This window comes from Uranotaenia lowii, chromosome 2 (assembly GCF_029784155.1).
Source record: "Uranotaenia lowii strain MFRU-FL chromosome 2, ASM2978415v1, whole genome shotgun sequence".
NCBI classification, from domain to species: Eukaryota; Metazoa; Arthropoda; class Insecta; order Diptera; family Culicidae; genus Uranotaenia; species Uranotaenia lowii.
In genome coordinates, this window is record NC_073692.1 from 175919475 (window position 1) to 177007925 (window position 1088451).

Here is a 1088451-nt window from a genome sequence, read left to right on the forward strand (position 1 = left end):
GTGCCGGGATAAGGACGGGGGTATCCTGACGGACAATCGTGAGGTGATCAAAAGGTGGAAGCAGCACTTCGATGAACACCTGAACGGCGCACATGCAGGAGATCAAGACGGTGGGGGAAGGTACATCGCCGGCGTAGCCAACGACGAAGAGGAGCCACTCCCAACGATGAGTGAAGTTAAGGAAGCCATTCGCCAGCTGAATAGAAACAAGTCGGCTGGGAAGGATGGCATCGCAGCTGAACTCATAAAAATGGGCCCGGACAGGTTGGCCGATTGCCTACATCGGTTGATAATCCGGATCTGGGACATAGAACAGCTACCGGAGGAGTGGAAGGAGGGGGTAATATGCCCCATCTACAAGAAGGGCGACAAATTGGACTGTGAGAACTACCGAGCGATCACTGTCCTCAATGCCGCCTACAAAGTGTTGTCCCGAATCCTACTCCGCCGCCTAACGCCACAAGCAAACAGATTCGTGGGAAGTCATCAGGCCGGCTTCATGGAGGGACGGTCTTCGACGGACCAGATATTCACATTGCGGCAAATCCTCCAAAAATGCCGTGAACACCAAGTCCCTACGCATCATCTATTCATCGACTTCAAAGCCGCATACGACACGATCGACCGTAACGAGCTATGGAAAATCATGGACGAGAACGGCTTTTCCGGGAAGCTGATCAAGGCGACGATGGATGGAACGCAGTGCTGTGTGCGGATTTCGGGTGAATTGTCGAGTTCATTCGAATCGCGAAGGGGGCTTCGACAAGGTGATGGTCTATCCTGCATGATGTTCAACGTGGCGCTAGAAGGTGTTATTCGACGAGCGGTGGGCGAAATGCGGGGCACGATTTTCAACAGATCCAGTCAACTTATCTGCTTTGCCGATGACATTGATATAGTCGGCAGATCATCTGCGGCGGTGGAGGAGATCTACCGCAAACTGAAACGCGAAGCAGGAAGGATTGGGTTGATGATTAATACGTCCAAGACGAAGTACATGCTGGCGTGCGGATCCGAGACCGACCGAACCCGCTTGTCCAGTAATAACAAGGTCACAATCGACGGCGACGAGCTGGAGATAGTCGAAGACTTTATCTATCTCGGCTCACTGGTGACCGCAGACAATGACACCAGCCGTGAGATCCGGAGGCGAATTATCAGCGGAAGTCGTGCCTACTATGGACTCCACAAGCAACTGCGGTCGAGAAGACTTAGCCCTTGCACGAAGTGTAACCTGTATATGACGCTCATTAGACCGGTTGTTCTCTACGGGCACGAGACATGGATATTGCTCGAGGAGGACCTGCGTACACTCGGAGTATTCGAGCGACGAGTGTTAAGAACCATCTTTGGCGGCGTACAGGAGAACGGAGTGTGGAGGCGAAGGATGAACCACGAGCTCGCGCGCCTCTACGGCGAACCCAGTATCCAGAAGGTGGTGAAGGCTGGCCGGATACGCTGGGCGGGACATGTTGCGAGAATGCCGGACGACTGTCCTGCAAAACAGGTGTTCGCTACGAATCCGGTAGGAACAAGACGAGCGGAGGCGCAACGAGCGAGGTGGTTAGACCAAGTGGAGCGTGATCTGGCGAACGTGGGGTGCCCGAGAAATTGGAGAACGGTTGCTATGAACCGAGTGAATTTTAGGAATTATGTTCGTCAAGTTATGTCGTGAGACGGAATACTATGTAAATAAATAATGTACCGAATATTCGGTCGACCAAATACCGCCAAAAAACCGTTAAGCCGAATATTCGGCTCACCGAGTAGTTGAGTCAAGTATTCGGCTGAATAGGCCAAATACTTATTTTCCAAATTTTATACACTATCAGACTAGTCAAATTTTTCAACTGATGTTGAATGATTTATAAAATATCCAAAAGAAAGGTTGAAAAAGCTACAGAATCATGAAATACTTATGGTTTCAGTTAATGATTTAAGGTGTATCCGTGTATATTTCACTGTAGATAGCTTCATACTTTATTATCGTTTATTCACATTTTTTGTTTCATTTATCCTGGCTGGTCCTTAAATCCAATAAAGAATTCGAGAATAGTCAAATCTTACGGGAATCAGATATTATTTGAAACTTTCCGGATTTTACCCGGTTTCATTCAGATTATTTGCTAAATTAAATAAAAGTTCAAATTACTCTTTGAAAATTTTAAGATTTTGCGTTCAAAAATGATTTATAAGAGTAAATTTAAACATAAACTTCAATATTTCTTCAACCCTCATATACGATTTTAACATTGCTGCCATAATTCGTTTAACATATTAAAGTTTAAGTAATTTACTTTCTTTTTCCTCTAATATGTTTGAGAGTAATGCCTAGATTCTGTTGAGATATGCTCCTTTTTTACAAATTTCTCAAAAAATCGTCCAGCCCTGGCCGCGTGGATTCATTTGGCAACTATTTTGAAAACATTCAGCTAAAATTCGGCATTCATCTAATACAATATAAAATAAGCAATTTTAAATAGCTTGGCACCTGTTTTGAAATGTTCTGTCCCAGATTTCACACGAACCCAATCTCTTTGGTCATAAACGTCCTAGATGCGACAATTCATGTGATATCCTTCTTGGTGACATTTTGAAAATCAAAGAAACCTCTGCTTAAAGCAGATCTGATGTATGTACATCTGGTTGAAAATAATCGATTCAAAAACATAAGGAGTATTAAGATGGAAGAAGTAGAAGAAAATTAAAACTATCGCTTTTTAATTTGTATTAAAAACCCGACCGAATATTCGTTTGGCCGAATAATTGAAAAGGTCTATATTTGGTATTCGGCCGAATACCACTATTAGGTATATCTCGGATATAAATAAATATAATATAAAAATCATCGATTGATAAGACTACCTACTAACTATTTTATTTTAATTGTTGTACTCTCAAATTGGATCAAGGAAATCAAAATTTTATTTTGATTTCTGAGTTATAAGTTACAGAAGCTTTTTTTTCGTCTATTTTCTCAATTCTTAAACAAGCAATGTGAGGGAAATGTAGAGAAATATACACCTTAATCTCTGCTTTTAAAAATCGTAATTCAAAAACAAGTTAAACTGCAAGAAACAGAAATACTTTTTTTTATCGAATTTGCTTAACGTTATAAGGTTTTATTTTCTAGAGCGTTGTTTGCTTTAAACAATGATATTTAAGCAAAATATGAATCCTTGATTCAGAGGATGATCAATATCAACAAAAATTGACTTTTTGCTAGGTTTTTTTCGATGCCTTTTCGGTCACCAAGCCTCAGTGTACATATTGAATAATGAATTAAATAGCCTATGCGTTTCAATTTTGTATAATTAATTCATCCAGAAAATTCAAATAAGCTTTAGATCATGGGTGGCCAAACCACGACCCGCGGGCCACATGTGGCCCTCGACCAACTTTTTGTGGCCCGCGAAGCTTTTTTTGGAAAAGCCGTGGTTTAAGAATTTAACGTTTTTCTTGGATAAATATATTCGAATCTAAACTAACTAAATTGAAAACAGAGACCTGAAAATATTTTTGAAGTGATATAAGCCAAAGGGGTAAAAGTGTATGAAAACTAATTTCGAGAAAACATGCTTTTAAATTGTTGTTTTTAGCCATTTTCCATACATTTTTCCAATATTTGTTAATTTCTTTCGAACGTAAAAGTATGAGGATATATGTTATTATAAAAATCTAAAAATTTTTAAATGAATTATCAAGAATCGTTGGCATTATGAATTTTGCACTTATACCCCTTTGGCTCTGAGGGTCTTATATACCTAATTTTACCAAAAAGTATACCGTCACTGAATAAAAAAAGCAATTAAAATTACTATTTTCAAATTATCAAAATTGTACGGTATTTGACACATTATCTGTGAATTTCATTACACATTTTCCAATGTTTTCCGATTGGGATTTGTTGACTACATATCATTGGTATAAAAAGCATTCAAGCGGACTCTAGTTTTCATATTGAGGATTTTGGATAGCCTCAGAAAGGTAGTAAGATCGTACCAAAATCATTTAAAAATCGTAAAAAATTCACCGAATCATATCAACATTATTACTAAAGTAACTTTTGTAAATATTGTAAAATATCGAAAGCTTGCTGTGAAAATTTTTCCAATTTGTTATTATTTGCTAAGCTTTATGAAAATTTAACCAACTCCAATAATATTTAAATTGGCATCTTGCTTTGTAATGATGTACAAATACATCAATAATGAAAAACTAATCAGAACTTAAATTTGGGTAGTAGAATTCAACTAGATCCGGTTTGGTACTAACAAATCTCCCAGAAGAACGATTTTTTACCAAATTTTTTACCTACAAAAAGTTCTATGATTATCAAAGAATCAAATTCGTATTCGTCCTGTTTTAAGAAAGCTTTCCCAATCCAATACACTTGTCAAAGCGAGATACTGGAAAATTTTAAAAGAGTTGGATTGAGTTGAGATTGAGGTCCGTACTTTGAAAAATCAATATTTATATCAATATTTATAAATAAATATATATTTATTATGATATAACTAAAGTTAGTTGAAAAAGTATTTTTTTAAATGTCAAAAGCATGGGAACGTTACTTTATTTCAAGAATTCCATTTCACGGTATTTAAAATTTGCCTATCAAATTTTTCTAAGAAGAACGGTGAACTTGAAATCTTGATTTTTTTAAATATTTGAAGACCATAAAATTGACTTAATGTCACGCCATTTGACATTTTTGGGATGAATAAACCAAGGAAGTTTTAATGGCCTTGAAAAAATTTACCTGAACATAAGTTTGGAGGGATAATTTATTTTGTATTGCGTAATATTTCCACTATTTTTCAAATGGAGCAAAATTTTCTAAAAATATGCAAGTAACAAAAATGACTTATTAAGATATCTATACTAAGGTTGCCAGATTTTTTTCAGTGCGCATTCAGACCGGACAAATCCGGACTATTTTATCTAAAAACCTGGCATAGTCCGGGCATCTGATTTCAAAATTGTCTACCAAAAATCCGGGCAAATTTGGTCAATATACAGTAACTACTCAAGAAAAATACCTTTCGTAGTTTGTTTAGTAAAACTTGCTCAAAAAATTTCGTTTTGAAGGCATAAATAAAAAAAATTTCAATTCAATTTGTTTTTTTTTGTTCAATTCGGTAAAAAAGGAGAGAAAATTCGGGCATTTTTCACAAAAAAATCGGGCAACCGACAGAACCGGACTTTGCCAAAATTTTTTATTAAATATCCAGGAAAACCCGGCTAAAATTGGGTAATCTGGCAAGCTTTATCTAAACTTGATGTGTTTAAAGCAAAAGTTTTTATAGTGTTTAAAAAACTGTTCTTATTTGTTTTATTTCGAATATTCCAGAACAATTTTTTTGGCCCTCGCGTCAGTCTCATTTCTGAAATTTGGGCCGCCTGTTGAAAATGTTGGCCACCCATGCTTTAGATGGTGTTTGCCTTGAATTATTGATTTATCTTATCCTAAGCTTTATTTTTTTCTAACATGAGAAGAAGCTAAGTAATTCATGAAAAAATTAACCATTTAAAAAAAACCTGAATCCATTGAAAAGTGTATAAAATGGCAGTATTTGCTTGCTAGGGTTTTCAATAATTTCATGAAATATTTTTGCCTAAGTTATTTAGATAAGAAAACCCATGGCCTTTTTAAACCAGTTTTTGTAATTTTTTTAATTTCATCCTACAGTAAAATAGTTTCAAAATAAGCAGTCAAAACGCATAAATTAAAAATTACATTTTGAAAAATATTTTTCTCTTGCATAACATCAAATATCTTTCCTAGGGTACATGTTAGATGTGTGGTTTGTTTACTTGAAATGTACAGTACATCCACTGACCATACTGACTGGACACTCGACTTCGTTTGTTGGATAATTTTTCCAACAGTACGCAATATCGATTCCAGAGTGCGCGTCGATCGATTTGAAGAAATGTTATCCCAGTTAGAAATTGCCAACCAGCTTTCGAAAAAATTAGGCAATTTCGAAGATAAAATCGGGCTAAACAGGTCAATTTTTCCTGCAGGGCGTTTGAATCGGCAAAATGGTAGGTTCGCCACCTACCGTCGGTATTGTGAACCTGCTAAATTTGACGAAAAAAATTTGCCAGAAAATGATCGAATTTTTGTTCTAAGTGCCCTGTCAGTATGATCAGTGGTACATCTCTGGTGGTTTTTGAATAAACAGTTTTGTTCTCCAATACAAATTTCCATACAAAATTAAAACTTGTTGTGCTAATCCAGGACTCAATGAATCGCTTCCTAAATTTGTTTTGCGTTTTTTTGCAGTCAAAACAACCAAAACAAAGTCATGGGAGGAGCACAAATTTATAAATTTAAAATTTCCATACAAAGCTTGCAGCGGTCTAATAAATAAATATATTGAAAATCACTTTAGTATTTTTTACACATGTAGGTTTGCTTGTTTATCAGTAATAAATGGTTGATTCAAGTCAAAACTGACGAAATTCAAAATTAGCAAGAGCCATTTCACTAAAGCTAGAGCTGATAGGCAAAATCGAAATCGAGAACGCCAAAATTTTAGGATTTTCGTTTCTAAAACCCTTCTGTAGCCTTCTGAGTTCTAGAAATCATATGCTGAATTTTGTTTATGATCTTCATTAACAATTGCCTCTTTTTTGGGTGTAGTTTGATCACCGCAAATAAGTCTACTGTATGAATTGTAGAAACTATGGTGAAAGGTCCGATTCAGACCAGAGCCAATTGTTTTGAATCCAGTTGTGATTTTTGACACAGGGAGTTTGCATTAAATCAGGTAGTGCTCATTAAATTACGATTTGCGTTATTCAACTATGTGAATCGAGCTAATCTCAAACCGCTTTCTTCCGGATCCAAAAAGTGTGGCAAGACAAGAAGAGTGGAAAAGTTCTTTTCCCATTAATTCTTCGAGTGTCGAGTTTTATATCCATTCGATGCCGGATGAGCGGGAGCGAGCGTGAGTGTTTTAAGTTTCGTGCACATTCCCGTAGCCGTTTCTGGTTCTCGTTCGACTCGAGTTTGACCGGATTTGTTTATGTTTGCAACGGAAAGCATCGTTCAACAGTGTTTTTATGCTGCATAAATATTGCTACTTTCTCTCACTCTGGATTGTATCACTGCGGTCGGGAGAGGTTGATGCATGGTACAGATGTTACGGAAGGAGGAAAAATAAACTATAGGAAACGTAAGCGTAAGAGCCAGGAAAGTTTTGCTTTAAACTTGATCGTAACCTAAAATAAATATTATGGCGAAGTGAAATTGGTTTTTGTTGGTTTTAAGTGCGCTCTTTTTTTCTACCTCAAGGAGTTATAGGTAATCCTAAAGTAAATGCACTTGAAAAAAGCACTTATGTTGTAACTATGTAAAAAATGAGTGTAGAAGTTATAAGGGCTGTTGCGTGGCAACGTATGCTCCCGAAGCTGATTGGCAATATTGTTAGTTATTTTAGTGAAACGCTTTGAAGATCTTGATTTACTCAGTGTAACTAAGAGACGCTTCTCGGCCTGTGATCACGATGGCGTCCTTAAAGCGCAGTTGGTAACTAAGGGATGGTCGCACGTCTTTTTGCAAACTTCAGTAGGAGGGCGGAGGAAATTTTTTTTATTAACCCCTGCCATCATATTTTGTACAGCCACCTTGTCCATCTTCTTCGCAGCAGAAAGCCAGTTTGCTTTGAACTGCTGCTCGTCCTTAGCAGTTTTTTTTGGTCTTCTTTAGGTTCCGCTTGACAATAGCCCAGTATTTCTCAATTGGGCGGAGCTCTGGCGTGTTAGGAGGGTTCTTGTCCTTGGGTACCACCTGCACGTTGTTGGCGGCGTACCACTCCATGGCTTTTCACCGTAATGGCAAGATGCCAAATCCGGCCAAAACAGTACGGAACAACCGTGTTTCTTCAGGAAAGGCAGCAGACGTTCATTCAAACACTCTTTCACGTTAATTTCTTGGTTGACAGTTCCGGAAGCTATGAAAATGCTGCTTTTGAAGCCACAGGTACAGATGGCTTGCCAAACCAGATATTTCTTCGCGAACTTTGATAGTTTCATGTGCTTGAAAACATCTGCTACCTTTCCCCTTCCTTTTGCCGTATAAAACTCCTATTCCGGAAGCTGCTTGTAGTCGGCTTTGACGTAGGTTTCGTCGTCCATTACCACGCAGTCAAACTTCGTCGGCATCGTCGTGTACAGCCTCCGGGATCGCGCTTTGGCCGTCGTATTCTGTTTATCATCGCAATTTGGAGTCACGGGTCCGTTCAAATATTACGTAACGCAAATTTCGAGCATTTTCAACCCTCCCTCCCCCTTACGTAACACAATCGTCTCAAAATTTCTTAGCAAAATCCACAAAGCGTAACAAACTGCTATACCCCCTCCCCCCCCCTGAAAGCGTTACGTAATATTTGAATGGTCCCCTACCTTCTTGTAAGTCGTTAGTCCGGCTCGTTTTTTGGCTCCATGCACGGTTGGAGACGATACACCCAGCTTATTTGCGGCATCTCGGAGAGAAAAGTTAGGGTTTCGCTTGAAACTACCGGCAACTCTTTTTGTCGTCTCAGCGGCTTCCGGTTTTTTGATTTCCTCCCGATCCAGACTTCCAGGCTGTCGACAAACGTTCCCCAAACACTTTAATTACATTTGTAACGGTTGATTTGGCAACTTTTAGCGATTTTGCCAGCTTTGCATGCGAGTAGCTCGGATTTACGCGATGCGCGAGCAAAATTTTGATACGCTGCTCTTCTTCCTTGGACGGCATTTTGACAACTGAAGATTTATTTTATTTTTTTTATTTACATAGTATTCCGTCTTACGACATAACTTGACGAACATAATTCCTAAAATTCACTCGGTTCATAGCAGCCGTTCTCCAATTTCTCGGGCATCCCACGTTCGCCAGATCACGCTCCACTTGGTCTAACCACCTCGCTCGTTGCGCCTGAAGAGTAAATTCCAAAATCAAAATAAGAGCAACATTCTACACACACATACCAAAGATAGTAGAGTTAATTATTTTTGCACATACCTTCATAATGAGGGGTGTTCACGCTTTTTAAATGCAAAATTGAAATAAATACGTCAAGTTGATATTGACCAAATTTTGACCGTATCACCCTTTATGTTTGGCTTTTCTCTCATTTCACATCTGAATACTCTCTCGATCAGTGAGCAGACTTTTATGGCAAAACTATGGCAAATTTTGCTATCATGCCTTGCCGAAAAATGTGTATAATGCCAAAATTTGGGTCCCATTTTTCATACACGGATACTAGATTCATGCCCCTTTTTGGCGTCGCACACCTCCATAATTCGTCGTTGTGCTGTCAAAATTATTGCGGAAAACTGGCTAACCGAGGTGGGGATTTTTTTTTATTATCTGACAATTTGCGCCGGGGGTCTTCAGATTTTCCCCAAAATTGAAAATTGGGTTCATTTTTGCGACTTAAAACCACATGAATTTTTTCAGATTTCTAACATTTTTATTTTTTGAGTTAGCTTCGGTTAGATTTTTTTGTAAATAAAAAATAACCATTTTTCAAAGCTACATAACTCTGTTGTTTCTCAACGGAAATTATAAAATAGCACATCAAAATGCATTGAAATTTTATCAGCTTTCCAAATAGAATAGTTGAAAAAAATTAAATAATGACCTTCAACATGAAAAGTTGTAAATAAACTTTAAATGGCGTCTAAAAGTACCGTCTGCACCACCGAATATTTTGCAAAAAATACCATTGTATAGCGCAACTTTCATCGGAAGACACCAAAGTGGGCCATTAACACCTTGAAGAGTTATGAAAGAAATAATGACAATAAATCTCTTTTTTGCATCGAAAACAAACAATGGTGGAACAACTGCACTCACATATGGAGATAGCAAGCACTTCTAACAACATGGAAACAAAAGAACTTACCAAAGCAGGTAAAATACACTACTTTTTCGTGCTTTATAGAGTGTTTGCAGCAAAACTGACTTTAAATTTAAACCAAAATTCTGAGTATCGTATTGTTTATTTGATATAACTAATAATGGGAATGTTGCTTTTACAACCTGGTCATATACTATATAGCTTATTAATTTTTCGATCAAAGATCATTGTGAAGCATGATCAATGCCAATAGTAGAAGGTTCAGTCCCTGTGTTTGGGATCACAAAAATGTGATTAAAAAAATGAAATATAGACGTGCTTTACACAGTTTTTATATCGGAAGCTAAGCACTGGACACCAAAATCCTTTCCCATTGATCAAAAAAGTATGAGAAAGTGGCACAAATGTTGTAGAAATAATCAAAGAGCTCAGTATGGCCAGCCCAGGCTGTAAAATGATGAAAATATGATACTTTTACCGTATTCGTTTTCTACATTCACCCAGTTTTGAGGTTTACCATACTAGAACGAACATAATTCGTCGTCAGTGTTTTGCTACCTCGATCGCTCACACACGAATCTTCAGTGTTCCACCGTCCATTTTAAATCAAATCTGGGGAATTACGGATGCAAAACTAAGCGCATAAACTTTTAAAAATGACAGTAAAATGTGCATAACTTGTTGTGACCTGTTGCAAAACAGTCATAACAGTTCCATATTCAAAAATAAGCAAGCGAGACAATCAGCTTTTTCTGTTTTGGAATATATTTTTAAATTGTGACATCCACTTTCAGCAGAAACGAAAATCGTTTCTAGGTTGTCATAATAAATCGTTAGACCTGAAATTTTTGAAATTGGGTTATTGATAAGGTCTAGAGCACCATTTTTATTCATTATGGGACTGTTAATCGACCATATTTGAAACCTTTTTCGAATCTACTAGCATAACAGTCCCATACAAAATATATTTTTCTCACCAAACTACTTTCTAACACTTAAATTTAATCATTTTTGAACTTCTAAATGCAATTGTCAGAAAAAGAAACATACTTTTGCAAAAAAATATCATGAGTTCCACATTGTAAGTTGAATCTTTTTAAGATTTTTGATTGCATCCAATAGTTTTTCGCTCAGGAAGTCATTCCTAAGAAAGTCAGACCTGCCTTCGAAAACTAGTGTGCATCATTCGACATCAAGTGAGTTAAAAAAATGTTTAAATGATTCAAAGCAATAAACCAAAGACTATTTCGCCGAAAGAAACATTGAAAAGTAACCAAATCCGTGGTATTTCACATATGGGACTGTTATTCAGGTATATTTCATATAGGACAGCCACGAATTGATTTTTTTTCGAAATTTCTAGAACAAAACGTCTTTTTTTTAGTCTTTTATGTTGAAGCCTTATGTTGACCTAAAATGACAAAATTTCATATGGGACTGTTATGCGAGTAGGGGCAGTTTGAAAAGAACGAAAAAATAGTGTTTTTTACAAGCTTTGATAAGTTCTTTTGTTTCCATGTTGTTAGAAGTGCTTGCTATCTCCATATGTGAGTGCAGTTGTTCCACCATTGTTTGTTTTCGATGCAAAAAAAGAGATTTATTGTCATTATTTCTTTCATAACTCTTCAAGGTGTTAATGGCCCACTTTGGTGTCTTCCGATGAAAGTTGCGCTATACAATGGTATTTTTTGCAAAATATTCGGTGGTGCAGACGGTACTTTTAGACGCCATTTAAAGTTTATTTACAACTTTTCATGTTGAAGGTCATTATTTAATTTTTTTCAACTATTCTATTTGGAAAGCTGATAAAATTTCAATGCATTTTGATGTGCTATTTTATAATTTCCGTTGAGAAACAACAGAGCTATGTAGCTTTGAAAAATGGTTATTTTTTATTCACAAAAAAATCTAACCGAAGCTAACTCAAAAAATAAAAATGTTAGAAATCTGAAAAAATATATGTGTTTTTAAGTCGCAAAAATGAACCAAATTTTCAATTCTGGGGAAAATCTGAAGACCCCCGGCGCAAACCCGTCAGATAATAAAAAAAAATCCCCAGGTATCACTAAGCATGAAAAAACCCAAAATTTGACATGAATTGACATGTTGGCATTGTACCACTGAAATTTAGGCACAATGATACAGAATTTAGCTTAAATGGTATTTGGAATTATTTTTTCCTTCATGTTGATTCGTGTGATAGTTTGGCCATTTTTACTCCAAATTTGGAATATTTTATCATTAATGCCGAACACAAAATGAGATGGTAATATATGATAATGAAACCTCAATGATGCCTGTTTTTGCTATGACTGCATCCTCCACACAAAAGCATAGGAAATCATTGGAAATGCCAAAAACAGGTCCAAGATTATTTTTATATTAAACTCGTATCATGGAAAAAAGTGAATATGAATTTTCTATATAAAAGTGGAAAAGCATTCAGCAAAAAATGTTTTTGAACACTTTTTCTTTCTAGTTTTCAAACACAACCTCCCAAAGATACAAACCGGATGAGCAAAGCACCAAAGAACGGAAGGAGTATATTTCTATTTGTCCGGAAATATTTATGTCCAAATCAGTGGATTGACTTCGAATAGGACACATTCATATGTTATCATTTCTGATTCTCAGAAATAGGAGAAAAAACAGATTCCATCAAAACCATTCGTTTTCCAGAGTTTTGAACTGGATCCGGTGGACGTTGATGATGATGATGATGATGATGATGGCATCGGAAGTGAAATGTTGTCTGATCGGGTTGGTGGCTTTATTGGATATCGTAGCAAAATGGACAAATACCCACCCACCCATACAGAGGACCTTTGCAATGCGTATTCTAGTGTGGCATTACTTCTGACAGCAGTGCTCACCGACCAAATAATTTGTTCCGGTTCGGTCGAACATAACCTTCATACTACATTCACAGACCTAGGATGACCTATCTTGTATAGTTTATCCTTGCCGTATCCAATTGCCGGTTTCCTGAGCGTATCCCCCAGTTTCGAACATAAATTATAGAAGGATGCTTCCAGTCTGTTCGTTTCCATCAGTGATAGAATCAGTTCCTGGTTTCTGGAAAATGGAAAAATGAAACAAATTTCGATATGGTGACAAACGAGCCCTTTTTTTGCGGAAGTGAGGTAAGCGTGAATCTTAAATCATTTTATTGTAGTGCTACGAAGTTCCAGGAATTGAAACATAATTGTTTGTTTGAGAATTTCTAAAAATAAAAAACTTTGACAAAATTATGGTAGAATTATCCAGAAAATAAAATACAGACGTAATTTCAATAATAACGGAAAAGTGTAACTAAATTAAAAATATCCGCACAGGCAGCGTGTGTGTTTTTCAATACCATTCAGTTGATTGTAGGTGCAATAATTAGGCCAACAACAAATTAAATCTACATTGATCGTAGATTTTATACATTGACTCCTTCAAAATTGGCATTTTAGTAATAGGAGAATCTCTAGGAAGTTTATTTCTATATGATGGGTTAAATCGCAGCAAAGCGCTGGATATGGTCTAGTGAATAGGATGGGGGCGTCTGAGTGAGTGACTGCTCTTTGTAGCAGTAGCAACTCTTAATATAGGGCTAACGTGAAAACGGTTTAATGTGGTTGAAATACGCCTAATTAAATAGGTAAAGTACCTAAATTAAACATCGAGTGACTTCGTTTAACGCGGTAAAGTGAAATTTTATGTGAAATGTCTATAGTTCTGGTGTAAATTCTTTTTCTACATTGGCTACTATCAAACCGCCATTACGGTAAGAAAAGTTAATCGACATGCGCTGAGTGGTGACGCCGATTTCTCAGAGGTCTCTCTTAATTGAGCTATCATCTGGTTTGCTTGTGTACATATAGAGCTGCTTCGTATGGTGAAATGAGAAAATAAGAGATCTATTCACGGATGAGCAATCGCTCATTCTCCCCTCTCTGTGGGTCTAATTTAGTGAGAAGGAGATCAACTACTGTTGTTCATGAAAATGCTTGGTAGATTATGTGGTGGTTATATACAGATAAAAAAAAGCTACAATAGTGAAATATCATGGCCCGCAGTGGCCAACGAAAATGCTGCTGATCATGTTTGTTGGATAACTCCGTATCTGTATGAACTATCAGCATACTGATGTTCGTGCGCTGGAAGAGTTGGGAGATTGCTGTGATCGTCAATCATCTTCTCCATACTGCTTCGAGTATTGGAAAAATTTTAACCTGATCCGACTGATATATTCAAAATTTGCTAACCGGATCGTTCGGGAATAAAGTCATATACTTGGACAAATATTTCAAATTACCATAAGTGAGATATAAGAAACAGGCCTTGAGTATTGCTTTCTATTGTTAAGAGAACTCCTGATACGTGAGTTCCTTGTGCGAGTTGGCTAGTTCGGGTGTTCGTTTTCGTGAGAAGAAAGAATTATTAGTTATTAATAATTAGCAACAGCTCACTCTCCCCATCTTGGGTTTCAAACAGTGAGAAGTTACTGTTATTGGCAAAGTGTGTATGATCAAAGTGTTTTGGTCAACAGCAGCAGCTAATTCTCCCCTTTTATAGGGCTCAAAAAGTGAGAAGTGTCTTTTTCTTTTTTCTAATCTTATATTGTTGTTGTCAGTGTTATGATCTAATTGGATATTTGTGCGCCAAGAGCACTGGAAATAGATTGATAATACGTTTGGTGTGTGAATGATCTTACATTCTCTCTCTCTTGCAATACCTATGTGTAAAACTACCTCCAACTCGTGTTGGTGTAACGCGATGAACAGCTTTGAGCATCTTTATATCACACGACACTCTCCATCTTCGAACTTCGGACAGTGTTTTGTGCATATGAAAACAAAAATATGCTTCCCTTGCGGGCAATCTTTGATAGAGCAGTTATTCTATGGCTTCAAAAATTTATTTCCAGGTAATATTTTCTCGAAATCTTACAACTTGGCTCTTTTTATTTTTCAGTCTTCATTATGTTAATTGTCTCTTTATATTGAATTTCTTTGCATCTTGAAAAGCTTTTGTACTTCAATCAATAGCATAATACTTCATACGTTTAGTGGTGGTATTTTCCATTATTTCAGTACCAATACTGTAGCTAAGACTTTCACCTTTTGTTTTTATTTACGGACCACAGCACTATTGTTTATGGTTCTTTTTCGAATATTTAACCGCTCGCATTTTCGCGGTTGTTATCAGTTCATCGTTAGCTCTGTTAACAACATTTAGTGTCCGCGTTCGCATTTTGAAGTGATCTAAGTATATCAACCACAAAAATGTCTAGCTTCGACCTGCCTGCCATGGATGGGATTGACGAAGGAGACCTGCTGGCCAGCCCAATCCAGAGTTCCGGTAGGGTGAAACGTCCAGCCATTACACCGGTGGAAAACGACGAAAAAAGAACAAAGAAGGACGACGATGATGCAAACCGGCTTATGGTAAAGCTCATCAATGCTGATGTTCATGAAGCATTCTACGGCAGCCTAACTTCCGAAATTGTACGCATGCAGCAAAAAATCCCTCAAGGTAACATATAACCAATATTTCTGGGATGCGGCTACATTTCGGGTGTTGCTTGGTTCCATGCCGTCAACTTGGAGAGTTTGGAATGGCTTAAGGAGGCACTAGGCGCGATCCAGAGCAAAGGTAATCTACCGGAGTTCGAGATCTTGCCTTACGAACCAGTGCCACCACTGAGGCGTGTGTCAGCCGTTTTCCCAGCAATTCCGCCGCTGGATCGAAATGGGGCTAAAACACTGCTTAACACAATCCAGAAGCAGAATCAAATGCTGAGCGTGCGTTTCTGGAGGATCATAAAAATCAAGCGGATTCCCGGTGGAAAATTTTCGGTGCTGATGGGGATTGACGAAAATTCAGTCTCTATTTTGGATGAAAATAAGCGAAGAGTTTTCTACGCGCTTTCGAGAGTTCATTTCAACATTTTCGATAAGAAATAATACCAATTGTGGAACAATCAGGCTTTTCTTTTTTTTTTTTAAATGTGAAATTAGTGAAATTAAATCTAAATGGAATAAATAAAAAATTGAACTTATCTACTTCTGATTTGTACATTTCTTTCTAAATGCAGTCTGAAATCATCACATTGATTCATTTGAACATTTACTTCTTATGGAATTAATTTAATATTTATAATTATTATTATTATTAATTTTAACATTATAATGATTTTTATAATTTTGAGAACCAGTCACTCACAAGGAGGGTACGACAATAGTGTTTACTGCCATCAACGCAACAATACAAGCTGTCTCCTCCGATAGTGTTCCCAATATTCAAGGTACTTGCGCCGAGGAAGCTCGTAATAACGAGGGTAGGGGGGACGCAAAAGATTCTCTATCGTTAGCAAGAAATAATAATATTGATTTGATACAAATGATAAATAATTTTTGATTATATATGATAAAATCTAACAACAACAACAACAACATCAACAACAGCAATTCCCATGTGGTAAACAATTTCTGTTTAAACAGTTGCTCTTATGTTCTCCTTTCATGGAAAATGCGCTCAATATCGCTGCATCCGATTTCTTTTCAATTCACACATTGATGATCAATTTAGTTCGATTGAAATTTATAAATAGAAAAAAAGTTGTTGCTGTTTGTTTTGTGTTCTACGTTGGTTTGTTCATTCTTAATCACAGCCATAGCTTCGATTAAAGTTGCACAGATTAACCTTCAACATAAACGAACAGCAGCAATAAATTTATGTCGGCTCGTCCAGAATGGGAAAGCATCTATTGCATTGGTCCAAGAACCTTATTTCAGAAAGGGAAATTTTTATATCGGGAACATGGTCGCACCTAACTTTACTGTTTTCAGCAAAGTAGGAATGACAAACGCTCGAGAAATGCCTCGTGCTTGCATTCTTGTTAATAATGCTATCAATGCGATCTTATTGGCGAAACCAACTACTAGGGATATCTGTGTTATAGAAGTTTCTTTGTTGAGCAACAGCACTATGAGGAAATACATTTACTGTTCAGCTTACTCGCCTTATGAGCAACCATCTCCAACGGAAAGTTTGAAGAAAGTTGTTACATACTGCGAATTTCACAAAATTCGGATTATTATAGCTTGTGATGCAAATGCTCACCATGTTATTTGGGGTAGCTCAAATACCAATCTAAGAGGTGCCAACCTCATGGAGTATTTGAGTAGCACTGATTTAGAAATACTGAACTTAGGAAACAGTCCGACTTTTGTTCGTACCGATAGATATGAAGTCATTGATATCACTCTTTGTTCAAGATCTGTTTCACTGGAATTATGTAATTGGCATCTGCCAGAAGAAGAATCGTTATCTGATCACAGATTCATCTACTTTGAACATTTAGGGGCGTTCCTGAATACTGTCTCGTTTAGAAACCCAAGAGCTACAAATTAGGATCAATACTTGGATAATTTAGCTACCCGATTTCATGGATACTTTCCTCAAATAAACACTCCTGCTGATCTAGACGATGTCGTGGATAACATAATAGAAAAGATAGTGAGCTCCTTTGAAGAGGCATGCCCACTTCGCACTTTAAGAATTCATAAAAAAACCACACCATGGTGGAATTCAAACCTTGCAAAACTGAGGAAGTGCTGCAGACGTGCGTGGAATAGACGACGTACGGAAGGGTTTGAAGCTTTTAAGTCTGCTCGAAGAGCCTACAGGAAAGCCACGAGAGCGGTTGAGCGTTCAAGCTGGCAGACCTATTGTACAAACATTTCAGGCTTAAATGAGGCGTGTAGACTCAACAAAGCCTTGGCTAAATCAAATCATTATCAGGTATCTAATCTAAAAACCTTAAATGGAGATTACACTTCAAGTGATGAAGACACATTAGCATGTCTGTACAATATTCATTTTCCGGGTTGTGTTCAGTCAACCTTTGCTGTTGAACAAGAATTTTTCTCAAGTAGTTCGGAAAACTGGTTTTTCGCTCGCAAAGTTAAAACTGATGAATCTCTAAAATGGGCAATCGATGGGTTTGCTCAGTATAAATCTCCCGGTAGAGATGGGGTTCTTCCTATTTTTCTTCAAAAGAGTTATGATCATCTCAAATTCGTAGTTAAAAAAGTAATGGTAAGCAGTCTTGCAACCGGGTATATCCCTAAACTGTGGAGAAAAATAAATGTAAAATTCATTCCCAAAGGTGGAAGAGATTCTTCCGACGAGGCAAAAAGTTTTCGCCCTATAAGTCTAAGCTCATTCTTTTTAAAAACTCTGGAACGTTTAATCGATCATTATATACGAGAGGAATGTCTAACACGTTATCCTCTCCATGAGACGCAGCATGCGTATCAAACTGGCAAATCCTTGATTACTCTTTTGCACAATATCGTGTACCAAATTGAAAAAGCTTTTACCCACAAACAATCTTGTTTAGGAGCCTTCCTAGACATAGAAGGAGCATTCGATAATGTATCATTCGTCTCAATTGTAAATGCAGCGCAGCACCACGGAATTCCCGATGTCATCATTAATTGGATACACTCTATGCTTAGTAACAGACATTTTCACTCGCAGTTAAGACTGGCTGAAATTGAAAAAGTAAGTACTCGTGGCTGTCCTCAGGGAGGTGTTCTTTCACCCCTTCTTTGGAATTTAGTTGCGGATAGTTTGCTGAAAAATCTCAACGATCAAGGAATACCTACTTATGGATTTGCTGACGATTATCTACTTTTGATCAATGGAATGTGCACCAGAACACTTTCTGACATAATGCAACAAGCCCTACGATCAGTGGAAAGTTGGTGCTCGCGAGTAAACCTTTCTGTCAGTCCATTGAAAACCAACTTAACTCTATTTACAAAAAAACGCAATATTCGTGGAGTTCGACCCCTGTTTTTCTATGGCTCGCAAATTTTCCTATCGGACCAAGTAAAATATTTGGGCGTTATTCTAGACTCCAAGTTACTTTGGTCTGCTCATATTGAATTTAGAATTAAAAAGGCCTGCATGGCTTTTGGACAGTGTCGACGAGCAATCGGTAATAACTGGGGACTCAAACCCAAACATATCCACTGGATATATTCCACTATAGTTCGACCAACTTTGGCCTACGGATGCTTAGTATGGTGGCAAAAAGGTGAAGTTGCTATAGTTCGGACAAAACTAAATCATATTCAAAGAATGTGTCTTTTGGGGATGTCCGGATCGCTCACAACAACACCTATAGCCGCTCTTGAAGCTCTTTTCTCTATAAAACCATTACATGTGTTCCTTAAACAGGAAGCCCTTTCATGTGCCTTTCGATTACAGGCGGTCGGTTTTTGGCAGCCTGACTATGCTGTGCGACTTCCGACCCATACAAATGTGTGGCATGAATTTCTCCGAATAAATTTGTTCCACACAGCACCCAATGATTTAACACTTGCGAATATCTTTCCCTATAAAAACTTCAACACAAAATTTCCTCTAATCCAAGAATGGACATCAGGTTTTGTGGAGGAACAAATGTCCTCGCATATAGTTTTCTATACAGACGGTTCACTAGCGAACGGCCGCGCTGGTGCAGGAATCTTCAGTCACGAGTTGAACATAGAACATTCTCAACCTCTAGGTAGATATTGCACTGTTTTCCAGGCCGAATTGTATGCTATCATGGTGTGCAAATTGCGCTGCAAAAGAAAATCATGTTTAGGACAATTTATATCTGCTCAGACAGCCAAGCGGCTTTAAAAGCTTTAAACGCCTCTAGCACCAGATCTAAACTGGTAATCGCATGCCGAAAAGCAGTCGTAGAACTTGCTGAAAGCAACAGCTTAAACCTTTTATGGGTACCTGGTCACACGGGAATTTTTGGAAACGAGTGCGCCGACGAACTCGCCAGAGCTGGATCGGAAAAGGAATTTTGTGGTCCAGAACCGGCGGTCCCAATTCGCCATGCTGGGTCAGAAACCAAATAAATGCTTGGTCTTCTGTCCAACATGAACGATATTGGGAGGAGTTGGACACTTGTCGCCAAACCAAATTATTCTTTAAAAAACCCTCTCAGATGGTATCAAAATATTTGTTAACTCTGTGTAAATATCATTGTAGTATCCTGATCAGAGCACTCTCTGGCCATTGTAAGCTCAATTATCACATGCATAAAATTCAGCGTGCTGAATCTCCTGTATGTGGAAGTTGTGAATCAGACGTAGAAGATTCTTTCCACCTGATATGTAACTGCCTATCATTTGCTCAACTACGTTTTCGTATTTTGGGACAACACGTTATAAGTGAATCCAATTTCAAGAAACTAAACCTCAAACACTTACTATCTTTCCTTACTCTTTGTGGAAAAGAGCTCTAGAGCTTTAAAAAGTTTTTAAACTCCCTCAATGGACATAGGTTTTCTCAGGTAAATGATGAAATCTATAAAATAAAAGGCCAGGCACAATTTTCCCGATTGTTTGGATAACGTGCCGCTAATTGAGCCAACCCCTTTCTGATACCTGAATAGGAGAATCTCTAGGAAGTTTATTTCTATATGATGGGTTAAATCGCAGCAAAGCGCTAGATGTGGTCTAGTGAATAGGATGGCGCGAGTCTCGTTTTGGTTTGTCAGGCGTACTGGGTTCCATTCCCGGTATTGGCAAGAAAACTTTTGGGTTCGAATCCCTTGAGTGGCTGACAGCTAAGATATGTTTCCTCCTATAACTGACTATATAATACAATACAATACAATACAATACAATACAATACAATACAATACAATACAATACAATACAATACAATACAATACAATACAATACAATACAATACAATACAATACAATACAATACAATACAATACAATACAATACAATACAATACAATACAATACAATACAATACAATACAATACAATACAATACAATACAATACAATACAATACAATACAATACAATACAATACAATACAATACAATACAATACAATACAATACAATACAATACAATACAATACAATACAATACAATACAATACAATACAATACAATACAATACAATACAATACAATACAATACAATACAATACAATACAATACAATACAATACAATACAATACAATACAATACAATACAATACAATACAATACAATACAATACAATACAATACAATACAATACAATACAATACAATACAATACAATACAATACAATACAATACAATACAATACAATACAATACAATACAATACAATACAATACAATACAATACAATACAATACAATACAATACAATACAATACAATACAATACAATACAATACAATACAATACAATACAATACAATACAATACAATACAATACAATACAATACAATACAATACAATACAATACAATACAATACAATACAATACAATACAATACAATACAATACAATACAATACAATACAATACAATACAATACAATACAATACAATACAATACAATACAATACAATACAATACAATACAATACAATACAATACAATACAATACAATACAATACAATACAATACAATACCTTTCCCTTACAAAGCTAGATGTCATGCTTAAATAAGATGGAATCTAAACTTCGGTTCCATTTCAGTCAAAACAATCTTTTGCAGCCCAGCAATTTTGAAACTCCCAATTGCAGGCATGTCAAACTCATTGAGGTGTGAGGGCCGTATTCAATGTTTCAAAATTGCAAAAATTCATTTTGGTTCAAATTTTCTTTTTTAATGAAATTAATTTGCGGCTTTATCGGTGAGGGTTAAAGAGTTGAAATGAAAGACGGAGAGAAGATCAGAAGAAATTCTAAGGTGGTGAAAATTTCTTTTTTAAATTTGCCATAATTCGAATTTTAAAGAATGGGAAAAAGTAATTAAAAAAAAATTAATGTTTTTTCCGCAGAAGTCAAAACTTGCGGTCTGCGGGAAATTTGATAATTTTCAAATCAATTCATTCATTCAATTCATCACCGAAATTTTCTAGTATAATTTGTTTTAAATTCAAGCATAAGTTTACTTTTTTTTGACGAAGCAATTGGATTCAGAATGGATCGATCGTCTGTGAACCAAACCGAAGTTTGCTGTGGAATCCTTCAACAGTTGAACAGCTTAACGACCTTGACCTGGTTGACGATATTGTTTTGTTCGCCCAAAGACAACAAGACATGCAGAGCAAACTCGACGAAATCATCAAAAGCTCTAAGGCAACAGGTCTCAAAGTCAATGTCGGAAAGACCAAATCGATGGAGATCAGCACAGGAAATCGCTCCAGTCGCATGGTAGCTGGACAACAATTTGAGAAAGTGGAGTGCTTCCACTATCTTGGTAGGCAGATAACGCCTGATGGAAGGACCAAGAATACCATCGAAACCCGGATCAGAAAACCCCGATTTGCGTGAGCGAGTCCCCGCAACAACTGGCGGTCACGTCAGACAAAGGGCGAACACGAAATTATTGCGACACTGAAAATGTCATGAAAATTTGCTTATAATGTTTGGAATCAAACCCAAATTTTTGGGTAGTTTAAGAATGATGGCATGATGCTAAATCTGGCCAAAATAGTGGATCTTTGTCGTGCTGCAGCAAGAACGGCACTCCTCAGTCCGCAAGAGAAGATGGCCTGCCAAACGAGATATTTGAAGGCGAACTTCGATATATTTTTCTTCTTGAATTTGTTGTCCACATCAAACTTGCTCTTGGCGGTGCAAAACTCCAACTCCGAAATATTCTTAGAATTGGCTTTTATATAAGTTTCGTCGTCCATCACACAGCAGCCATATTTTGTCAGCATCTTCTCCCAGAGTTTCCGTGCCCGAATTTTAGTCGTCGAATGTTGCCGCTCATTGCGGTTTGGGAAGTCTGTTTTTTTTCTGATTAACCCAGAATGTATGTTTAATCATTCCTCCTTTTTTTTCGGGGATTGTTTTTGGCTTGCAATCTTGTTTTAAGCAAAATCGATGTATTGATTTACGTTTCCAACGTTTCGATCCTTTTTGGATCTTCTTCAGGGACCCAAAATTATGTTAATTTAGATAGTTTTGCTGATCATAATTTATGCTTTCTTACCCAAAAGATGCCGTTTTCTTGTGAGTGTCGACAAGGCTGATCGTGTAAAGCTCGAGTGGATGGGTGGGGTTAGAGAAACAAGAGAGATCAATAGAGGGAAAGATCACATGCGGGATATACATGGTGTTTCGATAGAAGGTCCAGCAGTTGATCGGCAGAGCTCGATTGCTCGTGTTCGCCGGTTCCATCACGTTCACCGTGGTGGAATTGGCTAACGCGCCGTTGTACCGAAGCGGAGATTGCAGGTTCAAGTCCTGTCGGTGAGCCGTTGTATCTTTTTCGAAATTTTCATGATATTTACGGCTTATGTTCTTTCGTTCTTTGATAGTTCATGTTTCTCTAATTTCTTTCATCACATATGAAAATGTGATCATTTTCAGGTACAAAGATGTACCAAGCGATTTCATAACATCAGTATTGATTTCAACAGAGCAACACCTCCCTGTGTAAAGCTGTCTTTTGATCTGTTTTCCGAATAATTTAATTTAATTCGTGTTTTTGGATATAAGGTGTAGAGTATCGACTTACTGCGTACAGATGTTTGCGAATAAAAATTCGTTTGTCTAGTGTTCTTGGGATTAATTTTCTACAGCATCGAACTTTTAGCACGGTCTTCACTTTTCACTTATTTTGATTTGATAAATAATCAGTTGTTATGTATGTGTGTTGATGGTGTAGTTTTTTATGAGGGCTATTTCAGTGCTAACTCTTTGAACATATTTTAGAACAATTTATCACAAAATAACTATTAAAAACAACTTTTGAGACAAAATGGAAAATCCTCGAAAAATTTGCGGAGTTTGAAAATTTTACGTCAGTTGAAGCCGCCGACTACTTTGATCTCCAATTAAATGTGGCAGCTTTCCAATACCTTCAGTTTTTTTCTGTTTCCTCTGTCGATAACCCTGGCTCCTTCGATGTCGAAAAGGTGGTGCATGGTGATCTCGTGATCCAGATATGCAATTTGTTGACACAGCTTTGCAATTGGGTAGTTTGCTTTGGTGTATCCAAGATCCCATAAACGTTTTAATTCGTTTGTTGGGCATCGATGTTGGGACATTCGCTGCTTAGGTTTCTCGCTAGTAAGTCCTATGTAGCAAGCCTTACATTTTCCCCCACGTTTTCATCGCTTGTTTCCGGTTTCTCTTTTGCCACATTAAAACAACTTAAAACACAGTAAACATTAATAAAGACACTGAAAACATCCACTCTTCATACGCAAATTCTCCAATTACTCAGAAAATAATTCACAACAACTGATTTTTGATCAAAACAATATAAGTGAAATGTGAAGACTGTGCTAAAAGTTCAATGCTGCAGAAAATTAATTTCAAAAATACTAGGACGAAAAAACTCCCCTAAAAACAAATATTTCCAGTCGAATTTTTCCACCGCAATAACTTCATCATATCTTGTCATGTTAATGAAGGAAGTAAGCAGTTTGGTAAAGTTTTACAGCTCGAATATCAAATTCGATAGTACTAGAGGAGCATCTCTTAAAAACTTCTTAAAAACCTTTGGAATGCTAGAAAACATCTAAAATGCAGAGATCTATTTAAATAGTTTGTATAAGCATTGTTATTCACATTTTCACAGTCAATCTTGATTTTTGTAAAAAAAACTATATTTTTCACAACTCTTTATTTGACATAAGAATACTTTGCAGATAGGAAAAACGTATTTTAAGTTCTGAATATGTATTAAAACTCCAAAATATAAGGGGCCCAAAATACCCGAAAAAATGTGACCCACGATTCCCCACAAGTTATGTTTTCCAAATTGGTTGCGTTTGTGTGACTTATTGATGTTTCATTAAAAATTCGTATGAAACGTACATAAGTCAACAACATATAGAAAAACATGCTTACGCAAAGCGACGACGATGACAGTTGGATTAAGATTTTTATCTCAACACACAGCTGAGATATTAAGATTTGCCCAAGTTACCCCACTCTCCTCTACTATTTTTATTCCGCACTTTTTTCCATATTTTTGGTCCTCGAAGCCAATTTCTTTATCAAAAAAAGTAAACTTATGCTTGATTTATCCGTTGAACAATGGAAAACAAGTTGTAGAAGAAAATTTTGGTGATTTCTACAAACAAAACAGTGGTACTATTCTTGTATCGCTCACTGTATGAAATGTTCACTTAAAAATAGCTTAAAATATCCTTTTTTGGTCGAAAATGTTGCCCTACCTTTGATTAGATTTCAGTGATGACGTCATAGCTTGATTTTTTACAATTTTTTTTGTCATAAACCATTAGGAAGGGTATAACTTTAAATCAAACTAAAGCTCTCAACCACTGTGAGTACCAACTTATGTTGAAATTGGTGTTTCAGTAGCCGTGAAATAAGATGAACCATTCGTAAGTAAGTAGTTATTCTCCACCGAACAACATCGTTATCCGGTGAGTTTGTTAGACGTTACAATTTACTCAATCCTTGACTAGCTCCACAACCGGCGCACCCGGGATCCATTTTCCGGAAGCAAACCACACATCTATTCATGTATGTAGGTATATTCTGTTCATTCATATGTTCACACGAGTATCTTCCTCATGATGGCGCTATCAAAGTGCTGACATATGAACTATGTAAGCTTCATGGAGCAAAAGTTAGGAAATATTTCCACCACAAAAAATGAAAAGTAAAACGAACGAAAATAAATCGCATGATGAGTCGGAACTTTACTGCACTGCAAACTGTTGAGTTAGAAAATACTTAGCCCCATATTCTAGCTCATCCGCTTTCCAGATGCTTGTGAACGCAAATGCGGTGTAACTGCTAGAAATAGCTCAAAGTTGTTGGCGTTTACATCCTTTCGAAACTTTTTCATGAATAACAAACAAGACAGCAATTTTCGCAAAACAAAACATCAATTGTGAAATAAGTGTTTCATAGAAGAAGTAAGAATCCCACTTTTTGATAAACAAAATTAAAATTGTACCACTATTTAAACCAAGTATTTTATTAAATTTTCCTAAACCACAAGCCACAAATTTCATATGCAAGTAACAAACAGAACCTGGCCTTATGAAAGCATATTTGAATGCACGGCACAGACTCACATTTCGGATTCTGCAGCGTTCATCATGGTCCATCGGGAATCGCGCTTTTCGTAAAGAGAAGAATTTTCCTCAGTAGCTTCATAGGAAGGGAAACCAAAATTTCCTAGACTCTATGCATGGTCCTTTTCCCTAACCAGTCATGACGGTTGGCAATGTTTCTTACTTGCATGCTTTCAAATTTGTTACCTGTGAGCTGTTGACGAACGCAACATTTTCTTTCTGTACCTTAGCGTAGCATCCTTGGAGAACCGGATTTTCGAGGCCACAAACACCATATCGGCGATCCAACGAAACGATTCCGAAAAAGGGATGCTGCCGATTTGAATGAAGGGACCGTAATGAATATTCCCTTATCAATCGTACCAATCTTGTGTTCTTTCGTCGGAAAACGGATGTGGCTGAGCAGGATTGCAGCTGGTAGCTTTTACGGTATATTTATGTATGAATGTTGGTAGTTGGCATGTATTCAAATCATGGGATCTCATTGAAATACTTTCAAATACAAATTTTTGAATTATTTAAATTCAGAAAAAAATCTAAATTTAATTAGTTTTTTTGGAACAGCAAACAGCAGTTTACAAAATCCACTGCTCATTAAAAAAAAATATCAAACCAATTAAAAGAATACAAGAAAATCTCATAACAAGCCTTAAAAATCTTTATAAAAGCTTTTGGTTTTTTTTTTAATAATCCCAACTCATATTGAAGAGAAGCATTAATGACCAATTGCCTAAACCGGTTGATTGGCCGGATTTCATATGTTTTTGCTTAATTTAAGAAATGATGACGCAAAGAAAAGAAAAGCCTTATTTCACATTGTTGAAATAAAAATTCTAAGTAATCTTCACAAATTTCAACTTTATCAATTGTAGCAAAGTATACCGGGGGTATTGATTTTGGTTACTCGCGTATCGCTGGTAACAGAGAAAGATTTGGTTCCCAATTCATAAACGCTTGAATGCCACCCAACTTTTGAAAAAAACAAGCTTTTTCTATGACAAAATCGTGCAAAACAGGTACATTTTTCCTACAGGGCATTTTTTGTCAAATTTTTCAGGTTCACCACTTGTCGCCGGCATTACGAACCTACAAAATCTGACAAAAAAAAAAAAAAGACAGAAAATGTTTGAATTTTTGTTCTAATGCGAACATATTGGGTCAACTATTCGAGCCCACAAATAAAAAAAAATCGCATAAAAAAATTTAAATTCTGCTTCGTACTTGTGATTTTCAGGTGAATTGTGTTCAAAAACTAACTTTGATTAAAAATTTTAAATCTGGAAATTGAATTGAAAAGCAATCTTAAGTTCAAAATCTCTTGAATTCCTCAACCTTTTATGTTGATTTTAAAATTTATCTACAAGCTAAATCTCAATCTTTATTATTTTTTATTTATTAATGTTTTGTTTTTTTTCTCATTTTTTTATATTATTTTTTAATTTTTGTTTCAGGACAAAATATTATTTTATTCATTCATTAATTCAGTAGTACAATTTTACAATTACCCTTATCAGTTTTTTCGAAACAACAATGCTCTCTTTCCAACATTAAAAAGTGGTATTTCACTTTTTTCTTACTGTGTAACATGTTATACATACTGAAGCGCCGATGTGGTCTAGCGGATAGGCTGGCGCGAGTCTGGTTTTGGTATGCCAGGCGTACTGGGTTCGATTCCCGGTATCGGCAAGAAAAGTTTTGGGTTCGAATCTCATAAGTTGCCGACAGGTAAGATGTATTTCCTCTTATAACTGACTATATATTAAGAATGTTCAATCAGTTGCCAGCTGGCCAGGTATATGCACGGATGCTGGAATACCTGTAAGTAAACTAGCCCATCTGATTGACTCGTTCTTCCTAAATAAACCTACATTAACACGAAAACATTCACTCCATTACAGTTCATACGAAGCCATGGGGTCCGGGTATGTTGTACGCGTTGCATTGGAGATTTGTCGAGCTTAATAATCTAAGAATGCATGTGAGCACATACTTATGCAGAAACTGCGGTGATTCCGTGCACCCATGGTAGATAACCAACATACATACATGTTATACATACTGTTCATTCTGTACAACACAAAATTTCACTAACGTAAATTGCTTATATTCTAGTTCAAATACGATGATGACTTTGTCAGAAAGTAGGCTAGGAGAGCGGGGTGACGTTCAGTGAGTTTGTTTGTAAACATCGGAAAATTTGTTCGAGCTGAGGACTTTGTTAGGAAACAAACTCCACGAACTCCCTAGTAGCCAAATTATATCGTTACACCTCCTCTATATACACACCTTGCACGTGAGGATTTTTGTTATACGCAAAATAATTTTCACTTTAAAAGTAAGTGACATCTGCAGTAAATTCTCGCCACACATAATTTCATTTAAATTTTAAGTGACCGGTCAAGTGAATTACACTATGACGTTTGAGTGAAATTTATCTGAGTTTTTAAGTAAATTTCAAGTTAATTATCTCTTGCGTTTTTAAATAAAGTAACATTTATAGAACACCACTTCGATTTCAAATACTTACATTACGCTTTTGCCATAAATTTATTGATTGGAAAATTCCATCGTAATCCCAAGGCGATCTGGTTACTGCGGATAGGATAGTGTGACTTCTAAATCTTCCCTGCTGCAAACCAGAAAATCTGTTAAGTCCAACCCACAAGCTGAAATATGATAACACCTTCAAATAACTTTTTCTTACATCACGTTTAACACAAACTACCGCCAAAATCGCCTAGTAAAGAATTGGGAAAATCCAAATCCAGCATAAGCTTTAAACGCTGCTCTTTAGAATTTGACATTTTGAACTCTGAAAATAAACACAATTACAACCCAACCTTCACTTGAAATGTGAATGGGGAAGTGAATATTTTTTCTCACTTCAAATTCAAGTGACGACTGAAGTGAATGTGGATGAATTCACTTGAAATTTAAGTGACTGCCAAGTGAAATGTATGTCGCACTTGAATGGAAGAAAATCACTGGATCTTTGTTTTTAAGTGAAAAATCAAGTGTTTTTTAAGAGTGAATTTGGGTTCAGTGTAGCTTTCAAATTCAAGTTACTAACTGCTTCGAATTCAACTTTCAGTTTTACCCCTTCCGACAACAACTGATGAGCACATCAAATATTTATCATTGAAATTTGTGATGATCGCCATATAAGAATCAAGCAGTAAACAGCTACCTAGCACTTTTGATTTTGGTGCACAAATGTATTTTCAAAATGAAAATCTATCCCAACACGCAGAAAAATCAGTTAAATTACGTGTCTACTAGATCATAAATATGGTTGTTTGGCTTCTACCAGTAACTTCAATCAGGCCAACCAGAAAATTGTCCGTTGCCACAAAATGGATTATGGCTACAGGGAGTATTTAAGATAGTGCCGAGAGTCATATTGGATTTTTTTTGTGACGTCATGTTCTAGAACGCAAATGAATTCCGATTTCATTTTGATTGTGTTTTACGGCATCTAATTGATTATGTTATGAAATATATTTGTCCTTCAAAGATTGCATTATGAACTTTTTCTTATAATATTATTTGATGCAGTGTCATCTTCAAGCTAAAACGTGTAAAAATGAAAAACAAAATCAGCTGTAAAAAATTTTGGCTGGTAATTTTTGAGTGTTCAACTGATTGGCATGATTTTTATCCAACCGGTTAATCAGACACAATTCTTATGAAGAACAATTTACAGCAATAAATGATTGCTAACTCAGTTTACTAAAATACCAGTAAAAGATTGTGGTTTCGTTAGTAATAATTGTTTTTTGATTACTTTTTGCAATAAGGAACTAAAGCTGAACTGACTTGCACATGTTCATGGAATATTTTGAACTTATTCTAAAGTTTGCAAATTTGAGTTGGGAAAATCCAGCATTTTCTCAAACTTCAAAAATCTATTCTAAAGAAAATTACTCGAAAATCCAACTTTCAAGTACCAATCTTGAAGAACAAGAATCATTCTTGAATAACATGCTTACAAAGTGGTAAATTTCCAGCAGATTCTTCGAGTTATCAAAAAATAGGGTAAGTTTTCTTGTAAATCAAAAGATTTTTCGTGATTGTGACGTCGTAGTATGTACCAATACTAGAGCGGGGTTGCCTCAGCACTACCTTCTTTAAATATAACTTGATTATGGCTAATATAGCAATGGATGGAAACCAATAGGATGACTGTTTTGACCATAACTGCTGTTTTTCCCGAGTGCAGAGAATTGTAAATTTAGAGTATAAATAAGAATAAAATAAAGCCGGTGAAAACTTAATTATTTTTTGTATTTGAAAGTAAGCAATATTTCCATTTTTGAAATCAAACGGATATGATCAATTTGTTATTGGTACAGGTGTTTCACCCGAGACATCCAAAATTATCTAGGACCCATTAGGCTGCAGTCAGTACGAATGATTTCGTAGTCAGAAAAAAATAGAGGCTAACTAGGAAAATTTGGCTATGGCCCTGGAAAAGAATAAAAAGAATTCGTAAAAATCTAGACAACTATGTTAATTTTTGAAAAATATTAAAAATTACGTTGTTTGAATTCAGGTTTCCTTTTATTGTTTTTTTCTGCACCTTCCGGATTTGTCTTCCGGAAATCAAAATTTGCCCGCTTAAGCACTTTGTCCAGGTGAAGTACATATCTGAAAACATTTAAAACTGTTTGCATAGAGAAAAACTTTAAAAATAAATTAATTTACATTTCCTATTTTTCAATATATTCCGCAAAAGCACAACCAATACCTCCTTCTACTGGTTTCGTTTTTTTCTGATTCAAATTCATATCTGTCTTGTTCATCTATAAAGCTTAGTTCTTTTAGAAATGGGACACTTTCATTTGCTAATAGCTCGTTAACTAGTTATTGGATATTGAAAATTTTGACAGCATTTTGTTGGCTGTAAAAAGTACTATTCGACCTATTTTTTTCAAAATTTAAAATTTACGCGTTTTTGAGATATGTACGATGCGAGAGAAAAAGAAAAAAATAATTTTGCACAGTTTCCTTGAAAATATGTCATTATCAAATTGATAGCTGACAAAACCGTTGATTATTCAAAGAATTACTGAGTTTTTGTGGTGGATAAGTATGCAAACACTGTCAATAATGTCCACAAAGCTCAAATCAAGCATTGGAGAGAAGCACATGATCGGCAACAACGGTTAAGTATCATCAAGGAAGTCAAGTCTCATACCAGCACTTTTAATTTTCAATAAACGAAAAACTAAGGGTAGATCGCTGAAATGTCCAAAACAATTTTCTCCGATAAGCTGAAAGTGTCGCCTAGTGATGACTCATTGAAATCCAACCTCAAACAACCATTTTTTGATAGTTCCAAAGCTCATAAGCTGTAAAACCGGTACCGAAAAAAAAACGTTCAAAAATGTGGTCAAAAATAATCAAATTTTTTCATTTCGAAACAACTGTATCCACTTAAATGCTTCCAGTTTCCAGTTTCCAGAGAAGTATTGGACCAAAAAGTATCAGAAATTGAAGAAGGAGGGTGAAGCCACCTAAAATATAGATTTTACGAAGCATAAGTTGGAGAAACTGATCAATACCTTGACTGAAAAAAGTGTGCGCCGGCCAATGGGAGATACCAAGAATAAAGTAGAAATTTCTTTAATAAAAAACGGTAAATATTTTTTTTCAAATTTTTTCATGAAAGATCATAACATTACCTTCTTTTTCTTCATAGAAAGTATTTCGTTCAAACGAATGGTTTTTTAGATACAGGCATTCGTAACTGTCCCATTTCTAAAAGAACTAAGCTTTAGAAATATATGTTGGGTGAACAAAATTCGAGGTCTAGAAAAGCATCAGTGATATTTGAAAATCAAATTGTATAATGAAGACTACGATCATTCTCAACCAGTAGCTCGACCAGTGCGGACGTATTGTTCTCGCCGCAGTTTCGAAGTCTTTTGTTTCGACAAATCGGAGTGTGCTATCGTGTTAAAGTTTTTCCACGCGGAGTGATATATTAGTTCTGCTGTTTGTTCGGTTGTCAATTGCCGAAATTACAAGGACAATTCACACAAATGTGCGATCGCTGTGCATCGAATAGCAAATCATCTCCAAGTCCTTCATTATTATCTTCCGGCACCTTGTGAGTTCGAAGTGTGGTTGCCGTTGTATGACGAGACATCGTAGTTTGAGCTTGGTTACCGTTGGGCCGTAATTCGGTAAATCCGGTTTTAGCTGCCGTGATCGGGTTGCAGTTCTCGGGGCATTCCAGCGTCGACCGAGATTAACGAACGTGACGACGCCATCTTTTTTCATCGAAGGACCACGTGGTTGAAAAAATTAATCAATTGTGAAAAGTGTTCTACAAAATCTAAATTGATTTCGCTCTCCTTTTGACGTCGCCATCTTTCTTCAGAGGAAAACCACGTGTTTGGACAGCGGGCGGTGGAAACAAAAATTAAAAGAAAAATTGTGAGTTCTTTTTTCATTCTTCCTTCACTTTACTACTTCTATTTTTTCCCTACATTTGTTATTGAACTTATTTTGCATCGCTCATATTTTCAACACGGAAGACATCCGTGTCTCCGTAAGAAAATATGAGCGATGGCGGGGGGTTAAACCTGTCTTCGGTGGACGAAGAGGAAGGTATGTTCGAGAATGAAGAGCATCTGGAGGATTCAGATGATGCTGGTCCCTCAAATGTTAATCATTCTCGGACGACTGTTAATTTCTCATCACCCACAGCTGACAGTGTAGCACCCCGGCTCCGAACCTACACAGATGGTTCGTCTTTTTCTGGGCCATGGGTGGTTTTCATCCGGCCCAAAGCTAACGGTAAACAGCTCAACGTAGTGCAGATCACGAAAGATCTGGCTAGATGGTCCTCCGTAACCAGCGTGACTAAGGTGCGACCCAACAAGTTGCGCGTTGTCGTGGACAATCGAAAATCCGCTAATGAAATTGTTGCCAGCAAATTCATTACCTTGGAGTACCACGTCTACATTCCGTCTCGAAACGTAGAGATAGAGGGCGTGATCTCTGAAATGAGTCTGGAGGCTGGGTACGTTAAATCCCACGGCGTTGGTAAGTTTAAGAGCCTTGATTCGACTTCGGTCGAAATCTTGGATTGCCGACAACTCAACACTACCACCGTCGTAGAAGGAGTTAAAAAGTACTCGCCTTCAGCCTCATTTCGAGTGACCTTTGCGGGTACCGCCCTCCCTCACTACGTCTTGATTGACGGAGTTTTGAGGCTTCCTGTGCGGCTCTTCGTGCCTCGCCCGATGGAATGCAAAAATTGCATTAAATTGGGGCATACAGCTTCGCATTGTTGTAGCAAGAAGCGTTGCCCCAAATGCGGGGAGGTTCATGGGGATGGAGCGTGCTCAGCAATAGAACAGAAATGTGTCTATTGCGGGGGCTCACCTCATGACATCTCTTTGTGCGAGGCGTTTAAGAGCCGCTGGGATAGTCAAAGGCGCTCTTTGAAGGAACGATCAAAACGTTCCTATGCCGCCATACTAAAGGGCGCGGCGCCGCCGATCCAACCTCAGTCCTCAAACATCTTCTCAGTGCTGCCAGTTGACAACGAGGATACAACAGATGAGGAGAATCCATTTATTTTCGTAGCGAACTCACGAAAGCGTGCTAAAACGAATATCAAGACCCCCAGGATTCCGAATAAAATCCCGACGGTCAGCCCTACAACCAACATCACCAAGAAAGCGATTGCTACAGAAAAGAAGAAACAAATTCCTCCTGGATTCAGCGCGACCTTTTCACCACAGAATAAATCAACAGCAGCGGGGACCTCAAACGCCCCCATTACTGATGCAGTTTGCCCAGAATCAACTCCTCAAGCGGGACTTTTTAAGTTTTCTGACATCCTCGATGGATTTTTTTCGTTTTTCAACGTATCTGAATCTATAAAAAGCATTATTAGTGTAATGCTTCCTATTGTAAAGACACTTTTGAAGCAATTGATGCAAACTTGGCCCCTTCTTTCAGTGTTTATCTCTCTCGATGGCTAATTTACGCCCAGAGGTCGGAGATATCACTGTTATACAGTGGAATTGTCGTAGTTTAATCCCTAAATTGGATCCGTTCAAATTCCTTCTTTATGAAACTAGTTGCGATATTTTTGCCCTTTCTGAAACATGGCTTTCTTCTCAATCAAACATCTCATTCCACGATTTTAATATTATCCGTTTGGATCGCAACGATTCTTATGGAGGGGTGCTTTTGGGGATCAATAAGCGCCACTCCTTCTATAGAATCCACCTCCCTTTATCAGGAGGAATTGAAGCTGTTGCATGTCATACAACTGTAAGAGGTAAGGACTTATGCGTTGTCAGTTTGTACTGGCCTCATAGAGTTGCAGTGGATCGAAATCACCTAGAGGATCTGTGCTCAGTACTTCCTGAGCCAAGGTTGATCCTGGGTGACTTCAATTCACATGGAACTGTCTGGGGAGAACAATTTGACGATAGTCGTTCTACTCTTATTTATGACATTTGTGATAGTTTCAATTTAACAATTTTGAACACGGGTGAAAAAACACGGGTACCTAAACCTCCTGCAAGACAAAGTGCAATTGACCTCTCACTCTGCTCAAACTCACTATCATTGGATTGCCAGTGGAAGGTAATCTCTGATCCCAATGGTAGTGATCACTTACCAATCAAAATAACAATCACCAATGGGGCCAGCACTTCAAATTCAACATATATGGCATATGACCTTACAAGACACATCGATTGGAAAAAGTATTCGGACAAAATAACAGATGCCATTGATACTATGAATGTTCTACCTCCTTTGGAGGAGTACCACTTTCTTTCACGCTTGATCCTTGAAAGTGCACTTTGTGCTCAAACAAAACCCATCCCAGATTCATCTGTTCTTCGAAGGACCCCAAATCCATGGTGGGACCAGCAGTGTTCCAAGCTCTATAAGGACAAATCAAAAGCATTCAAAGATTTTCGAAAACATGGAACCCTCGTCCTTTTTGAATCATATGTTTCCCTTGAAAATCAGTTCAAAAAATTGATCAAAGGGAAGAAAAAGGCATATTGGAGAAATTTCGTGGGTGGTTTATCACGGGAAACATCCTTGAGTACTTTATGGAAAGTTGCACGAAGCATGCGTAATCGATCATCTACAAATGAAAGTGAAGAATATACACATAGATGGATATTCAACTTCGCACGGAAAGTCTGTCCAGATTCTACACCTGTGCAAAAAATAATCCGGAACGTGCCTCCTGATAGGTGTGGTCTGGATTCCAGCTTTTCGATGGTCGAATTTTCACTTGCCCTCCTCTCTTGTAACAATTCAGCTCCGGGAATTGATAAAATCAAATTTAACTTGTTGAAGAACCTTCCGGATGCCGCAAAATTTCGCTTGTTAAATTTGTTTAATCAATTTTTGGAGAACAACATTGTTCCTCAAGAGTGGAGACAAGTGAGAGTTATCGCTATCCAAAAGCCCGGAAAACCAGCGTCCGATGCGAATTCGTACCGTCCAATAGCGATGTTGTCTTGTATACGCAAATTGATGGAGAAAATGATTTTGTTTCGTTTAGACAAATGGGTAGAAACAAATGGTCTCCTTTCAGATACTCAATTTGGGTTTCGAAGGGGCAAAGGAACAAACGATTGTCTTGCTTTGCTGTCTTCAGAGATACAAATGGCGTACGCAAAACGTGAGCAAATGGCTTCAGTGTTTCTAGACATAAAGGGAGCTTTTGATGCAGTCTCAATAGAGGTGTTGTCAGACAAGTTGCACTCCCGGGGTCTGCCTCCTTTATTGAACAACATCTTATACAGCTTGCTTTGTGAGAAACATCTGAACTTTGCTCACGGAGATATTGCAGTTAGAAGAACCTCTTACATGGGCCTCCCCCAGGGTTCATGTTTGAGTCCACTTTTGTACAACTTTTACGTAAGTGACATCGACAGTTGTCTCTCTGAAGGCTGCACTTTAAGACAACTTGCAGATGATGGCGTAGTATCTGTAACAAGTGATACTGAGTCACATCTGCACAGACCTTTACAAGATACTTTAAACAGATTGTCTTCCTGGGCTTTGGGGCTTGGGATCGAGTTCTCTCCAGAGAAAACTGAGTTGGTGGTTTTTTCTAAAAAGCATAGACCAGCTCAACCACAGCTCCAACTTCTTGGCAGAACGATCACTCAATCGAGGTGTTTTAAGTATCTTGGGGTTTGGTTTGATTCCAAATGTACCTGGAGAGCACACATTGAGTATCTGAAAGGAAAATGCCAACAAAGAATCAATTTTCTCCGATCAATCACTGGCACCTGGTGGGGAGCCCATCCGGAAGATCTTTTAAAATTGTATCGAACAACTATTCTTTCAGTGATGGAATATGGTAGCTTTTGTTTCCAGTCGGCTGCCAAAACTCACCTCATCAAACTCGAGCGTATCCAATACCGTTGTCTTCGCATCGCTTTGGGCTGTATGTCCACAACGCACAACATGAGTCTTGAAGTTTTGGCAGGAATACTTCCTTTGAAAGATCGATACAATCTACTATCACTTCGGTTCCTCATCAGGTGTGAGGTCATGAACCCATTGGTGATCGTTAATTTTGAAAGGTTACTAGAGCAAAATCTTCATACCAGATTTATGTCTATATACCATGTCCTCATGTCAATGCAGGCAAACCCTTCTTCGTACTCTTCAACTCGTGTTTTCATCCCAGACTACGATAATTCTTCTGTCCAGTTTGATTTGTCTATGCAGCAGGAAATTCGTGGAATCCCGGATTCGCATCGCCCACTTCAGATTCCAAGAATTTTCGAAGCTAAATATAGACACGTCGATGCTGACAAAATGTACTTTACCGATGGGTCTCTAATTGAGGAATCAACGGGATTTGGAGTTTTCAACGAAACAACTAGCGCCTCTTATAACCTCCAGTCACCATGCTCTGTATATATAGCAGAGTTAGCTGCTATTCACTGGGCCTTGGACAGCATCGCCTCACGGCCTATTGGGCACTACTACATTGTAACGGATAGCCTAAGCTCAGTTGACGCAATACGCTCAATACGACCGGGAAAGCACTCGCCGTTCTTCCTAGAGAAGATACGGGATATTTTGAGTGCTTTAACAAGACGTCGCTTTTCCATCACCTTTGTTTGGGTTCCCTCTCATTGCTCGATAGTGGGCAATGAGAAGGCAGACTCTCTGGCAAAGGTGGGGGCGACGGAAGGCGACACGTATCCACGTGAAATCGTCTTCAACGAATTCTACTTCTTAGTACGAGGGAACTCTCTTGTCAACTGGCAGCGCAAATGGGACGAGGATGAGGATGGTCGGTGGCTCCACTCGATTATCCCAAAGGTAAGCCTTAAACCATGGTTCAATAGATTGAACTTGAGTCGGGATTTTATTCGTATATTTTCCCGTCTCATGTCCAATCATTGTTCCTTAAACGCGGTACTCTATCGTTTTGACATTGCTGGTAGCAATTTGTGTAGTTGTGGCCAAGGTTACCATGACATCGAGCATATTGTTTGGTCGTGTGAGGTCCATCTTGTCGCCAGAACGAATTTAATAGACTCCCTTAGGGCCCGAGGAAAACCACCTAATGTTCCAGTTAGAGATGTACTAGCTGTGCTAGATTTGGACTACATGTTCGAAATCTACCTTTTTCTAAAAGCTATCGATCTTCGTCTATAATTTCTTTTTTATTTTCATATTTCCCTTTCTATCTTCCTTTCTCCTCTCACAAAGTGTTAAGTTAAGAAAACAATTGTAAACAACAAAATCGGTTTTGGCTCCTTAAAGCCTAAAGGTATGAGCCGTTTCAAATAAAGAATTGTTAAAAAAAAAAAAAAATGAAGACTACGATGAAAAGCAAAATTATTGGTTCAAACAAAAATCTGTGACATAGAAGAGCCAACCATACGAATTTTGATAACAGCCTGTAGAGTTTTCTATCCGTGAATTTTCTTGAATCCACGGATTTGACACCATTTAGGTAGTAAATCGTTAGAACATCTAGGTATTTTCATTATATTTACTTTCAACTGTATGGAAGCAATTTAGATGTCTTTGTTTATTGACCTTAAGCTTGTTAGTAGTTAGGAATCGAAGCAACCTAGTTTTAGAATAGAATAATTGAATGAAGAAATAAAATTTAGTCATTAGTTAACAGCCAAACAGTTCAGTCGAACTTTACTTGCCCTCCGAATCCCCAATAAGTTGTGGGCCCAGATCACAGTAGACGTTATTTGAAAAAAAAAATTTTTTTTTCGCTGTCAAGTCTGGAAGTTTCGGAAATCGCCATGGAAGGAATCCAGCGGTTCTTTCTTGTTGGCCGCCAACGGAGCTTTATTTTCGACCGGTTTTCTCTGAATACTCGAATTCTACAATATCTTTCTGGTTTTGGCTGCCCATCGACTGCATAAGGCTCTTTTCTTCCAGGCGCTCCTCCTCAACGAAGTTGGCATCGCGGCTGAGGATAACCGTTCGTGTTGCTTGATCCAGGAAACGTTAAGCTTTATGGTCCAACGAGTAACCCACAAAAGTTAGCTTCATCGATGCTGGGCTTAGTTTTTTCCTTTTCTGCTTGGCGGTATGAACGTGTGCCGCACTCCCAAAGACTTTCAGGTGCGTCACATCCGGCTTCCTTCCATACCATAACCATACGATAACAGGACGTTCTGCAAATAAACGGCAGTGCTCACCGCCTCGATTCTAGGAAGATCCGTCAGTCAACCACGCGTCAAGGAATGGACCGAGCCCAAGAGAGTTTTGAAGTACCTGCGACGCTGACTGAGCTGGCGACACTCGGGACCGGAAATCAACTTCGGGGTTCCTAATTTTTCTCGGCGGTGGAGTCGTGAGTTGGGCCCAAGGACTAATAAAATCGTGTACACGAGTGGCGATTCCCGCTCGTCTACGATTTTTACCCGTAAAAGTTCGCCAAAGCGCGAGCAGGCTGTGAAAAAAATTCCTTAGGTTCGTGAACCATAGGAAAAACGAGCGAAGCAGTCCAACCAACAGACGATTCTTTTGGATTTTGAATCCTATCTCACTCGTGGAAATGGTGACATACATGAAAATTTTCCCCGCGATTTTGGCTCACGAACCATTTAGCGAAAAGGTTCATGAACTTTTTTTGGGAAGGGAACGCGTGGTTATTCGATTTTCTTCCGTAGGCAGGCTGTGCGTCTCTTTAGGTACGCGTACGGGTAATAAATTGTGCTTCAAGCAGCAGCAGAAAGTTCTTCATTCTCAGCGCTTCTTTCAATTATTGTATGGAATTTTTATGTTTTTTATGTTTATTTAAAATGCTGTGTTTTTTTAAGATAACTAACAAATTTAAAGATTAACATAATTCTAAATATTATATCAAATTCATTCTGTCATGTCAACTCCTGGGTGGTCAATTGAATTAATCAAAGCTTCTTGACAAAATCATGGATTAGAATGGACACAAGAAGACCCTAAGAATGATCTTTAACAACCGTTTAAGGAATAAATAATCAAATCTAAGAGTCTCACAATTTCATTCAAATCACTACATTTCTGTAGAAGAGTTTGAGTGTAAAATTCCATAACTGTTTCTTAAATTTGGAAAAGACAACCACGATTCCATATGTAAAGTTTCAATAAGAAAACATATGTTTACGTATCAATGATTATTTTGGATTGAGGGGAATTTCATCAAATATTGATAAATTAATTCAATTTTAAAAGAAGAGTTTTTAAGCATTTTTTCTTTAAAAAATAAACTTTCTTGCGGGGTTTTGGCTTGAGGGATATACATATATACGTAAACTTGCTTTTTCACCACCTTATCGGATTCACATGCCCCTAAAAGGATGAAGAAATAATGAAACTCTTAGTTCCGACGGCTTTTGCAGGGAATTGAATTCTTTTCAACTTATAAGAAGACGAAACAATTTTTCACGAAGAGAAAAAACCCAAATTATAAAGTGCGTACTTTATTTTGTCCAAGCGAAAACGGACTTTGACCACAATTACGGAAAATCTGCTCATACATCATTCTCAATCAAGAACAGATATGAATAGAAGTAATGATACGTCGGAAATCAAATTACAAATTTATATGCAAATTTTTCAATTATAGTGATCTCTAACATTAATCTTGAACTTGATCTTGATAGTACTCATGGATTTGAAATCTACGTTTATTGCCTGGATTTCCTGGATTGAGCTTGTTGAATATTTTCCTGCTTTTTTTTTATTCGTCATTTTTATCTGCTCATAAAATTGAAAATGATATTAAAGAAATAGCGTTTCTTTCTTAATAAATGTTGTCCAATTTCCCTGTTTTATCCGGGTTTGCCTGGACATTCAATACAAAATTTTGAAACAGTCCGGCCCGGCCCGGTTGCCTGGATTTCATTGGAAAATGCCCGGATTTTGCCCGGTTTTATTCACTTTATTTGAAAAATCAAAATTACAAACTCCTCCAAACGGATTTTTTTTGAGAAAAATAATCATGAAAGGTGTTTTGGATCCTAATGTACGGGTCAAAACCTGTCGATAAGTTCCTCTGGGGAAAAAAAGGTTTTTTTTGTCCGGATAATGCTCGGATTTATGGACATTTTTAAAATAACTTACCCGGATTTTGCAAGATTTTTATTTAAAATTGTCCGGTTTGTCCGGCTTGGATACGCGTCAAGCGAAAAAACTAGATATCATGTATTTTGTCAATGAGTTAAAATTAAAATTCTTAATTATCTTAATAGTTTTCTCTCACTTTCATCAACTTCATCGCACGGTTAATGCCTCCTTTTTTCTATCGTGACATACAATTTGAAATTCCAATTTGAACTTATTTAAGTTCCTCTATTTGAACTTCGGAAGAAACTTGAAAATAACAAGGTGATACAATTGATATGCCGAAGTAATACATTTCTAAATTGGACTTGAAACTTTTTTTGATATGCATATTTTCCTATTTTTTTCTTTGTGATGGTCCAACTGTCCAATTTGGATCCTTCCTCCACCCCATACACCTTTTTAGGAGTGGGAGGAACTTTTTATCCTTTGGATAATTATATCAATATTTTTTCTATCTGTTACTGGGCCAGATCGCATCCTACCGAAACTCTATATACAAATTTGTCAAATTTGACGCTGTTTTACATCAAAAAGGACAATCTTCAACTCACAAATTATTTTTTTTTTTGTTTCGATTATAGTCGTTTTACCATCTTTATGGCATTCGCGACTTTATCAACGTTACAGTTGGCGGATCGTTATTGAAAAACTATCCGGTACAACTGTGTTCGATATTTACTCTTGGGCTCGAACTCGAACACAAATTATATACATCGTTTAAATTTACAATATTGTAAATTATTTTCAAGTAATTGTTATGAAAACTCTAAAAAATCGAATTATTTCATCTGTCCACGCGTTGAATTTGGCGCAATCAACAACCATGTGGAGACAAAATAACGAAACCGAAAACACGACCATCAAGTGTGCAATGCGTTTTCCAATTTGGTTCACGAACCAGAATCGCGAGGTTCGCGAGGTTTTCTGCCACGGCTCGCTCATGATTTTCTGGCGATCGGATTCCCCTTGAAAAAAATCCCCTACAATCACGTGTTTGCTGAGTAGCGAACCTACTGTGGTCAGAACTTTTGTGAACTACGCGCGGTTTTGTTTCTTGGCTGCTCCGATGTGAATATGATTTTTTTAGTCCTTGGTTATGCCTCCAGGAAACAATCGTGTGTGGCGCTGTCTTCCACAGAATCAGAATTCATCGCTCTGGCCGAAGCGTGCCAGGAAATTCAGTGGATCATGAAGCTCTTGATGGATTTCCAGACGAAAGTGGATCTGCCGATCCACATACGGGAGGATAACCAAAGCTGTATCCGACAAGTGGAGAACGAAAAGGTGGACCAACGATCAAAGCATGTGGATACAAAATACTGTTTCATCAAGGACCTGCGGAGCAGGAATATCATAAGTTTGCAGTATTGCCTAACGGAAGACATGCTGGCAGATATGATGACGAAGCCGTTGCCTAGCGTGAAATTGGGAAAACTACGTGAAGCGACAGGAATAGTAGCTATCGATGTCGAGGAGGAGTGTTAGTAGTTACGAATCGAAGCAACCTAGTTTTAGAATAGAATAATTGAATGAAGAAATAAAATTTAGTCTTAAGTTAACAGCCAAACAGTTTAGTCGAACTTTACTTGCCCTCCGAATCACCAATAAAGCTCCAGTCAGACAATGCAATGGGATCAAACAATTTTAACTGACTCATTACGAGTAGAATAATCCGGATGGTATAGTCAGTATAGTCCAGTACTTATTCTTGTATTTTTTTCCCATCATGTTAATGGATAGGTTACAGGTGAAAAAAAAACCTTTCTTCTTAAATCTTTTCTGCAGTCACATCAGAAAAGTGTCGCCTGAATGAAGCGAATAGTTTCGAATTGCAAAAATGCTGCCATTTTATTGTCAGCCCCTCTGACTCCAATATTGCTGACTGGAATATTAGAGTGTGTATGGGTTATCCGTTTTCATTTTTAAGAATTTAAATATTTAAATTATACGTTCTTAAAATATTATCAATTTTTTTCACGTTATTCTTCTCTATTTATATCTTCAGCTGAAATGATAAAAATGATGTAAAATGATATATAACATATTCATATTTTGATTGAAGGTGATTACAATAAATCCAATGAATTTCAGCAGGTTGAATTTCCCTTGAAAATCTCGGAATCATCCTAACGAGAGTTATATGTGGGGTTTGGTAAGATTTATGATCCACATGCTGATGATGATGGTGCTTCACCGAGCATCTGGAATGCGGACCAATTAGTATGCGTTCGAGGTTTGCTTGCGCTCGATAGCGATGGCGAGTTGGTAAGTTGTCTAAGAGCCGAAAATTCATTTTCCAGTCCCAAGAATCGATCTATTAGAACCTAGTTGGTAGTTTTGTGGCCATCAGAGATAATTAAGATTAGGACTCCTCTCACATTCCGATGGATGTTCAATTAAGTGATGAACATAACTTTTGGGAATTTGCATCGCAGATTTCCTAGTTCTTTTGTGTGCTTCCGGAATTCGGTTTCCGGTTCGCAGCTCACAAGCTGTCATGTCACGTCTCGAACACGTGGTTTTTACTGTAGGAAAATTGTTGATTAATTACATTTTGAAATTATCAGTATTGCAATCAGGGTAACATAGTACGAGGACCTCAAGTAAGTAGGACCTACTAGTAGATATCTGTTTTACCTGAAAATATAATTTTTCTTGTGCTAATCGCAAACTGGCTCTATCCGGCAAAAAAAAATAACAATAACAACTTAATCAACTACTCTTCGTTGAAATCTCCTAGAATGACGAAAGAAAAATACCACCAAGCAAACGGAAACAGCTCTGGTATGAAAAATTATATCAATCCGAACATTCCCTGTTGACACACATCGGTATAATTTTAGTACGTTGCCATTCCGAAGTGGTTAAACAAACCATAGAGCACGTACGAGTATCGATCTTTGAGCGGGACGACGACTGATGCCGAATGAAATTTGAAGGATGGTAAAACACAGAGAAATTAAAGAAAAAAGTTTACAATTGAACTATCATCCTTTAAATATTTGACTTACAATATAGTGAAAATTTTTGACGGTCGCCATGGATAATACAGGAAAAATTTTCTCAATGATGATTTTAAGGGAAAGTTGATTCAATTTCACATTTCGGCTAAATACAATATATAATTTCTCGTTCTTTTTCTGTGGTAAAAATGATCAAATCAATTTTTGACGGTCGCCATGAAAAAAAAGTCATCACACTGAACGTTGGAGTTGCCCCATACGCGACATTCATTGGTATGGTTGGAATCAAAGCTGTCTCCTGGTTGTCAACTTCGGTTTTCATTTCCAACTTCACATTTCTCCAGGAAGGAGAATGAGTTTGTCTGCTTAAAAATTCCAACGTTTCAATTGGAGTAGCTGATCAGTGAAGAAAAAAAATGCCATTCGACAGTTGGTCCCAAACGTTGCCACGCTAACGCGTCACGGGATGCTGTCTATGCTGTCAGCTGTCATTAGATTCTGGCGTGTGCTGATGGGCGAATGAATGAACGAATGAATGGTAGTTACACACGTAGCGTCTTGTCACTCTGTCGGTAGAAATCAGAAAAAAAGTACTTTTTATGTTTGCTCCCCTCCACGGTGACAAATAGAGACGTGCTATTCGCCATCGTCGGCGCGTCGCTGAGATTGAGACAGAAATGGGTTATCGATATGAAAATGGGAATCCAATCCCGTTCTGGAATAATGGAAATACTTCTTACTTAATTTTGGTTATTTTAGCAAGATTTCCCAAAACGTTGAAGGTTTGAATGGATGTAAAGCACTTTGAATAGTACAATTTAAATGATCCTGCTATTTATAATCAACTTATCGTTTTTGTTCCACCTTAATATTTAGAGATTACAATGAACGCCAATGATTCAATTATGAAGTTATGTTAACGATACTAAGCATAATCCCACAAACGATTTCAACCATTCCACTTGAGTTTGGTTGCTACACATTTCATAACACCGAATACGCAGAAGTTTTCCTTACCAAACCAACCGGAATGGCTCAATCCATTTTTATGCTCTGCCACAACTGAAGATTAACAAACATTCATTCCATTCCACCTCATCATTTCTCATTGGAACCAGAATCCAATCAATAAACGCTGCCAACCCGAAATATTCAAACAATTCCAAACCAGCAAAGATTAATATCGTACCGGTTTTCTCTGCCACGAGGATTAAATTGATTCTCCCCTCGCCTCTTCGGCGGATATCTTTGGCGCGAGGCCGTCATCGTTCGGGAAGGCTGGACCAGGATCAGGCAGGACATTAACCGCACAACTCATTGCCCAATTATGCGGAGCAATTTAAATTCCTCGCCTTCGCACTTCCATCCTGGCAACGCTTTGCTTCTTCGAGGAGGCTTTTGGCAGCAGATCTCCGCTGGCTGGCTGCATCCGTAAACCAGGACAACGACACGCCTGGTCTAGTAGGTATGTTGGCCTCCTGCTTCTGGATCCACGCATCGGTAAATACGCGAGCCGCGAGGATAAATTCAATTTGGAAAACAAGAGCCAAAGCTACAGCTAGCTAGCTTGCCAGCGTTGATCCAGGGGCCGCGGCAGTTTAAGGCTTGAAATCCGGAGGAACACTAAAGCGGATAAATCGCGGTAAGTAATCGGAACCCCTGCCTACATCGGGGGGCAGTGACGTAGTTCGGTTGAAATGATTCTCGGTATGCTGCGTACCTACTTGTTCAAGTTAAAAATTTAGACATTTTCGATGTCTAAATGAAATGAAACCCAGGAACATTTGAGAATTTTTTGTTTCGATTAAAGTCGTTTGACTATTTTTATGGCATTCGCAACTTTATATCTACGTTTCAATTGGCGGACAGTTATTGAAAAACTTACCCGGTACAACTGTGTTCGGTGTTTACTCTTGGGCTCAAACTCGTGGACATCGGCTCAGGAGGCCACGAGTTCGAGCCCAAACATTTGAGATATCGCAGGATCAACAGAGTTACTCAAGCAAATACACCACATGAAATAATCGTATCAAATTTACCGTAATAGCACAACGCTTAAAAAGTGCTGGAAATATGTATTTCCACAATGACAAATGAAGGATCACAAGTGATTTTAGTAAAAAAAATAATGCGAGAATCGAACCCAAGCTTTCCGTCACCCATCAGAATAACTCGCCAATTAAATTGATTCACGCTATAGCTAAACATTAAGATTTTTTTTTCTCAAGCGGGTCGAGATCTGTTCGAGTGTCAATTGAAGCCCCGTTAATCATTCCTCTTCAATGATAGATAGATTAGATCAGACTTTCAGAAGATTCCCAGAAGACTTCCAGAAGACTTCCAGAAGACTTCCAGAAGACTTCCAGAAGACTTCCAGAAGACTTCCAGAAGACTTCCAGAAGACTTCCAGAAGGCTTCCAGAAGGCTTCCAGAAGGCTTCCAGAAGGCTTCCAGAAGGCTTCCAGGAAACTTCCAAAAACTTCAAGAAGACTTTCAGAAGCATTTGAGAAGACTTCCAGAAGGCTTCCAGAAAATTTCCAGAGGACTTCCAAAGGACTTCCAGAGAACCTCCAGGAGACTTTCAAAAACTTCAAGAAGACTTCAGAAGACTTCTAGAAGAATTCTAGAAGACTTTACAAGACTTCCAAAAGACTTCCAGAAGACTTTGGGAATTTTAGAAAGCTTCTAGAATGTTTCTAGAAGACTTATAGAAGACTTTTGGAAGACTTCCAAAAGACTTTCAGAAGCCTTTGAGAAGACTTCCAGAAGACTTCCAGAAGACTTCCAGAATGCTTCCAGAAGACTTCTAGAAGATTTCAAAATAACTTCAAGAAGAATCTAGAAGACTTTCAAAAGCATTTGAGAAGACTTCCAGAAGGCTTCTAAAAGACTTCCAGAGGACTTCCAGGAGACTTCCAAAAACTTGAAGAATACTTCAGAAGACTTCTAGGAGAGTTCTAGAAGACTTTTGTTTATTGTTTATTGTTTATGAAAATTAAATCATCTGACATAGTTGTCTTAATGATTATCTTAATACTAAGTTTACAGAAATCGTACATTTAGTTAATATTGATTGTTTCTCATTTGATCACAAAGGTTACATTCAATCAGACGTTTAAAGGTTGCAGTTGAGACATTAAAATCAAACAGAGCGTAGTAGCGTAAGAAACTTATTTTTGCGGAACGTAAGGGGTCGTTGTGTCCATAGCGCGTACTTCTTGTTTCCAGTGAAAGCCAGTCACGAAGTCGGAGAGCTCTTTCTGGTGCATATATATTGCAACGAGATAATATCCAGGAACAGTCGATTTCATTGCGAAGAATCTTTGCCACGAACAGTGATTGACCGAATGGTATGACGATTTGACAGCGTCTGAAGCCCAAGCAGAGCACAACGTTGTGCAAACGGCGGCAGGTTTAGAGGGTTCTCCCAAGGCAGCTCACGAAGAGCGGACGAATTTACGTTGAATCGCTTCAAAACGCGCTACCCATACAGCTTCATAAGGCCACTACACCAGGTTTGCAGATTCTAAAATTGAACGCACCAGACAGCAATACAGAGCTCGTAAGCAGATAGGATCTGTAAATTCTTTACTCAAACGTATGATAAATCCCAGCATTCGGTTGGCCTTTTCAAGTGTGACACAGTAATGACGCTTAAAAGTCAGGTGACTATCCAAAACAATGCCCAGGTCCTTTATTTGATTTACACGTTCTAAAACTTCGCCTTGTATGTTATAGTCGTACATGAAAGGATTTTTCTTCCGTCCGAATGTTATGATACAGCACTTAGAAATGCTCAAAACTAGTAGGTTTCCAGCGCACCAATTTACTACGGTATCGATAAATTGCTGTAATATATGACAATCGGATAAACTGTTTATGACCAGAAAAATTTTCAAATCGTCTGCGTACAGGAGTACTCCGCATCCAACAAGCAGCAAATTTATGTCGTTGCAGAATAGTGTGAACAATAGCGGGCCCAAGTTACTACCTTGTGGTACCCCTGAAGTTGGGATGAAATCTACAGATTCTGATGATCCAATTTTAACGGCTAGACGACGATTAGTAAGGTAGCTTCTGATCCATGCACATAGTCTTTCGGAGAATCCCAAACGTTGCAACTTTTGAAGCAGAGTTACGTGATTAACTGAATCGAATGCAGCAGTAATGTCCGTGTAGATAGCGTCAACTTGCTTGCCACCATCCATGTTGGATATACAAAATGATGTGAACACAGCTAAGTTTGATGTTACCGAGCGTTTCGGAAAAAATCCGTGCTGATTGTCTGAGATCCAATTACGACAAGCTGAAAACATGACATCGTTGACAATTCTCTCTAAGACCTTCGAGCAGGCAGCTAGCGATGTGACACCTCGGTAATTGCGCACCTCTTGCTTATCACCTTTTTTGAAGATTGGGCCCATAAAAGATTTTTTCCACATGGCAGGAAATTGCTGCAATCCAATGGACTGATTGAAAATATAGGTTAGAGGCTTCAACAGTCGAGGGAGGCACTTTTTTAACACGCAAGCAGGTATTCCATCCTGTCCAGCTGAAGTAGAGTACTTAAGATTCCTAATAGACTCTGAAACCATTTCCTCGCTTATAACAAACACGTCAAGGTTTAGCACATCCATGGGCAATCGTCTGATTGCTGCGTTAATTTGATCTGCGGTTGGCGATTGTTTTGAGAATACACTGGAGAAGTGCTCCGCAAACAGATTACATTTTTCAGCAGGTGATACGGCAGTTCTATCATCTAAATGCAGCTGCGCAGGCAAACCAGATTCCTTCCGTTTGGTATTAACGAATTTCCAAAACTTCTTTGGATTGCGGCGAAGCTCACTCTGAGTACGATCCACATAGCGACGGTAGCATAGTCGATTGTAGACCCGGTATTGCCTGGTAGCGTTGTTGAGTTGCAGTTTAGTTAAAGGACACCTGGAGTTAGTAAATTTTCGCAGCAATTTTGAACGAAGCTGTTTTAGCCGTTTCAGACGAGCATTAGTCCAAGGAGGTCGAAGAGGAGGACGAGCCATAGGCACAGATTTATCAAAAACGTCATCCATAATTGCGCTGAATGTGTTTACAATTACATCTACACTGGTGCATCTTTGGAGAATCGTCCAGTCAATTTCAGCTAAAACTTGATTCATCACATCAAAATCAGCACGATGGAAGTCGCGAGCAGATGTGTCGAAAGCTTCCACAAAAGCAACCGGTCTTGGGAATGAAATCTCAAACTCAAGCGGAGGATGGTAAACATCTATTGGTACAACGGTGTCACTGGCTTCGAAAATGGTGCTGATCAAGATTGAGTCGTCCGTAAATACCAAATCCAGCGTTCTATATTGAAGGTTTCTTATGCCATTTCGTTGATGCATTCCATTCAAAACAGTCCCATCCAAAAATGAGGCGCTAGCCATACTCAGTACTGTGGCAGAATCAACAACCAGATTGTTGCTATGAGTACGAACCCACATTAATTGCGGTTGGTTAAAATCACCAAGAAAAATGATACCACTTGAAGGATGTTGCAACCTAGCTTCCGATAACGCCTCAACATGCATACCTATCACTGAGCTATCCTGACTTTTTTCCGGTGGAATGTATGCTAATCCTATCAAAAGTGAACTTTGTGCATAGGACACTTTTACCCACAAGTTTTCGATGCTATCATTATTATCATTCGTTACGATGGATGAGTTTAACTTACATGATACAGCTATTAGTACTCTCCCACCCCGACTGCGACTGCTATTAGATCTGTTTCTATCGCAACGAAACACGGTGTAGTCCGAGCAAAATAGTTGACTAGATGGTACCGATTCATCAGTACCATCTAGTCAACTATTTTGCTCGGCCATGTTTCGGTGAAAGCATAGATGTCGTAGCAGAACTCTGATGTGGAGACGAAGCACTCGATGATTTTTGATTTCAGGCCACGAACGTTCTGATAATACATGCGTAAACCGTCAGCAGGGTTTGCGGCATCGAAAATGTGTTGACCGGTGAGGCGGATTCTGGAAGGCGAGGGGCAATCACTCAATGCATCGGAAATTAAAACTGGGTACTTGCCTGACTGCACAGGCTGGAGAGCCCCGTTGCCTCCTTCGCACACAGGGCCGGAACGACTGTTGACACTGGCTGGAATCTGCGCGACTGTGACGAAGGGCTCGGGGGCCTCCATTGTGCTAAGATTGATGCGTTCCGGAAATCCAATTGACAAATGATCAGGTACCTCGGTTGAACGAACATCATATGCATTGAGATAATGGTGATGAAGAGATCTGCAAGTTGAAGGGCAGTCACTGGACGAATCGGGTGATGAATAACAATATTTGCCTGGCTGCACAGGCTGGAGAGCCCCGTTGCCTTCTTCGCACACAGGGCCGGAACGACTGTTGACGCTGGCTGGAATCTGCGCGACTGTGACGAAGGGCTCGGGGGCCTCCATTGTGCTTATTTCGGTGCGTTCCGGGATTCCATCCAGTAGAAGTTGAAATGCTGTTGGTCTTTCAGTCGTGCACTCGTCGAAATCATCACTAATTAATCGATCGTAAAATTTTCTTCTCAGCCAACAATCGGAAGAAATAAATCTGTAATGCGAAGGGCAGTCACTGGACGAATCAAAAGTTGAGCTAGAATACTTGCCTGGCTGCACAGGCTGGAGAGCCCCGTTGCCTCCTTCGCACACAGGGCCGGAACGACTGTTGACGCTGGCTGGAATCTGCGCGACTGTGACGAAGGGCTCGGGGGCCTCCATTGTGCTAAGCTCGTTGCGTCCCGGAGATCCAAGCCGCATGTCTTCCTCGTTAGAAACGACGAAACATACAAGACTTCCAAAAGACTTCCAGAAGACTTTTAGTCTAGAAGACTTATAGAAGACTTTTGGAAGACTTCCAAAAGACTTTCAGAAGCCTTTGAGAAGACTTCCAGATGACTTCCAGAAGGCTTCCAGAAGACTTCCAAATAACTTCAAGAAGACTTCTAGAAGACTTTCAGAAGCATTTGAGAAGACTCCCAGAAGACTTCCAGAAGACTTCCAGAAGGCCTCCAGGAGACTTCAAAAAACTTCAAGAAGTCTTCCGAAGACTTCAAGAAAATTTCCAGAAGACATCTAACGACATAAAGGTCACCTTAAGGAAGACGTATATTTAACCATATAAAACAGCTAAAATATGTGATTTACCTCACTGTTTCGTATTCAGACACTAAAAAGTCTACTTCCTATCTGACTGAAACTTCAAGGAGTAGATCAAAACGTTTAAATATGCATTTTAATTTATTTCTCGAAAGCTGAAAATTGCTCACAGTAGTGGCATAATGAGAACTTCCCCCTGGGGCAGTATACGCACCATCAATCGGGGCACGATGAGCATTTCTGCCATAAAATCTAGCCGCAAATTAAACTCGATGGAGTCAACTCAATAAAAGAGCTACTGCTTGACTTGATTCATCTGAAAATTTCACGTACAGTAAAACGGGGTAAGATTGATCACTTTTTCCAATATTTTTCGGTTCTCGTTAACTGCGCGGATTTTAGCGGCTAGACTACGCCATCACGAGTTTCTGGGCCTGCCTTTTCTTCGATGCCCATCTGGATTCCAGTCAAACTCCTCTCTGAAAATCTTGTTTTCATCTCTTCGCGTGTGCAGGCAGCGAATCACAAAAACTTGCAGTTTTCGCGTCGTCATCGCATATGTGCACCAAGTTTCACACCCGTACAACAATACGGATTTGACGTTTGAGTTGAAGATTCGGATTTTAGTTTGTAGAGAGATCTGGCGTGAACGCCAGATGTTTCGGAGACTCGCAAACGCGAATCGGGCTTTTCTGATCCGGGTTTCGATGTCCTTCTTGGTACCACCATCAGGCGGATCAAGATACTTTCTCAACCTGTTGCCCAGCTACTATACGATATTAGAACGATTTCCTGTGTTGATTTCCATCGACTTGGTCTTTCCGACATTTATTTTGAGACCTGCTGCCTTGGAGCTTTCGATGAGGTCGTCAAGTTTGCTCTGCATATCTTGTTGTCTTTGGACGAGCAAAACAATATCGTCAGCCAGGTCAAGGTCGTTTAGCTGCTCCATTATTGAAGGATTCCAAGGCAATCCTCGGTTTGGTCAATCGACCCAGTCAAGATCTCATCCATTACGATGAGATAAAGCAGCGGTGATAAAAAATTGCCTCGTTTCTCTATGACTCCTCGTCGTCTAAGTGCAGCTCAGATGTTTTTGTGGTTCAGCCGGTTGAATGCTTTTCTGAAATCAACGAACACCAGCAGAAGAGAGTCCTGGAATTTGTTGATTTGTTCCAGTATGATTCGTAGCGTTGTGATGTGGTCCACATATGACCGTCCGGATTTTTAATCCAGCTTGTTGCCGTCGGAGGGTAGCGTCGATTTTCTCCTGGATCCTGTTCAGGATCACTTTGCAGAGTACTTTGAGGGTTGTACAGATCAACGTTATGCCTCGCCAGTTACCGCACTCTGTTAGGTCTCCTTTCTTCGGCACCTTTACGAGGATACCCTGCATCCAGTCGGCCGGGAATGTTGCAGTATCCCAGATGTTCGAAGTGCTCAGTCCATCGTTTGGGCTGATCTGTTCGATCAAGCAATAACTGCCATGCTCGTCCTTTTAGCGGCATTCTAGCTTTAAGTAGTCCTTGCATCACTAAGGACATAAAGTAATCGAATATCTCCATTGCGGCGGCTCTTTCTCCCTCATCGGCTAGGGAGTTTGTCCAGGCTCTTTTTTCTCATCTACTAGCTCGTTTAACTGCCTTTTCCAGCTCTCCATATCTACGATCATAGACCATCCTCTAAGTTTCATCCATTCACTTCTTCATTCACTTTACTGAGAGTACTATGGCTCGCCGTGATAAAGGCATTCTTGATTCCACACCACTGTTCATCGACTGTTCCTTCTGTCTATAATTCAGATGCTCGGGATTATAGCCGCTCAACGTATGTTTTTTCACCTTTGGATTCTCTAACCGGCGGACTTCGTATCGACACCCGACTTTCTCCTCGCGCCGTTGGACACGCGCAACTCTTAGTCGTATCTCGAAAATGAAATTGTTGAAACTGTTGAAGTAACGTAGCAGTTCAATTGCCGGACTCTGTAGACCATGGCGCCCCAAGGTCCTGATTGTCGGAGACAATCTTTGCGTTCACCTAAGTGGGTTTGAATGTCACTCTTTGGAAGAACTGCTATTTTTCCTGCAAACCGGCTGCGTCAGTTGGTCATAGCACTGCACCATTGAAAGGTTTCTATTAGAATCCGTATCCTAAATCTGGCTACGATTATCCTTTCATTTATCGGTTCCCATCTTAGGGGGGCCGTATGGGCCTGCGGGCTTTACAAGAAACCAACTCCTCGTTCCCGAGTAGCGTGTTCTCCTCGTATGAAAGAGTAGAGTAGCACTTGCCCAGACTGTGTATTGTTTTCTCCAGTGCAGAGCGAGGCTAACGGACTTCGCTCAGTCCCAGAATTTCAAGCTGGAGGCGACTAGCTTCTCTAGCAAGATGAGCCAGCAGACATTGTTGGGCAAGGGTTAAATCGTTCCAGAGTTCCAATTCGTGTCCATGTTTTTACGTTAAAAGCCGTCGTCGATCCGAGTCGGTCATTCCTTTCGGATTCCGTAACAATTCAGTAGCAGTGGGTTATTAGCCTACACAGCAAAAATTATTTTCTGTAAAATAACGAAGTATCCTGTAACAAAAAGGAGCAGGACATTTACCGTAATTTTACAGGTCGAAAACATGATTACGTGACATTTAATTTTTAGTGTACAAATTTTTACAGGACATTTGCTGTAATAATAAATGAATCTTCGTTAACTTTCAAGGAAAATAATTTAAAATAACAGGTTTTGTTAATTACAGGTGATTTATTTTAAAGGTTGCAGTTTTCAGTGACACGTAATAGTCAATTTTTTTTTCTGTGTAGTTTAAAAAATTAGGGAAATTCAATGGCTTATCAGATTATCAGGCTGAGTTTCAAAAAATCAGGTAAATCCTGATAAATCAGGCACATTGGCATCTCTGGTCACAAGCAAAATGAGGCCTCTTGAAGAGCAGCGCAGACCTCTGAGGGAGCAAAGAGCGACTGGCGCACTCAGTGTTTTCGGCGGTGAAGGAGCGAATGAGAGTTACTTTCGACTGCCATAAGAGTTTGGGAGTTCCTCCTCTATGAGAAATAGCGCTCTGCCAGGGCCGTAGGAAGAACCGGCTCATGGGGGGGGTTTTGGTGACTGATTTTTACCTATGATTTTTTGCCCAACAATGCACGAATACAAAAAAAAAACGAATTATGTTTGTTACAATATGATTTGATTATCAATTTTTAAGTACTTACTTTAAGTACATTAAAAGTTTTCGTAATTAAATCGTAACTTTAGAAAATTTGTCCTAAAACTAAAAGGAGAGCTAAATTCGTTTTCATCGATGGTTAAAATTTTTGAATTTGAGAGTCTGGTAGATCAAACTGAGTTGATTTGAGCATAAAATAAGCATTTTTAGGAGAGTCTTCCATTTAAAAATAAAAACCTTATACTTTACTCAAATCAAACAAGCACTCATCTTACAAACATCTTCCTTACTAATTTGCAAATTTTGAGCCTTTGATATAAAGAAAATTTCAAAAAAAGTGATAAAAATCATCATATTTTGGGATCAAATTTCTTGATGCAAACTTGAAGCAAACTAATAATTTTAATACGTAATATCTCGTTTTTTTCGCTTGCCGCTAGTATGCTCCATTGAAAAGCATAATTCAAATGTTATGAATCTTATAACGAAACCTCATTCTACAAAATTTAACAAAACACTTCCCGTTATTCAAATATTAATATTTAATAGCAGAATTTTGTCTATTGGTTTCTGAAACATAAAATGCCGAATTTTTGTATCATTGATGTGTTAATATTGTTAAATAATCAACTGAGAAAATATAGAATTTTGTGCAGATTTTTTAGGTGAAGATGGTTTCTTAACAGCAAATATTTTTCATCAAGAATGACTTCCATAATGAAAATCCTGTGGATGATTTTGTTTAAATAAAATTTGGGTTTTTTCGGATAAAACAAAAAACTTATATTCTACCTTTTATATGTGATTTTCAGCTGAATTGTGTTTACAAACTAATTTTGTTTAAAATATTGGAATCTGGTAATTGAATTTACAAGCAATCTTAATACATACAGGACCAAAAAAATCTATGACCAGAAACACAGAAATTCGGCATTCTATATCTCAGAAACCTCTGGACTAAATTATAAAAATTTAGCATTTTTAAATTACGGCAAATTTTGTGTTCAATTTTGACGAATTAAGTTTAACACTTAAATTCAGAAAAAAACAAGATATATCCGCAATGTGTTAAGTTCGTGATCTCTTGAATTCCTAAACAATTTATGATGATTGTAATATCCATTAACAAGCTTTATCTTTTTCTGAATGTTGAATCTGCATTCTGAACCTGAATTTAAAAATTGCACTTTGAATCTAATTTTCATACGATTTCTGAAATGTACAAAAATACGATTTCAGAATCAAATTCCAAATTAGAGTTTTGTGAGCCAAGTTTTAGATCCCTCATTCATGAATCTATTAATTAAATTCTGTAATTCAGGTTTAGTCTAAATACACTTTTAAAATTATGTATTGTTAATCTGTAATGTGAATCAGAATTCAAATATGAATTAACAAAGATCTGAATCTGACTTTCCAATTTTGGATAGCCATTTTTAAAATTTGTGTAAGAATTAAGTATAAGAACTCGATCTCCATGAACTCGAAAAAAATGATTCAAATTTGATATGAAATGCAAAACCAAATCTGAACCAGAATTTTAAAGAAGCTTTTCAATTCTAATTTCTTATGATTGTTTGAACTGAAAATCAAGAATCCAGAACTGGGTGTAGAATCCGAAATACGAAAATAGGAATACAATTCTGGTTATAGGAGCTATGGAATGAAAACCTCCAAAATAGTACTAAACTTAGAAAAACAAGTGAGAAAATTTTGAAAAAGTGTAGCAGAGTTTTGGACTTGGGATGGGTTTTTGAGGTTTTGGCATTAGTTTTTAGTCTAGATTGTTACTACCGATTGACCTTACTCGATTATCATAATATGGTTCTGAATTTAAAATTTTGAGTGTAGAGTACAAAATCTCGCTTGCCGTTTTGGATCCTCATGGAGGGGGGGTTTAACCCCCAAAACCCCCCCCGTTCCTACGGCCATGCGCTCTGCCTCTTTTGAGTCGCGCCTCAGGAGCCGTCCGAAGCCTGTAGATACCTAACTAAATGCCACCAGGGATACTCGATGTGACAAGAGCACTACCAGCGCAGTTAAGTTTTCGTTTGCTACCGGATGTGGCTGCTGCTGAATTCCCTTCTCAAAGCAGATAACAATAACTGGTAAATTATTTGTTTGTCAATTTTTTTTAAGCTATTTGATTTGATTTTATTTTCTCGAAGTTTTTGTGTAGAACGCAGTCCCTGTCAGTGCTGCAAATAATCAGTGTCAGCTTTCAATATTCAATTGAATATATTGCAGTGTACGCTCAGCTCATTTCCATCTGAATTCATCCAATAATGAGCAGAAAGGACAATTCCGAAAGCACTCTGTATACTCATTCACGAATCGGCAACAGCGCGGTGGTCAGTATACATTCAGGCTCATGAGATTATCCAATCTTTATTTTCAGTATCAAGCAAACATTGTTGGAAGTGAATAAAGCTCAATTCGATTATCATTAAGTTTAGTTGAATGGTGACAAAGTGTGTTCGATGCGCTAGACTTGCAGAAATTGAATAACTGCTGAGATTGCTATTTTTTTTAAGGAATTTGATAAAACAATACGTCTTTTCTATATAGTGCGTAGAGGTGGAAAGGTTGACAAATAAGTGGGTTGGCGAGAAGAACGCTGGCTTGGGGGCGTGTGGGGTGAATGTGGGGAACAAAACTATAACAAAATTAAGACAAAAATATAATTTAAAATATGACACATATATGATAAATATTTGGAAATAAAATGACGAAACATGACAAATGTGGTAAAAAAAAAAATCCAAAAATCTGACAAATATGACTTAAATTTTACAGTACAATGAAAAAATATCAACACAACTGTGTCGAAAATATGAGGTACAACTGATAGGACAATCCATCTTCTTAGGGCTAGGGCTCAACAGAATATCACCAACAGCTCTCTACATGGTACCACCATTTCCGGCTTTGGACGATTAGATGCAGTTCCGAAGCACGATGCCGTGTGAATGAAGTCCTGAAGGGAAATGGAAGTTGCCAAAGTACCAACGAGTCCCAAGCGAAACTGAGGAATAAGTTCTCCGAAACTGATCAGTCTCTGTTGACACTTTTGGAATGGTTTGACGAACCCGATAATCAGAGTGTGATGCGCAGTGCGATCCGATGTATGTCCGTCCAATTTTGGATGCAATTTTGACTTTTGTCATTCATAGCTAATAGAAGGCTGAAAAACATACAACAAATAAAGAAAAATGTACAGATCGTTCTTAAACCGGAAGGTTTTTTTCGGATTTCTTTTATTATATCTCTGAAAACTTATCAGTTTTCGCAATTTTCATGTAAATCTCATAATTTTGAATTTTTTTTACCAGCTTTTCCTTAATTTCGTGTTTCGGTTGTAAAATAACCATATTCCAGCTTCTCGTAAAATTTTCATATGGTTGAAATCACCAAATTTGAACTTCTCCCCCATAAGTTATTTTATTGGTGTATTTGAGAAGCCATAAAAAAACAACGCGGGAAAATGTTAAGTATAGTTTTATAACCAAAAATCGTTAAATAAAAATGAGCACTTACTTGAAGCTCACTTTCGGAATCATAGGAAACTCACATGGCTTTGAACCGAACCATTCTGATAGTCGGCGTGGTTCTGAAGTGCCTCATTGATCACCCAACTTCGAAACTCCCTACCGTGTAGATCGCTGTTATTGGGGGGCGAATAGTTGCAATATACTTCGAAGTTATCGACGTTTTTCGGTGAGTTTTAAAAATAATCAAAACAAAACAAATAGTTGCAATATGCATTCCACCGTACGCTATTCGAAGCTTCCCTCCAAAACCTAGTTTCTCTACTGTCTCGAATTCTTTCCTTAAAGGCATCCTACAGGAGCAACATCAAATCAGGCACCCAGGCCTGAGACCTTTGATAGAACTCCAACATGCGCTTTTTTGCTTATACCAATAGATCCGAATCTGAATGGAAGTTTCCACGTTTCAACGTACTGTATGATCCCAAATTAATTGGATTCAATTCCCTTGAATTAGTGTTGTTCAAACCATATCGTATAAAAAAGTTATCCTTTTCACTAGAAGTGAAAGTTTTTAATAAACATTTATTCCCGTTGATTTTGCCGTAATTTTTATTAAATTCCTCGTTTAAAGTCGACCAGCTCCGCCGAACATAATATTAATTCTTCCTTGAACATGACCTTTTGAATTGTTAATCAGTTGTTTGCCGAGCAATAAGTCTTAAAGAGAACGCGAAGCCAAAATTCTCACCCACGCCACTGAGCCGAAAATCCTCGCCGGTTAGCGTGCTATTTTCCCATTCATGTTTCCCCACAACGACGATTTCCGCTTTCGTTTGGTTGTTTTTCACTCGGTCAGAAATTGTTGTAATTCGGTCAGATTATCCTCTCTCACTGTTCTTTCCACTTTTGTGCTCCTGTTTCCACCTTTAGACTTTTTGAACCATGTCCGCCACCGTGGGAAGGAAATCAGCATCGCGTTCGTTGGCCGGAAAGTGAAAGTAAAGTCGATCCGCCTATTTGCTCCAGCTGATGTATACGCGCAGCAGACAAAAAGGCGATTTTCAGTTCTTTCTACTTTGTGAAGGAAAACGCAAACGAAAGGCAATAAACATTCATTTTTATGACTTTGGCGGAGTAGCTGAAGCCAGGCCGTAGCGTGAAGAGAAGAAAAAAAGCGCCCAGAATGGCGGTGGCAACGATCCATGTTCTGATAGAAATCTAACGACCCCGGTCGACTCGACCAGCAGCTCTCAATGATGATGATGATGATAAACATATCCTTTTTTCTGTTTCCCTCCAGAGCCCCTCTTTCCTTCTTTCGCGATTTAGACTGCCTGGCTGGTCCAGAAGTTCTCGTTAAATGGAGATTAGCGGAGTGATTGCTGTGGCTGAGATTTCCTAGAAGGATCTGCTCCTCCGAAAGCGAGAGACGATTAACTATTAGCGATGGCTTAAGGAGATTTGTTTCTTGGCAAGACTTCGGTCGTCCTACTTGCTGGGCTGGGAGTGTTGTTGCAGAAATAGATGTAGAGCAGGCGCGTGTCCCAATTGTATGCACGAGGAATGACAATATTTTCATGAAAAACAACTCCTCTTCATCGGATTGCAAGAATCGATCTACGCCCTAGCAACAATCTCGGTTTTATATGATACTGTCTGTGTGCTATGCAAACTCTTATACAGAAGCGGAAGTAATGCCGTAATTTTGAAGTAATGAAGTTGCCAATTTTTATTGACGGTCTGATGGCTCCTATCACTTAAGGAAAGAAAAAGGAATTTCATACAGAATCATTATCAGTTTTGAATTGATTCTTAAAAAAATCAGATCACGGTTATTTTATAATCAGTCAATTTGGATTTCAATGCACGCATCCTTTATAAAAAAAAATAGAGGTGGGGGTGGGAGGTGTGCTCAATACAAGATCACAAAACCCATTTTTTGTGTATTGACTTACCATCATGCGGGATGACTATTGTTTGTTTATTTAAGTCTTTGACTGCTGTCATACAGACCGAGTGTTGAAATTAACTTATGTTTAAATTAAAGTTACGTTAAAGCTAGGGAACGTCACGGATTGCACATTTAAACATTCATTTTGATACATTGAAGTCAAACAAGTTGAACACCTGACAACATCGATTAAGCGGGTGGTTTTGTCCAAAAACTGTTCTGCTTCTAGGTAGCCAGAAGGTGGTTTGGTTGTGTAAACGACGTGCTGGGCGGGCAAACTCAAGCTTTGGAGTAATTGTGGACAGTCAACAGTGTTCGTCAGGATATCGTTTACAAACATTCGCTGCAAATATGTTCTTCTTTGACTTAGAGACGATATAGACAGAAGTGCGCACCTGTGGGTAAGGCGGTAGCCTTACGGGGTCTCGCCAGGGCAGTCGACGCAGTGCATAACGAATAATTTTTTTTCTGAATTCGTTCGATCCGTTCGATATGAACAGAGTGGTAAGGTGCCCAAACTGGTGCCGCATATTCCAAGACACTTCGTACTAATGAGCAGAACACTGTCTTGAGAGCGTATGAGTCCTCAAAGCTCAAAGTATTTCGTCGCAGGAATCCAAGCATAGCAAAGGCCTTAGCTGTTGTTGTCACGATGTGCTGATTAAACGAGAGCTTCTGATCAAAGGTTACTCCTAGATCCTTAATGGTGACAACTCTTTCAAGCGGAGTGCCACCAAAAGCGTATTCGAAGACCACGGAGGTTCTGGTTCTAAAAAAGCTGATACACTTGCATTTATTGGCGTTTATTTCCATCCCATGTTTTCCACACCATGCGAGTAGGCTATTGATGTCTTCTTGAAGGGCAGCACAGTCCACTCTGAAGTCAATGATTTTCAAATCATCTGCGAACAGTAGTTTTGGCGATTGAAAGAAAGTTGTTAGATCGTTAATGAAAATCACAAAGATAAGCGGTCCTAAGTGACTTCCCTGTGGTACACCAGACGGCATATCGAAACTAGTAGAATGAATTCCACAAATATTTATAAAGTCATGACGACGTAACAGGTATGAATGCAACCATTTGGTTGCCCATTCTGGGAAACCGTAGCGCTGAAGTTTCTCCATCACGACCATATGCGGCACTTTATCGAAGTCTTTGGCAAAGTCGACATATATTGAGTCCACTTGCAATTTTTTATCAGTTTCAGCATACAATTCACCGGCAAAGCACAACAAGTTGGTCAACGTCGAAGTTTTCCGGATAAACCCGTGCTGGACTTCAACAAGTAACGGTGTAGCTGCTGAATAGAGACTTTCGTACATCAAAACTTCAAGCACTTTTGAAAAACAGCAGAGGATTGAAATTGGCCGGTAATTCTCCACACGATGAGCATTTCCAGACTTATGAATTGGAGAAATTGAAGCGATTTTCCAAAGGCTAGGAAAAACTCCTTCTGAGATGGATCTGTTAAAAATTAGACAAAGCGGTGTTGCAAGCGAAACAGCTATTCTCGAAACCAACGACGATGGAATTCCATCTGGACCTGGACCTTTCGATGGATCGAGCGTACTGAGAACGTTTAGCACCTCCTGATCGGTAAATAGAGGTTGCGGTAGCCTGACGTCGTAGTTCGGCAGATTTCGAAAATATGTATCAGCCCAGTCAGGAGTTGAGGTGCTGTATACGCTGCTGAAAAATTCAGCAAACACTTCAGCGGATTCTCTGATACTGCTCGAGGTGCACCCATGAAGCGATACAGAAGATGCAACCGACTATGAGTCTAAGGTATAGATCGGCTCATTGGATATAAAGTTGCAGCGCTGCTTATTGCTTAAGTATTATATTTATTTTTGAATAAAATATTTTAAAAATCGCGCTAAACCAATATTTCAGTCTAATGGCTTGACAAACGGATTTTTATAGATGACGAAGAAAATTTAAAAATTACTTTCGCTGTAGGAACAAACGTAAAGGACCGAATAGTTGAATAGGATTTTTTGAAGCCTCACTTCATATATTTTTTTTCTTTTCACTGTTTTTGAACCATCAGCATAGAGATCAAGATTCCTTTTATCATTAATCTTAAATGCAAAGAATTCCTGTTGTTTTCGAACAACAAAAACATACATCAAGTTATTGATTCCCAAAACGCGTATATATTTTTGAATCAATCGAATACAAAAAAGCTAAACGGTAGCTTACAAGAAACTCAGAGTTTATTTACAAAAAAATAGTGCTTAGATAGCTTCTTATTTTTAACTAATCTACCTTCAGGTTACCTTCATCAATTTTTATTTTTTTTATCTCTATGAAAAATGTTCAGTTAAAATTTCCAAAATCGTATTTTGTTTAACGGATGATGCTACTAGCCGTATAATGTAACAATAAAAAAAATCAATCATGAATGGTATGTGAAAAAAAATCACCACGCACAGGAATCGAACTCGAGTCTACTGATTACCTCTACGACACCTTACCAATAGGCCAAATCGTCAGATAAAACAAGTCAAGCTTCAGCTCTATTATTCAGTTGACTTCATTGAGTTGAATTAGCAGCTAGATTATACAGCAGAAAATGCTCATCTTGCCCTGATTGATAGTGCTCTGCTCGCCCCAGGTCAACAAATTTAAGTAAAAACGCGTTTTAAAATAACCGGAAAGGTAATCAGTAGACTCGAGTTCGATTCCTGTTCGAGGTGGTTTTTTTTAAATACTATCATGATTGATTTTTTTTTCTTGTTGCATTATACGGCTAGTAGCATCATCTTCCAAACAAAACACTAGAAACATAAAGTATGAGCGTGTTTGAATTGTTTGAATTCTACAAACAGACCTAGATTATTTTGTTATTATTTTGTTTGATGGATCTACGCCTCACCGTTTAGTGCAAAATGCATCGATCATGAAATGTAGATGAAAAAAAAATCACCTCGACTAGAAATCGAACTTGAGTCTACTGATTACATTTCCGACACCTTACCAATAGGCCAAATCGTAAGATGAAAAAAGTCAAGCTGTAGCTCTTTTATTCAGTTGACTTCATCGAGTTGAATTCGCTGCTAGATTCCACGGCAGAAAACGCTCATCGTGCCTCGCTTAATGGTGTTTATACTGCCCCAGTGGAGGTTCTCATTATGCCCCTACAGTGACTGGTTTTCAGCTTTCGGCAAAAATTTTTTTAAATGCAGTTTTAGACTTTTTTATCTACTTTTTCAAGTTTCAACCAATTAGGCAATAGACTATTTTAGTGTCTGAACACGAAACAATGATGTAATTCACATATTATAGCTGTTCTCTATGGTTAAATAAGCGTTTTCCTTAAGGTGGCCATTATGCCCTTATCTCCCCTAATCTAAGCTTTAGCAAGCATTGTTGAATCATCTACAATGAATTGAATTTCATTCTAAGTTCAATTGGACGCACAATACTGAAAAATCATATGTGTCATAAAATTAGGTTTTTGAATTCTACAGATGCCTAAAATTCTTAAGACACATTCGCTGGAAGTGTTTTGAAAATTTTCTAAATTTCTAATGACATATCTAGTTAATTAGTTGTCAGGAACATGATTTTGAAGAATTAAACTTTTGGCTCCATTAATTTCTGTTTAATTTAACTTCATACTTTTGGATTTTGGTAAGGATTATCCAAATTTGGGGAAATGTCATGGAAAAGCTAGCTAGTTAAAAAAAATTATTTCACTTAACTTAGCTATTTTAAAAGATTTTCTAAGTCGAAGATAGCCGATATTTGCCAACGAATTAAAATTGATACAAAATCTTCCCACGTTGGAAGAATTGACGATCCAAAAGATAATCCATGTACTTAATGGTTATCAGAAACAGATTAAAAAAGTATCCAATGTTTAGCAAAAACTCTATATGATTTTAAAGCTCATTCAAACTCTGAAATTCAGAAAATATGAAGCTTTTGGCTCTTTTGACTCTAAAGGTTGCCGACCACTGATCTAGGGTAAGACTATGGGTCTAAATGAAAAATGTTTATTTTCGATATATCTATTAATTTTGAAAATATCGATGTAAAATTTTTACAAATGAAAACTACCAAGTAACTTCACTTTTACATTTAAAATTACTTTATAGGTTTATAAGTTTTGTGCAATGATATAGTATGCAATTTTGTTGTTTACAAGCTTTAATGCATGGATTCATGGATTTCATGGATTATCCGCAGCCTGTGGTGTAGAGGGTAGCCTTCAAGTCTTCTAAGCCAGAGAGCATGAGATCGAATCCCGGTCACTGCAAACATAGTACACTTTCTTTGGGTTGGTGTTTATAGCATTTGTAAGATGCTAGCCATCATATCCTCGTAAGATGTACGCTTAGAGTTAAGAAAAAGGAATCTCTTCGAGGAAACATCGAGTTTCATTGAGATCCTGTATGTGTTTGTGTTCGTTTTTTTTTTTTTAATTTATTCCAATTAATTTGTTTTTCGCATTATTTTTTCTCATCTCCCCCCTCGCGATTTTTCAAATCCGAGTGACATAAGAAGATTTGAAATTCGTTCCGGCCTAACTGATGAATCTAAACATGGACTAAGTTAATTTGATTCTTCATCAACCTTTAAACTTTTGATGCATAGGCGGTATGATAATCTGTGGATAAAATTTTTTAGAAGCCATTGAAGTTGAAAACTGTTGCATGTTGCCCCAGTTGGCGGTATTTATGATATTATCGTGTCTTGTTTTCTCCTTTATCAAAAATCTGATTTTGTCATCTTTTCTTCATTTTCTATCAAAAATGTTTTTTTCTTTGTATTTCCTCGTTTAATCTTTTTCTCATTTTTTTATGTTTCGAAATTTTTCGATATTCTGGAATCTGTTGGCCAAAGAGTGAAAATTTATTTTATATGCCTAAATATGTTATTTTATGAAATGGATCGTATAATCATCATTTCATTTGTTTCATTTAAATATAAAAAAAAATCATGCGTTTAAAGTCCTTCTAATGAATGATTAGAAAAGTTAAAAATTTCAAAGCTCTTTCGGAAACAAACTTCCCCTCCGTTAAAAGGAAAAACCGCAGCCAACGCAAAAATTAAACCAATCAGGCAGCGGCAGGAGGCAAAATAAAGGAAAAACCATCAACCGATATCAATACCCCGCAGATGCCGAAATATGTTTCGTTTTTTTTTTCTCCTTCTTTTGATACGCTGCTGTGCCGTTTCCAAACATTGTTTTGACTTCCTGTTTGGTGGAAAACTCGAAGCAAATTGATTTCGAGGGAAACAAATTTTCTGCCCGGAATGGCTTTAACTTTTCCGCGAGGATTTCCCGGCAAAATTTCCGCAAAACCGACCGACGGATGGTGGTGGGCTGAGCGTGAGAAATCGAAAGTGATTCTGCGGGGGCGGGCGAAATTTTGCGTTCAGCTTTCGTGGGATCTTTTTTTTTTCTTGCTCTCTCCGATATCTTTCAAAAACATTATACATATACTTTGGCAGCCGGGCCAAATTGCCAAACGAATGGCCCTGTTGGCTTGAATTTACCGGTGGCACCCACTAACAATCTGCCGCAGCGCAAAGTTTGGGCATTTGAATGCATGGTTTATGTAATTTGAAAGTTTTCCGTCGACTTTATGACGCTGTTTGCCAATCCGAACGTCCGGAGATTGGATGGAAAAGATTTCTTATAATTTGAATCAGATCTCGCAGAAATGGGGGGAGGGACTGCAGAGAAAAAAAACTTAGTTTACCAACCGTGTCAAAAGCAGATTCTTAAAGAGTTTTTTTTTATGAATTCTATTTCAATTTAGCCAGCTATTTTTTTAAACCATATTTTTCTAGATCAAGTCTGATCAACATAAAAAAATACGAACCCACTTCAAAATTTGTCTGATGTTTCGAACGTAAACAACGTCACCGGAGATCCCGATGAAACATGAACAAGTGCAATCGTGGAAAGAAAAATACTGTGGCTCACGGTCAACTGCACAAGGATTTAAGTTATTTTCTGGGGGTTGAGTTGTTTACCTTTTCGCTCGGCTGCAATTTCACCCCGAACCGAGAACCGAGGACGACGTCAAAGAAAAACATTCTTACCTATGCGGCATTCCAAATTCTGGCAATGAACCGCGAAGTGTAGTTATCTTTCCCAGTTTTGGTCATTGAAGTTGAAAGCACGTGAAATTTGAGCAATTTTTTTTAAGTTCACGTGACTTTGGAAAGCTGAGCAGTGAAGGTTTTGTGTTTTTTTCGATATTTTACTGCCCACATAATTTTTTCTTCGGCCGTATATCAGAAAATGTAAACGGAAGACAATAGTCAAACAACTGGAATTGAAACCCAAATAAAAAAAATAAAAAAGAAATGAAATTAAAATCCTGTAAAGGACAGCGAACCCCATATTTCAAGACCGATGAATTATAATTTTTACACTTATTGATATTTCTTGGTGAGTAAAACAGCAAATTAATTTTCACGTGACGTTTCGGGTTACTTTGCTTCACCCATCATCAGACGTCTAAAAAATATTTATTACAATAAAAAGTTTTCGAAATTACTAAATTGAAAAATTACAATACTTTTTTTTAACATTCACTTACAAAAATAGAAAGCAGCACGATTTTCCTCCTAATCAGCTGCTGGCTTCCAAAAATAAAAAAAATAAAACAAGAAGTTTTCTTAAAAATGAAAGACCCTATACCAAAAGATGAACAACGGAATGTGGTTTATTCAATAAAATGTAAAGACTGTCAAGATCTTGAATACATAGGGCAAACTGGAAGAATGCTTGGAAAACGTCTTTAAAAACACAAAAAGTTAATTTAAAGGAACGAACCAAAGTTCGGCTTAGCGCAACATGCAATAGAAGCGCAACACTGTTTCGACTTTTTGAAACCGCGCGTTCTCCAGAGAAACCTAAAGTCTCGGGAAACTAGAGAAGCCGCAGAGAATCTACACATACAGATTAGGGGAAAGAAGAGAACAGCCAATCAACAAACGGAGATCGGGAAATTAGCAACCTACAATGGTCTTATATCTAAACTGAGAGAAGAAACAGTGAAAAATCGACCACCAGCTGATTAGGAGGAAAATCGTGCTGCTTTCTATTTTTGTAAGTGTTAACAAAAAAAGTATTGTAATTTTTCAATTAAGTAATTTCGAAAACTTTTTATTGTAATAAATATTTTTTAGACGTCTGATGATGGGTGAAGCAAAGTAACCCGAAACGTCACGTGAAAATTAATTTGCTGTTTTACTCACCGAGAAATATCAATAAGTGTAAAAATTATAACAACAACCAGTGATTAAATTATTTTCACCGATGAGTTATGTTTAGAAAGAATATCTAAGATTTCATGGAGGAAATTAGAAAACGAAAATTGAATTTAAAACATAAAATAGTTCAATCTGAAAATATGAAATCTTAGAGTGAATTATAAAATGATATATGATTTCATACTTTGGAAGTAAAATAGAATTCAAATTAAGTCCTATATAAAAATTTCGATTAGGGCTTAAATACCACAAGCATCGATTTTTTTCCTACTTTCTAAATTAACTATTATTATTAAAAACTAATAGGTATTTAAAAATTTTTTCAACCTGAGCTTATATCATTTGTTCAATTAAAGGTTAAAACTTTAATCTTATCACCTGATAAATGAAACAGAAAACTGTTCGATTCTGTTCATTACCTCTAGGTGATCAAAAAATCGAAAACAATCATTTTTGACAAACTAGCAACCCTATTCCGATAAAAAAATCTTCAAATGTTAGAAAACCTTGGATAAATATTAGAAATTATTAATCCAACTAATTCAAGGATAAATACGAACTTCATTTGGCTTTTAACTTTAAAGCTGAGAAATGTGTATGAATAGTAATTGGGACACATTATTAAGACAAAATTTCTTATAATATTATTCAGTGCCTATTTATAAGTGACCTATTTGCTTGTTCGTTTACCAAACAGAAATTTCAAAATAAAAAATTGATTGACTATCGTAAAGAACACTCTTGCTTATACGAATTTTCGTCTGGTTCGGATGCATACTAACGAAATTATTTCTAAAACATATAGGTAGATAAAAGTTTATATGATCCCTTTACCTGCCGTGTGAGACAAAATTTGAAATCAGATTCTTTCGTCAGATTCAAAGTTTCAATCCAGGAATCGTTTTGTCAAACACCCGTGAATGCATTTTAAACTAGATCTTTTGCATAATAAAACATTTAATGCAAAAACATCAAACAGTAAATATGAACGGCACTTTTCTCTGTCGTCTAATAGAAATTTTGAAATTGGGAATCGATTCCTCGTCCTTTAAAACTCCTGTTTTTTTTTTTAAATTTTTGCCTTGATGTGATGCCTAAAAACGTAATTATCTCAAAAGTATTGGAAAATTATCATACACGATACCTTTTGCCGGTCACTTGTAAAAATTTGACACTTCAAATCAATTACCTGTGCTGTAAAAATACCATGTGCAAATTTTCATTACAATCCGGTGCATAATCAAGACACTATCACAAAAACTGTGAACATATAATAAGAATGACCCTTCTCGCCGAGCTTTGATCCAAAATTTAAATCCTGAAAGCAAAAGAGCTGCTCTAAAACCGCCTATCTAGAAATTTTCATCTAAATTCTATTTAAAATAACGTCAACTTCGCAAAAAATACATTAAAAAGTTTATATGAGCGACCTATTTTGTCGATTCCTGATTCCTCCCATTTTCATTTCTAAATTCGTTTCAGTTGTGTATTTGGGCAGAAGTAACAATTTTTAGAAGAAAACATTTTTTTTTACTTTTTTGTAACAGAGAAAAGTTTATTGTTTGAACATGCTCTAGTGTTCCTTGAATGAAAATTCTTTCGGAAAATGAATTCCCTCACTTTTGGTTAATAAAAATCAGTTCATTTCATTGATACCTTTCACTTATGAACACGTCAGTCTATCTTATCTAGTTTAAAGAAAAGGCTCTTGATCAGTTCATGTGACGGATCGGATTTTTTTCATTTTCTTTTTCAGTTAAGTACATTTTTACATGTTCAACAATATGTTTCCGATCTATCTTTGTAGAAAACAACTTATTCATATTTCTGTTATCAATATGATTCAAAATAACCTTGTAGGCAAAATGGGTTAAAAAATTGTATGTAAAATCTTTTCTTTCGGTATTCTTTTTAATTGCTCGCAAAGTGTAATACCATTATTTCATTAGCATCAGAACTAAATTTATATATTTTAGACAACAAATGCTATATGGACAACAAATATGGAAGTATTTTTGCAAATCTTCTAATTGGTTTTGATTCGATTGATAAAATACCAATCCGTGTCACATCTAGGCGTCATTTATTTCCACGTGCTGTGTACAATTATGCAAGAAAAAACATATCTAAGTTGCATATCGCCCCCACGTGCATAAGAAATATAGGTACTAGGTTGAGAAACAGGCGCCCAATTGTTAATTTTTTCCAGCAATCAATGAACACTATGCCACTTGCATTGCGACGACGTTTGCTTGACCATAGGGCATTTGCACAGTGCATTAGTATTAGTAAGCCGTTGGGCATACAGAAGTGACAGATTAATGCAAAATGAATACGATTCGATGAAAGAAGGGGAAAGGTTTCCTAAATGGGCCTATCGGGTTAAATGACCCTACGGCTGTTTGATAAAATGGCTGACTAGACAGCTTATCTGACCAATGCATTTTGAGGGTGATACGCTTAGAACATAAGGCAAGAAAGAATTTTATGAATTTACAAACTCAAAAAAAAATTAAAAATTCATACAAGGTTTTGATACATTTTAATGTAATATTTCGACTTTTAAAAATTGTTCGTCAAGAAGCTTAAAACAAAAACTAGGATGGTTTTTGTTTCTTACTCAAATGAACTTAAGAAATTAAACATATTTCAGCTTTTGTGGATGTTTAATAATGATTGTTTTTGTATGCCCCCATCATGTTTGTAAAATGCCTCCATCCTAAAATAACAGGTTAAATAGAATAAATAAATGATTTTTATCATTGAACCTTCAAATCTAAGCTCTGAATAACATCTTAAGAGAGAATTGAAGATCTAAAAACAGATTTGATAAAGTTTTTTTCATGGATGAACTGCCTCCATAGTATGGCAACCCTAAGTTTTATTTTATTCCATAAAAATATAATATACATACATTTTTATAAAACTTCAGCTTTGTCGTACGGAAATGATTACTTTCTAGCAGTTTCAATGAAATTATACGGAAATATTGCCCAAAAAACATAAATTTTGTTCAAAACATAAATAGGCGCATTTAACCCGCACGGTTTGAGATTCAGTATTTTAGACAACACTTACAATAAAATCGTTTTCTTGGAAACAGAAGAAAGTTTTAACATAAAAATTACTCCATTGTATAGAAAACAGATGCCTGCACACGTGTATATAGTTTTGTACACATATTCGATGTGATATTTGATTAAATCAGTGTTCTGCTTAATAGGCGCATATAGCCCGCTCCTCCCCAAAGTTAGTTTTCGGATTTATTTGTGAAAACTATCGAAAGTTTTTCAATAAGCATCACATTTTAAGAAGCCAGTGCATTTGTTTATTTGTTCGCAAATTTGTTTTCTGTTTTCGAGTGAGGTCAGTGCCGGATTAAGCCATCGGGGGGCCCGGGGCAATTTTTCTCGGGGGGCCCCTAGAATTTAAGTTTTTTTTTTCAAATGCTACCCAAAAAATACAAAAGCTTTTAAACCTGTTAAAAATCTAGAGATGAGTTCAGCATACTATCTTCAATTAGCCATGTTGTCTGCGTAGAATAAAGTTTCTAGTATCTTTAAATAAAAATTGTTAATCAATCACGTGGAAAAAATGCGGAAGAGTTTAGAAATTTCTGAGAAATTAAAACTCTAATTTAAGCTGCAAAATGCTAAATTTTTTTTTTAACCCTTATCACCAACTAAAATTCTCTAATTTAAAAAAAAAAAATGACCGGATAGATATTTTTAATGATTTTCATATAATCATTGATCGTTTGGTTTGTGCAAATTCGAGAAAAATTTACCTAGTGACAATTAGGAAGTATCTTGAAGATTTGAAACATAGAAAACAAAATTAAAAAAAAAAAATAAACAAAATAACTAAACCCATATTCCATAGAGATACAGAAGAGTTTAAGAATTCAAAACTTTAAATCACGTTATATTCAGAACCAAAATTCAGTGTCCCAAATCTAAATCATAATTTTAAATCAAGTTTTAAGAAACAAATTATGAATTAAATTAAAAAAAAGAGTTACAAAGTTACAATCAAAGCAAAAGCAGAAATTGAACCAAATGTGAATTTCAATTTTATGTCTTTTAAACACAAAAAAAATCTATTCTAAGAGGTTTTTGAATATGATTCTTATCAGACAAAACTTTTTTTATCAAATTGTTATTCTAAATGTGACGAAAGTTTAATTCGATGTTCTCAAAGCCAAAGGGGTATTTATGCAAAAATGAACGGTTGAACAAAAAATTGAGAATAAAGATTAAATGTTCAAAACACAGAATCAGTTATCATTGGAAAAAAAAAAACAGATACGGAATCCAAATGAGTTTAGTGCTCTAAACTAAGGTCGCCAGATTGCCCGGTTTTATCCGGGTTTGCCCGGATATTTAACACAAAATTTGACAAAAGTCCGGTCCGGGCCGGTTGTCCGGATTTCATTGAAAAATTATTTGCCATTATTTCACATTATTTGCCAAAACAAACAGAGAAAATCATATTGTGTTGTGTGGTTCCTAAACGGAATTTTTTGAGCAAATTTTATAAAATTAATAATGAAAAGTTTTTTTTTAAGCTTTAAATACGATTGAGAAATTGCTGACGAAAAAAAAATCAAGTATTTCCTGGTATTTAATCAATTTTGCCCAGATATTGTCCGGATTTTTGGTCGACATTTTGGTATCAAATGCCCGGATTTTGCCAGGTTTTTTAACTAAAATAGCCTGGATTTGTTCGACCCGGGTACGTGCTGAAAAAATTCTGGCAGCCTTACTCTAAACAAAGATCCTAAATTTTCAAAATTCAGAAAAATGATAAATCTTAACTTCAGTAACTGAAAAAACAACAAAAGATTTGAAAATCCCAATGAATTGTATCTGGAAAAAGATCATATTCATATTAAGAAAATCACTCGATTGTTTTTATGATAATTTGAGAATGATCATTTGGAAAATGATCTGCTGAATTCAGGATATTCACTTCAGTAGATGATAAAATTTTGGTTAAATTAGTTGAAAATTTTCTAGTACAAATTTCAAGTCTAAGCCAGAAATTGGTATGGAAATTCAATAAAGAAACCCTGTACTGTCGGTTGCTCCAATTTAAGCGACTACAGTTTTTTTTTTTAAAGATTTTACTTTCAAAAATAGGAGAGAAAAGGGTTACGAGTTTATAAACCAATGAAAATTTCTATAATAATGATTGAAAAGTGAAAAGTTATTTTAATACGCGGTATTAACCCGGATACTGCCCGGGTAAAATTCTGAAATGTTTATCATAAAGCGAAATTAGCTGCTATTTAAGTGCAGAAAACCATATCTTTGAAATTTAACGTAACAACAAACATAATTTTTGTTCAAGACGTTTAAATATTATGAAAATGAGAAGATGTTTTTTTTTTATTTTACCTGTTCTGTACAAAATATCGTAACTGATATGTTTCGATAAAAAATGAAAATTTGAGGTGTTTTGCTCATATTCCTTCACTGCAAACTCTAGGGGGGGGCCTTAACTTTTTAAGACAAAAACTGATCTAGATTTTTTTTTTCACGTGGGCCCTTTAGTTTTTATATTTCAAGTTTTCATTCCGATTTTCTAGTTTTGATTTCTTTTTATGGATTTGTAGTAGTATGATTAAAGTAATGTTAAAACTTTTTTTTTCTTCGGGGGGCCCCCCTGAGCCGGGGGCCCGGGACAATTGTCCCTTTTGCCCCCCCCTTTAATCCGGCCTTGAGTGAGGTGCTTTGAAAAAATTAAGTTTCTGTGTAGGATACGACTATTTCCTGAGGATGCAGAGGAAATATAGCTAAAGATCTTTATGAATTCCGCAACGAAAACACTTAGCTTCATCTTCCGGGTTTGAAATTCTAAAGATATACCCGAAAACTTTAACAGAAGATCTGGGGGAACCGTTGAATGTACCTTTCAAACATAATAGTCATGTTTTTCCATTTTATTCTGCTAGTTTCTGCACTGCTACTCAATCAAATATTCACCGAATTCATTCAACTTGTTAGCCAACGATTCGAAATATGCTTATTGGCACTTTTTAAGAGAAAAGGCGCATTCATTTAAGTTTAAAACAACATTTTTGCTAAATTTTGCCTTTTCCGCTTATAAAAACCATTGATGTGTGTCCAACAGACCTCTTATATGTGTGTGTAGCAAAAGCCCTATAGAGACGAAAAACAAACCCCTCAAAGAAAAGAAAATCTCTAAAAATGGATGCCATGACTATTCAATTTCAGATTTTGGCAAAAATAATGTATATGTTCTATTCGATCGGTAAAATGTCAATCTGGATCACATCTAGGCGTCATTCATAACCATGTGCTGTACAAATGAGCTAGGAATCAAGTAGAAACAAAATCACATCGAGGCTTCATATCACCACCTCTTCATTGAAAATATGCTTGGTTGAGAAATACGCGCCAAAATACTCTCACTGATCAGTATGCTATGCCATGGTAACTATCCTCTCGCGACGCCTCGACCATGGAGACGAAAAACAAACCGCCCAAAGGAAAAAAAAAATCTCGAGAAAATGGATGTCATGACTTTAATTTGTTTCGAAAAACTACAAATTTTGTATGGGAGCCCTCCCTCCCTTAAGTCGGATGCGGTTCAAACTATTATAGAAACCATCTCCGGCCCCAAAAACCTTCAGATGCAAATTTTGACGATGATCGGTTCAGTAGTTTTCGAGTCTATAGGGAACAGACAGACAGACAAACATTCATTTTTATATATATATAGATTAGTCGTACAAACTTTTTAGAATAATTTAAAAACTTAAAAAAAAATAAATTTAGATTAGTGATAATTTTTTTCGCGGAAAATAAATTTCAACCTGAAGCAACCCTTATTAATCTGTATTTATTAATTTTGGGTTTTGGTTGCATTAAGATTTTTGAAATACGTCATAACAATCATATGGGTATTGGGTTCTATTTTTTTTAAGTTGGTCTTTTCGAAAATGTCTAGTTATGTAAGTCCAGATCTAGGAACAAAGTTATCAAGTTATTCTATGTCTTATTTCGTCTTTTGTTTTACAATTTAGCTTTTGATATTATTTTGAAAATTTTAGCCCTCCTAGTGTTTTTATTTTATTTTTACACTTTACTATTTACACTTATGTCAAACTCATGTCTGTGAACGTAAATTCCAATTCCTTAACTGAAATTTATACTGTTGTTCTGTTCAATGGTTTCCTTGTTAAGGAATTTATTCAACAAACATGGTAAATCAGAATTTTTTGGAGAGATAAACAGTTGATAACTATTCTTCATTTCTGTCACAATTTAAAATCTTATACCTATGGGTAAATTTAATATACTAATCTTTAAGAGAAAAAAACTCTGAGACCGATGTATAATAATAATAAATAATTATCATATATAAAAAACACTAGTTTACAAAATTCAGAAAAAATCGAGAACTTGATTAACTGACCAACATTTTTAATGTAAAATCGGGCGCTGAATCCGAAAATGAAATTCAAGAAATCTCAGTAGAACCGTTTTTGAGTTATGCTCTAAATATGAAATTTCGGAAAAATTAAAAAAGTTCTTGTACTTAGATTAAAGTATCTCGGACGGCACAACAGTAATTTGAAATCCCTCTTTTGCATATTCAAACTGCATAAATTTTCTATCGATCATTTCAACACTATTTGAGTTTGACCAACAGTATTGTTAATATTAGTGACTTTATGAGAGTAAAATTATAAAAAACGCATTTTTTTAGAGAAAATTTTGTTTTAACGAAAGTTTTAGACTTAATGGTAGCATTTAAAAAATCTGATTTTCTTTTGCCTTAAATGTCAATTTAAAACAAATATTTCAAGTGGTTGTTTATCAAAATCGGTTGAAAATTGAAGAAGTTATGGCTACTTTACCATAACTGAAATTTTTGGAGTTTTTAATAATTTAACGAACCGCAGTACATTTATCATAGTATAGGAAGAATGAAACATGATAAATCTCACTCGCTCCAAGTCAAAATTATTTATTAGCTTACCAGAAGGTCACATGCCAAGTTTCAGGAAGATCTGACCCTAGGGAGGGGTTGCTTGAGTCTCAAACGTGAATAAAATTTTAAGGTTTTCTGCCGGGGAGGGACACAAAATACTGGTTTTTCATCAATAACTTTTTTCATCACTAGCCGATTGTTTTTTAAGGTTAATTTTTTTAAAGCCTAAGTTGAGACAAATATTTCACCCGAAGACTGCAACACGATTGGACTTGAAGTAAAAAAGTTATTGCAGTTCAAAGGCCGCAAATTTTGTTCAACACGCAATGAGTAGTTTTTACGCATTGCGTTTTATACATAGAATTTTCGACCAAAACACAATCTTTGAACCGCAATAACTTTTTTGTTTCAAATCCAATCGAGTTACAGTCTTCGGGTGAAATATTTGTCTCAACTTAGGATTTAAGAAAACCAACCATAAAAAACCATCAGCTAGTGATGAAAGAAGTTATTTTTATGAAAAACCAGTTTTTTTCGTTCCTCCAAGGCAAAATACCTCAAAATTTTATTCACGTTTGAGACTCAAGCAACCCCTCCCTATGGTCAGATCTTCCTGAAACTTGGCATGTGACCTTCTGGTAAGCTGATAAATAATTTTGACTTGAAGCGAGTGAGATTTATCATGTTTCATTCTTCCTATACTATGATAAGTGTACTGCGGTTCGTTAAATTATGAAAAACTACAAAAATACTATTATGGTAAAGTAGCCATAACTTCTTCAATTTTCAACCGATTTTGATTAATAACCGTTTGAAATCTTTGTTTTAAATTGACATTCAAGGGCAAAAAATCAGATTTTTTAAATGCTACCATTGAGTCTAAAACTTTCGCTGAAACAAAATTTTCTCTAAAAAAGTGCGTTTTTTATAATTTTTTTTCTCATAAAGTCACTAATATCAACAATACTGTTGGTCAAACTCAAAATTAGTGTTCAGATGATCGATAGAAAATTTATTCACTTTCAATATGCAAAAGAGGTATTTCAAATTACTGTTGTGCCGTCCGAGATATTTTAATCTAAGTACAAGAACTTTTTTAATTTTTCCGAAATTTCATATTTGGAGCATAACTCAAAAACGGTTCTACTGAGATTTTTTTGAGTTTCATTTTCTGAATCAGCGCCCGATTTCATATTAGAAATGACCTTCAGTTTACTGAGTTCAAAAATGCTGTAAACCAGTGTTCCGAATATCACTCAATTTCAATGAATGTTTCTGATTGCACTTCGCAACTGAACGTACAACGGTCGGGTTTCGTTATTGATTGCTATTGGACCTACCCGATCATCGATCGTTCAATTCATCGCTAAAATACAGATCACCTCGTACGATGCTTGCTGTCAAAACAGTGCAGCACCATCATCAAATTGGAATCTCACCAATGCGCAATGCATATGGCGAATCTTGTTGGTCTTCGATCAGGAGTGAATGGATCAGGCAGTGAGTGAGTGATACATGAAGCCGATCATTAGCGTATTTTGTTTGATTTGATATATAGCAAATTAATAAATTTATTTGTTGTTATAACGTTTTTTAACATCAGTATGATCAAAATCAAATTGAAGTTGTGTTTGTGAGGGAAAGATGTTCACTTTCGCCATGTTTTTCAAATTTTACAAGTTCTCTTATTAAACTGTCGTCCGTCACGTTAAAACTTCTGAGAATTTATGGTGTCCCGCACAACTGTTTGATTTTTCTCGTCCTGCAAAAAATAATTTTGAATTTCATATAATTCAGGCAGATACTGAGTGAGCTACATTCAGAATGGATCAGTTTGTATCTCACTCATCTCCGATATGCGATGTTTGCTAAACCGATGATTCTGAATGATGCGACTCGGTTTGCATAGCTGATAGGAGCGCTGATCGAGATTGCATACCAGCCAGACGAAGCAGTTGCGAGAGGCGCTATCCCATTATACAATCTGAATGTTTCCAACAGGAAACGCATCCTGGGTGTTTGTTTTGATTGATTTTCGGAAGACTGCTGTAAACTAGTGAAATCTAATACTTCTACTGAATTTTACTTTAAAACTCGCACTTGAAAGTTTTAATTCTAATTTGAAGCATCAATTTGGTATTGAAATTCTTTATCTAAATTTAACGATTGATTTTATAAATACTATTCCCCATTTTAATCAAATTTTTATTTGAAATCTAGGTTGAAAACTTAAAAATCTTGATAAAGTTTGATAGAATAAATTGGTCTGCTACATACTGAAATCTACCTAGCCATCGATCGAACGATAACGCACAATAGAAGACTTAACAGAGCAACCACATGCTAAAAAAAAATTTTTGTTCGTTCGACACATGTGCATTCACATGGCGGTCGAACCATCCATAATTAACTGTATCGAAAAACGTAGTGCCTTCTCTATTGGGTACTACTTCTTCAATACAGTTAATTGGTGTGGGACAAAGAATTTAGTATGTGGTCAAGCTTCTATTTCAAATGCTCTTCGCTCTTTTCACCACCTTAGAATTTTCTTCTGATATTCTATCCGTCTTTCATTTCAACTCTTTAACCCTCACCGATAAAGCCGCAAATTAATTTCATAAATTTAAATTCACAAAAAAAAACAAGAACATTCAAATGTCCTCACAAACGATGAACCATCTGTATAATAGAGAGAATATTTGACATCTGGCATCATTGCGATAACCTTATTGATCATTTTGGTCAAGTTGAGCTTTTTATTCCTAAACCTAAGCTTCCGAGTTGATTGATCTTATCTACAGCCTAATAAGTATTGTATTATTATATTAAGTATTGTTAATAAGTAGTTTTAACTATATTTATTCATAATTTGTTTTTTTTTTGTTTCGATTATAGTCGTTTGAACATCTTTTATGTCATTCGCGACTGTACCGGATAAGTTTTTCAATGTTGATATAAGTCGCGAATGACATAAAAGATGTTAAAACGACTATAATCGAAACAAAAAAAAAACAAATTATGAACTCTTGGGCTCGAACTCACGGACATCAGCTCAGGAAGCAACTGACTTGCTAACTGAGCTATATCACAAGCCCCATAATTTTTATGATTAACATGATTTATGAGAGAAAAATTGGAAAAAAGCTGCAAGGTGGTCCAAAATATGTAAACGGTCCAAAATAAGTCCGTTACCCTACAGCGGAATTTTTCATTCAACTCTTCGTTTGAAAATGAAGAAATGTAAATTGAGATGAATAATAAAAAACATTTATTATATTTTTCCCAGCAATTAATCATGGTGAATTTTTCACCTATTCTGACATTTATTTAGAATTCCTTTTTTTCTAAATCTGTGTATTGGGAATAATTATTTCAAATTTTAAAACAAGACTGCATAAAAATTATTTTGAATTACCGAAAGTATCATTGATTTGAAGCTTTCATTGTTATTTGTTTTGTGAAGTTTTGATTTATTTTATTAGAAAAATTTATAATTTTTTGTGTTTATGTGATAACTATGAGTGAGAAAATGATGTTGGAAATCCATTTACTTAATTATTGTGAATTTTTGGAATTGTTGTAGTTTTATGCTAAAATTGACCCCCTCCCCCCATTATCGGGCTGGACTTTAAAAAGAAATTAGTTTTACCTTTACGTTTATAAGTAACAGTCAACTTTTCCCGAAAAACTCAAACATCTTCTCCTCTTTTTTTTATTTCCTAAACCAAATAAAGATACTGTTCGTTCGTTTTTGATAGCAATGTTGGTTTTGAACCAAACTCGAGGTCTAGTCAAGCATCAAGTGACATTAGAGAACTAGTTATCAGAATGTTAAAGTAGACTATATAGGAAAAATAGACAAATCAACTAGTTGTTGGATTATTTTAGCGAGAAGAATCTTAGATATCCTCTTCAGCCGAATCAACTTCACAAAAACGCAAATATGTTCATAGATATCGATGTTGAATAAGCAAAATTATGCCAAACATTTCATTTTTTATATCAACTTGTAAGGGTTTTTTTTTCTATGTGTAGTTATAAAACCAACTGAAGGCACCTTGGTACTTCAAAAATCAATGAGGATGAAAAACATAAATATACACAATGTTTACATCATGCTTAGCGCCCCAAATCCTTTACCTTCAATCGAGATCAAACATCAAAACAGCTGATCATTTCTCCTCCATCGGAAGCTATTCACTGCGCATGTTTCCAGCTGCTGGAAAAATGTGCTACTTGTGAATCAGTAGAGTTCATTTCCCCCAATCCATTTCCCAACCGTAGCAATCGAGGGGAAAATTCATTCAAAAGCATACCTCTCTTTTCTCTTTCTGGAAAATGAATATTCACTCTCTTTATAATCTCTTTCTCTCCGATGAGACCGGCACTTTTCATTTTTAATTCCACCCGCAAGCAGCTCGCACATGTTATGTTGCTCTTATCAGGTAGAATTCGCAAAGGGATTTATGATTTCTCACGGGGAAATTCGATGGTGGTGAAGTGGGTAGTCAAACTTGTTGTTGTTCGAAAGCATCACAATGATGTCCTCTCATTGTTGATAATGTTGGGGTTTTGGTTGAGGCCAAGTACACTGTTGTCGGTTATGTTATGAGAGAGAAAACTCGAGAAGTGGGTGGAAACAATTTTGAGCGAGAGAATGTTGATTTTCCCACTGCTTTTTTGGTTCTTCTGTATTGGCGAGAGGAAAAACCGTCATCGGAAAAAGGGCCATCAACAGTCATTGAAGATTTTCCGATTTCGTAGAAAGTCGGCGGCAGCAGCAGGAAGTTGTTCACTGGCACCTTCAGCTAGAACTTGGCAGTCAGTCGTTGAACGCGTTTCGGGTCGAGTGGACGGTAGTTCTTGGCACACGCACGATACCTTGGAACACCTGTAAACGGGCAATCGAGACTACTGAACATTCCTGTTGAGTTGTGGGTGGGAGTTTAGTTTGGAGGGAAGTCGAAGAATGTGAAAAAGAGTTGCGGTAACCATGTCCGGTTTAGTTGGGCGAAATCGGGTGAAGGCAGTTTGCCAACCGGTGTTGAATCTTGCTGGTGAATTTTAGCGCGGGGTTTAATGTTGATCAATTGAGCTGCGGTGGATAGGGATAAATTACCAAGCAAGGAAGATGCAAATGTGGATTAACATATATTAGAGGCAGCAACAACGGCAGCACACGTGGGAAAGTTTTGTGTAAAACGGAAGCAAGTGTTGTTGTGTCGGGGGATCACGTATAGATTAATTGCAGTTGAATAAACTACAACACTACAGTTGGGAATACACCGTTCAATTTTTGTGAGAAGCCCTTTACTCTGGATTTGTGCTCTAGAAAAGTGAAATTAGAAAACAAGATTAAAGAATTTCAAAAAAATTATCAAGTGACGAAAATTGTTTCTCTTTGCAACATCCGCGTGAAAGGTAGATTATGAAAAAAGGAGTTGTTCAAGTGCAATGTTATGAATTGAAAAAGTAAAGATTTTAAAAAGTCAAAAAGTTAGAAAGATAAAAAGTTGAATGGTTCAGAGTTAAATATAAATAAATTTAATGTTGAGTAAGTGTTCAAAGTGTCAAAGATCAAACTGATAAGGATACATGGATTTAATTGACTCGTTAAATTTTACCAAAATTCTGTGGATACATTAAAGGTGAATATTGCTCATTCTTACTTTACTACATTACTTACTTTTAAATGGTTCTGATTCTTACAATTAATTAATTACTAAATTACTGCGTTGAGTTTAGTAAAAAAAAAGTGATCGTTTTAATCTTTTAAAGTACTCATCACTTGATTATTTTCTTGATGTTCAAATGATATTCATTCCTTCAAACCAGTACCCTTATAATCCATATATTTATCTGTTTTTTTTTGTATGGGAACACGCCCAAACATTTTGTGTTTCTAAAATCGAACGGTTTTTTTTCTCATTCTTTTCACTTATTACCACAAAAAAATAGTATAGAGTAGGGAATCATGGGCCACCTTTTTTCCTTGACTCATAACTTCTTTATTACAGATTTATTAGATTAAATGAAAAAGATAAATAGCATGGTTTTTAACATTTCTAAAGTATCATTAGGCAATTTTTTTTTTTTTGAAATTGTTTTCGCGAGTTCTAATTGTTTAACCCTAATCCGCATTAGATTTCGTTACCCTAATCAGCACTAGGAGTGTCAATTTGACACTCCAAGCTAAAATCGTCATAACACTTTTTATATATAACCGATTACAATGAAACTTATATCACTAGAAACCTTGTAATGTCAGTACAATATGTTTCGAACATTATGTACAGCTAAAGTTACAAGTTTTCTCGTTATTCAGCATAAAAGAAAAAAAATCTGAAAAAACATGCCTCAGGAAAAGTGTTGTAGTTCATATATTACACGTCCAAAAAAAATATTTGCTTTATGCATATGAAAGCTGAAGTAAATGCCTATATCATGAAGACAAGAAATATTTTTTTACATTTTTTTTAATGAAATGGTCACAAAAAGTTCAAAAAAGTGGTCTAAAATACCTACTTTTCATTCGATTGCTAGTAAATACTGTTTGAGCGATGGTAGAGTTTTGTAAAAAATACGACTACAAAATCTATTAAAATTCCAACATTTTGCTGTCTTTAGATTTTATATGCAACAAAAATTGAATTTACTGGAATTTTTCAAAGTTCACTACTTTGCGCGATTTTTTTTACAAATTGAAATTTCATCTGTTTTTGTGGTCCACTGTCAGGTTGTTCCTGGATTATCAGTGCTTTTACTTCGTTTGGACCAATCAAGAGTATATTCATTGGAAAGCACATTTAATCTACATTCTAGTGAGGTGCTACAATTCACGCTGTGAGATTTCACAAAAATATGAAAATTATAAACGTAAAATCATTCCTGAATTTCTAGAACTACAAGCAGCGGTCCAGCAAAACGTGTTTGTTTGCTCTCCGAGTAGGTACGGTGGGTGGTGATTTGGGCAGAGAGCCAAGCAGATCAAATGAAAAGTAGGTTTTTTAGACCACTTTTTTGAACTTTTTGTGACCATTTCATTAAAGAAAATTTAAAAAAATATTTCTTGTCTTCATGATATAGGCATTTACTTCAGCATTCGTATGCATAAAGCAAATCTTTTTTTGGACGTGTAATATATGAACTACAACACTTTTCCTGAGGCATGTTTTTTCAGATTTTTTTTCTTTCATGCTGATTAACGAGAAATCTGAAGCTTTAGTTATATATAATGTTCTAAACCATGGGTGGCCAAACCAGGGCCCGCGGGCCACATGTGGCCCGCGACCAACTTTTTGTGGCCCGCGAAGATCTTTTTGGAAGAGTCATATTCTAAGAATTGATCGGTTTTCTTGGTCTGCGTATATTATTTTGAAAAATATATCTAAATCTACTTTAACTACATTCAAAACAAAGATTTGAAAATATCTATGAATTGATATATGCCAAAGGGGTAGAAGTAAAAAAATTAATTTCGAGAAAACACGCTTTTACATTGTTGTGTTTGGTAATTGTAATGTAAAAGTATACGAATATAATTTTAAAAATCTAACAAAATCAACATTTAGAAACGTTGGCATTATTAACTTAAAACAGATCATTTTTGTACTTATACACATTTAGTTCATCAGGCTTCATATAATTTTACAAAAAAAGGTTACAGTCATTGTATAAAAAAAAACAATCACAATTACAACTTTAAAATTATCAATGTCGTATGGTATTTAACACATTCTCTGTAAATTCCATCACACATTTTTCAATGTTTCTCGACAACGTATCATTGGTATGAAGAGCATTCAAGCGGACTTGAGGAGTTTGGATAACTTCTGAAAGATAGTAAGATCGTATCAAAATCGTTTAAAAATCGTAAAAATTCACCGAAGCATATCAACATCATAACGAAAATTATACTTTTACAACAATTTCAATCATTCGTAACATGAATTTTATTTCATCAACTTCGTATTTCAGCTAAATTTAATGACTTTTGTAAATTATATAAAATTTTGAAAGTTTGCCCTGTAATTTTTTTTCAATTTGTTATTGTTGGCTAACCTTAACCGAAAAAAGGTATATTATGAAAATTGAACCAAACACAAATATATTTCAATAAACATTTTGCTCTGTATTTATGAACATCAATAATGATAAATAAGATAGAATTTACAGTTGGGTAGTGAAATTCAACTTGAACCGGTTTGATACTGACAAATCTCTCAGAATAATGACTTTTTTTTTCAGCAAAATTTTGACTTGAGAAAGGTGCAATGATTTCCAAATTTATTAGTTAAATCGAGAAATTGAAAAATTTTGAAAGAGTTGGATTGGGTTGAGGTCCGTACTTTGAAAAATCAATATTATTTATGATATAACTAGAGTTCTTTGAAAAAATAATTTTTTAAGTGTCAAACGCTTGTAAAAGCTATTTTTTTCAAATATACCATTCTGCGGTTATTTTTATTTTTTTTTGAGACCATAAAATTGGTTTATGTCCATTGTAGTCACGCCATTTGACATTTTTGGGATGAATAAACGGATGAGATTCTAAATGCCTTGAAAAGATTGATGTACATACATAAGATGGGAGGAATAATTCATTTAGTATTTATTGCGTAATTTTTATACTGTTTTCCTAATAGAGCAAAATTTGTAAAAATGTGCAAGTAACAAAAACGACTTATTAAGATGAATTCATACTAAGGTTACCAAAATTTTTCGAGCACGTATTTAGGCCGGAAAAATCCGGACTATTTTCATCGCAAAACCTGGCAAAATCCAGGCGTGTGATTCAAAAACTTTTGACTAAAGCTCCAGTCAATAACAATAGCAAATCAACAGCAAACAAAACTGGAATAAATGACCATCATAAGTTATCAGCAGATTTTAAATCGTATTTTAGGCTTCCACGAAAGCTTTAATGATTATATTTTTATAAAACTTATTCAAACATTCTCGTTTTGAATGCACTAAGAAAAAACATTTGCGATACAATTAAGTTATATTTTTTGTTAGATTTGGCAAAAAAAAGTGAATAAATCCGAGCATTTTTCAATGAAATCCGGGCAACCGAGTCGGACCGGACTTTTCCCAAATTTTATATTAAATCTCCGGGCAAACCTGTACTCGATGTGACCTAGGCAAATGTTTTTATAGCGTTTTCAAAAATCTGTTAATTTTTTTTAATGTTCCAGATCGATTGTTTTTTTTCTGGCCCGCCCGCCAATCTCATTCCTGAAGTTTGGCCCGCCTGTTGAAAATGTTGGCCACCCATGTTCTAAACATATTTTACTGACATTACAAGGTTTCTAGTGATATAAGTTTTATTTGAAGTTCATAATAATTCAAACGACTTAAATAGCTTTTACTTTTGGAGTGTCAAAATGACACAGATGCAATTTTAAAGAACTTTTGAATTCATTTAGGGTCCCCGAAGAAATTTTTTTTATGCTTCTGAAAAAAGTTACAAGCATTCAAACTTGCAGTAGTGTCAAAATGACACTCTAATGCGGATGAGGGTTAATAGTTCGGCAAATCTACAATGCATACAATCACATACCCGACACCATGGCTTCGTATGAGCTGTTATGTAATGCGTGTTTTTCGTGTATGTGTTTGTTCTATTTGAAGAACGAGACAGCCAGTTTCGCAACTGTTTAAAATTCAAAACATTTTCAGTGTTATGATTTTACGACAGATTTTCCGCAACCACGGAATATTTACTTTACCTTTCTTAGCAATTTGGCCATTACCACTTGAAATGTTAGAATTTTTACATAAATGGGAAGCACACATAAACTTGCTACGCACAGAAGAACTTAAAGTTACACAGTTCTATTGAAAATTATATTTTAACAATTTTTCTTTCTTTATTAATTTTTTTTCGGAGATTTTCATCCGATTTTATGATTCATCCCGTAATTTTTTCTTAAATTTCTGTCTAAAGTTTTATAGATGAATCGGTAACTTCAATCTTTCTTTCATGTTTGCAAATTTCTATAGTTATTATTTCAACAAGATCATTCTAAGAATATCTTCAAAATTCCAATCCTTTATTACCATTTTTTCAGTTCCATAAAAAAATCTTGTATGTGATTTTCGCTATATAGGGGCAAACTTTCAAGATTTGCTAATAACATAGCTGGCTTGAATTGTCAAATTCAATTTTCCAAATTTTCCAACAAGGTGAAATAATTGAAGTTTCAGAAGATAGCAATTTTCTCGATTCTTAACTGCCCAAATGTTCATTTTTGCTTAAATATCAAATTTAGAAATATATTTACAACTTAAAAAAAACATCTTTAAAATGTCAGATTTACAAATGTTTATTGTTCTACATTTAAAATCAAACATGATAAACAAACTTGCAGTTGCCCAAAATTCCGATGAATTTACCTATATTCCATGTATTTAAATTAATATGAATATAACTTTCAAAGGTTGCTTATTCCAAAATTATCATCTCTTTTTTTCTTAGATTCTTAAATTCCAAAATGTTCAGGAGGATGTTACCAAATGTTTTAAATATTATTTGAATTTCTGATTGTTTTAAATAAACTGTTGCAATGTTTTTGGATAATATTCCCTGCGTAACGTATAGACACGGTCCCAACCGGGCTCAATTTAAAGCATTTTCGAATGTTACTTCAACCCCCTTTTCCTTCACCATTTATCTTAATTTCCTCAACACAGCACTTAGATAGATGTTCATGAAATATGTAGGGGAACATGCCCTATTATGCGCCACCTAAGCGAATCGCTGATTTTCTACGTATTCCACGTACAAATTGTGGTAAAAATGGGTGTAATCGTTGAAGAAATGTGTTTTCTACAAATTCCTATGATTTTTCATTACTCAAACTGCTTTAGTTTCTTCAAAAACATGATTTTTAAAAACCATATTCAAAGCCACAGAACAAAACTGTGTTGCAAATACGCGCCGCCGTGTATTCAATACGCGCCTAGCAGCCGAACACACCCGAGAGCAGCCGAAGACCGAAAACACACCAATCCTTACAGACACTTTGACTGAAAAGAAAATCAAAATGGACTAATAGAAATTTAACAAAAAATGAAAAATAGATTTTTTGGGCTGAATTAACGCTTAAAATATGGCTTTAGACTTTTTGTTCATTTTCAATGAAAATTGGCCTTTGTGAAAAATTAATGCAATTTTAAGCCTACTACGATTGGCGCGTTATAAAAAGCGCATGGGCCGTGATAGAACATACCCATGAAAAGCATACCTTAGCGAGTTCAGTATAATTTTTTAGCATAAAATCGTAATTTAGATTCTCCTCTATCGATGTGTCAGAAAATATTGTCTTATTCGTTTTTCTCTGCTTGGTGACACCTTATTAAAAGTGTTTTAAAATTTAGATCGAAATGAAGAAAAACCTAAATTGTGAAATTATCTCGATACAGAGGCATTTTAAGGAAAAATTCATACTTGCCATGACCAATCACAGCATTTAAAAAAATTGGTAATATTTTGCAGGCTTAAAATGTTTCAGATTCTTCAAAACAAGAGTGGCGCGTATTGGCCACATGGGGCGTTATATGAACTTTTCCCCTACTGCTTTCGACAATCAATCACGCACTTTGTATTTTCGAATTCGAAGAAATATCTAAATTTTTTCAAAGAACTTTCTCCTTTCAAAAACTTGCGGAACCAGCACTAACAAATCTTTTGGAGCTGCAAATTCAGCACAGCACGGCAAAACTAACTGCTATGATTCCAGGCTTTACATTCACTTGACTACCGAAATCGAAAAATAACACCACTTTCTCAACCTTTCTCTCATATCCGCCCGGAAAAAAATGCTTATTAAATGAACAAACTATAAATAAATGCGTAGTATAGTTACGAGTTTTAAGGCTTACCTTCTAATGTTTGCTAGAATTCAACATATAGAATCTTAAGCGACCTTTTCAAAGAATATTTGATTAGGCTTGACCAGACGAAAGGCATTTGAATCTCATTTCCATAACCGAAAAAGCAACTATGATTGACGGGAATTTATTTTTGGAATTAAAAATGATGAGTTCTGGTCCTTGAAATTCATTAATTTGGTTTCTTGTAGCCTGTAGGAATGATTTGTCCATTCAAAAAAAGTTACCCAAAAATTGCGGTTGGCGTTAAATTCGGTTTGGTCAAATTCCGACCACTCGTCCTTCGGTATAAAATAAAAACTCAGAGAATATTTCAAATTAAGTATAAGGGAGAAAGAAATGAAAATTTTAATATCATTGTGAATCTATGGATAAAATAAAAGAAGAATCACTTAATTTCTGATCTAAATCCACACAGTTAAATCAGAACCTTTTTTCAACTCAACGAGGCGTGAAGCCTCGATAATTAATCAACTTCTTTGAAAAGCATAGGGCTTTAGAAAGTTTATAACAAACATACAACCACGGGTTTTGAAATAAAAAGCATACAATGTTACAGATGACTTAAAAAATTCTTCTTTGTGACCTGAATATACTTATTTGCAGCTGTTTTGAATCATTTATATGAATCAGACCATTTAATGAAAATGAATTCTACTATTATCGAATTTGTTACTTGCGGTTCTTGGATGACAAGGAAACATTGATTTACGATGTTGTAAACTCTTCGTTATTCGTACAAAGTTGATGAACACGTTTTAAAATCCTACGAAAATTATAAATTGCTATAGTAAAACTATGGTTTATTTGTTTTGGTTTCGTTTAGTAACTGTCGTTTAGTAAGTATGAATTTCGGCCTTTTGCCTCCGTTAGCCACCTTTAACATCAATTATGCTAGGTTTAATTTGAATTCTGCTATTTTTCAATAAATTTCTCACCTATACTTAAGTTGGCCACGCTTGGATGCGGTCGCACTTTTTCCGCGGTCCCGTTCGTTGTAACATTCGCTTGGGCAACTTATAGTGGGTGTGAAAATTCAACCTGACCAAATCGAAGAATTAAAAAATCAGTAAACAGACAAAATTTTTTTACAACATGGTTTAAGTGTTAAATTCAAAAAATTTCAGTTTCTCTGTAGCATTGAAAGCACTAATATAAAGCTTGCTTCAGATAGATTTGAAACAAAAACAGATGCCTGTGTTAAAGTTATTTATTATTGAATTCAAGTTTTTTTTATACAAATGTAGCGTTTTCTTCATACTTTTAAGAAAACGGATAAAATTATTCGTCACGGTTTCGATGGAATTTTTGAATTTTTCCTGCAACATGGCTCATTACACGGCGCACACCTTCTTCGTCTATCGTTTTAGCTTTCTTATTTCACCAGATCTTAATCTGATTGATGTCTTTGACAACCTTTCCCTTAGCCTTGAGTCTCCTCTTCATGATTGCCCAGTATTTCTCGGGGCGTAACTGGGGGCAGTTGGATGGGTTAAAGTTTTTTTTCGGAACAAACTGGACCCCTTTCTCTGCATACCATTCTTGAACGACTTTGCTGTGATGACAGCTTGCCAAATCTAGCCAAAACATTACGGAATGGTCGTGGGATCGAACGAACGGCAAAATTCGTTTCTGGAAACGGTCTTTTTGGTATAGTTTCGACGACATTATCTTATTTGTGAAGAAAACTTTCGTTTTTTACCACAACTGCAAATGCCCTGGCAAATCATAAATTTATGTACAAATTTGTCGGCAAAAATAAATTTAAATTTGGCTTGAACATCCCCCCGAGCCGTTGCCAAGTAAAATTTTTGACCTGGATTTGCCAGCAGTCTTCACGGTACAACTTGGGTGCGAAGTGCACGCGAGTTTTTGTACTTACTTGCACACAACTTTTGAGGCGCAAGTTCAACACGCACCCATTTAAACTCACCGCACTCAAAGTGTAGGGTGCAAGTTCGAGCTCGTGCTCGAACTCGGGTGCGAACCCATGTGCGCGCATCCATGTTCAGAATCCAGGAAACGGAATCAAATGCAGAAAGTGTAAGCGCTTGACTGAGGTAACGCTTGAGGTAACTTTTTCGTTTCAGCTCCAATCGTGATGCTGTCTTCGGGTAAAATGTTTGTCTTGATTTAGGCTTTGAGAAAATTATTTTTAAAAAATCAATCGGCTAGTGGATAAAAAAGTTGTTGATGAAAAATCTGATTTTTGTGCATCTTCCGAGCAAAATATTTCATAATCCCATTCACGCTTGAGGCTCAATCGCTATTCCTTCAGATGGTCAGATTTTGCTTAATTTGGCTTGTGAACTTCTGGTAAGGCAATGTTTAATTTTAGCTTGGAACTGGTTAGATTAACCAGGTTTTATTCTTCCTATGCTAATATTACTTACGTAAAGTAACCATAACCGAAAAAAACTGTGTGTTTTTGAAAAAAATAGTTCTATATTTCTTTGATTTGGCTCCAAAATTCTGTGACAAGATTCTGTGATGTTTTAATACGATTTTCACTGAAAAACATTTCGCATATGCTTATTTTTACAATATTACAATTACACTGTATCAATATACAGTGTTAACTTTATAACATTTTCGTGAATTTGATTCAGGAATCCAAAGTAAGTATTGGTATACAAATTTATCAGTTTTGAAAAGTATACAAAATTTCAAAAATCTGTGAATATTTTGTTCTATGACATAGAATCTGTAACGAAAATATGCTCAAAATTCTGTAAAATTATAGATTACTCAGTGATTTCGGGAACCTTGACCATAACTTCTATAACTTTCAACTGATTTTTGATTAATAAGATTTAAAATCTTGGTTTTATATCAACATTCAAGTTCCGTATAAAACAAACAATATTAGAATGTTACCATCGCAATAACTTTTCTGTTTTAAGTCCAATCGGATTACAGTCTTCGAGTGAAATATTTTTTAAATTTCAGGCTTTAAAAAAATTATTCATAAAAAGCAACCGGCCAGTGAAGAAATAAGTTATTAATAAAAAACCAGTATTTTATGTTCCTCCCGAGCAAAATACCTCAAAATCCTATTCACGTTTGAGACACAAGCAGCCCTCCCCATGGTCAGATCAATCTGAAATTTGGCATGTGACCTTATGGTACACTAATACTTAACTTTGACTTGGAGCGAGTGAGATTTACCATGTTTTATTCTTCCTATACTATGATAAGTACACCGTGGTTCGACAAATTATTCAAAAATGTAATAATTCCTGTTATGGTAAAGTAACCATAACTTTTTCAATTTTCAAGCGATTTTGATAAACAGCCACTTGAAATCTTTGTTATGAACTGATTTTTAAGTACAAAAGAAAATCGGATTTTTGACATATTACCTTCGAGTCTGACACTAAAGCTGAAACAAAATTTTCTCTATAAAAATGCGTTTTTTATAATCTTTTCTATCATAAAGTCACTAATATCAACAATACTGTTAATCATACTCAAAAATAAAGTTCACTTAATCGATAGAAAATTTATTCACCTTTAATATGCAAATAAGAGATTTCGAATTTACGTCATGCTTTAAGAGATTTTTGAATTTCAGTACAAGTACTTTTAAAATTTTTTCAAAATTTCGTATTTCGACCATAACTTAAAAACTGTTTTACTGAGATTTTTTTTAAATTATACTCGAAAAATCTAGTAACGCCTGTTTTGAACTTTTGAGAATGATGAACATAATCTTTGTATGAAGTAATTGTGTAAAAAAACAATTAAATAAATAGATGATGTGAAATACAATTGTAAAACAATTTATTGTCCTGGTATTAACAGGACTTTTGTAATTCATATAACGAATTAATTGTAGGACAAATAAAAGAAATAATATGTAATTCTCAATTTGATAGGTGTAGAATAAAATGAGGTTTTAATTTTTTTCAACATCTTACCAGTGGAAACTTTTCACTATGAAATCTATTCAACGAATCTTCCAAATTATTATGAGCTTTATTTTTTCCCATTTTTGCCAGTTTCATAGTTAAAATATTTTTTGTCACCCTTCAACATTGTTCGGGTATAAGAACAAGTATGTTAATTCAAAACGATAATCAAATTAACAACAAAAAATTAAAATTTAATTAAAAAAAATCGACTCATAGAGAAATGAAATACAGCTAAGCAAAGCCAAAATTAGATGTCGTTTTTAAAGTAAGACTTTTTTCTATTGGAAGATCCGAAATAGCGGTCAAAACTTTCATTGGATTCCAACATATCTAAACATCGTCGGATGGATGTTTTCTTGACAATTCCAAACATCAATAAACCATTCAAATACAGCAAAGCTGTCAGAAGGTATAAGTATTTTGAAATTATAATTATTTTATATTTTTACAATTTTCTGACTGAACCAGTTTCTTAAAAGCTGGTAATACATATCGACTTAATTCTGAAATGTTGAGTAGCTTGAATAAATGATCTACACAATGAATATAATATCATAAAAATCGGATAACATCAACGGCCTGGAGAACGCCATCAAACTGTGCAACTAAAATTTCCTCGAAATGGATGTTTTTCGAACATCTTTAGAAGGTTTTGCCATTTAACCATGTGCTCATTTTTGCCATTTGTGATATTTTTGCCATTTTCTTCTTAATTGTCACTAAAGCCATTTTTTATATTTTTGTTATTGTTGACATTTTGAATACTTGACCGTTTTTCCATTTGTGTTAATTGGATCTTTGTTTTATAATTTTTAATCATTCCAATCAGGGCCGTAGGAAGAACCGGCCCATGGGGGGGGGTTTTGATGACATTTTTTTTCCTATGACATTTTGGCTTGAGCGATGCATACACAAGTGAAAAAATGTATATGTACTAAGTACAATCAATTCAATTTTAAGTTCTTTTGTATTAAAAGTTATTTATTTTTTAAAATAAGTCCATGAGTTATCAATTTTTTTTTTCATAAAGCTTTGAAAATATGGGGACTTTTGACATAGTTCAGGAGGCAACTGGTCCTTGCAACTGAGTCCGTGAGTTCTAGCTCAAGAGTAAACATCGAACACAGTTGTTCCAGATAAGTTTTTCAATGACTTTTGCACCAACTGCAACGTTGATAAAGGTCGTGAGTGGCACAATTATGTAGAAACTATAATCGAAACAAAAAAAGGATTTTGAACACTTCAATAAAAAAAACACATGTTTTACTCACTTACAAGCTAACTCAATAGAACCACAAACATACATAACTTTTTCAAGCATGGGTGAAAATGTATCAAATATTCAGATATAATAGTAAAAAATTAGGTTAACAATTCAAATAAGGTTTATTCTCTACTCTTGTAAACTCAATTAAAATTAAAGATTCTGGTTACACAGTAAATTTTTGCCTCGATTTCCAGCAAAAAAAAAGTTGCTGGAAACGTCCAGCAATCCATTTTTTTCTGGAAACCAGCAAACATTCTTCGTATTGCTGATTTTTCCAGCACTTGAACTGCATAGCTGAAAAATCAGCAATCGATCTGTCATTCGCTGCTGTTGAAGACGGTCGTTTTTACCATGACGGTTCAGGCGAGAAGAATTCTATTTAACGAATCATTCTATAAATACAATATTATCCTTTATTTTCCTTCATATTCTAGCAATGCATGAATCAAACCAAAGGTAATGAATGAAGGTCGAGTTTTGGTGCACATCAGCCATTCCATCGCTGAATCGTTATAAAATAAAATTTCAATAAATTGCTTTGTAAAAATGAACTAACTTCATTTTTATTAATCATAGCTTGAGGATTAATTATGTTATATATGGGAGTCGAAAATGAAAATCAAATTAGAATCTATCAATGATCTCCAGCAATTGAGATTGCTGATTTTCCAGCAATTGATTATGCTGATCGTTTCCAGGAATTTAAATTTCTTGTGTTATGTTTCAAAATTTGCTGTATAGAACTTGCACTTTGAAGAATCTTCAATATATGTAAATAATGTTCAATAAAATTTCCAGTTGAAGTTTTTCCTGAGGATTAAAAACAAGTTCAAAAATAATCATTTATTATTTTACATTTCATAATTCAAACTCCTGTAATAAAAGTTTGTAAAACTTAAATCAAGATGTTTCAAAAAACAAATTCAGATCTTATTTTTTATATGTGATTTTCACCAGGTATGTGTTTCTTAACTGACTTTACTTGAATTTAAAATTTTAATTTTGAATCGAGAATAGAAATTATGAAATCGCGATCTCCTTCAATTTGAATCTTTAAGGGAATTTTAAAATTGATCTTTTATTATTGATTATAAAACTTAATTTTGAGCTTAATCTGAATACACACCTTGGATTTTAGTTCCAAGTCTGAGCTTTGCATTTTGAACCCAAATTCAAAACCTGAATCTTCAATCCAATGAATTTGAAACCAAAAAGCGAAATTTGTAGCAGAACTTTTAACCAGACATCTTTTATTTGATTTTGAATTTATTGTTTTCATTCTGATTTCTTTCAATTATAGAACTTATAAATTTAAATAAAATTTTGAATGATGAAACTGTTTCACATTTTTTTTATTCTGGACACATGAAACTTTCTCCTGTTTCAACTCTGCATATAAATTTAGGATATAAATTTCAGATCCAAATCTTAAAAATGGTATCGATTTAAAATATTTTCTTTCCATATTCCGAAATCATGAGTTTAGAAAATGAGAAATTCATCACATTTTGGATTACCAAGGTTCGAAGCAGGATTCTATACCAACGATGATCTAAACTGAAAATCAAGAACAATAAACTGGATACTTAATAAATAATAATTTCCGCAAGAATCCGGGCTGGGTAAACCCGGAAGTTTTATCCCAAAACCTTGCGAAATTGGGGCATATTGTTTCAAAATTTTCCCAAAAATCCGGCCAATATGCTGGCAAATTTTGGAATTATTTAAATCAAATCAAGAAGAAAAATGGAAAACATGGAAAACTGTTTTTAATTTTTTCGAGACACATCAGCCGATTCAGAATCATCAGAAGAGTCAGACTCTCAAAAATCGTTTATATTTATTTTGAAAAAATTTGTTTAAAAAAATATTTGGATAATTCTAATTCTAAAGACTAAAAAAAAATTTCTTTTGATTTTGCAAATAAAGTGAGAAAATTTGGTCAAAATCCGGACAATCAGGTAAGCTTAGTCTAACTTTATTGGGATTCAATATTTGGAACTCAATTACTATCAACAAGTGAGAAATTTTTCAGAAAACTGTTATAGAATTGTGTTCCTGAAATGAGATTTTGAAGTTTTGGAGCTATCAAAATTTGATTAGAAATTTCTATTTTTATGTTTGATAAAAAAATTTCCCTTGGAAGTTTTCGACCTTCATGGGGGGGGGTTTAACCCCCAAAACCCCTACCGTTCCTACGGCCATGATTCCAATTATGCAAAATTTTACATGTTTTCTACTCGCCATTCGATTATTTATCTATTTTATGTTTGCATTTTTTAATGCCTCATAAATATAAACATTGTTTCATGAGGTTTGCGAAGCGAGAGTTGGAACGGCAATTTCCAAATGTTTTATTAAAACATCAACCGGTGATTTTATGAAATATTTGGGAATATTTGGAAACTATCTAGTTTCAAACAAACAAATTTTCGGCCGAATTTTTTATTCGGTTTTTTGGCCAACAGACAAAAAAAATTTCATCAACAATTTTCAAAAACCAACAATATATATGTATCGGTTTTACTACCCCATACATATCTCCAAAAATACTCAAAAAACAGAAGTGAAATTAAATAACATACGCACAAACGATAGAAAAACTAACTGAAGAAAATAATTCATACCGCATTCAACTCCCAGGCAGACTACACATGCAGACACATTCAATCTCAGTTCAGCCAGCCACTATGAGTACAAAACTAGGTACGAACCCGAAGCGAACCAGGGTACGAACATCGGGGCGCGCACTCGGGTACAATAAATGTGCTCGAGTTCAGGTTCGAGCTAAACCCAAGTACAAGCTTGTGTGCAAGTTCAGAGAAAACTTGCGCCTGGATTTCCGCACTCAAGTCCGCACTCGGTACATGTTTTCGTGAAGACTGTTTGCCAGAAGTCAGCCTTGACATAGGTTTCATCGTGCATCAGCAGACACCCGTCGAACTTGGTCAGCACGGATTTTGGCTGAATAATGTAGTTTTATGGTCCGAGTTTGCTGTTTTCTAGCCCGATACGACTTGATTCCTTCCCGGAGTCGAATTCTCTTCACGGTACTATGAGCAACATCGAATATTCTGGCCAAATCACGGTCCTACAGATCGAAATTCCTCTCAACCGTCTTCAAAATCTTACCACGCAGTTTCCGGTCGACAGTTCCACTCCCATGATTGGCTTGAGGCCTCCAAATCGTCGTCAATGTTTCCCTATACCGCTTAATAACGCGCCATACGGTATTTCTGGGCAATTCTAGCTGTTTAGCTAGCCTAGATGCAGACCACAATGGATTTTTCCTTATGACTATCTACCATTTTTTCGGTTTCCATGTTGATTGTTTACAAAGTATAGTTGTGAAGCTAACAGAGTTCCCGAAACGTGGGCGCCAAGAACATCCAAATCCGTCCATCCGGAGCGTCACAAGATTAGCAAAATTTGTTCTAAATATAAATAAAGCAAGCTTTATCACTCCATATTTAACAAAAATTTCTATAGCAAAAAGTTAGTGGACTGATTAGCGATAGGCGGTTTTGGTAAATTTGTGCCGTACGTACAACTTTAGAGCTGCTGTCAAAGATAACTTCGTGAACGACTTAACGAATGATATGAAATTTTATCAACTATGAAGCTCCGGTAGTTTAATTATCCCCAAAACACAAATATAATCAATCGACTGTGCACAAAAAAACATGCCCAACATAAACACACATCATCACCCTGGCTGGTAGAATCGAGTAATGAAAAACCGGAGTTTGAATTTATCATGACATCAACAAAATCCATTCAAACGTCTTAATCCCTCTGAGGTATCGGAACCATTATATCTTCTTGGGTTGGCCTGAAAGCGCGCAGTTAGTTGATGGACTGCCCAAACTTGACCTGACACAGTCGCGATGACGATCATTAATACCAAAACTACCAAAGGAAAAACCGAAACATGAAATGTGCTACCGAAAGTGTGACTGAGCCCTGCTTCCTTTTGCTTCTGCCACACACCGGAGCCGAATTAGTCAAATTGAGGATGGTGATAGCTCCCATACATATCTATGTAGATCTAGAATGGGGGAAGGAGGGGATTAAGTTTTTGGATCTAGGATTTACTCTAGGTCGGTTGGTTTTGACGGTGCTGCTGTTTGTCACCGCAACAGAATAAATAGGATAAAATTAGGAACCAAAAGCCGGCGAGAATTAGTGGCAGTGTGTTGAATTTGGCCAGAAGCACCGAAAGGGGGAGGGGAATTTTCCGGATATGGTAAACGAAACGATGATGCTTCTGTCCTACATTAGTGCGAAGCCAGGTCGGTTTTTCGCCATCGAATGCCGGTGGGAGGCAAAGTCAACCGAAAAGTTTGCTCTTCCCTTACTAGCTAGCGTATCTATTTGCTCGAATCTCCAATGAACGAAGGAAGAAAACTAACTTCTCGAAGACACTCCGGCTGCTGGCGGCTACGATTAATGTGAGATATCGTCTGCTCTTAAGTGCAGCAATGAAGTGAAAATATAATTTGATTTATGATGTTTGAATCTGGTTGCTTGCTACTCTCGGTTGGTCGAATCATCGGTTGGCCGGACTTGCGTTTTTGGTTTTTCACTGTACGCAAAGCCATTTCGAAACAGTTGTTTATTAATATTGCGAATTAACGTCTGCCATATCTTCCTGTGTCTTTCCTCTTCCCGGTAGGTTGGAGGATTAATTTTTGTGGATAAAACGGTTGCTTGATCTTTGCGGATTCAGGGAACCGAGAAAGATGGAGGAAATTTTACCGTTTTCAATAAATTTGTAGGGTTTCATCAGTTTTATTTATAGCCTACGTAAGCATGATAAAACGGTTCTTTCCTTTCCGAGTGACACAGTCCTGGCTTTCCAGGTTTATTAATGACATTCAAAAAAAGCCATGTTAACCAGTAGTGATAGTTAAAAACGACGTTTTACCAGCATTTAAAAACAACGCATAAATGTGAGAAAGCTTATCTTATGGAGGTCAAAAAGAGAAACAAACACTTTTGAATTTGATGGTTTTGGAAAGCGCTTGGGAATACCCGATTCTGGATGACGTTAATTTTTTTTTCGAAAATACTGTTTTAAATTTAACCCTCTATGTAGTCGAACTTATATGTTTTCTTTTAAATCAAAATTTGATGTTAACAATTTTAATTATATTTTACCAACTAAATTGAACTTTCAAGAATTAATACTCTTCATATCAGTTCATTAGAGTGTCCTATTCCGGTAGTTCTCGAATCCCGGGAATCGCTGAAAAATCCTGGGAATTCTTGATCCCAATAATTAGAGGTAAATTACTAAATATTCACACGACCTAAGTTGGACCTAAGTCAATATTTTTGGTTAAAGTATTTAAACACTTTGTATTTTAATTCAAACTCACTTTTATTTCATAATATCTACACTGAATAACACTGAATTAAAACGATTTTTTTTTAATTTTTTTTTTAACTTTTTAAATAGTGTAAAAAACAGTAAAAGTTTTTTTGATCTTCATTTTGGGTTATATAAAAACTAATTTAAATTTTGAGGCATACCATATAGATAAAGGTTTCGTATGAGCTAGAGCAGTGGTCGGCAACCTTTTGAGTCGGAAGAGCCAAAAGCTTTAAATTTTCCAAATTTCAGAGTTTGATAGGGCCACATTATAGGTTAATTGTATTTGATTTTAATAAAAAATAAATAAAAATATAGTAATGATTAAATAACATCAGTTTTAAGAAAACAACTTTGAACTCATTCGAGTTCTAACTTTTGGATTTTTTCTATTAAATGTGTTTCTGATTACCATTTACTAAATAGATTTTCTTCAGGATCGTCAATTCTTCGAACATGGTTTGATTGTATATAAATTTTAATAAGTTGAGCAATATCGAGTCATGGAAGCTTTAAACAATATAAAGCTTAAATGAATACTTTGCATGATGAAAAAAGATGAAGATTTGAATACTTTTACAAAAGAAGATTAATTATAATTCCTTCGGCATAGAACAGCTTTTATTAAAACAAAGCAAAGGGAAATGAATTTTCTTAGCATTATCAAGTTTATTAAGACATTCCCCAACTTAGCTTACCTTTTCCAAAATTCAGACGTATGAGGTAAAATTCAACTAAAATTTATGTCGTCAAAAATTTTAATCTTCATAAATTATGGTGTTGATACAACTGGTAGAATTTTCAAAATTTATGACATCAAGCGAACGTGTCTTAAGAATTTTATGCATCTGGAAAATTCATAAATCTCATTTTATGTCACATGTGATTCTTCAGTATTTTGCGTTCAGTTGAAGGAAAAATTAAATTCAATACATTGCATATTATTCATCAATGCTTGCTGCTGCTACTGGACCAGTTTAAATCTAGTAATGTGATTTTGTAGCTTTCATACAAAATTCATGACAAATAAAAAAGAAACGGCATATTTTAACTGGCAAAATTAGTTCAAAAATACTTTTCAAGTATCTTAACAAAAATCAATAAAAAATAAATCAACGGTGATAATCACTTTTTTGCAAATGATAAAAAAATTTATGTCTGTTTCAGAAACTTTGTTAAAATAAAAAAGGTTTTTATTTCTTTTAATACTTACAATTCAATTATACATAAATAACCTTTGGGATGAAAAGATCAATTCAGTCATTGGGAACAATTATTTAGCCTGTGTTTAATATTTCAAAAAGATTTTCAGAATTGAAATTTCAATTAATTCTCAATGCTGATTCTAGATTGAAAAGCTATCTAACTTTGTTTTGTTTTGTATTTGAATTTCATGTTTCTATTTATTCACTGTTTTTTACCAATTATATATTGAGTAGGCTTTCTAAAATTTTTCTGAACGTATCTAGGGCGGAAAAATCCGGGCATTGGGATTCTAAATTTTAAACTCAAAACCGGGTAATATCCGGGCAAATCTAGCCAAAATCCAGGTATTTTCCATAAAAAGGCAAAAAAAAGCTAATAAATAAACAAACGAAAAACGATTTTTACCAAAACACATCAGCAGCGTTCAAATCTTATCTCACAATTTCAAAAAAATGCATGCGAATTTATTTTGCTAAAACAAGTTGAAAGATTGAAATTTCGAAAAACTTTCGAATAATTTAGAAAAAAAATCGGGCCTTTCTTATAAATATCCGAGCAATCGGACCAGATAAGGCATCTTCCAATGTTCTCTTTGAAAATCAGGACAAGGCCCGGGTAAACCGGGCAATCTGGAATGCTAATGAGGTATCAATATTAGGATACATCACAGTTATCGTTTTCAATTCAAATGAATATAAATAAATATGATGATAATAAAGTGGCTCCTCCAATATTTTCATGTTTTTACCCATCAATTTGTGAAATTTCGACTGATTAATTTCCATAGATGACAAAAAAAAAGTGATTGCGAGTGCTTAATTCATAACATTTGATGAGGGTTACGTTGTTTTATTACAAAACAGAGGCTGTCTAAGAACTTCTTCTCTGTGAATGATAAACTTTGATTTTCCTTTGTCTTTGTTCGATTGATTCATAAATATCTACACGTTTTGGATATTTATTATAAGTTTTTTTGTTTTAAAACATAAGTCATTATTTGCATTTATGATGCATTAAATTTTGATCTCAAGGCTGATGCTTAAAAAATGCTATTTTGTCACTTGGTCCTTTCCGCTTGATCCTACAGCGGATGAAAGTTTAAAATTCGCTCCTGGACCTAGGAAAATCCGTGTGCCAGGTCACAAGACTCAATTATCGCTTTGGCATGATTTTATAAATATTTTAATCAAAAATGTATATAATATTAGCGCAGTGAACTAAAGAGCCGCAGTTTTACATCTAAACACAGCAAGAAAAAATCGTGTATATTTAGATCGAAAACGATGCACGAATACGGAACATCGATTTTGATATAAAATTCTACCACGGTGTATTTTTCTCAACAATGTAATTTTTGAGGCGTGTAAATTTAGATCGAAAACAATGCACGAAAACGGATGACATAAACCGTCGTGTAAAAATACACAATGATGTAAATTTCAAAACATACTACCGTTAATATTACACATCTTTTTTAAATAATCAGATTTTGGGTGTTGTTTATGAATAAATACGCCACATGTGTCATTTTATTTAACATAAAGTCTGCTTCATTTAATATTGGAACAAATTCTTTTGCTCATTGTGGCGCTCCTAGTGGACGGATTTGGAAACTTTTTTCACCCACGTGTCGGGAAATTCATTACCTTTCACCATGTATTTATGTCATAACACCAAACGATAGCATTTTGTAAACAACCGCCATGGAAGCCGAACGGAGAGATCAAATTGTGCACAGTTTTCTTACGAGTACGAGTACGAGAATTTCTTCGAAACAGCAATGAATAATTTTTTTTAATTTTTTTTTATGAAAGAGTAAAGAAAATGCTACATTTGTATGAAAAACAAATTATGAATTCGTTAATAAATGACTGAACTACACGCAATTGTTTGTGTTCCAATATTAAATGAAGCAGACTTTACATCCGTCGAACTTGGTCAGCACTTGGTCGTACAGCTTTCGAGCACGGATTCTGGCCACATTGATCTTCTTCAGCGTCCGATTTGGTTGTTTGCTGGCTCGGAATGACCTTATTCCTTCCCGGAGACGAATTCGTCGCACCGTACTGTGAGCGGCCTGGAACTTATTGGCCAAATCGCGGTCTGAAGGATTGGGATTCCTCTTGACGGCCTTGATGACTTTCCCACGCAGTTTCCGGTCGACAGTTCCACTCCGGCGCTTCGAATGCGGCTTCCGAGCCGTCGTCAATGTTTCCTTGTACTGCTTGATAACACGCCATACGGTATTTCTGGGCATTTTAAGCTGTTTAGCTAGCTTCGATGCCGACAACAATGGATTTTCAAGAAAACTGTGCACAATTTGATCTCTCCGTTCGGCTTCCATGGCGGTTGTTTACAAAATGCTATCGTTTGGTGTTATGACATAAATACATGGTGAAAGGTAATGAATTTCCCGACACGTGGGTGAAAAAAGTTTCCAAATCCGTTCACTAGGAGCGCCACAATGAGCAAAAGAATTTGTTCCAATATTAAATGAAGCAGACTTTATATTGCCGATACACTGCAAACTCAAAAAACACCCACCATCACTGGCAGCTGGAATTGTGGTTGTGTCCGATGATCCCCAGCAGGGCGATGTTTTGCCGATCAGCGTCAGGCAGCATTCTTGAATGCTTCCGGAACAGCATAGTAATCGGAATCCCCTAAACATTAGAAACATTCAACATTGATTCGACTTTTGAACCAACTGCAATTCCTGCAATCGAAAGAGAATTTGAAGTTCCATTTTTTTCATTTCGTCTATAACTATAACCTACCATTTTTTAATGCAATTCTGAAGAATTTGGTTCGGTTTTAATACAAAATTAACTGCGGTAGCGAATTTTTTTTTCTTTTCGCACAATAAACCACCATCTCGGATAAAAACAGAACAATTTATACCGTGAAAAAAAGGAAAACAATGGATCTGTCGTGTTTTACATTGTTTTCGATGTAATTTTATATTGAGATATATTTTTTAGATCAGGGCGTGTAAACATACATCATGCAAAATTAAGTTTATACCAACGATTCAAAAATAGATCAAAAAGAGTGTAAAATTACATTAGTTTTGAATCACACTGGTCAAAAAGTAGATCACTCGTATTTTAGATTGCGTATACTTTTAGAAATTTTTTGCTGTGAAGAGCCGCAGGTTGCCGACCTATGAGTTAGAGTGTTAAAATCTTCTTTTATCAATTTTTTTCGGGATCCCGGGAATACCCGGGAAAAACATCTTCAGATTTCTCGATTCCAGGAAACATTTAAATGGTCGGGGAATGGACAATCTACAATTCATATTAATAAAAAAAATTTATTCAAAGTAACTGCTAAAAAACATTAATTAACATCGAAAACATCAATGGATGTCGAAATGAACAGAAAGCTCGTTGCGTCTGAACTCACTTGAAAACTTGCTTTTCGTCTTTACAAAAATAATGCTGCAAATTTGCCACTTTAATGCACGGGATCTACGGCAACTATTTGTGAGCATTGAATTTTTGATATTGATTTAAAAATTATTTACTCAAAAAAGAAATGTATGCCATCGTCCCTCCATGTTAGATAAAAAAACCTGTATAATTTTGTTTTACTTGTTATACAGCTTTGCTTAAATGCTTTAATGGATTGACAAACCTCACATTTTGATGATATTTTTAAATACACAGATTATAACATGCAAAATCTGCTATAAAGTAAAATCAACACCATTTTTTTAATTTAAAACAGTCGAGAAATAGAAAAAAAAAATATAGAAAATGTCATAAAAGCATCAGTGCATATTTTTTCAGAATTATAGAAGTTGACCCCTGGGGTTTGTTAGGCAACTTCCCCATTCTATGGCCCACGCGTTGAAGTCCCCTTCGATGACAACGGGGCTTCTACCCGTTAGACCTTCAACGATTTTGTCCATTATGACGCCAAAACTCTCCAAGGACCACCTTGGGAGGGGGGGAGGGCGTAGCAGCTACAGACAAAGATCCCGTTGACTTTGGCTATCACGAAGCTATCCTCTCTAGCCGACACCACACCTTGTATTATTTATTTTATTTATTTTATTAAATCAACAGATCATATATTGATCCAATTGATATTTAAAAATGAAGAGACTAACTACAATAAATACAAATCTACACTGAACTTAGAACACTAAGAGTTCTTCTTCGGAATACAACCTTCGAAACGTCAAAATCAAAATGCTCTGAGAAGCGGTTAAAAGTCTTGATGACGCCAATTATTGCAGAGTTGGCCCCGTAATTGTTTAGTCTAACAGAAACGAAGAGCTGAAGATCCCGATTCCTCAAACCACGAGGTCGGACGCTAAGTGGAAGAACTTCCAAAAGTGTGGGAGAGTCGATTCTTGATGAAAGCAGATCAGCGACGAAAGAAGCACGAGTGGCGGTCCTGCGGTCTTGCAGCGTGTCGATCTCGATCAGGCGGCAGCGGCTTTCGTAGCTGGGAAGTCGAAAAGGGTCTTGCCAGTTTAAGTGTCGAAGGGCATACCTCAGACAACGTCGTTGGATGGTTTCGATGCGATCAGAACCGTTCTGATAATATGGGCACCAAACCGCAGAAGCATATTCGAGGATCGATCGAACCAGACTGCAGTAAAGACTCTTCAGGCAGTAGATCTCTTCAAAGTCCTTCGTCATGCGGAAAAGAAGACCCAGGCTTCTGGAGGCTTTGTCGACGATATAGTTGGTGTGATTCTTAAAATCCAGCCGCGGGTCGAGGATCACACCAAGATCTTTCACGTGTTGAGCTCGAGAGATTGCATCGTTTTCGAGGAAGTAAACGGCAGAGAACGGGCGTCGTTAGCGGGAAAATGATATTACTACACATTTATTACGGTTTAAAGGTCACACCATCACACCAGGAGGCAAAGAGGTGAAACTGGTTCTGCAGGAAGTTCACATCTTCGGAGCCATTGATAGACAGTAGATAGTACAGTTTCAAGTCGTTGGCATACGCCAATTTTGGTCCATCGAGGAGTTGCAGCACGTCATTTAAGTAGATTAGGAATACTAACGGCCCTAAATGACTTCCCTGAGGCACGTGTATGGGTTTATCTTCCTGTAACCCATATTGCGGCCAGTTTGGCTTTATCGGTTACCCAATTATTGCCTTCCGAGATCCTGCGATACGGGTCCGCCACTAACGCCACGTCCAGCTTTTCCTCGTATGCCATCTGTCGCAACAGCTGGTGTGTTGAGTGACAGTGGTTGATGTTAAGCTTGACTGCTTCTATCCCCGCGAAGGCGTAGCCATCACCTTCTGGAAGGCGGGGCACCTAGGGTTGTCATACCTGTGTCCTCCAAAGCAATGGAGACATTTGGGATCTTTGGTGCAGCTAGCCGTCTGATGACCGGCTTCACCGCACCGCCAGCACAGACCATTTCTTTCGTTGCCTAGCAGGCGAATTATTTGTGTCCGTAATCAATACAGCGGAAACACCTTTCCAGTTGCTGGGGAATGGCTATCTGGCAGATAGTCCAATCCACATTTAGTCGCCTCACTACAGTACTGCGCTTGCTGCCGCTACCGGGAGTTTCGCAAACGCTACCTGTATTCCGGATTTGGGAGGACCTTTCCGAATCCTGATCGAAATTTGGTCCATTTCGATCTTACACAGGTCCTTCAACGCGTTCTTTTCTTCTAACTTTGTTGTTATCTCGTCGAGATTCTTGATACTGACAGTAACCGTGGTGCTCAGGGCACGGATTTCCGCAGTCTCACCGACTATTTCTTGTATGAGCGCGCTATACTCCGCGCATTTGACGGTTGAGCTACCTTGAAGCTCAAGAGTCATCTCGCCGGGCGTGTCCAGCGGATTTTCCTCACGTCCCTTCCTAGGCCCACCAGCCTATTGCTCGTCCTAATCTGGCGAAGGACATTGGCGTAGGTACCTTTAGGTGCCTTTACCATCAACGCCTCTCCCTTGTCCCTGACCCGGTTGGGTTTGGCTGAGGACTTTTTCCTTTTGCGCTCAACTGTCTGCCATCCAGTTGGAGCTTCAGGAACTTGGTCTCCCTCCTTTACTTCGTTATCATCCGAATCTTGCCTCGGTTTACCATGACGAACATTGCCATCACGTTGGCAAGTTTCTCACGGACCTCCTAGTGGAGTTAGACTTCTTTCGTATACATTCCACAAGGTCCAGCATGCCCGCCATTGCCACCGCTAGTTCAGCAGGAGCCTCAGGGTCCTGAAGCTTCGGGGAGCTTAGGAGTTCATCGACTGCCTGCGACTTCGACGAAGAGGTCTTCGCTCTCTTTGCCATCTACCGGCGTCCTAACCGGCGAGCGCCTTAGTCCGCTCCGGGTAGTTCTCTCGGCCGTACATATCCAGTAATGCAGACACGTCTCCAATCTGCACCACGGGGCGGTGGACCTACTTTGCAGAGCAAGTACATTCGTACTGTGGATCGAATTTGCTTCTCTTTTATTCGTTGGAGAGCACGTGGGCACTGCCCATGAAATTTAGGGATCGGTTTCATGTCCCAAGTTTCCAATCGCTGGTCCCTTTTTGTCCCGTGGGTCTTTGCCAATTTCTATCCAAAATTTGTTGTTTCTTGTTCGTTGCTTGTATTTTTTGTAGTCACGGGCTCGCAATGCCTGAAGCTATCGGCACTATCTTGCAGAAGGACCTTCGTGATGTTGCTGTTTGCGGTCCCGTACACCACCAGAACGTTGTTGCCCTTCTCACGCCGCCCTAACATGTAGAACAGACGCGTCTGCATGCGACCAAAGCACCCACCAGGGTTGGATATCCGATCTCCGCTAAGGTTGCTCGCACCCCAGCCAGCATCACGGGGAGGTTGAGAATCGGAGTTGTATGATAAGAGATGATATGACCACTACCCGAAGGTTGGGTGTATGGGGTATCGAGTTGCACATTATCTACCATTCGCCAGCCTAAGTCACAACAGCGTCTGATTATCATGCGAGTACTGTATATATAAAATTTTATCTCAAACACTATGGAACATAATGAAACATAATCAGAACTCCTAGTTGGTGCTACTACCGAAGCCTGGGAAACCCCCAGGGCATCTATCATCAAACAGACCCATTTTTCTGCTGGACACCCTTGGTAAGCTACTGGTGAGGATAATATTAAACAGACTTATTATCGACACAGAAGGCGAAAGTGGACTGTCGGACAGACAGTTCGGTCTCGGAAAGGGAGATCTACGGTGGACGCCATCCGAATGGTGACAGAGTACGTGAAGCGCGCATTTAAAAAGAAGCGGACACTGCGCCATTGTGACGATCGACGTTAAGAATGCCTTCAACAATGCCAGCTAGGAAGCGATTACCAATTGCTTCATAGGATGCGTGTTCCCAATACCCTATGTAGGATAATAGGAAGCTTCTTCGAAAATCGAGTCCTGACGTACGAAACCGAAACTGGGTTACGATCTACTGCCCTAACAGCGGGTGTTCCACAGGGTTCCATACTCGGACCTGTGGTTTGGAATGCCATGTATAATGAGGTGTTGACGCTGAAACTATCAGCAGGCGTGCAGATAGTCGGATTTGCTGACGATATCGTGCTCATGATCTCCGGCGAAACAATCGAGGTGGTAGAAGACCTTGAAACGGTGTCCGTAGAAAGGGTTGGCATCTGGATGGAGGGAGTTTAGCTGCAGGTAGCTCACCATAAAACTGAAGTTCTGCTCGTGACCAATAAAAGAGTTGTGCCGCACATGGAGATTACTGTTGGAGGGCACACGACATCTTCGAAACAGCAGCTGAAATACCTGGGAGTAATGGTCGACAATCGCTTAAGTTTTGGTGCGCATGTCAAATACTGTTGTGAAAGTGCATCGATAGTCATAGATTCATTGGCCTGTATTATGACGAACTGCCATGGTCCAAAGAGTAGCGAGAGATGTAGAGCGCAACAGATCCAAATTACGGAGCACACATCGGCTGATAGCCATGCGAGTTTCCTGTGCGTACTGGTCCATATTATCAGCAGATGCAGCTTTTGTCATCGCGGACATGATTCCCATCGACATAACTCTGTCGGAGGATATGGAGTGTTACAGAGCAAGAGCTGTTATATGAGTGCGTTAAATTCAACGAGCAACGTCAATGCTCAAGTGGCAGGAGCAATGGGACACATAGGCTAATCCCGCGACTTTTAGACTAGGTAAATCGGAGTATGGAGAGGTCAACTTCTACCTGAAGCAGTTCCTTTCGGGTCATGGGTGCTTTAAGCAATACCTTCATCGGTTTAAGCTTATCAGCTCGCTTAATTGCCCGGAATGCGTAGATACGGATGAATCGGCAGAACACGCTATCTTTGTCTGTCCCAGGTTCATTTCGAGGCGTCAACGTCTATAGTACGGCGTGCTATAGTCGAAGAAATCTCGCAAATCATGCGCGATCTGATTAGAGTCAGGAAAGAATGGAAGGAAAGAATCATGGCAGGTCTTGGGCCTCGTATGACACTTCAATAAAAAAGCAACGCGATCTTAGGACGCGATATAACCCTAATCTGGACTCATACGTACTCAGCTACGATCTTTCCTGCAGCAAAAGGAAGCGGAGATACCATTCGAGGTGGTCTGGACGGGATTCTAGCTTGCTAGTTTTTCAATCGGCCAGGCCTTGATGGTTAGAAATCCTGCAGGATTGGATGCTGTGAGAGAAAGAGGATAAAGAAGAAAGATGATAAGGAGAAAGACCAAAATTGAGATAGAGGAAAAGGGTGAGATGTATAAGTGCATGAGCACAGGCTACCCCTTGATGTAGTATCATTGGGTTAAACCAAGGGGCACATTTGGCACACGAAGCCCAAGGTGGTTTTAATGGGACGAACTCACTCACGGTAGCAAACACCCTGTTATGGTTTTAAGTCAAATTTCCATCTTGTAAAAAAAATCAGAACTCGTAATTGCTTTGAAATCACCAGCCCATGAACCGCAAGATAGTATTGGATGCCCCTAGATACTTCAAAAAACATGTCTTGATGTAAACAAAGTAAAAAAATGTTATTTTTAATGATAGACTAGATACTGTATTATTATCACAAGAGCTGAAAATTGTTTTTTTTTTAAATAAAATAGAATGAGTGAATGTTTATCAAAAAATGTTGTTTCCAATGAGTAAACATAGCCAGACAGACCCAGTTGTTAATCTGCTTAATACCTTAAGCCTAGACAGCTTAGAAGTGTCGCGTATTACGGCTTCATTGCTCCGCTTCGCATATAGGTATTCATAAGCACAGTCAGTAACTCTATCTTAGTATCAACAGTTGAGAAAAATAAAAAACAAATGATAAAAATAGAAGTGAAAATCAAAAAGTATTCCATTGCAAAAGAGCTCAATTCAGTTTGGTACCTTCAGCACATTGTCAAGCTGTTGTCATCATTCATAAAATGGGATATCCAAACCACAATTGTTAGTATACCTCAAACAAACATCTGTTGAGCTTACAGCAATTGTTGAACCAACGAGAATCAAAGTCAACATAAGTCAATTAGTGGAATGCACTTGCATCGGCAAGTGAACCAAACAATGCAATGTTCTTCCCTCGATTCGCGCGCTAGCTGGTTCATTGACAAGTGTCGAAAAAGTTCGCTGCAAACAAAATCCCGGCATCTTGGTTCATATTTTGGGAGACGCCAGCGGGGGTGTCAAATTGCATCAGCTGAAGAAAGCAGTCGAGTGCCTAGTTATACTCGTACAGCAGTTGATGCAGTCAAGTCAGTGGCCAGCTCTTTGGCACGAGCTTGCGGTCGATGGGAAAACACCACCAAACAATGAGCCAGAGAGACAGGAAGAGAGTAAAGGAAAAAAAACGAAAACAGGAATGCATCCGACACATTGCTGCAGGAAGCAAATAAAAGAAACCAAATAAGGAAGCGAGTCTAAGGGTGGTCTGGTGCGGAGGAAAGAAAATCACCTCCAGGCTTGATGTTTGTTTGCTTCCGTAACGTGGTGGAGGGTAGTTTTTTTTCTCATTAGACTTCTGGAGTAGCGTTGCTGCTGAACAAAGGGTAACCGAGAAACGAGTGCTAAGCAGCTGGTAGAATGTACTGTGTAGCTGTTGAACCTATAGTATAACTATCCTTATAACTAATAACAGTTCATGGTGCCATACTTGAAAAGAAATAGCCTCGCTCGACACAAGCTCTTTGGCCCCAGAATCTACCCAGTATAAAAATAGTGTCAAGTGCAACATCCCGGACGGAGCTTCTGGTCGGAGTCATAATAACAAAAGGAATTGCATTCACTTAACAGTTCCGTTTTATTTGGAGCTTTCATTAGTGGACCTATCATGTTGGAGTCTTTGGGGGATTTGTGAAGAAAATGTGAAAGTGTTTTCAGCTATTGAAGTTTGGCTTTGACTAGAAAATTTCTGAAGGGTTTAAACTGATATTAGTGTAAGTCATGGATGTAGGTACCTAGTTGCAAATTTTTTTGTGAATAGCTTTTGAATGCATGGATGGAAATTGATGAAATTTTCGATGAAACTACCTCCTGATGTCATGTTTACATGTGCTAATTTTTGTGATAGGTAGCGTGCAATGGAAAAGTGTTTTGAATTGAATTTTTGGGCGCCACGTGCGCCATGCACGCTAAGAGAAATCCTTTTTTTTTAATCTAGGCTTTTTTATGACATTCTCTGTTTCCTGGAGCTCAACCTTTAAAACCACGCAAAGTTTCAAATTTGATCAAAGTTATGGAATAAACAATATAACACTTACTGATTAGCAGCATCCCCAGATCGTTAGCCACCGCAAGTACTACACTTTTTTCAAATTTTTTCGCCTTTTTTATCTCCGGAACATCCAGACAAAATTTATTATTTAGAAGTCTCTTGTTGAAAATCTGCCAGGTGAAAGAAAAGTTAGTGTGTGGGTTTCAGTAAGTGAGTCAGTGAAAAAATAACGTTAGATAATATTTTTGAAACTCAACTGAACAGCCGTTATTTTGAGCCTAATAAAAGTTATGGCCCATCAAAGTTGAAATATAATTTTTGAAAGTGATGATTTATCTCAATACCATTTTGCAAATTTCTTCAACACATTGTTGATTAGGTGCAGGAAATTGTTTGTGTAGGATTGAGGTTCAAAAATTGTAGGAATTTCCAAACCTAAATGAACAACTGCGACTTACAAAAACTAACATTCAAATATCGTAGTACAAAATACAATGTGCTAATTTCTTTTTATCTTAAGAATGTTTTTTGTGAATCTATATATATAAAAATGAATTTCTGTCTGTCTGTCTGTCTGTCTGTTCCCTATAGACTCGGAAACTACTGAACCGATTTGCGTGAAACTTGGCAGGTGGGGGTATTGGAGGCCGGGGAAGGTTCCTATTATGGTTTGAGACCCCTCCCTCTCTCATGAAGGGGGGGGGGAGGGGCCTCCCAAACAAAAGACAATTTTTTCCATAACTCGAGAACCAATCAAGCAAATGGTAACAAATTTGGCATGGGTGGGCACTGGGGTACGAGGAATGTTTTTAAGAATATTTGATACCCCTCCCTCCTTCCAGTGGGGAGATAGAAAGGGGAGAGGGTGCCTACCTTACAATTTTTTACATAACTGGAGAGCTAATCAAGCTAATGGAACAAAATTTGGCATGGGAGGGTAGTGGAATATGAAAAATGATTCTATGGTTATTTCAAACCCCTCCCTCCTTCCATTGGAGATACAGGAAGAAGGGGGGGGCTTGAACCACTTTTTTATTGCATAGCTTGAAAACTATTCCAGAAAATGAAACCAAATTTGGCTAGGAAGGGTATATGGGTACGATAAATAGTTTTATGAATATTTGGTACCCCTCCCTCCTTCCAGTGAGGATATAGAATGTGAAGAGGGTGCTCCTTTACAATTTTCAGCATAACTGAATAAATAATCAAGCAAATGGCACCCAATTTGGCGTGGGAAGGTATTTGATTACGATAAATGTTTCTATGAGTTTTTGAGAACCATTCATGCTTCAAGTCGGAAAATCTTAAGGGAGGAGGGTCCTCTCATATAATTTTCACATCCTTTGGGAACTTACTAAGCACATAGAACGAAATTTGGCTTGAGAGGGTATTTGAGCACAGGGAAGGTTTCTGTGAATATTTGGTACTACTGCCTCCATACAGTGGGTTGATATGAAGGAGAGGGGGAGGGGAGGGGGGGGTGCTTCTTTACAATTTTTCGCATTACTCCAGAGCTAATCAAGCCAATTGAAACAACTTTGGCATGGGAAAGCATTTGGATACGTAAAATGGTTATAAGCTTATTTAAAACTTCTTTCTCCTTCCATTGAGAATGAAGTTAGGGAAGACGGAAGCTCATTTATGTATGATTGTTTTGCATAAACCAAAAACTTATCTAACGAATGGAACCAAGTATGACATGGGAACAATCATTCAATTTAGCAACTGGGGAAGAATTTGGCATAGGAGTGTATTTGAATACACGGAATGTTCAATCTTGATCCCCTTCTTCCAGGTAAATAGGTAGGATAGGTAGGAAGGGCGGCTCCGGTACAAATTTTATAGCATTACTCGACAACTAATAAATCAAACTAAACCAAATTTGGCATGAGAGGGTATTCGAGCACAAGATATGTTTTTTTCCGGTAGTTTAGCATCACTACCACTAATCAGTCGAACGATATAGAGGGAAAAGAGGGCATTGATACAGTTTGTTTAATATTTCGATAACTTAACGAGAAAACAATCTTTCTTCGATGGTTTGAGAACCTCTTCTCTTGCCAGAGAGGAGATATACAGTGGGGAGAGGGTCACCCATTTTTTGAATAACTCGAGAACTTATCGAGAATGGAGCCATTTATGGCGTGAGATCGTATTTGTATACAAGAAGTGTTTTTCTGAATTTATGAGACCCACCTTCCTTCAATTAGGGATATAGGAATAGGGGGGTTTTTTTTTTAAATATATCTTTATTAGTACCAATTCATCATTACATTTATATTACATTAATACATTAAATTAGGTGTTCAGTTCAATAATGAACTTTCAGAGCCCTATAGTTTAATAATCACTAAAATTTATTTTTTCGACTTAAATTTGCTGAGCACAATCAAGCATTTTTATAAAGGAAAACATCCTGTAGTGAGAAAAAAAAATATTTTAAACTAAAAACTAAAGCTATCCTAAAATTAAACTAATTTAGGAATAGGGGTAATTTGTATGATAATTCGAGAACGAATAGGTAAAATAAATGTCCCATGATATTATTTTGTTACTAAAAATGTGTATATGATAGTTTAAGAAAGTTTAATTATTAAGTTTAATTATTAATTTATTTAATTATAATTAATTATTAATTATATTTATATAAAAAATATTTTGGCATAAGTTATAAACTTATCAAGCAAAGAAATCCAGAGTCATGAAAAGGATTAAACACGGATTTAAAAAAAAATTAAGATTTCAAAATAAAAAAAAGTTAAAAATTCATTTTGAAATAACATTTTAATGATTTTGAAATTGAACTTAAAATTTTGTGCAAATAAATAACAAGTTAAATAACTAGGTACCACAAGTTTCAAAATTTTTTGGAAAGTGTAGCAAAGCACACCGGGTCAGCTAGTATATAATAAAAAAATACACGCTTTTCTTAAATATATCCTCACTCTTTATCACAACCATATTAGGTAAGAACAAATTTAAAACTCGTCTTTTGTCACTTGGAATTGAAACATTACGAGGCATAGTAGGGTGGAACCTGCTTTGTGTTGGACTCGTAACTTCTTTAAATCTACACAAAGAATTTGGTTTCTACGGGTGAAATGTTCTAGGTAATAAAAGCTATAATATTCTCTAAAGCTGATGATATTCTAGCTTAATATTTTTTGAAAAGTAAAATACTGAACATATACGTCGGTAAAATTATGATAAGTTCACCTTATCTTGAATACGATAACTCCTAAACGAAAAAAAAACTATTGAAAAATTCCATTAAGTTTTGTGTAAATAAACACGTTTTTTGTTAAACATAATGTCTTAATTTATCCAAAAAAATAACGGATTTAATTTTTTTTAGAGTAAATGTTGAAAATTTCTTCCAAACTCAACGCAAAAAGAATTGAAAAAATTTATCGATTTTTAAACAGTATTAATTCTAATTCTAATCGGCCTCGGAGAGTCCCTAGAAATCCTTTTTTAAATACGCCAACTAATCGAAAGTTAAAACTCTTATAAGAGCTGTTAATTTCAAAATTCGTAATTTATTTAAAAACTATCAGCACCCAGATTTTCTAGTGAAAAAAAATCAATGATAGATATAAATATATTTTAATTTCTTTGTTGATAGCTTGGTATGTCCTTCATCGAAAGCAGGATAAATATGTTCCTCATAACAATTGGGAAGTTACATTAGGATTTCAGACTTAGAAACCTAATTTTGAAAAAAAAAACCCCAAAAGATAAATCTCAAATTCTATGGAGATACGGCTATAAGAGTTCAAAAGTCAAATTCACAACCACAGTTTAGTATCTCTAGTTAAAATTATATCTTCTTATCCATATTTCAGATTCAAATTATAAATACCATTCATAAACAAACTTGATAAGCAAAGTTACAATTACTATTAAATTATTGATTCAAAGTATAAATTTTCTACTAGATTGCTGAATTTTTCATTCAAAACAATTTTTTTTACAATAAATAACTAAATTTTAATTTCGAAATATAATTGTTTTTTTTTTTTATTTCATAATCATTTACACAAAAAAAAACATTTCCATGTAATGTGTTGAAATGTGATGCGGATAACAATTTTGAATTTCACCTCAAATGTTGGATTCAGAAAAAAAAATTCAAATAGTTATTCTTAAAAATTAAACATAAATTTGACAACAAATAATCAGTAATCATTAAAAAAAAGAAAACAAATTAGTTCATAAGTTTCAACAAAGATCTCGGGTTCCAAAAATTTAGAAAACCATGATACTTTAAAAACAACACGAGACTTGAAAATGTCAATAAATTAAATCTCTATTTGTATTGAATGCAATTTGAGAATTTTTAATTGAAAAAATATAATTCAGGATATTTATCTCAGTAAGAAAAGTTTTAAAATAAAAGTACATTAAAAAGACACGAATACCCCAGAAGTGGTAAAATGTCTAAATAATCATAATAATAATTAAAGGACATTGAAATAAGGTTGCCAGGTTGCCCGGTTTTATCCGGGTTTGTCCTGATATTTAATATACAATTTGGAAGGCCCGGTTGCCCGAATTTTATCGGAAAAGCCCGGATTTTGCTCGGGTTTATTCTCATTTTCATTCACAAATCACACTTTAAAAAAACAATATGTGTAATAATTTTTTTTATTTATGCGTCCAAAACGAAATTCCCAGACCAAGTTTCATAAACATAAAAATGAAAGATTTTTGAAAGCCTAAAATGCGATTTAAAATTCGTTGATAAATTTTGGTGAAAAAATTGATTTTTTTTAACTTTTTTTTTCTTGATTATTGATGAGTTATTTCTTAGTTTTGATCAAATTTGCCAAGATTTTTTTTATTTGGTTGGATTTTAACTTCTTCAAGTCATTCATCCTTTACCGGATTTTGCCAGGATTTTGGTCGACCATTTTGAAATCAAATGCCCGAATTTTGCCAGAAAAAATTCTGGAAACCTTATATTAAAAACAATAATAGAAATCTTGAGTTGGAGAACTTTCAACTTGAATTTCTAATTTAAGATAGCCTAAAGGATCAATGATAATGATAATGATGATCAATAAGCTAACAATAATCAACAACAATCTGCATTATTCATACTCAAACTTATGAACGAACATTCTAGATTGCCTGGTTTTATAAATTTAATTCTTTAGTGCATGGTTTTTTTTATTAAATGAGAATAGCAATTATCGAGTCAGTGTAATAATAACATTTAAATTCGAATATCACAACTGAACAGGTTTGAAGCAGTTGCTTTGAGTCTTATGAGAGTTAGGGCCTAACAAAGATGAAAAAGAATTTTGGAAATTGATGATTTTTCTCTATATGATTTTACTCATTTCTTCCAAACATCGTTCATTAGCAGCAAAAAGATGTTTGTGATTGATTTAGATTAGAACATTTGTTGGAATTTCCTTATTTGAAGAAATAAGTACCGTAAACTAGGGGAACATTGATCTCTTTTTTAATTCATTTCGGAATATTTTGAAAGGGATTGGTTTTTGTCATATTAATGTTTTTAAAATACTTACTGAGGTAAGGAGTATAAAGCATGATCATTAATAGCAGAATATTGAAACGACTCAAGTGGATATTACTAGATGTTTGTTACAAAACCAGATTTCATGTAACTTTGATCACTATGGTTTTAACGTATCTCAACATTTTCAAGAATATTGTTTTGATGCCAATAAGCACGGAAGGATTAAAACATCTGTAACCGTATTTTTTTTTGTTTGAACTCAATTGAATTATTCAACGTTTTCTTTTAAAAACAAATGGATTCTAAAGATGGCCATATTACTGCATACATTAATGAGCAAGAATTATGAACATTTCTCAATATGTATTTTTTGGCCTCAAAAACAAGTAAGTTTTTCCATCATGTAACTCTCGAGGTACTACAACTGCTCCTATTTTTTTTTTATTAAACTTAACCATTTGAAAGGATTTTTAGACATTTGCAAAAATTTCATGTTGATCAAAGTTACCCCGGTGATCAAAGTTCCCCCAGTTAACGGTACCTGTAATTTTCCAATAAAACAACTTCATAAAAAATAATTATTACAATTTTTCTGCATACTTTCCTCGCTATCTCACACAAACATAAAAAATACCGTGACAAAAATATCATATCATCACAGGCTAATTTCTTTTTACCTCAAAAAAACTTTTTTAAATCATAGCTCTAAAATTTTCACGCGTTTCCGAGATGTTTGGATTTTTATTAGTGCATAAAAAGGGCGAATTCACATTGATATTCAATGTTTCTCATCAAGTTATTCATATTTCTTTTAATTTCAATAGTTCTCGGCATTTGCTCTTTTATTGTCCCGATAAAATTCACGAATATTTTTTGTAAAGTTTTTAAATCAATTTAGATAAATATGAACTATAAATTCCTCACAAATAACGATAAAGTTTAAATTTAAAGCAATATACCTTGCAATTGTGCTAGGCATTCAAACATAATTAGAAAGGGAGATGTTTTCCTTTGTTGTAGCTATTCTGTGCTGCAAGTTTTCATTCAAAAACTGATAATTTGGTAGGTACCATAAAACGGAGTAACATTGATAGTTGGGGTCACTTTGATCAAGATGAAATTTTTCAAGATAATCCTCAATAACTAAGTCTAAAGTTAAAATATCTCAAACCTTTTTTCTACGGTTAAAAACCCATAAGTTGAGTTCCTAATTGTGAAAAACTTGATTTGTTTTTGAAAACTTCAAATGGAAGTAAAAATGAAAATTCGAAATCTAAATAAATATCTATTTATTCGAAGCCTCACAAACATCACCCTGCCTGATGAAATTAATACGTTTAGAAGCAAATAGGTTGATTTATATGAGAGTTCAACTTTTTTCCTAAGTATCTAAATTTATAGTTTCGGTGTAGTTTTTGTTTTATTTTGAGGTAAATTTTTGAATTTTTGATTGAAATTTCATTTAATTTTGTAGTTAAAATTGTATTAGTAATGTTTAAAAATAAAGACCCTTTATTTATGCAGCATCTTTGTCAATCTTTTGAATTTAATTGCTTTACGGCATTAACACCTTAAAGACCGCGATATTGTTTTTGTTACCGTGAAGAAATCTTAACCAAAAAACACCGAAATTCAGCATTCAATATCTCAGAATTCTCTGGACAAAAAGATACAAATTTAGTATCTTTGAGCCACCAAAAGTGTTGTGTTCAATGTTGTAGAGTTTCAGGATTAATTTTAAATCATTTTATTTTTTTTCAGGGATTTTCATTTAATCATTTAAGTTATGACTCTAAGAGTAGATCATTCGCAGAAATTAAAGAATGAAAATTCTCATACTTGGTTCGCAATTATTTTTTTAACAAATTGCGTTTTCGATTATAAGAAGTATCAATCTAGTTCTCTACGAGTTTTGCTCTAACTATTGTTTATTTATTTATTTTATTTATTTCTTTTGGTTAAAATATCCAAAAAGATCACATTTGCCTGAGCAATTGATAAACTAGCATTTGTAAATATTATGAAGGTGTTTTGTATCCTTCGTGCTCAAGAAAACTCGTTAAAAACGTCAAAATAGAGACTGATCAATGTTAACCTAAAGCATCAAATTCTAAACAGAGACGAAATCAATTTTTGATTCAAATTTAAAGCAGTTTAATAATTGTCTGCAGCCATGTTTAACGTTCATAGGAGTCCAGTACTGGTTTAAAAAATATGGAACATGCCACATTTCCCTTCACAGAAACAATAATCGAAAAATATTAAGAAAAGTGATCAATTTTACCTGGGATAACGGTAATGTTATTTTTTGAATTCCTGACAAAGCTAACAAAAAGTAACTCCAGTCACCGTAAAAACCTTAATATTTTATTTACTGTCGAAGAAATATTTCATAATGAAAACATTCTTCATTCGCTAGGAAATCTTAAAATAAATCCTTTATTCAATATATATATGAGAACGTGAATTATTATTTCTTGTGGGTAGCCATTCAAAAATTTTCGGGCATACACGGGTTTTCCAAGCAAACTGCGGTCTGGCTGGTTGCCATAATTTTGTAAAATCAAGTCCGTATTTTGCTGAATTTATACAAAGGAAAAAAAAACAGAAAACTCAAGTTGGGCTGAATTTTTTGAGCTAGCTTTATCTAAATTAGGTTTAACTTGAAAGTTTGGAAATCGATTTTTACGTTGCTGACGTGTTTCGATAAAAATAATGAAATTTGTAGTACCTATTCCTCACTTCTTTGTTTTTTTTCGAATAATCACCAAATTCTGCTAAGATTTTAACGGATTTTTTTTTAAATTCCAGATTTAATGCTCAAATTTTATCAAGTTTTGGAAAAAATGGCCCTTATTTGCTCAGTTTTCATAAATGCCGCTAAAAGTTCTGCAATACTCACTCTAGGGGGCTTTCTTATCATATTTTCGAGTGAAACTATTCGAGATGTTATTTTAAGAGGGCCCCCTTAGCCGGTATATTTTCCGTATTAATTCCGATTATTTAGTTTCAATTTTTTATTAGATTTCTATTACTGGGTATGATTAAAGTAATGGGGTATGAATAAAGTAATTTCATCTGTTTGAAACCTTTTAATCAAAATAAAAAAAAACTATTTTTCTGCAACATTTCAGCTTTTCAACTACATTTCTTCTGTTTTTTTAGCTTAAAAACAGAAGAAATGTTGCTCTTTTCTGACTTTTGTAAATCTGTTTTTCCAATACTTTTCGCAAATAATTTTGTTTGAACTGTATTGAAATTTTCCATAAATCTTAAAAATACACAGATGGCTCCGCTTACTGAGCATTTTAAAAAGTTTTCGCAAAAACAGTTGAAGCTAAAAAATTTAATATAACATAAATTTACTTTTTTGAATTTTTTAAGTAAAAAAGTAAAAGTATTATTTAACTCACAAAGATCGCACACTTTACAGAAGGCTTGCATTCCAAGAACGAGTTCTAATTTAAATTTCATGATAAACACAAAAAACACGCCTCACAAAAAGATGAATATCTTCTTTATTAGCACATTTTAGCAAGAACTTTTCATTTCTTTAAAAAGGTAAAAGTTGGTTCTTCATTTTAACATGTAACTCGACGTGGAATTTTGCTAAAAAACTATACTTAGAGACGTTTGAAATTCGTGAAAATCTATGCATTATTCGCTATCACGTAGAGTCTCGTCCCATTTGTGGAATCTATAGAAAGTTAGAAAACCATTTAAAAAGTTTTTTCAAGGGAACATCAATATATTGTTCAAGGATTGGATTTTTACTTTCTTCACTTAATTCAAAACTACAAATTTTGCCATAAAATTAGAATAAATATATTTTTTATTAAAAAAATTTCAAGTACTGTTTTTATTTTTGAAGGAATTTTAACACATCTAAGCTGCAAAATGAAAAATTTAAAGTTTTAAGGAACAGTTATTAGAGAAAGATTGATAAATTTAGTTGGTATATTTTTTTGGTATATTTTGTTCGTAAATGATTAAAAAAAAGTAGTAGTTAGATTTATTTTTTTCTTTTTAAAGGTCGAAAAACAAAAATATTTTAAATTTTTTTTTTCATTAGCGGCATACAATGCATTGATTATACCATGCAGTATTGCATCACCGAATAAATATCGCATGGATGAATTAAACAAGAATATTAAAGTAACAGAGCTTGGGCTTTTCCCAAAAATAAAAAAAAAGTCATTTGACCTTGAAATGCAAGAGTTAATGCTTGGGTTTTATCTCTAACAGTTTTTTTACCATTTTTTCGAATTGTTCAAGAAAACACTTTAGAAGAGAGGGGCTACAGTTAATTTTCAGATTTCATTAGTTTCATTAGTTCAATTTTTTAGATATGACTGAAAAAGTGTCTGAAAAAACTAATGAATTCTGAAAATCAACAGTAGCAGCTCTATTCTAAAGTGTTTTCTGGCACAATTCAATTTTGAAATAATTAAAAAAAATGGTAAAAAAACTGTTTGAGATAAGCTTCTAATGATTAGCTTTTCGAGATACTTCCTAGGAAGATAAACCAGATAGTGAATACCTGGTATTTAGATAATTTATAAGTTAGCACTTCTTAAATTTTCACAGAACCTCTCCGAAAAATTTACGATGGCTTTATTTGATATCGACACCGATTCCATCTACAATCAAAACTTCCGAGTTCCCTTTCGAACTCAATTTTCCCATCACAACCTCAGGCTGCTGCTACTGTAAATAGTCTGGTCGTCTAAATAATTTGTGTTTTTCCCTTTTTTCCTTTGCTCGTTTACATATATGTGTGTCAGAAATCACACTCTTCCAAACAGATAAAACTTTGACATTTTTATTAAACTTTGAACTTTAAAATACATATCAGCTTTGTTCAAGTATTGTGAGACCATTCAACTGAATCGAACTTGGAGATCGATCTTTTTCAGAATATCGAACAATCCTAATTGTGACCAATTATTTTAAAACAGTTGAAATAACTGCTGGAAGATGATGTGCTTTTGATGTTTATGTATCTCAAAATAAGTTTGTAACATAGCATGAATACATAATTCAACTGTTTACATTAATAAAATGTTTGCCAAGAACAAACAAGTTCGATACATTTCCTTCCAAAAAGGCAGTGTGGGTATGTAACATGAGCACCCCAAAGCAAACAAGTTATTTAAATTTTGCTCCGCCTCCGCGTTGAGAAAATTTGTCATCCTCTCGTTATAATCAAAAATAAAATCCTCCCCCGCATAATTCGAATTCTTCGATCCCGAGAAAAGTAAACAAAAACACGGGAAAGTGAAAACACAGTACAAAGTACACGACACTGAGCAGAGCCTAATGATAATAATAATAATGATGACGATGGCATTCAAAGAAGAGGAGGACGAGGATGATGATGATGATGATGTGTACAGACCGGACACTAAATGCCTGGAAATTTCTTTCCCTTGCCTGTAGTGTCGAGTGGAAGCGACATTTATGCTTTCACATTCGTTCTATTTCTTCCCTCCTCGCCACTTGTCATATTATATCGTTTTCCATGATCATCATGACGTGCGGGTAATGATTCAAGTGGTTATGATGGCGTCACGAGAATGAAAGTCGAGGTTGGCGATTGGGTTTGACTGGGGTTGAGGAAAAGGGCTCATTACACGACACTTGGAAGCACTCTATTTTGCCTTTCGCGCGCTCCAGAACGAGCAAGGAAAAACGGAAAACACAAATTAGACTACCAGACTATTTACAGTAGCAGCAGCCAGAAGTTGTGATGGGAAAATTGAGTTCGAGAAGAAATTCGGAAGTGTTGATAGTTGATAGAATGGGTGTCGATATCAAATAACGCCATCGTCAATTTTTCGGAGAGGTTTTGTGAAATTTAAGAAGTGCTAGCTAATAAATTATCTACCAGGTATTCCGGTACATATATCTGGTTTATGATTACAGGAAATTTCTCGAAAAGCTGCTAATTAGAAGGGTTAGAATTAAAGTCATGATCTGATATTCAACACCAATCCTTTCCTAAAGAGTGATACGTTCAAACTTTGGGCAAGAGAAAACGCGTGTAAATCGGTGAAATCGTTTATTTAAAAAACAAATTAAATCTCTTTTTCAAGTTTAATTAATATAAAATTCAGGAAAAATATTCAGTTAGGCTTCCGCATTTCAAATCCGAATTGCCGGGCCTACGCTTAACCCCTGCCATCAGATTTTGTACGGCCCCCTTGTTCACCTTCTTCGCCGCAGAAAGCCAGTTTGCCTTGAACTGCTGCTCGTGCTTAGCAGGTTTTTCGGTTTTCTTTAGGTTCCGCTTGACAATAGCCCAGTATTTCTCAATTGGGCGGAGCTCTGGCGTGTTGGGAGGGTTCTTGTCCTTGGGAACCACCTGCACGTTGTTGGCGGCGTACCACTCCATGGCCTTTTTACCGTAATGGCAAGATGCCAAATCCGGCCAAAACAGTACGGAACAACCGTGTTTCTTCAGGAAAAGCAGCAGACGTTTATTCAAACACTCTTTCACGTAAGTTTCTTGGTTGACAGTCCTGGAAGCTACGAAAATGCTGCTTTTCAAGCCACAGGTACAGATGGCTTGCCAAACCAAATATTTCTTCGTGAACTTGGACAGTTTCATGTGCTTGAAAATATCTGCTACCTTTCCCCTTCCTTTTGCCGTATAAAACTCCTGTCCCGGAACCTGCTTGCAGTCGGCTTTGACCTAGGTTTCGTCGTCCATTACCACGCAGTCAAACTTAGTCAGCATCGTCGTGTACAGCCTCCGCTGTCGTATTTTGTTTATCGTCGCGATTTGGAGTCACTACGTTCTTGTAAGCCGATTGTCCGGCTCGGTTTATGGCTCGATGCACGGTTGTAGACGATACACCCAGCTTAGTTGCGACATTTCGAAGAGAGAGGTTAGGGTTTCGCTTGAAACTACCGGCAACTCTCTTTGTCGTCTCTGCGGCTTCCTGTGTTCGATTTCCCCCAGGTCCAAACTTCCTGACAGTCGACAAACGATCCCTAACACACACACATACACACACACACACACACACACACACACACGCACACACACACACACACACACACACACACACACACACACACACACACACACACACACACACACACACACACACACACACACACACACACACACACACACACACACACACACACACCACACACACACACACACACACACACACACACACACACACACACACACACACACACACACACACACACACACACACACACACACACACACACACACACACACACACACACACACACACACACACACACACACACACACACACACACACACACACACACACACACACACACACACACACACACACACACACACACACACACACACACACACACACACACACACACACACACACACACACACACACACAAACACACAAACACACACACACACACACCCACACACACACACACACACACACACACACACACACACACACACACACACACACACACACACACACACACACACACACACACACACACACACACACACACACACACACACACACACACACACACACACACACACACACACCTTCAAAATGAGGGGTGTTCAGGTTTTTTAAAATGCAAAATTGAAAGAAATACGTCAAGTTGATATTGACCAAATTTTGACCGTATTAGATACCCTTTACAACAAGGTTCTTACGAAGAACGACGGATGCATCCTCATGGATGACGAAACGTACGTGAAGATGGATTTAGGCCGGCTTCCTGGACAACAATTTTACAAAGCCACTGGTTGGGGTGATGTCCCCAACAAGATCAAATTCTTTTTTGCCGATAAGTTGACAAGAAAGTGTTTGATCTGGCAAGGTATTTGCAGCTGCGGACGAAAAACCCCGGTTTTTTTTTTTTTGAAAAACAAGACCATGGACTCCGAAATGTACAAGGAAGAGTGCATAAAAAACGTATTTTTTTCGTACATAGATCTCACAAAGGACCAGTAAAGTTTTCGCCAGATTTGTCAAGCTGCCACTAAATAGCTAAGAGGTACTACAGTGGTATCGGGCCAACGGATGGATTTTGCCGAAAAGGACATCAACCCACTCAACTGCCCTCAATTCCACCCTATCGAAAATTTTTGGGCAATTGTCAAGCAGAAGATGAAGAAGAATGGTAGGACGACTCGGAATGCAACAGAGATGAATTCGTCATTATGCATCGGATTGAGATGAAAATCTGCACATGGGTGTTTTGAAGAAGGAGCAATTGATTTTTGAGGGTTCGACCAAAGAGGTCGTCCATATGAATTTTTCACATCTTTGCGATTTTGAGGCTAATACACATTGGATTGAAGTGATAATTTGCACATGGGAGTTTTAAAGGTTGACTAATTGTTTTCAGGTGTCAAATTTTGGATCGAGGATCGGCAAAAGGGGTCGTCCATATTAATAGTTCACTATTTTTGCTATATTGCCGTGATAGCGCATCAGATTGAGATCGAATTTTGTACACGGGAGTTTTGAAAGACGGGCAATTTATTTCAGGTACTCAATTTTGGATCAGGGATCAGAAAAAGAGGTCATCCATATGAAATATTAACTGTTTTCGCGATATTGTCATGATTATACATCGGATTGTGATGAAAACAACTACATGAGAGTTTCACAGCACGGGCAATAGATTTCAGAAGTCTAATTTTGGGGCAGGGTCAGCAAAAAGGGTCGTTCCCATTAATTAATCAATGTTTCTGCAATAATTACCTTACTATGCATCGAATTGAAACGGAAATTCATACACGGGAGCTTCCAAATTCTGAATCAAAGGACAGGAAAAAGGGACGTCCATATAATCTGCTTGAAATTTTAGCAGTAGTTTCGTTACTATGCATTATGAGATCGAACTCTGATTTTATATTAACTGCTTGCGTGATTATGCATCCGGACAAGCTAAAAATTCGTGCACGGTTGTTTAAAAGACAATCAAAAGGTTCCTTTAAAAAAAGTTTAATATTTTATGCAATATGGTATTGAAAATGCCTCCCAATTATCATTTACACACACTTATCACATACAGACCCCGTTTGTTTTTGGCAACATTCGATTTTGGCAACATTTGATTTTGGCATCATCCGATTTTGGCACATGTGCCAAAATCGAACGGTTTTTATAAGCGACATTCCCTTTCAGTTTTCTCTATTAGAGGGCCAATATAATTGAAACAAGCACCATAAATACGTTTTTATGTTCTGTTTCGTCAGACCATTTTCTGACTTTCGGTCTACGAAATAAAAACAACTTAACTGGAGGAAAACTAAAATCAAAGAGATCATTTATTGCATTTTCATTTATAATTAGGGGAGAATGAGGATACTTGATCCCTGGGGATACTTGATTCCTAAGCTATATCTCGAAACTGGAATGTCTTACAAAGATCAAATGTTCTAGAAAAATGTGCCAAAATGAGCAAACTAACAATGCTTGTAGTTTAAATATTTTTAACAAAATAATTGTTTGAGTAATTGAACTTTGTTTGAAAAATTTCACAAAATGTAACCTGAAGATCTTTTTTCATCACTTTAAAATGTTCCTTACATGGGAAAATTTTGAAAAAAATATTTGTTCCAATGTATCAATCGTTCGAGCGTAAAATGAACTTCAAAATGCCATATTTTCAAAGCAATGGAAAACTCTCAACTTTTTTCAGAAAAAGTTTTCTAAAATGTTGATTATGGGTACAAATGATCCCCTAGAGTTGGGTACAATTGATCCCCCTTCCAAACGGCATAGTCTTCTTCTGAATTGATCGTTATGATTGCTGATTACGAAATTACTAATATTTATCCAAAAACTAATATTTATCAAACAATTGTCTGAAGAAAAGAGCAAAAATAATTATTTTTTTCTTAATTATAAAAATAGCGCCTTTAAGTATGCAATGTTATTAGCGTTGAGACAAAGTTATAGAAATTTCTTCTTATGTCTGCTATAAATTGTGAAATGAGAACAAACATGACCAAAATAGTCAATTAACATTCTATCTTGGGGTTTTGTTTGATTTTTATACAAGAATTTGGGCTTTCTGAATAAAAGATCAAGTCTCCTTCAAAAGGGGATCAAGTCTCCCCTAACTTCAGAAAAATCGCAATTTTTTTACTCCCACGAAAATGCTTCTAGTTCATCAACGGGTTCAAGTATCGTTCTAATTTTTGGAGCATAGAAACTTGAAGTTACAAGCTGTCAGAAAATGTCAAAGACGGCGAGTTGGTAAATTTTTCTAAAAAGATATGGTGAAAATAAGAAAAGGGGATCAAGTATCCCCACTCTCCCCTACAGTTTTTCCCGCGAAAAACTGTGACTATTTTATAGCTAACTTGATATATTGGCAACACTTCATAGATCACTTTTGGACAAACGCTTCGCCAGATTGTAAACAATCTTGTGTGGAATCCGCTGATTAGAGTGACCAATATTGTTGAGACTCAACATACTGGCTACCTAAAACGAATGTTTTATAGTTGGCGGCCCTAGCTTTGTTTGGTTTTATATTTTGCTCCTCTGTTTAATCGGTGCGGTACACTTTTTACCACAAATCTCCAGATTTTCGCGGGAAATATGAAAATGTTTTCCAAATTGTTTAGCAGGTTAGCGAGTACTACGGTGTTCACCATCTGGATAGTTAAAATGGAATGGAAGGTAGGTTCGACGGACTTTCTGGACACTGGACTGAATTGCTCTCGGGTCTTCGGGACAACGGATCAGCGGGACAACAGTTCTGCGGGACAACGGTTCGGCGGGACAGCGGATGTTCGGGTCAACATATCAGCGGGTCAACAAATCTGTGGTTCTGCGGGACTCTACTTGAACATGGGCTCATGAACACAGGCATGCTTCGAGTGAGTTAAGATCCAAAAACCACCAGTGATCAGCAAATGGCGCAATTACTCTCATAGCACCTTCGATGTACTGCTGAGAGCTAGTACTGGCCAGGCGACCAGTACGGCAGGAGCCCAGATGGCTGGTTTTGGAACCAGTACCTCCCATCTGGGTCATTCGCTGATCGGGAACGGGACAATTTAACTGGGATTACAGGGTGGCTTGGATCGTTGCTCACTGGAACTGGTTACATGATGACAATACTCCGGAAGCGTTGGGTCTAGGGTCAGTTAGATGGGTTCAGGATTGCTCAATGGGTCTAGGGTAGGATAACGCGTCGATAAGAAAGTTGTGCTCCTCGCGCTGGGGTCAGATTTATTTCCGGTACAAATTAGTAGCTTGTTGTATCACGGGCACGGGTTCAAACAGGTAAGAGGGCAGCTTAACGCAATGTCAAAAGTATCAATCTTCCGGCGAAAGCTGCCCAATCCTGGTCACGGCAGTTCTGAAAGGGTGATCAAATACAACAAGAAAAACAAAAGTTTTATTAAAAAATTAAAAAGTACTCAAAAATTACAAAAAGATGAAGAATTAAAAAAATTAAAAAACAAATACAAACAAAAGAGTAAAAATGACAAAAAACAACTAAAAATGATGAAAAATGGCAAAAACAGCTAATATGACATAAACAACCAAGATTATAAACAAAACAAGAGCAGTGCAAAATGCATCAAAACATGAGAAAAAATGATAAAAAAATGACTAAAAAATAACCGGAAATTGATTAAAAATAAAATTAACGATAATAAAAATAGTTATTTTGTAATAATTAAAGAAAAAAAAATTAGAAAAAAAACCGTCCGATTTTGGCAACACAAAATGTTCGGGCATGTTGCCAAAATCTGTATTTGAAATTAAAAACGAAACGGAGTTCGTACGGGATCAGCTAGTCTGGTCTAAAACGTTACTCAAAGCAAACAATTTCATTATCAGCTGAATTATCGCTACCAAAATCCTATTTTTATTGTTTGATCAATTCATGTTTACATCTATCTATTGCTATACAACTATTTCCATACAACTATTTCCAAGTGCTTTAAAATGATATGGAGTTTTCGAAAAAAAAACTGTGTGTCTTGTAAAAATCTTTGAGAAACAAAGTTTGTATTATTCTGTAGTGGTGCTAAAATTATTAATATTTTTTTTTTTTAAATTGCCACCTTCACCAAAGAAACTTCTATATTAAACCTCATCCGCATTAGATTTCATTACCCTAATCAGCACTAGGAGTGTCAATTTGACACCACCAGCTCAAATCGTTATAACTTTTGGCGTGTTGAACCGATTTCAACAAAACTTACATCAAAAGAAACCTTGTAATGTCAGTAAAATATGTTTAGAACATTATATACAGCTAAAGTTACAAGTTTTCTCGTTATTCAGCATGACAGAAAAAAAATCCGGAAAAACATGTCTCACGAAAACTGCTGTAGTTCATATGTTACACGTCAAAAAAAAATATTGCCTTATGCATATGAAAGCTGAAGTTAACGCCTACATCATGAAGACAAGAAATATTTTTTTAATTTTTTTTTAATGAAATGGTCACAAAAAGTTAAAAAAGTGGTCCAAAAAACTTACTTTTCATTCGATTGCTAGTAAATACTGTTTGAGCGATGGTAGAGTTTTAGAATAAAATATGACAACAAACTTTATTAAAATTCTAACATTTTGCTGTATTTAGATTTTTGATGCAACAAAAATTCTAGAACTACAAGCAGCGCGTCCAGCAAAACGTGTTTGTTTGCTCTCCGAGTAGGTACGGTGGGTGGTGATTTGGGAAGAGAGCCAAGCCGACAGACGAAATAACGATGCGTGTCGTGCATTTCTTGGTTGTAAATATTCTATTGCTAGTAGTTTGCATTTGCTAGTTACGACACGCATCATTATTCCTTCTGTCGGCTTCGCTCTCTGCCCGAATCACCACCCACCGTACCTACTCGGAGAGCAAACAAACACGTTTTGCTGGACGCTTTGCTTGTAGTTCTAGAAATTCAGGAATGATTTTACTTTTATGATTTTCATATTTTTGGGAAATCTCACAGCGTGATTTGTTGCATCTCACTAAAATGAAGATTAAATTTGCTTTCCAATGAATATACTTTTGATTGGTCCAAACAAAGTGAAAGCACTGAAAATCCGGGTACAACCTGACGGTGGACCACAAAAACAGATGAAATTTCAATTTGTAAAAAAATTGCGCAAAGTAGTGAACTTTGAAAAATTCCAGTAATTTCAATTTTTGTTGCATCAAAAATCTAAAGACAGCAAAATGTTAGAATTTTAATAAAGTTTGTTGTCATATTTTTTCTTAAGCTCTACCGTCGCTCAAACAGTATTGACTAGCAATCGAATGAAAAGTAGGTTTTTCAGACCACTTTTTTGAACTTTTTGCGACCATTTCATTAAATAAAAAATTAAAAAAAAAATATTTCTTGTCTTCATGATGTAGGCATATGAAAGCTGAATCATATGCATAAGGCAAATATTTTTTTGGACGTGTAATATATGAACTACAGCAGTTTTCGTAAGGCATGTTTTTAAAATTTTTTTCTTTCATGCTGAATACCGAGAAAACTAGTAACTTTAGCTATATATAATGTTCTAAACATATTTTACTGACATTACAAGGTTTCTGTTGGTATAAGATTTATATGAAGTTTATAATAATTCAAACGATTTAAATAGATTTTACTTTTGGAGTGTCAAAATGACACTCTAAGTCGGAAAAGGGAGTTTTTTTTGTCCAGGCTTCCAGGGTTCGTCCATAAATAAAGTAAAGATGCAATATTGAAAAACTTTTGAATTCATTTAGGGTCCCCGAAGAAATTTTTGTATTTTGAAGCTTCTGAAAAAAGTTACAAGCCTTCAAATTACAATAGTGTCAAAATGACACTCTAATGCGGATGAGGGTTAAATTATAACTTTAGACTGAGTCGATTTGGGGTCATTTTTGAATTTCTCAAACCCTGGGGTCTAAAAAGCTTCGTCTTGGTCCCAAACTCATCCATGATTTTTTGTAGAATTTTCAAGTAACGTTTACATGAGTAAATTTTAACTTTTAGGTTTGTATGGGAAAATTGAATATTTTGTACTGAAAAATCAACATCATTTTCATTTCTTCTGTGGAACCAAGCCAGCTTATGGTTTTTGTGCCAATTTATAAAATTCCTAAAGGAAATTTTCCGCTGAACAACTTTGTCGAAGACCGTAACCTCGTATCTTATTAAACTAAAAAGTTATTCGGTGTAGAATGGGGATATGTCTTTTTGCATTGATAAACAATAAACTCAATTTACATCCCTGCAGGGTGCCTAGCGAGGTATTGCATGACTACTTTTCAAGCAATACTTCGCGAGGCTCCAGCAGTGATGTCAATCAGTGTTCCGAATATCACTCATTTTCAACGAATGTTCCTGATTGCACTTCGCAACTGAACGTACAGCGATCGGGTTTTGTTATTGATTGCTACTGGACTTATCCGATCATCCATCGTTCTATTCATCGCTAAAATACAGATCACCTCGCACGATGTTTGCTGTCAAAACAGTGCAGCACTATCATCAAATTGGAATCTCACCATTGAGCGATGCATACGGCGAATCATGTTGTGCTAGGATCAGGAGTGAATGGTTCAGGCAGTGAGCGCGTGATACATGTAACCGATCATTAGCAAATGTCGTTTGATTTTAAACATAGCCAATTAATAAATTTATTTGATTTTACAGCTTTTTTTACTACAGTAAGAATAAAATCAAACTGCAGTTGTGTTTGTGATGGAAAGATGGTCACTTCCGCCGTCTTTTCAATTTCTAATCAGCCAGGCGTGAGTGACATTCAGAATGGATCAGTTGGTATCTCACTCATCTCCGATATGCGATGTTTGCTAAACCGATGATTCTGAATGATGCGACTCGGTTTGCATAGCTGATAGGAGCGCTGATCGAGATTGCATACCAGCCAGGAGAAGCAGTTGCGAGAGGCGCTATCCCATTATACAATCAGAATGTATCCAACAGGAAACGCATCCTGAGTGTTCATTTTGATTGATTTTCGGAACATTGATGTCAATTGAATTTATTGCTTTTCAATGCCAAAAGACATACCCCTGTTAAACAGTTAATAACTTTTTTGCCTGATATTTAAGATACGAAGTTACGATCTTCGACAAAGTTGTTCAGCGAAAAATTTCCTTTAGGAATTTTATAAATTGGCACAAAAACCATAAGCTGGCTTGGTTCCACAGAAGAAATGAAAATGATGTTGATTTTTCAGTACAAAATATTCAATTTTCCCATACAAACCTAAAAGTTAAAATTTACTCATGTAAACGTTACTTGAAAATTCTACAATAAATCATGGATGAGTTTGGACCAAGACGAAGCTTTTTAGACCCCAGGGTTTGAGAAATTCAAAAATGACCCCAAACCGACTCAGTCTATTATAACATATTATTTGAAAAATGGTATAAATTGAGAGTAAACTTAAACTTTAGAATGTAGTGTTAATTGACAATAGCACAGATGAGTGGATAGAATCGGAACCATAAAAAAATTTATTTGTTGCATCCTCCAAACAAAATTTACCATTCACTGGCAACAGCATAGCGTGAAAAACAAGTTTCAGAATTATTGTAGCTCTGTCTGTTGCGATACATTCCACCACATAAACCCTTGCTCGTACGTATAATCCCTAAATCTGATTTGTCTATTTTTTTATCCTTCATTCCAGATAATCATAATTGACTCGTACTCGTACAACACAAATCAAGCCAAACCCAACTTGTCAACCAGAAATTTCCCATCTGTTTGCATCATCAACTGTTGCGCGGCATCGAAACTACAGAGAGAAACTGGAGAGTGTTGTTGCCGAATGTGTTTGTGTGCCAAGCGTGCCCAGAAGCGAAACGAGAAAGTGTAAAAAAAAAGAGCAGAAGAAAACTTCATTAATTCAGAACTGGGGAAAATTCAGTGTAGCAATCAACGGGAAAAGGGAAACGAGAAGCAGAAAAAAACTGGTGAACTAACGAAAAAAAAAAAAAAAAAACAGCGCAGACCAGCAGAAGGAAAACCACACAAGTCAAGCGAAAATCACAACTGCATGAATAACCAAAGTGCTTCGCTAAAAAAGACGTCGACGAAGATGATGATGATGACGAGGAAGAGCAGAGGCAAGGGCATGGCGAAGATGCTGTTGCTGGTCCTGCTGCCATAAGCAAGCAAGCAAGCAAGCAAGCAAGAGCAAGTGTGTCAGAAAAGATGAAACTAAATGAACCGAGCGGAAGTTCGAAGAAGTTTGGTCTTGGCCCTCGCTCGGCTTGAAAGAGGAAGCCGGAAGAAAAGTAGGGAAAAGTGCGCATTGAGGGTGCAGAAAAATAACAATCATCACTTGTGGTCGGAATTTGCTTTCCTGCTGCTTCCTTCTCCACCAAAGTTTCGATTCTGTTCCATTCTGGGGAAGCTGTCGGTTCCATTTCATGGGCAGAGCACAGTACATACAGTGAGTGTACCCAGACCCACCCAGCTTTGTGAAATGTTATGATCTACAAGTGATTATGGAGATGACGATTTTGCGAAATCGAATCTGTATCTACTGCCTTCTAGTGGAGGGTACTTGGTAAACGTTGATTTTGTGTCAGCGACAAGTGGATCGAATCAAAACAGTGAATGAAGGTGTCGGATCAGATCACAGTAGAGCGTTTTGGTGTTTTCCGGGAGGTTTTTCTCTTCACACATTTGCTGCCATAAGGTAAATAAAAAGAATAACCGCAATATTAAAGTTTTTTGAAACAGCTTAAAAAATATTTTTTCAATACACTCTAACTCAATCAACACTAACAGAAGTTATAGAAAAAAGGTTGAAAGTCATTGTAACTCTTACTGTTTTGTTGTAGTTGTTTGCAGTTGGAAATTCTTGGAAATTTTTATATATGAAAAAAACCTTGTAACGCTTAAATATCTTCAGAAAATTAAAATGTTCAAGACTCCCCAGCAATTATTTTCAATTTGGGTCTAATGAAATTAAAAGTCCCTGTTTTCAAATAGTCCATAAGTTAAAAAAAATGTTTTCTTCCTGACTATGATATTACTAGATCCCAAAATTGAAAGTTTGGTTTATTTTTACAACTTAAAAACATTGGTATTTTTTTCTAATTTCAAAAATTTTAATTTTTCGTGTTAAATTTGGTTAGATTTTTTGTAAATAAAATAAAATCATATTTCGAAGCTACATAACTTTATTATTATTCAACGGAAAACATAAAATAGCAAATCAAAACGCATAGAAATTTTATCAGTTTTTCAAAAAAAAAAATGTTTAAAAATTTAAGTAATATCCTTTAACATGAGAAATTGTGAATAAGCCTCTAATGTGTTTTAAAATACCGTCTGTATCACCGAATACTTATTTATTTATTTTATTGCATAACTGCTTAGTATAAATTAAGATCATTCTCTGATTTGTATTCTGGTCAACAAACAATTCTAGAACATTACCAAATCTCTAAAATCTACAAAAAATTTGCTGTTTTCTTACATTAGGTTTCTATAATCTCGTTTAAAAGTTGAAAGAGAATTACAGTTTCGTAGGTTATTTGGAAGCTGATTCCAAATACCTGAACCCTTGACAAAAAAGGTACGTCCATATGACTCGGTACGATGACGCGGAATTATGAAAAATCTTATTCGAGAGCTGCGAGATCTAATGATTTTCTCGTTTTGATAAGCTGGTTTAACCGTGCGATCGATTTTTTGCAAAAATACAAGCTCTATATTTATAAAAATCTTTAAAAGAACACCGACCCACAGTGGTCCAAAACCTAGAAAAGCTGGCAGAAAGTCGATTTTTGAAGCGCTCATAATTATCTATTCAAATATTTCATCATGTTCCGGCATTTTCAAGCTAAATGAAACCATGAAAATGATAGTCTTAAGTTTACCCGTTTAGGGGTTCTCAAAGAAATGCTAAGGAAAGATTGAATATTTTTTTTAATATTCGCAAAGATTTGCTTTCATTGAAAAACGGATAGATATTCAAATCGCGAATATATATTGCTTTGCAACTATTTTTATATTTTTGTTAGGCATATTTTTCACTTTATCTAATAAAAATTTGTGATTTGGAATAAAATTGAAATTTTTTATATGGAATTTAGTTGCAAAAAACCATAAATATTTTGAATTTTATAACTTCAACTAGAGATTTAAAAAAAACTCCACATAACTCCACTCTAATTTTACGTTGGATAGATTTCCACATTTCTGGGCTACAAAATATGGTAAATTGGGCTGCCTTTTTTGCCAGTTTTGGAGAACGACGTCAAAGAGTTGAACCACTTTTTTCATCAAATTTGACTTCTAAGCCAATAACCTTCCGGATAACGAACTAAATTGATATATAAATGGAATTCTAGGTTGGTTTTTTTCAAAAAACATACAAACCTTAATTTCAAAATTTAGATCAGTAGTGGCGAAATTGTTGAACAATTCTCATCTATCATAAAATGTCTATATTGACTCGTTAATTATTGAAAAATAAAAAAAAGTGATCGGTACTAGAGCGTTGTCAGGTCAATCTGTATTGATTTAATTTCATATGTATTGTTATTTTGAAATAATTTTAGATTCAATTAACCTTTCTAGGATGTGATAGATTTTGCAGCAATCTGTTGGAAAATTTCAATACAAGAATTTACTTACTGAGATATTGAAATCAATTAAATTTTTCGAATTCTTACAATGAAAAAGAAATTTAAAAGAAAATATGAAAATAATATATTATTTTTTGTGAAATTATGATTATTGAACAACTTTGAAAGGTTTCAAGGCAAAAATTGTTGAAAAAAGACTTTTTGCCAGCTTTTTTGAGAATTGGACCACTGTGCGGTGCAACAGTCAGGTAAAAGTAAATGCAGAAGTGTTGGTAAGATTTGCAGAACGGTAGGTAGAAACTGTATATACACACACGTCTTCGCTTTCGGGTTTCGTTTATGTGAGAACGAGAGAGAAAAAAACGATGATGAATTCCGCACGAGCGAAAAAGAGAAAAATGTAGCTTATCGAAGTCGGAAAGGCTCCATCATCCAGTCAGTTTAGAAACGAATTTTGACACAGAAGGTTGTGCAGCTAAACACGGAAAACGTCCAGTCACGACAGGGACATCATATTGGCGTAACAAGAATATTTATTGGTTTCTTTAGTTATTTTTAATTTTCTAAAAACATGCGATTTTCACCTTCCTTAGAAAATGGGGTAACTTGCAACATACTGTGTTTTTAATGAAAAATCTTATGAACACTATGAAAATTTACAGTTTTTAATATATTTGGTATGCCTTTACACATAAAAAAAAAACCCAAATGCAATAAAATATATGTATAAATGTATGTGCTGAGTTCAAAAAACTATTTTTTTTAAATGAAATTCCCGATTTTCCCGGTATTTTACTCATTTATCCCGACGTTTTCCCGCTCTTGCTTCACAATCATGAAATGCTGGAATTCTGGATAGTAAAAATTCAGAAAAAAAAAATTCGTCATGACGAAACAAAGGATTTTAAAGATTTTATAGGTTTATATACGGGAATAAATAATCTATGAACAAATTTCCCGGTTTTGATTTGAAATTCCAGGTTTTGCCCAGTTTTCCCGGTCTCATTTAAATTCATATTAAACGGGATTGTGACAACGTGAGAACATAGTTACACAATTAACAGACGACGTATTACAGGACACGACACTTAACGTTCTTACAAAACGGAAAAAGGATTCAAAATTACCTTTTTTACCGACCGATTCTCCAGGACGATGTCCATTTTCAATTCCCGGTTTTTTCCCGGTCTGCTGGCCACCCTGCATCTATTATATCCAAATTTTAGTAGTGTTTTATTCAGAAACTAGCTGACCCGGTAAACTTCGTTTTACCTTCTTATGTATAAATCGTAATAAATGTTTGATTTCATCTACACGCTCTTAAATTCATCGTGCTCGCGAATCGATTCTTACGGAAATTGTAGCAAATAAAGTTGAATTTGTATTGGGACCTCCCTTTCATAAAAAATGAGATTCTTGAAACTATTATACAAACCGTCTCTGACCCCAAAAACCCTCGGATACCAAATTTCACTTCATTCCGACCGACCATTCATACGTGATGTTGTTACAAAGAAAACGCCTCCATTTTTATATGGTCGGGATTCGACCAGACCGAACTGAACGTCATCAGCATTTTTTCGAGACACTTAAACTTCAATTGCAAATATTTTCATCTAGAAACAAAATCTTTTATGTTAATGAGCTATAATCAATAGTTTATAATTAAAGGAATTCATTTTAATCATTTGTATTCGGTTTGTGATCTAGGATATGAATAACTCGAGATTTAGTTTCAGTTGTTTTTAAATTTTCTAATGACGCTCAGTTCGGTCTGGTCGAAGGCAGGCCATATATAAGATGTTATAAGTATTTCTAAAAAATCAACTTTAAAAAATAATGAGATATCAAATAGTTTCTAGTTCTTTTATTCACTGCTTAAAACTAATATAAATGAGCAAATCTAATATATTTCAGGCAAATATTATGCTTTACAACTTTGAGTAGTTTAAAATAAGACCTAATGAAAAATAAAAAAGCGTCAAGGATACCGTTCGATTTTGAAAACATTTAATTCTAGCAACCCAAAATTTACGAGCGTGTTGCCAAAACCGAACGGGATCTGTAACCTGATTTTTAGCTCAATCAGATAAGATTTAGACTACAAAAAAAATTCAAAAATATAGGTCTTACGTCCAAAGCTGGTATGCAACTGGTTGAGAGGCATACACGCTATCTTTAAACCATGCCTGATCCATTGGGATGAAAACTTCAAAATTTAAATAAAATTTGTCGAAGTAGGCTAACTAAGCATAACAAAACACTATTTGTATCAAAGGAGATACAACCATTTCTCATCGAAACTACCAAAACGAAAAATTTTATATCAAAGCTATACCTGGATTGAATAATAATATCTTATTGAGATGGGTTTGAATAACAATTTTGATATGCTCTTCTGATCGGGTAGTCATAAACAGAATTTGAAAGCCGATTTACCCAACAATGGGTTTCTGATCAGAACAGTATATCATGATGTTTACTCAAACCCATCTCAACGAGATATTTTTATTTTATTCAGATATTTCTTTGATATCAAAATCTTCTATTTTGTCGTTACAAAAATAAAACTATTATATATACTTTGATATAATCGGTTTCATCTCTCGGCTCAATTTGCCTGCTTGGAAAGCTTTTATTGAAATTTTGAAGCTCTCCAATGCACCAAGCATGGTTCTGTGGTAGCGTTCGCGCTTTTTAACCTGCAGGTCGAGTTTCGAATCCTCCAGGCTGTACTCAATCTTTTCAAGTATTGAGCAAGCTCGAAACAATGCATAAAAGTTTTGAGTACAATTCAGGGGAAGTTCAAAACTGCATACAGGTCGAAAGTACTAAATAAGCATTGCTTGGAAAAATGTACGCATGCATCTTTTTTTTTTAATTATCGGAAGTCGATATGCTATCTGATTGAGTTATAATGTTATTATAATGCTATTTAAGGGTGAAATAGTTTAGTAATGCTTGCTTGGACTTTTTCGATATAATTTGAAATCTTTGAACATTCTACGAGTACTAAATTTAATCTCATTTTTATAGGAAAAGTTGATTATCAAAATATCGTATCTTGATATAATTTTTTCAATCTCTTCTGACCGGATTGAGATCTCTTTCCCTCACACAGAGAAATATGTTTGAATAACTCGAAAACTAATCAAGTAGGTAAATGATACCAAATTTGCAATGCGAGATTATATGGGTAGAATAAATATGTCTAGGATGGTTGAGATGACTTTCTCTTGATTTCTCCATTGGAACCCCTCCCTTTTCCTGGAAGGGAGGAGGGGGTCTCTCATATAAAAGTAATAAATCTTCACAACTCGAAAACTAACTTAGCAAATGGAACCAAATAGTAGTTCTGAAATCATACAGTAAGCGAAATAAGAATAGAACCACTATGTGTTTTGCTTGTTAAAATATGAATGATTGAAAATCACCAAAACTTTGTTCTATAAATTGCTCTGAATTGTTTAACGGATAAATCGAGCATAAGTTTACTTTTTTTGGACGTTGCAATTGGCGTTGAGGACCAAAACTATGGAAAAAGGGTGCGAAATAAGAATAGAACCACTTGTGTTTTTTTCAATAAAAACAAGATTATTTCTAAAAATGTACTGTGTAAAAGTGAATAATAATGCTCCTACGAATTATTTGAACAGTTTACTGTATTTAAAGGAGTTTTCTAGATTTTCAAAGATTTTCAAAGGTTTTAAAAGGGGGTTTCAAGAGATGCTCCTCTAGCGTTTAGGAATTTGATACTTGAGCTATAATACTTTATCAAACTGCTTTATTTCTTCATCATCATTCATAAGTATGATGCAAATTGACGAAACATAGATTGGATGCTGAATTTGAAGAAAAAAAACAGGCTTCAAATTCAAAAATACTAATGTTTCAAGTCATAGATGGCAGCACTATCTTGCAATTAAACCGAATTGATGCCCATTTTCAAATATCTGGGATTAATTCAGGTGTGTTGGATGATTTTGGTCAAAAAATAAGTACTTGGTACCGTGTGACCGCCTTGGAAATTCTAAGATCATAATTTCAAAAAATAAGAATTTCATCATGAACCCATGAAAGTGAATTGCTTGGACCGATAATCAGAATAATTTTGTACTTTCCGATGGAGCTTGATGAACCAGATAAATAGCAGTATTATTGGTTAAATTTGAAATTGAATCGGAAGTTGAGATGTGTAGGAATTTTGGCGGTGTTATATTCTTGTGCTGGTGTTTTTTTGCAAATCCGGAAAAGATTTCTGCAGCGTGAACTCCAACAAAACTGTGTTGGCAAACTACATCGAAATGATGAATATGGGCCTAAATAAACCTGAAAAATCAATATTGAGACTTAATTTGGTATTAATGGCAAGATAGTGCTGCCATCTATGACTTGAAACTGGAAAAAGTTATGTCTATTGAAAAAAAATCTAATTTTATGAATACCAACCTGTTTTTTCTGATTTAAAATAAACCGAAAATGTTTGATTCATCATTTCACGTCATTTTAATGAAGCAAGTTAGTAGTTTGGTAAAGAATTACAGCTCAAATATCAAATTCCTTAGTTCTAGAAAAGCATCCCTTAAAACACCATTTTAAACCCTTTGAAAATCTTTGTTATTCTAGAAAACTCCTTAAAATGCAGTGAACTATTCAAATAATTCGTAGAAGCATTATTATTCACTTTTACACAGTAAATTTTTAGAAATAATCTTGTTTTTGTTGAAAAAACACAAGTGGTTCTTTTCTTATTTCGCACCCTTTTTCCATAGTTTTGGTCCTCAACGCCAATTGCAACGTCCAAAAAAAGTAAACTTATGCTTGATTTATCCATTCAACACACAATTTATAGAAGAAAATTTTGGTGATTTTCAAACATTCATATTTTAACAAGCAAAACACATAGCTCACTGTATTGATACTGAAGAAGATTTCATTTGAAAAAGTGGCTTGAAATATTAGGGGCAAACAACGTTAAAATGAGATATATGTTATTTTGTTAGTACCTTAAAAATTTCATTTTCAGTTTTTAGCACTTGAATCATAATATCTCGAAAAAAAGCTACAAAGACTGAAAAACAGTTGACATTTATAACAAACGTCGCAAAAGGCAATCTTCAACATATTTGGCTTCTAAAAGTTCAGTCGCAGTCCTACTACGCAGAACGATCCAATCAAAACTTGTAAATGAAAACAGCTGGTTGGTTGTGTTGGTGTTTTTTTCTCTCCCCAGTAGTGCTTTCTTGAACTGCTGCGCATTGAATTGAAATTTTTTCTCAAAAGGATGCCCTGAAGCGACATAAATTGATCTCAAATGGGCCCGGTTGGTTGGAAACTCTTCCCAGCAGAACGGGATAGTTTGTTTTTGGTCCACTTTTCCGCTTTCTTGGGTCCTTGGGATGCAGGCATTTTTCGTTCGTCGAAGCCAAGTGCTGCTGCCATTTGTGGCCTAAGGTATTATCGCTTCCAAAACGTAAAATTTATTCCCCAAACCAATCGGAAAGTGCTTGCCGTGCTTCTCGCTGATATAAAGTCGTGTTTATTATTCTTTTGTACGGTTTCGGCAGAAGCCGGATCGGGCTGAATCGGAAAATGCTGAAAGACCGGAAAGACCGGTTTGTTTTTCATTATCTTCCTCTTGACTTGTGATTTACAGAGCGCACCGATACCAACTGTGGTCGTTTCATGATTCGAAGAAGCCTCAACTGGTCTCAAATTTGTTGTGGGTATAAATACATGTTTGTAATAAATTATATTTGTTTGATAAGTTATTCTTTTTTAGATAAGGTCTTCGGAAACTTAGTTGGTTTGCTTCATTTTACACATTTTTCTTGAAAATTTGGTATTCGTAAGACCGTATTCCGGTTCCGAGAAACAGTTGAGGAATCAAGTTACTCCAGGGATGAGGTCTCATCACTCTCCCATAATGTTGGTTAAAATGACTGTTCGAAATTCAACTCTGTCTAAAATTAATTTATTTTTTTTTTTCTAAATGCTGATTTTTGAATTCTAAATATTTAAAGATTGCCGATTCTGATGCATTCAAAACAACTGGCTTGAACTTCGTGATTTACAAGCTTCCAAGAACAGCTATTTTGTGGGTTTGTTTTTCTAATAAATCTACTTCAAATGCTGTTTTCTCTTGCTTCGATGAGTCGATGCCCGATGCTATCCGTTCCATAACTGAGCAAACTATGTTTTAGCATTCCATTTAGCTGGGACCTCCAGGGAGCTCCTCGTCCGTTTCCGAGGCAGTCTTTTTCAGCCTTCGTCGGTTCACATTTCAGCCGCACAGTTATAGTTGGTCCCCGGTGGAAGTCATTGAATGTTCGGATATATTTATTGGAGAGCTCCGATTCATAAAAACCAGCAGTTGGTCACCAAGGCCGCTTGTCATGTTCTCGGTCTGCCGGCTTGTCCGTAGATCGGGCGAGCTTCTGGCTGATGCTATTGAAAATATTTCGGCTTATTCAACCTCTACCCCCAAACCGCTACCGATTCCATTCCTGGAAAGCCTCCAAAAATAGTTCTATTCCGGTGTGGCTCGGCTGGCTGGTGAAAAATATGTTCGATTTTTTTCCTCCTCTTCCATCCATTGCGGCAAAAAGCGCCTGGCTCGGGCAAGGTGTTATCCTGTGGTGTGATTTGTTGGCGGCAGGACTATTTTGCGGTCTTTCGGATGATTGAATTTTTGTCAGCATGAATGGCTTACTGGAGTTGGTATTTGAGCAGGATGTGGCCTTGGCGCTCTTTGCATTCATAGCCGGGGTTTTTTTTTCTTCGTTCATATCTTTCTCTCTTTCCGAAATAGATGTTTGTTCGAAATTGGTACTTGTTAGGAAAAACGTAATGAAAATACGGCAAGATAGAAATATTGGTTATTTTTGTGGCAGGTTTAGCACCTGGAAAAAATCGCCTTTCTTGAAATTACTTATCGATTGATTTCTACAAGAAGAAATAACTCCAAATAATTATGGAGGAAATGTTTTGGCATTTTTTAACTAAACAAACTCAAGATTATTCTAAATGTTGATTCAAGCAAATTTAAATAATCTCAATAGAACAATTTATTAATTATGATCAAAATACGAATTTAAAAAAAATCAAAAAAAGTATTTTAAGTTTATTTTTTTATTTTTATAGTATTTCGTCTCACGACATAACTTGACGAACATAATTCCTATAATTCACTCGGTCCATGGCAACCGTTCTCCAATTTCTCGGACATCCCACGTTCGCCAGATCACGCTCCATTTGATTTAACCACCTCGCTCGTTGCGCCCTGCTCGTCTCGTTCCTACCGGGTTGGCAGCGAACACCTGTTTTACAGGACAGTCGTCGGGCATTCTTGCAACTCTGGCCTTCACTATCTCTGGATACTGGGTTCGCCGTAGAGTCACGTGAGTTCGTGTTTCATCCTTCGCCTCCACACTCCATTCTCCTGCATGCCAACTATGGTTCTTAACACTCGTCGCTCGAATACTCTGAGTGTACGCAGGTCCTCCTCGAGCAATATCCATGTCTCGTGCCTGTAAAGAACAACTGGTCTAATGAGCGTCATGTACAGGTTACACTTTGTGCGAGACTTAGCCCTCGACCATAGTTGCTTGTGGAGTCCATAGTAGGCACGACTTCCGCTGATCATTTGCCGACGGATCTACGGCTGGTGTCATTTTCTGCGGTCACCAGTAAGTAAAGATAGACAAAGTCTTCGACTAACTCCGGTTCATCGCCGTCGATCGTGACCTTGTTATTACTGGACAAGCGGGTTCGGTCGGTCTCGGATCGTACGTGGACGTATTAATCATCAACCCAATTCTTCCTGCTTCACGTTTCAGTTTGTGGTAGATCTCCTTCACCGCCGCAGATCATCTGCCGACTATATCAATATCTTCGGCAAAGCAGATAAGTTGACTGGATTTGTTGAAATCGTGCCCCACATTTCGCCCAACGCTCGTCTATTTAATAATTCGATTCGAATGAACTCGATAATTCACCTGAAATCCGGACATAGCACTGCGTTACATCCATTGTCGCCTTGATCATTTCGGTCAGCTTACTGGAAAACTCGTTCTTGTCCATGATTTTCCATAGCTCATCATGATCAGTAGTGTGTCGCATGCGGTTTTGAATTCGATGAATAGATGGTGCATAGGGTATTCACGGCATTTTTGTAGGATTTGCCGTAACGTGAAGATCTGGTCCGTCGTAGACTGTTCCTCCATGAAGCTGGCCTGATGACTTCCCCCACGAATCTGTTTGCTTGAGGCGTTTGGCGGCGGAGTAGGATTCGGGACAGCACTTTGTAGGCGGCATTGATGACAGTGATCGCTCGGTAATTTTTACAGTCCAATTTGTCGCCCTTCTTGTATATGGGGCATATTCCCCCTTTTCCCATTTCTCCAGTAGCTGTTCTATGTCCCAAATCCGGACCATCAACCGGTGTCGTCGACCAACTTGTGCGGGCCCATTTTGATGAGTTCAGCTGCGATGCCATCCTTCCCAGCCAACTTGTTAAAATAGCAATAAGTTGGCTGGAATGGATGGCTACAATGGCTTTCTTAACTTCACTCAACGTAAGGATTGGTTCCACCTCGGCGATATATGGAAAACTGTTTTTTTTTAATTTAAATTGTCGAACATAAAATCTGGACAAATATTAGGGTTTACCAACAACCTGGCTTGTTGTCAGGGCTCCTTTCTCGGCCTCGGATTTCCTTAGAATGGTCAGTCAGACGCTCTTGACTTGCGTCGACCCAGGCCTACTTCCAAAAGGAAGATGGTATATGAGAACCGCGATTTTCACGGTTGGTCCTTGGTCGTATTTTGACGGACAGCTTTTCAACCCTCTTGGGATGAACTTGGCACTTATTTGGCTACGGTGCCTTTAGCAAATTGCACTTGCATGGTTAGTAGGTGGATAAAATAAACCACGCACAACAGTCGAACGACACTTAGCAGACTGGCGTTCCCATGGGATAAGAGCCCGGCCCATTGGTGCGTCGCACAGTGGGGCAGGCCAAAACCCCTTTTTGTAAATTTCAAAAATTCATCATAAATTTATGCTTTTCAGAAACTGGACATTAAACCGATCACAAATCTGTTAAACAAAACTTAAAATTATTTGTTTCATACAATTATCTACGTAGGTGAAGTTGGGGTTTGATGCTGTTGCATTTTACCGCAAAAACAAGAAAATATTTTCAATACTCCACTAAAATTTTATTTCTTGAAGAAATTAAAAAAATTAACATAAATGTGTTCAGAAAAATATGAAATTTGTTTATTTGAGGTTGAAAAATTGGATAAGGTATCGTAATTTTGTTTTCGAGCATAAACGTATAACGTTAAAAAATTACGAATTTTCATCATATTGGGACATCTGGAAAACATGTTACCCCACGTTACCCCACTCTCATTTCTACTCGAACATTTAAATGAAAGTCTCAACATTTCAATGGAAGTCTCAACAAAACAAAAACAAGTTGCCACTTTTTGCCTATTCAAAAGTTGTTCACGTTTTGGTGAAACATGTTTTTGGACAATTTCCGTACTTGTGGAATTGCTTTTGATAATGGTTTTTTAGAAAAACTTGAACTCAATCGAATTTAAAAATTTTAAATTTAATTTTTTTCAAAATTTATTTTTCTCTTAGTTTGATTATACTATTTCGGTTTTTAAAAGTTATATTTATCTACAGACAAGCAGATAAGGTTCTTTGGAATATGAACTTTCTATAACTTTCTTAATTCTTTTTCGGCCAGATATTTAGTACCTATCTGTTAACTAACTTAATTTTTTATTCTACATTTTTTTCTACAAAATGTAGAGATCTTAACCCTTTAATGCATAGTGTTGTTTTAAAACAACACTAATCTAAATCCAATTATTTCGAAAACGCGTGGATATTTTTGAGTGATGTTTTCACAAAAAATATTCTAGAGGTTAAAAGAAATTAGCCCATGGTATTTTTTGTTACGATATTTTAATGTGTGTGTGAGATATTGATAAAAGTATGCGGAAAAATTGCAAAAATCAAATTTATTTATTTTTTCGAAAAAAGCAGTTTTTGGAAAATCGCTGTTATTTCTTCAGATTTGCAAATTCTAACAAATTTTTTAATCTCAATCAATCACAAACACCTTCCTGCACCAAAATAACAAGGTTTTGAAGAAATTAGCAAAACTGTATTGAAATTAACTAAGAATTTCAAAAAATATTTTTCAACTTTGATGGGCCATAACTTTTATAAAACTCAAAATAACGACTTCAAACCTGTTGAGTTTTGTTTTTCGAATTAAAATGTTACTATTCCACTGAATCAATAACTGCAATACTCGTTTTAAAAAAGTCATGCATTAAAGGGTTAAAGTTTCACTCAAAAATAAAATAGAAATTATTTACACACTTAATGTTTGGATATTTAAAAAAAACAATGCAACCATGTTTTTTGCTGTCATATTGAGTAACATCTTACTTGATCCATTAGCTACTTATATAAGGTACCAATATGAGCTTATGACTTCACTATCTGAACTTATTTGTCCCACTGATCATACTGACATGATACTTAGAACAAAATTCCGTTCATATTTTTCATATTTAATTTTTATGGAACATTTGTTTCATAGATGGAATGAGTTTTAAGCCATCATAATAAACGATTTGTCGTACCCCGAAATCCTTAGAGGTCAAATTCGGTTCAATTTGGTTCAATTTGCTTTATTTGTTCCTTGTCAGGTTTCTACCAGTAGTAAGATCTTTTGTGGTTGCTTAGTTAGTTTTTTGAGATGTCGAAATTTGGTATCATTTCTGTGAAATCTCCTTCTTCCAGAAAAGAGATTGGTTTCAAAGTAGCGTTAAAATAACATGCATTTCTTTCTTGACAAAATCGGTTCCATTTGCATTATTTGTTCAAGAATTTTTCAGGTAACATTTGTATGAGGACCCCCCATTCTTGTGAGGGGAGGGATCTTAAAGCATCATTTAACATATTAACGGTCCTGAAAACCCTTACATGATCATTTTCACGCCGATCGACTGAGAAGCCTTCAAGTTGATAAGAAAAATCTGCTAACAAAGTTATCTAGATCAAATTTCACAACATCTAGATGAAAAAAAAACATAAAATTAAAGATTTTGATCAGCTGAACAACTTTTCAGAAGACTTCAAACCAGTAGGATTTCATTTAAAAAAGTTATGAGGTTTTGACCATCGATTGGTCAGGTCTTCCCCACTGTGCGTCGGTCTTATATCACCTCCTCCGGAACGATCAATCGGTGATGTCGACACTCCTGATTGGGCCGCGTCCTCGTCTTAGTGTTTCCGTATGTGGCACGGATTCCATATGGCGTGGTTGGTGTCTCGGCTAGATTAGGTTACAGCAGTTGGTTCACCTTAATCCGCTACACTGCAAAGAGCTACTATCTTTCTATTTGTGAAACAAGGTCAACTTATTGCCCATTTTAAATAAAGTATTTAATTTATTTTTATATAAGGAAAACTTTTAAGCGTAAATATTTACAATTACAAACATTTTATATTTATCAGGACAAAACTGCCACCGAAATTCATAAAATGCAGATTTAAACCGAGAAGGAGGTTACATGTTTCAGAAAGGACCTGCTAAGTATTCTGATAAAAAAATTGGTATACAATTAAAGCGAGTATTGTATTCGCTCTTGTGTTTAATACCAGTTCTGTTGGAACAATTCCTATTTCTAAACAAAGCATGTACAATATTCTTTGTGATAAATTTTGATTATGTGATAGAAAAAACTTAGAATACATGTAGTACAATGTTTTCCATACAAACATTCGTCCAAAAAATAATGAAATGTCTAAATGCGCATATAAAGGAAAATACTCATTTCTGTTTTATATAAGTTAGTGCAATTTTCCTGTTCAAATCTCTCATAGTTTTTGTGAAAATAATTTTATTATTAAAGTAGTCAAAATAGCCGATTTCCGAAATCGGGCGGGCTAAATGCGCATATTTATGTTTTTAGTTATGTTTCAGTTACAAATGCAATATTTTCATATGATTTGATTGAAACTGGTGTTTGGTAAGAGCGTAGATTTAATGTTTCAATGATTAGAAGTTAAAAAAATTATCTTTAATTTAATATATATATCTTGGCTAGTGAAGTAGACAATGTGCAACTCGAGACCCCATACACCCAACCTTCGGGTAGTGGTCATATCACCTCTTGTCTGTGTGTGGTGCACGAATGAATGTATGGGTTAACCATACACTCTCTCTGAGACGGCTAGACCATCTACCTCAGTAATGACGCAACCGTCAACTGAGTGAGGCGCGCCCGCCGTCTAGTAGCTGAGAATATCCTGGTGGGTGATCTCTGTTGGATAACCAGCCTGCACATTTGGCGACCGTCAGGACCTAATTTTCCTTAAGTGATATTTTGTGTAGAGGAAAATTGAATGAGGTATGCTATGTTGCGTAAAAGAATCAGTTTACATTAGCAACAAACGAACCTATAAATGAGATCACCCACCAGGCAAAAAAAAAAACAAGTGGAATTTGAGAGAGGACCGACCAGTGTTGCTAGGAGAGCATGTGAGTATTCAATAATTCGAAACAAAAAAAGTTTCGATGACTGGGTGAAAAAGACGAGTTGAGAGGACAGCCTATAACTGCGAGTTGGGAGGACCGCAAAGGAAAACAGCGTGTTGAGAGGACAGCTGTATGAAAAGGCGTGTTGAGAGGACCGCCTAAGCTTGCGAGTTGGGAGGACCGCAAAGAAATACAGCATGTTGAGAGGACAACTGAATAAAAAAAAGGCGAGTTGAGAGGACAGCCTAAGCTTGCGAGTTGGGAGGACCGCAAAGAAAAACAGCGTGTTGAGAGGACAGCTGTTTTAAAAAAAGGCGAGTTGAGAGGACAGCCTAAGCTTGCGAGTTGGGAGGACCGCAAAGAAAATAGCGTGTTGAGAGGACAGCTGAATAAGATAAAAGGCGAGTTGAGAGAACAGCCTTAGCTTTCGAGTTGGGAGGACCGCAACGAAAAACAGCGTTTTGAGAGAAAAGCTGTATAAAAAAAGCTTATGAATTGCGAGTTAGGAACACAACGACCACAACGGGAAATAAACGGAAAAAATGACATTCTGTGGATCACAGTTAATGCGAATGTTTTGTGAAATCTGTGAAATGATGAGAAGATGATTCAAGAAATTGAGATAATTGAAAAAAAGGAAAAACTGCAGATAATGATTATTTTAAAAAAACTCAAAAAATTAGAAACTTAACAACTGAAACAAGTAAAAAATGCAGAATGGGAAAAAGAAGATGGTTTTCAGAAAATTATCTGTTTACAAGAAATTGTGATGAAGATGTTCAAAATGAGATGATTACAAGATAAGAAGTTAGTTGGTTAAAAGATGAAATCCAGATTTTATGTGAGGAAGATGAGAACTCAATAAGTTAGGTAAAAGAAAAAGTTTGACGAGGAGAAGATGATAAGATAACTAGATTAAAAAAACAAGAAAAGAAGAAGATGAGCGGATGAGAAGTTGTGGAAAAGATAAGAAGGAGAAGAAGCTGAAAAGATATGTATATTAGAGACGAGTAAATGGAATGAGCTTACTGCAAATAATATCAATTTAATTCATGAGAAAGATTTTCGCTCACAGCACGGCAATTAAATCATGATATCAACTATATACAATTTGTGTAAAGCCAAATTTTAAAAGACAAAACGCGAAAGTCATGATTTGAAGTATGAATGAATGAAATCATAAAAAAAAACAAGTGAAAGATTTATTAAATGTTCAGAATAGAGAACTGAATCAGAATAAGAACGAATTAGAATAGACATCTGTACCAGAGGTCCCAAATTAGAGGGTACAAATAATTTTCAAGGTACTAGGTAGCCAGAAAAATAATGTATGGTTTTGTTGTTGACATGATAATAAATTAGGTACGAGAAGAAAAATTTGTCTGGCAAGCCTGTCAAACATCTCTTAACAGTTGCGGAAGAGCCATGCGGTTCCACCGCTGGAGGTGTGTGTGAGTTTTCTTCCATTAGAAATGTGAGAGAGCTATTGAGGCAAAACTCGTGTTGCAATCATGGTTGCCACAAGTACAGATTTGGTCTGATTCGACCTGAGGAAAAAAATTTGAATAATTGTTTAAGCTTACAAGGAAATCAAACCACTTGTTGCTTGGAAAAGTGTAGAGTCATGTCAATCATTTTGTTGAATGGTATTGTCGCTGAATCTCCAAACCGGAACTTTCGTCAATATCAGCGACGGCAAAATTCCTGACGACACTTAATGTTGACCAGACATCTATCAAATATCTTGATGAAATCTTCATCGTCACTGTCAATTTCAACGGCACTGACAATATTACTACACACAAAGTTTTCGGATTACAATGTCTCCTTAATAAAGGATATATGAAGGCATGGATTATATTTTGTTTAGGAATATAATGTTGAAAAATTCGAACATTTCTTCGATTTGCTATTCATATAGAATGCGGTGAATAGATAAAAATAATGACTGACTTTAAAGAGGCAACGTTGGTTGCATGTATAATCATTGCAGAAAAAGGTCAAACGAGCCGTAAGTTAAAAACTAAAAAAATCATTAAATTTTCGCTGCAATTTTGTAGAAAAAAAGGTAGCAAGACGTACTAAACTCGAAAAGAACCCACCCCGATTCCTCAGAACTTTCAGATCTGTGAATCATGAAAACAACGTTTTTGGCACCCGAATTCCGAATTGGTACATTTCTCGTAGAAAAAGGAAGCGTATCTCTGGTCGTTCGTTGTAGGAAGTCGTGAGCGTCATTCGTTCTGGGAACGAAGATCAGAGAAAGAGAGAGGAAAGGAAAGTGTTCGCAACGAGCTCTCTTAGTGTAAAATCCGCATTAACGTCAAGCAGGAAATCTCCAACTGGCCACGACAGGAAACCTGACGGAATGATTGCTGCTGACTGTCATGGCTACCGTTTGAAACTGATGCCGTTGAAATGGTTGGAATGCCGCATAACGAGGTGTGTGTGTGTACAAGAACAAAGCTGAGAAAGGAACCGAAGGAAACTAGTGTGAGTGTGAACAGTTCGAGAGAGGAATGTAACCTGTCGTGGCAAGGGGTGATCAACTGTTAGCAACTATTTATAAATATCGATATAATTTATCCAATCCTCACACTTAGCTAGAGACGAATGCGCGAACCAGCGTCGCGAGAATATGCCAAGGGAACTTCTCAACCGAGAGAGAGAAAGCGAGCGGTGCAGACGCGCTCCCCCGTAAATAACAGCAGTAACGTCTAGAATTTCAAGGCGCGTACGGAAACCACCAAACCACGTAGTCGATGGAAATAGAAATACATTCAGGCGTTTAAAAGAAGGTGTATACACACGGGCGTATTAAATCCCGTGCTAATTAAGGGGCGTGAGCAAATAAAGAAATGAATCAGTTGTAATCCACACGTTATGTTTACTTGTTCGGATAGTGCACAAGTGAACGAAAGTAATTCAGAAAGAATAAAGGAAATCATTAGCAGAAAGAAAAGGGGCATTTTTCCGTTCTCGCCTGAATCCGGTAGTTAGTGGTTATGCAAAATCGGTTCTATTCAGAATTAACACCAAAAAGAGTTATCTTAAGTTCTCTTCCGAATCCACCACATCTACTATATAGCGTATCAACTACAGATTTGGTAAAACTTTCGTTGCAGTCATCATTACGAGAGCATAGGCAATTCTCAGTAAAATTGCATAACATGCAGCGCAAAAAAAGTTTTTAATGACAGAATGAATCATCATTTTAGACGTGCTCGCCCTCTTTTTGGGCAGAGCATGATAATTCAAACGTGTTAATATGGTTACGAATAGTTTTTTTTTAACAAAACTTGTTGAAACAGTTTTTCTTCTGAGAGGAAGGGAGATGTGTGGTGCACGAATGAATGTATGGGTTAACCATACACTCTCTCTGAGACGGCTAGACCATCTACCTCAGTAATGACGCAACCGTCAACTGAGTGAGGCGCGCCCGCCGTCTAGTAGCTGAGAATATCCTGGTGGGTGATCTCTGTTGGATAACCAGCCTGCACAGTCTGCAACTCCGATTCTCTACCTCCCCGTGGTGCTAGCTGGGGTGCGAGCAACCTTAGCGGAGATCGGGTACCCAGCCCCGGTGGATGCTTTGGTCGCATGCAGAATGAGTTAGGGGGCTCCGTACGCGTCTGTTCTCCTTGTTAGGGGCGGCGTGCGGAGTGCAACAACGTCCTGGTGGTGTTCGGGAACAGCAACATCACGACGGTCCTCCTGCGAGATAGTGGGGTTAGCTGCGGGCCTTGCGAGCCTGTGACTACTAAAAAACATAAGCAACGAATAACGAACAACAAATTTCGGATGGAAATCGGCAAAGACCCACGCGACGAAAAGGGACTAGCGATTGGAAACTTGGAACATGGAACTGCCGATCTCTAAATTTTGTGGGCAGTACCCACGTGCTCTCCAACGAATTGAAGAGCCGCAAATTCGACATCGTAGAGCTGCAGGAGGTATGCTGGAAGGGCTCCACGGTACGAACGTATCCAGATGGTCGTGCCATCTACCAGAGCTGCGGCAACACACACGAGCTTGGAACAGCTTTTATAGTGATGGGAAAGATGCAAAAGCGCGTGATCGGGTGGTGGCCGATCAACTCACGAATGTGCCGGTTGAGAATCAAGGGCCGGTTCTTCAACATCAGTATCATCAACGTGCACAGCCCTCACCTCGGAAGTACCGGTGACGACAAAGACGAATTCTACGCGCAGCTGGAGCGTGAATACGACCGTTGCCCAAAACATGATATCAAGATCGTCATCGGGGATTTCAATGCTCAGGTCGGCCAGGAGGAGGAATTCAAACCGACAATTGGAAGGTTCAGTGCACACCAGCTGACCAACGAAAACGGCCTCAGACTAATAGATTTCGCCGCCTCCAAACGAATGGCCGTACGTAGTACCTTTTTTCAGCACCGCCTCCCACACAAGTACACCTGGAGATCACCGTACCAAACGCAATCACAGATCGACCACGTTTTGATCGACAGCCGGCACTTCTCGGACATCATCGACGTCAGATCTTGTCGGGGCGCCAACATCGAGTCGGACCATTATCTGGTGATGGTGAAGATGCGCCCAAAACTCTCCGTAGTGAACAACACGCGAAACCGGCGCCCGCCTCGGTTAAATATCGCGCGACTGAAGCAACCTGAGGTCGCGGCAGACTACGCGCAATCGGTCGAAGCAGCGCTGCCGGCAGAGGGCGAGCTTGACGAAGCCCCTCTCGAGGACTGTTGGGATACCATCAAAACAGCCATCAACAGTGCTGCGGAGAACGTCATCGGTTATGTGGAGCGATCTCGACGGAACGACTGGTTCGACGAGGAGTGTAGGAGGGTGATGGACGAAGAGAATGCCGCGCGGGCGGCAGTAGTGCAGAGAGGCACCCGTCGAAATGTGGAAAATCACCGACAGCGGAAGAGGCAGCGAGTCCGACTTTTCCAGGAGAAAAAGCGCCGCCTGGAGGAGGAGGAGCTCGAGGAGCTGGAGCTCGAGGAGCTGGAGCAGCTGCATCGTTCCCAAGAAACACGAAAGTTCTATCAGAAAATCAACGCATCCCGCAAAGGCTTCGTGCCGCAAGCCGAAATGTGTCGGGATAAGGACGGGGGTATCCTGACGGACAATCGTGAGGTGATCAAAAGGTGGAAGCAGCACTTCGATGAACACCTGAACGGCGCACATGCAGGAGATCAAGACGGTGGGGGAAGGTACATCGCCGGCGTAGCCAACGACAAAGAGGAGCCACTCCCAACGATGAGTGAAGTTAAGGAAGACATTCGCCAGCTGAATAGAAACAAGTCGGCTGGGAAGGATGGCATCGCAGCTGAACTTATCAAAATGGGCCCGGACAGGTTGGCCGATTGCCTACACCGGTTGATAATCCGGATCTGGGACATAGAACAGCTACCGGAGGAGTGGAAGGAGGGGGTAATATGCCCCATCTACAAGAAGGGCGACAAATTGGACTGTGAGAACTACCGAGCGATCACTGTCCTCAATGCCGCCTACAAAGTGTTGTCCCGAATCTTACTTCGCCGCCTAACGCCACAAGCAAACAGATTCGTGGGAAGTCATCAGGCCGGCTTCATGGAGGGACGGTCTACGACGGACCAAATCTTCACATTACGGCAAATCCTTCAAAAATGCCGTGAACACCAAGTCCCTACGCATCATCTATTCATCGACTTCAAAGCCGCATACAACACGATCGACCGTAACGAGCTATGGAAAATCATGGACGAAAACGGCTTTTCCGGGAAGCTGATCAGACTGATCAAGGCGACGATGGATGGAACGCAGTGCTGTGTGCGAATTTCGGGTGAATTGTCGAGTTCATTCGAATCGCGCAGGGGGCTTCGACAAGGTGATGGTCTATCCTGCATGATGTTCAACGTGGCGCTAGAAGGTGTTATTCGACGAGCGGTGGGCGAAATGCGGGGCACGATTTTCAACAGATCCAGTCAACTTATCTGCTTTGCCGATGACATTGATATAGTCGGCAGATCATCTGCGGCGGTGGAGGAGATCTACCGCAAACTGAAACGCGAAGCAGGAAGGATTGGGTTGATGATTAATACGTCCAAGACAAAGTACATGCTGGCCTGCGGATCCGAGACCGACCGAACCCGCTTGTCCAGTAATAACAAGGTCACGATCGACGGCGACGAGCTGGAGATAGTCGAAGACTTTGTCTATCTCGGCTCAATGGTGACCGCAGACAATGACACCAGCCGTGAGATCCGGAGGCGAATTATCAGCGGAAGTCGTGCCTACTATGGACTCCACAAGCAACTGCGGTCGAGAAGACTTAGCCCTCGCACGAAGTGTAACCTGTATATGATGCTCATTAGACCGGTTGTTCTCTACGGGCACGAGACATGGATATTGCTCGAGGAGGACCTGCGTACACTCGGAGTATTCGAGCGACGAGTGTTAAGAACCATCTTTGGCGGCGTACAGGAGAACGGAGTGTGGAGGCGAAGGATGAACCACGAGCTTGCGCGACTCTACGGCGAACCCAGTATCCAGAAGGTGGTGAAGGCTGGCCGGATACGCTGGGCTGGACATGTTGCGAGAATGCCGGACGACTGTCCTGCAAAACAGGTGTTCGCTACGAATCCGGTAGGAACAAGACGAGCGGGGGCGCAACGAGCGAGGTGGTTAGACCAAGTGGAGCGTGATCTGGCGAACGTGGGGTGCCCGAGAAATTGGAGAACGGTTGCTATGAACCGAGTGAATTTTAGGAATTATGTTCGTCAAGTTATGTCGTAAGACGGAATACTATGTAAATAAAAATAATATATATCTTATAAATTTAAAACTTCATTAAAAACTTCAATTTGTTGAGTTTCTGGTTTTCAGATTAATTGGAAACAAAAAACATTAACATGTTTGTTTACAGATTCTGTACGCACGAGTATTAACGTTTTGATAGTGATACGCCATACGCTTTGAACATAAGGCAAGAAATAATTTTATGAGTTTACCAACTCAAAAAAATATATAAAAATTCATACAACTACAATTTGATCTTAGCCTTTAGGCCGAGAAGCGTTAAAAATTCATACAAGATTCTGGTACTTTTTGGTGTAATATTTTGACTTACAGATTTATACGTAAAGAAGCTCAAAACAAAAACTTGAGTGTTTTTTTTTTGCTTATTCAAATGAACATAATAAGTTAAACAAATTTCAGCTTTTATGAAGGTTCAATAATGATAAGAAAGTGAAATAAGAGTGTTTTTGTATGCTCCCCATCATGTTAGTCAAATGCCTCTATCCGAAAATAACTGGTTAGATAGAATGAATATATGATTTTTATGATTAAAACTTCGAATCCAAGCTCTTATTAACTTCTTAAGAGAGTTTTGAAGATCTGAAAAAAGATTTCATAAAGTTTTTCTTACGGATGAAATATCTTCAGAATATGACAACCCCAACTTTTGGTTTATTCAATAAAATTATAAAAGATATAGATTTTAAAAAAAAATAGCTTTGTTGTATGAAAGTTACCCGTTTTTTTAGCATTTTCGAGTCAATTATACGGAAATATGGCCAGAAAAACAGAAATTTTGTCCAAAACATAAAAAGGCGCATTTAATCCACACGGTTTTAGGTTCGGCATTATTTTAAACAGTTATAATAAAATCGTTTCTCGAAAACTGGAGGTGTTTTCATCATAAAATTTCTCCAATTTATAGAGAACAGATGCCTGCTCATGTGTATGAAGTTTTTGTACACATATTCGATGTTATATTTGATTATATCAGTATTCTGATTAATAGGCGGGTAAAGTCTGTTTCTCCCCTACATATCGGAAGAATGCAAGAGAACGCAAGATTCTGCTTTTTAAGTCTTCAAATCGTTGCCAGCGACAATATTTTTAAGTTCTCTCAATGGTAAATATTATTCAGTCTCCAATTAATTTTCAGCCATCTGATTGCACTGCTGGTTAAAGATTGAATAAGTCGTTGATTTTCTCACTCAAAGCCCACGCGGCAGCAAAATGAGAAAATATTTTTAAATTTTCAAACATGGCAGACTTCTTCTTCTTTTGAGAAAGTTTTATAAAAATAATCGAAAAAGGTTTTCTGGAAGCTCAAAATACGGTTCAAAATCTATCGATGAGTTCTGATGAATAAAATTTTTATTTCATTTTTTTTTCTTGATTTTTGTTGAGGAACTTCTGAGTATTGCCCGGATTTATGGTCGTCAATTTGAAATCGAATGCCCGGATTTTGCCAGGTTTTTAAATAAAAATTTCAACGTTTGTACGGCCCGGATACGTGCTGAAAAAATTCTGGCAACCTTGTTATAAACGATTTAAGTAATCATTTCTGATAATGCCGGGTATTATTGAAAATATTGAACCGAAGCCAGTCCGTAAGACAATTTTCATTAAATTTGCAAACATAATAGTTAAACAAAATAAATACCTGATGTTGCTTCATAAAGGTAGCTGAAACGGTTTAAATGAAATCTTTTAACTTATTTCGTTGTTTAAAAGTAATTCATTTAATTACGTAGCATTAAAAAAGAATTGAAATCTTGAAAAAAATGTATTATGAATAAAGATTGTTCAAACACGTTTTCATTGTTTGAAATACTACATTAAACGTAGAAGAAACAACTTTATCATATTTGCCAGACTATTTCTAAACTATTCAAAAACAATTATGTCGAAATGAAGGTTGTCAGAATTACTATCAACTCACGTCAGAGTTTGGAATTTTACTATAAGCAGTGCTTCAGAATCTCAAAATTTTATTGAACCCCACCTTTTATTGTGAAATACGTCTCAATTTACATCTATCATCTTACTTATGTTCATTAAAGAAAGAGTGTATATTTCCCTACCATTTTAATATTCCCGGGATCCAGGGAAAGATTGAAAATAATGATTTTAACACTCTGTTGCTTACAAAATTTTATCTAAATATACCTATGGCTTCTTGCTGCAAAAATGTTAAATAATTAAAGAGGTTTTTCACTAGCGATTGATGTGGGTTTGCCAGATATCAGAGTATTTATCAAATCTCGTAAATTTTTTGCAACCTTCCTTTTGTATCGAAAAGTTCAACTTTGTTGTCGATTATTTTACAGCTGTTAACAGTTTGCGAAACGGAGATTGTAAATAATGAGTGTTGCAAAATTGAACATTCGAATTCTTTTCGTAGCGTTTCTTAATTGGAATTGTTTGGTTTTACAGATTCTTTGACGTGTTTGATTTGTACACAAAGTTTTATAACGAAAAAAATCATTTTTGTCAAACATAATGTATGGATTAATTTTAAGAAAAAAAAATAGTATAAGTATACACCAAGGTAGAATAATTATTTTCCTTAATGAATCTGATCAATGTTGCCAATTTAGGTCGTGTAAATTTTTAATAATTTGGATCTATTTATTGAGTTTGGAAATTCTCGGATTGTTTTGCGTTTCTAGGGAATTGTGAAATCCTTGGATTGGTCACTCTTACTGAAGAGTTGATCATATCTCATGCAGATTGTTCGATATAAATAACCTATTTTATAATTTTAGTTCAAGTTCTAATCCAGTCTCGGTACTATTATTAGTTCTAACTCTTGTACCTGCTAGTTATAGTTATAGTTTTTGTTCAAGTTTTCTTTCGAGATCTAGTACTAGTTTTAATTATATTTCTTCACCCAATGAAGAGGTTGCAAAATTTAAATGTCAACTGAAGCTAATTTTATGCCAAAAATGCGCTTAAACTTCAATTGCGCCAAAGATGTCATGATTGACTTTCTGACTACTGGCATAAAAATTTGAGCTCTCGAGCAAAATATTCAATAGAAACAAAAAAATTGTGTAATGTTTCCATTACTTCATGGTTCTCATTCTTGTTCTATAAGATTGGAAAGTAAATTAAAAACAATGGAGGCATTACAATTCTTTTTCAAGCTGATGCTACTCAACGTTAATTCGATCAATCGAAAACCAATCGTTGACACAAATTAAATGATTCTTCTACATAGAATGCTGGAGTCCCACATGCAGTGGCACAAAAAATAATCAAATCTTTCTGAATAGTTCCCAATCGATGAACTCGAAAATTATAGGGAAATAATTTTATGGATTCAATCATTCGGAAAAAAAGTCAGCCGATATTTATAGACGTCAGACATTGATTTCTTCCCGGCTAGCAATGACACCATCATCAGCATGGATGGGGATCTAGCTTTCACTCTTGATCCAGCTCATTCTCTTCCATTGGTCCATACAACCCCTAATCAATATGAAGACTGGCTGTGTACGCCAAGCAAAAAGTGAACTCCGACGATATTCTCATGACAACGGAATCAAAAATCAATCCCTGTTACGGGTCGCCAACTTTCCGGGACTGAATGTCACATTTCGAGAATGGAACAAGAAATTCCTATCGCATGATTTGATGATGAATACAATGAGCCGTATAAAACGAGAACAGGGTTTTATTTCCGATACCAGTGGGTAACAAAAAAAAAGAAAATTGGAGACGACGATGATATCAGGAAGGTCGATTTGTTCTTCTTATGAAATGCCTTTTTTTTGTAAACTGGGAGACCCTTCATTAAGATTGTCGCACAAAATAATGACAAATCCCCCGCTAAGAAGGGTTAGAAAATCCTTAGAATTGGATTTTGAATATCTCAACCTACAAATTTCATCTTGAATCTCGATCAAAGTTTAAAGTAATCAAGTGGCTTTTTTTTAATCAACTGAACAAAAAATGTGGGGTTTACTTTCCTTTCTAACTATTTTCAAATTCCTTTGATCGTCAACTTATGTTGCTTATGTTGCTAAAAACAAAAATATATATTCAAGCCTCCCAGTTCCTTCATGAATATCAACTAGTTCATTGAGTTATTATTTTCCACCAAGAAACTGTTAGTTTAGTCAGCTAAATTATCCCAATTTCCCAAAAGGAGCCAGTCAGAATGAGTCAAACAAACACAAAAAAAACCCAAATCAGTATTCAACCCAGGTTTGTTCTGTCAATCTCCGAAAATGAAACCGGGCAGTCTTTCACGCGATTTATGTTTGCCCACATGTATGTTTGTATGTACACATAAATATATGGGACTCTGTCTCGCTGGAATGATAAGATTCGAATGGCGGGAAGGTTCCGTGCCATGCCATCATGCCAATGCCGATAGATGAACGACCGGAGGGCTTGGGTTATATCGACAGGTTTATTCCGACGACGACGCCGCCTTGAACTTTCGATGTGTGAAAAAGGACCGGGAATGGCGATTGCTTCTGATACAACTAGGAATATCTACAGTTTTTTGCTAGGGAAAAAACGTACGGCTGGGTCGATTTGTAAATTGTTTGTATGACGTCAACCTTTTTTTCAACATTATTTCACTGACATGCAATGACTCACAGATTTTTCATACCCTAATAATAACATTAAAAAATACTTTGACCACATAAATTGCTGCTGGAAAAAAAACTATAAAACAATTTGGTACAGAGTTCACCAAGGAAGGGATAACGATTTTGAACGATTTTGAACGATTTTTAAGAATTTTTAACGATTTTAACGATTTTCAACGAGAATTAATAACTATTAACAAAAGAAATTGATAAGAATCAGAATTTTAAATGATTGATTATTCCGTTTATTGATGCATCAAAGCATTCTGTTAGGGTATGAACAATCATGTATGAATTAATTTAAATCTCATAATTTATGTATTCTGAAGAGTTTTCCCAAATTCTCACATTAAAGTTCAAAGTTTGAACATTAGACGAATGACTTGTGAAATTTTGTGAGCTTTTTTTTATCAAAAGTTGCAAAATTACAGAAGGTTTATTTCAAATTCTGGTATTTTAAGTTGAAATTCATGTTAGTGTTTCATGATAAACATGAAGAAAATGTAACCGAAACATCATTCTATTTTTCATGTCATTTTCATGCTGGTCGAAAACATTTTATGCAATAGCTAAACCTAAATCATTTTTTAACTGAATTCTGAGAATCATTTTTAAGCAAAAACATTCAAACAATATATACGTAGAAATGTTCATGAAATCATGATACATTGATACAAACATTTAAAATTATTAACTTTGTTGAGACTGGTTGTGTTTATATAAAAACTAAAAGTTTTTATGATAAATTTAACCAAAATCTTGTTGATGTCTAAAATTCAAAAATAACATAACTTTTCCGACTTTCTAAAGGTCCACTATGAACAAAGTACAAGCTCTTTCTACAAATGTGCTCTATGAAAAAATATTGCATTCCGAATATATGATGAGGAATAAAATAAACTGATATAAATATAAATGAATCAAAACAGAAAAAATGAACTCAAAATTTTGAAAATAAAAATATAAATCCATGGGTAATGAGTTTTTGCGAAAATAAAAATTTTGAATGGGGAATATTTCACAAGTAAAAATCTGAAATCACAATCTGAAACCCCCACAAGAATGAAAAATTGATCAAAATTGTACAACCTGAGAATTCCATAAATATAAATTTTAAAAGTAATTGAAACTCAAAAATGAACCCTCTAGTGCCCAACCCCGCCTTCAGACGGGGTTTATTGAAAAAATCATAAATCCACATCGAATAGTTAGTTTGATTATTTATTTTTGCTAAACTATTAAAAATAGGTTAATCTATTCTTCGTAACTGAACACTGTTGACTAGCAGTTGTCAAAAGTATCAGCTAAGAGATGCCTGAGATAACTGTAAATGGACCTATTTTTCGACAAAATGATCAATTTGGTAGCCTCCGAAATCCTTGGTCAATGTGTTTTTCGATCTAAAAAAAATAATTGGCAGTTAGTTCAAAGAGTTACCACCATTCAAAATTGATTTTTTGAGAAAAAAAATTCTAAGTAAGAAAGGAGTGATGAAACACAAACCCCGTATAAAGGCGGGTTTTGGAAAATACGACAACTATTCGAAAAATAAACAGAATATTTACTTTTTAAATATGTTGAAATATCTCCGTTTTTTTGTGGACCGAATATAACAAAAACTACATTAATATCTAGTCATGAATCAGTGTTAATATGTTTCAAAATGTAGGAAAAATTGGTTGGAGTGTGTAAAAACTACAACTATAAAAGTACTGAAATAATAATTCCCTAGCCCCTGTGCTAATGGAATTTTTTGGAAAAATAGTAAAAAAAAATCTGTAAAGCTAAGATTCTGTGAATTTTTCAGAAAACACAATAACACGAATGAAAAAATACTTTAGTAGATGATAGTTTTAAAATAGAAGCGTCTCAGAATCAATAGTTAAATTAAGGTTGCCAGAATTTATTCAGAACGTTTCTGGGCCGAACAATTCAGTCAATTTTTATATAAAAATCTGGCAAAATCCGGGTATTCGATTTCAAATTGACGACCATAAATTCCGGCAATTTTTTTTTCAAACAAAGTGAATTAATCCGGGCAAAATCCGAGCTTTTTTCAATTAAAAATTCGGGCAACCGAGCCATGCCGGACTGTTCTTAAGTGTAGTATTAAATATCCGGGAAAACCCTGTTAAAACCGGTCAATTTGGCAACCTAAAGTTAAATCTTTGGTTACATCAGTGAAAAATATTTTGATTCAAATTTCAACCCTTGAACTGAAATTTGAATGGGAACTCAATAATAAACCTCAAAATTGGCAATTGGTTCAATCAATGAACTGCAGTACCCAGTTTTTTTGTATATTTTTTCATAATTGATTTTCGGAAGTGTTGAGTTTATAAACCTTTGCCAATTTTAACTAAGTTTATGAAGCAACATTTATTTTGCATGATTCATATTCAAACGTATGCTTATAAAGTGAGCAGTACACATTGTCCGGTTTAATTATTTTTTATTACCAGCAAAGCACTAGAAAACATATGATTTCAATTGTTTTTTATGTATATTTTTCACTTTCTTCATATTGTTTTAAAATTTCATATAACATTGTGTTTACCTGGAAAACTTGAATAAAATTCTTGAATCTCAATAATTCAGTCTTCTTAATAATTTAAGCAAACATGAATTTAAACATGAATCAAAATTTTGATTCAAAATACAACGAGGACCAATTCAAACCTGAATTCGATGAGTTGTTGACCCAGATGACAGCATCCAAAATTATATGAGCAATTTGCAACGAAAATAGAGCAAAAGGTTTTTGAATTGAAATTTGAAATGTGAGTTGATCAATGCAACCAAACCCTGAACTTGGTATCAGAATTATAAATTAGAGAAAAACTGGGATTCAAAAAAAATTTTTTTTAATTTAGAATTGGATAGAAAATGGTTCCCATTTCATAATTGGAAACAAAATAAACCATCAAACAAAAAAAAAACAACTCGTTTTTGGTGTGATAAGGCTTGAAACGATAATTATTATTCTTAAAAAATAACGTTAATTAAAATTTTTTATTCAACAATAAAATTTTGATTTACTAGTTTTATAGATTACTTATTGATTCACCAGGCTTTGCTCATGCTCTTTTAAATATTAAAATTCATATCAAAAGTTCCTCTATGTCCGGATTTATTGCAAACTGTACGATTTTTTTTTAATATTTGTAATACATTGTATTTTCCTACAAAAATTCGAAATCGAAAAATAACTGCTTTTGTATATATTTATTTGCAAATTCCGGAGCATTTTTGGTAGTGATCACGTGCACATTTAAGATGAAATTGTATAACACTGTGGAACATTTTTAAGATCATTCGGTGGAACCAAATGGAATGGTGGAAATAAAAAATCTCAAAAAACTGCTTTGTATTGCCAGAGAATTTATTGGTTTATATAACCTTTGCAAAAAATTTTCATGCAATTATTAACAGCTCTAGCAAGCAAAGTCTGTCATTTCTCAATACTTTCCAAAAGCTTCAGATTTTTTATTTTGAAATGCTTATAACTTTTTTCATGAAACTCTTAGCTGCTTGTCATGATAGCAATATATAAAGCTTTAGAATAGTCAAAACCGAAAATCAAAGACCGACTGCATTTCAAGCTTATTTGAATTTCCTGGATGCTTTAATGTACAAAAATTTCTTCTTTTATACAAATTTTCATACAAAATTGAAACGCGTTGCACTAACTCAGGAATCAACCAAATCATCTCAAATCTTACACTGACGCTTGGTGACCCAAAAGGCATCGAAAAAAAACATGGGAGCAAAAAGTCATTTTTTGCAGCGGTTTAATGCCCCAACCTCCCGAATATTCTGTGGCCCATGATTTCCCACAAACTAGGATTTTCAAATTGGTAGCGTTTTAGTGACATATTGATAATTTGTTGAAAATTCATTTTCCATGTGAAAGAGCATGACAAAATAAGACCATTAGCATTTGAGCATATTTTCTAACTTTAGATTTTGGTGGCTCTTATTTTCAAACTTTCTCGAAATCTAGCTCCCACCCCTCAAAAAGTACCGACAAATTTAGAGCTCATTCGGATAACTCTAAAGCGATCCTCAAAGACCTTCAAATTTGTACGGAAATGTGAAAATTTTGTATACAAAAAATGAAAATTAAAAAAAAATCATATTTAAATCTGGCAACCCTGAACAACAACACAAACTTTGTGACGGAAAGATTTTAACATGAGAAAAATTTCGTAGAATATTTCAAATCATCATGTGATCAATCATGTGAAAAAAGTAACAGGGATTTCAAGTCAGTTTTTAGAGATTTTACTTTTTCATATATTTTCATACAAAATAAGATAAATCATAATGCCGAGAACTGTTTCAGAACTTTTCTCAATTGTTTGGCTTCTTCGATACATTATTTTTATAATATTCGTCAACCTTTTTAAATTAAAAACAACAGTTCTACAGTTCTGGAATGAAAGGCCAAATTGTGATCTGAAAGCTACAAATTAGTAAAGATAATCGAAAAATCAATATTAAAAAAGGAAGGTTCACCAGGACTTTTTAAGCTAACAAGATTGCAAAATATATTTTTATGTATTTCCATTTGGATCTGATTTAAAAAAAACCCCAAAAAAATTTGGAAAAATCGACAACGGATACATAATCGACTAAATGTTATTGTGAAAGATAGTTAAAAACAACAGAAAAACAGGTTTTAAATAAATTCAGTAAAAAGTTGACATAACTCTTACAAAAAATATACAGGGAAATCAGTGCGCAAATGAAAAAAGTGCAAAACCAATCAGCTGAACTTTTAAACATTTAAATTACCTATCGTTTAAAAATCAGGCATTCGGAAAAGGTTCCGACTATGGTTCGATAAATCTTTAAAATGCAGCAGTAAGCCTTTATTAGTCAGTTTATTGACTGTATTTTTTCTAATTTTTCAAGAACTAATTTACAATTCTTACTTGAAACGCTATAATTCTTTGGAACACTTTAAACCATGGGTGGCCAATCTGTGGCCATCGGGCCACATTTGGCCCATGAACGTCAATTTGTGGCCCGCGGAGCTTTGAAAAGCTTCAATGTTATGAAAAAAGAATTAGACTTATTAAACAGACTTGATTGACTTAATTATTCATTTAAAAAAATCCTCGAATTTATTAAAAAATTTCGCTCTTTAGAATTGGAGTCAATTAACTATTCGAGCTTTGGAGGCAGTTAAAATTCGCTTATAATTGGACTTGAAAATCCGTGTGAACTATTAAACGAATAAATTTATTCAAAAGCTTTAAATAAAAGCGAAACATAATCAAAATTCCGAAATGCTGCTGATTCTCAGACTTGATATAGGAATTTGAGAACCGATGTCTAGGTAATGAAAAGCCTTGTGTGCTGTTCTATGCACTAAGAATACAATTTTTCGATAACGTTAGCTTATTGCCAGGATAATTACAAATGGAACTCTGTGAAATATGCTGCGATACCCGGATAAAAAAAAATATCACCAGGTAGGTCTGGATGAGCTTCATAGAACCAATTTGGATAAAGTGAAGTATCATGGTTTGTTGATGAAGGATTGCAATCCGGGAAAACCGAGAATTTTGGAAAAATTTCGGAATGTCATTCTTTAACCAGGAAACTGAAAAATACTGGAAACTTCAGTACAGAACTTGGAAAATAGTAATTTTTTAAAAATTTTTGTCAACTATGAATATAAAAAATTGATACTAACAAAGCTCTTCCAAAAGACAGGAAATATTTTTCATCAGATTTTTCGAAAGTTTACAGAAGTTTAATCGCAGACTTGTGAATGAATTGACTTCAACGAAATTCGGATTGCAATTATCTCAGGCTACATTTTTCTTAAAATACTACACGAAAACATTTTCACATCTTTGGGGCCGTCCATTAATGATGTCACGCACAATTTGGAAAAAATAGACCCCCTCTCCCCCCCTTGTCATATATTGTCACAATTTCCGTCACCTCCCTTTTAGTATTACGTCACGTTTTCATGAACCCCCTCCCCCTCCCTAAGGGATTAAATTTGCTACTCTTTAGAAATTTGATTAAAAATGTACTTTTTAAATTATCAGTTTTAATCAAAGAATTGAAAAAAAAGGTAACCAACTTTTAACAAGCTTTCAATCATTGCTTAAAACACATTTCAATCACAAGTCCAAAGATTATGTTGATGACTTTCCATATCAATGACCGGGAAAGTCGAGGCAGTAGCTGCAGCATCAGCGACGATGTCTGAGAAACCATTCAAATTTATTTCCACTTCTTCAATCAATTCGCAATCCAAATATTCTTCACAGGTTAGAATAGCCAAGCATTCCTGTTCACGTTTTACCACAATTTTAGTGTGGCGGACTTTCCTGAGTGTTGCAGTGAAAGTGCTCTTTTGAACTTTCTTACGCTCAACCACGGTTTAAGTAATATAATTTTATTGAAGTTAGGATGAAATTATTTGTAATTGTTTTGCCTTTTTGTAACAATATGTGATGTCACGTTTAAGCTGACCCCCTCTCCCCCCATGTCACAAATTGTCACAAAAATCGAAACCCCCTCTTCCCCCCCTAATGCGTGACATCATTTATGGACGTCCCCTTTGGAGTAAAAAATCTAATTAAAAGATTTCTATCTAGAAAAGTTTTCAAGCTTATGATTTCTCACATTGAATAGGAGTTTTTTGAAATAGTTATTTTGTAAATATATATTCATTCTTTGCTCTTAAATGGCTTCATTTCATCTTTCTATAGTGATCTACATGTCAGTACGTACAAAGGCAAATATTCAATAAAAATTTTGCAGAATAAAACTTTGAGGGGGAATTTTTCGTATTGTTGACATGATTTTAAATTGAGCTATTGCTTATCCCATTATCACATTCACTTTATGTAGTTTTAATATAACGATAAGCTGACCAGGACCAGGAAAAAGTCTCTTTCTTCACGTGATACATTTTCGATTATTTTTATGCTCTCTTTGTGAGAACATTTCAAGATTCGAATATTATAGATGGATAGAAAGAGATTGGAAGAAAACTCTAGGTGTTGAAAATGAGCAAGAAGCATTTTCATCACATACTTAACTTTTGTTTATCATGGACCAACTATTTATATGTTAGAGTCGGACAGGGTTGAGTCTAACAACTGCAAGTTTTGCAGTGCGAACCATGCAAGACCAACTTTTGTGTTGTGATCCAGAAAAATGCCAAAATTGTAATTCTGTACGCATGAAATTTGAATTTAATTTTTACCCTGGCCACAGATTATGCCAAAATTCGGGAGAGTCTTTTACCAGCAACAATCTTTCTTTGGTTCAATAAAAATTAAATTTTGCACAGTTTGTTATCTTGATAAAAAGATGAATATTACGGGGGTGGGAGCAGCTAAGGGTCGGTTTACCAGATACTTTTAGAAAAAAGCGGGACATTTCACCTTAAAAAAGCGGGACATCGCCGAAAAAAGCGGGACATTTTAGAAACTCTGAAAACATTATTTTCAAGATTATTCCTATACATATGTATATGTTTATTCAGCTGAAATAGTTCTTAGAAAGTTATAAAATATGAATAACTGAAATTGGTTTAAGAAATTGAATTCTTAAGAAAACGTTCATCTTTGTATACAGCAAAAACTGAAGTCGAAAACGTTATAGTTCAGAGGGATTTAAAATCCGAAATTTGAAGAAAGTTTTCATAATTTGTAACAGTCGTTTTTGATCATCTACCAAGTTTATTTTATTTAACTCGTCCATTCATTCATTGTTTGATTGGAAATAGTTTTTTTTATCGCTCGGTAGTCCTGTTCTATTTTATCCGGAATTTGGTTTTTTAAGCTTTACAAGGGATTCTGCTAGGATTTCGGAGCAACATCTGGAGCCATCATCATTTGGAAGCATCTTAAACAATATTTTCTTCAATAGAAAAATATAAATATATATTAACAATCATGAACAATTTTTAGAAAGCCTAAAATACGATTTAAAACCTACTGATGTGTTTTAAAAATATAATTTTAAATGTATCATTTTTTATTTTTCATTAAATAATTCCGTGGTTTTTATCAAACTTTCTTGGATATTGCCCGGATTTTTGGTTGAAAATTTTAAAATCTGATTTTGTCTGGCTTTTGGATAAAATTACCCGGATTCGTCCGGTCTGGTAAATTTTCTAGCAACCTTAAATGCCAAGAACTAAACGAGTTATTTACTCTTGTCTTATATAAACTGCTGATTTTGAGAAAACAAAACACAAAAAGAATATCACGTTAGAACGTTTTGATGTGTCGAACCAATAAATTTAAAATGAAGCTCTGGTTTTTCCAGTATAAGTCAGTGAAACTTCTTAAAAGTGTTACCAATTGAATGTTTACGGCTGTATCGGAGAATATCATGATCTTTAAGTAGGGTTATTTCTAATTTTCAAAGTCATAAATGGATAAAAAAAAATTATTAGAAAAAAAATGACAGAATTTGAATATGATCGAGGAGAGATTTTATAGGAAGCTTTTCATCAAGCACGAATCAACTATTTTGAAGTGGTAATTCGAAGAAGGTTTAATCTACAACAAAAATTTTCTCAGAAAAAATCGGGACATTTTGAGAAAAAAGCGGGACATGTCCCGCTTTTACGGGACGGATGGCAAAGCTAGCTAAGGGCCACCCTACTATGCACATCATTTCTGCGGCATTCATCTCTTAATAACACAGTGATCCAAGAAACAAAGGCTATTTATATGATTTTGAACTTTTATATTTTATAATAATGCATCGATCTTGTCCTTGCATTCTAGTTTGAAACTACAATAAAAAATGACAACTTGAGAAAACTATCCACCAAAATTTTCAATTTTGACACCATGAAAATATACTTTCATTCCAGCCTAACTTAACCGTGCTGCTTTATTAGTATTCCAAGCCAAAATTCGTCACAACGACGTTTAGGTTAGGTTTGCAACTTTCGCTGGTGCCTTCGTCTAGATCTAGCTTGTGCCGCCTTCATCTCACATATTTCATTGAATATATTTGCCCTCAGACTATGACGATGCCGCTTGATTGGCAATTTCACTAACATCGACCGGCTGCTGCTGCTGCTTCTACTTCTAGTTTCAATATTGTGAGCGAAGGCGGAAAGTATGTACCTAACCTAACTTTTCCTGCACAGATTTCAGTCATATTGTTGCTCGGCATGAAAATTAATTTTCTCCCATCTCTTGAATACCGAAGGTTGAAGCAAACTCCTAGCAAACACATCATGTTTTTTCGATAAAAATGCAGCACCGATTTTGGTTGGGGCCCCCAGGATGAAAGCATCCCAAAGCAGCTTATCGGTTAATTAATTCAGTTCATTATTCTCACTCCACGGAGCCACAATTTTTGCCCCGATCCCTTTTGGCGAAAGATTTCTTCCACATTCCTGGGCGCCAATTCTACGAAACACCTGAGGCACGCACGGCCAAGAGAGAAGAGCACTAATGCCATTAACGGTTGGAGACATTCCGTTGAAAGAAGCAATTAAACACTCTAACGCTACTAAAGCTTTGCAGCAACCAACTTTTCTGCGAACAATTTGAATAAGATTTTCTTTATCTGTGAGACAGAGAGCAAGATTTGTCTTTGCCGGAAAAAGCCATTCCGTTTGAAAGTTGTAAAGACTTGGGGCAACTATTTCACTTGGAAGTTTTAATCGTTTTGATCGTTCGAAACCTTTTTTTAATAGGCGAGATTTTTTGAAGTTTAGCCACACAAAGCAGTGGAACGTGGTATCGCCTATGTTTAAATGATGAAATACAACACTCACGCGGGAAATCATATTTTTATGGGAACTAGACTTTTTTGCAGAATGATAAACCACATTTCATGTTAGCTTTAAATTCTAGAGAATATAACCCACCCATAAATGGTAAATTTAATCAAGCATTTTATAGAAAGATGAGTGGTGGAATTCGATAGTAATGATTTATTCATCAGCTAAACGGTGATCCACAATGCAATGATTTATTCATCAACCGAAGGTAGCTCGGGTGACCTAGAGCTGAATCGACAATAACATTTGCTATTGAATTCTCTTCAAGCCGTGTTGATTTTGTGGCTGAAAATACCATAAAAATTGTTAAATACCCATTACGTGTCTCAGGTCGTTTATCACTAGAACATTCGTACCAGTAAAAATGCCTGGCTTGACTTTTTGTATGTTGCAAATTTTTCCAAACAATTTTATAAATAATCACAAAAATATGAATATTAGCTTAGCTTAGCTTGATTGACTACTCACATCCACCATTAACCATGAAACCCGAAATGTTTTACAAACAATTTTAATGAAATAAATTATCCTTGATTAACTTCGACTCCTTGTAGCCAAAAGTTTATTTTATTATACTGAATTGTATTGAACACAATCGCATTTCGAATTCCATGATCGCAAGCGTGGCTCAGTAGAACTAGTTCCACATCGCCAATGGTTGCTACTCCGTGATTGACCGAGGCCATCAATTTTGCTCAGAGGTCAAAAGAATGGTGCCTGGGATTGACAACACATTCACACTGTCCAAAACTGATGCTCTCACTTTAAACATCAATAACGGCGCCGGCCACGTCCTAGTAGTCAATAGATAGATAGGAAAAATAGAGAAAGGGATGAAAGACATAAATTTGCGCTTTAGGACCGAGGTTACCTCTGCATCCTAGCAAATAATTTTGTTTGGAAGTGTGGGTAAAAGGATTTGATCTGGAGACACTTTTGACGAGTGCATTGATTCTATTATTCCTGCCGCTACATAAAAAATATGTGTTAGTTTGAAAATCTAAGATCGTTTGATTCATTGTACGTTTCTCTTAAAATCTCTTGGTTCTATTTTGCACATTGAATGACCAGATTTTTTTGAAAAATGTGGTTAAAACTTCTAAACTTACTTTTGCGTTTTCACATGATGTTTAAGTGCGGTTATTATTTCTACCATACAGTACCTTTAGAACATCGACGCAATACTTCGAATACAGTTGAATGGTTGATTAATTAATGAATCAGCTTTGAAGTTCATTCTATCAAAAACTTTTTTTTATTTTTAGAGATAAGAAAATACTTTTTAAATGTCCATTGTGTTTTTCAAATTTTTTAAGAGCAAAAAGTTCGAAATATTTAATTTTGTTCAATATTGTTCCATTGAATTGACTTGTTCTGAATAGCAACTAAACTTTGTTTCAGTTTTACCTTTTTTTAAGTCTGACTAAGAATACGAAAACAACAAAGGATTTCTGCTAAGATTAAAAATCAAAATATTTTGATGATATTGAATATTTCAATATTTGTTTTTTGTATCTTTCCATGTATTTTGTAATCGGTATTTTTGATTTTTTATTATGTAGTGAAATATAACCGTTTCATAAATTCTTTAACAATTTTCTCCTTTTTACATGTTTTTTCTACTATTTTCAATAGATCCCTTGAAAAAAAAAACGCTTTAATTTTTTAACTTAATTATGAAGAATTTAATGTATTTCCTTCTTTGAATAGCATATCATGTATCAGGATCCTCGAATAAATAAGATTAACTGTAACTAGATTTATTTGGGCTACTGTCAGTTCGATGAGTTTAAACCAATTTCTTTAATTTTGAACGATGCGTAAACGTTACGCTTTACTACTATAAACTTCCAATCAGCTTTTTGTAGTTTTAGAAATGAATGACCTACTCAATATCTACGTTCTACAAACGGTTTCATTTAATTTTTTTTTCTTTATTATAGAGACTTTCAGCCTCGGGCTGGTTCGTCTCTTTCATTTAAATAAAACTTGACCGGATTTGGTTCAATTAGACTATCTCAGAACAAAAAATTGAAATGATAGTTATTAAATAGTTGTTCACTCTAAGAAAGTTTCAAGTGTTTGCCTCATGATATGATTTTCATAAATTTCAACAAGAACCCATAACGTTATACAAAACAATTGATAGTGACAAAAGAAGAATAGAAATAAAACATCAGAATTCAAATTATAACAAAACTAATCAATCGATTCGAGTTTCTGAGAATTTTATAAAATTAAATGATTAACTCAGCTATAGAACTTTCAGAGCAAATATCCAAAGTTTTATCGTCCAAATTAACAAACGTTGCTCGCATTTTTCGAGCTTGCACCCTTTGTCTGTGCTTCGATGGCTTTATGTGAATTCTTATTTTTGGTATTAAACAACTTCCTTCACGTAATATCTTAAGACTATCGTAAAATTATAAAAAAGATTTGTGTAAACACCTCAATTTTTAAAGAAGGCTGTAATTGGCTTCACCTGATTATGTTTTGTTTGCTTTGATTATCGAGGTTGAAATGAAGTCTGAGTATGAGCATTTGTACCTATTTCTTTTTGCACTTACTGAATCACCCAATAAGTTTTGTAAAAAAAAAACACATATTCGAATCGAATTTAACTTGGTTCCTGATAATCTGAGCGAACTGAAATTTGTCAAAGGAAACCGAAAAAAAAGAATCTTAACGAACTAGCTCACAACTCTGGTACAGGTGCTTTGAGGTGCATATTTCCTTAACTAACAAAAATAGCCACAAAGCAAAATACTTTTCACATCCTTGGAATACTGCATCTTGATTCTAAACAATTCCAAAACACTCACTAGATAATTTCCACCAGCTTCCATCATTGAGGTTAGAAAAAGAGCTTTTTTTTTATTAACAGCAACAAAATTCACGAGTTCAGCAAACCGAGCAAACAGCGAGTTATTAAATATTTTTTTTACAGTTCTGCTTTACATCACTTTTTATCGATATCCATTCCAATTAGTCAATTATTAGAATGAAACCAGAGACATTTTTGTCCAAAGACAGAGATATGAAATGTTTTCTCAAATAAATAATCTTTTATATAACTTCTTTTTCTAATATGATGATGAATGTAATTGAAATTTATAACATCTAAAATTCACTCGAGATAAATTCATGGAAACAATTTTACAATTCCCGAACGAAATGTATTATGCCTATCTTTGCCGGTACACTATCTTTCTTTTTGTCCTTTTTGTTTTCGAAAGGAAAATCCCCCGCAGCAAAACAAAACAAATTCGCTCAATATACACTAAAAAAATATCGCAATACTTTCCACATTGAATTATAAGAAAATCTTTTAGAAATAAAAAAAAAATATCAAAAACAAAATTCAAAAATATAGAAAATTAAAATAAATTTTATTGATATGAAAAGATTGTCATTAAAATTTTATAACTTTTAACCTTTCAACCTTTTATTTTTTATTTTTCTTAAAAGTTGGAATTTATTACGCTATGTATATATTCATAGTATCAAAGAGTAAGGCACTGTCAAATTTCATTAAAACAGAAGAAAAAAAAACACCTCATGAAAAACAAAATAATTTCAAAATAATCAATGATTAGAAACTTCCCCTCGTTTATCATATCGGCTTTCATGTGGTGTACCATCAGATTGTAATGACTCAAACATTGTTATGAACTCAAATTAAAGCATCTTCGGTATCACTGATAACTGAACAGAGATGAATAGATAACAAAATCAAGAGAAGAAAAACACCATTACTCGCAGGCCGAATTAAACAAAAAAAAAATAAAAATAACTTTTGATGTCCATGCAGCATAATATTCCCTTTCTACACTGAAATAAAGGCTTCAGTAAATTAAGCCATTGATCGCGATTTCTTTCATGTTCCCTTTTGAAATTTTTTGCTTCACGGGACCCTACATCCGATTTTCATAATAAAAAAGGGAAACATCCCTGATCAATGAAATTTAAAACACAATTTTCGCAACAAATATGATCACTGCCCCAACAAAAACACGTTCCTCGTCACAAAGACCTTCATCCGAATATTTTCACTTATATTTCACTACGAATTGCGGCATTAAACAACGAAATTTTATAAAAAAAAAACTTCTAAACCGAAAGCACGCTACCGCACTAGGCAGTGTTGCCAAACCCCTTCCATAATCACAAAAATATGAATATTAGAAATTAACAAAAACGCTGTCTGTGAATATTTTGTTACTTAATCTCTTTGAACGAGCAAAATAAAATGTGTCATGAACAATTATACAGTGACTAGTCGAAATCATTGACAAGAATTTCAGACTTATAATTCAAACTTTAAAAAAAATCTTGCGCACTTATCATTTCATTTACTATGAATATTCTAAACTAAGGTTGATTGATTTTTTTCCTGTGCGAATCCGGTCCGGACAAATCCGGTTTATATTACATATCTAAAACTGGGCACAATCCGGGTATTTCATTTCAAAATAGTAATCCTAAAAACCAGGTAATATCCGGGCAAATTTAGTCTAAACCCAGAAATTACTTAACAAAAATCAAGAACACTCATCAAAAGATTTTAAATCCTAAACTTGCCCAAAAAATTTTGTGTTGGACGCATTAATAAAACATTTTTACAACACAATTTGTTTTCTTTTGTTTGATTGAGCAAACAAAGTTAATAAATCTGGGCCACCGTTGTATTAAATATTATAAAATATCCCGTATAAAACCGGGCAATCTAGAAAGCTCATTTTAAACCATGGGTGGCCGAACCATGGCCCGCGGGCCACATGTGGCCCGCGACCAATTTTTTGTGGTCCGCTAAGCTCTCTTTGGAAAAGCCAAAAAGCCAAGTTCTAAGAATTGAACGTTTTTCTTGGTCTCCGTATATCATTTGGAGAAATATATCTGAATCTACACTAACTAAATTCATAAAAAAGATCTGGAAATCTCTTTGAAGTGAAATAAGCCAAAGGGGTAAAAGTGTATTTCGTGTAACTTATTTCGAGAAAACACGTTTTTAAATTAATCGTTGTGTTTGGCCATTTTCCTTAAATTTTTCGAACATTTGCAATTTTCTTTGTAACGTTAAATTATGCAAATATAATTATAAGAATCTGAAAAATTCACTTAAAATAATCTGAAACATGGAAAATCGTTACTCAATCTCATCATTTTTTCACTTTTACCACATATCCCTTTGGCTCTGAGAGTCTCATATAATTTTACAAAAATGGTAACCGTAACTAAATTAATAAATGACAAATACAATTTTTAAAGTATCAAAATTGTACGGTATTTGATACATTATCTGAAAAATTCCTTTACACATTTTTCAATGTTTTCCGAATGGGTTTTGGTGACTACATATCATATCATTTGGTATGAAGAGCATTCAAGCGGACTCTAGTTTTAATATTGGGGAGTTTGGATAGTCTAAGGAAGATAGTAGAATTGTATTAACCCTTTAATGCATAGTGTTGTTTTAAAACAACACTAATCAAAATCCAAATATCTCGAAAACGCGTGGAAATTTTTCAGTAATGTTTTTACAAAAAATATTCTAAAGATTAAAAGAAAATAGCTCATGATTTTTTTATTACGATATTTCAATGTATGTGTGAGATATCAATCAAAGTATGCGGAAAAAATGCGAAAATCAAATTTCTTTATTTTTTTGAAAAAAGTCGTTTTTGGAAAATCGCTGTTATTTCTTCAGATTTGCAAATTCTAACAAATTTTTTAATCTCAATCAATCACAAACACTTTTCTGCACCCAATTAACAAGGTTTTGCAGAAATTAGCGAAACCGTATTGAAATGAACTAAGAATTTCAACATTTATTTTTCAACTTTTACGAGCCATAACTTTTATAATACTCAAAATAACAACTTCAAACCTGTTGAGTTTAGTTATTCGAATTAAAATGTTATTATTTCACTGAATCAATTACTGTAATTCTCATTTAAAAAAAGTCATGCATTAAAGGGTTAAAATCGTAAAAATATCACCAAATCATATGAACATCGTCAGTAAAATCATACTTCATTGACAACTTCGACCATTCGAAATTTGAATTCTTTTTTAACAAGTTCGTTCATCCATCCAAATTCAAAAACTTTAGCAGTTTGCTTGGTTATTTTTTCCAATTGATTATTCTCTGCGAAGCCTTAACAGAAAAGGGTATATTTATGAAAATACTACCTACGCTTAGAATGAAGTAAAAGGAGTTCGAGGAAACATCAAGTTACATGGAGATCCTATGCGTGTTTGTGTTCGTTTCAACAAAAGAAGTTATTTTTTTCAAAAATGGTATTATAAGGGCATTTTACTTATAAAGTTTTTATGTGTAAGGAGGAATATTTTTTCCTAACTTTGGTTCTAAGTCAGAGTTCCAGGGATCGAATCCCGTCACCCTATAATCTAAAACACATTTGTTTTATTTGCTTACTTAAGCAATCAAACAATTAAAAGAAAAAAAATCGTGTTTAAATTCGAAGTGTAATCATCTTTCCAAGAGTACCTTCAAGGGCAGCCAGCGGGAAGTGGCGAAGACGCACAGTGGGGCAGACCTGACCAATCGATGGTCAAAACCTCATAACTTTTTTAAATGAAATCCTAGGGGTTTGAAATCTTCTGAAAAGTTGTTCATCTGATCAAAATCTTTAATTTGATGTAACTTTTTTTAATCTAGATGCTGTGAAATTTGATCTAGATAACTTAGTTTAGCAGATTTTCCCTATCAACTTGAAGGCTACTCAGTCGATCGGGGTGAAAATGATCATGTAAGGGTTTTAGGACCGTTAATAAGTTAAATGATGAGGGCCCCTCACAAGAATAGGGGGTCCCCGTACAAATGTTACCTGAATATCTACAAAACTCTTGAATAAATAAATAATGCAAATGGACCCAAATTTGTCAAGAAAGAATTGCATGTTATTTTAACGCTAGTTTGAGACCAATCACTTTTCTGGAAGAAGGAGATTTCATAGAAATAGTACCAAATTTCTACATTTCAAAAAATTAATCAAGCAACCACAAAAGATCTAACAACTGGTAGGGACCTGACAAGGAACAAATCAAGCAAATTGAACCAAATTGAACCGAATTTGACCTCTGAGGATTTCAGGGTACGACAAATCGTTTATTATGATGGCTTAAAGCTCATTCCATCTATTAAACGAATGCTTCCATACAAATTAAATATGAAAAATATGAACGGAATTTTGTTCTAGGTGTCATGTCAGTGTGATCAGTGGTAACAGAACAAATAAGTTTAGATAATAAAGCCATAAACTCATATTGGTACCTTATATAAGTAGCTAATGGTTCAAGTAGGCTGTTACTCAATATGACAGCAAAAAACATGGGTTTTTTTTAAATATCCAAACATTTAGTGTGTAAATAATTTCAATTTTTTTTAGTAAAACTTTAAGATCTCTACATTTTATAGAAAAAAATGTTGAATAAAAAATTGTGTTAGTTAACAGATAGGTACTAAACATTTGAGAAGATTATTTGAGAAGGTTATAGAAAGTTCATATTCCAAAGAATCTTATCTGCTTGTATGTAGATAAATATAACTTTTAAAAACCGAAATAGTATTATCAAACTAAGAGGAAAATAAATTTTGATAAAAAATTAAATTAAAAATTTCAAATTTGATTGAGTTCCAGTTTTCCTAGCAAAAACCATTATCAAAAGCAATTCCACAAGTACGAAAATTGTCCAAAAACGTGTTTCACCAAAACGTGGATAACTTTTGAATAGGCAAAAATTGGCAACCAGTTTTTGTTTTCTTGGATAGCTGAGACTTCCATTTAAATGTTCGAGCAGAAATGACAGTGGGGTAACGTGGGGTAACATGTTTTCCAGATGTCCCAATATGATGAAAATTCGTTATTTTTAAACGTTATACGTTTATGCTCGTAAACAAAATTACGATTTTTTTTTCAATTCTTCAACCTCAAATAAATAAATTTCATATTATTCTGAACACATCCATGTTAATTTTTTTTATTTCTCCAAGAAATAAAACTTTAGTGGAGAATTGAAAATATTGTTTTTGTTTTTGCGATAAAATGCAACAGCATCAAACCCCAACTTCACCTACGTAGATAATTGTATTAAACAACGAATTTTAAGATTTGTTTGACAGATTTGTGATCGGTGTAATGTCCAGTTTCTGAAAAGCATAAATTTTTGATGAATTTTTGAAATTTACAAAAAGGGGTTTTGGCCAAGCTTTCATAGGGGCTGCCCCACTGTGAGACGCATGATAATTACTTAACAACATTAAGAAACGGCATATAAAGCTTAGTTCTTTTAGAAATGGGACACTTTCTTTTACTAAAAGCTCGTTTACTAGTAATCGGACATTCAAAATTTTGACAGCATTTTGCTGCCTGAACATTTTGTTATTTTCATGCTAGCGTTTGAGAAAATTCGGTACAAATTCCCTTTACAGACGTTTAAGTTTAAGTAGATATGGGACTTTTGATTGCTTGAGAATAGAAAGAAACCAAGATCGGGGTCTGGGGTCCCTGGGGTCTTTAAAGCTTCGTTTTCGTTCAACACTAATAAATAATTTTTGGCAGAATTTTTAAATAACGTTTACATGATTTACAAATTTGAATTTTTATGTTTGTTTGGGAAAATTCAATATTTTGTTCTGCAGAATCAACAATACGAGGGGGAAAATACGAGCTGCACGTTTTAACTGTTATTGCAAATATCTATATGAATGAGTTATTCCCAAGTAACACACAAAATTCAGATTGGTTTTATAATTTTTGAACGCTAGTTTATAAAGGACGTATAATATCCTTTATTGGTTTAAAAAGCATTTAATGATAACCTTTTTACAACTAGTCTCTAGGACATCTACACGCGCATTATATATCCAACTTATATAACAACATTAAACTTTTGAGATTTGATTTTTATTAGGCACTTTGAGTGCCCTATAAAACATTTTTATATTTTAAATGATGAACGATTTGAAAATGTTTAAGTATACCTTCCAATGAACCTGTTCATATTTATAAAAGCCATTTCAAACCAATTTCTAGTATTCGTGTTCTTATACGGTCATTAAAAGTGGCTTAGGTTTTAAACATGCAAATAAATAACTTTTCGTGGCGTCTATAAACCGTTTATGAGGAACTAATACTTCTATACGCATTTCGCATCATCTGAGAACAATAAAGGGCGAAATTCATCCCTCCAATCACCAGGAACGGCATGCAGCATAATTTATTACCTGATAAGAGTGCGTAATGTTGTGGAAGAAAATCGGGTGTAAGTGAAGTATTTTGTTTGTTCTCAGCCGCAGATTTGTTTTATTATTCAAAAGATTATCCTTAAATGAAGAGTTAATCACCGTTAGTTTTATTTTGTGAAATTGTTTTATCGGCTATATCGGTGAAATTTATATTCTTCGAGAAAGAATATTTAAGAATTGAAAGATTATAGACGGTAGCAGATTAGAATAAGATGAAAGATGTTGAAAATGAGCGAAAGGGTAATTTTTAATTTGAAAACTTTTCATTACATTTCATCGATTTGTTCCTAATCTCCTATCCGTCTATAATCTTTCAATTCTTAAATATTCTTTCTCGAAGAATATAAATTTCACCGATATAGCCGATAAAACAATTTCACAAAATTATCCTTAAATTTTAAAGTGTGCTATATGAAAAAACATATGGTGCATTATGTAATATTTTTCAACTCAATAAAAAAATGAATGAATGATTTAAAAAATGTCTTTTAATTATCCGCCAAAAATATTCAAATCAAAAAGGTTCTATAAATGCTTAAAAAAACTCATTAAGCCTGAAGCAGTTTTGAAGGAAAGACTTCAAGAATGTTATATAACTTTGTCAGTTTATAGAATATCATTCAAGCTTCCTTTTCAAAATCCACAAACGTTTATAAATCAAAAAAGTTATTTAAAAGAAAAATAGTTTTATTAGCAGTTTTCAGAAAACAAAATCGTTTTTTAAGAGTTCAATAACGACTTTTATTAATTTCATATATTAGCGCCATTTGTTAGACAAATAATGTTGAATTTATAAATGATATCTTTCTATTTTTGAGAGTAGCTCTTATCTCTCAACCCACACATTATAAACTTGGATATCCTTATTGCTGAGATATTTTTTTTAAATTTATTTACAAACCAAAAGATGATTCAATAGTTGAAAGCAAAATTTAACCCGATCTATTTAATTGGATTTTTATTGTTTAAAAGAACGATTTACAGCAGGCCCATAATTTTTTCCACATTTTCTCATACCTATTTGCGGTAAATTTGAAAGCGCAAGTAAATAAACAGTATGTATAGAGCATTCCGGCTTAGAAAACAGCATTGAATTACCTATAAACAATTAAGATATCCTTTTTGCTTCGTTTTTTTTTCATTTTTGATTTGAATAAGATTTAATTGTTTTGTAAATTATTATTGAATACCCCTTTCCGGAGCAGAATTATTTGAAGATGAAAATAATATAATAAATAGGTTTTATAAGCGAAATTCAAACAGGACTCTAAAAGTTGATTTGGATTGGCAAGGTTTTATTATTTGCTCTGCAGAACCTACTGCAGAAGGGCCTTTTTGTGCTACTAAGCGTTGTATTGCAGTTTTATAGATCCTTACATAACCGGACGCGGTTTTATAGTTTAATTTTATAGTTGCTATGGAGTCCCTTATAAAACCTAAATTGTTACTTGGGTTTATATCCAAATTTTTTGGCCATCACTTTTGACGGAATTTCTTCACGGAATAAGCTTTAAAAATCAATCATTGATACAAAATTCGGTCTCTTACCAATTAAGAAATAACACCATTAATCACCCGATCCAATCACGCCTGCATCCTATTCATGACCCTTCTTCAACAGCACTTTAATGCCCCAATGGAACAGGGAGCCAGATTTCAAATCACAGAAGTTGTGTGTGTTCCAAAAAAAAAGACATTCCTATCAGGAAAAATAAAAACGCTGAACCATTTCACACGTGACACATACCCCGTCATCGGCCCCCATTTCTGTTTTTGGCTGCCAGACGACGATGACAGACGCGGACGTGATGACAGCCTGACATATGTAGGACTTTCTTTTCGAACCCAAAAGCAACAAAAACGTTCGAAGAAATCCAGACGGCACGGCAAGCAGCGACCCTTTTCCGAATTTCTCGCCACGCCACGCTGCCATGGCGTTGACCGTTTTATGGGAAAATGACAAATTTGGCTTCCACTTTTCCCCCTCCGTTCTTCCATCTACTGAATGTCATTTTTAATGTCGGACCGAAGGGTTTTGGCGCTGGGCGTAGCAATTCAGTCCTGCTGATATGACAATCTGCAGATGGATTAGTGTGGTTGCACCTTTACAATTCAACCGCAATGCTACTCGCTGCTCCGAATTACTAGTCCCTAGGATGAGCATAAATAATTATCCCTTCATTAAATAAGCAGCTTTGATGGATTGTGGCTAATGCGTCTGCCAATTATCTTTCAATCTGGTTTCGGTTGATTAGCAGAAGTTTGTATTTACTGACTACCTGGTGATGATGAACAAATGCCAAACTGCTGGTTGCATTCGAGGTGAAATTCAAAATTTTGAGTTTTTGTCATCAATTCAGTTAGGTAGGATTACAATTGATGGAGATTTCCTTCTCTAGATTTTGAACAGTTGTTCAGGAAGTTATATGAAACTGGATCATATTTGTTCAAAAAGAAAAATGAATGACTGTTCCTGATGGGCTCTGAAAATACTCGACAGATCAACATAAAATTTCCTATACGGAATGTTATGGAGCCCAAAGCAAGGAGGATCCCCATACAAAATAAGCATGCCTAAGAATGTCTAAACAATTTCTAGAAAAATTGACACAATTGATATAGTATTAGAAATCATCATCATACATGGCAAACCTTCACTGGTTTTCAAGAAATTTCCATGACAATTGATACAAATTCGAAATATGACTGGTTGAGTTGATATATTTCAAAGGTTGTCAAATTTAGTAAAATGATATGATTTATTGCATTGAAAGACTCTTTCGCTTTTTTGTCTAAAGGACGCAAATTTATTTGCATGAAAATGAATTTTTGTCTGTTTCATAGACCATTGAAGGTACTGTTATGATCTGAGACCCATCCCTCTCAATGAAAGTGAGGAGGATATCTCCCAAAAAAAATAAACATGTTTGCATAATTAGAGAGCTGATCAAGCAACAGAAGGATATTTGGGAACGAGAAATGTTTTATAATATTTGAGACCCCTCTTTCCTTTCAGCGGGAAGAATAGAGGGCGGATCTCATAAATTTTTGTGAATAACTTGGGAACGAATCGATCAAATGGAACATAATTTTTTCATCGGAGGGTATATGTATGTACATATATAATAAATGTTTCTCTTATAACTTGAGACCCTTTTTCCTTACAGCGAGAAGAAAGGAAGGGGGAATTGGGTCCCCCATAAAATATTTTTGGAATAATTTGAGAACTAATAAAGTCATTGATACCAACTTTGGCATGGGACGGTACTCGAAATCTTTTCGGGAACATTTATCCAGATGGGATCGTATTTGTATACAATAAATTCCTCTATGATAATTTGAAACCCCTCCCTTCATCCATAACGGAAATAGAAAGGGGGAAGAGGGTCATTCTTACTATTTTATATCAACATGTGACCTAAAAAGGAAGATTCAACCAAATGTGACATGGAAGCGTATTTGTTTCACAAAAATACATTAAGAAAGAGGAACGATTCCATATTAATGTAAAATATATAACCAGAGTCTTTATTTTGGACTAGAAACAATGATCGTTAAATCATTGAAAAAAAAATCAGTCCACTGCTTTTTCATCTAGCTAACTTGAAGGTATTTAAAATAACAAACTTTGCCGTCGAATCATTTTTTAATAAAGTTTCCAGAACGTTTTCAGCACGTATTCAGACGGACAAATTCAGGCTATATTAGTAAAATACACCAAGGTTTTTTTTACATGGTTTTTTTACGCGTTTTTTTTACACCGCTTTTTTTACACGGTTTTCGGGAATTAACACGGTTTTTGCCTTTCTAACAGAAAGGTTTGGTTATCGGTCGATTGGGGAGATCATTAATTATGGGTCTTAGGCATACCTTTATAGGTACCTATCGACTCAGCTCGACGAGTTCTGTTGATGTCCGTGGATTTGTATGTGCCATTTTAAAAATGTCAAGAACGTTTTTGCGAAACTGGGCCGCTTAATTAAAATGATTTTAGTCTCAAAAGAATGCATTTTTTTTCCTACACAACCCTTTCAAAAACGGGAAAAAAACAAAATAGTTGAAACCGTTTTCTTTACGAAATACATATCATACTTATTATGGCATAAAAAAAAGTTGCTAGTGGCGCCTCGAAGCAGCAGCACCAGCAATCATTTATAAATTAGAGATAATCAAAATAAAAAATTAAAATTTACTGACTCGAGAATTGAACCGAAACCCTTCAGATCCAAAGTTGCAAGCGCTATCCAATAAACCATCGGCACGCTTGATAAAGAGCGGCTGAAACTCAAATAGATAAAAGGCATTACTAAGACGCACCGTGGTCTGGGCAGTTTCTCAGTCTGCTGGGGCAAATACGGCAACAGTGTTTATATTTTACACTTCTTGCTTTTCAATGCAGCAAATGGCGGATGGGCGTTTCCTTCAGAGTCCGCCATGCCTATTAGACACTATAATTTCATATATGAAATTATAGTGTCTATAGCCATGCCGGGTGTCAACAAAATGCAGAGCCGTACAGAAAACTGCGTTGGGGGGGAATTTATATGAAGATCTTATGACCCTCGTTTTTTTTACCCGCGTTGAAGAATGAATTTATGTTTTTTTTTCATTTCTACATACTCATACATAATTTAGATTCAATTTCAGATGCAGAATTCAGATTCAGTTTTCAAATTCAGGATACAGGTTTAGGAATCAGAATTCAGGATTCAGAATTCAAAATTCAGATTCAGAACTCATATTCAGATTCAGAATTTAGATTCAGAATTCATATTCAGAATTCAGATTAAGAATTCAGATTCAGAATTCAGATTCAGAATTCAGATTCAGAATTCAGATTCAGAATTCAGATTCAGAATTCAGATTCAGAATTCAGATTCAGAATTCAGATTCAGAATTCAGATTCAGAATTCAGATTCAGAATTCAGATTCAGAATTCAGATTCAGAATTCAGATTCAGAATTCAGATTCAGAATTCAGATTCAGAATTCAGATTCAGAATTCAGATTCAGAATTCAGATTCAGAATTCAGATTCAGAATTCAGATTCAGAATTCAGATTCAGAATTCAGATTCAGAATTCAGATTCAGAATTCAGATTCAGAATTCAGATTCAGAATTCAGATTCAGAATTCAGATTCAGAATTCAGATTCAGAATTCAGATTCAGAATTCAGATTCAGAATTCAGATTCAGAATTCAGATTCAGAATTCAGATTCAGAATTCAGATTCAGAATTCAGATTCAGAATTCAGATTCAGAATTCAGATTCAGAATTCAGATTCAGAATTCAGATTCAGAATTCAGATTCAGAATTCAGATTCAGAATTCAGATTCAGAATTTATGTAAATTTATTTTCGGCATATCGGTGAAAAATTTAGATTCATGGAGAAAGAATATCAGAATTAAAAATTGATGAAGCTGGTTGTTGCGAGGTAAAGTATGGTGTACGTTAATAAATTTTCCTTGCAAAAATGTTCTTTCGCTCTTTTCATCATCCGTAAAATTTCTCCTCACTTTATCAATTTTCAATTCTGGAATTGTTTCTCCAAGAATACCAATTTTCACAGTTTTTGATAAATTTGCGATGACTTAAAGATCATTACGCATGAAAACACGATTTTGTTTTGTGAAAACCTTTTTTCACATTTTTTCTGAAATTAAGTTTGCTGCATACTTTTAGGGGTAAAACCATACTACTAAAAGTTGTAAAATCCGAAATCATAAAAAAAATTTTGGATGAAAGAAATTTCAATGTTGAAAACCGCGTGATGCAAAACAATCAAAATGAGATTCAGATTCAGAATTCAGATTCAGAATTCAGATTCAGAATTCAGGTTCAGAATTCAGGTTCAGAATTCGGATTCAGAATTCAGATACAGAATTCAGATTCAGAATTCAGATTCAGAATTCAGATTCAGAATTCAGATTCAGAATTCAGATTCAGAATTCAGAATTCAGATTCAGAATTCAGATTCAGAATTCAGATTCAGAATTCAGATTCAGAATTCAGAATTCAGATTCAGAATTCAGATTCAGAATTCAGATTCAGAATTCAGATTCAGAATTCAGATTCAGAATTCAGATTCAGAATTCAGATTCAGAATTCAGATTCAGAATTCAGATTCAGAATTCAGATTCAGAATTCAGATTCAGAATTCAGATTCAGAATTTAGATTCAGAATTCAGATTCAGAATTCAGATTCAGAATTCAGATTCAGAATTTAGATTCAGAATTCAGATTCAGAATTCAGATTCAGAATTCAGATTCAGAATTCAGATTCAGAATTCAGATTCAGAATTCAGATTCAGAATTCAGATTCAGAATTCAGATTCAGAATTCAGATTCAGAATTCAGATTCAGAATTCAGATTCAGAATTCAGATTCAGAATTCAGATTCAGAATTCAGATTCAGAATTCAGATTCAGAATTCAGATTCAGAATTCAGATTCAGAATTCAGATTCAGAATTCAGATTCAGAATTCAGATTCAGAATTCAGATTCAGAATTCAGATTCAGAATTCAGATTCAGAATTCAGATTCAGAATTCAGATTCAGAATTCAGATTCAGAATTCAGATTCAGAATTCAGATTCAGAATTCAGATTCAGAATTCAGATTCAGAATTCAGATTCAGAATTCAGATTCAGAATTCAGATTCAGAATTCAGATTCAGAATTCAGATTCAGAATTCAGATTCAGAATTCAGATTCAGAATTCAGATTCAGAATTCAGATTCAGAATTCAGATTCAGAATTCAGATTCAGAATTCAGATTCAGAATTCAGATTCAGAATTCAGATTCAGAATTCAGATTCAGAATTCAGATTCAGAATTCAGATTCAGAATTCAGATTCAGAATTCAGATTCAGAATTCAGATTCAGAATTCAGATTCAGAATTCAGATTCAGAATTCAGATTCAGAATTCAGATTCAGAATTCAGATTCAGAATTCAGATTCAGAATTCAGATTCAGAATTCAGATTCAGAATTCAGATTCAGAATTCAGATTCAGAATTCAGATTCAGAATTCAGATTCAGAATTCAGATTCAGAATTCAGATTCAGAATTCAGATTCAGAATTCAGATTCAGAATTCAGATTCAGAATTCAGATTCAGAATTCAGATTCAGAATTCAGATTCAGAATTCAGATTCAGAATTCAGATTCAGAATTCAGATTCAGAATTCAGATTCAGAATTCAGATTCAGAATTCAGATTCAGAATTCAGATTCAGAATTCAGATTCAGAATTCAGAATTCAGAATTCAGAATTCAGATTCAGAATTCAGATTCAGAATTCAGATTCAGAATTCAGATTCAGAATTCAGATTCAGAATTCAGATTCAGAATTCAGATTCAGAATTCAGATTCAGAATTCAGATTCAGAATTCAGATTCAGAATTCAGATTCAGAATTCAGATTCAGAATTCAGATTCAGAATTCAGATTCAGAATTCAGATTCAGAATTCAGATTCAGAATTCAGATTCAGAATTCAGATTCAGAATTCAGATTCAGAATTCAGATTCAGAATTCAGATTCAGAATTCAGATTCAGAATTCAGATTCAGAATTCAGATTCAGAATTCAGATTCAGAATTCAGATTCAGAATTCAGATTCAGAATTCAGATTCAGAATTCAGATTCAGAATTCAGATTCAGAATTCAGATTCAGAATTCAGATTCAGAATTCAGATTCAGAATTCAGATTCAGAATTCAGATTCAGAATTCAGATTCAGAATTCAGATTCAGAATTCAGATTCAGAATTCAGATTCAGAATTCAGATTCAGAATTCAGATTCAGAATTCAGATTCAGAATTCAGATTCAGAATTCAGATTCAGAATTCAGATTCAGAATTCAGATTCAGAATTCAGATTCAGAATTCAGATTCAGAATTCAGATTCAGAATTCAGATTCAGAATTCAGATTCAGAATTCAGATTCAGAATTCAGATTCAGAATTCAGATTCAGAATTCAGATTCAGAATTTAGATTCAGAATTCAGATTCAGAATTCAGATTCAGAATTCAGATTCAGAATTTAGATTCAGAATTCAGATTCAGAATTCAGATTCAGAATTCAGATTCAGAATTCAGATTCAGAATTCAGATTCAGAATTCAGATTCAGAATTCAGATTCAGAATTCAGATTCAGAATTCAGATTCAGAATTCAGATTCAGAATTCAGATTCAGAATTCAGATTCAGAATTCAGATTCAGAATTCAGATTCAGAATTCAGATTCAGAATTCAGATTCAGAATTCAGATTCAGAATTCAGATTCAGAATTCAGATTCAGAATTCAGATTCAGAATTCAGATTCAGAATTCAGATTCAGAATTCAGATTCAGAATTCAGATTCAGAATTCAGATTCAGAATTCAGATTCAGAATTCAGATTCAGAATTCAGATTCAGAATTCAGATTCAGAATTCAGATTCAGAATTCAGATTCAGAATTCAGATTCAGAATTCAGATTCAGAATTCAGATTCAGAATTCAGATTCAGAATTCAGATTCAGAATTCAGATTCAGAATTCAGATTCAGAATTCAGATTCAGAATTCAGATTCAGAATTCAGATTCAGAATTCAGATTCAGAATTCAGATTCAGAATTCAGATTCAGAATTTATGTAAATTTATTTTCGGCATATCGGTGAAAAATTTAGATTCATGGAGAAAGAATATCAGAATTAAAAATTGATGAAGCTGGTTGTTGCGAGGTAAAGTATGGTGTACGTTAATAAATTTTCCTTGCAAAAATGTTCTTTCGCTCTTTTCATCATCCGTAAAATTTCTCCTCACTTTATCAATTTTCAATTCTGGAATTGTTTCTCCAAGAATACCAATTTTCACAGTTTTTGATAAATTTGCGATGACTTAAAGATCATTACGCATGAAAACACGATTTTGTTTTGTGAAAACCTTTTTTCACATTTTTTCTGAAATTAAGTTTGCTGCATACTTTTAGGGGTAAAACCATACTACTAAAAGTTGTAAAATCCGAAATCATAAAAAAAATTTTGGATGAAAGAAATTTCAATGTTGAAAACCGCGTGATGCAAAACAATCAAAATGAGATTCAGATTCAGAATTCAGATTCAGAATTCAGATTCAGAATTCAGGTTCAGAATTCAGGTTCAGAATTCGGATTCAGAATTCAGATACAGAATTCAGATTCAGAATTCAGATTCAGAATTCAGATTCAGAATTCAGATTCAGAATTCAGATTCAGAATTCAGAATTCAGATTCAGAATTCAGATTCAGAATTCAGATTCAGAATTCAGATTCAGAATTCAGAATTCAGATTCAGAATTCAGATTCAGAATTCAGATTCAGAATTCAGATTCAGAATTCAGATTCAGAATTCAGATTCAGAATTCAGATTCAGAATTCAGATTCAGAATTCAGATTCAGAATTCAGATTCAGAATTCAGATTCAGAATTCAGATTCAGAATTCAGATTCAGAATTTAGATTCAGAATTCAGATTCAGAATTCAGATTCAGAATTCAGATTCAGAATTTAGATTCAGAATTCAGATTCAGAATTCAGATTCAGAATTCAGATTCAGAATTCAGATTCAGAATTCAGATTCAGAATTCAGATTCAGAATTCAGATTCAGAATTCAGATTCAGAATTCAGATTCAGAATTCAGATTCAGAATTCAGATTCAGAATTCAGATTCAGAATTCAGATTCAGAATTCAGATTCAGAATTCAGATTCAGAATTCAGATTCAGAATTCAGATTCAGAATTCAGATTCAGAATTCAGATTCAGAATTCAGATTCAGAATTCAGATTCAGAATTCAGATTCAGAATTCAGATTCAGAATTCAGATTCAGAATTCAGATTCAGAATTCAGATTCAGAATTCAGATTCAGAATTCAGATTCAGAATTCAGATTCAGAATTCAGATTCAGAATTCAGATTCAGAATTCAGATTCAGAATTCAGATTCAGAATTCAGATTCAGAATTCAGATTCAGAATTCAGATTCAGAATTCAGATTCAGAATTCAGATTCAGAATTCAGATTCAGAATTCAGATTCAGAATTCAGATTCAGAATTCAGATTCAGAATTCAGATTCAGAATTCAGATTCAGAATTCAGATTCAGAATTCAGATTCAGAATTCAGATTCAGAATTCAGATTCAGAATTCAGATTCAGAATTCAGATTCAGAATTCAGATTCAGAATTCAGATTCAGAATTCAGATTCAGAATTCAGATTCAGAATTCAGATTCAGAATTCAGATTCAGAATTCAGATTCAGAATTCAGATTCAGAATTCAGATTCAGAATTCAGATTCAGAATTCAGATTCAGAATTCAGATTCAGAATTCAGATTCAGAATTCAGATTCAGAATTCAGATTCAGAATTCAGATTCAGAATTCAGATTCAGAATTCAGATTCAGAATTCAGATTCAGAATTCAGATTCAGAATTCAGATTCAGAATTCAGATTCAGAATTCAGATTCAGAATTCAGATTCAGAATTCAGATTCAGAATTCAGATTCAGAATTCAGATTCAGAATTCAGATTCAGAATTCAGATTCAGAATTCAGATTCAGAATTCAGATTCAGAATTCAGATTCAGAATTCAGATTCAGAATTCAGAATTCAGAATTCAGAATTCAGATTCAGAATTCAGATTCAGAATTCAGATTCAGAATTCAGATTCAGAATTCAGATTCAGAATTCAGATTCAGAATTCAGATTCAGAATTCAGATTCAGAATTCAGATTCAGAATTCAGATTCAGAATTCAGATTCAGAATTCAGATTCAGAATTCAGATTCAGAATTCAGATTCAGAATTCAGATTCAGAATTCAGATTCAGAATTCAGATTCAGAATTCAGATTCAGAATTCAGATTCAGAATTCAGATTCAGAATTCAGATTCAGAATTCAGAATCAGAATTCAGATTCAGAATTCAGATTCAGAATTCAGATTCAGAATTCAGATTCAGAATTCAGATTCAGAATTCAGATTCAGAATTCAGATTCAGAATTCAGATTTAGAATTCAGATTCAGAATTCAGATTCAGAATTCAGATTCAGAATTCAGATTCAGAATTCAGATTCAGAATTCAGATTCAGAATTCAGATTCAGAATTCAGATTCAGAATTCAGATTCAGAATTCAGATTCAGAATTCAGATTCAGAATTCAGATTCAGAATTTAGATTCAGAATACAGATTTAGAATTCAAATTCAGAGTTCAAATTCAGAATTCAGATTGAGAATTCAGATTTAGAATTCTGATTAAGAATTCGGATTAAAGATCAACCTGGAATTTGAATATATTCAAATATTAGACTAAGTGTTGTAACTCAAAATTCAAATTTTAGAATCAGAATAAGATTTCAGATTTAGTTTCCAGAATGAGATTAATCATTTAATAGTCATATTACTTTCCCCTCCTTTTGTGGGAATTTTTCCTCTATGCATGGTTGAGCTCTAAAAAAGGTATCATGCTAGGGCACGCGTCACGGCTATCCATCAATATTGTAGTTGGTTTTACTTATTCAGTAAAAAAAAGCATAAAAAAAAACAGTAAGATTCGAACCGTGACCAGCAACGTGAAAGTTCTGGTTGCTACCACGGCACCATTTCAGCGTGTTATAAATCTTGGAAATTCTACTGTTTAAATACCATTCTTTCCATACATAAAATGAGCTCCTTACATACCAGTTCGCTTTTCCCCAAAAAAACGTACCAGGCATCATTTTTTTATATTGAGATTGGAATTTTTCGTGTTTGAATATCTGAAATCATTCTTATATGATTCAGAGGGAAGGAATCTATCATGTATATTCTATATTATTTTATATATTTCCAAATATAATTTAAACTCTGTTAGAAAGGCTCCAATCCACTGTTAAGTGTATTAAATCGGGTTTTTTACACGGTTTTCGCGAATTAACACGGTTTTTGTGAGAAAATAGTCCTTTTCAAAGGAAAATACTTAGAATCTTTTTGAAGACGGGAAAATCTTATCTTTTAAGCGAGCCACAGACTACACAACATTTGTACAAATGCGATGAAATTCGATGAAATTTTGCCGCTGTAAACACGATTTGCATAGTGTATGGCACTGTTTGAATGAGCGCCCAAACGGTTGGAGTAAAATCGGTCGGGATCGAAATATTTTGTACAAAACATCCTCGCAGCCGGGGTGGAGATGGTTTTTTTTGTTGCTGTTGCTGTTTTCGCCAGCAATCGTTTGTGTTCGCGTGAAATATGTTTGTGTAGTGTGTGGGCGAGCATAGATCAAACAATCGTCGTGGAATCGTCGCATTTGTACAGGCCAATTTGTGTAGTCTATGCCCGCTTTAGACTAAGAACATGATACATAAGACCTGTGACCTGGGACCTCAGACCTGAGTCCTGAGACCTGAGACCTGAGACTTGAGACCTGAGACCTGAGACCTGAGACTTGAGACCTGAAACATGAGACATGAGACCTGAGACATGAAACATTAGAAATTACACATGAGACCCGAGACCTGGAACCTGAGACAAGGGATATTGGACTAGAGACCTCAGCATGAGACATGAGGTCTGAGGCATGAGACAAGAACCATGAAACATGAGACTATTTAGACCTGAGACATGGGACATGAGACATGAGGCATGAGACATAAGACATAAGACATGAGACAAGAGCCATGAAACATGAGACCTGAGACCTGAGACATGAGACTTTGGACCTCAGACCGGAGACAAGCTACTAGTATTAGTACCGCGAGAAATTAGTTCAGCTCCGATTTCAACATGCGACCCCTCTAGTGAAAGGGTTTGACTTGAAGGTGACGAAAAATAGTGTCGCGAGTTCGCTAGTACAAGCACCGGTAGAAATTAGATTAGCTCCGATTTCAACTTTCAATCGGTCAAGTGAAAGGGCTTAATTTTTAGGTGATGAAAAATAGTTTCGCGAGTTCGCTAGTACAAGCTGCTAGTTTTAGTACCGGTAGAAAAAAGTTTCACTTCCGATTTCAACTTGCGACCAATCAAGTTAAAGTGTTTCAAGCAAACAGAACTCAAGGTTAGTTGTGAGATACGTCTCGCTGGTCGAGTGGTTAGCGTGTTAAGACGGTAATCGCTGGTCCTGTGAAGGCATGGGTTTGATTCCTATGTCGGTACTGGAGTTAAATGTTGATCTTAAGTTTCCTAAATCGGCTTAGACGATGTATGTCTTTTAAACAGAGATACCGTCTGGTGCATCTGGTGCATCATGCAACAGTTTTCAACTTCAATGGCCTTTAAAAACATTATTTCCGCAGATAATCATACCGTTTGTACATAAAAAGTTTTAAAGTTGATTGCACATAAAATTGAGGTTGTCAGAAAAATTATTGGTTCCACCAGTTGTGATGTATTTGTAATGTCGTAACAAATGAAGCACCAATTGCAGTAGTTTTTGGCTTTGTTCGAATTAAATTTTATATTTTTTAAATCATAAATGTTTGTATAGAAAAAGCATGAGGGTTCTACAAACATTTAGGGGTGAAAAATACTGCGACAAATTCTACTAGCTGAAATCATAAAAATTCATGATTGGATGGATAACAATTTTGAAGTTATATTTCCATTAACTGCAAATTTCAAAAAATGCGATGTTTGATAAAAATTTTCGAAAATTTGTAGCATCTTGTTCAAGTTTTCAAACAATCTAAAAACGCACGAGCTCACAGCTCTCTAGAATGATGATTTTACTCAATTATCAGCTGGGTGCTGCAGTTTATACTTGCGCGTTTTGATTTATGTTGCCAGTTATTAACAAAACATGATACAAAATATAAAAAATACACTTTAAATACCATTCAATTTCCCGGATTCTCAAGATTACCCCCTGTAACCAATATCACCAACAAGTCAATCCCTTTCACTTGACGGGTCGAAAGTTGAAATCGGAAGTTAATTAATTTCTCACGGTACTAGCACTAGTAGCTTATACTAGCGAACTCGCGACACTATTTTTCGTCACCTACAAGTCAAACCCTTTCACTTGAGGACCTCTTTAGTTGAAATCGGAGCTTAACTAATGTCTCGCAGTACTAATCCTAGTATCTTGTACTAGCGAACACGCGACACTATTTTTCGTCACCTACAAATCAAACTGTTTCATTTGACCGGTCGAAAGTTGAAATCGAAGCTAAACTAATTTCTACCGGTACTAACCCTATTAGCTTGTACTAGCGAAGTCGCGACACTATTTTTCGTCACCTACAAGTCAAACCCTTTCACTAGAGGGGTCGCAAGTTGAAATCGGAGCTAAACTGATTTCTTGCGGTACTTACACTAGTAGCTTGTACTAGCGAAGTCACGACACTATTTTTCGTCATCTACAAGTCAAACCCTCTCACTAGAGGGGTCGCAAGTTGAAATCGGAGCTAATCTAATTTTTCGCGGTAATAACACTAGTAGCTTGTCTCAGGTCTAAAGTCTCATGTCTCAGGTCTAATCTTTCAAGGCTCTTGTCTCATACCTCAGGTTTCATGTCTTATGTCTCTTGTCTCAGGTCTCAGGTCTCAGGTCTCAGGTCTCAGGTCTCAGGTCTCAGGTCTCAGGTCTCAGGTCTCAGGTCTCAGGTCTCAGGTCTCAGGTCTCAGGTCTCAGGTCTCATGTCTCATGTCTCATGTCTCATGTCTCAGGTCTCAGGTCTCAGGTGTCATGTCTTAAGTCTCAAGTCTCATGTCCCATATCTCAGGTCTCGTGTTTTATGTCTTAGGTTTCTAGTCTCAGGTCTCAGGTCTAATGCCTCATGTCTTTGGTCTCGTTCTTCAGGTCTCAGGTCTCATGTCTCAGATCTCAGGTCCCTAGACTAAGGTCTCAGGTGTCATGTCTAAAGTCTCAGGTCTCATGTCTCTAGTCTACATTCTCAAGTCCAGGTCTCAAGTCTCAAGTCTCAGGTCTCAGGTCTCAGGTCTCAGGTCTTAAGTGTCAGAACTTCAGAGCTGCAGAATTCGAATGGTCTTTTTTTAAACGGTTTTCGGGAATTAACACGGTTTTTTACGCGGTACGTATATCAGTGTAAAAAAACCTTACTGTACCTGGATAAATCCGGAAACTGTCGGCCTGAAATCCGGGCAATATCCGGGCAAATTTGTTCAAAACACAGGAACTAACTACACAACACAAATCAAGAATAAAACTAAAAAAAACACGTCTGATCTCTTCGATCACAGCCAGTAAACAAGTCAAAAAAATTTCGATCATTGAGAACAAATTTAAAGTTAATATATTTTATAAGAAATAATCACAGAGAAGGATCTTCCTTCAAAATCCTTCAATTATGGACCAAATGAACCTTTTCTATAGAGATGTACCGAATATTCGACCGGCCAAATATTTGGCGCCGAATTCATAGATTTTTATAAAACTTCAGCTCTGTCGTATGAAAGTTAATTAGTTTCTAGCATTTTCAATGAAATTATACGGAAACATTGCCAGAAAAACTAAAATTTTGCCAAAACATTAATAGGCGCATTTAACCCGCATGGTTCGAGGTTCGACATTTTAGACAACAGTTATATTAAAATAGTTTTCTCGAAAACTGAAGGAGATTTCAACATATAGTTTTTAACACATATTCGATGTTATATTTGATTCGATCAGTATTCTGCTTAATTGTCGCATATAGCCTGCTTTTTCCCAAATTTACAGCAGCGGGTGAAACGAAGTTCGTACGGGATCAGCCCTATATTGTCTACTATAAAAATAATTGGTAAAGATCAATTTTTCTGTCCTAGTGAAAGTTACTTTATTTAAATCTTCCAATCAATATTTTCAAATTTCAAAAACTTTTTCAAAGAATAAGGTGGGTACTGCACTGCCGCTCATAGCAAGTCCGTCCCATTTGCGTTTTTGTTGAAATGAGAAAAACGGCATTGAAAAATCGTAAAAAGTCCTTCCATAATTCGGCACTTGTATGCGTTTTTAATCAAAGTAATCAACAGAATCTGTCTCTGCTATGGCTAATGAAAGATTTCCGCTTTATAAGGTTTTTTTTGTTGTTTTGATTCTGTTGAAAACCATTTGCTGGGCTCTTATGGCTGTGGGACCGACTTGCGATGATTTATGCCATATGGGACCGACTTGCGATCATTCGTTCAATGGGACAAATTTACTTGAGGTTTTTTTCAATGTTCATCAGAACAAAGTACTGACAACAAAGTTCTCTCTTGATACTACAGATAAAATTAAAGTGTTTCCAGCGCTAAACTGAAAAATGATGAAAACGCAAATGGGACGGACTTGCTATGAGCGGCAGTGCACATGTCCTTAACATCTCTAACTTTAATCAAGAGGTAATTTGGTATTCAAATGTTTATTTTTCCAGTTATTTAAAAATGTTCCATATTTATTCCAAACGACGTTTAATTGGAACATGAACTGTCCAGTTTGTTGATTCAAAGTGTTCCGAATCTCATTACCAGTAATGGGTTCATCAAAAATCAATGTTCGCCACACTAAACGATGACCGATTACTGCTCGGTGCTAATAATCCATTGCGATAAGCCTCGTAAATGGCGTTTCGTGACGATAAAAATTTGTTGCTACCTGCCTCAATCCGGGAAACCGACACGATGCTTCCAGGATCGAATGAAGCCAGGGGATAGTGGGAAAAACTCACTACTACCTATAACAATATGGAAAGAAACCATAATGGCAAAACCAAGCGATAAACCGCGATACAGCTAACAATTTGCTTAGCCATCGAAAATGCCCTCGGCAAAATTCGTGCTTAACTCAGCACACATACTCGACTCTGACTAAAGCTGGTCAGGACAAATCGGCCACCACACCTACATACATACATACATGGTGGTGTACCTTTGCTCTACATCTTCATTCCGTGAACCCCATTCATCTCCCCCTCACCATTCATGCTCCGTCATCAATCGCGAAAGTAAATAAATCAATTGGACATTTGTGGACAATATTCCTGCAACCACAACATGGTGATTGTAAGGGTACCTACATGAAGTTGAGCTGAGTCGACCAAAAAAAAAACCATACGTCACTCAACGTGCTCCAGCGCTGGACCGGAAATGGAAAGGGTGGCTTATGTTGGCGAACCTAGCAATGTCAAATAGTCGAGAAAAAAATGTATGACCAGGTGAACAGTTTTTTATGGCATCACACTTGACGTTTTGTTTTAAGCTTGACAAACGTGGTCGAGGCACTTTACAAGGCATTAAATTTTACAGTTGAGTTCATAAATTTTGGATAACATTCTTGAATTGAGCTGTTCCGGAAATGTTAAACTTCTATATACTGATGTAGCTACAGATATTTTATCTTATAGCACCAACATAATTTCATGCAAGGACAGACCTACAGGCCAGACAGGTTATGGTACCTCAACAATTTCACTTAAAACACCGTAATATTCGTTTAAAAAGTATGGTAAGTTGATATTTTGGAAAATATTTGATAAATTTGTAAATTTCGTGAAAGGTGGACTTTAAAAATATTTTTACTACATTTGATTCCATAAATCACACTGTTTTGGATTTATGAGGTGAAGTGCCAAATAAAATATTGTATTGTGTCTCTCGTGAATTTCGAATGAAAGATCCTGAAACTTACATCCTATCGATCCACTTCTTCCTACCTTTCCTTCCTTTCCTCCTTGGAGGGAGTAGGGGTGCCAAGTATTCATAGAAAAATGTATTGTATTTAAAAAAAAACGAAAACCTCCTCCTAGCATCAAAGCACTGAAAGGTGGATAGAAACATTTATTGAATCCAAATATCATCTCATGCCAAATTTAGATGGATTTGCTTGATTAGTTTTCGAGTTATGGTAAACATCGTATGGAACCTCCTACTCTCTTCCTACTAGGAGAAGGAAAGTGAACCAAATCACAATGGAAACATTCCCCGTAAGTTTGATTTCATTTGCTCGATCTGTCCACGAATTGAAAAAAAGTTGTATGGAAGTTCCCTTCCTCCCTTTTTATCGTCCAACTGGAAAGATGGAGGGGTACTTAACCAGCATAGAAACATTCGTCGGACATAAATACACTCCCATGCCAAATTTGGTTCCATTTGCATGATCAGTTCAAGAGTTATTCAAACATGTCGCTTCTGTTTGGGAGACCCCCTGTCCCCTTCCAGTGAGTGGGAGGGTCTATCATACCATTATAGGAACTTTTTCGGCCTCTGAAGACTAAGACCGGACATACAGACAGATGCCCGGTTTTTCAATGAAAGTTTTGAGATTAAGTCCGGTTCGGCCCCGTTGTCGAATATTGTAGAAAATTTGCTCGGTTAATTCACATCAAATATTTGAAAAATATCTTATTTTTTTGATTAGTTTCATCCCAGCAAACATGAAATCGTAATAGAAATGATAATCCAAGTCGATTAGTAACACATTTTCAATAACCATCGTACACACGTTGGTATTGAGTGATTTTTTATCATTCATTTACGACAAGCTTTGCCCAAAAACAGTTGAATCGGATAGCAGTTTAGTCAATTCTTAAATATTTCTCCAAAAAGTTGAGAATATGCTAATTCGACATTTACGATTTAAGAGAACTGATTTACGATAAATGGATGGGGCACTCTATCCGGTCTCTTCTTTGGACCGGTTTGTAAAAAGAAAATTTCACCTATAGAGCTATAGCGTGGATCATACCAACTGATGAGATGGCATCGTGGTAGGATATCGGACAGCGAACTCGGAGGAATGGAGTTCAAATCTCGGTCGGGTTATTTTTTTTTCGTTTATTTTGCTTTTTGTGGGAAAATCGAATCGTTGAAATCTTGTCATTGTAGATATATTGCCTCCATTTTTGTAGCTATATGCTATTTTGGTAAATTTAATACAATCTTTTCATCTGGTATATTTGTTTGAATAATTCGGTTGTTCCTGCGTTATACCTTCAAAAATGTTTGCTGGGATCCAATGGTCAGAAAATCAATCAAAATAAACACTCAGGATACGTTTCTTATTTGAACCATTCTGACTGTATAATAGGAAAGCGCCTCTCGCAACTGCTCCGCCCGACTGGTATGCAATCTCGATCAGCGCTCCACTCAGCTATGCAAACCGAGTCGCATCATTCAGAATCATCGATTTTGCAAACATCGCATATCAGAGATGAGCGAGATACAAACTGATCCATTCTGAATGTCATTCACTCAGTATCCGCCAGGTTTATTTGAAATCGAAAACACGGCGAAAGTGAACATCTTTCCCTCACAAAGACAACTACAATTTGATTTTATTCTTACTGGTGTAAAATAACGCTGTAAATTCAAATAATTTTATTAATTGGCTATGTTTAAAAACAAACAACATTTGCTAATGATCGGTTGAATGTATCACTCACTCACTGCCTGAACCATTCACTCCTGATCCTAGACGAACATGATTCGCCATATGCATCGCTCTTTGGTGAGATTCCAATTGGATGATAGTGCTGCACTGTTTTGACAGCAAGCATCGTGCGAGGTGATCTATATATTAGCGATGAATAGAACGAACGATGATCGGATAGGTCCAGTAGCAATCAATAACAAAACCCGATCGCTATTCGTTCAGTTGCGAAGTGCAATCAGGAACATTCATTGAAAATGAGTGATATTCGGACCACTGCTGGGATCTAAATATTTAATTGAAAAAAATCCGAACTCCGTAAACATGACTTAAACGTTTCTGAGGTCCTTAAAAAAATCAGATTTTTCCTGCTATTGCCCGATTTCAGGGATGGAAAATTTAAAATCTTTCAATTTGTATGGCCATGTTTTTTTCCGGGATTAAAAAAAATTGCCTTGAAAAAATTCTCGAATACTTCTGGAAACAATGTATTTGCATTATTTTCTTCGCCTTCAACTTAACATTGTTCTACAATAATATTGATAGTTCGGCTTGTGAAGTTTTTCCTATAGATTGTATCTATGGGGGAAGAGAATTAAACTTCCGTCCAAAAAGATTGAAATCGCCTCTTACCCCGAAACCAACCTCATATACAAATCACTTTAAATTTAGATAACTTTTATCGATTTTGATAAAATTTGTCCAGCTACATACTTGAATTTAGTATTTTTTTCTGATAACACCAAATTTGTAGATGAAATCGTAAAATTTGACTAAGTTGCAGCTTATTTTGTGAGTCAATCTTAACTTTCACTACCTCTTACTGAAATAGCTGTATCTCTCGTTCTGTTGCTCGCAATGTTCAAAACTCAATGAATGAAGAGTTTATAAGTTCAACTAGCTTGTGTGAAAGTTTCAACAAAAAATACAAACTGTGAGAGGAATGGCAGCTCGCCCAACTTCGAAGTTTGCGCTCTGTTTTGTGCGGTTTAATTTTTTTTAAGGCAATCAACGTACAATGCGGAAAAAATTGTATAAACCTCAAATAAATTCAATATTTTCCCTTCTACTTGTAACAAATCTATGAACATTGTTTTTTCTTTTGTAAAAATGTCCCGAAAATTGATTAGATAAAGTGCCTTTTTAACCCCTGATTCCCCAATACTTTGAAAACAATTTAGAAAAACTCTTATTAGTACTAGAAAACTTTGAACAAAAATAGACAAATCTTGTGTGTTTTTTAACGAGGAATCTAATGAAGGCTATTTGAGCTACAACACGTTCCGGGAAATGGAGTACTGGCTGGTTTTCCCCTCAATTCCCCTATATTTGACAGATAAATTTAAAAAAAGAAAGTTCGGACTTAACAATTTTGAACCGAATGAGTGTGATTTTTTCGAGAAATCAAATGAACGCTGTTTGAACCACCGCATGCATCGAAAAATGGAGTTACATATTACTGTTTCCCCCCAAAACCCCTAAATTTTTCAAACTGTTCAGCAGAAAAAGCATGTTCGGACTTGAAATTTTCAACCTAATGAAATTTTTCTCATGTGGTTTTTCCTATGGAATCGAATCAAGGCTTTTTACGCCACCGCATGTATCGCAGAATGGAGTTATGGCTGTTTTACCCTCTTTTCCTTAACCTTATTCAATCAATTGAGAAAACAACATGTTCTGACTTGAAAATTTCATATCAAACGAAACCTATCTTGTGCGATTTTTTTAAGGAATCGAATGAAGGCTGTTTGAGCCTCCACACGCTTTGGAAAATGGAGCTATGACTGTTTTAACCTTAATTCCCCTAAGTTTTTTACATATCACCAAAAAGCTTCGGACTTGAAAATTTTAAATCAAATGGAATTTTTGTTTTTTGATTTTTTCCTGAGGAATTGAATGAAGGCTATGACACCGCACGCTTGATAAAATGGAGCATTGGCAGTTTTTACCCCCTATTTCCCTATATTTTTCCATTAATTCAGAGTAACAAGTTCTGACTTGAAAATTTTGAACCAAATGAGACTTATCTTGTGTGTTTTTTCCGAGAAATTAAACAAAGGCTATTTTAGTCTCCGTACACCTCGTAGAACAATTTTGGAACAAATGAATACTATCTGGTGCGATTTTTTTGCGAGGAATTGAATGAGGGCTGTTTGAACCACCACACGCTTCGTAAAAATTGAGTGATAGCTTAAATATTTGAAAAATGTAGGGGAATTTAGGGTTAAAACGGTCATAATATAACTCATTTTTCCGATGCATGCGGTGGCTCATATAGCCTTCATTCGATTCTTCAGGAATAAAAACAAAATAAGTCTCATTTGGTTCAAAATTTTCAATTCCGAACAAGCTTTTTTCAAAATAATTGAAAACTGTTGGGGAATGGAAAGAAAAACACTTTTTGCCTCCCTGAAACAAATTTGCTGCATATATAGTTTAGGAGTATGCATTCAATTCTTCGCAATAACCTTAAGTCTTTTACCGAATTTGAGATCAAAGGTTCCACTCCGATGCATGATTTAAACTTCGTGAGCCTTTTAGAGATTCTTAATCATTTGAGCCAATAAAAAATCCAACAAAAAAAAAACAACAGTTCGTGAGCTTTCAAATCGACAATGAAAGATTCCGAAGGTGATTGTGCAAAATTATTTTCAACATGTCCTTTTGCATCGTAAATATCTCAAAAACTCATAAATTTAAAAATCTGAAGAATTACTGGCAAGATAGTCCTTTTCATAACAAACACAACGCTGCCAAAATTGCGCATATCCAAACTCCAGTAATGCATCTATTACCGAAATGAAATGCTCGGATTCTAAATGATCAAAGTTTTGATAATTTAGAACGACTTTTTCACAGAGCGAAATCTTTTCACGTCTGCAAAAGTCAACGCCTACTCGAACTTGTATAAAATTATTCATGCGTTCAAAAACCTGTCTTTGTATAAAAACTTGTAAGCTGGCATGATAAACTTAAATTTGTTTTGATTTTTTATCGAACTCTGATTCCTGATTTTTGAATCAATATTCTTGATATCAGACTTGTTAGACCTCATAAATAGTTTTCCTATTTTATTAAGTGTTTTTGATAAGTTTCCTTTGATTTCTTTGCATTTATGATCAAAAATGTGTCCAATATTTTGAATTTGTGAAATTTAATCTTTTTTTTTTTTAATTTTTTTAAATGTTTGCCATGCACACCTCTCCTGTTTGAATCATTCTGAATGAATCATGTTGTCATGTCACCTTTCATTTTCACCGATCGAATTACCCCAAATAACGAAACCTTTCCATTTGGCATTTGGGAGACTGAGATTTGCCGCATCACAATTTGTGATTCACAAATCGGGCGAAAAAATTCACCAGAGGACACCGTGAATTTATCGAATCAACCGAAAGGTTTTTCTGTTTGGTCCAAAGATTCCCCGTGGGCGATAATTCTTTATCACGAAATTAAGTCATTTATTGCGCTACCTTTGCATCACGAGTTTTCCGAATTGCTAACAAATGTGAGGAAGAAAAGGTGAGAGAAAAGCAACTGGAACAACAACATTTCCAAGTTATACGGATTGGACCATTGCATGTCAAATCGAGTTGTTTACTTTCGCGCGGCTTCGGCTTCGAGGATGGCGTTTGAGGTTGGATTAAGCGAACGACGACTACGAGCAAAACGGTGCCTACAAGCGCTAAAACACGTGTTTTGCTAATTAGAAATTATGTCGGTTTTGCTGCCAACTGGCTGCCAAATATAGATTGATGAATGAATTTGTCGTCGAGGGTCGCAGAGTTACTTTTTCACGTGTTTTTATTTGTTATTTTTGTGGGAAAACTAAACAAATTCATACCTCAAAAAAGAAGTAAAGATTTTGTTATGTTTTCCTTGTCAAATATGTCAACAACGTAGAAGAAGTTTCAAGTGTTTTACAAATAAAAAGCTTGTAGGCAACTTCTCACATAACCTAACTGGTGCCAACAGATTGATCAGAGAAGTGTTCATCAAACCAGTCATAAGTGCGGAACGATGTTTGTGCGAGTTGTCAACATGTCAATTTGATTATGATTTGATTTGCATTCCGAGCCCTGGATTGGATATGACAGTTAACGGGAAATTAGCACCGTTGCTGGAGCATCGATGCCTCGGAGAAAATCAATATTGATTCATGTCTAATCTGTTCAATTAGGAAAGAGGGTGGCATTGAAATGATTATTACCTTCAACGAGGTGATTTAACTAATCATTTAACAGTTACCTCGCAGATCTTGAATTTGAGACAGCCGCTATGTTGAGTTCTTGCCAAAACATTACGGAACAATAAATGCCAAAGTTTTGTTGAAATCAATATGATTATTTGTACATGTCTTACTTTAACACAAAACATAGTGACACTTTGTATATACCTATTTATTATATCGGGAACTCGGGTTTCAAAATTCAAATTTTGCCAAAAATAATAACAATACCAAAAATGTAATAAACAAGGAAATTGGTTTATTGGTTATTTTATGAAATTATTTTGCTGGCTAATCGATGAAATTCAATATTCTCTGAGAATGAATATTTAAGAATTGAAAGATTATAGACGGATAGAAGATTAGGATAAGATGAAGGATGTTGAAAATGAGCGGAAGGGGAATTTCAATTTGAAAAACTTTTCATCACATTTCATCTTTTTGTTCCTAACGGACCTACCTTGCAGTACCCTTCAGCTCATTTCTTCGACTTATCCGTCTATGATCTTTCAATTCATAAATATTCTTTCTAAAAGAATATAACATTCCACCGATACAGCCAATAAATTAATTGCAAAAAAAATCAAAAATTTCAAAACAAATCAGAATTAACGTTTTAACTATTGCTGTTTCCGGTAAGTCATTGATAAATTATTCAAATTATTCAATTCCTCACTCTGGACTAGAAATTAGTTTGAAAAAAAATTTTTAGCAGTCTAGTTTTCAAATTAGAAATAAATAGTTCCGAAACACCAGAAATTTCGAATAAGCCTTTGGACATAAGAATTAATGCACAGAAATCGAATAAAAAAAATATAACACCAGATTTTGAAAAAAAAAAACGATGCAAAAGGACATGGTAATAATAATTTTGCACACCCTCTTCGGCAATCCTTCATTGTCGATTCGAAAACTCACGAACTGGAATTTTTTTTCTGGATGTTTTATGGCTCAAATGGTTAAGAAGGCTTACGAAGTTCAAACCAGCATCGGAGTGGAACCTTTGATCTCAATTTTGGTTTAAAATTTTATTGCGAATAATTGAATGCATACTCCTAAATTAAACCATTATTTATAACAGGTAGAAATATGATAATGATGGTTATTTATTATTCATCTTAATTTATAATTCTTTTCTTCATTTTTAATTGAAGGTTTGATTAAAAATTGCGCTGCAGTATTTTGAATTTGAAAAAAAATTTAGTCTCAATTTGAAATGTAAATTTTTTTTAGGAAGAAAAAAATCCATGTTGAACTTAGGAGAACCGATTCAATAGTTGTGAATTGAATTTTATTTGGCAAAAAGTAAAAAATATTTAATTTAGTTCCAAGAGTCCTGGGATTCAAAGTAATTTCTTTATTAAAATTCGTCCTATTATTAATGTTTAAGGCTGAAAAATTTCTTAAGTTCAAAATTATAACTTTATATGCTAGTTTATATTATAACGTGTTCAATTATACTGGCAAAGTAGAGATTGGAAAATGATCAACAGAAAAAAACTGATAAAATAAATATAAAAGTAATGAATTCCAAGTTTTGTTGAAAGTACAAAGAAAATACAAATTAAGTTAACATTGTGCATAAAAATTCAATATTTAAGTCATTAAGAATCATTTTTCAAAAAAAAAATGATCGATTTAAAAACATAATTTAATAAAACGAATATGATTGAAACGTTTTTAAACTGTTTAAAAACTTTAAACCAAAGTTTTTAAAGCTTAAAATTTAAAGCTTTGAACGCTTTGTTGTTTTCAATTGAATAGTTGTGTCCTGATAAGGACTATGATTTTGTTATTGAAAATTTATTTTCAAAGGCTTGTTTTCAGAACAGAAAAATTCAAAATCAAAAAGTAAAGACAAACTTTAAAAAAATATTTATTAAAATTTAAATTGATTGACTTTAAAATTCGGTACATTTACTTAAAAATGAAAACAAAATATAAAAATGAAAAAAAAACTTTTTTAACGTTTCCTAAGGATTTGTTTTAATGAACTCGTAAACTATTTTAAAAACTTTTCAATAGAATTTAGTTGATAATTCAAAGGAACAGAATTGTGGTGCCTATGGTTTATTGATTAATTTGGTAGATTTAATGATTAATTAAGAAGTCCTGAACTCGAATCTTTTGTCAAATATGGTCTTACACCTTCAGTTTTGGTGATATGTATCAGTTTTAAGGGGGGGGGGGGGGGGTAGGGTCTAACACTTTCAAAAAATCGATTTTTTTATTTTTTTATTTTCTTATTGAAAAACATTTCAAGAATGTTGTGTCAAATTTTCAAGTCAATTAAAGCAAAACTGTAGAAATTATAGACCTTTATCTTCTCCTATCTAATACTGCAAGAAAGCAAGAGCAGAAACTTCAAACGCGTTTTTCTCGAAAGCACATTTTTAAAGTCCGTGGACATCGTCATTTGAAAACTACTTATCCGATTCTTTTGAAATTTGGAACATATTTTCTACATATAAAATACCAGACCCCAACGTTTTTCTTTTTTGTTTTTTTTTTTACTTTGGTGAGGTTTTACAGGTGAAAAATGGCTGATTTTTTCGTGAAAAATCGTAGTTTTTACTTCAAACAGCCACAAAAATTTCATAAAAATTTTTTTAAGTTAAATTAAAACGTTGGGGTCCAGAAAAACATCTATTGAAAATATTTTGCTCTGATTTTTTGACTTCAGATGATTCTTTGCTGAGATACAGTGTCCACCGCAAATCCTGTTTTCTAAAAGGCATCCTCGAAAGTGCTCCGCCACCGGCTCATTTTTCAATATTTTATCTACGAAAAAATTACTAAATGTTCTTTTAAAAATGCTTTGTATAATCCAAAAAATTTGAATACATTTGTTTGAACGATAGCTCTAGAAAAAAATCGTGAAAATTGTGTTTTTTTATACCCGTTCGACCATCCCCCCGCCCCTCCCCACCCCCCTTACTTTTAAGTGAAAACAATAATTGATAGCAGATGAAGTATCAATTCTTTATTTAAGAGAAAATCTGATTCTTAATTTGTTATTTATATATCTGTTTTATTCAATTATGGAATAATATTTTAAATTTGATGATGGATGCATGATCTAAAAAAGTTGTTTTTTTTTTTTAAGATATTTGGAAGTTATCAAGTATTTCTGACATTACTGAATAAAGTTTTAAAAAATTGAATTCATTGAACTCAATTTGTTCAAACCTGTAAAACAATTAGATTTTTGCTTTTAAAATATCCAAAATTCAATTTTGTTTAAAACCTCTTTGAAAAATCTAGAAAAGAAACAAATAAAAAACCTTTATAACTTTTTTTTGCTGAACTCAAAACAACTTGAAGTTTTGGAGAAAGTTAAAAATTTATTTACAACATTTTTTTTAATACTAAAATTTTTTTTAAAATTTTGTCCTAAAAGTGCAGACAATTCTTCAAAAAATTTTATAATATTTCCAAAAATTCTTTAAAAAACAAAATCAAAATTAGCTTTTATATTCTTTGCACCTTGAAGGATGCAACTTTTGAGGCGTTGCGTAAATTAACATTTAGAAGAACAAGGAACACAAAATAAAATTTAGACTGAATTGGGTTTCTTGAAGAATATTTCTTATCAGCTCGATTTTTTTCAAATCAAAATATTTGGTAATAAAGAAAAGGATACCGGGTTTTAAATTTAGTTTTACTAATTCTGATGACCATCGCGAGTCATGATAGATGGCTTTCAACTTGTTGATTCACAAAATTAGTATTCGATTAATTCATTTTTGAGTTTAAATAGTTGGATTCAATTTCTGAACTTATTAAGTTACATTTCGTTATTTTTTTGATTGCCGCGATGAATTTCATGTTATCTTATCGACGTTTTTCGGCGAGTTTTAGAAAATAAAAAAGTTTTTACCAGCTGTTTAGACGTTTCAAGCTACTATGGTTTTAGCTCCTTTTCAGTGGACACTTAATTTAATTAAATCCTACAATTAATTAAGAAATATTATAATAAATCTTACAATTTTCTGGCCTTCGTCTATACTATTTTTCCTGGCTCAGTTTGTTTTGTTTTGCACAATTGTAGTGTCGTGAAATTAAATGTTCAAGCCTAGGGTGATTGAAGACTTATTTCCGCCAGAGCCGAGCAAAATTTCTGACTTTCTTGTTAACACTTATTAAACACCTTTTAAGATTCAGTAATTTCCCGTTACTACATTTAAAATTTTAATTTGAAGAAATCTCCTGGTGTTAAAGGCCCTAACCTTGCGTTAACATGCCCAAAATTAAGTGCAAAGTCGAATTTAGTTGCTAGAAGAGTCTATGAAAATGCTGATTGATAAAAAGTTTGAAAAATAGCTACCTTTGAATAGTCGTTAAAAATTCTGTAATTCGTGTGTAATAGGTCTCAAAAAGCCAAAATTTAAAAAATTACGTCAACTGTCCAATTCAATTTTCAAAAATTTTCTTTTTTGACTGGAACAACTTCTGCGGATGATTCATTAAAAATTACGGTTTTTAAACATCTTTCACATTTTTGAACTAAAAAAATAATGAAAAATATTTCCATATGTGCAACACATGGCTTCTAACTTAAGCTTTCCCAGGCACTCAGTGATTTTTTTTTCGAGCTTTAATAACTGACTTATAGCCTTTTTCCCGAAGCATGTTTTTTTTTAAATTTAATCTTCGACTTTAAATAACTTTAAAATAAATGATTGTAGCTGAAAATTTTCATGAAAGCATATTTGAGTTACAAAGTCGCGAATGCCATAAAGATGGTAAAACGACTATAATCGAAACAAAAAAAATTAAAAAAAATATTTGAGTTACGTTACAAAGTTTCCAAAACTATTTATTTAGTAAAAATTTACGGAAAATGAATAAATACACAGATGAAATAAAAATGATGTTGAATTTTCTGAACAAAATATTTAAATTTCCCAAACAAACCATAAAACTCAGATTTACTCATGTAAACGTTACTTCAAAGTTCTGTATAAAATTATGAATAAGTTTTGAACGAAAACGAAGCTGTTAAGACTTCATGGTTTGAGAAAATAAAAATTGATCATAATCGACTCTGTAAAATACCACATAAGTTTTTCGAAATCTACTTACTTTAAAAAAGTTATTGTAATGAAAAAATACGTTCATTTTCAAAATAAAAATAATCATAGCCCCTAGTACATTTATTGATAATAAGTCAGAACTATGTTCACATCCCTGTTTTTTAAATTTACTTTTCATCTCAACTAGGCCGGGCCCACTGTGCAGTTTTAAACGCAGAGAAAACTGGTACACAGGGAGGAAGAAACGTGGACAACAGTACCCTACGTTCCCGTCATACTGCCCAACTGCCCGTTCTTAAGTTGGGAGCTCATACACTGACAAATCAGGATATTTGTAAAAAAAAATTAGAGAGGAAAATGTGCAAAATTCATAAATATGGAGGAGGGCAGCTATTTTTATGTAGTACTAGCTGACCCGGTGTGCTTTGCTACACCTTTCAGAATCAAATGATATTTTCAGAAATCATTCAAATTTTTATTGTTTTTGGTATTATTTTAAATCAAATTATGACGAAATTAATAAGCAACCACTATAAAATGAGAGCTTCAGCTGGAGTTTCAAATTGCAACACAAACCATAACTTATATTCTGAATCTTGATCTATAAATTTGTTTTAAAGATCTGATAATTTTCATCTGTTTCCTTAAGTTTCGCCCTAAAAAAGAAGGGTCCCAAATTAATCGTTCGTAAATAATCTAACTTATAAAGTATGGCTGTTTTTGCTTGATATGTTCTGGATTTATGCTAAAAAACTGATTAGAGAGCCCCCCCTGTCCTTCCCTTCACCCCCTGCTGAATGGAGATTGTAATCTTTAATAAATATTTTTTTCGTTCCCAAAAATCCTCTTATATCAAATATAGTTCCATTGGTTGATAAGTATTTAAGCTTTACAACAAAAATTGTATGGAGCCCCTTTCTTTCTTTCCCTCTCTACACTGTAAAGCATAAGAGTCTATAACAATCGTAGAAACATATCTCGTAACCAAGTACCTTTCCATGCCATATTTGTTTCCATTTGTTGGCTTCGTAAGCATAAATTTAGAACATATGCTAACAAAATTGTATTGGGCTCACCTCCCTCCTCCCATGTACCTTCTCACTGAAAGGAGGATGATGTGTCAAATAATCATAGAGTCATACCAAAATGTTTTTCCATGTTAAGTATTGTCCATTTCTCGGATTTTGTAAAATAAAAGTTGAATGTAAGCTTCCCTCTTCCCTTCCTATATTCCATGCCATGCCAAATTTGGCTTTATTTAAGTAGTAAATTTTTGAGTTATGTATAAACTTGAAAGGGAGTACCATCCCCCTTTCCGTTTTCTTCTTTCAATAGAGGGGTGGTAACTTAATATTCATAAAAGTATTTTTCGTACTCAAATACTTTTTGGTGATTATGATGAAATTTGGTTTCATTTGCTCGATTAATTCTCGAGTTATGCAAAAAAAAATGGAAACCCCCCCTTCTTCCTTAATATCTTACCGCTTAAAAGGTACGGCTTCAATTTATAATAGAAACATTTTCCGTATCCAAATACACTCACATGTCAAATATGGTTCAATTTGCTTGATCAGCTCTCCAGTTATACTGAAAATTGTAAGGAAGACCTCGCCTCCCCCTTTTCATCCACCTCTTCGAAAGAGTGAGGGATACCAAATGTTCATAGAAGCATTTCTCGTACCCAACTATCGTTCCATGCCAAATTTGGTTCCATTTGCTGTTGTAGTTCTTGAGTTATGCAGTAAAAATTATATGAAACCCCCCTCCCTCTTTCCTTCCTCCCCGCTGTAAGAAGGAAGGAGTCTCAAACAATCATTAGAACATGTTACGTTCCCAAATACCCGCCCATGCCAAGTTTGGTTCCATTTGCTTAATTACTTTCTTAGTTATGTTGAAAACTATAAAAGAGGCCCCTCCCCCCTTTATATCTCCCCACGGGAAAGAGGGAGGGGTCTCAAATAATCATAGAAAAATTTTTCGTATCCAAATACCCTCCCATGCCAAATTTGGTTCCATTTGCTTTATTAGTTTTTGAACTATATAAAAAAATATGAAAGAGGCCCCTCCCCCTTTCAACTGGGAAGAGGGAGGGGTCTCAAATAATCATTGAAATGTTTTTCGTATCAAAATACCTATCCATGCCAAATTTGGTTCCAATATCTTGATTAGTTTTCGAGTTATATGAAAAATTCTATGGTAGCCCCCCTCCCTCCTTCCTATCACCCCACTGAGAGGAGGGAGGGGTACCTTATATTCATATAAATATTCCCCGTCCCCAAATACTACCCCATGCCAAATTTGATAACATTTGCTTGATTGGTTCTCGAGTTATGCAAAAAATTGACTATTGTTTGGGAGGCCCCTCCCTCCCTTCCTGTTAGAGGGAGGGGTCTCAAACCATAATAGGAACCTTCCCTGGCCTCCAAAACCCTCACCTGCCAAGTTTCAGGTAAATCGGTTCAGTAGTTTTCGAGTCTATAGGGAACAGACAGACAGACAGACAGACAGACAGACAGACAGACAGACAGACAGACAGACAGAAATCCATTTTTATATATATAGATTGGAACCGAATGAAAGGTTGGTGGTTTTTTAAAGTGCTTTTATTTCAAGCAATTTTTTGTTTTTTTTTTAACTCTTCTTCAGATTCTGCAAAAAAAAAAAAAATACTTCAAGACTCACAGACAGCAAGCAAATGGCTGAATCCGCAATCTAGAAATAAAATACATATATAATAAACTAGCTGACCCGGCAAACTTTGTTGAGCCTGTATTTTTGAGAATTTTTTTTATATTATAGCACTGTTCGTTAGTCAGTCTTCCTTTTGAGTGGATAAAAGCAAGTGGATACTTCGTACAATCATTTAAGAAAATATTAGATTGCCTTGATTCTGATGCAACAAAAAACAAATTTCGTAAATATGTTTCTTACCGGCTAGTTGCAGCACCCCATAGGGACAATCATATCCAAATATCCATTTTACTGGTGCCACGTGAAAAGTACACTGGCAATGAAAATGAGCGTAAAAACTTCCTATGGATAGATAGATAGATGGATGAAGCCTTGATTGCTTTTGACGCCTTCCTACTCTGGGTGATTCGAATGAAAAAAAAATGGAAATTTGGTGCCATGACTTTTATTTGATACGAATAAAAACTAAAAATAATTTTCAAATTCCACAAAAACATTTTCAAAATTATCTATCCGTTGGGGTTTTCTTCGCGTGAAGACGAACACAACAAAAAAAACGCTAATCGAATGATCCAGTGAAGAGTTTTTCGTGTTCGTACATTTCTGTCTCTCTCCCTGTTTTATATATATATATATATATATATATATATATATATATAGACGATTGAATTGATACGTGGATGTTTATTGATTTAAATAATGACGGTAACTAACGTTCGAATCGTTACGACGAATCAGTCGTATAAACTCTTATACGTAGTTCGTTTATACATGACTGACACCAAATTGATTGAGAAAAACAATTAATGTGATTTCACACACTTTTTTCTTATCCAGAATGATTTGTATAATTTGTAAATTTCGAAAACGCATGGTGTGTAAAAATCATAAACCGCAGCTTACTTTTGCTGATAATTTGTTAAAACAAAATAGTAAAATAAAATTGTTAAGGCTCGGTAGGCTGTGCTCGAAAAAAATGCGAGTGTTTGTTTTTGTGTTAAAAATTATCATTTTTCCCAAATCAAATAAGATCTTGAAAATTGGTTCAAGAACGAGTGCTGGAAATTTTTCCCAAGAAGTCCATTTGCATCGCGTAGCACTATCCAAAGATTTACAAGGAATTTTGCCATAGGAATCCTCAATCTCATTTGAGAAATGGGTGAGAATTTTTTTTTTTAATTCATTACGGGTGCTTTTTTGAAACTTTTGAGCAGTTTTTTAAAAATATTTTTATTAAAACATTAAACCAGGTTCGGAACGTTACTTTTTGGTTGAAAGCAAGAGCTGGATTTAATTTAAATCTTTGCATTTTTCAAAATCTCATTTGAAAGGATCTGTTTTAACATTTTTAAAGCAATTACATTGAATCCATGATTGTCACAAAATCTCATTTGAAAGGATTTTCTCAAAATCTCATTTGAAAGGATTTGTTTTAACATTTTTAAAGCAATTACATTGAATCCATGATTGTGCCATAAGGCGTTGATTCAGATTATGCTGTTTTCTCAGTTGATTTTTATTCGAATCCAAGAAGTGCAAAAACTCAGGTTAAAAAATTATTTTAAATTTTGCAACCAAAAGTCACATATTTATTGGAATGAAGTCCTAGAAAGTTACATATTGGCTGACAAAGAGAATCAACTACTCAATTCCCTTGAGTGAACTTTATTTACTCATTGATGAGCTTGAAAGTGGCAAAAGTTCTTTATTTGTACGTTATAAGAGACTAAAGTCTCATAAAGGGCACATAAGTGCTCAAAGCGGGATTTACTACGTCAAAAACAGTGCATTGAGGTGCTTTCCCAATTACATCACCACTTCAAGTTTTAGTTTCTGTTAGAACAACATCTAGACGTGGTCTCGTGTTAGCGTGTTCGATTTTCAGCACGAAGATCGGGATTCGATCTCCAAAATTAGTCGTAGATGATCGCACTACTCAAAAGTGCATGAAATTCGAATTTTTTTTACCTTTATTAAAATGAAGTTAATGAAAAAAAATCTATGAACATCGAATTATTCATTATTCAAAAAATTGTATGAATAGTTGGATTCAACAATTTAAAATGGAAGTGAGTAGTCAATCAAGCTAAGCTTATTTATTTAAAAAATGTAAAATGTTTAAAATGATTTATCAGTATATGCTGAGTAAAAGTGAGCTCCTGGATGCCGATTCTGAATTATTCCCCGAGCAGACTTTTATGGCAAAATTATAGCAAATTTTGCTATCACGCCCTGAGAGCCCAACTTGCTCTCATTTTGCTTGACATAAGGTGGTACACAGCAAAAATGAGAGCAGAAATTTTCATACTTGGTTAGCAAAGTGATGCCATATTTTGCTATTTCTGAGAGCCTAATGACACCTCGGTTTCCGAACGTTTTGAGGCCACAATGATGCCAATATAGGGCATCAAACAATTTTGCATGAGATCAAAATAAGGTATCAATAAGCTTTCAAAATATACGAAAAAACAAGGTGTCATTTGGGAGCCAGAAATGCAAAATTTGGCGTGACTAAGCCACTGCTCTCATTTTTGCTGTGTACCACCTTATGTGCAGCCAAATGAGAGCAAATTTGGTTTTAAGGCGTGATAGCAATATTTGCTATAATTTTGTGGCATTTATGGCAAACCAAATGTTTTAACTAACCCAGAGCTCGTCTTATCGTTTTTTTTTTCAAGGATTTTCATCCTTATGGATGGAAATCCCAATATTCATCTTATTATCTTCTTTTATTATGATGATGGAGGAACTTTAACATTTTTCAACCAAAGTAAGTGCAACTACCTTTAACTATTTTCTTTTTGTTTCGGGATTTCGGTTTCGATTTTTGCAAGCTGCGCTATTGTGTTCGTACTACCCTCTAAACGTGATTATACCATATACTTATCATGAGCATGCGAACATCATTAATATTACTGCATACCTGCAGGCGTTTTCTAAACTTAACATGTAGGAACTGAAGACCTAATTTGAAACTATCATTTCAGCCTAAGGTTAGCTAAATAATATTCAATATTCTGTTTGTTTCAATTTTAAACAAATGATACCCTTTTCAACTTTATATCAAATTAATTTTAAAGATTAGCTAAGAAAATTAAAATGATTTTCGTCCAAAGAAAAATTATTACAAAACAATTACAAGGTTCGCAGTCCGAACCAACACTTTTTTAAGGTTTTTGAATTGTTGAACTATTTTAATATAATGAAATGTAAAAAAAAAACTTAATATTGGTAATCAAAATTGAAGCAAGAACCAAAACCTTTTAGTAGGATAAGGAAAATAGTTGATTGAAATTCATTGAAATGTCAATCAAAACATTTATAACCGTTCAATAAGCGATCGTTTTCAAAACATTTCATTTTAATAATTTTGTGTGTGAAAATATTGCTAGGTTAGGCTTTTCAAGAATTCATAATCACATGACAAATTGAACACGTTGAAATAAGTCGAAGCTAGATTACAATTTTACAAAAGTATAGGTTACTAAAAAATGCGCCTGCAGGCATGCAGTAAAATAGCTGATATTTGTATAAGTACATTTGACTCATATCAAGAGTGCAGTGTGAACACAACAATGCATCTATGACAGCAGTCGAAAATTATATTAAAATCCCGATTCAATATGTATTAAAATATGTATAATTTCTACCTAGTGCCAGTTTGTCTTCCTAGTTTATCATTATCAGACACCTCACATAAAGGTCTTCAAAAAATCATTTGATTTCGATTGACAAATAATACAACTACCACCCTTCCAAATATTTACCTGATTAACATCCAATACCGCCTTGGACACCGTCAACCGGGAGAAGATGTGCTGATCGAACATGGGAAACTTTTGAACTGTTTCTTCAGCTGAATGCCTCACTTTGATTGCCAATCGATTTATCCGGGCTTGCAGTGATTTGGCCTACTCGGCCAGATTACCGACATTCCTCGTGAGCTCCTTTAAAAGGTCCTTCGCATGTTTCGAAAACGACGAAAACTCCCGCACAATGTTTGTTTGGGTGGTGTTGGTGACCGTTTCAAGCTCGTCCGGAAGCTCTTCTGGCTGGAGCAATCGCTTTGGCAAAGGCATGTTTTTGAGATTTGGATTGCTAGCTGGGCTTGGCTTAGCTTGAAAACAACATCAACAAAAACAACTGGTTTGCAAAGTCCGGTAGTAACAGTAGTGGCGTTGCGACTTTATCAACCGGTATAGGTGGCTTTCTATTTTCCTGCCTCTTTCGGGTGGCTGACTGTTAGCTGCTCCTTCTGGTGGAGTCTAATCACGTTAACAACAGCGGACAAGACCCAGTGCATATTTTTCACCACCACCGCCAGGCTGATTTCCTGAAAGTCCACCAAAACTTCCACTATCCTCCAACTTAGACAAATCGGTTGGTATGCCTCCGTTAGTCGTTCCAATACGCAGCTCCTTCACAATTTGGATATTCATCTTTCGAACAAACGAGACCTGCGACTCTTTGCTGCACCCTAAAAAGCACAATCGTCGTAGTGGTCAATAAGATATAAAATAACAAAAAAAGAAAATTGTTTTGGATATGCTTTAAGCTCCTTCCTAAGATTTGACTTATAATAAAATACTAAAAATGAACAGGAACATTACCTTTTAACAATATTATTTCGGTGTCGTCATGTCGCCGTTGAATCCATCTTATCCAGCCACCGAACTTCTTCGTCCACATATTAGAACCACTATATTTCAATTCGAGAGCCAGCCCAAATTTCTTCGTGGATTCAAAACAAAACATCGTCCAATGAGGTACATTTTTTAAGGTGACGCAAGTGGACACACACTATATAATTTTCGATAGATTAAACATAAAAGAAAAGTTTGCGTCGCGAAGCGTCATTGTCAAGGAGCTTCATTTATGCGCAATATGCGTTGCAAACATTGTGTGATCGGTAATGGTGACTATTTTTACGAAGAAAAAACCTAACTACTGCTTTCGCAACTTTTCTTTTTCATCACCTTCCTTTCCACCACATTGACTATAGTCAGCTGACTATGCTTACACGGTACATACATTATAGTTTAAATTGCTACAAGGAAAATCAAGATTTTCCTTCTGTATGGGATTAAAATTGAAATCATAGTCTTTTTTTGCGGATGAGTAAATACTGATTTAAAATAACACATTACGGACCGTGAAGAAATCTATGAGGCAAACATCAAAATTTTGCATTCTATATCTCAGAAAACACTGCAGAGCAGATTCTACTAATTTAGTGATATAAAGTTTTCTTAATTATTATGTTAAATTTAGCTGAATAAAGTCTCATTATCAAGTTCGTGACACTAGCGACTAGCGAATAAACGAGACATCTTGTATTTGGTCCGCAGAGTCTTTATTAACATCGCGGAAGCCTTGCGGATGAAAATTTCGAAAAAGTGTTAAATTAATATAATAAAAAATACATTGCACTGCAGACATAGTGACATTTATATTGTTCAACTGCATTGAAAGTGTTTTTTATTTTTCTCTATATTCAAAGGACAGGTGCACCTTCCGTCACTTTTTTTTGATGATTTTTTTTTAACAATATGGAGAAGTTTAAGTAAATATAAAAATACATTTATTGTATTGATTTATTTAGATAACAGTAACGGTAAAACGTTTGATCCAAAAATCGATTTAAAATAATGAAACATGAAAAAATACAAAAATTATATTCTTGAGCAAAGATGCGATATACTTCCAAAAACCTCAAATTGATGTGTAATAACTTCGTTCAGTTTCAACAAACATGAAAACGAAAATATAATTTAGAATTAGTATCGTAATTTACTCGTGGGATTACAGAAACAAATATGATAAAAATCTATTTTACTATAATCTGAGAAATTTTTGGCTAACCTAGGTCATCTATGGACAGCTCATCGACGCCTAGTTTTGCAATCAGTTTTCGTTTTTATTCGGGAGTTAATGAATACATTCTTTTCAGGTTATGCTATAATTTTGATTTCTAATATTTGTCAGAGTAAAGAATGCCCAAATGATGCCTTATTTTACTATGGTTTGGTTGCACAGCAAATGTTGTGATGAGTTTGGTTTGCATTTTATAAGATAACTAGCTTACCCGGTGTGCTTTGCTACACCTTTCGAAAATAAATTAAATTTAATAAAATGTCTGAAATCAAGCTTTATTTCTTAAGCAGCATTTCAAACCAAATGTCAAGCTTATTAAGAAGCAAACGCTTTTAAAAATTACCGCAACTTTAAATTTCGAATTTCAGTACAAAAATGATTTTATAATATTTTCTTAAATTTGATCTCTAGATTTGTTTTTCAAGACCTGAACATTTTAATCTATTTTTATAAGCTTTAATGATGTCAAAATGCATGTTTAAATGATATGGACTTCAAGTCCTTTCCCCCTTCCCTCTAGCAATGCAAAAGGTGCTCACGAACTACTGTAACTGAATTTTTAGTATTTAAATGACGTAGTATTTCGCTTTATTTATCTGATAAGTTTTCGAATTATTCCAAATATAATATGAATGAAAACTTGCCTCCTTATTCTTTGCGATTCCACCCAGAAATAAGGGATGGTCTCAAATTCTTCGTATCCAATTACCCTCTCTTCCTTTTGCTTTATAAATTTTCGATTTATGCCAATAAACTTGTATTAGTGCCCTTATTGGTTTGATACGTTTTCAAGCTATACATTGTAATTTACATTGAACTCCCTTTGTCCCTCCCTTCTTTACACTGCAATGCAGAAAGGTTTATAACCATCATGGAAACATATCTCGTGCCAAAATTCCTTCCCATGCTAAAATCAGTCACTTTGTAGCTATGACACGTTATAAATTGAAGTGATGCTAAACAGCACTTGTCATGGTATGAAATCTGGCGACTTTTTATACTTCAAATTACTATATTTTGATTTGTTTTAGCAGAAAGTCCAAATTGAATTCATATTGATAAACCACAACTCAAAGGATCAAGGAAAAGAATGGTTTTAAAGGAGAAAAAAATATGTTTAAATTTTGTTTTCGATTGAATTACGGTTATTTTCTTTTTTTTTTAGCTGAGCTTTTTAAGAATTTTAAAGATCTAAACTTGCTGACCTTATTTGTTCATTAACAATCAAATGAAAAGCAGATTATCAAAAATTTGATGGATCGAAAAAAGTCTGTTCATGCTTCGAAGGTGGTATGAATATTTTCTAAAATTTTTCATGTGAACATCACACAAAACCATAAAATGATAATTTGTACACCGAGAAGGCTAACAGTTACCAAAGTGTCTTTTGTTTGATTTTTTTTTTATTTCAATCTTTATTTCAATTCAGATACAACACGGATATAAACAATGTAAACGGATTTTAACATAGTTGAGCTTTTAAGAAAAATAAGTAAATCTTTAAAACAAAAAAATTTTCGTTTGTTGAATAACTAAATCATTTCTCATCAAACTTTTGTTGAAAGTAAAATATGCAAAAATGTTGACTAAAAGATACTTCTAAGTTGACATTTGTCCCAATTATTGAAGCAATTAAAAACACTATGCATTTTCTGAACTTATTCATAGATGCGAAATGTAGTTTAAAGGCTTTGAAACGAATTTGATACGTGTTCCTGTTCGTTGTATCAAATTTCATTGATATATCTGCAATTTTTTTTGGAGTTAAGGTAAATTTTTGATACTCCACTTTTACTTAATGCTGTTTTAAATAAAAGGCTCCACTTACAAAGACACTTTTAATAATTTTGAATATAAACTTCAGATTCAACTCGCTGGATACTCCTTTCATACCTTTCTCATATAATGCTGAATAATTTTGGAGAGGAAATTCCTTAAAGATAGATGTTCATGTTTTTTTGGTAAATGGTTTAAAAGAAAAGTTGAGTTTATTTCGTCAGATTGTTGGTATGGGCCCGAAATTTAATAGATGAAGAAATAATTTATACCTCCATTTTTTTTTAAATGTTGAAAGTTTGGTCTTGCTCTAGTGTACTTTCTCAACTGAAAATTCTTCCGGAAAATGCACATCCTCACTTTTGAAATATAATCTATTGTAAAAGACAAACTCTTGTTCATGTGTTTGTTCTTTTTCATCGGATTTTGTTGTGGTTCTGATTAATTAATACATGTTATTATTTTGTCTGCTATCGACAGGAATCTAGGCGTATCGAATTATATACATAATTGCTTGAAAATCTTCTCACTTTCTTTTTTTCAAACGTCCGCAAAGATACCTTTATCAGTATTAAATTTTTATTTTTAAGACAAAGCATGCTGCTTTAATTAACACGGAATCAACATCGTTTTAAGTTTTAAAATCGTTTGAATGGTTTTGATTCGATCGGCAAAATATCAATCTGGGGGACATCTAGGCCGCATTCATTAATTTGTTCTGTACAATTTTGCTGGGATACATAGAGAAAATATCAAATCTAGGCTTCATAGAGCCACCACGTGAATTGAAAGTATGCCTGGTTGAGAAATACGCGCCCAAATGTTCCCATTAATCAGTATGCTGTGCCATGGTAACTATTCTCTAGCGACGTTAGCTCGCGACGCCTCGACCTTGGAGACGAAAAACAAACCGCCCGGCGCCCAAAGGAAAAAAATCTCTCGAAAAAATTGAAGGCCATGACTTTAATTTGATTCAATTTATTACAAATTTAATGATTACGGACAATTGATGTGACTTTTTGTTGTTTTTATGCGATATAAACCGATTCGCATTCCCACAGAATATTCTAAAAATAATTTCATTTGAATCGTTTTGGTAATTTCGGAGGAGTAGTACTACAAACACCGTTACAAGAGAATTTTATATAATAGATATGGACACCTCCATGACGCCTAGTTTTGCTATCAAGTTGTATGCTATACCAAATTTTGCACACTTTTTGCCGTTGATACCTAAATATGGTCTCAACTTGCTGTAAAATTAAAATTAATGAGACCTCAATCATGCCTAATTTTGCTCTCGTGCAAAATTCAATAGCAAACGATGCTATCAGTTTGCTGTTGACACCTCACCCTGCTCTCAATTTGCTATCAATTTGGGCATCAAAGTCTGCTCGGGTCTTCCTTAGAGCAAGTTCCCTGGTATTGGGAAAAAATGGTAGAATTTTTGACATTTTGAAAATTTTACCATGCAAGAATGTTTTCAAGATCTCTGGGTGTTGTATTTTTTACAGCACTGCTTCTATTTCAGCCGTATGTAAAATGTGAAAATTTAAAGGCGACAGATCTTGAAAATGTTTATGCATGGCAAAATTTTCAAAATGTGCAAAAAGGGATTAAATTTCTACCACTTTTTCCCAACACCAGTGAACTTGCTCTTATGAGGCTGAAATTGAGGTTATTTTACACAGCAATCCAGAATCCAATGGAAACTTTTTTTTTAAATCGGAAAAAACAATGCTTATGCTAAATTTCCTTTTAAATATAGAACCTAAATATTTTAAACTTCTGTTCTCCATATTTCTGGTCATCGATTTAGGATATCCCAGCAAACATTTTTGTTGCTATAATATTATTTTGTTTTGATATGCGGTCGATATACTTTATAGAAAGATCTTATGAAAAATCAGCATTTACCTACCAAAGTGGAGGCAATATATGTAAAAAGATGCCAAAAAGTAAAAAATAACAGAAATTGCGCAGCAAGCAGTATCATTACTTGTTCATTATGATATCCAGCTTCCAACCCTATCAAAGCCATCAACTCCCAACAGTCAAGGTCGATGAAAGGTGTTTCGCAATCAACATAAGTCAAACATTCGGGAAGATTCTCACATTTCTCGTAGTTTGATTGATGTCTAAGCATCTAATGTTTCAAGGGGCTAGGCAAGCAGACAGGCATGAAGCGTAACCCGTTCGAGATCGAAATCAGCACACGAAAATCGTCAAGCGGTTTTCGGGCAAATCCGTTTGATGTCTCCTCCTGTAGCTAACAACTCTCAACTGGTGAGGAACATTTGTTGTTTCATGTCGGATGAAATCTCATCTGAGCTGCCGAGAAGCGCGCGTTGTTCCCAAACTTTGAATGGATGGCCTCGCCGACACGATGAGCTGGGGCATTAATTGACGATTCTCTCCGGATATTGACGCGGTGCGCGGTTTGAAATGATTATTGGATTTACCGTTGATATAGATGATATTGGAATCTCCGGTACACCCGGGATTAGATCATGTCGTTTGAATGAATGAAGGATACAAACCGGGGCAAGATTGCAGCAATTTGGCGAAGGTAAGCAAATGATGATTATGCAATTATACGGCCCGTTTGTCATAAATTACTTAAGTGCCGATGGGAATGCGGTACTCAATGATGAAATGTTTCATAACGTCGTAAATTGAGTTTTGGAAAGATATTCGCTGTAGCTTTTCCTTAAGATCTAATTGCAAAATAAAATATTGAAATAATGTTTATTCGTACAAATGTTCATTGTCTAGAAGACTATTTTAAGCCAAACCGTATAAAAATTCCTAAACGCCCTGCTGTATTTAATTATTTTTAAGTTTCTTCATAAATATTAAGCAGAGTCTTTTTTGATTTTAATTTTTCCGCACAAAAGCATTGTTTTAAATAATTAAGTATCAGAGATGCTTCAGGTAAACGACTTATTTAACTACCTTTGATTACGTTTAAGATAGAAACGAAGGTGTTTAATTAAAAATAAGATTTATTCGTCGATAGTGAAGAAACATGAGAAATTCAGCAGTACGTTTGCGGCTATTCATTTCATTTTTTTTTAATTTGGACTTTTTTTTTATTATTATTTAAACAAGAACAACCCACCCACCCCCTTCCATGTTTCTACACCAAGTGACAAAAGAAGGATTCAAGATTTTCCCCGGTCTTAGTGTTGTTTTAAAATAGTTATTGATACACTGTTTTGTTTTGAAAACTGATTCGAAAAGAACTACTTTTCGATTTTTTTTTCGGTAGGAAAGGCAGACCTTTTTAACACCAAAGTTGCGAACGAAAAACAAACATTTATTCAGCACTCAACGAAATTCTCCGACGAGGCTTACCGAGGTTTTTTTAAATCTCATCTGAAAATCATTATGAAAATCATTAGTTAAAGCAAATTTAACAATGTTTTGAAAAGTCCTCTGCATATCTCAGTCGATACTATGCTTAGGAATTTTACATTTGCTTCATGTACTGGAATGAAGACTGTGCATACGCAATACGCGTACATCACTGTTAAAAATCTGCGAAGTTGCAATCCAATGTGTAAGACATGTTGCTACTTTAAAATTGAGTTAAAATATTCGAGAAAAAGCGAAAAAATATTCATTTTTATTAAAACAACCTGGCAACTCTGATGAGGCCAAATTCGAATCAAGTTTCGAGGTTATGGCTGAGACCAACCAGCCATCAATACCATCGACCTTGTATACCCTTTAACCTAACAATTTTGACATACATTTCGTAGTCAAATGTAAAGAAAGTTTTGCAACAACAAAAAAAATTTCAATTGTTTCAGTATTCATGCAGTAGAGTAAATAAATTGTAGATGGTTAAAACAATAGTAATATAAAATTAAATTCTCTATTCGAAAAAAAAAAATTCATTGAATCAGTGTACTTAGATAAACGAAATAAAAAAAAACGAAGAAAAGAGTAATTTTACAGATCAACTGCTTCTGGCTGCAAAAAAAAATTGACAAAATTGAGAAATATTTAACATTATCGATAGAAGTTGGTTGCTGGCCCTCAGTTTATTAATCAAATCACGAAAGTGTTTGCGGATATCTGCCCATTTATTTCCAACAGTATCATTCCTTGGCCGATCGTTTTGCAATTGTTCAAAGTTTTCGCAACGAAAGTTCAAAATCATGAGTGTTGCAAAATAGAGTATAGCTATGCTTTTCGTAGTATTTCTGTATTGGAATTTATTGGTTTTACAGATCTGTTGGCGATTTTTCACTATTTTCACCATAGGTTTTTGGACGAATAAAACCATTTGTTTTTAAATTCAGAATTTAAGCCAATAAAAAAAATACAAACCTTAGCAATATAAGAAGTTATAATTTTTTTTTTCGCTGAATCTAATTCATTTTTCCAATGAGGTTCAAACTTTTTAAGATGTTGTTCTATTTATTGGGTTCGAGAATCTAGGTGATTTATCGTTTGTTTCCCGAGATTCAGGAATTCCCTAAATTTTCTTATGGATTTTCAATGGAAATTATCAAGGATTACAGTAAGTAATAGAACACAGTAAGTAATAGAACACAGCTGGAAAATTGTGTTTTTTTTAAATGAAGGTTTCAACGCCAGTGGTTGATTAGGGTTCGCTTTATTCATGTTTGTTCGTCAAGTACTTAAATAACTGCGCATTACATTAGCGAAAGCTATTTGTCATTTTACACTTCTCATATTCCCTAACCGGGAAAGAACTCATTTGTACTCAGAATTTCTGTGATGATGTGATGTGATGACGTGTGACCACAGCCAATTCACGCAAGAAGATTGTTAACCACAAACCTTCAATGACCGCATGGCAAAGGACTCCTATTTATCTCAGCTTCGGTCGACGACAGATTGATCGTCTGCTGACGTTTCGTTTATCACGAAATTTGATTCCCGAATATCACTAAAGTGTAGTCTGATAAAGATCTTCGATCATCAGAGTCGTTGGCAAAATCTGCATAAGCAAAACTGATGAATGGTTGCGATTTTGCGTTTCAGCGGTATATTTACCAACGCGCCGTGGTTGGGAATAGGACCGCCTACCTGGGTTGGTTCCTTCGAAAGCGTCTCGTCCTATCCCAACGTTTGCCGTTGTCCGTTTGGCTTAGAATTCCCCAACCAAGACCGCATGCAAAAGGAACAATGGCGGAGTTCCAAGTCGCTGCCACCGCATGTTATCGGACTTATTCACTGATTTGATTTTTCTTGTATTCCGGGAGGATTTTTCGATTCCTCGTATTAAAAAAGGCATACAATTTCATGCAACTATTAACTTTTAATTATCGATCAACTTTTACAATTATGAAAACTTATATAAAAAAAAGTAGCCAGATCGGCGTTCGCGCACAAACCAATCGGCTCTAGACTCGGGTGGCAACTGGAGATCACGAGCAGGTTGGCTGGGTAACAATAGGTCGTCGTCGGGTGGCTCGTTAGCACTAGCTATCGCTTTTCCTCCCCCCTCAGTCCATCTCACAAAATAATCAACTCCTCACTCATAAATTCCAGGGTTGTACATTCGCACGGTAAGTATCGCCGTATCGATCGTACCTCGCAAGTATCGCAAAATACGCTTCAAGCCATGGCAGTGCCTGTCCGACGGACTGACCTGGTACTTGCTAAATGCACTTACCACAACACAGATGTCTGTTCGGTGATAACCTCAACATGGTTCAGCTTCGTCCAGCGAACGTTCGTGTCAAGTGGTGTGCCTACGGGTTTGCAATCGGCCTTACCAAATCTCTACATAACCATCTCGACGTATTCTGATTGCGAAATCTCGATGATACTCTTGATGAAGTCTCTTGGTGGTCATTCCCATAAAATCTTGACCTCTAGAAGATCCTTTATCTGGAATAGCCTTCCAAGCTCGGTTTTGATCCAGATAACCTCTGAAACGTCTATTCCTGAAATCAGGTTGCCGTACACCTACAGGATGAGAATGAATTCTCACTTGAGGGCCCGGCTCTTCAACGTATAGAAACCAAGCTTTCTTATCTCGTCATCAAACCGCTAGTTCCCATTCAGAAATTCAATTTTGACGTTCAAATGATGAACGACCATTTCGAATTTGTTCGTCAACGCCAAAATGGTTCAGACACACTGCATCTTAGCATACAGAGCGTAGGTTTCCCGGTAGTCCAATCCTGATTCTTGGGAACGTCCTTTCGCGACCAATCGATTCTTGTAGCGACTATCGTCCTTCACAGCGAACACCCACTTGGACAGATTGGGTTTCTTTAGATGTGTTTACTGTTATTGTTACTTTGGCTGACGACTCAAGTGTGCTCTCGGATGTATACACATCGGCGATCCGCTCGCATGTGGTTTGAGGCTCCGGCACATTGGCTTACCGCTGTTTTCTCACGTTCATTGTCGCATCGCATTTCTGACCGAAATGTTCTGTTACCGTAGCCTCATACTGATTGAAGCACTCGAACACCTTTTGTGCCTCATGAGGTAAACGACAATAAAGTGTGAAATTGTCGATGAAAGTGATGAAGTATCGAAATTAATCGAATTTAGGGACCTCCATGTATTCACACAGTTCCGAATAAACAAAATCAGGCAGTCTATCTGACTGAGGGAGCTCAACGTTGTGGAATTTGTAGACAGCTTGCTTTCCTGTCAGAATGCTCTTGGTTTTACATCTTTGCTGGAATATGGCTAATACCCTCAATATCATCGTAGACCGTCTGCTCTTGTATTGTTCCGAAACCAAGATATTCAAATCGCATATGTAACTGTTTGCACATCGGTTTGCTTCCAAGTAAGGCTTTCCACATAATTTTAGGGCTCCACAACAAATCCACGCGGTACAAGTTGTTCATGAGTTTTCCTAGAACTAAAACCTCCCCTTAAAATTCCAACTGCACTTGTTTCCCGAAAAAAGTAACCTTTTTGGATGACCGAAAATAGATTCTCTTTTAGTACATACATTGAACAGTTCAATTTGAAAAACATACTTCCTAACTACACTGCTCAGATTATTTGTTCCAGTTCACTCGCTAGTCCTTGTTGTGGTGATGATGTATGGCTCTACCAGAGTTCTGACATTAACCAACGGGAGGCTATGATCTCGAGCCGTGTGTTGCGTGGCACCAGAATCCACAACGAATCGAACCTTGCCTTGCTTCTGGTGGCTGATGGCCATGCGTGAGGTAAGGATTCAATGTACCGAATTAAATCATTTTCACAGAGCCATGCTTTACTATATTCAGAGCTAAAAATCTAAGCAGTCAGTTTTTCTTTCACCAATCAAATCATGCATGACAACAACGCTTCTGTATTTGAAACATTCCTGCAAAACATAGAAAAGGATTTTTTTTGAATAAATACGAACGAATTTACTAAATCGCTTAATTAAGCATCGAAATGGGCTCAGCTACATAGATTCCACATAATTTTCAGGGTGTCAAAAATCTAGGTATGTATATTTTCATGTAGCGTTCATATGATGAGTTTTTTGAGTGAATGGTTGAGATAGTTTATAAACAAGTCGAGTGAACAGTACGGCTAGAATCAAAAATAAAGTCATTAAAATTATCGTTAAATCATTAAAAATCATTGAAATCATCGAAGCATCTGATTCTTTATAATCTTACAAAGGCTTACCTGTTAAATTCATTCGAAAGCAATTGCCAGCTATCTAAAAATATTCAGTTTATGACATTATAAATCACATTCGATATCCTTGGGCACAAATGGGATAAGTACCGGAAAACCATTCAAGTTTCAATGAAATATGCACGTCAGGTTCTTCTGGTTTTGATTTTTATCATTCATAAAATAAAATAATTTTTCAGCATCGCATAAAGGCAGAAACACAATACAGCGTCGGTCGTCGCGTCACGTCAGCGGTCAACGCTGTCGATAAGTACTAAAACGCGTCGGGTGCGTCGCGTCCGCGTTTTAGTACTTATCGACAGCGTTGACCGCTGACATGACGCGACGACCGACGCTGTATTGTGTTTCTGCCTTAACTCACTGCTAAATACACCTCAAAAAAGATTGTAATTGATTCCGAAGATCCGAAGAACCGCATACACACCGCATTCCCGTCCGTAGAATGCCCTGATGGGAATAAAAACTCAAATGGAACCTATTACGGTAATGGAAATCACTTTCTATCGGATCGTATGAAATCCGGCTTCCGGTACTGCGCGCGCTTTTTACCTGATATGTGCTCACTCTTAAACGTACAGCAGCAGGATTCCGATTCTTTCGGGAGCAGCAAAATGGGAAAAGAAAAGTGGCACTTTCCGATCTCAAACTGATTGATAAATGCTGGCAATTTATCAGAGAGCTTTGAGCTAACCGACACGAGGCGAGGCATTGGCATTGGATTGTGGGAGTAAGTCGGACGGAGAGGAATTTTATTGGCGCCTCATGTGGATACTCCGTGTAAACGGTACATGTGTGAAAATTTGCACCCACATACACACCTGAGATCACTCGAAGCTGAACTCTGGGTCCGTTTGAGTTCTCTAAAGGACGAGTGGGGGTGGATGGTAGTTAGTGCGTAGGTTTGTATAACAGGGCCCACATCAACATGGACATTGTTTGGATTAATGAGAAGCTGTAATCATTTTTTTTTCTAAGTTTTTTTTATGTTGCAACATGAGATGTACACAAAAAGCAGCTATGTGAATGTAATTCAATTCATAGTTCCCGTGACCGAATTTTGAGTTTGGAACAGACTTTTTTTCACATTGTTATTTTTTGTTCAAGGTGTTGGATTAATTTCAATAAATTCATAAAAAGCTACACTACCTCCAATTTATTAAAAAAATTCAACTAAAAAAGCGAAGTTTTCTTACTTCGAAAGGATGTTTATTTAAATTGATTGCATTTCTTTAATATCGGTTATTGAAGATTGACCATTTTAAGGAGTAAACCCAGCAAACATGAAATCATATCAGAAATGATAACTTAAGTCGTTTACAATGGCGTTGCGAAACGCAATTCAAACTGCATAGTGAAAACATCGTATAAAATGTCGTCTGAAGTCAGTTTACATCGGAAATGATAGAAAGTCCGCCATATTTATAGATTTTGAAATGATTTTGCTCCCGCACGGGCTTCAAGTGAGAAAAGCATCGTCTTGTACTCTCTGCAACCAGCAGTTCACCCAGATGGCTAAAAATCAGATGGAAATTGAGTAATATTGACCAATGAGAGAACTGAAAAATATTGTCGCTGGCAACGATTTGAAGACTATGAGAGCTTCTTGTGCTCTCTTGCATTCTTCCGATAGGTACGAATAAGGTATCGGATTACGCCCAATTGGTGTAATCTTCATAGTTTTAGAAAGAAATGAAATTGATGTATGTATATTGCATTCACTTTGGTAGGTAAATGCTGTTTTTTCAACATTCATACGATCATTCTATAATGTTTATGGAACGTATATCAAAACAGCATAAAAGTAAAGCTACAAAAATGTTTGCTGGGAAAATGATGTTGGAGAGAAGTATAATTGATATTGATTTGTGACTGGACGAACATTGTACATTTGAAGATGAACCGAGGAGTGGATCTGGTCCTGTAAGTCCTGCTATCGACGAATAGGTCAGGGAAGCCTACAAACAGAAACGTTCGGGTCCGTTCGGGATGTGGCGAGAAAAGTCAGGACCTCGACGTCTAACGTGATGCGTGCTTAAGAGCGACTTCGGCTCAAGACATACTGTAAGCAGAAAAAACCTAAAGGAACCCAAATCAAGCCGCTTCTGTCAAACCAAGAGCCCGGAAACTTTATGATTCAATATTTTGCAAAAGTTCTGGGTGCATTATCATGGACGATGAAACGTATGTTAAATTTGACAATAAATTTCTTCCTGGGCCACAATACTTCACTGTACGCAAGGACAAGGATATCACCGAACAATTTGGCAAGAAGGTAATGTTGTGGCTGGCAATTTGCGAGTGCGGAAATATATCTAGCCCGTACATCACATCGAAAACAATGAACACCTAGAACTATATCAACGAATGCCTCCAGAAACGTTTATTGCCGATGATCAATCAGCAAGATCCCTGCATATTTTGGCCCGATTTGGCATCATGTCATTACGCCAAAGGCACACTAGGGTAGTACAAAGGCCAGAATGTCTATTTAGTGCAAAAAACATGAATCCACCAAATTGCCCCGAGGCACGGGTAATCGAGACTTTTTGGATTTTGACCAGAGCTTATTTTTGATACCCACGTCAAAAACCCGACGTGGTCCGGTTCAAAAATTGCGGAATCGATAAAAATGGTTAAATCGAATCGTGTGCAGCGCTCTCAAACGTTTCCGTAAGATGCATACTATCGATCGGCAGGTTTATACCAAGCGTCAAAGTGGAAGGATCGGAAACTGTATTTGAAGGTGTTGAGAACGATCAAGGCAAACCCAGGGTAGTCGGACTATGACATTGCCAAAAAATTCAATGCCGACCGGTGCACTGTCAGAAGGATTCATCTGCGCGAAGGAATACGATCTTATCGGGCCAGTAAGCAACCAAACCGGACATTGAAGCAGAATGTAGTAGCCAAAGGACGTGCCCGAAAGTTATACAACAAGGTTCTGACGAAGTACGATGAATGCAACCTCATGGATGACGAAACGTACGTGAAGATGGATTTTGGGCAGCTTCCTGGACAAAAAATTTAATAAAGTCGCTTGTCAGGGTGGTAATCCCGCCAAGTTTTTATTCATTTTTGCAAGTAAGTATGCAAGAAAGTGTTTGATCTACAAGGAGGAGTGCCTCATAAAACGTATTCTTCCTTACATTAGTTGGATGGATTTTGTCGAAAAGGACATCAGCCCACCCAACTGCCCTCAATTCCGTTCTATTGAAAAATTTTGGACAAATGTCAAGCAAATGTTGAAAAAGAATGTCTCCGAGGCAGAACTGCATTCGTTAGACAGGATCACATCAAATCCCAAAATTTCACTGTTCCTTCTGGAGTACCTCAAGGGAGTCGTTTGGGTCCTCGACTGATCAATTTGTTTATGAACGACCTTTGTAATTTAATTGATTCTGAATTATTGTTCTACTCAGACGATCCTAAAAGTGTACTGTTCAATATTACAATATCCACTGTCACTGCAGCAGGATCTGGCTAAGCTTATGTTCTGGTGCCAAGTGAATGCGATGGAAATTAAATAAAAAAAATGTTAGCTTAAAATGTTAACTTGAAGCATGGTTGAGATCACGCATCTTTACACAGCTGATAACACGATGCTGATTTTTTTTTTAAATCCATTCCAATCTCAATTGTGAGCTAATTTTTTATTTTTGTTTTCTTTCAGGTAAATTCACAACTAAAAATGGTACCCATTCGTCGCAAAAATATTGATCAGAGTGAGTTAGTAACTATTGTTTTACATATCCAGTGACCAAATGTTATTCAATTTAAAGCATTTGTTAATGGTTAGAAGTTATAAATCCATCGGAACGATACTAATACAGTGAAAACTTGTAAAAACGAAAATAAATAATAGGATGACAAATATGGAAATAACAATATCAAAAAAAACGTAGGAATAAAGATGTTAAAAGGAAATAGTTTAGAAAAAAACCATTGCAAAAAAACCATAGTGAATGAAGGCATAGATTGCAGACGAGCTAAACATACAAACAAGACATTTATTTTCCTAAAATCATAAAACACTGCATGGAAAGTGTTCGACATACCATTCCCTTCCTCAATCACATTACGGAATGACCGAAGAAATGCGTACTTATAAATAAAGGATGAACACCACACTATGCCGAAATCCTTGCTTGTTTACGCAAGCAAACTTAGCCTTTGCTCTCCGGATAATAGAACTACGGTAGGTTCTTACCTACATACGATATTCCGAAACGACAGGGCTGCAAATTTCATGCTGTACATATCTGCCCTGCAGTGTAAAAATGTTCCTTTGACCAAAAATATGCTCACGAAAGATGAAAGCGGATGGAAGACGAGAAAAAAGAAAGAAATGGTAGATACCTACAACTTACAGATAAATAGTCAGGAAAATGCTCCACAATTTCGTACAAAATCCTAAACCATTTGGAGCCGGTTTATATGCTCTTCTTGCTTTGGGCCGGTCACAACCTGTTTCTCGACATTCCATTATGATTATGACACCTACACAGGCGCAGCGGCCACTAACCCTCGCATACAAACGCAAACACACAAACAACCACCTCTGTAGCCGGAACGTTTATGCCCTAAACGCCAACAATATCCCCACAAAGCGTGCCGTAAGAAGCACCTTAATGTTACCGGTCTTCCCATCCGAGCGACACGGTTGGTCCAAGAAGTCGAAGGTGTAAAACACCTTTTTTTCAGGGCCCGGGACGCAACCATCGCGAAGTGGAAAAACCTTCACTGGAGATCCTACCCCTCACTTTCCTAGCCTACCTCCACCTTAATTTCAGTTGCCCTTCCGCCTAACATGCCTGTTCTACTCGTCGTTTCCCTCCGATTCTCCTTGGCTGCTCTTTTATGGGGCTTCATTACATTTCCCGAACACCTGTTGTTGGTGTTTTTGCAAATGGGGTGTGTCGATTTTTCGAATTCAGCTACCGATCCTATGTACAGTGCAAAGATAAGGCGTTATTCTCTGTTCTATAAATACAGAAAAAAAAACAGTAAAAACCGATGCAAACATTAGTTCATATTTTTTTAACTTCTCTATTAGACTGGCCCAAATTTGTATGGGATGATTTTGACAACATTTTTTCAACGCAGCACTCCCTAGGTTGCTGCATTATGGTGAAAAAATGACTATCTGAAAGTTTCAGGTCATTTGGCAGAAGCACGAGCTGGCGCAAAGGACTTGAAATTTGTATGGAGATTTTTGGCAAAATGTATGAAAAATCGACATACTTTCACTCTTTGTGTTCTAAAATATGTTTTCAGTATGCTAGGATGCTCAGAATTTCAGGAATTGTAGTTCAAACAATGTCAAACAAGTTTGTAGAAGATTGTGACGTGATACGAGTTGACTGTGATGAGTTAATTGCAATTGAATGTGTGATTATTTTTCGCATTTCATCGATATATCGTGAACGGTGTATAGGTGGATTATTAGTACTAACTTGATCGCATTGTCACACAATGAGAATAACAGATAGAAAGTTTGTGTCCTCGGCAAAGTTGTCTAAATGCCCCACAATAATATTTGTCAGAGCTTTTTTTCGCAACTTTGCCGAGGACACAAACTTTCTATTATTCTCATCGTGTGACGATGCGATCAAGTAAGTGAGATTATTAGACCAACTATAATTAGTGCCAACTTGGCACTATCAATTTCACGCATTTCAACTATTAGGATATGTTGACAGTTTTTCACGAACACTACCTTACTGAAAGGCCTCAGCCCTAACCTCTAAACAAGAATGAAACGATTAATTTTAACAAAAGGACGTACCCAAAACGCGATTGTCCTTAGACAAAATTGCCGTTTTCGCCCTTTCGAGAAACCGGTTAAATTTTCAATGTTTTGATTTAAAATGCTACCTAGTGCAGCCAGGTCAAATAATTTGTCAAAATTCGCTTTGATTTTTTTTAAAATCTCATCTGAAAATCATAAGTAAAAACACATTAAACAATGTTTTGAACAGTCTTCTTCGTATCTTAGTTAAAGTAATAAATTTAACTTAAAATGTATACATGATCAGTAGTGACTTTGTTTTTCATGTCCGTATTCAATTTGTTTACGTTTAGCTACTGTTTTAAAAACAACCGGCAGCAATTAATTTGATATATGCCCATACTTCTTGTAATTTGTAGCCGTAATATGAAACATTTTCAGCTTCTCTATCACTCACTACTGCTTAAACGCTCAAAATTTCCAACGATAACATGATTAGAAATTTTACATTTCCTTTATCTACTTAATTGAAGTTTTTTCATAAGCAAGGCGCGACATGACTCTTGCAAATTGAGTTAAATATTCGAGGAACAAAAAGCGAGCATATTCATTTTTTTTCATAATAACCTGGCCAACCAACCATCAATTGCATCAACCGTATCTACCCTTCTAAGGTAAGAGCGAAACTCGCAAAACTTTGTTATTGGCCGGTGCAACACTTACCGAGTGAAGAAAACGGATACGGTATAAGTAACCGCCATCATCGCTGTTTCAAAGAAATTGTGTTTAAACATTTAATAAAAGACGTCTTTAACGAAAGTCTTTCAAATAAAGTTTCCCGATTGCCTTAAAATTTCCAAAATTGTTCCTAAGGTCAAAACAGATTCCAACGACTACCGTCTGTAACCGTTCGTAAAGCTTAGTTCTTTTAGAAATGGGCACTTTCATTTGCTAATAGCTCGTTAACTAGTTATCGGAGGTCCAAATTTTTGACAACATTTTGTTGCCTGTAAAAAGTACTATTCGACCTATTTTTTTCAAATTTTAAAATTTACGCGTTTTTGAGATATGTACGATGCAAGAGAAAAAGAAAAAAATAATTTTGCACAGTTTCCTTGAAAATGCGTCAATATCAAATTGATAGCTGACAAAACCGTTGATTATTCAAAGAATTACTGAGTTTTTGTGGTGGATAAGTATGCAAACACTGTCAATAATGTCCACAAAGTTCAAATCAAGCATTGGAGAGAAGCACATGATCGGCAACAACGGTTAAGGATCTTCAAGGAAGTCAAGTCTTATAGCAGCTTTTTTAATTTTCAATAAACGAAAAATTAAGGGTAGATCGCTGAAATGTCCAAAACAATTTTCTCCGATAAGCTGAAAGTGTTGCCTAGTGATGACTAATTGAAATCCAACCTCAAACAACCATTTTTTGATAGTTCCAAAGCTCTTAAGCTATGAAACCGGTACCGAAAAAAAAAACGTTCAAAAATGTGGTCAAAACTAATCAAATTTGTTCATTTCGAAACAACTGTATCCACTAAAATGCTTCCAATTTCCAGTTTCAAGAGAAGTGTTGGACCAGAAAGTATCACAAATTGAAGAAGGAGGGTGAAGCCACCTAAAATATAGATTTTACGAAGTATAAGTTGGAGAAACTGATCAATACCATGACTGAAAAAAGTGTGCGCCGGCCAATGGGTGATACCAAGAATTAAGTAGAAATTTCTTTAACAAAAAACGGTAAATATTTTTTTTCAAATTTTTTCATGAAAGATCATAACATTACCTTCTTTTTCTTCATAGAAAGTATTTCGTTCAAACAAATAGTTTTTTAGATACAGGCATTCGTAACTGTCCCATTTCTAAAAGAACTAAGCTTTATTTAAGAAGTCCAGAGTTTGTGCTTGTTTCTCCCTAGGCTTAGGTTTTTAAAATTAAGGAATATTCAAATTTATACAGAGTGCAGACAAACCCCTCAACACAGACAGTAACAGTAGACATGGTGGGAGAAAGTGTAGGCTCGCAAAAAATCGCATACTAGAACTCAATCTATTACAAGCGGACTTCCATAGAGTAGAGATCAAGGCGTTTGTCTCTCGAACCAGAGTGTTCAATATAACGGTTACTGAAAGGATCAGGTGAGAGATGAAAGCCACATAGAGGAGGATTAAAAGGTTATTCTATTTACACAAAACGATTTCTTCAGGACCCGAGAGTTTTGGCTAGTATATGCCTTGAAAATCGCTTCGGTCAAAGCTTCAGGGGGTTTCCATTATACGGACATCTGAGGTCTTTGAACTCTAATTCACCTCCGCTCAACCAAGATCCATCGAACAAGGAGCTGCCAAGTGACGATCTACCAGATTACACTCCGCTGGGTCTCAATCCAGAAGAACACGGTTGGACAATTTATGACTCTACGTCCCTACGTTCCGTCATTACGCGCCAATATCAAGCATCAAGTTGGTTCTTCAGACCTCGTTTTCCTGAGTTCAGCCAACAAAAGAAGACCTTATGTGCCCACCCTCCACTGAATCCCCAGAGGAACGATCAGGGATTCAAGGGCTTAGGCTTGATCCCTTCTGTATCCGGCAGTAACATGTCCAATCTCAATTCTGCCAGTCCTGAGTAAATTCTTTTAATTGTTGATCTAACGAATTAGACCAAACCCACCGGGCGTTCCTATTTCAGTCGATATTTTAGATGTTTTGATTGGTTGCGTTTTTATCAACTTACTGATTTTCGCACCCATTGTTGCCATCCAAGTTGGTATTTGTGTTTGTTTATTTTCTGATAGCAACGACCGGCTGCGTTGCTAGCGGATTGCTACATATACGCATCCTGTAACAACCTACTGCTCAAATGCTATTTCTCGGATCAAGTAAGCGACTGTTGTTGCGATGAGAAGTTGATAAATATGTTGCTGAATGAACTCGAATCGAGGTTTAGCAACCATTAGTGGGCTTGGTCATACAGATCATTTCCAACTAAATAATATTATCTACGAACACCAATATGGATTCCGTTCAAGCTCAAGCACCACTACAACAACCTGCGATTTATTTGTTGAAATTTATCACGCACTAGAGAAAAGGGCAATATGGCCTTCTTTTTCTAGACCTCAAAAAGGCGTTTGACACTATTAACCAAACTATCCTTCTGAGGAAATAAGCCTTTATGGAATTCTTTGGACAAGCGCACGATCTCATCAGAAGGTTTCTGTCTAACAGAAATACGTTCGTAATGCTTCTTGATGTATTTAAACTAATTGTATGGAAGCGAAAACAAATATCAGCTGGTGATGGATTTTCACAGCTTGATTTTTACAGTTGGCACTATCAATTTCACGCGTTCCAACTATTAGGATATATTGACAGATTTTTACGAAACCTACCTTACTGAAAGACCTCAGCCCTAACCTCTAAACAAGAATGAAACGATTAATTTTAACAAAAGGACGTAGGGGAACATGCCCTATTATGCGCCACCTAAGCGAATCGCTGATTTTCTATGTATTCCACGTACAAATTGTGTTAAAAGTGGGTGCAATCGTTGAAGAAAATTGTTTTCTACAAATATCTATGATTTTTTATAACTCAAATTGCTTGAGTTGCTTAAAAACCTTGATTTTTAAAAACCTTATTCAAAGCCACAGAACAAAACTCTGTTGCAAATACGCGCCGCCGTGTATTCAATACGCGCCTGGCAGCCGAACACACCCGAAAGCAGCCGAAGACCGAAAACACACCAATACTCACAGACACTTCGAATGAAAACAAAATCGAAATGGACTAATCAAAATTTAAAAAAAAAAATAAAAGTAGATTTTTTGGGCTGAATTAACGCTCAAAATAAGGTTTTAGACTTTTTGTTCATTTTCAATGAAAATTGGCCTTTTTGAAAAATGATTGCTATTTTCAGCCTACTACGATTGGCGCGTTGTAACGAGCGCATGGGCCGTGATAAAACATACCCATAAAAAGCATACCATAGCGAGTTCGGTATATTTTTTTAGCATTAAATCGAAGTTTAGATTCTCCTCTATCGATGTGTCACAAAATATTGTCTTATTCGTTTTTCTCTGCTTGGTGACACCTTATTGAAAGTGTTTTTAAATTTAGATCGAAATGAAGAAAAACCTAAATTGTGAAATTATCACGACACAGGAGCATTTTAAGGAAAAATTCATACTTGCCATGTCCAATCACAGCATTTAGAACAAATTGGTAATATTTTGCAGGCTAAAAATGCTTCAGATTCTTCAAAACAAGGGTGGCGCGTATTAGCCACATGGGGCGTTATATGAACTTTTCCCCTACCCAAAACGCGATTGTCCTTAGACAAAATTGCCATTTTCGCCCTTGCGAGAAACCGGTAGAAATTTCAAGTACGTCTCGGTGGTCGAGTGGGTAGCGTGGTAGGACGGTAATCGCTAGACCACTGATGGCATGGGTTCGATTCCCATCTCGGTACTGGGTGTTAAATGTTAATCTTAAGTTGTCCACGTCATTTATTCAGTCTGTAAAGCCTAAGTCGGCTAAGACGGTGTATGTCTTTTAAAAAAAAATGCTGAACGGGTTAAAAAGTCATCTCCATTCCCTTAAAGTAGGAGTAACTCAAGGAAGTAACTTGGGCCTCTTGTTGTTCCTCATCTATGTGAATGACTTGCAGCTCTACGGAAAACCACGGTTATTTGCTGATGTTACCTGCTTCTCGTATACCGAAACAAATCTCAGCGATATGATTCAGCACGAAGCATCTAGATATGAAGCTCCTCCAGGAATACTTCAGTGAAAAAATGTTGTCTTTGTACCCCAAAAGCAATCCAGACGTCCAAATCAAAACAAACAATCGGCAGCAGCAGCCTTTAAAATCTGTGCTTCCCAAGCCAATACCTTCTTTTTCTACTGGAAGACCATACCAATACAAACAATCGGCAGAAGCTGCCTTAAAAATCTGCGCTTCCTAAGCTTATCCGTCTTTTTCCACCGGAAGGAGAAATCTGAACAAATAATCAGCAGTAATCGTCTTTTTCCACCGAAAGGAAAAATCATAATCAGCAGCAGCAGCAGTCTTAAAAATCTAAGATTTCTAAGCAAATTTCGTCTTTTCCCACCGGATGGAGAAATCAAAGCAACAGTCCTAAAAATCTGCGCTTTCCTAGCCAATTCCGTCTCTTTTTCTACCGGTAGGCCACATCAAACAAACAATCTGTAGAAAAGTCTTAATCAATCTGCAGCAACATTCTTAAGAATCTGCGCATCCTTAGACAATGCAGTCTTTTTTTATTGTTAGACCAAATCAAAACAAACGATCATAGCATTAGCCTTAAAAATCTGCGCTTCTTGAGCCAAACCGTCTTTTGCACCGGAAGGCCAAATCTCAACAAATAAACAGCAGAGACTGCCTTAAGGGGGGGGTAGGGTCTAACACTTAAAAAAAAGGGATTTTTTTATTTTTCTATTTTCTTATTGTAAAACATTTCAAGAATGTTGTGTCAAATTTTCAAGTCGATTGAAGCAAAACTGTATAAGTTATAGGCCTTTATCTCCTCCTATCTAATACTGCAAGAAAGCAAGAACAGAAATTTCAAACGCGTTTTTCTCGAAAGCACATTTTTAAAGTCCGTGGACATCGTCATTTGAAAACTACTTATCCGATTCTTTTCAAATTTGGATCATACTTTGTACATATAAAATACCAGACCCCAACGTTTTTCTTTTTTGATTTTTTTACTTTGGGGAGATTTTACAGGTGAAAAATGGCGGATTTTTTAGTGAAAAATCGTAGTTTTTACTTCAAACAGCCACAAAAATTTCATAAAAATATTTTTAAGTTAAATAAAAACGTTGGGGTCCAGAAAAACATCTAATAAAAATATTTTGCTCTGATTTTTTGACTTCAGATGATTCAGTGCTGAGATACAGTGTCCACCGCAAATCCTGTTTTCTAAAAGGCATCCTCGAAAGTGCTCCGTCACCGGCTCATTTTTCAATATTTTTCTACGAAAAAATTACTAAATGTTCTTTTAACAATGCTTTGTATAATGCAAAAAATTTGAATACATTTGTTTGAACGATAGCTCTAGAAAAAAATCGTGAAAATGTAGTTTTTTTTATACCCGTTAGACCCTACCCCCCCCTTAAAAATCTTTGCTTCCTAAGCCATTCCGTTATTTCTACCGGAAGGCCAAATCAAAACAATCAGCAGAACAGTTTTAAAAATCTGCGGGTCTAAAGCCAATCCTGTCTTTTCCGCCGGATCACCACACCAAAAAAAAAATCAGTAAGTAGAAGCTGGCTTAAAAATGCACGCTTCCTAAGCCAATCTGTCCTTTTTCACCGGAAGGCCGAATCACAAGTAACAATCGACCATCCTCCAGGTTTCATTCAACATCTCTTAACTTCTTCCTCACACTCTCCCGAGAGTACCATGGCTTGTCGTGACAAAAGTATTATTGATTCCACACAATTGTTTTTCAACTGTTTCGCCAGTCAGTAGATCCAAGGCTCGGGACTCAAGCTGTTCTTTAGTATTAAAACTTTTAATTTAAAAAAGAAATGGTTTCTAACATGTAGCAAGGTACATTGAATAATGAGGAAGAAAACTGTAAAAAATAAGCAATGAGACTTTTTCAAGCTCTTAACGCATTGAGGACTACAGAGAAATCCCATGAGAAAAATTTGGAAATTCGACGTATTTTTACTCATTGACAACTGGAACTGGACCGAATACATAAATAATATGTATTATAATTTAAAATTCTTGAATTACTAAAACTGCCAAAAGTTTGAGTTAGGGATGAGGTTTCCTACGACAATCACTTTAGGAAATTTTTAATGTATGTTGGTAATGTTGTATGTTGGTAATCCACCATGGGTGCACGGATTCACCGCAGTTTCTGCCAAAGTATGTTTTCACATGCATTATTTTGATAATTAAGTTCGACGATTCTCCAATGCAACGCGTACACCATACCCGGACCCCATGGATTCGTATGAACTGTTATGGTGTGAATGTGTTGTGTTGATGTAGGTATATTTTGGAAGAACGAATCAATCAGGTGGGCTAGTTTACTTACAGGTATTCCGGCATCCGTGTATATACCTGGCCAGCTGGCAACTGATTGAACATTCTTATTATATAGTCAGTTATAGGAGGAATCACATCTTACCTGTTGGCCACTTGTGGGATTTGAATCCAAAAGTTTTTTTTGCCGATACCGGGAAACGAACCCAGTACGCCTGGCATACCAGTAACAGACTCGCGCCAGCCTATCCGCTAAACCACATCGGTGCTACGCAATCACTTTAGGAAATTTCTTATTGATAAAAAATCGTCAATATCAAATGCTCAAAGACTTTCTTGAAGGATGTCAGAAAAAGTTGTAATCTTATCTATTTTTTTTTTAAATTGTAGAATTTATAAAGTTTTTTATAGCGTGTTTTTCTTAAACTTAACTATAAGATCTGAACTCTTGATTGAATAAAGAATAATAAATTGATTTCTCATTTATGTTCAGTTTCCATGTAGGTTTATAAGTTTATCAGTTATCACATAATACTGATCAATGTTTAAATTTTACACACACCATATCACTAAAACTAGATTTTATAGGGCATAGTGCGTTAGTGTTAGTAAGCTGTTTAGCAAACAAAAGTGACAACCTTATTTAAAATGAATATGGCTTGTCGGAACAAAACTATTTTTTTTTTTTCAAAAAATTTATTAAAACTATTGACAAATTTCTATAGTAGAGCACATTTTAAAGGAGCCAGTATATTTGTTTACTTGTTTGCAAGTTTGTTCTCCTATTTCGAGAGAGGTTCGCTGAAAAAAGGAATATATTTGTGAGACATTTGATCAATTTCAGTAGAAACAGAAAGAATTTTACAAAAAAAAATCTTAGATTTTTTTTCCATATAAGCTCGAGTTTCCCGGAAAATTCAACATTATAGAATTTTTTTTCCTTTTGTATTTGATGTGTGCCCAATAGACCTCTTGATTATGTGTGTAGTAATAGCTCTAAAGATAAGATCTGACGCCATAATCTTTCACAATCAGTAGGTACGATTTTTACTTTGTGCTATATTTATTTCTTAATTCATTTGTAAGTTCTGATATAGAAATATTTTTTCCAGCTATCTGAAGTATGAATGATATTAAGAGCAATGCAAAATTGCGAGAGCAATATAAAGTAGGAAATTAGAAACTGGCTGTATGTTTACTGAGCATCTGGTTCAATTTTCATAAAGGGTGTCCACGATGAAATTGTTACACACAAAATTGATCCGATTGCCATCAAATTTACAGGGATTAAACTTCATTTTACCATTTTACTTGTATTTTATTTAAAATCTATACGCAAATGCCCGCACCATGGCCTCAACCCCGGCCATAAAATTCTGCACCACCTGTGAATCATCCGTTTTTTGCATGTAAATCCATACTTTCTTCAGTTCCTTTCTTCACTACCTTAGGTCGTTTAAGAAGGTGCTGCTTCATAATCGCCCAATACTTCTCGATCGGACGGAGCTCCGGAGTGTTGGGAGGTTTGAACATTTTCGGCACGAAATTGACCTTATTGTCCGCATATCACTTCAGAACGTCCTTGGAGTAGTGGCATGAGGCCAAATGTGTCCAGAAGATCGTTCGGACGTTGTGGGCCTTCAGGAGAGAAAACAGACGCTTCTGGTGGCTTTTTCATGTACACCTTGCCGTTCATCGTGTCCTGGCTCACGAAAGGTGCACTCCGATTCCCGCACGTGCAGATGGCTTGCCAAACCAGGAACTTCTTCCCAAATTTGGACATCTTCTGAGTGCAGACATGCTCCAGAACGCTGAACATATCCTTGGCCGTTAAAAACAGGTTGCCGGGGATCTGTTTGAAGTTGGCCTTCACATACGTTTTGTCGTCCATGATGCAGCATTCAACTTTCGTCAGCATGTTAAAGTACAGCTTCCTGGCACGGGTTTGACCGACTTGTCCTGCTTCTCGTCGCGATTAGGGACGTTTTGTACCTTGAACGTTCGAAGCCCAGCCTTAGTTTTGGCCTTCTGGACAAAACTTCGGCTAAGGTGCAGCTTCTTAGCCACATCCCGAACGGTGGCATTCTGGTTTCGGTTGAAGGCCCCAACCACGCGGTTGTGATTTTTGGTGTTTTACGGAATACCTTTTCCTTCACTTCTGGGCTTCCGATTGGTGGTCAATCGCTCTCGAGCCACATAATCACTCGCCACTAAGTGGAATTCGCGATTCTCAACGTTTTAGCGATTGAACGATGCGAGAGATCCTTGTTCTTGTGATGAATGCGCAAGATTTTATCACGCACGGTCTGTTCTTTCGACTCCAATTCCGCGAATTTTGATCACAGGACTTTAAAGCTTTCAGTATGTAAACAATGCACTATGAACTAAATCCACCCAAATTTTCAATAAATTCTACCCAACGGTTAAAAAGTAAGAGCAATTTCAGTGTTGCAATTTCATCGTGGACACCCTTTAGTGTTAGTTGGTGTCTTCAGTCACCCTTTTTTAGATGATGATTTTTCTTTTTGGCGGAAACATTTTGAGCAAACGAATCCGTCACTTTACTATTCGAACAGCTTTAATTAGAGAAAAAAGATGATGATTCTGAATTTTTTTCCGCCTTGACACCACCTTACATCCTGTGACACCGTTTTGAGCGAAAACCTTCTTTCCATCCACCCACAACAGCGGAAGCAGGGGCTGCAACAACAAACGGCAAACTCTTCAAGACCAAGACATTGCAAGTGATGGTAATACATTTAAGCCGCCTCTCGGAGATTTTGTGACCTCCGGAGCACTTTGTCCTGTTAACCGGAGCCGGGCCGAGGCAGGGACTTAAGCCGAGTTACGACCCGTGATGACACCTTTGTAGTTGCTTGTCTATATTTTTGGTGCCTAGGTATAAGAGTACCATTTTCCTTCAAATAGGGCCGCGTGAAGTTGGAAGCATTCTAGTGTTATGGGATGATTTTATGTCTCTATTTGTGGGACAGGAAGACATCAGATTTTTTAAGAGATCAAATCATGCTGAAAGGATTCAAGTTGGATTTAAAATTCTATTTTAGAAAATTTGGAAAAAGTATCTAAATTAAACTCAAACAGTTTGGAAAATTTAAAATCTGGTTATTAACATTAACAGATTGCTCAATTTTCTCCGAACTGGGTAAACTTTCCGCAACCTGATCACACATCACCTTAATTTCCGTTTAATCAACCTCAAACAATCGGATGTTTGATGGAACAGTTCTGGGAAATTTCAAAACAAACATCGTTCACATTATTCGGACATCGGCTTCAATCACTTCATCCTAGTTCCTGGAACAATTCAGTATAAAGTGGAAGAGCAATGTTAAACATGGAGCTGTTGTTGTGGAAAGTTCATAAACATTTAAAAGCTACTGTTGGTCGATTTAAGCCGATAAATGGATTAATGGAACATGATAAAGTTAAAAATTTTGCCTGAATTAGCTGAATGGAACTTTGCAACCATAATACATAAACAAATATTTTTATATAGATGTACAAACTTCAAAATAACTTTTGGAGACAAAACCAAGAAGATTCGAAATCAAAATGAGCTCGATCAGATTTAAATCGTGTTCATGTTGATTTTGTATGTATGTATGTATGGGTCCCCCATCGGTAGCAAGGTCCAGCCTATGTCTGTGTGGCTTGGCCTTCGAATTAAATTCTAGGGCTTCCACGGCCGATGGTTTGTCGAGGGAAAGCATCCAACCCTCAGAAACCTACAATGGTTGGCACTCCACTCCGCTTGCAATAATCGCTTTGGGTTATCCCCAGATGCTTTCTCTCTAGTAAATATATAATTACAATAAAATAAATATATAATATAACAATATAAATGAAATCTAATAAATTTTGAATGTAGTCGATTATAATCAATATAAAATGAATTCAATATGCAATATAATCAAAATAAAAAATATAAAATATGAATAATATGTGAAGAAATAAAAGGTGTAGATCAGATCAATTTAATTATAATTGTGTAATGAACTTCATTTATTGTTAAAATTGAAGTATAAAACTGAAAGGCATGATTAATAAATATCCTTTAAAACATTAGGCTTTGGAAATAAGGAAATTGAAAATTGTTACCTGATAATATTTCTACTTGAAAAAAACTTGCGGTTAATGGAACTCTGTAAATTTAATTGCAAAAATGTCATTCTACGAATTCGTATTGAAAAATTCTACAAGTTTTAATGATCAAACCTAGTTCACTTGAGTTTAAAGCAATTTATACTTATTTACTGAACAAAAACATTTCTCAACCATATGTTTTGTATAGAACACAAATTGTTGTCATTTGAATTCTTTGAATGAAACTTACCATAATAAAAACAAAAAATCAGTTGCAGTGCGATTTCATTGCCAAACGCGAGCCCTTACATGATAGTTACACTTATAATGTACGCTTTTTCACTAAAACTATTGTGAATGAAAAAAGTAGTTTTCCGTTCAATTTGTTTAATTTAGAATGAATAAATCTATTTTCTGGTTCATTGCGTTGTTAACAAGCTTAAGGCGCACGGATGAATATGTTAGAGAAAATATGTTCAACTTTTTTTGTGCTTTGTATTCATTTTGAAAAATTACTTGAAAGGCAGAATTATCAATTTTTCAGCTGTATTTTCTAATTAACCAAATTAATATTCCCTTTAAAAGCCAGTAGTATGTGCAAATTTTATGTGAGAAAACGAAAAAAAAATACTTCTTTAAAAACTTTACTTGTTTAAAAACTTATTTTATGACATGTTACTTCAAGAGATCAATTATTGAAATGCTGGAGGAACTTCTTTAGTAATGTTCAAAACGTGTTGGAAATCATTCAGATGGAATTCACACTTAGCCACCATTCCGACAACTGAAACCCCCGCCTCTCTCCACGTGAGGACTGAGTGCAAATTATTGCCTCACAACTACCTACAATTTAATGCCATATTCGTTTTCATCCTGGTGGTGCACCGGTAGTGCACCAAGTGCTGTCAAAGCGTTTTTTTTTATATGAAGTTGACAGCAGTTGGTGCACAACCATCTTTCCACCAGATGAAAACGAATATGGCATAAGTTAATGAAAAAATATGGAAGGATCTCACCAAATTGGTTCATCATTCGCTGGCTCGGGTCCGTTCCGTCTCGTACTGGCAAAAAAAAAATCATTGATACGCATATACCGAACATTAGTGCGAGAGCGTGAATGTCGGTATCTCTCCCTCTCTTGAAGCTCTTCCTCTGATTTCGATGTGTTCACTTTGGTTACACCAACACAGGCACACACGAAGGCCACCTGGCCTGCTTAGCGACAAAAAAAACATCGCACAGTAATTTTTCACCACTTTTTTTATTTTTGAGGCCGACGCCATATTTTTTAATAGGGAGCAGAAAAATTAATCACTAATCATTTTTATTTCGGATATATCCAAAATTGATTCATTTCTACTATGTACAAACTGTAGCCACTTTACCGATTATCGCACGAGAACCAAGCGATATATCGAAAGAAAAAGAGAACACACATAACACGAAAACAACACCCGCGCACGGAGCTCACATGAATTCGAACCGTATCGTTCGGCTGTCCACTGGCGAATGAATCGTGTTCATGTTGATTTTGTATGGATATTCTCTTCAAAAAATTTTCCCAAATTTCTTCCAGTCTTCGAAGAATTTCTTAAACTCCTCTTTAAGGTTTATAGTCTGCCCGTCCTGAGATGTTTGATTTAAATTTTAATGAACTGCAAATCGAGAAGCTTCCATAGGATTCCTCAAATGAAAGGATACAAATTCGGGTCTTTAGATTCCAAGCCTGCCAGCATCCTAAACCAGGCTCAAAATTTGTTCGATTCGTTCCCCAGGAAAAGGGTACGGCAAACCCTGTTCGTTTCCTCGAAATAAATCGGAAATCGATACTGCCCCTTAAGCGTGCTCAAATTTTGCGGCAGATTTGGTTGGCTCCTGTTTTTCCGAGGAACCAGAACCAGAAATTCGGCTTCAGCATCTCCTCATTCGGTCGGTTGTTGATTGAAGGTAAATAAACGGCAAACGGCAAACCGATCACATTACATATTAATGTGACATTCATTCCAACCGGTTGTTGTTTACCTTGAGATGTGATAGTCGGTATAGAGTAAGCATTCCAGGATGTACGATTCCTTTAAGTTGGTCCCTTACGACAAAACGAAGAAGACGTCGGCATATCGTCGATGTGGTTGTTTATGTTACGTGCAAATTGGCAATTCGATTCGATAAAAATGGAAAAAGGAACCATCCGAGGGCTTCAAAAATTCGCCGAATGTGTCGTTTGCACACAGTTTGCTGTTGATATAAAAATGAATTCTCGGAGCTTTTAAAAGCTTTGCTCGCAAATAGTCCCAGAAGCTGGGAACAGCAACAGGTCATGATGCAATTCAAATACCATTTTTAAATTTTTATGGTCTAAAGGTCGAAAAGTTTTCGCAACCTTCCCATTGGTTATTCACCATGCATGGGAAGGTTGCCAGATTTTTTTTTCAGTACGTATCCCAGCCGGAATAAACCGGGATGTTTTATCCAGAAACCTGGTAAAATCCGGGCATTTGATTTCAGAAACCGGCCAATATCCGGTCAATAAACCTAGGAATTACTCATCAAAAATCAAGACAAAAAACTTGAAAACAATTTGTTTTGCATCGAAATTTATCAGCAGATTTTAATTTGTACTTTAGGCTTTTAAAAAATCTTTCAAGATTATTTTTGTTAAACTTGCTCAAAAAAATTCACTTTGGACGCAAAAAAAAAATTTACAACAAAATTTGTTTTTTTTTAGTTTGATTAGAGAATGAAAATAAGAATAAACCTGGGCAAAATCCGGGCCTTTTCAACGAAATCTTTCAACCGGGCCGGACCGGACCTTTCCCAAATTTTATATTAAATATCCGGTCAAAGCCGGATAAAACCGGGCAATCTGGCAATCTTAACCATGGGTGAACGAATTAATTGCAGTTCTTGAGTAAGTATGTGTTTTAGACCGCGGCAAAAATGACTTTTTGCTCCCAAGTGTTTTTTCGATGCCTTTTGGGTCACCAAGCATAAGTGTAAAATTTTAGATGATTTGGTTGATTCCGCGTTGCACCAACGCGTTTCAATTTTGTTTGAAACTTAGTATGGAAGAAGAAATGTTTGCACATTCAATCATTCAAAAAATTCAAATATGCTTGAAATGAAGTTGATCTTTGATTTTTGGTTTTGATTATTCTTATGCTTATTTTTTTTTGTCAACATGATAAGCAGCTAAGCATTTCTTGAAAAAAGTTATAACCATTTAAAAAAAATAAATCTGAACCCTTTTAAAAGTATTTAAAAAAAATGGAAGACTTTGCTTGCTAGAGCTTTTAATAATTTCATGAAATGTTTTAGTACTAAAATATAAAAATCAATAAAGTTCCTGGCTATGCACAGCAGTTTTTTGAGATTTTTTGTTCTCATCCTATGGTTACACAGCTTGCAAATAAGCAGTAAAAAATGCTAAAATTTAAAGAAGTAATTTTGAAAAAAAAATGTACAGCATCGAATATCATTTCTTGGGTACAATTTAGGTTTGGGCTTTGTTCACATGGATTGTACTGTAAGAATCAAGGAATATTCTTCATCACTTCACTTTCAATACATTTCTGGCGATTTTTGAATGAAAATTTTTGATTTGGGAGGTGTAAAAATTGAGGAATATAAAACTCCCAAGCATAGCTTGCAGCTGTCTAATGTTCTTGTTGAACCGTTAAAAAATAACCGCAATCGCTCAAATTTCTATAAACACTTAGAACTTTTCCTAGTAGGTGTGCTTTCAAATTTTCGAAATTTTCCACTCCATTAGAGTGTTTATTCCTTAAAAAAAAATTATTTATCATTAAAGGCTCAAAATTTAAAAATCCATCAAACTCAACCAGCTCCAACAACTCCCTGATTCGAATTACACCGAATAACATTTATTGAGTTATTTAGAGTGTTAACTTTTAATTGGCTGACCATTTAACTTCTGAACAACTGAGCTAGGTAATGAAATGTAGAGACGAATTTATTTTATTTGTCACTAGTTTCCCTCATATGCCTAGATTTACATAAGCAAAGGGTATTAAATTTTGTATTTGCATTTAATGGGATGACAAATTTGAAAAAGTCAAGAGAGTGAATATGGTTAGAAAACTGAAATACTGAAATAAATATATATTTTTTTCAGTTGGCGTGATACATTTATCGCCTTCACCATGCAATTTTTTTATTCGTTTAGATAGAAGAAAACAAAAAAAAACCTTAAATATATATCCTCGGATTTTTTCAGAAATTTCAGAGTTTTTTTCAGAATTTTCAAAAATTTCTTCCATGTTTAGTGGATTAACAGATCTTGGTCGTTCCAAGAAGTGAAAAAGGACTTTTGGCCTTTAAGTGTTAAAAAGTGTAGATTTTGTATTTCAAAATATTTTCAAAATCAAAGGATAATCATCATATCAGAATCAGTACAAAATATTCTTAAAAAAATTACTTAGAGAATATAAATAAGAGAGAGAATATAATTTCAAATTCTGTATTTTTAATCTTTTTATACAGTTGGTTTATTGAGAATTTTTTAACTTCACTAAGTCATATCAGATGTCTAAAGCTAAACATCTTCCAAAATAACAAGCAGTCCAATTTTCACTTGCGCCTACAAGGAAATTATTATTAGATTGCCAAATGGGAATTGAGGTTCGAAATCACAGTAAAGATTCTCTTGCACGAATTTGTTCCGCCCACAGTTTTTCATATATATGAAACCACAAATTAATAACCTCTATTATGAATTTTAAAAAAAATTAAAATATCAATTAAAATCCGATTTTATTTAATTCTCTTTGAAATCTATAACATCAAACATTCATATTATGAATGACCGCGAAAAATACGCAAGCACTGTCAAACAGGAATCGAATATAAAATATTCATAGTAAGTTTGAAGTTTTAAAAAAAACTTCTAAATTCAAGTTAATGCGCAAAATTACGAGTGATTCCAGCAGCAAATGAGTCAAAAAAAGAAATTGTTTGTTAAAACTTTTATGTTTTCTGTTAATTTTTCAGAGCCGAAAAGGAATTCTAAGAATAAAAAAAAATGCTGTTTCAATTCAAAGGAATTGGTGTTTTGCGCTAGAGACTTAAATTTCTCTCAAGAACTCAAAACCTACATTCACAATTATAAGAAAAGGAAACAAAATTCACTTTCACCGAGGTGCAAAAAATTTAAAACTGATTTTGACTTATTTAGGGGTACTGAATGGAAATTCGTTTTTTTCGGCTCTTGTTTCTGTTATAACATTTAAAAATCCAAGGTAGAATTTCATTGAAAAACACTTTTCCTTGAATTATTCTGAAGGTTGTGATTAATTTATGGGCGAAAAAATTATAGAAGAAGTAGTAGTATGTTCTACCGTTTTGAAAATTACGGGAAATTTGATAAAAATTAAACCAAAATTATTCTTGGATATTTTAAACGCACAAGTGAAAATGCTTTTTAGCCTTCATTTAAGTAGTGAAATATATACAAAGTTTCAAACACTTAACTAAATGAATAAGGTTGTCTACACAAAATCCGTATCGTTTTTTTTTCCAGGGATTTGCAACTTTGTGGCATTCTTCTCTATAATTTGTATAGTTGAATGGAAAAATTCACAATATTTTTTTTGTTGTTCATTCAGGTTAGTCACTTCATCAGTTATCATTGATCGATTGAACTCTAAACCACGGGTGGCCAAGATTTTAAAAAGGCGGGCCACATTTTAGATATAAGATAGGCCCATTTGAGATATACGATAAATTGTTGTGTGGCTCGAAAATACTTTCTTTAATATGCAAAGCACACGTATGAATAACTGATATTGATTGGTGATATGAACAACATTTTTTCCCCAAAGTTTTTAAAAAAAATATGTATGTTCGAAAGACTGTCATGTTATGTCAAATTTAAAAATTATAATTTTAAAGTTTAAATGCATATTGTCAATTTCAAGCAATGATACTCAGATTTTAAATCATAACTTTGTCTTTATCATGCAAAAGTTAGTAACAAAACAATTAGATTTTTCAAAATGAAGAGTTAATTACCGCAAATTTATTTTATGAAATTATTTTATCGGCTATATCTATGAAATGTTATATTCTTTGAGAAAGAATATTTGAGAAATTAAAGAATATAGACGGAAAGAAGATTAGAATAAGATGGATGATGTTGAAAATGAGCGGAAGGGTTATTTTAATTTGAAAAACAGAACAAAGAGATGAAATGTGATGAACAGTTCTTCAAATTAAAATTACCTTTACGCTCATTTTCAAAACCATACATCTTATTCTAATCTTCTATGCGTTTATAATCTTTCAATTCTTAAATATTCTTTCTCAAAGAATTCAAATCATAAATTAAAAAGGTATATTTAAACATCTATTTTGTGAAACAATTTTTGCAAAGGTAGCATACTTACAAGGAATAAAAATCATTTTCAGATATATTTGAGCATTCATTTCATCGATGTGGGGAAAATTTTATTTTCTGAAGGGTTTTTGTAAGATGTCCCTAAGTTTTCCATAACATTGCAAAATTTGTTCTTTTTGGAACTTGAAATCACATGATTTTTTGCAAATTTTTTAAATTCATACTTTGTGAGGGACATGTTTGGGGTAAATTTACATAATTTTCTCATTCTTTTACGGAAAAATGGCACATCATCGCATTATACTTAATCAGCTTTTCAAATTTCGAAAATATTATTGATGCATTCTTAAATGATTTTTTTAAATAATCCTTGGAAAAGTGTTACCACCAAATGCGATCAATGTGCATCACCAAATAATCTATTAAAATACATCAAATCTGTCGAGAAATCTTTTTAAACTGTACGAAATGCAAAAATAAACTGATTATAAAATTTGGAGAAAAACTAAAGACGCCAAGCGCAAATTGTCACAAAATGTTTTTTATTTTCCGTGATATTTATAGTAAATACTAGCTGATCCCGTACGAACTTCGTTTCGTTTGTAATTTTGAAGCTGATGATTTTGTTTTTGGTTGGTAATTCGGACGCGTTTTTACGAAAAAATTGCTTACAACACTATACAGAATTTGCAAGCGACCTATTTGCTAGTCTACCAAATGGAAATTTAAAATAATGATTGACCATCCAAAAGAACACCCGTGTACAATTTTTTGTTTTTTCGGATGCATTACGACGAAATTATGTCTAAAATATAATAAAGGCAATATAAACGACCCCTTTTCTGTCGTCTGGTTAAAATTTGAACTCAAAAATCAATTATCCGTTTTGTAAAACACCTGTGAATGAATTTTTATCTGGATCTCATGCGTAATAAAACAATTATTGCAAAAACATTAAGCAGTAAATAAAGACGACCCCTTTTTCTGTCGTCTAATACAAAAGTTTGTTATCAGGAATCGATTCCTCGTCCTGCAAAACTCCCATATTTGTGTTTTTGCTTCGATAGAATGCCAAATAACGTAGACATTACCAAAAACAAAACCCAAAATATTATTCTGAGAGTCACGTGAAGTGATGTTTTACATCAGTGGTTTTCAAAGTGGTCCCTACCGCCCCCTTGGGGGCGTTGAGAGCTTCGAGGGGGGCGGTGAGAGCAACTTTGAAATTTGGGGGGCGTTGAAAGGGCTCAGGGGGGCGGAGGGTTCATTAAAAAATTCACATTTTCTCAAACTACAGAATAATTGAGAATTTAAATGACAACGAGTACGTCTAACGCCCAACAATAAAACGACAGTGAAGAACTCTCTAAACCAACCAAACTCTAAAACTAGATTAATTACAAAAATATCTATGAGTTAACAGAGTTATGTGATTTTGCCTCCGCAGGTCTCAACAGACACATATCTTTATTATGAGATTTCGTCTACGATTTGTGTACATTGATCTGGTTTTGTAAGTTATTTTGGGTTATACTCAAAAACGTCAATTTTTGATGGCAATTCTTGAAAGTTAAGATTTGTTTATCTTTAATTCAATTGAAAAAAAAAATTAAATTCTGCAATTTTTCATGATTAAACATCAAAAGTTATTCGATTTTATACTAAAATGTGCAATTAATAGACCTGTAAATACTGCTAAACTTGAAACAGTTATCAAATTTAGACTACAATTTTCTAAAATTTGTCTAGAATAGTTTGAAATTTTATTTTTCTTCAATTTTATTTCAGACTTATCATTCATTAGAATCTTTGCTCATAAAAAATACTTTATCAAGAAATCAAACTATGCATTAAACTTTTGATGCTATTTTACCGATTCAACAGTGATTGTTTTGTGAACAATAATGGCAAATTTAATTGGAATTTTTTTTTTACCAAAATTCAAATAGGCGTTTTATTAAACTTTTTTAATCCGAATTTGAGAATACGTCCTGAGAATTTTATATTTTTCTTTAAATATTTTTCTCGAGGATTGATGCAATTTATTTTGATGGAATTTTAAGTTTTGTTATGCTCTACAGCATGGGTGGCCAAGATTTTCAACAGGTGGGCCAAATTTCGGGAATAAAATTGGCTCGCGGGCCTAAAAACAAGTAAAAGTTTTATGACAGATGACATATGTATGACAGATAGATTTTTGAAATATGGCTCAGATTTTTACTATATTTTTTTTAATATAAATATAAAAAACCATACAACAAACTGGTTGAAAAACTCGTACCATTCATAAGAATTTTGCATTTTAATTGATTTTATCTGAACGTGCTTAAAATGAGTCATATTGATTTTTTTAAGAAATTAGGACCCCTCACAAAATTTAAAACTTATTAATTTAAACGTAACCAAAACGGTTCAAATTTCAGTTGAAAATTTTCATAATAACACACTTCTATTTGATAAATGTGTCTGGAAAATCTTTATTAAACAGGATGGAACATCTTTTGCCATATAAAAATTCGTTAAAAAAAACAAATATTAATAAACTTTGAAAAAATATTCAATAATTCAAATATGTTGCCATTTTCTGGAATTTGCCAATATAAAATCGGTTCTAGTTGAAATCTAGATAGGTTTTACACAACTGTCAATTCTTTACAGTTTTTCATTATTGATGAACACTAATACAGAACACGCTGTCAATACTAAACTATTCGAAGTTTGATGCGTTAAATTATGCAAATATCAAACTCTACTTTGTTTCAAATTTGTTAAATTATGCAAAACTTCGAAACTTCGAAGTTCAATATTCCATTGAAGTTTTGCATAATTTAACAAATATGAAACAAAGCAGAATTTGATATTTCTGAATAATTTGCAAAATTTCAAAAAATTTGATAGATAAACAAAATAATGTTTCAGTTATTTGTTTTTTTTCTTATTTAATGTTTCTCACTCCGTTTTAAAAGTTTGATGATTTTCTCAATGCAATGTATCATCTCGTGGAGTCAAAATTGGATTGTTTTTTGAATTTGTTTGATCGAATAACAGAAAGCTATTCAATTTGTGTTATGTTTGATATTGATAATGAATGGGAGTCCATTTATTTTGTATGGAAGCTTCTAACCCTTCCGAATAGTTTAAGTTGCTGTAAAAATATAATTTTGATTCTGACGTAAATGTGATTCCGTGATTTTTTTTGACTATTTTAATCGTTAGTTTAATATCTTACCGTCTCCCTGATGCCTTCCAAACTAACACTAGAGTGTACTTGAGAGCTCTCAATACTGCCACAAAAAAGTGGAAATAACTTTTTATTCCAATGGTATGAAGTATAAAGGAACTAATCGAAATGCATTGCAAAATATGAGATGGGTAGTTCAGTTGATGTGTAAAATGGTACAATTATTGGAATTTAAAAAAAATGTAATTGTTGTAGTTTCTATATTCAATGGAAACCTTTTTGTAAAATGATACCAAATTAGATTAAATAAGGAGATTTCTCAGACATTTTTTTGTTCGTTGTATTTGGTGTAGTTTGGGCACATTTTTTCTAAAGAAAAATATCCGATTCTCAGAACACGGTTATTCTGGAAAGAGCTTCGCGGGCCAAAAAAGACAGTCTTGGTTCGGCCACCCATGCTCTACAGTTTATAGATTATGTGTTGGCTTTTCAGTATTCTGAAATCAATTATAACACTTTTTATGAGTGCTTCATAAAACCTTTTCAAAGTATACTACAATAAAATGTCCAAAATATATGGTTTTTCAACGACCCAATGTAATTTTTTTTAAATATTTTCGAAATAATTGACTCAGGGGGGCGTTGAACTCAAAAATTAAGCAAAAGGGGGCGGTGAAGAAAAATAGTTTGAAAACCACTGTTTTACATCGTTGTGCCGACTCCAGAAACCACTCTAGGCTAAAAGTTTCAGCTCAAATGTCCTGTGATCGATTTTTGGAGCTCATTTATACTAACGTTTCTTCTCTGAAACATTTCCTGGAGTTAGAATAAAGAAGTGAAATTTTGTGAGTCACATTACTCGACTCGCAGAATAACTCTCAATAAAGTAAAAATAGTAAACAGATAATGTAGACGACCATTTTTGCCGACCCCTGCCTCGAGATTTGAAACCTGAAACAATTCCTCAAAACTTCTATGTGGAAATTTTCATCTCTATCCAACGCATAATAACGTAACAAAAACATTGAACAGTTTATATGGACGACCCCTTTTGCAGACCTCTGAATTAAAATTCGACTCTTGAAATTAATTACTCGTTCCTTTGAAACTATCACGTACCAAGTTTCCATCTTAATCCAATGTATTTAGGCATTTATATGCAAAAACAGTGTTAATATGGACGACCCTTTTGGCCGATCCTTGACCCTGAATTTTAAACCTGGAATCGATTGATCTTTCCTCAAAATACACTTGTTTGAGCTTGAGCTTGCTATCAACTACGGTCCACCTACGGCCCCTCCTGGCCAATGGCATAATGGTTGCACTCCGTGATTGGTTCGAGATAATCAACATTGCACAATGAACCAAATGAAAGGTGCTGGGAGCAAGCAACGCAATCTCACTGTACAATTTTGAGAATCTCCTACTTTTAAATGAACCAATAACGATGCCGGCCAAGTCCATGTAGTCGATAGGAGGATAGGAAGTGCAGCACATGTGGAGATATGTTAAGCGGAGGCCGGCTGTACGCCATCCCTCCACAAATCTCCACGCCGAATGTTTGGGGAAAAGGTAATATGGTATGGAAAATCACCTTGGTAGGCGATAAAACCACTTGAAACCTAAACTCCTAATATCCTAACCCGCCTCAGTTATTGAAACTCCTGATTAAGCCTAGAGGCCATAAGAAATAAAAAATGAAAAATAGGTTGTAAGATTGTAAAGTTTCTGATGATTGATTATTTTAATAATTAATTTAATTGTCCCTAGCTAAACTCGGCCTCATATAATTGGATGTCAGAATTTTGTGATTTGATTAAATTGATCTCTGAGGAACTAATTAAAAATTATGAATGCGCTGTACAGTTCATAAAATTCTATCAACAAACTATTAATCTATGCAAAACTTTAAAAACTACAATTGAATTGTTTTAAAAATTCTATAAAAATTTGTAAAAAATGGTCATTAATTCGAATTTGTTGGTACAAACGAGGTTGACACTGTTTATTTAAAAAAAATCAATGATCGTGATGAAAATTATCCGAGAAGTAAGGAAATTCCGATTTGGTTTGATTATGTATCGACTTTGAAAATTCTGCAATAGCATTAAACTTGTATTAATGATCCTGGTGGACATCATGTTTATGTTTGTGAATGAAATGTTTACCTAACGCGAAATCCTAAAAAAACATCTTTTATTCATACTTTGCATATCTGAGACTTCTTAAGTTTAATCTAATATTTTTTTACGACTTGGTTGTAGAGTCAGTTTTTCACTGTGTATTTTGAAAATTTTATAACAAATTTTGTGCAAAGAAAATTCAAGAAAAATAACAAATTATCTCAGTCAGGAAAATAAATGTAATGAACCTTTGACACATAGAGAATATATTTTGAAAATTATTCATGTGGTATTATTTTAAAAGATTAAGATTCCATTTTGCTAGTTTGGATGGAAAGAAAAGTGTTGGCAAAGGGATATAAAATAATTGGAATTTCCTCACCGAGTTTAAATAGGCCGCGTCTGTCTCTCTGCGATCGAGTTCGTTCAGTCTTGTTTTTGGATGCTATTTCAGCGGTCTTCATATTCCCATTCGAAGGAATTCGATATTTCAAAAGAATCCACCATTCACATAAAACAGATTTGAATAAAAAAAGAATTCTTCCACGAAATTGACAAAAATGTTGACGAAGATTGAAACACTCTTCCCTCTTCCTTTTTCCCTTCCCATCAAATATCCAAACACGGCACTTTTAACTTTCGACGATTTTTAAAATTCAGTTCTTTTGTAACTGGATCATTCATATAGTTCTAAAATACATTTTAAATCCACGTGGAAGGAAAAATTATGCGCAATCACCGCACCAATTCACTCGCCAAAACCAAGAAAAAGGAAAGAAGAACTTATCGAATTTTCATGAATTCTCGCCAACATTCAGCCGAATGAATATACTAAAATACACTTTTTCACAACAGTTCTACGACACCATTCGATGCCACTCCATCGAGAAACACTCAAGCACACGATCGAACTATTTATTTTTCAAAAACAAACATTGGCAAAATTGTTATAAACGGGAATTTTCACGGACCGCAGAGAAAACGCATGTGCTGCAAATCGGGCAAATGTCGTCCCACTTGTGCAAATTTTCATCAAAATCGAAACTAAAATAACGCCAACATTGCAAAAACATTGAAGAGTTGATATGAACGACCCCATTTACCAACCCCCTCTACAAAATTTGATAACTTGATTCGATTGTCCGTTCCTTAAAATCCCCGTCTGCAAATTTTCATCTCAATCCAATGCATAATAACGCCAATATCGTAGGAACATTAAAAAATTGATATGGACGACCCCTTTGGCCGATCCCTGACCCTGAATTGAATACCTTTAATCGGTTGTTCATCCCTCAAAACACTCATGTGCAAATTTTCAAATCAATACAATTCATAATAACGTCAATATAGTAAAAACACTAAACAGATCATATGGACGACCCCTTTTGCCGACCCCTGAAACAAAATTCGATACCTGGAATCAATTCCTCATATCTCAAAACCCACATGTGCAAGTTTTTGTTAAAATTCGACGAAAAATAACGTCAATATTGCGAAAACAATATTTGTCTTGTATGAACGACCCCCTTTTGAAGGGTTCATCCGAAAATCTGAACACATTTTTCATCATTCCTGGTCCTAATGAGTGTCCATGCTAAATTTCAGCTCTCTAGCTCTTAAGATTGCTGAGCTTTTAGAGGACAAACAAACAAACAAACAAACCCACAGAAATTGCTTTTTGTATTTATAGATTTCGTTGATTTCAATTGACGTTAACAGATGTAGTTAATTCTTTGCTCTACATTACCTTAACCATCAAACTTTAACAAAAAAGTGAAAAGTTCGTGTTTTGTATTGTGATATTAATAAACTTTTAGGTCGGGATTCGAGATAATATTATAAGTTTATAACCATACGCTTTTTATAAAATCAAGTTTCAGACGAATACAGCAAAAACTCTTTGTTTTCTCACCCCTCAACATTATATCATCATTTTTTTTTCCACCGATAATAAATCGTTCTGTCGTTGAACATATTGCGTAAATGTCCCGTAGCACATTTCATACCCATATTACGATTTTCAAGAAGGACGAGATTAAATCGGAAGGGTGGCTTACGAGACGTGAAACGTACAACTATCCTTCACATTCCGAGCTATCTCCGGATAAGATATTGGGCGCAAAGATATTAGAACCACTTGTCTCTCTCAGCCGGACCTTCATAATCTCTACCAACAATTTGGATTTGGGCAATAATTCCGAACTTAGGCTAGCAGTTTATTTTGCCATTTTTCGGCTTGTTTTTCTTTACGATACTAGACAAATTCAAAGTTCCTGGGGAATATGAATTTTTCATTATTATTTTTCGGAAAAATCTCATTTTTTTTTCCTGGGGAAATTGAGTGACACTCGCTGTGCTGACAGGTACAGAACGATTCGTGACAACTCGTCTGCCAACAGTTTCCGATGAATTATTCATCAGCACAAAAAACCTTAAACGAAAGCTACAAATTGGCTCAACCCAATACGGGATCACAATAAAAGTTATGATGGCGGAAGAAAAGTGCTCAGAAGCATATTGCTTCAATTGCTTCCGAGGATATTTGTACGGTTTTTGTTTCCCCCCACTTCAGATCGCTCTGGAACGATCTGGAACATGAAGCAGCCACAAAAAACGATAGAAAAAAAACAGAGTAAAAACCCTCGTCTTGAAGAGGGGCGACTTGTTCAAATCCCACGCCAAATCTCCTACAAGACAAACCTTTTTAACCGAGGCTTAGGCAGCCGTTTAGCTTTGGGCCCGAGCTCAGATTGACATTGACAGTGAAAATTGTCATATAAGGCTTCGGGGTAGAGAATGGCGGCAATAAAACAATCTTTACACCGAAAAGGATAAATGATTCAACGGAAGGCGAGACACGATTTACTCGCTGTGATGGTATTGTCTGGACAACTTTTATTTGGGTTTAGCTTCAATGGATTTTTATTCTTGATCTGAAAAAGCTCCAAGCGATTTCAAAATCAATTGGGAGAAATTTACAAAAATTATCTGGATAATCGTACAGGAACGACCCATTAAATGAAATCACTTGAAGTAACTTATCGGGAAGAAAGAATATTCAATTGTTTGATCAGGTATTTCGCAATTTCAAATTAGAAAAAATTAATTTGAAATTTCATGTTTCTTTGAACAGATTTTCATAACACTAAGGCATATAACTTTCAAGGGTATGATGATTAGCATCTTGACATGCAAGAACAACCCATAGAGGGTACCGTGATCTAGATTCGATTTCATTACGGTGTCTCTTTTTTTAACCTTTGAAAAAAAAAACAAGTATCTCTGATAGTTTGTCACATAAAAGAGGAAACTCTCCCCTATACAACGCACTATTTAGGAAAAATTATGATCGAATGGTCTAGAAATTTTTTTTTTGTAGATTTACGAACAATATACACGAGCAAAATTTTCAAGTTTTCTTTTAAAGTTTTTCCTAAGAATTTCAAATTTCATATTATTGAACCCAAATGCTTTAAAAAAATTTAAAATGATAGAAAATTTAAATAAACACAATTTTTTATCAAAAAAAATTAAAATTCGAATAAAATATGGAAAATTGAAAATCAAAATGAACTTGTAAAAAAACTTACAACACTGGAGCAAATTAAGAAATCACTCTAAAAAAAAGTGTATTCTCTATGATAATTTCTATCGAAGACAGAATGTAGTTTTGTGTTGAGTGAAAAAAGTTACAATTCATTCATTATACAATATGTTGTTACTCTCTTGAAAACCCATACATTTGTTTAAACTCGATTTTTATAGGTTCCAGAAATGTGACGAGGCTCTACGTGGTAATAAATGATTTATTTAGAATTCAAAAATTCAATACCGAATTTCAACGATTGTGGAAGGATATTCAGGAACATCAATCTAGACTCAATACTTATGCTAAAGCCTCAAAAACCCATCATGTATTCAGAGTTCTGCTACAGTTTTCGAAATTTTCTAATTTGTTCATAGAAATTCAATTCTGAATATTAAAATTCGAATGATATTCAACACATTTCAGAGGTTTTGGTTCCATATTCCCATGCCCTAGTCCCTAAATTTAATTTTGATTTTTATATTCTTGATTCTTGGTTCAGAAAAGCTGCTTTTTTTGCAATTTGATTCATGATTTACGAAAATTATATGAATTTTAAATATTTTGTTAATTTTCGTTCAGTGGGTTAATTTTTGGATTTCTATCTTAAGTTTTCAAATGTTATTCTTAAAAAATATTCTAATATAACAAAATTGCAAAACGGCGATACATGATTTAGAACTCTGAATCAGATTGATCATCCGAAATTCATATTTGAATTCAGAATAAAAATTCAGATGAAAAAGAAAATACATTATTTAAATTATAAACTCAGATTAAAACGCACAACAACAGAATTTGAATTAAAGATTCATGAATAAGGGCCCTGAAACATTTCTTTTCAAGTTCGGATCTGAAATTAAGATTTGGAAATTTTTGTAAATTTTAGAAATCGTATTGAAGTTCGAAAACAAATTGAAAATTTTTAAATTTAATTCAGGTGCAGAATTTAGATTCAGAATGCAGGTTCAAAATTCAGAATATGTTTTGGTTGTGAAAGAATTTTCCAATTAAGATAAAAATATCAAATTGATTATTTCGTTGAGGAATTCAAGAGATCACAAATTTATGAATTTGTTTGTTAATTGAATTTCAAAATTTAAAACATTGTTAAAAATATAACGTAAAATTTGATTTTTATTTCAGTTCGGAAGTTTTGGGTTATGCAAAAAATCTAATTTTAATTTGAATAAATGTCTTCCACATGATAAACATTATGGAATTGACTTTTCATGGAAAATATTTGCCGATAAAGAAATATGTTGCTATCTTCATCTTAAACATTGCACAAATCTCTACTTTTTTCGGTGTATTATTAAAAAATGTTTAGTTTGTAAGAACAGGATATTATAATGTCCTACTTTTATTATTGAAAATTTCATGTATTTTCATCGTTACGGTTGCCAAATTGTGTGGCCAAATTTTTTAATCTATGCGTCTAATGCGTTTTTAATGTTATTTTTGTTGTGTAATTCCAGGGTTTTGATCAAATCTGCCAGAAATTTCCCGGATTTTTGTTGGTACATTTTTTAACCAATGTCCGGATTTTGCCAAGATTTTGATAAAATAACCCGGATTTGTCCGGCCCGGATACGTGCTGAACAAAATTTGGCAATTTTGGATATGGTTGAGATCATTGAGTTTTCTTAAGGGTTTGCATGATTGAGTATACATATTTTATTTGATGAAATAGCTTATCGCCGCGATAAGTTGTATGTTTTTATTATCGACTTTTTTCGGCGAATAAATAACTACACAATTACTTGCCAGTTGGTCCGGACGTGCTTGCATGGACATTTTTTCTTAAATTTTTTAACACTGTCCTTTGTTGTCATGTATTTTCCGATGTCCCTTCGTCAACACCCAAAAAGTTTCGATTGAATGAATCTCTGGAAAGTTTGTTGTGTTTATGTCTTTCGTTAAACATGTGACCTTGTGGCCTGCATACCACTTTTATGCATCCTTAGAGAACACTTCCCGGCAATGCTATACAAACCGTATGCAGATCCCTGCAACGTTACACGATTTGTCTATGTATCGTGTGACCAACATCTTTTAAATATGTGCGCGTGAATCTCGTTTTTAAACTTTTTTTTCCTCAGATTTAAGCTTTTTTTGCCTAGAGAGCATAGGAGACGAAAGCTTAAATCTGAGGAAAAAAGCTTAAATCTGTCAAAACGAGGGGGAAAAAAGGGGAAATCTGAGAGATGTGCTCCACACGGTTTGAATAACATTACCGGGAAGTGACCGTATGGAGCACATCTATCAGATTTCCCCTTTTTTGACAGATTTAAGCTTTTTTCTTCAGATTTGAGCTTTCATCTCCTATTCTCTCAAGGCAAAAAAAGCTTAAATCTGAGGAAAAAAAGCTTAAAAACGAGATTCACGAGCACATATTTAAAAGATGTTGGTCACACGATACATAGACAAATCGTGTAACGTTGCAGGGATCTGTTAGAGAAGTGGCACGAAGAGAGATTGATTGAGAGTAGCAACCTTTTTTGTAAACATTCTTGCATGTAAATTTTGCCATTCATTGTATCAGTAGTTATTGATGGACGAGATTTTTTTACAGCACTCACAGCTTGCCACACCTAAAATTTCTTTCAAAATTTTTCTGTGTAAATGGCTTCCACTGAAGCAAAAACATCCTTTTCCTTCGGTGAGGTATAAAATTGTGGTTCAGACAGAGTTTTATAGTCGACCCTAATATAGGTTTCATCATCCATGATAGCACAACCCGATTTCTTGGTCAGAAGTTTGTCATAGAGTTTCCGAGCCCTCGGTTTCACGGATTCAACCTGTTTGGTACTCCTTTAAGGCTGCTTCTGCTTCCGATGAGTCTGAAGTTCAATTCTCTTTCGCATAACGTTAGTCGATTCTAAGTCACAGCCCGTGCTGATACCGAAGGATGCCGTTCGTAGCAATCCTTGATTTTCTTGTCCATTGTAGGGTCAGCAGGGCCAGATTTCTTACCGCGTCTCTGAAAATCTGCGAAAGTACACTGTTCTCCATACTTTCCAATCGCAACATCTCAACTGCCTTGACACTGACACCTTCTTTCTTAGCTAGTTTTCTGATTGAAAGACCACTCACAGTGTCCCATAGGTCGATTCACGCGCTGCCTGACCTCACTGTTTTTGACACTTCGCGATCCCTGTTTTGATTCCTTATTTTCCAATTCTACACGCTGAGGAAGCAAAGCATACAATTGGGTCCTCATTTAATACTTATTCACATGTTTTTAGCAATAGTTCTCAGCTCAATTTTGGGAAAAAAAATTTAAATAGGAATTTATTTGATAAGAAATTAGATGTTTTACCCAGACAATCATTTGGTGGGTATTTCTAGTTTGCAACACAAATATACGTGTAAACATATCGTATATAATGCAGCAAAACCAGTATATACGAATCATTTTGGAGGCCATATAGGTACATTATCACACATATTTCTGATTTGGATTGTATTGAAATACGATTTGCACGATTTGTCATGCGAATCATTTACGACTACCCTGATTCTTTTTGGAATATACTATGACAATTTACATCATCATATAGATTATTGATGTTTTTTTATTTTTTTGTAGCGGCCCACCACACTCCCCCACACCAAAAAGCTCGTATGAGCCCCCTGGTAATGGACGCTACTGTTCTCAGCACATCTGGCAGCAAACGAAAAGAGAAAAATACAATACAATACAAATACAATACAAAAATACAATACGCGAGCAAAGTTTACTCATGCTGAGAACTCAAAATTTTAATTAATTGCGAGGAAATGTGACGAATACTATTGAAACTAATTTACAATATGAACCTCAATGGAAAAAAGATTTCCTTTGAAGAGATTCATGTTTGAGACAAACAAAATTTAAACAAAATAGATTATACTAGAAGTTACAAGATATTTTACATTTTAAAATTAAGGTTACACCATAATTAAAAATATCATAAAAGCTTGCTTTGTTCGATTTATTTAACGACTAATTTTTTTCCTTAAATATTTGAAGCAGTTTGTTTTTGAATATGGATCTACTATTTATTTCTTTAAGATCATTGGGTAAGATGTTATATTTGGTTGATCCGATGAAAGAAATTCGTTTCTGCCCTAAAGTTGTGAACGACCGACAGGGTTGTAGATAATTAAAAAAACGGGTTTTATGTGTTCTTATAGCTGTTGTAAAATTAATGTTCTGGATGGTGTTTGATGAGTGTATGTTGTCAAAGACGTACATTATGGTTTGGAAATCGCAAAGATCAGCTATTGATAAAATGTTATCAGAATTGGATGAATAAATAAGTTTTGTTGAGTATAGCATAGGGAGGTTGTAAATATTCTTTAAACATCTGTTTTGAAATGATTGAAGCTTTTGTAGATGTGATTGAGACGCTCGATCCCAGACTGAGATAAGATAATGTAAGACTGAGTGGATGAAAGCATAATAGAATTTCAATAAGACATGTTTAGGCACAAAATTTCGTAACCTCCAAAGAACACCACAAAGCGGGGATATTCGTTTTTCAAGATTTCGTATGTGACAATTCCACGAGAGAGTATTATCCAGATAAATACCTAAGTATTTGAAGGTTTTTACTTCTTCTATAACAAACTGGTTCATATTTGGATCTCTATGTGGTGGTAAAACTTTCCTGGACAAGCGAAATATCATATATTTGGTTTTTGTGTAGTTTAAGGATAGTAAGTTGCTGTTGAAATATACAGATAGTAATTGTAAGTCATGTTCCAGGTTATCAATTATAGTATTCGGAGATTTCCCTGTATAGAATAGTGCTGTGTCATCAGCGAATAGCCTTGCTGTACCAATAAGTGGGAGTTTACATAAATCATTTATATACAAAAGAAAGAGCAGAGGCCCTATATTGCTGCCTTGTGGAACGCCTACGCTAATGTTTCTCATATCACTCTGTTCCTTGCATTACTACATATTGCTTCCTATCCGAAAGATAACTCCGAATTAAATCCCCTGATACCATCTTTGTTTAGTTTTTCCAGAAGAATGCCGTGATTGAGCGTATCAAATGCTTTCTTTAGGTCCAGGAATAAAGCACCAACTATATATTTGGAATCGATGTCCTTAATTATGGAATCCACGAGTTCAGAGATTGCGATAAGAGTGTTTGATCCTGCTCTGAATCCATATTGCATACTGTACAGAACATGGTTGCAATTAAGAAAATTTGTTATTCTATTTACCAGTAGTTTTTCAAAGACTTTACTAAAAACGCTGAGACTTGAAATTGGTCTATAGTTATTAACATCTTCTGGATCACCCGATTTGAGTATAGGAGTCACTCTTGCAATTTTAAGGCAATCTGGGTACGTTCCAGATTCAATTATTAAATTGAAAAACTTTTTCAAAATGTGAGAAAATATAGTACTATTATTTTTTAACACACTTACGGGAAAACTGTCGGGCCCACAGCTTTTTTTGTTTTTAAGGGTAATAATGACAGAATTGACTTCGGTTTCATCAGTAGGTTGCAGAAAAATTGAGTTTTGGATTTCATTAGTATTGGACAGAACATCATATTCAGTTTCAATGGGTGTTTCCTTTGCAAGATCTGATCCAATCGATGAGAAATATTTGTTAAACTTATCACCAACACGTTTTTGACCTGTAATGAGTTCTTCGCCATCTGTAAGAGTGATCGGTGAAGATGTTTTAGATTTCCCTAAAAGTTGATTTATATTTTTCCAGAGTTTAGAGTGGGTAGTATCATTCAGTAATCGTTCATAATACAGCCTTTTACACGTTTTTCTTTTTATTACAAAGTTTTTTGTTTATGTTGTAATCTTGTAGGTCTTGCTCAATACGCGATTGGGAATATCTTTATATATGACATTTTCCGCAACAATATGGAAAGTTTGACGACTTATTTGGTCGTCTCCTGCGACTTGAGTGCAGGGCTCTCATTTTCCGTCAGTTGAATAAAAATAAGATTATTTCAAAGAAATTGCTGTCAAATTCAAGTTTATATCGTACAATTTATTATTTGTCAGATTGCTGAATTTTTTCAACGTTCATGAAGTTATTGTAGTACCTGGACTTGATCTCTTGACGATACGATCTGCAGCTCATGATGGTTCCTCGACGCTATCTGGAATATTTTAATTCAAGGGGATTTGCTTCAAAGGCATCAAACCAAAAGCAAATGGTATATTCCAATAACTAAAATCTTGTAAATAGTAGAACACGTCATCGATGATCCAAAAATTGACCAACATTTTGAAACCTCCTTAAATCCGATTAGAATCATCGGTGTCTCATTATCGCAAACGATTTTATTAAACATATTTGTATTTTTTTACGATTGCCAGCAAATTCGTTTTACGAAAATCAGACATGCGAATTATGCATGGGTATACGATTGCATGCATGAGAATCAATGCAGTTAAAAATATCTTAATTTCGAATTATTGTATGCATAGCACGACAAAATCTGCCAATCACGGCTGATCATCGTATATCGGTCGTTTCACGGATTTTTAGCGAATTGTCGTACACAAAGGTCGAGTTCATATGTACATAAACACAAGTCTCTCTTCTTGTCATAATAAAATTATGCAATGCATTTAAATACGATAAAGAATATGGACCGCACATTGTAGGTGCAGATATACGAGAATGAATTTAAATAACATTCTATGCGATATAATCTGTAAAATAAAATACGCCTTCTGGTTGCCTGGGTAGTATCAAATAATGAAAAAATCAATCATTTTATTTGTTAATCCAGCTGAAAACAGACATATTGGAATTAAATGGATTTAAACTTTGAAAAAGTTAAAGTTAAGGTAAAAGTCTTTCCAACGGTATTTTTATTTCTCGAATATCGTAAAATTTAGAATAGTTCAGCTTTTTCTTTCAGTATGGTTACCGGCAAATTTTCCTTTATTAGATTCTTATGTCCCTGAATAGTTTTGTCATACAAGTATTTGCATTTGATTACTGTTTCCGGTCAAAATAACACAAGAAACTTCTGGACAATCGATTCATCACATGCGAATTCTTCAGAAGCTTCCATAAATTGGACATTCGATGGGATTTTTTGTTTCAAGAAGCACTGCCTCAGAATATTCAATGCAAAGTCGGTTGGTCCAGAACATATAAGTCTAATAAAGGGTTTTTAAAAACATGTTGAAATATTTTGATAAACAAACCTCCTTTTCGAAATTTTAAATTATTTTCTAGTTTCTATTCATTCTTGGAGAGATAACCGTTTAGAACCCCAAAAATTGAGTTAAATTTAGTTCACAAAATGGGAATTTGGTTTTTTGCTATCCTCAAACTGAGTTTTGAGTAAAATTTCTTGACCGTGCAGCTACACAAAGAATTTCGGTGCACCCCATTTTTCGTTTATAAAATTTTGTGAACAGAATGTGCGAACTGTCATCACAAAAGGGAGCTTTGTCATCCTGAATAGACGCATTTGTGCTCAAACCGCTTTCTTATCTATAAATCTTGGCAAATCAGTTAAAGAAAATATCGAAAGCCCTAGCAAGCAATGCTAGCCATTTGGTAATACATTTTACTGAACTTTTATTTTGGAATGTTAATAGCTTAAAAAATACTTAATTTCGAGCATATTTGAATTTCCTGGATGATTTTAAATGCAAAAATGCCTTCTTTCATACAATTTTTCATACAACATTTAACTACAACATTCAACAACTTGTTCAGGAATCAACCAAACCTTCTCAAATCTAACACCAGGTGACCCAAAAACCATCGAAAAAACATATGGAAGTAAAAGTCAAGTTTTACAGGTTTATAATTGACATCCTCTAAAACTTGATCATTTTAAATCTGGATACCCAAAACAGTCAGCTCTGAAAACCACTGAAAACAAATATATGAATTTCAATAGCCGCCAAATTTCAATGTTCAAATTCAATCAACACTAAGATTGATGATCTACACTAAATATGAATCGAATTTTATCACTGATATACATATGATTAATAGTTTCATTAGGGAGTTTAAGAGAATGTTATCACTTCCCATTTTTATCTGAAAAGACTGAGTAAAAACTGACATGTTTTCTAACGAACAAAAATTGAGTCATCAGATCTAATGAAGATTAACAAATTTACTATTTTTTTTTAAATGGGCTTGTGATATAGCTCAGTTGGCAAGTCTGTTGTCTCCTGAGCCGATGTCCGCGAGTTCGAGCCCAAGAGTAAACATCGAACACAGTTGTACCGGATAAGTTTTTCAATAACGATCCGCCAACTGTAACGTTGATAAAGTCGCGAATGCCATAAAGATGGTAAAACGACTATAATCGAAACAAAAAAAAAAAAAAAAAACTATTTTTTTTTCTTGTGTTCTCACCAACAACCTTGTCAAGGTTTTCCCACGTTCCATTCTCCATTCAGTTCTAATTTTATTTTCCGATTGAGCCTGCCCTAGATGGGGCTGGGAAGATCGATGTTCAATGCTTTGCAAAGTTAACACCCGAAAGAAGGAAAATTCTCAAGAAAAGACATACACGGGCCTCGCAGCTCCATTTTGGCGTTTCGTGTGAACTTGTTTTCAAAAAGATGCTTACGAACAGCCAAGGTTACACGCTTCCAGACACGAGTGATAGATTCTTGTATAAAAACAAATTTCTAGGGAATGAAGATGAAAGCGGAACAACAAGGAGAAAGCTCAGAAAGCGTCGTGTGCGCAAAGCCTTTTATCCTCATCTGTATGGAGAATGTTGTGTGTGTGCTTACGTAAATATGTGAATACTTTTTCTTCGCATGCTCAGAATTGTTTTTCGATGTAATTGAGGATTTCGGCGGAATTATGTGCACTTGAAAGGTGTTGTTTTTTTCTTTCTTTCTTTTGATTCTAACGGTATGCCATGTGAGTAAAGAAAAAGCTGAATAGATGATGTGTTATTTGATAACAACTCTAAGAATTATTTGTATTTCGTTTGAATACGCCGGTGCCCTGAATGAAAACATTAACGGCAGTAGAAACATCAAAAGATTGCTTTCTACCACATGATAAATAAAAAATATTTCCAATGAATCTCGCTTTTCATTAGAAATGCAAAGGTGCAAATCTTGTTTCTATTCATAAATTTCACTAAGTGACTACAAATTAAATGGATTATTTTTCTAATAAAACAATCATCAATCCATCCTCTCAACCTTCTCAATTGCAAAGTAACCAGTAAATGACAACAATGATGTTCCTCCAGTGTTTGAAGCTCGAATACTTTTCGGAATTAGGGCAGTTCTTGCTCCAGCTTTGCAGTTGCAAAATGTTTGGCACAAATTCTTTTTCACTTGTCGTAGGATGTATCGTTTATTTTCTGTCCTTGACGTGACGTCGTCGTCGTTCGATACGACCGGCTCATCCGGCACACATACACCGGAAACCACACGCTAGCACACCATCCCCAAAATAAAGGCACAAAGATGCCAGAATTAGATCATTAGGCTTTCATCTCGAAAATATTACCCCTGTGTTGTCTCGGTGATTCCTAACGGTGTGGAACCCTTGACACACGATAGAAGGTTGGAGGAAAATTTTAAGCTCCATTTCCTCAAATCGTCTGTTTTTACCATAGAGTGCAAGTTTCTTGGTACTTTAAACTTTTAATTTTTAGTAAAACTTAATCTATTGTTTACTCATATAACCGAGAAAAGAGAAAATAACAGTTTAAACATTTTACGGACAATTGCGGATAAAAACTTGATTATTAATGAACAGAAACAATCGTTAAAATATGTCATTACACTAAAAGTGGTTCCTGAACCGACTCTCTGGAGCCATAATGAAGTCTGTTTGGTAATTTTGAAGAATTAGGTGCTTCGGTGGTTTCGGAAAAATTCCAATGAGAATGTTATTTTCGAGCAAAATGGTGCCAATACCTCAAAACGGACCCAAACCTGGCTGGAGAAAAATACGAAGTTTTGGACGAAGGATCTTTAGCCTCCGAGCTGTCCGGATATGAAACCTCTCAACTATTCGATATGAGCGTATTTTCAAGCATCTTCTCTAACTTTTTTGCCTAATTAGATACAAATACGAATCCTTAAATTATTTTTTTTTAAAGAAAATTCTCCGCGGAACAACTTTGTTGAAGACCGAAACCTTTAACAAAGTTGTTCTGCGAAATTTTTTTTTAGAGAATTTATAAATTGGCACAAAATCCATAAGCAGTATTCTAGAGGAGAAACAAAAATGATGTGGATTTTGCAGTGCAAAATATTCAATTTTCTCATACAAACCTAAAAGTTACAATTTAAGGTGTGTATTCGAAAAAAAAAAATGCAACACTTTGTTTTGTGATTAACTTTTGAATGCGTGGATGGAAATTGATAAAATTATCAGCAAATCTACCTGGTAATGTTATGTTCACATGTGCAAATTTTTGTGATGTTCTTTCAAGTGATTTTTGAGATAGCGTTCAATGAAGAAGTTTTTCGACTTTAATTTTGAGCACCACGTGCGTCATCTTTAATACATTCTATGAACAACCTTTTTTTCAAATCAAAGCTTTACTTCATCACATTCTCTGTTTCCAGAAGCTTGGCCTTCAAATAGTTCAAATTTATTAAATTGGTCGAAGTTATAACGAATGTTCTCCTTCGGCACAAAAACAACATTTATTTGATCTCACATCACTCCATCACGGATTATGCGTATTGCACGATTCAAGATCCAACTAATACATAGTATAAACTTTTTGGGACCTATTAAAGTGCTTGTAGAAAATAACAGTCGCACTTAGTTTTTTCGTTTATTTTCTTTCGTTTCTTTTTATTAGAGTTAGTTTTCTTAGTTTATTTATCCATTCTTTGGGTGAATCGTTGTGAAACACTGGGTGATTTTTAGTTTCTTCAGATAGTAAGACCCCTCAAGTACTAGGCATGTAATTTGTCAAATATTTCTCCTTGTTTATCTACAGAAAATACAGGCGAGACATGTCAACGAAAAGTTTGTGGCTGAAAATCTGCCAGGTGACCACTAAAGAGTTCGGTTTTTTGTCCATTACGAAATTTTTCAAAATATCTCCCCACTAGCAGTACAAATATTTTGCGCACTATTTGACCACCGTATTTTGTTTACTTTACCGGTTTTTCCAGCTGTTTTCAGGTCTTCTACTGGGACTTTCCTGGATTTATCTCAATCCTGCCCAATAAATTTTGTCTATAAACTTCTGTATTGGGCAATATCTCAAAAATCACTCGATAGATTGTTACCAAATTATGAACAAGTACACATTACATTGGTAGCTTCACTGAAAATTTCATCAATTTCCATTCATGCATTCAAAAGTTATTCACAAAACAAAGTGTTGATTTTTTTTTTCGAATACACTTCTTACTCATGTAAACTTCACTTGAAAATTCGGCAAAAATTCATGGATGAGTTTTGAACCAAAACATTTTTTGTGATGGTCCCACAGGCCCATTTGGGTCCTTCCTCCATCCCATACACATCTTTAATGTGGAAGGGACAGTTTATCCTTAGGATAAACTGTACCTCCCACATAATTTTTACTTTATTTTATCAGTTTCTGTAAGTACGTCCATCACCGTACAATTTCTATCTGATGCTTCATCAGATCTTCATCACTATTGTATTATCCTTTTTAGAATTAGTCCTTTTCTCAAATTATCTGTTTCACGCAATTTATTGGCAGGTTCTTAAAAGTGTTTGAATTTGGACTGTCTTTGATGCTTTGCGGTAGGTTGTTATACATTTTCAGTCCGTTATAGAACACAGAACGTTTGGTCATCTCTTTTTTCGTGTTTGGTAATCTGAAATCATGTGCTCTTCTTGTATTGTATCCGTGTATATCAATTCCGTACTGCAGACCGTCTGATAGATAAGCTGGAAGCAATCCTTTGATCATATTGTAGATAAAAATCAAACTGTTATACGCAATCCTCTGCTTAAGAGCACCTGCAACGGTTCAGGCGTAAATATTGGTTTTAAGTATACCAGTTTTAGCAAAATTTGAAATTTTAGAATCGGCTAAAACACCCACTCCCCACCGGTGTAGGAGCAAATTTAAAACGGGAACACTTTCATTGCAGACACTCAATAATTGGGAAGAAAAAACCCATTTTATTGGAAAAATTGCATAAGTTTTGAGTTTCACGGTTGATTGTCTTAAAATTAATTCTACACTCAGAAAAATCCTATTATGTAGACCATAAGATTCTCTTATGAAGTGGCGCCATAAGAAAAAATAATGAAATTCATAAGATTGTCTTATGATGGAATGAACTCAAAGGATGAACACCGGTTTCAATGAGGGGGTTATTGCTTTTCATAAGATATTCTTATGGGAAAAGAAATGTCGCATAAAATTAAAATAATTCAAGATAATTTTTTCATTTTATTTTATTCCCTGCTTAATTCGTATGAAAAAACATCATGGTGACAATCACCTGCCTTTCAACACCCGATTCCATAAAAAAGTGTTATTGCACCTCGGACCTTTGACTTCGCGCTTTTTTGCCGGTAACCAAGCTGAAAAGTAAATAAAACACAAAATGTTCTTATTGAGTTTTCAAATATTTTCAACTAGATATAAATTTCAACTCAAACTTACCATTTAGAAGAGTAAAATCATGCACATGCACATCAGTAAAAGTAGTAACTTTACAATTAGTGAATGCTTCCGAAGAAGCTGAAATACATGAATAATTGAATGAATGTGTTCATTATTTTTTCACAATGCCAATTCTTCTATTTTTCATAAGAACTTCGTATGAGAATAAGAAGAATTTCATAAGACTCTTATGAAAAACAATTTTACACTCTAAATAGCAGTTCATAAGAAGCATCTTATGAATATTGTAATAAGAATTTGCCTGAGTGTACGAATATTCTTTTTGACAGAACAATGATTTTAACTGTTCTACCAGGATTTCATTAATTTAAAAGCAAAAATGACTACACAACGAGGAAAAAAAGGTCAATTGAAACAATTCTTCAATTAGTTCAATCAAATTGCTTTGAATCAATGGAATAAGGTTTTGTTAAAATGAAATGAAAAAGCAATTTTTTTTTCAAGTTATTGCTGACATTGATAAAAGAAACGAGAAATGTTTATCCCAAAGTCAAAAGAAATTTTCGTTTGATTTGTCGACATTTTTGTTTGACAAAAACTTGTTTCACTTTGTAAATTTATGTATGGATACAGAAAAATATGCTGCCATTGGCGAAAACTCCGAGCAATCTATACGAAACTAAAAATCTCTCAATATCTCAAATAAAACAAAAATTATAGAACAAACAATAAACATAAACAATTAAATATTTTATTTACCTCATCGAAAAAGTATTAAAATTTTATTTTCGTTTATTTTTTTCAAATTTTAGAACGCTGACTGAATTCACTAATTCGTCGAGCCCAAATGAAAAGCTTTTTATTTGTTGTTCGTTGTTCGTTGCTTATGTTTTTTTAGTAGTCACAGGCTCGCAAGGCCCGCAGCTAACCCCACTATCTCGCAGGAGGACCGTCGTGATGTTGCTGTTTTGGGTCCCGAACACCACCAGGACGTTGTTGCACTCCGCACGCCGCCTTTTTATTTAATTATATTAAATCGAGAATAATGTTACGTCTATTATTTACACTTGATATGGCTTTTATTAACATTTATTCTCAATTTATGTTACGTATAGGGTGGTTGAAGCGAAAAAAAACATTCAAATAATATCTCAAAAAGAAACTATTATCACACCCAATGTTACCCAAACATGTGTGAAAGAAATCATTGTTGGCTAAAATTTTCTCACCGTGAACTAAATCGGTCTGTCGTATATTTTGAAATCCTGTTCCAAATTTGCATGAATTTGGAACAAAGGCGTATAACTGTTGGGAATTTTGAAATCGATAACTGTGCTAAAACAGCAATATACGCCACCGGTGCCAGCCGAAATGTTTTAGCGTGGTCGAAAACCGTGTTTTGCATCTACCGTTGGGACAGCCCTAACTGACAACCATTGCAGCATATCAAGAATTAATGCAATAGGAGTATATCTGTTGCATCGTATAACTACTCGCATTATTTTGTTTTGTATTCTTTGCAGTCACTTTGTTTGTGTTTCTGATGCATGAAGTAATATCGTAGCACAATAATCAAAGTGTGGCATAATAACAGATTTCACGTAAGTTATTTTTGACCAAAAAGTCATATATCTATTTATTCGGCACAGTACACCATATTTAATGGCAATTTTCTTTATGATGTAGTCGATGTGAGCTATGAAATTTAGGGTTTCGTCAACTTGTATTCCTAGGCATTTAACCTGACGTACTTTTTCGACGACACAACTATCAATAAACAATTCTGGACAAACTCCAATCTGTCGATTTCCAATAATCATCCAGCTGGTTTTATTTAAATTAAGGCACAGTTTTCTATGCTTCAAAAACTCTGCAATGTTTTTCAAATCTGAATTTGCCTCTGACATCACGAGATCTAAGTCTTTACCACTCCAGTAGGAGACGGAATCATCTGCGAAAAATTTAAGGTTGCCATGGTGTAAGCAATTTCTCATGTCATTGATGTAGAGTATAAATAACAAGGGACCCAATACACTTCCTTGGGGAACCCCTAGACTGTTTTCTCTGTATTGAGAGTAAGATGAACCATATTTTGTTCGTTGCGTTCTGCTATTCAAGTTATTCTTAAACCAGTTTAAAACCGTACCATTTATACCATATTTCATCAGCACTTTTAGGAGTTCTAATCGATCAATTGTCTCAAATGCTCTTTTGAAGTCTAGAAACACAGCCACTGTGTATTTACCGTCTTCAATATTAATTTTCCAATTACGAAGTAGTAGGATTACAGCAGATTCAGTAGAATGCTGCTTCCTAAATCCAGACTGCTCAGCAATCAAAATGTCTTCACGCTCAATAAAGCGTAAGAATTGCTTTTTGACTGCTAATTCTAGGACCTTTTCTTGGATTTCCAACATGTTTATAGGTCGATATGATGAAGCCTCTCGTGCATTCTTCTGTTTTTCAATAGGAATCACTGTTGAACATTTCCAGGTATCAGGTAATATCCCTGTTCGAAGACTTGTGTTTATGACATCTCTCAATGGAATTGCTAGTACAGGTAATGAATCTTTAAAAACTTTTAGAGAAACATTGTCGATACCCGCCGTGGGTTTCATATTGCTCACTATTTCATCAAACTCTTGACTACTTATCGTTTCGAATGTGTGAAAGTTTTCACCATTGTGACTAATTTGATTCAAGCAGCTATTACAGCTTGCCGGAATACTGTCATGAATTTCCATAACGCTATCGATAAAGAAGTCATTGGACTTCTGGGCAATATCAGGTTCATCTGTGATTTCAGCTCCGTCAAACAAGATCGAATCAGCTTTGGCACTATTTGAACTTATTAATCGTTTTAACGTTTTCCAGATAAGTTTTCCATTGGATTGGATTCTCTCTAATTCCTCTTGAAAAGCTTGATTTTTTGCTTCTTTAATTTTACGAGAATATTCATTTCTCACTATCGTGTATTTTCTCAACTGCTTTCACATTTCGTTTTTAAAAAGAGTTTATACAGTTTGTCTCTTTGCCTTTTCATTTCACTAAGACTTCGGGAGTACCATTTAGTACCCGTACCAGTGCCATTTAGCATCAGTTTTTTACGAACACTTCTCGGCTCCACAAGCGCATTAACACTGTTTTTTTAATAATAGATCTAAACGTCTTACCGACTCATTAAAGTCTGCGCATCTCAAGGTTGGCATACCTGACTCAAGCAGTTGACGCAATGCATTAGCATTATACCGACTCCAGTTGTTCACAATGTGGTAGCCCTCACGTACGTCTTCACTATTCCCAAGTCCAACATAAATACTAATTGTCTCATGGTCTGAAACGCGAAAATCTTCGAGAATATTCGCTTCTGCATGGTTAACATTTGTAAAAACTAAATCTAATCTGGAACTGCTGGCAACTGTTATCCTTGTGTCTTCAGTTACGATTTGACGAAAGCAATTTGCCTCCATGACTCGTTTCAAAGCTCTGCACTCTGCCTCCTTATTGAAATTTATATTAAAATCTTCACAGAAGATGTTGTCAATTTCATCAACGACAATATCACTCAGCCTATGATTTTCCAGGATGTCTAAAACACGGGCAATGCTTACACTCGGGGAATGATAAATTCCTCCAACGACGATCTGTCTTTTACCATCGCTTAGTTTCCCTGTAAAAGATCCAGTTCATTTCAGCATACGCATTTAACAGAATGTCAATTTTGAAAATATTCTGTATATACATCGTAACACAAAGCAGTGAATCATGGTGTAACCAATTATATCCAATGTGTTTGAGTTCAAATTTTCTGTTAAATGCGTTTCAACTAGGACAATAATTTTTGGCTTTAGTTCTTGAACAACTACACAAATTTCATCAAAATTGCTAATCAGTCCGCATACATTAAGATACAAAATATCAGAATGTCACTGCTATTTACCGTAGTCGATAAATTGTCTAGCTTTTGAGACTTTTCGTTTATATAATTCACAATCATAACTCCATGCAGGATGGTAAATATCGACTTGTTTTTCTAAATTTGAATTACGAGAGTCGTTGAAGTTTACACAGTTTACACACTTTTCACATTGAGTAGTGCACTCATTCACATCGTGGCCTGCGCCGCACTTAGCACAACACATAGACTCCTTGCAATTATCTGCTTCATGGCCAAATTTCCAACATTTATAACATCTCAATACGCTAATGGTCTCATAAATTTTGCATCGTTCCCATACAATAATTACTTTTCCACGTTTTATTAATGTAGTAAACGTTTTTGGATCTACTTCAATGGTAGTAATCATCAGATTATACTCCCATTTTTTATTTTTCTCAACTTTCACTACTGAAATAACTGAGTTGATCAAGTTATTTTGCTTTTTCAATAACTCTACAAAATTCTGTTCACTAAAATCATCTGATTCTTCAAAGCCAACAATTTTAAGCTTGGGTTTAGCTGGTTGTTTGATTTCTACTGTATACTTTTAGCCGAAAACTTTCAACGAATGAGTCATAAAACTTAGTGCATTTTCTTTTGAAGAACATCTTATCAATACTTCACCTGTATATTCAATGTACCGCACAGAAATCACACCCAAAGACACCGGATCTAATTTGGGTTTTAAATCTTTACGCGTAATATTTATTTCCTGTTCATTAGTTGGTTTTAATCGAACTGTTTCTTCTAGCTTTGCTAAAGAGTTATTTTTACTATTTATCTGACCTTTGTCGAGTTTCACCGGCGTATTAACATTTTCCGTTCGTGTACTTACGTCTATCGCTTTTTGTGAAACAGCTGTCTTGACTACTTTAGAGTAAGACATTGTTCTTTTAGACGAGACAAATCCTTTTAGACTCAAGGGTTTGAAAAATTCGAAAATGACCCCAAATTACTCAGTCTATTGCTCCATATTCAGATCTCACCTGGAAAGTGTAGTGGAAAACGAAAGTGGACACATCGATTTATTGTTTCTTAATATATTTATCTTCCCTCCTGAATGAATCAATCGTTTACAAATTTACAAAAAAAACTTTGATAACAAGTGAAAAAAACAATCATTTTCAAAAATAGCGAGAGCGGACTGCATCCTTCTCCTTAAATTTGATCTCACTGGACAGAATGAGTAGAATTTTTAAATAAATTAAAATTTAAACTAGTTTAGCCCATTTTCTATATAAATTTCTTTCGGTATCCTTTCAAATCTTACAAACTTTAATCTGCGAATCTATTTATTTCCATGTAAGAAAATGATATAAAAATTTTTTTTTCGTATTTTGTAAACAGGGTAGTTAATGAATATCAACCTATTAGCACATGAAAAAGTTTCTCGCTATAAATGTCATTTTATGTATGGAAATAATTCACTTGTTGTTGAATAGAAAAATAACTTCAAGAAACTTTTGAATCATCTATTTTTCCTGAACAAAATTATAACGAACCTAATTCTGCAATCAAACGATCAAAATACATATATTTTAGCTAAATTATCGATATTTTTCATATGAATTAATGTCTGATTTCAAAAGTTTGAAATATTTAGATTTTTATGTTTTATTTTTCATAATAGTTTTTCGGAAATATCGTGTTGTTTTTATTAATTCTGAAATTCATCACTCATTGTGAATAATGTTCAAAGAATTTTATTTTCAAATCACATTCTAATGTTTAAGTTGAATATTGAAATCTTATTCTAAACTCTGGACTTAAAGGAACTCTACATTGATTGATTTGCTTTAAAATTTATTTTTTTTTACTGAAACAAATGAAATGAAAGTTGAACTCTTCGATTCGAATAGTAGCAAATAAACATAAAAAAATGTTTGAATAAAGCGAAAAACTGTTTTTATTCCTAGAAAAAATATTATTTCCAATTTTTTTTTTAAAGACAAACACCGTCTTAGCCGATTTAGGCTTTACAGACTGAATAAATGACGTGGACAACTAAATTAACATTTAACACCCAGTACCGAGATGGGAATCGAACCCATGCCATCAGTAAGCTAGTAATTAACGTCTTACCACGCTAACCACTCGACCACCGAGACGTACCAATTAAAACAATTTTTAAGAAAAATTAAAAAATCATGAAATATAAATTCAATTTCTGACAGCACTATGCAACAAATTCACATTTTCCCGAATTCGAGGTGCAAATAATTAAAGAGCTGATTTTGACTGATTTAGAGTGTTCAATCCAAATTTGCATTTCATTATATCAGCTTTCGTTTCTTTTATTCGAGGATAACATTTCAATATGGGCAAAAATTCATTCAATAAATTTGAGAACTTTTTTGAAAAAATCAATTAGACCGGAAAAAATTTCAAATCATTCTTTTGTCACTCAGAGTTGGAACATCGCGAGGGGGTGGCGGTATATTAAAAAAATAATGCAAAAAACAAATAAATTGGAATAAATTGCATTTCACAGAACCTATAAATCAAGTAATTTTTTGTCGAAAAAATCAATACAATCAAAACTACAGAAAGTCAAATAACTCTCATCTTCCACAATTTGTTTTTTGGTCTTGTAATCTTAGGAATATTTGAGTTTTTTTTTCAAAATTTACATAAAATACTTTAAACTTTATTTAATCCCCCCTTCGGGATTTTTGGAAAATTCAAAGGGGGGGGGGGGGGGGTTGAAAAAAGAAGAAAATGATATTTGATCCAGCCTTATCAACTTTTTCGACGTTTGAGGGTTATTTTAACTTCTGCGTAAGTTTTCTTTTTATATTTTCTCTAGGTTAAACAAAAGTTCAGGAACTTGACAAAATTTCTTTTAAAAAAAATTTAAACCAGAATGATGCTTAGATGTTTTTAAAGCAAAACTTTTTGCAATTTTCAACAAAATTTTTGAGTAAGTTGCATCTTAAATGTCAAATACTTTAAAACACCTTTTTTGTGTCAGAATTATATGTTTTATATTCAATTAGGTTTTTTTAAATTGAAGATTTTTTTTTTTGCTAAAGCTTACTGATGCTTGAAAATTGGGACAAAACCTGGATTTTTCAGAAAATAAAGTGTACAAAGGTTTAATTTCAGGTTTTAGTTTTTTGTAGGTTCAAATGTTTATCAGATACTAATGACTGATTTCAGTGAAAATAGGTTAATTTAAAAATTTCCTAAGCACCAAAACTGGAGGTTTTAGACCAAATCTGACAAAATATTCGAATTCATCACCCCAAAATCTTTTAAAAACATATATCTTAATAATATTCACTAAAAATGGTGTTCTCTTGTGTAGTTTATTATATTTTTAAACGTAGAGTCATAAATTATGATTCATCATCAATTGCACGATTTAAAGTGAGTAGTATAAAAACAATTTAAGAGCTTATTAATTTTTTGTTTACATTTATGTTCTCTAAGTCTGCTTTTTCAGTTAATCAATAAACAATAATATTCCCGTCAATCGTAGGCTAGTGATCGAATTTTTGATCGAAAACTGGTCATTAGCTTCAATACGGACCGATTTGTGATGATTTTGGCCACTTTTCTAGTCTTTTACGCAGTTTTTGATAAGATCTGAAGGCTTCACATGTTTTCTCAAATACAATGTGGTATGTGCTTAAAAATTTCAATCGGGGTCGCTTTAAAACAATTTGGACGACTCATCTCCTTCGGCACGATCTGGATTTTTTTGGATTTGTTCCAAGCCTTGGTGTTTTTGGAGGCCAAAACACTCTAGTAGTCTATAGTTTAATTGTCTTAAAATAGTTTTCTACGTTTGAAAGCCAATGAATTGAGTTTCAAATGGGTATAATAGGCTTTTTTTTTTAAATTGTATTTCCAAAATCAAAAATTTCTATTTTTTCGAAGGCGAAAATTCAAACTTGTTTCCTTTGTTTATGTAAAGTTTTAGTTTTAGTGGCTCTAAAGGCATTATGTGATAAATTTTTAATATTTAGAAAATGACATTTTCCAAGAGCAAGCTCGTGTAGGAGAAATGGCTAGGAACCCTATTAAATGGTTGCCTTTAAAGAAAAAAAAAATGGGAATAGTGGAAGGGCCCTGCGAATCATATGAAGGTAAATAATATCATTTAAATTTTGTGGCTAAACATATTCAGCAAAGTTTATAGCTTTTGCCCCTAAATGTATGCAGTATCATTGTTCATTTTTCGATTGCAAATGTTTTGAAAAGAAAACGTAGAAAAAGCAGTTTGGGCAACCTTTTTCAAAATACGTAATAATGAATGAAAAAAAGTGATCAAAGTTACCTTAAATGGGAAAATTGTTGAGATCTAAACATCGAGTAATCTATAAATTATTTTTTTCTCCTTTCAGGAACAAAAAGTTCCTTGATTCATTACGTGAAAGCAAACATAATGTCAATTTACTTTAAGTTGTTTGAAAAAAAAAAACAAAAAATGTTAACCTAAAGCATTAGAAAAAATCATCAAACTTCATCATGACATGTGCTGTTTGGGAACATTCCAAATTGTGATGTGTCATGTCTGCAAGTTTGGTTTACAAAAAAGCATTCTTTCAACATGATTCCAGTGAATAAAGGAAGACAATTAATTTAAACAGATTAAAATTTTTACCAAGTTTTAGAAAAAAAATTCCTTAGGCCCACTAATCGTGGGGTTCATCGGACATCTAGAAAAGGTGGAAAAATGTCTAGAATCCCCTAGGATCGATGAAAATAGTATAAATCAGAAATAGCTATCCATTTGATCCCAGATTAATTTTGCTTTCTACTTACGCTGAAATCTATTAAAAAAATCATGAATTTTTTTGCCTTTTTTTGCCCCGGAATTAATGCACCGTTAGTTATATTTATTCAAATATATCTAAATGTAGATGAAAAACAGAAGATTGGAAAAAATATCGGCAAAATGCAAAATGATGGAAGTTATTATAAAAGTAGTTTTTATTGTTGAACAGTTTCTAACCACACGAGTTTCTCAAAAAACAAGCAATTGTCCCAATTCTCCCCACATAGGGGTAACAAAAATTGATGTTTAAAAACTTTAATTAAGTTTTGTTAAGGTCAACAGAACACCACATCTTAAATAAATCGGGTACTAATAGAGCAGAATTTGACAAAAATGTTACGGAAATAGTTCATGAATTGTCCTTATTCACCCCATTTTAGGTATTTGAACTATGGTTTAATTAAGTCTGCAAAAACCAAGTGTTTTCAAAAGAATAAAATTTGAATTTTTAGAGACAATCCTAAGACTGTTTGCTCAAATTGTCTGATAATAAGAAAAAAACAGCATATGTAAATAAAATCATGTAGAATTTTCACAGAGATAAAATTAAAAGTTCAATTTTATCTGTCAGTCGAGGTTTTTCTTCAGCGAAATAATAGAATTATTTGACAAGGAATAATGCATAATAAAGATTGATCGGCTCAGCTGATTTTAAAGCTGATAGCGCTCAATTTTTATTGAGTTCATATTAATTGAGCTTATTATATCAATCTACAACTGGTCAATATGTAATGCATGAATTTTTAATTATCGTTGCATTGCGATGGCTTTGAGATTCCACTAAATCGTTGAAATAAAAATATTTGAACGATCAATTTTCTAGTTCCGTTTAGCAAAGGGATAGTCTTCGAAGAGTGGGAAGCCTTCGATTCATCCATACATTACGCCCGGATGATACCACACAATCTAAACAAGAAATATGAAGGTTACCCGAAGCTAGCATTCTCCGGTTATGAAAATTCTACCTTACCCTGCATATTTCGGTTGATTCAACCTCTTTGGCTTTCTTTTTTGGGATATTTTTTCTGGTACCAACCACAAAGATGCCACCAGTAATAGGCTCCAGCAAAAATGAAAGAGGTTTGGCATATTCGCTTGGCAATAGGACCAAAATGTAGCCGAGCAACAGCCATTCATCGAAATGCGGTTGAGCTGCAGGTTTGTGTCAGTTTTTCGGAAATAAAAGACATATTGGAGCCCCCAAACCCCTTCTTTGGCCCGGAATCGATGAAAAGACTTGTTTCCTTACCAGAAGCACGTTCGCAACCAGGTTTATTCACGAACGATAATATTTTTGGAAACAACCTCAAAAATGTCTTTCATGAGTGGGTTTTTTTTTTCGACGATAGACTGGTTCCTGGTATCTTTCCACTTTTCTTTAATCATGCTTGCAGAATGTATCAAAGCTTTCGCGGGGACCTTCTTCAGCTTTCAAGTCAATATGCTTATTAATACACTTGGAATTTGTAAAAGAACTTCATGTCATTCAATGGTACTGAGTCACTCTTCTTTTTTTTGATTGATATACCACAGATTCTGCGTGACTCTGTTTATTTTTTTAAATTTTGTTTGTTTGCTCATATGATGAACTTTTGTTTTTGTTACCTTTTGTTTCAGCTACTTTTTTCGCTTCACACTGTTTTTGCATTTGAAATTTTTATAATTTGTAATTGCTTAATTTTTCGAGCTCGTCGTTTTCCCTCACTTTATGCACAAATATTTGATCGAATAATTAAAAATTATCGAAACGTAACGATTGATTTTCATCGCCAAAAGCGACGATGAAGTAATTGTCACGTATCGCAAAACAAATGGCAGCTGAGAATTGTTTAAGAGCTGATGGAGAGTGATGAAATCAAACAAAAAACAGAGAAAAAAATCATCAGATGGTCCTCTCGATGCCGCCACGTTTAAATGGCTCCAGAGAGTGAGCTAACAACGCCGAAGCGCAGAATTCATTAGCAAGTTGTTGATCAGGATTGAAAGTTCCCTGGAAGAAGCGAGAGACGAAGCAAAAGCAAAAAAAAAACAAACGCTCCCTTTTGAATAATTCATCTACGGGTACACACGTTTGTGTGCTGAAGTGGAGAAAACCGATGAACATGCACGTGTGCATTTTGCAGCCACGTGTGTTCGGTAAAATGATTTTTTAACCCTGAATCTCGCGACAAAACTGCCAATCAAGGCTTCACACATCAAATCGATCACTGTTGATTAAATTCGTTTAAAAATTCGAAAAATTTGATGATCATGAAATACACTTGACACTACACTTGAAATTGACTTTACAATGTCTCGGCAAAAACTCAAACAATATTTTAATCGAAGAAATCTAAACTCTTAAGGAGAAATTGTAAAGCAGACACTGCTTAAACCTAGTCTTAAGGAAATTCACATGTATCAAACTATGTAGTCTACGTTACGGTTGACGAAATAAATAAACTAAACTAAACTAAAAATTTCAACAAATAACTTTAGAGTGGGTACAATAATGTCAAAAAATTTTATACAATCTTTCCCCGAATCACCCCATACAAACACACTGTTCCTGTGAATCCGGGCAGCAGAAAAAAAAAAAACAAACAGAAATCCTGGCCCGAGGATACCATTTAAATACCACGGGTGATTTGCAAGCAACGAAAATTCAATTTAATATCGAATGAGTAATTCCAAATTGGCTGAAACGATTTTTTTTCCTTTCTTGGAGATTTTCTCACATAAAAATAACATGTTTTGTACCGCCAACGAATGCTTTGATAAAATCAAAAACATCTAAAAAATAAAATCCACTTTTTCGGCAATGTTTTGTTTTTTTTTTTCATGAAATGTCCTATTTTTTTAAAGTATCAAATCCGCGCTTAATTTCAAAATATGTTTTGAAATGTTAGACCAATCAGCAATGTCAGCTTTCGTCATCCTCTGCTGCCATTACTTTTGCAAACGCTGCTGTCTTCTTCCCGGTGACAGGCACAGCGAGCACTTGAGCCTGTATTCGATTCATTCATATTTTAGTGCTAATGATGTAACTGATAGTGTAACAATTGTCTACCGTCGAGGCCGAATTCGTTCTAGGCAAAAGATTCTTGAGGAAGGAGTAGGGTCTAACATTTTCAAAAAATATATTTCTTTTATTTTCTTATTGTAAAACATTTCAAGAATAATGTGTCCAATTTTCAAGTTTTCAAGTTTTTCTCGAAAACACATTTTTAAAGTCCGTGGACATCGTCATTTGAAAACTACTTCATCGATTCTTTTCAAATTTGGAACATATTTTCTACATATAAAATACCAAACCCCTACGATTTTCTTTTTTTTTACTTTGGGGAGATTTTACAGATAAAAAATGGAGGATTTTTTCGTGAAAATCGTACTTTTTACTTCAAACAGCCACAACAATTTCATAAAAAAAATTTTTAAGTTAAATAAAATCGTTGGGGTCCAGAAAAACACCTATTAAAAATATTTTGCTCTGATTTTTTGACTTCAGATGATTCTGTGCTGAGATACAGTGTCCACCGCAAATCCTGTCTTCTAAAAGGCATCCTCGAAAGTGCTCCGTCACCGGCTCATTTTTCAATGCTTTTCTACGAAAAAAATACTTAATGTTCTTTTAACAATGCTTTGTATAACGCAAAAAATTTGAATACATTTGTTTGCACGATAGCTCTAAAAAAAATCGTTTAAATGGTGTTTTTTTTATCCGTTAGACCCTACTCCCCCCTTAACCTCCCGTATAGCTATCGTTTGATAATATTGTTTTCAGATTATAATCCAGATGCTTCCAATCCGATTCATGTGGATTTTAGTGCACAATCGAATGGATCTGTATTCCTTGGGACATGTAGCTGTCGAAGAGACCACAGTTGGTCTATCGATGCTGAAAAATTGTTACAAAATTTAATTTCTTTTCTATGCAAGAGAAAAAAATGTTGTGATTTTGAGGATTTTATTTAATGAACACTATATTGAAGTCCAACAGATATTACTGAGTCTTTCATTCACAGACAGTTCTTTGCATAAATTGTAAATTCAACACGTTGAGATGAATACACTGTACAGCTGTTTAAAAAAAAAAAAAAACAAACAACTTGGCTAGCAAAGATTGCGATTTACATATATTTTGATATTAAAATTTACTCATTTTTTCAACTTGTTCATTAAAACTTCTAAAGTGCTTTAAAATTGACCCGTACCTCATGATTAGAGTGTCCAATCTTGGGAATCCCGATCGAGAATTCCAGGGCATCAAAAAAATTAGGAATTTTCGAGTCCCGGGGAACAATCTTAAATCCCGGGAATTCCCGAAGCTAATCCTGCTACAGATGATGTAGATGAATAGACACATATTTATGACATATTCCACACGTTTGAACTACTCAGAAATGTTTACTAACCGTTTTCAAATCAAAACATCCCAACATCATCGATATTTGCGATAACTTAAATCATCCAAAACCATCAGAAAAACCAAAATCGTTGTTTCCAACCAAAGCTTACTGGGGAAAATGATACAGAAATTTGATCAAAATTGTTTACGCCAAAACCAAGCGTTTAAGTCCTATTTTGTCTACATAACATTACTTTGAAATGAGCTTTCGATCACCTTGTAGTGAGATAGAAAAATCTTTTTTTTTTGTAATTTTCATTTTAGAGATATTATGCCTTCAGCAAGTTTTAATATTGTAAAAGTTGTAGCAATTTTGTTGAAGATGTCAATAACGTAGAAGTTCACCATAAAAAGTAAGAAGGGTTGAAAAATAAAAAGTATTTGTTTTTAAAATTTCCAGCTTCTTAAAAAAAACTATTTATACAGAGCTTATACATGTATGGTAGATATGTTTGAAAGAGTTTTAAGTCACTTAAAATGAAACAGTTTTGAAGAACATAAATTATAATAACATTTAGATTGAAATAAGATAAAGGGTAAGTGAGCCTTAACTTGGCATGCCAAAATACATTTTGGTAATTTACATGTCAAACATACGCCTTAAAAAAAATCAAACATTAAAGAAAATCACTCATGTCAACATTCGGCATAGCATTTTTCCCGGTTGAATCCAAATAACTGCATAATATTTTTTTTTTCGCATGACAAACGGCAAAGTAAAGAAACTAAAAAAAAACAACTGTACCTATCTTCCTAGTTCGGGTGAGTTCAATTAATATTTTGGATGCATTATAATCAAGTTGATTGAACGTTTATAAAAATCTATAGTTTCTTGTAGCTTTATGATTGATTTAACTAATGATTTTCAATGATTTTCAGGATAAAATTTGAGATATTTTTTAAATGATCATTTCTGTTCATAACAATAGGATTTCAACTGATCAATTTATAAAAATAAATTCAACATTTGAGTAAGACAAACTTTGAGTACAAGTTTTACTAAGGTTTTTATATTTGAAAATCTTTCTTTAGCCGTTCAGATGTCCTTTTCTGGAAGGCTTGAACAATGCCATGAGCGTGCGAAACGGTTGCTTATTGCCAGTATTAAAATTTGCCATAAAAACCTTTAAAAATCAATAGCTTAAATCAATCAAAAAGCTACAACGAAAACGATTGAACGTTGAAGATTTTTATAAACGTTTAATCAACATGATTATAATGCAAACTAAAAATGAACCGAGTTCACCCGAACTAGAATGATTTAGCTGTATGAAAACAGCTATTTTTTCCTAGTTTTTATTTCAATATATCTCGTTTCAGTCTAAATGTTATTATTAAATATGTCCTACAAAACTGTTCAATTTTAAATGGCTCAACCAATCAAAACTTTTATGTACCTACCCAAATGCAAAACGAAGCTTTAGAAAAATCAAAATAAAGTGACAATTTTGAAAGCAAGTTTGAATTCAAATAGTTTGGTTTTCGCAATAGTGTGCTTGAACTTTTAGATTTTTTTTGGTAATTGTTGGGATTGAGCGTCACTTTATCCATTTCTACTCTACTTCACTTCTTCGAACTTTCCTTCGCAAAGTCACTTTCCAAAATGACTCTCCGATACCAGCCCGTATGCGGTTTAACCGTTGGGTCATCATTTTTTTACTCTTCTCACTCAGATGTTGCTCTTTCTCTCTCAAGAGATTGAATGGCATTTGACAGATATTCGATGTCCTTGATTTATCGTTTTGTTGCTTCTACACTGAAATTAATAATTCTGCGTGTTTCGATTCGAACTTTGAAATTCAAACAACTATTTTATTTCATTTCTGAAAAGAATACCTTTGTTTTGAGCCAATCAATTCATTTTGTTATTGTGTTCCTTACAGTATTGATTAAACTAACTCATTGGTTTTCAAAATTTTTCCACTTACCACCCCCTTTTGCTGGATTTTCAAGCTCAACGCCCTCCCTCCTATAAAAAAAAATCAAAAAATAAAAACAAAATGCTGAATAGAGTCAATAAAAATCTTTGTTTTTTTTATTCTGTTGTTAGACAAAACTGAAAATTCAATCAAAATATTTTCAATATTGCATTAAACTAGAGTTACTTAAATCTTAGATTTAAAAAAAATGAATTCTTCTGTTTAATTAACATTCAAATAGCAGAACATTTATTTAAAACATGGCTGGATTCATTTGCCAAAATCAACAAATTCTGACATCTCAATTTCTGAATTTTGTGGAATATTTTTGTCCTCAAATGAAATCCATTATTGTCGAAATTGAACAAAAATCATCAGAATACTGATAAGGTGCGTTACTCGATCAGTAAAATTAAAAAAATTATAAATCCATACATCAGTTTTTGAGGAAGGAGTTGTTGAAAAAAATATAGGAGGCATCGAAAACTAAATTGATTCCTTAAGACTGTCTACTAGAGTGCCCCAAATGACCCAGCATTTGAAAAAGTTATGCGCTGCAGGCTAAAATTGATCCTAGGCCTAGTGCAAGATCTCATGCCAAATTTGGGCCAGATCGGATAACGGGAAGGGGTCGCTCAACGAGCCTGAAGTTTGTATGGGACTTTGGGACATTTTGTTCGGGAAAAACATGAAAAACTAGTTTTTCATCAATAACTTTAATTTCATTCGGCCAATTTCTTTTGAAATGAGTCGGGACGTTCGAACATTTCGACGCAGCATTAACAGTGATGAACTCCACCCTTAAAAAAGTTAGCCTATTTTTGAAGCCTAATAACTTTTTTATTTTAACTTGAATCGATTTGCAGTCTTCGGATAAAATATTTGTCATAATTTTAGCTTTATGAAAATTCGTTTTTAAAATCAATCAGCCGAAGGAAACCAAAGTTATTGATGAAAAACTGGTCTTTCATGTTTCTCCCGAACAAAATGTCTCAAAATCCTATACAAACTTCAAGCTCGTTGAGCGACCCTTTCTCGTAATCCGATCTGGCCAAAATTTGGCATGAGATCTTACACTAAGCCTAGGATCTATTTTAGCCTGCAGCGTATAACTTTTTCAAAAGTCGGATCACTTGGGGCACTCTATTGTCCACACTGAAATCGGATTGAATTTTCAAATTGCAAAACTGAATCGTTAAATGCACGGATTAGTGTTTTTTTTACATTTGGCTGAAAAAGTACTTCACTAGTTTCCGATATGCATTATTTAAAAAGTATTCAATTAATAAAATCTTTAATCAATATATTCAGAGGACACTTGATGTTAATAAAAAAAATCAGCTTGTGTCTAGACACTGTCTTAAAAAATCAATAAATTTACAAAAAATCCACAAAAGGAGCACACTACAGGAACTTTCTCTAAAATATGCATACATATTCCAGGATCCACCTATCTTAAATTTTGGCTATCAAAATTATTTAATTGGTTTATTTACCATAAATTTAACAAACCTATTACTACAATTTTGGATAGATAAAAAGTATTTTAGAAAATATTAGTCGCTCAGAAAAAATTTTAATTCTAAATTATAATACATGAAAATTTCCATGAATTGCCATCCTAAATTAATGATTTGGTAAGACTCAAAATAAACTAATAAAACCAGATCAATATTCAGATCGTAGAAATAAATATATGAAATTTAAAAGCAAGTAGTTCGGTGAAATTATAAATAGAATCGTTTATTTTTTAATTCAATTTAACTCACGTTCATTGCCCCCTAAAAGCTATAAACGCTCCTGAGGAGGTGGTAAGGACCTTATTGAAAACCGCTGAACTAGATTCAACTAAACGTAACAAACCAGCAGTTTAAAAAGACACTCGGTTGTTAATTTCCTATTTGAACAAAAATGAGAAATAAAAAAACCAGGAAAATGATAACAATCATTTGTTTTTGAACACTTAAGATCTTACATACAGAATTCAAATAATGATTAAAAATTTTCACGGTTCATTTCAAGTCTTTTGAAGTGAAATCCTTAATATGATTTATTTCTTCAAAGGAAGACTTAAACTCGAATAGGAAAAACAAGTTTATATTTCAATTTATCCCCCTTTTCATTCTCCTAGATTACATTTGCACCATCCGGAATGAAAAACCTGTGGAATCAGGCCCATGCGAAGGACCCGTGCATAGGGAGGGGGAGGGGGAGGGGTGGTTCGAAAGTCAAATTTAACTGGAGATAACAACACTACCAAAAACACACAATAAAAACGAAATTCTTCTTAAACCGTTTTCTTACTTTGACCATCACACAAACTCAAAAAAACTTTACTGTTCCGATTCAAAATAAATCAGAATCAAAGCTATTTCCAGTATATTATCAGTTAATTATTCGAAATGAAGTGAAACAAATAAATTTTTAATGTATCCAGAATTTAAATCTATGAACAAAAGAATCAGTGCAAATAAGTAGAATACATAAAATATATCACAAGATTTAAATAGAAATTTAATCCGAACTGTAAATTAAATTTCAGATCACGTCAGAAATTAATCAAGATGAAGAAAAATGATTACATTTCTACTCTTCATTTTCAATTGAAGGGTTGATCGATAAATTCCACTATTTTATCTTAAATTTGGAATAACATTCAATCGTGATTTCAAATATGAATTTTCTTTAAAGAAAAAATATCCGTTTTGAACTTAAGAGAATCCCTTAAAAATATGATTGAATTGAAATGGATGAAAATGAAAATATTCAATTGTATTTCAAGAGTGCCAGTGATGAAAGTTGAAGATAAAGTTCTTTTTAAATTCATAATTAGAGGCTACGAATCGTTGATTTGTTTTATAAAATCATAATATAATCCAAAAAATTAATTTAAACAATAAAAATAAGTAAAACGTTTATAAATTTACAAGCGCGATTAAAGTTTAAAATTTGTAGCTCTGAATATTTAGTTGCCATCAATTGAAATATTTGGATCCTACAAAAGACAAATGGTAGAAACCAAATTTTTCTAATTTAAAATCTTGATTTGTAGGCTTCCAAGAAGATTATGTTTGCAGAACACAAAAATTCAGAGTTGAAAACCCAAGGCAAGCTTATTAAAAATATAAAAACAAAAATTCATTTGCTAGACTTTAAAATTCCGTAAACTTATTTAAAAAAATTTAAAAATTGTAATTCGATTTGTCGGTTTTATCGGAAAAAAATTATGTTGTTTAAGTTAGAACATTTCAAGATTATGAAAATGAAAATTCATTTCATGAGTAACAAATTGTTGACATGTGATGGAAATGCTTCTTATCAACTTCTACTCGCGCATTTCCATTGTCTTTGTCATCTTGAAATTTTCTTTAATATTTTTTTAAAGAGTATAACTTTCGACGATAATGTCGAAAACTAAATTCGAAAACATAACTAACTAAGATTAAACTCTTCATTAATTAAAATATAACATAAATAAGAAAAAGTTAAGTTTTTGGTGTTTTAGGATGAAAAGTATTGTTGAATTAACTAAAAAAGTTTGAAAATAGATTAAGTTTTTGGTGTTTTTGGAAGAAAAGTATTGTTGAATTAACTGGAGAAAGTTTGAAAAAAGATTTTATTGCATATAACAATTTTGTTGAAGTCCAAAAAACGATTTGATTTTTGCATTTTTAAATATCTTAATTTTAATTTAGTAAATACTTTTTAAAAAAATCGATAAAAATCAATTGTTTCACAGAACAGAGAAAACTAAACAAATAGAAAAACTTTGAAAACTTTCTACGTAGATGTCAAAAATTAATTGAGGTCTTAGATAAAGTTGATAAAAACCTGCAAAGTTTTCCTAAATAATCTTGAATACTATCAAAATTCAGGGCATCAAAACTATTCAAAATTAGCTCTTAAAATCTTTGCACCTCAGAAAAATGTAAATTTTGAGGCATTGTGTAGTGTATGAAAAACCTTTTGAATGTGAAGTTAAAAAACAAGAAAAACACAAAATAAAATTGAGTCTAAAATTGGTTTCTTAAAGAATATATTGGGTCTGCATAAATTTTGTAAAGATATTAACAACTTTTTTTTATTATAAGAGTCGTTAGTAATAAAATAATGGATGAACTTGTTGAGATACACTTCTTATTAAAACCATTTTTAAGGAAGATATAGGGTTTTGTGTGTATATTATTCTATATTTTTATTATTCAACAAAACATCCATTACGATCATCAACCTCAAGGTAGTTTTCATGAAACCTTATCCAAAGTTTCACCGAAAAATCTTAGATAACATTTTTATCCAATGCAAAATGGTGAAAAGTGTATCAACCGCAAATAAATTCAACATCATCCCTCCTAGTCGAACCATATCTATGAAAATGTACTTTTCTGTAGTAAAAATTACCGGAGAATCGATTGGATATAGTTTTAGATGTCGCACGAGCTTGCGAATGGAGTCTATTTGAGCTTCAGCAAAACAATAAGTAATGGCTCAACTCTTTGGAAAATGTTGGAAAATTGAGGGTATAAACAGCCATAATTCTATTTTGGCTATGAGTGCGGTGGCTCAAACAGCCTTCACTCAATTCCTAGGAAAACTCACACAAGAAAAGTCTTATTCGGTTTGAAATCTTCAAGTTTAAACATCATTTTTTATAGAATTGGTTGGAAAATGAAGGGGAATTGAAGGTTTGAATAGTCATAACTCCAGTATAAGATAAGGCGGTGGCTCAAATAGTCTTCATTCGATTTCTAAGAAAAAATCACCCAAGAAAGGTCTTCATTTCATTCAAAATTTTCAAGTCCGAACTTACTTTTTTTTTTATAAATAATTGAAAAATTTAGGGCAATCGAGCATAAAATCAGCAACAACTCCATTTTCCGAAACGTGTGATGGCTCAAACAGCCTTCATTCGATTCCTCGGAAAACATCACACAAGATAGGCCTGTTTTTATATGTTGTTAAGTAAATATTGGGGAGTTAGGAGTGTAAAATGGACTATATATGTATTTGTTCGTAAGTAACAGAAAAATTAAGTGTCTGGAAAAAAGACATTGAATTATTATTGAAATATTCTTTCTGTACCATTAAATTTTGGTATTCTGGGTGTGTTGCAACGCACAGAGGGACTGAGCTTGTAGGTTTTATATTTAGTATAACTACTTAACGAATTCGGGGCAGAGCGCCAATCAAAATTTTTAATTACTATAACTTCTCTAAAAATCTAAACGTTTCTTAACTTTTTCAACAATTTATTATTAATATTTTTAAACTGTGACCCAAAGATGGGTCTTGACTCAAACATTCAGTCAGCGAAACTTTTTTTGTAGAGAAATGAATCCAAATTTGAGTCCAACTACCGTAAGATGAAAAGATGAAAATAGAAATAGACCAAGAAAAATGATTATGATCACATGGGAGAACTATTCCCTTCATTCCGATAGACATCGACACTCAACCAGTATAATATTCATACGCCAGGTTGGTCTCCTGTAGTAGAATGTTAATACATGGGAGCCGGAGAGGCGCAAGATGTGGGTTCAAGTCTCACCGGGAGACAAGGCAAATTTTTTTCGCATGTTTTTCAACATCAATTTTCCCATATCTAGTCCCTGAAATTTCATCTAAGTTGGATTCATTTCTCTACATTTATTATTAATTTCAATTTTTTTTGGGAGGATTTTACTTATTCATTGTATTTACTATTCTTTTTTGTTGTTCCTTCAACGTATTTAAATTTATAAGCTGGTTTCTGAAATATTGCTTGAATTTCAACTTTTCTTTTTCATTTAAGGAATGGAATTGGAGGATTTATCAAATACTGTTTCAAACAAAAGGTAAGTTGTGAAAATGTTTATAACCTGTTATGTTAATATAAACATCTCAAAATGACAGTTTTTTAGATTATGAACTACAAAGAAATGTTAATTTTATACAGTCTGGCACAAAACTTATCATCTCTCATCTTTCATTAAAAAGACTAAACTTTCCCATGTACAACTTTCCCATTCTTACGAGCGGAAACAAAGTTTCGGAACAAGTCCTGACTGTTCTAGTTTCAAAAGCAGCAGCAACCTTGCCAGTATCTCAGCCTTGGAGTTCATTTGGCTCACTTATGGCTGTTAACTTAATTTTCATTGTTCAACTTCTAAGCGCTTTCTGTAGCTAGCAGCTAGCCAGTTCCGGATAACTTTTTGGCAGAATTAACTGAAACTTTTCTCGCCATTCCGATGCAAATTTCGTCTCTGGAAAGTGGTGTTGGGTTGAAGGTTGAATGTGCAACAAAAAGATGATGTGCGTTTCTTGACTCATTTTAAACTTGGTTAAATTTTGTTTCCAAACATCAACTTGTCTTAAAACGTTCTCTGATCAAATTTTCGTTACATATGAACTAAAGAGTCATAATTTAGTTATGATGTGTTTGTGCTTGAATAGAATTACTTCTAAATCGCTACATTAAGAATTACCCAAAAGCAAAAATTGCAAAAATATTAATACCATCGAGATAAACAATAAAAAATCTTAAAAGCAAGAATCTCGCATCATCAGAAGAACAAGACTAACTTTTCTAAACCATGATCAGTCCGCTCAAAATCAGGGAGAAGATGAAAATTTACCGCACCGCAGCTCAAACCAAAAGCGTAAGCATGAACTAAGAAAAAAAAATAATACCTTACCCTGAAAACCACTGCCATTGGCATCTGACACACGCAACTTTCAAACGATCTGAAATTTATAAATGTTCATCATAAAACCGGCTCTCGACATTCCCGGGCGAAGAAGCAAGGCACAATTCTTGCCGTAAAGTTTAGCGAGGAAAAAAAATCTCTGAAAGCAATCTTCCATTTTGGAGGCTTGTGTGGGAAAAATTTACCACACACATTTTTCTTAGACAATTTCGCTTGGTTAAGATGGCAGAAGCAAAAAAGGAGGGCCCAACTGAGTATGAAAAAAATCACCGACACAATGGTAAAGTTTCATCATAATCATGGTGTGAAGTGCAAAACATCCACGAAAAACGAAATAGGGGAAATTGATATGGATAATTTGTGCTAGGCACAGATATCAAGTCCTGTTGGAAAGTTATGTTTCGATTTAATTTTGACAATTTTTTCTTCACGGTTAAATACGACTGTGACAAACGAAACTTTTACTGATTATTTATTCTCTAAATTAAAAGAAGGAGATATGGCTCAATCAACGTGCTAAACTAAAAGATCTATGTACTCCAGGGCCGGATCAAGTCTTGGTCTCAATCTTTACATTGGACTGCTAGTAGATGGTAAAATGCATATGCGGAACACTATCAGTAATCATAAAAAAACAATCAGTTAAGGAACCAAAGGAAAAGGTGTGAAGGTAAAATTTATTTGTATTCTAAAGCTCAAACTATTTAATAATTATTATTATATTTTCCCCTAAATGTAGCCAGCATCATGGTTATTTTTCGATTGTGTATATTTTTAAAATAAAAACTTAAAAATCAAGGTTTAATTGTTGAACTAGCGCATGTAAATATTATGAAGATGTTTAGTATCCTATATTATCAAGAAAACTCTTTATAACTGTCATAATGGAGACTGATCAATGTCACCTCAAAGTATCAAATTCTGAACAGAGACGAAAACGATTTTTAAATCAAATTTAAAGCAGTCTAATAAATTACTGCAACCATGTTTTACGTCTATATGAGTCCAGTACTGGTTTTAAAAACATAAAACATGCCACATTCCCCTTAATAGAAAACATAATTGAAATTTACTGAAAAAGTTATCAATTTTACCCCGAATTACGGTACCTAAAAATTCTTTTGAGTTCAGTATCGCTCTTAAAATAAGAGAAAACATTTGAAAATGAAAAAAAAAAATCAAATTAAGTGGTTAATCTTATTCGAAAAATTTAGAACGGATAGAAAAAAATATAAATATTACAAAATTACTCAATCGAACTCACATTTTAAATCTAGGACTACAAATGGAATTAAAACGACAGTAGGGTGGGTGTACCTAATTTTGCTATATTTTATCTGTAGTTTCTAAAAACAATTTGGAACTATAAGTTCCAAATTAAGAACATCGAAACACTTTAAAAAACAGATTAGTTTTCGAAAATTAAAGCATAAAATGATTTTATCAAACTATCACCGTGTGCATAAAAGAACTTGGAACTAGGTTACCAAAAAATTTAATGACTGAAAATTGTAGATTTGGCTTAATCTTATCAAATCTAAATGTTCTTAATTATGGACATAAAAGGAAAAAGTGTATTTGCGTACCCAATATTACATATTTTTTTCTTATTCTGTATATGGTTATGTTTCTTCTAAGTTTAATGGGAAAATTCTTAAAACTCACCTTTTCATCATAACTTTAATAATTTTGGTATATAATCAAAGAAACAGGCCTGACATTTGGTCAAAACGGGTTCCAGCTGATAGAACAGAATTTTTTTTTCTGCAGTTTTGATGTTTCATATCTCTTTGTGGTTTCGAAGGTAATTTCAGAAGCTGCGAAAAGTTTTGTTTAGTGAGTTAGTTACATGTTTTATGATAGAATATTTTTTTATACTGAATTGGATAAAAGTATTGGATAAACATATGATCTTTTAGTGGTTTTTTATCGCGTGGAGGTTTCTGAGATTGGTCTTTGATTTGAGGACGTATTGAGGTGCTTTGAACTTAAATCGCTCATGTGAAATATGTGACCATTTTTTACTGCTTGCAACAGACTCCAAGAAGTTTTTCTTTGGTTCTTTAATAATTATTGAAAGATCGATAATGTCAATATGCTCTGCTTCGAGCAATTTTTCACCTGAAATCCGTGTCGTTTAATCTGATAGAGGAGTAGCAGACTATATGAGACTTTCAAGCATAATTCAGATGTTATCTAATGTATTAACAAATATGTGTACAAAAATACACACATTTATTTTTAATACATAGGGGTGATTTTTATGTTGAAATCTCTGTACTTATTCGGGTTTCTTATATAGCGTTCTATAAACCCTTTAAATTTTTTTTTGATATTGCTTAAAGTTAAAGAATCGGTTGGAGCATTTGGTTTTAATCTTCCATTTCTAAAACAGTGTTTTTTTTATTAAGAAACATTCTAAGAATCCCGTTCAATTTGGACATACTTTGAAACCAACCGGTATTACTAAAAATCTTGAGACTTAGAAAACTAAATTTTATGTATGATTAAATTTCAGATAATTCGTCAAAAATCAATTGTTTTGTTGTTGTGATAAGTCGAAAATAACATAACAAGCAATCAAAATCAAACGGTATGTTAACATTAGGCACACATACCAAATAAGGAACAACCGCCCTAACTCATTCATATATCAACAAAGCTCAAACATTACTTTAAAACATATTTTAAAACAAGCAGAAATGTCTTTTGAAGAATGTTGGTGATTAGTCTGAACTTCACTCGGAATTATTCACATTGCACAATGGGGAAAAAAAATTATAAACACTGTTTATTAAACAGCAAAGAAATTCAATACCTTCACTCCTACACAAGAAAAATCTATGAAAAAGTACTTATCTTCAGTGACAATTTCCAGAGAAGCGATTGGACATAGACGCCGCACTAGCTTACGAACGGAGTTATAGTGCCTTTTTAACCCCTAATTCCCCTATGTTTTGTAAACAATCGTGAAAAATGACCTTTTTTTGTGTAATTTTTTCTGAGAAATCGAATGGAGGCTGTTTGAGCTACCGCATGTTTCGGAAAATCGAGTTATGGCTGTTTTACCCTCAATTCCCCTGTATTTTTTCAATTATTTAAGAAAAAAGCATGTTCGGACTTTATAATTTTCAACGAAAAGAGACGAATCTTATGTGATTATTTTCAAGAAATCGAATGGAAGCTATTTGAGCGACTGCACGCTCCAGATAATGGAGTTATGGCTAATTTACCCTCAATCCCCTTACATTTTCAAACAGTTAAAAAAACGCGTGTTCGGACTTGAAAATTTTGAAATAAATAGGGTTTATTTTGTGTGACTTTTCCGAGGAATTCAATGCAGGCTGTTTGAACCACTGTACGCTTCGAAAAATAGAGTTATGGCTGTTATTATCCTCAATTCCTATACCTTTTTCAATTATTTAAAAAAAAAGCATTTTCGGACTTGAAAGTTTTGAACCAAATAGGGCTTATCTTGTGTATTTTCTTCCGAGGAATCCAATGAAACCTATTTGAGTCAACACACGCTTTAGAAACACGAGTTACGGCTGTTTTACCCTCACTTCCCTTACATTTTTCAAATAATCAGAAAAAGCATGTTCGGACTTGAAAATTTTGAACCAACTAATATTTAAGATAATTCACTATCTTATGAAATTTTTCCGAGAAATCCAATGAAGGCTGTTTGAACTACCGCACGCTTCAGAAAATGGAGTTCTGGCTGTTTTTACCCTCAATTCTCAAACATGTTTCTATTAATTCAGAAAAAAACATGTTTGGACTTCAAAATTTTTAATCAAATGGGACGTACCTTGTGTGATTTTTTCCAAGAAACCCAATGAAGCTTATTTGAGCCACCCCCGTACGGATGGCAAACTGAAGTTAAGGCTGTTTTACCCTCAATTTTTTGAATTAATTAAAAAATGTTGGGAAATTGAGGATAAACAGCCATAAATCGTTTTCAATGCGTGCGGTGGCAGAAATAGGCTTCGTTGGATTCCTCGGAAAAATTTTTACAAGATACGTACCATTTGATTGAAAAATTTTTAGTCCGAACAAGCTTTTTTCAGAAATAATTGGAAAATGAAGGGGAATTCAAGGTGAAAACAGCTATAAATCCATTGTCCGAAGCGTGCGCTGACTAAAATAGCCTCCATTAGATTCTTCGGAAAAATTGCTTAAGGTTAGTCTCATGTGGTTAGTAATTTTTAAGTACAAACATGCTTTTTCTGAACTATTTGAAAAATGTAAGGGAATCGAGGGTAAAATAGCCATAACTCTTGTTTCCAAAGCGTGCGGTAGCGTAAGTAGGGTTCGTGAAATTTCTCGAAAAAAATGCACAAAATACCACTCATTTGGTTCAAAATTTTCAAGTCCGAACATGCTTTTTCAAAAATATTTGAAAAATGTTGGGAAATTGAGGGTAAAAAACAGCCATAACTCCTGTTTCCAATGCATGCGGTAGCTCATACAGGCTTCGTTGAGTTTCTTGGAAAAAATCACACAAGATAGGTCTATTTTAGCAAAGTTTTAAAGTCTGATGTTACTTCTTCTGAACTATTTAAAAAATGTTGGGAAATTGAGGGTCAAACACTGTTAAATCCTGCGTTGGCTCAAACAGGCTTCCTTAGATTTCTCGGAAAAATTACACAAGATAAGCCATATTTGGTTCAAAATAATTGGTTGAAAATTTGGAAGTCCGAACATGCTTTTTCTTAAATAATTGAAAAATATAGGGGAAATGAGGGTAAAAACAGCCATAAATCCATTTTTTGAAGCGTGCGATGACTCAAATAGCCTCCATTCTATTTCTCAGAAAAAAATACACAAAAAAGGTCTATTTTGTTAAAAGCTTTGAAGTCTTAATAAGTTGTTTTCGGGATTGTTTACAAAATTTAGGGGAAAGAGTGGTTAAAAAGGCACTATAACTCCGTTCGTAAGCTCGCGCGTCGTCTGAAACTATGTCCAATCGCTTCTCTGGAAATTTTCACTAAAGGAAAGTACTTTTTCATGGATTTGTTTTGAATAAGAGGGAAGATATTGAATTTATTCGCGGTTTATACACTTGTTTCTCCATTGTGCATTTGTTCACAAAAAAATCAAAATCCTATTTTCGAGTAAAAATTAATAACTAAAACACATTTACACTTATTGTGCATTTCTCACTTGTGTCGTTAAATTTTCAAATGATTTCTGGATTATACTCGGATTTGCCAACACTATTGCACGGAATTTCATTTTAAAAGAAAACTTTTCCCCTCTTTACTAGGTGAGGGAAGTAATTGAATAAAATACAACACTGTTTTGTGAACGACTTTTGAACGAATGGATTGAAATTTTAAACAATTTTGTGGGTCATAAACAATCTTCACCATCCTCGTGCTTTGAATGAACAATGTTTAGAAACAAAATGCAATACTGCATTAAAAATCTACATATCATGAAGCTGAAAATAACGTTGGTAGTTTTACTGCATAAGCAACTGCATTACATACATAAAAAAAATAAACTAAGCATTCTAGTGTTTATTTAAAAGTCTAAGATATGCTGAATCTATAGATGAAAACGAAAGTAAAATATATCGTCATCTTAGAAGATTCTGCAGAAGTTTGAAACATGATGGAAATTCGTTCCCGAAACAAATGTAAATCATACCTAATTTTGCTATCACACCTCCAAAGTTAAATGTGGTATCATTTTGCCCAAATAAGGTAGTACAATGCCAAAATTTGGGTCTCGTTTTGTATATACGGATAGCTCGATTATCCTGTGTGTAGATTTCACTGGAACTTTGATGATGCCTTGTTTAGCCAAGGTTTCAAAACGAGTTTTGAGGGGATAATGATGATATATAATTTACTGCCAAAATTTGGCATGATAATATTTTAAAATCAACACTTCAAATTTTGGTAACGATTCAATTCGTTGTATGTATTTAGTTCCAATGAATTTCAAACATTTTTAAAACCTAATTTTTCGTTGGAGTAAAATAAACACCAATTCTAGCTACTATTTTGATGTAACTTTTCCAATCTATAAAAGTTAATAAAGCTGTTCGTAATTGTGCTGTCACACGCACACTAGACTGGCCCAAATTTGTATGGGATGATTTTTACAACGTTTTTTTTTGCAATGCGGTACCCCCTAGGTTGGTGCATTTAGGTGAAAAAATGACTTTCTGAAAGTTTCAGGTCATTTGGAAGAAGCACGAGCTGGCGCAAAGGACTTGAAATTTGTATAGAGATTTTCGGCAAATGCGAAAAAAAATCATCACAGCCAACTCGTATCGCGTCACAATCATCTTCAAACTTGTTTTTCATTGTTTGAACTACAATTCCTGAAATTCTGAGCTTTCTAGCATACTGGAAACATATTTTAGAACACAAAAAGTGAAAGTATGTCGATTTTTCATACATTTTGCCGAAAATCTCTATACAAATTTCAATTCCTTTGCGCCAGCTCGTGCTTCTTCCAAATGACCTGAAACTTTCAGAAAGCCATTTTTTTTTACCTAAATGCACCAGCCTAGGGGGTGCCGCATTGAATTTAAGGATTTTTATTTTTATGGGCCAGTCTAACGCACACCCAGCAACAGAGTTTTTTTTTCTGATGATGGCCGAATACAAATAGGCCGAAAACGTTCAAAAACATATTTTTCCTTAGTAAATTTATAGATTTTATGTTATTTTTGTTGTATTTTGAGGTAAATTTTTGATATTTAAAAAATAGGGACATTTTTCAAGAATAAGCCAATCTAGAACAAAACGCTAGAAACCCTATCAAATGGTAAAGTTTGAAAGAAAATATTAAAGAAGAATAATGCAAGAGCCTAGGAAATCGATTGAAGACCAAATTTCATTTTTTTTTTATAATAAAAATGTCTAAGTTATGTTAAAAAAAATTACCCCCTTTATTTATGCAGCATCATTGTCCATCTTTCGTTTTCGATTGTTATTTGGTCTTAGGACCGTGATGTGAATTTCTTTTTGGACTGCGAAGAAATCTTAACCAAGAAACACCGAAATTCAGCGTTGTATTTTTCAGAATTCATTGGACCAAAAGTCACGAATTTAATATCTTTGAGGCACCAAAGTGTTGTGTATAATTTTGTAAAGCTTCATGAAAATTTTTATAACGTATGAGTTTGTTCCGAACTATCTTAGCAATTGATAAACTATCATTTGATAATATTATGGAGGTACTTTGTATCCTTTATGATAAAAGAAAATTGTTACAACCGTCATAATAGAGACTGATCAATGTTACTCCAAAGCATTAAATTGTAAGTAAAGATGAAATCGATTTTCAAATCGAGTTTAAAGTAGTTTAATAAATTTCTGCAATCATGATTTACGTTCATAAGAGTCCAGTACTGATTTTAAAAATATGAAACATGCCACATTCCCCAAACAGGTACTTACTTTGGGACAGGAAAATTAACAGTCTTCCAATAAAAAATCATACAGTGGTTTGAAATTAGCAAACACGATGAATTTAAAAAATCCAGGAATGGTTTAGATCATTACAAGGCGTAATACTCATCATAGTAAAATTTGTAGTATAAGTATCACAGATATTTTTTAATGAATATTTTTGTATTTTTCATATTATTTTCCACAATTTGAATTGAAATGGTTTCTGTCACAGATTCGAAATCAAATAACAGCAGCAGCTGCATATTTAACTGGCTGATTTATGTGCGTTGCGCCTTTCAGCCTTTCCTTTAGATAAAAATGTTGAAAATGTTCTTTCGCCAAAGTTTTCCTTTCCGCTTGCCGGCTCATTCCAAGTGAATCATTAAATAAAGAGAGCGTTGCGAAATTTCCAGATTCACCAGAAGAACGCATTACTTGCAGCTCTTTCAAAAGCAGGAAAGGAGTTTCGGATAGAAGTTGAGACTGTGGAAAAAATAAATATACACGAAAAAATATGTGAGGCATTCAGGGCAAAACATTTTGCAGCACATTACACGTTCATCTACTGGAGAAATCCACTGCCTGAAAGCTTGCCGAATTTTTTTCCTGAAACTTTTTTCGACCCTGAACCATGGCGAAAAAAAACTCTTGTTTTACGCTCGATATCCGAAAACACCACCGAAAGGGTGTTTCTTGTGGGGATTTTCCCGTCTTATTTCCAGTACGTTTTCCAAATAAACGGAAGATGGCACTTTCCCATCCTCAAGAGGGAAATCCTTTCACCATTTCGGTAGATACCTTCCTACCTTTTATTTTAACTCTTCTCTCTTTTCGGGTTTTTGATCATACTTCCAAGAAAGATCTGAGCCAGGGTTCGAGAAGATATTTGCGGTTAAGATAACGGTTTATTTAATTTACTGCCGGTTCTGTGTGTTTGATTTTCTGTTTTCTGGAAACACCGAGTCGCTAATCTGTGACAATTTTTCGGATTGTTTGCATTTATATATCCTCCGGAGGTCTGAAAATATAAGATGAAAGCTGTATAAGTTCAGAACGAAGGATATGTTTTTCGAAAATAAAACATTAATCTCAGTGCTTCCAAAATCAATTGAACATTGTACCGCAATTACATATTAAAACATTACCGAGTTCATATGGTGGGTACAATTGCGCCAATAAATAAATGCGATTTATCGCCATCACCGTTATCGGTCTTATAAATCTGAAATGAAATTAATGGGACCTGTTAACGCAACGGCCAGCCAGCCAGCCAGTGAGTGGTTTAATAATTACCGCAATCAAACATAGTCGCATTCGATGAATACTACTATTGATGGAGTTGGTTTTAATGAGCAAAGCTCGCACTAAAAATTTGGTATTTCAATGCTAACAATTGCTTCTTTTCCCAAGTGGAAAGGTAATAGAAAAAAAAGTAGAAATCTTTCAGTTTTTCCCATTTGCCATTTCCGAATACAAGGTTTTGTTTTTGGTTGCATCGTGTAGAACTTCACTGTTTTAAATATTAGGCTTAATTTTTTTTCTCAAAACCATATTTGTATGATCTATTCCATTCGCCTGTCCACTTCAAAGTCTTTTTTTTTAAATTCAAGTGAATTTTCAGCTTTGTTTCGCATTTTTTTTGTAATTTGAACGACTGATATTGTTTGGTTCTTTAATTTCTAATTGGCATTTCAGTCTTTAGAAAACAAATTACAGAGTTATACAATTTGCTCAACGTTTCGGCCTTTGATCTTGGGTTTCTTCAAGGGATAACTCAAATATTTTATTTTTTGATAAATTGTGTTTTTTAGTGTATACTTTGTGAAGAGAATTTATGTCGGATTTAAAAAAAAGTTTAATTCGACTTTTAATAAAAAAACGAGATAAAAAATATTCAAAATTTTATTTTTTAATAAAAAAAACTGATGAGAATTTTTCGACCGTACGTTGTTTATTTTAAGTAATAGCCAAGCAGTCTTTATAATCCAAACATAGAAATTTATTATTTGTCAAATAATAAATTTCTATGTTTGGATTATAAAGACACTATTACTAAAAATAGAAAAAAAAAACATTTTTATGAGTGCTTGCAATTTTTTCACTACACTACACTTAAAAAAAATTACGTTCTATACCCAGGAACAACTGCCATTTGCTTTAAGGATGATCAAGGCATTTGGAGCAGGTTTTTATAATTTTGGATGTATGCAGGGAGGGAAAAGGGATGTTTTCAAATATGTGACGCAACGAAATATCTACAGCAACTAAAATTCGGATTCCGAAGCCACGTGCAATGCTTTTTGCAGAATTTGAATTTGTTGAGAAAAAAAGGAGTAACAACGGGGAAAATAAAATAATGTGAACTACTCTCTGGAGCCACCTTCGAACTAACTTCGATTTTTTTTTAAACTAAAATTATCATTTGTATGTATGTATGTATGTTTGTATTTATGTTATATTTAAAACAACAGATTTTGAATGTCAAGCTTGCTCAATTCATTAGCTTTGCTTCAGTAAAATTTACTCATTCATAGGAACTTGCATTTGCAGTTTCAATTGCAATTATGCCTTGTTCATGTTGTAGAACAAAAGAGGGGAAAATACGAAATGATCTTGATAAACGAAACTACTGACGTAAAAATGTTTTTTTTGTTAGATTTGTCATAAAGTGTCTATATGTGGACTTTTGTACTTTGTATAAAAAACAGGATAAAGATATTATTTAAAAATAAACACATGAACAAAAAAAACTTCATTAATTTAGTTCCTTTTTAAATCTAAAGGTCTAAAATCACTAGTATTTTATGAAAATATTGTTATTCACTTAATAAATGCATCGGCTCGTTAAATTTAAAAAAAATATTGCTGTGCACTTAGATTTTTTTTTTAAATTATTTGTTATAATAAGATTTGCTCATTAGACTGAGTTATTTTTGAACTTCTGAAACCATAAGTTCTGAAAAGCTTCTTTTTGTTTCAAGACTCTTCCTTGATTTTTTTTTTGCAAATTTTCAAGGTGACGGGTACATGAGTAAATTTTTTACTTGTAGGTTTGTATAGTAAAATATAATGTTTTGTTTTGGAAAATAAACATCATTTTTGTTTCTTCTGTGGAACTCGGAGTGTGTTCATGGTTTTTGTACCAATTTAAAAAAATCTCTTAAGATTTTTTTCCGCTGAACAACTTTGTTCAAGACCGTAACTTTGCATCTTATGAGGTGAAAAAGTTAATAGCTGTTTAAAAAAGGGTATGTCAATTCAACAGACTTCACTGCTGGTGCCTAGCGAGATATTACATGACATTTCAACTTTGCGAGCAAATTTTCTCTAGGCACCAACAGTGAGTTGAGTTTATTGTTTTTCAATGCCAACAGACATAACCCTAGTCAATTGCTAATAAATATTTGGCCTTTTAAGATCCAAAGATACGGCTTGGGATGAAATATAGCAAACTATCAAAGATCTTAAATTAGACAAAAAGGAATGGTTAATTTTTACGTTTACCTTCGAATTTTTTTAGATGAACAGTTTGAATGACAAAATCCAAGGTAAAGTGAATTAGGAATAGTATTTTTTTTGAACCAATAAGTATTGCATGCCATTTACAAAACATTACGTCTAATTCAGAGCATTGACAAAATAGAAAACTTTTTTTTCACTTACATAGCAATATGGAACAAACAATTATCTCAAAAATAAAGTAAAATAAAGCTAAACTTTTTCTTCAAAGCTATCTAAAGATAAATCATATGTCATATAATGTTTTAGTTGTTATAATCTTCAACTACCATTTTGTTGAAATTTTGATATATGAATGGTTAGAAAATTATTTCTAAATTGAAAACATTTGGTTTCATTTATCAGCAAACAGTTACTTGTATATTCATGTGATAAATAATTTTTATTTTTTCCAATAAAATGGAATATCTTAACCCTCTAAATCGAACCCTTATTTTGATGTCGCTGAAAAATTCACAGAAGCTTAGTTTTATGACTACACACAAGTGAAATCTTCAAAAAACATCATAGATGAGAATTTTTTTTGACAATTATTTCTAAAATTGCATAAGCACTGTGGCTTAAGAACTTATTTTAATACTATTTCGGTTGTAGTTTTCAAACATACTTCAACCAGTTTTTGTCTTAATTTTGATAATTTTTGCGAAAAATATGTTCATTTGTGACTCTTTTTATGACTATTTCAATATACACCGCCTAAAAGTGGGGCTGGGCACTAGAGGGTTAATTGTAGTAAAAAATAAGTTTGTGAAAATTCATAACATAATTTGTGACCTACAAATAATTTAAACAGCTGAATATGCAACCAAGCAATTAAGAACGAAAAATTGGATGTGAATGACGACTACTCACGGCACGACAGCTCAGCCCAGGACAGCTAGATTATCTAGGTATACTACTCCGTTGCTTGCATATGTATTAGTAGGCCAACCGAAAAATAGTTATAGAAATTCCACAGAAATGTATGGATTTTTTTTAAGATGTTTGTTTTCTTACAAAACTACTGATTTTAAAATTCAGCAAAAAATATAAAATTATTCACCAAAGTATTTAAAATGAATAAAACACTTATGCAGATGGAAAACATATTCTTAAAGTGGATTTTTTATTGAACCAAAAACATCGCTTTTAGATAAATTCCTTATAACTGATTTTTTTTAAATTTTGTTGGACCTTAAATAAAGTATCATTCATTAAAAGTTGTTACAAGTCATTTTTTAGCTTATTTTTACAACTACATATTAAAAAATGCTTTTTGAAATTCGAATATTTTTTACTTATTTGGCCAATAAAACCCTTTAATTTTCCATAAATTGTAATTTTGTTCCAAATCACATACATATCGTTCGAAATTTCATAACTATGTTTGATTCTGCGTTTACACGGCTCTGTCGATTGAGGTTAAGCGAAATGTTTTAACTATTGATCTACCTATCTTGAGCTCAGCCCTCGTGTGTGTAAGTGTGGTAAGGAAAAATGAAAGATTATCGATTCGGAAAGGCCAATCGGCCGAGAGAGTATCGCACTCGTAATTATCGGCGACACATCTCCCCCCTACTTAAAAATGCAAAAAACAGAAACAAAATGTTTTGGAGGCAAAATTTCAAACTATGAATGTGTAAACACACACATATTTGATTTCGTTTCCTTGAACTTTCATCATTTTCACCATTTTCGTGAGCACAACTTCCATTTCGTTTTGTGCTTATCTATATGAACCGCCATAAACTAATAACTTCTTAACTAAAGTGACTTTGAAATGACTACGTGTCACAATTTTCAATAGTCTTCAATAGTCTTCTCTACACTCTCTATCACACATTAGAAATGTGTCAGATTTATCCACATTTTGTTATTTTGTCATTCGCTGTTTCAATCAAATAGTTTTTCCTTCAAACAGAATAGTCACTTCTCTTTTAATAATTTTAAGATTTTTATTGACCTGAACTAATTTTAAGTCATAAGTCTAATCCAATCAACTTAGTGGTTTGCTCAAACTCACTTTTTGTTCTGAACATCCTTCTCCAGATAAATGATCTCATTGTCTCAACGCTGTTCATTTTTAAAATGAACCTTCAGAACACCCTCGAAGTGGTCCTCCCTATCCAATGATTATTCAAATGTAGACCTCCGTCTTACCCTTGTCCGTTGGACCTCCCGTTTTAACGATTGTTCAGATGTAGACCTTCTCTTTTTTCTGTTGGACCTCCCGTACCAACAATTGTTTAGATGTAGACCTTCCTTCTCACCCTTTTCTGTTGGATCCCCGAGCAGACTTTTATGGCAAAATTATAGCAAATTTTGCTATCACGCCCTGAGGGCCAAATTTGCTCTCATTTTGCTTGACATAAGGTGGTACACAGCAAAAATGAGAGCACAAATTTTCATACTTGGTTAGCATAGTGATACCAAATTTTGCTAAAACTGAGACCCTAACTACACCTCGATTTCTGAGAGCTTGGAGAGCACAATGATGCTAATATAAGGCATCACATAATTTACAATGATAGCAAAATTTAGCATCATTAAGCTTTCAAAACGATCTTAAAACGAGGCATCATTTGGATCTGCAAAAAAAGCAAAATTCGGCATCGCTTTGTTAGCCACGTAAGAAAATTATTAATTTGACTTTCAAGGCGTGATAGCTAAGTTTACAATAGTTTTACCGTATCCTCTGAGTAGCAACAAACAATACTCATACACAATACATCCCAAAGAGCCGTAAACTGGGTAAACTTTGATCACTGGGGTAACTTCGATCAACATACAATTTTCGAAGATTATCGTTGTAAACATAGTCTTAACTTAAAATATCTGAAAACTGTTGTCTACTTTTGAAAGCCTGTAAATTGAGTTTCAAATAGGCAAAATTTGGTTCGTATTTGGAGATTTTTGATGTTACTAAGATTATACTTGAAAATCTTCTAAAATATTCTAAAATGCATGGAGAAAGAGATCAATGTTCCCCCAGTTTATGGTAACTTTTTTCTATCCTGGTGTATGATGAAATTTTTAAAGTGAAAACATTATGGGGGAAATAGATTCAGTTTTGATAATGTTTGTTTCATGTTCAAACATATTCGTCCAATTTTTATGATTTATTTGAATTTTTCAACTAAGATCTTAAATTCCCAATTTTAAACACAGTACTATTCGTAGAAAATCCCAGTACGCTTTTACATGTCAGCTTTTGGTAGATAAGTATGGAAACATTCAGGCGTTTAAAAAGCACTGTCGTGAGCTAAAATTATTCATACCTAATATTATCATTGTTACCTTATTTATGAAACCATCAGGCGTTTATAAAGGAAATCGCCTACAGTTATGCAACGGTTACAACTCTAACTTACAGAAAAATCAAAGCTCAGTCCACAAATTTGTTGCTTGAATGAGTTTATTTTGATTGGAAGACTATGAGTCCTGTTTGTAAACAACATTGCTGTGACTTGTTGCAGTACTAACAAAATGTACTACTGTTACCCAGTGAGGACTAGTAGTCAACATTAGGCAACTTGATTCGCGATTTTGATTCGTCAGGAGACATGAGGTATGCATCTCATCTTTTTGACCTAGATGTGCAGATAAACACGTTGCAGCAACCAAAATCGCAGTACAAGTTGCCTAATGTTGGCTATTAGTCCTCACTGGGTAACAGTAGTATATTTTTTTAGTACTGCAAGAAGTCACAGCAATGTTGTTTACAAACAGGTCTCATAGTCTTCCGATTAAAATAAACTCATTCAAGCAACAAAAATAGCTTAACCTTAGAATAGACCTAAAAATAATTATGAACAAGCGAGCCAAATTACTTAGAATTAGAGGAAGCTTATTAAGTTTGTTCCCTTCATCGAACAAAGATATTCAATAAACAGCTTAATTTTAGGGGCATTACATAAGAGGTACGATATTCCCTAGTCGCAAGTTTGTAGCTTATTTGTTCAATTTCGAGGTTGTTTTGCAATGTATTTAGTAGTTCATGGCTGATCCAAAAAGAAAAACTAAATGGGAACGAACATGAAAGTTATTGCTGGAGTAGTAGTGAATCGAACCTTAAGCGGGCCATAGACTACACAAATGGCCTGTTCAAATTCGATGATTCCACGACGATTGTTTGATCTATGCTCGCCCACACACTATACAAACATTTTTCACACAAACACAAACGATTGCTGGCGAAAATAGCAACAGCAACAAAAAAAACCATCTCCACCCCGGCTGGGAGGATGGTTTGTACAAAATATTTCGATCCCGACCGATTTTACTCCAACCGTTTGGGCGCTCATTCAAGCAGTGCCATACACTATACAAATCGTGTTTACAGCGACAAAATTTCATCGAATTTCATCGCATTTGTACAAATGTTGTGTAGTCTGTGGCCCGCTTGAGACTTATCAATTAGAGGAATATTGATATGTACAGCGCACTGGATAGGTGGGTTCTTCTTAACATTTTTTTTGTTTCTAGAGGTATTGTACAAGATCTTCGGTGCTTTAAAGGTTTATCTGGAGCGAAACATCAAAAATCCACTTGGTAGGAAAATTTTCGACAGAAAATTACGGTAACAATTCGAAAATATTCTATACTTAGGCTATGGGATTGAGATCTTAAACACACTTACCTTAGCACTTCAAAAATCATAATCTAATACCGTCATTGTTCATTCCGAGTGGTGCAGAGAAGTTCAATACGGTATAAGTCAATCCCGGATTCTCACCATGGACGCGACGATGGGTGTCGCACCTATCGGTTCCTTCAAACAATCCAACAATCTATGTTGGCTTTAATTCCCGACAGCCCCGTAGAACCTCGAAAATTCTGCACCATTTTACGAGGCAAACACACGATAACTGGATCTGGATGTTGGGAACATGGATGGATTGTGGAACGTACGTGGGTTGTGCGCAGATTTATAGTATCCAATATCATAACCAGGTAAGATGCACTGATTCCTGCAAAGCGTCCTCCATCTGGAATAAAATAATTACATATTTCACTCTTTTATGACCAATACCTGGAATGGAAACTTACCGATTGGCTGACTTTTGGCAACAACAGATTTGTATCAGGACCATCGTCGATTTACGATGAGACTCCAACAGGGACGGGCACTTTAGTAGCATTTCTCTTAAAAGAACAATTTTTGATGATTTGATTTGTTTTGTTTTGATTCTGCACTACGTTCAATACACTGTGATAAATAACACTGTTAAAACTGTATGAAACAAAATTGAAAATTATTGCACTTACAGCAATGTTTACACAATTATGTGTACAAATTTTACATATTAAATATTTAAAAAAAAAACTGTCAAAAAATGTTTATATATTTATGGTGTCGATTATAAGAGCTGAAAATTTACTAATGATTGAAGAATACCGTATGAAATAGTAAACAGTTATAGTATGATAGAAAACAAAATCGAATATTTTGTTCAATGTTGGTTTAGCTTTATCACCAAATAGGAATACAGATTATGTAATTTTGAGTTCAAGGCTTGAATTCTGTGTTAAATCCTTTGAAAAAGGGGGGGGGGGAAATAATTCGCTCAACTTTGTTAAAAAATTAATAAAATTTACTTTTCAAGATAAAATGAGATGTATTCATTGCACTTTTTCAGAATTTTAATAACCATAAATATAATTAAATACTCAGTATTCTAAAATATTATGAAAAATGGTTTACTTTGTATGGGAAAGGTAGTAACCTTATTTAAATGTAATATTACATTAAGAATAAAAAAAAAGGATATAATTTTCGATCTTTTGTAAATTTTTATGTAATCGAATTAAATTTCAAAAGTTAAATGTTTTTGGAAGATTTTCTGTTCAAAAGAAACAGGGGAAAATATTCAATGCAAGTAATCGACAAATGCTTGCATCTTATCTGCCCCTAAAACACAAAGCGTTTTCATTACAAAAACCAAACGACACCGAAAATAGTATCCAAAAATTGCTACTTTTCGACACTTTTTTTTGCTAAAAAATGCACAGTCTACGACCTACTTGAACTGAATTTTTGAGTCATTGGCATGTTCGTCCACATGTTGATATTTGTTGAGATATGCTTATGTTAATTCATGAATGTTAAGGGAATTTTCCGATACCGCATAGTATTCTGTATGCAACTCGTTGCAAAACACGATTTTATCAGCACTCGATGTAAACTTACGACTACTGCTGAAAACATTCACTTTTTACAATGTGTTACATTAATAACTGTTTTGACTTTGATGAACCAATTCAAACACCGGTAACTCAGATCTTAATTCACAAATTTTGGTAACAGCCGAATACGGTTTTTTATCTTGAGCTTCAAATGTTTGTTTTTAACAATTTAAACTCCTGTATAAAAATCATCGTTTTGAAACATTTGAAGCTCAAGATAAAAAAACCGTATTCGGCTCTTACCAAAATTTGATAATTAGGATCTGAGTTATCGGTGTTTGGATTGATTCATAAACATGACAAAAATTGTATGTATTTAAAAAAAACATGGACAGCTCATCGATGCCTACTTTTGCTATCAATTCTTGTTTTTAATCAAGAGTATAATAAGTTTATTAATTAATACACAAGGTTATGATTTATTTTTGATTGCAAATTTTTATTTTGTCAAAATAAGGGATGCTTCAATGATACTTAACTTTGCAATTGGTTTAGTTTTTCAGCAAATGATACTAGAAATTTGACCTCGGGGTTACATTTTATAAGAAAAAATGGACACCTCCATGATGCCTAGTTTTGCTATCAAGTTAAATTCTATACCAAATTTTGCTTACTATTTGCTGTTGATACCTAAATGTGGTCTTACCTTGCTGTAAAATCAAAATATATGAGACCTCACTAATGCCTAATTTTGCTCTCGTACAAAATTTAATATCAAAAGATGCTATCAGTTTGCTGTTGACACCTTATAATGCTCTCAATTTGCTATCAATTTGGGCATCAAAGTCTGCTCGGGTCTCCCGTTCCAAAGATTATAGAGATGTAGATCTTCTGTCTCACCTTTTTCTGTTGGAAAAAATTAACTGATTTTCAGCTGTCTTTCATTCAAACCGGCTTTAGAACTTTGGTTGAAAAAACACTACCGAGCACTGAGAACCTCACTTCAAGGTGTCTTTGATTCAATTTCCAGAAACTATCAATTAAGATAAACCGAACGCAGCATATTATTCATTTTTTTTTGGCTCAAAAAGAACTGCTGCACAGTTTCTTTCAAATTTGCATCAAAAACAACTACACTTACCACTTACCAGAAAGTCAAAATCCATAACCACACATATTACTTCACTTTTGAAATCACTTAACGCAATTAAATAAATGAAAAAAACATTTCAAGCTCCCGTTCACCAAAATTGAAAACTCTACTTGCAGGATACGTCATTGTGCAAGTTTGCCTCGTGACCGTTGGCTGAACGGGAGACACGCGACCTATCTTACCTAATATCGTTGGCTTACTGACGACCACTCACGGCACGAAAGCTCAGCCGTCGTGCGTGTGAGTGTGGTAAGGAAGAATGAGAGATTAACGATTCGGAAAGGCCTATCGGCCGAGAGCAGAGATGCCACTGTGCCTGATTTTTCGAGGCTCAACCCAAACAATCTGATAAGCCATTAAATTTCCCTGATTTTTTAAAATATGCCTAATTTTGCCAGATTTTTGGGAATGTGATGAAAAACGGGTAGTAAGGAAATGGATTAGGCACAATTGCTGAAGTTAAAAAGTGAAAATGTGACTGAATCTAAGCAATCGAAAGATTCCCATTAATTTTTATTTAAATAAGCGAAACTTTCGATTGCTTTGACTCAGTAGAATTATTCATCCCAGTAGGCTCACAACACATATTAGAGTCAAAATGTGGAGCAATGACCAAAAAAAAAGGTCATCACTTTGAGCGAATTTCCGTTACTTTAATGTAGCCTGATTTTTATTTCTCCAGTTTCCTGATTTTTGAAAAAAAAAATGTTGGCAACCCTGGCCGAAAGAGTATTGCACTCGAAATTATCGGCTACACCGATACGCAGTTTGATTTGCTCGATTAGAAAGCGATTTATGGAAAAAATTGAGGCCATTTTTGAATTTCTTAAATCCTGGGTTTCTTAAGGCTGTTTTATGGATCAAAACTCATCCATGATTTATTGCAGAGTTTTGAACTGACGTTCATATGAATTAATTTTATCTTTTACAGGTATGTTTGTATGGACAAATTGAATATTTTGTTCTGAAAAATCAACATCATTTTTGTTTCTTCTGTGGAAACCGAGCCTGCTTATGCTTTTCACTAATCACTAATCGTACTTCCATAGCCAGAACTTATGTCTGAGTCCCAAAGAATAATAAAAGTGTTTAATTATTCTTCTTGTCTTTGTTCATGTCTTTAATTATTTTAACATAAAAATACTAAAATGATCAAAAACACAAAGTGGTTGGGCCTACCATGGAGCAAAGAACGCAGAGACATCTGGAACACAGGAACAGGAAGAAACGTGGACCACCAGTACCATACGTTTCAAATGGGGGGTTATCGTTGGAAGCATGCTAAGAAAAATGCTCCTTGATGAAGTCACCATGCGCGAGGTAAAGAAATTCTGCCAATCACTAGGACCATTCTAGAAGGGCTGGAAATGATTTATTTTGTACACAGAAATCCTAAACCACAGAATAAAAGAATTTTTAAGAATTTGATGTTTTAATGAAAGGATTCCTAAGTATAAAGTTTTATTTTCACTGTTGAGGATTTCAGTGTTCAATCATTTCTGGTCATCGACAAAGGATAAAGCGCCTTTACTCACTCTTGAAAATAAAAAAGAGAAATGGAAAATATCAGTAGACCATGAAACCTTTCTAAGTCTGTTTAGAACTCGAAAGATTTTTTTTCATAAAAATTACTTCCCCCTCACATTCATTCGGCAAGAAAAATGCACAAAAAATTAGAAAAAATTCCGGAAATGTACTCACCAAACCTTATAAATATCGGAAATATAAACATTTTAATGCACTCGTCTTATACATAAAGTAGGTATCAATAGAACGGGCTCACCAATTATGTCGACAGGGTCAGGTGTGAAAATATTGGAACGTGGGTTACGCACTCTGCAATCAATTTTTCTGTCACTGATTTTAGGGACCCTTACCAGTTCTTTCTATACCTCGTGCACTTAGAAATGTTATCAGTTTTCCAGTAGAAAAAGGAACTATGCAGGAAACCATGTTCACATTTTTTGATATTTTTACGCAATTAAGATAAAAACCAATCCATGAGATGTCCTTAGAATAATTACTCGGTTTTTTTTTTTTTTTTTTTTGTAGCGGCCCACCACACTCCCCCACACCAAGAGGCTCAATTGAGCCCCCTGGTAATGGACGCTACTGTTCTCAGCACGTCTGGCAGCAAAACAAAGAAATTTCAACGCGAACAAAATTTTAATCATGCTGAGAACACAAAAGTTTATTATTTACTGCGAGGAAATGTATGCTATAATCGGTTATCATTCCAATACGAAACACTTTTTAACAGCCCAATAATCTGCCAGAACATCACTTGTTTCAAAGCATGTGTGCACATTTTCTCCCATTAAAAACCACTGATTGAACCCAAACTGAAAAAAATTCTGGAAATTCCATTCAATAATTTATTCCCAATATATTCACTGTTTTTCTTCATTTTGATGACTGCATCCACCCGTTTATTTCACATAACGCACAATTAAAATTTTCTTATTTTTGAAGATCCCGAATGTACTGCAAACTATGTTCCACTAATCTGCTTGATAGAATGCGATATATCTTTCACCTAATTATCCGTATATTAAACTAGCCAAGAGAGAAAACAAATTCCCTTTCCAAAGCATCAACAATATTTTCAGAATGTTTGATCGCTCATCACTTCCCCCAACCAGGCAATTCAGGCAATAGCATTCTGAAGTACACCATGAACCACTTCGGCAACTTCCTTCAGTCACTTTAAAAATATTTTCCACTATGCTGCTCTTTTACCCCTAGTTAATTTTAATTTTATTGAAAATTTTGCTGGAAGAAAATAAAAACGCGTGCGTTGCCAAAAAGTCATGGCTTACTTTTCCGAAACCAAGCCTGCTTATGCTTTTTGTACCAATTTATAAATTCTTTCTAAAGGAAATTTTTTACTAAATTACTTTGTCGAAGAACGCAACATCGTATTTTATTTATTAAAAAAAGTTTTTAGCTTTTGAATGTTTTAGGGAATGATTAAAGGGATGTTTTTGGAATTAAAAATCAATCAATTCAATTGACATCACTGCTTGTGCATATTGAAGAGTTCTTTGGAAAGTAGTCATGCAATACCTCGCTAGGAACAAGCAGTGTTGGTTACATAGGGGAGAGTGAGGATACTTGATTCCTGGGGATACTTGATTCCTTTGCAATAAATGTTTTACAAATTAAGTAAATAAGTAATTATCTGTGAGAAAGAACTTTAAAAACCTGTAGGTATTTATCTCAAAATTAGAAAATTGCGTCTGTCTCTTGGGTAGTAGACCAACTTTTAAAACTTTGTCTGATACTTACAAACTGTGAAATGAGAACTGAATGGCCAAACATAATCAAAGGACCTTTTATATTACAATTTTGGCTAGATTTTTGAATAAGGTCAGGGCACCGTAAATTAAGGATCAAGTCTCCTTTAACTTAAAAACTACCACTTTTTGTGTGTCTCACAAAAATGTTTCTAGTTCGGGTTCTAAGGATTCATCAAACTTTTGGAACATATGGACTATAAATTACACGCTGTCAGAAAATGCAAAATTCGGCGAGTAACTACATTTTTCCAGAAAATATATGATGAAAATAAGAACGAGGGATCAAGTATCCCTATTCTCCCCTACATATTTTTAAGAATTACCACTATATCCTAGTGTGGTTCTCAGTTTATCTATACACTGACTGATTAAAACATGTAGTTCGGCATTATTAAAACACATTGAAAGTCTATACCTAGAATAGTCATGTAGGAATAGAAATGAATATCTAAAAATGATTGAAAAATAGTAGTAAATCGAAACGTAAAAAAAAACAAAGTTCATAGTAATTGATTACACTGAACTAAATCAAAAAAAATCCCAAAGAAATACCAACTTAAAGATTAAACATGAAATAATCCAAAATATTAAATCATGAAAAGTTTCCCACTTCTCCATGGTTCTTAATCAAATACTGTTTTGAATTTGACTTCCTGAAAAAAAACGCAATTCATTTGGCTTAAGGGTAATTGCTGTTACTCAATTCAAACGAATAATGGCTTATCTTCATCTGGCTCAAAGTCAAACCTTCCAGTCAGTGAGTGTTCGGCTAAAGTTGATGCAAGATGTTAACCCGGCATGCAGTAGAAATTAACCATTGTCACTGGGTTAGCTGACAGTTTTCCAATTATAGTTCCATCGTACGATAGGATGCGATACGATACGATGCTGGTCGCATGGATGGGCTATCGTGAAATTGCGTAACAATCCGGCCGAAACGGTCGATGTTTCCCGGTTTGAATGCCAGCATATGGTTCGGTCGGTTGACAAACGGTAGAATTTGTGAGAGCCCTTTTTCCATATGAATAATTTGTTACAGCTTAAATCGTAACGTGTCAGGTTCGTGATTGACAACAGGTTCGAACGTCATTGAGCTTTATAATCTGTCTATGAACAAAATCCGTAATTCTCTTCCATGGAATTTTTTTTCGTTTCATCCTCGACTAACTAACAACAGGAATCGGTGGGCGGCGCGGATGTTGGATGTGGCTTTGAAGCCGATTGATTTACATTGACAACAGTTGGAGCGCTCGAAAAATATCCCCGAAACATTGTGTTACTCAAAGCCAAACCAGCTAGCCAGATGATATTTGGTGGGCACTTTTCGCGCGAAAAACCATGCCTTCTTGTGACGATGACGACGTGCCATAAAATTCTAACGATCCCTGACTGGACGCGATGCACGAATTATGGACATGGAACGTGACAGTGTTGTGATGCCGTTAGGGTACGATGTCGATGATGTTTGACCCCTTGAAAAAAGGCTAGTAGGTACCAACTTTTCAGGACAACTACAACGTTTTCGTTCATGTTCACGTGCAATTTTAGGTAGACCTACGGACGAACACGCTGATGACCTTGTGGTACAAATTCGTGTGACAATGTCCGACTGATTAAATTTGTCTTCATGGAGCGCCGGATAAACAGCATCCGCGCAAATTGTGCTGATCAGCGAATTGACACCTACACAGTCAGTAGGTGAATTTATGCTACATATCTATTTCCGTGTATGAAAAAGTGAAACAACTACCTGTGTACTTTTTTAATAGTAAGAGAGCGAACATGAAATTATTGCGACACCGAAAATGTCATGCCAATTTTTTTTAAATGTTTCGAATCAAACCAAAATTTAACGGTAGTTTTATACATATATTTACTCCAAAATCAAAAGAAAAGTGAATCAATGGAGCCTTGAGTGTAAAATTGAAAGCATTTTTGCTTTCGCCCTCCATTAAAGTTTTGACAGTGTCATCTGGTAACAGTTTCTCATTTTTTCCATTTTCTTAACATATCCTTCTCGTCTTTGACTGCTATAGCGCTGATGTGGTCTAGTGGATAGGCTGGCGCGAGTCTGGTATTGATATGCCAGGCGTACTGGGTTCGATTCCCGGTATCGGCAAGAGAACTTTTGGGTTCAAATCCCTTAAGTTCCCGACAGGTAAGATGTGTTAAATTGTATAAATAACTAAATGCATTAAATATTTCAGAGGGAATGCATCGGGGGTTAATCTGAAGAGACATTGCCAACCATTGTAGGTCTCTGAAGGTTGGATGACTTCCCTCGACGAACCATCGGCCGGGGAAGCCCTAGAAACAATTCGAAGGCCAAGCCACACAGACATAGGCTGAACCTTGCTACCGATGGGGGAACCACACATACATACATACATACATGTCCTTCTCGTCTTTGACTGCCTTCTTGCTCTTCCGAAGTACCCGCTTCATTATTGCCCAGTAATGCTCCACCGGGCGCAGCTTCGGACAGTTTGGCAGGTTAATGTCCTTTGGAACAAAAGAGACAAAATTGGTGTTATACCACTCCAGGACACTTTTAGAATAGTGGCATGATGCCAAATCTGGCCAAAATAGCGGAGCTTCGTCTTGCTGCTGCAAGAACACCAAACGAGATATTTGGAGGCGACATTTTTATCTTCTTAAATATGTCGTCCACATCGAACTTGCTCTTGCCGGTGAAAAACTCCAACACTGGAATTTGCTTAAAATCGACTTTTATATACGTTTCGTCGTCCATCATACATTAGCCATATTGTCAGCATCTTCTCGTAGATCTTCCGTGCTCGAGTTTTAGCCGTCGATTGTTATCGCTCATCGCGGTTTAGGAAGTTCTGTACCTTGTTTGTATGTAGTCCAGCTCTCTTCTTTGCATTCTGGACGTAGCTCTGCGACATGTCGATCTTTTTAGCCAAATCACGGCTTGAGTTTTTCCTATCTGTAACGTTTTCTTATGCCAAATGAAGAGTTATGAAAAATATTTTGTCCATCCTTTGTAAGGAATTTTATCAAAACATTCGCGAGCAAGGTTTTTGAATCTATTCGAACATACACAACTCTCTTTTTTATTCCATCATCTGAAATTGCTTTTAAATAACGAAATGAGTTTCGAATTATTTGGTCAATTTGGATTTAGTGGCCTACGATTCCCCATCATTTTTCAAAATCCAAAAAATATTGTTTTTCTTAAAACAGTCAGAACTTGAGGAAAATTACTTATTAAAATTAAAAAAAATGCCTAATGATACCTTAAAAATGTAGGAAACCATACCATATTTTATTTAAATTTAATCTTTAATAATAAAGAAGTTATGAAACAAAGCAAAAAAGTGGCCCATGATTCCCCACTCTTCCATATAAAAATATTGAAACATAGGATTTACCCAACAATCCATTTTCCCAAATACTGCGAGTAGTTTTATCTTCTACAAAAGTTTTGTTTTGGTTTTGCAAAACAAGATATCATTAAATAAAACAACACAAAACACGAAACATGATAGAAAAAGTTAAAACATGACCGATTACAGTAACACAAGATAAATCAAGTCAAAACTATGTGACAAATTGAGGAAACAGATAAAACAAGATAATTAAAAGTTAAAACACGACAAAACAACTTAAAACCAGATTGAACAAGAGAAACCTAAGATACACAGCAAAAAATAATGTAACGATGGACGATGTATTTTCTGGGGATTACGTATTTCTGTTGCAATAATAAATCTAAATGATGTACACAACGTGAATAGGTCGTGAAGTGTAATATCAAAACCTTCTATGTGATATCGCATCAAGTAGTCAATGTTTTCCTTTGTTGACGTTGGAACTTGATTTCATTTCAAAAATAAAGAAACGGATTATGGACCTCAGCTGTATTTGTTTGGCTTGTAAGTACTTCCAAAATTAATTAAAAATATAAGCAAACCTTCTGCTTCAAAACAAATTTCATTATTTTTCCTTTTTTAGGAAATTTGGCCCATATGTATCAGCGGTACGAAACAAATAATTTGTCTCCAAACAGCCGGGTACATCAAGACAATGTAAAATTAGGTACCATTTGCGACTCGTAATATAGCAATACTTTTTTTGCTATGTAACATTAAGAAGCACAAAATAAATTTGGATTTATAAGATAAAACAAAAAAAACACTATGCATCAAGATAAAACATAACAAAAACATTGTAAATCAGTTTTAAATTAGCCTAAACTTTAAAAAAAATTATAAAAACAGATAAAAAGACACATCAGGATCAAATAAATTTAACAAGATAACTCAAAATGATACACAATGAAACCAGAAATAGAACATAACAAAAAAAAAATCATGACAGAAGGTGATTTTTTTATTTTCTGACCTTTTACGTTGATCTTCCCTAAAATGTAATATTTGGTTCACTTTTAAGACTTGAAAACACATGTACTTTTTCAGTTTTCTAAAATTTTCATTTTTCAATTTGGATCCGGTTAGATTTTTTGTAAAATAAATAAAACCATATTTCAATGCTTTAAAACTCTGTTATTTTCCAACGGAAATCATAAAAAAGCACTTAAGAAAACATCGAAATTTTAACAGCTTTTCAAATTAAAAATTTAAAAACAATTCAGGTATTGACCTTTAGCATGAAAATTTTTAAATAGGCCTCTTATATGATGTCTTGAAGTACCGTCTGCATCTCCGAATATTCTGCAAAAAATCACATTGTATAGCCAAATATATGATGCAACTTTTATCACCAAAGTAAACCATCATCTTCTTTAAGAATTATGAAAGAAATATTGACAATAAATCTCAAATCTAATATTTGCATCAAACTTTGGGATGAAAAATCAAATGAAAACGTTTGAAAAATTTACAGATTTTGATGTATTTGTGATGTCATAACGCAAAGAGCACCAATTGCAGTAATTTTTAGTTTTGTTCGAATTTAATTTCACATCTTTGCTGCACAAAATGTTTTTCAAAGTAAAAGCATGAGAGTGTCGCATAGGGGTAAAAATACTAAAGGTAAATCATAAAAAATAATGTTTGCATGGATGAAAATTTGAAATTAAATAAAGTGTGTTGCAAAACAATAATATTTCAGCATATGGTAACGAGATTTAAAAGGTGAATCTTTGATTTGCATTTTGATGCATTTAAACCAGTGGCTTTCAAACTTTTTCCACTCACCGCCCTCTTTTGCTATATTTTGATGCACAACGCCCCCTTTCCAAAAAACAAAAATCTAAAAAAACAAAATGCTTAACGGAATTGCCAAAAACCATAAGCTTTTTGCAAAACAAAACTAAAAACAAATATAAAAATGAATGTTTGTCTGTCTGTCTGTTCTCTATAGACTCGGAAACTGCTGAACCAATCATCGTGAAACTTGGCATCTAAGAGTTTTGAGAGAGGGCCGGAGATGGTTTCTATAATATTTACAAACCGCTCGACTTAAGGGAGAGGGGGGGGGGGCTTCCATACAACTTTTGTTTTTATTCCCACTAATCAAAAGTCATGGCACCCATTTTGTTAAGCAATTTTCGTTTCCTTTGACGGAGTTATTTTCACCATCACCATGGGCCGGGCATTAGAAGCAAACATCCAGAGTTCACGTGTACTTGATAGCAAAGCAAAGCTTGCTAAGCATTAAAAATTTGAAAGTGGAAATTTTGGCGGATATTTTTTTTTCTTCTTCTGTTTAAAGCACGTGGTACCGGTACGAGATATTTGGATGCAATAATGAGCCTACATGTTGGATTGAAAATTACTATAAACCTGTTTGGAACATATTGACTAAAAATGTAGTGGCTTTCAAAGTGCTCTTTACCGCTGCTGGGGGGCTTTGAGGGTCTACAAAAACGAACAGTGAACTTAACAGTGAACAATGAATTGACTTTTTCTATTGAATACCTATTTGGACTGAGTGCTTAAAAAACTGATGAACCGATTTCCATAAATTCCAGCTTTTAAAAGCCAACCATTTTCATGTTTTTGGAAATCCTCAAAGAAAAAGAAAAATTTATTAGATTCCGAGTTATAAGGCAAAGGTTGCGATTTCAGAGCTTCAATAGCTTTCGAGGAATTTAAACGAGGGGTTAGAAAATTGATAAGAATATTAAATCTGACAATTCAATTTCATTGGCCAATTTCTAACTTTTGAGTTTTCATTGATGACCAATGTAGTCGATTCAACCACCCAATTTTGAGAAAATTTATTGTAAAACTTTTTAGTACTGCAAATGATATCAAAAAACTATTAGTGAGTGAGCTTTCAACATTTAGGGTAAACTAATAATAAAACAGTATAAATTAAATAGCGAAAAATTCACTCATACAATTGAAAACAGGCCAAGTAAGTTTTTATCATGGTTCAACAAAGTTCGAAAGTCTTTTTAGAAATTTCTGAATAAATAAAATTAAACAAACCAATGTACAAGAAGATTATCCATCTTGAAAAGTGGGATAATCTCCAACAGATATTTTCATTAGATAGGGGATAGGCAAGATAAAATAACAGTTTCATCTTTTGAAGAAAAAAAATTTAGGACAAAATCTATTCAAGCTTCCTAAAAAATGATGGATGTTAAAAATGTTTTTCATGAAAGGATGAACAACATCGAAATACATCGCAAGGTTTAAGGTTACGAGTCAAATTTCTACTATGTTTAAGGCCCATATGTCCTTTCACTGCACTGAGGGGATAAGATGTGGAAAAAGGGTCTCTCTTACAGGTTTATGCATTACTCGAGAACTAATAGAACAAAAAACAACAAAATTTTACAGGGAAGTATATTCAAGTACGAGAAATGTTATTTTTATGTTTTGAGATCCCTAACTCTCTCCAACGGGAAGAGGGGAAAGAGGAAGGAGGTTTTCATAAAATATTTTTGGATCACTCTAGAACTTATTAATCAATCTCAATAGCAAGGGTATTTAAGTAGAATTTTTATTCTATGATTGTTTAAAGCTTCTAGCTCCATGCTCTGATTTGATAGGGAGGGGGAAACTCTCATACATTTTTTTTAATAACTCGATTGCTTATCTAGCAAATGGTAAGATATTGGGAAGAGTATTTAAATTCGAGATGATGAATTCTTGATGATTTGATTCTTCTCACGGGATGCAAAGAGAAGAAAAGTGCCGTACGTTGGTTTTGACAAATTCCAGAGCTCATCAAATAAATTTAACCAAATTTTACAGGGAAAAGTATAAGAAAACGAGATAAAAGATAAGAGTTGGGAAAGTAGTTCCGCACAATTTTTGTTTTACTTGAGAACTTATCGAACAAATGGAACCAAATTTGAAATAAAAAGAATTCGAGTACAAAAAATGTTTCTATTTTTTTAAAGAAAAATTCCATACAGTACAGATCCCGGAATGGGGGAGCTTTTATCGCATAGTTTTTAAAACTTTTCAAGCAATAGAAACCATATTTTACATGAGAGGTTTTTTTTTTAAAGATTCATGACCATCCTTTTTAAGAGGAGAAACGGGAAAAAGGAATGTATGTAAAGCGTGAAAACTTATCAAGCAAATAGAGCCAAATTTGAAATGTAATTTGATTACGAAAAATGTAATTATGGCAGTTCGTGGACCCTCCTCACATTTCTGAGGAGAAAAGCAAATAAAATCGAGTACTTAATATTCTTTTTCTAAACAATCATTGAAAAACATCTGATGTGAAAGCTCTCATTGTAAAGATTTCGAAAATTTATTTCTATTGAAACTATATTCATACAATTTATTGATTTTAAAAGGTGCAGCAAAGCACACCGGGTCAGCTAGTCTATATATATAACAATTAATTTCTGTCTGTCTGTCTGTCTGTCTGTCTGTCTGTCTGTCTGTCTGTCTGTCTGTCTGTCTGTCTGTCTGTCTGTCTGTCTGTCTGTCTGTCTGTCTGTCTGTCTGTCTGTCTGTCTGTCTGTCTGTCTGTCTGTCTGTCTGTCTGTCTGTCTGTCTGTCTGTCTGTCTGTCTGTCTGTCTGTCTGTCTGTCTGTCTGTCTGTCTGTCTGTCTGTCTGTCTGTCTGTCTGTCTGTCTGTCTGTCTGTCTGTCTGTCTGTCTGTCTGTCTGTCTGTCTGTCTGTCTGTCTGTCTGTCTGTCTGTCTGTCTGTCTGTCTGTCTGTCTGTCTGTCTGTCTGTCTGTCTGTCTGTCTGTCTGTCTGTCTGTCTGTCTGTCTGTCTGTCTGTCTGTCTGTCTGTCTGTCTGTCTGTCTGTCTGTCTGTCTGTCTGTCTGTCTGTCTGTCTGTCTGTCTGTCTGTCTGTCTGTCTGTCTGTCTGTCTGTCTGTCTGTCTGTCTGTCTGTCTGTCTGTCTGTCTGTCTGTCTGTCTGTCTGTCTGTCTGTCTGTCTGTCTGTCTGTCTGTCTGTCTGTCTGTCTGTCTGTCTGTCTGTCTGTCTGTCTGTCTGTCTGTCTGTCTGTCTGTCTGTCTGTCTGTCTGTCTGTCTGTCTGTCTGTCTGTCTGTCTGTCTGTCTGTCTGTCTGTCTGTCTGTCTGTCTGTCTGTCTGTCTGTCTGTCTGTCTGTCTGTCTGTCTGTCTGTCTGTCTGTCTGTCTGTCTGTCTGTCTGTCTGTCTGTCTGTCTGTCTGTCTGTCTGTCTGTCTGTCTGTCTGTCTGTCTGTCTGTCTGTCTGTCTGTCTGTCTGTCTGTCTGTCTGTCTGTCTGTCTGTCTGTCTGTCTGTCTGTCTGTCTGTCTGTCTGTCTGTCTGTCTGTCTGTCTGTCTGTCTGTCTGTCTGTCTGTCTGTCTGTCTGTCTGTCTGTCTGTCTGTCTGTCTGTCTGTCTGTCTGTCTGTCTGTCTGTCTGTCTGTCTGTCTGTCTGTCTGTCTGTCTGTCTGTCTGTCTGTCTGTCTGTCTGTCTGTCTGTCTGTCTGTCTGTCTGTCTGTCTGTCTGTCTGTCTGTCTGTCTGTCTGTCTGTCTGTCTGTCTGTCTGTCTGTCTGTCTGTCTGTCTGTCTGTCTGTCTGTCTGTCTGTCTGTCTGTCTGTCTGTCTGTCTGTCTGTCTGTCTGTCTGTCTGTCTGTCTGTCTGTCTGTCTGTCTGTCTGTCTGTCTGTCTGTCTGTCTGTCTGTCTGTCTGTCTGTCTGTCTGTCTGTCTGTCTGTCTGTCTGTCTGTCTGTCTGTCTGTCTGTCTGTCTGTCTGTCTGTCTGTCTGTCTGTCTGTCTGTCTGTCTGTCTGTCTGTCTGTCTGTCTGTCTGTCTGTCTGTCTGTCTGTCTGTCTGTCTGTCTGTCTGTCTGTCTGTCTGTCTGTCTGTCTGTCTGTCTGTCTGTCTGTCTGTCTGTCTGTCTGTCTGTCTGTCTGTCTGTCTGTCTGTCTGTCTGTCTGTCTGTCTGTCTGTCTGTCTGTCTGTCTGTCTGTCTGTCTGTCTGTCTGTCTGTCTGTCTGTCTGTCTGTCTGTCTGTCTGTCTGTCTGTCTGTCTGTCTGTCTGTCTGTCTGTCTGTCTGTCTGTCTGTCTGTCTGTCTGTCTGTCTGTCTGTCTGTCTGTCTGTCTGTCTGTCTGTCTGTCTGTCTGTCTGTCTGTCTGTCTGTCTGTCTGTCTGTCTGTCTGTCTGTCTGTCTGTCTGTCTGTCTGTCTGTCTGTCTATAGACTCAGAAACTACTGAACCGATTTACGTGAAACTTAGCAGGTGGGGATATTGGAGGCCGGGGAAGGTTCCTATTATGGTTTGAGACCCCTCCCCCTAACAGGAAGGGGGGGAGGGGCCTCCCAAACAATAGACTATTTTTTGCATAACTCGAGAACCAATCAAGCAAATGGTATCTAATTTGGCGTGGGGTGGTATTTTGGGACGGGGAATGTTTCTATAAATATAAGGTACCCCTCCCTCCTCTCAGTGGGGTGATAGGAAGGGAGGAGGTGGGCTACCTTACAATCAAGATATTGGAACCAAATTAGGCATGGTAAGGTATTTTGATACGAAAAATATGTTAATGATTATATGAGACCCCTCCCTCTTTCCAGTAGAAAAGGGGAGGGGGCCTCTTTCATATTTTTATACATAACTCAAAAACTAATAAATCAAATGGAACCAAATTTGGCATGAGAGGGCATTTGGATACGAAAAATATTTCTATGATTATCTGGGACCCCTCCCTCTTTCCAGTAGGGAGATATAAAGGGGAGACTCTTTAATAATTTTTACATAATTCAATAACTAATTAAGCAAATGGAACCAAATTTGGCATGGACGGGTATTAGGGAACATTCTTATGATTGTTTGAGACCCCTTCCTTTTTTCCAGCGGGGAGAAAAGAAAGAGGGAGGGAAGTTTCATACAGTTATTACTGCATATCTCAAGAACTACAACAGAAAATGGAACCAAATTTTTGGCATGGAACGATATTTGGGTACGAGAAATGCTTCTATGAATATTTGGCATCCCTCACTCCTTCAAAGAGGTGGATGAAAAGGGGGAGTAGAGGTCTCCCTTACAATTTTTAGTATAACTGGAGAGTTGATCGATCAAACGGAACCATATTTGGCATGTGAGGGTACTTGGATACGAGAAATGTTTCTATTATAAATTTAGGCCCCATCTTTTTAAGCGGAAAGATATAAAGGGGGAAAGGGGGGCTTCCATACATTTTTTTTGCATAACTCGAGAATTAATCGAGCAAATGCATCCAAATTAGGCATCAAAAAGCATTCGAGTACGAAAAATAATTTTTCTATGTGAAACAGTTCCTTTCTTGCAGTAGGATGATAGAATTGGGAATATGGGAAGGGAAGAAGAGGCTTACATTCAACTTTATTTTTTACAAAATCCGAGAAATGGACAAATTTTAAACGTGGAAAATCATTTTGGTATGATTCTATGATTATCTGACACACCATCGTTAGTACATAGGAGGAGGGAGGTGAGTCCAATACAATTTTTTAGCATAAGTTCTCAATTTATGCTAACGAAGCCAAGAAATGGAAACAAATATGGCATGGAAAGGTACTTGGCTACGAGATATGTTTCTACGTTTGTTATAGACCCTTACGCTTTACAGCATAGAGAGGGGAAGAAAGAAGGAGGCTCCATATACATTTTGTTGTAAAGCTTAAAAACTTATCAACCAATGGAACAATATTTGATATAGGAGGATTTTTGGGAATGAAATGATGATGATTATTAAAGATCACGACCTCCATTCAGCAGGGGGTGAAGGAAAGGACAGAGGAGGCGGCTCTCTTACCAGTTTTTTAGCTTAAAACCAGAACATATCAAGCAAAAACAACCGTACTTTATAAGTTAGATTGTATGCGTACGATTAATTTGAGACCCTCCAGACAGATTAAATTTATCTTTGTGTTACAATTCGAAACTCCAGCTGCAGCTCTTTTTTTTTTAGCGATAGCTTATGAATTATGTTATAATTTGATTTAAAATAATGCCAAGAAATCAATAAAAATCTGAATAATTTTTGAAAGTATCATTTGATTTTGAAAGGTGTAGCAAAGCACACCGGGTCAGCTAGTATGAAATAAAATCAAACAAAAAGCAGCAATCTCACCAAAAAATCAGCATCAATTCCTAGTTTTTCCATATCAAAGATAATTTCACCATACCGCAATAGGCATCAAGTCCAACAGCAGACAAATCAATCCGCTCTTTTTTTTCGGTACAATTTTCAATTTATCAAACACTTTTTATCCCTAAATTTGGAGCTTGAAGCCCTCGACTCGCAGCTTCATTTCCACCTCAAACTATTCCATTGGACTCAAAATAAAGTTCAGCATTCGTTACTTAGGCTCACATTTCCGATTTGGAATTAATCACACAACACTCTTTTCAGCCAACTGCCAACTTCAGCGAACTCTAAGCTCCCACTTTCTTTTTTATTCTTTTGACATTCCGCCAAAACCGTTGCCATGTTCGGCTCTATCGCATTTTTTATAATCCATAATATTTTTTTTGACGTACACATACACATACAGGATCTCAATGCAACTTGATGTTTCCTCGAAACAAATCCTTTTTTCTTAACTCTAAGCGTACATCTTTCGACGAAATTATGGCTAGCATCTTACAAATACTAAAACCACAAACCCACAGAAAGTGTTCTATGTATGCCATGACCAGGATTTGATCTCACGCCCGTTGGCTTAAAAGACTTGAAGGCTATCTTCAAGGCCACAGGTTGCGGCGATAGGACTGGAATTCAAATCTCGGTCGAGGAAATCTTTTTTTCGTTTTATACAAATTACTTAAAATCTTTTATTTTGATTTTTGTGGGGAAATCGAATCGTTGCAATCTTGTCATTGTAGGTATATCGCCTCAACTTTTGTAGCTATATGCCAATTGTGTTAGTTTACTGTAGTAAACTTGTGTTATTATTAACAGTGTTTTATTTTCTGTCATTAATTTAGATGTTTCTATAAAATAATATAACCTGTTGAAGATCCTGTTTTTAATGGCTTCGTTTTATGCAATGTTGTCGCGTAATTTCGATGTTTAAACTCAAACTAATCATTACAAATTTATGTTACCAGCGAAACGGAGTTCGTTTGGAATCAGCTTGTTTCAGTTTAATGTTACCGTACAATTTAATGATATAATGATTTCATTTTAATTGAATATTTTAATCCTACGCTCCTAAAACCAGTTTTAAGCTGTCGGGAAACCGGAAACAACTTTCTCGTATGTTCATTAGACTGAGTCGATTTGGGGTCATTTTTGAATTTCTCAAACCCTGGGGTCTTAAAAGCTTCGTTTTGGTCCAAAACTCATCCATGATTTTTTGCAGAATTTTTAAGTAACGTTTACATGAGTAAATTTGAACTTTTAGGTTTGTATGGGAAAATTGAATATTTTGTACTGAAAAATCAACATCATTTTTGTTTCTTCCGTTGAATCGAGCATGCTAATGGTTTTTGTGCCAATTTATAAATTTCTTACATGAAATTTTCCGCTGAACATCTTTGTCGAATATCATAACTTCGTTTTTTTTAGACAAAAAAGTTATTAGCTCATTAACAGGTGTATGTCCTTTGGCATTGATAAACAAGAAATACAATTGACATCACTGCTGGGTGCCTAGCGAAGTATTGCAAGACCACTTTTCATGCCATACTTTGTGGGGCACAAGCAGTGGTGTCAATTGAATTCATGGTTTATGAACTCAAAAAGACATACACCTCTTAAACAGCTAATAACTTTTTTGTCTAAAAAGATACGAAGTTATGATATTCAACAAAGTTGTTCAGCGGAAAATTTCCTGTAAGAAATTTATAAATTGGCACAAAAACCATTACCAGGCTCGGTTCCACAGAAGAAACAAAAATGATGTTAATTTTTCAGTACAAAATATTCAATTTTCCCATACAAACCTAAAAGTTCAAATTTACTCATGTAAACGTTACTTAAAAATTCTGCAAAAAATCATGGATGAGTTTTGGACCAAAACGAAGCATTTGAGACCCCAGGGTTTGAGAAATTCAAAAATGACCCCAAATCGACTCAGTCTAATGTTCATACACCTCCATAACAGCTTGTTGCTATTTCTATAAAAAAAAAAAGTTTCTAAATTTACAACAAATTGCCAGCCCATTCCCTTCTGTTTAAGCTTTCAAAACATATTCCAACGTATCTGGTCCAAAAGGCGGGGGATGTTCGTTGCATCCATCATGGTCGGTACACTCACGCATTTCTGCAATATTTTCCATAGGGAGCGAAAACTTTTGCCTTATGATGGTATAGTTAGTTTGCTGCTCTCCAAAGTTTATTATCAACACCCGGTACGATTGATTACGAAGATAAGTTCCCTTTTGAGCTGAGGCAAACAAGTTTCAGTCAGGACCTTTACTCAGTCAGCCAGCCAGCTAACAAACACACGCATCATTCAACCAACTTCATTCATTCAAACCCACCCGCACAACCCCAAACATCCCTGACGATTGTATGCAAACAGGGGCCGGATTGGAAGAAAAGTTGTTGTTCTTCGGGTGAGAAAAATGGTTATGATGTACTTTTACGATCTAGGATCTGATAATATGTGTTGTGTATACTTTGCTAAACATTCCACAACATTCACTTCAGCCAGCCAAGTGTGAAACGCTCAATACGTGTTTCATGAAGATGGAACTAAGAGATTTTCAAACTCCATGTTATGAACACACAGATTTACGAAGCTTGGCACCCTTCCCATGAGCAGAAAAAAAAACAAGCGACGAAGAAAATCATCCCCTGCATAAAAGATGGGAAAATAACTTTGGGTACCAAGTATCATTTAATGTTGCGTCTATCGCCAGGATATTGAAAAATAATAGGAAAAGTTGAAAACACTCCCAGTGCCAGACTTGTTGGTTGTTTACACAAGTGTGTTTCTGCTTGTGGATGGGGAGGAATTTTTCGATTTCGTGTTAACGAGCAGTTTATTAGAGCTTTATGGGAAAATGATACAGTTTAAAAATATCACTTGAGGCTCCGGTGTGAGGGATTTCATGCAGCCGAACGCATGCTCTCGATTCGATGATGATAATAAACAGTAATTTAGGCATTGAAAATATTTGCATCATTATCCAGGGTAAATTTCCGGGAAGAATCCGTACCATTACTCATGTAAAAAGAATTTAAATTATTTTTAACTTTATGATGATGGTTCTATATTTATCATCTTGCACCATCATTCGTTGAAATTTATTATGAACACATATGTATGTAAGTACCTACATATGTACCTCTATTATTATAAGAGTTTTCCAATTGAGACCTTGTTTTCACTCATAAAACGTTTCAAAACCATGCGGATCATGATTATGCACACAATATTGACTCACAAAGTTATCTTATTGCGTGAAATCTACTTTAACATCTCGATCCTATGAAAAGTAACATAATTATTGGAGCAAGGAAGAATGGGTTTAATTCCTATAAATAAGAAAAAAAACATAAATATTGCAAAAATCATTAAAAAGTTAATATGAACGGCAACTTTTTATGTCGTCTGATTCAAAGTTTGAATCCAGAAATCAATTGTCGGTTTTGTAAAACACTTTTTCCTCTAGATCCTATACATAGTAATGCAACTGTTGCAAAAACATTAAACAGTGGATATGGACGACCCCATTTTCTGTCTTCTAATAGAAAGATAGAAATCAGGAATCGATATCTTGTTCTGTAATACTCTCGCGTTTGAATTTTTGCCTCGATGTCATGCCTTATAACGTATGTATTGCAAAACACCTGAAATCAATTAGCAGTGCTGTTAAACTCCCATGTGCAAATTGTCATTACAGTCCGAGGTATAATCAAGACAATATCGCAAAACCAGTGAATAGATCAAATGGACGACCCCTTTTGCCGACCTCTGACTTAAAATTTGACACCTGAAAGCAATAAAGCGTCCCTTAAAACTCCTATGTCGAAATTTTTCATCACAATCTAATGTATAGTAACATCAATAACAGGCAAGAACATTAAACAGTTGATATGGACGACCCCTTCCGCCGACCCCTGAACCTAAATTTTACTCCTAAAATCCATAACCTGTCCGTGAAATGAAATGTAATGGGAATCAAATATGAGTCAGGTAACAAGCTTTATAAACAGCATTCGTTTTTTGATTAATCTACAAACTTAAAAAAAAATTCGACGTTATTCGATTGTTATTCGACGAGCGGTGGGCGAAATACGGGGCACGATTTTCAACAGATCCAGTCAACTTATCTGCTTTGCCGATGACATTGATATAGTCGGCAGATCATCTGCGGCGGTAGAAGACATCTACCGCAAACTGAAACGCGAAGCAGGAAGGATTGGGTTGATGATTAATACGTCCAAGACGAAGTACATGCTGGCCTGCGGATCCGAGACCGACCGAACCCGCTTGTCCAGTAATAACAAGGTCACGATCGACGGCGACGAGCTGGAGATAGTCGAAGACTTTGTCTATCTCGGCTCACTGGTGACCGCAGACAATGACACCAGCCGTGAGATCCGGAGGCGAATTATCAGCGGAAGTCTTGCCTTCTATGGACTCCACAAGCAACTGCGATCGAGAATACTAAGCTCTTGGACGAAGTGTAAGCTGTACACGACGCTCATTAGATCTGTTATTATCTACGGACACGAGACATGGATATTCCTCGTGAAGGACCTGCGTACACTCGGAGTATTCGAGCGAAGAGTGTTAAGAACCATCTTTGGCAGCGTACAGAAGAACGGAGTGTGGAGAAGAAGGATGAACCACGAGCTCGTGCGACTCTACGGCGAACCCAGTATTCAGAAGGTGGTGAAAGCTTGTCGGATACGCTGGGCAGGAAATGTTGTGAAAATGCCAGACGACTGTCCTTCAAAACAGATCTTCGTTGTCAATCCGGTTAGAACAAGCACAAGTTGCGTAGTGAAGGGGGTTGTGTAAGCGCGTGGGTAATCAATTGGTAGTGAGGCGTGAGCTTTGTTTACCTTTTTGGGTAAGCAGCTCGAAGTAAGTCTTTGAGAATTCCAGAAGCCCAGGAAACGGATTCAGGTACACTACGTAGCCACTCGAAGACAGTAAAACTATCGAATTTATTCGAAACAGCAGCGCAAGGCGAGCTACACAGTCGATGCATGAGTATTTAGACTGTCTGGATTTCAAATACATTGCGTAAGTTGATCTTTCATATAAGCCAGAATAAAATTTTCCTAAAATAATGTCTCAATATACCCACATTTTGTTACAATTAATGTACATAAGCCTTATGCAGGAGAGTTTGATTGAGTAGCGTAACGTCTTTCGAAAAATATTCCCCCTTCATTGATATCGATGCTTGATCCGTGATAGTAGCTTGTTTATAAATTTTAGGAATTATGTGCATCAGATTATATCGTTTAACGAAAAACTATGAAAATAATTAAAAAAATAATTCAGTCCTGGTTCTAAAATTCCACTTGAGAATTAAATAAACGCTTTGATGCATTTTGCCCTAATAAATGTAACAATTGTATCTATATTAATACATTCTTTTTCATACTACTGGACAAGTTTGAAGAAGATGTTTACAGTCGTAAGCAGAGATGCCATTCTCTACCGAGAAAAACGGAGAACGGAGAAAAAAACACCCCCGTGCGATAGTTGCAAATCACCCGGGTGAGATTTTTCGATCCTCTCCACACATTATTCGCACCCCGGTTTCGAAAGCCACACACACCTAAGTTCAATAGCTCCGGCGTGCGACGATTTGTCACTGTAGAGCACCCCGGTGAAAACACAGAACCGACTAGTTGAAGCCACCAAAAAGCAAAGACAAAAACAAACACGACGGTGTGCATAATAATAGCATCAACAAACGATGAATGTTTCGGGCGAGTGGTTCAGCTTTGTATGTGTTGGTAAACGCAACAAGCCAAGCCAGCTGCCGTCGCTGTCGCTCTCCTTGGTGAAAACATTTTTTCACTGTAGTGTGTGTTAGCTCTGTCGTGTTGATTTACAGATTCTCTACAGAGGTTCGGCTAAAAATCTCTGCGGTGCGTTTCAGAGAATCTCTACCGAGAGTCGAAAACCGAGCACATCGGTGATTCTCGTTAGAGAAATTGCAAGCCTGGTCGTAAGGAAGTTGTCACTTTTTAAGGTTTTATGATTTTTTAATTTTCTTTTAAAATAATTTTTAACGGTTGAAAATGAAATATTCATTTCAAAAAATTTATATAAAAAACCTAAAATTTTTCACTTTTCCATACATTAATTGTTGCAAATTTGTTACTTTATGGTTTCAAAATAATTTTGTTAATTTTTATCAAAAATTTGTTGAAATTTATCAAAGCTCAAACCTTTTTTAAAATTTTCAAATCTTTGTAAAAAACATCGGCTTTTCGTAGTTGAATTTAATTTTTGCAATTTTTAAGCCATTTTTCTCACATCCTTATAATAAATCACTTGTACCGAAATTCTTGGCAAATTTTTAAATACTTTCATCCAAATTTTTAAAAAAATTTATCTCAAATATTTCCACACGTTTTCGTATTTTTTTTTTTGATTCGGTGAGTGATGCCTAAAACAACACTACCCAAGCAACCAAAAGTCCCATAAAACAGATACGAAAAAGCTTACTCAGCCCCATCATTCATCTGAAGTACGTTCTTTGCAGCTCACAATTTAAGTTCTTATTGATACTTTCAAGTTTCAAAACAAGTCTTAATGACCTGCTATTCAGCTTCCAGTGGCCTTTCAATTCAGCTTCTAAAAAAGTTGTAAAAATATCAAAAGAGTCTCTCTCTTTCTCCTATTTCACCCTAGGCATCAGTTCATATAACCTTTTCTTGATTATTTACTATATTCTGAACATGGTGCCGCCATGACGCCGAAGAGGGAGAAAGAGCCGCCGCCAATGGAGATATCCAACTACTTTATGACATCTCCACTTTGGCCAAACTTCACCCCTACCTAGTATTATCTCGACTGGAATACGGAGACTGCATTAATTCATCAACTTCCCCAAATTTGTTGAAATCATTAGATTCAGTTCATCATCAAGGTTTAAGACTAGCAAGCGGAGCTTTTAAATCATCACCAGTGGTTAGCATTCTGGTTGAAATGAATCATCTTCCACTCCAAATAAGAAGAGATAAGCATCAATTAGATCAAATGAAAAGAATTTTGAATAACATCACGCATCCATTGTATGATACTATGAAAAACCTATCAGAATCTTCCAACAGGAGAGATAATTATTTTCCATGTAGAATAATCTAGATGTTCTAGAATCCTTAATAAATTTAATCTTGCATCTCCAATTATTAGTATTACCCAAAACAAAAACGATCCTCCATGGGTTTTTCCAAAACTAAACATTAATTTAACAATGAGTACATTTTTCAAAAAGTCAACTTGTAAAATTGCCCTTAGAAATTTATTTAAAGACGTTATTACTAATTATAAAGATCATGAATTGTATTACTCTGATGGTTCTCAATGTGGTCATAGAACTGCATGTGCTATTTATAATGAAACTAAGAATCAAACCATCGTTTTCCGTTTAGCAGATTATAGTTCTATTTATAGTGCTGAGCTGACTGGCATTTTGAAAGCTACAGAAGAAGTGTTAAAAAATAATTCAGTGCACAATCTTTGTTTGACTGATTCTTCAAGCTCCCTTATGGCTCTCCAAAATCCCTTTTCTAACCATTCCATATTACGAAAAATTCATCAAAATGTGTTCAAAATAACTAAATCCTCAAAAAAGTTAAAATTTTGCTTTGTACCAAGCCGTGTGGAAATCATTGGGAATGAAAAAGCAGATTCAGCAGCCAAAAATGCAACAAATGAATCTTCGTTACAAAATTCAATGACATGCACCGATTTCAAAAATTAAGTTAAGTTGATTATTAAAAAATATTGGAATGACAAATGGATATCTACTACAGAAAACAAATACAGGGAAATAAGAGATTAGACTAAAAGATGGAAATGTGTTGAAATGCTTAAAAGGAAAGAATCAGTAGTTTTAACTCGTTTGAGATTGGGCCATACCAATTTAACTCATTCTTACTTAATGTCTCTTGATAGTCCCCCTATTTGCGATCATTGTAACGTTAATTTGTCAGTTAAACACATATTCAATAGTTGTGAAAAATTTGCATCACTGAGAAGAGCTACAGATATTTCAGGGATCAACGATTTCAAAGATAATTTTGAAAATATCGATAAAGTTTTTGAATTTTTGAAGAAGTCAGATCTTTATGATTCTGTGGTAGCCGAGATTATAATAATGACTGGACAACTCTAGACGCGTACACGACCGACACAGTGAACCGCACTCAAGTGTAGTAAGAACAAGACTGAGGTGGTGGGTGGATATGTGTGTTATGCAGGTTGTCATCAGATAAACCGTATGTGTATATGTATGTGAAAACGAGGGGTATCACATCTCCCTTTTTTTTATTAGAAAAACTCAACTATTACCTGAACTGACTGGCTCATGAGAAGGAACCTTTGTTATCAAGGACTGTACCGAACTGATGGTTTCGGGATGCGAGATGACTGCCGTACAGACGGGAGTTCACGTTGATTTGGAGAATTGCTTTGATCCAGATTGTCAGTAACTTTTAAAAGATGAGAAGAATTACGCTCAAAACGTTTGTCAGAATCCTGTCCGACTATAGTGACATTGGATCCTTTCTTGTCTACTACCGAATATTTCTCCTTGTGGAAATTGGTAGAGAGTTTATCTTGTGGGACGAGATTCTTGACCAGAACTGTATCTCCAGATTGTATCTCACTAGGTTTTGCTTTACGCTTTTTATCCTCTCGCTCTTTTCCTTCGAATTTGTTCGTGACATCTCTATCATGGAAACTAGACGTTGGAGGTACTGTCTCCAGATCATCAAACTGAGGGATTTTGAACCTCAATTTGCGATTTTGAAGTAATTCGCTGGGAGCTACCTCAGTTACGCAATGAGGTGTATTATTATACATTATAAGGTAATCGTCCAACTCTTTTTTCCAATCCCCATGGAGTGCCTTCGAAATTTTAAGCCGTTTTAACAGTGATCTGTTCTGGCGCTCGACCTCGCCATTGGCTTGAGGCCAATACGGTGTGGTATGATTCAGTGTAATCCCAAGTATGCGACAAAATTCTCCAAACTCTTTGGAGACAAATTGTTTCGCGTTGTCCAAAGTGATTGTTCTCGGGTTCCCCCAGTTTCGAAATATGTTGCGCAAGGTTTTGATTGTCGCTTCTGCGGTGATTCTGTTCATAACAGAAATTTCCATATAACGAGTAAAGTAATCGATGATAACTAATATATGCTCTCCTGTTGGCATTGGTCCTAGGAAATCGATTGCCAAATCAGTCCAAGGTTTGTCTGGAAACATACGCCTTTTCATTGGCTCTGGAGGCTGCGTTGCCTGGACCAGACGACAACCTTCGCAAGATTCACACATGTTGACTGCTTGTTGGTCCATTTTTGGCCACCAACATTTGTCTCGGAGGCAGCTTTTCATTTTCGATTGTCCTGGGTGTCCTTCGTGGGCAATTTGGCACATCCTATTCCTCAAAGCCTCTGGGATGACAATTTTAGATCCTCGCATAACTAATCCATTGTTGAAACTAAGTTCATTTTGAAAAGGGGCATACGGTTTGGTTATAGGGTTATTCCAATTTGAGGACATTATGGCATCTCGAATTGTAGAAAGTTCGCTACCGGATTTGGTTTCGTTTGCAATTTCCGAGATGTCAATGGCCGCAGCTTCCTGTACCGACCTTATCACTACTTCTGTTTCAAAATCAAAATCTTCTCCAGGAACATCGTTGAGTGTAGACAACGCTTTCGCTGTCACATGACGGATGTAAGCCTCTGATTCTTCAGACCACATGTCATCACGCACATGAGCAGAAAGACGTGAGAGAGGGTCAGCTATGTTGGTTGATCCTCGACGATACACTACGATAAATCTGAATGCTTGTAGCCGCAGAAGCCATCGCTCAATTCTCATGGTAGGTTTTGATGTCGGACTAAAAATGGTCTCCAGCGGTCGATGATCGGTTTCTAGTTCGAACGTTATGCCAATCAAGTATATTCTATAACGCTCAACGGCCCATACAATTGCTAGGGCTTCTTTTTCGATTGAAGCGTATCGTTTTTCAGTTTCCGTTAGGCTTTTAGATGCATAACTGATAACCCTAGGCCTGTCACCCGAAAATTGAATTAATACAGCACCGAGGCCTACGCCAGAGGCATCAGTCACCAGTAAGGTTCTGTCTTTCGGATCGAAATACCCGAGGTAATCAAGAGAACCAATCCTTGCCTTTATTTGCTCGAAAGCCTGATGGTGTTTGCTTTTCCAATCGAAGTTGATGGTGTTTTTAATAAGCTGTCTCAATGGATAATTAACTGTTGCGAGGTTTGGTATGAACCGGGAAACGAACGTTACCAGGCCTAAGAAACTTCGAAGTTCTTCCTTTGTTTTTGGTGCTCGACATTTTAAAATGGATTCAACTTTATCAGAAGATGGAAGTACACCTTGTTTGAAGAATAGACAAAATAATGAAAATTAATTATTGTTTCGGAAGCGAAAATACCTCGTAAGTCACTACCCACCTTTTCCCGAAAGTTTATGCCCAAGGAAGACAACTTCTTGTTGTTTGTACTTGCATTTGTGGTGATTTAATTGGACCCCCAGCTCTTCAAACTTTCGGATTAGCAGCTTTAGGGCATCATCATGTTCTCTTTCGGTTTCACCAAACACTAAAAAGTCGTCTATAAAGTTGACCATATTTTTACAAGATGAGAGTAAACTTTCCATAAGGTTCTGGAACAACTCCGGAGCACAATTTACTCCAAAAAATAGCCTTTTGAATCGATACAGGCCCCAATTGGTTATAAAGGTCGTAATATCTCTGCTGTTCTCTGTTAACATCACATGATAGTATGATTCTTTCAAATCAAGTAATGAAAAATACTGTGCCTTTCGAATCCTTGGTAATATCTCTTCAAACACAGGAAGAGGATGATTCAGGCGTTGTATCGCTTGGTTTGAGCGCCTCATATCTACGCAGAGTCGAATTTCCCCATTATCCTTCAGAATGGGTACCAACGGAGAGACCCAAGATGTTGGTTTTTCCACACGTTCTATGATGTCGCGCTCCAAAAGATCATCAAGTTTTTCTTTGACCTTTTCCAGGAGCGGTACCGGGCATCGACGAAGGGGTTGTATCACCGGCGCCACACTTCTATCGATAGGCAAAGTAAGCTCGATACCTCCTATGCAAGGAAACGCTTGTTTCGGCACCTCAACACTGTTGATTCTATCCGGAAGTCCCACTCGGAGTACACCCAGTTGTTGGGCGGTTATCTTCCCCAACAACGGCTGTTGTCCTTTCTCGATAACATAAAACGTTGAATTAATTTGTTGAGTTCCAATAATCCGAATACTGGCATCAAAAACTGTGATTAGCCGCAAGGGAACTTTCCCATAGGCTCGAAAGTTCTTCTTGTTATCAAACCGTATGTTCGAAACTGTTACATTCTGTAGTTTCATAACTTCCCAAGTTGTATCGTCAATTAAGTTATATTTTGACCCAGAATCGATGAGCATTTCTATTGCTACTCCACCAACAATGCATTTAATGAGGTCATCGTCGGTCTCTTCCACGTTATATACTGGTAATTCTTCCTCCGATTCACTGGTTTGTTCCGGGTTGATATTCTTGGAAAACTTGTTGCATGGTTCGTCGTATTCATCGGTTTCGACCTTCATCACATTTGATGATCTTTTAAAAACTGATTGAGTTCCATGATTCGTGGGGTATGATCGTTTCCAAGGTCGGTTATCGTTGGTGTTTCTCTAAAATACAATTTACAATACAATGGTACACTACCAGTAAAATGTTTTATTATACTTACGGGTTTGAAAACTTTTGAGCGACAAACTTGACGGAAATGGTCGAGTCCGCCACAGCGTTTACAAATTCGACCAAGTGCCGGGCAATTCCCTTCAAATTTGTGCGATTCATTCCCGCATCTACTACAGTTTTTAAATGGAGGCTTCTGTTGTGAAGTTCGTCCGTAAACTTTGTTGACATCCGGCGAGGCAAAACTGTAGCTAGGTCCGGGTTGATTCATGTGAGCAGCCTGGTATTTCACAGCTTGATACGTGTTAACTATTTTACAACATGTGTCCAAATTTAGATTTTGTCTTTCCAATAGTTTCTCACGGAGATCACTAGAAGCTGTTTGAATAATTTTGTCCATGACTGCAATCTGACGGCTCTCAAGAATGCTGTTACCGAAGTAGCACTTTTCCGAAATCTGTTGGATCCTTGTGAGAAATTTTTCGATTGGTTCATCGTCACTTTTTTTCGTTGTCCAAAATAAATTCCGCTCAAAACTGTCATGATGCTTTGGTGCAAAATGATTGTTGAGTTTGTCTTTTGCCACCTGATACGCATCAACTCCTTCCAAGTCGACGTCGGCTCCCGGAATGCTATCAAACACACTTTGCAACTCCAGTCCGCCCATTGCGAGCAACTGAATTTTCTTGGTTATCGGTTCGGAAATACCAGAAGCCACCATGATTCTTTCGAAGCCACGAATCCAACTTGTCCAGGCATTTCGAACTTCCGAAGTTGGTAAATGCCTAAACCTCAGCTGCGGGAAATTATAGGCCGCCGGATTGAATGGTGCCACTGGCTGAACAAGCACAACATGATTTTGGCCATAGTCTTGACCCGGATTCTCCTGTGGACTTTGATTATCGTTCTCCATCGCTTAAAAGTAAACAAAAACAAAGTTTGTTAGTTGCTACACGCCAAACTAGGAAACTCTTATATTGATACATTCTATACCAATTTAAGTCAAATATTAGGTTTAAAATGATTTAATTTAATTTTTCAGTGTTTGTTTTAGCTTAATCGTGCAATTTGATTTTCAATCATCATCAACTTTTTTTTCTCATTTCAACTTCTCTCATTTTCGCTTTTTTCTCAGGGTTCGTTAAGCATGCAGTCAATATACAATCAATTAAATAACCGACTTTGGTATGATTCCAATGAATTTAATCGTTGGCTTTTGCTTTATCAATTATGAATTTAATCATCAATCATCATCGTCAATCCAATGAATTTAATCGTTGGCTTTTTCTTCATCAGTTATGAATTTAATCATCAATCATCATCGTCAATCCAATGAATTTAATCGTTGGCTTTTTTTGTAAAAGATATATTCGATGAATTCAATCATCGACTTTTCAAATTCGCATAGTTCCAATGAATTAAATCGTTGGCTTTTCTTTTTTTTTTTTTTTTTTTTTTAATGGTTTCTATCATCGTCGTCCATATTATTTTCATTTTCATGCATACACACTGTCAACGAATTCACATCGACGAAACACTTTTTTTCGGCCATCTTTCTTTTCTTCGCGCATTTCATTTTCTGGACTTACCTGATAGAGGAAACAAAATTTCACGCGTAGTTCTTAATTGAAATCAACTTTTGTTCAAATTTCCACCTTAAACAAACTAGTTAGCACATACTCGTCGCCATTATGTGGTAGCCGAGATTATAATAATGACTGGACAACTCTAGACGCGTACACGACCGACACAGTGAACCGCACTCAAGTGTAGTAAGAACAAGACTGAGGTGGTGGGTGGATATGTGTGTTATGCAGGTTGTCATCAGATAAACCGTATGTGTATATGTATGTGAAAACGAGGGGTATCACAGATTCCATTTGAGTTTCTTTGTAACAAAAACATATATTGGATACAAAATTAAGTACTATACAGGACACATTTTCTTATATTTATTTTCATTGATTTATTGTAAACACTCGTTAGTTAATATGTTTATTGTAAGCTAGTTGTTAAATTTAAAGTAATTATTTTATATTGTATGCAAGATTCTAAAGTCAACGGCCTAAATAGCCTCATATTGTGCTGATGGCCGACCAAATAAAAAAAAAATTATTACATCTCTCGCCGCCTCAGTGGTGCAAGGACCAATGCAAGAATGCCGCTAAAAGACCGAGCAGGTCAGTTATTTACCGATCGAACAGATCAGCTCAAACGATAGACTGAGCACTTCGAACAACTCTTTCGAGTCACGAATAGCGATGGCCAACAAAACCCGCAGCTCGAAGCGCCAACAGTAAGTCGCATAAATGGCGTCAACTCAGAAGCGCCCTCGCTGGCTGAAATAGAAGCGGCAATCAAAAACATGAAATCCAACAAAGCACCTGGGATCGATTGCATCCCTGCTGAAATGCTGAAAGCCGACCCTGCCCTATCAGCACAAATGTTGCACCGTCTTTTCGTTGACATCTGGGATACTGCAACATTCCCGGCCGACTGGATGCAGGGTATCCTCGTAAAGGTCCCGAAGAAAGGAGACCTGACAGAGTGCGGTAACTGGCGAGGCATAACGTTGATCTGTACAACCCTCAAAATACTCTGCAAAGTGATCCTGAACAGGATCCAGGAGAAAATCGACGCTACACTCCGACGGCAACAAGCTGGATTCCGATCCGGACGATCATGTGTGGACCACATCACAATGCTACGAATCATACTGGAACAAATCAACGAATTCCAGGACTCTCTTCTGCTGGTGTTCGTTGATTTCGAAAAAACGTTCGACCGACTTAACCATGAAAACATCTGGGCGGCTCTAAGGCGAAGAGAAGTACCAGAGAAACTAGTCCATCTCATTGAAGCACAATACGAGGCATTTTCGAGCAAGGTCTACTTTTTCTAATCGTAATGGACTGGAGCAAGTTTATTCCGAAAATGGACATTAAACGACATATTTTATCCACGATCTGGCTAGCTTGGGAAACACTGTGGTTCAATGAGAGACAGCTTTTTTGCAGGAAAGTAAAAGGTTCAGTAAGTGTGTATGAGGATCGGACACATCGTAGAGAACAGCAAATTTTGTCACGTTTAAGAACTGGTCACACGAAACTTACACACCTCCACTACCTTGACTCGAGTTGCCGTACCCGTCCAACATGTGAAATTTGTGAAACGAGCCTGACTGTTGAACATATTCTCGTGTGCTGTCCGCAGTTTCAGATCTACCGAGAAAACCTGGATTTATCGACGTCTATCCGAGAAATTTTAAGCAACGACAGAGAAGCTGAAGATAAAATTTTGAACTTTCTGAAGATGAGTCAGCTGTATGATGCAATCTAATGAAAAATCTACCAGAGACGAATTAACTGAAAAAGTTAAAAGTCTCTCTAATTAAATAAAAAAAAAAAAATAATAATCGTAATGGATGAGATTCTGACTGATTCGATCGACTGTGCACCGAACTGACGGTTTCCGTGGAATCCTTCAACAATGGAGCAACTGAACGACCTTGACCTGGCTGACGATATTGTTTTGCTCGTCCAAACACATCCAGATATGCAGAGCAAACTCGACGACCTCACCGAAAGTTCCAAGGCAGCAGGTCTCAAAGTCAATGTCGGAAAGACCAAGTCGATGGAGATCAACACAGGAAATCCCTCCAGTTTCATGGTAGCTGGGCAACAAGTTGAGAAAGTGGAGTGCTTCCAGTATCTTGGTAGCCAAATAGCACCTGATGGTGGTACCAGAAACCCGGATCAGAAAGACCCGATTTGCGTTTGCGAGTCTTCGAAACATCTGTCACGCCAGATCTCTCTACGAACGAAAATCCGAATCTTCAACTTAAACGTCAAATCCGTATTGCTGTACGGGTGCTACACATATGCGGTAACGACGCGAAAACTGCAAGTATTTGTAAACCGCTGCCTGCGGAATATCATCCGCGCTTGGTGGCCTGGCAACTGGATCTCGAATGAGGAACTGCATCGCCGGTGTCATCAAAGGGCGCTAGAAATCGAGATTCGGGAACGTAAGTGGAGATGGATTGGGCACACGCTGCGAAGAGATGAAAACGAGATTTGCAGAGAGGCGCTAGATTGGAATCCAGAAGGTCATCAAGGAAGAGGCAGACCCAGAAACTCGTGGCGGCGAAGCCTAGCCGCTGAAATCCGAACTATCGACGAGAATCTTGACTGGGACCAAGTGAAGACGCTGGCTCCGGATCGTCAACAGTGGAGGTCTTTTACCACGGCCCTATGCACCGGAGGATCGGCGCGGGATCATTAAGTAAGTTAAGTTGGGCCGTTGACTTCGATGTCCGTGTTTCATAAAAAGTTATACGTATATCAAGATATAAGATATAATCATTTCATTTTAGGACAATCCGAAAAAAATCTTTATCATTGAAAATGATCTCAACCCCATTCAAGTCTGTCAATCAGAATAAGATATAATTCAGATTGGAGAAACTTAAAATCGAAAATTTTAAGTACTTAATTATAACTGAATCATACATATATAAATATTTTGGTGAGATACGTTTGAGTTATTATTTTGATATGCTCTCCTGATCGGGTAAGCAATACTTATGCAACTTATTGACAAAACTCTTAAGATAGTGTTTTATTCAAGTTTAAGCAAAACTTTCAGGGCTCTTTTAAAACACACAATAAATGAAGCATTTCCTGTGTTACAATACAAAAGTTTTAAAAATTCGATGCAATGGAAAGGTCTTCATAAAACAATAATAAAACTCAAAAAAGTCAGTAGGCTCAATCTATGTTACTTGGGAAGTGACCTCATAAATTCGATTGAATCCAAGTTTTCCCCCAAGCTGTTTTGAAAAATCGGAACATTCTATAAATTCCAAATTAAATCTTCGTCCTTTCATCAAACCAATCAGAAGGACCTTCACCAAATACCGCTTTCATCGTTTTTTTTTATCATAATTGTATTACCATCATCATTGTTATCATCAGGGAAAGGCAGCAGGATAAAAAAAGAAACAGCTTCCTGATTGAGGAAAAAATATTTGGGGCTGTAAGAAAATCCTTTCGAATTAGCTACAGAAGCAGGATACATGCCTCCAGAACAACATCAATGGTGCAAAGGCGTGAACCCATCCGGGTACTTACTCTGAACTCTTTTCTCCACAGTTTTTGGCCTTTCCCATGAAGTCTATGCCTATGGAATTAGAACCGAAAAGAAATAATCAAGAAAAACACCGACGCGTACTGGCGGAAGTAATGGTTTGAAACTTTTCAATCAAAAACTTTACACGAGATGAAACCGAAACAAGACCATGGAAGCGTTTTTTTCTTGGTTTCAAATGTTTCCATTTTTTGTTGTTGCTACTAATTTTAATTTTGAGAACAAGAAGGCAGAAGCAAATTAAATCTGGTAGGAGTTAACCATATAAGCGATTCGAAGCTGCCTCAACCAAATGAGTTCATGTACCTACTCAAATCCCACCAGACTGAAAAGTAATTACAAGAAGCGTGCGAAAATTTGACTTCGGTATTACATCTGAGGTAATGAAATTATGAAAGTTTTCTGCGTCTTAAGAAATTGGAACGGAAAATTAAAAACATGTGAAATTATTCCAATTTCGGTATAAATTGCTGGGAAATTGAATTGTTTTTTTTTTATTAAGGATCGTATAAGTTTCTCTGTGTGACTTTTGAATACGCTGATAAGTCCAAACAGCTAGTCATTGAAAGAAAAATGCATATTTAAAACGTTATAAGCATCAAAAGTTCAGCAAAAAAAATACAAATTTTAATAAGTATACCCTTCAGTCAAGAAGTTCCGATGATGGATGGGTTTATCAAATAAAAGTATTTTTTTGACCATCTGGACCAACGCGCAATCCGCTGATGGAATTAGCAATCATCATTTCCATACATAAACTTTTGAAGTCCCGTCTAACCAACTTTATTGGAAGACGCGATCGCACTCTGGTTGATGGATTAAGGTCCGGAAGCTGCCGGAAAAAAGTATCACTTTGATGGACTTTGAGATGCCACGTCCGTCAGAAGCTGATGATTGAACGGATGAGTCCCGGGTCGGAAAACTTTTCGGCTAATTTGTTTCCTTCAGACTTCAACCAGAGAGTCAGTGTGGCTTTGCTTAAACTTTCGCTGCTTCGTTTGAAAAATAAAAAACCTTGGTATGGGAAGTAACTTTTTCCTTTCGGGGTTAGCTTCGAACTCGATCTGAATTAAACATCAGATCGAACAAAAAGGGAAAATTGCAAATAAAATCTGTGCCCAGCAGCTTGATCTAAAAAAAAGTGCTTTGAAGAAAATTTCGATGATGACCGACCAGGTTCTGTGGGAGTATCTTATTGAATGAGGAAATTTCTTCCAAGCACTTTCTCCTTTTCTTCTCTTCTGCCTCAAAGATTTTAACCTTCTTGCTTTCTGCCATACTTTGGGGCTGCTAACAAGCTCATTATTGTTGCTGAAAACATAAAAGTTCGATGATGTTGAATGTTCTTGGAAGCATATCAAAGTTTGTTTGTTGTTTGTGTACAGCTTGAACGTGTTTTTTTCCTTGTGGGGTGCCCGTCTTCGTCGTGAGGAGCATACCAGGAACTTATGTTTGTGATGTTTGCAATCTATTCTTGACGTAACGTCGAGTTTGATTGGTCTGGAAGTAACTTTTTTGTAGCTTCCCATCTCTAAGATTGTGCCAAGCTAAGCTTAATAGGATAAATTTCGTTTTGATGAGTTGTACGTGGGTTACATGGATTTTCTAACCTCGATTTTTTTTGTTCAATTTCAGGTAAAGCGTGACTGAAAACTAAGTAAGTTAAAAATGAAAACTGAAGTTCAGATTTTTCGTTTCAATCCACTTTTTTGGGACCCCTATTTTTGAATAAAAAGTTTTTCATTTTTATTTATTTTATGCTTAAAAATAATCTTCAAATGATCTTTATATAAGGTTAGTTTATTCAATATCAGCATTCTGTTAGTAAACATTAAAAATTTTCATTGGTAAAAATCGTATTAATACTAAATTGAACGATGAAGACAAATCTTTTGGATACATAAGAAAGCAATCTGTTGTTGGTTGTAAACACCCTTCGAAAAAAAAGCAGAAAATCTTGAAACCTCACTTTGTGGTTTCACCAGTCACATACTTCTTGAGAAAAAAAAAACATTCACCCTTTCCCCACTATTATCGTGAGACTCTGACTCATTCTGAGAGTTTTCTTATGTTTTTTTTCATCCGGTGACAGCCCAAGAAAAATGTGTTTTCCAGCAGAGCTTTCCGGGGTTAGTGGTAGTTATAACGTTTTGCTCTAGCTATCCAGATTCCGAGAAACCATTTTCAAATGAAAGCATTGGAAGCAAATGATGCGAAAATGGTCACCAATGCAGCTTTCCGTTTTTCTTGGAATGGATTCAGTTTGAAATTTTTTCGGGAAAAATCACTAAAGCTTTACTAATCCTAAAATTTTCAAAGTAAGTTTTCAAAGTACATAAAATGGCTAAGTGCAGTTCGTTAAGAAAATCAACAGAAAATAAAATATAAGAAGTGATTTTTTTTTAAATAATCTCATGAAGAGCAAATGTAAAATAAAACACTATCAAAAAATTTTGTTTTCAGATATTTATAAAATTAAGTAGACGAACAAGTTATTTCAATGCAATTCTTTGCAATGAAAAAAATATTTTAAAATTGCACCCACAAAAGCTTCGCTATTTTTAAAATAAAAAGAAAAGATCATAGCTCAGTAAATTGCCGATTGATTTTTTCAAAAAAAATATGGCTCATCTCAGAGGACTTTTAATATTATGTGTTTTCTTGGAAAAAAAAATTTACATACATTACAATTAAAATAATGGTAATAACTAGAGATGGCCTAACAGAATATTCGACGCCGAATACCGCAAAAAAAACATTAAGCCGAATATTCGGCTCTGCGAATGGTTAAACTAAGCATTTGGCTGTATAGGATTTTTCTTTGTAAAAAATCATACAATAACAGATTTGTCAAATTTATAAAATGATGTTGGATAATTTATAAAACATCCAAAAGAAATGTTGGAAAAGCTTCCCAATAACCAAAAAATGTTTCAGTGAAACATCTTAAGTATATCAGTGTATCAACCATGAGGTTGCCAGATTTCTCGGTTCTATCCGGACTTGCCCGGATATTTAATACTAAATTTGGTAAATTTTCATTGACTTCATTGAAAAAGCCCGGATATTGCCTGGTTTTGCCCGGATTTATTCACTTTTTTTTCAAGTCCAACAAAAAAAAATTGTTTAACATTTTTTTTTCTGCGTTCAAAACTAACTTTTTTTTATTTTTTTTTTTTTAAATAATCATGATAGGTTTTTTGGAAACCGTAAATACGATTTAAAATCTTCTTTTAAATTTTGAAGAAAACTTTTTTTTTGTTAAATAATTCCTGGGTTTTAACCAAATTTGCGCAGATTTTTGGTTGTCAATTTTGAAATTAAATGACCGGATTTTGCCAGGTTTTTAGATATAATATACCGGATTTGTTCGGTCCGGTTGTGTGTGCTGAAAAAATTCTGACAACCTTATTCTACCACCGTAGATCGTACTGATGAATGCTCAAAAGTATAACTTTATACTTATTATCGTTTATTCTGGTTTTATTATTGGATAAACTTGGGCTTGCCGATAAATTCAATAAAAAAAACCGAGATAAGCCAAAACTAGCCAGGATGACCAGATACTGATCAAAACTTCCTTGATTTTGTCCAGATTAATTCACTTAATTTGTCAAATTTATTTGAAAAAAACTCAATACTTTCTTTGAAAAAATTTATTACTTGTGTCTGAAAATGATTTTCAAAAGTAATTTGAAGAATGAACATCAATTTGCCTCAAATGACCCTACTTTTGAAAAAGTTATGCGATGCAGGCTAAAATTGATTCTAGGCCAAGTGGGTCCCATGCCAAATTTAAGCAAGATCGGAGCACAGGAAAGGGTCGCGCAACGAGCATAAAAATTTTATGTGATTTTGAGACATTTTGTTTGCGAGGAACATAAAAACCCAGTGTTTGATCATTTGCTTTGGTCTCCTTCGGTCGATTACTTTTGAGTGCGGATTTTTTAAAAGCTTGAATTATGACAAATATTTTATTTAAAAACTACATTTAGATCATAGTTTAGATAAAAAAAAGTTATTAGGCTTCAAAATGGGCAACCTTTTTTTCCTTACGAACCTGTTTGCAAAATATCCGTTTAGTTCTATTTCAAAAAAATTTTATCTGTAGTTTGCGTGCGTTCCCCTGGCCGCAAATATTGATCGATTACGATGATTTTTAATTGATTGGATATATAGTTTATTCTTGTTTGTCAGGATTACCAGCAGCTGATTTCGAAAGGAAAAAGTCCTGAAGAAGAGATTTTTTTTTTAAATGCTAATTACTTCTGGTAGGTTTCTTGTATTGCGTTTATTTTATAATATTTAAAATTGTCAAGAATAAATCTAACCATTTCAAAGTGATCCAGAAATGAAAAAATGCGGGAAACCATCAATAGCGTCTTCCTCTTAAGTTTGATGCATTTGATGTCTTGGACAAACTTTTACAAATTCTAGAGACAGTCATTTTGACTGGAAATTTTTTAGGGTTGTTCATAAGATTACCTTGAGTGCGACAGGCTTAAAACTTCACAGATACCATTTTTTACTCAAAAAACTACTCCATGTCGAATTTCACTTCAATCGGTCAAGTAGTTTCTGAGTTCTTAAAGAACAACTGTACAAATACTCTCGATTTTTCATGGAGATTCTGACGATTTGTAGTACATTTCATTCATTCATTCATTCAAAATTTGGTAATCCGTTTTCAAAAAAAAATGTGCATTATAATTATCTTAAATGTTGCTGAATAAATAATTTTGATAAAATATCACCATGAAAGATATCAAGAAAAAACAGATTTTTGTAGAACCACCCTAACTATATTAAAACAAGTTGTCATAAAACTTTCAGTTCGAGAGATAGATGTTTGGTGTCTTCAACAAAGTTTAATGAATTTCAATGTCCTACAATATTGTAGGATATTGAAGCCTCTATCTTATCACAGTTTATCTTTAAATCTTGAATTTCTAAAATATATATAGTTTGTTAGAGTTCTTTAGCTAAAAATGAAAAATGAGGATTTTTGCAAAACAAAACCCTTTCAAAAAGTCGCCACGTCTTGCTGGAATGTAGCTTATGCTAAAACTATGATAAGTGCAAGCAATAGTAAGCATAAAAAGTAAACATAGATTTCTTAGCTTAGCTTAGCTTGATTCACTACTCACTTCCACTTTAAATCATGAAAAATATTCTAAATAAATAGTTCCCTATAAGCTTCGTCAACCTTTAATTGAATTTTAATCGATATCAAAACAAACGCATTTCAAATTCCAGGATCGCAGGCGTGGCACAATAGCACGAATTCCACATTGCCAATCGTCCGAGGCCATCAATTTTGTCCAGAGGTCAAAAGAATGGTGTTTGTAATTGATAACACATTCACAATGAACTAAACTGATGTTCTCTCTTTGAAAATCAATAACGGCGCCGGAAACGTCCTAGTAGTCAATGAATTGAAGAAAAATAGAGAAAAATGATAAAAAGAATAATGCATTCTACCAAAAAACAATTTTGTGTGGATTGAGTAAATAGGTTACGATCAGGAAAAACTTTAGGCAAGTGTTAAGAAATCTGGGTTCAAATCCTATTCTCCTAAGCCCCTGTAGTTTCGTATTTAAACTCTTCAATTCAGTTGACATTTTTTAATAACTACCTAGGTACATAATAAAAATTTTATCAGATATCATAAGGGTTACCATTATAAGTTGTCGCATACTTAACTTCCTACCAAAATCAAATAAAATTTTAACTAAAACCCGGAACAATATTTTATGAATTATGATGAATCATGTCAGAAGATTTGAGTTTCGAAAGAACAATGGTTTGATTTTATTTTTTTAGATACTTAAACTAACTTTTCATTTTAATTTCAGTGGCTGCTATTTTTTCCCTGGAGACATCAACATTTCTAAAAACAATCAAAATTGTACTACATAACCGTTTTTAAGATGAAATTTCCTCACTTGGATAATGATTCTCAATAATGTCAAAAAATATTGAAACGTTGACTGGATTGAACTATCAAAACGCGAAACAAATCATATTAAATGCTGCAGTTTAGTTACATTTTGTCAAACTAACAACACATCACTTGGAGTTACTGATCACTATTACATCAAAATGCATTATCTATATAGGGGAGAATGAGGATACTTGATCCCTGGGGATACTTGATTCCTTAGCTATATCTCGAAACTGGAATGTCTTACAAAGATCAAATGTTCTAGAAAAATGTGCCAAAATGAGCAAAATAGCAATGCTTGTAGTTTAAAAAATTTTTACAAAATAATTGTTTGAGTAATTGAACTTTGTTTGAAAAATTTCACAAAATGTAACTTGAAGATCTTTTTTCATCACTTTAAAATGTTCCTTAGAAGGGAAAATTATGAAAAAAATATTTGTTCCAATGTATCAATCGTTCGAGCGTAAAATGAACTTCATAATGCCATATTTTCAAAGCAATGGAAAACTCTCAACTTTTTTTCAGAAAAAGTTTTCTAAAATGTTGATTATGGGTACAATTGATCCCCTAGAGTTGGGTACAATTGATCCCCCTTCCAAATGGCATATTCTTCTTCTGAATTGATCGTTATGATTGCTGTTTACGAAATTACTAATATTTATCCAAAAACTAATATTTATCAAACAATTGTCTGAAGAAAAGAGCAAAAATAATTAATTTTCTCTAAATTATAAAAAATAGCGCCTTTAAGTATGCAATGTTATTAGCGTTGAGACAAAGTTATAGAATTTTCTTCTTATGTCTGCTATAAGTTGTGAAATGAGAACAAACATGACCAAAATAGTCAATTAACATTCTATCTTGGGGTTTTGTTTGATTTTTATACAAGGATTAGGGCTTCCTGAATAAAAGATCAAGTCTCCTTCAATAGGGGATCAAGTCTCCCCTAACTTCAGAAAAATTGCATTTTTTTACTCCCACGAAAATGCTTCTAGTTCATCAACGGGTTCAAGTATCGTTCTAATTTTTGGAGCATAGAAACTTGAAGTTACAAGCTGTCAGAAAATGTCAAAGACGACGAGTTGCTAAATTTTTCCAAAAAGATATGGTGAAAATAAGAAAAGGGGATCAAGTATCCCCACTCTCCCCTATATAAAAACCAATTTCTGTATGTTTGTTTGTTTGTTTGTTTGTTTGTTTGTTTGTTTGTCCTCTATAGACTCAGCCGTCTTAAGAGCTAGAGGTCTGAAATTTGGCATGGATGCTCATTAGGACCAGAAAGGATGAAAAATGTTTTTAGATTTTCGGATGACCCCTTCTGAAGGGGGTCGTCCATAGAAGACAAATATTGTTTTCGCGATATTGACGTTATTTTTTGTCGGATCGTGTTGAAAATTTGCACATGAGTGTTTTTAAAGACGAGAAATCGATTTCAGATGTCAAATTATGTGTAAGTGATCGTCCAAAGGGGTCGTCCATATTAACTGTTCGCTGTTTTTGCGATATTGACGTTATTATACATCGTATTCAGATGAAAATTGGTACACGATAGTTTTGAGTGACGTGCAAACGATTTGGGGTATCAAATTCAGTGTAAGGGGCCCGCGAAAGGGGTCGTCCATATTAACTTTTCAGTATTTTTGCGATATTATCGTTATAATACATCGGATTGGGATTAAAATTTGCACATAGGAGTTATTAAGGACAAACAATTGATTTCACTTATCCAAATTAAAAACAGGGGTCGGCCAAAGGGGTCGTCCATATTAACTCTTCACTGTTAATGAGATAATGTCGTTATTATAAATCGGATTCAGATGGAAATTGGTACACGATAGTTTTGAGGGACGCTCAATCGATTTCAGGTATTTAATTTAGTGTAAGGGGCCAGCAAAGGGGGTCGTCCATATTAACTTTTCAATATTTTTGCGATATTGTCGTTATAATACATTGGATTGGGATGAAAATTTGCACACAATAGTTTTCAGGGACGGGCAACCGATTTCAGATCTTAAATGTTTTGCCAGGGGTCGACGAAAGGGGTCGCCCATATTTATTAATTTTTCACGGTTTTTGGCAATATTGACGTTATTATGCAATGGATTGCTTTGAAAATTTGCACACGGGAGTTTTGAGGGACGGACAATCGATTTCAGATATCAAAGATTGTATAAGAGGCCACTGAAAGGGGTTTAACTTTTGGCAATTATTGCGTTGTTATGCAACGATCGAGTTGAAATTTATACACGAGGGGTTTTTTGGACGGTCAGATGATTCCTGATTTCAAATTTAATAGCAGACGACAAAAAAGGTAATCGTCCAATATTTTTGCAATTATTACTTAACATTGAATTCGGAGGTGCATCTGGAAAATGCTTAGCAATCGACTTTCATACAAACTGTTCATGCCATATTCCAAGTTGAAAGCGAAACGGAGTTCGTATGGGATCAGCTAGTAATTATTATAAGATAGTAAAATGTTTCAGATATAAATTTTATACGAAATAAATAAAGTAATCATGGAAAAAAACATCTAATTTGAACAGAAACCCTTGATAGTAAATAAAATGAAATTATATTACTTTAAAATTAATTGTTTATAAGTGCCATTATTAGAAGTGGTGTTTCCAAAGCAAAATAAGAATAAAAGAAAAAAGATTGGCTTTCATTATTTGTAGAAATCTAGGTCCGTTTATCGAATTCTTTATGCATTCATTCCCAGAGAAGTTATTTCAGTAGATGGAACGGTACATTCACATATTCTCAAACACATCGAAACACTTCTACACGAAACCGCAGGAAACTAAATAAAATATACGGGGCTCGTTTTTAAGCAATCGATTTACGAAAAGATAGAATCAAACGCCTTTTGACAATATTTCACAAGAGAAATCAATGAAGAGCTTGAGTCAATTGATAATAATAACGCGTTACGAGGGTGGTTAACTTTAGAAATTTTAAATATTTAGCTCTTCAATATGAAACGGCAAATCAAAAACAAGCAAACTTGCCGCTGTTGCTGCAAGGTGAATTATAATTTCTCTTTTTAGATGATTTTCAACCGTTTTCTAATCATTTCACGATTACTATTTTCTCTGTATTTTTTTTTTGCATGACACGCTCATCTATTTTGAAAAAATTAAATCATGTTTAATCAATCGAAAATCGCATCAATATACCTAATCAAAACGAGCGCACGAAAAATAAGAGAAGTCAACGTAAGATGACGCCGACGACGATTCATCTATAATAAATTGTCAAGTAAAATTAATGTATTTATGAGAAATTGTTTTTTTAATCATAAAATTTATCCAATTATTCGTTCATCAATTTCTTCAATTTTACTAATTTTGTATTTTTTCAATTCAAAGGCAAGAAACAATTCACATCGTCAACTTGACATTGATTTACATCGTCAAATTTTATAAGGAGTGTGTTTGAAAAAAATGCTACTCTTTTTTTGTGAATAACTTTCTAATGCAAGGATGGAAACGGATGAAATTTTAAGTGATACTGCCTACCAATAAAATGTTTACATATGCAAATTTTTGAGACATTCTGTTAAGTGTTTTTGAAATAGCGTCTAATGAAGAAATTTTTCGACTTTAAGTTTAGCAGGAAAAGTGCGCCATCTATAATGCATAAGACGCGAATAACCAAAAGTTGATTAAAACGTCTCTAATAAAATTAAAAAAAATCGATAATGCATACACTGAACTATCCTTTTTTTTTCAAAATTGATGTTACTTTTTATTATTGTTTCTGTTTCCTGAAGCTTGACTTTCAAAACTACTCAAAATTTTTAATTTGACCGAAATTATGGCAAATTTAGTAGATTGTACTTCTTCGGAAGAAAAACAACATATTTGACTTGTGATCGCTCCATCTCTGATTTCGAGTAATTGCACCTCTCCAAATCTAACCAAAACAGAGTTCCATCTTTGTAGGACCTATTCTTTGTTTATTTAGTCATTAGTCATGTGTCAATAGTTATGTAATATAGACTGATTAGTAGCCTTCACAGATCGTCAGCCACCTAGACATCAAATTTTACAAATATTTTCCTTGTTTTTCCTCGGAACATTCAGGCTTAACTTGTGAACGAAAAGTTTTGGCAGAAAATCCACCCGCTAAAGAGTTCTTTTTGTTGTCCATTACGTAATTTTTCAAAATATCTCCTCACTAGCGGTTTCAATATTTTGCGCACGATTTGACCACCGTATTTTGTTTGTTTTAATGGCGAGTAGCTATTTTACCTTGTATAAATGAAGTCAGTCAGTGAGATGAGGTAGTAAAAAATATTTTTTTGTCACTTCTCTAATCGACATTTTTGGTTTGCGCTTTATAAATTTTTTTAACATCTTCATCTTCGCTTCCGAAAAAGTGAAATTAGGAATGAATTAGCTCACCATTAGATCCTCTAGGACTCCATGAACGATTCACTATATAAATTTTGATCGAATAGTTGATTTCCAGCTGTTTTTGGGTCTTGCACAAGGACTTTCCGGAATTATTCGCGATTCTACCCTAAAAACTTTGTCAATGACCCTCTGTATTGGATGATATCTCAAAAACTACTTGACAGAACGTCACACCATTTTGCGAAGGTATACACTAGTAGCTAGCTTCAGTGAATATTTCATCAATTTACATTCATGCATAAAGAAGTTATTCACAAAAAAAAATTGTTCCTTTTTTCGAATGTACTCCTTATACAAAATGAATTGAAAAACAATTTTTAAAAATAGTAGTGAACAAAAGCTTCTATAAGCTTAGACTTTTCGAAAAGATCTATATATAGATCTAGATCTATAAATTCGTTATGCCCTCAACTGCAGAAAACGCCTTGAAATATGCTTATTTACAAATGCAATACTCGTATAACATTCATGATAGACTTGCTTGAAACTTTCTTAAACTTTAGGGCCATGTTAATTTCAAATTTAGAAACTAAGAACTGAAGAATGTGAATGCAATCAAAGCTTTTCTCGCATACTAGCGTGCTCACAAATTTAAATTCCTATAGTGAAATATTTTACACCTTGCCGCTCACAATTAAGCTGTCAAAATGAAATTTCAGCTAATTCTCTTTGCTCCTTTTGTATTTAAAAGTATTTAATAGTTGCCACATTAGAAATACAAAATACTTAACAAACTCCACTTAAGCGAGACTCGGATCATAAGCGCCCAGAAAAATCCAGTCATAGAATCGTCTTCATTAAATCGATTGGGAGGAAAAGTAGTCTGCGAGGATTTTTTGCGATGAAACTCCATTTCCACATCACAGGAAACATTAAAATACTGCACATGAATAAGAAATAAACTTCGATTTCTGACTAAAAACTCATATAAAGCATCAGATGATCTTTTTTTTTATGAGCATGCCTGAATTTTCAATGTTGTATTTTAGGAAGTGTGCTGTCCAGCCTTGTAAGCTGGAAACATAAAATACAACCCGGTTTTTTTTAAGATTTATTCACATCAATTGTAAAACCAAATGAAAAACTGGAGTAAAGTTAAATTTGTGTTTTTGTTTATTAGTGACACTTACAATACTTTTTCAAATTTTGCGCTGAAAAGCAATCTTGGGTGCTAACAAAATGATGGATCCATCTTCTAAGTTTGTTGTTGAGATCCAAACATGTAATTTGAAGAAAAAAACTTAAAAACTCATTTTCTTCATAAATTATCAAAGCTTTCGGCTGCCTTTGTCAAAGTTTATCACTAAAGTACTTAATTTGAAATTGAAATATTTTCAGCTAATCCCAATGTAAAGCCAACTAGAAAAAAAATTCTTAGTTATAGAGTCATCTCCGAAATTTCTAATATCCAGGCAAAATCTGAACCCCGTTATAATCTGAATTGAAATATCGGAATAATCCAAAATAAAATCTTCATTTTTACGCCGCAGCCCGTGGCGTAGAGGGTAGCCTTCAAGTCTTCTAAGCCAGTGGGTATGAGATCGAATCCCGGTCACGGCATACATAGTACACTTTCTGTGGGTTGGTGGTTTTAGCATTTGTAAGATGCTAGCCATCATATCCTCGAAAGATGTACGCTTAGAGTTAAGAAAAAGGAATCGCTTCGAGGAAACATCATGTTTCATTGAGATCCTGTATGTGTTTGTGTTCGTTTTTTAAGGATGTCTTTCGTTCACCAATATACAGCAACTTATTATGCTTAAAAAAGTCATAAGTTAGGGTTTTGATAATTTTTAACCACCCCCTAACTGTTTTGGTCGAAGTTTTTCTCTGGAGCCACTTTTATAAATCAAACATTGGGATTTTTCATGTTTTAACTACTTATTAAACTTTTGTTTCATAAAGTAACAAATTCGCAACATTTTTTTAGTCGAAAAGAGTGCGGAGTTTATGTTTTGAAAAAATCTTGATATCCACATCTTTTCAAATTGTTTCAAATGATTAATAAGAAAAAATTTAAAAAAAACATGAAATGATTAGTTAAGAAAAAAAATAAGAAACACTAATTGAAATTTTATTATCAGGGTTTGGATTAAAATTTACAATTAATTTGGTTTGGAAATTTGTTTTTATAAACAATCAATTTTGAAGGTGGTTTACATGTTGAGAATATAAAATCAGTTTGAATGATTTGATATTCAAGAATCGTCTTTAACGTGAATGTTTTAAGTTGTATAGAAGAAAACTTTGGATGAGATCAGTTGTGATTATCTACACTAATAACATGGTCAATAAATGTTTTTAACAGAATCAAAAGTTTGTATGATAACCGGTGAATCAAGTATAGTACAAGCAACGTTTTTTTTTTCAAAACTAAAATCTAAACTCAATACTTTCAAAAACTATGTACTTAACCCACCGATGAAATACATTATATTTCTTTAGAGTCTTTTAATCAAGTAACTACCATAATTCTTCCAGCGTGGTTGAAAAAAATCTCAAACTAAATGCAAAAAACCTTAAAATCAACAAACGAAAGCACTCATTTAAAGAACTCTTTCAAAACCGCAATCCGAGAGTAACAACTTACAAAGAGACCTTGTGTTTTCAATAGGTTAGTTAGCCAGTGAAGATGCTGTTGCTCCATCAGCACAACGAAAAAGCAACAGAAAAAAATCACGAGGCCACCCGGTCAAACTTATGCCAATAATAACATTAAAAGTGCGGAAAGACGAGAGCTTAACATGAAACATGAAGTAGAAAGGACTGAGGAAAAAAAACTGACTCCAAACGGAACCACAACGAAGAAAATATTGACAAAAACTTCCGATTCAAAGGATTTCCACCATCCATAATATCGAGAGAGATAGAAGAAAAAAAAAACATCCCAACTCAGATGGTCAAAAGCAAAAAAAAAATGGGAAAATAAAAGCTGAATGTGGTTGTTTTCTTTTCACGCAGCAGCAGAAAAATAATTGCGGCTGACGGTTTCGTGGAAAGTCCTTTTATATAAATATTGAAAAAGTCGAACCGTGACTTTGCCAATGTTCGGGGTGAGTTTTAATGGTTTGCTTCTTCAAAGTGACAATGGCTCGAGTGACCAAAAGGAAGTTTTTGAAGTTTATTTTCCATTAATAGTGGCAAAGTCAATTTTTCGAGATATTAATGAAAACTAAATTTTTAAATTTTCAATGGTTTCATGGAATTTTAGGAAAAAAATCTTAAAAGCTCTTAGATAATTGAGAACCACATGATAACTAAAGCATAAACATTTTCCTCGGGGCGAAGTGTAAGACGGGTCGTTTAAAAAAAGTCTCTAGCACTTTACGGATAAAAAAAAATAAATTTCCAGAAGCAGAAGTGGAGGGGGTACGAGATTTGGACAGAAAAAAAACCCATGAATCGGGACCCAACAAAACATCCCTCGGAATCGAAATGAAACTCTTGGAATGAAAATCAATTTAAAATAAATATGAAACATATTTCGTTTGTCAGCCACCCACCAAGGGTAATCGCTGCAATTTGGTTTATTGGAGTACATTTTTTGCTAGAAAACTCAAAAAGTGATCCACAACGTGACGAAAATCTGTTAATATTGCTTTTAGCGAATAACTCTCTGGAGCCACGATTTGATTTCATTTGTTTTCAAATTTAATCAAATCATGATATTCGTTTAGCTTTTCGACTTCTGACATTCTAACTTTCTGACTTTCTGACTTTTCGACTTTCTGACTTTCTGACTTTCTAACTTTCTTCCATTCTGACTTTCTGACTTTCTGACTATCTGACTATCTGACTTTCTGACTTTCTGACTTTCTGACTTTCTGACTTTCTGATTTTCTGACATTCTGACTTTCTGAATTTCTGACTTTCTGACTTTCTGACTTTCTGACTTTCTGACTTTCTGGCTTTCTGACTTTCTGACTTTCTGACTTTCTGGCTTTCTGACTTTCTGACTTTCTAACTTTCTGACTTTCTGACTTTCTGACTTTCTGACTTTCTGACTTTCGGACTTTCTTACTTTCTGACTTTCTGACTTTCTGATGATCAGACTTTCTGACTTTCTGACTTTCTGACTTTCTGACTATCTGACTTTCTGACTTTCTGACTTTCTGACTTTCTGACTTTCTGACTTTCTGACTTTCTGACTTTCTGACTTTCTGACTTTCTGACTTTCTGACTTTCTGACTTTCTGACTTTCTGACTTTCTGATGATCAGACTTTCTGACTTTCTGACTTTCTGGCTTTCTGACTTTCTGACTTTCTGACTTTCTGGCTTTCTGACTTTCTGACTTTCTGACTTTCTGACTTTCTGACTTTCTGACTTTCTGACTTTCTGGCTTTCTGACTTTCTGACTTTCTTACTTTCTTACTTTCTCACTTCCTGACTTTCTGACTTTCTGACTTTCTGACTTTCTTACTTTCTGAATTTCTGACTTACTGACTTTCTGACTTTCTGATGATCAGACTTTCTGACTTTCTGACTTTCTGGCTTTCTGACTTTCTGACTTTCTGACTTTCTGACTTTCTGACTATCTGACTTTCTGACTTTCTGACTTTCTGACTTTCTGACTTTCTGACTTTCTGACTTTCTGACTTTCTGACTTTCTAACTTTCTGACTTTCTGACTTTCTGACTTTCTGACTTTCTGACTTTCTGACTTTCTGACTTTCTGACTTTCTGACTTTCTGATGATCAGACTTTCTGACTTTCTGACTTTCTGGCTTTCTGGCTTTCTGACTTTCTGACTTTCTGACTTTCTGACTTTCTGACTATCTGACTTTCTGACTTTCTGACTTTCTGATTTTCTGACTTTCTGACTTTCTGGCTTTCTGACTTTCTGACTTTCTGACTTTCTGACTTTCTGACTTTCTGACTTTCTGACTATCTGACTTTCTGACTTTCTGACTATCTGACTTTCTGACTTTCTGACTTTCTGACTTTCTGACTTTCTGACTTTCTAACTTTCTGACTTTCTGACTTTCTGACTTTCTGACTTTCTAACTTTCTGACTTTCTGACTTTCTGACTTTCTGACTTTCTGACTTTCTGACTTTCTGATGATCAGACTTTCCGACTTTCTGACTTTCTGGCTTTCTGACTTTCTGACTTTCTGACTTTCTGACTTTCTGACTTTCTGACTTTCTGACTTTCTGACTTTCTGACTTTCTGACTTTCTGACTTTCTGACTTTCTGACTTTCTGACTTTCTGACTTTCTGACTTTCTGACTTTCTGACTTTCTGACTTTCTGACTTTCTGACTTTCTGATGATCAGACTTTCTGACTTTCTGACTTTCTGGCTTTCTGACTTTCTGACTTTCAGGCTTTCTGACTTTCTGACTTTCTGACTTTCTAACTTTCGGACTTTCTGACTTTCGGACTTTCTGGCTTTCTGACTTTCTGACTTTCTTACTTTCTGACTTCCTGACTTTCTGACTTTCTGACTTTCTGACTTTCTGACTTTCTGAATTTCTGACTTACTGACTTTCTGACTTTCTGACTTTCTGACATTCTGACCTTATAACTTTCTGACTTTCTGACTTTCTGACTTTCTAACTTTTTGATTTTCTGACTTTCTGACTTTCTGACTTTCTGACTTTCTGACTTTCTGACTTTCTGACTTTCTGACTTTCTGACTTTCTGACTTTCTGTCTTTCTGACTTTCTGACTTTCTGACTTTCTGACTTTCTGACTTTCTGACTTTCTGACTTTCTGACTTTCTGACTTTCTGACTTTCTGACTTTCTGACTTTCTGACTTTCTGACTTTCTGACTTTCTGACTTTCTGACTTTCTGACTTTCTGACTTTTTGACTTTCTGACTTTCTGACTTTTTGACTTTCTGACTTTCTGACATTCTGACTTTCTCACTTTCTGACTTTACGACTTTTTGACTTTATGACTTCCTGACTTCCTGACTTTGTGACTTTCTGACTTTCTGATTTTCTGATTTTCTGACTTTATGACTTTCTGAATTACTGACTTTCTGACTTTCTGACTTTCTGACTATCTGACTTTGTGACCTTCTGACCTTCTGACTTTCTGACTTTCTGACTCTCTGACTTTCTGACTTTCTGACTTTCTGACTTTCTGACTTTCTGACTTTCTGACTTTCTGACTTTCTGACTTTCTGACTTTCTGACTTTCTGACTTTCTGACTCTCTGACTTTCTGACTTTCTGACTTTCTGACTTTCTGACTTTCTGACTTTCTGACTTTCTGACTTTCTGACTTTCTGACTTTCTGACTTTCTGACTTTCTGACTTTCTGACTTTCTGACTTTCTGACTTTCTGACTTTCTGACTTTCTGACTTTCTGACTTTCTGACTTTCTGACTTTCTGACTTTCTGACTATCTGACTTTCTGACTTTCTGACTTTCTGACTTTCTGACTTTCTGACTTTCTGACTTTCTGACTTTCTGACTTTCTGACTTTCTGACTTTCTGACTTTCTGACTTTCTGACTTTCTGACTTTCTGACATTCTGACTTTCTGACTTTCTGACTTTCTGACTTTCTGACTTTCTGACTTTCTGACTTTCTGACTTTCTGACTTTCTGACTTTCTGACTTTCTGACTTTCTGACTTTCTGACTTTCTGACTTTCTGACTATCTGACTTACTGACTTTCTGACTTTCTGACTTTCTGACTTTCTGACTTTCTGACTTTCTGACTTTCTGACTTTCTGACTTTTGACTTTCTGACTTTCTGACTTTCTGACTTTCTGACTTTCTGACTTTCTGACTTTCTGACTTTCTGACTTTCTGACTTTCTGACTTTCTGACTTTCTGACTTTCTGACTTTCTGACCTTCTGACCTTCTGACCTTCTGACTTTCTGACTTTCTAACTTTCTGACTCTTTGACTTTCTGACTTTCTGACTTTCTCACTTTATGACTTTACGACTTTCTGACTTTCTGACTTTATGACTTTATGACTTTATGACTTAATGACTCTCTGACTTTCTGGCTTTCTGACTTTCTGACTTTCTGACCTTCTGACTTTCTGACTTTCTGATTTTCTGATTTTTTGACTCATTGACTTTCTGACCTCTGTTTTTCTGACTTTCTGACTTTCTGACTTTCAGATTTTCTGTCTTTTTGACTTTTAGTTTTTCTTACTTTCTGACTTTCTGACTTTCCGTTTTTCTGACTTTCTGACTTTCTGACTTTCAGTATTTCTGACTTTTTAATTTTATGAATTACTGTCTTTCTGTTTTTCTGACTTTCTGACTTTCTGGCTTTCTGACTTTCTGACTTTCTGACTTTCTGACTTTCTAACTTTCCGACTTTCTGACTTTCTGACTTTCTGACTTTCTGACTTTCTGACTTTGTGACCTTCTGACTTTCTGACTTTCTGACTTTCTGACTTTCTGACTTTCTGACTTTCTGACTTTCTGACTTTCTGACTTTCTGACTTTCTGACTTTCTGACTTTCTGACTTTCTGACTTTCTGACTTTCTGACTTTCTGACTTTCTGACTTTCTGACTTTCTGACTTTCTGACTTTCTCACTTTCTGACTTTACGACTTTTTGACTTTATGACTTCCTGACTTCCTGACTTTGTGACTTTCTGACTTTCTGATTTTCTTATTTTCTGACTTTATGACTTTCTGAATTACTGACTTTCTGACTTTCTGACTTTCTGACTATCTGACTTTGTGACCTTCTGACCTTCTGACTTTCTGACTTTCTGACTCTCTGACTTTCTGACTTTCTGACTTTCTGACTTTCTGACTTTCTGACATTCTGACTTTCTGACTTTCTGACTTTCTGACTTTCTGACTTTCTGACTTTCTGACTTTCTGACTTTCTGACTTTCTGACTTTCTGACTTTCTGACTTTCTGACTTTCTGACTTTCTGACTTTCTGACTTTCTGACTTTCTGACTTTCTGACTTTCTGACTTTCTGACTTTCTGACTTTCTGACTTTCTGACTTTCTGACTTTCTGACTTTCTGACTATCTGACTTACTGACTTTCTGACTTTCTGACTTTCTGACTTTCTGACTTTCTGACTTTCTGACTTTCTGACTTTCTGACTTTCTGACTTTCTGACTTTCTGACTTTCTGACTTTCTGACTTTCTGACTTTCTGACTTTCTGACTTTCTGACTTTCTGACTTTCTGACCTTCTGACCTTCTGACCTTCTGACTTTCTGACTTTCTGACTTTCTGACTCTTTGACTTTCTGACTTTCTGACTTTCTGACTTTCTCACTTTATGACTTTACGACTTTCTGACTTTCTGACTTTATGACTTTCTGACTTTATGACTTAATGACTCTCTGACTTTCTGACTTTCTGACTTTCTGACTTTCTGACCTTCTGACTTTCTGACTTTCTGATTTTCTGATTTTTTGACTCATTGACTTTCTGACCTCTGTTTTTCTGACTTTCTGACTTTCTGACTTTCAGACTTTCTGTTTTTTTGACTTTTAGTTTTTCTTACTTTCTGACTTTCTGACTTTCCGTTTTTCTGACTTTCTGACTTTCTGACTTTCAGTATTTCTGACTTTTTAATTTTATGAATTTCTGTCTTTCTGTTTTTCTGACTTTCTGACTTTCTGGCTTTCTGACTTTCTGAATTTCTGACTTTCTTACTTTCTAACTTTCCGACTTTCTGACTTTCTGACTTTCTGACTTTCTGACTTTCTGACTTTCTGACTTTCTGACTTTCTGACTTTCTGACTTTCTGACTTTCTGACTTTCTGACTTTCTGACTTTCTGACTTTCTGAATTTCTGACTTTCTGACTTTCCGACTTTCTGACTTTCCGACTTTCTGACTTCTTGACTTTCTGACTTCCTGACTTTCTGACTTTGTGACTTTCTGACTTTCTGACTTTCTGACTCTCTGACTTTCTGACTTTCTGACTTTCTGAATTACTGACTTTCTGACTTTCTGACTTACTGACTTTTTGACTTTTTGACTTTTTGACTTTCTGACTTTCTGACTTTCTGACTTCTTGACTTTCTGACTTTCTGACTTTCTGACTTTCTGACTTTCCGACTTTCTGACTTTCTGACTTTCTGACTTTCTGACCTTCTGACTTTCTGACTTTCTGACTTTCTGACTTGCTGAATTTCTGACTTTCTGTCTTTCTGACTTTCCGACTTGCTGAATTTCTGACTTTCTGACTTTCTGACTTCCAGACTTTCTGGTTTTCTAACTTTCAGATATTTTTTCTTACTTACTTTTGGCTTTCTGACTTTCTGACGTTCTTATTTCTTCACTTTTTAATTTTTTGATTGTCTGATTTTCAAATGCCCTACACTCTTTTTTTGATTTTCTTTCTCTTAGCCCTTCGTTTTATAAAGAAACGAATTTTCAACAATTAATGTATGGAAAAAGTGAAAAATCGTATTTTTTTTAATTTTTTTTCTTTATGTACTCATCATTTCCAACTTTTAAACTTTAAACTTTAAAATGATTTTTGAGGGAAAATAAAAAATCATGAAATGAAGGGTTAGTCTTTTCTATTTTTTGACTTCCTTTCCAACCTTTGGACTTTCTGATTTTCTGACTTTCTGACGTTCTGATTTTTTCACTTTTTTATTTTCTGATTGTCTGATTTTTAAATGCCTTACACTCGATTTTTTTTCTTTTTCTAAAACTTTTGTATTTTTTTCTTTTTGACTTTGGTTTCCAACTTTTGGACTGTGAAGCTTGTTATAATTTCGTTCGAAAGGTTGAATAGCGATTATCTCAAATCACACAATCCTGCACAAAAATAAATCTTAATCAAATGTTGGCAGCTTATCTTGACTGGATAAATCCCTCGTTGCAGGGTGCTTTCGATCAGAGGACGTCAAATTAAATGCTGCTTTGCTTAGATTGATTTAAATGTTCCCGTTGCAATGCTTTACCAGAATCAGAAGTAGCTAGCTAGAAGTCGGTCGCTGAGAATGAGAATGAAATGTCGCAACGCAATTCTTCACCCGGATTCGCATCATCGCTCCAGTGACACCAGCAGCAATGGAATTTTGTGCTCCCTCATCAATTTTGTTGAGGATTTTTTTTTCTTTCGATGAGACGCTTCACAGAGATGCAGGGGAATTTAATGCATTCAGTAAGATTGAACGATTTTTGAATTTTGTTGAGCATATGGTTTTGAACGATGCATTCCGAATAAACCGATTTTTCGAACGACCGAAGTATTGACATAAGACTTCGATAAGAGTTAGTTTGATTGAATTGGAAAACAAATAAAAATATTGACAACTAGTTCAAAATATAGAGAAGCTTTGAAATTGAAATTCAAGGTTATCCAACTCTGTTTTGACAATATTAGAAGAAAAATTTTGAAGAACAAGAAAACTTGTTTATGTTCCAATTGACAATTTCCAGCCGAGCTAATAAAAATAACAAAATCACTCATCCCAACTCCATTTTACAGGTTGCCATCCATATGTATTTTTCTATCAACGCTATAACTCATTTTCCAAAGTGGCTCAGGGATTAGCCTCTAACTGATTACCTGACCTTTTTCTTTCATGCTTGTGGCAAGAAATGGGGGGAAAACCAACCCCATTTCTGTTGTCTTGTGTAAGATTGAACTTGAAAAAAGGAACCAACACGAAACAGCATCCACATGACTCTACACATACACATACAGAAGCGAGGAAAAATAATTCCAACAAAAATAATCGCAAAAACTAAGAAAAGCTTCAAGTGCTAAATTAATTTCCATACAGACGGCACGTGGGGTTCGTTTGGTGCGGTGCATTTTTTTTCGTCTGTACCCTAAATCTTTCAAGGAAGTTAGGTACTGTGAAGTGAAATCTCCGGGTTCCAAATGGAGATACAAAGGTTCATGTGTGATGCGCTATATCAAGAATTTTCTCAAACTTGCACGGTCTATTCTTTTGTCATTTTCAATTACTCCTTTAAAACATTTATGGAAAACTTATGAGGGAATCAAAGCCCTTCTCCCATTTCGTTCACTTTGATTTCCGATCGCTTTCTTCTAACCTGCGATCTACCGAATTTTTAACAAAAAATTCCAAAGAAGCTTATGAATTATAAAAAAAATATCAAATGATTTTAGGAAGATAAGTTGAAGATAAGTTTCCAAAGTAAAATATTCACCGTAGAATCGGGAAATAACTTGATCTTTGCGTTCAAAACTAAGTGTTAAAAAGCAAGTTAGGAATTTTGCTCTCCTCCGCCGGAATTTAATCTTAAATCAATCTAGTCTTGTGACATTTAATTTTACGACACTTTATGACGTTTACGAATTGAAACTAATTTCTAATTGTAGATAAGACAATTTAACAAACCTTTTGTATTTCAACTCCGATTTTGACATACAAAAATCCTAACGCGTTTTCAGAATGGGTTTTTTTTTAAAGAAGTGTAATTAAACAAGAACAGAGTATAGAACGAACCCTTTTCACTTGAAATTTAATGCATCGAACACTATTTTTATACCTCGTAAATTTAGACTCCATGGAAAAGGCGTTCACCTCTCATGATGGTCCACAGAATCCAAAAATCCAAAATCTAATATCCTCTCTACTTTATTACTTAAAAATTATGGTTATAAAAACCGATAATGCCATTACAAATGTTATGCTGGTATGAAATATTCTTCAGGAAACCAATTTCAGCCAGATTTTTTTTTTGTGCTTCCTAATGCTCAACATCACATTTTAAAAAGGTTTTGATAAATTACACAACGCAACAAAATTTACATTTTTTAGAGGAGCAACGAATTTAAAACGTAATTTTAATTTATTTGAGCGCCCTGAACATGGCCGTAGGAACGGGGGGGGAGGTTTTGGGGTTTAAACACCCCTCTCCCCATGATAATAAAAAACATCAAGCGAGGGTATCTACTCTACGCTCAAAATTTAAAATTTAGAACAAACCAAATTTATAATTAATAAATTGATAATAGAGTAAGGTTAATGAACATTAACAATCTAGACTAAGAACAAATGTTAAAACCTAAAAACCCCATCCCAAGTTCAAAATTCTGCTACTTTTTTTCAAAAATTTTTCACTTGTTGAAATTCAGGTCTGAATATTAAATTTCGAATAAGTCAAACCCATTTCGGAGGTTCTGATTCCATAAATCCCATAACCGAATGTACATTCCTATCTTCGTATCTAGTTCCCCTATATCCAGTTCAGGACTTTTGATGCAGTTCGAATAATCATAAGAAATTAGAGATGAAAAGCTGCTTTCAAATCCTGGTTCGAATTTGGTTTTCAATTTCATATCAAATTTGAATCATGCATTTTTAATATTTTGGTAAAAGTTTTCCAAACATGCAAAAAAGAAAAATTTTGATTATTATTTAAATTAGAAATTCTTGAACTTGACACAAAATTCAAAAAATTAAAGCTTCAAAGTGGCAATCTTAAATTGAAAAGAATGATCCAGATCTTTGTAAATTCGTATTTTAATTCTGATTCACAATACGGATTAAAAATAAATAATTAAAATAGTGAACTTAGATTAAACCTTAAACCTTAGATTAAAATTTTAATGATAATAGATTCATGAATGACGGATTTATAACTTTGATCATAATATTCTCATCTGGAATAAGATTCGAGAATCACTTGCAAACAGTGTGCTACACTACGAAATGTAACTCGAAATGACTGAATTTAAGTCTTAAACTTCACTGGACAAAAATTAACACAACGTTTGCCGTTACCTAAAAATGCTCAATTTGTAAAGTTTAGTCCAAGAGTTTCTGAGATACAGAATGCCGAATTTCGGTGGTTCTCGTCATAGATTTTTTTTGCGGTCCTTAATATGTTTAGATTTCTTGACAGATCAATTTCTAGATTTCAGTATTTTATGCAAAATTAATTTGCTAACACAATTTAGCTAAAAATCACTTATATGTAAAAGGTAGATTTTGAGTTTTTTTTTTATCCTCAAAAACCAAAGTTTCATTTTGAAAAAATCATCCACAGATTCCATTGAAAAATATTTACTGTTAAAAACAATCTTCACCATTCAATTTCTTTATTTTCCCAGTGTATTATTTAACATTATTAAAACATTAAGGGCACCAAAATTTGTCATTTAATATTTCAGAAACCAAATAACAAAAATCTGTGTCGTGTCACATTTTGTAGAATGAGGTTTCGTTAACATTTGAACTATGCTAGCATACTAGTGGCAAGCGAAAAAACGAGATATCGCGTGATTGGTCCACAATGTGTTATTATTGCAGTTTTTCAAAGTAAAAGTTTATACTAAAATCATCAATCTGGTTCAACTTTGCATCAACAAAATTTGATCCGAAAATCTGATGATTTTTATCTCTTACTTTTTATGAAAATTTGATTAATTTCCATCAAAGGTAAAAATCTTTGAATTTGAAAAATAGTTTGGAGGAATGGACATTTTAAGAAATGGAAGACTCTTCTAAAAAAAAACCTTATTTTTATGCCCAATTCAACTAAGTTTGATCTACCAGTTTGATTTTAACCATCAATGAAAGTGAATTTTGCTCACCTTTTAGGTTTAGGACCAATTTTCTAATGTTTCGATTGAATACGAATACTTTTAATGAAAAGAACTTAAAAATGAATAATCATAAATATAGTTACAATTATAATTTGTTTAAATTTTGTATTTTTGTATTCGTGCTTTGTTGGGCAAAAAATCATAGATAAAATTAGTCACCAAAACCCCCATAATGAGTCAGTTTTCCCTACGGCCCTGGCCCTGAATATATAAATATGCAGTTTTTCTATCTGCTTTTGTTATTGAAATACCTTTAGATAATAAGAACAGTTCTTAAGATAAAACTGCAATTTTTGACAAAACTTTCAAACAAAAATACAACATAAAGTTTTAAATCAATTACAAACTTTTCTCAAGACTTCAAGTAATTTTGAGTTCTGCGAAAAGTATTTAAGAAGTTCTCCATCTATTCACTTTTCCTCACTTAACGAATTTTTAAAGAAGTTTTTAACCGAATTTAGTTTAATATATTTTGAAATATTTAGATATTTAATTCTAATCGTTTTGCAGATTTCAACAAATTTGTAAAATGAAATCAAGTTTTTTTTTTTCAACTTTCTACAGTAATGTCAATAATTCTTATACCTAAAGATATTTTTCCAAACTTTTAAAAACTGTTGAATTTAAACTTTTTAGATCATACGTCATCATCATCAAAATATAATTCCTTAATTGAATGGAGTATTGTAAACAAAATCACAATCAGATTTTTTCTTAAATGTAGGTTTGATAGTTAATCAGTTATCAATGATTGATTTGATTTAAACTTCATATCACTAAAACTAAATGTGATAGTAAAAATATGACAAAGATTCGAATTCAGGATGCTAAAATCTACCAAATCAATAATTTAAACATAAGCACTAAAATGCTGCTCTTTTGAGTTATCAGTTAAATTATATGGATTATATTTTTTATCGTGGTAAATCGTGGTTTTTTATAGAAATCTTTCTTAAATGGTGAAAAATGTATCTTATCAATTTTAATATTTTGTTTTAACTGTCAAAGGAATTTACCAATTTTAGTACAGTTTTTTTTTCAATTTTTAAATCAATTTACAAAACTTTAATGTCAACATATTTAAATTTGATGATAAGTTTTAATCGCCGATAAATTTATTAATTTAATATGTTCATTGACACGTGCGGCGAGATGAAACGCTAGGTGGAAGAATTTGTAAAGGCATGAAGAATAGGCGGATAGGCAAGCATCAGATGAGCTTCGTAGGATAAAGTTTGGATAGGTGTTGAAACTGTAAGTCTAGGGCATTTTTTTATTGGAAAGCATGAAAGTGTGGTGGTTAAGACATATTTTTTGAAAAGTTTGTTTATGTTTTTCAAATCCGAATTTTTGGTTTTCTACAAAACAAAAATATAAACCTTTATTTTTTTCCATAATTGAAATTTCACAATTCAAATCACGATTTTTTTTATTTCAAAACACTTAAGCGGAAATTTTCAATCAACCCTTCAATTGAAAATGAAGAAAAGAAGTGCAAATTAAGATGAATATTAAATAACAAGTATTATCATTTTCCCAACAATTATTCATTGTTAATTTTCACCTGATCTGGCGTTGATTTTAGAATTCAATTGTTTTAGACATCTGTGTGTTTGGAATATTTATTTTAAGTTTTATTATTTTTATGATTTTGGAGCATATTTCTAATTCGGAATAAGAAACATCATTTTGAAAAATTTATCAATGACTTACCGAAAACATCATTGATTTGAATGTGATTTGTTTTGGAAGATTTGATTTATTTTATCACTAATATTTATTATTTTTTTAGTTTGTGTGATAATTATGAGTAATAAAAATAATGATAGAAATCCATTTCCTCATTTATTGTCTATTTTTGGTATTATTACTATTTTTGACTAAATTTGAATTTCGAAACCCATTAACGGGTCCTTTGCACAGGGGCCTGGTTAAAGGCTAGTTATACTATGTACTCTAAATATTCTCGAAAGAATTTCAATAAGTTTCTACAGATCCACTTGTGGTTAAAAAAAAAACAAAACAGCAATTGCATTCAGAAGATTTACAGAACTCATTAACACATTCATGGCTGGTAAACGGTGGATAATGTGCAACACGAGACCCCAGAGTGGTCATATCACCTCTTATTCACAACTCCTATCTCTACCTCCCCGCGGTGCCGGCTGGGGTGCGAGTAACCTAAGCGGAGATCAAGTACCCAACCCCGGTGGATGCTTTGGTCGCATGCAGACTGAGAAGGTGGCCGCACGCGTCTGTTCCCCAGGTCAGGGGCGGCGTGCAACAACAACCGAGCGTCTGTTCTCCAGGTCAGGGGCGGCTCAAACAGCGTCTGTCTTGCAGCAAGCGGCTGAATTTATGAAATGCGGCTCCCGCCAGCTAAGTCCAAGATGGCAGCCCCATCGCGGGATAGGGACTTTAGGCTAACAACCTACTGCTCCTGAAATCTTTTATTGTTACAGAAACTGAGAAAAGAAATAATCGAATTGGAACTTTGGCAACGACTTTTAGCATGAAAACACGGACTAGAATTGGAACATGGAATGTTTTGACCCTTGCCCAGCCAGGAAAGCTGGCTCAACTTGCTAGAGAAGCTAGCCGCCTCAAGCTAGAGATATTGGGACTGAGCGAAGTCCGTTGGCCTAACACTGGAGAACACAAGACACAGTCCGGGCAAGTACTGCTTTACTCTGGCATACGAGGAGAACATGCTACTCGGGAACGAGGAGTTGGTTTCCTGTTAAGCCCGCAGGCCCATGCGGCCCTCATAAGATGGGAACCGATAAACGAAAGAATAATCGTAGCCAGATTCAGAACACGGGTTAGAAACCTTACAATGGTCCAGTGTTATGCGCCAACTGACGTTGCCGATTTGCAGGAGAAAGAGCAGTTTTACAGTCAATTGAACAGCGTGGTTGAGAGAATTCCGAAGGGTGACATTCAAATCCACTTAGGCGACTTCAACGCAAAGATTGGCTCCGATAATCAGGACTTTGAGCGCATCATGGGGCGCCATGGCCTAGGACAGATGAGCGAAAACGGAGAGCTGTTTGTAGAATTTTGTGGCAACAACAACATGGTGATCGGTGGATCGCTCTTCCCCCATCGACCAGCACATAAGGTCACTTGGGTATCCCGAGATGGCCGAACAGAAAATCAAATTGACCACATCTGCATCAGCCGAAAATGGAGAAGGAGCCTTCTTGATGTCCGCAACAAACGAAGCGCAGACATTGCATCTGACCATCATCTCGTCCTTGGCGAGATACGACTGAGAGTTGCGCGTGTCCAACGGCGCGAGGAGAAATTCGGGTGTCGATACGACATCCGCCGGTTGGAGAATCCAGAGGTGAAAAGGGCATACGTTGAACAGCTAGAATCCCGAGCCTCGGAGCTGCCGATAGACGGAACAGTCGAAGAACAGTGGTGTGGAATCAAGAATGCCTTTATCACGACGAGCCATGGTACTCTCGGTAAAGTTTGTGGAAGACGAAGTGAATGGATGTCGGATGAAACCTGGAGGATGATCGATGATCGGAGAAAGGCGAAAGTCGGAATTGAGCAGGCATGTACCGGGTCAGCCAAAGCAGCCGCCCGCTTACGATATGCGGAGCTGGAAAAGGCAGTTAAACGAGCTTGTAGACGAGACAAGAGAGCCTGGACAAACTCCCTAGCCGAAGAGGGAGAAAGAGCCGCCGCCATTGGAGATATCCGATTATTATATGATATTTCTCGCCGCCTTAGTGGTGCAAGGACTAATGCAAGAATGCCGCTGAAAAACCGAGCAGGTCAGCTGCTGACAGATCGAACAGATCAGCTCAAGCGTTGGACTGAGCATTTTGATCAACTTTTTCGAGTTACAAATAGCAATGGCCAACAGAACCCGCAGCTCGAGGCGCCCACAGTAAGTCGCATTAATGGCGTCAACTCGGAAGCGCCCTCGCTGGCTGAAATAGAAGCGGCAATCAAGGACATGAAATCCAACAAAGCGCCTGGAATCGATTGCATTCCTGCTGAAATGCTCAAAGCCGACCCTGCCTTGTCAGCACAAATGTTGCACCGTCTTTTCGCTGACGTTTGGGATACTGCAACATACCCGGCCGATTGGATGCAGGGTATCCTCGTAAAGGTCCCAAAGAAAGGAGACCTAACAGAGTGCGGTAACTGGCGTGGCATAACTTTGATCTGTACAACCCTCAAAGTACTCTGCAAAGTGATCCTGAACAGGATCCAGGAGAAAATCGACGCTACACTCCGACGGCAACAAGCTGGATTCCGATCCGGACGATCATGTGTGGACCACATCACAACGCTACGAATAATACTGGAACAAATCAACGAATTCCAGAACTCTCTTCTGCTGGTGTTCGTTGATTTCGAAAAAGCATTTGACCGACTGAACCACGAAAACATCTGGGCTGCTCTTAGACGACGAGGGGTCCCAGAGAAACTAGTCCATCTCATCGAAGCACAGTACGAGGCATTTTCGTGCAAGGTCTTGCACGACGGTGTCTTGTCCGAACCAATCCCGGTAACTGCTGGAGTGAGACAAGGATGTATTTTGTCACCGCTGCTTTTTCTCATCGTAATGGATGAGATCTTGACTGGATCGATTGACTGTAGACCAAACCGAGGATTGCCGTGGAATCCTTCAACCATGGAGCAACTGCACGACCTTGACCTGGTAGACGATATTGTTTTGCTCGCCCAAACACAACAAGACATGCAGAGCAAACTCGACGACCTCACCGAAAGCTCCAAGGCAGCAGGTCTCAAAATCAATGTCGGAAAGACCAAGTCAATGGAAATCAATACAGAAAATCGGTCCAATTTCGTGGTAGCTGGACAACAGGTTGAGACAGTGGAGTGCTTCCAGTATCTTGGTAGCCAGATTACGCCTGATGGTGGGACCAAGAAGGACATCGAGACCCGGATCAGAAAAGCTCGATTTGCGTTTGCGAGTCTCCGAAACATCTGGCGGTCACGCCAGATCTCTCTACGAACGAAAATCCGAATCTTCAACTCAAACGTCAAATCCGTATTGCTGTACGGGTGTGAAACTTTGTGCACATATGCGGTGACGACGCGAAAACTGCAAGTTTTTGTGAATCGCTGCCTGCGAAACATCATCCGCGCTTGGTGGCCTGGCAACTGGATCTCAAACGTTGAACTTCATCGCCGGTGTCATCAAAAGGCGCTAGAAATCGAGATTCGGCAACGTAAGTGGAGAAGGATGGGGCACACGCTGCGAAGAGATGAAAACGAGATTTGCAGAGAGGCGCTTGACTGGAATCCAGATGGGCATCGAAGAAGAGGCAGGCCCAAAAGCTCGTGGCGGCGAAGTCTAGTCGCTGAAATCCGCACAGTGGACGAGAACCTCGGCTGGCAGCAAGTGAAGACGCTGGCTCCGGGTCGCCAGCGCTGGACCCTTAGGTAGGTAGGTAGGTAAAAACTAGAAAAATAAATTCAATTTTTAAGTGAATTTTTTATTGACGGTTTTTGACTCGATGGAAACATTGAAAAAATCTGATTTTCTATTAATTTTAAATATCAATTCAAAATCATTTCAGGTAGTTATTTATCAAAATCGGAAAAATTTAAAAAATTATGGTTATTCTAATGTTTGAATTTTTGAATAATTGACCATAGTGAATTAATCTTAGTATAGGAGACATTAATCATGACAAATCTCACTCGCTACACGCTAAAATTTATTATTAGCTAACCAGAAGATCACATGTTGAAATTAAGCAAGATCATGGAATCATTCTATAATTGTTAGTTCTAAGTCAATAATTTTTTTTTTTCGTCTTTATTATAGAGATTTTCAACTTTTGTTGGTGAATAATATTTCAAACGCAGATTCTTATTACATTTCATTATTCAGAACAAAGCATTTATATCTATGACGTGCATCGAATGCATCAGATATCTGACAAAAATCAGAATTATTCTATCTTCTTGGTGTAGAAGCTTTAAATTGATTCCAACAGTCCAACTGAAAATTAATAACACATTACTGAAAAACAATCCATTTTGCCAATATTTGCGATAGAAAAAATGATAATAGCAGAACCTTCCATGGATATCGTTTTAAAAATGGAAAGATTCTGTGAATCATAATTTTTTTTCCGAATTAGTTGAGAGATGATTGGGTGATTAAAATCTTAAGTCATGAATCGACTGAAATAAAGGATTTTTGTCTGGAACAACAACTAATGAAACAACATATATGATTACTCCATTATATGAGAGGTCCAAAAGGTTTCCATATACTTTGAATAACATTCAATTGACTCTCTAGTCTGGATGAGGATTGAAGAAGCTTTGAACAAAAAAAGATGGATGCAAAATATATAAATCGACTCTTTTGAGATAAGTCTTTGCTTTTGAACTGACCTTAGTTCAGCTCAAATACAACAGCTTCAATTAAAGTTTTCAAATGCTCTGTCTTGACAACATCCGTAATTGCAAACTTGCAACTGGGACTCTCGTGTGCTCATCGCAGTAAAATTTGCTTTTTGACTTAAACGGATTTTTCAAAAGATTGAGTGAAGCAATTTTAACTAGTTCAGTTGAAGGATATTTTGGCTCCGATCTTGAGCGTGTATGAGCTCCACAAAGCCGGAAAGGCTCACTGGAAGTGGCTAATGGATGCTGGCTGGTGCCCCATGATGTATGCCTCCCCCGAGAGAAAGAACAAACGAGAAGCACATACATACAGGGGAACAAATACACACATTTGATATCGCGACTGGATTGTCTAGCTAGGAGAAGATCATCGTCAGCAGCCGGAGAACCGGGCCCGGGAACATCCTTTTCTGTCTTCCGTTGTTTTTGTTATTTTTGGTGACGGAAACTCCTCTTTCGTTGCCGGAAGAGAGATCCGACGAGAGTGGGCCAAGGTTCTTTATTTTTTGCCTTCCGGTTGGTAGTAAAACTTTCGGAAGGGAAATGCCATATTATCTTTCTTTAGAAAGCACTCCCGTACAAATATCATAAAACTATTTGAAGTGGCTAATTAAAAATTGAAACCCCTTTTTGGTTTATTCGTCATTTGGCACTTAACGGGAGTTATGAATACCAAAAGATACCTTTAAAATCGTACTTAAGAACAGCATTTCGTTGTCAGTAAAAGAGATAGATATGAGCGAATATCCCATAATCAATAGTTTAAACACGACTTCCATCTGTACCGTTGAGCCGTCAACACGTACGCCGGAGCATCGTATCGTTACTGTGTACCTGCAGGAACATTTTACATTATTTATTTTTTCCTTACCTGTATTTCAATCAGCACTTTTCAGTGCTAAAATTATTTTCATTTTCTTTTATTCATATTTTCTCTTTTCTTTCCAGCATGGGGAAGTCTTCGGCCGGCTCAAGGGCCGGAAGAAAACGGATTGCTGAACCTAATCCAGGGCCATCTGCCAAAAAAGTTGAAATTTCCAATTCATTCGATGTCCTTCATAACATCGGTGATGAGGAAATATTCATATTTAATTCTGATAAGAGTACTAAGAAACCTTCATCTTCTTCTTATACTCTTAAAAATGAAAAGATTCCACCAATAACGGTCACGATTCCTGACTTCAATGCCTTTCGAAAAGAAATCGTCACTTCCGTCAAGGATGTGAAGATTTCTTTTCAGATCGGTCGAAGGGGAACTGCTCGTATATTGGCGGAATCTTTTAATGATTTTCAAAAAATTTTAAATTATTTGAATAATAAAAAACACCAATTTTTTACGTACGACACTAGAGGTGATCGTCCTTTTAAAGTTGTACTTCGTGGTATCACCGGCGATCAGACACCGGATGAGATCACAAATGAATTAAATTCTTTGTTAGGTTTTTCTCCAATTCAAGTAATTCAAATGAGGAAAAGAACCAACACGAATAATACCAGTAGTGTTGGTTTTGCTCCTGAACTTTATTTGATCCATTTTAAAAAGAATCAGGTTAATAATTTGAAAATTTTGGAAAAGGCTCGTCTTATGTTTCATTGTCGAGTAAAATTTGAACCTTTTCGTAAATCCCATACCAATTTTTATACAAAATATTACGCAATGTCGTCGTTGTCAAGCTTTTTGTCATGGCACTAAAAATTGTAGAATGAATGCCAGATGCATGTTTTGCGGCTCATTCGATCATGAAAAATCTAAATGCCTTTTTGGTGGTGATAAGCCAAAAACAGAATTTTTTAAGTGTGCGAATTGCGCAGGTAATCATTGCTCGAATTCTCTAGATTGTCCCGTTAGGGCAAAAATTGTTGCTTCTAGGAAAAACCCCAAAGTTTCCAGAAAAGTTTCTTCTCCTCCTTCCTCTTTTTCGTCTACACACGTCAGACCGGCAAACAACCTGCCTGTTCGCAGTCAGCCTCGGCCTACATTGGAATCATGGCTGGGTAATACCCGAAGTGATTTTAATGTTACCTGGGCTGATTCTGCGCCACAGACTCGTTGTTTATCGTTCTCAGAGGTGGTTGAAAATGGGTTGCCCTCTTCAGGTTTAACTAATAAAAATGGGAAAAAACCAAGTCTCAACGTTCATGCGAAGGCTTGCGAAAATCCCCGAAATTCAAATACTTTTTCTTCTCCTTCCTCTTCTGATTCTAACAATTTTGTTGATTTGGGTGAGATTACTGAGGAAAAATTAAAATTTTTGCATCAAAATTTAATGGAAATGATGCAACTTATGTTGAAAGCAAATTCAATGTTTGAAGCTTTCCAAACTTCTTTTAATTATGCTAACAAAATTATTATGACTTTACGATTCCCTCATGGATCCAAATAGATGTTTAAATATTATGAATTGGAACGCTAGATCTTTGCTGGCTAACCAAGACGAGTTCTTTTTATTTTTGAAAACTCAAAACATACATATTGCTGCCATCACTGAAACTTTTTTAAAGCCAGACAATAACTTGAAAAGCAATGCTTTCTTTAAAATTTTACGAAATGATCGACTTGATCGACAAGGTGGGGGTGTAGCTATTGTCATCAATAGTCGTCTCAAATTTAGACTTCTTCCTTCTTTCAATACAAAAGTCTTAGAAACAATTGGAATTGAATTAGAAACTTCTATGGGGAAAATTATAATTGTTGCCGCATATTTGCCTTTTCAATGTAGCGGTGAACTGAAAAATTTTTTGAAGGGAGATTTACAAAAACTCACCAGAAATAAATCTAAATTTTTTATTATTGGTGACTTTAATGCAAAACACCGATCTTGGAATAATATTTCATCAAATTCAAATGGGAATATTTTGTTTAATGACTGCTCTGCAGGTTATTATACTGTTGAATATCCTAATGGGCATACTTGTTTTTCTTCAATTAGAAATCCCTCCACAATTGATTTGGTTCTAACGGATTTAGGCGAGCATTGTAGTCAATTAGTTACTCATGCGGACCTCGATTCAAACCACCTTCCAGTAACATTTTCTTTATCCCAAAGTCCCATTGAAAACCCTTTAAAATCAACTTTTAATTTCCAAAAGGCTAACTGGAGCGATATATGAATTTTATTGAACGTAATTTAGATGTAAACGTTCCATTGAATTCAATAGAAGATATTGATTTGGCTGTAGAAAATTTGACAACTTCAATAGTCAATGCTAGAGCCGCTTCAATACCTAAAGTTAAACATAAAATTAATCAACCTTTAATTGATGATGATCTTCAGTTTTTGATACGACTGAAAAACATTCGTCGACGCCAATTTCAACGAACTAGGGATCCTTATTTGAAATTAATTTATTGCGACCTTCAAAAAGAGATCAAACGTCGTTTAAATTTCATTCGTAATGAAAATTTTGCTAAAGCAGTAGAGGACATAAAACCCTACTCAAAGCCATTTTGGAAATTAACTAAAATTCTAAAAAAGCCCCAGAAGCCAATTCCTACTTTGAAAGATGGGGATAAACTTCTTTTAACTAATTCAGAAAAAGCTCAAAAATTAGCCCAACAATTTGAGTCTGCTCATGATTTTAATTTAAACGTTGTAAGTCCAATTGATGCTCAAATTTCCCTAGAATTTGATGATATTCTTTCTAAGCAAATTGTGTTTGAAAGTTCTTGTGAGACAAATATTGATGAACTTAAATTGATTTTCAAAAAATTTAAAAATATGAAAGCCCCGGGGGAAGATGGGATTTTCTATATTCTTATTAAAAAGTTGCCTGAAAGCACTTTAATTTTTTTAGTTAAAATCTTCAATAAATGTTTTCACTTGGCTTATTTTCCCAATAAATGGAAAAATGCCAAAGTAACTCCAATTTTGAAACCTGGAAAAAGTGCTTTAGAGCCTTCAAGTTATCGACCAATTAGTTTGCTTCCTTCTTTAAGTAAACTATTTGAGAGAGTTATTTTGAATAGAATGATGATTCACATTAATCAGAATTCTATTTTCCCTGATGAACAATTTGGTTTTCGTCATGGACATTCTACTACACATCAACTTTTGAGTGTAACTAATATGATTAACGCTAGCAAATCTGAGGGTTATTCAACTGGTGTTGCTCTTCTTGATATTGAAAAAGCTTTTGACAGTGTTTGGCACAAAGGTTTAGTAGCTAAATTAGCTCGATTTGATTTTCCTGTATATCTCACCAAAATTATTCAAAATTATTTGACTAGCCGAACTTTGCAAGTAAGCTATCAAAATTCATGCTCTGAAAGGATACCCATTAGAGCTGGTGTCCCTCAGGGTAGTATACTTGGGCCTATTTTATACAATATTTTTACTTCTGATCTTCCTGATGTCCCAGAAGGAAAAGGTAGAAGATTATTTGCTGACGATACTTTGCTTTCAGCCAAAGGTCGAAATTTACGGGTGGTACGCAGTAGATTGCAACAAAATTTAAATTCCTTTTTGAATTACTTGAAAATGTGGAAAATTTCTCCTAACGCTTCCAAAACTCAACTTATTTTATTTCCCCATAAGACAAGAGCAAATTTTTTAAAACCTAATGAAAATCATTCCATAACTTTTAATGGGGTTTCTTTAGAATGGTCTGATCACGTGAAGTACTTGGGACTCACACTTGATCGGAATCTTACTTTTAAGAATCACATTGAAGATATTCAATCTAAATGTAATAAATACACTAAATCTCTTTATTCTCTCATCAACAGGAAATCCCGACTTTGCCTGAAAAATAAGATGCTTATTTACAAGCAAGTCTTCCGACCAGCGATAATGTATGCAGTTCCGATTTGGTCTAGCTGCTGCGCGACGAGGAAGAAAGCCATCCAGAGGATTCAGAACAAGGTTCTGAAAATGATTTTGCGGCTTCCACCTTGGCACAGCACCGAAGATCTTCATCGGATTGCAGGCATTGAATCTATCGAAGAGATGACCAACAAAATCATCTCCAACTTCAGAGGCAAATCGATGCAGTCTTCCATCGCAGAGATTCGCTCTCTTCACAATTAGTTTAATTTTAGGATAGCTTTAGTTTTTAGTTTGTAGTTTTTAGTTTAAAATATTTTTTTTTTCACTACAGGATGTTCTCCTTTATAAAAATGCTTGATTGTGCTCAGCAAATTTAAGTCGAATAAATAAATTTTAGTGATTATTAAACTATAGGGCTCTGAAAGTTCATTATTGAACTGAACACCTAATTTAATGTATTACACGGTGTCTCCAGGAGAAAACTTTATTTTTCGAAAATTAGCATCGCTTATTTTTGCACCATTCGAAAGCAGGGACTTTCCCCTTATTTTTTTGAAGATTTTTTAACCTTTTGAACGGGTTTTTCAATGACAAAATCATACTAATCACTGTGGAAATGCTCGTCTTACCTTCAGCGTAAATCCAACATGATATGTTAATAACATGATTTAATAGGAAATTACCCTGGCTACACTTTTGTAGAAGACATTAAAGTGATACAAATTGGAAGAAAAGAGTTGGAATGTCACAAACAAAGTGATTATTATTTCATTTGAAAAATCTATTAAAACTTCTCACCACTGATTGTACTATGACCAGAAAAATTATTCTACGAGCTTAGTTATTGATTGTAGAGTGTATAAATGTTCAAAACGGTTTATTGACAATAGAAAATCAATCTTTTACATGAAATTAATCAAGATTATCTGAAGTTATAAACATTTGAAGGGTTTTATTCTGGAAAAAATGTCACCCGAAAATTTAGTAATTTATATTTTGAGCTAAGATAGCGGATAAGGAAACAAACTAGATTTACTTCTTACATTTAAGCCCATATATTAAATAATTCACCTGGATTTCAAAATCAAACATCTTTGTTGAAAATCTTTCATCCTGTTTGATGATATCTGAAAGTTTTCATACTTTTCACATTTTTGATTGATAGTAAAACCTTAGACACGGGTATCACATGGAAAATTAAGTGTCATATATAAAATTTAAAATTCAATCGATTGGTTATGTTTGTTTGCATAAATTGGTGTTATTGGAGGCACTCGTGTATGTAAAAATGTGGTCGAATTTAAGTTTTCAAGCAAAAATTCTAGATTGTTCACTTTTCTCGAAATTACACGAACTGAACCAAATGTCTTTTATTGATTTTTTTTTTATTTAAAGGAAAAAGAAAATTACAAAATCTCATCATCAACTCTGTTTTCAACAATTTTAAAAGGTTGATTTGTTGTAATACTTTAATCTGAAAATATTGTCTCAATTCACTTTGAGTTGTCAGATCTGAAGTCATCAATTTTTTTGCGAACTTTTTATTTCGTTTTCTGAAAATTTTGCATTTGTTCAAATTGATGATTTTTTTCAAACTTCCTAAATAAAATTAAAAACAAAACATGATACTATGGAACACTGCAAACATTCGTCTGTGGATTTCTGCATTTTTGGCTTTCCTCTAAAATGTTATTTTTTTACTTCTATGAAAACAAAACATAACATCGTGTCATGAACAGTATTTAAAGCAGTCAGTGGTTTGAAACGCTTAAAAATCAAATCAAAAATTTATTCAAATTTTCAATACTTTGGAAAAAAATATCTCATACTTTATTTATCCCTTACTTCGGGATTTTTTGAAAAATAAGACAAAAAAAATTAATTTGGTATTTGTTCCGGAATAATAGAACCCCAAAAATGCTCAAGAGTTCAGATAATCCTGATTAATTTCATGTAAAAGATTGATTTTCTATTGTCAATAAACCGTTTTGAACATTTATACACTCTACAATCAATAACTAAGCGCGTAGAATAATTTTTCTGGTCATGTACAATCAGTGATGAGAAGTTTTATTAGATTTTTCAAATGAAATAATAATCACTCTGTTTGTGACATTCCAACTCTTATCTTCCAATTTGTATCACTTTGATGTCTTCTACAAAATTGTAGCCAGGGAAATTTCCTATTAAATCACGTTATTAACATATGATGTCGGATTTACGCTGAAGGTAAGACGAGCATTTCCACAGTGATTAGTATGATTTTGTCTTTGAAAAAACCGTTCAAAAGGTTAAAAAATCTTCAAAAAAATAAAATGTTCTAGACCCCCCGGTGGATTATTTCAAATTTGGGCTCAAATGAAAGGAGAAAGTCCCAGCTTTCGAATGGTGCAAAATTAAGCGATGCTAATTTTCGATAAATAAAATCGTTCCATCAGAGACACCGTGATTAATGTAATATAAATGTAATGATGAATTGGTACTAATAAAGATACATTTAAAAAAAAAAATAGTTTAAACACGCCAAAACGGAAAAAGAAGATACAGGTTTTCTTTGTATTTTTCGTACCCAATATAAAATTTGATCAATAGAGTGCTGCAAGTTTTATGTAAGCCACGAGGTTTTGCACTACAATTTATAAAAATAAACCATAAACCTAATTTATAATATACAAAATGATGATGATGACACAAATGCGCATATCTTGAGCTGGTTTTTCAAAGTTTTTTATTTTCATATAAAATTTAATAAATCGAGCAATAAATGCACAAATTTGAACAACGATGGCGTAAAAACTTTACGCAGTATCACGGATCGGTTCAATGATATCACCTCAAAACAGTTTACTGGTTTCATCATCCTATACCAACACTATTGATGTAAAATATTTTCCGGACAACCATCAATATTTTTTAAATAAACATTTTTAAAATTCCGTTACCTGTCCGGGGTAAGATGCAACAACATGCAAAACAAAGGGACACCTTGTAAATCTCATTTCCGTATGCCGGATTTTGATTTTGTTGCATCACGCGTTAGAAGTTTCATTCATCCAAAAATTTATTTTTAAGATTTTAGCTAGTAGAATTTTTTTGTAGTATAATTTTAACCCTTAAACGTGTGTAGCATCCTTATGTTCCGAAAAAAAAAACAAAAATTAGTTTTAAGAGATCTGAAAATTACTGCAATTGTTGTTTTTTGCGTTGCCTTTATAGCATCACAAATTTATCAAAAACTTCAAATTTTCATACGTGTTCATTAGATTTTTAATTTAAAAAAATTATGTTGTCAGTTACCCATTTTTTCCAAATATAGCGGAATCGTATGTTTTTAAAAAATTAAAAATAACTGAAGAATCCAATAATATTTCTGACTACGTCAATTTGCAACAACAACCTTAAAACTTTAAAATTCAATTCACAATTTTTTTTGATAGCTCTTTCACCACCCGAAAAAAAAACTCTGAGGATTAGAACATTTAAATCCAGATATAAACAAAATTTCATTTAATTGTCAATCACTGGGTATGAACATCATCGAAAGCAGAATAAATATTTCCTTCATGGATATTGAATAGTAATTACAATAAATTCAATTCGTTTTTTTCGTTTTTGAAAATAATAATTAGAGAATGGTCATTTGGAGAATTGTTCGGGCTCGGCCGATGGGGGGGTTCGGATTTCGGGGTATTTCTTCCCGTCTCTCGTCGACGGCATCCACCAGCAGCAGGAATGTAAGGTGAGTCGCTTTCACTTAGCACCAACAGCTGATCACCCGCTCGGGGGGAGATTTTCGTTTGCACTCTTTGGGGTTGATTGTGCGAAGTACCACTGTGCAATTAGATTGCCACCACTTACAGATCGCGTTTTCGGATGCACTCTAGCAAAGGTAATTAAGTCGCTTGGATGGACCTTTAACTTATATGATTTATTGGGAAAGTAGAGAAATCCGTGCGTTCAATTCAACGTTATATTCTATTCTAACTTATATCTAAAATGGCTTACTACACTATTATGTGAGAACTCTCTCGGCGTTATGTTTGGTGTTGCGAGAGAGTTAATGTTATTCTAGGGTACATGTACAGATATTGATGTTTTCGAACAAATTGATTACAGTGTCAAGTGAACATAGAGGACACATATTACAAACAGAAACAATTCAGATTTCCTGATCGGTGTAGTATCGATCATTCCGGCCACCTTGAAACAGCTGTTTCAACCATCTTTGCGTCCGATAGGCTGCTGCATTCTTCTCGATTTGGTCAGAAAGGCACCTCGCACTGGGCACGTCGCACATCGAAGAACCTGCTTTGTCTCAGCGTTGGAACTGGTGCAGAAGCTGTGAACGATAATGGGACCCGGTAGATCGAACGGAGTATGATAAAGTTATAGGAACGCTAATCACCTGGTAGCGCTCCTTCAGCGCGTTGAGCAACGTTCGGCGTGCTCTACCGATCTTGGACGATTCTGCGTTGTGGTGGCTTGGTATATTTTGACGAATACTCGATGAAAATGTTGGATAGTTGTAGGAGAGGATCTGCAATCGACAAAGAACCGGTAGATCGAACAAGAAAATGTGACAACTTGGAACGCTAATCACCTATTAGCGCTCGACATGCGCAGTGAGTCACATTCGGCGTGCTCTGCCGGTCTTTGTAGAAGGATCTCGATGATGGCGGGTACAAAAGGACGTCTAAGGAACTGTAAGCAACAAAGACCCGGTAGATCGAACGATATGGATGGAATGATAGGAACGCTAATCACCTGTTAGCGCTCCAATAGCGCGTTGAGCACGTTCGGCGTGCTCTACCGGTCTTTGTAGCTTTCTAGTTGTCGGGGTTGTCGCGTTGACCTGTTGACTGCTGGCGGTGAGTTAGATGACAATCTCGCTTGGCTGGCTTAATGACTCCATCTCGACCTGGATGAAGCCGCGAGGCGACGGAATAAGGCCAGCTTTCCAAGGATGAGGATTGCCATGCATGGTCGTAATACCAACCAGGGTTTTCGGGAAAGTTGGAGGAATGTAGATTCCTGGACAGTTCACTAGCTGTGATGTGCACTTCCGGAACGCGACTCCTACTGAGCCCATCAGTATCCTCCTCTGGCAGAACAGGTGCGCATAACTCCAGACAGGTAACAGACGGCTGCTTGACCAAAGGGGCAACGTAGCAGCAGGATCCACAGGCAGCGTCTTCTCGTTCATCGTTGACCTTAGCGGCGCTTGAAGGAGTGTTAGACAGTCGACTTTGTTGAGCGACGGGACCGACGAGCAGCGTATCGTTGAGCGCGTACCCTGAATTGGGCTCACAGGATGCGTCGAATACCACGCGTTCATTGGTGGTTTTGCTGGCTTCCTTGAGCACCGGGTGATGTGGCCGATAGCAGTGTGGATTGTTGTCAACAGGATCGATGTCGTGCTTTTTTCCGGGTTGAACGTGACTTCCAGGGATTTTGTGGTGTGCATTTCTGGTGGAGTTTCGTTGTGTGGCCTTCGTGTTCGAATCTCCAAGGGTGGTTTTGGGATTATTGGACCGGGAATGGCGGGCGATGCATCCTTTTTTGTGGATTTGAGTGGTGGAGGGTTCAACGTCCATCCTTTGGCTCCCATCGGTGGTGTCCATTGGCCGGAACTCCCCAGGGATCGTTTCTCGGGTTTGATCAACGGTGGAGAGGAAGCACGCTCGCGGTGCGGTGGTGGAGCTGGAATCCACTTTGCCAGAAACTGTCCAGCCAAAGAGGGTGTCCACCAAAAACGGGAGACCGTTACCAAGGGAGTGGCGTACGCCTGTGTGAAACTCATGGTAACATTCTCCACCGATGATCATGTCGATTGTTGCTGGAACGTTGAACTGAGGATCCGCCAATGGAACCTTCGGCATTCTCCAGGCAGTTGAAGCGATCGGGGATGTGGGGAGATATGATGTTGGTTTCTTCATGACGAGGAAATCGAGTGTGGTGGAGAAGTCGCTGTTCCTGGATATGATCTTGGCAGCTAACTTGTGCTTGATACGCTTGACTGACTCTCCAATTCCGGCAACTGCGATGTCCACGGGGCTTTGACGGGTGGCGAGCTCGTTCGCCAGCTTCTTGGTGATGAAATTTGACATCGCTGCAGAATCAAGTAGAGCTCGTGCTTGGATCTTTCTGCCGTATCGGTCGACTACTAACAGCGAGACTGTCTCCAAGAGAACGGTTGAATCAGAATGCACGGAAAGATTTACTGTTGGGGGGCTAAGCAATCTACTGGGGCCTGGATTCGCTTGTACGGGATGTGGTTCCTCAGTAGAGAGTTGCTCTAGATGTGATATTTGGTGGTCGTGCAACATTGTGTGGTGTTTTGCTTGACAAATCCTGCACAGAAACTTAGATTTGCAGGATGTTGCCCGGTGGTTTGCGCGAAAGCAATTCCAGCAAAGACTGTGCTGTGTCACAAACTCTCGCCGTTGGGAGCTTGACAGGTTCGAAAATGCTGGACATTGGTGAAGCGGATATGTTCTCAAACAACAGTGGCATGGCGAAGTACTGGATTGAGTTTCGGACGTAGCTGTGTTCACGACAGATCGGATGGGAACTGGTTTCTTCGTGATTTGTCCGGCCACCTTGGAAACGGTGGGCACTGAGGAACGATGCTGGAGATCGCTGTCCACGGATTTCAACATCCGGACCTGGTGGATGAGAAACTCGATGAGCTCGTCGTATTTCACCTCGTCCTTCTGTCGAGTATCTTGCTCCCATGCACGAATCGTCGCCGAATCCAACTTGTTTGACAGGATGAAGATGAGCGGAGTGTCCCAATGCTCGATCGGTTCGCCTAACTTCCCCAGAGCCTTAACGTGTCGCTGGAAATCATCAACCAGTGTGTTGAGGTCTTGGGCTGACTCATACTGGATCGGTGGAAGGTTGTACAGGCCTCGAAACAGCTCCTTTCTGAGGAATCGCTTGTTATCGTAACGCTTCTTAAGCGCGTCCCACGTCGACGAATAATTATCGGCTTGGATATCCACCGACTCGAACGGTTTCTTGGCTTCTCCTTCAAGCGACTGTAACAGGTACTGCAGCTTGTTGACAATCGGTATGTCCTCGTTGCAGTGAATAATCGAAATGAAATTGTCGCGGAATGATATCCATCGCGATTCATCCCCGCTAAACTTCGGTAGATCGATTTTCGGCAACCGATGATGGAAACTGGAAGACATGCTATGAGAAGTCGATGCGTGCATGATCGTCGAACTCAGAAGATGCTCCCTGTTTTCCAGTTTAGACAGCAAAAAACCTTTCGCTCTGCAAAATCGATCCTCGAAATCCGCCCGGAACTCCAGATGTGTCTCGAACCGTTCTTCGCTGTCACCCATCTCGATGTCGTTCTGCACGTTCAAGAAGAGTTCGTTGCATTTGTTGAGCGCCTCTAAACGTACCGCAACCTGACAACAATCCCGTTCATAGGTGAAATCCGCTACGAACTTCTCCACCACATCTCGTTCGGCACACGCTCGTCGTCTCGTTAGAAGGTCCGCTGCTAACTTTTTCTCCGCCTTGCTAGTCATCACTCAACACCACTCAAATCACACTTATTGACACCAAAAAACTATCGGAAACACCACCAACGATTGACTTTCGGATGATTTTTTTATGAATAAATATTGATAATTTATTTTTATTTCGTTCGAGTTGCTATCCTTTTGGACGTTACTGTAGTCAGCAACTTATATTAACGCCACCCAGCAATGTTAAATTCGCCACAAAATAAAATCCGAAAGCGATTTGAATTTTTTCCAAAACTCCTATTTTTGAAATATTGATATACTTTCGAACGATACTGTAGTCTAGCAACTTGTATCAATGCGTCTCAGCAATGCTTCAGTGTCTCAGTGACCACTCAAAATGAATTTTAATTTCGATCAAAACTTCCAATTTTCTAAGTTTTGCTATAATTTTGAACGACACTGTAGAGTGCACCACCCTAGATGCACTTGCAATTCGCCGCAGAGCTGACCTTTAGCCACAAAATGCAATTTTATAAAAAAAAGTTTTTGATTTTCCCTTGTTGCAAAACTTTTGCGCTGTACTGTGTTGCAAACTACTTGTACTGCAGTGTAATTCTACGTTTGTTTTGATCCGACAACAAATCATCAATCAAGTGATGAACAATCCGTGTCGGTTAGTTTGAGCGCAAAATTTGCGGAATATTCCGTTGGCCAAGTGAAAATAGGCCACAACAGTGTTCCTAAGTGAGAAAATCACAAAGCTGGCCTACCTTGGTGTTGATTTCGTACAAACCACAACTGCTATGGCGCTCGGAAGATGGCGATTTTCCTGTTCCTCTGCCGGTCCTGATGTGTTTCTGTCCTCGAATCCGGTTCGAAGGACCAAATGTTCGGGCTCGGCCGATGGGGGGGTTCGGATTTCGGGGTATTTCTTCCCGTCTCTCGTCGACGGCATCCACCAGCAGCAGGAATGTAAGGTGAGTCGCTTTCACTTAGCACCAACAGCTGATCACCCGCTCGGGGGGAGATTTTCGTTTGCACTCTTTGGGGTTGATTGTGCGAAGTACCACTGTGCAATTAGATTGCCACCACTTACAGATCGCGTTTTCGGATGCACTCTAGCAAAGGTAATTAAGTCGCTTGGATGGACCTTTAACTTATATGATTTATTGGGAAAGTAGAGAAATCCGTGCGTTCAATTCAACGTTATATTCTATTCTAACTTATATCTAAAATGGCTTACTACACTATTATGTGAGAACTCTCTCGGCGTTATGTTTGGTGTTGCGAGAGAGTTAATGTTATTCTAGGGTACATGTACAGATATTGATGTTTTCGAACAAATTGATTACAGTGTCAAGTGAACATAGAGGACACATATTACAAACAGAAACAATTCAGATTTCCTGATCGGTGTAGTATCGATCAAGAATGATATGTTGAATTCAGAGTATTTATTTTAGGGGGGGAGGGGGGTGTAGTTTTTGAAAAAACAAAGGACATAAGAATCAAAAGTAAGAAATTGAGGCTTAATTAGTTGAAAAAGTTCCAATAAGAATTTTGAATCTTAGATTCAAATTGGAAAGAAGTTCTATAGCAGAACTCAGTTTCGCCGATAGATTTTTATTAGTCAACTACAGTCACCATTTCTTATAATTTAAAAGGGTGTAGACAAGAGTGCCTCAAATGACCCGACTTTGGAAGAAGTTATGCGCTGTAGGCTTAAATTGATCCTAGGCCTAGTACAAGATCTCATGTCAAATTTGGGCCAGATCGGAACACGGGAAGAGGTCGCTCAACGAGCCTGAAATTTGTATGGGATTTTGAGACATTTTGTTCGAGATGAACATGGAAAACCAGCTTTTCAAAAAAAAAACTTTGGTTCCCTTCGGTCGATTTCTTTTGAATACGGTTTTCTATAAGCCTAAATTATGATAAATATTTCATCCGAGACTGCATTTCGATTCGTGCTAAAAAAGTTAATATGCTTCAAAAATGGGCTACCTTTTTTAAGAGTGATACTCATCATTGTTAATGCTGCGACAAAATATTCGACGCAGTGCCTCGTTAATGTAGTCCTCGGATGAAATATGTTTCATAATTTAGGCTTTTAGAAAAACCGTATTAAAAGGAAATCGATTGAAGGGGACCAAAGTTATTTAAAAAACAGGTTTTTTTATGTTCCTCCCGAAAAAAATGTCTCAAAATCCCTTACAAACTTCAGGCTTGTTGAGCAAACCCTTTCCGTGATTCTATCGGGCCCAAATTTGACATGAGATCTTGTTCTCAGCCTAGGATCAATTTTAGCCTGCATTGTATAACATTAACCCCCCCATGAGGGTCCAAAAAAAGCAAGCGAGGTATTCTACTCTACACTCAAAATTTTAAATTTAGAATCAAATTATTTTAATAGAGTAAGATTGTTCAAGAGTAACAATCTAGACAAAAAACTAATGCCAAAAACCCATCTCAAGTTCAAAATTTTGCTTTAGTTTTTCTAAATTTTCTCACTTGTTCTTAGAAATTCAGGCCTGGATATAAAATTTTAAATTAAATTAATCCCGTTTTGGGGGTTCTGGTTTCATATTGCCATAACCAACTATGTATTTCTATTTTCGTAATTCGGATTCTGTACCCAGTTTAGGATTCTTGATTTTCAGTTCGAATAATCATAAGAAACTAGAAATGAAAAGCTGCTTTGAAATCCTGTTCAAATAGGGTTTTGCATTTCAAATAAAATTTGAATCATGTTTTTCGAAAATCATATGCATTTTCAATATTTTGATAATAGTTTTCGAATATTAAAAATGGAAAAATATTCGAGTTAGAAGTTCTTAAACTTAATTCTCACACAAAATTCAAACCTTTAAAGCTTCTAAATGGCGATCCAAAATGGAAATTCAGATGCATCATTTGAAATTCATATTTTAATTCAGATTCACAATACAGATTAAAACTCAATTATTTAAATAATGAATTTACCAAAACTACAGAATTTAGATACATCATTCATAAAATTCTGATCTGGTCGGCTTTTTGGTACATTTCAAAAATCGTTTGAAATTTCGGAAACAGATTCACAGTTCAATTTTTGAATTCAGGTTCAGAATTCAGATTCAGAATGCAGATTCAGAAGCAACATAAACATTTTTGAGGAATCCAAGAGATCATGAACTTAAAAACTTGTCAATTAAATTTCCAGATTTAAAATTTTTAATCAAAATTTGTTTGTACCCACAAATCAACTAAAAATCACAAATATACAGTAGAATTTGAATTATTTTCTATATTTTGTTTTCTGTTAAAAACCCAAATTTTATGTATGTATGTATGTATGTATGTACGAGAACCCACCAGTGGCTGATAGGTCTTTCGACCCGAGGCGGTACGGGAAGTCTCGATCACACATTCAAATTTTGTTCATGCTTAACTCACAAACAATTTTTACAGTACTACCAAGGGGTCCATTACCACTGGTTTGGGATAGGTTTGACTCATCAAACTCTCTTCCAACTGTTCGAAACAAATTTAGAATTATCAAAAGATACCCTAATATCCTTCGCATAATTCCAAACTTGCCGAGATACTCCGGCTGGCTTGAACCCACAATCCATTGTATTTCAGTCTTTCGTTCGTTTGATGACCTATCCAACCCCCCACTAATCCCCATAAATAGAGTTAAGCAATTTTGAATTTTATATCAATAAATAATTAAACATTCATTCATACTCATCATCTTACCGTGGAACTATTCCAACCAAATATTTTTTTGGAAAAATTAAAAAATGAAATAAACGGATACTTAGCTGAATTTTTCTGGATCTTGATGCACGCTCCAATTTTCTAGTTTTTCCCAATCAAGGCAAGCATCGTAATCCATCCTAATTAACGGTTCCGTTCAAATTTTTTTACCAATGAAACTATCTATCACGTAAATACTTTTGGTATTACCGATTAAAAAATCGACAGCTGAATTTAAATTTACATTAAATTGTTGAAATTTTGGTAATTTAAAATTTTCAGCTCCAAAAACCACGTCTGTCACATTCAACCAACGCCTACTCTCCTCAAAAAAAAATCGTTTGGTAAAAACCCAAATTTTATTTTAAAAAAATCATCCAATTTTTTTTTCCATTTGAAAAATGCTGTCAAAGAAAAACCTTCTACTAACATGTTCTTCACCTAAAAAATATGCACAAAATTCTATATTTTCTCGGTGTATTGTTAAACATTTTTTATATTGTACTTTTTTTAAAAGCCAAATTTCAAATTAAAATCATAAATTTGGTTCAAGTTTGCATGATGCAAATTTGAACCGAAATTTTTTTATCTTTAACATTTCATTTAAATTTGATTTATTTTAATCAAAGGTTTAAATTTTTGAATTTGGGTTAAGAAGATTAAGCTTGTTTGATTTAATCACAAGATAATTTTTTTTTAAATGGCTCTCCTTATAAAATGTATTTTTTGCTCAAATCAACTAAGTTCGATCTACCAGACCCATAAATATTCAAGGATTTCAACCATCGATGGAAGCGAATTCCTTATTTTGTGACTGAAGGTTTCATTTTAAAAATTTAGCTAACCTTTGAGGTTTAGAACCACTGTTCTTAAGGGGGGGTAGGGTCTAACGGGTATAAAAAAACACCATTTTCACGATTTTTTTCTAGAGCTATCGTTCAAACAAATGTATTAAAATTTTTTGGATTATACAAAGCATTGTTAAAAGAACATTTAGTAATTTTTTCGTAGAAAAATATTGAAAAATGAGCCGGGACGGAGCACTTTCGACGATGCCTTTTAGAAAACAGGATTTGCGGTGGACACAGTATCTCAGCACAGAATCATCTGAAGTCAACAAATCAGAGCAAAATATTTTTAATAGATGTTTTTCTAGACCCCAACGTTTAAATTTAACTTAAAAAAAATTTTATGAAATTTTTGTGGCTGTTTGAAGTAAAAACTACGATTTTTCACGAAAAAATCCGCCATTTTTCACCTGTAAAGTCTTCCCCAAGTAAAAAAAAAAACAAAAAAGAAAAACGTTGGGGTCTGGTATTTTATATGTAGAAAATATGTTCCAAATTTGAAAAGAATCGGATAAGTAGTTTTCAAATGGCGATGTCCACGGACTTTAAAAATGTGCTTTCGAGAAAAACGCGTTTGAAGTTTCTGCTCTTGCTTTCTTGCAGTATTAGATAGGAGAAGATAAAGGCCTATAATTTCTACAGTTTTGCTTCAATTGACTTGAAAATTTGACACAACATTCTTGAAATGTTTTACAATAAGAAAATAAAAAAATAAAAAAATCGATTTTGTGAAAGTGTTAGACACTACGCCCCCCCCCCCTTAAGCTACGATTTCATACGAAAACTTTTAATGAAAATGAACTTAAAAATGAATAATCATATAGTTACAGACATTATTTGATTTATTTTTTTTGTCGTGCATTGTCACGCATGAGTCAGTTCTTCCTACGGCCCTGCCTGGCTTTATTAATTTTATTCCTAACAAAATCCAAGAAAATTAACAATTAAAAAGGATTTTAAATGTTTTCCTACAATTTCTTCACTTTCAAATATATTGCAAAATATGTTTCAAAACCTGATAATTTTTATATTTTTTTGAGTTTTGACAAATCTAAGAAAAAGTAAATCGGGAGATAGAATCGTTACATTTTTTTAATGACGAGAAAATACTCCCTTATCAGAACACAATGCTTGATTTGCTGGAAACTCCTGAAATATTTTCTTAATTCAATAAATAAAAGAAGAAATGTATAAATTATTGTAGGGTGTGCCTTCCAGCTTTCCGATTTTATTTGGACAAAATTATGCTCAATTTTTCTGTGCTAGTTTTATCAAATTTGTTTTTTTTTTATTTTTAAACGAGGTTTAAACCTTTTTATTATAAAAATCCACATATTTTACATGTTTAATTGGCAAACGTACGCTTAGTATGATAGAATCTAACATTTTGTACTTTGGGGAAATTCTTTAGAATACCGATTCTCAAATATAAAATAGACTTTCGTAATGTTTAAAAAGAAAAGCTTAAAGAATTATTCTTGCATTTTTATGAAATTGCAAACTAAAAGAGGAACAGTATCACAAAAAAACATCATATCACATTTCACATCACAAACAATTCCATTGATAATATTTATAACTTGTTTAAATTTATTTCATTCTTTTTAAAACATCCTTTAGAAGTCATAGGAAAGGGGTATATTTGTAAGTTTTACACTTGAATTTTATCATTTCACGTAGGAAAATATTTTTTGTTCCTTAGAATATACAAAATTAATAATTATAAATTGCCATCTACTCATTTTTCAGAATACAAACTTCAAAAAATAATAAAAAAAACTGGTTAAACTTTTCGAAAGGTCATAAGATTTGATAACACTGTTATGAGACTTCTGGAAAAAATCTTGTTACAGAAATCTAACATGAATTTCGATTCAGCTTTCTTGTTCTAATTTTGATTTCTGAAAACAAAATTGAATTCCGATCGACTTTGATATCATATAAAATTCAACTGACCCAAAATTCAAGACTTAGATAACGGAACCAACTTTGGAACCAGACATAAAATAGTTACAACAAACAGAATAAAGGAACTGAATCAAACTATCGAACTAAGAATCAAAGTTGGATGCAGATAATTGTTGTAAGTTATTATTCAAAGCTAATTGAATAAAATGCACATGCACACTAAAAAAAAAACCCATAAATAATCATATTCTATATGTGATTCTCAAAACTGATTCAGCACTCAACATCTGGTAAACAGTAATTTTTATATTCAATACTTCATAGTTTCGCCAAGAATTTCGGAATTTTGGAAACAAAGTCAACAATAATTGTCAATACTTTATCAAAATTTTTAGTGGAGAATGTTATCTGATTTTCAAATCTAAAGTTGCTTCCAAACTGGCGATAGTGGAGTGCTTTAGACAGGATGTTAATTTGTTCTATATTAGTTATTTTTCTTTTTGAATCTTGGTAAAAAAGACCTGAAGAAAAACTTATGTTCTGTCAGTTTGTTCTAGTACATTCTGGGGATTTCCAAAATTTTTACGCATACAGCTGAAGAGCCGCAGCTTCACACGTAAAGAGCCGCAGGTTGCCGACCATAAGATTATTTCACACATAATCAATTTTCATGAGCAAAACATGTTTTTAATTTTAACTTCCTAAGTGTCTTGCAGTTCGCATTTTTGCCGTTTCCATTGTTTGCAACATTGAAACTTTCTAATACAATCTTTAAAATGGGAAAAATGTTCTGATTTTCATTGGATAGGTAGTTTACCATGTTTTGCATTCACTGCTATAGATATCTCATTTTTTCAATTTGGCATTCTGCTCGGTCTGGTCGAATCCCGATCAAATAATACACAAAACTCCCACATTACACCGATTCAAATCTCACTTACCAACTTTAAAGTTCACTCCAACAATACTCACACAATCCGCATAACACAACATCCATAGTTCAAAATGTTAAAGACCGACCATAGGAAATCCTATGAAAAATAATTTTGTCTATCCGGATCAAATTGTAAGATTCTCAATTAAAAAATACGACTGCAAATGTAATAACAACAATATCCCCCACAGAGCTACCAATACTGGACACCTAGCCGTTGGAGAAAAAACAAAGGTTATTGTCAATAACTGTCTGCTGTGAGTTTACACATTTTAGAATGATGCTCAAACTTAATTATATTAAAATGAAATTCCAGTTCCCTCGAGAAAGACCACGAAAATGGTCAAATCGTCGAGTATTTCAAATAAAAGTTGTTCGAATAAAATCTCGTATCGTATAAAGTCAAAAATTATAATTTAAAAACATCTTCCCGATCGAAAACATAAATTTGTGCTTATTTTAATAACCAACGCATTTTTGTGTTCAGAGACCCTTGAAGGTTTTAAAATTTGCAACAATTTTCTTTGGGCTCCGAATTTGCCTTTTTAGGCTATACATAGTGATAAAATGTTCTACTTAGAGCTCACCTGATTTTTTTTGGCTTAATTAAATTTCAAAAATTTCATTTTTCTATGCAAATTATCATACAAAAAATCTTAAACTAGCTGTGCCTATTTAAGAATGAAAAATAACATTATTTTCAAGAAAACATATGCCATGTGTCATATTTTCCAGCGGTGACCACTAATGATCACTTCTTATAGCCAAACCCCAATTTGTAACATAAAATATGTTGTAAACTAGTGTAATTCTTACCTTAAACTTTTCATCTGATTATTTAAAATTTTATGGTGAAAATTCAAACAAAAAAAACACTGATGTAAAGGTGTGACCTGAGTAAAAAAAGTTACAATTTAACATCAAATAGATCCTTTTTAATACTATGGCTGGGCTATGAAATTTTTGCTGACAGAAATCTCCGTAAAACTAAGAGTCACCCCGATCTACTCAAATCAATCATGTCGATAAAATACGAAAAGTTAAGCCATTGTGAACTCATCCCAAACGAATTTTATCAATTTTCCTTCAACATTCAATAAATAAATAATCAGCAGCGGCGTCCAAGACCTTGGCCTTTCCCAAGGCACCAGCAAAATTCGCTTGCCCTAATCCAACAGATTATGGTAATTGGTTTTCTGAATTCACTTTCAACATTTAAAAGCGCGGTTATGCGCGTCTTTCATCCCATTTTTTAACCTTTCTGCCTTTTTTTTGTTGATGCACTCCCATACGCACAAAACAATTTCCTCGGATCAGAGCTCCTTTCCTTCAAAGGGCGGCGCAACAGTTTGGCTACCTTTGCTTATGAATTTTGTTCTCTTGTTCTCCTGGAGCATTTCCTCAAGATCCAACGCTTTTCTCCCATCTTCCTTCCGTCGTCATCGCCACCGTTTGTTTCGCATCCCGTGGGAATCCAAAAATTCATTTGCAAATTTGAGCGGATCAAGCACACATTAAAGTATGCAGATTGCGACCTTTTTGCTCTACCTTTTCGTGGAAGCTCATGGTAGGGTTGAGTGTTGATTTCTGGAGTAAGATTTTTACTTTCATAATGGTTTAAACTAATATAATTACAGAGGACGAAAATTAAGAAATATCTATCATATGCTCTTTTACGGATTCATACCATTTCGACAACTTTATTGTTTCTTTAGAGTCATAATTCAAAAATAAAGGAACGAATGTGAGCCTAACCACCCTAAGAGGAGTAAACGACGGTGGCCGACCGCTGTTTCAAGGGTAAAGACTTTCGACAAAATTTAACCCAACCAAGACCGAACGCATTTCGTCGCCCTCCCACTTCTCAATCGATGCACAATGGGGAAAATGTTCAGTTAACGTTTTTTCTTAGAAATAATTCAACTTCTTCAATCATTTACTTTTTTCTTCCACAGTAGATTTTATTGACCCTTTAGTATTTTTTTCTTGTCTCGTCAATATATTGCTCATCCGGGTACACACGAAAACCAAATTTCCCAAGCTCCTTTATCCAGTTATTCATTAAAATATAGGAAAAATCTGGTGAAAGGAGGCTTTCAGAGGAACCTGATCTAGAAACGGTTCAGCACATTCGAATCCTCGCATTTTTTTACGTATAGGTAGTTTAGTTCTTTTAGAAATGGAACAATTATGAATTGGTGTATTAAAGAAACCATTCATTTGAAAAAAAACTTGCTGAGAAGGAAATTATGAAAATTCATGAAAAAATAAAAAAAAATCTCACCAAAACAAACCAAGATCATCATAAAAACCAAATTAATTTAAAATCGGTTAGTTGAGGAGACCGTGGAATGCATAGTTAAAAAAAACGAGAATACTCTCTTCAGTCTTTTGGAGTCAGCGAAAACAAGAGTTTTAGTCTTGAAAACTCTGGCTTTCTCACCACAGAAGCAGATTCTTGTCAATCATGATACTTTTTACCAAAATATCGCAAAAACATATTTTAAACGACATTCTTGACAGTATTTTATAACCATATTTCACCAAAATAGTCATATCATTTTTTGTGAAATATACAGTTTTGTTACGCCACAGCATGAAGTGTAGAGGATAGCATTCAAGTCTTCTAAGCCAACGGTCATGAGATCGAATCCCGGTTATGGCATACATAGTACACTTTCTGTGGGTTGTTGGTTTTAGAATTTTTTAGATGCTAACCATTAAATACTCGAAAGATAAACGCTTAGAGAAAAGTAAAAGAAATCTTAGAAAACTATGAAAAAAAAATCATCGAGGAATTATCAAGTTTCATTGAGATACAATATGTGTTCGTTTTTTACATTCTGAAATGATTAATGAAGGATTTCAAAGAAAATTCTGCACAATTTCTTTAGCTTTTACTTTCGTGTATCGACAATACTTCGGAAACGCGTAAATTTTGTTTGAAAATTCCCACTGTGCGATATGGTTTCAAGGCTGGCACCACAAGTCGACGAGAGACAGACGACACAGAGAGAGTGAACCTTTTAAATTATTTACGATGTCGATCCGAACTACAAAATGGAATTTTGCAACGGTGGCAGCAAAATGATATCGAAACAGAGGTCTGTCTATACGGCGTTTTGGTCCTTCTCGTCGGAGCAAATTGCTGGCTGGTTTTAACCCTTTCCCGGTTGAGATGGGCCGACTAGGGACCATCAGAATCAAAGCTTTCAGGTGCACGATTCCCCCTGGTGAGGAATGTCACATTGCAAAGGATACAGTTTTTTGGTGTCGAACGAAAGAAAACGAAGAGATCCTAAACAAGGATTTTTGAATCCAAATTAATTATAAAATTAAGCAAACAGAAAATAAAAGATTAACTGATGATGCGTAGATTATTTTTAAATACGGACAAATTCAAATGCGTGAAACTTAAAAAACGATTGGTTGAATATTCTTTCTATCTATATGTATAAACATGAATGTTTGTCCGTCTGTTTGTTTCCTATACATTCGAAAACTATTGAACCGATCAATTTGGATTTTGGTATGTAAGAGTTTATGGAATCGGAGATGGTTTCTAATAAAAATTTCAAATTTCTCTGAATAATAAAAGAGGGGCCTTCATACCAAATTACCAAAAATTTTACAAAATTTTAACAAACATCGAAGGATTTTTGTTAAAAATTGATAACCATAAGCGTTTTAACAAAATAAGATAATTTATTGAATTGACAAATAAGTTATAAATAAATAAGATGATATATTTATTGATAGAATCTTCCCATTTTATTGTCTGAAGATATCTATATATATAAAAATGGATTTCTGTCTGTCTGTCTGTCTGTTCCCTATGGACTCGAAAACTACTGAACCGATTTGCGTGAAACTTGGCAGGTGGGAGTATTTGAGGCAGGGGAAGGTTCCTATTATGGTTTGAGACCCCTCCCTCTTTCATGAAGGGGGGAGGGGCCTCCTTAACAATAGTCAAATGCTTTCATAACTCGAAGACCATTCAAGCAAATGGTATCAATTTTGGCATGTGATGGTATTTGAGTACGAGGAATGTTTCTTCGAATATTAGGTACCCCTCCCTCCTTTCCGTGTAGAGATAGAAAGTGGAGAGGGGCCTACCTTACAATTTTTTTCATAACTCGAGAACTTATCAAGATATTGGAACCAAATTTGGCATGGAAGGGCATTGGAACACAAGAAATGTTTCTATGGATGTTTTCGACCCCTCCCTTTTTCAGTGGGAATAAAGGCAGGGAGGGGGAGAGGGACTTCTTTACATTTTTTATAGCATAACTTGAGAACTGTTCGAGCAAATCGAGGAAGAATCATCTTAATGGGTTAAATTCCTATAAAAAAAGGAAAAGTTGGAGCAAATAGAACCAAATTTGGCTTGGAGAAGTATTTGGGTACGAGAAAGGTTTTTATGAATATTTGATACCCTTCTCTTCTTTTTGTGGAGAGATAGAAAGAGATGAGGAGGCTCCTTTACATTTTCCAGCATTATTGAAAAACTTTTAAAGCATATGGATCTAAATTTGGCATGGGAAGGTTTTTGAATACGAGAAATGTCTCTATGATAATTTGAGAATCCCTCTGTTCTTCCTGTGGGGAAATTTTAAATTGGAACTGTGCTTACATACAGTTTTTTACATAACTCGAGTATTTATCCAGTGAATGGAATCAAATTTCGCTTGGTAGGGTATTTGATTAGTTACGATGAATGTTTCTATGAATATTGTATACTACTGCCTCCTTCCAGTGGGTGATTTGAAGGAGAGAAGGGGCTCCGTTGCAATTTTTCGCATAACTCGAGAACTAATCGTGCAAATGGAAACAAATTCAATATGGTAGGGCATTTGGAATCGATAAATAGTAATATGCGTATTCGAGACTCCTTTCTCCTTCAATTGTGGAAAAGTTAGAGAAGAGGGGAGCTCACATAACTCATAACATAACTCACATAATTGTTTTGCATAAATCAAGAACTTATCAAACAAATGGAAGCAAATATGACATGAGAAATCATTTGGGTACGAGAAATGGTTCTATGATTATTTGAAACACCATCTTTTTCCAGTGTGTACATAAGAAATGGTGAGGGGTTCCAATACATTTTGGTATAGAAGAAATCAAGCAAAAAAAAAATCAAATTTGACCTGGGAAGGTATTTGACTACAAAATATGTTTCTCTGGAATTCTACAGACCCCTCTGCCTTGCAGTGTGGAGAGGTGAGGGACGAAAAGATTCCATTGAAATGTTGATGTATCGCTTAAAACTTATCAACCAAAATAACCAAATTTGATATGGATTATGAAAAAATTGGATCCCTACCTTCTTCCAGCTTTTGCGGATGAGAAGGGGAAAGGGAAGCTTCAAACAAATAAAAAACAAATAAAATCTTAAAATTTAATTTATTTTTGAAAGGTGTTGCAACGCACACCGGGTCAGCTAGTCTATATATATAAAAATGATTGTCTGTCTGTCTGTTCCCTATAGATTCGGAAACTACTAACCGATCATCGTCAAAATTGGCATCTGAGGGTTTTTGGGGCCGGAGATGGTTTCTGTAATAGTCAAAACCCCATCCGACTTAAGGGAAGGGGGCTCCCATACAAAATTTGTAGTTTTTCGAAACAATTTAAAGTCATGACATCCATTTTCTCGAGATTTTTTTCCTTTGGGCGGTTTGTTTTTCGTCTCCATGGTCGATGCGTCGTGAACATACGTCGCGAGGGATAGTAACCATGGCATAGCATACTGACCAGTGGTAATATTTTGGCGCGTATTTCCCAACCATGCATATTTTCAATGCAAGGGTGAAGCCTTGGTGTGATTTTTTCTTCTACTTGATTCCTAGCTTATTTGTACAGCACATGGTTTTGAATGACGCCTAGATGTGATCCAGAATGACATTTTGCCGATTGAATAAAAATATACATTATTTTCGCCAAAATCTATTTTTAGAGATTTTATTTTCTTTGAGGGGCTTGTTTTTCGTCCTTATGGTCAAGCAAACGCCGCACACGGGAGTATTTTACCCCAAATCCTGGCCAAAACCTCGAAATTAAAATTTGAAAAAAAAATTTTTTTTTAGGTTTTTCGGTTGTTAGATAGTTGTTGTATATTAGAAATGTCGATTTTAAACCATCGGTATACTGAGTTCGTAATGGTATAACTCGAAACCTTGATGTATCAAAATTATAAATTTTGTCTTCAAAAATTTGATGTAAACACGTACAATTACAGACTGCGTAACACGCATAATAATGTGACTATTAACCAAATTTCTTCTACAAATCTTCAGTTCTAATATAACCAACTAATTGTGGTTGAAATTGCGTTCATTTCTCGATAAACACATGTAGTAGAGAAGCTTAACAAAATAGTGCAATGTTTTTGAACAAACTTATATTGTTTTTTACAAATTAGTGTTAAAGTTAATCTTCCGGGCTCCGCCGGGAAAAATTTCACATATCACACGAATGCTTCTAACTTCCTTAAACATGTCCAAAAGAAAAATCGTGCGCATACTTGCGAACTCGAGCTATTTTCAATATTGGAATCTAAAAATTTGAGCGATTTTTGTCCCTGAATTTGTATCAGATAGCGAGCATGCCATGCATTTACTTTGTGTTATACAAACGTTTTTTAAAGCGTTTGATTTGTTTGCTTTAAAAATAGTATTTTTCATCATTTCTGATAGTTGATCGGCTGGTTTGCTTCGAATTTACTTGAAAACAAACATTTTATAAGGGTGCAGCGAGTGACCCAAAAAGACCAACATTAAGAAATTAGAATTTTTGATTAAAAATAAGTCGTGAATACTGGAAAACTACGAAAAAGAGATTATTTATCATTTTAAAGAGAAAAACAGGTTTTGGCCAACTTTTTCCATAGAGTACTCCTATGTGCGCCGTTGCAAGTGAATAGTAACCAAAGCATACTGTTCATTGATCGCTGGAAAAATTTAACAATTAGGCGCCTGTTTCTCAATCAAGTGCCTATATTTCTTATGCACGTGGGGGCGATATGCAACCTAGATGTGCTTTTTCTTGCTTAATTGTACATAGCCCGTGGAAATAAATGACGCCTAGATGTGACACGGATTGATATTTTATCAATCGAATCAAAACCAATTGAAAGATTTGCAAAAATACTTCCATATTTGTTGTCCATATAGCATTTGTTGTCTAAAAAATAAAAAATTAGTTCTGATGCTAATGAAATAATGGTATGACACTTTGCGGACAGTCGAAAAAAAAATACTTAAAGTAAGGAATTTACATACAATTTTTTAACCCATTTTGCCTACAAGGCTATTTTTGAATCATATTGATAACAGAAATATGAATAAGATGTTTTCTACAGAGGTAGATCGAAAACATTTTGTTGAACATGTAAAAATGTACTTAACTGAAAAAAAAGATAAAAAAAATCCGATCCGCTACATAAACTGATCAAGAGCCTTTTCTTGAAATTAGATAAGATTGGACTGACGTGTTCATAAGTGAAAGGTATCAGTGAAATAATCTGATTTTATTGACCAAAAGTGAGGGAATTCATTTTTCGAAAGTATTTTCATTCAAGGAACACCAGGAACACTAAAAACAAAACAAACAAAAATAAAAAACATATGTTTTCTTCTAAAAATTGTTACTTTGATACTTTTAAATAATTCTGAAAAAAAAACATCGTACTTTTTGCTTACATACCAATTCAAGTACGTACTTAACATGAAAAGTGTTTTGTGTTACATGACCGCATAAAAGAGACTTTTGATCAGCTTCTTTTTTGAAAAGTGAGACTTTAGAACTGATATACAACTGGAAGCAAAATTTTTATGAGAAAAACTACTTTTAAAGTGTTCAAAACAATATTCCCTCCTGTCAACTTACACGGTTGGGCAAGGGAAAACGTCGAACTTTTAAGAAATTCATCTTCAAAATGATTCAATATGTTAGAAAGACCAGAAGGGGTATTCCGAATGATGAAACTGAAGCGGATATTTAAAATTCTTTAATGTCTTTGTAAATGAAGGTCATTTGCTTTGAACAGCATTCGTTAAAAGTGGAATAACAAACATAAATTTATACTGCTGAAATACTTCAGATATATCAATTAAACTTGATAAAACAAACAAACAGATATACGTATTAAATCCATTTTGAAACTATTACTATGACGCATCTGAAAATAAGCTTTGCATTTACACTTGCCCCAATATACGGGAGAAATATTAACTTAGAAATTTGTTTTTGCCAACATTTTTGAATATTTGACTTTCAAAGAGAAAATAAAAAACGCGGAGAAATTATTTGGTGATGCAACTGATATTTTTTGCTTTAATAAATTTATTTAAAAAAATAAATTGGCACTGTATAAAATCGATAATTTTCATACCATGATAAGTGTTGTTTGGGAAAACTTCAAGCTATAATGTCTCATGTCCACGAGTTTGGCATATGGCGAAACATTTTTATCGTTATTTTGGGACAAAAAGGATAGATATTCGCTGCTTCGAAGGGCGTGGATGGTGAAAAAAGCTGTTTGAAAATGTTTATTAAAAATCCTTTTCATCGTTTTTTTTTTCAAATTTCGATAGCTTATTTTTTTAAACTCCAAAGAATACATCATCTAAAGCTTATCAGGGGCTGGAAGTGCTCATAATACAGAATTTTAGGAATATACTCAAAAAACTGTCCTGATCCACGCTATTGATCGGTTTTCAAAATTCTATTTCCATAAAGTACAATGTGCAGTAAATTCCAATATGCGAATTTTTTTTCTTTTCAAACGGTGGGGGACAAAATTGGAAAAGATGGGGGAGCTCCCAAGTAAGTTTAAGATAAAGAGCTTTTTAAAGAAGGGACCACATTTTAAAAGAAGGTTTTTTTGGGTACGGATATTTGGCATAACTCAAAAATAGATGTGACAAATGTTTTTATGGAAGTTCGTAACTTCTCACTTTGGGAAAAAAAGGTGGAAAATTCTTAAATATTGACATTATTTGAGTCATTATGAAGCTTTAAAAACAGAGTATAAATTTCAGATTTTGAAAAACAAGTTTAGAGATCAAGCTTCAGTAAATAATATATACCATCTTTGAATTGCAATTCGGAACTCCAACTCTCATTTCAAAGTTGTTGGTTCTAACCATGATGAGGTTTGATTAAAAAAAATGCTTATAAAATCTAAATTTGCATAAATTTTTGCTAATTACATTTATTTTTTCAAGGCGAATTTATTAGTTCAAACTTCCAAATCTAAGAATGTTTTTCATTTGAATTGCCTTTTATTTTTATTTTTATTTTATCATGAAATGAAAAATAAACATTAAAAATTAAATAACAGTATTTGATTCAGAAATTACTATTCATAACCCTCAAATTGCGGAATCTGAATTAGATATTTGATTTGTCAGAATTTGAATTGGTGTTTCGGAACATCGTTTTGTCAGAAGCAACTCATCTCTTTTTATTCCATTTTTTTTCTGGGATTTAAATTTAGATTAATATTTCAAATTTTGATCAAGTTCAGAATAGCGAATTGATTTTTTCTTGGTGAATTTGTTTATTTGAACGGATTAGTCTCAAATGCGGAAAAGCCATAATTGATTTTATTTTGCACTGTTTACTTTTCATTGCTCAAATTAATATTAGTAAAGGATCTAGAAAAGGATCTAGAACAGGATTACAAAATAAAATCGACCAGAGCCGTAGGAAGAACTGCCTGAATGGGGCGAGGGGGGGGGGGGGTGGTTAATTTTTTTAAAAATGAATGAGGGATCACGAAGTTTTTTTTGAAATAGAAACTTGTTTGCAGTTCAAATCAGATTTATCTTTGACTCTTGTAAACTCGTACATTCTGATTTTGGTTTACATTTTTGTTAAGTATATATCTACAGTTTAAATAATGTTAAACAACAAACCAATAAAATATATTTACTAAACCCGAAGATGCATTTCTAGTTATTTTCTCAACAATAAATTATTATTAATAATTTATTTCATTATTGAATGGCTGTGAAAAATTGAAACTTAGATTTTTCAAGGTACGCAATTTATAAAATAAGTTGAGATCTTGTATTATAACAGTGGTTATAGCTGTTTTGTGTTTTGTTTTTATTTTTTTTTTAATTTTGAATTTTAATTCCGAATCTGAATTATGCATTTTGAACCTGAAAACAAATTTTGAATTCCAATCCTGACTGAAAATTCCGAATGATGAAACTCTAATATTTCATTTCTCAATCACCATTATGAAAATTTTTAAAGTTTCAATTCAGCATAAGAATGAAGAGTAAAAATTTCAAATCCAAATTTTAAAAATAGTTTGTAATTTTAATATTATGGAATGATGAGTTTCGAACATGTGAAATAAATCTTTTTTTAGTTTTGAATGCCAATCCAAGATTCGGATCAGGATTTTGTCCCAATGATGAAAATCAAGAATTATAAACTGGATTCAGATTCCACAATCTGGTCACAGGCAACAAATTTAGATTTATGAAAAAAATGAATGAAGATTTATAAAAAAAGGAAAATCTGGGCTAATTTATAAAGTGTTATGGAGGAAAAATTCTAATTTTTTATCACGCAATTTAAATTTTTCTATAAATTTGCAAATAAGTAAAAAAATCAGGCAAAATCTGGACAATCAGGCAACTTAAGTGAGTCTAGTTTTATTGAAAATTCGATATTAGAAACTGAGGTCTGTACCCATACTTCAAGCACCAACTTATTATGTGAATAACTTTGGATAGCGTTTATCGAGTACAGTGTTTAACTTTCTATCTACAAGTGAGAAATATTTTTTGAAAATCTATAATAGAATTGTGGACCTGGGATAAGATTTCGAGGTTTGGTCTTAGTTCTAAGTCGAGATTGTTACTCTTGATTCGTTCGTCGAAATTTTATTATGAATTTAATCCTTCAAGTTTAGAGAAGAACATTTTGCTTGATAATTTTTGGGGGTTTTAACCCCCAAAACACCCCCCGTTCCTACGGCCATGAAATCGCCAGCTTTTAAACATAGATTTTTTGGAAATGTCTTAAAGATTAGAAAATGTAGAAATGAAAAAAACGAATAGAAAATTCAAATTTTCAACTTTAGAAACAAGAATTTGGAGATTGAAATATCAACAATAACAGCCAGCATTGAACAATCGGATAGCTCAGTGCCAATGCATTGAAAAGCATTTGCGTCTATCTAAAGGAATTATAAACTTTAAAACAGTGTTGGTGCGTGAAGAGGGACCTCGGCAAAAAAAAGACCGAAAATATTCTAAGTTCGGAATCTCAAAGCCAGTGCCTTCGTAAATTCACCAATTTATTCATTTGGAGGCGGAATAATGAACGAGAATATTTTTTTTTCTAGTTGGGATTTTACAAAACATACAAAAGCACACTGATCACAGTGTCTAGGATCCTTACCAGCGTTAGAAAATAATCGAAAACTGAAGACAGTTTCATATGAAATTGATCCAAAAAGATTTTGGCATTCAACTTTCGCTAGAATCCAAGAGTTTTTTTTTAAATTGAGCAGGGATGTTTCAATTTATTTGGATTCACTTGCTCCTGTATGAAGGAACCATCCGGGACATTTCTTTGAATATGATCAAACACTCCTTATGGTATTTCTTATTCTTTAAAAATGATTTGTTATCATGCAGAGCCGCTTTACATATTTAAAATTTATTAAGAGCGTCTATGAGAATACATTTGACGGTTCTTGATCAACTCAAAACTTCATTCTAATTTCCATGGGAATGTTACACCTTAGATATTACACCTTCATAGCATATTTTTGTAAATTTTCTACAGTGCTAGAAGTGACCTTTACAGTTTTTTGTAGATTTTTTTATATTGCTTATTTTAATTTTGTTCTCGAAACTGATAGGTACATTTTTGCCAACATGTTTGGAAAAAATCTTTTTCATCAAATATTTTTGAAGGAATTGTTATACATTTGAGATTTTTTTTTAAATACAGTACGATGTTTTAAGAGAAAGTAAGAGATTTTGAAATTACTCGTAAAATTATTCCCAAACAATCAAACAGGGGAAACATAAATCCAGAAATATTAATTGAAATATCAAAGTGATTAGAAATTATGATATTTTGAACTTATAAATTCTTAGCATAATATTGCAGCTGGAATTTTCGTAGCATGAGGTTGCCAGAGTTTTCTACAGCACCTATCCGGGCCAAGCGAATCCGGCCAATTTTATATAAAAACCTGGCAAAATCCGGGCATTTGAATTCATCGAAAATCCGGGCAATATCCGGGAAAATTTTCTGAAAACCAAAAATTACTCAACCAAAATCAAGAAAAAATTTTTAAAAAAATATACAGACAGATTTTAAATTGTATTTTAGGCTTCCGTAAAACCTCGAATGCTTATTTTTATGAAACTTGATCATTTGAAGACATATATAAAAAAAAATTACTACAAAATTTGTATTTTTTTTTTGTTAAGTTTTCCAAATAATGTGAATAAATCCGGGCACAATCCGGGCACAATCCGGGCACAATCCGGGCATTTTTCAATGAAATCTGGGCAACCGGACCGGGGCGGACTGTTCCTAAATTGTGTATCCGGGCAACCCCAAATAAAACCGGGCAATCTGGCAACCTTAGCTTAGCATCAATTATTTCACTACTTAAATTTGAAAACTGAACCTCTATGATTAAGAATCAATAAATCACAAATTTATAACAACGATAGAGAAAGTTCAACTGTTGTTGTTAAATCTTCGAAGATCCTAAGATGATTGAAAATGCAAATTTACGAACCTCGAACATAAATCTAATTCCCGGGTCATCAATCTTAATTTGAACATATTCAAAGGGTCGATTTTCCTGAAAAGGTCAAACTTTTTGCAACAAACTCAGTCCTAGAATAACACAAATTCATAATCAACAGCCCCTTCTGGGATGATGTTGGTTGGTTGGCACCCAGCTTGGAATTTGAATTCGTTATCGGTTGCCGCGCTCCTAACTCTTCTCCTCGAAAAGACTTCTTCATTCTTCTATCTCTCCAACCGAATTATTGTTCCGCGCCATTCCGAAAAAGGTGTCGAACCCTGACTAAGCTCCCAAACTCCCAACAACTGCGGCCGCAGTTCTCTGTCGAATTTGCAATTGTTTGTTTGTTTGTTTGTTTAGTAGTGCCAAAGGACAACGACGACGTCGAGGACCTCCACGACCAAAAGCGACGCCGACGCTCTGAGGTGGGGTGAGAGCGGTTTATTTGCGGGGAAAACAGTTTGAATTTGAATTCAGCAAATTTGAATAAAATCAATACTCGATTGGGTTCAGTGATAAAAATGGTCGGTTTATGATTCTTGAATGAAGTACATTCTTGGCGGAACCATTTCAGCAGACTGGATAAGAGGAAAAAACTTCATCGTTGGGAGATCCTTATCGCAGTAAAAGCTTGGCATCAAATTTGAAATTAATTGGATTATCGGAAGCCTGTTGGAATGGATGTGGAACAAAATCTGGACTTTTTAAAGTATTACCTTCTAAAATACTTCAATGTTAGTTGGTTTTGTCCCCGACATTTGGATTAGCTTTTAAAGCAGCTGATGTCAAGGAACAATGTGAGCATAGCTCTTGGATATTTCTTTATACTTTCAGAAGCACATACAAGGAACAGATCTTTGAATGCATGAAGAGAGGAAAAAAAACGAAAAGAACGAGTTGATTCCCAGAGAAAATGCATTTGGCTAAGCAAATAACTGGAAAAGGGAATAACAGCTTCGAAAGGAAGAATAAATAGCATTCCCTTCATAGTGGCCGATTTCTCCGGGTGCCACTCTAATTTTACTGCTGCTGAGACAAGATGACAGTCATTGCGAGTCTAAAAAGTGTAACAGCGTTGACTGTTATTTGGAAAGCTCTGGCAAGCGCATTCACCGGATGGGAAAATTATTTGTCAGTATGTTAGAGTGTGTTTGTGTTAACTTGAAAAGGGACAGCATTCGAGCTGAGACCGATCTTTTGAAGCGTTTTCGAGCTTTGATTCAATCAACATTTTGATTTGAATTTCAAGCAATAAATCAAACCCGTCCCGATTGGAATTTCATTCAAGCTAGTCCTGTAGAAAAAAAAAAATAAAAAATACCGTACAGATTTCTTAAAACAAGCCACTTGAGGCTTGTTCACTCTATTTCTCGTACCATATTGGCCATCAATCATTGAAATTATTTAATAGATATTTTTTCTCACAAACATAATTATATCGAAAATTTGAAATTTTTTTTTCAAACGAATACACGCACAAACAGTAGGGGAGAATGGGGATACTTGATCCCCTTTTCTTATTGTCATCACATTTTTTTGGAAATATTTAACAACTTATCGTCTTTTGCATTTTCGGACAACGAGTAACTTCACGTTTATATGCTTCAAAAGTTAAAACAATACATGACCCCGTAGATCAACAAGGAGTAGTTTCGTGAGACGAAAAAATTGTGATATTTTTTATGTTAAAGGATACTTCATCATTTACACAAGGAGACTTGATCCTAAATTCAGGGTGCCCTGGCCCTAGGCTAAAATTAAGCAGAATTCAAATATAAAAGGGGCGTTGACAATTTTTTGTCATATAAGTTCTCATTTCACAGTTTGTAAGTATCAGACAAGTGAATTCAAAAAGTTTGTCTAATACCATGGAGAAATTTTTAGATAAACAGCATTTTGAGTCCTATTTAACAGATAAATATAAGCTAATGAACAAATATTAGTAATTTCGTGACAACCATTGATCACGATCCATTCAGAAGAGAAATACATCGTTTTGGACTTTAGGGATCAATTAAACCGGCTTTAAAAATGTAGTATTGTAAAGTTCAATTTATATTATTACGATTGACGTATTTGAATAAATATTTTAATTCTAATTTTTTCATCTACGAAACATTTTAAATTAATGAAAAAGATCTTCAAGTTACATTTTGTTAAATTTTTCAAAGAAAGTTTTTTTTTAATTTGCATAGATAACAGCATTGTTTTTTTTGTTCTATTTTGGCACATTTTTCAAGAACATTTTATTTTGTAAGACATTCTTGATTCTAGATATAGCGAAGGAATCGAATATACTCATTCTCTCCTACCGTTCATAATTGTATAGAAATTGGTAGCTACGACAGTGCGCACTTCAACTTTGAACTTCCGTAGCTTTTTACACTGATGAGTTTTTTTGTTCAAATTTTCTGCGAATGTATAGGGGAAAGGTTTCCACAATGGGCCTATCGGGTTAAATGACCCGACGGCTGTTTGATGAAATGGCTGACTAGACAGCTTATCTGACCAATGCATTTTGAGGGTGATACGCTTAGAACATAAGGCAAGAAACAATTTTATGAATTTTCAAACTAAAAAAATTTAAAAAATCAAACAAGGTTTTGATACATTTTGATGTAATATTTCGACGATTAAAAATTATACGTAAGGAAGCTTAAAACAAATACTAGAATGGTTTTTGTTTCTTACTCAAATGAACTTACGAAATTAAACATATTTCAGCTCTTGTGGAGGTTTAATAATGATTATAAAGTGGAATAATATAGTGTTTTTGTATGCCCCCATCATGTTTGTAAAATGCCTCCATCGTAAAATAACAGCTTAAATAAAATAAATAAATGTTTTTCATCATTGAACCTTCAAATCAAAGCTCTGAATAACATCTTAAGAGAGAATTGAAGATCTAAAAACAGATTTGATAAAGTTTTTCTCATGGATGAACTACCTCCATAGTATGGCGACCCTAACTTTTGTTTTATTCTATAAAATTATAATATACATAGATTTTTATAAAACTTCAGCTTTGTCGTACGAAAATTATTACTTTCTAGCAGTTTCAATGAAGTTATACGGAAATATTGCCCAAACAACAGAAATTTTGCTCAAAACATAAATAGGCGCATTTAGCCCGCACGGTTTGAGATTCGGCATTTTAGACAACATTTATAATAAAATAATTTTCTTGGAAACAGAAGAAAATTTTATCATAAAAATTTCTAAATGTATAGAAAACAGATGCCTGCACACGTGTATATAGTTTTTGTACACATATTCGATGTGATATTTGATTAAATCAGTGTTCTGCTTAATAGGCACATATAGCCCGCTCCTCCCCTATCAACAATCAAGCTATTATTTCAGAAAATTTGAGTTTTCTGAAAATTATTTTGCCTGAGACACAGCAAATCTACATAAATAGAATTTTTGGATTTGTAATATCTAAAAAACTACGCAACGCCATTTATTGAAATTTTGCATAGTGATTGTTAATTTTATAAGGTACAATATTTCAGGAATTAACCCAAAAATACGATTTCTATACAATTTTGGACGAATGTTTTCATAAAAAAAGTATGTTTTATGTTCACCAACCATTATATCTATTCCAGTCAAAAACTGCAATGGGGTTTTCATTTGCAAATGTGTGTACAATATAAGCTGCACACTGCTCCCCTTCTACTCTTGAATTTCACTGAACAAAACAGATGAATTTAATGATTTTAATGAAAAATATGAAGTAAAAGAATAATTATTAAAACTTTTAACAAATTTTCTCGATATGTGTACTCATTTCAATATCCTTCTACACAACCGATACATCCTTTGAGACAACAACCAGTAGATCTATAATATTCACTGCGAAAAAATTGTGATGAATAGAAAATTGTCCTTTTTGTATATCTGGTATTTAAGAATTGTCTATTTATAAGCTCTTTAGAGAATTTCTCGTTATAAATGTCATTCGTCACACGTTGTTGAGGGATGAAAATTAAGAATAAAACTTTTCAAGTTGTCTACATTTTTTTCCTGAATTTCAAAATATCAGCGCTAGGCTCAAAACAAAATGAAAATGGTTCTCATTTTGCAAATTTACGATTGAAAGAGTACATTTTTGAGATAAATGTTAGTGAATTATTTTTTTTCATATGTGATGAAAGAAATTAGAGAAACATGAACTATCAAAGAACGAAAGAACATAAGCCGTAAATATCATGAAAATTTCGAAAAAGATACAACGGCTCACCGACAGGACTTGAACCTGCAATCTCCGCTTCGGTACAACGGCGCGTTAGCCAATTCCACCACGGTGAACGTGATGGAACCGGCGAACACGAGCAATCGAGCTCTGCCGATCAACTGCTGGACCTTCTATCGAAACACCATGTATATCCATGTAGTGAATTATTGCTATGAATTTCAAACTGATGAACGGTGATCAAATTCTTCATAATAGTGTTTTATTAAATCGTGAATTGGAAATTTCATGTTATTATTTTCAACTTTGAAACACAATTCTCTTTCAAAATTTTGGTTTAATTTTTTCAAATTCTCTATATAAAAAATCAACACTAAATATAAAATGAAGGATTAATCACAGTAATTTATACTTGTAGATTTAATTTATCGGCCTAGCGGTGAAAAGTGATGTCCTTTTTAGTAGGGACATCTAAAAATTATGAAGTGTTTTTTATATAGGTGGATAGAAGGTTAGATGAAATGAAAGATGTTGAAAATGAGCGGGTAGAATTTATTTAGAAGCATATCATCACATATCAAATTTTTGTTCCTCACGGGCCTACTACTATGAAGCGGTAGATTCAGATAGAATTGCATCTACCACCACACATTAGTATGCCAAGCGTGGTCCGCCTCACAAGGGAAAACTTGCAGTGCGGACGAACGAAAAGATGATATGTGATCGCTCTGTTCGATCGTACTGTTTCGCATCCAAACCCCGGATGTAACAAAAGCGCGATAATAACAAACTGAGAAGACTAAACATCGATAGATGCGTTTCTGAGTTAAAGGGAGTATATCTGAGCGATCACATATGAGGCTCTCAGAGCCAAAGGGGTATAAGTGACAAAATGGGCGATTTTGAGTTAATGATGCCAAACGATTTTCCATATTTCAAACTATATTTGATGATTTTTTCTGATTTTTTGAATTTTATTTTCATACTTTTACATTCGATAGAAAAATACAAATTCTCGAACAATATATGGAAAACGGCCAAACACGTCAATTTAAAAGCTTGTTTTCTCGAAATATGCTTTCATGCACTTATACCCCTTTGGCTCCAAGGGCCTCATATCATCTTTTCGTTCGTCCGCACTGCAAGTTTTCCCTTGTGGGTGTGGGGCGGACCACGCTTGGCCTACTAATGTGTGGTGGTAGATGCAACTCTATCTGTATCTACCGCTTCGTAGTAGTAGGCCCGTGAGGAACAAAAATTTGATATGTGATGATATGCTTCTAAATAAATTCTACCCGCTCATTTTCAACATCTTTCATTTCATCTAACCTTCTATCCACCTATATAAAAATAAAACACTTCATAATTTTTAGATGTCCCTACTAAAAAGGACATCACTTTTCACCGCTAGGCCGATAAATTAAATCTACTAAATATAAATTTAGTTGAAAATTAGATTAGTAAAATCAGGTTCTGAAGCATGAAGCTTCTAGAACTTTATTGATTTGCTGTTGGAATTCAAATTATTAAACAACTTTTTTTTATTGTTCTGAAAGGTTACAAAGATAGTTACAAATTTGCAACAAATTAATTATAAGAAAAAAACAATAGAACGCCGTTTCTTTTCTTTATATAGTTTTATAGTTTTGTTATATAATTCCAAATTTTTTAAATGATTTTGAATAATAATAAAAAACATGAAATGATGGATTTATTCTGATAGTTATTACTATTCTTTAGTGAAGAGTATTAATCATTTGCAATTGAAACAACCAAGCTTTTAAATGCAAAATATCAAACCATAATCTGGTTTTAACGAAAATTTTCAATATTATTGTGTGGATAAACTGAAAGGAATTTCGTCGATATAATTGGTGTAGATCTTGAAATCCAATAGGGTTAGTCAAAAATCTCCTCAAAATCTTCCGATATTTAGCTTGATGGATAACCTTGTTGTCGGAAAAATAGTCGACTGATAACGGGATAATTATTTTAAACAAGAGAAAAATGGGCAAACTGATTTTGGAATTGTTTTGCGTCCTAAGCTAAATTTTTGTCAGATTTAGTCTACGCTTTTAGTTTTTGCGTTTAGTTATTTTAAAACTAATAAGTTTGAATCAATAATAACTTATGAGGTAACTAAACTATATCCTTCATTACAGACACAGACTCCCGTATTTTACTAAATGAAAAAAACATAAGTATTTCTATAATTTTGCCTCCCAGAAATTACGGTTAATTACTCATATTCTCCAGGGAAACTGATCATAAAGTTAAACCCTTTTTTTCTAAATCTTGTTCAATTTGTTGTTCGACCGGGAATAATTTTGAGGTTATGTATTGGCTTTTCGGTCTTATCAGGTCAATTATAACACTTTTTATAATATTTTCAGGGGAAAAAATCTGAATTGCACATCAAAATCAAACTTACTCAAAAAGATTATGAATAGTCTAAATTCGGTAAACTTATTTGGAAATTTCAAAAAAATCTAAACTATAAAAATCGGTTTTTTTTTAAATTTAAACTAACTATGAAGATGCCATTTTGGGAATTATGTTCATCAAGTTATGTCGTGAGGCGGAATATTATGTAAATAAATAAATGAAGATGCCATAGGCTTGTTTTTTTTTATTTCGTAGGAATTTTTCTCAATTCAATGTATTTCCATTTAAATAAAAACTTATTTAGGGAATTTTATGGAAAATTCAAGGTAACAACATTTTTCGTGATAACACTAGTTTACAAAATTTTAAAAAAAATCGTGAACTTGATAAACTGACCAACATTTTTAGTGTAAAATCAGGCGCTGAATCCGAAAATGAAATTCAAAAAAATCTCAGTAGAACCATTTTTGAGTTATGCTCCAAATATGAAATTTCGGAAAAATGAAAATAGTTCTTGTACTTAGATTAAAATGTCTCGGACGGCACAACAGTAATTAGAAATCCCTCTTTTGCATATTGAAGGTGAATAAATTTTCTATCGATCATCTGAACACTGTTTTTGCGTTTGACCAACGGTATTGTTGATATTAGTGACTTTATGAGAGAAAAAATTATAAAAACGAATTTTTTTAGAGAAAATGTTGTTTCAACTCCAGTTTTAGACTCAATGCTAGCGTTCAAAAAATCTGATTTCCTTTTGCCCTTAAATGTCAATTGAAAACAAATATATCAAGTGGTTGTTTATCAAAATCGGTTGAAAATTGAAGAAGTGTTACGGATAAATTAGCAGCGGCTAGACCAGCCAAGGCAAGGTACTCTAAGAGTACGGAACCTCAGAGCCGGCTGGCTACTGGGTAACCAAGGACTTTACGGATAAAATACAGAAATCGGAAATTCATGTTACTTTGCGTTTTTTTTATTAACGTTTTCTTGTGGCGTGTTGTCTGTGTGTATAAAACAATGTTCTGTGTCTTGTGTGGCGTGTAATTTTTTAACTAACCGTGATTGTGCTGCTGGTGGACTTGCGTCGCGACGTCGTGGTTCCAGAATTCCAGTTCCGGAAGCAGGAGGGGCGTCGATTTAAGGGCGTATCGACGGGGTGCCGAAACCGTCGGCGCCAGCGGGCGTTGCTGGACTCGGTCGTTGCAGGCGTCTTCCTTCGTTGACTATTAATCGGCCTGCCCACGAGAGTGCCCCGTATCCGGACAGGCCGAGAAGGGAAGTCCTCCTTAATAATTAGGGATCCGCAGAACCCGAGGACGAAGATGCTGGTCCTTTACGTATTGGGCGCGAGACCACAAAGGGTCTGCGGGCCGAACCGTGAAGAGGTCAAACCGGTATTCGGGTGAATTCCGTGGACGTTCACAAACACTATACAGAAACTTGACTACACTCACGGACGCCTGGTACAGAAGAGAGCGAATTTTCCTGAAGCAAGCTTCCTTTTCGCCTTCCATGTTCTCTTTTTCTTTCCTCCTTTTCCTCCTCTGTGAATTGACAGCAGCCAGCAGTAAAATGTAGCCTACTGTGGTGCTATCTTGTTGTGAGACTCGACAAGGAACATGAATTTTCTAGAGCTAAATATACAATACTACAAAAATGAAAACAAAAATCAAACGATTTGTAACCAACCGGTTACAGAAGTTATGGCTACTTTACCATAACTGTAATTTTTGCAGTTTTTAATAATTTAACGAACCGCAGTACACTTATAATAGTATAGGAAGAATAGCAGATGGTAAATCTCACTCGCTCCAAGTCAAAATTATTTATAAACTTGCCAGAAGGTCACATGCCAAGTTTTAGGAAGATCTGACCATAGGGAGGGGTTGCTTGAGTCTCAAACGTGAATAAAATTTTAAGGTTTTCAGCTCGGGAGGAACAAAAAATACTGGTTTTTCATCAATAACTTTTTTCATCACTAGCCGATTGTTTTTTATGGATAACTTTTCTAAAGCCTAAGTTGAGACAAATATTTCACCCGAAGACTGCAACACGATTGGACTTGAAGTAAAAAAGTTATTGTAGTTCAAATGCCGCTAATTTTGTCCAACACGCAATGAGTACTTTTTACGCATTGCGTTTTATACGAGAATTTTCGACCAAAATACAATCTTTGAACCGCAATAACTTTTCTGTTTCAAATCCAATCGAGTTACAGTCTTCGGGTGAAATATTTGTCTCAACTTAGGCTTTAAAAAAATCAACCATAAAAAACAATCAGCTAGTGGTGAAAGAAGTTATTGATGAAAAACCAGTATTTTTCGTTTCTTCCGGGCAAAATACCTCAAAATTTTATTCACGTTTGAGACTCAAGCAACCCCTCCCTATGGTCAGATCTTCCTGAAACTTGGCATTCGACCTTCTGGTAAGTGTTATCTTTTTAAGTTGATATTTTTCGGTGATTCTGGTAAGCTAATAAATAATGTTGATTTGGAGCGAGTGAGATTTATTATGTTTCATTCTTCCTATACTATATGATAAGTGTACTGCGGTTCCTTAAATTATGAAGACCACAAAAAATACTATTATGGTAAAATAGCCATAACTTCTTCAATATTCAACCGATTTTGATAAACAACCACTTGAAATTTTTGTTTTAAGTTGACATTCAAGCGCAAAAGGAAATCCGATTTTTTTAAATGCTACCATCGAGTCTAAAGATTTCGTTGAAACAAAATTTTAAAAAATTCGTTTTTTATAATTTTTTTTTCTCATAAAGTCACTAATATCAACAATACTGTTGGTCAAACGCAAAAACAGTGTTCAGATAATCGATAGAAAATTTATTTACCTTCAATATGCAAAAGAGGGATTTCTAATTACTGTTATACCGTCCGAGATATTTGAATCTAAGTACAAGAACTTTTTTAATTTTTTCGAAATTTCATATTTGGAGCATAACTCAAAAACGGTTCTACTGAGATTTTTTTAAATTTCATTTTCGAATTCAGCGCCCGATTTCACATTGGAAATGACCTTCAGTTCACTGAGTTCAAAAATGCTGTAAACTAGTGTAATTGATAACTGAAACCTTTAAACATGAGAAAAACTAATTCTTAATTTGTTCATTATACTTCATTCGATCAAGGATTAATATTTTGCCTTGCAGAGATGGAATGATTTAAAAATGTTAAAATCTACTTTTTTTCAAGTTGTAAATATATCACTACAGTTACTTTTGATATTATTCAAAAAAGTTTCAAAACAGGTCAAAAATATATCTAAAATTAATTTGATTTATTTTTTTTTTGAATTCGTGAAAACTTCCGTATTTACAGATGGGGAAAAACTAAAAAAATAGAAAAGTTTCAAACCTTTTTCCCACAAAAGGTGAAGCTACTTGCGGCCTTAGGGAAAGTTGAAAATTCAATTATTTTGAAATATTGTTTGCTTTGTTGAACTATTTTGTCAAAAATAAGCTGAAATTTGTTTCTTGATTATATCTATTTTTAAAAGTTTATTAAACAACGGGCTGGTAATATAGCTCAGTTGGCAAGTCAGTTGCTTCCTGAGCCGATGTCCGTGAGTTCGAGCCTAAAAGAACATCTTAACAGTTGCACCGGATAAACTCGTTGACCTTGTGTTATTTATCAAAACCCTTTTGATGTGGAGTTAAGAAATTTCGAAAAACAAGAACCATAAGATTAAATTTAATTTGAAATTGGTTTATTATAGTAAATTTCATATCTGCGTTAAATTTGTAATGACATAAACGATTTTTTCATAATCAAAGTAATAAAGTAATGGGTACAAGGTTTAAGATTATTTTTATTTGTTTACTCTGTTGACAATCGTGAGCATTGAAAAACCTGTGAAAAGGCTATCAATTTGTTGATGCGTGAAATTGGTATTCAAAGATTAAATTGTTGTTTTCGAATTCTTAACTGTTTTATATGGGATCATTTATTGATTTTTGGAAAGGTAGATTATTTCAATTGCAACTGAGTAAGATCCTTCATTTAAGAATACTTTCTACTACCTACACAAGAGAACAGCATTTTTGGTGCATATGTTTTAATAACTATTTCGAAAGATTTTGGCGTCATGAAGTCGAATATTTTGTCAGATGTTGTCTATCAGCTCAATTTTTGGTGCTATGGCTCATATAATATGAAAAATAGCAATTTTTACATTATTCCAGCTGAATGAACTTATAAACTTGCATAAAACCCATTTGATGGATCCAGATTTTCTTATTTCAGAGATACAACGCTTGATTTCAACCGACAGGCTTCCATAGAATAGTTTATGTTTATTTTGACAACACTTTTTCAAATATTTTCATAATTGGTCACAAAAAAAAAATAGAAGCTCGATTTGATTTTTTTCTTTATTGAAACCAATAAGATAAGATAAAAATCCGGGGAAACTCCAAAAAAAAAATCAGAAAATTTATGCAACCAAAAAACAATATATCCTGGTAAGTCCAGATACAAGCGGGCAATCTGAAGAGCTTTCTTAAGAAAAAAAATCATTTAAATTTTTTTTTAGAAAAAGGGATGAAATTCAAATGATATAACTGTTTTCAAAATTACAAAAAAGCGTTTAAGAATTTGTCGTTATAAAAGATTTAAATCTATTTACAACTATTTAGGAGACTGCAGAATGTTTTGTTTTCAAATTTATAGAGATTCATTTTGGTTTAAAATTTGGTCTGTTTGACCTTTGTTTCCGTGGAACTGTTAAAACATCAATAAGAACTTTTCCTCAGAAGCCAAAATTACTCGCAGTAATCGATTTTCAAAAAAATGCACAAATTTTTCAACACTCAAATCACTCAAAGGTTGCTCTGAAATGCTTTGCCCCAATGTGATTTTTGAGGTCTTGACACTACCTGAAATTGATCTTTCTTTTTATATTTTTTTTATTTTTTCTCGAAAATCGTTTTATTTAATTGAGAATTTTGTGCCCTTTCAATGAAAAAAAAAAAATTTTACATTTTATTCATGCCCTCGTTGTTTCTAATCGAATGACTAAAGTTTTATTCCATTCGTTTCAGATTATATGAAATTTTTAAAATTAAGATATTTCATTATTTTATTTCAGAATTAAATTTAGATTTAGAATAAACTTCTTGGACCCCAATTCACAATGAGAAAAGAATTTCAGAATTAATAAAAACTGTACAATATTTTGGAAAACACAAGAAAATTACAGAGTTTTTAAATTAGTTTTCAGTTCATAGCAATCCGATAATTAAAAACTGATTTCAAAATTGCGTTTTTCGAACGTATAAGTAGAAGGCAGAAAAATGGTAATCATTAAAGTTTACTTGTGATAACCTATGGTATGAAGAATCTCAGGAAAAATAGATCATTCAAAAGTTTCCTTAAATTTTCCGTAATTCAATAACAAGTGTATTGTTTTCATTTATGGAATTACATTGATAACTAGAGATTCCTTAATCCAGAAGACAATTTTTATTACTTCCTGGTGAACAAAATACGAAAATCACCTTTACCATCATTTTCCCGCATGGAAATTTAAAGATTCGCAGATTGAAGTTGAATCGAAGAATATAAAAATAAATTTAAATGGAAAATGGGTTTAAACTTTTTCTTTCTCTATTCAAAATATCTCAAATTTAGTCTTAAAAGATAAAATTGGAGGAAAAAGGGCAGTGTAAAGGACCCTTTCTCCCATCACTCTTTCAAAATGAACGTTTTTTTCACTACTCAGCTTCTTTTTGTTGGTCAATTTTTGAAAATTAGTAAAAATCATTGTACCAACAAATAAATTCGATTTGCACTGGATTTGTGTACTTTAATGCAAGGTTTTCGCAGTTAAACTGTGTATATGCACAAGAAAAGTAATTTCTTTCCGTTTCTAGTGATGTATGGTAATTACATTGGCTTTGTGTAGCGTGACAAAAATATGAAAAAAAAAATTTGCCTAAATATAGTCCTGAAGTTAAAATTGTAAACAAAAATTGTATTAGGCGTTATCATTATTAACAGTACAAAAACCGTCATTCGACCGCCTCTGGTACCTTTAATGTTAAATAACATGTGAATTGTGAATGAAGCGTTGATTGAAATTAAGCCTTAAAAAGTTACTGTTCTAGCCATTGAAATCTGTTAGCGTATGTTTGGTTAGTTGATTAAAAACGCAATAACAAGTCATAATTGAAAGTCATTATGGTTGCACCCACGCTGATTGGTTACAAATGAAGCTTTTCAACTAGGCAGGCACTTGAACATAATAAAAACAGCATCATCCTCGCGCAGCAACAGTCTCCCTTTGCATTGCATTTATTCATTCATTCTTTTATGTAAAGCGCCATAATATTAACAATTGTTTACCTCTTTTTGTTCCCACGTTTTCTTTCAGTTTCATCCCGGCAGGGCTCGAACAATAGGCAGATGTGAACGAGAAGGAGGGAGAAGCCTTTCAGGATGAGAAACGGCACTGGCAACCGCATCATTAAAATCGTTTGCATAAAGTGTCCTCCTGCGATCTCCAAGTGCCATCATCTCGGGCGCCTCCACATCCACAAGAAGGATAACACTCCGTCATCGGCAGGACTTCTTCCCCTTCCCCAGGGCAGGAAACGGCAGCCCTGGAATGCAGGAATCCTGATGAGGATGCTAATAAAAGCAGTGGCTGATCCAACAGGTGCGACCAAGCGAAACTGTGTCATCCTGCATTGCTGCAACCCGCACAGCGCCAACGGCAAAAACAACAAACCAACGGCAACGACGACGGTTACGTAAAAGCACACATCCTACGCATAAAAACACCGTGCGTTAGCTCTGTTTGGATACCTTAAGCGAGGTATGTTGTTTATTGATGCATTCTTTTTTCTCTTTAATTTTTTAATGTTTGCCTTTATTACCACTGAAAACTGAATTGATATAAACAAAGCGTGTCAAAAATTGTAAAATTTATTTGCTTTCAAAAAACTCATTCGAATCTTCCAGTGTTAAGTTTTCCATAGAATTCCACGCACTAAAGTCAAAAGCTTTAAATCTAAAAAAATAATGCATAGTATTGAGAACCGTTTTTGCGAAATAGCAATTCTTATATCATCGACTATGACTATGACTATATATGAACATGGCCGTAGGAACGAGGGGTTTTTGGGGGTTTCAGGGGGTTTTTCGAATGATATTAAACGCATTTCGGAGGTCCTGATTCCATAGCTTAAATTGTATTTATATCCTCGTATTTCGAGTATCCAGTCCAGGATTCTTTATTTTCAGTTCGAATACTCATAAGAAATTGGAAATGATAAGCTGCTTTGAAATCCTGGTTCGAATTTGGTTTTGCATTTAATATCAAATATAATGCATGATTTTGAAAAATCATTACATTTTCGATATTTCAATATGTTGAAGATAATTTCCCGAACATGAATAAGTAGTGTATTCGAAAAAAATGCAACACTTTGTTTTGTGAATAACTTTTGAGTGTTTGGGTGGAAATTGATGAAATCTCCAACGGAACTATATGGTAATGAAATGTTTATATGGGCAAATTTTGTGATGTTCTGTCATGTGATTTTTGATAAAGCTTCCAATGAAGAAGTTTTTCAACTTAAATATTTGGGAACAGGTACGCCATCTATAATGCATACTATTAACCACCCTTTTTCAAATCAAGATGATTTCTGATAACGTTTTCTGTTTTCTGAAGCTTGACCTTCCAAAAACTCAGAATTTTGAATTTGGTCAAAGTTATAACAAATTTAGATAATTTTCTTGCTTCGGCAGAAAAAAAAAACTTATTCGACTTTTTATTACTCCACCACAGCTTTTACGTAATGGAACGATGTTAGTTCCAACCTAAACTAAGTATTTACTTTGTGGGAGCTATTGAAGTGCTTTGCAGAGATAATGGTCGCATTTGGTGGCAGTCTTTTTTGTATTTTTAGCCATTCATCGTGTCAATCGTTATGAAACACTGAGTGATTTGAAGTTTTCACAGATCGTTAGCGTCCTTGAATACTAGACAATATATTTCTAAAAACATTTTCCTTGTTTATCGCGAGGCTTGAAAACAAAAAGTTTTAGGTTGAAACCTGCCAGATGACCGCTAGAGAGTTCGTTTTGCTTTCCATTACAAAATTTTTCAAAATGTCTCTCCACTAGCAGTCCGAATATTTTGTGCAACCGTATTTTGTTTATTTCGTCGGTGGGCAGCTTTTTTATCTTTTAGAAATGAATTGAGACCTGTTCATTAGTCAGCTAGACGAACCAGTCAGAAAAGTTTATCTATCACTTCCTCTATTGATGTTTTCGGATTGAGCTTGAAAATACATCTCACATTGCTTAACCTCATGGAATAAATCATCTTCACTTTTAATCACATTTATGCTCACCAGGCCCGTCCGAAGGATTTCATTTCAACCAAATGTTAAAATATTTGGTAGGTGACCCCCCATATAAAATTTTTTTTTTGGATAAATTAAAAAAAAATGTTTAGCGTTCAACAATTATAGGGGTACTAATTCTTTAATTTAAACTTTCAACAATATTAATTGAACTGGTTAACTCAACATTCTCATCAAAATCCATGAAAAAATTTCTAAACTTTTTCTAACAAGTAACAGAAAATACGCAATTGAAATGAAGAATATTGCTTTTAAAAATATCTACTTATCTTTAAATTTTAAAATCGGCTGAGAAATCTAGTCAGCAGTCTTGGAGAGTTTCTGAAATCATAAAAAATATCTGTAATTATCTGAATCTATATAAGATTCCATTGGAATCGATTCTCTTTTTTGATTTTTTGACTGTGAAAACATTGTTGAAATTTTTAATAAACAAGATAAAAGATTAAAAAGTCATTTAATACTTTTTTTTTGTAGAGAAATGCATCCAACTGTGTTAGATGAAATTTCAGGGACTAGATAAGAGAAAATCAATGTTGAAAAACATACGCCAGATTGGTCTCCTGTAGTAGAATGTTAATACATGGGCCCCGGAGAGGCGCAAGATGTGGGTTCAAGTCCTACCGGGAGACAAGGCGAATTTTTTTCGCATGTTTTTCAACATCTATTTTCTCTTATCTAGTCCCTGAAATTTCATCTAACACAGTTGGATTCATTTCTCTACAAAAAAAAAAAGTTTCGCTGACTGAATGTTTGAGTCAAGACCCATCTCTGGGTCGCAGTTTAAAAATAAGTCATTTAATACTTCAAACCACTTTAACTTTTTTGTGATACGTTTGTCATAATTTAAGCTTTAGGAAAATTAATAAAATCAAATAGCTATTGAGTCCACATTGCGCATTTGAATTCAGCTTTAAGGTTGCTACTTCGAATAATTTTTCGAACTTTTCATAAACAAAAGCTAGAACAAAAATTATGTTGATTGAAAATTTAGATTTTTAGGCTTCCAAGAAGATTATGTTTTAAAAACACAAAAATTTCTAGTTGAAAAATAAAGACAAACGTTTTACAAATTGTTCAAATTTCCTTTAAAGTTTGACAATAATGTTTGATTAATTTATTTTGAAAAAAATACAGCATAATTTGGTAATTTTTTTTTAAAAAATATAATAAAATGTTAACTCAATTGAACGGCCTTATCGGTTAAAGTCATGTTATTTTAGTTAGTACATTTCAAGATTATGAATATGATAAAATGTTCCATTAGGAACAAATTGAAGTCATGTGATGAAAATGATTCTTATCAAATTCTACTCGCTAATTTCTCATATTTATTCATTTAATTTCTTTCAATCTGCCTATTTCTAAAGAATTAAATTGATGATTCAAATAAACGAACTTCTCGAGATCTGCAAGACGATATGATTTTTGCTTTAAAAATATCTCGAATGCAATTTAGTTAAAACATCTTTAAAAATTCGTTAAATATCTATTATGTATTTTACAAAATTGGGAAAAGCGAACAAATAGAAAATAGGTTTTTAATAGGTTTTCTTTTGCAGAATTCATAATAACTAACGGTCTTTGGTAGAAAAAAAACATTTATTATAACTTTGTTTGAAATGTTTCAAAATTTTATCAGAAAAGTGCAAAATTTTCTTATACAATTTATTCATATTTTCAAAAGTTGCAAGACACCTTAATTAATCAAAATTACATAGCTCTTAAAATCGTTGCACTTGATTAAAATGTGAATTTGATGGCATTGTGTATTAATTATAATAAACCTACAAGTGTTTTATAGTTATAAAAATTATTAGTAATACCGTAATGGATGAACTTGTTTAGATAAATTTCTTAATAAAAACCACTTTCAAAGACAAGATAGGGTTTTATTTTAAATTGTAAATCGAAATATAAAGTTAAAAACTAGATTCTATTTGTAAATATTGTGTACTGTTGCAGAATGAAATGTCTTAGGCCTAGAATGATGCAGGATTAAAAACCGCCGGATGTGAGAAAATTTTACAACATCTTTGTTAACACCTATTTATAAACACCTTTTGGGATGAAGTTATTTCCCGTTACTCTGGTCATTTCTTCAACTGAAAAAATTTACTTTGAAAAAAAAAATCTCCATGGGGGAGTTGGGTTAAACTCCCAACATCCCCCCTGTTAAAACGGCCTTGTAGCTCACTGTTGAATCCTCTAGGACTTCTTAAACGATTTTCTCCATCTTTAATATCTTCTTACTTTCAATCCTTCACTAAAATTTCATAACCTTAAGATGTACCAACTAAAAAGGACATCACTTTCCACCGATAAGGCCCATAAATCAAGTATTTTAATTATAGTTTGACGAATGAGGGCCCTGAAACATGGCTTTTAAAGTTCTGATCTAGAATAAAGATTCGGATATCGCATTTTTGTACATTTCAGATTTGCAAAGTGGAAGAGATTTTTTAGCACAAAAGTTAATCTTAATATGTCATTACTTGACTGTGTTGTGTCATTTAAAAAAAAATCTAGAATTATTTCGAAGACAGGCGAAGTCAAACAATACAGAAAATCTTTTAAATATGTCCAAGACACGAATGCCACAAGGATGGTAAAGTGTCATCAATAAAACCTTTAAAAAAATAAAGTATATCCGAACTACAGTTTACTTCGAGACGCCTTCGAGAGAAGACGTGTTTCTTTCTTTTGAGGTACTTTGTTCTATACAGTATAAAGGAATTTTGCATTGTGACCAGTTTACCTAGGTAATACTTGGGTATTTAAAAGTGAACATGAGTGATACAAGTCAAACAAGTCGCAATTTTCGATCAAATTCGTTACGGATATTCTTTGGATCGGATAGACCTAGGCCAACAGATTTAGAAGTCTTTAAGTTCTTCAAGAAGGTAGGTTTTGAAGCAGATTTGCTCAAGGCCATGTATAAGGAAAGCAGAGAATGCTGCGTCTACGCCATGTTTGGATCGAAAGAAGCGATGGAGTCCGCATTTTTGAAGGTCACCGAGAGTGCGTTGTTTGATTACGACAATGGACTTTCAATTACAGTAACTGTATCTGTGGCAAGTAATACCGTCAAGTACATAAGACTATTCGGGCTTCCCCCAGACGTCCAAGATGCGGAAATTGAACAAGTGTTGTCGAACTATGGTAAGATCTACAGAATGATTAGGGAAAAATACCCAGCAGAAACTGGATTTCCAATTTGGAATGGTGTACGTGTTGTGCAAATGGAGTTGACCAAAGAGCTGTCAGCTAACATCCACGTATTGCATTTCAACGTACGTGTATATCATGACGGGCTACAGAACAAATGTTTCTCGTGTGGCAATGCGGGGCATTTAAGGAACAGTTGCCCTAATCGTACATCTGTGTATAGCCGGCTACAACAGTTGCACCCAGCAACTAGTGTTGATGGAGCAAAGGCTTGTGAAAATCAAGGGTCGACTGGCAGAGCACTATACAGTCAGGTTCTTGATTCTAACTCAACGAAAGGAGCGAAGCTTGACATGGTAATGCTAAATCTGAAACCGAGTTCGGAGAGAGGCGTTATAGCTAACGAGTGCGAGGTAGCTTCGGTGGATCCACCAGAAACTAAAGCTATTGAAGACAACCAAGTCGAAGGGAAACGAGACGCTTGCGAATGGGAAGTGGTTCGAAGTGGCCGTGGAATTAAACGAACTGATATGAGGAAAACTGGATCATCAAACTCGTCAGAGGGAGATGGAGATTCTGAAGTTTTTAAGGTTCCTGAAATACCCAACCGTGATACCGGAAAAAGAGAGCTCCAATGCCGATCAAAATCGAAACAGAGAAGAATCAGCGAAAGCGATGCCACTTCGTACATCGTTCCAGAAGTAGCCGATCTATTTCTTATGGCAAAAACACGATCGAGAGCTAAGTATCAAAAGGAGAATGGAAAATAAGAATGTGTCAGGAGTGAGTAGTGAGTTAATTTAATAGTAGTGAGATGAGTAGAGCAGTTTCTAAATGTTAAACTATATTGAAGGACCATATAAGATGAAATAGAATAGATCGAGAAAATATTTGATGAGTTATAATTGGTTAGAAAAAAAGACTGATGAAAAGACAGCAATTAGAGAAAAATTTCATGGAAACTATGTGTACGTGGACAATTGAAGTTTTATTTCCATATTTTTGTAAACTTTTCAGACTTTTAATAAAAAAAAAAAAAAAAAAAAAACTTAAATGTGCATCAAATTTAACGGAAATCTCTTGAATCTGTCATCTGTCATGAATCGAGAAGACTTAGCCCTCGCACGAAGTATAACCTATATATGACGCTCATTAGACCGGTTGTTCTCTACGGGCACGAGACATGGATATTGCTCGAGGAGGACCTGCGTACACTCGGAGTATTCGAGCGACGAGTGTTAAGAACCATCTTTGGCGGCGTACAGGAGAACGGAGTGTGGAGGCGAAGGATGAATCACGAGCTCGCGCGACTCTACGGCGAACCCAGTATCCAGAAGGTGGTTAAGGCTGGCCGGATACGCTGGGCGGGACATGTTGCGAGAATGCCGGACGACTGTCCTGCAAAACAGGTGTTCGCTACGAATCCGGTAGGAACAAGACGAGCGGGGCGCAACGAGCGAGGTGGTTAGACCAAGTAGAGCGCGATCTGGCGAACGTGGGGTGCCCGAGAAATTGGAGAATGGTTGCCATGGACCGAGTGAATTTTAGGAATTATGAGTTGATGATGAGTTATTTCAGTTGAACTAAAACTTGTTAAACTTAACTGAAATAGCCTATTGTAGTCTAAAATATATTAAAATTTGAAAGGAATGTGTTGGTTAGAAATATACACGAAAAACTCATGAAAATTAATTTATTAATGCATTTCAATATAACAAACAGTTTTTGGGTTTCCAATTAAGTCATTAATGGGTATGAATACTACATAGGTACCGTAATCCGGCGTAAGATTGATCACTTTTTTCAAATTTTTTGATTATTTTTTTTTTGTTAAGGGGAATGTGGCATGACTGGCATGTTTCATATTTCTAAAACCAGTACTGAACTCCTATGAACGTAAGAAATGGATGCAGAAATTTGTTAGACTACTTTAACTAGATTTAAAAATCGATTTCGTCTATGTTTTGAATCAGATGCTTTGGGATAACATTGGTCAGCCTCTATTTTCGACGGTTTTTACAAGTTTTCTTGATCATAAAGGATATAAAACACCTTTGATTTTTTCTTCAAAATTAATCATTTGATAGGGTTCGTATCCATTTGTCCAATACGGGCTTACTCTTGGTAAATGTCCTTATATATGCAAAAAAAAAAGTGGAAAGAAGAGAGAAAAACACCATTTAAATATAATCTGAATCAAAGGTCAAATGGTTTCGACTATTTTATTGCATAGTTCATGACATTTTAAAGACCATTTTTGAAAAACCTGGACAATATGAGAGTTTTTCAAAACGTTCAATGGAAATCAGAACGAATTCCGAAAAATCTGGACTCCTTGCATCCCTGATCAAAGCTCCGAGACCATTCACAATCTTATACTTCCATTTCTGTAACCAGATAGATTCTTGTCTCCCAATTCTCGTTATGCGGTATATACCGGTTAAAATATATCTGGTAGAAGGTTCATAAAATTTTAACATTTCGGGGAGCTTTTTGTTAAATAATGGAATAGATCGATCTTCAGAGATCGATCTTAAATCAATTATTTTTAGGATAAATCGATCATTCATCTGAATTTATCTTGGAGATCAATCTTTCTCTGAAGATAAAACTATAGGCCCCGTTAAATTTTGGCAACATTCGTGCTAAATCGTTGATTTTGCAACATTCCAAAAAACGTTTTTTTTCTGTCACATTTTTTATTTCAATTTAAAATTAATTAAATAAATGTTAAAACTTAAAACTAGCATTAAATTTATCAGTTTGGCTCAATTATATGAGTTTAAGGAAGTTTAAAAATGGAGCAAATCTTATAAAGTTAATGATAATATTATTTTTTACATTAATTTTGAGTAGTTTTAAATATTAATAAAAAAAATTTACAACTATCAAAAAAATCGTTCAATTTTGGCAGCATTCGATTTTGGCATCACAAAATTTAAGAGCACGTTGCAAAAAACAAACGGGATCTGTATCCTTATTCTTAGTTTTATGAAGGTCGGATGGAAAATGTCAAAAATCTTGCTAAGTCCATATTTGGATGGGAATCATATTTGGTTAAAAATTCCCTGTTAAAGTGTTCTCATATCAGTGGTATCATATTTTTTATGGATTTTTTATGAAAGATCTTGCCTGGGCTGCATTTCAATCAGAAAAAAACATGCTTTCTATTCCAAAAAAACACCATTTTCCAGCTTCTTAAGCGGAATTTAGACTCATTTTCGGGATAAATTAAGGCGCCTTGGGTGATACTCAAGAAATTGGTACAGCGTGAATAGCTTTGAAATTTTAAGATCACTAAGATCATCGAGCTCATTAAAATTTGAATTTCTTGGACCGGTATTCAAAATAAGTTTGATCTTTTTGATGAAGCTCGATGGACCAGATGGCTAGCACTTTTATAAGTATGATTTGCAAAAGACTCTAATGTTTAGATGAGCAGAGACTTCTACGGTGGTATATTCTTGTGTGGGTGAGTTTTTGTAAATCCCGAAAAGCGTGAACTCCAAAAATTTAAGATGATACTGCTATATCTACAACTTGAAACTGGAAACAAAATATTTCAGTGGTAAACATCATTTTTTAATGGAAAGCCAATTTATTTCTGATTCATATTCAGTTAAGAATCTATGGTTTGCCATTTCACGTCATTTTTAAGATAAAAACAAGCTGTTTGAAGATGTAAAATAGCTCACATTTCAAATTCTTGAGTACTACAGAAAGATCTCTTAAAAACCCTTCAAAACCAGTTGGAATATTAGAAATCGCCAAAAAATGAAGTCATCTTTTTAAAATAGTTCGAAGAACTATTGTAATGGTCAAATAAGCCCAGGATGTAATAAATCCCACAAAAAATACACAAGCCATACAAGCAATAATCTTGATTTTGTAGAAATACATGAGTGTCATTTTTATCACACCTTTTTCACATTTTTGCTCCTCAACACCAATTAGTTCATTGAAAAAAATTAAGCATGTTTTATCCGACGAACAACTTCGACGATTGCCAATCATTCATATTTACAAGCAAATTATCAAGTGGTGCTTTTATTGTACTCCCAAAAAAAGGATAAGATCATATTTTGATTTGAGGCGTTACAGTAAGCTTGCCAGATTGCCTGGTTTTATCCGGGTTTGCCCGGATATTTAAAAGCAAATTTGGGAAAGGTCCGGTCCGGCCCGGCTGCCTGAATTTCATTGAAAAAAGCCATGCTTGGAAAAATTGTTCACTTTGTTTGCCAAATCTAACGAAAAATACTAATTAAGTTCTAACATTTTTTGCCTTTCTTTCAGAAAGGTATAGTTATCGGTCGATTTGGGAGATCATTAATTATGGGTCTTAGATATACCTTTATGGGTACCTATCGAATCAGCTCGACGAGTTCTGATGATGTCTGTGTATTTGTGTGTATTTGTGTGAATTTTTGTAAACTTTGTTCTCGACGTTTTTGTGAAACTGAGCAGTACAATAAAAATGATTTTTAACTTGAAAAAATTTGATTTTTTTTCTTCTTCAACCTATAAAAGAAAGAAAAAAATACAAAATAGTTTGAAATTTTTTTTTTCATAGTAAATATCAAAAGTCATCACTCCAAAAAACGTGGCCATTTGGCTTGCTAGCCACAACCAGCAATCACTAATCTAGATGATCGAAAACATGGCGCGATAAGCACTGGGTACGCTTTCATTCTGTGTAATTCCGCATAAGGTAAACAGAGGGCGCCTCCAATCGATTGACAAACAAAAATGCCAGTCAAACAAAGATGTCTTAATCTAAATTAAACGAACGAAGGTGTATTTCTTATAATACCAGTCCTCCGTTAGGAAAACCGGAACCAAAAATTAAATTTGGGTTTTAAACCCAAAATCAAAGTTCTTGAAAGGGATTGCTCCATGAGGCACAACCCCGAAATTGAATGACTCAAGCCTAAGGACTAGACCCTCACATCGCATATTTCTATAGTGATGGTAAGTCCATCGTTAGATTCTCAATCACAGCTTGCTCTGAGAAGGGGAAAACGACACGGGAACGCGAACGATATTTGCACACCATCTCATCTTCTCACGTACCGTTCGTGCTCAGGAAGCTTTTTCTAAACACGAACGACAGGAGAGAATTTCGCCCGTAGAAGCAAATTGAATCCAATAGGACAAATGCTACACCCAAAATTCAGCCTCTGTGCCAATGGCGTGTAATCAATTACATAGCATCATTGGTACAAGAAGATAACGCGACCGGTGCTGATTCGATTTGCATCCACCGGCACTAACCTCCTAGAGCGACCGAATTGCGTATGTCTGAAAGAAACAAAATAAAAACGTTTTCACGTCCCTCCCTATCGCATCACAAGACGAAAAAGGATGGAAATAAATATCGGCCAACACCAGGCAGCCAGCGAACCGAGCACTGTGCGTGTGAATGTAGCAAAAGCAACAAGAATATATTCCTTCAATTCACCGGCAAACAAGCACCGGCCAAGCTGCCCGGCTTTAGCAGCTGTGTATATGTAGCGTGTGTATGTAATAGCAGGCAGTAAGCAAAGCACAGTTCTCATTCAATGGGTTTCCCGTTTCCTTCACTCCCGTTCCCTTTCCCGTTTCCATCGCAAGACAAATGAATACCTTGAAAGGAGGCCAAACGCCGGGAAGCCACTGTCGTGCGTTTCTTTTGTGATGGCAGAATGCCTATGACAAATATCCCTCTTCCTTCATGAAGCTCGAATAGTACACTGGTTAAGATGTCGGTCTGGCAAGACCATATGGTTGGTGATTTGAGTTCGATTCTCCCTACGGGCACTGTGGTTTATATTTTTATTTTCTTGTTTCTGGGATGAATTATCCAATAGGAACGAAATCCCATAAAATGTGTTTCTTGTTTTGCTTGAATGTAGTGGTCATGCATCATTTTAGTTGGGAGCCGAGTCCTTATGCCAGTTACGGTTTTTCAAACATACCGTCTTCGGCACAGTGCACATTTCAGGGCATTATCGGCACAGAGATTTGCTAAATAGGCATTGGATTTTTGCAACCTCTTCTATGGGTGTACTGAATCCTCTCGAGCTTTAAGCTCTCGGGCTAGTTTTTTTTATGTTCCTTTTTCTCTTCCTCTCTCCAGATCTCACGTTGCGCGATGAAAACTTTTCGTTCGCATCGAAAAACCCGTGCAATTGTTGCGTTGCTTTTGTTGGGGTTGGTGTCTAGCAAAACGATGACGGCTTGGAAGTCAATCCGAACTTTCACTTGCTGAGACCGATGGAAAATGACAACCAAACAGTAGCGCCACCAAGCCCTCCATAGTAAAGTTTGAAGCATGGAAAAAATAGAACAATTTGACAAAATTGAAGAAGTTGACAAACTTGACATAATTCAATGATTTGATTAACAAAGTTGACAAAGTTGACAAAAATTTACCAATATGACGATGACAAAATCGACAAAACTGACTAAATTGACAACATTGATAAAACTGACAAGATTGACAAAATTGACAAGATTTATTGAACTGGCAAAATTAAAAAATTGACCCAATTGACCAAATTCATAAAAAATGACAAGATTGACAAATCAACAAGATTGACCAACTTCACAAAATTGATGAAAATTGACAAAATTGAAAAAAATTGGCCAATTTGACAATGACAAAATTGCGAAAATTCACTAAATTGACAAAAATGACAAAATTGACAAGGTTGACAAAATCATGAAAATTGACAATGTTGACAAAATTGACAAAATCGAGAAAACTGACAAAATTGACTGAACTAACAATGTTGACAAAATAATGAAAATTGATAAAATTGACATTAAAATAGAAAAAAAAATTATAAAATTGACAAAATTGACGAAAGTGAAAAAAGTGTCAAAACAGACAAAAATGGCAAAATTGACAAAATTTAAAATATTGCGATCTCAAAATTTTCAATATTTTTAATCTTTAAAATTAATTCTGCTGATTTTTTACGTTTCGGTATCGTATTTTTCTCTAGCAATTGAAATTTTATCCAATAATTTTATCTATGCATTTGTTTCCATTACTTGAGAGGTTGAATTATTTAAAATACATGGTCAGGCATCTTTTTTGAAATAGTATTCTTAATTTTTATACCCCTTCCATTTTGAAGTTACCATATGCTGTAACTCCAAAAGGAGTAAATTGAGTTAGATTATAATGTCATAGAAACGGAATCATACAAGATATTCCAGAATCTAGTCATTCAAAAATCTCCAACTAGTTGCAAATAATGTTATTGATATGAAAATTATGATAATATTAAAAATACTTTTGTCCTATTAAAAACTTTGAATCTTTATTTCCTACATTGTTTTTGGATTTACTGCGTATGAAATTCATTAATCATAACTCATAATTCATTTTGTGCCATATATACCCAAATATAATTTACAGGCTGTAAGAAAGGCTACAATCCACTGTCAAGTGTATTAAATCGGGTTTTTATTTATACGTTCAAAGCGAAATTTTTAGAGCAAATTTTAAAACGAATCATCAAAGGTTTTTTGGAAGCCAAAAATACGATAATTTTTGGTGGAAATTTTTTTATTCTAGTTTTTTTTTTTTTTTTTTGTTCCTGGGTTTTGTCAAAATTAGCCTGGATATTACCCTGGTTTTTATTTGATAATTTTGAAATGGAATGCTCGGATTTTGTCAGATCTAAAAAAAATCGAGCGGATACATGCTGACAAAAATTTGGCAACCTTACTTTAAAGCATGCTTTTCTCCTCAATATTGGCATTGTGAGTCATTTTTTGCATTGAACTTTAAAAATAGTGTGGGATTTATCCATTGGACAGTTCCTAAAGATGTTGAAAACACACAAGAGGTAAAAATTGGTACATTATTGTGTGGTCAATTATCAACAGTAAAGCATTAAATTTCGTTTAAATCAAATTTACCCTATAGCGTTTCAACTGCTTTATGTAATTGAAATTAGATTTTTTTCTTACATTGAATTTTAAATTTTCATGATAACAAAAAGATAAAAAAAAACAATCATAAATCACGGTAGTAATAATTTTCTTTCCTTCTATCTCTTTCGACAGCACGACAGCGACATTCGTATGCATGCGGATTCAAAATAGAGCTGTGTAAACAGATAGGTACTAGACCTGGAATGACAATTTCAAACTATGCTGCACATTGCAGAGCTCACATTCTTCATGGCCCTCGTTGAACAGGTACCTTCAGCAGCATTCATCCACAACACAAAACTCACAATTCAGCATACAGAAGAAGTCTAGTGTAGTTAGGGAGAAAAAAAAACACAACAATTCAGAGACCCTAAGGCAAACTAAGGTACTCTACTCGGAACAACTCGACCCAACACCGGTCGTGTGAACGAACGTCATTTGCTGGGGCTAGATTTTTTTTGCGTCCACCCACTCTAGGCAGGTATTGTTACCGATTTTCATGTAGAAGTGATTCGTGGTAGGACACTACTCTACAGGACCAGGATCAGACTCTCTAGCTCCGGTTGACAGGTCTAATAAATGCTCAACGAAAGTGGAACACAATAACGCCCAGGTACAATCAGGTGCAACTTCGCCGAAGGCAATTCACCCAGAGAAGTGCTACTGGATAGTCTGCAAAAGCGCACAAGCTTCGCATTCGTCCTTCCGAGGACTTCCAAGTAATGTAAAACAGAAGGAGAACAAAAAAAAACTTTGAAAAATACCAAGAGTTGAAAGCAAAACGACTCTAAGCATAGTACAGATGAGTACCGGAGAGCTGACAAAGCGTTAAACATACACTTGTTTAACCATATACATAAGTACAGATACCTTTATTGCGAAAAAAACAAACTGTGAGCCCGCTCAAAAACTTCTGGCAACTAAGCTATGGCTTTGAGAAAGTTCATAATCCACGGATTTTGCTGCTGCTGTTGCTGTTACAACAACGGTCGTCGTCTGGTTGGCATCCAACGGCGGAATCTACTAGCTGTGATACTAATTTTTACCATCGCTATGGGAGCACCACATGCAGGTAAGCATTGTTGAATCCCCCCAGTTAACAGGGCTCCCGCACCGTCTGCAATTTGTAGCTGGTCTGTGTAGGAACAGGTTCGTTACAATTGAACAGCCATTTGAATGGGGTTTGTTTTATTCATGGTACAAGAAAAAAGCATCATGTTGACTAATAATGGCTATGCAATCTCTCTGGAGCCACGGTGCGTTTGAGAATGATTTACTGGTTCGTTTGTTTCCAAATTAGATTTTCAAGTTTAAAACTAACAAGAAATTACTAAAAACTGACAGATTCTCAGGAAAACTACCGTTCATGAACAATTGTGGGATATAATAATTCTCATAACTAAAGTGTCATGTGAGGTCTCTGGAGCCACTTTTTTAACCAATCGTTTGAAAGAACTACGTCGATTTTTTTTAATTGCATCTTGAAAAACCCCTTATGTTTATTCCCTTATGTGTTTATGAGATTAAGCTAAATAGAAGTGATAATTTTCAAAGAGGAATATTTTCTTCAATTCTCGGTCGCATGGAGATTTTCAACTTCAACCACTAAAAGGTTTAAAGCCGTATGAAGTGAAATCTCTAAATTCAGACTCCTTTAACTTGCAAACCGGTGCACTTTATTTCTCAAATTTTTCCATTAAAATTTACTCTAAATGATAAATTATTATTGATGACGAATGTTATACTTTGAGTTTAAAAACACATGAACTTCATTTCAAAATTGTAGAGAGCTATTACAAACTTATAGTTTGTTTTAGAAAGCTGTAACAGTTATTTATGCAAAAAGTTTCAAAAAGTGAATTGAACCATTTCTTAATGTTTTAGTGAAAAAAAATCACAGTCAAAAACTAAGTTGTTAAATAAGTTAAAATGTGTCGTATGAAATACTCAAAGACTTTCTTGAATAATGTCGTAAATAGTTGTAGTCTTATGTATTCATATTTTTCGATATTGATAAATTTATGTTTTAAAAAGCATTGTATCCCTGCGATAAGAATATCTAGGCATAAAATGAATCCTTGATTCAATGAAGGATGATAATTTGCATCAAAATCAGCTTTTAGGAAAATCGGTAAATTATAATTCTAATTAGATTTATACGTTGGAAGAACATTATGTTTTCACAACACAGACCACAAAAATTCAGAATAGAAAAGACAATCTTACCAAAAATATTGCAAAAATATTTACAATAATCCGCTATTGAGTGTCAATATGACACTATTGGAAGTTTTGCAGCCTGTTCAATTTCTTCAATAACCCTCAATAAAATCTTGAGATCATTAATTTTGCATCATTACTTTTTATGGACGCACCCTGAAAGCCCAGGAAAAAATTCCTTAATCAGAACTTAAGTCTCAATTTGATACTCCTTGCTTAAAAACGCTTTATCTCTCTTGTTTCTCTGCCGATTTTTAACAAAATTTTAAGTTTGGGAAACCTCGTAACGTAACTCAAAAATAATTGTCAAACATTATTCACCTACAATACTTCAGTTTTCCGTTATTAATAGAGTAGGAAAAAAATCCGAAAAACATGCTTCGGGAAAAAGACTGTAGATCAGCTACGGAATGCTCATAAAATTTCACTTAGTTTTCAAGAAATCTGAAGTTAGAAGCTATACGTTGCACATCATTGTATATTTGTTGATTTTTTTTTCAGATCACAACCACAAAAAATGTTAAAAAGTGTTGTAAAACCGTACTTTTCAATCAAAGAACGGCCAAAAAAATTTTAGTCATAACAGATAAATTTTGAAAAAATTGAGAAGTTATTGTAATTGAAACATTTTTCGCATTTTGAGATTGATTTTGAAAGGTAGCTGTTTTTCACTAACATACAAATAAGCACAGGTTTCTTAGTAAATTAATTCAAAATTTCTGAGATGCATTTATATTTACCAGAATATATTTACTAATTTCATACCGATTCTAGTGGTGTAATAGCATTAGCGCAGCAAAACTTTGCACAAATATGATCGTCTTTTCAAATTTTTTTAATGTAATTTAAACAATTTTGATGGTTTATTGATTGAAAAGTACAGTTTTTACACCACCTTTTTATATTTTTTTGTGGTTATGATCTTGAAAAAATTGAAAAAATATTTATATACTTATGTACAACATATAGCTTCTCACTTCAGCTTTTTTGTACACTAAGTGAATTTCGTAGTTGATCTGCAATCTTTTTTCCGAAGGATGTTTTTTTTTTCGTTTTTTAGACTTTGAATAATGGAAAACTGAAGTGTTGTAGGTGAAAAATTTTCGAGAAACATATTTGAGTTAGACTACGAGGTATTCAAAACTATAAATATATAAATAGATATAAAGGATGAGAGGGTGTGGAGGGTCTTTATCTATATCTATATTAATATCTATATCTATATATCTATATCCATATCTTTACCTATATCTTTATCTATATCTATATTAAGGTTGCCAGAATTTTTTCCACTCCCATCCGGGCCTAGCAATTCCGGGCATTTTTTCCAAAAAAACCTGGCAAAATCCGGGCATGGATTTCAATTTTTCAAATCCAAAAACCGGGCAAAAACCGGGCAAAAACCGGGCAAAATTTAGGTGTTATTATATATAAAAGCAAAGAAAAAATGCAAAAAAAAATCGAAATTGATATTTTATTAATGTAATTGCAGACTTCCAACAACTTTTTGGAACACTTAAATATTCAAAGGTTTATAAAAGTAAATCAGCGAAATTATTTGAAACAACCGTTGAAAATTTCCATACCAATAATCGATTTTGCTGAAACTTACTCAAAAACTTTGATTTTTTTTTGGTTTCTTTGTGAAAATTGTGGAAAAATCCGGGCAATATCCGGACTTTTTTCACGATATCCGGGCAACCGGGCCGGACCGGACTTTCTCGAAATTTTGCATCAAATATCCGGGCAAACCCGGATAAAACCGGGCAATCTGGCAAGCTTAACTATATCTATATCTATATCTATATCTATATCTATATCTATATCTATATCTATATCTATATCTATATTTATATCTATATCTATATCTATATCTATATCTATATCTATATCTATATCTATATCTATATCTATATCTATATCTATATCTATATCTATATCTATATCTATATCTATATCTATATCTATATCTATATCTATATCTATATCTATATCTATATCTATATCTATATCTATATCTATATCTATATCTATATCTATATCTATATCTATATCTATATCTATATCTATATCTATATCTATATCTATATCTATATCTATATCTATATCTATATCTATATCTATATCTATATCTATATCTATATCTATATCTATATCTATATCTATATCTATATCTAAATCTATATCTATATCTATATCTATATCTATATCTATATCTATATCTATATCTATATCTATATCTATATCTATATCTATATCTATATCTATATCTATATCTATATCTATATCTATATCTATATCTATATCTATATCTATATCTATATCTATATCTATATCTATATCTATATCTATATCTATATCTATATCTATATCTATATCTATATCTATATCTATATCTATATCTATATCTATATCTATATCTATATCTATATCTATATCTATATCTATATCTATATCTATATCTATATCTATATCTATATCTATATCTATATCTATATCTATATCTATATCTATATCTATATCTATATCTATATCTATATCTATATCTATATCTATATCTATATCTATATCTATATCTATATCTATATCTTTATCTATATCTATATCTATATCTATATCTATATCTATATCTATATCTATATCTAAATCTATATCTGTATCTATATCTATATCTATATCTATATCTATATCTATATCTATATCTATATCTATATCTATATCTATATCTATATCTATATCTATATCTATATCTATATCTATATCTATATCTATATCTTTATCTATATCTATATCTATATCTATATCTATATCTATATCTATATCTATATCTGTATCTATATCTATATCTATATCTATATCTATATCTATATCTATATCTATATCTATATCTATATCTATATCTATATCTATATCTATATCTATATCTATATCTATATCTATATCTATATCTATATCTAAATCTATATCTGTATCTATATCTATATCTATATCTATATCTATATCTATATCTATATCTATATCTATATCTATATCTATATCTATATCTATATCTATATCTATATCTATATCTATATCTATGTCTATATCTATATCTATATCTATATGTATATCTATATCTATATATGTCTATATCTACCTTAGGAACAATTATGAAGCAGCACCATCTAGTATGGTAAAATGAAGATTAAAAGTTATTTTTTAATCCCTGAAAATTTGATGGCAATCGGATGAAAACTCGAATTTTGTGAATCAATTTTGTGTGTGGCAATTTCATACTGGACACCCTTTACCAAGGATTCAGATTTTGATTAGATATTGAAGGTTAAGAAATATATATTTAAAAAAAATAAATTCTTCAATTTCTAGAAATTTTAATAGATAAAATTCAACTATATCTAACATCGCTTTAGAACATAGGTGGCTAAATCATGGCCCGCGGGCCACATGTGACCCGCAACCAACTTTTTGTGGCCCGCGAAGCTTATTTTGAAAAAGACATGTTTTAAGAACTGAACTTTTCTTATTCTTCATATATCTGGATCAACACTAGCTAATTTCAAAACGAATATCTGAAATTTTATTAAATGAATGTCAAATGCCAAATGAATAAAAGTGTTCAAAAACTAATTTTGAGAAAACACGCTTTTAAATTGTTATGTTTGGTAATTATCCATACATTTTTCGAAGAAGTATCCGAATATAATTAAAAAAATCTGAAAAATATCACCGAATATTATTTAAAACATGAAGAATCATTTGGCTTAATTTACTCAAAAGTTTCATATAATTTAACAAAAAAAGATTCCCGCCACTGAAAAAAACGAATACAATTACAATTTTTAAATTATCAAAATTGTAAGGTATTTTACACATTTCCTGTAAATTCCATCACACATTTTTCAATGTTTTTCGATTAGTGACCACAGATTATTGGTATGAAGAACGTTCAAGCAGACTCTAGTTTTAATATTGAGGAATTTGATAGCCTCAGAAAGATATCCGCTAAGGACCTATCAATATCGTTTCAAATAAAAAAAATCACCGGACCATATCAACATCATTATTAAAATGATTTTTTCACAACAACTTCAACTATTCGTAACTTGAATTCTATTTCAAAACCTTCGTTCATTCATAAAATTTAAAACTTTTGCAAATTATCTAACATACAGAAAATTTGCTCTGTAATTTATCCAATTTTTAATAGCTTTCCAGAAAAGGGTATATTTTTCAAAATTAAAACGAATCCAAATATATTTTAATTGGCAACGTGCCTTGTATTTGTGTACATCAATAATGAAAACTACGACAGATTTTACAGTTGGGTAGTAGAATTGAACCAGAACCGGTTTGGTACTGACAAATGTCTTAGAAGAAAGACTTTTTTTAGCAAAATTTTTACTTAGAGAAGGTGCAATGATTTTAAAATAATCAAATTCGTATTCATCCTGTTTAAAGAAGTCTTCCCCAATACACTTGTCAAATCGAGATACTGGGAAATTTGAAGAATTGTATTGAGTTGATGTTAAGGTCTGTACTTTGTAAAATCAATATTTTTCATGATATAACTAAAGTTTGTAGAAATAATTTTTCTTTTAAATGTCAAACGCTTGTGACCGCTACTTTATTCAACAATTCAATCCTGAAGTTTTTCCTGATTTGTCTATCAAATTTTTCTAAGGAGAACGATGAACTTGAAAACTTTGGAAAATGGGTGGTCATTTCATTTTTAATTTGAAGACCATAAAAATGACTTGATGTCAATTATAGTCACGCGATTTGACATTTTTGAGATGAATCAACCGAGGAGGATTCAAATTCCTTGAAAACATACATAAGTTGGGAGGGATAATTCATTTCGTATTGCACAATAGCTATTTCTACTATAATTCAAATGGAGCGAAATTACTAGAAATATGCAAGAAACAAAAATGACTTATTACTAAGATGAATCTATACTTGATGTGACCTAGGCAAATGTGTTTTCCATAGCGTTTTCAAAAATCTGTTATTATTTTTTTTTTTAATATTCCAGAACAATTTATTTTTGTGGCCCGCCAGTCAATCTCATTTCTGAAATTTGGCCCGCCTGTTTAAAATGTTGGCCACCCATGCTTTAGAATGTCTCTGAATATTTCATGTTAAAGATTTTAATTCATTGAAGAACTTGGCTGTCGACTGTGGCCTAGAGGATAGCGTTCAGGTCTTCTAAGCCAGAGGTTATGCGATCGAGTCTCGGTCACGGCATACATAGTGCTCTTTCTGTGGGTTAGTGGTGTGAGCATTAGTAAAATGCTAGCCATTACATCTTCGAAAGATGTACGCTTTAGTCTTAAGTATAGTTTAGATCTCTTCAAAAAAACATGAAGTTTCACAGAGATCCTATATGTGTGTGTTCGTTTGATAAGAACCAATATGGCAAAAAAAGTCAACGGACCTTTTATTTTCAGATTCCACTAGATTTTTGCCTAGGGTCTGGGCACCCTGAATGAAGGATCAAGTTTCCTTTAGTAAAGGTTCAAATCTCCTGTAACTTAAAAATAACACAATTTTTTTAGTGCCACGAAAACGTTTCTAGTTTATTTATGAGTTCATCTATTGTTCTAACTTTTGGAGCATATAAACTTGAAATTATCCGCTGTCAGAAAAATCAGAAGACGGCGAGTTGCTAATTTTTACATAAAAGATATAACGAAAATGAGAAAAAAGGATAAAGTATTCCCATTCTCCCCTATTGTTTTTTAATTCCTTTTGTTGCCAGACATGCTGAGAACAGTTCGACTGCAGTTACTGCAGTTATCAATAACATTACAGCTCTTTGAAATTTGCTACATTAACAGTTCAATTAGATGAAGTTTATTTAACTCATATTTTTGAATTAAAGGTCATTAACTGAATCAAACGTATTCCCAGTGAAATCAAGCAACAATTGCATACCTACTGGAGTGTCAACTCCCAAACTGCGAACGAATCATTATTCAAACGTCACCGCCAGAGTTCAAGAAGGCAAGAGTCTGTTTGACTCAAATGCAATTAATTAAACTTTCATCTCAGTTCAGCTAGCGCTTTATTTAGCTTTCACTACAATTCAACTTTTTCTGTTCTATTTTTGGCCAACCTTTTTCCACAGACCTGGGCAACCCAGCTTCGGCAAATTATTTGACACCGACATCGTCATTGGGATATTTCGCCACCCGGAACAACACAAAAGTCACTGCACAACGGGGCGGAACTGCGCTGCTTCCCTGTACCGTACTCACCCAATCGTCGGCATTGGTAAGTTTTAAAATTAATATCAACAACAATCATATAATGAAAAAATTCAAATTATTAATATCGTAAGTAAAAATAGTGAAGTGCAAAACCCAGTCAAGTATAATTGAGTTATCACAGATAGTAACAAAGATTCTCCATCCGCTGTAACTTTTTTGACAGGTATCCTGGGTCCGGCGAAGGGACTTCCAGCTGCTGACGGTGGGTCTATCGACCTATAGCAGTGACGAGCGCTTTCTGGTGGAGCACATCCGGCACATGGGCCACTGGGCTCTGCGAATCAAAGCCGTTCGGGAGGAGGACCGAGGATTGTACGAGTGTCAACTTTCCGTGCATCCTGTCCAGTCGGTGTTTGTCGAGCTCAAAGTTGTCGGTAAGTGTCAACAACAACAACCCGGTGAACTCCGGTCAACTTTGACATTTTCGAAAGTATTGCTACCTGCTACTGCCTCTATTGGTTGCTGGCGATGACCGGCCAATGACATTAGAGTGGTGATTAGACGATGTTTAGCTACCGCAATCGGTAGGACCAATTGTTTGGTAGTTTCACTCAATTAGAATGTAATGAACTCTTTTTTCTCCCAAACAAAAAGTTTTTGAAACCTGGAAGATCCAAGAAATTTCTCCACCTTCCAAAACATTCTATCCTATTTTGATTTGAACTGTTGAAAACCATTGAATGAGAATACTTTTCTCAATCATAGGATAATTTTGAGGAGGGAAACGATTAAGATTCTGATTTTAAGAATATTCATTTCAAAAGGTTGCTTTTCAAACTCAGTTTTATTTAAGGACAAACAAATTTTAGTCTTGTTATAATTAAAAAAAGGAAAAGCATAGCACTATTCAGAGCCGTTTGAAAAAATTCATGATTTTGCAATCCAACGCAGCAAAATCGATCATTATTTGATATGGTTGAATCAATCCAACACTGATTTGTGAATAGTACCTACTAACATCATTGATTAGGTGCAAGAAGATTGTTCTGGAACGAGAAGATCTAATTGAACCACCATAAGCTTAAAAAAGGACCTAGTAAAAGCATCGCCATGCTGCTGGCTTTAACGGCAATTATGCGCGCCAAAAACAACGGATATCATCGGTACCGAAGATGATCCTTCTAGGGTCGAGCCAAAGTTGGTCCTTGGTTCGATCTCCTTTCTCGACCAGCAATCATCAGAGTAGGACACAGAGTAAGCGATCCTTGGGATCATGTCAGAGGCCTAAGTGACCATAGTTTGTGTGGTTAAGCAATTGGAAATTAGTTCTAAGTCGTTATGTCGCGAAAAAAAACAGTCCACTAAGTTTGTTAATGTTTTGTAATGAGTGTGTTTAATAGGAATTACGAGAAAAATCTGAGGCTATCGCTGAATCCGTCAAGGCGACCCTAACAAAGATTTTTCCAGTTGATTGAGATAAAAAGTGTTTATGGAATTTTGAAATCTGCAGAAATCGGAAAGGTTTCCCAAGTGCCTAGGTACTACTTCTGTCAAAAAAATGTTATTATATTTGATTTTTTTTCTATTATTTATGAGATATTATATTATCCTGAATATCCCATACCCAAATTTTAATTCACCAATAAAGATAAAGATATTCACACACGAATGCCACAAGGATGGTACAGAGTCGTACAAAAAAAAAATGATAAGATATTGTTAGTGCAAAAATCCAGTGCTACTGCAATCCCTAGCGTAAGTCAGAAAACTTTTAACTTCACAATATATTTCAACAGAGATTTTTTAAGAACTATTTAGCAATTACTGTAGACTTGTTGTTGTTTTAAAAATAAGAAGTACGAAACCAATAGTTTTTTTTTCTTTATACCAACTTCAAAGTTTCCAAAAAGTTAAAACAGAAACCTTTTTGTACTTTTAGTTGGTTTTGAGTATTGGCTTAACTCGATTATAAAAATGTTCTATGACCTTGAAATATCATTTCAAACAGCAAAAAGTTCCACGGAATTTTGACACAGCTCTATGTGTACTTATGAGTTTATTTCTTTTTTATTCGAATAACAAAACTGAACAAAACAATCGAAAGATTCCTTTTAATTCAACCACGGTAGGCCAAGTAGGCTCATACTACAACAGAGTGACAACTGAACAAATTTGACGCCCAGATTTTGAGTGTAATATAGATAATTATAGCCAAGGTGTGTATATATTCAGGAGGTGTTACCGAATATCGAATTTCTGATTCAGCCATTTTGGCTATGTAGACTATGCAACTATGCGGAACTCATGAAGTTTGTTTACCAACAAACCACCGAAAAGCTGAGCAAAAAATAAACAAACTCGTTGAGAGCCCCGCTCACTCCTGGCCTACTTACTGTGAAAGTCGGAGAACCTAGTGTATCAAAAGACCTTGATTATAGCCTAGAAAATCAAAACTAATTTTTCAATTTGTAAATTTATTTAAATACGATTTTGCAATTTTTCCAGAGGTCGGCATTAAAACGCTATTCGCTAATTAGTCCGCTACATTTTTGTTAGCTTATTTATTTTTCAACTTAATTTTAGAAGAACTTATAGATAAACAAACTACATCAACGTGTGGAGAATAACATTCATCAATAATCTTGCTCAAATAATTGCCCCTAGTGGAGTTTGTTTAGCCGTTACTCCACCGGAAATCTCGTGAGAAAATAAATTTGTCAGCAAAAAAGTAGCGGACTAGTTAGCGATTAGCGATTTAACGCCAGACACCTGAAAAAGGCATGTATCAGCATTCTTTCTTGACTGATTGCTTTTGGTGGAGTTTGTTTATCAGCTAGTACAAAAGTTTGGTGAAAAAATAAGAGAAAACGAAAATTATTTAACAAAAACGGAGCAGGAAAATTAGCGATTAGCGTTTTAATGCCGAACACTGTTTTTTTCCAATCATTGTTCATTAGGTGCAGAAAGATGTTTGGAATTGGTTGAGTAAAAATGATTGATAAAATTTCCAAATCTTAAAAAATAACAGCAACTTTCCAATAAGTACTAAAAAAAACTTGATTTTTGCCATTTACCAATACAATTTCTTCGATATCTCACGCATACTATAATTGGGACAACTTGTCTACTACCAGACACTATAGGTTTTTTAGCAATAACTTCAAAAATATATTTTTGTAAATATTGGTTGCTGCGCTGATTTGAAGAGTATCAATATTATTTATGATCACAAAACTATGTTGGAAAAAAATATTTAGAAGATATTCATGTGGTAAGATAAACCATTTTATGTTAGTTTTCACTAATTTCCAAAAGTGTTGTCTATGGCCGACATTACGATTTGCTGCACCAAAGTTGTCAAATAGCTCAAATGGTTCGCACAGGTCTTGTGAGTACGTGTTTTCCAATACTGAATGTTCTATGAAGCGTTTCATATAAGTTTTTTGACAAACCAAAATGAACTATTTGTTTCGAAAAAAGTAGAGAAAAATTGTCTATGACTGGACAGAAAACTTTAAAGTTTCTCAGAGGAACGAAATATTTTCGTTTTTGAATCCTTATGTTCTGCTTACCATTTGAGGGTGCTATTGAAATGAAAAATAAAAGTTTCATGATGAAATCATGTTAAATTTTGAATATTTTCTTGTCCGGTCATAGACAAATCGCCCTATTTTAAATTTTCCTAATATTTCGTTTGAACTTCCGTTTTGTTATCTTATGTCTACTGTAGTCAAAAGATAACCAACCAACGATGACGTTTATTCACATTTTACAAGCCGAAAAGAATGACCACAATACAAATGTGCCGACTCAAGTAACAAATTAAGTTTTATAAAAGGCTTCTAGACCAAGCTTAGGATTAATAGGAGGCTTAAAGAGTCTTACAGCACAATCAGTGATAATTGGGGATGCCTATCAGTGGTTTACCATATTTCAAACACCATATCAGGCTGATTTTTATTTTATTTTCGTGGTGTTAAAACATTATAAGGATAATGCATTTTCGAAAAATCAATATTGTCCGGTCATAGACAAGTTCCCCCTATATCGTAATAAAAAAGTCCATGGGTAAAAATTTAGTAGCTCTAGAATAGTTTTTGTAAATACGTAACTCGAAAATATCCACGTGTTTCAGAGATATTTGAATTTAAATAAGTGTTGTTTTAAAACAACACTATGCATTAAAGGGTAAAGCTCTAAATCATGTATCGTAAACATAAAAAAAAAACTTCGAGATAAAAGGATTTCTAGTTTTCCGAATGCTCTAAAATCTAAAAGGTTCTTGGATATTCAGGGTGCGTCTTCGAAACGAAAATAAAATAATAGAACATTTAAGATCCCTTGAATTTCTAAGAAAACCCAGCACAAATGTTAAGAAAAGCAAAATTGCTTACAAATACCGAACGTAATTCCCGGTGTTCGATATTGTAGTTTAGTTTTAATCACCGCACGTACTTATAATCTTTTTTGATTGATATTTTTCGGTGAGCGCAAGATTAAATAAAAATGCTGTTTTTATTTTACGATATTAGAAAAAATAGCCCGATATTACCGGTTTTCGGTTTCGGTAATCCCGGCATTACTATCCCTTATAGAAACATTTTGTGTATTTAGGGGAAAACTGTGCCATTATTTTCAAAAATACCCCAACTTATGGCTACGATTGATGTTTTTCTTCATTTTTGCTTCGGAAAACGAGCTTCTCTATACTTTATTAGGTGAAAATTTCATTAAAACGACTTAGATTCTTAGAAACAGAAGAAAAAATCGAATCTGCGTGGAACTTGTAATTTTACATGATTAACATTTAAGGTTTAAGGCAAACCAGACTGCGCAGACTGACAAAATCTCAGCTTATGTTTTTTTTCCAATCGTAGAATACTCACCAGATAACGTGTTTTAAGCTCAAATTTAGAATGCTGTTAACTTTTGAATAAAAAAAACCAAATATCAAATCGAAATATCATTCTTTTTTTTGGTGACTCCCAAATTACGATACTGATGCAAAATTATATCAAATTTCGTCCTTTTTCAAGTTTAGGTAAAAGATGCACCAATATTTGATTCGAAAAAATCGTCTACCGCCATATTTGTACGATATCAGCCTTAAATAAAACTTCGTTGCCTACATTAAGGCGTTTTACCAATAAGGATATCATAAAGTGTATTTAAAAAAAAAAACGAATTTTTCGATACGTTTAGCACAAACAGATGAGTGTTTGTGCTAAACGTATCGTGTCTATGTCTGACCACCTTTCCGGTATGGTGCGTTCTGTCTACTAGTTTCGGTGTTCTACCCCACGGTGTGTTCTCTAGCTGGTTGAGTTTTTAATAAAAATATTATCAAAATTCAGTTTTTATCGTTATTTTTCTTTCTAGTAAGACGTAAAATAAATCCCTGAATCGTCGTAAACGTTCAATTCGGTTCTTACATGATTTTTGGCACTGTAAATAGCGTTAGTGCTTAACTGGTGCGTTCTGTACAGTTTTCCCCTAAATACCCTCCTATGCGAAATTTGGTTCCCTTTGCGTTCACAGTTCTCGCGCTGCGCAAACATGTTTCATTCGTTAGAAAGATCCTCTTCTCCTCTTCCAGTTAGAGAAAGGGGTCTCAGATCATTGTTTGAACCTTACCCGACCTTAATAGATTCCACCCGCTATGTTTCACGTCAATTGGTTTAGTTATTATCAAGTCTATTCGGAATAGACATCAGGCAAAATAATCGCATTTTTAACAGAGATTCTAATATTTAAGTTTAAGAGAATTCATTGTCACAGAATTAAGAAACCAATAGACCGACTCATGGTTTGGTTGTTATTGGTGACTGATTTTTACTTATGGTTTTTTACTTATGGTTAATACAAAAAAAAATAAAACAAATTATTTTTATAATTATATGATTATTAATTTTTAAGTACTTAAAAGTACATTACATTAAAAGTTTTCGTACTAAATCGTAGCTTTGGAAAACTTGTCCTCAACCTTAACGGTGAGCTAAATTCGCTTTCATCGATCTTTGAATTCATTTAGAAGTCTGGTAGATCAAACTTTGTTGATTTGAGCATAGAATAAACTTTTTTTGACGAGAGCGTTCCAGTTCTTAAAAAAAAACTTAGTCTATACTCTAGTCAAACAAGCCCCATCTTCCAAACTATTTTGCAAATTCAAAGATTTTAACCTTTGATGGCAGTTGCAGTCTTCGAGTGAAATATTTATATCAACTTAGGTTTTAAGAAAATCAAGCATAAAAAAACAATCGGTTAGTGATGAAAAAAGTTATTGATAGAAAACCAATATTTTTCGTTCCTCCCGGACAAAATACTTTAAATTTTTTTTCACGTTTGAAACTCAAACAACCCCTCCCTATGATCTTCCTGAAATTTGGCATGTGATTTTCTGATAAGCAAATAAGTAATTTTGACTTGAAGCGAGTGAGATTTACCATATTTTATTCTTCCTATACTATGATAAGTGTACTGCGGTTCGTTAAATTATCAAAAACTACAAAAATCACTGTTATGGTAAAGTAGCCATAACTTCTTCAATTTTCAACCGATTTGATAAATAACCACTTAAAATCTTTGTTTTGAATTGACATTTAAGCGCAAAAGAAAATTTAGATTTTTTAAATTTAGATTTATTATCATCGAGTCTAAAACTTTCGTTGAAACAAAATTTTCTCCAAAAAAATGCGTTTTTTTTTAATTTTTTCTATAATAAAATCATTAATTTCAACAATACTGTTGATCATACGCAAAAACTGGGTTCGAATGATCGATAGAAAATTTATTCACCTTCAATATGCAAAAAAGGGATTTCAAATTACTGTTATACCATCCGAGATATTTCAATCTAAGTACAAGAACTTTTTTTTATTTTTCCGAAATTTCATATTTGGAGCATAACTCAAAATCGGTTCTACTGAGATTTTTTTAAGTTTCATTTTCGGATTCAGCGTTCAATTTCACATTAAAAATGACCTTTGGTTTACTAAGTTCAAAAATGCTGTAAACTAGTGTATTCAACAATACTCCGAGAAAATATAGAATTTTGTGCAGATTTTTAGGTGAAGGTCATTTACATGTTTCTTTAAAAGCATATATTTTCAAAAGAAATAAATTCCATAATGAAAATCCTGTGGATGATATTTTAAAAACAGATTTGGGGTTTTCTTATAATTTAAGCATTTATTTACAAGCTAATTTTTTTTCCTGAATATTGAATCTGCTTTCTGAATCTGAATTATGTACCTGAATTCAAAAATTGCGCTTTGAATCTGTATCCAAATTTTCATACGAATTCTGAAATGTACAAAAAATATGATTTCCAAATCTTATTTAAGATCAGAATTACATGAACCAAGTTTAAGAGCTCTCATTCATGAATCTTCTGTTGAACTCTGTAGTTCAGGTTTAATCTCAATTCACTATTTAAATTTTTTATTCTTAATCTGTATTGTGAATCTGAATTAATATATGAATTCACAATGAATCCAAATCTGAGTTTACAATTTGAGAAAGCCAATTCGAAGCTTTAACACTAGAAAGACCACACCTGTTGGGAGGTTCAGGAACGGCGAAGGTCCGGGATCGTAATAAAAAATTGCATTTACCGAACTTGCGGGCGCGTGGTCAATGACCGGTTCAATATGGACTTACAGTGTATCAAAAAATTGTCCGTACAGCACGTTCCTTGAAGTCCAAACAATCAAAAAGTGCACTTTTTTAGTCAATAAAAATACTACAAAAACATCATTCGCTGCAGAAATTAGTCCTTTTTGTAGATCAGTATTAAAAACGTTTATAAATTAAACCTTAAAAATAATCTAATTCATTTTGTATAGAAAGTCCCAAAAACGACGTCAAAAAATTGTCCGTACACTGAGGCCTTTGTCAAATATTAGTCAAGTAAACAGTTTTGTGTCAGTCTGTCAAACGAAGAAACGTGAATTGAATCTCAGCAAAGACAATTTCCAGTGGTCTGAGTGATAAATACGGTAAAATAAACTTTATCTAGCATAAATCAGTAGATTTAAACAATTTGTGGATTAAATTAACAGGAAAATGTCTGCTCTTCACAAAAAAAAAAAAAACCCGTTGACATCCGGAAACTGATTGTTGACCTGAAGAATGACGGTGAAAGCTTGTCCGAAATTCATTTATTTACTTGTCTTCGAATTACGCATAAAATAGTAAAACTCAGTGTACGGACAATTTTTTGACGTCGTTTTTGGGACCTTCTATACAAAATGAATTAGATTATTTTTAAGGTTTAATTTATAAACATTTTTAATACTGATCTACAAAAAGGACTAATTTCTGCAGCAAATGATGTTATTGTAGTATTTTTATTGACTGAAAAAGTGCACTTTTTGATTGTTTGGACTTCAAGGTACGTGCTGTACGGACAATTTTTTGATACAGTGTAGCTAAATTTTCCACTTGGGCACCTTATTATTTTCGATTTCAATATTACCGGATTTCGCGGAATAAGTGCAAACACCGTGTTTAGGGGAAGCAAAACATGCACTGTATATTGGTTTTTTAACTTTTAATCTACTTAAATTAATTTAGAACTACATGCGTTTTGGACTTAATTCACGACACGATATCTGCGGATGGTTGACCCAGACTGCTGCTCGGGATCCAAAACGGCGGGCTCCAAACTTCGGCTGGGGCTCGGTCGCTAACAATAGATCGGGTCGCGATCGTTTTTGGGGAGAAATATTTCCCACCCATTGTTTTCCACCTATTGTAGGGCGATGATCGATAGTTGGGCGTCGCGACGACTCACAGCATCTGGCTACCAACGAGTTTTGTAGCGACGAGGGGTTTCGGTATTCAACAACACCAGTCAAAATGACTGGTTCGACACTTTGTTTTTTTGAAAATCTTTTAAATACTTCCTTTTTAAAAATTCGCTAAAAAACGACTTTTCATGAATTTTGAGTCTCTACAAATCTGTGTATATTTATTTCTCTAGCTCTTTTGATAAGCGAAATAAATTTCACCATGGACACCATGACCAGTCAAAATGACTGTTAAAATTCACAACCCTATAACTCAAACAAGAAAAAAAATTACATTCTTTTAGTTTTATTCGCAATCTTCGTTCAAAACAATGATCCCTCCTAGTTGATTTATGGTGGGCAGAAGTGTCTCATTCGTTATAAAATTATTGATATTCGAAGCGAAATCATGAGGATTTGTGGAAAAAGTTCACGGATTGGCCGCTTCAAGCACTTTACTCCCAATTTTTTGTCTGTTTTATTGCTCAACTATAATCAAACTTCCTGTCAAAATTTGGCGAAACTTCTTCGAATTTTGTGAAAGTTATGTTACATTTATGTTACATTAATTTTGTATTCATTCATTCATATTTGAAGACATAAGTAATGAAAACTGAATAATTTAAATGATATTTCAATATGGGTGCACGGAATGGCTGCAAATTCGCCGTAGTAAATTATATAAAGTGAAATAGTTCTCAACTTGCTTTAGAATACAAAACATTTTTGAGTGAGATGTTGGGAAACGAGAAAATTTAAATCAGTTTAAATGTCACTAAATATACACGGAAAAAAACAGTACAAAAAAAACAATACTTTAAAACTGTTTTTGAAATGCTGAAGGAAAGTTTTGTTTGTATACTTTGTAGTGAATGATTGTGACCAGGTCAGTCCTAAATCTGATTTGCTTGCCACTGCCAATAACGGCAGTTATAGATTGGAAAGAAAGTTTGTGTTATATACATGGTTCTTCGCTATGGGTGCACGGATTCGCCGCATTTTCAGTTTGGTGTAGTTAAGATTTGTCAAAATACTTTTTCAAAAAAATGCAATATTTGAAATTAAGTAGAATAAATCAAGTTCCTGAACTCATTTACAGAATCCGATAACGCCCGTTTGAATTAAAAAAGGGATTTAAAGGAAGAATAAAATATCATCATCTATGCAAACTGGACGTGCCTTTTGCGTAAATTGCCTTTTTGTAGCAATTGATTTCATAAACCTATGATTTTAAGTTGCCTTGAATAAGAATAAGAAGCATATTTTTAATGTTCAAACCTCTTTTTTTTAACTTTTAAAAACGCAGTCACATATAGATAAATATTATAAAATGTAAATTGAAAAGATGATCATTCAATTCAAATAAGATCATCAAATGCATTTCATGCAACAGATACCGAGAAAAAAATGTAATATGGAAATTTGCTAAAAAAAATTAATTTAAAGCACAAAAAAATCTCGAAATATCAACCATAAAAGCTGTTGTTTGAATTCACTGCAAATTGTGATGTGCCATACCTGCAAATTTGGTAAACAAAATTTTGACGAAAAATTTTGGAAAAAATGCGATTGAGTTTAAACTGGCAACACATTTCAAAAAACATTCTTTGACATAACAGTGTTAAGGATATAGGATGGAATTTAAAAAAAACTTCCTAATAAATTCTTACGATAATTTATGCCCCTGGATGTAAGTACTACAATTAACATTTCTTTGAAAATAATTACAGGTGATTACAGGGAAAAGGAACAAACAAAAAATATCTGCACAACGAAAAACAACGAACTGATCCACTTTCAATATTATGGAAACCACTGTTCCTATCCACCTCACTTGGGGGGTAAACAAAAATAGTTGTTTTAAGTTGATAATAAAAATCCGAACTTCTTTTTTTTATTGAGTTTTGGTTAGGTCCGCTTAATATAATTTGACAGAAATATTAAGAAACAGTCCGAAAACTACCCCGATTCACCCCATTTCACGGGTAATGCAGTTCCATGAACATAAATTATGCTTTACCGTCTTCTTACATGAATATTATTTTTGTAAAAATTCAAAAGCTCAACAGAGTTTGCCGGGTCAGCTAGTTATTCAATAAATTTGTGATTTTTATCGAAAAATACATTTCAAGCATATTAAACATTAAAAGTTTGCCAAGAAACATCTTGTTTGGAAAGCTATCCGTATCTGACGCTTGTAAAGCGACATTTTTGTTGCAGCAGGGACCGTCAACCAAGAAATTTAGAGTATCTTCAAAAGCGTTTGCTGCCTTTCCTGAAGTGAACACAGATTTGGCATCCTGGCACTATGGAAAAAAGGCCGTAGAGTGGTATGTCGCTAACAACATTCAGGTTGTGCCCAAGGATTAGAAACCTCCCAACACACCAGAACTTCGCTCATTCAAAAAATATTGGACGATAGTTAAGCAAAACCGTAAGAAGACCCAAAAAACTGTCAGCAGCGAGAAGCAGTTCAAAGCAAACTGGCGTTCTGCGCCGAAGAAAGTGGATAAGCTAACTGTATAATATCTGATGGAAGTCGTCAAACGAATGTTTCGAACGAACAAATAAAATCTCTTTTTAAACAAGATATTATGATTGTCAATTTATCATATGTACTAAGGAAATCCGGAATCAGTGATGATGCAAAAATTTTAACCTCTTCACTTAACAAGTTGAGGTATTAATTTATTAGTGTTTTAACAAGACCGTTGAATTGTATGTCTTTTTTCAAAAAAAAAAAATATAAAGCTTAGCGGACTTAGCTCAGTTAGAAAGTCAGTTGTCTCCTGAGTCCTCCGACACACAGTTGTACCGGATATTCACAGTTTTGCAGGATATTTTTCAATAACTGTCCGCCAACTGCAACGTATATATGAAGTCGCGAACGACATGAAGATTGTAAAACGACTACAATTGAAACAACAACAACACATAACCATGACGAACACGCGACAAATAATACCAATTTTCTTCATGATAAAACTAAAAACTACACTATGCTTCGTTAAAATTCTTAACAAAAAGTTCTATATATCCACACTTTGAATCTTTTTATGAGTACCCATAACACCATACTGTTGAATTTTCAAATGAAGCTAGAAATATCTTTAAAAAAGAATCTAATTAGACAGCATAACTTTTTTCATCCGATTATAACGCTTCACCGGCTAGATTGAACAATCATTAACACTTTTATTCTAACGATGCGATGTTTCCAACCGAGAGGGCGAAAGTTAAATCTTTACACTCTTCCACCATCTTACTGTTTCAATTGAACAGATTAATCCAATCCACGTTTTCCCTCTGCTACTGGCCACAACTTTCCAGCTGCAGCAAATTTTCTTCGGGAAGCTTCTTGAAGTTTCGATTTTTCCAGCTGTTTCCTGGACTGAGAAACTTAACTTTAAGCGGAAAGCAACGGAAGCGAAACTGAAAAGAAGGATTGCTACCATAGCATCACAAATGGGGCATAATCAATTACGAATTGCCAAAACCGACTTGAGCTCAGTCTCGCTCCAGGGGAAAATGGAAAATTATCTCGACTTTTGATCTGCCTTCGGTTTGTTTTTTTTTTACTGAATGAGCGAATTGAAATTTATCTGTACATTTATATTTTCTAGTACGATAGAGAAAGGATTTAGAGGTGGGGAGTAAGAAAGTTATCGACGCGTTTGACACCATAAATCTTAGTTAGTGTTTTGGTTAAGTTTAAATCATTTAATTTTTTTTTTACAAATTTATTTTACTTTCAACTGACAAGGATCCTTTCAAAACAGTTCCCTAAACAGATCAATCCAATCAACGTTCACATCCTCCCAAGAAATCCCGCAATCAAATTAAAACCCACCCAACTAAAAGTGGTCCGCACAATGAAAGACCTTCTCTGACATTTGCTTTAGATTTTGGGTTCAGTGATGTGAGACTCGATTGGCTCCTGACCACCTGCTGCTAGCAGTAGCATTTAGCTGCACAATTCCGATCGGATACCGGCAATTTCTAATTTCCGAAATTATTGTTCCTCTTTTTCCCCCTGGACAGAAGCCGTAGCGGAAATTGTGGGCGCACCGGATTTGCATATTGATGAGGGCTCCACACTGAGGCTGGAGTGCAAATTGAAGCGGGCCACCGAATATCCGGCATACGTTTTCTGGTGAGTACTTATCGTATCGCTCAATTTAATCCTTCCGAGGGATTTTGTTTTCCAAAACGATGGTGTGGCGGCGTCATGGCGTTTTTGGCCAGCCACTGGCCATTTATCTGATTGGAGTTTCGAAAATTCTAATCAGATAATGGCGTTTAGCGTTGAGTGAGTGCGGCCATTCAGTTTATAATTCAGGAAGCGTTCATTTAAGTTCTGGAGAACCTATAAACAGTACGTACAAAATTTAATTTTTCCAGCCAGCGAAATTTTAACACGAGGTGATTTTTTTTATTATCTGACGGGTTTGCGCCGGGGGTCTTCAGATTTTCCCCAAAATTGAAAATTTGGTTCATTTTTGCGACTTAAAAACACATGTATTTTTTCAGATTTCTAACATTTTTATTTTTTGAGTTAGCTTCGGTTAGATTTTTTTGTAAATAAAAAATAACCATTTTTCAAAGCTACATAACTCTGTTGTTTCTCAACGGAAATTATAAAATAGCACATCAAAATGCATTGAAATTTTATCAGCTTTCCAAATAGAATAGTTGAAAAAAATTAAATAATGACCTTCAACATGAAAAGTTGTAAATAAACTTCAAATGGCGTCTAAAAGTACCGTCTGCACCACCGAATATTTTGCAAAAAATACCATTGTATAGCTCGATTCATGATGCAACTTTCATTTGAAGACACCAAAGTGGGCCATTTACACCTTGAAGAGTTATGAAAGAAATAATGACAATAAATCTCTTTTTTTGCATCGAAAACAAACAATGGTCGAACAACTGCACACACATATGGAGATAGCAAGCGCTTCTAACAGCATGGAAACAAAAGAACTTATCAAAGCTGGTAAAAAACACTATTTTTTCGTCCTTTTCAGACTGCCCCTACTCGCATAACAGTCCCATATGAATTTTCGTCATTTTAGGTCAACATAGGGCTTCAACATAAAAGACTGAAAAAAGAGGTTTTGTTCTAGAAATTTCGAAAAAAAATATCAATTCGTGGCTGTCCTATATGAAATATACCTGAATAACAGCCCCATATGTGAAATACAACGAATTTGGTTACTTTTCAATGTTTCTTTCGGTGAAATAGTCTTTGGTTTATTGCTTTGAATCATTTAAACATTTTTTTAACTCACTTTATGTCGAATGATGCACACTAGTTTTCGAAGGCAGGTCTGACTTTCTTAGGAATGACTTCCTGAGCAAAAAACTATCGGATGCAATCAAAAATCGTAAAAAGATTCAACTTACAATGTGGAATTCATTATATTTTTTGCAAAAGTATGTTTCTTTTTCTGACAATTGCATTTAGAAGTTCAAAACTGATCAAATTTAAGTCTTAGAAAGTAGCTTGGTGAGAAAAATATATTTTGGATGGGACTGTTATGCTAGTAGATTCGAAAAAGGTTTCAAATATGGTCGATTAACAGTCCCATCTATATATATAAAAATGAATTTCTGTCTGTCTGTCTGTCTGTCTGTCTGTCTGTCTGTCTGTTCCCTATAGACTCAGAAACTACTGAACCGATTTGCGTGAAACTTGGCAGGTGGGGATATTGGAGGCCGGGGAAGGTTCCTATTATGGTTTAAGACCCCTCCCCCTTACAGGAAGGGGGGAGGGGCCTCCCAAATAATAGACATTTTTTTGCATGACTCGAGAACCAATCAAGCAAATGGTATCAAATTTGGCATGGGGTGGTATTTGGAGACGGAGAATATTTCAATGAATATTAAGTACCCCTCCCTTCTCTCAGTTGGGTGATAGGAAGGAGGGAGGGGGGCTACCTTTCAATTTTTCATATAACTCGAAAACTAATCAAGATATTGGAACCAAATTTGGCATGGGAAGGTATTTGGACACGAAAAATATTTCAATGATTATTTGAGACCCCTCCCTCTTTCCAGTAGAAAGGGGAAGGGACCTCTTTCATATTTTTTTACATAGTTAAAAAACTAATAAAGCTAATGGAACCAAATTTGGCATGGGAGGGTATTAGGATACGGAAAATATTTCTATGATTATTTGAGACTCCTCCCTCTTTCCAGTAGGGAGATATAAAGGGGGTAGGGGGCCTCTTTTATAATTTTTTACATAACTCAAAAACTAATTAAACAAATGGAACCAAATTTGGCATGGGCGGGTATTTGGGAACGTGACATGTTCTAATGATTATTTGAGACTCCTTCCTTCTTCCAGCGGGGAGAAAGGAAAGAAGGAGGGGAGTTTCATACAATTTTTACTGCATAACTCAAGAACTACAACAGCGAATGAAACCAAATTTGGCATGGAACGAAATATGGGTACGAGAAATGCTTCTATGAATATTTGCAATCCCTCAATCCTTCAAAGAGGTGGATGAAAAGGGGGAGGAAAGGTCCCCCTTACAGCCCCATCTTTTTTAGCGGAAAGATATAAAGGGAGAAAGGGGGGTTTCCATTTTTTTTTGCATAACTCGAGAATTAATCGAGCAAATGAAACCAAATTTGGCATCAAAAAGCATTCGAGTACGAAAAATACTTTTATGAATATTAAGTATCACCCCTCTATTGAAAGGAGAGAACGGAATTGAGAATATAGGAAGGAAAGAATGAAGCTTACATTTAACCTTTATTTTACAAAATCCGAGAAATGGACAAAACTTAACATGGAAAATCATTTTGGTATGACTCTATGATTATTTGACATATCATTCTCCTTTCAGTGAGAAGGTACATGGGAAGAGGGAGGCTAGCCCAATACAATTTTGTTAGCATATGTTCTCAATTAATGCTTACGAAACCAACAAATGGAAACAAATATGGCATGGAAAGGTACTTGGTTACGAGATATGTTTCTACGATTGTTCTAGACCCTTACGCTTTACAGTGTTGAGAGGGGCAGAAAGGAGGAGGCTCCATATAAATTTTGTTGTAAAGCTTAAATACTTATCAACCAATGGAACTATATTTAATATGAGAGGATTTTTGAGAACGAAAAAAAAAAATGGGCATGATTTTTAAAGATCACGAACTCCATTCAGCAGGGGATTAAGAGAAGGATAGGGAGGGGCTCTCAACTCAGTTTTTTTAGCATAAATCCTGAACATATCAAGCAAAAATAACCATATTTTATAAGTTAGATTGTTTGCGAACGATAAATTTGGGACCTTCTTTTTAAGGCCGAAACTTAAGGAAACATATAAAAATTATCAGATCTTTAAAACAAATTTATGGATCTAGATTCAGAATATAAGTTATGGTTATCTTTGTGTTGCAATTTGAAACTCTAGCTGCAGCTCTCATTTTATAGTGGTTGCTTATTAATTACGTCATTATTTAGTTTAAAATAATCCCAAAAAAAAAAAAAAAAAATTTATAATTTCTGAAAATATCATTTGATTTTGAAAGGTGTAGCAAAGCACACCGGGTCAGCTAGTAATGAATAAAAATGCTGCTCTCGACCTTACCAATAACCCATTTTTGAAAATTTCAGGTCTAACGATTTATTATGACAACATAGAAACGATTTTCGTTTATGCTGAAAGTGGTGGTCACAGTTTAAAAATATATTTCAAAACAGAAAAAGCTGATTGTTTCGCTTGCTTATTTTTGTATATGGGACTGTTATGAAAAATATCGAGAAATGTAATAACGTATTCGTTTATACCCAGTTTAGCACCAGGTCACAACAAGTTATGCAAATTTTACTGTCATTTTTAGAAGTTTATGCGCTAAGTTTTGCATCCGTAATTCCCCAGATTTGATTTAAAATGGTAGCAAAACACTGACGACGAATTATGTTCGTTCTAGTATGGTAAACCTCAAAACTGGACGAATGAAGAAAACGAATACGGCCAAAGTATCATATTTTCATCATTTTACAGCCTGGGCTGGCCATACTGAGCTCTTTGATTATTTCTACAACATTTGTGCCACTTTCTCATACTTTTTTGATCAATGGGAAAGGATTTTGGTGTCCAGTGCTTAGCTCCCGATATACAAACTATGTAAAGCACGTCTATATTTCATTTTTTTAATCACACTTTTGTGATCCCAAACACAGGGACTGAACCTTCTACTATTGGCATTGATTATGCTTCACAATGATCTTTGATCGAAAAATTAATAAGTTATATAGTATATGACCAGGTTGTAAAAGCAACATTCCCATTATTAGTTATATCACATTAACAATACGATACTCAGAATTTTGGTTAAAATTTAAAGTCAGTTTTGCTGCAAACACTCTACAAAGCAGGAAAAAGTAGTGTTTTTTACCTGCTTTGATAAGTTCTTTTGTTTCCATGTTGTTAGAAGTGCTTGCTATCTCCATATGTGAGTGAAGTTGTTCGACCATTGTTTGTTTTCGATGCAAAAAAAGAGATTTATTGTCATTATTTCTTTCATAACTCTTCAAGGTGTAAATGGCCCACTTTGGTGTCTTCAAATGAAAGTTGCATCATGAATCGAGCTATACAATGGTATTTTTTGCAAAATATTCGGTGGTACAGACGGTACTTTTAGACGCCATTTAAAGTTTATTTTCAACTTTTCATGTTGAAGGTCATTATTTAATTTTTTTCAACTGTTCTATTTGGAAAGCTGATAAAATTTCAATGCATTTTGATGTGCTATTTTATAATTTCCGTTGAGAAACAACAGAGTTATGTAGCTTTGAAAAATGGTTATTTTTTATTTACAAAAAAATCTAACCGAAGCTAACTCAAAAAATAAAAATGTTAGAAATCTGAAAAAATACATGTGTTTTTAAGTCGCAAAAATGAACCAAATTTTCATTTTTGGGGAAAATCTGAAGACCCCCGGCGCAAATTGTCAGATAATAAAAAAAATCCCCACGAGTCCAAAATGAATTTTGAATTCAAAACTGGATATTGAATCTTGAATCTTGAATCTTGAATCTTGAATCTTGAATCTTGAATCTTGAATCTTGAATCTTGAATCTTGAATCTTGTGTCTTGAATCTTGAATCTTGAATCTTGAATCTTGAATCTTGAATCTTGAATCTTGAATCTTGAATCTTGAATTTTGAATCTTGAATCTTGAATCTTGAATCTTGAATCTTGAATCTTGAATCTTGAATCTTGAATCTTGAATCTTGAATCTTGAATCTTGAATCTTGAATCTTGAATCTTGAATCTTGAATCTTGAATCTTGAATCTTGAATCTTGAATCTTGAATCTTGAATCTTGAATCTTGAATCTTGAATCTTGAATCTTGAATCTTGAATCTTGAATCTTGAATCTTGAATCTTGAATCTTGAATCTTGAATCTTGAATCTTGAATCTTGAATCTTGAATCTTGAATCTTGAATCTTGAATCTTGAATCTTGAATCTTCATTCCAATTGATTTGCTTTAACAAACTAAATCAATTATTAACAAAAACATTAAATTTTCAGAAAAAGAATCAAAAACCTTGAAACTTTCTCAAGTTTTTTCTCTAAAGCTTCAGAAAAAAAATTGATGACAACCATTTCGTCACACCAGTTGCGCGCGGTCCAACTAAAAACATGCAATGTTTCACTAGTTTGCCAAATTGCATTTCGCCTGGAAGTTTTTTTGCTGGAGGATCTTGTTGGATAGCAAACTTTTTTCATTTTGAATGTTCGTTTTGAACAAGAAAAGCACCGGAGTTTTCGTTCCTGAACAAGAAGAAACAGTCATAATGAATCGAATTGATGACATTGAAGCTTGAAAACTCAATATCAATTAAAAAATCCATATCCAAACTAATTAATAAATATTTCAGACTTCCAGATTTTCATGAATCTTTATCGTCATAGTTATCACGTTATTTTGAATAATTTTGTATTTTTGTTTAAAATTCAACATTTTCTGCTTTTCTTTAAGCGTACAGTACTACAGTACTTACTTATTAAACTAAATTTTCTGAAAATCCACATAAATCCATGGGGGGGTTTTCGAAGTTTAAATTTCGCAAATATTAATAACAATCCCAAAATTGCATAAAAAATGTGAAAACTGATTTTTACAACTATTTTCATACTCCCGCCCATCAATAAATATCATAATCAAAGTTTCAAATCAATGCTTTTTCCGGTAAGTCATTAAGGGAGGGGGGGGGGGTAGGGTCTAACACTTTCAAAAAATCGATTTTTTTATTTTTTTTATTTTCTTATTGTAAAACATTTCAAGAATGTTGTGTCAAATTTTCAAGTCAATTGAAGCAAAACTGTTGAAGTTATAGGCCTTCATCTCCTCCTATCTAATACTGCAAGAAAGCAAGAGCAGAAACTTCAAACGCGTTTTTCTCGAAAGCACATTTTTAAAGTCCGTGGACATCGTCATTTGAAAACTACTTATCCGATTCTTTTCAAATTTGGAACATATTTTCTACATATAAAATACCAGACCCCAACGTTTTTCTTTTTTGATTTTTTTTACTTTGGGGAGATTTTAGAGGTGAAAAATGGCGGATTTTTAAGTGAAAAATCGTAGTTTTTACTTCAAACAGCCACAAAAATTTCATAAATTTTTTTAAGTTAAATAAAAACGTTGGGGTCCAGAAAAACATCTATTAAAAATATTTTGCTCTGATTTTTTGATTTCAGATGATTCTGTGCTGAGATACAGTGTCCACCGCAAATCCTGTTTTCTACAAAGCATCCTCGAAAATTCTCCGTCACTGGCTCATTTTTCAATATTTTTCTACGAAAAAATTACTGAATGTTCTTTTAACAATGCTTTGTATAATGCAAAAAATTTGAATACATTTGTTTGAACGATAGCTCTAGAAAAAAATCGTGAAAATGGTGTTTTTTTATACCCGTTAGACTCTACCCACCCCCCCCCCCCCCCTTAATAAATCATCGGAAATTATGTTCCTTATTCTGAATTAAGAATTCGCTTGAATATAAATTTAAAGCAATAAAGTTGACAAATATGAGTCAATATGTCCAAAACACCAGCAAACGAATGCGTTTAAAAATTTCGTATTGAACCAGAATATAAACCTTCGGCCTTGAGAATGAGCGCTTATGAAAAAACACATTAAATAGAACACCAGAGTTGAAAAAAAAATTATCCGAACCTATATCATATCAGGTAAGAAATTAACCATGATTAAAAATAAAAGAGAACATAGAATTAAAAAGCTTATTTTGACTAATTTTGGAGCGTTGAGTTTTTATCTATCAGCTTTTGTTTTCGAGATACTTTTGAAAATAGATAAAATTCATTAAATAAATTTGTACACTTTTTTGGCAAATTAGGGATATTATGGAAACAAACAATTTTGACTCAATGATAAACTTGCCCGAAGACCGTGAGTAATGGCTCCTTTGAAAAAAGTGATTGAAGTTTTCTTTTTGTAAATTTTCCCCAAACGGGATTGTTGACATAATTTCAAAGAAGATTAAAATAAAATTTAATCTCGGATATTTCTTAAAGCATGAGTGAAATTGTTTTGCAGTTTTCAAAAAAGTTGTAAAATGAGGAATTTAGTTTTCATGTAAATTCATTAGTTTACTAGACACTTTGATCAATTTTTATAAAAACTAATCAGTTTTTAAAGTTCTAATCATCTTAATTACACTTCTTTTCTACATTTACAAGTTAAGGGTTGATATAAAAATTACGCTGTAATATCTTGAATTTGAAAATATATTTAATCATGACTAGAATATTAGAATTATGAACGATTAGAAATTTGCATTCTGAATCTAACATTTTTTTTAAACACATAATTGATTATTATAGATTCAATGTATTTAATAGGAAAACAATAAGTATTAAATAAAATTATCAAGTGCAGGATTAATAGTATAAAATATTAAGCTCTGAACATTTTTTCACAGTATGTTGAAATATTAGTTCCTGGAAAGGACTGACTTTTAATTTCGGTAAATTTATTTAAAAATCAAAACGAAATACTAAGATGAAAAAGATAAGTTTTTTTTTAAATTGTTGTATAAAAACGTTGAACCATTTGGAAACAAATTTATATAATTGAAGGCATGTAATTTTCCAAATCCGAGGGTGAAATCTTTACGTTAATCCCTTTATAAATAAACCATACACAAAAAAGGAACAATATTTTGGTGCTCATTTTTTAATGATTGATTTTGTAGATTTTGGCGTCATGAACTGATATCTTTTGTCAGATCAGTTTTACTTATCTAGAGTTTATTAGTTTAAAATGAATCAGTTTTGAAAAGGCATCCGAGTTTTTTAATTATACTTCATTCAGTTTAATAATAATACTTTGATGATAATTAAATTTCCAAGTTTTTCAACATTTTGAAAAATATCATTAAAAGTACTACTGATCTTACTGAAAAAAAGTTAGAAAAAAGGTTTAATTTTTTTTTTACAAATTTGTTGAAACCTGCAAAACGATTTGGTTTTAAAAATTATCTAAAATTTCATTAAGTCTTAAACTAATAAACATTCATTAAAATTTTCGTATGATACAGAATGGGGTAATCAAGCCAAAAGAAAACTTCTATCACTTTTGTTTTTGCAAATAACTTGCTGTCTTGGGAAAAGTTGATTATTAAGTTACAACCTTTATTATCAATTATTTATTGTAATGTTTTGAAGAAAGAAATTTCCTAAATGATTTTTACTTATCTTTGAGAGTAATTTAAAAAAAAAACAATAGCTTAAAGAAAAGTCATTGCATTTTCGGATTAAGCGCATTATTCAAAAAAAAAATAATTTGCACTTCGGAAAAATGTGGCTTTGTGTAATTTTTCAAAACCTGTTGGAATGTGGAATTGAGCATTTAAATAAAAAAACAAGATACAAAAAATAAAAATGAGGTCAAAATCGGTTTCTCGAAAAGGTTCAACATCATTATAATATATGTACTACTAATTTGTTGATTAAAAATTCTTAATAAAATCCCATTCTTAAGGCGAGGTAGTGTTTCTGTGTGTCAAGATTAAAGTTTCAAAGCAGAACTATTATCAACTTATAAATCAAAATTTACAATTAAAAATTAGCAATGTCAAAATTATTCAAGGAATTAATCCGCCGGAGGCGATCAAATTTTCTGTTACGTTTGTAAACACTTATTTTGTTCTACGGGAAATTCCTTACTTCATCTGAAAATTGTACTTGGAAAGAATATCCATGGGGAGGGTTAAACTGCTAAAACCCCCCTCCTCCCCCCAGTTCGCACGGCCTTGTTGTTTCAATTAATTTCTTAAAGCTTTAACAAAGGGGTAGTAAATCTATTATATAAAATTCTCTTGTAACGGTGTTTGTAGTACTACTCCTCCGAAATGACCCAACCGATTGAAATGAAATTATTTTTAGAATATTCTGTGGGCATGCGAATCGGTTTATATCGAATAAAAACAACAAAAAGTCGCATCAATTGTCCGTAATCATTGAATTTGTAATAAATCGAATCAAATTAAAGTCATGGCCTTCAATTTTTTCGAGATTTTCTTTCCTTTGGGCGCCGAGCGGGCGGTTTGTTTTTCATCTCCATGGTTGAGGCGTCGCCAGCAAACGTCGAGAAAAGATAGAAACCAAGGCAAAGCATACTGATTAGTTGAAATATTTGGGCGCGCATTTCTAAATCAAGCATAATTTCAATGCATGTGGTGGCGATATGAAGCCTAGATGTGTTTTTATCTATTCGATTCCTACATCATTTGTACAGCACATAGTAATGCATGACGCCCAGATTGATATTTTGCCGATCAAATCAAAACCATTTAAACGATTTAAAAAAATGTAACTAATTTAAGTTCAGACGAAATTGTTGTCTGAAAAATATGAATTTAGTACTGATGCATATAAAATAATGGTATGACTCTTTGCGGACATTTAAAAACTGAAAGTGAGAAAATTTACATACAATTTTACAATTCAATACTCCTAGAATCATTTTTCGAACATGTACAAATGTGCTCTACTGAAGATATATGAAGTGCTTTTAAATTTACAGAACAACAACAAAATCCGTTGAAGATGAACAGACACTTGAACTGAACAAGAGCCTGTCCTTCAAAAAGGATCATACACGATTGAAGTTTATTTTAAGGTCTAATGCAAAGATTTTTTTTGATTTTTTGCAAGCTTTAGTGAAAGTTATCAATAAAATAAGAAGAATTTTCAGTTAAAACATACATATATTAGAGGCTTTAACCTAGAACAAGTGCAAACGTTCAACATTTACAAAAAAAAATGTAGACATTATTTCTTCATCTATAAATTCGAGCCCAAATAAAAAATCGGACTAAAAAAACTCAACTTTTTTGTCAAATCATTCACCGAAAAACTGTTTACAGGTTCACTGTTTGTTTACACAGAATTCAAGTACGTACTAAACATAAACGTGTGTTTTTGTTTACTATATTTTGGCAACAAAGACGAGACTTTAGATCCGCTTTTTTGTGATTGATATTCCAGAAACATTATTCTTTTGAAAGCAGAAGCAGAATTTTTTTTGATAAGTTTTTATTATGATCTGATAGTGCCGAAAATAACCATTAACTCCTGTCACTTCACACGGCAAAAAAAGTGGTAGCGCGCCTTTTAGCCATTAAACATATACCTTTTAAGAATTTTTTTTCTCCGAAAAGGTCAGAAAGGGTATCCCGAGTGTTGAATCTGAAGCGGATATTCAAAATTTTTAAATGTCTTTGTAAATGAAGGTCTTATAGTAAGTATTCAGTGTTCAGTATTCAGTGAAATTGAAGTACCAAGCATTATTTCTTTCTGGAGAAAAACTGCAGTTATATCAATGAAAGTTGATAAAAAAGACAAACAGGAACAAGTATTTAATTCATTTTGAAGTCTTTACACTGACGCATCTGAAAAAGAATAAAGTGTTTCCACTTGCATCAATAAATGGGACAAATGTATACTTAGATATTTCTTTTTGAAGGAATATGAAAGTTGAACTGTGATGATAGCCGAAAAACACTTTAATGTGTTCAAAGATTTCGAGGTATATTAACATGAAAACTTCCAGAGGAAACGAATGAACTCATGAAATCATCGTTGTCTAACAAGTTAGCTCTTTTCGATCTTTTTAATTTTTAAAAACTTGCATTTCAATCAAATGTTATTGAATCATGAAAATATCAAATAATCTTAAATAAAAATAGCAGATCACCTCCAACACTGTTCAGGGGCCGTTCAGATACCACGTGGACAGAAAAATGAGATTTTTGACCCCCTCCCCCCCCCCCTCCGTGGACAAGCGTGGACATTTGGCAAACCCCTACCCCCCTAACCGGATGTCCACGTGGACAAAATGGAAATTGTTTTTTTTTTCTTAATCTAATCTGACAGTTTGTCTTTTCGTTATTGAAATGGCTGATTTAAAAAAAAGAATTGATCGTTTCCCGATTTAAACAATTTTATAAATTTTAAATTTCTAAACTATCATATTTAAAAGTTGCCTCAAGTAGCTACTTTTTGTTCAAACTTAAACTGGAAGCTCTGAAATTTAAGATTTTGATTTAAAAATCTCAATATTTTTTCACCTTTAGAAAATATTGTGAAAGTAAGTTTGTCCACGTGGACATGACCTAAACCCCTACCTCCCTCTCCGTGGACAAGCGTGGACATTTCCATACCCCCTCCCCCCCCCCTAAGTTGTCCACGTGGTATGTGGACAGCCCCTCAGGAAATTTTTAAATCAGAACACCCCAATGCTTCAGTAAGAATCTTTAAAAACAATGGTTTAAATTGGCAGATATGTCCATTGGGATAAAAATCTAAATAAAAATGCCGTAATTCGGTTGAAGCAAAAAATCTAAACACATTCTTCCCCCATTCAAAACTGATCGTTTTCTTGATTAATTGGGTAAATGTTCAAAGAATTGTTTTTTTTTAAGAGGAGAAATTACCCTGAATTTGTTTTATGAAATGAATTTGCGGCTTTATCGGTGAGGGTTAAAGAGTTGAAATAAAAGACGGATAGAAGATCAGAAGAAAATTCTAAGGTGGTGAAAAGAGCGAAGAGCATTTGAAATAGAAGCTTGACCACATACTAAATTCTTTGTCCCGCACCAATTAACTGTATTGGTTAAGTAGTACCCAATAGAGAAGGCACTACATTTTTCGATACAGTTAATTATGGATGGTTCGACCGCCATGTGAGTGTGTGAGTGCACATGTGCCGAACGGACAAAAAATTGGTGCGGGACAAAGAATTTAGTATGTGGTCAAGCTTCTATTTCAAATGCTCTTCGCTCTTTTCACCACCTTAGAATTTTCTTCTGATCTTCTATCCGTCTTTTATTTCTACTCTTTAACCCTCACCGATAAAGCCGCAAATTCATAACATGAAATTTTTTGCTTAAACAAATAATTAATAATAAAACGGCGAACTTTTTTTTGGATATGGTTTTGATGAACATATGGATATTAATTTCCACTGCTGCTTGAAAATGGTCAGTAAAGAATCATCTCTAACGTTTTTTTTTTATTTCTGCAGTTTTAAAAAATATACCAGTTACTCGGGAGCTGAAAGTGCTGCGATATTCAAAATTCTTTTTCCATAAAGTATCATATGCAATAAATTTCAATTATTGAGAAACTTTTGATTTCGATTTCAACCTTAAAGTGAACTCGAGCAAAGCGGAGTAAATCAACTAAATGATTTTCAATAAATGAAACATTGATATTATCAACATATAGTTATTAATGAAGCAAGTTACAAAGAGTGGATGTTTTTAGCATGAGTCTTGCAAGTTTGGTGGTTACGTTGAGTGCTGAAAAAATCAAATTTGCAACGGGAAGCTGATACCTGATACCATTCGGGAATATTCAAAGCAAACGAATCAAAGAAAAGAAAATGAAAAGTATTCATGCACGTAAGATTGACTGAAGGTAATGTTTTGATAATTTATGTAAAGACCCGTAGAATTGAGTTAAAATTCTTAGGATTGATTCCGATAGAATTAAGCGGGAAAATTCGAGTAAACGGAAAAGAAGGATATGTTAAAAAAAACTAGGACATGTTCACGAAAGCAAGACAATTAACAATCAAGATTTGATGCTTTTTTTAAGTCAAACATCGAAGAAAAAAATGAAAAATGGCCGCCAAGTTTAACATGGTAAAACGAAGTTTACCGGGTCTGCTAGTGTCATATATATTTGAGTAATGACAACTTATCAAGCATGCTTTTTCAACAATCCTGGATACAGAATAATGATATTCCAGTATCCGATAAATTTGAGAAAATTTCAATATTCATATTGAGTCAAAAAGTGGCTCCAGAGAGTGAAACATCATAAAATCTTAATTTCTTCTGATGAGAATAGAAAAATGAGTTAAATCAATTTAAATTTCGTGCAAGGTTCCCGCAGTAAAATTAAGGAAACAAGACTGGCTCAAATGTCTTCCATCGTTATGATCTGTAACAATTACAAACGCGCCAAACTCACATGCGATTCCGACAGCATCACTTGTCAAGGCTTCTGTAATTTGGCGCATCAATTCAAGTGCGCTGGATTTCTAATCTACTGGACTACTACTCGCTGGACTCTAATCTACTGTAGATCTGAGATGTCTGTTGTAATCTTTTGAAAAATACCGCATTTCACCGATGGCTTGTAACGAATCTCTGATCCAGGATTAAACGTCTTTAGTTGCGGAAATGAAGTCGGAATTAGCCATGATACACAGAAAATTGGACAAAATCATTAACAACCGTCCCAGTTGAAATCCATCTCCTCGCATGTCTGCTCGTTGGCCTCTCCTTGACACCCCTACAAACAAGAGACGGTGAATCAAACTACCCACTCAAGCCTTCTGTGCCACAGCTAAAGACATCGAAGAACTCGTCACGGAATGTCTCCATTGCAAATCTGCCGAAGTTCACCAATAAGTATGAAAAAATGTCAACGTAAACACGCTTAGGTCTATTTCATTCAAGGTTGGAGTAGATCCCAAGCTCAAAGACGCCGCTCTTCCGCCTAAAACTTGACCCGCTGGAATTCTGTTTATTGAATTTGAGGATTTTGGATCAAAAAACTCATCGACACCTGCTGCCCGTGTCCTTCTGTGACCTGGCTCACTCCATCTTTAATTTTCGGGAGCTCTACACAACTGGTTGTACCACACCAATGATTGTCGACATTGAAAGTTTATCGTTTTTCGACAACAAGCCCCGCACGACCTCAGCCTCAAGTGTTTGTTACAATCTGATACAATCATCTTCGTCGTCAACGGTTTAAGCACTTTGGAAACCTCCGAGTCCTTCGACTCCGTCGCGCTGATTCCTGCCAACGTCTTCAGCCGCCCGTTCGTAGTCGTAGCGTTCAAAGTCCCAAATGTGTGCCGTGACAGCCGCGAGTCCAGGACAAGCTGCTCGCGTCGGGCAGAAAAACCCGAGGTCGTAAATCCCAGGGTTGCCAGCCAAAGGGATAAAGAAGACCGAACAACGGTCGAAGTAGACAGACCGCACTGCGGTTTGAAACTACAAAAATAAGGCATCATTTTCGCGTGGCGGATGCCGTGGATGCGCCGCGCTCGTGCGGGGAGTATCCGAGTAGAGCGGTTCCCAACGACCGAAGCTGCAGGGATAAGACTTGACCTTCTTCTCAGTGGAAATCGTTGGGAAAGGTTTATTCCACGATCGGAGAATACCCACGGGTAGAGTGGCTCTCGGCGCCGGGTGAGCCATTCGAGTCGGAGGCGTGAGTCTAGGATAAGCTGCTCTCGATCGACACACGACGGACAAAGTGGCAAACCTCGAATCCTGGAGGTAAGATGTCGGGCTTCGACTCGTTAGAAGAGAGGTCAGGCCTCGAATCTTCAGGAGGAGAGGTTTGTGTGGTCAACCCCGAGTCTTTATTATAAGGGGTCGGGTCTCGAGTCGTAAGAGGAGGGATCAGGCCCTTAATCAACGAGAAGAGGGGTATAAGTGGTCACTTCGAGTCATTACGAGGAGAGGTCAGATCTCGAATCGCTAGAGGAGAGACCGGGCCTTGAATCGTGCAGAGGAGTGGTCAATCTCGAGTCAATGCAAGAAACGGTCGGATCTCGAGTCTTTTGAGGGAAGAACAGGTCTCGAGTCGCGAAGAGGAGAAATTTTTGTGGGAATCTTGAGTCATTTCGAGAAGATGTCGGTCCTCAAGTCGCTAGAGGAGAGTTTGGACGTTGAGTCGTAAGAATGAGAGGTTTTTGCTGAAAGTGGTTTCGTCAATGAGTATTGCCTTGGAGCGCTCTAGCGCAAATAGACCTCCTACTACCAGGTCTGCGGCCCCAGATGGAGTTCGAGAACTTGCAATGCTCGTGAGATGATCTCCCACAGCAAATTTAGTAACGCTGGTCAATTTGCCACGTTTCGACCAAATTTCAATTTGGGTCACATCACCGGGACGCACCGAGCTTGACTTTTTGGGGACCTTCGAGCCACTCGACTCATTTGTGCCGTATCCAGCCAGCATCATCAGTCGTCCCGGCCCTGAGCTCGTCTGTGGCCTAGGGGTTCTCCAGCCTGTGAGCTTAGGCGAGTATAGTCCTTCTGGGCGTTTTCTTCCGCCTGATAATTCCTCCCCTTCTAGCGTTCAAGGCTCTAGCTCTGCGATGGAATCTAATGATTCAAACACCATTTACCATTATGTCGGTGGTATAAACTATGTATAGCAGATTATCTGCTCGCTAGCTCTTGGTCCTGCTACGACGTCGTCGTTTTCACGGAATCATGGCTGCACGAGTCTCTCGAGTCAGATATTTGGACCAGATTACGTTGTTTTTCGTTGCGACCGCAGTCTCCGTAATAGCAAGAAGACCATTGTATGTGGAGTTTTAATTGCTGTTAAATCCAATGGCACGACTGGGAACTTGTGTGGACCCGCATCGATCTTACCAACCGAAAACTCTACGTATGTGTGTTGTATCTCATTTTCTAGCTACAAATCCAAAATGATCTCTCTCTGCGCCCCCGAAGACGAAATTCTCGCCATTGCATTGGTGACTTCAATAAAGGGTGATACGCTCAAAATTTGGTCAATATCAACTTGACGTATTTCTTTCAATTTTGCATTTAAAAAACCTGAACACCCGTCATTTTGAAAGTGTGTGTGTGTAGAATGTTGCTTCTATTTTGATTTTGGAATTCACTCTTCAGTTGTCAAACTGCCGTCCAAGGAAGAAAAGCAGCGTATCAAAATTTTGCTCGCGCATCGCGAAAATCCGAGCTACTTGCACGCAAAGCTGGCAAAATCGCAAAAAGTTGCCAAATCAACCGTTACAAATGTAATTAAAGTGTATGGGGAACGTTTGTCGACAGCCAGGAAGTCTGGATCGGGGGGAAATCGAAAACCAGAAGCCGCTGAGACGACAAAGAGAGTTGCCGGTAGTTTCAAGCGAAATCCTACTCTCTCTCTCCGAGGTGCTGCAAATAAGCTGGGTATATCGTCTACAACCGTGCATCGAGCCAAAAAAACGAGCTGGACTATCGACTTACAAGAAGGTAGTGACTCCAAATCGCGATGATAAACAAAATACGACGGCCCAAGCGCGATCCCGGAGGCTGTACACAACGATGCTGACGAAGTTTGACTGCATGGTAATGGACGACGAAACCACGAAGTTCGCGAAGAAATATCTGGTTTGGCAAGCCATCTGTACCTGTGGCTTGAAAAGGAGCATTTTCATAGCTTCCGGGACTGTCAACCAAGAAATTTTCGTGAAAGAGTGTTTGAATAAACGTCTGCTGCCTTTCCTGAAGAAACACTGTTGTTCCGTACTGTTTTGGACGTATTTGGCATCTTGCCATTATGGTAAAAAGGCCATGGAGTGATACGCCGCCAACAACGTGCAGGTGGCTCCCAAGGACAAGAACCCTCCCAACACGCCAGAGCTCCGCCCAATTGAGAAATACTGGGCTATTGTCAAGCGGAACCTAAAGAAGACCAAAAAAACTGCTAAGGACGAGCAGAAGTTCAAGGCAAACTGGCTTTTTGCGGCGAAGAAGGTGGAAAAGGTGGCTGTACAAAATCTGATGGCAGGGGTTAATCGTAAGGCCCAGCAATTCGGATTTGGACAAGCGGAAGCCTAACTGAATATTTTTCCTGAATTTTATGCTAATTAAACTTGAAAAAGAAATTTAGTTTGATTTTTTAAATAAACGATTTCACCGATTTACACGCGTTTTCCCTTGACCAAATTTTGAACGTATCACTCTTTAATGCTTTCAACGATGTTATGAAAATGTTCAACCGCTTTTCTGAGCTCTCCAACTTTGACGTTAAGTGTTAGTTCGATTTTTTTACATTTGATTATAAATTCAGACAACAGTATGCACTTAGACTGAGTATGTGAGATTGGCCGGTTCAGTAGTTATCTTCTTAACCTATGTGAATGTTTCAATATTGGAAAACTTATTGGAGATATTCAAAATTGATTTTTTTTTACTTTTTCTTCTATTAAAAAAATATATTTATAATAATTTCTATACCAATACTACAATTGATTTTTGTGTAATTCACAAGAAACCAGTAAGATTCCGGACATTTTCGTATAATAATAAAAAATGAACAAATTTCGAAGTTTTAATTAGCACCTATTCTAAATGTTAAGGTTCTTCATTATAATTACATTTTAATGTGAAAAAATAACAAGATGTAAGGAAGATTCAAAATAATTTCATAAACTATTAAAAAATTTCAGTAGATACCATCACTTCCACATAATCGGGTTGTTGGCATGCAATTTTTGCTGACCCATCAACAACCAGAGGAACAGGAAAAAAAGGCAACGCAACAGAAACTAAAAATCGGAAAGCACCAACTTCAGAAAGCCAAACACAGTCTACAGTGAGCTTCAGCATCCGTCGAAAAGTCGAGCCAACACGTTTTCGTGTCACAAAGTTTACCATTTGGGGTTTTATTGTTGGCCCACCAGAAAATGGCATGGATGGCGGCTTGCTGGCAGTAGTGTAGTGTTAGAGGACCCGCATCGAGGCTAAGGTTCAGCTCCATCTTGGTTTGGATTAAGCCAGGGGGGGCGGGTGTTTGGATTGGATGCGATGGATTTTCCCATTCACACTTTCAAACAAAACCAAACAGCTTGATAAACGAACAAATCCCGTCTGCCTCCGTTTGCCTTTTCCTGAAACCAGAGCATGCAGTTTTCCTCCAGCACAGAACTTCCGTCAGAAAACTCGGTGATAAACAGCACCTTCAGCCGTTAACAGTTTCGGAACAAATTCAATCCGAGTCAAATTTGTGTGCTCTACTTTTGCTTGCTCTAGTGCTAAAGTTTTGCTTGACTGTGGGGCGGTAAAAAAGATCAGATTCCAACCAGTGACATTTGCTGGGAACTCACCAGAACGGGACCAAATCTGCACAAATTTAATTTAGACTCATCGGAATAGTCAACATCAAGTGTGAGTTTTTGTTATTCTGGAGATTAAATACATTTATTCGATTGTTTCTTCTATCGTTGAATAATAAGGGAGACAAGCTTTTTATGGATTAAAACAGGTTTTAATAACTATCGATATTTTTATTTTCTAAATTATTGGATATATTTTTATTTAAATTAATAAACGGATCAATACTTCAGCACATAATCCACGAAATGCTTTTAGTACCATAAATAGAGGGAACTTTGATCACTGTGATGATCATTGACAATATTGATCAACAAGAAAAAAATTCACAAGGTTATCAATAATAATGTTTCAAGTTTATGTATCATAAAACTGTTTTAAATGCTGATACATCAAACTTCAAATAAGCTCTATTTGCTTTGAGTTTTTAACTTCAAATTCCTAAAAATATATGATTTTTCCGAAGGCCTATAACAAACAGTGCTGCTGGTGACCATGAAGCACTTGGAAAGAAATGAATGACTATGTAAAAATTTAACTTTTCACCTTAGTGTGACTTTAGTTCTATGATTATGTTATTATTATTTTTTGATATAATTTAATTTTTTCTCAAATGGGCCATCTTCACTTAGTTATCTCAAATCAAATACCTGTACACAAAAAATGATAAGGAACTAATCTAGCAAGTTCTCAAAAAAAAACTCTGATTTGGTGTTTGTTCTGTGTAGTTGAAATTTATTTAGAAATTTTCAGATTTAATACGCCTAGAGTCAGTTGCGTGACCAAAGTTACCCCAAAATATGTAGCGTATTTTTGGATGAACATTCAATTGTAACTAAACAAGCCGATCGATTATTTCAAAATTAATATTCAGGTTGTGTACACCTTTCCACTGTAATCATTTTAAAACTTCCAGGTGTTTCGAAAATGAATCCTCTTTGAGAATATTTTAAAATCAATGAAAAAAGTAATCAAAGTAGTTTCAGTTTACGGTTTCCAAACAAATGATTAGCAGTGTCTTTTCTAGAACTATTGAAACACAAAAAATATCCTAATTCTGAAATTCTGTCACATTATAGAGGGGGTCATCACAACCAACTTTTTTTTAAGTTTTGCAAAAGAAGATCACTTTTCAATTTAAATGTCAAAAAAAATCAAAACAAAACGAGCTTCATATTTTCAAGTTGAAATATGAAGATATATTTAAATTAGCTTAACTTAGCTTGATTAACTACTCACATCCACCTTCAATCGTAAAACTCGAAATTCATGGTCATAGAAAATGTATAATTACTTATTCCAAAATCAAATTATGATAACAATCTCTTCGAGTTCCACAATCGCTGGCGTGGTTCAGTAGAAAAAAATCCACATCGCCAATGGATGCTTCTCTGTGATTTAACGAGGCCACCAATTTTTTACAAAGGTCAAAAGAATGGTTCTTGGTATAAGAAACTCATTCTAAATGTTCAAAACTGATGCTCTCTCTTTGAACATCAATAACGACGCCGGCCACGCCCTAGAGGTCAATAGATAGTTGTGGAAAAAAAGAGAACGGGATAGAAGATATGAAATTGTGCTTTAGGAACGAGGTTACCTCTGCATCCTGGGAACGTAATTTTGGTTGAATTGTGGGTCTCAAAGATAAATTCGGAGACACTTTTGACTAGTTTTACGGTGAATCTTGAAGATTATTTTTCTAATTCTTACTAGTTCGTAATGAGAGATTTCAATTGATAAGAAGGCATGTTTTTATATTGAGTTAAATGGAATCAAAAAATTAACACGTAATTTGCTTTTTTCAGTAATTAAATTATTTGAATTTTTCTTCAAATTGTTATAAAGTATGTCATATGTAATGAATTAAATATGTTTATAGATTATTATGACAACCAAAAATTAAAAAAAATTGCTTGCTTAAAGTTAAGCAACCTTGTAAAATAAACATCCTCTAGATGTGAAAATATTTCACCACTAAGTATGTCACATAGAAGTAATAAAAAAATATGAAAAAAAAACAAATCTATTCAACTTATCTTCACACATAAGTGTTATTCCTAAATACATAAATTTTGATGGTAAGATTTAATTTTTAAGAAATTATGAAACTCGTATCAAGATGCTCAATTAATTATCTATGTTTAGGTTTGATACGAAAAAAAATATTGAAAAAAAAAACGAATATTGTGATAAAACTGACTTTATTTATATTTTGGTATATACTGGTGAAACATTGATAGGTTTAAAAAAAATCAAAATCATTTCATCAAAATCACGAATTTTTTGCGACATTATTATTGAAAACAATTGTTCAATTTTGCACATTGTAAACAGTGTGGAATTTTAGAACAATTGCGTACTGGTTTTTTTCTTTTGATTTACGTTATAGAAAAATCAAAAGAATACTTCGTCTACACGTTTTCGGAGACCAAAGAACATGAATATTTGACTTCAAAGGTTTAGTACCTGATTAGTATGTTTGGATGACAGCATTCCAGGAATACAGAAAATGGATTAGATTTTAAGGTGTGATACCGATTCTGGAGTTACACCATCCTCGAACACATCGCAAACGTCCTTAAATGTCTTGATCGTTGATCACTTGTATTTCACGATCAATCGATTAATATACACAAATAAACTATTGAAATTAGGGTTTGAGAGAGCTTGACGTCATGGACGGTCAAGTTTGTATATGCAGGTATATTTAAATTTGTTCATATAGTAAAGATAAGTTGATAAATGGTGACGGAAAAGATTTAAGATGAAGATTAAGAAATAAATTAACATTAAAAAAATAACAAATTTACTAGAAATAACGTCAAAAGTATCTGGCTCTAGCGTAAAATTTAACAAAAAAAACACTGCATGGAAGTATGTTCTTTATGTAATTTTTATTGTGAAAAACATTCAGTTTTGAACTCACAAAAAAAAAATTCTTCGTCCTAATTTATTTGGAATTTCTGTGTGATAATTGATTGCGATTTTTGAGAAAATGTTAGTAAACATATTTTTGAGTAAGAAAAAACAATTCACAAGAAATAAATTTATTTAACTCGTTGTAGTGTTTATTAAAATAACCCATTAAAAGAAATGAAAAGCATTCACACTGTTTGATGGAACACTGGAAGAACTTTTTTAAGTTTTAAATGTGAAATTTGATTCTTTTTCTATTGAAAACTACTGATAGAGAGAATTGGCATGAAAAAATACGTTTTCATATTGCACATCTTTATTAAAAAAAATTTGTTGTGCGTTGGATGAAAAAATGTCTCCTCTATAATGTTACAAATTTTCAAAGTCTCAAAACATGACAAACAATACAACATTATTTTAATAAATTGTTCATTTTTTGTATGATATCGTCTGAAATTAACGAAAATCGGTTCTTTGGATTTCAGCACTCAGTCAAAATAGATACTCAGCTGAAGAAACTTTGGGGTGTCTCAAAATTGCATAATGTCTGGGAATCTGGAGGCTCACCCTTCAAATGGTAGATTCGAATGTGAAGAACAAACTTTTGTATGCGGCATACTAAAAAATGTCATGTTCAAAGGTTCCGCAAACGCAATCTTTGAAAAAGGTCCACATTTTAAAGATTTGATTCTGGGTCAAAAAATCTCCACAAAATTTTGTATTTAACTGACCGGTGCTCGGGAACGGATGTGATTTTTTCTGACGTCGCGATTTTTCCGCTTGGTTTTTTTAAGAGCTGAGTTTTGTGTATTGCTTATGTGTGAAGAATTTTGAATCTTTTTCAAAAAAGTTGATCTTGGGACTTCCTTCAACCGACTATCAACTTTGAACTGCAACGAAGTCGTGTTTGATACGAGGTTAGACGGAGTAAATCAGGCAGATAAGAACAATTTTCTTATACAAAACATTAATCAGAAGCGACCAGGCGTTTATCAGCACGCGTTTTGTCGTCGTTCCGTAAAATTTGAAGTATCTAATGTGTGGTTTAGATTTGTATTTTTGCGAAAGATGGTGTTTTTTCTTCAATAATTTCACTTTTGAACCAAGGAAAGTCAAGTGGAAAAAGCAATTATGTGTGAAAATGTGATAATTTCGTAAAAATTCAAGTGAGCAGATCTGAGGGGCTCTCCCTACGCCTTCCGGACTAAGCCAGAACTATGCAACACGAGCGTCGATCTGGGAAAAGATGAGTATTTCGTATCATTATTTTCATTTATTTTTCAACGTCGACCCTATGTAAATATTAATATCAAGAGTCAGAGATACTTAGTCAAAGAAAAATTTTGGTAAATTTGGTCCTGAATTTTTGACATTATATAGTTGTAGTCAAAGCATGCAATGACATGTTTTAACTTGTGTTCAAGTTTGGCTGCAAGAAAGCTACGTTAACTTAATATTTTCTGAGAAAGCCTACATTTTGGCGTTTATTTGTAGTAGATACAGCAGAAAGTTAGAATCCTGTTTTTTTTTTTAAATATCAAGTCATTTAGCTTATTTCGATGAGTAAAGCGTGGAGAAAGAACGAATAGATGAATAAACGTATGAATTTTGTTAGGTTAGGGAGTGTTAGGGAACACTGTTTCGTGATTGGATCGGGTTTTTTGCCGTAAAATTTATTAGAAATTGTATGAAATGTGCGTGTCTAAATATTTACAAATTGAATGTTTTTATGAAATAGGTTCATGTGCAGCAAATGAGCAAATTCGAAAGAATAGGAGTGAATACTTTGCGCTACTGGTTTTATGATGACTCGTTTACATTGTTGAAGTTTTGAAAAGTTTCACATCAATCAAAGTCAGAAGTGACGCTGATGTCAAAGATAAGTATAGGGTAAAATACCTAGAATTCGACAGTTTTTGCTAGTTTTTCCAGAAAAACCAAGTAAATAAATTGATTGCTGAAGTTTTTCATATCAAATATGATTGGTTATATGAATCGGAGTTTTTCTTCATTCTCTACCTTTTTAATTGATCAAAAGTCCCAAAACAAAGTTTTTTATTATCTTTTTACAAAAATCTCTCGATGGTCTAGTTTTCGACATTCAATTTTAGCAAAAATTAAAAAATATGAACAAAGATAGCTTGAGCCAACAAATAGAAAGATAAGCCTTTCCTTCAAAAATTGTCGAAAACTAGCTCCTGTCGAAATCTAGAGTATCTACCCTATATTTTTTTATATATTTTTTCTTGTGATTTGGTTAAAATTTTATTGCATAGGGATTTTGTTGTCTAAAAACATTATTTCAATCGAGATTTGGAAAGTCCTGCGGATCATTTTAAACTTTCATGGTACATCGTATAAAATATAACGAAATATTAGGGCTCGTATCCAAATTTAGCTTTTTAATTGCATGAAAGTTTTTTTTTATATATTTCGTATTGATGAGACTACTGCCATCTAGCTGTTGGACAAACGGGTGGAGCCTGGTTCGACAATATGAGTGTTTGGACATAATAAATTGCTTTGTGTTCCAACCGTTACTAAAAATTTTCTGATCATTAACCTCTCATACTATCCATAGAGTAGTCGGAAAGATACGAAGGCAAAATAGCTGATCTACAGAAACCCAAATGTAATATTCCATAATCTAATTATTATTGCGGTGAGTATAATGTTGGTAAGTATCGTAATTTCCAAATTCCTTAACAGCATTTAATGTATCAATATTCCATATATACTTTCCCAAATGACATAAATTCATATTTAGGTCTTTACATATTCAAAATATTATATGAAGCGTTTGGTAGGGATCTCCACGCTTCATTCCGCCCCTGTATCCTGTATCTTTTGCGGTTTTCATCACATGGTTGGCCTGGCCGTAGTAATATCTGCAATGCATAGGAATATGTAACAGGTAATACGCTGAAAAGAAAAAAGATAGACGCAAGTCTCCCATTTTCCAGGATGCCTACATGTTTTGGCCATGTTGATGTAAGAAGAAGAAGAAGACAAAATTTTGTATTCAACTGACCAAAATGTGTACCTAGCGTAAATTTCTTTTTAATATCAATGCCATTAAAAGATGCATATTTTTATGCACTTAAACTTTGACACTTAGATGATTTAGGGGAATTATCACAAGACCATATGAGAAATTTGAGCTGAATCTGATAACGAGAAGATGCTGCACTGAATCTCAAGTGTGAAAGGGATTCTGAGACATTGAGTTCTGAAAAAAATTAACTAAGACTAACATTTCATCTGAAGACTGCAACACGATTGGACTTAAAACAAAAAATTTATGGCGGTTCAAAGATTGTGTTTCGGTCGCAAATTGTCGTTTAACACGCAATGAGTACATTTTTCTCATTGTGTTTCATATGACAATTCATATGAACCGAAAAACTTAACATTTAGTTTGTAGCTCTCAAGACAACGAAAGGTTTCTATAATACTTTCAAACACCTCCTAATCCAGAAAGGGGGGGGGGGGGGTCCCATACGAAATCAACAAAAACTAAACGCAATGTAAACAACTTTTGAAAACTACTGAACCGATTAACGTAATTTTGGTGTGTAGGCGTTTTTAAGACCGAGAACGGTTTCTATTATACTTTCAAACTTCCACTCTCAAACTAAGAAATGGAGGCTCCCATACATAAATTACGCAAAAATAACAAAATTTCAACAATCCTAAAATGATTTTTGACTCTCTTCTTTCAATAGGAAATGAGAAGAGGGAAGGGACTACCATACATGTTTTTTCTATCATAAGAGAACAAATCGAGCAAATGGATACAAATTTGGCATGGGAGAGTATTGAGGTACGGTATATGTTTCTATGAATTTTTAGTGCCCATCTCTCCTTCTTGTGATATGGGAGCGTGTTTGAGTACGAGTTATATTTCTATTATATTTACGAGGAATATTTTTTATTATAATTTAAGGCACCGTCTCACGGTGTTTCTGTGAGAAAACTTAATGTATCGAAAATTTGCATCACTAATTTTTGCACCTTTCGAAAGCTGGGTCTCTCTCCTTTCTTTTGAGCTCAAAATTTAATTATTTAAGTTGTAATGTGACAAACAGAGTGATTAGGTTGGAACAAATATCAATTTCTTGTTTTGTCACCCCTCCCCCCTTTCCCCTTTCGAAATTTCCAAAAAACACGAAGTTTGAAGCATTTTATGGAAATTTCGAATAATTTATCAAATATTCGAAAGATTTCAAGAGCTAAAAACAAGTTGTAAACGATCAGAGTTTTATCACCTACTGTATCTTTGATTTTGTTGAATTTTTCAATAAAAAAATACTTGGTTTATATGTTTTATGCAATGATATAGTCTACAACTTTGTTGCATACAAGCTTTCGTGCAATTTATAAAAAAAAATGGTTTTTTGGTTTAAAAATTTAATAATACGATCGATTTTTAAGGTTAACAAATCATCCTCAACATTTATACACTCGACAATCAATAATTAAGCTCATAGAATACTATTCCTCGTCTTGGTACAATCAGTGATGAGAAGTTTTATTAAATTTTTCAAATGAAATAATAATCACTCTGTTTCTCACATTACAACTGTAAATTTGTATCACTTTGCTGTCTTCTAAAAAGTTGTAGCCAGGGAAATTTTCGATTGAATCAGTTATTGACATATGTTGTCGAATAAAAAAAGAAAAAAAAAAAAAAAAAAATAAACGCTAAAGGTAAGTAGAGCGTTTTTCAAGGTATAGTATGATTTTGTCTTTGAAAAAAATCATTAAAAAGGTTAAAAAATCATCAAAAAAATAAACTGTTCTAGATCCCTTGATGGATTATTTCAAATTTGGGCAAAAATGAAAGGAGAAAGACCCAGCTTTTGAATGGTGCTAAAATTAGCGATGCAAATTTTCGGTAAATAAAGTGGTTCCATCAGAGACACCGTGGTTCTATCTTCCATGGGGAATCTAGAAAGGGAGAAGTGGAGGTCCCATACAATTTTCATATTGCTTAGTTCGAGTAACTATTCGAGCAAATGAAACCAAATTTTGCAACGGGTGCATGTGTCATATCAGGTTATTTAGATACGAATAGTGTTTGCGGTAGTTGGTGAGCTCTTCCCACTTCAGCTTTCAAATTTCCATTAATAAGCTAAATTTACTTGTGAACCCTGGATGGTCGTTTCTGATACCCGGTCTCCCTCCAAGGTTGCCGAAATTAAAAATTTATAATTTTTTAAAAGGTTGAGAAAATTTGTGATTTCTGTGAATATTTTTAAAATTCTGTAATCTGAGACACAGATTCTGTGACGAAATTTTGCTCGAAATTCTGTGATAATACAGATTTTTCTGTTATTTTGGCAACCTTTACTCCCACCCATGGTGAAGAAAAACAACCGCGGTTAAGAGTAGAAAAATTGGTTGATAAATGGGTGCCATGATTTGAAAACAAAAGCTGTGCGGGAGGCCCTTTTTTCTTAGGTGGGAGGAGCTCAAACTATTACTACGATCTTCAAATTTGAGGCCGATCGGTTAAACGGCGCGGATTTGTATAAGGCAGGGCCGTAAGAAAAACCGAATCATGTGGGGGGGGGGGGGTTGGTGACGTATTTTCACCTAGGATTTTTGCCCAACAATGCATAAATAAAAATAAATTAAAATAAATTAAAACAAATTATGTTTGTAACTATATGATTATTATTGTTTACCTAAAGAGTGACCTATATTTTTATAACGAAACCTTAAGAAACAAAATATGAAATAAGCTTTCATTGATTGTTAAAATCTTTGAATTTGTTTAGGAGTCTGGTAGATTCAACTAATTTGATTTGAGCATAAAATATGGGTAGCCTTCTATTTCTTTAAAAAAATCTATACTCAAATCAAACAAGCAAAATCTTCCAAACTTCTTTGCAAATTCCAAGATTCTAACCTATGATGTAAATAAATACAATTTTCCTAAGAAAAAGCTAGCGATAAAAAAAATTCGGATCAATTTTGCTTGATGCAAACTTGAACCCAATTTATGATTCTAGTTTGAAATTCGGGTTTTAAAAAAACTGTAATATTAATAATGTTAAACAATACACCGAGAAAACAAAAGGTTTTGTGCAGAATTCAAGGGTGAAGTACCTGTACCTGATACATGTTTCTTGATAAGAAAAAATATTATTCAGAATAAATTCTATAATAAAAATTCTGTGGATGATTTAAAAAAAAAATTTGAGATTTTTTTCTTAAAACAAAACTGAAAAATTAACGCCAATTGTACTTAACATTTGTGATTTTCAGCTAAATTGTGTGTATAAACTTATTTTGGTTAAAAAATTTGAAATCTGGAAATTAAATTGACAAATAGATTTTTAAGTTCTGGTTCTCTTGAATTCCTCAACAATTTTATGTTGATTGAAACACTCATTTACAAGCTAAATCTGTTTCTGAATTTTGAATCTGCATTCTGAATCTTAATTCTGAACCTGAATTTAAAAATTGAACTTTGAATCTGTTTCCCAGTTTCTATACGATTTCTGAAATGTACAAAAAATACGATTTCCGAATTTTAATTCCAGATCAGAATTTTAAGAGCCAAGTTTTGGATTCATTATAGTACTATATAAATTCTGTAGTTGTGGTTAAATATTAATTTATTATTTCAATTATTTATTTTTATTCTGTATTTTGAATCTAAATTTAAATCGAATCGCTATTTTAAAGCATTAAATGTATAAATTTTTTCGTAATAACTAAGTTTGAGAACCTCGAATTTGAATATCAAACAAAATTCTTTTTTTCATATTCGGAAAACTGTTATCAAAATATTAAAGTTGCATATGCCTTACGAGAAACATGACTCAAATTTAATATGAAATGCAAAATCAAATTCTAACCAGGAAATCAAGAATCCTAAACTGGCTACAGAATCAGAAAAACAAAAATGAAATACAATTTTCGTTAAGGGAACCAGAACCTCCGAGATGGGATAAACTCGCGCAAAGGGAATTTTCGTGCCTTTATGATAAAAATCATTTATTGTGAATTTACTATTGCTCGGAAAAATAATATTCCTATACCAACGGAATCTGCAAAGTTTAGGAAAAATCAATTGAGAATTGATTTTGATGAAAATTAAACAACATAAAAGTTATCTAAGAGTAAAGTACTCTGAGTTTGAATGTCGCAAAAAGGCCTCCATCTCGAATATCTGAATATCTATACTCGATCAGGAGAGCATATCAAAATAATAACTCAAACGTATCTCACCAAGATATTTACATCTGATTCAGTTATAATTAAGTACTCAAAATTTTTGATTTTAAGTTTCTCCAATATGAATTATATCTAATTCTGATTGACAGACTTAAATGAGGTTGAGCTCATTTTCAATTATTAAGATTTTTTTCGGATTGTCCTTAAATAAAATGGTTATATCTTACTTTGATAAACGAATAACTTTTTCTGAAACACGGACATCGACCCAAACCGTACTTTAATGAGTTTCGCTCAACAGATTCTTAAAATAGAATCCAAATTTTAGGAAACCATAAATGGAACATGGTTCCAGCAAATAATGTGGGTTATTGACATTCCACTAGAAAGTTTTCTCGAAGCATGCATATCTAGATAAGTTATAATTCTGATAGGTTTTGTTCTGCCCACTATCAAAGTATGCTATCTGGACGAGATATAATCTAGATCGGAGCATATCAAAAACTGATATAATTTAGCTATGATCGTATAGACTTTCTGATATAATTTGAGATATTTCAACATCCTACGAGTACTGAATTATAACTCATTTAGATAGAAAATAAATTAGTATCAAAATATCTCATCTTGATATAATTTTGTTTTCCCCTCCTGATCGGGTAAACAAGTTAGAAAATTTTGAAAAAACTGTAGCAGAATTTTGAACTTGGGATGGGTTTTTGAGGTTTTGGCATTAATTTTTAATCTAGATTGTTACTCTTGAATAACTTTACTATACCATCATAATTTGATTATGAATTTAAAATTTTAAGTGGAAAGTAGAATACCTTGCTGGCTTTTTTGGTCCCTCATGGGGAGGGTTTAAGCCCCAAACCCCCCCCCCCCTGTTCCTACGGCCATGGTATAAGGTATATATAGATATAGGCATAGTCTAATTTCAAGTTAATATGCTGTAAAAGTTAGAACGGTACCTGAACCCGTAGATAAACTCGATGCGTTTTCGTGGGACTAAAAAAATTGTGATATTTTGAAAATTAAAGGAGACTTGATCCTTTAATCAGGGTACTTTCAGCTTTGGTTAAAAACATGCAAAACCTGAAGATAAAAGTTACATTGACTTTTTTGGCCAAATTAGATTTCATTTCACAGTTTATAAGTGTGAGAGTAAACGATTTCTAAAAGTTTATTTACAACCCTACATTCATTCTAATTTAAAGGCGCAATTTTCTTATTTTTTGTTAAAAGAACTTCTTTGGGTCCTTTTCAATAAGAAATTATCGGATAAATATTAGTGTTTTGATAAATATGATAAATATCGTGCTTTGGAATGATCAACATCCATTCAGAAAAATATTTTTTCAGATTGGAGGGTTCAGGTGAAACCATGACATACATTTTTGTAAACCTCTTTTTTTTTATTGAGAGTTCACTATAGGTTTGAAAATATGTTATTAAGAAGTTCAAATAATACTCAAACGAATGACATACTGGATAAATAATCTAATTTTAATTTTTTTTTCACGTGGTAGCATTTTAAAGTGATAATTAAGATCTTAAATTCACATTTTGTTGGATTTATCAAACAGAGTGCAAAAATTCAAAAAAATAAATGTTTAAAAATATTTGAGAAAACAGGTTGTTCTTTTGCTTTATTTGGCATTTTAGAAAATTCGATCTATGTACCCGATCAGGAGAGCATATCAAAATAATAACTAACATGTATCTCACCAAGATATTTACAACTGATTCAGTTATAATTAAGTACTCTAAATTTTCGATTAAAAATTTCTCCAATCTGAATTATATCTTATTCTGATTGACAGACAATTGAATGGGGTTGAGCTCATTTTCAATGATAAAGATTTTTTTCGAATTGTCTTAAAATAAAATGATTATATCATATTTTGATATAAGTGCAAATTTTTATGAAACACGGACATCGAAGTCAATGGCTCAAACCGTGCATTAATGAGTTTCGCTCAACAGATCCATAAAATTGAATCCAATTTTTGGGAAACCAAAAATGGAGCATGGTTTTAGCATATAATGTGGTTTATTGTCATTCCACTAACAATTTTTCTCGAAGCGCTCATATCTTGATAAAGATAAGTTATGATTTTGATAGGTTTTGTTCTATCCAATATCAAAATATGCTATCTGAACGAGATATAATCTTGAAAGGAGCATATCTAAAATTTATATAATTTAGCTATGATCGCATAGATTTTTTTGATATAATTTGAGATATTTTAACATCCTACGAGTACTGAATAATAACTCATTTTGATAGGAAAAAAATAGTATCAAAATATCTCATCTTGATATAATTTAGTTTTTTTGCTTCCTGATCGGGTAATACATTCCACTTTCGAGATATATCTAAGGAATCAATCCCCAGGGATCGAGTATCCTCATTTCCCCCTATAGTCCAACTTATCTTTTTTTATTAGAACTAGATAATAAGGAAGTTATAGAGAAAAAAAAGCTGCATAACATACCCCACACGTGGTACGCAAGCCAAAGCTGGTGGTAATCAAAGCTCGAAATAGAAATCATTTTGAGTTTGAAGAATATTATACTGCGAATCTAGGTTCATTCAGAAAATATGTTTAAGACCCCAAGATGTTTTATATTTTAAAATAACCAATATTGAAATGATTGCGAATTAATTCACTTAATCACTTTAAATTTTATTTTTCAATTTTATTTTTTTTCATTCTTTGTTCAACTGGACACATATATAAGATTTTTACGTAGATATGCATAATTCAAAGTAGCAATTTATTTACAATTCCAATGAAAAGAGAAGTCAAACCTACAAGTTATTTCCTACTGTACTTGTAACAAAAACTGCTTCAAATTACAAACAACGACGGCCTCCTCACTCGACGTTAGCTCTGCAAAACATAATAATTAGAGTTTATGAAAGTTTTCCGCTGTAATTGAATAACTCATAGGTACACATATTACAAACTTTTGATTGCTTATGCCTTCCCTTGCTTCCATGTGCTTCCAGGTACCACGAGCAGAATATGGTAAACTTCGACCAGCAAAACGGCTTCTCGGTAACTCCATTCCAGCCGACGACGGGACCTTCGTCATCTTCCACGGCGGCGGCGCCATTTTCCGGCACCGGAAGCCATGGCCTTGGAACAGCGATGGCCAACGACCAGCAGCATCACGCACCGTTCCACGAAATGAACAGTCAGCAAAATCCGCTAGCAGCCCATCCTCACCCGCATCATCATCATCATCATTTGCAGCACCTACATCATCACCTGCAATATCTGCACCGGCAGCACAATTTCCCTCATCAGCACCATCATCATCATCATCATCACTCGAGAGGATCTTCTCCGGGTGGCGGCATCGACGACGACGATGCCACTTTCGGGTTGAATGCCCTGGATGTGCTGGCTGCCCGGCCGGATGCAGCTTTATGGGATGATCCGTCGTCGTCCTTCCCGGGATCGGATTCTTCGTCGTGGGGAACGGACGATCCATCTCTATCGTCTCCATCGACGGAAGAAGGGGCAGGAGGTTTCACAGGGGAACTTTCGGCCCTAGATCGATTGCATTATCTGGCCCACCTGAATCACAGCGGGCTGCTTCGGTTGCTCTACTCGCACATACTTCCGTCGGCGACCAGCGTCCTGACAATCAAGGGGGTTCACTTGAAGCACGCCGGCAATTATACCTGCGCTCCGTCCAACACCCAGCCGGCCAGCATCACCGTACATGTGCTGCAAGGTGAGTACGAATTATTATCAGTCATCAGTCGGATGGGGGTTCTCAAACTGAATAGATTTGAAAAATCTTGAGATAGGGCTTAATTCCTTGCAAACGAATTTGAAAAATTTGACCCTTTTGAACCACGTGAAGGAGGTATTTTCATTTATAGGTCGAGAAACTTTCCATTGCAGCACTATGTATCTCGGATTTAAAACCTTTGAGGTTTGGAATTAGTTCTTGTTCCTATCAGAATGCATATCTACCATAAGTCAATTCTAGAATGATTCTTAAATGCGTGTAGAAGATTATACTAACGAAGTTTACCACCACTTTAAGAACCAATCGACATGCTTTATTAAATTGAATGTAAATCAGGATGGCAGCAAAAATAGCCATTTTGAATTTTAATAACCGATTATTTCCAATTTGCATTAAGTTCTGGGGTTTTATAATTATATTTAGAACCTTTCAGTCGGAATATTATTTAATAAGGTTTATACATTCAAAATCTTTTAAATTCCTGAGTTCAGTTTTTATCCCCTTCCATCTCTTTGGTGATTTTTAGGGTTAAAACTCGATGATTTTTTTTCCTTAACTCCAATGCCACCTTAATATCAGGAAATTAAAAAAAAACACACATGGCAATTCAGAAAAAAATAAAATGACAATGAAGGAGGGGGGGAATTCATCGATTTTCTCTTGAATTTCAAACTCTCATTTTTTATTTTAAATCTTATCGTGAGTTCATTGTTAACGCAAGTTAAAAGAAAAACGTACATCTATGTTAGTGCATAAGATTTTTAAATGATTTAAGATATCTGAAATGACTTTGTAAATAAGTTTTAAAATTCTCAATAAACCAACACGAAAAGGAATGCTGAATTTGATTTTCTTTTTTTTTCAATTGTTTTAGTGGTTGTTATTATTCTGAAATCAAAGTTTCGATACAATATGTTGATTATGATCCTGAACTCATGATTTTCCTTCGATTTCGAATATATTTTCAAGTACAACAAAATTCTAATAAGGAATCTTCCGTTCCCTAAAACTTCAATGCGACATCAACATTTGTTGTAATTACCATTGAAACTTTATTGTGGGGTATCGGTAATAGAAATGAATTTTCACAAATTTTAACAGCAGTTTGATCTCAGAACAACTTTGGCGATACCATTTTTTACTTTAAAATTATGATTCCAATCCCAATTAATAGCGAAATCAACAGAGGCAAAGAAAAGATTCGTATTGATGAATTTTCAAAAGCGACCTATATCAATCATCACAACAGATAACTCATTTATTTATTTATTCTACCAGAATAACGAAGTTCACTTTAATCATTGACAAAACTTTAAGATACAAAATATATTTAATTTTAATTATAATTATGCTCTCTTTTTTCTGAAAAGAAGGTCATTGGCGAGGTAGAACTTACCCAAGTAATAAATTAAGCTTTATAACAGGCTACTAGACCAAGTTTAGGTTTCATAAGAGGGTTAAAGAGTCTTACAAAACAATCAATATTTCTTGGGTATTCTACTTAGCCACGCCAGCGATCATGGAATTGGAAACGCTTAAGTTGTGCATAACCTAACCAAATATCTTTTCAGAAGTCTTTTTTAATTGTTGGTACATAAAATTATCTACACAACATTTCGTGTTCAATGATTTAAGGTGCACATGAGTAGTCAAATATGCTAAGCTAAGATGTATATTAGGGGGTTAAATTGAAGTATTTATTCTAGTTGAACTACGGGAGTAAACTACTAACATTTCATCCTTTTTCCTCCATTGACTACTAGGACGTGGCCGGGAGAGGGAGAGCATGAGAGAATAGATTGCTAATCCCAAGCTCCATTCTATTGGGTCATGCACAACATTGATGGCTTCGATCAATCACGGACTAGCAATCATTGGCGATGTGGAACTCCTTCTACTTAGCCATTTCTGGGATCTTGGAATCCAAAATGAATTATATAATATTGAAGATAATCAAAAATAATTGAGCATAAGAATGATAAACCTGAATTTTATTTCGAGTTTACCTTATCATTTCAGATGCATATGATGAGTAGTCAACCAAGCTGAGCTAAGCTATACACATCTGTTGTGAAAAAACTAAATTCTGCCTAATGAAAAACTAAACTAAACACTCTAAGTAACTCAACAAAAGTTGCAATTGCAGATTACAGCTGTTTGAGATTGATGGACCGACTTTTTTCAACCTTAATCTTTTAAGTGATTAATAATCTCTTTTATTTAAGGAACACTCCCACGGAGTGGAAAGTTTTGAATATTCTTAAGTTCATCAACTAGGAAAAGTTCAAAGATTAAAAAACTGCAGAATTAACGGGCACTTTGTAACGATTTTTTGACGGTTGAGGGAGGAGAGTGATCAACTTTTAGTAAGTTACAATTTGTTGATGTTGTACATGATTTTCCAATGAAATTCATAGAAATAGCGCCACAGAAAATAGTCACAGAATTTTAGATTCAAATCATAGAACTCGAGAATTTTTTTGTCAAAAACACAGAATTTTTTCAGCAACCTTGGTCATTAGAGTGCCCCGAATTACCCGACTTTTGAAAAAGTTATGCGCTGCAGGCCGAAATTGATCTTATGCCTAGTGCCAGATCTCATGCCAACTTTGGGCCAGATCAGGTAACGGGAAGGGGTCGCTCAACGAGCCTTAAGTTTGTATGGAATTTTGAGTCATTCTGTTCGGAAGGAACATAAAAATTCAGTTTTTCATCAATAAATTTGACTCCCTTCGCCAGATTTCTTTTGACATTGGTTTATCTTAAAGTCTAAATTATGAAAAAAAAATCCATTTCAACATTTCGATTACAGAAAAATGTATTGGGCTTCAAACGTGGGCTAACTTTTTTAAGGGTGATATACATCACTATTAATTTGGCCCTGAGTCGAACAAAAAAAAGTTAGCCCATTTTTGAAGCCTTTTAACTTTTTTTATCTTAACTTGAATCGAAACACAGTCCTCGAATAAAATATATATCATAATTTAGGCTTGAAAAAAATCATATTAAAGAGAAATCGGCCGAAGGGAACCAAAGTTATTCATAATAACTGTATTTTCACATACATACCTACCAAAGAAAGGAATCAAAATCCCATACAAACTGCAAGCTCGTTGACCGACCCCTTCCCGTGCTCCGATCTTGTCAAAATTTGGCATGAGATCTTGTTCTAGGTCAAGGATCAATTTTAGCCTGCAGCGCATAAAATTCCCAAGTTTGAAATTAACAATACAAATTTGGGACAATCTAGAGGTTATGCGTTTTGCTCGGGAGCTCAAGTCTTTACGCCAGTTGTCGTTAAGGCTATCAGATCATCTTTGGCGCAATGTACGTTTCAGTACATTTTCGGCATAGAGTTAGCTCGAACGTCTTCCTGACAGCCGTTAGTCATAAATTTGGTCCTCTCCGTCACTAAATGATGAAAATTTGCAAACAGAACTTCGGATACTCCAACAGCTTCCACATTTCCATTTGCGTATGACCTATTGAGAGCCTTGATCTAGGGGGATAGAAACAGAGATACGGCTACAAAGAGAGACATAGTTTATTATGTCTTACTGCTTGAGGTACAGGTCTAAACTGATAGGGAAAACAACAAGTTGGTTATCCTAGCAACAAAGAGATTGCTACTATGTTAACAGTAAGTATTACTACCTATAGAAACCGTCTATCTATACGTCTGTAAATTCATTTTCAAGTATCTAAGACCAGGCCCACCAATAATTGCTAAACCTCGAAACGAGTACATTCAGCAACATATCTATCAACCCATCATCGCACCAACAGTCGTTAACTTGATTCGAGAAATAGCATTCGAGTAGTAGGTTCTTACAGGATGCGTTTATGTAGCAACCCAGTAGCAACGCAGCCGGTCGTCGTTATCAGAAAATAAACAAACACAAATACCAAACAATCAAACACATAAATGGTGCGATCATGTTTTCCTATGCACGAAAATTCACCTTAAAGAAACTGCTATTTTAAGATTCAGTTACGAGCAAAATTTTGATACTTACACTATTCGAAAGATTGCATTTCGTTATAGGTGCTATCAACAGGTTGCCAAATTGTTCGGTTTTACCCGTATTTGCCCGAATTTTTGATACAAATTTAGCAAAAGTCTGGCCCGGCTCGGTTGCTTCGATTTCGTTTAAAAAGTCCAGATTTTGCCCGAATTTAATCACTTTTTTTTGTAAAATCTTTTTAAAAAAAACTATATCGAATTGTTATTATTTATTTTTTTTGGATTCAAAAACGAAGTTTTTGGACAAACTTTAACAAAATTATCATAACCGGTTTTTTAGGCCTAAAATGTGATTTTAAACGGTGATTATAATCTCCCACACCTCCAATGGTCCTTTGACCACGATGTAAACAGTTTACTACCGTCGAATCCATCGTCCGAAGCTGAAATTGCTCTAACTGAAATGATTATTTCTGCAGGTATGCATCAAATTTGTTGTATACCGAACGCCAATATGCGGTTTTAGGACCTTGTTTTTTCAAATAATCCTGAAAACCTGAACTTTTTTGAGTCACCTGTTTCGATTATTCCTACGGATCGTCATCATAAACCATACACTATATGCCTTGAAATCGTCGATCATTTGTGTGATCAGGAAGAACCTGTTAGAGTGTTTGATTTCGATTTCAATATATGCGATTACGGTCTTGTTACTGCTGCGCTCAATTCGATAGATTGGAATTCTCTTGAAGTTGCCAACAATGTGGATTCAGCTCTGAATGTTTTCTATGAAACACTCTACTCGGTTTTAAGACAAAACATTCCCTTGAAACGCCCGAAGAGTTTCAAACCAATAAAGCACGAGTAGTGGAACTCCGATCTAAGACGGATACGAAATCAGCTACGAAAGGCACGTAAAAGTTTCAACAAGAATCGTTCTGAAAATCGCAGATGCCATGTGAGATCCTTAGAGAATGAATTCAAAAACCTGAACGATCTGCGCTTCCGCCAACACATTTCTCAGCTTCAACAAAACCTCAAACGTGATCCATCGTCATTCTGGAAACACTTTAATCGAAGAAAACAGAAGCCATCTATTCCTGCAGACATGAGGTTTTATGGAGTCACTGCCTCTAACTCGACTGAATCGGCTAATATGTTCGCTGATTTCTTCCAAAGAATATATTTTTAAGCTAGTACCGACTCAAACAGCAACTACATAGCCTCTATTGAATCGTACGCCATTGTGGTGAACCTACAGTTTCTCACCATTTTCACTTCACATTTCTTCTACAATCGGACTTAATTAAAAAGCACTCAACCACAAGCTAGTTCGCTAAAAGTCGCCAAAAGAATGATCCTTTCGTCGTTTTTTTCAATGAGAACCGAACCGACGCATTCACAAACACAAACACAAACACGCTCGCGATTCACGAATACACTTCATTGACGAATTATTTTCGTTTAATCATCGCTGTTTAACGAACTTTAACACCCCACTGCTAAAAGGTATACAGTGCTGTCAGCATAAACGATTGATTTCATTTTGAACAAATACTATATTTATTTATTTATTTTTATTTCATTTCATTAATATGAAACAGACAAGTTCGATTGTTTCTATCATTCCATTTCATATTTATTCTATAACTCCATCTACCACAGATATCAACTTACCTTTACCGTGCTTCACTGAGCAGGGTATCTAAAGAAAATTGTCTTCGCTTGACCCAACTGAAGGTTCAGGTCCAGATCGCATACCCACAGCTTTTTTAAACTTTGCGCAGCCCGCAGCACCTTTAGCTGCCCCGATTTGTAGTATAATAAACCGGTCACTATCGGAAAGATCGTTTCCCAGAGCATGGAAAGTTGCGTCCATCTCACCGATTCACAAATCAGAAAATATTAACTGCGTAGATAATTACCGACCTTTATCAATCTTGAACTCAATATCTAAGATTTTTGAAGTCCTAATGCATGAACGAATATATGCCGCTGCAAAACTTTTTATATCTGAGGTTCAACATGGTTTTATGAAGCGAAGATCAACCGTGACCAATCTGATGTGCTATGTAAGCTCTTTGAGTAACAGCATGCAGAAAGGTTTTCAAGTGGACTCTGTTTATATAGACTTCGCAAAAGCGTTTGACCGTGTCCCGCACAAATACTTGTAGCTAAGCTGAATCAGCTAGATTTTTCTGAATGGGCGCTTGAATGGATTGAGTCATATCTCACGGACCGGCGTGCCTTCACGAAAATTAAAAACTCGCACTCGGAAACGTTTGTCATCCCATCTGGATCCTCAGGGGAGTCACCTTGGACAGCTTCTCTTCATTATCTTTGTAAACGACCTGTGCGCAACTCTTCAATCCGACACTCTATTGTATGCCGACGATCTGAAGATTTTTAGAAAGATTCACAGCACTGTAGACTGTCTCGCCCTGCAAGCGGACATCGCTACATTAGAAAGCTGGTATCAGATGAACGGAATGCAAGCAAATGCTAAAAAGTGCAAGATCATCAATTTTACCCGATCAAGAAATGTTATAAATTTTGACTACCAGCTATCCGGCCTTTGTTTGGAAAATACAAAATCTATTCTTGATCTAGGCGTTAAAATCGACAACGGGCTCACTTTCGCCGAGCACATCGCGCTAACCGTGGCAGAGGAATTTACAGCACTTGGGTTTCTTCGCCGAAACACAAGGGATTTTGACGACACTTATGCACTAAAAGCCATCTACTGCTCGTCCGTTCGTAGTATCATGGAGTATGCTGTCTAGGTATGGGCTCCCTCTCGGGTTGACAAATTTTGACATTGACGGATTTTGCCTGGATTTTAGATAAAAATCTGGAAACCTTTTGCTACCAGTTACCATAGCTAATTAGCTTTTTACCTCCAAACTCTTGAAGAAAATCTGAACTTTTATCGAATTCTCGAGTAATCGAAAGTTTGATAGGATGACCACCGAAAGGTTTACTCAACCTTGAATTAAGCATTCCTATATAGCATTTTACTCAGATCAAAATTTAAGTTTTTTTTCGAAATTTTCAAGGTCATAGTCGAAGCTTGGTAGAAGGCTCAGCAGCTTTTCAATGAGACCACCAAAAATAGTTATGTAGAAAAATGAAGCGTTCATTTTATATCTAGATTTGAATTATTACACTCCTAAAGTAATGTTTCAGTACTGCTTTTACTTTTTATGAAAATTATATTTGAAGAATTTGAATGCTTGAAGCTTGACGCGTTACCTTTGTACTATGATCTGCGGCTGAAATAATGGCATTAAAAACACCAGCGTTAATACAAATCTGTGGGTTTCAAAATTAACATTTCACCAAGTGAACTGAATAATTCAGTCGATTTACAATGTTTATCATTTGAACTTGAAAGTATGTCTTATGGAAGAATGCTTATATTTATTATGTTTATGATATGTCATAAATACTCGACCAAAGTCATGAAAAGATTAACATTCTGCTATCTATTATATAAAATTCTCTTGTAACGGTGTTTGTAGTACTACTCCTCCGAAATGACCCAAACGATTCGAATGAAATTATTTTTAGAATATTCTGTTGCCATGCGAATCGGTTTATATTGAATAAAAACAACACAACCTCGCATGAATTGTCCGTAATAATTAAATTTGCAGATTTTTAAATGAAATTAAAGTCATGGCTTCCATTTTTTTTTGAGATTTTTTTTCCTTTGTTTTTCGTCTCCAAGGTCGAGGCGTCGCGAGCAGACGTCGTATTTTTGCGCGTATTTCTCAACCAAGCATATTTTCAATGCAAGTGGTGGCGATATGAAGCCTTGATGTGATTTTTTTGTTCTTGATTCCTAGCTCATTTTTACAGCACATGGTTATGAATGACGCCTAGATGTGATTCAGGTTGACATTTTGTTGATCGAATAAAACTTATAATATTCGTTTTCCCAAAATCTGAAATTGAAAAGTCAGGCATCCATTTTTAGAGATTTTCTTTTCTCCGAGGGGTTTGTTTTTCGTCTCCATGGGCGAGGCGTCGCTAGCAAACAGATAATAGTAACCAAAGCATACTGTTCATTGATCGCTGGAAATTTAAAAATTGGGCGCCTATTTCTCAACCAAGTATCTATATTTCTTATGCACGTGAGGCCGTGCTTATTTGTAAACAGCACATGGTAATAAATGACGCCTAGATGTGACACGGATTGATATTTTATCGATCGAATCAAAACCATATAAACGATTTCAAATAATAAAACCATTTTTAATTCGTGTTAATCTATTATTATTATTATTTTTATTAGACATTTTACCATTGATATGGCATTCGTGTCTGTAATCGTGTTAATTTAAGTAGTTAATTGTTGTCCAAAAAATTTGAATTTTGTAAAAATTAATATGAAATAATGTTTTGTAATGTTATGCCACTTTGCGGACGTTTGAAAATAAGAAATTGGGAAGCTTTACAATCAATTTCGTATAATCCAATACGCCTAAAATTTCTAACTAAACAAGAGCCTATTCTGTATATTTATAGAGAATTTTAACCAACTTGGTCATTCGTCCTCTCAACAAGAGTCTGTTCTTTGAAATAGATTACCCGATCAGAAGAGAAAAACTAAATTATATCAAGATGAGATATTTTGATATTCAATTTTTTCCTATCTGGATGAGTTATAATTTAGTACTCGTAGGATGTTAAAATATCTCAAATTATATCAAAAAATCTATACGATCATAGCTAAATTATATCAGTTTTTGATATGCTCCTATCAAGATTATATCTCGTTCAGATGGCATGGTTTGATATTGGACAGAACAAAACCTATCAAAATTATAACTTATCAAGATATGAGTGCTTCGAGAAAATTTTCTAGTGGAAGGTCAATAAACCACATTATTTGATAAAACCATGCCCCATTTTTGGTTTCCCAAAATTGTGATTCAATTTTATGAATCTGTTGAGTGAAACTCGATAATGTAAGGTTTGAGATATCAAAATAAGATATAATCATTTTATTTAAGCACAATCCGAAAAAAATCTTGATCAATGAATATGAGCTCAACCCCATTCAAGTTTGTCAATCAGAATAAGATATAATTCAGATTGGAGAAACTTAAAATCTAAAATTCGGAGTACTTAATTATAACTGAATCATATGTAAATATCTTGGTGAGATACGTTTAAGTAATTATTTTGATATGCTCTCCTGATCGGGTAGATAGGATTGAAGTTTTAAAAGGCCGAAAGAACTATTTGATTTTTTACAAACGTAAATTCAAGTTATGAATAAAATAATCTACTTTTAAAAAACAAAAAGTGAGAATATGCATTTTCCGGAAGAATTTTCAATTAAGAAAGTAGACTAGAGCAAGTGCAAACTTTCAACTTTTACAAAAAATGTATAAATTATTTCTTCATCTAAAAATGGTTGGGCCAAAATAAAAATTGGATTAAATAAACTTAACTCTTTTTTAAAAATCATTCATCAAAAAACTGTTTACACGTTTATGTTTGTTTACACACAATTCAAGTACAAACTTAACATGAAAAGTGTGTTTTTGTTTAAGTTATTTTGGCTACATAGAAGAGACTTTTGATTCACTTTTTTGTTGAAAAGTTTTTTTGTGATTGATATTCCAGGGGCTGCTGATTTTTATGATGAACTTTTAATATGACCTGAAAGTGTTAAAAATAATATTAATTCCTGTAATTTCTTAGGTGGAATAAATGAAAACGCGTCATTTAGCTATGAAACATCTACAATTCAAGAATTTTAACTTTATCAGTGATTTAACATTATTATAAAAGTCTTTGTAAATCAAGGTCCTTTGGTTGAACAGCATTCAGTGAAATTGAAGTACCGAGCATTAATTTATTCCGGAAAAAAAACTTAGGATATATCAATGAAAGTTGATTCATTTTAAAGTCTTTTCACTGACGCATCTGAATAAGACCTATGTTTTTTCACTTGCCCCAATAAATGGGACAAATGTATACTTCGATATTTCTTTTTGTCAACATAAAAATTTTTTTTTTTGAAAATATAACTTTTTTCAGAGAATATGAAAGTTGAACTGTGGTGATATTCGTAAGGATTTGACCGGTGTTTCATTTTTGAAAATTAAGATTTACAGTAAAAAAGACACATAATTTTTACTAACCCTTCGTTTCATCAAGTTACAAATTTGCAACAATTAATGTATGAAAATTGAAAAATTGTATTTTATTTTAATTTTATTTCTTGATGTACACATCATTTCTAACTGTTTAAAATAAATTTAAAAGAAAAATAAAAAAAAATCATGAAACGAAGGGTTAAGGTTTTGTTTATATGATAATTTCCAGGAAACAAAATTAACTCATGAAACCATCGAAGCCTGAACAGATTATTTCTTTTCGATCTATTAAATTTAAGAAAAATCTGCTTTTCAATTAAATGTTATTAAATCTTAAAAATATAAAGTAATCCTAAATGAAATCGCAGATCACCACCAACAATGTTCAAGAAATTTTGAAATCAGAATTTCTTCAATTAAAATCTTTAAAATAATGGGTGAATATATCTAAACATATGATTTCCTCTTTTCAAAACCAATCGTTTCTTTGATTCATTGGGTTAAAGTTCAAAGTAATTAATTTGCATTTTGCTTGAATGAAAAAAGGAATTTGCAATACACAAAATCGCCAGATTTAATGTCATGACAAGTGCTGTTTGGGAACACTTTAAGTTGAAATGTGTAAAGTCTATAACTTTAGTATCAGGCGAATCTTTTTGGAAATGATTTTGGTGAAAATATGGATTTTAATTCAAACTGCTTCGAAGGATGAGGATGGTGAATAAAAAGCTGTTTGAAAATGATTAGTAAAAAATCTTTTCTTATGTTTTTTTTTTATTTCTTCAGCTCTAAAAAATACACCATTTAAAGCTAATTGGGAGATGGAAGCGCTGCGCCAGGAAAAATATTCGGCAAATACTCCAAAAATTGTCCCGATATTAAAAACAATATAACAAAACGGAATAAATCTACTGAATGGAATACAGCAAATGAAACATACATATTATCAACATACAGTTATTTATTGAACAAGTTACAAAAACTGGATTTTAAAAGACCCGTTGAGTTTAAATTCTTTGGTTTAATTTTGATAGAATTGAGCGGGACGATTTGAGTAAAAGGAAAGAAGGGAAATGTAAAGAAAACTAGGAAAAACAGAAAATGGACGCCAAATTGAACATGGTAAGACGAAGTTTACCGGGTCTGCTAGTACATATATATATTTTCATTGCTCATACATTTGATTTTCAAATTAATGAGCTTTCCTGTCGTTTATGACTGTAAACTTAAGCATGAAAAAGCCCTCAGGCAGCAACCCTATTTACCAAAAATATAAATAATCGATCTTGCTTTGCTTCGATTTTTAGGTTGATCGATCCTGGAACCATTCAGCTGAATCGATCTTGAGAATCGATCTTTTCCAGAAGATCGAACAATCCTAGTCCCGTGGCGACGAACGTGTTACTAGTGGGATTCACGATAGTGCACTTCTATGAAAACTAATAATCGAGACCACTTTAAGGAATACCTCTCCTCATTACGACTCACAGTCAGGGATGCAATGTTCTTGATTTTTCAGGATTTGCCTGATTATTAAAGGTCCTGTCTGATGACCTGAAAAGCCTCGTTTTCCCCTGATTTTTAAAAATAAACCTGATTTTGCCTAATTTTTTTATTTTAACAGAAAATTTAATGTTTCAGTAGGCAGAATTTTGTACGGATCCGTACAAAACTCAATAAAAATTCAGTGTTTGCTCATCCTTAATTCAATCTTAACTCAATAACTTCAAACTCTATTGGATTCCAATCTTTTATCAGTGTTTTATAAATGGTTTCAGAATATTTTGGCGTCCTGAACTCGAATTGTTTCAGATTTTGTTTATTGCATTCCGTTTTATTGATAAGGCGTTTTAAAACATTTTTATGATAAATCAATCATTGATATCTTTTTACTATATTTCACTTATTTGTTGAAGAGAGCATAGCGTTTTAAATTATACTTTAAAATATTTCTATGATTCATTATAATTTAAAATTTTTCGGGATTTCGTTTCAACAGAAAGTAAAAATAAATAAAATTTCTTCCACTTCAAAGTCAAATTTACTTGCAGTCTTCTGGAAAGTTGATTATTGCGTAAAATTTAAATTTCCAATATCATTTTATATTCTACAGTTGCTGTTTATCTTAGATGCTGAGAAACTCCTTATAAAAAGCTGGACGTTTGTTGATTAAACATGTCATGTTTTCTCCCAACAACCAGCCAATTGCATAATCTTCAAAATAGTAAGTATGGAATCGGAATAAATTGATTTATGTTTCAAAGTCAGCAACTTACGCAAATGTACCTTTTATCAAAATTAATTGACTAGAGGATTAACATGAATGAACATTAAAGTTTCTAAAACTTTTCTTGCCTATCTTTTGTTACGATAACTTTTGAAATCTGCCACATTTAAGCTTAACTTTGCGAGAACTACTATGAAGAATTTTTGCAAAAGGCTTTGATAAGTATCTCAAATATTAAAGTTTGAATTAAACAAGTCCAAAACGGCAAATTTTCAAACAACTGCCGAATCACATATTTGAAAAACGTTATATTTCGTGAATTCAACGTGTAAAGCTGGTCAGTCTTTGATAGGAAATATGAATAACAAGCATGAAATTTATTTAAAAGAATTATCAACGGTACTGTGTATCAGCCAGCTCCATGACATTTTACAACGGTAACTTTAGAAAGCACTCAGCTCGATCATTTTATGTTAGCCTTATTTTCCCTGATTTTTATTTGCGAGCTCCCTGAATTTGTGAACAAAATATTGGCAATCCTGCTAACAGTTTAAAATCTCCTCTAACGACTCGAGAACTGAAATTTCTTCTTCCCTTCTTCTTCTCGATTCGAGGCATGATCTCTCTTCTCACGTCTAAAGATCCGACATCTCCTCGCGTTGAGTCAAGATTAACATAAACATATCCCTCGACTCGACGACTCGAGGCCCAATTTCTCCTCTAACGAATCGAAGTCCTACTTATCATAAGATTGTCCTTTAAATTGTTATGGATTCCTAACTTTCAAGTTCCTACATTATTGCAATGGCGACCGTCAAAAGTTGAAGAACCGAAAATTTTTTGAACTTTGAATAACTCAATTACACCTCGATATCTTTTCCAGCTTCTTCAAAACGGTCAAAAAAGGTCAGGTTCCCTTACAGAAAATTCGGGCTTGAACTTTTCTATTATTGCTCACTTTTTGATTGTAAATATACTAATTTTTTATCCTTCTAGTCGACAAAAGGCGCAAAAACTTGGGTCTTAGGAAACACTGCTCCAAAAAAAATTGGTCACCGAAACATTTGACCGTCTGCAGCATCCGGGCTGCTTGACTTGTAATATTTGGGTCCCATCCCAACTTCCACCGCAAGCAGCGAATCAACGGATGCCACCGTTGCCGCTTGTCGCTCTGGCCGGAATTGCTTGCTAAGTAGTACTGTGGGTGCAGTAAATTTTAATCTGCAGCACTTACGACGACGGCGACTGCAACAACTGTCTAGTAGCATGGAATGTGATTTTGCTGGCCCGCTCCATGAATCTATGCTTATGTCCGAGCCAGTTCTGTAGGACACAGTTTGGTTGGTCGGTCCATCGGTATGCGATGCACTTTCGATTATAAAACAATTACACGAGCAGTAATGGCATTTATTTACAATGTCGAGCAGAGATTATTATGAGAGTTTTACGAGAACGACGGTATGTTAATGTTGTTATGATTTCTAAATTTATTGCGGCATAATTTGTCGAGGTATTTATGGAAAGTGGAAATAGCTATTTGATGAATTAATGTTATTATGAACCGAGAAGGCACAGATAAAATATTTGCCTACGAATGATGAAGGTGGTGAATGATGGCTTTAAATATAAATAATACCAAAAAAAATACATTTTAACCATAATATCGTTATTATTTCGTTGAAATGTCGAAAATCTAGCCGACGGCAAGGCAGCTTCCAAACCCATTACGAAACACGATACATGATATTTAACTGGAATCCCTTACAGTTACTCGATTGCATCTCATATTAAATTTAACTGAAGCACCACTGCAGTTTGCCCAAATCGCCAGAGCCAAGCGCCAGAATTCTGTGCCAGTTGCATAATGAAGTTCGGCCACTGTTGCATAATGTAATTTATTGTTTCCCTGTTCGGGCAGCATAACAGCAGTTGTAACTCTATTAGAAAGCCCCCCTCCCGGGGCGTAAATTTTCATTTGTCGAAGTTGTGTTATGGGCCAGTAAACATATCAACGACTCGGATCCACGGGTACATTTACGGGTACATACCATATTTATATACATAGTTAGAGTGAACTGGCAGCCTCCGGGAATGGATTTTTTTTTGTTTTTGTCAATTTCCCTTTAAAACGGATGGCATTCTCGTCATGTGATGCAAACACTTTTCCGTGAAAGCATTTCGCGCATAAAAATTTAATTTTCCTTGCTTTATTTCGGCGACTCGTCAGCAGAACCGACCTTTTGGGCCGAATTCTTGCTAATAACTTCCCACTTATCGCGATTTGAGCCCAAAGTTTTTTTTTCCTCCCAATTCATCTCCGGCCGGCCAGTGTAACAACTTAATGACATGATCGCGGAAAGTTTTGAAAAAATCACGATAAAAAAGCAAGCTTTCGTAGCCGGGCAGATTCGCATATTTATGTTAGATGTTGTACCGACCGGTTCAATTATCGTTGACGTGTACTCTCGTGACTCTCTGGAGCCACCGATGACGACCGGCGGGATTTGTCATGGTTTTGAATGATGTTTGCTTAGCGTCGTCATGTAGCGCTGTTTCGAAAATCCCATAGCATTTGATATTGCTAAGTATCTAATTAGATTTTTGTGTGTGTTGAATTTAAGATGTAATGCGTAATGCAGGACAGTAGTTAAACAAAACAAAATAAGAACTGAAACCATAGGATTCTAACAACTGAAAATGTTTCTGATTAGAGAGATTTTCTACAAAGCTTCGAATGAAAATAAAGATATGAAATAAGGACAGTTTCATTATCAGCTGGGCTAATCAAACTGAGAAGTAATAGTCAAGTGATGCTTATAGCGATCATAACAAAATCCGATCATTTTGCCTCTGTGGGGACGATCGTTTTCACTTTTTTCTAAATTTTTCATTCCACTGGGAAAATAGTAGAGGTTAATTTCAGTATTAAATAGTTACCTGTACCTGATTCTAAACCCTGGTTTATCATGACCTTAAATCATCCTGCTGATCCTGAACTTGGTTCCCGGTTTCCGGTCTTCGTTAAGACCCCTCGTACTAAATGCTTGATTCTGATCCGGTATACTGAGTTCTGGTGGTGATCCTCTGGTGGAACTCAGATTGAGTTTTTAAAAATTCCTGATTTCGGGTTCAAGAAAAAAAATATTAAAAGATTTATCAAATAATGATGATGAGTTTCGATGAAAATAAAAATTATTTTCAAGTTTTTTCTTTAATTTTGCTAAATAATCTTAACCACATTTGCCCGAATACTGCCCCGATTCTGGAAACCTTAAGATTAAAAATATCAATGTGATTATTTCGGAAGCCCTTCATCCCGTGATGTTTATTATATTTTCTTAAAAAATCATAATGAAACTGAATTTACGTCATGGATTTTTTAACACTATTTTTAACTTTTTGTTATACATTATCTGTTTGTTACAGATAATGTATAACAAAAATTGGATTGTTACTTTAGGATGCGAGGAGAACTCAACTCCCGGTTGATTTCAAATTTTGAATATGTAATCAGAGTCCGTTTGCACACACAATCCTGTTGAACATCATATAGGGTGTCCCTTTATGTCTAAGAACGATTTAAAATCAACACTATAAACAAAATGACTTTGACAACTTTTACCAGTATTTTGCGAAGTTTTTGATAGAATCTGCACTCTGCAGGCTTCACATGTTTTTTCTCAAATACAGCTTTGTATGAGTTCAAAAAGTTTCAATTGGTCTCGCTTGAGCACAATTTGACAGATTTATCTTATTCTCATATTTGGACTTAATAGGTTTGGTACCAAGTCAGAAATGTAAATCTTACAATCCATACTAATAGCAGCTGTTTGACAATCAGTTCACAAAAGCTACAGCTTAAAGAAACAAAAAAAAATTAAAAATCTGAAAAAAAAAAACATTAAATTAAAATCTGGGAATGACTCTTTTTTTTTAAATTCTTGTTTTGTTAGCTTTGTGAAAAACTATTGAAATAAGGGTCTAAGAGTAACAAACATTCAGGCTTGATTTTTCGAATAAAATATTATCCTAGGCTCGATTGAAATGCTGGAAAATAAAAACCCCGTCTAGCTTAATTTTTGTTTAAGCTAAAATATCTCAATTATTTGTGAAAAAAAATTATCAAAAAAATATTTCAAATTAAAACTATGAGACAATCTTTATATGTTTAAAAAAAAGGAAAAAAATGTTGAAATATTAAAAAACGACAACAGAAAAAGTACTGAAACCCCTGTAGTTAGTTTGATTTTTTTTTTAATTTTTAAAAACAAAAGTTGTTGGAAATCATAAAACTGGACTTCTGTGAATTTTTTAAGGATTTTTTTCTTGGGTTTAAGAAGGATTATATGATTTAATCTGCTAGAACCTATGTAGGTACGCTACAGTACTGAAGCCAAATCAAACCCACTTATGTTTTGGAAGAAAAGATATTATTTTTGTGGAGCAGATAATGAAAAACATTCCTAACTTATCATTGAGTCGCCTGAAAGTGAGTTATGTTGCGTTTTTAAATTTAATCCTAATAAGCCAACTGGTCACAGAAAACTGACCAGTTTTTTTACCCTTCAGAACAAGTTTCGTCGAAATTGCACTGTGCTTTCGGAATTTCAAAAACTTTTGAAGCGAAATATATAAATGGAGGCATTTTCAGTTGGTAAATTCCTTCTTTTCATCATAAATTTTTGTTTACAGCAAACAGTTGTACATGCAAAAAAACAGATGGTTGTATGTGGTACTAAATACCCAAAAAAAAACAAGTGTTGACAGAGATTGAGGAAAAGTTGAAGAGAAATTTTTAACAAAAGAATAAACATGAACAAAACTTGTCTACGACAGTAAAAATTAAAAGTTTTACTAAATTATACACATAAACTAATTGCTGACAAAACTATTGCATAATTCGAAAAAATATCTTATTAAGTTTTAGGGTGGTCCAAAATAGGTCCGTTACCCCATCATTTACGGGCTCTTGATTTGACAAAATCAGCTAGTTTTTAACTTCGCTCTGGCTTCTTCTATTTCTTATATATCTTTAGACCCAATCCTATCATGGTTTGATGGACTATGCTACGAAGGGATCCCACTTTCTTGGCCACATCCCAAACTGGGGCAGCCTTCTTACTACCGTAAGCACGCATGACTTTCCGGTCCAAAGTTTTGTCCACTGGACCTGGTTTTTGATTTTTGCGTTCCTCTCCATAGATCCGAATCGCATTTTGGACAGCTCCAATACTTGTTTTTTTTTTTCATTTTCGCCATCTGAATCAGTGAAAAGTTGGGGAAAATACACCATTTGCGCACGATACCTTTGTGCTTTTCCGGGAAAATGCATTTTATTCTCATGAAAATTATGTAAAATGGAGTTCAGGATACACATGAGTTTTAAACTGTGAACAACAACGCACGGCAGAAATAAATCTACAAAACGTCATCCGGAATGAGCAGGATTGTATCAAAATCGTGCTTAGACACAATGGGACACTTCATTAATGTAAAATAAAATCGGATTTTATTTCAAAAATGACATTTTCGGAAAATTTAGAAATTGACTCACAAAAAAAACAAACACATGGTTTAATTCATGAAATTAACTCAAAGAGGATTCTTTGGTCATCAGAATTCATGTAACCTACTGGTGGAAAATAAACCAGGGAATTCTTGTTTTAATCTGGTTTGTTGTTTTTAATGTTAAACATTGCAAATTATTCACTAACAACGTTTAAAACTCAAATCTTGAATTTGAATGGAGTTTGCAAAAGAAGAAAATAAATCATATTTGAACTGCAGGCTTTAAATTACATACCTACTGACTTTTGAAAACTTGTTACAACCTATGGTCGAATTCTTTGAATTTTCTGATTATTTCTTGCTTTAGTACAATAAATTCTTCATTTTGATAACGCTCTCAATTTTAACGCTTAGAGCTTCAGCAAACATTCATATTTGGAATTTAATTTGAAAGATTCTGTAACTTTTTTAAATATTTTACAAATTGAATATTGGAACAATAAACTAGTTTTGTTACAGAATTTGTATCATCGACCATCTTCTGACTTTCGGGTAGGGAAATAAGAACGACTTCTAATGAGGAAAACTAAGAAAAAAAATTTGATTGACCATTACAGTTTTTTCCGCAAAAAAAACTGTATTTATTTTAAACAAACTTGACATTCTGGCAACCCTTAAAACATTACATTGGACGCTTAACCAAATTGTAAACAACCTTTTGGTGGAATTCACTTCTAGAGTGACTAATATAATATTTGATGCAAAAAAACTTTCAAAGAATTAGCCAGTATCATAAATTGGATTTTTTTCAATTTTTGCTGAATGCTTTTTTTGTCCAAGCAAAAATACTACAATAACAAATCAGTTACCCAAAACCGCCTTCACCTCCCCATGAGGCGGTTCTTCCAATACACCAGCAACATCTGAATCGAATTCTACAAATTTGCAAATTTAGTATTTATAAGATCGTTTAAGTTTCGTGGTTTATTTAGTAAAGTATTGTTCATTTTTTAATTGGTTATGTTGAGTTATTCTTTTAGTTGTAACATCAGGCGAAAAAATTAAAAAAGGGAAGGAACAGCCTATATGCGCAGTCACTGAACGGGCCTAACGGGTCGACAGCATTGAACGCACTTAGATTATATGAGTCATATAGATGACAACTCACAAATTGGGTCGATGAGAGAGTGAGAAAAGAAAGCTGCAAATTTGCGATTTCAAAGCTAATTTTTGACAGGTCGTGTGTGTGCAAGAAAATGTAAACAAACGGGTGGAAATACTAGCTTCTAATAAATCATTATTATCTTTGATTTGGTTAGGATTTTCAGAAAATGACGGATATAAATTTGAAGTAGAAGGATCAGAGATTATTGTGAGCTATAGGAGAAAATGTGTATGTGCCGTGAAGCATCGCAAATCGACAACAAAAAGGTAAATTTTTTACTACTCCAGAAACTCTTCCGAGTATTGCACATATTTTTGAACGAAAACTCGAGCCAAAGGCACATTTTCAATGGCAGTTTGTTAAAAGAGTAGTCAATTAACGTTCCTTTAAAATTTGGGAAAGACCCAACAATTGGTAAGCTAGAATTTTTTATTCGAAAAAACATAAATTTTTGCTATTTTCTATTTTCTATTTTTTTTGGGGAAATTTTATTGAAAATTATATTTATACAACCACTAGCTTTAGAAAATTTTGAATTATAATTTAACATTTTATACTGTCTTAGGCTGAAACTATTTAAATTTTTATTTAACGTATTTATTAAATGTAACAACTAAACCAAATCCAATAGTTATAGTTTAAAGTAATATCGAGAAAACCGTTCTTTTATACAGACCAACGAGAAGCGCATAAAGTTTAATATAAAGATATGATAAAAAATATAGATTATTGGAAAAAATCAAAAGTTAAGAAAATGGACGAAAAGATTGATTCACATGGGGGCCGTTCAGATTAGAGTGGTCAAACCGGTTTTACCGAAACCGGTAAAACCGTCCATTTTCCCAATACCGGAATACCGACTTTTGGGACGGTAAAAAACCGGTATTTCCGGTAAATTTTTCTCCATTATTTGGCACTGTTCTAAAATTGGCACAATTAAATGTTTTTTTTTACCAAATATTTATGAGTACAAATACTCTAATTTTGTTCAATCAGCTTCACAATCCAAGCTCTATAAACCTTACTGCAAGGTTTATGTGAGATTTTAATATTGCTAAAACTTGTTAATGGAATTTTTTGCATAAAAGCTTTTTTCATGAAACTAATTGAATTTTTTTGCATTAAAGCTTTTTTCATGAAACTTTACAGATTTCAGTTCAGCTATTGAACTAACAATCCACAACATTTAAAGACTGAACAAGTGTGCAATGCGCAATGACTGAAAAAAAGACACAGCTACAAGTAATTTAAGATTGCTTCCCAATAATCACTGAATTTTACATTGATAACCTGGAATTTGGTAAAATTTGCAAAAATGTTACAAAAATCTATAAACAGGCCAAGTTTATCAAAATCCTTCTAGGCAGTGCCCGACTTTCACAAACTTGAAATTTAAAACCAAAAATATTAAAAACTTATTTTAACTTTTCAGCAGAGTCAGCGTTTAAACACATGTTAGACTGTTTGCATGATTTTTTTTATCAATATTTTCAAGATAATTGATGGAACTCTGTTGTTTTTGTTTTAACACTGTTGAAGAATTTTTGTTTTTCCAAACAAAGCAGTTAAAGTTTTTATAAATTGGCATTAGTATAGGGTTGCCATCCGTCTCGCAAAAGCGGGACATGTCCCGCTTTTTTGTTGAATGTCCCGCCGTCCCGCTTTTTCCTCAGAATGTCCCGCTTTTTTCTTGGAAAACTTTTACAAAGTTCATTGACTTACACTAGTAAAAATCAACCTCCAGCCTCAATTTGGATTCATTGGTTTAACAAAGAAAACTTTCAAATAGGTTTTTTTCTCCTCAAAATAAGCAGCATTTTTAATAGTTTATACTAGACTATACTTAATAACTCTAATTTTCCTAGCATTATAGTAAGATTCAGATTCGGTTTAGCGTTCTTAGAGCATGTTGAACCAATGCAATTTAAATAACTTTGGTATCAAGGAAATACTTTTTAAGTTGCTTCCAAATGATTATAGATCTTAATTTTTCGTCGTAATCTTTATTAAATTTCCTTATTTTATGCACCATCTTTTTAAGATTCAATTGTCCAAAGTACACAATGATGAAAATTTTCTTGAGTTTTCTATTTTTTTTACATATTTTAAGTGTGTTTGTTATTACTCAAAGGTTTTATACGGGGTATCGAATCCGCCGTTGACATGTAGGACTTGAAATATTTTCTATCAAATAACGTGATAATTCGCGAGAACCATTTAAAATAAACGTGCTTATGGCCAAGGTTGCCGAAAAAAAATTCCGTGTTTTTGACAAAAAAAAATCTCGAATTCTGTTATTTGAACCTATAATTCTGTGACGGTTTTCTGTGACGCTTTTTCTATGAAGTTCATAGGAAAATCATGTCAGACATCAACAAATCTTAATTTCTTACAGTTTCAATTGAAAGAAAAATCAACTTACATTACCTTTTTTTCATATTTTCATGAATTATAGCTAAAAATAAAAAGTCGAAAATGACGAAAAAAATTGAAATTTTGGAAATCTGTACAAAATTTAGAAAATCTGTGAATTCTGTGAAAATTTTAAAAATCTGTGATCTGTGACATAGATTCTGTGACGAAATTTTGCTCAAAATTCTGTGATAATACAGATTTTTCTGTGATTTCGGCAACCTTGCTTATGGCAAAAAACCTTGTAAATAGAAGTCATTTGAGAAAAAAACTGAGCAAAATCGATCCGCGAAACAAAACCTTAGTGTACTTTTTATGAACAACTTTGGCTGATGGTTAACGAATAAGTTTGGCTAAACAATCAAGGTTTTTTAAAGAATTTTTCAAATGTCCCGCTTTTTTCGGCTGTGTCCCGCTTTTTTTCTTGAAATGTCCCGCTTTTTTCTGAAAGTGTCTGGCAAGCCTACATTAGTATAATAGCAACCAAGGTGTGTATATATTCAGGAGGTGTTACCGAATATCGAATTCCTGATTCAGCCATTTTGGCTATGTAGGCTATGCAACTATGCGGAACTCATGAAGTTTGTTTACCATCAAACCACCGAAAATCTGAGCAAAAAATAAACAAACTCATCGAGAGCCCCGCTCATTCCTCCCCTACTTACTGTGAAAGTCGGAGAACCTAGTGTATCAAAAGACCTTGATAGCAACAAAGAGCGTATGGATTAGATCTAAACAATTATATTTTGGCTGAATTTTGACTGGTTTTCAATAGATTTTTATTTCTATTTGTTCGTTTTATTTTTGGGAAGGCAAACTCAATGCGATCACGACCTAGGTTGCGTCTGTAATTCTGTGAGTCAACCAAAAACTTTGTGACAGTGTTTTGAGTATTGTTTATTAATGTGAAGTCATTGTTTAAACGAAAAATCTTTTTGTATATCCAATTTCATATCATTTTCATGAAAGACTATTTAAACTTTTACTAAATCTGTAAAATCTGTTCCTAAATATGAATACTGTTTTACAGAGTAAAGGACAAAAATTCGTTGAAGATAATATGAAACTTCTAGAATTTCCGCAACCTCACAGCGAAATTATAATAATATAATGAAGATGATAAATATTATGATTATCATGAGGACGATGGTAGATTTATGACAAAGGGATACTTTAAAGGTACAATACCATTGGAAATGTTGCTGAATCTATTGTGTTATAAATTCTGAGCATTTTATGCCATTACTACTGCAATTACTCGAAACCTTTTCATGAATTCGATATACTTTGAAAAAATACCGGTTTTACCGGTTTTATCGGTTTTAAAAATTACAAATACCGAAATACCGGATTTGAAAAAAACCGGTAAATCCGACCACCCTAGTTCAGATACTACGTGGACAGAAAAATGAGATTTTCGACCCCCTCCTCCCCCTCCGTGGCCAAGCGTTTACATATTTATAGCTTGCTTTCAAGTGGCTTCTAGTTGCTTAAACTTAAACTGGAAAGCTTTGCAATTTATAGATTTTGATTGAAACATCTAATATTTATTCACCTTTAGAAAATATTTTGAAAGTAAGTATGTTCACGTGGACATTACCCAAACCCCTACCTCCCTCTCCGTGGACATTTCCATACCCCCTCCTCCTCCCTAAGTTGTCCAGATGGTATCTGAACGGCCCCATGTTAGTTTTCTCTGACTGACTGACTTTTTTAAAATGGAACTATCAGATAGAATTGACTCTCCTACCAGGCTAATTTATTCAAATTTAATTGAAAACAAAACTCCAATTTTTTAAAGGAGTATTTTTTTTCATAATCATTGGTAATCATAAAAACTTAACTCGAGGCAATGTAAAGTCGTCTATAATTTATCGTTCACCCAGAATGTTGCTCACGCAACATCATACTACCCCAGATGGCAGCATAAGCTTCGAAACAGCGGATTAAACGGGAAAGCTAGAAGCAAAATATATACAAAAAGTAAACAAACAAGAATAACTCTTGAAAATTGAATTCTAGTGATAAAGGTGTTCGAACAATAGCTCAATTCTACGTTATAGCTCTTTAGAAATTAAAAGACTTACTTTATATTTACGTGCTTAGGTGAGATTACGAGTGTAAGAAGCAATTTAGTTCTGGAATTTAACTTCAAGTTACTTAATCTAGGCAAAAAACTTAATCTAATTAGCACGCAAGTGCCGGTGGAGTTGCTTATGCAAGCTAAGGCCCAAGTTATCCGGAAGTGTGCAACAGTAAAATTGCTATTTGGAGTAGGCAACATCGAGCAGAAGCTGTTGAGAACCTTAAGAATTTATTGTGAATTTGTACCAATTAATTAAAGGTGAAGCGTCATAGCAAGTGCAAAAGCTGGAATCTAAACAGGAGGAAGGTCACTCAACGTATGCTCAAATAGTCAACTGAATATGTTCCAATTTTTATTCTTAGAATTGTTATCGTAGGATTTAAAATCCGTGCCACTAACTTCGAACGCAGTAAAGGAGCGTTTACGAATTCGGAACCAAATCTTTCCCTTGTACCAGCGATTCGCAAATACCTAACCGAATTCAATAAACGCCTCTTAAGCAGAATACTGATTTTATCAAATATTCCATCAAAACTATATATACGAGAGCAGGAATCTGTTTTCTATATATTGGAAAAAAATTATATTGAAATCTCCTTCGAGAGAACGATTTTATTATAAAGTTGTCTAAATTTCCTTACCTCAAAACGTGCGGGCTTAATGCGACTATTCATGTCTTAAGCTACATTTCAGCTTCTCTCATAGTATTTTAGTATAATGATATTGAAAATGCTAGAATCTGATAACTTTATCAAATAAGATTTGTGATCTTCAAATCTCTCTTAAGATGTTGTTTATGGCTTAGATTTTTGAATTTAAAAAAAAAATTCTTCGTTACCTGTTATTTATGGATAGCGGAATTTTAAAAACATCATAGGGTCAGGGCCGTAGGAAGAACCGGCTCATGGGGAGGAGGGTTTTGATGACAATTTTTTCCCATAACATTAAACATATCAACCGATTCAGAATCAGATTTAAGGTTGCCAAAAAATCGTTTATGTTTATTTTGACAAAATTGTTTCAAAAAACACTTTTTGGACGCAAAATACATAATTCTAATAACTCAACTGAAATTTTCGTTTGATTCTGCAAATAGAGTGAGAAAATCTGTCCAAATCCGGAAAATCTGTTAAGCTTAGTCTAACTTCATTGGGATTCAATATTTGGGACTCAATTATTATCAACAAGTAGAGAAATTTTTTGGAAAACTGTTGTAGAATTGTGGTCTTGGAATGAGATTTCGAGGTTTTGGAGTCGAGATTGTTGCACTATTGCTACTCTTGAATAATTTAGTTGTTCATCAAAACTTGATTAGAAATTTCAAATTTTATGCTTAGCAAAAAAAAATCATATTTTTGGACCTTCATGGGGGGGGGGGTTTAACCGCCAACCCCCCCCCAGTAGAATATTTATCAATAGAAGATTTTCATAAAAGCTTAAATTTGCTGTATTGTTAATGTTTATCTGAATAAGAAACAAACATCACTCAAGTTTTTGTTTTGGTGTTCTTAAGGTATAAAATAATTAATTTTGAAATGTCAAAATATTGCAACAAAAGGTGTTATAACTTTGTATAAATTTCTTATTTTTCTTTTGAGTTTGGAAATTCATAAATTTTTTTATGACTTTTGTTCAAAGCATATTGCCTCAAAATGCAATGATTAGATATGTTGTTTTATCAGCCGTTTCGCCAAACGGCTGTAGGTGGATTAAACCGCTAGGCGCATTTAGGAACACTTTCCCCTATGATGGCCCAATCCCTTGTTCGATCTCTCTAAACTTTAAAAAGACATGCATAAACATATCCTATTGAGATCTCCTCTTTAAAAGCATTCTAATTCTTCAATCAGCTAATGTAGTCCCCATGCTAACAACCACTCTCCTGTCTGTCTTCCGTTTGATTCCAGGTGAAAAACCCGCTGCGATGCAGCACGCCAACCGAAGCCAACTGGACCAACAGCAGCAGCAATCGGATGGATCCGGTAAAACATCATCGAAGGGTGCTTCCAGCAGTAGTAGTAGCAGCAGCATCAGTATCAGTAGTTGGTTCCACGCGTATAGAACGAGCCAAGTAGCCCTGGGGTCCAACAGCTTCCGGCAGCTGATACTGCAGCAGATTCTAAGCCTGTGGCCGATTTTGCTGACGCTAGCTCTTCTATCGGCGCCAACGACGACAACAATAACGTTGGCACTGACGTCGACGACGGTTTCCCCTGTAGCCGGTAAAAAATCGACGCTAAAAGCAGCCGAAACCGAACGGAACAGGAACCGGAACCAGAACCAGATCCGGTGAAAGTGGGTACGGGGAGGTCAGGCGTCGGTTGACGGAAAAGTCCTTTGGTGGTGGAATGCCAGAAATGGGCTAAATTAGGTTAAGCGAGAGCAAAATGTAATATGCAATATGTGCGCCGCCGGCCTTTTTCTCTCTTGAAAGAAGGGGGGAGGGGTCTATTCGAAAGCGAAGTTGAGGAAACCCTACCCTGCCTGATGAATGAACGATGGGATGCAGTACTAGACTGGTAAATTCGGTTGTTGTTAGCTGGCTCGCCTGGCTGATGCCTGAAAAACGAGCGCGAGCTGCATTCTGGCGTCTGGTTACAGTGTGTTTGGAAGGAAAATATGTATTCTACATTTTTTGGAACCGGGTGAAGAATTTGGAATTTTTATCCAGATCGGAATGCTTCTAAGCTTTTCTGGAAAGAGAATCTTGAATACTCGGTCAAGGAAAAGAAAGTAAAGGGGAAATAACAAGTTTTATATGGTTTGGATTTCCCTTTGAGTGCGTATTTCTACAAAGGATGCCAGAATTTTTCTCGCACCCATACGGGCCGGACAAATCCGGGCAATTTAATCATTAAACTTGGCAAAAATGCAACAATTTGTTTTGTGAATAACTTTGGAATGCATGGATGGAAATTGATGAAATATTCAGTGAAGCTGCGTAGGTATTACTACTACTATGTTCACATGTGCAAATTGAGGTGACGTTCTGTCAAGTTTGGCTTTGATTGGCTTTAATTTTTGAACACAACGTGCGCCATCTATCATGCATACTATGAACTACCCTTTTTCCAAATCAAGGCTACTTTTGATTATTTTTTCTCTGTTTCCAGAAGCTTAGTATTCAAAACTACTCAAAGAATTTTATTTCATCATATTTGACTTGATATCACTCAATCTCTGCTTTCGAGTTATTGCACTCTTCCAGATCCAACTAAAACAGAGTATAAACTTTGTAAGACCTATGGAAATGTTATTCAAGGAAAAAGGTCGAATTCTGAGGCAGCCTTCTTTGTTTACTGAGCCATTCATTGTTTCCATAGTTATTTAATACTGAGTGATTTGCAGCTACAACAGATCGTCAGGCAGCTAGAGTGCTAGACATCATTTTTTTTTTTAAACAAAAATCTCCTTGTTTATCTCTGAAACAACAAGGAAAAACTTGTCAACGAAAAATTTTTGGCTGGAAACATGCCAGGTGCTCGCTAAAGAGTTTGTTTTGCCTGCTAGCGGTTTTAATATTTTGTGCACGATTTGACCCCCGTTTTTGGTTTATTTTAACGGCGAGAAACTTTTTTACCTTGCAGAAATGAAGCCATTGCGTTTTTCATCACCATGTGATGAAAAACGCAAAAGATTTGAGTTTCCCAAAGCAGGATTTCTAGATTATTCCTGGACTAGCTATTCTCAGGATTATCGGGGAAAAAGATGGCCATCTTTTCTTGATGTCATTCCTTCCATCTGTTTTCGGAGCACGGTTTTGTATCAATTTTCGAAAAAGATTGAATTTGGAAAATCAAAAATACCCTAGCAACACTCCTGTCACATTCGAGCACAGCCAACCAAGTCACGGGAAATCTAAAAATATTCACAAACCGTGTGAAATTTGGGCAAATTATACTAAAATCCAGGTATTTATCACAACAAATCAAAAGAACACATCGAGACACATCAGCGGCGTTGAAATAAAATATTTAAAATTTAAAATGTTTGCTGGTTTTTCTGATGGAACTAGCTAAGAGTTTTGTTACTGGTTTTTTTTGAGTATTTAATTTAGATTTTGCTATTATTGTAAGAACAAGTCCACTTGTAGCACATTTTGAAAATTTCACCATGAATAAATGTTTTAAAGATCCTAGTGCACCATTTTTTTACATTTCTGTTTCTATTTCAGCTGTATGTGACAGATGCAATTTTGACTATTTTGCATCACAGGATGCTAAAATAGAACAAGTGTTTTAAACAACTTTACGACTGCAGATCTTGAAAAAAAATTTGCATGATAAAATTTTCAAAATGTGCTAAAATTGTCAAAATTTCTACAACTTCTTCCCAGCACGAGTTAACTTGCTCTTAGAGCATTTGAGAATAGTTTTTGGCTTTTCCAATTATTATTTTTTTAAATTCGAGCAAGCATGGTTATAACCTGGCAATCTAAAATACTAAAGATAGGTAAATATAAACAATTAGTGGAGCAATCGACTTAAGAAACACATTTTTTTTATGAAATTAGGTATCAATGTTCAGAGACAGCGTAAAAAAACAGGAGATAAGAAATAAACAGAAAAAACAGAAATCAAAAATAAAAAAAAATCGAAAATTGAAATCATAAATAAGAAATTAAAAGCCAGGAATTATGAGGATCAAAATGTTTGAAAATCGAAAATTTTTAAAATTTACGATATTCGGCAGAAATTGTAGAAGCTTTAAATATTTGAGGAATATTGAAATTTTGAGCAAATAAGGAAATTTCTTAAAATTTCAAAAACTTAATTTTTTAGATATGTCAAACATCTAAGTTATATGAAAAATTGGAACACCTTGAGAATTTTTATCAATAAGAAATATTTTTGATGAATATTTAAATAAATAAATCAAATATTCAGAGGAAATAAAATCCAAAATCCATCGATCTTAAGCTAAATAAATCAAATATTCAAAAAAAATAAAATCCAAAATCCTACATAAACTCAAATAGCTCACACAAAAAATGAAAATAATTTTGAATATTTCAAGCTAAAAAAAATCGATACGCATGATATTTTCAACAATGGAATAACTAGAAACAGAACGGAAAAAGACTAATAGGTAATTGAATTGAAAAAATGAGCATGATAATAAACTTTGAAAATAATAAAAATTGAATGAACTTCTAAACCATAAATAAGAATAAATGAAAACATGAGAAAAATGCAAAAAAAAAATAAAATCATTAAAAATTTGAAAAATTTAATATGAAATGTTAAAAAATAGATAGAAAAATTTAATCAACGAAACAATTAAAAAAATCTTAAAAAATTGGAGTGATTCGAAAAAAGAGAAACCAACATTAATATGTGTTTTTATTTTTTCAATACAGATACAGATCAATTTCTATCAATACAGATACAAATATTGTGAAAGATGTAAAAAGGAAGGGAGCTTTTTAAGTTACTTAAAAATCATGAAAATTTGAAATGAAAAATTAAGAACAAAAATTAAGATTAGTAAAAGGGACATCTTTAAAAATTTTAAAAATAAAAACACTTATTGACAAAAACAAAAATTGTGAAAGATGTAAAAAAGAAGGAAACTGTTTAAGTTCTGGAAAAATCATGAAAATTTGAAAAGAAGACAAAAGTAAAAAAAAATTGAAAAAAAAAATTGAAAGTATGAAGACGATAAAAAAATTTAAAATATTGGATAAATTGAAAATAGCTTGTTGCAATAACTTGAAAAATTGAAGGAAAAAAAATTGGAAATTTGAAGAATGTTGAATTTTGAAATTTAGGCAAAATAATAGTACAATTGAAACAGATGGAAAAAGCTTTAAAATTCCATTAAAATAAAAAACAACACTCACTAAAGAACCGAAAAAGCTTTTTGAAATATTAAAAAAAAACTTAATGAAAAAAATAATGGAAAAATATTGGTTAATCGGGAACAAACTTAATTTAATATTGGATAAACTGAGCAAATTTGAGTTCTTTAAGAAATCGTAGAAGATTACAAATTTTTTGACATAAGAGAAATTATAAGAAATGAATAATGGAACTAATTCTTGAAATTGCAGAAATATAAAAAAAAAATCGGAGTGGTAGTACAAATAAAAGAAATTGTTTAAAAAGTATCATCCATCATAAAAGCCATACCAATTCTAGTATTGACAGAAATCTGAAAAATTGATGAAATTGAAATTGAAACCGAAGAAATCGAAAAAAAGACATTCAAAGCATAAAGAGAATTAAAAGAATTGCGGTATTTAAGAAATTCAAGAAGAAGAAATTTGATAGGCTGGCTGGGAATGAAAGTGGTTGAAATATTCATACAGAGTTTTAAGTGGTTTCCATCATTAAAAAGCTGTCATACTTTTTAATGATATTATTTGAATAACGATTAAATGAATTTTTGGGTTTATTATTGAAAAATCATCCTTTTTAAAAGAATTTTAGTTCTAGGTCCAATGAAAGGCCCCAGTTCAGTATCAAAATAGGAACATTAGGTTCAAAGATGGAAATTTTGATCATCCATATCTTTGCAATTTTTTAAAAAAACGGCGAAACCTATGTTAAAAATTTGAATTAAAACTTGCAAAAGAGATCAGGAACTATGAATAAATTTCCTGAAAGGTACAGACCCCGTTCGATTTTGGCAACATTAAAAAAATGCGATTTTTGGTCACTTTTTTATTTTTTATTTTTATTTCAAATAAATCATAATAAATGTAAATTGTAATACTAGCATGAAATTTTGAAATGTAGCTCATTATATTAGTTTTAAACAGTAAAAACATGATTTTTCCATGATTTACTGCTTTAAACTAATATAATTAAGCCAAATTTAAGAAAAATGCTTATATTATGTTTTACATCAATTTTGATAAGTTTGAAATAAAAATTAAAAACAAAAAAGTAACATAAAAAACCGTTGGATTTTGGCAACATGAACTTTACGGGCGTGTTCTTTTTATTAAAAAGGGCACAATTAGAGGAATTAGAGGGATTAGAGGAATTTGAGAAATTGGTAAATATAAAAAATTGTTTACTGTATAGAAATTGAAGTTATATGAGGTGAAGGTTCGTTCATTTCAGCAGAAATTAAAAAAAAAACATAAGCTCAGAAAGGTAGAAAATTCGAAAACTCAAAAGTCTGAAAATTAATAAATGAGAAATCAGAATAGCAGATTATCAATTAATCCAAAAGTCAGCAAGTCTGGATGTCTTAAGCCGGAAACAATTTCACAATTTTCCCAATTTTTTGGATAACTGACCACTTTTTTGAATTGGAAAAATTTGTGAAAAGTGAATAACTGATCGGTTCTAGTAAGTAATTACCTTAAAATTCTGTGACTCGTATCGTGAGAATCTAAAGATGTGAAAATGTGTTAAAATTAAAACAACTTTCTAACAATTTTGTACGAATCGCTTGTGAAACAAGAGTGACATAGTGATTAGCTAGGAGTGACACTCAAATCTGATAAGAGAATTTTTTCTTTGGCCCGTCAGGGAGCATTTATAAAAAAGCATTGATGCAAAATTAAAGATTTTATGAATTTGTTGGGGGTTGCAGAAGTTTTTTTCATTTGGATGTACCCAAATAGAGTTACAAACCACCAAACTTCCAATAATGTCATAATAACACTCCAGAGCAGATGAGGGTTAAAATTGATCAAAATTGCCAGAATTGAAGGAAAAACTTAGAAACCTTAAAAAAATAATCAATAATATTGTTGAATATTGAAAAATTGGAGAATTTATGGAAGATAATTTGTGGCATATAGAATAATTTGACTAATTAAGAAGTTTAAAAAAAACTATAGGGATAGGAAAAAGTTGCCAGGTTGCTCGGTTTAATCCATGTTTGCCCGGGTATTTAATACAGAATTTGGGAAAAGTCCGGTTCAGCCCGGTTGCTCAGATTTCGTTGAAGAAAGCCCGGATTTTGCCCGGATTCATTCTCTTCATATTCGGACTGCCCGATTCCCCGGATTTATCCGGGTTTTCCCGGTAGTTTAATTATTCACCGGCGACGCAGTGTCAAGGATTCCAATGAATAATTCCCGGATTTATTCACTTTATTTAGCAAATCAAACGAAAAAAACAAATGGCGCATTAAAATTTTTATTAGATGGCTCCAATACGACATGTTTTAAGCAATCTGTCGATAAGTCTTGATAAAAAAAAAATTTTTCAATTTCTTCAGGTTTTTTGTTGAGTAATTTCAGGGTTTTGATAAAATTTGACGACTATCTCCTAGATTTTTGGTCGTACATTTTGAAATTCTATGTCCGGATTTGGCCATTTTTTTAAATAAAATTTTCCGGACTTGTCCGGCCCAGACATGTGCTGGAAAAATTTTGCCTACCTGATTTCATATGCCAAATCAAACAAAAAAAAACAAATTTTGTTAAAATTTTTTTTTTTTTTTATTTTTTTTTCAAGTCTTTTTTCATGAGGTTTCTACAAAATTAGACCGAATATTGCCCGAAGGTTTATTGATGAAATACCCCGGACACGTATCGGAAAACTTCTGGCAGCCTTAGGTTATGAGATATTCGCGGAAATTGATTAGATCGAAATTTTTTAGAAATCCGGAATACATAAATAAATTGAAATGATAAAAAATTGAATGATTCAAAGATATAAGAAAACAAAAGGATTATAAACAAAACCTAAAAACGCAAAAAAAACAAAAAAAAAATTTAAAACAACTGACAATCTTTAAATTTACAAAAGAAAATTAAAGAATGAAAAAATTAAGAAAACAGGAAAGGATGAGGTGGAAAAGTTTGAAAACTGTTTAAATATAAAAGTTTGAAGAGGTTAAAAAAGAAAGTTTTAATAAATTGAGAACAAAGTTAAATTTTTTTGTAAACATTCACCAATTAGAACAATTGAAATGTTTGAAAAGATGTAAAATTAGAAGTTTGAAAAATAATACATTTTAACACATTGAAAATTTGAAATAAAATACAATTCTGGAAACTAGGATAACTTTTTGAGAATGATCGGAAGGATAAAAAAAAATTTAAAAAAATTTAATTAAAGGTAAGCCTTAATATTTTTGAGATTTTTAGATGGGTCGAATGGATGATTGAAAGTAATTGTTTTCCGGCATATCAGTCTTTATTTTTTTTTTTTTTTTGAAACGATGTTTTGATGGATCCTACGTTTCGATGCTGATTGGCATCTTCCTCAGGGAATTCTATGAATTTTATTGATTTAAATATTTCTGAATTCGGTGTGTTAGGTAATCTATTCTTCTACTTACAATCTATCGTTCTGCGTGAAATTTCTGTGCTTATGTGCAGCTTATCCACTTTTTTCTTCTCTTATTGTCTCCATGTTTTACAACTCATTGTGGAGAACATATGAATACAATTAATTGTTTTTAAACTAATCTATTTTATAGGATACACACTACTGAATTTTCGTATGATTTTTCGTGATCGATCTTTTAAAGCGGTATAATATAATTTTAGACTGTGGTTGGCTCAATTATCACTGTCTAAAATTTTTAGAAATGTGTCACATATATAACACACCCATTACAATCAATTTTAGAACTGACATCACCACTCTTAGCGCAACCTAGTTATCCATCTTCAACTCTTTCAAAAACCAAAAATACAGAGAAAACTAAATCCAAAGAAAAACGTCAAAAAATCAAGATCATCATGACCCAAGTAGGCTGGTAACCATATTGGTAGCCATTTTCAAAATTACACTAGTTTTTTTTAATACGATCTTATATTACAAGTTTTATTTTAAACGACCTTTTTTAAAAGATTTTCTCGAAATAAGATGAATTTCGAACGTGTCAAAAACAGGCACTAGAGACTCTGCGGAAGTTCCGGAACAAACATGGCTTAAAACCCAAAACAAATCAATCCAAAACAAATCTTTGAGCTTCCCGATTTCACCCAAACCACCTCATAATGGTCTACCTCGATGGAAATGATCAATTTACAGTCCAAGTTGGCTACTTTACTCGAAATGAGCGATGAATTTTGCCCGGTTGTTTAGAACTTCCTTTAAACGATTTCGTTATTTTGCACCTACACAACAATCGTTCGAAAAAAAGAATCCAGTGTATACCGCTTCAAACGTTCAATCACGAAAAATCATACGAAATCCAAAAGTGTGTATCCTATTAAAAAGTGTAGCTAAAAACCAATGAATTGCATTTATATGTTCTCCACAGTTAGTTAAAAAACATAGAGACGATAAGAGAAGAAAAAAGTGGACAATAAGCTTCACATAAGCACAGAAATTTAAAGCAGAACGATAGATTGTAAGAAGTAGAATAGATTAACACACAGAATTTAGAAAAATTAAAATCAATAAAATTAATAGAATTCCCTGAGGAAGATGCCAATCAGCATCGAAACGTAGGATCAATCAAAACATCGTTTCAAGAAAATAAAGACTGATATGCCAAAAGAAATTACACTTAATATTTTATTAAGTGGAAAACTGTAGTTAAAATTTTATAATTTGAAAGACATGGAATCGAAAAAATTGGAAGCTTAAAAAAAATAAACTAAATTGAAGAACAAACGTTTTTGTATGATCAATTCGACAAAGAGTGGAGAAAATGTAGCGAAAAAATGCAAAAAATAAAACGAAAAAATATAAAAAAGGGAAAGGTTAAAAGAAAAACTTTGTCAATTAAACTCACACGCTTTTCGATGCCGTAAAATTCGCTCGATTTTCGTCGAATAACGCACTGTCTGTCGGACGTAAAGTGCTACTTTCAAAAGAACATGAATGCATAAAAGCAAATACAATGCCGGTTGTGTCCCGGAGTTGTTTGGGAGCAGAAAAAGTGACTGCAAATTTCTGATGAACAAACTTTTCCGGCGAAAAGTCGTGCAGAAAAATGTAAAAATGAAGTTGCACCCAATAACTGCAAAAACACTCGCAAAAACAGCCCACTCACTTGCACAAAATGAAAATGCCATCAGAAATGGGTGCTGACTGGCTGGCTGGCTGGCGAAGAACAACAACAAAAACGAAACACATACATTTATACCGACATCTCTGGAGCAACCGGATGGAACAATGCATGGACGGTTAAAATGGAGTAAAATGAAATGTAAATTTAATTTTCGGCTGGTTTTTTTTCCTCGTGCGCCTTGAATTCCATCATTGGACCCGATGATGCAGCGCATTCGTGTGCGCGTTATTTCAGCGGAAAAGGCCAGAATCTTTTGGGGTCCGAAAACATTTATACTGACGCTTAGTGTTTGTGTGTATGTGTGCAGGCACAGGGTAGGTGGGTGTCTGCTGGAGCAGCCGACAGAAATAAAAAAAAAAACGAGAGTCATCCTCAACTTCCATAGCTTACAAAAACCGGCCACGTGGCGTTTTCGATAATCTCATTTCCGGCGAACGAACGCCTCGAGTGACGTTTCAGAAACGTTTCCAATTGTAAATAAAAACGTGAACAGTATTTATTATCTTCCATCTCACAAGTAGCATTGTTAGAGAATATGGCCCTAGGGAAAGTTGATCAATTTATATAGTAAAAATAGAAATCCCTGTAAAAAGCACTTTTTTGTATAGTATCTCATGGGAAGTTTAAAAAAAACAAAAAAATAACAATGTGTTATTAACTAACATAAGACTAATGAAAATGTAAAGCATATGTTAAAGTGTTCGGGTGCGAAAGACATTCGAATGAGTAGATTTATTTTGTGAAAGTGCTTTTCTAACAGAAAGCTATTGCCAATATTAATTTTTCCAGGGACACTTACCCTATACAACAAACCTTAGATAGTGCAAATGTTTCAATACAAAATCAATAAGCATTGGAGAAAAAATATTCTGTACGGTAATGTGTAAAATTAATAACTCATCTGAAACGAACACAAAAAAAACAAATAATGAATGCTGATAATAATAAAAAAAACCGCTATTCATATACAACTGTTCTATGCTTGTGTTGTTAGTTATTTTCCGAAATCCGTTCTTTCGGCAATGTTTCACGAACTCGAACCAGCAAAAGCAACTGCTGCAAACTTTAAAGACTTTTTGTATGGAGAGGTAAGTGTGCGATGAAGAATTTTCTGCACTGAAAAAAATATTCACATGAAGGTTACGTGAAAAAGTGGATAGACTCAAATCGAATAAGGACATTGATTCTTTCTTCTACATAGGGTAAATGTACCCGACCTTGGCACCTAAGGCATGGTTTACCCTTTTTTTCGACATTCCAACCTTCCTGTTGAGTGTACCATAGAACACCCTTTGAAGAATTTACTTGCTAACTTGCTTAGAGTTCAACAAAAATATGTGTTCTCTATGGAACTTTCAATAATGTGAGCAAAATGTATGCAAAGTACTCACTGCGGTGCTCCAATTACTTGGCCGCCGTACCAATTGTTTTCCGTTTCTATGATCCGATTCTTGGCCACCAGCAGAGTGCAATAGATCTTTACCAACAAGGCTCAATTGACAGTTAACAGAATCGTTGGCTATTCTGAATATAAGGCCACTGACAGAATGACGTCAGCTGAGCGTAAAGTTCTATGCGACGATGGAACACCGGGCGCCACGCATACAACAAAAAGGCTTTTGAAAACATTGATGAACTTGGTTGGAAGGGAAGCACAAAATAAGCTTTCATTTCAAAAAGTCGGAAGTCCAGAAATTCCGCAATGCGATTGCGACACATAGGGTTATTTTCACTACCAAACAACTGTCTTCATATTGTGGAGTTTGGCTCCATAAAGTAAGAAATTGAAAAATTCCTTGAACGGTATTTTAAAATTTTGCCCTTTTGAATTTGTTAGCTGAGATTATGAGCTTCTGGCAAGAGCCATCTCGAATGCCCGGGGCGTTGCGCAGTGGATTGATACGCCAAAAAGATGTTATAATGTAAACCTTGCTGTAAACATTTTTTAAATCGACTCACATAGTTTAAAAAATAATTGGAAAGAAAACGATATTTTCCTGAACTTCCAGGTTCTGTTTCCAAGAAAAAAAATAGAACAAAAATCCAAAAAAAACTCTGAGTATATGGTTCCCAAGCAATAGAAAACGATTCCAAAACTCAATTAATTGTGTATTTTATATACTAAAGTCATAAATTGCCATCGATCTAACAATTTTTGGATAAGAAAAACATCTTAAGTTAACTTAGTTTTTTTTTATATTTCAAACCACTGTGTTCTGTAGGAGACCACGTGGCTTTTGCTCGGCAGACTGCAATGGAAATGCTGTTAGCACGCATACCAATGTACCTTCGATTCATGGTTCCCAAATAGCGATTTTTGCATTTTCAATGCTTGGATATGACTTTTAGTTAGTCGAATTACTTATGTTCTCCAACTTATTTCAAAGCTTAAGTTGATAGAAACGGTCTTATCATACAACCCAATTAGTATGAAAACATTTGTGCGTAGTTTTAAATGAAGTTTTGGGGAAAACATCAGCCCAAAAATACCTCTTTAATGAACATGTATTTTTTCCAGCTTCCAACACTGGTGGTGTATTTCGATTGAAGTTGCATGCCAAGAAAAGGAACAAAATTAGTTTTAAATTTTTATTTAAATCCTCAATAAATATTCACTCTTTGGTCTATCTAGTATTTTTTGATTTTTTGTCGAGTTTAACTGTAAGCATGAGTGTTTATTGCAAATTTTTCAAATGAATGTCCGCGTTTGAAATCGCATGTGAATTTTACAGTTGCACTAGAAAGGTGAGTTCATCTGTTTTTCATACGATGATTTCCAACATAATTTCCTCGGATGCAGATCGAAAAAAAATTACTTCTTTATTAAAGTACAAAGATTCAAAAAATTCGGTATGCACAGATTTGAAACAAATTATTCTCTTCGCCATGAAAATATACTCAAATTTTTTCAAGCTCAATTTGGACCTGAAAAACATGAAAAGACATGTTGGCATGCCAAGAAAAGGACCATGCCAAAATAGGGCTCACTTACCCTAGTCAGGTTTGAACTATTGTTTTATTTTGTTTTAGTTTCGTGGCAAGTGGTGGATTTTTCTTTGATTAATTTGATAATTGAATTGTTTTAAAGTGGCGTTTAAACTTTTCATGTGTTGAGCACATAAACAGAGCTTATCTTAGTAAAGAGGCGTCATAAAAAGGTATAAAAATAAAACAATCCGGCGGTTAGACCTGTCAGATGAAAACACTACTGTTATAGTTCAAAATTCCACATGACTTGTTTTCACGCTCAAATTGCAATAACCATTTATCATTCATCCATGATTTTTGCAGAATTTTTAGGTTACGTTTACATGAGTAAATTTGAACTTCTAGGTTTGTATGGGAAAATTGAATATTTTGTACTGAAAAATCAACATTATTTTTGTTTCTTCTATGGAATCGAGCCTTCTTATGGTTTTTGTGCTGATTTATGAAATTCCTTAGGAAAATTTTCCGCTGAACAACTATGTCAAAGAACGTAACTTTGTGTCTTATTAGGCAAAAAAGTTATCGGGTGTTTAATCAGAGTATGCCTTTAAACATTGAAAAATAATAAATTCAATTGACATCAATGCTGGGTGCCTAGTGAGATATTGCATGCCCGCAAAATAATTTTCACTTAAAAAGTAGGTGAAATCTGTAGTAAATTCTAGCCATACGTAATTTAATTTGAATTTCAAACGATGGGTCAAGTGAATTCATTTAAATGACCGGTCAAGTAAAGTACATTATGATTTTCGAGTCAAATTTATCTGAATTTCTAAGTAAGTTTCAAGTTAATTGTCTCTCTCGTTTTTTAATAAAAGATTATTTATAGAACACCACTTCGATTTCAAATACTTACATTACGCTTTCGCAATAAATTTATCGATTGGAAAATTCCATCGTAATCCGAAGGCAGATCGGTTACTGCGGATACTGTGACTTCTAAATCTTCCCTGCTGCAAACCAGAAAATCTGTCCAGTTCAACCCACAAGCTGAAACATGATAACACCTTTAAATAACTTTTTCTTACATCACGTTTAACACCAACTACCGCCAAAATCGCCTTGTAAAGAATTGGGAAAATCCAAATTCAGCATAAGCTTTAAACGCTGCTCTTCAGAATTTGCCATTTTGAACTCTGAAAATATACACAATTACAATCCGACATTCACTTGAAATTCAAGTGATGGGGAAGTGAATATTTTTTCTCACTTCAAATTCATGTGACGACTGAAGTGAATGTGGATGAATTCACTTGAAATTTAGGTGACTGCCTAGTGAAATGTATATGTCGTACTAGAATGGAAGAAAATCACTGGATCCTTGTTTTTAAGTAAAAAATCATGTGTATTTTAAGAGTAAATTTGGGTTCAGTGTGGTTACTTTTCATGCAATACTTCGCGAGGCTCCAGCAGTGATGTCCATTGAATTTATCGTTTATCAATGCGAAAAGACATACCCCTGTTAAACAGCTAATAACTTATTTATCTGATAAGATAAGAAGTTACGGTCTTTGACAAAGTTGTTCAACGAAAAACATCTCTAAAAAAAATCATAAATTGGCACTTAAACCATCAGCTGGCTCGGTTTCGCAGAAGAAACAAAAATGATGTTTATTTTACAGTTCCAAATGTTTTGTAGACTTTATTTGATAATGGATTATTTCGTTTAAACTACCAAAAGTAAAAGTTGTAGTAGTGGTACTGAAAAAGAACAATTTCAAATGATGATGTTTTTAGGAAAGAGAAAAAGAAAAGGCTTATACATGGCAAGAAATTTATTGCAGGTTTAAAAACATTAAATTTATGCATTTTATTAAAACTTTTACTCCTAAAATTATGAAGCACTCTAAACTTTAACTCAAAAATAAACAAAATTGCTGAATTCGGAAATGGAAAATATCAAAAATAATTGTTTAGCAATATAGAACATCCTTGCAAATTACAGTTTAAAAAAAATGGTCGGATAAAACGGACCCTGCGCAGAAAAGGTAGATATTGTCGAAAAAATTGCTGTACTAGTATATATTTTTGTGAGTAAGCATTTGAGAATATTTTTAATCCGAAATGGAACCAAATGGTCTGAATCAGGTTGCGGAAAAGTGCGCTTTTCGTAATTTCGTATTTTACAGGGCTGTTTTTACAGTAGATCAACTTTAGCAGCTTTGTAACCGGTTGGTTACAAATCGTTTGATTTTTGTTTTAATTTTGTAGTTTTGTTTGTTTAGCTCTAGAAAATTCATGTTCCTTGTCTAGTCTCATAACAAGATAGCACCACAGTAGGCTACATTTTTCTGCTGGCTGCTGTCAACCAACAGAGAAGGAAAGGAGGATCAAATGGAAAATGGAATGAAAATGTCGAAAAGGAAGCATGCTTCCATATTTCGAGCTCTCTTCTAAATCAGGCGTCCGTGAGTTAAGTCGGTTCCCTTACAGTGTTCGTGAACATCCAAGGATTTCACCCGAGAGATAAGTGTTCTACTGCTACATGGATCGGCCCGCAAACCCTTAGTGGTCTCGCGGCTAAACGTAAAAGACCAGCATCATCGTCCTCGGGTCCTGCGGAACTCTAAATTCTAAGGAGGACTTCCCTTCTCGGCCTGTCCGGATACAAGGCACTCTCGTGGGCAGGCCGATCAAACGTCAAAGAAGGAAGACGCCTACAACGGCCGAGTCCAGCAACGCCCGCTGGCGCCGACGGTTTCGGCACCCCGTCGATACGCCATTAAATCGACGGCCCTCCTGAATCCGGAACGGAGTTTCCGGGACAACGACGTCGTGACACAACAGCAACTGCAGCACAACCACGGTTAGTGAGCCAAATACACGCCACACAAGACACAGAACATTGTTTTATACACACAGACAACACGCCACAAGAAAACTTTAATAAAAAAAAAACATTGAAACATGAAAATTCCAGATTTGTGTCTTTTATCCGTAAAGTCCTTGGTTACCCAGTAGCTAGCCGGCCCTGAGGTTCGGTACTCTTAAAGTACCTTGCCTTGGCTGGTCTAGCCGCTGCTCAAATATCTGTAACAGCTTTTATGGCCTGTTTCAGATCGTGAGTACTTTATGACAATCAATTGCTCTTGCCAAGGTCTCCTGAAAGCATATGGAGTATCAAACCGATGTGTCCGTTTTACCCACCCTGAAAGACGTTTGTTACTTTGTTTTTTTTTTCAAGACGTTTGTTGCTCAAGCTCGTCGACCAAAATTTGATGGTTTTCCTTCAGATTGTCAATGAGTAGCCTGAAAAAGATTCCAACGTTGAAAATGCTAGAAATTTCCGAAAATGTTGCGAGTTAGGGGAGAGGCGGGCTATATGCGCATATTAAGGAAAGTACTCATTTTCTCCCATATTCCAAAAGAAAGGAGCCTGAAAACTATATACACATGAGCGGACATCTGTTTTATATACGTTAGAGCAATTTTTCTGTTAAAATCTCATACAGGTTTTGTGAAAATAATTTTATAATAAAAGAAGTCAAAATAGCCGATTTCCGAAACTGGCGGGCTAAATGCGCATATTTATGTTTTTAGCTATATTTCATTAACACTTGAAATATTGTGATATTATTTAATTGAAAATGGTAGAAACGGATGTTAGGCATACGTCAATGTCGAAATTTTGGTGAAATTTTTTACATCACTAGTTCTTTAGCATGAATCATAGTTAAGTATGCCATATGGCCATTTTTCATGGTAATTTTTTGTTCATATCGTATTTTTATCGGATCAGTATGAAGTTCTTCGTTTTTCGCTGTAAGATCGTGATTTGAGCGTTGATTTAATGTTTAAATGATAAAAAGTAAAAAATTTATAAGACTAATCTATATTTCATGATATAGGCATTTAACCTGCCTTGATATGGGCATTCAGAATCTGTCTCTTATTCAAATATCTTATCATTTACAACTTTGCCAAAAGCATCAATTTGTTGAATTTCCGATTTCCATATGAATAAGAAAGAAAAACCATTAAAACTTTTATTCACAGAATCTGTACGCACGATAATTAAAGTTCAATATATTCTAACAAAACTGACAAAAATCATGTTTGAATTTTTAATTTTTTTCGACATTATATAACAATTTAATTTTATCATGCCATGTGTTAAAAGCGTATTACCATAAAACTGCACTGATTAGATATGATGAATATCCAGCCATATCGTCAATCGGCTGTATGCGCATATTTCCCAACATGCGCATTTAGGAACACTTCCCCCTATACACTTTTCTAGGTAGTGAAAATCACATCGAATGATTAAACTATTTGTGCATCAAAGCAATCGGAATTTGAATTTTAAATTTGAGCAACTGTCTTTTTTGGTGGACTTTTTTCAAACTGGTGTACTGCAGGTTCAACGATCTAGAATGTTTTATTGTTGTTTCATAAAGCTATGATCATTTAGTATCCGGGCACTTTATTTCGGTGATAGCAACGTTAGTAGCACTCGGATGTGCAAATCTTAAGCAGCGTTATGTTGGTTATTAAAAGGACTATCTTGCCTATTTTTTCAGATGAAAAGCTAAGCAAGCCTTTGTGAAGTGCGGTCGTGTTTTTTTTTGCACATGTCAATTTTCTTTCGGTTAAGAAAAATTGAACCGAAATTTTTTTTTAAATGTGAAAATTTGTAAAAATAAAGTGTTATTCAATGTGCGTGGATTGGCCTTAGTTTTTCGAAAGGTGGTCAGTTGGTTCCACATCTTAGAAAGGTCCCCATGAACTCAGCTGGATACATCACAAAATTGGTGAGCTCGTTCCATTGTTTTTGTATTTATTTGTTTATTTTTGTATTTATTTATAATGCATAACATTATTTTTCATCAATCCTATTTGCCAAGTAGGATTTCCCGTAAACATAAAAAACCCTCCCCTCTCCTGTCTGAAAACAGCATCCACTGTATGTAGTTTGTTTATTTTGTCCACTGAAAAGTTTATTTTGCTGTTTCAGACCATCCCCTCTATGATTACATTGACTTGCCACGGTGTGCATTGTGGTATCACACGAATACTCAATATCAGCACTTGAAACGAGTATTGAACCCAGATACATGTTTTTGCATCTCGTGTCGGGATTGATCATTAGTTGTACCTCGTGTATCAGCCAATGCAAGATGTGTGTAGTCACCCTATGCTATGCTATGCTATCTTGCCTATTTTTTCAGATTTTTAAATTTACGTATGTTTGAGATATTTACGATGCAAAAGGACATGATAAAAATAATTTTGCACAATCGCCCCGGAAATTCATCATTGTTGACTTAAAAACTCATGAACTGTTGATTTAAAGTAAAAGGAGCCTCTCTAGGATAGTCACGAAGTTTAAACCAAGCATTGGAGTGGAACCCTTGATCTCAACTATGATAAAAAGAGTATGGTTATTGGGAGTAACTAAATGCAGATCCCGGCAGGCAAAAAGTGTTGCCTTACTAGTAGACATCAAATAAATAACTTATAGTGAGCAGTTCCATAGATAACATTCTCTCTCATGAAAAGAACCAGATTCCAATTGGGGTTTCCAGGGGTATAAAATATCATGATTTTGCAAAGGTTTTGCTTAAAAATAATAGATCAGAACATGACTGAAAAAAGTGTGCAAAAATTAAAAAAAAAAGAAATTTTTTGATAACGTTATTTTTTTTAATTAAGAGTTTTTTTATATGTTTACAATAAATATCAAATTAACACCTTCATTTCCTCCATAGAAAGTTTTTCGTTCAAATGAATTGTTTTTAAAATACATACGCTTGTAACTGCCCGGATTATAAATGATCATAGCTTTAATAAATAGTTCTCTAAGTAGTTTTTTATATGAAATTTGAGTTGACGTTTGAAACTGACATTGTTTATTATGAATTTTAAGTGTGCTGGTAGACAATTATAATTCATTTTACTGAAGTATTCAGGGGATCTTTTCATCTTCTCTGTGTTTGGTCTCCTCTCGATCTTGTGAGAAATTTATGACTCTGTTGCTGGACATGTCATGTTGGTTGTGGTGACAAATACTGACAAATGAGACTGGAATCTCATTTTTTTTCGTTGATTAACTGTTAAAGAAGACTTAATATAGAGAACATAAAAGTGAGAAAAAAATGGATTTGCTCCTAAATCGTGTTTATAACTGTTCATTTTAAATTGTGCTTAGGCATAATTGGACACCCTACATTTTAGTTTTTGAAATTTTGAGGGTTGGGTGAAAAATTGTGTTGAAAAGATTTTATTTCACTTGTTTGGATTAAGCGATGAGCAAATTACTGTCAACATAAATTCGATTATTTATTTCTCAACGATTCTTCTGTTGAATTCAAGCTCGTTTTCTGCAGGAACGCGAGCTCGATTTCGTTTATTTTTATATTTAACGAACAGATAGTGGTGCAACAATGCTTGCCCGGCTTCTGCCTTCAGGACAAAAAAAAAATCTGCTGCCTCTGATAGCTAATTAAAAAGCAAAAAAAGAAAGCCCCGCAGTTTGCATATCAAATGAGCGAACCTAGTCCTTTGTTAAGTTTTGCAAAAAAAAAATTGTCCAAATGAATTTAAATGTTCTGCCAGAATTGGATGAAAAATAATGTGGATAAATGAATGTGCTGCTGGAAAAATAATCGCATCCGGAATTAGCATGCATCGTTTATCAATGTTCCAGCTGGATGCTAATGAGTGCTTAAACCTTCCGGGTTTTAGCCTGACGTATTGCAATAAATTATACGATACATGATTTTCGGTTGTTGAATGTGTAAACAACAGTTCTAGTTCATGCTGAAAAAAGGAATTTATTTCTATAAGTTCCGATTCACAGTTATTTCCAGTGTCAATTTTTCTGCCTAAGAATGCTTCTGCGCAACTCTTCTAATTGATGAATTTCACGCGCCAAAATCTTTCCCGAAGAAAAAGAAAATCAAAACCATTCAAATGGGAAAATGAACAAAAAACTTCATCCACTGATAAGAACCAAACGCTTCCGGCATGAAAGGATTTTCGAACAACAATTTCTTCGTTGACGGGTTAGGAAGAATGATAGCCAGCAGCTTGCGGAGCTTATCATCAACAGAAGTTGATTGCTCAGAAGAAATTCAACCTTCAGAAGCTGAGAAATGATAAATTTTTGTATTTATTATTGCCTTCGTACGTTTTATTCCATACATGCGTTAAGTCATATTTACTATCAAAAACCTGACCTTATTCATAAAACAGATTGAGCTTGAGTAAGGCGAGTCATAAATTAAGCACGCTGATATAGTAGCAAGAGAGTCATTAATCGTACTCGCGCAGTCAGTGCGCGTTGCCCAAAATCGAAAAAGAAATGCACTAAACGGTACCTGACAATTAAATGGCTCTTATCAACCACCAGAACAAGGAAAAAAACCTGCTCCACGAGAAGCTGCATTGGAGCATAAAATCTCCCATCCCTGATAGATTTTGCGAAATTCTTCCACCAGACGTTCATTGGCTATTAAACTGTGATTAGGAGCAGAAGTGCAAGTGAATTTTTGCAAGAAGTTTTAAGTTTTTAAGGATTTTAACAACCAAAGTTCAATAAATGATTCGACCGGTTATAATTTTTACAGTGTTAATCGCGTTGTCTCTTTGTGATATAATACCTTTGGGGTTTCCAATTCTTACTGATTCCAGTAAGTGATGTGATATTAAAGTGAAAGCAAGATATTAAAGATCATTTGGATTTCAGAAAATGTATGGCACAAGCTTTCGTCCATTCAAGAGATAAAAGTGTATCCCGGTTTAGAATGTGATCGGCAGTGTATGGTAGGTGAACTACCAAGAGTCTGCTACTTCCGATGGGTCATGGAAAACTATGCCGCTATGGGACCGTAAGTAATAAAGATTCAATAATGAATTAAAATAATCATAACATTATTTCCTGTTACAATAAACAAATAGTAACAACAAAAATCCTTTTATGAAAAACCGTTCAAGTTTTAAGTGTCCCAGATAACTTTGAGTTACATTGACAAAAAAAAATTAACAATCAACGTTGATCGATATTTTCACCAAAAACATTTCAATAATACAAGTGAGTCCTGATGTATAAACAAAGTTAAATTTTCAAAACTTGTAAAAAGTTTAAAAAAAGGTAGAATAGTAATCTACGGAGTTTTAAATATTAAACTAATCAACAACGATCCCTCGAATTTTGATTCCAAAGAGGCAATTTTTTTACTAGCTGACCCAGTGTGTTTTGCTACACCGTCGAAAAATCATATAAATATTTGAAAACTACACAATTTTAATCGGTTTTTTTATAATTTAACATAACATTTCAACATGATTCAGAAGCAACCCCTTAAAAGCTGCAAATTCAGTCTCGTATTACAAAGATGTAATCTCTAATAAATAAATCATTAAATGTAAAGCTCTTATTTTTTTAAGCTTGATTTGAATTTTTATTTCTCAAATTATGAATTGTTAAAAATCTGAAATTTTAAATTTTTTTTAATTTCTCTAGTCATGCCAAAAGTTTTGTTTGATTAGTATGAAATTCCCCTTTCTCCAGAAGAGGGCTCGAATCGAATTGAACGCAAATACTCTTCGAACCATACTCTCTGGCCATGTAATTATATGGTTCTCTTTGCTTGATAAGTTTTGGAATAATGCCATCAAATAATAACTAAAACAGGATCAGTCATCCTTGCCATCAGCTCTCTGAAAGAAGGAAGAGGTCTCAAATAGTCATAAAAGCAAATTTTTGAACAAATTATTTCCTCCTGCTTTCTCAATTCAAATTATTACAGAAACCCATTTTGCACCGATATATGCTGAATAATGTATTGAAGCCTCCATACCTCCTTAATATTTTTCCGCTGGAAGGAGGGATGGACTTTAAAATCATTATAGTAAGATTCCTCCCATGCTAAACTTGGTTCCATTTTTTTTTTTTTTTTTTATTCTAAATTAAGTTTTATTAGGCATTTTACTTTACAAAAGTATTCATGTGCCGGGGGGCTTATTTAATTTAATTTTTACACTATTAGGGAGAGGAGGTTGGAAAGGATTAGGATTAGGAGGAGGGGTTGGAAGAGAAGAGTTTGTTTTGCCGTATTGCTTCACGGCAGAGGAAGATGATTTGTTGGTCTCGTTGAGGGTATCATCGCTTTCGGTAGGCACACCATGTGCTTGGCGAGGGCAAGGCGATCGCTTGCGAGGAGGGCTTTCTACAGTAAGTGCTTTCGGTCCAGATTCTTCTGTTTGGTGAACACGTTTCATTTGTTGCTGTTCGGTTTGATTCTGCTGCTGGTGATTTGCGTTCTTTTGTGCTATTCCTGATCGTGTAATAGATGCGTAGCTGGTCGAGCTAGAGTTGGTGCAAATTGTGCGACGGGCTTCTGCTATGGTTACATTTTTTTCCACGCTCATCCTCAAAACGGCTTCTTCTTCTATCCATTTCCTACAGCTTTTTTCTGTGGGTGAGTGATCCGATGATTGGCATGTTTGGCAGTATTTAGTACCAGGGCATCCAGTTGAGTCATGTTTTGTGCTACAACATATGCTGCATGCTTTTTCGAATGTGCATCGTTTTTTGGTGTGATTGTAACGATAACAAAGTTTACAAAGCAATGGTTGTGGTATATAAACGCGGGTGCGCACTCGAAGCAATCCGAATTGCACAAATTCCGGTATAATAGTTGAATTTATCGTTAGCACCAAAGTTGGTGTACCGACAATACCATCTCGTGTTTTTTTCGTAATGCGGCGAACGTGTGTGATTTTTTGATTCGATAATTCGGAAAGTAGCTCTTCATCTGTCATACCATTAACTTCGTCACATCGCACAACAAATTTTCTACTATTTAATGTAGGATGTCTTCCAAATTCGATGGGAGTACCATCTTCTAGCTTTTTTAGCAGCAGTAAATGCCTACCTTGGTCTTTATTCCTGATCTTCAAGACATACCATTTCTTGTTGCGGTCGTAGAATGCTCCTTCGATTTTTCCAACTTGTTTTTCGATAGATCTTCCAATCAAAAACGGGTTATTTGGTAGATTGTGTCCATCTGCAGCGCGCAAAAATATGTAGTACAGCTTCCCATGCATGTTGGTTGGGTCTAGCCATTCCGGAAGAGTACGTTCCGGCTTATCACCGGGTGACGGACTCATTGTATAACACTCCACCGAACTTTAATACGCATTTGAGAAATAGTTTTAGCCTTTATTTTCAGCAAGCACCGAGATCGAAAACTCGACTGGTCTTGCTGGAGGCTGAGAAAGAACTCTGGTTCCATTTGGTAATTCAAAACTCGAAAATCGAAAAAAATGTGGCTTCTGTAGGTTTTTCTGTTTAAATATTAGGCCGTAGTGCCAATTGTTAAGTACCCCTTACTGATTTGCATCTTTCACAGATCGTCAGCCCTATTTAGTACTACACGGAAAAAATACATAAGTTATTCAAATATAATGTCATGATAAATGGACTATGTCAGTGGTCGGCAACCTTTTGAGTCAGAAGGCCAAAAATTTCAAATTTTCAAAATTTCAGAGCTTTAAAGAGCCACACTAAAGATTCATTGTTTTTATTATCTAAATTTTAAAAAAAAACAGAATATATGAATGATAAATGAACAATGAACTTTTATGAAAATAACTTTGAACATTAGTGTTTTTTCTAGCTCTTGGATATTTTTTTAAAAACTGTTTCTGATTACCTTTAAGTACATGAATACTCTTCTGAATCGTCAACTCTCCTTTAGTTTGATTTTAAATCAATTTTAATGCGTTAGGTTGAATGAATACTTTGCATGATGTTAAAGTAAAAGAGTTAAACATTTCAACATAGCAGAATATTTTTAATTTCTTCGGCAATGAAAAGCTTTTAAAATATCAATGTAAAAGGAAATAAAATATCTTAAAATTATATATCTTAAAATTATTCAGCTTTTTGTTGACATTTTCCCAGATTTAGCTAATCCTACTCAAAATCCAGAAGTATGAGTTTAAATTCAACTAAAATTGATGTAGCTGAAAATTTTAATGTTCAAAAAATATGCTTCTGATAACTATTTACATTTGTCATTACATATTAAGAATTTTCGAAATTCTTGTCTTCAGAATTTTAAGCATCTGGAAAATTCAAAAATTATTTAATTCCACATGAATGAGGAATGAAATTCAATACATTATACATAGATTATTCATCAATGCTTGCTTAAGCTTATATTACTGTGAAAAATATGTGATTTAACCAGTATAAATCTGTTAAAATGTTATTTTGAAGGCTTCATTGAAAATTTGGACAAAAAATAAAGCAACAGTACATTTGAATTGATAGAATCAGTTCAAGGATACTTTCAAAGTTTCGAATAAAATAAATCAACGGTATTGAAAAATGAAAAAAAACTAGGTCCGTTGGGTAAACTTCGCTCAAAATTTCGGTTTTAAGTAAATCTTGGCTGCAGGCATAACACTTGAATTTTTAAATGTGTTCAAAGACTTTACTTTACAAAGGTTTACTTTTTTATTAATTCATAAAGTTTAACTGTATAAAAAAATACGTCGGAGTGTAAAGGTTATTGATTAGTGTTAGCCTGTGATAAAGTTTTCAAATAGATTTTCAGAATTGAAATTTTCATTTATTCTGTTTCGAGTTCCTAAAGCTGTCAAACTTTAATTTTTAATTCTCAATTCATTGTTTTGGAGTTTTGTGTTTAAATTTCATGTAACTAATCACTTTTCAGTAAGTAAGCTTGTCAGATTTTTTCTATATATCAAGACAAGGCCAATCTGGGCATATGGTTTCTTGATTTTAAACTCAAAATCAGGTAATTTCCGGGCAAATCCAGCCAAAATATAGGTATTTTCCATATAAAACCAAGAGAAAAGCTGAAAAATAAACACACGAAAAACAATTTTTACCAATGCACATCAGCGGCATTCAAACCTATCTAACAAATCCAAAAAAAAAATTAATTGCGCAATTATTTCGATAAAACAAGTCGAAAATTTGGAATTTCGTAAAAATTGTGAATAACCCTGGAGAAAACCGGACCTTTTCCTTCAGCAATCGGACCGGACCGGGCATTTTCCAGTTTTTACTATAAAATTCGAGCAAGTCCGATTGAAACAGGGAAAATCTGAAATGCTTATGATATATATATTCTGATACCATAAAATTATCGTTTTCAATTCAGATAAATAGGATTGGATTGAGGTAGTTTTTCTAAAAAATGTATGTTGTTGTGCGTCAAAGTTTCAAATAGTTTTCGAACTGGTTGATAAATTCAAATACGATTTCGGAAGTATTAACTAAACATTTTCCATACAGGACAAAAGAGTGCTTGCGAGTGCTTAAAACATGACATTTGATGAGGGTTACTTTGTTTATAAACAAAACAGAGGCTATCTATAAAAAAAACTATTTGAAAAAAAAATTGGTTTTTCTGTTAACTACAGCTCAACTTTTGTGTTCGTTGATTCCAAAGTATACCCGCGTGTTGAAAACTAATAATTTGATTTTAGTTTTTGTTGTTTGAAAACAGCAGTTATTTTCCCTTGTTCCTACATTAAGATTTTTTCATGACCTCAAAAATCCGTGTGATAGGTCATAAGACTCATTCATCGATATAGCACAAATTTATAAATATTTTATTCTAAAATTGCGCAGTGAGCTAAAGAGTCGCAGATTTCTATCCAAAGAGCCGCAGGTTGCCGACCTATGGACTATGTCCATGATTTAGTATTTTCAACCATGATTTAGTTATTTCTACCAAAAATCTGGGCTATAATACTACAACACAGTATTTTTACTATGCGAACTTTGACAGCTCATAGTAATTTCCTCGTGTCCAAATTACCATGAGCATGATATTTTGATGTTGCACGATTTGTGTTGTTAAAATTGCTTACATGTGTTGTCGAAAATACTATGATAAGGATAAACTTCGTCATTGTTTCTCTAAAACTAGCATCCACATAGTTTTTATCGACATTTAAGCATAAATTCACGGTACTTTGATGAAAAAGGACAATTTCAGCACGAGTTGCCCACCCGTGGGAACCTTCTTCAATGGTTTGAGCGTGCAGATTTCGAGCACAGTTGTTTTTTGCGTGAGTGAAATTGTTTTTTTTTCTTATTGACCTATTGCTTAAAAGCAAACACAACAGTTCCTTCGTTTTTTTATTTGTTCCAGAAAAAGCCGTTTTCTGCGATGCAACCTCCTTCACAGACCGCTTTCCGCGACCTCCCTGTATATGGGATGATAATCATTACCCACTTTCCAGATCGTTGGCCTCAAGAAGATTATCAAATCATCCCAAATCGATATGGGAAAACAAATGGGGTTCATCGATTAAAACTTAAGTTGAACTCCAGTCCCCCCACTATCATGGGTCACACACAATCATTAGTCACCGAGCATTTGAACAGCTTATTGCTGCTGAACTGAATGAAATTATTTCAGATTATATTTTTTTAATTTATCGATAGTGTCATCAAAATGCATTAAAAATATTATGTGTGCGCTTGATAACAGAAAATTGCTGTTTGAATAGTTTTTGTCATACGTTAACTATTACCTGTTGAACTATCGCACAAATTTCCAATGTTATAAGGTTGACATCTTGAACCGTTAAGCCCCTCATGCGGGTATTTCATAAATTCCAATAAAATAAATAGGTCCGATATAAGCACAAAGGACGAAGTAACATTTTACAAACAAAACAGAGTGAATAAAATGCGAAATTTGAATAATATTTGCAAAATAACATTTGTGGTAATCTTCATTTTTTTTTTAATCGCTCCGCTCAGACGCGGAGTTCACGAAACGCGACTGTCGTCACTAAAGTTAGTTTACAGACTGACGTAACAGCTTCGTTCTCTTTTCTTCTCTGATAAGGCCGTAATCGAACACCAATACTGTGGTAAATAATGCTATTTGACATTTCATCAATATACGAACACTACTACCATTCACGCTTATTTTATTGCATCAACATCAGTATCAAACTGTTTTAAACTGAACTCAATTTTGTTCAGTAAACGATAAATCCTAATGGTCCTCTTTTTTTTTTTAATCATACTATTAATCATTTTCTTATTATTCCTACCCTACACCACCACATTCGCTCCCTTCTCTACACTCATATTGATCCCTGACTTTAAACTCCCAAGATTCAAATTTTGACTGTACTGCCGTTTAAAGCTTTAACTCTGGCACCTTGACATTTGACGCTTGACTCTGAAATTTACGACTACTACTATTAATTATTAAATCCCAACTCGTGACTTTTAACTAAAGGCTTTTTCACTAAACTCTTCACATTAGAACCTTGGCTTTGTATTTTCAATTTTAAAGTCTGGAACATTGAGATTTATTGATCAACTCTTAAACCTATTACTCTGTACTTTCATCTATTGACTCTCAACTCTAGACTTTCAACTCGTGGCCTTAACACTAGACTCTTCATATTTGAACATTGACTCTCGATTTTCAATTTCAAAGTCTGGAAACTTGACATTTTATACTTGACTGTACAACCTATGACTCCTTACTTTCATCTATTGACTCTCAACTCTAGACTATCAACTCGTGGCGTTGAAACATGACTCTTCACATTTGAACCTCGACTCTCAATTTCCAATTTCAAAGTCTGGAAACTTGACATTTTATACTTGACTCTACAACCTATGACTCCTTACTTTCATCTATTGACTCTCAACTCTAGACTATCAACTCGTGGCGATGAAACATGACTCTTCACATTTGAACCTCGACTCTCAATTTCCAATTTCAAAGTCTGGAAACTTGACATTTTATACTTGACTCTACAACCTATGACTCCTTACTTTCATCTATTGACTCTCAACTCTAGACTATCAACTCGTGGCGTTGAAACATGACTCTTCACATTTGAACCTCGACTCTCAATTTCCAATTTCAAAGTCTGGAAACTTGACATTTTATACTTGACTCTACAACCTATGACTCCTTACTTTCATCTATTGACTCTCAACTCTAGACTTTCAACTCGTGGCCTTAACACTAGACTCTTCATATTTGAACATTGACTCTCGATTTTCAATTTCAAAGTCTGGAAACTTGACATTTTATACTTGACTGTACAACCTATGACTCCTTACTTTCATCTATTGACTCTCAACTCTAGACTATCAACTCGTGGCGTTGAAACATGACTCTTCACATTTGAACCTCGACTCTCAATTTCCAATTTCAAAGTCTGGAAACTTAACATTTTATACTTGACTCTACAACCTATGACTCCTTACTTTCATCTATTGACTCTCAACTCTAGACTTTCAACTCGTGGCCTTGACACTAGACTCTTCATATTTGAATATTGACTCTCGATTTTCAATTTCAACGTCTGGAAACTTGACATTTTATATTTGACTCTACAACCTATGACTCCTTACTTTCATCTATTGACTCTCAACTCTAGACTTCCAACTCGTGGCCTTGAAACATGACTCTTCACATTTGAACCTCGACTCTCAATTTCCAATTTCAAAGTCTGGAAACTTGACATTTTATACTTGACTCTACAACCTATGACTCCTTACTTTCATCTATTGACTCTCAACTCTAGACTATCAACTCGTGGCGATGAAACATGACTCTTCACATTTGAACCTCGACTCTCAATTTCCAATTTCAAAGTCTGGAAACTTGACATTTTATACTTGACTCTACAACCTATGACTCCTTACTTTCATCTATTGACTCTCAACTCTAGACTTTCAACTCGTGGCCTTGACACTAGACTCTTCATATTTGAATATTGACTCTCGATTTTCGATTTCAACGTCTGGAAACTTGACATTTTATATTTGACTCTACAACCTATGACTCCTTACTTTCATCTATTGACTCTCAACTCTAGACTATCAACTCGTGGCGTTGAAACATGACTCTTCACATTTGAACCTCGACTCTCAATTTCCAATTTCAAAGTCTGGAAACTTGACATTTTATACTTGACTCTACAACCTATGACTCCTTACTTTCATCTATTGACTCTCAACTCTAGACTTTCAACTCGTGGCCTTAACACTAGACTCTTCATATTTGAACATTGACTCTCGATTTTCAATTTCAAAGTCTGGAAACTTGACATTTTATACTTGACTGTACAACCTATGACTCCTTACTTTCATCTATTGACTCTCAACTCTAGACTATCAACTCGTGGCGTTGAAACATGACTCTTCACATTTGAACCTCGACTCTCAATTTCCAATTTCAAAGTCTGGAAACTTGACATTTTATACTTGACTCTACAACCTATGACTCCTTACTTTCATCTATTGACTCTCAACTCTAGACTATCAACTCGTGGCGTTGAAACATGACTCTTCACATTTGAACCTCGACTCTCAATTTCCAATTTCAAAGTCTGGAAACTTGACATTTTATACTTGACTCTACAACCTATGACTCCTTACTTTCATCTATTGACTCTCAACTTTAGACTTTCAACTCGTGGCCTTGACACTAGACTCTTCATATTTGAATATTGACTCTCGATTTTCAATTTCAAAGTCTGGAAACTTGACATTTTATATTTGACTCTACAACCTATGACTCCTTACTTTCATCTATTGACTATAAACTCTAGACTTTACACTCATGGCCTTGACACTAGACTCTTCACAATTGAACCTTGACTCTTGATTTTCAATTTCAAAGTCTGGAAACTTGACATTTTATACTTGACTCTACAACCTATGACTCCTTACTTCCATCTATTGACTCTCAACTCTAGACATTTAACTCGTGGCCTTGAAACATGACTCTTCATATTTGAACCTCGACTCTCAATTTCCAATTTCAAAGCCTGGAAACTTGACATTTTATACTTGACTCTACAACCTATGACTCCTTACTTTCATCTATTGACTCTCAACTCTAGACTTTCAACTCGTGGCCTTGACACTAGACTCTTCATATTTGAATATTGACTCTCGATTTTCGATTTCAACGTCTGGAAACTTGACATTTTATATTTGACTCTACAACCTATGACTCCTTACTTTCATCTATTGACTCTCAACTCTAGACTATCAACTCGTGGCGTTGAAACATGACTCTTCACATTTGAACCTCGACTCTCAATTTCCAATTTCAAAGTCTGGAAACTTGACATTTTATACTTGACTCTACAACCTATGACTCCTTACTTTCATCTATTGACTCTCAACTCTAGACTTTCAACTCGTGGCCTTGACACTAGACTCTTCATGTTTGAATATTGACTCTCGATTTTCAATTTCAACGTCTGGAAACTTGACATTTTATATTTGACTCTACAACCTATGACTCCTTACTTTCATCTATTGACTATAAACTCTAGACTTTACACTCATGGCCTTGACACTAGACTCTTCACAATTGAACCTTGACTCTCGATTTTCAATTTCAAATTCTGGAAACTTGACATTTTATACTTGACTCTACAACCTATGACTCCTTACTTTCATCTATTGACTCTCAACTCTAGACTTTCAACTCGTGGCCTTGACACTAGACTCTTCATATTTGAATATTGACTCTCGATTTTCAATTTCAACGTCTGGAAACTTGACATTTTATATTTGACTCTACAACCTATGACTCCTTACTTTCATCTATTGACTCTCAACTCTAGACTATCAACTCGTGGCGTTGAAACATGACTCTTCACATTTGAACCTCGACTCTCAATTTCCAATTTCAAAGTCTGGAAACTTGACATTTTATACTTGACTCTACAACCTATGACTCCTTACTTCCATCTATTGACTCTCAACTCTAGACATTTAACTCGTGGCCTTGAAACATGACTCTTCATATTTGAACCTCGACTCTCAATTTCCAATTTCAAAGTCTGGAAACTTGACATTTTATACTTGACTCTACAACCTATGACTCCTTACTTTCATCTATTGACTCTCAACTCTAGACTTTCAACTCGTGGCCTTGACACTAGACTCTTCATATTTGAATATTGACTCTCGATTTTCAATTTCAACGTCTGGAAACTTGACATTTTATATTTGACTCTACAACCTATGACTCCTTACTTTCATCTATTGACTCTCAACTCTAGACTTTCAACTCGTGGCCTTGACACTAGACTTTTCATATTTGAATATTGACTCTCGATTTTCAATTTCAACGTCTGGAAACTTGACATTTTATATTTGACTCTACAACCTATGACTCCTTACTTTCATCTATTGACTCTCAACTTTAGACTTTCAACTCGTGGCCTTGACACTAGACTCTTCATATTTGAATATTGACTCTCGATTTTCAATTTCAACGTCTGGAAACTTGACATTTTATATTTGACTCTACAACCTATGACTCCTTACTTTCATCTATTGACTATAAACTCTAGACTTTACACTCATGGCCTTGACACTAGACTCTTCACAATTGAACCTTGACTCTTGATTTTCAATTTCAAAGTCTGGAAACTTGACATTTTATACTTGACTCTACAACCTATGACTCCTTACTTCCATCTATTGACTCTCAACTCTAGACATTTAACTCGTGGCCTTGAAACATGACTCTTCATATTTGAATATTGACTCTCAATTTCCAATTTCAAAGTCTGGAAACTTGACATTTTATACTTGACTCTACAACCTATGACTCCTTACTTTCATCTATTGACTCTCAACTCTAGACTTTCAACTCGTGGCCTTGACACTAGACTCTTCATATTTGAATATTGACTCTCGATTTTCAATTTCAACGTCTGGAAACTTGACATTTTATATTTGACTCTACAACCTATGACTCCTTACTTTCATCTATTGACTCTCAACTCTAGACTATCAACTCGTGGCGTTGAAACATGACTCTTCACATTTGAACCTCGACTCTCAATTTCCAATTTCAAAGTCTGGAAACTTGACATTTTATACTTGACTCTACAACCTATGACTCCTTACTTTCATCTATTGACTCTCAACTCTAGACTATCAACTCGTGGCGTTGAAACATGACTCTTCACATTTGAACCTCGACTCTCAATTTCCAATTTCAAAGTCTGGAAACTTGACATTTTATATTTGACTCTACAACCTATGACTCCTTACTTTCATCTATTGACTCTCAACTTTAGACTTTCAACTCGTGGCCTTGACACTAGACTCTTCATATTTGAATATTGACTCTCGATTTTCAATTTCAACGTCTGGAAACTTGACATTTTATATTTCACTCTACAACCTATGACTCCTTACTTTCATCTATTGACTCTCAACTCTAGACTATCAACTCGTGGCGTTGAAACATGACTCTTCACATTTGAACCTCGACTCTCAATTTCCAATTTCAAAGTCTGGAAACTTGACATTTTATACTTGACTCTACAACCTATGACTCCTTACTTTCATCTATTGACTCTCAACTTTAGACTTTCAACTCGTGGCCTTGACACTAGACTCTTCATATTTGAATATTGACTCTCGGTTTTCAATTTCAACGTCTGGAAACTTGACATTTTATATTTGACTCTACAACCTATGACTCCTTACTTTCATCTATTGACTATAAACTCTAGACTTTACACTCATGGCCTTGACACTAGACTCTTCACAATTGAACCTTGACTCTCGATTTTCAATTTCAAAGTCTGGAAACTTGACATTTTATACTTGACTCTACAACCTATGACTCCTTACTTCCATCTATTGACTCTCAACTCTAGACATTTAACTCGTGGCCTTGAAACATGACTCTTCATATTTGAACCTCGACTCTCAATTTCCAATTTCAAAGTCTGGAAACTTGACATTTTATACTTGACTCTACAACCTATGACTCCTTACTTTCATCTATTGACTCTCAACTCTAGACTTTCAACTCGTGGCCTTGACACTAGACTCTTCATATTTGAATATTGACTCTCGATTTTCAATTTCAACGTCTGGAAACTTGACATTTTATATTTGACTCTACAACCTATGACTCCTTACTTTCATCTATTGACTCTCAACTCTAGACTTTCAACTCGTGGCCTTGACACTAGACTTTTCATATTTGAATATTGACTCTCGATTTTCAATTTCAACGTCTGGAAACTTGACATTTTATATTTGACTCTACAACCTATGACTCCTTACTTTCATCTATTGACTCTCAACTTTAGACTTTCAACTCGTGGCCTTGACACTAGACTCTTCATATTTGAATATTGACTCTCGATTTTCAATTTCAACGTCTGGAAACTTGACATTTTATATTTGACTCTACAACCTATGACTCCTTACTTTCATCTATTGACTATAAACTCTAGACTTTACACTCATGGCCTTGACACTAGACTCTTCACAATTGAACCTTGACTCTTGATTTTCAATTTCAAAGTCTGGAAACTTGACATTTTATACTTGACTCTACAACCTATGACTCCTTACTTCCATCTATTGACTCTCAACTCTAGACATTTAACTCGTGGCCTTGAAACATGACTCTTCATATTTGAATATTGACTCTCAATTTCCAATTTCAAAGTCTGGAAACTTGACATTTTATACTTGACTCTACAACCTATGACTCCTTACTTTCATCTATTGACTCTCAACTCTAGACTTTCAACTCGTGGCCTTGACACTAGACTCTTCATATTTGAATATTGACTCTCGATTTTCAATTTCAACGTCTGGAAACTTGACATTTTATATTTGACTCTACAACCTATGACTCCTTACTTTCATCTATTGACTCTCAACTCTAGACTATCAACTCGTGGCGTTGAAACATGACTCTTCACATTTGAACCTCGACTCTCAATTTCCAATTTCAAAGTCTGGAAACTTGACATTTTATACTTGACTCTACAACCTATGACTCCTTACTTTCATCTATTGACTCTCAACTCTAGACTATCAACTCGTGGCGTTGAAACATGACTCTTCACATTTGAACCTCGACTCTCAATTTCCAATTTCAAAGTCTGGAAACTTGACATTTTATACTTGACTCTACAACCTATGACTCCTTACTTTCATCTATTGACTCTCAACTTTAGACTTTCAACTCGTGGCCTTGACACTAGACTCTTCATATTTGAATATTGACTCTCGATTTTCAATTTCAACGTCTGGAAACTTGACATTTTATATTTCACTCTACAACCTATGACTCCTTACTTTCATCTATTGACTCTCAACTCTAGACTATCAACTCGTGGCGTTGAAACATGACTCTTCACATTTGAACCTCGACTCTCAATTTCCAATTTCAAAGTCTGGAAACTTGACATTTTATACTTGACTCTACAACCTATGACTCCTTACTTTCATCTATTGACTCTCAACTTTAGACTTTCAACTCGTGGCCTTGACACTAGACTCTTCATATTTGAATATTGACTCTCGATTTTCAATTTCAACGTCTGGAAACTTGACATTTTATATTTGACTCTACAACCTATGACTCCTTACTTTCATCTATTGACTATAAACTCTAGACTTTACACTCATGGCCTTGACACTAGACTCTTCACAATTGAACCTTGACTCTCGATTTTCAATTTCAAAGTCTGGAAACTTGACATTTTATACTTGACTCTACAACCTATGACTCCTTACTTCCATCTATTGACTCTCAACTCTAGACATTTAACTCGTGGCCTTGAAACATGACTCTTCATATTTGAACCTCGACTCTCAATTTCCAATTTCAAAGTCTGGAAACTTGACATTTTATACTTGACTCTACAACCTATGACTCCTTACTTTCATCTATTGACTCTCAACTCTAGACTTTCAACTCGTGGCCTTGACACTAGACTCTTCATATTTGAATATTGACTCTCGATTTTCAATTTCAACGTCTGGAAACTTGACATTTTATATTTGACTCTACAACCTATGACTCCTTACTTTCATCTATTGACTCTCAACTCTAGACTTTCAACTCGTGGCCTTGAAACATGACTCTTCACATTTGAACCTCGACTCTCAATTTCCAATTTCAAAGTCTGGAAACTTGACATTTTATACTTGACTCTACAACCTATGACTCCTTACTTTCATCTATTGACTCTCAACTCTAGACTTTCAACTCGTGGCCTTGACACTAGACTTTTCATATTTGAATATTGACTCTCGATTTTCAATTTCAACGTCTGGAAACTTGACATTTTATATTTGACTCTACAACCTATGACTCCTTACTTTCATCTATTGACTCTCAACTCTAGACTATCAACTCGTGGCGTTGAAACATGACTCTTCACATTTGAACCTCGACTCTCAATTTCCAATTTCAAAGTCTGGAAACTTGACATTTTATACTTGACTCTACAACCTATGACTCCTTACTTTCATCTATTGACTCTCAACTCTAGACTATCAACTCGTGGCGTTGAAACATGACTCTTCACATTTGAACCTCGACTCTCAATTTCCAATTTCAAAGTCTGGAAACTTGACATTTTATACTTGACTCTACAACCTATGACTCCTTACTTTCATCTATTGACTCTCAACTTTAGACTTTCAACTCGTGGCCTTGACACTAGACTCTTCATATTTGAATATTGACTCTCGATTTTCAATTTCAACGTCTGGAAACTTGACATTTTATATTTGACTCTACAACCTATGACTCCTTACTTTCATCTATTGACTATAAACTCTAGACTTTACACTCATGGCCTTGACACTAGACTCTTCACAATTGAACCTTGACTCTTGATTTTCAATTTCAAAGTCTGGAAACTTGACATTTTATACTTGACTCTACAACCTATGACTCCTTACTTCCATCTATTGACTCTCAACTCTAGACATTTAACTCGTGGCCTTGAAACATGACTCTTCATATTTGAATATTGACTCTCAATTTCCAATTTCAAAGTCTGGAAACTTGACATTTTATACTTGACTCTACAACCTATGACTCCTTACTTTCATCTATTGACTCTCAAATCTAGACTATCAACTCGTGGCCTTGAAACATGACTCTTCACATTTGAACCTCGACTCTCAATTTCCAATTTCAAAGTCTGGAAACTTGACATTTTATACTTGACTCTACAACCTATGACTCCTTACTTTCATCTATTGACTCTCAACTCTTGACTCTCAACTCGTGGTCTTGACACTAGACTCTTCACATTTGAACCTTGAATCTCGATTTTCAATTTTTATTTAAAATTTCAATTTTCAAAAAAAATCTTAGGTCATGTTTCTCCCATGCCAACTTTTATTCAATTTTACTATAGGGGCATGCCATTCCCTGGCGAATTTGAATCGCTTTTTGTGATAGGGTCTGCTTTTCCATACCATTTTTTTTTTGATTTTTTTTTTGAATAGGTCATGCCTTTCCATGCCGTCATTTACTAAAATTACTACTGGGTCATGCCTTTCCATGCCATCTTTTTCAAAAATTACTACAGGGTCATGCCTTTCCATGCCATCTTTTTCAAAAATTACTACAGGGTCATGCCTTTCCATGCCATCTTTTACAAAAAATCTTAGGTCATGTTTTCTCCATGCCATATTTCATTCACTTTCACTATAGGGCCATGCCATTCCCTTGCTATTTTGAATCACTTTTTGTGACTGGTCTGCTTTTCCATACCATTTTTTTTACCAAATTGTTTAAAGGGTCATGCCTTTCCATGCCATCTTTTTCAAAAATTACTACAGGGTCATGCTTTTCCATGCCATCTTTTACAAAAATTACTACAGGGTCATGCCTTTCCATGCCATCTTTTCCGAAAATTACTACAGGGTCATGCCTTTCCATGCCATCTTTTACAAAAATTACTACAGGGTCATGCCTTTCCATGCCGTCTTTTACCAAAAATTTTAGGTCATGTTTTTTTTTCATGCCATCTTTTATTCAATTTACTATAGGGCCATGCCATTCCCTTGTTATTTTGAATCACTTTTTGTGATAGGTCTGCTTTTCCATACCATTTTTTTTTACCAAAATTGTTTAAAGGGTCATGCCTTTCCATGCCGTCTTTTACAAAAATTACTACAGGGTCATGCCTTTCCATGCCGTCTTTTTCAAAAAATCTTTGGTCATGTTTTTCCAATGGCTCTGGATGGCTTGCTAGAAGGATGTGTCAGCAAAGAATGCGCCGCGTGCCGCTTATGTGCTATTCCCAGACGTCCAGAGCAGTATTGTCGTAGGAGAGAGTGTGTACCGAGTTCGGGAAGAAGTGCACTCATCCATCACAACCGTGCATCCCGACCACCCGGGGAGCCTACAGCGCTCTTCAAATTAGGGAAAAGCAAAATCTTGGAGTTGTACATCGCGGCATCGGATTGGTATCACAGCCTGCTGGTGATCCTTCAAATGATCATCACCATCGACGAGCGAATTTATGACAGCGAGCAATAGTGCAACACTACGTGCCGCAAACGTCTGCAGATGACCACACTGTGAGTTTTTCAATTGATATCGTTTACTGAATACATGATAAAATCGAAGTTGAAGTTGTATTTTGTTGTGGCCCCTATTTATTATTAGTGCAAGGTTAGCCTTTTCCCTCTGCACTTCTTCCAAACATTGTAATCGTAAATAGCAAATTCGTAACACTATGTCATCTTTTTTCAACACTTCATCATGATATTCATGGTAATATTCAGTGAGACATACCTATCCATGTCATCTTTTATTGCAATAGAGTCATATTGAACAGGTATACTTGATCTACGTTTATTTCAAACAATTCTTATTTAAGCCTCGTATTTCACTTATTCCACCCTATTTAAGCAATTAATGCCTTAAATTTTTTTTTTAAGTCAACCTTTTAATGATTTACTAATTGTTCCAAATGGTGTTATAAATTTGTTGTAAGATATTGATGCTCTGGAGGTTTCCTGATAGAGTTGTTGGAAACACGGTGCAGCCAATAAAACGTCTTGAAATCACCTTAAGCCGCAGATGAGAATACATATGTACCTTTTACTTTTACCCTTATCGTTATGTTCTATCGCAACATATTGCGAATTTATATATTAATCTAGCTGACCCGGTAAACTTCGTTTTACATAAAAAAAAAACAATCGTGATAAATGATTTATTTCATCCACACCTCCCTATCTACATCGTGCTCTCGAATCGATTTTTATGAAAATCGCATCAAGATTTTACGGCTTGCTTCCCACTTAAAGTTGATTTTGTATAGAGAGCTCCCTTCCATAAAAAGTGAGATTCTTGAACCTGTTATACAAACCATCTCTGACCCGAAAAACCCTTGGATACCAAGTTTTACTTCCTTCTGATCGAACTTCTATACTTGATGGCGTTACAAAGAAAACGCCTCCATTTTTATATATAAGATGTTTTATTTCACTATATTTGAGCTGACTCTAATATTATATTTACCATTCTGTAAACATGAAAAATCTCTAAACCAGCATTGCCATTTTTTTACCATTATGAGGTTGATAATCACTGAAATTGAGTCTTGAACTTGATGAAATTAACGTAACGCACAGAAAACTATCTTAGTAATTAGTGAGCCGTTCAATAAAGCAAAAAAGAATGCATGGATGTTCGTTTTTATTCCAAAAAAATAAAAGTGTGCCACTATTCGTAAAAGATTCTCGATTATTTTTAATGACGATGTGGATTTTAACTAATACTCATTGCAGAAAACCTCAAGAACTTTGTGATGTATTCTCGAAGTAAGTTCTCGAAAAAAAAAAACATGGTATACACTTAATAAAAACAAGAAGACTCTAATTAAAAAAAATTATAGCAATCAGTTCACTTTTCCTCAGAATCAATATCACAATCACAATATTCACAATCCATATTATTTCAATAGCAGAATCATCGATTTTTCTTTTAATATCGTTTTCTTCATACAAGCTCCATTTAGCTAAAAACTCTGCTGAGGATTCACTTTAAAAATACAAGATACATTGTCAACAATTGTGAAAGAATCGAAGTGTATTGTTCTTTTGTGTGATTACGTTTTAAATTATGTTCAATGTTGATAATGAAAATGGAATAAAGTGAATTTGGCCTTTTATTCAAAACATTTTCCCCAGTAACTGTAGTCGAGACACAAACTGTGTGGAACGCACTCTAGTGTCATATTAATTTTATTGAAACATCCACACTTAACACAAGAATCCATTACCTGACAAATTTCTTGTGAATGATGGCGCTGAACTATGTAGAATAATCAGATAAGTGAATTCAGAACTTGGCAGTTTAGCTGGATAAGCTCGCCTAACGAGCAGAAGAAACATTTTGAAGTTAATCGATGAATTTCAAATATTATGGAAAACCATAATAACGTAGTCCTCCCTAAAAACGTTACGAAAAAAAAAAACAATAGTGAATATTTACAATTTTAACCCACTCGAGACGGATTGCACACCGTGTGTGCAATGACTTTCCGAGGCTATAAGACCGATTGCACACCGTGTGTGCAATGGAAGTTGTTTTAACTTTTTCATGATATTGATGAAACTAGTGGACCAATTTTATTGGTTCTTGAACCAATAGAATCTGTAAAGCATAGGTAAACATAATTTGACAATGGTTTCACTTTGAATGAAAATGTTTTCAAAATATCTGAGGATGAAAATGGCAAAAAATTATTCAGCGCAGACAGATTTTCGTTTCGTACAGACTGTTGTCGATACAGGCAATAGGGCATTTGCAGGCTATTTGTGCTGTTGTTCTGGAAGTTAGCGTTGTTGATTGTTTAGGTTATAGTGTGGAGAGAATAACTGAAATTGATATGCATCTTGGACCTGGTGTATAGCGTTTGTGTGAATTCCGTATTGTAAAGTCTAATTTTTAAATTCTCAAGATTTAGAGTGTGCTATTGGGTTCTTAAGCCCTTGGCGGGAAGTTTCAGTAGATTCTACTTTCACAAAGGTGTTCTTGAAATTTCTATCTTATAGTTGAAAATATTATTTACGGTAGCTATCGAATGATCAAATAAAATTTAAATTATTGGTTACTTTTTACAATTTATTTCAAAAAAAACCAAATGGAATAAACTTTAGCTCTGTAAGTGTTTGCTTATAATATTATCATCATTGAATTTCATTTTTTTTTCATGAAATGTATTCAAACAATCAATTTATGAATTTCTAGGAAATTCTAGTTTTATGTTGTATTAAATTTTAAAAAATTTGAACGCTCCGCTCGATGTGCCTTCATGAAATGTTGGACAAATCACCCTTATTCCAAGGTGCTATTCAGAAAAATGTACGGAAGATTATGTGATGAACACTAAATTTTTCATTGCATATTTTTTATGAAATATAGTTCTAAATTAATACAAGAATAAGTTAACCGGAGTTTAATAGTTAGACTACTTAAATAGTTCTCGGATAGAAAATAATCCACAGGAGAAAAAATTGGGTAGAAACCGACAAAGTAGAAACCATCGTCATAAATCACAAGAGTAAACACATTTTTATAGGAAAAATTTTCCAAAACACTAATTGTTGATTCAAACCACATTACATAATATTCTTTGAATTATATTTTTTTTCTTTTATAACCAAACAAAAATTGAAAAAAGGTTGATCATGTTTTAAATGGTGTATGTATTTTCATTTTTCTGCCCATTGCACACCGTATGTGCAATGCGGCTCCTCGAAATAATTTTATTTCGAGGAGCGGACTGCACACACGGTGTGCAATGGACGTTTTTCGTAAATTTACGATTAAATTTTGAAAATTTCATTGTATTCATGTTTTTCAGATAAAAATTGATCGAATCAAAGAATAAAAATTTTTGGCTCCTGGGGGACGCGTTCGAAAAAAGTCGCCGTCTCGAATGGGTTAAATTAAATGACAATGTACTTCCATTTTCATTTCCCTTTGATGGTTGAACATATCTGTACTGAAATCTGACGGTTATTCGACAAATCTGCATATTCTTTCGGAAAACTTTCTTTTTGGGACAATCTGACTAAGCACTGAAGGGCTTCTTCTTGTGGTAATCTTCATTTTTTTTTTTAATCGCTCCGCTCAGACGCGGAGTTCACGAAACGCGACTGTCGTCACTAAAGTTAGTTTACAGACTGACGTAACAGCTTCGTTCTCTTTTCTTCTCTGATAAGGCCGTAATCGAACACCAATACTGTGGTAAATAATGCTATTTGACATTTCATCAATATACGAACACTACTACCATTCACGCTTATTTTATTGCATCAACATCAGTATCAAACTGTTTTAAACTGAACTCAATTTTGTTCAGTAAACGATAAATCCTAATGGTCCTCTTTTTTTTTTTAATCATACTATTAATCATTTTCTTATTATTCCTACCCTACACCACCACAACATTGACCCATAATTGTTACAGCATCTACCAAATTTCACACAATCATGGGTCACTTTTTTGCTAGCAAAGCAAAACATTTCTTGGTTGCTATAGCACTACCCAAATTCCCCTGGAATTTATACTATCGAAGAATGCCCCTGAATGTTTGCCAGAAACATGATGATATCCATGTTGATTTTCGGGTGTTGCCATGGACTTCTATGTGACTAATAATTGTGAACAATTCGACTAATAATTGATACGGTCTTCAATATTTATTGACCCATAATTGTGGTTTTGAAAAACGTTGGCTGTTTCGGTAAATTATGTTATTTTTAAACACGATTACAATGAAAAACATATTTGAACTCAAAAAGGGAGCATTTAATGACTGAAATTCATGCAATGCTTGATATTTGGTCTACTTACACCCGAATAAACCAACATTTTGTGGTGGAGGTATACGTTAAGTGACTAATGATTGTGGGGGGACTGTATAATTAATTTTGATCTGCTCATAAATTGATTTTTCAAAAAGTTTTTACATAATACATCGAATAATCGGGCTTGTGACATAGCTCAGTTGGCAAGTCTGTTGTCTCCTGAGCCGATGTCCGCGAGTTCGAGCCCAAGAGTAAACATCGAACACAGTTGTACCGGATAAGTTTTTCAATAACGATCCGCCAACTTGTAACGTTAATAAAGTCGCGAATGCCATAAAGATGGTAAAACGACTATAATCAAAACAAAAAAAAAAACATCGAATAATCATCAAAGTGTGATTCGGTCCGGCGTATTGCGATTAGGATTGGTCGATCTTGGATCGATCCTTGGAAGATCGATCTTTTCAACTCCGATTTTCGATTTTTTGGATCGATTCCTCGGCCAGGAAAAAATCGATTAAATCGGTTTATTTTCGATTCGATCTTTCGATCTTTTTTTCTTATTTAGGGGAAATAAAAGATAAAGGCTACCTTAACACTAGAAAGACCGCACCAGTCAAAATGACTGGTGGGACACTTTGTTTGTTGAATATCTTTTGAACACTACGCTTTAAAAATTCGCAAAAAATACGACTTTTCATGAATTTTGAATCTCTACAAAACTGTGTATTTTTTATTTTTCTAGCTCTTTTAATAAGCGAGAAAAATTTCGCCATGGACACTCGGACCGTGACCAGTCAAAATGACTGGTAAAATTCACAACCCTATAACTCAAACAAGATAAATTTTTTTCGCTTGCTTTTGGTTTCATTTGCAAGCTACATTCAAGGCAATGAGTCCTAATTGATTTATGGTGGGCAGAAGTGTGTAAATCGTTATGAAATTATTGATTTTAAATGCGAAGATGTGAAGATTTGAAGAAAAAGTTCTTGGATTGGCCGCTGTGTGGCGCTTCAAGCACTTGACTCCCAATTTTTTTGGTCTGTTTTGTTGCTCAACTATAATCGAACTTTCTGTCAAAATTTGGCGAAATTTCATCAAGATTTGTAAAAGTTATGTTAGTTTTAATACATGTCCATTCGAGTAATCGAGTAATTTTAGGTGATAAATATGTTTTATACTGAACTAGTATAAGTAAAATAATTATGAATTGTGTACTTATTCATTCAAATTTGAAGACCTTATTTCTATGAAACTGAACAATTTAAATGATTTTTTTATATTTGATTATTCTTCATACGTTGGTTATCCACCATGGGTGCACGGATTCACCGCAGTTTCTGCCCAAGTATGTATTCACATGCATTCTTAGATTATTAGGTTCGACAAATTTCCAATTCAAGTTCCCTTACAGGTATTCCGGCGACCGTGTATAAAGCTGGCAACTGATTGAACATTCTTATTATAAAAGGAAACACATCTTACCTGTCGGCAACTTACGGGGTTTGAACCCTAGAGTTTTCTTGCCGATACCGGGAATCGAACCCAGTACACCTGGCATACCTAGACTAGACTCACGCCAGTCTATCTGATAGACCACATTGGCGCTAAGATTTTTCAACATGGGTGCACGGAATGGCTGTAAATTCGCCGTTATTAATTATATAGAAATAAATAGTTTTCAACTTGCTTCAGAACACAACATATTTTTGAGTTAGATATTATAGGCATTTGAAATGCAACATTAGTCAATCGAAAAACTTTCAAGGAAAAACAAATCAATGTGTACATTTGACCATGTTGATTCATTATTTTTATTTCCACTGTTTTCCGTCGCACGACAGAACTTGATGCATATAATTCCTAAAATTCACTCGATACATGATAACCGTTTTCCAATTTCTTGTATGTTGATCAGATCTTATCAGATAAATAAACGATGGCAAAAACCTTTTTTTTAATAATAAATAAATAAATCTATTATTTCAAGATATAATTGAAATATTTCTTTTCCAGGAATGAAAAAATGGAGCTTAAAATAAAAATCGTTATTTAAATAATTATGTCTCAACATGAAAGACATGATTTCGACTTTGGTTTAGTTAAGATTTGTAATAATGCTTTTTAAAAAATTGCAAAAGTCCAATATTTGATTAAAACGCGGTGAATCCGTGCACCCATAGTGAAAAACCATGTATATAAAACAAATTTTCATTTGAATCTTTAAAAGACTTCATTCTTTACCTTTAACATGCATAAAAATTGATTTTGGATGAATGGCGGTGAATCCGTGCACCCATGGTAAATTGCTCTACCTATATAAAAAATATGCTTCAAAACCTACAATATCAGATATAATTTATAGGCATCGGGTTGAAAACCTTCAGAGCGATGGATGCTAGAAAACATCTACTAAAACAAAACTGAAGTGAAACCGTGCACCCATGGTCAATAACCATAGCCATCTAACATTTTTTTTATTATTAGATTGATAATGTGTTTCAATTTTTTGATAATGATTTGACATATTCATTTTATGACATACACGCATTCGTCAACTATGCCAAACTGAGGTGATTCCGGGCACCCACGGTGAAAAAATATTTCAATTTTATAACAAAAATGTTATCGAATTAATAATAAAATAATTTCAAAAGAAAAAAGTTAAAAATATTTTGATAGAAAAAATTTCCCCTTTACCAGTCATTTTGACTGGTCACGGTCCGAATAGGTATATTCAATTTGCCGGTCCTTCTAGTGTTAAGGAGGATGCTTAAAAAACCCTAGAAAACAGCTATAATATGTGAGTTGCATCATTGTTTCGTATTCAGACACTAAAAAAGTCGATTTCCTAATTGGCTGAAACTTGAAAAAAGTAGATAAAAACGTTTAAAAATGTATTTTAGTTTTTTTGTAGAAATCTGAAATTCAGTCACTGTAGGGGCATAATATGAACCCCCCTAGGCCAGTAAAAGCACTATAAATCGGGGGACGATGAGCGTTTTTTGCCGTACAATCTAGCAGCGATTTTTTTTCGATAAAGTCAACTGAATTATAGAGTTACAGCTTGACTAGTTTCCATCTGACGATTTCTCTATTGGTATCGGAGAGATAATCAGAAAATTCGAGTTCGATTCCTGGTCGAGGTGATTTATTTTTCCCTTTAGCATTCATGATTCATGATTTTCAATTCATTTCAAAACAAATTATTTCCAAAAGTTGTAGATTGGGTGCAGGGAAGTGTTTGTGTTTGATTGAGACTAAAAAATTTGCTACAATTTGCAAATCTTTTGAAATAACAGCGATTTTCCAAAAAACTACTTTTTTCATATAAGGTACACCGGGGCAAGTGCAAACGGTTTTCACCATAGTTCAACTTTCACATGTCCTAGAAAAATATGTAAATCTTCAAAAATTATCAATTATCGTTCGTTGCATCATTAAAATGGTTCTCAACAAATTCCCGTAGAAAGTGAAAAATAAAAAAATGTTGGTAAAAAATAACGGCACTATTGTGAAAAAATTTCTAAGTTTGCACTTGCCCCGTTAATGGGGCCAAGTGCAAACGCAATGCTTTTTCCAAACTTATTCAAAGATGCGTCAGTGTATCGTTACTTAAACGAAATTAATACATGTTCCGGTATGTTTTATCAACTTTTTTTTATGTATTTGCTGTTTTTCTGCTATATTAATTACTTTTTGGAACTTCAGTTTTGCTGACTGTTATTTGAAGCAAAAGACCTTCATTTGCCAAGGCATTACGGAATTTTGAATATCCGCTTCAGATACAACACTTTGGATACCCTTTCTGACCACTCTATTATAATGCTGAACCATTTTTGAGATGATTTTTTTTAATGTCTGATGTTACATGGCTTAAAGGTGCGTTTGCACTTACCCCGGTAGTGTCGTTTGCACTTGCCCCGCAGTGTGGGTTGACAGGAGTGGATATTATTTTCACAATTTTTAGGGTCTACTGAAAATTTATCATAAATTTTCTGCTTTCACCTGAATATCAGTCCCAAACACTCACCTTTCGACGAAAAATCGGATTTGAATGCCCTTTTTTGTAGCCAAACAAAGCAAAACAAAAACACACTTTTCATGTCTAGTACGTACTTGAATTCGTGTGTAATCAAACAGTGCCGTGTTTTGAATGAATAATTGAAAGAAAGTTCAGTTTATCTATGTCAGATTGTTGGTTTGGACAACAACAACAACTTCTAGAAGAAGAAATATTTTTTAATTTTTTTGTAACAGAGGAAAGTTGATCGTTTGCACTTGCCCCGAGTTTGCACTTGCCCCGGTGTACCTTAAATAAATAAATTTTATTTTTTTAATTTTTATGCATACTTTGTTTGGTATCTCTTATACTTACATTAAAAAAAACTTTAAAAAATACCATGAACTAATTTCTTTTAATTTCTAGAATATTTCTTGTCAATACATTACATACTTAAAAATATCAAAGCGTTTCCGAGATATTTGGATTTTGATTAGAGTTGTTTTCAAACACTAACTCCGGTTCACCTTACATAAAAGCGCTTGAAATATTTTTCATTTCATATGTAGAAGGATTATACAACTTTAAAATATTGTGTCTTTTTTTGCACATTTTTAATAAAAAGCAGTTTCCTAGTCACAAATGGAAAAGATCGATTAATCGGAGATCGATCTTCAAGCTCCGATTTTTTAGATAGATCGATCCTTGGACCGTTCATCTGAATCGATCTTGAAGATCGATCTTTTCCTGAAGATCGAACAATGCTAATTGCGATGTGAAGTGATATGATTAATTTTTAGAATAAATAAAAATTTAAATTTTTTAATATCTTTTTCAGCCTTTCAAAATATCATACTATGTGATAATTATATTGTGCTTCAAGATAATAATATCATGCAGAAGGTTGTATTAATAATAAAAAATTGGCACTTTTTCAATGCACGAAGTAAAAGAGATCATCCTTTCATTGAAAGTTTTACAATGTATGCAGTCGAAATAACTATGCGCCGCAAAAATCTACACATAGTAAAATAACTACGCGTGAAGCATTTTTAAGAACAAAACATTATTGACTCAAAAATATGGTTGCGTGTTGTTCATTTAAACCACGGATTTAGTTATTTTACTATGCAAATTTTTTTGTGTGTAGGCACAAACTTATTTAAAAATTCAAGCATGACATGGCAACGAAAAATTTCTGACAGGAGATCCGCAAAGTGCCCGCTAAAAAGTACCTACATTTCGATTTTTTCTAAGAATGTTTTTAAATTTTGTTGTGTTTTGTAATTGGTTTTTATCGTGAGACATGACCTGTTTTTACCACTTCTCCAACTGAAAGGTTCGGATTACGCTTAAATAATCCCTGACTTTCCATACTTTATTGAAATTAATCATTCTTAATTTTATTCCAATTTAGTCGACGACAGGAAAATGACGTGTTTTTTCCCATCTCCTAATTTTCTGCAGTTAGTTTGAAAACAGAGAAAAAGTTTATAATTTCAAGAGTTTTTATCGTTATTATGCCGATTTGGAGCAACCGATGTTTGTGGATGGATCCTACAGGAGAGGCCAACGGTCGTGAGCCACAAGAGTGCCCGTCGGCCAAACGAACAAGCGGTCAGCAATTTCCAGCGGGCCAATCAAGCGGGTGGTCAAATCTGCACACCATATAAGAACGGTCTTTCGTTGATCCTTGCATGCCTGATGCAAATTTGTTCTTAGAGGAGTAGAAAGAAGCCTTCAAGCTAATTTTACAAGGATCATCGGATTCAAAAGCTAAGTATTAAAATTTCATTTTCGTCAGAGACATAAGCGTCTAAATGGCACGCTTATCTGAAATGTCAAACGCGAGCCAATTAATTTCTTTTAATATCTCTTAACCAACATATTGGTTTAAAAATTGCAATGATTACATTCAGGCTAACTTATAATTTTGATGATTAAGTTCAAGGAAACAAGATAAACATTTGGTTATCTCGTTCTTTGAACATGAAAGTTTGATAAATAATGTAAATCTGTAATCACAATTGAAATATTTTAGAATCAAGTGTCCCTTCACATTCAATTTTTTACAAATCTGCATGGTTGTGTAATGACGATCTCATTTTTTGTTTTACTCGAAACCGTAACTTTAATTTATTTAGTTACTTATATACGAAACTTATATACATTTTGATTTGTTTTCTTATTGGATTTGCGTATCAACATTGAAGTTTCCATTTATGACAGTCATAGCTTTTTGTTTTTTTGTTTTTTTTTTAACGGAACCGAACTTTTATTGAGGTTCTAGATAGTTCAATGTTTTTTTTTAATTATTGAGGTGATGAATACACACATTTTTTGTCGTTTTTCTTTTCCATGTATTGTTTTTCGTCATAGTGATACAAAATGTTGCAAATGAAATAAAAGCATTGAGTTCTTATACTCAAACCATTTGTTAGAAACAAATTTTTTCTTAGTGTCTAAAAATAAAGTTGCAAATATGTTTAAATTTTGGTAAAATACTAGGGAATTAGTATTTGGCTTGCGTTTTACACAAACAATACAAATACAGGATAGTAGTAGGTTTATAGTAGGTTAAATATAAAGATCACAACACTGTCAAAAGTGTCTCCCGATCAAATCCTTTTTCCAATTTTCCCAATAAAACTTATTTGCTAGGATGCAGAGGTAACCTCGGTCCTAAAGCGCAAAATTAATCTTTCACCACTTTCTACCTTTTCCAATCTATCCATTGACTACTAGGACGTGGCCGGCGCCGTTATTGATGTTCAAAAAGAGAGCATCGGTTTTGTACATTGAGAATGAGCTTCTAATCCTAAGAACCATTCTTTTGACCCTTGTTCAAAATTGGTGGCCTCGGTCAATCACGGAGTAGCAACCATTGGCGATGTGGAATTCGTTCTACTGAGCCACGCCTACGACTATGGAGTTCGACATGCGTTAATGAGATTCCAACAATAAAAAAATGGTGAATACCAGATAAACTAAATTTTGTTAATAAATAGATTAAAAATTAAATATGAAGCATTTTCGAGTTTCATAGTTTAGGGTGGATGTGAGTAGTCAATTAAGCTAAGCTAAGCTAAGCTTAATTTTATTTTGGCTTACAGTTTGTTCCTATAGGACTTTCAGAATTATTTACCACTTGAAATTTGATCAAATTGTTGATTTCCTGCTGATTTGGGGTCACTCATTGGCGGTGTTTGGCACAAAAGCGCTAACCGTCGTAAAGTAGTGTTATGGTAAAGTAGTGTTAATTGTAGATTGTATAAGCATCCAGTTTAGATTGGAATTGTATAAACATCATGTTGTAGCTAAACCAAGTTATATTTTATTGTTTATGGTTTGTTTAGTTCATAATATACGATAACATTTTGTCAATCGTGTTGAAAGATCAATAAAGTTGTTTTGAATCGCAGTAAAATTGTGTCAAGCTCAATTAAGCAATCTTTCATGCTTACGATCTATGATGACATATTATTTCCCTGAAAGGTCGTACAGTAATTGTGAGAACATCGTATAATGGAATTTAAACAATCTATTCGTACTTCTATTCGTCATTCGTCAAAAGTCGCTTATTGAGATAAACTTAATCGGTAAATAATTGTTAATAATGCAATTCCTATGCTAAGTAATATCGTAATCATCTTATAATGACAACACTGACAACATCTATGTATTGCAGATTGTCGAATCGTTTAACAGTACAGTAAATAGCTAGCTAATATCGCACAGCGCTGAATACTGTTATTTATTGTAATAGAATTGTCTATGAGATAGGTTAAAGTTGTATATCAAAAAACGGCATCTGTATATAGATTTGGAGTCCGAAATGATGCAGTCAGTGGTATTTTATACGATCAACTGATTTTTAAACGGAACTCTCAACTGTACATGAACAAATTTGTTTGTTTGTATCAACATGAAATGGCGCCGAGGAAGTATCGAAGGACAGGAATCGGAACGTTGTGAGTTCGAGACTGAGGGAAGATTGATCAACAACATATGCATTACGAAACCAACAGTTAAAGTTAATGACGTTCACATGATGACAATATGCATACGCAGTATTTGGAAATTCGCATTCAGTATTTTTATAACAAGGTTCATCAATTTAATCAAAGACACATAAAGTTGTTTCTGGTTTAATTTTATTCGCAGCAAACATTAAATTCTATTGTATTTATGTTCACGGCGATTCATAGTAAAATCGTAATAAGGGAAAAATGTAATTGCTTTGGGATACAGTTACAATAAATTGTATTGAATGGTGAAGAAAGCTGTACAAACATCATGCTACCTGCAAAAGGAAATCAAATTATAAGACTGGCAATAGAAAGTTGTAAGTTGTACAATTCTAAGATTGTGTGCAAAGCAAAGTTGCTATCAGATTGTTGAAGCGCAATACAAAGTTTTAAATTTTCAAGGGGAGCAAAATTTGGTCCGTATATTGCCACTTTTGTACGTACAGGCTCGTATAGAATATTCTTTACAACTTTTTCAGATTGTACAAAAGTTCGTATATCTCAGAAACAACTGAAATATACAGACCAAAATGTTCACTGGGAATCCGCTAATCGCTAATAAGTCCGCAAACTTTTCGTTAGCGGTTTAATTTTGCCGCTAAATTTTGATTGAGCTAGCGATTTTAAAAGCTCCGTTATTTTTATGTTCCGCTAACTGAAGTCCGCTAACTCTCATATGCTAATTTCGAACTCGCGTATTATTGCTAATAGAAGTAAAGTAATTTTTAGGCTGAAGAAACAATGAGTAACATTATGACTCCAATATGTGTCCAGATTAAAATTGTAACATCGGCTGGTCTTAATGGAGAAGTGCGTACCAGAATCAGACAATAGGAGTGTTTTTGGTCATCTCACAAACCGTCTACGTGCCTACTTACAAGAAGGTAGTGAGTCCAAATCGCGATGATAAACAAAATATGACGGCCAAAGCGCGATCTCAGAGGCTGTACACGACGATGCTGACGAAGTTTGACTGCGTGATAATGGACACGATTTTATTCATGGCAAAAATGTAAATATTAGTCAGTTTTCAAAAGTTTTCAATTTAAGGGAAAAATGGCTTAGTGTGTAAAATCTGCAACCGAAAAAGAAGTAAATAACATGTTTCCTAGACCCTATTATAATGTTATTTTTAAACAAATTGTTTTGAAAAAAAAAACTTAACAATTAAGCTTTTTGATGAACAAAAGTTGTTAATAATCATAAAACTGAGCTTCTGTGATTTTTTTTCAGCGGAGAAATGGGGTTTAAAAATTGCTAAAATATATGATGAAAACCGGGAAAGGAGATAGAGTATTTTAAATGTCCTCTACAGTTCCGCTTGAACTACTTTTCGAGCTAACATGTGAATATTCTTCACAACCAAACACTTTAAAAATTCAAAGATTTCGCAATCTAACAAAACAAAATTGGTTGAAATCGTTCATTAGTTGACATAATAGCATGCATTTCAAATAGAGTGTTCCGGTCGGGACGGTCGAACATTTCGACGTCTCACCCTTAACTCAAAAACTAATCAAGCAAATGGAACCAAATTTGGTATGAGATGGTATAAGGGTACGAAAAATGGTTCAATGAATATTTGGCACCCATCCCCCCTTCCAATGGAAATATAGAAAGAGGGGAAGGGGCTCCATGACTATTATTTGAATAATTAGAGAAGCCCCTTATTCCAATGGGGAAATAAGAAAGGATGGAGCTTCTAAACAAATTTTTGTAAAACGGAAGAACAAATCGAGCAAATAGAACCAAATTTAGCATGGGAAGCTAATGATAAATGTTTTCCTGAAACTTTGGAATCTCTTTACCTCTCCAGTGAGGAGATTGGGAGAGGGAGGGGGGCTCCTGTATTTTTTTTTCAAAAAATTGAGAACTATTCAAGCAAATGGAATACGAGGAATATTTTCTATGATTATTTTAGACCCTTACTTCTTCTTTGGGAAGATCCGAGGAGAGGAGAAACGCTCCTTTACAATTTTTTGCACATTTTGAGAATATATCAAAGAAATGGATAGCTTTTGAGAACGAAAAAAGGGTATGATTATTAGAAACTTCTACCTCTTCCAAGTTGTAGAGGAAGGGAAGGTGAAAGGGAGGGGGCTCTCAAGCTGCATTTTTAGCAAAAGTCGAACACTTATCAATGAAAAGGGGTCATCTTTTAGCGAGGTTGTTTGCGGCCGATTAATTTTGGACACTCCCTTTTCCACGGTGGAGTAGAAAAGGGACAATTTTTTTCATAATTTTCGAAAGCTTACCAAAAAAAGGAGTCAAATGTGGCATCTGAAGTTATTTTGATAATAACAATGTTTCGTAAGCTTTGTAAGAAGGAAAAAGTGGAGAATCTATACCAACAAAACATTCATTTTGGCATAGTTAAAGAACTCAAGAAACTTACAAAATCACAGTAAAAATATCAGATCTTGAAAAAACAACATTAAAGATCAAGTTTCACAAAATAAGATGGTCTCCAGCTGTAGTGATTTTAAATTGGATGTTTCTGATGTATGCTCAATCTCAAATTGTTGAAAATGATACCTAGGGGAGATGGGGGCATAATGGCCACCTTAAGGAAAACGGTTATTTAACCATAGAAAATAGCTATAATATGGAGGTTACATTATTGTTTCGTGTTCAGACGCTTGAAAAGCCTATTCTCTAACGGGCTGAAGCGTGAAAAACTAGATGAAAACGTTAAAAAATGCATTTTAAAAAATTTTGCCAAAAGCTGAAAACCAGCCACTGTGGAGGCATAATGAGAACCCCCCCTGAGGCAGTATGAGCACCATTAATCAGAGCAAGATGTGCGTTTTTTCCGGGGAATCTAGCAGCGAATTCAATTCGATGAAGTCAGGTGAGTCGTAGATTCATCAAACAAAGCAATAATAAAATAATCTAGATCTGTTTGTAGAATACAAACAATTCACGCACGCTCATACATTAAGTGCTTTGTTCGGAGGATGATGCTACTAGCCGTATAATGTAACAATAAAAAAAATCGATCATGAATTGTGAATGGAAAAAAATCACCTTGAACAGAAATCTAACTCTAGTCTTTTGATTACCTCTCCGACACCTTACCAATAGGCTAAATTGTCGGATGAAAACTAGTCAAGGTGTGGCGCTATAAATCAATTTTAATTCGCTGCTAGATTCTACGGCAGAAAATGCTCATTATGCCTCGATAATATGGTGCTCTATATGCCCCTAGTCAACAAATTTAAGTAAAAACGTGTTTTAAAATTGATAAAAGTGAAAAATCAAAAATTTTTTGATGGTAAAAATTGAGAAACAATGTGTACATCATGTTGCAGTGCGTACATTATAGATCAAGGTTATTTTAAGATCATAAGAGCTTATTTCGTGGTGCTCAAAAATTATAATATTTTCGTAACTTGAGAACCAAGCTAGGTTTTTTAAATATCTCTGTAAAGATGATAAGGAGATTCCTTTTTTTGAGAAAAATTAATACTATAGGAAGTACGAAACAAATCCTCATGAAAATTTATTTAAGAAAATACGCACTTTCGTAGAAAAGCGTAGTTCTCATTATGCCTCGGGTGCTCGTTATGCCCTCATCTCCCCTACAAGAAAAAAAACAATTTTTTAAAATTTTATTTGTTTTTGGAAGGTGTAGTAAAGCACATCGGGTCAGCTAGTACACACATAAATAATTATAAGAAAGTTTTAAAAAATATTTCCATTATGCTTCTTCAGCTTCAGCTTACTCAGGCATCAAGTGATTTTTTTTTTCGAGCTCTAAATAACTGATTGGCATCCTTTATCCCGAAGCATATTTCTTTCAGCGAAAAATTCTTTGACTTTGAATTATTTCCAAATTAATGATTGTACGTAAGTCACGTTACAAGCTTATCAAAACTAGATATAGTAAAAATGCGGTATGAATAGGTATACACAAAGTGTCGGTATGTTCAGTGTTAAACAAACCATAACATTTCCAGTGCCTGTTTGAACTGCATTCGCGGCAACCGGAGTGATTGCTTCCATCCGCAATGCGTCACGGCGAACGGAGTCGAACGTGGAATCGTCACAATCAACCGACAGATTCCGGGACCACCGATCGTTGTCTGCAAGGGGGACACTATTGTGGTGGATATCGTCAACCAAATGGAAGGTCTCTCGTCAACGATCCATTGGCATGGGTTCCACCAGATCGATTCACCCTGGATGGACGGAGTTCCGATGGTTACCCAATGTCCGATCGTTCCGGGAACTCAATTCCGGTATAATTTCGGAGCCGATGATCCTGGAACCCAATGGTATCATTCGCATTCCGGTTTTCAGAAAGCTAACGGACATGTTGGGGCGGCTATAGTGAGGAATCCAAAGGATGTCAACATCGATCTGTACGATCATGATCTAACGGAACATGTAATACTTCTATCCGACTGGACGGTACAATCCGTAGAAAAATGGGTTCCCGGGCAGCAAAGCTCACAAATGAAAGTTGACTCTATTCTGATCAATGGACAAGGGCGTTTGTATAATGTAAGTGGTAGAATATGGATTATTATTAATTTAATTGTTGACAACTTCGTTTTTCAGAAAAGTTACGAGCCTTATGATCAGGTTCCTTTAGCCGTATTTCGGGTGCAGCCAAAGAAACGTTATCGATTCCGGCTGATCAGTGGAGGAAGTCAGTATTGCCCTTTCCAACTTCAGGTTAATAACACGTGAGACTAGGTTGTGATTTTGATTTTAATTTTCAATTACATTTGAGTAGATAGAAAAACATCGAATGAAAATCATTTCAACAGATGGTGGAGCAGTAAAGCCACGTACTGTGGATTCGTTGATATCGGTTTCCGGAGAGCGATATGATTTTGTATTGGAGGCAGATCAGGAGCCAGGTAAGCTTTCTCACTTTTTCTTTTCTCCTTGTCTACTATTTATGATGTGTTCTTAACATTCACTCTTCAGGTGACTACTGGGTGAGAGTACGTGGTATTGCGTTCTGTGATCTGCAGAAAGTCGAGGGATTCGCCATTTTATCGTATGCTGCCCCTGAGAGACCCACTGAAGAATTGATGTTTCCATTGAAGGACCCTCCCGATTACAATTCACTGTATCCGCTAGGAGTGGTGTTGAACAATCATTACGCTCCTTGTTACAATCCGGATGACAAGTTTATTTGTGCAGCTGATCTCGACTCTCACGAAGTACATCGGGATGATGAGCTCATCGACGCTGAGCCAGACAAACGGCTCTTCATTGGATTCAAAGTTATTCGAGCGAACAACACTATGTTGTTTTCCAGAATGGGTGTTCATTATGTCAGTAAGTGTAGGAAAACATTGAAATCAAAACAGTGATCAAACAATTTTTCATTCATCTAGCCATCAATGCGACCCAGAACGCATTCGGTACAGTGAACAACATAAGTTTTACCAGTCCAAGTTTCCCGTTGTTGATTCAACCTGAACTTATTACAAACGAACAGGAACAGTTCTGTAACGATACAAACTTGCCGAAGTATTGCAAAAAAGATTACTGTTTCTGTACCCACAGACTCAAGGTTGGGCTGAACGAGATCGTTGAAATCAACATCTACGATACGGCAGCCCGGAGACAGAACTTTTATCATCCGTACCATCTCCATGGGCATCGGTTTATCATCACCGATATGGGTCAAATTCCAGAATCGATGCTGGAGCGTAGGTTGGAATACCTGAAGCAACGGCGCGTCTACTCTCGGAGACCGAACAGCCACAACCCACCCTACAAGGATACCATCTCGATTCCGAATCACGGATTCGTGAGGACCAAATTTAGGGCGAATAATCCCGGTAAGTTGGAATTGTTTAACTAAATTGACATTTAACCAGCATGTGTAGAGCTAGAATTCTCTAGTGGTAGGATTTCCTAAAATTCCTTATTTCAACAAAGCACAATAAAGATTGATGCCTTTTGGTGGAAAAAAATGACTTTCTGAAATTCTCTGCATATTTTTCTGAAGCACAAGCTGGTGAAATTTGTATGGAAATTTTCGGAAAATGTGTGAAGAATCAACATACTTCCACTCTTTGTGTCCTTATATATGCTGCCAGTGTGCTACATACACTGCCGGCCAAAAGTTTGGGATCACCCGCTAAAAAACATGCAAATTTTGATCGTTAATATCTCAGCCGTCTTAGGACATATTGCAAATCTTCTGATCTCATTTGAAAGATAATTAGCAATAGCTATTTCGGAGGTGTTTTGCCCATAAATAATGTTTTAGTTTTGCACCTAAAACTTAACCTAAAGTTAGAGCATTTTCAAAAAAACGCACTCAATATTCAAAGCCGATCATCTCGCGATAGGGTGAACCAAATTTCAAAATTTGAGTTGCATTAGAATCCTTATTCTATACTTCTTAAAATGCAATCAAAAAATTTTGTGCAAAAATTTAAGAATGTACTATTAATTAATAAAATAGACACTTAAGTTATCGTCCAAAAGTTTGGGATCACCCCTAGTATGGTGTATTGACCAAAAGTTTGGGATCATTTTTTCAAAAACATGCAAATTTATCTCATTCATATCTTTCTCATCTAACATCGTAATGCAGATTTGAAGGGTGCATTTGAAAGCTTAGGAATTGTTGTTTTTTCATAAATTCATTAAAAAATTATATTTTAAATCCATAACCATAAAAATTCACAATCATAAATGTGAATTTTCAAAAAAACAATTAATTTCAAGTAAATTGTTTATGGTTATCATTTTAAAATTTAATTTTTGTATGAATTTATGGAAAAACAACAATTCCTAAGCTTTCAAATGCACCCTTCAAATCTGCAATACGATGTTAGATGAGAAAGATATGAATGAGATAAATTTGCATGTTTTTGGCCGATACACAATACTGAGGGGTGATCCCAAACTTTTGGACGATAACTTAAGTGTCTATTTTATTAATTAATAGTACATTCTTAAATTTTTGCACAAAATTTTTTGATTGCATTTTGAGAAGTATAGAATAAGGATTCTAATGCAACTCAAATTTTGAAATTTGGTTCACCCTATCGCGAGATGATCGGCTTTGAATATTGAGTGCGTTTTTTTGAAAATGCTCTAACTTTAGGTTAAGTTTTAGGTGCAAAACTAAAACATTATTTATGGGCAAAACACCTCCGAAATAGCTATTGCTAATTATCTTTCAAATGAGATCAGAAGATTTGCAATATGTCCTAAGACGGCTGAGATATGAACGATCAAAATTTGCATGTTTTTTAGCCGGTGATCCCAAACTTTTGGCCGGCAGTGTAGTTCAGAATTTCAGAATTTATAGTTCAAACAATGAGAAACAAATATCTAGAAGATTGTAACGCGCTACAAGTTTATTGTGAAGAGATATTCGTAAGGGAATTTGTGGTGTATGGTGGTGTAATCTAAAAATAATCTTTTTTTTTTCGACTGACCCATGTTTCTTATGTAAAATCGGACGCTGAATTCAAAAATGAAATTTAATAATCAATGTAGAATTGTTTTTAAGTTATTCAACCTTCTATCCGTATACAAAAAGTTGAGCTTGTGATATAGTTCAGTTGGCAAGTCAGTTGCTTTCTGGGCCGATGTCCGTGAATTCGGGCCCAAGAGTAAACATCGAACACAGTTGCACCGGATAAGTTTTTCAATAACTGTCCGCCAATTGCAGTGTTGATATAAAGTCGCGAATGCCACAAAGACGGGTAAACGACTATAATCGAAACAAAAAATAAATGAACTAAGAAGATCTTACCAAAAAGGACAATACTTTTCACTAATAAGGCCGATAACTTAAGTAACAGTCTTTTAAACATGTTTGTGTCATTTACAACTTTATAGCAAATTATTCAGTACAAGCCTCTTGGGCTCGAACTCATAAACATCGCTTTAAGAGGCAAGTGTTCTGCTAACTGAGTAATATAATTAACTCAATTGTAATTAGCTAAAATTTTAAACGGACTAAAACTAATCCATGATTTTAAAGACATTATAGTTTTGTTTCCAAAACCCAACTGTGCAGACCTGTCCGGAGGTCTGCAACCCGGAAGCTACACCGGTGAGCAACCCGATCTCGAACTACCGAGGAAACTATGTGCTACCCGGTTAGCACGCTTGCTGGCCGACTGCCTGACTGGCCGACTCGCTGCACGCTTGTGACGAATGACGCGGTATCGGGTTAATCCATTCACACATCCCCCTCCTATCCTAAACAAAATGAAAAAGAAACTGTTTTGAAATCGTTTCTTTTTATTATGTTAACAAAAAAAAAATGCAAATCGACAATAAGTTTGTTTTTGTTTTAGGAAACTCGTCTACTTGGCATTTGCCATGCATCCTATCGATGGACTGATGTGGAGTGGGTACAATCAACTTGCGCTACAATTCGTGGCCGATGCTTTCCACCTCTCATTTCCACCTCTCTTTCAATTTCCGTTGAACGATATCATCCTAAACACTTCGATGAAATTAGATCTCTATTTGATCATCGACTAGCTAAGCGACAATTATTCAAAAAATTGCGAACTATGAAAAACTCAAATAGATATTTTATAACACTATGCATGCAAGTTGGGTTGTAGTGGTTTTAAAGTCACACGTTTGTTTCTATACAGGCGATGGAAGCGCTGACGAATTTGGGTGATGGTTTTGCATTAGTGCAAGTGGGATGCAGCTATAATTTCACCCAACTTTTGACAGTTCTAAAGGCGTTTTTCTTAAGGAGAGAAAGAATAACTTTTCGCTTCCATCGCCCATTGCATAAATTTTTGTTTGCGTTCCACAGATTTGATACACGGTTAACATAAAATCTGTAAAATGGTATTATAATTCAACGATTTCTCATTTGAAATCTGAGTTTAATCGAAAAAACCTATTTTCCATATTTCTGTATTCATTTTCTCGTTTTAACTGCATATCACGAAACTTTAAAATTTAATTGCGGGCAGTTAGTATGAAGATGTCAGATCTAAGTTTAACGGGAATTTTAGCTATTGTAGCTGAACCGTCAAACCGGGGTTTTTGTTTAAATCAGCGCCGGCGACATTCATTGACGATATATCATGTTGACCAGACGTCTAACAAACATCTTCCAAGTATCGGTACCGGACAACAGCAAGGGCTGTCGACTGCCAAAGTGTTTGTTGAATTGATATGATCTTTTTTTTACCATTTCTGGTTGGCAAGATTGTAAACTACCAGCGTTTAAGCTTCAGTTATCAACTGCATCAAAATATTATTAAATCGCGATATTTCGATTAGAACTATCGGGGAAAAACCCGTGAGATGAATTTCTAATTGTGATACTTTATGAGCTAATTGTGTATTTCGATCCAAATTCATGAGGATAAGCTCAAAGCTCACGCACAAAAGATGGTTTATTTTGTATTGTACTTTTGTATATTGTAAGTACTCATCTTGTATTTTTTCTCAAACTTTTCTTACAACCCGCTTGGTTCAAATCGGTAAAATTACGAAATGACCTCTCGGCGCGTTAAGAAACTATAACTGATCCCTCAAGATGCTATCAAGATTTGCTATTCACCCTTAAAACTCGACATACATTTTTTTAATTTTTTCAATTTTCAACCCAACGCACTTGAAATTTCAAACTATTTGTTCAGGCTGTTTTCTAGACTTTCTCATTGTTTTCTTTCATCTCAAGCTATCTCCTCAGTCAACTTGATTATTATTTCAATGAGATACCGAAACCGTCCTCTCAACATACTTTTCGTTTCCAGGAGCAGTTATTACTCAGTTGAAATCCTGTCGAGCTGCTCTCTCAAAACGTTCCATTGTTCTTATATCAAACTGTTTAGTTCAAATTTATTCCTTGAATGGGAAAACTGTTCTTTTGAATTGTGTTTTGTCAATTCAAAACTATCCTGTAAGTTCGCAGGAAATCAATTCATCAATTTATACGAGCTATCACCTGGACACGCTTTATGGTTCATTCTTATTATAGCAATCTTCAAACTGTCCCTTTCTTCCTCCTTTCAAGTTGTCCCCTCGACACGCTCATAGTTGCATCATTTCTCCAGCTGTTCTCTCAACTCGCTAGATTTTCAAACTAATTTCAAAAAGTCAACACGATTTTTTTCCAAATTGAAAGTAGTAATCTCGACTCGCTTTAAATTTCAATCTTATTTCAAGCTGTCATCTTTACCGGCCTTCTAATTTCAAGCTGTTCTCTCAATTCGCTTGAAATTTCTATTGATGCTTTCAGGCTGTCCTCTCAACTCGCCTGTCAATTTCAAGCTGTCCTCTCAGCTCGCTTGAAATTTCTATCGATACGTTTAGGCTGTCCTCTCAACTCGCCTGTCAATTTCAAGCTGTCCTCTCAACTCGCTTGAAATTTCTATCGGTACTTTCAGGCTGTCCTCTCAACTCGCCTTTCAACTTCAAGCTGTCCTCTCAACTCGCTTGAAATTGCTATCGATACGTTTAGGCTGTCCTCTCAACTCGCCTTTCAATTTCAAGCTGTCCTCTCAACTCGCTTGAAATTTCTATCGATACGTTCAGGCTGTCCTCTCAACTCGCCTTTCAACTTCAAGCTGTCCTCTCAACTCGCTTGAAATTGCTATCGATACGTTTAGGCTGTCCTCTCAACTCGCCTTTCAATTTCAAGCTGTCCTCTCAACTCGCTTGAAATTTCTATCGATACGTTCAGGCTGTCCTCTCAACTCGCCTTCCAATTTCAAGCTGTCCTCTCAACCCGCTTGAAATTGTGAACATGATCAAGCTGTATTCACGACTTGCTTGAAATTTAATTCTGATTTCATATTGTCTTCTCAACGAAACTTCAATGCTTAATTCACCAATTCCAGTTTCGGTATTAATTCACAACCCGCCGGAAATCATTCAACAGCGTTGCTTTTTGAATCAACTACATTTCACTTAATGAGTATTCGAACTACTCATTTTATCACGGTAATTAACAAACTGATTGATTTTCAATGAAGTTTGATGAAAATAAACTCAGCGTGAATCGATGACCACGTTTGTTTACTTTTTCGGATCGGTATTTTTTTCGGTTTTTATAATTTCTTGTTTTTATGTTATGTAACAAGAAATTACCTGTCACGGTCGCCAAATGTGCAGACCTGTCCGGAGGTCTGCAACCCGGAAGCTACACCAGTGAGCAACCCGATCTCGAACTACCGAGGAAACTATGTGCTACCCGGTTAGCACGCTTGCTGGCCGACTGCCTCACTGGCCGACTCGCTGCACGCTTGTGACGAATGACGCGGTATCGGGTTAATCCATTCACACACCAACCAGCCTTTGAAAGTTCAATTTTATGATCTCTTACCCAACAAATGTTTTGAGCGATTTTAAACCACAACTCGCTAAACAAAAGCTGAGCTAAAGTGAATTGCTGTATCAGCTTGCTAGCTGAATAAAGCCAAACTTTAGTGCTGTTTCAGCTTTAAAAAAAGTTTAAGTGCAGCGAATGAAAGAAGATGAAGAGTTATTTCGGTATCACTTTTAAAGCCTTTGTTCGATCATTCCTGCTGTGCACCAATTTATTAATATTTTCTATCAAAGATTGACCAGCTATCACACGTTTAACTGACGAAACAAAGCGTTTTTTAAATATTTGATATTTGATTCAAACTGTAATATTTTAGATACTAATCAAGACCTTTTTCAAAAAATTTTCATAGTAGTTCTCGCGAAGTTAAGCTTAAAAGTGGTAGCTGTTTTAAGATTTTGTAGCAAGAGATACGCAACCACAGTTTTATAAACTTGAAATAAAAATTTCGATTTCTATAGAAATGTGAACGAATGTTTGCATACGTCAATCATATTTTCAAGACATTTATCCTCTAGTTAATTAATTTTGATAAAAAGTACATTTGCCTAAGTTTCTGATTTTGAAACAAAAATCAATCTTTCATTCCTTTTCTATGCTTATATTTTGAACATCAAGCAATAAACTGATTTTTAGGCGAAAACATGCTGTGTTTTTTCGTAAAATATCCTGTTTTTTAAAAAAAAAGGAGCGTCACATTATCTAAGATAAATATTATAGTTTGAATGAATTTTGATTTAGTTACAAGTATTTTTAAAGGTAAAGGTGAAACAGCACAAAGCAAAAAAATCAAATTTTTCTGAGGTGCGCAATCCAAATATACAATTATACATTTTTTTTCTACCACCTCTGGTAATCGGAATAACTTTTGAAAGTAGGTTGATTTAAGAAATTTGTGCAATTTTTCGAAAAAACTGTAGAATAAAACATGAGGTAAAACATTGAAGTTTTCACGCAGTAACCAACTTTCCCGAAGACAGTAAGTCATTTTGAATTCGAAGTTAAAATTTTTTTATTTAGGTATCTTTTTTATTTTTTTTCCCGTTCTGTTGAAACGGAATTCAAATGAAATTTCAAACCAAGTTGAACTTTAAATATTTTCAAGTTTTGAAGTCTTCAACAAAAAGTAAAAAACAATAAAATGATAAAAATGATTGATTTATCTTAGGACTGTTTTTTTTTTAACTTCTAAACGCCTAATCAGTAAAACTGGATGTAATAGACAAAATCTGACTTAAGATTCGAATTCAGGACGCCAAAATCTTCTAGAACCAGTTTAAAAACAAATAATCCATCAGATTGTGAAGTAGGAGAAAGTTTTCCTATATGCGCAAAGAGGATGATACGGTCAAAATTTGGTCAATATCAACTCGACGTATTTCTTTCAATTTTGCATTTCAAAAACCTGAACAACCCTCATTTTGAAGGTGTGTGTGTGGGTAGAATGTTGCTCCTATTTTGATTTTGGAATTCACTCTCAGTTGTCAAAATGCCGTCCAAGGAAGAAGAGCAGCGCATATAAATTTTGCTCGCGCATCGCGAAAATCCGAGCTACTCGCACGCAAAGCTGGCAAAATCGCTAAAAGTTGCCAAATCAACCGTTACAAATGTAATTAAAGTGTTGGGGAACGTTTGTCGACAGCCAGGAAGTGTGGATCGGGGGGAAATCGAAGACCGGAAGCCGCTGAGACGACAAAGAGAGTTGCCGGTAATTTCAAGCGAAACCCTAACCTCTCTCTCCGAGATGTCGCAAATAAGCTGGGTGTATCGTCTACAACCGTGCATCGAGCCAAAAAAACGAGCCGGATTATCGACTTACAAGAAGGTAGTGACTCCAAATCGCGATGATAAACAAAATACCACGGCCAAAGCGCGATCCCGGAGGCTGTACACGACGATGCTGACGAAGTTTGACTGCGTGGTAATGGACAACGAAACCTACGTCAAAGCCGACTACAATCAGCTTCCGGGAAAGGAGTTTTATATGGCAAAAGGAAGGGGAAAGGTAGCAGATATTTTCAAGCACATGAAACTGTCAAAGTTTGCGAAGAAATATCTGGTTTGGCAAGCCATCTGTACCTGTGGCTTGAAAAGCAGCGCTTTCTTAGCTACCGGGATTGTTAACCAAGAAATTTGCGTGAAAGAGTGTTTGAATAAACGTCTGCTGCCTTTCCTGAAGAAACACCCCAAGTAACCATTAGGCCGTAAAAAATGGCCCTTGGGCAGCCTTATAGTCGAATATATTTAGAACCTGCTTACAAAGCCTGAAAGCTCTATATTCAACTATAGGGCTGCCCAAAAGCCACTTTTGGGGTGTATTTTGGCCGATATACTGCTTGTCAAAATCTGTCAAAATATTTTTCCAGTGGGTACAACCCACTGGTAGAAAGAAACACAAAAAAATCTGAAGTGCATGTTTTGTCTTTTTTTCTCGATCTTTTTTTTCCCATCTACCTCACTCCTTCTTTTCCCGGCTGTTGATTTTTTTGTAGAGTGGAATTTTATTACATAAACATAGGAATCGAACTCTTGACCAATAAGATCTTAACATTCATCACCACCCTGTCCCTTCAACCATTTCACCGATGGACCGACCGTGGTAAATTTGGCATATTTAAATTAAAATTTTGGTTTGATGTCCTTTTGCCTTATTTTATTGATTTTAATTTATAAACATTTTTCATAACAGGCCAGCAAAGGAAGAAAGAAAACTATTAAATGATAAGTAAATGAATGATTTGTTTCTATAAGTATTTCATAAGTTACATACATATATTTCAATATTTTTCCCCGATTCTCCCAGTATTAAACAAAAACACAAATCAACTTTAATTTAATTGCTTGTAAAAAGAAACTAAAAATTTCAGCAGCAGCAGAAAATTCATTTCTTCCCATAAAAATCAGTTTCTCCAGGGTAAAACGGTAGCACACTTTGGAGAAGAATCAGCCACAACCTAAGTTTCCAGCGGACGCGAATCTGTTGGTTTGCACTTAATTTAGTAGAATAACTCCTTCCATTTGGTGTTAGGCAAACAATTTTGACCTGGGAGGTGTTTCATGGTTCATACGGATTTTTAGCAGCTTCGAAGGATCTATCGGCGCCATCGGCTGATCGAAGATTGTGCAGCTTGATCGTGAGCTTTCTGAACTACTTGAAACCCTTTTTTTCATTTCGATTCTTAACGCGAATAGATTCCACGAGTATGTTGGACCGGAAACGGTAACGATTGTTGTTAAGATGGGTTTGCAATATAACCCACTGTTTTTTTTTTCAATGTCATCCTATCAAGCCGGTTACAGGGTTTAAAAATTCTCACTTAGCTTATGTAGGGCTAGAATGTCAATTGAATGTCACAGGGCTTACTGGCATTTGTAACCTACTATATACAGCCAATAGGCACTGAAATGCTGTTTCGTGGCTTTTTAGTGGCTTATGTCAGTGCTCAATGGTTTGCTGGGACGGTTGTTCCGTACTGTTTTGGCTAGATTTGGCATCTTGCCATTACGGTAAAAAGGCCATGGAATGGTACGCCGCCAACAACGTGCAGGTGGTTCCTGTGGTGAACCAGAAGTAACTTTCTGGTTCGTTCCCGTTCGCCGACACATCGCACCCTTCTTCTGGGCAACTGTATTCACCGAAACTAGTTTACAGAATGATCGTTTAATGCGTCCTCGAAAGTATCAACGATTGTACAATTCGCGATTCATGGTGTGTGTTACTATTAAGCTATATGCTACACTAACACTACGCTGCCATCCTATTTCTTTTGACACGTGAACGATAAATTTATGGGTCAACAAATCGTGTACACGAACAGAGATTTTACTTCAATCTGGTTCAAGGACTACTCAATTTTGGAGTCTTGTAGTATAACTCAATCGATAGATCAATATTTTCAATCAGTCTAATGCATCTAAATAGTTCAATTGTGAAACCTCAGCTTATTCTGATAATTTATTCGATATCTTTAAAACATTCCAACATATCCAACTGTACTCTACCACAGTTCCCAAGGGCAAGAACCCTCCCAACACGCCAGAGCTCCGCCCAATTGAGAAATACTGGGCTATTGTCAAGCGGAACCTAAAGAAGACCAAAAAACTGCTAAGGACGTGCAGCAGTTCAAGGCGAACTGGCTTTCTGCGGCGAAGAAGGTGGACAAGGTGGCTGTACAAAATCTTATGGCAGGCGTTAAACGTAAGGCCCGGCAATTCGGATTTGGAAGCCTAACTGAATATTTTTCCTGAATTTTATATGGGAGAGTGGGGAATCATGGGCCAATTTTTTTCGTTGTTTCATAACTTCTTTATTATAAAAGATAAAATGAAAATAAAAAATGGTATGGTTTTCTACATTTTCAAGGTATCATAAGGATTTTTTTTTTAATTTTTAAAAAGTTATTTTCCCCAAATTCTGACTGTTTGAAAAAAAGCAATATTTTTTGGATTTTGCAAAATGGTTGGGAATCGTGGGCCACCAAAACCAAATTGACCAAATAACATGCAAAGTTTATGAGTTGACCCAAAACTGTGATTTTCTAATTCATTTCGTTATTTAAAAGCAATTTCAGTTGATGAAATAAAAAAGAGAGCTGTGTATGATCGCATAGATTCCAAAACCTGGCTCGCGAACGTTTTAGCAAAATTTCTTATATAGATGGACAAAATATTTTTCATAACTCTTCATTTGGCTTAAGAAAACTTTGCAGATAGGTAAAACGTATTTTAAGTTCTGAATGTGTATAAAAACATAAAAATATAGGTGATTCAAGATGTGTGGCCCACGATTCCCCACAAGCTATGATTTGCAAATTGGTTGCGTTTGTGTGACTTATTGATGTTTCATCAAAAATTCCTTTTCCACGTGAAAGATCATGACAAAACTAAGATCATAAGGGTATGAGCATATTTTTGTTATGCACTTTAGGTTCCCCATCGATGAAATTAGCAGGTGTTTTTTTAATTCAGTAAGTAAATTTTTCTAACTTTTTTTAGCTTGATAAATAAAAGAAGCATACGACGCGTATTTCATTCAACAATATATAGGAATATATGCTCACGCAAAGCGACGGCGATGACAGTTGGTTTGAGATTTTTATCTCAACACACATCTGAGAAATTAAAAGTGGCCCACGTTTCCCCATGGCCCACGATACCCCACTCTCCCCTACTAATTAAACTTGAAAAAGAAATTTAATTTGATTTTTTAAATAAACGATTTCACCGATTTACACGCGTTTCCCCTTGACCAAATTTTGACCTTATCACCCTTTAATAATGTGATTGAATTTCTTAATAATTTTTTGAAATGCTCTATTTGTGGAATAAAGATTCACGATTTAAACATTCTATAATAGGTTATATAACTATGCCTGATGTTAGAAATATTGTGTAATAAGAAAGTTCTCCTTTACGAGTCATTTTAATTGGTAAGGGTAGTTGGTATATTCAATTCGCCGGTCCTTCTAATTTTAAATAATTTCGTTTATGGAGAAGCATTTTGATCGCTTAAGAACGACAAATTTGCATAGCATCGCAGCCTTCATAGTTGGTTCTGCGTACCGTGGCATAAGATCGATAAACCGCAGAGGGTGAAAATGTTTGCCAAACATCGAGCAGCCATTGGCTTTTTTTAGTTGATTCTCCAATTGACGTTAAAAGATATTTTCGCTGAATAATTTTTCCATATCAAGATGATTACGGGCCGAACAGCAGGTTCCTAATGAATTTTGTAGGCCTTCTTACAGCCAGATTGCTGATTAAAATCAAAACTACGATATTTTTGAAGCGTTTTTTCAACCAAATAATTTATGTTGAGTAGTTTTCAGTTTCCCAGCTATATTAATTTTCAAGTGTTAGAAAAATGTTGTGTCCTGAATTCTTTACTCCAGGAAAATAAAATCAAACTGTTGTACACTTCTTTTGAAACCCGAGATTTATGACCTTTACCTGTATTGCACTCATGTTTAACTGGTTTCTAAAGCATGGATCACTACAAATCTGGACGCACTATTTATTTTACCATAGTGCTCCTAGTTGTCGGATCTGGAATGTTTTGGCAGCACTTTGTAGAGGAATGTTTCTTATATTAGTGCTGAAAATTTCATTACGATTCGTTTTGTTTCAAAAAAGTTACACGTGATGGAAGCCGCGAGATGAAAATAAATTTTGAACACCCACGTCAAAAACCCGACGTGGTCGGGTTCAAAAATCTCGAAATCGTTAAAAATGGTCAAATCAACCGTGTGTAGCGTTCTCAAACGTTTCCGTGAGATGAGTACTATAGATCGGCAGGTTCATACCAAGCGTCAGAGTGGAATTAAGGATCGGAAAGTGCATTTGAAGGTGTTGAGAACGATCAAGGAAAACACAGGGTAGTCGGACTATGACATTGCCAAGAAATTCAACGCCGACCGGTGCACCGTCAGCAGAATTCGTCTACGCGAAGGAATACGATCCTATCGGACCAGTAAGCAACCAAACCGGACATTGAAGCAGAATTTAGTAGCCAAAGGACGTGCCCGCAAGTTATACAAGAAGATTCCAACGAAGTTCGACGGATGCATCCTCATGGATGACGAAACGTACGTGAAGATGGATTTTGGGCAGCTTTCTGGCCAAAAATTATGTAAAGCCACTGCAGTGGTGCACTGCACTGGTCATGGTGATGTCCCCGGCAACTTCAAATTCGTTTTTGCTGATAAGTTTGCAAGAAAGTGTTTGATCTGGCAAGGTATTTGCAGCTGCGGACGAAAAATTCCGGGTGTTGTGAAAAACAAGACCATGGACTCCGAAATTTACAAGGAGGAATGCCTGAAAAACTTTTTTTTTTCGTACATTAGATCTCACAAAGGACTAGTTAAGTTTTCGCCAGATTTGGCAAGCTGCCACTACAGCTAGGAGGTTCTACAGTGGTATTGGGCCAACGGGTGGATTTTGTCGAAAAGGACATCAACCCACCCAACTGCCCTTAATTCCACTCTATCGAAAAATTTTGCGCAATTGTCAAGCAGAAGATGAAGAAGAATGGTAGGACGACTCGGGAAGCAACGGAGATGAAGAGATTGTGGAACAAAATGGCCGCTGAGGTCAGCGAATAGGGTGTTCAAACTATAATGAGTGATACTCAACCAAAAGTTCGAAAATTCATCAAAACAACATCGGAATAATTTTTTTTTTATTTTTCCTTTAAATGGCAATAAAAACCCTACATTTCAAGTACAAAACATTTTTATTTCGTTTATATAGCTCCGAGATAGACCCGTTTTAATGCGTTCAGATTTGTAGTGATCCATGCTTTAATTCCAATTTATGTTTTGTGAGCCTACTTGGTTGAATAATTCTACTGAATCAAAACATTTCTTAAACCGTGGTTGAATTAAAAGAAATATTTCGATTGCTTTGATCTTTCGGATGATGTTTATTATGTTTGTTTTCAGGATTCTGGTTAATACATTGCCACTTCGAGTGGCACTTGGCAGACGGAATGGGACTGGTGCTGCAAGTAGGCGAAACCGACCAGATGCTGAAGGCCCCGGACGATTTCCCTCGCTGCGCCGATTTCAAAACCAAAGTGAAGGGTTTGGATTAATCGCCCTCTTGGTATAGGATTTTGAAAATAAGTTTAATTTTCATTTGTGATATACTCGATCTAAGCAGTTTTCGGCTTAAGGCATTCGGTGCGGATAATAAAGCAGAAAAACGGTTCTAGGAACAAGTGAATCCCATTTCCCAAAGTACCAATAAACTCCGAACGAATTGCATCCATAAACAATAACCATAATTGCAACACCATGATTATGGCAGATGTGTTCTATTTACAGTTAACAGCTGCAAGATTACTGGATTACATTCCAGTGAATCAATTCTTCTTCAGCCTTTCGAAAAGTTTTTCTTTCGTTCAAACAGACTCCCCCGAGAATTCTCACAGACTGGTCCTGCTGCAAAGATCTGCGCGTCAAAACATCAAATCTCACATTATGACACCCTCCGGAGTAGCAAGATTTTTACAGCAGCCGAAAGCAAAGTGTTTTGAATTTTAACTGGATTCATCCATGTAAACCGCAAACAAACGTACGCCCTCGATTTTCGTAGAGGGTTCCGGCTTTCCGAGTTTAACGACGACAGAACACGTTAGATCAGAACGGAAGCGAAAGCCCACGTTTTCTCACTTAGAGCTTGGATCCCTTCGGTTTTAATTGACAGGGCGAATCTAATTTGCCCTGTATTCCATTTCAGCCAACCAACAAACCCTCCTGGCGGTTAAACGGCCTGGCTGCTGGTTTGCTTTTATGACTTTTCCCGCACCCCAAAACGTGGAAAGGAAGCAAGGAATGGATGCAGGACATAAACCAGAGAGCAACCACGGACCACCACCATCATCATCATCATCATCATTGAGCAACAACACCCTACAGAAAAGACGGATGCAAAAAGGGTACGATTGGGATAAGGGTAGAGATGTTATTATTGGAACGACACTTGTTGAGAGATGTTCCAAGAAGGTTCTGTCGCTAAAGAAGCTGATGGCTTTTGGTTGATATTTGATTTAAGATTATTGTAGCGAATTTTTTTAAATTCTTCTTCTAGAACCCCAAGGTCTATGATATGGAATAAATTTTTTTTATCTGGGATGCTGCTAACAGTTTCCGAAAACACATTTTTCTTTTGCAAGAAAGTAAAACTAGGGCAGAAGGGCATTCATATATCGCATATTTCACGTGCTTCTACCGCTTAGAAAGGAGATGTTATTTGGAAGCGAATCGAAAAAATCACACTGCACAATGGGAAAATTTTGACATACCACACTGCATAGCCGTAGGAACGGAGAGGAGGTGAGGGGGGGGGGGGGGGGTTGAGGGTTCAAAAATGCCAAGCAAATCGTTTTCAACTCAAAGTTACAAATTCCTACTCAAATTTTGCTCATCGTTACGTAGCGAATTTGTTAAACTTGTAAACGTCAACAGCTTCAAAGCCGCAGTTCGTGGCATAGAGGATAGCCTTCAAGTATTCCAAGCCAGCAGGCATGAAATCAAATTCCGGTCACGACATACATATTAGAACACTTTCTGCGGGTTGGTGGTTTCAGTATTTGTAAGATGCTAGCCATTATATCTTCGAAAGATGTACGACTAGAGTTAGGAAAAAAAGAAATTCTTGGAGGAAACCTAAAGTTGCATCGAGATTCTATATGTGGTTGTCTTTGTTTTTTTTAACATGATTAAAGCTGTTATGTATCTATTGCTCTTATAAATAATCTGAGAGAGATTTCTTAAGATCCGTATTGAATATTCATGAAATAATTAAAATAATATCATATAGAATGTTATTTAAACTCATTTTCGTATATCAGCACGGTCATGCATATTCTTTATCGTATTTAAATGCATTGCATGATTTTATTACGACAAGAAGAGAGACTCATATTTATGTTCATATGAACTCAACCTCAGTGTACGAAAATTCGCAAAAAAAATCCGTAAACGACCGATATACGATGATCAGCCGTGATTGACAGATTTTGTCGTGCTATGCATAAAATAATTCGAAATTAAGATTTTTCTTAACATGAAATACGATTTATATTATCATAACAACCAGGTGTTAGATCTCAGCAGAAAGTACGTGTTTCTATCAAACAAGATTGCTAAAATGAGAGATTATATTTTAAAAAGAAAAAAATATAAAATTTCGGAAGAGTGGTACCTACAGACAGTCGATTAGTTTAGCGATACAAAAGTAGGCTAAGGTATCTGCTGGTAATAAAAGTTCTTCCTAGAGTGTTCACATTCAGCGCGGCGGTGAAACATTTCTACCCGAAATCCAGGCCGATGCTGTATCTAATGTCGTACCTGTTTGTAAGCACACTGGATTCTTTTTTTAAACGATTGTTGTGTAGGTGCAAAAAACGAAATCGTTTAAAAGAAGTTTGAACACAATTCTGAAGTGATTTGAGTGTGATCGGGAAGCTCAAAGATTTGTTTTGGATTGATTTGTTTTAAGTTTTGAGCCACGGTTGTTCCGGAACTTCCGCAGAGTCTCTAAGTGGCTATTCCGGCCAATGTTTCTATCGGGAAGCAACGTTCGAATCTATTTACCACCCAAGAGTGGTTTGGGAAAAAAGCGGGAATGTCTAGAACCTGTTTTCGAAATCGTCTTATTTCGAGAAAATCGAAATATAAACCGTGTAAAATAAGATAGGACTTGTAAACTGAAAAACAGAAAATAAACTCGCAACTCTGCTTGCCACTTGGAGATATATGCTATACAATCGTATATAACTTAAGCTTGCCAGATTGCCTAGTTTTATCCGGGTTTGCCCGGATATTTGATGCAAAATTTCGAGAAAGTCCGGCCCGGCCCGGTTGCCCGGATATCGTGAAAAAAGTCCGGATATTGCCCGGATTTTTTCACAATTTTCACAAAGAAACCAAAAAAAAATCAAAGATTTAGAGTAAGTTTTAGCAAAATCGATTAACAGTATAGAAATTTTCAACGGTTGTTTCAAATTATTTCGCTGATTTACTTTTATAAACCTTTAAATATTTAAGTGCTCGAAAAAGTTTTTGGAAGTCTTCAATTACATCAATAAAATATTAATTTAATTTTTTTTGCATTTTTCTTTGCTTTTATATATAATAACACCTAAATTTTGCCCGGTTTTTGCCCGGTTTTTGGATTTGAAAAATTGAAATCCATGCCCGGATTTTGCCAGGTTTTTTTGAAAAAATGCCCGGAATTGCTAGGCCCGGATGGGAGTGGAAAAAATTCTGGCAACCTTAATATAACTGCATTGATTTGTAATAATGTGCATGAAATCGTATACCTTTGCAAATTTATTTGCATATCTGATTTTCGTAAAACGTATTGCCATCAAAATCGTAAAAGAATACAAATAAGTCAATGAAATCGTTTATGATAATGAGACATCGATGATTGCAATCGTATTTAAGGAGGCTTCATAATATACGATTTGCTTTTGGTTTAATGCCTTTGAAGCAAATCTCCTTGAATTTATATATTCCAGATAGCGTCGAAGCACCATCATGAGCTGCAGATCGTATCGTCAGGGGATCAAGTCCAGGTACTACAATAACTTATATAAACTTGAATTTAACAGCAAAAAACGCATTTCTTTGAAATAATCTTGTTTTTATTCAACTGACGGAAAATGAGAGTCCTGCACTCAAGTCGCAGAAGACGACCAAATAAGGCATCAAACTTTCCATGTTGTTACGAAAAGTGTCTTATATATAGATATTCCCAATCGCATATTGAGCGAAGACCTACAATATAACAACCTCAATCATCTATATGATAATGTAAACTGTCATAGTATATTCCAAAAAGAATCAGAGTAGTCGTAAATGATTCGCATGACAAATCGTGCAAATCGTAATCCAATATAATCCAAATTAAAATATATGTTGTTATGTACCTATATGGTCTCCAAAATGATACGTACATATGTACTGGTTTTGCAGCATTATATACGATATGTTTACACGTATTAGCACATATATAAGCACGTATATTTGTGTTGCAAATTCGAAATACCTACCAAATGGTTGTCTGGGTCATGGCCTTAGGAACGGGGGGGGGGGGGTTTGGGGGTTAAACCCCCCCCATGAAGATCCAAAAAAGCAAGCGAAGTATTATTCTCTACACTCAAAATTTTAAATTCTGAACCAAATTATGATAAAAGAGTAAGGTTAATCAAGAGTAACAATCTAGACTAAAAACTAATGCTCAAACCTCAAAAACCCATCCCAAGTTCAAAATTCTGCTACACTTTTTCAAAGTTTTCTAAAATATCAATAGAAACTCAGGTCTGAATGTTTAATTTCAAATTAAATTAAACCTATTTCGGAGGTTTCGATTCCATACCTCTCGTAACCAAAATTCTATTCCAATTTTCGAATTTCGGATTCTGTATCCAGTTCAGGATTCTTGATTTTCAGTTCAAATAATCATAAGAAATTAGAAATGAAAGCTGCTTTGAAATCCTGGTTCAAATTTAGTTTTTCAATCATGTTTTTCGAGATCAAATGCATATTCAATAATTTGATAATAGTTTTCCGAATATGAAAAAAGGAAAAAAATATTCAAATGCGAAGTTCTTAAACTTAATTCTTACAAAAAATTAAAACATTTAAAGCTTCGATATGACAATCCAAAATTGAAAACTTAGATTGAGATCATTTGAAATTCATATTTTAATTCAGATTCACAATACAGATTTAAAATAAATAATTAAAATACTTAATTTAGATTAAACCAGAACAACAGAATTTAAATAATAGATTCATGAATTAGTGCTCAAAAACTTGGCTCATAAAATTCTGATCTAGTATAAGATTCGCAAATCATGTTTTTTGTACATTTCAGAAATCGTATGAAAACTCGGATACAGATTCAAATCGCAATTTTTGAATTCAGGTTCAGAACTCAGATTCAGAATGCAGATTCAAAATTCAGAAAAAGATTTAGCTTTTAAATAAATTTTATAATCAACATAAAAGGTTGAGGAATTCAAAAGATCATGAACTTAAGTTTGCTTGTTAATTTGATTTCCAGATTTCAAATTTTCAATCAAAATTCGATTTAAACACAATTCAGCTGGAAATCACAAATAAAAAGTAGAATTTCAGTTTTTTGTTTTATGCGAAAAATCCAAATATTATTTTAAAAATCATCAACAGGATTTTCACTATGCAATTGATTCTTTATGAAAAATATTGTCTGTTAAAGAATCATGTACCTGATCTTCACAAAAACAAAAATCTGCCGAAAGTTTTATATTTTATCGATGTATAGTTTAACATTATTAACACATAAACACACACCAAAATTTGGCTTTTTCTATTCCAAAAATCAATAGACAAAAAACTGTTAATTTAATTAATTTAAGTAACGGGAAGTGTTGTGTTAAATTTTGTAAAATGAGGTTTCATTATTCAATTCATAAGATTTGAACTTTCCTTTGTAATGGAGCATATTAGCAGCATGCGATAAACGAGATATCTCTTTGGTGCGCAATGTGTTTATTTTCAAATCTTTTTTAAAGCCAAATTGCAAATTAAAATCATTAATTTGGTTGAAGTTTATCCCAAGCAAATTTGATCCGAAAATCTGAAAATTTTAATCTTATACTTTTTTTTAAATTTGATTTATTTTTATCAATGTTAAAAATCTTTGAATTTATAAAATAGTTTTGAAGATTGGGCATGATTGATTTGAGTGTAGAATAAGCTTTTTTTAAGAAATGGAAGGCTCTCCTACCAGACTCGTAAACAAATTCGAAGATTTTAACCCTACATGAAGCAAATTAAGCTCACCTTTTAGGTTAAGGACCAATTTTCTAAAGTTTCGATTTTATATGAAAACTTTTAATGTAAAAGTACTTAAAAATGATCCATCATATAGTCACAAACATAATTTATTTTAAATTTTTATTGTATTCGTACATTGTTGGTAAAAAAATCATTGGGGTAAAAATCAGTCACCAAAACCACCCCCCCCCCCCCCCCATGAGTCGGTTCTTTCTACGGCTATGGTCTGCTGCTGAGCTGGATCGGTTTTGACTAGTTTCCAGTAGACCCCAAATTCTACTTACGATTCAACGAAGCTATTGCCAACCCCTTACATAAATTTGATACCTGAAATCGATTATTCGTCCCTGAAAACTTCCATGTTCCAATAGACTGAGTCGATTTGGGGTCATTTTTGAATTTCTCAAACCCTGGGGTCTAAAAAGCTTTGTCTTGGTCCAAAACTCATCCATGATTTTTTGCAGAATTTTTAAGTAACGTTATATGAGTAAATTTGAACTTTTAGGTTTGTATGGGAAAATTAAATATTTTGTACTGAAAAATCAACATCATTTTTGTTTTTTCTGTGGACCCGAACCAGCTGACAGTTTTTTGTGCCAATTTATAAAATTCCGAAATGAAATTTCCCGCTTAACAACTTTGTAGAAGACCGTAACTTCGTATCTTATTAGGCAAAAAAGTTATTAACTGTTTTACAGAGGTATGTCTTTTCGCATCGATAAACAAAAAATATAATTGACATCCCTGCTGGGTGCCTGGCGAGGTGTTGCATGGCTACTTTTCATGCTACACTTCGGGAGACTCCAGGAGTGATGTCAATTGAATTTATTGTTAATCAATGCGAAAAGACATACCTCTGTTAAACAGCTAATAACTTTTTTGCCTAATGAGATACGAAATTATGATATTGTACAAAGTTGTTCAGCGGAAAATTTCCTTTCAGAATTTTATAAATTGGCACAAAAACTGTCAGCTGGCTCGGTTTCACAGAAAAAACAAAAATGATGTTGATTTTTCAGTACAAAATATTCAATTTTCCCCTACAAACCTAAAAGTTCATTCATGGATGTGCTTTGGACCAAGACGAAGCATTTTAGACCCCAGGGTTTGAAAAATTCAAAAATGACCTCAAATCGACTCAGTCTAATGTACTTACTTACTTACTTAATGATCCCGCGCCGATCCTCCGGTGCATAGGGCCGTGGTAAAAGACCTCCACTGTTGACGATCCGGAGCCAGCGTCTTCACCTGGTCCCAGTCAAGATTCTCGTCGACAGTTCGGATTTCAGCGGCTAGGCTTCCCCGCCACGAATTTCTGGGTCTGCCTCTTCTTCGATGACCTTCTGGATTCCAACCTAGCGCCTCTCTGCAAATCTCGTTTTCATCTCTTCGCAGCGTGTGCCCAATCCATCTCCACTTACGTTCCCGAATTTCGATTTCTAGCGCCTTTTGATGACACCGGCGATGTAGTTCCTCATTTGAGATCCAGTTGCCAGGCCACCAAGCGCGGATGATATTCCGCAGGCAGCGGTTTACAAATACTTGCAGTTTTCGCGTCGTCACCGCATATGTGCACCAAGTTTCGCACCCGTACAGCAATACGGATTTGACGTTTGAGTTGAAGATTCGGATTTTTGTTCGTAGAGAGATCTGGCGTGACCGCCAGATGTTTCGGAGACTCGCAAACGCAAATCGGGCCTTTCTGATCCGTGTTTCGATGTCTTTTCTGGTACCACCATCAGGCGTAATCTGATTACCAAGATACTGGAAGCACTCCACTTTCTCCATTTGTTGCCCAGCTACCACGAAACTGAAGGGATTTTCTGTGTTGATCTCCATCGACTTGGTCTTTACGACATTGACTTTGAGACCTGCTGCCTTGGAACTTTCGGTGAGGTCGTCGAGTTTGCTCTGCATGTCCGGTTGTGTTTGGGCGAGCAAAACAATATCGTCAGCCAGGTCAAGGTCGTTCAGTTGCTCCATTGTTGAAGGATTCCACGGCAATCCTCGGTTCGGTGCACAGTCAATCGATCCAATCAGAATGTCATCCATTACGATTAGAAAAAGTAGCGGTGATAGAATACATCCTTGTCTCACTCCAGCAGTTACCGGGATTGGTTCGGACAAGACACCGTCGTGCAAGACCTTGCACGAAAATGCCTCATACTGTGCTTCGATGAGATGGACTAGTTTCTCTGGGACCCCTCGTCGCCTTAGAGCCGCCCAGATGTTTTCATGGTTAAGTCGGTCGAATGCTTTTTCGAAATCAACGAACACCAGCAGAAGAGAGTCCTGGAATTCGTTGATTTGTTCCAGTATGATTCGTAGCGTTGTGATGTGGTCCACACATGATCGTCGAGATCGGAATCCAGCTTGTTGCCGTCGGAGTGTAGCGTCTATTTTCTCCTGGATCCTGTTCAGAATCACTTTGCAGAGTACTTTGAGGGTTGTACAGATCAACGTTATGCCTCGCCAGTTACCGCACTCTGTCAGGTCTCCTTTCTTCGGGACCTTTACGAGGATACCCCGCATCCAGTCGGCCGGGAATGTTGCAGTATCCCAGATGTCAGCGAAAAGACGGTGCAACATTTGTGCTGATAGGGCAGGGTCGGCTTTCAGCATTTCAGCAGGGATGCAATCGATCCCAGGTGCTTTGTTGGATTTCATGTTTTTGATTGCCGCTTCTATTTCAGCCAGCGAGGGCGCTTCCGAGTTGACGCCATTTATGCGACTTACTGTTGGCGCTTCGAGCTGCGGGTTTTGTTGGCCATCGCTGTTCGTGACTCGGAAGAGTTGTTCGAAGTGCTCAGTCCATCGTTTGAGCTGATCTGTTCGATCGGTCAATAACTGACCTGCTCGGTCTTTTAGCGGCATTCTTGCATTAGTCCTTGCGCCACTGAGGCGGCGAGAAATGTCATAAAGTAATCAGATATCTCCATTGGCGGCGGCTCTTTCCCCCTCTTCGGCTAGGGAGTTTGTCCAGGCTCTCTTGTCTCGTCTACAAGCTCGTTTAACTGCCTTTTCCAGCTCCGCATATCGTAAGCGGGCGGCTGCTTTGGCTGACCCGGTACATGCATGCTCAATTCCGACTTTCGCCTTTCTCCGATCATCGACCATCCTCCAAGTCTAATGTGCCAATTTTTATTTATATCCATTGTATAATAACATCAATATCGCAGAAATAGTGATAAGCATGGCCCAAAATTTGAAAGTTAGAATCAATGTTCATTCCTAAAAACTTCCGTGTACCATTTTCCATCTGAATCCGGCGTATAATAACGTCAATATCGCTAAAACAGAGAACAGGTTTAATGGACGACCCCTTTTTTGCCGACCCCTGCCTCCCTGAGGACTCCCGTGTGCCAATTATCATCTCAATCCAATGTATAATTACATCAATATCACAAAAACAGAGAATAGTTAATATGGCCGACCCCTTTTGTCGGCTCTTTTCACAAAATTTGATACCTTGAATCGATTGCTCGTTCCTCAAAACTTCCATGTGCAAATTTTCATCTCAATCTAATGTAAAATATCGTCAATATCACTAAAACAGTATTTGTGTTGTATGGACGACCCCTTACACTAAATCTGATACCTGGAATCAAATCTTACCCCAAGAACACCCATGTGCAATTTCATCACAATCCGGTGTAAAAGAACGCGAATGTCCTAATTAGAGTGTCCTAACCGGGATTTCCCGGGAATTATAAATATTCGGGAAACCCCGAATCCCGGGAAACGCTCAAAAAATCCCGGGAATTCCCGGAACCATTAAAGTGTGCTTTACACGATCTAAATTGGAAAAATAAATCAGATTGAGCAAGGAATATGATAGTTCTACCATGATGGCTTAGTCTTAAATATTATTTTTTCTTGAATCTGGTTAATAAACATTGAATTTGATAAAAAGTGTTATTCCGATGAAAAACTTAGTGTAAAAGGGAAAAAAGACAAACAATCTATCAAACCAAACAATTCCGATAATGAAACGCTACGGGAAGAATCTAAATGTTCTATTTTGCAACACTCATCATTTAGAACTTCCGTTTCGGATACTGTTGACAGTAGCAAAATCTTCAGCAAATAAATGACATGATTTGAAAGAAATGGATAATTTTCTGAAAATTTGCTATATTTGATGAATAACCTGAAGTCTAGCTGACCAACTTCTATCGATAGTGAAAAATCTTTCTCAATTATTCCAAATTTTTGCAGCTAGAATCAGACCTGTTTGTCGGTTAAAGTACTAAGTTTGAAATGTTTTGCAATACTATTGCCTTAATTTAAAAAATACCTTGTCGATAATATATCGTACGCAGTAGATGTTTAAGATCTTCATTTACAATTTTTCCCGGGATCCCGGGAATTCCTGGGAAAAGGATCGTCAGATTTCCCGATTCCCGGGAACGCTTAAATGGCCGGGAAATGGACACTCTAGTCCTTATGAGCACCAATGTCAAATTTCAGCTCTATCGGTCTTAAGGCGGCTGAGCCTATTGAAGACAAACACAAAAACGAACAAACAAACACAGCAGACGGAAACTTCTGATTATCTATATTGATAGATAGATTAGAGTCAGTTTGGAAAACAAACCAGAAGAATATTTGTATAAATCATGAAATATGATATAAATCATGAAATAAATAACGGGTGTCCACAATGAAATTGCCACACACAAAATTGATTCGCAAAAATCAAGTTTCCATCAGATTGCCATCAAATTTTCAGGGATTGAAAAATAACTATTAAACTTCATTTTACCAATTTATTCGTATTTAATTTACAGTCCATAAGCAAATGTCCGCACCTTGGCCTTAATCTTGGTTATAAGATTCTGCACCGTTTTTTGCATGTAAACCCATACTTTCTTCAGTTCCTCGACTGTCTTTTTTACTTTAGGTCGTTTTAGAAGGTGGTGCTTCATAATCGTCCAGTACTTATCGATGGGACGAAGCTCCAGAGTATTGGGAGGGTTGAATATTTTCGGCACGAAATTGACCTTATTATCCGCATACCACTTCAGCACGTCCTTGGAGTAGTGGCATGAGATCAAATCCGGCCAGAAGATTGTTGGGACATTGTGGGCCTTCAGGAGGGGAAGCACTCGCTTCTGAAGGCACTCTTTCATGTATGTACACCTGTTCGTTCATTCATCGTGTCGTGGGTTACGCGAAAGGTGCACTCCGCTTCCCGCATCTTCTGACTGCGGACATGCTCCGGAACGCTGAACTTATCCTTGGCCTTGAAAAACAGGTTACCGGGGATCTGTTTGAAGTCGGCCTCCACATATGATTCGTCGTCTATGATGCAGAATTCAACTTATGTCAGCATGTTGAGGTATAACTTCCTGGCACGGGTTTTGGCGGACTTGTTCTGCTTCTCGTCGCAATTATGGGCCTATTGTACCTTGACGTTCGAAGCCCAGCCTTAGTTTTGGTCTTCTAGACAAAATTTCGGCTTGGGCGCAGCTTCTTAGTCACATCCCGAACGGAAGCGTTCGGGTTTCGATTGAAGGCCCCAACTACGCGGTTGTGATTTCTGGTGTTGTACGGAGTACTTTTTCCTTCCCTTCTGGCCTTCCGATCGGTAGTCAATCGTTTCTCGAACCGCTTAATCACTCGTGACACCGTGGAATTCGCAATTCCCAACGTTTTAGCGATGAAACGATGCGAGAGATCCTTGTTCTCGTGATGAATGCGCAAGATTTTATTACGCACGAGCTGTTCTTTCGACTCCATTTCCGCGAGTTTTGATCACAGAACATTAAAACTTGAAAGATGTAAACAATGCACTATGAACTAAATCCACCCAAATTTTCATTAAATTATACCCAAGGTTTAAAAAGTTAGAGCAATTTCATAGTGTGGCAATTTCAAAGTGTGGCAATTTCACCGTGGACACCCTTTAAGAGCTATTTCGCATGCCTAAATAAGCCTCTACCTCAATATGTCCCTGTTTGCCTAGGTGAATTTATTACTGTTCAGTGATTTGATTTTTATTTTGTATTTTGGTCAAATTTACATCGCATAGGAATTCTAGAAGGATAGAAGATGGAGCCAGTTTAATTAGGCTGGAACGAATATCAACTTCTTCTTATGTCGCCCCTTAGCCCCCCCTACCCCCCGCCCCCCCTTGAATATAGGTTTTGTGCAATAATATAGTGTGCAATTTTGTTGCACACAAGCTTTCATGCTTTACTATTCAGAGCTTCTAATTCACACTAAATTTCATTCCGAATTCAGAGCCCTATCTTAACCAATTCCACCGTACGTAGCCGCTCAAACTTTAACTAGGAACGCCCGTCTTCTAATGTGGAGAACCTTTGTGCAAGCATAGAACGGGTACCAGACTGAAACCATCCCCAGGGAAATCGGAACATGTTCGTTCGCAAAGTCGGACGCTGCTAAATATTAGCAAGAAAAAATGACGGCGACGGGACCTAACATTAGGTAGGTACCAACTTTGAGAAATTACGCATTTCAAATTAGACAGCCCAGCCTCCAGTGTGTAGTGAGCTAAAGTAGCTAGAATCACACCAACGGCACTTCTGTAACTATCATGATCATCATCATCATCATCCGGCATCATCCTTGTTATAATCATCATGGGCACCATCATCATCGTCGTCGTCCTCGTTATCTGTCAAATCCAGGGCAGCACTCGTCGAAAAAGCTGAAGCTAGAGAAGGTAAGTTTAAAGTAGGTAAGCAGATGAGTGCACAGTTTCGTTGCTAAGAAGCCATCATGAAAGTGAGCGTTGTGCTACTTAATGAGACAAAGAGGCAACCCACAGTGTTAACATGACGGATACAGAGAATTTTTTTTATTTCTCATTTTGATACTTTAATTGTGGAGTGTTTTGGGATGATAAAATGGTTTTATGGTTGAAACATCTTCCGAATTTATTACCTAGCAAACTTAAATAGCAACGTGTTATATCACAAGGTAAAATGAACACTTTCCCATTTTCGTTTCGTGCTCCTAATCCAATCCCTTAATCTTGGATTTGAAATCGGTGCAGCGAGGAAAATCTGCCGGAGCTTTTAGCATCTGATCGATTTCACCAACCTGTAGCACCAGTTGCATCCCATCGGCCATATGCCACTCGAAGTGGCAATGCATTAGCCAGAACCCTGAAACAAAAAATGGATTAGAAAATATTAAAAAAAAAACTTAATAACTAGGTTGTGATAGTTTTTTCATTCATTTTCCAATAGGTTTTGATTAAGAACAAATAATTTATCTTTAACGTTTGTTACGTTGGTTCTTCTCGGTAGTCATACATTATTGGACTATAGTAAACAAAGAGGCGCAATCCCTTCCAAAATAATACATTTGGTGACCATGCAATGTTGCCTCAAAATTTCCATTACTGAAACTTCTCGTGACTGTTGTTTTGGGTGAACGCACAAAGTTGATTATTTACTTTTTTGAATCTGATAAGAAATAACTAAGCAATGGTTTGAACATCCAATTTGTAAGCATTATCTGTAAAATGAAAAGAAAAAAATTACTGATGCAAAAATTTAAATTCAAATAATAACAATACTTCCGCTTTCACAAATGGGAAATTTTCAGAATGACAAGCCTTTTGTTCAATTTCAATGGTAATGACAGAAAGTCGAAAATTCTAATCGGAACCAGGCTTCCGAAAAGTACTGGCGAACGACAGTACTCTTGCAAACGTCGCACATGCACCTCGATGAAAGCTTCCCGAATATTTCTTCCCCGACAGTTTTAAAAGGAGCGGTCGTGCGATGTACAGCGACAGCTTGTTTTACCTCATGCGGGAGTTTGCTCGTGGGTATGAAAGTTTTTTAAGCTTCGTGACAGTTTTGGGAAAATCTTCGTGACAGTTTTCAATGCGTTGAATTTCGCATGACAGTACTACTTACTCCGTCTGACTGCAGCCGAGATTCGCTCGGGCCGAGTTAATTTCAAACGAACGTATGAATTTTCCTTTTGCTTGAAGCTACTGCGGGTGGTGATCACCCCAATCACCCTCCCCTTCCCTTTTCGCCTAACCTGACCGGCACCACACATCGCGTTTTCCTCGGTCGTATGCTGCTGCTCGGTGCGAATAGATGGCTCGTTCGATCTATTCGAAACCGAGCAGCAGCGCATACGATCGGGCATGGGTACGGTATGGGCATGACAGTCACCCGTGACAGTCCTGCAAAAACTGTCACGCCCTGCAGCCGACAGTTAGGTGAAATTATTTTCGAAACAGGAGGCATGAAGGGATGAAAACCGAACGGTCGGTTGGGTTCGCTACAGTTTAAAGCACAACATTTTCGACAACGCATGCTTTGAGCCGATTGTTCAGGTACAGCCTAGGTTCTTGCACGTGTGCGATGTAGCCAAAGCATTACGATTCGTTACCGACGGTACAGCAGCGAACCGAGTGGTAAGGAAAACCGAGACAGTTGGTTTGGCAAGAAAAAAGCTGTCATAGCAAAGCTGTACTTTTCGGAAGCCTGATCGGAACACTTCCTCACTTTGTTTACTATAGACTCTACACACAAAATTTTCAAGGCCGAAATTTAGCAAAAATTTGCTCAAATTTGACCAGCTAGAAACTTAGCAATCAATTTAGCAATATTTTTAAACTATTATTTTAGCAAACGAGCAAAAAGTTAGCCGCCGCAATTTTTACTCAAATTTTTAGCAAAAACCGGAGGAAAAGTTCGCTGGTTCTGAAATTTCAAAATTTATTGTTTTTTTTCTCTGGAGAATCAGGGAGAATGTTTGATTGTGAAATAGAATACACAAATTTCCTTCACTTTCATTTTATTTTTCACATTTTTTGCTATTTTCTCTCACACTTTTCGTACAACGGAAGTTCCGATTCCGGCGAGCCAACTGCCGAGCCATTTACTTCAACGAATGCACCGGAGTGTGTACCGGATGCAGTTCGTTGATATTCCAGTTGTGGTCCCCCTTCATTTCCTGTCTGTTGCGAGTTTCCTGTTGCAGTTGTAACCTGGTCGGAAGAAAAACAAACAAACAATTTTGAATTAAAAATCGGAAAATCTGTACAATTCATAATCGGCCCCTACCTGTACGCATCCGGTGTCGATTTGGTTAGTATTTAGTTGTTGACTTAGCCACCTCTAGAACCACCAACATCGAACTTTCGGCAACGCGCGCTATTTTTCTTCCAATCCGCGGCGGCTGCTGTCTGTACACAAAGCGGCTAGAAAACCTTCGTTTTACTAAAATCAAGCAAAATGAACTTTCTTTTTGCTAAAATCAAGTAAATTTAGCTTTTTGCTAACTCAACAGTAAAAAAATATTTTTGCTAACGGAAAGTAACAGCGAAATTTTGCTAAGTGGAGCCCCGAAAGTTTTGTGTGTATTGTCAAATTCACTTACTGGCTTGAAACAAGGCTTAGTATTGTTGTCCATTAAACTTGAGCAAAACAGTGGCTTAGAAAATTTGAAAAATCTGAGAACATTACTAAGTTATAACTTCTGACAGCGAGCATTCTCCTTCTATTTGCTTAGAGTAAGTCCATTCGTGTTGGAAAAAAGTGGTAGAAATTTCGACATTTACAGCGTATTTTCAAAATTTTACCATACCTACCTACCTACCTAAGGGTCCAGCGCCGATTGACCGGCGCATAGGGCTGAGATAAAAGATCTCCACTGCTGGCGATCCGGAGCCAGCGTCTTCACTTGCTGCCAGCCAAGGTTCTCGTCAACTGTGCGGATTTCAGCGGCTAGACTTCGCCGCCACGAGCTTTTGGGCCTGCCTCTTCTCCGATGCCCATCTGGATTCAGGTCAAGCGCCTCTCTGCAAATCTCGTTTACATCTCTTCGCAGCGTGTGCCCAATCCATCTCCACTTACGTTCCCGAATCTCGATTTCTAGCGCCTTTTGATGACACCGGCGATGAAGTTCAACGTTTGAGATCCAGTTGCCAGGCCACCAAGCGCGGATGATGTTCCGCAGGCAGCGATTCACTAAAACTTGCAGTTTTCGCGTCGTCACCGCATATGTGCACCAAGTTTCACACCCGTACAGCAATACGGATTTGACGTTTGAGTTGAAGATTCGGATCTTAGTTCGTAGAGAGATCTGGCGTGAGCGCCAGATGTTTCGGAGACTCGCAAACGCAAATCTGGCTTTTCTGATCCGGGTCTCGATGTCCTTCTTGGTACCACCATCAGGCGTAATCTGGCTACCATGATACTGGATACACTCCACTGTCTCAACCTGTTGTCCAGCTACCACGAAATTGGAACGATTTCCTGTATTAATTTCCATCGACTTGGTCTTCCCGACATTGATTTTGAGACCTGCTGCCTTGGAGCTTTCGGTGAGGTCGTCGAGTTTGCTCTGCATGTCTTGTTGTGTTTGGGCGAGCAAAACAATATCGTCTGCCAGGTCAAGGTCGTTCAGTTGCTCCATGGTTGAAGGATTCCACGGCAATCCTCGGTTTGGTCTACAGTCAATCGATCCAGTCAAGATCTCATCCATTACGATGAGAAAAAGCAGCGGTGACAAAATACATCCTTGTCTCACTCCAGCAGTTACCGGGATTGGTTCGGACAAGACACCGTCGTGCAAGACCTTGCACGAAAATGCCTCGTACTGTGCTTCGATGAGATGGACTAGTTTCTCTGAGACCCCGCGTCGCCTTAGAGCCGCCCAGATGTTTTCATGGTTAAGTCGGTCGAATGCTTTTTTCGAAATCAACGAAAACCAGCAGAAGAGAGTCCTGGAATTTGTTGATTTGTTCCAGTATGATTCGTAGCGTCGTGATGTGGTCCACACATGATCGTCCGGATCGGAATCCAGCTTGTTGCCGTCGGAGTGTAGCGTCGATTTTCTCCTGGATCCTGTTCAGGATCACTTTGCAGAGTACTTTGAGGGTTGTACAGATCAAAGTTATGCCAAATTTTACCATGCAAAACAAATTTCAAGATTTGCCGCCGTAAATTTTTTTACAACCTTTGTTCTATTTTCGCATGCTGTGATGCAAAAATAGTTGGATTTCAATCACATACGGCGAAAATAGAAACAGTGTTGTAAAAAAATGATTGCGAAAGTTCTTTGCATGTCAAAGTTTTTAAAATATACTAAAAATGCCAAATTCTCTACAAATTTTTCCCAACACAAGTGAACTTGCTCTTACAGAGCATTTACCAGTTTAGTTGTGACTCCAACAATTCCATACGTAGCGCACACTACTGAAGGACTTTTCATGGGCATCTGTACTAAAATAGCTCTAAAACTGCATCTTTCATAGAGGAAATACATGGAAAACCGAAGTAAGTTAACTAATTTTCAATTTTTTTGAGATATAACAGTTTGAAATATTCTTGTTTTACAAGACAAAGTGTTGATTTCCAAGCCAAAATGAAGAAAATGAATAAAAAAACATTCGTCAATTAAGCTAAGATTGAGTAAATTTCTCTACATCCAGGAATCCCAAATCCTCATTTTTAACTGAAGAGTTACTATAATTCTGTTTTTTTTTAACGTCACGTTTAAAAACATCTTGGTTTTCTTCAGTTTGTTGAAAATATACTATGAAAACTTTACATGAATTTTTATAATGCATAAAAAAGAATTAAATGTATACTAGTAAAAGTATCCGATTTGGCAAAAAAATGACAGAACTTTTGCAGATTTTTTAAATGAGATTAAGATACCCGGGGTTTTCATTTGAAAATATGTATGGAAAAACGCGAAAATTTGTTCGGAGGATATTACTCTTCTCGGTTTTTTTGAATATTTTGTTCACACGCGATGAAAATAAAATTCCAATATATGAAGCTTATTGGTAAATTTTCTGGCTACAACTTTACCGAAGATAGAAAAGCGGTAAGAGAAAATAGTTATGACGTCAGAAAAATGTAACCGTCGTTACAAATGCCTCAGATGGTTTTTTAATTTGTTTCATTTTAAATATTTGTCAAACTGTTGTTTTTCGTCTTGTTTTTGAAATTTAGTTAGGATTAGGGATAAAAAATTATTATATAGAAGTTAGGTTTAACAAAAATACATAATTTGTTAGTTTTAAGTTGGGCGTGTGGTTTCATCGGCAGCAAGGCTGCAACCAACATCGTCTTCAAGGTCGACATTGCATGTGGGTTGCATGCAATCTGCAAGAACTCGCCCAAACGAGTCAGATGGAATGAGGAAGAAGAATGTGGAGCGGAAACCCAAGAAGAAGAGTCGTTGACTCAGCCTCCTATTTCTTCCGGCGTTCGTGCGATGAAGACGTGATTGTCCAAGCTCCGTGTTGTTGAGTCTTGTGAAGTTTTGAACCCACAATCGCTATTTTTGTGTGAAGTTCTTGTGTTGCTGTTCACCGTTTTCGTCAACGTCGCACGATTCGGCCTAGTCCGCTTGAAGCGGGCTACGTCTAACCGTAATAGGACGTTAGGCCTCTGGTTCCAGAAAGGGAACCATAACCGCAAAGGAGGCCCATCTCTCGGGACTCGGGACAAGTTTCTCGGGTCTCTAATTCTAAAGGAGAGCCCTTCTCAGCGCGATCAATACGGTCTTGCCGTGGTCCGCTGATCGAGCCAAAGAAGGAAGACGCCGTTTAACCCTCACCTGCTTGTCAACGTCAGACAAGCACCATCCAACAGCACTAAGGAATATCTCGAGAGTGCGATTTCCCTACCAATCCCCGCCGCCATATTGGGAACCAATTGGTAACCGGAAATCCCCGAAAGAAGGTCGACCAGCAGTGAGCGCTCACCACCGTAGGTAGCATCAGCATCGGTACGTACCACATCCAGCCAACTACAGCCCAACCCACACCCTACACACACTACACAGTAACGTTGAAAAATAAAAGCCATAAATTAAAATCAAAAATTCAAAGTTTAAAGTAGTTTTTCTCCGTTTAATAAATAATTATTCTTTCCGTACTTAGATTTGCTTTTGTTCTTTGTTTGTTTCGAAAACCCACAGTTTGTCTTGTAAATTTTGTCCGCGTTCCCCTCCGATTACCCAGCCGTAGGCCGACCCTGAGACCTAGTCAAAGGAGTCTTCTACGACTGAGCTTAGATTATCCGGGAGTTGCTGGCCAAATAGTCTCAAAAAGAGCATTCGGTTTTCAGAAAAACACTCCCAAATTTTCCTTCCAATTTTTAGAAATACTGGAATAATCTTTCTACCTACATTGAGTCCATTAAATCGAAATCGGAATCCAAGAAACTTCACAATCAAGATTTACATTAAAAAGGTTACAACTGATTCTTATCAGTAAGACATGAAAATCCATCAGAAACAATTAAATTGAAATCGAAAAAATGCAAATCCAAATGTAGCATTTCAAAAGGTTGTAAATTTTTTGTTGAGCCAGAGCTAACCGAGCCATACAAATTTCTAACTTTCTAAATTAGAATAATTTTAGATTTTAACTTACCAGTTGTGTTCTCAACGATGGTAAGCAATAAAAATAAGCATCATTTCATTTATCGTTAAAAGTTAAAAATCTTACCAATTCGTTAAGAGAAATGGAAAATAAAATTCAAAGGACTCAGTTCTGTCTGGCTGAAGGAAAATTTATACAAATGATGACGATCCGCAACATGAAGTTTTATGCCACGAGAGCGTAGTTCATCATTGAAATTATTGATCAGTTTTCTGTTCTTACCGAGCACAGATTCGAATCGGAAAACCGAAAAAACTGCAGATAATTTCGTACAAAACCATTTATTTAGCAAAACGCGACCCAACTTATATGGCAACAATAAATTTATCTGATTATCTATTATCGTTTATCGAAGATTATCGATTTGCAAAAGGTTTGAAAAACCATCCTATAAACTAAGGTTTCCAGATTGCCCGGTTTTATTCGGGTTTGCCTGGATTTTAAATACAAAATTTGGGTACAGTCTGGCCCGGCCTGGGTGCCTGGAATTAATTAAAAATGCCCGGATTTTGCCCGGATATATTTACTTTATTTGGCAAATCAAACAAAAAAAAAACAAATTGTGTTATAAAAATTTTCTATTTATGCATTCAAAAGGAACTTTTTTGAGTGCGTTTTACAAAAAAAATCATAAAATCAATTTTTGAAGCCTAAAATACAATTTAAAATCTGTCGATAAATTGCGATGAAAAAATTTATTTTTCAAAACGTTGTTTTCATTATAAGTTGTTCAGATTATACATAGACAAATAAATAACTTATTGTGGCATCCATAAACAAACGTTGACAGATTGCCCGTTTTTATCCGGGTTTACCCGGATATTCAATTCAAAATTTGACCTGGTCCGGCCCGAATTTCGTTGAATAAAGCCCAGATTGTGCCTGGATTTATTCAATATTTTCCAAAACAAACCAAAAAATACAAATTGTGTTGAAAAAATTTTAATGTTTGCGTCCTAAACGAATTTTTTGTGATAATTTTAGAAAAATAATCCTAAAAGATGTTTTGAACACCTAAAATACCTAATAACCTAATGAGTTATGATGGAAAACATTTTTTTTCATTATTTTTGTTGAGTAACTCTTGGATTTTGACCAAATTTGCCTTATTAGTGCCCAGATATTTTGGTCGACAGTTTTGAAATCAAATGCTCGGATGTTGACAGGCTTTAAGATAAAATTTAAGATTTGTCGGACCGGATACGAGCCTTAACATAGACATATATCTACTTAGCTCGGTCGATTTTTATCAAATTATGCGTACCTAAAGTCAAGAACTTCTGAGAGTGAAAATAAAAAACGAACGAGATTTATTGCTTCACTCATTACTTGTTTTGATAAATTTAGGCTTTAGTATCGCGTTTACGTTACCGATCATTTATATCGACACAACAATGATAAAAAAAGTGAATTCAGGCATGAAAGTTAATGAAACTGGTTTTTAATTTGAAAAGACCGAATAGTTTTGAAAGCTATTGTTTTTAAGAGAACACATATTTGAAGTTGTTAGTATTAGTTCTCGTATTTTTCCAAAGCGTGTAATTGGAATTAAGGAGTTGGCTAGGAGATTTGCGTTTTATCTTGAGAATTTAAAGACGGATATCCATGGAAAAATGTTCATAGCAAAAAAAAACACTATTGTGAGTTGGCATCGTTTCGCTGAAAATAATTGGACCATCGTTTTTTTCCCATATTTGATTTTTATATATGTACCTTAAATTAACATCTTAGTTCATGTTAAGTTACAGTTTTGTGGCATTTGGTAATTTACATCGTAAAAATTTACGTCTGATTGTGGTATATGAATGTTATGCTAAGATTATTCTATCTTCGGCAAAGTTGTGGAAGCTCAAGTTGAAAATTTAGCTGTAAGCTCCATGTATTGAAATTTCATTGGCATCGCTTGAGAACTAAATATTCACCTGAAAACGTGATTTTCTCGGATTAAATTTTCCCGTTTTCTAATACAAAACTACAAATTAAAACCCGGATATCTTAAACTCGTTTTAAAAATCTGCAAAAATTCTGTCATTTGTTTACTCAAAACGGATACTTTTACTACTATACGTTTAATTTCCTTTTTACATTGTAAATTCGTTATTAAAGTTCTCATTCTCAACAACTGAAGAAAACAAATTAAAGATGTTTTAAAATTGGCATTTAAAAAAAAAAGAACTGTAGTAGCTCTTCAGCAAAAAAAACGAGGATTTAGGATTCCTGGATGTAAAGTAAATTATTCAATTTTTAAAGGCGTTCGGTTAAAAAATGGTCAGCTTAAATTTGCCGTATTGTTTCTTATCATTCATATAAGAAGGTAAAAGTTTAAGGCTAAAAACCCTCATTAAATGTTCGTACATCAACAAAAACAACATAATTCATATATAAAACCTAAACACTCAACATTTTGTAGGTGTATGTGTGTAGAATGATGCTTCTATTTGGATTTTGACATTAGATCTTTAGCAGGGGCGGTCCTAGAGTTGGCTCTTGGGGGGGGGGGGTGATTTTTCAAATTTTCAAAAATCATTCAATAATAAGGATTGTTTATTTTGAGAAACAGAGTGAAGGAGGGTCGAAGGGGGGGGGGGTGTTGTGTTGCATTTTCAAATATGACTTGTATTTTGTAAGTTTGTATACTTGTAGGTTTGTAATCTGAAAAATTTGAAAATAGTGAAAATTTTTAATAAACTTCCTCAATATACTTATTTCGATATCCTTTTATTAAACAATCTGCGAATCTTAGATTTTCACTGCGAGAAAGTGTTGATGAAAAGATAATTTTCGTAATTTTTACATTCGGTAGTTTAACTTTAAGAATGCTTTAAAGAATTTTCCGATATAAATGTCATTTCACAAATGAAAATTTAACACACATATTCGTAGAAGAAAATGTAGAAAATCTTTAAGTTATCCATAATATTTTTACTGGGAATCTTCATATCAGGGTAAGATCTTCACCAGAATTTGAATGATTCTCATTTTGCAACAATTCCAAAACGATTATTGGAGAAAAGTGTTTGTTAAGAATTGCATTGAATTAAAAACTGAATATTATATTATTTTTCTGAAGTATTTCTCTGAATCGATGTTCGAAAGTTTCGAATTATCATTAATTCTTTTTCAATTTCTTCAATTTTTGATTATAAATGTAATCCTAAAATAAGATCATCAAAATCATATTCTTAGGTACGAAGCTTTTGGAATTTCATTTTTAATTGAATTTCAAGCTCTCATACTAAGTTTTTATATTGCTGAGTATATTTTCAAATTTTTTTATAATGTTTCAATAAATATAAACATATTCAATAGAGAGTTAATTTCTGAAAGTAAACACTTTTTCAATATTTCAGTGAAAATTCATAATCAATATTTTTGTGTAGATGAGCTAAAACAGTATCGGCTATATAATTTGTGTGAATCCTGAAATCCAGCATTGTTGGTTAAAAATTAGAAATTAGTCTTCCGAATGTTCAACTTGAGCGATTGCCTTGTTTCCGAGAGAATATTCGGGAATGACGGAATAGACTCACCTGGGAAAAATTAAAACATGGGAAAGTTTTTGGAGCCTATGCTGTAAAAACTGATTTTGAAAATAAATTTCTGAACTTTTTTATCAGATTTTATCCATCACCTCTAGTTTCAGAAGTAGTATTTTCAGTATATTTCGAAAATTGAATAAATATCATTACAGATGTACCGAATAGTGCGAACGGCCGATTACCGACTAAATATTGGCCCTTTTCAAGTATTCGATGAAACGATTTTTCGGAAAATAAATAGCATTAACAAGAAAAATTGTAAATATGATTAAAAATATTCAAAAGTACCGTCTGCATCACTGAATATTCTGAAAAAATACCTTTGTGAGTTAAAGTTTAAATAAGATGATAGAATTGATAAAAATAAATTTCACTTTTTGCAAAGAATATAAACAATGCGTGAACAACTGCTACTCATATACATACGCAGATAACGCGAGCCTCTTACAGCTTTGGAGCAAAAGTACTAATCAAAGCAAGTGAAAAACGCTATTTTTTCGGGCTTTGTATAGAATGTGAAGCATAACTGATATCAAGCTTCAACCAATTATCTAAATTTCAAATTGTAATTTTTTATTATCATAAAATTACCATAATTGAAATTTTTTTATAATTTTAATCATAATTTGGTCTCAGAACAACTTTATCGTAACCATTTCTTACTAAAATAACTTAATTTTGAAAGTTTTAAATTGAAGAATTGATTTTTTTACACAAACTATCGATCATTATTAAAATTGTTTAATCGTGATAACGGCTCAAAATGTATAAAAGCTAATGAAAGACGTCAAATATCGCAGTAAATTAGCCTTGGAAAGAAAAATATATAATTCATTTAAAAAAAACAACGAATTTCGAAACAATACTTTCAAATTTCATGTGTTTGGCCATTTTCCATACATTTATCAAAATTTGTATTTTTTTTTCAAACGTTAAAGTATGTAAATAAAAATTCTAAAAATCTGAAAAATTACCAACTATAGTTTAAATTATGAAGAATCGTTCTATATCAATAAATCAAAATCGGTCATTTTTGCTACGTCGAGGCAAATACAAAGCTCATTTTTTCAAAAACGTTCCAAAGTAAGAAATTATTTTTAAAAAAATTCTCTGAAATTTAAATTTTTCTTTTTAAGTTCAATTAGTTTCGATATCTTTAATTAAGAAAAAAATATGGGCTTTCAAAAATCTCAAATTGAGATGCATTCTGTAAAAACCGGAGCTTGCATTGAAAACTCAACCAAGAAATGGAAATGTATTATTAGATGTAGGCAACAAAATCGAATCTGTCCTGGTGGACATCCGGGGAAGTGGGGTAGGGTTTGCTTAATGTATCTAAATAATTTAACACTTAAAGGCTCAAGTCTTTTTTAATTATAAAAAGTATCGACATATGTTGATCAATCAAACATGGAGTCAAACCGATCTGCAATAACTCGTAAAATATTAAAGTTATGGTAGAAAAAAGTTTGCAGTTATTTATTGAACATATCGACTATTTGGTGTACATTATCAAAAAATGAAAAACATTTTCACTAAATATCCAGAAAGCGAAAACAACTCCTGAGCATTAACTTATCAGCTTAGCGATACGTTATTTGATGACAGAGAAAGTCATGAAATTAAATTGCATGTTTCGCATGATCCCAAACTTTTTGCCGATGCACCATATTGAGGGGTGAGCCCTTTTTTGATCGATAACTTAAGTAGCTATTTTATCTATTCAAAGCACTATGCAAATTTTTAGCACAAAATTTAAAAAAATGTGTTTTGACATTTATGAAAAATGATTCGAATGCAACTCGAATTTTTCAATTCGGTCCACCCAACCCTGAACTGATCGGGTTTAAATATAAAGTGCATTTTTTTGAAAATTTAAGTCATTTTAAGTTATCATATACATTTGCCAAAAACATACGAAAAAGGTTTTGAAATGCAATATGTCATAAGATGACTGAGATATGGCCAAACAAATTTTCTTGTTTTTAAGGGGGTGATCCCAATCTTATTGCCAGTAGCGTATATGGCCAGCAAAATCTGATTCAACTCTGTAAGCACCTCAACAAAAGTAATTTTGTGAAATTCGTTTCAGGAAATGGCAAGTTACAGCTGTTACAGCTTAGTTGTTACATTTTAGTTTGGCGGACCGACTTTTTTTCAATTTTAAGCTATTAAGTGATTAATTAATTATTTTATTGAACAAACACCCCCACGTAGTGGAAAAATTTGAGAATTCGAAAGTACATCTACTAAGAAAAGTTCTTCGTTTTTCTATAAAATCCAGCGTTTGCGAGTATTTCGTAACGGTTTTTTGCCGCTTGGGGGGGGGGGGTGATCACCCCGATCACCCCCCCCCCCCCATAGGACCGCGCCTGATCTTTAGTTTTCAAAATGGCGTCCAAGCAAGAGGAGCTACGAATCAGTATTTTGTGCATGCGTCGTGAAAATCAAAACTACATACACGCAACAATAGCAAAATCGTTGAATGTGCCGAAATTAACCGTCGCCAAAGTAATAAAAGTGTTCAGGAAACGTACTGCGACAACTAGGCCGTAATCTAGGAAAAATCCAAAATTCGGAAGCCGCAGTGACGAACAGAATGTGACTAGCTAGCAAAACTTCAATCTCTTCGTTCGAGATGTCGCCAATAATGAATAAGTTGGAAATATCGTCTACAACCGTGCATGAAGCTTAAAAACGATCCGGACTATCGACTTATAAGAAGGTAGTGACTGCTATTCGCAATGAAAAGCAAAACCTTACGGCAAAAACAAGATCTCGGCTTGTTGAAAAAGTTTGATTGCTTGGTAATGGAAGACGAAACCCACGCCAAGGCAGACTTCAAACCAAGGTTGCCGAAATCACAGAAAAACTGTAATTTCACAGAATTTGGAACAAATTTTCATCACAGAACCTGTGTCACAGAACACAGAGTTTTGAAAATATTCATAGATTTCAAAGATTTTTCAAGTCTGCTCGAATATATATTTTTTATTTCAATGGAAACTTAGGGTATCCAACTTTGAATCGGAGGAATATGAGAAGATTGGCAATGTTATTTCATTTTTTCCAGTAAAATGTCATAAAAATCCAGTTTTCCATGACTTTTTAATGAAATCAATGGAATAAGCATTACAGAGTATTTAAGTAAAATCACAGAAAATCAGAATTTTTCTTCGCAAAAACACACAATTTTTTTTTCGGCAACCTTACCTAAGACAGCTTCCTGGATTTGAGTATTGTACAGCAACCGGAAGGGGAAAAGTGGCAGACATTTTCAAGCATATTAAACTATCAAAGTTTGCCAAGAAATATCTCGTTTGTGAAGCAATATGTACCTGAGGCTTGTAAAGCGACATTATCGTTGCAGCCGGGACCGTTAACCAGGAAATTTACGTAAGAGAGTGTCTTCAAAGCGTTTGCTGCCTTTCCTGGAAGAAAATGACTTATTTGTGCTGTTTTGGCCGGATTTGGCATCCTGCGATTATCAAAAAAAGGCTGTGGAGTGGTATGCCGCTAACAACATTCAGGTTGTGCCCTAGGATGAGAACCCTCCCAACACACCAGAACTTATCCCAATCGAAAAATATTGGACGACAGTTAAGCAAAACCTTAAGAAGACCCAAAAAACTATTAACAGCGAGAAGCAATTCAAAGCAAACTGGCGTTTTGCGCCGATGAAATTGGATAAGGTGACTGTACAAAATCAGATGGCAGGCGTCAAACGAAAGTCTCACCAATTTAGATTATGTCGAACGGAATCTTAACTGAGTATTTTTTTACGTCTTTCATACATATTGCATTTTTTTTAACATAAATATTCGATTTATATGCAATTTAGCTTGACTACTTTTTGATCCGAACACCCTTTACTGTTTTAAAGCATAAGAAGTTGTAGAAAAAAACAGATGGTTGTAGTAAGAAATATTCAACAAACAAGTGTGCCTTAATAAAGGCTGGGTAAAAGTTGAAGAATGTTAGTTTAGGAATGAATTAACCTTGAAAAACTAAACTTGATTACAAGTAAATATAGTAAAATTTAGAAAACAACTTATTCAGTTTAAGGGTGGTCCAAAATAGAAACCTGGTGGTGCAAAATACCGACCAGAATAATGATCGAAGAAACGTAATTTTAGGCTTAAATCTTGCTACATTGCACCAAACAACGATATGTTTCGATAGAAAAAGCCTTGATCTTCGTAATGAACGAATAAAGCGGTAAAAAATTGTAATAAGTACATTTATTTCAGAAAATTGCATAGCCACTTCCCCAAGCGGTCCAAAAGAGGTTTGTTACCCTATGATGATATCTACCACTATACCGATAGAGTTGCACCAACTACCACACATTAGTAAACCAAGCGTGATCCGGCCCACAAGCGGAAACTTGCAGTGCGAACTTTCGAACTAAAATCATCTTTTCACCAATAAGACCGATAAATTAAGTTAATCGTACTTTAATTTGGAAATTATAATAAATCAAAACTCACTAACCTGGATTGTTTGCTCTAAATTTGGTCCTCACAAACCCATGATTCGGAATCGAGATAGTATCCTTATAGGGTGGATTGTGGCTGTTCGGCCGTCGGGTGAAACGTCGCCGTTGCTTAAGGTATTCTAACCGTCGATCCAGCATCTTTTCAGGAATCTGACCCATATCGACGATGGTAAATCTATGCCCATGAAGGTGAAACGGATGGTAAAAATTTTGCTTGCACACCGCCGTATCGTAAAGAACGATCTCGACAATTTCGTTCAGTTTGACGTTCATTTTGTGGGTGCAGAAACAATAGTTTTTGTCGCATTTTTTCGGGAGATTCGTATCGTTACAGAACTGTTCCTGTTCGTTTGTTATAAGTTCGGGTTGAATCAACAATGGGAAACTAGGATTGACGAAACTTATATTGTTGACGGTACCGAAAACATTTCGTGAGTCCCTTATTGCTGGAAGAATTTTTGGAATCATTTTAATTTTCCCTAACAATCAATTTAAGTAAATACTCACTAACATAATGAACTCCCATATTGGCAAACAACAAGCTATTGTTAGCTTTAATGATTTCGAATCCTATGAACAGCCGTTTGTCCGGTACTGCATCGATCAGCTCATGATCCCGATGGACTTCATGTGATTCGAGATCCGCTGCACAGATGAAATTGTCGTTCGGAGTGTAACAAGGAGCGTAATGATTATTCAACACGATCCCCAAAGGGTACTCGGAGTCGAAATCTGGAGGATTTATTTTCGGAAACGCCAAATCTTCGGTAAGTATTTCAGGGCCAGCATACGTCAAAACCGCAAAACCTTCGACGAACTGTGGATCACAGAAGCCAATACCGCGAACTCTCACCCAGTAATTTCCTTGAAATAAAAATCAAGAGATACGTTTGTCACAATATTAATGTCCATACTGATGCCATGTTCGTAATAATCTAAACAAGAGATACAAAATGGCAACCCACCTGGTTTCTGATCCGCCTCCAATACAAAATCATACCGCTCTCCTGACACCGATATCAAAGTGTCAATATATTGTGGTTTCACCGCACCACCGTCAGTGGAAATGATTTTCATTCGATGACTTTCAATCTGAAGTTGGAAAGGACAATACTGACTTCCTCCGCTGATCAACCGAAAGCGATAACGTTTCTTTGGCTCCACTCGAAATACAGTCAATGGTACACGATCGTACTTCTCGTAACCTCTCTGAAAAATTTATGTTTTCTCTAAAATCAGATATTCAATTTCTCCATGCAACCCTTACTTACATTATAAAACCTCCCCCTTCCGTTGATCAAAATGGAGTCAACCTGCATTTGTGAGCTCTGTTGTCCAGGGATCCATTGCTCCACCGATTCTTTCGTCCAATCAGACAAAAGCATCACATGTTCCGTTAAATCGTAATCATACAAGTCGATGTTAACATCCTTTGGATTTCTCACAACAGCTACCCCTATATGGCCATTAGCTTTCTGGAACCCGGAGTGTGAGTGATACCATTGGGTTCCAGGCTCTTCCGCCTTAAAACTGTACCGGAAATGAGTTCCGGACACGATCGGACACTGCGTTACCATCGGCACTCCATCCATCCAAGGTGAATCCATCTGATGGAAGCCATGCCAGTGGATAGCCGCCGCTTGGCCTTCCATTTCGTTGGTTATGTCCACCACGATTGTGTCACCTTTGCAGACAACGATTGAGGGTCCCGGAACTTTCCGGTTAATGGAGACAATCCCCCGTTCGATTCCGTTGGCCGTTACGCATTGTGGGTGGAAGCAATCGCTTCTGTTACCTCGGATACAATCTCCACAGACTCTGAAACAGTTATTCGATAGTTGTGTTATTAACACAAGGCAACAGAATTCACTTTTTTCTAAGGTACAAGAAGTTTAAAAGCTAATTTTGAATAATTTGAGGGCGCTGGCTAATGGTGAATAACGTGCAACACGAGGTCCCATAGTGGTCATTTGGTCATATCACCTCTTATTCCCAACTTCTATCCGAACCTAAGAAACCTAAGCGGAGATCGTGTACCCAGCTCCGATTGGTCGCATGCAGACTGAAAATGTGGCTGTACGCGTCTGTTCCCCAGTTCAGGGCGGCTTGCAACAGCAACCAAGCATCCAGGCTTGGCAAAAGTTATCGTCATTAGTCAAGAAACTGTGACTGTGAAACCCCTTCGTCCGTCAAACTCAATATTCTGTTCCTCATACGCCAGTCATTTCGTCCGTCATGCGGGTAGTGAGGTTCCGTCAATTGAGTACGGTGCCATAAAGCTAGTAAGGTTAAGCGTGGCAGGCAAATTTTACCAACCCTGCAAGCGTATGTTCTCCAGGTCAGGGGCGGCTCAAACAGCGTATGTCTCGCAGCGAGCGGTTGAATTTATAAAATGCTGCTCCCGCCAGCTTAGTCAAAAATGACGCAAAAATTGACTCCGACAATCAGCATGGGGCGCCTTGGCCTAGGACAGATGAGCGAAAACGGAGAGCTGTTTGTAGAATTTTGTGGCAACAACAACATGGTGATCGGTGGATCGGTCATAAGGTCACTTGGATATCCCGATCACATCTGCATGCGCCGAAAATGGAGAAGGAGCCTTCTTTATGTCCGCAACAAACGAAGCAAAGACATTGCATCTGACCATCACCTCGTCCTTGGTGAGATACGACTGAGAGTTGCGCGTGTCCAACGGCGCGAGGAGGAAGTCGGGTGTCGATACGACGTTCGCCGGTCGGAGAATCCAGAGATGAAAAGGGCATACGTTGAACAGCTTGAATCCCGAGCCTCGGAATTGCTGACAGACGGAACAGTCAAAGAATTAGTGGTGTGGAATCAAGAATGTCTTTAACACGACGAGCCATGGTACTTGTGTGGTGCATAAATTAGCAAACAGATACTTCCTGCCTAGATTGCGTTGATCGTGAGAAACGTCACGAACTTACTTGAATGGCTCTCGGGTAAACGTTGTTCGTCCTCTCGTGTGCCTGCAGTCAGGCAGACAAGTCGCGTGGGTGTATAGTGCGGTACAACCTCCTGAGTCGGGTGATACCCCATAAGCAATAAGCGATTGCACAGTACTCTCAGTAAAGTTTGTGCAAGAAGAAGTGAATGGATGTCGGATGAAAATTGGAGAATGGTCGATGATCGGAGAAAGGCGATAGCCGGAATTGAGCAGGCATGTCCTGGGTCAGCCAATGCAGCCGCTCGCTTACGATATACGGAGCTGGAAAAGGCAGTTAAACGAACTTGTAGACTAGACAAGAGAGCCTGGACAAACTCCCTAGCCGAAGAGAGAGAAAGCGCCTCCGCCAATGGAGGTATCCGATTACTTATCAGCTCAAACGATGGACTAAGCATTTCGAACAACTCTTCCGAGCGATGGCCTATAAAACCCGCAGCTTGAAACGCCAAGTCGCATTATTAGCGTCAACTCGGAAGCGCCCTCGATGGCTGAAATAGAAGCGGCAATCAAAGCATAAAATCCAACAAAGCACTTGGGATCGTTTGCATCGCTGCTGAAATGCTGAAAGCCCTGCCTTGTCAACACAAATGTTGCACCGTCTTTTTGCTGACATTTGGGACACTGCAACATTTCCGGCCGACTGCATGCAGGGTATCCTCGTAATGGTCCCGAAGAAAGGGGACCTGACAGAGTGCGGTAACTGACAAGGCATAACGTTGATCTGCACAACCCTCAAAGTACTCTCCAAAGTTATCCTGAAAAGGATCCAGGAGAAAATCGACGCTACACTCCGACGGCAACAAGCTTGATTGCAATCTGGACGATCATGTGTGGACCACATCACAATGCTACTAATAATACTGGAACAAATCAACTGTTCTGTGAGAACTACCGAGCGATCACTGTCCTCAATGCCGCCTACAAAGTGTTGTCCCGAATCCTACTCCGCCGCCTAACGCCACAAGCAAACAGATTCGTGGGAAGTCATCAGGCCGGCTTCATGGAGGGACGGTCTACGACGGACCAGATATTCACATTGCGGCAAATCCTCCAAAAATGCCGTGAACACCAAGTCCCTACGCATCATCTATTCATCGACTTCAAAGCCGCATACGACACGATCGACCGTAACGAGCTATGGAAAATCATGGACGAGAACGGCTTTTCCGGGAAGCTGATCAGACTGATCAAGGCGACGATGGATGGAACGCAGTGCTGTGTGCGGATTTCGGGTGAATTGTCGAGTTCATTCGAATCGCGCAGGGGGCTTCGACAAGGTGATGGTCTATCCTGCATGATGTTCAACGTGGCGCTAGAAGGTGTTATTCGACGAGCGGTGGGCGAAATGCGGGGCACGATTTTCAACAGATCCAGTCAACTTATCTGCTTTGCCGATGACATTGATATAGTCGGCAGATCATCTGCGGCGGTGGAGGAGATCTACCGCAAACTGAAACGCGAAGCAGGAAGGATTGGGTTGATGATTAATACGTCCAAGACGAAGTACATGCTGGCCTGCGGATCCGAGACCGACCGAACCCGCTTGTCCAGTAATAACAAGGTCACGATCGACGGCGACGAGCTGGAGATAGTCGAAGACTTTGTCTATCTCGGCTCACTGGTGACCGCAGACAATGACACCAGCCGTGAGATCCGGAGGCGAATTATCAGCGGAAGTCGTGCCTACTATGGACTCCACAAGCAACTGCGGTCGAGAAGACTTAGCCCTCGCACGAAGTGTAACCTGTATATGACGCTCATTAGACCGGTTGTTCTCTACGGGCACGAGACATGGATATTGCTCGAGGAGGACCTGCGTACACTCGGAGTATTCGAGCGACGAGTGTTAAGAACCATCTTTGGCGGCGTACAGGAGAACGGAGTGTGGAGGCGAAGGATGAACCACGAGCTCGCGCGCCTCTACGGCGAACCCAGTATCCAGAAGGTGGTGAAGGCTGGCCGGATACGCTGGGCGGGACATGTTGCGAGAATGCCGGACGACTGTCCTGCAAAACAGGTGTTCGCTACGAATCCGGTAGGAACAAGACGAGCGGGGGCGCAACGAGCGAAGTGGTTAGACCAAGTGGAGCGTGATCTGGCGAACGTGGGGTGCTCGAGAAATTGGAGAACGGTTGCTATGAACCGAGTGAATTTTAGGAATTATGTTCGTCAAGTTATGTCGTGAGACGGAATACTATGTAAATAAAAATAAATGGAACAAATCAACGAGTTTCAGGACTTTTTTCAGCTGGTATTCGTTGATTTCGAAAAAGCATTCAACCAACTTAACCATGAAAACATCTGGGCGGCTTTAAGGCGAGTAGCAGTGAAACTAGTCCAGCTCATCGAAGCACAGTACGAGGCATTTTCGTGCAAGGTCTTGTAAGACTGTGTCCTGTGCCTGTCCGATACAATCCCGGTAACTGCTGGAGTGAGACAGGGATGAATCTTATTACCGCAACTTTTCTAATCGTAATGGATGAGATTCTGACTGGATCGATCGACTGTCCACCAAACTGAGGATTGCCGTGGAATCTTTCAACAATGAAGCAATTAAACGACCTTGACACGGCAGACGATGTTTTGCTCGCCCAAAGACAACAAGACAAGCAGAGCAAATTCGACGACCTTACCGAAAGCTCCAAGGCAGCAGGTGTCGGAAAGACCAAGTCGATTGAAATCAACACAGTAAATCCTTCCAGTTTCGTGGTAGCTGGGCAACTAAGTTGAGTAAGTGGAGTGCTTCCAGTATCTTGGTAGCCATATGAAGCCTGATGGTGGTACCAGAAAGACATCGAGACCCGTATAAGAAAAGCCCGTTTGCATTTGCGAGTCTACGCAAATGCGGACTGCGGAATTATTCCGCGCTTGGTGGCCTAGCAACTGGATCTCAAATGAAGAAATACATCGTCGATGTCATCAAAGGGCGCTAGAAATCGAGATTCGGAAATGTAAGTGGAGATGGAATATGCACACGCTACGAAAAGATGAGAACGAGAGTGGAATCCGGAAGGACATCGAAGAAGAGGCATACTCAGAAACTCGTGGTGGCGAAGACTTGCCGCCGAAATCCGAACTGTCGACGACAAACTTGACTGGGACCAAGTGAAGAAACTGGCTCCGGATCATCGTTAGTGGAGGTCTTTTACCACGGCCACGGCCCTATGCGCAGGAGAATCGACGCGGAACCATTACGTATGTATGTTAGCTTTCGAAGATTATTAGATTAGGCAAATCATTTAATTAAAACCTTTCCTCCATATGAACGTTAACAAAAGAAAAACATTTCTTCTCAATCACAACTATGTCTTTTCGCTTAATATTCTAATCAGTACGCCTCAGTGGTCGAGTGACTAGCGTCGTGAGAAGGCTAACGTCGTGAAAATTTCAAGATCACTCAGGGCCGGATGAAGACATCGGTGGCCCGAGGCAATTTTGCCCGGGGGCCCTTGAGTATTTTTTTTATATGCCATCCCAGAGAATACACATTATTTTGAACAAACAAAAGAACTGGTAATAAGTTTAGTATTTCACCATCGAACAACCACTATGTCTGCTAAAAAAAAGCTCCCCCGCCCTCTTAATAAGGCCTTAAGTTCACTGCATGTTTGGGTTTGATTCCCACGTTTCATGGGTTTTAAATGTTAATGTTTGATTTTCTTCGTTTATTCAGTCTGTTGAGCTAGTACAAGCTGAGGTACTGTATGTTATACATTTTGAAGCAGTTTCAAAGCTTTTACCATTTGTCTTGTCGAATTCATGTCATGTTTTGTAGTACATGAACTACAAATTATAAGCTGTCAGAAAATGCTATAAACGGCGATACGCTAGATTCTTCCAAAAAGAAATGGTAAAAAATGAAAATGGGTTCAAGTTTCCCTATTCTTCCCTTCTGTTTGATCATTTTCAAAGGTATAACACTTAATTTTGACAGTGTTTGTAAAAAAATACGTAGACGGTTGTTTTTCATCAGGTGTCTCACATTTCAAGAAATCTGTTTTTAGTGAAGGGCAAGTGCGCCAACATTGCTGTTTCAAGAAAATCGCGTTTTAAGTTTCACAGCTCCAAAGTCGTCCACCAAAAAAAAAAAAATTTTCTCGTTATTAAAAATACACATCATCAATCTGACAAGTGTATACATTCAAATTGGAGGTCTTCGAAAGTACGCTACATATTTCACCCAGCTGGTAACTTGAATAGTTATGATTTGGCGGATAAGCCTTTTTCCAAAATAGATACCGCAATATTTTCAGCTTTTACTCTAACATTTTCACTCACGTTCCCATAGCAGCATAGTTCTCCATCATCCATTTGAAGTAGCAAATTCTTGGCAGCTCATCCGACTCACAATGTCGATCACAGTCCGCCCCAGCGTATAGTACTGGTTCTTCGATTGACGCAAGCTTCTGCCACACATCCTCTGTAATCCCAATGCGTTTAAAACTCTTTAAAATTCATCAATCACGATTTACACGATCTCACTTACTGGAACTTGTCAAGAATGGAAACCCGAAAAATGCCTTCACATCATCAAGATGTAAGGTAGTTAACACCAAGTAGCAAAATAGGAAACGAATCATTTGAAACCATAAACTTGTAAACGATCAACTTAGAAGTATCATAAGGAACAATTTAAAAGTTATTTCGAGCTACTGCTCTTAATCAGAGCTGGATCGTAAATAAACGAAAAATGAGGTCTTGAATAAAACAAGCCGACAAATTTCGAGCATCGGAACAGCTACTCTTAAATCGTAAATCATTGATAAGCTAATAATCAAGTTTTAGGATTTTTTTTGTTTTTGGTTTTTGTGATGATTTGTAACTGTCTCATGATGTTCGGTGGAATACGCCGACCAAAAAAATAATCATGAATGAAATATTTCCATGACGGTCATCTATCTTTTTAATTGTCCAAAGGTCAACAGAATGGTACCTGTAGGTAACTGGTTTAGCTCAATTTCATATGTGGCTCAATGTATGATCAGAAAACGTCTTTGACTTCATCAGGGTGTTTTATAAATCTTCTGTTGTTTCAATGACAGTGTTTGTTGAAAATGAAAACATCGGTAAACATGGTGGTAAAAAATCATAATAGGTATGAATGATTCTGGTTGTCATCTAATTTTGTTTGAGTCAGATTGAGTTAGATGAAATGAAAACTTTCGAGGAATTACGAAGGCAAAACCCTGAATCCCATCAACACAAGAGGAAGTTCGAAAAATGACAAAAAAGTTGACAGTTTCATTCCAATATACTGAAAAACAGAGATGTTTGAGAAACTAAGTTTGTTCTATGAAAATAATAATCGAATTAACAGAATAAAACTATAATTTGCATTGAAAATCGGTTTATTGTGTTATGAATTATAGCAAACCATAGCCAAAATTTGGATGTATAATCTGGAGTACCGGGTTATCAGTTAAAATTCCCATTGGATTCTCACATATTTATATATGTCTGGATAGGTTCATTCTTAACATTGTGTAATTTGAGGCTTTCCACAAGTGTTCTGAATTTCAGATTTTTTCGTTTTTTATATTTGTTTCGAGATATGAGGACTTTAAAATATGTTTCGAGAATAAACTAAGTAGAGGTAAAGGAATTACTTTAAGATCATGAAGAATCGATGTGAAGCAAAATACCGTAAAATTAATTTCAGTTTTTTTTTGCGGGTACAATCTAAAATAAATAGATGATTATGCTTTTAAATAAGTTCTATGGTGCTTCTAAAATATTTTTTGTTAGATTTTGTTATCTCACATTCTTCAAATACCGTGTTCTAGGGGTACAAAGCTGACCAAGTCTTGTTATTTTCAAACTAGCTGAACCGATTTCAACATTGATACGTTCCATTTGAGATTTTTTTGGTACAATTGTAAGCGATAAGAGGCTTACAATTCAGATTAAAAATTTACATTTGAAATTCTAATTTTTTTTTTATCGAAATCAAATTTGATATCTAGATGGAGATCAGAAATTCAGAATAAAAGATTAAATTAAGGCCCTTGAAGCCCAGAAAGGCTCTTTTTTTTGTTTAAAAAAAAAATTGTAAAATTTTGTATTTTTATAATTGAATTGATCGCCTTTAGTTGTAGAAAAAGATTGTCGCAAACATCAAATGCATCAAACTTGAGGGGAAGACGCTAATAATTGGTTCCTGCTAAATTTCATTTCTGGACCACTGTGCATCGGTGTTCTGGAACACAGATACATCCCAGAAAGACAATTTTAGAACAGCCTAAGAGAAATACTAAGTAACTGCCCGGAAGAAGAGACCAAGGTTCTGGCTTTCCTTCGGAATGCAAACTTCTGCATAAAGTCTGAGCCAAAAACCACCCCAATGACCCTAATGGGTTAAATACCATTTTCACCGAGGAAGAATGACCTAAATGGGTTAAACTCCTATCAAAAACAAAAAAAACTAGAACGATTTTTTTTTGGATATCATAAGATCTTGACGTTTGATGTATTTTTAAATCATTGAGCATTAATATTAAATTTTTTCACTAACACCCTTATTCTGGTTTACGGCGTACCTGTCGTTCGTTCGAACGGATACTTTCGATCGAATTCGAAAAAGCTATTCTTGTTTTCGTTCGAACGCGATACGTTCGAGGTTGGTGTTACCAGATGAAATTCGAAATTTTTAGGCAGCCCTGCGTATGAAATTGACATTTCTCGTCAGCTTTCGATTTCGTTTGGTGCTGTTTGGTGATTTTGTAGAATTTCGTCTGTCGAATTGGAGTATGTAAGAAAATAGCAAGGAATTTAGCAAGCGCCCCACCGACAAGGGAAATTTCATAAACGAATGGATCTTGCCTGCCAAAAAATCATCAAGACCACCAGCAGCGGCTAAAATGGGTGTTTACGAGATGGCACATGAACCGGAGCCGACACGACCCGGTGTTAGCAATTCTCAGTTGCTCCTGAAAAGTTGTTTCGGAACTCGATATGAAATCCAGTATAAAAATCAACAAATCCTCTAATAAAACTGGTATATCTCGTTATCTGATGATAATCTCGATTTGGTTTTTTTTTTATTTTGAAAAAACAATTTCGTAACATTGATCTCGTGAAAGACGTTAAACGTTTTTGGCATTCCATAACCGGTCAATTTTTTAAAAATTGATTGCACCAAAGGGTGCAACCCCGTCCATAATCGGTCTTATTCAATGCACAAATTATCGCCAACTGTTGACTCATTTAGTTTTGAATCGGAATTTCCCTATGTTAATTTTTCTACTATTTATATGCAAAATATATTTGCATTGCATGAGAGTTTTTCAATCAAACGCCAGCGATTCGCAGCATCAGACTTGCGTTTGTCAAGCGGTGGCAGAAATACGTTCGATCAAAAACGAGAATGCACTTATTCGTTCGAACGAACTATGTTCGAAAGATCGAACTGTTCTCATTCGTTCGAACGAAAACAAGAATACGAAATTGCCTAACTTTCGAACGAATGCCATTCGATCGAAAACGAGAATAAGGGTGTAATCCATCGCACTTCCAAAGCCCCAAAACTTAGGCCTGAGTCCCAAAGAATAATTTAAATGTCTTATCAATCTTCTTGTCTTTGTTCATGCCTTTAATTATTTTAATATAAAACCATTAAAATGATAAAAAAAAACACAAAGTGGGGCAAATATTGCAGAGACATCCGGAATACAAGAACAGAAAGAACCGTGGACCACCAATACCAGGTAATATTGTTGGAAGCATGCTAAGAAAAATGCTCCTCCATTAAGTAACCATTAAGGAAACTCCGCCAATTACTAGGACCATTCTAGAATTGTTAAACTGTTGAGGGTTGTTAAATCATTTCTGGTTATCGACCAAGGATAGAGCGCCTTCAATCACTCTTGGAAATGAAAAAAGAGATACGGAAAAAACCAGTAGAACATGAAACCTTTCAAGGTCTATTTAGAGCTCGTGGAGAGGGTGGACTGTATCACGGTGGGTGGCAAGAAAACAACCACTGGTTGCCCGCTCCCCTTGTGGGATTGGGCCTCGACTTGACAACCCCTGTGGTTGCTAAACCAGTGGAGGCAGGTCAGTGGACAGGCTGCCTGGAATGCCAAACAAATCGGTGGTTGCCACAGTAACTAAACTCTTTCGTAGTGGCTCTTAAAAGAGCCATTTGGGGTGTGGCAACATAGAACCGGAAGCAAGGAACTGGAGCAGCAGCACGAAGAAAACACTTCCACTTTAACTTATCATATTTCTCTATTTACGGCACTTTTACATTCGTTTATTCACACTAGAACCTTCTCGGATGTTCTCTGGATGAGCGAACACCGTTTCGCTCTCGCGATGCTATCGGCTCCGTCCGAGCGCGACAACGATGATGTGAGCAGCTATTTCCTGGTGGCTGCTTTTTGCTCTCCGGCTGGTTCTCTCTCGCTGCTCTCTCGGGATGCTCTCGTGTTGGCAGTTGAAAATAAACTAAACTTGCGCGACCAGCGGGACCGCGCTTTTTATAACTTTGGCTTGTCGCGCGCTGCTCGCTGATTGGCTGATGTTGTTTCTCCCCGTTCTCTTTCTTCGCGTCGCGTCCTTACTTCAGACCGCTCTGCGGACTGAACAGCTCGAAAGGTGGTTTTTCAAAAGAAATTATTACTGGTGTCTATCCATTTTTCCGTTTCTATAGTTATTTCAAAAAAAGTTGGAAACCAATCGAAAATTAAAATTTTTGCGGACGAATAAAAAAACACGCGTGCAATGTCAACCAATCATCGCCTACTTCCTCTCTCTCGTACTCTTTTTTTAACTTAACACGTTTTATCTTATGGAAAGAAAATGTTGAAAATTATGTCTATATTAAAAACTAATTTTTTAGATTTCCTACATTCATTGCATATGCATAAAAGTTAGAGTAAAAAAATGGATTTTACAGTTTCGCTAAAACAATTGGTGTCAAATTTCCATATACAGTGGTACCTCGAAATACGAGTTTAATTTGTACCGCAACCTTGCTCGTATCTCGAAGCAAATTTCCCCATACAAAACAATTGAACTACCATTAATCCGTTCCAACCTCCAAAATGTCACCCCCGTTATTTTTGTTACATGGTTTTCAATAATAAAAACGTATTTATAAATATCAAATATTTATTGCACAAAAACAAAAAAGAGAATGTAAAGAATTAAATCAGATATCCTCACTAGTCTTTGCCTTTTTCGTAACATTTTCATGGTTGCCAACTAATTTTCAAAAATGTCTGGAAGATTCTGGCAAAATGTCTGGAAACGGCTGAAACAGTCTGAAGATGATGAAATTTTCTAGTTGATGACCTTTTTTTTGGTTACCTAGTTCCTCCTAAATATTACTCAGTCACAACTTAACAATCCAATCCGCCATCGCATCTTCACCTAATCTTTCAATGCACCGTATTCCGGGGTAATATTGATCACTTTTTTCAATATTTTTCGATTATTTTTTCTGTTAAGGGGAATGTGGCATGTTTCAAACTTTAAAAACCAGTACTGGACACCTATGAACGTAAACATGGTTGCAGGAATTTCTGGACTACTTTGAATTTGATTTAAAAAATCGATTTCGTCGCTGTTCAGGAATTGATGCTTAGGGGTTATGTACATTGATCAGTCTCCATTTTGACGGTTTTAAAGAGTTTTCTTGATCATAAAGGATGCAAAACACCTTCATAATTGTTAACAAATTTTAATTTATCAATTTTACCTTGTTTTTTTGACGTTGTATTTCAAAAACATTTATAATCGAAAAAAAACAATGATGCTGCATACACAGCAAATTTTTTTTGGGTGTAAACCAGCAAAACTTTGCTGGTTTTTGTCCCGCTGACATTCCAGCAAAATTTACAGCAATTTCATTTGCTGTAAAAAACAGCGAACGTTAATGCTGGTTTCCAGCAATTCAAATTGCTGGAAAATCAGCAATCCAGATTGCTGGAAACCAGCTATTTCTTTCAACACAACCGGCAGTATTTAGTATGAAATTTATATTTCAATTCAAAATTAATGTTTAATATTGGCTGTGCATATAATTAGCAATAATAACAATTATTTTCTCCCATTTTCAATAAGGGATTTATTTATTTTCAAAAAAAAACCTTTCTTTTCACAACTTTCCAACACCGGCTCTGGGGTGGCCGCTTTGTGCCAAAGTGTTGAATATCCGCCACCTGTGAAAATAGTTTTGATTAGTATCTTCTATGGAATATCTACCTGTACAATAAAAACTTACCCTTGACTTGATGCCTAGTTGCTAGAATATACAGGAAAATAATAATAATTATATTAATCTAACCAAAATTCGTAAAATGCAGTCTCACCTTGCTTCAGCGTACGAAAACAAACAGACTCCAATTTGACAACTCGATTGCTGATTTTCCAGCAAACTAGATCAATTGCTGGAAAGTCCAGCAATTTCAAAACCGATTGCTGATTTTTCAGCAAAATAGAAAGGAACACAACTGAATGCTGAAAAATCCAGCAATTAGAAAACCGATTGCTGGTTTCCAGCAAAATTTTGGATTGCTGAACGTTTCCAGCAATTTTGTACATCTAGGGGAGGAATTTATAATAATTTCTAAATAGTTTAAGCTTCAAAATGCAACTGAAATTTTACCTTTACACATTCCATTTGGCCCTCCCACTATTTCCATTTTCAGTTTTTCTTCAAAGTTAATCATTTGATAGGATTTCTATCCATTTGCCCAATAAGGGCTTAATCTTGGAAAATGTCCTTACATTTTAAATATCAAAAATTTATCAAATGATTATACAAATAGCATTATAACGACACATTTACACGCATTTTCCCATGACCAAATTTTGATCGTATCACCCTTTATACAAAGAATAAAAGTTGTTCTTTCACATTCAACCACCCGTTTGCTTCTAAATACTTTTTGGTATCATCAGGAGAGCTGTTTGTTAGTAAGCTTTGGCAAAATAGATATTTTAATATTATGAAATTTCATTTTTCTAACAGAAAACAATTGCAAACACAAACCATATTTTCTCTTTTGGATACTTAATTAATAGGCTTTCAATCGTAAAAAAACAGTTTTCAAAAATTCAAACTAAAGGGTGATACGGTCAAAATTTGGTCAAGGGAATACGCGTGTAAATCGGTGAAATCGTTTATTTAAAAATCAAATTAAATTTCTTTTTCAAGTTTAATTAGTATAAAATTCAGGAAAAATATTCAGTTAGGCTTCCGCTTTTCCAAATCCGAATTGCCGGGCCTTAAGCTTAACCCCTGCCATCAGATTTTGTACAGCCACCTTGTCCACCTTTTTCGCCGCAGAAAGCCAGTTTGCTTTGAATTGCTGCTCGTCCTTAGCAGTTTTTTTGGTCTTCTTTAGGTTCCGCTTGACAATAGCCCAGTATTTCTCAATTGGGCGGAGCTCTGACGTGTTGGGAGGTTTCTTGTTCTTGGAAACCACCTGCACGTTGTTGACGGCGTACCGTAATGGAAAGATGCCAAATCCGGCCAAAACAGTGCGAAACAACCATATTTCTTCAGGAAAGGCAGCAGACGTTTATTCAAACACTTTTTCACGTAAATTTCTTGGTTGACAGTCCCGGAAGCTATGAAAATGCTGCTTTTCAAGCCACAGGTACATATAGCTTGCCAAACCAGATATTTCTACGCGAACTTTGACAGTTTCATGTGCTTGAAAATATCTGCTACCTTTCCCCTTCCTTTTGCAGTATAAAACTCCTGTCCCAGAAGCTGCTTGTAGTCCGTTTTGACGTAGGTTTCGTCGTCCATTACCACGCAGTCAAACTTCGTCAGCATCGTCGTGTACAGCCTCCGGGATCGCGCTTTGGCCGTCGTATTTTGTTTATCATCGCGATTTGGAGTCACTTCCTTCTTGTAAGTCGATAGTCCGGCTCGTTTTTTGGATCGAAGCACGGTTGTAGACGATACACCCAGCTTATTTGCGGCATATCGGAGAGAGAGGTTAGGGTTTCGCTTGAAACTACCGGCAACTCTCTTTGTCGTCTCAGCGGCTTCCGGTTTTCGATTTCCCCCCGATCCAGACTTCCTGGCTGTCGACAAACGTTCCCCAAACACTTTAATTACATTTGTAACGGTTGATTTGGCAACTTTGAGCGATTTTGCCAGCTTGGAGTGCGAGTAGCTCGGATTTTCGCAATGCGCGAGCAAAATTTTGATACGCTGCTCTTCTTCCTTGAACGGAATTTTGACAACTGAAGAGTGAATTCCAAAATCAAAATAGGAGCAATATTCTACACACACACCTTCAAAATGAGGGATGTTCAGGTTTTTTAAATGCAAAATTAAAAGACATACGTCAAGTATATATTGACCAAATTTTGACCGTATAACCCTTTAGAGACTAAGTTATTGATGATAATGTATAAAAATTTATTGATGGTCATAGATACCCCGGTGTTCAAGTAACCCCATTTTACGGTTACCAAATAAATTTTAAAATTTTAAAACTTAAAAACTTTGTCAATGTCTGGAATTTGTCTGGAAGAAATGACAAACATCTGGAAGTCTGGATTTCAATAAAAAGTCTAGTGAGAGGTCAAAAAGCCTGGTAGATCCAGACAAAATCGGGAAGGTTGACATCACTGGTGTTACTACCGAACCGAACCGAACCCGTATCTCGAATTTCGCTTGTAACTAAAAGCAAAAAATCACTTACTCGTCGTCTCGTATCTCAAAAAACTCTGTATGTTGGGGCACTCGTAAGTCGAGGTACCACTGTATTTAAACTTAAACGTCATTGAATGGTCCTTTAGAATTCACAAAATGAGTTGAAATTTAACATGGGCTGTAGGCTAAGGAAAGATTGCAGCCCCCAAGATTTTCAATACGGAATACACACTAGACCGCTGCAAGCTTTGTATGGAAACTTCAAATTCTTAAATTTTTACGCCTCCCATAACTTTTTTTGGTTGTTTTTGCTGCCAGAAATAGCAATATTTTTTTATTAAGCGATCCATCCAGTCCTGAATTAGCGCAACGAGTTTTAATTTTGTATGGAAATTTGTATGGGAAAACAAAATTTTTCATTCAAAAATCGCCAGAGATTTTCTGAAAGTTCCAAAAAATAAAACTTTGGATGAAAAATGTTCCTTGATTCTTGCGGTACATTTCTTGCGAACAAAGCACAAACCTGAATTGTACCCCAGAAAAGATATTCAATGTTATATAAAATTTTTGTTTTCTAAATTCATTATTTTAATTATATCGTTTTTGACTGCTTGTTTGAAAGCTGTGAAACAGTAGGATGGAATTAAAAAATCTCAAAAAACTGCTTTGCATCGCCAGAAAATTTATTGATTAATATAACCTTTGCCATAACATTTCATGAAATTATTAACAGCTCTAGCAAGCAAAGTCTGCTATTTTTGAATACTTTTCAATGGATTCAGATTTCTTATTTTGAAATTGTTATAACTTTTTCCATGAAATTCTTAGCTGCTTGTCATGTAAGCAAAAAATGAAGCTTAAGAATAGTCAAAACCAAAAATTAAAGACCGACTTCATTTCAAGCTTATTTGAATTTTCTGGATGATTTAATGTGCAAAAATTTCTTCTTCCATACAAATTTCCATGTAAAATTGAAACGCATTGCGCTAACTCAGGAATCAACCAAATCATCTCAAATTTTACACTGATGCTTGGGGACCCAAAAGGCATCGAAAAAACATATGGGAGCAAAAAGTCATTTTTTGCAGCGGTCTAATACACACCCCTATATTTGGATCATCATAAATTACATATATACGGAATTGTGTGATTTGAAAATTCCCTCATATTTCAGAAATTTCAACCATGTCTTAGGCATCTCAGAAAATTTAAAAGACTTTAGGCCTTTAGGTTTACCATAAGAAAGTAGTCGTTACATGCAACATGTTGTTTTTTTTTAATATGATTAAAAACTGTTTTCCAGCTATCTTCAAATTCTAGCAACACCCTTCTGGCTTCCATGAAAATTCCTGGTCAATATGGATGATATCACGAGAGGAATAAAAAAGCGAATCTCCGCCTATCGACAATATTTTTCCTTCCGGAAATCGTATAAAACCATCATAAATTATTCCGGCTGCAATGGGCAGTATTTTCGCTCTTTTCCGGACCAGGGAATCCCGCCGGGATCAAAGCCAGCAACAGACGGACCTTGATTTTAGGTAAACTTCGATACGATACGATAGCCATAGTACATATTGAATCAGTGTCCTCACTTTGTTAGCCTGTTGAATGTACCGGAAATATAAAACACAGACAGACAGAAAGACAGACCAGGAGACACGGCGAGGTTGGGGTTGGGGACTGTAAAGGTCCAGGAAATGGCCAAATGGACCGAATGGCTGAAAAATGGAGCCGACCGACTAATGGGCCGTTAAACAAGCACATAATCATATGGACATGTGCTTTTGTCGAACTGTAGTAACACCATCAAGTCAACAAAGATACGGTGTGCCGGGAGTTTTCCACACCCACGCCCCACCATCTCGTCACGAAGATGAGGGTCACTGGGGAAAGGTACCAAGTCACGAAAGGTTCTCGTTGATTAATGGTACTGCTTTTGTATCTGGGACGGGCGTTTGATCGCTCAAATCTGTTATCCGATTTGGGACGCAGAAATCGCTAGTATTTTAAAACTGATTAGAAGTTTTTATGTTTTTTATTTTATTTTTTTCAGGAAGGAATTTATGTGAAATATTTAGTACCTGTTTTATAAAGAAACTCAAAAAGTTTTCAACGAATTAAACGAACCCACAAAAACATTCAAAGTAGATCTTTTATCTGAAGATTTTGTATATTTAATTTAAATTATAATTTATTTCAGAATAATCTGGGTCAAGAAATAATTTTTATATACTAAGGGCCTGCAGGAACCTGATTTGAACTAAATTCAAGAATAATCTGAACTTTTTGAAGCAGCTTTTCGGGAAAGGTTGCACTTAACAGCTATATTCGTTTCATATGTCACGTTCAATAATTTTTCTTTGCTAAACTATGTACACAACAAACGCTCTATGTTCAAACAGATTTGCTCCGGAATGCTCTGAGCAGGCTTGGCAAAAGTCATCGTCATGAGGCGTGAAGCTGTGACTGTGAAGCCTCTTGGTCCGTCAAACTCAATTGACTGTTCCTTAACGACCAGTCACTTCGTTTGCCAGTCATTCATTCCCCATTCATTTGAAGCTAAAATAATAACCTAGTCAAGCAATCGCATTCAAACGACCGATGACGAAAAAGAAACGCATTTATTATTATTGTTGCTCCTGCCAGCAAGCTCGTTTTCAGTTTTTTATTGCTATTGTTGCTCTCTGCCAGCAAGTCGTTCAATTAGTTGTGCAGCAGTGCTTTATCCGTCATGCGAGTAGTGAGGCTCCGTCAATTGAGAACAGTGCCAGTCGTTTGATGAAACAAAACTAGTCGGGTCAAGCGTGACGGGCGAAATTTACCATCACTGGCTCTGAGAATCGCAAAAACTTACGAGAAGATCCGGCCATTGCATATAGGAAAACGGAAATTCTGTATCAGTGATTACAACAGAAGAAATTTAAGTGAATCTAAATTAAGATTAGTTTTTCAGTACACTGAAAAGTGTTTCTTTCGCAGATTATTCATAAAGTTTGCTGATTCAATTTTGGAATTTGATTTTAGGCTCTCGTCGTTGTTTCACATAAACAATGCAAGAGTTATTTTTTCAATTGCAGCAAAGATTGAACTTTGGGAATAAACTAACGAAAATTTTGATCGATATTTATACGCAAAGTGTGAATTACTTAATATTCACAAGCTTCATTCTCAGGTTTTTTTTCCATATTTTACGTGCTGCTGACATTTTCTTTCGAAGATCGTTCACTTTACGTTGAACCAATTAATTACAATTTTTTTTGCAAATCACTTAGCAAGGTTGATCCTTTGCCGGGTTTAATTATCGCTACGTTTCCAATTTTTTGGTTCGCACCCAACCGAAAGAATCTGAAAATTGAAGCGGACAACTTTTCACAAATGTTTGTCTCCAATTTTCTGTTGAATATCGATGGCATAGGCAACCTTGATCATTTTTTAAAAGCCTTTAGTGGAGCTAGGCAATGTCGCCTCTAGATGGCGTAATTACTTTGCGAAAAATCATTCGAATTTTCTTCGAAGTCTCCTCTCTGCTAGTTTGTGCTTATACCTTCACCGGCACAAGGCACAGTTTTCAATAAGTGCTGCTTCTAAATGCTACTGTCTCGATGTGATTCTCGTGTAATAACAAAAACTGCACAATTTGAAGGATATCTTAATAGACAATAATCAATACTATCATTCTTAGCCCTTGTTTTGGTAGTAAATGATTTTCCAAATTTTTATGAAATTATTTTATCGGCTATATCGGTGAATTTTTAATATTTGAGAAAGAATATTTAAGAATTGAAAGATTATAGACGGATAGAAGATTAGAATAAAGTGAAAGATGTTGAAAATTAGCGGACGAGTTATTATAATTTGAAAAAAACATCTTTCACCTTATTAATTACATTAGACAAGTTCGTATCCGTCTATAAATAATCAATACTATCATTCTTAGCGCTTATTTTGGTAGTAAAAGATTTTCTTAATCTTTTGGAACAAATGAGAAATCATAATTTTTACCGCACAAATAATGACACTATTTTAATAAGTCCATTCCTGCTTAATAAACACGAAAACAGAGCAGCAAATTAAGTGCTATTGGGAAAAACATTACTAAAAACTTTAATAATTTCAACTTGTTTTCTTTTATTCAACTGACAAGGAAGTTATGACGTTAAAAGATGATTTATATAGTACTGCATTACACTATCTATTTCAAAGCCAGTTCAATACGACACATTCAAAAATCACTTTTTCGTACAGAAGATGTTCACCCCAAAAAAATAATACTTTTGACCTTTGATGATTGGAAAATTAAAATTCGAAGAGCAGAAAATTCTTTATTTTGTCAATAACCGAAGTACGATTCCCTATATAAAAGATTGGGTAAGTTGCCCTTGACTTTCAGATTAGTTTAATCTAGCAATACTTTTTTTTCTAAATATTTCACCACTATACGGTAGTGTAATGTATGACCACTGACCACACTGACATGACACTTAGAACAAAAATTCAACCATTTTCTGTCTAATTTTTTGTTGTCAGATTTTGTAGGTTCGCAATACCGACGGCAGGTGGTGAACCTAAAAAAATTGACAAAAAATGCCCTGTAGGAAAAATGGTCCTGTTTAGTATGTATGTATGTATGTATGTAGATAATCCACCATGAGTGCACGGATTCACCGCAGTTTCGCCAACGTATGCGCTAAACTGCATTCTTTAGATTATAAGTTCGGCCAATCTTCAATGCAAATTAGCACATACCCGACACCATGGCTTCGTGTAAACTGTCATGTAATGAATGAGTTTCGTGTATGTCTTATTTGTAGAACGAGCAAACAGTTTCGCAACCGTATAAAATTCATAACATTCTCAATGTTAAGAATCTTCGACAGGTATTCCGCATGCGTGTAGATACCTGCCCAGCTGGCAACTGATTGAACGTTCTTATATAATATAATCAATAAATGAAATTGTTATACAACACAATAACCTCACCTTTATACCAAACTTACCTCAAGGCACACTAAGCTTACCTTTAGCTGTAACCTACCTTAATCAGTATCATAACCATATTTATATCCATCTGATCTGAAATGAATTTTTTTTAAAGTATTAAAAAATTGCGATGCAAAATATTTGGAACAAAATATCGAAAATGATAGATTCATTTTAAGTACAAAAAATAATATCAGTAAACATGACCACGTCCTACTTTAAATAATTCAAGAAAATTGTATTGTTAAAATAAATGAATAAACAAATTGTTATAACAAATGTTTACATTATGTTGGCGATGTACATGCTGTAGGAAATAAACAATTAAATCACATGGAATTCAGACGTTAATTGCGATATAAATAAATAGTAAACAGTGAGATGCGAGAAAACAGAATCTGCACAATTTTTTAGTGTACTTATAACTGAAACTGCAAATTCCATCAATATCTGAAAATAAAAGAATCCGGTGCTGAGGTGAATATTTCAGGCAATGTCCAAGTCGATAGCTGGAAATTTAATAAATCACGATATTTTATCATGAAAAATTAAAAAAAAATCCAACAACAAGCCATACAAAACCATGAGCGGCTCGAACTCACATAAGGGGGACTCAAATTGGCGTCCCAGTTTGTTTGAAAAATGAAGATCCTTATCGATGTTCCTAAAATATTGCATGTAAAACAAACTAAATTTGTCGCTGCATCTAGAAAAGCCCAGTGTGGACTTGAATTGATCGTTAAAATAGTTAAAATATTATAGGTCGAGATATTTTTTTATTTAGCAGTTGGGTGAAAGTATATGGAATTAAGTTTAATAAAAGTATGATTGTTACAGAGATATGGGTTTTAATGAGCCCTTAAGTTGAGCATACTGAAGAAAAATTATTATTGGGATGGTTAAGAAAATTATACATGTGAAATTTAAAAAATGGTAAAGTTAATATGTATAATAAAATATTGAATAATGCTTTTTCAACCAATCACGTATGTTCATGACAATAACCTGAAAGAATAATTTTTGAGTATTAATTTTGAAATGAAATATTAATTAATGATAGAACCACGAGAGAAAACCTATAATCTAGAAAATGTTTTATGATCGAAATTTCAAATTTCAAATTATATAGATAAATTTAAACAAGATAAAAGTAAGAAGATAACCAATTATCTAACTTTAATTAGTAAGCTTTGATCAGCATCAATGGTAGTCCTCCGTTTGTAGCACAGCCAAAAGCAGCAGGTTACTGGCTATCGATATCATTTGACGAAGCAATATTGAACGAATTTCAAATGAAAATGAATTTAGGAGCAATTTTAGTTTTTTTTCGTAAAATTCTGCTGAAATTATGTTATGAAAAATTATTCATAATTATTGTTCGACTCTCGCGCCCTTCAGTAAGTGATTGATTATAATCAATCAATAATTATTAACAAGCTATGCAAATGAATGGTAAAGCCTTTTTACTACGACTACTTGTGCTGGTGAACAAGAAAAGAAAATATGACCGAAGGCTTCATTCCTTCAGTCGGATGCCTTTAATATATTAAAATTTACATGCAGGTATACCACACGTTAAAAATACTCAATGGATGAATAAGAACTCAATGGAAAAAAATCTCAAAATCAGAAACATTAATTTCTAATTGGAAATGCCTCACCGGGTTTGTCGTCCAACTCTCCAAAAAAACAGGCTGCCTGCCTACTGTGCTCTTGATGATGATGACGATGATGATGGCTGCCTCAACGTGTACGAACATGTTCTGACTGCTGCTGGTATTGAAGCCAATCCGTCACAACTTCTTTTATTTTTCAGCTCAACTTGAGATGGCTTCTCACTTTTTTTAAGTTTTCTCAGCGACATTTGTTTATTGGCTTTTCTCAACAATCAATTTACATAAAATGTACACTTTTTATGCTGTTGCTTAGTTCGAAAACACTTAGGTACTTATGTAGTTTTTCATTCCCATTCCCACCATTCTCTTTTCTTCCGGGGTACATATTGATTCACAACCAAATTTACACATTTCAATCAGATTTTCTCTATTTCACTCAATTTATATTAAAACACTTTTCATACGGATTCCTTTATTATTTTCACAATAAATTCCAATGAAACATCATTTTTATAAGCCCGCATAACCGATACTTTCCGCTTTTACGCCCGGGGGAGGAAAGATACGTTCTGATCGCGTCGAGAGCATAGCGCGTTGCCGCTGCCCTGTAGGAAAAATGGTCCAGTTTAGTCCGATTATATCGTAGAAATTGCGAGTTTTATTTTTTAAATTGGGTGGCAGTCCCTAACTAGGATAGCATTTCTTCAAGTCAATCGATGCGCAATCTGGAATCGACATTGCGTACTGTTGGAAAAATTATCCAGAAAACGAAATCGAGTGTCCAGTCAGTATGGTCAGTGGTATGACTATGTGCCCAACATTGGTCGTAATTTCTAGTCAGCAACAAATCACTTGCCTAGCTAGACGTTAAAAAGCGACAATGAATGGATGCCAGATAGTAGCTTAGCTACCACACATAACCGTTTCATTCTTGCCGCTTATTTTTTCCCGATCGAAATTTAATTATGTAAAAGATGATGGCCAGCCAGACGAAGTCGACTGGTTCGTTAATCAGTTCTGTTTCTTCCCAAAATTTATGAGACGAATTTCTTTTATTTGGGTTGGAATTTGGAGCAATGACATCTTTGGTCGTAAAAAAAATAACCATCTGTTTTGCACGAGAATTTTTGATAACAACACACGATTAGTACATCAAAAAGATTTTTTCCCAAGCAACGTAATCTAGAAAACGAAAAACAGAAAAAAAAAAACAAACTCGTGATTTGTTCAAGCTACTCCAACAGAAAGTCATTAGCAAAATCGGTTTTGACACGCGCCTTTTAAAAATAAACGCACCTCTCAGAATTGGATTTATAAGGCGTATTTAAATATATTTATGATCAACTTTTTTTAAATTAAACCCATACCAAAGATATCATTCATTTGAGGGCATACTCAAACGAGCATTCATGAATGATGTCATCATTGTAAACACGAATCAGGAAATCTGGAAAATTTTATCATGGCCAGAATAAATAAACAAAATGTCTCGAAACACCCGAAAAAACTGCGGGTAGGGCTTTAATTAATTTATGACCGGTTCTAGAACTTTTATTTAGAAAGTGAACCGTCTACACTGTAATAAAATTTTATTGAAGAATAGCTATGAATATTGATCAATTTTCTTAAAAAAAATTGATGATAATATTGAAGCGATAGAAAACATCGATCACCCTTAATGCATTCAAATGTAGTTCAGCTTTATTGATACAAGCAATACCAGATTAGATGTTCCAGCATTAGAGTTTCGTTTAGATCTAGAGACGTAATGTGTTAGCATTATTTTGTAAGACTCAATAAAACTATTTTAAAAACAAAACATAAAAACAAATAAAAATGTAATTCTTAAATTAATTTTCTTTCAGTGTTGACGAAATTTGTGTCAGTAGATTAATGTTTGATATTTTAATTGATGGAACTTGACTGTTTTTGGGTGATGTTTTGGCTGCTCTGCATTTCAATGTTTAGATAACATTTAGTTGATACCGATGGTTTGATTGGTTCGGATCATCGTCGGAGGGAAATGCTGAGATGAATCGCATATTACGACTTAACATTTTGTTGACTATCGTCTTCGAGTTTGTGAATCTTAGCCATGGATTTGTTGGATTTTCGATGAAATACGGTAAGGATAATTAAAATTAAATTTTGAATCTATTCTAATTACAAAATTTTTAGATGTCGTTCTAGATCAACTGTGGTCCAAGCTGCATAAGTCAAAACCGTTGGAATTTGTTCAGCTGGAAGGCGAAAAAACCCCGGACCAGTTACTTAAAATCTATGATGGTGATGATTGTGATAGAGTTTGCAATAGTTCCGAACCGGCTCGGATTTGTACCTTCTCGTGGATAGCCGAGACATACTCTGCCATGGGATCGTAAGTATTGAAGAGAATTGACATTACAATTTCTTATCTCGCGTGTGAAAACATAAATGTAATTCACTTAACCGTTGGAACAAACCGTACCGTTTTTCGTAACACCTAAAATATTTAAAACACTAACTGAGGAAAGTAGTATAAAGCATGACCATAAGAGTGGCTCAAATGAACCGACTAAATATTGAGAAAATTATGCGCTGCAGGCTAATATTGATCTTAGGCCTAGTACAAGGTACCATGCCAAATTTGGGCCACATCGGACCACATGAAGAGGTCGCTCAACGAGCCTTAAGTTTGTGTGGGATTATGAGACATGTTGTTCAGAAGGATCATGAAAAATTACTTTTTCTTCAATATTTTTGGATTCCTTGAGCCGATTTCTATTGAAGAAGGGGTAGGAAAACAAGAAGAACAATTTGAAAAATATGTTGATATTTACTTTTCATATGAGGTGAAATATCTCAGTTCTTTGTAGTACAATTTTAACGAAAATTATATTAAAATATAGCCATGAGACAGGTTTAAATGTGTTAAAATTACCAGTGGTTATGCAATTTCTATTAAAATTGCCAAAAATTATTCCTTCGCGAAAAAGTTTTTCGTTATACAAATGTTGGAAGAGTCTGTAGTTATTTCAGCAAAAAATGGGATTTAAGATGTGGATATAATCCACAACCATGGCCATAGAAACGGGGAGGGGGAGGGTTGTTAAATCCCCTCCATGAAGGTTCATGAACGTCTCACGAGATGTTTTACTGAAAATTCTTCATCAGAGTTTTTGATACGAGAGTAAAAATATTGATTCAGACCCAAGATAAAAGCCTCAAAAACTAATCAAGGAAAGAAGAATGATACAAATTTTCAAAAATTCTCTCCCCTTCTAAAATAAGGTAAAAAAAGATTTATTCTCAATGATTTATATCAAATTTGAGTCTAGAACTGTAGAAGCTGTTTTATCCGATTTCAAATGTACTTAGTATATCTTATTCAGTCCAAATTTATTTGTAAATTATTCTGTACTCAACCAATAACATGTAACTTAGAATTATTGTTTGGACACGAGTATGAGTTCCATAGATTTGAAAATAAATAAATAATGGAGGGTAAGGAGTTAGAGTTATAATTTCAAAATAATTTTACAACTGGGTTGATGATCATCTTTGTTTGTTGGCTTCTCGATTTAAAAATGGAATGTGAACATTATTGTAACAAATATATCACTAGACAGTAAAACCAAAACAAAAGTCTCATTGAAAACTCAACTACAAAAACACGATGCAACTTCACAATTTTCAATAAAAGTTGGGAACAAAATTAAGAAAATTCAAATTTACTAGTTTTCATGTTATCGACATAAACAATTTAAAACAAAAATTTGGCTATTCATAGATTCTAATCGAACTTTTCCAATCGATTCATTTTAATTGAAAATTATCCGAAAGATTCAGATTTCAGATTTAAAATTGAGAGTTGGAATTATGATTAAAATTAGTTTTGTTATCAGAAACAAGATTTGGAATCAAAATTTAAATTTAGAAACCTGTAATATAGATTTTATTCGCATTGGATATTCGAAGCTCATAATAAAACATTAATATGAATTGAGAATATAAAAAAAATCAACTCTAAAAAGAACAATTTTGTTGAGAATTTAAAAAAAATACAATTCTATTGAGATAGCATAAGGTTGCCAGAATTTTTTCAGCACGTATCCGGGCCGGACAAACCGGGCAATTTTTTTATAAAAACCTGGCAAATCCGGGCATTTGATTTCAAAACTGACGACCGTAAATCCGGGCAACATCCGGGCAAATTTTCTCAAAACCTTGAAAATACTCAAATAAAATCAAGAAAAAAAAAATTTTTTTTTTCATTAAAACTTATCGATGGACTTTAAATCGTATTTTTGGCTTAAAAAAAACTTTTCATGATTATTTTAAAGAAACTTGCTCAACAAATTTCGTTTTGAAGACGTTTGTTGTTTTTTTTTCTATGATTTTCCAAATAAAGTGGCATTTTTCAATGAAATCCGGGCAACCGGGCCGTGCCGAATTGTTCACAATTTTTTTACAAAATATCCGGACAAACCCGGATAAAACCGAGCAATCTGGCAACCTTAAGATAGCAGGCTTACATTTCTGATCGAAAATTAAAAATTCAAAATTCAAGAGCTACTGTTTTCAAAATAAAAAAAAATACATTTTATAATCGGCTAAGGGCAAATCCAAAATCAAACGCCACAGCTACAAGTCTTGATTAAGTAGCCAAAATGTGTACAACATTTACCATTTTAAGGGCTTGTGATATAGCTCAGTTGGCAAGTCTGTTGTCTCCTGAGCCGATGTCCGCGAGTTCGAGCCCAAGAGTAAATATCGAACACAGTTGTACCGGATAGTTTTTCAATAACGATCCGCCAACTGTAACGTTGATAATGTCGCGAATGCCATAAATATGGTAAAACGACTATAATCGAAACAAAAAAAAATAACCATTTTAAGAAAAAAAAAAATCCCTGAAAATCAAAACCACTTCAAAGATCCATTGTCCATCATCTTGTAATTGAAAAAAAAATGTCTGTAGCGAAGTCTAAATATGAAGTTTCGAAAATCATCAGCTGAGGATTTACTATGATGAAATGAGTCTTTTTAATGCGACAATTTCTGATTCTGCCTCGGACTTCATATTTGCTACGTTAATTGTATAAAATCCTTAAAAGTGTAGCCTTTAAAAATTGCTGACAAATTGCTTAATACGTCCTGATTTGAACCAATCCTTTATGTGTTTACTCTCCTTATAGACCTTTTATATTGTTAAAGATTTGATTGTGCATTTTGAACCAAATTTTAGGATTTTTTGGGAAGTTTATGATAATTGTAAGGAGAACTCTCTTAGTCAAAAAACAAAAGTACATCACCTTAAGAACTTATTGATAGATTATCGTGCACCTTAAATTACATTTCTGTGTAGCAGTTGGATTTGGTGCACAATTCAGCTTTAAAAAGTTCTATGAAAAATGTCAACAAACACACCCTCCCCCCTCACCTCCCTCCCCTCCCCACCGCTTCCCACCTGCTTTTTTGGTTTTCATTCAAAAACATTTATAATTGTTAGATGGACAATGATGTTGTATTAGACTGAGTCGATTCGAGGTCATTTTTGAATTTCTCAAGCCCTGGGGTCTTAAAAGCTTCGTTTTGGTTCAAAACTCATCCATGATTTTTTGCCGAATTTTTAAGTAACGTTTACATGAATGAATTTGAAGTTTTATGTTTGAATGGGAAAATTGAATATTTTGTTCTGAAAATCAACATCATTTTTATTTCTTCTGTGGAACCGGGCCTGCTTCTGGTTTTTGTGTTCAAATTTACTCATGTAAACGTTACTTTAAAACTCTGCAAAAAATCATGGATAAGTTTTGAACCAAACCGAAGCTTTTAAGACCCCAGGTCTTGATAAATTTAAAAATAACCACACATCGACTCTGTCTAATGTTGCATACATGTAGGGGCGAAAATTCTAAACATTTCTTGAAAATTGTAGCTACAAAAACAAATGAAACTTTACCTTGATACGATGCGCTAAGCCCTTCAATATTTTTAATTAAAATATGCTTTTCAATAGGGTTTCTAGCTATTTATCCTATGCAGGCTTACTCTTGAAAAATGTCCCAAAATTTTAAAATACCAAAAGTTTATCACAAGATAACCATTAAAATAACACTTAAACTGTACATAAACAAGGAAAATTTTTATCTGTTTGAAATTCAATTCATGGGCTTTCAAATGTAGAAATATTTTTCAGATATTTTTTTTAATTTATACTATGTTATTGATGATTATGTGGAAAGATTTCATGTTGATCAAATTACCACGGTGATCAAATGACCCCAGTTTAAGGTACTTTTACAAAACTGTCTCTGTTTCGCATTAGAAGAATTTAATGATGCTAAAATAATTCAAATTATTTCGACTTTTCAGTCAACTCTTCACATTTTTACAACTGAGATTGAAACAATTTTGACAGATGATTTATTGAATAGTGTAGGATACAGATGAACAATAGCAGAAATGAAAAGTATGAAATAATGATTAAACATTTTGATCGATATAAACATGGAAATGAATGGTTCTAGTTGAGTGTGTAAAAGGCCTTTTTAGAATCGGTTAGAATATAGAAAGAAAGGAGGTAATAAAAATGTTCGTGAAGCATCAGTTCATTAACGAATTTTGGCAGTAACGAACGTTTTCCAAGTGTTTGTCCGGAAGACGCCTTAGAAGGATCCGACAATGGCACAGTCATGGCTCCCCGGATTAAGTGAGTATCTTCCGCGTAAAAAGTGTGATGTGTTTATGAAAAGTGAAGTGAGAAGAGGTGAATCAAATTTAATTTGAATGAAACCGTAGAAGCTTTCCGATTTCCGATTAAAAAAATAGCAAGCCAAATTATTTGAAAAAAAAAACTAGATCCAAGATGGTAATTTTGAAAATAGGACTTCGATGAGAAGGCGGAGATCCTAGTAAATGATGATAAGGAAAAAATAAAAAGATATTTCATATGTAAAGGAACTTCGATGGGAAGGCGAAGCTTCTGAAAAAAAAAACAAAATGAAAATTAAAATTGAAAACAAAGATTATTGAATAACACCTACTGGACTTCGATGGGAAGGCGAAGTTCTTTGAATACGATATTTGACTTCGATGAGAAGGCGAAGTTGAATTATTGATTAGCTGTGGAATTTCGATGAGAAGGCGGAATTCTAAATTACAAAATATGAGAATTGAAAAAAAAAACAAAATAAAAATGGATGGCTTCTAAGATTTCTCTCAAGGATTTAGATAGAAAAAAAACCGATGAAAAGAGGACGTTGAATTATTCATTAGCTGTGGAATTTCGATGGGAAGGCGGAATTCTAAATTACAAAAATAAGATAATTGAATAAAAAGAGAAAATAAAACGGAAGGCTTCAAAGATTTCTTTCAAGAGTTTCAAATTCAAGGATTTAGATAGGAAAAAAAAAGTTTGAGATAAAAATCATTTAAAAAAAGGATGTGCCATAAAACTGATTTATAGTGGAGAAAAAAATTACAAACTTTGATTCAATATATCTTTAAGTTATTGAAAAAAAAAAAAACAAATGACAATGAAATTATAAATTTAAAACTAGGAACAATTGAACAAAAAAAAAGCAAATTCCAAAAAGTGGAGATAAAATAAAACATGAAAACGAAATCCATAAGTTCACATAGTGAGAGATAATAAATTAGAAATTAAAATTAAAAAAAAAAGAAAAAAAATTAAATCTTGATATTATGTGATGAGAAAACTTTGAATTATATAAACGTAACCAAACAAAAAATCAGTTAAAAATAAACTTAAATGAAAATGAAAAGTAAGAATTAATATGGAAAAAAAATCAGCGACAAGATAGAACAAAACATACCAAAATTTGAGAAATAAATTTTCAAATAGAATCTAAAACAATCAGAAAAACACATGGTTAAAAAAACTGAAATGAATTATAAAATTATCAAGGACAGTTAAATAGAAAATTGTCAAAAAAAGATAATATAAATCAAGCATTGATCAAGGCAGTAGCAAGAAAAAACTGTGGAATGGTACGGAGAGAAAAAAAATGTTCCAAATATTGGATTACAAAGCATCAAAAATTGTTTAAATTGAAACGTCACTGAAAAATTAATTGAAAATTAATAATCAAAAAAAAAAAAGAAAGATAGAAATTTAAATAAGCGGTGCAATGCAAAAAAAAAGTTGAAAAACAGGAAAAAATATTATGCTACAGAATCGAATAATCATAAAAAAACATGATGAGAGAGAATTATTAAAAATTGTTCAAGACGGTAAATAGAGAAAAACGAGATTGTGAAATTACCAATAGAACAAAAAAAAAATCATCAAAGGAGAAATCTAAAATAAGTTATGATTTCTTCAAAACAGTAAGATAGAAACACATAACTGAAATTGTGAATTTGTATGATAATAAGAAACAGTCCAAATATTTGATGACAAAGGAAAAAGAATGGTTGAAATTGAAACTTTACTCAAAACAAAAATTAATCCAAAATGCCAAAAAAACAGCGATGAAAAATATTATGAGACAGAATCGGTGAGGATAAATTCAAAATAAATTAAAAATTGTTAAAGATGATAAAATAGAAAAAAACGGAATCGTAAAATTAAGTGATGAGAAACGAAAAAACAGAGAAAACTTTTAAATAAATTTTAAATTGTTCAAGACCGTATGGTAAAAAGAAAAGTTTATGAGGAGAAACAAAAAAAGTTAAAAACTGCTAAACATTTGATAACCAAAAAAAAATTGTTGATCTATAATAAAACAAAAAAATCGATAATAAATAATCCAAATCTGAAAAAATGCAATAATTTTTTTCAATATTTACCAAAAAAATGGCATTGAGAAAAATATTAAAAGATAGAATTTAATGGTGAGAGAAAATTTTAAATGAATTATAAATTGTTCAAGATGGTAAAGTAGAACAAACGGAATTAAAAAGAGAGAAAATATTAATAAAAATGTGAACTCTTCTAAATGATAATAAGAAAAACAAACCTAAATAGTGAAATTGTATGATGAGAAAAAAAAACAGTCCCAAATATTCGATGACAAAGATAAAAAACATTGGTTGAAATTAAAATAAAAGAATTTCGATTCAAGAATTAAAATATAAAATTAAGAATGAGCCACAATACATTAAGTCAGAGTACAGGTCACTTTTAAGCATATAATTCAGATATATCGATTAAACTTAGTTTGAAATCAATTTTATAAAAGAAAATATTGCTTCCATAATTACGTCTTGGGATAAATTAGAAAAAATATATATTCATGGACTTGAATGTAATGAAAATAGAGCCACATAGTTAGGCATAATTGAATTGAATTAAAATCATCGGTTAAGAATTGAAAGAATCAAATTTTCTGTTCCATAGTTCTTATTGGGATTTGAGATGGAACAGAAATTCACACTACAAACAGAAGACAAATAGTTTTTCAGTTGATAGAACCCAAAATTCATAAAAAAAAAAAATAAAAAATACCGTTTCATGTTGAACCTTGCTCAAATTATAATTCTGATTTGAGATTTAAATAATTATTCTCAACTTTTGATTTCCATTGAGATTTTGAAAAAGATTCTAGATAAACACAATTTTCAATAAAGAACTTCATAAATAAGAAAGGTTAGCAGAAATTCGTGTGCAACATAAATATAAAAATTGGATACCATCGAAAGAAATAGCATGTTTCTCTTGACTTTTATTTAAATAAGAAGCAGTCTTAGTATCATCAAAGCGTAAACTTTTAAAGAGTAGGGGCGAAGGAGATTGTAGGATACAGATGAACAATAGCAGAAATGAAAAGTATGAAATAATGATTAAACATTTTGATCGATATAAACATGGAAATGAATGGTTCTAGTTGAGTGTACAAAAGGCCTTTTTAGAATCGGTTAGAATATAGAAAGAAAGGAGGAAATAAAAATGTTCGTGAAGCATCAGTTCATTAACGAATTTTGGCAGTAACGAACGTTTTCCAAGTGTTTGTCCGGAAGACGCCTTAGAAGGATCCGACAAATAGTACGGTACATTTTACATTTTCTGTGGTCAAAATCTTTTATTAATTTTTTTTCCTTATGTGCCGTTATGCAGTTTTGTTCAGTAATCAAAACAAACAAACCAGATCTAAAAGTTTGAAGTTTATGAGATTTGAAACTAGCACGGGGCCCCCAGAAGTATAAATTAATTCAGGATATATATCATTCTTTTTTAAATAATACACACACATTCAGCTAATTAAAAATATTTTTTCCAACTTTTATTCTAGCGTTCCAAAAATGTAATCAATAATCTGAATTTAATTTTTTTTTAATTCAGATTCGAAGCTTGCTTTCTGAAAAGTATTAAAATTTGATTTCATATTAAGAATACATACGAGTTTTTAAATATGTGGCTACTTAACAATATTAAAACTCTACACCAGGCTTCCGAAAAGTACAGCTTTGCTATGACAGCCTTTTTCTTGCCAAACAAACTGTCTCGGTTTTCCTTACCACTCGGTTCGCTGCTGTACCGTCGGTAACGAATCGTAATGCTTCGGCTACATCGCACACGTGCGAGAACCCAGACTGTATCTGAACAATCTGCTCAAAGCATGCGTTGCCGAAAGTGTTGTGCTTTAAGCTGTAGCGAACCCAACCGACAGTTCGGTTTTCATCCCTTCATGCCTCCTGTTTCGAAAATAATTTCATCCTAACTGTCGGCTGCAGGGCGTGACAGTTTTTGCAGGACTGTCACGGGTGACTGTCATGCCCATACCGTACCCATGCCCGATCGTATGCGCTGCTGCTCGGTTCCGAATAGATCGAACGAGCCATCTATTCGCACCGAGCAGCAGCATACGATCGGCGCGTAACGCGATGTGTGGTGCCGGCGCAGGTTAGGCGAAAAGGGAAGGGGAGGGTGATTGGGGTGATTACCACCCGCAGTAGCTTCAAGCAAAAGGAAAATTCATACGTTCGTTCGAAATTAACTCGGCCCGAGCGAATCTCGGCTACAGTCGGACGGAATAAGTAGTACTGTCATGCGAAATTCAACGCATTGAAAACTGTCACGAAGATAATCCCAAAACTGTCACGAAGCTTAAAAAATTTTCATACCCACGAACTAACTCTCGCACGGGGTAAAACTAGGCCTCGCTGTACATCGCACGACCGCTCCTTTTAAAACTGTCGGGGAAGAAATATTCGGGAAGCTTTCACCGAGGTGCATGTGCGACTTTCGCAAGAATACTGTCGTTCGTCAGTACTTTTCGGAAGCCTGCTCTACACACTACATTTTCAATACTGATTTTTAGTTCCTGTTTTTTTAAATACAAGTCCGATTATGAATTCTTATCTGGATGACTGATCAGAATTCTGAGCTCTGAAATTTTAATTAGACTTTAGAATTTTTGATTTTTTGATTTACTTACCATGATCTGGTATTTTTATCTTTCAACAGATTTTGAATCGTTTTTTGTGTATAGTTTAAATTTTTTCATCCAAATTTTTTTTAAATCAAACTTTTGAATCAAGGCAATTGAATGATTCCCTGCAATTCAACCACGGAGCATAAATTTCAGGTTTCAAATTTCCTGCAAAGGATCGGCAAAATGGGTCGTCCAAATGAAATGTTCATTGTTTTTAGAATATCGATATTATAACGCATTGGATTTGAATGAAAATTGTTACACGGAAGTGTCAAGAGATGATAGATATCAGGGAATAAAATTTTGTGTAAGGGGTGGAAGGGGCAAAACGAATTATCAATAGTTACTGTTCAGTGTTTTTTATATATCAAGACGAAATAATTGAAGCACGAGAGTTGTAAAGGACGAGAAATTAATTCCTACTCCTCCTTGAACAACCGATTGTTTTGATACGCCCTCCCTGCTTTTTGATGAGGAAAAATAAACGAATTCAACTTAAAACACACAAAACTCACTAATCTTTCATAACATTCATTCGCCAATTTGGTTCTAAAGTAAGTTTCAATATGAAAATTTATACATTTTTTTTGACTCATCGCAATTTCTAAACAATGGAATATACAAAATCAAAATAAATTTCAGCAAGTGTTGAATTTATTTTAAAAGCTACATATCTATAGGTGTACATTTAGAAACCAAGATGGTTTTACGATTATCACATGATTTATTGCTTTGAAATAAATACCATCTCACTCTACTAAAAATGGTAAATCCAAAACAAAATTATTAAAAATAACGGCAAAAATATAGAAATTTTTCAGTGATTTTCATGAAACATGAAACTCAATAAAATGTAAACAAAATAAATGACACGGTTCAATGCATTCAAAGGCATTCCTTTTGCAAAATTAAAGTGGCTTCAATACTAAATGAAATGGGCTCCCATACACTATCAATGTGAAAACGATCCAAATATGTAGATTAGTTTCGTAGCATTTTTCATCAAACTACACCAACTTCCAAATTGAGGCAAGAGGTTTACAAAATGAATATAAAAACGCGACAACTAAATCAATTTGGAAATTTACTTACTTACTTAATGATCCCGCGCCGATCCTCCGGTGCATAGGGCCGTGGTAAAAGACCTCCACTGTTGACGATCCGGAGCCAGCGTCTTCACCTGGTCCCAGTCAAGATTCTCGTCGACAGTTCGGATTTCAGCGGCTAGGCTTCGCCGCCACGAATTTCTGGGTCTGCCTCTTCTTCGATGACCTTCAGGATTCCAATCTAGCGCCTCTCTGCAAATCTCGTTTTCATCTCTTCGCAGCGTGTGCCCAATCCATCTCCACTTACGTTCCCGAATCTCGATTTCTAGCGCCTTTTGATGACACCGGCGATGTAGTTCCTCATTCGAGATCCAGTTGCCAGGCCACCAAGCGCGGATGATATTCCGCAGGCAGCGGTTTACAAATACTTGCAGTTTTCGCGTCGTTACCGCATATGTGCACCAAGTTTCGCACCCGTACAGCAATACGGATTTGACGTTTGAGTTGAAGATTCGGATTTTTGTTCGTAGATAGATCTGGCGTGACCGCCAGATGTTTCGGAGACTCGCAAACGCAAATCGGGCCTTTCTGATCCGTGTTTCGATGTCTTTTCGGGTACCACCATCAGGCGTAATCTGGCTACCAAGATACTGGAAGCACTCCACTTTCTCAACTTGTTGCCCAGCTACCATGAAACTGGAGGGATTTCCTGTGTTGATCTCCATCGACTTGGTCTTTCCGACATTGACTTTGAGACCTGCTGCCTTGGAACTTTCGGTGAGGTCGTCGAGTTTGCTCTGCATATCTGGCTGTGTTTGGGCGAGCAAAACAATATCGTCAGCCAGGTCAAGGTCGTTCAGTTGCTCCATTGTTGAAGGATTCCACGGCAATCCTCGGTTCGGTGCACAGTCAATCGATCCAATCAGAATCTCATCCATTACGATTAGAAAAAGTAGCGGTGATAGAATACATCCTTGTCTCACTCCAGCAGTTACCGGGATTGGTTCGGACAAGACACCGTCGTGCAAGACCTTGCACGAAAATGCCTCATACTGTGCTTCGATGAGATGGACTAGTTTCTCTGGGACCCCTCGTCGCCTTAGAGCCGCCCAGATGTTTTCATGGTTAAGTCGGTCGAATGCTTTTTCGAAATCAACGAACACCAGCAGAAGAGAGTCCTGAAATTCGTTGATTTGTTCCAGTATGATTCGTAGCGTTGTGATGTGGTCCACACATGATCGTCGAGATCGGAATCCAGCTTGTTGCCGTCGGAGTGTAGCGTCTATTTTCTCCTGGATCCTGTTCAGAATCACTTTGCAGAGTACTTTGAGGGTTGTACAGATCAACGTTATGCCTCGCCAGTTACCGCACTCTGTCAGGTCTCCTTTCTTCGGGACCTTTACGAGGATACCCTGCATCCAGTCGGCCGGGAATGTTGCAGTATCCCAGATGTCAGCGAAAAGACGGTGCAACATTTGTGCTGATAGGGCAGGGTCGGCTTTCAGCATTTCAGCAGGGATGCAATCGATCCCAGGTGCTTTGTTGGATTTCATGTTTTTGATTGCCGCTTCTATTTCAGCCAGCGAAGGCGCTTCCGAGTTGACGCCATTTATGCGACTTACTGTTGGCGCTTCGAGCTGCAGATTCTGTTGGCCATCGCTATTCGTGACTCGGAAGAGTTGTTCGAAGTGCTCAGTCCATCGTTTGAGCTGATCTGTTCGATCGGTCAATAACTGACCTGCTCGGTCTTTTAGCGGCATTCTTGCATTAGTCCTTGCACCACTGAGGCGGCGAGAAATGTCATAAAGTAATCGGATATCTCCATTGGCGGCGGCTCTTTCTCCCTCTTCGGCTAGGGAGTTTGTCCAGGCTCTCTTGTCTCGTAAGCGGGCGGCTGCTTTGGCTGACCCGGTACATGCCTGCTCAATTCCGACTTTCGCCTTTCTCCGATCGTCGACCATCCTCCAAGTTTCATCCGACATCCATTCACTCCTTCTTCCACAAACTTTACCGAGAGTACCATGGCTCGTCGTGATAAAGGCATTCTTGATTCCACACCACTGTTCTTCGACTGTTCCGTCTGTCGGCAGCTCCGAGGCTCGGGATTTTAGCTGTTCAACGTATGCCCTTTTCACCTCTGGATTCTCCAACCGGCGGACGTCGTATCGACACCCGACTTTCTCCTCGCGCCGTTGGACACGTGCAACTCTCAGTCGTATCTCGCCAAGGACGAGGTGATGGTCAGATGCAATGTCTGCGCTTCGTTTGTTGCGGACATCAAGAAGGCTCCTTCTCCATTTTCGGCTGATGCAGATGTGGTCAATTTGATTTTCTGTTCGGCCATCTCGGGATACCCAAGTGACCTTATGTGCTGGTCGATGGGGGAAGAGCGATCCACCGATCACCATGTTGTTGTTGCCACAAAATTCTACAAACAGCTCTCCGTTTTCGCTCATCTGTCCTAGGCCATGGCGCCCCATGATGCGCTCAAGGTCTTGATTGTCGGAGCCAATCTTTGCGTTGAAGTCGCCCAAATGGATTTGAATGTCACCCTTCGGAATTCTCTCAACCACGCTGTTCAGTTGACTGTAAAACTGCTCTTTCTCCTGCAAGTCGGCAACGTCAGTTGGCGCATAACACTGGACCCTTGTAAGGTTTCTAACCCGTGTTCTAAATCTGGCTACGATTATTCTTTCGTTTATCGGTTCCCATCTAATGAGGGCCGCGTAGGCCTGCGGGCTTAACAGGAAACCAACTCCTCGTTCCCGAGTAGCATGTTCTCCTCGTATGCCAGAGTAAAGCAGGACTTGCCCGGATTGTGTCTTGTGTTCTCCAGTATTAGGCCAACGGACTTCGCTCAGTCCCAGAATTTCAAGCTTGAGGCGGCTAGCCTCTCTAGCAAGTTGTTCCAGTTTGCCTTGTTGGGCAAGGGTTAAAACATTCCAAGTTCCAATTCGTGTCCGTGTTTTCATGCTAAAAGTCGTCGCCAAAGTTCCAGGTCGGTCATTTCTTTCGGATTCCGTAACAATTTCAAATCGGGAACAGTAGGTTGTTAGCCTAAAGTCCCTATCCCGCGATGGGGCTGCCATCTTGGACTTAGCTGGCGGGAGCCGCATTTCATAAATTCAGCCGCTTGCTGCAAGACAGACGCTGTTTGAGCCGCCCCTGACCTGGAGAACAGACACTCGGTTGTTGTTGCACGCCGTTGTTGCAATTTTGAAATGATTTTCATAAAATTCGACACACAAGTGGGTACTGATATAACGAAATGATTCATTGTGATGAAGCTTTTTTTTAAACGGGTGTACTGCCGTTCTAAGCAAGATTGTCCCATGTGGAAAAACGTGCAAACGAGAAAAACGCGATTTAAATATCAGCTATATTTCCAATTTTTCTCTAAAACTAAAAATTCACCGACAGTTTTTTCGTAGTGAACAGTTCAAGTTAATCATTTTACAATGTTTTCTGCCAAAAAAATACATTTCCTACAAAAAAAAAACAGCAATTTAGAGCCAAAAATGCTCCGTGTGACACTTTTGCGTAGAATCAGAACGCATGCCGATGCTAGTTCTACGAAAAACTGTCACACGGCTTCAATTTTTCTATCATTTTAAAAGCTTGCGTAAGTTTTTTTCCCAAAAACTCATGCTAAACCGTAATTTGAGAAATCCTTTCCTCTTTGTTTATAAAAATGTATAGTTGGATGGATCCTGTAAGTAGTGCCTACCGAAAAGTGTTTAGTGAAAATTTCTCTGAATAAAACACTCAAGGCTTCTCGCTCCTCCTCTGCCCTCTATTTTAGTGTTCTTTTCAGTGAATAACATTAAATTCAACAGTTTGAACTCATCTTAAGACAATTTTTTGATAAAATTTGCATTTTTCATAGAATTTTCTCTAGTGTGACATTCTTGCGTAGAACTATCAACATAGAGACAACCACCTTGCTGAAAATTTCGTGTAAGTTCAGAACAAAGTATAGTTGTTTGTGTTTTTATTTGAAAGATAACATTAAAAGAGACCGTTTCCAGCAAAAAAGTGAAAATGACCCAAAAGTCACATGGGACATTCTTGCTTAGAACGGCAGTGTATCCCATAGAAACTAATTTTAAATTACAACAAACTCGATCAGATCTCAAGTGATTCTTACGAACTTTATAGAACAGGATGTTCAACAAAACCAAATGAACTGAAAATTATTTCAGACTTTGAAACAGCCAAGTTTCACACATAATCAATTTTTGTTTGTTGTTTTCATCGACTTTCATCCGGCGAGAAATAAAACAAATTACTTGCCAGTTGATCCAAACGTTTCGAGCGTCTTTTGGCCGTTCGCTCCTCTTCAGTGGACCCAATAAAATTTCGTCAAAATGTTCGACCACCCCAACCGGAACACTCAATTTGAAAAGCATGCCATTTCGGAAAATCGTGTGGATAATATTCACGTGATAACACAGATGAAGTGATAGTTCGGGTAGAAGTCCAGGCGAAACTTTAGAGGAGAATTAAATTACTTGATCACCATTTCTTGTTTTCATCATATTTTCAAGTGGAAATTACACCTCAGAACCCCGTTTTCGCTGTAAAATGCGTGTAAGCTAAGTGTGATGATTATAAACGACTTTTGCTAAACAAAAAACTTCATCGTTAAGGATAAATTTTTGACCGTTTTTTTTTCTTAAATTGCATAACCACAGGGGCTAAGGAACATGACTTTCACTTCAGTACTTTTTCGGCTGTAATGCATGCCACACTTCAACCTTGAACAAAATTGGTGGCCTCGGTCAATCATGGAGTAGCAACCATTGGCGATGTGGAATATGTTCTACTGAGCCACGCGTGTGATCGTGGGATTTTAAATACATAGCTTGTAATGATAATTTCATTAAAGGAAATTATTTTATATCAAGAAAGGTTTTGAAAGAGGGAGAAAAATACATGCATTAAAAATTGAGTTTTGTCGATAAAGCATTTCAGGTTCAACTATTTAAGGTGGATGTGAGCAGTCAATCAAGCTAAGCTAAGCTAAGTTAATGCATGCCACACTTCAACCTTTTTTCCTTAATTTGGAAACACTTAAGACTGATTCAAGGCTACATTTCTTTGAAATTCTTGCTTAAATTGTGGAGGTTGTGAAAAATCTTGCATTGGTGAAACTAGCCAATTTTTACACAAAAGATTAGAAAAGCATAAGAATGATGTAAAAAACAAAAAAAGTTGAAGGCACAGGACTTGCTCAACATAGTATAGAACGGTCATGCTTTCGATTTCACCAAAACACCAACATCTTAGAAAAAGGCTCGAAGTACAACACTTGAATTTGTGCAGAAATGATTCACATTAAAATAAGAGGAGACAACGACGTTGCTAACAAACAGAAGGATTCAATTAATTTTTAATCAGCCTACAACTTCATTTTACCCAAGATTAGAACACTGACAGATAAATGTAAACATCACATCAAAAACAAACAACAGACAACAAACAGTAGTTAGACGATCGATAGATTAAGTTAGTTAATTAATCTAGTAAAATGGAAAATGGAGCGAACATCCAAAAGTAGCTCGAAACGTTTGGAACAACTAGCAAGTTATTTGTTTTATTTCTCGCCGAAGAAAGGCGATGAAAACAATAAAAAATTCATCGCGGCGATTAAACCAGTTAATCAAATAATCAATTTTTGCAAAACCAGATACGGAGACGGATACTTTTTTGTATAAGCAATGTTAAATATTACGCAAATCCAACAAGTGAATTTAGTTAAATTTGACCTCATTCATTTGATAGATAAAACTGCACCCAAAGAATAGGTTGCCAAATTTCAATGCCAATTTGCTCCTTGCGCTTTTCTAAAAATGTGATTAAACGTGCATTTCGCCAAAAATGAAAAGATTTACTATGTCAGCATTGGCATAGATAGAGACTCGAGCTCACGAGCCAAATGATGCATTACCACAACATAAAACATTCAAGAGAAACAAGAAGAAAAAAATTCAGGAATGTTTATCTTATTGGACGATTTCTCCCAGATACCAGAAAATGGAAAATAATGCCTACGGACGAGTCGGAATCGATCTAAAAAAAAAATTCTCAACTTGTCTTGCCAGTTGCACCACTTTGTCATGTGTTCTGCCTGGGTCAGTTGGTGAACGAGTGTTCCATTGGTCTAGGTCTGCCGGGGCTTCCTAGGTCTGTTCAAGTTCAAACATGCAGCGTGAGGAGTCGCCGACTAAAATGATTTTTAAAAGGCACACTGGTTAGTGTAAAATCAAAGTTCCCGAACCTATCTACCTACCAGAGGGTCCAGCGCCGATTGACCGACGCATAGGGCTGAGATAAAAGCTCTAACATTTTTCCAATCCTTTAACAAAATACAATACTGGTTCAAAAATAAATTGAATTGGAAATTGTAAAACAACTGTAAGTAAAAAGTAAATTAGAAGGGTAAAAAAAACTACAGGGAAAAATAAAGGTGTTGTGGCATTCTAGGAAATGCTACATTCTGGATAGAAAGAATTCTAAGAAATGGTCCATTTTTGGGAAAAAAAATTGGGAGATGGTCTAATCTGGGGGAAAGAATTCTGGGAACTATTCCATTCTGGGGAAAAAAAATCTGGTAAATGGTGCATTCTGACAAAAAAAAAAAGCTAAGGAATGGTTCATTTTGGGGTTTGATTTCGTATTTGTAATTTTGGCGAAAATTGTCTTGTGATGGAAATGGGAAAGACGTGAAAATGTTTCTTGGTTTGTTTCTTTCAGGCGTACGCAATGCGGTTTCGATGGCAGGGCTAATCCAACAAACGTTTGGGGTATTTTTGTCACTTAGTCGTCATTGTTGTTCCAAACTCGGTGTTATTTGTCATTCAGTTTAAATTACATATTTTCTGAATTTCAACTCTGATTTCTGGATATTAAAATTAATTTTTGATTGATGTTTCTGATTCAATTCAAAACAGATTTTAGTTCTGAAACGGTTCATCATGTTCACATAGTTCAATATTATCATCTTTTTATCTCAACTCAATCAATCTTTCAGGGCTTGCAAAGACTGCCGCTGGGGCAACCCGGCCGATTGCTTCCATCCACAGTGCATCACGGCCGACGGGATGGAACGAGGTGTGGTATCTCTGAACCGCAAGATTCCTGGCCCAACGATTGCCGTCTGTAAGGGGGACATCGTGGTGGTGGATCTGGCCAACATGATGGAAGGTTCGGCAGCTTCCATTCACTGGCACGGTCTCCATCAGATGCAAACGCCCTGGATGGATGGAGTCCCGATGGTAACTCAGTGTCCGATTCCCTACGGAACCACCTTTCGGTACGTCTTCAATGCCAGTGAGCCCGGATCTCAGTTTTATCATTCCCATGCCGGGCACCAGAAAGCCAACGGCCATTTCGGTTCGTTGATAGTGCGGAACTCCGAGGACATCAATAGGGAGCTGTATGATTATGATTTAACCGAGCACATAATTCTCATCGCTGATTGGCTGCTGGATTTGGCGGAAAAGTTCGTTCCCGGAGTGCAGAGCAGCACCATTCAGATGGATTCGATTCTAATCAATGGACGCGGAAGACATTTCGATGTACGAACTACCGAAATTGTGTATAGGATCTACACAGATCATTGAAAATGTTTATTCATGAGTTTCGTTATTAATTTCCTTTCGCAGGAAGAAGAACTGGAGTGGCAACATTCGCCTCTTGCCGTTTATCGTGTGGAACAAGGAAAACGATACCGTTTCCGGATGATCAGCAGCGGCAGTCAGTTTTGTCCCTTCCAGCTACAGGTGTGTAGAATTTACCAACATTAACGATTTCGTTCAGCATAAAATCTTCGTTCTTCTTCATCTTAATACTGAATAGTTACATATCATTATTTTCTTTCAAGAAAAAACTATTTATTAGAATCCCTAGCTTAAGAAGAAAATATCGGTGCTCCTGAAGGTCTAATCAAGATACAAAATTGTGTTGATTTATCTCTACTCGTTGTTGATTTTCATTCTTAGTTTATTTCAATTCTTCTTCAGTTTAAGTATCGCCATATTAGTTTTCAAATAACTGAATTGAATTATATCTCTGTTAACGGTGCGGGAGTACCATATTTTGAAAATTGAGATTTATGCATTCAATTTGCTGCCATTCCTGGCGCTGTATCTACTAGGACATTGTATTGCAGTTTGTTCTACCTCCTAACTAATGGCGCAATAGACCCGGTCATGCGTCACCATCATCAGACAGACACTGAAAGAACGGAAGAGAGAGAGAGAGAGAGATAGAGCAAGTGAAAGAGAGCATTCAATAAATTATCTTGTTTCCAGATCGAGCACCACCGGATGCAAATTATTTCCACCGACGGAGGCGCCGTTCAACCGGTCACAGTCGATACCCTGATATCGACCTCCGGTGAACGATACGATTTTGTCCTGGCCGCGGACCAAAAACCCGGTAGGTATCATCGGTGATATCCAAGCACACACACACACAAATACATTCGCGGATTTTCTCGCGCGCATTACAATCTCTGAGTTCTACAGTGATTGAAGAAATTTTAAATACAGTACCGATACAAAATGGGGAAAAAAGTGTATAAACCGCGAAGAAATTAAATATCTCCTCTCCTACATAAACTAAATCTATGAAAATATACTTTTCTTTTGTAAAAATGTCCAGAAAATCGATTTGGACAAGAAAATTTTGAACAAAAACAAACTTATCATGTGTGATTTTTTTCGAGGAACCGAATGAAGACTACTTGAGCTACCACACGCTTCGAAAAATGAAGTAATGGCTGATTTTACCCTCAATTCCCCTATAATTTTCAATTAGTTCAGAAAAAAGTAAGTTCGGATTTGAAAATTTGGAACCAAAGAAGACCTATCTTTTGTGATTTTTTCCGACAAAACGAATGAAGTCTGTATGAGCCACCGCAGGCGTCGGAAAATGGAGTTATGGCTGTTTTAACCGCAGTTTCTCAATATATTTCAACTAATTCAGAGAAAAAGCTTTTTCGCACAGAAAAAAATTGGAACGAAAAATTATTGTGTTAAAGTTTCAGGAAGAGTAGGCGTTGGCCGAATCGGAGCGCACGTGTTTTTTTCTTCACGTCGCGAAAAATTTCAAAATTTTAATTTTAATTCGTGAAAAGTAAAGATAAACGTGGATAACCCGCAATAAAATAGTTCCAAATTCTACGGTGAAGTTAATACGGGATGTCCTTACCAGTTATATTCAAAAACCTTGAAATTTCAGGAGAAGAAAGTGGTGTCCAGAGAAACATACCCTCCAGCTTCAGAAAGCTTTTGAGTTTAAAATTTGCGTTCCGTGTTATCTCGTTGAGAATAATCTAAAGTCTAAAGTTTCAGAAAAAGTTAAAGGGTTCGATGATGAAGATACCTGAGAAAAAAAATGTGTCAAATGAGCAATTGGTTTTTTTTTTTTAAATATATCTTTATTAGTACCAATTCATCATTACATTTATATTACATTAATACATTAAATTAGGTGTTCAGTTCAATTATGAACTTTCAGAGCCCTATAGTTTAATAATCACTAAAATTTATTTATTCGACTTAAATTTGCTGAGCACAATCAAGCATCTTTATAAAGGAGAACATCCTGTAGTGAAAAAAAATATATATATATTTTAAACTAAAAACTAAAGCTATCCTAAAATTAAACTAATTGTAGAGAGAGCGAATCTCTGCGATGGAAGACTGCATCGATTTGCCTCTGAAGTTGGAGATGATTTTGTTGGCCATCTCTTCGATAGATTCAATGCCTGCAATCCGATGAAGATCTTCGGTGCTGTGCCAAGGTGGAAGCCGCAAAATCATTTTCAGAACCTTGTTCTGAATCCTCTGGATGGCTTTCTTCCTCGTCGCGCAGCAGCTAGACCAAATCGGAACTGCATACATTATCGCTGGTCGGAAGACTTGCTTGTAAATAAGCATCTTATTCTTCAGGCAAAGTCGGGATTTCCTGTTGATAAGAGAATAAAGAGATTTAGTGTATTTATTACATTTAGATTGAATATCTTCAATGTGATTCTTAAAAGAAAGATTCCGATCAAGTGTGAGTCCCAAGTACTTCACGTGATCAGACCATTCTAAAGAAACCCCATTAAAAGTTATGGAATGATTTTCATTAGGTTTTAAAAAATTTGCTCTTGGCTTATGGGGAAATAAAATAAGTTGAGTTTTGGAAGCGTTAGGAGAAATTTTCCACATTTTCAAGTAATTCAAAAAGGAATTTAAATTTTGTTGCAATCTACTGCGTACCACCCGTAAATTTCGACCTTTGGCTGAAAGCAAAGTATCGTCAGCAAATAATCTTCTACCTTTTCCTTCTGGGACATCAGGAAGATCAGAAGTAAAAATATTGTATAAAATAGGCCCAAGTATACTACCCTGAGGGACACCAGCTCTAATGGGTATCCTTTCAGAGCATGAATTTTGATAGCTTACTTGCAAAGTTCGGCTAGTCAAATAATTTTGAATAATTTTGGTGAGATATACAGGAAAATCAAATCGAGCTAATTTAGCTACTAAACCTTTGTGCCAAACACTGTCAAAAGCTTTTTCAATATCAAGAAGAGCAACACCAGTTGAATAACCCTCAGATTTGCTAGCATTAATCATATTAGTTACACTCAAAAGTTGATGTGTAGTAGAATGTCCATGACGAAAACCAAATTGTTCATCAGGGAAAATAGAATTCTGATTAATGTGAATCATCATTCTATTCAAAATAACTCTCTCAAATAGTTTACTTAAAGAAGGAAGCAAACTAATTGGTCGGTAACTTGAAGGCTCTGAAGCACTTTTTCCAGGTTTCAAAATTGGAGTTACTTTGGCATTTTTCCATTTATTGGGAAAATAAGCCAAGTGAAAACATTTATTGAAGATTTTAACTAAAAAATTTAAAGTAATTTCAGGCAACTTTTTAATAAGAATATAGAAAATCCCAACTTCCCTTGGGGCTTTTATATTTTTAAATTTTTTGAAAATCAATTTAAGTTCATCAATATTTGTCTCACAAGAACTTTCAAACACAATTTGCTTAGAAAGAATATCATCAAATTCTAGGGAAATTTGAGCATCAATTGGACTTACAACGTTTAAATTAAAATCATGAGCAGACTCAAATTGTTGGGCTAATTTTTGAGCTTTTTCTGAATTAGTTAAAAGAAGTTTATCCCCATCTTTCAAAGTAGGAATTGGCTTCTGGGGCTTTTTTAGAATTTTAGTTAATTTCCAAAATGGCTTTGAGTAGGGTTTTATGTCCTCTACTGCTTTAGCAAAATTTTCATTACGAATGAAATTTAAACGCCGTTTGATCTCTTTTTGAAGGTCGCAATAAATTAATTTCAAATAAGGATCCCTAGTTCGTTGAAATTGGCGTCGACGAATGTTTTTCAGTCGTATCAAAAACTGAAGATCATCATCAATTAAAGGTTGATTAAATTTATGTTTAACTTTAGGTATTGAAGCGGCTCTAGCATTGACTATTGAAGTTGTCAAATTTTCTACAGCCAAATCAATATCTTCTATTGAATTCAATGGAACGTTTACATCTAAATTACGTTCAATAAAATTCATATATCGCTCCCAGTTAGCCTTTTGAAAATTAAAAGTTGATTTTAAAGGATTTTCAATGGGACTTTGGGATAAAGAAAATGTTACTGGAAGGTGGTCTGAATCGAGGTCCGCATGAGTAACTAATTGACTACAATGCTCGCCTAAATCCGTTAGAACCAAATCAATTGTGGAGGGATTTCTAATTGAAGAAAAACAAGTATGCCCATTAGGATATTCAACAGTATAATAACCTGCAGAGCAATCATTAAACAAACTATTCCCATTAGAATTTGATGAAATATTATTCCAAGATCGGTGTTTTGCATTAAAGTCACCAATAATAAAAAACTTAGCTTTATTCCTGGTGAGTTTTTGTAAATCTCCCTTCAAAAAATTTTTCTGTTCACCGCTGCATTGAAAAGGCAAGTATGCGGCAACAATTATAATTTTCCCCATAGAAGTTTCTAATTCAATACCAATTGTTTCTAAGACTTTTGTATTGAAAGAAGGAAGAAGTCTAAATTTGAGACGACTATTGATGACAATAGCTACACCCCCACCTTGTCGATCAAGTCGATCATTTCGTAAAATTTTAAAGAAAGCATTGCTTTTCAAGTTATTGTCTGGCTTAAAAAAAGTTTCAGTGATGGCAGCAATATGTATGTTTTGAGTTTTCAAAAATAAAAAGAGCTCGTCTTGGTTAGCCAGCAAAGATCTAGCGTTCCAATTCATAATATTTAAACATCTATTTGGATCCATGAGGGAATCGTAAAGTCATAATAATTTTGTTAGCATAATTGAAAGAAGTTTGGAAAGCTTCAAACATTGAATTTGCTTTCAACATAAGTTGCATCATTTCCATTAAATTTTGATGCAAAAATTTTAATTTTTCCTCAGTAATCTCACCCAAATCAACAAAATTGTTAGAATCAGAAGAGGAAGGAGAAGAAAAAGTATTTGAATTTCGGGGATTTTCCCAAGCCTTCGCATGAACGTTGAGACTTGGTTTTTTCCCATTTTTATAAGTTAAACCTGAAGAGGGCAACCCATTTTCAACCACCTCTGAGAACGATAAACAACGAGTCTGTGGCGCAGAATCAGCCCAGGTAACATTAAAATCACTTCGGGTATTACCCAGCCGTGATTCCAATGTAGGCCGAGGCTGACTGCGAACAGGCAGGTTGTTTGCCGGTCTGACGTGTGTAGACGAAAAAGAGGAAGGAGGAGAAGAAACTTTTCTGGAAACTTTGGGGTTTTTCCTAGAAGCAACAATTTTAGCCCTAACGGGACAATCTAGAGAATTCGAGGAATGATTACCTGCGCAATTCGCACACTTAAAAAATTCTGTTTTTGGCTTATCACCACCAAAAAGGCATTTAGATTTTTCATGATCGAATGAGCCGTAAAACATGCATCTGGCATTCATTCTACAATTTTTAGTGCCATGACAAAAAGCTTGACAACGACGACTTTGCGTAATATTTTGTAAAAAATTGGTATGGGATTTACGAAAAGGTTCAAATTTTACTCGACAATGAAACATAAGACGAGCCTTTTCCAAAATTTTCAAATTATTAACCTGATCCTTTTTAAAATGGATCAAATAAAGTTCAGGAGCAAAACCAACACTACTGGTATTATTCGTGTTGGTTCTTTTCCTCATTTGAATTACTTGAATTGGAGAAAAACCTAACAAAGAATTTAATTCATTTGTGATCTCATCCGGTGTCTGATCGCCGGTGAGACCACGAAGTACAACTTTAAAAGGACGATCACCTCTAGTGTCGTACGTAAAAAATTGGTGTTTTTTATTATTCAAATAATTTAAAAATTTTTGAAAATCATTAAAAGATTCCGCCAATATACGAGCAGTTCCCCTTCGACCGATCTGAAAAGAAATCTTCACATCCTTGACGGAAGTGACGATTTCTTTTCGAAAGGCATTGAAGTCAGGAATCGTGACCGTTATTGGTGGAATCTTTTCGTTTTTAAGAGTATAAGAAGAAGAAGAAGGTTTCTTAGTACTCTTATCAGAATTAAATATGAATATTTCCTCATCACCGATATTATGAAGGACATCGAATGAATTGGAAATTTCAACTTTTTTAGCAGATGGCCCTGGATTAGGTTCAGCAATCCGTTTTCTTCCGGCCCTTGAGCCGGCCGAAGACTTCCCCATGCTGGAAAGAAAAGAGAAAATATGAATAAAAGAAAATGAAAATAATGTTAGCACTGAAAAGTGCTGATTGAAATACAAGTAAGGAAAAAATAAATAATGTAAAATGTTCCTGCAGGTACACAGCAACGATACGATGCTCCGGCGTACGTGTTGACGGCTCAACGGTACAGATGGAAGTGAGCAATTGGTTAATGTCTGCGGTCGTGTGGAGAACCAGCTCGATAAAACCGGATTGGGTGAAATATTTATTTATTCATTTCCGAGAAGTATATGAAATTAGTTATTTATCTCAGAACACTAATTCTTATGGTGTAATTGAATTTTGGATGTGAATTTTTCGGTATCAGAGGTCGAAGCTCATAAAGAAAAATGATAGTTATATTTTTCGCTTTGGGAAAATTGTGATTAAAATGCTAAACTTTGTGATTGCTGCGATCTTTTCAATTTGTTTGGAGGAAAGTGCAATCAAGTGGGTTGCTGAAATCTACCTAAGAGCAAGTTCACTGGTGTTGGGAAAAAATGGTAGAAATATTGACATTTTGAAAATTTTACAATGCAAAAATGTTTTCAAGATCTTGGGGCTTTGTATTTTTTGCAACACTGTTTCTATTTCAGCCGTATGTGATAGAAATATTGCTATTTTTGCATCACAGCATGCGGAAATACAACACGTGTTGTAAAAAAACTAGAAGGCCACAGATATTGAACATGTTTTAACATGGCAAAATTTTCAAGAAAGAAAATATAAGTATAGATTTCTTAAGTCATTCTATTTATTACACAAATCCTTCAAAATACTTAGAGCAAGTTCACTGGTGTTGGGAAAAAGTGGTAGAAATTTTTTCACTTTTAGCACATTTTGAAAATTTCGCCATGCCTTCAAGTTTTTTTGCAACACGTGTTGTAGTTTCGCAGGCTGTGATGCAAAAATAGCAATATTTCTATCACATAGGCTGAAATAGAAACAGTGCTGTAAAAAAATACAACGCCCAAAGATCTTGAAAACATTTTTGTATGGTAAAATTTTCAAAATGTTAAAATTTCTACCACATTTTCCCAACACCAGTGAACTTGCTCTTTGGTTTTGTGATTTCTGTGTACAAAATAAATCATTTCCAGCCCCTCTAGAAGAACCCAAGTGATTGGCGAAAAAGTTGAATAACGCATTTGTTTTGAGGCGAAGGCAAAATTCGTAATTTTGTTAATAAATCCAATGTATGCTTTATTACAAAATTCCTACAAATATGCAGAGACAATTAATTTAAGGAAATATCAAGAGAATGTTGCGCTTACGTTTAGTGAATTCGTGCCTCGCAAGGCCTCGCAACGATTTTGATACTCTGGCTAGAGCTGATGATTTACTTGGGACCTGTGGCGTTAATGATATAATTTGAGGTTAGCTTTAGGATGGAGTGTTGTTTCCTGATCACCTTACCGTAATATGAACTAACAATCAGAGTTCTGATAAAATAAATCCTTCGATTGTGCATAAATGCGACTTGTGTCGTGTAGCTATTAAAAAGTAACTAATTAGATATGATACGACAATTGAATTCACGTATTCATAACCTACTCACTGATACGCGGGAATGAGTTTAGCGAGGAGTTGTTTAGCTGAACTAGTACAGCTCTTTTTGCCACCTCTGATAACTGATAACAACGTTAAATAATATTATAAAGAACACTTTATCTGAGCACACGCGCTTCGACTTTCGGCCAATCAGATCTTCCTTCTAGCTCCGTCACTCCTCCAAACGCCCTGTCGTCTTGTCGGGCTTGACAGAAGCGAGTGACGAGCTCCCGGACTTGGCTTTGACGTTTCGGGAACTAAGGGCAAGGGGCTCGTTGATTTGGTTGGCGTTATCAACAGTCCCCCCCGTAGTGTACGGGAGACGTAGATTCTCGCGTACTCTATCCGTGTCGCCAACATCTAAAACAGCGAGCTTTGCTACCGGGCGTTCGTAAATTCCGCTTATTAGGATATATTGACACTTCTACACGAACACCACCTTGACAGGAGGCCTCAGCCCTAACCTCAAACCATGGGAGAACAGAATTGATTTTTGAGAAGGGCGCACGATAAATGCGATTTTCCGGTACTAATATCGACAAATTCGCCCTGTGTAAAAGTGATACATAGATGTTCGTGTTTTGATTTTTTTGGGTGTTCAGGGCTGCCAAGTGCATTGATATTTGGAAAACGATGATTATGCAATTAAAAGCATTGTTATTTAAAAACCTTTTCATGAGTACTGAGTACTGAGTACGAATAATGTGGATATGTTTAAAATAGTCAGAGCATGCAGGCTATTATTTTCAAATTCAACATAGACGGGGCTTTCACTAGTTTGCATCAGTGAATGATTTTGCATTCGTTTAGAAGTTAGAAACAACTCTTTTTTAATCTACCAAGCAGTACATTAAAATATATTTCAGATATTTTTAATTCACCTTGAAAATTCATTAGCAAAAGATAGCTTATCTTCATCCATTTAGGGACGCCCCGTAATGAATTCAAACGTTTAGCTGTTGACAGTTAAAAAAAATTTAATCAATTCAGAAATACTATAATTAGTTTAAAACAAGCAAATACTGATTTCAGTAACGCACCTAGCATCACTGGTGAGGCCGCCAGCAAACCAAAATTTGAGGTTATGGCTGAGGCCAATTTTTCGTCCGTATATACCCTTATAGTCTGCACCACTGCTTTCCGAGTTCTTCCATCCGGTGACGCTATCGTCCTTATAACTCGGCCCTTCGGCCAACAGTTTCTGGGAAGATTAGGATCTACGATGACAGTTATGTCCCCCACTTCAATTGGTTTGACTTCAGAGAACCATTTTGAACGGCGAGTGAGTGTAGGTAGGTAGTCATGTACCCACATTTTCCAGAACACGTTAGCCATGAGCTGTGATAGCTGCCATCCTTTCTTCAACGCCAGGGCGCTGTCGTCAAAGGGAACAAATGGTTTCAATCCATTTGAGGATCCTAAAATAAAGTGGTTAGGAGTAAGCACCGGTGAGCTATCATCATCAGTCGGCACGTAAGTAAGGGGCCTTGAATTTATCACGTTTTCGATCTCGATGAGCATATTTTCGAGGATCTCTTCGGTCGGGGCGTGATTTGGTTTGAGCTTGGCTAAGTTCGTTTTCACGCTTCTAACGAGCCTTTCCCAGGCTCCCCCCATGTGGGGAGAGGCTGGTGGATTGAAGGACCACTGCGTCTCCGATGTTACAAATTCTTCCATAAGTCTGTCTTGGTTATCATTTTCTAGAGTGCGTTTTAACTCCTTATCGGCTCCGATGAAATTTGTCCCTCTATCGCTGTAAATGGTTATAGGGACGCCACGCCTGCACATGATGTTGCGTATGGCTAAGATACAAGAATCAGTCGTCAATGAGCGTACTAGCTGAAGATGGACTGCTCGAATTGTCAGACAGGTAGCCAGAACGCCCCAGCGCTTTTCCTGTTTTCGACCGTTTTTAATAATCATTGGTCCGAAATAATCAATTCCTATATAAGAGAACGGTCGATTGAACGCTGCAAGACGACATAATGGTAGGTCGCTCATCAACGGTGGCTGTGGAGTAGCACTATCGTTTTTGCACATCTGACAATTTTTACGTACTGTTTTATAAAGCGCTTTCAAGCCTCCAATGTGATAGCGTTGGCGAAGCTCATTTACAACGGTTTGATGGTTTTGGTGATGGTAGCGTACATGAAAGTAGCGAACGATGAGGGTAGTGATATGATCACTTCTCGGAAGAATTATTGGATTGCTAACATCAAAGGATGCAAACTCGCAAGCTAAGGTTCGTCCACTTACTCGAAGTAACAAATTATCGTCCAGAAACGGGTTTAGTTTATGAAGCGGGCTATTTTTAGGAATATTACGTTCTAGGATACCAACCTTATGGTTGGATAGAATTTCGATCTCATGTTTATAGACTTCTTGAGCGTAACGGAATAAGTAGATTTCGGACCTTTGAAGCTCAGCTTTGGTAAGCGGCCCGGTGGTGCACGATGCACGAAGCTCCGCGTCGGTCAGGGGTCCGGTAGAGCTCTTCCTGTTCAGTCGACAGCTATTAAGATTTGAAATATATCTGAATATGAAGGATGTGCAACGGAGAAGTTTATTCCACGATGAGAATTTTTGTGTAGGAATAACGCTCTTGTCCGGGGACGCTGCATGGCACAGTAAATGCGCACGTAGCTCGATCTCTGTTTGCTCGATAGGTTCTTCAGGCAGCGGCCATTGGCTTGACGGAAGCCGAAGGAAGGGTGGTCCTTGGAACCATCTACATGTACTACTTAGGTCAGGATTTTTCTTCCATTTTGTTCCTTCATCTGCGACATTCAGTTTTGATGGTATCCAGTGCCATTCGGAGAGTTCAGATAATTCTAATATTTCGCTCACACGATGAGAAACGAATTGACTGTATCGTCTATGATCGGCTGACATCCAGCTAAGTACGTTTCTCGAGTCGGTCCAGAAGAAACGTTGATCTACTTTAAACGAAATATTTTCGCAAACGGTTTTGGCTAGTCTGGCTCCTATTAAGCTGGACTGTAGCTCAGATCTTGGAATGGATAGAAACTTGAGCGGGGATACTCTAGTCTTCGAGCAAGTAATCGTGCAGTCAATATTTCCATTCTTTTCGAATCTCAGATAGACAACGGCTGCCATACCGTTTTCACTGGCATCGACTAGAGTGTGCAGCTGAACGTTTGTGTCAGGGCTTAGCGATACTACAGCGCGATAGCATCTAGGAATTTTAAGTGTAGTTATTTGTGGAAGAACATTTAGCCATCGAGTCCATTTCTGAAACTGTTCGTCCCCGATGGGATCGTCCCATCCGATAGATGTTCTCCAAATCTCTTGTAGGAGGCACTTTAAAAACATCAAAAAGTGTCCGACCAGTCCTAATGGGTCGAAAATTAACATCAGCGTTCGTAGCACTTCACGTTTGGTTGGCTTTCGTCGTCCTTCGAGTAGGTCTTCGTCGAAACGGGGCGATATCTTGAACATGAAGGAGTCGTTTGCGGTATTCCACCACATTCCAAGCACTTTTTCTGTTGTAGCTGCTATTCCGATGTTCATGTTTTTCTCGTCGCAAGTTTCTGGTGGATTGAGTTGCTCTAGTGTTGTAACCACCTTGCGAGAGTTGGAGACAAAATTCCGCAATTCAAACCCAGCGGAGGCGTGAATAGATTTCACTTCACTTGCCAGGGATATGCCTTCTTCTACAGTTTCGGTACTAATTAGCATATCATCGACGTAGTGTTTCTCGATAATAGCGGACACGGCTGCCGGATGTGTCTGCTTAAACTGCTGAGCGTGAGTGTTTTTTACGTACTGCGCCGTACTAGGAGATGACCGAGCGCCGAACGTCATAACTTGCATAACATAGGTGCGTGGAGGGACACCTAGTTCATCACTCCAAAAGAAGCGCTGACAATGTTGGTCAGATTCGCGAATGAGTATCTGATGATACATTTCGCGAATGTCCCCGGATATTCCTACTTTAAATTCCCGAAATTTCAGGAGAACTGAGATAAGAGATGCGAGTTGATCCGGTCCTTTCAGTAGCATGGAGTTAAGCGAGATCCCATGCGAGGTGGCCGCGGCATCCCATACCAGCCTTGTTTTGTTCGGCTTGTTGGGATTGGTGACGGGGAAGATTGGAAGGTACCATGTTCTATCGCGTTTAACATTGAGTTCTTCCTGGGTAAGTTCTCGTGCATATCCTTTTTGAATATAATCATTCATAGTACGCTGCATAGTGCCATACAATGCTGGATCTTTAAGGAGTCTTTTTTCCAGGCAGTTCCATCGGTTCATCGCCATTTTTTTGCTGTCTGGAACACGAATTTCGCTGTATTTCCATAACAAACTTGCTTCGTAACGTCCATTTTTACGTTGAGTAGTATTGGAGAGTAACGTTAAGGCTTGTTGATCTTCCTGGGAACTGAATGGTTTATCCGGTTTGCAAATACCCATGCTTTCGATCGCAAAAAAATCCTTCATAGCGATGTGAAGGTTGCTGTCAGAAGAGGCGTTGCATGAGCATGCATGACAGGTGTGGTGATACATGTGGTGCGTTGGAGACGTTTCATCAGTACAGTTACCGTAAACTGTCCATCCTAGCCGCGTTTTTGATGCTATCGGATCTTGCAATTTTCCCTCGCGACTTTTCAGAGGGTTTCCGAGATGTGCATGTTCCAAACCGATGATCAATCTTGGACTAACGTTTTCGTACGAGTGCACTGGAACATTCCGAAGATGCTTGAAGCTTTTCCGCATTTGCTGCATGTTCAATGTTTGTGGGCGGACTTGTAAGGATTTCACCGTTCGAATATTTCCAATACGATATCTTTTCGCTGCGTCGTATTTTCCCGAAATTTCTAGATTAATTTTTCGAGACCTGTTCTCCATTCTCTGAGTGCCACTTGTCCATTTAAGGCACAACGGTTGCCGAGGGCCATCTAGTTCAAGCTCGTCTACCAGATTGTCCTCCAGGAGTGTTAGCTCCGAACCATCATCGATGAACGCGTAAGTGCTGACGGTTTTAGTTGGACCGTAGAGCATTATTGGAAGGATTCTGAATAGCACTTCATTACCTGGGCTCTGATTTATGTTGCAACTTCCTTCTACCACATTTGAGTCGTTTGTACTATGCGGCGGTCGTTTGGCTTTGTTGTTATGCAGAAGAGGATGGTGTAGATAGTTACATCCATTGACACCACACTGTTTCTGCTGCCGGCATGATCCATTATGTCGGTTAAGGCATTTACGACATAAGTTTTTCTGTTTGATGGCATCCCATCTTTGATTCAATCGAAGAGCTTTGAATTTCTGACAATTTTCCAGTGCTGAGCAATTTCCAGCGCATATCATGCATCCATGACTCTCTACACTATCCTGATGGTAAAGCACTGTCGCTACGGGTAGATCTTCTTCGGGATCTTCTTCCATTTCATGGAAGTTAACGTATCCTGCATTTTTCCGCGATTTCATGTTGGCAGGGTTGGCAAATATAACTGTGCTTGCGTCTTCAGCTAGAGAGTAGAGCCAGGTACTGTATTCCACTAAACTAGGGTTAGAATGAGCCCTGGCGTGTTGAGCCCATGCCAGTTGGAGTATAGAAGGCAGTTTATTTACGAGCTCGTAACGTAGCGATGCATCGAATGCGAAATCCGGAATTTCGCAAGCCTGTATTGTTGCGCATAAATTTTCTACGGTTATTGCAAATGATACAAACGTATCCAGCTTTTCGATGGTCGGTGACGGAAGGGAGCGGACTTTCATAATAATGGAGTGTATTATGGATTCGGGCTTCCCGAATAGCATCTTTAGTGTAGAAATCACACCAGAGACGTTGGTCGGATGAAGTAATCGGCTTCTCACTGCATCTAAGGCTTTTCCTGTCAGGCTTTTACGGAGTCGCAGCATATTTTCCTCATTGGAAAATCCACACATGTGAGTAGAAGAGTTAAATGTTGCCAGAAATAACGGCCAGTCCTCGGGATTACCACTGAATTCTGGGAGCTCCTTCGATACAGCTTGACGTGCACGGATTTGGCTCCTATTGAGAATACAAATGTCCTCGACCTCATTGTCCGTTTGTTGGTGGTTGGAGCGACTAGCACCTGCCAATGGCGTAGAACGTTGACCGGGTGCAAATTCCTTCGGTCTAGGCAGTACTTCGCGTCGTTCCCTTCGCAGTTGATTCGGCAAAACCAGTCCTTGTTCCATCGCTTTGCCTTTGGGTGCTACGTTTGATCTGAGATGCCTGAATGGTTGTGAGAGTTTTTCGTGGTGATGGGGCATGTTCTCCACTAGCTCTTCTGCTAGAGCGTTGTTGGATCCTAGAAGATCTGCTTTTTCCAACCACTTTTGAATATCGGATTCCCTATCTATTTCGCTGGTATCTATTTCGCTAGCCACGCTAGCAGCTTCACTTTCCAAATCTTCTAGGATGGCATATTTTTGCTCTAAATACTGCTCTTTTAGACGAGTCATTTCTTTCAATTTTTGTAGTCGAAGCTCCGTAACACGTCTGGATCCGCTAAGGCCACTTCCTCGACTTGTCTCCGACCGAGCGCTTTTAGGCTTCTCCTTTTTTTCGGATGCATTTCCAAATTCCTTGGCTGTGGTCTTTTGTTGAGCGGTAGCACCTTGATCACACCTTTCTGCATTCTGTGGATTCTTTTTGGCGATACATGCAGCACACGACCATGAAGGTTCATCCGCGACGTTAGAAGAGACCTCTGCGCACGTGAAGTGATACCAGGCTGAGCAGGAATCGCACATGACCATCCTGCTAGTGTCTCGCTCGTCACATGCCTTGCAGTGATGGTCGTTTCGTTTGCGAACGCGACGGACAGGATTCCTTTTTTGTTTGTGGACTGCCTTTTCCAAGATCTTCACGGATTTGTTCACTTTCTTAGGCTTCGGAACGGCGCCTGTTTGTTGTTTCGAACCTGAACTACCCGTTGGTGAAATAATTTTCTCCTCGACGATGTTGTTTTCTTCGGCCTTTTGTATGCTGTCCATGATTGTTAGGTCCGATCCGTTTGAGTCCACGCTAGCCATAAACGAATTTTGTAATGTTTTGAGGCGAAGGCAAAATTCGTAATTTTGTTAATAAATCCAATGTATGCTTTATTACAAAATTCCTACAAATATGCAGAGACAATTAATTTAAGGAAATATCAAGAGAATGTTGCGCTTACGTTTATTGAATTCGTGCCTCGCAAGGCCTCGCAACGATTTTGATACTCTGGCTAGAGCTGATGATTTACTTGGGACCTGTGGCGTTAATGATATAATTTGAGGTTAGCTTTAGGATGGAGTGTTGTTTCCTGATCACCTTACCGTAATATGAACTAACAATCAGAGTTCTGATAAAATAAATCCTTCGATTGTGCATAAATGCGACTTGTGTCGTGTAGCTATTAAAAAGTAACTAATTAGATATGATACGACAATTGAATTCACGTATTCATAACCTACTCACTGATACGCGGGAATGAGTTTAGCGAGGAGTTGTTTAGCTGAACTAGTACAGCTCTTTTTGCCACCTCTGATAACTGATAACAACGTTAAATAATATTATAAAGAACACTTTATCTGAGCACACGCGCTTCGACTTTCGGCCAATCAGATCTTCCTTCTAGCTCCGTCACTCCTCCAAACGCCCTGTCGTCTTGTCGGGCTTGACAGAAGCGAGTGACGAGCTCCCGGACTTGGCTTTGACGTTTCGGGAACTAAGGGCAAGGGGCTCGTTGAATTGGTTGGCGTTATCAACAGCATTGTTTCTTCATCAAGGAGCATTTTACTTGAACTTGTTGACTCGGGGCTTAAAGTCTGTTTCACATAGAATCTGGTGATAAAATAGATCATTTCTCCGCAAAGAAATAACGTACAACAAAAGTAAAAATGTCATTTTGTAGGGTTTTTATTACATTTTAAGGAAAAAAATACATAAAAATCATTCGTCAGCTTTTTGGATGAATTTTTTGTGATACCACCCATCATTTTCTGTACTGCTGGTAACCTCATTCGCCATCTTGTTCCACCACTTTTCCTTTTGAGCGGGTTTTTTCATGGTTCTGCCACATTTCTTCAGTTTGCTCTTAACTATTTCCCAATATTTCTCGATGGGACGAAAATCCGGACAGTTTGGTGGATTGACACTTTTATCAATAAAATCGATCTTTGTTCTCCTTATACCACTTAACGACATCCCAGCTGTAGTGGCAGCTTGCCAGGTCCGGCCAGAACTTCACCGGACCTTTGTGGGACCGAATTAATGGCAAAACCCTCTCCTGGAGACATTCTTCTTCGTAAACATTTCCATTCATTGTGTCCCCAGTGATGAAAATCTTAGTCATCTTCCCACAACTACAGATCCCTTGCCAAATCATCAACTTACGAGCCAATTTATCTTCGAAAACAAACTTGAATCTACCCGCAACATTCCCTTTACGCTTCGCAAGGAAAATTTGTTACCGGGTATTTGTCCAAAATCCATTTTGACGTAAGTTTCGTCGTCCATCACAAGGCGTCCGTTGTATTAGGTCAACACTTTTTCTTATCATAGTTTAGGCTTTTAGAAAAATTGTGTTTGAAAGAAATCGGCCGACGGGAACCACAGTTATTGATGAAAAACTATTGGCATCACAAATCGTCCAGTCATGTTTCTAAGCCCCTGTGGTTATGCAATTTTTTTAAATTGCCAAGCATTTTTCCGCCCTTAGATACTTCTTTCCGAACTATCAAGTGAATATCATCCAAACTCAAATATTAGAAAAACATCAAAAATTGCAATCGAGCGCAACAACAATGATTCAAACCGGTCATTATTTGACAAAACGGCATGCATTTTACATTGAGTGTCCTGGTCGGACATTTAGTCGCCTCATTAAAACAGTGATGAATATCACCCTGAAAAAAGTTAGCCAATTTTTGAAGCTTAATAACTTTTTTATCTTAACTTTAATTGAAATAAAACCTTCGGATGAAATATTTGCCATAATTTAGGCTTTAAGAAAATCCGTTTTTAAAAGAAATCGGTCGAAGGAGACAAAAGTTATTGATGAAAGACTGGTTTTTCATGTTCCTCTCGAACAAAATGTCTCAAAATCCCATACAAACTTCAGGCTCGTTGAGTGACCCCTTCCCGTGGTCCGATCTGGCCCAAATTTGGCATGAGATCTTGTACTAGGCCCAGGATCAATTTTAGCCTGCAGCGTATAACTTTTTCAAAAGTCGGGTCATTTGGGGCAGTCTAATGTTCATGCCTGTCCATGGAGTGGAGGGTAGGGATTGTGTTATGCTACATAGATTTACGTTATACATTTTGTCAGTAGTTAGCAGTATCGTAAACTGGAATCAACTACCCAACTCTATCAAGAATTTCACAAACAGAAGAGTATATTGGAAAATCTAAACAGTTTAAGTTTGAATATTTGTGCATTAATAAATAGGTACACTTTCAGAAATACAGTAACCGGCACAAATGGAAATCCACTTATCGTTTGAGTGTTAGAATGCCAATATTTTCAGTTTCTCAAATCTTTTAAAAATTTCGATAAGTTCGCGAGAAAACCTGATAATTTCAAAATCATTTATTTTTTCAACTCAGTGACAATCAGTTTACTGAATTGCATATTTTACGGGTATGACATAAAAAAAAATCCACTTTATGCTTTATTTGATAAAAATGATGAACACAAATGATGAAAACAAATTGCCTTTAATGGCCTTAATGATTTACTGACCACGCTTTGCATAGTTTTTTGTAAGGTTTTGGTGATATTTTGGGATTTGGGGGGCCAGACCCCAAACAGTAAAATAAATAGTGCCAGGTTAATGTGGTGATGGGATGTCTAGCTAGGTCGGGGGTGACATTTTTTATGCGGATCACCGGCAATGTGACTGCTGATGATGAAATAGACATTTTGATCAAAAACCTGGAAGAATCCATGCTTAAAGGGATAGCGGGACAAATACATTATTTTGAAAAATAATAACTCGAACCTAAAAGCGTTGAAAACAGCAGCTTTCTTTTGTTCTACATGGCCCAAACCATTTGTGTGGCCATCCCTAGCACTAAAATGTATTCTATCGAGAGGTTGTGTACGTTTTTGAACAAAAATGTAAACAACAATTATGTTTAGATTAAAAAAAAGAGCTATTTTACTGTTTTGGGATCTGGCTGGACTCCCCCAACCCACGAAAAATCACAAAAAAGTTTTATTTTCCATTTTTCTCAGGGATTTTAAACCAAGTCTGTAGGGGTATTTATAAAGAGAACTCCAACTGGGAAACTATAAGCACCATTAATCGGGGCACGATGTGGCACGTTTTCTGCCGTAATATCTAGCAGCGAATTCAACTCAATTGTAGAGCTACAGCTTGACTAAATAGTTTAATTTTTCATAAGTTTTTAAAACTATGACGATTCGAATAAGTGCTTCAGGTCATAAGGACCCGAACAGCTTTGGAAGGATAATTATAAAGAAAACGAATCCGAGATGCGATGAAACACTGAATTCATTTATCTCTGAAGTTATCAGCCATCTCTTCAATTGATTTAATGTCTGCGATCCGATTGAGGTCTTCGTTGCTGAGCCAAAGGGAAACCGCAGAATCGTTTTAAGAACCGTATTCTGAATCGTATTGATGATCTATGGTTATTAAACGCAATGCATATGCTCCAGGTTTTTGAGACATAAATACTACCGAAAAACTGCATCTGCTTAGAAGCCTGAGCCTGAGCATTGAAGCCATATAATTTCAAAAAAATAAAGTCTGCTTCATTTAATATTGGAACAAATTCTTTTGCTCATTGTGGCGCTCCTAGTGGACGGATTTGGAAACTTTTTTCACCCACCTGTCGGGAAATTCATTACCTTTCACCATGTATTTATGTCATAACACCAAACGATAGCATTTTGTAAACAATCGCCATGGAAGCCGAACGGAGAGATCAAATTGTGCACAGTTTTCTTGAAAATCCATTGTTGTCGGCATCGAAGCTAGCTAAACAGCTTAAAATGCCCAGAAATACCGTATGGCGTGTTATCAAGCAGTACAAGGAAACATTGACGACGGCTCGGAAGCCGCATTCGAAGCGTCGGAGTGGAACTGTCGACCGGAAACTGCGTGGGAAAGTCATCAAGGCCGTCAAGAGGAATCCCAATCTTTCAGACCGCGATTTGGCCAATAAGTTCCAGGCCGCTCACAGTACGGTGCGACGAATTCGTCTCCGGGAAGGAATAAGGTCATTCCGAGCCAGCAAACAGCCAAATCGGACGCTGAAGCAGAACAATGTGCCCAGAATCCGTGCTCGAAAGCTGTACGACCAAGTGCTGACCAAGTTCGACGGATGTATTCTGATGGACGATGAGACCTACGTGAAGGCGGACTTTGGGCAAATCCCAGGTCAAAAATTTTATTTGGCGACGGCTCGGGGGGATGTACCTGCAAAATTTAAGTTCGTGTTTGCGGATAAATTCGCCCGCAAGTACATGATTTGGCAGGGAATATGCAGTTGTGGACAGAAAACCAAAGTCTTTCTCACTGACAAGACAATGACATCAGAAGTCTACAAAAAAGAGTGCCTACAGAAACGGATTCTGCCGTTTATTCGTGCCCACGACCGTCCAGTAATGTTTTGGCCGGACCTCGCAAGCTGCCTTTACAGCAAAACGGCTATGGAATGGTACGCAAAGAACGGGGTCAGCGTAATACCGAAGGACCTCAACCCCCCAAACTGCCCCCAGTTCCGGCCGATAGAGAAATACTGGGCAATCACGAAGCGGAGGCTTAAGGCAAAGGGAAAACTTGTTAGGAACATGACTCAAATGAAGAACTGGTGGAATCAAATCGCCAAAACGGTGGACGAAAAGGGTGTGCGCCGCCTAATGTGCCGTATTACGGGAAAAGTACGAGAATTTCTTCGAAACAGCAATGAATAATTTTTTTTATTTTTTTTTATGAAAGAGTGAAGAAAATGCTACATTTGTATGAAAAAAAAATTATGAATTCGTCAATAAATGACTGAACTACACGCAATTGTTTGTGTTCCAATATTAAATGAAGCAGACTTAAGTTATAGGATAATGAGTTGTTTCTGTTCACTGATGTCACCAAAATGTACCCTCTTTAGAAATTATTGATATGTATTAAGTTAATGATGTATAAGCAATTTTCTGACTCACTGTACCTATCTCTTCTGGTTGCCTCCTCCCCGGAACGAACAAACAGGAAACTACTGGGTCCGGGTGCGGGCGATTGGCTTTTGCAATATCAACCGGAAGGAGGTGTTTGCAGTGCTGTCCTACAGTCCGGCATCCGAGGCAAGCGAACAGGAGCTGGCTTTCCCGACAACCGTTCCACCTGGCTGGGATGACCCGTTTCCGGATGGTGTTGTAAGTACCTCCCTGTAGTCTGTAGTCTATAGTTGCCCTAAAGCCTGATCAATCGACCAACCACACCGCATCGCTAGCCACCTACATGGCGACCCAATATACCTCTGTACGAGTAGAATGTAAGTATCTAGGTAGCTACGTTGATGCATGTTAGCATTAATTATTGCGGATATGCACCGAAACGGATTGTGTTTTGATTATGCGTCCTGCAATGGTGCGGCCAGCCAGCGGGCAGCCATCGAGCGGTTGTCTGATTTCGATATAAATCGATGCCAAATCACTCCCGGTCGTTGCATTAATATTGTATCGCTTTCATTGAAGTCAACCCGGTTGACACGTTGATTTGCTAACGAGGCACACCGCCAAACAGGGGGGGATCTGCCTGGATTATAATTCATGCCACCTCTAGGAAGCGTGTGGGAAATTATGTTGTTTTTGGGTTACTCAGATACGGGGGATTGAATCAGTTGGCTCTCCATGTACTCTTTACTTTTGCTAAGGATAAGTTTTCATCACTTGAAAATAAAAATCGATACTCTTTTATTTAGTCCAATTAAAGAAGGAATGTTAAAATTTTTTATCAAGTCTAGCTAGACTTCACGATGAAAATAGTTCTGCCAAGTTATAAGAAAATCTGTGAATTATTACGTCCCGGCTAAATAAAGTCTTGTCACGCATTATTCTTTATCCGGTCTATAATATCATTTTACTACTGTTGGAAGTTTGAAGGTTTGTACATTAATCCAGGTGCTCATCACATGGACACTCCTTGAAAGTCCAGTCAAAAACGACATTAACAGTAAATAAGAATATTGAAGCGTTGATTCAACATTCCTGACTAAAATCGCTATGTCTCATTTAGTCTCAATTCATAGAAGAGAAGGCTTGAAATTGTAATAAAATACTACTTTTCATTATGGTGCATACATTTAGAGTCAAAAGCTCAAAACCTGGATTCTAGTTTTTTGTACGTGTGGAATTAGTAATACGTTGAAAATATATCTTGAGTAATAGGTATTTAAAATAAAATCAGCTGCCTTTTAAAATTTATCGAAAATTTTGTTTTACGTATTTCTAAATTGAAAGACTACAGAATGTGTCAATTTATGTTAACTTGCATTCCATTTTTCGAATTTTGCTGACAGTGATTGAAAAAGCAAAAAAGAAATGGAATAGAAAAAGATTGTATTTAACTTACCAAAATAGCATATAGCTACAAAAGTGGAGGCGATAAATCTATAATGACAAAATTCCAACGATTCGATTTCCCCACAGGAAGCAAAATAAACGATTTTGAGTAGTTTCAGTGAAACGTCCTCCGAGTCCTCCGAGTTTGCTGTCTCATATCTTACCACGATTCCAACTCATCAGATGATATGATCCACGCTATAGCTCTAAATGTGAGGTTTTTTTACGAACCGGTCAAAGGAAGAAAGGAAGAGACCGAATAGAGCGTCAATTGAAGGACCGCCGATAGGGGAGATAAGAGCATAACGAGCACCCATGGAATAATAAGCACTCCTTTTTTCTACAAAAGTACGTATTTTCTTTAACAAATTTTCTTGAGGATTTGTTTCGTACTACCTATATAATTAATTTTTCACAAAAAAAATATCCTTTTCATCTTTACAGAGATATTAAATAATAACCTGCTAGGTTCTCAAGTTACGAAAATATTATAATTTTTGAGCACCACCAAATAAGCTTTAACCTTTAAATCATCTTGATCTGAAATGTACGCACTGCAACATGAAGTATGTACACATTGTTTCTCAATTTTCATCATCATAAAATTTTTGATTTTTCACTTTAATCAATTTTAAAACGTGTTTTTACTTAAATTTGTTGACCTGGGTGAACAATTAATCAGGGCACGAGAGCGTTTTCTGCCGTATAATCTAGCAGCGAATTCAACTCGATGAAGTCAAATGAATTATATAGCTACAGCTTGACTTGTTTCATCTGTCGATTTGGTAAGGTAAGGTATCGGAGAGGTAATCAGTAGATTCGAGGTCGATTCCTGTTCGAGGGTTTTTTTTTCACATACCATTCATGATTGATTTTTTGATTGTTACATTGGACGGCTAGTAGCATCATCCATCAAACAAAACACCAGAAACATAATGTATGAGCATGTGTTAATTCTTTGAATTCTACAAACAGACCTATATTATTTTGTTATTGCTTTGTTTGATGAATTTACGCCTCACCGTTTAGTGCAAAATGCATCGATCATGAATGATAAATGAAAAAAAATCACATCCACCAGGAATCGAACTCGAGTCTACTGATTACCTCTCACCTTACCAATAGGCCAAATCGACAGATGAAACAAGTCAAGCTGTAGCTCTATTATTCAGTTGACTTCATCCAGTTGAATTCGCTGCTAGATTCCCCGGCAGAAAACGCTCATCGTGCCCCGATTAATGGTGCTTATACTGCGCGAAAGGCGAGAGAAAATTCTGCACTCTCATGTAGAGAAACCGACGTGGTCAGGGGTAAAGATCGCGAAATTCCTGAAATATCCAAAATCGACTGTAAATTCGGTGCTGCAACGTTACCGGGAGACCCTTACGGTGGATCGAGTAAAACAAACCAGGCGTAAAAGTGGAACATATGACCGGAAGCTGCGAGCAAAGGTAATTCGATCAGATCACAATAATCCTGCAATATCCTTGCGTGATTTGGCGAAAAAGTTCAAGACGAACCACAGTACAGCTCGACGAATTTGTTTGCAAGAAGGCTTGCGGTCGTATCATGCAAGCAAACACCCCAACAGGACGCTGAATCAAAACCTGGTTGCCAAAACCCGAGCAAGGAAGAAGTACGAAAAAGTGTTGACCAAGGATGCATTTTGATAGACGACGAAACTTACGTCCAAATGGATTTTGGACAAGTACCCTGTAACAAATTTTACCTTGCGAAGCGTAAAGGGAATGTTGCGGGTAGATTCAAGTTTGTTTTCGCAGATAAATTTGCTCGTAAGTTGATGATTTGGCAAGGGATCTGTAGTTGTGGGAAGAAGACTAAGATTTTCATCACTGGGGACACAATGAATGGAAATGTTTACAAAGAAGAATGTCTCCAGAAGAGGGTTTTGCCATTCATTCGGTCCCACAAAGGTCCGGTGAAGTTCTAGCCGGACCTGGCAAGATGCCACTACAGCCGAGATGTCATTAAGTGGTATAATGAGAACAAGATCGATTTTGTTGAAAAAAGTATCAATCCACCAAACTGTCCGGATTTTCGTCCCATCGAGAAATATTGGGCAATAAAGCTTAGTTCTTTTAGAAATGGGACACTTTCATTTGCTAATAGCTCGTTAACTAGTTATTGGATATTGAAAATTTTGACAGCATTTTGTTGCCTGTAAAAAGTACTATTCGCCCTATTTTTTTCAAAATTTAAAATTTACGTGTTTTTGAGATATGTACGATGCAAGAGAAAAAGAAAAAAATAATTTTGCACAGTTTCCTTGAAAATACGTCATTATCAAATTGATAGCTGACAACACCGTTGATTATTCAAAGAATTACTGAGTTTTTGTGGTGGATAAGTATGCAAACACTATCAATAATGTCCACAAAGTTAAAATCAAGCATTGGAGAGAAGCACATGATCGGCAACAACGGTTAAGGATCATCAAGGAAGTCAAGTCTCATATCAGCATTTTTAATTTTCAATAAACGAAAAACTAAGGGTAGATCGCTGAAATGTCCAAAACAATTTTCTCCGATAAGCTGAAAGTGTTGCCTAGTGATGACTCATTGAAATTCAACCTCAAACAACCATTTTTTGATAGTTCCAAAACTCTTAAGCTGAAAAACAGGTACCGAAGAAAAAACGTTCAAAAATGTGGTCAAAAATAATAAAATTTGATCATTTCGAAACCACTCTATCCACTAAAATGCTTCCAGTTTCCAGTTTCCAGAGAAGTATTGGACCAAAAAGTATCAGAAATTGAAGAAGGAGGGTGAAGCTACCTAAAATATAGATTTTACGAAGTATAAGTTGGAGAAACTGATCAATACCATGACTGAAAAAAGTGTGCGCCGGCCAATGGGATATACCAAGAGTAAAGTAGAAATTTCTTTAACAAAAAACGGTAAATATTTTTTTTCAAATTTTTTCATGAAAGATAATAACATTGCCTTCTTTTTCTTCATAGAAAGTATTTCGTTCAAACGAATGGTTTTTTAGATACAGGCATTCGTAACTGTCCCATTTCTAAAAGAACTAAGCTTTAGTTAAGGGCAAACTGAAGAAATGTGGCAGAACCATGAAAAACCCCGCTCAAATGGAAAATGATCTATCTTATCCGACCAGATTCTATGTGAAACAGACTTTATATCGTAAATCAGTTCACTCAAATCGTTAATGTCGAATTTGCATATTCTCAACTTTTTGGAGACATATTTACGAATTGACTAAACTGCTATCCGATTCAACTTTTCTTGGGCGAATCTAGCCGTACATGAATGATAGAAAATCACTCAATACCAACGTGTTTACGATTTGGATTATCATCTCTACTACGATTTTTTGATTGCTGGGGTTTTTGTGGTCATAAGTTATGACTCATAACATTCAAAAAATTCTAAAAGCTCCCCTTTTTTACTGAAATGGTTCTTAATTTTGGCTGATCTCAAGAACATACATGTTTCTTTCAAATTAAACTTAAAAATTTCCTGATATCTTCAGTATCAAATTGAAGCTTTTTAAGCTCAAATTGCACAGATAATCATTTATTGAGATATTTAAATTGGTTTCATGAAAATTGTAGTACAAAACACATATGTTCGTAAAATTTAGTTGAACTTTGTTTTGTTTTTTTATTTATACAGTTTTTCTTAGATAATAAAATTTCTCATTTGTAATTATGATAATGATGTAGAGTTGATTAGAACAAAAATTCATTGATTAGAACAAAAATTATTGATATCGATCTTTTAATATTGTCGCCGACCGTGGCTTAGAGGATATTGTTTATGTCTTCTAAGCCAGAGGTTTTTAGATCGATTTTCGGCCACGGCATACATTGTACATATTCTGTAAGTTGGTGTTTTCAGCATTTATAAGATGCTAGCCATTATATCCTTGAAAAATATGCGCTTTAGTGTTAAGTAGAATTTAAATCTCTTCAAAGAAACATGAATTTTTACAGAGATCCTTCATGTGTGTGTTCATTTTTTCGTTTAAAAAAAACATTGTTTTCTAAAATCTTCACGCAAATTGGACTCGCTCGTTTTTTTTCATAAATCGGGGCTGTCGAACATATTGACGCCTCGTTAACAGAGATGAATACCACCCTTAAAAAAGTTAGCGCATTTTTGAGGCCTAATAACTTCTTTATCTTTACTTTTAAACGAAATGCAGTCTTCCGATGAAATATTTGGAAAGGAAATCGACCAAAAGGAACTAAAGTTATCGATGAAAAACTGGTTTTCCGTGTTTCTTACGAAAAATATGTCTCAAAATCCAAACAAACTTCATGCTCGTTGAGCGACCCTTTCCCGTGATCCGATCTGGCCCAAATTTGTCATGAGATCTTGTACTAGGCATAGGATTAATTTTAGCCTGCATCGCTAAACTATTTTGAAAGTTGGGTCATTTGGGGTTGTTCGTTGTTCGTTGCTTATGTTTTTTTGTAGTCACAGGCTCGCAAGGCTCGCAGCTAACCCCACTATCACCGACCGTCGTGATGTTGCTGTTTTGGGTCCCGAACACCATGTAACGGCCCGTAGTAGGCAAAGTGGTAATATCCGTAGTATCTTCAATGCATAATTTGAACATGTATCATGTCAGTCTTATTGGGAGTGGATCTTTGTGTGCTGAAAGGTGAAATTTCGGTAAAATGGAAATTCCACCCATAAGGACAGCAGAATAACTTATCGTTATTCTGACAGTCACCATAAGCTACCAAAGGTGGCTTTTCTATGGGAGGATGGAAAATGGAGTTTTCTTGGAGACCAAAAAGAAAACCTGGAGGTCTTAGCATTTTGATCCTGGAGTTGTTCGGTCGGTTTTTGTTAAATAAGCTGCATTTTGAGTAAATCGGAGTAAGGCGGTTATTATCCTACTGCCTTCAAGTATTTTCCCCCGTAAATTCGCCGTAGTAGTACGTGCCGCGCAAGTTGTGAATCGAGTCAACGACGATCTCGGGAGTTAACGGCCTATACATTTTGGCATCCAAACCCAGCCCGGGAAGTTCTCTGGCGGTAGCTTGTGTGCAGGTGCAAGGACGATTTTATCGGTAAGTTTGCCTTTTAGTTACCTTTGTGAACCTCTTTTTAAGCATTGTGTTTGGTCATTTTATGCTGCGGAGAACTACGGATATTGTGCGGCGACTAAGTTCGTGAACCTACACAAACTTTCCTCATTTCGCCAACACCATTTTGGTTAGTTTTCTTTGGAAGCCCACCCCTGGGAAGAAAGTCCGGGTTTTAAGAGACTTCAGCACATCAACTTTTTTAGTTGTTGGCGCTTAAGTGCTGTTAAGTTGAGTTACGCAATTTTGCTAATAAAATTTTCACTTTCCTTTAGCACGAAGTGGGATTCAGTCCTGATTAGAATCAGTGGCTGTTGGTTTTTGAGAGTTTTGTCGTCTTGTTTCAGCTTCGACTTCCGAAGGAAATCGAGACGTTACAACCACCAGGACGCTGTTGCACTCCGCACGCCGCCCCTGACATGGAGAACAGACGCGTACGAAGCCCCCTAACTCAGTCTGCATGCGACCAAAGCATCCACCGGGGTTGGGTACCCGAACTCCGCTAAGGTTGCTCGCACCCCAGCTAGCACCACGGGGAGGTAGAGAATCGGAGTAGCAGACAAGAGGTGATATGACCACTACCCGAAGGTTGGGTGTATGGGGTCTGGAGTTGCACATTGTCTACTTCACTTGCCAACTCATTATTATAATTAGGTCATTTGGGGTACTGTAGTGTAAAAGCTGATAACCCCTCGTTAATTATTTCCAATTTATGTAATATTCAAAATTAAAACGGTTATACATATATTTTCGTGCAATACAAACAAATAAAAATTGTTGCACTAGAACATAGGTCGGCAACCTCTTTAGTTCACTGCGCTTATATTATATATCTACCTATATTTTTAAATAAAATATTTATAAAATGCTGCCAAAGCAATAATTGAGTCGTGTGACCTGGCTCACGGTTATTCATAGGTCCAGAATAGAATTTTAAATTGTATTCGCTGTAGGAACAAGTGGGAAGGATCAAATGACAAAATATCATTTTTTGTAGCCTAATTTTACAATTTTTTGCTTTTTAATGTTTTTGAAGCATCAGATTTATTTTATCATTATCCGTAAATGCAAATAACAGCTGTCGTTTACAAGCAACAAATCTCAAATCAAAATATGTATTTAAAAAATGTGTGTATGGATTTAGTGATCTTAGAATTTTAGAATCTTAGAATGTATTTATTTCTTGACCAAAATCATCCAGCACTCCCTTATTAGTCCCGGATATTCGAAGTTGACATGAATTTGGTTAAATGGCAAGATAGTGCTGCCATCTATGACTTAAAACTAGAGAAATAGTGTTTCACTATTAAAAAACATCAGTATTTTTAATTCCAACCTGCTTTTTTGGATTCAAACTCAGCCTCAAATCTATGTTTCATCATTTTGCATCATACTTATGAATGTTCATGAAGAAATCAAGCAGTTTGATAAAGTTTTATAGCTCAAATATCAAATTCCTTAACGCTAGAGGAGCATCTCTTAAAACGCCCTTTTAATACCTTTGTAAACCTTTGGAATTCTGGAAAACTTCTAAAATGTAGTTATCTACTCAAATAATTCGTTGAAGCATTATTATTCATTTTTGCATAGTAAATTTTTAAAAATAATCTTGTTTTTGTTGAAAAATTCGAGTGATGCTATTCTTATTTCGCACCCCTTTTTCACATTTTTGGTTCTCAACGCCAATTGCATCGTCCAAAAAAAGTAAACTTATGCTTGATTTACCCGTTAAGCAATTTAGATCAAACTGTGGAAGAAAATTTTCGTAATTTTCAATCATTCATATTTTAACAAGCAAAACACATAGTGGTGCTATTCTTGTTTCGCTCACTGTATTAGTTAAATTTTATCTTATACTTCTGGATTTGGGAAAGGATTAGCTAAACCTGGGGAATGTCTTAAAAAATTTAAAAGTTTTAAGAAGATTTATTTTTCTTGACATTGTTATTTCAAAAGCTTTTCTTTATCGAAGAAATTTTAAATATTCTACTTATGTAAACATGTTTAAATCTTCCACTTTAACATCATGCAAAGTATTGATTTGAGCGTAATACGGATAAATAACTTTCTTGATTCGATATTTGTCAAAGTATTAGAATTGATATACAATCCAACCATGTTAGAAGAGATGACGATCCAGAAGAAAACCCATGTACTTAATAGTAATTAGAAATAGTAATTAGAAACAGGTTTAAAAGAAAGATCCAAGCGTATGAAAAAAAAACTCTAATGGGTTTAAAGCTATTTTCGTAAACCTAATATTCATTGATCATTCATATATTTTTTATTTTCTCAGTGAAAAACAAAACAAAATTTTTAATGTGGCTCTTTAAAACTCTGAAATTTTGAAAATCAGAAGTTTTTGGCTCTTCCAACTCAATTTTTTTCCAAAGATAACATATCGATTATCAGAACTAAAGTAGATGTGAGTTAATCATTAGTACTTTAGCGGAAGAACAATCAATTCATTCATTTGATACCCATTAGACGTGACCCATATGTCGTGAGTCGGTAGGGGAGATGGGGGCATAATGGCCACCTTAAGGAAAACGGTTATTTAACCATAGAAAATAGCTATAAAATGGAGGTTACATTATTGTTTCGTGTTCAGACACTTGACAAGCCTATTCCCTAACGGGCTGGAACGTGAAAAACTAGATGAAAACGTTAAAAAATGCATTTTAAAAAATTTTGCCGAAAGCTGAAAACCAGCCACTGTGGAGGCATAATGAGAACCCCCCCTGAGGCAGTATGAGCACCATTAATCAGGGCAAGATGTGCGTTTTCTGTCTGTTTGTAGAATACAAACAATTCACGCACGCTCATACATTATGTGCTTTGTTCGGAGGATGATGCTACTAGCCGTATAATGTAACAATAAAAAAAATCGATCATGAATAGTAAATGGAAAAAAATCACCTCGAACAGAAATCTAACTCTAGTCTTTTGATTACCTCTCCGACACCTTACCAATAGGCTAAATCGTCGGATGAAAACTAGTCAAGGTGTGGCGCTATAAATCAATTTTAATTCGCTGCTAGTTTCTACGGCAGAAAATGCTCATTATGCCTCGATAATATGGTGCTCTATATGCCCCTAGTCAACAAATTTAAGTAAAAACGTGTTTTAAAATTGATAAAAGTGAAAAATCAAAAATTTTATGATGGTAAAAATTGAGAAACAATGTGTACATCATGTTGCAGTGCGTACATTATAGATCAAGGTTATTTTAAGATCATAAGAGCTTATTTCATGGTGCTCAAAAATTATAATATTTTCGTAACTTGAGAACCAAGCTAGTTTTTTTAAATATCTCTGTAAAGATGATAAGGAGATTCCTTTTTTTGTGAAAAATTAATACTATAGGAAGTACGAAACAAATCCTCATGAAAATTTATTTAAGAAAATACGTACTTTCGTAGAAAAGAGTAGTGCTCATTATGCCCTGGGTGCTCGTTATGCCCTCATCTCCCCTATACTATAGAGTAGTTGTTACCCATTAACATTCATAATTATTCTTTTTTTTTTAAGTTGGTATGTTTCCTAGGCAGCGTCCTAGCCTAGGACTCCCAGGAAGTTCATAATTCTACTGATAATAACTTGAAATTTTACTATAAATAAAATTAGTGTTATCGAGGAACCATTAACCATTAACCAAACCATTAACAAAAAAGCAAAACATTCAAAGTTTTTCCAACCAACTCGGAAAAAAGAATCAATCCCTTTAATCCCATTCAATGAACATGTTCTATCTTGATGGTGCTTTGCAGTGTTGATTCCATGATGTTTTTTCCGCTCTTTTTTTATCCTTCACTCATCGAATCCTGATCCGATTTCGCCAACAGACCCTGAATCAACCGAACAGCACCTGCTATCAGCCGGATAGTCAATTTGTCTGCGCCGCTGACCTGGAAGCTCACGAACAGTTCCGAGACGATGCCTTAATTGATGCCGTGCCAGATCGAAAATTCCACATAGCCTTCAACACATTCACGGCCGACAACGAGCAGCTGTTTTCCGACCACGGATACGTCCATTACATGAGTATGGGTCAAAAGCGAAAAAAAAAACGCACCCGGAAGCGAGAAAACTTGTTGTATTTTGTTTTTGTAAGGGAACCTAAACGGTTTGGTGGGAACAAATAAGCTGGCTGCCAATAATGTTGCTGTAATTTCTGAGAGACCGAGTGATTGTGAAATTCGAAGTTTAAATTTCAACCTTTGGATTGAAGTTTGAACTTATAGTTTTTATATATACTCTAATTTTTATAAGAACTGCCAAGTTTAGGCTTAATAACAAACAAAAAAGTGCACGAATTAATTCGAAAACACAACTGATTACTTTTGAAGACAATATTTAAAAGTTATTACTGATTGAAGTATAAAAAGCTACGCAATTTTACTAATATCTACTAAATACTTTTCGTTTACTGCAGAAGGATGTTTGTGATTGATTTACACTTGAAAGTTACTTGGAATCTCTATTTCGATCAGAATCCGATTAAAAAACAATTTTTCAATACTTCATTTAAAAAAAAAATCAAATTTGTTATTGATTGAGGCCAGAATAAGAACAGAGTTATTTTGCGTTTTATTTTCTTTTCAATTGAACGATCCAGATGGTTTGTTACACCTGTAACTTTATAACTATAATTATTGAATACCAAGAACAGTTATCAAACTCTATTACTACCAAAAAGACGTGTTTTTCTATCAAAATAGGTCATTTATATAAACATCTTTTCAAAAGTTTTGCGCAACACATTTTTTTTTATGTCAAAATTATAAAACCCCGTCTAAAAACGTGGTTGGGCTTTAGAAGGTTAATTGGCATTGGCATATTCATTTTTCTTGAAATAGAAAGAAAACAACAAATTTTTCCCGGGATCAACTTTCAGCACTTCCTGCTTCCCTAATCGATAAAAACATTTCACACAAACTTTTTGTTTCCCATTCCATCCACTCGGCAGCCGTTGCACTAACTCTGAACAACATCGGAATAACAAACAACATCAGCATGATGTACCCTCCGTTTCCGCCCCTCACCCAACCGGAACTGCTACCAACGATAGCCGGAAACACCTGCAACACCACCCATCGGCCTGCCCGTTGCCCACCGGATCGTGCCTGTTTCTGTACGCACATACTCAAGGTCGCCCTGAACGACGTCGTGGAAATTGGTCTTATTGACGATGCCGAAGTAATTAGGGAGCTGTACCATCCGTTCCATCTGCACGGGCATCGATTCATCGTAACGGGAATGGGTCAGCTGCCACACTCGAAACGCACTTATCCGGAAAAGTTGCGCTGGGTCAAGGAGCAAAAGTCAGCTCACAAAACGGCGGCGAGGCGACGTGGAATGCCGGACAGTCATAATCCGCCCTACAAAGATACCGTCTACATTCCCAGCCGAGGCTACACCAAAATACGATTCCGAGCCGATAATCCAGGTGAGTTTGGCTTGCCTTTCGTTCATTCCAGTATAAACGGAAGTTTAGTATCATCGAGAATCATATCGTAACATCGGTTCAGGCGTCTTAAGAGAATTTTGCGTTACATAAACGGCCGCAGGCAACATCTTAAGCCGTTTTATGACTGTAGGTTCATATTTTCCTTAGCATCAGATGAGCTTCCTTAGGCGAAAATTTGATTCAATGGTGCAACAGCAGCGAAAATATCTATATTAGAAACCTTGCGGTGTTGCGTCCGAATATATTTGACGTTCACTAAGATTTTTGAGGATTAGAATTCTTCATTCACATAATTTTATTGTAAAAACAACTATCCTATGACCTACACTTTTGTAAGCAATGGTACATAGACCCATTGAGAGAGTTCTATTACAGTAACCCTTAAATTCGTACAATGGGTACCACAAATTACGACCATTTCAAAATTGAATTTTTCATTTTAATTTTTTCCACATCGTTTCAAATGGCGCCAATGCAATGTTAAAAAAACAAGGAATTTAAAATGCACTGTTTTACGTAGAAAAACTTACAATCATGGAAAGTAAAATACATGTAGATCGCTTGGATATGAGCACTCAGGAAAATATTATTATGCATGCCATAAGATTCTTTTATGAACTGACGCCATAAGAAAAATCAATGAAATTCATAAAATTGTCTTATTACGCAAATCCTTCAGATGAACACCTACTTCAATGAGAGGTTGTTGGTTTTCATTAGAAGGTCTTATGGAAATAGAAAATGTCACGTTTGATGAGAATAATTCAAGATTATTAATATTTAAAAGATTTTATTTATTTTCTGGCTCATTTGTAACATTCTGGTCCCCATCAGCAACGCATAAACACTCAGTTCCAACAAAATTACTCTGCCGCATAGGTCCTATGATTTTTTTTCCTTTCTATAGGTCATCATGCTGAAAAGTAAACAAAAAACATGTGTTTGAGTTTTAAATAATTTAGAATAACCACCATAATCATTTTTAACTTTGAAGAAAACTCCACGTTTGGTGCCTCGTATGACGATGGAAAATAATGACTGTTGGAATGAATGTGATCATTATTTTTTCACAATTCCGTTTCTTCTATTTTTCATAAGAGCTTACTTTGAAAATTCGAAGAATTTCATAAGACTCTTATTAAAATCAATGTTACACTCTAAAAATCGGTTCATGTTATGAAAATTATAATAAAAATTGGCCTGAGTGAGTGGATACACAAGATTTTCACAGTGTTAATAGACAAAACATTGATTATAAATTTGCATAAAGTGCGAGCTACTGAAAGTTGCCGATTGTTAGTGAAATTGAGGCTGAAAAAGCACTCTTTTATGCATTTTCCAAATATAACTCTAAAAGCTTGCAGTTTTTAAGCTTACAATGTTCAACAAAAATATTTATTTTATTTATTTGAACAACTTTGAACATTGTTTGAGGATTTTAAAAACATAAAAAAGTTATGATAAAAAAAACTTATTTTTGAAGGTTATTTTCATATTTTACACTGTAATTTAAAAGATGAATGTTTTAGAAACACGACGTTCAAAACAAAGTTTCATAAATTTGCATTTTATATAAGTTTGTAGTACCAAATTTGATACAAATCACGTGCAAAATGATCGATTGTGTCATATTTCAAATCGATTTTATATGGAAATCCCCTTATTCCGAGGTTTGAGGGGTTATCAGTAACAAATAAAAAAGACATACACCGTCTTAGCTGATTTAGGCTTAACAGACTGAATAAATGGCGTGGACAACTTAAAATTAACTTTTAACACCCAGTACCGAGATGGGAATCGAAACCATGCCATCAGTGGACCAGCGATCACCGTCTTACCACGCTAACCACTCGACCACTGAGACGTACAACCGTCCCAAAAACCCCTTTGTACCCTATGAGGTCTAAATAATAAATAGCTTCATTTGCGTCTCAAACATTTGGACGCCTAATATTTGATGGCGTCGCATTAGGTAACAGTCGTTTATGAACAATTGAAAGGATACAACGAACTAATATTAAAGTTTTTGGTTGTCCCCACTTATAGATAATCACATAGCCTTATAACCAACTTTCACGACAATCGAATCAACCAATGACACGGACACATTTCAGCAAATAGGAAACACGCTAGCTAGTTTCCAGCGTACAATGGCTCTTACCCAACATTCAGTGCAGAAGTTAAAATTTGTATTTGGAAAGATGTGAAAAAAATAAACTAAATTTTAAATTTTTAGATCGTTGTAACTATTTATTGACGCATCTTAGAGGTTCATGATCCAGGGCAAAGTTTTTCTTAGAATCTTTAGCAATAAGAAGATACAGCTTGAAGAATTTGAGTTCAGTGCAACAGTGAGGCACTTTTTCCATAATAATTTCAATACAAACTTTCAGGTTTCTATTCTCGCGATTTGAAAAATACTGAACAACTTTTGCGATCGAACCGTTAAGGGATATAAATTATCTGAAATCTTATTTTTGAGGAAGAGTTATTGCTGAATTTTGTGGTTCAATTGAAAAGTCAATTTCAAGCGGTGTGGATTTGTCTAAGATACTGGCTGATCCCGTACAAACTGCTAAAAAATTTTTGAAGTTGTCCCCGAATACTGAAAATCCTCGAAGTTCCGGTGGAGTTGAGCATTGCAACGTGGAATGAATTCAGATTTGTTGTGGTTTGGCCGAGGTTATTTTGTACCCAGATTTGCGGTGTCACAGCAGAGCAGCCCAAATCTCCAGATCGGCTTGAGGTCAATGGATTTCCCATTTCCAGTAGCCCCTAATCTGTTATCGAAGCACTAAATCAGGCATGTTGAACCTCTGGACTGAAGACTACTAGCACTAACGATGTTGGAATCTTGGATGTTTGGATTTCACAATTCTTGGACCCCGATTCAAAGCTAAGTGTCGTTTCATTTATTTTTTTCCAATCCATTGCATAACACTTAAATTGATGTTTTTTCATCTAAGCTTCTGCTAATTTATACAGAACTGAACAGAAACAAAACAACAGAAAATTTGACTAATGATAAATCTTAAATGGCCCGAAGTTATTTTAGGTCAATATGGGTCATAGTTTTGATAATCCCGATTAAGAATATCTATGTTTAAAAATTGAGACATTTGCCGAGGTTTTTTTTCGTATACTGATATTTTCATCGTAAATTTTGCTATGATATTTGTGTTTAAATCGTCAATCAAAAAATAATCGACTTTCCATGTTCATTCATCATCGCTTAACTTGTTGCAATTCAAGTTAGGATTTTCATAGAGAGCTCTCAAATAAAAAAATCGGTTAAGCGTCCACTTGATATGCCATTGGATTAAGCGACTATATAAAAGAATTATTTTAAAAAAATAATGTTTATACTTGGTAATAGTCGTTTACTTTTTTTTATCACCAATTAACCTAACATACTCTTGCCTGCTAATGAACTGAAAGCATTCTATAGAAACTTTATAAGTCAGGAAAACAAAATTTATTGTTCACCGTAACACTAGTCAAAAGTGTCTCCCAACCGATTCCTTTAACCCCTCTCCCAACCAAAATTATTTTGCTAGGATGCAGAGGTGACCTCGGTCCTAAAGCACAAATTAGATCTTTCATCCTTTCTCTTTCTTTCAACCTATCCATTGACTACTAGGACGTGGCCGGCGCCGTTATTGACGTTAAAAGAGAGAGCATCAGTTTTGTGCAGTGTGAATGAGCTGCTAATCCCAAGCCCCATTCATTTGACCTCTGAATAAAATTGATGGCCTCGGTCAATCACGGAGTAGCAACCATTGGCGATGTGGAACTTGTTCTACTGAGCCACGCCAGCGATCGTGGAACTTGAAATGATTGTTATCATAATTTGATTTTGGAACAAGTCATGCATATATTTTTTTCAACCATGCATGTCGGGTTTTACGGTTTAAGGTGGATGTGAGTAGTTAATCAAGCTAAGCTAAGCTAAGCTAATAATTTCAATACAAACTTTCAATTTTTGCTACGGCTCAATTTGAATCCACCCTCCACGGCTCAATTTGAACTGTCCTTAAATGCATGAATTAGACTTCCCAGATTTATGATCTTTTTAAAATATACGGTTTGGTTTGCGATTCTGCATAAAATGCGAATTTGTCGCGGAAATATCAGAATTTTTGTGGAAATTGTTATTACAGGAAACTATTTCCACACATATAGGTAATAGTCCTAATGAATCATTTAAAAAGTCAATTCCGAGTTCGTTAGCAGTAAAATATAAAATTGATAAATTTTATTTTCTAATTCAAGTTTTGGAATAATTCTAAGCTCTTTATTAAATATGTTTCAGACTGAAATCAGTTGCTTCATCACTAACTTGAGCTCTTTTAGACTTATTACTTACTTTTTTTATGCAAATGACGAAAAACGAAGATTTAAGTTTGTTCCCTATGTTATGTATGAAAAATTTCATAACAACTACGACATCATGCTTGGCGTTAGCCAGGCCCGTGCGAAGGAACCGCTCATGGGGGGGGGTTTTCAAAATCTAAAATTCAAAATCCAGATTTTCAAAGTTTTGAATCAGTGCTGTGTCCGCCAAACCATCAATAAATTATTGAAAATGATGTTCCTTATTCTGAAATAGTCATTTGCTTGAAAATAAATACGAAGCAATCAAGTTGACAAATCTAACATCAATATTTCAGAAAACACAGAAAACGAATGCGATTTAAAATTTTTAATAAAAACAGAGTTTAAAGTATCGGGCATAAAAATAAAAGAAATATTATTCATCAATTTAAGCCAGATTTAAAAAGAAACTAAATCCGAATCCTAAAATAAATATCAGAAACATTCCTTTCTTTCGATGTAATAATTCAAATTCGAAGAAATATCACCAGAAATATTTAATCACCATTTGAATTGTGAAATCCTGATTAGGAAAAAAATCCATTTGAACTTGAGAGAATTTATCCGAAACACATACCTACTTGATGATTAAATTTTATTTGATACAAAGAAGAATATCAATTTTATTTCAAGAGTACCAGTGATCAAAATCAGAGATAACATCATTTTTTATTTCAACCATTTATCAACCAAAAAGACTGAAATAGTTTAGTGCATTTCTGAAGTTTAAAACATCATTTCATATATTTTGAGAAAACTAAGTTTTTCTGTTAAAAAAAAATAAATTATTAGGCTTATTATGTTTTCAGAAAACAAAAATTAAGACTTGAAAAAAATTTAGAAACTTATTTAAATTATATTAAAAGAAATAGAAAATGTTCGACTATAAAAATTGGAAAATTCATGTGAAAATTTAAAATAAAAAAAACTGTAAAATTTGGTAATTTATAAAAACATATAAAAACATTATAAGACGTTAAAAAAGATACGTTTCAAGTATCGATGATATGGAGTTAATAAGTTTAAACATGAATCAGTTTTAAGTGAAATCAATCATTGATAACTGATGCTCTAACAAATCTTCATGAAATTGGAAAAAATTGATTCCTTATTTGCTAATCATATTTATTTTACCCAGGAATAATAATGTTGATGATGATGATAATGCATGATTTTAAAAAGTTAAATTCTACAGTTTTTATAAACTTGGAATATATCATTACAAGCATGTCCGACTCTAGTAAAGAAATTTAAAATTATAAAGATATTATTGAATGTTACCAATTTTATGAAATCTGCATTTGTTTTTCGTCTACAAATATCTTAAATTAAATTTGATTTAAATGGAGTAACGTGAACAAATAGAAGACTGCTATAGATTTTTTCGCAGAAACCAAAATAAGTTGCGATTTAGGGGAAAGTGGATAATTGATTTGAAGCCTTTTATTTTTGTTATGTTTCACAGATTTGTCAAAAAATTAAAAAAGAAATTCTTAAATGATTTTCACCTATTGTGATAAAAGTGATTTAAAAAACAAAGCTGTTAGACAAAAACCTAATTGCATATTTGGGTTTTGGGCACCCAAATTATATAAAATCATCTCTTAAATTATTTGCGCCTAGAAAAAAAATATATTTGAGACCTTGAGTAATTTGTCAAAAACTTTTTTGATATAGAGTATACGATTCAGAAGAATGAGAAACACAAAATACAATTGAGGCTGAAATTGGTTTCTTAAGGAATATTTCATATCAGCATAAAATTAAGAATGACATTTACCTTTTTTACAATCAAAGTGGTTAGTTATAAAGTCATCGAAACTAGGATTTTGACTATCGTGTGTGTTCAACACCTTTCACTTGGTTACCAAGTTATGATGAGTAAAATTAGTATTCTTTGAATGAATTTTGAAGTTCAAATAGTTGGTTTCAAATGTTATACTTGTTTAGTTGCACTTCTTAGTAAAAACCCATTTTAAACACGAGTTAGCGTTGAGTAAAGATTTAAGTTTCAATACAAAAGGTATTAACTGAATTGCAAATCGAAATCTGCAATGAAATCGAAATCTACAATGTCTACAACGTCATATAGAGCCGTAAAACGAAAAGTCTTAGGCCTTGGGGATAATTTAAGACAAAATTCCGCCGGAGGCGAGCCAAATTTTATGTTAACGAGCTTTGATCACCGCTGATTCTTATTGGCTTTTTTAGTTGATACTTTTCGGTGAATTTGAAATCAAATAAAAACAATTCTTTTTACGTTTCGGCCTACTACCTTCAGCCATCCTCAGAAAACTATATTATAAACAAAAAACTTAAATTAATACAAAAAATTCTTCACAATATTCCATCACAATTTCACTGCACTTTTGCACTTACGATTTGTTTCGCCGCGTGTTTCCTGAACGGCTGTCTTCAAAAACGACGACAACAACCAACATCACGACGACACCGGGAATGATAGACGCCAGCTGCTAGAAGCGATTCAAAACCGGACTTAAATCAAGTAAGACAGCCGTTCAGGAAGCACGCGGCGAAACAAATCGTAAGTGCAAAAGTGCAGTGAAATTGTGATGGAGTATTGTGAAGAATTTTTTGTATTAATTTAAGTTTTTTGTTTATAATATAGTTTTCTGAGGATGGCTGAAGGTAGTAGGCCGAAACGTAAAAAGAATTGTTTTTATTTGATTTCAAATTCACCGAAAAGTATCAACTAAAAAAGCCAATGAGCCAAATTTTAACATATTTGTCAACACTAGTTTTTAAACACCTTTTGAGATCAAGTAATTTCCGGTGAATTCATTTCTTGTACTGAAAATTTTACTTGGAAAAAAACCTCCATGGGGAGGGGGGTTAAACCCCTAAACCCCCCCCCCCCCCCCGTTTGCACGGCCTTGGTGTTAGCTAATTTTACGTTTGATGTACGGTACCCTATAATGAATATACTCTGATCATCAAATGCACCTACAAAAATGCAATTTTTTCTCCACAATTTGCATGATCGTTAGTGTATCAGGACTTTCTATAGTTTTCCTGTCATCAAAAATATAAATAAATTTCGAAATCTGGAAACTGAACGAAGGAATACTGGATAAACTTTTGAGATTTGACAATTCATTTATTTTAACACTATAGTAGTAAATTTTTGGAGCCATTAAATTTTACATACACATGCCTTCTTATGAACTGAGAGCTTTCAATTAGAAATAATAGGAGTTAGAAACATAATTTCTAGGGTTATTATGTGGGCGGATCCGTGGTCAAAGCCACATAAATAAAAGAACCATTTCAGTGACATTAGGCTTATATTAAAGTCATTTTGGTCTACTTAAAGTTCTTGGCATACCCACACTTTCCTAAATTAGCGTGTACTTACAGCTCGCTGGAGGGACCCTTTCCTTCTCGGGCTTCACCTGCCTCGCTTTTACCATGCGTCCGGAACGCCGATTGAATGGAACGGCTGATGCTGTTTTTCGGCTTGCAGCCGCCTACGCCTGGATCACCCATTTCTTGGCACTACTGGAGCCTATGCCTCATTGGTCAGCCGCCTTTCGTCTGAAGCACCTCTTTGATGGCCCTACTGTAGCCAACGCCTTGATGATCGGCCGTCCTACGCCTGTGGCGCCTCTTTGAGGCCCTATTTACTATAGTCAACGCCTGGATGACCGGCCGTCCTACGCCTATGGCGCCGATACCTCTACTTCGGTTGTCGGCCGCCCTGTACCTGGGATGCCGATTTGGTGGCACAATTTGAGCTTCAGCTTCGATTGTCGGCAGCCCTACGCCTGGGGCGCCGATTTGGTAGCACTATTGGTACCCTCACATCGATAATCAGCCGCCCTTCGTCAGGAGTGCCTATTGGATAGCACTATTGGTGCCTCTGTCTTCGATAGTTAACCGCCCTGGAGGCTGGGGCCGATTAGATGGCACTACTGGTGCCTCTGCCTTCGATTCTCCGGCCGCCCTACTCCTGGGGCGCCGATTGGATGGATGGACTACTGGTGCCTATGCCTTCAGTCGTCAGCCAACCTTCGCCAGGGGCGCCGATTCGATGGTTCTTTTGATGCCTCTGCTTTGCGCTTCGACCGCCCTACGCCTGGGGCGTCCATTAGATGACAATTTCGGTGCATACCGTCAAACGGGGCATCATGCAAAAGCAGGGTTAGATGCAACATTTGAATACCACAACACTCATTCAATTTTTATTTCAATATACTGTAATAAAGTCATCATTGAATGATAGCAAATTGATGATGACATCGTTTTTAACATCGTGAAAGAATTTTTAAAAATTTTTGGTTCTCATAAAAAATGTGAAAAATCGAGCAATAAATGTTCAAATTTTTACATTTTTCGATGCCGTAAAAAACTTTACCTCGTATGACGGATTGGCTTAATGATATCATCTTCAAACTTTATATTGCTTTCATTATCCAATATCAGCACTGTTGGTGTATAAATATTTTTCGGACAATCACCACATTTTTTTAAATACATATTTTCATAATTCAGTTAGCTGACTGGGGCAAAATGCAACAAAATGCAAATCAGATCTAAATCTCATAAACCGCGTTTACATATGCTGGGATATGATTGTTTTGCATTATGCGTTTGTTAACATTAAAATTTCATCCATCCTAACATTTATTTACGTGATTTAAGATAATAGAATATTTTGTAGTATTTTTACCCCTAAATGTATGCAGCAGGGTAACACTTTTTTCCTAAAATCATTTTTGTCAGAAAAAATGTAAAATTTAATTCGAACAAAACCAAAAACTACTGCAATTGGTGCTTTATGCGTTATGACATCACAAATGTATCAAAAACTTTAAATTTTCAAACGTATTCATTTTATTTTTCATTAATTACAGAGTTTGTTGCAACTTACCCCTTTTTCTTAGTAGGGTGAAAATCGCATGTTTTTGGAAATTTAAAAAAAAATGGTAAAACCAATAATTTTTCTGACTACGTCAGATTGGTGTCCCATCAACCTTAAAACTTTTGATGTACAAGAGGTATGATTATCTGTAAGCAGTAAGATTTCAGAAGCCATTGAAGTTGAAAAGTGTTGCATGTTGCCCCAGTTGACGGTATGGCTTTGGTCGTCGACCGCCCTACGTCTGTGGCGCCTCCTGGATGTTATTAGTTAATCAAGCTAAGCTAAGCTAATTTGATGATCATTGGTTTATCTTGCATTTTTTTTAATCTTCCGAGCGTTTCTCTTTTCCATCCGGTGTTTTGTCGTAATATATTTTCCCTTTTTCAGGGTGTCATGGTTTTTTCTGTCGAAAAGTTGTTTTTTATGTAAACGAGCCATTTATTATTTTATGTTACGTGAAGCACCAAATTCACCTATCTTTGGCGGATCATTGAATGTTAACGTAAATCAAATAAATCTTTGTTTGACAGCATAAAACTATGTATTCTCATAAGCTTCCAAGTGATTCAAGTAACAAAACTTGGCATAAAGTGAGACTACGTAAAATTTAGGTGAACAACCGTTTTTTGGTTTGAATGTACTAGAATGTAGCTTTATAAAACTCAAACAGAATATTTGTATTGAGAAAGGCAATTGTTTCGGGTTCTCACAAATCTAAATGACCAAGAAATATTAAATACATCACCATTCAAAATTAAATAAATACAGGCAGCACAATATATAAAACAATACCTGCTTTTATTCACAGGATTCTGGCTGATCCACTGCCACTTCGAGTGGCACCTGGGCATCGGAATGAGTCTGATCTTGCAAGTTGGTGAAGTCGAGCAGATGAGAAAACCTCCTCCCGGATTCCCCACTTGCGGTGATTTCAAACCAGAACCGAGCAGCGTCTTTGATTTCAAGTGAATCTATGACCCAATTCAGCATCCCAAATGAATTGTCTTTATTTTATAAACTCAATGTTTTCGACTCTAAGTTCAGGAACTCACTACTTTTTGATGTGAGAAGAAAATTGAAATAAAAAAAAATCCTTGAAAACAGTTGTATCATTTTTCTTGATAGTCCATGTCATCCCTGATGGTGTTCGTTTGATTGTCAGTCCTCGAAATAATCACAATAACCGTAAATATGTAGTATAAACACGTCAAATCCAAATCTATTTCAATGCAAAAATGTAAGAATCAGTAAGAATTATTACTAGATTTGGTGAATAATTCCGTTATAAATTAGAGTTCAATATAAACACGCAAAAACGCCAACTGAAGAATAAAACCGAAATAAAGCTGTTTCTGTTTCGATTATGATTTATATCATTGGTGGTTTAACAAAATACTAAAGAGATTAAAAAACCAAACAAGAACCCCGAATATACTACAAAAAAATAAGTATTCGAAATCGATTAACAAGAAATTGTGAAAGGATTAACCCAAATAAGCTAACAATGAACGCAAATGACGCACAGTGGGGCAGGACATATGAAAGCTTGGCCAAAACCCCTTTTTGTAAATTTCAAAAATTCATAATAAATTTATGCTTTTCATAAACTGGACATTACACCGATCACAAATCTGTCAAACAAAACTTAAAATTCGTTGTTTCATACAATTATCTCGGTAGGTGAAGTTGGGGTTTGATGCTGTTGCATTTTATCGCAAAAGCAAAAAAATATTTTCAATACTCCACTAAAATTTCATTTCTTGAAGAAATAATAAAAAATTAACATAGATGTGTTCAGAATAATATGAAATTTATTTATTTGAGGCTGAAGAATTGGAAAAAAATCGTCATTTTTTTTACGAGCATAAACGTATAACGTTAAAATATTACGAATTTCCATCATATTGGGACAACTGGAAAACGTGTTACCCCACGTTACCCCACTCTCATTTCTACTCGAACATTTAAATGGAAGTCTCAGCTATCCAACAAAACAAAAACTAGTTGCCACTTCTTGCCTATTCAAAAGTTATGCACGTTTTGGTGAAACGTGTTTTTGTACAATTTTCGTACTTGTGGAATTGCTTTTGATCATGGTTTTCGCTAGAAAAACTTGAACTCAATCGAATTTGGAATTTATAAATTTTGTTTTTCCTCTTAATTTCCTCTTAGATTGATAATACTATTTCGGTTTTTAAAAAGTTATATTTATCTACAGACAAGCAGATAAGATTCTTTGGAATATGAACTTTCTATAACCTTCTCAAATCCTTTTCGGTCAGATGTTTAGTATCTATCTGTTGACTAACTTAATTTTTTATTCAACATTTTTTTCTATAAAATGTAGAGATTTTAAAGTTTTACTCAAAAATAAAATAAAAATTATTCACACACTGAATGTTTGGATATTTAAAAAAATAAACAATGCAACCATGTTTTTGCTGTCATATTGAGTAACAGCCTACTTGATCCATTAGCTACTTATATAAGGTACCAATATGAGTTTATGGCTTTATTATCTGAACTAATTTGTTCTGTTACCACACTGATTACACTGACATGACGCTATGAACAAATTTCCGTTCATATTTTGAATATTTAATTTGTAAGGAAGCATTCGTTTCATAGATGGAAGAAGTTTTAAGCCATCATAATAAACGATTTGTCGTACTCCTCAGAGGTCAAATTCAAATCAATTTGGTTCAATTTGCATGATTTGTTCCTTGTCAGGTTCCTACCAGTTGTTAGATTTTTTGTGGGTGCTTGGTTAGTTTTTGGAAACGTAGAAACGTAGGTACCATTTCTATGAAATCTCCATCTTCCAGAAAAGAGGTTGGTCTCAAATTAGCGTTAAAATAATATGCATTTCTTTCTTGACAAATTTGGGTCCATTTGCATTATTTATTCAAGAGTTTTGTAGATATTTAGGTAACATTTGTATGGGGACCCCTTGTGAGAGGGAGGGATCTAAAAGCATCATTTAACTTATAAACGGTCCTAAGAACCCTTACATGATCATTTTCACGCCGATCGACTGAGTAGCCTTCAAGTTGATAAGGTAAATCTGCTAAACAAAGTTATCTAGATCAAATTTCACAACATCCAGATGAAAAAAGTTACATCAAATTAAAGATTTTGATCAGATGAACAACTTTTCAGAAGACTTCAAACCAGTAGGATTTCATTTAAAAAAGTTATGAGGTTTTGACCATCGATTGGTCAGGTCTGCCCCACTGTGTGACGTATCTACGTTAAACAACTGCAAAACAGCCTAACAACAACGGGGACAACCAGTGAAAACACGTGAATTAACTCTTGCTTGCTATCTGTTTCCCACAGTAGGTAATAATAAAACCTGTGATAAAACCATATAGGCCTACCAAACAAACTCAGCTGCTTTCGATACTAGGAAAAAGATCACTCTCCGCAGTATGGGTAAGTAAACGTTTTCCATCATCTGTTGCGCGCCTCCTAACCAACAACCAACAACAGGTCCATTGAAAACAGATTGTGTACTACGAGATGATAAAGTAGGAAAAAAAAATTAATCTGTACCGTGCGGGTGGGCTCTGCTAAAACCACAACCAAATATTTAACTGGCTTACCACATATTCGCTTGTTTGCCTCATATTTGAAGTGCAGCCTCCTAGGAAACAGGAAGATGGGATAGACGAATTCTGAAAAATTGCTACCGAAGACTGTGGAATTGTTTTTCGAATCCTATGGATGGAATTCTGGAAATTGGTTAAGACTTTCTCTTGACATGGGGATCCCTAATGGAGTGTAATCAGAAAAAAATATTATGATTACATTGAGCTAACTGAAATGAGCAAGACTGAGGGTTAAGGTCACAATAAAAAAGGAGTTAAAAATTGTTTCCTGGAAGTTGACACACTGATGATTCTCAGCACATTTGTTTAATCCCTAAATTCACATCTTGCTCTTTAAACTTGTATTATATGTAGATGAAACGATAAAGATATATTTTATTGCAAAAGAAATAAGATTGAATCCTTTTTACGATTCACAAATAATTTCTCTCAAAGGATTTTCAAGCGATCACAAATAAACTAAATATTGATTACCAGACAGGTAAAGAAACCATCGTATTGAAAAACGTTTAAACTAATACATTGTATATATAATAATTATATCAATTTTTCAATATTCTTTTCTTTTATTATAGTCGTTTTAACATATTTATGTCATTCGCGACTTATATCAACGATGCAGTTGGCGGACAGTCATTGAAAAACTTACCGGCTACAATTGTGATCGATGTTTACTTTTGGGCTCGAACTCACGGACATCGGCTCAGGAAGCATCTGACTTGCCAACTGAGCTATATTCTTTAATTAAGCTTGATTTAAAGAGCCTCGACAAAAATCAGTGCTTTTGTCGATTTTTGTAATTTCGATACCGAATACCAATTTTTTCGGGCTTGAAAATACCGATTTTATTGTGGCATCACTGCTGGAAATGTACCCTTCCGAGAGTAGGTATATTATGTTGAAAAGAAGAATGTTGGTTAACGCCGCGATGTTTATTGAAATCTATCGACTCCTAGTTTTATGTAAAAAGTTTCTGAAGTTATTTTTGCGTTGCGTTCTGTAGTTATTCCTGCTACTTAACTCTTTCTAAAATTTTGGTGTTTTCAAAATCGAAAATGTGACCAATTTCTAAGCTGTGTTGTGCTTAATCAGTGCTCATTTGTATCGTTGATACATTTGTTAAATGTTGTTTGATTGGTTTTTCTAAAAACTGGCAAGTTTTACGAAACTTTCCAAATTTTATTTCGTAGACCACATTAATGTTTTTATTTTTTGGAAATTTATCTAATGTTTCCGTGAAAATTACGTTTTTTTTTGTCTAAAGGCTGGAAAGCAACATTAAATAATATCAAATTGACTTAGGTATCAGGCCAGTTTTTCTCCAAAAGCGGCACAGTAGGGGATTGTTGCAAAATTATCCATAATCGTTTTCGTAACACTATTATAAACTTGCTGGGTTCTTTCTTTGTTAATATTAGAAACTAAATTTGGTGGATACTTATTAATTTTAAGAATATTGTTAACTGTACTCAATGATTTTTCCCCTGTTAACAGTATTTACTATTTATTTATTTATTTATTTATTATATTTTCAATCATCTGACATTAGTGTCTCCATGACAACAATATATTGAAAAACTTATATTAATTCAAAACTTTCAACTATTAATCAATGCGATAAGTTCACGTAATCTGCTAAAATTCCTTGTCCTTGATTTGTATACAGCAGTGGTTGTGTTAAAGTCATAGTCTTCGTAGAACCAGTTGAAGATTCTGCACATCTTTCGGAGAGGTTAACATTGACCATAGTATGTTCGATGAAAGCCAACACGGATAAATTCTCGGCCTTCAAACATCCGTGGACCAGCGTTGATGTTAATTTCACGAAATAATGTGGGGTCGGTGAGTCGGTTTCACAATCCAGTATTTTCTTATGAAACACAGCTCGGGCTGTTATACGGCGTTTCTGAAGAGTCTCCATTCCAAGCAATAGGCATCTCTGGCTATATTCGAGAAGTTCATACTGGTTGTTCCATGGCAGAAATATCAATGCGTATCTAATAAATCTAGCTATGACTGCTTCCATTATGTTCGACCAAAACTTCAAATTTGGACTCCATACAACCGAAGCGGTTTCCAAAATTGATCGGACTAACGAAAAGTAGAGAGATCGCAGGCAGTAGGGGTCACGGAATTCTTTCTAAATTCTGGTGATGAAGCCAAGATTTCTATTAGCCTTAGCAATTATCGCCGAGTAGTGTTCACGAAAAGTCAATTTTTCATCCAAAATCACTCCTAAGTCTTTAACAGACGTGCAACGTTCAATGGAGGAACCGGAGATATTGTTAGACCAGTTAATGAAAGTTGTCTAGCGGCTGAATGGAACGATAGCACATTTTGGAATGCTAATAGCTAGGCAGTTCACGCAACACCAGTCATTGAATTCGTTAACGTAATGTTGTAACATCTGGCAGTAAGAAATCGTTTTAATTTCACAGTAAATTTTTAAGTCGTCTGCATAAGCCGATCTGCACTCCTCAGGAAGCAGTAGAAGGATAACGTTGAAAAAGATGGAGAAAAGTATTGGACCAAGGTTGCTGCCCTGAGGGACGCCAGAAGGATTCCGGAGTTATTTCGATTCATATGATCCTATTTTTACTGACACTTGTCTGTCGCTAAGATACGATTCCATCCAGTTTAGGATAATGTCTGCAACACCCAATTTGCCAAGCTTAGCAAGCATAATTTTATGGTTCACACGATCTGATCTGATTTCAAATCGGTGTATATTGTGTCGATACCAGATATGCAGAGCAAACTCGACGACCTCACCGAAAGTTCCAAGGCAGCAGGTCTCAAAGTCAATGTCGGAAAGACCAAGTCGATGGAGATCAACACAGGAAATCCCTCCAGTTTCATGGTAGCTGGGCAACAAGTTGAGAAAGTGGAGTGCTTCCAGTATCTTGGTAGCCAGATTACGCCTGATGGTGGTACCAGAAAAGACATCGAAACACGGATCAGAAAGGCCCGATTTGCGTTTGCGAGTCTCCGAAACATCTGGCGGTCACGCCAGATCTCTCTACGAACTACGAACAAAAATCCGAATCTTCAACTCAAACGTCAAATCCGTATTGCTGTACGGGTGCGAAACTTGGTGCACATATGCGGTAACGACGCGAAAACTGCAAGTATTTGTAAATCGCTGCCTGCGGAATATCATCCGCGCTTGGTGGCCTGGCAACTGGATCTCGAATGAGGAACTACATCGCCGGTGTCATCAAAAGGCGCTAGAAATCGAGATTCGGGAACGTAAGTGGAGATGGATTGGGCACACGCTGCGAAGAGATGAAAACGAGATTTGCAGTGAGGCGCTTAACTGGAATCCAGAAGGTCATCGAAGAAGAGGCAGACCCAGAAATTCGTGGCGGCGAAGCCTAGCCGCTGAATTCCGAACTGTCGACGAGAATCTTGACTGGGACCAGGTGAAGACGCTGGCTCCGGATCGTCAACAGTGGAGGTCTTTTACCACGGCCCTATGCACCGGAGGATCGGCGCGGGATCATTAAGTAAGTAAGTAAGTATATTGTGTCGATTTGGTAACCTTTTTCCATACATTTTAGAGAAAATTATGTGAAATAAGTGAAATTTGTGTTAATGGATCTTCCGGGGAAAAATCCGTGTTGATCAGTAGACAAGTAAGACTTTGCTTTGTACATCAAGCTTTTCGCTAATAGAATTTCGAGTAGTTTTGATGATTTCATTTTGTTGATTGCAGTGCAGTGATGGTTTGAATCATTTGACTTAATTTTGAATCATTTGCTTATAACTTCTTTTGAAAACATTTTTCCCAGAAATGATGTTCTAAACTTTAGTAGAACTAGATCTTAGCTGCAACTTTTGTGACCAACACAAACCTGTATCTCTTATGCCTTATGAATGAGAAATCGAAAAGTTTAAATTTTTGAGCAAAGATCGTAATCACAATCATTTGGATTAGCGGGTTGGATTAAATCCTACAATTCATACCACATTGAAGATACATATTTATGACATACAAGAAAGTTGTAGCTTAGATCTGTATCTACTAAAGTTTAGAACATCATTTCATGGAAAAATGTTTTCAAAAGAAGTTATAACCAAATGATTCAAAAATAAGTCAAATGATTCAAACCATCACTGTTGCAGTGCGGATGTCGTTTTCGGTGTAGACAGGCAGCGTCATGTTAGCAGAGCCAAAAGGTACAGTTTCGAGAGCCTTCTTGAGTTGAAAAGGTTCAACGTTTGATGCGACAAAACACTCGAAAATGTTCGGCAAAAAGCTCACATTGTTCCCCGTAGAATTGGCAGTTTTTCCATTAGATATAGTGCATTTTCACTGGAAGACCACTTTCTTTCTTCTTCTCGTTCACGAAGCTCCAGAATGCCGTTGGATTTTCCTTCATACTATGTTGTTTGTTACCCAAATATCTCGAATAGAGTGCTCTATTGTATCGTCGATACTCATTACTTGCTTTTGTGAAAGCATTATTCGATTCAGGACTGCGATGATTCGAATAAAATCTCAAAGCTGATGCGCGCATACGTTTAAGTAATCTCAGATGGTGGTTAGACCAGAGGGCTTGGGACGTGGGCGACGCATGGGAACTGTGTCCCGAAAGAGTTCGTTAATTGTCGTCGTGAACCAAAATACTGCTGAGTCAATATTCTCCGCATTTTGTAAAAAATCCCAGTTGGTTGTTTCTAGAAGATTATTTAAAGAAACAAAATCTGCCTTTCTAAAATTCAGCGGAAGCGTTGCCATCGCCATCATGTTCGTCCATTGAGTTCACCACAGATGTCAGAGTGTCGAAATGCAATCTCATTGACGATTCTAAATTTGCTACATCTGGGGATAAGTAAATAGCACTTACCCAAATATTCTGCTGCTTGCCGTCGATTTTCACCCAAAGCTGTTCGAGTTCGGTGGAGCAAGTAACGACGCATTGAGAGGTCAGCCTATTTGACACAGCTATCAAAACGCCGCCACTGAGTTTTTCCCCGGTCCATATTGGGTCTCTGTCGTTGCGATAAACTGAGTACCTATTCATGTCCAAAGAGTTGTTGCGAAGTGATGTTGTCATATAGCCAGGAGTGAAATTATGAATCCTATTTGATTCGAGATACTCGTTTCGAGTTTCAACTCGAATCGAATTAGAATCGGTATTACGTATCTCGTTCGAGTTCTTAATTTTAACGTACTAGATTTCGAGTAAGCCGGGTAGTAGATCATCTCGAAACGTTCCATTCGAATCGAGCTCGTTCAAGATCGGTAATGCCAAAGTCGGTCGAATCGAACGAAACTCGATTGTTTCGAGTTCCATAATCCCGCCCCAGGTTTCGGTCAGAATGATGACGTCAAATTCATCGTCTCCGATAGCTATCGAAAAATCCTCGATCTTGGTGCGGAGTCCCCGTACATTCCAATAGTACAAGCTTATCGAACCAGATTGATTACAGCCAATAGCTGTCAGTGCGGGTTTCGGCAAGGATGGGGTGACCGGAGCTGGAGCGTTCAGAACGTCAAATGTTAGAGAGTGAGTGCTGGGTCGTCTGGGCGAGCTCGCACTCGACACTCGCGGCTGCAATTGAGGATCATGTAGGGAAGGTGCGGAATCTGAGGCTTCGACTGCACACATACTTATTCTCACATTACCTGGGAGACCAGGGGTGGTTCTGATGGTTGCTACGAAGAATAGTCCGTTTTCAGCTTCGTCCACTTCAGTCGTCTCTGGTAGGTTGGACAGGAAGCACTCCATGCGACGTGATCGATGGGCGAAATATTTCGTGTTTCAAGATTGTGGGTATTTGAAAGTACGCAATAAATGCACCTAAGAAACGTTGACTGGCAGTCGGAGACTTTCACCGGACCCTTCACTGCACTTGGGGCAACACTTCGGCTTTCTGCATGCGGATGAGATGTGGCCGTATTCCGAGCATTGGAAACAGCGTTGAACATTCACAAGCTCAGTGACGTTACACCGGTCCCAACCAAGGTTGACTTTTTTATATTTCAGGATCATTTCGAAATTAAAAACATCTGGCTCAAGTACAGCAAACATTTGGTGTGTGTTATACTTAGTATACTGGACATTTTTTTCTAATATTTATGTCTGAAGGATTGGGGATGTTGTTTTGCCGGATCAGAAGCTTGATGAATTCGACTTCGGTAATGTCGTTAGAAATACCAGAAACTTTTATTCGCGCACTTTTGTATCCTTGACTTTCAGGTCTACGGGGTTCAGGTTTTTTTTCTGAGGTCGGTTTTTGTGAGATCTGCATTTTACCTTACAATAACTGTTTGCTCGATCCATGCGAGTTGCTTCGATTTAAATGGCTTGGTTCTTGGGGTATGAAGGATGTTGGAGGAGACACTGCTCAGTTGTGGGGCGTTTCTGTTTTGTGGAGGGCACTGATAATAAGCGCTGTCTTCCAGAGCGCAAAATACCAGCCTTGGCTACATTTTGGTCGGTCGCAGTGTTTGGCTTTAACGGGGTGTGCACTGTGGCAGGCGGATTAACGTGACCTCGAACAGCTTCGGCAAATGTGCGGTGAGGCGATTTCCGTGCATCATTGGGCTTGGTTTGGAATTTGTAAAGGATGGTGAATTCGAGTAGTGCAAATTGGCGGTTCATGTCGGAGCTGATCTGGGTGGTGATTTCCGTTATCAGAGATTGTTTTAGTGTGCTGGAACCATGGCTGAAAGATTCACAACAATCCGTACAAAAGAACTTGATAGAGCTATTCTCACTGAGTGCAAGTACGCCGGCGGATGTGAGGCCAGAGCAGTTGTGATGCACAAATTTACCGCAACCTCCAAAACAGGCGATGCGTTCTTTTTCATTTGCCTTTTTGTTACACGAATAACAAGTAATTGAGGACGCCATTGTGGTGGATATGTCCTCAGAAAAAGATAATATTAAAAAATATAAATTGAAGGTTGAAATTACTAGGTGAAAAAACCTTGTTAGTCTGCTCGATATAAATAGTAAAAGAATACTTCATCTTCGCGAACGCTCTTCAAATGTGTTAAAAAAAGTAGATATATTTGATAATATGAATTCAGAGTACAAAAATGATTTGGAAGTAGAACAGGCTTATTCATGTGATTGGTGTGTAAAACGCGGTGAGAGTGTTTGAGTGGTTCGTGAGAGAATAGTTAGATGAATGGATGCATGCCTGGAGAGAGTGAACTGGGATTTGAGATTGGTGAATGAACTGATGATGGAAGGCATTCTAGATTCGGTTTTTGGGAAAGAAGGTTAGTGTTTTGCGGAAGAATTTATGTGCTCGAAAATAGAGTTTGAACGATGGAAACATAGCAGGAGTAAAAAAAAAAATTTGAATTGGTAACCGAAAGAAAGTTACCACAGCCATTACTCGTCATTGCTTTAGAGCAGGGGTTTTCAGATCGTGCTCCGCGGAGCACTTGGTGCTCCGCGAAGCTTTTGAAAGTGCTCCGCGACGTACGCAACGAAAATCAAAAACCAATTTTGAAAAACTCTGATATTTTTTAATCGTTTAATTTTTATCGTAACATGAGAAAAAAAATCACAGGGCTTACAGTACGAACGAATAAATTTTGTTTACTTTGTTTTTATTGGCGGCTGAATTCCTGCAGGGATGTTGACAAAGAATGGTGGATCGTCGAAGTGCTTTGATCGAACAACGTTCTGTTGCAGGACTGAATGTGCAAAACACTCAATGAAAAGGCTGTTCTTGCGCCACCTACTTGGCAAGCTACCGATTGGAAAAGCTGGAGAAGCGCATAGTTACTATTGCTGAAAACTTAATCAAACCTAGTATTCAAGAAATCGTCCGTATCATGGTTGATAATAAAACAGTGGAATTGGTAAATTCGATTCCCATGTCTGACAACACGGTTTCTCGGCGAATTTGTGACATGGCTGAAGATGATGAAAGCGATTGAGAACTTCAAAATTCGACATGCAGCTTGACGAATCCACAGATGTAGCAGGACTAGCAATTCTGATGATATTTGTTCGCTATCAAGGTTCTGAATGTTTCAAAGAAGTTTTGTTCCTTTGCAAACCGTTGCCAACTTCCACGTCGGTGGCTGAAATTTTCAAGCTAAATAATTGATCATTATGTTACGGACAACAATATTCCATGGGGAAATTGCATTGATGTATGTATGGCAGTGCAAAAGCTATAGTTGGAAATACTACTGGAGTCGTTGCCAAGATCGAAGAAAAGACGAAAAATTGCGGTAGTAGTCAATACATCCTTCATCGACATGCACTCGCTATGAAGAAACTATCATCATCTTTGAAGAAAGTCTTGGACGAAAGCATAAAAATAATCAACTTTATTAAGGCTCGATCGAAAAATTCGGGGTTATCATGGCGTTGTGCGAAGAGATGGTTAGCCTACCGAAGATCACTGGTTATCTCGTAGAAAAACGTTGTCTCGCCTGTTTGAATTGAGAATAGTTTCAGTCTTTCAATGCAAGGTAAAAGAATAACAATCTTCGATTAAAACGGCAAAATCATGACTATCAAGAGAAAAATCAAATTTTAGGTAGAATCGCTCAAAACCCGAAACCTGGACAGCTTTTCAAATTTAAGAAGCATTCAATCAGAAATAACCTTGAAGTTATCATCCGAAATTTTCTAAGAATTATGACGATCACAACGCTTTTCATTGGTAATTTTTTTTTCCTTGGATGTAAACTTAAGCTAACAGGCGCCACGTGTCTAGTGAAGTCATTTACAATTACAATTACAATGTTTTGCCGCAGGTTTTGTTGAACAACTTCCAGCAAAACTCCCCGAATAATATCATAAAATAATTAAAAGATCGAAGACTTTTATGTCTAAGAAACCAGCATCATTAACATCGCAAGAATATGAATGCTTGATAGATATGACATCGGATTCAAAGCTTCAGGAAAAATTCGTTTCCAAAAAGTCGTTGGAGGAGTATTGGTGTCAACTGAAAAATAAATTTTAAATTTTGTCCGATAAAGCAAAACTTATTCTTCTGCCGTTTTCCACAACTTATCTATGTGAGTCTGGATTTTCCACATATCTCGCAACGAAGACAAAATACCGATCCCGAGTAAACGCGGAACCAGACATCAGGCTACAACTTACACAAAATCAAATTTGTTACAGCTTGAGAAATCGAAGAAAGCGTATTTGTTCTATTGAAACCATTAATTTTTTATGTTAATAAAAACAAGACAATTCAAAGAGTAGCCATTCACTACTGATTTTAATGACTACGATGACAAGACACATCTTATTTAAACGATAAATACTATCAAGTTTTCAAACTTGGGTTTTTCATTCTTTCAAAAATGTAGGTGCTCCGCCAAAATTTTTGGTTTTAAAAAGTGCTCCGCCGAGCAAATGATCTGAAAACCCCTGCTTTAGAGGCTCAAGCCTCGGATGATAGTTGAGCTCTTATTCTTCTTCTTCATCTTCTACTTAAGCTGCTTCTCGGGCCGCTCGGGTTAAGTGCCACTCAGAATTCAGCTATTGAAAAAAGTGTGTGGCAGTGGATGTTCGGAGTTATTTCCATAAGTTGCCGATAGTTTTCACACTAATCGTCACTTTCGAAGAATAACTTGCGGTAACGACGTAGGAATACTGCGAGGAATTATAAAAATAATATCCTACGGAAATTAACTTGCTTCTAATGGGCAGTGTTGCCAGTATATGTGAGTCTTATTGCTCTTTCACAGGCTCTATCTTCTAATGCTACAACTGTGTTCTTTTTGTATGAAAAAGGACTCAATGAATTGAAATCCGGATAGCGTTCTTCTTCATCCTTCGGGAAACATTACGTCGTAATCACATCCTCTTCTCGGCGCAAAATTGTGCTCAATGGTGAATTGAAGCCTGGTTTTAGGTTTAAAAATTTTGGAAACAAATGGCTGGATTTTGCCAGGTTTCAAGATAAAATAGCCCTGATTTGCGCGGCCCGGAAACGTGCGAGAAAATAATGTTAAGCGAAATTTGAAGCTTACAAAAAGTTCGCATAATTTGCTTAACAACTTTGACCCCCTTAAAAAAGTACCTGTATTTATCAGCAGTGAAAAAAAATCGAAAAAAAATAGTTTTCGCCTGTTAATTCTTCAATGTTTGATTCAATCTAGCATATACAATAAACATATGTTGTACGTAGATAATTCACCATGGATGCACGAATTCACCGCAGATTCGCCAACATATGCGGTAAATTGTATTCTTGAGATTATGAGTTCGGCAAATCTTAAATCTGCAATAAAAATCAACACACACCAGACACCATGGCTTCGTGTAACTTTTATGGAATGAATTTAATATGTACATATATATGTAAACGTAAGTATTATCTGGATGCTATTTCTTAACCGTTACAAGATAAATAACTATTGCGAAAAAACTTTTTGTAGATGGAGCTTCCTAAAACAGTCGTTACGACATTGTACATCTTGCTGTATTTTGATTTTGTAGAACATGACATCAAAAGTTCGGTTGTTGAAGAACTGCGACTAATTATAGGAGTTTTGCTACAGTTCAAAAAGTAAATCGTTAAGCCGTGACGTAAGGGAATTATAACAGTTTCAAATGAACTGAACCTCAGCGGCCATAATGGCGCAGAGATTCTTCTGAAAAGCATTGCAAAGCTAAACAAATCTTACATAAACACTATGTTCTGGAGGGTGAAAAAAATTATACCCTTCCAGAACAGCAAGTATCGAGTAGTGCTATCTATTGATGACGAATCGGCCAAAGTTTTGGAAACAGTAAATAATAAAATGTTCTATTCATTTGGTAGAGTTTATATAAAACTTTTTACAAATCAAAGAGAAAACAAGTGAAAAAAATAAAAAACTGAAATGTTTAAAACTTTCTTTTCTTTCTGTTTTGAAATTTTTATGCTTTTACGAAATTAAATTTATAATGGAAAAATAAAATAAATAAAAATTAATAAGAAAATGAAATAAATAAAGAACTAAAATAAATTCCAAAAATAAAATCATAAAATGAAATGAAATCCTTTGGATGAATCCAATCCAATTAACTCTTCAGACTTTGTCTTCATTAAGATCAAATAAATTGAACATTACCTGATATGGAAAACAGCTCTCATGCTCAAATATCCCTCTGTGGATCTTGCTTTCTGCTATAATTTTAATAATAAGTCCAAATTGGGTTATAGTTTTATTTTTTCAGATAAATGATGAAATTTATAAAAAAAAAAGGCCAGGCACAAATTTCCCGTTAGTTTGGATAACGTGCCGCTATTGAGCCACCACCTTTCTGATACCTGAAGTATTATCTGGATGCTATTTCTTAACCGTTACAAGAAAAAACTTTTTGTTGATGGAGCTTCCTAAAACAGTCGTTACGGCATTGTACATCTTGCTGTATTTTGATTTTGTAGAACGTGACATCAAAAGTTCGGATTTATTTTTTTTTATTTATTTATTCGATCCTAGGCTTCAGCCTTTAATCTTTACTAGTTTTAACTAAATATTAAGAATACGCTAACTTAAATCTATTTTTGATTTGTTCTCTGGACATTTCTAGCTTTATCACATTAGCATGAGCGTTGTAGAGCGCCATCATTCTATAAATAGGTTCATTCCGAGCGTAGTTCTGGATACGGTTTGTTAGCTGAAACGGCCTTATGCTGCGCAAACTGCTTCGTCCTTCGTTAGGTGAGATTTGTGACAACAAATACGGTGAAAAATATTTTCCAGTGTTTAGATCTTTAAAAAACAACACGTCGATTGATTTCCTACGATTTTCCAGTGCATCCAATCCTACCAGCATACATAAGGCTCGATATTCCGGCATTTCGTCCTGCCAACCAAGGTTCCTTAAAGCGTATCTTAGAAATCGTTTTTGGACTCGTTCTATTCTGTTTTTATGTACATTGTAGTATGGCTGCCACACAATACTGGCGTATTCGATTGCAGTTCGGATAAGACTAACATAAATCGAAACAATGGTGTAAGGGTTGTCCAGCTCGTGACAAATCCTGCTTACCATACCGTACATGGAGTTTGCTTTGGCAACGACTTGTTCAATATGTTTTGAAAAATTGAGTTCCGCATCCAACTCAACGCCTAGGTCCTTCACTGACGATTTTCTGGCAATGATAGTGCTGTTTTCGAAACGATATTCGTGCAAGATGTTATTCATCTTCCGGGAAAAGGTTATCGTGCTACATTTTGAGGCGTTAATTTTCAAATCAAACGGATGTTGAAGAACTGTGACTAATTATAGGAATTTTGCTACAGTTCAAAAAGTAAATCGTTAAACCGAAATAAAAGATATAACATGGATTTGTGATGATAGACTTTAAAATACACTGCTGCAAATTATGGAAGTTTTCAGCTACTTCTTATCTCAAGCGGTTCATATTATGAAATTCTCACGTACCCGTTTATTCTATTTTTAAAAACCTACATCATTCGAGGATAATGACTAAAAAAATATCGATAGCTGGATCAGTCGATGCCAGAGGTAAATCCTTTAAAAATCACCACCGGTATCAGCACTAGGATTGAACTGCTTTAAAAATGTAAATAAAAATAAACAATGTCCGGTAGGATTTGCGAGCTAGTGCAAGGCATTAATCCTCTCGAGGCATTAGGGGGGCCCTCTTATGACTGGGCTATTGGGCCCAGCTCAAGTTAGACGTATAAATATAAGTCACAGTGAACAGACACATCTTAGTTGATCTTGAACTTCGCTTGATAGTAGTGTACGATTCCATAGATAAAAGGGTTCTGGTGCATGGTCAGTTTTCCGTCATAACTAGACCAGGAACCGAAGCGAATTGTGATAAGATTTAACATCTCTCTCTTGCCTTCCGTTTTCATCTCGAGAAATAGTTACTGTGTTATTATAAAATAGGTAAAAATGAAATCAATTTATGAAGTTACACCGGTGCTGCTAAGTGTGTTCATGATAACGCAAGTGACAAATGCAAATGAAATTGAAACTAGAATAAGCCAGCTATTACGGAATCAATCTTCTCCGATAGATTTGGATGCATTTCCGGGAGAATCATGTCTGAGAAGCTGTAAAGACACTCGACCTAGAGTTTGCTACTTTAAGTGGACACTGGAACATTACCACGTTATGGGACCGTAAGTAGTTGGAACTTAAGTAAAATTTTAAATAAAATTGAATATTATGGCAAAGTGATTTTTAATCAAACAATCTTAACTCTTTATTTTGAATTCAATTTCTATATTTCATTAACGGAATTCTGAAATTTAAAGTTTTTTAGTGAGATAAAAACATTCCATGTTGTATTCAAAGCTCAGATTTAAAACATTTAAAGTTTGTTCATTCTGTAGTGAGACTGGTAAAGGATTATAAATTTGTGGAGTATTTGAAGAAACTGACAGCCCACTTGAATTCAAGTGAATCATTCCATTGACAAAATCCCCTGGGTGGGTCACACATTCAAGTGTGTCCAATCTTAAATAGTTCGAGCACTACTGTAGCACTTGAAACGTATACTCGTTTGGCAAATATTTACAATCGGAAGTAAAATAAGAAACAAACCATTCGAACTTTTTTTGTAAAACCAATGAAAAGGTAAACAGTAAACACAGGAAGTCAACCAATTCTCCTGATAATCAATCAAACTGGTTTATACTGGTCCTTTTGTTATGGAACATTATTGATATTGTTTCAAAATTTTCGAAAAATATTCGCTCTTTTGATTTTTATTGATATAAAATGTGGATTGAACCCTATTTTTTATTGAAAAAGTAAGTAGCTTTTAAATCACTAATGAAATTTTTTTTTAATGGACTATGATCTACAACATTTTATGAAATCGAACCACTCAACTAATCTCCCAGCGAGTGGAATAACCGCAGAAATATTTCTGTACAAAGTTTGTTTCATTATCACTTCATAACTCATCGACTTTTGGAATCCATCTAATTCAAAACGAACAGTTTTAGCTTATCATCCTACCAACTAGGCCTATTTATAAAATAAATAGGTAGGTGCTTAAAGGCAATTGAAAGCAGTCGATGTATTTAGTTAAATTTGACGATTGCTAAAAGTCCTAGTTATTTTATTAAAAAATCATAGCGAAGGACTGAATAAAACATTAACATTAATTCACTTTGACAAATCGTTGTGGATCATTTTCAAAGTTTGTTGTTTTACGATGAACAATTTAGATGTATTTTAGGTCTAACTGGACCGTAAAGTACTCGCATCTTTTGTATGAGTAGACTATGCAAATGTGTTCTTATTTTTTATCCTTTTGAATGGTTTGACATTGATTATTCGTAGTCTCTTTAGGATCTCTAAAGAACCACTTCCTAATTTACATATAATCTTAAAAAACTTTGATCAAAACGACAAGGTTAGATTTTCAGAAAAGATAACGAAACAAATTATTTTTATTTGAAAGATGTGGAAAAAATACTGACTGCACAGAGCAGGATTTGAACCCAGAATTCTGGGCCAATGCATTACAGTACAGTGCTTTAAGACCCTCAAGGAGAGAATTGGGATTCTTGATCCCCTTTTCTTATTTAATCATACCTTTTTGGAAAAGTTCAGCAACTCGCCGTCTTTGCATTTTCTGACTGCGTGTAATTTCAAGCTCCAAAAGATAGAACAAAACATGAACCCGTCGATGATCAAAAAGCCTTTTTGAGAGAAGAAAAAAACTGATATTTTTTAAGTTAAAGGAGACTTGATCTTTCACTGAAGTATACTAAGTCCTTAATTCAGGGTGTCCTGACCCTTGACAAAAATCTATCAAAATCCAAAGATAAAAGGTCCGTTGACTATGTCTCGTCATATTAGTTTTCATTTCACAGTTTGTAAGTATCGGACAAATTTAATTTTTAAAAATGTGTCCACTACCCTATAGTCATTGCATACTTTAAGGCGAAATTTTCTTATTTTTATATAAATACAGTATTTCGAGTCCTATTTAACAGATAAACATTAGTTATGAGACAAATATCAGTAATTTTTTGCTAACCAATGATCACGATTCATTCAGAAACCCATAACATCCACTTTGGAAAACTTTTCTAAAAAAAATTGAGAGTTTACTATTGCTTTGAAAATATGGCATTATGAAGTTCATATTATAGATACTCTAACAATTGACATATTAAAAAAAGTATTTTTATTATAATTTTTTCATGTGGGAAACATTTTAAAGTTATACAAAAGAACTTCAAATCACATTTTGTTAAATTTTTCAAACAAAGTTCAATAAATCGAAAAATAAAATTCTTGTAATTTGTTGAGGTAACAGTATTGTTGTGATGTTCTACCTTGCCCATTTTTCAAGAACATTTGATATGTGTAAGACATTCCGGTTTCGAGATCAAGTATCCTCATTCTCCCCTATATCTGTTTTGATTCGTATGAGAAAAACATCCAAAATTCCTCGAAGTATAACTATTTATTTGCAAATAGTCAAATAGAGTTAAATTTCAAAATCATTTATTGTAACTGCCATTGGATGTTCGTTACCTATCTTAAAACAATAAAAGGATCGCATATTCAAGAATCGGTAGATTTATAAAGTAAGACTGGTTATCGGGTGTGCAAAAATGTTGAAGAAGAAATCTAAAAATACTACCGTGAGAAAAAATTCTGGTTCTGGATCCAGATCCTGCATTCATATCCTGGATCAAGATACCAATTCTAATAGTGGATCTCAATTTTGAATCACAACCCTTATCCTTAAATGCTTGATCCTTATCTTAAATCATGGATCCTGATCCAGATCTAAGTTCTCAGTTCCTGATTCAACATTATTGTCGTGATTTTAAGATTCTTTCGGATCTCAGTACAGAGATTCACTCAGACACGTCTGTCGCTCACAAAAATAGATCAATGACCAACTTTGTTTTGCTTGTTTCGCATAATGTTGTCGAAATATCAAACGTTACCATAGACATTTATTTTATTTCATTTTTCTTCAGTGTTACCCAATTGAACTTTTAATTTATTTTTATAAAAACATCATTTGTTTTCCGCATTGGCAACGTTTGATATTTCGTCAACACTAGGCAAAACAAGCAAAACAAAGTTAGTTATTGATCTTTTCTGAGTGACAGACTTGTCTGAATGAATCCTTGAATTGAGATTCGTATGAATCTTAAAAAAACGACAATCGCGTGGTTGGTAGAATAAGCACAAGGAGCGCAGATTTTCAAGGCTGCTGCTACGATTATTTATTTATGATTCGGCCACCGGTGAAAAGACGGATTGGCTGAGGAAGCACAGATTATTAAAGTTGCAGCAACGAAACAAAATTTTCTGATTCGACCACCGATAAAAAGGCGGGTTGACTCAAAGAGCGCAGATTTTCAAAACTGCTGCTACAATTGTTTGTTTATGTTTCGGTTCTGGTAAACAAATACAGAGCGTCTGGAAAAGATGGGAGAGATTGTTGTTAAGGATGTGCTGAGATGCTAAGAAAGACAAAGCGACAGAAAAAGTACAGATTGGAATAATTGTGAAAAAGAATGATTTTGAATTATTCCGGCTCTGGTAAACGAAAACAGAGCGACCAGAAAAGCGCAGATTGGAATGGTTGTTGCTAAGAATGTTTTCAGACTGTTTAAGCTTTGGTGAAAAAAAAACAAAGCGATAGAAAAATAACAGATTTTGGAACGGTTTTGCTAAAAAATGGGATGTAGATACAACATGAAGGATATTTGGGAAAATTAACAACAGTTTTTGCTCAGAATGGAATGTAAAATTAGGATTAAGTAGAGAAATGAATCCAACTGAAAGTCTGCTTCATTTAATATTGGAACAAATTCTTTTGCTCATTGTGGCGCTCCTAGTGGACGGATTTGGAAACTTTTTTCACCCACGTGTCGGGAAATTCATTACCTTTCACCATGTATTTATGTCATAACACCAAACGATAGCATTTTGTAAACAACCGCCATGGAAGCCGAACGGAGAGATCAAATTGTGCACAGTTTTCTTACGAGTACGAGTAAGAGAATTTCTTCGAAACAGCAATGAATAATTTTTTTAATTTTTTTTTTGAAAGAGTAAAGAAAATGCTACATTTGTATGAAAAACAAATTATGAATTCGTTAATAAATGACTGAACTACACGCAATTGTTTGTGTTCCAATATTAAATGAAGCAGACTTTACATCCGTCGAACTTGGTCAGCACTTGGTCGTACAGCTTTCGAGCACGGATTCTGGCCACATTGTTCTGCTTCACCGTCCGATTTGGCTGTTTGCTGGCTCGGAGTGACCTTATTCCTTCCCGGAGACGAATTCGTCGCACCGTACTGTGAGCGGCCTGGAACTTATTGGCCAAATCGCGGTCTGAAAGATTGGGATTCCTCTTGACGGCCTTGATGACTTTCCCACGCAGTTTCCGGTCGACAGTTCCACTCCGACGCTTCGAATGCGGCTTCCGAGCCGTCGTCAATGTTTCCTTGTACTGCTTGATAACACGCCATACGGTATTTCTGGGCATTTTAAGCTGTTTAGCTAGCTTCGATGCCGACAACAATGGATTTTCAAGAAAACTGTGCACAATTTGATCTCTCCGTTCGTCTTCCATGGCGGTTGTTTACAAAATGCTATCGTTTGGTGTTATGACATAAATACATTGTGAAAGGTAATGAATTTCCCGACACGTGGGTGAAAAAAGTTTCCAAATCCGTCCACTAGGAGCGCCACAATGAGCAAAAGAATTTGTTCCAATATTAAATGAAGCAGACTTTAGATGAAATTTCAGGGACTAGATAAGAGAAAATCGATGTTGATCGATCTTATCTAGTCCCTGAAATTTCATCTAAGTTGGATTCATTTCTCTACAAAAAAAAGTTTCGCTGACTGAATGTTTGAGTCAAGACCCATCTCTGGGTCGCAGTTTAAAAATATTAGGATTAAGTTTATATGAAAATTCCAAATTTTGTTCTAGAGAAAAACATAAATCTATAATCACAAAGTTTTTCTTCACAATAGAGGTGGAGGGAGTGCAGGCTTTATTTCTTTTATTTTATTTTATTTTATTTTGCTGATGCTGATTCCGAATCCTGATCATGATGAAGATCGTCAATATTCATCCTAAGTCCCGATCTCGGATTCTGATCCTGATCTGAACTTGTCCCATTTATGCCACAAGTTGCTAAAAGTGGATTTTGCCCTTGAGATTCAATTTATTACACCTGTAGGCAAAATGGTTGTAGTTTTTTTTCTTCCAAATCAAAACAGTGTAAGGTAATTTTCTTTTTTTAGTCGCCAAACAAAGAAAAATTTCTTTGATTCTGGGACAAATCTAAACTCCTTTGTTTTCTTTCACTTCAAACTATTTTTCACATTTGAAATTGAAACAAATGCTTTGAATCAAAGTTTTTATAGTTCAACTCATAATACATTGTTTCAAATAGAAAGGAGTTTGGTTCACTGAAATATTTTTTTGAATCAAAATCAATTTTGTTTTGGTTCAAACACCAAGTTTTCTCTGAGTATTATAGAGGGAATTCTGGTCATATTTGTAATTTTTTTGTTAAAAATTTGTCCTAACTTCAGTTCTGTCAGGTGATAGTTATTTTATTGTCATGTCAGTTTTGGTCACATTTGTTCTAGTTTTGTCATTTTTGTGAAATTTTTGTATTTTTTTTTTCATATTATCGTCATAATTTTGTGATATCTGTAAATTTTTGCCAAAGTTTTTTTTTACCACATTTGTTGTATTTGGTTCAAAGTTCTGTCACTTGCCACTTTTTCGTTTGTCATATTTTTGTCACAGTTTATAATTTTTTTTTGTTTTATTTTTAAAGCATTTAGTATATTTTGCTCAGTTCTTCTGACATATTTTTAAAATTTTGAGTAAAATTTTTGTTAGACAGTCTTTTTTGTCCACTTTTTGAGCGCTTTCACTCAATACTTATATTGGGGGAGGGTTCATGCGATTTTCGGTTATTTACAGCATTTTCGAAGCATTAGCTTTCAGCTTGGATTTCAAGATGACGCACAGTGGGGCAGTACCTATGAAAGCTTGGCCAAAACCGCTTTTTGTAAATTTCGAAAGTTCATCATAAATCTTTGTTTTTCAAAACTGGACATTACGCCGATCACAATAGGTAAAACATACTCCAGTACCTCGGTCGGATACTGGATCTTGTTTTTGGTTCTAGTGAGGAACTAATTGTAATTAGAAATGCTCCCGATGTACTCGTACCGATAGACTTGCATCACCCACCTATCGTCTTCGATTTACCTGCTACTATGTCTACCAATTACGGTTCTCGAAAAACCTCCGAACCTAGGAATAGGCCTTTAAATTCTCGGAAGATAGACTTTTCGTTGCTCTTTCAATACTTGTACAGTGTTGACTGGGATGCAGTTTTCGGAGACTCATCAGTTGATGCTATGACAGAATCGTTTTGCAACTTGATCTGCACCTGGTTGGATTCGCACGTTCCCAGATTCAAAGCGCCTATGACACCCGCTTGGAGCACGCCCACCTTGCGGCAACTACGACGGGAAAAAATGCTTGTCTTCGCAGACTGAGAAAAAATCGAACAGAGAATTTTTAACAACAGTTCAAATCAGCAAGCGTCGCTTACCGTAGACTAAACGCATCGTTATATAAGCTCCACGTCCTACGCTTACAATCTAGTTTACGCAGTAATCCGCGAAGTTTTTGGACTTTCGTAAACTCAAAACGTAAAACGAGCTCTTTACCTACTTCCGTTTTCTACCATGGTGCTGTTGGTAACTCTCCGGATACTTGTTGCAACTTATTTGCAGAGCATTTTCGATCGGTGTTTTCAGACACTGTTTCTTCCGAAACTGAGTGCAGCGAAGCCAATTATCATGTCCCAGTCGATGCTATCGAGCTTAACACTTTTGTGATAAACCAAGAGCTAATTGTACACGCCGCGAGGAAATTGAAAACCTCATTCGCTCCTGGACCTGATGGAATTCCAGCTGTAATTTACTGCCGCTGCATCGAAGCTCTTTCAATGCCTCTAGCACGAATTTACAACAGATCTTTTCAGCAACGTAAATTTCCTGAAAAATGGAAAAATTCGTTTATGTTTCCAGTGTTTAAAAATGGCGATCGAAGAGACGTAAAACAGTATCGAGGTATAACCAGTTTGTCGGCAGGTTCTAAACTTTTCGAAATCATCGTGAGTGGCGTTCTATTGCGAGCTTCATCCCAATATATTGCGGCTGAACAGCACGGGTTTATGGTAGATCGGTGAGTACAAACCTTTTGCAATACACATCGTTTTGCCTGAACCAGATGGAGTGTAAAAACCAAGTAGATGCTGTTTACACCGACATCAAGGCTGCATTTGACTGGATTGATCACAGAATATTGCTTGCCAAACTATCTAAACTTGGTGTTCATGAGAACATGGTTGTTTGGTTGGAATCCTTCCTCACAGATCGGTGCATCAGAATTAAATTTGGTGATAGCATATCCTTTCCTTTCAAAAATCGGTCTGGGGTGCCTCAGGGAAGCAATCTTGGGCCTCTGCTGTTTGTATTGTTTTTCAACGATCTGATAATCAGTTTGGATGATGGAACTAAGATTGCATATGCTGATGATTTGAAAATATATGTCCCAAAAGAATGCACCGAGGATTGTGCCCAGCTCCAATCGCTGCTCGATCGGTTTAGTGAATGGTGTAGACTGAATAAGTTATCGGTTAGTATCCCTAAATGCTATGTAATAACCTTCCATCGAAAAAAATCACCCATTCTACACGACTATAGCATCGATCATCAGCATCTTAAAAGGGTATTGGAAGTTGACGATCTAGGTGTTACCCTTGATGCACAGCTCACGTTCAACAGCCATCGAACAACCGTTATAAATAAAGCCAATCGACAACTTGGATTCATTTCAAAAATAGCACGAGAATTTACTGATCCGCTGTGCTTGAAGTCGCTCTACTGTGCACTCGTCCGATCCATAATAGAACATGCTGCAATTGTCTGGGCCCCCTACCAGCTGTGTTGGATCTTACGAATTGAGCGCATCCAGAAGCGTTTTTTAAGATTCGCCCTACGACATCTGCCATGGCACCATCCTGAGGATCTTCCCGCTTATCCTAATCGCTGCCAGCTTTTGGGTATTGAAACACTGGAACGCCGCCGAAGGATTCAACAAGCAACATTCGTCGCTAAAGTATTGAACGGTGAGGTCCAGTCACCACACTTGCTGGAAATGATATGCTTTAGTGCGCCATTAAGGACCTTACGATCTCACTCGTTACTATCAAATCGAGTTCACCGAACATCCTACGGCTATAATGAGCCATTGAGTGCGATGATGCGAGTATTCCAGGACGCTGAACATCTGCACCAGTTCAATGAACCAGCTAGTCGTTTTATTCGTCGTGTTCGCCAGTCCAGTCTATTTAATTCTATCTGATTGATGTTTGTTCTTTATTCTAATTCATTTAAACAAAATGTTCGATGAATAAATATAATAATAATAATATAATAATAATATCAAAATTCGTTGTTTTATACAATTTTCTACGTAGGTGAAGTTGGGGTTTGATGGGTAATCGCAAAAACAAAAAAATAATATTTTCTATACTCCACTAAAATTCTATTTCTAGAAGAAATATAAAAAAGCGTTGATGTGTTCAGAATATCATGAAATTCATTTATTTGTGGTTGGAGAATTGAAAAAAATTAATTTTTTTCGAGCTCAAACGTTTAACGTTAAAAAAATTACGAATTTTCACCATATTCAGACATCTGGAAAACATGATACCCCACGAGACCACGCTCTCATTCCTACTCAAACATTTAAATGGAAGTCTCAGCTATCCAACAAAACAAAAACTGATTGCCACTTGTTGCCAATTCTAACTCACGTTTTAGTGAAACATGTTTTTGGACAATTATCGTAATTTTTTTATTGCTTTTAATAATGTTTTTGACAGAAAAAGTTCAACTCAATCGAATTTGAAATTCAGCTCATTTAAAATTTATTTTGAAACTTTATTTTCCTCTTAATAATTTAATTTATTTAATAAATACTACTTCGGTTTTTTAAATGTATTTTTCAATCAACAGACAAGCAGAAAATATTCTGTTAAATATAAACTTTCTTTAATATTCTTAAATCCTTTTCGGTCAGATGCTTAGTATCTGCTAACTTAATTTTTTATTCAACATTTTTTCTATGAAATGTCTCTACAACATTCGCTCAAAAGGAAAAAAATAGATCTTCTAGTTTCACTCAAACATAAAATATAAATAATTTTCACACTGAATGTTTGGAAATTTAAAAATAAACAATGCTACCATGTTATGCTGCTGTCATATTAAGCAATAGCCTTCTTGATGCATTAGCTACTTATATGGCCGGGATTCGACCAGACCGAACTGAACGCCAATTTGATAAAAAATGAGTTATCTATTGCAGCGGATGCGAAACATGATAAACTACCTGTCCAGTGAAAATCAGAACATTTTTCCAATTTTTTCTGATTTTATTAGAGAATTTCAATGTTGCAGACAGTGGAAATGGCATAAATGCGTTGCGCCAAAGTGAACTGAGAGCCTCCTTAGAAGTAAAGACAAAAAGTCTGTTTTGGTCATGAAAACTGGTTTTGTGCGAAATAATCTTTTGTGTGTTGATTTTTTCAATTCAAAACAGTTCTTCGGCTCGTCACGAACTAATGTCTGATAAATTAAATGATTGAAAACGTTCCCGTGGCTAAAAACTTTGTATTTCGGATTGTAAGCATTTGTTAAAATTTCGCTCCGCCAGACTGAACCGAATCCCTTGAATTTTGTTTTCCAATTTACTCAAAGGGATGTTAGAATTTTTAACATTTAACGATGAAAAATGCTGTATTGTATTGCTTACTGTTGTTCAGAACGCAACCGGTAAGTAACAATCAAAGGTATTCCGGATTTCAAAAGTGCGAAATTTGTATGGCTCGGTTCACTCTGGCTCAACGAAAAAAACCATTTTTCAAGCATCAGCCATACTCGTTAGGTGCTGCTCGTAAAGCGCCTATTAGTAGGCTCCTACGTTTAGAACAAATTGCCCAGTCAAATGATAGCGCATGGCAATTTTTCAAACATTTTGGTTCGACCAGAGTGAACTGGGTGCAAACACATTGCTATTAAACTTCAGTTTTCGACTTATTGAGTAATCAGAAATCGACCAGTATAGCCTCGACGGCTTTATAAGAGTCTAAATGTGATGGTAAAATGGTAAAATGTTATATCTTATAAAATAGTATCAATTGGTAGAGCTCTGAACTTTGAACTCGATTTTCTCGAAATCAAGTTTATGGCGTTCAGTTCGGTCTGGTCGAATCCCGACCATATAAGGTACCAATATGAGTTTATGACTAATTTATCTGAACTTATTTGTTCTGTTACTGAGCTCTGACATGGTTCACGTGGTTTTCTATTGGATTGAAGAAAGAGTGGTTGATTTATTAAATTTAGCAATCTGTGATAATAGACTGTGAAAGAAAAAAAGCTGTGAGAAAAATAATAACAAGAGAATGCTCCAAAAAACAAAAAAAAATTGAAACGCTGTAACCGTACAGATACGTTATTTTTTTCGAAAAATAATCTTTGCCTTCAAACTTAAATAAGTTTGAACAAAGCTATCAATGAAGGTAAATATGAAATTCTCAATCATTTTTATATCAGAAAAAGCCCTACAATTCAATCATTGATGCTTCTGGAGGAAGACCTTCAGTAAATTTTGAAGATTCCTCGGATCGTAGAAAAGTTACGTAGAAAAGATACTGGATTGCGTAAATCTTTTTTAATTTTTGAGTTACATTTCTACGAAAGCTTTTTCTTCTGTAAGAAAATTGGTCACGTAATGCCCAACTTTAGTTCGTTTTGCTTGCTGAATTCCCAAGTTATACATAAGTTTTATATTTAATTTGTATAGAAGAATGTGTATTAATAGATAGAATGAGTTTTAAACCATCATAATGAACGATTTGTCGTACCTCGAAATCCTCAGAGGTCAAATTTGGTTCAATTTGCTTGATTTGTTCCTTGTCAAGTTCCTACCAGTTTTTTTTATCTTTTGTGGTTGCATGATAAGTTATTAGAAATGTGAAAACTTCCAGAAAAGAGATGGGTCTCAAACTAGCGTTAGAATAACATGCATTTTTCTCTTGACAAATTTGGCATTATTCATTCAAGAGTTGTGCAGATATTCAGGTAATATTTGTATGTGAGACCTCATTCTCGTGAAGGAAGAGATCTCAAAACATCATTAAACTTTTTAAAGGTCCTTAAAACCCTTACATGAAAATTTTTACGCCGATCGACTGAGTAGCTTCCAAGTAAATAAGGGAAATCAGCTAAACAAATTTTGTAGATCAAATTTTACAAAATCTAAATGAAAAACAGTTACATAAAATTAAAGATTTTGATTAGATGAACAACTGTTCAGAAGACTTCAAACCAGTATGGATTTGAAAAAGTTATGAGGTTTTGACCATCGATTGGTCAGGTCTACTCCACTGTGTGACGTCGGACATCTAAATTCCCCGGTGGGAGTTCCATGTGCTTTTTAGTTTCTTCCAACATTTTAAAGTAGAGCGGAAGCCGTCATATTGGATTTCAAGATGGCGTCGGACAACGAATTTCAGCTTCTACTCTTTCAGCCTCTTTACCCTATACACATATTGTTGGGGTTTCATGCCACTACCGGTCTTCTATGCCAATTCCGATTTCTTTCTATTGAACAAAACATAATACCGCGTTATTTGCGAACAATCGCGCATTTTTCTCAACCATGAGAGGAACGGCCATGATAATTGAAGAAACAAACTTTTGAAAAACGATTTTTGGAGAAATTATCATTTGCGATGAAAAATATCCGAGAGCATATTTTTAGTGTATGGATCACTGGATAGATTCGCGCAATCGAGCCGGTTCTTTGTGTAATAAAAAACCGCTTGCGCTGTGACCACTGTGGGCTTCGTAACGCCAAATTTTTACAGCAACGGATAATTTTCAAGTTTTTTTATAACAAGTTTAAAAAATTCTATCTTTGGGTTCATTTGTTCAAAAAAGCATATTTTTTCAATAAGACTCGAGTTATTGTTGAGCATGATATGACTTAAATTCATTCAATAATTGACAAGTAAAAAAACCTCAAAGATTGGTTTCGTCTAGAATTGTCGAATAATTGAAATATTTTCCATTATACTACGGACTAAGAGTATAACTTTAAGAAACCTAAAGAATCCTTTTTCTGAGGCTTATAAACTGTGGCATGGTAGGCAAAAAACCTTTTATCAATCGATTTTGCTTGTATTTTGATGATGGTTAGAATCCTATGTCTCATTTCGCTAGAAAAATCACCATTGCTTTTGCTCCTCGAAAATATTTATTATTCATTTGCGGGATTAAGTATCGTCCTAATGTGAGTAGCATAGAAACTTGGAGTGACATGCTGCCAGAAACTGTAAACAACAGAAAGTTGGTCAATTTGTCCAAAAAGATATGAAGAAAATAAGAAATTGGGATCAAGTCTCTCCGTTCTCCACTAATTCTTAGTATCATTACTCTTTACTATTTCGTTTTAAAAATTTGAATAATTTGAATAAAGTGCAGTGATATTGTGATGGAATTTTATGTAGAATTTTTTGTAATAATTTAAATTTTTGTATTTTTATTTCGTTTTCTGAGGATGGCTGAAAGTAGTAGGCCGAAACGTCAAAAGAATTGTTTTAACTTGATTTCAAATCTACCGAAAACCATCAACCAGAAAAGTCAATAATAATCATCGAAGCGCGCGTAGACATGCACTTTCAAATAAAAAGATGTTCTTATGAGGTCAAAAGTTTTTAGGCGTTGGCTAAAACTATCAGTTCCAAGGGTCTTGATACTTTAGATTTAAGTATGTTCTCTTTTAAGTTTTGCTTTAACAAGGATTTAATTTTTTTTATTTCTAAATACTATTGAGACTACAATTGCTATGATTGAAACATGTTCATCATGGATATCACGCAAGATAGTTGAAATGATTGTTGAGTGAGAAAAAAAAATGATGATTTAAAATGAAAAAAATTGACACATTTTATCTCAAACTAGCTGACCCGGTAAACTTCGTTTTACCCGTTGCTTAATAAAACGTTGGAAAATGTTTGGAGTTCTTTAACTTCTTTGTGCTCGTGAATCAGTTTTTATGAAAATCGTCTTCAAGTTGTTCGAGTTTTGTCCCGTTTCAAGGTGATTTTGTATAGGAGCCCCCTTCCTTAAAAAGTGAGATTCTTGAAACTATTATACAAACCATTTCTGACCCGAAAAACCCTCGGATACCAAATTTCACTTCATTCCGACCGACCATTCATACGTGATGTTATCACAAAGATAGCGCCTCCATTTTTATATATAAGATGAGGAAAAGAGATAATTTTGTATGGGGACCCCCCTTCCATAAAAAGTGAGATTCTTGAAACTATTATACAAACCATCTCTGGCCCCAAAAACCCTCGGATACCAAGTTTCACTTCATTCCGACCGCCCGTTCATACGTGATGATATCACAAAGATAGCGCCTCCATTTTTATATATAAGATGAGGAAAAGAGATAATTTTGTATGGGGACCCCCCTTCCATAAAAAGTGAGATTCTTGAAACTATTATACAAACCATCTCTGGCCCCAAAAACCCTCGAATACCAAATTTCACTTCATTCCGACCGACCATTCATACGTGATGGTGTTACAAAGAAAACGCCTCCATTTTTATATATAAGATGAGGAAAAGAGATAATTTTGTATGGGGACCCCCCTTCCATAAAAAGTGAGATTCTTGAAACTATTATACAAACCATCTCTGGCCCGAAAAACCCTCGAATACCAAATTTCACTTCATTCCGACCGACCATTCATACGTGATGGTGTTACAAAGAAAACGCCTCCATTTTTATATATAAGATGAGGAAAAGAGATAATTTTGTATGGGGACCCCCCTTCCATAAAAAGTGAGATTCTTGAAACTATTATACAAACCATCTCTGGCCCCAAAAACCCTCGGATACCAAGTTTCACTTCATTCCGACCGCCCGTTCATACGTGATGATATCACAAAGATAGCGCCTCCATTTTTATATATAAGATATAAAAAAATGAAATAAAAACTCTCCTTCTCTTCCCCGAACAGAGCCTGCAAGCAGTGTGCCCGAGGCAACCACACCGACTGTTACCACCACTCATGCGTCACTGCCGACGGCGTGGAACGGGGCATAATGTCCATCAACCGGCAGGTTCCGGGACCATCGATACAGGTCTGCAAGGACGATCTGATTGTGGTGGATATAACTAATGCCATGGGAGGCACGGCTGCATCAATTCACTGGCACGGATTACACCAACGGGACACACCCTACATGGACGGGGTCCCATTCATAACGCAGTGTCCGATCGAGTTCTCTAGCACCTTCCGGTATGGCTTCTGGGCCACCGAACCGGGCACTCAATTCTACCACTCACATGCCGGCCATCACAAGGTGAATGGACACTACGGTGCAATGATCATCCGGCAACCGGAAGTGAACGATCCCAATGCTGATCGGTACGATTTTGACCATCCGGATCACACCCTCCTCGCGTCCGATTGGATGCATGTCGATGGGGAAATGTTCATGCCCGGCCTTCCCTCGGCCGATGGCATTATGCCCGAAAGTCTGCTCATCAATGGGAAGGGTCGAATCCTGGATGAGGATACCAAACTCCCAACCCAGGCACCACTGGAAGTGTTTCGGGTGGTCAAGGGAGGTCGCTATCGGTTCCGTTTCATCAATGCCGCCAGTCACGTGTGCCCACTGGAATTGCAAATCGCCAACCACACGCTCGAGATAATTGCGAGCGATTCCTTCAATCTGCAACCAATCACGGTGAACACCCTGGTGACGACGTCTGGCGAACGATACGATTTTGTCCTGAATGCGAACCAACCGACTGGTAAGTACCTATCTGCTTAGAAGGGATTCTGCCATTAACAGCACGCTCTTGTCTGTAATTTTTCGTCTTGTGGGGTTCTCAATTCTTCATAAATCGTTAAAAGAATTAAGAATTTAAGATTCATCAGGAGCTAACAAGGTATCTAAAATTCCAATCAAAGTATATAAAATACCAGCCCAGCCCCCAGGCGGATGAATCTATTTTTCGGAATTTATTCAAAGCACCATCAAATAAAAGTAGCTTTCAATGCAATACGTTTGTTAAAAGATTGATGAACAACGCCATTGTACACGTGTCATTCGGCCATGGCACTAATATTTTAACCTTCAAATGTCACCCGTAAAGAAGCGTTTTTCCTCTCAAGTAGGATGTCCTCCTGCCGGATGGTTGTTTATCGGAAATCTTCCGAGAATCCATCAAATGCGAAGAAAAAAATATGACTAGACTCAGTCTGACATTTGTTTTATTGCTAAGACATGGGAATTAGTTCGAATACTACTACAATCATGTGACCGAAAAGTGATGTGTTGTACTTGGTTGAATAATTCTACTAAATCAAAGTAATTGGTAGGTTTCCTTTAATTCAACAACCATGGTTTATTCAAAGGGAATCTTTCGATGGCTTCGTTTCCACGTTTTAGATTCAAAAACTCGATTTAGTATACTTGTCAGTGGATTGTAGCCTTTTTCACAATCTGTTGATTATATGTGGATACATATCACACAAAATCATTAACAAATCATTAACAAAACTATCATTATTCTGAATCATCCAATTATGATAAAAGAATTTCTTACTCAGTAAATTTAAAATTATTTGAAAATATAAAAATTCTAAATTTATAAAAGATGCAAGTATATGAAAATTATCATAATTTTCATATAAACAACTTTATTTGCATCTTATTGGTGATTTTTAAATTATTGGATCCTGGAATATCCTGTACGATCTCGTTTCTATGACTTTTCTTAAATAAGTAGGTACAATCTCATTGAACTTTTTTTGGAGTAACAGCATATGGTAACTTAATAATAAGAATTAAAAATACAATTTAAAAAAAGATGTCCAACCATGTGTTTCAAATAATTTAACGTACATCCGGATTAACCTCTGAGGTGAAGAAATCGAGTATATTGAAAACATAATTGGGTAAAATTTCAATTACCGGAGTATGTAACGATGCGGTAACGTAGGGTCCAATAATCAGTCGATTTAACAATTTATTTTTAAAGTTTAGATAATTTTGACAATTTTGAAAAACATGTCAAAAATTTCAATTTCGTTGTTTTGGCGTTTTTGTCAAATAAGTTAAATATTCAATTTTGTAACTTTTGCCAATTTAGTTATTATTGACAGGTCTCATGCAAAATTTGGGCCTGATCGGGTCACAGGAAGAGGTCGCTCAAAGAGCCTAAAGTTTGTATGGGATTTTGAGACATTTTGTTCGGGAGGAACATGAAAATCCAGTTGTTCATGAACAACTTTGGCTTCCGGCCGATTCTTTTTTAAACGTTTTTTCTTGAAGCCTAAACTATGAAAAACATTTCAGATAGATAAAAAAGTTATCAAGCTTCAAAAAATAGCTATCTTTTTAAGGGTGATATTCATCAACATTGCTTCGAACATTTTGACGCAGCATTAACATTTTTTCCAATTTTATATTTTTATTTCGATTTTATCGTTTTTATAAATTGCATGATTTTTTGTTAAAGTTTGACATATTTTAGAAAACAAAAATTGACAAAATTAGCAAAACTGACTAAAATTCTAAAAATTTACATAATTGAGATAAAAAATTGAAAAATTAACATAAATGATGAAATTGATCAAATTGACTAAATTATCTTCAATGACAAAATTGACGAAAAATTACGACATTGAGAGAATTGACAAAAATTTAAAAAATTGATAAAATTAACCAAATTGACAAAGATAACTAATTTGACAAAAACGATTAAATTAAAAAAATGACAAAATTGAAAAAAAATATAAAATAAACACAATTTATATAAATGACAAAAGAGAATATTGCCGTTGGTTATTTGTTCGTTATAGTGAATTTTCGTCAAATTGACTAATTTTGACATTTATGTGAAATTTGTGAATTATTTCAATGTTTAAATTTTGCCAAATTTGTAAATTTTATAATTTTTGTCAATGTGTCAATTTTGTTATTTTTAAAGAATCGGTCAATTTTACATTTTTTTTCTCTCTATTGTCAATTCTGTTAATTCCTTCAAATTTGTCATTCTTGTCGATTTTGTCATTTTGGGAAATTTTGATAATTTAGTGAACTTTGTCCATTTTCAAAATTTTGTAATTTTGGTATTTTTTGATAATTTTGTCATTGTTGTTAATTGTGTCGTCTTTGTTAATTTTGTAAAATCTCTCATTTTTTTATTTAAATATAATGGAATTTTTCGACTGAAAAGAAATTGAAAATTTTGTAATCGAGTGAGGTTGGCTTGGGCCTAAAGATTATCAAACGATACTCGATTCGAGATTCCAAAAGAATCTTTGTCGTTTTGTTATTAGGAAAAAATGTTAACAAAAAGATAAAATGTTAGATGAATTTAAATTTCATCTAAATACGGCTTTTTCCATCAGAGATCTCTCAAAAAGAGGAATCAGTTTTTAAAACTTCTTCTGAAATTTCAAACATTTTTTTAAAAACTACTGATAACTACTAAGCGGTGCATTGAGTTTCAAAAACTGATGTTTATCTTGCCATTGAAAACACGCCTGTTTTCTGTTAACCAAAGCAACAAATTTGAAGGTTTTGTCTGGAATCAACGGAGCTATTGAGCTGTTATTGTACTGGAAAAAGATTTAAAATAATTTAGATTTTTATAGATTTATTCAAGTGTCGTGTTCCATTTATGAAAATGCACTTCTGAAACGTCGGCTCTTATTTTACTTTGTAAAACAAATAATGTTTTTCCGTCAGTATGTCTTTGTGGGACCTGTTCCGGAGTCTATCGGAGAACCGGAGGACAGTCCGGATTTTCCCTGCGGAACGTCATCTCTTCGGATGTTCACGGAGCCGCAAAAGCGCCAAACCGTTCTGGCGCACGGCATACTAACGAACTGACGATTGATTGGATCTGCGGCGAAATGTGCGCTTGAGAGAACGAGAGGGTTCGAGCGAGAAGCATATCAATCATGATAGGTCGGACGATGCTGGCAAATAGTGGTGCCAGTTGCTTTGTTTGACTTTATTGAACATTTGCCATAATTCCTTCTCCTATATCCCACATCTTCCCTCTTCTCCATTTTAAAACAAACAAATATATATTTTTTTGTCATGACAATAGCTTTGCATTGGTCATAATGTTTCGTAAAAATCAGAATGACAACATGTAACAAAATATTGGGGTATCACATAGAGTCAGGACATAGATAAAAAAATTTACTGAATTTTAGAAAATCTAAAATGTTCAATCGAACTCCCTGTTGTTTCGTCTAGTCCTACAAAAGCTTATGTGGGAAGTTGCTTATAATGGGCATTCAAACTGCATGGTGTTTTTTTTCTCGTGTGTCTAAATTCTTGACATGAGACATTTTTACTCGATTACTTGTTCTCTTTCTTTCCTCTCGGTTTTAATTTTTATGTTTATTTTAGTTTGCTTTTGGTCAACCGGGTGTGTCTTCATCAAGACCAGTCAAGGTTTAGTTTTTCTTACAGCTTTAAGAAATTGTGCTAATTGAACTGACAAGTTTTGAAAAACTTTCAAATTCAAATTCACCATTTGAGATTCATGTTCACAACTCGGATCTTAGACAAATGTCATTTTTGCCATTATTTAAGAAAATTACACTCAAGTATCTTACTTGAATGTCACATTTGTATCTCTAACTAAAATTCACTCAATCTCGGAGTTGATACAATTTGAAATGCAAACCTGGGCCATCAGATGCCAATCGCAGACTTAGTTTTGAGATTCTGATTCCAGCTTGGAGACTCCATTTTACGCCATAATAGTTCATTATTTTATTCAGATATTCCGTAGATGTTACCGTTTACAAGCTCTAGCTTTATTAACTGACAGATCCTTCCTATTTTTATATCATTACTACAATATCCTTCGGCCACATAATCCGTTTCTTACAAAATGTTTTGAACAAACTTAAGTGTTCGTTATAACTCTTTCACATACACATATTCTCGAGACGGATCCGAAGAGTTCAATTAATCAATTTATGGAATCAACTTGATTTAAAAAGCTTTTCATTCAGTACTTCATCGTTAACTTAAAATCATTAAAATTTGAAATTTTCTCATCTTTTATCTAATTTTTATTTTTGATTTTGCAACTCTCAATTTAATCTATGTTTCGAGGTTAATATTTAAACACTACTACAAATCTTAATGCAGTCTCAACTTATTGAAAACTCTACGGCTAATTGATTCGACCAGAACAGAATTCATTCGAAATCGACCACATTGTTAATATTCAAATCGGAACTATTATCTTTACTCATCTCCAAACTTCATTTTTGACTTTCCAGACTTTTGGTTTCCGCCAAAAATAATAATGCGTTTACATAACGTTGTTCACGCAATATCCGCCGAAATCAAAATCAGTTTTTATTGTTCGTTGTAGTATTGTCATAGTTTTCCGGTGTTTTTCAATTAATTTTCAATTCTATACTCAACTATAGTCCTACTTGACACTAGTAGTATTAGTGGTAAAATTTCTTTTTCGTTTCTGTACTATTTTTTTTGGGGAAATTTTATTTTTCTCTATTAGTTCAACTGTATTCGAAATAGTCGATTTCGTTAACTTAAGTAGATTATGAGACAACTTGTCATTCAGTTTCTCTATCTTATTCCTTTTTTACCATTCTTCCACGGATTTATGTAATCCAGAGTTGGAATCCACCAAGCTATCAGAGATTTCTATCAAAATTTATCGACATTTTTCAATCCACTGTCAGGTAATTTAATCGCTTTGTGCACGGCACACAAAAAAATAAACTTGATTCAATCTATCAATCCATAGTCGGTATCGAGCTTCCATGTATCCTTTTTTAAATCCGAAGTCGGTATCCGCCGGACTTTCAGAATTAAGGCACCGGTATCCGCCGTTTTTTTCCATCCAAAGTCGGTATCCACCGAACTATTAGGTCCTATTCACCGGTATCATTCAGTTTTTTCTATATTATAAATCGGTATCCGCCGATCTTTTGAGCCTAGTAATCGGTATACACCGGTGTCTTTCTCCTCCAACCCATGATCGGTATCCGCCGAACCACGGAGATTTTTATACCGGTATCCGCCGGATATTCGTAGCCATAGTTGGAACCAGCCGAAATATGGCAATTTTTATACCGGTATCCGCCGGTTTTCAACCCATAGTCGGTATCCGCCGAACTATGGAAATTTTTATACCGGTATCCGCCGGTTTTCAACCCATAGTCGGTATCCGCCGAACTAGGGAATTTATATACCGGTATCCGCCGGTTTTTCTTACCTAAGTCGGTATCCGCCGAACTTGGGCAAAACCACCAATCTGGTGTCATGTGCAATTTCCTCGTCACTTGCACAATATTTTGTTTCACTGCTGATCGCCATTTTGCAAAAATATTTCATTGGCGTCGTACACTTCACTAGTTTCCTCACTTCCAGGAATTGGGGAATCAACACTGTGATGTCCCGTCCTGTCACGGTCGCCAAAATGTGGGACCTGTTCCGGAGTCTATCGGAGAACCGGAGGACAGTCCGGATTTTCCCTGCGGAACGTCATCTCTTCGGATGTTCACGGAGCCGCAAAAGCGCCAAACCGTTCTGGCGCACGGCATACTAACGAACTGACGATTGATTGGATCTGCGGCGAAATGTGCACTTGAGAGAACGAGAGGGTTCGAGCGAGAAGCATATCAATCATGACAGGTCGGACGATGCTGGCAAATAGTGGTGCCAGTTGCTTTGTTTGACTTTATTGAACATTTGCCATAATTCCTTCTCCTATATCCCACAGTCTTGCATGCACCTTCTCATAACAATATTTTGCCCAATAATAATTAATAAAAAAAAAATATCATGAGGAGCTTGTTCTAAAAAGCTTCCCAAATGCTCTAAACTAAACCCTACCATGGAAGACTTGGTGGCGCTACTGTTTGATAACTATCTCCCATTGGCAGCGAGTAACAGACCGGATTGTACAGGTTTTTCGATGCAAACTAGTGAACCTTCATATAAGAGAATCGACATCTGATCCCTTTTAAAATAAAGTATGTGGCAACATCGCCAAAATCTTGAACAAAAAAATCCTCAGCACTGTTTTCTGGCTCATTGTTCAAGCTCTAAAGTGAACGCTCCTTCAATCCAACAAAACAACATTGAACTCGATGCCCAAAGGATCGCGATAAACGGTATGAATGACTTGAATTTCGTTAACAATCAGATAGTTTTCTAACTATGAACACGATTCACCAAAGCATTGAAAAAAATTGCACCTAGTCATAAATTCATATGACCAGCTTTAAAATTATCTGTTTGAACTATAACAACAATCACAATACCTTCCTTGGTTGAGTTTTTTAAAAACGAAAGGTAAAAGATCGGATCGATTGGAATCGATTTTGACAGTTCTTTTGTATCGATTGGAACTTTGTGTTTCAGACGTCGCTTCTCTTACATGTAGGTTCACTAATGCAAACGAAATACGAAGAGAGGAAGAGAGAAGGGAACGAAAAACTAGCTTTAGAGCAAGGAATACAGACCTCGTTCGATTTTAGCAACATTCGATTTTGGCAACATCCGAAGCAAAACCGTTCGTTTTTGTGCAACATCCAAAAAAGACGATTTTTGTTTGTCACTTTTTTATTTCTTATTTCCATTTCAAATTAATCAAAATTAATGTAAAACGTAATATTAGCTTAATTTTTTTCTTAATTTGGCCTAATTATATTAGTTTTAAACGGTGAAAACTTGATTTTTTTCCATGTTTTCCTGCTTAAAATTAATATAATTTAGCCAAATTAAAAAAATCATGCTAATATTATGTTTTTCATCAATTTTGATTAATTTAAAAAAAAAATAAAAAAAAAGTGACATAAGAACCGTTCAATATTGGCAACATTTGATTTTGGCAACATAAAATTTACAGGCATGTTTCCAAAAACGAACGGTATCTGTATTTAAATAAGGTAGTGGCGAGAGCTATATCGATTTTTTTTTGTGACGTCACAAAAACGATTGTATTGGAAATTTGAATTCCAATTTCAAATTGATTATGTTGTGAGGCCTCTATATCACTATGTTATGAAGTTTTTTTGGTCTTTTGAAGATTGCATTATGTTTTTTTTTCTTTCTTTATTAATGAACCTTGAAGCTTAAACGTGCAAAAATGAAGAAAAATTCAGCTTTTAAAAGGCCTAGCTGTCATGATTTTTATCCAACCGGTTTACCGCATACGATTCTTATGTAGAACAATAAACATCAATTAATGATTGTTAACTCAGTTTTCCAAAAATGCCAATAAAAGATTGTTGCTTTGGATAAAAAATTGTGTTTTGATTACTTTATAGTAATGAGGAGCTTAAACTGCACTTACTCGAACATTTTTGGGGAAAACTTTGAACTAATTTTAACGTTTTGAAAATTTGAGTGAGGAAAATCCTTCTAGAATAACATGTTTTCAAAGTGGAAAATTTCCAGCAGAATTATCAACGAAAAAGGCAAGTTTCCTAGTAAATTAGCCGATTTTTCTTGAATGTGACGTCACAGTCTGTACCAACACTAGAGCAGGGTCGCCTTGGCACTACCTATTTTAAATACTCCTTGGCCTTAGAGCTTAAAACTCGAGACAAATGAGTAGCATTTGTCTGATTGGATTCAATTTGTTTACACGAACGAAATTCTCTCTAGTCGTTCGTGCTTAAAAAAACGCTTCGCGTTGTCAAATCTACGGATTTCTCCGTACATCTATTTACGGATTTTAAGCACTTTTACGGATCTACGAATCGATGATCGAAATATAAGGATTTTTGGCATTTCATACGGATTTGGTACGGACCATCGAAAAATTTAGAGGGATGCTGCGGCTAACGAAAATTCTACCTGACGACCAAAAAAAGGTCATCAAGTTCCTTTTTGCCCACATCATTAAATTTTTTCGTGTTCCGTCAAACCTACGGATTTAAGCAATTTGCAATCTGGCAACGAACGGCATGTGAGAAGAAGAGATGGTGTGACTGTGCGTCTTCCGCGCCCCGTGTCATTTTTCCATTCTCAGAGTAATCTGTGCTTACGATTTTAGCGTTCGGCTGATGTCATGCTGAGGCGACAAGCAGCGCAACACTTTCACACGACATACCTGCTTTCATTTGATCTCCATGGAAAAAGCGCAGACCTGTCATGCTGAGCGCTTCGGAAAGCGCGACAAAGCTGATGCCAGGGTGTTTTGTAGCGCGACAAGTAGAAAATCGAATAGGAATATTGTTTTTCTCGGTTTGAAACAGTGATTCCGGGTTTTAAGCACAATAGTTCGAAGATCCGTCCGAACTTGTAATGATAAACTAAAAAATATCTTAATCGGCGAGAAAATTTTCATGAATTCTTAGTTCCGGCAAAAAAAACAAGGAATTTTGTCGGTTCAAATTTCGGCATTCTGGCAATCCGGGTCATGATTTGATGAGTTTTTGATGGCTTCGGAAAGAAAGGAGATGATTCCAAGCATTATTAGATGTAGAGAAGTGATGATTTGTAGTGAATTTCAAAGCGACATGTCGCGCCAGCATGACATACCAATGCGTTGCATTGCTTTCTTATTGGAACTTAGAACGCAAAGCGATGCTTGTCGCCTCAGCATGACTTCAGCCTTAGGCTAAGGATGAGACTTAAAGAGCGAATACGATATTATTGCGACACCGAAAATGTCATGCCAATTTCCTTATAATGTTTAGAATCAAAACAAAATTTCAGGGTAGTTTTATACATACATTTACTTCAAAAATCAAAAGAAAAATTAGTCGATGGAGCCTTGAGTGCAAAATTGAACGCATTTTCGCTTGATGTCCTCCTTCAATGTCTTTACAGTGTCATCCGGTACCAGTTTCTCTGTTTTTTTTTCATTTTCTTACATGTCCTTCTCGTCTTTGACTTTTTTCTTCCTTTTCTGAAGTTCCATCTTCATTATTGCCCAGTACTGCTCCACCGGGCACAGCTGTGGACAGTCTGGCGGGTTCATGTCCTTTGGTACTAAATGGACATAATTGGCCCAGGACACTTTTAGAATAGTGGCATAATGCCAAATCTGGCCAAAATTTCTGAGCTTTGTCGTGCTGCTGCAAGACCGGAAAAAGGCGCTTCTCGGGGCACTCAGATTTGTAGATCTCGCCATTTACTGTGCCCTTTGTCACGAAAGGCTCAGTCCGCAAGAGCAGATGGCCTGCCAAACGAGAAATTTGCAGGCGAACTTCGACATTCTCTTCTTCTTAAATTTGTCATCCACATCGAACTTGCTCTTGCCGGTGAAAAACTCCAACCCCGGCATTTGCTTAGAATCGACTTTTATATACGTTTCGTCGTCCATCACACAGCAGCCATATTTTGTCAGCAATTTCTCGTAGAGTTTCCGTGCCCGAGTTTTAGCCGTCGATTGTAGCCGCTCGTCGCGAATTGGTAAGTTCTATACCTTGTATGTATGTAGTCCAGCTCTCTTCTTTGGATTCTGGACGTAGCTCTGCGTCATGCTGATCTTCTCAGGCAAATCACGGCTTGAGATGTTGGAAGGCTTCAATCATCCGTTTCACCTTTTCCTCCGTCTTGTTGTTCTCGTCCCGGTTTTCTTCCAGCTCCTTTGCCGTGGTTCAACGTCAACCGCTTCTGGAACCGCTTCAACACTCTGGAGACGGTTGAATGGTGAATGTTCAACATTTTTCAGAACTGCCGGGGCGACAGGTCAGAAAATTTCAGGTGTTTGGAGAGAATCTGTTTTCTCGACTTGCGTTAGTTCACCTCCATTTTCGTTGAATCGAAAAACCCGACTTCGAGTTTGACAGTATGTAAACTATAGACATCAATGAGAAAGAGTGCAAAATTTGGTTGATTTTTACCCAATGGTAAAAAAGTTATGCCCTGTTGAATGTGTCGCAATAATTCCGTGTTCGCCCTTTACAATACAATTGCTATCGAATTACACGATGGTGAGGATCATATCACTATGATTGACTCATTTAACTTCGGGGTTGTATCTCTTGAAACGGGGATTCAGCCCCAATTTTTGATTCCGGTTTGGCTAAAAGCTGAACTGGAATTGTTACAACTTTGTTGGTTTTCGCAATAAATGTCATGATTGTCATTGTGACGTCATATTTTTGATCATCTTGATTAGTGATTGCTGGATATTGCTAGCAAGCCAAATGGAAACGTTTTTTGGAGTGATCAATTTATTATATTGATTATGAAAAAAAATTGAAACTACTTTGTTTCTTATTTCTCTCTTTTAAAGAGTTGCATCCTTTACCAAAATTTACACTAAAGATCTGAAGCAGAATTTCAATATATAACTAGTTTTGATACTATTGAATGAGAAATAAGTTTGTCGCGTGACTTTACCCTAAATCAGTTATCGGTAAATCTAAATTAAAAAAAATGATCGAAAAACGTTTGATCATTTTCATTACTAACTTTATAGGAAACTCGTAATTGGTTTTTCAACCCTTCTTCTAGAAGAGTAATTTGGAATCGATATCGGTTTTCAAATGAAATTTTCCTTTCTCTTACTTTGTCAAAAAATGTGTTAGCCTTAGTTTATATTCGAGGTTTTATTTAAACTTTGGTTTTGATCTCGGGACTTGAATCTTGAATCTCAAATTACCAAAAAATAAACAACCATCCAAAAATTACTCATTAGGGTACGATTTTTCAACGCCCCCAGGGCTTGAGAACCTCTGCCGCTAGGGTTGTCTAGTTACAAATCTCATATTCCACTCGACAAACCATCATCAGTCTAGTATGTGCTCATGATTTAAAATGCTTTTCACAAATCGTCACAGCTATCAACTCGCACTTCATCCCCGCCAGCCAGACAGACTAAGATTACTATCGGAAAAGAACCTGCGTTATCACGCAAAGATGCTCGAGAAAACGCTCAACGTCGACGCGACAACACGTTCACGCCTTTCTTCTCAATCTATCTACTTATCTATATGTATTTGATGTAGAATGAAATACGACATCTAGATAAGTGAGATTTGAAGAATAGAAAAAATGCAAGATTAAAGAGCCATGTACGACACACTGTCTTTGAAAAAAAAAATAGATTAAACGGTACCATAAACTATGCAAAGAAAATAGCCGAGGAGTGACAAGACGCAGCAGCATCCTACTCAAGTGTCATTCATTCATGTCGGCCGAGAGCGGCTGAAGACTGTTATCAAGTCAGAAGGAGTTTCGAGGGGAAAGGAAAAAAACTTGAATAAGTTATTTAATCTCGATGATGCCTTCAACGGCAGAAGCCCATTTTGAAGAAAAATCATTTTTCCAGTGAAGCTCGGTTTTTTTCTTGGGCCGATCCTATTTGATAGGTTTCGAATTTCAATTACAGTGTACTTCCTCTTAACGTCGAGTAGTAAGAAAATATCGGAGGGAAAAACTCAGATATCAATGGTTAAATTTTGAAAAATACTCATATCTAACTTCTTAGCTTTCAAGTGCATATTTGAACTTTTCCTTTTTATCGAAAGCAGGAAAAAAACCACTTCCCACAGGAGAAAAGAGAGGGTTTTCCCTTGGATAATTTGTCATCGCCTTTCAATAAACTGGAATAAAAGAGTCTGTGACAAGGTGCTGATGGATGATGTGCACGCGCCGATAGGGGTTGTTTTTTCAACTCATGTGGAAAATTTTCGGCTGCGGTTTTCATTTTCGGTGATCGGTTATTTGCCCCGTATTGGTCGTCATCCTGAAGGCAATCGACCCTTTTCAATGGAGTTGATATGGATGAATGGAAGAAATTAAAAGCATTTGATTTTTTTAGGACATAAGCCATTGATATTCTGATAACTTTATCTTAATATTTCCGAACTATAAAAAAATAACTTTCAGAGGTTGACATTTTTGCTGCAATCAATCCGGAAGGATTTTCTGTTTTTGGAATATCTTCTATATTTGTACGGATTTGTGCCGATTTTTCCAAACTTTCTAATTTGACTTATTTGAGCAACTTAAAAACACATGATTAGTCCAAATATTTTAATATGTTAATTTCTAACACTGAAGCTTTTTTGCTCAAATTTATGCTTTTCAGATATTTGAAGCTTCCATCTCCTATGCTATCAAGGCTTAAATCTGATAAAATAAAAGCTTAAGAACGAGATTTACTAACACTTAACAAAAAGATGTTGGTCAGTAATAATTATAATAATAATAATAATAATACAACTTATGATAAAAAAAACTATTATCAAATGGAATTTATTTGTGTGAAGCACTTAATTCGAACCAAATCCCAAAATCATCTTCATAAACAATTCAAATGATACTTTAGGAAATATGATTATTCCAATTAAACCAAAATTCTTTAAAAAAAAATCCCGTTTGATTCCGAGGAATTTTGTGCTATGGTTTGATCCCACTTCACATTATGAGCAGCACATTCTTTGAAAAGATGGCAGCCAGAAATTTTGACACAGACGCTCGCTTGATAGCTTTTAGCTAGCTAGTCCCCAAAGGAAAATTGGTCGGAAAATTGTTTTCCTTTCGGTTGGCTTCATTTAGGTTTTGGCCAAACATTTTTGCATCCCCATCTTCCTCGAAGCGCTCCTGGTGCCAAGTGAGTGATGACAAATTTGGCAACCTCAAAATGGCAAGACCCACAAAGAACAAGATGATGAAGACGGCGAAGAAAGCCGACAACAAGGTGATGATATGCATCTTTCCTGATGAATGCTATCTGATGAGCGGATACATAATTAAAACGTTTAACCTGAAACATTCCGGACAAGTGGATCCGGTCCTTTTTGGGAGAAAATGGCTGGCAAAAAATAATACAAAAAAACGGCAAGTGGTCCTCCAGACTGATGAAAGTGATTTCCATTTTGCGCTTCTTATCATGATTTTCCGCGACGACGTTCAAGGATCTTGCTCGGGTTTGTTGATTTTTATTTTGGGGGCCTGGTGAAAGAATTTTAATGGGCGACATTTCGGGACGCGATGGTGTCTTTTTGAAAGTGTGTTGATCCGAGGATTAGAGTTTGGGTTCAAAAAAATAGAAGCTGACATCAGGGCAGACTTACGAATTAACCTGGACCTGGTATTAAAAAGGTAAAAGATTTTTTAGATTCAAACTGACTTAAAACAAACACTCATGTTGAACCAAACTTAACAAGACTATTATGCTCACTATTCTAGAGAGTTGCCTAAATAATGTAAAGCTATGCATATGCTAAGTAATAAATAACCATTATTTTCTACCATTTTTCAATTGAAGGGTGTCCACGATGAAATTGCCACACACAAAATTGATTCGCACAATTCGAGTTTTCATCCGATTGCGATCAAATTTTAAGGGATTGAAAAATAACTATTAAAATTCATTTTACCATTTTACTCGTATTTTATTTACAGTTCATACGCAAATGCCCGTACCTTGGCCTTAACCCCGGCCATAAGATTCTGCAGAAACTGTGAATCAATCGTTTTGTGCATGTTGCACTACTTTAGGTCGTTTAAAAAGGGCTTCATAATCGCCCAGTACTTCTCGATGGGGTGGAGCTCCGGAGTGTTGGGTGGGAGGGTTGAACGTTTTCGGCCCGAAATTGACCTTATTGTCCATACCACTTCAGCACGTCTTTAGAGTAGTGGCATGAGGCCAAATCCGGCCAGAAGATTGTTGGGAAGTTGTGGGCCTTCAGGAGAGGAAGCAGCCGCTTCTGGAGGCACTCTTTTATGTACTCCTTGGGTCACGAAAGGTGCACTCCGCTTCTCGCACGTGCAGATGGCTTACCAAACCAGGAATTTATTCGCAAATTTGGACATCTTCTGAGTGCGGTCATGCTCCGGAACGCTAAACTTATCCTTGGCCGTGAAAAACAGGTTGCCGGAGATCTGTTTGAAGTTGGCCTTCACATATGTTTCGTCGTCCATGATGCAGCATTCAAATTTCGTCAGCATGTTGAGGTACAACTTCCTGTCACGGGTTTTGGCGGACTTGTTCTGCTTCTCGTCGCGATTAAGAGCCTTTTGTACCTTGAACGTTCGAAGCCCAGCCTTAGTTTTGGCCTTCTTGACAAAACTTCGGCTTAGGTACAGCTTTTTAGCCACATCCCGAACGAAGGCGTTCGTGTTTCGTTTGAAAGTTCTGATTTTTGAAGATTTTCCGGAATACTTTTTCCTTCACTTCTGGGCTTCCGATCGGTGGTCAATCCTTCCTCGAACCGCTTAATCACTCGCGACACCGTGGAATTCACGATTTCCAACGTTCTAGCCATGGAACGATGCGAGAGATCCTTGTTCTCATGATGAATGCGCAAGATTTTATCACGGACGAACTGTTCCTCCGACTCCATTTCCGCGAGTTTTGATCACAGGACTTTAAAACATGCCGGACGTAAACAATGCACTATGAACTAAATCCACCCAAATTTTCATTAAATTCTACCCAACGGTTGAAAAGTTAGAACAATTTCATAGTGTGGCAATTTCATCGTGGACACCCTTTACACAAGGCAACAAGATTCACATTTCTTTGAGGTGCAAAGATTAAAGAGCTTTTGGTGCCAATAAAATCGGGAAAAAAGGTAAAATTATTTAAGAACATTCTGCACTTCTGATAAATGTTCAAAACATAAAAAAAAAATTAAAATCAAAGTTTTTTTAAACTCTCCTAAAGATATAAAAGTTTTCTCTTTGTTTGCTTTTCCTAATTCTGTGAAATAATAGATTTTGAACTAACTTTTAAAGAAGTACAGTGGATTCATTTTTTAAACAATTGTTGTGTACGTTTATACACGAAAAAAGATCAACAAAACCAAAAAAAGCCATCGCTTATTTCGAGTGAAATGGCCAACTTGGACTGTGAATAGATAATTTCCAAACTGATAGACCATGGGCGATGGAATCGAAAAGTTATTCTTTCTCTCCTTAAGAAAAACCCGTAAGATCTGTCAAAAAATGCGCGAGTTAGCTGCATCCCACTTGCTCTAATACAAAACCATCACCCAAATTAGGCAGCGCTCCAATCGCCTATTCTGAGTTGATTTGAGTGAAATCGGAAAGCTCAAATATTTGTGTTGGATATTGTTGCCTTCTGTTCTGTTACGGTTGTTCCGGAACTTCCACAGAGTCTCTTAAGTGGCCATTCCGGACCGTGCTTCTGTCGAGAAGCTACGTCTGAATCAATTGACCACCCAAAAGTTATTTAGAAAAAAACGAGAATGCATAGCACCTGTTTTTGACATATTTGCAAGTTGTCTTATTTCGAGAAAATCGTGTGAAAAATCGTTAAAAACTAAACCGTGTTAAAAAAAGATAGTTTGAAAAAGAATCCAGTGTATTAACTTAATTGGGATCATAATCAAATCGTTTTGCAAACTGGAACAAATTGGTTATAATTATATTTTTATTTTTTTTCAAATTTTTTTCAGTAGTGTCGGCGAACGAATTTTCATTTTCATAATCTTTAAAATGTATTTACTAAAACCACATATTTCAGGGACTAGATAAGGGAAAATTGATGTTGAAAAACATGCGAAAAAAATTCGCCTTGTCTCCCGGTGAGACTTGAACCCACATCTTGCGCCTCTCCGGGGCCCATGTATTAACATTCTACTACAGGAGACCAACCTGGCGTATGAATATTATACTGGTTGAGTGTCGATGTCTATCGGAATGAAGGGAATAGTTCTCCCATGTGATCATAATCATTTTTCTTGGTCTATTTCTATTCCCATCTTTTCATCCTACGGTAGTTGGACTCAAATTTGGATATTTTAGGCACGGCAAGATTTGCATTGCCTTCTCATATACTGCACGGGTTGTCAGTTATGATGAGAAATGATGCGTTTGCCGTATTTGGATATCCAACCAAATTCGGTGTTTGGCACCGCCTTATTTTCTATTTTTTAAACTGTGACCCAAAGATGGGTCTTGACTCAAACATTCAGTCAGCGAAACTTTTTTTGTAGAGAAATGAATCCAACTTAGATGAAATTTCAGGGACTAGATAAGGGAAAATTGATGTTGAAAAACATGCGAAAAAAATTCGCCTTGTCTCCCGGTGAGACTTGAACGCATCATTTCTCATCATAACTGACAACCCGTGCAGTATATGAGAAGGCAATGCAAATCTTGCCGTGCCTAAAATATCCACATTTGAGTCCAACTACCGTAAGATGAAAAGATGGGAATAAGGCTATGATCATTTAGTATCCGGGCACTTCATTTCGGTGATAGCTAGGTTACTAGAGCTCGGATATGCAAAACTTTAGCAGCGTTGTGTTGGTTATGAAAAGGACTATCTTACCCATTTTTTTCACATTTTTACGTTAACGTGTGTTTGAGATATTTACGTCGCAAAAAGCCATAGTGAAAATAATTTTGCACAAATTTACTCCTTTTACTCACTTTGCACCTCGGAAATTCATTATTTTTGACTTGTAAACTCATGAACTGTTTATTTTTTAGGATTTTTTTTTTGGTCCAGATGGTTGAGAAGTATAAGGAGCCACTCTAGGATGCTTACGAAATTCAAACCAAGCATCGGAGTGGAACCCTTGATCTCAACTATAGGAACAAATTTATGGTTATTGGGGACAATTGAATGCAGATCTCTTAACTATGCAGTAAATCCGTTTCCGACAGACAAAAAGTGTTGCCTGTCAAGTGGACACCCGGGAATTAACTAAAAATTAGCAGTTCCATGGATCGCAATCTGTGCAACCGGGTTTTACGCAATGTGACAAATGTGTTCTGATGGACCAAGAAATTTATGTTAAACCCGAATTTAAGAGGTCATATTCTTCGAGATGCCTACTCATGAAAAAGTTCCAAGCCGATTCCAATTGATTTTTACAGATGAATTTGTGTAAAATATCATGATTTTGAAAAGGTTTAGCTTCTGTGGTAAAAATAATAGATCAATACATGGCTGAAAAAAGTGTGCAAAGATAAAAATTATATTTTATCATAAAGTAAGAGTATTTCTTGTCATCAACGATAAATTATTTTTTTAATATTTTTACATTAAATATCATAATAACACCTTCATTTCCTCCATAGAAAGTTTTTCGATCAAATCAATAGTTTTTAAAATACAGAGGTTTGAAACTGCCCGGATACTAAATGATCATAGCCTTAGAAATAGACCAAGAAAAATGATTATGATCACATGGGAGAACTATTCCCTTCATTCCGATAGACATCGACACTCAACCAGTATAATATTCATACGCCAGGTTGGTCTCCTGTAGTAGAATGTTAATACATGGGCCCCGGAGAGGCGCAAGATGTGGGTTCAAGTCTCACCGGGAGACAAGGCGAATTTTTTTCGCATGTTTTTCAACATCAATTTTCCCTTATCTAGTCCCTGAAATTTCATCTAAGTTGGATTCATTTCTCTACAAAAAAAGTTTCGCTGACTGAATGTTTGAGTCAAGACCCATTTTCGGGTCACAGTTTAAAAAATATAAAACCACATAATTTTACCGATAAGGCCTAAAAATGCAATAAACATTTCATTCAAGTTTTCAAATAATTTTACGGAATTTTATAGTCAAACAAATGAGATTTTTCGAAACATTTTGAATAAGCTTGGCTTCTTTATTCAATCCTGAATTTTTGTGTTCTTCAAACATCTTCTAGATCTAAATCTAGATTATTAATAAGATAAACTTAGTTTCTACCTTTTATCCTTTCCGGGACCCAATATTTAAATTGCTGGCGAAAAAATATTCAGAGCTTGAAATTTTAAACTATACCTAATTGCGCCTGAAAATTTATAAACGTTTCACTCGTATTCATTATTTGTTATTTTATTGTTTGTTCATCTTTTTGGAATCGATTATAAAGTAATAAAAAAAGATCAAACATTTGTAGCCTTTCATTCTGATAAGTGGAAAAATTTGAATATAAAAAATAATTTTTCTCTGACTTTGATCTCTGGCATTCTTGAAATAAAATTTACTATTTTTTTATCAAATTCTATTAAATCATCGTCTTTGTATTTTTAATTAATTCTCTTCTGTTCAAAATGTACTTTTTTTCTTATCGATACTACACTTTTTAATCGTGATTACAATATTATTTCAAATTTATGATGGAACAGGGGAACAGGGTTTATTTAAAACCTTCAAATGAAAATGAAGAAAAAAATTATATAATTAATATGGTTAATAATTGAAAATTATTGTAATTTTGCTTAGCAAATTTTAAACCATGGTGTATTACTGACCTGTTCTGAAATTTATTTTGAATCGATTCGATTCAAATTTCTTTTTAAATCTGTTTTATGTATCCTATTTATTTGGACTGATTCGTATGCTCAAAGTTTTAAACTCTGGTTTGAAATTTAAAATCGTATTCGTTTTCTGTATTTCGAAAATATTGACTTAATACATCCAGTTCAGAATATGAATCATTATTTTGAATTATTTATTAATAATTCACCGGAAATAGCATTGATTTCAAACTTTGAATCCTATTTATTTTGAATTGTAATTACTTTTTTTCCTGATAAGATACGAATTTACAATCTTCGACAAAGTAGTTTAGCAAAAAAAATCCTTTAAAGAATTAATAAATTTGCATAAAAACCATCAGCAGGCTCGGTTACCAAGATTGCTGAAATTACAGAAAAATCTGCAGAATCTGTGTCACGGAACACAGAATTTTGATAAGTTCATAGATTTTACAGAATATTTGAATTTTGAAAGGATTTCCAAAATTATATTTTTTTTGCCTATATAAGATTTAGATTTTTACTTTGTAATTCAGTAAAGTATGATAGGTTGGTAATTTTGATTGATTTTACTCAACTTAAATGTAAAAAATATCAAATTTATCATGAATTTTCAATTAAATTAAAGGAAATAGCATCACAGAAAACCATCACAGAAAACCATCACAGAATTTTTGGGTAAAATCACAGAAAGTCAGATTTTTTTTCTCAAAAACACAAAATTTTTTTCGGAAACCTTGTCGGTTACACAGAAAAAACAAAAATGATGTTTGGACCACCTTGCAACTGTTTTCCAATATTTCACTCATAAATAATGTTTATCGTGAAAAGTTTGCACAAATGTAGTTAAAGCTCCTTGCTATCACTATAATTATTTATAAAATTTTCATTTAAGTTAGCTGATAAGAGTAAGAAAATTGAATATTAAGTTTTGATTTTTCACAGTTGAACTGAATCAAGCCCATTTCAGGAGGAGTGCTATTCTTGAAGTAAACTTTCAAGAAGTTTTCTGCATAGCTGTGACGAATTTAACAACTAAAAACATGTTTACAGCTATGATGAAACACTTGGTGCGCAATATTTTATACGATCATGATTTGTATTGTGTATTTTTGTATCGAGTTAACCGTCTTCAACCCAACCCCGCCTTTAGGCGGGATTTACTATAATCGGCATAAATTCAAAGACAATCATTATTTTAGCTTACTTTTTGGGCAGAATGTTTAAAAACATGTTATTCCTACCATCCATATTGATAGCAAATGTTTGACAAGCAGTTCACAATAGCTACAGCTACAGTAAATAGGAACTAAAAAGCTTGAGAAATCTGGAAAATGACCTATTTATTGAAAATTGGCTTCATAAAAAAAAACTATTGACATAGGTCGAGGAGCTACAACCATTCAAGCTTGATTTTTTGAGTAGTTAGGATCACAAACATAGATTGAAATGATGAAATATAAACCCCGTCTAAATGCTAGGTTGGCAAAAAACGAAAACAAATCGACAAATATGTTCCTAGTTTAATTTTTGTATAAATGGAAATATCTTATTTATTTGTGGAATTATTTTAACAAAAATTATATAAATTACTAGCTGACCCGGTGTGCTTTGCTACACCTTCCAAAAATAAATGTAATTTGTAATAATTTATTCAAATTTCGATTTTTGTAAGCATGTTTTTATATCAAACCTCATCATAGTTAAGAATCAACAACTTTGAAATGAGAGCTGCAGCTGAAGTTCCGAATTGCAATTCAAAGATGGTATATATTATCTACTAAAACTTGATCTCTTAACTTGTTTTTCAAGATCTGAAATTTATAGTCTATTTTTAAAGCTTCATAATGACTTAAAAAATGTCAAAATTTATGGATTTTCCACCTTTTTTTCCCAAAGTGGGAAGTTACGAACTTCTATAAAAATATTTGTCACGTCTATTTTTGAGTTATGCCAAATATCCGTACGCAAAAAAAAACCTTCTTTTAAAATATGATCTCTTCTTTGAGAAGCTGTTTATCTTTAACTTACATGAGAGCTCCCCCATCTTTTCAAATTTTGTCCCCCATTACTTGAAGAAGGTAGGCTGATTTACCCGGCTCGAGTTTACATAAATTTCTAATTGAAAAAAAAATCCCATATTGGAATTCATTGCATATTGTACTTTATGGAGATCGAATTTTGAAAACCGATCAAAAGCGTGAATCGGGACAGTTTTTTGAGTATATTCCTAATATTCTTTATTATGAGCACTTCCAGCTCCTGATTAGCTTTAGAATTTAGATGGTGTATTTTTTGTAGTTGAAAAAATACGCTATAGAAATTTGAAAAAAAAACGATGAAGAAGATTTTTAATAACCATTTTCAAACAGCTTTTTCCATCATCCTCGCCTTTCGGATCAGTTTGAATATCTATCCTTTTTGCGCAAAAATTATGTTAAAAAAATGTTTCGTTATATGCCAAACTCGTGGACAAGAGACATTATAGCTTGAAGTTTTCCCGAACAGCACTTATCATGGTATGAAAATTATCGATTTTAAACAGTGCAAATTTCTTTGGGGCAAGTGTAGATGCAATGCTTATTATCAGATGCGTCAGAGTAATGGATTTAATGTATAAAATGGATTTAATACGTATTTCTGATTGTTTGTTTTATCAAGTTTCATTGATATATCTGCAGTATTCCTGCCGTATAAATTTATGTTTGTTACTTCACTTTTAATGAATGCTGTTCAAAGCAAATGACGTTCATTCTCTCATTTGAGAATTTTAAATATCCGCTTCAGTTTCAATATTCGGAATACCCCTTCTGGTCTTTTCAATATTGTTATTGTTTTGAACACTTTAAGGGTATACTAAAAATTTCTCATAAAAATTTTGCTTACAGTTGTATATCAGTTCTAAAGTCTCACTTTTCCAAAAAGAAGCGGATCAAAAGTCTCTTTTATGTAGCCATGTAACACAGAACACTTTTCATGTTAAGTACTTACTTGAATTGGTATGTAAGTAAAAAGTACGGTGTTTTTTCAGAATTATTCAAAATAAAAAGCTTCCATTTTCATTTCTAGATTCGTTTCAGTTGTATATTTGGGCCGAAGTAACAATTTCTAGAAGAAAACATAATTTTTTATTTGTTTGTAACAGAGAAAAGTTGAACGTTTGAACATGCTCTATGCTCTAGTGTACCTTGGAAGAAAATTCTTTCGGAAAATGGATTCCCTCAATAAAAATCAGTTTATTCCACTGATACCATTCACTTATGCACACGTCAGTCCTATCTTATCTAATTTAAAGAAAAGGCTCTTGATCAGTTCATGTGTCGGATCGGATTTTTTTTTATCTTCTTTAACTTTAAATGGCGCTTGATAAAACTTCAGTTGAGTACATTTTTACATGATAAACAAAATATTTCCGATCTACCTCTGTAGAAAACATCTTATTCATATTTCTTTTATCAATATGATTCAAAAATAACCTTGTAGGCGAAATGGGTTTAAAAAATTGTATGTAAATTCTATATTTTTTGTATTTTTTTTTTCAATTGTCCGCAAAGTGTCATACCATTATATCATTAGCATCAGAACTAAATTTATATTTTTTAGACAACAAATGCTACCTACATTAACAAGAACTAAAAATGGGATTATTTTTGCAAATCTTTCAATTGGTTTTGATTCGATTGATAAAATACCAATCCGTGTCACATCTAGGCGTCATTTATTTCCATGTGCTGTGTACAATTAAGCAAGAAAAAACCCATCTAGGTTGCATATCGCCCCCACGTGCATAAGAAATATAGGTTGGAACTTGGTTGAGAAATTGAATTTTTCCAGCGATCAATGAACAGTATGTTTTGGTTACTATCCACTTGCGACGACGTTTGCTCGACCAGAGAGAGGAAAAAACAAACCCTCGAAGAAAAGAAAATCTCTAAAAATGGATGCCATTACTTTCAATTTCAGATTTTGGCAAAAAAATGTAAATGTTTTTATTCGATCGGCAAAAAGTCAATCTGGGTCACATCTAGGCGCCATTCATAACCATGTGCTGTACAAATGAGCTAGGAATCAAGTAGAAAAAAAATCACATCTAGGCTTCATATCGCCACGCCTTGCATTGAAAATATGCTTGGTTGAGAAATACGCGCCAAAATATTCCCACTGATTAGTATGCTATGCCATGGTTACTATCCTCTCGCGACGCCTCGACCATGGAGACGAAAAACAAACCGCCCAATGGAAAAAAAATCTCAAGAAAATGGATGTCATGACTTTAATTTGATTCGAAAAACTACAAATTTTGGATGGGAGCCACCCCCACTTAAGTCGGATGGGGGTTTAACTATTATAGAAACCACCGCCGGCCCCAAAAACCCTCAGATGCCAATTTTGACGATGATCGATTCAGTAGTTTCCGAGTCTATAGGGAACAGACAGACAGACAAACATTCATTTTTATATATATAGATAGTAATAAGACAATCCTCATATGTTTCTAAATTAAGAAATAAATTGTTAGTTGCGAATAGAGTGTCCGTCCCGGGATTTCCCGGTCGGGAATTCCCGGGAATTTCAAAAATTCGGGAATTCCTGATTCCCGGGAATCATAGTTTCATTCCCGGGAAATTCCGACATGTATGAAATTATAACTCTGGGAAAGTCTAATAGCCTCCGGAACTATTCTTATTGATCTTTTTGAAAATGTAGTCATACAAAACTCATTGAGAATATTCCGATTCCTGAAGCAGTAGACGCTTTGGAGCCATTTGGTGCATTTTATTTCTCAATTAGATAAGTTTAAAATATTATATGTATTTCCTCACCGTTTTCATTGAACGAAAACCCACAACACTTCGAAAAACATATGAAAAATCGCGCAGCAGGTCGGCATATTGCGTTTTCTTGAAAGTAATATTTATGCATTTGTTTGAAAACTTAAAAATGAAGAAGACATCGCTTTTTTCATATGAAAAGCAAATTTGTAAACTGTTCAGAAAAACGAAAAAAGGTTGGAAAAATCAAACAAACTAAAAGATTTTTTTTTATTAACCCCTAGTTGCATGAATTAATTCTTCATTTGACTTATTCAGGCTATTTTATTGTTCATTTGACTGTTTTCAATTTATTATTGTTGAAAACAGGTTGAGTTATTTGATTAAAAATAAGTTGAAAAACATTATGAAGAGTACATTTTGAACAAATTATGGGCTTGTATGCACTACAGGTTTGAATCGAATAGCATACATACATGTTTTTGAATATTTCCCGGGATCCCGGGAATTCCCGGGAAACAGGCCACCAGATTTCCCGATTCCCGGGAATGAGAAAACGGCCGGGAAATGGACACTCTAGTTGCGAATCTATGTAGGTACGCTACAGTACTAAAGCCAACCCAAATCCACTTAGGTCTTGGAAGAAATGATAAATCAATTTAAATCGAGGAGCTGATGATGAAGAACATTGTTAACTTATCATTGAGTCCCCTGAAAGTGAGTTGTGTTGCGTTTTAAAATTTGATCCTGAAGTTAAGCCAACTGGCTTCAATAAACTCGCCAGTATTTTATACTGCACAAGTTTCGTCGAGATTGCAGTGTTCTTTCGAAATTTCCAAAACATTTGAAACGAACTATATAAAGGAGAAGTTTTCAGTTGATAGGTAAATACCTCCTTCTTATCACCAAGATTTACCCAACAAAAAAGATAGAAAGAGACTTAGGAAAAGTTGAAGAAAAATGGTTAACGAAAGAATTAACATGAACAAAAGTTTACTACGAGAGTCAACATTAAAAGGTTAACTAAACTATCCTCATAAACCAACTGCTTGGACGTAGCAAAATCGAAAGAAGGTCCTTATCAGTTTAAGAATGGTCAAAAATAGAAACATGGTAATCAAAAATACCGACCAGAGTAACTATCGAATGAACGAGTTTTTAGGCTTAAATATTGCAACAAACGCCGATATGTTTCGATAGAAAAAAGCTTCAATCTTTGGGATGAATGGATAGAGCAGTAAAAAACCGTAACATATATTTTTTTATTTCAAGAAATAGCATCGCCACTTCTCAAAGCGCTCCAAAATAGGTCCGTTACCCTATATTCCATCACTGGCGGTATACTAATATTTTTCGGACCAACAATGCAGTTTTGAGAAAAGAAAAAAATCATATCTCGAGTTGCATCTAATGCAACAAAATGTGACGGGCCCTTTGAATTTTTTTCCGTTCACACACTCTTAATAAATAAATCCCCCTCATAACGGACCAAAAGGTTTTAAACTTGAGTGTGTAAATTAAGTTAATTTTGCGATTAAAAGTGAATTCTCTGAGTCTTCGCTCTCATAGCAAGAACTGCAGGAAACAACTCTCTTCAAAAAACTATCTGACAGCGGAAGTCTACGGGTTTCTTCCGATATGGCACGTTCCCAAAGATAACCCAATTGCGGGTTGTCGCTTTGAGGTATACAAAAGTCATGACCCGGCTATTGAAGCGTCTTTAGTCAAGCTCGCAGCGGCACGCTAGCAATTTCGGGTGTAGGAAGCACAATGACCCGTTTATTAGTGAATTTTGTTTTAACTGTGGCAATTTTACGTTGCACCGAAGGTTCGGTTTGGCCAAATCACAACTGTCCCCAGAGGGATCAACAGTTGAAGGTAGTTTTTGGACATGATACTCAAGTGGATCGATACTTCCGTTGCATTGCCGGAAATGCGTTCGAGTTGCGCTGTCCAGCTGGGATGATATTTGATCCCGCTAAGCTGAAGTGTCGCCAAGTGGATGAAGGTGGATTGCCGCTGATGCACATGCGCCGAATTGTCATTGAGAAAAGGTGTCGCTATGGGGCCAGATTTATGCCAGAGTCGGACCGGAATGGACCCCGTTATTTGCAGTGCGTTGCCGATGGATTAGCAGAAGTACGCGTGTGCCCAGTTGGAAGATCGAAGGGAAGACTAGTTCAGCTACTGTGGCTTCATGGACACTGTGAGAGCGTTTTCGAGCTAGTTGGATCCGAGCATGAAGGACAAATTCTGGTGGACGATGACTCGGAAAATGTTAATATGACAAATGGTTACCACGTATTAAGAGTGGCCTCAATTGTACCGTCTTCTAACTTGAAGAGGTCATCAGAAATTTCGACAGAGAACGCATCTGAGGATGCCGAAAACGAACAATCAATCGTAGTCGACGAAAACCTTGAGCAAGTTTTCACAGTTCGCCTCAATGAATCGCGAAAGGGTGAGACAAAACGAAGAAAAATCAAAAGCAAAAACAAAGAGCCAGAAATAATCCAAGAAACATCGTCATCAGTGTCTGAAGAAATCTGCACAACGAAAGCAGATGAGGAATCTTATGAAGAAAATCAGACAACCGAAACTAATGGTTTTGGTCCTATTGTTGTTGCAGAGGAAACAGAAAAATCCAACAAAGAAGAAGAGGAAAAGGAAACAAAAGAATCAATAGAAGAATACAGTAGAGAAGATGAAGCTAGAGAAGAAGATGATATAGAAGAGGCAACAACCACAACATCAGTTATCTATCGAAGACCAATCATTAGGAAGCTTTCCAAAACCATGAGCAGAACGAAAACTTCATCAAAAATAACTCCCCTCTCTCAAGATTACGCGGAGATCGATCCCAATGTTTATCGGGATCTGAAAAAATCGTTATTCACTGCGGACGAAGAATCCGGGTCGGAAGATGAATCGCTAGAAAAATCAAGCTCCGAAACGAGAGCAACCTATGAGCCTGCACCGAAAAGAGCCATTCGTGTAGCGTAAAACCTGTTCAGTTCCTTCTCCTACTCAATGGAATTTTATTTTTGTTAGATTTTTAAGATGTTTGCATGTACATATTATGAAAATAAATGTTACGTTTATTAAAAAATTGAAGCTTTCGTTTTATTTATAAATACTGCCCCCCCCCCCTTTCCTTGGACGAAGATACCGCAAATTTTTATTTCATATGGCGAGGGAGGATCAAAGGTTTGCTTCTAACTCCTTTTGCCTGAATATTCTCGGAAAAAACTCGGATATTCCGGAAAAATGTTCGGATTCTGTCATAGTTTATTTACGTTTTAAAGCCAAATTAGGCAAAAAAAACTTCACGTAAATATCTCAATTAAATTGAAAATGAAAACAGTTTTTGACATATCCTATTCTACACTATTTGAAACTCTATTTTGATCAACTTTCAAAAGCCCAACCCTGCCTTTACACGGGACCTCAAATGTAACAAAAAATAAATTTAACCGAAGTTGGTTAACAATGATGAAAAAAAACTTGTATCGCAGCGCTTTTATAATTACACCACTAGAATCGGTTTGAAATTTCCTTTCTGATGAATATAAATTTATTACGGAAATCTCAAGTTAATATATCTATTCAAAATCCAGTGCAATTTTGAATTTAAGTGCCATAAAATCTGAGAAATTGTCATTTGACAAAAGGTTCGAAAAAAGCTACCTTTGAAAGTTCGTCAAAAATTCTGTGTTTTGTATTTTGAAAATCTGCAAATCACCCCAACTTTTAAATCCTCTTCTCAAAATTTATCTGACATGGCTTAAACTATTTTGACGGTTCATGGAATGAAAAGTACCGTTTTACACCACTTTTTTACATTTTTTTTGTATCTTAAAAATTTTCAGAAACATATATCCTTTCTTGCTACTTACAGCTTCTAACTACCGCTTTCTTGGACACTAAAGGCTGATGCGGTCAAAATTGGGTCAATTGAAAACGCGTGTAAATCGGTGAAATCGTTTATTTAAAAAATAAATTTAAATTTCCTTTTCAAGTTTAATTAGAATAAAATTCAGGAAAAATATTCAGTTAGGCTTCCGCTTTTCCAAATCCGAATTGCCGAGCCTTACGCTTAACCCCTGCCATCAGATTTTATACAGCCACCTTGTCCACCTTCTTTGCCGCACAAAGCCAGTTTGCCTTGAACTGCTGCTCGTCCTTAGCAGTTTTTTGGTCTTCTTTAGGTTCCGCATGACAATAGCCCAGTATTTCTCAATTGGGCGGAGCTCTAGCTTGTTGGGAGGGTTCTTGTCCTTGGGAACCACCTGTACGTTGTTGGCGGCGTACCGTTCCATGGCCTTTTTACCGTAATGGCAAGATGCCAAATCCGACCAAAACAGTACGGAACAACCGTGTTTCTTCAGGAAAGGCAGCAGACGTTTATTCAAACACTCTTTCACGTAAATTTCTTGGTTGACAGTCCTGGAAGCTATGAAAATGCTGCTTTTCAAGCCACAGGTACAGATGGCTTGTCAAACCAGATATTTCTTCGCGAACTTTGACAGTTTGATGTGCTTGAAAATATCTGCTACCTTTCCCCTTCCTTTTTTTCGTATAAAACTCCTGTCCCGGAAGCTGCTTGTAGTCGGCTTTGACGTAGGTTTCGTCGTCCATTACCACGCAGTCAAACTTCGTCAGCATCGTCGTGTACAGCCTCCGGGATCGCACTTTGGCCGTCGTATTTTGTTTATCATCGCGATTTGGAGTCACTACCTTCTTGTAAGTCGATAGTCCTGCTCGTTTTTTGGCTCGATGCACGTTTGTAGACGATACACCCAGCTTATTTGCGGCATCTCGGAGAGAGAGGTTAGGGTTTCGCTTGAAACTACCGGCAACTCTCTTTGTCGTCTCAGCGGCTTCCGGTTTTCGATTTCTCCCCGATCCAGACTTCCTGGCTGTCGACAAACACTTTAATTACATTTGTTACGGTTGATTTGGCAACTTTTAGCGATTTTGCCAGCTTTGCATGCGAGTAGCTCTTCTTCCTTGGACGGCATTTTGACAACTGAAGAGTGAATTCCAAAATCAATATAGGAGCTACATTCTACACACACACACACACCTTCAAAATGAGGGGTGTTCAGGTTTTTTAAATGCAAAATTGAAAGAAATGTTTCAAGTTGATATTGGCAAAATTTTGACCGTATCACCCTTTGTGCCAAATAACGACAACTTTCCAATCCTATATTCTAAATTTATCTGGTGTGACTTAAACAATTTTGACGAGTTCCAAAAAACATTTGTTTCAACAACAAAAGTGCTTTCGTTGAGGCTTCTGAATTATTTGCCAAATATTTTCGCAGCATTTACAACGCAAACGATTTGGTTGAGGAATTAGAATTGCAAGTCACGGCAGAGGTTATGCCAGAATTAAGCGTATCGACAACGGATGTTCGGCAGAAAATTTCTCAGCTCGATGAATCCAAATGAAGTGGACCTAATGGTATTCCAAATTCATTTTTTTTTTAAGTGCGTGGGCTCTATTGAAAAGCCTCTACATTTGCTCTTCTCAGCTTCCATTCGTGATGGTTTGTTTAGCAAACTATGGAAGATCTCACACATTTTGCCGATTCACAAGAATGGTTCAAAACTGCCCGCTGAAAACTATCGAGGGGTAGCAATTCTTTCTGCTATACCAAAAATGTTTGAGAGCATAATTTACGGCCAGATGTAGCCATGGCTAGAAAGAAAGATGGCAGATGTTCAGCATGGATTTTAAAAAAAGCGATCTACTGTGACGAATTAAGCAGAATTTGTTTCCCGAACTTCTCAATGGATGACGCAGGGTTCGCAAGTTGATGTCATATTGTGCCGCCAGTCCAGCGCTGTAAAATCAGTTGAGCGACAATGGATTTTTCTCAGAGTAGGTAAGTTAAACCTAACGTCGGAAGTAGTGCGCTGGAATCGTACGGTGACCCGCCATCCAGCGCACTACTTCCGACGTTAGGTTTAACTTACCTACTCCGAGAAAAATCCATTGTCGCTCAACTGATTTTACAGTTTTTCCCTGTAACGACAATATATACAGACATGTTGAAAGTTTTTGACGTTATCAATATTAAAGCTCTTCTATTCAGTGCTACGTAAAAATGGAATCTACGTCTACGATGGATACGATCGTACCTGATAAAAAGAGTTCAATTTGTAAAACTTGGGAACGCGAGATCCAGCGTATTCCTGGTCAACAGCGGCGTAACTCAAGGGAGTCACTTGGGACCCCTACTTTTTATAACTGTAATCAACGAGTTCCCCGAAGTGCTGCGTGACGTGTTTGTGCTGATCTACGCGGATGATTTGAAAATGTTCCTTCCTGTTCGGTATCCCAAGGACTGTATGTTTCTACAGAATGCGCTCAACAAATTTTCTGAGTGTTGCAGCCATTTTGGTTTGAAAATCAATGCCTCAAAATGCAGCGTGATCACCCTTTCAAGGAAAATGAGCAACATAGTGCACGATTATTGCCTTGAAAATAACTGTTTCGTAACAAGAAAATCATCAGTGAAAGATCTAGGCGTAGAGTTGGATGCAAAACTTAGTTTTTCGAAACATATCGAACAAGTCGTTGTCAAAGCCAATTCCATGTACGGTATGGTTAGCAGGATTTGTCATGAGTTGGACAATACTTATACTATCGTCTCGATTTATGTTGGACCTATCCGAACCACTATCGAATATGCCAGTATTGTGTGGCAGCCATACTACAATGTTCATAAGAATAGAATCGAAAGCGTTCAAAAACGATTTCTTAGGTACGCCTTGAGAAACCTTGGCTGGCAAGAAGATATGCCAGAATATCGAGCTTTGTGTATGCTGGTTAGCTTGGACTCACTAGAAAATCGCAGAAAATCAATCGACATGTTGATTTTAAAGGATTTGACCTGTGGAAAATATTTTTCCCCGTATTCAATGTAACAGATTTCTCCTAACGAAGGACGTAGCAGTCTACGCAGCATACGACCGTTCCAGCTCCCTAACCGAATTAAAAACTACGCTTGCAATGAATCAATATACAGAATGATAGCGCTCTGCAATGCACATGCTAACGTTATAAAACTGAATATGTCCAGAGAACAAATCAAAAATAAGTCTATTTTTCATAAATATATTGTAAACACCATTAAAGATAATAGGCTGAAGCCTAGGATCTATCAATAGTAAATAAATAAATAAATTCATTGATTGAAAAGTACCGTTTTTACTTCACTTTTTTACATTTTTTGTGGTGATGACCTTAAAAAAATATATCCGTATTTGCAACGCATAGCTTCTAACTTCAGCTTTCTTGGACACAAAGTGAATTTTTTTAGCATTCCGTAGCTGATCTACAGTCTTTTTTTTGAAGCATGTTTTTCTGATTTTTTCCTTAAACTTTGAATAACGGAAAACTGAAGTCTTGTTACTGAATATTGTCTGAAGAATATATTTGAGATACATAAAAAGGTAAATCCTATATATTTCGTAAAAATCAGTTAAGATTCAAGAGAGATATATTGGTTTTAGTTAGGAGTGTCAAATTGACACTTTAGGGACTGTAACGGGTAAAAATTTCAGGGACGGATGAGGGTTAAAAAAAGTTTCCTAAAACGATTATTTTATCTTTGAAAAAAGTTTTGTTATCATAAAACTAATCTTTTGTGAAATTTTCATATAATTATGTTTGTGTTTAGAGAGTTAAATAGTTGTATTTAAATTTGTTTTTATTTCACTTCTTTTTACTTTCTCTACAGTCCAAGCTGTAAATTTGACTATCCGAACTTGATGATGAATGAAGAAGATGATGATCCGAACTTGATCCGAACTTGATGATGAAGAAATGATTTACGTATGTCAGCATTTTTAAACTATTTGAGGTGCCGTGATATTGATTTTTTTTTTAAATTTTAAATTCACTATCGGGAACATAACGTTTGGGATCTTTCTTTTAAATAATTTCTCGAGCAGATGTTTGAATTATGAATCTTAAATCTAAATCTTATGACTTAGGTTATAAAATAGCCTCACTACACTACCTCAGGTGTTCCTTACCTGAAAACAATGCCACGACATAACGTCCTAACAGTTTTAGTTCTGCCACAAGGGTCCTGTAGCCGCAAACCTTTGTGGATTCAACGAATACGAAAATTAACTGAAACGATTATCTTATTATGTAAATGGTTGTCACCCTTTCACGACCTTTTGCCATTTTTCAGGCGACTACTGGATCCGTCTGAGAGCGACAGGGCCATGCGAAATCCGAGAGCTGTCTCAGTTGGCTGTGCTTTCCTATCGAAGTTGGTCCGTTCCGGAGGAGGAAATTGCCTTCCCACCGGCCTCATCGGCAGAGGACACTATGGACTATCATGAGTCGCTGTTCGAAAACACCACTGTAAGTGATTTTCGGTTTTTGGGGATGGGTGGGTGGAATGGAAGAGATAATCTAATCTGATGTCCTACTTTACAGTACGCAAATCATCCCAATACAACATGTGGTTCGTCCAGGCCGGATGTTTGCATTACGGACTTCCAAGCGTATGAGACCGATGAAAGTGTAGTAAGCGGAACCCCGGATCATGAATTCTTCCTGGGATTTAGAAACACTCCTTTGCCATTTGATATTGCTTTCGCTGAAAACAGTCACGAGCACTTTATGAGTACGTGTCCTGAATGCGGGATGACTTTCAATCAATTAATTTGATTTTATTTTCTCTTCTTTAGACATTCGTAACAACATCATACTGCAGGGAGTAATCAACAATCTAAGTTTCACATATCCGCCTTTCTCGTTGCTCACCCAGACGGAACTCATCGATGAGAGTATGTTTTGTGACATTCACAATCGTCCTGAACGATGCTCAGACCAAACGTTATGTACATGCATCCATCGGCTCAAAATTGAGCTTAATTCACTGGTTGAACTCAACATCCTGGATTTAACGCCGGAAATCAACGATTTGAACCATCCTTTTCACCTGCACGGCTACCCAATGTACGTTATGGAGATGTACCAAAACCGTTCCCAAGCCATCACAATACCGCAAGCTGTAAGACGGGCACGCGTAAGATCGCTGCTGCCACGTGTCCGAACAGGCGACCTGAAACAGTTCCCTGCGGTCAAGGACACAGTCTCGGTTCCGAGCAAAGGATACACCCGGCTAAGGTTCCGAGCCGATAATCCTGGCTTCTGGCTGATGCACTGTCACTACGAATGGCACACGGCCGTGGGAATGGTTCTGGTTCTGCAGGTCGGCGAACATGAAGATTTCGTAAAAGCGCCTCCCAATTTCCCCACCTGCAACAAATACACGCCGGACGTTGACAAAAGCTTATTTGGTCTGTGAGAGTGATATCATATTTATTATTTTGTTATTTAGTTGTTTTTATTTGTTGTATTGTTGATAATAGAAAGGGAAATCTCGCATTTTTAAACAACATTATCTATTAATTCTATTGAGAAAGCAAGCCGCACCATCCGTGCAAACGACACTGGACCGCTGTAACTAATGTTCAGGTATAAATAGTCTATAATCATAATTAAAAGTTATTGGACAATTACGGCCTGCCTTAAGTTTCCAGCGCCATCTGTCCGACTCATATGGCCGAAAAGGAAGATCTGCACTGATGATGCTTACGTTTTATCTTGAAGCCGGTCAGTACTCTCGTCAAAAAATCTGATTTCCACGGCAGGGCTGCGCGATCACAAGCTTCTGCTGGGTCTACCTCATCTTTGTTGTTCATCTGAATTCCATTTAAGGGCCTCTCCTAACCTTTGTTCTAGGTTAGGTTAGGATTTATATGAACTGAACTGTAACTTTTCGATGCGATATCTCAGGAATGGTTAGTATGAAATAAAGTCTGCTTCATTTAATATTGGAACAAATTCTTTTGCTCATTGTGGCGCTCCTAGTGGACGGATTTGGAAACTTTTTTCACCCACTTGTCGGGAAATTCATTACCTTTCACCATGTATTTATGTCATAACACCAAACGATAGCATTTTGTAAACAACCGCCATGGAAGCCGAACGGAGAGATCAAATTGTGCACAGTTTTCTTACGAGTACGAGTACGAGAATTTCTTCGAAACAGCAATGAATAATTTTTTTAATTTTTTTTTATGAAAGAGTAAAGAAAATGCTACATTTGTATGAAAAACAAATTATGAATTCGTTAATAAATGACTGAACTACACGCAATTGTTTGTGTTCCAATATTAAATGAAGCAGACTTTACATCCGTCGAACTTGGTCAGCACTTGGTCGTACAGCTTTCGAGCACGGATTCTGGCCACATTGTTCTGCTTCAGCGTCCGATTTGGCTGTTTGCTGGCTCGGAATGACCTTATTCCTTCCCGGAGACGAATTCGTCGCACCGTACTGTGAGCGGCCTGGAACTTATTGGCCAAATCGCGGTCTGAAAGATTGGGATTCCTCTTGACGGCCTTGATGACTTTGCCACGCAGTTTCCGGTCGACAGTTCCACTCCGACGCTTCGAATGCGGCTTCCGAGCCGTCGTCAATGTTTCCTTGTACTGCTTGATAACACGCCATACGGTATTTCTGGGCATTCTAAGCTGTTTAGCTAGCTTCGGCTTCCATGGCGGTTGTTTACAAAATGCTATCGTTTGGTGTTATGACATAAATACATGGTGAAAGGTAATGAATTTCCCGACACGTGGGTGAAAAAAGTTTCCAAATCCGTCCACTAGGAGCGCCACAATGAGCAAAAGAATTTGTTCCAATATTAAATGAAGCAGACTTTATTCAGACATTTCAAAAATGAGAAATTCTACAATCTATCATTTGACACTATTTGCTACATTCTATCGTGACGTGAAATTTCAATGTTTTGCTTGATTTTACAATAAGGAAAAATAGCCATTTAAGGTCAAATAGATCAGAATAACAATTTTGGTTATAAAATCAAGACTACTGCACCGATTTTCTTAAAATATATTACTTCAAAATTCGCTTGAATATTTTACCCATAAATCTGTCATCAACGTTCAAAAACATTTTTTGAATGTAATGATGTTTTAAAAACTTTTCATCCTTTCAGGCATGTAGATGAACGTTTTAGAAAACAATAACTCGATGTGTCGACATGACTTTCATACTCAACTACTCTCTCCAGGCGAGATCTGAATCTTGACATTGAAGCCCATGCCTTGTAAATGGAAACCTAGAGCTAAATCAAAGCAATCGAAAGGTTCCTATTAATTCTACCACGGTATTGTGGTTGAATTAAAAGGAATCTTTCGATTGCTTTGATTCAGTTGAATCATTCAACCAAGTAGGCTAACAACACAATAGAGGGAAACCTACAGAGAATCAACACTTGGCTGAGAAGATCCATAGGCCTTTACTTTAATACATTACATCTTATATCTCGGAATCTATTCGATCAAATTCTTCAAATTTGAGCCACCGACTGTGGCCTAGAGGATAGCGTTCAAGCCTTCTAAGCCAGATGTCATGAGATCGAGTCTCGGTCACGGCATACATAGTGCTATTTCTGTGGGTTGGTGGTGTTAGCACTAGACTGAGTCGATTTGGGGTCATTTTTGAATTTCTCAAACCCTGGAGTCTAAAAAGCTTCGTTTTGGTTCAGAACTCATCCATGATTTTTTGAGGAATTTTTAAGTAACGTTTACATGAGTAAATTTGAACTTTTAAGTTTGTATGGGAAAATTGAATATTTTGTACTGAAAAATCAACATAATTTTTTTTTCTTCTGTGGAACCGAGCCAGCTGATGGTTTTTGTGCTAATTTATAAATTTCCTATAGGAAATTTTCCGCTGAACAACTTTGTTGAAGACACTAACTTCGTATCTTATTAGGCAAAAGAGTTATTAGCTGTATAACAGGGGTATGTCTTTTCGCATTGATAAACAGTAAATTCAATTGACATCACTGCAGGGTGCCTAGCGAGGCCTATCATGACTACTTTTCTTGCACTACTTCGCGAGGCTCCAGCAGTGATGTGAATTGAATTTATTGTTAATCAATGCAAAAAGACATATCTCTGTTTAACAGCTAATAACTTTTTTGCCTAATAAGATACGAAGTTACGGTTCTGGACAAAGTTGTTCAGCGGAAAATTTCCTATAGGAAATTTATAAATTGGCTTATAAATCATCAGCTGGCTCGGTTCCACAGAAGAAACAAAAATGATGTTGATTTTTCTGTACAAAATATTCAATTTTCCCATACAAACTTAAAAGTTCAAATTTACTCATGTAAACGTTGCTTAAAAATTCTGCAAAAAATCATGGATGAGTTTTGGACCAAAACGAAGCTTTTTAGACCCCAGGGTTTGAGAAATTCAAAAATGACCCCAAATCGACTCAGTCTAGTTAGCACTAGTAAGATGCTTGCCATCATATCTTTGAAAGATGTACGCTTTAGTCTTAAGTAGAATTGATCTCTTCAAAGAAACATGAAGTTTGCTCTGAGATCCTATATGTGTGTGTTCGTAAAAAAAATAGTATTTTAGTGTTTTATATTGCAGAATATAGTTTCATGAATTGATTAATAAAAAATGAGCTATGCTTCTGTAGTAGCACATTCGTGGCAAGCGGAAAACGAGATATCCCGTATTTGATCCGCAAGGTGTCAACATACGCCCATATCAAATAGTCAGGAGGGAGGGTTCAAATCTGTACTGCTAGGAGGCCAAAGATTCATCATCCAATACTTCGTATTTTCCTTCAGCCAGGCTTGGGTCTGTTTTGAGGTATGACATGGGCTCCTTATTGTTAAAAAAACATTCTCGGGCTCATCGAAGTGTGCCCGAATCCACGGGAGCACCTGATTCTTCAAGGTGATCAGTATTAACTTTACCTCCAGCCTTTATGAAAATAGCATGCATCTTCAATCTTTTCGAAGCAACCACTTCAAACTCCGGCGGAATTCTTGGTAGAATTAGAATGTTACATTCTCTGGAACATCCTTAACCGTCAAGAGTGAAGTATACCGATCTGTACCTGAATTGGACCCCGATCAATCGAAAAAAAAAGTGTCTCGTCTGAGAACACGAAGATCGGCTGGTTTTTTTAAACTTAAACAGAAATGGCTTGGATTGCTTAAGTCGCAGTGGCGCTTTACTTTTGCCTTTGGTGATGCATTGAAGTCATTTTTGACCAATCGTTGCATGGAAGAATACGAGATATTGGCTATCCTTTGGATTGAACTTATTGGATTCCGCTTCACTTTTGTCTTGACCAATTTTACCACTTTTACAGTGCGTGCAGAATATTGTTCATCAAGAAGAGAAGGTTGCACGCGGAAAATAGTCGTTAGATGCCGTCCAACAGCCGCCTGTTTGGGTAATTTTTGAGCCAGAAGTAAACTGGTCACTTCCTCTTTTGTGTACATCTTGTAGATATAGCGTATACTGTACTTCTGCATTGTTTACTTCGATTAGCATATGAAGGTTAGAGCTGATACACCCACAAAAATATCCTCAAAAACGGCCAACAATAACCCAAAACAGACTTATAATTTTTTCGCTTTTTTATAGGTCATACTGTATATGGATTCAGATTCTTAAAGGATTCATATTAACAAAAATAACAATACAATATTTTACAGGCCAAAGCCGGTGGTTTGTAAATTCCCTAAACATTTTTTAAATATTTGATTTTGCTCTGAAACACTATCTTTCAAATGTTTAATTTGATTAATACAATGAAGTTAGCTATTTAATTCAATCACAGTCGAACTTGGATACGCGGACAGAGGTTCTTTTTTACACTCATAGAAATGGTTGGAAAAATCCAATGCATATTTAACAAATCTCTGTGCCAAAAATGCGCTGAAAAGTGTACTGTGCCAAAGATGATATGATTGAAAATACACTACTGGCATAAAGACTCGAACTCCCAAGCTAAATTATGCATGACCACTACATTCAAGCGAAACAAGAAAAACATTTTATGGGCTTTTCATCCTATGTATTGGATAATTCATCCCAAAAAAATGTAGTGAGAATCGAATTCACTGCAACATTATCATCTCGGCTTGCCAGTCTGATATCTTACCGAGTGCACCACTGAGTCGGTTAGCAAACGAACGTTTATTGTTATCGTCTTTCGTGTTGATTTCTTCCTATACTATGTTTAGTATACTGCGGTTCATTAAATTATTCAAAAATGCTGAAAATTACTGTTATGGTAAAGTAACCATAACTTCTTCAATTTTAAGCCGATTTTGAAAAATAACCACTTGAAATCTTTGTTTCTAATTCACATTTTAGGCCAATAGAAAATCAGATTTTTTCAATGTTACCATCAAGTCTAAAACTTTCACTCAAACAAAATTTTCTCTAAAATAATGTGTTTTTTATAATTTTTACTTTCATAAAGCCACTAATACCAACAATACTGTTTATGATGCGCAAAAATGATGTTCAAATGATCGATAACAAATTTTTTCACTTTAATATGCAAAACAGAGATTTCAAATTACTGTTAAGTAGTCCGAGATATTTCAATCTAAGTACATGTACTTTTTTTATTTTTCCAAAATTTCATATTTGAAGCATTACTCAAAAACTGTTCTACTGAGATTTTTTTGAATTTCATTTTCGAATTCAGCGCCCGATTTTACATTAAAAATGACCTCCAGTTTACTAAGTTCAAAAATGCTATAAACTAGTGTTATTAGTTGCCTCTTTAGAACATTGAGTTTTAAGAAGCTATTGAAGTTGAAAAGTGATGCATGATACCCCAGTTGACGGTACAATCAACAATTTACTGAGAAAATATGGAATTTCCTACAGATTTTTTAACGTGAATATTACTTATTTCAGCAAAATTATATTTAATGAAAATTAATTCCATTATTAAAAATTTGTTCATTTTTTAATACAAGTTTTTTCCATAAAAAAAAATCTGGCAAAATAAACTCAAATTCAACTTTGTATTTGTGAAGTGGAATCGCAAAGTAATGCAAAAAAAAAAATAGTCATGCGATACCTCGATAGGCATCCAGCAGTGATGTCAATTGAATTTATTGTTTATCAATGCCAAAAGACATACCCCTGTTAAATAGCTAAAAACTTTTTTGCTTTATAAAACACGAAGTTACGGTCTTCAACAAAGTCGTTCGGCGGAAAATTTCCTATGGGAAATTTATAAATTTGCACAAAAACTATCAGCTGGCTCGGTTCCACAGAAGAAACAAAAATGATTTTGATTTTTTAGTACAAGATGTTCAATTTTCCTTAATATACAAACATAAAAGTTCGAATATACTCATGTAAACGTTATTCAAAAATTCTGCAAAAAATCATGGATGAGTTCTGGACCAAGACGAAGCTTTTTAGACCCCAGAGTTTGAGTTTGAGTAGTTCCCCAAATCGACTCAGTCTATTGTGTATATAAACTGATTTTGATTGTAAATAATTTGATGTTTAGAAATTCAATTGATCATCAAAATTATACGTCTGCGATCTCTTGTGATCGCATCGATCATTCTCATATTTTTATTTTTATTGTGAATTCAGCAACGAGCTGAATAGTGAATATGAATTCAAAATCTGAGTTTTGAACCTGAATAAAAAATGTGAACTTTGAAGCTGTTTCCGAATGTCAATACGATTTTAGAACTCAAATTCCAGATCAGAATTTCAAATCTAAGCTAAGATTTTTTTCAGAACCCCTAATCATGAATCTGTAATTTATATTTTTGAAGTATTGGGTACGATGAGGATTGATTTTTTTCATATTTATTTATCTGACTTGTGAACCTTCATTAAAATATGAATTTCGAATGATGATTCTTAGTTTTCTGAGGTTCGCTCTTTTGAAGCTTTGTTATGTTTGGATTCTGTATAAGGATTAGGTTTGACACCTTCGAATCTAAATACTGAATTCAGGATGGTTTCTAATTTGTTTCATATTCGAAAGAATATTATCTTTCGAAAATCATGATTCAAATTTTGTTTAAAATACAAAACCATATTTTAAACAGCACTTTCCAACAGCTCTTGTTTTTCAAACTACTAATAATTATAATTGAAAACCAAGAATCCTAAGCTGAAAACACACTCCGAAATGTTCTTGAATAACCCATAAACTTTGAATTTTGTTAAACTAAACAGATAAAAAACCTGTAGATAGACTAAAAATGCCATTATTTATGATTGTGATATCTGTAGTTTAGAAGATATAGCCTCAATAGTAACCTGGTTTAATTTATCCCGGATTTTTCCTTGAGGAAATTTAATTATTTTATCACTTATGATGGAGGAAAGATGGAGGAACCACCAAACGTAAGATCTTTGATGAAGCTAAGATAAGCTTAAAAACATAAGAAAACTGTAAATGGACCTATTTTTCTATAAAATATCAATTTGATAGCTTCATAAATCTTTGGTCAATGTGTTTTTCGATCTAAAAAAAAAAGATTGATAGTTAGGTCAAAGAGTTATCACCATTCTGGATTGATTTTTTGAGAAATAAAAATCCTAAGTAATGAAGGAAAGACGAAACATAAACCCCGTCTAAAGGCTGGGTTGAGAAAGTACGACATCAGTTCGAAAAATATGCAATGAGTTAATTTTTACAAAAACTACATAAAAATATAGCTATGTGCTGCTATGTGCTATCAGTGTTAGTATTTTTCAAAATTTAGGAAAAAAGTGTTTAAAAGCTACAACCGAAAAAGTACTGAAATTCAAGTTCTTTAGCTTCATGTGCTTATGAAATTTTGGAAAAAATTGTCCAAACATTTTTCTCATCTATGAAGTTAAGTTCTTGGGGGTTAGTTCGGAATCTCTAATACAAAACTCCATTTACCAATAGGGTAGAAATGCGGAATGAAATTCTGATTTTGAATCGTGAGAATTTAAGTGAATCCCAATGCTGACAATAACAGTCATGTTTAGTTTTGAATATTATAAAATATGTTCAACAAGTAACTGGCAGCAATTGGAAGACAATCCAAATGTAAATTTTACAGCAACATGTTCAAATTTTCAAAAGACCGGGCCATTGAACAAGCCTCACGGCACCGCACTTGCGCCTTAGAGTATACTCTCAGTTTTCATATACGTACACCCAAATTTCATCGTAATCCGTCTGGAATGAATTTGTTCTGAGTTTTGCGTTGTTGAACAATCTTTACGTTTGACATAGGGTACCAATTTTTTGAAAAAGATAGAAGGTTTCCATTTCAAAACTTATTTATTTTTGTTTAAAAAAAATATCTCATTGGCATTTTTCGGTTTTTTTTTTTCAATAATTTCTAATAATAATGTGCAATCATTAGAAACAGAAGTTGAACTTTTTGGGCAAATGTGTTGGTGAAATCGTGCTGGAAAAAGGAAAACAGACAGCAAAATATTAACCGATAGCGAAGCAAAACAACAGAGAATCAAACCCTCTCCGAGTTTTGTTATTCCATTCCGCCTTCCATTTAATTCTGCCGGTCGACCAGCTGTGAGGAATGGAAGCAAAAAAAATAAATCTGCCATTTATTACGCTGTTCTCCCTCGTAGTCGTCGTCGTCTGAGCGCGTCTGGCTGTGGTTCTTTTCCATGAGAAGCAGATCTCACTTTAGCAGTGTGTGCGAAACTTTGTTTCGAATTAATAGTAGTTTATCGCTTTTTAATTCAGATAACCAGTCACACCTCCCTATAGAGCCTCTACCAAAGTTACAGGAGAAGTGAAAATCGACAGTGTGATTATTGTTATTCTACGTTGCCAAAATTTCATAGCCTTCCAACTGTTCCAATTGAGGAACTATCAAGTGAGATGTCTGCTCCGATTGTGCATATTACTCGGAAGGAAAGTTTCAGCGCTTGTCATCGATTGCACAGGTATGTTAGCTTTGATGGAAAAGAGCATTCCAATTGATATAATTTAAAACGCACTTCCCTATTTGAACGTTTTTCAGTCCATTTCTGAGTGAGGAAGCCAATCGTCAGGTTTACGGAAAGTGCAACAATCCCAACGGACATGGACACAATTACACGGGTAGCTTCGGAATGCGGTCTTCAATAATACGTTTTAATCAAAACAACAATTTTTATAGTTGAAGTCACTGTAAGAGGGCCCGTTGATGCCAAAACCGGTATGGTGATGAACATCACTGACCTGAAGCAGTACATGGATCAGACGATTATGAAGAAACTGGATCATCTTAATCTGGATAAGGACGTGCCTTATTTTAAGAATTTGGTAAGTGTTTCTCTTTCTTAAATATGTTTGCACTTTATTGAATTTTTAGTAGTAACCAAGTGGATAGTTTTATGCATTTGAATAAAAAAATTTTAAGGAATGGACCCACATTATTTTAAACTAAAACGGTTCCATTCTGATTATTTATTTTTTTCAATTCAAGCTTTATGATTTCTTACCAATCCCTGTAAGTCCGATTTTTATTACCCTTTAATAAATGACTTTTTTTAATGTGAATAGCAGTTATTGATTCAGTAAAATAATAACATTTAAATTCGAACAACGTAACTGAACAGGTTTTAAGTCGTTATTTTGAGTTTTATAAAAAATATAGCCCTTCAAAGTTGATAAATAATTCTTGATTTCAATATGATTTTGAAAAATTCTTCCAAACCTTGTCATTTGAGTGCAGGAAGGTGTTTGTGATTGGTTGATGTTTAAATATTTGATAGAATTTGCAAATCTGAGGAAATAACAGCGATTTTCCAATAACTACTTTTTTCAAAAAAATAATTAAGTTTGATTTTTGCAACTTTTTAGCATACTTTGTTTGATATCTCACATTTGCATTGAAATATCTTAATAAATTTACCATGGACTAATTTCTTTTAATTTGTAGAACATTTTTTGTCAACACATTTTTCAAAAATGTTCACGTGTTTCCGAGGTATTTGAATTTTGATTAGTGTTGTTTAAAAACAACACTATGCATTAAAGGGTTGATCTACTAAAAAAATTGTGGAACAGTCTAATAAACATTTTTGGTATTTAGAGACGAACCAGCCTGTGACTGAAAACCTCTCAAATAAAGGAACACAAGCTTTCTAGAACTGCGCGCACGACGATAGAATATCTACTGCTCGCTCTCTTACCACTCTTACTGCGCGCCGATATTCGAATTTTCTGAGAGGTTTCTCACAATGATGAAAAACACAATGAGCTGATCCACTCTGCTCAATGTGCTGCTCAATGTGAACTCTGGCTTTAGAAATTTGCCAAGCACTCTTCTTCGTTACATTTTTCCTTCTCATCGAAAGAAAATAAAAACGATCATCGTTTGTCCAGTTCGGCACGAAGACACACCGGCTGCTTGCAAGGAAGAAAATAACTTTTAAACTAGCAACAGCAACAACACAAACGATGCCACAAAAATCTGTACCATCAGTGTATTTATTTCTGTTAAATTGGGACACGTATGGACGAAGATCAGACTCCTTTATGAAACAGATTTTTTGGTGGCAACGGTGTTCGGCAGCCAGTAGGCCGAGCCCACCCAAATTTCGGCTGTGTTGTTGCTGTTGCTTTTTTATTGGGAAAGAATTCGCTTTCGTTTGTTGAATTCAGCGTTGTGGTGGTATACTGGTACACATTGTGCAGCTCAATGAGCTGAGGGCTATCGCTGCGTAGTTCAGTGATTTGCTTCGATATGGCACATTGATGGACAGCTAGGTCAGGCAGTGCTCGGTTTTGCTCTCTCAATGTGCTATGGAAAAAATGCACATTGAGCTCATTGTGTGAGCGAATGACACCCCTGGTTCTGATTAGTATCTTTTATGAAATCTGTCCAATAAAAACTCACCCTTGACTTGTGTCTGGTTGCTAGAATATAGAGGAAAATAAAAATAATTATATTAATCCAACCAAAATTCGTAGAATACAGTCTCACCTTGCTTCAGCGTACGAAAACAAACCGACTCCAATGTGACAACTCGACTGCTGATTTTCCAGCAAACTGGATCAATTGCTGGAAAGTTTTTTTCGCGACATAACTTGACGAACATAATTCCTTAAATTCACTCGGTCCATGGCAACCGTTCTCCAATTCCTCGGGCACCCCACGTTCGCCAGATCACGCTCCACTTGGTCTAACCACCTCGCTCGTTGCGCCCCCGCTCGTCTTGTTCCTACCGGATTCGTAGCGAACACCTGTTTTGCAGGACAGTCGTCCGGCATTCTCGCAACATGTCCCGCCCAGCGTATCCGGCCAGCCTTCACCACCTTCTGGATACTGGGTTCGCCGTAGAGGCGCGCGAGCTCGTGGTTCATCCTTCGCCTCCACACTCCGTTCTCCTGTACGCCGCCAAATATGGTGCTTAACACTCGTCGCTCGAATACTCCGAGTGTACGCAGGTCCTCCTCGAGCAATATCCATGTCTCGTGTCCGTAGAGAACAACCGGTCTAATGAGCGTCATATACAGGTTACACTTCGTGCGAGGGCTAAGTCTTCTCGACCGCAGTTGCTTGTGGAGTCCATAGTAGGCACGACTTCCGCTGATAATTTCCCTCCGGATCTCACGGCTGGTGTCATTGTCTGCGGTCACCAGTGAGCCGAGATAGACAAAGTCTTCGACTATCTCCAGCTCGTCGCCGTCGATCGTGACCTTGTTATTACTGGACAACTAACATTTGGTTAGCGAATCAAATTTCTCGAAACATTAATAAATTAATTAATAAACAATTAAAAATTAATAATGCTAAAACTTTTAAGTGGGTATTGGGCCATGAACGGAATAGATCAACATTTCGTAATTATTGCAGTTTAAATGCTTATTTTCGATCATTATTTTGAAAATTGACTTTAAAAGATAAATCAAAGAAAAACGTAACCTAGAATTGCTTTCGAACTGTCCCTTTAACTCTAAATTTATGCACTATCGTGAAGCCTTTTCAAACGCGGATGTCATAAAAAAACAAATAATTTAAACCATAACGAACAGAAACAGAACAATGAACCAATTGAACGATAAACGTTGCATTGATTTATGTATGCATTCATACTTAATCTTATCGTGAACTGGAAAAGTTTAGTTGAACACAAATGTTACGAGAACTGTCCCTGTTTATTCCATTTCACTTCTCTAATCAGTATAATGATTCAAAATACTGGTGAGATATTTATGAAGCTTTGTTTTTCAGTTTATACGAATGTGCAATATTCGGTTCGAACGGTCTTGAAGATATAAGAAAAAGTTTATATGGAAGCAAAATAATCTACCGTGGACGCAAAAGGTTATTGCTTGAAGAATAAGTACTAGCCAAGCCCTCAAGGCTTTGTGTAGCATTATAAACATGCATTATATTTATCACTACTCTAATCGCTTTGAAAATCAAAAAAAAATTCCCTTCGGCAGCTTTTCTCGTCCTCATTCTCTTTTGCTTTTCTGACCGTTTCTAAGTTTTCAGATAGTGATTACTGATTAGCGATTAGCACTTTGAATTGAAAATTGCTTACTTTTACACTACAATTAGAAGTTTCAAAGTTTTTTTTTCTATAATTTTTTTAAGACTGCTCAAACCTTTAGATTTAAGGAGCCAAACTCGTTTTTTTTTTTAAACTTTTTAAACTTTTTTAAGACTTTTGTTTAATGAAAAGAAGATAGAAAGGGAATTATAACAAAAAAAAAAAGAATTAAAGATCAATAGCTTTTAGGAAAAGGAAGATTTCGAACAGTTAGTCCAAACCTAGCACAGCTAGCACATCTCTCACTAGAACATTAAGTGGCTTCACTCGGGCCCAAAGGAACTCTATAAAGTTTGATCTGGCGACAAAATGGTCCTTACATGACCAAACAATATGCTCGATGTCATGGTAACCTTGGCCGCAACTACACAAATTGCTGCCAGCAATTTCAGAACGATAGAGTACCGCGTCTAGGGAATAATGATTGGACATGAGACGGGAAAATATACGAATAAAACCTCGACTCAGGTCCAACCTATTAAACCAGGGTTTAAGCCTTACCTTTGGGATTATCGAGTGGAGCCACCGACCCAACTCATCCTCGTCCCATCTGCGCTGCCAGTTGACAAGAGAGTTCCTTCGAACGTAAAAGTAAAGTTAAATTTGTTGAAGACGATTTTACGCTGATACGAGTCGCCTTCCATCTTTGCCAGAGCGTCTGCCCTCTCATTACCTACTATCGAACAATGTGAGGGGACCCAAACAAAGGTGATGGCGATACAACGTCTTGATAATGCACTCCTTTCCCTCATCTTCTCTTAGAAGTACAGAGAGTGCTTTCCCGGTCTAATTGAGCGGATTGCTTCAACAGAGCTTAGACTATCTGTTACGATACAGTAGTGTCTTGGAGGCCATGAAGCGACGCTGTCTAAAGCCCAGCAAATATGTAACTGGTAGTTCTGCTATATACACAGAGCATAGTGACTGGAGTTTGTAAGAAGCACTAAAGATTTCGTTGGTTACCTCAAATCTAGTTGATTATATGTATAAGATAATAAGTTGCTATCTAAATACCGGTATCTGAACTTTTCTTATACCGTGGTTGAGTTAAAGGGAATCCAACGATAAGGCTTTGATCATTTAGTATCCGGGCAGTTACAAATGTGTGTATTTTAAAAACTATTCATTTGATCGAAAAACTTTCTATGGAGGAAATGAAGGTGTTAATATAGGCTTGCCAGACACTTTCAGAAAAAAGCGGGACATTTCACGAAAAAAAGCGGGACACAGCCGAAAAAAGCGGGACATTTGAGAAACTCTTTAAAACATCTTTTTTTTTCTTAAAAAAATAATAACAGCTTAATTAAATAACCAATCATCATCCAACGTTGTTCTTAGATAGTAGACTAAGGTTTTTTTTTCATGCGGATTGATTTTGTGTAGTTTTCTCTACATGACTTCTATTTTCCCTGGTTTTTGCCATAAGTACGTTTCCATTTCCACGGATCTCACGAATTAGAGAAAACAATTCAAGTCAAGTCCAATAATTCATGTAAACAGCGGATTTGATAACGCGTATAAAACCATTGTGTAGAAAACAATCGATTTCAAATTTGTTTTAAAAATTCAAAAACTCAAGAAAACTTTCATCATTGTATATTTTAGATAATTGAGTCTAAAAAGGTGATGTTAAATATAAGGCTGTTTATTTAAGGTTCTGGCGAAAAATAAAGATCTACACTCAGGCAAATTCTTATTATTATTTTCATAAGATGCGTCTTATGAACCACTTTTTAGAGTGTAAAATTGTTTTTCATAAGAGTCTTACGAAATTCTTCCAGTTTTCATAAGAATATCTTATGCAAAATAGAAGTACCGGCATTGTGGAAACAAAATGAACACATTCATTCATTCCATCAGTTTTCATCGTCTAACGAAGCACTCCTGGTGCAGCTTTTAATTTTTTAAAGTGAAATTAAATTGTATTTTTAAATGGTAAGTTTTTCTTGTTATCGTTAGATTTATTTGCAAACTAAAATATATTTTCTGGCTTACTTTTCAGCATGCTGACCGGCAACAAACGCAAGGTCAAAGATCCGGATGTGACAAATTGGAACTTAATTGTGTGTGACTTAATTGGTACCGGTTGTTGATGTGCTGCTGATGGTGACCATGCATGAAATTATTCCACACAAATTTGCGAAAGAATAAAATGAAAATATCAAATATTTTGAATTTTTATTATTATACGTGAAATTTCCTGTTTCCATAAGACCATCTTATGAAAAGCGTAAACTTCTCATTGAAGTAGGTGTTCATCTCAGAATTCATTCACTTCATAAGACAATCTTATGAATTTCATTGATTTTTCTTATAGCGCCAGTTTATAAGAGAATCTTATGGCATGCTTAAGAGTATTTTTCTGAGTGTATAATCATTAGGAAGCAACTTAAACAGCACTTTCTTCATACCCAAGTTATTTAAATTCAATTGGTTGAACGTGCTCCAACAAGAGTTAACTGAATAAAAATCTCTCTGTAATGCTAAGAACATTAGAGTTATTCAGTATTGTCTTGTATGAAATATGAAAAATGCTGATTCTTTCGAGAAAAAAGTCCTTGAAAGCTTTTCTGTGTTGAACTAATAAATTGAAATTGAGGCTAAAGTTTGAATTTCTTAGTGTAAGTTAGTGAACTTTGTAAAAGTTCTCCAAGAAAAAAAGCGGGACATTTTGAGGAAAAAGCGGGACAGCGGGACATTCAATAAAAAAGCGGGACATGTCCCGCTTTTGCGGGACGGATGGCAACCCTATGTTAATATGACATTTAATGTAAAAATATTAAAAAAAATTATCAATGATTTCAAGAAATACTCTAACTTTTTCATAAAATCTCTTTTTTATCTTTGCACACATTTTTCAGTAATGTATTGATTTATTTTTTTTTACCACAGAAGCAAAACCTTTGCAAACTCATGATTTTTTACACAAACTCGCCTGGAAAAAGCAATTGGAATCTGGTTGGAACCTTTTCATGAGTAGGCATCTTGAAAAATTTGATTTCTTAAATCCGGTTTAAACATAAATTTTGTTGTCCATCAGAATACATCTGTCATATTGCGTAAAAACCGGATGCACAGATTGCGATCTTTGGAAATGATCATTATTAGTTATTTACTTGGTGTCTACAAATCAGGAAACACTTTTTGCCTGCCGGAAATGGATTTTTTGCATTATTTATGGAGTTTGCATTCAGTTATCCGCAATAACCATAGACTTTTGCCATATTTAAGATCAAGGATTGCACTCCGATGGTTGGTTTGAACTTCGTGTTGGTCCTAGAGTGGCTCCTTATACTTCTTAACCGTATGGTTCGAAAAAATATCAGAAAAAACCAATCATGAGCTTTCAAGTCAACAATGAAGAATTTTCGAAGCGCAAAATGCGTAAAAGGAACAAATTTGTGCAAAATTATTTTTGCCATGTCTTTTTGCACCGTAAATATCTCAATCACACGTTAACTTAAAAATCTATCAAAAATAGGCAAGATAGTCCTTTTCATAACCAACACAACGCTACTAAAGTATTGCATATCCGAGCTCTATTAACGTAGCTATCACCGAAATAAAGTGCCCGGATACTAAATGATCACAGCCTTAGCATTGATTCAGTATCATTATTTACCCAGGTAGGCTCACAACACATATTAGAGCAGAATTCCCTATAAATCGCGGGAGGAAACCGTCTCGAGCTTACAGGAGGTTTTAGAAAACCACAGAAAGAAACCGTTTCGAACGTACAGGAAAACTTATCAGTTTTTTCAGTCCCGAGATCGTCCCGGAATTTCAGATAATACAGGACGAAATCGTCCCGGCTACAGGAAATAGAATTAAGTGTGTTGGTGACGATATCATAATCAGTTTCTCTTTTCTTTCAATGATAAAACTCAGAATAATAAATAATAAATCCACAAAAAAAACAACGACGCAAACAAAAGCATAGGAATTTTTGTAAGAGTTATAACTGAACTAATGATTCCGATCAGTCTCAAAACTATGGGCTTCAACTACGAAAGCATTTCAAAACTTAAAGATTATCATATAAAATCATATTTCCGTTTTTCTATGCTCCGAAACAGGCCAGCACCACCGAGAACGTGGCCATCTTCATCTGGGACAGCCTGCGACTAGTGATGCCCAAACCGGAACTGTTGTACGAGGTCAAAATCTACGAAACGGACAAGAACTCGGTTGTCTACCGGGGTCACCGGGAAAACGGCTGCACCAACAGCTTCAGCAACTACAACCGGCAGGCCGAATCCAGTGCCACCGAGAGCCATGCCTGCTCCTCGGATTCCGACAGTTAGGCTGTGACACGAAAGAAGAGAAGATTCCTAACGATGATTTTCCGTAATGCGAGAAGAGTACCATTCGAGATATGAGGTTTTTTTGGAACGGTGCAATAATATGTTGCGGATTGAAACGACTGAAGAAGAACATTGACAATCTTTCTTGAACGATAAAACATGTTGGAATTGTATTTTGATAAGGTATTAGCGGTTGATTGAATTTTCGGATCGATAATAAACTAAATAAAAGGAGTATTTTGGGGTATTATTTATTGAATTTTGATTTTTAAAACATTTCATACATATATGAAGCTTTTATTTTCTTTGTAATACTTAAAATCTAAAGAATTCCTGTTGCAATCACAAACGCCTTTAATTTTTTCTGATTTCAGAAACATGTGATAAGCGCACACTTTCAGCTGTAATGTACACGAAAATCGGTAGGCTAAGAAAAACAATATTTGTGAACCAATATTTACACGAAACATTTTGATAAATATGATCGATAGAAATACGATTCAAAATTTTGGGAAGCTCGAACATTGAAGAACGTTAAAATGTAAGCTGAACAAATTTGAGTAAACATACACATCTATTGATAACTCATCGAAAAAACCCATTAACTGAACAATTTTTTCTGAAAAATTGTTTTGCTTCTTTCTACAGATCAATAGTTCGTAAAACTTATTTTTTATTTAACGGCTTTCTAGTACATTCTAAAATCACCAGCTTCGATTCGCTTCTTGAAAAAATAATAGGTGTTTTTTTTCTGTTAAAACAATCTTTCAAGGGGTCTGAAATATTTGAACTATCAATAATGTTTATTTAGGACTGGATTTTACATAGTTTTTAGAGTTTAATTTTGGCATTATGATACAATTTACTGCATCCACTTTTAGACAAGTTGTATCCTTTTGTACTAACACTTCTCACTACACTTCGAGAGTTCGCAACATTCCATCATAAATAAATTCGATCATTCAATTGCAATTCGGGTTAGCTATGACATCTTCTTCGGTCTTCATCGTTATTTACATTAAGTAAACAAAAACTATTTTCAATAATTTATATGTTCGACTGTGGTGTGGTTTTCAGAATTGAGATTCCATCTAAGAGCATTAAATTCGACGAATGAGATTCAGTAAATAATTCTACATACTCGAGCATTGGGAGTATTTATGTGTTTTCACCATTATTGCATTGATTGGAAGAATCTCTCAGAAACTGCTCAAACCTCCTCCCATGTCGCTCAGATGTCGTCGTTCAGTTTCTTGTAGCAGTTAACCGAAACGTACGGAACGCCCAACTCAAAATTGTTGCTGGGCCAGTATTTGAGCTGCGGTCGACTTTCCGGGCGCTCATCGTTGACGAAAAAGTACGCAAACAGCACGCAAGCCGTGTAGGCGGAAATAAAGATCAGGATGTGCCAAAAGCCGTGCAGATACGGAAAATTTACCCGGGACCAGGCATCGCAGAACAGCCGATCGTTGATCCAGCAAACGATGGCCAGTATCAGGATGGTGGTGTTGCGTACTCCCAGTCGGTAGACCCGCTTGTCCTGAACGCTGAAATCGAGTTGAAATGGTAAAGTGAAAATAATTAGAAATTGCAATACCTATTTGCATCCTAACCATATCAGGCGCTGAAGTCGCTGTCCCATAAGGAAGAAACCTAGGCCCTTTACTTTCAGGAAAGTATTTATCTGTGTTGTGCAATTTCCCACACACTTTTTAAAGAATTGATGTGTGGATCAAAAGATGTAAAACTATTTTATCTATTATCTAGCCAAGTTAGCTAACACTATCAAAATGATGCCGGTTTTAAATCTTTTTTTTTTGCACTTCCTTAAGAACAATGCTCTATCAATTAGACTGAATCGATTTCGGATTGTTACGAGCGCCAACTAGTCCTCCGAACACATCACTCCCCTATAAAAACTTTGTAAAATGCGCTGTCATCTTTGACAGAGGAAATTTGGTAGTATGTAAGAAGAAGAAATCGAAGTAGAAAAGGTGGTGATTCGCATTGCAAGTCGTGTAGCTAAAGTTTCATTCGACGCTTAAATACGGGAAATTAATTATATTCATATAGTTACGTTGGTCCTATTCGAAGGTATTACATAAATTATTTAGAACTATCATTGGAAAACATATTATGTAACAATAATTTAATCTCTAGCCAGGCTAAATACTTCTACTACTCTACTCCACGTTGGTTGCCTTCTGCAACAGATCAAAGCATCGATCGGTAAGAGTATTTAAATTACCGCCCAAAGGAGAAACTAACTTTCAATTCTATTACATATTAGTATACTCGCAGTAATTCAGCATAAAGATAGTGATCAAGCAATCAGGCGTTTAAACATAAAAAGTAAACGGTAAGGTACCAAAAAGTGTACTAGAATGCACCCATTCAATTCTAACCTCAAACCGTTATAGATCGCTCTCACTATTTGCTGATACGACATTTTATACTTAGTTGTGTGACGGCCGATCACTTACAGTAAGTTTAACTTAAAACAAACCTGGCTTGTATTAACCTTCGTTAATTTTAGGAATTTTAAATTTGTTCCAAAAGAATAAATTATAAATCGAACCACATCGCTGTTTCGCAACATCATTTAAAATTCTGTAATGGCGAGTACCGGATCGCAAGAAGGCAAACAAAACGAAAAGGATACGGCTTTGCCGGGTGTCACCTTTGGAAGAGTAGAGTGGATAGGCCCCGAACAAGCCACGGATAACATCGTAGCAGAAAATTTGCCCGCAACATCCCTAGCGCCTAACGCTAGCGCTTCAGGACAAAAGAAACTCGGCACTAGGCCCAAGAAAGTCGTTTGCCCAAAGTCAACTACAAGTAGAACTTCTAAACGGAACCCACTTCGAACGGTTCGAAAACGTACGGACCACCACTGTGGAACATGTAACGAACGGGATTCTAGCAAGATGGTTTTGTGTGACAAGTGCGAAGTGTGGCATCATTTCTCTTGTGTCGGAGTTACCAGTAACGTAGCCGATCGGAGCACTTGGATATGTTCAACATGCGACACTACGACAATTCAAACGGAACCTACTACCCTTTCGAACAGGAAACAACCCACCGGGAACCTTCACCACGGAATCGACTCAGAGCAACGAGTAGCTACTACGCTAAGTGATCGCAATGCTGGCAACAAGAACAACGAGCGACATGAGACCAACTCCGTGGCTCGCGTGTCTGTGAGTCAGACCAGCTCTCGAAGTGACTCCAGGCGGACGAAGGAACTACGCTTGCAAAAGCTTAAAGAGCTAACCGAACTGCAGCAAAAGTACATCGAACAAAAGTATGCCATTCTAGAGGAACCAGAAACGGAAGGAAGTGAGTTCAACGATGCCTGCTCCATTGACAAAATGTCAAACATCGAGCAATGGATGAAAAAAACCAATATTACGGGAAAAGGTGAGTCGGGATCAGTAGAACAAGACGACTGTTTTGAAGAAGACACAATGCGCCCTCCCCTCATTGAAAAACATCCAACTGCGAAATTCGAAGGTATAACAGCGAAAAGTAGTCGGCAGCAGAGCAACTTTGCTCCCGTGCGAAGCACGCATAGAAGGCTACTCGGTGACTTCAATCCAGAACAACGCTCAACTCCGTTAGCAACATCAGACATCCAACGAATTTCGAACTATGATCCCAACGAAGTATGCTTCCTCAACAGAAGTCAAATAGCCGCTCGACAAGCCATTAACAAAGAGCTACCTGATTTCGACGGGAGTCCCGAAGACTGGCCATTGTTTTTATCCACCTATCATTCGTCCACTCGGATGTGCGGGTTCACTAACGAGGAGAACATGCTAAGGCTGCGCAAATGTCTTAGAGGGAAAGCCCTGGAGGCTGTACGGAGTAGGTTGCTGCATGAAAATAATGTTACAGGCGTGATATCAACACTAAAAATGATATTCGGAAGACCAGAAACCATTATACATGCGATGATCGCTAGGATTAGGACACTGACTCCTCCAAACATTGACCGATTAGAAACCATCGTAAACTTTGCTTTGACGGTGGAGAACTTATGCGCCAACATTGAAGCCTGCGGTGTTCCCGATTTCGTTTATAATGCATCTTTACGAATCGAAATGATTCAGAAGCTTCCTTCTGTATTGAAACTTCAGTGGGCTAATCATACTAGAACAGTAGCGAGTCCAACGTTGCTGGATTTTAGCAATTGGTTGCACGGCTTAGCAGAAGATGCGAGTGCAGTTATGGTAACTGCCTCGATCCCCAAAACTCGACGGGAGAAAAAGGAAGGTTTTCTGTACCACCACGAGGAAAATAGCGAGGATGAATGTTCACCAGACGCTGAGAAGTTCGCAGCTTTTACCCATCAAGAAGCAAACCAGTCCAGAGTAAAGCCTTGTATTTCCTGCTCCGGAAGTTGTATTACGGTTACAAAATGTCCAATATTTCTCGCACTAGACCATGATTCTAAGTGGAAAATAGTTAAGGAGAAAAGGCTGTGTAGTAAATGCCTCAAAAAACATAACGGATCATGTAGACAACAAAAACAATGTGGGCATAATGGATGCACTCGCTTGCACCACAATATGTTGCATAAGCCAGATATCTCTCCCAGGGATTCTTCTACGAATACGGTTGAAGAACATAGCTGCAATGTCAACCAAAGACTTGGCAGTGGTGTACTATTTAGAATAATACCTGTCATTCTATACGGCCCGAAAAAATCGTTGAACACCTTCGCATTTATCGATGACGGGTCTGAGATTACATTGATGGAGGACCAGATAGCTAAAGAATTAGATCTAGATGGACCCACTCAGAGCCTTTGCCTAAGATGGACCAGCGGGACCCACCGAACCGAATCCGCGTCGCGGAAAATCAGTCTTGACATCTCCGGAACTGATGAACAGTCGAAACGATATCGAGTAGCAAACGTAAGAACCGTCGAGTCTTTGCAAATTAGGCCACAAACTCTGGATATGATGGAAATGAGAAAAAAATTCAGGCATCTTCAAAATATTCCCATTCAATCCTACGAGAATGCATATCCACGGATTATCATAGGTCTAGAACACGCTAAACTTGGACATCCTTTCAAAAGTCGTGAAGGCAATATAGATGAGCCGATCGCGGTTAAATCGTGTCTAGGATGGACAGTCTACGGAAAGTGCTCTAACAATCTGGGTACCACACTCTACGTGAATCAACATTCACTCCTGAAGTGCCCTTGCGAAAAAACTAACGATGGAGATCTCAACTTACTGATGAAAAACTTCTTCGCTATCGACAACTTAGGTCTAAATAAATCAAATAGCGTTATAATGTCACGAGAAGATCAACGAGCTATTATGCTGCTGGAAAACCACACCTTTCAAAATGGCCGATACGAAGTGAACCTGTTGTGGAAATATGATCATGCTCGTTTACCAGACAGCAAGTCAATGGCACTTAGTCGATGGAAATGCCTGCAAAGGCGATTGCAAAAAGATTCTCATCTATCCAAGATACTCGAAGAAAAGATGAACGATTACGTCGCGAAAGGGTATGCCCGTCAGCTTTCTTCTGAAGAGTTAGTAGAAGATCATCCCAGAGTCTGGTATCTACCTGTATTCCCTATAACCAATCCAAATAAACCCGGGAAAACCAGACTAGTATGGGATGCCGCAGCTAAGGCACATGGAATTTCGTTAAATTCTTTACTCCTGAAGGGTCCCGACCTACTGACGTCGCTGTTTGCCGTGCTTTTGAAATTCAGAGAATCTAAGATAGCCGTTTGCGGAGACATCCGTGAGATGTACCACCAGGTACTCATACGGAAAGAGGATCAACAATGCCAACGCTTTTTTTGGGGAAAGAATGACGAAACCAATATGCCATTAACGTATATAATGCAAGTTATGACGTTTGGAGCATGCTCTTCTCCCTGTACCGCTCAATTCATAAAGAATCGTAATGCGGAACATTTCAAGCACAAACACCCTGCTGCAACGTCAGCAATAATACACAATCATTACGTGGATGATATGCTTATCAGCACGGAAACCGAAGAAGAGGCAATCAATTTGGCCAAAGCCGTTAAAATAATCCATAGCAACGCTGGGTTTGAACTAAGAAACTTCAAGTCCAATTCAAGCTATGTAACCGACGCACTCGAAGGCCAATCGGAGTCAAACGAGACGAGCGAAAAGGATATGAACGTCGGAAGGGAAAGTAGTCCGGAAAAAGTCCTCGGCATGTGGTGGAACACGACGACAGATTGCTTCATGTTCAAGATGTCACCAAGCATCGATCCGGACATTCTATCCGGAACCCGGAAGCCAACCAAGCGCGAAGTTCTTCGCTTCCTAATGCAAATATTTGATCCATTAGGACTTATTGGACATCTTTTGATGTTTCTCAAGTGTCTTTTGCAAGAAATCTGGAGAACATCTGTAGACTGGGACGATGTTATACAGGACAACGAATATCAGAAGTGGAAAAGATGGCTCGAGGTATTCCCCGCCGTGACAACAGTTTCGATTCCCCGTTGTTATCGCAACCTTTGTACAATGGATTCCAGCACTGAAGTGCAAATGCACACCTTCGTCGATGCCAGTGAGAATGGCATGGCCGCCGCAGTTTATTTGAGATTTAAAAATAACGGCATAACAGAGTGCGCGCTACTGAGTACCAAAACCAGAGTGGCTCCGTTAAAGTTCTTGTCAATCCCCCGTTCCGAGCTCCAAGCCAGTGTCCTTGGGGCTAGACTGGCGAATTCAGTAAAAGAATCAATTTCAATAACGCTAAGCAGACGCTATTTTTGGACAGATTCCCGAACGGTCTTAAGTTGGTTATCTGCGGATCATCGTAAGTACAGCCAGTTTGTTTCACACCGAGTCAGCGACATACTGGAATCAACTACACTATCCGAATGGCACTGGATCCCATCCAAGTTGAACGTGGCAGACGATGGTACCAAATGGAAGAACCTCCCAGATCTTAGTAAAACCAGCAGATGGTTCTGCGGTCCGGATTTCCTACTGCTGCCGGAATCTGAATGGCCACTTCCGGAAGAACCGTTGATCTCTACAGATATTGAAATACGGCCGCACATACTTAGTCATAGTCTACCCCTGCCAGCTCTAATTCCGGTCGAAAACTTTTCCTTGTGGAAAACTTTGCTTCGTAAAACAGCCTACGCGCTTCGATATATTTATAATGCACAGAGACTAGCACAAAAGCAACCCATCCTCTCTGGACCCCTACAATCTGCTGATTTGTGCAAGGCAGAGCAGTATCTGTTCCGATACGCTCAAAGAGAGGCTTATCCCGACGAAATTGCGTTATTAAGTGCAGAAACACCCCATGAGAGGAAAAGCTGTATTCCTAAAAATAGCCCATTGTACAAACTATGTACCTTCCTTGATGAAAATTCCGTTCTTAGGATGCAAGGCCGTATAACGTCATGTCAGTACGCTCCGCCAGATGCACAAAATCCGATTATCCTCCCGCGTAACCATCATATTACGAAACTCGTAGTTGCGAGCTTCCATTATCGATATAATCATCAGAACCACGAAACGATTATTAATGAAATTCGACAACGCTATCATGTGCCAAAATTGCGGTCAACTTATAAGAACATACGTTCAAATTGTCAAACCTGTAAGAATCTACGAGCACGGCCTCAGCCCCCTTTAATGAGCGAGCTCCCTGTTGGTCGACTAGCTGCCTTTTCGCGCCCTTTTTCGCATATGGGTCTCGACTACTTTGGACCCATGACAGTAGTGAACGGTCGCAAGCAGGAGAAACGATGGGGGGTACTGGCCACATGTCTCACTATAAGAGCCATACACCTACAGGTGGTACACACACTAACTACCAATTCATGTATTTTAGCAATACGAAACATCATGGCAAGAAGAGGAGTCCCCGTTTGCATCTACAGTGATCGAGGCACTAACTTCATAGGTGCCGACCGAGAACTTAAATCACTACTGAAGACGGTGGATCAGAACAAGCTTATGGAAGAATTCGTCTCTCCCCATACTCAATGGAAATTCAACCCCCCGGCCGCCCCTCATATGGGTGGAGCATGGGAGAGGCTAATACGAACAGTGAAAAACAATCTCGTCAAACTCAACCCGAACCACCGACCAAACGACGAGATTTTAGAAAACATGCTGATCGAAATCGAAAATGTCGTTAATTCTCGACCACTTACACACGTGGCCATTGAAGATGAAAATTCTCCTGCATTAACCCCCAATCATTTTCTATTGGGGTCATCAAATGGCTTGAAGCCTTGGGTTGCCCTTGACGACAGCTCATTGGCGGTTCGAAGATCGTGGCAGTTCTCACAGATCATGGCCAACACATTCTGGCGCCAATGGGTGCACGATTATCTCCCAACTCTAACACGAAGAACTAAATGGTTCAATGATGCAAAGCAAATCGAGGTCGGGGATATTGCGGTTATTATAGATCCAAATCTACCACGGAACTGTTGGCCCAAAGGACGCATCATTTCTACGCATCTCTCACCTGACGGTCGTGTTAGATGGGCAACCATACAAACTACCAGCGGGATATATGACAGACCGGCGACGAAACTAGCTGTGTTGGACGTTGGCGTAAGCAAAGTCGTACCACAAGCGAGCAGCTTGTGCACTTCGAGGGGGACTGTTACGAGCGCCAACTAGTCCTCCGAACACATCACTCCCCTATAAAAACTTTGTAAAATGCGCTGTCATCTTTGACAGAGGAAATTTGGTAGTATGTAAGAAGAAGAAATCGAAGTAGAAAAGGTGGTGATTCGCATTGCAAGTCGTGTAGCTAAAGTTTCATTCGACGCTTAAATACGGGAAATTAATTATATTCATATAGTTACGTTGGTCCTATTCGAAGGTATTACATAAATTATTTAGAACTATCATTGGAAAACATATTATGTAACAATAATTTAATCTCTAGCCAGGCTAAATACTTCTACTACTCTACTCCACGTTGGTTGCCTTCTGCAACAGATCAAAGCATCGATCGGTAAGAGTATTTAAATTACCGCCCAAAGGAGAAACTAACTTTCAATTCTATTACATATTAGTATACTCGCAGTAATTCAGCATAAAGATAGTGATCAAGCAATCAGGCGTTTAAACATAAAAAGTAAACGGTAAGGTACCAAAAAGTGTACTAGAATGCACCCATTCAATTCTAACCTCAAACCGTTATAGATCGCTCTCACTATTTGCTGATACGACATTTTATACTTAGTTGTGTGACGGCCGATCACTTACAGTAAGTTTAACTTAAAACAAACCTGGCTTGTATTAACCTTCGTTAATTTTAGGAATTTTAAATTTGTTCCAAAAGAATAAATTATAAATCGAACCACATCGCTGTTTCGCAACAGGATCATTTTTGAATTTCTCAAACCCTGGAGTTTTAAAAGCTTCGTTTTGGTTAAAAACTCATCCATGATTTTTTGCAGGATTTTGAATATTTTGTACTGAAAAATCAACATCATTTTTGTTTCTTCTGTGGAACCGAGCCAGCTGATAGTTTTTGGGCCAGTTTGTAAATTCTCCCAAGAAAATTTTCCGCTGAACAACTTTGTCGAAGACCTTAACTTTGTATCTTATTAGGCAAAAGAGTTATTAGCTGTTTAACAGGTGTATATATTTTGGCATTGATAAACAATTCAATTCAACAGACATCACTGATTGTGCCTCGCAAAACTTTGCACGAAAATTAGTCATGCAATACTTCGTTAGGCACCCAGTAGTGATGTCAATTGAATTTATTGTTTATCAATGCCGAAAGACATACCCTTGTTAAATAGCTAATAACTTTTTTGCCCAATAAGATAAAAAGTTGAAGTCTTCGAAAAAGTTGTTCAGCAGAAAATTTCTTTGGATAATTTATAAATTGGCTCAAAAACTGTTAGCAGGCTCGGTTCCACAGAAGAAACAAAAATGATGTTGATTTATCAGTACAAAATATTCAATTTTCCCATTCAAATCTAAAAGTTAAAATTCACTTATGTAAACGTTATTTTAAAATTTTGCAAAAAAATCATGGATGAAACGGAGCTTTTAATACCCCAGAGTTAAAAAATGACCCCCAATCGACTCAGTCTATTGCCACATTCAATTCTGTATTTTCTGTATCTGTATCTCAAATATTGATTCCGGTTACTGTGTTGGTGACCAGTGTTGGTCATCTTTTTATAATGCTTAGCTCTCTAAATTGGACTGCGCTCCTCATTACCAAGGACTGCGAATTTGTGCGATTAGTCAAACAAGTATTAATCTTGTGATTTTGCTGAGCGCGAATTGCTTCTTGATTTGACTTTGTATTGGAACTGCAGAGCATAGTGGATATATTTCGTTCAAGTGGGATATGAAAATTGTGTCAAAATCCAGTTTCTGTCCACAACAGCTAAAGTAAGTCAATGATACATTTTGTGTAATAGAATGTCCCCTCGGAGGGGCAATTGTCATGGGCCCTCAAGGCTGAGCAAATCAAGATATTTTTTTTTAAATTTAGAATCAGAGCATATGATGGAATTAAAAAAAAACAAATCCGGAAAAATCTAGGCAGAATAAGCTTCATTATTTTTATAGAAACACGTCAGGCAACGTTAAAATTGTTTTCTAAACTTCCAAATAGAAACAAATTTAAATAAAGCTAGCTCAGAAAATTTGGCACAACTTGAAATTTCGGTTTTCTTTTCATGTGTATTAATCCTTCAAAATACGGACTTGTTTGTACAATATGATGACAACCAGCTAGGCCGTAGTTTGTTTACTTGTTCACTTTAATTTGAAAAACCGTGTATGCCCGAAAACAATCTGGAAAATCTGTAATTTCACAGTATTTTGAGCAAATTTTCATCACAGAATCTGTGTCACAGGACACAGAATTTTGAAATATTCACCGATTTCACAGAATTTTTGAATTTTCAATGGATTTCCAAAATTATATTTTTTTCGACTAATATAAAATAAATATTTCTTACCTTGGATGAAATGAGTAATGTGAATTGATTTTTCCCATCGCTAGTCTAGTCAAGCGTGACAGGTGAATTCTGATCATTACAAAAAAAATTTCTTAAAAATGTTCTTCCTTTCCGGTGATAAAATAGAGATCCCAATTAGTGAAACGCATTTTGAGAAATCATAGTGAATAAGCTCAAATCTTTTTTTTTATCTGTCCAAGCCGGAATTTTAAGCAAAATCACCATCGCTGTGAAGAATGTGAAACTGGCTACCTATTTTCCCTTAAATAAAAGAAAATTGTTAGAAGATTCAGGAAATGTGCAAAGGGTCCAAAGACAGGACACTTTCGACCATAATATAATGTTCCATTTTTAGACCTGATATCACCACAACTTTACTCAATACTAAGAGCAAGTTCACTGGTGTTGGGAAAAAGTGGTAGAAATTTTGACATTTTGAAAATTTTACCATGCAAAAATGTTTTCAAGATCTTGGGGCGTTGTATTTTTTTTTTCAAACACTGTTTCTATTTCAGCCGTATGTGATAGAAATATTGCTATTTTTGCATCACAGCATGCGAAAATACAACACGTGTTGTGAAAAAAAAGCCGAACTGAATTGAGGATCTTGAAAATGTTTTTGCATGGTAAAGTTTTCAAAATGTGCAACAATTTCTTCCACTTTTCCCAACACCAGTAAACTTGCTCTAACTAACCAACCATTCGAGGTGTGAATTTTCATTATGGCATAATTTAGAACCTATCTTGAACCTTTCTAACATTTTTGTCACGCAAATTAACCACAAATAAAGAAAAACAAGTTTTAACAATTGTGCTGCCAACAGTGCTAACTGGGAGTGAAAATTTTCGAAATGTTCATAATAAAAGTTTCGAGTGTTTTTTGAATCGTTAAAATGCTATAATCCTACTTCATCATGATAATCGCTGAATTAAAATAATATATTTAATCAATTTGTTATTTTTTTTTTCAAAAAATCATTTTTTTAAAGATGTTTTAGACTTAGATCTAATAATAGGTAGCAGTCCAGTACCAAAACAGAAACAGTAGGTTCAAAGTTGGAAATTTAGATCATCCATGTTTTTGTAAATCTATCAATAACGGCGAAACCTATGTTCAAAAATCACGTTTCAACTAGCAGATAAGATAATAAATTTTAAAGGGGTTTTGTTATAAAACACTAAACGTCTTTTCACATATGAGAAAAACGTGAATGGGCAACCAACCCTCTGTCAAATTCAACTCTTCGAGATATGAAAGCTAAATATTCTTCAAGTTAACTTTGTAAATTTTTATAAAGCTATGATCATTTATTATCCGGGCACTTTATTTCGGTGATACCTACGTTGATAGAGCTCCGATATGCAAAACTTTAGCAGCGTTGTGTTGGTGTGAAAAGGACTATCTTGCCTATTTTTTCAGATTTTTTAATTTACGTGTGTTAGAGATATTTACGACGAAAAAATACATGATAAAAATAATTTTCACAACTGACGTGGAAATTCTTCATTGATTCAGATTTGAAAACTCATGAAATGTTGATTTTTGCTGAAATATATTTGGCCCAAATAGTTGAGAAGTATAAGAAACCACACTAGGATGCTCACGAAGTTCAAACCAAGCATCGTAGTGGAAACCTTGATCTCAACTATGGTAAAAAGTTTATGATTATTGGGGATAACTTAACGCAGACCCCTTAACTATGCAGTAAATCGGTTTCCGGCAGGCAAAAAGTATTGCCTGTCTAGAGGACACCCTACTACCGGTTTTTACGCAATGTGACAGATGTGTTCTGATGGACAAAGAAATTTATGCTCAAACCCAATTTAAGAGGTCAAATTCTTCGAGATGAAAATGTTTCAACCAGATTCCAATTGGTTTTTCCAGGTGAATTTGGGTAAAATATCATGATTTTGCAAAGGTTTTGCTTCTGTAGTAAAAATAGTAGGTCAATACATGACTGAAAAAAGTGTGCGAAGATAAAAAAGAGATAAAGTAAGAATATTTCTTGAAATCAACGGTAAATTATTTTTTATATTTTTACATTAAATATCATATTAACATATGATATCATCTAATAATATCATATTAACACCTAATAACCATATTAACAAATGAATAGTTTTTAAAATACACACGTTTGTAACTGCCCGGATTCTAAATGATCATAGCCTTAGGTAAATCATTGTCAAATCTTGAAGACATTACTTCAAATTTTTCAAGATATCAACGGATAATCTTCTATATGTACATCAAAACTAAATCTTCAAGATGTTGATATAAGTTGATATAAAAGACACCATTTACCGCCAAAATGCGTATTTTGAAAAAAAATTCCCAAAAAATTATAAAAAAATGATGTTATATTGCTAAAAGTAACCGATAACTTGAGGCTGTTTGCCAGGATTCGTCGTTTTGTCAGTCTACGCAATTTGTTAAAAATTGTAATTAATTTGCGGGAATAATTTTCCAAAATGCATCATCTCAAGATCTTTTTTTAGTAACTCATGTTCGAAGTTGGAAACCCGCTTTACTGGACGCTAGATGGTTACTTGATGGTACTTACATTTGCAATTCCTTGTAGAGCAAGTACGTGGCCGGAATAGCGAGCAGCATCAGGGCAAACGCATTGATAGCCGGATAGCAAACCGACAGTCCGGTAGCTGCCAACGAAAACACACTCATCGAAATGCAAAACCTCTTCCTAAAAAGTTAATTACTTTCAAAAACGTTTAATCCATAGGACGAGTACTTTAAACAACTCACCTTGAGTACTTGAAAATTCGGGGAAAGTGTCGCCGGGGACAGAACAGGCTCAGGGTGGCCATAAACACCCACAGGATGGTCAGTTCGTCCAGCAGCTGGCCCAGCAAGCTCAGGGTGGCGTGAAAATAGGCCGAACTGAGACCGACCACTATCAGCAGGATCCAGATCATGTGAATGGCGGGTTGCACGAATCGGCCATAGTCCTTGAACAGGTAGATCAGAAACGGCGGACCCACCAGGAATAGAATGTTGCTTATCTGTTTGAGAAGAAAATGACAATTCAACAGAAATATATTCAATAAGCATGGATAATTAACCGTTAGTTCAGAATTATGTAAACCTAATAGTAAATATGAAGTAGAATGTATTTTTGTATTTATTACCCCTAAATGTATGCAGCACCCTTACACTTGTTCTCAATAAACATTTTTAACAGAAAGAATGTAAAATTTAATTCGAACAAAACCAAAAATTACTGCAATTGATGTTTAATGCATTATGACATTACAAATATAACAAAAACTATAAATTTTCAAACGTTCCCATTTGATTTTTCATTAATAACAGAGTTTGTTGCAATTTATCCCCTTTTTTTAAGAGGGTGTAAATCGCATGTTTTTGTAAATTTGAAAATAACTGGTGAAACCAATAATTTTTCTGATCACGTCAATTTGGTTTCCCATCAACCTTTAACCTTTTGCTGTACAAGACGTATGATTATCTGTGGACATTAAGTTTTTAGAAGCCATTGAAGTTGAAAAGTGTTGCATGTTGCCCCAGTTGACGGTATGTAATTTAAATTTTGGAAATTTATTTTTAGCTTCCTATTGTAAGGAATTGACTTAAAAATTATCGCCAATATAATTTAGAGTAAATGATGCTTAAATGTGGGCAAATAAACACCTCTGAATATGCAAAACTTTATTCGTCTCCTTAGCGGGTTGCATTCACGATATATAGCTGTAGTGCTCCCTACAAGAGACGAGGCTCTTGAACGGGTGAATAAAATTTCAAACGATACTAACCAGCTGAGTCAACAAAACAAATTTAAACCCGTACATACAGACTCTGACTGCTTTGAGTCTTAACAAGTTTATCTGTTCAACAGCTTGAAATGGTTTATTATTGTGATGTACCACGTCTGTTTTAAAGTAAACAGAGCGTTTTGTTGTGAATATTGTTCTCGTAATTTTGAATCTTGTTTCATACATAGCTTCTAACATATCTTGATTTTGATACTTGAAAACATTACACTTTAAGATTTTTTTTTTGTAAATCCGTTATTTGAAACGGCTTGTAAGGTTTCAAGGAGCCAAACTCGTTTTTGTTTACAATTTATTTCCTAGATTAACACTTTTATCTTAGAGAAAAAGAAACACTTGAAGATTTCAGATTACAATTTAATAAAGTAATGTCCATCGAACTAAATTCAATAAATTCAAACAACAGTATTCCAGACAAAAAAAAATCCGTAATGTTGGTTAATTATATCAAAATTTCGGTTATTTATACCGAAATTTCGGTTATTTATACCGAAATTTCAGTTGAATACACCGAAATTTCGGTAAAAATTAAAATTTTCTAAAAAAAAATTTTAATTATGGATTTTGAAGTCAACTTCTAGATCCTGAACTCCGAATTTAAAATCTTAAACTTTGACTAAATACTTAACAAGAAAATTCCGACTTTAGTAGGGTGCCAGTCACTTGTTCTTCTTCTTTCAATGACACTCGCCCGGTTCAAACAACTTTAGTTTTCGTTCTGTTATGATTATTTTTTCCTTGAACAGCTGAGCAGCGGTCACCCACCAAATAGCCGACAAGCTGTAATTCTGTAGCAATCTGCTGGATTCAGCAAAAAAGAAAAGAAAAGCAAACCTACCCAAAACAAAAATATAGGTAGGTACCGTAATCCGGGGTAATATTGATCACTTTTTTCAATATATTTCGATTATTTTTTGTCTGAAGTAGAATGTGGCATGTTTTATATTTTTAAAACCAGTACTGGACTCCTATGAACGTAAAACATGGATGCAGAAATTTATTAGACTACTTAAAATTTAATTAAAAAATCGTTTTCGTCTTTGTTCAGAATATGCTGCTTAGGGGTGATATTGATCAGTCTCTAATCTGACGGTTTTAGCGAATTTTCTTGATCATAAAGGATACAAATCACCTTCATAATATTTATAAATGCTAATTTATCAATTTTATCTTGCTTTTTAGCGTTTTATTTTAAAAATATTTATAATCGAAAAAATAACTAAGATGCTGCCTACATTTAGGGACGAAAATTATAATAATTGCTAAAAAATTTGAGCTTCAAAAAACAAATGAAATTTTACATTCACACATTCCCCTAGGCCCTCCCACTAGATTCATTCTAATTTTTTCTTCAAAGTTAAAGATTTGATAGGGTTTCTATCCATTTATTCAATTCGGTCTTACTCTTGGAAAATGTCCTTATTTTTTAAATATCAAAAATTTATCATTAAATGACTATTAAAATAGCGCATAACTGTTCATATACAAAGAAAATAAGTTGATCTTTCACATTAAACAAACCGTTTGCTTCTAAATGCTTTTTGATATCATCAGGAGAGCTGTTTGTTTGTGAGCCTTTGAAAAAGTAAATATTTTAATGTTGAGAAATTGGATTTTTACTAACAGATAAAAATTTCAGATTCAATTCAAATTTTGCTTAATTGATACTTAACCAATAGGCTTTCAAACCCAGAAAACAGTTTTCAAAAATTCAAACAACAGACTGAGTTATTGATGATAATGTGGAAAAGTTAATTGTTGGTCAAATTTACCCCGGTGATCAAAGTTACCCCGTTTTACGGTACCTACAACTCAAAAACCGGTCCCGCCGAGTCTGGCCGCGACTCATTCATCGTCTTCGAATGTGCATGTGCATAAATCACGCACTCTAGGTTGGTGAAAAAGGTCACTTCGAAAGCGATCCAATGGGGGTCGCGACTCGATTGTTGGTTACATTCGAGAATCTCGTCCCCTTCAAGGTGGTTCTCATTTGATCTCAAACGGATGAAAAAAAAAACTAAATATAAAATTAAGATTTCAAGATGCTTTAATTATTTTGCTTGTAATACGCCCACCTAATACTGAGTACACTCCAACGTGTTTAAAAAAAGAGAAAAAGCATTGAAGAAATTTGCGAACATTTTGGCGAAACTGTAGAATAGTACATTGAAAATAAAGGTTTTAAATCAATGATCAACTTTCCCGAAGACCGCGGCTTTTATTGACTTGTGATAGAAAGTTTATTGAATTTTTCTTTTGCACTTTGTTTTTGCTTTTTTGTAAAATACGATAAATTTTACGAAACATGAACAAAACATTGAGACCAATATCGAATGTTTTCTAAGCATAAATTAAAAAGTTTTCTAGTCTTCAACAAAGTTCAAATTAAAATCATTAATATCAAATACTCAAAAACCTTCTTAAATGGTGTCAGAAAATGATATCACGATTTCTATTTAATTTTCTATGTTCTAAATTTCTTATGTTCTAAAGCGTCGCATCTTTGAAAATATAAAATCTGTATCCTTGATAAAATGGAAGATGACAATCAGATTTAAAATCCGTTTGAGAGTATCCTGTTGGCTTAGGGCAGTTGTAGGCAATTAGGCAATTTTTGTTTTACAAAGGAACTTTTTAATAAGGCATAAAAAAGGATTCAATTTAAATTTTATGGAGATACAGATATATGTAAGAGTTCTTTGCAGTAAAGGAAACAGATTAGAAACAATGGAAGTTATATTTTGTAAGACTAGCTGTTAGCTAATCGGTAGAAGTGCAGTGACTCAGAGCAGACATTTTTCAAGCATCATAGTTGACATGGTTGCTGATTTTCCTTCATCGTCACGTTTCAAATCTCATTTGACTACTAGTCAAGCTTCAAGGGACTGGAAAAGCTTGACTATCGTCATGGATTTCTGTTCACGTGACGGATGTTATTTTTCAAACGACGGTCGTCAAGCAAGTTGACGGCGTCGGTTCAAAGCATTTTATGTATGATTCGAAAAATTTTGTGTATTTGGATTGCTTGTTGGGCGATTTGCCAGTGTCAATAACAAATAAAATTCGGATTCAATTGCGGAATTACAATATTGTAAAGGAATTTTTATAAAGATAATTATGAAAGGCAATTTTTTTGCGCATAGTCGATATTGTCCTTTTAGTCCCTAACGAATTCTCATCGGTCGTGACAGTTGATGTTACGTTCGAAAATGTCCCGGTCCAGAACTACCCTGGGCTGATCTCCAAAAATGGAAACGATGATCGTTGTTTTCAGATTTTTTTTTTCAGCCACGACCATAACAAAACTTGTGTTTTTCGGCGTCGTCTTAAGATGTTTTTTTTTTTCATCTAAACATTATTCCGTCACAGTCAAAAAGACGACGACAGGCTGAAGGCGACTATGATTATTCCGACGCTTCATTTGACTGAAGGTTGAGGCGAGATTGTTTGCTTGGTTACTCATTTGAAGGCGTCTGTTATGAATGCGACTGCTTTAACTTTTTCACAGTCACAGTTTTATGACTGATGACGGTGAATTTTGTATGCTCTGGGCAGTGACCCCCTAATAATCCCTAGGGTCGGCACGCTTACCACTCTAAAAACTAGTTGCAGGGAAGTTCGAGAGAGCTAAGTTAAACTCCTTGGTTAAACTACGGTACCGTTTATTGAAGATTACTGTTTATTCACCCACCACTTCCTTAATAACTATCTGACCTTGGTCTGGGACGTCCGTTCCTCCGTTGGCGTCGAGCTCGGGATCGAGGAGGTCTGCTTGGAGATCGCCTGGTTTCTGCTGGGTGTGTTGTTGTACCCAGCCCCACCTTGGGTGCTGAACCGGGCACAGACAGGTCCTTAGACGGTGAGCGAAGCGGTGCGTGGAGTACCTGGTCCCACCTTGGGTGCTGAACCAGGTACCAAGGGTAAGTAACACCGACGGTAGGTAGTCGATGCAGTAGGGTGTCGCGCTGGGCGATGATAGGGACACAGTGGGGTTGATTTCAAACCCAAACAGCGGGGTCCTGATGTTCAATCAGCCTGTTGTTTTCTTTGGCCGATTAAATGGCAAGCACTGGCTTATGTAGCACTAGGTTGAACCGCACTATGATTTTAGCCAAAAACTTGGATTATTCGTTCAAATTTGTTGAACATTCGGATCATTTATTGCGAGATCCTTTTGATGTGTTCGCTAGCTCTTAACAAAATGGCTTTGAACCAACGCAGTTCGTTGCACCCGTTCCACGATCGTTCGCCTTTTCGCCCGATTCCAGATTTCGCTCGTCTGCTACTCGCACCTGATCGCTTCGCTCGTCTGCTGCTCGCATCTCGTCGCTTCGCTCTGGTGGCAGGTTTGGGAACCATTTCGGCAGGTTCGTTCGCCTGGTTAGGGTGGCTTGGTGGACTGCGTTGCCAAGAAGGACCCCTTAACCCCCACGAACAGCACTGCAACACTATTATATCAAAATTTTTCAAAAGATCACTGCGACCCCCTTCGAATGACTAGCAACGCTTACAATTTGTCCAAGAATCAAAGTATTTTTCCTTTGTTTGGCGACTGCCGACTAAGCAATGGAAAATTCTTTGTTCTAAAATTTTATTTCGCTGTGTGTATTTAGAGATAAAAATAAGGCCGAACAATTTTTTTTAAATATCCTTCTTTTGTCACTTTATTTAGACGCATCACGAGGAGGGAATAATAAAAAATAATCGAAATTTTCAATAAATTAGAACAAGTTGGACAAAAACTTGCATGCAATATATTTGTACACAAGAATTTATCAATTTTTTCAATATAGTGCCTTGAACTTTATTTATGACAAAAGAAGAATTTGATATTTGTTCCGGCCTAATTGAGAATGGTAAATTAGAAAATCATTCAAAATGATTACAGTTCTTAAAATAATTATAGGTACGGTATAGAAGCGCTATTTATATTGTTGGAAATGTTTTTTCAAAATAACTTCATTTTTGTTTATTTTTTCGTTACTATTGGAGACCCTTTCATACCAATTTCATTTTGGTATAACTAGGTTTTAAAAATTTCATATTTTTTTAAAAGTTCCATTTTTACGTTTCGCTCCGAATCGTCCAGTAATCTATTTTCAGTGTAAATACCGCAAAATTTATGATAGATACATACATGAACAACAACGTTCCAGACAATACAGGCTAAGCTACAATAAAACTCCACCACACTTACCGTATTCACAAACTCGGCTATGTCAGGAGAAATAAGATAATTTCCTTCGCACCAATCCACCGGGGAGCTGCCACGCTCCAGATGTTCCCAGGTCATGATGATGACAGACGAATGGCCGAAATCCTCCAGAAAGGGGCACCCTCTCTCTCTCTCTCTCTAGTCTTTAGATAGACAAAACGCGTGTTATTTTGTTTTTGCGTAGGTAAATTTTAACGCATGGGAAGCGATACGCGTATGCATCGTCGTCGTTTTGTTGTCATGAAACGAAGAAAAGAAAATTTCCCCAGGGTCAATCGTTTTCTTTGTGAACCACTAAATACTAGCGCATCACTTCCAAAACAAAGCATCTCCAGTGTTAGCGTTTCTAGATTGAATGTAGGTCCATATATATCCCAAAATGTCACCGGTGTATATTAACTAAGGCTTCGCTAAACTCGGTTTTGATCAGACATTTTCACCGCAAAGAACCTTGTCCTACTAAATAAGGCTCAGTGAGCTCTATTGGCGGGTTGAGCCTCCAAAGCATTTAGCAGCACGATTTGTGTAGGCTCCTTACTAGTTGAACCACCAGCTGATCGAACATTTTCATCTAAAATATGATCTCACAAGTTCTCGTGCTTAAAAATAGCTAATTTTGCAGCTTATTACACAACAGAATTACACTATTCTTATCTAGAATACAAACCAAAGAAAAAAGATCACTTACAGAATTGATTGCGCGATTAATAAATCTACACCAGGCAGAGTGTTGTTGTTTTTGTGTTTTTTTACGCTAAACGTAGAAACAGAAACAGACTGACTGGAACCCACCACCTTTTCAAGAAGCTAGCCGATATCACGTTCTCGACTCGGCGAATGCTGAGCGCACAATAAAATCAACATTTTGTTCGCTCCCCTCGGAGGAAGTTCAGGTTCAAAACGCTCTGTGCTGTTTGCCTGTGGTTTGTTAACAAGCATTGAGGAAAATTTGGTACCAAGGGTAGGGGATTGTGTCCAAATTTAACAAATTGAAGGGAAAATTCACAAAATAATAAACTTTTTGTTGCTGTGTTCACCGATCATTTGGATTTCTTTTTAGATGTAGTCTGTTATGTTGATGGAATGTATTAGAATAAACCGTATTTTTCGCATAAATCAATTATCAATTAAAGAACCTCAAAAAAAAACTAAGATAAGTTATCTTATTTCTTACACTATTCAACAATTGAAAATACCATTTTAATTTTTTAATAAATTGCTTAGTTAGAGGTCAATAAATTTATTTCATTAACAGATTTTTTTTCTCAAAGGATTCATAGTCTCCATGCAGTAGACAAATCGCTTATTTTGCTCGATTTCCCCCGAAACTAAATTAAAATGTCAATGTTATGGATAATCGTTTTAAGTAGATAAATCTTTTTATTCTCAATCTAGGGGTGTACCCTTCCTAAAATGACTAGAAAATGTTTGAAAGCCTCAACTTCTCCCTAAACTAAAAAAGTTCAACTACTTCGATGGAACAATCGAGAAGATTGTAACATGGTGGAATCGATGGGATATATAGTTGAAATAGATGATATTCCAGGCGGACCCGTTCTTTAAAACCTTCAAGAACTGTTTTTATTTCGATTCCCCATTGGTCCTAACTCCTAACTAGATGTATACGAAACAAATGCGCATCTAGCCGCGCTACTGATTTGACATGAGCGGAGAAACCACGCGAATGAAATCGCGACTCATGTAAAAATGCTTAAACCATGACTTCGCCTTCGTTGGAACCTTAGGGATGATCGTGTGGAGCCAACGTCCCAGTGTGACATTATGCCAGCTACACTGCCAAGCGTTAATTGCTAAAGTGCAAGGTAAAGTCTGCTTCATTTAATATTGGAACACAAACAATTGCGTGTAGTTCAGTCATTTATTAACGAATTCATAATTTGTTTTTCATACAAATGTAGCATTTTCTTTACTCTTTCATAAAAAAAAATTAAAAAAAATATTCATTGCTGTTTCGAAGAAATTCTCGTACTTTTCCCGTAATACGGCACATTAGGCGGCGCACACCCTTTTCGTCCACCGTTTTGGCGATTTGATTCCACCAGTTCTTCATTTGAGTCATGTTCCTAACAAGTTTTCCCTTTGCCTTGAGCCTCCGCTTCGTGATTGCCCAGTATTTCTCTATCGGCCGGAACTGGGGGCAGTTTGGCGGGGTTGAGGTCCTTCGGTATTACGCTGACCCCGTTCGTTGCGTACCATTCCATAACCGTTTTGCTGTAATGGCAGCTTGCGAGGTCCGGCCAAAACATTACTGGACGGTCGTGGGCACGAATAAACGGCAGAATCCGTTTCTGTAGGCACTCTTTTTTGTAGACTTCTGATGTCATTGTCTTGTCAGTGGGAAAGACTTTGGTTTTCTGTCCACAACTGCATATCCCCTGCCAAATCATGTACTTGCGGGCGAATTTATCCGCAAACACGAACTTAAATTTTGCAGGTACATCCCCCCGAGCCGTCGCCAAATAAAATTTTTGACCTGGGATTTGCCCAAAGTCCGCCTTCACGTAGGTCTCATCGTCCATCAGAATACATCCGTCGAACTTGGTCAGCACTTGGTCGTACAGCTTTCGAGCACGGATTCTGGCCACATTGTTCTGCTTCAGCGTCCGATTTGGCTGTTTGCTGGCTCGGAATGACCTTATTCCTACCCGGAGACGAATTCGTCGCACCGTACTGTGAGCGGCCTGGAACTTATTGGCCAAATCGCGGTCTGAAAGATTGGGATTCCTCTTGACGGCCTTGATGACTTTCCCACGCAGTTTCCGGTCGACAGTTCCACTCCGACGCTTCGAATGCGGCTTCCGAGCCGTCGTCAATGTTTCCTTGTACTGCTTGATAACACGCCATACGGTATTTCTGGGCATTTTAAGCTGTTTAGCTAGTTTCGATGCCGACAACAATGGATTTTCAAGAAAACTGTGCACAATTTGATCTCTCCGTTCGGCTTCCATGGCGGTTGTTTACAAAATGCTATCGTTTGGTGTTATGACATAAATACATGGTGAAAGGTTATGAATTTCCCGACACGTGGGTGAAAATAGTTTCCAAATCCGTCCACTAGGAGCGCCACAATGAGCAAAAGAATTTGTTCCAATATTAAATGAAGCAGACTTTATTGAAATATATTCATTGTAAATTAATATCCTCTCAAAGATTTCCATCTTGTTACGCCTTCACGCCTTCACCTTAGCCAATGAATCCGCCTTCTGATTGCCTTGAATAAGATATCAAGAAAAAAAATTAAGATAAAATACGAATTTTCACTTTTTTCATACATTAATTGTTGCAAATTTGTTTTTTTTTTTTAAATATGTCGATTTGCATCGATTTGCCTCTGAAGTTGGAGATGATTTGGTTGGCCATCTCTTCGATCGATTCAATGCCCGCAATCCGATGAAGATCTTCGGTGCTGTGCCAAGGTGGAAGCCGCAAAATCATTTTCAGAACCTTGTTCTGAATCCTCTGGATGGCTTTCTTCCTCGTCGCGCAGCAGCTAGACCAAATCGGAACTGCATACATTATCGCTGGTCGAAACACTTGCTTATAAATAAGCATCTTCTTCCTCAGGCAGAGGCGGGATTTCCTGTTGATGAGAGAATAAAGAGATTTAGTGTATTTATTACATTTAGATTGAATATCTTCAATGTGATTCTTAAAAGTAAGATTCCGATCAAGTGTTAGTCCCAAGTACTTCACGTGATCAGACCATTCTAATGAAACCCCATTAAAAGTTATGGAATGATTTTCATTAGGTTTTAAAAATTTAGCTCTTGGCTTATGGGGAAATAAAATAAGTTGAGTTTTGGAAGCGTTAGGAGAAATTTTCCACATTTTCAAGTAATTCAAAAAGGAATTTAAATTTTGTTGCAATCTACTGCGTACCACCCGTAAATTTCGACCTTTGGCTGAAAGCAAAGTATCATCAGCAAATAATCTTCTACCTTTTCCTTCTGGTACATCAGGAAGATCAGAAGTAAAAATATTGTATAAGATTGGCCCAAGTATACTGCCCTGAGGGACCCCAGCTCTAATGGGTGTCCTTTCAGAGGATGAATTTTGATAGCTTACTTGTAAGGTTCGGCTAGTCAAATAATTTTGAATAATTTTGGTGAGATATACAGGAAAATCAAATCGAGCTAATTTAGCTACTAAACCTTTGTGCCAAACACTGTCAAAAGCTTTTTCAATATCTAGAAGAGCAACACCAGTTGAATAACCTTCAGATTTGCTAGCGTTAATCATATTAGTTACACTCAAGAGTTGATGTGTACACACAAAACTTTCGGGGCTCCACTTAGCAAAATTTCGCTGTTACTTTCCGTTAGCAAAAATATTTTTTTACTGTTGAGTTAGCAAAAAGCTAAATTTACTTGATTTTAGCAATTAGAAAGTTCATTTTGCTTGACTTTAGCAAAACAAAGGTTTTCTAGCCGCTTTGTGCACAGACAACAGCCGCCGCGGGTTTTTCAGAAAAATAACAAACAGACATGATTGTGCGCGGTTCCGAAAGTTCGATGCTAGTGGTTCTAGTGGTGGCTAAGTCAACAACAAAATACTAACCAAATCGACACCGGATGCGTACAGGTAAGGGCGAATTATAAATTGTACAAATTTTCCGATTTTTAAATCCAAAATTGTTTGTTTTTCTTTCAGGTTACAACTGCAACACAAAACCCCCATCAGGCCAGAAATAAAGGGGACCACAGCTGGAATTTCAACGAGCTGGATCCGGCACACACTCTGGTGCATTCGTCGATGAAGATGTCTTGAAGTTTCGCCCGCTGGAACCGGAATTTCCGCTGATCGAACGTGAAATTAAATTAAAAAAAAAAATTAAAAATAAATTGAAAGTGAAGTAAATTTGTGAATTCTATTTCATAATCAAACGTTCTCCCTGATTCTCCAGAGAAAAAACAATAAATTTTGAAATTTCAGATCCGGGCGATCTTTTCTTCCGGTTTTTGCTAAAAAATTGAGTAAAAATTGCGGCGGCTATCTTTTTTTCTCGTTTGCTAAAATTATAGTTAAAAAATATTGCTAATTTTTTTGCTAAGTTTCTAGCTGGTCAAATTTGAGCAAATTTTTGCTAAATTCTGGCCTCGAAAATTTTGTGTGTAGTAGAATGTCCATGACGAAAACCAAATTGTTCATCAAGGAAAATAGAATTCTGCTTAATGTGAATCATCATTCTATTCAAAACAACTCTCTCAAATAGTTTACTTAAAGAAGGAAGCAAACTAATTGGTCGATAACTTGAAGGCTCTGAAGCACTTTTTCCAGGTTTCAAAATTGGAGTTACTTTGGCATTTTTCCATTTATTGGGAAAATAAGCCAAGTGAAAACATTTATTGAAGATTTTAACTAAAAAATATAAAGTGCTTTCAGGCAACTTTTTAATAAGAATATAGAAAAACCCATCTTCCCCCGGAGCTTTCATATTTTTAAATTTTTTGAAAATCAATTTAAGTTCATCAATATTTGTCTCACAGGAACTTTCAAAAACATTTTGCTTAGAAAAAATATCATCAAATTCAAGGGAAATTTGAGCATCAATTGGACTAACAACGTTTAAATTAAAATCATGAGCAGACTCAAACTGTTGGGCTAATTTTTGAGCTTTTTCTGCGTTAGTTAAAAGAAGTTTATCCCCATCTTTCAAAGTAGGAATTGGCTTCTAGGGCTTTTTCAAAATTTTAGTTAATTTCCAAAACGGCTTTGAGTAGGGTTTTATGTCCTCTACTGCTTTAGCAAAATTTTCATTACGGATGAAATTTAAACGACGTTTGATCTCTTTTTGAAGGTCGCAATAAATTAATTTCAAATAAGGATCCCTAGTACGTTGATATTGGCGTCGACGAATGTTTTTCAGTCGTATCAAAAACTGAAGATCATCATCAATTAAAGGTTGATTAAATTTATGTTTAACTTTGGGTATTGAAGCGGCTTTAGCATTGACTATTGAAGTTGTCAAATTTTCTACAGCTAAATCAATATCTTCAATTGAATTCAGTGGAACGTTTACATCTAAATTACGTTCAATAAAATTCCTATATCGCTCCCAGTCAGCTTTTTGAAAGTTTAAAGTTGATTTTAAAGGGTTTTCAATGGGACTTTGGGATAAAGAGAAAGTTACTGGAAGATGGTCTGAATCGAGGTCCGCATGAGTAACTATTTGACTACAATGCTCGCCTAAATCCGTTAGAACCAAATCAATTGTGGAAGGATTTCTAATCGAAGAAAAACAAGTATGCCCATTAGGATATTCAACAGTATAATAACCTGCAGAGCAGTCATTAAATAAAATATTCCCATTTGAATTTGATGAAATATTATTCCAAGATCGGTGTTTTGCATTAAAGTCACCAATAATAAAAAATTTAGATTTGTTTCTGGTGAGTTTTTGTAAATCTCCCTTCAAAAAATTTTTCTGTTCACCGCTGCATTGAAAAGGCAAATATGCGGCAATAATTATAATTTTCCCCATAGACGTTTCTAATTCAATTCCAATTGTTTCTAATTCGTGGCTGACGTCGGGCTGTAAGAATCGGCACTGCATGTAGCGTAAAGGGATCTCTTTGCACCTCTGTTTCTAAGACTTTGGTATTGAAAGAAGGAAGAAGTCTAAATTTGAGACGACTATTGATGACAATAGCTACACCCCCACCTTGTCGATCAAGTCGATCATTTCGCAAAATTTTAAAGAAAGCATTGCTTTTCAAGTTATTGTCCGGCTTTAAAAAAGTTTCAGTGATGGCAGCAATATGTATGTTTTGAGTTTTCAAAAATAAAAAGAATTCATCTTGGTTAGCCAGCAAAGATCTAGCATTCCAATTCATAATATTTAAACATCTATTTGGATCCATGAGGGAATCGTAAAGTCATAATAATTTTGTTAGCATAATTAAAAGAAGTTTGGAAAGCTTCAAACATTGAATTTGCTTTCAACATAAGTTGCATCATTTCCATTAAATTTTTATGCAAAAATTTTAATTTTTCCTCAGTAATCTCACCCAAATCAACAAAATTGTTAGGATCAGAAAATGAAGGAGAAGAACAAGTATTTGAATTTCGGGGATTTTCCCAAGCCTTCGCATGAACGTTGAGACTTGTTTTTTTCCCATTTTTACTAGTTAAACCTGAAGAGGGAAACCCATTTTCAACCACCTCTGAGAACGATAAACAACGAGTCTGTGGCGCAGAATCAGCACAGGTAACATTAAAAACACTTCGGGTATTACCCAGCCGTGATTCCAATGTAGACCGAGGCTGACCGCGAACAGGCAAGTTGTTTGCCGGCCCGACGTGTGAAGACGAAAAAGAGGAAGGAGGAGAAGAAACTTTTCTGGAAACTTTGGGATTTTTCCTAGAAGCAATAATTTTTGCCCTGATGGGACAGTCTAGCGAATTCGAGGAATGATTACCTGCGCAATTTGCACACTTGAAAAATTCTGTTTGTGGCTTATCACCACCAAAAAGGCATTTAGATTTTTCATGATCGAATGAGCCGCAAAGCATGCATCTGGCATTCATTCTACAATTTTTAGTGCCGTGACAAAAAGCTTGACAACGACGACATTGCGTAATATTTTGAAGGAAATTGGTTGAAGATTTTCGAAAAGGTTCGAATTTGACTCGACAATGAAACATAAGACGAGCCTTTTCAAGAATTTGCGAATTATTAACTTGATCCTTTTTAAAATGGATCAAATAAAGCTCAGGAGCAAAACCAACACTACTGATATTATTCGTGTTGGTTCTTTTCCTCATTTGAATTACTTGAATTGGAGAAAAACCTAACAAAGAATTTAATTCAGTTGTGATCTCATCCGGTGTCTGATCGCCGGTGAGACCACGAAGTACAACTTTAAAAGGACGATCACTTCTTGTGTCGTAAGTAAAAAATTGATGTTTTTTATTATTCAAATAATTTAAAATTTTTTGAAAATCATTAAAAGATTCCGCCAAAATACGAGCAGTTCCCCTTCGACCGATCTGAAAAGAAATCTTCACATCCTTGACGGAAGTGACGATTTCTTTTCGAAAGGCATTGAAGTCAGGAATCGTGACCGTAATTGGTGGAACCTTTTCGTTTTTAAGAGTATAAGAAGAAGAAGGTTTCTTAGTACTCTTATCAGAATTAAATATGAATATTTCCTCATCACCGATGTTATGAAGGACATCGAATGAATTGGAAATTTCAACGTTTTTGGGCGATGGACCTGAATTAGGTTCGGCATTCCGTTTTCTTCCGGCCCTTGAGCCGGCCGATGACTTCCCCATGCTGGAAAGAAAAGAGAAAATATGAATAAAAGAAAATGAAAATAATTTTAGCACTGAAAAGTGCTGATGGAAAACAGGTAAGAATAAAATAAATAATTTAAAATGTTCCTGCAGGTACACAGCAACGATACGATGCTCCGGCGTACGTGTTGACGGCTCAACGGTACAGATGGAAGTGTTGCAAATTTGTTATTTTATGAAACGAAGGGTTAAAATGTTTGACTATGAAAATCGAAAAATTCATGTGAAAATTTAAAATTAATAAAACTATAAAATTCGGTAACTTCATTTGAATGTAAAAACAAAATAAGACGTTAAAAAAGATACATCTCTAATATTGATGATATGGAGTACATATATAAGTTCAAAAATGAATCAGTTTAAGGTGAAATCAATCGTTGATAACTGATACTCTAACCTATCTTCATGAAATTGAAAAAAAACTGATTCCTTATTTGTTGATTAAATTTTTATTATTTAGGAATAATAATAACGATGATGATGATGCAAGACCTAAAAAATTAGAATTCTTCAGTTTTTATAAACTTGGAATATTTCATTACAAGCATGTCCGACTCTAGTAAAGAAATTTGAAAAAGAAAAGATATTCTTTAATTTTACTAATTTGTTGAAACCTGCATTTGTTTATCTCTTAAAAATATCTTTAATTAGATTTGATTTAAATGGAGTAACGTAAACAAGTAGAAGACTGCTTTACCTTTTTTGGCGGAAACCAAAATTAGTTGCGATCTAGGGGAAAGTAGATAATTGATTTGTAGCCTTTTTGAATTTTTTTTTTGTTTCAAAGATTTGTCAAAAAAGTCAAAAAAGAAATTCTAAAATGAGTTCCGCATATTTTCAAAGGTGTTTTCAAGAACAAAGCTGTTAGACAAAAACTTAATTGCATATTTGGATTTGGGGCACCCGAATAATATTCATAATCATCTCTTAAATTTCTTGCACTTAGGAAAAATGTGAAATTTGAGACCTTGAGAAATTTGTCAAAAACTGTTGGGATATGAAGTTTAGGATTCAAAAAAATGAGAAACACGAAATACAATTGAGGCTGAAATTGGTTTCTTGAGGAATATTTCATATGAGCATAAAATTTGGAATGACATTTACCCTTTTTTACAATCAAAGTGGTTAGTTGTAAAGTCATCGATACTAGGATTTTGTTTTTATTTAGCTAAATCTGTTGACTATCGTGCGTGCTCAACACCTATCACATGGCTATCAACTTGTGATGTCAGTTCCTCCTCAGTCTCGAACGAGACCGGTCGCATTTTGTGTTCGGTCCTCGCTAGACAAAGGCTATTGTTTTCTGAACTGAACAGTTAAGTGATAGAGGCGCGATGAGTCCATCGCACAGTGGTCCAAAAGAGCCTGAAATGGAACTTTTTTCCTGGTGACTTTGTCTTTCATTTTAGCTATAAGATGTCTTCAGAACATTTACTAGTAAGATTGTTTCCCATAACGTGAAAGTATCAAAAATAAGTCACAGCCTACTACGATAAAAATAAAAACACTAACTTTTTTGTTTGAAGAGATAGAGACCAAATTTGTTCTACAAAGTTGTAGATATCATCAAAATATGAAACTTTGCTGAAATAACAAGAGCTTTATCTCTATACAGTGCAGAGTTATAAAGCTTTTAGTTCAAAACATACTTAAAATTTGTTTTTTGTACTTAACTATTGTAAATTTTGAACTTACATAAATATGATGTTCACAACATTTATTGCGATACTCAATACGCACATTTTGCACTAGATCTTAAGTCTCTACGACCTTGTTTTCCGAAGTTATCGCAATTTCAAGTTTTATTTTTGCCTAAATTCACGAATTTCTAGGGTAAAATGGGGCAAGTGGATCCAAAAACTAAATACCACATCTTGAAGTATAATTCAAGTACTAGAAACTTAGCCAAAGACTACTTGTCTCCACGCGCCCGTTTTTGAGTACGGTCGGCATAAATTTGTTGAATTCTTAGATTTTAACGAGAAAATAGAGATTGATTGTTAATAATTCTGTCATATCTTCTCAAGGAATGAACTATCTGTTTTGATGTCTTCAAATGAAAGTTGCAACAACAAACGAGCTATTGAATGGTATTTTTTATAGAATTTTTGATGATACCGTTTGTACCTTTAAACAATTTTTAAAGCGTTTTTACGGTTTTAACTGGAAATGCTTTTTGTTAATTTTTTTTTAAATATTAAATTTGAAAAGGTGATAAAGTTTCAATGCGTTTTGATGTGCTATTTGATGATTTCAGTTGAAAACTGATAAAGTTATGTGCATTTTAGGCATGTTTTTATTTCAACGATGACAATAAAACTCTATTTTCTCGTTAAAATCTAAGAATTCAACAAATTTATGCCGACCGTACTCAAAAACGGGCGCGTGGAGAAAAGTAGTTTTTGGCTAAGTTTCTAGTACTTGAATTATACTTCAAGATGTGGCATTTAGTTTTTGGATCCACTTGCCCCATTTCACCCTAGAAATTCGTGAATTTAAGCAAAAATAAAACTTGAAATTGCGATAACTTCGGAAGACAAGGTCGTAGAGACTTAAGATCTAGTGCAAAATGTGCGTATTGAGTATCACAATAAATGTTGTGAACATCATATTTATGTAAGTTTAAAATTTACAATAGTTAAGTACAAAAAACAAATTTTAAGTATGTTTTGAACTAAAAGCTTTATAACTCTGCACTGAATAGAGATAATGCTCTTGTTATTTCAGCAAAGTTTCATATTTTGATGATATCTACAACTTTGTAGAACAAATTTGGTCTCTATCTCTTCAAACAAAAAAGTTAGTGTTTTTATTTTTATCGTAGTAGGCTGTAACTTATTTTTGATACTTTCACGTTATGGGAAACAATCTTACTAGTAAATGTTCTGAAGACATTTAATAGCTAAAATGAAAGACAAAGTCACCAGGAAAAAAGTTCCATTTCAGGCCCTTTTGGACCACTGTGCATCGCCGGGTGTACCCCCGGATAGGACAATACCGACATGGATGGATCCACAGAACCTGCATGGACGATTGTACTATTTAACGCTGAAAGCAGCAGATGGGCATAAACTTCCTCAAAATCCATTTTTGATTGGAAGATCCGTCGAACAGAAAGCGGGAGGAAAAATTGATGGCGCGTTCTTCGAGAAGAAACACGAATGGTACGTTCTAAAGTGTAGAAGTAAAGAGAAAGTCAAAGAACTGGCAAAGCTAACTTGTTTGACCGATGGTACACCTATTGTTATCGGACGTCATCCAAGTCTTAATATACGAAAGTGTGTCGTTACTTGCCACGAAGCCGAAGGGATGGGAGAAAAAGAGTTGTTGGATGAATTGTCTCCACAAAAAGTTATACACGTGCAAAGAATAACCAAGAAAACCCCCGCTGGTATTATTGGTACATCCACGCTGATACTTACTATCAGCAGTACCGTAATACCGGAGCTCATCCACTTTGGATTTCTTCGAGTGCGAACTCGACTTTATTACCCGCTGCCCCTACTGTGTAGGAATTGTTTAAGATATGGACATACGAAGAAAAAATGCACCAGCCCCCTTTCGTGCAGTAAGTGCAACTCAATAGACCATAACAGTGAGAACTGCAAAAATCATCCGTACTGTGGAAACTGCGAAATGGAAGGACACTCACCCATTAATCGATCATGCCCAACCTGGTTAGCAGAAACAGCAGCAATCAAAATAAGCACCGAGCAATACATCCCGATTGCAGTCGCCCGAAAAATGATCAAACCAACCAACAGCAAACAACCAACATTCGCCAGCATAGTGAAAACGACGGACGAGCACCAACCGAAAACAATAGACAATACAAAACCTCAAGCACCAGCCGAGCCTAAAACGAACGACGACAAAAAACAACAGCAGCCAACTCAACAGAAGCGGACAAACCAACAAACTGCAAACCTCAAACCAGCATCTCCCCCTCGGAAAAAGATTACCCCTCAACCCTCACCAGCGCAATCGTCGGATGAGGCAGATGATCGCGACAAAACCAATGGATCTCCCAGTTCCCGATCAAGGCAACAATTGATTTAAAAATCTCCTATCCCTACCACTCGCCCTCTTCCTTCTCCTTACCCCTTCCAACCACCCCATAGTCTTAAGAAAACCACCGACCCTCGGCCTACCAAAACTTTGATTAAAAAGTAAATGGCCTAATAAACATTATTTGAATAAAAAAAAAAAAAAAAAAACTTGTGATGTGTAAAATTAGTATTCTATGAATGAATTTTGAAGTTCAAATGGTTGGTTTCAAATGTTCAACTTGTTTAGTTACACTTCTAAGTAAAAACCCCTTTTTAAACGCAAGTTAGAGTTTTTGTGTGCAAAGATTTGAGTTTCAATACAAAAGGTATTAACTGAATTGCAATTCGAAATCTACAATTGATTAGTCATATACAGCCGGAAAAAGAAATGTCTTAGGTTTAGAGAATGATTTAAGCGAGCCGAATTTCTGACATGTTTGTCAACCCTTTTTTTTAACACCTTTTTGGATCAAGTGATTTTCCGGTAAATTCATTTCTTGTACTGCATTTTTTTTTCTTGGAAAAATCCCCATGGGGGGGGGGTTAAACCCCTAAACCCCTGCTCCCCTCCCCGTTCGCACGGCCTTGATCTCAGTTGCATACGATATATGGAAAACTATTACCGCGATAACTTCAAACGAGAACACTTAATAGAAAAAGACGTAGTCAAATCTTATTTAATATTTAATAATTTAGTCATGTACATGTTATTGCGTTTTGTTTTTCTTAGGGGCCCCATAACGATTTTTCAGGTAGATGAATTTTAGGTGACTACATGTGACAAACGAGAGAATATACAATTCAAATCTATCTACCTAGTAACTAACTTTTGTTAAACTCACGTTTAGTGATCGCGCCAAACGCACTATAGCCACCTATAGCAACGATCGTACCGAGTTATGTAACTCCTCCTCACTTTCGTGAGCATGTTTTTCTAGCGATAAACCCGCCTTGACCACTCGGTGTTCCCTTTGGAACTAAAAGCTCCCGAGGACAAAAGGACCTGTTTTTTACGCAGGCGTAGGTATCCAAGGAATTTATCGGTGGTTAGAACCAAAGATCTCTTAGTATCAAGATAGTCGGGCTGTTGTTCTCCCGAGCAAATCGTTGGCGACGCCAACACAATGTCTATGGTGCTGCCGCTCTACGAGATGGGATCTAAGCTTTGCAGCTTTCTTCTCAAGCATTGCAACTTTGCATTCAAGCTTTGAGTAAAAGCACATCATCGCTTTCAAACATTGAATATCAAACGTCAGTTCACTCACACTATGATGGTGTTTATATTGTTTACGGTAAAATAAATTGAACTGGTGCACGATTGTGTGAGAAAAGTGCTTAAACTAGAGGTTGTTCCTCAACCCGTTAACCCTTATTTGGCTCTAAAGTGATGTTGCCAAAATTTAAGGGCAGCCGTTAGAATCTGGTAGAAACAAAGATCTCCAACTATCAAGATTATCGAACTGTTTTTTTTTTTCGAACAAATCGTTGGCGACGCCTACAAAATATTTATGGTGTTGCCACCAGAGATGCCAATGTGCCTGATTTTTCAGGCATTGCCTGATTTTTCGAGGCTCTGCCTGACAACCTGATGACCCATTCAATTTACCTGATTTTTTAAAATATGCCTGATTTTGCCTGATTTTTGCGAATGTCGTGAAAAATGGGTAGTAAGGAACTGGAATAGGTACCATAGCAGAAGTAAAAAAATCAAAATGTGGTTATATCAAAGTAATCGAAAGATTCCCGTTAATTCTTATTCAAAATAGAATTGGAGCGAATATTTCGATTGCTCTGATGCAGTAGAATTATTGAACCAAGTAGGCTCACAACACATATTAGAGTGAAAATTGGAGCGATGACCAAAAAAAAAGGTCATCACTTTGAGTGAAATTTCCGTTACTTTACGTATCCTGATTTTGCCTGATTTTTATATCGCCAGTTCCCTGATTTTTTAAAATACATGTTGGCAACCCTGGTTGCCACCCTACGAGAAGGGTCCAAGCTTTACAGCTTTCTACTCAAGCATTGCAGCTTTGCATTCAAGCTTTGAGTAAAAGCTACTTTGAAAATCAAGCATGAGGGTTAAAGAGTTGAAATGAAAGACGGATAGAATATCAGAAGAAAATTCTAAGGGGGTGAAAAGAGCGAAGAGCATTTGAAATAGAAGCTTGACCACATACTAAATTCTTTGTCCCACACCAATTAACTGTATTGAAGAAGTAGTACCCAATAGAGAAGGCACTACGTTTTTCGATACAGTTAATTATGGATGGTTCGACCGCCATGTGAATGCACATGTGTCGAACGGACAAAAAAAAATATCTTAATCGGTGAGAAAATTTTCATGAATTCTTAGTTCCGGCAAAAAAAACAAGGAATTTTGTCGGTTCAAATTTCGGCATTCTTGCAATCTGGGTCGTGATTTGATGAATTTTTGATGGCTCCCGAAAGAAAGGAGACGAATCAAAGCATTATCAGATGTAGAGAAGTGATGATTTGTAGGGAATCTCAAAGCGACAGGTCGCGCCAGCATGACATCCCAAGCAACCAAAATTCTCATATCTACTTAAACTCGTGCCTCCAAAGTTCGAATTTCGCTGAACAAAGGTTCCAAAGGGAATTGGTACCGAATTTTCTCGAATGTGAACATGAAAGTTCCAAGCAGTCTTCCGAAAATCACTCGGAAGAAACGCTCATGATAGGTTTCTAGTTGGAAACATTCAAAGCCGATTGCTGCTGCCTGTTGTTCCCTAGAGAAACGGCAGAGCGACAATGCGAAGTCAATGTAAACAAGATTCAAAAGTGAGAGCGGACTCGCATGAAAGTCGATCTCTCAAGCTCACTACCTGGTGTATCAGAAGTGATTGAGACACTGACTGATACAAGATCCAATTCGAAAATCCACTCACTCACTCACTCAAACTCAATCAATGCGGCCTTGCATCGGTTCATACTGCCTGCGTACTTTCTGGCAAAGCGGCAGAAACATATCAGCACCAACACGAGAAAAGGGTCTATGTTAATTTATGACGTTTCGAGAAAAACGCGTTTGAAAATTTTGCAATCTGTTTTAAATCGCTAATTTAAATTCACGAGGAATTTTCCAAGTCTATATGGTCAAAAAGGTGCGTAGGATCATTCTAAATATGTTTTTATCGATACGACGGTGTTATCATGGAAAATAGCTCGCAATTGTTTATAGACCCTAGCTGGAGTATGAAATTCGTCTAAATGATTTATACACCCTTTGCTTTGTACTGTATGTCTCATATGTGCGTGAGTGAGATGGAGAAAAAATTTCCCCTATTTTTTGACAAAGGCTTATGGTTCTAGCTACAGGAGTGAGTGAATAGCTTTCCGGATTCTTCCACATTTAATTTTTTGCATCTAGACCGTTTGCTTTGTTGTGGAGTAAAGGGTGTATAAAACAATCTGTGTGAGGATAATGTCATTTTATGGCTCTAAATTTTTTAGACCCTTTACTCAAACTGCATTATAAATCTTACGGAAACTGTAAAGCTAAAAACTGTTTTTGTGTTAAGTAGAGCTCATATTGGGCTATTTGAATCCCCTGAAAACGGGTTTTGTTTACTTTGTCTTTTATACCCTTTTCACATGTTGGTGCTGATATGTTCATACGTACTGCCTGCGTGTTTGAATGACTATTTTAATCCTCCTCAACAACAGCAACAACAAAGCAAGATGTATCAGGCAGACAGCATTCGATCATCGATCAGTAAACGAGTGAGTGAGTGAGTGATTGAGCAAGAAAAGTTATTGACTGAAAAAAGAAACTGAAAATCAGGTAGCTCCTCACTCAGATGAGAATTCCAACTGGAGAAGAAACGTCTCTCTTTCAAATTTTATTTCTTTGATTCTCGGAGCAGCGCTGTCGAACACAATCTTTGCCCCACTGGGAGATAAACCAACCGACAATTTAGGTTTTGCTTTTGCTGTTGAAAACGTTTCAGTGTCTCTCATGAGAATTGAGTGATATTCGGAACACTGGTTCCAAGAAGTTCCTCAAATAGCCTTCTGTGAACTTCAAGTTCCAAGAAGTTCCTCAAATAGCCTTTTTTGTGACATGTAAATCGCATTTACACAGTACAAAAGTTACAAATTAGATCTCAAATAGCCTTCTGTGAACTTCAAGTTCCAAAAGTTCCTCAAAAAGCCTTCTGTGAACTTCAAGCACTGATAACTGATGTACAAGCTAGCTCACGAATGTTGTGTAAAAACTCATCCACCATTTTCTGTCGAATTTCTGTCTTTTGGTTGAGCCACCAGATGTCACCAGCCACACTTGAGAAAACTGTCAAAACAAAATTGCGTAAACAAAAACAATCAAAATGCCAAGGTGCGCGGTGCTGTTTTGTGAAAGTGAAGAAGGAAAAACACCCGGAAAATCGTATTTTGGATTTCCACAGGATGAAAATCGGTATGGTTGAACATACCATGAATTTTTTTAGTTATTATGTTCAATTTGTTAATTTGAAAACAGGTGTAAACTTTGGGTCAACGCTTGTGAGTCGGAGGAACTAAATGAACTTTTTTCAACTTCCGGTCCAAAGGCATTTAGGTATCGCAAAATATGCTCGGACCATTTTGCGGATAGTTCGTTCCAGAACCCTCACTCTTTACTGAAACGGTAAGAAAAATTCCAAACTGAAACCCATAAATTGAATTAATTTCCTTCGCCTACTGCAGTCTAATCAGAGCAGCTGTTCCTCTCGCGCCTTTGGAAGATGATGACGTCTATCTGAACTATGAGTTCATAGAAGAATGCAATTCGCTATCGAATTCGGAAGCCTCAAATTCCGAAGTCCTTGAAAAATGCATCTCCCCACCTTTTCCACGGGCTTCTGATGATGCCTTGTCGGAACCATCTGAAGATGAAAACGGTATGTAAGAATTATTACGGGTTCAAAATTATCAGCTGTTACATGTTAATTCACTCAACTATTACAGGATCAGTAAAAAGGTATGAAACGCTGAGCGGAGTCAATCATCATCCCCTGGAGATTGTAGACGAAAAGATTACAGCATCAGATGCTTACAGCCATAGGTTACCTTCCGATTCTGTTAAACAGAATAATAATTCTGAAAACCACACATTCGTAAACTGTACGCAATCTATTGAAAATAATGAGCAACATATTATTGAAACCTACTTTACAATTGCAGGCATAACACAACATCTTGAGTTACCCGAGCTCAACCTTTCCATTGAGACCAATATTCTAGTCACACCTTTGGATAATTATGATGACTATTGTAACTATGAGTTCATAGATGAATGTAGTTCGCCATCGCATTCGGAAACCTCAAATTTCGAAGTCCTTGAAAAATGCACCTCCTCGCCTATTCCACGGGCTTCTGATGATGCCCCGTTGGAACCATCCGAAGATGTAAACGGTACGTAAAGAATTATTAACGGCTTCAAAATTATCACGGCTTCAAATCATCTTAAATCAACTAACTATTACAGGATTAGAAACAGAGTATAAAAAGCTGAGCGACGTCAATCATCCTCTGGAGATTGTAGACGAAGAGATTAGAGCATCAGATGGAAATACAGATTGCTGGAAATTGTTTGAGGAATGTAACTCCCACATTTTACCTTCTAATTCTTATGAACAGAATACTAATTCTGAAACCGACACATTTGTGAAATGTACGTAAGCTATTAATATAATGAGCAATATTTTATTGAAACCTACTTTACAATTACAGGCATAAACCAGCATGATGAGTTACCCGAACCCAACCATTCCATTGAGTCGAATAATCAGGTCGATGAATTTGGAAACGTTGAAAATGACCAAATATCGAAGAACGTTCATAGAGCTAAAATAAGGTGCCTCAAGAGACAGCTTTTTGTTGCTAAGCAAAAAAATCAAAGGCGTAATAATATTGTTGTGAAACTGAAAAAAAATAATTCATGGTTAAAAAAGGAAATACGACTTCTTCGTAAAACTAAAAATAACGATGAAGTTCTTGGAATCGAAGCGAGAAAAAATCCCGTAATATTTGACTCATTAGTGAATTCAAAGAAGAAGCCGCATGCCCGTAGGTACCGTCCAGAGACGGTTAAATTTGCATCTGGTCTATACCTAAGTGGGCCGCGTGCTTATCGGCACATACAAAGATCAAAATTTCTAACCCTGCCATGCAGAAACTCTGTGTACAACTTCAACAAAAGTATAAGGTTAAGACCAGGCATAAATTACAAGATTCTGGAGTTGATCAAACAGAAAACTTTAAAATTTAATAATGACCAGGATAGACTAGTGCTCGTTACATGTGACGGCATGTCTATAAAACCTCAAATAACGTATAATGCCAAATCCGATGTTTTCTTTGGGTTTCCGGACACAGGAAGGTTGCGGAAAAACGAAAATAATAATCACATGAAATTGGCATCCGAAGCAATAACTGTCATGATTTCCGGTTTATACAGAAACTACAAACAAGTAAATAATGCTTTTAATATCAATTTTATAAATTATTAATATGAACTGATTATTTAGACCTATTTATATTTCCTGTGTGGAAAAGCTAATACTGTTCATCATTCGTGTGTTCATGAACATTATTTTAATTGCTTTCTTTGATAGTTGATACTTCGATAATATTTTAAATATAACATTTCTCACATTCCAGCCTATTGCATTTTTCTTGGCCCACAACAGTTTGGGCAGTCAAGGTCAATTAATACTTTTGAAAAAATGTATTCAAGCCGTTAAACGTATAGGACTGATCCCAGTAGCCATGACTATGGATCAGGGAAGCACCAACATAAAAATGCTCCGTGAGGCCGGCGTCTCAAAAAATAAGCCTTGGATTGTCGTGGACGGAGAAAAGGTTGGAATCTTCTACGACGCTCCGCATTTGATTAAAAGCGCTCGAAACGCTTTAAAGAAGACCAATGCCGTTTCAAATGGTAAAATCGCCTCATTTAGGCACGTTGAGTTACTTTACGAAGTTGATGTAAATTCAGCTATACGTTTGGCTCCAAAACTACTTGATAAGAACATAAGAGCAAACGCACCAATAAGTGAGTATACGCGGCCCGGTTTTGCTCATTTCAGCGGACCAGTTTTGGGATACACACTCTTTCGCGCACCGGGCGGTAGCATAATTGTTTTTAAATTTAGCATTGCACTGAGAAAACTTTTGAGGAAAATCTTAATCTTAAATTAATACGGACCGAGTAAATTTTCGGAGTCGTCCACCAAACGGCTCCCCGAATAGCCAAGACCGTGGTAATAATATAGCAAAACAATGATTTTCAATTGAACAATAAACTTTATGGTAAAATCTAGATATTTTATCAACCGGTGTAAATCAACATTGGTAATAAATATTTGCTTATTTTACACTTTTTTAATTTTTCGTGTAGTGAAAAATTTTTACGTTCCCATAGGAACGCCATTTTTTGTGAGGCATGCCGTAATTTTAGAAGTCGGATCCATGCGAATTCAAACATATCCGCTATCGAACTGGACGGATTCGGATCAAATGAGGATGGATTTACCCGCGGTTATGCTGGTGAGTAATTTTAATTGCATATATGTATTACCATTACTAGAGGAAAGCTAACTGATAGAAATTTCTCTCATTCTAGATGCAGCGGAAAAGGCGAAGTTCTCCACCTTCAGCGTCAGGTAAGGGTAGCATACGATGGGACGTATTGACCAGGTAAACATCGAAGACGAACTCGCATCGAAACTGGTGGTATAGTGCCTTTAGATGACAGGAATATGGCCTTGTCCCAGGGAATGGGATACCTATAGGGCAGAAAAGAGCTGAAGAGCCGCCGGTGCCGTAGTAAATTTTGACTCCGGAAAGTGACGAGTGCTTTGAAAATAATCCCAAAATTATCAATAAAAATAAGGCAAACGAATGAACAAGTTTTTTTTCTTTTAAGAGGCAATACAAATACAAAAAACGAATAATTTTCGAATTCAATTCAATAATTCAAACCATAAAATTTTACGGTCCCCAGATTTCTGATAGATCATGAATTAACATTGATGTTCATAATCTTTGAAATGATTAAAATTCATGAAAAAACAATGTATTTCACAGTTTGAGTAAAGAAAAATGGAAGCTGTAATAACCATAAATTTTATCGTTTTGAGTTTCCAAATGTATGGGAAAAAGTTGATTTTTTCATTGTTAAGTTGCTTAACAACCCCCTTTTTCCATGGTAAATTAAGCCAAAACCATAAATTTCACTGTCGAATACGATGAGTTTGACAGTATATTCAAGGTTTCATATACCATTATTCGCATAGTGTCAACCATAAAATCCATGGTAGCGTGAAAATGAAATTCATTGTTTTTTCATCATGTTTTTCGATTCGGGTCTTCTTATGTTACATGATCATTTTTGGTCATAAAATACGATGCTTCGAGTTTGTTTATCTGAAATTGAGTGAGAGAGTCCTGAACAATATAAAATACAAAATAAATAACTCACCATCAGAACCAGCAATTGCACTTTCCCGTTCAATTCTTGGATAAACCCGAAAAAATGTAACGAAATTGCGAATTCAACTGGTTATTTAAAAAAAATCCATCCACAATTTTAATCTCATACACATTTTTTCTTAAAATGAATATCAACAAACATACACACGCTGCGACGTCGTTTGTTTAATTCTGCTTAAATCTTTATCTTCTTTTTCTGTCCAACGTGCTGACTGAAATAGTTGCTGTTCCGAAAAACTGGGTCCCATTAGTTGCAAACTTATTGAGAGACCTCGTTTCGAAAGCCGAATTGGTAGGGACAGTAATGGAATGCCACCCATACGGTTGGATACAAAAATCCTGCACAGCGCACTGGTCTCGATTATTATTACTCCGAGAAAAATCCTTGAAGCTTATTCACTGAAGGTTGTGAAAGTCAGTAAAATATTTACTACACGGAAGGCACAATCAAAATTTTCAGAAAGCAATCGTCGGACTTGAAGGGCTTTTCGGAAATATTTCATGGAATTAGTTTTTACGCAATAAAAAAAAGTTTCCGCTTTCCGTTCGTTTGTTTAATTCTGCTTAAAACGGTAGAATTTTTTCAGTGCATGTTTGATCTCGCCCCTTTCTAGTGAGCAAATTTGGTGATTTTGTCGGTCCCGACGGCAACGGCCCTATTTTGCTCACCTTCATACTAACCCCCGGTGCGGTATGGAAGTGATTAAACTTGTGAGCATTTTCACTTTGCTCGCGATTGCTGCGGATGCCCTAAACCTACCACCATTCGCATCAATGAACGTGGCTTTGGCAACTAGAACTTTGAGCGAAACTTGTGCTTCTGCTATAAAGTACTATGTTGGAACCACGCAGCTACCTACCGAAGCTATCAACACATCCGAGTTTTTGTTGCTGTATGACAGGATTTTCGATACCTTCAATTCAAGAGAACGATTCGCTGATAGTATCGGAAAGGTAAGCTATATGTATTGTATTTAAGCTTTAATTCTAGAAGTACACAAATATCATACATACCTCAATCAATCAATTCTATTGTTCTAGCCCCTCAGAAAACCTATTACGGATGAAAGTTCTCATTTCACTTTTTTAAACGAGGCCCTTGTAATCCTGAATAAAACATATTACACTAAGCATGATTGCTTCGATGAAAAAAAGGTTATACGTTAAAAAGTTTTATTTCCTTAAAATAAGTCAACTTTTATTTCCAGGCTTTTTTTATTTACAACTAGTTTATTAAAGGCCTTTTACTTTTACAAAGTTTAAATGTGCCGAGGGTCTTTGTATCACTGGTTAGTAGGGAGGGGGGCCGTAATAGTCGCGGCAACTCAACAGTTAAAAAAAAAAAACAAAATTTTAATAAGGGAAAAGGAAGGGGTTTGTAGGGTTTATTCTTCGATATCAGTGTTCCATTAGGGTCCGGTGGTGGCCTCCTGTAGCTGTGGTTTCGGTAGCTACGGTTTGGTATCGGTTTCCGATCTTCTGGCCAGCCTTCTTCATGAATGTGTCGAACCCGTTGGATGAGAGGTGGTACTAATAAATAAACAAAACAGACATTAAATGGAGAACACACAAGGGGAGAGTTTACGTGGGTAAGCGGACTAAACGACCGAGTCAGACAGCTTGAGATATTTGTAAATTGGGAACAAATATCCAAAATCTAAGTTTGCCAAAATGTCTCGAATTGGAACACCAGGTAATCTACCTCGGGCCCTAAGGGTATCCAGTAGCCAAGCCCTCGTTTGATCATACCTTTCACACGTCCATACAACATGATCGATGTCGTGGTAGCCATCCCCACAAACGCAAACATTGGTTGCAGCGAGATTAATACGAAACAAGTGCGCGTCAAGCCGGCAGTGACTTGACATGAGCCGAGAAATCACGCGAATGAAGTCGCGACTCAAGTTAAAATGCTTGAACCATGCCTTCGTCGGAACCTTAGGGATAATCGTATGGAGCCAACGTCCCTTTGTGCCATTATCCCAGCTAGACTGCCAAGCGTTAATCGCTAAAGTGCGAGGTATTGAAAAATATTCATTGTAAGTTATTATCCTCTCAAAGATTTCACCTCGTAACGCGCCCACCTTAGCCAATGAGTCCGCCTTCTCATTGCCTTGTATAAGACAATGAGACGGGATCCAAGCTAAGGTAATCCTATACGAATTTTCGATCAAAGCGCCCAATATCCCTGAAATTTCCAGCAAAAAATGGGAAGAGCGCTTCATCAGTTTCATCGATCGAATCACCTCAACGGAGCTGAGACTATCCGAATAGATGAAATAGTGGTCTACGGGCAGTGTGCGAATGTGTTCCAAGGTGCAGTAAATAGCGGCTAGCTCAGCAGTGTAAACGGAGCATGGCTCTCGAAGCTTGAACGAAGCTTCAAAGCCCTCATTGTACACTGCGAAGCCAGTCGCGTTGTCGATTCTAGAACCATCAGTAAAGAACATTTTCATAGGATCAATTTCACGTACTTTTGAAGCAAAGATTGAAGGAATGATGTTGGGTCGGACATGATCTGGTATTCCACGGATGTCAGCGGTCATGGACAGATCGAATTTTATCAAGGAACTGCTAATTGGGTAAAAGTGACTCGTGTCCGAATTTAATAAAGAAGGATTTATTTCTAATTGACTTAAAGTTTTATAATTATTTACATATTTTACTTGCGGATTAATATTCATAAGCCTTTCCAAATTTTCTATCACCAAAGGATTCATAGTTTCACTTCGAATTAGGAAACGTAGCGATAAATCGAAGAACCGATTTTTCAACGGCATTATTCCCGCCAGTACTTCGAGACACATCGTATGTGTCGACTGCATACTACCCATGGCAATACGCAAACAACGATACTGTATTCGTTCTAGTTTAATCAAGTGGGTATCCGCGGCTGACCCAAAGCAAAAGCTTCCGTATTCTATGACCGACAGTATCGTTGTTTGGTATAACCTGATGAGGTCCTGTGGATGAGCACCCCACCAGGTTCCAGTAATCGTTCGAAGAAAATTGATTCTCTTTTGGCATTTTTGTGTCAAGTACCTAATATGTTTTCCCCAGAGGCATTTAGAGTCGAACCAGACACCCAAATATTTAAAACTAAGAGATTGAGTTAGAGTTCTACCCATCATAAGGAGCTCTATTTGAGGAGGGGAATGCTTCCTTGAAAAAACTACTAACTCGGTTTTACTAGGCGAAAACTCGATACCTAGATTCCTGGCCCAATGTGATAAGTTATTTAGAGTTTCTTGCAAAGGAGGTTTTATTTGAGTGTCTGTTTTACCTGTGATATGAACAACACAGTCATCCGCAAGCTGTCTTAGCGTGCAATTTTGTGCCATACAAGCATCGATTTCTCGGACATAAAAGTTGTATAGCAGGGGGCTTAAACATGAGCCTTGGGGTAGACCCATGTAACTAATTCGTTCAACTTTGGTTTCTCCATGGCTAAAATGCATGATTTTTTCAGACAACAGGTTATATAGAAAATTGTTCAAAATTGGTGAAAGTCCGCAAGAGTTAAGATTACTAGATAGCACTTCTATGGACACCGAATCGAATGCCCCTTTGATGTCCAGAAATACTGCCCCCATCTGCTCTTTTTGGGCAAACGCCAATTGAATGTCTGATGAAAGTAATGCTAGACAGTCGTTCGTACCCTTGCCTCTACGGAATCCAAATTGTGTACTTGACAACAGATTGTTTGATTCAACCCATTTATCCAGCCGAAAGAGAATCATTTTTTCGAGCAATTTCCGGAGACACGAGAGCATTGCTATCGGCCTATACGAGTTGTAATCAGAAACTGGTTTTCCCGGTTTTTGGATGGCGATGACTTTCACTTGTCTCCAGTCATGCGGAACAATGTTCAGCTCCAAACACTTATTGAATAAATTCAACAAGCGTTTCTTAGCGGTATCTGGCAGATTCTTCAACAAGTTGAATTTGATTCTGTCCAGTCCGGGAGCTGAATTGTTGCAAGACCAGAGCGCAAGTGAAAGTTCGACCATCGAGAATTGATCCTCCGTTTCGGAACTATTCTCTGTATCTCGATAGTGTTTCTGAGCTGGTGCTGCGTCCGGGCAGACCTTTTTCGCGAACTGTATCAGCCATCGACTTGAACTTTCTTCAGTTTCGTTCGAAGGAGTGTGATTTCGCATGTTTCGTGCCGTTCTCCAAAGCGTGTGCAAAGACGTTTCTCGAGATAACCCATCCACGAATCGCCGCCAGTACCCCCGTTTCTTGCCTCTGATCAAGTTCTTGAACTTGCGTTCCAAGGCCAAGTAACGTTGGAACTTCTCTGGCAATCCGGTTCTGCGAAACTCAACAAACGCCTTGCACTTTTCACCTCGCGCGCGTGAGCAATCTCCATCCCACCACGGAGTGGGAGGCCGTTTCTGTATTGTCGAGCTTTCATTCCGTCTGACCTGTGCTCCGATTGCACAGTCGACAATTGTTCCAGAAATAAAACTGTACTCTGCCTCCGGAGACAGTTCATCTGTTGAGTCGATGGCTTCAATGACATCCGATGCATACTTTTTCCAATCTATATTCCTTGTGAGGTCATAAGGAATATTGATTTCTTCGGGTGGACTACGACCACTGGCGATAGAAATATGGATAGGCAAATGATCGCTTCCCTGAGGGTCTTGGATTACCTTCCACATACAATCCAAGCTCAGAGAGGAAGAAGCTAGAGAAAGGTCTAAAATACTATGCTGTGATTGGGATCCATTAATTCGAGTCACTTCCCCATTGTTTAAGACAGTCATGTTGAAGTCGTCGCACAGCTCATAAATAATGTTAGCACGTTCATCATCACGTGAGCTACCCCAGCCCACGCCATGGGAGTTAAAATCTCCTAGAACTAGCCGGGGTTCTGGGAGAAGTGAAATAATATTCGCCAATTGGTTCCGGCTAACGCTTGAAGATGGCGGAATATAAACCGAGGCTAGACAAAGGTCTTGACCTTTTATTCTAGCTTGGCAACTAACGACTTCAATGCCCGGAGATGGTTGTAGTGGAATACGATAGAACGAGTGGCATTTCTTGATCCCCAAAAGAACGCCACCCCCTCTTTGACCATCACGATCCAGGCGAATTATGTTGTGGCTGTGGAAGGTGAAATCTATGTTTGGAGAGAGCCAAGTTTCGCATAAGGCGAACACATCACAATTCAAATTGTGTACCAATATTTTAAATGGGTCTAATTTTGGTAAAATACTTCTGCAGTTCCATTGCAATACAGAAACAATTTCTCTCCCCTCATTGGATGAATTATCCATCGAAAGAAATTGCTTCTGCGATGAGGGTCATAGTGAGAGCTTTCTTTTTCAAGAATTCTCTCAAAAGGGGTACAAACATATTAACCATAGTCCTCCATCCTGCTGGTACACTGAAAAAGTCCAGGATGAACGCAACAATTTCCGAGAATTTCATATTACCATCAGCCGAAAAGCTGGGAAAACCATTTGATGATGGATCAGATGCAGTTTCTCTGGGAATTGTTGCATTCCTGTTAGCTACTGATGGGCCTGAATTCTGAAGGAAAGCCTGGGGTTTTGACTTCCCAGAAAGTGGAGGAAAGTCCTTCGGGGACGGATTCAAACCCGGAGGACTTTGAATAGGAGGGTTAGAATTACTATTTCCACTCTGAGGATATCGTTTAGTATTAAGTTTGCTGGCAGCTACTCTGGTTTGTGTTTTAGTGATGCGTTTCCTTTTTGGAGCCTGTGAAACATTATTTTTTGAAAATGGCCCAGTTGATGTTCCTTCACATGGATCCTCCCCTTCGGATTCATAGTCACTTAGAAGGTCAAACTGGTTCTCTGAGACGATTGGCAAAGACTTCAGAACCATGTCTCTATAGGACATTTTTGCACGATTTTTCAAAGAAGTCTTGATTTTTTCCCGGCGCGATATGTACTTCGGACACGCCGAGAGAGCATGAGATGCTTCCCCAGTGCAATATAAACACCTGTTTGCTGCTGGTGTTGTACACGAAGCTTCCTCATGCTTCTCCCCGCACTTAGAGCAGCGTGCCTGATTGCAGCAGTAGGCGGCCGTATGATCCAACTGCTTGCACTTCTGGCAGAACATGACCGAAGGCACATAAAGTCTCACAGGTAGACGAACCTTCCCGATCGCAACGTAATCAGGAAGTGCAGTGCCGGAAAAGGTAACCCGAAAAGAGTTCGACAGGGAAAACTTTCGTTTTTCCCCCTCGCCTGATGCTGATTTTAGTTGACGCGCGTCCAACACCTTGACCGTTGGAAGAGCAGGATCCTTGAATCGGCCAACACCTGATTCCATTAGGTCATCGACGGTCAAACCCTCTTCGGTTACCACTCCGTCGATTTCCACGTCACGAGCGGGAACGTAAACGCGGTACTCGATCGTAAACCTCTCGTCACAAGCAATGGCGTTTGCTTCCTTCAAGCTACCAACAACAACGCGCATTTTGTTCCGACTCATCGGCTGGTAGCTGACTACGGAAGAGTACGATCGGTCGAGGTCTCGGGAAATTGAAATTGTGTTTAGAGGTTTCGATTTGGACCGGAAGTATACTACCCATGGTCCCGTCGATTCATTTTGATAAACCCGACGGCGAGGGGGAGATTTCGGCAATGTTGCAACATTATCGGAGGGGGAATCAGATTGGTCTGTTGAGGGAGTACCGAACATAAATGGTTTGGCTAGGTTTGATGTTCGGGGAAGAGTTTCATTAATTGAAAGGGAATTGCCGAATCTAAAGGGCTGTTGAGCTGGATTGAGAGCGGGGGAAGGGGAATCTTCGGTGTCCGATAGGTACATAGGTTGGATGGGTGTTTCTTTAGATTCCACGGGAGGGATTTCTTCCCGATATGGAGGGTGCTCATCATCCTCGCCGTCGTCATCCGATAGTCGGTTGCTTTCCGACATACCGGGCTAACGTGGAGAACAAAACCTTATTAACTCGATAACAAACAGAGAAAAAAAAAATGTGACAAAAAACACAAGGAAAAAAACTTATATAGAAAAAAAAAAAAAAAAATATTAGGAAGAAAGTGAAAAGTTATACTTATTTGGTACACACTGTACCGATCTGTATTCGAACCAACAGCGAGGCCTATTGTGTTGAATGGCTGACGATTATGCACGGTACCAATGTCTATTGTCTACAAGACGATGATGGTGATGATAATGGCGGCCAGCTTCGAGGGTGATGCGATGGATGAAGAATCCTTTTAACCTTGGTCACAACACACGCGGATAACTTTAATAACTTATCGCACTTGCTCGTAACTGCAAAACTGCTCTTACGGTAACTGATTTCCAGGCTTTAACGGAGTCCAAATTACTGCGAGCGACTCAGAGGATTCCTCATTACCTGAGAGGTCTGATCCATAATATTTGTGCACTGAAATGGCTATGGAATAAATTAAAAACCAAATACAAATGCCGCTATTTGTGCACAAACCGCCTATGTCAGGATTGTCTAGAGAATTTTTTTGCTGAGATACGTCGGCGATGCGGTTTCAATGACGCACCAAATGCTCTGCAATTCTGTGCGTCATTCAAATACGCAGCAATTGAAGCAGCTGAAAAGCATACATCAGGTCAAAATTGCATCGCCGACGAAAATTCTCCCTTACTCAATGACAATGAAACGGAAAACATTAGATTTGATCAAATTGAACGAAAAATTCATTACAAAAAAACGTCATTACAAAGCTCCATTCAAATTTATAGAAGAGAAGCGAATGCTCTCATTTATATCTTAGGAAGCGTGCTTCGCAAAGTAAAGCATGTAACGTGTCAACAAAATCTTACGGCTTCAAATAAAGCTGCATGCTCAAAAATGGAAGCATATGATTTTTATTTAATTAAAGAAAGCCTAAGCCAGCGAAAGATAACAATTCCGAACCAAACATTATATGACATAGGTTTACAAATATTCGTCATATTTAAAGAAAAATTCCGTCGATTTCTGAAACAAAACAAACGCGATGTAAAAACACGTCTAAAGGAATACATTAACTACAAAAATTACAAACGAAGCATCTGTAAAGGCTGTTTCAGCATTTTGGTGGATAAAATATTCAATACACTAATCCGAGGATTTCTACGCGAGGTTCGTGTTTCGAGAAATAAAATGGAAGAAGAGAAACGCAAAAGAAAAAAAAATCGTAAAGCATACAGGATGAACCTCTTGTAAATATTGTTTTTATAACTATTTTATTTTTTGGATTTTTTTTTTATCATTCTTTTAAGCTTTAAGGAGCAACACGTGTTTTTAGTTTTATGTAAATAATTTTGTTATTGAATGTTTCATTTGCAATATGAAATATATGCTTGTGTATGTTTATATTTTGAAATTGTCTTGATATAATTTACATGATCGAATCCTTCAAAATGCCTGACTAATTGACGTAGAATTGATGATAATGACTGAGCGGATTAGCCGACGTTTTGAACATATAATATAATAATTAAACATCAATCAATCTTTTTTTTTTTTTTTGTAAATTATTTATTTGAAACGGCTCATACCTTTAGGCTTTAAGGAGCCAAACTCGTTTTGTTTGATTACAATTGTGTACTTAGATCTAGTTCACTTTTTTTTTTGAAGAAAAAGAAAGATAGAAAGGGAAATATGAAAATAAAGAGAATTATAGTCGAAGATCGATAGCTTTTAGGAAAAGGTATATCTCGAACATATAGTCCAAGTCCATCATACCTAATACATCCCTCACTGGAACGTCGGGTGGTTTTCCTCGGGCCCGAAGGGAATCTATAAAGTTCGCTCTGGCGAATAGGTGGTCCTCACACGACCAAACAATATGCTCGATGTCATGGTAACCTAGACCACATCCGCATAAATTGCTGCCAGCAATATTTAAACGATAGAGTACCGCATTCATGGAATAATGATTGGACATGAGACGGGAAAATATACGAATAAAATCCCGAGTCAGGTTCAATCTATTAAACCAGGGTTTAAGGCTTACCTTTGGGATAATCGAGTGGAACCACCGACCCAACTCATCCTCGTCCCATCTACGCTGCCAGTTGACAAGAGAGTTTCTTCGAGCCAAGAAGTAAAATTCGTTGAATACGATTTCACGCTGGTAAATGTTGCCTTCCATCGCACCCACTTTTGCAAGGGAATCTGCCCTCTCATTGCCTGCTATTGAGCAATGTGAGGGGACCCAGATAAAGGTGATAGAAAAGCAACGTCTTGATAAAGTGGTCAATATATCTCGTATCATTTCGAGGAAGTACGGCGTGAATTTTCCTGGTTTTATAGAGCGGATTGCTTCAACAGAGCTGAGACTATCAGTTATAATATAGTAGTGTTCAATAGGTCGTGTGGCGATACTATTCAAAGCCCAGTGAATAGCTGCTAACTCTGCAACATATACAGAGCATGGTGACTGGAGACTGTGAGATGCGCTGGATATTTCATTGAACACTCCAAATCCTGTTGTTTCCTCTATAAGTGATCCATCGGTAAAGTACATTTTATCAGCATCGACGTGTCTATATTTAGCTTCGAAAATTCTTGGAATCAGAAGAGGACGATGCGGATCCGGGATTCCACGAATTTCCTGCTGCATAGACAAATCAAACTGGACAGAAGAATGATCGTAGTCTGGGCTACAAACACGAGTTGGAGAATACGAAGAAGGGTTTACCTGCATTGACATGAGGATATGGTATATAGACATAAATCTGGTTTGAACATTTTGCTCAAGTAACCTTTCGAAATTTACAATCACCAATGGGTTCATGACCTCACACCTGATGAGGAACCGAAGTGATAGTAAATTGAATCGATCTTTCAAAGGGAGTATTCCTGCCAAAACTTCAAGACTCATGTTGTGTGTTGAGGGCATACAGCCCAAAGCGATACGGAGACAACGGTATTGGATACGCTCTAGTTTGATGAGGTGAGTTTTGGCAGCTGACTGGAAACAGAAGCTACCATATTCCATAACGGATAGAATAGTTGTTCGATACAATTTGATAAGATCTTCTGGATGGGCTCCCCACCAGGTGCCAGTAATTGATCGGAGAAAATTGATTCTTTGTTGGCATTTTCCTTTCAGATACTCAATGTGGGCTCTCCAGGTACACTTGGAATCAAACCAAACCCCAAGATACTTGAAACTCCTCGATTGAGTGATCGTTCTGCCTAGGAGTTGAAGCTTAGGTTGAGCAGGTCTACGTTTCTTAGAGAAAACAACCATTTCCGTTTTCTGAGGGGAAAACTCAATCCCAAGCCCCAAAGCCCAGGAAGACAATCTGTCTAAAGTATCTTGTAAAGGCCTGTGCAGATGAGACTCAGTAGATCCTGTGACAGACACTACTCCGTCATCTGCAAGTTGTCTTAGAGTGCAGCCTTCAGAGAGACAGCTGTCGATGTCACTCACATAAAAGTTGTACAAAAGTGGACTCAAACATGAACCCTGTGGGAGGCCCATGTAAGATGTTCTTCTAACTGCAAAATCTCCGTGAGCAAAGTTCAAATGTTTCTCACAAAGTAAGCTGTATAAGATGTTGTTCAATAGAGGAGGCAGACCCCGGGAGTGCAACTTGTCTGACAAAACCTCTATTGAGACTGCATCAAAAGCTCCCTTTATGTCTAGAAACACTGAAGCCATTTGCTCACGTTTTGCGTACGCCATTTGTATCTCTGAAGACAGCAAAGCAAGGCAATCGTTTGTCCCTTTGCCCCTTCGAAACCCAAATTGAGTATCTGAAAGGAGACCATTTGTTTCTACCCATTTGTCCAAACGAAACAATATCATTTTCTCCATCAATTTGCGTATACAAGACAACATCGCTATTGGACGGTAAGAGTTGGGATCAGACGCTGGTTTTCCGGGCTTTTGGATAGCAATGACTCTCACTTGTCTCCAATCTTGGGGAACAATGTTATGCTCCAAGAATTGGTTAAATAAATTTAACAAGCGAAATTTTGCAGCATCCGGAAGGTTTTTCAACAAGTTAAATTTGATTTCATCAATTCCCGGAGCTGAATTGTTGCAAGAGAGGAGGGCAAGTGAGAATTCGACCATCGAAAAGCTTGAGTCTAGACCACTATCAGACCTATCAGGAGGCACGTTCCGGATTATTTTTTGCACAGGTGTAGAATCTGGACAGACTTTCCGTGCGAATTTAAATATCCACCTATGTGAATATTCCTCACTTTCATTTGTAGATGATCGATTACGCATGCTTCGTGCCACTTTCCACAAAGTACTTAAGGATGTTTCACGCGATAACCCACTAACAAAATTCCTCCAATACGCCTTTTTCTTCCCCTTGGTTAACTTTTTAAACTGATTTTCAAGGGAAACGTAAGCTTCAAAATGGACAAGAGTTCCATGTTTTCGAAATTCTTTAAATGCTGTTGATTTGTCCTTATAAAGCTTAGAACACTGAGGGTCCCACCATGGATTAGGAGGCCTTCGATGAATAGATGATTCTGGGATGGGTTTTGTTTGAGCGTCAACTGCACTATCGTGTATCAGACAAGAAAGAAAGTGGTACTCCTCCAAAGGAGGTAAAACGTGCATAGAGTCGATGGCGGTTTTAATTGTGTCCGAGTACTTTTTCCAGTCGATGTGTCTTGTAAGGTCATATGTCATATTTATTGTGTTCGAAGAGCTGACCCCATTGGTGATAGTAATTTCGATAGGTAAGTGATCACTACCATTCGGATCATGGACTACCTTCCACTGGCAATCAAATGATAGTGAATTTGAGCAGAGTGAGAGGTCAATTGCACTTTGTCTTGCAGGAGGTTTAGGTACCCGTGTTTTTTCACCCGTGTTCAATACTGTTAAATTGAAACTGTCGCAAATGTCATAGATAAGAGTAGAACGACTATCGTCAATTTGTTCTCCCCAGACAGTTCCATGTGAATTGAAGTCACCCAGGATCAACCTTGGCTCAGGGAGCACTGAGCACAGGTCCTCTAGGTGATTTCGATCCACTGCAACTCTCTGAGGCCAGTACAAACTGACAACACATAAGTCCTTACCTCTTATTGTTGTATGACATGCAACAGCTTCAATTCCGCCTGATAAAGGAAGGTGAATTCTATAAAAAGAGTGGCACTTATTGATCCCCAAAAGCACCCCTCCATAAGAATCGTCACGATCCAGACGGATAATATTAAAATTGTGGAATGAGATGTTAGATTGAGAAGATAGCCAAGTTTCGGACAATGCAAAGATATCACAGTTTGTTTTATGAAGTAAATAATTCAATGAATCCAATTTTGGAATAAGACTACGACAATTCCACTGTAGTACAGTGATATCTCCGACCTCTCGGCGTAAATTAGCCATCGAGAGATACAAACACTGAAAGGAGGGGCCAAGTTTGCATCAATTGCTTTAAAAATGTCTTTAATACAGGAAGCATTGCAAATACAATGTCTTTCACGGGTTCTGATACATTAAAACACGAAAAAAATCCGTTCAAAATGTCAGTCAACTTAAAGAGCCCAGACTGAGTCGTTGATTCTGGCATCACGTTTGGGGTTTGGGTTTGCGAAGCTCCCGCAGCTGTTGGTTTATTCTGCAGTGGTGCATTTCCGCGGAAACCTGGAGGAACTTGTTTTTCCTTTTCAGCAGCAGTCGACTTTTTCTCGTTTCTATTTGAAGAGACTGTAGGGAATAAAGCATGCGTAGAATACTTAAATAGGATTAGTTGGTGAAAATGTAGGACTCAAAGAATGGCAACACTATTTGCATAGAGCACATTTAAGAGCATTTAGGGAAACGCAACTGTCGCTCTCGAGAGAGACAATTCTGTGTAGAGATTTTAAATGTAGAGAGGGACGCGCATTGAATAGAAAAGAGGATAGTTTAGTTTACAAACTAATTTGTGGAACGAAGGTTCGGTTTTCGATTGATGCGTTTGGACGAAATACATTCGGTCGGTTTCGACAATGGCGTGGTCGGTTAGATTCAACAATGAGTGTTTTGAATTGTTTTCGTTTTTTTTGTGTTCGGTGATTGACGGTTTATGTTGAAAACTAATACTCGGGTCCTAGAATCGAGGTAGACCCGCATAATTAAAAACAGTTGGGGATATAGTACTAACTATTAACTTAATATATTGGTAGCAGTACCAGTATGAAATATCTTCCAAGTATCATTTCATTATACATGTTCAAAATTTTATTACCTCAATAAATTATGACAGGATCGTATCAGTGACAGTGACAATATGATATATGATTTAGTAAGTATAGTATAATAAGAGAATAAAAATTTGCAACCTTTGAATATTGTCTCTGGACCTTATCCAGGACTCTAACAGTGTACGACAAAGTTTCCTTATATTTTCTTAGCATTAGACATTAAATTAAAAAAAAAACAACATTGACAACATTGTATGAGTTAGACAAGTCGTTATCATTTCACCTCTTGCGGATAATAACTAATATTGTTATTTTAAGATGTAGTTGTGAGCTTATGCATTTTTTCGCTCTTGGGTTCAGCATCTGCTAATTTTCACTTCACTTCGTTAAAATTTGTGTCGGCAACCCCACGCCAGGTTCGGAACTGAAAACTGTGTTCAAAATGGCTCCGAAAAAAAAGAATCACGCTGAGAAAAACACACAGAACGCGAAAAGTAAGTAAAACTATATTATATTATCGATAAAAACTAGTGAGATTAAATAAAACTAATGAAATTACAGAAACAAAGATCTCTGCTGAGCGGAGAGCGGAAAAAAAATCTACTGAAAGGCTGAACAATGCAGATCTGCACAAATAGGTAAGATTGTATAATCCATGTATAATATCAGAAATGAAAAATAAAAATCTCAACATTTAAATTTTTTAATTTTATTTTATTTTTTGTGGGAAAGAATTGGAACTATATTGGTTATGGTACAGGGAAGCTCTTTTTAAAAATATTTTACAATATGCGGAACGTATGATTGAGCGTTATTTTTACTACAAACTACTATAAGCAAACTATATCCATTGAAGTTGATGAAATCTATGATTTTGTATTCCAACGTAGCTAGAACATTCAGGTAGATTGTTTTGCTCGCCAAAAGTGGATGATATTTTAACCGTATCCAATAATGTAGCATGAAATATTTGTTCGAAAAAATCGCTCTTTTTGAATGGTAAACATGCTTAACAGCCCTTTCCCCATATGGTACTTTAACAGATAATCATAATACAGATTGTTAATATGGTCTGTGTTATTGTACATATACTGTTCACTTTACAATAAACGATAACGTTTAGAGACAATATAGAATATTCTCTATATATTGTAATTGATTATGCGGGGAATCAATTTCGGCGTCTATACTTGGGAGCTTTAGTGTGATAATCTGAAATGTTGCAGGATAGTGCGCAAAATGGCGGCAGCGAAGTTGTGAATACTAGATGAAAAAAGAGAAATTATAAAGTGAGAAGTAAAAAGGTAGGTGTCGTTAATGTCTTGATGTGGATGTTTATCGGCCGCAATGCTGGAAAATGTGTTGAATATGGTGTTAGGAGCAGGCGTGTATCAATAGTGTGTAGTAAGAAGAACAGTAATGTGATACAAACTCCCGAGAGGAGTTGTATCTGATTTTTTTGGAAGGAATAGTACAAACCCCTGAGAGGGGCAGTTCTATGTTATTATGATTTAGAGTGAATGGTGCAAACCCCTGTGAGGGGCAGCATGAGAGGAAAATACAAACCCCTGAGAGGGGCAGTATTTGAATTGATGTTTTAAGGATGATACAAACTCCTGAGGGGAGCAGTGTCAACACCAATAATCATTGATGTCATTAAATACAAACTCCTGAGAGGAGCAGTATTGAAATGAATGATTATGGTAGATACAAACCTCTGAGAGAGGCAGTATAAATAATAAATTCGAATGATGGTAGGTACAAACTCCTGTGTGGAGCAGTACTGTTATGAATAATAAAGTGCAAACCCCTGAGAGGGGCAGTACTATGGAATGGAATGAAAATATGATCAAAAAAAGAGGAACAGGAAATTTGAAATAAAGAAGTATCACGAAAGTGAAGATTTAAAAAAAAAAGAAATGGAAGTAGAAACAGAAAAACAAAAATACGCTAAAATGGCAAACGAAAAAGAGAGTTTTGAAAAGAGATGCTGAAAATATAAAAAATGAGAACTTGCACAGAAATGGAAATTTAAAAAAAATGAAAATAGGATGAGCATAACAAGAAAAAGAGGGATTCCAAAAGAGTATGGAAAACCATTCAAAAAAAATTCTTTCAATAAAAACAAAAAAAGCAAAGTGAGAAAAAGGGAAACATAACTATCATTGGAAATTTAAGAATGCAAATAAAGGATACAAGAAGTTGAAAAGCAATCATAAAAATGTACAGAAAATGCAGCATGAAAAACGGAAATACTGATAAAAGATTATTGATTGAGTGTGGAAATTGGAAAACAGTGAAGGAGGATGATACAGAATAAGGACCTTGGATAAAATCAAAATAGATAATGGGAAAGAACTTTTTTTTCACAAGGAAAATTTAGACGAGGAATGAGAATGAGAGTACAATGAAAAGATGTACAAAAGGGAAATCTACTTAATGGAAGTTTGTAATGAAGAAGTATCACAAGACTGAAGATTAAAAACAAAAGAATAATAAAAAATAAAATAATAAGGAAAATAATTCTGAATGAAGAAGGATTTTTTGAAAAGAGGACAGAAAAATGATGAAAATGAAAATGGAAACAAAAATGAAAAAGAAAAAAAGAAGATGATAAAAGCAAAAAAAACATAGGAAGTGGAAGAATGCTAAAGTAAGCATAAAAATTTATAAATGATACTGGGAGTTGTAAATCAAGCATAAAAATGTACGACAGATAATGGAGCATGAGAAAACGAAAATGCTGATGAAAGATAAGAGAGGCAGCATAAGAGGAAGAATATAAACCCCTGAGAGGGGCAGTATTAGAATTGATATTTAAGTAAGATACAAACTCCTGAGGGGAGCAGAATCGTAGTTATTGATGATATAAGATACAAACTCCTGAGAGGAGCAGTATTAAAATGAGTGACTGTTGAAGATACAAACCTCTGAGAGAGGCAGTATTAAAAAAAAAAAAAAGATTCTAATGATGGTAGGTACAAACCCCTGGGTGGGACAGTACTGTTATGAATAATAAAGTGCAACCCCCTGTACTTTGAAATGGAATAAAAATTATAGCGAAAAAAATAGGAGCAAGAAATGAAAGACACAAAAAATTTGGAAAAAAGAGTATCATAAAAGCGAACATTAAAAAAAAAAGGATTAAAGTAGAAACAGAAAAACAAAGATTCTCGAAAATGGTGTTTCGAAAAGAGAGGATGGAAAATAAAAAAAAAAAAAAAGAACTTGCACAGAAATAGAGATAAAAAAAAAATTAAAATGAGAAACTGAAAAAAGGATGAGCATAACAAGCTAGGGAATGCAATATAAAGTATTAAAAAAATGCATAAACGATACAGGGAGTTTGAAATCTAGCATGTACAAAATGTACCGAAACGAAGTATGAAAAATTGAAATACTGAGAAAAGATGATTGATAGAATGTGGAAAATGAAAAACAATGATAATTGGCGAAACAGAAAAAAGGGAAAATGGACAATTGAGAATGATTTTCTTTCCACAAAAGAAAATTGAATTTAGAAATGGAAATTAGAGTAGAAAAAATTTACATAAGAGAGAAACCAAAAATTTTGAATAAACGAGTATCACAAGAGGGAAGTGAGGATTTAAAAAATGAAAGAAGAATACAAAAAAAAACAGATTCTGAAAAAAATAAATAAAAAGAGTGTATGGAAAACATGTTGAAAAAAAAATTCTCAAAATAAAAATGAAAAATAAGGAAGAGAAGATGAGGGAAAGAGAAACATAATGTGCATTGGAAATTTAAGTATGCAAATAAACGATACAAGGAGTTGAAAATCAAGCATAAAAAATGTACAAAAAACGGAGCATGAAAAACAGAAAAACTTATTAAAGATTATTGATTAAGAGCGGAAATTGGAAAAGAGTGGATGAAGGCGAAACAGAAAAAAGACCATGGAGAAAGGCAAAATGGACAATGAGACGGAACTTTTTTTTCACAAAGGAAAATTTAATTGTAGAATGGGATCGAGAGTACAATGAAAAGAAGTACAAAAGGGAGAGACAGGAAGTTTGTAATGAAGAAGTAACACAAAAATGCAGATAAAAAAAAAGAATTAAAAAAAAAATAATAAGCATAATAAATAAATATTCTGTAAAATGGAAAATGAAGATGGAATTTTTGAAAAAAGAGTGCAGAAAAATGATAAAATTGTTAATGGAAGATGATAAAAGAAACAAAAGCATTGAAAGTGGGAGAATGCAAAATAAAGCGCAAATGCATGGAGTTGTAAATCAGGCATAAAAAATGTGCAACAGAAAATGGAGCATGAGAAAACGGAAATGCTGATGGAAGATAATTGATTGAGAAGGGAAAATGAAAATGAGCGGTAGATGGAGCAACAAAAAAAAGGCCACGTATAAAAGGAGAATGGAAAAATTAAATTGGTTATTTGTGAATTAGAGTACCAAAAAAAAAAAATTTACAAAAAGAAGAAACAGGAAATATGCAATAAACAAGTTTCACAAAAGTAAAGATTAAAAAAAAATAAATAAATAAGAAATAGAAGAACAGTTTCTTTAAAGTGGAGAACGAAGAAAAGAGTTTCAAAAAAAGAGTACGGAAAACATAGAAAAAAATAAAACTGAAAATGAAAAAATAATAAAAGTAAAAGAAGAACAGGTGAGAACAGAAAAGAAAAATTTGTGCATAGGAAATTGAAGAATGCATAATAAAGTATTAAAAAGTGAGATCACGAAACACGGAGTTGAAACTCAAGCATAACAACTGTACAAAAGAAAACAGGGCATGAATAACGGAAATGCTGATAAAAGATGTTTGATTGAGGGTGGAAAAAGGTAAATAATGGTAAATATACCACAAAAAAGGATCACGGATGAAGGAAAACAGACAATAGTTTCGAAGTTTTTTTTATTTTTCTAAAAGGAAAATTTGAAAGAGGAATGGGAATTACTGAAAAATAAAAACTATAGTGGACAAACGTGAACAAGAAATTCGGAATAAATAAGTATCACAAAAGTAGATATAAAAAATTACAGAAGAAAGAGAAAACGTACAGATTCTGTTAAATGGATAGTGCTCCCCTTACGAAAAGAAAATATGGCAAATATAAAAGAAAAGAAGTAAAAAAAAAATCAAAATGGAGAAAAAAAGTAAGAAAAGAAAGGGGCAGCGCATTAGAAGCCAGAACATCAAAATTAAAGTATTAAAAAAAACAGGAAGTTGAAAAACAAGTATGAATAATGTACAATAGAAACCGGAGCATGAAAAATGGAAATACTAATAAAAGATGATTAATTGAGTATGGAAAATGCAAAACAGTGTTAGATGGCGAAACAAAAAAATAAAAGATAAAGGGAGAATGGACAACGGAGACGGAGTTTCTTCACAAAAGGAAAATTAAATTGAGGAATGGATTTTAGAGTAAAAAAAAAGCATGGGCATTGGATATTGAAGATTGAACAATAAAATAATGGTATCGGAGTTTTCTTTTCTAATAGGAAAAAGATTCATTAAGATGAGTGTTTTGAGAAGTTGAAGAATTTAAAATAAAGTATAAAAAGATGAATGAACGAGGTTGAAAATCAAGCATGAAGAATGTATGTATTTAAAAAAAAACGATCAAGGGAGTTGAAAATCAAGTATGGAAAATGTACAGAAAACGATGCATGAAAAAAAACTGATAAAAGATCATTGATTAGGAGTAAAATACGGAAAACAGTGGTAGATGGAGACGCAGAAAAAAAAAATTCACATATAAAATAAGAATGGACAATGGAGACGAAGTTTTTTTTGGAAAAGAGAATTTGATTGGAGAATGGAAAATAGGTTTTACATAAAAATGAACAAAAGGAAGGCTTATTAAATTTTTGGAATGAAGAATATCGCAAGAGTGGAGATAAAAAAAATAAAATAAGGCAAGTATAAAGAGAAAAACAAAGATTCTTCATTATGGAGAACGAAGAGTATGCAGAATATAGAAAAAATGATAAAAATTAAATTAAAAAATAAATATATAAAAAAAGGAAGAAAGAAAAGATGGAAAACGAAATTACAAACGATTCATGAAAGATAAATGTTGATAGTAATGGGAGGCAAAAAAATGGGTCATTGATAAAGGGAGAGTGGAGAAATGGAAAATGAAGATAAAAATTGTCAAACTGGATAATTTAACAGAAAATAGTGAACAAAAAAAAAAGAACAGAACAAAAGAGAGGATAGAACCATTAGAGTCGAAAAAATTAAAATGACAAAAGAAGGATGGCGAAAAAAAGACCATATAATGTAAAAAAGTAATTTTTACAAAAGTGGAAATGGAAAACGGATAAAACTATAGTAGAAAGAGTTTTGAAAAATGCAATTTGGAAATAATATTTCTAAAAAAAAAAAAAAGTAAAAAAAAGGAAAAATTTAGATAAAATAAAAAAAAAACTTAGTAAAAGGAAGAGAGCCTGGATACAAAAAAAGGAATAGAATGAAAATTGAAAAAAAAAAACTGTAAATACAGTACCTTCAAACCTTGGAATATAAATAAATGAACAAAATAAGGGACGTTGAAATTCGAAACGAAATAAAAATATGAAAAGAAGGATGAAAAAAACGTACAACTGATGAAAAACGAGATTAGTATTGGAAGATGGATAATGAAAAATATGAATCGGTAGATGGATACAGAAAAATGGATCACGGATAAAGGGAGAATTGTGACAGGGAAATATTGAAGAAGATTTTTAAAAATTATTAAATCATTTATTGGAAGAGAACAACCCAATAGAAAAAATATATATAAGAAACGAAAAACAATAAAAACCGTTAAAAGAAATAGTTTTTAAAAATAAAATAAAAATTGATGCGACAGGATACAGAGTTATTAAAACAAGGACAATTCTACTGAAAAGATGATAGAAGAAACTCCTTAAAGGGTAGAGCTAGCGTTAAATGAAACGCGGAGAAATGAACAAAAAAATTACAGAAAATACAAAGGGGTTCAAAACTAAAGAAAAATAACGAAACAAAATCCAGGTTAATAAATTAAAATGATAATGGTTGAAAGAAAATTTTACTGAATTCTTCGGAATTCACATTAATTAAATAGAAGGATAAAAAAATTAGAGGTAAGAAACCTGATGCAATAAGAATAGAAAAAGTATCTGTTGCATTTATTATTAAAGTAGTTTAAATTCATTTGAATCACCGTTTTGTGTGTTGATTTGCTAATTTATGTTTTAAGGCAGGAATGTGAGAAAAAAAATTCAAAGTTATTCTGCAAATAAAACACAAAAAGGTAGAACATTCGATTAGATAAAAGTTATAGAAAGTTTAGTGAAATAAATATCAACAATAAAGTTCGAAATGTATCTACAATCAATGGATCAATGAATAGAAACATAATTCATAAGCAAATCAACTGGAAATCAATATCAAAAGGGACAAAAATTGAGCAAACGAGAAGGAATATTGGAAAATCAATAAACAGCACTATTGTAATTGTAAAATAGGTAACTGGTCGTTGCGAAAAGCTTGAAGTTTGAGGATGACATGAATTTTAAATGAAAAATAAAGAACAAGCAAATCACATACCTTGAAAAAAGACCCACACTTTCCGGAAAACAACAGAAAAAAGACGGGGAAAATGAAATGATAAGCGAAATAGAAATGCGCGGATCAAATAGAAACTTAATATTAATGAGGTATGGAAAATGGAGGAGCTCTTCATAAAGAAGATAGCAGAATATCCTTGAAAAGCGGAATTTATTTACCTGATAAATTCTTAAAATTATACACGCAAAATATCAAGAAAGATAATATCTGTAGATCATTTGTAGACTTATAGAAATTTTTTGAAAAAGTGTTGTGTTTAAAAGAATTGTATCTCAGTGGTATCTACGTGTAGATGAACGATCTGATATTTTAATCCTGTGGGGTTACACATTAGTCAAGATATCATGGGTATTAAAGAAATTCAGAAGACATTTAGTGTGTATTTTTACGTTTAGACCGATTTTTATTTCAAATTACTTTCTTAACCTTCCAAAGCCGTTCGCTAAATATCCGTTTCGGGGAAATATGAGTTGTAATTTGATTTTGTTCTCCTGGCTGTAAATGTTAACCGATTTTGATGATATTATATTCATTGTGTAGGTAATTTATTCTAATTACTCAACTTTTCAAAATAAAGTCGATATGTATTACCAGGTTTTCAAAAACTGGTTCAGAAAGTTAAAAGTCCGAAAAATCAATTTTATTTTTAAAATACTCATAACTTCTGACAGCTTTTCTGTATTTAATTTTTTCATTGATGTTTGAAATTGTCAAGAATCCATCTATCCGACAATGTATAGATATGTTGGGGTCCAATGAAAGTTTTTACCGCTATGACAGATCTTCCGGTAGAAAAAAGTCTTACTTTTAAAAAACGACATCCAGTTTTGGCTTTGCTTAGCTGTATTTCATTTCTCAATGAACCGATTTTAAAAACTCAAATTTTAGTTTTTTGGCGTTAATTTGATCATTATTTTCATAGAACATACTTGGTCTGTCAAAACTACCAGTTCATCAGTACATTGGAATGATGATAAAGATGTTTGAAATGTGCGCTTCGGGTCATATTGACCCGAACGGCTTTGGAGGGTTAAGAGGACTAGGAAAAATAAAAGTTTTGGGTATTTAGAGTATAGAGGCGGAGGCGAATGTAGGGAATAAAGCATGCGTAGAATACTTAAATAGGATTAGTTGGTGAAAATGTAGGACTCAAAGAATGGCAACACTATTTGCATAGAGCACATTTAAGAGCATTTAGGGAAACGCAACTGTCGCTCTCGAGAGAGACAATTCTGTGTAGAGATTTTAAATGTAGAGAGGGACGCGCATTGAATAGAAAAGAGGATAGTTTAGTTTACAAACTAATTTGTGGAACGAAGGTTCGGTTTTCGATTGATGCGTTTGGACGAAATACATTCGGTCAGTTTCGACAGAGACAACCGTAGCTATTTTAGCTGGTATTTTCGGAGAAGGCGCCTTTGTTCGCTTCCGAGAGCCTCCTGCAACGAAGACTGGCTGAACTTCATCAGCCGTATCTGTGTCTTCATTGTCAACTGACAGCACAGAAAAAATGTTACTGGTCTGAGGTTGGACCGGTGGAGAGGCGCTCTTTAATATGGCGGCATAAGAACGCTTGGAGCGTTCTTTTAAAGAGCGCCTCTGTTTATCCCAGCTTGCCTGAAATGCCTCGCAGGAGGAGATATCATGGGGTGAGCCCCCGCAATAGACGCATTTTTGCTCAACTGCTGAGCATGCTCCTTCCCCATGATTCTCCCCACAATGCAAGCATCGCTTCTTGTTGCAGCAATGCGAAGCAGTATGCCCCAACTTGATGCAATTCTTGCATTGCATTGGGCGAGGCACATAAAGGCGTACTGGAAGCCTTAAAATTCCGTCAATCAAGACGTAATGAGGGAGGGCTGTTCCTGCAAATGTAACCCGAATCGAGGCTGAAGGCGAATACTTGGTAACGCCATCAACGACGGAGGCAGTCATGAGTTGGCGACAATCCAAGATTCCGACCGAAGTCGAATCAAGGCTCTTGAACTTACCTACGCCGTGAGACTTAACGTATTCAACCTCCAAACTCGATTCGGTGATCACACCCTCGATCTCTACGTCTCGAGATGGAATATAGAGCTGATACTCTAAATTAAAAAAATTACTGGCAAGAATTCCGTTTGCGGCCTTCCGGTCGGCCACAACAACGCGCAATTTGTTCGGACGTACTTTGGAAACACTGGTAACGGAGGGCCACCTAGCCAGATCTTTCGTGATCTGCACTAAATTTAATGGTTTTCCGTTAGCTTTGGGCCGGATGAAAACCACCCCCGGCCCAGAAGAGGATGAATTATCAGGATAAACTCGGAGTCGGGTTGTTTTTCCCGCAGCTGCAGATGGAGTAGCAATATCAACTGGCGGAGAAGGATGAGCATTCAAAGAACCAGCTACAGCTGAATCCTCCAGATGCTCCTCATCCTCATAGATGATTTGCTCACCATCCACCTCTGGCGGGTCCGACCCCCCGCCTTCGCTCATATTTCATGAAAATAAAAGCGAAGCTCAATTTGATCGAAATATATAATAGAGAAAAAATAGAATTAGAAATAGAGAAAAGTAAGAAAAGTATAACAAACTTGATTTTTGTTTTGATTGGCTCCTTCAGTGGTGATCCCAACCACGTGGTCCTTCTTCGAAGATGGCTGCCACGTCAAGTCTCGGCTCGAGCAAGAACGACCAGATTGATGATGATGATGAGTCAAACAATGGCGGCGGCCCTCGTGGTGACCAGTTGAGGGCAGTCAGCTAGCCAGAAAAAAACCTTTTCTTTTGTCGACCAACACTATAATAGCACCACTTTGGCAAGCTGGGGTCTGCCTTTGGCAGAAAAACGTATAGCGCGGTACAAAACACCGTATTAAACGCCCGAACGGAACGAAACACCCGGATATATTGGACGAAATCTCGAAACGCGACTGTTCACTATGAGCGATACGAGACGAATGATCAATCAATCAATCTTTACTACTAATGAAAACAATTTTAGTTTACGGAAAACTAATGCGGATTTTGTAATTTTTTAGTCGGATCTTTATCAGATGTATTTTTGCGTTAATTGTTGCATTTGCTCATATTTCTTTTTGTTTTCTTCATCCTATCTACGTGTCCTCTTCATTCAATGTATTTAAAAACCTTTATGCATGATCGCTGGCTAATTTAGGTCGTCTCCCAACATCCTCATTGACAATTGATCTATTAATAATATCGAACTATTAGGCAAAATCCCCATAATCAATTGCCTCCTCAGTTCATTAATGTATAAGTGACTATGTGGCTACGCTGATTGGCTGGCTGTTTCATTTGTTAACGATTCAGTTCGTTAGGTGTCTGCTGATAGCTTCATCAAAGGTACCATGCAGATACTAGAGCCACCCCCAGATCGAAGTAGAACCAAGTTTAATTTGGGCAATGTCGGCCGGAACGTGCAGTTCGTACCGATGATAGGTATCACCTTCTTCGGCAAATAGCGTATGCCTATCGGATGTCGATTATTCTTGACAACTGTTAGCGGTTGAACAGCATGGCGGCGATTTGGATGACAAGCCGGAGGACGAAGTATCCAATAAAGAGGAATCGCTCTAGGATGAAGATTTAAAGTCGGTTTTGTAGGCGAGTTGAGCATTTGCCTGCAAGAGACACTTGTATGAGCGAATACTGTTTGTTCAGAGCCTCAATTTCATTTGTGCTTGAATCTTGATGTTTACGTACCTGTTGACCATTTTAAGTATTTTTCCATCAAGACATGAACGTGGGATGATGTGCCGGGAACGTTCAGAATAATTTGATCCACAGATGAATTTGATCTTCGCAATCACTTGGGCCCGGATTGTTCCGTCATGAATAGCTTGGGAAGAAGAAATTGAGGCACCTGTGCAAACATCCACTCTTCTCTAAAATGAAAAATAGAAAACATTGTAATTTCTTTGAGGTAATAATCAAGCAAATTGAAAACCAATCCTGTTCACAACGCTCATTCGAACGGCTTAGCCATACTCGACTCCTGCCGGAACAGATTCACTGACGCTCAACTGTTAGCCCTTCCTCGGCACATTCCAAACAGGACTTAAAGTACCTACATCCTGGTACATCCTGGATCCTGGTACACTGACAATAACGACACGTCGAGGGCACAACGAAAGGTCCGGTCGACATTGATTCAATTTCGGTCCCATTGTCCTGACACTTTTCCGGTTCTGTTTCATTCTCGCACCTTCGAAACTGCTGTGAATCCACCATCGCTGGAACTTCCGAACCGTTTAAAGGCACTTAAAGGGTCACCATCCAAAGGAATCCTTCCTTGGGAAACTTTCTCCCAAACCCGACGTGAACAAAAAAAATCGAAAACAAATCACCTTTGTAAACAAACGTTTGGTAGGGGTCTTTCATACATGACGTAACGCTGGAGACGCGGAAAAAATGTCCCAGAATAGAATTATTAAAAAACAGAATATGTTTTGCCCTGCAACCGTGTTAAAATGTTTTTAAATATGTGACCTGATAAATTTAACTCCAAAATAAGCACTTAAAATAAATTTCTTCAGTAAAAACAAAAGATATAACTCTATTTTAAGGTATTCGGGAAACGGAGCAATTCGTGGAAGTGCCTCTGTTGCTGCGCCCACACGCTCGAAATTAATTAACCAATTATCGTTAAAAAGTAACCATTTTCACACCTTTCCGCGTTAAGTGATTTTTTGGTTTCTTCCATAGAAGTCATTTTTTGACTTCTCTTGAGAAGTGGAAATATGGTTACTTTTTACACAGAGAACAGACGTACAAGCTAGCCCACGAAACTTGTGTAAAATTTCCAGCGGTATTAGTTTAATTATGAGTTCATATATACGGTTACGCCTTTTCGAAAACTGTACACTTGAAAATTTGATTTGTAACTTTTGAACGGCGCAATAGGTGCCACTGTTTAAAGTCAATTTTCAACATATTTTTTGGATGTCTGCATTTGAAATTTTACACACTTTTTTGAAGATTTTTTGTTCGAGCTTGTACGTCTGTTCTCTGTGCTTTTTAACCGCAAGAAATTATTGCGGAGAAGCTGAAAAACGGTTAATTTTGAACCATATCACAAAATAGGAAGAAAGCGGGTGAATTTATTATTAAAAATGCTGGAATTAGAAAGTTTTACATAAATGAAAATACACTTCGGATTTTAAAGACGTTTTTATTTTATTTTTGTGTACTTTTTTATAAAAACTGCCTATTCATGCGAAAGCACACTGCGGCCACAACGGACATTGCTGTTTTTTTTTCTGATGCGGTTATCGAACGCGCGTATTTATCTCGCACATCCAGAACTCGATACCGATCGGTGCCATCATCTTCAAAGGAACAAATTGAAGAGATTGTGTGGGGTAACCACCGTGAACCTCTTCGAAATTCGTTTCTTTAGATAGGATTCAATAACCATCGATGCTGTTACCATTGATACCTCCACCCTCAATCACATCGTCAATTCAGAAGAAAAACATTTCCGCGGATCAGAGTAGCTTCCGCCGCTTGCTGGCATTTGTACGGGATGCTGCACGAAAACTCTCAGGCCTTGGGAAGATCAAAGTGACCGAACTGTGATTGGCTATCAGCTTGTTCGCAAGAAATACGCTCGCAACTGTAAACAAAGAATGGAAAATTTTAGATTTTTATAAAAAAATATCAAAAAAGATTTTGAAAAGCAAATATTTACCTGTCTGATGATTTTCGTTGCGGGGCACATCTAGCACCATCGAATCGTCGGCGGACATTGTGATTTTACTGCACATTTCGATGTTTTACAAACCCAACCAAACGCGACCAGGCCAAGATTGCAGGCAAAACCTGTGGGGGAGTTGGAATAAATAAATTGATCTTCACTTTTTATACTTATTGGATTTATTTCAACTTACCGAACCGCCGGGCGAACCCGGATCGAAACCCGAATTCGAATCCTTTGCGTTGCCAGCCACCTCCGGTTGCTTTCTGCATCTGACGATTTTTCCCGATCTCATTCTTACGGTCGCTCCAGGCCAACCCCAGGCACCTACCTACCTTTAAAAAGAGTGCAAATTTCAGGATTAGAGCATCGTGTCTTAAAGGTTTTCAATGTGTGAAAATGCTTTAAATTTGATTTTTCGTTCACTGAAATAGGAAATCGCGACCGGTCAAACTTCCAAAATGGCGGTGTTCGTTTATTTTATGGATGAATTTTTAACCAAATTTGGTTGAATGCTGAAAAACTTCTACTATGGTTAAAATTTATGAGAAAAATATCGTTAAAAAGTAACCAAATTGATAGTTCTCCATCGAAAACCAAAAAATGGTTACATTTTAAACAAAAATGGTTAATTAAAATCGAGCGTGCATTGCATTTAGCTGCGCTTTATACCATCAAAAGGGCATACTTGTTGAAAGTAACAGGATGTTTTATTGTATGAAAATGTTCAAATAATTCGATAAAAAAATACAAATCAATTGAAATATAAACATATTTAAATAGAATAAATATTTTAGACTTATTTTAGATTGAAAAGAAAACAATCATAATTTAAATTGTTCTAGATTGTGCCCTTTCGAAATATTACTTTAAAATTCGATTTGTAACTTTTCAACGGCGCAAAAGATGGCACTGTTTCCAGTAAATTTTCCAACGGTCGTTTCAAAGTTCACATTTGAGAATTTTACACAGGTTTCAGAAAAAAAATTATTCGAGCTTGTACATCAGTTCATCAGTGCTTCAAGTTCCAAGAAGTTTCTCAAATAGCCTTTTTTGTGACATGTAAATCGCATCCACACAGTATAAAAGTTACAAATTAGGTCTCAAATAGCCTTCTGTGAACTTCAAGTTCCAAGAAGTTTCTCAAATAGCCTTTTCTGTGACATGTAAATCGCATCCACACAGTATAAAAGTTACAAATTAGATCTCAAATAGCCTTCTGCGAACTTCAAGTTGCAAGAAGTTCCTCAAATAGCCTTTTTTGAGACATGTCCGCCATTTTATGAATATGAAATGTGAACGAACATCACAAAAAGGCATATAATATATACCTAAATCATTTTTTGGAGCTCGAAAATTGTTGAAATGTATAATTTGTTTTGGAACTTCAAATCAGAACAACTTAAAGCTAACTGGCTAATGATTGTTTTTGAAAAGAGTAAATATTTTGACTTCATCAAATTTCGTCCAACTGTATTTATTTACCATGAATTTATCACACATAGAAAGTCACACTGAACCCAAATCCACTCTTAAAATACACATGATTTTTCACTTAAAAACAAGGATTCAGTGATTTTCTTCCATTCAAGTGCGACATATACATTTCACTTGGCAGTCACTTAAATTTCAAGTGAATTCATCCACATTCACTTCAGTCGTCACTTGAATTTGAAGTGAGAAACAATATTCACTTCCCCATCACTTGAATTTCAAGTGAATGTAGGGTCAGTTGTGTTTATTTTAAGAGTTCAAAATGGCAAATTCTAAAGAGCAGCGTTTAAAGCTTATGCTGGCTTTGGATTTTCCCAATTCTTTACTAGGCGAATTTGGCGGTAGTTTGTGTTAAACGTGATGTAAGGAAAAGTTATTTAAAGATGTTATCATGTTTCAGGTTGTGGGTTGAACTGGACAGATTTTCTGGTTTGCAGCAGGGAAGATTTAGAAGTCGCACTATCCGCAGTAACCGATCTGCCTTGGGATAACGATGGAATTTTCCAATCAATAAATTTATGGTGAAAGCGTAATGTAAGTATTTGAAATCGAAGTGGTGTTTTATAAATGTTCTTTTATTTAAAAACGCGTGAGATAATTAACTACACAGCAAAAAAATCTGAATCCTTAACAACACTGAAATTGAAAAACCTTTAATATTACATGACGTCGAACGCGATTTGTTGATGTAAATTTACAGATTGAAAAAAGTTGAATCCATAATAGCACTGAATTCGAAGGACATGAATATTACATGACACGGAATGCGATTATTTGATGTAAATTTCCATCACATATGATGTAAATAAAAAGAAGCATCACAAATGACGGAATTTTCAGTGCGAATTAAATATTACACGTCTTAAATATTTACATGTCTTCCAAATTTTACACGTCTGTTGAAATTCATAGACGTGTAATATTCAACTCGCTCTGAAAATTCCATCATATGTGTTGCTTCTTTTTCGTTAAATCATATGTGATGTAATTTTACAAATGTTTTTGGTCATACACAATTCTTAACAACACTGAATAAGAAATTTCTTAAAATTACACGTCATGGAATGTGATGACGACATTGAATTTGTGTTTAATCAATATTACAAACACTGAACATGATAATGTCATGTAAAATTATGAACTGTCAAGAACAGGACCATAGACAAATGTAAACAAAGTGTCAAGTCAAGTCGTGCACCAAAGTTTAAGCAGTTTTCCCGCGAGTGAGGTTCCCGGAGATCTTCGTGAAGCAGGGATGCGGTTCCGGAAGCGGCTCCACGTAAATCAACTTAGGATCCGGGGAAGAAAGTAAAAGGGTGAAGTGAATCCTAATAAAAAAAAAATGTTTGCTAAAAAATGTTTGTCGCTAAGTAAAATAAATTAAATTAGTTATAAAAAGGTTTAATTTTTATGAAGAGATGAGAAAATTCCATTGTTGAATCATATTTTTGTTTATATGATTCAACAACAAAATAAATTCCAATTGGAAAGTTTCCCTTTCAATATTCAGTGAGATTATAATTTACATCATTTTTATTTTACACGTTGCAAAATTTTACATCATTTTTATTTTACACGTTGCAAAATTTCACTGGCGTGTAATTTCCAACTAGCACTGAAAATTCCGTCATATATGATGCTTCTTTTTATTTACATCACATGTGATGTGATTTTACAGATTTTTTTCGTTGTGTGTAGAAACTTACTTAGAAACTCAGATAAATTTCACTCGAATTTCAAAGTTTAATTCACTTGACCGGTCACTTAAGTGAATTCACTTGACCCATCACTTAAAATTCAAATGAAATTACGTATGGCGAGAATTTACTACAGGTGTCACTTATTTTTTAAGTGAAAATTATTTTGGGTGGGTATCCTAGGAAGCTTTTAACCACTTCGATTTTTTGCTGCCGGCAAGGCAACATCTACACACTACCAAAAAAATTTGTAAAATTACATCACATATGATGTAAATAAAAAGAAGCATCATATATGACGGAATATTCAGTGCTAGTTGGAAATTACACGCCAGTAAAATTTTGCAACGTGTAAAATCAAAAATGATGTAAAATTTAGCAACGTGTAAAATAAAAATGATGTAAATTATAAAATCACTGAATGTTGGAAAAAAAACTTTCCAATTGGAATTTGTTTTGTTTTATTTATTGTTAATATGATTCAATACTGGAATTTTCACGTCTCTTAATAAAAATAAAACTCATCTATAATTAATATGATTCTTTTTATTGAGCGGCAAAATTTTTTTTAACACACATTATATTTTATTTCTTTTATTTTTTCCGCGAAGTACCGGATCCAATGTTGAACACCGTGGATCCGCTTCCAGAACCGCATCCCTGTTTTTCGGATATCTCTCGGAACCATCAATACTTTACTACAATAAATTACTCGCGCGCGGGGAAAATACTTTGGCGCACGACTTGACTTAACAGTTTTTGTCACATTTGTCTGGTCTTGTTCTTCACAGTTTATAATTTTACATGACATTATCACGTTCAGTGTATTGTAATATTTCATGTCGTGTAATTTTGAGAAATTTCCAATTCAGTGTTGTTGAGAATTTCGTGTGACCAAAAAAAAATTGTAAAATTACATCACATATGATGTAACGAAAAAGAAGCATCGCATATGATGGAATTTTCAGTGCGAGTTGAATATTACACGTCTGCAATCTTCAACAGACGTGTAAAATTTGAAAGACATGTAAAATATTAAGACGTGTAATATCTAATTCGCACTGAAAATTCCGTCGTATGTGATGCATCTTTTTATTTACATCATATGTGATGTAAATTTACATCAAATAATCGCGTTCCGTGTCATGTAATATTTGTGTCATTAGAATTCAGTGCTGTTAAGGATTCAACTGTTTTTATTTTGTAAATTTACATCAATAAATCGCGTTCCATGTCATGTAATAATAAAGGTTTTCAATTTCAGTGTCGTTAAGGATTCAGATTTTTTTCTGTGTATGTCATGTAACATTAAAGGTTTCCAATTTCAGTGTTGTTAAGGATTCAGATTTTTTTTCTGTGCAGGCGTGGCGTCGTGGCTGCGTGTTTGGCTATCATCTCGGAGGATCGGGTTCAAATCTGGTACCAGGACTAATTTTTTCCATTAGGTTGTTTGATTGCTTGAGTAAGCGAATTAAATAATTGTGTAGCAGAACTGGCGAGCGTGCTGGCATGTGTCGAGCAAAGTTAAAAACAAAGCAATTAAGAAAGATCAATTGAGGGAGGTGATGGCAGGAATAAAGATGGATGCCGAGAAACCGGTAGCACTACATGGGCGGCTGGTGGTGACCAAAGTAAGAGAGGAGAGAAGAATTATTTTTTGTTTTTGCTGATTAAACGTTTACTTGTGGGCTGAATAGAAGGCCGTTCAGATCTGTAATGGAACTTCAAAGTTTCAATAAGAACTTAAATTTTGGGCTGAATAAAACGAACTTCAGCACATTGATTATGCTGATTAAGCTGTGTTCGACCGTTTTAATGAGACTTTTGGTTGCTTGGGATACCAATGCGTTGCAACGCTTTCTTATTGGAACGTTGCGTTGTGTTCTAGCGACGCAACACAACGCAACGTTCCAATAAGAAAGCGTTGCATCGCATTGGTATGTCATGCTGGCGCGACCTGTCGCTTTGAGATTCCCTACAAATCATCACTTCTCTACATCTGATAATGCTTTGAATCGTCTCCTTTCTTTCGGGAGCCATCAAAAACTCATGAAATCACGACCCGGATTGCAAGAATGCCGAAATTTGAACCGACAAAATTCCTTGTTTTTTTGCCGGAAATAAGAATTCATGAAAATTTTCTCACCGATTAAGATATTTTTTAGTTTATTATCACAAGTTCGGACAGATCTTCGTACCATTGTGCTTAAAACTCGGAATCACTGCTTCAAATCGAGAAAAAACAATATTCCCATTGGATTTCCTACTAGTCGCGCTACAAAACACACTGGCATCAGATTTGTCGCGCTTTACAAAGCGACCAGTATGACAGGTATGCGCTTTTTCCATGGAGATCAAATGAGAGCTGGTTTGTCGCGTGATTGCGTTGCGTCGCTAGTTGCTTCAGCATGACATCAGCCTTATAGGCTGATGTTTGTAAACATCGGAAAATTTGCTCGAGCTGACAAACTCCACGAGCTCCATAGTAGCCAAATCAAAATGGCTGAATCGGGAGTTTCTCATATCTTTACACCTCCTATATATACACACCTTGATTTAAACAATAAAAAAGCAAAAAAAAACAGTGCAACTGGCAACGCTTTGATGCAGCTGACTTTTCGCTGCTTCTTGCGCCTCCATCCAGCGGTGTCATGTATACAGATTTTTCTGTATTATACAGATTTTTCAACCTCAATACAGATAAGATACAGATACAGATTTTTATACAGATTTTTTAACATTAATACAGATTTATACAGATTTTTTAGAAATTTATTTCAATTGTTGATGAAACGGTTTCCACGGGCTAACTGAGCTAAATCTTTTTAAACCTTTATCTTTCGAACTGCAGTATACCGCAAATGCTTTCAACAGCACATATAATTTATTATACACGCAGCGAAAAGATTTTTTATTTCAAAGGAAAGTGCCGCAAAAACAAAGGATTTTTTCCTTTGATTTTGGGATAAATAAAAATTCCTTTGATTCAAAGGCATTTTCCTTTGTTTCAAAGAATTTTTCTTTTGAAAAATCTTTGAATCAAAATATTAATGCTTTGAAACAAAAAACAGTTCCATTTGATGCAAAGTTGTTCTCGTTTGCTACAATATAATTTAGATTTAGATGTAAAAGGATTGGTTCATTGAACCATTTTCCTTTTATTCCAATTGGAAGACATATTTTCTGTTGTCCCGAAGTTCCTCTTAGGAATATTTTGAATAATAAAAAGAAAGCATTTACATTTTAAATTCATGTTTATTTATAAAATTAACACTGACACTGGTTCACTATAATTTTGGTCCTAATTTTGGCCTGAGGGCATTCTTCTTGGGCCGCTCAATAGTGGTCATCCAACTGGTGATTACCGCTGAAGATCGGGCCAAAAAAAAATCAGACCGCTGGATTTGGGGCGGAATCTGCCGTGGTCCTGTAATGCAAGAGTTTATATAAAATCTTAAACATTCACTTTTTGATTAATGGATTAACACACACTTACCATTCTTCATCCTGAATCCTCCTAAAGCTATCTCTGATTCACTAGTTTTGATTTTCAACACAACCGGACAAACTTTATTCGAAATTCGGTTCTTGCTCAATCCAAAATATCTTCTAAGTTTAAAATTTTAATTTAAAGAAATTATTCCTTTCTGTTGAAAACAATTTTCTTTGGTTGAAAGAAAATTTACTTTGTTTTTAACGAAATGTGCAATTGAACAAATTTCTTTTGAATCAAAGAATTTGTTTGAAATCAAAGTCCAAAATTATTCAGTTCAAAAAATTAATTCTTTCTTTCAAAAATTATTCATTTGAATCAGAACGATAATTCATTGATTCAAAGAAAACAGGATTTTGATTCAAAAAACTGAATGTTTTGAATCAAAGTCAGTTTTGTTTTGTATCAAAATCCAAGTTTTCTCTGCGTGTATGTGATTCTTAGACGAAACTTTTCATAGTTAGTCCTAAATGTGCTAAGGATTTAAAAAATAGATTTACAATTTTTATCGATAACACATGGAAGAAAATTTCAAGCAATATAATAGTAATATAAGCTCTTATTTTAGATATAAATACTAAAATAGGTTGAAAATGCATTCAATAAATTTATGCGCTGGCAAAACTACATGACAAAGATATAAAAAAAATGTTTCAATTTAGTTATCGACTTTCTCGAGAACCGCGAGTAATTTTGACTTTGGAGGAAAAAGTGATGAAAGTTTTCATTCTGTCATTTTTGTTCCAATTCAACAAAAAATGGAAATTTTGAGCTAAATTTAATGAACAAAATAAATCTTTCATATTTCTTGAGGCACCAGTCAAAACGTTTTGTAGACTTCGGCAAGGTTGGGAAATAAGTTAAAATCCTAAATATCAAATTCTCAAAAACTTTTGAATAATGCCAGATTTATTATTTAGATATTATTTATTTAGATTTTATTTAAAATAAATAAATAAATAAATAAATAAATTGATTGATTTGAATTTAGGAACCCAAAATCTTCCAAAATCAATTAAGTATTAAAACATAGGAAACATAAATGCCTTTCCCTTGTGTAACTTTCAATCATAACATGAATTTTAAGATTTTAGAAATAAGGTTGGGAAAATTTAGAAAACAAAAATGAAATTCTGAATTCAGAATAACATTCATAATTATATGGTTAATTATTTAGAATTTTAACTCAAAATCATTGAGCTAAATCTTAAGCATTTTGCCTTCCGATTAAGACAATTAAAACCATAGTTTAAAAGTTTTCTGTATTAAAATGAAAAAAACTCAACAAAATGCTGTTCAAATGTGACAAACTTTTAAAATTTGTCCTAAGGTTGTTAGGTTGCGGCCAACAAAATTGCATGTTTTCATCTGGCGGGAGTTAATTAGCCTTTAGTAATAATTTTTCAAAGGGTCCTAATTTTTCTTGAGCGTTTTTAAATTCAAAATCTGTAACTAAATGAAAGTCGGCAAACGCAATTTGAAAAAAAACGGAAGAATATTTATGAGCACATAATGATGATTTTCATATTTTTGTCAAAGATAAAGTTGTATGATAAATCAACTCAGCTGAAATTTTTTTTGAAAACGTTATTATTTTATCAAATTGGAAAAAATGCTAATTTCGTTAGTAATTGAATTAAAACTCAGCATGAAAAGTGCCGGAAAAAAAATTTACATTCATGATAAAACCCTGCATTGTAATTTTGTATTTGATTCAAAAAATCTGTGGAAATGTTCTCTGATGTTATACCAAACGTTGACAAATTCAGTCTTTTCACTTGGTAAATAACAATTCATATTCAAAACGTTAAGATATTTTCTTAACCCTCCAAAGCCGTTCGGGTCAATATGACCCGAAGCGCACATTTCAAACATCTTTATCATCATTCCAATATACTGATGAACTGGTAATTTTGACAGACCAAGTATGTTCTATGAAAATGATGATCAAATCAACGCCAAAAAATTAAAATTTGAGTTTTGAAAATCGGTTCATTGGGAAATGAAATACAGCTATGCAAAGCCAAAATTGGATGTCGTTTTTTTAAAGTAAGATTTTTTTCTACCGTAAGATTAGTCATAGCGGTCAACACTTTCATTGGACCCCAACATATCTATACATTGTCGGATAGATGGATTCTTGACGATTTCAAACATTAATAAAACAGTTAAATACAGAAATGCTGTCAAAAGTTATGAGTGTTTTAAAAATAAAATTGATTTTTCGGACTTTTTACTTTCTGGACCAGTTTCTGATAATCTGGTAATACTTATCAACTTTATTTAGAAATATAGAGTAATTAGAATAAATTACCTAGACAATGAATATAATATCATCAAAATCGGTTAACATTTGCAGCCAGGAGAACGAAATCAAACCACAGTTCAAATTTCCCCGAAACGGATTTTTAGCGAACGGCTTTGGAAGGTTAAACAGGCCTTCGAAATCTTTTCCCAGTAGCACTAAAGTTTAATTAATAAAATCTATTAAAAAATGCTAAAAAACAATAAAGAATGTAGACTCTCCTAAAATTTGCTTGGCAATCTGTGAAATTTTTGTTATTCCCAGGATTTCAGCAAATTTGGTTGACACGTTATATTAAAAATGTTTTTCGCGAATTGCAGGAAAAAAAATCAGGGCTTCGTAGGGCCAATTTAAACTGTGGTTTTTTTTGGAAATACGTACAGAAAACCGAAATTTAGATAAGTGAATTTGAACCACAAAAATAAAAAAATATATACCTCTAGTTTTTTAGTTATTGCTGTGATATAGATACATAGCTCCAGAAGACTTAAAGAAAGTAATGAGTAGATACCGCCAGTTAAGATAAAAATGATTATTATACACTCAGAAAAATACTATTATATATACCATAAGATTCTCTTATGAAGTGGCGCCATAAGAAAAATCTATGAAATTCATAAGATTGTCTTATGAAGCGAATGAATTCTTCAGATGAACACCTGCTTCAATGAGAGGGCTTATGGAAACAGAAAATTTTAAGTTTGATGAGAAAATATTAAAATAATTGATGTTGAAAACGTTCAGTTTATTTTCTGTGTAATTTGTTATTTGTTTACAATTACATCATGATCACCATAAGCAGCACATCACGGCACGGTTCCAACAGTCATTCTGCCGCACCCGGTCCAACTTATCCTTTTCGCCGGTCAACATGCTGAAAAGTAAACATAAAAATATGGGTTTACGTTAACAAATAATTGGAACGTTCACAAAAAATAAACTTACCATGTCGAATAACGAAATCACTTTCAACTTTGAGAAAAACTAATGGCTCCACAACTGGTTGTTGCTTGGTACGACGACGAGGCTGATGGAATGAATGTGTTCATTATTTTTCACAATGCTGCTGCTTCTATTTTCCATAAGAACTTCGTATGAATATTGAAAGAATTTCATAAGACTCTTATGAAATACTAGTTTGGACACAAAAAAGCGGTTCATAAGATGTATCTTATGAAATTTATAATAAGATTTCCTCTGAGTGTATGGAAAGGCGTTAAACGCGTTTGTGCATCGTACGTTTTTAAGGAAAAATGTGATGCAAATGATGTCTATGTTTGGAAGAACGAATGTACTATATTTTCAAAGATTTAAAATAAATGATTTGCAATAAGAAAATCGCTAAAAATTTGTAATTATTACGATTTAACTTTTTATTATCTAGCAAATCTTTTTGTTATTATCTATAGAGTTCGATAAATGATTGACGAGTTTTATTTCATATTAGCGCGGCCCGCCGAGAATATTTTGAAATAAAACTGGCCCGTTGGTTCAAAAGGTTTCTCGCCCCTGCTCTAGATAAAGTTCAATTAATGAAATAAATTGTCAATTTGTGAATAATGAATACGTTAAAACTATCAAAACTGATTTCCAAAAAGCATATTAGGCGATAAACTTACATAGAAAACAATAATATAAGTTTTTGGTCGTTAAAGTTCAAATACAGATAAATACAGATTTTTTCATGAGGCCGATACAGATTTTTTAAAAAACCATCTGACAACCCTGCCTCCATCAGACGCCTTCAGACGTAATCTGTCTGGGTGCTTTCCCAGCACCCATCATCATTTTTCGGAAAAGAGATTGCATTTTCTTTTATTTCCCGAGTTTTAGCAAGTGCCCCGCGTAGAAAGTGTATAGATTTCCCCGAAAAGAACCCTTGCTTCCTGAGGGACCCCGTTTCGTTCCGGACCAGGTGAGTTTTGGAGGTTAATCTTGGGAATCAAAATTTCGCAACGTTGTACATTTCACGATGGTTTGAGAGAGGGGACAATTTGATTGAAAGGGTAGTGTGGTGGCAGAACGCTACTTTCCGTTTTAATCGTTCACATTTAAGGGATTGCAAATCACTCAATAAGCTGATAAAATTTGGTGGCCTATTTCATAATAGGAGTCAATTTCGAATTGCAGGTAACATCAAAATAAGTTGGTGCTGAGGGTGGCCAGTTGCCAATTTTACCCCCTTGAGGGGCCAGGTTTGCTGAGAACAGGAAAAAAAAGTCGCAGACTAGGTGACGAGAAGCTGTCATGGCCAGCAATAGCAGTCAAGATCGGCCAAATGGTTCTTCCAATGGAGACCATCAAAGCTTCGAGCAGTTTATTTCGCAATTTTCTGCTAGAGCGACAGTAAATGCCGGAACTTCCTCTGGGTGGTCAAATGGGGATGTCCATTCAGAGAGAAATGGAACGGCTGGTTCAAGTTCCAATCTGAAACCAACGGCAGCAGAATTTGTTCCACGCTTCCATCGTGCTGAAGGAGAAGAAGCCAACAACGAAGCCCGTAGCGAAAGGCCAGGTTCCGGTGCCGTCCGAAAACAACATTCAAATGGACCTCGCTGGGGCAAAAACAGCCGCAGGAACAATCGCAACGGTAATCAGAGCGATTTTATGAGAAACAATAATGATCACCAGTTCAATAGCTTCCGGAATGGAAACAATGGAGAGGGAAGGTATTCAGAAGATAATAACAATTATTTCCGTGATCGAGATGAAGAGCGAAGACCTCAGCAGCAGCATGAAAGAAGACCCCAACAGCAGCAGTACGGCAATGGAGCAAAGCGTAACAACTGGAATAAACCGGACAGAAGAAGACCACCACCCCCTGGTCAAAATCGTGGCAGATATAGTCCACAAAACGACGATCGACGTATGCCGGAATCAAACAACGGTGATGCCCAAAATCACAATAATGAAAAATCCAATCCGCCCAAGGAACGTAAACCCAATAATTCGTACAACAAAAATCGAAACCGAGCTCGGCAGGAAAAGCTTGAGGCAAAGATCATTTCAAAGTGTTCACAGCGCGAAAAACTTATCCGCGAATTGGATTCCTCAAAGCTGGAATGCCTCGTTTGCTGCGACCTAGTTCGACCGACCCAATCCATCTGGTCCTGTCCAAACTGCTACCACATCCTACATCTCAACTGCACCATAAAATGGGCTAACAGTTCCCAATCGGAGGAAGGTTGGCGCTGCCCAGCCTGTCAGAACGTTTCCCAAAAGATTCCCCGGGAATATTTCTGCTTTTGCGGCAAGCTAAAAAATCCCCAATACAACCGGAACGATGTCGCTCACTCGTGTGGAGAACTGTGTGGCAGGGAAGAGCTTTGCATCCACGCATGCACCTTGCTGTGCCATCCGGGACCATGTCCACCCTGCCAGGCCTTGGTGCAACGAATGTGCGGCTGTGGTCGGTCCAGCAAACCGCTGCAATGCAGCCAGAAGGAGGAAATCTTCTGCGAAGCCACCTGTGCCAAACCACTGAACTGTGGCATCCATAGCTGCGAGCTGAAATGCCACGGGGGCGAGTGTGGAAAATGCAACCAAACACTGGAACATCAGTGCCACTGTGGCAAGGAGAACAAACAGGTTGCTTGCACCGTGGAGAATCTGAACAACACTCAATTCAGCTGCGGCAAACCTTGTGACAATGAGTTGGATTGTAAAAATCACCGGTGTAGTAAAATTTGTCATCCTGCTCCTTGCGAAGGGTGCGTTCTATCGCCTGAGATCATAACATCATGTCCCTGTGGCAAACAAGCCGTAGTGAAGGGAGAACGTACATCTTGTCTGGATCCGATTCCGGTGTGCAAAGGCACATGTGGCAAACAACTGCCCTGTGGAAATCCGGGGTCTCGTCACGTATGCAACGGCAAGTGCCACACGGGGGAATGTCCACCTTGTAACAAAACAACCGTCGTTAAGTGCCGTTGTGGCCACATGGATCAACAGATGAAGTGCAAAAATTTGCAAACTAGAGCCGATGATGCCCGTTGCAAGAAACGCTGCACTCGAATGCGTAGCTGTGCAAAGCACCGCTGTAATCAGGAATGTTGCATCGATTACGATCATATCTGTCCGAAGAACTGTTCGCATATGCTGTCTTGCGGTCGGCATCGGTGTGACAAACCGTGTCACAAAGGATCTTGCCACACGTGTCATCGTGTTTCGTTCGACGAGCTGACCTGTGAATGTGGAGCCAGCGTAATCTATCCACCAGTGCCTTGCGGAACCAAAAAACCGCCCTGCGATAAACCGTGCTCTCGGCAGCACGTTTGCGCCCACCAGGTTCTACATAACTGCCACTCGGAAGCGGAATGTCCACCGTGTGTTGTTCTCACTAGCCAGTACTGCTACGGAAAACATGAACAGCGTAAAACAATCCCCTGTTATCAAGACTCATTCAGCTGCGGTCTTCACTGTGGCAAACCACTATCATGCGGACGGCACAAATGCATCAAACCGTGCCACAAAGATGCGGAATGTCTTGCTGCAGATGAAACATGCCGCCAGAGTTGCACCACCACTCGCACAACTTGTCCCCACCAATGTAAGGCGCCCTGCCACGATGGCGAGTGCCCAACTGATCTTCCCTGCAGAGAAGTTGTCGAAGTTACATGTGAATGCGGAAATCGCAAACAGAACAGAACCTGCCACGATTACAGCAAAGATTACCGCCGAATTGTGTCTGCCCAGTTGGCCTCATCTATGCAGGAAATGCAGCGTGGTGGTTCGGTTGAGCTCAGTGACATTTTAGGAACTGGTAAACCGAAAACTACTAAAACGTAAGTTGATCATTTCGTCCAAACCTATCACCCTAACAATCTCAATATTTCACAGCTTGGAATGCAACGACGAATGCCGCACCCTGGAACGGAACCGCCGCTTGGCCATCGGTCTCCAGATCCGCAACCCGGACCTGGCCTCGGCCACCAAGTTCCAACCGAACTATTCCGCCTTCCTAAAGCAATACGCCCGGAAGGATATGAACCTTATCAAAACGGTTCACGATAAGCTGACGGAGCTGGTCAAACTGGCCAAGGAAAGCAAGCAGAAGTCCCGCAGTTTCTCGTTTCCGGTGATGAATCGCGAAAAGCGGCAGGTCGTGCATGAGATGTGCGGTATGTTCGGGGTCGAATCGGTGGCGTACGACGCGGAACCGAATCGTAACGTAGTGGCCACGGCGGACCGGTTTACAGTAAGTTTCATACGATTCCAAATTAAATAGCCAATTAAGTGTTATTAACGGTTTTCCTCATTCCAGTCCTGGCTCCCTAGCATGTCCCTGATGGAGGTGATCCAGCGCGAGAACGGCCAACGGCGGGTTATCGTTCCGAATTTGAATGCATGGGGCCGCACAGCTGCGGGCAGCACAACAAAATGATTGGAAACCTTTTGATGTTTTTTTTGTTTATTATTTCAACCTTTTTTTCTTTCTCTTGCTTTCTGAATGATTGCTTTCGATTCAAAATTTAGTTTTCGGTTCAACTCTTGTTGTAAGATAATAACTTTTTCTTCTGTTTTTCTCAGACAGCTATTATACCTGCAAAACCTTCTTTGCCCTTAATTTCTCATCCGATTTTTGATTCCAAGGTGGCTGTCATGATTATGATTGTACCAATATTTTAAAACATTATTGAAAATATACATTTCATTCCGGATCAATCCATCATACTACTTGCAGACTTGTTACAATTTTTTTTACCGGGAAATCTCCGTTTTCTCTTTGCTACACAATTAAAAGAAGCTTTCAAGGCGAGCTCAAATACTGTTAAACAAGAACCATAGATTACCGAGCTGCCCTACAGGAGACTTTGAAGACCAGTAAGGACGACAATCCATTTCTTTAGGGTGGTGCTACAGAAATTTAAAGACAAATGGTTTTTCCCAATTCGGTGGGGACCTTTGAAATAACATTTGCATTGAAAAATGAGTTCCACAGCTCAGCAAGAAAAAAATTCCAGCTCTATCAATCTTTATGCCAGGACTCTCCTGCTATTCCGTCTTCTTTTCAACCAGCTTGCGGGTGGCCATCGTCTTCAAAGCGTTTTTTGTCGAATTCGCTTATTCCATCTTTGGATTGTTTCATGGGACTTCCTTCTTCTCAAAGCTTATACCCCCGCTTTGGATTTCCGTCATCTTAGAATCGCTACCTGGAATCTCCGTGACACTTTCTTTACTTGGCAGCAGCGAAAACTGCTGAACCAAAAACTTGCTAAGCTCAAGGCGACCTTTAAAAGAATAATCCATGAGACGCGCATCGATATGTACAGTAAAATAGAAGATCAATTTTCTAAATTTGAAATTATGAATTTAATTATTTCTGTTGAGTTTTACTTTTAATTGTGATATTTTTTCTACGGAATAGTTGAGTTTAACTCGATTCCGTATTAACTTTTGAGTTTCTGTATGTTGTTTAGATAGTACAATTGATTAGATGAGCAAAGTTATACTAGGTAATCCCCTTAATGATGTTAAATAAGAGAATAATCTTCTTCTCCCGCGAAGGAAGTGAGTTCAGAGGGTAAGTTCATTTCACACATCAAGTTTTTCAAAAAAGTGAAGCTGTGAAACGAGGAAATTTTAAGTACGAGAATCTTGCTTGTCGTTCTTCAAGAAATACCATAAAGGGAAGGCAAAACATTTTAGTATGAGTACGCGCAGGAGTCACAAAAGATACATTATCAGTTAACATCGAAACGAGTAGGACTTCTTTTCAGTTAACAAGCTCAGATTTTGTTTTAAAGTGATAATAAAATAGGCTTACCGTAATATTGGATAGAGCAAAATTTATTCGGAAATAGTTCCTAAACTAAATATTGATAACGGATCTACCGTCCGGGACCTATTATTTCTCCTACAACAAGACATGTTTCGTTCTCATGTGTCAACCGACGAATTGGCTTCATCCCTCGAATATGAACAAATCATAACTCGCAATCAAATACAGGGGAAAAACCGGGTTTATTCCTCCGGAGATGTAGTCTTATAAAAAAAGATAGAATGCAATATTCCAGCAAACCGTCGTACATTTTACACAAATGAAGCATTCTGTCAGTTCTTCCTGCTGTTGTAACCCAAACGATCGAAAACGCTGGAACCGGCCGACATTTTTCTCCCTGCATGAGGTCTAGAACCGGTTCCCTTCAGCTTCAGACTGGCTAGTTTGGAGTCCAAACTCAGCCTTTTTTCCGGATGACGATGAACGGGATTCGTTTTAAGGGGTCGAGGCGGAGAAAGTCTCATGCCTCCGAATCCCAGCCGATTCCGAACCGTTTGATCCTTGGACAGAAGCATGGCGTCCGACTTCATCTTGGATCGAGCCAGCGAGGCTGGTGAAAGAGTTGTGGTGTTGCCCGCTAAATGCTTGCCCACCTTCATCGGAACTGTTCGTTTTGTGCCCCTTAGTGCGGATATTTGTGGCTTGCGGTTAGGGGAATGGTTACCCAATCGGGCTCGCACCGGGACATCCCGGTTGTGGAATCGTGGCCTAGGATTCACTTTGCCAGCAGGAGGTTTGTATGGTGACGACATTTCATCCGGATGTGGATCGATTTCCAGCACTTCGTCCTCTTCGGAGAACGACACGGACTTGAGCGTCTCGCCAGTGTCCATACGTTCGTACGAGCGACGAGATTGGCTGGGCAAGCTTCGAGAACGTGGATGCACTTTGTCACGACGAGAGTTCGATGCATCTTCGTCGTCGTCGTCTCGAACAGCCACAGCCTTGGCGGGGATTTTTTTCACCAATATCACTTTCTGAGAAGTTGGTGTTATTTTGCGCTGTGATGAAACCTGGAAGTTTGTAAACATATTTATCGAAATTTCTTCTTTCATTTAACAAAATACTTACAATCTTAGCTGGTGATTTTTTAAGAATTCCAGTTGGTCCATCCGAGTCCCGTTTGAGGCTTTTGCCTCCCAAACGGGAGAATATCGACGCCGAGTTTCTATCTCCAGCAGGTGCTAGTCGTTCGATCCCTTTAAGAGCTACCTTCGATGCCGGCTTACCGGAAGAAGTTCTCCTAGCCTCCATCATATCTTCGTCGTCGTCGAAGCTCCGCTGCCTAACCATTCGCACCGGTTCCGCTTCCAGCTCTTCGTCCGAATTGTGGGACGACAGACGTTTGAAAACATTCGATTTCTGAGCTCCCATCAACTGGGGTTGGGATTTTTTAATCGAACCACTACTGCTGTTGTTATTGCTGCTGCTGTTTCCTCCGCGGCTGCTAGAAGTTGTCGAAGACCCATTCTGGCTCCCACCAGGAAGAGTTATTTTGTGATCAGAGAATAATTTGCGGGTCTTGCTGGGAGGAAGCAAAACAGCTGAACTTGGTCCTGAAAAAATTAACTCTTGTCAATGAACATTATTCTTCAAAAGATTCTCAAACAACTTACGCGATATCACGGATTTGGGAGCAGAGCTCTGAGTGGCAGAAACCGTAGCCACCGGAACCGGAACTGTCGGGCTATGATCCTCACCGCCACCAGCGGACGGCGAAGACAGAACCCGTTCCCGGGTAAATTGCTCGTTGACCTGCTTCGAATGCCTCAGAATAGCGATGATATCACCCATGGTGGTGATGCCCATCTCCCGCAGATACTCCTTGTTCAGATCCATCAACATGTCCATCTGAATGCGGTTCTCTACGAATACGTGCGCATAACCCGCGGCAGCCTGGGACGGAATCCCAGCCGTGGTGAAAAATTTCACCCAGGATGCTGCCATATCCCATGGAGGAAAAACAATTTTCCGGTTCCAGCAACAAAACCAAATAGCAATACCATAAAAGGGGAAAATATTTAAAAAAAAAATTAATATAAAAAAGAGCATAAAAATAATCCAAAGAAAACAAGCCAACTTGCAAAACCACTTACCGGCGCTGACGGGCGGCATCTTGATCGAGAATTACCTTCCGCTATAGGTTGGCCGAGGAAGGATTTAAATCTCACTGCGTTTATCGTATCACAAACCGAAGAATCCGCATAAATCGATTAGCAAAATCTTTTTTTTACAGAATCCGTTTCAACCGGACAGAAAAATAGATGCAAACGTCAAAACTGGTCGGATTTTTCAAAATGACTAGAACCGTTTTCGTTGAACGGAAACGGAGAAATAAAAGTTATAGTAATGTTACAATTTTCACGGCATTCAAACTTATTAATGCTAATAGGTTCATATAATACTTGGGGATTATCGAGTTGAGAAACGTTTCGGACCGGTTTTGTTCGGTTTATTTTCTGAACCTGCAAAATATAAATACCTGTACAGGTACTTTTGAAAAATCAGTTCCTGGTAATGCTCCGAAAATGGACGTCGCGACGTCGCCCTGCAGGGATGCCATCGACGTCGCGGTGGTCGCTAATGTTTTTTTACATAGTTCACTAGCTTCGTTCAATCGTAAGTACAAATTGGTTTCAACTGGTTGTTGTTCAATAAGCCAGTCAGATCGTTGTTCAATGAAACAAGTTGAAACTATACCCGCATAAATCCAAAGGACTGAAGCAACTGTCAAATCACATATAAACAGACCGTACCGACTTTTTGGAACCAGAACGTCAGTTCCCCTTTGATTTCAATGGCATTTTGGTACCAAAACGTCAGTGCGGTACTGAAATGTCAGTTCGGAAATTTCCTTCTCTTTCAGCCCCTTGCATAAATCAGCATTATACAATAACGATTTCCATAAGTCAAAACCGAAGCAGCTCGGCAGGAGGATTCATTTCGACCAGGTATTGGAATTGGAGTCAATTGGAAAGCGACAGGTGATCAACTGTCGATCCATTTCTATAGATATATCAGCATATTGCTCTGATGGCTTGGAAGCTTAGACGAAAGCTGGAATCGAGTGTCTCGTCTCCTTTCTTCTTTTTCTTTGTTTCTGTTGGACACAGGATGTCAGACCCGATTTTCAGGTCAGTTCAGATCAATGTGGTGGAAAGAGAGGTGATAGAAAGAACCGTTGCAAAAGTAGAAGTAAAGTTTTTTCTTCGTAAACATATACCGTATTTTTTTTCACCTGGAGGCAAACTAGAGGCAACCTAGGTTCGCTCTAACTGCTGTCATCGTGCTCATTTATTGCTCGAGAGGCAACCTAGGTTCACTCGAAAAAGGGACGGAGTCGCCCTGAGAAAAAAGTCAGTGAGAAGTTCACCAATACTCTCAACGTTGTTGTCAAAACATTAAACAGCTGTTTTTGGCTGAAAACAAAACAGTTGAAAAAATAATGAACGGGCAAATGATTATTGCCGCGATTTTGAACCTCTCAACCAAGCAAAATCATACTATCTGCAGTCCAGTACAATCCGGACACGAAAAACGGCAATCCGGATGTGAAGAACCGAATGAAGGAATCCAGAAGGGAGAACAAAATGACAGCTGCATGTAAACATTGCGCTCGTTCTCACGCACACCTACGTATGGAATAACTCGAAACCCGAAACTCGCTTTTTTATTCTGACGGTTCCAGAGCCAAATCCGGAATCAAAAAAAAAATACGCCAATAGTTACCACGACAGAAGTGACGTCACTACCGACCATTTTCGCGACGCATTTTGCCTATAGGATAAATGAGGCTCCCTGACGACGCGTCGTGACGCAGGACTTGTTTATGTTTATTTTTCTTTTTTCCTTCCGATGTGCAATAGTGTGCGTTCCTTTGCGCCACCTTGGTAAAAGTGTACCTCATTGAGTTCAGATCAGATTTTCTCATACCGTATTTTTTTCACCTGGAGGCAAACTAGAGGCAACCTAGGTTCGCTCTAACTGCTGTCATCGTGCTCATTTATTGCTCGAGAGGCAACCTAGGTTCGCTCGAAAAAACGGACGGAGTCGCCCTGAGAAGAAAGTCAGTTTTGCGAGAAGTTCACCAATACTCTCAACGTTGTTGTCAAAACATTAAACAGCTGTTTTTGGCTGAAAGCAAAACAGTTGAAATAATGAACGGGAAAATAATTATTGCCGCGATTTTGAACCTCTCAGCCAAGCAAAATTGTACTATCTGCTGTCCAGTGCAATCCGGACACGAAAAAAGGCAATCCGGATGTGAAGAACCGAATGAAGAAATCCAGAAGGGAGAACAAAATGACAGCTGCATGTAAACATTGCGCTCGTTCTCACGCACACCTACGTATGGAATAACTCGAAACCCGAAAGTCGTTTTTTTATTCTGACGGTTCCAGAGCCAAATCCGGAATCAAAAAAAAAATACGCCATCAGTTGAAGCAATAGAGCATTTCCTGAGACAGATGATGGTAGGGTAGCTATTTGTTTTTGTTTTGAAAAATGTAAACACCTACTGGTCGCCATTTTGAACTTGAGAGATTTGCACTGTTCAATTATTTCTTCAAAAGAAATTTTTTTTCAAATTAACATTACATAACATCAACATTACCTTCAAAGTATATCATGTCTACAGTTATTTATTTTAGGTAGTTGAAAAAATTAGGAACTTTGCATAACCATGGTTATGCATAACTATTACACCGCCAATTTGGTTTCTTTACTATCCCACCATTGAACATGCGTAGTGTTGTTGTTATTTTTACCCTACAACCAGGTGCCGAAAATTGTAAACATGAGAAATCAGCTGTTTGGTTGACAAGTCAGGAAATGCTTTATACCCAATTTAAGATTCAATTTTCAAATTTATAAATAAATTTGAATCACCCTGCAACTGAGCGCACTTTTTTGGGCGACTGTCAAAAAGTAGCTCAAATTGCAACGGCGCGCCGCCATCGAAACGTCAACGTTCGGACATCTTCGGCCTCGAGCCGATCGTATAGAGGCGCCGCGATGCATCGGAGACGGACACGAACAAACCGCCAGCCATCGCTGTGCTGAGCAAAAGCAAATGGACGCGTGCTTTGGCTCGTCACGGAAATTCCTTGCTCCCATTTTCAGTCGCTAGTAATCGCGTTTTGGTGCTCCGGAATCGATCCGCAAACATAGTGAAAGTGTTCCCCCGGTTCCGGGGAACAGATTGTGGGTGTTTTCGGTAGGTTTCGGCGCTGATTGGGAGCCGAAAAATCGATTTTAAAATGTGCCAATTTTCCTTTCTCCGCAGCTGACGAATTTTTTCAGCAGAGGTAAAAATAAGAGGACAACGCACACGACTGCAGCAAGAAGAAGAGCAAGTAGGAAAAACGGAAGAAGTTCACTTCCTCTCGTTTATCGTTCGTTGCAGTTGTCGAGATGAACGGAGATTCGAAGGCTCCGCTCCGGACGGTCAAGCGGGTCCAGTTCGGTATCCTGTCTCCGGATGAGATCCGACGGATGTCCGTGACCGAGGGCGGAATTCAGTATGCCGAAACGATGGAAGGTGGTCGGCCGAAGCTGTGCGGTCTGATGGATCCCAGACAGGGTGAGGATTGGACTTTTTCGTATTTACTAGATTGTTCTTCAATGTTGATTATGTTTTTCACTAATCTTATCATCAAAAAATTACTCAAGCTGATGAAATATTTAACAATTGCCTCTAATTTTTCTTTAATTAACCTTTTGAAGTTGTTAATTTTTTTTTTCAGGTAATAATTAACACTTAGTTGTTTAATTTTTATTTCATAACGTACAATAAAACTAAGCACAGGTCATTTCTTTTTAGAGGATTTAAACCCAAACGGTTTATTCACCCCTACACATACCTTTTCATCAGATCAAAGACCTTATGAACGAATAATATTCGAAATATGAACTAATTTTTGCATTTTTATAAAACATTTTTCAATCTGGCATTCAAAATACGAATTGTGCGTTTGAAACTAAAACGAATTTAACAAAAATGAATCTGTTACCTTATAAAATTCAAAAACTTAAACCTCTTTAAACCGGATTTTAAACAGTTGTATCTTATTTTGATACGAACTTTCAGCATGTTGGAAACTTGGTAAATGTGTAGAGCGTTCAGTTTTGTTGACATTCTCCGGTACAAAAAAAAAAACAAAAACAAGTCGAACACCCACCTTGAATATTTCCCACTTTGTCAACAGGGTGGAATTATATTCTCTTAACGCCACATGAATTTTAATCGGAAGGCACCAACTTTTGAAATACAGACCCCGTTCGATTTTGGCAACATCCGAGCAAAAACCGTTCGATTTTGGCAACATCCAAAAAAGACGATTTTTTCTGTAACTTTTTTATTTTTTGTTTTCATTTCAAATTAATCAAAATAAATATAAAACGTAATATTAGCATGAGATTTTTCAATTTGGCTTATTTATAGTAGTTTTAAACTGTAAAAACATACTGCTTAAAATTAATATAATTGAGCCAAATTGAAAATTTTTATGCTAATATATGGTTTTACATTAATTTTGAATAATTTTTAATAAAAATTTGAGATAAAAAAGTGACAAAAACAACCGTTCGATTTTGGCAACATTCGATTTTGGCAACATAAAATTTACGGGCGTGTTGCCAAAAACGAACGGGGTCTGTATAAACTATTTTTGAACCTAAAATTCAGTATTTGAAACAAAATTTTGAATGAGTAATTCATAGATTAAGTAAAAACCTTCGTATGCAAACTTAAAATATAAATATGTAGTTCCTTTAACTTTCCTTCCTTTTTGTTCTGAGCAAAAAGCCTGAATGATAGGCGCCAGCTTTTATTTTCAATGTTTAATGTTTATTGTTAGGAGTACGTGAGCCTGTCAGTTATAAACTATAGTTCAGGTTAAGGATATGTAACATAAGGATTTCACTAGTTGATGTTCGAATTTTTAACTCGAAAACCATTTTGAAGATGCTTTTCCATTCCTCATTAACAACATTCATCAAGCAAAGAAGAACTCAAGAAATAGAAATTCGCTCAAATCCGGACGGTCCATTCTGGAGTCGATGCTCGGTCCTACAAATCTATAACTAAGAGTATCATAAACCCTTCTTTTCGCAAACAGGCGTCATTGAGCGTACGTCCCGTTGCCAGACCTGCGCCGGCAACATGACCGAATGCCCGGGACACTTTGGGCACATCGATTTGGCCAAACCGGTGTTCCACATCGGGTTCGTCACCAAGGCCATCAAAATATTGCGCTGCGTGTGTTTCTACTGCTCCAAGATGTTGGTCGCCCCCAGCAATCCGAAGATCAAGGAAATCGTAATGAAATCCAAGGGACAGCCCCGCAAACGGTTGGCCTACGTGTACGATCTGTGCAAGGGTAAGAAAATTTGCGAGGGTGGCGAGGACATGGATATCACAAAGGACGGCGCACCACCGGATCCGAACAAAAAGCAGGGCCACGGAGGTTGCGGTCACTATCAGCCTTCGTTCCGGCGAACTGGACTGGACTTGATGGCCGAATGGAAGCATGTCAACGAAGATTCACAGGAAAAAAAGATTGCTGTAACGGCTGAACGAGTTTGGGAAATTTTCAAACATATCACCGATGAAGAGTGTTACGTTTTGGGTATGGATCCGAAGTTTGCCCGCCCAGATTGGATGATTGTTACCGTTCTTCCGGTTCCACCACTTGCCGTACGACCGGCTGTCGTAATGTTTGGTGCCACGAAAAATCAGGACGATTTGACACACAAACTTGCGGATATCATCAAGGCGAATAATGAGCTTAAGAAAAACGAGGCCACTGGAGCAGCTGCCCACGTCATTGCAGAAAACATCAAAATGTTACAGTTCCATGTAGCCACGCTGGTCGATAACGATATGCCAGGTATGCCAAAAGCAATGCAAAAGAGCGGAAAACCGTTAAAAGCTATCAAATCTCGTCTGAAGGGTAAGGAAGGTCGTATTCGAGGTAATTTGATGGGCAAGCGAGTAGATTTCTCGGCCCGTACTGTCATCACACCAGATCCGAATCTCCGTATCGATCAGGTCGGCGTCCCACGTTCCGTCGCACAAAACATGACATTCCCAGAGTTGGTAACTCCTTTCAACATCGATCGAATGCAAGAATTGGTTCGCCGAGGCAACTCACAGTACCCGGGAGCAAAGTATATTGTACGAGACAACGGAGAACGTATCGATTTACGTTTCCATCCCAAATCGAGTGATTTGCATCTGCAATGCGGCTACAAAGTGGAACGTCATCTTCGGGACGATGATCTGGTCATTTTCAACCGTCAGCCCACACTACACAAGATGAGTATGATGGGTCATCGTGTTAAAGTGCTTCCATGGTCAACTTTCCGGATGAACCTCAGTTGTACTTCTCCTTACAATGCCGATTTTGACGGAGATGAAATGAATTTGCACGTGCCACAGTCTATGGAGACGCGTGCCGAAATCGAGAACATTCACATTACCCCCAGACAAATTATTACGCCGCAGGCCAACAAACCTGTCATGGGTATTGTGCAGGACACGCTCACAGCTGTTCGAAAGATGACTAAACGAGATGTTTTCCTTGAGAAGGAACAAATGATGACGCTGCTAATGTTCTTGCCCACTTGGGACGGGAAAATGCCTCAACCTTGTATCCTCAAACCCAAACCTTTATGGACCGGAAAGCAAATCTTCACCCTGATCATTCCCGGCAACGTAAACATGATCCGTACCCACTCCACCCATCCGGACGAGGAAGATGACGGTCCGTACAAGTGGATCTCTCCCGGAGATACCAAGGTTATGGTAGAGCATGGTGATCTCATCATGGGAATCCTGTGCAAGAAAACATTGGGAACCTCAGCAGGTTCTCTGCTTCACATCGTTTTCCTGGAACTGGGGCACGAAATCGCCGGTCGCTTCTACGGTAACATTCAGACTGTGGTCAACAACTGGCTGTTGCTCGAGGGTCACAGCATCGGTATCGGTGACACCATTGCCGATCCTCAGACTTACGCTGAAATTCAGCGCGCTATTCGCAAAGCCAAGGAAGATGTCATAGGCGTCATCCAGAAGGCTCACAACATGGAACTTGAACCCACACCCGGTAATACGCTGCGTCAGACTTTCGAAAATCAGGTGAACCGTATCCTGAACGATGCTCGAGATAAAACTGGTGGTTCCGCCAAGAAGTCACTGACTGAGTACAACAACCTCAAGGCTATGGTGGTGTCCGGTTCCAAAGGGTCCAACATTAACATTTCTCAGGTAATTTGACTCCGTTTTAATTTTTTCTTTACAATCACTAATACAATTTTTTTCACCTTTTAAGGTTATTGCTTGTGTGGGTCAGCAAAACGTTGAAGGTAAGCGTATTCCGTTCGGGTTCCGCAAACGAACGCTACCGCACTTCATCAAGGACGATTACGGTCCCGAATCTAGAGGTTTCGTGGAAAATTCGTACCTTGCCGGGTTGACACCGACTGAGTTCTATTTCCACGCTATGGGAGGTCGTGAGGGTCTTATCGATACTGCTGTAAAGACTGCCGAAACCGGGTACATCCAGCGACGTCTGATCAAAGCTATGGAGTCGGTAATGGTCAACTACGATGGAACGGTTCGTAATTCCGTGGGTCAGCTGATTCAGCTGCGTTACGGTGAAGACGGCTTATGTGGCGAGACAGTCGAGTTCCAGAACTTGCCGACGATCAAACTGAGCAATAAGGTGTTCGAGAAACGGTACCGTTTCGATCCGACTAATGAGCGCAATTTGAGGCGCATTTTCAACGAGGATGTTATTAAGGATTTGACCGAGTCGGGAGATGTCATTTCGGAGATCGAAGCAGAGTACGAACAGCTGATGAAGGATCGTGAGGCGCTAAGGCAGATTTTCCCCAATGGTGATTCCAAGGTTGTATTGCCGTGCAACTTGCAACGCATGATTTGGAATGTGCAGAAGATTTTCCATATTAACAAACGAGCTCCAACGGATTTGTCCCCACTCAAAGTGATCCATGGGGTACGCGACTTACTGCAAAAATGTGTGATCGTGGCTGGTACGGATCGTTTGTCGAAACAGGCCAACGAAAACGCTACTCTCTTGTTCCAGTGCTTGGTTCGATCTACGCTGTGCACAAAATATGTGGCGGAAGAATTCCGATTAAATAACGAAGCTTTTGAATGGTTGATCGGAGAAATCGAAACCCGTTTCCAACAGGCACAATGTAATCCAGGTGAAATGGTCGGTGCCTTGGCTGCCCAATCGCTCGGAGAGCCCGCTACTCAGATGACACTGAACACTTTCCATTTTGCTGGTGTGTCTTCAAAGAACGTAACATTGGGTGTGCCGCGTCTGAAGGAAATTATCAATATTTCCAAACGGCCAAAAGCTCCTTCCCTAACGGTATTCTTGACTGGTGGTGCTGCTCGTGATGCTGAAAAGGCGAAGAATGTGCTATGTCGTTTGGAACACACGACTTTGAGAAAGGTCACTGCCAATACGGCGATTTACTACGATCCCGATCCACAAAGAACAGTCATTGCCGAGGATCAAGAGTTTGTTAATGTTTACTATGAAATGCCCGATTTCGATCCGACTCGTATTTCCCCTTGGTTGTTGCGTATTGAGCTGGATCGTAAGCGTATGACTGATAAGAAACTAACGATGGAACAGATTGCGGAGAAAATTAATGCTGGATTTGGAGATGATCTGAATTGTATCTTCAACGACGATAACGCTGACAAGTTGGTACTGCGAATTCGTATTATGAATAATGAGGACAACAAATTCCAAGACAACGAAGAAGAAAACATGGATAAAATGGAAGACGACATGTTCTTGCGCTGCATTGAAGCCAATATGTTGTCCGACATGACCTTGCAAGGTATTGAAGCCATCGGAAAAGTGTACATGCATTTGCCACAGACGGATGCCAAGAGAAGAATTGTGATTACACCGGAAGGTGAATTCAAGGCTATCGGAGAATGGTTGCTGGAAACTGACGGTACTGCTATGATGAAAGTTCTGAGCGAAAGAGATGTGGATCCTGTGCGTACAGCCAGTAACGATATTTGTGAAATTTTCCAAGTGTTGGGTATCGAAGCTGTGCGAAAGTCTGTTGAAAAAGAAATGAACAACGTTCTACAATTCTACGGTTTGTACGTAAACTATCGTCATCTCGCCTTACTTTGTGACGTAATGACAGCAAAGGGTCACTTGATGGCCATCACTCGTCACGGTATCAACAGACAGGATACTGGTGCTCTTATGAGATGTTCGTTCGAGGAAACAGTAGATGTGTTGAACGATGCTGCTGCCCACGCAGAAGTCGACCCTATGAGAGGTGTATCGGAGAATATTATCATGGGCCAACTGCCGAGAATGGGAACCGGTTGTTTCGATCTGCTGTTGGATGCGGAAAAGTGTAAACACGGAATGGAAATTCCTCACACATCTATCATGGGTGGTAGTGGAATGTTCTTTGGACCAGGAGCTACTCCAAGCATGAGTCCAGCAATGACTCCTTGGCAACAATCGCAAACACCAGGCTATGGCGAAGAATGGTCCCCATCAGGACCCCCAAGTGGCATGACTCCCGGAGGACCCAGTTTTTCACCTTCCGCACAATCAGATGCTTCGGGAATGTCACCATCCTGGTCACCGATACCGGGATCACCTAGCTCACCGGGACCTTCTATGTCTCCATATTTCCCATCATCGCCAAGCGCTTCTCCATCGTACTCTCCGAGTAGTCCAAATTATGCGGCTTCCTCGCCAGGAGGCGCTTCTCCCGGATACTCACCGACTAGTCCAAGTTATTCGCCGACTAGTCCGATTTATTCTCCAACGAGTCCCCAGTATTCTCCTTCAAGTCCTAACTACAGCCCTTCATCGCCCAACTATTCTCCAACATCTCCAAGTTATTCACCAACATCGCCACTTTATTCTCCTACAGGCACTTTTGCTCCATCAAGCCCCGCTTATTCGCCAACGTCCCCATCTTACTCTCCAACAAGTCCAAGTTATCCATCGACATCGCCAAGCTACTCTCCAACATCCCCAGCATATTCTCCTACTAGTCCATCCTATTCCCCCTCCAGTCCTTCCTATTCTCCAACGTCGCCATCATATTCGCCAACCTCTCCCAGTTATTCACCGGCATCTCCCAACTATACTCCAGCAACACCAAACTATTCCCCAACAAGTCCGACTTACTCCCCCAGCTCCCCACATTACTCTCCTACGTCGCCTAGCTATTCCCCATCCTCGCCCAAGTACTCTCCCACTTCTCCAAGCTACTCGCCAACGTCTCCATCTTACGGCGGAAGTCCCCAGTACACACCCTCGTCTCCGCAATACTCTCCGACAAGCACGAAGTATTCGCCAACATCTCCAAGCTATTCGCCAAGCTCGCCGCAACATTCTCCTGGTGGAAGTGGCAATAACTACAGCATCAGCTCACCAACATACTCTCCGACGACGGCCCGTTACTCACCGAACATGTCGTCCTACTCTCCCGGCAGTCAGAAGTACTCCCCAACAAGCCCGGTGTACACACCGACTTCGCCCCACTATTCGCCAAGCTCTCCGGCTTACTCGCCCACAGCACAAGGTTATAGCCCTTCGAGCCCGGCCAGTCCAACCTACTCACCGACCAGCCCATCCTACGAAGACAACGCCGACGATTAAAGGTTAGTATCATATCATAGGCGTTTGAAGTGAATCAAAAACCTTTAACTCTTCTTATACTCTTCTCTCAGTGTATTTCCATCAAATAACCTTGTCCCAAGATCGTGGAATATAAACGGATCAAATGGACAAACCGCGGCAATGATCCCTAAAAGTGTGTCGCAACGGAAGGCTGAACGTGTTAGGTACTAAGGTAGTCCGTCGGATGTTTTTTTCATTTTATCATTCTTGCTTAAGCACTTTTTATGTTCGATTCAAATGTTGAGGAAACTTCCGCGAAAAAGCTCCTATTGATTCTGTGCTTCAAGATGAACAGCACTTACTGAACCAGACTTGTTTTGTAATTGATTGATTGGTGCGATTTTGGTTTTCGGTAGCAATGGTACAATATTTATGATCGAAACGGTTAATTTGTATATAGATGGGTCGCACCAGAATTAACAGTAAGCAGAAATAAACCTTATAAACATTTATCGAATGAGCCTATACATTTAGCGCATTTAGGAGCACTCGCTGTAACCTTTTCTTTAAATGGAAAATCTTGAAATAAGGTCTTTACAGCGTGCAAGGTACCATTAACGTATATAAAATATTGTGTTGTTTTTACTCATTAACATTACAGTCTATATGATCGATAAAAAAAAGTTTGAAAAATAAACTTCACCAACGAGAGTTTACAAATAAAAATGGACGACTAGCAAGCTAAACTTTTTTTGTCTTATAGTTTATATATAGAGAACGTTTCCCTGCAGCATTTGGGTGGGCATTTTGTTGGACACATCAATCCGATCATTCCTCCACTTTGGCTAAAATAAAATAAAAATCAAAAACGGTAGCGATATCAACCAAATAAGGTTGTATCAAGCGCGATGATAACAAACTGAGACCTGCGTTTATTGATAGGAGACCTTATGGAGATATGGGATCTTACACCTGAGCTATCCAAGACCCTTTACCTGGGACCGAAAACCTTAAACTTCGGACACAAGAATTACGACATGAAGCGTGAGACACAAAAAGTGAGACTAGAGACGTGACTAAGGAAAAGTAATCCTTAAGACGTTAGAAGTGATATATTTTTTAAAATTTTCAATACATCTAGTTTTTTAAAGGCCTTCAACTTTTACAAGTTTTTCTGTGGTTAAATTTTAATGTTGTGTGTGATAAGTGAGACCGATTTCAGGTCTCAAGCCTAATCCACACTAGGAGACGGTTCGTCTCGAGACGCCCGTCTCAGGTTTCCAACAACAACAACAGACAACAAAGTTCGTCTCATAATAAAAATCACAGTTCATGTTGCCTAGTGTGGACTAGGCTTCATGTCACAGGGTCTAAAGTTCCACGTCTCAGGTCTCACCGTTCATATGCTAAACGCACTAGAAACTTTGAAAATTTCTAAGCGTTTTTACTCACTTATTTACTTAATGTTGCCGCGCCGATCCTCCGGTGCGTAGAGCCGTGGTAAAAGACCTCCACTGTTGACGATCCGGAGCCAGCGTCTTCACCTGGTCCCAGTCAAGATTCTCGTCGACAGTTCGGATTTCAGCAGCTAGGCTTCGCCGCCACGAGTTTTTGGCTCTGCCTCTTCTTCGATAACCTTCTGGATTCCAATCTAGCGCCTCTCTGCATATCGCGTTTTCATCTTTCCGCAGCGTGTGCCCAATCCATCTCCACTTACGTTCCCGAATCTCGATTTCTAGCGCCCTTTGATGACACCGGCGATGTAGTTCCTCATTCGAGATCCAGTTGCCAGGCTACCAAGCGCGGATGATATTCCGCAGGCAGCGGTTTACAAATACTTGCAGTTTTCGCGTCGTTACCGCATATGTGCACCAAGTTTCGCACCCGTACAGCAATACGGATTTGACGTTTGAGTTGAAGATTCGGATTTTCGTTCGTAGAGAGATCTGGCGTAACCGCCAGATGTTTCGGAGACTCGTAAACGCAAATCGGGCCTTTCTGATCCGGGTTTCGATGTCTTTCCTGGTACTACCATCAGACGTTATCTGCCAAATACCAAAATACTGGAAGCACTCCACTTTCTCAACTTGTTGCCCAGCATGAAACTGGAGGGATTTCCTGTGTTGATCTCCATCGACTTGGTCTTGCCGACATTAACTTTGAGACCGGTCGATGGGGGAAGAGCGATCAACCGATCATCATGTTGTTGTTACCACAAAATTTTACAAACAGCTTTCCGTTTTCGCTCATCAGTCCTAGGCCAGGGCGCCCCAAGGTCTTGATTGTCGGGGCCAATCTTTGCGTTGAAGTCGCCCAAATGGATTTGAATGTCACCCTTCGAAATTCTCTCTACCACGCTGTTCAGTTGACTGGTAAAACTGCTCTTTCTCCTGCAAATCGGCAACGTCATTTGGCGCATAACACTGGACCATTGTAAGGTTTCTAACCCGTGTTATAAATGTGGCTACGATTATTCTTTCGTTTATTGGTTCCCATCTAATAAGGGGCGCGTAGGCCTGCGGGCTTAATAGGGAACCAACTCCTCGTTCCCGAGTATCATGTTCTCCTGGTATGCCAGAGTAAAGCAGGACTTGCCCGGATTGTGTCTTGTGTTCTCCAGTATTAGGCCAACGGACTTCGCTCCGTCCCAAAATTTCAAGCTTGAGGCGGCTAGCTTCTCTAGCAAGTTGAGCCAGCTTGCCTTGTTGGGCAAGGGTTAAAACGTTCCAAGTTCCAATTCGTGTCCGTGTTTTCATGCTAAAGGTCGTCGCCAAAGTTCCAGGTCGGTCATTTCTTTCGGTTTCCGTAACAAGCGTTCTCTTTTCAAAAAATCATTATACCGATTTCGTTTTGGTTCAGTTTTGCACCGGCGCACTACCAGTAGTACACTTTTTGCTGTCTCTCGTGTGATTCCTGTGCTCGTTTATGCGCTCAGTTTTGCACCGGTAGTGAACAGAACGGCCTCATCTATAATAGGTGAGTGCAAAACTCGATTTATTTTCGTTTTTGACCGGGACGGTGCAACACTCAGCGAGTGGAGAAAACCAATACGGAATCGTTTGAAAAATACCTGCGGGTGTGTTTGAACAAATAATGGAAGCTAACAAGGAAAATGAGTAAAAATGGATAGTTCCTTACTCGTTGTTGGTCAGAATCAGACAAGAGTGAAACAACAGTAAACATCAAAATATTTACGCGGCATTCATTTCGCAGTTTCGCGCATCGATTGGTTTCCGCAAAATAAAAATGTCCAGACCGCAGAAAAGTGGTTCGGACTGGGAAAAGTTGGCCCGGGAAATGGAAGACGATGGCCCGGAAGAGGAAGAAATTGATACCCTGGAGGCGCTCACGGAAAAAATGAGAAACACCCCCAAAGGAATGTTCGTCAGTGGCTGGGAGGATCCGAACGATCTGGTCGAGGAGGACAAAACCCCGGAAGGTCGGTAACAAAAATGTTAAATTTTTTAATGAAGATTGTTTAAATGGAAAGGACATGTCTGTTGCAGCTTCTCTGGAAAGACTGGCGCTGTGGGCAGCTGGTGAGAATAAGCTGGAAATTTTGGAAGACGTTCTAGCTAAGAAGCCTTCGGTAGTGCATTCGGTTGATCCGGACGGCTATACTCCGCTTCATAAAGCATGCTATAATAATAACCGGGAGATGGCTGAGCTGCTGCTTCGGCACGGTGCTGATCCGAATGCCAAAACAGAGCTGGGTTGGACTCCACTGCACTCGGCCTGCAAATGGAACAATGCGGAATGTGCTGCCCTAATGTTGCAACATGGAGCTAACATTAACGAGGTGTCCCAGGGAGATCAAACGCCACTTCACATCACCTCAACTGTGTCCAACTGCCGATCGACGCTGGTCACTTTACTCATGAACGACAACATCAAACCGGATATGGTCAATAATTCCGGTGAAACGGCGGCTACAATCGCGAAACGAACCGGACTTTCCTATCCGATGTTTGAAATGGCACATTCGTCACTGAGCGTGGAAACTGGAATTATCGATTAAGTTAATCTCAACATTAGGGAATAGGGATTAGAGTTGATTATGTGAGTCACGTGACGTGACTCGTGAAATTGCACTTCGTCGTCCTAATTTTAGGAAAGAGAAGTAAGTTCAGATGAGCTCCGAAGTCCGATCGCAGCTCATGTAAGTTATCTTTTTTTTGCTTGGAGTGGAGACTGGTGTCTGCACTGTTATAATGATAAATTTGCTAAGTTACGTAACGTGCCTCGCAGAATAAAACCCAGTATAGACCTTGTGGAGTAGTATAACTAAAGTTAATTTAAAGGTTTTTCAAATACACATTGTAAATAGACTAATTAAACTATTGAAAACATGTTTTTTTTAAAGAACGTTCGAAGTTTCCTAGCAGTTTTTTTAGATAACAGGGTATTTAGTGAAAAGGCAATCAATGTTTATTTTCGATTTTAGAGCAATGAAGAAGATTGTTAAAGAAACATGATGCAACAGCTGAACACAAAATCCTCAACCAATTTTACTAGTTGATGCAAATCTTCTTGGTTGGTGGTTCACTGCTCGGAGACCCGCCGGAGTAAGCTCCGTTTCGGCCTTTTACCGCGATTTCTTTCAGTATTCCTGCACGGCTGTAATCGCCAAAAAGACCCATCAACAGAGCCACGCCATAGCCTGTGGCACGTTCTCCACAATGGACCGGAGAGGCCATGTCCACATGCAACCACGAGCCGTCGTAATCGAAACCAAGATGAGCCCCGATGAAAAGCCCTGCGCAACTTACCTGAGCGTTACCGCGATCCATAACCGAGTTTTTCATGTCAGCAACGGCAGAGTTGAACTCACTGAAATGAAGTTCCGGGCAGTAAGGTACCGGGGCCAGAAGGTCGGCTGTTTGACGACCGACCACCAATGATTTTGCCTCCCAATCTTCGCTGTTAGTCAAAATGGCACCATGGTATTTGCCGGTAGCGATACCTTGGGCTCCAGTCAAAGTGGCCATATCAAGAATCACTTGAGCCTTCAGATCCCGATCGGCGTAGCAAACACCATCGGCCAAAACCAAACGACCTTCGGCATCCGTATTGTTGATCTCTACGGTGCGACCTGAATACAAACGGTGAATATCATCCGGGCGGGTAGCGTCAGGACCGACGGAATTCTCGGCCAAACAGAAAACTGCATGCAAATTTTGAGTATAGCCACTTTTAACGGTGGCATAGAAGGCTCCAAGAATTGCAGCGGCACCACCACAATCTCTCTTCATTCCAGGCATAGCCGTTTTGCCCTTGATACTCAAACCACCGGTATCGAAAACAATCCCCTTGCCAACCCAGGCCACCGTTTCCGTTGCTCCTGATGGTTCGTAAGATAAAACTGCCAACGCCGGGGGATCAGCTGCTGCCTTTCCGACCCCATAAATGCCACCAAAGCCTTTTTCTCGCAGTTCGTTCCCTCGGATAATCTGTAAAAAAAATAATTATTTACATTAACTTTTAGAAGATCGATTCATCCTTACCTTTGGAGTGATTTTCAGCAGCTTAGCAACTGCTTCAACCTCCCGGAGGAAGCCCGAAACGTTCATTTCGTTACAGGGTGCATCAACGATCTTTGCCGTCAAACGAATCCCTTCGGCCGCGTAGTCCAACACGTTGCAGTCCTCATCGGTGACCGTATCTTTGCCATCTCCTCCGACCAGCACGAACTCAACGGTCACCAATGTTGCACCCTTATCATTCCGATCTTTGCCTCCGCCTTCTTTGGATGTCTTTCGGCTATACAGCGGAAATGCTCGGGCCACAGCACAGCCAGAAGCAAACAGGTTATCCCGGGTGCAAACAATCACGATCGACTCAGTGATCCCGGATGTGTGCGCTTGCACCAATTTCGTGATGGCATGTGCCCTCGAATCGGAATTATGCCTCGAAGACTTGCTCGGCAGGGCAGCAACCTTGGCCAAATCCAGATAGAGCGAGCAGCTATCGGACGAAGCAGATGGATGCAGGTAGCCGATTGCTTTCTGGTACGTTTCGGCATTTACTCTCGGCTCTAGCTTGCAACGGATACAGTCAAACGGAACCTTGGTCAGATGAGACAACTGACCAATGATTAGCACCGGTTTCTGGAGCGGATCCGACGCCTGCAGCTCCCGGTGGAACTTGAGCTTGCTCATCACAGATGCTGAAATGAAACCCCTATGTTCGCTTTTCAAAAACCTTCTACCGTAGATAACACCCACTTACCTGACAAGACAACAATAACGTATTGTTATCAGCTGAAAGATTATGGAGTGATTGATTGTAGACTCGGCTCTAGTTGGTTGATGATGAAAGTGCAGTTTCGATGCGCTAGCGCTTCTTGCAACCTAGCTCGCTTGCTGCAAAATGATAACGGTGCATTTTTGGCTGCGTTCTGGTATGGGCTTATGAAAAACACTGAGGAAATATCTCACTTCAATTTCGGTTTAAAAATATTGAAGTCTGGGTTTCAACACTGTCTTTATCATAATCGCGCGCATCATATATCCAAGAAACCGTAAGCACTAATAACTTGTCAAAATGCTACTCAAAAACTGCTTTAGAGCTTCTCTGCTCTATCTTATAGCTCTGTGAGCCAGTTTTTGCGAAATTTACTGCTATTTTAGTGCATGCATATGCAGCCTTAACAAGTCTAGGAATTTTGACTGGTTTTTCGACGGGCTAAAGCAGAACATGGGGTTTATATTTCTGCAAGTTCTATAGTTTTTATCTTCACAAAAGGCAATTGCTTAAGCTTAAGAAAAATAATCAAATTACAATAAATGTAGGTAGTCGAAAAATAAAAACCGTCTGCCGTTGGAAACTTTCTCAATATTTTGAAATAAGTCGTCCGGATACAAAAATATCTGAAATTTTAGGTGGCAATTGTGCATCCAACGACAGCAAACAAGCATCCACCATAAAAAGTCTAATATCAAGATTCATATAAAGAAAACTGCTATCAATTTCAGTGTTTTCTATTTCTGTTTTGTTTTTCCATCCGCGATTTCGAAGCTAATTTTTGACAGATCGTGTGCGTGCAAAAAATGTAAACAAACAAGTGGTAATTCTGATGACAATTTCACATCGGAATACAGTGGAGACGTTTTTTAATTCTTGACAACAAAATTGGCTTTAATTTATAGTTTTTAAAACTTTTAAATTGTGGTCTAGTTCTTTTAATGTGTAAATCAGTGTTATTTATTGATTTATCATAAGTGAAAAAAAAAAAATTAAAAGTGGAAATCAATTAAAAAAGAAAAATGAGCCTGGCAGATGCTGCTCCAGACGGAGCAGCATCAATAAATTTAAGGATGCCTAACCTCGAAAATGGGAAGCAATCTTCAACTAAGGAGGATGAATGTATGGAGATTACAGAATCACAAAAAAACGGAGAGGAAAATCAGAATGGAAAATCTACAGCAACAACACCAAATACCATAACAAACAAAGATAACGTACAACAAAAAGTTTTTAAAAACTATCTATACAAACCGAGTGATGTTCGACCATATCGAGTTTTAATAGAAAATACGGATACAGAAAACAGAAAAATGATTAATAGATTGAAGGTAGGAATTACACTACATCAAAACGGATTCGACAAGAGCATCGAAGATATTAGAAAAACAGCAAGGAACAAAGTCACCGTGTATCTAGGAAATTGGAAAGACGCGAACCGTTTAGTCGCCTGCCAAAATTTAAAACTGGGAGGATACAAAGCGTTCATACCAAGGCAATTTGTTACAATGACTGGTGTAATATCAGGTATCCCTCCTGACATGACAGAAGAGAATATAAAATCGAACATAAAAAGTAACATTGAAGTTGAATCGACCTTCAAAATGTTTCGATACAAGGATGGTAAAAAAGAATTAAATCACAAAATGGGGGTGGTATTCCGATCTAATATTCTTCCCACTTATGTCAGTATTTTTTCCGCTATTTTCAGAGTTCAACCCTACATAAGAAAACCTGTGATATGCTACAAGTGCCTGAGATATAATCACCTATCGAAAAACTGTAAGTCATCAGTGGAAAAATGTCCAAGCTGTTCGGAGGTACACCCAACAGACAAGAACTGCATCAAGATCAAATGTTTTTACTGTGAGAGCAATGACCATAAAACAACAGACAAGAAATGTCCCCGATGGAATAAGGAGAACAACATTCAAGCAACAATGGCAAGAAAAGGTTTAACGTATCAGGAAGCAAAACAATCATACGAGATACCAACAGCAAATCAGTTTGATGTTTTGAGATGTTCTGAAGAATATCCAACACCAGCGGAATCATTTGCCAAAATAGCAGCAAAGCCATCTGTAGCCTACCAACAAGCAGCAAATCAACGGCGAACTTCACCGAGTATAAATAGACACATCAAAACAAAGGAAAGGAATGAAGCAATAGAAGTAATACCAGGAGTAGCTAACGTGCTAGGATTATCTTCAAACGAGTTTGTTAAAAAGCGCAAAATAGATGAAGAAAAAGAGGATTTTAAAGGAAACGGTTTGAATAATAATCATAAAACAGGAGAAATGGAAAAAATGAAGAAACAATTAGAAGAAACCATTAAGAAACAAACACAAACAGAGTGGAAAAGAGCAATGAATGAAATTGGCTCTAAATTGGTTGAAATTCTAAAACCCCACGGAATATCAGGTGAGGAATTATCTTCCCAAATTATGGGTGAGTTGCAGAGAGCAGGTGAGTGGACTAGAAACTTTTAAAACAACCCCAAAATGTTCAAAATACTACAAACAAACATTCAAAGTTTACGAACGAACAAAAATGAACTAGCCCATGAGCTTTTCTTAGAAAAATACGATGCTGCACTTTTATCTGAGATCTGGGTAAAACCGGATCAACTTTTAACTGACAGGTGGAACATTCAAGGTTTTCATCGTGTGTTGTCACCCAGATCTGACGGATTTGGAGGAGTCGGAATGTATTTACGATCAGATTTAACTTTTGAGAAACTCTCTCTCAATTCATCTGCTAAATTTGAAACATTAGGAATAAAAATAAGTTCGATTGATTTGGTGCTTGTAACAATTTACATTAATCCCAGGATCTCTATACAAGAACTAGAAACGACTTTCTCAATATTATTAAGAGAAATATCATCATTCAGGAGAGTTTTGATAGGCGGAGATTTCAACAGCCACAATGAGCTATGGGGATGTTCAGAAACAAACAATAAGGGGGAATTGATCTATGATTTGATTAGTGGGTCTAACCTTATCATTATGAATACCGGAGAGACAACATTTATACCACCAAGTACTGGTCAGAGACGCAGTGCCATTGACCTTTCACTATGCACAACAAATTTATTTAACAACATGAAATGGGAAGTATTAGAAAAATCTTTTGGTGGAAGCGGACATTTATTAATAAATATACAACTTCAACTAAACTCCAAAGCTAAAACAAAGTTCTATTTTGACCGGGCAAAAATTTCCGAAGATATTTCTCAAATCAAACACTGGGAATTTAACGGAATTGAAGATTTTGTCAAGATATCCAATGAAATTTGCAAGAAACATAAAAAACTGAGTTCTTTTACTCCTAAGTACTATTGGAGCGATGAACTCGGCGTATTATATGAAGCAAAACAAAAAGCACTAAGGGAATATAATAGAATTAGTAATACAACAAACCTAATTGAATGGAAAAAAGCAACTGCAAAGTTTAAAAAATCTAAAGCAAAACACATCAGAGAAAAGATTCTTGAATTATGTAGTTCAATCGACCCAAGAAATACCAAAGAAAACTGGAAACTTGTAAAACGGTTGAGATTGAATCCTGTAGAAAACCCCAAAAATAATCCCATTCTTAGCGACAAAAATACTTCCCACCAATTTCTCTTGAAAAATTTTGGAACACCAGAAACCAAACAACCCCTTCAACCTGATTGTGATACCCGAACAACAATAATCGATTTTAAATCGTGGAAAGAATTTCTGAAAAATAAAAATCATAGATCATCCCCGGGAACAGACAACATTAGCTATGGCATGCTGAAAAATTTAGATCTGATAACTACTACTAAATTAATTGACTTACTTAATCAAATGTGGCGGAAGGCAACATTAGATATGAGCCTCAAAGAGATCAAGATTATTCCTGTGTTAAAACCAAACAAACCTGCAGAAGACATTGGTTCAAGCAGACCTATAGCACTTCTGCCGACTTTGGTAAAAATAATTAACGGAGCAGTACTTAAAGATATTCACACTACATGTGAACAGAACAACATCCTACCAGATCAATCATTCGGATTCCGCAAAGGAATGTCAACAGAGCACTGTGTAACCTTTGCCACGAACTACATTATGTCTTCCAGAAGAGAAGGCTTAACAACTATAGGAGTGTTTTTCGATTTTTCTAATGCTTTCAACGGTGTTAATGCAGACAAACTAAAAACGGTAATGTTCACTTACGGATTTCAACGAGATACAGTAACTTGGATTTACAATTTTCTGATCAACAGAAAAATGATAATTCGTACTGATCAAGGAAATGTGGAACACACAACAAGCTGTGGAGTACCACAGGGAGATGTATTATCCCCTGTTCTCTTCAATATTTACACTGCGGGTTTACATGACACAGATATGGACAGAGACATAGTTACTCTTCAGTTTGCAGATGACTTTATGAAGATAGTAAGGGCGAAATCTTTAGAAGCAGCCATTCGGAAAATGCAATTAGAAATCAACAACTTTTCTACAAAAGCTACCACACTGGGTCTTTCATTGAATAGCTCAAAAACCAAATCAATGATTTTCAAACAAACCGATAAAATTCTTCCTCTTACTCTTTTTGGAGAATCCTTAGAAACAGTCACCAGTTATAAATACTTAGGCATCACGCTAGATCAAACACTACGATATGGAATTCACATCAAAAATTTAAAAAAATCCTTTGTTGATAGGCAGAATATGCTGAAGATAATTGGAGGAATTAAACATGGAGGTACACCAAAAGTAATGATGATGTACCACAAAGCACTTTATGGGAATTTCCTCAATTATGGTTCTATTCTATATGGAAATGCAGCAACTAAATACAGCAACATGCTAGAAACGATAAACAGACAAGGTTTGCGCATAGCAACGGGGTGTACAAAAACAACACCAGTGAACACTTTAGCAGCATTGAGTGGGGAAGGCCCTCTAATGTTCAAACGGGAATTATTCGCCAAAAAAAGAATTGCTCATCACATCTTTAAAAACGATCTTATTGCACAACAGTTATATTCACTCGATATGGAATCTCTTAAAAAGGAAACACAATACTCCTTCATTGAAAAAACCTATATAAAAAATTTCGATGAATTTCAAAAACTATACATCCAAACAAGGGCTTGTAGCATAATTGAACTCACAGTTGAAGAACAAATCACAGGATCCTCTCTGAGGAAAAAAATAACGTCTCCAAGTGTGTTGAAAATACTTACTGAAGAAATGATCAGAACAAAATATCCTCTTCATGACCATTGGTTCACTGATGCTTCAAAATCTGGTACCAAATGCGGCATTGGAATTTTTAGCAATACTACAAATATAAGTATAAGCCTTGCCTTAGCACAGGAAGTAAGTATAACTTCGGCTGAACTCTTAGCAATAAGAGTTGCACTCGAACAAATAGCGGAAAACAGTACAAGGAGGGCAGTTATATTCACTGACTCACAAGCAGCTTGCAAAATTTTAAAAAGGGATAAAAAAACCAAAATCTTTGACAACGTAACCTACGACATCTGCACACTTGCAACAAGCAAAAATACGTCCATCCAATGGCTACCTTCACACGTTGGAATAGATGGAAATGAGAATGCAGATCAACTCGCCAAACAAGGAACAGATTCCCCGGCCATCCTAGAGAACAAACTGCGACTAGACGACGCAATCAGGCGGTATAAAATAGACCACATCAAAAAAATTAATGAATGGTACAAAGATATAGCCACAAACAAACTCAAGGGATTGAAATTTTATCATTTTCAAAATAACTTTGTAACAAAGCCATGGTATTTTAATACAGAAATGAATAATGTCCAAATCCGAAAAGCAAACAGACTGTTAAGCGGACACGATTACTCGCCATATTATCTTGGCCTTATGCGAATAAACGAATCGAAACTATGCGGAATGTGCTCGGTGAACTTTACGACCGAACACGCTCTGTTTGATTGCATACAATTCAATCACATTCGAAACCATTACGATTGGGAGAGATCTACAAATCTGCTCGAACTGATAAAGAACTTTGACGAAGATAAAATAAAGGAAGTTCTCAGTTTCCTAGAAAAAGCCAGATTTAATATTTGAACATAAGTTCATCATCGACACACTGTGTCTTTCGAAAAATACTATAGAACGAAAGTGGTTATATAGAGTATAATACTCTGGGCCAAAAATAATGCCAAACCAATACATACAAGTGGTAATTCTAGCTTGTAAAAAATCATTATTTTCTCTGATTTTTTTAGAATTTTCAAAAAATGATGGTTACAAATTTAAAGTAGAAGGTTCAGAGATTATTTTGAGCTATAGAAAAAAATGTGTAAGTGCTGGGAAGCATCGCAAATCGACATCAAAACAGGTCAATTTTTTACTACTCCAAAAACCCTTCTGAGTATTTCAAATTTTTTTGAATGAAAATTTAAGCCAAATGCACATTTTCAATTGCAGTTTGTTAAAAGAGAAGTCAATTAACATTCCATCAAAATTTGGGAAGGACCCAACTATTGGTAAGCTAGAATTTTTTATTCGAAAAACCATAAATTTTTGCCATTTTCTATAAGGTTTCCTTCTGCAGCTGCATACAATCAGGCGCAATAATTTTAAAGCTGGAAGGCGGATGGTGGTTGAAATGAAAAATATATATATCCTTGAATTACTACACAATTTAAGTTTACTTTGATGCTATTCAATTGACATCGATCAATGGTTATATCTCGTTTTGTACTTCTATCGGACCTTATGATCTGAATTTTTTTGGGAAATTTTATTGAAAATTAAGTTTCTAGAACCACAAGCCGTACAAAATTTCAAAGTAAAATTTAACATTTTGTACTGTCTTAGGCTGAAACTATTTAAATTTTGATCTAACGTTTTTATTAAATGTAACAACTAAACCAAATCCAATAATTATAGTTTAAAGTTACAACGAAAAAATCGTTCATGCATACAGACCAGCGAGAAGCGCATAAAGTTTATTATAAAGATATAATATAAAAATAAAGATCATTGGACGACTGGATATTTTAAAATGGAGCTATCAGATAGAATTAACTCTTCTACCAGACTAATTTATTCTAATTTAATTGAAAACAAATTCCAATTTTTCAAAGAAGTGTTTTCTTCACTCTTTCAGTTTGGATTTGTTAAGGTTTTCGTTTGGTTTTATGAAAACTTAACTCAAAGCAGTGTCAAGTCGTCGAAAATTTATCGTTCACCCGGAATGCTGCTCACGCAACATCGTACTACCCCAGATGGCAGCAGCGCAGCTTCGAAACAGCGGATTCATATCCCGTTATAATAGTTGAAGGCAAGCTTCAAAACTTTTTTTCGTTTTGTTTTGAAGCCAACTTTATGCAAAATTTAATCGGTTGTTTGTCAAATTTTGATGAGACTTTTCAACGTCATGAATTTATCCGCACACATCACTGCAGTAGTATTGGTGTTATCTGACAGGTGCACTTTTGTTCGGCTTTTCGCTTCTTTCGGTTTTTTCTCCCATTTTCGCATCGCGTTCGGTCAGTCAACAGGAAACATTCACGTTGGTAGGTTGTCGTCGAAATTTTCGCCGTGCGTTCAATGGAGTTAGTGATTTTTATGTTGACCACAGTCTAGTTGCTTTTCTTTTTTCTATTATCGGTGTGTGGCTTTTTCATAAATTATCTTGGGTAATTCAAATTTTGTGGAAATCAGATTTGAAGAGTGGTTCGTTTTCGGTGAACAATTTCGTTTCGTTTGGAAGCAAAATATCTTTTAATAAGCGAAGTGAACCTATAAACTTTGCAGTGCCGAGTGAAAATTGATTTTTCAGTAGAACATTATTCCCCGAGTTTGTGGAAGGAAACCTGCAAAATTTTCGGTAAGCAACACCAAATCCGAGAACTAATGTGTTTATAAACGAGCTAAGAAGCAACGTATTGAAAAAATGGCAGCAGACTTAACTATTGTGCAAATAACGGCAGTGCGAAAGTTTTGCAACAAGAAAATAACAAGGCCGCTTACGGCTGCTTGCAAAAAACATGGAAGTGGCACGCCAAGAAGATGCTGGAAAAAGCAAAATGGAAACAGTTTTGTTCGTTCCGTAGCATAGAAGAAAAACATCCACAAACGCGATGGGAAAATCGATTACTACGATGATTTTGAGCCTGTCCCTGTTTCAGTTGGAAAAGTCCGCAGAATGTTGCGGTTTTTGAGTATTTCGAAAACTTACGAACGATCGTACTCATCCGTAGTAGAATATACTAACATCAATATACTAACATAACATTGTCTGAAATTAAATTAGAATATCTAAAGTAATTTTGATAAAATAAAAATGTTTAGTTACCTGGATAACTAACACCAGTTTCAACAATTTTAACAATACTCAAAATATTACTTTACTTATAATACTCAAACTATTACTTTAAATTCAGAATACTAAATATTTAATTTCGATTTTAATTGATTTATGATAGGTATTTTTAGGACTATTTTTTCCCTTATACCCCTGCATCAAAACAAACTGGAACAAAGTTATAATTTATGGAACTCTTAGAGCAAGTGGAGCTTAGAGGTGTTGGGAAAAAGTGGTGAAAATTTTGACACTTTGAAAATTTTACCATGCAATAATGTTTTCAAGATCTTGAGGCGTTGCATTTTTTTACAACACTGTTTCTATTTCAGCCGTATGTGATAGAAATATTGCTATTTTTGCATCACAGCATGCGAAAATACAACACGTGTTGTAAAAAAACTAGAAGGCCACAGATCTTGAAAATGTTTTAACATGGCAAAATTTTCAAAATGTGCCGTAAGTGTCAAAATTTCTACCACTTTTTCCCAACACCAGTGAATTTGCTCTTACTGCTTTCTTAAGTTATCCAAATAAATAAGTGCCTCAATTTTTTTCAAATATATTATGTTTATTATAAAAATTCTATTAACAATTTCAATCATAATCAATTTAACGCTAAAAGCAGTTATTCGAAAAAAAAAAATTATAGAATTTTGTCCAGTGTGACATTCTTGCAAAGAAACATCAACACAGACGCCATCACCTTTATGAGATTATTTTGCATTTGTAGAATTTTGTAGATTATTTGTAGAAGAAAGAAAGGTGCACATCCGAAAACAGCACTAAAAATAACTAAGGCAATAATACGTTCTCAATTGGACTACGGCATCACACTATATGGTGGCGTAGCCAAATCTAACTTAACAAAACTCAATACAATATTTAACACATCTTTAAGAACCAGTCTAAGATTACTAAAATCAACCCCGACTAATGTTCTATACTCTGAAGCTGGTGAAATACCCTTAAAATTCATAGCAGAATTTTTGGCAAAAAAAGAAATGTTGAAAAGCTTTTTCTACAATAAACCTATCACAAGTATAGTCACAAAATTTATCGAACTTGAACAACTTCCAAAACAACATAAAGTCTGCTTCATTTAATATTGGAACAAATTCTTTTGCTCATTGTGGCGCTCCTAGTGGACGGATTTGGAAACTTTTTTCACCCACGTGTCGGGAAATTCATTACCTTTCACCAAGTATTTATGTCATAACATCAAACGATAGCATTTTGTAAACAACCGCCATGGAAGCCGAACGGAGAGATCAAATTGTGCACAGTTTTCTTGAAAATCCATTGTTGTCGGCATCGAAGCTAGCTAAACAGCTTAAAATGCCCAGAAATACCGTATGGCGTGTTATCAAGCAGTACAAGGAAACATTGACGACGGCTCGGAAGCCGCATTCGAAGCGTCGAAGTGGAACTGTCGACCGGAAACTGCGTGGGAAAGTCATCAAGGCCGTCAAGAGGAATCCCAATCTTTCAGACCGCGATTTGGCCAATAAGTTCCAGGACGCTCACAGTACGGTGCGACGAATTCGTCTCCGGGAAGGAATAAGGTCATTCCGAGCCAGCAAACAGCCAAATCGGACGCTGAAGCAGAACAATGTGGCCAGAATCCGTGCTCGAAAGCTGTACGACCAAGTGCTGACCAAGTTCGATGGATGTAAAGTCTGCTTCATTTAATATTGGAACACAAACAATTGCGTGTAGTTCAGTCATTTATTAACGAATTCATAATTTGTTTTTCATACAAATGTAGCATTTTCTTTACTCTTTTATAAAAAAAAATTAAAAAAATTATTCATTGCTGTTTCGAAGAAATTCTCGTACTCGTACTCGTAAGAAAACTGTGCACAATTTGATCACTCCGTTCGGCTTCCATGGCGGTTGTTTACAAAATGCTATCGTTTGGTGTTATGAAATAAATACATGGTGAAAGGTAATGAATTTCCCGACACGTGGGTGAAAAAAGTTTCCAAATCCGTCCACTAGGAGCGCCACAATGAGCAAAAGAATTTGTTCCAATATTAAATGAAGCAGACTTTACATTCCTAGAAAAAATAATTTTCGAGAACAATTACCTCCTAGTACAAACAGATCAGTCATCCATCACCCCAGATATAAAGAACCAAATGAACAGACTAGAAAACCCAACAATCTACACACAAATAACAGGTTATAAGAACTCAATGAACGAAAATACACCCAAAATTCTTACAATAAACCATATAGCAGAAAAATACAAGAACCATAACAAAGTCTACACAGATGGATCAAAATCTGAAACAGGAACTGAAATCGGAATATGGTTCCAATCTGAAAACGAGGAAATTTCATACAAGCTTCATAACGAACTATCAATTATGAACGTAGAATTGATGGCCTTAAAAATAGCGATTGAAGTAATAAACTGTAAAGGAGAAGATAACTATGTAATATATACAAACTCCAAAGCAAGCCTCGAAAGCCTGAAAAATAAAAAATACGAAAATAACTACATTATTTCGGAAATACTAAGGAATTTAGGAAAAACACAGAAAAATATTACTTTCCAGTGGGTACTAGCCCATAAAGGACTCTTAGGAAACGAAAAGGCAGATAAACTATCAAAACTAGGCAGCACGAGCCCTAATATCATATACTGCAAACTACCACTTAGTGACGGAATTCTGTTGGCTTATAATGAAACTTACAAAGATTGGTCCGATAACTTCACCCAAGACTCCAAAGTAAAAGGAAAGAAATACTTCTCGGCACATAACTTCCCATACAAAAAACCTTGGTTTTATGACCTAAATCTGGATCGCGACGAAATAATCACAATCGGACGAATTAGGACGCACCACACTTTGACCAAAACAAAACTCTACCAATGGAGACTTACACACGACGATAAATGCGAACACTGCAACGTACCGGAAGACCTAAACCATATTTTGTTCCAATGCCCAAAATACCAAAATAGAAATAATTTCACTTGCTTCAAAACATACAATAACATAGACGACTTACTTAAACTGGCAAATATAAATTATAACAAAGAAATAGCTGAATTCATAAAAATAAATAGCATATCAGTTTAGAAGTTAGACTAGAAACACGAGATTCTCTTTACCAACTTTAATCAAAACAATCACCACCTCCTGGATGGTGCCACTGAATGTGAAACATCAACATCAAAAACGTCAACTCGAGCTAAAGAGGCAAATTGAAGCCCAAAACCCACCCCTACGACTTGACAATCTTTGGCAGTTTAGCTGAACAAGCTCGCCATTAAGAGGAGAAGAAGAAGAAGAAGTATTTTGCATTAGTTCAGGACAAAAAATATCTTCTTGTTAGTGTTTCTATTTGAAAGTTTCCACTAAAAGAAGCAGTTTCCAGCAGAAAAGTGAAAATGATCCAAAAATTACACAGATACAAGCAAAGGTTTGGAGGCGCATTTGTATTATAATGTATTATGATTCATGAATGATTTTAAACAAGTTTGTAGAAGACATCAAAGAGCTAAAACCTATAACAGAGAAGTTGGAAATTTTATCTCACTTGTAGGGGGATTAATCAGAAAAAATAATATTTTTTTTATTATAGAGCTGATTTTACTGACAAACTTCTCCGAAGACACCAATAAGCTAAAATGTGACCTAAAAAAGTTATAAGCGACGATCACGTTTTTCGCATTTTTTACCACTGTGCGGTGGTTCATTGTATTCCTCGGAAAAAATTGCATAAGATAAGTCTCTTTTGGTTCAAAATTTTGAAGTCCGATCATGGTTTTTCTGAACTTTTTGAAAAATGAAAGGGATATGAGGGTAAAACAGCCATAACTCCTGTTTCCGATGCGTGCGGTGTGTCGAATAGACTTCGTCCCATTCCTCGAAAAAAATCACACATGATACGTTCCATTTGGTTCAAAATTTTCAATTCCGAACATGCTTTTTCTTAACAATTTGAAAAATGTAGGGAAATTGAGGGTAAAAGAGCCATATCTTCTGTTTCTAATCCGTGCGGTGGCTCAAATAGGCTTCGTTGGATTCCTTGGAAAAAAAATTACACAGGATATAACCCATTTGGTTCAAAATTTTTAAGTCCGAACATGCTTTTTTCTGAAATCGTTGAAAAATGTAGGGAAAATGAGGGTAAAAACAGCCATTACTCCATTTTCCGAAGCGTGCGGTCGCTCAAACAGCCTTCATAGGATTCCTCGGAAAAAATCACACCAGATACGTCCCAATAGATTCAAAATTTTCAAGTCCGATCATGCGTTTTCTTAACAATTTGAAATATGTAGGGGAATTGAAGGTAAAACAGCTATAACTCCATTTTCCTAAGCGTGCGGTGGCAGCCTTCATTCGATTCCTCGGAAAAAAATCCACAAAATACAACCCATTTGTCTCAAAATTATCAAGTCCCAACATGCTTTTTCTGAGCTATTTGAAAAATGTAGGGAAATTGAGGGTAAAAACAGCCATAACTCCATTTTCTGAAGCGTGCGGTGGCCAAAACAGCCTTCATTCGATTCCTCAGAAAAAATACACACGATAGGTCTGTTTTCGTTCAAAATTCTCTGGTTCGAAACAGTGTTTTTCTGGAATGTTTACAAAATAAAGGGGAATTAGGGGTTAAAAAGGCACTATAACTCCTTTCGAAAGCTTGTGCGGCGTTTGAAACTATGTCCAATAGATTCTCCGGAAATTTTCACAAAAGGAAAGTATAATTTCATAGATTTGGGTCATGTAGGACGAAAGATATTGAATTTCTGCGCGGTTTGTACACTTTTTTCCCCATTGTGCGTTGCTCTAGATCAGTGCACGGAAAATAATAAAAAGGTAAAATTTACCGAGATAGCCAAGGTAAACGATCGTGAAAGCCAAAAAGGTAGCTTCTACCTCTTCGAGGTGAAACTCACCTCACAGCGAGGTAAAATTTACCTGAATCGAGGTTGGAAAAAAGGTACAATTCACCGAGGAAAAAGGTGAATCCAAAAAAGGTAAATCTTACCTCGTAGCGAGGTGAAGTTCACCTGAATTGAGCTGAATAAAAAAGTATAATTCACCTACAAAAAAAGGTAAAACCAAATATGGTAAAACTTACCTCGTTGCGAGGTGAAGTTGACCTGGATTGAGCTAAACAAAACGGTACAATTCTTCTCGAAAAAAGTGACTATTCGCCGAACCCGTTTATTGAGGTTAAGCTGTTTTGTCATTCAGGAACAAGTTTTGCTTTGTGCATAATATGTGAAAATCGGAATAGAATGGTAAGTGTTTTCTTAGATATAATTTTGTTGTGCTGGTTCTCGTCATAATACATTGCTTTTGTTTCAGATCGACCCATAGAGCTTATAGGTGTATTCCACGTCATCCTCCAGCCGGAAAAGCCGAACCTGACCGGATTAGCCGAACAGAGGAGGTCATGAATGTACGCAACGCAGGAGTGTTCAGCGGCCATAGTGGCTCGGAAGAACGCAAAGCTGAATTACCAGTCCCTATTTATCTCCAATAAATATAATTTTCGATAGAATTTTGTATTTTTTTAATTCTTATTGAAGAAACCAATCAAACCAACCAGCATTTACCTTTTAAATCAGTAAATGGGAAAACGGTATTATTTATTATTTTGCTAGGTGAATGCGAAAAAGGTAAAATATACCATTTGGTTAGGTGAATTAATTTACCTTTTTGCTAGGTGAATGAAAAAAAGGTAAAATTTACCTCGAAAGAGGGGTGGAAAAAATTCACCCCGCAAAAAGGTAAATTTTACCTTTTTTTTATTTTCCGTGTGGTTTTCAAAGTGGTCCCCCCAGAGATACAAACAAATTTTTGTTCCAGTATCTCAAAAAAAAAATTTTATCCGAAAATGTATCGCAAAGATTTTTTTAATTGTCACTGATTTTGTTTACGCTCTACACGTTGATTTGGTTTTGTAAGATTATTTTGGGTTATTCTTAAACAAGAATAATTCTAGATTGCTTGATGCTTGATAATCTTTAACCCTTCGTTTCATAAAGTAACAAATTTGCAACAATTAATGTATGGAAAAGTGAAAAATCGTATTTTTTTTAAAATTTTTCTTAATGTACATATTATTTCTGACTGTTTAAAAGAATTTCCAAGGAAAAATAAAAAATCATGAAATGAAGGGTTAAAAAGTATTGTTTCAAAAAATCTGCTAAACAGAAAACATTCGAAAAAAATTGTGTAAAAAGGCATTCTCTGTGGTTTTGTGATAGATTTTTGTTTGAAAGGAAATATGAAATAAGATTTTTATGTTAGGCAATTTTCATGTTAAGCTCTTATTTGTTCTCTATTTCAATTGATTTAAAAATCATTCTATTCGCCATGATTAATTTTCAATCTTTTCGTTTATCACTAACATTGCAAGGATTCAGTTATTTGAATCTTATTTTAATTTGAAGACCTGTGAATGCTGCATAATTTCATACAGGAATCGAATTCAGATAAAAAGATTTTTTTTACGTTATTTCACCGTCTGACAGTAATTAATTTGTATTCAATAATCAAATCATCGATAAATATATAATTTTTTTGCAAAAATTTAAGTTGTATGATATAGCTTCTGATCAAAAACGCGTCCGTCTGCAACGAAATCTGATCGTCAACTGAAATCGCATTCTTTATTGATTTAAAATTTAAAAATACAGATCGTTTAAATTTAAGAATCACATTAAGATATTAGCACAATAAAAAGGCTTATTTGAAAAGCAAATTCAAGCATTAGAATAATATTCAAAATTTGTGTTAGAACTTCAAATTTAAAATTTGAATTACGATATTCAAATTTCCTGGTTGGATTGTAAATTCAGACTCAGAGTTTAGATTAACATGTCAAGTACAAAGTCTAGCTCTTAGAACTCAGGCTCAGGCTCACTCAGTATTCAAGACGAGAATCAAATCAAAATTTTAAAATAATAGGAGAAATTAAGTGGATTCTGTTCTCAAAATTTACAGAGAAAAAAATAGAAAAAGTGGTGACAAAATTATCAAAAAAGTCAGAGTTTCGCAGCAGATGTTTGAAAAAGTTTGAAAACCACTGCTCTAGATATTGTATGTATAACTGATTGTAAGGTGTATCAGCTCAAAACGCCACCCTGACTCAACTCGGACGTTGTCTTTTTGGTTTATTGAACTTCCTGTCCTGTATCCCAAATCCATAGAAAAAAAACACTCGCACTAATTGTTTTGTTTTCTATTTTCGTGTTGTTTCTTTCACAGAGTCTTCACACCCCCCAAAGTTGGAAAAATAATTAAATCAAATTTGCTATTGTGCAAATCTTGTGCAACTCTTGTGCCTGCTGTTCGGTGTTGTGGGTGTCAGTGTGCTGCAGCAGCTTGAATCGAATTGAATCGGTCCTCCGGTGATGATGCTGTGCTGCGTTGGCAAAGAAAGTGTATTGGCAAATTTGATTGATTGATTGATCGATTGTGTCAGTCGCGCGAAATCGATTCCAGCGCTAGTGTGAATGTGTGAAAAGTTTGAAAAACAAAAAAAAATCGTTCGTTGGTTGAATACTAATCATCAAATTTGATTAAGTCTATATCGGTGTGGCGTGATTTGTATCTGGTTACACACCAAGCGGAGTTCGTTATCGTGTTTCGAGTGAATCGGCTTCGGCCGTCAGTAGTGGGTTAATTCATAAGCAGAAGAAAAATTGATCAATGAATATAAAATTGTGTTTTTGGCCGCTGGATATAATTGATAGTAGGTACGAAAATTGGTTCGTTGCCGTCGGTTTGGTCGGATTGATTGTGTAACCATCGGCTTTCTGGATTAACATCGGAAATTGGGTCTGGGAACGGGTCGATCCAAAAATAACAGCAACGCCCAGCCTTGTGCAACAGCAGCAACCAGCTTCAAACAGGTAGGTGTTGTAGGATTTGCATTAAAAAACTACTACCAACAACTAGCTATATAGCAAGTAAGAGAGCCCACTGCTATTCAAAGTGGATTTCATTCACAAAGTGTAGGAACGTTTGGTTTCGTTCCAGCTTTCGATTCCGTTGGCCGGATGGCATTGTCAGACGGTTCGACTTTTTTTTGCTGTTCATCAGTTCTGCTTCCTACACAATTTTGCGCGCCGTAACTGTTCCATCGAATCGAACCTCACTTTTAATAACTTTGATTTACCCTCTGTAGGTCAATGGTGAAAAAAATATATTTTGAGCGAATAGAACGAAATAAAAGAACGAATTTATTTGGTACGTGAGAACACCCTTTACCGGTGTATCGATAGTTCATCTTAAACATCACAATCCCATCAGCTAATGACATCAAATAAACATCCCTAATGGCAGCTGTATATCTAATTGATTAGCATAAAGTCGTGAGTCGCGGCTTCATCAATGCACACATGTGCAACTTTATGAGTTCATAAGTATTCCGCCAAGTCAGTCGGCCACAGGCGGGGCAAACGAACAAATCCAAATAAAATGCTTGGGTATTTTTAAAAACCCAGATCACGCTTTCGCACCTCCATCTTGTAGAATGGGCCGATAAATTCGTGATTAGTGTCAAAATATCTCCGATCGTCACGCGTTTTACCGAGCACGCAAGATACAAAAGCTGACTAAGGTCTTCCGATCTTTGATATGCGACCGAACGAGATAGAATGGGATTCTTGTTTTAGTTCGGAAAAAGCGCAACATCTGTTTGAAGTCGATTTATTTCGAACGCTCAAGGTCGTTGTAGCTGTCAATGATGCATCTTATTGGTACAAAATTCACGTTCGACCATTTGCGGTTTACATAAAAACATACGGCATTGCGGCCGCCGGGAGAAAAATACTAAACTGGGTGTGTGCCAACTATCACACTGCATGCGCCAAGGTACATTCGAATATTTGGAGAAGCTTTAGTAGCAAAATTGATATTAGATTCTTTTTAAGGGGAATGGTTGCATCGTTAAAGTTGATAAAAACCCCATTGTTTGGTTTTTACATTTTTTGTAAAACATATTATCATATTAACCCTAATCCGCTCTTGAGTGTCAATATGACACTATTGAAAGTTTTTATTTATTCAGGCGCATCCGAATTTTTAAAAAATCTTCTGGACCCTCAATGAATTCATGAAACCTTTAAGCTTGCATTATTACTTTTTTCATGGACGCAACTTGATAGCTCAGGCAAAAAAACCTGCCTAATCAAACCTTGAGCTTCAATTTGACACTCCAAATGGCTATATCTCTCTTGTTTCTCAACCGATTTGTACAAAAGTTAGAAACCTCGTAATGTAACTCAGTTCAAAAACCTCGTTATGTAACATTTGTTTTTCAGACAATATTCAGCTAAGAAAAGAAAAATCCGAAAAAACATGCTTTGGAAAAAAGACTGTAGATCAGCTATGAAATGCTCGAAAAAAATGTTCACTTTGTGTCCAAGAAAGCTGAAGTTAGAAGCTATACGTTGAGTACAAGCATACATTTTTTGATTTTTTTATTATCATGACCACAAAAAATGCAAAAAGTGGTGTACCGTACTTTTCAATCAATTAATAACCGTTAAAATGTCACCAGATAAATTTTAAAAGAGGTTTGGAGAGTTGACGAAATTTGGCACATTTTCTTCAAAAATGTTTCAACTTAATATCGATAAAGCAAGTTCAACTCATTAACTTCCAAACCAGCCTACCAGATAAACAATACGTTCTGAGCCCAAACTTTTGGACGACGACTTAAGTAGCTATTTTATATATTTTAAGTACATTGCAAATTTTTGGCAGAAAATCAAACAAATGTATTTTATTAACACGCAGCGAAAAATTTTTTAGGTAACATAAGCGCTGGCATACGTTACAAAAATATGATAAATATATGACTTAAAGTAAATCCAGAAAATATACGCGCACGCTTGCGTTTTTGACTGTTTTCGCTTACCCGTCGGTATCGAAATTATACAAAGTTAGATAGGTTCAGCGTGTTTTGCGCAGGTAGAAATAAGTGTAGTCAACGTTCAACGCCAAAATACTTAACTGGTTCGACACACCGTATCCCAAGTAACCAAAAGTGCCATAAAACAGGCTCTTAAAAGCTTATTCAGCTTTGTTTAACGAATGAATAGCATTCCTACTCAACTGAAAATTTAAGTTCTTATCGATACTTCCAAAGTCCATAGTTGAGGCTGAGTAGAAGGCTATTGAGCCTCCTCATGAAACCTCGAATTAAAAAGATCTACAAAAAATAATCATACTTTTCCTTGCTTTGGATTACTATAATTATTTATTTTAGTAGTTTGCGCTGACTTGTGAATATTCAGCAAAGTATGTCACATTTTTATTAGCTTCGTTCAATGGTTGGTAAAAATCGGTTTCAACTGGTTTCTGTCAACTGGTAGATGTTCAACGAGTCAATGTTTTGGTCGAAACTAGTCAGGTCGTTGTTCAATGGAGCAAGTTGAAACTTGTCGAAACCGATCTAGCTCAGCAGCAGGATTCGTTTCGACCTGATAGGAATTGGTCGAAGTCAGTTGGAAAGAGACAGGTGATCAACTGTCAATCCATTTCTACTTGTTTTGACCCGCTTTGACCACACTTCATTGAACAGACTTATTTTTTACTAGCTGACCCGGTGTGCTTTGCCTTCTAAAATTGATGGAAATTTAAATAAAAAGATTAATTCTTGTGTTCTTAAATATTCTTTTTTGTTTTCAAACCCTGTCCAAAAATTTGTTATCCAATCATTATTTTGTATCTAAAATTAAGACTGTAGTTTTTTATTCATAAGTTCCTAAAATCTGCCACAATAATTGTTTTACTTGTATAAAATTCCCGAGCTAAATTTGGGTCCATTTGCTTAATCACTTTCCAAATCATTAAAAATAAAATTGTGAGAGTCTCCCTGTTCAATAATCAAGATAATGTTCCGCGTAGCACAATCCTTTCTATGTAAAACTTGCTCCACCAGTTCTCGAGTTATTAAAAAAAAGTATGGATGCACTCCCATTTCAAGCTCCCCACTGAAAAGGAAGGAGGAGTCTAAATTCCCTATTTTCTTAACATGTTATCGAGTTAGACGAAAAAGCATGAGAGCCCCCCTTCCCTATTCATCCTCCCACTTTAGAGTCACCGAATAATTTCTATACTATAATTTATCCATCCCGAAAACCTTTTCCTATTAAAGTTGGTTTCTTCCTTATGACTTATTTTATAGATGTGTAACAAAAATTTATGAGGCTCTCTTCTTCTTTTTTCTATCTCACTCAATGGAAGAAGGGAAGGGTGATAAATAATTATAGAAACATTATTCGTATCAAAATACTATCCCATACCAAATTCCGTGCAATTGGAACATCTCGACATCTTTAAAACAACTGTAGTGGCCCCCTCTTCTCTTCCTATTTGTTTACTGAGATCAGGTCTCAAACAACGAAATAGTCTTTTGCCATATCCAAATATCCTCCCATGCCAAATTTAGTTCCATTTGCTCGATAATTTCACCAGTCTCGAAAAAAAAGGTTTCTCATTTTTATCTAATTTTTGCAGCAAGAAGCAATCAAATTTGTTCGTAAAGGTGCCAAAGACCCGTATCGTGGTTGATTGGATCCGGATTCTCTTCGCTCGAATCCATCCTGGCACTTTCACTAGAAAACACACCTCACCAGCCTTGCCAGATTTACGGATTTCTCCGTAGTTCTACGGATTTTAAGCATTTCTACGGAGGTACGGATCGATGCTCGAAATCTGCGGGTTTTCAGTATTTCCTACGGATTTTCTACGGATTATCGAAAAACTTCAAGGGATTCTGCGGATAAATGAAAATTCTACCTGACGAAAGAAAAAAAAAAAAGGTCATCAAGTTTGATCTTGCCGCACTCAGTATATTTTTCGATTTCGATACTTCGAATCTGGCAACGCTGCACCTCACTCAAAACTCAAGAGCTTTTTCAATAGACTGGCTCTTAAACTGTATCATAAACGCCTTCATTATTTTCCAAAACTCTCTCCCATTCTTTCGACTCATCAAGAGCTCAACGCTCAATCGAAGCTTTTCCTTTTATTCTCATATTATTCATAAAGTAAGACTCGCTCAATATACACAGGGTGAACGCATAGATCAAGACTTCTGTTAGAACCTAATCTTAGATTTCATATTCCTTTTCATAATAGTTCTTTCGAATATGGCAACACTCAGTATATAATAAGGCTAAAAATATGTGAGTACAGTACTTTTTCAATTTTTCCCGGGATTCCGGGAATTACCGGGAATAGGATGATCAGATTTCCCGATTCCCGGGAGTGTAAAAATGGCTTGAAAATGGACACTCTAGTTCCGCTAATGAAAGGTGGGGAGCCTTTTGGGAACATTTCGTTCACTTAAATACCCTTAGCGAACCAAATTTGATTCCCCTCGCTTGATCAGTAAAGTCTGCTTTATTTAATATTGGAACAAATTCTTTTGCTCATTGTGGCGCTCCTAGTGGACGGATTTGGAAACTTTTTTCACCCACGTGTCGGGAAATTCATTACCTTTCACCATGTATTTATGTCATAACAACAAACGATAGCATTTTGTAAACAACCGCCATGGAAGCCGAACGGAGAGATCAAATTGTGCTCAGTTTTCTTGAAAATCCATTGTTGTCGGCATCGAAGCTAGCTAAACAGCTTAAAATGCCCAGAAATACCGTATGGCGTGTTATCAAGCAGTACAAGGAAACATTGACGACGGCTCGGAAGCCGCATTCGAAGCGTCGGAGTGGAACTGTCGACCGGAAACTGCGTGGGAAAGTCATCAAGGCCGTCAAGAGGAATCCCAATCTTTCAGACCGCGATTTGGCCAATAAGTTCCAGGCCGCTCACAGTACGGTGCGACGAATTCGTCTCCGGGAAGGAATAAGGTCACTCCGAGCCAGCAAACAGCCAAATCGGACGCTGAAGCAGAACAATGTGGCAAGAATCCGTGCTTGAAAGCTGTACGACCAAGTGCTGACCAAGTTCGACGGATGTATTCTGATGGATGATGAGTTTAAGTTCGTGTTTGCGGATAAATTCGCCCGCAAGTACATGATTTGGCAGGGGATATGCAGTTGTGGACAGAAAACCAAAGTCTTTCTCACTGACAAGACAATGACATCAGAAGTCTACAAAAAAGAGTGCCTACAGAAACGGATTCTGCCGTTTATTCGTGCCCACGACCGTCCAGTAATGTTTTGGCCGGACCTCGCAAGCTGCCATTACAGCAAAACGGTTATGGAATGGTACGCAACGAACGGGGTCAGCGTAATACCGAAGGACCTCAACCCCCCAAACTGCCCCCAGTTCCGGCCTATAGAGAAATACTGGGCAACCACGAAGCGGAGGCTTAAGGCAAAGGGAAAACTTGTTAGGAACATGGCTCAAATGAAGAACTGGTGGAATCAAATCGCCAAAACGGTGGACGAAAAGGGTGTGCGCCGCCTAATGTGCCGTATTACGGGAAAAGTACGAGAATTTCTTCGAAACAGCAATGAATAATTTTTTTAATTTTTTTTTATGAAAGAGTAAAGAAAATGCTACATTTGTATGAAAAACAAATTATGAATTCGTTAATAAATGACTGAACTACACGCAATTGTTTGTGTTCCAATATTCAATGAAGCAGACTTTAATAGAGTATTGCAAAAATTTGTATGGGCCCCCTCTCCTCTTCTATCCTCCCAATGCAAATCTGGAGGAGGTTCAAACAGTCATAGAACCTTTTCCCATATACAAATATCCTCCCCAAAGCCAATTTCGTTCCATTTGCTCGAATAGTTATCGAATTTTGCAATAAAAATTGTATGAAAGCCCCCCTAACCATTTCAATCTTTCCACTGGAAGGAGTTAGGGGTCTCAAATAATCATTGAAACATTATTCCTATCCAAATACCCTCACATGCCAAGTCTGGTTTCATTTGCTTGACTAATTCTCGAGTTGTGTTGAAAATAATAAGAGAGCTCCCATCCCCCCTTCCTGTTTCCCCTCTGGAAAAAAAGAGTGGTACCAAACATTCATAGAAATATTTCTCGTAAATCCCCTCCCATGCCGAATTTGGTACCATTTGCTTGAATTGTTCTGTAATGTATGCAAACATTTTGGGTTACATTACGAGTTTTCTCTCAACTATAAAATTTGTAAAAATCGATTGAGAAACAAGAGAGATATAATGGTTTTAGTCAGGAGCGTCACATGGACACTCCAGAAACTCTAACGGGTAAAAATTTCTGGGACGGATGAGGGTTAAAAAACTAAATTCTACCATTTTTAGAAATTACAATAGATAAGATTACAATTATTTCTGATATCATTCAAGAAAGCCAGTGAATATTTGATACTAACGATACCAATTAATAACTTTGTTGAAGATTGAGAAACGATTTCACTTATCGTTTTAAAAATATCAAAGATTCAATTGAGTTTGAATTTTCTTTCAAATTTTGTCAAAATTCTTCAAAATTTTTCACATTTGGAAAACACTAACAAAATGAAAACTTCAATAACTATTTCCTAAGAAGTCAAAATTACTCGCGGTCTAGGGGAAAGTTAATTATTGGCTTAAAATCTTTATTTGCATATATTGAAGTGTGCCAAATACATAAGTGCAAAATATGATTATTGAATTTTATCTATTTTAACAACAAGTTATCCCAAAAACAAGAGTTGATACACAAAAACTCAACGAATATTTCGAATCAGCGCGAAAACAAGTCAAAATTAGCTCTTATATTCTTTGCATCTAGGAAAATGTGAATTTTGTTGCTTTGTAATATTTATGTTGGAAATACTATAAAATAGTTTTTTGGCGGTCAATCATACAAATCTCATGTATATTTAGATTTTTTTAAGTCATCTATATGAGGTGGTTTTTAAGATTTTTAGGAAACAATTTTTTTATGTATAAACTTAAAAACAAACATTACCTCAGTTATATATGACAAACATTGTATGTGTATTTGTAAACCATATGTTGCAGTAAGATTCATACCGGCACCTGCAACATACAGCAACAACAAATAAATTACGAGTAGGTGTAACAGTAGCCAACACAAAGAGAAAAATAAAACTCAAGCGCCAACAGAAACCATCTTCGTTCCGTGCCATCAATCTTGGACGGCCGGATTTGGGCACATCCGTCCACTCACGTAAATTCTTTCGCCACTATACGTCTCGCTACATATCTGCTCACAGCTGCCCACAGTTTTTATGCATCAGTATGGAGAGGTAACGAAGTTGTGATTTTTTTTCTCCATTTCGCTCGTTAATGCAGTCAGTCGTTGCTTTCAGCAGACATATTTATCGACCGTGTATTTATAGCGAAAAAAAAACGGTGCTTATTATATAAAAATGCCATTTTATTAATAAATGTGCAGTCAATAAATATGGGAGTTCCACCAATGTCGTACCAACAACCGCCCTCCAGGCCAAGCTTCTCCAGCATCTAAAATTTTGTACGCCCGAGATACGTAGAGCAAGCTGGATAACGCATATTTAAAACATTAACGTATGGCGAGCTGGTACGAGCTTAGAGCGTGTGGTTGGTTTTTTACGCGTAGAGATAGCCGCCTAAGTTATGAATGAGTAGCAGCAGCGAAGCTGTAAATGTTGCTCGTGTGGGCCCCCTATTTTTTTTATATCGGGCGCTGCTACACGTTCTACGTTTCGCGGACGGGGATAATCTCCATTGATTCCATTGAGCGAGGAGTTGCTGCTGTCATTGTCGTCGCCACACACATGAAACACCCCCTTTGCGTTGTTTGGGCATTTGGCTTTCAGCTACTCTCCTTGCCATGCGAGTCATGTTATTGCGAGCTCCGTCATAGCTGGATTGAATCGAGGTTGACTTTGGCTTGTAAATTTCGCATATATGCAAGGTAGCCCTGCCGAATAGAGCTGAACTACTAAGCAACACGAGATGGAGATCGCCATCGCGAAACGTAATCGTAAAACTCAACTCATTTATGGCAGTATACAATTAACATCGGAGTTTATCTTCCTAACGAATGCTTAAGTCAATGATAATTATACATTTCTTAAGTTCGATAACGTTTAATTAAAATATCTCACCCAGCTTGGATTGGTAATAAAGATAACTGTTTACCTGTATTGTAATTAATGTTCAATGAAAGATACGATTTTAGTATGAACGTTTAGCAGATCAGTAAATATTTCTTAAAACAACGGTTGAAGAAATGAAGTTTCCTATTTTGAATAGATTTTTTCGAAATTGAACATTTCTATTCTTATTGTATGTATCTGTTTCAGAAACATTTATTTACATAGTATACCGTCTCACGACATAACTTGACGAACATAATTCCTAAAATTCACTCGGTCCATGGCAACCGTTCTCCAATTTTTCGGGCACCCCACGTTCGCCAGATCACGCTCCACTTGGTCTAACCACCTCGCTCGTTGCGCCCCCGCTCGTCTTGTTCCTACCGGATTCGTAGCGAACACCTGTTTCGCAGGACAGTCGTCCGGCATTCTCGCAACATGCCCCGCCCAGCGTATCCGGCCAGCCTTCACCACCTTCTGGATACTGGGTTCGCTGTAGAGTCGCGCGAGCTCGTGGTTCATCCTTCTCCTCCACACTCCGTTCTCCTGTACGCCGCCAAAGATGGTTCTTAACACTCGTCGCTCGAATACTCCGAGTGTACGTAGGTCCTCCTCAAGCAATATCCATGTCTCGTGCCCGTAGAGAACAACCGGTCTAATGAGCGTGGTATACAGGTTACACTTCGTGCGAGGGCTAAGTCTTCTCGACCGCAGTTGCTTGTGGAGTCCATAGTAGGCACGACTTCCGCTGATAATTCGCCTCCGGATCTCACGGCTGGTGTCATTGTCTGCGGTCACCAGTGAGCCGAGATAGACAAAGTCTTCGACTATCTCCAGCTCGTCGCCGTCGATCGTGACCTTGTTATTACTGCACAAGCGGGTTCGGTCGGTCTCGGATCCGCAGGCCAGCATGTACTTCGTCTTGGACGTATTAATCATCAACCCAATCCTTCCTGCTTCGCGTTTCAGTTTGCGGTAGATCTCCTCCACCGCCGCAGATGATCTGCCGACTATATCAATGTCATCGGCAAAGCAGATAAGTTGACTGGATCTGTTGAAAATCGTGCCCCGCATTTCGCCCACCGCTCGTCGAATAACACCTTCTAGCGCCACGTTGAACATCATGCAGGATAGACCATCACCTTGTCGAAGCCCCCTGCGCGGTTCAAATGAACTCGACAATTCACCCGAAATCCGCACACAGCACTGCGTTCTATCCATCGTCGCCTTGATTAGTCTGATCAGCTTCCCGGAAAAGCCGTTCTCGTCCATAATTTTCCATAGCTCGTTACGGTCGATCGTGTCGTATGCGGCTTTGAAGTCGATGAATAGATGGTGCGTGGGGACTTGGTGTCCCCGGCATTTTTGGAGGATTTGCCGTAATGTGAATATCTGGTCCGTCGTTGACCGTCCCTCCATGAAGCCGGCCTGATGACTTCTCACGAATCTGTTTGCTTGTGGCGTTAGGCGGCGGAGTAGGATTCGGGACAACACTTTGTAGGCAGCATTGAGGACAGTGATCGCTCGGTAGTTCTCACAGTCCAATTTGTCGGAAACATCAGGAATCGAAAAACTTATCCCGTGCAACTGTGTTTGAGCTTTACTTTCGAAGTTTAAACTCGTTTCCATTAGCTAAAACTGCTAGAACGTTACCAACTGATTTGTGGTCCAGAAGATGTTTGCAAAAGCTGACATATTGAAATTCTAAGTGTTTTTTTTTTTTGCATTTTTCTTTAACGCTTTAAAGACCAAATACAAGGTATCTTGTTTTTATGCCATTTGCTTGATTTTTACCCGATAAAGTTTGGTGAATTTCACATCTGAATAGCTGATACTGTATCAACGTCAAGAAGGAAGGACTTTGGTCAAAAGAAATCAAACTTGTTAAACAGATGTGTTGAGTAAATAAGTATCACTCTTTACACTCTATTATAATGTTAATAATTTCAGCTTAAATATTACTCTACAATAAAAATAAAATAAATGTCCATTTTCTTTTGTGAACACTAAGCGTGCATCTCTGAGGATATGGTGAGAAGCATATTTCAAATGATAGAACAAAGCAACTGAAAGAAGGAGTACTATCTCTGTCATAACCGAGATTGGATCTGACATCATTGGCACATAAGACTTGGATGTAATCCACTACGTATTCCTCCAAGCCCCCCCCCCCCCCCCCCCCTCCTTGGTCAAATCCTGACATATTTTGTCTCCCGTTACTTTTTCTCAAATTACAAATGTGACCAACAGTGATATGATTGGAAAAGCACTTCTGGCATAAAGACTCGAGCTTCCAAGCAAAAAGTTGCATGAGTCAAGACCACTACATTCCAGGCTTGTAATTGGTCACCATCGTTTGAATTTTTCCGGAGACAACCACCACACATCGTTCGTGACAATCGTGGAGAGCGCAATCGTTTGATCGGAGAGCAAAAAAATGTCTAACGAAATTTTGATCTTTTTTGTGGTTAGTCGTTTGACTGTCATCCCTCATGCGTAGATAATCGAGATAATCATTCCACATTGTTCGACCAACACATCCAAACATCACCCGGCGCTGCAGAGTGACGCATTTTTTTTTTCAACAGGAGGGAGTGAATAGAAAAGATTGCATTTGCTTATTGAGTCAGTAAGTTCTGCTGCGTGAAAGAGATAAGCGATGTGGTAAACTGTCGGGAATGATGGTCGTTTGACCATCAAATTATCCCTCTCGTGTACCAAGACACGAAATTACGTTCGACAATCACACAAAGAAGAATGAATGTCGTTTCGTTTGATGGTAGTCGACTGTTCGGCAAGTTTTCGGTCGCATTCGTTTGATGGCACGAACAATGATACTGATAAAAGCAGGCTGTGCGACTGTCAGAGAAAATGTCGATGGTTTACAAGTCTGCTACATTCAAGCGAAACAATAAATACATATTATGGGATTTTTATCCTATTGGATAATTCATTCCAAAAAAAAAGTATAGTGAGAATCGAATTCATTGCAATATCACATCTCGGCTTGCCAGTCCGGTATCTTACCCAGTGGACCATCTGAGTTGGTTAGTAAACAATAGTTTATTTTCTTAGTCCTTCTGCCACCGCCGATTACCAAAAAACGCACTGCATTGGCCGTCTGCCGTTTGGCCGTTGTTTTTTCATCATTCTTTGTCTGTGATGGGAAATGGATAACAATGGGGTGGTAATGAGAAACTAGAAGTTGTTTTCCATTGCCGACCGATTCACATACATGGCTTGCTCGCTGATTATTTTCGTCCTGTATTGTCTTGGGATATGTTTTATTTAGACATATGCAATGCGGATTCGCTGGAAAGACAATGCCATTTCTTAGAAAGCTTGTTAATGCCGGTCCGGCATAGAATCTTGTACCGATAATTCAATCTCCAAGGAAGTTCATTATTGGAGCAGAGTCTGATTTGTGGGTGTTGTAATTCAATCACTTCGCGATATACATAGGCTGGGACAAATATGAATTTTTGCTTGATTATTGATTTTATTGAATTTTTGATAAAAAATTACTTGATTTTTTAAAGCATGGTTAATCTTAAATCTGGACGCATTAAAACGGGTTGATCTCGGAACTGTGTAAACGAATTAAAAATGTTTTGTACTCAAAATGTAGATTTTTTTATTGCACTTTAAATGAAAAAAATTAAAAAAATATTCCGATGTGACTTTGATGAAATTTCGAACTTTTCGTCGAATACCACTCATCATAGTTTTGACACCCTGTTCCCTGACGACACCACTGTAGTACCTCTTTGCTGTAGTGGCAGCTTGCCAAATCTGGCCAAAACTTTACTGGTCCTTTGTGAGATCTAATGTACGAAAGAATACCTTTTTTCAGGCTCTCATCCTTGTACATCTTGGGGTCCATGGTCTTGTTTGTCACAAAAACCGGGATTTTTCGTCAGTGGCTGCAAATACCTTGCCAGATCGAACACTTTCTTGCAAACTTATCGGTAAGAACAAATTTGAACATGCCGGGGACATCGCCCCGACCAGTGGCTTTATAAAATTTTTGGCCAGGAATCAGCCCAAAATCCATCTTCACGTACGTTTCGCCATCCATGTGGATGCATCCGTCATACAATTTGACCATTTTTAACGATTTCGCGATTTTTGAACCCGACCACGTCGGGTTTTTGGCGTGAATGTCCAAAATTAATTTTCGTCTCTCGGCTTCCAACACGTGTAACTTTTTCGAAAAAAAAACGAACCGTAATGAAATTTTCAGCACTGATAGAGGAAACATTCCAAAACAAAGTACTGTCAAAACATTCCAGATCCGACAACTAGGTGCGCTGTGGTATAATATACAGTGCATCCGGATTTAAGATGATCCATGCTTTACGGTTCGTATGGTTCGTACGGTTTGTGCGGTTCGCCTACGGTTCGTTTTGTTCGTACGGTTCCTACAGTTCGTACGATTCCTACGGTTTGTACGGTTCTCCTATGGTCCGTACGGTTCATACGGCCCGTTCGGTTTCTACGGTTTGTACTGTTCCTACGGTTCATACGGTTCGCCTACGTTTCGTACGGTTCTCCAACGGTTCGAACGGTTCCTACAGTTCCTTACGGTTCGCCTACGGATCGTACGGTTCTCCTACGATTCGTAGGGTTCTCCAACGGTTCGAACCATCCGGTTCTCCTACGGTCCGTACTGTTCCTACGGTTCGTACGGTTCATACGATTCGCCTACGGATCGTACGGTTCTCCTACGATTCGTACGGTGCGTACGGTTCTTACGGTTCGTTAGATTCTTACGGCTTCTACGCTTCGTACGGTTCTCACGGTTCGTACGGTTCATACGGCTCCTGCGGATCAAACGGTTCTCTTACCGTTCGTTTCGTACGGTTCATACAGTTTCTATGTTTCGTACGGTTCCAACGGCTCGTACGGATCTTATGGATCCTACGGTCCGTGCGGTTCGTGCGGTTCCTACGGTTCGTACGGTTCTTCTACGGTTCGTACGGATCGAACGGTTCTTCTACGGTTCGTACGGTTCTCCTACGGTGCTCCTACGGTGCTCCTACGGTTCTCCTATGGTTCGTACGGTTCGCTTACGGTGCGTGCGGTTCCTACGGTTCCTACGGTTCGTACGGTTCATACGGTTCCTACGGATCTAACGGTTCTCCTACGGCTCGTACGGTTCCTACGATTCATACGTTTCGCCTACGGATCGTACGGTTCGTACGGTTTGTACGGTGTGTGCGGTTCGTACGGTTCTCACGATTCCTACGGATCTAACGGTTCTCTTACGGTTCGTTTCCTACGGTTCATACGGCTTCTATGGTTCGTACGGCTCGTACGGCTCCTAACGGCTCGTACGGTTCGTGCGGTTCCTACAGTTTGTTCGGTTCGTACGGATCGAATGGTTCTTCTACGGTTCGTACGGTTCCTACGGTTCGTGCGATTTATACGATTCGCCTTCGGATCGTACGGTTCTCCTACGGTTCGTTCGATTCTTACGGTTCGTACGGTTCCTACGGTTCATACGGTTCCTATGGTTCGTAAGGTTCCAACGGCTCGTACGGTTCGTGCGATTCCTACGGTTCGTACGGTTCTCATGGTTCGAACGGTTCTTACGGCTCGTACGGTTCGTACGGTTCTTACGATTCCTGCGGTAAGTACGGTTCCTACTGCTCGTACGGTCCACGGTTCGTACGGTTCGAACAGTTCTCCTACGGTTCGTACGGTTCCTACGGTTCGTACGGTTCGTACGGATCTAACGGTTCTCCTACGGCTCGTACGGTTCCTACGGTTCATACGGTTCCTATGGTTCGTAAGGTTCCAACGGCTCGTACGGTTCGTGCGGTTCCTACGGTTCGTACGGTTCTTACGGTTCTCATGGTTCGAACGGTTCTTACGGCTCGTACGGTTCGTACGGTTCTTACGATTCCTGCGGTTCGTACGGTTCCTACTGCTCGTACGGTTCCACTGTTCTTACGGTTCGAACAGTTCTCCTACGGTTCGTACGGTTTCTACGGTTCGTATGGTTCTCCTACGGTTTCTACGGTTTCTAGTGCAATGATATTGAATGCAATTTTGTTGCATACAAGCTTTCGTGCAATTTATTTCAATGTATGTTTTTTCGTATTATTTTTTATTATCTTGACCCATTCGGGATAATCCAACTCCTAGTGACAAAAGATTGATTTGAAATTTGTTCTGGCCTTATTTACGATAATCTAGTTAACTTCTAGGTATACGCTAACTAAATTTTGTGTAAAATAAACATCGCTTTTATCGTCGCTTTTAAGTCTTCTTAGCCAGAGGTCATGAGATCGAGTCTCAGTCATGGAATAGGTACATAGTACTCTTTCTGTGGGCTGGTGATGTTAGCATTAGTAAGATGCTAGCCATTATATCCTTGAAAGATGTACGCTTTAGTGTAGAATTTAGATCTCTTCTCAAAAAACATGAAATTTCACTGAGATCCTATATATGTGTGTTAGTTTTAACAGCATCATTTGGTAAAGTTGAATTAAATTTTAACCCTTTGTACTCATCGTAAAAGGCAAACATTTTACGTTTTCCTTCCATACTTCCCTGCACTGCATTCGATGTTCGCAGCCAAATTTGCGAAATTATCAATCAATTTCATTTCTGCATACGCCGGCATTCGTTAAAGGTTCATTGCTCCAAGGTTTTTGCATACACACAGTTGTATTTAACTGACGTCCATTCCAACCACAGCCAAATCGAAAGGCCATTTGAAAGTGTTTCAAGCCGGGCGTTTCGTAACACAAAAACTGCATGATGTTACAACCCGAGGTACGAGAGATTGATTGCCGAATAATTTCAAACGACAATGTTGGGTAACTGTATCGTTATTAGAAGAAGAAAAAATGGCTTGTATGTCCGCGGATCGAACCTTCGATTGATTGAATTGTGGCCCTAAGTCAAAGCGCTGGTAGTTCGTCATTGTGGTTAATTTTTTGTGAAGATTTATTTATCTCGTCAGCAGAGAAGGTCTTTTAGATGCTGATGACTTCCTTCGGTCGAATGCGTACCATTTCAAAAATGGTTCGAGCACTCATAAATCACTCTATAGTGCCGAAGATATCTCGAGAGCGTCCAAACGTAGATGGCGATTTATCTTCTCGCTTTTTAAGTCAATTTGCTCTTGAAAATGGGATTTTAAATGCCACCGCACTAACACCACACATTATGGGGTTTCCTATTGATCGATGTGGGTGAGATAATTTTCAAATAGAAGTTCTTAAGTTAACTTCCGCACGCTCGTTTTGGTAACCTCGTTACTAAAATGTTTCGATATTTGTCATATTAGGACACGTTCGTTTCAGTATTTTTCATGATGAAACCACACTTATTCATTTTAAATTGCAGCATGAAAACGACCGAACCAAACTCGTGAGAGGCTCATCCATTTTTAATGCTTTGCTCCCAAATTGATTACAACTGGAACCGTTTTTCCTTCAAAGTTTCCCTTTCAAAATTGGTTAAAGCGAAATCGGTCTATTCGCGTGAACTGGTAGTTTGTTAGCTAGCTTTTGGAAAATGAAACTAGTAGTTCCACATATCGGCCGGCACGCAAAAGACGCCAGGCCCACGGTTGAACGCGTGGCCGTTTTTACCGGTTGTCAGCAAAAAAAAAAGCTAGAAACACTTCTTTAATTTTCTTTCCCATTCGGCATCACTACCGGTGTACCCCGCTCGGCGAACCGTGAAGTAGTGCTTGTCGGAGACTATCGAACTCCGGTGGCAATTTTCGGTCGGTAACTTCTGGTTTTCCAGACGAAACTCCAGACGTTTTCAGACGTACCTACCAGTGAAAATAAGAGGAACAAACGAAGAGTTGGACTTTGTTGTGGAGTTGCTTTTTCCCGTTGTATCTCTATCGATTTTACGCGAGCATGGATTTGTATCACTGTTAAGAGCATGTTGAACCAATGAGGTCATTCCAAAAGACCGAGCCTTGTTTTTGTTACACTAAGGCCCAGCTTAGAAAATTAAAGTGCGATCGCCGGATTTCGCACATTCTACTTATTCATGTTACTACTGTTTCGATTTTTACAAATTTTACACTCTCAAGGTTTTTTTTTCATACACAATTTTGAGTTGAATGAATATAAGAAGGTAGATATAATTTGTTTTGTTCGCACTTTTTTATTTACTTGAGCTTTGAGTACTATTTTGTTTGCCTTAAAAAACACTCTATTGTAAGATTAGAAAATCTTCTTCATAAATTTTCAGGGGACATTATTATGAATGTGCTAAAATGCCTATAGAAATATGATAATTTTCCCAAATAAAGGTCTCCAACTCTTACTTCAGCTATTCAATTTTTTTCATTAAGAGCTGCGGTTGAACATCAACATACATTCTCCCAGCAAACATAAAATCGCATTGGAAATGATAGCTCAAATCGTTAACAATTGTAATGCGAATCGCCATTCCTAGTAAATAAGTAAACGATCGTAAAAATCGTTATCTTAAGAAAAGAACATGGGGTTTTTATGAAAAATGATGGCTCCTCCTTCACTTGAAAATTTTGTTACTCATTTCATACTTTGAGAACAATTTTACATCCTGAATCTAAGCAAATTTATGTAGTTAACTATTTTAAGCATTTCACGCCACTGCAATTAATTCTGTTTATGGCATGAAAAGCTCTGAAAAGTGTTGTTATATTTTTTTTCATGAAATTAAGATGATGATATTGCAGGGGAGAATCAAATATACAAGAATCCACAGACAAATATTAGCAGTGTTCCATATAGAATATTAACAGATAAAAACTCACGTTTTAACAAATATTTTCGTTAAATTAAACAAATTCAAAACTGTTAGAAAATATAATTCCAAATTTTCAAAAAATCTGATAAGTTAAAGCCCAGTCAACCAACTAAAAGTGACTAGAGAAAATATTTTTAATTCCTAATTGTATTAAATCAAATTAACCACTGAAAAATTGTTGAAATCAAAGTTCCTCTTTTTCTACTTTATCGAAAAAAATCAATGAAAGACATTATGTTCTGTTCGTGTACTTTTGATAAAAGTGAACAATCTTGAATTTTCGCAAAGAAAAATGTGTGTAAACTTACATTCGACATCATTTTTACATACACGAAGACAAAATTGCCGTTTTCGTCCCTTTGAGAAACCGGTAGAGTTTGCAATGTTTTGATTTTAAATGCTTCCCAGTTGAGCCAGATCAAATCATTTTTCTATATTCGCACTGATTTGTTTTAAAAGTTCAACTGAAAATCATTATGAAAATCATAAGTCAAAGTTAAATAAACAATGATTTGAAAAGTCATCTTCATATCTCAGTTCCAGTAATAAATTTAACGTACACAGTAAACGAAAATTACCGAGTTTGGTAATTTTTTTTAACCGAAATCCTAACATGTGTAAATCGTTAAACTGTTCGGTAGTTTTTTCGGTAAAAAATAAACGAACATGGGTAAATGAAGAATCGATTTACCGATGTTCGTTTATTTTTTACCGAAAAAATTATCGAACATTTTAACGATTTACACATGTTAGGATTTCGGTAAAAAAAAATAACCGAACTCGGTAATTTTCGTTTACTGTGTAGAATGTATAAGTGTTCAGTAGTTACTTCATTCCTCAAGTCCGTATTTATTTTATTTAGCTTTGCTATAGTTACTTGTTTGAAAACTACCTGCAGCAATTAATTTGAAATATGCATCATCCTTCTTGTAATTTGTTGTGATTCAACCGTAATTTGAAACATTTTCAGCTTTTCTATGACTCACTACTGTCTAAACCCCCAAAATTTCCAACCATACTATACATAAAAATTTTACATTTTCTTCATCTACTGAAATGAAGTTTTTGTATACGCAAAGCGCGTACATGACTATTAAAATTCTGCTAAGTTGCAATCAAATGTGTTGTAAATGTGGATAGTTGAAAATTGAGTTAAAATATTCGAGAAATAAAATGCGAGCAAATAATGATTTTTGTCATGACAACCTGGAAACTCTGATGAGGCCAAATCCAAATCATGTTTCGAGGTTATGGCTGAAGCCAACCAGCCATCAATACCATCAACTGTATATACCCTTATGAACGTCATAACACTAGCTTAGTTGAAATTTTCAAGAAAAGCAGGAGACGTTTTTCATAATAAAGCCCTATAAATGCTCTTTACTTCAGATTATCCTGATAAAATGTATACAAATGATTGATTTTTTAATGTAAATAAACCATCCTAAACATTTAAACGCCCTACAATCAATAACTAAGGTGTCAGGATCCTATTTCTGGTCTTGGTGCAACCAGCGATGAAACGTTTTATTAGATTTTTCATGTGAAATAATAATCACTCTGTTTGCGGAATTATTTCTCTTTTCTCTCAACTTTTATCAGTTTGATGTCTTCGACAAAGTTGTTGCCACGAAAGTTTTCATTAGATCATGTTACTGACATATGGAGTTGGAATAACGCTAAGGGTAAGACAAGTGTTTTAACAGTAATTAGTATGATTTTGCCTTTGAAAAAATTGAATGTTCTAGACCCCCTGATGGATTATTTTAAATTTGGGCTCAAATGAAAGGGAAAAGTCCCAGCTTTCGAAATGATCGAAAATTAGCGATGCTAATTTTCGAAAAATTAAGTTTTCTCCTAGAGACACCGTGATGTAAGATTCTCAGGTTTTAATGATATGGCGTTTTAAACATTAAAACTATCATTACGAACGAAATCAGTCAAAGATAACTGTTAAACGAACAAATTTATATAAGATAAAAACTGTTTTGAAAGCATTAACTAATTCTGATTCAAGGCAGGGTTAAGATTTTATCTGTTTTTTTTTATCAGAGGAAAAAACAAAAAAAAATCTACTATTTTTTTTAATCAACATTTAAGTTCATTATTATTTTTAGTATAGTTGGATGAAAGACGTTTGTTTTTTGTCTTTCGAATTTTAAGCTCTTGATTTCACAACAACTTTGTTGAATACCGCAGAACGTTTTGATGTATGCTTATAAAAAAGCATAAGTTTTGGTTAAAAATTGGTTTAAAATTCGTTCCAACGCTGCCGAAAAGGAAATGAACACAAAAATAAAACTTCTGTAACTTTTTATCAGAAGTCAAAATTTGTGGTCTTCGAAAAGATTGATTTTGATTTCATATCTTCCACTTGAATATCTCAGATATTTCAATGTTGCCAGAAAAAAGAAAACAAATTATGAATCAAACGAATATTTAAATATACCATTAGATCTACAAAACCAAATTGCTTAAATAAAACTAACTGCATATTTGGAATCATTACGCCAAAATTAGTTAAAATCAGCTCTGAAATTTATAGCACCAAGAAAAAAGCTGAGTTTTGTAGATTTGTGTGATCATTTTCTCTATTTCTTCTCTCTATCTTTTTCTGAAACCATCGACAGTGATTGGTTTTTAAACTTGAAAATGGTCTTTGAACATGTCATCAGTTATCTTTCGTAGCTTCAGTAGATGGTCTACCTATAAATTTTCGTAGGATTTTATCGCAGTATTCTACTTTAACCAGCTATAATTAACATTGTTATGATTTACACAGTTTCTGACGGTCGCCATTGTAAGATATAAGTAGCCGAACACAGCATAATAAAAAATACAAAACGAAGGTAAAAGTAAAACATAGGTACTTAAACTACTTTGCTTTTGATGATACTCTTATTTAATTTATGAATGGGAGTTTGTTCATCATCAGTAGTCGTGTATATCTATTATATAAAATTCTCTTGTAACGGTGTTTGTAGTACTACTCCTCCGAAATTACCAAAACGATTCAAATGAAATTATTTTTAGAATATTCTGTGGGCATGCGAATCGGTTTATATCGAATAAAAACAACAAAAAGTCACATCAATTGTCCGTAATCATTAAATTTGTAATAAATTGAATCAAATAAAAGTCATGGCCTTCAATTTTTTCGAGAGATTTTTTTTCCTTTTGGCGCCGGGCGGTTTGTTTTTCGTCTCCAAGGTCGAGGCGTCGCGAGCTAACGTCGCTAGGGAATAGTTACCATGGCACAGCATACTGATTAATGGGAACATTTGGGCGCGTATTTCTCAACCAGGCATACTTTCAATTCACGTGGTGGCTCTATGAAGCCTAGATTTGATATTTTCTCTATGTATCCCAGCAAAATTGTACAGCACAAATTAATGAATGCGGCCTAGATGTCCCCCAGATTGATATTTTGCCGATCGAATCAAAACCATTCAAACGATTTTAAAACTTAAAACGATGTTGATTCCGTGTTAATTAAAGCAGCATGTTTTGTCTTAAAAATAAAAATTTAATACTGATAAAGGTATCTTTGCGGACGTTTGAAAAAAAGAAAGTGAGAAGATTTTCAAGCAATTATGTATATAATTCGATACGCCTAGATTCCTGTCGATAGCAGACAAAATAATAACATGTACCTATTAATTAATCAGAACCACAACAAAATCCGATGAAAATGAACAAACACATGAACAAGAGTTTGTCTTTTACAATAGATTATATTTCAAAAGTGAGGATGTGCATTTTCCGGAAGAATTTTCAGTTGAGAAAGTACACTAGAGCAAGACCAAACTTTCAACATTTAAAAAAAATGGGTGTATAAATTATTTCTTCATCTATTAATTTTCGGGCCCATACCAATAATCTGACGAAATAAACTCAACTTTTCTTTTAAACCATTTACAAAAAAAACATGAACATCTATCTTTAAGGAATTTCCTCTCCAAAATGATTCAGCATTATATGAGAAAGGCATGAAAGGAGTATCCCGCGTGTTGAATCTGAAGTGGATATTCAAAATTATTAAAAGTGTCTTTGTAAGTGGAGCCTTTTGTTTAAAACAGCATTAAGTAAAAGTGGAGTATCAAAAATTTACCTTAACTCCAAAAAAAAATTGCAGATATATCAATGAAATTTGATACAACGAACAGGAACACGTATCAAATTCGTTTCAAAGCCTTTAAACTACATTTCGCATCTATGAATAAGTTCAGAAAATGCATAGTGTTTTCACTTGCTTCAATAATTGGGACAAATGTCAACTTAGAAGTATCTTTTAGTCAACATTGTTGCATATTTTACTTTCAACAAAAGTTTGATGAGAAATGATTTAGTTATTCAACAAACGAATTTTTTTTTGTTTTAAAGGTTTACATATTTTTCTTAAAAGCTCAACTATGTTAAAATCCGTTTACATTGTTTACATCCGTGTTGTATCTGAATTGAAATAAAGATTGAAATAAAAACAAATCAAACAAAAGACACTTTGGTAACTGTTAGCCTTCTCGGAGTATAAATTATCATTTCAGGTTTTGTGTGATGTTCACATGAAAAATTTTAAAAAAAATTCATACCACCTTCGAAGCATGAACAGACTTTTTTCGATCCATCAAATTTTTGATAATCTGCTTTTCATTCGATTGTTAATGAACTAATAAGGTCAGCAAGTTTAGATCTTCAAAATTCTTAAAAAGCTCAGCTAAAAAAAAAGAAAATAACCGTAATTCAGCTGAAAACAAAATTTAAACATATTTTTTTCCCCTTTAAAACCATTCTTTTCCTTGATCCTTTGAGTTGTGGTTTATCAATATGAATTCAATTTGCACTTTCTGCTAAAACAAATCAAAATATAGTAATTTGCAGTATAAAAAGTCACCAGATTTCATACCATGACAAGTGCTGTTTAGCATCACTTCAATTTATAACGTGTCATATCTACAAAGTGACTGATTTTAGCATGGGAAGGAATTTTGGCACGAGATATGTTTCCATGATGGTTATCAACCTTTCTGCATTGCAGTGTAAAGAAGGGAGGGACAAAGGGAGTTCAATGTACATTACAATGTATAGCTTGAAAACGTATCAAACCATTAAGGGCACCCATACAAGTTTATTGGCATAAATCGAAAATTTATAAAGCAAAAGGAAGAGAGGGTAGATGGATACGAAGAATTTGAGACCATCCCTTATTTCTGGGTGGAATCGCAAAGAAGGAGGCAAGTTTTCATTCATATTATATTTGGAATAATTCGAAAACTTATCAGATAAATAAAGCGAAATACTACGTCATTTAAATACTAAAAATTCAGTTACAGTAGTTCGTGAGCACCTTTTGCATTGCTAGAGGGAAGGGGGAAAGGACTTGAAGTCCATATCATTAAAACATGCTTTTTGACATCATTAAAGCTTATAAAAATAGATTAAATTTAAGAAAATATTATAAAATCATTTTTGTACTGAAATTCGAAATTAAAGCTGCGGTAATTTTTAAAAGCGTTTGCTTCTTAATAAGCTTGACATTTGGTTTGAAATGCTGCTTAAGAAATAAAGCTTGATTTCAGACATTTTATTAAATTTAATTTATTTTCGAAAGGTGTAGCAAAGCACACCGGGTAAGCTAGTCGAGATATAAAATTATCTTAAAATCTCATAGCCGGGAGTAAATTTCAATTTGTCGAAATATGTTTGTTGTTTTGAAAACTTATTTAGCGCCGTTTCCAAATTTTCGTTCAGTAATTGAAAAGCTATTTTGTCATTACTCCAATGAGTATAACTGTGAAACGGCTAGGAGCCTAAAAGTAGAAAATCGCTGTTTCCTTTAATTTTCCACCAGACAGACCAGATTTGAATTTCGAAGCAAAATATCCCCGTTAGTTGAAAACGTTTGACCCCTAAATAGATTTTATCCATGTTTATGTTTACGTTCCTCCTCCTCCTCCGTCCGATTTCGTGCTCTATTCCATTCATTTTAGGGTTTTTCGATACAGAAGGTACAGTACGATTGTAGGCGCTCTAGGCTTTACTGTATGTTGCTGCGATTGTAAAACCGGCGGCAGCCAGAAATCTCTAGGTGGGGGAGTTCTCCGCACAAGTTCTCTAGCTAGGCCGGGAGTTCTCTAGCTAGGCTAAAGCGTAGTTCTTTTAGAAATGGGACAGTTACGAATGCGTGTATCTCAAAAACCATTCGTTTGATCGAAATACTTTATATGAAGAAAATGAAGGTAATGTTATGATATTTCATGAAAAAATTAAAAAAAAATTATTTATCGTTTTTGGTTAGAGAAATTTCTATTTTATTCTTGGTATCTCCCATTGGCCGGCGCACACTTTTTTCAATCATGGTATTGATCAGTTTTTCCAACTTATACTTCGTCAAATCTATATTTTAGGTGGCTTAACCTTCCTTCTTCAATTTCTGATACTTTTCGGTTCAATACTTCTCTTTTAAAAGAGACTGGATGCATTTTAGTGGATGCAGTAGTTTCGAAATGAACAAATTTGATTATTTTTGACCACATTTTTGAACGTTTTTAATGGAATTTCTTCTGGCAAAATCTGACAATAACGAAGTGAAACCATCATAAGATGTTATAATAAGATAAAATCGGTTAGTATAAATCGTAGGTTGCAGGTGGTACATACAAGATTACTCTTTTTAGGCTTTTAAAAATAGCGAAAACCAAAGTTTCGTTTTGAAAATTTTTGTTTTTTTTTTCGCAGGAGCAGAATTTTGGCAAATCATTATAATTTTATACAAAATAACCAGCAAATACATCCTTTAATATACTCGGGATATTGCAACGAGCAGACATGGTATAGGATTCAAACGCTGGAGTTTATTTAAAATAGGATATTTCATAAGTTTTGTCGTTCATCAGAAATCACCAGTCCCATAGCCTCGGGGCCGGCTTTACAGCTTACGAGCTCTGGAACTAGCAAAAAATGGTTGTTTGAGGTTGGTTTTGAATGAGTCATCATTAGGCAACACTTTCAGCTTATCGGAGAAAATTGTTTTGGACATTTCAGCGATTTACCCTTAGTTTTTCGCTTATTGAAAATTAAATATACTGGTAAGAGACTTGACTTCCCTGATGACCCTCAACCGTAGTTGCCGATCATGTGCTTCACTCCAATGCTTGATTTGAACTTTGTGGACATTATTGACAGTGTTTGCATACTTATCCACCACACAAACTCAGTAATTCTTTGAAAAATCAAAGGTTTTGTCAGCTAACAATTTGATAATGACGAATTTTAAAGGAAACTGTGCAAAATTATTTTTTTCTTTTTTTCTTGCATCGTACATAATTCAAAAATGCGTGAATCTTAAATTTTGAAAAAAATAGGTCGAATAGTACTTTTCACAGGCAACAAAATGCTGACAAAATTTTGATTATCCGATAACCAGTAAACGAGCTATTAGCAAATGAAAGTGTCCCATTTCTAAAAGAACTAAGCTTTAGGTTCATTGAGTAGGGCACTTCGCGTCGAGGCGAGGGTCGTCGCGAAACGCTTTTTGAAGGTCAATAGTAGTATTTCACCGTTTTTTTTTGCTTCTCTCTCCCCTTTTATTTTTTTTTTCATTTTGCTGCTGCTCGCTCTGTTTGTTTGTCTGTTTGCTCCTTTGTGTTTACGTACGATATTAGCTATCTTTCCTGCTTTGCGGCGAGTTTACTCCCTCTTTACATTTCATTAACTTGAATTCGATTCGGCGGCGGATGTGTACGGTTTTGTTGTAAGACTGACTGATCTGACGCAAGCGCTTTTTCGGTAGATATTGTTCAATGATTTTTGCATGTCACTGGCAGACGATGCCTCATCCCGCAACTGGTACCGATTACTTCCAGATGAATGATTTGTTGGCATTATTGGAAAAATATATAAACCTGAGCTTGAGTTTTTGTGGGATACCTCCTACCAGGAAGGAAAAACTGAAGGTTCGATGAAACCCAGAAGCGGTATCCGGCGGTGTCTGATAAGTTTCGTTGCTGTTTTGAATTATAATTCATTTCAAGTGGAGGTTTAAGCTCAAGTCATAGACAAAGTTGTTTTGGAAAATTTCCAATATTAAATGAAAAATTGCATAGGAAATAACTCAAGAAACATGTTAGGCTGGATAAAATGGTTTCAATTGAGAACGAATGGTGCCTAATTCAATACTCGAGATAACAAATGTTAAGATAAACATAACATAAACATAAGATTTCCCAGAAATGACAACTTGTTTTCTAAACATTCACACGTTGACGTATGTTTCTTTCCGTTCTTCTTTTTTACAGATCGTCGTTCCCCGTCGCCTTGTGCAGCGTGAAGAAAGTTATTCAAATTATCTCTAATTGCCGCACCTGAAGTTCTGTGAGAGTGAAAGCCAAAAGAAGAATACGCTGGAAGAATAAATATTTACCAAATCCTCAACACCGACACGGAATCCCATCCGGAGCGGACCGGCCGAGACCGGCACCAGAACCGTCAAAAGTGGCAAGATGTCAGACGACGATAAAGAGTCCTCTGTACGGGTTGCCGTCAGGTAAGCGAGAAATTTATTCTCATTCCCATTCCGTTCTAAGTTAACTACTATATGAGTTCGGGTTGTTCTTTTTTGTGTTCTGGTGCTGTAGCTGTAATGCTTATTGGTTTGAGCTGCATCTAGACAGGACGACTTCACAAGAACATAACCATTATTACAAAGAGAGTTTTCCGAAAAGACGGAGACCATTTCCAAACTAAGTTCCCTGTCTGCTGTTTGTTTGCTGGCCACGTTCGGGTCGTTGGATCTTCTCGTCCGTTCGTTGACGCCTGGGCTACTGGGCGATAGGGTTTCCAACACGAGCAACATTCCAAATCTGATGGAAGTTTTGTTGACTCTTCACCTCTATTTATCATAGAACCTTAAACTAATTTTTTTTGGCGAAACTTGTTCCTCCTTTCAAATAGAGATATATATTTTGGTTTTATAAAAAGGTTTAGAAGTTGGCAATGTAGCGATCTTCAAAACCAAAAAACAAGTAGATGGTAAGGACCATCTTGAACTTGAACGGTTTTTAAACGTCTTGAAGCTTTCAGTTTTACTGAGCCAAAATTACATATTACATTGCACAGTTTTTTTTAACACTGTTATATGCAACAATCTTCTGAAAATACAGCTCGCAGATACTGGCTTCGAATCTTGGAACATGGTAGTAGGAACGGGGGGTGGGGGGGAGAAAGGGAGGGTTTGGGGGTGAATCCCCCCCCTCCTCCCATGAGGGTGCATCAAAAGCATGCGAGGTATTCTACTTTACACTCAGAATAATAGATTTTCAATCAAATTTTAATGATGGAGTAAGGTTATTCGATAGTAACAATCTTGACTCAAAACTGATTTAAAAACCTCGAAAACTAATTCCAGGTTCAGAATTCAGCTACCGATTTTCAAAATTTTCACACTTATGGATAGTAATTCATTTCTTTATACTAAGATTTTATTCTGGTTCCCTACTATCAAAATATAAATTGTATTTGTGTTTTAAAAATTTCAGATTAGGTATCCAGTTTAGGATTCTTGTTTTCGATTCTAATCATCATAAAAAATTGAAATAAAAAGCTGTGTTTTAAATCATCGTTAAAATTTGGTTTAACATTTCCTACAAAATTTGATTCATGATTTTCGAAACTGTTACGCGTTTTTTTACATTTAGTAAATATTTTTCCGAATATGAAAAAATAGAGTTTTAAAAAATTTAGTTTTTTATGTCATATTCAGGTTCTTAGCTTATAAACTTTATTATTATGCGTAAATTAAAACATAACAAAGCTTCAAAATAGCGATATATTTATTTATTTAGATTTGCAGGTCAGATAAGGAATACATTTTTGAAATAAAAAATAATCATTGAAACCCAAAACATCCGAATTGATATTATGAATTCATCATTTTAATTGCAAGCGATTGCAAGATGATCATTGTGATTGTTAGCTCGATTTAAGAATTTAACCAAAGTCAGTTCTTTTGCACAATTCAACTGAAAATGACAGTAGAATTTAGTAAAATTATAGTTCATTTTGCAAAAAATATCTTTCCACAGAAATTGATTTTCTATTCAAAAAATTTCGAATTGTTCAATATTATATTCAACATATTGCAGTATTTTCAAGAACCAAATTTCAAACGAAAATATTTAACTAAAATCTAGTTTGCATAAATCCGATTTATACATCAAAATTTTAGTCTTTTACTTTTACCTTTGAAAATTTAACTTATTTTAGAATTTTTTTTCGAAATTGAAGGCTTTCTTAGAAAAAAATTGTAAGTTCAAATCACATAAACAAAATTAAACTGGCCAGATACCCGGTTTTACCTGGAATTGTCCGGATATTTTATTTAAAAAATATGAAAAGGTTCAGCAGCGAAAATTTTGTTTAAAAAAACATTTTCTCCGGATTTGTTCACATTTTATCGCAAAATAAAAAAAATAATAGCATCATTATAACTTTCAATTCTGTCGTCCAAATATGAAGTTTTCCAAGCTAGATTTATTAAAACAAACATAAACGATGTCTTGAAAGACTGAAATACGATTCAAAATCTGGTTGTGTTTATCTGCGAAATTTTTTTTTCGATTTTTTTTTTTTGCTTGATTCTTGTTAAACAGTACTTGGATTTTTTTTCAATTATTCCTAATATTGACCGAATTAAGGTTTGAAAATTTGAAAATTGATTGTCCGAACTTTGCCAGGTTTTAAATGAAATAGCCCGGATTTGCCCTGCCCGGATACGTACGGCAGAGCTTCTAGCAATTTTAAGTTAAGTTCATTTTGATGCAAACTAAAGATTTCAACCATCGATGAAAGTAAGTTTCCTATTTTGGTGCTGAAGGATTCTTTATACAAGTCCTAATTATTATTTGCAAGATTTAAGGATGCTTTTAACACGAAAAACTAGTTTCTATTTAACTAGAAAAACGAACGTAAAAATGAATAATCAAATAGTATTTAAAAATAAGGGCGGAACAAATTTCAAATCCTTCTTTTGTCACTCAGAGTTGGAACATCGCGGGAGAGGGGGGGGGGGGGGGGCGAATGAAAAATAATGCGAAAAACATATAAATTGGAATAAATTGCACGAAAGATTGTATGCAACTAAATTGCATACCATATCATTGCATGAAACTTATAAATCAAGAAAACAAAAAGTGATAAAACTCACATCTTCCACAATCTGTTTTTTGCTTTTGTAGTCTTGCGAATATTTGAAAATTTTTCAATATCCCCATAAAATGCATAAAAAATTATTTATTTCCCCCTTCGGATTTTTTTGGAAATTTCGGAGGAGGGGGAGGGGGGGGTGACAAAAGAAAAAATGGTTATTTGTTCCGGCCTAATAAGTATTTTTTTCTTTTTTCAATTCATGCATTTTCTAGCAAAAATGTCATACAAAAAAAGGGCACTAAACCCCCCCCCCCCCCCTCCTCCCCATGAGTCAGCTTTTCCTACGGCCCTGTCTTGGAAAAAAGTTTTCCGTTCAATTAAGTATAAATCAGATGATTCGACTATAACTCCCATTATAAATGTTTTTTTCGTAAATTTAGCAAATATTTTTTATATTTTTTTTAAAGTTTGTAGATTTCACAAAATGTATGTGGTATTAGACTGAGTCGATTTAGGGTCATTATTGATTTTCTCATACCTTGGGGCTTAAAAAGCTTCGTTTTGGTTCAAACTCATTCATGATTGTTGCAGAATTTTTAAGTTACGTTTACATGAGTAAATTTGCCTTAAGGTTTGTATGGGTATATTGAATATTTTGTACTGAAAAATCATTTTTGTTTTTAGTTGTTTTTGTGCCAATTTATAAATTCTCTCCAGGAAATTTTCCGCTGAACAACTTCGTTCAAAACCGTAAGTTCGTATCCAATTAGGCAAAAAGTTTTAAGCTGATCTATGCTAGGCACCCAGCAGTGATGTCAATTGAGTTTAGTGTAGGGTGGTCGGATTTACCGGTTTTTTTCAAATCCGGTATTTCGGTATTTGTAATTTATAAAACCGATAAAACCGGTAAAACCGGTATTTTTCAAAGTATATCGAATTCATGAAAAGGTTTCGTCTAATTGCAGTAGTAATGGCATAATATGCTCAGAATTTATAAGGCAATAGTTTTAGCAACATTTCCAATGGAAAAAGATGGTATTGTGCCTTTAAATTAACCCTTTGTCATAAATCATGATAATCATAATATTTATCATCTTGATTTTATTATTATAATTTACTGTGAGGTTGCGGAAGTTTTAGAAGTTCCATATTATTTTCAACGAATTTTTGTCCTATACTTTGTAAAACAGTATGCATATTTAAGAACAGATTTTACAGATTTAGTAAAAGTTTATATAGTCTTTCATGAAAATGACATGAAATTGGATATACAAAAAGATTTTTCGTAAAAACAATGACTTAACTAATTAATAAACAAAACACAAACCACTGTCACAAAGTTTTTGGTTGACCAACAGAATTACAGATTATTGTTACCTAAGATATGGATGTTTTCCCCGCAACCTAGGTCATGATCGCATCAAGTTTGCCTTCCTAAAAATCAAACGAACAAATAGAAATGAAAATCTTATAAAAACCAGTTAAAACTAATCAAAAACCATAGTTGTTTGGATCTGATCCATACGCTCTTCGTTGCTATAATAATTATAACAACTTTGTTACTGCTTTGCCTGGAAAAAGAAAATGCTTCAACGGTGTTAAAAATAAAAACAACAGAGTTCCATCTTTTGATGAAAATATTGATAAAAAATTCATAAATACAATCTAACATGTGTTTAAATATTGAATCTGATGAAACATTTTATGTTTTGAAACGAACTAGGAAGTTTCTTTCTAATCAGTTTTTAATATTTATGGTTTTAAAATTCAAGTTTGTGAAAGCCCGACACCGCCTAGAACGATTTTTTAAAACTTGGCCTGTTTAGAGATGAAACATTTTTGATTGATTGATTGATTGATTTATTTATAGAGGCTTTAAATATTTAGTTCATTCGCCTCTTATGAAACATTTTTGCAAATTTTACCAAATTCCAGCTTATCAATGAAAAATTCAGTGATTATTGTGAAGCAATCTTAAATTTCTTGTAGCTGTATCTTTTCAGTCATTGTACACTTGTACAGTCTCTAAATGTTGTGGAGCGCTAGTTCGATAGCTGAACTGAAATGTGTAACGATTCATGAAAAAAGCTTTTATTCAAAAAGCTACATCAACAAGTTTTAGCAATAATCAAATCTCACATAAACCTAGCAGAGAGGTTTATTGAACTTGGATTTTGAAGCTGATTGAAGAAAATTTGGGTATTTGTTCTCATAAATATTTGGTAAAAAAAAAACATTAAGATTTGTCAATTTTAGAACAATGCCAAATAATGATGGAAAATTTACCGGAAATGCCGGTTTTTTACCGTCTCAAAAGTCGGTATTTCGGTATTGAGAAAATGGACGGTTTTACCGGTTTTACCGGTAAACATTCACATAAAAGTAACCAATGAAATTTAAATTTTGAGTTTTGGCCAGGTTTTTGGGTGAAATACTCCTGTGTGCGCCGGCGGCCGAATGACCCCTAACACTTTTTCCGCTAAAATAGATTTGTTTCTTAACCGATTTTTACAAAATTTATAGTTTTGGAAAGTTTTTAACGTGACTCAAATACGATTTTTTGATAATATTCAGTTAGTATCATTTATTTCGAAGTTATTCAAAGTCGAAGAAAATTGGTTTTGAAAAACATGCTTCGAGAAAAGGCTGTAAGTCAGTTTTAAGTGCTCGAAAAAAAAAAATTCACTTAGTATCTGAGAAAGCTGAAGTAAGCAGTTATTTTGGAAGCGATTCACTCAGTCCTGAGTTAGCGCAACGAGTTTTTTATTTTGTTTGTAAATTTGTATGGAAAATCAAAATTTTTCATTCAAAAATCGCCAGAGATGTACTGTAAATTACGTAAATAAAAAAAATATATATCTTTCGATTCTAAATATTCCTCGATTCTTCCAGTTCATTTCATGTAAACAAACCTTAAATCTAACTTTTACTCCAGAATAGATATTCGATGTTATGCAAAAATAAATTTTAAAAATTTGTTTTTTTAATAAGCTTTTTCGACTGCTCATTTAAAAGGCTGTTTAACCGTAGGATGAAAATAAAAAAGCGAAAAAAAACTGCTTTGCATATCCAATGAATTTGTTGACCTATTTAATCTTGGCAAAAACATTTCTTGAAATTTTTTAAAGCTCTAGCCAGCAAAACTTGTCATTTTTAAATAATTTTCATTGAATTTCGATTTTTTATTTTGAAATGGTTATAACCTTTTCCTTTAAAATCTTAGCTTCTACCCATGTTAGCAAAAAATTATGCTTAAGAATAGGTTAAACCAATAATCAATTAAAGACAAAGTTCATTTCAAGCTTATTTAAATTTCATGGATGATTTAATACGCAAAAATGTCTTTTACCATACAAATATCCATACAAAATTGAAACGCGTTGCACTAATTCAGGAATCAACCTAATCATCTCAAATTTTACACTGATGTTTGGTGACCCAAAAGACATCGAAAAAACATATGGGAGCAAAAAGGCATTTTTTGCAGCGGTCCAATGTTGCACAATGTTGGATTTTTTTTTATTCGTTAAGATCATGGTCACAAAAAATGTATAAAAGTGGTGTGAAACCGTATTTGAATTAATCAACCGCCAAAGCTGTTTCAGTCATAATAGAAAATTTTTGAAAAGTGAATTGGAAAGTATACATAATTTGTGACATTTAGGCATCTTAAGATTTATAAAACAAGAGTAACTTATTTACAAAAATATCTTCTTGGCTGCTCTTTGGAAAAATTCCATCAATTTCGTTCTTGCATGGTCATGCACAACTTAATAACTACTGGTAAACCAATTTTTTGAACTCTCTTTTAATGCCACTACGAAGCTCGCGTTCTTCCAATATCCAAATTCCAATCCGCAGTTCTTTTTACTATAACAGTTTATTTGTTGTTGGAGGTATCGTTAAATGCAATCAGCTACCCAACGTGATAAAAAAAATTACTGAAAGAATAGGATTCAGAGAGAGTTTATTGGCAAAACTAAACGATACACATTAGGGCACATGTAGATAAGTAGTAGGCACATTTTCAGAAACAGTAATAGAATAATCATCTTACGAATTATTATACAAAATGTAACAAATCAAACAATTTTCAATCTCAAGTTGCATAAATATTCAAAAAAAATAAATTAATATACAAATATATAAATAAATAAAAAATGTGCACATTTAGTGTTAAGAAAGAAGATGGGTGTAGTGGCCCTATAGTTGGATTATTTGCATGATTTGACTAATATCTACTGAGGCGAAGTATTTATAAGTATGATGACTATTATCATTCGTGTGTATAACGAAAAACAATTCTAGAGTTTCTTTTGATTAGGTCGTATGAGCCACATTGCGTGTTCCGAGAAAATCGCTGTTGAAATTTTGAAACACATTTTTAATTCTAGTATTTTGAATAGCACTAAGGGCTGTCTGAAAATCTGGTATGTGATGTGTAAGTAGTTGGAGAACATGCTAATGTATTCATTTAGTTATATTCAGTGAAAATGTACTTACGACATCTTGCATTATTTGAATGGCGCTAACGTCGTAATGAAGATGTACATATAGTTTTATTTTAACTTGATTGGATGTTTCTTAATCTTGGTAATTTCCATCGAAATTAATGGAATACTGATTTTTAAGGTAATAGAATCCATAGATTTACCTGAAAGTATCCGTTCAGTGATTACCGAAAACGGTGCTGCGAGGGACTGTCCATCAGGATTGTTTGTAGTCGACTTAATACTACGCTGGCTTGCTGTTATCCGATGATCATTCCAGGAGTGCGGAAAAGTATCAAAACAGCCCCTAGTTGTATTGGCTGCCTCTGTGAAATATGAAAAAGATAATTTGCGATTTTGCACAGCATAAATTAACATCAATTAAACTTACCTAGTTACATATTGAAGCCCTCTATTACCAAGATAGTTAAAACTATCATTCATCACGATCTCCGATTGATATTTGCACTTTCGAAGACTTCCTGAAGCCATTTCCGGAAAAAATGCAAAAGGTTGCATCAACCACTACGCCGAACTGTTGTTTTGCGACTTTTTGCATGCACGGTAATTTAGCGCGATGCAAATAGTCGTAAAAACCAAATTGCACTCGAAAATGAGAAACTCATCATACGTCTTAAATTTAAATCATGATCTAAAATTTATTTATTGATCAAATGAAACCAAATTTTTACCTAACGTAGAATACATAATTTTCAATCATTTGAAGTAAATAACTCAATTTTGCTTATGTTGGTTCATACGACCTAATCAAAACAAACTCTAGAATTCTAAATCGCTGCTGGTAACATAAAATGAAGTAGAGTGCTCTCGTATTTATTGCAAAGTAATTTACCAATGCTGTGTGTTTTTCAGGCATCTGTTTTGCCACCAAGGTTTCATACGGTTTGGCGTGAAACTTTTCTTCAAATAATTCGTAAGCAGATTCGCGTTTTTTTTTGCGTTTGACTTTTGCATACTGGTTTGATCAATTTTTCACGGTCGCCCTGGAAAGACCTGATTATTTCTGTAACTAAATCCCAAACGTCTCGCTGCACGATTTTTTTCCCTTAAAAACAAAAATCCTGGCTACCGGAATACATTGATTGAACAAGGTTTTGGTAACTCTAACCCAAACACCACCACTCGAATCTAACCCTCTGCTCGTTAGTATTCATCGGGCAAGGTGACGACCATATATTATTTAATATTTTTTATTGTTTTATTGCCAGCGGAACCATTCACTGTTGGCTGGGGTAGGAATGATTAGCTTTGGTCTGATACGAAAGACACCATTTGAATATGTTCGTATATCCAACGGGCAACAAAAATCTCAGGAATTAAATTGCTTCCCTTCTTCCGGGGACGGGGACCGGCAGCATCCTCTTGGGGGTTTAATTTCCGAGATAGGAAACGTTTTCCGTTTTTTTTTCTTCGTTTGATGTCGTTTACCACCTAAAATACACGTGATTGTTGGCATTGACGTAATGTTTTGGTGTCAGTTTTTGTCTTTTACAAGGTAGAAACGCATTGTCAATGCAGAAACAATGCTACAGGGGTGTAGATTTCGAAACCTGTATGGAAGAAAGGATGCACTCTCATAGAAAAACACACATACCGGTATGTTTGTTTGACTATTCTTTTCATATCTTCTTGACAAGCCCGACGCCGGCTTTTTGACGTTAGAGAGCAATGAGTGAGAGTATCGTATGTCGGTCGTTATTGTCTAATGTCGAGTTTTATTTTTACGGAACGAAGAGGACATTGAAGCTTCATCATCATCACCATCGTTCACAAAAGCCAGAAATTGTTGGCTCCGTCGAGCAGAACATTGATGCTCGGTCTGTGGTCATTTTCTGCTGCAAGTAGAATGATTTTTACAAGGGGAGTGAGTGATTCATAGATAGTTAGCTTCAATTTGCGTATAGACGGTGCCGGGGTTTTCGGAAGTTCACGATTTGAATTGATTTGTTTACTTGGAGTCTCGTTTGTTGATGTTCTAAATTTAGGACGCATGGAGTTTTAGAAATTTTTGATGATTGATTTGTATGGAATGAATATTGGGTATTATAATTTCAGCAATATAATACGATGATAGTTTTAAGACTCAGTGCAATGTATTTTCGACATTTTTACGGTATCCAATCCATTCATCTATAAAAAATATTTTCATTCTTCTGTTAGTTGTTCAGTAAATATAAAAAAAGACAAAATGATAAAGTTGATTATATTGAAATTTGAACTTATATATGAATGTTTATTTATATATTTTCGTTCAAAATATTGACCCAATTTCTCTCAACCCTTGGTAATGACCTTGTCGGGGCCTGTAAGTGACCATAAAAAAAGTCAAACCTAAGGTCGCCCCATTTTGCTTCGTTTCAAACGGATTCAACCCGATATTCTGCGTCGGCTGCTTCATTATACAGTACGTTGCCGTTGACCGATTCAGCAAACTACAAAATATCTATAAATAAAAAGCTTATGCTCACGCAATGACAATACGTAGACAATTTATATTTACTCTGAATATCTCGTTGAAGTGAACCATCGTTGGTTGGACGGTTGGCGGATTGTTGAAAAAGTCAGCCTAACCAAACTGTTTACTGTCGTCCATCCATCCCGTTGGAGTGTATTTGCTGTTTGATTTTCACATTGACTTTGACGGTGAGGCTGAAAAAAAAATGCAAATTTGCAAAGCAAGTAATGCAAATAATCACGTATTTTTTTACCGGCTAATTCTAATATTATGTTGACACAAAATTGATTGTTGTTTTTTTCCCGAAATTCCGTATGAATTCCAAGATTATTAATCATAATATTTCTACAAGTCTGGTATCCAATCAGCATTACACTTTCGATGATTGCTAGCCGGAAATACTGGTTTATCAAATTTCTCATACCGTTCCAATGCCATCCATGGAACACGTTTCGTTCACACCTTGGTGTGATAATTTTTTTCTGTTTTGCAATTCCGATTCCAATTTGCCAATATTCGCCTGCGTCCTTGAGCCGGGTCGTACAAATCCAATGATCGGTCGTGATTGGAAGCCCCGAGCCAACCAAATTGTTAAGTCGTAGTTTTTTTTATCCACTTCCATTCTACAATCAGTGTTTAGCTTAAAAATTTGCGCCTCAAGTGTTTGATCGACTGCCTACTTGTGCCGAAAGCAAACAAACGGGCAGCATTGGTTGGTTTGGCGACCATTCACGGAGATTCACGTTTTGATGATAAGAATGAGTGCGCGAGGGTGCCTTGACCACTACTTACTTGATGATAAACAAAGCCGGAGAGGGATTGTTGGATTCGAGATAAAAGCGGCTCAGTATTTTCGTTCCCAAGTTGAGTGGGCAGCTCTTTAGATCTATGTCAATAACAACCCCAGCAAAGGTGTTTAAAAATTAAAAAAAAAAGAAAACAAAAAGGCACGTGAAGATTATTAGAATTATTCACTCTGCAATTATCAAATTAATAATTGTCCTGTTAGGGAATTGATTTCTACATTTCAAGTTCAGCTCTCATCTTGACAAAAACATACAATTTGTCGATATCTGTAATCATTTTGAATATAACATGTGTCGAATTTCATCCTCATCAAGTCAACGAGACCGTCGACAAAAATTAAATGAACTAAAAAATATAAGTTCTGATAATAACTTATTTTTATACATTCACAAATCCATTATTATGACAAATCCCCGCACCTCGGCTAATTTCTCAAGTTTCAAAGGCAATTTTCTTGAAAAAGCGAATTTTGTACATTCGCCATTTACTAAAATCTATACCTATATGAAATTTAGAATCAAATTTTTCCATCGTATCACAGAAACAAGAATGAAATTCAATGAATCTGCTTAGAGCTGTGCGTGTTTTGATGGGTGAGCAAGATTCGATTCTGGAACGAAATCAGTGCGAAACTAAACTACATACACATTTCAAATAGATTCAAACAGCGTAGTTGGTAAAACACCTAACTGGTAGAATGAGATGGTATTGTTGAGTGATGAATTCGATTCTTGCTACCACGCCAGGTTTTTTTTAACAGCTTCGCCTGAATATTGGTGGGACACAGGCTCCTTTTTTCAAACTAATAATTAAATTGTTTTTCGTTGTTGAGTTCGATCTTAAAAATATGTTCGGCAGCCGAACTCAAATTTATCTTTTTTATTCGAGGGCTGCTTGTTTTCAGAGAAATGAAGGAAAGTTACAAGTTTGCGGAACCAGATCCAGAATTTTCCGGACATTTCTAGTCACTCGCCATATGATGACAATGACGGACACAATTTTAAGCTGACAACGGCGGACTTTTTATTATGACGTTTCGTTACAGTGTTTTCAGTCCAACAAAGTGAGTTCAATTTTTAGTTCATAAGGTCGAACTCAGGTTCGCTCCTTCGCCGACGGAAAAAAGGGATTAGTTTGAATTCGCAGTTCAAACTCCGTTTTGAACCATGCATCGCAAGCCAGGTTGCCGAAATCATAGAATAATCTGTATTATCACAGAATTTTGAGCCAAATTTCGTCACAGATCACAGAATTTTTAAAACTTTCACAGAATTCACAGATTTTTTCAAATTTTGTACTGATTTTCATAAATTATAAATTTCTTTTCACTTTCGACTGTTTATTTCTGACTCCAATTCATGAAAATATGACAATAAAGGGTGATACGGTCAAAATTTTGTCAAGGGAAAACGCGAGTAAAACGGTGAAATCGTTTATTTAAAAAATCAGATTAAATTTCTTCTTCAAGTTTAATAAGTATAAAATTCAGGAGAAATATTCAGTTAGGCTTCCGCTTTTCCAAATCCGAATTGCCGGGCCTTACGCTTAACCCCTGCCATCAGATTTTGTACAGCCACCTTGTCCACCTTCTTCGCCGCAGAAAGCCAGTTTGCCTTGAACTGCTGCTCGGCCTTAGCAGTTTTTTTGGTCTTCTTTAGGTTCCGCTTGACAATAGCCCAGTTTTTCTCAATTGGGCGGAGCTCTGGCGTGTTGGGAGGGTTCTTGTCCTTGGGAACCACCTGCACGTTGTTGGCGGCGTACCACTCCATGGCCTTTTTACCGTAATGGCCAGATGCCAAATCAGGACAAAACAGTACGGAACAACCGTGTTTCAACAGGAAAGGCAGCAAACGTTTATTCGAACACTCTTTCACGTAAATTTCTTGGTTGACAGTCCCGGAAGCTATGAAAATGCTGCTTTTCAGACACAAATGCCACAGGTACAGATGGCTTGCCAAACCAGATATTTCTTCGCGAACTTTGACAGTTTCATGTGCTTGAAAATATCTGATACCTTTCCACTTCCTTTTGTCGTATAAAATTCCCGTCCCGGAAGCTGCTTGTAGTCGGCTTTGACGTAGGTTTCGTCGTCCATTACCACGCAGTCAAACTTCGTCAGCATTGTCGTGTACAGCCTCCGGGATCGCGCTTTGGCCGTCGTATTTTGTTTATCATCGCAATTTGGAGTCACTACCTTCTTGTAAGTTGATAGTCCGGCTCGTTTTTTGGCTAGATGCACGGTTGTAGACGATACACCCAGCTTATTTGCGGCATCTCGGAGAGAGAGGTTAGGGTTTCGCTCGAAACTACCAGCAACTCTCTTTGTCGTCTCAGCGGCTTCCGGTTTTCGATTTCCCCCCGATCCAGACTTCCTGGCTGTCGACAAACGTTCCTCAAACACTTTAATTACATTTGATCACGGTTGATTTGGCAACTTTTAGCGATTTTGCCAGCTTTGCGTGCGAGTAGCGCGAATTTTCGCGATGCGCGAATGAAATTTTGATACGCTGCTCTTCTTCCTTGGACGGCATTTTGACAACTGAAAAGTGAATTCCAAAATCAAAATAGGAGCAACATTCTGATTGATATTGACTAAATTTTGACCGTATCATTCTTTAGGTATCAAATTTGGTGTGAGGGGTCGGAAAATACTGACGTTATTTTTCATTGGATTTAATGAAAATTATAGTTTTTAAAAGACGGGCAGCCTTATTCAGGTATCAAATTTTGTATTACGAGTCGGCCAAAAAAGGGGTCGTCCTTATTACCTAATCATTGTTTTGCGATTTTAACAATATTATTTACTAGATTTAGATAAAAATTGCCACCCAGGAAGTATAAGCGACGGGCAATCGATCTCAGGTATCAAATTTGGTGTAAAGCATGGATGGCCAACATTTTCAATAGGCGGGCTAATTTTTAGAAATGAGATAGGCTGGCGTTCCAAAAAAAAACAATTTGTTCTAGAGAATTCTTAGAAAACAAATAATAACAAATTATTGATACCGCAAGAGAAAAAACATTTGCCTAGTTCACATCGAGTATAGAGTCATCATAGTATATCATTTTTGTTACTTGCATATTCTTACAAGTTTTGCTCCATTTGAAAAAATAGTAGAAATATTACGCAATACGAAATAGTTTACCCTCCCATGTATGTATGTCCATTTTTTCATGATACCTCCTTGGTTTTTTCCATCCCAGAAATGTCAAATTGCGTAACTACAATGGACATTTAGTCAATTGCATGGTCTCCAAATTTAAAAAAATGATCGCCCATTTTCTAAATTTTTCAAGTTCACCGTTCTCCTTAGAAAAATTTGAAAAAAAAAAATTAGAAGAAAACGCAGAATGGAATTTTCGGATAAAAAATTACAAAAAAAATCGCAGTGTGGAATTTTTGAAAAAAGTATTTAAACGTTACTTTTTTTTCAAAAATTCCACACAGCGTTTGACATTTAAAAGATTTTTTTTTTAAATAATATTGATTTTTCAAAGTACGGACCTCAACCTCAACTCTTTTCAAATTTTACAGTATCTCGATTCGACAAGAGTATTGGTAGCCTTCTACAAACAGGATGAATACGAATTTGATTGTTATATAATTATTGCACCTTTTTTAAGTGAAAATTTTGCTAAAAAAAAGGTGTACTTCTGATCAATTTATAGTACCAAACAGTTTCTAATTGAACTCTACTACCCAACTGTAAATTCTGTCTAGTTTTTCATTATTGATGAACATAAATACAGAGCATCTTGCCAATTGTAAAATATTTTGAATTTGTGTACCCTGAATTTTCATTTATGTACCCTTTTCTGTTGAAGCTTAGCAAAAACTAACAAATTGGAAAAAAATACAGAGCAATCTTTCGATATTTTAAATGAATTTCAAAAGTTATTAAATTTTGATGGATGAACTAAGTTGATGAAATACAATTTGATACAATCTTCCTGATGCTATCCAAACATTTCAATGTTAAAACTACACTCCTATTGAATGCTTTTCATACCAAGAATATGTAGTCACCAAAACCCAATCGGAAAACATTGAAAAATCAGTGATAGAATTAACAGATAATGTGTTAAATACCGTACAATTTAAACAATTTAAAAATTGTAATTGTAATTGTTTTTTTTATTCAGTGAGGGTTACTTTTTTGTAAAATTTTATGAGGCCCTCAGAGCCAGGGGTATAAGTGCAAAAATTATCAATTTTGAGTAAATAATACCAAGTTTCAAATTAGATTTGGAAATTAGATTTTGAAAATTAAATGTCCAAAAAATGTATTAAAAATGGCCAAACACAACCATTTAAAAGCGTGGTTTCTCGAAATAAGTTTTTATACATTTTTACCCCTTTGACTTATATCAGCTCAAAGAGATCTTTGTTCTAAATTAAGTTGGTGTATATTCAAATACATTTATCCAAAAAATATATCCAGACCAAGAAAAACGTTGAATTTTTACAACATCGTTTTCCAAAATGAGCTTCGCGGGCCACAAAAAGTGGCCGTGTTTTGGCCACCCATGGTGTAAAGGGTCTGGAAAAGGAGTCTAATTCTAATTCTAATTTGATTTATTTAGAGAGGATTTAACAAATGGGGTCGTCCATATTAACTGTTTATGGTTATTAGATATTGGCGTTATTATGCATCCGTTTGTGATTGAAAGTTCCACATCAGGATTGGATGTAAAAATTAGCACACGGAGTTTTTGAGGTAAGACGAATCGATCCGTATTGTGGAATTATGAGTTAAGAATTAATACATGGGATCGATAAGGAAAATTTGTGCACAGTTATTTACTGAGAATTGTGAGTATACAATTTCGGATAGTCATGTAACGAAAAAGCGTCATTCTCATGAACCAGCAACAGTTTTCGCGACACTTTTGTGGAAATTATACGGTAAACGTACGAATTGAAGAACGAGTTTTGAAAAGAAACAGAGACGTTGTTAATGTGGTGGTTTTCCATCTTCTTAATAACAATGCTGTTACTAAATAGTTTTTGTTTACTCAGTGTAAGGAATATCATTGTTACATCGAGAGACCCCTCGTTGGAAAGTGCTGCGCAGACTGCACTATCGACTGGAGAAGAGCGCGATGCAGAGTGAAAATTAACCGCCAGTTAGTAGCGACAGGAAGCCAGGAAAGGAAGCCATTTTGTGATAACAATTTGAATTTGAAAAGAAGTTGTTAATTGTTAGGCAGTTTAAGTTTTGTGTAGCAGTTTGTGTTTAACTTGATTGTAAGTATTGCGACTGGGAGTTTGAAGCATACTTGGCTATAAATCTATAATGTCAAACTTACAGGTTAACACATTAGTAGAAAACTTTGAAAACTGTCTAAACGAAAATCCAGGAAACAATATTGGAGAAGATTAGTTGATGTAAATTTAGAGGAGGAAAACTAGAATGTAAGTTCAATTTCATTTGATATTAATAATGTAAATAGTAATTTTATATTTTTTAAATAAAGCTTCGAAGCAACTCTACCGTCAGAAACAAAACGAGTTTGACTAGAAGAATCCTTCCCACATCAACAATCATACTTTGTTTGAAAAACATAATCTTATTTTATCATATTTTTATAATAGCTTGCGAAACGAAATCAGCTAGTAGAAAAAATAACATTGCTTGGTTTTACAGACCACAGGTGATTTTTTGAAAAGTTCATATTTTTTTTTTTAATGATTTCATAGTTATATTTTTATGAGGATCAAGGAATTTCGAGGAAAAATCGCCGTTTTGTTCTTTTACATTCAATTTCAACAAATAGTGATGAATTAATAATGAGGAGACTGATAGAGTGACCAATTCTAGTATTAAATCATGTTATTTCAAAATATTGAGTACCGAATCTGAGGTATATTGACTTCTACTTTACGCTTTTCGTTACCCCCCCGCACAACTGCTCTGAAATGTTAAATTTAAATTTAAAATAATATTATGAGAAATCAAATACGACATTCAATAAGTTCAAGAATTTTAAATCTGCACATTTAATCCATTTCATGTTGAAATACGGCTCAGCGAATTTCCGAAATCTCTCGTTGTAAGTTGTTCGCGGTTCCTAATGTGATAAAAATATCATAAAAAAATTAAGTTCGTTTCCAATGATTTCCAGGTTTTTATATATTTAATGATTTATCAGCCCAGTTTTAAAAATATAAGCTTATTATTCAGTAATAAGTAAATAGGGAACATATAGATGATACCAAAATGGCATCATTTATGAAAATCGGTTCAGTAGTTTTGAAGATATAGCCAAAATAGTAATCCGATTAATTGTCCTTTTTTAACCTTAAAGGAAGGTTAAGTTGAATGAAAATAAAAAGTCTTTTAATAACGTCTGATAAACCGTGCAACAAGGAATAATTTAGAAAGCAGATTTTATCCACTTTCAGCTTCTTTTGTAACCTACTACGTTTCTCAAAACTTTGTTATTAATGAAAGTTTTGTTATAGAAGATTTGAATTAAATGTTGACATGTAGACGAACGCAGTTCATAGAAAGTAGGCAACTCGATCTAACACAATTCAAAATGGCTATGTCCTCATAGCTCTCATTCACTCTGGCCACCGTAGGAGAAAGTGCTAAACTTCACACAGCCCAAGTGAAATAACTTTAAGTCATTCAAAAGATGACAAATAGATCAGTAGATTAAATAGTCTAGCGGCTTTATTAATTGAAAAAAAACCATCCCATTATTGGAAGAGCAACCGCCGGTAGGCACTGTTAGTTTTCTTCACGCTTTTGATAAAATCTGTTTCAAATGACTGCTGTTGCTAGTTAAGTAGGTCGCTAACCGCTTTGACTCTACTTATCGCGGCTGGAAAATGCAAGGCAGAAGTATTAAGTACTTCGGCGCACGGTATCGGTCCAGTTCTCTCCATAGATTGTACGAGGTATAACTCATTTTGGTGTCGGATCCCCTGTAATGAATGTGGGAACCTATTCGTCATCTGCCGTGCCGTCTCTCCAACCTGGTGCGTTCCATTTTGACATCGAATTGTTCGTCTCGAAATGACGACCAGGGGCGGATCGTGACGAGCTAGCCCCGTTTTCGTTCGAGGAATAATATAGAAGCATGAAATTATAGCACACTTTCTCAGCGTGGGAGAAGTACTCGGAGTCTCCAGCAGCTGTCGCTATTACGTATGTTACAAGATGGAGTTAGTTAGAAGTGAAAAAAACTATAAATTGTGCTAGTTTGGACAGTTTTTTCTTTTCTTGCTTGGGCTCGTTAAATCGAACACTGGATCTCGATTTGAATTACAAACCCTCCCGCCCTAATAACCGGCTTGTGGCGATGATTTTCGATGAAGACGCTATGCTTATGAGGTAGTTAATAACAGTTGTAAGTACCTGATTTGGCGAGAATGAGTTCACACCTCTTATAGATCTGAGCGCCAACGGATAGCTTCTTTCCGAATGTTAACGAAACATAAATCGCCATTTTCGAATCGTTGAGATAGAATTTATGGTTCATAATGAGCACCTAATTAGTTCATTGTTGAAGATGCCGCCAAACTAATCAACATACGGGGCTGTGCGGTACACATTAAAAATCCCGTTCGACAGCTGATCCCATCTGCCGTTGATGATGTTTTTAAAACAAGCCTCCCCCTTTGGTGCGGTTCGGAATACCAAATTAAAAACCGGTACACTACGTGTGTTGCAGTGCAAATTCGATGCTGAAAAACCTGTTTCATCATTCACTTATGTAAACTTTCCATGTTTTGTGCTTCGACTTAAGACAGGTTCAATAGTCTTCAAGTACATAATTAAAAATCTAATTAATAAAAAAAATGCTGATGAACGCAGAGGAAAATTTTGAAGTTTTACTGACGAGACGTTATCATGCATTCTTATGATAAACAAAATCCATCTGACATTGAAAAAATGCTTCATCCCGTTCGCCACACACCGGTTTGATGTCAATAACGGTCATCGGACGGAGTAGAATAAACCAAAATAAACAAGATGCAACCAAAACAGTTCAGAGAGCGCACACATCGCCTGGCCTTGGCATTCAAAATTCAAGGGTTTGCCTTCTTTCGGTGCAGTTGAACCAAACGCGTCAAAACGGTCCTCCTGGAACAAGTGCAATGTCGTACAGCATTGTGAATTGCACTTACACCTTGAACATGACAAGTAAATATCTATGATTTTTTCTCAAAACTGTCATGCAATCTGCAGTTAGAGCATGTAGGCGTATAGACTACAACTGGATCTATGTAAATGAAGTTGGGAAAAAATTAAGGACACCTTAATTCTGAAAATGCTTCAACTACGTTCACTTATAGGGTGTCCCATTATGTCTAAGTACGATTTTGATATAATCCTGTCTATTCGGGATGGCGTTTAAACAGCTGATTTCAGCTAGGTGATGTTGTTTACAGTTTAACTTGTGATTCTGTGTATCGTGAGCTTCACTTTTCATAGTTTCAAGGAAATGAGAAATATTTTCCCGGAAAAGCGCAAAAATATCGTGCACAAATGATGTACTTTACTCAACATTTCATTGAGTCAGTTGGCGAAAATGGAAGAAGTAAGCATGTTGAGCGGTCTGAAATTTGATTCGAGAGTATGGATAAAATTTAGGACCTGAAAGTCATGCCTGCTTTTTTATTTACCGACAAACAAAAGCGTTCCTAAATCATTAGCATACTGTTTGCAGAAAAGTTTTCCCATAAAACTGTTTTAACAGTTTCTAACAGTTAACCTAACAACATATTCAAAATACAATCATTTCGGAACTCACGATTCAGGCAATGTATTTTACAATTTTTATAATCGTTTGCTAAACCTTTTTTTACGCTTCATCAAATCGTCGTTTGACGATTTAATAAATCGTTCGGCTATGGTTCTCATTTATGCAGGTTATTATTTAGCTTTGAAGCTAGGCTTTTTATGACAGAAAATTATCTATTCCAAAATCTAGTCTGAGGTTATTTGATAACAATACCTACTTGTTATTTAAAGATAATTGTCTATCCTCATATTCAAAAGGAAACAAAACAAATAGTTGCATGATTGCATGAATGCCTGTTGCCAAGCAACAAATCGAAATGTTCTCATTTATTGCTACAAACTTCTCTTCCTCAAAAATGATTAAATGCATCATAAGCATGTATTCGATTTAGAGAAACGTCAAACGAAGCTGTGATTCAATGTCCATTAAAACTGTTTTAAAACTGTTTATTGAAATTGTTTTATTACAACATTTTTCTAACTGACATAAAACAAATTTAAAAACTCTTTTACAACTGCTTTAAGATTTTTAAAATTAACTTACTAAACGCCATGATTGTGAAATTAAATCGAAATTACTGAAGCCATCTTGCTGTAAATAATACTAGAAATTAGACATTTTCAAAAAAATTTACAATGTTTGCGGTACTATTTGTTGTATAGGTATTGAATTTTAACGCAAAACAAAAATGGCATAATTTGAGCAAATTAATATTAATATTTTAATTAATAATTGATATTTTTAAATTAAAATATGCTTGAAATGTGGTCAACCTTGATTTTCTTTGAGGCGCGCTTATGTTTTGATGCTATTTATACCATTTATATTTTACCAGAAATCTGAGATTGCAGGAAGTTTTATGCTAAGATTTATTAAAAATGAAAATATTTTAAAAATAATTTTAAGGAAATCCACCAATCACCAAATGCTTGGGAGAGTAAGTGATAACACGAGAAATATAACAAGATAAAACGGACCAGAAACTTTCACAGTAAAATTGCTTTCTGATTCCATGAAGTAGTTTTAAAAGAGCTGTGGATAGTCTTAACCCTTTCTTTCCCACGAGGTTTTTCACGTTTTAAAAATATAAATATTGATTTACTGCAAAAGTTCTAGAACAAAAGATGCACAATTTAAGCCTACTTAAATGATCCATTTGATAAATTTGGGTTTTGAGATGGATCATATGTGCTCCATTGGGAAGATAACAACACATGAAAAACAGGAAATAATGGCAAAAAAACATGGAATTTCATCACTTCATTGATCACAAACTAATACGATCCTATTTGATAAAAAACTTCTTTGGTATACGCATCCCTCGAAAGTCTATTTATTGAAATATTTGAAATTTTCATTTTTGCTTTGAACAATTGGCCGCCATGACAATTTGCACAAGGAAAATAAAACATGCCATTTTTCAAGAAAATCACGAACTTTTACAAATATTTAGAGACATGTGGTCATTTAAGCAGATGAAATAACTATCCTGAAGCGAATTATTTTGTTGACGAAATGATTTTCTTGAGTATTGATAAGAAGCTTCACAAGAAGAAAAGTACGTTTTGTTCCCAGTGTATCACCAGTGATCCACTTTACTTACTCAAAAATTTATATGTTTTAGTTGAAATCTTACTTAAACTTTACTTAAACCATCATTTGATTCTGCTTGCATAAGCAACCTTCTGCACGTCAGTAATTTTATTTGAAGGAAATTTTAAAAACTTGTCAAGTTCTTGAACAACAAATGATGATTTAAATTCGAAAAATATCCGACTTTTTTGCAGCTTTTGATCTGCCAAGCCAAACCTAGCGAACCGGTTTTCTTTAAATTTCGTGCAATGTTTCTTCACTAATATCTACACATTCGGTGAAAAAATGGTGTTGATCCAAAGCGCCCAGTTCAAATGCGAGCTGTGCAAAGTTGTGGATCACCTGTGCTACCATGGGAAGGAAAGGGTTAAGAGAGCTCTGAAGGGTTTCTTAAAGTTATGTCTATAAGGTCGAATAAATCTATTCTGTTGGATGTTTTAGTATAATACAGTGAGCGAAATAAGAATAGCACCACTATGTGTTTTGCTTGTTAAAATATCAATGCTTGAAATAAACGAAATTTTTTTTCCACAGTTTGTTCTGAATTGCTTAACGGATAAATCAAGCATAAGTTTACTTTTTTTGGATGTAGCAATTGGCGTTGAGGACCAAAAATGTGAGAAAAGGGTGCGAAATAAGAATAGCGCCACTTGAGTTTTTCAACAAAAACAAGATTATTTTTTAAAATTTACTGTGTGAAAGTTAATAATAATGCTTCTACGAATTATTTGAATAGACAACGGCATTATAAGGAGTTTTCCAGAATTCCAAAGGTTTTGAAAGGTATTAAAAGAGGGTTTTAAGAGATGCTCCCCAAGCGTTAAGGAATTTGATATTTGAGCTGTAATTCTTTATCAAACTACTTACTTTCTTCATAAAAATGACGTGAAATGATGAAACAAACATTCGGGATTTATTTTGAATCAGAAAAAATAGGTTGGAAATCAAAAACTTTGATTTTGTTCAGTAAACCACACTTTTTCCAGTTTCAAGTCGTAGATGGCAGAACTATCTTGCAGTTAAATCCAAATTTAGTTTCAATATTGATTTTTCAGGTTTATTTAGGCCCATATTCATCATTTTGAGGTATTTTCCCATCACAGTTTTGTGGAAGTTCACGCTGCAGAAAGCTTTTCCGGATTTGCAAAAGAATCACCAGCACAAAAATGTACAACCGAAAAAATTCCTGCTCATCTCAACTTCCGATTCAATCGCAAATCAAACTAATAATACTGTTTGCCGTCTGCTCCATCAAGCTTCATCGCAAAGTATAACTTTATTCTGATAATCGGTCCAAAAAATTCACTTTTAGTGACCTTGATGCAATTTTATTTTTTTTTTGGATTTAGTGATCTTAGAATTTCCAAAGCGTTAACACGGTACATGTATTTATTTCTTGACCAAAATAATCCAGCACTCCCTAATTAATCCCGGATATTCGAAAATGGGCATGAATTTGGTTAAATGACAAGATAGTGTTGCCATCTATGACTTAAAACTAGAGAAATAGTGTTTGACTATTAAAAAATATTAGTATTTTTGAATTCCAACCTGCTTTTTGGATTCAAACTCAGCCTCAAATCTATGTTGCATCATTTTGCATCATACTTATGAATGCTAATGAAGAAATTAAGCAGTTTGATAAACTTTTAAGGCTCATATATCAAATTCCTTAACGCTAGAGGAGCATCTCTTAAAACCCCTTCTTAACATCTTTGAAAACCTTTGGAATTCTGGAAAACTCCTTAAAATGCAGTTATCTATTCAAATAATTCGTAGAAGCATTATTATTAACTTTCACACAGTAAATTATGAAAAACAATCTTGTTTTTGTTGAAAAACTCAAGTGGTGCTATTCTTATTTCGCACCCTTTTCTCGCATTTTTGGTCCTCAACGCCAATTGCTACGTCCAAAAAAAGTAAACTTATGCTTGATTTATCCGTTAAGCAATTCAGAACAAACTGTGGAAAAAAATTTGCGTATTTTTCAAGTATTCATATTTTAACAAGCAAAACACATAGTGGTGCTATTCTTATTTCGCTCACTGTAGAATTAACTTTAAAGACGTTAACAAAACAGGCCCAACAAGTCCATATGTTAGCTTTAAAGTAGTTGTACTAAAGCGTAAAATGCGCTTTGGCTTATATAGTAGCTTTAGGAAAAAGTCTTAAGCGAGCTGTGAAGGTTGGCATAAAACTTAAACTATTATTTGGGTGATGTGCCTCTTGGGAAAATCTGGGTAGGCTGTGACCGTCGATGACAGACGACTTTTACTTTTGAAGAAAAGAGTTTTCGAATCCGAATTCAAATTGTTAATGTTTTGCTGAAGTAAATCTTAAGTCAAAACCGAAGATTTATTATGAAGATCTATTAGATATTTCGAGGATGTAGAAGAGAAATTTGGCTGAACTTTGCGCGGTAAAGACGTGAAAATTGGAAGCTAGCGAAGAAAAAGTGGGTGAAAAGTACGGATCCGAAGTTTTTCATAGAAGAACAATTGATAACAAATACGAAGATCTCAAAAGAATGTGGCATGTCGAAGATAAAAAAATACCCAAAGCTAAGTATTATTTTGATTTATATTTTCTCAAATCATTGTAACATTATTTTTACGGTAGAACCAATTGGCAAGATTTTTCATCAGCTGTTTTCTTATTGATGGTTGACATTTATTTAAATACGCTGATTTGCTGATTTGAAAAATCCAAAAATCAACATTATTCTTCCAATAATTTCAAACGAAAATTTCAATTCAAGTATCGAATTACCGATTGACGTAATGTGAATCAATGAAGTTTTTTTAAGTTTTTCTGGAATCCTTTTGATTTGGTCAGGTTTGTTTTGCACGGTACTCGCTCATTAATAGAACAATTTTTTTTTAAATGTTATAGGGAGCTGAGATAAATTCCATATTTATTTTACGATTCAGCATCTAAAAATCAGTCGTTTTTTCGAAGATAGCAAAGTTATTGAACATCACTGTTGTGTTTATAAGTTTGAATACAATGTTCGTAGCTTTTAAGAATTAAGTATTAGTATTCAGTTTACCTCACCCCTCATTAGTTTGCTACCTCTGAAACATCAATTGTTCGATATCAATTAGGGATTTGGCGAAAATTTTGTTCAAGAACTCATACCTAATAGCGTTGAATATCCAACATTCAAAAGTTATGAAAACTCGTACATTTCATTTGAAACAGTTTTAATTGACTTTGAGTTTCGCTTTGCTCTTTAATTTTTCTTAATAATAATTAGTTTGAAAACAAATTAACAATTAAAAACGCACAGTGTGACAATCTACTCCAGCACATATTCACTAAAGTTTTTTTATGCATGTTTAGTTAAACGTTTTCAAGGTTTTAGTTATTTTCAATAGGGATGGTGAAAGTTTGAGATAATTTTTTTTTTGACTTGCGTTTTTGAGATACGTGAAGAAGAATATTTTACCTTCTAGGAATATTTAAAGTTAGGGGTTTTTAAAAGAGTAATGCCAGTAGGGTTATAAACTATAAATATTTGGCATGTGTGGGGTTACAAGTTTCCAGATTGCGTTTTGAGTCTATTCTAAAATAAAGTAGGGTGGTCGCAGAAACAATCATTAGGAAACATTAAATTTTAAAAATATTTCAAACTAGATTTGATACACAAAAATGAAATCTCTAAGTTGTGTGATAGCAAACTTTTAAGTGTCCGCCAATTTCCAAACAATATAATTAACAACAGCTTCTGACAACGATCTTAAACCTTAGACAAAATGGAGCATCTTGTGTCTATAATATTACTAAGGAGTTTCGTTGGGAAATTATAGGAGATAAAAAGATTGATAAAAGTCAGATCCATACACTTGTCAAAAGTGTTTCCAGAACATATCCTTTTGCCCACATTCCCTTACGATTTTTTTTGCTAGGATGCAGAGGTGACCTCAGTCATGAAGCGCAAATTTATGTCTTTCATCCCTTTCTCTACTTTCTTCACTATCTATTGACTACTAGGACGTGGCCGGCACCGTTATTGATGGTCAAAGAGAGAGCATCAGTTTTGATCATTGAGAATGAACTGATAATCCCAAGAACCATTCTATTGACCCTTGTTCAAAATTGGTGGTCTCGGTCAATCACGGAGTAGCAACCATTGGCGAAGTGGACCTTGTTCTACTGAGCCACGCCTGCGATCGTGGAATTGGAAATGCATTTGTTTCAAAACACTAACAAACATATAATAGTTTATAAAAAATAATGATAAAAATTTTTAAAGCATTATCTTTAATTTGAAAACTGTTGTTGTGGTTCAATGATTGAGGTGGATGTAAGTAGTCAATCAAGCTAAGCTAAGCTAAGCTAAGCTAAGCTATTTGGGTGATGTGCCTCTTGGTTTCACCTTATTATACTACACCAAAGGGAGGCTGTGCTCTTGGTCTCATACATCGCACTCTTTGTAATTCCTCTTCCGCCAACTTTAGACTGGTACAGAACGAAACAGTATCGCTTTCCAAACAACGCCGTCACAGTAACCACTCCAGAAGGACTCCAAGGCATGGCCAATTGGAGAATTACCAAGCTCCTAAATACCACGGCCATTGCCGGATAGTTTCTCCGCTACTTCCTCTTGCCGCAGAAAAGATCTTTGCTGACTACGTGAGGCCATTTAAACCTCACCGCACGTACATATGAGTCCAGTTTAAAGTTATATCGCAAACTAAGATCGCTTTTTTTCGAGTTCGAGGTGTCATACGAGGCCCAAGACCTTCCTTTAGCTTGTTAAATTGAGTTGACTAACTCTTTCTCTCCGCTCATCGTCTCTCCTGATCTGTATCAGATCGCACATGATATGCGAGATTTCGTCGGTTATAGCACGCCACGCACGAATGTGACATGAATCTGGGGCAGACAAAGATTGCATGTTCTGGCGATTCCTCCGTATCTACGTATCAGCCTATCAGCTTGAACCGATAAAGGTATTGCTTGAAGCACCCATGACCCGAAAGGATGTACCGTCTCGTTCCTTTCCAGAATCTAAAGCTGAAATAAGACGAAAAAACCTTCAGCAAACATTAAACCCTTATTACTCGCTATTATAGCCGCTTTGTGAAACAAGAAAATAAATTTTCTGAGTAAAATTTGCGCAAATAAACTTCAAGCACTTAAGCGCCAATAACTCAAGGAGTTGATGTGCTGAAGTCGCTTTAAACCCGAACTTTCTTCCCAGGGGTGGGCTTCCAACGAAAGTACACTAAATGGGGTTGGCGAATTGAGGGAAGTTTGTGTAGGTTCACCAACTTAGACTCTGTGGTATTATCCGTAGAACTCCACTGCATAAAATGTGCAAACACACTGCTTAAAGGTTGTAACACCCTGGAAAATTACAATGATCAACTTACCGATAGAATCGTCCTTCCACTTGCGCACTAAGCCATCGCCGGAAAACTTCCATAGTTCGGGGTTGGACTGCAATCGGTCCAGGGTCGACTTCCGGGTACAGCACAGAACAAAACTCTAGCTCGTACTAAAATGACCGAAAATATGAATGACCGAAGACCGTAATGATATCCGCCTTTTGAAAATCACAATCCGAGACTTTACATATGTAGCTTACTTCCTAAACATGTCAACCGAACGACTCAAATCTAAAATGGCCAAGGCCCCAGGTTTCCTTCTCAACATCCCAATAAAACTCCATTTTCACCACGCACTGGTTACGAAAGTCACAATTGGCAACTCATAATGACCACCGGGTAGATTTTTCCATTTTACCGGCATTTTCCAATTCACTCACCCAGGGATCAACTTGGAGATCTACGGATATTACCACATTATCTACTACGGACCGTTACAAGGAAATGCGTCAGGTAAAACTGGACCTCTCCATACTTCCGATTTACCCAGTCTGCTCGCTCGAAGCGCCTCATAGCTCTGTTGCGTTCTATCTCGCAAGGAGACGTCTCTTGCTACTTTTCGGAACATGGCAGTTCGACATAATCCAGGCAACGGTTTTATGATGGACTATCTGAAGCTTGAATCCTTCCATACAGATGCCAACCCTATCTACAGACACCCTTGCAAGGTCTCCTACCTTCTGGATTGTTTCGCCGGTGATCATGAGCACGAAATCGTCTCTGTAGAACATTCGTTTTTAGGGCAGTGATTCGTAATTATAGTAATTCACCAAGGGTATGATGATTGATGCTCGTTCGGTAGTAAAACCAGCTTCGCAGTTTTCCACAGGTTGGGCGAAGATCCCTCGTCAACACACTTTTAAATCATCACTCTGCAAGTATCCGAAATGGTCTGTAGCGCCACTTTCACCTTTAAACTTTGGATCAGTCCGGACCTGAGGTCTTATTCACCGCATGTTTCCGAGCGATGGCCAAGTTACTCTTTCGTTACTGTCCCGATGTCGTGGACTCCCGCGTCGTCATATGGTGCTAGTTGCCACTGAATACTTCCCCATGTAAATTTAAACTAGTTTGGGGGTATACAGTTGCACTAAGAAATCCGGCCTGTTGGAAGAGTATATTTATTCTGAGTCCCGGGTTACTTGGAATTAAGGGGTAGCTAGTTTTCTGATGAGGATCCAGGACTGTAAGTATTGGAAAAACACTTCTGATGTCTTCAAGAGCGCAGTAGCAGAAGCAGGTTAGGCAAAAACATCATTGAACCAAGTTCACGACTAGCTAAACATGTTGAATTTAAGCATGCTCGATATTAGTACTTACACAGGTCTCTTGCCCGGATTTTTTCCAACATCCAAAATTTGTCATCTACAATAACTGAATTTTTAAAGGTAATCTTCGTGAGCTTAAATTTACTCGTTTTGAAAGATCACTAATCAAATATTATACTTTTACCGTCATTCTACTGCTATAAGACATTCAATAAACCGGATCTAACCGGATGTATGTTATCTACCATCAAACATTCTCCAAAAAGAAAAAAACCGAAGGAATACTTGCCTGCTCGTTTTAAGGAAACACACTTCCCACAACGCCACTTCGCCTACCATTCAGTCAGTCATTGCCATACGGTTGCTGGACGGGGCGGGATTAGTGGGATTCAAAAATCATCGACCTACCCATCCATGGCCGGTTTCCGGAGCACCGAAATTTTTACAACTCGCGCGAACAACGCCCGAATTTGTCAACACACATGCGTGATAAAGATAAGCCAAGCACCAATGACATGGTAGTGGTTCTGGTGTCCATTTACATGGTTTTCGTCCCGTGATGGTTGAAACAACATCTTAAAACAAACGAGCAGAGGAAGAAGATACATCTTGTTGAAAAAATGCTTTATCTGCTCCCCCTAGGCCGTGAATAAACTCACGCGGCACGGCTTACAGAAGATTGACACTAAGAGTTTTCCCCGAGTTTTTGTATCGAATCGCCGTCAGAGAGAATAAAAAAAAAGTTAACGGCGGAACAAAACAAACCAGAGTTATTACCTCATTCAGTTTTCGGTGGCAAATGAACCAGAAAAAGTGTTTCGGGGACCTAAATGAATCATAGCATTTGTAAAAGATAAAGCAGATGGATTCGGTACCTATGTTTGGGGGATTTTTTCTATTACGTGATACGCGTATGATCCCTTTAATGTTTTCTTTTAAATCAATAGAACTAGTCGTTTCAATATACAAAACACACTTTACGTTACCCACTGAACTAGAGAAACCCTCCCTCGAAAGCATCACGCTATAACGTGGCCAAGTCGAAAATAAATAATTGCCCGTCCACTTCTGAATCGAACGGTCGTATATTTTTGGTAACGTTCCAAGAAATAGTAGAAATGCTTGGTGCGCATCACGAGGTCATGCGTATACTATATAGAGTGTAATAAAAGCATCCGAACCGAGAAATGTGACATAAGCCAAAGAGAAAAAGAGCACGACTAAACTATACCAAAATATCTACTAAAGAAAGTTACCGAAAAAAAACGAATGTGGCACACTGTATCTGTTGGGCACTGCTGTAAAGTTGTCAACAGAGGACCGCATCAATTTTTGTTAGAGGTTTATTTTTGTTGCCGAAAACAATCTCATCAGATTTTCGTTTCTATACCGCCCCGTAGATCTACGAAGGTCATTAACATTTGATGTAAACATAGTGGAATACGCTCATTTAAATTTTAACCAATGGCGAATGATTTACCTTACCTTTTATGTCTGGTTAGCGCCATTCTTAAAATTTAACCTGAACTCACATCCATATTCTGCGTTGTGAATCCGTGCAAATCGAAAGTACTTACAGCCAAATAAATGTAGCACGACACGCTCCACAAACTGATCCAAATACAATGCAAAGCTTTCGCGTGATTGACGAACTCCGGCGGCCTTACAAGGAGTCGTCCGATTGAGATTTGATTGAAATGTCAAAGCCAACGCACATTGGCTTTAATTGGAAAAGCTTCAGCGATGGTCCATTGACGAGGAGGGAAGCTGGAGGAAACCGGGTCTAATGTACCTCGTTTGTCATTGAATTATGACATCATCATGAAATAAATATTTCATCGGACAAGGATTTGAACTCGAGAAGAATTGAACGAAATAATTTTGAATTTATTAGCTCAAATCTCACCACTAAAGCCCTTAGCATTGAGGTTTATGATTGATCTGATGCCATTCGAGGCTGTATGGCCCAAATATTTTCGGTTGCTTCTCTACCCACACTGCGGAGATCGGAATAAATTGGGACGCGGCTTGTTTACAGGCCAAAAATGGCTTTTATTCGGATTTTTGATCCCTTTGCCACAGATAAAGTTCGTCATCGCTGTGAGGATTGTACTAAAAAAAAAAAAATTGATTTGTATCAATGAAATTTGCTTAAATTTAAGGCTGAGCTAGGTTTTGACGAAATGTTTACATGTGTCATTTGTAGCTGTCAATTTGTTTTTAAGATAATGGTAACCACGCAAGAAGTCGGTTGAACATTTTCGGAAACACTTGCCGTCCTTTTAACACACTTTGTTTCTATCCGTAGTTTTTCAAATTCTGGTCATTTTTTAAGACGCGCGGTTTTTCTTGAGTTAACCAGAATTTTTCTTCTTGGTAGCTGATTCCTAACTGTTTCGGAATCTACCTTCAATTCCACATCGATTTTCGTGATTTTTATCCAATCCTTTTTTTTCTGGAATCTACTTTAAAAGCCTCTGAAACAGTTTAATACAGAATTTGGCATATGGGAAAATATCTAGCTTTAGGTACTAGAAATTTCATCAATTTTTGTTCATGCAATCAAAAGATAAGAATGTGTTGCATTTTTCTTCAAGTGCAGTCCTTAGCATTTATTTCTAAGGAGTGTATTCGAAAAAAAAATGCAATACTTTGTTTTGTGAATAACTTTTGAATGCATCACTGAAAGTTGATAAAATTTTCAATGAAGCTACCTTCTAATGTAATGCTTTCATGTATGAAATTTGGTGACATTCTGTCAAGTGGTGTTTGAAATATCGTCCAGTATAGAAGCTCGGTAACTGTTTTTTTGAGCAGGTTAGCGAAAAATTCAGAAATGTCTCAGTGAGAGACCCAAAAAAGTCGGAAATCAACTATTCGACCAAAATTCATAAGGTTAATCGTTCAGGGAGTCCTAGAAAATCTAAAATTCGTTCATTTCAATTTTAACTATTAATGAAGTGAAGATGATTGATTCCATGAAGGGAAGGAATATTAATAGTTTTACCAAGCGCAATCCAAAAATTACGATGGGGGGCTTGACAGGAAACAAACTTCTAACTGACTCATCCAGGCGACAAATTAACAAGCCTGATTTCGTTTCGACAAAGTAAAAAAGCTGCTCATCAGTAAAATAAACAAAATACGGTGATCAAATCGTGCGCAAAATAACTGCTATCGGGGAAATATTTTGAAAAATTACGGACTATAACTAGCTATTGTTCAGCCAAAAACTTTTCTTTGAAAAGACTCGTCTGGATGTTCCGGAGATAATCAAAGAGAAAAAAATAAAAATTTAATGTGTAGCACTTGAGGTGGCTTACTATCTGTGGAAGCTGCAAATCAGTCAGTTTTACATAAATATTGACATAATGAATGGTTTAATGTATGTATCTACAAAGAAAATTGCCTCCAAATGCCACCTTTTTTCCTATATAACATTTCCATAGGTCCTACAAATTTGATACTCTCTTGCAGTTACGCGAAAACTGAGGTGGAATGATAAAAATGTCATAAAATGTTGTTTTTGTGCCGAAAGAGGACAATCTGCTAAATTTCTCATAACTGAAGGTTTTGAGTAGTACCTTGAAAGATTCAAAGCTTCAAGAAACAAAAAAAGTTATTAAAAAAAACGCTTCAATTTAAAAAAAGGGTTGTTCACAGTATGCACTAGAGCGCACGTGGAGCCCTAATTTTAAAGTCTATGAACTTCTTCATTGGACGCTGTCTCAAAAACCACTTAACAAAACGTCACAAAAATGGGCACATGTAAAGAATACATTTCTAGGCAGCTTCCCTCAATATTTCATCAATTTCTTTACACCCCAAGATACATAGAGGTTCCAAAATGGTGCCTCATGGAACCAAAAAGCAGAAATGGGGGATCTTCAATTATCGTTGAAACATAATTCGTACGCAATAACCTTTTTATCCTGCCCTCTGATCATTTTAAATAAGATTTCTTTCGCTTGACAAATTTTCGAGTAATGCAAAAACCTTATATGGAAGCCCCCTCTTATCTTATCTTCTCACTGGAAGAAAAGGGGGTCTGAAATAATCATGCTTAGAAAGATTTTTCGTACCCAAATACACTCCCATGCCAAAATTGGTTCATTTTGCTCGTTCAATTCTCATGTCATATTGTAAAAAAATATGGGGACCTCTGCTCTTTTCTCATCTATCCAATAAAAGTAGAGGGGCATCAAAATTATGATAGACATTTTTCTCGGTCCCTAAGTAGTACCCTCCTGAGCCAATTTTGGTCTCAAGTGCTTGATTATATCTATGCCAAAAAATTGTATTGAAGTAACCTTACTTCTTTTCCACCTTTCCACTAAATATGGGTAGGGGTCTCAAACCATTTCTCCCATCTAAAAATCGTCTCATGCCAAATTTGGCTCCATTAGCTCTCAAATTAGCTTAGCTTAGCTTAGCTTGATTGACTACTCACATCCACCTTAAATCATTGAACTTGAAACACAACATGAAAAATATTCTAAATCAATAGTTCCTTATAAGCTTCGTCCACCTTTAATTTTTTTTACCGATATTAAAATAAAAGCATTTCAAATACCATGATCGCAGGCGTAGCTCAGTAGAACGAATTCCACATCGCCAATGGTTGCTACTCCGTGATTGACCGAGGCCACCAATTTTATCCAGAGGTAAAATGAATGGTATCTGGGATTGAGAGCACATTCACAATGAACAAAACTGATGCTCTCTCTTTACACATCAATAACGGCGCCGGCCACGTCCTAGTAGTCAATGGATAGAAGAAAAATAGAGAAAAGGGAATGAAAGAATTCACGCTTTAGGACCGAGGTCACCTCTGCATCCTAGCAAAAAAAAAAAAATTGTGTGGATTAGGTAAAAGGATATGATCGGGAAACACTTTTGACTAGTGTTAAGCACTTAAAAAAAATTTACTGAAATTGAAATTAATTAATTCATAATGCAGAAATTTGAATGTTTTCCGGATAATCTTTTTTTCAACTAAACAGTTAACTAAAGCTAACATTTAAGAGCAGCATTTTAGAAAGAAAGTCTTGTGCCCGAAACGTAACGCGAAAAGAAACGAACTGTCCATCAACCGATAAATATCAAAGTTTAAAAACATTGAAAGATACTTAGCTCTTGATGATTTTTTCGCAGCTTTTAGCTTTTTTGCTTTTGATAGATTATCTTTATGCCAGAAGATGTAGCTATATCCATCGGAAGTACGAAAACATCCTATTCGGCTTCCTCCTAAGATTTTCACATATCTGGATCGTTATTATAACTGATTGATGGTAGGTTGCTCCTAATGCGCAAGGAATTTTGGCAGGAGAAGAAAACAAAAAACTTTCGCTCTTCCAATCGTTTGAATATTAGAAAAACTTGTCAAATTTTACAATAAAATACCTTGAAATTTATTTATTTCCCCCTTCTAGATTTTCGGAAAAATCGAAGGGAGGGAGGGTGACAAAAGAAGAAAATGAAATTCGTTTCGGTTTTATTTGAAATTTGTAAACCGTTTTGTTTTTTTTTTTCGGTCGAAGCAACATGAAAGTGATTAAGCTTTTGATCGTAAATCCTAAACGAACAATTTCACAGCAGATGTTCATGTAAAAGTTTTTGAAAATGATTAAACATCCTCTAAAAATAAACGATTTATGAAAGCTTCGATACAAAAACCTATTTACGGGCGTTCCGTTAGAATGCAAAAAATGTGATGACAATGTTACGATAAAAAATGGTACTTAGCTTTGAGTCCCGGTCCAAGAACTTTTAAATCCCTGCATCTATACTTCCTTCATCTTCAGTGCAGTCTTTAGTCCGGAGGTCCAAGGCGCCTGATTTGAAGCTTGGCAATAGATCAAGGAACCGGGAACCTGAGCAGCACAAATCCATCTGCCAAATCACAGCAAATCCGGCTTCATTCCCCGTTGCACTAAACCAATTTAACGAAAACTTCAAAAATTTTCAATTTTTTTGAAAACTTCAACAGTTTTTGGAGGAGCAAATTTTGTCACGTCTTGACAGTCCTATCTTTGGCTCCATTAGTTCTCAATTTATGAAAAAAAATGTATGGTAGACCTCCTCTCCACCATCATTTTACCATTGTATAGGAAGAGAGGGGTCACAAACAAGGTTGCTGAAATTTTTTTTGTGTTTTTGACAAAAAAAAATCTTGAATTCTGTGATTTCAATCGAAAATTTTTCTGTGACGCTGTTTTTAAGAAATTCTTCGGAAAATTATGTTTTCAAATTGGAACGTTTTTATAGTTTTAATAAGGGCATATACTAACGATAGTATTAGCGAAAAATTGGCCCCAGCCATAACCTCAAATTTTGATTCACTGGCGGCCTCACCAGTGATGCTAGGTGCGTTACTAAAACCAGTAGTTGCTTGTTTTGAACTATTTAAAAAAATTTCTGAATTGATTAAATTATTTATTTAATTATCAACATCTAAACCTTCGAGTTCATTGCGAAGCGTCTCACACAGATGTACCTACATGAAAAAGTTGGCCAAAAATATTTTTTTAGCTTTGATGTCAATAAAAGCGTTTATTTTGACTCATCAAACGTTTTTTAGATTATTTAATGCAGGGTTGCTAGCGAACCGGGAAAACCGGGAAAACCTGGAAAAACTTTGGAATTTCATCGTGCCACCGGGAAACCGGGAAAAAATCGGGAATTTCGGCAACCCACCGGGAAAATTGTCATGTTTAAAATTATTTTAACGGAATTTCAAAAATACTTTTAAAATTATTTCTAAATTTAAGAGTAGTTTTTGACAATCACGATATAGATGTATCTCATAAACGCTTAGTTTCGTTTATTAGTAAACAAAATTTGAATCGCGTTTTTATCTAATTGCGAAGCAATATAACATAATAACTCAAATGCTACACAATTTAATAATGAAACTATTATCGACAAAACTAAACACAAAACTAACTACAGTCGAACCTGAATTAGTGAGAGTCTGAAGGACTGAACTTTTTTTCTCGCTTCAAGAGGTTTCTAACTTAACCAGGTTTTCTATACACGGAAAAAAAGGTAAAATTTACCTTTTTGCGAGGTGATTTTTTTCCACCCCTCTTTCGAGGTAAATTTTACCTTTTTTCAATTCACCTAGCAAAAAGGTAAATTTTACCTTTTTCGCATTCACCTAGCAAAATAGTAAATAATATCGTTGATTTAAAAGGTATATGTTAGCTGGTTTTTTCAATAAAAATAAAACAAAAACGTAGTTCGTTCAAAAATTAGTATTTATTAATGATACATAAAGACTTTACCTAATAAATTATGTTGGAATGCATCATCGTGTTCAAGCCAAGTCCAGGCTCATCTTCTTTGCGAGGCTCGTGGCAATTCGGCTCATTCGGCAGATTTACCATTTTTGGATTTACCTTTTTCCTCGGTGAATTGTACCTTTTTTCAAACCTCGATTCAGGTAAATTTTACCTCGCTGTGAGGTGAGTTTCACCTCGAAGAGGTAGAAGTTACCTTTTTGGCTTTCACGAGCGTTCACCTTTTTATCTCGGTAAATTTTACCTTTTTATTATTTTCCGTGTAAGAGAGGGTCAGCAACATACAAATGCATTAGAGTGGTCTAGAAATGCAACTAAACAATTTGTATTTGGTAAAAATGCACTGATTTATAAGAAACCAGTTGAAGTACCAGTTCGTATTTTTCTCGAGTGAGTTTCAATATGGAACTATGGACATTTTTGGTACCACAACTTCAATACAAAAGTGGTATTTTACTAATTTCCTTGGTCTTGTCAGGGAAACGACTCTAGCTCATAGAGGTTTTACACTCTCACTTAAAGAGGTTTTGTGCTTTAAAAGCTTGGGACTTGGTGTTTTCTCTCACTTATAGAGGTTTCTCGCTTATCCTGGTTCTACTGTACCAGTTTTAGTTTTAGTTTGGAGTATACATATTTCATAAAATTATTTTATGCAAGAACAAATAATTTGACAGTTTGAGACGTTTTCAAGCAGAGTTACGCCTCTTTTCCACCAGAAAAAGATATTGGGTTTTCAATATTGTTGTATATTTCGTTTGAATTGGCCTGAGAAACGAAACATTATATCACAAGTGTTTAATTTTTAATTCTTCCTACGTAAAACTTTTGATAAAGTTTCCTACGCTGTCTTACGTAAAAATTATATCGAAAACAAGCTCCTGTCGAAATCTAAGGTCTCTACCCTGATACAAAATAAAATCTTATATTCTTACAAACAAACAACAAATCTAACAAACAGTTAAAAGTTTGAGGCCCTTTACATTGATTTTTTTTTCAACAAAATTTTATATTAAAAAACGAGTAATATAAATAAAAAAAATCATCATTAATAACCGGGAAAAAAACCTTGGAAAACCGGGAAAAACTTTGGAATTTCAAAACGAAAAATCGCTAGCAACCCTGTTAATGTTATTAGATTATTTAATATTATTATATTTTTTGCGTAATTTTTAAAAATTCTCTTTTAGAAATTTTCAAACATTTATATGGCATGATAGGTAATCCAGGTTATAAAATTTAAGAAAACACTAGAATTTTTTATATGTTTTTAAAAGTGAAATAATAATTGCAAATATTCGAAAAAGAACATAAATTTCACTGGGTTTTAATTTGAACGAAGCCCCAAGTGACTTTTTTGTGGAAAAATCTATCAATATTTTTAAACTTGAAACTTGAAAATTTCAAAATTTCGCGAATTCGCTCGATTTTTTTCTTTCGCGCATGATTTTTGAAGTCATCAATTTTCAAATGATGTGTATCAAATATTTTGCCGGAACTTGCTGCGAACATAAACTAAAACACTAATTTGTAAAATATCAACGTTTAAAACAAAAAATGAATAAAATAATTTTCTTAGCACAATATATTGTCTCTATAATCATCAATTTTTATCTATTATAATTAAAATTATTTAATATCCCTCCATTGAAGTTCTCCATTTTAAATTTTCATTTTTAATCATTTAGAAAGTTTCATTCGTAGATTTGAATTAGTCGTGCTGATTCAACGATTCAAGGATCAAATAAATATTGACATAAAAGTATCCATTGAAATTTAAATTTTGAGTTTGGCCAGGTTTTTGGGTGCAATACTCCTTAAATGGAATCTTCATCCACCTTTTTGGCTAATGAATTTTTGAGGTGAATTGAAAACATCTGACATCTTTGTCATGTACTGCTTTGTAGATAAAAAAAAAAGAGTTGTTTCTAACTTTTAAACGAATGCAAAAACAATCACTGTGACAAAAAAAAGCAAATTAACGAAAGCCCCTTAATAATCACCTACATGCTCTGACTATTTTAAACATACCCACATAATTCGCTATATCTTTAAAGTGAGCGATGCATACAGTTGATATTTTGTTCAGATTAATGATGCGTTTGTTTCACATTCGAATTCAAATCTACCGGAAAGCTGCAAATTCTCAGTACTCATGAAAAAGTTTTTCAAAAATAATGTAATTAAAAAAATATCATTTTCCAAATATAAATGCACTTGACTCCCCATCCTGCAAAATCAAACACGAACATCTGTGTATCGATTTTCCAAAGGGCGAATTTGTTGATATAAGTACCGGAAAGTCGCGTTAAGCTCTGAGGTGGTCTAGTGGATAGGCCGGTGCGAGTCTGGTTACTCAGGCGTACTGGGTTTGATTCCCGGTATCGGCAAGAAAACTAATGAAACATACATAACTAAATATTCCAGAGGGAATGCAACTGAGGTTAATCTTTATAGACTTTTGCAAGCGGAGTGGATTGCCAATTTTAGGTCTCTGAAGGTTGGATGCCTTCCCTCGACGAACCATCGGCCGTGGAAGCCTGAGAAAAAATTCAAAGGGCAAGCCACACACACACACACATAGGCTGGACCTTGCTACCGATGGGGGAACCAAACATACTAGTACCGGAAAGTCGCGTTTATCGTGCGCCCTTCTCAAGAATCTATTCTGTTCTCCCATAGTTTCAGGTTAGGGCTGAGGCCTTCTGTTAAGGTGATGTTCGTGTAGAACTGTCAATACATTCTAATAACAAAAAATCAATTTACATCAACTTGTTTACATATTTTCAACAAATTAAGAGTAAATGTGACAAATAGATTTTGTGTGATAATATAGATTTTTCTGTGATTTCGGCGACCTTGGTCACAAACCATTATAGATAGATTTCTCGTACCCAAATACTCTTCCTTGCCAAATTTTGTTCCATTTGCCCGATAAGTTTCTCAAGTTATGCAAACATGTTTCTTTTGCTTGGGAAATTCCTCCGCCCCTTCCATACATTGTGTAGGGTCTAAAACTATCACATGAACATTTCCTGGTCTCAAAAGCCCCACTTATCAAGTTACAAGCCAATCAGTTCGATAGTTTCCGAATCAATAGGCAATAGACAAGCAGACAGGCAGACAAAAATTCATTTTTTACATTTCCATTTTTTACATTAATTTCGCTTTCAAAACGATCTTTCTTGAGGCGGTTTTATTCTAAACGATTTTTAAACGATTTTCTCGAAATAAGACAGTTTTCGAACATATCAAAAACAGGGTTTTAACATTTTCGCACCTTTCCGAAGACTCCTGCGGGGTCAATTTTCTCAAACGAAACAACCTTAGAAAGAAATAACATCTAATAAAGACTTCGAGCTTCACGATTTCATGCAGATCATTTTTGAATGAAAAACTAGGTTTTCATTTTTCTTGAATCATACGATGTTTTTTTTTCATAGGATGACTATGAAATCCGATTGATCGGAAATTCAGTAACCGGGAGTTTTTGCGACCAAATATGAATAAGTACCAGTCCTGTTGATTTTGAACTCAAACATTTTTTAAGTATTTTTTATGCAATTTGAAACATAAGGAAGTTTTGACATCACGTAATTGTTTGTCGTTTTAATTTGCGGCCCCCAAATCGAACAATTTCCAAGTAAATTTTAATCAATTTGAGACACAAGCAAAATAAGATGAACATGAATAACGAAGGTTACCGGGTCAGTAGTAGTTGTTTTAATACAGTGAAGTTTCATGCAGGTTCTGTTTTGCATATTGCAATAATACTTTTGAGTTGAGCGATTGAATCAAGAAAGAAATCGTCCTGTAGCTAAAGTATACCTTGTTGAACAATCTTTTGATTAGATTTTTCGATTTACTCCCACCACTTGCTGTAGAAAATAAGTCTCTTGTGTCTCACAATCAATGTGAATCAACCGTACAATATTTGGCCGGTTTACATCGATGCAATTCGAATGCGCTTATGTGGAAAGTCTATCGCAAAAATAAGACAATACTCCCCAGACTCATGTTTGATGCACATGCATTATATATGGCCAAAGTACCTTACCTAGCCAAGGCAACCGTAACCACGCTGCGTAACTAATAACGGTGGGAAAACCACCCTAATTGGAAGCTATAACCTGAGCCGGCAGCAGCAGCAAGCAATTGATCAATTGATCGCTTCATCTTGCTGCTGCTGCTTCAACTTTCCGAAGCTGAATCGTTTTCAAGATATGGTAAGTAGTTTGATGGAGGTACCTAGCTTTCGATAGATTTTGTCGTCTATGGTTGTTGGTAGCAAAAGATATAATGCAATATGGATGACTCGAATGACTTGAAAGTTGGGTTTTGCGCGCATCACTGATAACGAACGTTGGGCTTACACTTTCACCACATCGCCATCATTCGGTAATCGACAAGCCTTCGAAACGAAACGAAAAAAAAGCCACCCTGTACGGGTGCCCAAAAAGGGGGTTTTACTTACTTTCACCTATAGGAGTGCTAGTTGCTAACCCTACCGAATTAATTTCAACTTCCAGGTGCATGTGTGAAGTGAAAATTTGGTTTGTTTTGTACCTTCTGGGTTTATTTACGGCTTGCGATATCAAAGCCAGACGTGGACAATTAGCCAAATCGTGACTCAGGTGTTTTGCAATTTGTTTGTCTTTCACTTCAGATTTACTTCATGTGAACATATCACACCCATGTTTACCCCAAACAAACATGAAACTGGAAAATGCAGAAAACTTCATGTGGTTTTATTTTTGCCAACATATTTTTTTTATCAAGAACTAAACAAAAACTCTTAGCCTAAAAAAACATTGTTTTGGAAACTTTCATTTAAATCACATCCATAAATCAAATAAAATCAGTAATATTAAATTAAAAAAACTTTTTATATGGTAGATGTTGAGTATTTAAAATGCGCATCGATTGTAAAACTTTATCCAGCGAATATAGATTTTTTAAATTATTGATTGCTTACTAAACTATCTATCATAACAAGAAGTTTAACTTGTTTCGACATTTTTTTTCTAATGAGGCTTAAACTGCAAACAACTAGGCCAACGATCGATCCTGGTCGTTCAACTAACCATTCCGGGTGTGCGCTCAATATGCTAAGTTGAGCTACCGGGAGGTGCTGAATAAATGAACCAATAATGCTCACTCCAATCAGTGCAATTGAAATCATTGCAAAATAACAAGATTAAATCGGTACTCTACCTTTTTCTCCCCGTATCGTACAATATGCAATTGCAGTATTGCATATTTAATACCCTTCCGTTGAACCCGTCCAAAAGCGCTGTTATAGCTATAGATAAAAGTAGCACTTGACCATTCCATCTATCCATAACGTCGATGCCTATAACTTGAACGTTCAAGAGTCGCTCTCACAGGTTCGCTTTCTGGTTTCGGAACGGTCTTAAAATGTCTCGCTTAGATCCGCTTGCTCGTGAACGTTGTTTGGTGCTGTTCCTGTTCTCGAACGGAGAGATTAAATTAATATTCATACACTTATCGAATTTGCATCTCGAATAGAAAAAAAATCGGCACGTTGTCGGCAGTATCTTTATTGATGTGCGGATTAAATTATTGGCCCCTCTTTGCCCGGTAATGACTGTGTCATTATTTGTGATTGAAATTTCTTAATATGTCAATGCGTCATTTGTAATATTCTCGGGCCTTTAGAGCGGAACGGAAATGCCTCAAGTCGGTTCCATATATATTGCGCCATCGGAATGAAGGGTGCATTTCAACTAATGTTTTTATTTAATCCATTAAATATTTCAACTATAGATTAAGACTAAGTCGATTTGGGATCTTTTTTGAATTTCTAAAACTCTGGAGTCTTCAAAGCTTCGTATCGGTTTAAAACTCACCCATGATTTTTTGCAGAATTTTTAAGTAACGTCGACATGAGTAAATTTGAACTTTCAAGGTGAGAAAATTGAATATTTTGTACTGTAAAATAAATACCACTTTTGTTTCTTCTGTGGAACCGAGCCTGCTAATGGTTTATGTACAAATTTATAAATTTTCTAAAGAAAATTTTTCGCTCAACAACTGAGTAGAAGACCATAACTTCGTATCTTATCAGACAAATAAGTTATAAGGCATGTCTTTTGGTATTGAAACACAATAAATTCATTTGACATAACTGCTGGGTGCCAGGCGAGGTATTGCATGACTGTTTTTCATGCAATACCTCGCGAGGCACCAGCAGTGATGTCAATTTAATTTATTATTTTTTAATGCCAAAAGACAAACCCCTGTTGAACAATTAATAATTTTTTTGCCTAATAAAATACGAAGTTAAATTGACACAAAAATTTAAAATATTTAAAAATTTTGTAAAAAAGTCATGGATGAGTTTTGAATCAATACGAAGCTTTTTAGACCCCAACGTTTGAGAGATTCAAAAAAGACCCCAAATCGTCTCAGACTACACAGAAAAAAATTTTGACTATTACGTGTCACTGAAAACTGCAACCTTTAAAATAAATCACCTGTAATTAACAAAACCCGTAATTTGAAATTGTTTTCCTTGAAAGTTAACGCAGATTCATTTATTATTACAGTAAATGTCCTGTAAAACAGTTGTACACTGAATATTGAATGTCACGTAATTATGTTTTCGACCTGTAAAATTACGGTAAATGTCCTGCTCCTTTTTGTTACAGGACATTTGCGTAATTTTACAGGAAATAATTTTGGCTGTATACTGTAGAATACTTTTATGCTTCTAGATCTAGAACTAAGCCAACATAAATTCTATGTTAAAAGAACCTTAACTATAGAGTGGTCAAGTGTATTGAAGAATGTGTAAGAAAGTGTTTTGAAGGAAATGTTGATACAAAAGACCTTTTATAACATAATGATTAATCTGATAAACAGTTCAAAATTTGAAAGACAGTCCAACAACTCTTAACACCCTGTCTGGTATTTCTAAGTTTTGAAAAACTTACAAAATAGGAAGCAAAAAGTTCATAAAGTGTACAGAATCTATCATTCCACAAATCATCAAAACCATAAAAAAAAAATGCAACCAGCTCAACTCATGTATAAAAAGTTATTTTTTTTTTAAATTTCTTTATTTGAAACGGCTCATACCTTTAGGCTTCAAGGAGCCAAAATCGATTTTGTTTGTTTACAATTGTTTGCTTAACTTAACACATTGTGAGAGAATACAGGAGGATAGAAAGGGAAATATGAAAATAAAAAAGAATTATAGACGAAGATCGATAGCTTTTAGAATCTACCTACCTACCGAAATCTACCTTTCGAACATGTAGTCCAAATCTAGCACAGCTAGTACATCTCTCACTGGAACATTAGGTGGTTTTCCTCGGGCCCGAAGGGAGTCTATTAAATTTGTTCTGGCGACAAGATGGACTTCACACGACCAAACAATATGCTCGATGTCATGGTTACCTTGGCCGCAACTACACAAATTGCTGCCAGCAATGTCAAAACGATAGAGTACCGCGTCTAAGGAACAATTATTGGACATGAGACGGGAAAATATACGAATAAAATCCCGACTCAGGTCCAACCTATTAAACCAGGGTTTAAGCGCAGACACCAGATAGCCAGACTGACCACTGAAGGCTGATTTTGGCGCTTGTTCCGCAGCGCTATCTACGGGTTATCGTGAAACTAACGGCCACATACACAAACGGAAAAGTCTTACACAAACATAACATATTTTGTGTGCATATTAAAACGCCCTTGATAAATCACACACACATTTGCATTGTGCTATTTGTTTTTTTCACATCTAGCGATGAACACGGTCGTTTTTGGTTACCTACTTTAGATAGAAAAAATAACATGATATATTTCGAAAACCAATAAAGAACCATTTTTGAATTAGAGCGCATTACCAAATGTGGTTAGAATTCAAACATAAAGCTTAAAAAAATACATCGACTTCAACAGAATCGTTTGCGATCTTAACGAAACGTTTGAATTTCTTTCGTAATTTATGATGAATTGGTGGTTTCACATTACGAAACTCACTTGAAACGATGTGTGAAGAAATTCATAACTCAATTTTGATCAATCAAAATAAATTCAAATAACACTTGCAATATTGCACGACGCTTTGTTTGATGTTTGAGCTCATCAGTAAACTTTTATGAGTTGCCATCATTTACGACTAAAGCGATGATTTTTCAACAAATATCTATATTGCCTTGTATCCTTAAATTCTTTGATTCAATAATAAATGAAAAAATATCAACACGTAAAAAATAATGGTCAAACCGTGAATTTAATAAAACTTGAATTAAAAATGGAAAAATGACAAATGATTTCTGAATGGTTTCCAAAAACAACGTGTTAAAATTGAAACAATAACCGTGATCAAATCGAGCGTGAATTTAGCGAGTATTGAAAAATCGAACAGTGATAAAATCGAAAAACTACTGTACTTTAAATCCGATTTTAAAATCGATTTTTTGTTTGTTTAGAATTAGATGCTTTGGGTTAACATTGATTTATCTCTATTTTGACGGTTTTCACGAGCTTTCTTGGTAATAAAAGATACAAAACACTTTCGACTATATGTTCGGAAAATACCTTTATCTTAAATCTATCGATCTACGCGTTTAAGTATTTCTTTCCTCTGTTTGGCTTCTTTTCTTTTACTATTACTCTAACTATATTTATTATGAAAAAGAAACTGTAAATACAAAAACCTAGCTTCTTAAATTCATTGACCTGACTGTTCAAATGTTGAAAACATGTGGAAAAAACAATGTAAACTAGACATAAGCAATTGATGTATCGTCAAAAAACCGGAACCTTGGCTCCGTTAAACTAAAGGGTTCGAGCCGTCTCAAATAAACGAATTTATAAAAACAAAAAGATACAAAACACTTTCATAATATTTACAAATGCTATTTATCAATTGGTAAGGCAGTTCGGAATAAACTAAAATGTTATAAAATTAATTATGAAACTTTACAAAACTGAAAACACTTTCGGTGGCTCAAAGATACTAAATTTTTAACTTTTGGTCCAGTGAATTCTGAGTAATACAATGCTGAATTTCGATGTTTTTTGGTTTAGAGTTTTATGCTGTCTAAAAAAAACAACGTCGTGGTCCTTAGTGTGTAAAGGCTGAACAACAATTGAAATCGAAAGATGGACAATATTGCTGCATAAACTCAGGGGCTAAATTTATCATTACTTATTATAAAATGAAATTTTGACTTCATTCAATTTCCTAAGCCCTCACACTATTCCCATTTATTTTTTTCCTTCAAACTTAACCATTTTATATGGTTTCTTTCTAGCCTTAGTTCGTCAAGTTATGTCGTGAGACGGTATACTATGTAAATAAATAATTCTAGCCTTTTGCCCTAGGCTAGCTTACTCTTGGTAAATGTCCTTTTAGATTAGTTCGCATTTCGTCTTTTTTCGCTGATCACAATACCACTTACAGGGTTTGATTCTCATTCATTTTCAAGTACTCTGGTCAAATTTGAGCTCATTTTAGTAAGCTTTCAGCGTGTGCTAGTAGTTTTAGTAAAAAAAGTCAATTTTTCTTGAAAATATTCGTAGATGTGTTCCAGCAAGTTATTGCTAATATAAATTGATGGTTTTATAGTGCACGGTGATTGGTATGACAAGTATCTGTATGGATCTGTTTTAGATAATCGACTAAATAAACATAAAAAATTTAACAATTCATAAATTACCAACTTGTACAGAAAATTTACTTACAAGTTGAGAGTTAAAAACAAGCAATAAATAGGGAAAAAAAATTCCGTACAATCTTTTTTTTTAAGAGTTAGCCTTATTCATAACCTTTAATTTGTACTATAACAATTAATTCTCGCAACAGTATTTATTAAGGAAAAACGTTGAACTCTCACATAAATCAACCTGCTGCTTCTAAACAATGTGATTTCATCAGGATGGGTGTTTGTTTGGGAGCCTCCGATAGAATGGATATTTCAAAACTTTGAAATAACATTTTTACTTACATTTGAAATTTTCAAAAACAAATAAAGTTTTTCCCAGTTTTAAACTCAACTTATAGGTTTTTGAACGTAGACAAAAGTTTGAGACATTTTAACTTTAGAATTAGTTATTGTCTATTGAACATTATGTGGAAAAATTTCATGGTGATCAAAGCTACCCCGGTGATCAATGTTACCCTGTTTTACGGTACATACATTATCAATTCCATGAGCAAAGGCTTTCATGTTGAGGCTATTTATACCGACTTCAGCAAAGCCTTTGATCGCATTGACATACCCCTTTTAGTCTTCAAAGTAAAAAAAATTGCTTTCATCCAAATCTCCTCTCCTGGTTACAATTATATTTAACCGATCGAACACAAGTCGTGGTGTACCTCAGGGGTCTCATTTAGTATCTCTCCTTTTAATACTAATCGTAAATGACATATCCTTTATTCTAAAACGGATTGAATATCTAATATATATACGCCGATGATGTTAAACTACTTCTGAAAATTCAAAACGACCGAGGATGTTGAAACATTTCAAAACGAAATCAATGTCAATCAATCGATCTTTGAATGGTGCAACAAAAGTTTACTGCAACTCTAGATCAACTGAGGCAAAATTTGTTTTCAAAATTTTCAATCCAAAATCTCGGCAATAGATGAGCAAATTTGAGCAAAACTAAAGAATTTTTTAACTTTCCTTTGCGGTTAAAAAAAGACATTGAACCGGTTAGGTCATATAGACCCAGATTACTATTTTGGTTGTATCTTCAAAACTACTGAACCGATTTCCATAAATCATACTGTTTTCAAATCGTCTACATGTTCACTATCTATTTAAGAAGAAAAGAAATCATTACAATTTTTATGGCGTCTGAAAAGTGAGCCGAAAGACAAAATGACCAAAAAAAGATGGCGTTGGTCACCCTATCAGTCTCTTCATCATTAGTTCATCACTATCGGTTGGAAATTAATGTAATTGAACAGAATGGCAATTTTTTTCATCAAAATTCCTTGATACTCACAAAAATATATTGTTTTAAAATCATTGAAAAAAAAAATGAACTTTTTAAATAACCAGCTGTGTTTACAGACCACTTTTATTGTTTCAATTTAAGCTCTCAGTCTATGTGAGTTCATATCAATCAAATGTTTTTAAAAACGACTTCAACAAAATGAGTTAGGTTTGATGCAAAACACCTATTTTTAAGAACGTTTTTGGCTTTCAAGTCGTTTTCTGACGAGCATAAATATCAGAAGTCAAGTTTTAAAAAAATATCTGATTGCAGACATTTGGACGATTCCAAAATGGTATAGTTTATGGAAATCGATTCGATAGTTTTGATTTTTTTTACCTAAACAATGGATGACTCTGGTAACAATATTCAAAAATCAAAATATGAGAAATTGTAAAAATCCTCATTTTAGGAAAAGTCAGCAAATTTCATGTATCTAGCTTCAACCGTTCCTGAGATATCGCTTTATTAAAGTACAGTTCGGGTCATAATAAAAGCTTCGGTTAATAATAATAAAAAAAAAACTCTTCAAATACTTTTATCGCAATAAATCAGAAGAATTTATATCGTATTTTAGCTTCCAAAAAATAGTTCATGTTTATTTTTCAAAAGAGTCGCTTAAAAGATTTCTTATTCAGATCCACACATAAAAATAATAACCCGATTTAAAATTTTAGTTTAATTTGGGAATAAAGTGAAAAAATCCGAGCCTCGTTCGACGAAATTCGGACAACAATGCTGGATCGGATTTTTTTTAAACTTTGTATTCATATGGCAATCTTTCAGTCCCTTGTTGGTTTAATCACTTTGTAGTTACTGTTCAAATTCAGGTGGATGTGGACGAAGGCCCAAATTATTGCGCAATGCATGCTAAAAATTAAATTAAATATTTTTAAATTTCGACCCAGAGATGGGTCTTGACTCAAACATTCAGTCAGCGAAACTTTTTTTTTGTAGAGAAATGAATCCAACTTAGATGAAATTTCAGGGACTAGATAACATCGATTTTCTCTTATCTAGTCCCTGAAATTTCATCTAAGTTGGATTCATTTCTCTACATTAAATTTAATTTTCATTTATCTTTATGTGTGAAGAACAAATGTTCATCAAAACTGCAAAACTACGTCTCGGTGGTCGAGTGGTTAGCGTGGTAGGACGGTAATCGCTAGAACACTGATGGCATGGGTTCGATTCCCGTCTCGGTACTGGGTGTTAAATGTTAATCTTAAGTTGTCCACGTCATTTATTCAGTCTGTAAAGCCCTAAATCGGCTAAGACGGTGTATGTCTTTTAAAAAAAACTAATCAAAAAACTACTTAACGTACACCCAAAGAATGGATTTCATAAATTTCAATACCGATTTGAGCTAACTCTATGCCACAAATGCGCTAAAACTGCATTACCACTACATGCAAACATTCAAGCTGTGTTAAATTCCTGGCAGTTGCACCCCTTTGTCATGTATTATATCTGGGTCAATTGGAGAAATAGGGTTATTTGTTCATGGGTTCATGTCACGGCCAATCATCAAAAAAATGCACAGTGCTCGGTCGATCATTCAATTTTTTTCACACTGTTTTTCTGGTGTTTAGCCTGTGTTTTTCAATTTTCCTTAATCTTGTGATGAAAATATTAGGAAAAACGAGAAACTGATTTGCTTTGGCTTCGTAGTTTTACTACTACCGGCTTAGATGCACAGCGATTGAGCGATTCATTCAAAAGTATCCTTGCTGACTGTCTGACACTTGGCCGAAGTTTGTCTCCATCCTGTTCGTGTTGTGATGGAATATGAAAAACGAGGTTTTTTCAGTTTCTTTCCGACATATGCAATGCGGTTACGCTGGAGGGACAATGCCAGCGGTAACAAAGCTTAGTAATGCCAACTTGGCACAGTATCTGGTGCAAATTTTTCCAAGAATATTATGATTTAAGTAGAGTTTGATCTGTGGGTGTAGCTAGTCTTCTTCTACAAAGAATTCTTAAAAAATAAAGAAAGATTGTGTTTTTTTTTTTGGATTCTGAAGTTTTGGATCCTGTTCCTTTTGTGCACGGTTTGAATGAATCAAATACTTTTTGACATGTTCATGATTGGACCCTTAAGGTCAGTTGTCCGAGCGATCTTTCCTTCTTTCTTTTCAGTTGATGGTTTTAACGATAACTTTTTATAACGGTTTTTGTGCAGAAAGTTCAAAAACCCTTTTATTCAGAAGTTTCCCGAAGATTTGTTCAGAAGATTCCCTAACCTCAAACTGAAGAAGTGTTTAAAATCTGGTTTGTCACTAATCGTTTGGGATAAGATAAGATTTCTTCAATTCTAAAGATTATTTGTTAATTTCATTTGTAAGATAAATTTTAGTAATTAGAATTCTTAATATAACAAGCGGGATAAGGAGAGAATTAGGCTATCCTGAGATATTCTGAGCAACATTAGTGCTTCAACTTTACTGATAAAGTCCAGTCACTTAAAAATGGGACAGTTATCAATTCGAGCATCATATTTCTTCTTTACTCTTGGTACCAAATAAATGTAGAATGAGACCGTAGAATTCTAAGTATACATGCGGCTTTCGAGACCAGCGAAAACTAGAGTTTTCCTCACTACAGGAGATGATTCTTGTCCTATTTCTAAATGAACCAAAGACATTTTCAAAAACAATTTTTATTTCGGAGATATCAAGAAAAACATTGCGAACAAATACGTAAACCTATCGACAAAAACGACGGATGAAATCGTACGTTCTCCGCATAGAATCGTTAGAAATGTCAATAAACTTGAGTTTTCGAGGCTGGTTTTTTTCACGAAGAAAATCCTCGCCTGGGTTGAAAGTTATTCCCGATTTGTCTTAAAGAATTATTTTATTTAGTGATTACAGACAGGATATCTTTCATATCGAGATCCAAAACCCTAACAAAATGATTCGGACACTCGGCCGCTTCCTGGAAACTTACCTCCCAAAGCTAGAACCCAGCCCAACCCAACCCAGTACACCTGGTGGACACACGAGACAAGATTACAAGCCGCCCAATGAATAATTCATAAATCACAAACCATTTCCATAAGTCTCCGTGCCTGTAGGCTGTAGGAGGAACAAAATGGATACAAAATGTAAGCGTGTGTTGTTGTTCCATAATTACTGTCCCTCAGGTGATGTCCGCGTGTTATCTGTAATTTGTACGGTTTTGGTCCGGAGCCGACTATTTTACTATCTTAAACAACGAGGTATTAATTTTAATTATTCGGGTCAATTTGTTTGGAATATTTTATTAGAATTGGTTTAAAAACATTTTTATCGCCAAGACCAAGATTCTAACAAAAAAAATATTTTTTTCTATTTTTTCGCTATTCTAAGCAAACCAAATTATATTTTCAACATCTACTAACAAAAATCCTTTTTCTCTTTTTTTCAGGTATGAAAACTTGCCTCCGTTCATTCACTAACTGTGATTCGTCGTAAGTAGCTAACTAACCAGTCAGATAAACAAACAGTATAATGTACTTGTCTGAAATTTAGCATGGTCATTACATTACAGTCTACGGCAGACTTCCCAAAAATGGACAAATCTCATCAACAGTACCTTGTAAAGGTCGTCATTCCGACTGGCTGAAATCTTTTATATGTTTACTCTTGCCCGGTACAGACAATTAAAAACTTCGCACAAACTTCGAACCAGACGGCTCAAAACAAGTTTTAATTATCGGGTATTTTTTCAAATCATTTTTTTTCTCTTAACTGTACTACGCACATCACCCCTTGATAGCAGTGATTTGCTGCCAAGCGCCGCCATTGGCGATAAAAACGATTTTTATTAATTAGCACATTTATGGTTTTTGCCTTTCAAAGATCAATCTCAAAGGCTCTCGGGTGAATGGAGCCGGCAGGAGATCGAGTACGATAGAAATGCTGTGAGCCGCAGATCAAATTGAATCCACTTTGATTGAGATTGAACTGATGCTTCGGCATTCGGAGGTTGTTGAGATATCGGGAACGTCATAAAGTGTAAGACTTTGAAAGCGCCTAGCGATAGCTGTTAAGATAAAACTTACAATGATAAAATGGAATCTCATGTTCATGAGACTCAGTTGATCTCATATTCTTCATTGAGCAACTTAAAACAACCATGAATTTGGAAGACAGGTGTTTTTCGTCCATTTAAAATCTCACAATATCTTATGTTCCAACATGTCAACGAACAGGTGCCTTCCTATAACATATGCTCGATAAATTATGCCGACAATGTAACGCATTTTCGGCAGCGGATTGGATCGGATTTCTCAATGATTTGTTGATACGTTCGTTCACCGTCAATGACGAATACGTGTACGGAAATTCGCTGCTACATGCGAACTTTAGCACCAAAATAAAAAATAAAGCACGTTACATGTGCAGTCAGTCAGCCGGTCACTCAGACGAAAAATTATTGAGGAAAAAAAGCACAGAACTTGGAGAGCAACAATTTGAGCAGCGACAATCGTGCTCGTGAATATATCACATATCATCATTAGGACGGTGGAAACGTGAGAGTCAGCTGGTTGCCCGTTTTGCTAATGATATTATTAAATTAGCATTTTTCGTTTTTTTGCGAGATAAAATTTACTGCTTGCATAAATTTAGCTTCAGAGGATTAAAGTCACATAAAAAATCTCGTTAAATTTTGAATCCCATATTGACGAGAAGATTGACTTTTTGTCGGCACTGAATTTTCTGTTTAAAAGGTAAATTTATCATGTTTATACTAACGTTTGATTATTGCCTAAATAGGTGTTGCCATTTATCATAGAAAGATTTATGTAAATTTCAAATAATAGAGTGTCTGTAAATCGCTCAAACCACTTCTACTTAGAATAAGATGGTTTTTCGTCAGTGCCAAAGAAAGAATTGTGGTATTGTTTTGTTTTTTTCACACTACATATTATCCACTTTGACAAAAACATGTTTCACATTTATTACTTGATGATTTCCGCTCTAACGAATTCTGTAAAACCAGGATGCTTTTTTCAAATAGACATTCTACCACGTTTGTGGCATTTGTGCCTCATTATTAATGGAGAGTTGGCCACTTGGGCCACTTTTTTTTCTTCGCTCCATAACTTCTTTATTATATAAGATAGAATGAAAATAATGAATGGTATGATTTTATACATTCCTAACGTGTCATTACGCTATTACATTTATGCTTGAATAAATATATTTCCCCGAGTTCTGACTGTGTCAAAAAAGTTGACAAAGTTTGATATTCATTAGCTCAAATAATCAACTGAAATCCATGTTAGGATCGACTAAAGATCCAGTAGATCTTCTTAATAGATCTGGTGTGTACAAGATCAGTTGTTCCAACTGTGATAAGGTGTACATTGGACAAACCAAAGGAAACTGATAGTTTGATTAGGCTATAGCTAGATCTGACTCAAATAAGAAAATGCTTCGTTCACAGAATTCTAGATCTGCAGTAGCATTACACATGTGTAAATCTGGTCACTCTATTGATCGAGAAATAGTTTCGCTGATTCGGTCTTTAAATTGCAATTCGCATGCATTGGATGTTGCTGAAAGCATTGAAATTTTCAATAAAAATCAGTTAATCTCTTAAATGGAAACATGGGATCAGGTCACACTTGGTTGTTTAATTTCTTATGTTAAAATAAACACAATAATTTACCCGATAAGAGCCAGAATCGTGGAGAAAATATGGAAGCACTACAAGGCAACCCCCAAAATAGGGTAGGTAGAACCAAAAAACAGACAACGCACAGTGGGGATTTTCGAGAAAAAAAGGGTACCCAATTCAGGCAAGGACGTCTCACATGAAAAAACATCTATCCTTTATGTAATAAAACACGAGAAATCGAACGGTCTACACCGCTTTTTGATAAAATGACTCTAAACGTCTCATTTTGCCCAATTTCCCCCTTTTTTTTTTGGGTGTAAAGTTATAATTCCGATTGTAGCAATCTACCTTGCAACAAAAAAGTCATAAAAACCATATTTATTTATGTAAAACTGTCGGCTGAATCGATTGGCATACTCCATTTTTTGTTTTAACTACGACAAATGGCTCATTTGGCCTCTTTTCTCCTAAACATAAGAAATTTTCCAAAGAAATGCAGTCAAACAAAGTATAATCCAACAAATTTTCATCATGAATAATCATTTTTGGTAGATTTATTCATTTTCTAGCTAATCGTGTCGCTTTTTTGCACCAGAATGATTATAAACGGCTAAAAATCCCCAACTTCCCCTAGCTTTTTTAAATTTTTGCATAAATTTCACTGTAACAATCGAGCAATTCGCATACCAGTTACAAAAACCAAGTGATTAAGTGTAAAATTTGTCGCTGAATCGAGTGATGTACACCGCTTAGTGCTCAGCTTACGAGAATAGTCACAATAACCCCGATTTCCCCTAAAATCGAGCGAAATGATGAAAAAAATCATTATGACATTCACAATGCATCAGAAAATGCACAAAAATGATTGAAACAGGTGTGAAATTCATTGTTGAATCGAATGATGTGCACCGCTTAGCGTTAAATTTACGAGAAGAGCCTCAATCACCCAGATTTCCCCTAAATTCATCCAATTTTTTTTTAAACACATTGTTACAACGAGAATTGAATTCAACAGATGCAAAAAACATTGAATCGAGTGTAAAACTTGTTGTTGAATCAAGTGATGTACTTCACGCTAAGCGTGAAGTTGACGAGAAAAGTCTCAATGACCCCGATTTCCCCTAACTTCATGTAATTTCTTCGAAAAAAGCATCGTAACAAACGAAAATACAATTGAAAAGACGAAAAAAAACATTGGTTCAGATAGAAAACTAATGGCTGAATCGAATGAAGAACACCGCTTAGCACTGAGTTGACGAGGAAAGTCTCATTTTACCCGATTTTTCCTAAATTCATTCATAAACTCATACAATATGAACCAAAAAATAGTAGTAACAAATGAGAAAGCATCAGACAAGGTACACAAACATTAATACCTCTGTAAATCTAATTATTGAATAAAATAATGGACACCGCTTAGTTTCGAAAAAAACCTGGATTGCCCCATTTTCCCCTAAATGTTAACGATTTTTTGTCAATTGATAATTGATATTTGTTTAAACATGATAAAGCCTTCTCGTCGATGCAACAGTAACATTCAAACCGATCTCGTTTCTTACACTACTTTTTTTATATTTCATGAATTTATGGGAAATGGGGTCGATTCAGGCTCTTCTCATCAACTGAGCGCGGAACAGAACTCGTCATATAATATATCAGGAAGTTTAGAAGGTTTAGCGGTGTACTAGGTTCTATTCAACAATCAGTTTGATGCATGATTCGATCAGTTTTGTGCGATTTCTGGCGCATTTTCAATTGTTATAAAGTTTTTTCTAAGTATATGGCATGATTCTAGGGGAAATTGAGGCAATTGGGATTGCTCTCATTAACTGAGTTCTAAACAATGCCTTTGATTAGATTGAACAGTAAGTTTAACACCTGATTTATTTTTTTTTTATAAACTGGTGCTGGTGCTTTCTAATTTAGTATTTTAAATTATATTGCATACATTTATGAATGAATTTAGGGGAAATTGAAGGAAATGAGACCTTTCTCGTAAACCTTATGCGGTGTCGATCATTCAATTGAGCAATATGTTAACAATCTGATTCAATCACTTTTGTGCATTTCCAGATGCTTTCTTGTTTGTTACCACGATTTTTTGGTATATAGAATGGTATATAGAATGTTAAAAGTTTAACCTGATCAAATTAGAGGCCTTCACTTTGTCACCGACCAAACACTTAACTTTATATTGTACTCTTCTGAACTAAAATTTTCAATTTAACTTTTCCCCTTCTTTTACAAAACTTCAATTTTTCTACCCTCTCCTTTTCTGCCGATTTATTGTTTTTCCTCTCTCTTGACATTCGGCTGACATTTTATCTTTTTGACAGAGCCCAGCGGCGTTGATCGTAAAACATATGAACACTAGGGTGTCCCAAAATTGCATAACTTCTGGGAATCTGGGGGCTCAACCTCCAAATGGTAGATTAGGATGTGCAGAACAAACTTTTGTATGGGGCCGACTAAAAAAAATCATGTTTAGAGGTTCCGCAAGCGCGATCTTTGAAATAAGTCCACTTTCAAAAGATTTTATTTTAAATAAATTCTGGGTCCAAAAATTTTCATAAAATTTGTATATTTTATATTTTATATTTTTTTAATTTTGTTTGAGTTAAATACTACACGTAAAAAATGTAAAATGAATCAAATTTGTATCAAAATGTAAAACAAGCAAGCTATTTCAAGAGAAAAAAAATTTTTTTTGGTTCTAAAATTTTGTATTCAACAGACCAAAATGTGTACCAAGCGTAAAATATTTTTGATACCAATGCCATCAAAAGATGCGAATTTTTGTGCACTTTAACTTTGCTGAAAAAAACATGTTAATTGTATCATCGAGTGAAGAGTTATTCACGGTTTAATCCTCAATAAAAATCAAAATTTAGGATATTTTTTATTTAATTTATCACATTGTCTTAATAAATACCTACTTTAAAATCAAAATACTTGCAAAAACAGACTTTGATAGTTTAAGGGAGTCATCAGCAGGCCATATGCCAAATTTGAGCGGAATCGGACAACAGGAAGGGGTTGCACTGAATCTCAAGTGTGAAAGGGATTCTGAGACATAGTGTTCTAAAGAAGCATAAAAAACTGGTTTTTCATCATACATTTTTTTCCTTACAAATGGATTGCTTGATTATGTAGATTTTATTAAAATTTCAACTAAGACTAACATTTCACCTGAAGACTTCAACTCGATTGGACTTAAAACAAAAAAGTTATGGCTGTTCAAAGATTGTATTTTTGTGGCAAATTGTCGTTTAACACACAATGAGTACATTTTACTCATTAGGTTTTACAGGACAATTTGTAACCAAAATACAGTAGAGAGCCCCAAATGACCCGACTTTTGAAAAAGTTATGTGCTGCAGGCTAAAATTGATCCTTGGCCTAGTACAAGATCTCATGCCAAATTTGGGCCAGATCGGATCACGGGAAGGGGTCGCTCAACGAGCCTGAAGTTTGTATGGGATTTCGAGACATTTTGTTCGGGAGAAACATGAAAAACCAGATTTTCGTCAATAACTTTGGTTCCCGTCGGCCGATTTCTTTCAAAAACGGTTTTTCTCAAAGCCTAAATTATGAAAAATATTTCATCCGAAGACTGCATTTCGATAAGAGTTAACATAAAAAAGTTATTAAGCTTCGAAAATGGGCTATCTTTTTTAACGGTGGTATTCAGCACTGTTAATGAGGCGTCAATATGTTCGACCGCCTCGACTCATTAACAGTGATGAATACCATCCTTAAAAAAGTTAGCCCATTTTTGAAGCTTAATAACTTTCTTATCTTAACTCTAATTGAAATGCAGTCTTCGGATGAAATATTTTTCATAATTTAGGCTTTGAGAAAAACCGTTTTTGAAAGAAATCGGCCGACGGGAACCAAAGTTATTGATGAAAAACTGGTTTTTCATGTTTCTCCCGAACAAAATGTCTCGAAATCCCATACAAACTTCAGGCTCGTTGAGCGACCCCTTCCCGTGATCCGATCTGGCCCAAATTTGGCATGAGATCTTGTACTAGGACTAGGATCAATTTCAGCCTGCAGCGCATAAGATTTCACAGGGTTTGAATTTCCCATACAAATTTGGGGCAGTCTAAAATACAGTCTTTGAAAAGCCATAACTTTTTTTGTTTTAAGTCCAATCGAGTTGAAGTCTTCAGGTGAAATGTTAGTCTTAATTGAAATTTTAATAAAATTAACATACTCAAGCATTCGATTGGTAAAGAAAAAAAAGGTTTGATGAAAAATCAGATTTTTTATGCTTCTTCAGAACACTATGTCTCAGAATCCCTTTCACACTTGAAATTCAGTGCAACCCCTTCCTGTTGTCCGATTCCGCTCAAATTTGGCATATGGCCTTCTAATGACTCCCTTAACCATCAAAGTCCTTTTTTTGCAAGTATTTTGATTTTAAAGTAGGTATTTATTAAGACAAATTTGATAAATTAAATAAAAAATATCCTAAATTTTGATTTTTATTGAGGGTTTAACCGTGAATAGCTCTTCACACGATGATACAAATAACATGTTTTGTTCAGCAAAGTTAAAGTGCACAAAAATTCGCATCTTTTGATGGCATTGGTATCAAAAATATTTTACGCTTGGTACACATTTTGGTCTGTTAGGACATTTTGGATTTTAGGACCAAATAATTTTCTTTCCTGGAAATAGCTTGTTTGTTTTACATTTTGATACAAATTTGATTCATTTTTCGTTTTTTACGTGTAGTATTAACTCGAACAAAATTTAAAAATTATAAAATATATTAATTTTATGAAAATTTTTGGACCCAGAATTTATTTAAAATCAAACCTTTTGAAAGTGGACTTTTTTCGAAGATCGCGCTTGCGGAACCTCTAAACATGATTTTTTTTAGTCGGCCTCATACAAAAGTTTGTTCTGCACATCCTAATCTACCATTTGGAGGTTGAGCCCCCAGGTTCCCAGAAGTTATGCAATTTTGGGACACCCTAATGAACACCCAAAAAGAGGTTGCAAAATTTCAATGCCGCTCGGCGCTAACTCTATGCCAAAAGTGCACTGAAACATGCATTACACCAAAGATGATATGATTGGAAAAGCTACTGGCATTAAAAACTCGAGCTCTCTAGCAAAATTATGCATGACCACTACCGTTCAAGCGAAACGAGAAAATGAGATTTCATAAGATTTTCCTCCTATTGGATAATTCATCTCAGAGACAAGAAAATAAATTGCCGTCGGGTAGTGAGCATAGAACTCACAACAACTTATACTTTTATGTTGCCAATCCGATAGCTTCACCAGTATACTACCTAAGCCAGATGTTAAACAAAGGTTAATTGTCATAGTGTTTCCGTCACTCTCAATCTAAAATGACAAGAACAGAAGATCACTTATTGTTCAGCGATCATCAAATAGTTCTTGTGAATGATCTTATCGTACCGCTACTTGAAAGAGTAGGGCTTGCGAAACGCAATGCAATATTTCAAACTTTAACTAAATTTATTAATTTTATAAATGAATGCAATAATATAGTAGATGTAGATGCATTAAAATTTCACTTGACAGTAGAAAAACATGTACGTACATAAACCTAAAATGAACAATAAATGAATTCAAAAAACAGTGCTGGCTTTCCAGTGTTTGGCCGGGCATGAGAATTGGGAACGATAAACTGTTTATTGCTTTCCTACTGCATACTTACATAGAGCGAAAGTTCGTATAACGTGTCATGTGGCTAATACGCGCCATAGAATCTGTAACATTTTAAGCCTGGAAAATATAACGAATTTTTTGTAATTGCTGTGTTTGGCCATGGCATGTATGAACTTTTCCTTAAAAACTCGTTAAGATATGTTTTTATGGGTATGTTTATCACTCGTTATATGCTGAAAATAGCATTATTTTTTCAAACGACCAATTTTCATTGAAAGTGAATAAAAACTTAAATTCAGGCCAAAAATTAACCTTTTCATTGTTCTTACATTTCGGCTCGATTTTTATTTTCCTTCTAGTCGAAGTGTTTGTAAGTATTAGTGTGTTTCGGTCTCAGATCCCTGCAACGTTACACGATTTATCTATGAATCGTGTGACCAACATCTTTTAAATATGTGCTCGTGAATCTCGTTTTTAAGCTTTTTTTTCCTCAGATTTAAGCTTTTTTTCCTTGAGAGCATAGGAGATGAAAGCTTAAATCTGAGGAAAAAAGCTTAAATCTGTCAAAAAAGGGGAAAAAAGGGGAAATCAGAGAGATGCGATCCACACGGTTTGAATAACATTGCCGGGATGTGTTCGGTCTTCGGCTGCTTTTGGTGTGTTCGGCACAAGGCTCCAATGATATAGAATCCGTGTGTAGCACATCTCTCAGATTTAAGATTTTTCTCAGATTTAAGCTTCTTATTTTTTCTCTATTTGAGCTTTCATCTCCTATGCTCTCAAGGCAAAAAAAGCTTAAATCCGAGGAAAAAAGCTTGAAAACGAGATTCACTAACACTTAGCAAATAGATGTTGGTCACACGATACATAGACAAATCCTGTATCATTGCAGGGGCCTTGTGTTCGGCTGCTAGGCGAGTATTGAACGTACAGTAGGGTGTCCCAAAATTGCATAATGTCTGGGAATCTGGGGGCTCACCCTCCAAATGGTAGATTAGGATGTGGAAAATAAACTTTTGTATGGGCCCGACTAAAAAAAAATCATGTTTAGAGGTTCCGCCAACGCGATCGAGAAAAACCACTTCCAAAATATTTGGTTTTAAATAAATTTTGGGTTCAAAAATTTTCATAAAATTCATATATTTTATATTTTTCAAATTTTGTTACTACATGTAAAAAATGAAAAATGCACCAAAATGGTATCAAAATTTAAAATAAGCAAGCTATTTTCAAGAAAAAAAAAATTGTTGGTCCAAAAATTTTGTGAACTTAAACTTTGCTGAACAAAGCATGTTGTTTTTATCATCGTGTGAAGAGCTATTCGCGTTTTAACCCTTAATAAAAATCACTATTTAGGATATTATTTATTAAATTTATCAAATTTGTCTTAATAAATACCTACTTTAAAATCAAAATACTTACAAAAAAATTACTTTAATGGTTTAAGGGAATCATCAGAAGGCCATATGCCAAATTTGAGCGGAATCGGACAACAGAAAGAGTTTGCATTGAATTTCAAGTGTTAAAGGGATTCTGAGACATAGTGTTCTGAAGAAGCATAAAAAATCTGATTTTTCATCAAACCTTTTTTTTCTTTACCAATCGAATGCTTGAGTATGTTAATTTTATTAAAATTTCAATTAAGACTAACATTTCACCTGAAGACTTCAACTCGATTGGACTTAAAACAAAAAAGTTATGGCTGTTCAAAGATTGTAAAGTATGTAAGATTGTATGTAACAAATTTAAAATCGTTAAATTTCTTTAGTTATTTCCATCAAAAAAAATTGTAACCGATTCATAATTAATTCAATAGAGGGTTAAATCTGTGTATCAAGCATGAGCAACGTTTTGGTAAAAAAAAATGTAACTATAACGCAGGCAATCGATATTTTACACCTCCTAAATTTTACGTGGCAGAAGTTTATCTGGATTATAATTTTAGATACACATAAACCAGATAATAATCCTTTCTTTGCAAGTATCCACTTTCCAAGGTTTTCCACAATCGCTCATGGAAACAACAGACACGTGGGATGTAAAAGTTAGAAGAAAAAAATAGATACTAATCCTGATTATTATGATTAGCAGTCGATTTACGGCCAAGGAAACGGACTCAAACGACTCTCGAAACTGGTCGATTCGCGCGCGTACAAAACTCTCGCGAGGTAGGTGGCACAAATAATTGACGTCAACCATCAATCCGAAATGAGAGAATTTTATTTCTTTACAACCAACAGCACCGAGGCAATAATAAATTCAGTCGAATGAACGGTTGCAGAAACAAACGCCGGGACAACAAATCGTTCGCGTCGTTGCAGCATCGAAAAATCCGGTGAAAAATTCATTGACCGTGCCAAAGGTGGAATCGATTTGCGTGGGTGGAAAGTGGAACGGGTTGTTTTGGTACTTATTTATACTTCTCTTTTTTTTGTTGTTGCTGCTGCAGCTACCAGTTTCGAGTCAAGTTGCGATGCACTTAAAGCCCCGCTCAAGGTTGATAAGATGCATTTTTGCTTTTTAATGAGTTGCTATCACACGAACACACTCGGTGACAAGGATTGGGGATAAGTTTTTAATAAAACATACCAAGATTGTCTTTATTTATTATCCGGATTTGTAATATCGAGTCAAGTTTTAAACCCTTTGTAACCTTGGAAAAAGAACACGAAGCATTAAGTTTTTCAGTGATTCTGATGTTTTAGGATGCATCAAATTGAATCCCAAAAATTCCCGTTTCGATAATAAAACTTCACAAAACAACTTATTTCTATAACTTGTGCGAAATAAAATGGATTTCCGATCGGTTATTCGATTCTTATTTAAAGAAGAAAAACTAAAAACACAGAGTATGATAACTTTTCTCTTTCTATGGCGACCGTTAAAAATTGATTCATCATTTACTCAGCACCAAATATTGAAAAAAATTACTGCACACGTAACAAATCAAATAACAATGGGATTGCGCCGTATGTGTCAGATAACAAATTCCGACTAAAAAATCCTCCAGAGTGCTAGGCTTGGGTCTTGCATGAATGTGTACAATTTATTCTTCATTTTTTTGGGAGTGGTTCCCACGGATTAACCATCGAGGTTTATCTTGCTTAGCTCTTTGAGTGACTCAACGTCATAGGATTCAAATGTGAATGTATGAAACAATTTATCAAATCATGATATAACCAAGTCCAAGTTGAAGTCATAATTTTAAAACAAAAAATCGCTTGCTAATATCAACTTCGCTTCAATGCACCACAACCCGCAATAGTAGCAAGCAGGAATTGATTGACTTTCAAATTGCATAAGCTAATTAAAAGCCAATTCCCAAATTCAAGTTACTATAACAGCAGGACGGAATTGAATTTCACATGCAAAAAAAACTTTTGTGGCTTTGAGTAACAGGTGGTTTATAGGTATCGAGGTACCCACCCGATTTCCGTTGGTGGCTGGCCGGTTCCAAAAATAAAGCGATGTAAATTGACGACGGCACATTAGCAGTATGCATGTGGCATAAATGTATCCAATTACCTTGCCCGTTTTTATGGGAAAAACGTTTATGGAGCAGCAAGCCATCGCTCGTTCCATGGGATTTTTTTTTAATGCAATCAGGAAATATGATAGTCATTCATTGATGAAGAAGCGAGCTGATCGTCGCATTGATCACTAAACCTTCAAAAGTTGATCTGGTATGTCTTTCACTGTCAATCGTCTTATTTGTGAATCAGTCAGCTTTCTTTCATTTCAATTCAATGTAATAATCAACTTATCAATTGTATTTGAAGCCAGTGATCCGTCAGCCATTGTACGATTGTACGAAATTTATGTCTACTCTAAGTAACTCAATACTTTTTTCGAAGAGATTACAGCCTGTGTCATAAGTGCGTATAGCTATAGTCACTGTTGCGATAAAAGTCAAATACCCAGTACGGAAATTATTTTTAATATTGAATTATTTTATCAAAAACTTCTGATCCTATAAAGTATCCTACTAACAATCCCTCCTTCATTCCTCACTGACTACTAGGACGTGGCCGGCGCAGTTATTGATCATTTTCAAAGGAAGAGCATGAGTTTTGTGCATTGTGAATGAACTGCTAGTCCCAAGCACCATTCTCTTGGCCCTTGCACAAAGCTGATGGCCTCGATCAATCACGGAGTAGCCATGCCAGTAATCATGGAATTTGAAGTGAGTAAGTTGAACAAAGTCTGATCAAATATGTTTTCTAAAGTTTTAAATGAATGATCATATCTAATCACTTCAAGTTCAATGATTTGAGGTGGATATGAGTAGTTAACTAAGCTAAGCTAAGCTGAATTATTTTATCAAAAACTTCAGTGTAGATACGTTAATAGCAGTTCCAATTAATAAGGGCTTGACATCTCCGCAACAACCTTTGGACAAGATTTTGCACTTATTCTTCTGAAATCGACCTCAAAATTTTGTGAATCCGGCGGACAAAATGCGTCAAATTGCAGGGTCGTTGTTTCCCAAGTGCCATCTTCATTTGACTTGACCCCAAACGTTTTCAATTGGGTTTTCATCAGGCGACTGAGACGGCCAATCCAAAGTCACGACCTTTGGGGTGCGAAGTTTTGAGGTTTAGAGGTTAAAGAAACCCCCAACCCCTCTTCTATGGGGGTAAAAAAATGCCAAGCGAAATTTTTCTTCCACAAATTCCTAAACAAATTTCGATGAACGACTAAAATGATTCATAACAATCTCGACTCAACTCAGAACTAAAGCCAAAACCTCGAAATCTTATCCCAGTTTAATAATTCTTCCTACTACTGTTTAAAAAAAAAAAAAAGAAATCTAACTTGTTGATAGAAATTTAGTCCTGAATATCGCATTTCAATAAGCTTGTCAGATGGCTCACGTTTTGCCCTAATGTTTGTACTTCATTTGGAAAATCGAACTCATATTTAAATTGAAAAATTAAATAATGTATTTTGAGTTTAAATTGTTTGACGTATTTTTTTCAAAGTTAATATGAACAACTTATTTAAAGCTTGAAATGTGATTTCAAATTGACTGATGTGCTTCAATAAATAAAAGACGATTCATGATTTTTATTTAATAAATTTTTTAATTGGCAGATATTGGAGAAAAACACGCATTTGCACGTCCTGTTCGATGTTTGTTTTAAAAATAATTCGGATTCTGTTTCCATTTCCATTCCTAACTAGTAAGAATTATTATCTGGAACTTAGATTCAAAAATCGTTTTCAAATTTGGAATTAAGCTTTCGAAAATAGCATTAAAAGGCAGCACTCAGATTGAGAATCAAAATGAAAAATTCAGGTTCACCTTAAAGTTATGTTTTATAATCAAGATTATCAAAGTAAGAAGTTCATAAAGAATTCAAATTGCAGTCGATCGCAGTTTCTTAATTGTGATTCTGAATTCAAAATAAAAATTCAATATATCCAATCAGAGCCAGTTTGGAGCACAAACCAAAAGAAATCCCAAATATAGAAATTTTGAGTTTTGAGAAACCCACACATTTTTTTTAAATTCCACCGGAATCTAATCATGGATCGTCATGCATATTAATGATATTTTTTGTGGTCATAGAACTTTAGGCCGCCAAATAAAATCAACTTAAAATGGGACACTAAACGCCGCAGCCCGTGGCGTAGAGGATAGCCTTCAGCTCTTCTAAGCCAACGGGCATGAGATCGAATCCCGGTCACGGCACACATAGTACACTTTCTGTGGGTTGGTGGTTTTAGCTATTGTAAGATGCTAGCCTTCATATCCTTGAAAGATGTACGCTTAGAGTTAAGAAAAACGAACCTCTTCGAGGGAACATCATGTTTATTGAGATCCTGTATGTGTTTGTGTTCGTTTATTAAAAAATCGATAAAAATTAGAACGATTTCAAATAAAAAATATTCGGAAGCACAAATAAGGTAAGGACGTGAAGATGAAGTCAACATTCATTCGAGTTTACAAGAGTAGAAAATAAAACTTAGTAAACCTTTTTTTTCTTTTATTGCTGAATATTTGATATATTTTCACCCATGCTTAAAATGGTTATGCTTGTGGTTCAAAAGAATTTGCTTCCTAATGTAAATTAGTAAAAAAAAGTTTTGTTTTTCTAAATGAAGCGTTCAAAATCCTTTACTTTTTGTTTCGATTAAGATAGTTGTTTCTACATCATTGTGCCACTCGCGACTTTTCTCAACAATGCAGTTGGCACACCAGTCATCGAAAAATTTTTATGAATCAACTGTGTTCGATCTTTTCTCTTGAGCTCAAACTCACGAACATCAGCTCAGAAGATAACTGATTTACCAACATAGCTGTATCACAAGTCCCGCCCGATATTTTTTAAAGCTTCATGAAAAAAATGGCATCTCCTAGGACTTATTTTCAAAAATAAACAACTTTTAATACAAAAAAAAACTTTAACTTAAATAATATGTACTAACATATACATTTTCCCTTGTGTATGCATTGTTCAAGCGAAAATGTTATGAGAAAAAAATTGTCATCATACCCCCCATGAGCCGGTTCTTTCTACAGCCCTGATTTGGGTACATTACTTTTGTGCTCTTCAATAACTGTTTATTACGATTCAAATATGCCTTCATGAATACGGGTTTTTTAGATAAGATCAGGGTGGCCACAGAACCGGGAAAACCGGGAAAACCGGGAAAAAACCGGGAATTGAAAATCGAACCGGGAAAACCGGGAAAAAACCGGGAATTCAGACCCAAAACCGGGAAAATTGACAAAAGGAAACCGAAATTCCGTTTTGGTTCCAAGATCAGGGATTCAACCCAAAATTCAAAATTCAGAACTATAATATAGAATTGAACAGTTAAAAAAATATGTAAGAAGAATATCATAAGTTTTCGAGTTTATTAACGCTCTGATCTCTCTTCAATTACCTCTCTAAATTGAAATATATAGATATCACAAATTTTACCAAAAGCCAGAGCTTAAAACTGCCTCGAAGAACGAGATGAGAAATTAAAAAATTCTCTAAAATTTGTTTCAAGTATCGTGCAAAGAATCATAGTTTATCAGTCATGTTAAAACAAACGAATCAAAGTTAAATTTTCGTTTAAAATTTGGAAATTTTAAAAAGATGCTTGTATTCTAAATTTTGAGTGATAATGTTTTATTCGAGAGTTAAACACAAGACAACCATCTTTACGCCCGGCACGGTGTTTTTTGTAGTTTAATAATAATAAATTTGACATTGCTGAGTTATAAAGGAAACCATCTCCTATCAATCGCACTGTTTAAAAAAAACCATCACGGGGTCCAAATCATTTTTTTAAGTTGTGCTTTCAAAATTGAAATTTGTCGATAACTGGTAATAATTTATCCAGAAAATTCCTCCGAATCAAACTCTTTAAAGCTTGGATTTGTTGAGATTCCTTTGGAAATTTGCGAAAATCGTGACAGTTTTTTTTCTGCTAGCTCTAGTTTTTGAAATTCAAGGGTTAGTTTAAAAAAAAAATATATCGACATTTTAGAACTTTTCTAAGATACTTAAATCGAAGGTTTCAAATCAATGATCACCTTTTTCGAAGACCGCAATTAGTTTAAACTTCTGAGATTTCCTTGAAATTTAATCAACACATTATGGTAAAAAATTTTTGTTGTTTCGATTATAGTCATTTTACCATCTTTATGGCATTCGCGACTTTATCAACGTTGCAGTTGGCGGATCGTTATTGAAAAACTTATCCGGTACAACTGTGTTCGATGTTTACTCTTGGGCACGAACTCGCGGACATCGGCTCAGGAGACATCAGACTTGCCAATTGAGCTATATCTCAAGCCCAGTTGGTAAAATATGAGAATTAAAGGATATTTTGGATTTTTTTTAAATTAAAATAGATCAAATATTTTTTCCAAAGCAAAACATTCGCAGTCTCCAATAAAGTTGTTAATGAAATTTGAATCCTTGATACCAAATGCTCATAAATATTCTCCAACTTTTGCTAGGTAATTCATTAATCCTCAATCAATTAAAGGATAGTAAATAGACTTCAAATCAGTTTTTGCTTTTAAATAGGGTTGTCGGTTTATTAGTTATCAATGATTGATTCAGCTCAAAACTTAGTTAAACCCTTTATCACTAGATTTGATAGAATCTATCAAATGAATCAAATTCAAGACGGCAAAATAAATTTTTAAACCAATGGCTTCTTTCATTGTTATCTGCATTTTATAACTAAGCTTGTAGTTGATTTTCAAAACCCTATTCGTACACTTTTAAAATTGTTTTTTTTTCATAAATCCTTAGAGTTAGCCTTAGCTTAGTAGAGGTTTGCAAAAACTTATAAGATTTTTCTCCCTGATACAGGGTTGTTTCCAATTATATACTACAAAATATGTTATAACTTTATCACTAAATGGAACAGTCATTTGTTCATAATTTAACCTTGAAACTGACTCAAAATAAAAATATATGTTGAACAATTAACAGTAACTTTTTTCACTGAAATCAAATTCACATTTTTTCTGCATAACAAAGCTAAACATCTACTGAATGAACCATAACAACGTAGAGAATTTTTTGAATGCAAAAATATTTTATTTTGCAAAAAAAAACATCTGTGTAATGTATGTATGAAATTTTTTTTTTCAATTATAAATATATTATTAGAATATTTACAGAACTGAATAATGCTAAAAATATTTTTAAAAAAGCTCGAGACCATATTTGCAATAGAGGATTGAGAATTTTTTCTTAAAAACATTTATGGCTGCTTGAAAAATTACACTGTTCCTTTTTAAATTTCTTTCGAAATTTGCAATTACAATTTTAAATCTAAATTTTATCTTTAACTTAAAATTCGTGGGTTCTAAAGTTCGTTTTTTAAATAGTATAGATAGTTTAATTCAAGTTTAAATCAATTTGAACTGTAAAGTTATAAATTACAATTTTACTACGTTATGAAAATAAAATATAAAGGTTTCTAGGTTTTTTATTTACGATTATAAATTTCGGTATCATTATTTTGAATTCTTTATGCATTTTGTTTAAATATTCATTTCAAAATTGAAATTCCTTAATTTGAAAAAAAAAATACAATAGGTGAATCTGAGTTGAATAAATGTTTTTAATTTTTCTTCATTTCAAACTTTGATATGCTGCTTAATAATCTCTTAAACCAGGGGTGAGCAACCTTTTAATCCAGCGGGCCAATTTGAATTTACAAACTTTCCGGTGGGCCGCACTCAAAACATCTATTATTAAAAATTTAAAAATCTGCATGGGTAGGGTTAAAAAAATATTCAAATTCAACGTCATCCTTTTATAGTAACAAACTATTGACAAATGAAAACTGAAAAAGGAAAGAAAACAGGAATTTATACATTAGTTATTTGAAATGTTTAAAGGGAAGTTCAACAGAAATTTTAAACACAAAATGGACAATACCAGCCGAAATTGATCAAGCAAATAATAATAATAAATAATAGTCTTGATTAGTTTTTATGAAAACTTTAAAATTGTTGAATTTTTTTTTTTGATTTTAACTTTTTCGCAGAATTTTGTACTTTAAAATAGAAACATCATTTGATTCGTTTTTTTTAACAAAAATGAAAATTTTTCGAGGCCTTTTTAAAATTTATAACAAATTTTAACCATTTTCTGAAAAAAAAACTCTATAGTCTGCTGGAGCTATACCACAGAGATAAGTAAAAGTGAGAAAAACATTTTTTTTTAATCACTCTGTTTTAAGCGAAATATTTTGAATCTAAATTCTTATTTTTTAACGTTTTTTGATAAATTAAATTTTTCAAGAAGACCTTATTTTTTAGATTAGATTTTTTTTTAAACTCTGTTTGAGATCAGACGTTGAAAAAAGTTGTCTCATTTACAAAAGAATTCCCAAATTCACTGATTTTTTCATTTTGGGAAAGTTCCAGTTCGCAATCTAGATTTCTTGAATCCTAGGCAAACTTGTCCTCTATTTTCCCTCAGAAAAACCACCGTCAATAACTTGAGTGACTGACTGAATAACGATAAGTTATTTTATCGCCTTTGGAAGGGTTTAACATTGTATCGAAAGCTTATTCACATTTTCGTTTGGTTTTTTTTAAAGTAATGTTTCGTATTAATTCATTGAATTGAGATGATAATCATTGTTGTTTTAATCACAGAAAAAATCATAATTTGCCAAATTTGAAATTTTACAGATTTAATTTTTAAAATATTTTTAAACACATTTCGTCAAAAATCGCATTCTAAATTTAACATTTTTTAAATTTAATTAAGACACCCCTGGGATAGGATTTCTTAAGCTAATCCCGCTTTGATAATGTATATTTTAAAGTAATTTCAAGGTAAAGTGACTTAATTTAGCGATGTTTAGCATATTTTCTATATTAAATTTCTGAAAAAGTTTGTCCCAGACATATTCATACAAATTACAGATATTATTTTTGTCGAGAACTCATGTCGATCATGTCGAGAACCCTTAATAATCCAGAACAAAAATAGTTATTTTGTTAATGGTTTTTTGCCAATATTTAAGCAACGGACTAAGAAATTTCTGTGTCTACCCTTCCAAATTTTTCTTCCGTTCTTGTTTCATTTATTGTGAAATTTAAAGTGTTAATTGAATAATAGAAAAAAATGTAAACTGAATAAAAAAAAACCAATTTTTTTGCAAATTAATAAAATAACACTTTTACTTCAAAAAGAACACAATAAATGCTCAAAATGCTTGAAAAAAGGTTACCAATTTGAATAATTGTGAGTCAAATGCATATTCGATAAAGCTTATATATAATTTTTTTTAATGTTTAGTATAGAATAGTACTTTTATTATAATTCACAATCTATCGAGGAAAAAAGTAAAAAACAAATGAAATTTGAAAAAAGCTTCGCGGGCCGCACAAGAACCTTTCGAGGGCCGCGCGTTGCTCATCCCTGTCTTAAACCGTCAATTGTATAAAATACAATTATAACAACGATTCAAAAATTTAATTTGTTTTTTTTTTCAATTATTGGCCTTTTCAATATAAAAAATCTTTACTTAATACTAAAAAAAATCTTTTTAAAACTTGGCTGAAAAAAAAGAAGACAAGTTTTTCGGAAAACAGTAGGGTCAACTGAGGTTATTATGACCAAAGATTATTCTTTTTTGGTCCTATCTGTTTATAATTACCCAGATGAATTTGGGGTATCAATGAACGCTGTTAAGATTGTGGTTACGTAACAATTTTTAGTGTTTGCAAAATTTCTAGAGGAATCTAAACACTGCGATTAGGATTAATGGTTTTTCAAAATTTACCCTTAATTAGTCCTGGGCAATTTTTAGATTCACAAAGGAACTGGAGATTGTCCTACAATCTCTTATTTACAGATTTTTAGAAACTGATAAAGTTATGTATAACGGTTTATTTTTAAGATCTTGATAATTATTGGTATGTACATATTCAAACATTAAAAATATGTTTAGATAATCAAACAATGATTAAAAACAAGTGTTCATAATTCCTCGTATTTTGAAAAACATGGGGAAATTATAAACAATCCTTTGCGAATCAGTGAGACAAATTTTAAGTAAAAATTTATATTCCACTTGAAGATGCATCTATTACTGAATGTTGAATGTACTGAATGATTTTGTGAGCTGTAGTAACACACTTGGTATTTGTAACTTATGAAAAAAAATGAAAGAATGTCACATTACGAATGATTGATTGATAAGTTCTGACACATCATTTTATTTTTTTTTTTTTGTAAACATGACTTAAGAACCCATAACGATTTTTTAAAGGGATGTTTTTTTATTATTTTAACAAAATGTGATGAAAACCTTAAAATAGAATCGAATTCGTCTAAGTGTTCAATGATTTGAGTGTTATGAAACAACCAAATCAATGTAATATGTTCATTTTTTTCTTATTCTGACGAAAATGGACAATAAAAGTCTGGAAAACCTTGAATTTTTGACCGGGAAAACCGGGAAAAAATCGGGAATTTCATAATGAAAATGTAGTGGCCACCCTGTAAGATATTGAACGTTTTTGTAAATTGTATTTCTTTCGTATTTCTGTTAAACACACTGCATATACTGAAAGAAACAAGTTCATATTACTGATTAAATGGTTCTCATAAAAAAGAGTACATCTCGTAAAATTTCACAAAAAGAAGAGTAAGCCTTTTTCTCGATCGAAAAAGAGTACATGTACTCTTAAAAGAGTACGTATGGTAACCCTAATTTAAACCAACTCGGCATAAAAATTTTACAATTTCATATTCTATCCTTCTCTTATTCTCATTGCAGAAACGCCATTTTTTTTCTAATCAATGGCTACCGAGATACAAATTTTTGGGAAAAAAATTATCACTGAACGATTGGTTGAATTTTTATTATAAAAACTATACTGTTTTCATACTCAAAATACTAAAAATTATACTATTTTAGTATTTGCACTCATGATTGAAACGCAAAAAAAGTGATTTGGTTGTGAATGCTTTTGTCATTAGTAGAGAGTGCTATTTTCTGGAAAAAATATTAGTACTGGTAACGACACCTAGTGGCTCTTAGCTAAGTTGAAAAAAATTATGTTGAATCATTTGAAATCACGGTTGGTTCTTATACACGCTTGGAGCTCCAGCCCGAACTCTGGTTCTCTGTGCATCTAGTACCATACTATCAATCTATATATATAAAAATGGATTTCTGTCTGTCTGTCTGTCTGTTCCCTATAGACTCGGAAACTACTGAACCGATTTACTTGAAACTTGGTAGGTGAGTGCTTCTTAGACCTGGGAAGGTTCCTATTATGGTTTGAGACCCCTCCATTTTACTGTAAGTAAAAGTCTAATGTTTGTATAACTCGGGAACCGATCAAGCAAATCTTACCAAACTTGGCATGGGTGAGTATTTGGGTACGAGGAACCTTTCTACGAATGTAAGGTACCCCTCCCTCTTTTTGGTGGGGAAATAGGAAGGGGAGAACAATTTTTTACATAACTCGAGAACTAATCAAGATATTGGAACCAAATTTGGCATGGGAGAGTATTGGAACAGAGGAAATGTTTCTATGGTTTTTTTAGACCCCTTCCCCTTTTCAATGTGGATATAGGCAGGGAGGAGAGGGTCTTCTATAATTTTTTTTATTGCATAACTTGAGAACTATTCGAGCAAATGGAACCAAATTTGGCTTGGAGGAGTATTTGGGTACGAGAAAGGGTTCTATGAATATTTGATACCCTTCTCTTCTTTTTGTGGCGAGATACAGAGGAGGGAGGGGGCTCCTTGACATTTTCCAACATAACTGGAAAACCTATAAAGTAAATGGATCTAAATTTGGCATGGGGAGGATTTTGAATACGAGAAATGTCTCTATGATATTTTGAGAACCCTCTGTACTTCCTATGAGGAAATTTTAAGGTGGAAGGGTGCACTCATACAATTTTTTACACCACTCGAGAACTTATCCAGCAAATGGAATCCAACTTGGTAGGGTATTTGAGTAGTACCGAGGAATACTGCGTCCTTCCAGTGGGGTGATAGGAAGGAGGGAATGGGGCTCCGTAACAATTTGTTGCATGACTCGAGAACTTATCGGTTATATGGTTATATGCTTATTTGAGACTGCTTTCTCCTTCAATTTTGATAATATTAGGGAAGAAGGCAGCTCAAATAAAATTGTGTTGCATAGGAGGGTTCAATACAATTTTCTTGGTATAGAAGTAATCAAGCAAGAAAAAACAAATTTGACCTGGGAAGGTATTTGAGTACAAGATATAATTCTATGGAATTTTACAGACCCTTCTGCCTTGCAGTGTGCAGTGTGTACTATTACTACTGTTTTACTATTGTTTATGTAGGTAAGCATTGATCAAGCAAAAATATTATAGGAAAAAAATTATCACCAAACCCTCTCCTCCCCCAATAGCCGTTTTTTCCTACGGCCCTGGTGCTCACACAAAAAAACTGCTTCACAGCGCGAAGCACCATAATATTTCACCGATTGCAAGTAATTGTTACTACGCTTTTGTACAGCCTGTAAACCTTGAATTATGTACCTAGATTTCCATAATGTGATACTAAACATAAAACTTTCTAAAGGATTTTACTACGACTTTCTTGGATTTTCTGGAAAATTACAAATATTAGTTATACCGTATTTGTTTATGCCGAGTGTTGCACTAGTGTTGCACTGGTGCATCACTAGATGCTGTCAAACTGTTTGTTTATTCGGACGGTGTTGCACTGGTTTTGACCTGGTGTTGCACTGCCATCGGGCGGTAGTGCCCCGAAAATTTTGTCAGTGTTGCGAGAGAGCGTGTGAGTGAGTGAGGTAGCAATACACTGGCGACGATTTGTGTTTGTTTTTGTCGGGTACGGTGGAACACTGATCGAGGGGAGAAAACAAATACGGTATAAGTAAATACACCCGCAAATCAGACTCTACTCCAATAATGAACTTTTATGGAGGTGGAATTATCGGTATAAGATTCTATGCCGGACCGGCCTTTTTGCATATGTCAGTTTCTAGTTTCCCATTCCCACCCTGTTCCCCTCTCATTCGCATCCCTTTCCCATGAAAGACAAAGGATGATGAAAAACACCGGTCAAACGGCAGACGGCCAAAGCAGTTCGTTTTTTTGTAATCGTCGGTGGCAGAAAGACTGTGACAATCAACTTCCGTTAGCTGACCGACTCAGATGGCGCACTGAGTAAAATATCGGACTGGCAAGACGAAATGAGATGTTCAAGTGAGGTCGATTCTCACAATTTATTTTGCTGGGGAGCTCAAGTCTTGATGCCAGTAGTGCTTTTTCAATCATATCTTTTTCAGTACAGTGTACTTTTCAGCCTTTTTTCGGCAAAGAATCCAATTCTAAATAGGCATTGAATTTTCGCAACCTCTTCTATGGGTGTAGAGTGGTTAGTATTCTTAGATAAGAAAAAACTTGCCCTAAAATTAATGATAACCATCAATTAAATAAAACAACGGTTAGTGTTGTTCGTTTGTTTTTTTCTCTGGGTCGTCTGCACCTGATAAAATTTTGAAACTGTGTCGTCGTTCTATTTGCCAACGATGATAAGCCTATATCTTATCAGCTGGTAAAAAAAGCTTACCCTATAGCGCTGAAATCGATCGATATGTTGTCAATGTTTTGACTAGTTCATATACGTTGGTCAAGGACGGGCAAGTCCCAGTTTTGACATTTATGGAATACATAATTTTATTTCTATTCAATTAACTATTCAAGGTTAGGTACTTAGTTCAGTGAAACAGATTATTTTCAACCATTGTTTTTTTATGTAGTGTTGATAACATTTATGCACCGTCTGTCACCATCCCTTAAAGTTTTCAACTTGTCAGAGAAGTGCCGACAAGCTATACATTTAAAAATTGAACATGCCTAAAGCTGTATCTTTTAAACTAAATTCGGTATAAAGATTTGTGGCTCTACTACCATCGTTCACTCGCTTTTTCGTGTGCCTACTATTTACAGGTGCTGTACCTTAGATGGAGTCATCAACAAAACGAAGTATGCTTAACCGGGTAATATAGTATCCAAATAAAAATAAAACAACAACAACAACACAAACACACACACATTAAAGATACCCAGCTGAGTTGCTGCGGCAGTAAAAATTGCGTTTATGGTGGGTTGGCCAGCGAATATGAACACACTAATGGTTTCGGTCTGCACTAAACTTTGACAGGGCGCTCTCTCATTTAGTGGGTAGGCCTACTACTATAACTAATATCGATGGATGGGCGGCTTGTGGCTTGGTGCAGTTTTGTCCATCGCGTCTAAATAAACGTTGGCTCGTTGGTTGCTTGCTTGCTTGATAATTGGTCAAGGACACCCGGTTTCAGCTCTCCATAGGCCCAGGTCGATCGGTACGGTACATGTTCTAGCGTTTCTACTATGACCGAACACCGAACGACGACGCACGGCTTGAAACAAAACGGAAATCGTGGATGTAATTATGGCCAAATGCTCGATTAGGCGCATGTTTACATTGGGCATTCTATATGGGCGGTTCCGATTGGCGAATTTTCTATGGCTTGTGGAACGGTGATAGAGACATATTGTATTTATGGGGTGTAGTTTTTTAAGCTTTAAGAAATGGCGATGCTATTTCTTGAAACAATCAAGTTTAAGTTCACTAGTGGCTCCTATGTGTTAGTAACGTTTCAGCATTACACATCGTAACAGCAGAGCTCAGTCCATAGTGGTAATTATTTGTCTGTTAAGTGACACAGCACCACATTACACATCGTGACAAGAAAGCTCAGCCTATAGTGGCTATTATTTGTCTGATACGTTACACAGCACAGCATTATACATCGTGACAACAAAGCTATTTGACCAGTGGCTCCTATGTGTTAGTAACGTTTCAGCATTACACATCTTGACAGCAGAGCTCAGACCATAGTGGCTATTGTTTGTCTGTTACCTTACACAGCACAGCATTACACATCACAGAAACAATGCGAAGTGAACTATTGACACTAAACACAATGGATATTACAAGTTTTGCTATCACTCTGTAAAACTCCTTTGCTCGTAATACAGCTCCCTGACCTTCTAATGTATCATGGAACAACCAGTGTTCAATTTAGTTTCAGTGCTTAGTCCTGTTTTATGGTCTCGTCCCACTCCTTCCTAAATCATTTACCTAGCTTTTACCCCTGGTGAGAATTTTCCTCCTCGAAAGAGTCCTTTTATTTCTCACAAGCTGCAACATAAAATATTTTTTCTAGTACGGAGCTTGAGCTTGCTATCAACTACGGTCCACCTGCGGCCCCTCCCGGCCAATGGCATAATGGTTGCACTCCGTGATTGGTTCAAGATAATCAACATTGCACAATGAACCAATTGAAAGATTGCTGGGAACAAACAATACAATCTCACTGTACAATTTTGAGGATCTCCTACTTTTAAATGAACCAATAACGACGCCGGCCAAGTCCGTGTAGTCGATAGGAGGAAGGGAAGTGCAGCACATGTGATGATTTGTTTTGCGGAGACCAGCTGTACGCCATCCCTCCACAAATCTCACGCTGAATGTTTGGGGGTAAAGGTATTATGGCATGGAAATCACTATGGTAAGTGATGTGGCTATTTAAAACCTAAGCTCCTACACCTTCTGAATCCTATGTTTCCTATTGAAACTCCTAAAAACTCCTATAGAGGCCATATAAATAAAGAATTCCAAAAAAAGTACGAGCGTAAATGTGAGGACACTGTAGAACAGTAACCGGGGTTAACATGAGTCACATTTTTAAATGAGAAAAAAAAATCTTTCATAACGAATTAGCATAAAAGCACAATTATTCATCTCGATTTTTATCCATATTAAACCTAATTTAGAACAATTAAGTGTCCCTATCTGAACTTGGCCTCAATTATTGAAAGCTGTGAGAATTTGTTGGTTGACCCTCAGTCCTCACCGTTATAGATACACTTTAATTCGATTTGTTTAATTTTGGAAATACTTAACTATTCCATGTAAAACGGCAGAATATTTAAAAATCTACACTTTTGATTGTATTTTACAAAATTGTCTGCCTGACATATGAAGCTATTTAATATTCTGGTAAAATTGATCACGCTAGTTCTAATCCGCGAAGAGTTAACCATCTTAAAAAAAAATGAAATTGAAATATCTGTGATGCAAGAAAATAAACAAATCACGTCTGCTAAATTTGTTATAATGGTTTCCCACCTTGACATTAACATCATTGACTATCATTAATTGACCCAGGGCGAGAAGTAAAACCGGTAGAATCTCATATTTCACTCTTCAAAACACGCTAAACTTATGCAACATCAGTAAAATTATTATTATTATTATCATTAAAGACATTTTACCATATCAGTAAAATGTTATTGCCATCCCCCATGCACTGTTGAAAATAATATATTGAATAAAAAAAATACATTTCATTTACGACATTCAACGCGCACAACCTAGAGGCCCGCAACTCTGTACTCACCAACAGTCCCAATAGGAAAGAAAGTAAGAACTCGAAACACAGACCTTCTCGTGAAAAAGAGGTGCTACCGGCGATAAGGACTAGAATTTTTATAAGGGCACCAACACTCAAGGACTCCAAAACTTAAGACATATCCGATCTCCCTACGGCTAGCAAACGTCATTAGACTTAGATTCTATCCACCCGCTATCCCTCATATCTGGAAGCTAAATTTAATAATATAATGTGAAAAGGTACTTAGCTTTTCTTTCGGATCCTCATATGTCCATGTAAATCCTATCGCAGCAAGCCGAGCAAAACTAAATACTTATGTCATTTCTGCAGCAGCTCGGCCAACAGCAACTCCTCGCCATGATCTTATTTGTATCACATTTTCTCATTTTTTTCATTCCCCCAATTTCACATGCATTTTTCAGCAAATTTAATTTTCCGTCTCTTTTGATTAAATAAGTCAATTCATCACGTTGAACGCTTCGCTCATTCAACAGCTTTTCCTCTTTCGCTCCAGTGCAATACGTTTTGATGTAAATTTTTCACTAAAACCCAACCATTCCGAAAACCCAGCGCAGCGCATGTATATTTAAAGTTCACTATATCCCAACGCTAACGACACTAGCATTTATACGCATGCAACGGAAATACAGACTTCCCTAAACATTTTGGAGGCTCCAAACCTGCCGCTTGTACAGCATTTATTTTAAGTTTTTCTAATAACTATTCCCTGTATGTATGTATGTATGTAGATAATCCACCATGGGTGCACGGATTCACCGCAGTTTCGCCAACGCATGAGCTAACTTGCATCCTTTAGATTATTAGTTCGGCCAATCTTCAATGCAAATCACCACATACCCGACACCATGGCTTCGTGTGAACTGTCATGTAATAAAAATGTTTCGTGTGGGTGTTTGTCTTATTTGTAGAATGAACAAACAGTTTCGCAACCGTATAAAATTCATAACTCATTTAGAGTTAAAAATCTACGACAGCTATTCCGCATTCGTGTAGATACCTGCCCAGCTGGCAACTGTTTGTACGTTCTTATAAAATATATTCAATCAATGAAATAGTTGTATGATAAATTAATCTTACCTTTTTACCTATCTTACCTCTAGACACTCTCGGCTTAACTATATTCAATTAATGAAATAGTTGTATGGCACAATTATCTTACCTTTTTACCAATCCTACCTCTCAACCCTCTCAGCTTACCTGTAGCTGTAATCGACCTTATTCAATTTCATAACGATTACAATTTCCTACTACGCATAATGCTTTAGGGAATCCGCGGAACTCCACGTATGAACTTTTTACTGCTTCACAAACCTACCGTTATATACGTACTCAAAAAAGTGATCACATACATACACTTTTACAAAGTTGACCTTTGAGTAGCATTTCTCATCTTTTTCAATTAAATCCCCGGGAAGAATTTTCGCGACAATTTTATCGTTTTTCTTTTTTTTGTTGGTTGTTCTTCTTCTTATTATCATAAGGGAACAAAACATTATTCTCACGAACTTATTAACTCCTTACACTTATTAAAAATAAGGTTCGTTTTCAAATTTTAGCTGGCTTCATTCTCGTACTTCAATATTGCCCATTAAGTTTCTCCTTTCTCTTGCCTTATTTCGAGATTATTCTACTACCCTTCAACGTGCACTCCTTAGTAGGTTGTTCACTAGACAGCAAACGCAAAACGAAACTATCACTGAATCCAATGCAATGCTCGTTCACAAATCCACGGCTTGTATCAGAACGTGAATTTTCGAACCTTGTGGTCAGCCATTGAACAATCTATAACTACTTTCTCTTTTTTTCATCCTCTCTATTCATCGTCACACTTAAGCTTTTTTTTAACATTCTATAACTAAGAGCAACTAAGAACCACCCACCCCTAGGGATGGACAAGGCATAGGATTTGAATTATTTCTGAGACCAATGCCCCGGCACAGCACTTCCGCCCACTTTGAAGCAACCCGAACGCCGAACACCTTAAAACTTAAACATTAATCGAATACACATTATACAAATCATACTTTAAATAGGCTTTCAAAACACATTTTAATTGAAGAAAAATAAAACTCATTCATTGGCTTAGACACTTTCAGGCAGCTTTTTGAATTGCCGAGTTCACTTCTTTTTCTGTTTTTCTAATAACTATTCCCTGAGCTTCAAAATGCCAGCCCGCACAGTCTGGGGGTCGAGATAAACCATCCACTACACATTTCGATAGACGTCTACCGATTCTTCAATTATTTCTCCTTTCCCGGCAATAACTAGCAAGCACTTTTAAGGGGGGGGGGGGGGGGGGGGGTAGGGTCTAACACTTTCAAAAAATCGATTTTTTTATTTTTTAATTTTCTTATTGTAAAACATTTCAAGAATGTTGTGTCAAATTTTCAAGTCAATTGAAGCAAAACTGTAGAAGTTATAGGCCTTTATCTCCTCCTATCTAATACTGCAAGAAAGCAAGAGCAGAAACTTCAAACGCGTTTTTCTCGAAAGCACATTTTTATAGCCCGTGGACATCGTCATTTGAAAACTACTTATCCGATTCTTTTCAAATTTGGAACATATTTTCTACATATAAAATACCAGACCCCAACGTTTTTCTTTTTCGATTTTTTTACTTTGGGGAGATTTTAGAGGTGAAAAATGGCGGATTTTTTCGTGAAAAATCGTAGTTTTTACTTCAAACAGCCACAAAAATTTCATAAAAATATTTTTAAGTTAAATAAAAACGTTGGGGTCCAGAAAAACATCTATTAAAAATATTTTGCTATGATTTTTTGACTTCAGATGATTCTGTGCTGAGATACAGTGTCCACCGCAAATCCTGTTTTCTAAAAGGCATCCTCGAAAGTGCTCCGTCACCGGCTCATTTTTCAATATTTTTCTACGAAAAAATTACTAAATGTTCTTTTAACAATGCTTTGTATAATGCAAAAAATTTGAATACATTTGTTTGAACGATAGCTCTAGAAAAAAATTGTGAAAATTGTGTTTTTTTTATACCCGTTAGACCCTACCCCCCCCCCCCCCCCTTAATGTAAACTACTGCAAATTACTACTTTGGTAATAATGTTTTCGAGATTTTTCTATAATTTTGATAGCAAAATGAAAACTTGGAGAAAAAAAAACATGTGTGCTCCGAACTGGTCAACGCCTACTTCCTCCATAAAATATTTTTTCTAGTACGGACGACAATAACTAGTTTTATAAAATAAATAAATTTAGATCTCAGCCGTTTTGACATTCAAAAAGTTCCAAATTTGACAAACCCTTTAGAACTCAGACATTTTTATTACTGCATGCATGTATGTGAAAAAATTTATGATCGAGATTTGAAAACCGACCATATAAATTTTGTAGATTGGCCCAAAAACTGACCTGTGCAAGATTTCAGCTTAATCGGACTTGATTTAGGGGAGTACCAAAGCGCTTAAATTTATTTGACCCTCAAAACCAATGGAAATTTTGATGCCGAATGACTTACAAATGCATGATGGACAAGTCCAATTAAGCTGAAATTTTGCACAGATCAGTTTTTTGAGCCGATCTTCAAAACGTATATGGTCGGTTTTCGAAATTCGACATGACACTACACATTTGGCTTCCAAATTAATCTGAATCTATCTGAACAATACTAAATGAAGATTTTTACCATTATTGTTCTCATCAATGAATCAATATGGATAGTAACTAGAAAAGAAATAAAAATAAATTACTATTTAAATTGCCCGTGTTTCAAAGTCCTTTATTAACTTGTCATTTGATTATGTAAAGATAAGGGTCACTATCCAGTACAAGCATACTGCATTGTGACAGCAAAAGAAAAACATACATTTATCTCTACCCTGATCCTTGGCTGCCGAAGTTCAACAGTACGAGTCAGATATCAATTGAATTGTTCCCTTCTTTTGATTGGTATTGAATCTAGCGTTCGCCAGAACGCGCCCTAATTTATTTTCATCCGGGATTTAATCTGGGAAATAAATTGAACTTGCAACGATATGATTTTTATCACAACCTAATCAATTTGTTATTCCACTACTGGTTTAAAATCCCTGAAAAAAAGGAAAAAAATATCTCACTGGCACTGGTTTCTGATTCTAAGGTTTATGTTGATGTTGTACACATTTACATACTTCCTGATAAAGGTATGAGAGTTGACTTGAAAAAAAAATGAGTTTCGACTTTCTATCAACAAAGTGATTTCCATTTCGATGAGTCGATGTGATTTTCAAATCCTTTGAAATTTAATTGGCGTCAGTTATACACTCGGTTCTAATACTTTTTTTGTCAAACATTACTCCATATCGAACATGCCAGACAGACCTCTAAGGACACTATCTACGTTTTCCATTTGTATAACACTGCCCAGACCATGTTTTAGCGGCCACTTCAAAAGTCGAACATAACATCATAAACAAACAATATATACAACGAATATATCTGCGCCCGGCGTCGCCGATTTACAAACCTACATGCATAGATACAGAGTAGATTGAAAGCCCAATGGTCGGTAGCGTGTAGAAACTGTCGGAATGGCTAATTTAATTAATCTGCATAAATTATTGCCAGGCGCAAATCAATGAAAAAGATTACTCGTTGACAGGGCAGCCAGGCAGGCAGCTGTTTTAATCTTTACAACTGGATCATAGTCACGTCACACGCTATGATACATTTGTATGTTCGGTAAAGTGAATGTCTTGCTATATGTAGACTACACTTCAGGGTGTAATCGACCGAGTTCCAACTTCTGGTGTTCAAATTGATTACATTTGCATTCGAAAATGCAAAATGCTCCCATCGAAATTGCAATAAAGTATTTTTTTTCGTTTGAGTTTTAATTAATTTTTTTTCTACTTTCCCTTCTATTGCAGAATCCGGCCACAGATACCCAGGGAGCTGATAGATATGTGCCGGGTGTGTACCCAGGTCACACCCGGGGAGCCACAGGTGTTTCTCGGCTCCGATAAGGCCTTCACCTTCGATCATGTGTTCGATATGAACGCGACACAGGTTAGTGTGTTATGGAGTTCATTTTTTCATTCTGTACAAATTATTCAGTTTGCTGGCGTTATTTGAAGCATAGTTGTTGCAGTGGAATATTTATGACCCTTTTCCTCAAACAAAATGGTTTCATACTTTTGGGTTAAATTATTCAGCATTTGAATCCTTATAAGTTCTATAAAAAATTAGATATTTAGATAAATAAGATAGTCAGCAGTTTCAGAACATCAGATAAGATTTTTCTATATAATTAATATTGAAACCATGTTCCTGACTAAAATGTGAAACTCGATTTTGTCGTTGTAGCACAAAAGCTAGATGAGCTTCATACTCGCAGCCACTGAAAAAATCCAATATTTGCTAAGTAACAAAATGAAAGTTTTCCCATACATTGTGCTGAATAAGAAAGAAATCATTAAATTTCCAGTATTTTTGAAGGATTGACTTCAATTTGATTCCGCTATGGAAAGATAATGATTTATATTCAAAATAAAATCTGTCTACATAAAAAAATATTCAAAAAACGATATTCGTGTTTTAAAAGCACCTATATGAATCTGTAGAAAGTCAGGCAATAGAGCTTTTTGCTCGTGCGCACTAGCTTTTTCTTCTTTTTCGATTTGTCGGTCAACAATTATCACGCTTGATAATGCCGTGAGATGTTGAATAGAATGTCTTTTACAGTGACAATAAAGTTTCTCAAGAATGATTGACTATCGGCAAAATTCAAACAAGTTCAAATAATAATTTCAAAACAGATTATTTCAAAATACTTATTTATGCAACAGGTTGTAAAAAGTAGATTTTTTTAGTATGAATCGTACAATAATCTCGTCAGGCCTCATTGGATAATAACGGTGAGTGCTGAAAAAAACGAGTTTTGTATCGAGTTTCAAACATTTTTTTTGCAATACCGCAACGTCGGATGAAGAACTTTTTTTTTCTCAAAAACAACAAATGCCAACATAACCACAAAAATCACCTCCGGTCGGAAAACAACATTATTAAAATGCCCTTTGAAATCATGTTTTTAACCTCAAGCAACAGATTGTAGATTTTTCGTCAGAATCAAAGTAGTGCATACTCGTTGCAAAACTTGATTTTTCCAGCACTTAGCGTAATGCAATATCCCTTTTTTCCGTTTTTTTATTTGTGAATCATTCATCCCGAGAAATCAATCTCCCGAATTTACCACTCGTGCTGAAAAATTCCACTTTTTGCCACTTGCTTCATAAATAATTACACTTACTACACTAACTGAACAGAAGATCAATTTTATTGTGAAATTGGGCGCTAAATCTGAAAATAAAATTTAAAAAATTCTCAGTAGAACAGTTTTTCAGTTATGCTCCAAATATGAAATTTTGGAAAAATAAAAAAAGTACTTGTACTTAGGTTCAAATATATCGAAATGCATAACATGAATATGAAATCTCCTTTTTGCATTTTAAAGGCGAATAAATTTGCTATCGATCATCTGAACTTCATTTTTGCGTATGATTGCGTATTATTGATATTAGTGACTGGTATTTAATCAATGCGTAAAAAGTACTCTTTGCGTGTTAGACAATAATTTTCGGCTAAAATACAATCTTTGATCCGCAATAACTTTTTTGTTTCAATTCCAATCGTGTTGCAGTCTTCGAGTGAAATATTTGTCTTAGTTTAGGCTTCAAGAATTTTTTAAAAAAAGCAACCGGCTTGTGGAGAAAAAAGTTATCAATGAAAAACCAGTATTTCTTGTTCCTCCAGCAATACCTTAACATACTATTTACGTTTGAAACGCAAAACGATCATACGCAAAAATGAAATTCAGATAATTGATAGCAAATTTATCCACCTTTAATATGCTAAAAAGATTTCAAATTCATGTTATGCATTATCTCGGAATGCATAACCTGAGTAGAAAAACTTTTTTAATTTTTCCAAAATTTTATATTTTGAGCATAACTCATGAACTGTTCTACTGCGATTTTTTTGAATTTCATTTTCGGATTCAGCTCCCGATTTCACATTAAAAATATAGGCCGAACAATACAGTTCACGATTTTTTTTTTAAATTTTGTAAACTAGTGTTATTATTTGAGGGAACATTTTGCTTTGAGTTCCACTAATATGAAAAAAAAGGTTAAAAACAAATAAATCAATATTATTTCTTAAAATTTAACACTTTTAAGTGAAAAATAATGCTTCTACGAATCATTGTAATAGGATTCTTTTTGGATGTAAGGATTTTTTGAAAGTTTGGGGTGCTATAATTGTGTATCAATATACTTTTTTTGTTGACATTGAACGATAATAGATTCTCGATTGATCTTAACCAGAGAAACAGGCTGGCTATTCAAATGTTCCGTTTATGTTTTAACTAGCCTCCCATATATTTTCTAAAGTTTTGATTTTAAGATGGCAGCACTTAAAAATGGCAATGTTCAGTTCAGATTTGTTATCAATTTGATTGCTTTATTTAAGCTTAACATTTCCAAGTAGAATTTCGATTTATTTTCTGTTCTTGCTCAAGGAAGCTCTATTTTGTTACAAAAAATACACCAGCACAAGATCATACCACCGCCGAAGTTCCTGTTCATCTCATCTTCCTATTCGATAGCAAATTATACCAGAAGTATGTGGGACAATAAGCAATTTACAATGGAAAATATAACATCTGTTTAGAGATATGCACTTTTCATTCTTATGCAAGTTAGTTTTTGTCAATTTTTTTTAAAACAGGAAAACTGTTCGGATTTAATGAAAAAACGAATCCTCAGAGCAGCGTTTATTGTATAGCAGCTTGAAGCTAAAAGATTATATTTTAGTTAGTTATAAACTTTAGACATCATTTAATCAATTCTTACATTTAGTTTTCTTCTGCTCGGGCACTCACTCTAGCTTATGTGGACCGAGAAGGCTTTCTGCACTTTTTTAGTGTTGATTCCTTTAGTTAACAAATTTAGTATGTAGTTAGGCTAATAAATTGACAATTCAAATAGTGATTACTTACGGTACAATAGTTTTCTTTATGAATTTCTAGTTATTTGCATCGATCAACGGACTTGCAATTACTGTTGCAGGTTAGCTTCAGTCGGGGTGACCTAGTTGGTATTGAATACAATTTTAGGAAACACTTCAGACACAAATCAGCCTTTCACACCCCATGTAAATGACAAAAAATTAACAAGCTTGCTATCTGAATACACCACAAATGTCAAACTCGCGAGAGCTAAAGGAAAATTAAACCTTTTAATCCTAATAGAATCGTAGAAGAGGTGCTGTTTATATCTCGCCATCATTTTTTCACGTTTTGGGTGGGGCTCAACAAAAATAGGTTCGTCAAAGAAAAAAATCAATTTTCCGTTAAACAATTTCAAACATACTGTAAAATAAAATTTTGAAGATAATAAATCAATCATTGATTTTTTTAACTAGCCGTAAGGCGTAATTCTACGTCAATTATTAAAAGAATTAGTGACAAATTAAATGCAAATAACAACATTTCAAAAAGCCATTGATCACGTTTTTCGTGTTTGAAACCACGGTTGCCGAAATATTGCATAACAAATTCCGAAATTTTAATGGGTGTTGATTTGATTTGATATAAATTTATATGGCAGCATAGGCTTCCTAACGTACACGGAGAATAAAAATAGTAAAATTTACCGAGTAACTGGGGTAATTTTTTTCCACCCCTCTTTCGAGGTAAATTTGGTTTTTTACATTTACCTTGCAAAAAGGTGAATTGTCCTTTCTTCTTTTCTCCTAGAAAACAGGTAACTTTTATTTTTTTTCGGATTCATTGGCCCAAAAGGTACATTCTACCTGTTTCCCATTCACTGATTAAAAACGTAAATTTTGTCTTTTTTTATTCACCACTATTTAACCCTTCATTTCATGATTTTTTATTTTCCTTAAAAATAATTTTAAACAGTCGGAAATTATGTGTACATCAAGAAAAAAAATTAAAATGAATACGATTTTTCACTTTTTCCATACATTAATTGTTGCAAATTTGCTACTTTTTGAAAAGAGGGGTTAAATGGTAAATGCATGTTCTGGCTTGACACCATTGCAATTAAAATAAAACAAATCTGTTTCAAGTTAAGTTAGCTGCTAATGTAGTTAAACAATACTAAAACCAGTGTTCTTTTTCTTTGTTACTCTATTTTGAATTTTTGACATAAATAAGTTATACGGATATTTAAAAAAAAAAATTCCGAGAAGCGAGGTGATGCTTTTTCACCCCTCTTTCTCGGTAAAAATTTACCTTTTTTTCATTCACCTAGCAATAATGTAAATTTTACCTTTTTTTAATTCACCTATCAAACAGGTAAATTTACCTTTTTGCATACACCTAGCAAAAAAGTTAATAATAACGTTTTCTCATTCACTGATTTAAAAGCTAAATGGTAGTTGGTTTGATTGGTTTCTTCGTTAAAAATTGAAAAAAAAGAAATAAAATTCATTCAAAATTTGATATTTATTTTTTATGAAGAGATTTACCACCGTAATGTTTGTATGTTACTTTAATTTGTCGGCCTTAGCGGTGAAAAGTGAAGTCCTTTTTAGTAGGGACATATCAAGATGCGGACGAACTGCAAGTTTTCCCGCTTGTGGGGCGGACCACGCTTGGCCAACTAATGTGTGGTGGTAGATACAACTCTATCTGTATCTACCACTTCATAGTAGTAGGCCCGTGAGGAACAAAAATTTGATATGTGATGATAATGCTTCTAAATAAATTCTACCCGCTCATTTTCACCATCTTTCATTTCATCTAACCTTATCCATCTATATAAAAAAATTTCATAATCTTTAGATGTCCCTACTAAAAAGGACATCACTTTTCACCGCAAAGGCTTACAAATTAGTAAAGTAACATTGATATTTATTTGAGATGAATTGGGACTTTATCACAGTGTTTAAAATAATTTTTGAGGCAAGTTCTTTATTCGCCAGGCTCGTGGCAATTCGGTTTTGTGTTTTTCCGAGCGACCATGGCCACTGAATCCTCCTGCATTGCGTACATTCATGCCCTTCTCCGTTCGACTTATCCGGTCAGGTCGGGCTTTTCCAGAACTATATCTGGAGGATGACTTACGAGGTAAGATTTACCTTTTTTTGGAGTCACCTTTTTTCCCGGTGAACTGTACCTTTTTTTCAACATGATTCAGGTAAACTTTTCCTCACTATGAGGTGAGTTTTACCTGGAAAAGGTAAAAGTTACCTTTTTCGGCTTCCACGAGTTAAGGTTTACCTTATGTAACGTCTTTATCAAAATTGAGTATGATATGGCTTAAGCACCCTAAAATAATGAAATGCGTTTGAGCGTGTATAAATGACAACCGAGGGGAAAACGTCAAAAAAGAAAGGAGGCCACGCGGCAGAAAAAAGGCGGGCTGGCTTCGAAAAGAAGAGACACCGGCAGCCGAACAAAAGAAGGAAGGACGTCGTTTCTCACCTAAAAAAAAAACTCGCGACGTGTGTCGTGCGGTCCGGTTGAAAATTTGGTTCGATTGTGCTTTTCTCGTTGCAATTTAATTCCGCGAGTGATGCGATAATTGTCCGTGATTCGAATCGGAAGTAAACTTCACGGAAACATTACAAGCAGCCCCGAATTATTATACCGGTGAAAGCGTCAAGAAAAGAAAAAGAAAGAAAAAGGGAGGCCACGCGGCAGGAAAAAGGCGGGCTGGCTTCGAAAAGAGACACACCAGCAGCCGAACGAAAAAAGGAAGGACGTCGTTTTCGTCGACTGTGCCCGGGCTTTTCGAAGATCTCGCGTGAAAAGTGAATTGGTTGGCTAATTTCGAGTTACCCGTTGTTTAACTCCGTCGAAAGTTGGTGCGAACGGTGGCCAGTTCCGGGGGGCACCGGAAACATCTGAATTCGGGACCGGGTCTCGCGTTTCCGCAAGAAGGTCATCCACGTTGACGTCTTTCCTCATCTGCTCACTGTCACTACGCACGTCAGTGTTGAACCGACCAGGATTCTGGTGTTGCTGTAGGGGCGCGGTCAAAGTAGCGGTAACAGTAGGGTCGAGATCGCAAGAAGGAAAAGGAACCGTATCCTCCGCGAAAGCCTGCAGTGGGAAGGAAGAGGAATTTTGTAGTGCCCCTATCACCGCGCTGCCCACGCTGCTGCCGGAATCGGAAGGTGAGTGACGCACATTTGTCTCACGCTAGGGTGCCCGGCATTAGGCCGGAACTATAAGCCTTTATTTCTGTCCTGGCCACGGATTGCGCCACTTTACAATTAGAGGGTCTCTCTCGCTACACTTATTTGGATTTTCCTTTCTTCTAGGTGAATTGTACTTTTTCATCCAGCTCAATTCACAGGAACTTAATCTCGCTGGGAGGTTATTCAGCTCAATTCAGATGAACTTTACCTCGCTACGAGGTAAAATTTACCTTTTTTGGATTCACATTTTTTCTCGGTGAATTGTACCTTTTTTCAGCTCGATTCAGGTAAACTTTACCTCACTGTGAGCTGAGTTTCACCTCGAAAAGGTAAAAGTTACATTTTCGGCTTCCACGAGCGTTCACTTTGCTATCTCGGTAAATTTTACCTTTTTTATTATTTTCCGTCTAGAAAGTTTTAAAGTGGTGCTGTTTTTCCAATAAATTTACACATTGTTATTGTTAATGTTAGTTATCTGATCAAGCTTAAATAATACAATAATACCTTTTTATTGATTATAGTGAGATTGATCATTTAGAGGTTTTTTTTTAAAGTGGAGAAATTTGAAAAATGATCGCATTCTTTCGGAATATTTTCGTTTTAATACGAATCTGCTAGAATAGATGTACTGAAATCTGAAACTGCTTACCGGGGATTTGGAACTGCTTGTCAAGGTAAAATAAAAGAATTCCCACCAAGCACACAACAATTAAAGATACAACCAATTAAGCTATTACTTACTAGGACCCAGACAACCAGAAGTCGTATTTTCTTTTACAGATTACATCGTATAGAATGTTATTTATACTCTCTTTCGTTTATCTGCACCTACAATGTGCGATCCATGCATATTCTTTATCGTATTTAAAAGCATTGCATGATTTTATTACGACAAGAAGAGAGACTCGTATTTATGTACATATGAACTCGACCTTTGTGTACGACAATTCGCAAAAAATCCGTGAAACGACCGATATACGGTGATCGGCCGTGACTGAGAGATTTTGTCGTGCTATGCATAAAATAATTCGAAATAAAAAACGTATATAACTGAATTGATTCGTAATAATGTGCATGCAATCGTATACCTTTGCAAATTAATTCGCATGTCTGATTTTCGCAAAACGTATTTGCTGGCAATCGTAAAAGAATACAAAAAAGTTCAATAAAATTGTTTATGATAAAGGGACATCGATGATTGGAATCGTATTAAAGGAGGCTTCAAAATGTTGATCTATTTTTAGATCATCGATGACGTTCTCTACGATTTAAAAGATTTAAGTTATAGAAATATACGATTTGCTTTGGTTTAATGCCTTTGAAGCAAATCCTCTTGAATTTATATATTCCAGATAGCGTCGAGGAACCATCATGAGCTGCAGATCGTATGGTTAGGGGTTCAAGTCCAGGTACTAACAATAACTTCATGAACGTTGAAAAAAATCAGCAATCATGCAAAAACGCATTTCTTTGAAATAATCTTCAGAATGGGGGTAGGCTGATTTATTTAGGCTGAACAATAACTTCATGAACGTTGAAAAAAATCAGCAATCATGCAAAAAACGCATTTCTTTGAAATAATCTTCAGAATGGGGGTAGGGATTTTTATTATTTTTGGGGATGAATAAACCAATTGGTTTAAAGTACAAAAAAAAATAATAATCTTTTTTTTTATTCAACAGACGGAAAATGAGAGCCCTGCACTCAAGTCGCAAAAGACGACCAAATAAGTCGTCAAATTTTCCATATTGTTACGAAAAATGTCGTATATTACAACCTCAATCATCTATATGATGATGTTAATTGTCATAGTATATTCCAAAAAGAATCAGGGTAGTCGTAAATGATGCGCATGTCAAGTCGTGCAAATCGTAATTTAATACAATCCAAATCAAAAATATGTTTGCTAATGTACCTATATGGCCTCCAAAATGATACGTATATATTGGTTTTGCTACATTATATACGATATGTTTACACGTATATTTGCCCGTATATTTGCGTTGCAAATTCGAAATACCCACCAAATGGTTATCTGGGGATATATTGACAGTTCTACACGAACACTACTTTAGCAGGAGGCCTCAGCCCTAACCTCAAACCATGGGAGAACAGAATCGATGTTTGAGAAGGGCGCACGGTAAACGCGATTTCACGGTACTAATACCGACAAATTCGCCCTGTGGAAAAGCGATACACAGTTGTTCGTGTTTTGATGGTTTTGATTGTTTTGGGCGTTCAGGGGTGCCAAGTGCGTTGATATTTGGAAAATGATAATAATTTTTTTAATTGCATTTTTATTGAAAAACCTAATGAGTACTGGGATTTTGCAACTTTCTCGTAGATTCCAATTCAAGTGTGAAATTAAACGCATCATTTATCTGAACGAAGTAACAACTTACTGTATCGCACACATAAACGATTTAGCGAATTATGTGGATGGGTTTCAAATAATCAGAGCATGTAGGCGATAATTTTCAAAGTCAACAAAGACGGGGCTTTCTTTAATTTACTTGTTTGTAACAGTGAATGATTTTGCATTCGTTTAGAAGTTGGTAACAACTCGTTTTGAATCTACCAAGCAGTACATGAAAATATATTTCAGATGCTTTTCACTTTGAAAATTCATTAGTAAAAGATGGCTTATCTTCATCAATTTAGGGACGCCCCGTAATCAAATCAAACGTTTAACTGTTGTTAGTTGAAAAATTTAATCTATTCAGAAATATTATTATTAGATTAAAACAAGCACATACTGATTTTAGCAACGCACCTAGCATCACTGGTGAGACTGCCAGCAAATCAAAATTTGAGGTTATGGCTGAGGCCAATTTTTCGCCAATACTATCGTCAATCGTCCATATATACCCTTATAGATATGAAGCGATGTCCGAAGTGAGCACACGTTGAGAGGCAACAGATAATTTATGTCAAAGTTTTCATTTTGCTTACTTCAATAGGTGGACTGAAACTGAAACACTTTTAAGTTTAAAATCTAAACAAATTTTGTGATAGTCACATAATACACGACGTATTACAGGACACGACACTTAGGCGGCATCCATAAATTACGTAACGCAAAAATTGCACTTTTTTGACCCCCTCCCCCCCGTATGTCACAAATTGTAACGCTTCGACGTACCCCCCTATGAAAATTACGTAACGCTGATAATTACCCCCCCCCCCCCCCTCATGGTTTTGAATACAAATTTTCGAAGGTTAAAAAATATTTCAACATAAATTTTTTAACGTTCTTCAAAATTAATATCGATCTATCCAAATCGCTTCTTAGTACTCATTGATGATAACTCTCCCATAAAATAAATTGATTGTCTTGGTATGAGTTGCTCTTTGCTTGTAAACTGATGATCTACCTTGTTTACTTTAATTTGTTCAAGAAGCCTAACTTGTTATGCGAAATATATTCCAATAAGTAAAATTCGTCGCAAGAATCAAAATTGCATTTTTTGAATAAATTGAGAAAAAATAGTGAAATTTACGTCTTAAGGTTGAATTGAGTTCTAGGGGGTAAATGAACCTAAATTTAGGGGTTTTTTCAACGGTTATTTCACGAATATTTAATACACCTTTCAAGAAGTCTATTTCAGAATCTTTAAAGAGGAAAGATTACAAATCAGTTTCAATCATGTTGAAGTTTACAAATTTTAAACTGATTTTGGTTTGCATATCATTCTACCAAAATTGCATGACATAAAAAAGCTGTGATTAAACTGAAATTTTTAAGGAAAAAATCGTTACGTAACGATGAGCATACCTCCCCCCCTCCCCTATGTCACAATTCGTAACGTTCGAGCTAACCCTCTCCCCCCCCTAGGAGCGTTACGTAATTTATGGATGCCCCCTTAACGTTCTTACTTAAAGGTTAAAGGATTTCAAAATACCTTTTTAACGAACGGTTTTGGGTTCGATGTTGCCCATCTGCAGGGCTATGTCCGACTGATTGCTTGAAGACAATTATTTTATCCAATTTTCTATTCTGCTGATGTATTCGTCGAAAAGGTCGCATCAGGCGAGCTTTTGGTTGATTAGGTTGAAAAAAAGGGATCTTACGTGAGCACAAATAAATTAAAATGAGTGGTAATTCTTGAAAGTCGACACCGAATGAAAAGAGCCTTGAGCTATTTACATAAAAGTGCTGTTTGATTACACTGCATAATTGATAATGAGAATTACATCCTCGTTTGAAATGTTTTTTTTTATTCTGAAATATTTGGTCATGAATTTTTGACAGTAGAACCCGAAAACGAAATCAAAAACACAACAGTATTTCACCAAACGACAGATTTATTTCGACAAAACAAGAATGGCATCCAAACTACTGCTGATGTTCCGAGACCGATTCTTTCTTGGCACTTCCTTCCTCGGACTCTCCGGAGATTTTTTCCGTGCCGCTGCCGGTAGCTCCGCTTTCTCGACGGTCCGAATCGCTACTGCCCCGGACAATTTCGCTGGCCCTTGGCGTAGCTGATTCCATGTTGAACGCCAGCAGATAGTCTGGACCAACGATTTTCGAAATCGGCATGGACATATCCACCCGTCCTTCTTCAGCTTGATTCATCAGGTACTGAACGAAGGGACAGGGGCTGTTTTCTGTTCCGTAGAAATAATCCTTTCCGTCGAAACCGGCATTATATTTGCTGCTCATTTTCTGTTCCAATTTGAGATTACTGATTTTGGATTTGATCTCTCGGAGGGCTTGCCGCACTGGTTGCAGTCGATCCTGATGGAACATTAGGGCTCGAGCAACGGGATCTTGTGGATATAAATCGGAAAGCGGAATTTCCGGTCCTTTGGCATTATCGGTTTGGGTTTCGATTTCTATGACCGGAGGTTTCTGAGCCTTCTTGTAACGGAGCGTTGTTTTCACCATTTTAGTTTCATCACCGATTGTTACCGGGATCTTGAATGTGGATACCATTGCTGGAACATTTGCATCTCGATGCTGACAAACTTCGGGAGGCTGCTGAACTGTTTGAGTTGGCGGCATTCGTGATATCACTGGGAGACTCATCTGAGCAGTTTGTGGTGTCGGGAGGATTGTGGAAGATACTGCTTGCGGTTGTGAAGACATTGGTACGGCTTTACGCAGCTTCACAATCGCTTGGAGAGGAATTTTGATTTCATTGATGTCCCGATCAATTTCGAACACGGATCGTTTCAGGTCCACCTGGCAAAGGCGATCCGTACCGATGATTTTGGCGTAGGCTTTCAGCTGAATTTCAACGGTGGCCATTTTACGAAAAACCTGAATGACAGAGTTTCACTGTTTCTAAAATTTTGTTTGAGATGTTTTGGAACAAGCCTGCTGTGTTACATTTCAGATAGGGTTTTTTTTTGTTTCGCTTTCAACAGCACAGGGTCGTACTAGCTAGAAGTCGAAATGAATTACATGAATTATAAGGAACAAGTTTTTACAGTAAACGCTTTGAAATGTGTTAATCTTTTCGCGAAATCCGAGTCAAAAATTGCGGAAGTTGAATTTGAATGTTGATATGCCCAAAAAGATAAACAACAAAAGAAAAACACACCTCTTCATTCTATTCATCGAATCATTGTTATAAAAAAGGATTGGAAATTCATCATTGAAATTTTGAAACATAAGATATTTTAAACAGAATTTATAATTAAAACGGCACAACGATTATCAAATTCGAATAACATAAATCGTAAATCAAATTAAGGACACATAATAGAAACAGAAAAAAAAATTGGACATAAAAATAGAAACGGATACAAGGGTTTATTGCATAAATTCGAATCTTAAGGATAAAACATAAACGAATTACAGAATATGCTGCAAATAGTTAATGATTGTGCTGAGTAAAATATTGCATTTTGATTTCCGATTTGAAGTTCAATGACGAATTAATCGAATAGGAATTTTGGGCAAGTAATTCCCTCCAGAAACAGCATAAAAATGAGCATGAGGATGAAGATTTTAAATTGAAATTTTATGTGTAAATTTTAAAATACGATTCATAATAACATTTCAGAGTGTCAGACTCAATGTTTGAAATTTTAGTATTTTATTTTATTTTTTCCTGTTTTTATAATTTAACGAGTGATTGTTATTGGTTTTGCTATTTAAAAAATAAAATGTTTGTATATTTCTTAGTTTTGAAATAACAGATAAAAGATATTATTGCAGAGCTTGCAAATTTAGAGGCGTTTGAAGGAGTTGAGGGGTGGTGAAATCATATTTAAATTGAGATTTTTAAACATAAAGAAACAATTTAGAACTAAAATGACAAAACGAAAGTTCAATGCAGGACTTAAGCAACGACTTGTTTGTAATACTAGTTGTTTCATATTTTAGTGCTTATTCCTACAAAAATAATCAAATTCTTACTAAAATTTGTCCCAACAAAAACTAGTGATTTTTGTTAAGTCAAAGAGGCAATGAGTGGAAGTAGTTTGAAAAAAACCACCGATAAAACCATTGAAAACCCAAATTTTCGAGGTGATTTTTTTTCAAACTCCTCATAAAAGCAAAATTAATTTAAAAAAAAAGCAATTTTGATTATTCCGACGAATATTACTAAGTGTAGTATATTTTGCATTTTTTTCACGCCTTCACCTCCCCCCCCCCCTCCCCCCCCGTTCGAAAAAAAAACCCGAAGGGGGAAATAAATGAAGTTTGAAGCGTTTAAAGTAAATTTCGGAAAAAAAAACTCAAGAATCCAAAAGATTACAAGACGAATAAAATAAATTTTGGAATATGGGAGTTATTTCACCTTTTGCATTCTTGATTTTATCGGATTTTTCGATAAAAAATTACTTCTTTTTTAGGTTTTGTGCAATGATGTTGTATGCAACTTTGTTGCATATAAGGTTTCGTAAAATTTATTCCAATTTATTTGTTTTTCACATTATTTTTTATTGTCCACCCCCTCGCGATGTTCCAACTCCGAGTGACATAAGAAGTCTTTTTAACATTTTTATGTCAATCGCGATTAATATCAACGATGCAGTTGGCGGACAGTCATTGACAAACTTATCCGATATAACTGTGATCGGTGTTTACTCTTTGGCTCGAACTCACGGCTCAGGAAGCAACTGATTTGCCAACTGAGCTATATCACAAGCCCCATATATATTTTGCATAACAAGTTGAACAAAATAAAGTAAACAAGGTAGATCATCAGTTAACAAGCACAGAGCTACTCGTAATAAGACAATAAATATATTTTATCAGAGAGTTATCATCAATGAGTTCTAAGAAGCGATTTTGATAGATATTTATTCCATTTTTTTAATTTTTTTACCTTCGAAAATCAGTATTTAAAAACATGAGTAGATGGGAGGGGGGTGGTAATTATCAAAGTAACGTAATTTTCATAGGGGGGTACGTTGAAGCGTTACGATTTGAGAAACACGGGAGGGAGGGGGTTAAAAAAGTGCATTTTTGCGTTAAGTAATTTATGGATGCCGCCTAAGCGACAACTTGTATTTTCAATGTCGCTTATCAATCATCGTCGAACTGATTCATTAAAGATAGGTGATCTGTTGCATTCGTCTGCTCGTAGGCTTACAAAGAAACAAAACAAGAGACTCTCTAGGCTGAAAAATGTCACGCAGGTTTGTAGCAGAAAGAAAACATACCATTTATGTTTCGGCGGAGAGTTCGCTCGCTTGACAATAAGGAGAAATGATCCAATTTCGGAACATTCAATGTCCAGGAAGCTCCTGAAGTCTGCCTTAGCGTAGGTTTCGTCGTCCATTACCACGCAATCAAACTTTGTCAACAAGGTCGTATACAGCCATCGAGGTCTTGTTATTGCCGTAAGGATTATCTTATCGTGGCGATCTAGTCGTTTTTTGCTTCGGTTGTAAATGATATCCGCAACATCTCGAACGGAGAGGTTAGGGTTGCTTGAAAGCGCTAGCCACTCTTCTGTTCGTCATTGCTGATCCCAACTTTCGATTTCCCCCAAATCCAGGGTTCTTAGTTGTCGACAAACGTTTCCCGAACACTTTTACTACTTTGGTGACGGATGATTTGGCCACATTAAACGATTTTGATATTTCTGTGTGCGTGTAGTTTGGATTTTCACGACACGTGTAAAAAATTGTTATTCGTAGCTTCTCTTGCTTGGACGCCATCAGTGCTGCAAATACTCAGTGTCAGTTTGAAATATTCAGTTTAATTTATTGCAGTGTACACACTTAATCTTTTCTCCTGTGATCGGGACGATTTTGTCCTGTATTTTCAACAGCTGAAATTACAGGACGATTTCAGGACAGAAAAACCGCTCAGGAAAACAACTGTCAAACTCGCCTGTAGGATCGAAACGGGTTTCTCCTGTAATTTGCAGGAATTTTGAAATATTCCTGTGGGCTCGAAATGTGTTCCTCCTGTGGTTTGTAGTGAATTTTGCTTTTGTTTTCCCCTGGTTCCAAAACCCCAATTTTCCCATAATAACAAAAAAAAACACAATGATTGTTTAAAGTATTTGAATTTATTTTTCACATATCACAATTTCTTTTCATTTGCCTTATTTGGAAACGTGGTATTTTCACTATCACACAGACAGACTATGAATCTGAAAAACAAAAAGAAAAGGTTTTTATTATTTTTACTAAAACGCCGCATGGCAGCTAAACTTACCGATACACCGTGAAAATCGTGTAGGTGTTCTAATCCTTGTGATCCGGTCCATGCCAGCAAACGAGTTTAAAAGTCTTGCGCCCGAATATGCCAATCATGCAGCCAACGAAAGTTTCACTGTGAATCTTCACTAAACAGCAACGAACGGATACCGCAAGGAAAAATGGCAGACTGAACTCTTCCGCGGGTATTTAATTTGTGCACTGGTGAGAAAGAAAAAGAAATCCGGTTGTTTTTTCCAAACACGATAGAAAGAGATGGGACATTTGACAAGGAATGTATCTACAGCGATTCAGGAGAACACTGTCCTGAATTCACGGGGTTGGTTAGAGTTCCTGTGCTCTCGTAGCAAGTTGTTCTCGGATTTCAGGAGAGATGAGACGTCCCGCGATTCGGGTGAGTTCTCATCCGAACTTCGTTTAAATTGAGCCGTGTTCCTGTGATACGGAGAATCATGGTCCCGAGCGATATAAATGCAATCTTAGTGTGTATCGTTCAGTTCAATTCCAACTGGATGCATACGAGAATGAACAGAAAGCTCAATCCCGAAAGCACTCTACCCACTCATTAACCAATCGACAACATCGATGATCAGTAAACATTCAGGCTCTTCCCAGGTTTATGAGGTTATCTAATCTTCATTTTCAGTTTCAAGCAAACATTGCTGAGAATGAAAAAAGGCCCATTCTATTATCATGATTTTAGTTGAATTATGACAAAGCTTGTTCGATTCGCTGGACTTGAGGAAATTGAATTGCGGCTGAAATCGCTATTTATGAAGGGTTTTGATGAAAATACGCCTTTTAAAATGGTGTGAAGGGTAGAAAGGTTGCAAAATGAACGTTAAGATTGGCGAGAAGAAAGCTGACGAGGGAGCATTTGGGTGGAATGTGGGATATAAAACTATGACATAAATATAACAAAAATATGACATAATTTTGAACCAAATATGACGAAAAACTGGCAATAAAATGGCAAAACATGACAAAATTATGATAAATGAGGTAAAATTTAGACAAAAAAATTACAAAAATCTGAAAAATATGACAAAAATTTAACGATAAAAGCCAAAAAAAAAAAAATAAATCAACAAAGCTCTGTCGAAAATATGGCAAATGTGAAAAATATGAAAAAATTTTGACCAAAATATGACACAAATTACAAAACTATGGCAAAAATATGACAAATGTGGCAAAAAATTTACAAAAATATGATGAAATATTGGCAATGAAATTTAAAAAAATATAACAAGTGTGGTTAGAATACCACGAAAGTATCACAATAATATAACCAAATTATGGCCTCAAATGTTGATAAAAATATGCAAAATTTATGACAAGATTATGATTAAAATATGACAAACATTTGGAATTAAAAAGACAATATCTGACTATGTCGTCAAACTATGTAAAAATATGACAAATGTAGTATCTTTCAGATTGTTGTAATTTTTACCACATTTGTCATAATTTTGCCATGTTTTGTCATTTAATTATCAAGTTTTTGTAATAATTTTGTCATTTTCGTCACATTTATGTCATAATTTAGTCTTATTTTTTATAACATTTGTCATATGTTTAACAAAGGTTTGTCGTTTTTTGTAATTTTATTGTAAAATTCATGTCATATGTTTGTAATGTTTTGTAATGTTATTGTATTGTAAATTATTTGTCATACTTATGCCATAGTTTTGATATATTTTTATGATTTTTGTCATTGGTCAAACTTGTCATATTTTGTCATTTTATAATCAACTAGCTGATCCCATACGAACTCCGTTTTGCTTTCAACTTGGAATATGTCATGAACGGTTTGTATGAAATTCAACAGCCAAGCATTTCCAGATGCACTTCCGAATTAGGGAACATCCATAAATGACGTAGCATTTGTGGGGGAGGGGGGGAGTTTGACTTTGTGTGACGATGTGTGACGAGAGGGGGGGTAGGGGTTCAAGTAAAGCTACGTAGCTTTAATTGAAAAAAAAAATCAAAATTGAGCAAAATTATGCCTAATTCAATCTAGTCTGAACATGTAACTTTTGACTCATACTGCCCGACTGTATTCAAGCGTATCAAGGAGCGTACATGCAAGAAATGCAATTTATATTTTGCTTCAAATGTTCTCCAAAAGGAGCAAAGCAAAATCCACAAGGCCCCAGCTTCGAATAGAAAGATTCGTCCAAAGCAAATTGTAGGCAAAAGAGGACACGAAGTGCTGGTCATCACTCCGGAGGACGATAGAGAGTAGGTGGAGGCAGCTGACATCGCAGATGCAATAATTCCAGCCGAACAGACGATGGAGGAAAGCTGCCCAACAATTTCATTGGAATCCAGAATGGAGATAATTTGTACCGACGTAACTGATTGAATACTTACTTTAGCTATCCTGTTTGTTGAAAGGTAGCTTGATTTTTTTGACTGATTGATATGCTTTTTTAAACTTCCATTTATAACTTCTTTCCCTTTTTTTGTTATTTTTTGTATTATTCTTGCAAAATGCTGATAATAAAAGTAAAAATTAAAAACCGATTTTAAAAAATGGGGGGGGGGTTATTAAACCTACGTTATTATCTAGGGGGGGTATATGACTTTGTGACGAAATGCTACGAGGGGGGAGGTGGGGTATAAAAATTCACATAAAAAAGCTACGTCATTTATGGATGTTCCCTTATTTGTTAAGCAATAAGGCCGGAACAAATTTCAAATTCTTCTTTTGTCACTCGGAGTTGGAACATCGCGAGGGGGGGGGACAATAAAAAAATAATGCGAAAAACAAATAAATTGGAATAAATTGCACGAAAGCTTGTATGCAACCAAATTACATACTATATCATTGCATGAAACCTATAAATCAAGTTTTTTTTCTGTGTGTTGACTTCCGTCTTCCAAAATTTGGTTTTTGATCTTGTAATGTTTCGAATATTTGATTTTTTTTTGAAATTTACTTAAAATACTTCAAACTTTATTAATTCCCCCCTTCGGGATTTTGGAAATTTCGAAGGGGGGGGTGACAAAAGAAGAAATTGATATTTGTTCCAGCCTAATTGCAAAAATGTTTGACGATGAATTTTGTTGTCGTCTGCTACTAAATTTGAAATCAGGAATCAATTGACCGTGCCAAAAAACCCCCGTATATAAATTTCGACTCGATCGTTGCATAACAACCAATTATTGCCAAAAAGTTAAACACATTTCTGTGGCCTCTTATACAATCTTCAATATCTGAAATCGATTGCTCTTTCCTTAAAACTCCCGTGTGCAAATTTTCCAAGCAATCCATTGCATAGTAACTTCAATATTCCTTAAAACAGTGAAAAATTAATTAATATGGACGACCCATTTTGTCGACCCCTGGCAAAGCATTCGACATCTGAAATTGATTACCCGTCCCTGAAAACTACCGTGTTCAGATTTTCATACCAATCCGATATATAATAACGACAATATTGCAAAAATAATGAAAGGTTAATATGGACGACTCCCTTAGCCAGCCCCTTACATTGAATTTAATACCTGAAATCGATTGTCCGTCCCTCAAAACTACCGTGTACTAACGAGCCTATGGTAAACAAAGAGACGAAATGTCACGATTGGAATTTTCGATTTTCTGTCAGTGTCATTCCAATCGAGCAAAACCAAGCAGTCTTAAAGGCAGCCCTACAGCAGGGTTGCAAGCTTATTATTTTGAAAGGGATAAGATGGCGCCTCTTTGTTTACTAGAGTCTCTTTACCGTGTACCAATTTTCATCTGAATCCGTTGTATAATGACGACAATATCGCATTAACAGTGAATAGTTAATAAGGACGTCCCTTTTTCCGTGAAATCAATTGATTGTCCCTAATATTCGCTGTGTGTTACACCAACTTCCTATCAACCGAAATCGAGAAGCGTCGACAAGTGGATGCAGTCTACTTTAACTTTAGTAAGGCTTTCGACAAAGTTCCTCATAGACTCGCCATTGAAAAGCTAGTTCACATGGGTCTTCCCCCTTGGATGACCGAATGGCATCAATCTTATTTAACCGATCGAAGAGCGTTTGTCGAGATTAATACATCACGTTCGCGTATTTTTTATTTGACTTCAGGTGTCCCGCAAGGCAGTAGGCCCTTTGATTTTTGTTCTTTTTGTGAACGATCTGGCTTTCCGTCTGAAATCCTGTATGCTGCTATATGCTGATGATCTTAAGATCTACAAAATAATCTCATCAGTTCTAGATTGCCACGCTCTTCAATCTGACATTGACGAGCTTCTCCTGTGGTGCTTGGAAAATGGGATGCAGTTGAACATTAAAAAATGCACTGATTGAATGCTAAAGCTGCATTCACTGATCGAATACAGTTAGTGACAGAAATGCATAAGTGAAAGACGCTTTCGTAGCAGTAGCAGTCGAGTGAAACAAGTTTTTTTGTGTTCAAGAGTGAGCTTTCTTCTAACTGATAGACATATTCACAAAGCTTGCCGTAAGCACGAGGATGACCCAGTCGATCAGAAGCTTTTACTTTTGTCGATTTTTCTAATTCATTCATTTCAGTTTAAGCTTTATACACTGATAGAAAATCACAGTCAATATCATTCGTGCTTTAAGAAAATTTGCAGCACTGGACGCCATAGCTAAACACCTAATGTCAAAATCCAAATGGAAGCATTATTCTATTTACATACACCTACAAAATGAGGGATGCTCAGATTTTTAAATGAATGATTAGAAACAATACGGTGAATTTAAGATGACCACTTTTTGAACCGAGCTCCCTGTAATATAGGTATTTTTAAAAACTTTTCAACATAACTGCATTTTTTTTGCAATCGCAATCCATTTTTGCATGCTTACCTTATCGCATGGTTTCACCCGCATACAAATCTCCGGGCTAGCAGCCGGTTTGTGGAGAAATGAATCTAGAAACCAAAACAATCTGCAACATAGACCGAGCGCGCGGCACCAACTAAGGCAACATATTTTCATGCATTTAAGCGAAACTAATCGCATGACTTTCCTAATGCTGCTGCCGCCTGGTGTTGCTATTTATGGAAGTAGACAAACTCATTGCCACCCACGCGCTGGTTTCACGCGATAGAAGTGGGTTCAAGGGAGAAGTTTCGGGGGAAAGGCGGAAAGCGTCGTGGTGCCATTTCCTCGGTTCGGGTCACGTTTCGCGTGTCATCGCCGTCTTTCTGCCAAAGGCACCGGTCGGTAATGGCCACATGTACTGTACATGAATATGACGGGCTTGGAGCTACTATTGGACAACTAGTAAAACCTGAGTGTTTACATTGCTTGCCGGTCGGGGCGTTCTCCATCGCATCTTGATCGTTCGGCTGGTTGTGTTATGACTATGACTACTTATAACGATGACGACGACGACCGTAGCGGTCCGTTGGTTCCTTGAAGTGTCTGGTAAATACACCAAGTGTTTAAGCTTCCTAAATTGTTCTCGGATGGGCTGTCGAACTCTATGTGAAACACACGACATTCTACCAAGGTGTAGGTACCCTTTATTTCGGCACAATGATTTCAGGTAGCTGTCTGTCGATAGTGCTTATTTTGAATTTGCGCTTTTGAAAAACTACTTATCTTGGCAGTTGTTCGTTGGGTTCTCTATTTGCAATGTTTCAAGATGTTTTTTGTACTGAACATGCGCTTCGTTAAAAAATTAGCTGAAAAAGTGTATGTATGTAAAGTAACGTTCACAATTGTATAGAAATTGGAAGCACGCACATTGTCACTTCGACTTTGAACTTCCATAACTTTTTACTCTGATGAAATTTTTTATTTTTATTATTATTTATCACACTATTTTGCCACAAAATTTGATGATTAACTTTGGATCTCATCGATAGAACTTTTCAAAAACTTCAAACATGCTAGCTTTATATTTCAACAATCACTCTGCAAAATTTCAATAAAAAATGTAAGCGTAGTTTCTGAGATACTGCAGTTTGAATGGTAAAAGTCCAAAAAGTCCGATTTTCGTAAAATTACTGTATTTTAGGCTACACAAACTCCAGAAAGCTCAAATTTTGTAAAAAAATAGTGTGATAGTTCATCTATTTAACGCAGAAAATTTGATCAAAAAATATCATCAGAGTAAAAAGTTATGGAAGTTCTAAGTCAAAGTGACAGTGCGCGTGCTTTCAATTTGTATTCTATACAATTATGAACGGTACTGTATGTATGTATGTATTTATGGTTCTCACATATCAGTTTTCTCAGCTAGCATTCAATAGTGAGTTTTGAACAAAAATATTGTTTTTTGATTTTTTACGGAATTTTTAATTGTAATTTTTGCGATATTGCAGCAAGCATGCTGTTATTTTTTTTTATTTCACTGTAAAAAAACAACGGACTAATTTATAATGTAAACACAGTGTGCGCTGCTGATGACATTTTTGAATACAGATTGATAGGAAAAAAACATTAAAAATAGTTTTTAATATGAGCGTTTTTCTTTATTGGCAGAGGCAACCTAGTTCTCCACGAGTTTCGCTCTAACTGCTGTCATTGTGTTCGTTTATCCATTCAAAAGTCTACCAGTTTAGCCCGAGTTTTGAACCTCAAGAAGGTGGTTGTGGCCCGTAAAAGTTGTCAGTGTTGAGGGTGAGCATGACGGTGAATGTAGCCAAGGGGGGTAAATAGAAGGTGATTCGTTAAGAACAGCTGAGACCTAAGCTTGTATTTTCATTGTAGTATACTGCTAGCTTGTAAATTAACCTAACGAGCATCACTACCCTTCACCGCGCTCTCCTCGCCTACTAACTGTGAAGGTCAGAGATATCCTTGTGTTTTAATGACCTCGAATATAGCAATAGACTGTGTCGATTTGGGGTCATTTTTGAATTTCTCAAACCCTGGGGTCTACAAAGCTTCGTTTTGGTCCAAAACTCATCCATGATTTTTTGCAGAATTTTTAAGTAACGTTTACATGAGTAAATTTAAACTTTTAATTTTTTATGGGAAAATTGAATATTTTGTACTGAAAAATCAACATTATTTTTGTTTCTTCTGTGAAACCGAGCCAGCTGATCGTTTTTGTGCCAATTTATAAAATTCCTTAAGGAAGTTTTCCGCTGAACAACTGTGTTGAAGACCGTATCTTCGTATCTTATTAGGCAAAAAAGTTATTAACTGTTTAACAGGAGTATGTCTTTTCGCATTGATAAACAATAAATTCAATTTACATCACTGCTGGGTGCCTAACGAGGTACTGCATTACTACTTTCCATGCAATACTTCACGAGGAACAAGTAGTGGTGTCGATTGAATTGATTGTTTATCAATGCGATAAGACATACCCCTGTTAAACAGTTAATACCTTTTTTGTCTAATAAGATACGAAGTAACGGTCTTCAACAAAATTGTTCTGTGGAAATTTTCCTAAAGGAAATTTATCAATTGGCACAAAAACTGTCAGCTTGCTCGGTTTCACAAAAGAAACAAAAATAATGTTGATTTTTCAGTACAGAATATTCTATTTTCCTACACAAATTTAAAAGTTCAAATTAACTCATGTAAACGTTATTTAAAAATTCTACAAAAAATCATGGATGAGTTTTGGACCAAAACGAAGCTTTTGAGACCCCAGGGTTTGAGAAATTCAAAAATGACCCCAAATCTACTCAGTCTAATGTAGCAACCGTCTCCGGTGACGATTTTGTTTGTTTATTTTGCCAACCAAGGTGTATATATACAGGGTGTTCAATAAGTTCGAATACAAATTAAAATATCGGTAATTTAAAATCAACTGGACAGATTTTTTTTACTCAAATGAAAAGGTAATTCAATAATGGTCAATCACACCTTTTGTTTAGGATTTTTTTTTTACCTTAAACCAATTATATGAGCTTCAGCGGTTTCACGAGTCCACCGTACGCGGCACGCTCCTGTATTGTTGAAATTTCGTTCCCCATAAAAATTTTATAGAGAGTCAAAATAGCTTTCCTGTATTTGTTTATTCTCGACAACATGTAAGCTATAACTAACCAATCCAAGAGAGCTATATTTGAAGGGCAAGGCATTCTTCATTTTGAGCCATTATTTTCAAAAACCTGTATTATTCTGTGTAAAACGACCTATAAAAATAAACACTACATGCACAAAAAATCCATTAATGACCAATGTAAACTTAATACAAAGTTACACAAGCACATATTAAATGGTTTTCATCTATTTATGATGTGAAATTATTCTATGCTCTATCACGTTGATAAGCTTTTTGATGAAAATCAGCTAGCACGTAGCTACTTTTTCGACATTTCACAAATAATACGAAAAAATAGATTTTATATGAGACAAGTTTAGGAATTCTGTACTTGTTTATTCTCGACATCATCAATGATCATGAGAATTTGACCAGAGGAGGCAAATTAGGTGACCTGTAAACTATTTATTTTGGTCAATCAATGGGATTTTTTTTCTTGTACCTATACTCGTGGTGAGAAAAGGCTGATAAAAAACGAACACTTGAAGAAAATTAATTCTTCGACACCGGGAATAGTTTGTCTGATAATAGCACAAAATTATTCTAAAAAAGATAGATGTATATGCTACAACTTTACCACACCATTTGGTTAAAAGGTGTATTCGAACTCATTGAGCACCCTGTACAAGAGATATTACCGTATGTCAAATTCCCGATTCAACCATTTTGGCCATTTTGGTTTTGCAACTGCGGAACTCATGGAGTTTGTTTACCAACAAACCACTGAACAGCTAAATTGTATGAAAGAAAAGCATACATAAATGAAAAGTAAAAAATAAACTTCTAGAACGAAGTATTTGCTAAAATTAACATTTATTTATTTCCGATACCCGTTTAATAATTTCACGTATAGCCTTTTTGAAAATCATTAGCGATTCGTTCCTTAATTTCATGGAGGACTCAGTAAATGAAATGAAATGAGTGATATTTGGCTGATCAAGTAACTGATCAACTCGATTTCGATCAGGTTTTATAATTCTTTTGGTTTTTTTTAATGGTTGTTAAACCATTTCTTTCTTAATTTTAAAATAAAAACAATATTTGAACAATTGAATTTGAATTTTTATTATTCTTCAATTTATTCTCTTTTAAGTCCTTAAAATCTTCCACTGTAGGGTCTAATTTCCCACCATGCATGTATCCACATTTTTTAAATAATTTCGTTGGGTTAAAATTACCGAACGAAGCAAAGCTATATGTCCCGAGCTCTATAGTATTTGCCTTCGTTCCTTCTGAATATTTTTTTTGCATCTCGCGCTTGACTAGGCCGAAAAGTACCTCAATCGGATTAAAAAAGCTAGCAATTCAACTTTCCCTGATTTACTTACAAACATTCGATAATTTTCCAAACATGATTTGTGACAAACTGGTCCTTCGGTGCAGAATGTTTCCAAAATACCATGTTGACCCAAAAAACACAGTAGGTTTTCTTACAATTCACCTCGAAATATTATTTTTTTCCTCCAACCCAACCCCATATCCTCTGGATCGTAACATGTTTTTGTTATCTAGAGCAACCTCATTCAAAAATAATGAAAATTTAGGTCATCCCATGGTATTAGCCTTAGCTCTTTTAACACTAGAAGGACCGGCAAATTGAATATACCTATTCGGACCGTGACCAGTCAAAATGACTGGTAAAGGAGAAATTTTTTCTATCAAAATATTTTTAACTTTTTTCTTTTGAAATTATTTTATTATTAATTCAATATCATTTTTGTTATAAAATTGAAATATTTTTTCACCATGGGTGCCCGGAATCACCTCAGTTTGGCATAGTTGACGAATGCGTGTATGTCATAAAATGAATATGTCCAATAATTATCAAAAAATTAAAACACATTATCAATCTAATAATAAAAACATGTTAGATGGCTATGGTTATTGATCATGGGTGCACGGTTTCACTTCAGTTTTGTTTTAGTAGATATTTTGTAGCATCCATCACTCTGAAATTTTTCAACTCCATGCCTATAAATTATACCTGATATTGTAGGTTTTGAAGCATATTTTTTATATAAGTAGAGCAATTTACCATGGGTGCAAGGATTCACCGCCATTCATCCAAATTCAATTTTTTGCATGTTAAAGGCAGTGTTCTGAATATCACTCATTTTCAATGAATGTTTCTGATTGCACTTCGCACCTGAACGTACAGCGGTCGGGTTTCGTTATTGATTGCTACTGGACCTACCCGATCATCGATCGTTCAATTCATCGCTAAAATACAGATCACCTCGCACGATGCTTGCTGTCAAAACAGTGCAGCACCATCATCAAATTGGAATATCACCAATGCGCAATGCATATGGCGAATCTTGTTGGTCTTCGATCAGGAGTGAATGGATCAGGCTGTGAGTGAATGATACATGAAGCCGATCATTAGCGTATTTTGTTTGATTTGATATAAAGCAAATTAATAAATTTATTTGTTGTTATAACGTTTTTTAACATCAGTATGATCAAAATCAAATTGCAGTTGTGTTTGTGAGGGAAAGACGTTCACTTTCGCCGTGTTTTTCAATTTTTACAAGTTCTCTTATTAAAATGTCGTACGTCACGTTAAAACTACTGAGAATTTATGGTGTCCCGCACAACTGTTTGATTTTTCTCGTCCTGCAAAAAATAATTTTGAATTTCATATAATTCAGGCAGATACTGAGTGAGCTACATTCAGAATGGATCAGTTTGTATCTCACTCATCTCCGATATGCGATGTTTGCTGAACCGATGATTCTGAATGATGCGACTCGGTTTGCATAGCTGATAGGAGCGCTGATCGAGATTGCATACCAGCCAGGCGAAGCAGTAGCGAGAGGCGCTATCCCATTATACAATCGGAATGTTTCCAACAGGAAACGCATCCTGAGTGTTTGTTTTGATTGATTTTCGGACCATTGGTTAAAGGTAAAGAATAAAGACTTTTAAAGATTCAAATGAAAATTTTTGTTATATACATGGTTCTTCACTATGGGTTCACGGATTCACCGCGTTTTAATCAAATATTGGACTTTTTGCAATTTTTTAAAAAGCATTATTACAAATCTTAACTAAACCAAAGTCGAAAGTGTGTCTTTCAAGTTGAGACATAATGATTTAAATAAAGATTTTTATTTTAAGCTCCGTTTTTTCATTCCTGGAAAAGAAATATTTCAATTATATCTTGAAATAATAAACAGGTGTTTGCCATCGTATATTTATCTGATAAGATCTGATCAACATTCAAGAAATTGGAAAACGGTTATCATGGATCGAGTGAATTTAAGGAATTATATGCATCAAGTTATGTCATGCGACAGAAAACAGTGGAAATAAAAATAATGAATCAACATTGTCAAATGTACACATTGATTTGTTTTTCCTTAAAAGTGTTTCGATTGACTAATGTTGCATTTTAAATACCTGTCATATCACACTCAAAAATATTTTGTGTTCTGAAGCAAGTTGAAAACTATTTATTTCTGTATAATTAACTACGGTGAATTTACAGCCATTCCGTGCACCCATGTTGATATATCTTAGTGCCGATGTGGTCTATTAGATAGACTGGCGTGAGTCTAGTCTAGGTATGCCAGGTGTACTGGGTTCGATTCCCGGTATCGGCAAGAAAACTCTTGGGTTCAAACCCCGTAAGTTGCCGACAGGTAAGATGTGTTTCCTTTTATAATAAGAATGTTCAATAAGAATGTTCAATCAGTTGCCAACTTTATACACGGGTGCCGGAAAACCTGTAAGTGAACTTGCATTGGAAATTTGTCGAACCTAATAATCTAAGAATTTATGTGAATACATACTTGGGCAGAAACTGCGGTGAATCCGTGCACCCATGGTGGATAATCAACATATAAAAAATAATCAAATATAAAAAAAAACATTTAAATTGTTCATTTTCATAGCTTATGTCTCAAATTTGAATAAATAAGTACACAATTCATTAATATTTTACTCATACTAGTTAAGTATAAAACATATTTATCACCTAAAATTACTCGATTACTCTAATGGACATGTATTAAAACTAACATAACTTTTACAAATCTTGATGAAATTTCGCCAAATTTTGACAGAAAGTTTGATTATAGTTGAGCAACAAAACAGACAAAAAAAATTGGGAGTCAAGTGCTTGAAGCGCCACACAGCGGCCAATCCGAGAACTTTTTCTTCAAATCTTCACGACTTCGCATCGAAAATCAATAATTTCATAACGAATGACACAATTCTGCCCACCATAAATCAACTAGAACTCATTGTCTTGAATGTAGCTTGCAAATGAAACCAAAAGCAAGCGAAAAAAAATTTATCATGTTTGAGTTATAGGGTTGTGAATTTTACCAGTCATTTTGACTGGTCACGGTCCGAGTGTCCATGGCGAAATTTTTCTCGCTTACTAAAAGAGCTAGTGAAATAAAAAATACACAGTTTTGTAGAGATTCAAAATTCATGAAAAGTCGTATTTTTTGCGAATTTTTAAAGCGAAGTATGCAAAAGATATTCAACAAACAAAGTGTCCAACCAGTCATTTTGATTGGTGCGGTCTTTCTAGTGTTAAAAATCGCATTATCTCATCTTTGCAGGCTTTTCCAGGTTGGTCCAGCACTATGGTGTATTTTCCAGATTGATGAAGGAGACATTTTCATACAGAATTCATTTTCACACATCACCTTTCCTTCGTTAAAATGTAGTGTAGGGTTTTGACGATATAGTCTAATAAGTCATTGTTTCTTTTCGGTAGAAAATTTGATTGCATCACGTTCATGTTGCTTCCGGGGAAACAGTTTATCCTCTTCATACAAGTTTATCCACGTCTAAATGGTGGATATATATTTATGAAACATGATAGATATCTTCTTTTTAGACAAACCAAAAAAAAAGTAAGGAGTGTATTCGAAAAAATGCAACTTTTTTTGTGAATAACTTTTGAATGCCTGGATGGTAATTTTTGAAATTTTCAGTGAAGCTGCCTAGTAATGTAATGTTAAATTTTGCTAAGTTCTGTCAAATGGTTTTGAGATTGCGTCCAACGAAGAAGTTTTCCTGCCTTTTTTTTGGACACCATGTGCGCCATCTATAATGTTTACTTTGAACCACTTCTTTTTCAAATCAAAGATATTTTTATCACGTTTTTAATTTCCTTCCTTCCACCTTCAAAATTATCCTTCATTTTTCATTTAGTCGAAGTTATGAAAAATTTAGCCAATTGTTCTCTTTCGGCACAAAAACAACACATTTAACTTTTTATCACTTCACCACAGTTTTCGCTTAATTGCACAATTCCAGATCCATTCAAAATAGAGTATAAACTTTGTGGGACCTAGGAAAGTGCTAGGTCCCACAAAGTTTATACTCTGAAGTCAGGCCTGTTCAGGATTTTGCTCGATGATGCCCAAAAACATTTGTCCACTAGCTTCTGTATTTAACGTTATCTAAAAAAACAACTCGATAGATTGTCATCATTCTTGGTTGCAACGAGTCACAGATGCCTCACATTGTTTGGAAGATTTGAAACATGTTTTAAAGTCTCCCCAAGAAGATGGGAGGGCTGCAACTCGTTTCTACAATCAAAAAAGTTGCTGTGAACTACAGGCTTTCAATTTCCATTCCTTTTTCTAAGCATTACATTTGTAGATTGCAAACGTTTATTTTTAATTTGAAATTTCACGAAGTTCTGTAAAAACCTGCCTGCATATGTATTAGTAGGCCAACCAAAAAAAAGGTATATAAATTCCACAGAAATGTATAGACATGTTTTAAAATATTAGTTTTCTAGAAAAACTTTTGATTTTTAAACTCTGAAAAAAAATATAAAAATGTTCACCAAAGTATTTACAATGCATTCAGTGTATATGCGAATGGGAAACATATTTTTTACGTGAATTTTTTTTGAGTTGAAAAATTGCTTTTTGCTAAGTTCCTTACAACTGCTTTTTTTTTGGATCTAAAATAAAGCACCATTCATTACAAGTTGTAACAAGTCTTTATTTAGCATATTTTTAGAACTACATTTGAAAAAATGCATTCCTAAATTCGAGTATTATGCTAAAACACTGCTAAATTGCAAAAGAAAAACTGCCTCGTAGTCAGAATATTGAAAGCTTTTGAACATAAATTTTACTAACTAAACAAGTTATTTCAAAGAAAGCGACTGATAACTTATTCAAACAAAAAGGTTCCTCCATTTTACATAAATTGTAATTTTGTTTCAAATCCTATCCTATCGTTCGAAATTTTTTACCCTGTGTTTACACGGGTCTGTCGATTGAGGTTAAGCGCAATTTTATACCTTTTGATCTACCTATCTTGCCTGCAGGTAACATATTTGTCTACACAAAACACGAGTATGGCAAACTGAAAAGATCAAGAATCTGCGGTAAAAAGGTGAACGAAATCTTAGCACACAATATTTGACATATTGAAAAATGTTCAACAAAGTCTATTTATTCGAGAAAAGTCACAATATATGAATGAATAACAAGAATATCATAAGTGTACACACTCAATATTCGCATTTACCGTTTTTTCTTATTTACCGAGTTTGGACCTGATATGTCTTTAAATATTTAAATAATGCCAATTCCTCGGATATGCAGTATTAAAAAATCCGTACCCTAAAGACCTGTGCAAGTGACATGTGTAATTTTCCTATATAGGTTTTCGTGCCATTGGTGCTAACATCAGTTAAGTAATTCGTTTTGTCCGGCTATAGACAATACTTTTGGAGTTGCGTGAAAATCACGAGTTACTACGTGAATATGGTGGAACTTAATTTTGTTCTAATATAGTTTTGTGTTCATAATATTGATACTGTTCGAACCAGTGGAAGATCCAATATTTATAAAAATTGATTTTTGAAGTTAATGCTAAAAAACCTTAAGTGTCTGGTAGTAGACAACTTCCCCTTACATTTATCTTGAATTCAAATTAGGTATATTTGACAAGATCTTGTATTCATATTATTTTTATACTTGAAGTAGCTGCTCAAAAAATCAGTAACCTTATAGACCCTCGTCATATCTGACCTTTGAAACTCCCACGGACTCCCATTTGGTCTCCATTTTGGGAATCACGTTGCAGCAACTCTTCACAGCAAAGTTACACTCGGCAACAGCATGACTGACCAATTTGTAGCTGGTAGCAATTTAATTTGTATATTTCTTATAACCTATGTTTCCTTATTCATCTTTTTCTTCTTCTTCTTCACCCCTTTCCTCGACAGGTTACTCTGTATGCAAGCTGTGTCGAAAAGTTGATAGAAGGTGCCCTGAAAGGTTACAACGCCACCGTTTTGGCCTATGGACAGGTATGTAGAGAGACACTTTAGAATGATTTATCATTTGACTAGTCGTGGGGGGAAACTTGGCTGCCGCGTTTTCGCCGCTTGTTGTTAACATGTTGGCGTCAAGACGATGAAATCGATTGGTTGAATTCGAATGTCGATGTTGACACCCGTGTTGAAATGGTTCTTTTTCTCTCTGTCTCTCTCACTTCCAGACCGGTTCCGGTAAAACCTACACAATGGGTACCGGGTTCGAGCGGGACCTCTCGGAAGTGCAGGAAGGCATCATCCCGCGGGCGGTCCGGCACCTGTTCGAGGGTATCACCCAGCTGCAGGAAAACCCGTACGACGACGATGGCGTTTTCCTCGGCTCGCTCCAGTTCAGTGTTGCCGCCCAGTTCATGGAGCTGTACAACGAGGAAATCATCGACCTGCTGGATCCGTACAGCAAAGTGAGTGTGCCCCTCGGTTTGTAACCAGTTGTAATTAGGGTTTCCATGTGCGATGAGATCGCAATGCTTTATTTTATGAATTATTAGGAACTCGTGGCGTTTTAGGCTAAACTTGAAGAATATTCTGTTCAAATATGTTATTAAAATGCAATGCCGAGGAAGATAAAAAAGTAGAAGAGTTAAAAATTTACCGTAAACAAAAAATTTCATACAGCATGACGAGATATTTTTTTATTTCCTAAATAACATAGAAATGTATGGCTATGACTCAACTACTGTTTATCAACAGTTGTTTTGCATAAAATCGCCCTGGTATAGGCTTTAAGTTTCTTTTTTTTTCTTCTGAAACGGTGATTTGAATTCAAACGACTTTTGTAGCAAATGATACGCGTTAAATATGAATTCGCACAATAAGCGATTTAATTCTCTCTCACATATTATAGGAAACGCAAGAAACACACCGGATAACTTAATTAACATCGATCTAGACTGAATAAATGAACAATAGGATATCGATAATTAGCTATTGTATAAAATGCATTTTGTGTCGCAATACTATTTCTCGCGCGAGTTTTTCATTACGTCGAATGAAAAAAGATGTAAACAAACAGTTTTATTACGAAAAAATACAAAAACTGACATAAACTAGTCACAATTTCTTTCCATTTAGAATATTTGGAGCCAAGCCAACATATTCTATATGTGAAACACTAATGTTAAAGTTGTTTTGATAACTTTTTCAGTAGTTTTCTGTGAATTCTTACGATGTTTCATACGACGTAATGAAAATTCATGCGAGATTTATTATTTTACTCGAATGAAGCCCACTTCGTTCTGGTTTACAGTCAATTTTATACGGAACTCGGTAGAAATTACATGTAAGTGGGTGATGTAAAATGTTATCGTATCTTTTCTTTTTTCACCATTACGGAAAATTTGTCTGCTTTCCAAGGAAATTAAATTAAGGTTCTCTGGTTTTTGAAGACCAAACTCCCATCCGTCCCAGATTTTTTAGCCGTTAAAGTTTGAGGAGTGCCAATTTTACACTCCTTAGGCTATGCTATGATCATTTAGTATCCGGGCACTTTATTTCGGTGATAAAATACGTTACTAGAGCTCGGATATTTAAAATTTTAGCAGTTTTGTGTTTGTTATGAAAAGGACTATCTTGCCTATTTTTCAGATTTTTAAGTTCACTTGTGTTGGAGATGTTTACGATGCAAAAAGACATAGTAAAAATAATTTTGCACAATCGCTTCGGAAATTCTTCATTGTCTACTTGAAAACTCATGAACTGTTGATTTTGTTTCCTTTTTTTACCCATAGGGTTAAGAAGCAGGGCCGTAGGAAGAACCGACTCATGGGGGGAGGGGGGTTTTGCTGACTGATTTTTACGTATGATTTTTTGCCCAACAATGCCCAAAAAATTAAAACAAATTATGTTTGTAACTATATGATTATTCATTTTTAAGTACTCATTAATGGTTTTCGTATGAAATCGTTTAAAAGTGTTTCTAAACCTACAGGGTGAACTGAATTTTCATAATGAAAACTTTAAAAACAAAACATGGAATTTGCTTTCATCGATTGTTGAAATTGTTGAATTTGTTTAAGAGTCTGGTAAATCAAACGTATTCGATTTGAGCATAAAATAAGTTCTTTTCAGGGTAGCCTTCAATTTCATGAAAAAAACTTATTCTTTACTCAAAAACCTATAATTAAGTTATCATTAGGATCTAAATTTGATCCGTTGATTATTATACAATAAACAATAAACAATAAAAATCAAAAAAGTCCAATTTTCCGAACTCTATTGCAAATTTCAAGGTTCTAACCTTTGATGAATATATATAACCTTTTCCAAAAAAGTAAGAAATATTTTTTTTCGGATCAAATTTGCTTGATGATGTTTTCACCAAATTTATGATGTTAACAATGCACGGAGAAAATATAAAATTGTTTGCAGATTTTTTAGGTGAATATCAGATAAACATTTCTTTTACAGCCAGTATTTTGCATAATGAACCAGTACAATATCCTGTGGATGATGTTTTTATATTTTTTTTGTATAAAACAAAACTTTGAAAATTAACTCAAAGTCTACCTTTTTTATATTTTTTATTTTCAGCTAAATTGTGTGTACAAACTAATTTTGATTAAAAAATTTTAAATCTGAAAATTGAATTTACAAACAAATTTTTAAGTTCATGTTCTTTAGAATTCCTCAAAAATTAAGTGTTGATTGAAAACTCATTTACAAGCTTAATCTTTTTCTGAATTTTGAATCTGAATTCCGAGCCTGAATTTAAAAATTGAACTTTGAACCTGTTTCCTAATTTCTATACAATTTCTGAAATATACAAAAAATACGATTTGTGAATCTTGATTCCAGATAAGAATTTTACGAGCCAAGTTTGAGGGCACACTTCATACACTTTTTCCCCATTGCACGCTGTATTTCTTGTGCTTCTCAACTGATCTCTACGAATCTTGCAGTATCGAAAATCTTGTAACTAAACTTAAATATGCATCTCAGACAATATTTCTCTACAATCATTTATGATTTCCAAAATCGATAACCAAATTAAAAAAATGAATGCTTCAGAATTAAATAGACTGTAAATTAGCTATAAAGTTCTCAAAAAAAAAAATCACTTAGTGAAGGTGCTAAAAAAGAACTTAACTTACTAGCAGAAATTAAGAGAATCCAATGCAGCAGAAGAAGGGTATTGTATTGGCAATGCAGTTTAAATTCTTTTTTGTTTCTTCTATGAAACCAAGCCTACCAATAGTTGTTGTGCCAATTTATACAGTCTTTAAAGGAAATTTTTCGCTGAACAACTTTGTCCAAGAACGTAACTTATCTTTTTAGACAAAAAAGTTATTAGCTGTTGATTAGGGGTTTGTCTTTGGCATTGAAAAACAATCAATTCAACTAACAACAATGCTGGTGCCCAAGGTTGCCGAAAAAAAATCTGTGTTTTCGAGAAAAAAATCAGACTTTTTATGATTTTACCCAAAAATTCTGTGATGGTTTTCTGTGATGCTATTTTCTTCAACTTCATTGAAAATTCATGATAAATTGGATCTTTTTAACATTCTAGTTGGGAAAAATCAATTAACATAACAAATGTTATCATAGTTTCCTAATTCAAAGTAAGAAATCTAAATTTAATATTGAAAAAAAAAATATAATTTTGGAAATCCATCCAAAATTCCAAAATTTTGTGAAATCTGTGAATATTTAAATATTCTGTGTTCTGTGACACAGATTCTGTGATGAATTCCTGATGTCAGTTTAATTGATTGTGTTTTAATGCCAAAATACATTACTCCTATTAAAAAGCTAATAACTTGAAGTTACGTTCTTGGACAAAGTTGTTCAACGGAAAATTTCCTTTAAAGTTAGGACTTTTAGTAGGCTCTGTTCCTTAGAAGAAAAAAAAATTGGCTGATATGAATAAAGCTCTAGTAATTGCTTCTGCTTTTTCGAGCAGTTTTATGAGTCAAACAGTGTTCTGAATATCACTCATTTTCAATGAATGTTTCTGATTGCACTTCGCACCTGAACGTACAGCGGTCGGGTTTCGTTATTGATTGCTACTGGACCTACCCGATCATCGATCGTTCAATTCATCGCTAAAATACAGATCACCTCGCACGATGCTTGCTGTCAAAACAGTGCAGCACCATCATCAAATTGGAATATCACCAACAGGGATGGAAGAAAATCTCTTCTAGCGACTTTTGAGCAGGGAGCGACCAACCGTAGAACACATTCAAATCGCCCTAGCAAGCGATGCTCTCTGCTCTGTTACTGTTATGTGGGGAGATCTCCGAGAGTGGCGAGTTACCACAATCTTAAAAAAGCAAGATAAAAAGAAAGTCCTTGATGAGCGCACTCGTTTTGCCTTCCAATATCGTACGTACGGATTGTTGTGAGTGGTTGCAACAAAATGCGAATCTCTAAACGTACAGATCTTGACTAAGCACAGATCGCGACATGTACAACTTGCGATCGGATCCCATCATAGCGTTAAGATTGTAATTTTTTGGAAGATTTAAAGAGTAGCTCTTGCTCGCAACAACATTTGTGTGTTGCTCGGTCGTTTGTTTGGAGTAATACACAACAGCAATTAATTAGATAATAAGCCTTGGAATGTTATACAGCAAAAGATGAAAAACAATCCAAACGATGAGGGGAGGGGGGGGGGAGAGGCGGAGGGTTGTGGGTGGAAAACTGGGTGAAAACTTTTGCAAGAAGTAAAAATCTACAAAAAAATACACAAAAATGAAAGAAATTTCGAAAAAAATTGAAATAGTTTAAAAAAAATTGACATTCAGAATCTATTGACTTTATTGACTTTTTTAGTATTTTGTGTTGAAACAGTGTGCTAATTTTCAGCACTGTTTTTAGACTTCATTTCTGTTTGATGCCCGATGGTTACCGACGAAATTGAAAAAAAAAATTGTATGCAACTCGTTGCAAAAATCGAATTTTTCATCACACGGTAACCCTCGTTAGATAAATCCTCGACTCGTGCTGAAAATCTACTTTCCGCAACTTGTAGCACAAATAAAAAAAGAACTATTTGAAAAAATCATTGAGATTTCAATTTCTGAACTACATATTTACGTTGGCTTAGGTGCAGAATGTTAGTTACATCATTCTGCACCTAAGCATTCTGGCATTTTTTTAAATTAGTCAGATTTAGCTAAAAGAAGCACTTCTCAACACTGCTTTTTCCATATGTAATCATTAGTATTAACTGGTTGTATGTTATACGCTCCAGGGTAATTTTAGTAATTATGAAAAACTGTTGTTTGTAAATCTTTAAAACTGCAGTTTTTAATCAAACACCTCGATGCTTGATTTTTATGTAAGTGTATTAAATTCTGTTCCATTTAAATAATACATGGGAACAACATTATCGGTGTCTATGTTGAAAACCTGATATTGAAAGAATTTCGCATCCTGAATCCAAATCATGTGTGGATATTAATAAAATCAATCAATAATAACTTATGAAACAACAATCTTTAGAAAAAAAAAAGAAACATTAGCATGGTTGAACATTCTTTCAACATTAACATATAAACCAAACTATGAAAAATTATGCAAGAGAGACCCTTTCCATTTTTTTCTAAGAAGTCAAAATTACCCGCGTTCTTAGAGAAAGTTTATAATCCAATTAAAACCTTTTATTTGAGCTTGTTCGAATCATTCTACAGTTTTACCAAAAAGTGCAATGAAATTTAAATGATTTTACTTGTTTTTTTTCAAGTGTTGAACTTTGAATTCCAGATTTCAGATCTAGTAGAAAAAAACTAATTGTCCATTCAGCGCTTTTTAATTATTCTTGTCACTTCGAAGAAAGGTGAATTTGGTAGCGTTGTGTGTCTCATTTTAACATACACATTTTGTGTATCTTATAATAACATATGTGAATAGGTTTGAGCTGATTTTTGGGTTTTATCAGTTAAAAGTTATTTCGATAGAATGTCGTAAAATAAACGGAGATATTTCCACAAAAAAGAGTTAGAAACCAATCAAGCAATTAAAATTGTACCCTTATTTTTTTACGGTAATTAAAATCAATTTGAAATAACTCAATTTAGTTGTATAATTAATAATCTGATAAGATTTTGACTCTTTTATGCCAGAATTTTGAATTAAAAATGCATATTTAAAAGAAATGAATAATGACTTAAAGGTTTCTACGAAATTGATGTGTTTGTATTTAAACAAAAAAGTCTAATAAAATTTTTTGTTTGATTATTTTGGTTTTTGCAGATCTAGATTATTCATTTTTTCGAACTTTTGTTTACCAATTTTGTAAGACGAGTTCTCATACTCGAATATCCACTTGCGATATGAACTTCTGAATGTCAGAGTAATTAAATTGTTTAAATTGAATCAAAATTTAACCTTTTATTGAACATAAAACAGAATAAGCGACTTTTTGACAATTTCAGATTATTTATAAAAAATCTTTTTTTTTATGTGGACATAGGTCCATATTGGACCATTCTTCAAAATCATATATCGGAGAATCTTGAAAATCACGAAGTCTTGGCGAATTCACTAAGAAAGAAAAACAGATATAGGCATGTAGACACGATTGTAGCCCAAAATTCATTTTAATGTTAAATTTGAATATTGAAAATTCAAACAATTATTTGAAACTTTAATTGATTTAAAATTTTGATGGAACAAAAATTTAAATCCTTCATTAATAGTAATTCGTTTCAGAAGAAGAAGCGTCGTGGTCGTAGGAAATTCGAAATGAAAATTAAAAAGAACATGCGATACTGAAAATATCAAAGTCAACAGTTTTTTGCAAAAAATTCACACATTCGTATATTGGTAAAAAAAAAACAATCCGTGTTATTATATTCATAACAATATAAAATTTAAGATTTTAATTCATATTCGCATTAACATTACAAAAGTAAGCAGCAGCTTTCATTTTCAAAAGAGTGCTTCTGATTGATTATGTTATAAGAAGTTGTAAATTTATGAAATAAACATTATTTTTAGGAAAAATTTAATTATTTTAAGAAAGTGTAGCAAAGCGCATTGGGTGTGCTAGTATACAATAAACAAAGAACACAAAACATTTAACAAAAAAAAACCTTTTCATAAGTATTTAATTGGTAACGGTTCCACGTCTCGAAAAAAAATCTGTGAAGTTTGGTGGAAGATTTTTATAAATATGGGAGTTTCATGAAAAAGAATTTTAAAATCTAAACAGACTTGATATTTAAAAAATAGTATAGTAAAAAGGTATATTAGAGGTATCAAATCAAGGTTTTAATAAAGAAAAACTAGAAATATCAAACACAAACTGCGTTTAGAAAAAACGAATATGTTCTTCAAATTTAGTCGTTTGATATCACTTCGTATCACGGAATCATAAAATCATCCTAGTTTAATTCAGAAAAGTTTAATTGAGTTTTCAAAGTGTTAACAGTTTACAACTTATTGAGCAAAACTTTATCTTTATGTTCATATGTAGCGAACTGGTGCTGATACCTATTCAAAGATTTAATGAAATATCATTAAATATCAATTAAATGAACATTCAAAAAAAGAACACTTTCCCGGTGATTTGTGGAAACTTCCAACTTCCTGGCAAAGCTTTGAATTCCCGAAATTTTCCGGATTTTTCCTTATTCTCAAGCACCTTATTTTAACCAATTGGATTTTATTCCAGTTTTATCAGCTTCTGCTTGGAGCTTTCAATACAAAAGTTTAAAAAAATCATAAATATCAATTCAAGCTTATTATTAAAATAAGCGCTATAGTGATCTAAAACAAAGTAACAAATTTTGAATAAATCAGTTAAAACTCCCATGTCCGTGCGCTAAGCTAAAAAAAAATTCTTCAACATGTGCCGGCCGACAGTTGAACTTCCATCCACGTCGTCTGGATCCGTATGGATCTGTGTATGTAAGACACTCACTCTCAGCGAGCCAAGCGTACGTTGCGATTGGTCAAAGTTCGCTAGCAAAAAGGGTAGCTCTCCTCCCCGAGCTACACACAGTCTCAAAATGTGTTTGTCGGTATTCAACCATCATCGTTTCAATAAAGATCTTCTATCGAGGGGATATAATTTTGCTCTCGGTTTGTACAGATCGCGACTTGTACACTTGACGACTAAACGTTTGTCGGATCAAAATCCTTTCGTTTCCATCCCTGATCACCAATGCGCAATGCATATGGCGAATCTTGTTGGTCTTCGATCAGGAGTGAATGAATCAGGCAGTGAGTGAGTAATACATGAAGCCGATCATTAGCGTATTTTGTTTGATTTGATATAAAGCAAATTAATAAATTTATTTGTTGTTATAACGTTTTTTAACATCAGTATGATCAAAATCAAATTGCAGTTGTGTTTGTGAGGGAAAGATGTTCACTTTCGCCGTGTTTTTCAATTTTTACAAGTTCTCTTATTAAAATGTCGTACGTCACGTTAAAACTACTGAGAATTTATGGTGTCCCGCACAACTGTTTGATTTTTCTCGTCCTGCAAAAAATAATTTTGAATTTCATATAATTCAGGCAGATACTGAGTGAGCTACATTCAGAATGGATCAGTTTGTATCTCACTCATCTCCGATATGCGATGTTTGCTGAACCGATGATTCTGAATGATGCGACTCGGTTTGCATAGCTGATAGGAGCGCTGATCGAGATTGCATACCAGCCAGGCGAAGCAGTAGCGAGAGGCGCTATCCCATTATACAATCGGAATGTTTCCAACAGGAAACGCATCCTGAGTGTTTGTTTTGATTGATTTTCGGACCATTGGAGTCAAATACTTTGAATGGCATGCATATTTTTATTCCAGAGCTAGTTGAAAGAAAATGTTCTACTCTGCTGTTTCATATCTAGTTGAACAAATGTTTTCAAATTTTGCCATTCTAAAGTTCAAGCTGAGTAAAAGCTATCGAAGCAATTGCTATTTTTTTATTCATACCACCTTTTGAGTGTTCAGAACAAAATAATTAATTTTCCAATACTACATGAAAGTTCAAATTTACTCATGAAAACGTTACAAAGGTTGTTCAAGGTTGTCAGCCACCATCGCAAAGACTTTTTTGTAAGATACGAATTTTCGGTCTTATAAAGTTGTTCAGCGGAAAATTTTCTTGAAAAAACTTTTAAATTTGCACAAAAATCATAAGCGGGCTCGGTTCCACAGAAAAAAAAGAATAATGTTGGTTTATCAGAACAAAATAATTAATTTTCCCATGCAAACATGAAAGTTCACATGCAAACGTTACTTAAAAATTCTGTAAAAAAATATGGATGAGTTTTGAACCTAAACGAAGCTTTTTAGACTTCAAGGCTTGACTCAAAAATGACCCCAAATCGACTTAGTCTACTATATCTATCATTGACTTGACTATGATATTGACGAAAACTCCGGTTTGGGGATTCAGCGACAATATATGTTGCAAATGGTGTGAAAATCGGACCTTTCAATCCCATCACAGTTGTTTTAGTCACAGAAGAGATATTCGATCTAAAAGTTCGTAATTTTACATATTTTGGCATCATTTGATTTTCCGTTTTTCGCGGCATTCTTTCTTGTTGCACTTCCCCTTCCCTGCATCAAAATCATTTCTCAATATGTTTTGCCTTAACTTTAGAATTCTCAGGGTGGCCACAACATTTTAATTTTGAAATTCCCGGGTTTTTCCCGGTTTTCCCGGTCAAAAATTCAAGGTTTTCCAGACTTTCATTATCTATTTTCGTCGGAATATAGCAAAATTTTCAACATATTTTATTGATTCGGTTGTTTCATAACACTCAAATCATTGAACACTTCGACGAACTCGATTCTTTTTCAAGGTTTTCATCACATTTTTTTAAATGATGAAAAACATCCTACACAAAACCGTTATGGGTTAAGTCACAGTAAATTCAGTTAAAATGTTGTTTCCAGAGGTTTTACATTCAGTAATAAATGCATCTTCAAGTACCAATAAAATACCAAATTTAAGTACCAATAAAGTACCAATAACATTTTTACTAAAAATTTATCTCATTGATTTACAGAGGATTGTTTATAATTTCTCCATGTTTTTCAAAATAAGGGGTTATTATGAACACTTGGTTTTAGGCATTGTTTGATTATCTAAACTTATCTTTAGTGTTTAAATGTGTACCAATAATCATCAAGATCTTGAGAATAAACCGTTATACATAACTTCATCAGTTTCTGAAAATCTGTAAATATGAGATTGTAGGACATGGTATCTTGTTCCTTTGTGAATCTAAAACTTGCCCATGACTAATTAAGGGTAAATTTTGAAAAACCATTAATCCTATCTATGCGCAGTGTTTAGATTTATCTAGAAATATTGCCAACATTAAAAATTGTTACGTAACAAGAATTTTAACAGCGTTCATCATTACCCCAAATTCATCTGGATAATTATGAACAGATAAGACCAAAAACAAAAATCTTTGTTCATAATCACCTCAGTTAACCCTCCCGTTTACCGAAAAACTTGTCTTCTGTTTTCAGCCAAGTTTGAAAAAGATTTTATTTTATATTAAGTAAAGATTTTTTTATTTTGAAAAGGCCTATAATTAAAACATGCAGAACATGGAAATCATGATCGCTATTTTGAATTCTGACATTGAAAGTTTAAAAAATATAGACAACGAGTTGCATCGTCTTGATTTAATATTTTTAGGGATTATTTAACAGCATATCAAAGTTTGAGATGAAGGAAAATTAAAACATTTATTCATTTGAGATTCACCCATTGTATTTTTTTTGTTTCAAATTAAGGAATTTCAATTTTGAAACTTGGTCTGCGTATATCATTTGGAAAAATATATATGAATCTACTGTTAATAAATTCAAAACACGGATTTGAAAATCTCTTTGAAATGATATAAGCCAAAGGGGTAAACGTGTATAAAAACTAAATTCGAGAAATAACGCTTTAAATTTGTTAGGTTTGGCCATTTTCTATACATTTTCAAACATTTTAAAACATTTTTCTTTCGCACGTAAAAGTATGCGAATTATTTTAAAAAATTCAAAAAATCAACTTGGAGGATCGTTTGGTATTATTTATCGATCATTTTTGCACTTATACCCCTTCGGCTCTGCGGGTCTCATATAATTTTACAAAAAAGGCTACCGTCACTGTTTAAATAAAATTACGATTACAATTTTTAAATTATCAAAATTGTACGGTATTTGACACATTTTCTGTTAATTTCATCATAAATTTTTCAATGTTTCCCGATTGGTTTTTGGTGACCACATATCATTTGTATGAAGAGCACTCAAGCGGACTCTAGTTTCATTAATGAGAAGTTTGGATAGCCTCTGAAAGGTAGTAAGATCGTATCAAAATCGTTTAAAAATCGTAAAAAAAAAACACAAACGCATTAATATCATAATTCAAATTATACTTATACAACAACTTCAATCATTCGTAACATGAATTCCATTTCAACAACTTCGTACATCCATCCAGACTTAACAACTTTTACAAAATTATGTAAAATATCGAAAATTTGCTTTGTAATTTTTTTCCAATTTGTTATTGTTTGCTAAGCTTTAACAGAAAATTTATTAATAGGCATCTTGCTCTGTATTTATGAACATCAATAATGAAAAACTAGACAGAATCAATAGTTGGGAAGTTATCCGGTCTTGTTCTGACAAATCATTCAGAAGAAAGATTTTTTTTAGCAAAATTTTGACTTGAAAAAGGTGCAATAATTAAAAAAGATTTGAATTCGTTTTTATCCTGTTTATAGAAGGCCTTCCAAATACTCTTGTCATATCGAGATATTGAAAAATTTGGAAAGAGTTGGATTGAGTTGAGGTTAAGGTCCATACTTTGAAAAATCAATATTGTGATATAACTAGAGTTCGTTGAAAAAATTATTCTTTAAATGTCAAAAGCTTGTGAACGCTATATTTTGCATTCTGCTTTTTTTTTAATTTGTCTTTCAAATTTTTCTAAGGAAAACGGTGAACTTGAAAATTTTGGAAAATGGGTGGTCTTTTTTTATATTTGGAACCATAAAATTGACTTCAAGTCCGTTGTAAACCGATGAGATTTTAAATGCCTTGAAAAGATTGACGTACATCAGTTGGGAGGCAAAACTAATTTCATATTGCGTAAAATTTATACTGTTTTTCAAATAAAGTAAAATTTGAAAAAATATGCAAGTAACAAAAATGATTTATAAAGATGAATCTATACTTAGGTTCCCGTATTTTTTTCAGCACGTATCCGGGCCGAACAAATCCGAATAATTTTTAACTAAAAACCTGGCAAAATTTGGGATTTGATTTCATGATTGTCGACCTTTAAACTTCAGACAATATCAATGCAAATTAATAGCAAAAAAAACTTAATGTTATCAGCAGATTTTAAATCGTATGTTAGGCTTCCACAAAACCTTTCGTGATTATATTTTTAGAAATTACTAAAAGAATATTCTATTTTTGGATGCATACATAATTTTTTTTAACAAATCAAATTGTTTTTCGTTCGGTTTGGCAAAAAGGGGAATAAATCTGAGAATTTTTCAATGAAATCCGGGCAACCAAGCCGGATCGGACTTTTCTCAAAATTTGTATTAAATATCCGGGCAAACCCGGATAAAACCGGGCAACCTGCAAACTTAATCCTAATTCGATGTGACCTAGGCAAATGTTTTTATAGCATTTCCAAAAATCTGTTTTTATTTTTTAATACAATTTGTTTTTTTTTGGCCCGCCAGCCAATCTCATTCCTGAAATTTGGCCCGCCTGTTGAAAATGTTAGCCACCCATGTCTTAAACCTTCTTCAAACGGAAAAACGGAAATTTTGTTGCATTGTACCATCGAAAAGAAAAAAGTAAAAATAATCAATTTTATCAATGTTGAATCATTTTAACATTTTTAAAGAATTTGCTATTGTCTTCTACCAACATAAACACACCCTCATAGAAAAGCTCGTGAAAGTTCTGAACAGTGTTACTTTAATTTCATATGAGTATTTTATATAAATTTTTGTCACGATTTTTGCAAATTTTCAAAGGAATCCTAACATGTCCAAGCTTTAAAAAGTGTAATTCGAAATTTTCTTGATAAATTATGACCAGTTATCGAAAAATGTTTATTTTGAACGAACAACTTAAAAAATGGTTTGGACCCCGTGATGGTATTTTTTTTAACTCTCGAATTAAATCACTGAAAAATTAGAATATTATCATCTTTTCAAAATTTCCCAATTATAAAAAAAAAAAGATCTTTGATTCGTTTGTTTCTACATGATTGATAGTTTTTTTTAATGAATCATGATTTGCGATATCTGAAAAAAATTTAAGAGAATTTTTAGATTTTTCATCTCTTTCTTCGAGGCAGGTTTAAACTCAGGGTTTCGGTGAATTTTTTTGTTTTTTTTTTATTTTGAAGGGTAATTGAAGAGAAATCACAGTAGTTAATAAGTTTAAAAACTTATGATATTCTTATGATACTTATGATATGATTTTTTGAACTGTTCAATTCTGTCTTTGAAATTCAAATTATTATTCTGAATTTAGAATTGTAGATTGATTCCTTGATCTTGGAACCAAAACTGAATTTCGGTTCCCTTTGCTAAATTTTCCCGGTTTTGAGTCTAAATTCCCGGTTTTTTCCCGGTTTTCCCGGTTCGATTTTCAATTCCCGGTTTTTTCCCGGTTTTCCCGGTTTTCCCGGTTCTGTGGCCACCCTGAATTCTATTCGTATAAGAATATCATTGATCGGCATCAAAATTTTCTTCAAACATTTATTCTAAAAACGAACACACACATATAGGATCTTAGTGAAACTTCATGTTTCTTTGAAGAGATCTAAATTCTACTTAAAACTGAAGCGTACATCTTTCAATGATATAATGGCTAGCATTCTACTAATGCTAATCCCACCAACCCACAGAAAGAGTACTATGTATGCCGTGACCGAGACTCGATATCATGACCTCTGGCTTAGAAGACTTGGACGCTATCCTCTAGGCCACGGTCGGCGGAATCAGGAGCGAGAGGTTGCTAGTTGAACTTAAAAAGGAACTTACTAACAATCCTTCCCTTTTCTCCATTGACTACTAGGACGTGGCCGGCGCCGTTCTTAATCATATAAAAAAGAGAGAGCATCAGTTTTGTTCAATGAGAATGGCTGCTAATCCCAAGCACCATTCTTTTGGACTTTGTGCAAAATTGATGGCCTCGATTCATCAGGGAGTAAATGAAGCATTCCGAGTTCAATTATTTAAGATGGATATGAGTAGTCAGCTAAGCTAAGCTATCCAAAACAAAACATTTTCCTGAAATATGTTTTGTCATCCAGCGGCATTGGGATTTAAGAGTCGCAATCTGATCCTCAGTGTATTCTGGCGCTCTTGTCTTGTTTCGGGACTTAATTCCAACTATTTTAAAAATCTTTCCAATGTATTGGTGAGAACAATTGAACTTTTTGGCGGCATCCCGTTGGCTTAGTGAATCCTTGATGTTGAAGGCACGAGAAAGAAAAGAGAACGAAGTCCTTTTGCGTCCATAATGTACGCTGGTCTGCCACTACCTTGCTTTCGAGTAGTTGTTGGAGATTTTAGGATATGGTGGAAGCTGCCACATATTCACTTTTAAAATGTTGTACTGTATACTTTTTGCCGAGATTTTTATGCAGTTCGTAGAACATGAACAAAACATAAAATACTGGCGAAACGAGGATAAGAAAAGCTAACACAACACATACTGTTGTGTCAGACCATTTCAGATAGGGAAAAGAACAGTTGTTGTTCCGGGAACAGTAAAAACCAAAGGGGATTTTTATTTTGTCTTTTGCCTTAATACAACTACAAAAGAATGAACAACTGGCATCATTATAGCGTGAATAAATTGCTAGCCTGCTAGTCTACTTTACGGCGTTATCATCATCTCAGGGTGACCAATAGTGATGAGATTCATCACATACATATTCTCATTTTTCTCTAAGCTCGTTTATGTTTAAGAATTTGGACCTCGAAAAAACTCCAAAATTTTAGTTGCCAGCTGTTATGTAAACGACATGAAAGATGTTCGTTTTCTCAGTGCAGATAACGAAAAAGAGAAATCTATCATATAGATCTCTTCTCCTTTTGTTATACACTTGATGTACCTTAGCTTAAATTGTAGTTTCACATTCTCATTTATAGAGGTTCTGGGATATGAACATCATGGGATGTGGCGATTTCTCTAACTTAAGAGGTTCATCGCTTAACCAGTTTTCGTTCATCCATGTTCCACTAAATCTTCAAAGCCTTTTTTTGTAAGAGTTAAAAAATGCTATTCACTCTTACGTGTTCTTCCATAGGAATCGAAGTGCAATCCTTAGAAGCGAACTTATCGCGAACTATCAATGAGTTCATATGCTTTTGTTTTATTAGTGATGTCCATATTCGAATGAGGGCAAACTTTTGGAACTAAGAACGGCCAAGAATAGGAAAAGAGGGCCAAGAATAGGAACAGAGAGCCAAGATTAAAAGCATTTCTATTTATAGTTTGTAAGCATTTGTATCGGTTAATTCACAGTTTTTGAGCCAAACATATTTTATTGCACTCTAGATTAGTAAGCTATCACATTGCTCGTAAAGCATTAAAAGGGCGGATCAGGTACATTTACAGTAGAATTCGTTATATGTAAAAATCGTGTTATACTCAATGTAAGAAGGTAATAAAATATCATACCATTTCCACAGGGCCGTATCTACAAAATCCACGAGGACGCCAGCGGGGGAATTTCCGTCGCTGGCGCCACCATCAAACCCCTTACCGGGCCACAGGATGCTATGCGTTGCCTGCAGCAGGGTGCATTGGCCCGAACGACGGCCTCCACCCAAATGAACGAGCAATCCTCCCGAAGTCATGCTCTCTTCACCATCCTCATCAGGCGGCAGCGAGTAATGAGTGCCGAGGAATGTGGCAACCCAGAAGGCGATCTGGAAACGCTAACGTCCAAATTCCATTTCGTAGATTTGGCCGGCTCAGAGCGGCTCAAACGAACCGGTGCCACCGGAGAGCGGGCCCGGGAAGGAATCTCAATCAATTGCGGTTTGCTGGCTCTGGGCAACGTGATATCTGCACTCGGGGACAAAGCTAAAAAAGTGACACACGTACCGTACCGAGATTCGAAGCTGACCCGATTGCTGCAAGATTCTCTGGGTGGTAAGTTCCGGGCAAAACCGAGTCATTAATCACCCAACCCATCGTCACCGTCCTGTCCGGTTTTAATATTTATTCTTGTTTTTCTCTCGCCTTATTTTGCAGGAAACAGTCAAACGATCATGATTGCATGCGTGTCGCCGAGTGATCGAGACTTTATGGAAACCCTCAACACCCTCAAGTACGCGAACCGGGCCCGTAACATCAAAAACAAAGTACAAATCAATCAGGACCAGAGCTCGCGTACGATCTCACAGCTGAGGCGTGAAATTGCGGCACTACAGCTGGAGCTGCTCGAGTACAAACAGGTTGGTTGTTTTGTTGAGTTGTTGCTTTTCCGTTGCGCGGGTTTCGTTGCATAGTGAGGTTTGGCAGGGTGTAGACCAGGAGGCGAAGGCTTTAAATGATTTTGCGGTTTTCGCTTCGATTCGTTGGAAATTTAAGAACCACCTTTTGCGGACGTTTGCACATTAATTTGTTGCGACAGTTGAGTCGTCGTCGGGTGATTAGATCTGTTGTTTGCGGCTCGCGTGACGAATTGCATCGTTTAAATATGACGAATTACTTCAAGCCATTTCGAAGTTACTTTAAAGCTAGTTTGAAATGAAGTACATTTATAATATACTTTAAACATGTTTCGAGTAAGATATTCACATTAACGTGGTTTTATCAGGAAATGAAGTGAAATTTTTCAAAGTTATAAGGTGGAATTCCTTAATGTTAAGACTGCTCAATTCGTTTATCATTTTTGTTAAACTGAACACAAGGCATTTAAGATGAAATCAGTTTAACAACCATAAATGTGTTGACGATTGTTCCTCTATTCTGCACATACTTATTAAAGCCCATTCTAATTTGTCGCGGTTAGAATATGTCGCCTCGTCGCCACAAACTTATCAATTAAATCTGAAAATAGAGTGTTAACAGTCTAATTTGCTAGTTATTACACCAGCCACAAAAAAGGCAGCTTTAAGTATCTGTTACCATACAAGTAATTGCGCCTTCTCGTTTGCAGGGTAAGCGTAACATTGACTCCGAGGGTAACGCAGCTATTTCGGATACCTTCCTGGAAAATGCTATGCTGATGCAGGACAACAAAAGACTTCAGCAGCGGTTGAAGGCGATGCAGGAAACCATCAATACTCTGACGGACAAGAATGCCACCCTTCAGGCTCAGTATGCGCTGTCCGGCTGGTCGTCTGGAAGTACAGCTGGCCACGGAAGTGGTGGGGAAAATAGCGGTGAAGATGGCGATGGAGACGGAGGTCGACATTCAGCTATGCAGCAGCTCGTCGCGGGTTACATTAGTGAAATTGAAAAGTTGAAGGCCAAGCTTATCGAATCGGAACAAATGTTCCAGCAGTTGAAGAAGGCCCAAGCTAGTCCATCCAAGATCGCATTGAAAAGCAATTATTCGTTTATCGAAAATACTACGGAAACGGTAATCAATATGGCGAAAAGGGAGTTGGAAAAGGAACGGGAGTTGTTGATGTCCCGATCCTTACCGGGTTTGGAGAATGAAAGCAGTCAAAATAGTTTGATTGATGAGGCAACCGATACAGACTCGGATACCGAGTCGGATGATAAAACTGGAGAATTACAGGCAGAGATTTATGATATCAGCTCGGATATCGAGATCAAAACTAAATTGATCGAGCAGTTGGAGCTATCCCAGCAGCGAATGCAGGTGATGCGCCAACAGTATGAGGATAAGTTAAATGTGTTGAATGCTAAAATTGTGAGTACTCAAAAAGAGCGTGATCAAGTACTAGCAAACATGAGTGGACCAGGTGTTTCGAGTGGAGGTGTTCCAAACGATCGAGTTCGTAAGGTGAAAGAGGAATACGAAAGGAAGTTGAATGAAATGCAGCGAGAGCTGCGAAAGTTACAGATGGCACAACGTGAGCACTTGCGGCAGCAGAGGGAACTGCAGGCGCAGGATGCTCAACTGAAAACGCTTCGAGGTGAACTTACCGAATTGAAGCAGATAAAGATACGCTTAATGAGGAAGATACAGGATGAGAACAATAAGCACAAAGAATTGGAAAGTCGTAAGACGCGAGAGATTGCTCAACTGAGAAAGGAAAGTCGCAAACAGGTCAACATGATAAAATCGCTACAAGCTCAAGGAGCAGCCAAGGATCAGGTTCTGAAACGGAAAACTGAAGAAGTTTCAAATTTACGTAAATCACAACGCGGTGTCATGAGTATGAAAGTCGCTGGTCGATTTCCGAACAACAAATCAAATGCTTTACAAAATACGAAGAATCTCAATACAAAATGGGACATGCTCCAAAGGACTATAACTAGAGCTGCCAGGAGTCGACAAGCAGTCCTCGAGCTGGAACGAGAGCTTGAGCGACTGCTACAGGAAAGAGATGGCCTTAGTCGTGACCTCGCAAATATTCGCTCCAGACGCGGTCTCGGCGATCCAGCAGAACTTGTGTCCGAAGAGGACACCGTCATGGCTAACATGAACTACATTCAGGAAAACATTACCCAAATTCAACATTCCATTATGGAACTGGAAGAGGGCAAAGAATCGGCGTCGGAACAGCACCAAATGCAAAACATTCTCGAGAGCATCCGTTCGATGGAGGAAGCTAAATTTGTGCTGGAAAAGTTAACCGGTGCCTCGATTTCTCATGTATGCGATGCGGCTGTCACCCAGACACGGTTGAAAGAGCGTGAAGCATTGCTCAACGAAGTTCAGCAGGATAGCAGCATCCAGCAGCAGCTGTTGCAGCACATTTTGTCCAAAACGCCGGCCGCTACGCTATCGGATACCAGCTTCAGTTCGGCCAATTCCAACAACATGACCATTAATTCGATGTTGCATTCGGCTGTTCTGTCCAACGGTGATGGTGGCAATACGTCCGGCTACGATGATCGCTCCGAGGAAAATGGGCAGTACGTTATTAACACCCGCACGAGGAGCCCATCGCCTAGCAGCAGCACCGAGATGTGAGTATTCTGCTGTTGATTAATGAAATGCATTTGATCTAATATTACGGTTGTGGGTGCGATAATCTCTTAACGTTTTGATCGTTTTGTACCAGACCACATTTTATTCAATTAGAAAATCACTGGTAGTTTTTTGCTTGGTATTGAACTTAAAACTTCTTACGATATATCTTTAAAATGAAAGGTGAATTTTGTTTATGGTACAAAGCGTTCAATAACCCTGTAATTTATGTTTCTTAAAATCACCCTTATCGAAACGATTTGATCTAATAATGTATTTGCTAACCAATTTTCCTAGCCGAAGCAACGTTCAAGTCAGTAAACGAATCCGCAAAAAGAACTACCTCTATGAAGCCATCATATCTAACTGATTTCATTCAAATTTAAGATGAAGTACAGAACACACCCACTCACATCACCTAAGCGAAATTTCTCTGTTTGTAATGGATTTGTCTTAAGTTATACTAAATTATACTATGTTGGTGCTTTAATTAACGATTTTTATTTAAGTTTTAGAAACATTTTTAGTTTTCTTATGGTTTTCTCTTTTTTTTCCTATCCTTTTCCGTTTTCAAAAATATATTCAATCGGTTTATTCGTCTCAAATATATATATTTGCTCATCACAACAACACTTCTCAAACTCGAACTTCAGCGATAACGATAACATTGTCACCTACAGAAACTCCTCCAAGCTAAGACGAAGACCCTCGGCCGTCGGTGGCTCAGACTCTAGCCCGGGTGGTGGTCGGGGCTACCTGCCGGAGGTTGTGTCAGGTGGTTCCCCGACGACCGTGGCCCTCGGGAACAAACTAGAGAAAGTGGGTATTTGTATTTATATGGAGGATTCGGCAGATGACGATGACACGAACAAACATTCTCCGCAGGACGAGAATGGTGGCGGCTACAACTTTGGTGCCAGTTCAATGAGCGGGGCTGGCATGACCCGTTCCTACACAGCCGCCTCATCATCGGTGGAACCGACTTCACTGCCTGTGGCCACCAGTCACACCGCAGGTGTTGGCAACGGAAGTGCTTCTGCCTCTGGGCGCAGCTTTATTCCCCTGTCGCGAGTACCAAGTGCTCCAGGCTCCCTGAAGTAAGTATCGTCTTTTAACCTGCCTCTCTCTCTCATTGACTCGAGACTCTATCCATTTTTTCAATGAATAATGTGTTGAAAGTGTGTTCATGAATAATCTGATCTTTCTTTTCGTTCCCGACGAATTGACAATGACCAACTGTTACCAAATACCTTTAAACACACAATCCACCCAGGGTTGTCGATTCGCATAACACTACTGCATGGGAAGCTTTCAGCCACTCGATTGGCATTGGTTCGCAGACATACGTACTTCAGCAGCTTGGTTTTGATCCGTTTTCAAACGAAGTTGCCAAATCTAAGTCGGGGCAATCGAATTAGCTACCACTACCCTACCAAAGCGCCAGCCGTAAATCCAAATTTATACACCTATATCTACTATTCCTTTCTGCCTCCAAAAACTGTGCCCCACTGTGCCTGTCTATGTGTAGAAAAATGCTGCTTCGCCTTCTGGACACTGTGGACCAGATGTATCGCCTCTTGCCGCTGCAGCCATTTTTCGAGTTCAAACGTATGGTGGAGAATGTGCTGGGTACCATCATCGGGGAGCAGCTGCTAATGCCGTCGGAAGCTCCGGCCAAATAATACCAATTCTGCTGAGTAAATTTCACACTTTTCTCTATAATAAGATCTGTTTTTGCAGTTTTCCTCAAGCGTTATTCTTCTGTAGAAAATGTGCATAGAATAGTACTACTAACATTTCGTGCAGAACTTTGTTTGTGTGGTCGAAATCGTTTTTTTTTTCTAACAAATATATGTTTCACAAGAAAATTAGTCCAGAGGAGTTTTGGTCGAGAAGTTTTGCGAAGTTTCTATACAGTGAGGGGCAAAATAAAGTGTCCAAATAATTTTTTTTCAATTTCTTTTATTTTGTGGTAAAAATTCAACGAAAACGCATCGTTATCATTTTTTAAATATTGTTTATTATGTTCTTTTCAATTTTTGTCAATGTTGCGCTGTTAAAAAAAAGTTTTTCTGATAGATGAAAAAAAAACAGTTTTTATTCCAAAAAAACAGGGGCAAAATAAAGTGTCCAGATCGGTACAGCTTCAAATTGATTCAAACTGAAGGCAAACAAGAACGATTTAATAATGGGTATGGCCTCCTTCGGCCTTCAACGCCTCCTACAAATGCTTCGGTATACTTTCAACAAGGTTGTGCAAGTGTTGTGGGTCGAGTTCCTCCCACGCATGCTCCATGGCATCAAAATAAGTATTTTTAATTTGTCACACCAGTCTTATCAATCAGAGCATCGAGGATGGCCCACAGATTTTCGATGGGGTCCAGATCAGGACTTTGTGGGGACCATTCAAGGGGTTTGAAGCGGCAGGAACGGGAAAATTACTTCATCAGATTGGCCGAATGCTTCGGATCGTTATTCTGCTGTAAAACGAAGCGCTCTTCGAGGTCTGTCTTGATGAGGGATACCTCGAGGTTTTCCCGCAGGATATTGCAATATGACTCAGCTGTCATGATTCCGTCAATTTTTACCAAATTGCCCACCTCACCCCAAGAAAAGCACCCCCACACCATCACGTTACCTCCTCCGTGCTTGACTGTTACTTGGATATGGCGGTCTTGGAGCTCCTCACCCGACTTGCGCCACATATGATCCCGCTTCTTCCGGTTGAATAGCTCGAATTTGGATTCGGCGGCCCACAACAATGTTTTCCAGTACTCGAGCCGTTTATCGGCGTGTTCCTTGACGAACTTGAGCCGCTTAGCCTTGTTCACCTGGCTTATGAAAGGCCTTCTCACTGCGATCTTTCTATGGCACTCCTTTGCATGGATGCGGCGACGGACAGTACGACGCAATACCGAAAATTGGAGCTCTTCCTGTATCTGCCGGATCGTTATTATTGCGTTTTTCATCACTTCAAGAATGACATTTCTTGTCCGTTCTGGCATCTGTCTTGGGCTTCAGTCCTCTTCCCGGGCGATCCACCACCGATCCGAACGTTTTCATCTTCTTCATGATTTTTGATACCGCTGTCTTGCTGATTTCGTAGTGTTTGGCCACTTCCCGGTGCGTTTGACCGTTATTCACACCACGAACAACCAGTTTCTGGATGGACAACGGAATGGAACCAAAAATTTAGGCGTTCTCCATATTTTACAACTTATTCGAAAGTACACTGAACCCAAATCCACTCTTAAAATACACATGATTTTTCACTTGAAAACAAGGATCCAGTGATTTTCTTCCATTCAAGTGCGACATATATGTACATTTCACTTGGCAGTCACTTAAATTTCAAGTGAATTCCTCCACACTCACTTCAGTCGTCACTTGAATTTGAAGTGAGGAAAATATTCACTTCCCCATCACTTGAATTCCAAGTGAATGTCGGGTCGGTTGTGTTTATTTTCAGAGTTCAAAATGGTAAATTTTAAAGAGCAGCGTTTAAAGCTTATGCTGGATTTGGATTTTCCCAATTCTTTACTAGGCGATTTTGGCGGTAGTTTGTGTTAAACGTGATGTGAGGATAAGTTATTTAAAGGTGTTATCATGTTTCAGCTTGTGGGTTGAACTGGACAGATTTTCTGGTTTGCAGCAGGGAAGATTTAGAAGTCGCACTATCCGCAGTAATCGATCTGCCTTGGGATTACGATGGAATTTTCCAATCATAAATTTATGGTGAAAGCGTAATGTAAGTATTTGAAATCGAAGTGGTGTTCTATAAATGTTCTTTTTTTATTTAAAAATACGTGAGATAATCAACTAGAAACTTACTTAGAAACTCAGATAAATTTCACTCGAATTTCCTAGTTTAATTCACTTGACCGGTCACTTAAGTGAATTCACTTGACCCATCACTTAAAATTCAAATGAAATTACGTATGGCGAGAATTCACTACAGATGTCACTTATTTTTTAAGTGAAAATTATTTTGGGTGTAGACACCTGTTTGAATACTCCAGAGCCAAGTCAGTTGTTTATGAAACGTCAAAATACACAAAACAAACAAATTCGAGGGGCCTCGCGATGGAAACTTATCGAAATTATATTGCCCATTTTTTTTTTTTTAATATTAATGATTTTTTTTTCTGTCAGAAAAACTATCTTTTTTACCAGCCCAACATTAACAAAAATTAAAAGAACATAACAAACAATATTTTAAAAATGATTACGATGTGTTTTCGGTGAACATTAACCAGAAAAATAAAAGAAATTGAAAAAAAAATAATTTGGACACTTTATTTTGCCCCTCACTGTATATTTAATCAAGTTGTTTGAATAATCTACCTGAGGATCAAAATTTCTATATATGAGCTGTAATCCTAAGAATCCATATCCACTATTTTAACAGATTGCCGTAGAAATCCAATGCAAATATAAGTGCAAAGTTATGAAGGTCAGGGCAAGCTTTAACGCATACCCGCAAAATGTTGTCCCAGCGATTTTCGAGACATTAAGGAACAGAGCGAAAAAGTAATGATACCTACTTGCTAAAGGCTTGTAGGTCATGAGCCTTCAAATGCAGGAAAAATCTCTACCCATCTTGAACATTTTTCTCCCTCAAAACATATTTAAGTTGGTGCCAGAAGAATAATGATTTGGTATGGAGTTGATTCCGGTAAGCCTTCAGAATCATCCCCTCTAGATCAGATCACTGCGTTTGGTCAGAGTGTCTTTTCAATAATACTTTTCTGGGACAAACGAAGACGTGTTTACAGAAAAGAAACAAAAAATGACTAGATGTAGAATGAAGACGATCTTTTTTTGTTGATGTTTATTTTATAGTAAATATTATAACTTGATCCTGATTCGGATTCAAATCCTGATTTTTACTTTGATTTTAATTGGGAATCCGGATCCTAATTCTTTTCCCGATCTTTATCGTGATTCTGGTTCTGATCCTGATTTGGAACTTGACCCTCATCCTAGTCCCGATTCTGGAGCATATCTTGGTTGTTACCGTAATCCGGATTCTAATCCTGATCGTGGTCCTGATCTAATAATAAAGATCAAGATCTTGAAACGGGATGCAGCATCACTCTTGAATTTCTGCCGATATCGAAATTTGATCAGCAACTAGGAGAGTATGGGAACTAGGCTAGGCCACGTTTACGGTAAGCCTATTCAATCAATGCAGGTGTTCAAAGTGAACTATCTATCTGACTCGACTAGTTGTTTAAAATTTGAAGCCAACGGATCCTAAATCAGTAGTTGTTAACGAGTATGATCACCGTTGATTCTTATTGGCTTTTCTGGTTGATGCTTTTCGGTGAATTTGAAATCAAATTAAAACAATTCTTTTGACGTTTCGGTTTACTACTTTCAGCCATCCTCAGAAAAGATGTCAGTAAATTGTTCAGGAAGCACGCGGCGATACAAATGTTTTCTGAGGATGGCTGAAAGTAGTAGACCGAAACGTCAAAAGAATTGTTTTAATTTGATTTCAAATTCACCTAAAAGCGTCAACCAGAAAAGCCAACAAATCAGTAGTTCGACAACCGAATACGGACGCTTAATGCGTTTCTTCGAAGAAGTCCTAGAGATAATCAAGATCAATACTGAATTCAATTCTTATAAAAAGTTACAGGTTCGGTGACAACTTTTCGAAAACTTACAAGCAAAACTTCAGCAACAAAGTCACTGAGATTTCGATCAGAAGTAGTATCTGAATACGTACAAGGTAACCTTGTCCGAATACATTATTGTTGGATTTACAGTTGGAGTTGGAATCCAGTCCGACGGCCTTCTAGTTGCATGCTAAACTGAAGACCTTTCCTGCTCCGACGCTCGTTCAGTGTCTTGGACTCAACGATCTCCCATCGCCTATCAGGTTTGACGACCTGTCAAATTGCACCGGCTTGATCTCTTTCAGTAGAGTAGAAACCTAATTTGACGACATTGAACGGTCCATCGATCTTCAGATGGTTTCGACCTACCTGGTTCCCAAATCGATATATTTTCAATGATTTCCTAGCTCTACGACTGTCCGATGGTTCCGGCCTGATGACCTTCCATGACTCCTCGTTCTGGCGACCTTAATGGATTCTTTGCCAATAGCTCTTAATACAACGACTATCCAATTGGTTCCCGGTCTAAAATTCTTCTAATTGGATCCTGATTCGACGATCTTCCAATGGTTCCCAATCCCAGCTCGAGCAACTTTCAATAGCTCAATAACCTTCCAAATGGCCCCGACCCAACGACCTTCCAGTGGCTCGTCGACCTTTCAATCAGTTCTCGGTTTTCTTCCCAGTTCGACGGCCTTGGATTCTTGTGCAACGATGTTCCAGTGGCTCTCAGCTCAACCACCTCTCGAAACTTCTACAACCTCCAAAATATCTCAGATCTGACCACCTTTAACTTGATTTATTGCTCGACGACATTCCAATAGTAATCCAACCTCCCAGTGGATTCCTAGTTAAACGACCTTTTACCAATTTCCAACCACATGACTTACCAATACGTCGTTGACCTTCGATAGCTCCTGGCTCGTTGACCTTGCTTAGTTTCCTGTCCGACGACTTTCTCGTTGAATCTTGACTCGACGACCTTCCAGTGGTACCTAGCCTCTTTTTGATAACTTCCAGGCTGGATTACCAGGCTCCGACCCGACGATCTTTCAGAAGATACCTGGATTCGACGACCTTGAAAACGCTCCAGTTCGATTACCATCCAATGATTACCCAGCTTCAAGACTTTCCAATGAATTCCTGGCTCAAAAGTCTTCTAGTGGAACTGGATTCATTGACCTTCAGTTGATTTCTAGTTCAATGATCTGCCGAGCTCTATGCTGTCCGCAAACATTTCACGACCTTTCAAATGACATCTGCCTGTAGACTGTAGACTTCTAGGGGATTCCTTATTTGAACACCTTCCTTACAAAAATCTGGTTAAACGATCTTTAAACGGTGTCTCGACTCGACGTCCTTTCAAAGGTCCTTAGCTAGACGAACATTGAATAATTTTTGGAACTCACGGTCTTCCGATGACTCCGGCTCGAAGGTATTTTAGTGGAGTCATTGCTGGACTCTTCATAAACCTATGAATACTGATATCAAAAGTCCATAACTGGAGCCCTTGGCGTTGATGATAGCGCTCGTCTTGATCATTTTTTTTTTATTTCCGGTCTGCATTAAACACACCTTTAAGTGTAGCAGACATCGTTGAAGGTTAAGTGATATTTGTAGTAGTTGTTTTGTTTTTAAAAAGCCTAGTTCACCTAACAGCCTGCGCAGTTTGAGATCTTTGTTCGCCAAAAATTCGAACTCGTAATAATGGTAATTTTATCTCTCTATATTTTGCAGAAAACTTTCTGTGCGCTTAGGCTCCACCGCACTTCTCTAAACCAATGCCTATGTTTTTCAACTGTATATGTATGAATGTTTCCCTTGAAATATGTAGTTCCAATTTTTTTTTGTGAAAATAAATTTAAACCATGAACATACTTTCAAAAACGATGTTTTTCAACCTTTTCCCTTAGAATGTGTTTTATCATTACTACATTTGCTAGAAAAACTAATAACAAAATCATGCCTATCATTTCATCTATCTTCGACGACCAACCACACCACCTACACGAATCACACACATCCCTCATTCGCTGATACAATAATCGGAAAACTTCAACAGAGGACTTCAACCAGTGCCAAGCATCTCCCGCCAAAATAGTACCGCTTCGCCGCTGCTGACGCGCAAATCGTTCGAACCAGTGGCGCCATCTTCGCCACGGATCTCCCGGCGGGCCTTCCCGAACAAAACCTCGCCCGGCATGTAAGTATCGTTTCAAAATTCCAATATCTTTTGATAGAAAAAAAAATTCAAGGTAAAATTAAGTAAGGAGTCTTCTTTTCGGAAATTTACAAACAATTAGACAGTTGAAAAAAAGTGTAGGACTCTGAGAATGATCCCCATAAGTAACACAAAGAATTCAAGAAAATCCAAATTATTTACCTACAATTCTTCCAGGGGTGTAATAAGTGAAAACCAATTCAAACCTTCGGCTGTTTTCCTTGCGCGGCGATATCCTTGAAACGACGCAGTATTATATGTTCTAATGACTGTAGCTTACGGATTTAATATAACGTTGCTCTACTTACTCCTAGCGATCATTACAGTTGAGACATAAGTTTATTGTTGAAAAAATTGACACAATGAAATCAATAGTTTAGTGACAAATGTTAAACTAAACTAGTAATAAATTTCGAAATAAGTTTTTTGGTTAAAATTTCTATAACCATCGTTTCCATTCATTTTTGACTGTATAACTGTTAAATCATCTAATGTCATTCGTATTGTATTTCGTTTTTATTTTTATCGTATTGCCTTAACGTTGATGTTGACCCATAACCGTGTGTATGTGTACGTATGAACGTTTCTTTGTTCAAATGCAACTAACGTAACTTGAACATGCGCTCGCAACATCACAAATGCACACACAAAAACCAAACCAAACCGTGCACCCATGCAAAAAATCCGGGATCACACCGCTTTCTTCAAAAATGTTGCTGCCTGCTGCCGCTGCTAATTGCAAAACAAATAACCCAAACCCAAACCAATCCTTGCGCCAAAACAACAACACCACAAATGCAGTGAGGATAGTTACGGGGACACGCCCACTTCGCCGCCGGTGTTTCGTCGGGGCACCTCCCGGGATGACACAACCGGGGATGTATTTTCGCGGTTGGGAGCTGGAACGCAAGATCCTTCACCTGGAGGTCACATTAAGGAGTACACTGGAAGGGTAATTTTTTACTTCCTTAAAACAATCGAATTGACATTTGATTTATTCTTTTGAAAAATTGTTACAGCTCAAGGCCGGATCTCCACTGATCTGTACGCATGTTGTGGAGGGTCACAGCAACTCGGTTCTCTCGATTCGGGTTTCCAATCAAACGCTATTCACTGCTGCTGCGGGTATGTAACTCAATGTTCTTACTAAAGTCCAAACCCGAATTAAGGGAGAGAAACCTCGGAGTTTCCAGAGTAACAGTTGAATAGATTGTATACAACATACCATTCATTTCAGACCGCACGGTAAAGGTATGGGACTTACGAACCGGTGCGACCCCCCATTGTCTAACGGGCCATCTTGGTCCGGTGGCTGCCGTCGAGTGCGACCGTACCAATAATCTCCTGTTTTCCGCCTCTGGTGCCTTCATCAAAGTTTGGGACCTCAGAGACAGTAACATCCGGCCAATTATTACCTTATGGTAAGTGCAAGACAGTTCCCTAAGCTTCAACGACCTCGTCTAATGATTTTCCCCCATCGCCAACAGTTCCTCAGGATCAATTCTTCCGGCGAATGCCTCGCTGTCGGATCTCATACCTGGTGAGTGCTCGATTACGGCGCTCAAACTCGGTGCCTCCGGGAAGCTGTACACGGCCGCCTCGGATAAAGTTCGCATCTGGGATCTGCGGACGTTTTCCTGCCTCGGGCGACTTTCCGGTGGCCATCAGGCGGCTGTTATGTGTCTTACGGCCTGGGAGGGACCCAACAATACTGATCTGGTGGCAACCGGCTCGAAGGACCACTACGTCAAGGTGTTCGAAGTCAATTCTCTGGGTGGGAATGTCCCCCCGTTGCTTAACCTGGAACCCCCGCACTACGACGGGGTCCAGGCCCTGGTTGTGGCAAAAGACGCCGTCGGCATTGATGCCGAGTTGTTTTCCGGGAGCCGAGACTCCGGTATCAAAAGGTGGGACCTGCGAAACGGAGAGCTCAAGCAGTCGCTCAACAATGCCCACAAAGGGTGGGTCTCCGGGATGGCCATCTACGGAGACATTCTTCTTTCTAGCTGTCGTGGTGGCGTTATTCGCCTATGGAATGTTAAAAATTGTGACAGTCTAGCCGAGATGAAGACGGATCAATCGATCAACGATATCGTCACCAGCGACAATCGAGTCTTCACCGCCTCAAAGTGAGTATAAATTTATGTTTTACTTCTCGTTCATATCTACCATTTTTATGAAGTTCTGTTTCTTATGATTTTTTTTGGGATTCAATCAAGCAAAACTTTTTTTCTATGTATTGGTACATTTAATTATCGATTATGCAAAATTTATAGTTTTCCAGTTTACTACTCTGGGTTCAAAGAGGACTCAAAATACTCCCATCGCATTATTCAGATATGTGTTCCAGTCGAGAAACGTTATGTCTTTAATGAATACTAAAAGCTCATCCAAGGTGACGTTTTTCGTCTTAAATGACAATTTGGGTAAGGAGGGGAAAGTCTTTTGAGTCGTCTCATGACTCGCGCCGCTCAGAAAAAAACTTTCATTAGACCCACGTATCAGTGATTCCAACCTTCCAGATTTTGTCTGGATCTTCCCGACTTTTTGGGCTTTCGCCAGACATTTTTTTCAGGTTTCCAGACTTCCAGACTTTTGACATTTCTTCCAAACTTTTGACATTTCTTCCAGACAATTTCAACCTTTGGTTTAGAGCATAAACTATGAAAATTGTAATTGGTCATGGTGTAATATAGTAGGAAATGATTAAAATTCATGAATTATGATTTCAAAAGTGTTTTAAACCTTTTAATAATGTCAAATGCTTCGAAGATGTATGTTGAATTGAGAGTCAGACAGAGTACGTGACACTAATAGTGACAGAAACATACGATTAGTGATTATCTACAATAATGAGATCTGGCGACCAAAAAAAAAGGTCACACCCTTCCAGACTTTTTTTTAAAACTTCCAGACTTTTTCGAAAAACAGTTGACAACCCTGCCACGTATACCAAATCTACTTTAAACCCTTTATCCTGAACACATGAGACCCCTGACTTTTGATCCCACTCGGGTAACCTATAGGTTTTTGTGCAACATCCGCGAACGAACCCAGCCAACCTCTCTGAACTTCTTAAATACCTAGCAAGACGCATTGATTGAAGGTGGAATTTTTCATGGTGGAGAATTCATCATAAGTCGACTAAAATGACATTTGCAGAGGTCATGTCTAATCCAACGCAGCTTCAATCATGATGAACGGTACTACTCGGATACGTCACATCGGTTAAGATATCCTACGACCAACAAGGCATTCCCACGATATCAACAACACCGTAGGTGTTGCTCAAATTTGTAGGGTTATATTATACTTCGACAGCGTTCGGCATTTCTTTTTTTTGGCCTCGATGGATTTATTTTTGGCCTCGATGGATTTTTGTCCGCCATTTGCCTTACGCCTTTCACAAGATACATTAAGCAGTTCTTTCACGCTACGATTCGGATATTTCCTGACGGTGACGATATTCTACACCGACTTTAAAGGGTCACCCGGCCGGCGTCGAGAGCCTCTTTATCCAGAGAGTACTCACCGACAGGGAAATACCGCCGATCCTACCGGATCCGCTGCAAAAAAGTATAGGTCTCACCCACATAGCTTCTTATAGTTGTAGCTTTAACCGTAAAATTGAATGCTCTCTACTCAGGTGCTTCCCGGATATTGAGTCATCGTTCGCAGTCTGCTGTAGACTCCATCTTCCAAGGCAATCATAATCCGAGCAAACTCATCGCCGATTGCATACCAATTCGTATTCGAGTGTCTCAACTCAACTGTATCACCACACCACAAGTCGGACAGAGGGGCGAATCGGTAGTTGTATTTCATGAAGCATCAGTGACCCCTCAGGAACGGGGGCTTATTCTGCGACTCGACTGCGACTTGCGAAATTTCATATCGTTTTGCAGGCTCAAATAGCCTCTTTAGCCTCGAAATTTTCGTTCATATGATCTGTTATTGGTCTCAAGAGCTCATCGATACACAAATTTCTTTTCTAAAGCCTTTTCTGAAGTCAGGACGAAGACGTGAAATTTTGTGAGTCACGTCACTCGAGTCGCAGAATAAGTCCCAGTGGGTCTACTTATCTGTTTTTCTTCCTATCCAATTCCCGGCCCTCGAATTAGATGCTGTCCCCTTCTTCCTCTCTGTGAGCTATTCCATAGCTACTATCTGTTCGCAACTGAGGCCTCCCAGGCATGATACGCATGATACGACCGGATATCTGCTCTTAATTCGCTGGTTCATTTATCTCCGACAGTCTCCACAGGCTACACTGTTTATTCGGGACCGCTTGTCAGGCCACTCCACTGATTGCATAATTGATGAGGTCACGCTCTACAATACTCTTCTTTTGCTGCATAGGTTGAAAGGTATTAATCATTGCCCCTTTCTTGCAGGAATACTCAACATGGCGTTCAAAGCAAAACCGACTGTCGATCATTACATCCTGGCACATGTTTGTCCTAACGATCCTATAATAAACAAAAATTTCTTACGGTTCATCGTCAAAAGAACATGTTTAGGCTGCTATAGATTGTGGACCATCACCATATCCGTTTTGTCATCAGCCATAGTTATGTTTCGAAGAACTTCCAGTGTCTTCATTTTTTTATTGATCTTTACACCATAGATAATGGCTTGATTTTGTAGTATTCCTCGTAGATCCGTAGGGGAACTGGGGGTAAGACGCCCATGTTATCCATGCAATCCAGTAAATACGACAATAGTTTTGAAAAGGGGACTGTTCTTCACCAGAAATATACAAACAGGAACACTTATACCAATTATATACGTCTTAATCGTTAAATTTTGAAAGGCTTTCTAAAGTATGATTTTCATTTCGTTTGAGGCAAAGTGCGCATATGTGTGTACCCAAACGCGCCTTTTAACGATTAATAAGTGTTTATTAATTCAAGGGCCTCCGAAAGTGTTTGCCAGGTAAAAACACTTCTTTTCAACTTCACAGATGGAAAAATGTATTGCTACGCGCAGTGCTGCCAGATATACTGACGTTCTTGTGAATAGTTGATTAAATGTATATTAAATTTAGGAATTTTAAATATATTTGTTTATATTCAAGTTATGTTTTCCAATTCAACATATAAATATCCTTTAAATAGTTGTGATGAAAACTGCATATAAATTTAAACAAATATGAAACATGCTTAAAGATAAACGGACATGGCGCGTTTTGCCCTGCCCAGACATGCTTATTAAAAATCGTTTAAAATAATAGAAAAAATAATTGAATATGGAAATTTTTCGTTGTGTGATTATTGTCAAGACCAATGTTCATCATTGGAACAGATGCCAGGTAAATGTTTTGCTGATAGATGTTGTAATTCCTTACGAGAAAAGTTGAAAAATTGCAAGAAAAGCTCCCAAAAAAAATTGTTTTCTTTTTTCCTCAAATTTACGCAATTTAGAAAACTGAGAAGGTCCACAAATGTTTATAGACGCATAAAAGTGTAAATATAAAAAACTGGCATTTTCAGAAATGTTGAACTACACTGCCGGCCAAAAGTTTGGGATCACCCGCCTAAAAACATGCAAATTTTGATCGTTCATATCTCAGCCGTCTTAGGACATATTGCAAATCTTCTGATCTCATTTGAAAGATAATGAGCAATAGCTATTTTGGATGTATTTTGCTCAGAAATAATGTTTTAGTTTTGCACCTAAAACTTAACCTAAAGTTAGAGCATTTTCAAAAAAACGCACTCAATATTCAAAGCCGATCATCTCGCGATAGGGTGGCCCAAATTTCAAAATTTGAGTTGCATTAGAATCCTTATTCTATACTTCTCAAAATACAATCAAAAAATTTTGTGAAAAAATTTAAGAATGTACTTTTAATTAATAAAATAGACACTTAAGTTATCGTCCAAAAGTTTGGGATCACCTCTCAGTATGGTGTATTGGCCAAAAACATGCAAATTTATCTTATTCATATCTTTCTCATCTAACATCGTATTGCAGATCTGAAGGGTGCATTTGAAAGCTTAGGAATTGTTGTTTTTCCATAAATTCATACAAAAATTATATTTTAAAGTGATAACAATAAACAATTTACTTGAAACTAATTGTTTTTTGAAAATTCACACATATGATTGTGAATTTTTTATGGTTATGGATTTAGAATATAATTTTTTAATGAATTTACGTAAAAACAACAATTCCTAAGCTTTCAAATGCACCCTTCAGATCTGCAATACGATGTTAGATGAGAAAGATATGAATGAGATAAATTTGCATGTTTTTGAAAAAATGATCCCAAACTTTTGGTCGATACACCATACTAGGGGTGATCCCAAACTTTTGGACGATAACTTAAGTGTCTATTTTATTAATTAAAAGTACATTCTTAAATTTTTGCACAAAATTTTTTGATTGTGTTTTGAGAAGTATAGAATAAGGATTCTAATGCAACTCAAATTTTGAAATTTGGTCCACCATATCGCGAGATGATCGGCTTCGAATATTGAGTGCGTTTTTTTGAAAATGCTCTAACTTTAGGTTAAGTTTTAGGTGCAAAACTAAAACATTATTTGTGGGCAAAATGCATCCGAAATAGCTATTGCTCATTATCTCTCAAATGAGTTCAGAAGATTTGTAATATGTCCTAAGACGGCTGAGATATGAACGATCAAAATTTGCATGTTTTTTAGCGGGTGATCCCAAACTTTTGGCCGGCAGTGTATGTTTGTTTAGTGAAATACTGATGGTGGCGCATCTTGTCCCGACTGCGCATTTTATACCCAGTTCCCCTACATCAACATGATGTTTCCTTCCATGCGTTAGAATTCGTTTTCCGCTTAAACAAGCGTAACTTTTAGGGTTTGGCCATTTTCTGCAGTTTCTGCGCCATGTTGCATTGATTTAGGAGCTGCACATCAATTGGGCTATCGCGCTGTTCACATGAAGGTGGCCACAAGCAGGTTGTTATTCTCCTGAGCCGATGTCCGCGAGTTCGAGCCCAAGAGTAAACATCGAACACAGTTGTACCGGATAGTTTCTCAATAACGATCCGCCAACTGTTACGTTGATAAAGTCGCGAATGCCATAAAGATGGTAAAACGACTATAATCGAAACAAAAAAAAAAAAAAAAACAAGCAGGTTGTTATGGTGTAAATGACGTTAACTGCTCGCAAAGGCTCTCAACGGCTTGCAATCGTCCTTGGTTAGTATGCACCCGACAATTACCTAGCTAGAGGTTCTGGCAACGGCATGCAACATCGGATATCTTAAGCCAGTATTTTTCAGTCTCAAGCAGCCCTAACGTTATATAGTTGAAATCGAATGTAAGTCGTTTATTTAATTTTATAGTATTCCGTCTTACGACATAACTTGATGAACATAATTCTTAAAATTCACTCGGTCCTTGGCAACCGTTCTCCAGTTTCTCGGACATCCCACATTCGCCGGATTCGTAGCGAACACCTGTTTTGCAGGACAGTCGTCCGGTATTCTCGCAACATGCCCTGCCCAGCGTATCCGGCCAGCTTTCGCCACCTTTTGTATACTGGTTCGCCGTAGAGTCGCGCGAGCTCGTGGTTCATCCTTCGCCTCCACACCCCGTTCTCCTGCACGCCGCCAAAGATGGCTTTTAACACTCGTCGCTCGAATACTCCGAAGGTGCGCATGTACTCCACGAGCAATATGCACGTCTTGTACCCGCAGAGGACAACGGTCTAATGAGCTTTGTGTACAGGTTACACTTTGAAGTCCATAGAAGGTACGACTTCCGCTGATCACTCGACTATCTCCAGCTCGTCGCCGTCGATCGTGTCCTTGTTTTTACTGGACAGTTTGCGGTAGGTCTTCTCCCCCGCCGCAGATGATCTGCCGACCAGGCTTCCGAAAAGTACAGCTTTGCTATGACAGCCTTTTTCTTGCCAAACAAATTGTTTCGGTTTTCCTTACCACTCGGTTCTCTGCTGTACCGTCGGTAACGAATCGTAATGCTTCGGCTACATCGCACACGTGCGAGAACCCAGGCTGTATCTGAACAATCGGCTCAAAGCATGCGTTACCAAAAATGTTGTGCTTTAAGCTGTAGCGAACCCAACCGACAGTTCGGTTTTCATCCCCCCATGCCTCCTGTTTCTAAAATAATTTCATCCTAACTGTCGGCTGGAGGGCGTGACAGTTTTTGCAGGACTGTCACGGGTGACTGTCGTGCCCATACCGTACGCATTCCCGATCGTATGCGCTGCTGGTGCTCGGTTCGAATAGATCGAACGATGCCATCGAGCAGCAGCATACGATCAAAGCGCAACGCGATGTGTGATGCCGGTGCAGGTTAGGCAAAAAGGGAAGGGGAGGGTGATTGGGGTGATCACCACCCGCAGTAGCTTCAAGCAAGGGAAAATTCATACGTTCGTTCGAAATTAACTCGGCCCGAGCGAATCTCGGCTACAGTCGGACGAAGTAAGTAGTACTGTCATGCGAAATTCAACGCATGGAAAACTGTCACGAAGATATTCCCAAAACTGTCACGAAGCTTAAAAAACTTTCATACCCACGAACAAACTCTCGCATGGAGTACAACGAGGCCTCGCTGTACATCACACGACCGCTCCTTTTAAAACTGTCGGGGAAGAAATATTCGGGAAGCTTTCATCGAGGTGCATGTGCGACTTTCGCAAGAGTACTGTCGTTCGCCAGTACTTTTCGGAAGCCTGCTGCCGACTATATCAATATCGTTGGCAAAGCAGATAAGTTGACTGGACCTGTTTAAAATCGTACCCCGCATTTCGTCCACAGCTCATCGAATAACACCTGCTAGCGCCACGTTGAACACCGACACCATCGCCTTGTCGAAGCCCCCTGCGCGATTCGAATGAACTCAACAATTCACCCGAAATCCGCACTGCCTTCTATCCATCGTCGCCTTGGTCAGTCTGGTCAGCTTTCCGGAGAAGCCGTTCTCGTCCATGACTTTCCATAGCTCGTCACGGTCGATCGTGTCGTATGTGGCTTTGAAGTCGATGAATAGATGGTGTGTAAGGACTTGGTGTTCACGGCATTTTTGGAGGATTTGCAGTAGTGTGATGAACTGGTCCGCCGTAGACCGTCTCTTCATGAAGCCGGCCTGATAACTTCCCACGAATCTGTTTGCTTGTGGCGTTAGGCGGCGGAGTAAGATTCCGGACTCTTCTACGTCGTTGGCTACGCCGGCAATGTAGCTTCCCTCACCGTCTTGGTCTCCTGCATGTGCGCCGTTCAGGTGTTTATTGATGTGTTGCTTCCACTCTTTGATCACCTCACAATTGTCCTTCAGGATGCCTCCGTCCTTATTGTTTATTGTTAATATATCAACGGATCACGTATTGATCCTAATGATTAGACTTAAAAGTAACATTCATGTAAAATTTACAAAAAAGTATATACTACAGACTACACAGTTCTTAACATCCCTAGAATTCTCCTTTTGAAAATTATCCTAGAGGTACCAAAATCGAAGAGCTCTGAAAAACGGTTGAATGTTGTATTAATACCAATCAGGATTGGCTCCATAGTTGTTCTGGCGAAGAAGAATGTAAAGCTGAAGGTTCCGATCTCTTAGCCCTGGAAGTTGAACGCACAAATTGATAGTTTCCAGCAGCATGGGGCAATCTATATTTGAAGCCGGAGACTAAAAGTGCTCGAATGGTAGCTCGCCGGGCTTGGAGCGTGTCCAAGGATAAGAGGTAGCAACGATTTTCGTATCGAGGAAGGTGGAACGGATCTTGCCAATTCAAGTGTCTCAAAGCGTAACGTATAAAGCGTCTTTGGATGGCCTCGATTCGATCAGCATCATTCTGATAATAGGTACTCCATACAGCAGAAGCATACTCCTAAGTTGAGCGGACAAGCAATAGAGACTTTTCAGGCAGTAAATGTCTTTGAAGTCTTTAGTCACGCGAAAGATAAATCCCAAACTTCTCGATGCTTTGTCGACTTCATTGCTAGGGTGCGACTTTAAGTCCAACTGTTGGTCAAGAATTACACCCAAATTATTCACGTGCTTTGCTCGGGCAATTATCTGGTTTCCAAGAAAATAATCAGCAGTTTCAGGGAGTCGTTTACGGGAAAAGGTGATGACCGAGCATTTCTTGCGGTTTAATGGCAGGCAGTTGTCGTCGCACCATTTGACAAAATTGTCAAACTGTCGCTGTATCTCCAGAACAGTTTATAGTGCAGAAAAGCTTCAGATCATCTGCATAGGCGAGTTTTGGACCGTCAAGTAGTAAAGGCACGCCATTGAAGTAAATCAGGAACACTACTGGGCCTAATTGGCTGCCTTGAGGCACGTCTGATGTGCCAGAGAATCGTTTGGAACATGAGTTACCTGGGGTGGGATTATGGAACTCGAAACAATCGAGTTTCGTTCGATTCGACCGACTTTGGCCTTACCGATCTTGAACGAGCTCGATTCGAATGGAACGTTTCGAGATGATCTACTACCCGGTTTACTCGAAACCTAGTACGAACTCGAACGAGATACGTAATACCGATTCTAATTCGATTCGAGTAAACCTCGAAACGAGTAACTCGAATAGAATAGGATTCATAATTTCACCCCTGATCTTACAGAGAATTTACGTCCAATGAGGTAACTGCGAAACCAATCTAATAAGGATCCTTGTCCCGGCACATTTCGGCTTGAGGCACGAAGCCTTTGCGAGATACGTTGAGCTTCTGATAGAACTTTCGTGTTTCAAAAAACAATTCATGACAAAAACGCCGATAAAGATTTATTGCAATTCAAGAAGAAGAACAAAAAAATGTGACTTCAAGTTAGGTTTTAACTTACAACAGTTAAGAAATTATAATCAAATAATAACTTGATAATAGGATTTAAACTACTATATCACACTAGCTAAAAGTGTTTTCTTGTCATATCCGTTAACCCTCAATGCGGAGGTGACCTCTGTCCTAATGCACAAATCATTTTGTTTAACCTCTTTCTCCACCTATCCATTCACTATGAGGACGTGGCCGGCTCCGTTGTGCATGGCCCAAGAGAGAGTATCAGTGTTGTTCATTGAGATTGACGATGTGGAAATATTTCACATAGCTACGCCTTCGATCATTGTTTTCGAAATTCATTCATGCTAAACATTTGAATGACAAAAAATGACATAATTTATTAACACTGCAAAGAAACATAAACACAATGTACTGCAATGCCTGAAACAGTGTGTTTGCAATGCTTTTGAACTTTAGATTTCCCAACAATTAACTTTTAATAACAGTTTTGCTTGATTGTTATCCTTGATATTATTTTTAAATAACTATTTCATTTTATTTTCCGTTTTAACTCAGTCCAAACAATCCCATTTTACTTTTAAAATATTTCGTATGATGATTATTTTCAATTTAGATGTTTTTTTTTAACATAAACCATGAGATTTTGGCATTTAGGCATGTTTTTATGTTATTATCAAAATAGCAAATTTATCCAACAGATATTTAAAGAATCACATTGTTCTTACATTTTCAACATTCTCTTTTCCATGATATTCATTCCATCAAACAAATCGAAACAAAATTACCCTTTATATATTTATTTATATTTTATTTCCCCCCTTTTTTTGTTATTGTGATGATCTGTATGTCGGCTTTCTATAAAAAAATCAAACAAAAAATTGCAGCACCGGAATAGTTCGGATGTGGCGTTTCTCCGGCAGCGTCTCCGATCTGCTAAACGGTGCTGAAGGTGGTGGTGTTGGTGGTGGGGCATCCGTGGTAGGCGGTAATAGCAAGCTTAAACGTTAATCGACCGCCATTCCTAACCGCAACCGCAACGATCAGAAGCAGTAGTACTAACAAACAGCGCAATTTAATACCCAGCCACGAGCTAACTGAGCTATTGACAGTATTAACGCATTTTAACAGAAACACAGCTAGTAACAGCAATTAGAAAATATCATGCCCAGCAAGCTTTACTAAACTAATCGTATGATACTTCGATCGATGCAAAAAAAAACAAGCCAGAAAGTAGCTCAGGTGAGATTATAGTATTTAGGATTTGCTCTAGTAGCGACGGCTTCCTAGTTGAGGATTCCAATTAAAAAGTATCACGTCCTTTTAAAATGATATCAGAAACAAAATCACTGACAAACTTATTGGCATATGAAGAGTCTTATTATCGTGTGAGCTTGCTGGAATAGAAAAGACTAACCAAATTGATAAAGGTTTAAGTAGGTTTAAGGCTTGACGAATGGATTACTGTAGAAATTGATGTTAACAGTATTATATCTAGCTTTACTTCTAAAATCGGCTTTTTTCACGGGATTTTTATTGGCAGTTCAATTATTCATCCCGGTTCTGACGACAGCGTTTTGAAGCAACCTCTCCAGGATATTGATCCTTCAAAGATAATCTGTGGATCTAAGATATGTTCGTTTATAATTTTCATGAAAATTAAGTTAGCAAAGAAACAACTTTCTTGTAAATTTTCGAAAATGTGCAGTAATCCATTTTCATCAAGATCTTATGTTTAGGAGAAAAAAGGTGTACGATCGATTACGAGCTTTGTGAAATTGATATGAACAGACTGGTTAGAAGCAAACTTCAAGTTTGCCACTTTCAGGTACAGGACAAAACAGAATTGGAAAACAGGTTAGCTAAGGAACAGACGGAATAAAGCACACATTTTACTGAGGAATCAATTTTAAACTACTAAACTTCGAACAGGAAGAAGCTATTTATATCTATCAATTGATATGTGTTGAGATTGATTCTGACCTATTTCTAACATTAGCCTTTTCTTATATTTTTTCGGTTTTTGCTTAAATTTTTTGTTTGTTTTTATTTCAATTACTATCCATTTTTCGAACAAAAGGTTATGGGCTAAACTCATCATTTGGTTAATGTTCGTAGTGTGGAGCTTAGAGATGGTAGTGTTCTTTTTCTGTCCTCTCAACCGGTACACCAATTGCGGTAGCAGGGATGCTCATCGTGTCTAATCTAGCCAACAAATAAACAATAAAAATGGTGGGATTTTTACAAATCATCGAAATGTAAGTTACTTTGTCAGTGACCGTAAATGTTTTCTAAGTGTGACTATTTTGTGTTTGAAAAAAAAATCATGTCAATTCGATCATGCTTGTAAGAGTATTGGATCACCTTCGTTTCATTTAGATCTGACCACATCTCACTGAAAATCATGTACCTTCTACTGACTGGCGTGGCAATTCTATCTTTCTCTTTCATTGTATACAAATCATGAAATTTAAATTTGTTTTCTTATTATGTCAAACATTTCACCTTCAAAACTGTTTCTATTTTGATGTTCCTTCATCAACACTACTTCTTTCGAGATTTACACAAGTATTTTCTATATTCTATGCTTGATCATTGTCATTCGCGCTCAAAATGATACACCATCATTAACATTTATTTTCTTTATTACTTCTTTACTAAAAATTATCAATATCAACTTGTTATTTATGGATATCAGCTGAACATTTCACTCAAATTTGTATTTCCTATTTAAACGAACATTTTCATTAATATAAATTTTCAAAATTATCAACGAACTCAAGTTTCGCCAACCTTAAAATACAAAACCTTGGTCGTAGTTTTTGAAATAACAAGTTGACCCGGTATACTTCGTTCTACCATAAATTTAGTTAAAATGTTTTAAAGTTCTTATCGGACTTTTATCGGACAACATTTTTTTAATCCTTATCTGTCCCTGAAATTTTTACTCGTTACAGTCCCTGGAGTGCCAACTTGACACTCCTCGCTTAAAACTTAAAACCGCTCTATCTCTTGTTTTCAAAATTTATAGTTTTGGAAACCTCATGATGTAACTCAAAAATGTTTCTCAGACATTAATCAGCCAAAACAATTCGGTTTTCCGTTATTCAAAGGCTAAGAAAACAAATCCGGAAAAAAAATTGTAGATCAGCTACGGAATGCTCTACAGGAAATTTTACTCAGTGTCCAAGAAGCTGAAGTTAGAAGCTATACGTTGAATAGAAGGATTTTTTTTTTGAAATTGTTTAGGAGCATGACCACAAAAAATGTTAAACAGTGTTATAAAAACCGTACCTACTTTTCAATCAATGAATCGTCAAAATTGTTTAGGTCACACCAACAAAATTTTGAAAATGCGAAATATCGACTTTTTGACGAATTTTCTAAAAAAGCTGTTTTTTGAACCTTTGGCAATTCGCAATTTCATAAATTTTCAACTTTGCAGTATATTCACGCAAGATTTTCGTAATTATTTTATATTCACCAGAAAACCAATTTCATACGATTCTAGTGTCGTAATTACTTGACACCAGGGCCGTAGGAAGAACCGACTCATGGGGGGGGGGTTTTGGTGACTGATTTTACCTATGATTTTTTTTCCCAACAATTCATGAGTACAAAAAAAAATAAAACAAATTAAATTAAATACAAATCCATGTGATTATTAATTTTCAAGTACTCATTAATAGTTTTCGTATTAAACCGTTACTTTAGCAAAGTGGTCCTTACCCTAGAAGGCGAGCTAAATTTTTATAATGAAACCCTTAGAAACAAAATATGGAATTTGCTTCCAACGATGGTTAAAATTTTTGAATTTATTTAAGAGTTTGGTAGATAAGAGTCTGGTAGTTAATAATTTAAGTATAAAATAAGTTCTTTTTAGGGAAGCGTTAAATTCCTTCAAAATATAACTTATTCTATATTCAAATCAAACAAGCTCAATCTTTCAAACTCTTTTGCAAGTTGCAAATTTCTAACCATTGATGAAAATAAATAAAATTTTTCAAGAGACAGTAAGAGATAAAAAAAAATCGGATCACTTTTGCTTGATGTAAATTTCAATAAAAATTATGATTTTATTTTGAAATTTGGCTTTAAAAAATCTTGCAATATTAATAATGTTAAACAATACACCGCGAAAACATAGAGTTTTGTGCAGATATTTTAGGTGAAGATATTTTTCACATAGAATCATTTTATTAATGAAAATCGTGTGGATGATTTTTTTAAATATAATTTTGGATATTAAGCATATAACAAAACTTAGAAAATTTACTCAACTTCTACCTTATATTGATGATCTTTTTCGATTGATGTTTTTCGGTAATCTTTAGTAGAAAAAAGCAAGGAAAAGGGTCATTTTAAGAGCGGAGATAAAAATAAAAATAATACTTTATAATTGTGATTTTATGATGATTGAAAAACTCATTCTCAAGATTAATAATTTTTTGAATTTTGAACCCGAATTCTGAACCTGATTTCAAAAATTGAACTTTGAATCTGTTTTCGAATTTCTATACGATTTCTGAAATGTAAAAAATACGTTTTTCGAATCTTAATTCCAGATCAGAATTTTATGAGCCAAGTTTTAGAGTCCTCATTCATGAATCTTTTATTTAGATTCTGTAGTGCCGGTTTAATCTTAATTCATTATTTAATTTTTTCATTTTTAATATATTTTGTGAATCTGAATTAGAAAGTGAATTTCAAATGATTAATCTGAATCTAAGTTTTCAATTTTCGATCGCTACTTAAGAGCTTTGAAATTTGTGTTAGAATAAAGTTTTAAAACTTAGAATTTGAATATAAAATATAATTCTTCTTTTTTTCATATTCTGAAAACTATCATCAAAACAAAACCGAAACTGAACCAGGATTTCAAAACAGCTTTTCCTTCCTAAATTCTTATGATTATTCGAACTGCAAATCAAAAATCCTAAATCAGAATTAAGAAAATATGTAGAAATATGTACAATTTTTGTAATGAAACCAGAACCTACAAAAAGGGTTAAATTTAAAATTTAATATGTAGACCTGAATTTCTATGATAAGGTTGCCCGGTGTTAACCGGGTTGGCCTAGTTAATTAATATTAAATTTGGAAAAAAGTCCGGTTCGACTTGGTTGCCTGGATTTCATTGGAAAAGTCCGGATTTTGCCTGGATTTTTTCTCATTCTCATTCTTAAATCAAATAAAAAAACAAGTTGTGTTTTAATTTTTTTTTATTTATGCGTCCAAAATTTTTGGAGCAAGTTTTAAAAAAGATTCATGAAAGGGTTTTTCATGATTTTTGATGAGTAATTTCTAGATTTTGACCAACATTGCTCGGATATTGCTCGGATTTTGGTCGACAATTTAGAAATCCAATACTCGGATTTTGCAAGGTTTTTATATAAAACAGTCCGGATTTGTCTGGTCCGGATACGTGATGAAAAAATTCTGGCAACCTTATTCTATGAACAAATGAGTAAATTCTGAGAAACTGTAGCTAAAAACCTGTGATGGGGTTTTGGCATTGGGTTTTAGTCTAGATTGTTACTCTTGAATAACTTAGCGCTATTATAATAATTTTATTATGAAATAAAAATTTTGAATGTAGAGTATAATAGCTCGCTTGCTTTTTTGGACCTTCATGGGGGGGGTTTAACTCCCAAAACCCCCCCCGTTCCTACACTAATATGATAAATATAAAACTAAAAGTAAATCCAGAAAATTTATTTGAGTTACATTACGAGGTTTGTAAAACTATAAATTTTGTAAAAATCGGTTGAGAAACAAGAGATACATAGCCGTTTCAAGCGAGGAGTGTCAAATTGACACTCAATATCTTATTAGGGAGTTTTTTCCTAGGCTTTCAGGTTGTGTGTCCATAAAAAAAAATGAAGCATAAGTAAAGGTTTCAAGAATTCGTTGAAGGTCGCCTAAGAAATATTTTTATTTAGATGCACCCGAATAAAGTTATGAGACGCCAAACTTCGAATAGTGTCATATTGACAGTCAAGATTAGGGTCAACTGATTCAACCGATAGAGCTAGTACAAATCTTAGAAGTTCTCAAGTTAATTTTTGAATGTTATTCGAAATTTCTCGTCAAGTCGTCCGTGAAGGAAGGGGACAGGTTAATCTATTATTTCTGAGATTACAGTAACGAAGTTTGTATAACTTGTTTTATTTTTTTTAAATTTTATATTCAATGATCATCAAAACTATTCCAAAGAAGTTCAATTGAAAAGATAAAAACCCAATCCCTGAATATTATACGGTTTATCTAACTATTCACCAAAATATTTGTTTATCTGGCTACATTTCGTCTAAAACGTCTCAAACGTTTATCGATCCGTTTGGGTCGTTTGCCCCAAACAAAACAGAAAAAGTACTTTAGAAGGCCTTCAAAATTTAACTTGTGTGCACTTTTCGATGGACGAGCCTTCCAAAATGGCCAATAAATTACACTAAATGCTTTCTATAGGGCTTCATCAACTTCTAAACCCATCATAATGTACTAGACAATTGTAGATCGTGGCTTGTTACAACTTTGTTTCAAAGACAGCGAACTATTTTATCCAATTTACAAAGTGTCAGATTCAAAAAACTGTTTTTGACTGTAACTCCCGAGGATGATGTGATAGGACTTTGACATATTCAACAAACTTATGTATTTTGATCAGATAAACAACTTTGTCGTCATCAAAGCCCTAATTTGAAAAACAAAAAAGTTAGTATTTTTATCTCTCTATCGATGGACCCCTCGGCAAAAATTTTGATACTAGAATATGCTGAACAATGTTGCTGAAGACATCAAATGTCTATCTCTTCATCCCTGGGCTCTATTTTTTCGTACAGCTAGATTGATGTTCCGCCCCACTGTGCAGTGGTTTAAAACTCGAAAAACGTGATTTATTGGTAAAACCTCATGCATACAAAGCAAACCATATATCGATAAAAGTTGAAAGATTGCCCTTTCTAATGTATATATTTTTGTTTTGGTATGTTTGCAACTTTAAGAGATATTGAACAATGAAAACATTCAAAGTGACTTGACACACCTTCAATAAAGTTTAACAATTGTCACAACTCTCTCATACAAAGTTTGTCTCAAAACTCGCTTCAAAAAAGTTATACGAATTTTTCGTTTTTTGAGGTAAGTTTTCAAAAAATATCTTTTAAACATGTTGTTTCAAGAGATGGAGCTTTAACGTCTTCAACAAAGTTTGTTAAAATATAATGACCTACAACTTTTCTGAAGACGTCATAGTGATAAAATGATAAATACAAAATATTGAAAAATCGTCTCACTTATAGATAATTGATCAGAAAAAAATTACATTAAAATATGCGCATTTTAAAATGATGAAACATTTTAGAACATACCATAAAGCTATTTTGAAATTTAAGCCTTCAAAAAGCCTATGATCACGTTTTTCGAGTTTTAAACCACTGTGCCTTGGGGGCGTTGTGAGCTTCTTTTGCCTCTGTAGGTCTCAACACAGACAGATTTTTTTAACTGTTACCGATTTCGTGTGCGATCTGTGTATAGAACTAGTTTTGAAAATTATTTTGAGTTTTACTAAAAAACATAATTTTTGGTTGGCAATGCATGCAAGCTATGATTTGTTGATCTTTAATTCAATTGATAAAAAAAATTAAATTCTTCATTTTTTCATGATTAAACTTCAAAGGTTATTCGATTTTTCTTAAATTGTCCGAATCCATTTGTTGGAACCTATGTTAAATTTAGTAAACCGGTGAATACAGTTAAATTTTGAACAGTATTCGAATGAGTCATCAATTTTCATGAATAAAAGTTTTTCATAAATTTAATTTGAGACATTGCAAACATTCGAGTCTTTGTTCATAAAGTAATTCTCTTTATCGAGGTATAAATCTATGCATTATACTTTTTATGCTATTCCACCGAAAAAACTGTAATTGAGACTTGGTAGGCTGTGCTTGGAGGTGACAGGAGTGTTTTATTCACTGCTGGAAAATTTTGCTTTTCCTAAATTTATTTTTTTAACGAAAATTACTACAAAACCGGGCCCCAAAAGCAGATCACAAGAAGTGAAATCAAGAAAAGATGGCCATCTTTTTCCCGGCGAATCCTGAGAGCAGCTGGTCCATGGATAATCGAGAAATCTTGCCTTGGGAAACTGAAACGTTATTTGTGAAACTGGTGAGTCCATTCCTTTTTTTATCGATGGTGCAATAGCGGATATAATTGTACTGGTTTATACTCTCCGTAAAACGGTTAAACCAGATCCGGACGTCACTTTCCGGTTGATTACAGAATCTGGAACTGATTCCAATCCTCTATACTATCAAATTTTCAAGATATGGCTTAATTCCTATTAAATACTATTGAACTCTTTCAAAAGTATCTATTTTCAAATTCTTAAATATAATGAAAATGCGTTGGATTCGTAATTCTGAAAAAAAAAACGTAAGGAATCGAAATGTTCATCCATGTTTTTAACAGTTTGTTGATTGCGAGTAAGTACGCTCGATTGTATTTTTTTCTTTTTTATAGGAATTTAACCCATTAAGTTCAATTCATGAGGGCGGCATATGGACTTAAGACTGTAGTTAGTAGGTCGAGGAGGGACCATTTTTTTATTATTATTTTTCTAGTATATCTGGAATTGCCTATGCATTTGAGCTTTTCAGATACGAACTTGGATTTGGTAGGCTGATAAATCTAAACACTGCTTTCAGTTAACATTTACACAACAATTTTTAATATGTATTTTGAAAAGCATAACATAACACATGTGCACAATTAAAAATTTACAATAATATATTGAAATTGATCAATGAGGAATTGTATTGTTTGTTCTACATTCAAAATATAACAAAGATTCTTTCTTTTCAAAAAAGAAACAGGAGTTAAAGAGTTTACATTTTAGTTAATTAGACATCATTTGCAACTTTCTGAAATTATCTTGTTGAATTTGTTGATATCAAAAGACGGTTTCTTAGAAAAAGGTTGGGTTTACTATAGCTTACAAATATCAGCCGAAGAAAAACTTTAAATTAAATAATTTTCATTTTTATTTTATCAACACTGTTTTTATAGAGACATTGTTACGCTAGTGGGCCAATGTATGATATTCACAATAAGTTTTATGATGTCTCCGTTAACTGATGTACATGTCACTTGATTTTTTGTTTTGTTGTGTAGAGTTAAAAAAAACATTTTGTTAGGAACAATGAAAGAACCGGAGAATAGGTTTACTAAGATCTATACACTTGTCAAAGGTGTCTCCTGATCATATCCCTTTTCCCCCATCCCTACAAAAGTTTTTTTGCTAGGATGCAGAGGTGACCTCGGTCCTAAAGCATAATTTTACATTCTATCATCCCTTTCTTTTATTTTCCTCTCTATCTATTGACTACTAGGACGTGGCCGGCGCCGTTATTGATGTGTAATGAGAGAGCATCAGTTTTGTTCATTGTGAATGTGTTGTCAATCCCAGACACCATTCTTTTGACCTCTGGGCAAAATTGATGGCCTCGGTCAATCACGGAGTAGCAACCATTGGTGATGTAGAATTCATTCTACTGAGCCACACCAGCGGTTATGGAATTCGAAATGCTTTAGTACTATTATGATGGAATCAACTATGGAAAGCAAGAACTTTATATCATTTTAAAAGTATAATTCCGAATTTTTAACGGCATTTCGGTTTCAATGACTTAAGGTGGATGTGAGTAGTCAATCAAGCTAAGCTAAGCTATTCCACCGAAAAAACTGTAATTGTTTTATAAACATTAATAGTAAATTGAATGGGAAAAGAATTTTGTCTGCTAACATTTAGATAGGCGTTTTATGACTACACTTTTTTCAAAATTAAAAATTTGTTCGGATTATTTTTTTAAAATTTTATTCTTGAGGTTTGAAGCAATTTATTTTGATTTAATTTTGAGTTTTGTTTTCTACAATTAATAGGTTATGTGTTGGTTTTTCGGTCTACTCAAGGGGACTATAACACTACTTAGATGTTCTTGATTAAACCTTTTCAAATTATACTACAAAAAAAATTAAAAACTTATGGTTATTCAACGATCCCAATTACTATTTTTCTAAAGATTTAAAAATAGAATTCATGAAATGATTAATCACCGTAATTTATGTTTGTTACTTTAGTTTATCGGCCTTACCGATAAAAAGTGATTGTCGTTTTTAGTAGGGACATCTAAAGATATTCACAATTTGTTGTTAGATGAAATGAAAGGTTGTGGAAATGAGCGGGTTGAATTTTTTTTGGAGCATTATCATCACATAGCAAATTTTTGTTCCTCACGGGCCAACTACTATGAAGTGGTAGATACAGATAAAGTTGCATCTACCACCACACATTAGTAGGCCAAGCGTAGTTCGCCCCACAAGATGAAAACTTGCAGTGTGAACGAACAAAAAGATGATATGTGATCGCTCAGATAAGCTCCCTTTAACTCAGAAACGCATCTATCGATGTATAGTCTTCTCAGTTTGTTATGAAATAAATTCTACCCGCTCATTTTCACCACCTTTCATTTCATCTAGGGGAGATGAGGGCATAATGGCCACCTTAGGAAAAACGCTTATTTAACCATAGAGAAAAGCTGTAATATGTGAATTACATCATTGTTTCGTGTTCAGACACTCAAATAGTCTATTGCCTAATTGGATGAAACTTGAAAAAGTAGATAAACACGTTTAAAAATGCATTTTAAAAATTTTTGCCGAAAGCTGAAAACCAGTCACTGTAGATGCATAATGAAAAACCTCCCGAGGCAGTATGAGCACCATTAATGAAGGCATAATGAGCGTTTTCTGCCGGGGATTCTAGCAGCAAATTCGACTCGATGAAGTCAACTGAGTAATAGAGCTACAGCTTGACTTGTATCGTCTGACGATTTGGCCTATTGGTAAGATGCCGGAGAGGTAATCAGTAGGCTCGAGTTCGATTCCTGGTCGAGATGATTTTTTTTTCATTTATCATTCATGATCATGCCCTGGGTGCTCGTTATGCCCTCATCTCCCCTAACCATCTATAAACAAATTTCATATCTTTAGACGTCCCTACTAAAAAGGACATCACTTTTCACCGATAAGGCTGATAAACTAAAGTTACGATTTTTAAAAAATCTCAGGCTTGGAAAGCAATACATAAGGTTGCCAGATATTTTCCCTCGAAAGTCACATCCAGGCCTGACAAAATCCGTGCATTTGATTTCCAAATTTTTAACCCAAAATCCGTGCAAGATCCGGGTAGATTTGATCAAAACTCAAGAATTATTCAACAGAAATCAAAACTAAAATAACTTGGTGGCAAGTTGAATCATATTGGTATTGCGGACAAGCCAATAAAAAAACTTGAAATATTTTTTTTATCGTCGAAACACATCAGATCAGAATTTTAATCAAGGAATGTTGAAAAAAGGTAGTGCCGAGAGGCATATTGGATTTTTAGATGACGTCACAAAAACGATTGTATCGAAAATTTATATGAGAATGGCAGAAATTTTCAAAGAAAAACACGTTTTAGAACGAAAATGAATTCAAATTTCATTTTGATTGTTTGTAAGGCCTCTATTTCACTATGTTATAAATTTTTTTTGCTCCTTTGAAGATTACATTATGTTTTTTTCTTTCTTATTTTATTAATTAATGCAATGTCATCTTGAAGCTAAAACGGGCAAAAATGAAAAAAAAACAGCTTTCAAAAGGTCTAGCTGGTAGTTATTAAGTGTTTAACTGATTGTCATGATTTTTTAGTTTCGGTTTATTCTTATGTAGAACAATAAACATCAATTAATGATTATTAACTTAGTTTACTTAAATTCCAATGAAAGATTCCAGCAGATTCTACGAATTATCAACGAAAAGGCAAGTTTCCTAGTAAATTAACAGATGTCTTGTGATTGTGACGTCACAGTCTGTTGGCACTACTTTCTTTAAATATTCCTTGATTTTAAATCGTGTTTTAGGCTTCTAAAAACCGAATATGATTATTTTGATAACACTTGCCCGTTTAAAAAATTCAAAATATAATGACCTTATCTGAGTATTTTTGTAAGCTTTACATATAAAGTGAAAAAAACGGGCAACCTGGCCTTACCAGACCCAAATTTTGTTTCTAATATCCGGGCAATCTGACAAGCTTATTTAGTAATGCATGAGCTGGGAGTAATATATAGCTGATTCAACATGGCTGATGTAGCCACTGTAGCAATAGTGGCGTTTTGATAACCGATGGAAGCATCAGCATCACTGTAGCGACCAGAAGCTGATAAAGCCTTTTTCACATTTGCTTTAACGAATTCAATATTTTCTTCGTAAAGTTTTGTGCCCGTAATTTTAGCCTTCAAAATCAACAACGGAATCGCGCAGCGAAACCAAAGTTCGTCTTGATGCTGTCTACTATGCTTCTCATTCTTCTATGGCGACCGTCAAAAATTACCGAAAAAGGATTTCATGATGATTTTGATGAGTCATAGGATACAATTCAATCATATTTCAATCTACAGAAGCCCATCATCGATGTATCGTTTCCTCGTTTATTGTTTCGTATTGCTTTATCGAATTGGTAAAAAAAAACCAAAATATCACCACACTCGTTTCACCACGTCATCCTCGTTTTTTTAGTCGTAATAAATTTCCACATTTCAGCTTTTAACTACCTATATAATGATTTGTTGCCTACTCAATGCTTCGCTGTTGATACCACATTGTTAACCGTTCTTTTGCTTGTTTATTTTTTTCTTTTTTTCTTTTTCCATCCCTGCACCATTCCCGAATGATTGATCCTGGCTGCCATGCACTCGTTACATCTCCGATTTTGTGTTCTGCGAATGCGCGCTATTTGCTCTCAACAACAACAACAACAACACACCTTTACACACAATCAAACCGATCTACACGACGAACTAAAGCGATGGCAAAGTGCGTCTATGGCGAGTATCGTCCGCAATACGGCGGTTTAGCGCCGAGAACAGATGACGCCAGAGCACGGAAGCGATGCTGGATCGAATGTACAGCCAGTACAACTCTGCAACCAGTTTGCGGAACATTCATTCAGCATCGACTTCCGTGGCTCTGACGACTTCTGGTGGTTTTGGAGGATACCATCATCAGCAACAAGGCTACTACGATCCGGTACCGCCACCGGTTCCGGAACGACGGCGGCCCCAGTCCAGTTCGCCTTCCTCGTCGTCGATGTCGTCAACGGTAGCTGGAGCATCAGGAGCAGGACCAGGAACAGGACGCATCCCGAACCTTGCTCCGTCTCATTCGTTCAGTTCGGCAGCTCCTTCGACGTCTTCGATACGTAACAGTCGCCTCTATCGGAGTCTGAATCAAAATTACATGGGAATTTTAAGCCGTGTAAACAGCAGAAGGTAGGAGGCTAACGAAACTCGAATTTCGTTTTTAACCTGTGGTGGAACCCCCTTTTCCTGAGGGGTTCAATGTTTTTTTTTTTTGAGGTTTTGTAATTTTTGCAACAGTATCCAATTATCGTAGAAAACGGCCAGATCACATAGTTGGTGACACAACCGCATAATAATAGTGTGGCCTTTTGTAAAGGGAAACTCTAATCGGAACCCTAGGTCCCCGCCAGGTTAATAGATAGACTTATTAGCTACTACTATTTTTTCTAAAAGAACTTTTTCTAATAGATAGAAACTGTACGTGTACGCGTTAGGTAAGGCAATAAGATACATCTTTTTAAATCAAATTTTACAAAACAGGGTTTCAATTGTGTCAAAAGAGACTTCCACTTAAAATGTCGAAAATATTTGAAATCGAACAGTCTACGGTTTGATGCGGAGGTTTGTGCGTACAATTTAATTTTCAAAATTCAGAATTAAGACTGGAGACTGGAGATTCAGAATTCAGCTTTTCAATCAAAAAATCAGACTTCATATTTCAAATTCCAAATTTCGATTCGAACTCTTCTGATACCAATTTCAAATTCAGGGAACACATTAAGTTTCAGAATTCTTAGTTCAGAATTAAGAATTTGAAGTTCAGAATTCTTATGTTGGAATTCAGAATTTGGAATTCAAATTTTAGAGTTCAGAGTTCAGAATTCAGAGCTAAGAACTTTGAATTCTGAACTTAGATTCCAGAATGCTGAATTCAGAGCTCAGAATTCAGATCGTTCAAGAATTCGGAAGGCAATTCACAGTTCAAGATTCAGAGTTCAGAATTAAGAGAATTAGAATAGTTCTAATTTCAGGGTGAAGAATTCTGAATTCAGAATTCAAAGTTCAGAATACGGAATTCAAAATTTATAAACCAGGATTCAAATTGCAACATTCTTAGGTCAGGATTGAAAATTCAGATTCAGAGTTCAATATCATTTAAGATTTTCGATATTAAAATTAAGAGTTCTAAACTTAAAGTTCAGAATTCAGAGTTCAAACTTCATATTCAGAACTCACAGTTCAAAATTCATAATCCAAATGAGGAATTTAGAATTCTGTTTCAAATAATGAGTATTTAAATTTTGAATTTAGAATTTAGATTCAAAACTTTAGATTCAGATTTCAAATAATATACAAAATAATCAATTCTTTCGGAAAACTCCCAAAAAAATAATACCATAACCTTTAATTTACACCTTAAATTTGAGATTCAGAATTCAGGTTTCAAAATCAGAATCAGATTAAGAATTCAAATTCTTAACTTAAATTCCGATCCAGAATTTCAGATTTTCAGTTGCAGAATTCATATTTAGATTCCAGAAGCAAAACAAATATGGTAAAAAAGCTGTTGAGATGCTTCTGGGATTGATATATTGTCATCAAAATTCACTAAATTGTTGTGGATTCAAGTAAATCTGCATTTTTTGCTTAGTTAATCCTTTTTTGAAAAAAGTAGTTTGACAAAATAATCGTTCAATTAATAAATTCACCCAAAAGTCGTTTTTACAATTTTCATGTGCTACGCACAACCGTAGACTTTCATAACTGATGAAATTACACAGAGCGTACGATCAAAAAGAGAAAAAGCTTTAACAGAAAACGGTCTACGACAGGAGCAATAATTCGAAAATAATGACAAATACCAAGTGTATTAACACACCCCACTCTTTAGCATAGGAATTTGATAGTCGATCTATTCTCTAGGAACAAATTTGCTACTGAACAATAATAAAAAAGAACTGTTTAACTCCCGAAACCTTATAAGTTTACACCAAAAGTAAGACGTAATTCAGTATTCTGTTTTTTAAGGTTCTTTCAGTTAATTTTAACCTACCCATTTTAGTATTGGAAAGCTCTCAGAACTGGAACTGAAACTTCGTATTTCTATTCTGTTATCAATCCAGTTAGTCTTCTACACATCTATAAATATTGAGTTCAACTTCAACTCATAATACATACATACACAAAGAACAGGCCCAAATTTGATTGGTTGTGATCATAGTTGTTAAGAAAGTGTTAGAAAAAAAAAAACAAAAGACAGATGATTATTATTTTTACACAGTTTTTTTCAGATTGTTTAGTTTATTTTTCCTTTAATTGTTTACATTTTTTTAACTCACCCAACGACTTATTACTTTGTAATAACCATCGGTTTTTGAATATACACACATACCTACTTTCCATTCAGTATTTCTACAGCACCAGTTTTATTTGCAAAGCTACTGCCCGTTCGGTATTTACGTTCCGTTTCGAGTGCTTAATAGTTATCGTTTGAAATAATAATTAGTATCTAGGATTTACCTTAATTAGAGTCAATCTCAACGCATATATTAAATTCGTTCCACTTAATCATATATTTTAGTGTATATTCCTATAAACCATATCTTTGTGGAATAATATTTAACACAGTTCCAAATGTATTAATTGCGCTATCATTAGATACTGTAGAGAGCGACTTATAAGTAGGTGAGTTTATAGTAATTAAAGCAACAAAAAAATCTAACCAGTAACAAATCTGATGTTCTAACAGGTTTTGTGCGCGGTATCTTTAACGTTAGGAATAGCTGAACTGTGAAGGGTGAAAGACAGAAACTAATTAAACAACAACAGAAAAGTGAACACCTATCTAATCTAGTTTACGAACGAACAAAACAAGCAGCCTACATAGCAATAGAAGAGTGCTGCTGCTGACCTCTCGTGTTGGCAGTTGAATCTAACGATGGTTTACTGAGTATATAGAATAGGAAATTAACACAGGAAAATTAAACAAATACATAAACAATGCATTGTTTGCTCATTTAGGTGTTGCACAGTCACTCATCCGAAAAGGCCATTATCTAGTTCGTCATTCTTCGTAAAATTGTGTTCTTATCTGATTATTTCCAGTCAAGTTTCTCACCAAAACGAGATTCGGACGAGTTGTTCGAAATGCTTAGAAATGTTCAACATTTTAGACTTTTCTTATACCTCTAACCAAGGACGAAGTGATGCTCATCAATTGCCATATTGTCGTAACTTGTTGCGAGCATCAAGAATGCTCAACCTTCATTTTCGGCGGATGCAGATGTGATCCCCTTTGTCCCATATGATTTTCTGTTCGATCATTGCGATATACCTAAGTTTGATGAAGAAAGAGCGATCCATTAATGCCACAACACGAAACTCCACAAACGGGTTCCTGTTCTCGCTTATCTGTCTTAGACTTGCGTTGAAGTCTCCCAGGTGGATTTGAATTTTCTCAACATCGAATTTGTGTACAAAACTGTATACACATGAGCAGGCTTCTGTTTTCGATACTTTGGAGTGGGGCTTGTGATATAGCTCAGTTGGCAAGTCTATTGCTTCCTGAGCCGATGTCCGCGAGTTCGAGCCCAAGAGTAAACATCGAACACAGTTGTACCGGATAGTTTTTCAATAACAATCCGCCAGTTGACGATCAGACTTCGTTGTGTACGGATGTGTTTGGATCTAAAGCTACTCAATAAATTCTCACCCTATTTTTTGAAGAAGTGCTGTGTACAGTGATATACAATGGCGGATGAACTGATAAAAAACACAATAGCCTTCAGATTTCCGGATGGTGCTCCCAGTCCATCGTTGGTCGAAATGGCCAGATTTATAAAGGGTCTAGACGCGGACAAGTCTTCGATGGAGACTTCCTATAAAGTTGCCGAGGAGAGGTCAATTTTTATAAAATTTAGGACCAACGAGGCAATGAAAGATGCATTAGCCCAGAATGCGGAAACGATTTTGTTTTCTTACTCCAATGAGAAAACGGTGCAGGTTACAATGGCGGTTGCAGGCAGTCTCATAAGATATGTTCGTATCTTTGATCTGCCCCCAGAAGTTACGGATGCAAACATTGCCGCCGTGTTGAGCAAGTTTGGCTGTATAAAGCGGATGGTGAAGGAGAAATTCCCGGCAGAACTGGAACTCGACCTATACACTGGAGTTAGAGGAGTGTATGTTGAAATTAAGAAGGAGATTCCAACTTCTTTGTTTTTTTCGAATCGGAGAGGACGTATTTATTACGAAGGAATCAAGCAGAAATGCTTCCTTTGTAAAAAGGAGGGTCACCTCAAAGCTAACTGCCCGCAAAACAAAAACGGGAACTCAGGAGGAAACAGTCACCAACTCGACGGAACGCGCTCGGCTCTCCCTGTTAGCTCTGCTAGCAGGGTTGAGACGCAAGCTGTTAGGAGCTACTCAGGAGTTGTTCAAAACCTGGTGCCCGTGCGCACGCCACCGGAGCTGCAGCTGAAGATGACTACCCTGACATCATCAAGACAAGCGATCGATCGGCAGACTGATGTGGGAGATGAGGAGAGCAAGTTCACCAAGACTCTCTGCGAATTTGCTGAACAAGAGAGTATGGAGTGTGAAGAGGCCAAAACACAGAGCGCTGTTAAACGGAATCGATCTCCGCTTTCGGAAACAGCTACGGATGAAGACGGTTTCACGCAACAGGCTTCCAGGCGTACGCGTAGAGTGAAGAAAGATACCCTAGCTAGGATTGCAACAACACCCAAGGAGAAATCCACTCTTGTGAGTCGCTCACAAAGTAAGTAGGTTCATCTTGTTTCTTCCTCTTCATAAATTTTCATGAATAAGAACTCCCAAGCACTTGTTATGTTCCACCTGACACATAAATTAGTACGCGTAGTCATGCCCGATAGAGTGTTGATGTGTTTTACTCAGCAACTTTTTAAGTAGATCCTGATTTAACTGTAGTTGTAGGAACTCAGAACTTAATGAAATGAACATAATAAGAAAAATAGCGACAATTAATATTAATGCGATCTCGATTGAATCAAAGAAACTTTTACTGAAGGATTTCATCATAAAGAACGACATTGACGTAGCATTGCTTCAGGAAGTTAGCTTTGAAAACTTTGGTTTTATTCCTACACATATGGCTATTGTTAATATCAGCCATGATAATAAGGGAACAGCTATTTTGATTAGAAAATCCATTAGTTTTGAAAATCCATTGCTCGATCCAAATGGGAGGGTTTTATCTTTATCAGTAGAGGGAATAAATATTGTGAATATTTACGGTCATTCAGGCTCCAAATATCGCACAGAAAGAGATGAATTATTCAGTTCATCAACAGCAGTGCATTTTAACAGAACGAACACCTTTTCGACGATATTTGCAGGCGACTTCAATTGTGTTCTTGAAGCAAGTGATTATAAAAATTTGAATGAGAATAATTTTTCTACTGCGTTAAAGACACTCGTGGGACTTATGGGCTCAAATGATGTTGATCATTTACCGAATATCCGAAAAAAAGCTTTCACATTCCACAGAGGAAACTCTGCCTCACGATTAGACCGTTTTTATGTGAATAAATTATTCACAAGATCCGTTGTTAAATTAGAAACAGTGCCGATTGCGTTTTCGGATCATCACGCAGTAGTTATGAGTTACAATGTAGATCCATCTTAAAGATTACCGATTCAAGGAAAAGGATATTGGAAAATAAATGCACATATTTTGAATGATGAATCTGTTAAGGAACAATTTCGAGAGGTATATGAGCAGCTAAAAGGTAGGCTTAAATATCTTAGAAATTTTAGTGAGTGGTGGTCTTTTGATCTTAAAAACAAAATCAAGCAGTTCTACAGCCGCAAGTCCTATGAATTCAATTTTCAAATTAGGCAGCAGAAAGACATTCTTATTAAAGAAATGTATGATATTAATGAGCAGTTAGCGCTAGGCAGGAATGTTAATGATCAGATGACCATTGTAAAATCAAATCTTATCAAAATTGAAGAAGCTCGCTTATCTAGTTACATGAAACGATATGATGCACCGACAATTCTTGAAGGTGAAAAAGTTGGAATATGCCACATGTCCCGCATGTTGAAAACTAAGATGCAACCACAACTATCGAACGGTCTTAAAATATCAGGTGAAATTGTTAAGGAACCTGATAGAATAAAAACTTTTATATACGATCATTTTAAAAATTTGTTTAGCGAAAGCAGTTCTCATAATAGTACATTTGAAGCTTTGAAATGTTTAAACAAAAATCTTTCGGTAGATAGTAGATGCCAATTATTGGAAGAAATTAGTGAAGAAGAATTGAAGTTAGTTTTAAAAAATGCAACGAAGAAAAAAGCACCGGGACCAGATGGGCTCACTTACGAATTTTATAATACCTTTTTTGAAGTGATGAAGACAGACCTTTTAAAATTATATAACGGAATACTTTTAGGGCACTTGGTGCCTCTTGAAACTTTTTCTAGCGGAATAATAACATTAATACCTAAAACTGGAAGCAAAAGTGACATAAACAATTATCGTCCCATATCCTTACTTAACACAGATTATAAAATCTTCACAAAGATCCTAGCTAATCGGTTTTCCTCATGTATGCAACAAATTATAGGCAACGAGCAAACGGCGTGCAAACCTGGTGGTTCATGTACAGATAATCTTGATATATTAAGAACGTTTATAATTAAAGCAAATCAATCCAAAAGATTCAAATTCGCTTTGTTAAGCATTGATTTAGAAAAAGCTTTCGATTGTGTTCAACATACAAAATTATGGGAAATCATGCATAAATTGGGTTTTCCTGCACAAATTGTACAATGTGTACAAAGATTATATCGTTATGCATCGTCTCGTGTGTTATTTAACGGATATCTTACAAATTCATTTAAAATAGGTAGATCTGTTCGTCAAGGATGCCCGCTCTCAATGGTTTTGTTTTCTTTATACATAGAACCCATGATCAGACATTTAAATGAGAATCTTGTTGGTATTTTGATAGATAATAAAATTGTTAAAATTCTTGGATATGCAGATGACTTGACGATGGTGATAAAAAATGATGAAGAATTCTCTAAAGTACTTGAAGTTATCGAGAAATATGCAGGTGATGCTGGGATTAAGCTTAACTTTAGGAAATCAGGATTTTTAAGATTTAACAACTGTTGTTTTGGTCCTCAATTGATCACCGAAAAAAATGCATTGAAAATTTTAGGATTAACTATAACCAGCGATTGGAAAAATATGATAGAAACTAATTTTAGTTCAATTATCGCGAACGTAAAATCAACTATGCACTTATACTATTCACGAAGATTAAATTTGATCGAAAAAGTTTTCATAGTAAATACTTTTTTGTTGTCCAAAGTATGGTATGTTGCCCAAATCCTACCACCCACTAACAAGCATATTGCTGAACTAAAAATGATGATTGGTAATTTTATTTGGAGTCATCATAGACTATTCAGAGTAGAAAGGAATCAATTATATTTAGATAAAGATAGAGGGGGGTTGCAATTGTTAGATCCTGAAACTCAATGTCAAGCATTATTCACACGTAATATTCTTTTTAAAAATGGGGAGTCCGTCAATCACTTTTTACAGGGAAATACAAATTTAAAAAAAAATTCAATTAATGGTAAAAAATGGATTTTCAATGCTATTGAAATTCAAAATCAGAAAGATTTAACGTCTAATAAATTAATATATAATTATCTATTGAAGAAAAAAGAAATAAAAATTAAAATAGAGGAAAATTTTAAAAATGAGCAATGGATAAGTATATGGAAAAACATAGGAAAACATTATTTAACTATGAAAGCAAAATCTACGTTATATGAAGTTTATAATGATGTGTATCCTAATAAAGTAAAGTTGTTCAATCGCAATGTTTCTAATATAGATAATTATTACTGTGATGTTTGTCAAGAAATTGATACTAACTTGCATAGAATTAAATCATGTACTCACTCTCATATAATATGGAACTGGATTTCAAGAATAATACGCCATAGACTTAAAATAATTTTAAACGACCCAGAAGAGATTTTATACATTGAGATAGATGATAAAAGTTTTGTGGAAAAAACAGCTCTTTGGCTGGTTGCAGAAGCAATTAATTACAATATGATACACTTTAAAAATCCTAGCTTGTTTATGTTTCAAAAATATATAAGGGAGTTCAGGTGGAATAACAAACATGTTTGTAAGAAGGTTTTTGATTCAAGAATTAATATTTGTTAACGTTAGGATATCAGAATTCAAATGAATTTGGTTTTGTGTAAATGATATTTAAATTTGTAAAATTAAACTAGATTTTAAGTTTCAAATGTAATTTTAAATGTAGATAATAAAGGAAAAAAAAAAAAAAAAAAACTGCAACGTTGATAAAGTCGCGAATGCCATAAAGATGGTAAAACGACTATAATCGAAACAAAAAAAAAAAAAAAAAAAAGATACTTTGGAGTGATTTTTATGTTGAAATCTCCTTTTTTCGAGAAAACGATTATATTAAAAAAGTTGTCTGAATTGTAGAACCTCAAACCGTACGGTTTAGATGTGCCTGTTTATGTTTAAAGCAAGATTTTGAATGAAAATGCTAGAAACTGATTACTTGCATACGACAAAGCTGGTATTTTATAAAAAATCTATGTCTTTTAGGGGGGATTTATCCACTACTGGACACTTAAGAGTTTTTAGCAATAACTTCAAAAATATAATGCAGTACACTTAAGAATTTTTAGCAATTTCAAAAATATAATGCAGTACAGGATGGTCTAACATCTCAAGATTGCTTGAAAAAAAACTTCAAATATATATTTTTGTAAATATATGTTCCTCTACTAAAGTTAAGTAAGTAAGTACTGATTTGAAGAGTATCAATATTCTGATCACTAAAATATATTAGAAAGAAATTAATGTACAACATATTCATGTGGTAAAAGAAATCATTTTATGTGAGTTTCCACTCATTTCCAAGGGGGGCCGGACATTCGGCCGAAGGCTGATAGGCCGAAAGATGTAAGGCCTAAGGTCGCTTGGCCGAATGGGTTAAAAGGCCGACGGATGTTCGGCCGAATAGGACAATAGGCCGAATGGGACATTAGGCCGAAGGTTATTTGGCCGAATATTATTTGGCCGAATGATCATTAGGCCGAATGATCATTAGGCCGAATGGTCATTCGGCCGAATGGTCATTAGGCCGAATAGTCATTATGCCGAATGGTCATTAGGCCGAATGGTCATTAGGCCGAATGGTCATTAAGCCGAATGGTCATTAGGCCGAATGGTCATTAGGCCGAATGGTCATTAGGCCGAATGGTCATTAGGCCGAATGGTCATTAGGCCGAATGGTTATTAGGCCGAATGGTCATTAGGCCGAATGGTCATTTGGCCGAATCGTCATTTGGCCGAATGGTCATTAGGCCGAAACGTCGTTAGGCCGAATGGTCATAATGCTGAATAGTCGTAAGGCCGAATGGGTGCTAGAAGGTCGTCACTAGGCCGAATGGTTGTTCGGCTGAATGGTCGTTGGGCCGAATTTATGCTAGGCCTATAAAACATATTATCGCTTTTTCGCATGTTAGGCCGAATGGTCGCAAAGCCGAATGGTCGAATCCAGACGTGCATCCATTCAGCCTAACGACATATTGGCCTAACATCCATTCGACCTTACGAACATTCGGCCTTAAGACCTTTCGGCCTTAAGACCATTCAGCATTATGACCATTCGGCCTTATAACGATTCGGCCTTACGACCATTCGGCCTAATGACCATTCGGCCTAATGACCTTTCGGCCCAATGACCATTCGGCCTAATGACCTTTCGGCCTAGCGACCATTCGGCCTAACGACTTTCTAGCATCCATTTGGCCTTACGACCATTCAGCATTATGACCATTCGGCCTTATAACGATTCGGCCTTACGACCATTCGGCCTAATGACCATTCGACCTAATGACCTTTCGGCCAAATGACCATTCGGCCAAATGACCATTCGGCCTAATGACCTTTCGGCCTAACGACCATTCGGCCAAATGACCATTCGGCCTAATGACCATTCGGCCTAATAACCATTCGGCTTAACGACCATTCGGCCAGATAACCATTCGGCCTTATAACCATTCGGCCTTATGACTATTCGGCCTAGTGACCATCCGGCTTAGTGGCCATTCGGCCGAACATCCTTTCGGCCTAACAGTCTTCGGCTGGATAACCGTCGGCCGAATAACCCATTCGTCCTAGTGACCTATTCGGCCAAATAGCCCATTCGGCCTAACGTCCATCGGCCGAATGACCTTCGGCCGAATAGCTTTCGGCCTCATGACTTTCGGCCGAATGACCCAGCCTCTTTCCAAGTGGTGTCTATTATCGGACATAAAGAATTATTACCACAGAGAACAGACGTACAAGCTCGAACAAAAAATCTTCCAAAAAGTGTGTAAAATTTTAAATGCTGACATTCAAAAAACACGTTAGAAGTTGACTTGAAATAGTGCAATCTATTGTGCCGTTCAAAAGTTACAAATCAAATTTTCAGGTCGCCAGTTTTCGAAAAGGTCCAGCCAAAAGAAACAGAAAAATTGTTCAAAACTATCGTTGGAAATTTTACACAAGTTTCGTGGGCTAGCTTGTATGTCTGTTCTCTGTGTTATTACTTCGCAAAAGTTATCTCCAAAAACGTAGCAAAATGACTTGCACAGGTCATGTAAGTACGGTATTTTGAATAATGAACATTCTATGAAGCCTTTCATTTGTTTAAAAAAAAACCAAGAGAAAAATTATCTATGACCAGACAGCAAAATTTGAAGTTTCTCAGAGGACCAACATATTTTGGATTTTGAATCCTTATCTTCTGCTAAACCTTTCAAGGGTGCTATAGAGATAAATAAATGGAAGGTTCAAGTTTATTTTTTCGTTTGAACATTTCTTGTCCGGTTATAGACAACAATATGGTGTCCGGTCATATTTAAATAGTTCTAATCCTTGATTTCATTTCATATTTGGTACCTTCGAATGCTTAGAATATGAGGTATTTTTAGCAACGGCTTTAAAAAAAAACACAGACCAAACCAGATTAAAAAAAATGAAAACACTTAGTTTTGTATGCTTAAAGTAAGGGGTATCTTTCGATTCATATAGTTTCGTACCGACGAACCCCTCATCAGAAATACACGGAGAAAAATATATAGATTTATCAGTTATATTACGCGTCTACATGAACATAAATATGATTGTTTGGTTCTGACCCGAAAATACAATCAAGCCAACCATCACATGATACTTTGCCACGAAAGGATAAATGGCTGATTTAGCGATCGCATCGATGCTAAGAATCCAACAGGATATTTCTATAGAAATAGTTCTAGCCGAAAGGTTACTTTCCGCCGGCTTGCACCAGATCATTAGCTTACCAAACAACAGATAACGCTATCTACTGAGTCTCATCTGCACAGACCTTTACAAGATAATTTGGACAGATTATCTTCCTGGGCTTTGGAGCTTGGGATTGAATTTTCTCCTCAGAAAACGGAGATGGTTGTTTTCTCTAAGAAACATAGACCTGCTCAACCTTAGCTTCAATTCCTAAACAGAACGATCACTCAATCGAGGTATTTCAAGTATCTTAGGTTTGGTTTGATTTCAAGTGTACCTGGAGGGCCCATATTGAGTATCTGAAAGGAAAATGCCAACAAAGAATCAATTTTCTCCGATCAATCACTGGCACCTGGTGGGGAGCCCATCCAGAAGATCTTTTAAAATTGCATCGAAATACGATTCTCTCCGTGATGGAATATGGTAGCTTCTGTTTCCAGTCTGCTGCCTAAACACACCTCATCAAACTCGAGCGTATCCAATACCGTTGTCTTCGCATCGCTTTGGGCTGTATGTCCTCAACGCACAACATTAGTCTTGAAGTTTTGGCAGGAATACTCCCTTTGAAAGATCGATTCAATCTACTATCACTTCGGTTCCTCATCAGGTGTGAAGTCGTGAACCCATTGGTGATTGTGAATTTCGAAAGGTTACTCGAGCAAAATATTCAAACTACATTTATGTCTATATACCATGTCCTCATGTCAATGCAGGTAAACCCTTCTTCGTATTCTCCAACTCGTGTTTGCACCCTAGACTACGATAATTCTTCTGTCCAGTTTGATTTGTCTATGCAGCAGGCAATTCGTGGAATTCTGGATCCGCATCGTCCACTTTTGATTCCAAGGATTTTCGAAGCTAAATATAGACACGTCGATGCTGATAGAATGTACTTTACCGATGGATCACTTATAGAGGAATCAACAGGATTTGGAGTGTTCAACGAAATCTTCAGCGCCTCTTACAGTCTCCAGTCACCATGCTCTGTGTACATAGCAGAGTTAGCTGCTATTCATTGCGTTTTGGATAGTATCGCCACACGACCTGTTGAACACTACTTTATTATAACTGATAGTCTCAGCTCTGTTGAAGCGATCCGCTCTGTAAGACCAGGAAAGTTCACGCCGTACTTCTTCGAAAAGATACGCTATATATTGACTACTTTATCAAGACGTTGCTTTTCCATCACCTTTGTCTGGGTCCCCTCACATTGCTCGATAGTAGGCAATGAGAGAGCAGATTCCCTTGTAAAGGTGGGTGCGATGGAAGGCAACATTTACCAGCGTGAAATCGTATTCAACGAATTTTACTTCTTGGCTCGGGGAAACTCTCTTATCAACTGGCAGCGCAAATGGGACGAGGATGAGAAGGGTCGGTGGTTCCACTCGATTATCCCAAAGGTAAGCCTTAAACCCTGGTTTAATAGGTTGAACCTGAGTCGCTATTTTATTCGTATATTTTCCCGCCTCATGTCCAATCATTCTTCCTTGAATGCGGTACTCTATCGTATAAATATTGCTGGCAGCAATTTATGCGGTTGCGGCCTAGGTTACCATGACATCGAGCATATTGTTTGGTCGTGTGAGGACCACCTTGTCGCCAGAGCAAACTTTATAGATTCCCTTTGGGCCCGAGGAAAGCCACCCAACGTTACAGTGAGGGATGTGTTAGCTGTGATGGACTTGGATTGTATGTTTGAAATATACTTTTTTCTAAAAACTATTGACCTTCGTCTATAATTCTTTTTATTTTCATATTTCTCTATCTATCTTCTTTTTTCTTCTAAAAAAGTGAACTACACACTTAATCTTTTCTCCTGTGGTCGGGACGATTTCGTCCTGTATTTTCAACAGCTGAAATTACAGGACGATTTCAGGACAGAGAAACACTACAGGAAAACAACTGTCAAATGCACCCGTAGGTTCGTAACATGTTTCTCCTGTGATTTTCAGGGAGTTCCGAAGTATCCCTGTAGGCTCGGAATGGCTTCCGTCCCATATTTACATGGAATTCTGATATTTTTTTAACCCCAAAAATAACAAAAAAAAACAATTATTATTTAAATTTATTAACAAACAATAATATAAAATATTCTTAATTCATAATTGACACATTTTATTGCAGTTTGCTGGTGTTAAGTTCCTTTTTGTTGGGTTCACCTGAAAACAAAGAACAGTCAAATCTCAGTTTTCATTCAATTATAAATTGATTTAAAATACTAACCTGCTCCTGTACCATAACATGCTGCTGATTCTAGCGATATTTTTAATTTTCCAAAAATTAATTAATTTATTTTCCAAAGTGTGTGTATAACTTCACTACACTCATTTTTTTTTCTGCCGCTGGGGCGCGACTGGGGCTGGTGTTGATGGAAGGTGCCGCTGCGGGAGTGTCTGCCGTTTAAATCAACTGGTGATCGGAATTTAGACCACATATGCTGACCTTGTCGTCGGTTTCACGATAAGCATGTTTCTTTTGAATACCGGAACCTTCCGGTTTGGAGGAATTCCTCAAATTTTGAGGTCACACAGTGCCGGCACACGGAATGAATGAAAATTACCAGCACTTGAAATTTTCCCAACTGACTGTCGAAAATTATCATTGTTGTATAACTCAGCACACGATAGAAAAGGACAGAAAGATTCAACACAACAAAAAACGCGCGATGACAGATGGGTCTGACGTGATACAGGCGGTTGCTGTCCCGATTTCTGGACGATTGTTCGATTTCCTGTGCATTCGTAGGAATTTCATCCCGTAATTAAGGAATCGTGAAGTGTTACGAGATTCGGGAGGGTTTTCATTCGAAATTAACCAACTTCCCTGTGGTTCAAAGAGTCATTATCCCGAGCGCAATAAATGCAATCTTAGTGTGTAGATTTAAGCAAACAATTGTAATCAAACACAACGAGTTTGGCTCCTTAAAGCCTAAAGGTATGAGCCGTTTCAAATAAAGAATTTTCAAAAAAAAAAAAACAGATAACGCTGTTTTAGACCTTGTGTTTTCAAATAATTCCTGTAACCAGGACGTTTTCGAGCCAGTTGTCCCGATTCTCCCTACAAACCGTCATCATAGACATACATACACTGCCGTTGGAAGCATAATTGTCACATGTTATAAAAAGGCAAAGCGAGAAAAACGTAATCAAAGTTTCACAAAAACACTTCGCTGTTATCGCACAGTTTCGCAATTTTTGTTGACTCCAAAGCCGTAGATCTCTAAAGTATACTTCTATCATATGAGCCTTGATTATTTTTTTTTAAATAAGCTGTTTTTTCAGTGAAAATCCTTGTGTGACATTTATGCCGCGATATTCTATGAATAGTCGAAAAATGGACGCATATTTGTCACACCACGAACATTTTCCCAGTAGTTGTTTGGTTTGGTATTTCGTGTGTGGCTCTTGTGTTTTATTTGTGAATGGAAGCTTAAATTGAAAAAAATATGTCTGAATCGGATTATTTGAAAGCATACATTATCTGGTGACAAACATGAAGTCTTAAACGGGTTCGATCAATGAAACGGCACGGAGGAGCAATTTGCGGCAGCTCCTTCACTTAACAGGAAGCTATATTTCTTCAATTAATTGTCAGCTGCCGCGCTGAAAATGTCGCAACCACGAGAGAAGCGATATCAGAAGAGGACAGTCAAACCGTTTGAATTGAATACGGTCCTGGGACAAGTTCCGGATGAAGTAACTCTGGTGGAATAGTTCGTAAACATTAAAAACAGACATCTCCGGTATTTTGCGAAGTGCGCCAAAATAAAAAACTCAAAGGAAATACAAAAAAATGACCTGCTAAAACCACCGACAATCACATATGGCCATCCTGGACAATTGTGGATTACAGTAACACGGCGTTGGAAGAGTAATAATTTGACTAATGCAGTGAAGCGGGTACGTTTACATGCACTCTTCCAAGCGCCAGTAACGAACCCGAAGCAGTTTGCAGAGTTTTTCTTACACATGCTGAGATGTCGCGAAAACAGTGACCCCCCCCCCTCTCTTCATATTTCCGTGATCCTTTCCCGACTATCAAGGACACGTATGCCAAGTTTGGTGAAATAGACGTTCCGAAGTTATAACACGTTCATTTCTTGAGTGTGACAAATATGCGTCCATTTGTCCCAGTGTGACAAATTGACTTTGAATTTTTCTTGAAATTTCTAGAATAAACTTTATGTTTTGACAAAGAATTTCAATAATACGTATCAAATTATGACGATTGGTGTCAAAAAGTGAAAAACATCGAAGTGTCACATGTGACAATTATGCGTCCAACGGCAGTTCATACGATGTAAATTTGCCTTCACCTTGCTTCACCTTGCTTCACCGAACAGGATATTAATGAAAAGTTGTCCACAGTCGATCCTCGAGTCTGATTTCAGGAGGAAAATCATAAATAATTGAGATAATTGAGGCGCTTGGGATCAGAGGGGTGCAAGTGCCTAAATGATAGTTTCGAGAAAACGCGCTTCAAAATTGTGAAGGTGCTAGATTTTTCATATACCTATTTTTCGAATTCGAGCAGCTTTTATTATATCGAAAAAGTGTTTAAGAGAAAAAAAAAAATATAAAAAATCGAGTTTTGCACCAGATGTACATTGAAACATGAAGAATCGTTAGGTATACTTCACTCAAAGTTGATGATTTTGGGACTTGCACCCCTCTGATCCTGAGGGTCTCAATTGATGTGCAGAATTTAATAAACAATTATAAATTCTGAATACGAATTTTTCAAGAAAATGCAATATTCGAAACAATGTTCCGAAAATCAATCATTTTCGATCAGCCATGCTTTACTGCATTCAGAGCCAAAAAATCGAAGCAGTCAATTTTTCCTTCTCCTACCAAGTCATATAAACAATCATGCATGACAACGACGCTACTGTATTTGAAACATTCCCGCAAAACATGATGTGGTAAATAAGGACGCAGACTATCAGCAACGAACGTCTCGATGGTGATTGCCTTCCTTGATGACTTTCAACCTTTTAGGATCATTGATGATATGTATCACCTTTGAGCGATCTATGTAGGCTATCAGATGATTTTTTATTTTTCGCTTTACGTAGAAGGACAAAATCATTAACCGCAATGAACTGTCCAAAATGTGCTACCGCTTTTTTGAACATGTGATCCTGGTATTTCTTCAGATATTTCCTTCTGAAACATTCATGATCGTCTATCAATAACGAACATTATCAACAATGATGCGAGGATAGACGTTCGGGAATGATTGAGGGAGCAACGTTCAAAATGTAGCACCAAGTATGTCGATCACCGTCGATTAGCCACGTGGCAAGTAGCAATGGTAGCCATTGGTAGCCAATGGTATTTTCTTGTATCAAGTTAGTGGTGATGTTTGACATATATTCAACTTCAACTTTTACCACGTGCGTATCACAGCACTCGGAGGTATATGTATTCTAGCTTGAAACGAATCCTGATTGCTTTCCTTGAGCGATTTTCCGTACATTGATTCGAAAAAGAAATCGTTAATCGGGAACTCTACACAATTATTCACACCACTATTAAGAATCAAGCACAATCAAGGTTTGTTGTTTAGTTGGTTTGATGTTCTTATTTTTTTTGTTTTTTTTAAATAGGATGAAAAGAAAATAGAAATATAAGTAAAAATTCGCAATTTTAAACATTAACTTAGAGGGTTGAATTCCAAAGCAGAAAAAATCAAACTAAAATTAAAAGTTGGAAATAACTCATTTTCGAAATTTCAATGCAAAAAGGTGAATTGCAAAATTCAGAACTCATTTCACATCGGAAAATCGGGTTAAACAGACACTATCATATTGGTCTCAAATTAAAATGTAATTACGATTGGAGTCAATTCTATGAAGTGTAGAGGATGAATTTCCATCGTTAGGTTAGTATTAAAATTTCATATTTTATGAAAAACTGTATGTGTCCGATTTTTTCGACATTCCCCAATCCATTGCAGAGAAATCTTTTGATATAAAATTTTTTCGGTAAGTATTTAATATGTATACAACTTCCAAATGCTTATTCACTTTTTCCAACAAATAATGTACAAACTTTCATCATTGCTCATTGAAAGTTTAGAATGACAAATCGATTTTTTTAAATCATGTATGTGCAATAAAGAATGGATTAAAAAAATAAAACGAAGAAAAAATTAATCCAATGATTTTTGGATTGTGAATGCAAAGAATAAACGAATTTAGTTTCTTTTATGAAATGTTACTTTTATTCCAAATTATCAAAAAGAAACAGAAAATAATGTTTCTATCGAACTTTTATTTGAAATTTCATAGTTTAGATGAATCTTCTAGAATTGCTAACTAAAGAATAAAATTGTGAGGCTTTAGGAACCGATTTTTTTTGTCATTTATTAAACATATTTCTTTTTTTAATTATGCGATTTGCAATAATCCAGATTAAATATTAAATTTAAAAATGTTCAATGCTTTAAATTTCAAGATACGAGTTTAAAGTCTTCACTTGATCAATTCATCTTAGTTTCGTTTTACATAAGGAATATTTAAATAAAGTAGTGTCGAGAGCCAAATTGGATTATTCTTTTCTGACGCCAAAAAAAACGAATGTATCGAAAATTTATAAGCAAATGACAGAAATTTCAATGAAAAACACGTTTCAGAACGAAAATGAATTCCAATTTCATTTTGATTGTGTTGTACGGCCTCTATTTCACAATGTTATGAAATTTTTTGGTCCTTTGAAGATTGAATTATGTTTTTTTTCTCATTATATTAATGAATGCAATGTACTCTTGAAGCTAAAACGTGCAAAAATGAAGGAAAACTCTGCTTCAAAAGGACTATTTGATAGTTATTGAGTGCTTAACTGATTGTCATGATTTTTATCCAATCGGTAAAATTCTTATGTAGAACAATTAACATTAACTAATGATTGTTAAAATGCCAATAATTGATTGTGGTTTTGTGTAAAAGTTTGTGTTTTGATTACTTTATTGTAATAAGGATCTTAAACTGAACTGACTTGAACATTTTCATGGAATATTTTGAACTTATTCTAAAGTTTTGCAAATTTGAGTAGGGAAAATACACAATTTTTTCGCACTTCGATGGCCTATTTTATATGAAAATTACTCGAAAATCGAACTTTTCCTGTACCGATCTTGAAGAGCAAGAATCCTTCTAGAATAACATGTTTTAAAAGTGAAAATTTTCCATCAAATTCTTCGAATTTTCAACGAAAAAGGCAAATTTCCTAGTAATTTAACAGATTTTTCGTGATTGTGACGACACCAGTCTGTACCAATACTAGAGCAGTGCTGCCTTGACACTACTTTCTTTAAATATTCCTTGCGTTTTACAGTATTGTTTCATTTATTTGTTTAAATTGGTAAAAATGAAAAATAAATAATCACTATGGAAGCGCTTAAGGTGAGAAGAACATGTAGAAGTGCTACTTGCGAGAAAACGCCTGTACAAGTTTCTGGAGTGCTCCATATTCCCAACACAATACATTTTGAAAAAGTAGTTTTAGTTAAATTCTTTTTAAAAATCTTCGAAACCAGGTAAAATTTAAGAAAAACTTTTGTTGCAAAAGATATAAAGACTATCTCTATTAAAATTTTTCGAAGTTTCGTAAAGCATTTGTACTTATGTACTTATCTGAAACTATAATTTGCAGAAAAATATTATA

At 35.7% G+C, this 1088451-nt stretch overlaps 16 protein-coding genes and 1 pseudogene across 24 annotated transcripts; 11 read left to right on the forward strand and 6 right to left on the reverse strand.

The window, feature by feature from the left end:
• Positions 1 to 79297: 79297 nt before the first annotated feature.
• Positions 79298 to 508543, forward strand: LOC129744755 (uncharacterized). 2 transcript variants are annotated; one of them, XM_055737450.1, is made up of 10 exons: positions 79298 to 80105; positions 129920 to 130936; positions 287919 to 287961; positions 414436 to 414879; positions 427664 to 428603; positions 435882 to 436027; positions 436187 to 436397; positions 448794 to 448905; positions 480304 to 481037; positions 506441 to 508543. In XM_055737450.1, the coding sequence occupies exons 5-10, from the start codon at positions 428459 to 428461 to the stop codon at positions 506824 to 506826; spliced, it is 1734 nt and encodes a 577-aa protein (XP_055593425.1). In that variant the 5' UTR covers positions 79298 to 80105; positions 129920 to 130936; positions 287919 to 287961; positions 414436 to 414879; positions 427664 to 428458; the 3' UTR covers positions 506827 to 508543. The 2 variants fall into 2 exon arrangements, with proteins under 2 accessions (XP_055593425.1, XP_055593426.1); XM_055737451.1 differs by lacking the exon at positions 287919 to 287961.
• LOC129742117 (uncharacterized) lies at positions 378566 to 381283 on the reverse strand. Its single transcript, XM_055733962.1, has one exon. It carries the CDS (start codon positions 381281 to 381283, stop codon positions 378566 to 378568), a length of 2718 nt encoding a protein of 905 aa, XP_055589937.1.
• Positions 508544 to 525744: 17201 nt separating the features above from the next.
• Positions 525745 to 574236, forward strand: LOC129746164 (uncharacterized). Of its 2 annotated transcripts, XM_055739683.1 has the most exons (8): positions 525745 to 526093; positions 526150 to 526291; positions 559069 to 559615; positions 559673 to 559789; positions 559851 to 559977; positions 560048 to 560404; positions 560464 to 560913; positions 573848 to 574232. In XM_055739683.1, the coding sequence occupies exons 1-8, from the start codon at positions 526003 to 526005 to the stop codon at positions 573997 to 573999; spliced, it is 1983 nt and encodes a 660-aa protein (XP_055595658.1). In that variant the 5' UTR covers positions 525745 to 526002; the 3' UTR covers positions 574000 to 574232. The 2 variants fall into 2 exon arrangements, with proteins under 2 accessions (XP_055595658.1, XP_055595657.1); XM_055739682.1 differs by having other exon boundaries at positions 559069 to 559789; positions 573848 to 574236.
• Positions 574237 to 586723: 12487 nt separating this feature from the next.
• On the reverse strand, positions 586724 to 619208 carry LOC129742118 (uncharacterized). Its single transcript, XM_055733964.1, has 7 exons — positions 619151 to 619208; positions 608422 to 608563; positions 602446 to 602996; positions 602144 to 602383; positions 601686 to 602042; positions 601175 to 601624; positions 586724 to 586875 (listed from the first exon to the last, which is right to left on the reverse strand). The coding sequence occupies exons 1-7, from the start codon at positions 619206 to 619208 to the stop codon at positions 586724 to 586726; spliced, it is 1950 nt and encodes a 649-aa protein (XP_055589939.1).
• A 6184-nt stretch (positions 619209 to 625392) lies between these two features.
• Positions 625393 to 685444, forward strand: LOC129742119 (uncharacterized). Its single transcript, XM_055733965.1, has 9 exons — positions 625393 to 625486; positions 625540 to 625738; positions 642822 to 643368; positions 643456 to 643572; positions 644104 to 644230; positions 663318 to 663481; positions 673595 to 673793; positions 674719 to 675198; positions 685284 to 685444. Exons 1-9 carry the CDS (start codon positions 625393 to 625395, stop codon positions 685442 to 685444), a joined length of 2088 nt encoding a protein of 695 aa, XP_055589940.1.
• Positions 685445 to 700773: 15329 nt separating this feature from the next.
• LOC129744412 (uncharacterized) lies at positions 700774 to 748519 on the forward strand. The gene is made up of 5 exons (XM_055736919.1): positions 700774 to 701176; positions 715202 to 716001; positions 747392 to 747567; positions 747643 to 747832; positions 747897 to 748519. Exons 1-5 carry the CDS (start codon positions 700947 to 700949, stop codon positions 748517 to 748519), a joined length of 2019 nt encoding a protein of 672 aa, XP_055592894.1. The 5' UTR covers positions 700774 to 700946.
• Positions 748520 to 756652: 8133 nt separating this feature from the next.
• Positions 756653 to 765490, forward strand: LOC129744418 (6-pyruvoyl tetrahydrobiopterin synthase). The gene is made up of 4 exons (XM_055736927.1): positions 756653 to 757001; positions 757079 to 757158; positions 757217 to 757362; positions 764681 to 765490. The coding sequence occupies exons 1-4, from the start codon at positions 756937 to 756939 to the stop codon at positions 764906 to 764908; spliced, it is 519 nt and encodes a 172-aa protein (XP_055592902.1). The 5' UTR covers positions 756653 to 756936; the 3' UTR covers positions 764909 to 765490.
• Positions 765144 to 785782, reverse strand: LOC129744416 (alkaline ceramidase). The gene is made up of 5 exons (XM_055736924.1): positions 785603 to 785782; positions 784897 to 785057; positions 778657 to 778913; positions 778457 to 778594; positions 765144 to 766455 (listed from the first exon to the last, which is right to left on the reverse strand). Exons 2-5 carry the CDS (start codon positions 784990 to 784992, stop codon positions 766140 to 766142), a joined length of 807 nt encoding a protein of 268 aa, XP_055592899.1. The 5' UTR covers positions 784993 to 785057; positions 785603 to 785782; the 3' UTR covers positions 765144 to 766139.
• A 10457-nt stretch (positions 785783 to 796239) lies between these two features.
• LOC129742120 (uncharacterized) lies at positions 796240 to 797292 on the forward strand. The gene has a single exon (XM_055733966.1). The coding sequence runs from the start codon at positions 796240 to 796242 to the stop codon at positions 797290 to 797292; it is 1053 nt and encodes a 350-aa protein (XP_055589941.1).
• Positions 797293 to 801631: 4339 nt separating this feature from the next.
• LOC129742121 (uncharacterized) lies at positions 801632 to 804628 on the forward strand. Its single transcript, XM_055733967.1, has 9 exons — positions 801632 to 801720; positions 801784 to 801930; positions 801990 to 802183; positions 802251 to 802406; positions 802467 to 802697; positions 802771 to 802956; positions 803016 to 803755; positions 803946 to 804272; positions 804608 to 804628. Exons 1-9 carry the CDS (start codon positions 801632 to 801634, stop codon positions 804626 to 804628), a joined length of 2091 nt encoding a protein of 696 aa, XP_055589942.1.
• A 25178-nt stretch (positions 804629 to 829806) lies between these two features.
• Positions 829807 to 830897, reverse strand: LOC129742122 (protein tumorous imaginal discs, mitochondrial-like; annotated as a pseudogene).
• A 12041-nt stretch (positions 830898 to 842938) lies between these two features.
• Positions 842939 to 846869, forward strand: LOC129744411 (protein shuttle craft). The gene is made up of 4 exons (XM_055736918.1): positions 842939 to 843108; positions 843324 to 845977; positions 846033 to 846390; positions 846457 to 846869. The coding sequence occupies exons 2-4, from the start codon at positions 843441 to 843443 to the stop codon at positions 846574 to 846576; spliced, it is 3015 nt and encodes a 1004-aa protein (XP_055592893.1). The 5' UTR covers positions 842939 to 843108; positions 843324 to 843440; the 3' UTR covers positions 846577 to 846869.
• Positions 846870 to 847963: 1094 nt separating this feature from the next.
• LOC129744415 (uncharacterized protein C19orf47) lies at positions 847964 to 850260 on the reverse strand. The gene is made up of 4 exons (XM_055736923.1): positions 850071 to 850260; positions 849591 to 849914; positions 849046 to 849530; positions 847964 to 848987 (listed from the first exon to the last, which is right to left on the reverse strand). Exons 1-4 carry the CDS (start codon positions 850087 to 850089, stop codon positions 848247 to 848249), a joined length of 1569 nt encoding a protein of 522 aa, XP_055592898.1. The 5' UTR covers positions 850090 to 850260; the 3' UTR covers positions 847964 to 848246.
• A 2743-nt stretch (positions 850261 to 853003) lies between these two features.
• LOC129744410 (DNA-directed RNA polymerase II subunit RPB1) lies at positions 853004 to 861370 on the forward strand. The gene is made up of 5 exons (XM_055736917.1): positions 853004 to 853189; positions 853259 to 853555; positions 855093 to 857242; positions 857307 to 860665; positions 860735 to 861370. Exons 2-4 carry the CDS (start codon positions 853387 to 853389, stop codon positions 860661 to 860663), a joined length of 5676 nt encoding a protein of 1891 aa, XP_055592892.1. The 5' UTR covers positions 853004 to 853189; positions 853259 to 853386; the 3' UTR covers positions 860664 to 860665; positions 860735 to 861370.
• Positions 861371 to 863764: 2394 nt separating this feature from the next.
• On the forward strand, positions 863765 to 864946 carry LOC129744417 (ankyrin repeat domain-containing protein 49). Its single transcript, XM_055736926.1, has 2 exons — positions 863765 to 864063; positions 864131 to 864946. Exons 1-2 carry the CDS (start codon positions 863871 to 863873, stop codon positions 864640 to 864642), a joined length of 705 nt encoding a protein of 234 aa, XP_055592901.1. The 5' UTR covers positions 863765 to 863870; the 3' UTR covers positions 864643 to 864946.
• A 99-nt stretch (positions 864947 to 865045) lies between these two features.
• LOC129744413 (probable aminopeptidase NPEPL1) lies at positions 865046 to 866986 on the reverse strand. Of its 3 annotated transcripts, none has more exons than XM_055736920.1 (3): positions 866853 to 866986; positions 866129 to 866790; positions 865046 to 866074 (listed from the first exon to the last, which is right to left on the reverse strand). In XM_055736920.1, the coding sequence occupies exons 2-3, from the start codon at positions 866780 to 866782 to the stop codon at positions 865136 to 865138; spliced, it is 1593 nt and encodes a 530-aa protein (XP_055592895.1). In that variant the 5' UTR covers positions 866783 to 866790; positions 866853 to 866986; the 3' UTR covers positions 865046 to 865135. The 3 variants fall into 3 exon arrangements, with proteins under 3 accessions (XP_055592895.1, XP_055592897.1, XP_055592896.1); XM_055736922.1 differs by having other exon boundaries at positions 866129 to 866804; positions 866853 to 866962; XM_055736921.1 differs by lacking the exon at positions 866853 to 866986 and having other exon boundaries at positions 866129 to 866836.
• A 7421-nt stretch (positions 866987 to 874407) lies between these two features.
• LOC129749574 (kinesin-like protein KIF21B) lies at positions 874408 to 1072427 on the forward strand. 5 transcript variants are annotated; one of them, XM_055744600.1, is made up of 18 exons: positions 874408 to 874733; positions 882446 to 883092; positions 908303 to 908550; positions 988317 to 988455; positions 1018436 to 1018519; positions 1018711 to 1018947; positions 1034195 to 1034660; positions 1034763 to 1034965; positions 1035673 to 1037621; positions 1038276 to 1038719; positions 1045309 to 1045449; positions 1046269 to 1046419; positions 1046487 to 1046592; positions 1046705 to 1046888; positions 1046955 to 1047596; positions 1057105 to 1057459; positions 1058298 to 1058475; positions 1069132 to 1072427. In XM_055744600.1, the coding sequence occupies exons 3-16, from the start codon at positions 908507 to 908509 to the stop codon at positions 1057226 to 1057228; spliced, it is 4914 nt and encodes a 1637-aa protein (XP_055600575.1). In that variant the 5' UTR covers positions 874408 to 874733; positions 882446 to 883092; positions 908303 to 908506; the 3' UTR covers positions 1057229 to 1057459; positions 1058298 to 1058475; positions 1069132 to 1072427. The 5 variants fall into 5 exon arrangements, with proteins under 5 accessions (XP_055600575.1, XP_055600578.1, XP_055600573.1 ...); XM_055744603.1 differs by having other exon boundaries at positions 1038276 to 1038441; positions 1038508 to 1038719; positions 1057105 to 1058475; XM_055744598.1 differs by having other exon boundaries at positions 1057105 to 1058475.
• Positions 1072428 to 1088451: the final 16024 nt, after the last annotated feature.

Bases quoted from the DNA above. Each gene is read 5' to 3' on its own strand.
- LOC129744755 (XM_055737450.1), top strand. From the start codon at position 428,459: ATGGCTTTGAGAAAGTTCATAATCCACGGATTTTGCTGCTGCTGTTGC. The intron at 436,028-436,186 runs GTAAGTTTTAAA...CTTTTTTGACAG, and splicing joins TCACCCAATCGTCGGCATTG to GTATCCTGGGTCCGGCGAAG. The intron at 481,038-506,440 runs GTGAGTACGAAT...GTTTGATTCCAG, and splicing joins CACCGTACATGTGCTGCAAG to GTGAAAAACCCGCTGCGATG.
- LOC129742120 (XM_055733966.1), top strand. From the start codon at position 796,240: ATGGATCCACAGAACCTGCATGGACGATTGTACTATTTAACGCTGAAA.
- LOC129744411 (XM_055736918.1), top strand. From the start codon at position 843,441: ATGGCCAGCAATAGCAGTCAAGATCGGCCAAATGGTTCTTCCAATGGA. The intron at 845,978-846,032 runs GTAAGTTGATCA...AATATTTCACAG, and splicing joins AAACCGAAAACTACTAAAAC to CTTGGAATGCAACGACGAAT. The intron at 846,391-846,456 runs GTAAGTTTCATA...TCCTCATTCCAG, and splicing joins CCACGGCGGACCGGTTTACA to TCCTGGCTCCCTAGCATGTC.
- LOC129742118 (XM_055733964.1), bottom strand. From the start codon at position 619,208: ATGACTTTTGCCAAGCCTGCTCAGAGCATTCCGGAGCAAATCTGTTTG. The intron at 602,997-608,421 runs GTGAGTGAAAAT...TAACTGTTTCAG, and splicing joins AACTATGCTGCTATGGGAAC to AGTCTGTGGAGATTGTATCC. The intron at 601,625-601,685 runs GTGAGTATTTAC...AAATTCTTCCAG, and splicing joins TATGGGAGTTCATTATGTTA to CAATAAGGGACTCACGAAAT.
- LOC129744415 (XM_055736923.1), bottom strand. The intron at 849,531-849,590 runs GTAAGTTGTTTG...TAATTTTTTCAG, and splicing joins TCCCAAATCCGTGATATCGC to GACCAAGTTCAGCTGTTTTG. The intron at 848,988-849,045 runs GTAAGTATTTTG...ACAAACTTCCAG, and splicing joins AAAAATCACCAGCTAAGATT to GTTTCATCACAGCGCAAAAT.
- LOC129744412 (XM_055736919.1), top strand. From the start codon at position 700,947: ATGAAATCAATTTATGAAGTTACACCGGTGCTGCTAAGTGTGTTCATG. The intron at 747,568-747,642 runs GTAAGTGATTTT...CCTACTTTACAG, and splicing joins CGCTGTTCGAAAACACCACT to TACGCAAATCATCCCAATAC. The intron at 747,833-747,896 runs GTACGTGTCCTG...TCTCTTCTTTAG, and splicing joins CAGTCACGAGCACTTTATGA to ACATTCGTAACAACATCATA.
- LOC129744416 (XM_055736924.1), bottom strand. From the start codon at position 784,992: ATGACCTGGGAACATCTGGAGCGTGGCAGCTCCCCGGTGGATTGGTGC. The intron at 778,914-784,896 runs GTAAGTGTGGTG...CTTCTCAAACAG, and splicing joins TAGCCGAGTTTGTGAATACG to ATAAGCAACATTCTATTCCT. The intron at 766,456-778,456 runs GTAAGTACCATC...ACTCGATTTCAG, and splicing joins CTCTACAAGGAATTGCAAAT to CGTTCAGGACAAGCGGGTCT.
- LOC129742119 (XM_055733965.1), top strand. From the start codon at position 625,393: ATGAATCGCATATTACGACTTAACATTTTGTTGACTATCGTCTTCGAG. The intron at 643,573-644,103 runs GTGTGTAGAATT...TCTTGTTTCCAG, and splicing joins TTTGTCCCTTCCAGCTACAG to ATCGAGCACCACCGGATGCA. The intron at 644,231-663,317 runs GTAGGTATCATC...ACGAACAAACAG, and splicing joins GGCCGCGGACCAAAAACCCG to GAAACTACTGGGTCCGGGTG.
- LOC129746164 (XM_055739682.1), top strand. From the start codon at position 526,003: ATGATTCGACCGGTTATAATTTTTACAGTGTTAATCGCGTTGTCTCTT. The intron at 559,790-559,850 runs GTTAATAACACG...ACATTTGAGTAG, and splicing joins ATTGCCCTTTCCAACTTCAG to ATAGAAAAACATCGAATGAA. The intron at 559,978-560,047 runs GTAAGCTTTCTC...TTCACTCTTCAG, and splicing joins GGAGGCAGATCAGGAGCCAG to GTGACTACTGGGTGAGAGTA.
- LOC129742121 (XM_055733967.1), top strand. From the start codon at position 801,632: ATGCCAAGGTGCGCGGTGCTGTTTTGTGAAAGTGAAGAAGGAAAAACA. The intron at 802,957-803,015 runs GTACGTAAGCTA...TTACAATTACAG, and splicing joins AACCGACACATTTGTGAAAT to GCATAAACCAGCATGATGAG. The intron at 804,273-804,607 runs GTAAATTCAGCT...GGTAAAATCTAG, and splicing joins AGTTACTTTACGAAGTTGAT to ATATTTTATCAACCGGTGTA.
- LOC129744418 (XM_055736927.1), top strand. From the start codon at position 756,937: ATGTCTGCTCCGATTGTGCATATTACTCGGAAGGAAAGTTTCAGCGCT. The intron at 757,159-757,216 runs GTAGCTTCGGAA...CAATTTTTATAG, and splicing joins ACATGGACACAATTACACGG to TTGAAGTCACTGTAAGAGGG. The intron at 757,363-764,680 runs GTAAGTGTTTCT...GCTCCGAAACAG, and splicing joins TGCCTTATTTTAAGAATTTG to GCCAGCACCACCGAGAACGT.
- LOC129744413 (XM_055736920.1), bottom strand. From the start codon at position 866,782: ATGAGCAAGCTCAAGTTCCACCGGGAGCTGCAGGCGTCGGATCCGCTC. The intron at 866,075-866,128 runs GTAAGGATGAAT...TTTTTTTTACAG, and splicing joins TGCTGAAAATCACTCCAAAG to ATTATCCGAGGGAACGAACT.
- LOC129749574 (XM_055744598.1), top strand. From the start codon at position 908,507: ATGTCAGACGACGATAAAGAGTCCTCTGTACGGGTTGCCGTCAG. The intron at 988,456-1,018,435 runs GTTAGTGTGTTA...TTTCCTCGACAG, and splicing joins TCGATATGAACGCGACACAG to GTTACTCTGTATGCAAGCTG. The intron at 1,046,889-1,046,954 runs GTAAGTGCAAGA...CATCGCCAACAG, and splicing joins CGGCCAATTATTACCTTATG to TTCCTCAGGATCAATTCTTC.
- LOC129744410 (XM_055736917.1), top strand. From the start codon at position 853,387: ATGAACGGAGATTCGAAGGCTCCGCTCCGGACGGTCAAGCGGGTCCAG. The intron at 853,556-855,092 runs GTGAGGATTGGA...TTTCGCAAACAG, and splicing joins TCTGATGGATCCCAGACAGG to GCGTCATTGAGCGTACGTCC. The intron at 857,243-857,306 runs GTAATTTGACTC...TCACCTTTTAAG, and splicing joins CCAACATTAACATTTCTCAG to GTTATTGCTTGTGTGGGTCA.
- LOC129742117 (XM_055733962.1), bottom strand. From the start codon at position 381,283: ATGACTAGCAAGGCGGAGAAAAAGTTAGCAGCGGACCTTCTAACGAGA.
- LOC129744417 (XM_055736926.1), top strand. From the start codon at position 863,871: ATGTCCAGACCGCAGAAAAGTGGTTCGGACTGGGAAAAGTTGGCCCGG. The intron at 864,064-864,130 runs GTCGGTAACAAA...TGTCTGTTGCAG, and splicing joins GGAGGACAAAACCCCGGAAG to CTTCTCTGGAAAGACTGGCG.